General features: G+C 55.4%; 8 protein-coding genes and 1 long non-coding RNA gene across 23 annotated transcripts; 4 read left to right on the top strand and 5 right to left on the bottom strand.

The window, feature by feature from the left end:
• Positions 1 to 27469: 27469 nt before the first annotated feature.
• SLC39A11 (solute carrier family 39 member 11) lies at positions 27470 to 490526 on the bottom strand. Of its 8 annotated transcripts, XM_080678278.1 has the most exons (10): positions 441103 to 441211; positions 438387 to 438505; positions 432817 to 432855; positions 407432 to 407590; positions 374262 to 374403; positions 324243 to 324413; positions 295981 to 296050; positions 255700 to 255798; positions 255355 to 255513; positions 252165 to 253908 (listed from the first exon to the last, which is right to left on the bottom strand). In XM_080678278.1, exons 2-10 carry the CDS (start codon positions 438492 to 438494, stop codon positions 253830 to 253832), a joined length of 1026 nt encoding a protein of 341 aa, XP_080534404.1. In that variant the 5' UTR covers positions 438495 to 438505; positions 441103 to 441211; the 3' UTR covers positions 252165 to 253829. The 8 variants fall into 8 exon arrangements, 6 of the variants coding, with proteins under 6 accessions (XP_080534406.1, XP_080534404.1, XP_080534405.1 ...); XM_080678279.1 differs by lacking the exon at positions 432817 to 432855 and having other exon boundaries at positions 441103 to 441192; XM_080678281.1 differs by lacking the exon at positions 438387 to 438505 and having other exon boundaries at positions 441103 to 441121.
• LOC308253137 (RNA-binding protein 4-like) lies at positions 380205 to 380600 on the top strand (the record flags this gene model as incomplete). The annotated part of the gene is made up of 1 exon (XM_080678287.1): positions 380205 to 380600. One exon carries the CDS (start codon positions 380205 to 380207, stop codon positions 380598 to 380600), a length of 396 nt encoding a protein of 131 aa, XP_080534413.1.
• On the top strand, positions 471752 to 478041 carry SSTR2 (somatostatin receptor 2). Of its 3 annotated transcripts, XM_080678032.1 has the most exons (3): positions 471814 to 472039; positions 476262 to 476299; positions 476411 to 478031. In XM_080678032.1, the coding sequence occupies exon 3, from the start codon at positions 476572 to 476574 to the stop codon at positions 477460 to 477462; it is 891 nt and encodes a 296-aa protein (XP_080534158.1). In that variant the 5' UTR covers positions 471814 to 472039; positions 476262 to 476299; positions 476411 to 476571; the 3' UTR covers positions 477463 to 478031. The 3 variants fall into 3 exon arrangements, with proteins under 3 accessions (XP_080534156.1, XP_080534158.1, XP_080534157.1); XM_080678030.1 differs by having other exon boundaries at positions 471752 to 472039; positions 476262 to 478041; XM_080678031.1 differs by lacking the exon at positions 471814 to 472039 and adding an exon at positions 472287 to 472363 and having other exon boundaries at positions 476262 to 478031.
• Positions 489951 to 502023, top strand: COG1 (component of oligomeric golgi complex 1). Of its 3 annotated transcripts, none has more exons than XM_080678275.1 (15): positions 489951 to 490321; positions 493146 to 493387; positions 493531 to 493712; positions 493825 to 493995; positions 494860 to 495016; positions 495552 to 495762; positions 496129 to 496920; positions 497395 to 497541; positions 497994 to 498155; positions 499152 to 499279; positions 499748 to 499856; positions 500461 to 500570; positions 500648 to 500726; positions 501182 to 501215; positions 501835 to 502023. In XM_080678275.1, the coding sequence occupies exons 1-14, from the start codon at positions 490007 to 490009 to the stop codon at positions 501194 to 501196; spliced, it is 2820 nt and encodes a 939-aa protein (XP_080534401.1). In that variant the 5' UTR covers positions 489951 to 490006; the 3' UTR covers positions 501197 to 501215; positions 501835 to 502023. The 3 variants fall into 3 exon arrangements, with proteins under 3 accessions (XP_080534401.1, XP_080534402.1, XP_080534400.1); XM_080678276.1 differs by having other exon boundaries at positions 501179 to 501215; XM_080678274.1 differs by lacking the exon at positions 501182 to 501215.
• A 593-nt stretch (positions 502024 to 502616) lies between these two features.
• On the bottom strand, positions 502617 to 520425 carry VCF1 (VCP nuclear cofactor family member 1). Of its 3 annotated transcripts, XM_080678284.1 has the most exons (4): positions 520160 to 520425; positions 515814 to 515913; positions 506212 to 506271; positions 502617 to 503257 (listed from the first exon to the last, which is right to left on the bottom strand). In XM_080678284.1, exons 1-4 carry the CDS (start codon positions 520378 to 520380, stop codon positions 503018 to 503020), a joined length of 621 nt encoding a protein of 206 aa, XP_080534410.1. In that variant the 5' UTR covers positions 520381 to 520425; the 3' UTR covers positions 502617 to 503017. The 3 variants fall into 3 exon arrangements, with proteins under 3 accessions (XP_080534410.1, XP_080534411.1, XP_080534412.1); XM_080678285.1 differs by lacking the exon at positions 506212 to 506271 and having other exon boundaries at positions 520160 to 520424; XM_080678286.1 differs by lacking the exons at positions 506212 to 506271; positions 515814 to 515913 and having other exon boundaries at positions 502617 to 503290; positions 520160 to 520385.
• A 10980-nt stretch (positions 520426 to 531405) lies between these two features.
• Positions 531406 to 543245, bottom strand: CPSF4L (cleavage and polyadenylation specific factor 4 like; the record flags this gene model as incomplete). Its single annotated transcript, XM_080680881.1, is given in 9 exon segments — positions 531406 to 531462; positions 531464 to 531493; positions 535030 to 535041; positions 535044 to 535077; positions 537319 to 537412; positions 538365 to 538460; positions 541369 to 541521; positions 542666 to 542716; positions 543143 to 543245. Coding segments are annotated over 9 exon segments (630 nt in total).
• An 11763-nt stretch (positions 543246 to 555008) lies between these two features.
• CDC42EP4 (CDC42 effector protein 4) lies at positions 555009 to 573883 on the bottom strand. 2 transcript variants are annotated; one of them, XM_080678272.1, is made up of 2 exons: positions 573750 to 573883; positions 555009 to 557766 (listed from the first exon to the last, which is right to left on the bottom strand). In XM_080678272.1, exon 2 carries the CDS (start codon positions 557660 to 557662, stop codon positions 556598 to 556600), a length of 1065 nt encoding a protein of 354 aa, XP_080534398.1. In that variant the 5' UTR covers positions 557663 to 557766; positions 573750 to 573883; the 3' UTR covers positions 555009 to 556597. The 2 variants fall into 2 exon arrangements, with proteins under 2 accessions (XP_080534398.1, XP_080534399.1); XM_080678273.1 differs by lacking the exon at positions 573750 to 573883 and adding an exon at positions 562587 to 562697.
• Positions 573884 to 591417: 17534 nt separating this feature from the next.
• Positions 591418 to 809754, bottom strand: SDK2 (sidekick cell adhesion molecule 2). Its single transcript, XM_080680029.1, has 45 exons — positions 809341 to 809754; positions 716155 to 716314; positions 691526 to 691632; positions 682850 to 682997; positions 676583 to 676716; positions 671118 to 671229; positions 668823 to 669013; positions 668637 to 668720; positions 666819 to 667013; positions 665377 to 665493; positions 663716 to 663883; positions 662617 to 662719; positions 660327 to 660503; positions 659855 to 659991; positions 659175 to 659322; positions 653786 to 653926; positions 651697 to 651878; positions 650955 to 651070; positions 638740 to 638935; positions 638474 to 638572; positions 637632 to 637823; positions 636527 to 636648; positions 633752 to 633861; positions 633501 to 633651; positions 631700 to 631937; positions 630861 to 630976; positions 630014 to 630203; positions 628438 to 628536; positions 627440 to 627634; positions 626427 to 626628; positions 625231 to 625334; positions 624553 to 624623; positions 623545 to 623680; positions 622092 to 622148; positions 620750 to 620851; positions 620514 to 620629; positions 617443 to 617629; positions 614452 to 614589; positions 610934 to 611095; positions 608194 to 608319; positions 605164 to 605328; positions 604039 to 604179; positions 603642 to 603780; positions 601311 to 601437; positions 591418 to 592350 (listed from the first exon to the last, which is right to left on the bottom strand). Exons 1-45 carry the CDS (start codon positions 809465 to 809467, stop codon positions 591997 to 591999), a joined length of 6582 nt encoding a protein of 2193 aa, XP_080536155.1. The 5' UTR covers positions 809468 to 809754; the 3' UTR covers positions 591418 to 591996.
• LOC308254105 lies at positions 593507 to 598185 on the top strand. Its single transcript, XR_013961198.1, has 3 exons — positions 593507 to 594035; positions 594279 to 594462; positions 597202 to 598185. It is a non-coding gene; the product is annotated as an uncharacterized lncRNA (long non-coding RNA).
• Positions 809755 to 995698: the final 185944 nt, after the last annotated feature.

Here is a 995698-nt window from a genome sequence, read left to right as displayed (position 1 = left end):
CTCAGTCTTTGCTGGGAACAGAAGGAAGAGGGAGGCTTGTCCTGGCCCATGAGTCCAGGTCCCCCCAGCTTTATGGACAGAAAGAGAGAGCATCGGAGCTGCAGGCAACCTCGGGGGAGAACCTCAGTGAACCCCTAAGATGGAAAGTGACTTGCTCAAGGTCACCCAGGGAAGAGATTCAATCTCCTGACTCCCATCCAGGGCTTTTCTACAGAAATGGCCGCGAGCTCCCCCGGGATTGCCTAAGAAAGCGATACACAGCCCAAAGGAAGCGCTGTGCCTGTCCCCCGACAGAGGGCTGCGACCGACGTTGGAAGAAGAAACGAATCCGTGAATGAAGGAGCTACTACAACATCAGAAAATAGGCAACTCTCGCTTTTCAGGGCTTCTGGCTTCCAAAGTAAACCCAAATCTTCACAGTCACCAGAAGCAGAGAGTCTGCATCTCTAAGGGCCCAGTCCCCGGCCCAGAGCTGATCCTGTCTCAGGACCCTCCATGGAGCCAACTCTGCCGAGATGAGGAACTGGCAGGGTTCTCGGCAATGAATCACTCCCCCGCCCAGCGTGGGAATATCGAGTCACTAACAGACCAAACTGTAGGTCAAGTGTGTGTCTTGGAGAGCGAGGAGGGTGGTGCTGAGGAGGGAAGCGGTTGCCGTGGGCTGTGAGTGGATGGAGAAGGTAATCCTTCCGGATCCCTCCTCCCGGTCCCATTTGGGACCAAGGTTATGCATTTAGGAAAGTGCCAGCTCAGATCGCCAGAACAGAGCCGGGAGAATTAGAATGAAAGGGGGCTGAGCTTTGACCTTAAATGAAGCCAACTGAACTAGCCAATGCCAGCCACATTATACCCCTTCCCCGTGGCACCCCATCAGTGCTGCACCCCTGTCAGTATAAAAGCAACTGAAGCCCAGCTGGCGTGGCTCAGTAGTTGAGTGTCGACCTATGAACCAGGAGGTCATGGTTCTATTCCCGGTCAGAGCACTTACCTGGGTGGCAGGCTTGATCCCCAGTGTGGGGCATGCAGGAGGCAGCTGATCCATGATTCTCTCTCATCATTGATGTCTCTCTCTCTCTCTCCCCCTCTCCCTTCCTCTCTGAAATAAATTTAAAAAAAAAATATTTTTAAAAAAGCAGCTGAAGAAATGTGCAGCGTCTGCAGGGAGAGGCCCTGCGTGTTGCAGCAAACACACCCGTCACCTTCCCGGGAGGAGCCTGCTGCTTCGTGGGCTTCTGTGGCCAAGCCCTGCCGGCTGGCAGCTCCGGGTGCCTCCTTAGCGGGAGCCGGGATGCAGTTGGCTGGCTCTTGGCTCCCAGTCCTGCTTGTAATTTGAAGCGAGGGTAGATGGCTGGGGTCAGACAGCAAGGAGCCTGCAGGCTTAGAGGGGAGCCTCCTTGCTCCCTGAGACACCGCAGGACGCCGAGGTAGGAAGCCCCAAACCTCGGCAGGACTGTGCTTCCTGACCCGGGTCCCCCCAAAAGGCTGGGAGAGGCGGAACGCCACACTCCGGAGCTCCGGGGGCCGAGTGCAGAGCACACCTAAGTACCCCCACAGCCTGGCTACCCCAGGGCATCAGGAAATGTATTTAAGGCCCAAACATAAGACAGAAGGTGCTGCCTCTTAATGGGAATCCCTAGAGAAAAGCAAGCACACGGAGCGAAACTCCAATAATATTCATGGATTTTAACCAAGACAACCTGCTTCTGGCCCCTTCCTGGCGTATACTGTCATCCTTTTAAAGAAGAAACAAACAGTGGTAATGGTGAATTTAAAAAAACAACTTTGGATTGACTTTGAAATCTATAACACAGTGCCTTTTAAAGTTGTTTTAAGTGGTTTTTGTCTCTCAGTGTGTTTTTTTCCCCCATCAGATTTACTACATTTAATTGAAGAATAAGATACTCAATTGCTACAATTCCGGAAGGCACCCTACATGTGCTATCCCACAACTGCACAGGCGGCTAATATTGTCCCCACTTTACAGATGAGGACACTTTACGGCTCAGAGAAGCAAAACAGCACCCCAATACCACTCAGCTGGTGCACAGCGGAGCAGAATGCAAACTGGCCCGTCTGTGCTGGTGACCCGGCATACTCCTCCACCTTGGGGACTACGGTCCGGTGGGAGACTGGGCAGCAAGGATGTACGTCCATGGGGGGAGATCCTCATGCATAGATCAATCCTTTCTTTCCTGCTTTTACCGTCCAAGTTCCAGATCCAAATCTCCGTCGGATTACTGGAAATCATCTCGTGGGAACGTGGCATCCTGGAGCCACCTCAAGATCAGCACATCCAACATCATCACCCCTCCCACCTCCACGCACCTCCTCTGCACACACACCTGGGCTGCCGACACTCCTTACCTCAGCCCGTGTTGCAATCGCTCAAACAAGTATCTTCATGACCCTTCCTCCTGCCCCGCACACCCAGAGCCTGCTGGGTCTACCTTCTCTCGGTTCCTGCCTCTCTCCCCTCCTGCTGCTATCAGCTTAGCGGGGCCACAGGACACGTCTCCCTGCTCGAATCTCATTGTCAGGCTGTGGTCAGTGTAAGTCTCCACCAACTCCCCCGCCCCCATGTCACTCTCCTGAACTAAAAGGCCTCGCTGGCATGTGCCATGCCTTTAGAATTCATGGACCTCCTTCAGGCCAGTCCTGGCCTGCCTGCGGTCCCATTCTCGTGTACCTTCTTGTCCCATCTCCCACCAGTGACGCTGAGCCTCTCCCTGTTCCCTAAACACATCCATTGATGTTTCCAGCTCAACACCCATGACCAAGTAGCCCTTTAGGTGCCAAGCCCTGTGTTAGGAAGAGGGGTTGCGGGGCGCAGTTTCTCATTCGTAGCACTACTGACATTTTAGAAGGATCATCCTTTGCCGTGGGGCCTGTCCTCTGTACGACAGGATCGTTAGCAGCATCTCTGGCCTCCACCCACCCGATGCCAGTAACACCTGAGACAACTATAAACGCCCCGGACATTCCAATGTCCCTCAGAAGGCAGCAGCATCCCGGCGGGGAGCCACTGTGCTGGAAGAAGATCTGCATCGCGCCCTCCGGGAGACCTGGTCCATGCATCTTGTGATGCAGGCGGGAGGCGCTTTTCCACAGGCTCCCTCTGACTTACCATCCTGCTCTACTGCTTCTCTGGGACTTCAGAGAGTGGCCTGAGCCTCTCGGAGCCTTCCATTCCTTACGTGTGAAATATGGGTCCTAATGTCAACTTCCCAAGCTGATCCTGTGCATTGCATTAGTGAACACGTGTACATTCTTGACATACGGAGACCCTTACGGATTACTGGAAAGGGTCTCCAGTAAAAACAGAAGGTGCTGTTTTTCCGACCTTCACCCTACTCTTTCCACAGCCCCACAACACAGCCCGGAAGCATCCTTTGTGCCTCTGCCACTCATAATAATCTGGCCACTCAGTGTGTGTGTGTGTGTGTGTGTGTGTTGCTTCTTCCGAGTAGAGCAGGGGTCCTCAAACTTTTTAAACAGGGGGCCAGTTCACTGTCCCTCAGACTGTGGGAGGGCCGGACTATAGTTTTAAAAAAAAACTATGAACAAATTCCTGTGCGCACTGCGGGCCTGGGACGAGTCGGCTGCTAAGCAGGACAGGCAGCGGCACCGGGCGGGCCGGATTAATGTCCTCGGCGGGCCGCATGTGGCCCGCGGGCTGTAGTTTGAGGATGCCTGGAGTACAGTCTCACCCCACCCCTCCCACCCTTAGATGAATCCTTTCAAGCCCAGCTCTGGTGCAGGCGTCACCGGCACAGAATTCGGTCCTCTGTTCTCCTCCTCACCTCGTTACATCCCATTGCTGACTGGTTCTCCCTCGAGGTCAGGGCTCAGCACCCTTTCTTTAAAGGGCCACGAGTCAATATTTTAGGCGCTGGGGCCACGTAGTCTCTCTTACATCTACTCCACTCAGCCACTGCAGGTGAAGGCAGCCGTACACAATTGTAAGCAAGTGGGGTGGCTGTCCCCCAATATTATGCTGTATTTGTGAAACAGGATGGAGGGCGGGATTTGACCCAGGACCCCTGCTCTGAGCAGTGAGCAGCTGGAGGTCAAGACCAGCGATTTACTGGCTTTTTATTTTTATTGAATTTATTAGGGTGACACGGGTTCATAAAGTTTTATAGGTTTCCAGGGTACAATGCTATAATACATCATCTGCATATTGCATTGTGTGCTCAGCACCCCAAGTCCAGGCTCCTTCCATCACCATTTATCCCCCATTTACCCTCCTCTCCCTTCCTCTACCCTCCTGTCCTTCGGGACATCACCATACTGCTATCTGTGTCTAGGAGTTTTGGGGGGTGTTTATTGTTTTGTTTTTGCTTAATTCCTTCACCCAGCCCCCAGCCCCCTCCCCTCTGACAGCTGTCAGTGTGCCATCTGTACCTATACTGCCTTTAGCGCCTGGCACAGCGCCTGGTACCTTGTGGATTCTATCAGAATGATGAAGAGATCAATGCATCCTTACCAGTCATCACGCAGCACAAATAAAACAGGTACCTGTCGAGTCTTTTGAGATCGCCTGATCTAAGGAGCTGACCAAAACAATACAAACAACCTCCAGTGCTAATTCCATAATTAAAGAGCCCGCCTGTGTTGAAAGAAGAGTGGAAAACCTCTCTCCTCTGAAGCTGGGAGCCAAGGTTCAGAGGCAGGTGTGGGGCTGCCAGGGAAAGCACCCGAGGCCCCACGGAGTAGGGAATCCGGAGACTCGACAAATACACTGAGTGGCCAGATTAGTACGATCTCGGAACGCATAATAATCTGGCCACTCAGTGTGTGTGTGTGTGTGTGTGTGTGTGTGTGTGTATTAGAGGCCCGGTGCATGAATTCGTGCACGGGTGGGGTCCAGCCAGCCTGGCCAAGGGGAGGGGACATGGGCGGTTGGCCGGCCGGCCTGCCTGCTGGTCGAACTCCTGGTCAAGGGGACAATTTGCATTTAGCCTTTTATTATATAGGATATACACTGAGTGGCCAGATTATTATGTGTTCAGAGATCATAACAATATGGCCACTCAGTGTATGTTTTAGTGTAAGTAGGTGCCGTGCGATGTTTGGGACATACTTACACTGAAAAAATTATGGGTTGCATAGCTGAAGTTCACATTGAGCTTAGCAGCCTGTATTTCCATGTGTGAAATCCGGCCCCTTCCGGGCACACAGACTGTTGAGGATCTCTGCTGTGTCCCTCTCTCAGCCTTCCAGCAGGCAGGATGAGAACCTGTCTGACCAGCCGGGCCACCTTCCCACCCCCCAGAGGACCCCACCCCCCCGCGGCACCCCCCACCCCATGAACCTCATGGCAGCAGCGAGAAGTTCTGTTGGAACTGGAAATTTAATTATCAAAATGCTAACATGTAATTTTGAGGAGGGGGGGAGCATTATCACGAAGTTAATAAGAGAACTATTTTAATTACGGCATTTAACAAGTTATGACCGTGCCACTGTGCTCTCTGGGGAAGAATCCCGGGGCCGGGAAGGGATGTGATGGGGAAGCACTGTCCTGGGCCTCTCTGAGGCTGTCTGCTGTGGCTGTTAGTCCTCACCCGAGGATATTTTTTCCATTGATTTTCAGAGAGAGTGGAAGGGAGCAGGAGAGACAGAGACACAATGATTGGTTGCCTCCTGCATGTCGGGGCCAGGGATCGAGCCTGCAACCCAGGTGAGTGCCCCTGATGGAGAATCGAACCCTTCCGAGGGCCAACGCTCTCTCCAGGCCCGAGGCTGTCTTTGAGGAGTCCTCTGGCTCTGGCTTTTAGGACCCCCCCCCCCCCCCCAGAGCCATGTTCCTCCTCTCCCACGACTTAGGGAAGAAACCATCTGTCCTTACCTCCCGTGTCAACTTCCAGCCAAACACGACCTGGGGAGGCACCAAACCCCAGACCTGACGTTCCCAGCGGCCATTGCCCCCCACGCCTCGGGGTGAAATCACTGGACTTTCTCCGGCACCCCGACTTCTTCCCTCTGGGACCCTCCTGCGTGCTCATCACCCCATAGCAAAACCTCCCCTGTCCCTTTCCCAATTGCATCAAACAGGTGTAAGAAACGGGCCCTGAGACAGCGGAGAGATGGTGGCAGTGTCTGGGAGGGACCGGGAGGCTGTGACGTGTGGTGTCGCAAAGCAGAAATGGCAGTGGCGGCCGAGTCCCATGGCCCTTTGCTTTCTAGGCTAAGCCCAAACTCCTGGTGGTGGGACAGGGCCTGTCCCCAGTGAGCAGTGGGCCTCCTCTTTTGCCAAAGCTCAGGACGATGAGATTGGTCACGAGGAGCACAGGGATGTGGCCCCATGAGACAAGCCAGGCCGGGGACAGAGGCAGCCTCGGCTTCCCTACCAAGTATCCTGAGCCCCAGGCCTCCCAGGCGTGTTGTCCCTCTTGGGGGAAAGGGCTTTGCCCATGGAAGTGGCCGTAGAAGAGGGGAAAATGCAAAGGGACTGGCCAGGCAGAGGAAGCTGGCAAAAGGTACTACCCTGGTCTTCCTCTCCTATCACCAAAAGATGAGCCAGGGGGGCCAGGGTCAAGGGTCAGGCCTTCAGCGCGATGAGGGTGTCCACACAGGGGGAGAAGTCCAAGCGTGGGTGTGGGAGCATGTACAGCACGAAGAGGAGAGGAAGGCAAGGTGCTGAGATTTCGGCTATATGCAAAGGGATTATCAAATACCGGGGGAGCAAACGTGGGCTTACAGTTGTAATACAGCCCAGCTGGCGTGGCTCAGTGGTTGAGCTCATCCCATGCACTAAGTCCCATGCACCAAGAGGTCACCAGTTCGATTCCAGGTCAGGGCACATGCCTGGGTTGTGGGCTCCATCCCCAGTTGGGGGCATGCAGGAGGCAGCCTATTGATGTTTCTCTCTCATCAATGTTTCTATCTCTCCCTCTCCCTTCCTCTCTCTAAAAAAATAAATAAAAACATAAAAAATGTTTAAAAAACATAAACAGAAGAATTAGTAAATAATAATACAAGAATAAACACTATGTTTCATGTACTCACAACTGTAAACCTACTTTTGCCCACCCCTGTATATTAAGGACAATGGAAGCCACATTTCTCGCTATTAGAAAATCACCACCACAGAGATGGACAAATGATGGGCCCTGCGATGGTGGGCGACACTGGAGATGATGTAAACGCAAGGTTTTCTATAGCTACGGATAGCTCCAGGAAATAAATATGGATGTCCTACAAGCACATGTGTGTGTGTGTTGTATACACGCCACCTATGTACATACACATACACGTTCCACCCCGAGGGCCTGGGGGAAGCAAATCGTCCAGTAGTGAGGAGCACACTCGGTTCCCAGATCTGCCTCCCACACAATGATCTCCACCAAAGGCGAGCAGGGATCCCTGGAGAAAGAGCTGAGTGCAGGGCTGGGCATGGGAAGTACGCGATGAGCCTGGACCATGACATTGTTCCATACGTTAAGGAAGTGCTCACGGAACGATGAAGACGTGTCCGAGGCCTCCCAGTCCCGCTTGCCAGGCCTGGGACCATCTGAGCAATGAAATTAGTGAAGTCAAGGCTGATGACTAATGAAAAGAAGAGCCCATGAGTGCACACGGAGAGAAATATATACATGGAGAACGTGACGGGAAACAGAGTGTTTGCATGGTCTGCCCATGCTTCCCACACAAGAAAACTATGAATTATACAGGGAAAGGGGTAGCTTTCCGATGGCGATGTCTGGCCGGCCACCTTCAGGAAGAGCTCGGAGCTGTGTATCCCGTGTCAGGATGTTATGAGAAGAACATGGGATGTGCTTACCAAATATGCACCACCTGACAGTAACCAATGAGAACCGTCAGCCAAACCAAAACTGAGCAACAGGCTAGGAATTCCTGGGCCAATGGCGTGATGGAACTGCCTCAGGACCCAGGATTCCACTTCTGGGAGTATATTCTAAGAAACCCGAAACTCTAATTCGAAAGACTATATGCACTCCTATGTTCATTGCAGCGTTATGTGCGACAGCCAAGATTTGGAAGCAGCCCAGTGTCTATCAGTAGGTGAGTGGATAAGAATGCTGTGGTACATTTACGCAATGGAATACTACAGGGCCGTGAAAAAGAAGGAAATCTTACCTTCTGTGATAGCATGGATGGACCTGAGAGTACTGTGCTAAGTCCATGGTCAGCAAACTGCGGCTCGTGAGCCACATGCGGCTCTTTGGCCCCTTGAGTGTGGCTCTTCCACAAAATACCACGGCCTGGGTGAGTCTATTTTGAAGAAGTGGCGTTAGAAGAAGTTTAAGTTTAAAAATTTTGGCTCTCAAAAGAAATTTCAATCGTTGTCCTGTTGATATTTGGCTCTGTTGACTAATGAGTTTGCCGACCACTGTGCTAAGTGAAATAAGCCAGTCAGAGAAAGACAAGTACCATGTGATTTCACTGACATGTGGAAATGTAGTAGGAAGCCTTCCTTTCTCCCAAGAGAATGAGCAGAATGTGCGACCCCCATTTGCCCAGTATTGATACACTTTCTAGCAGCCGCGGCTCAGATGCACCTCGGGCCTTGTCTAAGCCCTCTCCTTGCTCTTTGGCTCAGCACCGGTACCGCACACCCGGGTTCCGGGATGGAACGGCTCCTGCCAGGCAGCCAGCCCCATGTCAGGCGAGGGTATCTGAGAAATAGAAGTCAGACTGCCTCCCCAACAGGAAGAGGCACGCACACCCAAGTTGCACACACTCCTGAGTATCTCACGGAAGCGCTCATTCGAACCACAGTCTTCTCTGATGGATGGTTAATGACGCCTTAGAATATGCCGACGCCCCCCTCCTACCCTAGTTTAGGTTTGAGAGAAGGCAGATTCGATAGCAAAGCGGGGGGAGGTGCCCATAGACCAGTCCAGGTGTCCTTCTTCATGGAATTCTTCAGGAGGGCGAAGAATGTCGGCTGTGCCATGGCAACGGGCAGGTCAGCGAGATGGCGCCTATCACATAACATGGCCCTGGCACCCAGCTCCGCATGGCACCCTGACAAGCCAAACACGAAACTGCCAGGCTCGTTCTCCGCCACCCGCGCTGCCGGGAATCCAGCTCTCCTGGGAAATAAGAGCTTGTTTAAAAGTGGGGGAGATCAGCCCTAGCCCATTTGGGTCTGTGGTTGGAGCATCGGCCCTTGGACTGAAGGGTCCCAGGTTCAAATCCCACCAAGGGCATGGACCTCGGTTACAGGCTCGATCCCCATCCCCGGTCAGGGCAGGTGCGGGAGGCAACCAACTGATGTGTTTCTCTCATATCGAAGTTTCTCTCTCTTCCCGTCTCTCCACCTTCTTTTCACTCTGTCTAAAACCCAAAGGAAAAAATATCCGTGGGTGAGGATTAAAAATAATAAAATCAGAAAATAAATAAAAGGAAGGGAGATCAGGCCAAGGGTCCCAGCACACCTTAGAGTTTAGCCCAGTGGTCGGCAAACTGCGGCACGCGAGCCACATTCAGCTCGCGAGCTGCGGTTTGCTGCTCTGTTGACTAATGAGTTTGCCGACCACTGGCTTAGCCCTAAGAAACAGGTGCCTGCCAAACTTCCGTAAAAGTGGTGCTGACCAGACCAAGCTCGTTTATAGCGGCTGGGTCAGCTAAGATGCCTCTGGCCATGAAAAGAAAAGAAAAGCCAAGGAAGAATAACTTTAAAAATAAGGACATTTGGCCCTCACCGGTGTGGCTCGGTGGATAGAGCGTCGGCCTGTGGACTGAAGGGTCCCAAGTTCGATTCCGGTCAAGGGCATGTACCTTGGTTGCGGGCACATCCCCAGTGGGAGGTGTGCAGGAGGCAGCTGATTGATGTTTCTCTCTCATTGATGTTTCGAACTCTCTATATCCTCTCCCTTCCTCTCTGTAAAAAAAAATCAATAAAATATATTTAAAAAATAAAATAAAATAAGGACATTTGGTTGTGCCACAAGCAAGAGGCCCGAAGGTACCCCCAGGGAGAGTTCATTTGGCCTCTCCGATGTGTCAGGGGTCCGAGTTACCCTCCCTCATATTTTCTTCACTTCGCCTCACGGTCACAAAGTGGCCACCACGGCTCCAAACATCCAGTCCCATGTTGCGCACCCCTCACCCATCACGCACCAGGCAAGGATGAGCCAGACAGGGGGGACCCCTGGCTTCTTCTGTCTCACGGTCTATGGTTCATGCAGAGACTGTCCCGGAACCCGTCACTCACTGATTGCAGCGCCTTTCCATTCTGTCTCCATCAAGCAACTTGGAGCAAATCAACCTGTCCTCCTGTCACTGACGACTCAGGGGTGGTTTCAAAGCTGACACATCGCGAATTCCTTTGCCTCAGAATTCCAGCTTTCCCAGCTCCTCCAAGCGGTGTTGTTAAAAAATGAAAAGATGGTGCAAACAGAAAGCAACTAGCCCGGTGCCTGGAACAAGGAGAATACTCCCAAGCAGCTCCCGTGTTCTTTTCTTCATATGTGAGCTCCTGACCGCCGTCACCGTGTTCTCCCCTCCCCCCTTTCAGGAAAGAGGCTCTTTTTGTCATGATGCCCGGTGATGGGATGGACGAGGCTTTATGGAGAGCCTGCTCTCCCCAGCGTCCGTTCCTACGTGGGCCTCTGAGCTCACTAGAGTTCTCAGAGCATGGCTTGTATTATCTCCTGGTCATGAAGTCAATTCCAGATTAACCCTAACCGAGGAAAAAGCTGGTCCCTAGCTTCAGGAGCCACATCTTAATGAGTGCACCATCTCAGAGATACATGCCCCGAGACCACAAGATGTGTAGATGGATGTCCATATGAGTGGAAGTCAAGAAAAAAAAAATCTTTTCTTAATTGATTGATTTCTAGATTTCAGTTACCTGGCCACATGTAGTGAAAGTTAATCTTCCTAATAATCAAACAAAGGAGGTATTATTTCTTTTGATTTTTCCCATGGAGAAATTTGGATGCAGCCCGGCCAGCATGGCTCAGTGGTTGAGCATTGACCTATGAACCAGGAGGTCATGGTTCCATTCCTGTTCAGGGCACATGCCCAGGTTGTGGACTCGATCCCCAGTATGGGCCACGCAGGAAGTAGCCGATCAATGATTCTCTCTCATCATTGATGCTTCCATCTCTCTCTGCTTTCCTCTCTGAAATTAATATTTTTTAAAAAAACAACTTGGATTCAGAGAGGGTCAATGACTTACCAATGACTTGGCTACACAGCTAGTGGTAAAGCCAAGATTAAAGGTGTCTTGAGACCTGATCCTTTTTCTTTTTACCATCTGGGTCGCCTTTATCACAGGGGACAGTGGATGAGAGAAAAGGGGTCAGTGCAAGGTATTCCTGTCCCAGTTATTCAAGACTCAGTGCCTGCTTCGGAGTGGCCTGCAAAAGAGTGTCATCCATTCGTTCAACAAACACACTGGCCATGTGCTAAGGATTAGAGGAGTTTAGTGGATTCTAAAATCAGTAAGACGCAGGCGAGTCCCGACCTACAAGGACCTCCCATGGAAGCAGGGGTCAGGTTGGAAGGAAGTAGACGCATATGTAGATCATTAGTTTTTAAAAAGTGGAAGTGGAAAGAGAACCAAGCATGTTTACTTCTGGAGTGAAAAAGACAGGAGTCTTATGATCTCTGAATGCATAATAATCTGGCCACTCAGTGTGTGTGTGTGTGTGTGTGTGTGTGTGTGTGTGTGTGTGTGTGTGTGTGTGTATTTTTTGAGTTATGGTGAGAGAAGGCCCTTTCCAATCGCAAGGTATTCTTGTGGAACGCTTGCATCTACATAAATAGCAACAGAGCTGGAATGGATGGAGCAGAAGTCAGGATTTGATACCTCTTGTTGCCGTGCAGGAAAAACATTCCCTCCTGACTTTCATGCCACTCTGCCAAGTGGGAAAATTCCCCTCCGCAGCCCTCTATTACATCGCAATGCCAACTCTGCAGAGGGTGTGCGTGGAGGAGGCCCGCACTGACCCGGTTCTGCTGAAGTAGGTCCACAAGACAGGAGGAGCCCAGGAGAGAGGAAGAAGGGGATGAAGTGACAGGCTGACGTCAGCACTTTGGTGGTGTCATTTTGGGCAAGTCCTTGACACTCTTGTCGAAGTTTCCGCTTCTCCATGTGCTGGAAATAACTATGAAAACAAGCAGAGCCAGGCCGTGACACAGAAGGGATGGACCCTCCCTGCCCCTCATCTGTTTTGCACAAAACACCATGTTTATCAAGAATTTGCCATTAGATTTGGGGACGTCCCCGTACCTACAAGGAGCCTGATCTATCTGAGCTCTTCAGGTCCTTCAGTCCCTTGCCTGCTGCCTTACGGCCTCTTCTCATGACAACCCTATGACTGCTCAGAAGTGGTCAATGACCACTAGATACTATAGCTTTCTGGTTCCTTGACCTCCATTTCAATGCCTTTCTCACTGTCTTGGCTCTTGACCGACGCACTCTGGTGGATGCATCTTGGCCTGGCCATCGCCGCAAACAGTCCCACCTCTGACATTTAAAACCTGAGATCACTGACCCAGTGTCCCAATCTCTCACTTCATCATGATCTCCAGACTCTGAGCTCCTCCCTTTTCCCCCAGTTTGTCACCTTCCTCCCACTGTCATTTTCTTCCCCATTAGGCCCATTTGGCCATGGTCCCTCTCGTGTCAAGAACTAAAGCAACACTGCTTGTCTTTCCACTTCCAACCCCACCATGGGCCAGCCCAACCAAAGGCTTGCTAAATGCTCCCACATCCGGATGGCCATGCACTACAGGGGCATTGCTCACAGACCCTCACCAAGTGCCAACAGCCAGTCCTGGGTGGATCCCTTGGTGCACCTATAATCTTTTTTTTTATTTTTTATTTCTTTATTGATTAAGGTATTACATATGTGTCCTTATTCCCCCATTACCCCCCACCTCCCATTCATGCCCCCACCCCCCTGTTGTCTGTGTCCATTGATTAGGCTTATATGCATTCATATAAGTCCTTTGGTTGATCTCTCCCCCTTACCCCCACCATCCCCTACCTTCCCTGGGGTTTGACGTTCTGATTGATGTTTCTCTGTCTCTGGATCTGTTTTTGTTCATCAGTTTATGTTGTTCATTATATTCCACAAATGAGTGAGATCATGTGATATTTATCTTTCTCTGCCTGGCTTATTTCACTTAGCATAATGCTCTCCATCTCCATCCATGTTGTTGCAAATGGTAAGAACTCCTTCTTTTTTACCGCAGCGTAGTATTCCATTGTGTAGCTGTACCACAGTTTTTTAATCCACTCATCTGCTGATGGGCATTTAGGCTGTTTCCAAATCTTAGCTATGGTGAATTGTGCTGCTATGAATATAGGGATGCATATATCCTTTCTGATTGGTGTTTCTAGTTTCTTGGGATGAATAGAAGTGGGATCACTGGGTCAAATGGGTGTTCCATTTTTAGTTTTTTGAGGAAACTCCATACTGTTCTCCACAGTGGCTGCACCAGTCTACATTCCTACCAGCAGTGCACGAGGGTTCCTTTTTCTCCGCATCCTCACCAGCACTTGTCATTTGTTGATTTGTTGATAATAGCCATTCTAACAGGTGTGAGATGGTACCACATTGTTGTTTTGATTTGCATCTCTCTGATGATTAGTGACTTTGAGCAGGTTTTCATATGTCTCTTGGCCTTCCTTCTGTCTTCTTTCGAAAAGTGTCTATTTAGATCAGTTGCCCATTTTTTGATTGGGTTGTTTATCTTCTTTTTGTTAAGCTGCATGAGTTCCCTGTAAATGTTGGAGATTAAAACCTTATCGTTGATATCATTGGCAAATATGTTCTCCCATGCAGTGGGCTTTCTTGTAGTTTTATTGATGGTTTCCTTTGCTATGCAAAAGCTTTTTATTTTGATGTAGTCCCATTTGTTTATTTTCTCTTTAGTTTCCATTGCCCTAGGAGCAGTATCAGTAAAGAAATTGCTTCAGCATATGTCAGAGGTTTTTCTGCCTGTGGATTCCTCTAGTATTTTCATGGTTTCTCGTCTTATATTTAAGTCCTGTATCCATTTTGAGTTTATTTTTGTGTATGGTGTAAGTTGGTGATCTAGTTTCATTTTTTTGCATGTATCTGTCCAATTATCCCAACACCATTTATTGAAGAGACTGTCTTGACTCCATTGTATGTTCATGCCTCCTTTGTCAAATATTAATTGAGCATAGTGATTTGGATCTATTTCTGGGTTCTCTGTTCCATCCCATTGATCTATATGTCTGTTCTTGTGCCAGTACCAGGCAGTTTTGAGAACAGTGGCTTTGTAATACAGCTTGAAATCTGGTATTGAGATCCCACCTACTTTGTTCTTCTTTCTCAGGATTGCTGTGGCTATTCGGGGTCTTTTTTTATTCCAGATGAATTTTTGGAGAGTTCTTTCTAGGTCTGTGAAATATGCCATTGGTATTTTAATGGGGAGTGCATTGAATCTATAGATTGGTAGTATGGACATTTTAATGATGTTGATTCTCCCAATCCATGAACATGGTATTTCTTCCATCTGTTTATGTCTTCCTCTATCTCTTTTTTCAGTGTCCTGTAGTTTTCTGCGTATAGGTCTTTTACCTCCTTAGTTAAGTTTATTCCTAGGTATCTTAATTTTTTTGGTGTGATGGTAAATGGGATTGCTTCTTTAGTCTCTCTTTCTGTAAGTTCACTATTGGTGTATAGAAATGCCATAGATTTCTTGGCGTTAATTTTGTATCCTGCTACATTGCCGAGTTCATTTATTAAGTCTATTAGTTTTTTTGATGGAGTCTTTTGGGTTTTTTATGTACAATATCATGTCATCTGCAAATAAGGACAGCTTTACTTCTTTTCCAATTTGGATGCCTTTTATTTCTTCTTCTTGTCTAATTGCAATGGCTAATACTTCCAGTACTATGTCGAACAGGAGTGGTGAGAGTGGGCATCCCTGTCTTGTTCCTGTTCTTAGGGGAAATGGTTTTAGTTTTGCCCATTGAGTATGATGTTAGCTGTGGGATTATCAGATATAGCTTTTATTATGTTGAGGTATGATCCTTCTATTCCCACATTGTTGAGAGTTTTTATCAAGAAAGGGTGTTGGATTTTGTCAAATGCTTTTTCTGCATCAATTGATATGACTATGTGATTTTTATCTCTCAATTTGTTTAGTGATGTATCACGTTTATTGATTTGCAGATATTGTATCATCCTTGCATTCCTGGGATAAATCCTACTTGGTCATGGTGTATGATCTTTCTGATGTAGTGCTGGATCCGATTTGCTAGAATTTTGTTGAGGATTTTGGCATCTATGTTCATGAGGGATATTGGCCTGTAATTCTCTTTCATTGTGTTGTCTTTATCTGGTTTTGGTATTAGAGTGATGCTGGCTTCATAGAAGGAGCTTGGAAGTGTTCCTTCCTCTTGAATTTTTTGGAATAGTCTGAGGAGGATAGGTTTTAGTTCTTCCTTGAATGTTTGGTAAAACTCCCCTGTGAAGCCGTCTGGCCCCAGGCTTTTGTTTGCCGGAAGCTTTTTGATGACTGCTTCAATTTCTTCCATAGTTATTGGCCTATTGAGATGTTTAGATTCTTTCTGATTGAGTTTTGGAAGGTTGTATTTTTCTAGGAATGTGTCCATTTCCTCCAGGTTGTCTAGTTTGTTAGAATAGAGTTGTTCATAGTATTTTTTAACAATCCTTTGTATTTTGGTGGGGTCTGTTGTTATTTCACCTCTTTCATTTCTGATTTTGTTTATTTGGGTTGTCTCTCTTTGCTTCTTGGTGAGCCTGGCTAGAGGTTCATCAATCTTGTTTATCCTCTCAAAGAACCAGCTCTTGGTTTTGTTGATCTTTTGTATTGTGGTTTTGTTTTTGTTTTTTTTTTTGTCTCAATGTCATTTATCTCCGCTCTGATCTTTATTATTTCCTTCCTTCTGCTTACACTGGGTTTTTCTTGTTGCTCTCTTTCTAACTCTTGGAGTTGTAGGGTTAAGTAATTTATTACCATTGTTTCTTGTTTTCTGCAGTAGGCTTGTAGAGCTATGAACTTTCCTCTCAAGACTGCTTTCACTGTGTCCCATAGATTTTGGATTGTTGTGTTTTCATTGTCATTTGTTGCCATGATGTTTTTTATTTCTTCCTTGATCTCTCTGGTAACCCAGTCATTGTTTAATAGCATGCTGTTTAGTCTCCATGTGTTTGATTTTTTTGGACTGTTTTTATTGTAGTTGATTTCCAGTTTTATGCCACTGTGATCTGAGAAGATGCTTGATATGATTTCTATCTTCTTGAATTTGAAGAGACTTTGCCTATGACCCAACATATGCTCTATCTTTGAAAATGACCCATGTGCACTTGAGAAGAATGCATATTCTGTGGCTTTGGGGTGAAATGTTCTGAAGATGTCAATTAATTCCATCTGGTCTAGTGAATCATTTAGGATTGATGTTTCTTTGCTGATTTTTTGTTTAGAGGATTTGTCCAATGGTGATAGTGAGGTATTAAAGTCTCCTACTATGATTGTATTGCTGTCAATCTCTCCCTTGATATCCTCCAGGAGTTTTTTTATGTATTTGGGTGCTCCTGTATTGGGTGCGTATATGTTTACCAGAGTTATTTCTTCTTGTTGGATTGCTCCCTTTAGTATTATGAAGTGGCCTTCCTTATCTCTTGTTATGTCCTTCACTTTGAGATCTAATTTGTCAGATATAAGTATTGCTACCCCAGCTTCTTTTTCATTTCCATTCGCCTGAAAAAACTTTTTCCATCCCTTCACCCTCAGTCTGAGGTGGGTTTCTTGTAGACAGCAGATATATGGGTCATGTTTTTTTATCCAATCCATTACCCTATGTCTTTTGATTGGGGCATTTAATCCATTTAAATTTAAAGTTATTATTGATAGGTACTTATTTGTCACCATTTTTATTCTTTACCCCTGTGTTCCTTCTTTGCTTCCTATTTCTTTTTTTTATAGCAGACCCTTTAGCATTTCTTGCATTGCTGGTTTGGTGGTAATAAATTCCCTTAGTCCTTTTTTATCTGTGAAGCTCCTGATTTCACCTTCAATTTTGATTGATAGCCTTGCTGGGTACAGTATTCTTGGATTCAGACCCTTCCTTTGCATGACTTTGTATATTTCATTCCATTCCCTTCTGGCCTGATGAGTTTCTGTTGAGAAATCAGTTGCTAGTCTGATGGGGGTTCCTTTGTAGGTAACTTTCTGTCTCTCTCTGGCCACTTTTAAGATTCTTACTTTGTCATTGGAGTTTGCCAATTTAATTATAATGTGCCTTGGCGTCGGTCTTTTGGGGTTTATTTTGCTTGGGACTCTGTGAGCTTCTTGGATTTGTGTGGGTTTTTTCTTCCCTATATCAGGGAAGTTTTCTGTCAATATTTCTTCAAACAGGTTTTCTATTCCTTCCTCAGTTTCCTCTCCTTCTGAAACCCCTATTATGCGGATGTTGTTTTGTTTCGTGTTGTCCCAAAGTTCCCTTAGGCTCTCCTCCTGCTTTTTAATTTTTTTTTCTAGAAGCTGCTCTACTTGGGTATTTTTTCCTACCTTGTCTTCTAGCTCACTGATGTGGTCCTCTGCTTCTTCTAGTCTACTCTTGATGCTTTCTATTGAGTTCTTTACAGCAGTGATGTCATTTTTCATTTCTTCTTAGTTTTTCTTCATTTCCTCTTGGTTCTTACTCATATTGTTGAATTTGTCTTCTATTCTTTTCAGCTACCTTATGACCATTTCTCTGAATTCTTTCTCTGACAGGTTGCTTGCCTCCATTCGTTTACTTCCTTTTCTGGTGATGCCTGCTTTTCTTTCATATGCGGGCTGTTTCTTTGTCTCCCCGTGGTCTCTCTTCTCCAGGTGTCTGGTTATGTAGTTCTCTCTCTCCTGCGTTGATTTAAAGGCACAAAATACAACACAACCAGGTACAACCCACAAGGCACTGAACTGAAATGTATTCACGATATTAATAACCCCAAATAAAGGTGACCACCAGAGAAAGGCAAATTAGGGGATAGTAGAGAAAGAAGAGAAAAAGAAAAAAAAAGAAAAGAGTGCCAAAATGAAATTGGAAAAAGGAAAAGAAAAGTAAGAGATAAAAGAAAGAGAATAAGAAAGAAAAGGGGAATAAACTATATTTATGGGGAGAAAACTCCAATAGAACAGCCACTAATCCCAGCAAATGCCAGCAACAAGTACCTAGAGATGAATACAAACTACAGACAACACCAAATATCAAGTGAGGCGAGGGAAAACAGAAGTAAAAAACAAACAAAAACAAAGAAAACAAAAAAAACAAACCAACAAAAAATAATAAGCAAAACAATCTCACAAACAAGCATAAAAATTGATATAATCAACATTCAAGCAAACAACAACAAAAGGACAGAGAGAAAAACAATTTTTTGGATAGTGAAGACAGAGAAGAGAGAGGTGTGTATGGACTCGGAACAGGGGTTTGGAAATTAGATATATAAGTAGGGTGAAATTTTAACAGGGGGTAAAAAGAAAGGATAGGGAAAATCTAAAGCAGGAAAAGGGTAAGAGAAACAGAACAACAAAAGGGGAAAAGTTAGAAAGAGAGTGATGACATAAAGGTAGAGTTGAGATAGAGTAGAATGATGTTAAAGGAAAGATGAAAATAGAATGTAGAACACTAATCTCAAAGTAAAATAAAGAGAAAATAAAATGACACTTTTTAAAAAAAAAAAAAGGTAAAATGGTAGTAGTAATAATACTGATTGAAAATAAAAATATAATAATTAAAAAGGTAAAATCAAGTGAGGACAAAAGAAAAAAATTAGTTTCTTAAGTACAAGATAAAAAAAATAAAAATAAAATAAAATGTGCAGTAGTGAAGGTCATTCACTTCCTCTATTGTTCTGTTTGGCACGCCTGTTTCCTAGTCAGGACAGTATTGCAGTTCCCTGCGTTCCACTGCTCCTCAGTGTTGTAAGCCAGTCCTGATTTTTAAGCAGGCAGTGTGTCTTAATTTCTTGTATTCCTTTATTTGTGATTACACAAGAGTCAATTTGTGATTCAACCCCTGGGTGGCAGTGTTTCTGGATTGACCTCCGGGTCTATAGGTCCTCTCTAGTCTGTGCTTAGATCCTGGTTTCCCTGTGGCATTCAATACCGGTTTGTGGGAGCAGGCTGCCCCAGAGCTGGTTCTCTGACTGTCACTCCCCGCTCTGATCCCCAGGCTCCAGAAAAACAACCTTTCCCTGCAGTCTCCTAGGGTGTCCCCAACTGGGCGATCCCATACACTGGGCTTAGCAATCAAAAGCAAGGATTCAAAGAGGAAATAGCGCAAGCATGTGAACTCCGGGGCCGCGCGCAAGTCTGCGCAGTCCTTCCTTCCCCCTTGTGTCCAAGCAGCTGGCACACTTTTAAAATTTTTAGGCTGTCCTTCTGCATCAGATCAAAATGGGTTGCTTTTTAGAGATCCCCTCTGTTAGCAGCTCTGAGGACCCCCTTCCACATTCACAGATCACGCCAGCCCCAACAGCCACGGATTTTTCTAGGTGCAGACTTCTCCTGGTCCTTCAGCTCCCACAGTGCACGCATTTCTCTGTCCTGCCGGGACCAGAGACCTCACCTTATCCTAGGCGAAATCACACCTTTCTGTGGTGGAGTGTAGAGCTCCTCTGAATCTGCGTGTTTGCGCCAATTGGGGACCGGTGCTCTGGGGTTCACAGCTGTTCGGTGGGTGCCGCAGTTGTAGATTTTCAGGCTTCCGATAACATCCACTTTCCCCTTCAAGATGGTGCGGTCTCCACGTCTGAGCCGGTGGCTCCAGGAGGGAACCCAGCAGCAGTGGGGGCTGCCTGGTCAGGGGAGCCCCATCCAGCAGTCCCCCACCTTCTCCTCGAGTATAGCTGTCCCTTAACTCACCAACAAACACTCCCCATGCGACACTCAGCTGTTCTTTCTATCTGCCCTGGGACAAGGCTCGGGACACATCTGTCTATTCTGCCGCCATCCTTTCCATGTCAAGAAAGTGGCCATCTAGTTTTTTGACTTCAATGCCACTTATTTTTTTACTAATTAGCTGGCTGGCTCTGAGTAACTGCTTCTTCAGCCTCCCCACCGACAACACGGCCTGGCACCCCCGGAACAGCATGGTCTCTGTGCTGGGACGGGCCTCACTTACGCACCGCCCCGGGGGAACCAGGGCTGGTGCCCAAGGGCTGGGCTCTGCCGGGGGCCTCCAGGACCTTGGGCACCTTAACAGCCTCAGCAGGGGTCACTCTCGCACCTGTGCGTGGGGGGTTGAAAACACCCTCCTATAATCTTCTTATCATCAACTCCATCCCCCATTTTCCTTAGCCAAAATTTAAGCCCCCTCTGCCATCTTTCCTCATAGAGATGACTTTGTTTCTTATTTCACCAAATAAAAAGAGGCATTCAGATGTAAACTTCCTCACTCAATTCCCAATCCTCCCTGCATTCCTCCTCCCTCCCCAGGTCTCTAATAGCAATGCTCCCTTCCCTTCTAACCAAGATGAATCCATGTGCTGTGCCCATTTCTTCCATAACCTCCCTCAAAAAATGGGCTCCAGTATGTCCTGAATTTCTTATTTTTTCACCATTGACTTTTTCCTCTCAGTCTTTATTTTCTTTAAAAAAATATATTCTATTGATTTTTACAGAGAGGAAGGAAGAGGGATAAAGAGCTAGAAACATCGATGAGAGAGAAACATCGATCAGCTGCCTCCTGCACACCTCCCACTGGGGATGTGCCCGCAACCAAGGTACATGCCCTTGACCGGAATCGAACCCGGGACCCTTCAGTTTGCAGGCCGACGCTCTATCCATTGAGCCAAACCGGTTTTGGCTTTCCTCTCAGTCTTTAACATACTCGTGTTTTCTCTCTTAAGAAAGAGTCTATCAACTTTTCATCCCCTCTAGACACTACTGTATCTATCCAACATCTATCTATCCATCTATCTCTCTTATCTATCCACTTACCAATCACTTATCGATCTCTCTTCATTAACGTTACCCAGTTTTTCTTTTTTTAAATATATATTTTATTGATTTTTTTTACGGAGAGGAAGGGAAAGGGATAGAGAGTTAGAAACATTGATGAGAGAGAAACATCGATCAGCTGCCTCCTGCACACTCCCTACTGGGGATGTGCCTGCAACCAAGGTACATGCCTTTGACTGGAATCGAACCTGGGACCCTTCAGTCTGCAGGCCGACGCTCTAACCACTGAGCCAAACTGGTTAGGGCTACCCAGCTTTCCTTAAGGGTAGCCTGCATTTAGAATATGTACTTTCTCACCTCTCAATGCCCCTTAGCTCAGTGGCTTTGCTTCCCTTCATCTCTGTACTAAAACAGCTCTCTCTAAGATCATACGTGACCTCCCCAACATGAGTGTTTTTCAGCGGTCTTCTTTGTCCTTTCTGTTATGTTTACAATATCATCCATGACGTTCTTTTCTAAAGGCTGTCCCATTTCCATTTGCGACCCTCTCCCCTATCTTCTAACCCTCTCCCTTTTTCTCTTACTGCTCCTCCTCACTCCTCACATCAACTTCTCTGTCTCTTCCCCCTTCTTGAATACAGGTGTTTCCCAAGACTCAGTTCTCTTATCCCTCTACATCCTATTAGCCCATGGGTAACTTAACCATGCCAAGACTTAAACCACCACCCACCTACGAGTGACTTCTAAATGACAGTCCCAACCCAGACTGGGTTCCATACTCTAGAGCAGGGGTCCTCAAACTTTTTAAACAGGGGGCCAGTTCACTGTCCCTCAGACCGTTGGAGGGCCTGACTATAATTTAAAAAAAAAAACACAAAAAAAACTATGAACAAATTCCTATGCGCACTGCGGGCCCGGGACGAGTCGGCTGCTAAGCAGGACAGGCAGCGGCACCCAGTGGGTCGGCTAAATGTCCTCGGCGGGCCGCATGTGGCCCACGGGCCATAGTTTGAGGACGTCTGCTCTAGAGCCAGCTGCCTGCTGGCCATCTAAACCTAGACCTCCCCTGAGCATCTCAGACTCAGCATGTCAATAACTCCTCTCACCATCGCATCCCACCCAACCGCTCACTTTCCTGATCTCCTGATCCCTGAGACTTGAACCACCAGCCACAGTCGGCCCAAGTCAGAAAACCAAGAGCCACGCGAATGCTCCCCTTTCTCTCACGTTCACATGTGATTAAGAATTAAGTCCAGTTGCTCTCCCCTCCCCCAGATCTCTGCCCCCTTTCCATCACCACTCGCATACCACTGGTCTCAGCTTCCCTTGCTTTGAAATCTGAAAATACACTTATCTGGCCTTCCTGCCTCCAGCCTAACCCCCCTAATATACACCCTTCACATGATACCAGAGTCACCCTCTAACCTGCAGAAAGGATGCTCTCATCTCCATGTGCTTTACATCCTCCACTGGCTGCTTCCTGATGACATGATAAAATGTTCCCTGCTTTTCCAGGCATGTAAGACTTTTTGTGATCTTGGCTCCTTCATTCCTGCCCAGCCTCATCTCTCATCTGGATCCCTTCATGTGATACTTGGGGCATCTCTGCGTACTCACCATCCCAGAATAGTCTGCACTCTGACCACCTCACCGCCTGCACACCTGGCTTTTCATCTGTCTGAAACAGCTTATCTCCCATCCCTGTCTCCCCCTGCCCCTTGCCGGTCTCGGGAGTCTTGGCTCAAGCACCTGTTCCTTTCCTGAGAGGTCTCCCATGTCCACACTGAAAAGCTCTGGTGCTCCATCGCATTCTATGAGGGTCATTTCTCTGTCCCTTTCTTTTCTCCAAGGGAGGAGGCACTTCCTCTCACCTTTCCAAGAGCCTGCACTCAGATACGGTGAGTCCTCATAAAACTGCATGGAGTAAATGAAATAAAATGAATAAATGAAATAAAAGGCGAAACCCCACTCCCGGTCTTTTACCTTATATCTGCACAACTGAAAACAAACGTGCCCACAGAAGCTAAGGAAAAGGGGGTGGCATCAATAGAGACCGCCAGGTCCGTACACGAAGGGCTTTAGCGAGAAAAATTAGTTTGCAAATTGGATTCTATCGCTAACATGGGATGTCTGCTACGCATGAGTTCATGTTCTTTGAAGTACGAGATGGTCACCATCCAGTCATCTGCCAAACCCACGGCGTGTTCGCCGCCTGCTCAGCCTCCTGGATCCTCCTTGACCCTGTGTTCCCACCATCCCGGGAATGACGGCCCTGCCTTTGAGCATCTGGCCCATCAAACTGCGGCTCCTGGAGCAGAGAGGTCTGCACCCCAGAGAGCAGACGGGGCCCCCTGTGCCTCGCATTGTTGCTTTTGCAGACCCTTTCCCCTAGGACTTCGAATTTCCCGAAACCGATTCTTCCTGTTGGTCTTGGCAGGAATCAGCAGTTGCCTCAGGCCAGTGGAGGTGGGGGGCGGGGCCTGGATGGCCAGTTCGGCCCCTCCTGCCCACAGTTTCTGGGGTGTATGCCTGAGCAAGGGGCCAGGCCTGGGCTGGGAGAGCAGGACTGCCCCAGGGAGGTGGCAGGAAGGGGTACTCCCTGGTTCTAGCCTGGGTTTCCAGCTCTAAGAGATTTAATTTTCTTCAAGCCTACAGACATTCAGGGCTCCTGGGAGCCAAGCCAGGAGGAAGAGAAGCGAGGAGGAAGAGAGAAATGGCTTCAAGAAAAGAAAAAGGATCTTATCATGTCACCACTTACAGGGCAAGGAATCCGGAAACGTTGGGCACCACTGAGCAGAATGTAGGGTGGGCTTGCGGCCCAGGAACACGGGGGTGGGTGACTTCATAGCCAGGATCCTCCCACTGTCTACCTCCCCACGCTTCCCTCCTCTTCTCCTCCCCCTCCACCCTCCACGCCCCACACTCACCGAACAGTCCTAAAATTCAAAAATATACAAATCAGTCTTCTTTCATTCCCTCTCCAAGTCATTGCTAAACCATTGAGAACAGCCAAGGGCAAGTGCCACCTTCTTGGTGAATTCTCCTTCAAATTACCAAACCCGATGCTAAATTTTAATTAGACCCCCAAAGTCAACGGTACATGCTTATGTGCCTAGCAAACCAGCACAGACCCACTGGTCCAGAACTCCCAAAGGATCAGGCCGGGGCTCAGAAAAGATACCTGCTTCCTGCTGGCTCACGCCAGCGTCACCACGCGCTGTTGGTAAGCGGGCCACAGAGTCGTGAGTTTGGCTTGGGGCGAGGGGCGCACAAGGCAGTGTGCAGATGAGCTTTTATTGGCTTGTACACGGGAAACCTGTATGGTTTTGCGAACCAGTGTCACCCTCACACATCATTATCTCATAAGCCCATACCTATTATTTTTATCCCCTTCTCTCTCTCTCTCTCTCTCTCTCTCTCTCTCTCTCTCTCTCTCTCTCTCTATTTCTCCTCTTCCTTCAACTCTTACCCAATTATTGTAGGGAGCTATTTTTTCCTCCCTTACCTGAAATAAATTCGATTTTTTAAACAAGAGTCATGAATTTTATCATGACCTCGGAAGACTTTGTTTAACAGAGTACAATCCCTAAAGACTAATTTATTGAATACTTACATCCGGCACTGTATTGGCACTTCACCTGAATTGTGTCGTTTAACCCTCACAACTAAGGGAGAAGAGGACATTTGCCTGCCCTGCCTGGGACCCCTCCCCCATCCCCACACGTGCACGGCCTCCTAACGCCTTTTCCCACAGCTGCCTTTGTTGCTCTCCGCTTCCTCCTCTACTGGGCGAAGTCTCAGTCATTACCAGGCTCCCGACTCCCCCGAAGCAGCTGACCTCTGGCTCTTTGGACATCCCCTCCCAGAACTTGACCTCTGAGTCGTCTTCACAGGCGTCTGATTGGCTTTCTCTTTGAGCTTTGCCCAGCCAGGCCCCTCACAACTGACGCCTCACCCAGGCAGAGGACGGATTTGGCCACAACAGCACAGGGCTCCGGGGAGGAATCGCAACATATCAGAAATGTCACTGTCACCTCCCTACAGTCAGCACCTCAAACACGGGAACGGAGCCAAGTGGAGAAGGACAGACAGACAGGACACCTCGAGATGGACAAAGACACCCCATAGGGTTCGAGCGAAGCCACAGCACAACCTGTGTATGGGGGTTGCATCCACCCTGAGTTTGGTCCTTCTTCGAAAGCGACCCTTCAGAGAGTGGGATGATGCCCGGGCAAGAAAGAAGGTCCCTCCTCCCGAGTTCCTGGGAGCTGAGCTCACCAGCACTGCCTTGCTCACCGCCATGAGGTGGACGGGCCCGGAATGAGCTCAGGGGGTGGAGTGGGTGACTCAGAAGCTCACGGCCATCACACCGGTTAGAACAGATCTCACGCCTGCTGTGTAGACGGTAGATCTTAGGAGACATCATCGCACTGAATTGGTCTACAGCTTCCCTCTGAGCTTGCTTTCAGATTCTGGTCCTTTCTCCATCCCACCGCCGCCCCCCCCTCCCCGGCCCCTTCCCTTCCCCCTTCTCCAGCCTGACCTCCCTCTCCCTTCCCCATTCACTAGCTCTTGTCCTGTCAAGCAGACAATGGGTTAAACACGCCCAGGATCGGGGAGAGGCCAGGTCCCAGGGATGCAGGTGCGAACAGGGAACGTGTGGGCTGGAATCTAGAATGACCTGTCACCATTCCAAGAGCGTCTTTGGGTGAGGAGTGATCGCAGACCTCACCGAAGGTCTCCAGGGTGAAAAGTCCATAAATCTAGAAACGGTGGAAGTCCATGGAAATTTAATTAAATGAGTTAATGCACGGAGAGAGGGCTTTGGGACAATGCCTGGGACATGGCGAGCTGCGTGAACACTTTGCAATGAGTAAGAGTCTGGGGAAATGTACATGTCATTTCACACAGTGTTAAATGCACTCCGGCATCCTTGCATGGGTTGATGGGACCTTGGGCCTGTCTTCTGGGGCACTGTTCTCCCTGCCGCCAGTCCTGAGGCCTTCTCTCCCCTTCATTTCTTTTCTAATTATTATTATTCCACTATTATCATTTTTATTCTCTCCCCTTCGATTCATTGCCTTCTCTTTCTCCCGAAGACTCTGTGAGTTTGCCTACATGGCTCAAAGATCCCTAGTTTTTTGTTCTCGCCACCATGCCTTAAGTCTCAAATCCAGGAAACACCCTTGATTTCCCTCCATCTCGTGTTGGGGTGGTTTTGGCGTTGCCTTCCCTATCGCCTTGGCAGTGAGCACCCTGGCTTCGCGCTAATAACCACCTAGTGCCGTCAAGTCGAGCTGTGATTCCAGGAATGCGCTGGGAGGCCCGTGCAACGTAAGCCTCCCCCTCCCAGACACACTGGCGAGGGTTCTGGTCGTCTTTTCCGCCGAGATCCCCTCTGGAAACCTCACGGGAAAGGCTGGCGTCCTGAGAGGAGGTGAGATCCCGATGGTCTACCCGTCACCACTGGCCCAGTGTGGGCCCACCGCTGCCCTAGGCTCCCGGCAAACAAGGCGGATTCTTCACCGCAAAGCAAATCACCTTGAGTGTCCTTCAGAATCACGACTCAAGAACACTTTCCTCTTGTCAGTGCTTCAGGGGGAAGGGAGGAGCGTGGCTAAAGAAGCTGGAAACTCCCTTCACCCACATGTGCGCAGGACCCCCCCGCCAGCCCCCCTTCCTGCAAGCAGACCTCCCAGTGCGGCTCAAGGCGCGAGGATGCTGCCCGGTGCGGGCTGCACAGGGTTATAGCTCAGATTCTGCCCAAGGCCCTGCTGCTCGCCAGGAGAAGGGAGTGACAGACGCCGCTCTCCTGAGACGTGAGGAAAGATATGAGTCAGAAGAAGTGGGAGGGAAATTGGCTCCGGGTCTGGGGGCCACTGTGCCAGCAGCTGGCTGGGGCTGACGGAAGAGCGGGGCGGGGGGTGTCCCTAAGGGGAAGCATATCACCGTCTCCAGCTGCCTTCTTTCTAACCCACTCAGATATTTCAGAAACATGCCAGACACAGAGAGGTCACGTCTGGGAACCAGAGAGCCATCTCCAGACACATGCCGAGTGCCCGTGCTGTGTCTCCTGCTGTGCTCGCTGCTGGGCTGACCCGAGGGCCAGGGCAGGGGGAGGAGGAGGAGGAGGAAGCAAAGGTGAGAACCTGGTTTCGATGCGGCCGTGCCATAGTCTGTCCAAGTGAGAGCAGATCTTAGGAGCCACCAAGATTTGCCAAGAAGCAAAGCAAGACTCAGAGAGGGTGAGGTGTTGGTCTAAGACAGTGGTCGGCAAACTGCAGCTCGCGAGCCACATGCGGCTCTTTGGCCCCTTGAGTGTGTCTCTTCCACAAAATACCACGGCCTGGGCGAGTCTATTTTGAAGAAGTGGCGTTACAAGAAGTTTAAAAAATTTGGCTCTCCAAGGAAATTTCAATCGTTGTCCTGTTGATATTTGGCTCTGTTGACTAATGAGTTTGCCGACCACTGGTCTAAGACACACAGCGGCCCAGTGCTGGTGAGATGGAGCTTTGGCCCCCAGGACAGTGAGGACAGAGCTGAAGATCTGGCGCATGAACCCTACAGAGACCAGCTCCCGAGTGGGGACACTCACCTTCTTGCTGGTCTCATCACTTTGTCACTTGTGGGCTGTGTGATGGACACACGGATGACCACCGCGACCATCCACCCACCTGGTGGTCTTGTTTCCAGGGTAGAGGCCAGGATCTGTGGTTAACGAGCCCCGACTCCTAAGAAAATCAAAGAAAACCAAGTTAGTGTTCGAATACCTATCTGGGATGAAAAGTTTATAAATCACATACCACGAGGCTGGTGAAAGTTTGGGCTATTTATTATTATTATATTATTATTATTATTATTATTATTATTATTATTATATTATTATTATTATTATTGAAAGAGAAAGAGACCCACAGCTGATATAAACACTGTACTGTCTACCTGAGCGCCTTGGAAAGGTAAGCAATGGGATAAATAATCTATGGTTCATCCAGACATTATAACTGGACACTAAAAGAAATGAGCCATCCAGCCATGACAAGCCACGGAGGAAGGGAAATGCATGTTAGTAAGTGAAGGAAGCAGATCCGAAGAGGCCACGTGCTGTGTGGCTCCCACCCCATGACATTGTGGAAAAGGCAAAGCTATGGAGACAGTGAAATACCAGGGGATGCCAGGGGCTGGGGGTGGGGTGACTAGATTGAACAGAGGGTTTCTAGGGCAAGGGAAATGCTCTATGCGGTACTTAATGGAGGACGCGTGTCATCGTACGCTTGTCCAAACCCATAGCGTGTTCCACACCGAGAGGGAACCTCATGCACATATGGACTTTGGGTGACACGACGTGTCCATGTAGGTTCACCAGTTATAACCAATGGCCCGCTCTGGTGGGGGCTGTAGACAGTAAGGGAGGCAGTGCATGTGGGGGCAGAGGGTACATGGGAAACCCCTGTACCTTTCTTTCCATTTTGCCGTGAACCTAAACTCATCTCAAAAATAAATTCTTCAAACAAAACAAAACAAACAAAAAAACCCCTGGTAGCAGGAATCCAGTTCAATTCAACCCACCTTTCATTGACTTGCTAATTTCACCCAAACAATGTTTTTCTCTCCCTGACATACTTGTCACGGTTCTGATTCTCCGCTTTCTGTTTTATGTTATGGAGTTTCCCAGGAAGATAGCCAGGGACCCCTGATGCTAGGATTTGTATCCTCCAATCGCGGTGCCCACATGTCCACCACCACCATCACAAGGGGGCGGGGGGCGTTCTTGTTAAAAAATGCACGCTCTGGGGCCTGACCCCGGCCCCCTGACCCAGACCCAAGAAGGGCGAGGCCCAGGGACCTGCATTTCCACTGTTTCCCCGCGTGATCAGGACGCACACGAGAATTTGATGAAAACTACCTTGACACCCAGAAAAGGCCTCTGGAAAGAAGTACGCCAGCAGGACCCCTGCACCCTCAACGCTTGGCATTGAAGACGGGTGAGAATAAACATATAAAGGACCACAGGCAACAGGCTCAGAGCTGGGGGGTGGAAGGCTGGCTGGAGCTGACACGTCTCCTTTCTGAACAACCATCAGATCTCAAAACGCACGGTCACGCTGGCTTCCCCTCCGAGCCCATGAGCGCCGGGCGACTGGCTGTCTGATACATTTGTGATCATCCCCAGCCCCGGGCCCAGGGAAGAGGCTCCATCGATGAGTGCCGAGCGGAAGCAGGAGGCTTGTCCCAGAGAAGCCACAAGCGGTGACACAGCAAGAGCCCGGGTTACGCATCCATCCCCTGCGTGTGAATGTGCAGCGAACATTCGCAGGCCCAAGCCGGGCGCCCCAGGCTGTGGGATTGCAGGGGAAACCGAAACAAAGCCAGGACACTACTCACTGGCTGCTTAGGAGAGCGTGACCCCGGGGAACTGTTCTGCCTTCTGGAAACCAGGAACATTCTGTTTCCAGAAATCACAGCTCCGGGGAGCCCTGCCTGCTTGGGGTGGTGGCGCTTGCATCGCTCCGTTTCCAGGAAACCAAACTCAGCAGCTAAACAGACACCGAGGTCTCAGAGTGGAGGGGCGGCCGGGCGGGGTGGGGGGGTACACAGAGGAGAGCGTGCCTGGTGGGGGCTGAGCCTAGCAAGGCTGGGATACAACACGGACCTCCTTGGCCACCTGGACGGAGTCCGTGAAATGGTGTGTGGGGCCCACAGAGGTCGGCTGGCCCCCCAACATTTGCCCAGAGTTTAAGTGCCCTAAATGCCATCCTTTAAGATTTTTTACAAATTCCTTTAAATGCTCCTGGAACTGGGGTAACCCTGATTCTTGCTGGGAGAGGCATTACTTCTACATCAGTTTGCTGGACTTCCTGACAAAGGGCCTCAGACCCGGGGGCTTCAACAACAGGAATGTCCCCGCTCACAGTCCCGGAGGCGGGAAGCCCTAACTCCAGGTGCCGGCAGGGTAGATTCCTCCTGAAACTGTGATCTGTCCCGGCCCCGCTCCTGGGCTTGGAGGCGGCTGTCTTCTCCCCGTGCCCCTTCACACCATCTTCCCTCTGCGCAGGTCTCTGTCCACGTCTCCCCTTTTTATAAGGACACCGGTGGTGCTGAATAAGGGGTCACCCAAATGGCCTCACTGTAACTTGTTCACCTCTGTAAAGACCCCTCTCCACACAGGTCACACTCTGAGACATTGGGGTTGGCACTTCAACATGTGAATTGGGGGGCACAATTCAACCCAGGACACCCACTCTCCTTCCTTAGGGCCAGAAGCAGGACAGAGAGAGACTTGGAGGGAAAGGGGTGCTGAAGGTCAGACGAGGCCCTGACGGAAGGACCCGTGTCCCTGGGGGAGGCGGGAGCAGGAAGCCCAAGGCTGCTTAGAGTTGGTCCCAGAGCCGCGTGGCCCTTTAACTGTCTCCGCGCGCCACTGCCCTCGCAGATGACTGTTCTTCCCGTGGCATCTGACCCTCAGGTGATGCGGGCAAGCTGGCCCTTGGCCCCCCGCAGAGAGTGGACTGTGTAGAATTCGGAGATCTGGTCACACACCCCGTGTCTCAAAGTCCTCAGTCGCCCTAAAAACCTGCTCCCAGATGGAACCCCTCCACAGCCAACGACGCAATGCTGCTTTTGCTCTTGGGTTACCTGGGAAATACTTCCAGCCCTGACGAGGGGATGTATCCTGTCCCCTCACTACACTTCCTTCTTGTAGTTAGTCCTCATCCGAGGATCGTTTTTCTATTGATTTTTAGAGAGAGCGAAAGGCAGGGAGGGAAAGAGAGAGAGAAACATCCATGTGAGAGAGATGACATCAATTGGTTGCCTCCCGCATGCACTCGGACCAGGGCCGGGGAACGAACCTACAACCCAGGTACGTGCCCTGCACTGGGAGCTGAACCCGAGACCCTTCGGTGCGGAGGACGATGCTCTGCCCCTGAGTCAGACCAGCCAGGGCTCCCCTTACTACACTTTTAAGTTCTTTCGACATCAGGCCAACTGGGATGGAACCCTTGTTCCATCCCTTACCACCTGTAGGACCTCGAGCAGATTACCGGACCTCGCTGTGCCTCAGTTTCCTCATCTCGCGGGGGAGATAATGGCAAGTCTCCGTGTTACTGCAGTGATTACACAGGAGCGCATTCGTAAAACACGTGCGTGCTTAATTGGTGCAGGGTATTCCCGACCGCTGCACGTATGTAACTCCGACAGCTTTCTGTGCGCACAGCAGATCGAAGGCTCCCCGGTACCTGTTGTACTAACCACACAGATATGAAAGGATGCTCTCCTACTGAGCTACGTGTCGGGGCGTGGGGGTGCGGGGGGTGGGGGGGAGGACCTAGAATCAGCCCCGAACTGCTGAAGCCAGGCACTCTCCCCAACTCTGCACCCCATATTCTTCCCTCCAGCCTCTAACATTTCCTATTCTGATATCTCAGTTACGTCAGACCCCTTAAAGGGAAACCCTCTAATAGAGGTTGTGGGGACACAGTTGGCAGGGAGAAATCATGCCTCAGAACGTGAGAGTCCTGGGGGCCCCGATTCCTACTGCCCCAGGGGGCACCTAACCCCAGCAGGGTCCTCCGCCCCAATTGGTGGGCGCTTCTGAAACCCAGCGCCGGGCTAAAGAGTTAACCTAATCTCGTGGCAGAGGGATTTCTCCGTCCTCGATCCACATGTCCCAGGGATCAGGACTGTGGGAGGCGGTGCTATTCCGTGGCAGTTCCTCAGGCCCTTGGCCCACAGCCCACCGAGTTCCCAAAGCCCTCTGTTCACGTCAAATTCAAATTTAATTAAGAACCACCGAGCAGAAGCCGAGGCCTGCACAGCCCCCCACCCCTCCGGAGCCGGAGAGCGCCAAGGAGATAAGCGTCTCCTCATGACACAGAAAGCTGGAGGCGTCCCCAGCACGGTCACCTGTGAAAACAAGCCAGCGATAAGCTGGGGTGCAGAGGCACGGAGATTTGGGGCTCAGCAGGAGTCAGGGCTGCGCCTGTGGATGGTGGGGCGAGGCGAGTCATGGAAAGTACCCCAGAATATTCTCAACGAGAGCTACATCGCCACTGCCCCACAGGCAGCCTCTCCACCAACCTCCCGCTCTCCCCGGCCAAGGCCAGCACCAACCCTTCCCTCTAACTGGTGTGAATTCATAACCGATGCCTGAGAAGGGCTTGGAGAGACAAAAAGACAAAGAATAGAAAGGAGGGTCCCGGCCGGTGTGGCTCAGTGGGATGGGCATCATTCCATGCACCGAAAAGTTGCCGGTTCACTTCCCGCTCAGGGTGCACGCCCGATTTCAGGCTCGATCCCCAACCCAGGTATGTGCCCTGCACTGGGAGCTGAACCCGAGACAGCTCGGGAGGGTGCGGGAGGCAGGCCATAGGTGTTTGGTTCTCATGCTGATATTTCTCTCTCTCCCCCTCTCCCTTCCTATCTCTCTAACAATCAATAAAACATCTTTGAAAACCAGAAAGAAGGAAGAAAGCAGCCCAGCCCAGGTCATCTGACCAATCTCTGGAGCCTGGGCAGGGTAGGGCATGGAGAGGGACTGGCTAGATCCGTGGTCGGCAAACTGCGGCTCGCGAGCCACATGCGGCTCTTTGGCCCCTTGAGTGTGGCTCTTCCACAAAATACCACGGCCTGGGCGAGTCTATTTTGAAGAAGTGGCGTTAGAAGAAGTTTAAGTTTAAAAAATGTGGCTCTCAAAAGAAATTCCAATCGTTGTCCTGTTGATATTTGGCTCTGTGGACTAAGGAGTTTGCCGACCACTGGGCTAGATGATTGATTGCTGGGCATTTCCAAGTGCGGTTGACCGGCTCCCCAGATCAGAACAGCCCCTGGTTCCAGATGCTCCTGATCAATATGTATTCCAATGCCTTCACCCAGACTTCGGACAAGACTGCCTGAGGGGGCCAGGAAATTCACATTTTAAGACATCCCGGGGAGATTTTTTGACCACACATTTTAGAAGTCTGAGATAGACTGGGACAGGGATTGGCAAATGACCGCCCATGGGCCAAATCTGGCCCACGGCTTGGCTTGTTCTTACAAATAAAGATTTATTGGCACACAGCCACGCCCACTTGTTCACAGAGCACCTACCTCTGCTTTTGCCATACGATACAGCAGTTGAGTAAGGGTGACAGAAATGTCTGCCCTCCCCTGGCAGAGTGAGCTTCCGCCTGAGCAGTATGCTGGAATCACCGGGGCACCTCAAACTTTACTGATGTGGGCCCAGCCCAAAGCTGTTAAGTCAGAATGGGGGTAGGGGTGCGCTTAGGCATGGATAGATGTTTAGGCTCCTAAGGTCTATAGACAAAGTTTGGAGACACGCTGTGCAATTATAGGGCTGCAACAATTCAGAATTTTCCACTGCCCCCTCCCCTGATGGTGAACAACTCCCCCAAATATTGATGGAGGCCCTTCTAGTGTGAATAAGACTCCAGCGCTAAAAGCTGAGTCCGCCACACCTTTCACGACGGCCGTGCCTCTCAGGGGCGCGCTGTCCATTTTGCAATAAGTGAAACGCAGCATGATTTCCCCCTCGGGTGCCAAAGGCCTGCTCCCTCAGGGACACATCCTTCAGCTGGCTTCCGCGGCTTCCCAGCGCTGGCTGGCCCACGGACGCCGGATTGCATCACCATCGCGTGGGGGAGCCTATCAGAAATCCAACCTCCAGGTCCCATCCCCCACACATGAAGCCGACTCCCCTGGGCTGGGGCCTGGGAATGGGTTTTGTAATCGAGCCCTCTGGGTGGCCGCTGAGGCATCCGGACGCGGGCAGCCCCCGGAGAGGGCTCTCGGAGGCTTAGCTGCAGGCGCCTGTCAACCAGGTGGAAGGGTTTCCTCAGCCTAAAGCCAGCCAGACCCAAAGGAGTCGTTTTTCCTGCGGACGATGGGAATTTGGCAGGGAGTTCATCCAAGTCCATTTCTTGGCTCCTGGGAAGGAGAAAGCAGAGCAGAAAGCCATGGTGGCAGCTGAAGTTGGTGTGCACGTGCGTATGTGTGCGAATGTGTTTATGTGTGTGTTGAGTGAGAGCATGTTTGTGTGTGAGTGAGTGTGTGCACGGGTGTGTGTGTGAGCGTGTGGGTGCAGGGATGGGTGAGTGTGAACATGAGAGTGTGCCTGTGTGAGCGGTTGAGTGCATAATCATGTGTGATGTGTGGGTGCAGGGATGGGTGAGTGTGAACATGTGAGTGTGCCTGTGTGAGAGGGTGAGTGCATAATCGTGTGTGAGCGTGTGGGTGCAGGGATGGGTGAGTGTGAACATGTGAGTGTGCCTGTGTGAGAGAGTGAGTGCATAATCATGTGTGAGTGTGTGGGTGCAGGGATGGGTGAGTGTGAACATGGGAGTGTGCATGTGTGAGAGAGTGAGTGCATAATCATGTGTGAGTGTGTGGGTGCAGGGATGGGTGAGTGTGAACATGGGAGTGTGCATGTGTGAGAGGGTGAGTGCATAATCGTGTGTGAGCGTGTGGGTGCAGGGATGGGTGAGTGTGAACATGTGAGTGTGCATGTGTGAGTGTGTGGGTGCAGGGATGGGTGAGTGTGAACATGGGAGTGTGCATGTGTGAGTGTGTGGGTGCAGGGATGGGTGAGTGTGAACATGTGAGTGTGCATGTGTGATGTGTGGGTGCAGGGATGGGTGAGTGTGAACATGGGAGTGTGCCTGTGTGAGTGTGTGGGTGCGGGGATGGGTGAGTGTGAACATGGGAGTGTGCCTGTGTGAGTGTGTGGGTGCAGGGATGGGTGAGTGTGAACATGGGAGTGTGCCTGTGTGAGTGTGTGGGTGCGGGGATGGGTGAGTGTGAACATGGGAGTGTGCCTGTGTGAGTGTGTAGGTGCATAATCACGACAGGGGAGCGTGTGGTTCTGTGATGAGCTCCGGTCCTGCAGGGGGTCAGCCAGGCAGGCTGGCCCAGGTGAGGCGAGTGGGACTTCCACGGTGCCACTGTCCGTGTCACATGCCCCAGCCGGGTCCACATGGTGCTGCCGGCCTTCGAACTCCCTCCACGTCTTCCTGCCTGTGCCTCAGTTTCCTCACCCCCAAAGCGGGGTGATCACCAGGCCTGCGTGATAGCGTTTAGAGAGGAAAACACCGCGCCAAGTCCTGTGAGTGCACAGATCAGTGTCCAGCTGCGGCAACGGCTTATTGCCTGTCCTTTCATGAAAGATTTCGTGAGAACTTGCTTTGGGCAGGTTCTGGTCTAGGTTCCTGGACACAAAGCATTAAACAAGATTTAAAAAAAAAAAAAATAAAACACCTCCCTGTCATTCTGGAATGGACACTCTAACAGGCAAAAATAAATAACCCAGTAAACACGTAATGCCTTCTGATGGGGGCGATACAAGCTACGAAGCACGGTGGGCAGGGCCAGGCCTCACGCTCCTGGGGACACGAACACTGGTCGTCAGTTCACAGAAGGCTGCGTGCCGTCGGTGGCAGTGCCCCCCATGTGCGTGGTTTGTCTACTTCACCCCAAGACTCAGAACTCAAAGATAGCCGCTTGTGGTTGAACATGGAGCAGCCTACGAAGGAAGCTATGCAAAACACAACAAAAACAAAAACATCAAAAGACGAAAAACAAACAAACCCACACGTTTGCTTTTCCTGGCTGCTCTGCTGAGAGCGAATACTGAGACACAGGCACAGGAAGAAGGTGGGGTGTGCGGAACGCAGCCGAAGCGGGGGCCCCTGTCCCGGGCGGCCAGCTGTCAGCCCTGGGCATGGCAGGAACCCCGCGCCTGCCCCTGCAGAACCCCAACGCTCAATTTCAGGATGAAACCCTAGATGCATAAAAGACAGAGAAACCGAGATTGTGGCAGCTTTAGCCAACCACACTCCCAGAGGGGAGTTTTGTAATGGAGGGAGGTTTTGAAATCACTGCCTCTTCCAGCCAGCGAGAAATAAATCTGTTTCTGGTCAGAGGCTGAGCCTCGCGGGCTGCGGGCGTCACTCAGGAGAGAGATCCCCATCTCTCCCTGCTGCATCCCGTCGCCACCCCGTGCCCCCGGGAAATGACCGTTCATTTCCAGGCTCCGTCCATCTGCCTTTCAAAGGGCCTTCCAGGCATCGAGAAGGGGCATGCTTCATGCAGACTGAGGTTGCTCAGCCATCGTTCGGGGCGAAGTGTGCAAGCCACAGACCTTGTGCAAATTTTGTCCCTGTATTTCAGTTTCACTCAGCCCTTTACCAACACACACACACACACACACACACACACACACACACACACACACGGTGTCGGGATCCGATTAGACCAGTGGTTCCCAACCTTCCTAATGCCGCGACCCTTTAATACAGTTCCTCATGTTGTGGTGACCCCCGACCATAAAATTATTTTCGTTGCTACTTCCTAACTGTAATTTTGCTACTGTTAATGAATCATAATGTAAATATCTGTGTTTTCTGATGGTCTTAGGCTCTACAGGTCGCGACCCACAGGTTGAGAACCGCTGCTGTAGAGCCTAAGACCATCGGAAAACACGGATATTTACATTACGATTCATTAACAGTAGCAAAATTACAGTTAGGAAGTAGCAACGAGAATCATTTTATGGTTGGGGGTCCCCACAACATGAGGAACTGTATTAAAGGGCCGCGGCATTAGGAAGGTTGAGAACCACTGGATTAGACAAAGTCGGTAAGCGTCCTCTAAAAACGGCTGTATGTTTACAAAACTCCCCGAGGCCCCACAGTCACACCCACCCGGGACACCTGGCGTGTGGAAAGCACTCCGAGGGTCACATGCATTTATTGCCAGAGTGATAAGGCAAGGACAGCGGGGAATAAGCAGAAATGAGATGAGATTCAGCCACACCAGCTGCACCCCCATGACATTCTGGATTCTTCTGCTGATGGTGGCGGCCCCACCCCTCCTCAGGCTCGGGCCAAGAGGAAATAGACCGGAGAGAGGTTATTCCCACGTGGATCTCAACTCTGAGGTGCCGGCAGCTCACGTTCAAGATCCCAGGCGATTCGCCGGAACCAGGATGGCCCCTGCCTTTCGGGTGGGGCATAGCCTTCCTCTAAGGTTGCACGGCCAGAGGGTGAGTGAGACCATGTGAGTGTGCCTGCGTGAGAGGGTTCACACGCACCCAGCTCTCAGGTCCACGCCCGGGGTTGTCTGACCCTCAAGAACCAAGAGACTCTCACCTACAGAACGGCCCTCTTTCCTGCCCTGCACGCCTCCCAGGAACATGACATGCTGTGTGTGAACGCCTCCCGGATGGGAAAGCAGGCGCCCGTCGTCCCTTTATTCCAGGCGTCCTCAAACTACGGCCCGTGGGCCACATGCGGCCCGCCGAGGACATTGATCCGGCCCGCCGGGTGCCGCTGCCTGTCCTGCTTAGCAGCCGACGCGTCCCGGGCCCGTAGTGCGCATAGGAATTTGTTCATAGTTTTTTTTTAAAACTATATTCCTGCCCTCCAACGGTCTGAGGGACAGTGAACTGGGCCCCTGTTTAAAAAGTTTGAGGACCCCTGCTTTACTCGAACCCGCACGGCGGCCTCCTCTGGGCCCGACCCTGCTCTGCTGTGAACTCACGTGAGACCAGACAGCAAAGGCCGTGACCCACAGGACACGTTGCTGGGAGGGAATGTTGACAAGAGAGAGAGAGAAAGAGAGAGAGAGAGAGAGGACTGTGGTGGCACCAAGCCCTGGGAGAAAAAGCAGAGCAGGGGAGACAGGCAGGCGAGCTGGGGGGTGCTCTCCTGCACAGCGTGGACGGGACGAGCTCGCACAGGCCCCTGAAGGAAGACGGGTCAGCTCTGGGGCTCTGTGGGGAACAGCATCCCTGACAGCAGGAACAGCACCTGCGTGCAGATGGCAGAGGCAGATGCACAGACTGAAAGGCGCGAGGAGGCCAACGCCCCACGCGTGAGGTGGGGAAGCAGCGAGAGCCGAGACCCCGCCGGCGACAGGGGAGCGGCCCGCTGGATCATGGCCGGTGCCCAGCGACACGGGAGGGGACCCGCTGTGGCGGCTCCCCAAATCAGCATTAGGCTCTAGGAGCCGAGAGCCTCTCAGCGGCCCCCGATTCCCACAGAAACAATGCAGGGAGCGAACTGTGGCTCCCCCGTGGCCTTCACCCTCTCTATGTATTCTGGTGGGGTTTTTGTTGTTGTTTTTTTTTTTAATCTGCAGACTAACTCGGGGCATTTGCTGAGGTGCCACCACCTCCCTCCTGGCCCCTTCCCTGGGTATTTGCATGAGATAACAGCCTCGCCACAGCACAACCGAAACCACCAGGTGTGCCCGCCAGGGCGTCCCGAAGCAGGAACAGATAAGGGGCCGAGGGGATGCAGTAAAGCAGAAAGGAAGCGGGGGTTAATCGGGGCGCCGAGGCGACGTAACCAAATGTGCTTTCCCCCCCGTTCCTGCTGAGGAACACACGATGCAAAACTATTTGCATGGCGCCCCTGCCCGGGCCTCGGCCCACAGGCTAGCGCTGCCGGCACCTCGCTCAGAGGCACCAACCCCGCTGCCCCGGCCTCCTGCCCGAGCCCGAGCTGCCCGGCGTGAGGCTCAGGGTGGCAGTAAGTGGGTCCGCACGGCGAGGCAGGTCTGGTGGAAGAGGTCCCCTCCCCGGGATAAGGCAGCACCAGCGCTTTGCCCAGGGCCACGTGCTTGGCCACGAAGGGCAGACCCTGGGCTGGGGCATGCTCTCCTCGCCACTGGGCCTTGGGTGTGTCTCGCCAGGGGAGAAAGAGGCACCGGTGTGCCAGGAGGGCAGTGGTTTCTGATAGAAGGTTCCCGTTCACCCTCAGAAGGAACCAAACCTGCCGAGGGCTCGATTCTGGGTCTCCAGCCCCGAGGACTGCAAGACAGTCCACCCTGTTGTGGGCCCCGGTGGTGGTTAGTTGCAGCAGCTGTCTCATTGCATCCTCATTCCGTGCTCAGGTGCGCACCGCGCCCCCCGCCCTCCCACCGCCCCCTGCTTCCAGACCTGTGCCAGCTGCACCCTCCCCAAAGCCTCGTCTAACGTCTCCAGTCCCTGACGAGTGTCTCCTTCACTCACTTTATTGCCGGTATGGTCATCTCCATACAGGAGCACACTTAGCTTCGTGTCGTTGTTGTTAATCCACCCGAGGATATTTTTCTATGGATTTTGAGAGGGAGAGAGAGTGGAAGGGAGGGGGAGAAGAGACACACAAAGAGAGAAACATTGATGTGAGAGAGACACATCGATTGGTTGCCTCCCACACGCACCCTTCCCAGGGCCAGGGATCGAGCCTGCAACCTAGGTACGTGCCCTTGACCAGAATCAGACCTGGGACCCTTCAGTCCACAGGCCGACACTCTATCCACTGAGCCAAACCGGCCAGGACACAACACTTTGTTATTAACTGCTCAATCCGGCACTGCCTTTTATTTTCCTGGCATCGTTAGATGAACAAAGATTTTTTATTTCCATGGTGCTTAGCTCACTACACCCCCAACAGAAATACCTGGCGTATTTCCACCCTCCTTCAGATTTTTGTCTAGACATTGCCTTCTGAGTGCAAACTTCTCGGACTGTCAGACTGTCCTACTTAAAATCGCAACTCGTTCCCCCACCCCTACACACACACACACACAGTACCCCCAGCCCACTCTCCTGCTGGGAACATGGTGGAAAATGGACTGATGAGATGTGGCTTTCCTGGACCCACTGTGAGCTGACCTACTGATTTGGGCATAAACTATATCAGATTCACTGCATTACTTACATCATTTGCGACTCTGTCTTCGGTATTGTATTATGACTTTCTGTCCATGTCCTTGATCTGGACTTTAATCTCAAGGGTCAATGAGCTTCGCTGGGCCTTGTTAGTAACCTCTTCATTTGAAAATCCTTTTCGACGTACAGACAGGCTGTGAGGTTGGTCAGGGAGTGTCCACATACCCCACGCCCAGCTGTCCCTGTAATTGGCATCTCACATCACTATGACACCCCGGTCACCACTAATGAATCGATATGGATGTAGTACTAGAAAGAAAAGCCCATACGCTTTTCAGATTTCCTTTGTTTTTCCCCAATGTCCTCCTTCTGTGCCAGGATCCCTGCCACATCACATCGAGTTGACTCTTCTCCTTACGTGTTTTTTTTTGACTGAGACAGTGTTCAGACTTTCCATGCTTTTTTCCATGACCTTGACCGTTTTGAGGAGTACTGGTCAGCTGTGTTGTAGAATGTCCCTCGATTTCATTTGTCGGATGCTTTTGATTTAATGATTAGATTGGGTTATGAGTTTGGGGAAAGAAAACCACAAGGGTAAAGTGCTATCCTCATCGCATCACATTAAGGAAACGTCCCTTTAATATGATGTCACTGTCGATGTTGACCTTGACCTTGGCCTGGGTAGTTATTGGCGAGGTCGCTCCACTAGAAAGCTGGCCCTACCCCTCCTTTCCATACTGTGCTCTCGGGAAGAAAGTTGCTGGGTCTACCCTCCTTGAGAGTAGAGTGTCTACATAAATTATTTGAAATTCCTCTGCACAGAGAGCTGCCTGTTCTCCCTCATTTATTTATTCCATCATTTATTTACACCAGCGGGGACTCGTGAATATTTTATCCTTTGGGTTATCATCCAACACTACGTTATTTATTGTTTTTGCTCAAATTGTTTCAGCGTTGGCCACCGAGAGCGCTTTCATTTGGTTCCTGCGTTTCTTTCTCAGAAGCCCATCCCTGTGCCTGTGCTGGTTTGTTTTATTCTATCTGTTTGGGTTTTAAGCATTTCCTTCCTTCCTGGCACTTCGGATGCTCCAGGCTCCTCTTGGCTATCACCTGCCTCAGCCCCAGAAGCAACCTTTTCTCCGAGGAGCCCTGCTCCTTTTTACGGGAGAGCAGGTACTAGTAACGATGAACTTGCCTGGCTGGGTGGCTCAGTGCTTTGGAGCATGGTCTCATGCACCAAAGGTTGTAGGTTCGATTCCAGGTCAGAGCACATACTCAAGATTCCAGTTCAATCCCCAGTCGGGGCATGTTCGGGAGGCAACCAATCGATGTTTCTGTCTCACATCGATGTTTCTCTCTCTCCTCTACCTTCCTCTCTTTCCAAAACCCATTAAAACATTTTTTAAAAAAGAAAGATCTGGGCACTAGGCATGCTCATGGCAACTGGGGTATTGTTAATTCTAAGCCCTCTCAACCGACAGAGCAAGGAAATATATAGGTGTCTACCAATCCACGTTTCCACACACACATTCACATGCCTATTTCATGTTTCTATATGCCATCCTTTGAGTCTCAATTAAGCTCAACATGAGCTCATCTTGATATTTCGAACTCTGATCCCTTACCCCATGGGTGGTTCGAGCCTCCTCCCACTGTTTATCTGTCAGGTTCATTCCAAGAGTGAGGAGCCAGGCTCCCAGCATCCCCCATCCATGCACTTAATTGTTCGGTTCCAGGACATGTGGAGAGCAGGGTCAGAACTGCTAACCCCGCCCCCGGGGAACCAACGTGATGAACTGAGTACAAGGAGGCACAGCTGCTTTTGCCTGTAATCTTACAGCCTCATTTCCATTGCTACTTAGATCCACCCCCTTTCCTCCCCACCCCTTCCCTGATGTGGTTTATATCTTTGCAATACAGTTAGATTTTTTTCCCCAGCACATTCTGCATTCCATCCTGGGATCCCCCAACCTTCTAAATATTTTTTTTAAATTGCATATATTAAGCTTTGTTCTTTTGGATGTCAAATTTGATGGCTTTTGACAAATGTATAGTGTTGTGTATATATCATTACAGTATCGAACAGAATTGTTCTGTTGCCATAAAAAGTTGCGTGCATCACCTATGTATCTCTCTGTCCCTCCTGAACCTTTGGAAAGCACTCGTTTGTGTGTGTGTGTGTGTGTGTGTGTGTGTGTGTGTTGCTGTCCATATTTCTGCCTCTTCCAGAATATCATAAAAATGGAATCACACAGCACATAGCCTTTCCAGACCAGCTCCCTCCACTCAGCAGTGTGCACTGAAGATTCACCGTGCTTTTGTGTGGCTCAAGAGTTCATTTCTTGCTCATCCCGTTGTCTGCATGCATTAGTTTCCCGATCCGCTCGCCTATACAAGGACACCATAGTCGCTTCCAGTTAGAGTGATGAATAAAACTTCTATAAACGTGCATGAGCCGGGCATTCGTTTTTAAATCCAGTTGGGTAAATATCCAGGAGCACAATTGCTAGACTGAACGTTAAGACTCTGTTTAGCTTGGTAAGACTTTCTCTGTTTGTTTGCTGTTTTCGTCTTGTTGTTTTGTTTTTAGCAATGCTCAGAACGAAGGCCTCTGCAGGCAGACATCTGGGAAATAGGTTTTGATCTGTTAAGGATCGAACATTCAGCTGCTCAGAGTCCGTCCCTGTGAGAGGGTCCTCTACCTCTGTATGAAGGGAGGGACGTCCCTGGCAGATCTCCGTTCATTGCCAGAAAGAGCAGACAGGAGGCCTCAACATTGAACTTGACCGTGGGGTCACAATCCATGCCTCCTTCTGCTCCTAAATTCCTTTCAACTCAGCCGTGCCTTGTGGTTTCTGAGATAATACGCGTTAGAGGAATAATAATGACTATTAACTGCTAAGCCATCACTTAATGTTTAATTGTGTGGCCCAACTGAAAAACCACATTCTCTTCATTTGATTATTGCATTCTCACTCTCACACAGCCATGTTCACAAATCCAAGCACCCTTGCTGCCATCCCCAGAGGGGAGAGAAGCCCATTTTCCAGGAGAAAAACTAACGTTCAAGGACCTGGGCTCGTTTGGAAGATGTCAGGCCTCTCCAGCAGGACGGGTTCCCCATCCCACCCACAGGAGGACAAAAGAGCCATCTTTTCCAGTGGGTAACGGACCAAAGGGGACTTAGGGGGTGTCTGTGTTCTCCGGGTGACCTCTGCAGATTTAGCCCAGAGCAGTGGGCATGGGAGTCAAGCGTGCATTTGAATCACCTAGAGGGCAGTGTGGCTCAGTGGTTGAGCATCAACCTTTGAAGCAGAAGGTCACAGTTTGATTCCTAGTCAGGGCACATTCCTGGGTTGTGGGCTCAATCCCCAATGGGGAGGGGGGGGAGCGGGCAGGAGGTGGCCGATCAATGATTCCCTCCCATCACTGATGTTTCTATTCCTCTGAACCTCTCCCTTCCTTTCTCTGAAATCAATAAAACTATATTATATGTATACTAGAGGACCAGTGTACGAAATTTGTGCATGGGGGGCAGTCCCTCAGGCCGGCCTACACCCTCTTGCAATCCAGGACCCCTCAGGGGATATCTGCCTGCTTGATTGCCCCTAAACACTCACCTGCCTGCCTGATTGCCCCTAACCGCCTCTGCCTGACTGCCTGATTGCCCAACCACTCTGTCTGCCTGCCTGATCACCCCTAACCGCCTCTGCCTCAGCCCCCACCACCGCAGCTTCGTCCGGAAGGACGTCTGGAATGACGTCTGGAAGGTCATTCGGCTGTCCAGTCTAATTAGCATATTATGCTTTTATCATTATAGATATATATTTTAACTCATACTGCTGGTGCCCATCCCTCAGGGTCTTATTGAACAGGTCTGGGTGGCGTCCAAGAACCTGCACTTCTAACACATTCTCAGATAGATGATGGGATGTTGTTGGTCCTGGACCACCCTTGAAGAACCAACATCCTAGAGGACTATCTTCCATGTATCACACCTGTTGTCATGGTGGAGCTGAGGGCTGGGGCAGGAGGGCCGAGGAGTCTCAACACGTGGACAACACTGGCCACACAAGTCGCCTGCCACTCTGAGAATGGCTCGCCACTGTGGGAACACAGGCTTCTGGAGATGAAATGGGCTGTGATGGCCAAAACCCCTTCATTGTAAAAGGGAAGGAAGTGAACCCAGTGGGTGGAACCAATCCTCACACAGCAGACCAGGGCTCCCTTTCCTGGCTCAAGGCGGCACGCGGGTCTTCTGCGCTCAGAGGGGAGGCGGGCAGAACCAGGCTCATGGCTATAATGACAATATTGGAATTGTCTTCTCAAAGGGACATGAATAAAGCATAGCTGCTTCCTCCACCCACCCTGCTACACACACACACACACACACACACACACACACACACACACACATACACACACACACCCTGTGGGCCAGCACTCCAGAGGGTGAGAAATGGCCAGTGGAGATGAAAAATCACCGTTTCAACCACAACACTAGTGAGAGCAATAACTGTGGTTTGACCACACAGGATAAAGAACGCACCTAGAAGATGAGACTGCTCAGGTTCTCAGCTGAAAACCCACAGGGGCAGAAGAACCAGAGTCTGTGCCTTCAGTTCCTCCCCCAAAATAAAAAAACTTCAGCCGCCTCGTCCTTACCTAACCCTGGAAACTGCTCACCTGAGCAAGTCATCCTGTTTGTTTAAGATGAACCAACTCCCAACACAATGGTTGGAACCTGGCTCTCAGAGCAACCTACACAGAGAGGCAGGAGGCTGGCAAAGAGAGGGAGGTACAGGGTGACAGGCTGTGACTGTGAATAGTATTAGATGGTTTCCTTGAGTTTCTAATAAGCAGGTTGACGTTTAAATGACAAGACCTCTAACAGAGTCTCAATCCAACTGGTGCAGAAGCCGGCAGACAATTGCCATGGCCGGATGGGCCTCAGGTTTGTTCTTTGCAAAGACAAAGCTTCCATGGAGGGGTGGGGAGGAGAGCCTGGGAGAGCCCGCGGAGGTTTCTCCTGTCCCTGATCATCATCCCCTCGGCCTGGAGGACGGAGAAGGAAGACAGTGCAGCCCAGCCTGGCCAGTGTGCTGCTGAGAAGGATGGTTTGGGAGGAAGTGGACACCTGGCATTTGTGGCTCCTCTGCAGCAGGGTGGGGACATAGATAGAGAGGAGGAAAAAAGGAAGCTAACCCAGCTAGGCATGTGTGTGCATTCAGAAAACATACAAAAGCATGAACATCAGAGCAGAGAGGGAGTGCTTGCAGCAAACAATGATGCCATGGTTTGTCCTGGAGAGAAGAGGTCTTGCAAAGGGATCATGGGAGTCTAGGTTCACACTGCCTTCATTTGGTCGATAAAGAATTTTCAAAACCTGCCCAGCCGGTGTGGCTCAGTGGTTGACATCAACCTGTGAACCAGGAGGTCACGATTCGATTCCTGGTCAGGGCACATGCCTGGGTTGTAGGCTCAATCCCCAGTAGGGAGCATGCAGAAAGCAGCCAATCAATAATTCTCTCTCATTATTGATGTTTCTATCCCTCTCTCCCTCAAATCAATAAAAACATATGTTTTTTAAAAAAGAATTTGCAAAACATTTAAGCCAGGCGCATTCATTGAATCCATTTTCTCAGAAGCAGTATAGCAGAGTAATAATCTATATATATAAAAAGCCGGTGGCCGTAACCCCAGAACGCTGGAACAACCAAACGACCGGTCACCAGGAGGTGCATTGATGGGTCCCACCCGCGGTGGCATGGCAGAGTCTGGGTCCTGTGGTGCAGGGGGTCTGGGTCTCGCGCGATTTCGCGTGCTGGGCCTCTAGTTAATAATAAATTATGTCTAAGCCCCATGTTTTTCATAGGGCTCTTGTGAGCATTTAAATGTGAACATATGCAAACGTTAGCGGTGTTCCTAGTATTTGTAAGTACCCAACAATTTGTAGCTACTAGTATTTTGCTTCGGCCTTGGTGTGCCTTGAGAGAGGCTCCAAGCAGCGCCATCTTCATCAGCCTTTGATCGCTCTAAGACCATCATCCATCGAAGGACCTTCACCCCATGGCTTTCTTGCTGAAGTTTCAACATTTCATTGCTTCTCGAACACAGCTGGTCCCAATCTACCAAATAACCCCTTTGCACACTCAAAGACCATTATTAAGATTCCGCGTGGCCATAAACATATGAAGAAGTGTTTAACATATGAAAAAAAAAATGTTTAACCTCATCCGTAATCAAAGAAATCCAAATCAAAACAATAAATGCAATCTTTGCCTATCATTTTGGTAACTTTTTTTAATGATAGTACTCCATGCTGGTGAGAATAGGGTAAGGAGGCAATTTCGTACGCTGCTGGGAGGAGCACGAACGGGTACAATCTTTCTGGAAGGCAATTTGGCAGTATGCTATCAGGAGCCTGAAAATCGCCCTTACCCTTCCATCCCGTAATTCCACTTCTGGGAATCCATCTGAAGGAAATTATCAGAGAATTGGACAAAGATTCCTGCTCCGTGGGAGTTATCAAAGCACACGATATTCTGAGTTACGCATAACTGAACACTACTTAGAAGTTCAGTGACGTCGTGACACATATGAAAAGTTATGAAAAGCCATGATTAGCAAGGACATATTATTAGCAAGGAATATTCAAGGACATGCAAAGCGGTCACCATAAAATGCAAAACGCAAGCACACGTAACAGATACAAAACTAAACCCTGTAGGATTTTCATCACATAATTACATATACTTACATTTTTATATGTGCATAAAAAAAAGACGAGATGCAAACACAGCAAACTAGTAACAGCTCTTATTAGGTGATAGAATTATGGGTGACTTTTTATTTTCTTCTGTATAATTTTATAATAAAAAATTGCTTAAGAGGCCACATAGGTGTGTCTGAGTAGTTCAGCATGGTCTGACCTGCCATAGCACATTGTCCAAATCTACACAATGGACTGGCAGGGATGGGAGAGCATTTCTGGAAAGGGCCAGACAGTACACACACTAGGCTTTGCGGGCCATATGGTCTCTGTAGTAACTACTCAACCCTGCCGTTGCCAGCAAAAGCAGCCATAGACAATATGTCAACAAGTGCGCATGGGTGTGTTCTAATAAAACTTTATTTATAAAATGAGGTGGCAAGTATTTGAGCCCATGGCCTTACTTTGCTGGCCCCTGGCCTGGAAGATCTGAATTGCTCTCAACTCCCCCAAAACTACAGTGTCCAATAAATATAGTTGAGGAGCTTCCCCATAGTCAGGTTCTTCCCCATCCACCGAGGGCCTCATCGGTCTGAAACTTTTATACAGAAGCGGTCAGCTAGGGCATTCTTCCTGGGCATTGCTTATTCATCGGCGCACAGGTGTCCCTTCTTCCTGACCATCGGCACCCCACTCCCACCATGTTGTTCTGCACCCCACACTTTAGTCCTTAACGCAGATGGGGAGGGAGGGTTGGGGAATAAGAAAGCCAGAAATCCTAGTGCTGACAGGCAAGGGGCTGCAGACTTGGCATAGTTGATGGCTGCTGTGAGATTTCCACTCTCCACCATCCATGGGCTGCAGGGGCTTCCGGATCCTTAGGTACTGTTGCTCTGCTTTCCTTACAGCCACTGTGTTCCGAAGGGAGGGAAGGAGAGATTGTATGTATGTTTGCTGCATCCGGACAATGTTCAGAGGGAAAGAGATGAGGCTGCGGTTTGAAGGAATAATCAGGAAAAGGGAAGCATGTGGGGGGAGTGAAGTGGGACCTGAGCATGTTTAAACCCCAAGAGGAAGATGCTGGCAAAGAGGGGAAGTGGGAAGATGCCAGAGATTTGGAATAAGAGAGGAGCGGATGGCTTCTGCTTCAGTGGGGTGGCCAGCCATGGACAAGACGCAGGACCCCACCTTCTCTGGGAAGGCTGGAAGGAAGCAAGGATATAACAAGAAAACGTTGATGTGGGTGGATGGCGAGATGAGGGAGCGAGCGAATGGTGGTGATGGTGGTGGTGATGGTCATGGTATTCTTCCCAGCTATCCATAGTCATTATTATTTTGTTTACTTGCAAATTCCCTGCATGGTTTCAGTTCATCTTCACCACCACCCCTTTTACATGTGAGGAAACTGAGTCTGAGGAGAGGTTAAGTAAGTTGCCCACCAGCAAATATAAGTGTGGCAGAGCCCAGTTCTAAACCCAGGTCTTCCCAGTGGCACAGCCAGATCCATAGGCCACGTGGAGCCAGTATAGACCAGTGGCTTAGTCCTCTCGGTAGGGCGGGAGGTGAAGTCATCTGCTGTGAATGGTGGGGGTGGATTTGGAAGCCTCAGGAGGGAGGGGAAGAGTTGAAACAGCTGCTGGGAAGGATGCAAGGAGGACGGGCCTGGGAAGAGAGCGGGCATGACAGCTTCCCGGGTGCTGATAGCTTCCAGGAAACTCCACCTTGCTCTTATCGCCCTCTCTCCCAACCCCAATTCCTGCCGAGAATCTGCACCCCACGCTCTTCTCCTTTCTCTTGCCGTCCTCTCTCTGCTCATCCATCCCTCAAGAGACATCAGAAGTTATGTGGTCCAAATAGAATGGATCCAAGATTCTCCCAAACTGGAAGACTTGCTGCTGGTGGCCAGGGAACGGAGCCCCAAAAGTAACCCTCAGAGGCTATGTCCTCCCAAGGAAACCCACAGCCTGAAGGGCTTAAGGAAGCAGTGCATTCCATGGCAATAATGATTGCAGATGGAGGGTCTGGGTGCCCAGGTCCGGTGGCTGGGCCCAGCGGTAGAGGAAGAGAGTTGGAGTCAAAGAACTTCAGCCAGGTTAGCTGGCCACGACCTACTTTCCGGCCTCCAGCTTCATTTCCATTAACAGGTCTGTCTAGACCAGGAGACCTCTTTCCGTTGAGTATCTACTCGGTTTAGCTACCAACCAGTGAAGGGGTACCTTCATCTGAACCCAGAGCTTAAATCTTTACTGCTGTTTCACGGACTCGACTGATTTGAAGGGGGTAGCAGGCTGACGCGGGCCGGCTCTCCCTCTTGGGGAAAACTCCATAGAACAGTGAACTGGTGTTAGCCGTAGAGGCAGGCTTGAAGACACAAGAGCATGGCTTGTTGGATGTGGCCCACCGGCTAAAGCAGAACTAGTAAGCCAATGGTCAGAATAATAAAATCCATACGAAACCAGAGTTTAGAAGAAGCTGGGCTCGATTCAAATTTCCATCCCAGCCGCTAACAGGACCAGGGAGTTGGCGCTGGATTCTAGAAGTGTGCTGGCTTCCTGCCCCCGGAACGTCTTTTCCAACACAATTGGGACTCAGGATAGAAAGTCTGTGGGCTGGTAGATTCCAGAAGCTTTTATTAGAATCTTCTCAGGGATCTCTAGGGCTAGAAACTTCCTTGTAAGAGAGTAACTAGAGCAGATTCTTAAAAAAATAAAATTAAAATTAAAAAAAAAAGAAGCAGCAGCGGGGAAATGATGGTGTTCTGTTCAGGCTGAAAGGGGATCATCTGAGGGGATGTGAGCAAGAGGGGCTCTAATCTACATGTGAGTGGGACTCCTGAGATGGGGATCGGGGGAAGAGTGGGGAGATGGAGCTCTTCCGAGGGAATTCTGCTGCATTTTTGTGGACTGGGAATGCATGGGGCAATGTTTGAGAAGCAGTGATGTTGCACACACGCGCACACACACTCCAGGCTTCTGAAGAGGTGTGACCCATTAGCCAGGCCAAGTTCAAATAAAGCCCGTGCCTCCCTGTGACCCTGGTTTAAATTGGATTCCCCTCCCTCGGGCAGCAGAGTCTTCTGAAAACCCTGGCCCCGGCCAACTCTCCCCAGATACCATCTTTCTCTTCAGTCCCCCTGAAAAGCAGCCCTGGGGGCAAAGAAATCCGTCCCTCCTCCACCCAGTCCAACATTTCTCTAATTAATTCAGGAGAAAATTAATTACAGAGGGACTTTCAAGACCTCGCATCTCATGGCCAGCCCCCACCCTCTCGCCAACACGGCTCCCCATTGGGCCGCCTCGCCCTACCCGCCCCCCTGCCCCCCTCCCCCCCTTCCCAGAACCATCAACAATACCACAAGCTAATTAGGCAGGGAAAGAGTTTCTTGGCAAAGGGGCCCGCGTGCTAGGTCAGTACCTTGAACAACCCAGAAGAAAAACAAAACAGCCTTAAAAGAAAAAAAAAAAAAGAAGAAAGAAAGAAAAAAAAACCCTACTAATCCCAAGTGCATTTCCGCCAAATATTCTCCTTTTCAAGTGTTTTCTTCCTGGTAAACAAAGTGCTGGCGCTGGCACTGGCGATTTTAGGACACGGTTGCTTAGTGATAGTGGGGAAAACACGGCTTCCCCACCTCAGCCCGCTTTGTCTCTCCTCTCTCCTGCGCACTTCACGGAAGGCTCGCACATTCCCACACACGGCCCTGCCTGCCTGTGGTTTGTAAAGAAAAGTCCGGTTTTCTCTTTTCTTTTCTTTCTTTTCTTTCTTTTCTTTCTTTCTTTCCTTTCTTTCTTTCTTTCTTTCTTTCTTTCTTTCTTTCTTTCTTTCTTTCTTTCTTTCTTTCTTTCTTTCTTTCTCTCTCTCTCTCCTTCCTTCCTTCCCTCCCTCCTTCCTTTCTTCCTTCCTTCCTCCCTTCCCTTCCCTTCCCTTCCCTTCCCTTCCCTTCCCTCCCCTCCCCTCCCCTCCCCTCCCCTCCCCTCCCTCCCTTACTTCCTTCTTTCCTTCCTTCCTTCCTTTCTTTCTTTTGGCTAACTGCTCCCCAAAGCCAAGCCACGAGCCGAGATTCCATGCCCGTCCCACACGTCCATACCGTCCCGCGAGCCTTCTGCAGAGATGGGAACCTCCTGCAGCCGTGCGTCCCATTCCGCAGCCACGGGCCACATGTGGCCGTCCAGCCCCCAAGAGGCGGCTCGTGCAACGGGGCAATTGAAGTGAAATGCCATGCCATTTTAGCGAACTGACTCATGACTTATGGCTCGGAGCGCAGCGGGTCCTGACAGAGCCACAGAGCCACGGAAGGGGGAGCCACAGAATCGGGGCAGCTCTGGGACACCAGTGAGGGACAGAGGATGGGTGAGCTCAGGGCTGGGGAACCTTTTTTCTTTTTCTGCCAAGGGCCGTTGGGGTATTTTTATGACGTCATTCTTGGGCCATACCAAATTATCAACTTAAACATTAGCCTGCTGTGTTTGGTCAAACATGTAATGAGCTCACCCCTGATGCCTTGGCAGGGCCAGACCAAATGATTGCGCAGGCCTCATAAAGCCTGAGAGCCGGACATTCCCCATCCTGGTTCAGAGTGAGGCGCACGCAGATCTCCATCTGAATGTGGCCCCATCATCTCTCTGCGTGGTCGTGGGCATCACTTAATTCTTCTATCACATCCCATCAACCACACAAGTACAGCTCAGGGTCCTGTCTGAGGGTTCGCTCGGGGGTGCCAAGACCCTAGCACATACGTGAGTGCCCCGGGGACCCCTCCCACCAGGAATAATGAGCTGGCGTGGCCCCCTCTGCAACCGTGCTCTCCTTGGCTTGCATTTTTGCTCCCAGAATTCCCTGTTGTTTCCCACCTTCCTGCCTTTGACCATGCTTCCCCCTCGGCCTGGAATGCCCTGCCCGCCCTGCTCCTGGGCCTTGGACTCAGGGATTCCTGTTCAATAACAAGCCCTCACGTCTCAGCTCGGGGATCTCCTGAACTGGGGAGTCTTTTGTTCTCCTCTCTTGTCCCCCTTCTCTCTCTCTTTCCCTCTTTCTCTCTCTCTGTCTCTCTCTCTCTCTCTCTCCAATATGCCCAATACGCTAGCATGTGATCATTGCACTCGAAGCAGGACTAGTACAACTGAGCAAATGAATTTTTTATTGTGTTTTATTTTAATTATCAATTAATTTAATTATATTTCATTTTAAATAGTTGAAATGAATTGTAATGTAAGTAATTGAAGCCAAAATGACTCCCTCTCTCTCCCTTACTTCCTCTCTCTCTCTCTCTCTCACACACACACAGACACATACACACACACACATACACACACACATACCCCATAGCTGGGCCCGGTGCCCTTCCACAGCCTCCTCTCTGTGAGTATCAGCTCCCTTCACTTCCCTACCCTCTTGTCATCTGTCATCCCCATCTGAGAATGGGTGCCTGAGGACACAGCCCGTGTTGGACTTTGCTTGCTTCTCAGTGGCGTCCCCAACAGCCAGTACAGCGTGTAGCACGCAGTGACTTCTCTATCAACGTGTGTCTCCCACGACACAGTTCACACCCTGCATCAGGGTGAGCACACCACAGCCCACAGACCAAACCCAGCCCCCACCTGCTTGCACGTGGCCCTCACACTAAGAAGGGTTGGTGTCTTTTCATGTCTAAACGGTAAATGGTTCTCTAAGCACCTATATAATATTCTTGATTTTTGCCTCTTGACCGGCAAAGCCTAAAAGAGTCCCTTCCTGGCCCTTTAAGAAAAAGTTTGCCAGCCTCTGGCCTCGATCCCAGAGCAGCTGCTGATGGGCTTGGTGAAGCCTGCAGTCAGAGAGAGGGAGAAGGGATGCTGGGGGGCCTCGGGGGGCTGAGAGAGGAGCCCAAAGCTCACCTGCTAGACATTTTCAACAGCTGATCCCAGGGACCTGGGCTGGTCCCCCGGGGACGCCACCTTCGGGGCAGCAGGGCCAGGCCACACCTCATGCTTCCTCTACCCACCTGCCTCACCGCTTCAGGGAGTGGGGGCTGGGGGGACACCTGCGGTGACTCCTGCGCAAGTTCTGCTTTGCCCACACTTGAGCCCCAGCAAATGGCAGCGGGGCTTGTCCGGCTTCGGCGGAGTGGGCTGGCTGCGTTCGGTAGCCGTCTGCACCTACACTCAGGCCCCCGATGTGTTTATAGGAACAGCGGAAAGGTGGGACTTCCACAGCGACATGCTCGGGGAGCAATCTGTTCTTCCCTTTCCCGCTAAGACAGGAACGGGGTTTCTAAGAACCAAAGCGAAGATTGCTCCAGGCCCCGATGACTCGGTAGGAGGTGAGCAACAGCAGCATGACCAGTTCCCTGTCTCTGTCCCATGTCCCTCCTACCCTCCACGCACCCTGGATGGCTTTTTAATCTCCGGCCCAGAAACTATTTGCCAAACATCACGGCCATCCGCCCGCCCTCCTCCAGGAGTGCCCGGGGCCCACTCACTTCCCAGCTCCATTCATTCTCCCAAACGGGGAGGGGCCGAGTGCACCCCACGTGTTAAATATTTTCCCCTGGAACATCCATTCTGCTGCTGCTGCTGCTGCTGCTGCTTGGCAGCCAAGAGGCAGGAAGCTATTTAGATATATTATCTTCCTTTTCAGGAAGTTTAGAGGAACTTTTCTACCGCACTTGACACACACATTCCGCCTAATGGTCATTTAGTCATGCCGGCTCATTAGGTCACCAGGGAGGAATGCTGCCCGATGAGCCGCCTTCTCCACACTCACCCAGAACCGAGAGAGAGCGAGCTTCCCTGGCCTGGTGGCCACCAAGACGGCCAGCCCCGCTGAGAGGCCAGGAGGGCCCGACAGAAAGGGATTCTTACTTTCCAGGGTGGCGTATGGTTTTATAGAGCAATTGCTCTGTGAGTAAGAAGGTGGCCCCCTAGGAATAGTTTCTGGCCAGATAATGCTGTCTTTTATGGGAGATCAAAGAGAATTCTTGGCAGGAGGGAGTGGGAATGGTGTTTGTGATAGGGATCCGTGGACTAAAGGTCAGTGCATGGAGATGAATCAATAGCTGGGAAACGAGACCATCATGGTTGAATGTGATCCACCTATTATGTTGCAGACACTGTTCCAAGGGCTTTACCTGTGTTCACTCGTTTAAGGCTCCAACAACTCCAACAGGTAGGTACTAAGGAAGAAATAGGCGCAGAAAGTCACTTTGCTCAAGCTCACACAAATGGTGGGTGGCAGAGCTGGGATAAGGTCTGGCCTGAGCTGTCCAACAGGATTTTCTGCAAGACACCACGTCCTGTATCTGTGCTTTCCACGGAGGCAGCCACCCACTCCCCATGGCTACTGATCGCTTCAAACGCAGCCAGTGGCAGAGAGGAACTGAACCCTTTCATTTGACTTAACTCTAACGCATTTAACTGGAGCCACACGTGGCTGGTAGCTGCCACGTTGGACTCCCAGGTTGGGGGAGCCTTTTTATATATGTTTTTGTTGACTTGAGAGAGGAAGGGGGAGGAAGAGACATAGAAACATCAATGATGAGAGAGAATCATTGATCAGCTGCCTCCTGCACGCCCTCCCCTCCCCGCAATGAGGATCAAGCCTGAAACCCGGGCATGTTCCCTGACTGGGAATCGAATCACGACCTCCTGGTTCATAGGTTGAAGCTCAACCACTGAGCAACACTGGCCAGACCAAAGCCATACTCTTAAATATTAGACTACCCTGCCAATTAAGAGAATTTGGAACTATTTATTAGGAGAATAATAAAAATCTAGAGGTAGAGTTTAATCAATAGCTTCAAGGAGAAGATCATATGAGAAATTAGACTAAATGGAAATGTAAGGGAGAAAAGTTTGCTTTAATGACAAAATTGGTGTTTGGGTCAGAAGGTTGGGAAAAAATCTCTAAAGGGAAGAGGGTGAAATACCAGCATGATTTGTAGGGAGAAGAAGTGGTTTTCCTCTTGTTTAATCAATGAATTGTCTTGAGTGCCTACAATAGGACCCTATGAAGTCTTCGCTCTCTAGAGCCATGTGGTCTAAGTGAGAAACCACAGTTAATTCCTTAAACCAAGCAAGGCTGTGTGATCCAGGCGCATGGTGCGACCAAAGTCTGTTCATGCTGCTGGGATCCAGGTTAAATATTTATCCGTAAAGACAGGAGTGATGACGGAAGTCTTCATGGAGGAGATGGCATTTCAGCTGGAGCTCAGAGGACATGGCTTGGATTAGGACAGTGGCAAGTTGAGAAGGATGAATGCAAAGACAGACTTGGAAGGAAAAAGGAACTGTGCTTGACCACTCTCTTGGAAACTGACATAGAGGGATTAATAAAAAATGGCTCCAAATGTTCTATAGTGGATAAAAATGGCGATTCTGGGGGAAGACATGGGAACTTTAGGGGGCGGTAGAAGGCGGTTTGAGGAAATTATGAGTTTGGTTTGGGGCATGTGGATTCTGAGGTGACAGTTTGTGTAAATATTGGATTAACATTCACTTTTCAAGAGCCATTAAATGTCTCATTTAGATGGGTGGGGGTAGACCAGAAGGCTGCCCGAGATCACCTCCATCCTGGTGCTGAGAAATGTTACCTTCCCTCTAAGGCTGAGAAATCAGGCCATGGCCGAATGGAAGAGAAGCCACAGGACTCCAGAGATGTGCACGTCACCACCCCACCGAGGACACACTCCCACCTTGTTTTCTCTGCCACACAGAGTTCACAGACATCCGGTTACTTCATTTGGGAAGTCATATTCATCTGCCCTTTGGAACATCCTGCCCAGGGACGGATTTTTTAAAATACCTTTTTTTCGTCCTGATTATATTAGTAACACCTACTCACTGCAAAACATTTGGAAACTTCCGAAGCAGAAATAAGGAAATGCAATCACACGTACACTCATACCCAGACTCTCATATGTATGTTGATGTGTGTGTGTGTGTGTGTGTGTGTATTTTGGTCTATTTCTAGCTGGTATTTTAAAACACAGTTTTAGCTGAAAGAAATCTGTACAAATAAACAAAAAGATAATAATAGGCAACTTCACTGAGTTGTTGGTGTGCTCCAGACTTATAGGACAAACCATTTATCAATCTCTGCCCACAAGCACATCTGGGATCATCTTTCCCTAAAATGACTCCGCTATAAACTTTCCTCTATTGTTCAGAAAGTGCATAATAAATACCTCTTTTTTACCATTTGCTTATTTTCCTTTTAACTCAACAGCTGTAGCTTCCGAATTGCCTGGAATAGACTGAGAGGCAGCCTCTAAGAGGTCAAGAAGAGCTGGGGGTCAGGCAGGAGTAGGTAGGGACCCAAAGAAGCCAGTGCCCCGCCAGTATTCCAAACTTGGAATCTGGAATTCCTGACTCTAAGGAATGCCACAGCAAGAAAGCAAGCGCTGAACAAACACGGGAATGCCACCCCGGACACATATGACGGCACACGGGAGAGGTGAGGTGCCCTGGGGAGAAGACAGAGTAGAGAAGATGGAGAGGAGATAGGGTAGGACATAGGGGCATTTGCACGCTGTCTTTAAACTGCCCCAGGGAAATCGGGGGTGGAAATATTCCCTAGTGAACATGATTGATGTAGACATGCAATCTACGAATAATAGAAACACACACACACACACACACACACACACACACACACACACACCCAGCACACAACCTCAACCGGAGATTCTTTCTTGCTGTCTTGGTTTCCTGGGATTCAAACTAAAGCTTTGGTACTCCATTCTCGGAGCCACCCACAAACCCCAAGAGTGTGGGTGGATCCTTATCTCCTTCATTTTTTTCAAGAAACTGCCTGCTCCCTGAGCTGAGCCTGTGGGAGGAGAGATCTGCTCCGCGCATACCCCCGGGAGGGGGACCTGGGGAGGGTGGCCTTCCTTCCCTCCACTGATAGCAGGGCAGCTCCAGGCCGCCTGTGATTCTCTCTCCAAAATCTTCTTAATGAGCTAGCTGGCTGCGGGGAGGGGGTGGTTATTTTTAACCATATTTTGGGCTTGTTTTTTAGAATTCTGTCCCCATTTTTTGATTCCATAAACACTGTTCGCCAGGACCTTTCCCTCACCACCATCTTTGACAGCTTCTCATGAGTGAAACATATTTCTATGCATTATTTTGTTGTCCACAACCTCCCCTCCCAACTGTCCGGCCCGGGGCTCCCTCCCTGCACCCTTCACCCCCGTGTCAGACATATAATGAATGACTATTCCTTCAGACAACGAAGTTGGAAACTTGTGGTCTCCAAGGCAACGGGGCATCCTGGGGTGGGGTGCTGGGGAGGGGGGCTTGCCCAGCCAGGAGGGGACTGGGAGTAAAGGGGGTGGGGAGGCAGAAGCAGATGATATCATTCCTGAAGCCTGGGAGCAGCCAATGGGCTGGTGAGAAGATGATGTCATCTCCCCCACCCCCACCCCCTTGCAGCTTGGGTAGCCCCACTGAGAATTCTAGACAAGTATTGAGCCGCAGTTGTATTGCTGGGAGAGAAAGGGGTGGGGGTGGCCGTGGGGGAGAGCGCGAGATCTCCCCGACCCTCTGGATGGCCCTCGCAGACACGACAGTGCTCACCAGAGGCAGCCCCATAAAAATGTCATCGGCTGGGCTCTCCCTGCCTTACAACACAATGACTTCTTTGGGGAGAAGGAAAAAAACCCTAAGATTTATTTTGCAGCCACACCCCCCGCCTCCCTTGGGAGAGAAAAACCAACCAACCCAAGTTGTGAATGAAGCGCCTGCAGATTGGCCCCCACCAATCCACCGGGCCTGAGAATTTTCTGCACCCAGCGGGGCACAGGTGCACAGACCAGCTGAATGCATTTACTCCGCTCCCCGCCGCCCCAGGGCTGGAGGGAGCGCCCCAGGGTGGGAGCCTGGTTTGGGGCAAAGCGCCCAACCTGGTGGTGCAGGCCACTTAAGGCGCTTAAGGGGGGAGGGGTGTCTGTCCCCAAGACAATGACAGCATCGAGGGCTCCGTGCCAGGCTCCTGGGAGAAGCAAACAAGCCATGGCATTAGGGAGGGGTGCAGGCTCGTTAGGGTGCCCACCGAAGTGTTACCACCCCGCAGAGGGAGGCTGAGTGTGCGCAGCCTCCTCCGCCAACGTTTCCCTCAGGAATGGGAAGCCGTGCTCTCTCCAAAAAATGTTCCCAAGAGTCCAGGCCACAGACGCTGTGTCCAAGGGCTCGGGGCAGACCAGGGCTGCTCTCCCCTTGCCCTTCAATGGTACACGAGGTGCCGGTCTCCCGCAGTGGTCTCCCTGGAGTCTCTCTGGGGTTGTCCCACCTGGATCCCCCTAGGATGTTGCCTTGGAGGAAACAGACAAGCAAAGGTCTCGTGCCCTCCCCCCATTTTGCAGACACGGGCATGAAGGCCCAGAGGAGGGGACGGGCCAGTCCGTGACTAACACAGTCATCCATCGGCCTGGAGCTAGTAGACCCAGGACACCGTCTCCAACCCCACACTGTTCATTCTTAGCGACAAGCCCATGACACAGCAGTAGCACCTGAAGCCTTCAATTTCAGCATCACCAGCTTACCATTTTTTTTTTTTTTTGCATAACTAATTACATGGTCAGAATGAGTTCATGGTGATCTCCATACCCATTGGTCTGAGCTGAGAGCAAGGATCACGCCACAGAACTGATCACATGACTCCACCCAACCCCCTTTACCACTGGCTATCTGACACCCCTTTCTCTCTGGTAACCACCATACTGTTTTCTGGTCTGTAAGCTTTGTGTGTGTGTTTTCCTCGTTGGTTCCTTTGTTGCTTTCAGTTTTATATCCCACATATGAGTGAAATCACATGGTTCCTAACTTTTTTTGTCTGACTTATTGCACTCAGCATGATATTCTCAAGATTCACCCTTATTGTCACAAATGGCAGTGTTTCATCTTATTATGGCTGAGGAGTATTCCATGGTATATACACTGAGTGGCCAGATAATTATGATCTCTGAAGGCATAAAAATCTGGCCACTCAGTGTATATCCTATATAATAAAAGGCTAATATGCAAATTGTCCCCTCAACCAGGAGTTTGACCAGCAGGCAGGCCGGCCAATCACCCATGTCCCCTCCCCCGGCCAGGCTGGCCAGACCCCACCCATGCACGAATTCATGCACCGGGCCTCTAAAAAATATATATATATACGTATATACATATATATGTATATACATATATACATATATACATATATACATATATACATATATACATATATACATATATATATATTCACACACACACACTGAGTGGCCAGATTATTATGTGTTCAGAGATCATAATCATCTGGCCACTCAGTGTATGCACCGCATCTTCTTTATCCAATCATCTATCGAAGGACATGTTGGTGGTTTCCATGTCTTGGCCACCGTGAATAAGGCTGCAATGAACACAGGGGTGCATATATCTTTGCGAATAAGTGTTTTCAGATTTTTCAGGTAGATACCCAGAAGTAGGGATGCGGGTCACATGGTAACGCTAGCTTAATTGTTTGAGGAGCCTCCCTACTATTTTCCGTGATGCGATATACAGATGATGTATCACAGAATTGTATACTTGAAGCCTATGTAATTTTATTAACCAATGTCACCCCAACGAATTTAATTTTAAGAACAGAATCACTCCCCAGACATCTACTGTGTATCCAGCATGTGTCCAGCCCTCTCTTGCCCAGCAGCCCTGACACACACAGAACCATAGGCACACCAGGCCGCCAAGGAGACCACACCCGGGAGGGAGACAAAATGGGGGCCTAAAATATGTGCAAATTGTACCTGTGGGCTTTAGGCATCGGGCCTGGGGTCACTTGAGGGAAGAGAATTTTGCAAATACCTATTGGCTTCCTACTATGTGACGGGTGTTAAAAATAGAACGATGGCGAAGTCAGGGTTCTTCCCTCACAGCACGTACATCAAGAAAAGGAGGCCAAAGCTATAAACACACAGGGTCCCCCTAGAACAGCCCAGGAAGCCAGGGACTTTGTGGTATCCGTGGTGTCTAACCCCAGCCGCCAGTATCGTGCCTGGGACGTAGTAGATGCTCAATAAATTCTTGTCAAATGACCAAAGAGAATCAGTGTCTAGTAGAAGGATGCTTCTAACTCTGGAAGACGTTAGCAAGGAGGTGCTGCCTGACCAGGGCTTTGGAAGACGAATGGCAACTTGCTGGGTGGAGGGAGGAGGCATATTCTAAGTAGAAGAAAGAACATCTGCAAAGACATAGAGTGTAAGAAGACAAGAGGAGAGGGTATCCTAACAACAACCCACATGTCGCCAACAATAGCAGGTCCATTTCTCATTTTTGCTGCACATCTATGATATGTCAGCTAGTGGCTCTGCTCCATGCCATGGCGTATCCCCTGTCCAGGCTCATGGAGTGGCCTCTACTGGAATATTGCCGGTCCCCATGGAAGACAAAAAAGAGGGCTGAGCTCTGAAGACACACCACCCTTTTTCTCACAGATCATTGGCCAGAACTGATCACATGACTCCACACAACCCTAGGGTTGTACAGTTTAAGATGATGCAAATACCCTGCTCCTCATCAAAATTTCTTCCCAGATTTACCAACCACTGATGATGCTTATCGGACTCAGTCTTCACCATGATGGTTTCAAAACAGTGATTCTCCGATGCCAGTGCTCACACCACATCTAGCAGCCGGTGCTCAGAATCCTGTTAGCAAGAATCCTTCTTCTTCTCCCTTATATATTATCTGTCCATCTACCTATCCATCACAACCTGTCTATCAATATCATTAGCATGGACTCATCATTGCTATTTTTAATGGTTAATAATTTTTATGGACTGAATGCTTATCTTCCCCAAATTTGTATGTTGAATCCTAGTCCCCAGTGGAACGGTATTAGGAGGCGAGGCCTTGGGGAGGTCATGAGGTCATGAGGGTGGGGCCCTCAGGATGGGATTAGTGCCCTTCTAAGAGAAACGCCACAGAGCTCTGGCACCTTTCCGCCCTGTGAGGACACAGTGAGGAGGTGACCACCCACGAACCAAGAAGCAGGCCCCGGCCAGACACCGAGTCTGCTGGTGTCTTTCAGTCTCCAGAACGGTGAGGAATAAATATTGGTTGTCTAGTGGGGTGGGAGGCTGGGGAGTTCAGAGTAATCGTGAAATAATATCAGTGTTGGTTGGTCTCTGACTCCTGATAAAACTGGTTCTCTGCTGCCCACCCACCCACAGTCAAGGTGGCAGACAGGGAGCAGACCTGGGTACAGGGAATCAACAGTCAGCCAACAGCCCACAGCTGCCTGGGGAGGACACGGCTGCACTTGCTCCCACTGGGCTGCTGGCCACAGCTGGGCCAGGCTCTGCCGAAGCCCCGACATTGTAGGCAGGGCCGGGAAGAAGCACCTCTTTCCAGCATTCTTACAAGGACAGTCCTGTCCCAGGGCCGGGCCTGTCCCATGGCCGGTCCTGTCCCATGGCTGGTTGTTGCCTACCTAAAGCTCTAGAACAGGGGTCCTCAAACTACGACCCATGGGCCACATGCGGCCCACCGAGGACATTTATCTGGCCCGCCGGGTGCCACTGCCTGTCCTGCTTAGCAGCCGACTCGTCCCGGGCCCGCAGTGCACATAGGAATTTGTTCATGGTTGTTGTTTTTAAACTATAGTCCGGCCCTCCAATGGTCTGAGGGACAGTGAACTGGCCCCCTGTTTAAAAAGTTTGAGGACCCCTGCTCTAGAAGATAGAAGAGTCTGGGAGGAGGCGAGGGGAGGAGGAAGGCAAGAGGGGCAGCGGGACCAGGAGGGACCCCCCTCCCGCAGCTCATGCTGGCTCAGGTCCACCGGGCAGGGGGTTCCCAGGCAGCCTTGGCCTCCCCACAGGCACCGGGGCAGTTCCGGAAGCGATCACAATCAACCACCACCCTGAGCGCTGCCCCAGGCCCTGCCAGGGCCGAAAGCACTCTGTCCTTCCACTTCAGGAACGAGCACACCAACACGCTTCCTGTAAATGTCTGTGTAAATCACCGGTGGGCATGCCCATGTTGGCACAAGGAAAACCCATCCCAGGTTCAAAGGCAGCGCCTGCCCAGAGAGAGAGAGGCCCAAGGGCCACTGGCCCCACTTCTGCTGGGTTCCAGGGAGCGGCCTCCTGTTTGGCTCCATAGAGAAAGCTCCGGCTCAGACAATGGTTGGGCCCCAAGGGAAAGCATCTCTTCTTTCTTAGGGGCCTCCTGGGCGGCGCTCCAGGAGGCCCAGCCAGACCTGCTGGGGTTCAGGGAGCCTTCACAAGCTGTCCTCCCGGGAGCTCTCGGACCACAGCCTCCCACAGCCCCGTGCGGGGAGCGTCTACCCCAGACAGCTTTGGAGAGTCTCGGCGCGGCCGGTGTTCCGCGTAAAAGCTCCGTCCACTTAACTAACAAGTAATCATTAATGTTACCCCCGGCCCGTGTGCCCAACTGTGACACCGACGCTAATGGAATGACTTGCGGGTACCACGACCAATATTAAAACCAAGTCCGAACTGTTAACTTAAATGACCCAGGCGGATGCCTACATCGTGCCTGGCATTCATTTAACCAGCATGGAGGGTATTTTGGATCAAAATACACAGACATTTCTTCCCCCCTGGCTTTCCTTTCTTATGACCTCCCAGCCCCAACTGGATCGGGCCAGACCACACCAGACAGTTCCCTTAATAACTGGGACCGACCGAAGCTTGGCCTTCTCGGTGCAAGGGATCCCCCACAACGTACCACTTGCCAAGTGGTACGTTGATTCCTACGTGTGATTCTGGAACCTGCCGTGAGAAGCATGCTATGGAATGCACTGATGTCAATGGTTTGAGTCTTCACTGAGGCTTAAAAAATGGGGGGTACCAAGTTAGGGGAGGGCCTTCCCTGAGGGGAGGGGATCTCACCTCCTGGAGGCTGGCCTCTGGGAGCCAGGAGGGCTGAGCTGGGAGACCCCGCCAAGGATGGCCACCCCACTTCTGCCCTTACCTCTTCCTAAGCATGATGGGGTTGGAGGTCCCCCTTAATTTAGAGGTAAGTGACACGTGCATCCGACAGAGCAGGGCGCTCCCGCCAGGCAGCCTGCCTTTCTCCTGCTCCACCCCTGGCCTCGGGGCACAGCCCAGTTCACAGACTCCAGCCACTGGGCTTTCCTCCTCTGCGTCTGCGTCTGCGCATGAATCCCACTCGGTGAGGGCGGCAGCTAGGAGAACTGAGCGCAGGCCGCGTGGGCCTCGGGCAGCCCTGCGTGCGGCACCGGTGGGCCAGATCAGGGGGCTCGGGGGCAACGGAACCCCGAGGACCCTCTGCACCAGCAGGGCGTGAGTGTGTGGGGTGAGGCAGCTTTCGGTGCGTTTCACTCCAAAGATCTTCAAAGCTGGTGTGTCCGCAGCCGTGCTGTGTTCCCGATCCCCTGACCGCATCTACTCCCTGTCACCATCCGAGGAGGACCGATGAGACCAGTGGGGTGGGACAGGAGCCACCCAGCGGAGGTCTGACTCTAGGCAGGCTGGGAGCAAAGATGAAGCTCACCCTCCAATCCTGGCAGACACTCCTGCCCCCACCCCACCAGGCGGCACAGCGGACTGGCTGGGAGCACGGAACTCAGAGCAAAGTTTCCAGAGTCCCAGAGTCTTGATTTTTTTTTAGTTTTTCCTTCGCAACTCGGTTTTGATTCCTAGATCTCGCTGTGTGACCTTGAGCAAGTTACCTACCCTCTCTGAGCTGCATTTTCCATCCGTACAACAGGCACGATCGCCACCTCACCCCTCACATCACAGGCTCACGGGAGAGGCCGCAGATCTCACGCCCTCTGCCCAGTGCCTGCCACATGGCGAACGCTCCGTGAATGCAGGTTACTTCCGCCCTCGTCGGCCATTGCATCGAGCGGCCTACCCTCTTCGCCTCTGGGAGGAAGGTGCTCTTTCCGAGCCTTTCCTCTCCCACCGGCTTCATGTCCTGTTGTGTGTTCCGCGCCTGCAGGACCCGGTGGCAGGTCTGGGAACTGCCAGCTGCCAGGGGACCTGGGGCAAGCTGGCATTCAGCAGGCCCATGGCCACCTGACTTGCCAAGGTGCCCAGTCCCCGAGGCCACGCCTGCGGGGTGTCACGTTCAGCGCCTGGCTCTCCCCTTTCCTCTCCGCCTCGCCGGCCCCTTCCGAGGCGCAGACACCCCTGCTGCCTGGTCAGGCCCGGACTGGTCGGGCTGGCTTGCCTTGGGACCGCGGCTTATCCAAACATCTTCATCGCTTTTCATAAATTCAATCCCCCTTATCAGCCGCACATCGGGAGGAAGGGCAGGAGGGGCCTGTGACTGAAGTGTGGGGAAGAGAGGCTGTAATTAGCCTCCTGGCTGCGCGGGGTCACCCACAGGTCAGTCACCCTGCCTTCACATGTTCTGAGCACGGAGTGGGAGCGCCCGCGTCACCCACAGCATCCGCGGCGTCTGTCCTCTGCTCCCTGCTCAGGGGGCTGGGGGCCCGCCGGGAGGGAGGTCTGCGGGTGGTGCATGGAAGTCAGCCGGCCGGGGCGGGGGGTGGGGGCGGTGGTGTGGTTCCCTAAGAACATCAGCTCTGCCAGGACATCTCTTGCCACCATCTCCCAACTCCTGGAAACGTCTCCGAGGCGGTGGGTCACTGTACAAAAGGCTACGGTAGAACCCCGGCCCTGTCCCTTCAGCAAAGTCCCCCTGCAGAGAGCGTCTGAACCGCCGTGCCTCTGTGAGCCCTCCCACCCGCTGGAGAGAGCACGGGGCTCGGGGTTCATGCAGGAGGGCCCCTCGAGCCTCTGGACCCTGCCACCCCTTCGCTGTGCAACCTTGGAAAGTGGGGATGCTCAGACCTGTCCGCCCTGCATCCGACGGCCACGAGCCCTGAGCAAGAACCTACGCAAATACGCTTCCCTCGAGATGACGCCCATCCCGAGCCCGCCAGCCGCCGGACGTGGGCCACACGATGCCGCCAACAGGCCGAGACCGCCTCTTGTCACACTTGCGTAGGCACTCAGCTCGGCTGCTTTCCCGAAGCCCGTTTCTCCCCCAGAGACGGGGACCGGCACCTGGGGGAGAGGGTTTAAAGCGGAGGCGCTCACACAAACACCGTCCCGCGCAGCTCTGGTCGCCTGCTGGCCCTGCCCACTCGCTCCCTCGAGGGGCACTGAAGCCTAACACGGAGAAGAGAGAGCAGCTTCTTAAACAGGACTTTCAAAACGCACGTGCAGACCCAGCTGGCCTGGCTCAGTGGATAGAGAGTCCACCCGAAGACTGAAGGGTCCCGGATTCGATTCTGGGCAAGGGCAGGTACCTCGGTTGCAGACTGGATCCCTGGCCCTGGTCAGGGCACGTGCAGGCGGCAAACAATCGATGTGTCTCTCACACCCATGTTTCTCTCTCTCTCTCTCAATGGGAAAATATCCTCGGGTGAGGATTAATAACAACAAAAAAGGATGAGCAAAGGGGCTGAATGAATGAATGCTTCCGGCACTGCACTCTCTGTGAGAAATGGAAACTCTTGTTCTTTAACTGGGTCCGTCCGTCCAGGGCCCCACTGCGGAGCGGGACCCCCCATGCTTGGCGGGGTGTGGGGCGCAGTAACATGCACTCAGGGTTGGCTGGCCTGAGCTCCAGGGAGCAGACAGATCTCGGGGAGAGAGACACAACCCCAGACTCCCCACAGGGCCCCAGCCCCAGCCCCAGCCCCAGCACGGTGATTATGATTATAAGTGGCGTGTGTGTGGTAAGCGGGCCTTCGGAGCACATTCTCTCGTGCAGTTCTGTTTGATGGGAAGCAGATAACACAGCGCGGGAGCTGCGTCTGGAAGGCCACCCCGGGAACAGCACACTGGCTGAGCAAGAACAAAGACCGGCAAGGCAGAAGGATGTTTGCGCTGGGTTGCCGCCCGCCTGCACACAGGAAGCTGGAGGCCTGTGCCCACGAGGTCTCCGCCTCGTCCTTACCCCACAGCTACACAGCCGGAGCGGCGTTGTTGTCATTATTTTTCTCTTGAATGGGGCAAATCTCTTCCAAGACCCTTTTTTTTTTTTTTTCATCCCGTTTTGCTGCAATGAGAGGGAGCCGTATCTGTTGGGGTGGGTCAGAGGGGAAGCGGGGCCGGTGAGGGGAGTGGCTGTCCGTCTTCCTCTCACCTGACACACAGCCTCTGCAGATGTCACCTTGCACAAGCACCTGGGAGGGGCAGCGTCACCCATGGGGAATGCCAGCCGGCGACCCGGTCCAGACAGCTGGGCCGAGTCCTGGGGCTGAGGACTTGGAAGAAGGGCCAGGTGGCAGGCTGCTGAGCCGGGCTTCCCGGCCCAGGACAAGGATCGAAAAACACGACACTGCCCTGTCCTGGGGGCGGGATTCATGGACACCGAGCCCAGAAAGGGGAGGGGAGGTATCTGCGGAAGCAGCAGGCAGGACATGAGGTTCCACTCTGCACCTCCGTAGCCACTGGGTCTTCCCGTCTCCCGTTGGTGCAATTTAAATGTGGGCAAGAGAGTGCATCTCGGTCCCGGGCAGCAGTGTCCAGAGGAGCAGAACCGGCACGTGTGCAGGCACGGCTGTGCACCTGTAGGGGGTGGCCAGGGTGAGACCCCCAGGGCAGGCACACAGGCTGGAGGCTCAGTATTGGGCAGGAATTTCTTCTTCTCTGGGAAACCTCTTTTTTTTTTTTTTTCTTTTTCGTGAAGGCCTTTGCCTGATTGGATGAGGCCCACCCACACCGTCCCCGGTGACCTCCTTCACTTAAGGTCACTTAAAGTTCGACGTGAGTCACCAAATACAAAAGACCTTCACAGTCACATCCGGATTCGTGTCTGTTCAGCGCTGGGTACTAGGCCATCTCAGGCTCCTAAGCCACGTCGCAGGCTCTGCCTTCCATACAGGGATGCCAAGGTCTACATTCGAATGACAGCCCATTGGGGGAGGGGCTAGAGGCACCTCTCCCTCGCCAGCCCTCGCAGGAGCTGCTAGACCGAGTGGGTGGTCCAGTAACGCCTCTGGAGCCGAGTGAATGACACTGAGAAAACTAGCTCAGTATCCTGCAGAGCTGGGCCTGAGAATCCGAGGACCTGGGTTCCAGTTCTGGCTCCACCAGTGCCTGGGGGTGGTGCTCCAGGCAGGTCATGCTTCCTCTCCGGGCCTCGGTAGGATAGAGAGAAGCTGAACAAAACGCTCTCGGACTCACATCACTTTGGGGTGCGTATGTGTGTGGGTGGGTGGAGGGGTGGGGAGTATGAATTAGAATGCTTATTGCAATCTTTAGTGTAACCATGAAAAACTACATTAAAAAACCTCTACATCCCCCAAAATGATTCAGTAGGTTATTATATACCCAGGCTATGGAATACCATGCAGCAGTGTGAAATGAATGAGGGACCCACAGGGAGGATGACAGAACAGTGCATATACTATGAGCCAAATCTTTGTTTGCTAAGGCCTACATTTGTGTGTATACATACAGGGTGTCCCCCCAAAAATGTATACACACTTCAACAAACTGATAGCTATTAAATGAAAATGAAATGTATTCTCATAAACACTGCCTTTGTAATTATTCAAAGTGTGTATATACATTTGGGGGGCGGACGGTGGGGGGAGACACCCTGTATGTGTGCGTACAAAATCACCTAGAAAGAAAGACTAGAAGAAAGTGTGCGAGGCCCAATGAGAAAGACCGAGGGTGGTGGTGACACAGGACAGACTAAATCATTCATCCTGCAGACACTTGAGTTGTCTTCTTGGTGTACAAGCAACATGTAGTCACGTGACACCCGCACACTTTTCATAACGAGGAGAAGAAAAGCCACGGTGACAGCAAAAGGAAAAATGAAAGCCAGTGGGTAGCCTCTGGCTAGCTCCTGTGAGGAGCTCCGTGGCCCTGTCCCCTCTGCTCCCCTCTGCTCCCCTCTCTCCCGGGGGAGGCTCTCCAAAGCTTAGCTGACTCCTCAGGAATGTGAAAGCAAAAGGGAATGCCACCACCGTGTCTCAGTTCTCCCATCTAACTTTCCCTATTGTGTCAGTCAGGGTCCGGGCAGGAAGGATGGATGACACACTCCAATTAGGTCATTTGAGGAGCGTTAGGAAAGGGATTGTTTTACAAGGTGTGGGCAGGGGCAGGGAATGTGAGGGAGAGAGTGCCATCCACAGGGCTCACCAGCTTGCCCTTGAAAGAACAGAGGGAAGAAGGGCGGGGTGGGGGGAGGGGGGGCGGGTGGCAGGGAATACCCCAGCTTCACTCTCCTTTTTCTCCTCACCAGTCTCCCCCTAAAACTCAGTGAGAGGGGAGTCTTCTCATACAGCCCATACAGGTTAGTCTCCTGGGCAGCGAGCAGGTGGGGCAGGGTGGGGAGGGGCTAACACACACACACACACACACACACACATACACGTGCGCATACACACGGTTTTCCATTCTAATGAGGGATGACACGCCCCATCACAATGAGATGTTCAGGTCCAGCACCACCTATCCATTTGGATACGCGTGTCTCTGTCGGTCTGTGTACCGCTTGCATCTCTACCACTAACTGCTCCTGTGCCCTTGGGCACCCTCCCACCCCAGCCCCCTGATTTCTTGATCTGCAAGATGAGGGAGCTGGAGGGCCCTAATGATTTCCTAGGTTCCTTCCAGCTCTAACTTCCATGACTGCGCGTCTAGACCTCTGCTGCGCCTCGAGACCTCCTCACGGTCGGTCACCGGCGGTGACCACGGTCGGCCGGCTCAGCAGCAGCAGGGAAGGAGCGGACAGTGGCAGGCCGTGGGCCTGCAGGGATCTCTGTGCAGCTGCTGCCTCTTCCATGTGGCCAAATAAGGTAAAACACCTTCCATGTGGCCAATAAGGTAAAACATCTTTGCAAAAGTGGGCCAGCCCCTCACCCTTCCTCTGCCTGGGCTCCCAGCGGGTGGCCCGAGGCCAGCAAGTGGGATCCACATGGTGGGACCCACAGGCAGTATTACTGACTCCGCATCCCTTCCAGGTACTCCTAGCGCATTAGGTGGTGGAGACGCTCCCCTAGCCCAGCGCCCCTTCCCCTCTGTGCCCTGCTCAGCCCCAACCCTCTGAGTCAGAAGAAAGACAGCTCCATGTTGAAGGAGAAGGGAGGTAGCTACACACCTTTCATTCCTCAACCAAAGAGTCACAGGTGAGGAATGTGATGTGCAAACCACACTTCATGGGGGCCCCCCTGAACCCCACACAGAAGGATGGTCTTGTGTAGAAATGACCCATTGAGGGTTGGCCCGGCCCCTCTACAGCCTTAGGCTCGGAGCTCTCCTCTCTCACAAAGCTACACCTCCCTTTGAAATCCCAGAACATCTGCTTTGCCTCCCGAGCTTCAGGGCTCTGGGCAGTGACCTTAGACCAAGAGCGCACCAAGGCTGAGACATGGCGGCTTCTGAAGAAGGCAGAGCCCGGCTGGGTGCCTAGGACAGTGGTCGGCAAACTAATTAGTCAACAGAGCCAAATATCAACAGTACGACGATTGAAATTTCTTTTGAGAGCCACATTTTTTAAACTTAAACTTCTTCTAACGCCACTTCTTCAAAATAGACTCGCCCAGGCCGTGGTATTTTGTGGAAGAGCCACACTCAAAGGGCCAAAGAGCCGCATGTGGCTCGCGAGCCGCGGTTTGCCAACCACTGGCCTAGAAGAAGCTGTAGATGCGACCACACGTGCCTCCTCCATGGGTTGCAATCAATCCCTTCCCACCGTCTTCCCTGCAGACTACTGGTCTCCAGAGACGATGAGCTCCCTGAAAGGAAAGAATCCTCGGATGCACTTCCTTCTAAAGTGTTAGAGCTGCACTTCTACCAGGTGGGCGGGCATAACAATGAGAAATGGGAGGCAGCCAATCGGCTGAAGAAACTGATACTGAATAAGGAAACACGTCTTATCAGCAGGGGCCTCTAGGCGATGAGACCGCCCCCCAGCGATGCGGACATCACAAGAGGCTGAGTCACCCAGGGTACGGCCGGTGCCAAGATGAGGCGCTCGGTGATCAATCTCCCAGGTAGCAGAGCGGAGAAAGGAGAGCGAGAGAGGTCTGAGTAATCCCTCCTCTGCCCTTGCTTGATTTCGGTTTCCAGGGCTTTGAGTGTCCTGTGAATTCTCAGCATGAACTACTCAGACCCAGAGAGGCGAGACTGTTCTCTCCTCTTTGGACTTCATGGGAGAAACAGGAGGGAGTCAACAGTCATCGCTCATGAAGAGGAAGGCCAAATACCATTCCAAGGCCTTCACAGACCTCACTGTAGTTTATCTTCACAATTTCAAAAAGTATGTATTGTTATTGATTTCACAGAGGAAGGGAGAGGAAGGGAGGGAAACATCCATGATGAGAGGGAATCACTGATCGGTTGCCTCCCGCACGCCCCACCCTGGGGATCAAGCCCACAACCCGGGCGTGTGCCCTGACCTGGAATTGAACCTCCACCTCCTGGTTCATAGGTCAACACTCAACCGCTGCGCCACGCCGGCTGGGCTATCTTCACAATGTTTATGCCCACGTAAAGATGTGGAAATGGAGACAACGCGAAATAGAATGTGTTTCCCAGGATCGCCGCTGACCTGCGGGGCTCACATTTAAGCCTGGGTCTCTCTCTCAGTTCGGAGCTCTAGCCCCCGGTTCCACTTCAGCGCCCTGTGGACTCAGAAGATCTGACTTCTGCCAAAACTGGTTTGGCTCAGTGGATAGAGCGTCGGCCTGCGGACTGAAAGGTCCTAGGTTCGATTCCGGTCAAGGGCATGTAACTTGGTTGCGGGCACATCCCCAGTAGGAGGAGTGCAAGAGGCAGCTGATCGATGTTTCTCTCTCATCGATGTTTCTGACTATCTATCCCTCTTCCTTCCTCTCTGTAAAAAATCAATAAAATATATTTAAAAAAAAAAAAAAAGAAGAAGAAGAAGATCTGACTTCCCTCTGGGTTTCACGGCCACTGAGATCCCCAAATGGTAGTCACTTGGTATGTCTCTGTTGCGTGAGCTGTACCACTCGCCCAGTTCTGGGTCTGTGTCCAACCCCCTCCCGCACCCCACTCCCCTCTCCCGCTCCTGACTCAATGCAAGGGGGTCTCACCAACAGAAAGGAATGGAGAGACTCAGCCCCACCCCCTATGAGTGCCGGATTGCATGTCTGCCACCACCGAGGCTGGAAGATGGCACCAACCACTCAGTGCTCCAAGGTGCCCAGAAACAAGAGTGCAGGTGGCTGGCCTGGGAGCAGCTCTGACTGGGAACGAAAGACAACTCGGCCGCAACCTGTGCGGATGAATGGCCAACACCCTCTTCATTAGCGGCTGGAGGTCTAGAGGAGTCCAGTGTAGAGAAATGAGTAAGACAGAGCAGGCTGCCAGCCCCCCCTAATTTCAGGGCACCCCATTCGCTTTCCCCAGCCCCTGAAGTTGGATGGGACTCCAATGAAAAGGGGGTGGGGGACCCTGAGATGACCCCGTAGAATGGAGTTAGAAGAAAATCATGTTGTATTTCTTATGTTTCTACGTTTATAAACGGAGGTTCAACCCCACTCTCTGAGCCGAGCACCCCTCCAGGAGGGAACCCCCTTTCCTTTGCTCACTGTGAGAGTTCACACTCTCCCCTCCTCACCCCACCCCCTGGCACCTGCCGCGGCGTCCCTGCCGCCCAGGAAGACGCCTGTGTACCACCGTGTGCTGCCTACGTGCGAGGCTGGATCTCGGGATCTTGAGCTTCAACATGGCCCCTGAAAGGAAAGCAGGTCCGGGGACAAGCCCGTGCCAGCCTGACCCCCAGGCGGAGGGAACCGCCAGGGCAGGAGGAGGGCGCGCCTAGGAAGGGACAATCTCCCCACCCTCCCCCAACACCCGTCTCTGGGAACACGGTATCTGAGGTTTGCTTAGCCACCCAGGGTCCTGCGCTCAACCAGACCAGATAGCCATTCCGGTTTGGCAGGCCCCCTGGCCCCCAGCATGTGCCTTGGGCCCACCTGATAGCTGTGTTTTCCTTTTTCCCTGGGGTTCCCTGGGGCTGCGGTTCCTCCCTCCCCACCCCACCTCACCCCTGGCTTACACAGCAGCCTCCGGAGAGGTGGCCCAGCCAGCGTTTCCCAACCCCACTGAGAGGCAAGTGACAGGACGCCCCAGAGTCAGTGTCACGGTTTCTGTTTTGTTCGCAAAGCCTCAGGTGGAAAACAATTTGAGATGCACTGGAGCAGCCGCTCTCTGCCTCCCCCTTCTCAGCACGTGCGTCTGTCTTTCCACAATATTGTCTGCTTCCGTCAGGCACCAAGATCTTCTCTAGGGGGAGGGGATCAGCCACCAGAATGATCTGCAAGACCCCTGTTCTCAGAGGAGGTGCGTGCTAGCCCTCCCCTGCAGTCACCACTGCCCCCCATTCCAGGTCACTGAAGGGCAGGCCAGGCCTTGACTCCATCATCTATAAAAAAGGCCATTCGGGCCCCCCTTCAAGAAGGGACTGGCTACCTGACTGACAGGTGCATGTCCGGCTGACAGCCTGCAGTCACCAGATCTCCAAGGCCCCCTTCAGCTTTCTGGCTGAGGCCCTGCCACTCCGCGGGCAGCCCTGGGCAATGACCGAGCCAGGCAGTGAGCCAGGGGCCTAGGCGTTCCCACCCACGTGGGACTCATGTGTGGGGGGGGGGCAGTCTCTGCCCCCAAGCTGCTCGTGGCACTGAGATTTCTCAGGGCTTCACTCTGATGGCCCCTCCTGCCCAAGCCAACGTCCTCCCCTTTCTTTCAGCAGTCTCTCCCTCTCTCTCTCTCTCTCTCTCTCTGCAATACACCCCCAGTTCCATCTGAGCGTCTGCTTCCTGGAGAACCCAGCAGACACTTGGGGGGCACACAAACCAGAGCAATTGCAGGGCGTGACGGTGCCGTGGAGAGAGAGCGGGGGATGTGACAGAGCCTGACTCGGCAGGAGGGCTAGATGTCAGGCGTGCCCACCTCCTCTGAGAGGTGACAGGGGAGCTGAGACATGAAGGAGGAGGAGGAGTGAGCCGTGATCAGCACATCAGGGACCAGGAGCCAGGCAGTGTGGGAGGGAAGAGCATGTTGTAGGGAGAGGAAGGGGTGACGACGGCCAGACCCCAGCCTCACGTGACAGGAGAGCGCCAGGCGGTGAGCCCCAGGGCTGACAGTGCCTGGCGCCCCACCACGGAGTCCAGTGTCCCTTCTACTGGAGTAGGAGGATGGTGTCCCATCCACAGCACCGTCTCATGGGCCAGCCCAAATGTGCCCCAACAATAAACCACGGCAACCCTTGGTCAGCGCTACGCTTTTCAGGGCGGATTCGCAAAACGTGCTGACCCCGTCGGGATGGCGACCTCCATGAGACAGGCTCGGGGTGACGGCCAATTCGGGCCCCTCGGAAAAGCAGACTGGGACGCAAGACAGTGAAAGTGATGCTGCCACGCTACCTGCTCTAATTCGTCTTAAAGTGTGAGTCACTCCCACACCTCGGGATGCTATGCATAGCAAGTCACTCGTTCCTCTCCTCACGAGTGGTGGTGACGCACTCACATGTCACTACATCCCAGATCAGAGCGGCTTGCCCAGAGCTGGGGCAGGAGAGGGACGAGGGACTCTCTGAGACACGCCACAGCCCCTCAGCCCATGTGGCCCCCGGCTGTCGGCAGGAATTCCAGAGCCTTTCCCTAAATCAGGGTTCACAAATGGAGGCACTTCTGTCTGCCAGGGCACACTTGGCGATGTCTGGACACATTTTCTTTCTTTCTTTTTAATTTATCTTCATTGTTGAAAGTATGACAAATGTCCGCTTTGGGTTTCTTTGTTATTTTTCCCCCATTGACCCCTCCTCCCCACACCAGCCCCTCCCAAGCCTTTGCCACACTATTGTCTGTGTCCATGGGCTTTGCCTATATGCATGTATGTCTGGGCACATTTTGGGTCGTCATGGGGGTGCGGGGTGCTATTTGCAGCTCATGGGCAGAGGCCGGGGTGCTGCTAACCACCCTGTATGCACAGGACGCCCCAAACCCATGCCTGCTTTCGGGCGGGCGCCTTCCGATGAGAGTGAGCCTCAAAGAGCTTGCTCCACACGACCACCGTGCTTCTGTGCTTCCTCCGTGTAAGCTCACGATCGCACGCACAACATCAGAGTCTGCCCTGCCCTGCTTGTTGTAGCTACAATACCAAGAGAGAGTTCCTTCAACAAGAGTACTTGCACCTTTAAGGCCGCAGACTGTCCCTCTTGGGCAATCCCCTAAGACTGGGGTACAGACCCAGCCAGAGAGGGGGGGATGGGCAGGATGACCCTCCACCCCCAGGGAGGTCCTCTCCAGACGAGCATTCCTGTGATAATAACGTCAAATGTGGCAGAGAGCTGCGTTTTAATTAATTTTCACCCCTTTCAAGACCACGGTTATTATTTTTAAAAAGCCGATAATACCAAACACATGTTGCAGCACACAGCCAGCTGCGGCCCTGGAGACCCAGGGACGTGTCAAGTCATATGTCATCGGGGTGGTGGGAAATCAGCCCCGCCCCCCGTGCCCTCTGGGACCCCAACACCCTTCTCCTAGGCCTGCTCGCTCTCTCTCTCTCTCTCTCTCTCTCTCTGCCACCAGCTGAGCCCCTTCCCAGTCCCGCTTCTCTCCTCCCACCCAAGCCCAAGGCTCCCCGACCCTCTCTGCAGAACTGAGAGGGGGCGAGGTGTCAGGCCTCGGGAAATCCCGGTTTAATTACTTTATTGTGGGGGGGGAGGCAGAGAAAAGGTGAGTTCTCTTCATCGTCTGCCTTGGAGGAGAGTGGAACACCTCCGGCTGCAGGCCTCCTGAGTTATTATGTGAGAGGCTCTGGTGCCTGGGCATCCCCTCCCCACATCCCCCTCCCACCCGCCCACCCTGCGGGTCCAGGGTGACCTGTCCCCGTGCCCCGCAGCCCCTTCGAGGGCTCTTGCCCTGAAAATACTCCCCAAGGGAAGTGCTCCCAGAGGGCCTTGGAGGATGTCTGCTTCCAGGTCCACCAACCAAGAGCCATTCCTCCTGCACCCCCGGCCTCCTGCCCAGCACTTCCGGTTCCTGGGTGCCTCTTAACTCAGCAAACAGCGCGAGCCCACCTAAGAGGCAAGGAAGCTCCTTCTGAGCCAGAACAGAACTAGAGGCACCTGCCCTGGGCAGCACGGGTGACTGACAGGTGCGTCTGCCCAGGTCTGCCTACTTAACATCGTCTCCTCTTGGACATGACCGAGCAGGTGCCCACAGATGAGCCAAGTGAAACCTAGAGAGATGACCTGGCTTTTCCAAGGACGCACGGCAATTATGAGGCAGGGTCATGGGCCGGGGGGAGGGGACAGGAGGCTCTGGCCCTCAGCCACACCCCATCTCCTGATATCTGTGTAGGATCTGTCCCAGGAATGGCTGATCCCCACCCTCTTCTAACAGAACCCTTCACAGATCTCCCCTCCACACTCTGGGGCTCCTGGGGGCCCTGGATCACAGGGCACCATCTGGTCCTGGTATCCCAGACGGTGGCCTCCATCTGCACAAGGCGTCTGCCTTCAGGTTCACCACCTCAGGGTTCAGGGTTGGTCCTTCCCCAGCTCCCAGACGGTCCTTCTCCTGCTGAGTCCTCCCGAGGGAACAGGGGCCACGTGACCATCTAGCCCCTTCCTCTCCACCACCACCCTCCTCTGCAGTCACCACTGCCCCCCATTCCAGGTCACTGAAGGGCAGGCCAGGCTTTGACTCCATCATCTATAAAAAAAAAGCCAAAACCTTGTTTCCTTCTCATTTGTGGAGAACTTGACTGGACTAACCTTTCAAAGATGTGAGTGGGGAGTTTCTTGAGCACAGCCCTGTAAACCAAAACCAAAACCTACTAGGAACACTGACTGGCACTATCGTATGTGGTGTGATTAGCTCACTTAACCCTCCCAACAACTCTATAACATAGGTACTATCTTGTGCCCATTTTACAGATTAAGAAACTGAGCCACAGAGTAAAGTCAGGTAACTTGCTTGAGATCACATAACTAGCCAGTGGGGGAACTATGAACAGATCATTAAAAAAAGATTGGAGAGGGTAGTCAGAAAGAGGGAGAGTTATAATTGCTCATACAGGAGCCGTTTCCCCAGGAATATTTCCAGGGGAATAAAGCCCCCTTTTCATTCTGTTAAGTGTCCTTGAGTTGGAAGAACAAAGCAGCATCTCCGTCTACTCTAGCACATAGACTTGTTAGTATATGGCCACCATTAGTACATAACCACCATCATCATAATCATTTCACTGGAGGATATTTTTCCATTGATTTTTAGAGAGTGGAAGGGAGGGGGAGAGACAGAGAGAGAAACATCAATGTGAGAGAGACACACTGATGGATTGCCTCCCGCACACGCCCAACCAGGGCTGGGTAGCGAGCCTACAACCGAGGTACGTGCCTTCAGTCCACAACTGACGCTCTACCCACTGAGCCAAACCGGCCAGGGTGTAACGATCATATCTTGATGATCTCTTTCACAGGGCGGTTAGCGCTAGCTGCTGGAACAAAACACTCCCCAAATCTCAGTGGTGTAAGACAAGAAAGAAGTGCTTTTCGTTCCTGTCACCATCTGGGCGGGTGATCGATAGGGAGCCTTCCAAGAGGGGTCCCAGGGTCCAGGGACCTTTAATGCTCAGGTCAGACTCTGCCAGGCTCAGGACCAGCGGAGGAAAGGAGCCAGCACACAGCGTCAGGAGGACATTTCACAGGGCACTGCAAATAACGTGGGCCAGCGCCACCCATGTTCCATCCTCAGAAGCTAGTGGGAGGCCACCTACAAGAGAGCCTTGGCCAGTGTCGGCTTCCAGGAGCTGAGGAAGAGATGAGGGGATGGGGAGCGCCGAGCGGGTCTCTATTGTCCCACTTATTCCACTTCAACATCTTCAACTGTGTCCCACTGCATGCCCCCCATGGTCAATCTTTTTCTCTTCAAACGTGATGCCCAGGATTACACATGTTCCTCTGGATGCTCGGGCCAGAGAAGCCTGTAGCATCACCTCCCCGGATCTGGACACCATATGTCTATGAAGGCGGCCTACAAGGATTTTAGCGTTTTTAGCAACGGTCACACGGTTGGATCCAATTAGGCTTGTGGTCCACTGAAACCGCCAGATCTCTTTCATGTGAACTGCTGCCAACGGAGGGTTCTCTAATCTGGTTCTTGTGCTTCTGAGTTTGAAAACCACATGAAATTGAACATCCACAGTTGAAAGTCTTCCATCATGTTGGGTTTGGCTGAGCTCTTGGGTCTATGGAGACGATGGGGGATCCTCATGTTTGCATCCGTCCTCCCCACTTCGCTCCCAGCCTAGCGTCATCTTTGGACTTCCTTGATCGCTCGTCAGGTCACTGATAAAAGTTCAGATGAGGGTGGGGGGCCTGGAGCACCACTGCGGCTTGCAGTGAGCCTTTGATGGATACTTTGGGTTTGCCATCTAAGCCCTCTGGGAATCTGCCGAACGAGACGGTTCCCCAGCTCACATTTACTCGTTTAACCAGACAACAAAGTCCAACAAAACCTCATTCATGTAGAGCGTGCTCTTTGAAACCATCTAATTTCCCCCAATAGATCATCCTTATTGAATTCAATATGCTGTAAGCCCTAACTATTCCGTGGTCACGGCGACGTATCTGGAGCCACACAGCTTGTTACTAACAGAATCCAAGCCTGAATTTAGGTGTCCTGGATCCCAGGGCTTCCTTCACCATCAGGAATGCCATGGGCACACAGTCTACCAAGAGAACACCAAGCCACGTGGTCCCGAAGCAGAACCCACTGCCCGGAGTGGCACCACGTGGCTGTTGGGACCGCCTCTGATGAAATGCCCACATACTTTCCCGCTTGAAGCTTCCCCATCAGTCCACGGCTTTGCCCTTCCAACTGGAAAGACAAGAGCGATGGCTGCCAGACAGCATGCTGGGTAAGCCACCTGGAGTCACTCAGGTGTGACTCGTGGTCACGAGTGTTCATCATGTGCTTGGGGAAGGCCTCCCGGGGGCCTTCCAGGACACCACCCATCAAGGTGCACCTCCACACAGCTCCCAAGGTCAAGCTCAGGAGGAAGGCTGGTCTGCATCAGTGAAAACCCTCAGCCACAGAAAGCTGCGGGAGACGGACGGACGGGTGCTGGCGCTGTTCCCAACCGCAGGGCAGCTCCGCGGAGAGGGCGGGGCCAAGATGAGGTTCTGCGGGGTCTGAGAAGAGTCCTCCCTAATTCACACACTAATTGTTCCCCAGTCGATGTTTCTAAGGGCCTTAAAAGCGTGTTCCCTCAAGGAAACCCCAAACCTCCCCCATCTCCATCAAATATCGTTTCTATCATTCATTGTTCCCTGGGCTAACCTTTTTTCTCATAGGAAATTTATGGGTAAACCTAAGGCATGGTGAAATTATTCTGAGTTCTAGGGAAATCCCTGATAATCACCGTGCATGTGTGTGTGTGTGTGTGTGTGTGTGTGTGTGTGTGTGTGTTTTCAGGATCTTTCCAGAGAAGAAGAGAAAATCATCCAAATTGTGTGTTTTCTTCAAACTCTAGAATCATGTGTCTTTCGTGTACACGGCTTTCCGCGCTAGCGTGTTCAAGCAGGTGGCTTTCTAGGTGAGAGCCGGGCACGGGCTCTGCGCTCTCAGTTCACTGTCCCAACAACGATATGAAACAGGGAGAGCGAGTTAGTCCCGTGTACAGATGGGAACAGTGAGGCTTCGAGAGTCCCACTGTGAGTGACACTCAGCTTTCCCCAAAGCCAGGAATCAAACTCCGGCCTGTGCCTCCGGGCAGGCGTCTCTTTCTGAAGGCTACACAGCACAAGGGCTGAAGCTGCGGGCTTTTCACGGGCCCAGGAAAACCCTGGAAACTTAAAGAAAAAAAAAAAACAGTATTGGCCCCAAAACAGAAAGAGCTACAAATCCTATTTTTACCAAAGGTTATTTAAATATCTACAAAATCGCATTGGTAACTGGCCAGTGGTAATGTAAGTGCATTCTCAAATAGTTATTAAGGAATATCATAAAGTTTATATCGCAAGAATACATCTCTTTTTTCCTCAGATCTCAACGTTATAAAGCGTTATTCTCTTTCGCCCCATGAAATTATACTTAATGTAGGGTGTGTGTGCATTGTAACATTTTTGATAACATCGAGGGCGGGACCTCCAAAAATAAGAAAGCTTAGGGGCCATGGGTTTTAGGGCCTTGCCTTCTAATTCCTCCGCTTCACTACACTGTGCATTCAAGTCGCTATTTCTCGGTCCCTAAGAGGAAACATAAGCCTATTGTGCTTTGTAATTGTACATTCATTTACTCATCAACTTCTATACCTTGGCTTAGAGGGTACACCCAAGTTGACTATATAAAACGGTATTTCTTTATAAATAGTTGACGGTAACATGAAGGCTGTGGGCTACGTCAGAGTGCCCCGGGGGCCATCGGATTGTTGGCTTACGAGTACACGCGGTATTTCACGATGACTGGGTTCAGGCAGAACAGCCTCGGAAAGGGGCTCCGTCACGGTTCCACGGTAACCTGGCCCCGAGCAGAGGATCATTTCTCCCCTCGAGGCACGGACCAGGCTTTTTCCAGGAGGAGCTGGGAGAGTCGATGGCACGGCAAGTCTGCCAAACTCCAAGCCCCACCACCGACTTACTGCCGGAAAACCGCATGCGATGTCCCTGTCTTCCGGGGGCGGTGTCCTGACCGGGCGTCCTGGGCATGGCACAGCCCAGCTGCCAGGAGGCTCTCCCCTCTCCTGAGGCCTTTGTCTCTCTCCATCAGGAGCCAAAACGAACGGGCAGAACCAACTTCTGGATTTAGAGAGGGTTCCAGGGAACCCAGCTAAAGGAGGAGGTTGGGGGGTGCGGGTGGGGTCAGCGCTGAGCTCGCCTGAGCCCTGCGAACCACCGCCTGAAACCAATACCAATAGCGCTTGGTATTTTTAGAGTATTTTCTGGAAGATACTTTCGAACATACGTTGTGTGACATACCATCAAGCCCATTCCGTTTGAGGTTTTTTGTTGCTGTTGTTAATCCTCACCTGAGGATATTTTTTCCCATTGATTTTTAGAGAGAGTGGGAGGGAGAGGGAGAGAGAGAGAAACATCGACGTGAGAGAGACACATCGACTGGTTGCCTCGCCAGTGTGCCAGGGCCAGGGATGGAACCTGCAACCCAGGTACGTGCCCTTGACCAGGAATCGAACCCATGACCCTTTGGTGCGTGGGCTGACGCTCTAACCATTGAGCACACTGGCCATGGCCTCATGCCCATTCTGGAAGCTCATGAGGCAGAATACTTGAATTGCAATAAAGAGAGGAGGCGCAGAGGCGTTGAGGGACTTCCCCAAAGCCACCCAGCGATGCAGCAGCAAAGCCTTCCCTAGCCCAGGCCTCTATGGATAGCCCTGTTTTCGACTCCTGCCAATGGCTCTCCCACACGCGGTCTGAGCCTCCCACAAGCGTTACCAGCTCAAATCCTCCGCTTCGGGACACAAAAAACCCGAGACACAGGCCTGCTTGGCGGGGGCCTCAAGTTACCCAGGCTCTCACTCCAAAACAGAGTTTGTGCATCTGAGACTGGAACCGGAGCTGAGCTTCTCATTTCTGCCCTTTGGAGGAGACCAGGAGCCTGACTCACGGCTAGGAAGGTGCGGCCACACCCAGGGCCCATCCCTCCCGCCACCCACAGTGGGCCTGCTGTCCCGAGCTTGTGGGCACAGCAGCTTGCTTGCTGGCTGGACCAAGCCCCGTTCTCCACACTTTGGAAACTGGGCACCGTGGCTTCGGAGCCTGGGTCAGCTCCTCAGGTGGGAGCAGCCAGCAGCATGTCCGCCCACCTCGTGCTGCCCGTCACAGGTGAGTCACCCAGGCACTGACACCAACCCAGGCCTCGGCCTACTGGGAGGTGAGCGCCCCGAGGACATCTCTGAAACCCGTGTCGGGTCCAGTGTGTGCACCTCTCCCCTGACCCCTCCCATGCGTCCACTCCACAGGCATCTCGGGAGCTCTCCCCCGAGCCAAGGCCTGTGTCAGGCACTGGGACAGCCGGTACCTTCAAGGAGCTCAGCACCGAGTGGGCAAGATGGACAAGGAAACAATTGCTATTCAAACCGATTCATACGATGGGAGAAACAGGAAAACATGTTTTGCACACATGTACCTCCGGAAGGCTCCCTGGAGGAGGCATGTTGGCATGGAAGCATAAAACCTGATCAGATTCCAACTGGGGTTCTGTTGGGTCCATCTGGACCAGCCCAACCAGACAGAAACTCTTACCCAAGTTCATGCCAGCAGGTACCATCTCCCGGGACTAATACAAGAATCTCCAGGGACCTCCTTCCCCTCTTCCCCTTACCCCCTCCCCCCACAATGATGGTAGCTGGACCATCTCCTCTCCCTGATTGGTGTCGGAATTTCCCGAGAACGAGGAAGCTGAGGCAGCTGGGAATGTTCTTCCATGGTGGCAGGTGAAGCCCAGAAGTGGGCTACTCGGGACAGAGTGGCCGTCGGGGGTCAGGGGGATGGGGACCAGCAGATAAGCCACCAAGGGGCAGCTCTCCAGGCCCCCCCGAAGGCAAGATGCCGATGCGGCCTGGCTGCCTTCCCAGAGGATGAGACACGCACAGACTCCAGGCCAGCGGCGTGTTATTCCAGACGCCGGGCTCCTCTCCACAATCGCGCTGGAGCTCAGCGGGGTCCGCTGTCTGCACACAGGGAGGAGGCCACCTCCCAGCCGGCCGCCGGCAGCGTGAAACCGGCAGCCCCGAGTTTCATTTCAGCTCCATCCTGTGACTAACTGCAGGCTGGGGAGCATTTTGGCCCAGCTGGCTGGCTCCTTCCGAGGCCCTGAGGCAGACGCAGCCTGGCCCCTGGGCTCCAGGGGGGTCCCGAGGAAGGGGGTCTGACAGAGGAGGGGCCGTGATAACCACACGGGATGGGTTCGCACGCAGAATTACTTGGGGGCAGGAGGAAAGACAGGGAACCATTTACTCTTGGCTTGTTACACATGCCGAGCCCTGTACTAGGGCTTTACACACATTATTTCAGATCATCTGAGCCACACCGGGAAGTGTGACTTGTCCTCAGTGACAGGTGAAGAAACTGAGGCACAGAGAGGCTAAGTAACCTGCCTGAGGTCACCCAGCCCAGGGACAGTGCTGAGGTCAGCCCCCCCTGCTCTCCTGTATAGCCTGAATGAAAGTACCTCTTCCATTGCACCCCAACTCTCTTGCTTGGAAAAGCTTCTCAAATTGTCCTAAGGGCAGAGGAGCGGGGAGGGAAGGAAGGGGGAGGCCAGGAGCTGGGTCAGGGCTCAGCAATGCAGTCCTTTGTGCACCTCTCCCCTGACCCCTGGAGAATGCCACGCGCCACGCTCGGGGTGTGTGGGAGGGTGGCGATGGTGAGAGCCTTGACCCAACGGAAGCAGCACCCCCACCGTGGGCTCCCCTAGGCGTCCCGTCTGTGTCCACTGGCCACTCCTGCTCCGTCAGTTCACACCCTCCCTCCTGTGACCCAGAGAGGACCCCGCAGGGCACTGGGCACCCTGTGCATCCAATGGCAGCTTCCAGCCCCTGGCTCCATCCCCCACACCCTGCCAGCTCCATGGAGCCAGGCGGCACCCTCTCCGCCCGCCCTCGGCGGTGGCTGGGAGCACCGGTGCCTGGCTCAGGGAGGCTCCGGGCAGCCCCAGTCACGGATCACGGCGCTCAGCCATCGGATTACAGGCTCAGACGAGGATGGCTTGCATGGCCGGGCCTGCTGGGCTGCAGCAAGGCCGGGGCCCGTCCCTCTCTGCCCGACCCACGGGGCGCCAGGCAGCTTGAGGGAGCCGTGGACCGGGAACAGGAGCTGAGTTGGCATCAGTCTTTCCTTCCAGCTGCCATGCAGGGCAGGGCCCCTCGGGTCTGGAGGTGGCCTTCCTGGGGAGGACATGGCTCAGCGTGGGGGAGTGCCTGGACGTGTACTCTGGCCCGGCCCGCAGGGGTGTCGCCTGCTCTGCGGACAGCCTCCCACCCGGGTCGTGCTGAGAGTGAATCACTTGGACAGAGACCTGCAACCGTATCCTGCAGACACGCCCCGGCCGGGGGCCAGGAAGAAACCGGGTCAGGCCCCTGGAAACCGGCCACTGGGAAGGAAGGCAAAGAGCCCAAGGCTGGTGGAGTGTCTCCTCCATGCTGGGCATATGGGAAATGTCACTCTTCAAGGGCGAGGCAGGGGGTGCGGTGGGGGGAGGGGGGCTCTACCTGTTCCAAAGATGGACCGAGACAATAAGGACTCTGTGGTGGCCGCACAGGTGTCACGGCCAGGGTTCTCCTCCAGGTGCTCCATCATTCATACCCACCACCTTCTGCCCAGAGATGCGAGGGCGGCCTCCAGCCACCAACACCCCCCTCTGCACCCCGACCCAGGAGCACAGCAGCACACAGCATGGGGTGTTCTCAGAAGCCACCTCCTCGAAGAGGCAGTGCGCAGGGCAGGGGGAGACCCCGCTGCCTGAGTTCGAATCCCGGCTCTGCACTTAGGAGCTGTGTGACTTTGGGCAACGAGCTTAGCGTCTCTGTGGCTTCGTTTCCTCCTGGTCCCGCGTCAGACGGTTGCTGGGAGGGTGAAATGAAGGGTTCTGTGTAACACGTTGGGGCCAGGGCTTCATCGCTCTAGGTGTTTGGTACATTTCAGCTATTATTATTGTTAGTATCGATATCGACCGGAATCTCAGAGACCCAGCTCCTGCCACCTGACCTTCCTTCACCCGGGCCCTGCTCTGAGCCCTGAGCAGGAGCAGGTTTTCCTGCAGGTTGCCCATGGCTCGGGCAGCCCCGCCGAGGGCGCTGAGACAGGCGGGAGGAGGGCTGGGTGACTGAAAATAAACAGTCATCAGCGGACCACACACTTCATCTCTCCCCCGCCCACTGCGGACGGGGCAGGAGGAGAGGATGCAAATTCCTCAATCGGGGTTCAGGCAAACTTGTTTTCCTTCTTCGAGGGCGAGGAGGCCACATGGACTCGAACACGAGCACCCACACGACCACCCTGAACATCGCCTAGTCTCCGGTGTCACCCCACTTGATGAGCCTGGGGCGGAGCCAGGAGCTCAGAAGTGTGGGAATCGGTGCAGGCTGGGAAGCCAGGGGTGGGCACGGGAATGCGCAGAGGGGGTCCCACAGGCAAAGACACCCTAACGCTTCCGTCCGGCCACTCCTCAGCTCCAGGGCTCCGGCCTCGGGGGAGCCACAACTCAACTTGACCGTCCCCCCACTGCCAGGACCCAGGGCCCAGTGCTCACACGACCGGCCCAGGGAGCTCTTAAAAGGAACACCGGGTCAAACACAGATCCCTCCATCTAGAGATGGGTCCTCTTTCCCTTCTGCCGCAGACCACGCCCACCACATCCAGACCATCTGAGGATGTTGAAAGTCCATTTTATTTATTTATTTATTTATTCATTTATTATTTTTAAAATATATTTTCATTGATTTCAGGGAGGAAGGGAGAGGGTGAGAGAGAAAGAAACATCAGTGATGACCAAGAATCACTGATCGGCTGCCTCCTGCATGCCCCACACTGGGGATCAAGCCTGTAACCCAGTCATGTGCCCTGATGGGGAATCGAACCGTGACCTCTTGGTTCAGAGGTCAACGCTCAACCGCTGAGCCACACCTGCCGGGCAAAAGTCCATTTTGCTTGGAAGACAATGCTAGCAATTCTCTCCCCTCCCCCCTTCCTGGCTGGCCTCACGAAGAACGCGTCTCTGCGGGTCACCCGGTTCCAACGTTTCACCCACTGTCCCTGCACGGAAGTCTGTCTGTGTCCCCGAGGGCCCCCCGTCGCAGCCTCTTTCCTGCTCCGTAGATGCCCATGACACAGTGGTCTCAGCGCCCCCTCCACCCCACACCCTCCAGGCGGAACGCCCAGCTTCGCCCTGGAGCCGGGGCGCCCAAGCATTCATTTGCTCCCAATTCTCAAGGCTCACCTCCTCAACTTTGTTTCCACCCTTCACTGCTCCCCACAGCACCGCAAATAATGCCCCATTTTATATGGAAAACGCTAAAACAGGATCACACCTTTTAAAAGATATTTCCACCTCGCAGCCTGAAATCCGACTTCACCTCCCTCCCGCCCCCCACAGCCGCCCCCACGGGCCCCCTCCCCACCCGCGCGCACACACCCCGTGCGCTACCAGACTTCCCTAAGCCCCTTTAATTGAAAAGGCATGATTTCGGCTAATTGACAGCAGATGGGTTCGGCTGCAAACTGCAAAGGCGCATTTGTTGAATGCAATTTACAGCAGCGAGGCCAAACTTTCTCCGTTTTTATATCTTTCTGCGAGCTCCGCGGTCAAAACAGCTCAGCAGAAACGAGAGGGGGGGAGAAAAAGTAATTAGTGTTTAATTTTTTAACAATTTTTAACTCCCTTTTTAATTGCTTTACATAAACCTGCGCTAGAATTTTACAGCCTTCAAATCTCTGCCTAAGTCTGGCCCTTGTTTCTGGTTTTAATTACAGGGAGGCTTGTCTGGCACATTAAATTAGAAGAAAACACACACACACACACACACACACACACACACACACACACACACACACACACAATTTCAGAAATATTTTGCTGTTGGACTCCCAGCTGAAGAGCTAATATGTCAGCGCGTGAGCAGCAAGGCCCAGCCCGGAGGGCTCCGGGGGATGCAAGGGAGGACCCGGCGCTTCACATCATGACTGTGTCCCCAGAAAACTGTCGCTCAGTGTCGTCGGGAGTGAAAGGGCCGTTCTAAGGCCGCATGGGACAGCCCCTCACGGCGCCAGGCACCTCGGCGCTGCTTCCCATGTAACGGGCTCCCCAAATGCACTTCCCCTGCTCACCCTGCCCTCAGCCCCCGGAAACGCTGGGCCTGCGCGGACCCGACGGGTCTTGTTTCCAAGCCAGGCCCCGGCTCCTAGGCCCACGTCTCCACAGCCCATTTCGGGCAGGACAGACAGACGTCAGAGAGAAGTGCTGTGTGGAGGAGACAGAGGGGCCGGGCCTCTGCAGCACAGGGTGGACGGGAGGGAAGGGGCTGGGGAGCAGATTTGGGTGCATGGGGACCGGCGCCCGTGCTGGGGAGGGGGGGTGAGCGCCAGCCGAGCCTGGGCCTGCGCTGACCATTGGGCCGCTGTGCTCTCAATACCCCGTGGCTATTGAAACTTAAAGGAATGAGCATAGTAAAATGTGGCATTCCCTTCCTTGGTGGCATACGTCAGCTGCTCAACAGCCTCGCAGGGATGGGGCCGGTGAATGTATTATTCTGCGCAAATACGGGGCATTGCCACCTCCGCAGATGGTTCTGCTGGACTGGGATGTCCTAGGGGCTTGCCACGGAGGGTGTGGCCCGTGGCCGGGTGGCACAGGCGTGGCCCAGGAGCTGGCTGGAAATGCAGGACCTCACCAGTTAAAGAGCTTGTACGTAGCAGCCTGCGACAGGCCTGGGGAACGGCGTCATAGCAAGACCCTGGCAGTTGGAACACAGGTTCAGGGTCCCATCCCCGAAGCAGCAGAGTCCTGGTCCCTGGGTTCCCTTCACGGTGGGCACCGAGGTGGGGGAGAGCGTGCCCACGGGGGTGACGGGTGTTGGCCATAAATGTCCTCGGGACCCCCACCCCGCAGGGCCCCGCTCCCCGGCTTGTGTTCATTAGTGCGGGGCCGCAGACCCCCCTTGGCAGGCCCTGCCCGGGGCTCCTGCTGGGAGGCAGAGGGCTGCCTGGTGCAGCTGGGCGGGCAACTTGGGGGATGGAGCCAGGCCAACACTGGCTCCCCACACACATGGTCATTACCTCCCCAAACCCAGAAGTTATTACAATTAAAACACGTTGCAGGGGGGCGTGGGGGCTGGGGAGGTCCCTTTAGGAAGGAACACTGGGATTAAAAGAAATTAGAGCGGTTGCTGTGGCAACCCAGCCCGGCCTGGGCCTACCCTGTGATTATTTCAATGGGAACGGGATGGGGGCCTATGGGGCTGGGGCAGGGGGTGCTGGGGAATCATCCCCTACTGCACGGGTATCTACACTTTTCCCCTCAAAATGGGACACAGCAGCCCGGGAAATTGCCCCGAGGTTAGTCCCTGCTGGCCTCCCTGTTCCCTGTAATTACCACTTAGCCTGGGGACCACTGTCCTATAGAAAGTCCACACCCCGGGCCACCGCCATTTCTTTTTCTTTTGAATTAAATTCTTTATTGTTGAAAGTATTACGTATGTCTCCTTTTCCCCCCATTGACCTCTCCCGCCCGCTCCCGCCCCCAGCACACTCCCAGGAGGACCCCTGCTCCCACAGCTTCCTGGGCAGAATGGTCTCGCCCCGTTTCCTAACGGCTCCACGCGGCGACCGGGAGACCCAATGACACCCAACCACCCCTTTCCCTAGGTGGCTCTGAAGCCACCTGGGACAGGAAGCCCAGGTGTGTGCGGCGGGACACCGGAGTGGCCAGGTGTGGACACATTTGGGAAGTGGGTCATGGCCATGAGCAGGATGCAGATCTGTGCCTGGGACACCTCCTGGCACCAGGAGCGGATGAGGGGCCCTGCTGAGCTTTGCCTATTTGTGTCTGTGAGACCCGAGCGGTGCCTGTATAAACACCCATGGCCTTAGGGGGAGTCCTAAGAGCCATCCCGGCCTCACCACTGACTTGGGTGGGACCCTGGGCCACTCACTCAACATCTCCACCTCCCTTCCTTCTCTAAAAACACCAGCCAGCAGTGTCGTCATGAGGATTTGAGATAATGGACCTCAAACGTCTGCTCTATGGTCATCAGCCTTCCCAATTTTTTTAATTGATTTGAGAGAGAAAGAGAGAGAGAGAGAGAGAAACATTGATGTGAGAGAAAAACATCGACCGGTTGCTTTCCACACACACCCTGTCAAACCTGCAACCCAGGCATGTGCCCTGACCTGGAATTGAACCTGCCACCCTTTGGTACACGGGACGATTACCAAACTGAGCCACACCAGCTAGAGCTCAACCAATTTGCTCGAGTCCTAGTGAGCCTGAAGGATTCAGGTGACCTTCAGCTTGAAAATCGGGACACTTCCCCAGCAAACCGGGACGAGTTGGTCCCTCTCCCAAGCACAAGGGTGTTGGGGGAACCAACTATTATTACATGGAGGGGCTTCAGTCCTCTGTAAATTCTTTATATACCATGCATATATGCACAAGAAGCACACACACACACATATACATATCCTATATAATAAAGAGGTAATATGCAAATTGACCCTCACACCCTCACACAAGATGGCCGCCCCCATGTGGTCAAAGATGGCTGCCACAAGATGGCCAGCATGGGAGGGTAGTTGGGGGCAACCAGGCCAGCAGCGGGGGGCAGTTAGGGGCGACCAGGCCAGCAGCAGAGGGCAGTAGGGGCGACCAGGCCGGCAGGGGAGAGCAGTTGGGGGCGACTGGGATGGCAGGGGAGGGCAGTTGGGGAGTGATCAGGGAGTGATCAGGCTGGCAGGCAGGTGAGCAGTTAGGAGCCAGGGATCGGGCCTAAACCAGCAGTTGGATATCCCCCGAGGGGTCCCAGATTGGAGAGGGTGCAGGTTGGGCTGAGGGACAACGCCCCCCCAGTGCACGAATTTTGTATACCAGGCCTCTAGTATGTATATAAATCTTCCAAACAGACAAATTGGGAGTCTTTTAAAAAGACTCTTCACCTGGCAAGATGATCAAATGTAGCCTTCCTCTCTGTAGGGTTGGCCAGCAGATGGGACTTTGGATGGAAAACTCAGAGGCACTTAGCCGAGGGATTAGAAACGCCCAGAAATCCACTGACTTCTGCGATCCTTCCATTTCGGGGTGGGGGAAGGAACCCCAGCACTTCTGGAAGATTCTCTCGCAGCAGCTTCCCCGCACTGTCTCTGGCGGGAGGCCGGGCACACCTGTCCATGGCTCACGGTGCCTTTGCCGGCCCCCCCCCCCCCCCCCCGCCAGCCATCTGTCTGGAAGGGCTTCCAGGACAGGTGGGGGTCAGAAGCTCCCTGGTAGGGGTGCCGAGCTGGCGTGTGCTTGTCATCACAGCGACACTCTGTTTATTTTCCTGCCCTCCCCTCGGGGCAGCGGGGGCAGCGAGCTCGGCCGAGGCCCAGGTTTGACCAGCTCTGAAAAAGCGTCAGGTGCCGAGTTCCCACACAGATCGAAGCACCAACAGCCCGTCATCTCGCCCAGGAGTTTCTACCGCTCAGCTCTTGGAACAATGGGTGAGGCTGGGCGGGAGGGGTGGGAGGAGATGGCAAAGGGGTCCAGTCCTCTGCCCACCCCACCCCTGGCTGAGAAAGGCAGGCAGCTGGGCCTTGTGAGGGGTTTTCGGAAGCAAGGGGACCCCAGTTACAGTCCTAGGTCCTGGGCTCCCCCAGCTCCACCTCGACCAAGCCCGGCCCTGAGCACACTATCAGCAAAGCAAGTTGTTCAAAGGGATGGGGGGGGCAAGAGGGGGGGTTAGCAGGGGAGACCCTGTGTCTAGGCCCCCTCCCTTTCCCTCCACCTGAAGCTCTGAGCCCTGTGGCTTCAGACAGTCTGTGCTGTGAGCGGCTCTCACTCTGGTCTGCCTGGGAAGAAACAGGCCCAGCTGCACACACAGCCTGTCTCCCTCCAGGTGAGGTGACAGTGGGGCCGGGCACAGCACGAGGGTTTGGAAGGTGCTGAAACGGGGAGCTCTCCTTCTCCCCGGGGAGGGATGAAGTGGTTATTTAGTGAGGAGGAAGCACATCACCTCCTGCACCTCCTCCCTGGAGCCCCAGTCTCCCTGAGGTTAAAGTCGCCCTGGGGTGCCAGCCCCTCTCTCCCTTGTCTCCCCCCCCCCCGCCCCTCAGTGCCACCCCAGGCTAAGGCTGGTGTCCCAGGGATGCTGCCTAGCGTGGCCCACCTGCCATGTAACCTCGACAGTGCTGAGGGCTTAGCAGGTCTGCCTGGTGTTATTATTCCGGAAAGCTGTTGGTTAGGGGCCCTGGCCCTCGGCTAGGAGACTGAGCCTCGGTCCTGCTTGGGAGAGAACGTTGAGCTAAAGGATTCCTGACGGCCCCCTCGCCTCCCACATCCCCATCCCAATCACTGCCTATTTCTGCCCTTGCAATTTATCAAGCTACTTTGATCTCTCTCTCTCTCTCTCTCTCTCTCTCTCTCTCTCTCTCTCTCTCTCTCCTCTTAGAGGACAAGACTGGGTTTTTTTGTGTGCCTCTGTATCTCATGTACACAGCAAGCACTAAATAAATGTTTGGTTGCCTAAACACATCCTTTACAGCTTCACCGGCTGTTTGTCCAACCGGAACAGACTCTATATGGCTCCCAGGCCAAAGCCTCCGGATGCAGGCAAGGGATGCCGGCCCCTCCCTACCTCTCGCCTCTCCTTTTCCATAAATTCTCCCCAAGGAGGCTGGGAACTTGGTCGCACAGCTCTGCCTCACACCCTTTAACCACAACAGAAAATGCAAAGAAGCCCCAAAAGAGGAAAAGTAGCAAAGGGGGAAGACACACAGACATACACACACACACACACACACACACACACGCACGCACACACGTGAGCGCACATGCATGCATGCACACACACATGCACACGTGCACACTGGGAGAACCAGAGGGCTGCTGATGTGTACACATATCATAGGAGTTAGCATATCCCAAAGTTCCCTGGACAGAAACCAAACAGGAAATCGAGAATCATTACCAAATGCACTTCCCCTGCTCGCCCTGCCCTCAGCCCCTGGGGGTGGGTCAGGGATGCTCTGCCCCAGCTCACTGGCTGGAAGCAGCAGGAGGGTGGGGCTTTGAAGGATTGATTGGCATTTCCGCCCCCTCTCTTCCCTGCTGACCTCTTGATAGGGTTTCTCCCTAGCGGGCTGATGGGATGGGAGGAAGCCTCTTTGCTGCTGACACACGCCCCCCCAACAGCAGGAGCAGCCTTTGCACGCAGGCCTCCCACGGTGTTGGAGCGGAAGGTGGCCTGGCCAGCAGCTGGATCCCTCCCCCAAGTCCACAGAGAGCTGGGTGATGGTCCTGGCTTTGGGATCGAGACCTCCTGCTCTTACGAAAACAGATCCGAAATTTTGGCATCAAAATAAAATATGTTCCGAGGAAGCAAGCAACCCTCAAGAGTGAGACGCAGCCCACAGAGTGAGGAAAACGGTCCGAGCAGATGCGGAAGCCGCAGTGACCGTGCGTTCGAGCTCATCCTCCCCGGTTCTGGGCTGGCTGCCTCACCAATCCATCCATCCGAGGTCGGCTTGGCAGGCCAGGGGGTCCCGTGGCGACGGCTGAACCTGCCACGACACAGGGAAAGCAGACAGACGGCACGTAAGGGAGTGGGAGGCCGTGCTCCCATCAGACGTGATTTATAGAAAGTGGGCGCTGGCCAGACAGGGCCCACAGGCGGCGGGTTTCCAACCCCGTGGCATAGATCCCCAAGACACGAGAATGATGGGAAGCCGCGCACACCTGGCTCAGATCTCGGGATAAGCTGTGTCACCTTGGGCCAGTCACTCGACTCCATCCAGCTCCATTGCCCCATCTTTAAAACAGACGATCATGCCTGCCTCTCCTGGTCCCCATGATGATAAAATGAGCTAAGGCAGTGGTCGGCAAACTCATTAGTCAACAGAGCCAAGTATCAACAGAACAACGACTGAAATTTCTTTTGAGAGCCGAAAACCGACTTCTGCGCATGGGCCACGAAGTTTCAATCGCACTGTACGTGCGCGCCCGCACGTGGTATTTTATGGAAGAGCCACACTCAAGGAGCCAAAGAGCCGCATGTGGCTCGCGAGCCGCAGTTTGCCGACCACTGAGCTAAGGAAACACGACTGGCGCTCAGCCATGGCTGACTGTTTATCCTTCTCATTAGGGAGAATGGGGGGGGGGGGCAGTTGGCTTTGACCTTCTGCCTTTGTTAGAAAAGCGCCCTCGCACCCCCCACACACACCCTGATGATGAGTCTCTGCAGGTTCTTTTGGTGCAAAAAGTTCATTTTCTAAAATTTAATAATCCCACACAGTCACTCCATGACATTCAATCAGTGGTTGGACCTTAGAATCGACTGAGGTTTTGATTTTTTGAGGGGTTTTTCGGTCTCATTGCCTATGCTGCACCCCAGACCAATTAAAGCCGAATCTCTGGGGTGACACCACCCCCAACCCCCTCACCCCCCGCCTCCCGGGCATCAGTTTATTTTAAAGCTCACGGATGATCCCAGAGTGACGTCCCAGTTGAGACGCACTGCCCACTGGGTACATGATGGGAACGAGGGACAGGCCCCCGTTTCTTTCTGCTCAAGGTGTGGTCCAGGCACCGGCAGCATCAGCATCGCCGGAGAGCTTGTGAGGAACGCAGACTCTCGGCCCCACCTCAGACCCGCTGGATCCGTCTCTGCGTTTTGACAGCGTCTCCAGGAGATTCCTGTGTACATCCGAGTCCGAGGGCTACCAGTCTATTCCACAGACGCCCAGCCCATCTGGGTGTATCATCACCACCCCCTGAAAAGCTTTTAAAAGACTCCCAGACCTCATCACGAACTCGCTGAAGCAAAATCACCATGGGTGGCCCAGGAATTGGGACTTGGTGCCAATATTTTATTTGAAAAATTTCAAACGTATAGAAATGTTGTATCTATACACACATACCACCTGGAGTCTCAGATCCTCAAGATGCCACTGTGTTTGCATCAACACATATTTACGCATTTGCTTAGGTATCAACCCATCTCGTCTTTTAAGTACATGTCAAAGTAAAATGCAGACATGAGCCTGGCGGGGGTGGCTCAGTGGTTGAGCATCGACCTATGAACCAGGAGATCACGGTTCGATTGCCAGTTAGGGCACGTGCCCAGGTTGCAGGCTCGATCCCCAGTGTGGGGTGTGCAGCCGATCAATAATAATTCTATTTCATCATTGGTGTTTCTATCTCTCTCCCCTTCTCCCTTTCTCTCTGAAATCAATAAAAATATATTTTAAAAATAAATAAACAACGAAAAATGCAGACATGAGTGTCCCTCTCTAAATTCTCGGGATGCACACCATTAATGTGCAGGGTCTTCCATGGCTGGCTGAGCTGTGAACCCGTATCTGACCTTGGGAGTTCAGGTGCTTTCTATCTGGGGACAGTCTCTTTCTCCGTCCAGAGACTGGGACTTGGCCAAAAGCATTCCTCTCCGTCCGGTATTTTATAAAGTGATGCCACGGCCTCCCTGGGGCGGTGACCTTTGGGATTAGGAGATGATTTCTGTGTTTGACCTCATGCTCCATTGCTCCATGAATCTTCTCTTTCCCTCGGCAGGACACCAGCCAATGGCCATTCGCTACCACCTCTACAGCATCTCTTGTATGTGACGATGTTATGAAGTGGATGCTGCCATGTCTCCAAAACCTTCCCTGGTACTGTCCCTCCACAACTACTTCCTGGCAGAACATGCTAGATTTCCAGCATTCCGTCTGTGGAGCCTAATGGGGGGCCTTGCCGTGGCTTTGCCATTTCAGCAGGGGAGAAACTTTGGACAACGTGCTGCATGGCCATTGCTTCCAGTTTGAGAATACCACCAACCAGAGAGCAGCGATGTCACTTACACCTGTACCTACACCCACACCTGTGCCTACACCCATACCTGTACCTGCAACCATACCTGTGCCTACACCCATACCTGTACCTGCAACCATACCTGTACCTGAACCCACACCTGTGCCTACACCTATACCTACACCCACACCTGTACCTATACCCATACCTGTACCTATACCTACACCTGTACCTATACCCATACCTGTACCTACACCCACACCTGTGCCTACACCTACACCTGTACCTGCACCCACACCTGTGCCTACACCTATACCTACACCCACACCTGTACCTACACCCACACCTGTACCTACACCCACACCTGTACCTACACCTACACCTGTACCTGCACCCACACCTGTGCCTACACCTACACCTGTACCTACACCCATACCTGTACCTGCACCCACACCTGTGCCTACACCTATACCTACACCCACCCGAGAATTTAGAGAGGGACACTCATGTCTGCATTTTTAGTCGTTTATTTATTTTTAAAATATATTTTTATTGATTTCAGAGAGAAAGGGAGAAGGGGAGAGAGATAGAAACATCAATGACGAAAGAGAATTGTTATTGATCAGCTGCACACCCCATACTGGGGATCGAGCCTGCAACCTGGGCACGTGTACCTACACCTGTACCTACACCCACACCTGTGCCTACACCTATACCTACACCCACACCTGTACCTACACCTACACCTGTACCTACACCCATACCTGTACCTGTACCCACACCTGCGCCTACACCCACACCTGCGCCTATACCCACACCTGTGCCTACACCCACACCTGTGCCTACACCCACACCTGCGCCTACACCCACACCTGTGCCTACACCCACACCTGTGCCTGCAACCACACCTGTACCTACACCCACACCTGTGCCTACACCCACACCTGTACCTATATCCACAACTGTACCTACACCCACACCTGTGCCTACACCTACACCTGTACCTACACCCACACCTGCGCCTACACCCACACCTGCGCCTACACCCACACCTGTGCCTACACCCACACCTGCGCCTACACCCACACCTGCGCCTACACCCACACCTGTGCCTACACCCACACCTGTACCTGCAACCACACCTGTACCTACACCCACACCTGTGCCTACACCCACACCTGTACCTATATCCACAGCTGTACCTACACCCACACCTGTACCTACACCTACACCTGTACCTACACCCACACCTGTGCCTACACCCACACCTGTGCCTACACCCACACCTGCGCCTACACCCACACCTGTGCCTACACCCACACCTGCGCCTACACCCACACCTGTACCTACACCCACACCTGCGCCTACACCCACACCTGTACCTATATCCACAACTGTACCTACACCCACACCTGTACCTACACCTATATCTGCACCTGATAGCCACCTGCTAAACACAAACTCCAAGCTCTATCAGGGCCTATGGGACACAAAAAACCAATCCGAGATATTTTTCTGGCTAATTGAACCCAGGAAGGAGGCTGGCCCTAGGATACAAGGCAGGACCATTCATTCTGGTCAGCAACCCAACCTCTTCCAGGAAAGAGACTCGCCATCCAGCTGTTTAGGAGTTTTCTAGAATTATTGGGGCAGGGCTGCCATTAGAACCAGTCCAGCCTGCACCCTCCACTCCTCCCCAAGGCACCCAGAGAGTCACCAAAGTCCTCCGGATCAATTAATCGGAGTACCGCCCCTAAATAATTGCCCAATGATTTCCAAATACCCTTTTCAACGGTCTAGGAACAGGCTGTCTGGGCATCTGAACACACACATCCCGAGTCCCTGGGCCTTACAGATAGACAAGAGATAACTGGGTCACCACCAAGGTCACGCTTCCTTCGGCATTCCCACCTACAGGCAGAAGGAGGGAATGGGGTCTCTCACTCCCGCCTCTGGCCATGTCTCCTTCCAGACCACCCACTCTCTGTTTGCATTGGTCCTCCAACCTTGAAACCTGACACCCTCCGCTGGAGGAACCACCCATGTTTAAACAAATAAACACCCCACCAGTAACCCACTCCCTGGTGGTATTCAAATAAATGTCCCAGGAAGGAGTATGGGAGGAGGGGAGAGGAAGCCGGGACTCCTATGGCCTGCCTGTCAGGCAGCATCCTGGGGCCAGTGCTTCTGTACAAGACTAGCAAGGAGACCCCCCAGAATGATGAGGGGCTCCATGTGCTAAGGGGGTTCTGTAGGTGGCCTCCTGGGGATGTAGCGGCTGCTGGGACTCAGGGAAGAAGAGAGGGACACGGTGGGTGGTGCCCAATCAAAGAGGAAGACCTGACCGGCTGGCGTGGCTCCGTGGTTGAGCGTTGACCTAGGAACCAGGAGGTCACAGTTCCATTCCTGGTCAGGGCACCTGCCCGGGTTGCAGGCTTGATCCCCAGTGTGGGGCCTGAAGGACTTTCTCTCCCTCTCTTTAAAATCAATAAAAATATATTAAAAAAGAAAAAAACAAGAGGAAGACTTGAGATTTCCTCTGAGGTCTGGGTTCCTCAGCTGGCCCTAAGCCCCTCTGTGGGAGGGTGGATGGGTGGGTGAGTGGGAGAAAGAGCTGGAGTTCTCCATGGCTCACCAACACTTACCTATAGCCTGAGACTAGCCTGCAGTGATGAGGGGAGCGGTGGGGAGGGACAGGAGGGACCCGCAAGTCCAAACTCTCCTGGCCTGTGACTCAATGGAGAACACGCTAGATTTCCAGCATTCCTCCCCCCCCCCCCCCCGCCCCCAGTCTCTGGCCTCCCAAGATGTGGACAGCGAGGAGGACAGCCTCAGCTCTGGCCCCGGTGGCTTGGTCCATGGAGTCCCTAATGAAAAGGGTTTCCAAGCGTATCTGAGAAATAAAGGGCAAACCACAATCGCCGCTTTAAGAGAACTTCAAGTCCTTTGCAGACCTCCCTCATCGGAGGAAGTGGGGAGCAGAGGTTGCTCAGCCGCACCCCCCCACCCCCTGTGGGTTTAGGAAAGTGTGGACGAGACTACTAGAAAGCCAGGCTGGGCACCACTAGTGTATAAGGAGGCAGGGGGGCAGGGGGAGGGGACCAAGTTTCAAAAATAAACACAAACCCCAAAATAAACACTGTTAATGGAAGTGACTAATCAAGGGTGTGCTGAACTTGGTGGTTCTTGATAAGATACAGGGGGAAATGCACTTGGAAAAAATAACAGATTTTTTTCCCCCTTTGGTAAATAAAGTGATGGGGAAAGGGCGGGGGGCGGGGGGGGGGGGGCGGGGGGACTAGGGTTAGTGTTTGGTTTCACCCTCAGCAGAGGTTTTAACACACGGCTTCTCGATCCTGGCACTCTGGACATTGGGGGCTGGATGAGACTGGGTAGTGGGGCCTGGCCTGTGCAGTGTAGGGTTTTGAGCAGAATCCCTGGTCTCTACTCCCTAGATGCCAGTAGTACCCTCCCCCTTGCTGTGACAACCAGAAACGTCTGCAGACATTGCAAATGGCCCCTGGCATGGGGTAGGGGGGCAGTCAACCCCCTGGCTGAGAGCCTTTGGCTGAGAGTGAAAGCCACCTCAGAAGGGCCGGCCAGCCGACCACGGGAAAGGAATGGAGCAGCCCGGGCCTTGAACATCTGCTGGTCACCCATGGCTGTGTGCCACCAGGACCTCCACAGGAAGCACCCGCCGGCATCCAGACCAACTGACAGGAGCCTGTCAGTTAGGAAAGCCCTAAGAATGACGTCTGTTGTCTGGCCGGCGTGGCTCAGTGGTTGAGCGTTGACCTATGAACCAGGAGGTCACGATTCGATTCCTGGTCAGGGCACATGCCCGGGTTGCAGGCTCCATCCCTAGTGTGGGGTGTGCAGGAGGCAGCCAATCCATGATTCTCTCTCATCATTGATGTTTCTCTCTCTCCCTCTTCCTTCCTCTCTGAAATCAATAAAAATAGATTTTTTTTTAAAAAAAAAAAAAGAGTGACAAGCAGGTACGGAGCCCCACAGCCCCCACAGCTCTGGCAAAGCCATTGTCCTTGATCTCCAAGTGGCCTTGGCTGCGAAGGTGATGGCAATGGTCCATCTCAAGGAAGAATTGTGCAGAGCCGGGGCCTGGGAGATGCTGACTGGAGCCCGTGGGCAGAGAGCCGCAGAGGGCGCCGTACACACCTAGGACCCGGGGAAGTCACTTCTCAGACACCAAGTTCCTTCGGCAAGGACGGAGGCTGAAGGCAGGGCAAGGGGCTGCAAAAGGGTTCATGAAGACAGTTTTCCAAAATCCCTTGGCCACTCACAGCTCCCTTGGCCTGTAAAGTGTGCAGTGACCTAACCTGCATGTGACACAGTGGTCCCTTTGGTCGGGGAGGGGAGGGCTCTCCAAACCATATTAGCAAACCGTCGACCACCTCAGACGCCGTCTTTGCCGGCAGGCACCATGGGGAGGATCACAAACCACCGCTAGTCCAGGTCACCCCTGGTTCCAGAAGGGAGTCACATTCCATGCCATCCTGCACCCAGCCAGCCTGGTCTGCGCTCCATAAATCCGCTCAGCTACCCTCTCCACCGCGGGGGGTGTTTACCGCCTCGGGCCCCTCTGTCCCATGGACTCAGGGAACTGGAGTCTCGCCTGGCACAGCTGAAGAGAGTTCCAGATGCTCGCACCTCCCTCCCAAGGCCCGCCCACCGGGGGGCTGCTGGGTTGGAGGGAAAGGTGAGCGATGGGAAAAGGTGGCAAGGCTATTGGGCTGGTTGATCCCTACCTTTCTCTCTACCTCTCCCCTCCCCCCCTCCCAATTCTAAAGGCCACCGCAGAGTCCTGTCCCCTGCTGGCCGAGCTTTCCCTCAGCAATCTGCTTACACACACACAGTGTTGTAAATAGAGCGGAACTGAGGACCCAGCATCCCCACGGGCGGCTGGTCCACCCCAGCGCCTCTCATTCAAAGCATTCTTGACCCGGGAGTGCCTGACCCTGACGGCAGGCAAGGAGCTACCGCCAATGGATTTTGCTTCCACAGCACTTTGCTGGGGCTGATCCGTCCTCCCTCCCGGAGGCGCCCCCTGGCCTCCTCTCCCGGCGTTTAACCTTGGAGGCACCAGGGGATCCGACTCAGGTGGGGACCAGAGGCCCACTCCCGTCCGTGCCCACCATGACCTTGCTGAGGGAGGCTGGTGGCTGCAACTGACTCCCCTGAGCCCCGGGGTGAGCTCCCCAAACCAAGGTCGGAGAACAAGGACCACCGGCTCCCTGCACCGTGTTCTGTTGTTAAATATGGATTTTTATTAAGTTAGAGGCCCCTGTTGCTCTTGGAGGGGCCTGGGCTCCAGATTGGGGTGGATCTTTAGACATTCCTCCTCCTTGATTCTGGAAAAGTCTACCCACAGCTCACACCCACCGGGCCCAGAGCCAGCGGCATATTTTGGGGTCTAGGCACAGTCCATGGTTCGGTGCACCTCACTCTCTAACCCGCACAGCAAGAATCACTGCAACAGCCCGGCCGGCGTGGTTCAGTGGCTAAGTATTGACCTATGAACCAGGAGGTCACGGTTTGATTCCCAGTCAAGGCACATGCCTGGGTTGCGGGCTCCACCCCCGGGGGGCGGGGGGAGGGGCGTGCAGGACGAAGCCAATCAATGATTCTCTCTCATCATTAATGTTTCCATCTCTCTCTCCCTCTCTCTTCCTCTCTGAAATCAATAAAAATGTTTTTTAAAAGTCACTCTACTATCAACCAGGAGCAAGAACATTCCCCTGCAGCCCTCAGGAGCCAGGGTCACGACAAGGCCACATCCCCAGCTTCCCCCTTCACCACGTCACCTACTTACGACCCAGGTGCCAAACCTAGGTCAGGTGGCCCTGGGACAGCCCTAGTTTGCAGGCTGCGGGGTGGGGGGGAGTCCTGGGGAGGTTGCCATGGTGCAGCAGACCCCGCCCCCACCCCACCTCCAACCCACTTCCGGGGCCTCCACTGAGTTCAGGCTTAAGGAATCCGGAGCCAAGCGGAGGCCGTGACTGGTCCATGAGTCAGTGCCTCTCTGCTCTGCTCGGCTTCTCTGAAGTCAGCACCTCCAAGAATACCGATGCACCCAACCGGGCAAAGGTGAGGGATTTAGAAAGCGAAATGAACTTAAAGAGCAAGTGAGGGCTGTCAGCGTGGGTGACCTCCCCTCTGCATTCCAGCGCAGGAGAACAGAGGGTGAGAGGGCCGGGGAGAGGGGGGGGGGGCTCTCAGAACATGCCACGAGGGGTCCTTGACAACACCACGGAGTCATAAACAAGACTAATCCTTGTTCGCACCCCCCACCTGGTCACATGCGTTTCAGAACTAGAGAAAATGGCCGTCCCCTTCCACCCCCTTGCTCCCACGTCCGGTTCAGAGCAAAAAAGGGAAGACATGGAAATGCTGAAACGAGGTATTTGTTCCCCTCTGGGTGAACTGTTTTACAATAAGCTACCTGCTGGGGTCAGGAAACCGAGCCCCGTGGCTTTCTGCTCACAGAGAAAGTCACGGGGGGGTTCCTGTCGGGGAGCCTTCTCAGGGACATGGTCACCCACCCACGACCCCTTTGTACCTGCTCCAGCGTTGATTTGAAACCCCCTCTCCTCTGCTCCCCGCTTCCCACCCACCGTGCCTACACCCTACGGTGAGGTCAGAGGGCCACGGGGTGCCGGGGAGCAAGGAGGAGGGAAAGGAGAGGGGGGGGCCTGCTGCTCCCCGGTCCCGATAGGAAGCCTATTTTCTGGACAAGTAGGCGTGTGTGATGCTCCAAGACGAGGGGAATGATCACAGCCAAATGAACAGCCCAGGGAGCCAGGCAGCCGCTCCCCGGGAGGGGTGTATGGGATGGGGGTTTATCCAAACACAGGAGGAAAGTGGTGCGAGTTGGAGGGATGGGGGAGGGGGTCGGTGGGGGGGGGGGAGGGCTCCTTACTGGGAAGGAGATTTGTTTACAACATCTTATTTGCTCCTTCATTTTTAATGTGATTCTGGCCCCACGTACTGTAAACACACCCGCTTTTCCATTCCCTAGCAGTGCCAGGGAGCCTAAGACAGAGCCGAATGCGGTGCCAGGATCCTGGGCGACGCGGGTGGGGCTCCCAGAGGGGGACTTGTGGGTCCACAGTGAGGGAGGAAGGGTGTGATTGCAAATCTAGGTGAGGAAACGGGGAGCCGTCTGGATAGGGGCAGGGGGGCGGTCCCCCACAGGCTGGGAAATCAGCTGTTCTCTCTGCCCCCCGGAGAGAAGGCCACGGATGGGGCCTCAAGTCCCCGTGTCCGTGTGTAATGGCCTCTCCTTCATCGGTAGAGGCAACTGACAGATTCTGGAGAGAAGGTGGCCTTTGGGCAGCGAGGCGTGGCTGGTAGGAGAGCCAGATTTTGTGACTGGGGAGCTGAGGATGTCTACGAAGGAGAATCACTCTTATGAGAGCCAGTGTCTGGACACCATCGAGTCAACCTCCATCTACACTGAGTGGCCAGATTATTATGATCTCTGAATGCATAATAATCTGGCCACTCTGTGTGTGTGTGTATATGTGTGTGTGTGTGTGTGTGTGTGTGTGTGTATTAGAGGCCCGGTGCATGAATTCGTGCATGGGTGGGGCCCAGCCAGCCTGGCCAGGGGGAGGGGACATGGGTGGTTGGCCGGCCTGCCTGCTGGTTGAACTCCTGGTCAAGGGGACAATTTGCACATTAGCCTTTTATTATATAGGATATACACCAAGTGGCCAGATTATTATGCATTCAGAGATCATCATCATCTGGCCACTCAGTGTATACTCAGCTCCATCTGCTAAACCAAATCCCACCCAACCACCCTCAGAGCTCGCCCACGGCCAGCGAGAAGCCAGGCCGCCACACCGCATCGGGAAAACGCAGCCGCACGAAGGAGTTCACATCTGCAGTCTCCTCTCCCCACGCAGGCGCAGGGGTCACCTGAGCAAGGGTCACGGCGGACGGTCCCTACGGCTCCAGTTCAGAGTGAGGAGCTAACAGCACACAGCTCCTGCCTCCGGCTTTCCGCTCAGCGAAGGCTCAGGTCGTCCCGAATCCGGGGTCATCCGACACCAGCCGCCTCCACCATGCCCGCGAAGTTCGACCTCAACGAGATGGAAGTCATATCCCTGAGGTGCCCGGGTGGGGAGACCAGCACCAGGTCTGCCCCAGTCCCTAAGATCACCCTCCCCCCGCCCCACCCCTGGGTCTGTCTCCACCAAAGTTTGGTGATGACATCGCCACAGCAACCGGGGATTGGAAGGGTCTGAGGGTCACAGTGAAACGAGCCATTCGGAACAGGCTGGCCTGGAGTGAGGGAGTCCCTTCTGCCTCTGCCCCCAAGAACCGCCACGAGATGGGAAGAAGCACAAAAACCATTAGGCGCGGTGGAAACACCGCTGCCGGCGAGGCTGTCAGCACTGCCCGGCAGATGCGGTGCCGATCTTTCGTGAGAGAGCTCTCTGGAACCAGTAAAGAGATCCTGGGGATGCCCCGTGTGAGGGCTGCGATGCCGATGGCCACCACCCTCATGACCTCACAGGTGACATCAGCAGTGGGACGCCTGGCTCGTTTAGGAACGACAAAGGGAAACACTTCAACTGCAGATCATTTCACAACCAAAAAAACAAAACAGATGTCCCACTGACGGAGCGCTGTGCTCCCGGCTCGGCTGTAATGCTGTGAGCACGGCACCTGCAGTAACGGTTCTCCCCCGCACCCACCCTACAAGCTGTGGGAAGATGTGGGAACTGAGGCATGGAGAGGCGACGTCACCCCCTGCTGGTTGGTCCCACGGCTGGAGGTCGGCAGTGGTTCAGACTCAGGCAGGCTTGCTCCTCGCCGCTGCTCTGTCCGCCTCTCTCTGCAGTGGGCGGTGACCCCAGAAAGGAGCCAGAGTCCCTACATTCCATGGAAAAGGACCTTCGGCCCCTATGGCTAACAGCTCATGTTCCACTGAAGTGTAAAGGGGGAAAACCATTCGGTAAAACAATGAGACCGGGGAGTGTTTTATTATAACAGCCGGCTGTGACTCATACAGCTTGCATTTTCAGTTTCTCCTGAAATGGTCATAGAGAAACGGTCACACGGACCGGAGGGTGGGGGCCTGACGGGGTGCTACAGGGAAAGTCACTGAACCGGCTCAACTTCCTCTCCTCATCTATGAAAACGGGGTCCCCAGACCTTCTCACTGCGTTGCCGTGAGGTTCAAATGAGAAGCTTTGCAAAGAGCTTTGAGATTGGAAAGCACCGTCAAACCCTGGACCCTGTTAGCTCCTGACCTGCCTGATTTTCCTTGGCTGAATGTCGCATCATCTCATGACACGGGTCCTGCTGGCCAGAGCCCACAGATGACATTGACATCCATGTTGTCCAGACTCTAATTTCACTTGTTCAAAAATATTTTCGTTATTTCAGAGAGACTAAGACAGAGAGAGAGAGAGAGAGAGAGAGAGAGAGAGAGAGAGAGAGAGAAACACTGATTTGTTGTTCCACTTATCCATGCATTCATCGGTTGATTCTTGGCCACAGGAGCAGTGCCAGGGAACCGTTATATCCCGGGCAGGCTAGGAAGATGTGTGCTCCGTGGACAGTGAGCAGGTGGTCTGGAGAGAGCATTTGGGGACTGACGTGGAGTAACGTGCCAGGGTGCATGCACCCCACAGTGGGTGGCTACTAGCAAGCACCCACGGGGTCGGAGCACCCAAGATCCACAGTGGCACAGCCTGGTTTGCGCCTGGAGTGTCTCTGGCAGAGGATAAAGGGTGTGCTATCTTGTTTGGTTTCACTGCAGCTCACCCGTGGAGAGTGGGCAGACGGGTGGCTGTCCAGCCTGTGGGGAGAGACAAGCCCCGGTGGTCAGACCCCCGTCAGCACTCACAGCTCCCCCTGGTGCAGCTCATCTTTCAATGCATCAGGTAGAAGCCATCTGTCCCTGTTAGGTACGGGTAGTCCCCTACGAAATAAAGCTTACAACTTAGAAAAACGAGGTCTATAGCTTTCCCCAATGCCCATGATCGTGTGCATGTTAAGCTGAAGGAGAGGCAAGGCCGTGGCCCAACAGTCTTATAAGGGACCTAACTTATTCAGAGTTCAGGGCAGAGATCAATAGGTAAACGGAGAGAGAAGATGCAGTAGATACCCACAATGGAATATTACTCAGCCCCCCAAAAAAGAATGAAAGCTTGCCACTTGCAACCACATGGAGGGACCCAGAGGGTATTATGCTAAGGGAAGTACGTCAGGCAGAGAAAGACAAATACCATATGAGTTCACTGATACGTGGAACCTCAAAAACAAAATAAGCAAAACAGAAAAAGACTCCTAGATACAGAGAACGTGTTGATGGTCGCCAGACGGGAGGGGAGGGGTGTTGGGAGAGAACGGGGGGAAAAGGTGAAGGGATGGAGAAGTATACATTGCCAGTTATTAAACATAGTCACGGGGATGTCGAGTACAGTACAGGGAATGTAGTCAATAACATTGCAATGACTATAGGGAAGGTGTCAGATGGGGACTAGACTTGCTGGGTGATCACCTTGTAAGGTATATAAATGTCTAACTACTACGCTGTACACCTGAAACGAATGTGCTATTGTATGTCGACTGTAACTGGAAAATAAATTAATTTTTTTAAAAAGACTTCAGGGCAGAGGATGGAGGGGAAGCACCAGGCCCACACCACGGTGGGCAGGCCAGTCCCGGGCCAGCCCGAGCCCCGAGTATGGGCCGTATTCGTACCAGAACAGAATGTCTTTCACACCCTGCACTCCTCTCCAGAACCCAGATCTGAGTCACCGTAAACGGTGGGGGAGGGGTGAGCAAAGGAGGAAGAAAAAGAGAAGGATATGGAAAGCGATTTAGAAACACACACCTCCGACAGCACTTGATAACCCGGAGTCCAGGTGACCGGCGCCTGACGGCATACAAAGGCCCAAGGCAGGCCGCAGGACGGGCAGCTTCAGACTTCATGTTTGCCTTCCACTGAGCAAACTAATAAATCCCCTACGGTTTCGGCCACGCAGAGCTCCCCGATTTTATTTACTGGTCCAAACTGCAGGCGGGTTTGCTTTCTCCCCTCCCCGTCACCCCGGGCAAATAGCAGGCCCCTCCCCGGTCCTGCCATCAGTCTGTATGTCTATTTGCGTTCCCCTTCAACAAACTCATGTTCAGCGCAGCTGACAAGGAGTGCAAACAGCTTTGAAGCATTCTTCGGTAATGGACTGCTGGCCTGGGCCGCCGAGGGTGAAGGGAGAAAGAACTACTTGTCAGAGAAAAGGCAGACGCCATCTGGGCCAGGTGGGGCTCGGAACTTGACCCACGGAAGGGACCTCGGAGGATCCTCAAGAAAAGCCATGTCTCCCCCTCCCCCTCCCATTTTATAGATGAGAAAACTGAGACCCAGAGAAAAGGCTTGAGTGACGTACATGTGACCTTGGAGCAAAGCTGAAGCAAAAGCAGGACAAGAGTGCAAGTTTCCCGCCCCCCAAGTCCCCGAGTTCAAGGCCCTTTCAGACCCGGGCAGACACGTGCTCCCTCTGTGGACTGCTCTCCAAAGTAGAGGTAGGGAGAGCCGGCCCTGCTTTCCAGCAGCCTGGCAGGAGGGTCTTGTCCAAGGTCAGTGGCATTCCCAAGGTCACCTTCATGCCCTTTAAACCACATCCTCCTGAGCTGAGGGACGTCCTTCACCATTGGAACCTCCTTTCTATCAACACACAGGTTCGCAGGACCATGGGAAGGAGATAAAAGTCTTCCCCGGGTCACGTTCAATGCCACGGAAACATCTCGGAGGGAAGCTTGAACCAAACCTTGGGGAAAGGGACCGGCACTACTTTGAGGTTAAGTTATGCTCAGCACGAACTAAAGCAAGATCAGTATGGCCAGCCCGTGGAGGAAATACGGTTCCACTGTACCCTGGGCCGCGTCTGCTGTACTGTTCTCATGGGGAACAACAATAACCAATCTTTACGTCATTAACTCTATCAAATAGGGCAGCGCTGTGGACGTCAGAGCTAGGAGACCTTCGGGGCCCGACTCCTTCATTCGCCATGGAAGGAAGCAAGAGAAGGGCCGTGTCCCGGCGCTGCAGACACGCACGGCCGTCTTCCAGCAAGATGAGGAGGCCTGATCCCCGGCAAGCAGCAACAACTTCGGGATGGCATGCATCCTGAAAGCCTGGCTTTGACGAACCTGAAGAGAACCTGTAATTTGCCTTCTTTGGATTGTTCTTACTTGTCGTGAACACCAACGACTGGGCTGGCACGACCTTCCTCTCCTCCACCCTCCACTGCCAGCACCACCGTCTGCCCCTCTCGCCCAGACCGAGGCAGTGTCTGCAGAGGGAAGGAGGAGCCTGGGTGGTCCCAGGCCCCACTCTCCGAGTTGGAACGCAAAGGGTAGCTAGGAGACTTTAGAGAGAAAGTACACACTTAGGCCCAATTTACATGCCCTTGATAGTTTAAAGGATCCTAGCGTTCAAAGGCATTTCAGGAAGTCTTCGAGCCAACTCCTTTGCTCTCCAGACACCACCATCCCAAAGATTTTAGCTCTTAGTCTCTGTCTAGCTAGGCTGCAGAATTTTCTTCTGGGCTCATTAGTCTACGTAGTATGTACATGTATCACACACACACACACACACACACACCACTGTCCACAGCACTCTTCTGAAGAAAGTGGTCTCAGCTGGTTCCTTTTACCCAGGTTTTCATTCAGTATCATGCAACCCTAACATTCTGGAAACAACTGACTTGGTGAAGATTGGTGGCAGATCCAATGGCATGCATCTATAGGCTGCTAATGGCCAATGATATGACCAGACACAAGGGTCCTGAATGGTGATTGGCCAAACCGCTCAAGACTACCAGCCGGCTACAGAAAGTAAAGCAGAAGCAGAGCCAGGATCGTCAAGTCACCCAGCAGGGTGACCAGTTGTCCCAGTTTGCCCAGGACTATGGCAGGGTTAGCATTGGAAGTCCTGCATCCTAGGAAAGCCCTCGGTCCTGGGCACCCTCGGCCCATCACCACAGGCCGAATTCTAGAATCAGGAGCAGTGGATCCCGCTGCTGAGCAGAAGATCGAGGGGACTATGGTCTGACAGTTTCTGCTGTCCCTGAAAACAACCTCTAACAAAGGGAACCCCTTTGTTAAACCTCACCCAAGGATATTTTTTCCATTGATTTTTAGAGAGAGTTGGAAGAGAAGGGGAGAGACAGAGAGAAACATCGATGTGAAAGAGACACATCGATTGTTTGCTGTCCACGTGGACAACTGAGGTACATGCCTTTGACTGGAATCCAACCCAAGACCCTTCAGTCTGCACCGGCATTCTAACCACTGAGCCCCAGCAGCCGAGCAGCAATGCAAACTCTTGAATGACTTGGGCTTCTTGGGAAGGTCTAGCTGGGCAGCTGCTGGGGAGACGGTCTCCTGCCTACTTCCACGGAAGCTTGCAATAAACCAGCATTCATGGAGGTAAGGTAAGTGGGTCTCTGTCCCTTGACACCCAAAGGAATTGAACTGATACAACGAGCCTGTCTGTCTGTCAAGGAAGGACGGTGAAAGCTCACGGACAAGCCTCGAGTTTCAACAGCAGGAAACCTCCTCCAGGGGTCCCCCCCACCCTGTTCTGTGTCGAACCTGAGACGCCGAGAAGGACCCCCTTGCTCCCCTGAGAAGACACTGAAGTCACTAAATGGTCACACAAACACATCACCTGCAACACAGGGAAGATAAGGCAGGTCTGGCTTTAATTCTTTTTTGCAAAGGCATGCCATCCATTCACGGGGGACACTGCAAGTACAGACCTGCTTGGCCGTGCATTTTGGCCAAGGCTGACATGGATAGACATCTAGGAGGTATTTCCGTCCATGCGTATGGCGGCTACAGAGTGAACGAAACGAATAGGACTCGCGTCGCGTGGGGCCCAATCCATTGCCGGGTGTGTGTGTCATCGGCACGCCCTGGAGGAAGAGGGTCCGCCATAAATTCCACCAGCGCTGGTAGCTGGATGGTCCATAAAGAAGCCCCAAGTTCTGGTGTGGACCCCAACGGCCGCCTGAGAGGAGAGGGTCATGCAGCTGACTGTGCCTCTGGCTCAACAGAAGGCAGCTGGAATAAACAACAGCGTCATTTTCTGCTCCTCCAGATGTCCACCCGTGCGTGATCCCGGCCAAGACGGTTGCGCATGGAGAACGCCAGCCTTCACGATCCAGCTCCCCCGCCGGAGTCCCTGCCAACGTCCCCGAGCGCCCGAGGAACGTCCCTGCACAGATCAGCATCCCTCTGGAACCCGTGCGGCCAGACCCAAATGGATGAGAAGGAAGATTCCGCCAAGGCTGTGCGCATAGTGGCACACACGTGTCTTGAGAAGGAGCAGGAACAAAAAACGCAGATCCTGTTTGACCTAAGTGTAGTTAACGATTCACTCTGTATCCGCTAGAAGATGACCGAGCAAACAAGAATCGCTGCATAGCAGGTGTGGAGGTGGGGGGCAAAAAGGGGGTGGCAGGAAGCCCTGGGGTTCCTGAGGGTGCGGGGAGGGCAGCCTTCGGAGCCGGCGGCTGCAGAGGAAGGGTTTTCCATAAGAAGGAGAAGCAAGGTCTGGGACACCGGTGTCTTCTCCGTAGGTTGGCCCCAGCAATGATGCATCCCCCAGTGCATGCAGGTCATCACACCCACTATTTCTCAGAGTGAGGGTCTTTGCTTTCTCCTCAAATGTCTTCTCAAATCCAGAACCTTCTTTATATATTCTCCAAAATAAGGTATCTCCATCCAATGCAGAGTTCTTGCCTCTTAACAGATGGTTGCATCTGAGCCAGGACCTTCAGGGGGTGCCCGGTGGCACACATTGGCTCCAGGAGGCTTCCTGGTGGGTGGTGAGGGTGAGGAAGGGCGGCCCTTTGCCCAGTCCTGCTTCCTAGGCCTGTGGAGCAAAACACAGCATTCGAGTGAGAATCTGCTGTCAGCTCCTCCAACAGATGGCTTTCAACAATGAGCGTCACTTTCCTACTTTCCTCCCTAAGAGTCTAGCTCAGCCGTGGGCAAACTACGGCCCGCGGGCCGGATCCGGTTCTCTTGGTCTCCCCTCCGCTCCTTTACTTTGAATTTATATTAGTTCACACAAACACTCCATCCATGCTTTTGTTCCAGCCCTCCGGTCCAGTTTAAGAACCCATTGTGGCCCTCGAGTCAAAAAGTTTACCCACCCCTGGTAGCTGCTGAGAAGAGGAGACACTGCTTCTAAAAGCACAGGGGGAGGGAGGAGGCCTATTAATCCATCTCAAGCAACTCCCTGTACACTGAGTCACCACCGGGAGCCTTTCACACAAATCCCACCACTACACCCATAGCTGATTTATTAAAAAAAAAAAAAAAAAAAAAAAACACAACACTGAACCCAGCCAGCGCAGAGGAAGTGGAAAATTCTGTTTTCAGCAGGTCACCGGAATATGTGAGATGTGGGGCGGGGAGTGTGGAGGTATTAGATCTCCCACTTTACAAACAGGGAAACTGAGGCACAAAGGGTGCCAATGTTCTCAGTAGAGGATGATAAGGGTCTGGTCCCTAATCCTAAGGTTCCCTTCAGCTGGCACCTCTCTGCTCTCACAAGTCCCTTAACAATTAATTAGAAAACCATCCAGAGTGGGTAGGGGTCCCTCTGAGGAAATGTGAAGGCACGGTTTAACACGTTTCTCCTTCCCCAATGCCGATGGCAAATACACAGAGACGGCCCGCCGGCCTGGCTTGGTGGTTGAGCGTTGACCTAAGAACCAGGAGACCACAGTTCCTTCCCAGTCAGGGCACAAGCCTGGGTTGCAGGCTCGATCCCCAGTAGAGAGTGTGCAGGAAACAACTGATCAATGATTCTCTCTCATCACTGATGTTTCCATCTCTCTCTCCCTCTCCCTTCCTCCCTGAAATCAATAAAATTATATTTAAAAAAGAAAAGAACTGTGGGACTGCCTTACTGTCCCTGTTAGGATGGACACCCCTGGAAGGAGTGAGAGTCTGCATATTAGAGTCACCTACCCAAAGACAGCAAGCCAACATGCCCATGCAGAGATGTTTGGGCGCTCCAGGTGGCTCTCTGATTGGTGGCCAGGGGGACATTGTACGTCTTCGCCCAGGTGTTGCCTGGGCCTTCCAGACACTCTCTTTCCTTTGGACCCGAAAGCACCCCCAAGACCCCCAAGTTGTGCTAACATTCCTCTGGTCCCCTCCCTCCTGGGCAGCGGCCCTCTCTGCTGGCTCCCACAGGGCCCAGGGCCGGGAGAAGCCCTTCTTGCCCTGGGAGACGCACGCAGCTCGCCAATTAATTGGCAGCCGCCAGGTGAATCACACAGGGACTTCCTTCTTGTTGCCCGGCAACCGCATGCACTTGGCAGTGGGACATTAAACACAGAGGGGAATGTTGGGAGGGACTTGCAAAATAAAATGAAAAGCAAAACATACAACACCCCAGACTCATCCCGGCATGGCCAACCCAGCCAGGGGCGGAGAGGGGGGGAAGAGGGGGCGTTGGGGAGTGGGGTGGAGACGAGGGAATCAGCCCAGCAGAGGAAAATGAGGTTAGAACATAACCAGTCTAAGCAGAGCCCAACTCTCCCTCCCCCACCCCCCTACCCAATTCCTCTGGGTACATGGTTTATATGTGGCCAAAGACACGCCTCTGTTAGCCTGGAGAAAGGCAACGGGGGGCACACGAATTAACAGGCGCCGAGGGAGCTGAAAGATTACCTAGAAACACGCCGCCCAGAGGGTTTATGAGGCTGGCTGAGGGCACGGATCTGCTGTTTTCACGTCTCCACTGGGCACCACTGCCCAGGTTAAGTCACTCTGCCACCTCTAGGGCAGGAACGCCTTCCCCCGATCCTTTTCCCCTCGAATGTGTTTGTGTCTGTTGCTATGGCCACTGGGAGCTGTGCCCTTCAGACCCTGCCTCTGGCCTCTCTGAAAACCCCGGGGACAGAAGTGAAATGTGTGCATGTTCTGTGCTGGGGACAAGGAAAGGGAGGACAGTGGCAAGGGGGCCACTGCAGTAGGCTGAATATTAGCCCCCCAAAGACAACCAGGCCTTGATCCCTGCGACCTTGAACACTACCTACCTCTGACAGCGAAAGGGACTGTGCGGATGGAAGCGAGGGCTCTGGAACTGCAGGGACTATCCTGGATTATCCAGGGGGGCCCACACGTAATCACAGGTCTTCATAAGAAAGAGCGAGGCAGTCCTAGCTGGTTTGGCTCCGTGGATGGAGCGTCAACCTATGGACTGAAGGGTTCCCAGTTCGAGTCTGGTCAAGGGCGTATACACCTCGGTTGCAGGCTCAATCCCCAAACCCGGACCAGGCCCTGCAACCACTAGATATATATGTCTCTCCCCCTTCCTTCCACTCCCTCTAAAAATCAATGGAAAAATATCCTCGGGTGAGGATTAACAAAAAGTAAGTAAATAAAAATAAATTCCCGATTTAAAAATAAGAAAGAGGGAGGGAGGCAGAGGAAGAGCTGACCCAGAGGCTAGAGGGACCCAGGCCAGGAATTACGAGGCACAGCGACCAGGAGGCTCCAGAGCTGGAAAAGGCAAGGAAGTGGATTCTTCCCTAGAGACACCAGAAGGAACCAGCCCTGCGGATGCTTTGACTTTAGCCCAGGGGAACTGGCCCCCAGAACTACAGAAGAAGAGATGTGAGTTGCTTTATACCCCTAAACTCATGGTAACTTTACACAGCCACGGGCCACTCACTACTGTTGTGCATCAGGGCACACGGGGTCTCTGTGCCCCCACAGGTCTGTGGAAGAGGGTGTCACAGCAAGCACACAGGCAGCAATGGGCTGAGGCTGGCCAGAAGGGGCGAGGTCCAGAATTTGGCTTAGGCAGGTCCCAATGACACCCTACGGCCTCAGAGGGCAAGGGGCGGGTCTCTGAGACCAACTGAGGCAAGAAGCAGCTCGGGCTCTGGAGGGGCTTTGAAATTGTTATCGTTCGTGACTGTAACTTGGCTACGTCTCTGAAAGCTTCTGTTTCGTCATCTGCAAAATGGAGATAATATCTGCCTTGCAGAGCTTTTAGGATTAAGGGAGATACCGTATGAAGAGTACATGGCACAGGGCAGATGCCAAGTAAATTATAACTCTGAGGAGGATTCTGTCCGTGGTTACTTACTCCAGTTCTTGTTCTCCCCTTTCTACTTAGAAACAGAACTCTGATTTCCCGTGGACACACTGAGGCCCAGCGTCAAAAAGACTACGTTTCCCAGCCTCCCTTGCAGCTAGCTATGGCCATGTGACTAAGATCTGGTCAAAGAGACATAAGCAAGGGTTGTGGGACTTCTGGGGAGGCCGTTCAAAAGGTGTTGGAAAGAGCCCGATTGTTACCTCTCTGCCTTTCCTACCTTCTGCCTTCAGTGAGGACGTGGTGGCTGGTGCTCCAGCAGCCGCCTTGGACTACGAGGGGCACGGAAAATGGGAGTCCTGTGGGAAGGTAATTTAATAGGAAGAGGGAAGCCTGGGTCCCTAAAAACTGAACTGCTACACTCGCCTTGGATGGCCTTTCTCTGGATGTCTGCTACGTGAGCAAGACTGCTCTTGTGGCTTAACAGTGAAGTCACTACTATTGTAGAGTTTTCTAGTAACCACAATGGATTCACTGTATCACAGCTCTAGAAAAAGGAACCCATCCAGAGGAGTGCTTCTCAACGTGTAGCCTGCCTTCAGCAGCACCTGGGAACGCGTTAGATACCCAACTTCTCAGGCCCCACCCCAGACTCACTGCATCGAACAGGCCGAGAGCCGCTGTGCATGGCAGAGGCCTGGCAGGCCCGGAGGGGACACTGCCCCCAGCAGGGGGAGCGGGGACATACCTGAACCTGACTCTGGGGAGGACACAGCTGCTCCTAAGCAGAAACTGTAACCAGCACGACTGGGGCAGGCTTGGGAACGGACAGGGAGCTGCCAGGCGGGGTGACTGGATGGAGCAGGATTCCTGGTGGCTGTGTCACCTTACTTCCCATCAGAACAGGGTGGACACCTTCCCGTGCCTCCCATGAATAGCCACACAGAGCCTCTGTGTCCTCCCCTCATAAACCGAGGGCACCGGGAGCCAGCTCCCACCAGGTGCTACACACATGAGCTCACGCAAGCCAGAGCGCTGCCCTCCTGAAGGCGGGGACATGGCGGCGGCCTGTTGAGAACCGGGAGCACCAACTCTCCCTCCAGTCGGTAAACTCCCCAGGCGCTGAAACCAGCATCCTCCCACAGGGCTGCGCTCCGAGCAAGGACAGGCTTCCCATGCTGTCAACGGAGCCCGGAAATCAGCTCTGTGAGGCGTGCGTAGCTGGGTTGGAGCACGAAGGGAGGAAAGAATGAGCGGAGAACCGGGGAACGAAGAGAGAAGGAGAGCTGAGCAAGATGATGCTCCGGCTCCTGGAAAAGGCGGATGAAGTCACCGGTGAATTCTCTCTCCTGTTGGGACCGGCTCTTGCCTTCGCTATTTCATTCCCAGCCTGCCCTGCAGACGTGCTGAGCCAAGCTTTTCCTGGCTCCTGTTGGCCCAAACCATTAAGTCAAGGCTGTCACGGGGGAGGCAGGAGGGAGGTGGGGGAAAGAGGAGAGAGAGAAGAGATGGAGGGCAGGAGGAGAGGAAGGCAGAGGGGCTGGAGGACAGATGAGACAGAAGCCTGCAGGGTAAACTGAGTCCTCGCAGCACCAGGATAGACTGGCCTCTCCGCCCCTCCCTCTCTCAGCTCCAACTGGCTAGCGCAGATGGGAAGACGGGGAACAGGTATGAGTCTGTAGCCCACATGGAAAAAGCCAGGTCCCAGGGACCCCTGGGAGGCTAAGGCCCCGTGGGATGGAACCCACTGGCATCTTCCACTGAAAGCAGCGGATTGGAGCAGGTAGGAGAAACCCCACTGCTCTGTACCAGGGGTACCCCAAGAGGCAAGGAAGCAGGTCCCGTTTCTGTTCCCGGCAACCAATAAGACCGAAGAAGGGAGCTGGCATCGGCCAGCCCCAAGCTTCCACCTTCCTCTCCCCTCCCCACCGCCCTTCCCCACGGGGTCCAAATACAGCTCCCACTTGACTGAAACCCCTGGGCTCCCTCCAGCCTGCAAACCCCCTGTGCAAATGTCCTGACTCTTGCAGATGTGTTAAAAAATAAACCTTAAAAAGCTTCCAGATGTGCTGTGTGCATGGTGTTGTTTCTCGGCTCCTGTCTCCAGAGGCCCACGTGTGATGTCCAGCATCCTGACGGCCCAGATGGAACAGGGGGCAGCCAAGGGGCATTGCCGGGGGTCGACGGGGAAGGGGCCCTTCCTCCAGGACCACACTCACCCATCCGCCCATCGACTCTCCCCCTGCAAAGATGCGACCTTCTTCTCCCCCTGGATTCTCCCATGATCCCCCACGCCCTGTTCCTTCCCCTCTTGTGGGTCCGATATACATCCTTGGCATGTGTACCATGTCAAGCAAAAGACTTCCCAAAGGCTGCAAAGGAGCAAGTCGGAGATTCCCAAAGGGGAACCCTCCAGGCTGTGCCTTCTCTGAGCCCCCGCCTCGTGTCTCCCTTAAACTCCGTAGACGAACGGCCTTTGTGACACAAAGTCAAGGACAAAATGACACAGAGCACCCCTTCTACGTACGATGTTGAGTAACCATCTCAGGAGCCGGACCAGCCAGAGCAAGGGAATAGAGTCTGTGACTTGCCAAGCCCTCTCCTACCCCCCAGGGCTGGTGGCCTCTGGCCCACAGAGAGGTAATTGCCAACGGGCAGCCTTGTGCACACACAGCCACACACGCACCCTGCCCAGCGCGCACACACCTGAGGGTCCAGGATTCTTTGCACAAGGTGACGCCCGGCCCCTTTGATGCTCGCCGGATGTGTTCCCATTGGGTGAGAACCAGACCTCAATAAACGCGGCACTATCAAGAGGCCGGTGGTTTGCGATTGCCCCGGCCTGTTATCTCCGTGGTCCTGGGTGGGGCTGTTTTGCGGTTCTCCACTGAAAAGCATTAACTTCTGGGCGGATCAAAGCCCCTTCCGAATCGGGCCGGCCTGGACCCCTTGTTTTTATCTGCAGGAGACTGTTCCTACCGATGGACTTTCAAGATAATAGGGACCCTAGTCCCAGACTCTCTCTGCCCTCTCCTTCCCACACAACACGTCCCTCAGGGGCCACCTAACGGCCATTCACAAGGCCCTTCTCTTCTCTTTCTCCGGGTGAAGAGAAGACGTTAAATTTCCGTTTAACATTGGAAATGGGGGGCTGGCCAGAGAGTGTGCCAGCCCTGCTCCCAACAACCAAGGGTGGACCCGGGGGACCGAGAGACACGGACTCAGAGACCAGGCGGGACCCCCTCTCCTGCCGGTGCCAGCAAGGGGACTCCAGAGAGTTGGGCATCTGCTACACGTTTTTCCCAGGAGGGATGAACAGACAGATCCCCGCCTGGTCCCTGCAGTCCCGTCTACTATCTACCCAGATGTCTCAGGGCCGGCTGTCAGCCCACAGTGAGGACACAGCGGGACCTCTGAGCTGCCTGGATTTGGGGCACCCAGAAAGGCTGCCCATCAATACTGGGGAGAAGAGCATGTGCACTCAAGGACTGTGGGTGCTGCAGGCTTCGGGGCCTCCTGGGGGTTCCTCCACGCCACCAAGGTCTGTCGGGGGCAGCTGGAGGCGTGCTATGGCTGCCATGGTTTTCTTCTCTGTGTTCAGAGTACCTAGCGTAGTGTCTGGTCCTGAGGAGGCACATGGGTGGGTGGGTGGGTGGGTGGGTGGATGGATGGATGGGTGGATGGGTGGATGGATGGATGGGTAGGTGGATGCATGGGTGGGTGGATGGATGGATCAATGAATGGAAGGAAGGAAGGAAGGAAGGAAGGAAGGAAGGAAGGAAGGAAGGAAGGAAGGAAGGAAAGAAGGAAGGAAGGAAGGAAGGGAAGGAAGGATCAATAGATGGATGGAGGGACAGACGGACAGCTGGATGAATGGACAAATGAGTAAATGAACCAGTATAGGCTGGTTATCTCACAAGTGTGGGAGGGAGGCGGGACATGGATACTCATTCCTACCGATGGGGAAAGACCTTAGTTTAATGATATGGAGTCAGATCAAGGTTCAAATCCCAGAACCTGGGCAAGCTGCCTCTCTAACCCCTCTGTAAAGCAGGCATAACAGGGGTACCGACTCCATGGTAGGGCCGTCGTGAGGCCTGAGCTGAATACTAAAGGCTTACAGTGGTATTTGTCATTTTCACTGCATTTCCCTAGAGCACTCGCTCTATTAACAGATCCAGGCAGCCCACTTCCGAGGAAGGACGGACCAGGAGTCACTGCCTTGGTTATCCTCCTGGCACAGACCACACCCACGGAGTAAAAAACCCTCCGGGTCCACCTTCCACTGATGCTTTTTTGTCCTTTTTTAATCAGTAAGGTTGTTCCTAGTTTTTAGATTAACTTGATTCCTTCCACAAAGTCTGAGAACACACGCGGGGAGGAGGCGAGCAGGCCCGGAGTCTCACCCACCTACCACCGGCCGCTCACGGAGCCCCACCGTGAACAAGGCAGCTCCCCGTGGACCGCGCCCAGGAGAAGCCGACCTCTGGCTGTGCTGGTATTTAACGCCGAAATGCACAGATACCCTTTGCCTTCAACTCCATTGTCTTTCCCTTGCTTCTCATCCTTCTGTGTCCCCTCTGCCTCGAACCCCTGGCTCTCCTGTCTGTCTCACTCTCATTATAGGCCCTACAGCCTCAAGAGCCAGGCTGGGCCATCCAAGGGCAAGGGAGGCTTTCAGGACTCGGCCTGGACTGCCCGGCCCCGGGTCCAGCCCCAGCCCCAGCCCGGCCCGCACGTGGCGCGGGTGCCAAGGTGACGAGGGAAGCCGGGCCTCAGCACCCTCCGGTCACGACGGGGCCAGGCTGTTACTCAAGGCTGCAGCTGGGCTCTGCGAGGCCCCGGGAGGTCAGGCAGCGAGTTCACGGGACAGGCCACCCACACGGCACATCAGCATCATCAGGACCGCTGGACCGTCCCCGGGGCCAGCACGGCGCTGGCCCTTGGCCCTGACTCGGAACACTCCACCATATGGCCTCCCTCGGGGAGGATGCGAGGAGGAAAAGAAATAAGCCGGGACCAGAAGGAGCCTGGCCTCTCTCCGGGGTGCCAGGGACCCTTCCCGGACTCGCAGGAGGGCGTCTGGAACTGTCCCCAACAGGTGTCAGTAAAAGAAATGGGCGACGCTGACAGCCACGGTCCCAGATGAGGTCAGGTCTCCCTCGCTGCAGCCCCCAGATGTTCCCAGGGTTTTTGATCTGCACTTCAAATACGCTGGACCTTGGGTTACTTCACACTCTTCTAATTAAAGGCCCCAACTGGATTTTCATGTTTGCAGGGAGAGCTCTGACCAACGTGTAGGCAGCCACAGAGGAAGGGAAGGGATCTCTGTTGTTCTCTCTCCTTCTCCCCTCCACCCCACACACCCCGGCTTCTCTCTCTCCTTCCCTCTAAAAGTATAAGGGGCGGGGGGGGGGGGGGGGGCGGTGCTGTGTTGCAAACAAAATCCTGGCTGCCTTGGCCTCCAGGTCCCTGGAGCCAGCCTGTGTTCTGTTGAAAGCTTTTCTCTTTTCGCTGGTCCCATGGACACCGGTCCCCGTCCGCCCCGGTCGGTCTGGGCAGGGGTGGGGGTGGAGGGGAGCTGGGTGAGGCTCTGGGAATTGAGAAGAAAGAGGCAAAGACCAGATTCTCTGGCACAGCTGCCAAGACAAGGGCCCGAACGCCTGGTCTGGGCGGAAGGCAGCCTTCCCAGGTGCCTGGGCGTGCTGGGACTTGCTGGGAACTAGAGCCCTGGCTGGCAGACCGGGGTGGACAATGGGCCCAGAATTCACAGGGGCAGCCGAAGGAGGGGCCCCAGCAGGGGAGAGGGGGAGGTTTCAGGGAATCACATAAATTAAAGACAGAGAGGATGTCAGGCCACCTTCACTTCCTTCCTCCCCTAATGGAAATTATCTCATTAGCCCCAAGCTTCCTCCAGGGTGACTTTAAATGATTCCTGTAATGGGGATCTCCATCCATAGCCTGCCCCCCACCCCCGCCTCCCACCCTCATCCCATGTGACTCCTAGGAGAGCTAAGAAGGGCTCTTAAAGGGACAGTAGCAAAAAGATGCCAGTTCCATCTACTTCACACCGAATCCTTTCCCCAAACCGTTCACACCACTGTAGTATCGCCCTTTCACCCTTGATTTCCACTTATGGGAACTTATTGGGAGAAAATCAGCATGCCTATGGTGACAGGTTCAATCACAATCCCATCCAAAAAAAAAAAAAAAGAAAAGAAAAGAAAAGATAGTCACAGTGTAAACGTTACCTTATGTGGCAAAAGGAACTTGATGGATGGAATTAAATGAAGGATCTTTAAAAAAAAATAATAATAATGTTTTTATTGATTTTTAGAGAGAAAGGAAGGGAGAGGGGGTGAGAGATAGAAACATTGACCAGCTGCCTCCTGCACGCCCCCTACTGGGGATTGAGACCAAAACCCGGGCATGTGTCCTGACTGGGAATTGAACCGGTAACCACTCGATGCATGGAATGATGTTTAATCAGCTGAGCCACCCTGGCCAGGCTAAATTAAGGCTCTCAACATGGGGAGATTGTCCTGGATTACCCAGACGGGCCCTAACTACAATCACACGTGTCCTTATAGGAAGGTGGAGGGAGATTCGCCCACAGAGAGAAGAGGGTGGTGTGACCACAAAGATAGAGACTAGACCTCGAGCGTTGCAGCTGCAACCAAGGCGTGCCCACAGCTTCCGGAAGCCGGAGCAGCCGGGAATGCCTCTCCCAGAGCCTCCAGAAGGAACTGGCTCTGTCCACAACTGGATCTTAGCCCCCAGATCATTTTAGGGGCTAAAACCAAGTTTCATTTCCGGTTCCAGGCTTCCAGAACTTCATGACAGCGAACCAGTGTCATTGTAAACCAAACGGGTGGCCGTTGGTGATCGCAGCCCCATACGCCAGTACCGTACGACTGTCATCAGAGCCTTAGTTCACAACAAAAGAAAAAAAACATTGGAAAAAAATCAAAGAACTGCTAAACAACAAATAATAACCTGGAAAAATCAAAGAACTGCTAAAAAAAGAACTCTGTCATAGTCCCACAAGGAAATACTAAGCAACCATAGGAATACGGAAATAAAATTAATTTTTAAAAAAAGATAACTGTCCTACAACTGAGCATGGATCATGAATATTTCTCTTGCCCTTTTTTATATTTTTCTGATGGTACGCCTCCTGTAACTCCTTCTGTCAGCATATGCCGCATATGTATTTGCAGGGTGGTGAGCGGGGTAAGGACTTCTGAGCCCTTTCTAGAAACAGAGAAGCAGAAACTGGGGACAATTTAGTGGAGACAGATCCAACAGTCAGAGAAGCCAGGGCTGGTACCTTTCTGGGCTCCGAAGATGTCGCGTTTCCCGGCAAAGGGGTTCTTTCTCCTCTGCACACACCTCAGCCGGGCAGTGCTCCGGCCTCCGCCTCCGTCTCCACAAGGCGTCTTCTCTGCGTCGGTTCCCCCTCCTCTCCTCTTCCGGGGACTTGCCATTGGATCCTGAACTAACTCCATCTGCACAGACCCTTTTCCTAAAGGAGGCCACAGCTGAGGTTCCAGGTGGACACAGGTTCCGGGGTTCCACTAGAATTCAGGCCATGAAAGGTGGCTTCCCCCACCCACCCCCCATCCCCAAGTTTCAGCAACTTCACAAAGTCTCCTTTGACTTTTCCAGGTCCCAGAGAGCAATCCCTTCTGGAAGTTTCCAGAGGCAGACAGTCTCCCTACAAGAATGAACTTCCCAACCATTAAGAGTTGCCAGTGTGTTAGACTGGGTGACCTCTGGAGAGATCTAAGTCTCCATCATTGAAGGATTGAAGGAAAGACTGGGGGGAGGCCCCGGGTCTGGGTGGGAGATGGGATTGGCTCGTCAAAAAGAGTTTGGTTTTACGACTACAAGCGAGGACTACGCCCCAATCGACTCGGCAAGGCCTGGGCATAGAAGAGGCTCCACACGCATGCTCACTGCCCATCGGGACGCCCCTGGCATCTCAACATGCCCCCCTTCAATGAATGCACAGAACACTACAAGGAAAAGGAAGCCAGGACTCGGACGAGTGGTACGCTCAGTGACGGTTTGTCCAGAACCTTCTTCGCATCCTGCACCACGGGAGATGATCAGACACGCCTACGGGCCCCTCTCTCCTTGGATGGCAAGAAGGTGACCGACCAGAACAAATCCCATGACAGGAGACGCCTCACTCAGTGCCCCACGATCACGTAGACTGAGAAAGGGACCCGGTGCCGCCAGCGTGTCTGCATGGGCAGCCGAGGGTCCCTGGGGAAAACCTGAGCGATAAGGCCCTGGGATCGATTTTGGCTCCTGCCCGGCCCAGAGAGAAAAGGCAGAGCAGCCGTTCTGGGTCGCAGGCGAGGTGGGCTGCCCGTGCGGGCCGGAGCCCAGACTGAAGCACGCCCACCAGGCGGTGACTCAGCGGCTGCGGGAGGCCCGAGAAGCTCTTAAGCCACAGGTGGGCGCCCGTAAAGCCACCTCGGGGAGGAGCACAGACCTCAGGCCCCGCTTTGCTGCTAATCACCCTAAGCACCCCGGGGTTTCAACCCCGAGCTGGGTGGCCCTCCCCACTCCCGGAGCCTCGTCACATGCCCAGTGATCTCAGCTGGCCTCCCACAAACCCTGCCGAGTAAGCGGGGCCGGTGTCCTCACTCCCACTTCACAGATGGGAGACTGCCGGGTGGTTCGACGGCTTGCCGAGGGCCACCCAGGGAGTACGCGCCCCAATGGCCAGCCCAGCGCTCCTCCGCAGACCAGGCCGGCGCACGGTGGCCCGCCCCCTCTGTGCTGCCCGCAAGCACGTCAGGGCTTTTCCTTGGTGGCACCGAGGACCAGGGGATAGCTCCCCGCTGGGCGCTGGGCATCCCTGTGGCCACTGGGGAGCCTGACCTGCTAAAACGCCCACCTCTTCCTGTTCAGTCAGCCTCCCTCCCCTGCTCGGCGGTTGGGAGTGCAAGGGCATGGGCCGGGCTGGGCAGGCAGGGCTTGTGCCCAGACTGGGCCTTCCCCCGAAAGCGGCGAAACATGCCTTCTGGGATCCGGGGGGGCGGGGTGGGGGGAGCCGCCCCTGTGTGTTTCCCAGGCGTGGAGAAAGGAAGAGGGCAAAGCAGAGCTGATGGAACGCACAGCTCACCCCAGCCAGCCCCCGACTTCCCAGCGTGCCCTGCGGAGGCCCTCGGCGCTGGGCCCTCGGCTCCCAGCTGCCCGAAGCGGCCTCGGGGAGTGGGCGGGTGAGCGCCAGGGAAGATGGAGCAAGAACCCTCCCCTCCTCCAGCCCCAGGTCAGTGAGGCCGGAGTTCACGTTGCCCAGGTCAGAGGCCTCCGTGGGAGGTGGCAGACTTCCTTTCTGGCGGGGCCCCCGAACTGGACCGACAGGGCCCCAAGGCATTCCCTGCAGATCTGACTGAGCCCCAGGAACCAGCACCTGGAGGGGGCGTGTGGAATGGGGCGGGCAGGGCCAGCTCATCCTCGGCCCACTCCTGGAATGCCCAGGTTCGGGCTGATCTGGCAGCTCGGGTTTCGCCTCGCCAGGCTGTTTTTCTGTCCCCTTCCGCGTCCCCTGCACCCTCCAGGGGCACCCGGGAGACACTGGAGCACCACGGGCTCCGCCGCATCTGGGTCAGGCCCGAGAGGAGCCATGGCGGGCAGGCGGTGGACGGTGTGCAGGCGGCGGAGAGCCAGGCTGCCTGCAGCAATCTAGGCCAGCGTCCGGTTCCCATGACACTCTTACTGGCAGCGTTAATAGCTAACCGCGTCCCAGACAGGTGCTGGCGGCCCGGCCTGCAGAGTTCTTGCTTAGGGTGGAAAGTGAGTCACTTCCCTGTTCCAGTTTGCTGCAGGCTGACTCACCCACAGGGCGCCCGGCCCCTCGCGCCCGCTCGCTCGCACAGATGACATCCACGTCCCTACCTCCGACCACCCAGTTCCCGGGTCAGCTGTGCCCAGAGGAACTGATCATCACCGGGTAAACCAAATGGCACCCCCGGTACCCCCGGGGACCCAGCCTCTGCCTCTCCCCCTAACCACCCCCGCCTTCAACTGAGTCGGTGAGGAACCTGGAGAGATGTGTGAGAGAGAGGAGGGGAGAGGGAGAAGAGGGAGAGGGAGGGAAATGGAGGGGGAGAGAGAGGTGTGTGTCACCTTTTAAATTTACCCTAAAGAAACAGAGCTCTCACACCTTCCCAACCCCCTGTTTGGACACAAAGACTAGAAGTGGAAAGTTCCCGATCTGATGAGCCAAAGGACACAACTGTGGGGCAATAGGTCCACGTCATCGCTCCAGGGAAGGACAGAGGCGGACAGTGGGTAAACTGAGTCCCACGCTTCCCGACTCCCGGTGTCAGGCGAGAGGCAGGACTGGCCGCCGAGGCCAGACGACGCCCATGGCAGCCCTGGGGCACAGCTGTCAGGATGAGTCCCTCCGACAGGTGACCATCACCTGGGCAAGGAGGCTCCTGGCCCGCGTGGGGAGCCCTTCCTTCCTCACGCACCCATGATCTCCCTGACAAACTGTTTTCATTCAAAAGAGAGACGAAGAGAGAGAGAAAGGGCACAGGACAGTCAACACCAGGAGGAAGAATCCTCGCGGAGACGGCGTGGGGATTTACTCTTCTTTTTAATCCTCAGCAAGTCTCTCCCGCTACCCGGTGTCTAAGCCAGACGATAAACAGGGATGACATCAGGGGGGCCGGCACCGATGTCTCCCCGCCGGGCCCGAGACTGACAGGTGGAGAAGAGATGACACCATTTCCATCCTTAGAAGATGAAAACCAAGGAGGACCGATGACAGCAGAGGCTGGCGCTGGGCGTGGCGGGAAACCCGACACTCTGCCAGCCGTTGGCCCTTTGGGTGAACTCGGCTTGTCTAGATGAAGTGATGGGAGCCCCCTCCCCCCCCACCCCAGCTGGCTTTGTCTACTCCCCCAGCTCTAGGGTGTGTATCGCCCCTGGGGCTCAGGAAGCCAGGGCTTGGGCTGGATGAGCTCCGTGGAGCCCCCAGACGTTCCGAGCTGAAGTCTGACGTCCGCTCGCTGCGGCTGGGGCTCTGGCTGGACCCTCGCGGAGCGCCAGGGCCCTTCCTGCCACGCACGTCTTTGCACATCGCCTCTGAGCGTGCGGCCCGCCCAGCGGCGTCGATAGCACCCAGGGTGCGGCTGCCAGAAGGGAGAGCTCGCCCCCAGGGGCTGGCTCAAGGAACCCAATGAGTCACCAGGCCTGACCAGTGGCCACAATGTCCCAGGGTGCAGTGGGAGGCTGGGGACAGCGCTGCTGCAGGATCACAAGCCACAGTGACTCACTTCTGGATCCCAGGGGACGTTCCGTCTGCAAGGCCTCTGAAGAGCTCTGCTCCCCACCACCCCCCGGGTGAGGTCATCGCCCCGCTGCTCAGAACTGGGACTCGCAACTGTCTCCTCCCAGGCCTCTTCACTCCCAACTATGGCTATGGCCGCAGCCATCACTTTAGCCACAGCCCCTCTCCCTCCCGCCATGCACACATGATGGACCCAGGAAAGAGTGTGTCCGTAAAGACAGTTCTTCCTCCCCAGGACCTCATGCAGGAGCCCCAGGCACACGGCCGTGACCGTGACTGACCTTCGGATGGAAGGATGTGAAATCAACGCCAGCTGGTCGTGTTAATAGTACCGACGATGACCACTGCTGGGTAGACCCGGCCGTCGGGCCACCATCCGGCTCCATCGCCCGGGGCCATTGGACGGGAGGTAAAAGAGAGCAAGGCGCTGGGTAGGGAAGTGTCCCCAGCGGAGCCAGTGGCCAGGAGCTTGGCCCAGTCATTGGGAAATACACTCAATTGTGGGAGAAGCACCAGGCAGAGACTCCGCTCTGCCCGCTGTCTTTCCTTTCTCCGAGCATTTCCTACAGAGCAGGTCACCGGGCGGAGGAGGCCCTGGCCACAGTCCTCGGCTAGCCCTTGGGCATGTGCATGAGTGACGGAGAAGTCCCCCAAACTCGGGCACTGGGTGCTCCCTGATGGCCTCGGTTTTCAGTGCCCCCACAATCACAGGGCCTGGGCTAACCATCGCCAAGACCTGCCCTCCTGGGAGCATGCTCAGACAGACGCGACGGCACAGGTGACCTCGGGGGCACCCCTACCCGCCTCACCTGTACAGTCACCGTGACCACAGGCCAGGAAGGACAAAAGAGGAATGATGACATCCCTGCAGGGGTCAGTCCCGCCCTGTACGAGGAAGGGAGAGGAGGAGGAGAAGACATGAAGGCTGCAAGGAAACAAGGGGAACCCCCGAAGGGCTTCGGGGAGCCCACGAGGCATGTCTGCGAGCAGCATTAGCCCTGTGGCGTGGCAATGCCACCATCAGGCATCCCGAAGAGCAGAGCAGCCTGCGCCCCTCACTGCTCTGACACAGAACAGATGGGGCGTCTGGTCTCTCTCCCCCATGTTTCCTTACCCCCTTCGCTCCTCCTCTTCCACGTCCATTCTGTGCTGCGGAGCCTGCTGCCTGCCCGTGACCTTGGTGGCTTGGCAGGCAGGAAGGAGAGGACACTGGCTCTCAGAAGCCACAGTCCCAGGACAAGAGGCCGCCCTAAACGAGGCCATCTCAACTGCTGAGAATCATGATTGTCAGGCCCTCGTCACCCTGAAGGCTATTCTCTTGTCCCGTGCAGGTGAGGGGACGGGAGAGCAACAGGCACCTTCAGCGCACCCTCCCCCTCTCGGCTCCCACACCCGCCCCTGGTAAGTCGGGTCACAGCATGCATTGCTCGAACCCCTGCTGTCCCGTGGCTCCCAGGTCCCTTGGTGGGAAAGCCTGACGCCTACTCCCCCCCACACTTCAGACCCCTGCCAGGCTCTCCCTGGTCTGGACTCATCCCGGGGTGCTCCGCTCCCCCAACAGCTCCAACCCCACCAGCACTCTGACACACCAGGGACACTGCTGCTTGGCCCGGAGGTAGCTGTCCCTCCACAGGAAGCTCAACCCCCAGACACTCACGGGGCTCACTCCCCTCCTGCAAAGCTGGGTTCACTGTCCCCTTCTCAGGGAGGTGTCCGCCTGTTCAGGGCTGCCACCTGCCCTCCACGCCCTGCCCAGCACGCCTGAGCCGCCTCTCCTGCCCGTGTCCCCGGTTCCCACCGTGCCCTCGCCTCAGGGACGGCTGCTTTCCTTAGCCACCACTTCTGCTCTTTATGATCCACCCTCTCCTGGGAGCACGCTCAGACAGATGCGACTGCACCTGCCCCAGCGGAAGGCAAGGTCAGGAGAGCAGATCGTGTCCTCTACCTAGAACAGTCCTGGCACCCAGTGGGCAGCAGTAACTGTCTGCTGGATGGATGGATGGATGGATGGATGGATGGATGGATGGATGGATGAGGGGCTCGCTACCATTCTGACGGGGGTAAGGAGCACCTTATGGAATGGCATTCATGTTGAGGGGTCACCTGAGGAGGAAGGGGAGAGGACTGGCTAAGGCAGAGGGTGCTGTTTTCAGAAAGACTGTGCCCGCACTGTTGCCTGGAAATCCCCTGGGAGTCACTCATTAACTCCCCCTCCCCCGCACACAGCCTGTCAGTCACCCCACCCAGACAGCAGGGTCAGACTCATGTCAGCAACCGCCTCTCCTCTGCAGGCCCATCCTCCCACCAGGCAACCCACACGGCGTCTGAGCACGGCGTCTGTCCCAGGCCCTCAAGTGAGCAGTGAGGAAGGACGGGGTCACAGAAACCCAAGCAGCAGACAACAAGGCCCATTCCCCTCCCCGCCCACTCTCAAGGCACCTGCTGGGGCGGCGGACCCCACACGGCAGGCGGAGGCCCACAGGTGAGATGTGCCGGGTAAAGGAGCCCCTGTGGTTGTGGGGGATTTCTGAGAAGGTGAGGCACTCAGATGGTAACATGGGGGGCGGGGGCGAGCACAGAGGCAGGCGCAGAAATGTTCCAGGCTTGGGAGATGTTCCAGGCTTGGGAGTGGGGTGCACAGCAGGTGAGCTGGGCTGCAAGGACTCACACTGGCGTGGGAAGAGGTGGGCAACAGGACAGAGCGCCCAGTGAGATGAGGCCACTGAGACAGCAGAGAGAGGTGATGGGTTTTTTGGGGGGGTGTTTTGCTTTTAAGCAGAAAGTGACATGAGTGTGAGACAGAGGCTTGTGAGCACACACCTACCAGCACTTTGGTTAAGAAAGACTGAACTGCATGGCGGGGAGCCTTGGTGGGCATCCCAGCTGGTGCTGTGGAAGTCAAGACTAAGGCGGGGAGGGTGGGGCGGGGGGAGGTTGTGGCTGGGAGAAGAGGGGGATCGAACCAGAAAACGGCTGTGGAGTAACTGCCGGGACTCGGTGTTCTCGTGGACGGAGGACTGCACACCACCAGCCACCTTCCCTCGAACGATCCACGCGGAATCGGGCAAACGAGGGAGAGAACTCAGAGAGAGACCAGGCCTTTGTTCCGATCGAGACGATTTATGTTGCCTCGTTCAACTCACAGCCTCCCCTGACCACAGGGTACTGACCTCCCACCTTCCAGATGAGAAAACCGAGGCTTAGTAATTTACCAACATCATGTCCAGACTAATAAGAAAGACAACCACCCCCTGACGTCTACCGCACGCTTACGATGCCCCAGGCACTGTGCTGGGCTCCTCGCCGCATGCATTCTCTCAATTCCAGTCACAGCACGGCAGGCGTTTTCATTATTATCCCCATTTTACAGATGTGGACACCGAAGTCCAGAGAAGTCAAGGTCACCAGTCTACAGCCACCCAGGGAGGAAACAGTGGAAGTGGGATTTGAACCCAGGTCTTTGAGGTCCACCCCCTTTGCCAGTGTGCTGGACCAACACTGGCCACATTACCTGCCCAATTCTAGAGCCCTGCTTGGCATCACACAGCACCCCCTCGCCCAGGCTCCGCAGGAGAAACAGAGATGCTTCACGGCCTCCAAACATGCCCACGTACACGGCTGGACTGACGTGTACCTAGGAGCCAGACTCCCAAGCCAGAAGGGCGACTGCTGGGGATGGTGGGGCCTCGACAGCTATGGCAGGTCCAGCCCTTGCTGTCAGGGAGTGGCCCTGTGCCCAAACCACACTTATTAGGACCGGATGTCAGTCCGCCATGCTCCAGAAAGCCCCGAGGTCCCCTTTAATCCCACAGTCGGTCTCTGAGCTCTTGAAGGTCAGCAGGCACAATCCATACCTTTCTCCGTTTCCTAGACCTGCAGGCTTCGAGCCACCCACCTGATGGCTCTCCCTGCACAACAACGCAAGACCTCCGTGCCCTGCTTCGGACGCTGCGTACGAAGACCAGGTGGCGGGAGCGGATGTGCGTGCCCTGGGCAGCCAGAACGCTCACCGTCACTCGGAATGGAGAGAGAACACCGCGCGGGGGCCGCCTCTGGCTTTGAACCCTGGCTCCCTCGCTAAATAACTCGGTGACCTTGGGCCACGGACTCTACCTTGGTTTTCTCATCTGTAGATTGGGTATAACGTGACCGACCTGTGAGAGGTGACAACAGGTTCCTCGAAGTAAGAGCCCCGAGAACACAGCCTGGCTAGGATGGCCCGCGCTGACGAGGAGGGCGCCTCAAGCTGAGCTTCGACCTTCTCCGATGGCTCCTGACTGCCGGTCCCCGCTCCGGGCCGCACGCAGGTGGGTTAGGGAGGTCAGGGTGGGGGGTTCAGCTGCAGGAAGACCATAACCCCCAAGCGAGGACGGCAGCAGGGGCGCGGCGGCGCTCTCGTTACCTGGCGTGCTCCGGGTCACCTTCTTCCCCGACCTCTCTTGGTTCAGAGCACCTGCCCAGGTTGGCCCCCAACCTCTGAGTTCACCTGGAGAGAGAAGGAAGGGGTGACTCAGCAAACAGGGGTCATGAAAGTCATGTTCCAACTTAAAGCACAGAAGGAGTGGACTCTGAGGGTCACACAGCCCCAAGGACACAGGAGGGTAGCGGCCGCTGATTCTTCAGGAGAGAGGAAAACACCCTTGACTGAGAATAAAGGGAGAAGTCCATTTCCTCTGTCAGCTATGGACATGGCGACCGAGGGCTACTTTCAAGAAATACAGGGTTTCCACGTAAGTGAACTACCAGGGGTGGGCAAACTTTTTGACTCGAGGGCCACAATGGGTTCTTAAACTGGACCGGAGGGCCGGAACAAAAGCATGGATGGAGTGTTTGTGTGAACTAATATAAATTCAAAGTAAAGGAGCGGAGGGGAGAGCAAGAGAACCCTCCGCTCTTTCGGCTCCGCAGGCCGGATAGAACAGCCGAACAGGCCGGATCCAGCCCGCGGGCCGTAGTTTGCCCACGCTCAACTAGACCCAGAATAACCCTCGTGAACTAGACCCAGAATAACCCTCGTGAACTAGACCCAGAATAACCCTCGTGAACTAGACCCAGCATAAACTAAGATGTAAATGAGTATTACACTGGGTAGTGATTTCTTTCAAGTTATAACAAAGCTTAATTTCACAAGGGACCTCGACTACAAAATCATCTTTTGCCACGGTTCTGGGTTGTCCTGTTTTTATTGAGTCTTTTATTCCAAGGCGGCTATGGTGATACGATTCTGAATTTCTCTCTGTTCCCATCTTATGGCGCTGAAATTCATTAACTGGGGTAACCCCTGGGGGGGGGGGGCGTCGAGCTCTGTGCCTGACCCCTACCCGGCACCCAGTACATATCAGCTACGCTTTTGTTAACGTCGCTCCTTCACACGGGTTTCTAGAGAGCAAGGCTGCTCCACACCATCCGTGTGACTCCGGAGAAGATGCGCCGAGCGATCAGCACAGTTGCTGTTCCTGCTAAAATATGTAATCTTTAAATCCGGCCTCTCCCCCACCCAATTCAGACACCAGGAAGAGTCGTATTTCAAAAGGTGTTTAGAGATAATGGCCCCCGTCTCAGCTTCCCCATCATTAGGCTCAAAGAAATCACTCTGGACCCTCCGTTTGGCAAATGAAGACAGAGAGAAGAAAGGGAACGGAGAAAGACAATACCATCAGATTTGAAACAGAAAACGCGTAACCTTCACTCACAAGGGGAAGGATTGTTTGGGTGGCGTTTTGTTCTTTCGCTGGGCGCACACACATCACCCGGGGCGGGGATCACCCCCCCCCCCCCCTCCGGCTTCTGGAGTTCCTGAGGACAGGGCCGGCTGGCACTCTGGGCCACCCCATCCGCCAACTCCGGCTCCCTTTCCACCAATCCCAGGCCCCCTCTCCACCAATCCCAGGCCCCCTCTCCACCAATCCCAGGCCCCCTCTCCACCAATCCCAGGCCCCCTCTCCACCAATCCCAGGCACACATGTTGGCTGGGTCCGTTTCCTCTGCCACACCCACGGACTGACCCCCAGAACCAACCTCAAATGCCACGTAGTAGGGCTCTTGACTGCAGGGCAAAGATCTCAACCATTATATTTTATTTTATTTAAATATATTTCATTGCTTTCAGAGAGGAAGGGAGAGGGAGAGAGCGATAGAAACATCAATGATGAGAATCATGGATCGGCTGCCTCCTGCACACCCCACACTAGGGATCGAGCCCACAACCTGGGCATGTGCCCTGCCCGGGAATCAAACCATGACCTCCTGGTTCATAGGTAGATGCTCAACCACTGAGCCACGCCGGCCGGGCTCCACAATTTTAGCTCCGATGAACCGTGCAACACTTGGGACCTACCTAGACCACTTGCAAATGCTAGAAAACTCTTCAAAAAGAAGCAAGGAAAACCACAAGCTACTCTCCAAGTCCAACACCAGGATGGATTCCCATTCCTGCTGCCACCCCCAGACCCAACCCACGTCCCGTGTATTAGGTGCAAAGCGTCCGATAAACTCTGTGGTTGCAGCCTTACCCTCCCGGGGAAGATAGGAAATTTAACACAAGTCCATCTAAACTCACCCAGCCACCAGGACATCCCAACCCACCAATCAGTAGCAGACCCTGGGGATGGAATGGGTGGGGAATGGCAGGGGCTTCTGTAAATCCTATGATGGGGGAAGACAGGAGGGGAGCGAGGGTTCAGACTTGACTACTCACTGAAGTCACCACCCCCTTCCCCCCAGGCAGATGGAAAATCTTCCTGAAGCCTGGGTCCCAGCCCCAGCGGTTCTGAGGGTCTGGGCTGATACTCTAGCCCCTGAGCAACCGGCCAGGGCAAGAATGTTCTCATTGTTGAACCTCAGAGGGAAGGCAGGGGAGGGTGGGTGGGCAGAGATGAACCAGTGAACTTGTATGCATATATGCATAACCCGTGAACACAGACAGTGGGGGGTGGTGAGGGCCTGGGCAGCGGGGGGAGACAGGAGCGGGCTGGAAGAGGTTAATGGGGGAAAAAGGAGGATCTATGTAATACTTTCAACAATAAAGATTAAGAGAAAAAAAAAGAGAATGTTCTCATTCCTCCTATAATCAGAAGGAATAACGTGACTGTCACAGAAGGGCCTGTAGAGCGATGAGTGCAGCCTGGGTGAGATTCACCCTTCTACCACTGCAGCCACAAAATAGACTTTTAACATCACATGCTACGGGGGCAGCGGCCTGGTGAAGACAAGAGCGTCCCAGGTCAGGAGCATGATCATTCATCCCTGAACTTGCCGACGACTTCCTGTCTCTGACCTCACCAGCCTTCATTCAGACTTTGGGGAAGGTCCCCGCTGACCCCCCATACCCATCCATGTTCCTTCTGGGAGACCCCTGCCCCAGCCCGAAGGCCTGCCCCTAACTGCCCTCCCCCATCGGCCTGCCCTTTGACCCTGGCTCTGCCACCAGCTTCTGTGCTGCCTCCAGGCAGGCTCTCAGCACGCCCCCTCCCGCCCTCCCCATGTGGAAGCCACACAGCCAGCCGCACAGCCAGGCAGGACCTCTGGAGGCCAGACACACCCTCAGCCCCCTGCAGCATCAACACAGAGCACACATCACACCCAGGCCCGTAAAAGATAATTACACAATCTGATCTGGCAAATTAGAGCCATAGAACTGTCTAAGTCCTACAATGAGGTCGAGGGCTGGATCAGCAGGGGAAATGACCCTGGATCTTTACTGCCGTTTGCCCCCCCCCCCCCCCCCCCGCCCCGGGTCAGGATTAGGGTTTATTTATCTTTTTTATTTTCTTGCTGAGAGATGGGAGAGGGGGAGGGGCCTTCTCTGCTGCCCGCCTCTCCCTCTCCTCACCCCTCCCCACCCCACCCTACCCCGGTTTGCTGTGTAGACAAACCATTCGCCCAGTGGCACTTCCCCATAAAGCACTCAACCTCGACTACGATTAAATAAAGCACCACCGAGGAGAGACAATGGAGAGCAAGATAAAGAAATAAACAACTTTCCACCAAAGAAAACTGGGGGGCATCCCAACCCCAAACCAAGGGCTTCACATGAACTCACTACAGAGTAAACACAAAACAAGCTGACAGCCCCAGTCAGGCGATGCAGGTGCCAGTTAGGGCGCAACCAATAACAATTCCTCTCTTGCATCGATATTTCTCCCTTTTTCTCTAGAATCAATACCCACCCCCCCACCCCCCCCCCGCCAAACACACACACAAATAAAACAACAACAATCAATACATCCTCAGGTGAGGATTTTTTAAAAAGCAAAAACTGCCCTAACTGGTTTGGCTCAGTGGATAGAGCGTCGGCCTGCGGACTCAAGGGTCCCAGGTTCGATTCCAGTCAAGGGCACATACCTGGGTTGCAGGCACATTCCCAGTAGAGGGTGTGCAGGAGGCAGCTGATTGATGTTTCTCTCTCATTGATGTTTCTAACTCTTTCTCCCTCTCCCTTCCTCTCTGTAAAAAAAGCAATAAAATATATTTTTAAAAAAAAAGCAAAAACTGACATGCCCAGATGGCAATTTATCTCCTAAGGATTCTGGCCCAACTCTGAAATGTTTACTTGGGGAACATTCACATATACACATTTCTTTAAACACCTCTCTCTCTCTCTCTCTCTCTCTCTCTCTCTCTCTCTCTCTCTCTTCCCCCGCCCCCCTGTCTCTGTCTGTCTCTCTCTACCCCCCCTCCCCCAAGGCTATTTACAGGACCTGGTGCCCATCTCCTCTGCTCATTAAACAGCGAGGTCACCCAAGGGCAGCGCCGGTGATGCCAGGACAAGCTGACCTGAAGCACGGACCCTGCACCTAACCAGAGCAGACACCAGAAAGGGCGGCAAGCTTTCCCCTTTCTTCCACACCTTCCTGGGGAAGTCAGTTTCCTGCACAGACAGACTCCTGGGTCAGCCCCGCCGGGCGCTCGTGTCCTGGGCCCGAGGACAGAGCCCCAGCCCAGGCAGAGGTATCTGGCGCGGACGCCTCCGAAGGCCCCGGCCAATGAAGCTCAGGCTGAGAAATGAGGCTGTGAGGTGTGCAGAGGCCTGGGCAGCCTTGCCTACATGCAATGCCAGCGTGATCCACCCAGGAAATTGTTATTTTTTTAAAATGTGTTCTAAAAACAAACCCGGAAGGAGAAAGTAAAAGGTTAACAGGTTGTCCTCCCTGGGTAGTGAGCTCAGGGGGTGATCTGTTTTCTTATTTTTGCATGACGACTGTGAACGGGCGTTGTTCAAAAATGCCCCGGTATTTAAAAAGGAGTAAATAATAAAATGGACATTCATCATCTTGAACTAGAAATAAAACTATAAATGCCATTTTAATTAAAAAAAAAAAAAAAAACGCAGTTAAAACAGGAGTTGCAAGACTGTGAAATCAGAAACAGTTTGGGTCAGGATTAGAGAGCCACAAGTTTGACCCAAAGTTGGGGTCCAAGGTGAGATCCGGCCAGGGTGCTCTTGGGACCTCCCTGTGTCTGGGACTCAGAGTGAGCCCGGGACAGAGACACCCAGAAGGCAAGACACACTCAGAGGCGGCCCGAGTTCCCACTGGCGGGAGAGTAGCCACTCTCATGGAAGGATTCTGTCAATATTGGCTTGAACCGTGAACTTAACCGAGAATCCCAACCCCGCTGACAGGCTGCAGGCCGCAGGGTTGAACGGACCTGCTCCGTAGCATTTTCCAAATACCTGTGCCATTCTCGGCAGCCGGCTACGGTGGCATTTGCGTTTCGGGTCAGGACCGAGGGCCTGAGCTCTCCCCGGAGCCTGTTCCACCAGGCCAGGCTGGAAGAGAAGGCCAGACTCCACACCACCGCCCGCAGAGGCCACGCCGGAGAGAAGGGCCCCCAGTGCCCCGTGGGCTCGCAGAAGAGAGAGGGGACTCGAGCCTGAGATCCAGTGCCGGGTCTCAGCCACTCCCCACCCCTCCCTCTTCCTTGGTTCCTCTCCTTCCTCCTGAGCTCAGCACAGGTCGAGGCCCCCAAGGCTCAGTCCTCAGCCCAGGGGAATTCCCACCCTTTCCCCTTGCCCTTGAAGACTCCCGGACCCTGCCCCCGACCTTTTTCCTAAGCCCCCGTGTGCCGTGCCAGCGGCCTGCGGGGCAGGCTGATCACTGGTTCCCAAACAACCTCGAACTGTCCCATCCAAATGGAACCCCCTCTATCCCCCTCAACATGGCCCCCCCGGAACCTCTCTGTGTCCGTGAATTTTTTAAAAACGTATTTTTATTTATTTCTGAGATAAAGGGAGAGGGAAGAGAGAAACATCGATGAGAGAGAATCATTGATCAGCTGCCTCCTGCACGCCCCCTACTGGGGACCGAGCCAGCAACCTGGGCACGTGCCCTGACCGGGAATCGAACCGTGACCTCCTGGTTCATAGGTCAATGCTCAACCACTGAGCCACGCCGACTGGGCTGTCTGTGAGTTTAACGTCACTCTCTTGATCACCCAGAGGAACAGCCCTCCCTCTGTTCAGCTCTTCTGCTAACACAACTCATGATCGGTCTCCTCGTACAGCCCCACGGCCATGATAACAGCAAGGCCCCTGAGCACAGAGAGCGTCTGTCTTGTTCTCCATCGTATGAACAGAATGCGTTGCATGATACAGCCCTTCCGGTTGAATAGAATGAATGAATGTCAGCATCCCTGCGTGAAAGAGAAGGTAATTGGCACACGGCAGGATTTAAAACCTCCTCAAGGTCACGGGGCTGGTAAGGAGTGGAGTCGTCATTGGCACCAAGCTCCTCTGGCTCCAGGGGGAAAGCTGAAAGGGACCCCAACCCCCACGGTTGTAATCACCCCCCACCCGGGCGCCTCGACGTCCGACTCGCCTGTTCCAGTCCACTCTGCATCGCCCGCCCAGCTTATCCTTCTGAAATGTCAATCAGCTCTGCCCCACGCTGCTCAACAGCTGTCGCTGGCTCCCTACTGCCTTCCGTGCCGGAAACCCCTGGGCCCCTGCATTCGGGACCCCTCCTCGTCTCTCTCCAGCCTTGCAGAGCGATCTCATTGGTGCTCCCCATGCCTGCAACACCCCCCTGGCTCTGCCTCTCCCCAGCACCTGCCCTTGAAGCTCAAGTCCCACGTCCCATGAGAAGTCACTTGACTTCCCAGCCTGCAGTGGTGGCTCGTACCTGAGGATTACTGCCCGCGCCCCACATTTGCACTAAACGTAAGATGACGGAGAGGGTAGGTTAGCGACCCTCTCTCCCCAGGGAGATCTTACCGTCTTTTAGGGTGGACAATATACCCCAGGAGTTTGGATCCTAGAGCCTCGTACAGCATACAAATCACTAATCACCCGGCTACCGTGTGGCAGACTCTGGCCCACGGCCCTCCATAAATGCAGGTGGCAGACCTCGACAGGGGCCAGGCTCTCTCCAGCTCACGAAGCCACAAGAGCTGGACCTCCCGGTGGCTCTCTGACCTCTCAAAACTCTTGCCCACCTCCAGGTGCAGCTGCTGACCTTGGTCCGACCTTAAGCTCACCCCTGGATCTTCCTGTCTCTAACCTGAGCTTAAAGACAGAGCCCCGCCCACCGTGCTTAAAAAAAAAAAATCAAAAGTTTACAAGCCCATCATGTTTTCTCTTGAAAACCACATCTTTGCCTCCAGGGACGCCTTCCGAATGCAGTGCCCTGGCCATCAGCAACAGAAAAGGGGGAGCATCCCTGGGCAAGCTGCCCCCGACCTGTGACCTGCGACCTGCAGAGGGCTGACCTCCAGAAGGTGCGCTGGGCCCGGGTCCCCCACCCTCACACCAAGCCTTGGCCCCCGTGAGTTCGTTTCACCATGTTTCAATGGAAACTAGACTATTCAACTCTCAAAAAAACACTTTTTCCAGTGATATTTTAAGGAAAAATGAGATCACAGAAAACCAGGGAGGTAAATTTAAATGGTGTGACCCCAAGTAACTTTTTTTTTTTTCAAAGAATTCCCTGAAAGGCTTGTTCATCAGATGGGGGGTGGGGGGGACACCCATCTGGGGAGACCTTAGCCCTAGAGACTACCTGGGCAGCAGGACAGTTGAAAAGCTCTAGGATGCTACAGGCCCACGCCCTCCCTGCGAACAGCCTCTCCCTCCCAGAGGGTCCACGTGGACCCAGAGGTCCCTTCTGTTTGCAAAAGCGGCCGGCAGCCCCCTTGCCAGCCAGGGCAACACGCCGCCTCTGCCAGCGATACCAAATGTTTCCTAAACCCACCCGAGGCCCGGCGCGCGCAGCTATGAATAGGTATTCACGTTAACTCGGGGCACTAATTAAAAACCGTCCGGCCAGGCAAATTCTCGTACTTTTAAAAAGCCATTTGAGTAATTGCCTTTCCATGCCGCAAACTTTCCACGCGACTGACAGGTTGACATTTCACAATGTTGTTTGTTTTAATCAAGAAAGGGCGGAAAGAGCCCGTGGGGTGCCCGGTTCAGTTTTCGGGTGCTTTGATTCGGTGCTCGGCAAACCCTCACTTAATGGCTGTGCAGTGAGTGAGGCTGGGCGAGCGAGGCTCCCGCCTCCCGGGCTTGGTGTCCGGGCTGGGGAGGAGGCAAGTGGCCCCAGGACATTGGCACGACCGCTCTTCCTTCCTTCTCCCCTCTCCCTACACCCAGCTCCCAGCTTCCATCCTGGGCCGCAGAGCAGAACCTGCCAGGCCCTAACCAGTCTACCTCCCCATCCCCGCCCAGTGCTCCACTCTCCCAGAGAAGGGCTGCTTCCTGAACCAACACCCATTGCGGGGGCGGGAGAGGGGGTGGGGGGCTACTTCAGCAAACTTAGGAGTCGGGGGGGCGGGCAGTGGAGACTCAAGTCTCAATGGTTCTCAAACTTGTTCCGTAAAAGCAGCGGAACCAGAATCAGCCTGCGCCCTGTGGGTGTGAGTCTCACCTCCACCATTTCTAAGCCTTGGGCTTCTCCGTGCCTCAGTTTCCCTCATCCGTCAACAACTTGCATAACAACGGTGCTTGCATGTGAGGTCGTGGGAGGGTTAAATAAATTCCCGTTGGGGAAGCCCTTGTAACCGTGTGCGGAGCATACTAAATGCTATACGTGTATTCGTTTCAAAGCCTTTTCTCCTCCCTGGCCAACTTTCACGCAGGACCCTGCCTGCCCAGAGCGTGGACAGCCGGGCCTCGCCCAGCCCTGTGCCCTGCTTCCCAGGGAGCCACCCAGGTCCCTCCACGGCTCAGCAGGGTCATGGGGCACACGGCTCGACAGCCACTGCTCATCTGAGGACGGAGGACAGTCGACCTTCCGTCTGACACCACGAGCCTGCCCCCGTCCCATAGCATTTTGTGGAGAGACAACTGAGCTCCCTTGGGAGGGCCGCACGGGGACAGCAGCTCCCTCTCCACCGCCACCACATAGGGATGGCGGCCGACGGCAGCGGGTGAGGCCTGAGGTCTGCACGGACGTGCACACACACCACCCACCACCTCGTGGACACCGACAGCGGCCACAGAGCACCCCAGAAGGGAGGGAGGGGCTTCTTAAGGAAAAACCACCCCAGACCCTTCCCAAAACCTCATCCTAACAAAATACAAGATGCAGGGGTGCACAGACCTCACCTAAAATCCCTGCACACCACCTGGGCATTTCCGTGAGGACTGAGCACCTACTGTGTGCTAGTCATTAGACCAGGTGCTGGAAATAATACCGAGCTGAGAAGGCAGGTCCTGGATCCCCAGGGTCAAAAACTGAATAGGGCCGAAACCGGTTTGGCTCAGTGGATAGAGCGTCGGCCTGTGGACTGAAGGGTCCCAGGTTCGATTCCGGTCAAGGGCATGTATCTTGGTTGCGGGCACATCCCCAGTGGGGGGTGTGCAGGAGGCAGCTGATCGATGTTTCTCTCTCATCGATGTTTCTAGCTCTCTATCCCTCTCCCTTCCTCTCTGTAAAATATCAATAAAATATATTAAAAAAAAAAAAACTGAGTAGGACCGATGATGAAAATAACTAAAGCTCCTATTCTGTGGTATGCATTACAGTGGATTATATGTGCACATTATAAATTATATAATGTTACATGCTACAGATACAGGTTCTAGATTAAATATGTGTATTTAAATGCTGTGTCATATGCGAATATTTTTATATTATGTGCTATATGTTATAGAGTACATGTATGTAACATGGCCCCACCTCCCTGGTGCTGGGGTGGGGGTGTGTGGGCAGGTGAGGAGGGACATGGCTGCAGGGTCACTGGCCAGGGAAACCATTAACTTGGTTGCATGGAAACAAGGGTGTCAGCCAATCTGGGCCTGACAACAACGGTGGCACTTTGCAGCTGCACCATCTTGGGCACCAGGGTTTTTAACCCTTTTCACATCATCAGTCCAAAGAGCATCAGGCACTGACACCCCAGGGCAGGCGGGCGGGCAGCAGGCGATGGATGAATTGCCCAGGAGAGAGAGTGAGAAAGCCTGGCAGCCCCGGGAGAATGAGGCCGCCGGGAGGGGCTTGGCTGAGCTCACAGGCAGACAGGCAGGCGAGAGGCCCTCCTGGGAGCCCGGTGGCAGCGAGGCCCGACCCTGCGTTTACGCCCGTTATCATGGCCATCGGCAAAATCTGGACCATCGTTCCTCCTCCTTCCTGTCTCCTGGGATGTCTGGGGACACATGAGAACCAGGCTGGGGTGGGGGTGGGGGCGGAGATGTGCGATTTCAGAAGGAAGGCAAGCCGTGAGCTGAAAGGTTGATTATTTTACTTGCGGAGGCCATGGGTGGGCAAGGGCTGTGGGTTTCTCGGAGTTTATCAGAAAACCCTAACAGAGAAGAGGTCATTTAACCGAGACCGGGAAAGAATGTGCAGATATGCTAAAACAGTAAAGGGAACAGCTAAAGCCCCATAACATGACGCCTCTCTTCCCAGGCGTGGCTGATGTGAGACTGAGGTGTGACCAGGGCCTGATAGACTAGTCTATATAGGAAGGCTGTTGAACTTGGCTCTCCTGGTCCCATGCGACGGGCTCCATCTCAGGACCGGGCAGCCAGGGGGACCCAGCCTGGCTCCTCACCCGATGAGATCCACTGCTGTCTGGGCTGTGTTTGGAGTGCGATTATCAGAGCCATTTCCTTAAACGAAGAGTCGGAGGTGAGACAGTGAGACAGTGACGAGCCTCAGTCATCACATTCCAGGCTCCCGATGAGACCCGGGACCTGTTGGGACTTGGGCTCCGCACCCGGCAGCCGTAGACAGATGTGATTAACCCAGGAGGAGGGCTGGGGGATGTGGGGAACCCAGGAGGAGGGCTGGGGGGTGTGGGGAGCCCAGGAGGAGGGCTGGGGGATGTGGGGAGCCCAGGAGGAGGGCTGGGGGACGTGGGGAGCCCAGGAGGAGGGCTGGGGGGTGTGGGGAGCCCAGGAGGAGGGCTGGGGGGTGTGGGGAGCCCAGGAGGAGGGCTGGGGGCTGTGGGGAACCCAGGAGGAGGGCTGGGGGGTGTGGGGAGTCCAGGAGGAGGGCTGGGGGGTGTGGGGAGTCCAGGAGGAGGGCTGGGGGGTGTGGGGAGTCCAGGAGGAGGGCTGGGGGACGTGGGGAGCCCAGGAGGAGGGCTGGGGGCTGTGGGGAGCCCAGGAGGAGGGCTGGGAGGTGTGGGGAGCCCAGGAGGAGGGCTGGGGGGTGTGGGGAGCCCAGGAGGAGGGCTGGGGGTTATGGGGAGCGTAGCAAAGGAGGCTGTGGAGTCACGCACTACACCAGGACACAAGCAAGCCACGTTGTATCACTGTATGGAGGTGAAGGGTCAAGTTCATCACGGCGGCGGAGGCGGGCACACTGCTTCAGAAAGCAGCGGGTGGAATTTCAGCGCACAGAAGCACCACAGGTTTCCAGTACCCCTGGCACACGGTCATCTCCTCCTACCTGGCTGGCTGAGCCGCTGACAACTCTCGTGGCTCCTGTGAATTTCTAGCTGGGTCTACAGTGTAAGAATCTGTAGGGCTGTCTTACTGCCCCTATTGGCATGGACACCCCTGGAAGGCATGGTCCCGTAACCGAATCATCTTTTCCTGCTGTTGGATTTCATGGAAAACCCCTCAGAGTGTTACCTTAAGAAATCACACATCCCCACAGCTTCCTCCATTGCGGGTGGGAATGGAGATCAGTCTCCTGTCCTGTGTGGGGGAAGACGGGCGGGGAGGGGAGCGAGGGGTCCAAGGTTGCCACCAGCAGGCTCCACGCTGTGCTGAATGAATAACAGGCGAGGTTGACCTCAACGTGCCCAAGAGCTTATTGAGAGAACGAGAGGCTGGAACTTCTACCGCTCGATGGCTTAGAAGCCTGAGCGAGCATCTCCCCCCCTTGCCTGGCGTGAACAGCCGCTACTGAGTAGCCCTGGAATCAGAAAGCATCTGCGTCACGCAGCGGAGGCGCGGGGACGAGCGGGAGACGGGAGCCCAGGAGCCTCTGTCTAGAGCAGGTCCCCAGCCTCAGCACCAGAGGCCTCTGGGGCGGGATTCCTCTTCGTGGAGGGGGCTGGGGGGGACCGTAGGCTGCTGAGCAGCTCCCCTGGTCCCTCTCTACCGAGGAGATGCCAGCAGCATCCCCCAGCTGTGGCAGTCAAAAAACGTCACTGTCGCCCCAGCCGCTGTGGCTCCGTGGATAGAGCGTCGGCCTGCGGACCCAAGGGTCCCGGGTTCGATTCCGGTCAAGGGCACGTACCTTGGTTGCAGGCTCCTCCCCAGCCTGGGCCCTGGTTGGGGCTCGTGCAGGAGGCAACCAATCAACGTGTTTCTCTCACATGGATGTCTCTCCCTGTCTTTCTCTCTTCCAATCTCTCTAAAAATCAATGGGAAAATACCTTTGGGTGCGGATTATCAACAAGAACAACAACAAAATGTCACTGTCAAGTGTCCCTCAGAGGCGGGGGGGGGGGGTGCAAAATCCCCCCTGGGTGAGAATCCCTGGGCTGCAGTCAGCTCAGATCTCAGGCTCCGGGGCAGAGTTCGCCTTTCCAGTGCTGCCTGAGGCTTCTGTGATGTCTGACGCACTGCCACCTGGATTATGGTGCGTGTTATTTTTAATATTTTTCGACATGGTTTCATATTTTACGTAAGTAGACATACTTTAAAAGGGAACTCTGTATCCTTATCTTAAATGGAATCTGGGGTCACCAGACATGAATAGAAGACACAATGAGAAAAAAAAAAAAATCATCCAAGATTGGTCTTTGTGGCTTTCCCAAAGCTCTGAGCCTGAGAATCGCTCACTTTCTCTCTTAAAGCGCCGAGGGGAGATCATCTTTCTGCTCTGATCAGGAGGGAAAGAGCTATAAAAGGGAAACACGTTTCTGGGTGACTCCGTGTTACCTACTGCCATGTCTGGGTGTGGCTGGTTCCTACCTCAGGTCCCTCCGGGTGACACACTTGGCACCTATTTGGGGAAACACTGACCTCCCCCCCGAATTGTCCTGGGCCTCCTGTGCAGACATTCACTCCCACTGGGCTTTTCAACCAGAAGGCTCTGGAGGGGACCCCAAAGTTCCCACCGTGTGGCCCTCTCAGAATTCATGACCGAAAGCAAACGCTCAAGTTCAAGGGACGCCGTGGTGAGTGACAAAACACAGAAGCCCTTCGAGCCTCCTGCGGAGAGAACCACCCACCAGCGTAGCCCACAGGGGGAGGAACTGGAGATGTACCTTGGGAGGCACCAAATCACAGCCCAGGACGTGGAGGGCCCTGCCGAGGAGCCAGGAGACTGCAGCTCCATGTGTTCGGTGAAGAGAAATGCCCCCGTAATTACTCATCTCCGCAGGAACAGCAGCCAATTGACAGAACCCACGATCCCACCAACGTCTTTTTTCCCATCCTATATAATAAAAGGCTAATATGCAAACTGTCCCCTTGACCGGGAGTTCGACCAGGAGTTCGACCAGGGGGCGGGGCCGAACAGCCAACCTCCTGCAGCCCCTCCCCCCGGCCGCCCGGACCGATGGGCCTGATCAGGGCGGGCCAGCTGGACCCCACCCGTGCACGAATTTGTGCACCGGGCCTCTAGTCTAACATAAATGCACCAGAATCCTACACCTCTGGTCAGACCTGCACGTCTTGAGAGACCCGTGATCAGACCTGAATGCTAAAGGGCAAGCCTTAGTTTCCCTTCTCTGACAGCAGCCAGGGGTAAAGCAGAGCCAGCAAGGCTCCAGGGAAAGGCAGAAAGCAGCATCATGAGACTTCACCCTCCTGGCCCCCTTGGCTTCTGGGAAGGCCCTGGTGAGGGCCTCAAGCATGACCACTCAGCACTGTCTCACTCCGAATGGAGCTTGGTTACAATGTTAAAAAAAAAAAAAAAATCAAATGCGAGCTTCCTGATTCCTAGTCCTTCCTTGGGCAAACCTGGAAAATCCCTGGGCCGCTAGGTCACCGGAGCTCAACCTTCTCCCCGTGCCCGCCCCGCCCGCCAATGGAAAAGTACTGGCATCTCTGGGGCTGGGTTGCTTCTCGGGGTCCCTGCTGGGGACGTGTCTGTGCTCCCCACCCACACCCCACTGGGAGCTCCCACCTCACTGGGTTGAGCCCCAACCTCCCTCTCTGGCCCGGTTGGTTTCACACCCTTGAATGCCGCTGCCCAAATAACCAAGCAGTCGAGTGTGGCCAGGGGCCAGGAAATTTGCCCTGAAAAGCAGGGAGCCCTTCAGATCCGATGGCTGGCGGCCCGGCTGGGTCACTGCCCAGTGTGCAAAACGAATGTGAAGGTGGAGGGAGGAGACGGAGGGCAGGAAGGAGCCCCCACACCCGCCGCCTGCGTGACGGCAGAGGGTCAGGTCCACGGGACGCACCGTGATCCCAAAGTGGGTGTCTCCCAAGTGTGCAGAACGCTCTCCATGGGACCGCGGGGGGAGGACATGGGGGAGGGGGGGCTGGGGTGCACACGGGGGCCCTCGTGCCTCTTTTCATAAGAGGACACACCTGACTGGCCAGGGCACACCTGGGCGCTGGGCAGGCCAAGCGCTCCAACAGTTGTCCACTGTTCCCCGAGCCGGGAGGCCTGGCAGCCAGCTGCTCACAGACAGGGGGTTTTTCTCCTCCGCGGGGGCCACGCCTGCCCCTACGCAGATTCCCTCCGTCCAAGGGCTCCGGCCAAGCCCCAGGCTCTGACCACAAAAAGTGCCCTTTTCTTTGGCGGCCTCACCTCAGACGTGAGGGACCCCGGAGCCAACCCGCCTGCGAAAAGGACATCCCAGCACATTTCTCTGCCGTCAGAGGGGCCCTGGCAGGTGGCCACCGGCGGCACGTCCCCACCCGCCCCCCCGACTCCGGAATGGCCCCCCTGGCTCCTGCTGGATCGAGGGCAGAGAAGCAGGCTGCTAGAGCTGGCGCTAACTCTGGGCGCTTCGGGCCGACCCGCAGCCGGGCCGGCACGTCTGTGGTGACCGCCCAGCTGTTGAACACAGAGCTTCAGGTGTCGGCCCCTGGGGGCTGCGGCCCCCCCCGCCCAGGATCTCCTTAAAAACACAAAGAAGTGGCAGCAACATCCCTCCCCAGTGCGTGGGGGCGACAACAGCCTCTACCCCAATCCTCCAACACCCTTCCAGGGGCTGCACCCCAAGGGGGGACAGAGGGACACTCTTCAAGCAAGTGCAGGGGGTTTCTTGTGTTAAAAAAAAAAACGAAAAACTTTTTTGGGGGGCGGGGCGGTGATCACACAGAACCTGGCTGTGGAAGGGAAAGAAAATGCCAGCCCTGTGCCACAGACGGCAGATTTATGACCGTGTTTTAAAGCCTCAAGGACGTCATGAGGACCGGCCCACCCACTGCATGGCCCCATGGTAAACACGGCTGGGCGCCCGCTCCGCCCTCCCCGCACCGGGCGGTGGTCCTCCCCTCTGAACGGCCCTTGTTCCCTCCCCCGGGCTCGGCCGGGTTAACAAGAGGCCTGGCTGTCCGTCCACGGACGGTCCACCGCGCGGCGGCGAGCCCTCCAAGACAAACAGGGCCGCTCACGCCTCCGCCGTCGGCGGGCAGGCCGGCCGCACAGATGGTCAGAACCACACCAGGGTTTATGGGCTGCCCGGCCATTTCTCCGCCACCAGCCCACCGGCCACGCGAGATCGCTGGCTTCCTGCCCCACCCACCCCGCCCCCCCTTCCTTAAGGTACGAACTCGGTACCCTGTTGTCAGGCTTGGCGATGCATTTATGCTTCTTGGCCTCCACGTGTGGCTGGGAATAAAAGCAAACATGGGGCGTGAGCGACTGCATTGCAGGTCTGTGCCCCGCGAGGCTGAATCTGCAGACACCGGGGCCCACGGAGACGCGTTGGCCCTCGTCGACGGGGACCCCCAGGAGACAGTGTTCCTAAAGGCAGGGGTGCTGTTCAGAGCTGGAAAGAGACACCAAGGCCCCCTGGGAAATTCCGGGTGAGGATCAGAAGGCAGAGATGAGGACCCCTGTTCAGAGAGCTTCACCGCGCCAACCCCTCTGACCTACGGGTTCACAGAGCCCTAATGGAGGGAAGAATGTCTTTGGGTCAGAAGAACTGAGGACATGCCCTCTTGAGACCCACTTTCTTTGGCCTCATTCACCCAGAGAGAAGAGGCAGGGGGATGAGCCGAATCGAAGCAAAGACCCCAGTGTTGGACGGATGGGTCCGTCTCTTCCAAACTCAACCCGATCGGTTTTCCTGGGTTCTGTAGGCCAACAGATGTGGGGGGCTTGGGCGCCTTTCAAACCCGAAGTCCCGCTCACCTGCCCGTAGTGAGAAGCAGCGCAGAAACAACCCACGCACGTTGGAAAAATGCGACGTGTTAGAAGTTGGCATTTCTTGGGCTTTTCCTTTAGAAGGAAAAAGAGGGGGCGGGGGTGGGGAAGAGGGAAGGGGAGAGCGCGCTAGGCAGGTCTGCCCCGAGTGGAATACCGCCTGTCTGCTGGGAGCAGCGTATTTGCTTTAGCAAAGTCATAAAACAAAAATTCATAAGGCAACGGCTTTCTTGGGAACAACGCAGTGGAAATATTTGTGAAGCCGTGACCAAGTGCACAAACTGAAGATGTTTCCCCTGGAAATGGCTTGGCGGGGTGGGGGAACAGGGGGGAAGGGGGAGGCCGTCAGGCTGGACATGTGTGTTAACGAGGGGGCAGTGGTCACTACAATCCGGCTCTGTTCGGTCCCGGAGAGACACCTATAAATCACCTCCCCACACTGAGTCCCAGAACCACATCTGCCTGGAAACTGGGCCAGGTGAGCCCCGGGGGAGGGCTGCTCTGGGAAGGGCACCGGCATACCCTCGGGACATCCATGGAAAGAAAACGACTTGGATTTTTCTTTATACATACGGATTTTATATCGTGTGTGTGTGTGCGTGTGTGTGTGTGTGTGTGTGTGTGTGTGTGTTTAAATGTGTTTATTGATTTCAGAGAGGAAGGGAGAGGGAGATAGGAACATCAATGATGAGAGAGAATCATCCATCGGCTGCCTCCCTGCATACCCCCTATTGGGGATCAAACCCGAAACCCGGGCATGTGCCCTGACCGGGAGCGGAACCATGGCCTTCTGGTTCAGAGGTGGATGCTCCACCATTGAACCACGCTGGGGTGGGCTCTTGTTTTGTTTTTTTTAAATGAAACTTTAAGACAAATCCTAAAGATTTCCTCCTCTGGAGAAGAAGTCACAGACTCGTCAAAGTACATCATCCTGAAAGGCCGTGATCGAGTCCCCGCCTCTGTCCTTTATGTCACAGGGGCCGCAAGGCATGCAGCTGGCTGACCCATCTTGTAGACCTACTGTGTACTTCCACATTTTTTTTTTTTTTTGGAATCAGATGATGAGATTAGTGATGGGAGATGTTAAGATTTCATATAACAATCTGGATGTCTGGATGGTCCTAAAACATGAGAAGATGGAGTAGCCCCACACCTGTATTCCAACGCTGAGAAACAGCTGCTTCTTTGAGGCGAAGTACACACCAAAGCACGGACTTGTTATCCCGGTAAGAACTCGTCTCCTCCACTCGGTTGCTATCTGATCCCTCTCCTGTGAATGTCACGGGTAGGTGTTGCTCTAAGCCCCTCCGACATTCACACATGGCTTGGTAAAAAGAGGCTCCAAGATAAAAGGGGGCTTAACGTCAATGCCTGGTGCGTTAAGATTGTCCCCATGTGAACCTGTAGAGCTTCAGGTGATCTGGCAGCACTCCTGAGTTCCTTAGATCTTTGCATCACAGGTGTTGCCTAGCAGGTAGCGTGAAGGGACCGAAGAAAGCATCTACTACACAATGCCATCTCTCTCTCCTCCGCCACTGATCACTGTCACACGTGGATCCCAACATTCGTGCATTCTCAAGTGGCTTACAAGCTTTCCAAAGGTTCACAATACAGTCCGTGTGTGTCTGTGTCGGACAAAGGAGTCTGTCTGAAGGAGTTCCCATTGGCCAAATCTGGGATGTGATGAGCATTAGCATAATTAAGTAATTCGTGAATTAGAGACCAATGAATAACTAGGCGTTCAAGAGCCTATGCCAACAGTGAATGAACAGATTTATAGATGAACAAAGGGAGAGGGAGGTCTCTTGATAACAGCAGAATGCCAAGAACCAAGTGATACATGTTGAGAGAGCATCAGAGTTGGAAAATCACAACCATCACAGAAAAGACTGGATCAGGCAAAAAGCATCACTCGATGCCAATTCTAGGAGGGAATGCTGATGAGGATCTGTGCCTGACCTCAAAATGTTTCCCCAACAGACTGCCCCTTAGTTGCAATAGAGAAAAAATATGCAGTAATCATACATTGGAGAAACCAGACCACACCTTGTACAGGTGGCCAACATGAACATCACCGATCGCAGACAGGTAGACATTGGCTATCTTCAGTTGCAACCTGCTATGACCGACACCCCCTCACCTGTCCTACTGTCCGGACACATAACCTCAATCTCGTCACCAGGAAACTCCCAACGCAGAATGTGAAATTTTCCATGGACCGAATGGAGGCGGCAAGAGAATGGATTCTTTAAAAATGTCCATGTCGCAAGAAACACAAAGTCCTTGGAAATGTTCCTGGTTAAAGGAGGCCCAAGAGACACAACTCCATGCAACAGCTGACTCTCAACGGGATTCTTCCCTGGAGGGAAAGTGTGTCATTGAGGACGTTGTTGGATCAACAGACAAACCCGAGGCATGGATGGAGATGAGGTGAAAGTGTCCTATGAATGTCAATTCATGAAGGTGCTCGTTGAACTCTCCTTGGACGTCCACACGATTTTTATTAGACACTGACACCTAATTGTAGAAGATACTTCTTCTTAGGAAATACACACCGATGTGTTTAGAGGTAAAGGCCCATGTAAGTTACCCTCAAGTGGCTTAGAAAAAAACAAACAAAATCATAGCCTGGCCAGCGTGCTCAGTGGATGAGCATCAACCTATGAACCAGGAGGACACTTGGACCCGTTCTGGGTCAGGGCACATGCCCAGGTTGTGGGCTTGATCCCCTGTGTGGGGCGTGCAGGAGGCAGCTGATCAATGATTCTCTTTCATCATTGATGTTTCCATCTCTCTCTCCCTCTCCCTTCCACTCTGAAATCAATAAAAATATTTTTTAAAAAAAGAAGAACGGACTGAAAAGGGTACAGGTGAGGATGATGAGGCATGAACAAAGCAGAGAGGTTATACATCTGAGCTCTCCCATCCATATGCACGCCTTGGGGGACGGAAGGAGTTAAGTGGGATGTGGGACATGGCTGGGCAGAGAGGCAGCATAGAAAGGTGAAGGACAGGGAGGCGACGTGGGACAGGGATATTCTGATCCCAGTGGGAGGCCCCTCCTTTGTCTGCATCCCATTCCATCTGCATATCATTTACCTGGTTAAAAACCATGGTCACAGGAAGCCTGGAGAAATGATTGAAATGCTAGGAGGACACCGTGCCATGTGGGGCCACATTTCTGTTTTCTGGGGAACCGGATCCTTTAGCAACAAAGGGTGAGATGACAAGCAGGCCTCGGCTGACTGTTCTGACAGCCGGATTTGACCTTTATGGGACAAACGAGCTGGCTGCAGTCATGGCCAGGTTCCCAAAGTCACACCAGCTCTGTGGGTGCTGGGAGCACTCTCTCCCTCCGGCCAGCTCACGCTCAGCCCAGCCCAGTCCTCATGCTCCTTCTTCACATCCCGTAAGCAACAAGTGATCGACTTCCTCAAAGGATGCAGGAGAAACCTGGTCTATATGTTGTTTGAGTGGCTGTTTGCTCTGTACCCCTTCCCCCATCCACACTTGGTGCTTCAAGATCACATAGAGAGGTGCTATGCACTGAATGTTGCATGTCTCCCCTCCAAAGAAATCCGTATGTTGAAACCCTGATGCCCAATAGGATGGTATTTGGAGATGGGGTCCTGGGGAGGAACAAGGTCATGAGGGTGGGGCCCTCATCATGGGATTAGTGCCCTCATAACAAGAAACATGAGAGAGCTTGCTTCCCCACCCTCCACACCGCCAACTATGCGAGAATACAGCGAGAAGAGAGCCATCTACAAACCACCAAGAGTCTTCTCCAAGAGCATGACCATGCCGGCATCCTGACCTTGAACTTCCCAGCCTCTAGAACTCAAGACATCAATGTTGGTTGTTTAAGCCCTCTCCCCGTCTATGGGATTTTTCTTATAGGAGCCCAAGCAAACACACACAGAAGGTAAAGGCTTTAGACAGGCACCCGAACAAGACTTAAAGCAACCCACAAAGTCCCATGCCTCAGGACGGCCACACAAGGGTCTCGTGCCATCCAAAGTCCATTCAACCCAAACCTGGTGCGTTGTCAGCATGAAAACACACTCACTCCTGCCCCTCCAGCCCCGTTTTCTGACATGATTTACTCCATCTGTGGTAGAGAGTAATTTTTAAAAATATATTTGTATTGATTTCAGAGAGGAAGGAAGAGGGAGAGAGATAGAAACATCAATGAGGAGAGAGAATCACTGATTGGCTGCCTTCTGCATGCCCCCTACTGGGGATCAAGCCCACAACCTGGGCTTGTGCCCTGACCGGGAATCAAACCGGGACCTCCTGGTTCATAGGTCAATGTTCAAGCACTGAGGCACGCTGACCGGGCATGGTCGTAGAGAGCATTTAAGGGCCAGCAACACAGGGCGCCCTCCCCAACCGCCCCCCCCCCCCGCCCCGCCACACACACACATCTCCGATTAGATGGTGTCCCCAGGAGGCAGGACCCCAAAGACCTGCCCACCGTGATCCATGGCAGGTTGAAAGGTCTCTTGACCTGAAGACTTTACTTTTTTGGTTTAACCCTTGGGGAATGATCAGAAAATGGATGCTGGCACCCTACAGCTTCGGCCTCCCAAGCCCGCCCTCCTCGTTTTCCTTCCTGACACCTCGGCGGCGTGGCTCCCTGCGGCGGGCCAGGGCCAGGGTGTCTGGGATGAGCGCAAAGGAAATACCCCAGCGGCCACAGGCACCATGGTGGTCCCCGCCGAAGCGGTCACGGCCCGCGGCCAGACACCCCTGCTCCGTGTGGCTCTGGCCCTGCCGACCACAGGCGTCTTCAGGCAGGGCCCGTGAAAAGAAGCCTTGCTGCAGCCCCACACCCAGCAGCAGCGGGGAAGCGGGGTCCACAGGAAAATATTTGCTGAAGGGGACTCCCTGGATTTGGGGGGGGGGGTTCCTGCCACGGGGGATTATCATTATTTCAAGTAAAGCATTTCGCTGCCCAAGGAAGCGCTGCCTACGGAGAGTAAAAGAACTGTCCCCTTCCTTCTCCAGACGCTCCTGAACTTGAGGTTTGGCTCCGGACACCAAGACCGGGGGTGGCCGAGAGAAGGTGCGCCTCGACGGAGGACCTGGCCAGCAGGAGTCCAGCAACCGTGAACTTGAGTCTCCACCCTAACCTCGCCTCACTCCCCGCCCGGACGGGACAGCCGGTGACTCACTTCATCCCTCTTGCTTGGTGGCACCGACCAGTAAAATGTGGGGCTCCTGGCCTCCCAGGGGCGCAGGGAGGTTAGCTCATGCTTACGATGTGCTTTGAAGATGAAGAAGCCCGTGCCTTGCGGGGCTGTCATTAGTATAACTGCCTGTGAAAGTGGGAGAGAGAGATTCCCATCTCTGCCTAATGAGCAGCTCCAGCAGCCGGGAGCCAGAGGCAGGCAGCCGGTCCACGCGGACAGTTCCTCTCCGCGGCTCAGACTCTCGCCCGTGGCACCGAGACAGCGGTTCCCAAGTTTGGGCTCAGGCACACTCACAGGGATGCCCCGTTTTATCTCGGGGAGCGGCGCTGACGGCACAAACTAGCGTCAAATCCCACAAGGAGGGAGCAACTCTCTTTCATCCTGCCAATTACACTGGAGGAGGAAGGCTCTGTGGGGAGCGGGGCATAGCCGTGCCCCCGACATCTCTCCACGTGCTGACCCCCCTTCAGTGTAAAGGGAAAGAGAACCTCGGGCCCAGAGGACAGGAGCATCGACCCAGAATTTATGAGCATGGTTTTGATTCCATGTGCTTAGGATTTTTATATTCACTTTGCAGGGAAGTGGCGCTGGTTCACTCCATTTCATTTTAAAATAAGGATCCTTTAAACAAGAGTGCGTCCACCTCGGCCCTAGTGGCATTTGGAGCTGGGTAATTCTACACGGTAGGGGCTGGCCTGTGTTGTAGGATGTTCAGCAGCATCCCTGGCCTCATCCACCCATGAGGTGCGGGTGACATTCCTCTCACCCCAGTGGTGACAACCAAAAATGCCCCCAGAAATTGTCCAGTGTCTCCAGGGCGCAACCCCCTTCTTTTGTTGAGAACTATTGCTTTTAAATCAATACATTAAACACACACACACACACACACACACACACACAACTTAAGCCTGGACAGCAGGGCTCAGTGGTTGAGCCTCGACCTATGAACCAGGAGGTCACGGTTCGATTCCAGGTCAGGGCACATGCCCGGGTTGCGGGTTCCATCCCCAGTGTGGGGCGTGCAAGAGGCAGCTGGTCAATGATTCTCTCCCATCATTGACGTTTCTCTCTCTCCCTCTCTGATACCAGTAAAAATATATATTTTAAAAAGCTTAAATAGATTTAAATAGTAAATGCTGTACTGAACTAGCTCTAGTTTGGGGAAAGCTGCAACAGGGAAGCATTCTTGCCCACGTCTGCTCCAGCTCCCATGTAGATCCCCACGGTAGGCAGGCATCGGTCCTGGGCCCCTCGCCCCCAAATTCCCTCATTCCAGAAGGCTCTGCTGGGCGCTGACGGGTGGACAACAGTTTCACCATGTCTGAGTCACCAACAAGAATGTCAGAAACCATTTCTATTTCGGGCCTTTCCCCAGGGGTCATGCCCCGCGTATCAGATCTCCAGAACTCAGTGGATACCTGCTTGTCAAGACGGGCGTACCTGCCTGGGGGCCAGAAAAAGAAAGCGGTTGGGACCGTCATCGGGAAGCGTGGGTGGAGCGCGCTCAGAAGTGCTCTGGGAAGTGCATCCCAAACCTCCTAGTTCTTTCTTCCAGTGGAGACACTGGGGCCCGGGAAGCCCGATCCGTGGAAAGTCCGGGACAGACTCAGTCTGCAGCAGAGCAGGCCCAGCGCGACCTCCTTCACTCTGTACTCTGCCTGGCGACACGCCCACAAAGGAAGTGTGACCGAGACCCCACATAGGAGGCAAAGGCTTATAAAGGGGCTGCTTTGAACGTTCAAAAATCAGCCGCAGCAAAACTATTTCAACAAAGTAATGAAGACCTGCCTTGGCAGCCACCCAGCGGGCAAGAGGAAAGCCGGTCCCATCGCCACCGCCAGCCAGCACCCGCCAGGTGCCATCCAGGCTCCTTGGCACGGCTCCCCCCACCATATCCACAGATGTTCTCTCTCTCTCCCTCTCCCTCTCCCTCTCCCTCTCCCCCCCCCCCCCTCTCTCTCTCTCTCTCTCTCTCTCTCTCCTGGCATTTTCATTCCTCACCTCCTTGTCCTGAGATCACAAGGAAGTTACACGGCCAAACTTCCTGGTTCATGCAAAGTTAAGGCTCTGTCAATTACAGAGACGGGGGGGTGGGAGGGTGGGATAGTAATTATCTGATTTGGAGGCTTGGTGTCCGCTCTGCCCGAAACACTTCTCCGTCCCAGAGACCAGCGCTGGGCATTCCGAACAAAGTCACAACCCACCAAAGCAGCCTCTTTGGGCCGTTGGCAGACAGGATCCGAGAGAACCTACAGAACCAGAACCTGGCTCCCTGGGGTGCAGAGGCGGCAGCAGCCCTGGGAAGCAAGGTGTGCTGTGCCCACAGCAAAGACGCAGTAAGAACATCCCCCTTAGCCACTGCCCGTGTTTACGAGGCCTTTACGGGTTTCTAAGGACCTATATGGACATGGTCTCCTTGGATGATGGACACGAATTCCCAAGAATGGACCAAGGTGATGCAGGCCCCAAACAAAGCCCCCCAAAACCACATCCGTCCCTGAGAGGAGCGGCAGCCCTGGTGGCAGGAGGACGAGGCGGGTTTTATCGCCTGATAAAAACTGCTGGTTGGCAGTTTTATTCTGCCTTGCTCATCCTAATATAAAAAACAGCTCTGCCCCTGGGCGCTCAGGTAGGTCAACCCGATGACACGGAAGGATGCTTATGAAGAGTTTGCTCTTGTGGGGACAGCTCGGGTGTCCGTCACCAGGAGAGTGGCCACACAGAGGCCACTGCATGCTCTTTGCCCTTTGCCCTTTGCCCCTGCCTAGATCAGGAGCTGGCAAACGTTCCCTGACAAAGGCCACATACTTCTCAGGTTGGCGGGCCCGGCGATCACTGTCTCAGCTAGTTCCTTCGGCCGCACAGGTGAAGCAGCCAATGACAACACGGAAACGCAGGGGTGTGTCCGAGCGCCAATCAAAGTCTATTTACAAAAACAAGGGGCCGCTTGGCCGAGGACCATGGCCTGGTGATCGCTGGCCTGGAACATTCTTCCCCCAGGTGCACCTGCCTGGTCTCGGTTCGAATGTTAGCTCCTGAGAACACCTTGGCTGGTCACCCTCTTCACAGCACGTCCATCCCCCCCTGTGTTTTTCATAGCATTGATCCCTGCTGGGTGTTTTTTTTATCTGGTGATCGTCTGCTTTCTCTCCAGCAGCGGAGGGCAAAGGTTCTTTTCTCCTGTTTTATCCACGACCGGCCTCCGGCACGTAGTAGGCGCTCAGCGAATGCCTGTCAGGTGAAGGAGCGAGCAGCTGCCTCATCTGTCTGGGCCTGTCACCCAGCAATGCAGGCATCTCCACCTCAGGGCGAGGGAGATGGCAGAGGGTCAGCCAGGTTATCAGACCACCACCCACCCAGGGATCCTGCGTGCAAAGCCACCTCGCACTCGGGGTTGGTTTTGGGTTTTTTTTCTCCCCTTCTTCCTAGAATGTCCAGGGCGTCTGGACAGCAACCTGCCCTCGGTACCCGCCCCAGGTCATCCCCTGAGCCAACAGCCTTTTCTCCTGGAATATGCCAGCCCTTTCAGAACATTCCGGAGGACTCAGAGAGGAAAAAAAAAAAAAATAGCAGCAGCCAATGCACCTTTCAACAGCGAGGAAAATCCACCCCTCTCACCCCTCTCCGTCCAGCCGTGGTGGGTGGTGTTTGCCTCCGACACTCCAAACCGGTTTCTCGGTGCTGACACAGTGAAACCGCCTTCCTCACCCCCGGGCTGTTCACGAAGCCAGAAGCCGGCACCACTGCAGCCCAAGCAGAGAGCAACCCCCGGCCGCCGCCCCCTCCCTGTGACTCACAGCCAGGCTAATCTCCACTGACAGCCCAGGATCTGCTGTTCCCGTCCTCCCCGGGGCACGGGGAGACCAGACACCACCACCGGCTGCGCAAGAAGAGACTACCCCCTAATCCACGCAGGAACCGCACGGCAGCTCTGCCCTGCGGCGCCTCGGACGGGACTCCGGTCCCGGTGCTCCCCGAGGCCACCCTCTCCTTTCCCACCTCCCGCTCCCCTGGACGCGGCCCCGAGGAGGACCGGGGCAGCCCAGGCCCTCAGCCAGTGCGCGCCCGGGCTCCATGTAAGAGTTTGCGGCCACACTTTCCGTCCAACCGGTTCTGCCCTTTATTTTTGTTTCTGGGAGGATTATTGCCATGGTGATGGCCAGGTAACCAGGACAGGAGGGGGAAGAAACCCACCTGCCTTCAGCCCTTAACCCCTCAGAGCTCGTGGGAAAGCCTCTGGAGATGAGAGCCTGCCCCTAGCGCTCCGAACCTAGTGCGGCTCTTCTGGAAGGAAAGGCCTCGGGTCCTGCGGTCCCGGGCAGCGACTCTGCACACCGCCCCACACAGGTAGCCGGCGGGACACGGTGACGTTTTCAGAAAGACTGTGGCAGGAAGGAAGCCGGAAGCCAGGTCTGTGATCAGGGGGGGAAAGAAAGTGGTTTGCAAAGGTGATTCTGATCACCCTCCGTGATCCCAGGATCACCACACACGAGCGCCTCCCACCCAGGCGGCGATGGTCTCTTCCCCAAGCCGCGCCCACGACGTGGCCATCCTATCTGCGCCCCTACCCGGCATGGGTGGGTGGGTGGGGGACACAAAACCCAGTGTCGGCATGAGCTTAGCACCCAGCCCACCAGCCTCCTCCCTGCCTCTGGGGAACTCGAAGGCCCCCAAAGCGACACGCATCCACCAAGAACACAAGGAAGGGAGGGATTTGCGAAAAGCACCCAGCACCCAGGCTACAGTGAGCCTCCCCGGAAGTGCCCACAGGCCTGTCCACGCCTCCACGGGCACCGTCGGGCGCGGTGAATTGAGTTTCTAACTAAGAACCTGTAACTGTGGCTCACTGTTTTGAGGGAGCTTTGTTTTGCTTTGTGGACTAGCAAGCGCTGGGCACAGCTACACGGCAAACCTGAGGGGCCTGTGGGCACCCCCCCCCACATCACGTGCCCACCCACGTGCCACCGACCTCACTGGAGCCTCTCTCAGCGCCCTGTGCTCTTACGTAGTCGTCGAAGAGGCCTGTGCTGATTCCTCCCCGTCTCGGCGGGGTTCTCCAGAGGAGATTTCATGTTTCAAAGGCTTTCTTGTTCTGACTGCCCAGAAAGGCAGGGAAAAGCCAAGGGCTGTTCCGTGAGACAGCATCACAGGTAAGAGAAGAGGAGGATTTTATAAAAATACTAGAGGCCCAGTGCACGACATTCGTGCACTGGGGGGGTCTCTCAGCCCGGCCTGTGCCCTTTCTCAGTCCAGGACCCCGTGGGAGATGTCGGCCTGCCAGCTCAGGCCCACTCCCCACTGTGGAGGCGGGAGAGGCTCCCGTCACCGCCACTGCGCTCGCCAGCCGTGAGCCCAGCTTCTGGCTGAGCGGTGCGCCCCTGTGGGAGCGCACTGACCACCAGGGGGTAGCTCCTGCATTGAGCGTCTGCCCCCTAGTGGTCAGTGAGCGTCATAGCGACCGGTCGTTCCGCAGTTCGGTTAATTTGCATAGTGGGGTTTTATTATATAGGATAAAGGAACGGTTTGCCCTGGCCGGCGTGGCTCAGTTAGTATGAGTGTCGTTCCGTACACCAAAAGGCTGCGGGCTCGATTCCCGGTCAGGGTCACATACCTAGGTTGTGGGTTCGAACCCTGGTCAGGACGAGTATGAGAGGCAACCGGTCATTATTTCTCTCTCTCTCTTTCTCTCACTTGCTCACTCGCTTCCTCTCTCTCTAAAAGGAATAAAAACACATCATTGGGTAAGGAGTAGATAGATAGATAGATAGATAGATAATAAATAAGTAAATGATACAAGAAAGGTCTGATTTTGGCTGCTGACAGTGCGAAGGGAAAGCCCGCCTGGGGGCAGGCAGTTCGATGTGCTCTGTGTGCGCATCTGCAAGTGACAGGCAGTGGCGCGAGGCTGCCGCGAGGCCTGCTCCTCCTCTGGGGAGCCATCCACGCGGTAGGAAGGCCCGATGGGCCAATCCATCTGGAAGACGTTGCCAGGACCCGAAGGCTGAGGCCGGGGAGACAGTGAGCAGACGGCACAGGGCTGGCCTTGCCTTTCTGAGATCACTGAGCGGGGGCCGGCCCTCTACCCACACGATGGGAGCGTGCGTGCCAAATGAGGAGACGTCGTGGTTGAAGAGGGACTGTTTCATGCAAACCATGGGTTTGGAGCAGGACTTTGTGGGGAGAGAGTCTTTGAGGAAAATGCCAGGACGGCTACAGACAGGCGGGCCGTCCGTCAGCGCGCCCTCCTCCCTCTCGGTCCGGCAGACGAGCGCCCACCGCCCTCCATGGACACGGAGGCAGGAGCTAAGACGAGGTCCCGGAATGGGTGAGATACATCCTTTAAAACACACGCACCCATGCGTGCACACACAGCCACATACACACACATGCTCACACATGCACACACATCCCCACAGACATCCACAGGGAGGTTCGGAGGCCATCTCCTTTGCCAGGGACGTTTCTCACGGGGCTGGGTGTTACCCATGGGACAGCGTCCCATCTCCCAGGCTCTGGCTCCCCTGGGAATGTGAGCGGTCTGCGGAGCAGGGAGCCACGGAGGGGTGATTCATCGGCGTGCTCAGCCAGGTCACCCGTGGATTAGCGGTTTCTGTCCATGACTCAGTCTCCTCCCCGGGCCCGTCCCCACGGCTGATCCAGGCCTGCTGGCTGCTGCCACCGTGCGAGGTGGGCGTTGGCCGAGCGAGCTTCACCCTGCCCTGCCGTCTCTCCTTCGTCCCCTAGGGCCCACGCAGGGCACAGAGACGGAGGGGAGCACAGTGGGCAGGGGGAAAAGGCAGGAAAAAAGTTCCCTCCGTTGACAAGGTCAAAGCTGAGCTCCAGGGTCACCCACCAGCTCCCCCTGCTCAACCTCATTCCCAGGCGCTGCCCCCTGGGCGCTTGGCGACTTCGCGCATTCAAGGGTCCTGGCTGCCTCATGCGTTCCAGAGCCAGGTGGGAGGAGGCAGAGCACAGACAGAGATATGCACACGACAGGTGAAGTCCAACGGGCTCCCGAGCAATGCTGCTTTCACAGGGGACCCCGCTTATAAAGAGGAGCGGGCTGGGGGGCGTGCTGTGGGTCCCCTGCTCCCCGACCCCTCCCACCCCCGCCCACTGGGACTGGCTCTTTTGACAACCTGGGGGGGTGGGGTTTGTTCCTTAAAGGAACAGGCGGCCCCTGCACACGCCTGCAGCTGGCTGTCCTGAAACTCAGTTTGTTTCTGAAAAAAAAAAAAAAAAAAAAAAAAAAAAGGCACGGACATCCCTGTGGGGTTTCCAGAACCGAGACCCGGGTTCCCCTGCCCTTATTTTCAAGTAGAAAAGCTCTATTGTCTTTCCTGACTGTTGGGGGCTTTATTCCAGGCAGCAGGCACTATGTCCTGTGGTTCTCGTTCAGGTGCCGACACCAACCCTCCCTGGCTGATATCAGTCATCGAGAAGCCGGATGGCACCCTTTCCGCAAAGGGCCAGGTGGTGACTCTTTTCAGCCCTGTGGGCCGTAGGGTCCCCATCGAAACTAGCCCGCCACACCCGGGCCGTGGGGGAGCAGCCACGGGCGATCCGCGAACAGATGGGCTTGGCCAGGCGCCAAGAAAACTTTATTGGCGAACGCCACCAAAATGTCAACTACACATCATTTTTCACGTGTCACAAAATAATACCTTTAAAATCACCGGTTAGGCCCGGCCGGTGTGGCTCAGCGGTTGAGCGTCGACCCAGGAACCAAGAGGTCACCGGTTCGATTCCTGGTCAGGGCACATGCCAGGGTTGTAGGCTCCATCCCCAGGATGGGGCGTGCAGGAGGCAGCCGATCGATGATGTTCCTCTCTCAACGATGTTTTTCTCTCTCTCTCTCTCTAAAAACAATCAATAAAAACGTATTTTTTATTTTTTTAAATATATTTTATTGATATTTTATAGAGAGGAAGGGAGAGGGATAGAGAGCTAGAAACATCAATGAGAGAGAAACATCGATCAGCTGCCTCCTGCACACCTCCCACTGGGGATGTGCCCGCAACCAAGGTACATGCCCTTGACCGGAATCGAACCCGGGACCCTTCAGTCCGCAGGCCGACGCTCTATCCACTGAGCCAAACCGGTTTCGGCAAAACGTATTTTTTTTTTAAATCAACGTTTAGTGTGAAACCAATCCTTAGCCCGTGAACTGTGCCGAGGGGCCACCCTTTGCCAACCCCGGTCTATAATCAAATATCTAAAAGGAAACCCTCCATGAGGTCATTGTGTTTGGAAAGAAATACATTAATAGCGATAATAACAGCAAACATTTACGGAGCACTGCCCCTTCACGACGTGACAGGGCCGGGCGTGGAAAATTCCGTTTTGTTCGCTCGCGCCCGTAGGCACACAGGAGGTAGGTAAGGACCACCCCTGTGTTTGCAGATGGGGAAACTGAGGCTGGTGAGCGTGCCCTTCGCTTATGAAGCGAGGATCTGAACCCAGGAAATCTGACTCCGGACAGAGACGTGGGCTCAGCATCCTTCAACCACAGCCTGTGTGTATGAAGAAGGAGGTGATGGGAAGGAGGTCTGACAAGCCTCGGGGTTGGTACAATTCCTTCAGAAAAACCGCACATCGGGGCCACCCTGGAGGTGGGGCAATTCCTTCCCAAATGTTCCCCAATGTGAGACGCCGAGAACCATGGCGAAGCGAGAGGACGGTGCGTTTTTCCAAGGGGCCCCTCGTGCGTGGGTCTCAGAGCAGGGAAGGGGCAGGTTCGCTGGCCCCCACCCCCGACGTTCTCCCCCAAGACACCCAGAACTAGGGCCCTGCCTCACTCACAACTCCCCCCCCCCGCCCCCCGCCAAGCCCCCGGGCCTCTGCCTCCAGCCTCTCTGATCTCCTGAAACCACCCTGTTTCTGTCTTTCTCCGGCCCAGCCCTCCCCACCGCCAGCGTCCACCGTCCAGACCGCCTGCTGCCGCCACCCAGACAGAATTCCATTCAACACGGGGGGGGGGGGGGGGTGCGCCCAGGGCAGAGAGCTGGGTGGCTGCTCTCAGCGTCGGTCAGGCCCGCTGCCCGATTTCTTTTCCATCCCAGGCACCAGGGCACATCTGGTGGAAGAGCACTCCCTGGCCGCCACAGGGCCCACCACACCCGGCGGGAAGCCACGGCTCCTGGATCTAAACCGAGCAGAGCGAGAGGGAGAGGGAGCTGGCTGCTGGGGCTCTGCCCTGCAGACACGTACGCGGGGTTTCTAACCCCCGGGGAAAAGGAGGCCCGAACCACCGGGGGCTCCAAGAGGCCATCGGGCAGGAGGCAGGCGTCTCGTTATGTCAAACGCGCGGCTTCCTCTGGCTCTGCAGCCTCCTAGCAGTTTCGTATCCGGTTTGGGGATTCCAGGAACCTCTGCGACTGCCCAACCACACATGTGCAAGCCCCAGGGCTCGGCCGTGCCCCTACCTGCCGGCGCCCGGTCATGAGCCCTGAACTGGGCGGCGATGCGTATAAACCCTGGGCCTGCGACCACACCTGCCGGGTGCCACCTCCCTGCCCCGTCCGCTCCCACCAGAGGCACAAAGACCAGGCAGAGCGCTCCTGCGGCCAGAACCTGCGGCTCCCGGGGCTTGCTGGGGCAGCCGGAGCCCTCTCACCACACAGACAGCGCATTTTTCGCACAGTCGGCCCCCTCCTGGCCTCCTCTTTCCTGCCAGCTTCTCTGCGGTGAGGTCAGGGGAGGCCGGGACGGAAAAAGCGAGGTGCGACTGAGGTCCAGGTTCCTGGAAGAGGCTCTCGCTCGCTTGGTTCCATTGGGGGCAACCCGGGCGGGGGGCTGATGAACTGACTTAAGTGATGCATGAAATCCATTTAGAAGACCGTGTGGCTTGCGGTCCAAACTGGACCGGTGGTTAGGAATGTTCGCTATTTATTCTCAGTCCCCATCCCTGTTATAAAACCCTGTCCTTCTCCCACCACCCTGTGTACCCCTAAATTCGCCCGTGTCCCCCCATGGCTCATCAGCCTCTACCCCGCCCCCCTTGTCACTGCTGGGCTCTTGGGGGCTGGCCCCATCCTCTCCTCTCCTCCATCTCCCAGCTCTCCCCCTACGGGCCCACCCCAAGGCCACTTCTTTCCCGGGAGTAGATGCGCACCCCCGGGGTCCCAGGGTCAGTGGCACTGGGAGTCTGGTTTTTAGAGAGAGAGGGAGGAGGAAAGAGAGACATCCATTTGTTGTTCTACTTAGGTAGGCACTCATTGGTTGATTCTTGTATGTGCCCTGACCAGGGATCGAACCTGCGACCTTGGCATATTGGGACCACGCTCTAACCAACTGAGCCACAATCTCTTTCCACTACTCATGTACCCCAGCCAACTCACCTTCCACAGGAGAAGAGTGAGGCCCAGAGAGGGCAGGTGCTTTGCCCAAAGTCACTCAGCTCTTTGGGGGGCGGGGAGTGAGGTAGTAGAATCTACCTCCCAACTGGCCACCGCACCTGCACCTGCCAGTAAGTCCACCTTCCAGAGAGGGGTCCGCAGCGCCCTGGAGGAAAGAACGTGCACACCCCCCGTGGTCACCCCAACTCCATGCCCGGTTCCCTCATTCACCACGTGACCTTCAGCGGGTCATTCAAGGCCTCCTCTATGGCGGAGGGGGTCTCCAACCCGGTCGCCTTCAGGGACCAGGCAGAGAACAGGAGTGAGTGAAGCTGGCTGGAGCGAAGAAGGAATCAGGAGGTGAGAGGCGCCGAGACAGACCCCCGGTGGTGGCGGAAGGCCCTCGACTCAATCCTCAGTCATCTCACGCCTTCAAGGAAAGCTGGGGACCCAGAATTTCGCATGAAATACCCACCATTTAAATATGGGCAACTAGCCCGGCGGGCGTGGCTCAGTGGTTGAGCGTCGACCTGTGAACCAGGAGGTCACGGTTCGATTCCCAGTCAGGGCACTTGCCCAGGCAGCGGGCTCGATCCCCAGTGGGGGGCGTGCAGGAGGCAGCCGATCAACGTTTCTCTCTCATCACTGAAGTTTCTAGCTCTCTCTCCCTCTCCCTTCCTCTCTGAAATCAATAAAAATGTGTTTTAAAAAATTAAGTAAATAAGGGCAACTAAAAATAATAATAAGTAAAAATAAATATGGGCAACTAACTCCAGCCACGTTAGCACAAGGTATGAGTGCAAAATCAACACCCACCCATAGCCAGGCCCCGGGGCCCTCCGTTGGTGAGTTTGCCCCTTAGGAATGACTTTGTGGGTGAAAGACCCACTAACAGGACAAAGAGAAGCCAGGTCCGAGATCCTGAGCCCATCAAGAACTTGGGTCTGAAAAGAAGCTTTCCAGTATAAAACACAACTTGTAACAATGGGACGATTTCAAACGTCCTCCACGTACCCCCTTCTCGCCGCCCTCCCGCCCACACAGGGGCTCCGGATGAGGGCGGGTTGGGGAAATCGGACAGCAGAAAGGTACCAGCCGTGTCTCTGTAATAAAACTCCTCAAATGCTCTCCTTAAGTAACTGGTCCTGATTTGAGAGGAATAATGACGACAATAAATTAAAGAGAGGCGTCCCAGCGGCTCCCCGCTCGAGGTTGCTCGCTCGCGGAACATCCCGAAAGGCAGGCAGACGTCAGGAGGAGACGTGACCCTGGCTGTCGGGGCCGGCCCATCTCCCACGTCCCTCCACATCCCGCCCATAAAACAATGTGATTTACGGAGACACCGGGAGGGACCTCCCGCTTCCCCTCTGCAGAATTCATTCCTCTTTAATGGGCTGCCATGCCTCCCCCTTCCTTCTAATCGCTTCCTCTCCTGTTGGCTCACACCCCCCCCACCCCACCTTCTCCAAGGGATGGTCCGGGTCCGTGTGTCAAGGTGGCAAAACGCTACTGGCTGGAAAACTGGTTAAAGCAGTGGTCGGCAAACTCATTAGTCAACAGAGCGGCAAACCGCGGCTCGCCAGCCGCCTGTGGCTCGCGAGCCGCGGTTTGCCGGCCACTGGGTTAAAGGACTAAGGCACGTGCTAAGCTGGCAGAGGGGGAGGAAGTGGGCTCAGGAGGAGGGGGCCGATCTGGCAGATGTGGGTTCCTGGGATCCCACCTGGCTTTTATTGAGGAGAGAAGCTTGTCCAAGTTCATAATCCCCCTTTCAGCGAAACATCGGAATGTAGCCCACAGTGGTGGCAGGGAGAACCGACCCGCTTAAGGGGGACCCCGATGGTGTACGCACAGGCTCGGGGACTGGTGGGGAACAGAATCTAGAGTGAGACAACCACCGGCCATTCCTCCAAATTCCTACCCTTTCTTGCTCCCACCCAGTTCTTGTCTTTTCCGATAAGGGCCCGCTCTGAATCAGCGAGGCCAGAGGTCAGCCAGGGAGGCATGTCTGAGCAGTTACGCACCTGCCGATGAAGGGTTCTGCTTTAGACTGCAGAAAGGGCCCCTCTGGGGGAGAGCAAAAAAAAAACAATTTTAAAAAATCCCTCAGTCCTTGTAATAAAAGACACTTGGTCGTCATGCTTTATCATGCTCCTTCGTTGACACTGCTCATTGGTCTTTGTGACAACGCTTGTCAGGTCAGTCTGACTCTGCTTTATGAACAAGGAACTGTGAGGCCCAGAGAGGTTAGGGGACTTGCCCCAGGTCACACAGCTCGGAGTGACAGACCTTCAAAAAGAACCTTCGAATGATTTCCAATTAAGTATACCAAATAGAGTTGTTTGGGGCAGGCAAAAAAAAAAAAAAAAAAAAAAAAAAAAAATTAAAAATAAACGAGAAAAATGCAGATACTCATGGTTAAAACAGAAGACCTAGGGGCCAGCTCCAAGTCTGGAAAGCCATCTCCGAGAGCTCAGGACAGCAGCAGCCGTGGCATCCGGCTCCGCCACATTCTTCCTTTCCAGCCACAGAGGAGGTTTCCCCTCCTCATCACAGAATTATGTGCTCTCCTCCCTTCAGGTCCCACATGCCTTCTAATCTGCACGAGGGCTCTGCGAGGACTGGGGCGGGGGACTGTCAGGCGTGACGGAGTCCAGATCCCCCAGAACTTCATCAGAAACCTCGGCACAGACTCCCTCCTCTCGGGGGAGCTTTCTCTGGGTGGGGCCCAAGAAAGGCAAGGGTGTGTTGCGGTCTCAGGTTCCAACGCCCCCCAGATGCTCAGAAAGAAGGGTGTCTGTGGACACAATCCTTGTGGTTGCGCACCTGGACCCACCCCGGTGGACAGACACCCCCGGGCGCCACTGGACTGCGTCACCTGGAAGCGACACTGGGATTTCTGAAGAGCCCAGGTCTGGGCGAGCTGTGAGAATCCCACAGAAGCAGGGAAGGTCTGCAGGAAGACAAAATCCAGGCCGAGGCTCCACCCACCCCAAGGGAAGGACTCGGAGCCAGCCCACGCCTCAGGCTTGGTAGACCAGCAGGCCGATCTTTTCTCTTTGCCTACAGAAGACTCATATACATGTTGCTCACTGACTTGGACCCCAGTAAGAGCGAGGGGGAGTGCGCGTGCTCCCCTCCACCTAACCCATCGAAGCAGCTCTCGCGGCGACGGCAGGAAAGGCTGGTCCGTTCTTCAAGCACTAGAGAGTCAAGTAAGGGGTCCTACAGTGATTTTGCCAGGGTTCGGCCAATCAGGGGGCCAGAGAAGGAAATGGGACCCTTACCGGCAAAGCACAGGCCTTCCCTTAAAAAATGAGAAAGTTGTGACATTTAGGAGGCGACTCTGCTCCCATTTCCTCCCTCCCTGGGGGCTGCCACCCACTCCCCCAGGCACCAGCTGGCTGCCTGCAAAGCCCTGGAAGGTGTTAGCAGATGAGCAAGATAGTAATGGCATCATTTCTACGTCTGAGTGCAGTCAACTGCTCCAAGGGCTTCTGTAGGGTCAAAGAAGGTTCTTTTTGAGGGAAAAAAAAAGTCTTTAAAATTCAAAGGAAGAGTGCTCTGACACAGGGATTCTCAACCCAGCATGACTGACATTCTAGGTTGGATAAAGGTGGTTTTCTGTTTGTTTGTTTTTTATTGATTTCAGAGAGGAAGGGAGAGGGAGAGAGAGAGAGAGAGAAACATCCATGACGAGAATCACTGATCGGCTGCCTCCTGCACACCCCCTACTGGGGATCAAGCCTGCAACCCAGGCGTGTGTCCTTGACTGGAATTGAACCCAGGACCCTTCAGTCCACAGGCTGATGCTCTCTCCACTGAGCCAAACCAGTTTGGGCTAAGGTGGTTTTTATCTACCTGGGCAGGTGTGAGTTTGGCCCCTGAGGTTATCCTGGGAGCTGGAGTGAGTGAGGCTAGGACCCTGATTAAGATTCTGAGAACACAGGAGAGGAGGGTGGGGGGGGAGCAGCGGGGGGGGGGGGTTGGGGGGGGCGGACTCCTGATTAACTGAGAAGCCGCAGCCCCATTTGAATAAGGCTGCACAGCGGAATGCAGGGCCCTCTTTTGTGTTTTCATTCGTTTGAAACAAAAGCGAGTGGAGTGGACCACAAAGGGGCCGGGGGAGGGGAGGGCAGCAGCCAATGGGCTCCTGGGAACGGACAGGGTTTGGGGACGCTTAGCAAGGCTGCCGCGGGCGTTTGTGCACGGGATCTGCTCACCGGAGTCCTCAAGATCATTTTTAATCCCTATTGACAATGAAGAGTTTATCCCCCAAATTTAATCCAACGCCCTCTCTAGCCCCCACGTCTGGCACAGAAGCGGCCGGTCCGCGAGCACTGGGAGGGCACCCGTCTGGGTGGAGGTGTCCTGTGCGTGTAGGACACTCACCGGATTCCCTGGACGTGGTGTAAAACCAGGCAGACGATCTGATCTCGCTACACTTTTTTATAGTGACGGCATGTAGAAATGATGAGAACTGGGGACGTACCGGGCTATATAAAATCTCTCCTAACACTGACGTCACCCGTTCCCTTTGTCCTCTGTGAAATATGGCTCCTAGAGAGTTTACCATTGCCTCTGTGGCTTGGGTTTATTTCCACGGACAGTACTGCTCTAGGCTAACTGTTCTCCATTGCTGCTCTCTCCCTCCTCCCCTGCCTCCTCCCCCTTCCTGACAGATATACCTCCGATTATCTGACCCTTTTAAAGAGCATGTCAATCTCTGTCAGTTTGCCAAAGGCATTCAAGGTACCTTCTGCACATAAAGCACTAGGCTGGCGTCTGTGGGGACCCCAAAATGAATGAGACTTGTGGGTAAGAGGCTAAGGCGTGCTGAAGGACCTGAATGGCTCCTTAAGAAGTGAGGCCGCTGGTTCAATTCCAGGTCAGGGCACATGCCCGGGGTTGCAGGCTCAACAATCCCCAGGAGGGGGCGTGCAGGGAACAGCCGATGGATGACTCTCTCTCATCATTGATATTTCTCTCTCTCTCTCCCCCCTCTCCCTCTCCCTTCCTCTCTGAAATCAATAAAAAGGAAAATAAAACTAAAGGGAAAAAAGAAGTGAGGTCAAGAGAGTTGGACAGATCGATGACTCTCTCATCATTGATATTTCTCTCTCTCTCCCTCTCCCTCTCCCTTTCTCTCTGAAATCAATAAAAAGGAAAATAAAACGAAAGGAAAAAAGAAGTGAGGTCAAGAGAGCTGGCCTCCGGGGACCCACCCACAGGGAGACTGTGAGCACTGCCCCCTGCCCTCCCGGGCTCAGCCACCACGCTGACGGGTCCCCTCCCGGGCTCGGCCACCACGCTGATGGGTCCCCTCCCGGGCTCGGCCACCATGCTGACGGGTCCCCTCCCAGGCTCGGCCACCACGCTGACGGGTCCCCTCCCGGGCTCGGCTACCATGCTGACAGGTCCATCAAGCAGTTCCATGCTTGCTTTCCCCTTCCACACCGAAGTGGCTTTCCTGCTTCGGCTTATCTTCCTGGAGACACTAACCCCGCCCCGTTGTCCCTCTGTATCACAGCTTCCTTTTTCCCTCCCTGGATACCGCAAGAGAAGAACCTGCGTGGGGGGAGAAGCGGCTACAGCTCCTGACCCCACGCCCGCCCTTCCTGGGCCCAGGGCTCCGGTTTGTCCAGTCGGGGCAGGTCCGCAGAGAGGGGGCGTGGGACATGCATCGCGTGGACTTGGAACCGTCATTTTCCTCCGAGTTAAGGGCATCGTGGTCAGCACCATGACTAGGACAGGGTTTCCACCTGGGAGCTATTCCGACCCTTTCGAGGGGCGGGGCATTTGGTGACATCTGGAGACGTTTTTCATCTTCAGAACCGGGGAGGCGACGCTACAGCATGAAGTGCGTAGAGAGGCCAAAGGGTGCTGCTAAACATCCTTCAACCCACGTGACAGCCCCCCAACCCCCCCCCCCCAAAAAAAAAGAGAATCCTCCAGCCACAATGCCCACTGTCCCGGGACTGCGAAACTTCAGGACACGGAGGAGACCAGCACCACCACCACCTAGCCAGAGCGCGCACTAATCTCTGGCATCAACGAGCACCCATCATTCCTCAACAACTTCTTCCAACAAACACCTCCCAACACCTTCCCGGGAGTGGGTCCAGGAAAAGCTGAGGGAGCAGGACAAGACGAACCACTGGGAGAAGAAACACAGCACCAACACGATTGCATCAATTAGCCCCGCTAATTACCGAGCGTCTAACGTAGCACCTGGAGCAACAGCTGGGGATGCACAAAACCGAGCAAACATCATCCCCCACTCCGGCGGGCTCTGGGCAGGCCGACCCGCTCCTCCGGCCTTCCTCTGGCAGGGACCTGGCGGAGCAAAGACGAAGCCGTAAATCATGGAGCCGAGTAGCCGACCCCTGGAGGTGGCCCGATGCCCTGGTCACCCCAGGCGCACCTGCACACCCCTTCCTCAAGGGCATCTATTCCCAGAAAAGACGGTTGCTCCAAGCAGCAACACCTCTTAGGCCGAGGTCCCGGCCTCCCAACCTGCTGCCTTTTGCGACTTACCCAGGCTCCTGCCTCCGAGAGCAGCCTTCACCCTACTGTCGGGAGATGTCCAAACAGGATGCCGCCGCCCCTGTCCCGGCCTCTGTGTTAACTGCCTCCCTGCTCTGTTCCTGGGCCTGGGTGTGTTCTTTCTGTTTCTTGATCTGGAAGCCGGCCATTAGTCCCCTGAGGCTCTCCCACCAAGACCCACAGCCCTGAGGCCACGGCTGTGGCCTCCCCCAGGGGAGTCAAGACTCGCTAGCAGCCCGCTGAGCTGGTGGGCTCACGAGGCCCCCCAGGGGCTCCGTGTCTCAGCGATGCGCTGGCCGGACACTGCTGTGCCATTCATCTCCCGGCGCCCCCGGCGGCTCCCGCCCCGTCCCCCGGGCCGTGCAACTGCATCACAGCCACGCGGCCGGCACGGAAAGAGCCCAGGGCTCTGCTGGGAGCCACGTCTAATCTTCCTTTAAAAGTTGCTGGGAAAGGGGTTCTACCGGATGGCACACTTCACTGGTTGGAATGGCGATCCCCGAGAGATAACGTCCACATCCTAATCTGTGGAATCCATGAGTGTGTCCTTATTTGGGCGAAAGGGTCTTTGTAGATGAAATGAAGTGAAAGATCTCAAGATGAAATTCACCCTGGATTACCCAGGAAGGTGCCAAATCTCATGGCCGGTGTCCTTACGAGACATAGAAGACATGGAGGACTGGATGAAAAAGGTGAAGGAAGTGAGAAGTACCGATAGGTAGTTACAAAACAGTGACAGGGATGTAAAGTATAGCATAGAAATGAACAGTCAACAACAGTGTAATAACGATGAATAGTGCCAGATGGATACTGGAAATTATCGGGGGGGGGGGGGGGCGGGGGGGGGAGAGAAAGGGAGACACTTTGTAAAGTGTATGATTGTCTAACCACTGTGCTGTACACCTGAAACCAATCCTATATAATAAAAGCCTAATATGCAAATCGACCAAACGGCAGAATGACCGGTGGAACAACGAGTCGCTATGATGCGCACTGACCACCAGGGGGAAGACGCTCAGCGCAGGAGCTGCCCCCAGCCCCCAGCCCCAGGCCAGCCAAGGCAGGTGCCAGCTGCCCCTCCCCCCCCATCACCCCATTAGTCACCCCACAGATTGGCCCTGATCACCGGTCAGGCCTAGGGACCCTACCCATGCATGAATTTCATGCACTGGGCCTCTACTACAAAATATTGAATATAAGCTGTCATTGAAAAATAAAATTTAAAAAAAATTTTTTTTAAATGGTCCTTAACCCCCACATAGTCCCCTGTAGCCTCTTGCCCTGTTTCCTTTCTCTCCGTATCACGGGCCATGCCCAGCATTAAGGACTTGTTTTCACACTCGGATAGTATCTGTCTCCCGCCTTTGAACAGACGTTGCCTAAGAGCAGGGCCTTGTTCTGCTTGTTTATGGCTAAAGCTGCAGCAAGCAGAGTGCCTAGCACAGAGCAGGTTCTGAAAAAGAATCGGTTGGCTGAATAAAGTCATCGTCCTTCTCTTCAAAAGCAAAAAAAAAAAAAACAACAACAACTCTATACTGTGCTCTATTTTCATTCTAGAGCGTTTTTGCAAGAGTCTTCCTGCCCTCTACCTTCGGGGCACCAAGGACTTTTACACGTCATACACTGGCTCGGTGGGTTAGAAGGACATCATAATTTGTCTTTTGGAAAAACTGGGAATTTTCTCTGAGGGGAAATTCCTGCGTTCCTGGTGGCTGAAACGCATTGCCTAAAATGCCCCTAAATTTTTAACAAGTGGCTGCTTTTTCACATCTCCCGAGTCCAGCACTTCCTCTAAGAAACACAAGTTGAGACGCAGAGTGCGCGCGGACTGGGGGGGTGGGCGCAGCTGGAGCCTCGGCAAGGAGAGGTCAGGGCGAGTAGCAGACCAGCGCCCCCTGGGCCGCCAGGGGCTCCAATCAGTGGCTGACACGCAGGCTGACGAGGTCCCTGCCCGCCTGAGGACACTCGGGACACTCACCTCACAAAGAGAAGGTCCAGCTGACCTTCCCTTCAGGAACTGTACATCCGAGGGCCCTCAAAGCAAAGGGGTGATGGATGGCCTTGGGTCAACAGGTCCATTCAGGTCTAGCAGAGCCCAGGTGAGTGCCCCGGGACCCTGCCCCCTGGACATGGGGCAGGCTCTGGGCTCTCCGCAGGTATTAGGGGACCCTCTCTCTTCGCTCCTAGTCCAGACGGCAGATCTGCTGGTCATGCCCCAGAGGTTTTTTAGAGCGGGGGGGGGGGGGGGGGGGGGAAGGGCGGGGAATATGTAAGCCGGAGTCCTTAGGGTTTGGATGCAGGGGACGTTCGTGGGAGGAAAACTTGGAGTAACAGGAGAACTAGAAACTCTGTCCTTTCAAAGAAAGCCAAAAATAGTATTTGTACTTCAGTCTGCATTCATTTGGAATGCTTCGAAAACTAATTGAGATAGTGGCTCTTGCCCGGCTGGCGTGGCTCAGTGGTTGAGCGTCGACCTATGAACCAGGAGGTCACGGCTTGATTCCTAATCAGGGCACATGCCCTGGTGGTGGGCTCAATCCCCAGGGTGGGGCGTGCAGGAGGCAGCGACCAACGATTCTCTCTCATCACTGATGTGTCCATCTCTCTCTCCCTCTCCCTGTCTCTCTGAAATCGATAAACGATATATAAATGATGGAGGCTCTGGTCCTAAGCTTTGCATCCGAGATCACCTGCCCACCTTTGTGCTACTCTGGTCCAAGAGCCATGCTCAGAAAGGAACTTGGCCCTTGAGGATAGAGGGGGACACAATGAGCCGCTCTCCTCAGGGGAAAGGCCACCTTCAGGGGAGGTCAGGGTCACGCCTCTGCTTCGCGCTGGAACAGTACTTCATACACCAGATCCGCCATCTCATCGTGTCTCCTTGGAAAACTCGACCAAGCACAGGAAGTGTCATCCCGAACGCTGCTCTCCAAGAAGTAGGGGGAGACTGTCTGCTTAACAAGAAGTCTCCTCCTTAAAATAGACATGGAGGTGGGCCAAAGTAGGCTCGCTGTGGTAACAGAAATAAGTGGTATAATCTACACTAATAAAAGAGGAAGATGCAAATTGACCGTACCTTCGCGACACCCACCAGCCAATCAGGAGTGAGCATGCAAATTAATCCAACCAAGATGGTGGGTTGATTTGCATATGCAGGCACCAAGCAGCTGGGCCTCTGGGCAGCGTGGGAAGGCGGAAAGGCGGCTCCAGCCAGAGCCAAGGTGGTGCCTGCCAGCAGCCAGGGGAAGGAAGGCCCATTCTTGCACGAATCTTCGTGCATTGGGCCTCTGGTAATGAATAAATAGTAATACAAGGATAAACTCTGTAGACCTACGTTTGCCCTCCCCTGCATACATATATACATATACTTTTTAATGCAAAGAACCCTCTTTAGAGCAGACCTTTGGCTAAGGTCCAAAATAACAACTGCTAGGATAAAATGAAATCTTTTTTTTTTTTTCTGGAAAGCAGGAGAGTGGTTAATTTCTCACAACAACAGCAAAACACATGATCATTTCAATGAAAACTTTAAAAAAAAAAAATGCCATGGGAGAAAGTGGGAAAGTCATAAAATTAAACCCAGGCGGGGGGCGGAGGGCGGTGAGGATGGCAACCTCAAAAAGATGGGTGAGAACTGACGCCTGAATGTGCCGAAAACAGGGGAAATGAAGAATCATGACGACCACTGGCCCACCCCGTTCGAAGAGGCCAAGAAAGACTCACTTACAAAGGAACCAGCACGCCCGGCCCTTGGTCACCTGGCTCCTTCGGGGTGGCCTGCGTCGCCAAGTCTGAGCCCTCGGCGTCCGCAGCCACGAAAAGAGGCTGACGAGCATCCACCGAGGAGCAGCGAGAACCAGAGCCAAGGCCAGGGCGGTGGGTTCGGAAGAATTTCTGGAATGGGCGTCCTGGGATGTCGGAAGCTCCGAGGATTGGCCCAGAGGAGGAGGTACTCCCAAACTACATTCCCTCCTGCCAGGGCAGCTCCAGGGGACCAGGGTTGAAAGCCATTCCTGTTGGCATGCGGGCGGCCGAGCATCCAGCCCTGCTTCCCGCGGGCCGGTCAGGCCCAAGGCACGCAGACCCCTCCTGAGGTTTCCCGCGCCACCTCCCGGGCGGCCTGGCAGGGCCACACGGCTCCCTGGGCTGCCTAACGAGTGGGCTGCAGGCCGCCATGCCTGCGATGCTGCGGCTCCAGCTCCCACACGGCCCGCGGCCCCCTCCTCGCAGGCGCCGCTGCTCTGCTGCCACCGCGCCACACACGTCCCCCCCTTCCTTCCTCGGCCCCCCCTCCGCCAAGTGTGGGTCCCCACACAGCAGCGCCACCCTCACACTGACACGTTCCCTAATCCGCTGGCAAAGGCAGAGCGAGTCCACAAAGCCCTGCTGTCACCACCTCGGAGCCAGGCTGCGTCTCGGCCCGTTGAGAGACTTGCGGAGCGAGCGGGTCTCCCGTCCTCATCCCATCCTCCCCGCCCCGCTCCATCCTTCTCCCCTCGCTCGGATCACCAAGTCCCCCCGTGGAAGGTGAGGTCTGAAGGGGTCATTCAGTCTATCCCCCTGCCTTGGAACGGGGCTGCCCTCAAAATCAAAGTGAAGAAGTCGCGTTAATGCGCGTGGGCTGGGAGGGCGGTCCGGCTCACACCCGTGCAATGGACAGGTCACATGAAACACACAACCACACACCACCTGGAACTGTCTCCATGCCAACGAGGGGCACCCCCCCCCCTGGGCCACACAGACACCCTGTCCCCCACCCGAGCCAGGGTGATGCCCCGTTCAAACCAGCTGACGAGTGGATTTCCGTCTGAAAGAGCAGGGACCGGGGAGGCGCGCCCTCTCTCTGTGTCCCAGAGTTGACGCGCAGCTTCGGCGAGCGAGCGGGTTTTTTTTTTTTTTTAATATAATAAAAGAAGTTATATGACTTTAATTAAATGCACTTATTAAAAGGGCGAAATACTTGGAGAGGCTGTGTTTGGTGCTGCAGGCACATTTTCCAGCGCGCTGTGGAGCGTCTGCATCCGTCCGCTCGGGGCGGTTTTAATGCACAAATAAATCCGCACCTGACGTGCTGACAGATGATTATGCAGCGTGGCCGCCAACGAAAGTAAACACAGGGGCAAGTTTTAACCTCTCGCAGTCCCCGAGCGAGCAAGCATTCCCCGCGGGGGCCCGCTCAGGTGCCCGGGCTGCTGGCAAGGAAGGCTCTCCTTCGGTGCGCACCTCCTCACCCTGGAGCCGGCCGTCCCTGGAAACAGGCGGCCTCCTCCCATCGGGCCGTCTGGAGTGTGGCCTCAGCGAAGGGGACAGGAGACAACCGAGGAAGGGGACGGGACGGAGAGGGAGACCAGCCCCAGGTGGTGCTCCCCACGCACCCTGCCTCCCTTCCATCCTGTTTATACTCGCGGCCCTAAGAACCGCAGGCTCCGGCACAGCGGGCACCTCAGAAGCCGGCCAGGGCGCACCAGGGTCTTCCAGCCGGAGGAGCTGGCTCTGCCCATGGACAGCCCGGCCAGGGGTTCCTCCCGCTTGGCCTGCAGGGCAAGAGGCAGGACAGCTCCTAGAGAGCTCAGGGGGAAGGGGGTGGACGGGGCTCCATACTGTGGACCTTAAAGGAGGAGCGTGCACATCAGCGTGTGGCAAGGCATCTGTTGGAACCGCTTGTCTCCTGTGGCTTTGGTTACCGTGACGGGGGGATGAGGAGGGGGGTGCAAAGTGACACTCCAAAACCAGAGGTCTGGGCTGCCCTGGCCTGGCTCATGCAGGTGGCTCAGGCTCATTTCCCCTGTACCCCCTCTTTAAGTTGCGTGGCTACAACCAGACTTCTGAAGACCAAGGCTTTTTTTCATCTGTATAATCCAGGCGTCCTCAAACTGCGGCCCGCTGAGGACATTTATCCGGCCCGCCGGGTGCCGCTGCCTGTCCTGCTTAGCAGCCGACTCATCCTGGGCCCGCAGTGCGCATAGGAATTTGTTCATAGTTTTTTTTTAAACTATAGTCCAGCCCTCCAACGGTCTGAGGGACAGTGAACTGGCCCCCTGTTTAAAAAGCTTGAGGACCCCTGGACTATAATCTATCTTTGCCTGGGGTGGGCTAGGCCGGGGAAGGACAGTCCTACAATGGAGGGGTGTTCTCCCACAAACCCAAACCTCTCACCCTATTACCCAGTGGCTGAGAGCAGAGGATATGTTCTGCGTCTGTAACAACACAGTTCTTGCTAGTATAACTTACTGGCTATTTGCTACAAACTATACGCTAAGTGCTTTAATATATTATCTCATTTCATCTCCAGACTCTTTTTTAAAATTGATTTTTAAAGAGGGGGGGGGGAGGAAGGAAGGGAGGGAGGAGACAGGAAAAGAGAGAGAGGAAATATATATCGATTTGTTATTCCACTTATTTATGCATTCGCTGGTTCATTCTTATATGTGCCCCAACCGGGGATCGAACCTGCAACCTAGGTCTATTGGAAGGATGCTTTCATCAACTGAGCTACCCAGCCAGGGCTCTCTCCAGACTCTGAACCCACTGATTATTACCACTAACGTGAACAGCCATCCATGCTCGTCCACTGTATGCTCCTCCATTTACCACTGAGGAAACGGACGCTTAGAGAGAGCAGGTTATTGGACCCAAGGAATCTGTAACATACGCTGGCTCTCCCAGGGACAGCCGGCCAGGTGTACTTTGCCTAAGTACAAAGAAGCAACCCCATCGACCTTTAACAAAACCGAGCGCATATATTTCAAATACAGGGAAGATCAATGATGGCCACTGAATAAATATTCTTTTTCTTTTTCCCCCTCAATGCATAAGGTCAGGAGACAAACATATTTTTAAATCAACAAGAAAATGTGGGCCCAATGAGATGTGATCACATAAACACGGACCATTTGATTTTGCTTTTTCAGCACACCTGTCCCCTGGTCCTAGGAAGGACCCGCGAGTTCGGGTCCACACACTCTCAGCTTCTCCCGCCAACAGCCAAGGAGCCCGCTGGCCGCTCCCAGGCAGACCATCCGTCCAGCATGCACACACCCGTCAGTCTCCTGAGCGTGGGGTGCACGCCACTCCATGAAGCAACGCCCGACGCCTGTCAATGCCACAGCCTCCCTTGCAGTTAGAACAAGAGCAACGGTCTGAGGGTCCCCATCGCCCGTCACACCTGTGCCTGACTGCGAGCCGGAAGCAGTAACACAAAGTCGCAAAGGTCCTAAGACCGTGGTCGGCAAACTGCGGCTCGCGAGCCACATGCGGCTCTTTGGCCCCTGGAGTGTGGCTCTTCTACACAAAATACCACGGCCTGGGCGAGTCTATGTTGAAGAAGTGGCGTTAGAAGAAGTTTACGTTTAAAAAATGTGGCTCTCAAAAGAAATCTCAATCGTTGTCCTGTTGATATTGGGCTCTGTGGACAAATGCGTTTGCCGACCTCTGTCCTAAGAGATCCGCTCCGGGGAGCGGGGGGTGGGGGGAGGCCTGATGCTCCGCTCGGAGGGGCGGGGTTCACGCACCCTGCGTCAGTGGCGTAGCGGTGATGGACGCGCCCAGCGTCTGGTGTCGAACTCAGACCAGCTCTGCAGAATCTACAGGGACGTGTTCCTGGCCACAGAGTCTCCAGACCTGGCTTCCCCACCCTCACGCAGATGCTGACCTAATGCAATCTGTTTTCAATCAGCCCCTTTTCAGCTTTCAATGATCCAGGGCTGATTTCTGTTGCTTGCAGAAATAACTCTGAGGGATCGAGGATTCCGTACAAAACCCCCGGCTATGGTTCTCGGAAGGGATATCCTGTGTCTCCTGGGCTGTGTTTTTTGTGGTGTGTTTTTTTTTTGGGGGGGGGGGTTGCTTTTATTAATTTTAACTTTTTCTTGCAATACGATATGGAACAGGAAAACGCACCTCTCCCGAGAGTACAGCTCATGCATTTTCTCAGAGTAAACACATCTATGTAGTCAGTATTCTCATCAAGAAATAGGACCATTACCACCACTCCCAGAAGCCTTTGCTGCCATCACCTTCAACCAAGGACAGCCACTGTCCTAACCTTTGACACCGGAGATGAGCTTTGCCTGCTTTGAGCTTTGTGTGTAGTAATACCTGGTCTAGGTATTATCTTTATTTATATTTCATTCAACGTTTTACTGGCAAGATTCAGCTACACTGCTGTATAGAGCTGTAGCTCATTCATTTTTCACCGCTGCATAGTCTTCCATTGGATACACCACAGTGTATTTAAGCATTCTACGGTGGACAGGCATTTGGGTGCTCCCTCATGTGGGGCTATTTCAAAAAGGGTTGCTACCTATAAACGTTCTCGGACAGACCTTTTGGTGAGATGGGAACACGTTTCTGTTGGGTATACAGTGACGTCCATGAAACACATAGATGTTCAACTTGAGTAGATGCCGCCAGTTTTCCAAAGCGGACAACATATCCGCGAGAATGGCTGGGAATTGAACTCCCAGACAATGGTTGCCCCAAAGAGATAAGCTGCTGGAGAAGTCTGAGAAGAGTAAGGAGACGGTGGATGGGGGCGTTTCCCCCTTCGGAAATGATTCCGCAGCAGATGGGAGTATGAAGCCCTGGTATTTGCCTCCCTGCTTGACCCGGGTTAAATGATTGCTGACAGGCCATCGGGAAGGTCAAGGGCACAGCTGGAACCAGCCTTTTGAACTCCCGGCCTCTTGACCCTGCTGCAGAGACTCGGATTCCTGGAAACCAGCGGCCGCGTCTCCGTCCCTGACGCGGGATCATCTGAGGGGAGGCGTCTTGCATTTGGGTTGGGATCCCGAGCCTGAACGCCCGCGGGGCCAACAGTAACTAAAATCAGGCCCAGCGGGCCAGGCGTGGTGGGGGGATCAGGGCAGGAGCGGTGGGGATCCGACTAAATTGAGAGCGAATGTCCAGTCTCAGAAGGACATTTATTACTCGGCGTGTTGATTTTCGCCATATGGGAATGAGGAGCCCACGGCTGCCAGATTTTCTGACTTTTCAAGGAAAGCTGGGAAACGGGATTTTTTTTTATGAGAGATTGCAATTTGTAATGTTGGCGAGTAACTTGAAGAAAAACAGTGAAGGGTCAGATCCCCTCCCCGGGGACCACCGGGTGACGGTCTCTGGTTTCCACGGACCCGGCACGTCCCGCGCACAGTAGGAGCTTTCAGTGGCGGCACAGGGCAGACCTGGATGAGACCAGGAACTCCGGGGAGCTTGGGCCCGCGCCCAATGCCTCCTCTGCGGGCTCCATCCTCCTGCACGGTCCTTCTGGCTACCCTAAGTCAACAACTGAACCTGAAGCCCTCCCATCACGCACACCTCGCCAAGGGGCCTCACACCGGGAGGAGAGCTGCCCTTCTGTCTTCTCCTTCCCACCTGGCTACACCTGGGGAAGGAGGCAGGACTTCTTGAAAAATAGTTGATCCAGGAAAGAAGTCAGTCCCACTCCCACCCATCGGATGTGCTCCTATGGGCCCCGTCTCCAAGCACCCATTTTCGTTGTCCAACCGAGCCACGGCGTTTATGAAAGCTCCATCTTCTTTTCTATTTCTCCCACAAACATTAGGCATTGCTGCCGTCTCCCTGCCTCTGCCCTCATTCTCTCTACCCAACTGCCCCACGCAGAAAACACCTCTCTCTCTCTCTCTCTCTCTCTCTCTCTCTCACACACACACACACACACACACACACACTCACCAAGTCCAAGAGTGAATCTAGCAACAAGCAGGAATGGGACCACGTTTGCATTACTTGGTCCCAGCCTCACCACCCCCTTTCTAGCTGCTAGCTCGGCCGGGCACCTGGTGGACACTCTGTCAGTGCCTGTCAGCTGTCCCGTGGTCCCCAAGACAAATTTGCCAAGTCCCGCGTGAGCCCTTGGAAAAGAAACCGCGTGCGCTGACAAGGCCGTGCCACCTGGCCACACCCCGCAGGCAGGTGGAGACCGGTGTCCCCAGACAAGGAAACGGGGGCACAGAGAGATGCTGAGCCACCTGGGCAAAGGGCATCGGAGGGACGAGAGGAAAAAACAGCCTGTTCCGGATCACAAGCCCCCAAAACCTCCGTGGGCCGACTTCCCGGGTGGCTACGTGGCCTCTGGCGGCCTGATCATCATTTCATACATGACTAACCCGAGGAAGTGCTCGATAAACATGAGCCACGGACCAGACACTAGGTCAGCCGTGGGCAAACTACGGCCCCCGGGCCGGATCCGGCCCGTTCGGCTGTTCTATCCGGCCCGCGGGGCCGAAAGAGCGGAGGGTTCTCTTGCTCTCCCCTCCGCTCCTTCGCCAGCAGCAGTGTTAACATGGCAACGTCGGGAAACACGGCCGCAGCTCCTTCTTCTGAGTGGGCGGATTTATATCCGCCCATTCAGTAGAAGGAACAACCTCTCCGTCTTCCAGAGGCTCCTTGTAATGCCCGCGGACACGTCCCCCGACATCACCCTGGGAATGCGGAGACACATTATCGTGGTGATGTAGGGAGACACGCCCCTGGAGAGCACAGTATCAGAGCATTAGCTAAAAAGGAGACCAACAACACTGTTCCCACTGAAGTTGATGTTTTAAAGACCAAAAACCTTTCAACCCAGTCTACATTGCCATCTACATCTACGTCCCGGGCATAATTTGGAAGTTGCACTAAAGAAAATGTTTAATTTACTGTTTACACATTTTGTTCTTTTCTATTTGTTTTAGTTTTAAATTATTTTATTATATTTAAGTTTAATTTGAAAGGCTTTTGTACCTTTCCTTTGTTAGGCAATTTTATTTTGCCTTTGCCATCTTCAATATAAGGTATGTTATTGTGCTATGATTCCTCCATTTTTTGAAGTTTCAAGTTATAATAATTAGTGTTTACATTCTTCTTGTTAAAATGTTTGAAATGAATAAAACTATTGAAATAAAAAAAAAACCCGTACCCTTTTATGTAATGATGTTTACTTTGAATTTATATTAGTTCACACAAACACTCCATCCATGCTTTTGTTACGGCCCTCCGGTCCAGTTTAAGAACCCATTGTGGCCCTCGAGTCAAACAGTTTGCCCACCCCTGCACTAGGTCCTGAGCTAGTGTGGTTCTCCCAACAGCCCTAGAGGGCTCGAAGGAAGAGTCCTGGCAGGACTAATAGCTCGGCCCAGGAAATGCTCCCGTTAGTCTGTGAGCTCTGCCTCCCCTCCTGTTCCGTCACGCAGCTCCGTCCAGGGACGCCACGCACGCCATGCAGACCGCTTCTTGGGGGGACGGCGGCTGCGGCCATGTGGGCAACATCTTACAGTCACTTCCGCTTGGAGCGAGCAGATCTCCATCTAGAACAAGAAGGGCGTCTCTCCAACAGAGAAAAGCCATTGAAGAGGCATTCCCTACGGGAAATCTCTGCACGTCTTGCTACGAGGATGCCTTATTTCATTCATTTTATTAAAGATGGCGGCATCACCTCCAAGGCTGCGATTTCACAGAACAGAGAAGCAATGAACAGACGAGAGCGGGCCAGGAGGCGCACTAAAGCGTTACCCAGGATCAGACCAGTCCGAGGATCTGAGCACCACGGGGGATGACCTGTGACCCCCAGGTTCCCAGGGGAAGGGGAGGAAGGAGAGGACCTGAGTGGAATTTGGGAAACATTGGTTGGGTTAGAGCGAATTGCACACTTCCCCCTGCAGAGCTCCTGGGAGACACCCCCCCCCAGCAGCAAACACAAGCCTGTCGACCCCCCAGGAGGGGTGCCTTCTGGAACGTTCTCCAAACGGAGCACAGACTCCTGAGCCCAAGAGCAACTGAAGGCATAAGGGTGTCAGGAGATGCTCTTTGGGAACCACGGGTCCAGAGCAGCATTTCTCAAACTGGAATGTACCCACAGACACCCCCCACCCCGGGCACTAGTTCCAATGCAGGACCTGACTGGCTAGGTCTGGGCGGGGCCCGGGACTCTGCATGGCTAGCCAGCTCTGAGCGATGCTGGGGCTGCCTGGGCCGCGGCCTGGCGGGGACCTGGAGCACAGCGCTGGCCGGCGCGGCTCGGTTCCGCCTCCCCAGACAAGCCTGCGTCCAGCTCATCATCCCCAAGGGGACGGCCCGTATGCAGATTTCCAGGGGCTCCGGCCACGGCTGACCTCCCCAGGCCTGGATCCGGTCCACACACTGCAAGTTTCATCCCAGGCCCTCGGGGAACCCAGACCCGTCCAGAGCAGCATCGACCCCAGGCCTGCAGCCCAGCCCTCTCCCGCCCTGTCCTCAGAAAGCCCTCACTCCGAAGGTGAAGTCCACCGCGCCGGCAGCCTCGCGCCCCGGCTGCCAAGGGTGCCCGGGATCCTCGCTCGCAGGGCAAGGACGGGAGCCGAGGTGAAAGGAGGCTACGCGGGAGAGCGAGGCGGCCCCGTGAGGTCTTGTGACGGACGGGGCCTCCTGGTGCCGCCGCGGTGGCCGTGCCAAGGCGCAGTGCTGAAATACTTGGCCGGCCTCCGGAGCAAACACCCAATCTAAACAGGCCCCGGTGTGTCTCCGAACAGACTGTGTAAATAAGGGGGGAGGAAAAAAACCCCAACTGGCCACAGATCCCGCTTTCAAACACGTCGAAACAAAATAATCCCTCTCTCTCCCTCCCTCCTGCTCTCTCTCCTTTTTTTTTTTTTTTTTTAATTTCCACTGGTGCCCAGGCCTCGGCGGAACCCAGCTGGCGGCTTGTTAGAGCCCGCAGCCTACCTGTCCTGCATAGGAATGAAGCCGGGAGGGGTGACATGATACCCGCTCCGCAGGCCTGGACGGCAGCTCCACATCCAGGAAGCAGTCAAAGCTGTTCTTAGAGCCATGCTGAGGAGGAATCGAGGAGGATAGAGGGGAAAGGATGGGGCAGGGGAGCAAGCTGCATGGGGTGCTGTCCAGTGCACCTGGCTGTTCCCAGGCGGCCCCATCCCCAAGCCCTGAAAACATCACACCCGCTTCCGAACAGCAAACCCTACAACGGGACACAGACTCCACGGAACAAAGCACATCGGCAGGAGCGCACCCCGGGCCACCTCTTCCCCAGGTGTCTCTGAATCGCATGTGTGTGTACAGGCGAGGGGGCAACCTGCTTGTGGTTGGTTGCTGGTTTTGGATTCAGCTTTGCACTGTCTAAGGGCGGGTGGGGGGCGGGGGGAGGAGGGGAGGTGCATGAATCATTTGCAGACCAGAACCCATCTCTCCCCCACCGTCTCTGCAAGTTGAAACAATGGAGTTGCCTTTCCTGGTTCTTGCCAATGTCTCTTACTCAATCTTGGAACCAAAGGGCGGTGGGGAAGGAGGCGGGAGGGGACTCCAGACAGTGCCCGGCCGGTGACATCAGTCCCAGCTGTGAGAACTGCGCTGTGGATATCCGACCGGGAGGGAAGTGGGGCCTGGTGGGGCGCGAGGTGAGTGAGGAAACAGTGAGGTGGCAACTTGACCCATGGAGCCCTGGGAGGCGACCTTGGAGGGAGGACGGGCCAACGGCAGGTGACCTTGCCGGTTCACATCCCCTCACCATCTCCCTCCTCGCTGGTATTCTTTGAAATAGGATTGGGGCCCAGACGGTGTGGCTCAGTGGTCGAGCATCAATCCATGAACCAGGAGGTCATGGTTCAATTCCCAGTCAGGGCACATGCCCGGGTCGTGGGCTCGATCCCTCCCCAGTGGGAGGCGGGCAGGAGGCAGCCAATCAATGATTCTCTCTCATCACTGAAGTTTCTAACTCTCTCCTTCTCCCTTCCTTTCTCGGAAATCAATAAAAACATATTTAAAATAAAAAAGAAAAGAAATAGGGTTGTGACTGGATCCTTTAGCCGGGCCAGTTCCCTGCAGGCATTTCTCGGTGATTATTTACAATCCTCATTACTAAGAAGAGACCAGACTCAGCAGGGTGAGCCCCAATCGCCCGTGGCTCGGCAGGACGAGGTCTGGGTCCCAGGTCCAAGAATATCATCAAACCCTTATGAAGCATCTGTTGCAACGTGATTTAAAAACGCTGGTCTGGTCTGAACAGAGCCCGTCCAAGGTTATCCAGGGCTGTGGGCAGAGCCAACGCCACACCCAGTGTCGGGTTTATGCTTCCTTTCCAAATTAAAAATAAAAAAATCCCTTACATGTTAATGTCCGTTTAACATGGAGTGTCCATTTGGTATTAGAGTGGTCCCAGGGGAGAGTCCAAAAAATCAGACCAAGCATCACGCCAGGGACCCTCTCAGCAGGGGTTCTCATCCCCACAGCCAGCTCCCCCATTTCCCCCGTTGCACAGATGAGCACATGGAGGCTTCCAGCATAAGCCACAGACAAGGTCAGGCAAGGTCAGGCAAGGTCAGGTTGATGGTGCACTCCCCCTCCCCCCAGCCCCCTGCAGCTCTCACAGCACCTACCACTTTGTGCTTGGAAGTCAGCTACTTTTTTAATAGTTTATTGATTTTTAGAGAGAGGGAGAGGGAGGGAGAGAGAAACATCGATGTAAGAGTGAAACATCGACAGGCTGCCTCCTGCACACCCCTGACCAAGGACCATGCCCACAACTCCGCATGTGCCCTGACCAGATATTGAACCAGAAACCTTTCTGGGCATTGGATGATGCTCAACCAACTGAGCCACGCCGGCCAGGGCTCTGGCGATTTCGTATAGAACTAAACAGATACCCACTCCGCAACCCAGCCATCCCACCCCTAGTCACTTCCCCAAGAAAATGACAACGGGCGACCACAGGAAGTTTGGGTCAAGAATGTTTTATTCAAAACAGCCAAGACACGGGGCACAGGGCAGGCACCCTTCACCAGGAGAACCGGATAAGCAAACTGCGGGGAAGTCATTCAAAGCAGCAGCAGCGTTCGCCGTAAAAAAGGCACAAACCTCTGATACACGCGGTAACGTGGCTGCGTCACAAAAACATCGTGCTTAGCGGAGAAAAGTTCAGCGATGGAACGCACACTGCACGACTCCATTTCTCCACGTTCCCCCGCGCAGCGGCAAAACTCACCCAGGGAGAGAGAAGATCCGCAGAGCGGTTGCCACGAGAGATGGGGGGTGGGGGTGAAGGATGAACTGGCAAAGGCCACAGGGGAGCGTGCTTGGGGCCGGTGGCTTCTGCACCCACGGGACCCTTCAGATATGCCCAGAACTGTCCGTGCACAATTCACCTTAAAACACAATGAGAAAACCCTGCAGCTGTATCACACCTAACGAGAGGCCCGATGCACGAAATTCGTACAAGAGTAGGCCTCCCCGCCCCCCCGCTGCCGGCACAGGCTTCCCTCTGGCACCCGGGACCCGGGCTCCCCTCGCAGCCCCAGCTTCATCCAGAAGGTCGTCTGGAAGGACGTCTGGTCTAATTACCGTATTACACTTTTATTATTATAGATGATAGGCAAGCTGTGGGATTTGGAGGGACGTATACTCATGTCTGCAACCTACTCTGAATAGATCCGAGAAAATGGGCCAGAGACGCCTGGGTATACGGTGATCAGTGTAAAATTCTTCCCACTTGTACGTCTATTTATCAAATGTTCATACTAAAATCTGGGGGTGCAGGGGGCGGGGGGGGTGCATCCCAGACAGCTGCACGCGCCAAGAACACTGAGGTGGGGAGTTTTCAGAGCTGCTTACACAAACCCAGGGTGCGCAGACTCGGGGGGCTGGGGAGAGGGGAGAGGAGGCCAGGCTTCGGAGGCTCGGAGCCGATTTCAGCCACCCGATGCAGAGAGCCACTTTGGGGTCTGGGTGAAGACCAGGGTCACAGAGACCTGGGTCTGCCTTCAGCGACTCTGCACGCGATGCAATTTCCTGTTGCTGGGGATTCAGCACCTCTCTGCCTCTCGCTGAATAGCATTTGGATGAGTTAAGTGTAAATGAATCAGCAACAAATGGATTAAGTTTCTCAGCACACAGGACTGAACGGGGGGCAGAGGGGGAGAAAGGAGAGAGGGGAAGGGGGGAGAGAGAGACACACACACACACACACACACACACACACACACACGGGGTGGAGGAAGGGTCTCAGTTTCAAACTGTGCACAAGACCACTGCTCTGAAAATGCTCGACTGACTTGCTGAGCTGCACACCAAGGGCTTGTGGGCCCAGCTCTTTACTATGCAAATGACTTTAAAAAATATTTCTCCTCCTGGAAAGCAGGGGGCCAGGGAGCGGGGGGTGGGGGGGGGGGGAGGAAATGCTTTGAAGCCCTTCGAGTTATTTCATTCTTTTTTTTTTTTTTCAAAGGTAAGGCGGTATATTTTTATCCAATATTAAATAAACATTTCTTAATGGTATGTTCAAAGCCTCGGAGCCTCTGATGTCGGTTCGGGATGTTTTCCGTTGGGTGTTCTGGAGGGTGAGGGGGGGATGGTGCCTCTCCTTGCCGAATGTTCGGAAACCACAGGGCAGGAGCCTCAGGACGTCCACCCGGACGGACGGCATGTGACGATGGAGGAGAGGAGGCTCGGACAGGCTCTTGGGACCTTTCCCGAGAGGGAAGCCGGGGCCCCGCAGGAGTCAGAGTGCCGGCGGAGTCACTCCAGGGCCGTGCCCACGGCCCCACCCCCCCGGCCCCAGGACCGCACCAGCGTCTGGCTCCCGGCTGACCACCCCGGGGCCGCCCTCCTTGGGCATGGGAATGTGTGGGACCATCTTTTATCAGTCGCCACCAGGGAGGGTGACGGTGGGACCCACGGAGACCTCTCCCGTACTTGGAGGTCAGGTAGGGCTAGGACGTACCAAGTCAATGCCCCTTTATGAGGGAATGTGGGCCGGGAGAAAAAGAAGTCGCACCTACGAAGGATCTTCCCCGCTCAGATGGCCTAATTTAGACACGGCATATACAAACACAGGCCGCAAAGACCATGTGGGCACAGGGCACGGGACGGGGGAGTGGGAACGGGAATCGTATAATCATGGTTTCTCAAATACTGCATGTTTGAGTAACAGCCCATAAAACCTTATTAAGTGAGTTAACAAATAAATAGACGTCGCACAGAGCGTAAATGTTTTCAGAAAAGTGAGCTCCGGGGGACGGAGACCGGGTAGAAGGCTGCATTGCTTTAATGCACTTTTGCAAAGGGCCCGGGGCAGCTCAGGGTCGTTAAACCCATTGTACAGATTCTAGACCAGGCGTCCTCAAACTACGGCCCGGGGGCCACATGCGGCCCACCGAGGACATGTATCCGGCCCGCCGGGTGCCACTGCCTGTCCTGCTTAGCAGCCGACGCTTCCCGGGCCCGCAGTGCGCATAGGAATTTGTTCATAGTTTTTTTTTTTAAACTATAGTCCGGCCCTCCAACTGTCTGAGGGACAGGGAACTGGCCCCGTTTAAAAAGTTTGAGGACCCCTGTTCTAGTCAGTGACTGCCGAGGCCACACGGTGGGTAAGCAATGTATTCAAACCCAGGACTCTCCAAGTCCAAGGTCAAGCTCATAAGTCACAGTCCACCTTGCCTGCCTGGCATACCCAGAAGGGCGGCCTTAAACCCCGAAGGATCCACGAAGTCGAACGGGCAGACAGACCAGAGTCTCAGAACAATAACAACAGCTCGGGTCTTCGGCATTTTGACCTGGGAATTACTTTCGGGGTACAGGGGCAACCCCCACCGAGTTTCCTTTCCTTCTCATCTCTCTGTGGCGTCTACAAAACTCCCCGAAGGAGACACTCTGAGAAGACTGTGTCGCAGGAAGCAGAAAAGGCTTCGATAGTCAGCAAAGTGAGATGCTTTTTATTTTTATGGTGAAAGCAATGGGGGTCGGGGGCAGAGATGACAAGGCTGCTGGCCCACCTAGAAATGCTCACGTCGCCCTTGACCTGGGCACCTGCCCAGCGTGCTCACCGTGCCCACGGTCTGTTCTTCAACAACCAAACATTTGGCCCCCACGCTCCGCCTGTGAAAATGCCATCGATCTGAGATGACGGAGGGGAGAAAGGTCGCGGGGCCAGTTTAGAGAAGCGGAGACTTAGCCCCAGGCTGGGAATTCTGATGTGCCATCCTGGCATGCAAAAAAGAAAAATAAGGGAAAGACAGGAAAAGGAAAAAAATGAGCTACTGGTCGGAGGAAGGCTCTTCGATGCCAAGCTCAGCTTGAGTCCCTACACAACACCACCTCTCGGAGGGGGGACGCCGCTTTCAACGAAGAGTCTCTGCTCTCCACGCCACGGCCCAAAAGCAGCGGGAAGCGGAGACTCTTCTGGAGGAGAAGGGCTGCACCCCAGGGGCTCTCTTCACCCCCGTGTTTGCCATCCTGTCGCTCTGGGCGAGGTTAGGTTTAGGGTCAGGGGGGATCACATCTCATGTGTCTCAGAGGCCCAGGATGCCAAGGCCGTTGCGCCAACAACAGTGCCCGGGATCCCAGGCCTGCTGTTTCCCGGGGCCGCTGGGGTCGCTTGAGTGGCTAATGGAACCCACTTCTCTTCTGAATTCTGCCCGGAAACCACAGAGGATCCCGGAAACCCAGCGAAGGGGAAAATCTACGCGGTTACAGAGACGCAGGGTCCGCCCAGCGGACAGTCACGTCCCCCTCTCCTACACGGTGCACTGGCCATCGGGAGGAGGGGGCCACGGCCCAGGACAACGTATGGAAGCTCATGGGGAGGGAGGAAAACACATGCTTGGGAGCAAAGGGACCACATTCTCTGGGAAGCCGGGAGCATCGTCTACGAATTCAGAGGAGCAGTTCCTGCACGGGAGGCTCAGCCTCAGACACGGAAGCACCGTTGTCCCGGGGTGTCTCCGGGGGCCGGGGGGGGGGGGGGGCAAGCGCATTTCTGCTCTTTTGAGGCCTGTTTCGAGCCTTTGACGTGCAGGAGATTCCACCTATCAACCTCACATCAAAACCCAAGCCCAGTGTCGACCTATAACCAGGAGGTCCCGGTTCCATCCCCAGTCAGGGCCCATGCCTGGGTTGTGGGGGGCGTGCAGGAGGCAGCTGATCAATGCTTCTCTCATCATTGATGTTTCCCTCTCTCTCTCTCTCCCTTCCTCTCTGAAATCCACAAAAATGTATTTTAAAAAATAAATAAAACCCAAATCATGACAAGACCAGACCTCGGGACTCTGTGTGTATGAGTGTGTGTGTGGTGTGTGTGTGTGGTGTGCGTGGTGTGTGTGTGTGTGGTGTGTGTGGTATGTGTGTGTGGTATGTGTGTGTGGTGTGTGTGGTGTGTGTGTGTGTGTGTGGTGTGTGTGGTGTGTGTGTGTGTAGTGTGTGCGTGTGGTGTGTGGTGTGTGTGGTGTGTGTGGTGTGTGTGGTGTGTGTGTGTGTAGTGTGTGTGTGTGTGTGTAGTGTGTATGTGGTGTGTGTGGTGTGTGTGTGGTGTGTGTGTGTGTGTGTGGTGTGTGTGGTGTGTGTGTGTGTAGTGTGTGCATGTGGTGTGTGTGGTGTGTGGTGTGTGTGGTGTGTGTGGTGTGTGTGTGTAGTGTGTGTGTGTGGTGTGTGTGGTACATGTGTGTGGTGTGTGTGTGTGTGTGTAGTGTGTATGTGTGGTGTATGGTGTGTGTGTGGTGTGTGTGTGTGGTGTGTGTGTGTGTGTGATGTGTGTGTTTGTGTGGTGTGTGTGTGTGGTGTGTGTGGTGTGTGTGTGTATGTGGTGTGTGTGGTGTGTATGTGTGTGTAGTGTGTGTGGGGTGTGTGTGGTGTGTGTGTGGTGTGTGTGGTGTGTGTGTGTATGTGGTGTGTATGTGTGTGTAGTGTGTGTGGGGTGTGTGGGGTGTGTGGGGTGTGTGTGGTGTGTGTGTGTATGTGGTGTGTGTGGTGTGTATGTGTGTGTAGTGTGTGTGGGGTGTGTGGGGTGTGTGTGGTGTGTGTGTGGTGTGTGTGGTGTGTGTGTGTATGTGGTGTGTATGTGTGTGTAGTGTGTGTGGAGTGTGTGGGGTGTGTGTGGTGTGTGTGTGTATGTGGTGTGTGTGGTGTGTATGTGTGTGTAGTGTGTGTGGGGTGTGTGGGGTGTGTGGGGTGTGTGTGGTGTGTGTGTGTATGTGGTGTGTGTGGTGTGTATGTGTGTGTAGTGTGTGTGGGGTGTGGGGTGTGTGTGTGGTGTGTGGGGGGGGTGTGTGGGGTGTGTGTGGTGTGTGTGTGTATGTGGTGTGTGTGGTGTGTATGTGTGTGTAGTGTGTGTGGGGTGTGTGGGGTGTGTGTGGTGTGTGTGTGTAGTGTGTGTGTGTGGTGTGTGTGGTACGTGTGTGTGGTGTGTGTGTGTGTGTGTGTAGTGTGTATGTGTGGTGTATGGTGTGTGTGTAGTGTGTATGTGTGGTGTATGGTGTGTGTGTGGTGTGTGTGTTTGTGTGGTGTGTGTGTTTGTGTGGTGTGTGTGGTGTGTGTGTGGTGTGTGGTGTGTGTGTGTGTATGTGGTGTGTGTGGTGTGTAGTGTGTGTGGGGTGTGTGGGGTGTGTGTGGTGTGTGTGTGGTGTGTGCGGTGTGTGTACTGGGTGGTGACATGGAATTCGCCAGGAGTGCCCACAGTCCCCGAGCCCCGGCTGCACGCCGTCCCCCTCGGTGGGGCTGTGCCGTCTGCCTCACGGTGAATGGAGACGCATGCTCTGGGAGCACCAACGGCGCACGTGGGAGGGCCACGGGCAGACCTGGGGCTGGAAATAAAACGTGCCGCTGGGACCATAACAGCTCGCAGCGAAGGACGCCTGGTGTCTAGGAAGGCCGCGGTGCTGCTGCGCACGCAGAACTCCAGCATCAAGACCAGCCTCTCAGAGGGGACTCCGAGGACACCTCGGGGCAGGGGCGGGAGGAGGAGGGGCCGGGGAAGCGGAGATCCCCCTCCCAGGCCCTCCAGGCCAGTGACACAGGCTCCAGCCAGGACTCCCACTTGGGCAGTCTGGGTGCGGAAGCCACCCTCCCCCCAGTGCTGTGTCACAGGGTAAAGAGAGCTGCGTGACTCCCCCCTGAGGGGTTACGCTTCCAACCGAGGCAGGTGGGAGGCGGAAGGCCCCGGAGGTGGCTTGGCGCACCTGCTGGGGGGACCTCGGGGGTCCCCTTCCTCTCCTGTCTCCAGGTCAGAGAGCCCACGAGGTGTCACCCAAGGGCGGCGTGAGCCTGCGGATGTTCCAGCCACTCCTTTTGTGTCTTCCTAGCGGGGATCACAAAGTCCATGGGGCTCTACACATATGAACCCTGGCTTCCCGACACCCCACCCCTTCCCCCTTCCCCCTTGGAGGTGTCCCTGCTGTAGGGACCGGGGGCGGCCACCGCATTCCCCATGCCCTAGAGAAGAGAGAGCAGGGGGCAGGTTTGGAATGTGGGGTACCAAGGAGAGAAAGATAGGGGCAGTCAGGGCCCATGAAGTGGCATACGTGCCCAGTGCCGGCCCCCCTCCCCACCCCGAAGAGCCAGGCAGAGAGGAGCAGGGAGACCAGCGGAAGTGGGTGGGCACTAACCAACCAGAAGACTGGGTCACAGTTCCTCCCTGCCCGCCCCCCGCCCCCCAGAGGACCAGAGGAGTGATTTAACCCCTGGGTCCCTCTCACCAGCCCTCCTACTGTGCCTACCAGGAGGCGGACAGCGAGAGGAGGGCAAGGGGAAGCCGTGGCATCCCTGGCCTGGCCACCCAACCTCCAGGACAGATGGCAGAGCTGGTGGGGAGCTATGAAGTGCACTGCTCGGTGCCTGTGCCAATTTCTCAACACAGAGAGCTGGAGTTGGCCACCCATGTTCAAAGGGCCTTATGCCACCATGTGCCCCGCCTGGACCGAAGCTGGGGTCTACCAGATGGCAGGAAGGTCGATGGCAGGAGTTTTGGGGGTCATTCATTCATTCGTGTTCAACAATTACAGAGCCCGCTCTGTGCCAGGTATTGGAGATACAATGTGGACCGAGACCAGCCACCTCCCGGGCCAGGGGAGGGGACCAACATTAGACAGACAGACACAGCCATAAATCGATGGCTGCAAACTGAGAGGAGCCCTCGGGTCAGAGGGCTGGGAACCCCACGGTATGAGCCTAGCTAACGAATGAACTTGGCCTACCAGGGCAGAGACGGGACCTAGGAAGAAACTGTCCATCTGCTCTTGACTTTGAGCCAGTTCCCTCCTACTTCTAGGCCTCACTTTCCTCATCTGTCAAATGGGCCAACCTCTAGGCGGCTGTTGGGGGCTTAAAAGTGAGAATGCGGTTAAGGGCTCTGCTACATGAAATTCACAGGGTCATTCTTCCGAAAGAAAAAATACACACACATGCATACTATTAGGGAGCAAAAAAGAAGGAAATTCGCATCTTTTCGTTTGACCAATAAATGCTCCTTGGTTCCTTCGGAGGGCCCCTCCGAATAAAGGGATCACGCGTGAGCCCCCAGAACCAGCCCTCGAGGCTTGCTCAGCCAAGCCGCAGCCACCCACACCCATCGCGGCCCCAGCAGACACGCCTGGGCTTCCCCTGAGTCTCGGAAGATCCCGGGGGATTCTGACCCTTTGCATTTCCTCATCGAGCTGGTTTCAGCAGAAACCTCTCTCCACTGGTGTTATTTCGGTCCTGGGTCCCTTTAAGCAGCCGCTGCCAACACTGTGGGGGATTCGTGGTGACTCAGCCCTGGCCCCGAAGGAGCTGGACGCACTATCGCTCAGCCAGGATGTGGCCGGGCGCCCGGGAGCCGGAGACAAAGCGGTCCTCTCCTCTCGGGCCTCCTCCCGCCCCCCCCCCCCCTTCTGCTGGGCAGGCACAGGCGGTCCCATCCCCAAGGTGGACATTCAGGGCCAGCTGCAGCCTTGAGGGCTTCAAGGCGAGACCACAGCCCGCCTGACCCCAGAGGGAAATCCAGGGGCTGATGGAAACGCAGAGGGGCGTTTCTCTTTTCCCTTCTCGCCAAAGGCAGCCGATCTGAGCACAGACCGAGCGCTGCTGTGGTCTCTGGTCTCCTCCGTAGGGACCGGGGCCGAGGAGGGAACCGCACAGTGAGGGTAGGAAGTGCAGCCCAAGTCCAGTGGCCCCAGCAAGTTCAGGAGCCCCACGGAGGCCATCACCGGCCTATTTTCCACCCGTTTCCAAGCAACGGGACACGGGATCCAACGGAACGTTATCGCCGAGCCAGTGACCTGGAAGTCCCCGGGGATTTCTCTGCCTGGCAGCCTGCGCCACAGGGTGGAGGGGCTCGGGCGCCCGGGGAAGAAGGCACCGTCTCGGTCCAGAGCCCACGGCCCCGAGAATCGCCTTCACCGGCCGAAGGAGAAAACGGGGCCCAGTCTCTTGAAGGCAAGATGGGGTCACCCCGCGAGGGGCTGAGGCCAGGCAGCTCGCCCAAGGGAGAGCCGGTCACATGTCCGCCCTCCCTCTTCGAGGCCACCTGGTGGGGGCAGTGTAGGGGCCTCCCAGGTAGGTGCTCACAGCCAGGGTCGGTCTCAGGAACCAGGACAAGTCTGCCTGGACCCTCTGGGCTGGCACATAATTCACCCAGCTCAGCTCTCCTCCGCTGAGTATCTTCCTCCAAACGCCCGGGCAATGGTTACTCCGCTCCCCCAACAGAAGACAAACAAACAGAGCCCTTGGCTTGTTTACTTCGTCTCCCTGGGCCCACTTTCTAATTGTGTCTGAGACCATGCGATCCCCACACTGCACGGGGAGGGCTGTGCTCCTGGGTGCTCGAGTCTGCACGTACGCTCAGGGTCAACCACGCTCCAACCAGATTCTCGGGGTATTTCCGCAAGGAAGCCTCACATTGCAGATCAAAAGCCACCCCTCGCCCCGGCCGGTGTGGCTCAGTGGATAGAGCGTCGGCCTGCAGACGGAAGGGTCCTGGGTTCGATTCCTGTCACGGGCACATGCCCAGGTTGCGGGCTCAATCCCCAGCAGGGGGGGTGCAGGAGGCAGGCAGCCAATCAATGATTCTCTCTCATCATTGATGTTTCTATCTCTCGCTCCCTCTCCTTTCTTCTCTGAAATCAATAAAGATATATTAAAAAAAAAAAAAAAAAAAAGCCAGCCCTCACCCTAGCCGGTTTGGCTCAGCGGTTAGAGTGTCGGCCCTCAGACTGAAGGGTCTCGATTCCAGGTCAAGGGCAGGTACCTCACTTGCAGGTTCGAACCCCAGCCACAGTCGGGGCACGTGCAGGAGGCAACCAATTGATGTGTCTCTCTCACATCAATGTTTCTCTCTCTCTCTCCCGCTCCTCCCTCGCTTGCAGGCTCTCTAAAAATCAATGGGAAAAAACATCCTCGGGTGAAGGTTAAAAAGAAAAAATCAAAATCCACCGAACTCTAAAAAAGGATGCGTTTTACTGTGTGGCATACACCGCAATAGACCTGACTTCGGGGGAAAATGCACAGGGCCGTCCTTCCTATAGAAAAAGACACACACACAGTATCAGGGAGCAAAGAAGAAGGAAATTCGCATCTTTTTGTTCGACCGGAGCGTGGTACTGATTTTGGTTTTTTGTTTGTTTCATTAAAAGCTCCCTCCAGAAAACAAAAGTGGGTCTGGTGCCAAGGCCCAAGCAGGTGCGGAAGCCTGCCCCTGGAGGCGCCGGACCCGGTTCTGCCCAGCTCTCCCCAAAGGCCCGCGGAGTCTCGGCCGGAGCGGGACCCAGGCGCTGTGCAGGGAGCGGCCCACCCCGTGTTCCCCCAGGACTCACACAGGCCGGGGCTAGTGAGTCACAGACAGGACGGAACAAAGAGGTTGCACAACAGCCCCAAGCAGAGCTGGCATCGGGTGCCCACCGGCACCCCCGCGGCCTGCTTCGTGCACTCACATAGTAGGTGTTCAATAAACTCCGTGGAGCCAAACCCGTGTCAGGCCACAGATGTATGAACAATAACCATCCTAGATGCCAGGCACCACCAACAGTGACTTACGGTGACCATGGCATTCAGTCCTCACACAAGCATCACAGCCCTGCAGGATGGGCCTTGCCATCCCCATTTTACAGGTGGAAAAACTGAGGCCAGGCAGGTAAGTGATGGCAGAGAGAGGACGCAAATGCCCACGGACTCCCACGCGCGCACCCTGGGCGTTGCTAACGCTGACTGACAAGACACAGGGGTGGGCAAACTTTTTGACTCGAGGGCCACAATGGGTTCTTAAACTGGACCGGAGGGCCGGAACAAAAGCATGGATGGAGTGTCTGTGTGAACTAATATAAATTCAAAGTAAAGGAGCGGAGGGGAGAGCAAGAGAACCGGATAGAACAGCCGGATCCGGCCCGCGGGCCGTAGTTTACCCACAGCTGGACAAGAGTGACTGCTCTTCCGTACAATGTGCTGAGCCAACTGTCCAGAGGGGAACTGGTCCCTTGACTTATCAGGTCTCTGATCCAGAGGATGGGAGGACAGATCACGGGGTGGAGGGCGCTCAGGTGGGGTCCCTTCCCACACACACACACAGCCTTCCCCAGGCCTCAGCCACACCAGACCCCGGCGTCCGCTTCTCTCCGCCCAGCCTGGCGGACAAGGAGCATTGCAATGTCTCCAGGTGGTGGGTCACCAGGTGGAGAGGGCAGGCGCTCAACCCTGCCAGCACAAGGGGTCCCCCCACCCCAGGGGTACCCACAACCATCCCATGGTCCCCTGGAGGGGTTCCCACCCTGAGCAGCAGACAGACATGGGCCTGCAGGATGTGAGCGGAAGCAGCCAGAACAGAGCCTGTGACTGTTCCCACGACAGGTCCAGAACAGGCAAATCCGTAGAGACAGACAGTCGATTCCTGGTCGCAGGGGGAGCGGGGGAGGGAGACATGCAGGACGAACACCTCCTGGCCTGGGCTTCCTTTGGGGCTAACCAAAAAGCTCTGGAACCGAGAGCAACCAGGGCCGCGCGTATGGCGAATGCACTTCATGCCACTTTAAAGTGGTTACGATGGTACATTTTATGTTACGTGTATTTTACCCTAATTGGAGGGGGCAGGGGGGATCAATCTCCAAAGAATCCTTGACCTCATGCAATCAAGCATGAGACCAAACCACAGAGCCAGGCCTGACCCTCATGAGGCTGAGAGCTGGGTGCTCCCCTAAGACCCTCGCATTTATAAACTCGGTATTTAAAGAGACGGCGGCGTGGCCCGGCCAATGTGACTCAGTGGTTGAGCGTCGACCTATGAACCAGGAGGTTGAGGTTCGATTCCCGGTCAGGGCACATGCCTGGGTTGCTGGCTCGATCCCCAGTGCGGGGCGTGCAGGAGGCAGCCGATCAATGGTTCTCTCTCCTCATTGGTGTTTCTCTCTCTCTCTCTCTCTCTCCACCTCTCCCTTCCTCTCTGAAATCAAGAAAAATACATATTTAAGAAGAGGGTGGCCGGGCAGAGAGGGTGGAAGGAGGCGTGCAAGGCAACCCAGGCAGCAGCCAGGGTGCTGGCTTGTTAGGAAGCAACCTGAGGGACGGGAAGGGAGGGAGGCCACGTCCTCAGCACCCCCCCCCCCACATACTCCCCCTCCGACTCCAGCAGCTCCAGCCCCCTTGCCCCCTCACCCCCCCGTCGGCCCACCTGGCAGGCACCGCGGCTACTTCTTGGGGCCCGGAGCCCAGTGTCCTTGTCTGCATCACAGAGTCAACAACAATTTATCTGCGCTGGGCAAACAGGGAGCCCTAAGTGGCGGAACTCTGACAATATTTAATGACTGGGGGCGGGGAAGCCCTGCAGGATGGAGGCGGCAGGCCAGGAAAGGAACCGGAGAGCCGGCGGAGAACTCCAGGGGAAATTCCGTGGGGGGGGAAGATGAAAGGGGGCCGTAAAGCAATTCTGACAGGTTAACAGACAGGTAATATTCCAACGGTGTTGACTTAACCAGGCTAGCGCCCCATGCGGCACTGATCAGGCCCGGGCGCGGGAGCCTCGGCTGCGAAGGGTTACACAGGAACAAAGATCCAGTCAGAGAAAACCAAATACCAGCCCGGCAGATGCCGGCAGCCCAGCCTGCGCCTCCCCCACCCCCCCCAGCACCCGCTCAGAAGCCACCAGAGACGCTTCCTGGAGACCCATCTGTACAGGGAGTGTCCAGAGGGGCGTGTGGCCAGGGCTGCCGCCTGGGGACACAGCTCCTTGGAAAGGGTGGGGTGCAGGTACCCTCGTCCCTGTACTTTGGGGCAGACAGTTCCCCAGTTCCTGGTCCTAGAAAGACAGTGAGCCGGTCCCCCCTTCCACCCCGTCCACGCCCCGCTGCCCCACGGCTGCAGCCTCAGGAGAGTTAGCCAGCAATGACATCCACGCCAGCGCCCGAACCCCATCGACCCACCCACACTCAGACCCCCATCCCGCCACCTCCTACCAACCTCTCAGGGCCTTCGCCGCCTCGTGTGTACAACGGGGCGCCGCTTCTCCCACGGCTGTGGAACGCGTGCATCACTCACGGCGTATGTCTTAATAGAGGGGACGTGAGTCTTCATATCAAAACAAATAATGACGAGGAACAAACAAACAAACAAATAAAAAATAAATACACGAGTGTTGTCCACCCACCCCCAACCAACCGTTTCACTTTCCGTGGTTTCCGTCACCCGTGGTCAACCGCGGCCCCAAAACGTGAAACGGAAAATTACAGAAATAAACCACTCACGCGTTCTCAACTGCACGACCATCTGAGTGGCGTGAGGACATTTCACGCCATCCCCCTGCACCCCGCCTGGGACCCGAACCATCCCTTTGTCCGGCGTCTCCGCGCTGCAGCCGCTCCCTGCCGGTCAGTCGCTTGGTGGCCGCCTAGGTCAGCCGTGGGCAAACTACGGCCCGCGGGCCGGATCCGGCCCATTCGGCTGTTCTATCCGGCCCGCGGAGCCGAAAGAGCGGAGGGTTCTCTTGCTCTCCCCTCTGCTCCTTTACTTTGAATTTATATTAGTTCACACAAACACTCCATCCATGCTTTTGTTCCGGCCCTCTGGTCCAGTTTAAGAACCCATGGTGGCCCTCGAGTCAAAAAGTTTGCCCACCCCTGGCTAGGTGCTCAGAGAGACGGTCTCGGATCAACAGCGCTGGCGTCCAAGTCACCCCGTTTCACTCCGTCACGGCCCCAAAGCCATCCACCTCACTTCTATTGCGGTACGGGGTTGCAACTGCTCCACTTCAGCATTAGGTACTGTTGCTAATCTCTTACTGTGTCTGAGCTACAAATTAAACGTTAGCATAGGTATGTGTTCGTAAGAACAAACATGGTGTACATGGGTTTCCGTGCTATCTGCGGCTTCAGACATCCGCTGGGGGTCTTGGGTGTATTCCCCATGAGTAAGGGGGGGGGGGCGCGGTAATGTGAGGGCTCACTGAAGCCCACTGCCTCCATCAGAGCGGGCACTAATACATCCTGGTTTCCCGTCATACCCGCCTCTGCCCGCACCCGCCCAGATCCTCCACGCCACCTTCTGCACAGAGCGAACCTGGAGCCTGGAAAGCGCTTCTTTTTCCCACGGGTGAAGGCTGTCCCACGTCCACCCATGGTCTCCTGGAATCAGGACAAAGCTCCTTACAGGGACCAAGGAGGTGTCCCGCTGCCTTAGGCACCACGGGGAGACACCCACGATCCCGCCCGCTCCCCGAGAGCTTGGCAGCCACAGGCAGCAACCTGAGACGGCGCCCCGCGCCTGGCTTTCTCGCAGAATGTAAACGCGTTCAAAGCCGTTGAACCAGCGCAGATGGGGCCAAGGTTCTGACTTCATTTCCTACCGGCTTCCCTGGCCTCTGTTACAGGACACTATGTTGAAGCTGGGTTACATATATATTTTCGGGTTATTTGGAAAATCATTGTGGCTTTAGATAATAAAATCCTGAGTGACATCTGTCAGCCCCGATTACCGTGAGTGCGCTACGCGGCCTTCCCTCTCTCTCTCGTTTTTAACAGTGCAGTGAAGTAAGTGTTACCGAGGAAGGTTTGCGAGAGCGGGCAGGGTTATGTATTAAACACTCTCTCGGAACGGGCCCCAGGGGTGGGTACCTGAGACCCGGCTCCAGGGCCGAGGTGGTACGCCCAAGAGCTGAGCTGGCCAACACGGGCAGACACACCGGGCCAGAGCCAGAAACTCCTGCAAAGAACCAAGGGGACATCTGGGCGACCTCCTTCCTGTCACCCATGGGGAGGCAGGGGCCCCGGGAGGGAGAGGCAGGTCTCCCCCAGGCTCCGTCCCACACTCCCCGCGTACCCCGGAGAGCCCTTCGTCCCTCCTCGCCCCGGGACTACAGCAGACCTCCCCGCGAGCAGCAGGCCCTGCCACTTCCAGCCAAGAACTCTCCGTGAAAGGGTCCCTTCACATGAACCTCGGCCCCACCTCTTTATCCTCAGGATGCAACCATCTTCCCTGCCCAGAAAGTGCATCTTTTTTTTTTAATCCTCACCCAAGGACTGAGGATATTTTTCCCATTGATTTTTAGAGAGTAGAAGGGGAGAGAGAGAAAGAAGGGGAGGAGAGAGAGGAAGAGGGGCGGAGAGAGAGAGAGAGAAACATTGATGTGAGAGAGACGCATCAGTTGGTTGCCTCCCACATTCACCCGACCAACCGGGGATGCAGATCGAACCTGCAACCCAGTTACATGCCCTTGACCAGGAATCGAACCCAAGACCCTCCGGTGCACAGGCCGACGCTCTAACCCAGGTGTCCTCAAACTATGGCCCGCAGGCCACATGCCGCCCGCCAAGGACATTTATCCGGCCCGCCGGGTGCCACTGCCTGTCCTGCTTAGCAGCCGACGCGTCCCGGGCCCGCGGTGCACATAGGAATTTGTTCATAGTTTTTTTTTTTTAAACTATAGTCCGGCCCTCCAACGGTCTGAGGGACAGTGAACTGGCCCTCTGTTTAAAAAGTTTGAGGACCCCCCCTGCTCTAACCACTGAGCCCACTGGCCAGGGCAAATGTGCATCTTTGAGGACTGCCTCTCGGTGACTCATCACGGGGGGTCTTCCCTAGCACGGGACTGGCTGGTGGTTTGGCAAATGCCTGTGGCTGTCCCCGGTTCAGCGCTGGGCGAAGGCGCCATTTGCCAAATAAAGTGCGAATATCTGGGTTCCTCAGAGAGCAAGAACCCCTGGACCAAGCGTGTGCCCAAAGCCCCCTCCACACACCTCCTGCTCCCTGAAGTCACCAAGCCTGGTGCCCACACTTCCTGACATTCCCCTTCGACACAGGAGCGATGGAGATGCAGAAAAGCTGTTTGACCAGGACCTGGAGGCAATCCCTGTGGGTGCCCAGCACACAGACACCGCCCCAAAGGGACGCAGCGCTGTCAAGAGTCAAACTCAACTGTGTATTTTAGCGGAGATGGAGATGGAGGGAGGGAGGAGCAGGATTAGAAACGAAGTCGGAGCCAGCCAGCCAGCCTCTGGTCATGACAACCACCATGGTATGACTTCACAGACTCCTCCTCCTCCCCCCGAAGTTTGACCAACACGCACTGCATGTCTGAAATGTTGTTCTCCCCTTTCTCGTCAGAACCCTAACGGGGCGCCTAGCACAGGGAAGCGGCCCATGACCACGCGATGACCCGACGAAGGACGCAGGGAAGGAAGCCTTTTAGAAAAGCGCGTGCGACGGATCAGTGCAGCCAACACCCCAGCAAGCACACGCTTTGTTATCCGCAGCGAGAGGTGGAGACGGGCTGGGAGTTTCGTTCACGCTGACGGGAAACGCGTTTTAGAAGTTTCTGGTTTTACCGTCTTTTCCCACACAGAGCCCCCTGACACAGGGCGGGCGGGCCTCTTCCTCACCTGTAACCACGGAGACAGAAGAACGACAGACAACGGAAATCCTCCCCACGATCTCCCCACGTGAATGAACGGAAAGAGCCCTCGGCTCGCTCGTCTGCCTTGCTCTGTTCAGTTCTCTCGAAATAGTATTCCGGAGCCTTAAACCTCTCAAAAACCCCATCTCGCCAGAGGTTCTCAGACGACACGAACTCAGGGGACCGTGAAATGATGCCACGTCCCAGCAGCCCTGCCATCAGCCGGTGCCTAAACCACGCCACGGTGTGTGGCCTCTGAGAGCAGTACAGACAGTCCTGACGACATTCTGGAGATCTGGGAAAGGGAGCTCGTCAAAGGAGAGACGTAGGAGACCGCACCTCAAGGCCTTCTGGGCGGCGAACCCTGGAAGTGAGGAATCTGGGGGGCCCTCCCCAGAGAGCCCACCTTTGTCTTGTACGTGTCTGTTTCCTCACCAGGAACGCTGGAACTGCCCCCCACCCCCACTCCCGCTCCCACACAAGACACCGAGGGCCGGCCAGGAACACAGCAGGTGCTTAATCCATGCGGAATTAGGAAGATTCTGGGTTCACAAGGCACTGGCATTAAAAACCCTATGCCGCCTGGCCGGCGTGGCTCCGTGGTTGAGCGTTGACCCATGAGCCAGGAGGTCTCGGTTCAATTCCCGGTCAGGGCACATGCCAGGGTTGCGGGCTCGATCCCCAGTAGGAGGCGTGCAGGAGGCAGCCGATCAGTGATTCTCTCTCATTGCTGATGTTACTATTCCTCTCTGCCTCCCCGCTCCTCTCTCTGAAATCAATAAAAACATGTTTGTTTGTTTTTCAGTTAAAGTTAAAAATAAATAAATAAAAACACGGTCGTTTCATCGACCAATCCCAGGCGAGCCGGCCGCAGCGCTGGAACCAAAGGGCCTGGGGACAACGCGCACGGACTGCTACACGCTGATGGCCCCAAAGGCCCAAGGAGCCGGAGGAGAGAGAAGTGAAAACCAAGAAGCAAAAAAAGCAGCAAAGGTTCGGGAGAGCCGGGCTCCAGGGCGGCCGAGGGCGGAGAGGCGGCAGCGAGGGCGGAGCCGGGCGGCGGGCGTCCCCCCTCTAGGGGAGCCCGGACCTTCCCCTTCTCTGCGAAGTCGGCTCGGAGGAAAAGAAAATGCGTTTAACCAGAGACACCGGCTAGGAAGGGCAGCTGGCACCGAAAAGGGGGGCCATCGATGTGCTCCGGGGTACGTTTTGCCCTCGAAGGAAATTTATGGTTTGTCAGAGAAGTGGAAAGGAAACCCCCGGGATGGAAACGTGGCCAGATAAACGTCGACAAACGAGCCAAAAGGGCCTCGAAATATGGCGTCTGCGTAGTCCAGCCCCGGAAAGGCCCCGGGGATCCACTGAGCAGCCTTTGTAACGCAATCCACACCCAGACACCATTCCACGCGGAGACAGGCCTTCCTCCTCGTTGGATGGGCCTGTCTGCTAAATGTTACCCTGAGCTACCCTCCCCAGGTGCACTCCGAGGCACAGCACCCCGAGGTCACCGACCACCCTGGCGTGCTGTGTGTCCGTCCGTGGGCAGGTGCTCCGACGTCTCTCTGCGTACGTGACCCCCTTTAACGGGAGGAAAACACCCCCGGGGAAATGCAGGCTAACAGAGGGCCCCCTGGGTGGTCACTCCGGCACTGCTTCTTCGCTCTGGATGACACCGGTGACTGGCTGACCCTCCCACAAGCTGCTCCTATTTGTAAGCTGGGACCCCACCTCACAGGCTCCTGGCCCAGGCCCAGCATCCCTTAGTACACCTGTTCCCAGGCCGCGCCCCCCCCACCCTCCCGGACAAGCCCCGGGGCCTTAGAACCCTGCCAGTGTCATCCTTGGGAAGACGGGGGGCGGGGGGGGGGTGGAGATTCCCAGTCCGTCTTTGAGGCTGACACTGCATCACCGGGCAGCCTCAAAGTCAGCAGGAGGAAAACAGCCCAATGGGTGGCCAGAGGCCCCCGGAGCCCGCCCCCCTCCCCCATGGCCTCCACCCCCCCTTCACAGCTGCCACTCCCCAACCTGGTCTCCTAAGGGGATCTGCCTGCCTCATTTAAGACACAAAATAGGAAAAGCAGTCCTTGTGGTCGATCTAAGGCTGTTCTATCCGGCCTGTGGAGCCGAAAGAGTGGAGGGTTCTCTTGCTCTCCCCTCCGCTCCTTTACTTTGAATTTATATTAGTTCACACAAACACTCCATCCATGCTTTTGTTCCGGCCCTCCGGTCCAGTTTAAGAACCCATTGTGGCCCTCGAGTCAAAAAGTTTGCCCACCCCTGGTCTAAGGCATCCATTCGTGGTTTTTATTTATAGCCCTGTATATATCTGTGCACAAACAGACACGCCAGCCGGGAAGCTTGGGCCCAGGTATGTACACACACACACACACACACACACACACACACCAGGAAAAGCAGGATGAATTTGTACATCCGCACGGCCCCAATCAAAGGTAAGTCCATCCGCTGTTTCTAGAAAACAAGAACCTATTATTCTTCACATTTTCAGTTCCACCCAGAAACAACCCTAAAATATAACCATCGAGTCCATTTTTTAAAATATATTTGTATTGATTTCACAGAGGAAGGGAGAGGGAGCGAGAGAGAGAAACATCAATGATGGGAGAGAATCACTGATTGGCTGCCTTCTGCACGCCCCACACTGGGATTGAGCCTGCAACCTGGGCATGTGCCCTGACCGGGAATCGAACCGGGACTTCCTGGTTCATAGGTCTATGCTCAACCACTGAGCCACACTGGCCGGGTGCCATCTGAGTCAGTTTAATCAACTTTCAAAGCTACGCCAATCAGTCCAGGTAGCACGAATTCTAGCGGGCTTCCTCCCTTTGCTCTTCACTACCCTGAGAATCTGGAAAACAGAGGGGGAGCCAGAGAGAACACCTGGCCTCCTCCAACACTGACCCTCCCAGCCCCCCATCTCTGACAGCGGGAGGCCGTCTCCCTTTGCTATTTAGGGATCGGCTGCTTCCATACCGTCGGCTACCAGACCATGTCGCCACTCACTGGGTCGCGGAGAGTGTTCGGTCACCCGACAGGGGTGGGGATGGGGCAGGGAGGAACCATCCTAATGGGGTGACCCACTGCTTGCTGTGGACCGAGAGGTGGCGGAACAGGTACGCCGAGAGATGGCCGGGTTAGGTTCTTCTCTGAGCTTTACAAGAGGGCCTCCCCACTAGCAAAATCCCCAGGAAAAAGAAATCCTGCAGCTATGGGTGCTTCACGGAACCGCCTCTCTACACGTTTCTTTTTTTATTGATATTTTACAGAGAGGAAGGGAGAGGGATAGAGAGCTAGAAACATCGATGAGAGAGAGACATCAATCAGCTGCCTCCTGCACACCTCCCACTGGGGATGTGCCCGCAACCAAGGTACATGCCCTTGACCAGAATCAAACCCGGGACCCTTCAGTCCGCAGGCCGACACTCCATCCACTGAGCCACACTGGCTTTGGCACATTTCTTTTATATTATCTCCCAGGACATAGGCTCCCTGGCCATCCATCCTCTCTCGCTCCCATCCCTCCCTACAGAGGACTCAGAAGTCCCCGCTGCCCACGCCCCTCCGCCCTTTACCAGAAACATCCACGCTAGAGCACAAGGGGTAAGAACAGAACCTGCAACAATGTTGCAGCCCAGAGCTACCCACACCGTGGGAACATTTGTGGGAACATTTGTATCGCACCAAGTGGAGGGAACGGAAAAGGTTCTCAGGATCGCAGGGTTGGACCTGGACGCACGGTTTACTGGCTCGGGAGGCCAGGAAGGGGGTCCCCTTGGTAACGTCTCGAATGCCTGGGACGAGGGTGGGAACCCACGCGCGTAGTCTGTGACCTGCTATAATCGTGGTGGAGTAAGATGCAAACCCCCGCCCCCCCAGGATTTTTGGAGAATCTGTAAAGGTGACTTGCAAGACATTTCCAGGCCAGGCCTTGAAGAAATGCCTGGGGCACATCTCTGGACCTCCTGAGAGCATCCGCCCACTTCTGTGTGTGTCTCTGTCTCCCGGAAGGCGGCTTTCGGCCTTAAAACTTGAAAAGCAGGGAACGGAAGAGAATGTCTTGGGCACCTTGGTTATATATACAGGGGTGGGCAAAAGTAGGTTTACAGTCCTGAGTACGAAAAACCCAGATTTTACCCTTGTATTCTTATTTATTAACTAGAGGCCCGATGCATGAAAATTCATGCAAGAATAGGCCTTCTTTCCCCTGGCTGCTGGCACTGGCTTCCCTCTGGCACCCGGGACCAGGGCAGGCTTCCCTCCAGGCCCGGCTTCGTCAGGAAGGATGTCCGGAATGACGTCCGGAAGATGTCCGGTCTAATTAGCATATTACTCTTTTATTATTATAGATGATTGCGTTATTTATTTGTATTTGAACTGTACACCTACTTTGGCTCACCCCCGTATCTCACCTTCAGCCCCTCCCTTGCCTTCATCCGCTCTGACCTTCCCCCCAATCTGCATCCTCCCAATAAAATCCCCTACAGACTCCAAGGAACGCAGTCCTGCGCCATCGCAGGGGTTGCTGGCCTGGACTCTCAGTAGGCCTAAGAGCACAGGAGGCGTGAAAGGCAATTTAAGAGCCACCTTCCCTTCTACCATCCAGACGCAGGGGTTACCCATAATTTCAGGTGTCCCAAACCCACATTCCAGCCATCCACTGGACACACATTCAATGTCGCTCCCTCCTCAAAGGAAACATAACACACCCGTTCAAAGCAACAGAGTAAATGAATATGCTCAAAAGAATGCCAGCATTTCACAAAGATAACATTTATGTCAAGTCTCCCTTCATGACTGTCCTCGCAAAGTTTCTCACTTTATCACAAAGAAATACATTGAGGATACAAGTGAAGGGGGAAAAAAAATGAGGGGGCTGAAGGAAATGGTGCCATTATCCTATCATCAGAAAGATAGTAAGAGCTGGTTTTTGTGGGGTTTCTTTTGTGTTTTGTTTTTTTTAAATATATATTTTATTAATTTCAGAGAGAAAGGGAGAGGGAGAGAGAGATAGAAACATCAATGATGAGAGAGAATCATTGACCGGCTGCCTCCTGCACGCCACACTCTGGGGATCAAGCCCACAACCCATGCCCTGGACTGGGAATCGAACCGTGACCTCGTGGTTCATAGGTCAACGCTCAACCACCGAGCCACGCAGGCCGGGCTGTTTTGTTTTGTTTTTAGCACTACGTCCTGGCACTGAGCACTGCGTTTTACATGAACTCTCTCGTGTTTTCTCCCCCAAACCCTGAGCCCCAGCGCACACCTAACTTCTGGTACCACCATTCCTTAAGCACACCCTTGTACGCCTCTGAGCTTCCGTACATGCTGTTCCCTGTGCTGGAGACGCCCTTCCTCGCACACCTCCTCCCTGAAACGTTCTTTGAACCCCTCCTACACCCTTACAGCGAATGTCCGTTATGAAGTCTTCCCTGTGGCCCCCGAGGCCCACATCCTGAGTGCACCCCTAGAAGTCCAGCCTGCCCTTCAGCCTCTATCACACGCCATCCTCTGTGTACCCCTCCCTAAGAGCTGTCGGAGAGCACTCATCAATGCGAACCTTTCAGCCCCAGCATGCAGGAGACAGCCAGGCCAACACTACCTGCCTAACAGATGCCTGTGGGGAAAATTAACAAATGAATGCATCTCTCCCAGGAGGACCTACAGATAAAAGCTTTTGTTGCTGATAATCCTCATCACAGGATATTTTCCCACTGATTTTTAGAAAGAACGGAGGGGAAGGGAAGAGATGGGGAGAGAGACACATCGATTGGTTGCCTTCCTTTCGCACACCCCGACCAGGGCCAGGAGCCTGCAACCAAGGTACGTGTCCTTGACCGGAATCGAACCCGGAACCCTTCAGTCCACGGGCCGAAGCTCTACCTACTGGGCCAAACCAGCTCGGGCAAAGCTTTCATTTTTTAAAGACAAAACACATCCACGCTCACTCGGGGTGCCGACCTTTACGAGCGTAAGACCCACAGCCCAGCCCCAGGGCCATCTGCGGGTCAGTGTCCAGCCTGCAGTTTGCTTAAGAATATGTCTCCCCTGTCCTCCCTGCCCAACAAATCACGGCTTTTCTTTTTGCTGCTTCCCGCTGACCAGTGGTCGGCAAACTCATTAGTCCACAGAGCCAAATGTCAACAGTACAACGACTGACATTTCTTTGGAGAGCCCAATTTTTTAAACTTAAACTTCTTCTAACGCCACTTCTTCAAAACAGACTCGCCCAGGCCGTGGTATTTTGTGGAAGAGCCACACTCAAGGGACCAAAGAGCCGCATGTGGCTCAAGAGCCACAGTTTGCCGACCACAGCCGCTGACCATTTTCAGGAAGTGAGTCTCGGAGGATCTCAGGACGGGTGGGAGGTGCCGGGCTAAGGTCTCCACCTGAGGTTCGGGTCCTGAGCCCAAGCAGGGCCACCCTGGCTTCTCGCCCATCGTGCCAATGAGAAGAGGCGCTTCTGCTGGTCTCCAGTGTCAGACCCCCCCACCCCCCCAACCCCCCTGCAAGAGGCCGCCTGGCCACAGTCCACAGGCCGCTCACGTGCAAACCTGGAACAGCGAGCCCCACGGCCTGCTCGGTCCGGAGGTGACCGGACTCAGGTGTGCGCGGGCGGCTGTCACCAGGCGGTCAGTGGGTTGTGCCTTCGATGCCTTCTTGCTTGGAGATCCGACTGGGGAGGCAGACAGCTCAGAGGGGCCCAACCCCCACACTCGGCCCTCCGGCTGGTCCTCGGCAGAACAGCAGAGATCAAATCTCGGGAGACAACCACGGGCCTGTGACCTCTGCCCGGAGGACGGGTCAAACTCCTCTGCACCCCAGCTGGTCCGCAGGCAGCCAGGGAACAGGGCGGGGAGCTGCTCACCCAAAGGCATCCTCGGCAGGAGCAGGTGCAGGTGACACCCTTAGGAGACGGGCGCTACACGTGTCAAGATCTCGGGGTCACCCTGTGCACTCGCTACCCGGAGGGGCAGACCAAGGAGGGGCAGGTTCCCAGCTCTGCTCCCGACTGGCTGTGTGACCTCAGGCAAGTTGCTTAACTTCTCTGTGTTTCTTCGTTCATGGAACGTAAATAAGACCCACTTTCTCCGAATCGGGCAAGGTATCAGGATAATCTCTGACGAGCACCCGCCGGGCAGTGTGGTCAGTAAACGGAAGCGATTATCTGCAGTATTTGCGCCGACGTCCCCTCTGAGCCCCGGAGGGCGTCTTTCCGAGTTTTCTGTGAAGTGCTGCCCTCAGCACAGGCTTATCACCGAGGCCTGGCTGGGGACACGGGGCCGCCTGCGGGCAGGACGCCGAGCGAGGATGCGCCAGTGAGGCCCAGAGGTCTGGGGCGGCAGGTGGACCGAGGCTGCGCTGAGACCCGCCGGGCCATCTGAGACACAGGGGTCACGCGCCATCCACGCTGCCCAGACTCCGCATCTCCATCCCCAACCCCCGGGCCCGCCCCAGCATCATTCAACTAAAACAACAGGAGCGCCCGAGGGACCCCCCGGGAATTCGGGGCCCCAAACCGGGGAGTGTTAAGGGGAACTGCCCCTCAGATGAAAGGGGGGTGCAGCGGGGTGTCTCCGTCTGCCCACTCTGGCTGTCACAGGCGGCGACTGGCTCCCATCTCCACTGGAGAGGTACTCCATTAACACGTGAATGTGCGGGTGCGGGTGCATGTGTGTGCGTGCATGTGTGTGTGCGTGCATGTGTGTGCATGTGCATGTGTGTGTGTGTGTGTGTGTGTGTGTGTGTGTGTGTACCCAAGCTGCCCTGTGCTTTGTCATGCAGAGTGGAGCTCCTGGGAGAAAACCCCTGTGATCACAAAGGAAGCCGCTCTGGCCGACACCTGTCCATCAACAGGCCCGGCCTGCGGAAAGCACACGGTGCCAGCCTGCCCATGTCGGTCCCCGCACTCACTGAGTGTCCGCCTTCCCCAGGCAGCCATCCGTCACCACCATCGCCACCCTCTCCACCGTGCCAGGGCCAGAGAGCACACGCTCCCTCGCTGACCGAACACTGCCATCGAGGCTCGCTGGCACCCACCGGGAGCCGGGAGCGTCGCCCCAGCAGGAAGCCTGTCCCCCGAAGGTCAGTGAGAGGACTTTCACTTCACTCCAGGAGCCGGAGAACCACAGGAGCTCACAGACGGCACTTAGCCGGGGAGCCCCAGAAGCCAGCCGACGGTCACCCTGCCCTGGCTTCCCTTCCTTCCTCCCCATGCACCCCTGCCCCCCTCCCTGTCTCCCCAAATCGCCCAGCTGATGCCCAGGTCACATCTCCCAGCGCCGTGTGCTCTCCACCTCCAAGGGGGTTCTCCAGATCTACAACCCATGTGCACCAACACACATGTGTGCACACAACACATGTGCACACAACACACACGCAGCCTTGGAAGGCATGTGCTGTGTTAGTGGAAACAAGCCATGGTGGAGACATTTTATTTCCACGTCTAATGACCATAACCGTGCACATCTGTTATTGACAAGCCCTAGGTTGATGGTTGTTCAGTGTCTAAGACGGGGAGTGAACCCCATGACTTCTAGAGGCAGAAATGCACGCAGCTCTAGACCAGGCGTCCTTGGCAGGGGGCGGCGAGGGGTGCCATCTGACCGGATGCTCCCAGGAGACTCCCAGGAGGAGCACAGAGGGGGGCGGGGCGACGGCCAGTCAGCAAAGTGGGTCAGCATCCAGCTCCCCCCGTCCTGGCCCAGGGGTTGACATCTGGGTGACTTTGGGCAGAGCCCGTGCTGGCGTCCGGTGAGGACTGACTGGGATAATCTAGCAAAGCCCTCAGCACAGTGCTTGGCTCCTGGGGAGGACTTAATAACCACCAGCTTTCAGGAAATGGCCCTCCCTTATCTCAGCTGCCTCTGCCCCACCCCACGGAGGGCTGGCCTTCGCCCCATTCGATGGACAAGAAGCTGAAGCCGAGCGACGGGCGAAGCCGAGTCTGCACACGGTCGGTGTGGCTGCAAGTGCCATGCCCAGGGCCACCAGGGGCCTGGGGCCTGCGTGCCGCCCGGCCTGGGACGCCGGGGCTCTGGCGACCGCGGTGCTTGGTCTCTGTCCCCTTCGGTTTCTTCCCAGAGTCCTGAGCGACCACGGGACCCTCGGGAGGCCACCAGGCAGTATGTCGGGGAGACCAGGAGCAGCAGGGGGGAAGGAGAGGAGCCTTTTCCTCCTCCCGGGGAGAGGCGCCCCGCGGTGGCCGGGGAGGAGGGTGCCCCATGCGGACCCGGCCTTCTCTGGGCCCCTGCCCCGTGCAGCTCCAAGTGGGACCAGCTCGAGACCTGAGACCTGCATTGGAATGAGGCCTCCGGACCTGGGAGCCACAGGGAGGCAGGGAGAGGGTCAGTGCAGTCTGCCCTGGGGAGAAGCCAAAGCCTGAACTCTCACCCCCCTCACCCCCCAACACACACACACACACACACACACACACACACACACACACACACGGGCCTTGTGCATCTGTCCCGGAGCCCTGCAGAGGGAAGGGGCCTGGTTCTGTGACCCTGAGCCCTGCCTCCCCGGGCCCAGGCCCCAGATGCCTGCAGGCGCTGGAGGCCTGCCCCGGGGGCTCTGGGGGCTCTGGGCTCTGCCGAATTAAAGGGAGGCCACTCACTCTGCCAAGGGAAACCGGGCATCGCTGGGCTTCAGGAGGCGCCCTGGAACCCCCCCCCAACCCCCATCCTGACCTCCGGCTGCTTCGGCTCCATCGCCTTCCCCAAATGTCCGAATCACGGCTCCGGCGAGACCGTCCCCACGGCAGCCCAGCTGAGAGCCATTGGCACTTACACTTCACGTGGACCCACTTGAGTCCCATGTTCAGAAGCCACGGAAAAGCGGACCCGGTGTGTTACCTTAAAAGTCAGGCCACCACACGGATGGATGAACAGAGCCAACCTGGGGGCGCGGGGACGGGCCGGGGAGGAGGGGGAGGGCAGTGGGCGGGGGGGGGGGGGGGGTAGACCTGGGCAATGACAATGCCTCCCTCGCGGACTGAGACGGGGACATCGCAAAGTCCCCTCTGGGTTGTTTCTTTCTCTGTGTCCCTCAGCGTTTTAGAAAAGTGCAAAAGCTCATTTTTGAAAAGCCTCCTTTTTGTCTTTTTTGTTTTCTAGTTTTGCATGCCACGCTAGCCAGCCTGCATGAACGCTGTGTCCAAACACCTTCCTCCCTCTCCCCCCACCCCTCAACCCCTCCAAACCCCCCAACCCCGCCCAACACAAGCTGGGAGCAAAGTCAGTCTCCTTCGCGGGGAGGCCTGAGGAGAGGAAGCAGGCCAGCCCGGCCATTTCTCCCCGAAATCAGAGTGGAAATTAAATTAAATGGTAGGTCTTTGGCAGGCCCCGGGGCTCGGGGTGACTGACCTGGTAAATAGCTCTTGGTGGTAGAATTGCAGAAACGTGGATCAGACAAATAAATCAAAACGAGTAAGAGAAAAGAAACGTGTTTTCAGAATAAAATCAGTGGCCAGGATCCTCTGGACTGCTGGGCCAAGGAGGGGCAAACACGCCAAAGACCCCAGCTTCTTCCATCCACCCGGGGTAGTAAGTTGGGGAGGCGCTGGGCTGGACCTTTGGGCTCCTGGGGACCTGCACCCCTGAAGCCACAGAGCCAGGCGCCTGGAGTAACCCGGCAGGACCCGCCCGCGTGCGGTGGAGCCACAGCGCCATCAAGCGGCCGCTCGGGGAACGGCGGCGCAGGGAGCCGGGAAGAGGTCGTGGGCTGGAAGCCGCCAAGCTGTCACTCCAGGCCCCGAGGCAGAAGCTTGCGGACGAAAACCAGCTGTCCAGGCGCGCACACAGCCAGGCTGGCCTGGAACCGGCTGCCCCGGAAGATGTGCAGGGGCTGCTTTTGCAATCCGGGACCCACCCTCCTCCGGCAACTGGCTCCAAGTGAAAAAGGTTTGTTTCCCAACCAGAGTGGGGCCAGCAAAGGGAGGTCTGATGGGCAGCAGGACTGCGGTCACACCCTCTGGGGTTGCTCGGGGGCTCACGTGCACGTGTGCGCACACACACATACATACACACACACACACACACCGCCATGGGTCACACACGGGGTCCCAGGCCTGTGAGACGGGCTGGTGGGTATGTAGCCTTGGCTCACCACCTACAGCCCTGCCCGGTCCACATACCCAGGACCATCTCTCTCTCCCCTGGAATACGACGCGTGATTCCATGTGCTTCCCGGGACAGAATCGAACCTCAGAAACAAAGTATGTGATTTCAACCTCTGGGGGGAAAAAATCCTTAGGACACCAGCCAGGAGTATACCTATCACTAAGAATATTCTACACCAGGACGGCATGTTGCTATGTGTGAATCCTGGTGCTAACTCCATGCACATCCTCTCGTGGAATCTTAGCCACCACCTTGGGAGATGGGCACTTACATGATCTTTGTTTTAAGGAAAAGGAAAGGGAGGGTGTAACCGGAGGTTAAAGGACTTGCTCCAGGTCAATGCTGGCGAGTGGCTTACTGCTGACTCCTCCTCCACCCCCACTTCCATCCAAACCCCTTCCCCAGGGGCGACCCAGGCTTTGTGAGACCTACAGCTTATACTTTTTTCTGGAGGAGGGGCAGCTTCTTTAAGAAAAATAATGAGGCCCTAGCTGGATTGGCTCAGTGGATAGAGTGTCGGCCTGCAGAATGAAGGGTCCCGGGTTCAGTTCCAGTCAAGGGCACATGCTGGGGTTGTGGGCTCGATCCCCAGTAGGGGGCGTGCAGGAGGCAGCCGATCAATGATTCTTTCTCATCATTGATGTTTCTTTCTCTCCCTCTCCCTTCCTCTCTGAAATCAATAAAAATATATTTTTTAAGAAAAGAAAAATAATGAGGTTATAAATACGCAGCTAGGTACAAAGCATGGAGACCCCAGGGAATGTTGCTTCCTTACTTCCAGGGTAGATCACCTGTGCTCTCCGGCGCCCCCTTGTGGTGGCTCCCCTGAACCGCGCTGCAGTCACTAACCCCTCCCAGCTCTGGCCTCTGCCATGGACAGCCAAGCCCCTCCTTGTCCCTGAAACTGCTTGGACTCCAGGTCCCCCGATGACACCCCACTGCCAAGTACAAGGGGTGCTCTGGAGGAAGCTGCACCCCAACATGTCCCTCCTGGAAACTCTGCTAGCATCCAAGAGACTTCATATCCCTGGGTTTCCTCTGCTTGTCTCGCCTCCCTTTCTCTGGGCTCCGCGTCAGTGGAATGTCTGTCACCTGCTCCTTAAATGCCCAGGTGAGTGTGGTCAGAGACACTCAGACCTGAGGTCCCACCCCCGACTCCTGGCTGAGAGCTGTGTGACCCTCAGCAAACAAGTCACCCTCTCTGAGCCCCATTTCTCTTCTGTGCAATCAGGATTACACACCCAGTTCGAATGTCACCTCCGCTTGGAAATCCCCCACGGTGCCCTCTCAAAGTTCAGGACCCATTTTCTGTGCATACCCGGATCACGGCCTTATTCCAACCCTGACGTTAGCATCCATTTCCTATTTCCCAGGCTACGTGGCGAGTTCTTTGAGAGCAACAACTTGGAAGGCGCCAGAAGGCAGTGGTCCGGAGGGCGGGTTCTGGAACCAGACACCCTGGGGACCAATCCCGGCTCTCGCTATCTCTGCACCCACAGCTGGGTGAACTTGCATGCCCTCTGACGCCTCCACCTGCTCATCTGTCTCATGGATAAGGGTGGGATCACCCGGAGAGGGGTAGGGCGGGTGAAATAGCTCAGAACCCGGACCACCTCCGCCAGCCCCCTGAGTCATCTGAAATGCTCCGGGAGCCACACTGAAGAGCTTAAAAGAAAACAGCTGAGATTAATTTCAGGAATGTTGACTTAACCCAACATACCTCAAGTCTTATCGCTGCCACAGGAAGTCAGTATCTGAAGAATCATTCTGGAGCTATTTGATGTTGTTTTTTCATACGAAGTCTGGAACCGTTTGTGTGTTTCACACCGGGAGTCTCTCAGGTCACTCCAGCTATGTGTGTGTGCAATGCTCTCTGCCCGGCCCGGTGGCTGCTGCCTGGGCACCTGCGGGGCCACTGCCCCGGGAGAGGGCTCCTGGCAGCAGGCCACGCACGCACCCTTTTCCCCTTGCTGATTCCGCTTGTCCTCCTTCCACAGGACTCAGTCCCGAGCCCCTCCTGAGGACCCAGGGACCAGGGGCCTCCCTGCATTTGCGGTTTTCAGGAGGACAGCGTGGCCGCAGGGGTCTGCAGAGCGGGCTGGCCCCGCCGGGCTCCGGGCACTTCCCCCGCACCCATGGATCAACAAGCCACTGGGACATGTGAGCTGAGCCAGACGGGAGCCCGTTGCTGCGCCTCTGGGCCTCCCGGGCCAGCCGACCACTCAGGGACGGAGTGAAGCACTCCCTGGCCTGAATGGCCGCCACCTGCGAGGATATGGCGAGCAGCGTAGCGGAGGTGAGCGCTACAGCTTTAGGAGCTACATGTTTTATCAATTCCTCCCTAAGGCACAGGGGCCGTTCTTTCCATGTCACTGATGACTCACGATTTGCCAAGGTCACTCAGGACATCCTGCCCAAACCCGGTGATGACACGGCAAACACTAATGACTCTTATTTTTCAACAAACAAAAGGTGAGCGTGTCGTGCCCAGCTTGGCTGCAGCACTCCCTGACGGGGCGCCCGGAACAGCAGCATCGGGGCAGGCTGCGTCCTAAGTGACTGTGGCTGCCCCGTGCCGGCCGCTCTCTGTGCTCCACGGTCACCTGCCCTACAGAGAGCCCACGTGAAAGGACCCAGGGCCCTCAATCCAGCAGCCTGCAAGGAACTCAGTCTGACCAACCATTGGGTGAGGTTGGAAGTGGGTCCCGCCCTCGACAACCATTGGGTGAGGTTGGACGTGGGTCCCGCCCTCAACAACCATTGGGTCAGGTTGGAAGTGGGTCCCGCCCCTCAACAACCATTGGGTGAAGTTGGATGTGGGTCCCGCCCTCGACAACCATTGGGTGAGGTTGGAAGTAGGTCCCACCCCTCTTGAATCTTCAAGTGACCACCCCACCCACCCGGGCACAGCCCCGACTGCTAAGCCACACCCACATCCCCGCTCCATGGAAGTATGAGCTCACAGATGCTGCTGCTTTGAGCTGCCCATTTGGGGTAGCTCCTTATGCAGCATCAGATGACCAACACCACAGGGGAACTGAGAACTGTGCCCGCCCCGTATTAGGTACTCGAATCGTTGCTAACCACGTCAGTGAAAAGAAAGAAAATTAACTTCTAGGGGAGGACTGACTACTCCAAATCTCCCTGAGGTTAAGGCAGGGCACAAATTGCAGAAATACCTACCTCTCTGAACAACCCCCACCTTTAGGCCCAGCCCCTTCACTGGTCTCCGCCTCCTCCTCACTGCTCATGCCCAATCTACCCTCACAAGCCGGGCAGGTGTGTCTTCCCAAAGGGCCTCCCCATAGCACCCCTCCCCCCCACCCCAGGACGCACTACGTGTCTCTCCCAATGCACAGACTATGGGAAGGAAATCACAGCCAGTGTACAGTGGAGACCCTGGCAGACACCCCAGGATGCCGGTGATCAAGGTCAGCGTCACCAGGGATCCAGGGATAAGTCGTGTTGGTATCACGGGCCCTGACTCCATGCAATGAGTATGCGCCACACCTGTGGTGCTCCTCCCCACACCCCGGTCTATTGCGAGGAAAACATCAGAGAATCCAAGAGGCATCCATCAAACACATGACCAGCACTGGGCGGCGCCGGCTCGGCCAAGGGTGACCCTGGGTGGGAGCAGCTGGAAGGCTTAGAACCGACAGACCAGAGAAGGAAAGCTGGGTCTCGGTGGAACGCTGCTCCCTCGTGGAGAGACAGCACCGACGCCCACAAGCGGTGTCTTTATTTTATAGCCAGATTTCCACGGGGCAATGTAAGGGCGTGGTCAAGATGTTGACACCATTCTCGTGGGTTTCGATCCTCCTCAATTACATGCACCTGGCCAAGCTTTGTTCACTTGCAGCCTCTACCACTCAGGCCCGTGGGGCCAGTGTTCGGACCATAGGTTCCAGGTGACAACTCCAGCTGTTGGCTATCATGGTGCTGGGAGGGCTCTGCCCGCCAAGCTGGGACTTGCACGTGGCCATGAGGACTGTGCCCTCTCATCAGTCCGAGGCTCAAACCTGTGCAAACGCTGTAGCAGCGCCCCACACAGCACCCTCCAAGCTTGTCAAGGTCAATAAAAACAAGGAAGACTGAGAGACACGGCACAGACGGGCCTATCGCAGTGCGGGGTTCTGGGTTAGATCCTCGAACAGAAAAGGGCTGTTGGTGAAAGACTAGGGAAACACGGTCTATAGTCCAGTTCAAGCACCGCACCAGCGTTAGTTAACCTGTTAGCTGTGCCGGCGCCGCGGTGACGGAAGCTGTGAACAACGGGAGAAACCAGCTATGCGGACGTGTGCGCAGAACTCTGTACTCACTCTGCAACTGTGGGGTAAATCTGGAATTATTCCAAAATAAAAAGTTTATTTAAAAAAAAACGTAATTGACAGCTCTGGCCAATTTTGTTCAGTGGTAAGAGCATCAGCCCACAGACTGAAGGGTCGCAGGTTTGATTCCCAGTCAAGGACATGTCACTCGGTTGCAGGTTCAATTTCCTACCCGGGTCGTCAGGGCACATGTTTCTCACCTCTCTCTCTCTCTCTCTCTTCCTCCCTTCCTCCCTTCCTCTCTCTCTCTCTCTAAAGATCAATGAAAAAAAATATCCTCGGGTGAGGATTTTAAAAAATGCACGCGATGTAACAGGTGTATGTATAACTGGCTCAAACCATCCTCCACCCCCCAGGAAAACTGACGGTGGGGAATGTGAGGTAACCTTGACAACGGCACACAGCATTAGGGTGCGCATCTGAGCCAGGGCTGGCCCCAAGCACAAGTTCTCTTCCACAAGCCCCAGTGCCCCTTCCGAGCCTGGAGCCCTGAAGGCCCACCCCCCTCTTCCGGTCAGGCCCCTCCGTGCCTGTGGGGGACCTGGGAGGGGTCCTCCATCTGGTGGGTTGCTCATTCACACCCTCAGCCACAGCAGTGAGGTGTGCTTTGGGGAGCTGATACACAGAAGTACCACTAGGTGGCGACAGACCCCACCGATGTCAAGGAGAGGAGCCCCGCCAGGGGCCGAACCTAGAATTTGAGAAAAAGATGCCTGGGCCACCTGGCATTCTTGGGGAGCCCAGAGTCCCCCGGCATCTCTACCGATGACAGACAGTGCACGGACAATGTGCTCTGACGAGGATGAACAGAACTGATCTAGAAAGCACCAGACTGCTCTAGACCATATCAATGCCATCCTTAGCAATTATATAGGGATTCCAGAAGACTTTCATTTTAGCTTTGTCCATGGTTTCAGCATATTTTTCCTACCTTTATTTTCTTATAAAAATAAAATTCTAAAGAAACTGCCTTAAATTCTCTTGGCGGCAAAGCCCACTAGGAATATGCTTAATGGTTTGCAAAGACATGTGACTTTTTTAAAGCCGTGGCCCGCTGGGGCGAGGGAAAGGCGGCCGCGATTTTCAGTGTTTCTGTCCCAAACTGCAGTTGGAGGGTTTGTATTAGCGCCTGCAACATCTGACTTCAGCACCAGAGGGCGCCGTAGCCCACGAGTCTGGCTGGCCCGGACCTGGGCAGGCTCTACCCGGGGAAGCGCCCCAACGAGAAAGGCCCCTCGGGGCTGCAAGATGCTGCGACATCCAGACCCTCTTCGGCCTCGCACCTTCGAGCCCCCGCGTTCCTATGTGCGCCCACAGGGGGGGTCAGTAAGTAGGCACCTGGGCACATGAAGCTGCAAACCCGGGCCATGCGGTCTGCAACTGTATTAAATTCCTCGAGCCAAGAGCCCTGCGGGGTACCAGAGATGGGGCCACTGGACATGCGCAGAGCACGGGACTCTGCAGGGCGTTTTCTCCCACGCCCATCGCACGCGTGCACACGGCAGCATGACACCGCCCCCTGCGCCTCGGTCACCCCACCTTGCAGATGAGGAACGCGAGTCTCAAAAGTGCAAAGTGACTTCTACCCCCGGAAGTCGGGGCCGGGTGGGGGCCGGGTGGGAAGTCCAACCCGGCCGGGGAGGTTTTTGTTTCATGCAGAAACTCCCCAAAGGCAAACGGGGAACCGCTGTCAGGAGCCCAGACCTCGGGGACCCGGAGCGGGGACAGACCTGGGCGATGCTGCCGGCCGAGCTCCGGGTGGGCCCCAGGCTAAGGCTGCTGCCCAGGGCCCTGCATCGCAGAGCGAGAGGGTCAGATGGCAAGCTGGGCACAGAGGCACTGTGCCGGCGCCCACCATATTTTTAAGGGCCCGTGACATGCTTTAGTTCGAAATCGGAGGGAAAATGAACACCAACTTTAGAGGGAAGGAAATGTCTTAATATGTGAAATTAATATATTCATGTTTATACCGACATTGTTGTAATATTATATATATATATGCATTTTTTTGCAACATTATAAAGATGTTTACAGCAGCCTTGTGGTGACAAACTGAAACTGTAAACATATATGTACTAGAGGCCCGATGCACGAAGATTTGTGCAAGAACTGGCCTTCCTTCCCCCGGTTGCCGGCACTGCCTTCGCTCTGGCCGGAGCCGCCTTTCCGCCTTCCCACCCCGGAGCCGCCTTTCCACCCCGGAGCCGCCTTCCCACCCCGGAGCCGCCTTCCGCCTTCCCACCCCGGAGCCGCCTTCCGCCTTCCCACCCCGGAGCCGCCTTTCCGCCTTTCCACCCCGGAGCCGCCTTCCCACCCCGGAGCCGCCTTCCCACCTTCCCACCCCGGAGCCGCCTTCCGCCTTCCCACCCCGGAGCCGCCTTTCCGCCTTCCCACCCCGGAGCCGCCTTTCCGCCTTCCCACCCCGGAGCCGCCTTTCCGCCTTCCCACCCCGGAGCCGCCTTTCCGCCTTCCCACCCCGGAGCCGCCTTTCCGCCTTCCCACCCCGGAGCCGCCTTTCCGCCTTCCCACCCCGGAGCCGCCTTCCGCCTTCCCACCCCGGAGCCGCCTTCCGCCTTCCCACCCCGGAGCCGCCTTTCCGCCTTCCCACCCCGGAGCCGCCTTTCCGCCTTCCCACCCCGGAGCCGCCTTCCGCCTTCCCACCCCGGAGCCGCCTTTCCGCCTTCCCACCCCGGAGCCGCCTTCCGCCTTCCCACCTTCCCACCCCGGAGCTGCCTTCCGCCTTCCCACCCCGGAGCCGCCTTTCCGCCTTCCCACCTTCCCACCCCGGAGCTGCCTTTCCGCCTTCCCACCCCGGAGCCGCCTTCCCACCTTCCCACCCCGGAGCCGCCTTTCCGCCTTCCCACCCCGGAGCCGCCTTCCGCCTTCCCACCCCGGAGCCGCCTTCCGCCTTCCCACCCCGGAGCCGCCTTCCGCCTTCCCACCCCGGAGCCGCCTTCCGCCTTCCCACCCCGGAGCCGCCTTCCGCCTTCCCTCCCCGGAGCCGCCTTCCGCCTTCCCACGTGGCCAAGAGGCCCGGAGCGGCTGGGGCGGTGCTGCGCCTGTGTATGCAACTTAACGCGCCATCTTTGTTGGGTTAATTTGCACTCACTCCTGATTGGCTGGTGGGCGTCTCGAAGGTACGGTCAATTTGCATCTTACTCTTTTATTAGTGTAGATTTTTAAATTTTATTTTAAGGAGGAGGGGGCCCAGGAAGGCACAAATGCCTGGGGCCCATGAGTCTGGACCAAGGGTGGGCAAACTTTTTGACTCGAGGGCCACAATGGGTTCTTAAACTGGACCGGAGGGCCGGAACAAAAGCATGGATGGAGTGTTTGTGTGAACTAATATAAATTCAAAGTAAAGGAGCGGAGGGGAGAGCAAGAGAACCCTCCGCTCTTTCGGCTCCGCGGGCCGGATAGAACAGCCGAACGGGCCGGATCCGGCCCACGGGCCATAGTTTGCCCACGGCTGGTCTGGATGCAGCCCTGAGCAGCCTGGGCGGAGGGAGCAGGTCCCTGATTCAGCACTCAGATTGGGGGTCCTTGAAGCAGAGAGACAAGCTGAGTGCCCCCAGTCTTGGCCACGAACCCATTCCACCTGACACTGGCAGACGCTGGCTGCTGGACTCCCCATGAAGAGGAAAAAACAAAGGAAGGGGAAGGTGCGGGGAGGAGGAGGAAGAGGAGGGTTTCACCCGAGTGGAGGGGGACCAACCGGTGGGAGATGGCAAGGATGGGAAAAGTGTGGAGGGCACGCCCACCGGGGGCCCAGGAAGCAGTCAGCCGTGAGGTGCCCTCCTCCCAAAGAAGAGCTGTTATTTATTATTATTATTATTATTATTATTAATTATTATTATTATTAATTATTATTATCATTATTATTATTTTGGTTAATCCTCACCCGAGGATATTTTTCCACTGATTTTTATAGAGTGGACAGGAGGGGGAGGGACAGAGAGAGAGAAACATCCATGTGAGAGAGACACATGGATTGGTTGCCTCCCACCTGGGGATTGAGCCTGCAACCAGGTACATACCCTTGACTGGAATCGAACCGAGGACCCTTTGGCCCACAGGGCGACGCCCGCCCTCCACACCGAGTCAAACCAGCGAGGGCCCAGAATGAGAGCTTTTATTTGCAAGGAAGGAGGGTGGCAGAGGAAGAGGGTGCGGCCAGATGAAGACGAGCGAGCTGAGGGGGCCCTGGCCACAGCCAAGGCCAAGTCCACGCTGCCAGCGCTGCCCCACCTGCACACACGGGGGCAGGCGACCAGGAAGGGGCACCTTTTTCTCCTCTCCCCCAACCTCGCCAGGGATCCAGGGAAGTGGGTAAGGGTTACACTCGCCCGATCAGAGACTCGAGTCAGTTCAGAGGCTCCTGTTATTTAAAATAAAATAAAAAGATGCAACAGTACAAAGACTCTAACGCAGCCTTGTGGTGACAAACCGAATCCCCAAGGCCCAGCTGTGGGGACTTAGGGAAACAATGGTCCATTGATTCACGGGCCTCAGGCCAAGGATGGTCATGGCCCAGGTTCACGGACTTGTAGGAAAAGGGACGGATCGTCAGGCTGACAGGCTGACGTGGAGTTCTGTCTGGTTGAGGCGTCGAGGGAACTTCAGACGTATTCCATCCTGGGCGTGACAAGGTGAGTTTCCCGACTGTCTTACTATGGTGCCCGATTGAGGAGGAACCACAACAGCCTCAGCATCACTTGCAGCCTGCTCGCCCCCTGCAATTTCTCACCGCCTCCCTCCTGGTGTGAAAGTCACCGCCGGGAAGAGCTCTCCTGGAGTGAAAGCCTGGCCCCGCCCCCAACACGCATGCATCCACGTGCATCACCCGTGTGCACACACACCTGCACGCACACACACCCTGCAGGGGCACCTAGCGATTCTCAAGCCAGGGCACGCGGTGGCCCTGAGGCCAGGCCACCGGCACGGGACGGGGCTGACGAAAGGAGGAAGAGCTTTCAGCGCGTGGAGGGAGTCCCCACACGGGCCGTCCCCTTCCTCCCAACTCTCCTGTCTGTGCCCAGCGGCCCTCCCAGGGTGGGAGGGAGGGAGAGGAGGGACGGGGCAGAGCCGACAGGGACCCACAAGCTGAGTGCCGGGCAGGTCTGAGGACAACACGGCGGGATGGCCAAGGTTTCCGGGAGGCAGGATTTGACGGCAGGAAGAGATGGAACCAGAGGCCAGGAAAATGCCAGCCGCTCTCATGCTATCACCCAGACTCCCTGTTCGGCATGGATGGGGGGGCCACTGTGTGTATGTGCCCGGGGGCGGGGGGGGTGTCTTAAAACGATCGACACGTGGAACACAGAATTGCACCGTGTGAGCAAGGGCCACAGTGAGCTAATACAGTCAGCACCGTCCTAACCGTTGACTCTCAGCCGCAGCAGAGGCCGTAACAACCCCGACAGAGCGGACGGACGGCATTCCCAGAGCGTGTGTCCCCCCCGGGAGAGGCTGCCCCAATGGGACCTGCCGCCCGGAGCGAGTCAGTCCGAGCTGAGGGTGCACGGCCAGCACCCGGGTCCCCACCCCGGCTCCCGCTGGCCCGTGGCCGGCCGTGCAAGTCCACCCAGCACGGCTTCTCACGGGCAGTCGGGGCTGCGGGGACGAGGCCCCTCTCCAGAGGGACGGCCACCACGCCGGCTCTCCCGGGGCTGCTGTGCTGGCAGAGTCCTCACGGCCACACACGCATGGCGCGAGCAAGGCCAAACTCACCGAGGTCCACGGGTCACGGAGGAGCAGGCGACGCTGGTGCCGACAAGGGAAGGGTGACCAGAACCGATCAAGACCCTCTGGTTTAAAAACCAACATTATTCAGCAGCAAAAGTGAGTCACTGGGTCGGGGGGGGGCAGCAGGGGCGTCTGCAGAAAAGATGAACTTGTGGGGAGGTGCTCAGGGGGCAGTCCTGGAGGGCTTCAAGGGGGAAGCACTCACACAGGCAGGCCTCTCCACCGCCTCCTGCAGCCTCCGGATACAGCATGGCCAGCTGAGGGGCACCCCCTGAGTGTCCTCTCCCCAGATCCCACAGCTGCCTGTCCCCAGGCTCTGGGGCCTTCCCTGTCCGGCCAGACCGTCCAGCCACGTGAGCGGGAAGCAAACTGAGGCCCACCACGAGCCCCCGAATCAAGGCAGAGCCCTCTACCCGTCCTCCCTCCCAGACCCAGGGACCCTAGGGTGGCGTCTTCTCACCGCCACCCCCAAGGAGCAGAGCCGATAAGGAAAGAAAGTGGTCCCCCACACAGACCAGAAGAATGCGCCGGAACAGCCACCCCGGAAACGCGGTCACCTGCTCTTCTTTAGCCCCTTCGGGGGCCCAGGTTCCCTCCCGGGACAGCGATTCTGCGGCACCGAGTCTCCTCCCGGGCCTTCTCCCTGCCCCCCGCCCGCGCTGGCTCTGACCGCCCCAAACAAAGGTGCTTTTCTCGGGCTCCGTGGAGCCACCGCATTTTCGTCAGACCTGCGCTTGTTTGCCTTCTGCTCGGGCCCATCTTGGCTTGCCTCCCCCGGCACCACCGTACCCTGGAGACAAACCCCGTATTGTTTTCATAGACCTAATAAATGACAACACCGCCCCACCTCCCGCCACTCACCCCGCCGCCCGCCCGCCCGCTCCTCCTTCCCGGCTAGAGTCTCCCTGTGCTGAGGGTCGCCCTCCCCCAACCACTGAACAGGCCGCTTATGTCCACAGAGAGGGAACCTGCTTGTGCGACAGCGCCTCCTCCCCCCCCCCCCCCCCCCGCCCCGGCTGTTCTCAGGTGGCGATTCGGACCAGAGAGGGGCAACATCAGTGGGAAGCTCCAGGGCCCAGCCCCCTCCTTCCCGCCGGGCCTGGAAGTGTGGGGACGCGGGAGGGTGGTCACTAACCCTGCGGGTGGTAAAAGAGAGGGGTGTTTGTAAGTTTTCCCAAACACAGCCTCCATCGACAAGGCTCCTCCTGGGAAAGGGGCAGGAGAGGGATGAGGTCAAGCCCAGACCGGCCCTTTCCCCACGCGTGCCGCAGTCTAATCAACGAGCTGGATCAGGTGCTGGGGGACTGTTGGGCCCCAGGGGCCACCCTGATCACTAAGGGCTGGTCCTGGGCTGTGGAATGGGGGCGGCACCGGGGTGCAGGAGCAAGGAGCCAAAGTAAGAGACACACCTGCAGGAGGCCCGAACAGACTCCCACGGGGATTATTCTGGAATCCACGCAACAGTTCCCGGAGCCTCCCTCCGCTTGCCTCTGGTGTGGAAGAGAAACGAGGGGACGGCAGCCACCCTACCTCTGCCCCCAGCTGCTCCAAGCCCTCATGCTCAGCAATGCGGCTTCACCATCCCAGCCCCACCTGCCTGCCCCGCCGGGCCCTCGCACACATCCACACTCTTGGATAAAGCCACGATCCCCAGTAGGGGGCGTGCAGGAGGCAGCTGGTCAATGATTCTCTCTCATCATTGATGTTTCTCTCTCTCTCTTTCTCTCTCTCTCTCTCTCTCCTCTCCTCTCCTCCTCCTCTCTCTCTCTCTCTCTCTTTCTCTCTCTCTCTCCCCCTCTCTGAAATCAATAAAAATACATTAAAAAAAAGAAGTGACCAGGAATGACCGGGGCACATCTGTGCGGGGGAAGGATGGGGCGGATGAGCACCCAGTCTGCCCCCATCGCCATGGGGCCCCTCCCACCTGGTAGGTGCTGCCCTTGTGGCGTAAGTGTCCCTGGGACTTCAGGCCTAGAGCAGTGATTGGGGGGGGGGGGTCCTGAAAGAGGCACAGTCCACCCCCACCCTGAGATCTCCCCGAGAAACGAAATGATAAAGACCTGAACGCTCTGCTCTCCACACCAGCCTGGCCCCAGCCCCTCCTCGTCCGCTCAGACCCCTGCTCAGCCCACAAGCCCCACGGTGTCCCCGAAGGGGCAGGATAAAGGGGGTTTTGTGCTCCTCCCGGTCTGAGCAGTTTATCTGACACTCCAGTCCTCTTTGTAAACTGAGTGTCCCGGGACAGACGCGCCCTACGAGTGGCTTGGCCGGGGACACAGGGACCCTCTGCCGAGGAGAATGGGCAGCTTGTTCCGATGGTCTTTTAATACGGGGGCGGGTGCCGCGGAGGACAGGCCTCCAGCGGGCATGCACAGAAGGGTCTCTGTCCTGGGGCGACAATGGAGGGAATTCTTAAAGACACGGATGCTGACAGGGGGGCAGGGTTGTTGTTTTTTTTCCCCTAAGAGGAGGAGAGGGCAGTGGGGGCAGGAAGGAGAAGGGGGCGCAGGGAGGACGTCTCGCTCCCCAGAACAATTCAGATGGAAACAAGGATCTCGGCCCCAAGAGCAAGGAAAGGCCAGCGATGGGCGCCCCGCGGAGCAGAACTCCACGGCGGCTGCTCCCTCCACAGCTGCGGCCAGCCTCCCCGACCCAGGCCCTGAACCCGCCAGCAGCCAAGAACAATCTCACTTTCACCTCAGCGAAGGGCCCTCCTCCACTGCCCCGAGAGATCGCCTCTTTGAAGGTGGTTTGAGTCCAAATTTCATTCTGGAAAAGGGGGAGACAGAGCACCCCAAGGCGCTTAAATAAATAAAATTCCCTCCAGCCACAGGGCAGGGCGGGTAAGGTCGCCCGAGCAGATTTCTGAAGACCTCCCGGGCGAACACAGATGATGTTTTATAAAGATGGCCCGAGGGACTGGCCTGAGTGTTCATTTCCTTGATGTCTAACGGGTCCTTCTCCCAGAGCGGAGGGCGTGGCAGAAAAAGCGGGGAGCGGCGTGGCCCCGGGAACGGCCGGGTGTTTCTTCTGCTGCCTCGCTCGGTCATCCGCAGAGAGCGGGGCCACCCCGGGAGACGTCCCTCCTCGCGGAAATGAGTCCAGGGGTCAGCGAGCGTACACCTAAGGTACGCAGGAGGACACGGAGGCCCCGAGATGGGGACTGAAACGGGGCGGGGGGGGGGGGAGGGGAACCAGGGCTCGGGGCTGAGCCCCCATTTGGGGGCACAGGGTAGAGAACGTGCAATGCTCGGGACCCCTCGGAGCAGAGACCAGCGACCCCTTCGGGAGCGGGGCGTGGGGTTGCTTTTCCGCCGGACCGTGATGGATAGTGCAGCAGGTCTGTGGCCCCAGCGTCCGCGGCCACGCAGCCTGGACACAGCAGGAAGGTGGGGCTCTCGCCCTGCCGGGCCCCGAATATACATGGTGTCTTTACCCTCGGCATCAGCCAGGTGCTCTCACACCAGAAATGCACCCTCTGCTTTTACTGAAGAACAGAGATGCGTGCGTGTGACATAGTCATGGTGGTTATCTAATCCTTTCTAAAATATATTTTTTATTGATTTCAGAGAGGATGGGAGAGGCGGGGGCGGGGCGTGGAGAAAGAGAGAAACATCAACGATGAGAGAGAATCATTGACTAGCTGCCCCCTGCACGCCCCTCACTGGGGATCGAGCCCTCAACCCGGGCATGCGCCCTGACCGGGAATTGAACTGTGACCTCCTGGTTCATAGGTCGATGCTCAACCCCTGAGCCACACCCAGCTAGGCGGCTTTCTTAATAATGAAGTGTAATCCTATAGGTTGTTTCCCCTATAGAAGCTCAGGGAAGGAAACGATTGGCTGACAATGAAAACGTTGCAAAAATAGAGGCACTCCATTGGTTGGTTTATTCAGGTACAAGCTGGGCAACTGTGGGCAATGCTGGATGCTGTGTCCTACGTCCCCTCCACGTGGGAGTGCCGCCGAGTGTGCTCTGGGGAGGAGGGGGGTGGGGAGAAAGACTCAGCCACGAGGAAGGAGCAGCTCGCAGGCCTCAGGGATGAATGCTGGGACAAGGCCAGGCAGACCCCGGAGAGGACGAGCTGACCTCGCTGCCTCCTCGGCGCACACCGCCCCCCCGACCCCGTCTTTCCACTCTAGTCCACGGAGGCTCCTGGGGCTGCTCCCTCACATTTGCCCCGCACACAGAGCGTACACGCCACCTCGAAGTAAGTCGCATCACACCGCTGGCGGATTCCACACCGCGGAGGGGAAAGCAGACGTGGGCTGGGCCTCCTGGGCGCAACATGGAAATTGTCATCCCCAATCAAGTCCAGCCACGTCAGGGCCGGGACGCAGCACAGCGCCAGCGGACAGTCCACTCCTCCACGTCGACTGGGAGAGGAAGTAAGAGGAGGGAGAATCTCAGGGTCAGTCCCATCCATGGGACACAGCCCCCCTGCCCCAACGTCAAGGCCACCCAGGCTCCCGTGTCCACCCTCCGATCACGTCCCTTTAGCGGTTCTTTGTGCACAGGACGGGGTGTACGGTGGCCGATGCGGGTGCAGCTCAGGTGGGTGAGGATGTCTCACCCGGCCCTCGTCCCGTCTGGGGGTGATGCTGGTACGGCGTCAGACAGCGCTCTCCAACTCCCACACGCAACCTGGGAGGGGCGAGCTGGGCCGTGGTCACTCGGAGGCTCACTAAGCTTGGCGGTCAAGGAGCCAAGAGCACACGGCCCCGTCCTGGTCAGGACGGTCGGAGCCCTCATCACGGCACTCGTGTTAAATGCCGCGACAACGGACCGTCCACTTTCCCGTCCCCTGACACGTGTGTACCCCACCCTCACCGGCCTCCTTCCGCGAGGATGCTAGGACTCCCCGGAACACACTCTAAATGCCAGCGATCGCAGGAGACGGAAAATGCAAATGAAACACAGCCCAGGGTGCCTCAGCTCAGCCTCTGTCCTGGAATTCCCCCGAGAAGGGGTCCCCGCTGCTGGTGCTGTTTGGACATGAGCACCCCTGAGGAGCAGGGGCAGGACACGCTGCGGGGAGCCTGCTCCTCTGAGAGACAGCCTGACCCCCCTCTGCACCCAGCACCCAGACTACCTGCTGTGGCGGAAGAGGCGGCCTGGAACCGGGGAGCAGTGAGGAGAGCCCTCCTTGGGGAGAACGCCCGTCAATGAGCCTCTCCATGAACGCTGGTGTTGGTGACTGTGACCGGGACTTCGCTGTGTCTCCCTGACGGACCGCCACCTCGGTCTCTCCGGCCCTCCACTCCTAAAGGGGTGGGGCGGCGCCTCCGTCAGGGCAGGGAGAGGGAGACTGTTCTAAACTTGCCGGCGGGTCGTTGGGGGGAGGAAGTGAAGGGGGTGAGGAGACTCGATCGGATCCTCTGACTGGTGATGTCCAGCCCTTTCCACGACGCAGGGATCCAAGCCTGCAGCTGGACCCTAGATGATGGGGTCATGCGCAACCAGGAGGCGGGTCAAGTTCTGGCGCGGCCGCTGACCAGCACAAGGAACTTCCGTCCTGGGAGCCTCGGCTTCCTCGTCTGTTCAATGGGGCAATACCCACTACAAAGCCAGCACGCTTCCCGGAACATCCGCCTCTCCTACGTGACGATCGCCCCTCTCCTCCCACGTCACCTCCCCGCCCCCCAAAAGGCCATTCAGACGCCTGCTTCCGAATAGAAATAATCCATCGCCATGACAACGAGCCTTTTCCTCACGGTGCCAATGGAGGACAGCTCGCACAGCCCCCCAGCATGACTCACCGCTCCTCACACAAAGCCCACCTGTGGAACCAGGGTCCCCCACCTTGGGCTCCACGGGCTGGAGGTCAAGGCCACCTGTCTGACAGGGAGCCCCCCAAAGCTGGGGCACTGGTTGGCACATGAATGTGGGCACGCGGTGGAACCGTCTGAATAAACCCACTGGTGCTCAGTCTTCTCCCTGGGAGGCCAAACACGGGAGCCAGGCGAGGCATCGACACAAACCCATCGGCCCCTCCCCCACCGACCGGGCTTTTCACACCAGGATGCACCACCATCCATCTCCGCAGGCGGACCCGGGGACAACCCCACTGGTGCAGAGAAGCTCAGAATTCGGGAAGGTGTTTCCTTCGCTGCGAGGAAACCTCAGGTGAGAGGTGCCATCCATCCCCAGCATCCAATGGCTATTCCGGCCCGGCCCGTGTGGCTCCGTGGTTGAGCATCAATCCATGAACCAGGAAGTCACGGCTGGACTCCCAGTCAGGGCACATGCCCGGATTTCGGGCTCCATCCCGAAATGGAGGCGGCTGATCAATGATTCTCTCTCATCATTGATGTCTCTCTCTCTCTCTCTCACCCCTTCTCCCTTCCTCTCGCCGAAATCAGGAAAAACATAACTTTTTTCAAATATCGTAAATGGCTGTTCCAGTAACCACTGTTTGGCACAGGTCAGCGAGAAGCCATTCGGGGGCCGGCGGCTGCGAGGCTGGACTTAGCGATGCCAGAGCCCAATGGCCAACTCCCTGGAGCACGGACTCTCGGGCTCAGAGGGCAGAGGAGGGAAGCGCCGTCGCGGTTCGTTCATTTGCCAGAGTTCGCCGGGCACTGGCGGGCCCCTGCACTGACTCTCCTAGGCACCAGGTACACAAAGGTGGACAGGTGGCCTCCCTGCCCCACCACGCACTGCCGTGTTCATCCGGCACGCAGCCCACCCATTCAGAGTCAACGTGTGGTGTCCTCTCCCTCCATCCATCCCGGCTTCCTAACGGCCTGTTTCCCTCTGCAGAAGCCCCGGGGGCTCTGGGGAGGGACGCTGGCCCCACAGACCCCGCTGTGAGGCTCGTGGCCACAGGAGAGCCATCCATGCGTCCACCTGCTGGGCACGGGGCAGGCCCCGGGTCCGCCCTCAGAACGCCAGCACAAAGCCGGCCTCTCGCCTGGGTCTGCAGAAGAGGAGGCCTGGGAAGGCTCGTGCTCCCTCCGCTCCGCCCAGGAAAGTAAACCAACGGAGAAAAGGACTGGACAAAACCAGAGCCCACAGCTCACCCCAAAGCACGGCCCCTCGCCTTCAGTTCCAGGAACAACCAACACTTCAATCCTTTAAAAAGGTTCGAATTGGCTGTTCTGGAACTTGCCACTGAACGCCACCAACCTACAAATACCCGCGAGGAAGTGCCTCCGACGTCAGAAACGATAATGCCCGCAGGCAGGCCCTGCCGGGATGGAGGAAGATTCTGGAACCGCCTTGCCCAGGCCAGCGAGAGGCTGGCTCCCCTCTCCTTCCTGATGCTGCTCGGCACGTCGTATTTCCTGAACCCCGACACAGGGTGTGGGAGGAGTAGGGCCGGTGTACAGTGTAAGGGGCAGGTGACGTCACATGCCGCGGCAGACAGCCATTGGCACCGAGTCGGCGCCCTCACGACCTACGCCCGGGAACAGGGTGGAGAGAAGGGGTTTGGAAGAGGGAGGACGAGCCAGGTTCAACCACAGCCCAGGAGGTGAGGGGAGAGACACGGGATAAGAGGGCAGTGGAGCCCTGGCCGGTTGCTCAGTGGTTAGAGCGCTGGTCTGTGGACTGAAGGGCCCGGCTTTGATTCCCGGTCAAGGGCACGTACGGTGGTTGCAGGTTCCCCAGCCTCGGTCGGGGCACGTGCAGGAGGCGAACAGCCCATGTGTCTCTCTCACGTGGATGTTTCTATCTCCCCCTCCTTCCTCCCTTCCACTCTCTCTAGAAATCAATGGGAAAAAATATCCTGGAGTGAGGATTAAAAAAAAGCAAAAAAAAAGAAAGCAGGCGGCGGAAAGGGGTGAGGAGGGCAATTCCAGGAACAGCGGGGGAGCCCTGTGGTCAGGGTGGAGTGAGCACGGGACCATCCTGGTTAACCACAGTCCTGCTTTCCACTTAAGAAATTTAATTAAAAACCCAAACATCCAAATTCCCCAACGGGCCCGCCGGTGGCCACCGATTCCCTGAGATTCCGAGAAACTTCCGTGGGCGTGGCCCTGGGGCCGGAGGCAAGTCTGGTGTGGAGTCAGGGGCCAAGTAGCCGCGGGCACCCTCTCCCTTCCCCTCCCCTCCCCGAGAGAAGGCCACCGGGCGCGGGGCGTCCGGCCTGGCACCCGGCCACAGGCCCGTTTCTTGCTGCTTCGTCGTAAAAATAAAAAGAAATACCGCGACAAAAAAAGTAAAAAAATGAAAAAGAGGCTTATTGACGGTGGCTCCGGGGCGCACACTCCCTCTCCGCCCGCCCCGCGGGGAAGGGCGCAGAGGCAAAGAGGCGCAAAGCGTGGAGCAGGCGCAGGGGGTCCCCGAGGCCCATGAAACCCCTACCCCCTACCTGGAGGCCAGACACACTCGGGGCGTCTGATGACAAAGGGGAGCAGACAGCTCTCGGGGCTCGGGCACCGCTTCGGGAAGAAAGTCCGAGGGAGGAGGCGCTCCTGTCTCCGCAGCCACGGCCATGGCCTCTCACACTGAGCTCAGAGGGCATTTCGTAAGCCTCTCGACAGTGCAGGAAAGAGTTCTATAGAAAAATAATTTCCCCCTTTTTTTAAAAAAAGAACAACCCACCCTCAGCAAATGTCATGGGTGAAATGTGACCACACAGGACCAGTGGGCCGAGGGGGCGCCCCTGGGGGTCTCCCAGATCTCGGCTCCGACCTCCACCCTCCCAGCCCTCGCCTCCCCCACGCTCCCCCAATAGTCTCTTTCCAGAGCGCACCACGTCGGGAGTGAGGGGTCAGTCTCTTCCTGCGTCACGTCACTCACCGTGCCTGCATGCCCCCTCGGAGCAAGGGGGCGACACCTGGCCGTGGCACCGGGCTGAGGGTGAGAGGTGGCCGTGGGCACAAAAGCGCGTGGACAGCTCCAGCAAATCGTGAGGACCTACAGAACATGCTAGAACACCAGACCTCTTAACTTGGAAAGTACAGACGTGCCCTCTGCTGCTCCTGTGCCCCTGGGCACTCGGGGCTGAGTGGGCATCCTTCCCACGGGCTCCTGGAATGTCCCCGGAAAAAAATCTAACCGTCCTGGTCAATCTGCCTTTACAATTAGTCAGGGGCCACTTCACACCCACTGGGACGGCTATTACATCAAAATTTAAAAAAAAAATGTCGGCGAGGCTATGGAGAAGCTGGAACCCTTGGGCACTGTTGGTGAGGATGGAAATCGGCGCGGCTGCTATGGAAACGGGATGGCGGTTCCTCAGAAAATTCCACACGAAATGACCATCTGACCCCGCAACCCCACGTCTGGTTCGTACACAGAAGAACCGAAAGCAGGGACTCAGACAGGTCTCTCTACAGCCAAGGTCACAGCAGCGTCCTTCACAAGAGGCAAAAGGTGCCCATCCCCGGGTCAACAGATACACAAGGGTGGTGTCTATCCATGCAGTGGACCATTATTCAGGCTTAACATGGGGTGGGGGGGCACTCGGACACCTGTTCCAGCATGGGTGAGCCTTGAGGCCATGATGCTAAGTGACGTAAGTCAGACACAGACACAGAGGACAAATGTGGTCTGGCTCCACTTCGACGACATACCCGCAGTCACGTCACGGAGACAGGAAACAGTGGAGGGGGCCAGGGGCCGGGGGAGGAAAAGTGGGGACAGAGTTCCTTCCGTGTGGGATGATGAAAAGTTCTAGAGGTAGATGGTGGTGACGGTCCCACAACTATGTGAATGGACATCCTGCCACGGACTGCACACTGAAAAAGCTTAAGGTGGTAAACTCCACGTGAGGTACATTTGGCACCAAAAAAAAAAAAAATGGTTAAAATTAAAAACAATAATAAAGTGAAGGAGGCACAAAGGCAGAAATGATCATCGTGACTCCGAGCTCCGGAGGCTTCACCCACTCACCGAGGCGTGTGTCCGAAAGGCCAGCATCTCGGACACGTCCGTTCATGCCTGCAGCACAGCGGGACCCTCCCCTCAAAGACCGCCACGTCCCGCCAGCTCCCCGCGGGTCCCGGGACCCCGGGAGCCCACGTGCCCAAGAACAGAAGCCACGTCACCGACGTCTGAGGAAGCATCCGGCAGGCGCTCGGTAAGTGCAGAATTGGAAAGGAAAGGCATCCCTCCTAAGAGAGAGGGAAACTGCCATCGATGGCTCAGAAGCACGATCCAGCCAAAACCCCTAATGGATTATCTGATGGGGTCGCTGGCAGGCAGGGGTGCGCTTTCCCGCCCTGCCCCACGCAGGCTTCTCAGTCCAAGGAGAAGAACGGGAAGGGAAGGGCATCGCTACAGCAGCAGAGGCCGAGGGCCCACGTTTCAGGCAACGGAAGCGGGTCTGAAAGCCGTTAAAATCAGACCCCGTGAGGGGCATTTCCAAACCACCGGGCGTGGGGGAGCCCCCCCGAGCCCAGGGGAGAGACAGCGGTCCGATTTATTTCTGCAGAACGGCTGCTCCTTCGTCCTGCGCCCAGATGTGGCCACGTCGGCCTTCCCCAACTACAAAGGCACCTGGTTTCTACGGAAGGACCTGCACCGACAGACCCAATACGGGAGCAGGTGATGATTCACCGCCCCAAGAGCGGCCTTTGACAGAAACCCGCCGCTTCAGCATTCCTCTGGGTTGCACGCTTCCTCCAGGCCTTTCGCGTATCCTCTGATCGACCGAGATTGGTTTGATACGGACATTTTTCTGGGCACAAACGGAGTCTGTGAAGCATGGGAACCAAAGCGATTTTGCACAGGGCGTCTTTAGCCAATGGCATGGTTCAAAGGGAGGGATCCCAGCAGCAAAGTTCCCGTCCTCGTGTGCAGGGAGCTGGGTGCCTCTATCATGGGAAGGCGAGGGTGCTAACTTGGTGAGGAAGACCTGAACCAGCCCCGCGGTGCCCGTGGGCATCGCCTAGGGCAGTGGTCGGCAAACTCATTAGTCCACAGAGCCAAATATCAACAGGATAACGATTGAAATTTCTTTTGGGAGCCAAAGTTTTTAAACTTAAACTTCTTCTAACGCCACTTCTTCAAAATAGACTCGCCCAGGCCGTGGTATTTTGTGGAAGAGCCACACTCAAGGGGCCAAAGAGCCGCATGTGGCTCGCGAGCCGCAGTTTGCCGACCACGGGCCCAGGGCGACGTCGGCCAGAGGTAGCCGTGGTCTCCATGGGCACATGGGCATATGCACCAGGAAGGTACCTATGAAAGGGCATTTTCCAGGCTCCGGGGAACTCACTACCGCACCGCCCACGTGAGAGATTGCAGATATAATTTATTCCTCAAGCCCAGAAATGCAGGTCCTTTATCTTTTGCCCCAATGCAGCCATTTCTGTCTTAACCGAGTACAAAGGGCACCTGCTTTCAAGACTTCTATGTCAAAACCTTCACCAGCAAACCAAATACGTGTGGGTGGGAGGGGCGGGGGGGACCCAGACCGGGTGGAGGCAAGCCTGGAAGGCTTCCTGAAGGAGGAGAAAAAGCAAGCTTCAGCAGGAAAAGGTTCCATTTGGGCTTTAGCTGGCCAAGAAGCCAGGCAAGCCCTGTGTCTTCAAGTGCCCTGGGCAGCTTGTTTAACATGCAGATCTCTGCCCCCACATTCCCTGCCCCCACATAAACCAAAACAGAACCTCTAAAATCGGGGTGAGGGCAGGGATGGCTGCTAAGAATACTCATTTTTACCAAGTCCTCCAAGCAATCTATTCTTCCGCAAACAACAATCTGCAGGCCAGGGGGCCTGGCGGAGCAGCGCTGGGCATACAGTCTGAACTGCACCCACGTGGATCGGGGAAGAATGGCGACTCCCAGAAGGCAGGGCCCCCAGAGGGACACGGCAGGTGTAGACAGAAGGCTGTTCCAGAGCCGCTCAGTCACAACATCCCCAACCCCTCTCCCACCGAGACTTCCTGTTATGGTCCTCGCTGGAGCGGGCTGGCTACAGAAACCGTCTGTGAGCTGGGGAGCTGGGAGGGCAGAGGGGACACGGGGCTACCTTCCCGTTTACAAGCCGGCATAGGAAGACTGTGAGCGTTTTACCGAGGAAAGGAAAAACCGAGCCGTGGTGACCAGACCCTCGCGGTAACAGAGAAACTCTATCTGGACAACAGAAGTCTGTTTTGTTGAGAGTTAAGTAACCTCAAAACTTCCTCCTCCCCAACAAACATGGCCTGCAGTTGGTGGCGGCCACTCCAAGCTGGCGCAGCCAGAGATGCCAGAGCTCACAGGTGTATGTGGAGGAAGGTGGGGACGCGTGGGGTCCTGGTGTGGGGGCGACAGGACAAGAGCCTCTTTCCTGGTCTCCCCGAATTCTCACAAGCCTCTCCTGCAGAGACGCGCGGCCAGGCCAGACTCCATCCCCATCGGCTGCTTCCCCAAACCCATCAGGCTGGCTCTCCTCACCCCTCTTGGGTGAAATAGGTCCCCCCAAAGGAAAGGGGATCCCTTCCTGGCCCAGGATGGCTTGACGATCCCCTGCATGCATTCCGAGGTGAGAGCAGAGCCCCGTGTTGCTTTAAATCTGCCCAGGTAACCAGGAAATGCTCTTGGCTGGGTTTGCACGCCGAGCACCGGACATACCTGCCACTCGGCGTGAGTCACCGCACAGGCCTGGCACGCAGGGCTCCTCAGCGGCTCGCTGCTCTCACGCACACCAGGTGTCATCCGTCTGCCCCACGGGAGACGTGTCGGGACAGATCGGGCTGTGACCCGATTTTCACTACATGACTCCTTCCCAGTGGAGGTGTGGGGAGGAGGGAGGCGGGTACATGGGGATGCTCTGCCCACCCGTGGCCAGGGCTCTGCTCCCCTCCCCTCTGAGCGGTGCGGGGGGCGGGGGGGGGGGAGGGTCTCATCTGCCCTGTGGCCCTGCAGAGGGAGGAGGGGGGCGTTTACCTGGAGAAGAAGGTGAGGAGGTTTCTCAGCTGTAAACCTTCTCTGGGATAAATCCTAGCCTCCCCGTAGCGCCTGGAGTTAACAATACCGCATTGTACACGCAAACGTTTGCTAAGAGGGTAGATCTCTTATGAAGTGTTCTTATCACACACACATGAAAATAATAATAAAGTGGGCGGGAGGGAACTTGTGGGGGTGATGAATATGCTTATGGCATATTCGGCGGGGTTTCGCGGTGGTTTACGCCTATCACAAACTCACCCAGTTTCTACCTCAAATATGGACAGTTTTTGGTGTCGGTCGTACCTCAATAAAGAGGCTTCTTTTTAAAAAGGGGGTCTGCTGAACCCTCTAACTCCTTTTTTTTTTCCTTTTTTTTTTTTTTTTTTTTTACAAAACAGCCTTTTCTGCGGTGCAGGATCCTGACTCACAAACCAACATTAATTAGTAGGACAATTGGAGCCCCTGAGCAAGGCCCGGGGATTGATCAATAATTGAGTTAACCTGCGTGTGAGCACGGGGGGCTGTGCCTATGTTTACATTTAGGGAAGCTGGATGAGGGGTACGGGGGAAACCCAGGCACTGTGAGTACAACATTCCTGCAAACCTATCAGGGGTCCTCAAACTACGGCCCGCGGGCTACATGCGGCCCGCCGAGGACATTTATCCGGCCCGCCGGGTGCCGCTGCCTGTCCTGCTTAGCAGCCCACTCGTCCCAGGCCCGCAGTGCGCATAGGAATTTGTTCATAGTTTTTTTTTTTAAACTATAGTCCGGCCCTCCAACGGTCTGAGGGACAGTGAACTGGCCCCCCCTGTTTAAAAGGTTTGAGGACCCCTGATACATCTTTTCTAAATGACAGTCTTTTGAATCCAGCTGCCTAGTACATTTTCATCTGTGGTCTCACTAACATAGCTGGCACATGTTTACCAATCTCAGACCGATGCTGATCAACGCTTTGCTGCAGGAAAAAAACAAAACAAAAAAGCCCCCCGTGTTCTGGCTCCCGGATGTGGGTTCCCTGATGGGCACGTGGTGCTCTCTCCCAGAAAGCCCACCTCGGGACCACCCGCCAAGGGTGACATGCCTCCGACTTCAGGCAAAGACAGTGGTTTCTGGGAATGTCCCAAAGGTGGACAAATCCTTATGGACAGAAGTGCTCCCCGATGCATTACCTCTAAGGGTAGAAACCCGGAAACCTCGAGTGTCCAACAATGGGGAATTGTCAAGCAAATTACGATTCAGTACCTGGGGCGGAGGAAGACAGTCATGGGTGGGGAACCGTCGCAGTGAAATGGGGCGGGGGGGAAAGTGGGGAACGATGTTGTGTACATTGCAGGGGTTCCGCAGGGAGGAGGTGTGCCTGATTGCCAGCATTGCTGTGGGAACTGAGTGGGTTTTCCTGCTTTTTGCACTTTTTTGTCGTTTTCCATAAAAGAGGTTAAGATCAGACGGGGTGCACGGGTGGCGCAGGGGGTCATCCATCAGTGGGACAGTTTCCATGGTTCCATCCCAGGAGGTGTCGGCAGGCCCCAGGGTGGGGGCCACCACAGGGACCATTGCTGCAGCCACTGGGCAGTGCCAGGGATCTGGTGCGGCCAGAGGCAGGGCTCCTGGGGGACGGCAGTATATGCACCTCACCTTTCCTCTTCTGGGGTGCCTGGCCCTTCTCCTCACCCCCCCCCCCCACGCCCCGGCCAAGCAGGTGCTCACTGGAGGCAACAGCACCCAGGGCACCTAGCGAGGAGACCAATGGCAGCTTCCAGAAGTTTTCTCTGCAGGAGGGACTTTGGGGCAGGAAATGGATCATCACAGACAGGCTGCCAGGAGGGCTGGGAGAAGGGGAGGGGATCCCACATGGGTTGAGGACAAGCGCCAAGGAGGAGGGGGAAGGACAGGGCGGACCCTGGTTTATCTGCACATCACGGGGGACTGGCTCGGTCATCCATTCAGTGAAGACCTCTTCCTGGCCTGCCCAGGGACAGGCACCGTGCTGCCCCAAACAGGGGGACACAAAGGAGGAGGAAAGCAGAGACAGGGATACCCAGCGGTTTGCTTTCAGTTCAGGACTCAAGACAAGCCCCCTTCCCACGTTGGCCAGGAAACCTCTTCCATGAACAGGTTGGGCGAAGGGTGCAGGGAGCGGTGGGGGGACACGGGGGACACAGGGGACCGAGTTCCAGCCACCTTCCACCCATTCAAAGACCGGCCCCCATCATTCCAGCATCGGCCTGACAGAGGACCCAGTCCTTGCAGTAAAACCAGCCGCCCAAGGACATCCAGAAACACATCCGTCCTCCGTGCCCAAAGGTGAGAGGGGCTGGCCCGGCCGCCTTCCCCCAAGCGCTGTGCCCCGTCGCATTCTGAGTGGATGGTGGCCAGACGCCAGGAGCTTCCCGAGGTGGCTCCGCTCCCTAAATAACGGCCCCCCCGGGGCAACAAGGCAAAAAGGTAAGTGCAAGAGCCGCGCAGTGCGCCCAGGACTCGGAGCCTCGGGCTGAGCGCGGTCCCGGGGTGGGGGCAGCCAGCGGCTAGGGCTGGGCGCTGACCACCGCCACCCGAGCAATCCGTTCTGCCTGGAGACAGCGGAATGGCTCAAATGTCCTCCGAGAAGATGTCAATTACCAGAAGAAACATTTCAACCCAGAACCTGCAGACCTTCAGAGAGCGACGCGGGGTGGTGCGGGTGGGGAGTCAAATCAAACCTCTCCCCGGGAAGCGCCAGAAAACTTACCTCCAGGTAAGCGACCCGACCGCTAGGTAGAATGAATCAATCCATGGACGGAGACGGGGTCGTGAGTCTTCTGAGTCCGGCTGATACACACCAAGTAATCCACATTAGGCGCCCGGAGCACCCCACCCCATGGCCCCTTTCCATCCAAGGTCAAAGAGCTGGTGGCCGGCCTCTGCGCTCGGGACCCGCGGAGATCGCGCGGAGTCCACTGGCTGGGGTTCCCAAGGGCCACGTTCCCGGCTCCGGGGGTGGGCGCACGGTTCAGGCGGGTGCAGAGGGCCCCGCGGACCCCGGCGAGGGCATCCCGCCTCCTCGCTCTAGGAGAGCACCCCGCATGGACGCAGCGCCTCGCCTTCCTTGGCTGCGCATCGCCAGCGCCAGCCCAGATTCCCGCCGGAACCTCTCTGCCAAGTCCGGGGGAAAGCCAAAGGCAAATCCGCTCTCCGCCTCGGGTTTGCAGGTCTGCAGGGCACAGGGAGCTTAAGGCGGACGCCCGCGGGGCAGGGGCGGCCTCGGGGGCGGAGGAGTGCGGAGCGGCGGGTGCCAGCTGCGGCGGCCGCATCCAGTCGGTTCTGAAGGTACCCAGCGTGCAGCGCCGCCTCCGCGCTCTGTGCTGGGCCTGGCCATTCGGCCCTTATATAGCAGCCCGAGGGAGGGCGGGGCGAGGGGGGGGGGGGAGCGTGGGGTGGGACGGCGAGAGGCCGAACTGCTTTCTGGGAGATGTAGTTCTGTTTTCCTAGACACAACGCAGAGCCGCTGTAGAATGGTTTGGGTCCACTCGTGACAGCTGTCCTCCCTTGCACCCTCCCTTCGTAGATAAGGCTGGGATCCTCAACTCCGTTAGGTCTAGGCTGGTCTTTGTGCATAAGGTGGGCAGCACCAAGCCCCTATGCCTGCCAGGATGACAAGCCTTCTAGTCCCCAGTCAGAGAAACCAGCCAGGTTGCAGTCCCGCCTGCCACTAACTGCACTTCCTTACACTTGTTCCCTGCACACTTGCTAAACACACTTGGCTTCAAGGCCCCACAAACCAACCGCCACCGTGAGACGCTCCTGGATTAAAATTCTGGATCCATGTTTCTCTATCATCGATGTTGCTAACGCTCTCCCTCCCTTGTCCTCTCCCTCAAAAACAAATCAATAAAAACATATTAAACAATAAAAAAAAAAAAAAGCAAGCCCGGCCGGTGTGGCAATTTGGATTGAGCATTGTTCCATGGTCACTGGTACAATTCCCAGTCAGGGCATATGCCCGGGCTGCCGGCTCCATCCCCCAGTATGGAGCATGCAGGAGGCAGCCAATGGGTGTTTCTATCTCTCTCCCTCTCCCTTTCTGTCTCTCAAAAAAAAAAAAAAAAAATCAGGAACATTCTGGAGCTGCCACTGCCCTATTGGAGGTCCCGTTTCCGCAGCCGCCTCCTCATTCACTCACCCCTGAGCACCCGCACACACTGGGAGCAGGAAGGCGGAAGTCCTCCCTCAAGGAGCTCCCAGTCCAGCGAGAGGGGGAGGGGTGCCTGGTCACTGTGTGGATGTGAGACTGTAGGGACCTGGGACACCTACCCCTGCCCGGGGACATCAGTCAGGGCGTCCTGAGGGTGGGTCTGCGCTGAGTCTGGAGCGGGAGTGGGTAGGGAATAACAACCTAAAACACACACAACCCCAAACCACCACCGATAACAAAGGAGGGCAGAGAGCCGTCTGTGCGGAGGAAACACTGAGGGGATGAAAGAAGGAAGGGGGCCTGGCTGGCGTGGCTCAGGGCTTGAGCACTGACCTATCAATCAGAAGGCCATGGTTCGATTCCCAGTCCGGGCACATGCCCGGGTTGCAGGCTCGATCCCCAGTGAGGGGTGTGCAGGAAGCAGCCAATCGATTCTCTCTCATCATTGATGTTTCTCTCTCTCTCCCTCTCCCTTCCTCTCTGAAATCAATAAAATATATATTTAAAAAATAGAACAATTACAGCATACTGTAATAGCAATGATGGGAACGGCGTTGGGCCGTGATTGAGTAAAACATGGGTGACTTAAACATGAGCACTGTGATACTGCGACAGTCAATCTGAACACCGAGCCGGCTACCAAGTGACTAACGGGCAGGGAGCGGCTACAGTGCGGAGACGCTGGACAAAAGGGATGATTCACATCCCGGGAGGCACGGAGCGAGATTTTATCACAGGACTCAGAACGGTCAGCCACTGAAAACTGATGAGTTGTTTATTTCTGGAATTTTCCACTTAATATTTTCAGACCATGGTTGACCGCAGGTAACTGAAACCAGGGAAAGAGAACGAGGGGATGAGAGGGGACCACTGGATGGCGTGCAGAAACAGCCTGACGTGGCGGAAACGCAGACAAGTCCAAGACTGACCCGAGGACCTCTCAGGTCACAGGACGAGCGTACTGACCGGAGGAACATGCAGGTGAACGTGGTGCTGATGTCCAAGAGTGTCAGAGACAGGTCTGCCCGAGGAAGGGCGCGTTCCAGAAGTGATAAAGCCCAGATTCCTGGGTTTCCTATGCTTGGGACAGAGACTAAAATAACGAAGAGGCAAACCCAGACAGATTTCAGTCAAAAAAAATAATAATAATAACAATACTATTGCCCGGCCAGTGTGGCTCAGCGGTTGAGCGTAGATCTACGAACCAGGAGGTCATGGTTGGATTGCTGGTCAGGGCACATGTCTGGGTTGTGGGCTTGATCCCCAGTGCAGGGCGTGCAAGAGGCAACGGATCCATGATTCTCTCTCATCATTGCTGTTTCTAGCTCTCTCTCCCTCTCCCTTCCTCTCTGAGATCAGTAAAAGTATTTGTTTAAATGCTATCACGTAATGAAAGTGAGTGAGGGCTCCACCACAGGAAAGTTTAGAAAGGGCCAGCCAGGCCTTAGATTTCTGGCACGTGCCGAGTGTGAGCGCTCACAGGTGAGGGCTCAGCAGAGCCGGGTCTCTCTCTTCTTCACCTCACAGGACTGTGGCTTCCTCTCCCAGCAAGCTCGCTTCTCGGTGATCGATGAGAACGAGAGTTCATGGAGCACGGACTACGGGCTCTGGGCCAAGCACTGAAGCAGCGGGTGCGCACAGGACCCCTGAGAGGTGGGAAGTAAGATCGGTGCTGCCTCCCAGGTGAGATCACAGAGCAATGTGCCTGTGGCCCAACAGCCCTGCCGCCTCTTCGTACTCCTTCTCCCCCCCTCCCCCTCACTTCCCTCCGCTCCCCCTTCCCCCTGGCTTTACCAAGTCACCCTGTCTCCACGCCCCCGGAGAGCTGCTGCAGGCATCCTAGTTTCATCTCTCCGCAGGTCCTTCCTCTTGCGCAGCCGGGTCTCTGCCCTGTGGACTGACTCTGTCCCCCTCCCTGCCCCCAAGACATGGGACACATCCCAGGCTCCGTGCTCAGCTGTCCACTTGTCTCCCTCCTTTGACCCCTGTCCCCTCTCACACCCAATCCTGCCCCCTGTGAGGCTGGCTGGACTCCAGGCTGCCCCCTGCCTGCCTGCCGGGTGTTTCCACACCACCTCAACCTGGGCCGTCTAGGAGCAAGCATCTTCCCCCGTGCACGGTTGCTGCCTCGCCCAAAACTCCCTCGCCACCGAGTCCCCCTGGGGCCCAGTGGGCCATTCTAGAAAGTGCTGCCTCCTTTCTCGGGCAGCTCTGCCTCCTCCTCTGTCTCGCATGCACCTGGGGCCTGTTCCGCTCCTCACAGGAGCATCGCAGAAGGGCCAGGGGAGTAATCTTCCAAGGACAACGCTCAGGCAGTGAAGGGAGCCGCTGAATAAACATCCATCCTTTCCAGCCTTACGTTGGCATCACGTGGCGGGGTGGGGGGGGGGGGGCCACCGGGGTGCCTGGGGGGACCAGAGTTTGGGATGTGCACAGGGTTGTCGGAAGCCCTCCCAGCTTTGGCAAGAAGCTTTGTAATGCACATATTCCCAAAAGCACGGGTCCAGGTGGGCCCACTCCCACCTGAGAGGCCCTCCCTTCTCGGCTGGGCCATTTCCTCCATTCCAGGGAGCTGGTCGGAGGGTGGGAGATGGTGGGATTGAGCAGGGCTGGGAAAATGCCCGGGCCGCACCCTCGGCCTCCTCCGCCCGCCCCCAGCAAGGAGGAGGCACAGAGCGCTGCCCTGGAACACTGAGGCTTTGTCTGTGGGACCTGCAGCCTCCTCGCTTACCTCATCAGACACTGAAGGGCCTTCTCCTCCTTCTCCTTCCCTGAAGATGGAGGGCAGGAGGGGCGTGGGCAGAGAGGGGCAGAGAGGAGGGTTAGGGCATCCAAGCCTGTCCCCCAGCCCCATGAGGCGGAGCCATTATCACCCTCCCTCGCTGCCTCGCCCGTGAGAACACTGGCTGAGAGGCTGAAGAACTTGACCGAGGTCATGTGGTGAGTAGAAGCCGGACCCGGTCTTTGAACCTGGTCCAGTTATTCTGACGGCACAACCTGTGGGTTTTCCCTCGACGTGCCCGGGCTCTCGGCAGGCCAGACCTCAGCCCAGCGGAAGGGATGGGTCTCTGCTGAAATCCCAGGAGCAAGGAAGGGGCAGGCCCAGAGAAGCAGGGAGGGGCCGCATTCCACGGCTTGACCACTGGAAACTTCACTGGAAATTCAACACGGTCACAGCCGCAATTTCAACCGGAAAGCACTCTCCATTTTATGTCACAAATTGACCTTCAACCTACCTACTTTCAAAAATTACCCAAGAACTGCAACATCCAACTAGACGTATAGCAAGGAAAGAGATCGAGTTAGTAATAAAAATAATAAAAACCTCCCACAGAGAAAACTCTGGGACCACATGGCTTCACGCATGAACGCCACCAAACATTTAGAAGAATTAACAGTCATCTTTCACCAACGCTTCCCAGAACATAGAAGAGGAGGGACCCCTGCCAGACTCATTCTGTGAGGCCCAGCAATACCCAGTACTACCTTGTGACCAAAGCAAGACAAACACAAGAAAATTACCCATCCACAACCCTTATGAATACAGATGCAAAAACCCTCAGCAAAATGCGAGCAACAGCTGAAAAGATCACACACCATGACCAACTGGGATTGATCCCAGGAACGCAAAGTTGATGTAACATAAGAAAATCAACCACAGGAATATACCAGATTACCCAATTCATGTATTTGCTTAACTGATAGCTTCTGTCTATTACATGGGGAATATGCCCAATGGTGTTGGGGGAGCCCGGTAGAGTCTCTCGATGGTGATTAGCTTGTTGCTGTTTTTTAATAAGTGCTGTTTAAGCATGCCTGTCATGAGCATTCGTTTGCCTGGTGGCCTCTGTCCTTTGAGAATAACGACTCTTCCCATCACATGAAGAAGCAGATCGACGGCGGGAGAAGAGAGCTAGCAGCAGAGAAGAGGCTCCATGTGTGCTCGGAAGATGGACCTGTCTCATTCTTTCATTTGGGGGTTCCTTGTTGCCCCGGAATCCTTCAGCTCAACTCCCCTTTGGGTCCATGCTAGTTCCATTTGGGTGCCTATCACTTGCAATTAGAAGTTCAACTCCCAGACCACGTGGCAGAGTGCGTGCTAAAGAGAGCCACTGCAGCTCTAGCCGGTGTGGCTCAGTGGATAGAGTGTCCGCCTGCAGACTGAAGGGTCCCTGGTTCGATTCCGATCAAGGGCACATGCCTGGGATGGGGGCTCAATCCCCAGGAGGGGGGCGTGCAGGAGGCAGCTGATGGATGATTCTCTCCCATCATTGATGTTTCCATCTCTCTCTTTCCCTACCTCTCTGAAATCAATAAAAAAAATGTATTTTTTAAAGAACCTTCTTATTGAGAGAGAGAGGGAGAGCAAGAGTGAGAGAGAGACAGACAGAGAGAGAGAGAGAGAGAGAGAGAGAGAGAGAGAGAGAGGGAGAAAGTGCGCATGCCATGGCAAGTTTTTTTGAGACAGAACAGCAATCGGTGTGCATACGTCCAGCCAATGATACTGCCCTGGCCGGTGAGGGTCAGTTGGTTGGAGCATCACCCCGTACACCAAAAGGCCGAAGGTTCAATTCCAAGTCAGGGCACAGATCTAGGTTTTGGGTTCAGTCGTCGGTCTGGGCGTGTGTGAGAGGCAGCCAATCGAAGTTTCTACTCTCTTTCTCTCCCTCCCTCTCTTCCTCTCTAAAATCAGGTGAGGATTTAAAAAATAAATAAATAAATAAGAGTGCTGCTTAGTGACTATCTTCCAGCTAAAATTCTCTTCGTTTTGGCGGAAGACGTCTCAGTAAACCCAGGCACTCGGGGTTGGGAAGGGATGCCTAGGGGTTACTGGATTCTTAGAGGAACCAGAGAACAAGCAGCATGGTGTGACTGTGCACAGGGAGGGGACCCAGGGCCCCCAAGCCACCCAATGTGACCCCTCAGCCCTCAGCTCCTTGGCATCTACCACGCGGCGAAAAAGCACCCCACCAGGTTCTGAGGAGCCGGTCCCCAGGTTCATGGAGTCAGTGGGAAGAGTCTGGAAGTCTTAAGTCCATGATAATGGGGGGGAGGGGGGGAAGGATGGGGGGAGGGCCTGTCAGAAGTTCAGTGATTGAGTGTCTGTCTCTTTCTTCCTCTCTCCCTCCCTCGCTCGCTCCCTCCCTCCCATCACCCTGCCTCCTGCACAAGGAACTATTGAGAAGGAACAGAACAAACGCTCCCTTATGCGGCTCCCCCAGTGGCTCCGGGTCTGTCCCAGACAGCTGCCTGCAGCACGCAATGGTTACTCATTACCCCGCTCCCCAGGCAGGAAAAGGAGCAAACTTAATAGACCCGAACTAACCCCGGGCTCAAACGCTCCGGCCGTAAATAAATAAACAAGTCAGGTGTACGGGGACTCCACTCGGGATGGGGGGAGGTGGGGGAGGGGAGGCAGTGCAAGCAGCCTGATTGGGGGGGGGGGAACCCAGAGTTTCTAGAAGGGGAGGAGGAGGGGGCGGGGGACGGAGGAAGGAGAACTCCCTCTGGAGCGAGGACAGAGGGGCGTTTGTGCTGCGGGCTTGTCCTCTGCCTGCAGAGTGGACTCGGGTCTCTGCGGGCCACTCACAGGCCCTGCAGAGAAGGCGGACATTGATGGGGAGAGAGAGAGAGAGTCTCACTTCCCCAGCCCCCAGGCCCCAGCCCTCCTAGGCAGGGCTTGCTCCTTGAAAGGATCCGTGGCCACCGTATTTGCTAGTGGTGGGGGCACGGTGACACAGGACGGGAGGCTGCCTCCCTTCTGATCTTCCCAGCCAACACTTGGGCCCACGGCCATCACGAGTCCCATCGGACAGGTGGAAAGGGAGAGGCGGATGCAGGGGGCCGAGGGACTAGGAGGCTAGGCGACGGCTGGCATGAAGACAGGCCCATCTGCAAATTTAAACATAACCCTACGAGGGGTTCTCCACCAGGGGTGAGCTCTCCCCGCCCAGGGGGCACGGGGCAAGGTGGGGAGACTTCCTGGGTTGTCGCAGCTGGGGTGGGGGTGGTGCTGGCCTGTGGTGGGTAGAAGCCGGGATTCTGCTAAACACGCGACGATGTACAGGACGGCCCTCCACGCCAGAGGGATCCAGCCCCAAACGTCGCCATATCCAAGATCTGGGTCGGAACCCAGGCACCGCTAATGCTGCAGATGGCACCAGCCCAGGCTCCATACAGCCCCCAGCCTTCCACGGCGAGGCAGGGAGGAAAATCCTAGACCCACCCAGGCACTGATGCCCTGGCCTCCCTTTGACTGACTCAGAGACAGAGCCCAGACAAGAGGACACCCCCAGGGAGCAGAGGGGCGCGCCCACCGAGCCTGCGTTCCTTGGTCAGGGCCTGAACCTTTCGCAGGCTGCGCGAGTGATTTTGGTACCAAGGGGTGTGGGCACCTATCCCTCCGGCTTGGAATCTCTGCCAACGCTGGCAGGCTGGGGGCATGCAGCCACGGTCCCCAGTCACGGTCCCGAGACCAGGGCAAAGTTTAATGGGCTCTTTCAGGCGTAGAAGATTGCGCTCCCAGAAGGACCTCCTGCAGAGACGGCGCCTGCCCCAGGGGCTGCGGCCACGTGTGCAGTGAGTGGGAGAGCGGCTGTGGCCCCAGGGCTGGTGGCTCTGCACAGCCTGGGCCGTTCCAGGAAGGCCAGCAGCTGCGGGGAGGGGAACCCGCCATCCGGTCGTGGTTCTGCTGCAGTCCTGCCAGTTCCTCAAAGGTACCTGTGGGGTGGGAGAGGGTGAAGTGTGTGCATGTGTGTGACATGGGTGTGTGTGGCATGTGTGCAGTAGGTGTGGTGTGTAAGTGCATTTGTGATGTCTGCATGTACATGTGTGTATGTGATGTGTGTATAAGAGCGTGCAAGCATGTGACATGTGTATGGCAAGCGCATGTGGCATGTATGTGGTAAGTGACATGTATGTGCATGCATAATATCTTGTGTTCATGTGTTGTGTGTGTGATTGTGTAGGTTGTGGCGTGTGTATGGCAAGTGCATGTGGCAGGTGTGACGTGTAATGTATGTGTGTGCATACTAGTACATGCATGTATGTGATGTGTGCATGTGTGTGACATGTGTATGGCCACACTAACTGATTAATGCCACAAGAGGGCCAGAGGTAAGACTGTGCTAAAACATCTCTGATTGGTGGGCACTTTGGGGAGACTGGACACCTGGGCCTAGAGGCTCCAAGAAGAGGCTGAGTCAATTCCAGTCTCTCTACTTGCAGCTCTGTGACCGTGACCGTGACCGTGACCGTGGGCACGGTGTTTAACCTCTGCCGGACTCCTGTCCTCAGCTCTCCAAAGGGACAATGAAAGTACCCCCTGTGGTGACAGGAACGGGTGACCTCAGGGGGAGCACCCCTGCGGGTGCACAGGGGGCAGTTCTTCCTGGAGTCTAGCCTAACTGCCTGCTCCCACCCTTCCTCCCAGGGGACTCAGTCCCTCTGCGCTGACCACCCGGCGTGTCAGGCCTCACACTGCGGCTGTCCCCAGTCCATCCGGCCCAGACGGGCAGGAGCAGGCTAGCCATCACCCGCCTCCCCCTCGAGGACCCGCGGCCTTCCCCGGCGCCCAGCAGACTGTGAAGAAACCTGGCTGGGGCTTCCCCTCCGCTGCAGCTGACGCCAGCCTCCCAGATGCCCCAGGTGCCTGATGACAACGTTATTGCCACAATAAACCACGATGGCCACTATCAACACTCTATCAGCCTCCCTCCTGCCCTTCACCACCGGTTTGTCCAAGCCGCCCCTCCCGCTCCCATTGTTGGCTCTCCGCTAGCTTATCTGCTGCTGGAGACAGAAGTCTCGGGCTTAATTGTGGCAAATTAATTATTGAACTCCACGGCCAGCTCCTCCCCGCTAGGATCACGCCCACTCAAGGCCCGGGCAGAATCCATGGCCATCGTCGCAGACCGCAGGGGGGACCACACTCGGCCCCGCACCCGGAGAGGGACTCGGGGCCACCGAGTGAAACTCCTCCTCCATGGAGCCTCTCCCAACCCTTCCATCCGTCCCCTTCCATCCGTCCGTCCGTCCGTCTGTCTGTGACACTCAGTGAAAGTCGTCTTTATAACAACACTGCTGCATCTCACCTCCTTCCTCGTAAGTCAATAAGCGGTGTCAGGCCACATAGCTCGCCGGCTTATTTCCACGGGACCGCATTAGCCCCGTGCCTGGCTCAGAGCAGGTGCCTCATCAGCGGACTGAACACAGGCCGGCATCCGCTCCAACTCAGTCTAACTTCCCGCGTAACCGCGATGTATACGAACAGCATATGCAACTCCTCCCTTTAACCACCGCTGATCACACCTGGTGTCAGGCGCTGTGTGGAGCACTTCCTCCTAAGAATTCTAGAGGTTGCCATCAATCTCTGCGTTACAGACGAGGAAGGAAACGAAGGCATGAGGAGGTTAAGACCTAAATGAGAGACAAACCAAGACGCACGCGCAGACCGAGCCCACCCACACTCCGGCGCATGACATCCTGCTGCTTCTTGAGCGGAGGCTGCCTGGACCCAGGCGCCGAGCCTCCCACCCTCCTGTGACTCCGGGCCTTCAGGAAAGGCCCTGAGCCGATGCACCCGAGCCGGACGCCAGGCCTGCCCTGACCGCAGACTCACTTGCTGTGTGACCTGGGGTAAGCTGTCTGACATCTCTGGGCCTCAATTTCCCCGTGTATGAATGATTCCTGAATTCCCAGAAATCACTGGGAAGGTGAGCAAGGGAGCCCCCTAGAGGCAGGAGATGCCATTACAGGTTACTTGGCACTTTTCAGGGATTGCTGAGTCACATTAGTGGGGAATGTGACCAAGCTCTGCTAACTGGACGGTACACACACACACACACACACACACACACACACACACACAGGAGAGGGGCAGGGGATGGGGACCCCGGCTGGCACATCAGTTAAGTGGTGAGTGAACTGACTGGGACCGATCGGTGATGACAGGGAAAAGATACCACAAAGCACCTATGATTTCCCCCGCTTCCCTCAGAGAGCCCCAACTCTGAGGGCTGGGACTGCCACTCCCGGACCCCTGTCCTGGATTCTTTCCTCTTCCGAGGGCATCGGGAGGACAAACACCTTCTGATCGGAATGTTTTTCCAAATACTCAGCATCTGGAAGGACCCGTTACAAAGGCCCCCTTTGTGTGGCCGGGAACTGGGCTGGCAATAAAACAGCCCCAGACCCTGCAGAGCCGGGAATGGTGGAGAGGGGGCGTGAGGGAGGGAGGCAGGGAGGTGGGCGGACTAGGCCAGGAGGACGGAGGATGTGCGAGAGCGAGGTCAGCAAGAGATGTGCCCGCTGGTGTAAAACAGTGCATGATGGCCAGCCCTTACCTAGGGCTTCCTCTGTGCAGGGTGGGGGTAGGGGGGGCTGTTCTAAGCGCTTTATCTTTCATGTCTTATTTACATAAAAGAACATCTAAGAGACAGTCAGAGAGAGGGAGACAGGTGTCTGAGAGGATGTGTGGTGTGATACACAGAGAGACCGAATGAAACAGAAGGGTGGTGGAGAGATGGAGGAATCCACACCGCAACCAGGGAACATTTTCACCCCTGGACAGGGCGAGGCGGAGAAATGATCACACTCTCGGAACGTGAAGAGGGGACGGCGGCGGCCCACCTCTATCTCTACCCAGCTCAATTCCCCAGGCCCCCGGCGTCGTGTACTCGGAAGGCAGGCACGGATGCCCTGGCAGAAGCTTCCAGTCCCTTCCTTCCAGCAGGTGGCTGTGCGCGTGTGTGCGCACGCGTGCCCACGGGGGTTACAGGGACCCGTAATAACAGACCAGGGATGCCGTGGTCCTTCCCGCCCAGCCTGCCCTAACCAAGCAACGCTCTGCCGCCAGCCCCCCGGCAGCCCGGAAACACGACGGGAAGCACTCGCCCTGTGTGGGAAGTGCCTGGGAGCCTGGAGGCCGGTGATGCCGAATCCCTACCAGGAATCTGGGAATACAGAGCTTTATCCTGATTCTTCCAAAAAGTATCTGGAAGTCAATTCGGGCAGCTCTTGCAGGATCTCAGAATCTCTTTTTTTAAAAATATATTCTAGCCGAAACCGGTTTGGCTCAGTGGATAGAGCGTCAGCCTGCGGACTGAAAGGTCCCGGGTTCGATTCCGGTCAAGGGCAAGTACCTTGGTTGCGGGCACATCCCCAGTGGGAGGTGTGCAGGAGGCAGCTGATTGATGTTTCTCTCTCATCAATGTTTCTAACTCTCTATCCCTCTCCCTTCCTCTCTGTAAAAAATCAATACAATATATTTAAAAAATATGTATATATATATATTCTATAGATTTTTAGAAAGAGAGAGGAAGGGAGAGGGAGAGAGAGAAAAAAAAACATCAATGATGAGAGAGAATCATTGATCAGCTGCCTCCTGCACGCCCCCTACTGTGGGTCAAGCCTGAGACCTGGGCATATGACCTGACCGGGAATCGAACCGGTGACCTCTTGGTTCATGGGTCGACGCTCAACTGCTGAGCCACACCAGCTGGGTGGATCTCAACATCTTGGGACTAGAAAGAATGTCAGGAATCTGGTCACAAATGGGAAGGGGATGGACCACCTTGGTGGGGCTTATTAAAAGGCAGAGTCCCAGGCCCTGCCCAGTTAGTGAGCACAAGTGGGCGTGGAAATATACGTTTGGTCAGCTCTATGGTGATTTTGTTTTTAACGCACTTCAAGTGTGAGAAGTATTGGTCCAAACCATGGCCCGGCTTCCGGGAGAGCAACACCTACTCACCTGAGATACGTGACTGTTGATTCAATTCTTAAACATCTCCGAAGCTGCCTATTTCTCCTGTTTTTCAGGATTCAGTGAGTCTTTTCCAACTTTCTTTTTTTTTTTTTTTTTTTTTTACATCCAATTTTACCTTTCTAAGCCTCCTTGCTGTTTACCTGTGTTGAGCACAAACCATGTGCTGGGTGAGTTTGACTCATATTTTCTTATTTAACATTCATGACACGCCTTTGAGTTTAGGCACAGGATGGAGGCAGTTAGAGAGTCAGGGAGAACAAGGAGACAGGAGGTCACAGGAAAAGGAGACGGCGGAAGCTGAATTCTTGGTGTGCCCTGGTCATTTTTACAACCGGAGCTTGCAGCGTGTCATCAAAACTCAGAACTGCCACGTTTGGAAAAATAAAATTCCACTCTAGCCTTGCCAGACTCCCTTGCAGCTAGGATCGGCCATATGCATGTTCCTGACCAATGAGATGTTACAGGAAGTTGGCCGAGGTGCTTCTAGGAAATCTTTCGCTTTCCTGACAAAAGGGAAGGATGCACCTGACCCCTCATCTTTCAGCCTTGGATAGTGTATTAGTTTCCAAGGGCCACCACAACCAAATGGCCACAAACCTGGTGGGTTAAAACAACAGACACTAATTCTTTCGTAGCCTGGAGGCCGGAAATCTAAAATCAAGGTCTCAGGAGGGATGCATTTCTCCCCAAGGCTCTAGGGAAGAACGCTTCCTGGCCTCCTTCAGCCTCTGGTGGCTCCTGAAGTTTCTTGCCTTGTGGCAACATCACCCCAATCTCAGCCTCCGTCTTCATTCACACGGCCTTCTGGCTCTACGTGCTCCATTCTGTCTGTTACATGGACACGCTCCTTGGAGCAGGGCCCACTCTAATCCAATCTGACCTCATCTCGATCCTACCTGAGGGACATCTGCAAAGACCCTATAAGGTCACATTTGAGGGTTCTGGGTTGACCTGAATTTTGGGGGAACACCATTTAACTCATTCCAGATAGGAACATAATTCACGGGGCTGCAAGGGATCCATAGTTGAAGAACAGAAGGGCAGAGTATGCTTAATTTCATTAAAAATGTTATCATGTGGTTCGATTTATAAAGCTTTATTTATCTGGTATTTAATAAGAATAAAATTTTAATTTAAAAAAATGACAAAAATGGGTTGGAGCACTTACGGCAACAACGCAGAAGGCATTAGGAAAATGCCCCCTGCTGGGGTGCGTCAGGCTGGGAGATGTGAAATGGTCCCCCCAGGTGCCCACATGGAGCTCAGCCAGGAGGTGCTCTCTCAGCCTTGGCTCAACCATGTCCAAATTTGCCTTCCCTGGTGAGGAGGCCCAGTGCCCCACTGCTCCCCAAGCTAAAAAGGGCAAGTAGTCAGGACAGGACCCCCTTTGCCAACCCTGACGTGATGCGGTTTTCAGGAGCAGAGCGCATGCAGAAGAGCAAGCAAAGTCAGGGCACAGGCTCAGGGGGAAGAAGAGCGACCAGGGCCGCCCCTCTCTGCACATCTGCCTCTCTACGCCGGGCCCTGGGGAACACAGCCAAGATCTTAATCGCCCAGCACCGCTCCGGCACGCCGAGCGTGTGATACACCTGTCTCCACCATCAGGCAAATGAGTGGCTTCACAGGCAGAGGCCTGCCCCGCCAAACAATGCTCCCCTTGTCCCCGCCCAGAGCTGGGGATCAGCAGGGAAGCCAAATCCATCAGCACTCGTCAGGGCCCTTGATACACACAATGCAAGTTATGATCCACATTCTCCAGCCAAGCCCCAGGCTCCGAGCGGGCAGTGCTCGCTGACACGCAAAGTGTCAGTCAACCTCCTCAAACCCAGGGTGGGGACCCGGGGGAGGGGGGCCCTGGGCTCTCATTCCGAAAAGCCAACGTGAGCCAGAGAAGGTGCCCCTGAAACTCTGACACATACTTTCTTAAAACCGGCCCCGAGAGCTGATTTTTTTTAAAAAATCCTTTCTCACATTGGCACCGCGCTCTGCCGGCGACTTGGGCAAACACGACGCGCACGTGTGCAGGGCACGGCCCTGGTTCACGCGGCCGGCCGCTGAGAGGACGGAACCCCGCCTGGGAAGAGGCGGGATGGAAGCAGAAACTCCCAGAGGAGATTTGCTACAAATGCAACACCAACCAAAGAGGCGTGACCCCATCCTCTGCCGCCAGCGAGGTGGCAGGCTCCCCGGGAGTGTGGGGAGTGTGTGTCCTAGGAGACCCCAGAAGCGGTCTCTATGGATGCTGCCATGTTATGTGCATTTCTTTCCTTTTTTAAAAAAAAATATATATATATATATTTTTTATTGATTTCAGAGAGGAAGAGCGAGAGAGAAGCATCAATGATGAGGGAGAATCATGGGTCAGCTGCCTCCTGCACACCCCACACTGGGGATCAAGCCCACACCCCAGGCATGTGCTCTGACTGGGGATCAACCTGTGACCTCCTGGTTCACAGGTTGACCCTCAACTGCTGAACCACACCCACCGGGCAGCATGTGTGTTTCTTAACAAGTCCTGCAAACCACTCCTGGCTGCCCTGTTCTGTCCCGTCAGCCCCCTCCCTTCCCCGCCTCCACTGATAGGACCGCCAGTCACCCAGCACAGACGAGGGGACAGGAGAGAGGAGAAGGTTCAGTTCTGCTGTCCCTCTGGGGTGGGGGCGCTGGCACCCTCTGCCTCGGCCATGGGGACAAGCACATTCAGAGCTGTGATTCCTGCCGATTCAGTCTCCTTCCCTGGATCTCCCTCCCTGTGCTCACCCCACAGGCGTCTTTGTGGGAATGAAATGAGCTAATGAATAAGTTTCGAGAAAAGCACAAATTCCCTTAGTAATGCAGGATATCTGAGCTGAAGAATATCAGGTAAGATGTTATCTTTTTTTTTTCACCGAAGGCCACGGCTCACTTTAAAGGGAAGGAATGAGTTGCGTGCAATATTTAAAGTAAATTACATGATGCCACTTTTTTTTTCTTGGTGTAACAATGTCTTTTCCTTTTTGAGATACGTACTGACCTGTTTATGAATAAAACGATGCTTTTTTTTCCCCAAGAAAATAATGAGGAAGAGGGAGGTGAGAGGGCCAGGTTGGCAGGGGTTGGGGACTGTTGGAACTGGGTGACGTGCGCATGGGGGTTCACACCACCATTCTGGTTACATGAGTGCGGGTCCGAAATCCTCCGTAATAAAAAGTGGAACAGAAATAAACGTCAAGGACCAAAACAGGACCTATGTCTGTCTGCATCGTAATGGCAGCGATCATATCTGGCCTTGCTTTTAGCATAGATCCGGTTTTGTGTTGTTTTTTTTTAAAAAAAAAACCAGACAGTAAAAATGGTGAGTAAGCGCCTGCCGGAGTCAGAGAGCAAACCACTCACCATTTTGGGTAGGATTCCAGGGCAGCTTGCGTGACGCTGACTCCCCGTGAACTTGTACAGGTTTGTCAGGATGGACATCAGGGGACGGAGCCAGTTCCTAAACTCGGGGCACGCTGCGATCAAAACTGTAGGCATGGTTTAAGGGAAGACCGTCACAGAAACTCCTGGACCAGAAGCAGAGCAGGCTGGCTGGCACCAGTCACTCTGAATCCCCAGTCCTCCTAGGTGAAGCGTTTCCAACAAGCCCACGACCATTCTCCTCACAGGAGAATATTATTAACTGGTACGTTGCTCAAGCAAATGCTATCCACTGAGGCTTTTCCTCTTGCTATTTTTTACTTATTTTTTTAAATACATATTTTTATTGATTTCAGAGAGGAAGGGAGAGACAGAAACATCAGTGATGAGAGAGAATCATTGATTGGCTGCCCCCTGCACACCCCTTACTGGGGATCAAACCCACAACCTGGGTGTGCGCCCTTGACTGGAATCGAACCTGGGACCCTTCAGTCCCCAGGCCGACGCTCCATCCAGAGCCAAACCAGCCAAGGCTACTTTAAATTAGCCGAAACCGGTTTGGCTCAGTGGATAGAGCGTCGGCCTGCGGACTGAAAGGTCCCGGGTTCGATTCCGGTCAAGGGCATGTACCTTGGTTGCGGGCACATCCCCAGTGGGAGGTGTGCAGGAGGCAGCTGATCGATGTTTCTCTCTCATCGATGTTTCTAGCTTTCTATCCCTCTCCCTTCCTCTCTGCGAAATATCAATAAAATATATTTTAAAAAATATATTTTAAAATTTGTTTTTATTGACTTCAGAGAGGAAGAGCGAGGGAGAGAAAGATAGAAACATCAGTGATGAGAGAGAATCATTGATTGGCTGCCTCCTGCACGTCCCCTACTGAGGATTGAGCCCACAACCTGGGAATCGAACCGTGATCTCCTGGTTCATAGGTCAACGATCAACCACTGAGCCACACCAGCCAGGCCTGCCCTTACTGTTTTTGTTCTTAGAGATTAGACAGGTAATATCAGAAAGAACCAGTTCGATCCCTAAATCCTAACAGTCCCATCTGAGTGCATGTTATCTTCCCGTCTGCTTGGCAAGGTCTGAGCTCCTTCTCAAATCACGTAAGCACCTGCCGCCCTGGGCTGGCGCCATCCCTCTCGGTACCTACGTGAAGATCAGACTCTACGTGAAGATCAGTGCTGACCAATGCATGGGACATGGGCGACCCAGGAAGTCCGTGGCCCAGCAAAAAGCATCAGGTGTTTATGGGTGATAAACACAGGAGCCAAACAGGTGGGACCAGCCTCCCAGACCAGGAAACGGAGGAGAAAATGGAATCTGAGCTGGTGCTGGGAGGAGCCTGGGCATGGGTGGTGTTGGCAGCCCGGCAGGAAAGGGCGTGTTTCCCAGGGAGCCAGTGCCCTACTTGTCTGCCGCACCTTACCAAACCACAAAGCCCTGCTCGGCGCTCCGCTGCCAAGGCTGATGGCAATCCGCCTTGCTATCGGCGTTGTCATCTCTACGGAGACACGGAGTCAGGGCCGTGTGTCTACGGGGCCTAATCTCATCCTGCCTTTTCCCAAAGCCGTGCTGTCTGGCCCTCCGGGTGCCAACGGTGCCAGCCTGCATCCCCGTTCACTTCCTTCCCCCCTTCTCCCTCAGCTGCCCCTTTGACCTGAACCCAAACCTTCCACCCACTGTCCCCCTTATCTTTCACGGCCGGGAAGTGACTATTCAGGAGGACGGAGCCCATGGAGGCAAAGATCTAACCCTGACCTTCCCTTTAACCTCCATGGCTGCGTCACCCAGCCAGACGGCCGCTGTGTCCGGGGCCTGGACCCACAGGGGCTGAGAGGCGGCTCCGGATGGAGCTGTGAGGACGATGATGGGAAACTGGCATCAGCTTGGAGAAAGAGGATTTTACTTTTCAGCACCTGCCAACCTGATAGGTCTGCCAAGGGTTTTACAGTTGCTAAGGATTCTACATTAAACACACACACACCCCCCTGCATCACCCCTCCTCCCAAACAGACGAAACTTACTGGGTGAGGAGCCAGCTCTCAGGAAGGAGGATGAGATGGCTCCGGAACCTTTTGTTTCCAGAGCGTTATCTATTCTCATCTCCGCCCGACGACCTGAAACATCTCCCTTACATTAAAGGTTGGGTCCCAAAGCCAGAGAGGTAAGCTTGACTTTGACCTACAAGATGTGTGTTGTTGTTTTTCATACACAAGGCAGGCGATTGTACAACTTTTGAATATATATTATAGGTATATTTTTTAAAAAAATTCTTGGGTCCAGCCCGCATGGCTCAGTGGTTGAGCATCAACCTATAAACCAGGAGGACATGGTTCGATTCCCCGTTGGGGCACATGTCCAGGTGGGGGGCTCCATCCCCAGTGTGGGGCATGCAGGAGGCAGCTGATCAATGATTCTCATCATTGATGTTTCTATCTCTCTCTCCTCCCCTCCTCTCTGAAATCAATTAAAAAAATATATTTTTAAAGAGGATGGGAAATAGAAGGGAAGAGGGTGGGACAGACTCTGGGGCGCTGCAGGGCACAGCTCTCATTGGCAGCGGGGGCGGGGCCAGCCTCCCTGTTGCATCCCGCTGGGAGGAGGCGGCTGCAGCCCCCAGGCTGCTCCCCCGCTGGAGCGCAGGGGGGCGGCGTTGTGAGCTGCCTCCTGCAGCGCGCGGACACCTGCCCGCCTCCCCGCTTCTCCCTGCGCTGGCTGCACTGTTAGGATGACCACCTGAAAGGGAATTCACTGCGGAGGACACGGGAAGCTGTGGGGAAGTCTCCCCGCCCTGCGGGTCCAGAGGCGAACTTACCTTAAAGCCCGCCCCTTCCAAAGTACTGAGCCTGAGTTTGTGGGGTTTTTCCCCCCAAAGAGCGCTCCTGAAATCGTTCACTTCACATCCCTAAAGCCGGCCTTGGAGGGACGGCTGGGAGCCCCGGAAAGCCAGGGTCCTTTGGCTGCGTCGGGCGGGCCTGACCTTAGCCAAGGGGGTTACGGAGGATGAGGGGGTAGGATGAGGGGTGCGTCCCTCCGCAGGTGTCCCTTGGGCGCTGCACGTTGCGTGCAAAGCTCAGGGCGCCATTGCGAGTCCCGCCCCGCCGGGCCCCGCCCCTCCTGGGCTCTCAGAGGCTCCCTCCACCCTGGAATGTGCGCAGGCGCAGGCAGTCCGGCCTCACCTGGCCTAGGTACCAGGCCGGCCCCCTCACCTCTCACCCCCCTCCAGCCAGGCAGTGGGGTCACACCTGGGGCCAGGTGGCTGGGCTCAGCATGTGTGGCCAGGGCGGGGTGGGCGAGGTGGGTGGGTTGGGGGAAGACCCACGTGAGAGGGGAGAGTAGGTAAAAATGAGTGGACTCTACACACTTCAAATCTGTGACTGTTACACGTGGTCACACCGCCATGCCAGAGGGGAAAGGAACAGCCCCTGGTCCCATTGCTCCCAGCTTCCACCCACAGTTCTCGGGGGTGGCGGGGTGGCGGGGCGCTGCCTGGGGAAAGCTCTGGGGAGGAGGATGGAGCCAATTTCTGCATCCTGGCCACCTGGGCAGGTAAGACTTCCCGGCCCTCACCTTCCTCCCCCGTCAAGTGGGGTTAATGGCGTGGAAGTTGAGGAGGGTTGAAGGAGGTGGTGAGAGGTGGTCAGTGTGGAGTTCATTTGCATGGGGGTGGAGGGCGCGCCCAGGGCTGCAGTGCTTTGAGGGGTGCGTCTTCAGCATCTGGGGACCAGCACTGGGGGCCATGGCACCCGAACCAAGCTGAGTTTGAGATGTGATGGGGCCATGGTGACCCCAGTCCTCTAGCTTTCTTGGATGGAACCGATTTTCAAGCCTGGCTCCCCTGTGGGTGCTGGGAGCCCCCCCCGCCCGCCCCCCGCCTTCCACGGAGTCCCTTGTCTGAGTCCGCTGGCGTCTGACGGATACTGTAACTCAACCGGGACTCCAACTCGCCTTTGTCCTCTGAGCTCTTTCCTTGGCTTCTGCTGGTGTCAGGCAGGGAAGACGTCAGGACTAATTTTTTATTTTATTTTATTTTTTAAATATATTTTTGTTGATTTTAGAGAGGAAGGGAGAGAGAGAGATAGAAACATCAATGGTGAGAGAGAACCATTGATCGGCTGCCTCCTGCACGCCCCTTACTGGGGATGGAGCCCTCCACCTGGGCATGTGCCCTGACCCCGGGAATGGAACCGTGACTTCCTGGTTCGTAGGTTAATGTGAAACCACTGAGCCACATCGTCGGGCAGCACTGACTTTCTAGTTGGCTCTTCCACTAACCACCCGGGAAAGAGGCGGCGTTGAGAAGGACTGAGCACAGCCCGGATCGTCCACAACAGTATCCCCTTTATTGGCATGAATCACAGTTATGAGGTCTTGTCCATCAGAAAGAAGCATCGTGTAGAAAACTACGTACAAAGACACCAAAACACACACCCCCCAGCCACCAGAGCACATCCTCTCGACCCCTCAGACCCCTGGACGTGTCTTCAGCTTTGATCATCAGGGCTTCGGGAAAACACACATTGATTGGCCCCCGGGAGGCTGGCCTCTGCGCATTCCTTCACCCTCGGAAGCAATCCGACATGTAAACGCAGAGGGCAGGGCAGGCAAGGACAACACGACGCCTGGACGCCGGCCTCCGGGGCCGCCTGCCGTGTTCGCCGGGCTGGGGGGTGGGGGCCCAGGGTCCTGTGGGCTCCTGTGACCCATGAGGACGGCGGCCCCTCGCTGCACCTGAGGCAGCCACGCCCTCACCCCTGTTGGAGACGTTATGTGTATGGAGGAACAGATTGGTTTCTAGTCTAGTTCAAGTCACTGGTTAGGGTCATGTCAGAGTGACGACTAGCTGAAAACTTCCTTTTAAAGGGGAAATGTAAAAATAATCTCTCTTCTTTTCCCCCGTCCTTCCTTTCTGATTCTAAGCGCTCCGGCCGAACTCCAGCAAAGCTTGCCGGGCTTAGGAGTTCTGGGTCAGGTCCCAAGTGACCAAATGGCCAGCAGAAAGGGACTCACCGCAGAGGCCACAGCCTTCCCTGCACTTAAATTAGTGCAAGTGGCTCTGTCCACACGTAAACGAAGGGCTGGAGTTCTGGCGGCTGCGGGTGTCCCGAACCTCTTAGAAAAATGAAGGCTCTAAACTGATCAACAGGAATGTCATGGGGACTTGGAAACCATAGTAACACTGTGCACCCGGAACACAGGTCTCCGACCAAAGCTACAGCTTCTTCTTTTCACGGGGCTCACTGTGTGTCCACGGGGCTCACTGTGTGTCCACGGGGCTCACTGTGTGTCCACGGGGCTCACTGTGTGTCCACGGGGCTCACTGTGTGTCCACAGTTATCGCAATTCCCCGATTCCTTCAATTTCAAAAAGTCAATCTTTGCAAAGAGAGAGAGAGAGAGAGAGAGAGAGACCAGCTGATCTCCCCTCTGTCTGTGCCCCCAGCCCATTCAGGGTCTCCCTCAGGGAGGCCGGGGAAGGTATGTTTCTCCCGGGGCCGCTGGGCCTTGGAGAGGAGGTGGCTCTGTCCGCGATGCTCCAGTCCCAGATCAGGAGGGACAGGGGAGAGGTGTCCCGGCCGCTCTGCTCCGCGCCACCAGGCGCACATCCTTACTAGCAGAGCCTTCTGACTGGGTAGCTTGCTTCCGCAGGTGACCGCGGGGACTTGCCCTGGAGTCTGGTGAGAGCGCCTGGGGGTCCGAGAGCAGAGACTTCCCTGAGCTGCAGTCCCACTCGGAGGCCAACCGGGAGGCCGTGGTCCCACTGACCCCTGGGAATTCCAAAAACAACACCGGTCTCCCGCTCGGAAGAAAAGGACAAACCGTCGTCTGATCAGAATCAGTCGGGGTAAGGAGATGAGAAGGAGAGAAAGCGAACAGGTTCTGACGGGAAGGAGGAGTCCGTGGTCCCGCGGAAGCCAGGCGTGTCCGTGTCCATGTCCGTGTCCGTGTCCTCGCACAGCCTTTCCTGGGGTCGCAGGCAGCTCGGCGCTAGCCCAGGCCCACGTCCAGTGACATCATCACCACAAACCCCAGGATGGAGGCCCAGGACGCCAGCTTCCCGTTCCCACTAGGAGGGAAGGAAAGGAGAAACGTGAGGCCTCGTGCACCCTGGGCGCCCCCCACGCGGGACGCATGGGCTGCAGGGTCCCGCTCCGGCAGAGAACACCCCCACGATGAACGGTGGGAATGACACTGACAACTGACACCGCCCCGGCTCACACCATCGGCCATCGGAGAGACTCCTGTCCGCAACCACGGGACCGTTATGCCCACGTTACTGGCGGGGAAACTGAGGCACGGGGACGTTAGAGAACGGCACCTGTCGCAGCTCTGGAATCCATGCTCGAGTGATGCATGGTGGCCAGGAAGCTCCTGGAGCTCTTACGTAATCTGACCGTAAACTACCTCCAACCCATCCCGCCATGAAAACCAAGATGCAACAAAAAGAGGAAGCCCCTGACGCCTGGTCTGTAGCCAGACAGTGAGGCCATGGATGCCCACCTCCCTCCTCGCTCCAGGCCCGGGAACATCTATAGAAGGTGGGAGGAAGGGAGGGAGAGAGAGACACAGGGAGGGAGGGAGGGAGGGAGGGAGGGAGGGAGGGAGGGAGGGAGGGAGGGAGAGACATAGATGGGGAGGGAGGGGAGGGAGGGGGGAGGGAGGGAGAGACATAGATGGGGAGGGGGGGAGGGAGGGAGACACAGGGAGGGAGGGAGGGAGAGACATAGGGAGGGAGGGAGGGAGGGAGGGAGAGACATACATGGGGAGGGAGGGGGGAGGGAGGGAGGGAGGGAGACATAGGGAGGGAGGGAGGGAGAGACATAGACAGGGAGGGAGGGAGACACAGGGAGGGAGGGAGGGAGAGACATAGATGGGGAGGGAGGGAGGGAGGGAGAGACATAGATGGGGAGGGAGGGAGGGAGGGAGGGAGGGAGGAAAAGGGAAGAGGATGAGACGGAGGGAAGGAGAGAGGGATGGAGAATATTAAAAAATAACAGTCTGTTTCATTGCGGGGGGGGCGGGGGGTCAGGGTGTGCATGCCACTGCCTGATACTCATACGCCCTGTTCTCTCTCCATCCGCCTGCCCGTTACTCCTCTTTCTTTCAGGGTCAGACAGCACGGCTGGGAGGGGCTGAGGAGGATCTTAGAAGGGACAGGAAGGGGTGGAAATAAAGAAAGGAGGCTGGGTCCGTTCTGGACAGGGACAGGAACAGGGACAGGGGCAGGGACAGGGACAGGAGCAGGGGCAGGAGCAGGGACAGGAGCAGGGACAGGAGCAGGGGCAGGGATAGGAGCAGGGACAGGAGCAGGGACAGGAGCAGGAGCAGGGACAGGAGCAGGAGCAGGAACAGGGACAGGGACAGGAGCAGGGATAGGAGCAGGGACAGGGACAGGGACAGGAGCAGGGGTAGGAGCAGGGACAGGGACAGGAGCAGGAGCAGGAGCAGGGATGGGGCAAGGACAGGAGCAGGGTAGGAGCAGGGACCGATGGGTGAGGGGCAGCTCTCCCACCTGATCTGCGCCTCGGGGATGATGTCGTCCATGACCACGTAGACCATGGCGCCAGCAGCGAAGGCCAGAGCGTAGGGCAGGAGGGGCTCGGCCAGAACCACGGCAAAGGCCCCAAAGAGCCCGGCCAGGGGCTCCACCATGCCGCTCAGCTGCCCGTACCTGAGGGAGAACAGACACGCACCAGTGGGCACGCGTGGCTATGCACAGAGGTCCTGCCAGGTCCTCGGCGTTTTACCAGAAGCACCTGATTCGCTTCCAGGTCAGAGGGGTCGCCTGGCAGAAAGGCCCTGAGCTCTGCAGTGGCCATGACCCCGGCCTGGGACTGGGACGCTGGGGTGCACTCACCAGAAGGCCCTCCAGGTAGAGAAGCCAGCCCCTCGCAAGGGGAGGCTGACCGCCAGACCCTCTGGGAAGTTCTGGATCCCGATGCCGATGGCCAAGTTCCTGAAAGACCAAGAAGACCCATGAAGGGGGCGTCTGGGACCACACACCCCGCAGGCGGGGCCCCTGGTCTGGGCCCAGGGCATCCTCCGGTGTCAGCAGCCCAGGTGAGAGCTGGGGCCGCGGAGGAAGGAGGAAGGTTAGGGCCCGGGGTCGGAGGGGGGCACAGGAGCGGGAGGGGTGTCATGGATACGCCACCCCTCCCTGCTGCCCGGGTGTTAGGATGGCCCCCGTTCCGCCACGTAACTGTACATACAGCCCTGCCCAGATCATCCACCTTTCCCAGCTCGGGTCCTCGTCTGTCACGTGGAAGGAGCCACCTGGGGCCACAGCATTTCCCGTGATGGTCGCTGTGACCCAGTGGCCTGATGGAGGCCTCTGGGGTTCCCAGCACCTGGGAGGTGCCAGCACGCTTAGGTTCCTTCCCCTTAGGGCGTGGGGATGGATACGTCACATTTTATCGAGAAGCCACTTCAGAAGTGGGACAAGGGAGTCCCGATGCAGAATCGAACAGTGGCCCAGATCACCTGGGTCTGGGCTCGGCTTCTCCACGGACTCCCCGTGCGGGTCTGGACCTGGCACCGTGCGTCCTCGGGCCCCGGTGGTGCTCCCCGCGGTCCTCTCTCCTCCTGCCTCTGCGGGACACGGTGCTGTGCGAGTTGGTCAGCTGGTCGGAGCCAGGCCTTGAGAGCCGGCTTCCTGCGCAGACCAGGCATCCGAGTGCAGAGGGAGGGAGCCCCGGAAGGAGACGGCTGGACGGACAGGAGCAAATGCAGCGTGCGACCCCGGGGGAGAGGCACGCGCCTGGATGAAGAGCCCGCCTCCTGCGCGCGGGGAGCGACGGCCAAGAAACTGAATCACTCTCAGAGAAAGGAACGCGCCGCCGGTCTGAAGGCAGCAGGAAGGCGGCGCCTGAGCATGGACCCCGGCTGGACAGGTCCGTGGGCAGCCCCTCCACGGAGGACCCGTCTGATCACCGCAGAGCTCCAGGGCGTGAGAAGAGGTGCCACTTGGCAGGCGATGCTGGGCACGTGGCCCGGAGGGCGGGGGGAGGGTTCGAGAGAAAAGGAAGCTCCATCCACTGTCACTTGTCTCTCCGGCCCATTTGCTCACGTCTGTCCCTCTGCTGCCGACAGAGATCCGCCCATCAGCTCAGTGACAAGGGGTTCCTCCCCCGTCCTCCTGCCCGCTCGCCCGCCAGGCTCCCAGGATGGGACGGGGACACACGGCTGCCTGGACGGTCCCGTTAGGCCAGCTCTGGCCACGGCCCCCTGTCCTAGCCCCCAGCAAAGAGCCTTGGGGACCGTCCTCAGAGTCTAACCTTTTCATTTGGGGCTTGCACCTCAGCCTGTGTTTTCTTTCATCCCCCAGCCCATGCACACGTTTCACAGGGGCTCGGAGCCCCAGACACACACACACGGAGGCTCTGGGGTCAACGTCTTCCTAAGAGACTCTCTGACCTGGGGGCTGCCCGCCAGGCGAGGAGACACTGCGGAAGAGACCGGCCCTCGCTGAGCCTTGGCCTGATGAACATGGAGCTCGCACGCCATTCGTTTAACGAACTCTCATCCCATCTCCTGCCGACAGCTTCACGCTTCCTCTCAACATCCACCACCCGCTCATCAGGGACGGCGTCTGCAGTTATTACTCGTTCTCTAATAAAGGAAACGTCTGGTGTCCCGGGGACGACAGGTCACGCCCTGAGGACACCTGTTCATGAAATGCAGTGGACAGACCAGAAGACACGTGGCCACGGCATGTCTGAGAAGGGCCCTGGCTATGTCGCCGTTGTCTGCTGGCCTCTCCCCTGGGCTCCCTTGGGTCCGCCCACCTTATCTCAGGCAGCTCTCTCTGTTTACTTCTTCTTCTTTTTATTTTTAAATATATTTTATTGATTTCAGAGAGGAAGGGAGATGGGGGGAGAGAAACATCCATGATGAGAGAGAATCATTGATGGGCTGCCTCCTGCACGCCCCACACTGGGGATCAAGCCCACAACCCGGGCATGCGCCCTGACCAGGAATCAAACCGTGACCTCCTGGTTCAACCACTGAGCCACGCCAGCCGGGCTCTCCCATTTATTTCTGAGAGAGGAGAGGCTCAGGCAGGCTCTGACCTCCCCGACAGGCCACCTCACAGGAAACTACTGTGAGTATTTTAGGCTGAGTGGGGGCCACCGGGTCTCTATGGCTACTACTCAGCTCTGCCTTTGCAGTGGGAGAGCAGCCAGGATGTAAGTGAGCGAGTGGGGCTGTGTCCCAATAAAACTTTATTTACAAAACCCGGTGGTGGGCGGAGTAGGCCTGCAGGCTGTGGTTGCTGGCCTCTGCCCTCAGATCTCAGCAGCTGCAGAAAGATCTGACCAGATGGGACCCACGACCCCATGAGCGTCTTCCCATGAGCAAGGTCAAGGGGTCTGACCAGATCTGGGGCCTCGTCGGGTGTGGAAACAGCACCTGGTGGCTCGCTGTCCACGGCCGTCACCTGCCGTCATGTCCTCATGACTTACCACAGCCTGACCGTGGACAGCCACCAGCCCAATGTCACCAGCAAGTCAAGGTGGGGCTCCCCGGCCAAAGTCCTCGCCATGACGGGGCGCTGGCTGCGGCCGGCCGCCGGGCAGGCTGGGGAAGCCTCGCCACATCCTGCCGGAGCCACCGTCCTGATAAGCAGCACAGAAGCGCCATTCTTCTGTCCCGGCACGCCTGGCTGCCCTGCCCTGCCCAGCGCCGGCACGGGGCTTCCAGCCCAGCCAGGGCCCGCCCTTGGGATGCTGCCAGGCCGCTCTGAGGGTGCCGCCTCGCTGGGTGGTCATGGGCTCTCTTCTGGGGGCTCCTGGCTCCATCAGCCCCCACAGTGAGGGCTGGACCATGGCTATTCCATCCTCTCCACCTTCATAGATATCCCTATACACACATGCATACACATACACACACACACACACACACACACACACATACCCAGCGAGGGCTAGACCATGGCTATTCCATCCTCTCCACCTTCATAGATATCCCTTAACACACATGCATACACATACACATACACATACACACACACACACACACACACACACACACACAGCGAGGGCTGGACCATGGCTTTTCCATCCTCTCCACCTTCATAGATATCCCTTAACACGCATACACACACACACACACACACACACACACACACATACACACACCCAGCGAGGGCTGGACCATGGCTTTTCCATCCTCTCCATCTTCACAGATATCCCTTAACACACACACACGCATACACACACACACACACCCAGTGAGGGCTGGACCATGGCTTTTCCATCCTCTCCACCTTCATAGATATCCCTTAACACACACACACACATACACACACACACACATACACACACACACACACACATACCCAGCGAGGGCTGGACCATGGCTTTTCCATCCTCTCCATCTTCACCGATATCCCTTAACACACACACACACATACACACACACACACATACACACACACACACACACACACACCCAGCGAGGGCTGGACCATGGCTTTTCCATCCTCTCCACCTTCATAGATATCCCTTAACACACACACACACATACACACACACACACACATACCCAGCGAGGGCTGGACCATGGCTTTTCCATCCTCTCCACCTTCATAGATATCCCTTAACACACACGCATACACATACACATACACATACACACACACACACACACACACACCCAGCGAGGGCTGGACCGTGGCTTTTCCATCCTCTCCACCTTCATAGATATCCCTTAACACACACACACACACACACACACACACACACACACACACACACTCACCGGGGCCCCTTGCTCTGCTCCATGCCGTGCATCTGTTAGAGGTGACCCCCTGGAAGGGCTCACTCCCCCCACACCCTCTGTGCCCCATCCCACTGGCGTCAACTCGGGACCATGAATTAAACCCAGAGCTCCCACCCCTGGCTACACACTCCAGTCACCAGGGACCGAAGATGTCACCAAGGGGATGAGGATGAAGATGGTGCTGCACCTGGCCCGGCTCAGGACCCCTTCCCTGCCATCCCAGGAAAGGAACTTACAAGTCCCTGCGTGCTGCTTGAGTTTTGTGATGGGAACTGGGGTGCCCGACTGCCCAGGTTGGCCCGGGACACTGGGTGCTCAGTGGTGAGCCCCAGAAAGTCCCCCTTGTCACCCCTGGGAGCACCCAGGAGCCCGGGACATGGCAGAGGCAACCCTGGGCCAGAATTCTAATTTGCCACAGAGGACGTTCGCACGATCCTGGAAGCTACGCAGATGCTTTTAAAGGAGGTCCTGCCCATTTTATGTGTGGCCACAAGCTTGGCCCTCTCCTGCACCCCCTACGTGCTTTCTGCCACTATTACCCCATTTTACAGGTGGAAAAGGCGATGCACGGGGAGGTTAAGTGACTCGTCCCAAGGTCACCCAGCCACAAAGTGACAGTGGGGACTCTTAACCACGACTCTCTAGCTTCGGTTCCTCCGGGTTTCACACAGAGCCGTCACGCCGTCCTAGAGAGATGGTTACCTGGCTCACATCCCCGCGGATAGGCAGCGCTGCCTTAGGCCCGCTCAGCTAGTGAGCGGAGGACCTGGCCCCCTGGGGCACCAGGAGAGCCGGAAGGGAGAATGGGAACCAGAGGCCTCAGGGTCAACGGGGTTGGGCACCTCCCCTACGCAGGGCTTCTCCACCTGGCACTCCTGGCATTCGGGGCCGGTCACTCTTGGTCGTGGGGCCTGCCCACTGCACGGCAGGACCATTAGCAGCATCCCCGGCTCCACCCACTAGATGCCGGTAGCCTCCTTCCAGCTGACATGACCCATAAGGTCTCCTGGGGTCAAACCGTCCCTGGCTGAGAACCCCCCGCCAGACTAAGCAACAGTGCAGGTGACTTTGCTTCCTGGGCAAACATCTGAACACCAGAAACTTCCCCTCTGGGCAAGGGAAACATCGCTCTCATGCAGCTCACCGAGAATTTCTAGGCTCCGTGGAGCTGGGCCGGCTAGGGAGCTTGGCTGTGGAAAGACGGAGTCCTGGGGGTCAAGGTCAACACAACAGTCTGCTCCCTCACTCTGAAGGCCGCAGCCTCGGAACCCCAGTGCTGCGCACTCCAGGGCACCTCGGTGCCCCCTGGAGTTGTGCAACGGGACACTCCTGCTCGAACCCCAGCCGCGGAGTATTGCTCCGTGCAGGGTTAGCTCTGGGGTTAGCTCTGGGGTTGGAGGTGAGGAGTCCCGGGGGAGGTGCTGGACAGCATCCTGGTTTTTCAGAGAACTGGCGAGTGAGCGTCCACGCGCGCAGGCCTGCTCTCCGCTCTCCGGGCTATGTTCTCGGGCCGGGGGATCGCGAAAGGAGACAGCGTACTCCTGGCGGGCCCGCTCACCGCCTTCAGACCCTCCCTGCGGACGAGCGTGTGCGTTCTTGCGTGGCAGGCCCTGACATACTGTTTTGATTGTTATCATCCTGCCATGAAAGGCCTGATTGTTGGGGCTTGGCGGTGACATCACCGGCTTCCCACTTGGCGGCCTGGGGAGGCGTCTGATGAGCCGGCAGGTGGGAAGGGGCTGGACGTTCCCCGAAGGGCCACCCGCCCTACCTGCTCAGTGCGGCTGGCCTGGCACGCAAGGGATCCTCCCCCAGCCCCACAGGCTGGAGAGAGGAGATGACCCATGGGCTCCCTTCAGGTCTGCCACCCTCCCTCAGAGTGGGCGGGGCCCCGCCCAGGAAGGCACAGGGCGGGGGTGTCTGAGGGTGACTCAGGCCCTCGCTGCTGCCTCCCCTTGCTGAAAGGTGGAGAGCCTCCCAGGTACACCTGGATCTCTGACTCCCTGTGGGGTGTCCCGGGGACCTCTTCCTACTCAGTCCCCCTGCACAGCCCAGGTGTGGGGCTGCCTGTGTGATGTACAAGGCCCCTGGGGTTGTCTACCCAAGAGCAACGTGCTTACTGCTCACGTAGCTGTGAGAAGACGCACACTAGGAGGTCACAGAAGCGCTATTAGTGTAAACTAAGCGAATGCCCGCAGACCAATGAGTGAATAAACTGTGTTCCATTCGCACAATGGAAGCCTGTGTCCAGCGATGAGAATGAACGAGGCCCCTCAGAGACACGATTCTGAGTGAAACAGACACAACAGAGTCAACGTGGTGTGACTTTATTCACACAGAGGCCTGAGTAGGCAGAGCTAAGCTACGCCTCCCTGTCCACTGGCTGAGATGCGTGTCCATGGCCAATGGCAACAACTTGCTGGTTATTTCTCCTTAAGGTATTTGGCATTTTTTAAAAAATATATTTTTATTGATTTTAAAGAGAAAGGAAGGGAGAGGGAGAGAGAGAGAGAAACATCAATGATGAGAGAGAATCACTGATCGGCTGCCTCCTGCCCACGGCCCTGGGGGATCGACCCTGCAACCTGGCATGTGCCCTGACCGGGAATTGAACCGGGACCTCCTGGTTCATAGGTCAAAGCTCAACCACTGAGCCACACCGACCGGGCAAGGTATTTGGCATTTTAAAAACAATGCCTTGGAGCAGACAAGGAGTCTCTAAAGGTGGGAATTCAGGTCCTGCCTGGGTCGGCTCACCCTTTTGGGGAAGAAATAAGTTGCCTTGTCTCTTAGTAAAGGTGTCTTATTGCAGCTGAATGCTGAGCCGAGAAGGGCTCAGACTCAGTGTTGTAACTGATGAATTTTCAGAAACCTGACCCATTTCACGAAACCCACACCCAGATCAAGAAACGGAACGTGGCCAGCAGCCCCAGAGCCCCACCCCGGGCCTCCTGCTCCTCCCTGCCCTGCAGAGCCCAGCCCCGGGGATACACCACCCTCACTTCTCAGGCACAGAGGGGCCGTGCCTGCCCTGGACCTCATATAACCAGCTGAGGCGGCCGCGTGAGACCCGCCAGAGGGTCACGGGAGGGTTTGGATGAGGAGGGCATTGCCTTCTCATCGCCTGCACATTTGGCCTATGGGTGATTTCCTTCGACCACAGGTTTGGAGTTCTGCATAGGGCATGTCCTCAGGATCCCTAAGCTCGCTCCTCTCCCCCCAGCCACCGCCCCCCCCCCGCCCCCCCCGCCGCCGACATCTTCTTTCACCCCAGTTCCCTCTTTGCTGAGTGCCATAGTCCGTCCATCTGCAGAATCAACGTTTCAGGGGGAGGGGCTGCAACAAAAACATTTCGTTCTCCAGCAAAATACCACTGCCAACCACAGAAAATGTTCCGGCACTTTCTTCTAAAGAGCATTAAGTGCCTTCATAAACACTTACTACGGCCCTCACGCAGGAGGCATACGTGCCGGAGCCACCAGGCCCACAGAGGGCGGGGGAGGAAGAGCGAGCATAGCCCGGGGCCCTCCTCCGCTCTCCCTGCAAAACCACGGGAGGCGGAGGAGAGGTGGCCAGTGGCAGCTGGGAAGGAGGACTGTGAGCTGTGGGGCCGTCCTCGGTGGCTACTCCCTCCATCATGCCTCCCGCAACCCGACGGGATCCTGTGGATCTAACCTCACAAGGGGCCCAGCCCGGCCGGCGTGGCTCAATAGTTGAGCACTGTTGACCTATGAACCAGGAGGTCAAAGTTTGATTCCAGTCAGGGCACATGCCTGGGTTGCAGGCTCGATCCCCAGGGCGGGGAGATTCTCTCTCATCATTGATGTTTCTCTCTCTTTCTTCCTCTCCCTTCCTCTCTCTGAAATCAATAAAAACATTTTTTTTTTTAAATCGGTCCAGAATCCAGGCGTTTCCTAGCCCCTCCCTCCCACGGGCAGGTGGCAGCCTCCCCATCTCCCGTCTGCTTCACCGTGACAGCCTCCTGCCCCATCTCCTGGCTTCTCACCTTGCCCGGCGGTCTATTCTCAGCACAGCTGCCCTGTCTGCTGGGCTGCTTCTGTGCTCATGACCTTCCCCTGGCCGGCAATGACCTCTGTGTCCCGCCCTCAGGCCTCCATGCGCTCCCATAAACACTGCTGTCACTCCTACCCGAGGGCATTTCCCCCAGAGCATTCCTTCCGGGATCTCTGTGGCTTGCTTCTTCCCCTCTTTCAAGACTAGGCTGGGTCATAGAAGACACGGCGACTGCCATCTGTCCCCCTGGACCATGTGCTCTGGGGAGGCCAGCTGCCACGTGGTCGGAGCCGTACGGAGGTGCCCATGCAACAAGGAGCCGAGGCCTCCAGCCAACTGCCGCGTGAGGCACCACCTTGGGGGCGGGTCCCCCAGCCCCAGTCGGGCCTTCGGATGACGGCCTCCCCGGCTGATCTCCAGAGAGACCCTGAGCAGGGACTCTCCACAGAGCCACGTGTGAGTTCCTATCCCACAAACAACGTTAGAGAATGCTTACTGGTTGAGGCCACTGAACTCTGAGCGCTTTTGTTGTTCTACAACAGGTGACTAAGATAGTCACTTTCTCAATGAAACCTACCCTTACTCACTTAGCTAGAATGGCCAACCACCACAGCAGTGCCATCCCCCTTAACCCTAGTTTCATCTCCCCCTCTCCCTTCTCTTCCTCAACCTCCTCCTCCTGTTTTTTTAATAGCAATTCCTACGTGCCAACCTACTATATAAAGTGCCAATTTTTATGTTTATTGCTCATTCTTTCCCCATCAGAACAAGCTGGGAATCTTTGTTTTTTTTTTTCACCAACGTGGCCCAAGTACCTGGGAGAGCGCCAGGTGTACACGGCGCTGAAACAGACGTGTGTGCAGACAGGGGCCGGGAATTCCAGCAAAGCTGGTGTCTTTGCTGCTCCTAGCTGCGGGCCGTCGATCAGTGGTGAGCATTCACCTCCCTCCTTCCCCCCGGGGCTCAGTGTCCTCGGCTGTAGAATCAGGCTCAAGAAGCTCTTTGGGATCCCCACACAACGAGCGCATTGTAACCTCGCCAGATTCCCAGGGCCAGAGACAGGCCCTGCCTTTGCCAGAGCTCATTTCCCCGGCCGTGCACATCTGGAACGCCAGAACACAACCCCGCCACGTGGCGCACATCTGGACAGCATAAAGCCACCGCTCCAAGAGGAAACTCGGAAATGGCCGCTCAGCGAAAAATGCAGGGCGGGCCACACGAGACGGGGTGAAAGGCCCCTTTCTTTTCCACCCGCAAAACAATCTTCTGGGCACGATCAGAGAGGCGGGTGCCCGGCTGCGGAGCGACACGCGCTCCCAATAGCCCTCGACGGCAGGCCCGGTCCCATCGCTCTCTGCCTGGCTCCCTGCCAGTGCAAAACTCACAGGGATGCTTCCCCCATGCCCTTGCAGAGAAGGAGCTGCACCTTCCCTTGTCTCCGGGGCACGTGGGCCGAGTTCAAAGCCGGGCACCACCTGCTCCTCCTCCTGCAGGGAGCTCTGGGCTCTGCTGAGAAGCCGCGGGCTGTTGGCTCGCGGGAGACCTCACGTGCTCCCTTCCTCCTATGCTGGAGGGAGAGCGGCCTGTTGGTCTGCAGTGTGTCGTCTACACGCACCTGGGCTCCCAGGACAGAGAGGAATGCTACTCCTTTGCAAATGAAACACGTTTCAGGGGCTCTGAACATCCCGCTTTCTCTACAGCGAGCAAGGATAGGCCATGCCAGAAGGGTGAGAGCGTGCAGGGGAATGGGGGGGGTTCTACGGGAAATGGGGGGGGGGTGCTACCTACTTGCAACCTCTAGGCCAGTGATGCCACCGGCGTGACGGCTGAAGCTCCTTGGAGCGCAGGAAGGTGGGTGGAGACCCCGGGGCCTTCCTTCCTCTTCATTCCTTAGACTTCTCCTCAGGGTGCAGGTGAGGAGGCAGGAGCGAGACACAGGAAGTCAGGACCTCAGAGCCCCCGGCCTCCAATGCCAGCCCCTCCCCATGACTCAGCACATTCTGCTTTCCACTCTGAAGCCCAGCAGCACGGGAGGCACACCGCCCGCAGCCGCAGCCGCAGCCCCCCGCCCCCACTGCAGACGGGACGGGAAGGAGCTCGGGAGAGATGCTGGGAAGGCATCTAAGGAAGCCATCTTTTCCGCCAGTGCCTCTTCCCCTGGCCGATTTTACTCTTGTCTCCTCGCGCCGTGACACCTCTTGGCCGTGAATGACTATATGCTGAGTACTGCGTCCCTGTGGCGGATCTCCAAATCCGGGGGTGAGCTTGAGGACCCCTGGAAGTGATGGTTTGGTGCCGGATGGCTGGACCTAAGGGCAGCCGCTCAAGGACCCATTGTATCCTCAGCTAAGGGTGCGAGGTAGCCGGGGTTCCTGAGCCTAGTGGGTGGAAGTGGGGGCTCAGGGCTCAGTACACAAAACCCAGGGCCGGAGGCCACCTTGGGGCCACAGAGACCAGGGAGAGAGGCGCATTGGAGACAAGGTCCAATGGCCATCACAGAGGACGCTGCAAGGAGCAAGCTCAGCACCGACCAGCTGCCCCTCCCCCTGGGCAGCAGATGGGTACTGAGAAACAGGCCTGTGGCCAAGCGGTGCCGGAGGGAGGTGAGCCTGAGGAACGGGCCTCTGCAGCTTGGGAGTGGGGAGAGCCACGGGCCCCAAACTGCCTGAGCAGCCCTGGCCACGAGAACCGCACGAGTCCACCCCTCTGCAGCAGCTGGAGGCGACGTGGGCTCCCCAAAAGCCCGAATGAGGCTGCCTGGGCGGAGGTCTGGGGAATCGGAACTGGGCTTGGCTCCAGGGCCTTCCAAGAACAACCCCCGCCCCCAACTCCCGGCTCAGGCTCCTTTCACATGCAGGCGGCAGTCGCGGGGTGTCCCAGGGGGGCCCTCCTCACACCGGTCAGGTCCTGGCTGCCGGGAATGCTCCCTCCCGCAATGGGGCCTGAGTGCTGGGCTCCAGAGAAGCCTGCAGACACCTGGGAACGGGACTGTCCCTCCTATTTCCTGAGGCCAGGGGTGCTCCATGGGGGCGCCTTGGCCCAGGGGACACTGGCCATGTCTGCGGACATTTCTGATGGTCACATTGGGGGCAGGCTGTGGCTCCGCGCCTTGCCTCCGATCTGGAGGCGACTTCCACCCTAAAGGAAGCTGTTTATTCCAACGGAGCCGCAGCGCTCTCCTCATCGGCCCTGTTATTCACGTAACTGCCTGGCCTGGGAGTCCATCTCAAGCTCGGGGTAAGAGTGCAAACCTGAATAACGCAAGAGACCGACCTATCGCCTTACCTGGAGGCACCCACTGTTTCTACAACACAAACACGATGCCAGCACCACACAACAAGACTAAAACGCCCACCTGCTCGCCCCTCTGCAGGACCAGCACCTGCGAGGGGAACTCTTGCACGGTCTCTACGCGAGCTTTTCCACGTTTATTCTGCACCGACGGCGGGTGGTCCGGGAAGGGGTGGGCGCTCGACCCTCAGACTGAACATCTACCACGTGCCCAAGTCATCGGTGGCTCCTGCGTAAGGCCCGGGCTGCCCCTCCATCCCCTTCGGTGCAAGCAACTGTTGGCAAGAGACCCAGCCTGGCCCTCCTGCGGAGCGAGTCCTCGGTAGGTCCTGGCTGGCAGGATGGACCCGAGGGGGGGCAGACACGCCCCTGGAAGGAAGAGGAAGCTACCCAACGTCATGATCGTTTCGCACCTGCAGCCCCAGTCAGATAGTGTAAGGACAGAATCTTCCCCAACAGCCATCACGCCCTCCTACTGCGAGGCGGAGGTGGATCGGGTGGAAATCCTATCGGGGTAAACACGTTGCCAAGGACCCAACGAGCAGCTGAGAGTGAGACAAGCTAGGAGAGGCCAAGCTCCCCCAGAGCGCCCAGGGAGTCTGCACCCCACCCCCAGCATTTTCTCAGAGACGACGGAGCCCAGGGTTCCTTGTGGCGTTCTGGCAGATTGGGGTGCTTTCCAGGCTCAAAGTGGGGGGTCCCCCTGCCCAACCCTCTCAGCACTGCACATCTGACTGCTGCTGGGCCCCTTCTGGTCCCAAGGGTGGTGCCATCCGAGGGCTCAGCCGATGTCACAATCAGGCTTTCGAGGGTAAATATTTGCAGTGACTCACGAGGAGGCTTTTCTGCTCTTGTTTCGGCCCCCGAGGACCCACAGGGTTATTTCCCGGGCTCGTGAACAGCTCGAGGTTACCCGCAGGCGACACCCAAAGGATCTGTCAGGATCTCCGGACAGCTCACCAGGCAGAGCCTGGGTTCCAGGACCCGCCCCCCCACTTCCACCCCCGGAAGTGGCTGCACTCACGGTGCCGGAGGTCACGGCACCACATCCTGGTAAAGTCGATGGTGCGAGCGTCCGGCTTGTGGCCTGGAGGCCCTGCCCAGGCTCGTGGGACAGGTGGACGATTTATGAGCCAGTAACACGTCGTAAAAGCGCGCGGACCTAAGTGCCAGGGAGCCAACAAGCCAGGACAGGAGCCCTTCCCCTCTGAGCAGAGAAGCGGACAGCCACCACCTGCACAGCCAGGCCTGACAGTGGCCCAGGGAACCCCTAGGACTTCCCTCCCAGCCCAGCAGAGCCCCTGCCACCCTGGGCTGCAGCCTCGGCCCCAGGGCCTGGCTGTGTCAGCCTGTCCACGGCTCCGGCCTCAGCCCAGGCCACCTGAGATTCCGACGATACTTTAAACTCGTGGCCACCTCTTACCCAATGAAGGCTTGGGTCAACGCGTGATATTGAAAACAGACGGGAGCCACGCCTGGCTCCACACCCCCACCGTGGAAAGGAAAGGCGCGAGCTCTGAGGGAGACAGTCTGAAACCGGGAGCGGGGCAGGCACGGGCCGTGGGGTCGAGGGTGAGGAGGGAAAGGGGCAGCAGGCAGTGCTGGGGACGCTGCAAAAGGACAGCAGCTTGTCCCCATTAATAAACTGCTAAGAGCCCTGACCGGGGTGGCTCAGTGGATGGAGCGTCGGCCTGCGGACTGAAGGGTCCCGGGTTCGATTCCGGTCAAGGGCATGTACCTTGGTTGCGGCACATCCCCAATAGGAGGTGTGCAGGAGGCAGCTGACTGATGTTTCTCTCTCATCGATGTTTCTCTCTATCTCTCTCCCTTCCTCTCTGTAAAAAATCAATAAAATATATTTAAAAAAATAAAGTAAAATAAACTACTAAGTGCAGGAGGGGCAAGCGGAGGTTCACAGTTGCTCGCGTGGAAAATAATTCGAAGGTTAATAAATAACAACATAAGAATAAGCTCCATCCCGTCTGTGCTCATGGCTGGAAACCTCCTTCTGCCCCACCCTGTCTATTTTTATTTACATAAATATTTAAAATATCTTAATAATACCTTATTAAAGAGTATCTTAATAACGCCTTTTAAAACATTTTAATGCCTTTTAAAATAGTATTTATACCTTTTAAAATACATTTTAATACCTTTTAAAATATTTTAATGATACCTTTTTAAATATTGTTTTTAATAATGCCTTTTACTAAGCAAGTATATGCTCAGGCTGAGCTACATACTCCCTATAGTCTGTTGGTGAACCTCCAAAGTCTTTGCCAAGGGGTACGATTATTCCCATTTTACACGAGCAGAAACGGAGGCTCTGGGAGGCTGGGGGACACCCCAAGACCACATGAGTCCGAGAAGGCACAGATCCTGAGTGTGTCCTGCTTTCACACTGCAGAGGGCCCGTGTGTAAGGACTCGGGGCGGCAGAGGGCCTGTGTGTGTAAAGACTCGGGGCACAGAGGGCCTGTGTGTAAGGACTCGGGGCGGCAGAGGGCCTGTGTGTGTAAAGACTCGGGGCATAGAGGGCCAGTGTGTAAGGACTCGGGGCGGCAGGGGGCCTGTGTGTGTAAGGACTCGGGCGGCAGAGGGCCTGTGTGTAAGGACTCGGGGCACAGAGGGCCTGTGTGTGTAAGGACTGCCTGGCTCCAGCTGACTGGCCCGGGCTGGTTACATGTCGGGAAGAGCCAGCAACTGGAGGCCTGGCGCTGGCTGTTGATCACCCTGACTCACGGGAACTGCAGGGAAGTCTGTGCCCCGACTCCGCGGGCCTCCACGGGGCCTGCTGGGGCCCGTCCTACCCTCCGAACGAGGAAGTGGCCTCGGCAGGCAGGGCCCACGGAACAAGAAGGGCCGTCAGGTGCCTGACGAAGGGTCCGGGGAAGGACAAAGTGCCGTCACTGTAGGAGGGGGAAGCCCGTGCCAGGCTCCGAAAGGGCCCCGCGGCCAAGCATCACTGCAGGAAAAGAAAGATGGAAAGACTTTCTGGGCAAACGATGCAACTCTGCTAACGGGACACCCACAGCCGTGACCTTGTGCTGGACAGCCACCTCCACACAGGCCAGGCCGATGGGTGGCTGCCAGGCCACATGCCCGCATGCAGGGCTGGTGCCCTCCACCCGGGACAAATGCCCCCTCTGAGCGCTGCTCCCAGGCAGTGGGGGCAGGGGGTGCATCAGCTGCCCCCCGGGGCGTCCCCTAGTGGCTCCTGAGATTAAGGGGTGCAGCTGGCATGGGAGGAGCTCACTAGGGCAGGGGCAGCTCACAGGGGCCTCTAGTAGCTGAATCCCTTCCCCGGGGCAAGGCATGGTGTCAGGCAGACCAAGGCAGCAGGGCCCCAGAGGGCGGGATCTGCACCATCCGGCACGTGCGAATCCCTAGACCCAGGCTGCTGCCCCGCTGGGTAGATCCCTGGGTGCCCAGAAATGCTGCTGCAGCTCCTCCATCTCTGACCGGGCCACAAGGCGAAAAGTTCAAGTTCATCTGTGACATCCAGCCATTCACCTCATGTTCTGTTCTGTCCGCCCCAGGGCTGTTCTCCTGCGCCAGGGCACCTCCCGGAGGCGGCACCGAGCAGGGCCAGCGGGGCCCAGCGCTCGCCCGTGTGCCGTGGCCCTCTCCGGACCTCCTGCGTCCGACTCCTGCACGGTGTGGCGTCCTCTGCGCAGGGACAGCCTTGTGGGTGACCAGCCAGGGACTCAGGGACACCTGCTCGGCCGAAGTGCCACGTGGGGCGGAGGAAGGGAACAGAGAGGCAGAGTCGGCAGGGAGGCCCGCCAGCCCCATAGGCTCCACTCCCCTCCTCTCATCCTGAGGGTCAAGTGCTCCAGAGGGTCTCAGCAGGAGTCCTGAGGTATCCAAGGTCAACGTGGCCAGGCCCAGGGTGGGGCTGGGAGGGGGGGCACAGACACACAGCCCCAAAGAGCAGCAGTCACACGGGAATCTCCAGAGCAGATACACCAGACCAGGTTCCCGGGAGATGCAAGTTTGCGCGCCCCGAGAGAGGGCAGGGGCCAGCAGGAAATGGGCCGCTCAACTCCACGTGAAATCTCTTCTTTCTTCTTCAGTCTGTTTTTGTTGTTGTTGTTCATTTTAAACCACATTTTCCCATTGATTTTAAGAGAGAGTGGAAGGGACGGGAGAGACAGAGAAACATCGATGTGAGAACGACACATCGATTGGTTGCCTCCCACACAAGCCTGGACCAGAGCCAGGGATCGAGCCTGCAACCGAGGCACGTGCCCTTGACTGGAATTGAACCCTGGACCCTTCAGTCTGCAGGCCAACGCTCTAAACCACCGAGCCAAATCGGCGAGGGCTGAAATCTCTTCTTGTCAGCACAGCTCAAGACCCCTCGGAGCCTCCCCTCAAAGGAGCGAGGCTGTAAGTGCAGGTGCCGAGCACAGACGCAGGCCTTGGGACCCAGCGGCGCAGGCCTCATGAGATGGCTGAGGCGGGGAGAGAAGCTCAGGCGTCTCCTAGCGGTGACCTTGTGCCAGTTACCCGTCCCCTGGACCCGTTTCTGTGTGGAATGAACTGCGCCGTGTCGTAGGCGTCCCCTCCACAGGGGGAGCCGACCACACCCTGGGTGGAGCCCCTCTGAGAGGTAGAATGTTTTCAGAAGACGACTGGCCAGTACCACCATTCTGAGACCGATGGCCAGGCATCCGGCGGACATGCTCAGATTCATCTGTTCACTCAGCAGGCATTTACCGATCATCTACTTTGTGCAAGAAATGGGAGAGCTGAGGTGTTTGCCTTCGGAGCGCTAACTACCATCCTGGTGGCTGTTACGGCGTCCAGGTCTTTACCACCGAGACGGTGCTTTACATAACGTTAGCTGCTGGAGACGAAGTTCCCGGCCATTGCAAAGCGAACCTGTGGCCCCTCGGGGAATTATTCACCAGCGAACACGGACTGACTGCCCTTGACTCAGATTGGAGTCAAGTCCGGGTGTAGACAATTGTTCCCAAATGCTATCTCTAAGACGTGCACGCATATGGGCTCCTGGGCCTGACACTTCTCTTCCGGCTGTGATGCTGTTCAAGCTTGGCCAGCAGAGCTTCCGGCCTCGGAGGAATCCAGAGACAGGGGACCCGGGAGCTGAGGCCTGGCCAGGGGGACGGCAACCGGTCTCGCGCGCGGAGTGCCGTTTTGTAAAACTACTCAAATCCCAGGGCTGTGCGATGGGGGTGGTGAGGAGAGAGAGGACAATATGGGTTTACCCATCTTCACGCCAATGCCGACTGTAAGAGGTGCTGCACGCTGGTTAGCTGGGGGGCTGGGGGGAGACGGAGAAGCGGAGACAGTGGCTTTGAAAGGTCATGGCCACGTCAACAGGTCGTGGCCACGTGGAAAGGTCGTGGCCGTATTTCTGAGCATCTTGTCGACGCCCTCATCGTGGTCTGCACTGCGCTCTGCTTTCTCGGACGAGACCAGTTGGCCCAGAAGTGCTGGCGGGACACCCACTCTGGGGCCACCCAGCTCTAGAAGAATATCCAATCCCGTCAGCATTCCGAGGCTTTTATCGGATGCCAAATATCTTCCTATAAAGCGAACATCTGGATCAAGGTTAAATTAGCAAGAGTCCCCCGATGAAAACGGAGGAAGAAAAAGGGAACCAGGAATGCTAGCATTCAAAGGTGTCCCCCGATCGAGGCCACCTCTCCCCCCAGCGCACCCTGCCCCCAACTGTCCTCTCTGCCCAAGAGGATGTGGGAGCACTTGGCTCTTCCCAGGCCCCACTTCTCCAAAGCTGCTCTGGCCTGGGACCATCCTCCCATCCTCCCTACCCCCTCCGCCCTCTAACCAAAACAGACGTGAAGCCTGGCAGAGTTGCCCGCAGAGAGCGCTTCACCCAGTCAGCTGCCTCGACGCCAGGTGGGCCCTGGCCTGGGGAGAGCTTGCGAGCCTCGTAAACGTTATTGAAGTCTTTTATTTTAAAATTAGATCAATAAACCGTCCGTTCCTTGGGTGGTCCCAGCGCAGCAAGCATCTTGCTTTCCAGAGGGGGGCAGACGCCTCATTATCTTGGGAAAACGGCACACTCAGCAGCAGAGTCCGCGGCCCTTATCCCCCCCACCCTGAGCAAAGGGGCTCCGGTCTTCCCTGCCCCAGGCCGGGCGCTGCCCCCGCAGTGCCAGTCATCTCCCCAGAGCCCAGAGCTGGGCACGCGGTCCCCCTGCTCAAGAACACTCCATGGCTCCCCCTCTCTGCAGCAGGCATGGCAAGCTGGCCGTGGCCGGATCCACCCTGTCCCGTTTGGGCGGATAGAGAGTTAGTGGAGCCCAGACCCCCCCGGCCACGCATGGGTTGTTTACGGCTGCTTTGGAGTTGCAAGGGCAGAGCTGAGGAGTTGCTACAAAGCCTTAAACGCTTACGGTCTGGCTCTTTGGAGAGAAAGAGGAGGCTCGCTGAGCCCTCATTTGGAAAAGGGGTCTCTGCCGATGTGACTGGGGCTCTGGACAGGACACCCTCCCCTGTTATCCGGGAGGGCTCCTCAGCCAATGATGAGAGTCCTTACACGGGACAGACAGAGGAGACACAGGCAGAGCAGGAGGCTCGGGGTCGATGGAGGCAGACGGGCCTTATGCTGCTGACGCCCAGGATGGCTCGGGGCTCCCGAGGCTGGAAGAGGCGGAAGGACCCGCCCTCAATGTCGCACTGCCGGCCCCCAGAACTAGGAGAGAATCTTTCCCGTTGTTTTAAGCCACCCAGTTTGGGGTAATTTGTAAAAGGAGCCACAAGACACGAATACGGGGGGGGGGGGGGGGGTGGGCATCCCTAACACCTGGACGCCGGGCAGGCGTGGCGAGACAGACCCCGGTCTGCGGCGGAGAGTCTGCGAGGAGAGACACGTACTAATTAAGCCAAGAGCAAAGTATATATATTTAGGAAACAGATTGCCTGGTGGGACTGAGAGTGGGGGTGGGGTGGGGTGGCTTGGAGGGGAGGGAGGCAGGGCCTCTCAGAGGAGCTGGCATTTCCACTAGGGCTCAGGGATGGGAGGGGCACGGGGCTCAGGTCTGCACCTGGCCCTCACCTGGATCGGAGCTTGGCCTTTGCTTCTTCCTTCCATCTGCCCCCATCCTACGCCCCACTCACCGACGACCTTTCTAAAGCACAAAACAGTCGCCGTTGCCACGGTGCCTGCCCGCTGAGCCGCAGGATGTGAGCTGGCTCCTATGAATTCCCTTTCTACGATCGGAGGCCCGGGCTGGGGTAGGTGACCCTGCAAGGTTACACCAAGGTCAGGCTCCCAAGTCAGCTCCTCTTTCTGCTGAGCTTCCGGGAAACTCCTCAATGTCCTTTAACTTTTTTAAATTAATTTTTAAAATATGTTCTTATTGATTTCAGAAAGGAAGGAAGAGGAGAGAGAGAGAGAGAGAGAGAGAGAGAGAGAGAGAGAGAGAGAGAGAAACATCAATGATGAGAGAGAATCATCCATCAGCTGCCTCCTGCATGTCCCTACTGGAGATCGAACCCGCAACCGGGCATGTGCCCTGACCGGGAATCAAACTGTGACCTCCTGGTTCATAGGTCGGTGCTCAACCACTGAGCCATGTCAGCCGGGCCTTGTCATCTTGTTTTGTTCAAAAGCCTCCAGCGGGTGCCCACTGCCTCACATAAACCGCCCCCCCGCTCCTTAGAGGAGTGCGCAGTACCCCTAACTCTCTGATTTCCGCCTCAACTTGCTTCTCATTGACTGCCACCGCCAATCAGGGACCTTCCAACTTACCACACAGACCTGCTCGCCTTTTCAGCACCATAAACCACACTGCACCCGAACTGGAAGGTGACTGTCATCACGGCCTTCTTTCGGTGAGGCCTGCTCTGCGTTCCGCACCGTGTACACGATTTAAACACGGCATCAGTGTAGAACGACGACAGCCTCAGAGACACGTTCTGGCCACGCGTTTTGTGCACAGGACTTAGGACCCTGGCCCAAGCTGCCTATGCCCACCTGCGCCCAGGGTGCCCACTATACTTCGCCCACGGCCTCCTTGTTCCTTTCTGCTGAGAACGATCACATCAGCGTTCACGCGGCCTGCGGTGGTGTGGCCAAGGCCTTCGGTAGGTGTCACTTTACGGCTGAAACGTCCCTGACCACCCCTGGATGGAGGTGCCTCACTTCAATCTGCTCCCAGTCAGGACCCGGGGCATGAGGTTAGGGGTGAGGGGAGCCAGGGAGAGGCCCCCAAATCCAAGCATCCGGAACAATGAGCTCGTTATCCCACAGGGCAAACCCCCTCTCAGATCACCTCGGCTAAGCTCTCCCTGGAAGGAACACGGGGGACCCGGGCGGGGACCACGCCCGAGAGCAGAACCCACCTTCCCACGACCCCAGGGGCTCAGCAAACGCCCTTCTGTCTGGTTTGACCTCTGCGTGGCCCTCGGGATGGAAGGGGAAGACGCGGGCACAGGCCGCCAAGGCTCCCGGCCGCAACCCCGGGGCCCACATTTATTAGCAGACGGGAGCCACACAAGCGCCCTTATCACAGTCGCAGCTTTGTCCCGAGACAATGTTGCCTTTCAGATTGTGTTCCGCCCGGGACAGTGGATTTATAAACTGAACTGCTGACCGGGAACAGAAGCCCGGCTGCGAAGACTGAAGGCCTTGTTCTCCGTGGGCCTGGGTGAGTGGTGTCCTGATAAGATAAACACAGATAATGAGCCACGGGAGGGGCGTGCTGGTGTATACATAAATGTATATACATCCACGTCTCCACGTCTCCACGCCTGCGTGCCGGGCGCACAGGCTGGGGGTGGGGGCTGCTCCTCAGATCGGAAGGAGAAGCCCGACCCGTGTGGCTCAGTGGTTGAGCATCGACCTATGAACCAGGAGGTCACGGTTCGATTCCCAGTCAGGGCACATGCCCAGGTTGTGGGCTCGATCCCCAGGGTGGGGTGTGCAGGAGGCAGTTGATCGAAGATACTCTCTCATCAATGACGTTTCTGTCTCTCTCTCTCCCTCTCCCTTCCTCTCTGAAATTAATAAAAAACATTTTCTTAAAAAAAAAAAAAAAAAAAAAGGAGAAGAAAAACACATTTTTTCTGGATATCTTTCCAGAAAGGAACCTGGATATCACCCTAAGATGTTCCTTTGGTCTCTCTGAACAGCTCAGAAATATACTGGCGTGGTCACCTCTAAAAGGTGGCCCTGGGCCTGCCCTCCACCCCCACCCCCGTGTGTCCATGTCAGGTAAGCAGGGCTCCTAATGCCAAAGCCGGCAATGACGTCTATGCGGTTTGTGATAATTGCCTCTTGTTTGTGTGTATGTTTTACAAGTATCTACAATAATAAAAGCATAATATGCTAATTAGACCGGATGTCCTTCCGGACGAAGCCGGGGCTACAAGGGAAGCCCGGGTGCCGGGTGCCAGAGGGAAGCCTGGGTTCTGGGTGCCAGAGGGAAGCCTGGGTTCTGGGTGCCAGAGGGAAGCCTGGGTTCTGGGTGCCGGAGGGAAGCCTGGGTGCCGGGTGCCAGAGGGAAGCCACTGCCGGCAGCCGGGAGATGGAAGGCCTACTCTTGCACGAATTTCGTGCATCAGGCCTCTAGTCCATAATAAAAGCAAAAAGGAAGGAAGGCAGGAAGGCAGGAAGGCAGGAAGGCAGGAAGGCAGGAAGGCAGGAAGGCAGGAAGGCAGGAAGGCAGGAAGGCAGGAAGGAAGGAAGGAAGGAAAGAAGGAAGGAAGGAAGGAAGGAAGGAAGGAAGGAAGGAAGGGCACATTAGGCTGGATAATTACTGAAGCTGGGGGGTGGGCATATGCCTTTTATTACTGTAGTGTTCTCCTTCCTGTATTTCTGCACAAAATGTTCCATGGTCAAAGAAAAAAAGAGACTGGCTGAGAGGCAATGGCTTCACCCCTCTCTCCTCTCATCCATCCATCCATCCAGCCAGGCAGCCAGCAAATGCTATTTGTATCACATGCTGTCCTAGGTGCTGGGAATGGTCTTGGGCGGGACAGACGGGGTCCCTGGCCCCGACGCGCTGACATATCCCCACAGTTCAAATAGTCCGCCAATATGAACACCGGGCGGGGCTGTCTCACCATGAAGGGACCTCCAGGGTTAGGACTTGGTGGGGGCGGGGCGGGGGGCAGTTCTGGGCTGGCCTCTATGATTCTGTCCAGCCTGTTCCTCCCGGGAATCCTGGAACAGGGGGGAGGAGAGGAGCCCCAGAAGTCCGCGCGGTGTGAGCCGCGGTACGAGCCATGACCTGTTTGTTCACGTCCATCACTAACACAGCCGCCCCCCTAGACTGGAAGGTATTTCCAGAGAGGGCCCAGCCCACCCCTCGCCTCGGGGCACACAGCTGGCTTTACAGGTCTCTGGGGTGGGAGGGCCCAGGGCGAGGCTGGCATTCGAGGCCCGTGCTGAGAACACGGTCAGCGAGGGGCTGGGGACAAAGCCCCCCCCCCCCGCCCCCCCGCCCCCCCCCGCTGCTCTCCGCTGTGTGAACTGCACCCGGTGACGCGTCCTGGTGGGCGGGGGGCAGGCCAAGGAAACCCCGGTCCCAGCGTTCAGGTTAACACTTGTGCTCACTCTCAGGAGGCCACTGTCAGAATCTGGGTCTGGGTGGGGCCCACACCTACAAAACAGCCCACGGGAGACCCCCCCAAGGGGTCAGCCGGCTCGGACCACACCTCCAACACCCTGCCCGCGGCCGGAGAGAAAGGAGCGGCGGGGTTTCTGCGAGAACAGGAGCCCCCGGGGGAGGAAGGTCAAGATGGAGAAACTCGGGTCGAGCTGGTGCCTCCCATGCCTCCCGGGTGAGGAGCCGGCACGCTGCTGGCTTCTTTGCCGGGACTGGGGTGAGGTTTGGGTGGGCTTCCTTGTTAGACGTCACGCTCGTCTCCTGCATCCTGAGCTTGTTCTGATGAGCGTGACGGGGACAGAGAACTGGATTTCGGTTTTCCTGGTGGTTTCCCATCAGTGTCGGGGGGCGGGGAAGGGAAGAGGTGATTTTAAGTCTCTGAATCATAGAGTCACTTCCTCCGATCTTCGCGGAGTGAGAGTACGTCTGGCCGTGGATATACAGAACATCACACACGGAGGTGTGGTTGGGGGTTTCTGAGCTTCTCCCAGATACACCACCACCAAAGTGGAGGCTGGGACCACCAGGGAGGAGACACGGGAGTTGGGGTGGCACAGTCCCTGTCCTCAGCCTCTCCGGGCACAGCAGACGAGACCTGGAGATCATCTGAAGTGAGCCAAGACTGGGGGGACAGGGCGGCGGCCCACGCGTGTGGCCCACTGCGGCCTGAGCTCCGGATCGAGCCCCCGGGAGTGAGGACACAGCGGCGGACGCCTTAACGCCCCATCTCGGTGGCGGAGCTGGGAAACTCGGGGAGAACTGGCCACGTTTTGCAGTTCCCATCCAGATGTTTGGCACGATGTCGGCATTACCCACAATGCCTCCCGGGAGGCTGGAGACCTGAGATTTTGCCTGGAGAGAGGGGGGCGCGGAGGCAGCTGGCCAAGCCTCTGAAGTGCGGTTCCTCGGGGCTGGGAGCAGCTGTTCCCTTCCCACGGGAGGGCGGACGGAGGGCTCCGAGGGCAGCTAGCAGGAAGGCCTCGGGCCCAGCTCTTTCAGGAAACTACGTTCAACGCGGTTTAAGGACACAGACGGTTCTCGGCGCACACAGATCACTGGCACCTCAGCACCGTGCCTGCTCTACGCGTTCACACCGACTCAAGCTCTTTTCACTGTGCTCTGAGTCTGAGTCTGAGTCTGAGGGTAGGAATCTGCTGTTTTTTTTCTGTTTTGTTTTTTTTTTAAATAAATTTTTATTGATTTCAGAGAGGAAGGGAGAGGGAGAGAAACATCAATGATGAGAGAGAATCATCGATCGGCTGCCTCCTGCACGCCCCCCTCTGGGGATCAACCTGGCATGTGCCCTGACCGGGAATGGAACCGTGACCTCCTGGTTCATAGGTCCATGCTCAACCACAGAGCCACGCCGGCCAGGCTGCTGTTTTTTCTTTAACCAGCACCTGGCACAGTGCTTGGCACGTCGCAGGCCTTCCAGGGTGGGCCGTGGTTCTCAGCCAGGGCGATGTGGCCCCGGGGGACACGGGGCAGTGTCTGGAGACAGTTCTGGCTGTCAGGACTGTGGGAGGGATGCCTCAGGCATCTAGTGGGCAGAGGCCTGGATGCTGGTAAATATCCTACAATGTGCAGGACATCCCTCCGTCCTCCCCACCCCCCGCCCTCCGGCTAAGAATCCTCCAGCCCCAAATGTCAATCATGCCAAGTCTGGCGCCCACTTTTGCACAGAAGCAGAAAGGGTGCCTGGGAGGGGCTGTGAATGTCTCCTTTTCCAGGAGTTTTCAGAATGGCCTCCAGCTGTCCCTGAGGGTTTGGGCCTCTGGGGTGAACACAGACCCCTTGGTCTCCTGAGCCCCACGATCGCCCTGTCCCCAGGCCCCGGGGCTGCTGGCCGGCGCGTCTTCCTTCCCCGCCGCCTCCTCCCACAGGGATCTGTTTCCATCGGAGTGGAGCCTTTCCAGACCGTGAGGCCGCGGAGTTCCGCCCGCGGGGCCGAGGCTCCTGTCGTGTCTGCGCCTCAGGAGGGAGGGCGGCAGCATTGCAAACCCTGCTCCTCAACCTCAAACCATCTGGACGCAAGTCCCAGCCTGCAGGGACCTCACGGCCGAGTCATACTGCGGGCAGGGCGGGCGGCCTGTGAACTGCGGCAGCTCTCGGGGCAGAGCGGGGAGGCCTGTTACAGTAAGACGACACAGGAGCCTCTGAGGGGCCACCTTCCTGCTGGGAGAGGGCAACAACAGGGGGGCCTGCGGGCCAGGCTCCCGGGCCACCTCGACCCCCCAGGGCTCCGAGCCTGTTACCCACATTCTTTGTCTTGACAACGGCACACGGGGGTAAGCTTTCCCGTTCCCGCTGCGCTGAAGCGGTGTTTCTCAGGCCAAGCCGAGCACCGACGGAGACAGTCTTCAACTCCTTCTCAGCAAGCAGTACCGTCTGCCCAGCCGGGTGACGCGGGGCGTTAGAGACCGGGGCCCTGAGTGACGGGGGGAAGGCTGAGTTACCTCCCACCGAGGTGTCTCCCTGGGAGGCGCTTAGAGAGGAATGTCTCTGCTCGGCGGCGACCCCTAAGCAGTGGGACCTGCTTCGTAGTAGTAAACGCCGTTATTTTTACGAGAGAGTCCGGGCTGCATGCCAGACACTGGTCTGAGCGTTGGACACGCGTCACTAACGTGTTAGCGCGAGAGAGAGCCTGCCACCGTCCCCGATTCACGGATGAGGAAACCAAGGATCAGAGACCCGAGTGACTTACTCACGGCAGAGCCCAGCCCGGGACCAGGAAGCCTGGTTTCGGGGTCCACGTCTGTACACCGAGCTGGGCTCCGTCTCCGGAGAGCAACCCCCTCACTCGCCATTTACACTAAAGAAGCAAAGGAAGCAGCCACACGGACAGGCCTGTGGGATCCAGCAAGAAGGGGACCTGAGTTTGCAGAGTGCAGGGCAGTTTACAAGAGCATTTTCCTCCACTACAACCTCCAGCCTCTGTGCACGAGGACACGCCACAAAAACAAACAAAAACAAAAACAAAAACGGGGGCGGGGGCAGAGCGCCATCTCTCTGTGCGCGATGGAATCAGCCATGAAGGACCAAGAGCCCAAGGCCCCCCTTGCACCTCAGGGTGACCCAGCAGCTCCCCTGGGGAACCCTCTGCCCCCCACCCCCACTCTCAATCCGTGGGGTTCAGCCGAGGCTGCATTCTGAGCTCCGGGATGCAGGCTCTGACCCTGCTCTGGACAATGGGTGCAATTCTATCCCTCGAGCCAGTAAGGGGTTCAAGGGGGGAGTATGTGATATACGTTTGTCTAAGCCAGGCGTCCTCAAACTATGGCCTGCGGGCCACATGCGGCCCGCCGAGGACATTTATCCGGCCTGCCGGGTGCCGCTGCCTGTCCTGCTTAGCAGCCGACTCGTCCTGGGCCCACAGTGCGCATAGGAATTTGTTCATAGGTTTTTTTTTTAAACTATAGTCCGGCCCTCCAACGGTCTGAGGGACAGGGAACTGGCTCCCTGTTTAAAAAGTTTGAGGACCCCTGGCAGACCCCAGGGGAGCAAAGGAGAAGAGATGGCCTTTCTCTGTTGGGCTTGAACCCGGGAGGACAGAGCTGGAGCCGTCAGCACGAAGCCGGCCGCCGTGCCGCCACGGAGAACCTGCGGATGGAGCCTACACTGAAGACAGCAGAGCTGAGGGAGAGAAAAGGAAGCAGAGGCCCGATGAGAGGATCTGTGCCCCTGGATCCAGCCGTGCCTGAAGCCATCCCTGGGCTCTTCAGCTCTGCGAACCGGTGCGTGCTCTTTGTAGCCTAGGACAGTAGGAACTGTGGTTCTGCTTCTTACACGTGTTTATACATGAAAACGGTCTCATTAAAGCAGCTGCAGAAGTGCACTATCCCTGTCAGGAACAGAGAGAGGAACAGGAGGGCCCCTTCTCCGAGCCTTGATCTCCACGGTGAATGTGCGCAAGGCGAGCGTGGGCAGTGTGGTCGGCTCCCTCAACACGGTATCGATGAGCACAGCTGATCGCCTGCGAACATCATAGCGAGTTCATGGAACGTGTTCCTGTGTGAGTCCCCGTGGAGCCGCACAGACGCGCATTCCGTCACACTGTGCCCCGTCCGCCACGTATAGGCCTGGGTGACAGACCGGGTGGGGGAGAGGGGGCGGGTCGGCCCTTCGCCCCCATCTGAGGGTCAGCATCGAGGTGTGGCCTCCCGGCGGACGGAGGGCTACGTGGCTCAGCGGCCAAGGCTGGGCTGTGTGCCACTTCCAGCGCGTCCACTAGGCAGAAAGCCTTGGCCTGGGCCGGTTCCTGCCTCACGAATTCCTGAATGAAACCACCCACACGGAGTGCAAATCGCACAAGTATCCCGGTGATTCTCTTCTCCACAGATTGTTCTCCGAGTTCACAGCCCTGGGGAAACAAGTCCTCGGCGATTGTCTGTGGCCAGAGAGGCCTCGTCCGTGCCAGCCCTGGGAGGCACCGACGGGGCAGCCGGGGCCCCAGGTGTCCGTGAGTGGCTGGGACTGGCCGCCCGCCGCCCGCCGGCACCCTGGGCCTCGGGGGTGGGGCGTCACCCTGTTTGTTTCCCTGTGGACTGAATTACTCATGCCTCACCCGTCCACTTCCCCGAGACAATGTTTTCTGGATGCATTTGGAAACCCGAATCCCTGTGGTTTGTCTGGGCTGGTTTCTATTTGCGGAGAAGGAGGGTCCGCCTGTGGCGGGCCGAGCCGGGTGAGTGTGCAGAAGTCACGACACCCTGGGGTTCCTGTCACGCAGGCCCCTGCAGTCTCCGGGACCCAAGTTCCCCGTGGAATGCTTCTGTTCCCCTTGGGAGCTCCCAATGGGACACGGGGCGGGGGTGGGGGTGGGGGAAATCTTGCCAAAACTGCAGTATTTTTTAAACCATCCTCAAATCCCGGAGAACGAGAGACACATCGCAGGCTTCAAGGGCAGCAGCAAAACAAATCACTGCTGAGCCTGTTGGTAAACAGACCGGGAGAAGACAAGCGAGTCAGCTTGTTCTCTCTTGCCTGTCAGACAGAACTTAATGCCGCGCTGTGTCTGTTCCCCTCCACCCAGGGCCCAAGTCCGAGCTTGCTTCATTTCTGTTTACACTGAGCCTCGCGGGATGGGAGGGAAGGCACCCCGTAGACCAGTGCTGCTCACCCTGAAAGGTACGACGGTCACCTGCAGAGACCGGGCCTGGCCCAGCACCACCGCAGGGGAGGACCTGGGCAGCGTATTTTAAAGCTCCCAGGTGATTCCAACGTGCAGGGAGGTTGGGCACCGCTGCCCGAGAGCTACGCTATCCGACAGGGCGGCCGCGAGCCACGCGTGGCTACTGAGCACCTGCAGTGTGGGAAATCCAAATTAGATGCGCTACCGATGGGAAATACACACCACGCTTCCAAGAATTAGCACAAAGAATAGAATGCAAAGTATATCGTTGACTATTTTGTGATATATATATATGTGTGTGTGTATATATATATGTGTGTGTATATATATATATATACACACACATATATATATATATTTGTAAAAGTACATTTTTATTGACTTCAGAGAGGAAGGGAGTGGGAGGAATAGATAGAAACATCAATGATGAGAATCATTGATCGGCAGCCTTCTGCACGCCCCCTAGTGGGGAACGAGCCTGCAACCCGGGCATGTGACCTTGGCCGGAATTGAACCCGGGACCCTTCAGTCCCTAGGCCGAATGGGTAGAGCTACGGGGTAGATCAGAAATAGGTAAGGAATTAAGGAAGAGAAAGACAGAAGAAAAATCTACACGTCTTCAAGCACCTCTTAAGACCTCATCATTTCCCTTTATAAGGAGCACAAACCCCCAGTCACCCCCCCTTTGGCACACCCACACCCACACCCACACCCACACCCACAGGGACACGCATGCTTGTTCTGGTGCATCATCAGTAACTCATGGCTCATTGTCTTCCCACCAAGGAGAACGTGATTGGGAAGGCAAAGGCTAAGCCGTGGCTGTTATTTGCCAAGTAAAGGTCAAAGTTCAACCGGGAAGCTTCTCTGTATCCATTCTACTCCAGCGTGGCAAAATATCCTCTGAGTGTAACCAACGATAAAGGTTCATCACCAAGAGGCAAGTCAACAGAAGGTAAAAATGGACACAGAATCAATGACAGTTTTTGCAGAACCATAACTACAAGATAATAATCTTGTACAAGACATGATGGTCAATTTGCTTGCTATGTCCAGTGCACTGGACCAGTCTGCCCGCCCCTCCCCTCCCCCCGCCCCCAGTTCCCTGTGGCCTTGCCTGAACTCTGGACCTTGGCCAAGAATTTCTTGGGGCAGCCCCAAAAAACCCTCAATGTGTGATGGTTTATTTTATGGGTCCGTGACTGGTCCATGGGGCGCCCAGGTACTGGGTCCAACATCATTCTGGATATTCCTGTGAGGGTGTTTTTGGATGAGATGAACATCTTTAATCGGCAGAGCAAAGCGAGTTGCCCTCCGCAGTAGGGGTGGGCCTCGCCTAATCAGGTGAAGGACTGACTAGAGGAAAAAAGACCAACTCTCCCCGGAGTAAGAGAGAATCCCCCAGCAGACGGCCTTCAGACTGGTGCTGCCCCACTGGTTCTCCTGGGTCTCGAGTCTGCCAGCCCACGCTGCACGTGAGGGCTTGCCAGCCTTTATGACCACACGAGCCAATTCCTTGTAATAAATCTCTCTCTCTCTCTCTCTCTCTCTCTCTCTCTCTCTCTCTCTCTTTCTCTCTGCACATCCTATTGGTTCTGCTTCTCCAGAGAACCGTGACTACACACCATGCGCTTCCTGAAGCCTCACCTGCAGCCGTCACCTGCTAACAGGAGGGAGGAGTCAGGGCTCGGTTTCTCATCCACGACAGCTGCCAGGCCCACATCCCCAGCTGGACCCGCAGCAGCTGCCTGGAGGGGTGGAGAAGGCACCTCGAAAGCATGGGGGATGTGGGCTTGGACCAGACCAGCCGGAGATGGGAAGGAATCGTGTGATAAATGGCTTTTTCTTTCTTCTGTCACCTCCTCTTTGCCTTCCAACGGACAGGTCTGAGACGGAGCAGCTCCGTTCGGCCCCTTTGAAGACATTCTCCGTGACCCAGGAGCAAGTACTGAGATTTACTTTTTTGAGAAACCAACTCGCTGGTTCCCTTCCTATGGATTTACTTTCTTGCCTCCTCCGGGCCGTTCACTTCCTTCCGCGGGCGCCTGCTTCTCGGGGTGTGCGCCTCCTGAGAAACGGCAGTGCGTCAACTTCGCCCGAGGCTCTGTTCTCTAAGAGACCCAGACCCAGACCCTCGGGCCTTTTTCTTTTTCAATCCATTTGGTTGGCCGGGAAAGAGCTGAGCTCTTTTTCAGGTTGGGAGATCCCCACTGATTGGACCACGAGTGAAAACCTGGCCACTGGGAGAGTCCCTCCCTGAACAGTCCTTCTCCTCCCCTATCGCGAATTAGACTGCATCTCATTTCTCTGGTACCCAAACCAGACAGAGACATCGCAAGAAAATAAAACGAAAGGCCAATACCGCCGATGAGTGCAGATGCAAAACTTCTCAATCAAGTTCTAGCAAACTAAATCCAGCAACATACCAAAAGGAAAAAAAAAAAGATTCTAAATCATAAAATCATAACCAAGTGGGATTCAACACTGGAATGCAAGGTTGGTTTAACATCTGAAAACCCATGCAATATTCCATATCAACAGTATGAAAGATAAAAGCCACACAATCGTCTCGATAGATGCAGGGAAAGCATTTGGCAAAATCCGACACCCATTCATGATAAACACCCTCAACCAGCAGAAACAGTGGGAAAACTTCCTTGACTGATATAAAAAGCATCTATGAAAAGCTCACAGCTAACCTCAGGCTTCCTACTGACGGTGAGAGGCCGAGAACTCCCCCCGCAGATGACAAACGGGACAAGGGTGTCCTTCCTCTCTTACCGCTTCACTTCAACGTTATACTGGAGGTTCCGACCAACAATTCGATGTGAAAAATAAACGTGGCGTCTAGATTGGAAAGGAAGAAGCAAAACCAGATCTCTTTGAAGATAACATGAGTTTCTGCATAGGAAATCCTAAGGAATCCACACAAGAAATTACTAGAGCTAATAAATGAGTTCAGCAAGGCTTCAGGATATAAGATAAATATAACCGCCCTCCCCCCCCCCCAAAAAAAAAAAATCAACTGCATTTCTACATACGAACAATGAGCAATCTGAAAATGAAATCAAGGAAACAACTCTATTTGTAATAGCATTTGGAAAAAAACAACACAAAAATAAAACAGCAAGGAATAAATTAAACCCAGGAGGTGGAAGACTTATTCACTGCAAACCACGGGACATTACCAAAGTGGTGCCTCTCCCCCAACCTAGAGAGCCGTGGGCTTGGGAAGCATTCATCCACCTCCAGAAGGGAAACGGACACAAGATGGGGGTCCCCTCTTCTCTACTTTCCTTCCAGATCCGTGGTTCTCGGGCTGTGGGGGCCTGACCCTGAGATCTGAATCAGGGTCTGATGGGCAGACCTGGGCCCTGTGTTATCAACTGTGTTTTCTGCCTGGTCCTCCAACCCGAGGCTCAAGTATAGTCCCCTCCCCCGTCTCTCCATCTTCTCAGCGGGCCCACTCCCATGTGGTCTGTGACGCGGGCCTTGCCCGGGCCAACTGAGCAGCTACTGGGGATGTTAACCCGAATGCAGGAAAGGACGGTCAAGGGCAACAGCTGGCAGAGAGGGGGCTGAGGGCCCTTTGCCAAGGAGAAGGCTCTGGGCCCACAGCTGTTGGTTCCCAAGGGCCACGTTGGGTCAGGTGGCATTTTGACCGCGGGGCGGGGCCTGGGCAGGCAGGCACGGTCTGAGGTGCGTGAACAGTGCGGCTTTGGGCGAGTCACTTACTGCCACTTGTCCCCTGCATAAAACCGAGGCTCCCTGAGGTCTCTCCCCAGTGGAATGCGAAGTTATAAAAGTCCTGACGCTGACGGGCTAAGGCCTTTGTCACCTGGCCTTGCGGGCTTCTCCCAACGCTTCTCCCTTCCCTGCACTGAACACGTATGTAACTCAGCCCTCTGCTGGCCCCCTGAGCGCCCCGTGGGGCCTGTGACTCCCCAGCCTGCAGGCTGGTGGGCTGGCAGGCATGAGGCAATGTGACCAGGGGGGGCGGGTGGAGCCACAGCTGGTGCGGGAGGGCCCGGCCCTGGGTTCTGCACAGAATTGAAACCTGACGACCTGGCTGATGGAATTACCCCGAAGAAAGGAAATTTGTCTTTTGAGAACAAGCGAGAGGCTGATGACTGAAGTCCCAAAGAATTCTGTGGTTGAACCTTTTTTTTCGGTTGTTTGTTTTCCGGCACAATCTGTCTCTGTTTCGGAGCCGAGGGCCGCGCTGCCGTGACAAAGGCCTCTTTCTTAGGACAGTTTAATAGCTCCAACGCGGGGACAGCGCTGCCTCTCCCAGGCCCGGCGTCTGAAGGCGGCCGCGGGAGGAAGGAGACAGCCAGGGCTTTTCTCCCACTTGGTCCAAACTGAACACAGAGCGACTTGGGGGTGGGGGTGGGGGGATGGGGGGGGGCAAGGAGGGGAGAAGAAGAAACAACAAAACCTTCACCTCCTCCTGAAATAAAAAATGAAAGGGTGGGGAAAACAGAAGGTGTCAGGACAGAAAAGAAGGTGGATTAAACAGTGATGCTCAGGGCTTGGGGTCCACTGTGGGGGGAGATGAAGGAAGCCAAGCTGGAGGGCGGGGGTGGGGGAGGTGGGGAGGAGGCTGGGAGACCCTACTATGAGCTCACTGTGGCCGCAGTAATAAGGGACCGCCAACTGGGAAGCTGGCGACAACAGAGACGGAGCCTCACCGTTCTGGAGGCTGGAAGTCCAGCATCCAGGGGCCGGGGGGCGGGCCCTAGGGAAGGCCCCCTCCTCACCTCCCGCTCCTGGGGGCAGCTGGCAACCCTCGCATTTCTTGGCTCGTGGCTGCATCCCTCAAACCTCCACCTGTCCTTCCAGGTGGGAGGGCCCTCCCTCCGTGTGTCCGTGTGTCTGTCGCACGGCATTCTCCCCTGTGAGTGTGTCTTTTCTCCTGGACGTATCAGGACACCAGTCACATGGATGCAGGACCACCCCCGCACCCCCCCCAACTCCAGCACGACCTGACCTTCGCTGATTATACCTGCGAAGACCCTGCTGCCACTGGTGCCGGGGGTCATGACTTCAAGGCGCCTTTCTGGGGGATGTCATTCAACCACAACACCTCGTTCTAAAAACCTGGGGCTCCTACTCGGCCAACCGCCCCGTCTTTCCCCACCTACAGCCCAGGCCACTCTTGCTCTGGCGTTCTCCCTTCCGATGAGCCGGCCCATCCGTCCATCTGCTTCCCAGGAGAGTGAGGCCCCAACAGTGGCTGCCGGACCACCCCCACCCCCACCCCTCCCTGCCCTCGGCATCTCGCGCGTGGAGCGGTGCTCTAGGCTTTATCGTGAACGAGTGCTTCCAGTGAGGGCGCTGGAAGGGTGTCCTTCCCTGGGGGCCTCGCGTCCTTCCATTTCCCCACATGCCAGGGGAGAGGTGGTCTTACAGACGCGTCTGACAAGAGGAGCAGGACTCCAGCCGGTGCAGGGGGGTCTGCGGTGGGAGGTCAGACACTGCAGCCGAGCCGACCCACGTCGGGGGCAGCTCTGGAACCTCCGGGTCACAGCGGCCACGGGAGACGTGGGAGGCAGGAGAGGGCGTTGGTTAAAGGCCCAGCGGGCCAAGCTGCCTGGGTTCCCTTCCCGCCCCGCCCCTCACGGCTGTGTGCCTCTGGGTGTGTTCTCACTTCTCCTCCTGGGGGCGCTGTGAGGACTCGCTGATGCAGGAGTCCGTGAGCACAGATCTGCAGGGGAGAGCGCTCAGCAGATGCTGGCTCTCAGGATGGCTCCTGGGTGTCCGAGACAGGGCGGGGTCCGAGCCGGCACAGGCGGCTCATCCACGGGGGAATGCATCAGACGGACCTCCGTTAAACCCTGACTCCGGGGAGGGCAGAGGCCACAGTGAGGCATGGAAACAGCTTGCGATGCCAGCTTTCCCTGCCCGTCCCCGTCCCCGCAGAGCGGCCCAGAGGCCTTTCTCGGCTCCCCGTGGAGCGGAGACATCCCCCAGCCCCCACAGGCCGCGCCTGGGCTCCCTCGGGGGCCTGCGCTCTCTGCCTTGGGCTGCCTGTCACAAGCCACGCAGGAGGGTGGCGAGGGCAGCGAAGGGAACCCAGGAAAGAAGAGCGCGTGTCGGCTCCAGCGCCCGGGAAAGCCACAGAGAAGCCACACTCCCTTCTCACAGGGCCCACGGGGGCCGCACCTCCCCCAGGCCAGCTCGGGGCTGAACAGAGCCACCTTGTGCAGAGATGCGTCCCCTGCCAAGATGTCTGGCCCTGTCGCCAGGGACTTGGGTGGGGGTGGCCGGACAGCGTGGCCGAGGGAGGAGGGGGCACAGCATAAACAGCCCCTTGTGTGGCTGACGGGGTGGGGGGGGTGAGTGGAGGGGGGTTCCCCATACAGAGGAGGCAGCCCCGTGCCTTCCTCCTTGTTCTGGGAGTACAACTGTGAGGTCACGCGGCGGGAGGCGGGAGGGGCCGCCCGCTGGGAAACCACCGCAGGGTCCCAGGCATCGATGCCCTGTGCACAGCAGACCGGGCACCCTGGCCCTGGGTTTGCACGGAGAACGGAAGAGGGGGCCGGGCACTGCTCCCCGTGACGGGGAAAGCGCACACCGCACACGTCCGCTAAGAAACTGCACACGCATGTTCACAGCAGCCTTGTTTATAACAGCCAGCAGGTAGGAACAACCCAGATGCCCACCAACGAGTAAACGGGTTTATACAATGTGGTCCAGACACACGATGGGCTCAGTGACCTCTCTGTGGATTGGATGGGTGAATGGATGGATGGATGAATGGATGGATGGATGAATGGATGGATGGATGGATGGATGGGTGGATGGATGGGTGGATGGATGGGTGGGTGGGTGGATGGATGGATGGATGGATGGATGGATGGATGGATGGGTGGATGGATGGATGGGTGGATGGATGGATGGATGGATGGATGAATGGATGAATGGATGGATGGATGGATGGATGGATGGATGGATGGATGGATGGATGGATGGATGGGTGGGTGGATGGGTGGATGGATGGATGGATGGATGGATGGATGGATGGGTGGATGGGTGGGTGGATGGATGGATGGATGGATGGATGGATGGATGGATGGGTGGATGGATGGATGGATGGATGGATAGGTGGATGGATGGATGAATGGATGAATGGATGGATAGATGGATGGATGGGTGGATGGATGGATGGATGGATGGGTGGATGGATGGATGGGTGGATGGATGGGTGGGTGGATGGGTGGATGGGTGGATGGATGGGTGGATGGATGGATGGATGGATGGATGGATGGATGGGTGGATGGATGGGTGGATGGATGGATGGGTGGGTGGATGGGTGGATGGATGGATGGATGGATGGATGGGTGGATGGGTGGATGGGTGGATGGATGGATGGATGGATGGATGGGTGGGTGGATGGATGGATGGATGGATGGATGGATGGATGGATGGATGGGTGGATGGGTGGATGGGTGGATGGATGGATGGATGGATGGATGGATGGATGGATGGGTGGGTGGATGGATGAATGGATGGATGGATGGGTGGATGGGTGGATAGATGGATGGGTGGATGGATGGATGGATGGATGGATGGATGGATGGACAGCAGATAAATCTAGGACTTGGTTCTTTGTTCCCTAAAATGGCCCATTTAGGAGGAACTGCCTCGCCTTCGCCTGGCTTCACCATGGTGTCCAGCAAGCTGAACCCTGTCTCTTTACTTCCAGGAACGATAGATACATACGTGACGTTCTTGTTTAAAAGTCATTACAAAAATGACTGTGTTCCCCCCTAAAATGACATAAAAATCCTACTGACTTCGGGGTGCACAGAGGGCAGGACTCGACGCCTCTCGTTCCCTCTGCTGGTGGAGTGCTTCCTGCCCCTCCTCTGCCCGTTCCACCTCAGCTCCTCCTCTCTGAGCAGGGCACCCACACTCTGACACCGGAAGATAAATACGATGATGATGGACACCGGTTAAGTGCTGAAATTCAGTGACGGATGGAATATCGAGGTCAAAAGAGCGGGAAGAGGAAGATGCAACTCTTCTGAAAACGCACAGAGCATTTTCACAAACTTGTATATATCCGTGCAGGGTCCTGAGCGCCTGCAGGCATGACTTCTGGGTAAGCCCCACACCATCTCCTCTGCCTTCTGCACCTACCTTTGTCATTCATCCTGTCACCTACCAAGCGATGACACAGAACTACCACGTGGTGGCGCTGTCTGCCAACCACGGTTTGCCTGCCAACACTCCTGACTCCCACCATCTCTTGATGAGGCAGGGGAAGGCCACCGGCGCGTGGGAGGACTGGAAAGACAGATTTAAGAGGAGCTGCCTACAGACTACTCTAGAATCCCAAGCAAGGTAGCTTGATGGGTTCAAGACAAGGGCTTGTTTGCATACAATACAATTGAGAGCTCAATCTGCTATTGCAAATAAACAACCGCACAAGAATTTACTTCTAATCCTGCCAAAGTGACTGACGGGCGGTGGGGCAGGGGGAAGGGGGACGAGGAGAGTATGTGTTTACGATTCTGCAGGGAAAGGCGTGGGAGTGGTGGGATCCGGGTGGGAAAGTAACTCCCCTGCTAGGCACCTCCCTGACTTCCCACGCTGGGGGGTTCCACTTCTCCGGCCCAAGGCCACTCTCCAGGGAGACCAGGCTGGACTCTGGCTGCCCTGGGGCGGGGTGAGACCCAATTCAGTGGGCAGGGAGGAGGTCAAGATCGGCAGCCTTGAGGAAGGGAGTCTCCCCAGAACTCTCCAGAAGCCGGAGAACTGGTCCCTGCTGCAGACGGGCGGGGGGGGGGGGGGGGGGGGGAGGGCACCTTCAGAGCAGCGTGCGGCGTGGAGGCAGCTATGACAGCTCGCTCCTTACAAGACGCTTGAGTGAACAGTAAGGAGAACGTCTTATTTCAGCTCTCTAAGGCGCCCTCCCCCACACCGACAACCAAGTCTCCCCTTCAACTTCTCTACGCGTAACGTGCAAACCTGTTTTCACAAGCACACCGGAACCAAAGTGGGGGTCTCCTTGGACACAGAGGCACCCAGGGGTCATAGGTCTCACGCGTGCAGGAACACGCATCACTGGCCAACATGGTCCAATGACCAGCAAACCGTGTCTGTTGCTATCTTTGTCTCTAAACAAACAGCTGCCTAATTGACTAATGGCTGCTGTCTTAAATGACTGTTAATACATCAACATACATATTGGTTTTTGAGTCGGGCCAATGGATGTGTCTGACTTACTCTTGGACCTGGGAGGCAAATGTATACTTTAAAATTTAAAGTATAAAATATAATGCCCATCTGGTGTGGCTCAGTGGTTGAGCGTCGACCTATGAACCACGAGGTCATGGTTCGATTCCCAGTCAGGGCACATGCCCCAGGTTGCGGGCTCGATCCCCAGTAGGAGGCAGCCATTCAATGGTTCTCTCACCATCGATGTTTCTATCCCTCTCTTCCTCTCCTTTCCTCTCTGAAATAAATAAAAAAAAATATAACAGAAATGTATTTTAAGGCCCCCACACATAACTAATGAGCTATCTTGGACCCAAATGCAGGCTGGTCTACCCGGCACTCTTCGCAGTGTGTCTGGTACTGGAGAGCATGCGCTGGCTGGGCCCTGGGCAGGACACACACCCAGGCGTACAGTGGAGGTGTGCTTTGTGGATTATCCATGGCACGCGGCAAGGTCACAGCCCCTCGGGGATACGCAGCCTGCTCCAGATGCCTGCTGCACCTGGCGGTCAGGGCGCGGCCACGGACCACAAACGCTTAGTGAGAGCTTCAACAGGCAGTAGCACATGAAGCCAAATGATCCGGCACCCGTAGCCTTGCCCGCCCTGCGGGTGTGAACCATGCCCAGCGCCGAGCTAAGCGAGAGCTGAGGGCAGACTTCCTTTCGGGGAAACATGTCCTCTGGGGGCAATGACACTTCAGAAAGGAAACGTCTCTGCAGCAGCCAACTCCCCGGGGACATGCGGTCTGAAGCAGCTCTTTGTAGTGAGACCAAAGGAACGTGCGAGGGCCCAGATCAGAGAGAAGGAAGCTGCGTTCCCCGTGCACTGCGGCTGCCCTTTGCTGGCTGAGATCCTTCATCACTCAGCAGAGGTGGCCTTGGGAACGAATGGCCTCACCCTCATGCAAGCTCTCTAATGAGGAAGGAAGGTGGCCAGAGAGGAAGAGGTTGGAGAGGGCTCCAGAAAGGTGACGTAACAGCATCTGACCACTAGATGGCAGCAGCCACACACACAGTATCCGCTAGGGGCCTAGGAAAACGGTGCCTTCCTAGAGGATGTACTGTCTACTTTTCTCTTGCGAGCGGGTCTGATGCCACAGGTGAGGGAAGAGCCCCTCCTGATTCCAGAGGCACAGGAAACAGAAGGACTTCGCAGAAAATGCTCATGCTGCCAGCATGTTTGATGATGACTCCGAACTAGCACCATGGGCTGCGTCCACTGATTAGGGGTGTCCATGCTTTACAGAAAGTAAAGGGCCAGAGAGCAACTCTCTCCGGCTCCAGCCTTCAGAGGCGGTGGCAGTTACGCAACTCGACCATCGCCGCACACGAGAGACAGGAGGGCGGGGGGCGGGGCGGGCGGAGACTGCAGATAATGGGGAAATGATGGGTGTGCTGTTTTAACAAAACTTCATTTATGAAGACGGTGCTGGGCCGACGTCAGCCCACGACCACAGGCTGCGGACCCTCCCACTAAAGGAACAGGACCATCTAACCGGCCCAGCTGGGTTGGCCCACGTGGACCCCAGGCACCTGCTGGGTAACCCTTTTCTTTTCCCAAAGCCACACAAGTCTGTTTCCTCTCCCCTCGGCCCCTTCTCATGGCACCAGGAGATTAGCTTTGTTTCCCAGACGCCTGAACTTGAATTCTCCCTTCTCCTTCTGCACAAAACCAGCTGACAAAGGCCACCAGCAGGTTCTGCATTTAGACCTTCTTCCTGCCACCAGTCCCTCCTCGTCCCCACCCTCGTCACACCCATCTTCCTGTGGGGCTAAAACACCGTGGGTGGTGATAACCGATCCCCCGCTGAGCTTCTCCACGCTGGTCCATGTCCCTCCCCTCCCCCAATTTACCCCACGGGAGTCAGTGTCTAAATCATCTCTTGGGCTTTGTCATTTCCCCGCGTCAGCCCCATCACCATTGCCAACCCCCCACCCCCCCACCCCGCCTTCCTTCCCACAAGGCACCGTGGGAACTCGGTCTCAGTGACACGTCTATCCACCGGCCCTGGCAATGCCTTTGGACCTCCCTGCTCACCCATTACCTGCCCTCAGCAGTGACTGCCCCACACTCCTGATGAAACACACCCCCTCTGTGAAGCGCCCCCTGAGGCGAGGGGAGAGCTTGCCCGGGGTCCACTGGCTTCTTACACGATTTGGTTTGAATCCCTCCCTTGAAGCTTAAGCTGCGCTGATCTGGGGGTGCCTGTGGGGTAGGCTGCCCACGGACAAATCATTCGGGCTATCTCATGTTATCGACGTTCAATTATGTCGCAGGGAAATCAGAGACTGTGGCTGGCACGTCACGATGCGGGGCTCTTCTGACTTCCTCTGGGGCTCACTGCTCCGATCCATTTAGAAAACACGCACACGCGTGTGTGAAGAGGAGGCGAGTTTCCCGGCGGCGGGGCTGGGGGACGAAGGATGCCCGCTCGGTACATTGTGTTTGTTTTTCATCAGTTTGACGGGAGTGAGAGGGGGGCATGGCTCTCAGCCCCCCTGACGGAGGCGCTTCCTGCCGCGTCTTCCTGTCGTTCCAAGGGTCCCTCTTCAGCCATCGGAGCCGTGTTGCTAGGCGCTCGGGGACGCGGTGTCGTCCTATCAGCCGCGCCGCGTCTCCCGTCTCCGTCACTGAGGGCTGACCTGTATTCTGTAGCTGGCTTTCCGCCCCCAGGTCTGGTGTGTCTGATGCTAAAATTACAATGCCTGCTTCCTCTGCATCAGCATTCACCTGGCACCCGTCTTCGTCCCTTTATTATTAACCTTCCCGGTTCCTGTCAGAGGGCGCACCTCCTCGTCCCACCTCCTCGTCCCTCGTCTCTCCTAAACGATGTGCTTAGTCACCTGATGCCTTTGTTTCTGCACCCCTCCCCCAGCAGCTAGTCTGTCTTTCTTTCCTTTCCTTCCCTCCCCTCCCCCTCTCTCCCACCCCTCCCCCTCTCCCACCCCTCCCCCATCCCCCTCTCCTTCCCTCCCTCCCTTCTACCCTGCAGTCCCCATCCTCCCAGGAAACCAGGCCTGTAGCGTGAGCCGAGGGCAGAATAATCTCACGTTCTACCGACCAGGAGTAAGATCACAGGCATTCGCAGAGGAAGAGCACAAATCACAAACCCGACGTGGATTTGTAAGTGAGCGAATGGGCTGTGGGGTGGGACTGCCTAGGGGAGACCTCTCTTCCCGTCTGCGCCTGTGCTGCAGGGAGCTCCCCCCTCCCCGGGACCTCGGGACACCGTGAGGAGGATGACAGTCACAGCTGTGACGGGGGTGGCGTGTGATGGCATGAAAATCCCCCAGGGACGCTGTTTAGCAGAGGTCTGCGAGGCTGTACACACGGAGGCCTGCTGCCCCGTCCCGTCCCCGTCCAAGGGTCCGGAGGGTCCGAGGCCTTAAGGAACTCAGGGAGAACCTGCTTGGTCAAGGGAAGGGCGGAACTGGGTGGAGGGGCTTTTGTGCTACTTTCCGCAGGAATATTTAGGAGGTCTGGCAGGAAGTGCAGGTGACGGGATAGAGGGACATCGGCGTCGATGTCTCGATGTCACGGGAGATGAGGTGCCACCAGACGGGAAGCCTGGCCTGAGCGGCGGGCGTGCCCGGGGCACAAATGTGTGGCTCCTCACCGCCCCCCTCCCCCCAGACACTGCCCGACTCTGAAGCTCATCCCGTTCTAACCGAAGCCAACATCACAGGCTGTGCCGCAGGACAAGGAGCTGAACCCGCCCCCCCCCACCTACCACCCCCCCCTCCCCCCCCCCCCCCCCGCCAAGCCTGGTGCTAGGAAAACAGCCGCAGGCACCGCTGTCGAGATCGTCATGAACCTCGGGCCTGGGCCACGTTCCTCTCCCACTGAAGGGCCCTCCCACCTCCTGTCTCATCCGAGTTCCTCCAGGGCATCAGGTTAAGGGAAGACGCCGGTGGGTGGGGGAGGCACGCCCTGGGAGTCCCACAGGCGGAACGAGAAGCTGAGGACAGAAACTTCCAACCCCGGACGCGCGACGCACATGGGTTTGGGGCTTCATGGAGCGGCTGGGGGTGCCTGTCAAGAGCGGCACAGGGTGCAGGGCCGGGAGCCAGGGCAGCAGCTGTGGCCTACCTGGCGCTCTCAAAGGTGGCGGACGCCGTCTTCTCCACAGCTCCGAACCCGACACCCACAGCGAGGCCCTCTGAAACAGACACGAGAAGAGCACGGGGGGTTAGGGATGGTCTTCCCCTCATGCTCACGGCCACCACCGTCCGCTCCCGCGGCTCCAGGCCCCCAGTAACAGAAAGCCCACGGGGCGGCGGGAGCCGAACCCGGGGTCAGCGGCCACCAGCCTGGACCGAGTCTAGCTCACTGCTTGTTCCCGTAGGGCCTGCAAGCCAAGGGCAAGTTGTACATTTTGAAGTCGTTGAAAAAGAGATCAAAAGGAGAACATTTCACGACCAGTAAAAATGACATGATCTTAGTGTGCCTAAGTAAAGTTTTATTGGCACACAGCAGTTGACGAGTTGTCGAAGTGTGCCTAAGTAAAGTTTTATTGGCACACAGCAGTTGACGAGTTGTCATGATGTGCCTAAATAAAGTTTTATTGGCACACAGCAGTTGACGAGTTGTCCGTGGCTCGTTCCATGCTCCATCAGCAGAAATGAGTAGTTGGGACAGAGCCCGTGTGGACTGGTAACCTGAAATATTTACCACCCGGCCCTTTATGGGAAGAGTTTGATGACCCCTGACCTAAACATGCAGGGGTTTTTTGTTTTTGTTTTTATTTATTGTCTGAAGTTTTACATATGGCTCCTTTCTCCCCAATTGACCCCCGCAGCCATTCCCACCCCGGGCATGCCCCCACCGCCCCAGTGCCTGTGTCCATTGGTTACGCTAATATGCGTGCTTACAAGTCCTTGGGTTGCTCTGTAAAACCCCGGTCCCCTAACCTTTGTCTCTGGATCTATTCTTGTTCATCAAATGATGTTGATCATTATATCCCACGTATGAGTGAGATCACATGATATTTATCTTTCTCCGACTGGCTTATTTCACTCAGCACAATGCTCTCCAGTTCCATCCAAGCTGTCACATGGCAGGGTTCTCTCAGCTCACGAGCAAGACAACCAGGGTGACACGGTGGCCGGACGACGTCGTCTGAGGAGCCATCCTCAGATGGCAGAGACTGTCACCGTCGGAGGAGGTGTGGCTGGGGTCCAGCGTGGAGCTCGGGGATGGATAAGACGACGCGCCGAGTCCTGCCCGGTGGGACTTGCGCGCCTGCCGAGTTCGCCAACACCCTGGCCGGGACCAAATGTGGAGCACGTTCCTGACGGAGAGGTAGAGGCCATGGAGAAGCAGGGACCCGTCCCAGGGGCCTGGGGCCAGTGGGTAGAACGCACGTGAGGACACTTCCTGACCCCACGGGGAGCGCCGCCTCCATCCAACAGGAAGCAGGATCACCTGGAGCACGCGGGGCAGGCTCCAGGCCAAGGGCTCGGGGGCCAGGGCGGACCTTGTAGTGAAGAGGGAAGAGGGCAAAACCTACTGCGTGAGCATCTCCCCTACGGATCCGGATCCGAGGGCAGGGGACGGGGGCTCGGAGAGCCCAGGGGGCTGTGAGTCTGAGGCCTGGCTCTTCCCTCTCCACAGCTGGTTGTTCTTCCCCTTTTCCTCCAGGAATGTCCGCAAGGGAAGGAGCCATGACTCCAGCAGGGTGGGGATGGGTACCTGTTCAACATTCCCAGGTTTGCCCGATGCACCTGTCGAGCTTCAGAAAGGGGTGGGCAAGAAGGGAGTCCAGGGAGGAGCCAGATGGGGTGAGAGCCGGATTCAAGGGGGGCTGCGCTGGGCAGGTCTAACCCCAGGCTCTAACTCCACGGGGAGGAGGCAGCCTCTGTCCCTGCGGCCTCTGAGCCTCGGGCACTGCCCACGCTCACGGTCATGAGAATACAAAGTCAGAGGACGTCGGAGATGCCTCCTGCTGGCCCCTGCTACCTTCAGGGTGGGGGAAGTCCAGGGTTTACAAACCGACTGTTCTCAACACAGCGGAGACCACAGCCCCCTCCTCCCAGGGCAGAGGTGGACCACGGGGAGAGGGGTCAGAAGCTAGGGAGGCACTAAGGGCTGTTTCCTGACATAGGAAGGGCAATCCCCTCCCTTTGAAAAAATCTGTGCGATCCCCGCCCTAAACCAAGCATGTGAAACTCGCGGCCCACAACGAATATTTTTGCGAGCCAGCCAATATAACGGTATGCAAGAAACGTTTTAATAAAAATTTCATAACTTAATTTTTACAATATCCTGCTGTACATAAATATTAATAACGACCTACAATGTTCACTAATGGCTGATTGCTATAATCATGTTGCATTCATTTCCCTTACACGCGGGCGCACCATTTCTCTCCACTAATACTAGCAGCGAATATTTAGCAGCCGATGGCCACGTCATTAGTCTTGGACTGACCTGTTTGGTGTGAGCAACAGGAAATATTTCGCTTTCAGAGAACAAGAAAAATAGGTTTATGTGCGTTACGCTTATTAATTTGTGCAGTTCTTAAAAAATATATTTTATTGATTTTTTACAGAAAGGAAGGGAGAGGGATAGAGTGTTAGAAACATCGATGAGAGAGAAACATCGATTCAGCTGCCTCTTGCACACCTCCTACTGGGGATGTGCCAGCAACCAAGGTACATGCCCTTGACGGGAATCGAACCCGGGACCCTTCAGTCTGCAGGCCGACACTCTATCCACTGAGCCAAATCGGTTAGGGCAATTTGTGCAGTTCTTCAGTGTCTGGTAAGTTAATGTTCAAGAAAAATATCAATTTTTATTAAAATGTTCTATTGTTTTATGTTAACAATGACTCATTTATTTCAGCCCTTTGTATTCAGCATGTCTCTATCGAATAAACCTACGTTTCTATGAAAATTGAAGCTTTTTTGTTTTTTGCGGCCCACATCCACTTACGCCTTTGTTTGCTTGGCCCGTGGGAGCCTTTGAGTTTGACATGCTGCCCTAAACCATAAACAACAGCTGGTTGGCTCTTTGGTTAAAGATGTTGCTCCAATTAGGGGTTTTAATGTAAATGATAGTGCAGCCCGGAGCAAGAGGACCCACGGTGATTCGCGAACTAACCCTTTCTGCTTATTTAGCGTGTGGCCCAGCACAGGGATTTCCATACATGCTCACACCAGCTCTGGGAGGTGGGGAGGAGAAAGGGCCTGCCCAGCATGAAGGGGCAGGGGCAGGCCTTGAACCCCAGACTCCCCCCTCTTGGCCCACTGACCTTGGCTGACCTTGGCTGTGGCTCTCTCCCAGGGGCAGGCAGCTGGCTCCTGAACCTCGTTTCCTGAAGAGGTCGGGACAAAGCCAGGGCCTTGTCTCTCCGCCCGCCCCGTGCCTTGGCCAGGGCAATGTGCACCTTGGCCATCCCATTCTGTGGCGGGTGGCCACGGAGCAGTTCAGTCCTCCCTGCTCTCCTGGGGCTCCGGGGGTCGGGGGGGAAGGGGGGCAGAGGAACAACCCCCCCCCTGCCCCACAGGCTGCCCAGGGACGCAGCCAACTGGTCCCTGTGACTTAGAAAGGGGGAGAGGAAGAAGAGGTCACGGCGGGGGAGAAGGTCACTGTTGTCGGGTCTGAAGGTGGACAAATACCCGAGAGTCAAATGAATGAGAAACCAAGAACCGCAGATGAGAACGAAGGTGGGACTCGAAGGCGGGAACCGAAGACAGGAATGGCAGGAGAGCCCTCCGGGCGGGGAGGGAGCGAGGAAAAATGCCAGGAGCGCTCACACCCCAGGTGTCCTGGCGAAAAGTGCAAATTAGGAAGGTAATTACGACAATCTGACAATCCTAAGGGACTGGGATATTGTTAGTCAGCCACGGCCTCTGTTCACGGGCTCTGTTCACAGCTACGGCCATTAACTCAGGTGCAAAGAGGGGAGCACACCAGAGCCTGGAGTTAGGAGTCTGGCGGATGCAGGGTGGGGCGGGGTCAGGAGGACAAACTTGACCATCAGCCTGGCACTCAGCTGGCCCGGTCCAGTCTTCTCCAGCTGCTGTAAGGGGGGTGAGGGGGGGGGCATGTATGCCTCTCCCTCTCCCCATCCCCCCTGAATCTCCCCTTCCTCATCCTCCACGGGGGAGGAGCCAGGACGGGGCTCACACCTCACACCTGGAGCATCAGCTAAGGTTCTTGTAAAAACCAAAGGGCCGCGGTGCTTTGCTCCCGGGATGACAAGCTCGGGCAGGCGCCTCGCTGGTGCACCTGGGGGAGGCTGGCCCGCAGGCGGGAAGATGGGGAGCGGCCTCTGTCCACATACACGTGCCCAGGTCCTAACTGGTCACTCATTAAAGCATCGGCTGCTGGAGGGAACGTGGGAGCCATGAGCAGGGGCCCGCCCGCCCCCAGCAGCAGCAGCAGCAGCAGCAGGCACCCCCTGGGGTGCTGGGCGGACTCAGCCTTGTCTCCCCTCCGCTCTCGCCCACCTGGCTCCGTCACTGATCCGGAGGGGGAGGGGTTGCCCCATACTACACAGCTGTGGTACCCACACCACAGTGGGGCGTCCTGGGCTTCAGCCGTCGGGAGAGGCACCGTCTGGCTTAGGCACACCGCGGGGCAGGCCTGGTCTTTATGCCCACCCTGCCACAGAGGGCCCTGGAGGCTGGAATGATCAACTCAGGATTACCTTCTTGAAAATGCAGTTTGACAGACTTTTAAAAATATATACGTGTTTATTGATTTCAGAGAGGAAGGGAGAGGGGGAGAGAGAGAGAGAAACATCAGTGATGAAAGAGAATCATGGATCGGCTGCCTCCTGCACGCCCCCTACTGGGATCGAGCTTGCAACCCTGGCATGTGCCCTGCCCTGGTATCGAACCGTGACCTCCTCAACCCCTGAGCCACGCCAGTCGGCTGACACACTTTCTTAACACGGATTACTAACTCTGCTGTTCATACTGGGTGAAGTTAGGTTGGGAAGTATGAGAAATGGAGGTGTCCCAAAGAGGCGAAATCGATTCCGATCCTCATCCATATCAACCAATCCATGCCTCAGGGTTTAAGGGCTGCTGAGAACGGAAGCTTCTCTAGCAGGAACCCTCTAATTCAGGGGCCGCTTCCTAATTCACGGGGGCAGGTGTGATTTCCACACAGTCCACTGTGTCCAGTTGGGCTCCGCCTACACAGCGACGGGCCAGGAGACTGCTGCCTCCTGGATGGGCGCCCCAGGACAGCGGGGAGGAGGCACCCCTGGTGAGGACGCGCTGACACAGCCACTTCTCTCAACAGCCGGCGAAGGCGTCTCCTTACACACCCACCCACGTCTGGAGGGTCCATTTCAATTTGCTTTCGACAGTTTGTTTTTGACAACCAAGCTGAGATCAGACCCCTGTGCTCCCACAGAGAAAAAGGGAGAGGAGGCCAGAGTGGCTACAGAGTGTGCTGGGCTGTGCCGAGCCGACAAGCCCTCCCCTCGTGCCGGACTCAACGCCTCTGGCCAACTCCGCCCACCCCACCCCGCGCACACAGAGTGGCCACACCTGGCCTTGCCCTCCACCTAAAGGGTGGACCTGCAGGCCCAGGGACAGATCAGGCTGGTGGGGGGGCCAGACAGCCCCCCTCCGTGGTCTGCGCCCCAAGCCCTCGGTCCAATTGCCTGGCCACCGAGCTTCCCCTCGCCCCTCCAGGGGCCCCGCGTGCAGGGAAGCGGCTGGTGGCTCAGATCTGACCAATTCACACGTCCATGGACAAGGCGGTGCCCTGGGGACCTCATAAGCTAACAGATCCCGGGGCGTTAGGGAGCCCTGACAGCCCAAGCAGCTCGGCCATGAGTCCTCTCCACCCACAAGGCTGGGTTTTCTCCACCTTGAAAAGCCCCCCTGCGTGGCTGTGCTCACCTGTCACATCTCGGAAATCTGTCTACAAACTGGAGGGTTGTTCTTTTTGTGTGTGCGGTGTGTTTCTTTTAAATTTTTTTTATTGATTTCAGAGAGGAAGGAAGAGAGGGAGAGAGAGAGAGAGAGAGAGAGAGAGAGAGAGAGAGAGAGAGAGAGAGAAACATCAATGATGAAAGAGAATCATGGATCGGCTGCCTCCTGCACACCCCACACTGGGGATGGAGCCCACAACCCGGGCATGTGCCCTGACCGGGAATCGACCCTCGACCTCCTGGTTCACAGGTCAAGGCTCAACCACTGAGCCACACTGGCTGGGCTGGAGGGTTGTTTTTCACTCAACCTTCCCGGTGACCAGCGTGGCCTGTCATCCGGAACATTCTTGTCAGTCTGTCCATTTAGTTTTGTTGTTGTCAATCCTCACGGAAGGGCGTTTTTTCCATTGACTTTCAGAGCAAATGGAAGGGAGACAGGGATGGGAGGAGAGAGAAGGAAAGAGAAGCATTGATGTGAAAGAGACACAGCAACTGGTTGCCGACCGGGGCTGGGCTAGAACCTGCAACCCAGGTCCGTGCCCTTGAGCGGAAATGGAACCCACAGCCCTTTGGTGCGGGGTGGACACGCTAACCACTGAGCATACTGGCCAGGGCTAACTTTTTTTTTCAATTGGCAATTATCTTATTAATTTTGAAGAACTCCTGCTTCTCTCCTGACGGCTCCCTTTTCATTAGCGTGCGTGCTTGCCTTGTGGACAGAACACCATCCACTCCAATCGGCGGAACGCAGCACTGAGGACATTTCGTCTTCTCTGCTCTCCTGGGGGTGTGTTCTCCCGGGTAAGCTGGTCCTACTTATGCGGGTCCTTCTTTCCCACTCGCTGCGTTTTCCTCAAATGTTGATCCTTGGCTCTGGGAGCGTATTCATGGGCACTGCACGAGGCTGGTGAGGGAGCCAGACAGGGTTTCTTCCGAGGTCACGTAGATCCGTTTCCCCAACAGGCCTCTCTGGCAAACCTCACATTTCATTTCTCGAGGTTAATTCTTCAACGTGGCAGCCGGGCAGAGAGGGCGAAGGAGGATGGAGGGAGAGAAGAGCGCGGGGATAATAAAGTTAAGGGCCGTCAATCTGGAGATTGCAACACCACTACCGTGATGAAAATGATTTAATAACATGTTCTTTACACAGCTACTGGCTAAGCAGAGACGCAAGGCGTGACGGGCCGGGAGAGGGAGGGTGGCGCTGGCGGGAGCAGGAGGGAGGAGCGGGGAAGCGTCTGGGGGATGCGGGGGGCAGATCAGCTCTCCCAGGGGCAGGGAGCTCACAGACACACCCGGGGATGCAGCGCTGGGCTGAGGGAAGGGAGCGTGTGCAGATGTGCGCGTGTGCAGATGAGAGCATGCACCCACCAGGCACACACATTCACACACGTGTGGGGATGGAAACAGACTGGAGGGACGGCCCAAATACATGGGGGAAAGTCTGAATCCGTCATTTAAATGCAAAAGCACTAGGATCACCGTGCACAAAGCCCGCCTTAGTCTGGCCGCACACGACACCCCAACAGGCAGGCAGGGCCCGTCTGTCATAAAGAAACTCATGGGGGTGAAACTGTTACTTGCCTGGGCCAAAGGGGGTGCTCCCACAGTAGAGCAACGCTGCCCCACCCCAAACCGCCCTTGGCTCACGCCTAACAACAGCAGTGGCCGCCCTTGGGGGCACTCACAGGAGTGGGGTGGGCATGGGGCCACGAGAGCAGCTCTCCTTCGAGTCCCAGCTCCTTCCATGCCTGGCTTTCCCCGGGAGCCCCAGGTCAACCAGAGGAACCTCAGTGGCCGTCAGAGAGACCGTGCAGGCCGGCGGGGCTAGAGAGAGCGAGGTGGAGCCACCGTAAGCCCTAGGTATGGACTCGGGAGGGCATCTGTCACCAGCCTCCTGTGTACCCTGCTCAGGAGTGGGCTGATCCTGAATCCTTCAGCCTGGACAGCAGAGAGGACATGAGTAGCCGTGGGGGTCGGGGGGTCAGGTGCACGCTCTGCAGACCTACCACGAAGGGCCGTGAGTCCGGGACGCTTTCCTTTCCAGTGAAATCGCCAGCAATATTCCTCTGCAGACATAAACTTATGAAAGCAGGTCACGGCACGCCGGCTATTCTTTAAGCGGGTAATGATATATCTGTCAGTTTTATGTTCACCCTGGTGTCTAAGGTTTCCCCAGAGAGAGATTTTTTTTTTATCCCCCTCCATTCCGCAAAGAGAAGTCTGACTCAGAGCTTGACCCAGGGCTGGGAGAGAGAACATGGGAAGTTTTTCATCGGTCTCCGCAGAACAGACAGCGCCCTGGACGCCAGCAGGCCCGGCTCCCCCACAGTCGGTTACAGTGGCACATTTTATATTATGCACATTTTACCACATTAAAAAATACAGTGCAGCCAAAAATAAAAAATAACAACCACGAGTGTCTTCTTTCAACATAAAACTTACACCATCTCTAAGATTATTGGAAAGTTTAAAATAAATTAACTCCTTGATTAACAAAACACCAAGGAAATAGGGCAGAGGCCTGCTTTCTTCCCTGATACCACCCCAACCCTTGATCTCCATGGAGAATCCTTGTATAGATGAGACAGGCAGGCTATGGTGAAATGGTGGGCACAGTGGCCAGGGGTCTGCTCTCAACGCCTCGGTCATTCCCGACGGCCCGGAGCATGGTGCCCACCCTCATTTGCTGTTGAATAACTCACTCAGCACATTCATTAGTGAGTTGGGGTGCAAGTCCAGGTGCTCAGATTTCTTGGCACAAAACAACGACGTCCCACAAGGTGCCTGAGATAGGGGCCACGCGCCAGAAAACCAGCGGTGAATTCTCCGATCTGGCCACGAGCGAAATGATGGTAGTGGGGATGGTGGTGGCGTTAGCTGCATCCCTCTGCTCTTAGCCTCAGTTTCCTAATCTGGCAAAGGGTTGTGGCAAACGCGTTCCGTGTTTTCCTGGGAGGCCAACCCTCCTAGGAAGCAGCTGGCTCCTCACATAACTAGCGGTCTATCGGAATTCAGCACCGGGGCTGCTGGACAGCGCCTCACAATCCATCCAGGAGAGCCCCTTCTCTGGCCTCTAACTCCCTCTGCCTCCCCACCGACCCCCATTCACCCCCATCCACCCTCATCTATCCCCAGGAACGCCCAGTCTCCTGCTTCCTCCCGAGGAAACCTCAGCGAGGACACCAAGAGCTCTGTCCGCCATTTACATGGCGACAAGTGGTCCTGGTTGCTGCTCTGCGGGACCCATCACCACGACCCTCTGTGCCCAGTGGCTCCCAGCCAGTGACTGAGCATGAGGCGGGGTCGGGGAGGGGTGCGAGTAACCAGCGCAGGACATGCATCTCTTCTTAGAGAACACCTCCGGCACCAGGACCTCCCTCCAACCTGAGCAAACATCCCCGGAACTGTGCTGTGGTCGGAGGTTCCTCCCCTCCCCGCCCCCTCCCTTTCACAGGTGCCAGGTCTGCACCGCAGGCGGAGGCTCTCCCTGCCACCTCTGCTCCCTCCTCTACATCCAAACAGGCACGTCCCTCAGCAAACCTCTTGCACATCGAATCCCTTCCTGGCACCTGCTTCTCGGAGGCCCTGCGCTCATGCACCATCCCATTGGCCACAAGAGCGGAATGCCCAACAAACGCCCTGCAGGGCAACCTGTGCGTTACAGACCTTACAGCTCACGGTCCACAGGATGCATTCGCTAAATGCGGACCGGCCCCTGCTGATGGCGAACAGGTGCAGACCCCACACGTCCGAGGCAGCCTGGCGTTCTTGGCCACACTCCGCATGTGGGTAAACCGACAGGGGTCGTCGTAAATGGACAATGTGGTTATAATTAGTGAAGATGAAAATAACAGTCAACATCATGTAGCATTTACTCCATGTCAGGTACTGTTCGATGCTCCCATGTGCTGCTCATTTACAAAGAGTCCTGAGCCCGACCGGTGTGGCTCAGGGGATTGAGTGTTGCCCCATGCACCCGGAGATGACCAGTTTAATTCCTGGTGAGGGCACATGCCAGGGCTGCAGGCTCGATCTCCAGTGGGGGACATGCAGGAGACAGCTGATTGATGTTTCTCTCTGTGTGTGTGTGTGTGTGTGTGTGTGTGTGTCTCTCTCCCATCATCATTCTCTAAATAAAAACATATTTAAAAAAAAAAAAGAATTCTGAAAACAGCCCTACCCTTTCTACCTTTCGGGACTGTGAGGAACCAGCACAGTGCACCCTGAGCCATCATTGGGGTGTTGACTGATGGGAGTTGACCTGGAGGAGATGCTGGGGAAGCAGACCACACCTGGCCCTGCAGGCTCACCGGTCCTGAGAGTCAGCCTTGCCTGGAGGACAGAGCCTCCGGCTGAGAGGCTCTGTGTTTGATGGATGGATTATCGTTAAAGTGCCGGCGGCCACCACTGGTTTCCCCCCAGACACTCTCAGGGACGAGACGTGACATCGGGTAATAAAGCACAGGACCTGGACTCCTAATGGAACCAGACGGAGCTGTAATGTGTTCATCAGCCGCGGCTGAGGCCAACTGCAATATAGAAGCGAGGAAAATCAATGTGTGATTTACAGAGAGAGTGAGTTTTATCTCTGAGATGTCAAGCCACCAGGGAAAAGGTAACGTCTCACACTGTGTTAATTTTAAAAACGCAATAAACTAGTCATCAGAAAAAGGAACGGAGACGGTGTCAAAGGCCTGGGAGGACCCAAAACGGGCAAAAGCCTGTTCTCACCCTCACTCCCACTCTCTCCGAAAAGGGGGGCTTATCTCCCCACCCAGCACCCCTTTTCCTGCAGGGAGTGGAGGGAGCGTTCTTCCCTCGCACCCTCCCGCCTGCTCTCCTCCCCACCCTTCTCATTGAAATAAGAGTGTTCAGACACTTCTTTCTTCCTCCCGGTCATTCCCTCACCCGGCTGGACCCCACACCTGAGACGCAAAGCTGTTGCCTGGACACCCCTCCTCTCTGTGCCCTGGGCCCTGGAAGGGGCAGGCTCCGTGGTCCTGCACTACCAGACCCCCCTCCAGGCGGCTGAGCGGGACTGGGTGCAGCAGCCACTTGGAAGGGGGGGTACTTTACTCCTCATCCCCACCTGCAGCTGCCACCACCCCTCCGCCCAGTGAGGGCCGTGGTCGGGGTTCCCACCCTTCACATCACACTGGTCCCTTCCTCATTGCACCTGAGCACTGGTCCCGTACCAGTACATCCAAGGTCAGGACCTTCCAGCCACCAGCGCCCCAGGTTCAGCACAACGACACACATCACTGGCCTTCCTTTTCCTCGCGCCCCCGCCCCGCCCCAGGTCTCTGAGCTGCCTCGGGTGGGGGACCACAGCCCTGCCTTGGGGATCTCCTGCATCTCCGTGGCTCTGGAATCCACGGGTAGAAGGACGGACCCTGCTCGAGAAGATGCTGCCTGAGGCTCTGGTGGAATGATGGGAACCAGCCCCCACTCGTCGGGGCTCAGCTCGGGGGAGAGACAGAGAAGGTAAGCGTGGGCAAGTCGCACACTTCCTGCGTCGGGGCTGGTGTTCCTCAGCCACACTAATGTCCTGCTGCGTGTCGGGGCACAGAGCGTGGCTCGTGGTGGGCGAACCCATGAATGAAACAAACGAGTGAGATGAATAGAAGAAACGAGCAAAAGAATAGAGAAGGCCCTAGCCGGTTTGGCTCAGTGGGTAGAGCACCGGCCCTCGGCCTGAAGGGTCTCATGTTTGATTCTGGTTGCAGGCTCGATTCCCAGCACCCTCTCTGTCTCTCCCCCTCCCTTCCACTCTCTCTAAAATACCCTCGGGTGAAGATCAACAGAACAAAACAAACAAAAAACAGGGAAGAAGGAGGTGAGAGGAAAAGCACAGGTATTCTTGAGTCACAGAGACTTGGGCAGAGACCTAGGCTGCCCCGCTGCTTCGAAATGCACCTTCCAGACAGGGAGGGGCTCTTTCTCCATCACCCACGTGTGGGATACCACAGCGTCGTGTCCGCCACTGTGCGGCCGAGAGCACGGGTTCTGACCTGGCACTGGGCTGACTGGAGCTCTGAGCCCTCAGAACCACTGCAGCAGGACCCGAGCAATATTACCTCCCCGGGCTCGCAGACCCCGGAAAATCTCAGGGTTGGCCACGGACGAGGGAGACGCTTCTTCAAGGAGGGGCGGGGGCTGGAGCCACGACGCCGACCTTCCCCACAGCGGCCGGGCCCTCACGTGGAGCCTTCCCCTGGGAGGCACCGCCACCTCCCATCAGCCTGGACGTGTACTTCAAACACTTAGCCCAAGAGCAAGGGATGCCATTCACAAGGCCAGAAGGGCCGGTGGGGACAACCTGGAGCCAGACCTGCGTGGGCTTCCCACAGACCTCCCTGGGCGGCCGAGCGTCTTCGGTCGCAAGATGTCACAGAATCACTGCTGGTTGCTGCTGGCCTCTAGATACCGGCCCATCCTCACGCTGCGGGGTGACCTGGCCCGTGGGGACGCAGATGAACAAGGTGCTTATGTAACAGACAGCGGGAGCCGGAGGAGGGGGTCAGGCAGGGTCGTGCCCTTTGCAGGGACTCGGGCTGTCTGCAAGCGGACGATCGCCACTAAAACCCCCATCTTCTTGCTCTGCCGAGTTATGCCTGGCTCCTAAGAAATTTATGACTTGGGAGAGCGGTTGGCAGCTCGCCTCGCCTCCCCAGAAGGGCTGGGGGACGCCTTTGGGTAGTAAAAGCACTCGTTTCCAAGCAACCAAATAGCAGGTCTTCCGTGATAGCTCTTCGTTCTGCAAAAACGGCGGCTCCAGAGCAGCCTGTCATTAAATGGGTCGAGGCTGCGTCTCCCGGGAATGACCTGATCCCGCGAAGACCCCCTTGTCACCAGACAAGGGTAAACAGGCCAGTCTGAAGTCGTGCCTCGCGGGGGACTTCCACGCTCGCCATAATGGGGTGTGTCAGTTGACCTTAGGAATCCAATCAGCAAGGCAGCAGCCCCATCACCGGCGGACAAACGGGCCATTTCGTGGGCCCCGGTCCTTCATTTAGAAAATCTAAAAGCTTCTATGAACAGGAAACAGCGGTCCCTGGTCTGAACATCTCCGGCTGTCTGGATCCAGCCCTATACACTGGCCATTAGGCTGGATTGCTTTATTCTTCTTTCTAAGTCTAAGGCAGGGTACGTCCCATGAGCCCAGGGTGGCTTGGAGAGAATACCATCTTCTCCTCTCTCTCTCTCTCTGTCTCCTCTCCCTCCCTCTACCTCTCGTTCTCTCTCTCCCCACCCCCCAACCCCCGCCCACCGCAACCAGGCCTCGCATTGAAACGTCTCCCCCTTTATCTATTTCACGCTGGTTGCACCATCTTCTGATTCCTGCCTGTCTAACTGTCAGGCAGTCATCGTCCAGGGAGTAATGGAGCCTGGCTCACAGCAACCACCAAGTTCTGGCTAATGGTGGTTTAGAGTGTCTGTTCCTCCCCTCACCCCAGCCCTGCTCTTCGCCCCCCTTTCTTTCAACAGCTCCACTTCCAGCCCCGAGACCCTCCTCTGCGGAGCTCACCCAGGCAACACCTTGGCCTCTCCGACACCTTCTGTGGTTCTGGGCTCCGCCCAAGGCCCCAGGCCCTGGCAGCCCCGTTTCCAGGCAGCCCAGGTGCCCCCCTGGCCAGCGTCCTTCGGCTGGTCCTTGGACGGGCTGAGAGGAAGGCTGTCAGGATGATTCTCGCTGCCTCCTGGAGGCACTGGTGACCAGGCCCGGGGCCCAACGAGGCGAGGTACAAAGGCGAGCTCTCTGAGCTGTTATCCAACCAGCCCCACAGGACGAGCTCGGCAAACAGCCTTTCCCAAGGGCCCGCATCCTGTAAGACGACCCTGGGGACAACCCAGTCATTTCCTGGGCAGCCACAAGGAGCCAGCTGCGAGGTCCCTGCTCATTCCAGTGGGTGACCCTCGAGTCTCACCACGGAGGAATCGCCCAGCCCTGAGCTCAAGGCCACACTCTGCCTTGAAGGACAAGCTGACTCCCTCTCTGGGGACCAGTGATGGGAGCGCCCACCCCAGAGACGGGCTGGAAATGACGGCTGAGGCTTTGGCCCTGGTTCTTCTGCGAAGGAGCGTGTGATGCTTTGTATCGGCGCTGATTTCTGAACGACGCTGGCTGTCGCCACAGAACTCCTGCCCCGGCCCTTCCCCAGGCTCTAGGGGATCTGTTACTTATGGAGCCCTGTGTTCCAGCAGATTCCGCGGGGCTGCCGGATCTCCCTGGACCAGGCTGGTCGGAGAACTGGAAAATACAGAGGGCAGACCGCCTGCTTGGGGAGGTGTGATTACAAACAGCGGGACAGGGACACACACTTGCAAATGACAGGTGGCAGAAGAGACGACACACAGACCCCGAGAGCCGAGGGCCGTGTCCGCACAGCTCTGCAGACACAGCGGGGCTCACAGCCCGGCCAGCTGGCCCTGGTCGCAGCCATCGGGCCGGCCGCACCGCCGTGGAGGCCAGTTCCGCCTCCTCAGAGCCGGCCACCGAGGTCAGCACACACACCCTGCAGGACGCACACTCCACTGCTCACAACCGCGGGGGAGCCGGTCTCATTAACATGGTTTTTCCTATCGCTCAGGGTCTCCCCAGAAGCTTTGACATTTTCCTTTATTATTTTTTTTAAAAAAATGTTTTTATTAATTTCAGAGAGGAAGGAAGAGGGAGAGAGAGACAGAACATCAATGAGGAGAGAATCATGGGTCAGCTGCCTCCTGCACGCCCCCTACTGGGGATTGAGCCCACAACCCGGGCATGGGCCCTTGACCGGAATCGAACCTGGGACCTCCTGGTTCATAGGTCGACGCTCAGCCACTGAACCACGCCCTCTGGGCGACATTTTCCCTTATTTTGACAGAAGTTGTTCTCCAGGGCAAGCCGCGTTTTCTGCATCCTTCGCTGAATTTCTGCATCGAGGGCTCAGAGTCAGCTCAGAAACATTTATGACTGCACGAGGTCATGGCACAGGATGGCCTCGGACAGCTGGCGGTGGGAGGGGGTGCCGGGGCCTCATGGCAGCCGCCCCATCTGGCCTGTTTATGGCGGCGGCGGCAGGATGAGTGACATATGGTCATCGATTTTATGTCCGACCCATTCTCACTGTGGCAGCTGCTTTCCCATCTCACAGCTGTCAGGAGGCCGGTGCAGCCAGACCCTTTCCCTTTCGCATTTCATTTGGGTTTTCTTCCTCATTGAGAGACGGGTGAGGGAGCAGAGGCTAGCGACACGTAGTATTCTGGACTAAGGGGCCTGTTACGGGTCCGATCCGCGTGCTGCAGGGTGGTTCCGCTGTCTCTCGTGGAACGCAGAGGCCTCGGACCCCCGATGTCCTGTCACCCGGCGGCGTGCACGCTGCCCGAGCTCTTACCCTCCTCCCTGACCTTGAACTGGATCGCCGCCCACTTTCCGGACAGAACACGAATAATATCAGGCTCCCGGCACCAAAACCCGCGGCTCCCCTAGCACCCATCTATTTTGTTTCGGCAACTGGTAGGCTGGCCCTCGAAGGCATAGTTGCCATTTTAGGAAGATACTTCCAGAGACAGAGTGTGGGGAAAGCTAGAATGAGGATGTACTTACAGCAAGGCTTCCAGATAAGGGCTGTCGCACAGCCTGGGAGAGGGAAGTGAGAGGATCATCCATCAGACAGTCACGGATTCCCAGGGTGCCAGCCACACAGGGGCCACACACAGAAGGCACACTTTGAGAAGCCCTGTAGCAGAGCAAGCATCTCCTGTTAGCCGCAGGCCCCACTCCTCCCTATTGCCTTTCACTGGCTGGCATGCCTTATTTACGTGAACTTGCCTGGTCCACGAAGGCATTTATATTTCCAACCCTGGGACTGAACACGTTTTTTCTTTAACAGAATGCAGAGGATTTGATGACAGAAATGAACTGTGGAAACAGCTAAGGGAGGAAGGGGATTAAGGGTAATAGATTTCTGGCTTTTGAGGGGGAAGTGCCTGTCGGGCGATGTGCGCACGGTTCTGTCTGAACTAACGGAGTCGGGCGTACGGAAAGGGGTAAGCGACCGTGGTAACCACGCTGTGCTTCTCGGGAGTCTGAATCCCACATCCTTTCGAAACCTCCCACGGCAGGGCCAGTAGAAGCCACACGGGCCCGCTCTGCAAACGGGAACCAGACCTCGCTGTTCCCCAAACTGCAAGCCCCACCCCCGGGCAAGCTGTGCAGGCCGCACACGGGATCTAAACAGAGCCTTCGGCCGGGGAGCAAGCTTGAGAGACCCTATCTTACCTCCGCCTGGTGACAGCGGCTTTAAAATCTAGGTCACAGCACCTGGCTGGGCCTGCATTCGTGGCCGTCTCCCAGGGTGCCTCGCCCACGCGGGGAGATGGGACGGCACCTTGGAGCTAATGGCACCTGGGAATAGTCATCACACACAACGCTCACAGCGGGTCTCAGCACCTCCTTTCACCCAGAAAGAGGAAATTCAGAAACTCCTGCTTCTAATGAAGCGTGACTAAAACCTTGTCTGCCTCCCACTGCTCTCGAGATGAAATGCGAAATAACTTAGGGTGTCCCGGAGGCCCTGGTGCCTCATCTCCAGCTCCAGCTTCATCTCCAGCCACTCTGCTCCCTCCTCCACACCCCAGCTGCCGGGGCCTCTCTGCCCCTTTCTCATCTGCATCTCACCACCCCCCTCCCTGGTGCACGCTGCGCCCCTGGCCTGGCATACCTGCCCCCAACCCATTACCTCTTCACCTGCTCCATTCCTTCTCTTTGTCCAGGCCTCAGTGTAACTTTCCCTTCCTCCAGCAAGTCCCCCATCACCCCCTCCCCCGCTTCTCCATGCCTCTCCGCGTCCGTTATCTATCAACAGCACCCAGAGAAACCAGCGGTGGTCTGCCCAGCCTCCTTCACTGGGGGTCACCCATATGCATGGGGGCTTGTGGCTCCGATGTTCCCAGCATCCCTGCCCCAGATAAGCACACCCTCCCTGTGGAGTCGGGGGGTCGTGAGCAATGAGCCAGGGCCTCTGCAGCTGGAACCTCCACCTTCCCTGGGGGGAATACAAGATGGGGGCGGGGGGTGGAGGCAGAGAGGAATCAGAGGAGGAAGAGGCTGAGGGAAGGACCCGGAGCCTAGTTCAACAGGGGAGGCTGGGAAAACGGAGCCCAGGCCCCGGAGAGGACACACTGAGTCCAGCATGAGCTACACATGTTCACGGCCAACCACATCACGCATCACACTCGATGCTGACATCCCGCTGACCGTGCACAAGATACTGTAAGTGCTCAGTAACCAAAAGAAAACACCCCCGTCCCTGACTTTCCAGCTTGGTTGGGGAACCACATACACACCCCCACACACTTGCATGCACACACAGAGGATAAAACGACAATATGACGCGAGGTGGCAGGGCGGTCGGCAGGCAGCTGTCTCCAGGGTGGGGCTGTCCCAGAGAGCCCCGGGGGCAGGGGGCGGGGGAGTGGGGCTGGAACTCCTGGGCTCCACAGAGCCTCGGGGAGCATCACCCCTAAACAGAGAGCTGTGCTGAGGACTGTGAGCGCCTGTGCCCGGGAGTGTGTGCGGTCATACGGGCCTGCCTCCCAGTGCAGGACGCTGGGACAGCCTGACACCCAACAAGGACCTGCCCACCAGGAGTCCAGGATCGGACTGAGCACAGGTTCACAGACACCTGCACACACACCTGTGGCCCCCCGCAGCCCCGAGACGCTGATGCCGTGGATGATAGTAAGAAATAACAACGTGCCCGAGGAATGCCGAGTCTGCGCTACTGCTGGAGGCCGGCTGGAGCCTGGCAGGCTCGGTCTCCACATCTGGAGAATGGGTGTTAGAGCGCGGAACAAGGGAAGGACGAAGGCCACCTGGCAGGTGGAGGGCACGCGCGTGTCTTTCCCCCCGCCCCCCCCCCCCCCCCGTCCCGTCTTCCAGCGAGGTGGGCAGAGAGAAGAAGTAGCGTCCCATGAGGGCTTTCGGGGATGGGTTCTGGGACGGGAGGTCCTGTCCTCTCCAGGGAACGCTGGGAGGAAGAGCCAGACAAAGGGTCGGGGAAGGCTACGTGGGTCGCAGCACCTGGAATGCGCCCCACGCAGTCACAGTTGCGTGAACCGGTGACTGGGTTTAGGAAACTCTAGGTTTAAAATCATTTTCCTTCAGAACTCGGAGAGCTGGGATCTGAGAACCCGATGCCTCTCCCATCCGCCTCGGGCTCGCAGCCCCGCCATGGAGGGGTCTGATGTGCTTCCGATTCCAAACCGCTTCCCCAATTTGGGCAAGCTCTCACGTTGGCATCCTAAAGTTACGCCAGGACGGATCTTGGCAGGAGTCCCTTTTGTATTTATTGGGCAGGCGCTCAGGAGACCTCTCCGGTCTGGAAAATTCACCCACTTCACTTCGGGGACATTTTCATGCTACCGTTTTTGGAAACGCCATCTTCTCTTTCTTTCCGGCGGCCAAGTCGCCGGGAGCCGATACCACCGGACCCATCTGCTCGTTTCTACCTGCTGTTCTCACGGGCTGCATCCTGTGTCTTTTACTCTCTCATCTTAGAGGTTCCTCGACTTTCTCTTCTACTCCTGCTACTTGTTGTTTTTTGGTGTTTTTTTTTTTTAAATTTTGGAGAGGAAGCAAGAGGAGAGATAAAAACATCAATGATGAGAATCATTGATCGGCTGCCCCCTGCACGCCCCCTACTGGGGATCGAGCCAGCCACCCGGGCACGTGCCCTTGACCGGAATTGAACCTGGGACCCTTCAGTCCGCAGGCCGATGCTCTATCTACTGAGCCAACCGGCCAGGGCACCTCCTGCTACTTTTGCACCTGCCTGCCTGGTGTCTCATTCCCAAGAGCTCCTTCTCTACCTCACCGTGCCGTTCTGTTACTCAGTGACCTCTGCTTCTCCCTCGGAGAGAATTAATCGTTCTGTCGGTTTCCGTGTTGTTTTGTGAACGCTGCCTTGCTTCCGTTATCTCCAAGTTAGTTTTCGGTCTTTCTCTTTCTCAAGGAAGGCATCTCTCAGAAGGCTGAGGGATCTGGGCTGATAGTCAGATTCACTCGCAGGCATTACCAAGCTCAATGGAAGCGGCTGGGGGTGAGCCCCAGGCGGACTGAGCATCACGTCACCTTTTGCTGGGTGGGCTCCAAAGGTCGGTGTCTGGAGGCCATTTATCTGAGAACCTCCAGTTTCTCCAGCGGAGGGTCCTTCCTTTCTTCGCCGGAGGACATGACACCCTCACTCCTGGCTTCACCAGTCCCTGTCCACTGTGACCATCACCTTCCATCCCTCCTGGCCCCTGTGCAGGCCCTCTCCTGCAATGCACTGGCCAGATGCCCCCCAGGTTCCTTTACCCAGAAAATAAAGGAATGTCCCGCCGTGTTGCCAGAGATGTGACTGTCCAGGTGTCGGGTGTGGGATAAAGATCTAAACACTCCTGATACAGGTGACCGTCAGCTATCCTGCTGGCTGTCCCATCGCATCCCTGCACTACTCCCAGCCTCCACGCTACTCCCAGCCTCCACGCTACTCCCAGCCTCCACGCTACTCCCAGCCTCCACGCTACTCCTAACCTCCACACTACTCCCAGCCTCCAAGCTACTCCCAGCCTCCACACTACTCCCAACCTCTAGGCTACACACACACACACACACACACACACACACACACACACAGGTCCAAACATTCGTTGTGGTTTCCTCCGGAGAGCCCCAAACTGGAAAACCACAGTATCCATCCACAGCAGATGGCATACACGGCGGCGTGCAAACACAATGGAATGCTATATAGCTCATCATCGTCATCATCATCACCAACTAATGCAACAACCCCTGGATGAATCTCGGAGCCAAAGAAGCCAGATACAGACCAGAACACTTGGTGCGATTCCATTAAATGATATTCAAGACCAGGCAAAACCTATCCGTGCGAAGCAAGTTAGAATAGCAGTTATCTCTTAGGGGAAGTAGTGCTTAGGAAAGGCTCTGAGAAATATTTTGCATCTTGGTCTGAATAGTGGTCCCAGAGATGTAGAGATACGTAAAAATCCTTTGGGATGCATTTAGGATTTGTCTGACTGTACATATGTGATAACTTGATTTCAGAAATAAGAAGAGCATGAAGTATCCCTGAGTGTCATTTTAAAGCTTTGTTGGAAAAGGCTTTCTGGGAGTGGAAAAGATCTACTATCTTTTTAGAAGCCTGCCTGGACCTTAGAAGTCAGGGAAGGGCCGGGCGCCTCTGCCTGTCCCAGCTGCCGTGTTTGAGATGTTGCACCTAAAACACAAAGCTCAGCCCTCCTTTGTCCCCAGCTCTGCTATGAGGCGGGACCTCTGCCAAGTCACATTCCTATGAGCTTCAATTCCTCTTAAAACAAGGGGTGACTTACATTGTCTTGGAGGTCCATCCCAATTCTAAAATTCTTTGACCAATGGGGAAAAAATGAGATTTTTTAAAAAAAAAAACACCAAAAGGTATTCTCTCTCTTTCCTCCCTGTCAATCAGACACACTTTCTGGCTCCGATCCACCCACCGCTGACTGGACAATACGCTCTCGAGAGCCGGAGACATCACCCATCTTCTCTTGCACTCGACTCGCTCGGGGAGGCGAAGGTAGCCAGCACTGTCAGATGAAAAGAGCCTTATTTTGCCGTAAAATACATTAGATCTAGAGCAAAGCCTTATATCTATAAAGCCACGAAATTGCATCCACAATAGAAATTCTGTCAGCAAAGCTGTGTAACAATCCCAGGCTTTGGAGAGAGTTAATATTTCCACCAACCAACTTAATGGGCCCCGAATAAACGGCCTTTCCCCCGCCCCAGTCCAGACTTCGGCCAGGAAAAAACAACACTACACGTAAGCTGTTTGGAGAGAAAGCTGCTTCCCAAGGTCATCTTATTTAACCGTGGCCAAGGTCATCTTATTTAACCGGTGACCGAGGTCATCTTATTTAACCGGCGACCGAGGTCATCTTATTTAACCATGGCCAAGGTCATCTTATTTAACCGGCGACCGAGGTCATCTTATTTAACCATGGCCAAGGTCATCTTATTTAACCGGCGACCGAGGTCATCTTATTTAACCAACGGCCAAGGTCATCTTATTTAACCGGCGACCGAGGTCATCTTATTTAACCAACGACCGAGGTCATCTTATTTAACCGGCGACCGAGGTCATCTTATTTAACCATGGCCAAGGTCATCTTATTTAACCGGCGACCGAGGTCATCTTATTTAACCATGGCCAAGGTCATCTTATTTAACCGGCGACCGAGGTCATCTTATTTAACCAACGACCGAGGTCATCTTATTTAACGGCGACCAACGTCATCTTATTAAACCGTGGCCACTTCTTAGGGAAGACAAGCATCGGGCCATCAATGTGATGGCTGGCAGCCGTTTTCCTTCAGCAGAGCATCCTCAAGATGAGGAGTTATCACCGCTGCACCCAGACACTTTGGATGCTGTTTCAAATCACAGCAACAGTAAAAATTCATGAGAATATGAAGGGTTTAGAATCCAGAGGGGAGGGTTGGATACAATCTGTTGTAAAGATGCCTGCGCCATTTAATGGCATCTGTAAGATGGAAAAAGGGATGGTTAAGTACACGAGACGGTAACGTGCCTTCAAGCCACCAGTGAGGGGCCGAGCCAGGATCAAACCCGGGTGGGCTCTGACCCACCACGCGGCCCTCCTGCAGGGAGAGGCCCTGAGTGGGGGCCCCTTTCCCAGAGGTTACTCGGGTGCATCCCTGCTTCGGAGCCTCTCAGGCCGGCCACGGTGGGGGACAGAGGCCACTGTCGTCTTCCAATGTCCCTTCTCCCCCTTTCCTTAGTGAGGGAACGCTGTGCGCTAGAACTTTCCAGAAGGCAAAGCAGGAGTTTGGAGCCGTCCTCCTCAGGGCTATCTGGAGGAAGGAGTGATGGCTGAAGACCCGATGGGGACCCTGGACTAGGAGGAGGAGAGCCATCGGCAAAGCGGAAACCAAACAGGGGCCCGTGTCCCGCAGCTGCCATCCCTGTGCTGGGCTTCTTGTCATTCCTCACCCGAGGCCATGTTTTTACTGATTTTAGAGCGAGAAGGGAGGGAGAGAGAGAGAGAAACATCGATGTGAAAGAGAAGCAGCAATGGGTTGCCTCCTGTTGGAGCTGCGACCGGGTAAATTAAACTTGCAACCTGGGTATGTGCCCTGACTGGGAATCGAACCCGCGACCTTTTGGTGCACCGGACGATGCTCCAACCAACTGAGCCACACCAGCCAGGGCTGAACTTCTTTTCTTTAATTTTTTTTATAGGTTTTAAAAGTATTTTTTTATTTATTTCAGAGAAAAAGGGAAAGGGGGAGAGAGACAGAGAGAGAGAAACATCAATGATGAGAGAGAATCATTGATTGGCTGCCTCCTGCACGCCCCCCACTGGGGATCAAGCTGGCAACCCAGGCATGTGCCCTGACCAGGAATGGAACCGTGACCTCCTGGTTCAGAGGTCAAAGCTCAACCACCGAACCACGCTGGCCGGGCTGGACTTCCTTTAAACGAGAGACAAAACGGCGGTTTTGGGTTTTCTGTACGCGCCGGCGTCCTCTTATCCTAACTGGGATGTCACAGCCCACAAGGAAGGCTACACGTGGGTCTTCAAGGTCGCCTGCCCCACGTCTGAGCTGAGAGACGTTCCTGCAGGCGGCTGCCCAGGTGTGGAGTATATTTCCATGACTGTGCTCCCCACACTGGACCTGAACTTGGGGATCCCTGCACCTCCGAGGGGAGTCATCCCCTCAGCCCCAGGGCACAGCTTTGGTCATTGGTGGCAGCAGAGTTCAATTTCGGAACATCTCTCAGCTATTGCTTTTGTTCTTCCTTCCCACCGGGTCCCTGGCCCAGGGAGGGAGGAAAGGAAGCCGGGCCAGGCAAGAGCACAGCCAATCCCTGTCTTAATCAGCAGCATCTGGAGGGCACGGCACACTCGCTCGCAGGGCCCCGGTGAATCGCGGGTGAGAGCACCACCAGCACATTAAGGGAAGCAGCGGGGGTCGGGACAGGTTCCAGGCGGGCGGAGGGGACCCAGGTCTGCAGATGGCCGGTCAATTACGGCTGGGGATAGGGGTGGGGGGTGGGGTTCCCCATCCCTTCCCGCAAAGCTGTGCGCTGAGAAGGCTCACGTGAGACATCGCAGGCCCCACGTGTCCACAGTGCAGCTATGAAACCCCTCATCCCCAACGAACACGCCGGAGGGAGGTGCCGGATGGGTCTCGGGGAAGCGTCACAGATCATCCTCTCCTGGTGGAAGACTCGAGGTCATACCCCACGGCCAGCCGGGCGCAGGGGAGAGAGGAAGGACAGAGTTCTTTCGCCAACAAAAAGCTGACTTCCAGCCAGCTAACAAGGAATTAGCTCCCTCCCGACACGGCGCGGGCTGGGGAAGGAAGGCTTCGCTGGGTCATGAGCTTTTCTGACTCCCGGGGCTCTCGGGAGCCAGGTAGTCTCTCCGGGGTAGGACGGGACGGGTGACGCCACGCAGCCTGGGGTCTGCTTCCCTGGACAGTGTCAGGGGGGTGTTGGCACACACGAGCGCGCTCCACAGACGGGAGTAGAAATTGGCCAGGTTCAAGGGCGGCCCGAAACTGGAAGGTAGAGGAGAAGGGAGGGAGGAAGTGGGGGTGTGGGAGCCTCTAGACAAATGGGGGGGTCCCCCTGAGCATCCCTTGTTGGGGCCAGAGTGTAAGAATGACAGAGCAGGTGTCAGAGGGGAGGAGGGGGCCGTGGGGAAGCGCGAAGAGACGTGGCCCCGGCACCACAGTGGAGATCAAAACAAAACGGTGCTGCCCGCTCGAGGGATAGTTTAGCCAAGAATAACTCAGGTGACGGGTTCCGGAAAGACCCGGTCCCTCCTCTCTCTCCCCGTTTCCATTCATCAGAACCCTAGGCATCCCGCACTGTGCAACCAGCCCGCCTTCCTGCCCAGCTCCCCGCACCCCCAAAAAAGAGAGAGATTGGGGCGACACGTGGAAACTCGGAATTCAATAAAGCTAAGTTATACACCAGGAAGGGGCTGCATCCTGGGTCCTCACCTCTGCAAATAAATCAGGATTAAAAGGCTGCTTAATTCCGTCTGCATCAGAAGGTGCTCCCTGATATTAAACACACACACACACACATACACACACACACACACACACACACACACACACAAAATGCAAACTCAACTCCCTGTTTTTGTCAACTGGGGGACTGGCTCGGCTGTGTCTTGGACGACACGTCAGTTTGTTGAAAACACACACAGGAGAGACGTTCCTTCCAGCTGTCAGAAAACTTCTTTGCTCCTCCGTCCGTCCAGCATCCCCAAGAAAAACAAGGGAATTTGTGGCTTGGTTTCCTTGGCAACCTTATCTTCACTCCAGGCCCATCTCCTGTCTCTAAGCAACAGGGCGCTCTTCAGAATTACCTGGAGGTGAAACCCAGGCTTCGGGGAGTCCTCGCGGACCACAGGTCAGGGTAGAGCGCCTGGCTCCTCGCGGGGCAGAGCCCAGGGACCAGGCATCCTCACAGCCCCAGTGTCCTCCCCAAACCCCCCCACACACACACCCCGTCTTCCTTGTACCTGGACTCCCGCCTGCCCACTCTCCTTCCCCGGGCTGATGCCGCTGTGCTCCAGAGGGGTCGGTGACTCGGTTTATTGGCCAGTGCCTCCCGTAAGGCCCGCCCCTCACAGAAAGGCCCCAGAGCTCCAGCATGAGAGAGAAGCTGACCCAGAGACCAGGCCACAGAGGGGGCACTAAGATGCCACCGGGACTCTGACTGCATAAGCAAACGGCTCTGCTGGAGAAAGGCGCGTGGTTAAAAGAGCGTGAGAGAAGATGCCCTGTCGCTGTACTGACACGGAGCCTTTAATGTGGCAAGTTGCACAGGAAAGCGGGATTCGGGGATTAGTTTCCCCGTCAGCGTGACCCCGCCTCTCTCCTGACATCTCCGAGCCAGGAAGGGTTTCTGAGGACATACGAAAGGGGACAAATGTATCTGGAAGAGAGGGCTCTGGACTTGAATCAGAGCGAACGAGGGCTGAGGAGTGTCGGGGGAGGGGGGCACTGCCTCTCGGGAGTGGGGGCGGGGGCGAACTGGGCAGCGTCCCTGGGGCACAGACTTCACAGTGAGGTCCCCAGGACAGCATACGTCCTGTCTGCAAAGCCCGAGCTGAGTGAGGAGAAGCTGTTCTGAGGGGCCACGTGGACACCGACCAGCGATGTGGCCTGGCACGTGGGGGGGGGGGGCGTCTCTCTGCAGATGACACAGCACCCAGAGGAGTGGACGAGGAGCCGTCCTCGGAGCAGCTCCCCCCGCCCCGACCTGCCCTGCACCCCAACATCAGACACGACGACGAGCCTGCTGAGGCATCCCCAATATCTGCGTCACCGTTGCTAGAAAGACATCTGGAAGTTACTGGAAACCTTGAGTCCTAAGACAGAAGTGTGTTCAAAGCCCCCGGCTTTAATTCCTTCTTTAATTTACGTAACAGGTCGAGGATGACAGACTCTCGCAGACGTGGGCTGAGTCTGGATGGGAGCCCCAATCCCGGGGCAGCCATAGAACGTGGCTTCCTGGACCGGAAGGCCCGCAGGGCACGGCGTCCGTCCGTCTGTGTGTCCGGCCTATGGCGGGAGGTGACATCATCTCAAAGCTGCCCATCACTTTTCCTGTGTCTCCACCTCGGGGCGCCGGGGCGATTCTCACGCTCCCAGCCACCAGCCTCTGCCACGCCGACGCCGACGTCACCCAGACGGGAGCCCGCGCTAACGACAATGTCAGGCTGCCCACCGAGACGGAGACGCGGCTAATGAGAGGAGAAGGTTGCAGTGTTTCCAAACCCCTGGAGGAAGTGGAAGCGCCTACCAAAGGAACCACCTGCCTGCCGGAGTGAAAACGCAGGTCGTGGGAGGCGTGCCCACCTGGGATCGCCTGGAGGAGACCAGAGCCGGGCGAAGACCAAGGGGGAGGGGCGCGGGGGAGGGAACGGACATTTCTCAGGCCCCAAGGCGCTCCAGGCATCCGGCATGCACTTCCCAGCAGGTGACGCGGACAGAGCCGCCATCGCTGTCACCTCACTGAACGCTGCGCAGCCGACAGACGCTGCCCCCACTGTCCTGCTGGGGAAACGGAGGCTCCCCCAGGTGCACCGGAGGCCACCCTGCCAGCCGAGCATTGTGGGGCTCCAGGATCCAAGTCCTGGCCTTTCCGACTTGAAATCCTGGGTGTGTCCATCTCTCCCTCCAAGTCACGCTCCCTAAGGTGGTGGGTGAGGGGCTGCGGGGGGCTCATTTCTACACAGATCCACAGGGCGCCCACAGTGCAGGTCCTGTGCGTGAATGAGGCTTCGGTTCAGATTACCCACCCTCCCGCCCCCGCCACCCTAACTCTCCTTGCTGAACTGAGCCCATTGCACCCGGTGATCACCGCCGACACACTGCTGACACACTGGGGCGGTGCCGCCGACACACACCTTTAATGTGGCAAGTTGCGGACAGTGAGAAGCACTTCCTGAATTCTTCCATAACCAGCTCTGAAAACCCCTGCGATCACCGGCAGACGGGAAGCGAGCTTGCCAAAGCAGGAGGCAGGCTGGGGGCAACAGGGATGGAGCTCGAATCAGCTCTGCCCGCCTGTGTGACCTGGAGCTCTGTCTAATTAGCCTCCCCTCCCCCCGGGTCGAGTGTCTAAAACATCAAACAAGGACACAAACATCTACATCCTAGACGTGGAGCCCTTCACGTCCCGAACATCGAAAGGCCCCAGGCAGCGGCGGCCTCCAGCATCGTCAACGTGCTCATTACCACGAGGACGCCTGCCTGTGAGTGGGTCTCTGGCCGGAGAGGACACCTCCAGTTTCTGGGAGCAAAGCCCCGGGAAGTAGCCGGTTTTCCCGGGAAAGGCCCGTGGGTAATAAAACTTCCTATCCGGTCCTCGTCCCGGGAAAATGCTTCGATCAGTTCTCTCTGGCCACTGGCTCCTCCCTGCGCAGTCTTAGAGCCGCCCCGGGCGGCACACAGGGACCAGGCCGGGGAAAGAGGACGCCCAGGCTCACGCCACCACCAACCCAGAGCCCGTGAGGGCTGCGGTCCGTGTCAAAGGGGACGGCAGATGGGACTGACCTGGCCTGCCGGGGGCGGGGTGAGGACCCTGGAGGTGCTGCCAGGCCGAGGGGATGAACATTGTTAAATAGACGAGATGAATAATGTACTGTCTGTCTGCATGACGGCTCACGGCGTCACCCAAGGCCGGGCTGAAGGGGCCACGGGGAACATTTAACACGCCCTCCCCCACATGCTCCAAGGAGCCGTGTTTGGATGAGATTCCTTCGAATCCCTTAAAGCTCTACGTGTAACTTCCTCACGTACGAAGCAATGGCGGTGCCCTGTGGGGGCCATAAGCTCCTCATGAAAAGAGATTAGAAGGAACTCGATTGCGACTTGGTGCTCAGTTCCCCTCAGATACAGAAAGGGAGCCACGGTCATTGGCGGCGGTTTTGGGTGTTCACAGACCCCCTGGGGGCTATCTGTCCACAGCTCTAGAGCAGGAAAGAACCCCCATTTAGAGAAACAGGTGTGAGGGGTGCAGGCGGTTTACCTGCTTCGGGAAGAAATGGAGGCCGCGGCTTCGAGCCCCCCCTCTCCCCCACCCCCGGCACACGGAAGGGTGCCCATGTTCCGCGTGTGGCGGTACCCCTCCCCTCCCCACCCCGTGCCCCTCTCGCGCAGGGGCTGGCCGCTCTCGTCCTTTGGAAAGCGATACCCCGAGGAAAGGACGTGCCTTTGTGACAGCGACCCCAGACTGAACACGCTGTCTCGTAAAGTGCTTTTCAGGGGGCAGATGACAGACTCAAGGGCTCCGAGCCTTCGGCGATTCCCGGCCCGAGGAGAGCAGGCTCCCTTTCGGTGTCTGTTTCTAGTGACGCTAAATACAACGTGTGTCGTTTTTGGAAACAGAACACCAATACATTTTTTTTTTCCTAATTAAAATAAATCCAAAGACACAAAACCAATTCCTCCAAAATGCTAACAAGGGAAGGACTGGCAGGGACATTTCAGAAAGCTGTCACAGGTAGGACCAACGGCAAAGCTGACTCAATGAATTCGACACTTTAAGACCATGAAGCGGAACGAGACGTCGCGTGTTTATGAAAGGCTCGTTCACGGGAATCAGGGGACAGTTAGAAGTCGGGCTCCAAAGGACTCGGAGCAGATACACGAAGAGAGGAACTGATTGAGGGAAGAAGGAGTGACATGGTTCGAAGTGACTGGAACGGGACCCATCGAGAAGAAGTAACCCCAGAAATATAGTCAAGAAACATCTGCACGCCCCTCAAAAGAGGACCTGCACCCCGACTGCCCGGCCCCCTTCCCAGCCAGGCAGCTGAGCCAGCAGCAGTGCCAGGCCTTCGGCAGTGCGTGCCCTGCGGGCGGGGCGGGGCCTCACCTGGGATGTTGTGGATGGTGATGGCCAAGATGAGCAGCGTGATCCTCCTCCAGCTGCTGCTGCTAGGCGGGGCTGAGGCCCCTGGAGCAGACGCGGGGACGGCGGGGTCCTGGGGCTGGCCGGGGGCCGCCGCCCTCTTCCTCTGGTACGCCTCGCCATTCTCACTCTTGTCTGGGCAGAAAGAGAGGGACGGGAAGAGAGAGGACTGTGAACAGGAGGAAGTGCTTTGGACGTGGGCAAGCGGCGACAGGAGGGGGCTTTCAGATGGGGATAGGAGCCGCTTCCTAACTTGCTGATGGACCAACCGTGCGTTCTCCTGCGTGTTCCTTCATCTCCTCATCCCTTCGCTCCTTCACGCACTCACTCATCCACTCGTTCTGCAAGCACTCACTGAGCGGACGTTCGGCGCCCAATGGAAAGGCACTAAAAAGGGGAAGGAAGGTGAAAACAGGGGACGCTGGCCATGCGCCCTAGGGAGAGGCAAAGCGGAGCAGGGGCGAGAACGGAGCAGGGGCGAGAAGTGCAGATTCTGGAACCAGACTGTGGCCTGCAAGCTGCTAAGCCTCTCTGTGCCTCCGTTTCCTGATCCTCCAGGCGGGATAACAGTACCTGTTGCATCGGGCTTTTGCGAGGATCAAAGGAGAGGCTGCAGGGAAACCCCGAGACTGTCCTAAGTGCTGTGTGGGGAAATGGTGGCTGTCAACGCCCTTCTCGCCCACAGAGCTCTACCCCATGACTCTCCTGGTCACACCGACTCCTGGGGACCCATTCAAGTGTGTGTGTGTGTGTGTGTGTGTGTGTGTGTATGCACGTGCGTGTGTGTGTGTGTCCGAGCATCTGAGTGCCACTCAGTCCCAGCTTTCCTGCTCAGATGTCAGGCGGCCCCAGTGCATGTTTGCACGTGGGTGGGTGTCTGTGCACACATGAAGGGATGCTGCTGTACATTCTGACAACATCGAACGACTCAGGCTGTAGAGGCTGGATGGGAAATGGAACTACGTATCTGGGATTTTTAAAAAATATATTTTTATTGATTACTGAGAGGGAGCGGGAATGAGCAAGCGAGAGAGAGAAACATCAATGATGAGAGAGAATCATTGATCGGCTGCCTCCTGCTCGCCCCCTACTGGGGATCGAGCGTGCAACCCGGGCATGTGCCCTGACGGGGAATGGAACCATGACCTCCTGGTTCATAGGTCAACGTTCAACCCCTGAGCCACCCCAGCTGGGCTAAGTATCTGGGATGTTAAGCCCAGGAACACTGACACGAGCAAGCAGACCGGAGTGCAGGCAGGAAGCAGGCCGCACCGTGGCGGAGGCGGCCCGATGCCCGTGGGGTTAACCAGCCGACACCACTCACTCCCTGGGCCTCCTCAGAGTGTGGGAGGTGATAAGGGGGGAAAAAAACAACCCCAGGCCCAAACTCTTCCCTTTAGAATTTTATAACTTCAGGGTGCAAGGCAGGAAAGACATGGGTAAACCCCTTTAAATCGAAGGGGCAGGGCTGCGTCTCTGACCAGCACTGAAGACTGTGCTTATTGCTGTGAGTGACACGGAGGAGCAGACCCTGAATCTCCTGCAATAACACGCGAGAGCCACAGAGTCGTGACGGCGCCAGCGAACCCCAGCACCGAGCGTGGAGCGTGGGTCTCCCGGGAACGTCACGAAGCACAGAGTCAGAGTCGTGAGCCCGGGAAAGAAGCCAGGCCCTGGGGTCCCAGGTGCGGGGCCTGATGTCGGCGCCCCCTCCGGTGGGCACAAAGCCGTAGGGACCTTAAATAAGCCGCCACTAATGAGTCCGCGACGAGGGAAATCAGCCCACATCCATCAGGAGCGCGGAGGACCCTGAGCAATGAATCTTCCTGCCTCTCCCGCTTAAGGCTCATTAAACCGTCACGCGCCACCAAGTAAAATAAATGCCGCACCCGCACCGTGGGCAGAGGAGGACCACTTGGGGGGCAGACGCAGTGACAAGACCCAGGAGACTTATTGAAAGAGGAGAGGTTCTGACACCTCTGAAGCAGGATTGGGCCAAGAGGAAGGGCACTTAGGGATGGAACAGCTGAGGCCAAGTTCAAAGACGGAATACATCAATGACCCTGGCTGGCAGGCGATGCTGAAGAGTTATTTTAATAACCTGAGTCCTTACAAAAGCCCTGTGAAGGGATCACTCCCTTTCACAAATGAGCAGAGAGGGGGAGTGACTGTCGCAGGTCACACAGCCGCCCCCCCACCCCCTGTTGGGCTCGGGGGTCAAGCCAAGGTCCTCTGCCTCCTGAGGACTCCTCCTACCCAGGCCCCTTGGTTGACCGGTGGGGAGGGCGGAGTGTTGATCTCCATTGCTCGACAAAAAGGGCAGTGGGAGCAGTCACGGCAGTGACATCCGGGGACCTGAAATCCCAGATGTTCAGTTCAAGACGTGGAGGTGGCAGAGAGGGCCCGTGAGCTGGCGGTGAGTGACGTCTGAGACGGAAACGGCTCAGTGGAAATCCCGTGTCTACGATTATTCCCACTCGGACCAACCGAAAGCGGTGTTTCTTAACCCGTCCGACCCACTGGCCCTAAGTGTAAGAGGAAATGCTCGTTACAGACGAGGACTCGGAGCCAGGCCCTCAGGTCTTCCCAGAGGGAAGAAAGGAACCACGTCAGGGCGGGTCATCTTCAAAGAGCCTCTCTTAAAATCTGAAGGCAAGCACCGCAGAATCCACACAAAGAGGGGACCCCCTGGTGGGGCTCAGCCGGCATCCTCCCACGTCACCTTTGCCAGAGGGGCCCCGCGCTGCTGCCTGGGAGAACGAGGACCCCAGTGGGACAGACGGACCAGTCCACGGGACCTGATGGGACACAGGACATCCTGGGTTCCCCTCTCCCAAACCAGGGGCACGATCCTTGTCCCGACACATTGTATCACAGGGCAAAGCAGACAGGGGTCCGCCGGCCCGAGCCAGGGGACCACCAGGAAGGAGCCCGGCTGCCCGGGAGCCCCTCCCCTCAGGGCTCAACTCCCTCCCTCCCTCCCTCCCCAGGAGTGAATAGTCCAGCCTCCTCCAGATCAGGGACCCAAACCTAGATCAGCAACTGCTTTTGGAAGCTGTGATCTTCTCTCCAGCAAATAACAAAAACAAAAACATCGACATGACTTTAAAATGATTTTTTTTTTTAACCCTTACGGATTCAAGGCCCTCAGATGAGAACATCTCGCTGGGTAAATGCCAGATCAACCTTTGTTTTCAGAACCCTGGGCCCAATGCCACCAGGAACACAGGAAGCTTGCTGTCTGTGTGATGGGGCCCCATCTCACGGGCCAAGGCTGGGCGCTCAGGCCCCAATGAACATGGCAGCGCTAATGAACGGATCGCCAGCCACGAGGGCCTTAAACACATCCCCGGACGCCACTGGACATGATCTGGTTGAATTAGCACAGATGGGCAAATCCTCGGCTGCTTCGGGCAGACATTTTCAAATCCCCGGAAAAACACCTTCTCTGAAAGCTAAACCCGTTACAAAACATAAATGAAGGGTGTGTCTATTCCCGGTGGCTGTACTCGGTAAGCACAAACAGAATCGAAAGGCCGCCCTAAAGCGGGGAGCCAGGAGGGGCCGCTGACTAATGTTTTCCCTCTTTTCTTGTCTCCCAGGGCATCACGATAATTGGGGGAAGAAAGTCAATTATCCATGAGTGTGACAAGGCTTGCTAAGAATTGGGTTCTGTTTCCCTAATCATTCATGGGATTAGCGTGACTTCCTTTATGTAATTTATGCGGAACTTGAACATGAACTAATTACTCAACATTGGCCAGCATCAACACTAACAGACAGAGAAGCCATGGTCCAAGGAAGCCCTTCTTGACAGTCATGTGGGAATTTCAGAAAGAGCCAGGGGGTCCTCCCCGACTTAGCAGAGGGCCCCTCAGCCCCAAGACATCAAAACGAAAGCCTCTGGCCAACTCTAAACCTATCTGCAACTCTCCCACTGTCTCCTTTCTGTAAAGCTACAAATACAACCACATTAAAGAACACTGCCTCCAAAAACAGACCCCTGCCCAAAGACAGGTGTCCAGTATCCCTAACATGACAGCTGTCATTTGTCCCTCATCTGTGTCTAGTTTTGTATGCTGATGCTTTGCATATGGGCAGGGAGTACAAATGGTGACGAGATCAGATGCTGGATCACACTGGCTGCGGTGGGATCATGGCTCTGCCACCTATGGGATCATGGCTCTGTCAACCACGGGATCATGGCTCTGCCGACCACGGGATCATGGCTCTGCCGACCACGGGATCATGGCTCTGCCGACCACGGGATCATGGCTCTGCCGACCACGGGATCATGGCTCTGCCGACCACGGGATCATGGCTCTGTCAACCTTGGGACAGTGGCTCCGTCACTCATTACTCTGTGCCTCAGTGCCACTGTGGTAAAGTGGGTTTAATAATCTTATCTCCTTAGTAAGGGTGTTATGAGAACTAAAGTCTGCGTAGAGCTCTCAGCACAGTGCCCAGCACGGGAAATCCACAACCAATGCTAGCTATTCTATTACTATTGATTCTACGCTTCAATGTAGTTTCACATTCCGCTTGTTTCACTTGAAATTTCAGAAATAGTTTCTAGATTTCTGAGTCTCGGTGACTCTAGTTTTTAATGACTGGAGGGCATTCTGCTTATTTCTAAGCCTGTCCTTTGCGAAACCATTTCCTCTTTATTAGCATTTGAAGGGTCACACTTGTCCCAGAGGCTAAAAGGTGCAGTGCCTCGATCTTGCCACACGGGGGCAAACTCCTTCTGCTCCCTCCCACCCAGAATGGGCACCCACCCCGGAAAGCTCCTGCCTTAACGAAATCTTTGTTGTACAGCGTCACGGCTCATGTGCCACTGGAGCATGTGCAAAGGGGCTGAGCTGTCCCAGGAAACAGCTGAGCACGTGAGGCGAAGCTCCTGTTGCAAGCTGGGGGGTCTGCACAGCACCCTTAAACTTTCGGGTGCTTGCCTGTGACTAACCGCTGCCCCACAACCGTTTTCCTACAATTGGACAGGTTGGAGCTGCGTCACACGTGCATTTTACAGACGCAAATGCAGGCATAGGCGCCTGAAAATAAACGAGAGAAAATTCCCTTCGTTCACCCAACACTCCCTCCCCCCTTCCACTACTACATCTTCAAAGTAATTTTGGCTTCAATGTCCCCAAAAAGGGGAGGCATCCACTGAAATGTGGGGGGGGGGGGGGAGGAAGCTAATTCTTGGCTTTTGATCTTCGGGGGTGGGAGGGCACAGCCTGGTGGTTTGGGGGGGTGAGGAGGAGGTCTGACTCTCGACATTTCTGCACTAAACGCTGTCTTTAGAAGCCACTGGGCACTGGAGACGCGGCTCAGTGTCAGGAACTGGGGAGGGGGTGCTGGAGACTGGCTCTACGTGACCTAACAAGAGTCGAAGGGAAGAGGGAAGGGAAATAACGCACATGGTGCCTTTTCATGGAGAAACCTCTTCGCTTCCCTGAGCCGTCGAAGGCTGTGCACTCACAGTGTCCTTAGATCCCCCGGGACCCCTCGACCTGCTGACATACAGGCTGCAAATGGGAAGTCCTGGCATGAAACCAACAGCAGGACATTCATCGAACGCTCATCAATGCAATAGGTTTAATGGGTGTAAGTGGTCGAGGGAGGGAGGGCGGGAGGGCTGGCCGGCCATCTTGCCACTGGGCAAGTGCCCCAAATAAAATACTGCTGCCAATAACCTCGCTTCTGATTATCTTACCTAATAACAGACAAACATGTAAATTGACCGTACCTCCGCTATGCCACCAGCCAATCAGGAGTGATATGCAAATTAACCCAACAAAGACGGTGGTTAATTTGCATACACAGGCGCCAAGTGACAGGGGCTGCATACACAGGCACCCCGCCCCACCCCCTGTCTCTCAGGGCCTCTGTGCAGCATGGAAAGGCGGGGCCGGAGTGGAAAGAGGCAGCTGGGGCCTGAGTAGAAAGGGGCTGGGCCGGAGCGGAAAGACAGGGCCAGCAGCCAGGGAAAGGAAAGCCCATTCTAGCACGAATCTTCGTGCATCGGGCTTCTAGGAAAGCTATAAAATGCATATTGAAGCAACCCTGGACAACCTCAGAGCTTGCGGGAGAAAAGGCAAGCCACACACAATCACGTCACGGAAAACAAATGCTGGAGAATGGCGTCACTTCCACGCTTTTTCAGGCGGCGGCACGTAACTCGGACGTACCGTACGACTGCAGACTTTCCCCTAGACGAGACACAAGCATCTCCCCCACACGATGAAAAGCCTTTACAAGCACTTCACACAATACAGATTATTATTCACATAACCTCGACCACTGGGCATGTAGGCTATTTCTAAGTTCTTTTTTTTCTATAAAGATCACTGTAAAACCTTTGCCGACATACACATCAGAAATGTGGACAAAGTTGCCGGAAAGTTGACCTCTTGATCAGAGGGCCTTGATGCATTTGTCTAAGTAATTTCCGGAAAGGCCACGCCATTGATCCTCCTGGCCGGAGAATGTGCCAGTTGCCCTCGGCGGTTGCTGAGTGGGCCTGGGTATTTTCCATTTGGAAATAAATGTATTCACTTAAGGGGGAAAGACTTTTTCTCTTTATTTGTAATGCTTTGACTACAAGGAAAGTTGAGTATTTTTCATAGTTTCAGGCATATTTCTCCGCCTTGTGTGTGAAGGGTCCTCTATCCCAATGAGGCCTTTTAAAGTCATGCTAATAGGATTAGCTGACTCCTTGCACACACGGGTAACTGTCCTGTGATCCACTTAGGTTCGGCCCATGACTAATGAGACCTGGCTGGGAGCCGCAGGTACGGTTCCTTGGCTGTGACCCTCTGGCCCGGGTGGCGTGTCAGCCTCCGTTTTTAAATTCCGTCCTGAGATTCCTCCAGATTCCTCTTTAAAAACCACGTCACCCGTGTTATCTATGCCTCTGTCTGGTGTGGTCCCGAAAGCTACCTTTTCTCTCTCAATATCCAAACATCCCTGTTTTCAAGAGGGTCTAGGTCAGTGGTTGGCTAACTCATTAGTCAACAGAGCCAAATATCAACAGGACAACGATTGAAATTTCTTTGGAGAGCCACATTTTTTCAACTTAAACTTCTTCTAACGCCACTTCTTCAAAATAGACTCGCCCAGGCCGTGGTATTTTGTGGAAGAGCCACCCTCAAGGAGCCAAAGAGCTGCCTGTGGCTCGCGAGCCGCAGTTTGCCGACCACGGGTCTAGGAGATCCTTCCTTGCCTCTCTGCCTTCTATCTCCCCACAGCCCTGGGATTCTTGCAAACCACACGGCAGTTCTGTGACCAGGATACAGAGCAGGAAGAAGAGCAGGACAGGACCCTTGCTGGAGTTTCCGGATTCAGCAAATTACCAAAAAACACAGGGTGCTCAGCTGTATGTGCGTTTCAGACAGAACAAGGATTTTTAGTGTAAGTATGTCCCAAATAAGGGGCGGGCTGTACTTATACTAAAGAGCATTTACTGTTCATTTGGAATTTGAATTTAACTGGTCACCCGGTGTCTTATCTGACCGTCCTATTTGCGTCTGATTTGAGGTCCAAGTTCTGGGCATGGAGAAGCGTGGCGAACGGAGGGCACTGCTCCCTGAAGGCAGCCCCTACACACGTCAGGTTGAAACCTTCCGAGGACGGGCGGCGTGGATCACGTATAACCCGGGGCTGGAGGAGATTCCACCGGAGACCAAGGAAGCTGCGTGCGGGGGGACAATGACGAGTCTGTATTGTGCTTAGTTACTAACCTTTAGGCAGAGGAGCATTTGGGACCTAAGGAACATGATGATAAACTCGTAACTATCACAGGCATCGCCATGGGTCACTCCGATAACCACGGACCCGTGATTATCCGAGCGGCCCGGGCTGCCTGTGTGAGGGGCTGGTTCGAATCCCGTCTTTGTCGTTGGTACATGTTTCCAGGAACCAAAAGCAATCCACGCCTCGCCTGTGCTGCTTATGAATAAGCAGTTGCTTAGTGACAACATAGACACAAATAGACCTGCCTAATTGGTAAAAATTAAATGCGCATCACAGGGAGTGACGGGTTCGCTCTTACCGCTCATCCATGAAGAAACCACCCACGCACACGGTGCCCGTTCCAGACATCCGAGTGAGGTGATGGCTCCTATGCTCCATCAACAGGGCCAAAATGTCCAGAACGATCAAAACGCCCATCAACCAGGTCAGCTCTTCCAGTTCACGGGCACAAAAGAACGTTCTACCAACATGAACGCACTCCCGATCAAGGGACTTTAGTCTAAGAAGGAACCCAGGGCTGTCTCTATAGTTCTCAGCTCACCCTGCACATGTGTGTGCAACCCACCAGCACAGCAGGGAAAGGACCATCGGGTCCCTGGGTGGGGGTGGGGGATCCACCAGCAGAAAGTGGCATCGACTTCAAAAGAGCCCAACACTCATTTCAAAGGCGGCATCGTGCCCAGCCAGCATGGCTCAGTGGTTGGGTGGCGACCTATGAACCAGGAGGTCATGGTTTGATTCCCGGTCAGGGCACATGCCTGGGTTGTGGGCTCGAGCCCCAGTGGAGGACATGTAGGAGGCAGACGGTCAGTGATTCTCTCTCATCATTAATGTTTCTATCTCTCTCTCCCTCTCCCTTCCTCTCTGAAATCAATAAATTATACACACACACACACACACACACACACACACACACACACACTAGAGGCCCTGTGCATGGATCCGTGTACTGGTGGGGTCCCTTGGCCTGGCCTGCAGGGATCGGGCTGAAACTGGCTCTCCAACATCCCCCAAGGGGTCCCGGATTGCGAGAGGGCAGTTCTCAGGTGACGCACCCCAGAATCGGGCTCCCTCCTCTCTGGTTCCGGATGTGTCATCCAAGAACTGCAGCTGCCAAGTCACCACAGCTCGGCAGCTCCTGTGTTGAGCGTCTGCCCCCTGGTGGTCAGTGCACATCATAACTACTAGTCAGAGCATCTGCCCCCTGGTGGTCATTGTGTGTCACAGATACCAGTCGGACAGTCGCTTAGGCTTTTATATACACACTAGAGGCCCGATGCACGAAGATTCGTGCAAGAATAGGCCTTCCTTCCCCTGGCTGGCGGCACCGCCTTCACTCCGGCCAGAGCTAACTTCCGCCTCTTGCCTTGTCATGTCAATTTGCATATTCCCTCTTATTGGCTGTGGGCACCGCCATCTTTGTCACGGAGTTATGGTCAATTTGCATGTTCCATTTTTATTAGATAGGATATAGATTTTTTTTAAAAAGGGCATTGTGAAGAACACTATTGCTTACAACAACTTTGCAAGGGACTCGCCTCTCCCAGAAAGATGGCAGCTTCTCGTGTAACTTTTGTGGTTGTGAATGAGCAGGTGGAGGGAGGCGCCGAGAAAACAGCACCGACTCAGCTCCTGCCCAGCAGCTAATATTAACTTAACTGTCACTGGGCTCACTTTGCTATTGCAGGAGACACGGCTCTGATGTCGTCGCTGATTCTGAGTAAAAATCAATAGCCTAGACCAGTGGTCAGCAAACTGCGGCTCACGAGCCACATGCGGCTCTTTGGCCCCTTGAGTGTGGCTCTTCCACAAAATACCATGGCCTGGGCAAATCTATTTTGAAGAAGTGGCGTTAGAAGAAGTTTAAGTTTAAAAAATTTGGCTCTCAATAGAAATTTCAATCGTCGTACTGTTGATATTTGGCTCTGTTGACGAATGAGTTTGCCGACCACTGGCCTAGACCACCGTATTGCCAAGTGTGGGGTGAAGGCCATCCACCGCAGGGTCATAGGAAGAGCCCCAACACGCCCGTTCCTGGGGCCCACCCTGGAGCTACCGAATGAATTACAACCTCTGTAACAGGAGCCCGGGAATCTGCATTGGACACGCCATATGACCCTGCCATGCTCACTCCAGGATAATTCTGATACAGACTAAATTTTAGTTTTTATTTTTTTTAGAAGTTTTTTTTTTTAACTGATTTCAGAGAGGAAGGGAGAGGGAGAGATAGAAACATCAATAATGAGAGAGAATCATCCATCGGCTGCCTCCTGCATGCCCCCTTACTGGGAATCGAGCCCACAACCCAGGAATCGAACCGTAGCCTCCTGGTTCATAGGTTGACACTCAACTACTGAGCCACACCGGCCGGGCCAGACTAAATTTTAAAAAGTAATATTTTAGATGGCCCAACTACAGCTAGTCGAGGGCAACTACAGCTGCCTCTGCACCGAAATTTACATCAGTCCCAACATTTCTGGCCAATCAGGTATCTCAAGGTAAGAGACAGGGATACACTTGACCCTCAGTTACACCTGTGCACCTAAGGATACATGTGTGTGGCTTTGTCCCAAACACACAGTAGGGAAGGCAAAGGAATTCAAGGCTAGAAAGTGAAACATAATTGAATTGACCTGACAGGCACCATCATTTCCATACATTAAATAAAAATCCCCCCCCCCTTTTTTTTATGAGCACATGGACCGTCACATAGAAATGCAACCAGCTGTAGAAGAATTGAGAGAAAAATAAACTCCCCCAAGCCAAGGCATTCTCGCACCTTCCTACGTCTACATAGAGTCTATATAGGGTCTAAACCTACAGAATCCCCCACTCCCTCTATATCTCCTGTTTCCCCAAAACAGGACAGCATCAGTGAACTGCTTAGCTGCTACAATACGTATTGTCAACATTAACACAGAGCATTCTATCCGGCAAACGGCACCAGGAAAACAAGATCTGTCTTTTGTCACAGGCCGCATAACTGGAAGGAAAACGAGGCGCTGAAAATCAGGTTTAAGTGAGACTAACGTTCCATAAACATTTCCTGGTTTATTTTCTTACTTTTCAGGATGTAAACAATTGATGCTCGCACACAGGATCATCACTGGAGATAACAAAAAAATAAATAAAAGATAAGCACGTGACTGGAGATGTAGGTGTTGCTTTCCGTCTCTGTGACAAGAAGGAAAGAGAGTGGAGACTCTACCGGAGGCACAGGAGAACTGGCATCCATGTCTAGCATCCGTAGGAGAATTTATCCTGCACAGTCCCCAGTGGTGGGCGACCGAGACCAACTCATTCATCAGAAGAGTATTGAGGGATCGAGGAACCAACCCAGGAGGCCACAGAACCCATCCTGGAACCCAAATAAGGTCAAGGAGACCAGGACTTCCTGGTCTATGAACCAAATGCCACCACATCACCCTCGGGGCAGTACCTTACCCCAATACTGGAAACCAAATGCCCAGCATAGGCCTCTGGCGCTGAATGCAGGCCACTCCTGCTGGAACCACTGCCCCCTTTGCTATCAGGTCCATCGGACTAGTCAGGCCATGGTCAACTCTAGCTGCAAGAGAGGCGGGTAATGCAAGGCAGGCTCTGCCTTCCACCAACACCCCCAAGGTGGAGGGAAAGGTGAGTCCCAAACTTGGTCAAGGCGTTTGGGAGCTAAGCAGCTAGAGGGGGAGGAGGAGAAAGAGAGAAAAGGAAGGAAAGAACAGGGGAAAGCTGCTACAGAGAAGCTTTATTCCTGTCCTCAGGCATCCGTGCCTTCAATGCCTTCAACTCGACATTACATTTGCATCAGATTTTCCTCTCCCTTTAGAAAGACAGTTAAGTGAATGAACTGCATGGCTAAGAATTCTCAGGCCAACTCCTGTCTTCTGTTTTCTGTGCTCAACCCTGGGAAGATCTCGACCTCTGAAGGTCTCGCTTCCTCTGACTGTAAATGAGCTGAACTGGGTCGACGTCAGGGGGCCTTCCGGCACGCACAGTCTCTGCTTCCAGGGACGGCCTCGGACACAGGTAGCCGAAATGACCGCTCGTCCCTGGTGAGTAGGAGCGCGTGGCTGTTTCTGGTGCCCAAGCTTAGGGAACGCCGTGAGAAAGTCCCCAGGATGAGCCGCGGGGACAGCACATTCCGACTGTTCATGGAACAAGAAACGTCCACTAAGTGAGGAACAAATTCATTAGCCCCGAGTAATGAACATCTCTTTGTGCCCTCAATTAAAAGGCATTATTGTCCCGTAAAACGTATTAAAATGTTTTCTGACAACATAAAAATTTGCATACACTGTAAGAAAAAGGGGAAAATATTAATTTGCACAAAGGTGAAAATCATTCACCACCAGAGGTAACTACCTGTAAATAATACTGGCAATCTTTTTTGTATATGTGTACTGTACATATAGATGGAAACACACACACACACAGTTTCCATTTGATCACACTGTTTTCAAACACCAGTTTAAATAGCAATGAAGCCTGAGATAGCCCACGTTTTATATGTTCTCTAGATCAATGGTACACCAGTTTAAATAGCAATGAAGCCTGAAGATGGCCCACATTTTATATATTCCCTAGATCAGCAGTCGCAAACCGGTGGTCCGCGGACCACTAGTGGTCGGTGAGGTCCGAAAGGTTGGTGACAGCTGCCCTAGATCAATGGTTCTCTGATTTCCTTTAGCTAACACAGGGATGGGGAGCATCCGGCCCCAGGGCCGTATAAGGCCCACAGAATCATTTGGTCTGGCCCTGCCAAGGCATTAGGGGTGAGTTAATTAAATGTTTAACCAAATGTAGCAGGCTGATTTTTAAATTGACAAGTTTGTATGGCCTGTGAATGGTGTTATAAATCTCCAAATGGGCCTGGGCAGAAAAAAAGGTTCCCTACCCCTGAGAACAGGTCCAGAAGGACACCATATAGAACTTCCAGCAGCCAAACAGAGAACTAAGAAAACATACTCAAGCTTTGTCTCCTTTTCTGTCAGAGGAAAAGATATGTTTATTGTCCAAATCATTTCAAGGTCAGGCACGAACAGTTACCAGCCAGGCCCCCAGAGAGCTCTGGTGTTTAGAATAATAAAAGCTAGCTGGGTAGAATGACAAATCACCACTTAAAAATTGGCCCAATGTTGGTGGAACTTAAAAGGGCCAATGTTTCTGTGACTTTGGTGATGTAAACATGATCTTTGTGGGTGGCTTCTGAGCCCTTTCTCCTTCAGGCTCAATTTACATGCTGCACTGGGAAGGCTCGACGCCCCGGCCTTGCCTAGCCCTGGTGTCTGGACGAACCCCGTAATTCCAGAGTAAGTGGCCAACCTCAGGTGGCCAACCTGTAGTTCTGCAGGCTTCACCCCTCACAGCAGAACAACACAGACATCTGCGGGCCAGGAGGACTTGAACCTGGCCTTCGGGCCCACACCGGGATCCATCTTCTCACCCAAGGCCGGCTGCCCCTGCACACCCCCGGTTCCTTACAGCGGTCTCCTGGCCACGAGCTCCAGCCAGGTGAACCGCTCTGCCCGTGAAAGCAGCCAGTCTTCTTGACCCAGCCAGTCCTGGTCCCTGGATGCCCGCAGGTCAACCCTGTCCAAAAGCCTATGGAGAGAAGGCAGGTTCAGGAGGGAGGGGCCGGAGGAGCCTACGAGAGGCCAATGGGTGCAGGTCTCCGCCTCTGCCTTCCCCTTCTTTCCCACAGGCAAGCCCTTCCTCACCAAGACTGAAGGCTCCAAGCACTGACCAGACCCAAGAAAACCACATGAAGAATAACGAGGGACTAGGTGGGGGTGGGCCAGGTGGTTTGAGTTGCACCTCAACAGATGAGCTTACCAGCCAGGAGGAAGCGCCCCTGGAAAATGGAGGTGGTGGGAGAGGATGTAGGGTCGGCTGCAGAGAACCTGCAAGGGGCACAGGCACCCGGGGTCCCTTCAGGGAGAGAAGAACCCCCGCGATAGCATAACTACAGAGCTGGAAAGGGGAAGCCACATCCAGGCCCCTGGGGGCTCTCATGGGTGAGGTGGGCTCATTTCCAGTCAGCCTGGACGTATAGCTAAACCCTCATTAGCATATCACTGAGATGCGAATAACTTGTGCATTATGTAAACGCAGCTCCATGTTTGTTTCTAAAAGTTTGTTTTCTTAATCAGCTAAGTATTTCCCCAGCAATATGTTCGAGCTATTAATCTGTTCAAGAAACAGAGTGCGAAGGTCAAGTTCAGCACAGCCCACAAGAGGAAACCACTCCACAAGAATGGGGCCCTGGGAATAAAGAAAAACCACTCTCCCAGCCTGGTGTCCCCGGGAGAGAGACCACAGGTCCCACCACATCTCACTCAGGCCGACGCCTGTCTACGTTTCACTCGCTGGTTCGTGCCTGCTGGAGGGCCAGCCACCTAGGCCAGGCCTACCCTGTCCCTGTCCATCGACCCACAGACCGGAGACACAGGAAGTCAGGGCAGGCTCCCCCCTCCTTGCCTCTTCAGCTTCTCTTTCCCCTTTTCTTAGAGGTGGTGACACGGGGACTCTCCACGTCACTGCCCAGCAGGGAGCAGGGAAGGGTGTGTCTGGGGGAATGGGAACCCGGGTTCACTCACTTGAAAGCACTGTTTCCCCGTCCACCTGACCATTTCCTGATGGGGCATATTTGGAGGTGTCACTTGATAGCCCCGTGCCTCAGTTTCCCCGCTTGTCAAGTGGGGGTGGTGACATTACCCACTCTGTGGGACTCTCGTGGGGAGTCGATGAGAGTGGGTGTGGGGCCTCCCTGGCTGGCACACGCCGAGCCCTACAAAACCACGTTCCGGCAGTTCCCACGGTGAACTCGGGTTAATAAAAGTGGAAAGCAAAGGTCCCTGGAGTGTCTAGTACACCCAATCCATTCTTCAGTTAAACCCGAAAGGGCAGGAGGTCCCGGCGGAGGAGAGAAAATCGGATCATGATGGGGATTCGGGGCAGAATTTCCGATACCGTCAAACCCCAACTCGCCCTGTGGGCGGCGTGGAGCCCTGCCTTGTCTATAAAGTGACTGGATCCCACCGTCACGCTGACATTTTCCACTTCCAGAAAGGACCGCCTGCTGCTCGAGATGATGGAGACGTTCTGTCACCAAGAGGCGAGGGCTGTGCCCTTTGAGGTCGTCTATTTGGCTTTGGGACACAGGTAACTTCCTGTCGCCCCTTTCCTTTTCTTCCACAGCAGGTTTACGCCCCCAGTGTAGTTACTTGGGCTGAAACGCATCCCCCTTTGCACGCCCTAAAAAATGGTACCACCAGGGAGATGGGGATGTATTAGGTCACTAGCATCCCTGCAGTGGGCTCATTGTCCAGACAAAACCATGCAAGATGGATAGGTGAAGGGTGTATGTGCACACATATACACACTGGAGTACATGAATGATCTGTACACTATACATATTTGATATACCTTATGCTGTTTCATTAAGCCATTATATTTCCATTTTCAGGTTTAATATTTTTAATTACATACATACATACATACAAACACACACACACACACATGATTTTTAGAGATCACCACAGCAACGGAAACTTAATGAAATAGCACCAGACAGCTAACTGCGGGAGGACGAAGCACCACTCCTTTCTCCCGAGATCTGGCCACAAACACAGCAAGATGGGAAATGGCCAGGAAGAAAATCGGCTTCAGGAAACGGATCGACCCGTCGGAACGCAGCCCCAGCAAGGGAAAGCCCTCCTTTCTCTTGGTTAAGATTTGGGGGCCACCTCGTTTTCACAGGGTAGCTGTCTTTGTGCAACAGATGGAGTGGGATGCCTGGAGGTGCCCGACCGCCCTGGCGCTCGCTCCGCGTGGATCGCAGGGCGGGGAGACTGAGTGCTGGAGCCCTCTGCTCGCTGAGGGAGGAGCACTGGTCAGCGGGAGATGACAGGTGCCTGCGCTGACCTGAGGCGGCCCGGCTCTGAGACAGCAGGAAGAAAAGAAATGGGAAATTAAACGGAGCGGGGCTTATCAGCGAAATCGGCGCGGGGACAAAGGAGGCCCTGCCTGGTGCGGTGCCGGGATTTAATGGGGCAGGGCAGAGCCGTCTGCCAGGCAGGGAACACACTTCCTCATACGGTTCCTATTAAGACAGCGACCACCAGGGACACGTGAAGAATGGCTTGGCTCCTGGTGGGAACACAAACGCCCTCCGGCAGAGGCTGGGAGGAGGGGGCAGCCGCGGCTCAGCTGCCGAGAGAGCTCTGTCTTTTGGCTTCGGGAGAGCGGACAGGCCTGGCTGGAAATGAGGGCCTCGGAGGCGTGGGCCTGAGTGATGTTCAGGTTGTTACTGACCGCTGGTGCAGAAAAGGAGCGCAGGGCTGGCAGACGGGCAGCTATCCTCGCCCACACCGAGCGCTCTACACAGGAGGGGCGGGGGAGCCCAGCGGGCGTGGCTCAGCGGTTGAGCGTGGACCCAGGCACCAAGAGGTCTCCCGTACGACTCCCAGTCCGGGCACATGCAGGAGGGGGCGTGCAGGAGGCAGCCGATCCATGTTTCTATCTCTCCCCCTCCCTTCCATTCTCCCTAAAAAATCAATGAAAAAGTTCCCGTGGGTGAGGATTAACAACGACTAAAGAATGGACTCTTGAGTCTAGTCCAGACCTCCTTCCAACTGTTTACTTGAGGGCAGTCTTCACTTGGAAACATTTGGCTCGCTTGCACCAAATGGAATGCATCACCTATCGCCTGGAACGTGTTTCCCTTCCTGTAACCTCTCTGAGGATGACAGAGTCCATCATCTCCTCCAGGTACCAGCTCAGACACCTGAGAACGGGTGTCAGTGCAGAAAGCCCAGGAGACGGCTCTGGGAGGACCAAGGACTCAAGGGAAACATGGAGAGGCGCTGGGGGAGTGAGAGAGCCACGGGGAGGAGGCACGGATGACCTGAGACACCTTCTCTCAGACGATGCCTGAATCTGGCTCAAAGCCTGTGAGCAGGAACAGCCCAGCCCACAAGAGCTGCCTGGCACGTTTCTCAGAGTTATCAGAGTGTGGCCTTCACCCACCATAAACCAGCTGACGTGGCAAGCTGTCGCCTCCCCCCATCAAAACCTGCCCAGCCTTATGCCCCTGCAGCCCCACGCCTGCTGAGAAGCTGGGTCTGGGCTCCGTGGAGCCTGCAGGGCTGCCGGTGCCAGACGCCGGTGGCAGGGTGGGCTACAGAGGCTGGTAGTGGGGTGGGCTACACATAGCAATGAGTCTGCTGCCATGGCAACCAGGATCAACCAGGGATGGGGAGGAAGGTGCTCTGCTTAATTAAAACCCAAGCAACATTTTAACACAAACCCCAAGGAAGCGAAAGCTCAGTTAGATTTTCTCCTGTCCTCTTCCCCTCCCCCTTTCTTTTCATGTCATCAAGTGGCTTTTAACCATTTCTTCCCGCCAAAAGAGTTACCTCCAAAGATGAGGCTTCTGATAAACGCCTGAGCCAAATATCCCTCCCCCACACCACGACCAAGCTCAAAGCAATTAAGACACCCCTCTCCCCCCATTCTGTCTGTAGCCCAAGCATGTCAAACTCAAAGGCCAACACAGGCCAAATAAACGAGGCATGCGGCCTGCGGGCCGCGAGTTTGACATGCTTGCTGTAGCCTATTCCACTCCAAGGAAATTCTGATAGCCCCCAAAATGCTTAGGAATGCCTGGCTTCGCCATCAGCACCTCACTGCGGGCACCAGGACCAATATTCTCGCACTGCAGGACGACGGAGCATCACCTGGGATTTTAAAAGACGGATTCCCACCCGGGCGGCGTGGCTCAGTGGTTGAGCGTTGACCTAGGAACCAGGAGGTCACAGTCTGATCCCAGTCAGGGAACATGCCTGGGATGCAGGCTCGATCCCCAGTAGGGGGCGTGCACGAGGCAGCTGATCAGTGATTCTCTCTCATCATTGATGTTTCTCTCTCTCTCTCTCCCTCTCTCTTCTTCTCTGAAATCAATAAAAAAATATATTTAGCCAAAACCGGTTTGGCTCAGTGGATAGAGCGTCAGCCTGCGGACTGAAAGGTCCTGGGTTCGATTCCGGTCAAGGGCACGTACCTTGGTTGCGGGCACAACCCCAGTAGGAGGTGTGCAGGAGGCAGCTGATGGATGTTTCTCTCTCATCAATGTTTCTAACTCTCTATCCCTCTCCTTTCCTCTCTGAAAAATCAATAAAATATATTTTAAAAATATATATATATATTTAAAAATAAAATAAAATAAAGGACAGATTCCCTGGCCGCACCCCCAGAGCGCTGACTCGGGCCAATCAGAGGCAGAGCACAGGCATCTGTATTTTTTCCTTGCGCCCCAGCAAATCCTGATGCAAACAGATCAAGACCCACTGTGTGAAAGACGTGGACCCACAGGTGTGAGCTTTCCCCGTAGATGTGTCCTTTTGGGGCGGGCCGAGCTCCGCAGAAGCTGGACATCTAACGGCCCGGCTGCTGGCCAAACGAGCTGCGGACTGTGACGGGGTTCACAGGAGCCCCCCTGGCGCCCCACGGCCAGCTCCCCAGCACGCGCTTCTGAATGTGTCCAATGCCCACGGACCACGCCTGCTAGGGTCCAGGTGGCCCAGCCATGCCTTCTCCGAGTTGCAAGGAGGAACGGGAAAGCGAACGTGGGTTATGAAACCCCTCAGGGTTCGTGAACGGACTCACCACTGACAAAACCAGTCCCTGCTCAAAAATCCCCTTCCTGCCCAACAGCTTCCCTGAAGCCCCACCCGCCTCTCACATCAGTCTTGGCGATCAGGAACGTGTGTTTGTATTTTCACTGCATTGTCAAATCTATGGAAACGTCAAGCCGTGAGTCTGGAAACAGATACGTTCGTGGGGTTCCAGGAAGTGAGTGGCACTGGAGAATGGCTTGCTGCCTGGCAGACGGGGACACAGGGGACTTGGCAAACGACTGAAGAAAAGATGTGAGCACAATTGTTTCTGCAAATCTAAGTTTCTCCGAGAGATACGTCTGTTTCTGGCAAGATTAAAGATGGAGATAAAACCAGAATCTCCCTCCACAAACACCTAGACGTGATGGAAGAAACCAATGGGAGGTTTAAAACGTGGAGCGGAGCTCGCAACAAAGACGGATTGCTGTTGGTGAAGAAGTGGTAAGTCAGAGCCCGCACACCCGTTCAGAAGCTGCCTGCGGGTCAGCGGGTTCTGGGGGTCGTTGTGTACGTGGGGGCAAAGGGAAGGCCTTGGGCCACCGACAAAGGACGTGACATTCTACAGATGTGCGATTCCTGAAATTCTGTCCCTACCTGGAAGGGCAGACTAGAAAGGAAAAAATCCACCCAGCATCTCAGACAAAAAGGATAATCCTATGTTACTGCCTGGTCTCCTGAGGGAAGAAGAAAACGGTTTGAAGAATACAAACCTCACAGCTTTCTCCTTGAACCGGTCAGAGTTCTGAGTCTGTACCTTCTGGGTGAGCGAGGAAAATCCCAACGGAAAACCATGCAAAACCCACGTGCGGGTGTTTAAAGTGGCCTTGTAGACTCAACTCCAGGGCTCCCTCAGACTCGTGATGTTCTGCTGCAAGTCTTCCTGCTTCTAGAATGAAAATACTGTGCAATGTGCGCATGTAAGGCTTCTGGCTTATGCATCTGTTTTTTTTGTTTTTTTTTAATATATTTTATTGATACTTTACAGAGAGGAAGGGAGAGAGAGAGTTAGAAACATTGATGAGAGAGAAACATCGATCAGCTGCCTCCTGCACACCTCCCACTGGGGATGTGCCCGCAACCAAGGTACATGCCCTTGACCGGAATCGAACCCGGGACCCTTCAGTCCGCAGGCCGACACTCTATCCACTGAGCCAAACCGGTTTCGGCTGCATCTGTTTTTTACCATCTAAGCCAGGGGTGGGCAAACTTTCTGACTCGAGGGCCACAATGGGTTCTTAAACTGGACCGGAGGGCCGGAACAAAAGCATGGATGGAGTGTTTGTGTGAACTAATATAAATTCAAAGTAAAGGAGCGGAGGGGAGAGCAAGAGAACCGGATAGAACAGCCGGATCCGGCCCGCGGGCCATAGTTTGCCCAAGGCTGATAAGCTATTATAGTTAGTACCCTAAGGACCAGATGATATGGTGGGATATGTAAGCAGGGAAGTTCTGGGGGTCTGTCTTGAACAGTGGATTTTTAAAATATATATATATATATATATATATATATACTTTTTATTGATTTCAGAGAGGGAGGAAGAGATAGAAACATTAATGAGAGAGAATCTTGATCAGTTGCCTCCCGCATGCCCCACACTGGGAATCGAGCCCGTGACCGGGGCATGTGCCCCGACCAGGAATCCAACTGTGACCTCCTGGTTCATACATGGGTGCTCAACCACGGAGCCACGCCGGCCAGGCTTGAACAGATGTTAATGAAAAATAAAACCCAAGGCCAATTGAAATACATGAAGTAAGAAATCGACGGAGAGGTGGTCTGTGTTCTTGAATAGAACGTTTGCATTCCACGAAGCTACCCTTTTCCAAGTAAGAGCTTTAACTGAAGTCCAGTCAAAATAGCAATCTAGGATTAAACTGGACAGAGCGATCCTAAGGCTCATCTGGAAGAAAAAACAACAACCCAACCTCACAATGAGCGGGACTCATCCCTCGGTGCAGGACAGCACAGTAATAACAACACAGCTCTCACTCGCCGTGGAGGACGCCCCACTTTGCTCAGACTTACCACCACCCCAACACGCCCATCAGACAAAGGACGATATAGAGCACTGAGTGATTTTTGCGTCTCTGTTTCGAGAGTGCCATCACAACAGGGCCGTTCTCACGGTCGTCTCCAGGACTTCCGATGGCACCTGCAGGCGTTCAACGTCCAAGGGACTTCCCGTGGACTCGATGGGGGTTCTGAAATCAGCTCCCAGGCTATGACTGCATTTTTAGCTCTTGCTTCCTCTCTACCGTCACGTTAAATAGCTGGTTATGGAGCTTGGGGTGCCACTGGTTCCGGCATGCCCAGTTTAAGCTTCCTATTGATCCCCAAACTGGCTTCAAGTCCACAGCCTCGGACCCACGGAGGAAACGTCGGCGGAGACGGCGTGCGCTTCTCCGGAGGGGGTCGCACACCTGCCCCTCCATCCGCATCCCCCTCCCCCCGCGCCTGTGTGCACAGCGGGCGGGTGGCTCTGGGCAGCAGAGGGCAATGGCGCATGCGGAGCCGGGCCCGTTCCGATGCCTCCGTAGCTCCCTTTCTGCCTCCAGGAGGAGAGCAGTTGCCGCTGCATCTGTCACGTCCCGTTTAGGTACCATCCTCCTCGCATGCTGAAAGCGCGGCCTCTTTCCCGTGACTGATGTAAAAGATGGCTTCTCTCTAATTACGTGGCAGGCACTCGGGGAATTCAAAGAGCGGAGAATATGTCGGGAACAATTTACAAACTGCGGTTATTGCCATGCCTGCTTGCCAGGACGACAGCAAATACAGAAAGAGGAAAAAATCCTCATTAAAAATACCCGCTCTCCTCAGCAGATCGCTGCTTCCATGTGTGCTTTCCGTTCTAACTAGACACAAACCTAAGCCCTCAATGTGCATGTGCTGGGGGGTGGGCGTGGGGGGGGGTCATTCTTCCCTCTCTGTCGATGGTTTGAAGTGGGAGTTCAGAAATTCAGCTTTCCCTGATTGCTCCCTTCTTGCCTTGAGAACTCTCTCGCCCTGCACCCAAGTCAGCATTTCTAATAACATACATTTTTTTTTTTCTGTCTGTGTTAACGGAACCATCTCAAGAGCTGGGAAATTCTTCCTAGAGTCAGGATCAAATAATTACCCCATGGACACTGAGACGAAGACACGGCGTGAGACGGGAGATCTCCACGCTCATCTCAAGACCGAGACTAAACGTCTTCTCTGCAACATGGGAACTCCGTTAAATGACCAGGTGCTTGAAGGTGTCCAATCTGCCTCCTTTTTCTTTGTTTCTTTTTAATCCTCACCTGAGCACATTCTTTCCGTTGATTTTAGAGAGAGTGGGAGGGAGGGAGGCGGGGAAGAGAGAAACATCGATGTGAGAGAGAGACATCGACAGGTTGCCTCCCACACAGTCAGAGGAGAGGCTACCGAAGTGAGAACAAGGCTCAGGAATTTCATCTCCTCTTCCTCCCGAGTATCCAGGTAGACTGCACTTCCCAGCAATCCTGGCAGCTGGGGAGGAAGAGGGGGGGGGGGGCAGCCTTGTGACTTGGTACTGGCCAATGGACTGTGGGCGGAAAAGACAGATAACATTTCTAGACTTGGCAGCTAAGAAAGTTCTCCAAAATCCTCCTTGCTAATGCTCTTTCCTCATCTGCAGGCCAAATGTAGAGGACCTAGGGGAGAACTCCCGGACTCTGGGAACCACGAAATGAATGGAGTGTGGGCGCCAGAATACGGCAAGAAGCAGGGCATGGAGCAGAACACCCGAATGGGACTGTGGCTTGAGCAAGAAATAATCCTCTGTTGGGGTTGCAGGGGCTGTTTGTTACAGCTGTTAGCCTGTGCTGACTGATACAACGATGCAAAAAGCAGACAACACTAGCCTAATAACAAAGGGCTTTTAATTACAAGTTAAAACAAGGGTGATATGAACCCTGCTTCTTGAATGCATGGCAAGGGGGGCTGAGAGAAGGAGCCTCAACTTGGACAGGAAAGCATATGGTAGGTGCTCAATAAAGATTTGTTGAACAAACGCTGTAAAGAACCAGATGAGATCTTGATTTTTACCAAGGACTGCTCAGGATGAAAGGAGCTTCCATGGCAATATAAGGGAAGGCATTTCTAATTTTCTTTTCTAATTATAAAAGTTACTGGGAGACCAGAATAGCTGACAGAGAAAAATACAGAATCTCCTTCTCTTGAGAGTCTTAGGCAGAAAAAAAAAAATGAGATAATCACCTTCCTGGGGGTAGAAGAAGGATGAAGAGAAATCGTTTAATAACGTTGTACGTTCCCTCCAGACTGAGGAGTCGATTTCCCCGTTGATTTGAGGTGATGGTTTTTCTCTCTATCTTTTCTCAGGGAGCAGCAGACTAAATTGAATCTCTTGGTTCATGGGCTAAAAGACGCTATAAATTTCTGTGGATTCAAGGTGTGCTGACCCCATGCAGAAGCAACTGGTTCACAAACCAAGCGCTGGGCCGACTTGCATACAATTTTGGAGTTAGAAAAAGCCTAGTGTGCCCAGCGGGCGTGGCTCGGTGTTGAGTGTCGACCTAGGAACCAGGAGGTCATGGTTTGATTCCCAGTCAGGGCATGAGCCTGGGCTGCGGGCTCCGTCTCCAGTGGGGGGCGTGCAGGAGGCAGGTGATCAATGATTCTCTCTCATCTTTGATGTTTCTCTCTCTCTCTCCCTCTCCCTTCCTCTCTAAAATCAATAAAAATGTATTTTAAAAAGAAAAAAGAAAAGAAAGAGCTCAGTGTGACGCAGTTCAGGGAGATTTCCTGGCCACTGCTCACCAAACTCCTTCCTCTGACAAACTGACTCACTGGATCTGAGAGACAAGCTGGAGGGAAGGAGGGGAACCACTGTAGCTCGGTGCTCACTGCCCACACTGATGTCTTTTCCAGATTTTTTTCCAGGGGAAGTTCTCCAGGAGGCAATTCTATGAAGTCAATCACCAGGAAATGAGGCCCTCGTAACGATCGCTATTAGGACTTTGATTTCAAATACGGTGCCAATCAGAATGAGGGCTTTTGTTCCCTTGTCAAAATGATCATTTATACGAAGTTCTAAGAAAACAATACCTCCTACCACCACCACCTGGCCCCCACAGAAAGAAAGAGAAAGGAGTGGGGGGAGTAAGGAAAAAGAAACCCAAGACCATTGAGGGAAGACACAGGGACCCACAGGGGTGCAATGTAACAGGAAGTCCCTGGCCACCTGGACTACACGTTGTTCTTTAAATCTCATTCCTGCTGGCCTGCCCGAGAATCTCAGGCTGAAAGAACAAGGAGTGAGAAAAGGGGCGGAGGGAACTTCAATTTGCTACCAAAAGCCACAGTGCGCACATGTGGACCCAGAGCTTGGTTAAAACAGGAGCCAGTTCCAGACCGTGAGCCACTATTCTAATGGGGCGCTAAGAAGAAGGGGCCAAAGACGAAAATGAGGTGGGACAAGTCACTGCTGGGCAGAAAGACACTAAGTGAGTTACAAAGGCGCTTAGGACCCCAATAAAAATATTGTTGCCCGGCCGGCATGGGTCAGTGGTTGAGCGTCAACCTATGAACCAGGAGGTCACGGTTCGACTCTCAGGGTTGTGGGCTCGATCCCCAGTAGGGGGCGTGCAGGAGGCAGCCAATCAATGATTCTCTCTCATCATTGATGTTTCCATCTCTCTCTCCTTCTCCCTTTCTCTCTGAAATTAATAAAAATACATTTAAAAAAATACTGTTCTCTTTTTACATAGTTCCTGAATACCGGCCACACACCACGCACTGGACATACAGATACGACACGGCATCTGAACGTGAAGGAGCAAGCAGTGAGTGAGCTCAACGTGTAGGCTCATGAAGTGCGAGATTTTTACAACAAACTGTCAGAAGCGTATACTGTAATCCAATGCTAATGATCTATACGTGAGACCACGTGGTAGAGGGAACCTGGAAGGAGGCGGTGCTACCTCAGCCTGAGTGAGGTGACAAGGCTTTGTAGAGAAGGGAAGAGGTCAGCAGAGTCTAGAAGAATGACTCGGGCGGTGATGACCCGGCGGTGGGGACACCTGCCCGGCAGAGAGAGGATGAGTTCAGCACAGCGTGGTGGGGGGTGCGGCAGGAGGTGCACCTGGGGGGTGGGTTGAAGGCGGACTGGGACGGCCTCCTGCACAGAGCCAGGGTTTGAACTTGATCTTCTAGGCCAGTGGTCGGCAAACTCATTAGTCAACAGAGCCAAATATCAACAGGACAACGATTGAAATTTCTTTTGAGAGCCACATTTTTTAAACTTAAACTTCTTCTAATGCTACTTCTTCAAAATAGGCTCGCCCAGGCCGTGGTATATTGTGGAAGAGCCTCACTCAAGGGGCCAAAGAGCCGCATGTGGCTCGCGAGCCGCAGTTTGCCGACCACTGTTCTAGGCAGTTGGAAGCGACCTGGGCATTGCTGCGAAGGTGGGGGCACAGTTCACGCCACTGGCCACTGTTCCCCCAGAACCGAGCACGGTGACTGAACAGATAGATACCCGTATCTTTGCCTGATTGATGACCCTGCCCCGGAAGAAGGCTGCGGGCTCGGCTATTCCAAGGTGAACACGGGGGGAGGGGGAGGGTGGGACGGGGGGGGGGGGGGGGGTGGGACGGGAAGGGTGGCGGGCGGGGGAGCTGGGAGGCAGCCGCCGGAGGGAGGGAGGGAGGGAGGGAGGGAGGGAGGGAGGGAGGGAGGCCAGCGTGGAAACGCGTCCCTCAGGTGCTGTGCACAGACAGCACTCCTCCCTGTCCCAGTCTGAAAACGGCCTAAGTGGACTACATGCTTCACTAAACGTGCTGATAAACCAAGAGCCTGTGCCCCCCCGCCCCACACAGAAGCACGGACCTCAGCTGCCGGCCGCCCACTGTCCCTCACACACTCTCCATTTCGGGGTTCCTCTTTCCTCTCTACTGTCCGTGCTTCCGAGTCCGTGCCCCCCTGGTTAGCTCTGAATTCAAGGACAGACACTTCCACCTTAACATTACCTCCAGCAAAGCCACGTCGAGAAGGTTCAATAAACGCTCTCTGGGAAGAATGGCTGGAAAGGGATAATTCATTTCAGCAAATACGACTTTAGTTAAATGAAAATTGCTCATATAGATCATACACAAATTGCCACTTTTGAAAGAACTAGTGCTTAATGAAGTGTACCTACTCCCGAAGGTCTGGTAACGATTATTTTAATCTTTTTTTACGGCGTGTTTTCATGCATGATTCAGTATCTTAAAATCAACAGTCTTCCACGAATCCTACTTATTTCACAGTACTGTGAAAACTCAGTTCTCAAGTTACGTCGTTTTCCAATAGGAGCGATTTTTACAACAAATTATCAGAAGCGCATACTGTAATCCAGAGCCAAAGGGACCACGTTGGAGGGCTTAGCTGCATTCCTCTTCCATTTGTGCAGTGAACGCTGTACCCCACCCAGGGCACTGGACAATGAGTACGTACCAAGCTGCTCCTTCCTCAGAGAGTTCACGGAGGGGCACACACATCTATTTCCCATCATACTTAGGACCCATTTGTTACCTGTCATGACAGAAGGAGAAAAAGCGACCCAGAAGCAGAAGTGCTCGGGTCTGCCTGCTCGTGGGAGCGAGAAGGAAAGCTTTCCTTGGGAGAGGACGCTGAAGAAAAGTGCTAAGAGGTGAGCGGCTGCCCTCCAAGAACCCATATGCGGAAGGGCCAGAGCATGGAGACCAAGCTGGAAGGTACTGGGATCCTTCCCGGCAGAGAGACTCAAAAGCTCTGAGCTTATCAAAGAAGGAACACACTCAGGCGTGCATGCACACACACACATATGCATGCATGCCGCCACACACATATGCATGCACACATGTACACACACGCAAATCCATGTGTGGTAAACTGTACACCAAATATACACAGGGGCGGGTGTGTACGTGCATGCACATATGCACAAGGTGATGCACAGATCTGCCTGCATATGCATGTGTATGTGAAGACACGCCCATGTCCACCTGCACACTGCATGCATGCACACACTCTTTCTCATTTGTGCATGCACCCGGATCTGCAGGCTCCAGACCCAGCGGTCTCTCCTCCACTCAGGGAAGGTCCTGCCAGGGAATGCGGTCTCCTGCTGGGCACACTTCGTGGGCCGCGGTGCCCAGGCCCAAGTGGTGCGCTAAGCGCACGGAACTGTTTAAATAAAAGCCCCTTTACTGACCCCCATCAGCCGAGTAATTGGCTGCACTTGTGGGCTTCACCTGGGAACAGTGATGGCTTTTTACAAACCCGAACGGAAACAGTGACCGCCGGTGTGGGCATTAGCTGGGCCGCAGCTAATGGTGCCTGAGCTAAGCTGCCCTGCCCAGGCCCAGCTCAGCAAGGCCAAGCTCCATGGCCCTGGCAGCCCTGCCCACCCGGTGCCCCCTCCCTGCTAACAGCGGGTCAGGGAAGAGGCCCGCCTCGCAATCTGCCTCCTAACCATGAGCTACGGCCCGAACCCTGCGTCAGCTTTCTGGCCCCCAAACCCGACAATCACGGCATCTAAATCGTTTTTCCTAAAGCTCGTGCACGTTGTGCCGAATCCTCACTTGAGCAGGGAGAAAGGGTCTTAAGGAAAGGCAGGGTGGACAGACTCGATGGTCCCTCATTGGCCATCATTACTCCCACAGTGGGCCCCCTGCACCGACACTCACCACCTATAAAGTGCCATTCTCATCACCGGATCGTGGTGATGGGCAAAAGTGGGGAGATTCCAAGCTCTGGCGGAACCGACATTCGGGAGGGAGATGGGCAACGAAGAAGCGCGCATATCACAAGAGGCCTGCCCTGGGGGCACAGGGTGGGGGTGGTGCAGCAGGGCGAGGGGCCACGTGTGAGCTGAGCCAGGAGGAAAGGGCAGGTACAAAGGCTCTGAGGAAAGCAGTAGGGGGTTGGGGGGGGAGACCAACGTGTCTGAGGACCTCAAGGTCAGGATGAGATGGAAATGAGATGGAAGGACAGCGGCGAGGGGGCAGCCAGGAGCCTGAAGCCTATGTCCCTCTGGTGGCCAGGGCAGGGCACTGATGGCAGGAAGGGAGGGTGGGGACAGAAGGGTCTGAGAGGCCAGGCACAGCCCTCCAGGGCACAGAGGTGGGTGGTGAGTCACTGGGAGCCACCCTACAGCGAGCAAGCGAGTGCCTCGTCTGCAGTTAATGCCACTGGAAGCAGCAGCGTCCCCGCGCAGGCATTCCCGGCACCGTGTCACCGTGTCACCGTGTCACCCTGTCACCGTGTCACCGTGCTGGGAGTGAGCACTAGGTATGGAACCGCAGCCATTAGAGGGCCTGGCAGTCGCCAGCAGCAGCGTAGGGGGCCTTGGGCTAAGCAACCCCTTCCCTGCCCTTCAAATGACCTCCTCCCTGCCCACGCCTCCCAAGCAAAGGCAGGTTGCGAGGGTCATAAAACCAGGGAAACGCGTGAGAGTATCCACAACGCTGATACATTTGGAGAAACTGGGTTTAAGCCGAGTTGGAGAGAGATATTCCTTCTTGCGGATTTATGAGGACGAAGGTTGAAAGCCAATGGGTGGCCTCTGTGCCCAGAATTGCAACGTGGCGGGCGGGTACGGGGCCCTGCAGGTAGGAGGCCGTCCTCACCCGCCATCCGCCCTCTGCTCAGAAGGCCCACAGCATCCTGGAGGTGACCAGTGAGTGAGTGGTTCAGGGTCCGACCTCCAGACAGTTAGAGGTGTGGGCTGCGGGGGGAGGTAGGAACAGGCCACAGGAGCCCTGTCCTCCTGGTTTGGGGGCCGTGGGGGGCCTGCGCCAGCCCCACAGCACGAAAGGGCTGCCAGCCTCAGAGTAATCAGCAGAGCCGAGACTTCTGGGAGCCAGGGAGCAACACGTCATTCATCTTCCTTTCTCCCCCCATTAAACTGCAAGGGGAGAAGCGGGGAGAAGATAATGGAGGGAAACAATCAGAATTCTTTAAAGTAATTGGGTCTGATTGGTCTTTTCATTTGTCTGGAAAGATCTGTCTGCCTGGAGGAATAGGAGACAAAAGATCCGGAGGTCTCGCTATCCAGCCCCATCCCATAATCTGTCAACTCAGCCGCTCTCTCTCCCTAAAACCACTGCCCTGCCTCCTCTCCGCTCCTGCCAGCTACACACTGGGAGCCATGAGCTCCTGGGCAGGGACGCTGCCGGCTGCAAATCCCGTCGCTGTGACTATGGGGACGGATGCCGGGAATTCACTCCACATACGGCAGGCCCTGTGCTGGGCACGCGGGACCCCGAGATGACAAGGACACAGCTCAGACCTCACTGGGGAGAGGGGCGTCATACACCAGCCATCACCAACAGTAGTTACTGCCGGGAGGGGAAGATGACAAGGAAGGGGGGTGGCTGGGGAAGGCTCCATCGAGAGAAGCAATTCCTGCGAAGGACTTTTCCAAGAATGAGGGTGCTACAGAATGAATGCTTGTGTCCCCACGAAATTCATCTGCTGAAACCGAATCCCCAACGTGATGGCACCAGGAGGCGGGGCCTCCGGGGGGTGACGAGGCCCCATCCTCAGGAAAGGAAGCTGTGTCCTCGTGAGGGACCCCAGGGAGCAGCCTAGCCCCTTCCACCCTGCGAGGACCCGGCAAGGAGGCAACTGCCTGTGAAGCCGGAAGCAGGCTCTCCCCAGACACCGCGTGCGCCAGCACTTTGATCTTGGCCTGCCAGCCTCCAGAGCCGTGAGAAATAAGTGACTGCACTGAGACCGAGGGCAGTTCAGGCAGGAAAACCCGGGACCTTCTGTGTCCGCTGGACTTGCCCATCCAGTGCCCAGGACATGGAAAAGTCAGCCGAAGACATCCTCTTTAGCTGGAGTCAGTGGGTGGAGGGACTTGGTTAGACAGCAAGAGAAGGGGGATTCTTGCTAAACTGGCTCAAGGGGATTCTTGCCAAGGGCAGGCCGAGGTGACGAGATAATGAGGGTGAGAGGGTTCTCCAGGAAGCAAAGTAGCCGGAGTCTTTGCTGAGCTGGGGCCCAGCACGCCAAGGTCAAGGACGGTCAATTACAACTGATTACCGTGGGGCCCAGGAGGGAGTCTCTGTTGCTGGTCTTTAGGCCTTCATCCTCTGGAGCAGTGGTCCCTAACCGGTGGTCTGCAGACCACTGGTGGCCCATGAGGTCCGAAAGGTTGGCGACCGCTGCTCTGGAAGACTTAGACTGAGTGGCCAGATTATTATGATCTCTGAACGCATAATAATCTGGCCACTCAGAGTGTGTGTGTGTGTGTGTGTGTGTGTGTGTGTGTGTATTAGAGGCCCGGTGCATGAATTCGTGCATGGGTGGGGTCTGGCCAGCCTGGCCAGGGAGAGGGGACATGAGCTGTTGGCAGGCCTGCCTGCTGATCAAACTCCTGGTCAAGGGGACAATTTGCATATTAGCCTTTTATTATATAGGCTATACACTGGCCTTCAGAGATCATAATAATCTGGCCACTCAGTGTAGACTGAAGCTTGAGAAGAATGAACACTCGCTGCAGAGAAAGGCCACAGTGACCCATGCCACTCGGTGTCACAGCTGCTGGTGGGTTAGCAGGACAGCTGGGGGCTGCTGACGGCCACACGCTTTTGGCTTCTCGCCCCTCATTCTGGAGCTTCCACCACTAAGATATACCTCGTGCCATCACACTGTGAGATGGCTCCAGAGTGGGGCTGGTGGGAGAGTTTCCCCAGAATTCTGCTCCCTGTTCTTATCTGTCTCTCCTGTGAAAACCCTGGACCCCCGGACAAGCACCATGCTGACTGGACTGCCCCTCCAGAGGGGAGAGTCAGACGCGCACACGAGCTTCCTTCCCCACCTCTGCCCACCCAACCTCTCTTCACGAGGAATAGACTCCCCTGGAGCACTGAGAAGGCCCCTGCCCAGAGGGAGGATGAACAAAGCGACAGAAGTGGTGCCCACCTGGCCCTCAGGTGTGCTGAGATCGAGGGAGACCCGAGTCCCAATCCCAGTCCCAGCTCCACCAGCATGCTCCCTGTCACCTCCACTCACGTGCTTGTAAATGAAGACAATTGGTGCTTGTTCAATACAGAGGCATGCAGACCCCTTCTGTGTCTCCAGGAAAGCCACTACATCGCTCGGTTCTGGCCCTCTGAAAGCTCCTTGTAAAAGGCAGCAGCACCGCTGTTCCAGGTGTCGACTCCGCCATGAGCACCTGGGGAGCGAGGGCACCTCGGGAAACGCTTCTCGGAGTAAAAAGTACAAGTGCAAACGTCCGACCCTGTGGACACCCTGTCTCGGGCTGCCCCCGACTCCAAGTCACCTCCGTTCTCCTTCTTCTCGGATGGACTTCTCCTATCGTGACTCCAGCAGGTGCAGGTCGGGGTTGCATTTAAAAGTCACTTTGCAAGACAGGTGCTTCTGCGCCTCCGGCAGTCACCTGGCCCGGCAGACACACCGTTTCCAGGCTGCTTACCAGCCGCCGGTCTCAGCCCTGACCCCCGCAACTTCCACTCAGAACATTAGGAGTGAGAATGTCTCAGTGCTTAATGTTTGTTCTAAGGTCACAACGAGACAGATCCAACTAGGAGGGCCAGAGTGAAGAGTTTGGCTAAGGACGCCTGGAAGTCACACGGGAAAGAGGTCAGACCCAAAGCAGTCGGTGACGGCCAGGGAAAGCAGACGGGGTCACGGGGAAAGTGGCTGGGGGTTCACGTCCAGAGCGCTGTCTGGGGGTGCAGCAGAAGCAGTTGGCCAGAGGTCTGAGCCGCGTGTGGCCGGAAGCCAGGCCAAGCACTCTTACCGAGTCCAGATCAGGGCATGGGCGCTGCAGGCGAGAAAGGCGCCTCTACCTTAGGAGGCCAAAATTCCTTCTAGACTCCCTTCCTACCCAAAGCCAGAGCTGGGCTCAGGGCCTGGCTGGGGAAAGCAGGCTGCGGGAGCGGAGGGCTGGGAGGCAGGGGCGCCTGCCAACGGAACGTCAGCCGCCTGTTGTGCGGCAGGAACGCTCCCCGAACCCTCCTGCTCCAGCTGAGCACAGAAGGCGACTCATCTAAAACAGACCTTGCCTACGGACACGTGGCTATAGCAGACATCTCAGACAAATGCCCCCTGGTCCGGCTCCCTTAAAGAAATCTCATTAAAGGCTAAGAATCAAAATCCAGTTCCGTCTCAGATAATCCTTGGCCTCGGAGGCAAACTTTCTGGATCACTATAGCATTTCTTCTCTGCCACCTGACTGGATGTCTGGTTGGCAACCATGTAATCAGGAGAGTAAATCCAGACCGTCCCCCTAAGGCAGGGGTCCTCAAACTACGGCCCGCGAGCCACATGCGGCCCGCCGAGGACATTTATCCGGCACGCCGTGTGCCGCTGCCTGTCCTGCTTAGCAGCTGACTTGTCCCGGGCCCGCCCTGCGCATAGAAATTTGTTCATAGTTTTTTTTTAAACTATAGTCCAGCCCTCCAACAGTCTGAGGGACAGTGAACTGGCCCCCTGTTTAAAAAGTCTGAGGACCCCTGCAAGGGACCGATCCTGCCCGCAGCACCTGGAGCCCATGCCCGCACCTGGCCAGCCAAACGCTGCTCCCGCCTGCCCAGCTCCCACGGCCAAGGCCACGGCGCGTAAGAGAAAATGAGGAAACGAGACGGCTGATTGTACAGCCCCACACTGGCAGCAGGAGAGCCGTGGGCAGGATGAGCCAGTGGGCACCCAGGAAGCGGTGACAGTTCCCGAGTTTCCATGCGGACGGCCTCTCCTGCTCACAGGGTCCTGGGAGGGGTGTGAAGGAAACACCTTCAGGAGAGAATGAGTCAGGAAGATGGCGTTCGATCTGCTCCCACACGGAGCCGGCAGAGCCCCAGAGATGGCACCGGTACTCCTGCCTGACAAATGTTCTGAAATAGCGGTTCTTTCCCCCTCATCCCCTAAAACGGTGACAGATCCGACCCTCCCCACCCGCCTCCACTCGCTGCTCCAGCTCCGGCCCCTCTGCGTGGGCCCAGGCACGTCCTTCCACCACGGATAAGGATGACAGCCTCCCTCTCCCCCCCGAAGTGCACCCACAGGTCCTGTGCTGCAGACCGGGTCCCAGCATGGGTGGTCACAGAAGAACAGGGGGGGCGGGAGGGGGAGCGCTGCACCACACGCAGGTCCTATGCTACTGCCCCTACTGGGGATCGAGCCCACAACCCGGCCATGTGCCCTGACTGGGAATCGAACTGTGACCCCCTGGTTCACAGGTTGATGCTCAACCACTGAGCCACACCGGCTGGGCGATTTTCTACATCTTTTGATGTTGTACTTTTCGGGGGCCTTATAGATTGGGAGAGACTGCCCCTCCCAGGACTAGCTAATTCCTAAACGGAGTCAACACTTTATCTGGGAGGTCGCTTCTCGCGTGCGGGCCAACCGTGGCCTTATCAAACCCTCACACCAAGCCGGGCCTTCCCCTGCTGTCATCCGGGGCCGGGTACTGGACGACTGAGGACAGCGCCTCTGCCCAAAGCTGGTAGTAAGCTGCTTGTCCTTCCCATGGAAACCCCAAGAAAGGCTCTGGCCTGGGCGTCCCCCTCACTCCTGTCCTCTGCCTCCTGATCACCCCGATGTTTTCCCTGTGGTCCCGTGCGGCCTGGCACACCCCCTCCTCATGGGCAACGTAGGTGATAAACTCTTCTTTCAATGGCATTGGCCTCTCCGAGACATCACTCAGCCACCTCCATCAATGAAAACCTTGTGGGTACAAATGAGACACCCCACACCCCTGCCCACCCCGAATTAGCCTTTCTCCAGCCACCTGCCTTGCTCCAGGTCACCGCACACTGAACTCACATGCTGGCATCTTGTGGATCCTGGCGGCGGGCGGAGCTGAGCCAGTGAGACAAGAAGCCATGCACCAGGCCCAGATGGTCCCTCGTAGTCAGCCTGGAGCCGCTTACACCACAGCGGCTCCTTATTCACACCTCTGGGACATTTAACTAAAATGTCCCTGAATTCAGTTGTTGTGTTTGTTTTTTAAGTTTGCTAAGGAGACATTTTTAAGAAACCTCCACTTTCTGTTTGTGCGAACACAAACCAGCCACCTACACTATTTAACCCAGCCTTGGGCAAACTACGGCCCGCGGGCCGGATCCGGCTGTTCTATCCGGTTCTCTTGCTCTCCCCTCCGCTCCTTTACTTTGAGTTTATATTAGTTCACACAAACACTCCATCCATGCTTTTGTTCCGGCCCTCCAGTCCAGTTTAAGAACCCATTGTGGCCCTCGGGTCAAAAAGTTTGCCCACCCCTGAATGGCCAAGTCTCGTGCAGCCACCTGAGCCCGCATCTGCACATCTAACGTTCCCAGGAATTCTCACGCACGCAACGGGATTGGCCTGTTTTTCAAAAGGGGACCGTGAGTAGGAGCTGCTGTTTCTTTGCAACAACGGGGACTTCTGCGTAGTCAATAAGCAAGCCCTGGAGCCCCCTGCGTGTGAAGGCACCATTCATTTCTTGCGTTTAATCTCCAAGAGCGGCATGCTATGAGCTGCACTCACAGTGGTGAAATGCACACACATACATGTACATGCACACAAAACATGCACACACACATGCACGCAAAAAACATGTGTAACACACAAACATGCACACACAAATATGTGCACACACAAATATGTGCACACACTAACTTGAAACCTTGTAACAGGAGGGGTGAAAACAAGAAGACACCACAGGATCACCCTAAACATAAATATAACCTTATGTCACTAACTCCTGTCACACTGGCTGAGGCGGGCCTCCAGGCTCCTGGGGGTATTTCCGGGAGCGCCCAGCCCGTTCTCAGGACTCCACCGATGCCGCACGCTCTGCAGGCAGCACGTGCTGCGCCTTCCCTTTCCGCCTCGTCCTGCCCTCTGGACCTCCTACCCGGGGTGCCGGCCCAGCTGTCTCCACCCCAGCAGCTTAGCTGGGCCCGGCCACCACGGACAAGTCCTTCGAGCTGGGTCGTGAGCCATGGCCCCTGGCTGGTGTGGGCAGCGACGCTTCCGCCGAGCTTCCCGATGCCCCGCGCCGAGAGTCACGTTCCTTATTCTAAGCAGCCTCTGCTCTTCCATCAACCTCACAGCCCCTCTCACTTCAATAAACAATGACGAAGTGGAAGTTTATGATCCGGGACAGGCAGGGCTCTGCGGTGAAGGTCGGATTTAGAAACAAAAGGCGCCTGCTTCCCCGTCAGCCTCAAAACACACATCCCTTCATCAGAGAATCAACCTCGGAGGGTCTCGGAAGGCGGGGCGGGGCGGGCGGGAGACGTGTGTCACCTCACGGTAGAGGGTGAGGGGACAGGTGCTGAGAAAAAGCCCCCGTCCCATTAGGTATCTTCCCAGACAGGGCATGCTGTCGCCCCCCTAAGGGGCTTGTAGGAACTGAGTAATACCATCAGGAGGGAACGGGAAGGAAATCTCCCAGGAGCACACCACCCCAACACACACCCTCCCCGACGTTCTGCTTAGTTTGGTGACATGCGTGTGGCTTTCTTTTCCTCCGGGCGCATCATTCAGCTCTTCCCTGTCATTCTGTGTCTAGTACGGCTGGGAGACGGACATTTCTATTCACAATTACTCGACACCGCCCTCCACCGTGGGAGAAGTATACATCCTTGCTCGGGGTCCTGTGGTGTGTGGGGCTGCCCACTGTCTACACGTCCCTCCCTGCCCCGGTGTCATGTGAGTTGCCGGGGCCAATGGAAGCGGAAGTTGTAGGAGGCATCGCACACAGAACTCTCAAAGGGCATCGCAGGTTCCTGCCGGATGGCTCGTTCCGCCCTCTGTCATGCCACTACGCCCAAGTGCGTGGGGCTGCTTCGTCAGCCGGGGATCCATGAGAAGACAAACGGGGCGCAGGCACAGCCAAACCGCAGCCTGATGCCGCTGGAAAGCAACATGCACCTGTGTGGCTGTAAGTCTGTGAGGTGTGTGACCTGCTTGTTACACGGCAGAGCTGACTCATACATCCTGTTGCGCACGGATACGGGACGTCAACGTTAAAACTCTTGGAAGCGCACACTTTAATGCAAGGAGTAGGCCTGGAGTCCCACGTGAGCCCTCAGGCCTGTGAATCCTCCTCCTTCTGGGAAGAACCCTTAGAGCGTCAATTCTGAGAAAATGCCAGCATCACTGTGAGTCATCTAACTGTGAGACTTAATGAAGTAAGTGTGTGTGTGTGTGTGTGTGTGTGTTTACCAGGCATGCTTTGGACAACAAATTGCATCTAGAGGGTGTACTCGTCTCTGTTGTCACGGCATATTTTTGCTGTACCCTCTCGCCGAACCTCCATCACTCCAGAGACCAGGAGGAGGCCAGCTAAAGCCACAGAGGCCGAAGAGACAGGAGAACACGTCCCCAAAGGCAGCACCAGGGACCGGGTGTGCCTTGGGAAGCCCCCGTTCCTCCTACTGGGGAGCAGCAGGGCCAAATGGGTGGAGGCCCCCCTGGCTTTAGAATCATTGTTCTGGAGGAAGAAGTCTGTTCTGAGAATGTTGATGCTGTTGCTAAATTGATGCCCAACCACACAAAAAACAAGACTACGTATGTTTTTTAAAGGGGAGTTATAAATCAAACCTGAAAAGCCTTCTAGGACACTTCCAAACGTCTCCCGAATAAGGCCATCGTCCCGAGGCGACCACCTCCAGGGGCCCCCGACTCCTGTGTCTCAATAAGGCTGAACTGGATGTGCTCAAAGAACACTCCCTGGTCCAGAAAGATCGACAAAATTCCTGCAGAGAGAGAGGTTTCCTAGGCCATTGTCACCACCCTCCGGCGACTACAAACGAAACCAAGCATCCAGACCATTGTAATTGTTGTGTAATGGCTTCCCTTCGGCGTCTGCCGCCACCAGTCTTTGAAGGCAGGGACCAAGCCCACCGATCAGATTCAGCCAAGGAGAGGAGCTGGCTCGGTGAAGTATGAACCAGTGAAGGAAACAGCGAGAATCAGAACGTGAAAGTCCTGTGCGAAAGGAAAAGAGAGCGGTGAACCTGGCCAGCACCACACCCGACCCCATCCCCCCAGAGACCCAGCCGGCAGGCAAACAGTGAAACCCAGGGTTCATCCGGAATCCTCAGCCCGAGCTCTGAGGACGGAACACAGTTCCAAAACATCGCACGAAGAGGCCCGGATAAGAAATGAGCGTGAGAAGGGAAGGAAAGAGAAGGCGGACGGGGCAGCGGGTCGGGGAACACAGACTCGGAATCTGAGCCCCAAGATGCCTGGGACGTGGCCTCGAAGGAAAAGAACTGAGCTTCCGGGTACCCGGTGCCCTAACTGCAGCTCCTCTCTAGCTCTTCTTCTTCAAGCCGGTGCCGATTCAGTCCCCCCGGCCGGAGCGTCCCCATGGCCTCCCACTGCCCGCACCTCAAGTGTTAGAACAAGAACGAGAAGCCTGCAGGATGGAGCTGATGTGAGCCATGGGGACCGGGCAGGGGCTGGCACCAGGGCCTGGGGACCCCGGGCAGAGCCGTAAATGGGCTTTAGTTAGTTACAGGGAACAGGCATGCCCTCAGCTCCCGTGTGTGCCAGGCACTGTGCCGGGCCAATCGCATGTAAAGTGCCTGTGAACCCACTACACAAGTGCGTTTCCTGGGGAGAGGGTCTCCAGCAGCGGTTCTCAGCCAGGGGCAACGACCGGTGGCAGCGAGCCCAGGAGGCACTCCGCACATTCCCGAGGTGCCCCTTCCTCTGAGCAGCTGCAGCCTGGCCCCGGGCTGACCATCCACAAGCAGAAACCAGGGTGGAATTCAAACTCCAGGGCCTACCCTCCTTATGCAAGACCAGCCTGCGGGTCCCATCTGCTCCCTGGGGGACAGCCCTCGAGGGGGCCTTGGGAAATGTCTGGGGCACTTTTGTCCCAGGGCCACACTGACTAGGGGTTCTACAGGCATTAGTGGCTGGGGACCAGGGGCACGAAGCCACCTACAACGTACAGGGCAGGATGCACCACCAAGAACGAATGCCAACAACCCAACCATCGGCGCTTGTCCCCAGGTGCCCGGGGGCGCTCTCCTTCCCACAAAATGGTCAAGACAGATGTTCTGAGGATGGGGCTGGGGGAGGCGGACATCAGGTGGGTCCAAGGAAGGAACAGGTTGTTCAGAGCATCCACACAGACGTCGCGGCCACCTCCGAAGCCCTGCCCCCTGATGCTGAGCCAACATTTCTTGACTTAAATTTTTTCAAATGCTCAGGTGTCACGTTGTCACTTTAAAGCTGCATCTCTATTTCTTAAGGGAAGGGAAACAGCAGGGCCCTGGGCCCTCTGCTGGTCGTCACCGACGACTCCCTAATCCACCACACCCCGTCGGGGGTGTCCCGGGGGCCTGGGAGCCCATGGACACTCTGGATTTCATTCCACCAAGCACCCTATGCATGAAAGACGGTAACTGCCAAGCGGGTCACAGGAGACACTGTGCTTACAACATGAAACGCATCTCTGTTTAACGTACGGTGCTGAAGAGTCCCCTGCGGAGAGAGGCGCGCGCTTGCCCATCTGCATGAACCCAGAGAGGGGTGCCGCTGAAGTGTCCCTGACTGTGCACCCGAAGCTTCCGGGGGGGAACAGGGTGGCGGGAGACGAAGGGAGAGGCCATGACGCAGCCCCCGCAGCCCCTGCTAGAGCTCTGCTGGTCAGGCTCGGAACCCAGGCTGAGTCGGCGCCCTGCTCTCCCGGTCCACCCGGACGGGATGATCAAAACTCGCCTGGTGCAGCCTCGGCATTTGGAATTTCAAAGGTGCTTCCGGAGCTCCGTGGCTTCCCAGCGGCAGCGGCGGGAGCCCAGAGCAGCTCATTAGCTCTGGGAGAGCTGGCTGGCTCAGAGTCATCCTAGCGGTGGCCTGTCCTGGTCCCTCCCTTCATGGGAAGCAATTAATCTGCCCGCAAAGGTCTCACTCCGCGCGCCTGATCCTGAAAACCGGCGGAAAACTGGACTGCTTAATCCAGCCACTAGCAAAACTCGGCTTTGAGATCTGGGCCGGATCCCGTTCGGTGCCAGTGTGGAGTCTCAAGCCTCCTCCCTACAGCCCCTCTCCAGCGGAGACAGGCAGACAGCAGCGAGGGGACGGGTGCGGTGCAATTAGACCCCTCGGGTGGAGCAGTGTTGCAATGTAAGACCCTGCAAAAAAGAAAATTAATACGGCAAATCTTCTTCACCCCCTGGCTGCGGGAGACGCGGGGAAGCAGGCACAGTCTGACACTCGACGGCTAATAACTCTACGTGGGGCTGGATGATGGGCAGGTTGAAGGCGGATCCCTGAGACACTGAGAAGAAATACTTGAAGGAGAAGCTCATTCTCCATGATGAATCTCAGGGGTGTCTGTCTAGACCTGCCACGGGGCTCCACCCCAAATGGATGGCAGGGACCCGAACAACAGACCGCATGGGTGAGTTTAATTAGCACTGCAGGTTAGTGGGGTGCCACTGTGCGAAGCCAACCCAAAGCAAAGGCGGGGAGGAACTCTACCCGGATCTGTTTTTCCACAAAGAGGGTTTTCTACCCACACGAATCTCCATGCAGAGAGGGAAGGAAGGGCTTCTGAAGAGCTAGCTCTCCAGGAACGCTGCGCTGGGGCCGCAAAGGGCACCCCGGGGCCCAACAGACCCCCGAGAGAATTCTCCAAGGTCTGTCCGTTCACAGGCAGATCACCTGAGAGAGGCGATGAAGACGGACAAAGGCACAACATCGAGGTAGAGAGACAGAGATGGAAAGAGGCAAGTGAGAAAGACTAGGAGAGATGGAGAGACAGAGGAGATGAAACCAGACGAGGGAGACAGCTGGTGAACCAAGCTGGGACGTACTGGCGGACGGTGGCAAAGAAGGGGAAAGGTTACCATGGTAACACCTTCCCCAAAGCACAGGCTGTGTAGCTGAGCCCAGAGACGACACTTGCAGCCCCTGATGTGATGGCCACACCTGTCACTACCGCTCACCTGGGAGACTGTGTCTGGAAGCGTGTGTCCACGCACCCGCTCTCAACTCCTCCAAGGCCACAGATCAGAACCCACTGCCCCGATTTTAAGTACAGTGAGCACTTCTCCTACAGGCCCATGGGAGAGGAAACATGGGGCAGAAAGAGCACCCCACACGGCACAGGAACAGACGTTCTCACCATTCCTATTCAACATCATATTAGAAGTCCTAGACAGTGCAATAAGGCAAGAAAAAGAAATAAAAGGAAGAAATAAAACTGTCACTATTCACAGACATGACATAGAAAAACCCCAAGGCCTCTACCAAAAAACTCTTAGAACTAATAAGTGACTTTAGCCAGGTTGCAGGATACAAGACTAACACACAAAAATCAATTACATTTCTGTATATTTATTAGCAATGAACAATTAGAAACTGAAATTCAAGATACAATATCATTTAGAAAAGCACCATAGAAGGAAATACTTTAGGTAAAAATCTAACCAAATACATGTAGGATATATATATGCTGAAAACCACAAAACACTCATAAAAGAAATGAAATATGACTTAAATAAATAGATATACCATGTTCATGAAACAGAAAACAATATTAAGATGTGAAACTTCCCCAAACTGATTTATAGATTCAATACCATGTTGACCAAAAAGCCCCACAGAAATGTTTGTCTCTTTTAACAAGCTGACCCTAAAATCTGCATATATAAGCAGAGGAACTAGAATAACCAAAACCATTTTTAGAAAGAATAAAGTGGGAGGACACACGATATCTGATCTCAAGACTTACAATAAAGCTATTGTAATTCAGAGAGCGTGAAAGGACAGACACCTAAACCAACGCAGCAGAACAGAGAGTTCAAAAAATAGACCCAAGTTTGGTCCACGATTTGTTTTACAAAAGCATAAGGCAAGTGGATGGACAAAGGTCAGTCTTGCCAACTCACGGTGCTACAGTTGTATATCCATAGGAAAAAGAACTGAACCTCACACTCCATCTCCCTCCTTATCCAAAAAGAACTCAAAATAGCCCTAACTGGTTTGGCTCAGTGGAAAGAGCATCGGCCTGTGGACTGAAGGGTCCCAGGTTCGATTCCAGTCAAGGGCATGTACCTTGGTTGCGGGCACATCCCCAGTGGGGGGTGTGCAGGAGGAGGCTGATCGATGTTTCTCTCTCATCACTGTTTCTGACTATCTATCCCTCTCCTTTCCTCTCTGTAAAAAAAAAAAAATCAATAAAATATATTTTTTAAAAAAAGAACTCAAAGTAGAGGGTTCTGTGTGGGAACAGCGAGGACATTCAAGACCCACTTATGAGGCTGGGAGAGGTTTGCGTATGTTACAGTGAAACATATAAAATGGAGATGCATAGAATGAACCATTTGTTTCCCGAGAAGATCTGAATCTCCTTGAGGGAAAGTATCCCCAATAGCTTTCATGTGTAGGGCAGGAGCTTCCCCACCGGAAAGAACACTAAGATTGACGCGAGCAAATCTTGCAGTGGCCTGAGGAGGATCGGTGCTGTGAAATCCCGGGGGGAGCCTGCAGTGTGAGGAAAGAGAGCAGAGACTTCCGGCCCTCCCACATCCAAGAACTGCGAGGACATCTTGTGCACCCTTTCCTGCCATCGACTCCGAACACCTCTGCCTCCCCTACCAGCTCAGGACGCGTTTGGGGTGATCCAGGCGTCAGGAGTCCTGAGAGTTAGTTCGTTTGGGGGTAACCAACTGGAAGTGGCTGACACATCCCTTTAACGTCTCCAGCTCCCAAATGCTAAAACCATCAGCATCATCATGTTTCACTGAGACGGCTTATTTCGTGTGAAGCTACTTGGAGCTATTTTCTTTCTCCGGTCCCCGGCGGGGAAATGCACTAGAGACAAGAAGGCAAAACAAGGCACTAGAATGCACACAATGGGAAGAGGACGCGGGAGGCTGAACAGCCGTGCACGCTGACAAAAACAGCCCGTGTTGAATGGAGCGTAGCCCACACTCCTTTTCTCCACGGCACGATTGCACCAGCCCCATCCCAGATGCTAGAGGTGTTGCTGCCAATTACAGTACACAGGTTCAGACCCCAATTCCTCACCTACCCCCTCGGCCCGCTCCTTCTCCAAGGCTGTCTCTCTCAGACAGGGCCACCAATGTCCTCCCTTCTTAGGCACTTTCCACATGAGGCAAAAGGAACAAAAAAGAAATAAACAACTGTGGTCTTGCCTGGCCAGTGTTGCTCAGCAGTTGATCGTCAACCTATGAACCAGGAGGTCACCAGTTTGATTCCTGGTCAGGACACATGCCTGGGTTGTGGGCTTGATCCCCAATTGGGGACGAGAGCAGGAGGCAGCCGATCAATGATTCTCATCATTGATGTTTCTATCTCTCTTTCCCTTTCCCTTCCTCTCTGAAATAAATTTTAAAAAAATGTATTTTTTTTAAAAAGAATTGTGATCTTAAATACTTGAAACCAAAATACCACCTGTGTTTCTCCAGCTTAAAGAAATTCTGCAAAAAAAAATAAGATCTGGAAAAAAACACAAAATGATCTGAGAAGAGCTCCGATGGTCCGGCTTGGACAGCAGCCCCCTACATCTCTGGGTAAGAGCAGCCTGGCAGGAATACCCTACCAGGGGCTGGCACTGCCCGAGCCACTTGCCTGCTCTGTTTCCCCAAAAAACACATTTAAAAAGCACACACCCACATTTCCTGGTTTAATAGACTTAGGAGCGGAAACGAATGTGTCAGAACTCTTACAGAGATGATAGAACCTGCTGGCCCAGCAAATGTTAAATTTTGCATAAGGAGACAGGATCCCTAACTCTTCAGGAGACACGTAATGAATATTTCAAAGAGCCCGCAGCTGCTCCAAAGGCTCCCGATGAATTAAAGTTGGTGTTTTTTTTTTCATTGCTGCCAGGATTAGCCTCCTCTTGTTCCCCCCACTCCTTCACTTGTACATCAGAAACGAATCCCTTTAGACTAACCCAGTCACCCGGTCGGCATATTGGTTGAAAAATCTCCCCCAAAAATTCATGTCCACCCAGAACCTCAGAAGGTGACCTTACTTGGAAATAGGTTCTTCGCTGAAGTCATTAGTTCAGAAGCGCACATATTGGATAGATGGCCCTCAATCCAATGGCTGGTGTCTTTATGAGAAAAAGGAGAGAGAGATTCGGACACAGGCACACGGGGAAGACACTCTGGTGGTCCGTGAGGTCCGAAAGGTTGGCGACCGCTGCCTTAGAGCCTTTGGAGAACGTGTGGCCCCGGTGACACTTTGACTTCTGGCCTCCGGAACTGTGAGGGTGTAAGTTTCTATTGTTTCAAGCCACCCAGTTTGTGGTGCACTGTCATGGCAGCCCTGGAAAGTGAATAGGGTCAGGAGAATGTGCCGACACATGCAGACGTGTAACAATATTCACCTTGCCCTAGCCGGTTTGGCTCAGTGGATAGAGTGTCGGCCTGCGGACTCAAGGGTCCCAGGTTCGATTCCGGTCAAGGGCATGTACCTTGGTTGTGGGCACATCCCCAGTAGGGAGTGTGCAGGAGGCAGCTGATTGATGTTTCTCTCTCATCAATGTTTCTAACTCTCTCTCCCTCTCCCTTCCTCTCTGTAAAAAATCAATAAAATATATTTTTAAAAAAAACACAAAAAAACAATATTCATCTCCCCACAGGTTACCTGAGCCCATCCTCTCAGACTTTCTTTCCCGGTGCTGACATCGCTCACCTCCCTTCCCTACTGCTTCCTCTGCGTCCCCATCCAGGTATGAGATAGAGAGACAGGGAGAGAACCCCCAAGGTAGAAGGATTCAAAGAAAACCAAGTCCTCTGGCCACCTGGCATTCCTCTGGGTGGATGGCCATCCATGGAAAGAGAGCTTTCCAAAAACTGGTTTAATGCTATTATGAACTGTGTTCCCCTCAAATACTTCTGTTCAAGGCCTAACGCCTAGCACCCCAAAATGTGACCGTTTGGAGAGACGATCTTTAAAGAGGTAATTAGATTGAAATGAGGTCTCTCGGGCGGGCACTAGTCCACCAGGACTTGCCAAAAGAGGGATGGGGACATAGGCAGGCAGAGGGAAGACCCTGTGAGGACACCGGGAGAAGACAGCCGTCTGCGAGCCAAGGAGGGAGGCCTCAGGAGAAACCGAACCCGCCAACACCTTGATCTCGGACTTCCAGCCTCCACAGCTGTGAGAAGATAAACGTCTGCTGCATACACCGCCCAGCGTGGGGGACTTTGTTCCGGCAGCTGTCCCCAACTCACGGAGGTGCCAGATGGCCTCCAGGCCTGGGCCTCGGGCAAACGCTCCCCGAAATGACTGCCTCGCCTGCCCAGACAATTGGGACTCAGAAAAAAAAAAAAAAAAAAAAAACCAGCCCAGTAATCAAAGGGCAAGGAAAGAGGAAACGTGCTAAATACTAGCCAGGCGAAACCATAACCCTCTTCAGAAGCAAAGGAATCTATGAAACGTACCCACCCCGTGAAGCTCCCAGGAGCTGGGGACGCACCACCAGTCGCTCAAGCCGCCCACGCAGCGCGCAGCGCCCTGCTCGAGGCGGGATTTCGGAACATTTAACACCCATGATGCTAAAGAGCTCCTGGTAATTATCATTATTGAACACTCTGCTCTTCATCTTTCAGCCAAATATTTTTGTATTAGAACGTGGCACATTTTAACAGCCTCCGTGCTGCTGCCGTGTGCTGACAAGCTCGGCTCATTCCCCACCCCTGAATGCAGAACAGCCCAGGTCACAGAAAGGAGGCGGCGATGCCAGCACCTGCCCGTTTCAGTCCCCACACAACTCCTCTCATTAGGGCAGGAGAAGGTTTTAGAGCTAACCAGTTGCAGGGGGAGGTGAGAGAGAGAGAAAGACAGAGAGAGGGAGAGAGAGAGAGAGAGAGAGAGAGAGAGAGAGAGAGAGAGGAGAGTCTAATTGCTAACCCACATGCCAAGACATTAAATCTGTAAAAATTAAACTGGAAAATTCATCTTTCATCTTTAGAGATCTTACCGATAAAAAGTCAAAATGACTAATGTGTCAGAGACTTCCCTAAAGGCACCATTTTGGAGACCTGGTTATAAAGAAACACGGAGAATTTCTCCTAGGAGTTGCATCGTACCCTTGATCAAATTCAAGTTCACTAAACTGCGCTGGATGTATCGGTGCCGGAAGGGGGATCTCCCTCCAGGGAGACTTGGAAAGTTAGAAAACACGGAAGAAGGAAACAGTGACGGTCACAGGAGCCCTGGAGCGGCTGCACTAGGTCCCCTTTGGTTCCCTAGGGTTGGGCTGTGCCAAGGAACTTAGTGCCAAGGCAACCCCGGGGTGGATGGTCTTCCAGAGAGAACAGGAGGCGATGCCCCTTAGCCCAGCTGCCGCCCCTCCCCCCGCCAGACCCCACACATTCATCCAAATGTAAACCTCCAAAGACCGACCAGCATGAAAACCCATCTGCTGGGTCCACCAGGCAGCTGGAGAGACCGCCCCCGCTCAAAGGCAAACACAAAAGCAGGCGCAGAACGTGGCCAAAGGTGAGTACCGCCTCGGTCCTCAGGTCATCAAATCTTTCCCCGGAGGCACCACGGGGAGGATGTTTAATGGGGAAAATAGGGAAGCATGATTCCAAGCACAAGACGGAAAGAGGATAGAAATGAGGGCGCCTCGAGGAGGGAGAACGACATCCGAGGACACCTGGACTTGGCGGTGGTTCTGCCTGGGGCAAGCCCGACGGGTGCTGCCCTGCGGGCTGGGGCACGTGGGAGCCTGAGTGAGAAAAGGCCGATTCTCTGCACCACGATCACTTCGTTTCCACAGGAGGATGCCACCCAGCGTATCAGTAGCATAACCAATAAGGAGCTCAAGTTTAGACTCAGACACAAACAAGGGTTGCTAACGACGGGCTGGTGACGGTCGTTTATCCAAAACCGTAACCGACTAGGTCTGCACCATTTCCATTTGACCAACCATGGTTTCTCACCTGCCAGGCTGTCTAGGAAGAATTATGATTGCCAAGTGAATGCTCCGATTATAAGAGAACTAGAAGCCCAGGGCACGAAATTCGTGCATGGGTAGGGTCCCTCGTGGCTGCTGGTTGCTGGCCTGGCGCCTCCCTTCGTTCCACGCCGCCCCCTGGTGGTCAGCATGCGTCATAGCAAGTGATCGAACTGGTAGGTCAAACTCCTGAGGGGACACTTTGCATATTAGGCTTTAGTAGATATAGACAGGACATTGAGCAAACACTGGGCCCCAGCTGGGTAGCTCAGTTGGTTAAGGCATCATCCCTATACACACAAGGCTGCAGGTTCGATCCCTAGTCAGGGCACATGCAAGAATCAAGCAATGAATGCATAAATAAGTACAACAGCAAACCTCTCTCTCTCTCTCTCTCTCCCTATTGCTCTCTCTCTCTCTCCCCCCCTTCCTCTCTCAAATCAATAAATAAAACAAATTTAGGGGAACACTGGATTCTAAGCAGAGCTTCTTACAGCTTATGTTCTCCTGACTTCAGGGCACATGCACCTTCCCCCCAACAAGCTCTGGAACGATTTGAGGAAAATAAACAGCCACTTCACAACTAAATAATTGCCTAAATTAAATCCACCTCTCTCTCTGCTGGAAAAATAATGCCGACTCCTGTTCTTTCCACATTTCTACAGAATTACAGACGATCCTCCATCTGCCGTGCTAATGGATCAATAAACAAAAGCCCTCCCTCTTGAGGAGCTTCTACTGCCTCTCTCAAGACAAACACACTGAAATAGGACAGTTAATTAGAGAAAGCATGGACTGATTCACTGTTTGCTTCCCTGCTGAAGCCAAAGGAGTGCTGGTGAGAAAGAAAACGTCCAATTGGGCAGCTGAATGGGGGAGGCGGGCAGAGTGTTAGTTCGAGACCTAGATGAACACGGGGGCGTGGCCCCACGTGCTGGAAGTCATGGAACCCTGCCTTCCAAAACCACATTTTTTTAAAACATATGCTTTTATTGATTCCTTTTAGAGAGAGAGGAAGGGAGAGGGATAGAGAGATAGAAACACTGATGAGAGAGAAACATCATCGATCGGCTGCCTCCTGCACACCCCGTACCAGGGATCGAGCTCACAACCTGGGCATGTGCCCTGGCTGGGAATCCAATAGGGGACCTCCTGGTTTATAAGTCAACGCTCAACCACTGAGCAACACCAACCAGGCCGCATTTATTTGGGCGGGGGGCGGGGGAGGCCATAAAATGTCGAGGTTCATTATTTGGTGCCTGCCCATGGACCCCAGGTGTACAGAACCCCTGGCCTCACTTCTAGAATTTACTCCACAATGCCACTGCCCACAGAGGGGTACGTCTAAAATGCTCTGTGACACATGCTTTCTAATAGCCAACGATGGGAAACAACCTAAAGGGTCCTCGAGGGGGGGCCCAATTAGCTAAGATCACGGCCAATAACAAGATCTTAATGGGGATGAACTGATGAGTGTCCCAGAAAACAAAGACCGAAGCGCGTGGTTAAGTGGAAAACTCGAGGTCCAGACCAAGGGGCTGCGCAGAACAGTGACACACAGTATTCCTGGAAGGCTCTAAAGGAAACTGGAAACGTGTTTGTGTCTGACATGGGAGCCTGGACCGTAAGGAATGTGAAGTCGGAAGAAATATTACTTTTTAATTTTTAATCTAGGTTATTACTTTTTTAATTAAAGGAAAACTGGTTGGAGATCGATGAATAGTCAAAGGGAGAGAGATGGAGAAGGGGACAGAGAGAGAGTGGGGGGCGGGGGGGCGGAGAGAAGAAAGGAGAGAGAGAGGAGAGGAGAGCCTGATGGTTTTAGAAGAACTTCTGATCTAGCTAAGTCCCAGAACAGCCCCAGCCTTGAGAACAGTGGGTAATGTGAGACGCTTGGCACAGAGACATAAAGAGGCAAATATCTCGTAAATGCTGCTCCCAGCTCGGGCGGCTGCCGGGCTGAGAGCAGCTGGGCCTTCTCTCGCACGGCGTGGGGCTCTGCTGGCTTTTCCTCCTGCCGAGCCAATCCCGGGACATTATCGCGTCAACGCCAATATTATTTTTTAAAGGCTTCTGTTGTTCACTAAACACCCATTAAACCAATCTCCTCGCCCATTTACAGCGAGCTTAAGGGCAAATCCAGATGGCACACATAATGCACACTCGGGCCTGAGCTGCAGGAGGCCGGTCATCAAATAGCCATTATCCAGCTTGGAGGCCTCCACTGCCTGACACCCCCGCGTGTGTCCAGGTGAGAACAGACCTTTCCAGAGATGGCTGGGCTCGCTCCCTCATGGCAAACCATCTTTGAGCTCCACCCGCCACCACCCGCCATGGCCCCTGCTCGGGGGTGTGTGTGTTGGGGGCTGGGGGGGGGGGGCTGCATTTGCTTTTGTATCTAAACAGTTAGCAACAGCAGCTGAGGGTTGCCTGGTAACCTGGGAAGGCGCTTTGTCTGGGTGTCCCTGAGCAGAGGACAGACTGCCTCCCCCTCCCACAAGGCCCTGGTGGCCACGTCGATCCCGCAGTCCCGGGAAACACTCCTGCAGAGCCAGCTCCCACTGGCCCTCTATTCCCATGGCGTCCTGGAAAGGGTCCATGGGAGGGATACCCGTTTACCTATTCTGATTGACAGGCATTCCCCCTCTGGCCTTCGGATAAAGAAAAACAAAAGGAACAGAACGCAATCTATTGGCTGAGTTTTTCATCCTCGAGAAGGCTCGGAACCAGGGCCGGAGCCTCCCAGGGGGCACACAGGACGGCTAGCCCGGTGCAGCCGCTGAGAAGGGACAGGAAGCCCTCGGTCCCCGCGTTTCCACCACTCGCCAAGAAAAACGCGTGCTTTCCTGGAGCCCGCTGGCCCGTCTTAGCCACCGGCCGGTTCTGGATGCTCCAAGACAAGAACAGCACACAGCACCCAAGTCGTCCTGATCGGAGCCTGAGTAGCGTGTGTGATGGGAGGCAGGGGCAGGTTTTTCCGCTGAGCCTCTCTTACTTCAGCTCACACGAGAGGAATTTTTATTTCCTGATTATATCCCACGTGCAAAGTGGTGGGAGGTGGTGAGGACTGGCCCACGAGGAGAACATATTCCAGTTCTCCATGAATAATTCACGCAGGATGCACACTGAACATAAATCCATCCATGAGGGCTGGCTGTGGCATCGCTGCAACTTTTTTGTACGCGGCCTGTCCCTTAGAGGTCACCCGAGCCTGCACGTGACGAAAACATCAAACTGGCCGAAACCGGTTTGGCTCAGTGGATAGAGCGTCGGCCTGCGGACTGGGGGGTCCCGGGTTCGATTCCAGTCAAGGGCATGTACCTTGGTTGCGGGCACATCCCCAGTGGGAGGTGTGCAGGAGGCAGCTGATCGATGTTTCTCTCTCATCGATGTTTCTAGCTCTCTATCCCTCTCCCTTCCTCTCTGTAAAATATCAATAAAATATATATATATTAAAAAAAAAAAAAAAGAAAGAAAACATCAAACTGCAATGACTGCACGGAGACGGGGAGAGACCTTTCTCCCTGAAGTTCCTAGTGTGAAGGCGGTGACTGGTCACCCATCCGCTCCTCCCTGGTCCACTCCGGAGAAGCCCGGGCAACGGGAGGCACCCATTCTGCATGGTTTCAGGTCCTGAGTCCACGGCCCACGGAAGAGTGGGGAGGGCGAGGGACGCCTGGGGCTTCCAGGTTCAACGTGGGACTTAAATTCAAAGGACAAGAAAGGCATCCACCTCTCCTCACGCTAACTGGCCCTTAAATTAGCCAAATGCCGAGGGAGCGATGACTGCGCACCGTGGGGGTGGGGGTGGGGTGGGGTGGGTCTCACACCGAGCCGGGAAAGCACTGCCACCTTCCTAGTTCACCTGCAACTCCGGCTCAGTGAGCCGCCCCCCTGAACCCCCACCCCGGAGACTCGGGAGCGGCGAGCCCAGTGGTCGGCAAACTCCTTCGTCCACAGAGCCAAATATCCACAGGACAACGATGGACATTTCTTTGGAGAGCCACATTTTTTTAAACTTAAACTTCTTCTAACGCCACTTCTTCAAAATAGACTCGCCCAGGCCGTGGTATTTTTGTGGAAGAGCCACACTCCAGGGGCCAAAGAGCCGCCTGTGGCTCGCGAGCCGCAGTTTGCCGACCACGGGGCCATGTGATTCCGCTCAAGGGAAGCACGCCCTCCAACCAGGAGGCATGACTTTGCTGCGTTTTTCAGTTTTCTGGCTCCACAGCACTGAGCCCGTGAGAGAAATGGCCAGTGTCCCCCATGAACCACGAAGAGGAAAGTCACGTACGCGGGAAGGATCACTCAGGGTCCGTCCGAGAGGGGGAGACACAGGGACAAATGGCCTCACGCTCTGCCCCAATCCAGCCCGGTCCCACCCGAGGAGGCGTCTTTGTCCGCTGTCCCAATTGGGAAAGACAATCAAAAGGCGCGGTGACCTCCCGTGCAGCAAGCAGGTGGTTTGGAGAGTAAGTGAGACAGGAAGGTCGGGGCCGGATGCCGGGCCAGCCCTGTGCATGGTGGGGTGAGTCACGTGGAGGGGTGGGCCCGAGCCCCTGGAATTTCCCGCCATTCCTCCTGCCCCCAGACCTCGGTCTGTCCTGCCTAGCTCAGCCCGGGGTCTGCAGTGGGGAGCTTGCCTGGAAGGAGCCCAGCGCCACCGATCCGGATGGACAGTTCGCTCGCAGGGAGGAGCAGCCTGGGACTCTCGGCGTCAGACTTCTTCATCCACGCGGGGTCCAAGTTCAGGGCCAGGGCCGTGTGGGGGTCTTCCGCGGCGCCCTGAAACAAGAAGCAGTTGCTGTAACACCTCTCCGAGCTTCATCCCCCACACCCTGCCCGCTCAGAGTCGCCAATCTCTACCGAGAGCGCAGGGCCACCGAGCCAGTCCCCGGGCCAGACCCAGCTGTGGGCGGGTGGGGTCATTAGGAGGAGGAGGAGCTTTCTGGTTGTAGAACTTTTGGGGTGACAGAAACAGGATGTGCGGGGTCCATGCCGATCCTAGAAATGGGCAGTATACGGCAAAACCCCAGCCCGCCGGGTAAAGGGCGCCACCGGCTCCGCCCAGGCTCTGTCCAGGAAGCCATTCGGCAGGTTCGCTTGGATGGCAGCATGGCCACCACGTTCCAGACATTCACCACCTTCACGTTTCTCACGAGCTCAGACGGGAACGCAGTCCGAACTACACCCCTGGAAGGAGGGGGACGGAGAGCACCGGGGAGGTCCCGACCCAGGAGAGGCAGGTCCCGTGGCCGAAAGCAACCGCGTGACCCGCTGCTTTGTCCGTCACCAATTAACTCGACCGTTTGTGCATCAACCAGGCAAAGTCTTCGTTTCGATCCCCACATGTACTCAACAAATGCTAACTGACCACCGATTCTGTGGCTACTTGGTGAACGAAACAAGACAACGTCTCGGCTCTCAGGTTCCAGTTAAGAGCAAACAGATGGCCCTGGCCGGGTGGCTCAGTTGGTTAGAGCATCGTCCCCTATATGCCAAGGTTGCAGGTTCGATCCCTGGTCAGGGCACATACAAGAAGTAACCAATGGCCCTAACCCGTTTGGCTCAGTGGATAGAGCATCGGCCTGCGGACTGAAGGGTCCCGGGTTCGATTCCGGTCAAGGGCATGTACCTTGGTTGCGGGCACATCCCCAATAGGGAGTGTGCAGGAGGCAGCTGATCGATGTTTCTCTCTCATCGATGTTTCTAACTCTCTATCCCTCTTCCTTCCTCTCTGTAAAAAATCAATAAAATATATTTTTTTTAAAAAGAAGTAACCAATGAATGTGTCAGAAAGTGCGACAATAAATCGATGTCTCTCTCTCTCTCAAATCAAGAAATAAAAAATAAAAACAAAAGAAGAGCAGATAGATGAATCCACAATGAGCTTCTACGCGCACAGCATCGGCTGGAACTCCCTGGCCCTGCTGACAGCTTACAAATGCACAGGATTTCGAGGGGAGCGAGGAAGAGGGGTGACCCCACCATCACACCTCTGCTTTCACCCCAACACCTAGACGCCAAGGGAAGGTGAGTGGAATCATCTCGATGAGCATAAAAGCCGTAGCTGCTTACTGAAAACCAGGCAATAACAGCTCCAAACAAACAGAAGTTTCCCTTTAAAAACACGTCTCTCTAACATGGGAGAGGAGGGGGTTGCTGACCCAGTCCCTGAGCGCAGCCATTCATGAGCAAACACTGGAACCGTTTTCTCGGGTAAGTTTCTTTCATGACAAGAATCTCAACGAAAATGATGCTTGGCTGTGTCTTACACACACACAGGGACCAGAAAGAGAATCGAGGGATTCAGACATTTTATTTCATTATTTCTTTCCAAAGAAATGCTACGAACGAAAACATCAACCCTTCCGTCTACATCTTCTCCTTCGTCCCACACGTCGATATCACCCCCATCGTTTATTTGCCATGTCCTCTATTATGCGTAGAAGAGTGCCGACACCTCATTTAAGTTTGTTTTAAAAGGCGCGGGGGGAGGGGGGTGTCTCGTAGCTCCCGGGTCCTTCTATAGAATCCTAGGGGCTGCAGGATGTCACCTGCTCTATCCCTGGGAGAAGCACAAAGGGACAGCCCGCCACACTGTGCGACACTCAAGGCTGACGCTACAGATGGACGGAATCCTGGGGACAGAAGGGACTTGAGGAAGGCCGGTCTCCCCTCCTCCCCCACCCACCTCCACCCTCTCCCCACCCCAGTGACAGCTGGCGCTGGTGCATGTGCCATGTGCCAGAGTCTCGGCTCTTTGTTTATGGTTTTAATTATTTCTAATCCTACATCTCACGCTGACATCGGAGGGATCGCGGCGGCAATAAAAGACGTGCCTCTCGAGGGGAGGGGGGTGGGCAGCTGACCTTGCTGTGTCTTCCTTCTGTTTAGAAGGTGATGGATGCGTGGCTGGGAGGAGGCTGCGGGAAGAGAACCACTTCGTTATGGCGAGGCGAGGCGCTCGCAAGGCTGTTTATGAAGGAGCGGCCTGGAGAGCAGTTTTCATTGACAACAGTGGTTTTCCAGGGGCGATTTTGCCCCCACCCCGCCACCACCTGGGGGCATTTGGCAATGGGCATCTTTGTATGTAAGGGAGGGAGAGAGGGGTGGGGCTGGCACCCTACAGGGCACCCTACAGTCCCACAACAAATGACCCGGCCAAGCACGTCAACAGTGCTGAGGTTGAGAAGGATTTAGGATGCTCAGGACCCCAAAGCTCCCTGGTTACTGGTAAAACCTGGGCACCCACAGACCCTCTTTTTATTATAAGGATAAGATGTTTGCCCCTTCCTCCAGGAAGCCTGCCTGCCTGCCTGCGTTTGGAAAATTCTTAGTGAGCATCAGAACCGGGCCAGGGCAAGCGTGCAACTGATGCAAGCTTTCCTGACTTCCCCTGCAGCCCTGAGAGCCTGCGTGGCTGCCCCTCAGCCGGGCAATGAGTCACTTTCTGCCCCCACTCCCACCCCCACCCTATGGGGTGGGGTGCGCTCCTGGGCCTTTAGATGGTTCCGGGTGGCTGTGCCACCTTGCAGCTCCCAAATGTCAAGGGGCCAAATATACAGGCTCCTTCCCAAGCTATAGGTCTCCAGGCCCTGCACCACACCCTCCCCCACCCACCTGCACCCCTCCTCCCCCTGCCCTCCTCCCCCACCCACCTCCACCCCTCCTCCCCCCGCCCTCCTCCCCCACCCACCTGCACCCCTCCTCCCCCTGCCCTCCTCCCCCTGCCCTCCTCCCCCACCCACCTGCACCCCTCCTCCCCCTGCCCTCCTCCCCCACCCACCTGCACCCCTCCTCCCCCTGCCCTCCTCCCGCACCCACCTCCACCCCTCCTCCCCCTGCCCTCCTCCCCCACCCACCTCCACCCCTCCTCCCCCTGCCCTCCTCCCCCACCCACCTGCACCCCTCCTCCCCCTGCCCTCCTCCCCCACCCACCTCCACCCCTCCTCCCCCTGCCCTCCTCCCCCACCCACCTGCACCCCTCCTCCCCCTGCCCTCCTCCCCCACCCACCTCCACCCCTCCTCCCCCTGCCCTCCTCCCCCTGCCCTCCTCCCCCACCCACCTCCACCCCTCCTCCCCCTGCCCTCCTCCCCCACCCACCTCCACCCCTCCTCCCCCTGCCCTCCTCCCCCACCCACCTCCACCCCTCCTCCCCCTGCCCTCCTCCCCCACCCACCTCCACCCCTCCTCCCCCTGCCCTCCTCCCCCACCCCACCTCCACCCCTCCTCCCCCTGCCCTCCTCCCCCACCCACCTCCACCCCTCCTCCCCCTGCCCTCCTCCCCCACCCACCTCCACCCCTCCTCCCCCTGCCCTCCTCCCCCACCCACCTCCACCCCTCCTCCCCCTGCCCTCTTCCCCCACCCACCTCCACCCCTCCTCCAGATGCAGACCTACAGGAAGGGGCTGCTGGAACTTGAGATCACTGTCCTCTTGTGACAGAGTCATCATCATCATCATCATCATCATCATCATCATCATCGATGGTTTGGGGCAAGTCCCTGGGCTCAGAAAAAAACAGACATTTCCACCCACTCAGGAAAGGCCGTGCTGAGGGGCAGGAGCTGGAGAATAAACAGCACCTTCCAGAAGGAAAGAGAGGGAGTGGAGAGAGAGGGAAAGATGGAGGAAATGAAATGAGGGGGGTAGAGGGTGGGAAAGGAGCCCAGGAATATGCCTTCGAGGAAACCAAAGAGGCTTCCGGAAATGACCTCCCTCCAGAAACCAAGGCCAGGGCTTTCAGGGGGTTTGCTGTCCCGGGCACGAGGGAGACGGCGGCTGGTCGCTGATGTTGACAGTCATGAAAGGAAAAGCCCGCAGCGTCACGGACCGGACGCGGCCACATCCAGTGTGGTCTACGGTGCCAAAGGCCACCCCTGGCAAAGCACAACTGGGTAAGCGCCATCAGGTGCCAAAGCCCTGGCGGGCCCCTACCCCCAAAAGTCACACCCGCGCCCCCAAATGTCACGGCGAGCAGCCCACGCCTTCGCTCCGCGTCCCAGCAGCCACCCTCTATGTGTCCACCTGTCCCCGCCGCTCCCCCCTGGGATGGGTCACCGCTCGCAGGGGACGCACAGCCACCACCCTCTCGTGGACTGTGGCAGACCCCCCTGACTTTCACCGGCCCCACGCACACGTCCTGTCACGTCACTGCAGGCTGGGAACTGGGCGAGGGCGCTGAGCTTCCCCGGCCCCGTGGCGGGTAATCTATTTAATTGAGGTCTGTCAGCGGGTCAAAACTCCCTGATGAAGGGCCGAGGGAAAGGGCAGAGAGTTAATTGTGTTCCCTGCCAGCCACGGCTAAAGCCAGGCCCGCGTTCCACCCCAGCGGAGGAGGGAAGAAGGATCTAAAGACAAGCCACCACGGCCCTTAGGGACACTGAGGCTGTGGGAGGGCCTGGAGCTCTGCAGGCTCTGCCTCCCTCCTCCAGCCCCCACCAGCCTCCCGCGTCCCTCACCATCCCCACTTAACCCAGACACATGAGGTGACATTAAATAATTGATGCTGTTTTTATTACTGAGAAATTGCAATAATGATGACATCCGTAACACTACCTTAAAGTATCCCACATAATGGAAAAAAAAAACTAAATGTCCCCCCTTATCACCAGCCTGAATATGGATGAAGCTGACATAACAGGTGACCTTCTCTCCCGGGAGCCAGGGAGCCGGGCAGCCATCTGCTGCCCAGGGCCAGGCTAGCTCAGTGGCAGGGACCGGCCTCAGAGCACACAGGAACACAGGGTGGCCGAGACTCTGAGGCTGCGGGTACAACCCTGCCTCGGGCTCCATCAGCCGGTCACTGCCGTCTTCCTGGTCTCGGTTTGCCTACATGTTCCGGGTCATGGGTCATGGGTCATAGCCAAGAAGCCTAAAGACAAGGAGGAGGATGTCCGTTCAAAGTACGAGGTCCCTGCTGGTTTCTGGGGCACCGGCATTGCACCTCTAACTCCGTGGGAGGCCCTGTCCCTACAACAACAAAATGACACCCAGTCACCGGCCAGCAAGGCATGGTCTCCAGCTTCTCATTTCCTATACTCGATGCTTCTAAAATCCTGGCTGAAGAAGCCCAGGCTCCCTCCTCCAAGAAGCCCTCCTAGATAAACCCAGCCTTGTCTGGCTTACGTATGCCTCCTTGCTGTGCTGCCCTGACATCCCACACGCGCTTCTGTCGTAACATTTGCAAAACTGCACGGTAAACTTTCCGTTTCCTTGGCTCATGAGATGCTTAAAGCAGGAGCTGTGTCTTCCAGCTCTATGTCGGGCCCAGCACAGTGTCAGTGTTCAGTAACCAAGCTGACTGTCTGGCATGAACAATATCACAGAATCTCCAAAACGATGTACAGCAAAGCATGTCCAACTCGTGGCCCGCGGGCCACATGCAGCCCACAACAAATAGTTTTGCGGCCCAGGCAAGATAACGGTATGTAAAAACGTTTTAATAAAAAATTGGGGCGCGCGAGGAAGGGCCGGGTCGCGCGGAGGCTCGAGCGGCCTTCGCCATTTCGTAGGGTTCTCTCGGACGCGGGAGCCGCAGCCACCGCTGCAGCCGCCGCCGCCCCCCGGAGGCTTTCGTCAGGATGGTGAAGCTGTTCATCGGAAACCTGCCCCGGGAGGCCACAGAGCAGGAGATCCGCACACTCTTCGAGCAGTATGGGAAGGTGCTGGAATGTGACATCATTAAGAACTACGGCTTTGTGCACATAGAGGACAAAACGGCGGCAGAAGATGCCATACGCAACCTGCACCACTACAAGCTGCACGGGCTGAACATCAATGTGGAAGCCAGCAAGAATAAGAGCAAAACCTCCACAAAGTTACATGTGGGCAACATCAGTCCCACTTGTACCAACCAAGAGCTTCGGGCCAAGTTTGAGGAGTACGGTCCAGTCATCGAATGTGACATCGTGAACGATTATGCCTTCGTACACATGGAGCGGGGCAGAGGGTGCCGTCGAGGCCATCAGGGGCCTTGACAACACAGAGTTTCAAGGTGAACTGCTCTGGGGTCTTGGCAGAACTGAGTGGGGTCTAGGTCAAGACAGGCAAGAACACAGGACCATGGGGCTGGCAGGATGGTCCCTTTCAGCTGGAAATAATAGGAAGATGGTACGTTTACCATTCTTGAGATTTGCCAAATCCTTTTCAGACTGTCAACAACTACATAGAATCACAAACTCTGGGTTACTTTATCCTTCAGGCTTCACTCATTTCAATGCTGTTGGGAGTTTAATCTGCCTGGGCATGAGTACCTCATGGGAGAAGGGAGGATAAGTCTGTGGCTCACCTGCTGCTTTTGTTATGGCCTGGAAGCCTTATGCTTGAGAGGTTAGATGTGTAGAATTTATACTCTTTACTACCATGCGTGATGGGTTGTGGTGGGCAAGAGAAACAAAAACATGTGTTGGAATCCCTATGTTATAAATTTGGGTGCTGAATCCGGATTTGGGGGGAGTATCTTTTGAGTGCTCAAATTTGTTCAGCTCAAGCAGAGCCAGGAACCATGGACTAAAGATTCTCCTCAGCTTATGTCCCAATAAGCCCATCGCAAGTTGAAAAAAAAAAAATTGAGTAACTTCATTTTTACAATATCCTGTTATACTTCATTATCAGTAACGAACTAAAATGTTAGCTAATGACGGATTACTAGAATCGTGTTGCATTCGTTTCCCTTACGCGCCTTACGTGCAGGCGCACCATTTCTCTCCCCTAATACCAGCAGCGAATGTTTTAGCAGCCGATGGCCGCATCGTTAGTCTTGTACTGACTTGTTTGGTGTGCGCAAGAGGAAATATTTCACTTTCGGAGAAGAAGAAAAATAGGGTTATTTGCATTATGCTTATTAATTTGTTCAGTTATCCGGTGTCTGGTAAGTTAATGTTTAAGAAAAAAACCTCAATTTTTATTAACATGTTCTATTATTTTATGTTAACAATGACTCATTTATTTCAGCCCTTTGTACTCAGCATGTCTCTATCGAATAAACCTACGTTTCTATGAAAATCGAAGCTTTTGTTTTTTTGAGGCCCACATACACTTAAACCTTGTTTACTTGGCCCGTGTTAGCCTTTGAGTTTGACATGCTTGCGGTACAACATAAAAAACAAAGACCCAGGGAAGCACACCATGGTTAGGCCTCGAGAAGGAAGGAGAGAGAGATTCGTGCAGAGCGGGAGAGAAAAGGCTTTAAAAGTATGAAAGACTGCCTGGCTGGCGTGGCTCAGTGATTGAGCATCGACCTATGAACCAGGAGGCCAGGGTTCGATTCCCGGTCAGGGTACATGTCCCAGTTGTGGGCTCAATCCCCAGTGGGAGGGGGCATAGCAGCCAATCAATGATTCCCTCTCATCATTGATGTTTCTATCTCCCTCTCCCTCTTTGAAATCAATAAAAATATTGATGGCAAAGGCACCATGACTTTCTACCCACCCCAGCTCCCGTCCCCTTGATGACTGTGGAAGAGCCTCAAGATCAGTCCTGAGCCCACATGAGGATGGACAGCTACCTACCCCGTGACTCTCAGCCCAAAGGTTCTAACTCCACCTCCTTCCTGGCAGAAGCAGAGCGGGGCAGCCAGCCCACTCTCCCGAAGTGAGTCATTCCCACCAGGAAGCCCATGATCCCCCCAAGGCCACATCTTCCAGCTTCCTCCCCGGCTCCTCCGTGACCCTGGCCTGAAGCTTCCCACGGAGGAAACGAATTTGCAGCTGTCTAGCTCTATTTAAACTAGGTGAGGCTGCTGTTACTCAAACTGTCTTTTTAGGGACAAAGCCTTCTCCTGTTGCTGCTGCCAAATTACTATTCATAATCAAGCCTATTTAAGCCTATGAAACAGAACTGAAAGCACCCCACCGCTCTGCAAAGACTCAGCCCTCCGTCAGGTGCTCCAGGTAAGCGGCTCACGCTGGAATCCAAAGAGCCAGGGCTCCCAGCAGCCGGGCTGGCAGAGAGCGGGCCTGGCGGACTTTCCCAAACCACCGTGCTTTTTCTTGTCATTTGAAATAAAATGTCTCCTTAAAACAATACAAATCTAAAGGAATGCAAGTACCTAAGTAGAATGAGGCATTCTCTTCCTTATCTTCAAGGATTATCCACCACTCTGAAGCTACTCCTGGACCTAGTCCTAGAATTCATTAAAATGCACCCATATAATCCACCCTGAGCCTTTCTGCCTTTTCAGCAGTTTGAGAACCCCCAGCTGGTCTTTTTCGGGCAACTTTTCCTGACCTATGGTATCCTTTTGGAGAATACCAGGTGTCTTCTCCCCGCCCCCCCGACAACCTGCTCAAAGTAAAGGTTGCTTCTCCCAAGAACAAATGCATGTCTATCAGACACTTGTTGCTAGGTAACAAAACACCCCAAAACTCAGTGGCCTCAAACAGCAGCCAGTGATTACTGCTCCTAAGTCTCCATTCGTGTGGACGCTGCTGGGGACCTGCCGAGGCCCCGTGAATACTGCCAGGCCTCACTTGTGCATCTGTGGTCAGCGTGCGGCTCGCCCAGGGCTGGGTGGTCTAGGATAGCATGTGCTCCGGCGGGCTGTGGGCCAGCGGCTGGCTGACTCATGGCTGGGAAAGTGGGATTCCTTTCCGTGGGGCCCGTCATCCTCCAGCAGGTGAGGCTGGGCTCACTCGTGTGGTGAACCCAGGCTTTCGGGGGGCAGCGAGAAAAGGCAACATCGAAGTGCTGTTCAAATCTCTGCTTGCATCACACTCTCCACCACCCCACTGACCCCAGTGATCCATGGCCATCCAGAGTGATGGGGCGGATACATCCGTCAACTGTGCCTCTTGCTGGGAGGATCCGATGTCACCAGAGTGTGAATGACAGCAGGGAAGGGATCTGTGGCCATTCCTGCAATATTCCGCAGCACATTCGCACGTCATGCATGGTGGCGCGTGAAGTATCAGGGAGCCCCCGAACTCCATGCGGTCCTCTGTGGATTAGCTTGCAAACAGCTGCTCTGGATTAAACCCACAAACTCAACCTCCTCCGCCTGAAGCAGCGCTTCTCCAATGGGGACTCAGGGACCAATTTGCAGCAGTCTGAAAGTTTTATATAAAAAATTTTTAATTTTGTACTTCTAGGTAAATGATCATCTAAAGGAAAAAAAAACAATACCAGCCCAGCCGGGTACGGCTCAGTGGTCGAATGTTGACCTATGAACCAGGAGGTCACAGGTTCCATTTCCGATCAGGGCACATGCCAGAGTTGCAGGCTCTAACTCCAGCAGGGGGTGCTCAAGAGACAGCCGATCAATGATTCTCTTTCATTGTTGATGTTTCTCTCTCTCCCTCTCCCTTCCTTTCTGAAATCAATAAATATCCTATACAGTAAAAGTGTAGTATGCACATTGTCCCCTTGACCGGGAGTTCGTCCGGGAGTTCGACCAGGGGGCGGGGCCAGCCGGGGGAAGGGAGGGAGGCCCTGGCCGGCAGCCGGCAGCCGCTAGGGACCCTGCCAGTGTACCGGGCCTCTAGTATATCTATAAAATACAAGACCAGCAATCTGACTCACTGCAGTGACCCCTTTCTAACCCAAGCCCTTCACTGCTCCATTTCAGGGCCTTTGTTTGCAGCCGTGTTTCCGGCCGAGTTGGTATCAAGCAGTCCTGCCTTCATTGCTGAGGGCTAATTGCCGAAGGCAGGCTCAATGGATGGCTGATGGGTTCTGAGCCACGCTCGGGCCAAATTCCTTCGTGGAGCCCGGTGTAGATGCCAGAGGTTTCCAAGCGCTTCTGGAACAGCTGTGGGGAGAGCCGACTCCATCTGGCGGCTTTCGCGGGACGGACGGATGTGCCGGAACCAAGAGGAGCCAGTCACGGCCGTCGGTACCGCCGGCGCTTGTCATTGGTGGCTTATTTTTAGCAAAAGATCATCTGCCACAGCACACAGAAACAGTGCCGGTTTCGATTTTATGGATGTGGGTGCTTTGATGTGAACTTGTATCTAACTTGATGCCTGTGCATATGTGTGCTTATAAACTTGTAGATAACGGTCAATGCCCCATCAACTCCTCGGCCTCCGGCCCCTGCTCACAGCCTGCTCACAGCATCCATCCCCACGGGGCCTGGACCATGAGGGTCTGAAACCTCAAACCGTTTCTGAAAACAGTCCTTGTGCCTCCCGATGAACTCCGCCTGCAAGGCCGGGACACGGCCTCCTGCACAGCAGCGCTGACGGGGTGCAGAGCCCATCAGAGCCGCTGGGAAAGGAGGCAGGGAGGGGAGAGGAGACCCTTCAGAGGAGGGTGGAAACCCAGAAACCCCTGTGCGTGTTCTCACGAAGGAAAGAGTGTGCAAGTGGCACGCAAACCACTTCAGAAGGGGAGCGTGGCTTTGAAGAACACACTTGATATTTTTTTATAGTGGGGCTTTATCCGAGGCGCCACTCCGCCTGAGGCAGCATCAATTATTCAGCTTCTTGGGGCTTGATGAGGGGCTGGCGTGGAGGAGGTGGAGGCTGCTGGCTTCTAAGGAATGTTTTTCTGCTTCCCGCTGTGGGTACGTGGGGACCGACATCTTCCCTTTTCTCTCTTCTCGAAGCCTGGGTTCCGAAGCAAACCAGCACGCCGAGGCGCACGGCCCGCCTGGGTGAGGTTCCTGATGCTGCAGAATAAACTGCCGCAAACCCAGCGGCAGAAAGCAACACTCGCTTCCTCTCCCTCCGCTTCCACGCTTCAGGAATCCAGCAACAGGTTCAACGAGTCCGGGGTCCTCTGCTGGGGCCTCGCCGGGCTGGGACCTCAGCTGAGGCTCAGGGCCCTCTGCCACGTGCACTGGTGTTGGCAGAATTCAGTTCCTTGCAGACGAAGGGCTGAGGTCCCCCTCCTTCTTGCTGGCTGCCGGCCGGGGACTGCTCAGCTCCGGGAGGCCACCCTCAGGCCCTGCCCAGGGCGGCGGCGATGCCAGAGGGCCCCTGAGCCCGCCTCGGAGAGAGGAGCCAGCCAAGCCCGCGGTTCTTCGATGCTGGCCGGGGACTAAGTGAACCAAGAGAGCCGAGTGACACATCAGGACAGTCCCCAGGCCGCCGCAGGACAGGGCTGAGATGCTCATCAGTCTGATGGGAACACAGGAGCCAAAGAGACAAACACAGGGCTCCTCGGGCCACGCTGCGTCCCGGGAGGAGGCACGTAAGTAGCGGTGAGTCCATGGTCAGGGAGGACGGCCTCTGGGGCGGGAGGGAAGGGCGGGGGCAGGTAAATGAAGCGATTAAATCCTCCTCAAAGACCGGGAAACGGGCATCAAACTATCATCAACAATATCAACAGGATCATCATCCCATTACAGAAAAGGAGAAAGAAGAAACTGAGCGTGTCACGTGGCGGTCGGAGGTAAGGATTAGTGTGAAAACACCTGGGCATGCGGATGAAAGGGGGGAGGAACACGCTGACGAGAGCTGAGGGGCACAAGGATGGAAAGACGCCGAGACGGATAAACGTATAGGGAAGAGGAAGAGGCCTAACAGGTGGGTGGGAAACCAAAATGAACGACAACAGAAAGATCGGAGAGACACGGGGGTCACGCCACCCCAAGAGCTGCGAAGCCTGGACGGAGAGGAAGGACTGTGAGTCACAGCCTTCAACTACCGTCCGTACAGCGAGATTTACACGGGATAAACCCTGAGGCCTGTTCTACACTGGCCTTCTATAAATCTACACATTTCTGGTTCCAACCAAAGGGCTGTTGTGTCCACGGGTACCTGGGGAGGTAAACTAATTTAGGAGAGAAAAATCAAAGGCACCCTTCCCAAACTGTAAAGATAAATGACCCCAGACGGCGCCAACAGCCGGAGGAAAGAGCCCTTTGCAAAGAACACAGACCCGTCAGGACAAAGGCTCTGATTGCTTTTCTCCGTCGCGTAGCCGCGGGAGGATCGATATTTTCCCACTGTCCGCCTTCGGAGCGGAAGCAGGAGGCCAGCAAATCAGCCTCGAATTAACCAGAGGCCCAGAGGGCGGCCGGAGAGGAAGTCACTGCCCGGATACGTGAGCTCCTGGAGGAAGGCCAACACCAGGGCTACTGCGTCCCGGCCCAGGGACCCCGCATCTAAGGAGAGTGCCCTCCTCTGTGTGCTTGGCTCTTTGCCACCCTCAGTTCTTGCTGTTGCCACCACGTGAGCAACTCGTATGGCTCAGACCCCCGCCCCTCCCTCCTCCCTGTGGCATCACCCCTCACCGAACCTGTGCCATCACCCTGTGTGCCGGCTCAGGAACAGGGAGCAAGATCAAGGGGCTCCCCCGGAGACCCAGAAAGCAACCTTCGAATTGGGTCGTGGGAGCAAGTGCGCATCTAGAAAATTAGCTGTTGCCTGAGAAACCCCCTAAGTCAAGGGACAAGCAGGAGGGAATGTGTCCGCCACTGAACCGAGAGGGGCGCCCCGTGCGAGCCCTAGGCCGAGTGCAGGAAGAGGTGTGGACCGACTCCCTGCAAACCGGCTGCTTGACGTCTCCTCCCCTCCCACCCCCATTTCTAAGATCGGAACAGCTGTGTGAGGGGGGGCCGGGGGAGGGCCTGAAGGGCTGCTGGCGGGGCTCAAGGTCACGTGGAGGGAAATGAGCAGTGGGCGCCCAGGGACCCCAGCCACACTGACTGCCTCACCTGCCCCCTTAGATGCGGGGTCCAGGGGCCGGTGGGTGCAGGGGGCAGGGTGAAGCGGAGGGACATGGGGCGCCCACAGAGGCCCCACCTTCCACGTACACCTGTACTACGGGTGCCGGAACCCCAGGCCACGTGCAAGACTGGACCAAGGAAGGGGGTGTGGTGCTTCCCTATACTGCGTGAGAAAATGCCCGGGCAAGGCGTGACCAGTCTCAGCCACTGAACAGCCTACACCCCAAGGATGTGGCCCCGGGTGTCACAAAGAGCTAACTAAATGGGAAAGTTTTATTCATTCATTCATTCATTCATTCATTCAGTTTGGAGCTGACTTGCCAAGCCAGGGTGGTTCTCCCTGGCTCTCCCCTGGCGGAGCAGAAAACCAGAGTCCAGAGGCCGTGGCGCCCCCATCTGCAACGCACGGCACACATGTCACCATGGGAAACCAGTGTCCTGGGCTCCAGAAGGAGACACACCAAACTCATCTCCCCAGATGCCGGGGAGAAGACAGGGCACATAGATGGTGAGACGATGATGCCGGTCTTATCTTTAATATACTTTTAAATCCTGAAGCCCAGAGGGCATGTGTGACACGCCGAGGCCACAGGAGGCGGCCCGTTTATCCCTGAGTACCTCGGCCTCCCCAAGCTGGCACTCCCGCCGCCGGGGCAGCGCGCCCTCCTGCTAACATGGAACCACCTGCCAGAGGCTGGGGACCGGTCCCGGGAGAGAGCCTGGTGGTGGCCCCACACCAGCTCGCTGCTCTGGAAGCTGAGCTTCCCAGGATTCCCAGGGCACTTACCTTTTGCTCAAATAATTTTTAACAGTCTCCATTCGGCCTTTACACTTCCAACAATTGAAAATACGCAGGAGCCCTGCTCAGTGAAACTCAGCTGGTTGGGCAATGCCCCGTGTACTGCAAGGTTGGCAGTTCAATTCCCGGTCAGGACACATGCCCGGGGTTTGGGCTTGACCCCCAGTAAGGGGCGTGCAAGATGCAGCCAATCCATGTTTCACTCTCACATGGATGTTTCTCTCTCTCTCTCTCTCTCTCTCTCTCAAAATCAATTAAAAATACCTTTAAGCCCTAGCCAGTTTGGCTCAGTGGATAGAGTGTCAGCCTGTGGATTAAAAGGTCCTGGGTTCGATTCCAGTCCAGGGCACATGCCCGGGTTCTGGGCTTGATCCCCAGTAGGGGGCGTGCAGGAGGCAGCTGATCAATGATTCTCTCTCATCATTAATGTTTCTATCTCTCTCTTCTTCTCTGAAATCAATAAAAATATATTTAAAAAGTACGTTTTAAAAAATGTAAGAAGGAAAAACCATCACGAAGTAAACCAGAGTCATTTCTGGGGTCACTGGAAAGATATCATCAGAGGATATCTCTCCCCCCACTCCCATGTCCCCCCCCCAAAAAAATAAAAAGAATTAGATTGTCCCTCTGAACCAGGCACCACACGCCTAGCTTGCACCTTTCTGCTCCCTGCGGCCTCCCCTTCACATCTGCAGTACTATTTGCTTGGGCTGGGAGACAGCTGAAGACAGGTGACAAGCCCTCCATCCACCGGGAGCCAGCCACACAGATAATTCAGGGTTCCCCTTTCTGCCTGACACAAAGCAAATCCTGTTGACTTGTCGGAGACACGGGGACAAGAAGCCGCTAACTGCAACAGCCCCATCAGCTTGATGTCTACATGTCAGATCAAGCTTCTGACAGCTGGCTCGGGGCAAACCCACTGATGGGAATTAAGTCGGCTGCCGTACACCAGGATGTGCCCCTGAAGGCTCTCGGCGGTTCTGACTATTAAAAAGGAGGCTGGAGGATTATTTAAGAGAACAGCAACCCGGGGGACGGCGGGGGGGCTGAGTCAAAGGATCCGTGAGTCCAGGGGTCACGCTGGGCATCTAACCTCCCCAGGAGGTGAGAGGGAGTGCCCCCCCACCCCACCCCACCCCAGCAGAAGCCAAGCAGAGAACCAACGGAAATATATTTCTCCTGGGCAGACTCAGCAAGCTCGCCTCAGCGGCCTGTGTCCTCAGGGCCTAGCTCAGCAGGCCCTCCCTACGCTCCCCCTTCCCCGCGCCCCTGCCGGGTGTTTGGGACTCAGTGTCCAGGACACAGGCTGACCATCACCGCCCCGGTGCTGCCGGCTGATATAACTCCAGCCTGATTATCCTGCCTCTGAATCACCCAGACCTCCCGGTTGATTCCTGCATCCGTGCCTTTTGATCAATGCCTGCTTACCAAAGAGGGAGGGAGGGGAAGGAGAAAGTAAAACACAGAGCCGTCGGATTTAGGAACGGCTGAGAACTTGCGTTAAAATGAGATTTGTTTTTCAATTTTTTTTTTTTATTGCTTTCAGAGAGAGGAAGGGAGAGGGAGAGAGAGAGAGAAACAGCAACGATGAGAGAGAATCATTGACTGGCTGCCTCCTGCACGCTCCCTACTGGGGATCGAGCCTGCAACCCAGGCATGTGCCCTGACTGGGAGTTGAACCGTGACCTCCTGCTTCATAGGTCGATGCTAAACCGCTGAGCCACGCCAGCCGGGCTAAAATGAGATTTTGGGTAGCGAGTTACCTCTAGAATCTGCTTGCTTAGAGAAATCATGAAGGTTTGTATTCCCCATCCCCCACCCAACACACACACACACACACACACACACACACTCTCTCTCTCTCTCTCTCTCTCTCGTTCTCATTTTCTCTCTTTCTGAAAATCACTTGATTTCTCAGGCGGCAAGAAAGTAGCCCACGGTGGGTTATTCAGCTCTGCCTCCCACAGGAAGTGGCACAACACCCCCAGTTTTCATGAAAACCTCACTCGGTCCTTTATCTCCAAACCCCTCCTGAGTGAGAATGTGTTTTCTCGTATTTCCCAACCAGATGGAGAGCAAACATAAAAACCACAAGAGTGAGACCCCTGTCCATCCTTATGATGAACAGCTCGGCAAGGAAGTTTGCCAGAGAGGAGATTCGAAGCGATTCTGAGCAGTTCCCGTCAGGGCCGGGGCCAGGGCCGGGGCTGGGCGGGCGAGCGAGCGTGAGGGCTGCACCTGCGGGTGAAAACGCTTCCTTCCCTGGACGATGACCCCCCAGGAGACTGCTGTCCGAAGCCCACGGCTCCCTGCCTGCCTCCACCCAGTATCACTGGGTACCCAACACCTAACCTGGTTTGCAGTTTGTGTAATTAAAGAAGAGAAGCTCCGGGCAATGGAGAGCCTGCAGACCTCAACGAAGCCATCTGGGAGGCGGGATTACGTCCACAAAGCATCTGGGGTTTGCACAAAGGAGCCGGCATTCCGACTCGGGGACAAAGCATGCTTGCAGACTGCTGGGACTGAGCTGCTCCCTAGGATGAGAATAAAGACGTTTCTGTAACGAGTTCAGCAGGACCCCGGGCATGGAATAAGCCCTCCATGAGTATCAGCTGTGGTTTTCAGCACGATTCTCATTAGATGGAAACCAGGACTGGGCCTGTCTCAGCCGTGAAAGCAACAGGGGAGGGGGGAGAAAACAGGACTCGGTGTCGCTGTAACAAAAACTCTGAGCGAGGCGGTAGGAGCCCGTCACACTGGAGGATACAGAGGCATTTCCTGACGGGGAGGTAAAGCACAGCACAGGAAATAGAGCCAATAATTTCATGACAACTGTACATGGTGCCAGGTGGGTAATGGAAACATCAGGGAAACCACTCTGTAAAGTATATGACTGTCTCCAGGCGTCCTCAAACTACGGCCCGCGGGCCACATGCGGCCCGCCGAGGACATGTATCCGGCCCGCCGGGTGCCGCTGCCTGTCCTGCTTAGCAGCCGACTCGTCCCGGGCCCGCAGTGCGCATAGGAATTTGTTCATAGTTTTTTTTTTTAAACTATAGTCCGGCCCTCCAACGGTCTGAGGGACAGTGAACTGGCCCCCTGTTTAAAAAGTTTGAGGACCCCTGGTCTAGCCACTGTGCGGTACACCTGACGTTAATACAAAACAACATTCCATATAAACGGTAACTGAAAAAAGAAATTAAAAAACATTTTTTATATATTTTATTGATTTTTTACAGAGAGGAAGGGAGAGGGATAGAGAGTTAGAAACATCGATGAGAGAGAAACATCGATCAGCTGCCTCCTGCACACCCCCCACTGGGGGATGTGCCTGCAACCAAGGTACATGCCTCTGACCGGAATCGAACCTGGGACCCTTCAGTCTGCAGGCCGACGCTCTATCCACTGAGCCAAACCAGTCAGGGCTTAAAAAAACATTTTAAAATACATTTTTTATTGATTAGAGAGAGAGAGAGGGAGAGTGGGAGAGAGTGGGAGGGAGGGAGAGGGAGAGAGAGAGAAACATCGATCAGCTGCCTCCTGCACACCCCCCACTGGGGATCAAGCCTGAGACCTAGGCATGTATCCTGATCGGGAATCGAACCAGCGACCTCAGAGCACAGGATGATGCCCAACCAACCGAGCCCCAGCGGCCAGGGCTAAATATTTTTTTTAGTGACATTTTGTGCTCTCGGGGCCTTCACATTTGCCCTTTGCCATAGTGGCCATGGTGGCCTGTCACTTTAGGGAAGCGGAGGGTAGGAATCGGTGGGAGGCGGGGGGAAGGGTTCACAGCCTGGCCAGGTTTGGGCATCGCAATACAGATTGCTCCCTCTCACTGTTCCACTTGACAGATTCACGCTGCGGGCTCCCCATCCAATCACTGGCCTAATATTTACCCAGCGGACGCTGGATCTGTGTGCGTTGCCACCTCAAACCCAGTGGGTATGGAGACGGAAAAGAGGCTGCCTGCGTACGAGCCACGAGGACAAACACAGCCAGCGCTTTAAAGAGCCATTGAGCGGATCAATACCCAATCCCCACGCAGGGGCCCGGGCCAACCGGGATTTCATAATTATTTCCCAGCATTACATCCCTCGGGAAAGCTTAGAAAAGGTCGCTGCTTCTTGGTTTGTTCCCCTGTGCGTGCCAAACACAGATTATTTTCTGGGGGCCATGAGGCTCCATCCCAGACTGTACCACCCAGACAGTCCTAAGAGCTGACTCCAGAAATGGGACACGGTCCTCCCCAGAAAAATCACTTCGGCTCGGTCGGCGTGGCTCAGTGGTTGAGCGTCGACCTATGAACCAGGAGGTCCCGGTTTGATTCCCGGTCAGGGCACATGCCCAGGTTGCGGGCTCGATCCCCAGAATGGGGTAGAAAGGAAGCAGCCAATCAATGATTCTCTCTCATCATTGATGATTCTATCTCTCTCTCCCTCTCCCTTCTTCTCTGAAACAATAAAAATACATTTTTAAAAAAAGAAAAGAACTCATCAGCTTTAGTTGCCTCACCTCCCACCCCCATCTTCTCTGCCAGAGTCAGGTTTCGGAGAGACCTACTGCTGGACATTCTTCTTCTTGGTCTAGAACTCAAAAATAAACACCAAGCTGTGGGAGGCCAGGCAGGAAGCGAGGGGATGCAGTGGGCTGCCAGACACCACGACCGGCTCCTTCACCCTGACTCATCCCTCGGCAGAGACCACACGGGCTTCCGGCTGAGCCCTCATGCCCACCATGGGTACATGAGGCCCACCAAGGGCACCTCCAAGCAGGGGGTCCGGGAAGGGACAGAGCTGCTGGAGGCATCGTGGGAGATGGAGCAGCAGGCACCGAGGCCGAGGCCAAGGCGGGAGCTGGGACAGGTGGGCGGCGCCCTGGGGAAGGTGTCCGGGGAAGAACGCGAGCCATCCATGGCGCAGGTGACATATGCAGGAGCCAGGCTGTGGGGTGACGTCTGTCCTTGACACTAAGTACAAAGGAGACTGTCAGAAGGCTCTGAGCAGGGAGCGGCCTACTGTGATGTACGCATATTAAAGGGCCTGGCTGCTGGGCAGAGACCGGCTGGATGGGGTGCATGGGGTGGCGGGGGCAGCAGGAGGAGCTGTGGGGAGGCTCCTGCCGATGGAATTCCCGGAAAGAGCAGCGTGAGGGTTGGGATGTCAGCCGAGGAGAAGGAAAGGGGGGAATGGGGGCCGGAGACCTGCAGGGGAAAGGGCCAGTCACCCTCGTTCACGAGAACGAGGTGAAGTGACAGCGGTCTTTATTCTCATCAGCGCTTACTGTCTGCAGACACTGGGCACGGCGCTGCCCTTGGCCCGGAATACAGAGAGGTGGGAGCCCTGGTTCTTGCCTTCAGACAGGCGAGCATCCGGCCAGAACCATCAAAATGAAGCTTAAAAAAAGAGGCGCTCACTTGGACCCAATCAATGCCGCTGATGACTCAGGCCACGGGAGAGTCCGAGAGGGAGGAGTGTGAGCTCCAAGAGCACTTCTGACCAGGAGCGACTTCATCCGTCCTCACTGGCTCTTGAGAAGCAGCGTGAGGACAGGAGGATATCCTAGGAAAGGGGACTGGAAAGGTGTGGAAACACTGTAAATCCTTCCAGAACCATCAGCCTCCTCCCTACTCCGTGGACTGCAAAGAGGCCATTCAACAGCGTTCAACTCCAACAGCAGACTAAACAAATCGTACCCAAAGCAGGTGGCATGCCAGGAAGCGAAGACCTCAGACCAACCAACGGGCAGAGGCTCAGCCCAGTGCTGCTGCCCAGGGCAGCCGCTCACGCCCTGTGACCTGGTCCCCGGCACCTGGACCCACGGGCCTGCACACCAGCTGGCCAGCTGGGACAGCAGCGCTTCCTGTCCCCAGCCGGCCTGCTCTGTGGGCCATGGCATCCTACCGCATCCGTAACTCTCCAGCCCTCTGGGGCTAGACTGCAGGCGTCGCGGCTTCATGTGGAAGAGCTAAGGTCCCAAGGTCCTGGGAGTGGACTGCCCTTTGCAAGCTAGTTATTCTTAGGTCCTTAGTTATTATTCCCTGTTGTCTTCCATTGGTAGTTAACGAAGTCTTCAAAAATGTTAGCCTATGCTCCTCAGCGGGGGGGTGTGCAGAAGGCAACCGATCATTGTTTCTCTCTCATCACTGATGTTTCTCTCTTTCTCTCTCTCTCTCTCCATTCCTCTCTCTGAAATCGATGTCAGCTTATATCAGCAAAGAAGAAGAGTCAGGGACCTGGGTCCATGCTTTAGCATTAAAGAGAGAGTGGAATTAATCCGAAGTGAAGACTGGGGGAAAAGTTGGATTTCGTTAAGTGCTTGGAATGGAGCTTCCCTCCTATCTGGAATGTCAAGGCTCAAGAGTTTTTGATTAAATAAGAAGCCAGTCGTTTTTGCTAAACGAATCTCATTTAAGAGGATAATAACAGCTAATATTAACTGAACTTCAGGCACTGAGATTACTGCTTTAAGTGGATATTTTATTTAATCCTCTCAAACAAAATTCTGCAAGTGATATTTTTATCCTTTTACCGACGAGAACACTAAGACGTGGAGATGGGATCTAACGTCAAGGACACACGCTGAAGCTTGGAGGAACCAGGAAATAAAAGCTAGCAATCTGACTCCAGACCTCTGCTCTTCTGACCAACACCCACGCCACCCGCCACCACCCAAAATGCCATTACAATCATGACTCTGGTTCACTTAGTTTTTGGTGTGGTTTTTTTTTTGTGTGTGTGTGTGTGTGTTTTTTTTTTTTCCTTTTATTGATTTTTAGAGAGAGAGGAAGGGAGAGGGATAGAGAGATAGAAACATCAATGAGAATGAGACATCATTGATTGGCTGCCTCCTGAACTCCCCCTACTGGGGATCGAACCAGTGACCTCTTGGTTCCTGGGTCAGTGCTCAACCACTGAGCCATATCAGCCAAGGTCCAACATTCACTTTGAAGTAACAGGAAGAGGGCGGGGCAGTGAGGTGCATAAAGAAGACCTGGTCACCAACTTTGTCAGGAGCCCTCCAAGAAGGGCAACCCCAGGAGTCCCCACAGCTCCCAGCAGAGCCACCCCAGGAGACATTTTGGATTCTGAATGAGCTTGTGTCCTGGTCAACCCCTGACGTACCAAGCACAGCTCTTTGTTCCTGCCTGCATGTCAGAAGTGTCTCACACTCGGGCTTCTGGGGGTCGCCTCCCTGAGGCCTTGAGACCCACCCTCTCAGGGCCCCCCCATCACTAAATGAACCAGGACTCATGGAACCCCTTTCTGTCTACACTGGGCATCCCATTCCACTGGCAATCCGGCGAGTTTCTGCCAAAAGAGTCCACGAATTTTAAAAGAAAGCAACTGGGATTCCACAAAAAAGGCAGTGTTACTGTTCCTTTGATACTCAAGCTCAGGATACGTCCGGGAAAAGCATGCCAAATGGTTGATTTCTTTGCATGAACCATAGGCACTCCAACTCAAGAAGGCTGTAGTCTGGACGGCATGTGAGATACTTTCGCACTCCTCATTTCTTCTCTGCACATATGCTGTTGAGTTTGCTAAAAGCCACTGACATCTTCAACGGCCACAAATCCTGAGCTCTGTATCCCAGCTGGCAAAACGTCTTCTGTCCCTCAAGACACTCAGAAAGCCTGTAACCAAGGAAGGTTACTGCTTAAGTCAGGAAAACCTCGGGGGGAGGAGGGGAGGGCCGGAGGGGAATCAAAGAGGCAAAGTCCTTACCAACATCTATTTCCCAATAAGCACATGGAGTCCCACCTCCAGCCACAGAGCTTAGAGCAGCAGCGTGGGCAGAAAGTGGATCCCACATGAATTGAAAAGGAAGAGAAATAATTTTCCCTCGGCACCAGATTTCCTCTGACCTCCAAGGGGTTAACCACAGAGCTTGTTCCCACCGCGAAGACTTGGCTATTCAGCAGAAGTTCAACTCAGGACTGCTTCCCGACCTGGGAACTTGACTGCCAAACTGCTCTAAAGAGCTCTCAGGCCCGGCTGGTGTGGCTCAGTGGTTGAGCGTCAACTCATGAACCAGAAGGTCACGGTTCGATTCCTGGTCAGGACCCATGCCCGGTTGCAGCCCGATCTCCAGTAGGAGGCATGTAGGAGGCAGCTGATTGATGTTCTAGCTCTCTATCCTTCTCCCTCCCCCCCCCCCTCAAAATCAATACAAATAAATAAATAATATAAAGTGTCCATGAACCAAAAAAGAGACCCACACCAAAGACGGCAATGAGTTTCTGCTGTGCTTCGTTGCTCGCTAGCTGAGCAGATCTGAAACAAATGAGAAGACCCCAGGCCTGGGTTTTGTTTTAAACAGCCGAGTGTTCGTTTGGCAAGTACAGCTATTTTTTATTTTATGAAATCAATGCCTTTATGGTTAACTACAAACAGTCGATCTTTTTAAAAAGAAGATCCCATTTTGCCACTAATTTCCACTTTTCAAACTAGAGGTGCCATACTGGAAAAAAATTTCTCCCCCAGTAAATTACATGGAAAAGCGTGGGAAGGAAAACAGTCAGTCAACCAAAAAAATAAAAAAAAAATTAAAGAAAAATTTTTAAAAAATCAAATAACCCTCTTAAAAAAACAGGCGAAGAACTTGCACAGACATCTCTCCAAATATGATATACAAATGGCCAACGAGCATATGAAAATAATGCTCAACATCACTAAGCATCAGAGAAATACAAAATCACAATCTCACACCAATTAGGATGGCTTCTATTAACACACACACACACACACACACACACACACACACGAGAAAATAACAAGTGTTGGCAAGGATGTGGAGAAACTGGAACCCTGTGCACTGGTGGTAAAAACGGTCCAACTGATACAGAAAACAGAATGGAGGTTCCTCAAAAAATTAAAAAGAGAACTACCCCATACTCCAGCAATCCCACTTCTGGGTTTCAGAAGAATGAAAAGCAGGGTCTCAAAGAGATATTACACACTTGTGTTCATAGAAGCACTACTCACAACAGCCAGAGGGTGGAACAACCCAAACACTCATCAACAGATGATGAATAAAGAGCACGTGGAACAACATACAGTGAATGAACATTACTCAGCCTTGAAAAGGAAGGACATTCTGACACGTGCCGCAGCATGGATGGACCTGGAGGGCATTATGCTAAGTCAGTGGTCAGCAAACTCATTCGTCCACAGAGCCAAATATCAACAGGACAACGATTGAAATTTCTTTGGAGAGCCACATTTTTTAAACGTAAACTTCTTCTAACGCCACTTCTTCAAAACAGACTCGCCCAGGCCGTGGTATTTTGTGGAAGAGCCACACTCAAGGGCCAAAGAGCCGCATGTGGCTCGCGAGCCACAGTTTGCCGACCACAGTGCTAAGTGAAATAAGCCATGCACAAGAGGACAAATACTTTATGATTCCACTCATAGGAGATATCTAAAGGAGACCACGTCGTAGCAACAGGAAGTGGAACGGTTGTTACCGGGGACTGGGGGAGGAGGGAATGCAGAGTTGTAAAATGGGTACTTCGTGGACTATCAGATCTGCAAGAGGAAGAAGTTCCCGAGATTGCGTGAATATACTTAACACTACTGAACTGTACAATGAAAAAGGGTTAGGATGGTGAATTTTATGTTAGGTAGTTTTTTTCTTTTTCTTCTTTTGTTAATTTTTTATTTAAATTGTTTATTGTTTAAGGTAGTCCATATTTATGTCATGCGTTTTTTACCACAATAAACAAACTAACAAACAAAAAGAAAACCACCGGCCATCCTCACTGAATCTGGAGGATGGAGCTCGGCACAGCCAGATGTTGGCAGCATTTTACAGTGTTTTCCTACCTCCGGTATCGCCTTTCCTCTAAATCAGTGGTTCCCAACCTTCCTCATGCCGCGGCCCTTTAATACAGTTCCTCATGTGTGGTGCCCCTCAACCATAACATTATTTTCGTTGCTACTTCATAACTGTAATTTTGCTACTGTTAATGAATCGTAATGTACATATCTGTGTTTTCTGATGGTCTTGGGCAACCCTGCTGGTGGGTCGCGACAGGTTGAGAACTGCTAGCAGGGTCGCCTAAGACCACAGCAGGTTGAGAACTGCTGCTGCAGAGCCTAAGACCATCGGTCACCACATGAGGAACTGGATTAAACACTTAGAGTCTAAATGTTTAATCCTCCTACTTGCAATGAAATGGTTTTGCCGGGATAACGAGGAGCCTGCGGTGCAGGCTTCTCTTAAATCGCTTGGAGCAGCTATCATGCCTTATAACACGATAATGGCAAAGGATATAAATATTCCATTTGTGTCAAATCATTCTGTTTACACCAGCCCAAGATATGTCTTCGGGATACAGATTACCTTTAAACAAGCCTGGCTGGTGTCTTTGTTTTTTGCCTTTGAGTAGAATTTTTAAAGGGCATCTACTGTTCTGAGACATTACCATGGAACTCGGCAAGCATGTTATCGTACGATGACAATCTGTCACTCATCCTCACCTCCCGGGGTGTTCCCAAGCCAGGCTCCGGTGAGGACAGTCCCTCTCATCCCACTGCTTCGAGGTGTAGAGTTTTGCATTCGTTTAGAGAAAAGCAGTAAGTCCTCCCCTTGAAAATTAAACACAGGCCACTGTATAGGGTGTCCACCCATCAGCGTTTGGGCTTCACATATGGATATCATAAACTTAATTATTTGGGGACATTACTGTCATCTGGATAAAACGAACGTTCTTGTAAGAGGCTCTCCCGTATTTTCTTCTGTCTTCATCAGTAGAGCCATCTTCCCTTTTGATGAGAAGTCATGGAAATTACACAGCGTAAAAATGGATAATGCTGCTCGAATTCTCAGACTGCTGGCAGACGATGCTGTAAGTGGCTTCTCTCTCTCATTACGGGAAAGGCATAACATCGCAAACGGGAAGCGGGCATCAGGCTGAAAATGTAACGGAACGAAGTAAGAATCGGTGGCCCGCACTGCCCTTGTCTCCTGTTGGGATTCACAGTTAGAATGCTGAAGTTCAGCACACTGCAGGACCCTCAAGGGCCACTGCGAAAAAACCCTTACCACCCGTGACTAAGCCAGAGACTGCCACGTTTAGACAACGTGATGATCAGAAGTTATCAAAATTAGAAATGTAACAACATTTCTACAAAATGACCAGTAAAAAAACAACAACAGGAGGCTTTCCTGTGTAAATGGTGTGAATAAATTCAAAGTAGGCACTTCCTTTTAATATGGAGATTTTGTAATAATCCTCCCCACCCCCAACACATACACACACACCACCATCTCATCCATTGTTTATAGCCTGTGTGTAAAATTTTAGAGCACTTAAGTTATATGACTAGCCAAAGCGAGGGGCGATGACTCCAAAATGTGGAAGAGATGTTTTGGTTCCCGTTACGTGAAAACATGAAGTCCACTGTTCCAGGGTCAAATACAATTTTTTTTCCCTTCACTCTGATGTCATTTATCTTTATTATTGACAACGTGATCTATATGTAGCTTTTAAGACGCCTTCTTTAAAGAACTGTCAGAGATACAGAAAAGTACAGGCCAGAGAATAACAAGATCAAAGTCCATGTGCCTCGCACTCAAATGTAATGAAGCCTGGCCAGCCGTTTACCATACTTGATGCAGATTCTTAAATTCACCGACTCCAAGGACAGCACAGGGAATGGATGCACACGTCGCTGATCGGTGCTGAGCTTCCAGAGGGGCAACAGACATTAACCACGGGCAGGGAGGTGGTCAGTGGGAGGAGGGGCTCTCACTGGCCAAGCCCGGCCGAGGCACAGAGCCACGCCGGCTCCCCTGGGTGGCCGGAGGAATGAAGATGCAAATTGTACTCCGTTTCCTGCGGCTGCTCAACAAATGGCTTAGAACAACAGAAATCCATTCTCACAGTTCTGGAGGCCAGAAGTCCAAAATCAGCGTAGTCACTGGGCTAAATCAAGGTCTGGCAGGGCTGCACTCCCCGCCTCCTCCACCTTCTGCAGGCTCCTGGTTCGGGGCCCCAACCTCTGGCCTCCATAGTCACAGCACCTCGCTTCTGTGCCAGATCTCCTGGGCCCCCTTTTCCTAAGGACACCGGTGATCACATTTAGGCTGCGCCCAGGCAACACAGCTTGATCTCCTCATCTCTCGGCCCTCAACTGCATCACATCTGCAAAGACCCTTTCCCCATGCAAAGTAACAGGCAGAGGTTCCAGGCACTGGAGCCTCAACCACACACACCAAACCTGGAGCACACGCTGGGGCCTCCGGAGCCCAGATCCCTAATAGATGGGTCCACGTTGTTGGAATGTTCTACTAATTTCCAATTTTCCAAACTCGGGATGGAAGGCCACCTTGAGGCAAAATATCGACAAAGATCACCCCAACTGGATGGGCTTGGAATCGTGACACTAGCAATTGGAGGGTCGTTTTCCAATAACTTAGGTTTGACTGGCCCCATGGAGCAGAGTCCTGGGTGGGAACAGACGGAAACACAGACCCCTTACAGAGAACCAGAGGGTCGCAGGCCAGGGCCGGGGGGAACTGACCCCTGTTTTAGAGAAGGCAGACCCAGAAGAAGGCAGGGACCACCACCTGACCCCGCATTGGAAGAGGGGTGTGAGGACACGCCCCAGTGATGTCCTGGGGTTGACTTCTGGACAGGCAATGCCAGGACCAATGAAGGATCGAGTCTCCCAAGATTTGGGGCAATAGCTCTAGATTTCACCGCAGTCTTAGCTCCGGCTGCTGTAACAAAACACCCCACAGTGGGGGGGCTAACACAACAGAAATCCGTTTCTCACTGTTTCTGGAGGCCGGGCGTCTGGCACAGAGCTCTTCAAACCCCTGAAATGTCCTACGTGACAAGAGCAATAAGGGTGTCACGATACTCCTAACAAATCCCCGTCACCACACCTGAGCTTACCTAAGGAGGTGACCTTTGGGAAACACCTTAAGGAGGGGGGCAGGTTGCCAGGGAACAAACAATGCAATTAGAGGGTTGGAAAGTTCGGCCCCACCCACCTTGGCGGTGGGGTCAATCACCAAGGTCATGAAGCTTCCACAAATCCCAAAAGTGCGGGGTTCAGACAGTTTCCGGGTTCAGACAGTTTCCGGGCTGGTGAGCAAAGGGCGATCTGGGGAGAGAGGGGCCCTGGGAGAGGGTGTGGGAGCTCTGAGCCCTTTCCCCGCGTCTGCCCCAGGCGTCCCTGCCATCTGGCTGTTCCTCAGTCGTAGCCTTTTATAATAAACGGGTAGCCAGTGAGCAGGCTGTTTCCCGGAGTTCTGTGCACCACTCTGGCGAATTAATCAAGCCCAAGGACGGAGGGTGGATGGCGTGGGAACCTCTGACTGACAGCTAGTAGGTCAGAAGCACAGGGCCAGCCTGGCCTTGAGACTGGAGCTGAAGGAGGGAGCAGTGTGGCAGGACAGGGCACCCGGCCTGTGGGGAGTGACGCTGACTCCAGGTAGAGAGTGTCTCGGATTGTGAGACATGCGGCTGGTGCTGGAGAATTGCTTCCTGCACAGTCTAGCCCACGGATGGGCAAACTTTTTGACTCGAGGGCCACAATGGGTCCTTAAACTGGACCGGAGGGCCGGAACAAAAGCATGGATGGAGTGTTTGTGTGAACTAATATAAATTCAAAGTAAAGGAGCGGAGGGGAGAGCAAGAGAACCCTCCGCTCTTTCGGCTCCGCGGGCCGGATAGAACAGCCGAACGGGCCGGATCCAGCCCGCGGGCCATAGTTTGCCCACGGCTGGTCTAGTCCTTGAACCACTTCGGCCTCTGACTCAGAGGAACTTTGGGCCTCATCCATGAGCCAGTCTCCTGGGACTCCCCACAGCCCCTCGCCCTGCCATATGGAAACCTGAGATGCAAACAGCTCCCAGCAAAATCGGGAGGGGTGAGCAGAGTCAGGATTGGGGTGTCAGACGGAGCGGGTGACGGGCTGTTCCAAGGCTGTCAGGAGAATAAGAGGAGGGAGGCAGTGAAAAGGTGCCAAGAAGAACCTGGAGCCTCTCTGAGGATGGGTCCTTCAGATACAGCCTCCCGCGCCCGGGCCACCTTTCGGACTGTCCTGCGATGCTCTCGCCTTGGTGAGCACCGGAATCCCCAGGCACCTGCGTTTTTAAGTCTCCCGGGAGATGCTGGTGCGTCCCAAGTCTGCCACCCACAGAAGCAGTTCCTTCCCCTTCTCATCTTTTAGCCGATCCCCTTGGCACGAGCAGGGAGTCCTTCTTTCCCTCTTTTCTGAGTCTTTTGCAATAATAAGGCTTTGGCTTCCAAGGGAAAGAAAAGGACACTTGAATTGCTGTGAATCATTAAAAAAAAAACAGCAACCACCCAAACAAACAAAAAACACACACCACCCCCTGAACAAAAGCGAGTTATAAGTAGCCTGACAGCAGCGCCTTTGTGGGGATGTTTTGTTTAGAAACCCAGGCCTCACCGTGTACACAATGAATCAGAACCTCCAGAGGGAGGTCCAAGTGTCAATATCTCCCTAAAGCCCCAAAGGCGACCTCCCAGCTCCTCCCTACCACTCCCCCCGCCCCCCAACCCCTGTGCCTACCTAACACACTTCCCAATTACCTTGCTCTGAAAATGCTCCTTCTCAAAGGCAGTATGCATCTCTAGCTTCATAGGCAAACATAATTAAGAAAGCAAATAAAGCATAAAAAACCATACAACACAATCAGACTTCAGATCAAGCTTTTCCTGTTTCTGCCTGCAGGTTTAATTATCTGCGCCTCGTGTTTGCGGTGCCCAAAACGTGGTCGACTGCAAAGGCATGGATCCGTGTCCGGATAATAACTCACGTGTGAAAAGCACTTTCAGCTTAGAAGCTGTAAGGAGTTTTCAAAAAGAGGGTCTCATTTGCCCAGCTGGCATGGCTCAGTTCCATTCCCGGTCAGGGCACATGCCCAGGTTGTGGGCTCCATCCCCAGTAGGGGGCATGCAGGAGGCAGCCAATCAATGATTCTCTCTCATCATTGATGTTTCTCTCTCCTCTCTCTCCCTCTCCCTTCCTCTCAAATATATACACACATACACATATATCCTATACTAGAGGCCCAGTGCACGAAATTCGTGCATGGGGGGTGGGTCCCTCAGCCCAGCCCCAGAGCTACTGGAGGGCAGCAGCGAGCTACTGGCAAGTTACGGGCGCACAGATTCGTGCGCAGGGCTACTAGTATATATATAAAATCTATAATAATAAAAGCGTAATATGCTAATTAGACCAGACAGCCGAACGACCTTCCGGATGACCTTCTGGACGAAGCCGCGGCTGTGAGAGCTGAGCCCCTTACACAAATTTCGTGCATCAGGCCTCTAGTGTATATATATATACATATATGGAGGGTCCAAAGAGGATGGGCTGTGATTCCGGAGACAGTGTGCTTCTGAGATACAGGGATGAGAATCCCTCCTCCCTCTCCACCCCCGCCGCCCCCACCAGCCCTAAGATACAGAACAGCGAACAGGACCGCAGACATAGCCTTGCTCAGAGCATCTTCAGAGGGAGGGGCATCTACTACGGTCATTGCTGTGCCTCCTGTCATTGTCCCCAGGGCTCTAGGTGAGAGAGAATAATGTTTCCATTTTTCCAATGACTTGAATCCAACTCCTTCCTCTCTAAGAATTGGCCAGACCACATCTCTGTCCCCAAACTTCACTTCTCTTTCCTTCTCTGATACCAGAACTCTAAGTGCCCTGGGACATTGGTTCCCCAGCCTCGGGACCGGCCATCAACACTCTCCCCACCGCCACCACCACCGCCACCCGAGAGGAGATGGACGACAGGCATGGCCAGCATCTGCTCTGTGGGTAGCGCCGCACCAGGCACCCAGCTAGGGAGACAGCTATGAGCCCGACAGACACGGCCGTCCCACCGCCCTTGGGAGGAAAGAGTTAAGGCCCACCGCACACCCAATCCTTTTAGCCATCCAGCCTCCTCAGTCATCTCCGCCAACCACCCACCGGTGTAGTGCATCGCCACAGTACGCTTCTCAGGAACACATTTCCTGGCTCAGCAGAGGACAAGAGGGGACAAGTATTCAGTCACAACTCTATGGTCCAAATGTGGAGAAGGAAATCTAAGCCCTGGAGCCAACCATGCCTATCCGCCTTTACGAGTCCCTGCCACTTTAGTACAGTAACAAGAACCGTTCAGTGCGTGGAGAGCCCCCTTCAGCAAGCCAGCCTATATGAAATGGCAGTGTGTGTGTGTGCATGTGTGTGTGCATGCATGTGTGTGTGCATGTGCATGTGCATGTGCCCATGCCTGACCCACTGAGGGTGCTCCCGGAAGCCACATCACCAACAGCAGGCGCTCTCAGATGCTCTGTATCATTGGCTGCACAGCCGCAGATATTTTTCCTGCAGATACATGAGGCGGGGAGCTGAGGAGGAGGCAGTATCCCTACCACCTGCTAACGTCCCCTGGAGCCGATCTGGACAGGACTACCAGCCAGGCTCTCTCCGAGGAGAGCCTCAGACAGAGTCCCCAACACCCACTCCCTCCCCGGCCCCCGCAGACCTGGGCAGCCTCCCCGAGATGACAGATCCCAGGAGAGGGAGGGGCTGAGGAGAACACGTCTCCCAGGAGCAGACGGCCAAGACGCAGAGCATGCTGAGGAGAGCGCGGAGCAACAGCGCAGACCGTGTGCTGCCATCTGTTTTTCCGAAAATAGAGAACAGGATTACACTTCCAAATGCACATAGACACACACGGACAAGCCCGTAGCCATCTAGCCGCGCGACGATGGGGAACAGCCTGGCAGATGACCCGAGACGGCCGGGGCTGTACAGGTATGAAAACAGCTGCAGATGAAGGTCGTTTCAAATTCGGGAACAACACACTGAGAAGGCCCAGCCCCATTTGATATGCATCCATGTGTGCGCACACAGAAATCCGTGGAAGAAGAGAGAGCGCTGCGAGGCAGGGCGTGTACTGCTAGCGAGTCAATGTGAAGCGTAATGAACAATACAGGCAAACGGGGGAAGGGGTTATGTTTCAAGATCTAAAAGGCACGTCATTCGTTTTCTCAAAGAAAGAGAAAAAAATCTGGAAGAATGCCCACTAAACCAATGACAACGGTTGGCTGGGGAGAGAATGGGAACAGGAGAGTGTCTCAGACCGTGAGGACTGTCACAAGTGACCCCAGTCTGGGTGGCGTACAAACCACAGAAATGTGTTTCTCACGGGTCTGCAGACCAAGTCCAAGGTCAAACTCTGCCAGATTCGGTGCCTGATGAGGGCCTCCTTCCTGGCTCACAGACGGTGTCTTCCTGCTGTGTCCTCACAGCGCGGAAGCGAGCTCTCGGGGGCTCTTGTAAAGGGCACTAATCCCACTCATGGGGACTCCACCCTCATAGCCTGGCCACCTGCGAGAGGGCCCCACCTCCCAGTACCGTCACATTGGGGATTAGGTTCAACATGAATTTTGGAGGGACACAGTCTCTAACAGGAAGGCATTTTCACAGAAATGTTTTATTTGGTAATGAGATGTTTGCATTGTACTGATGTAATACTAATATGATGACTATCAGGAAGGAGGAGAGGCCTTGGGGAAGTATACCCTGTCCTCCTTCCCCACCCCCCCACCCACCAGTGGAAAGTCCCTCCTTTAAACTGAAGGTGAAGGCTCCCCGCCTACCACCATCCTCAACCTCACAGAGAAGCAAAACTGCAAAGATCATCAAAATGTCAACATCTTTGACATATTTTTCATCAAAATGTCAACATCAATAGCTGTTTGGCGTCCATTCTGTTTCTCCCTCGGGTCGTCCTTAGGGAGGGACGCTGGGCTCGGGCTGGCCCAGGCCTCACCCCCATCCCCCAGCCTCTTGCCAGCCGCGTCCCAGGCCAAGCAGGGTGCAAGCTCCCTGCCCACCCCCATCCCCCCTTTCATAAAGACTCCATTTGGCAAAGCCGCTGCAAATCCCTGCCAGCTCATTTCCCATTAACTGTTACTGCGGGAGCTGCTCTGCTTTATTCCCAGATAAATAAATAAAAACCAGTACGCAGTTCAGAGAGACGTTGGATGCATCCGTGGTTAACAAAGCCACAGTGCCTTCCACCGGACAGGCTGTGATGAGTAAAACCCTTTTCATGAGCAATATTTCGCTTCGGCTCCAAAGGGGGACAAATGAACGTGAAAGGCAGGGGAGTCAGAGGACAGAGTCCCCTGTTAACCACGTCCTTCCCGCCCACCCGAGAGTCCTGCTGCTGTCAGGGCCTCAATCTACGAAGATATCCAGGGTGGGCGGCCCCGACAGGCAGTGGGACCAGGGAATGGCCAAGGGCAAGGGCTCCAGCCACCCCTCTGCCCTGCTGGACCCGGCATGCTCACTTATCCAAGGGAAGCGACACAGAGGCCGACTCACTTCCTCTCACCCACCCGACTCCATGCACTGGGTGCTCGTTCCTGTCAACTGATGGCAGCGCATGACAACCCCGCTCTAGCCAATGGCCTTTGTCACAACCTCATGGCCTGGCCTCGACTCTCTCTTTGGGGATCCCAGCCAGACTTCAGGCTGTGGTTCTAACTGTGCTTCTTCTTTATTTCAATATATTTTTGTTGATTTCAGAGAGAGGAACAGAGAGGGAGAGAGAGACAGAAACACCAGTGATGACACAGAATCACTGATCAGCTGCCTTCTGCACGCCCCACACTGGGGGTCGAGCCTGCAACCCAGGCATGTGCCCTGAGCGGGAATCGAACCGTGACCTCCTGGTTCACAGGTCGACACTCAACCACTGAGCCACCCTGGCCTGGCGTTACTGTGCTTCTTTATACACACGCATTCCCCAAATCCAACCCACCAGCCCTATTACAGTACATTATCAGATTTTTAAATTTTGACTTTGCAGCTGCTACAGGGAGTTAGCCTCGAGTGACAGGAAGGAGAAATGGAGCTAAGGGGCACCCACCAGTGATTGGCAGAAGTGAGCTCCCCCAAGAGCCCGGCTGCCCAGCCTCCCCACCTCGTCCTCCTAGTCATAAGCCCTGTGGACACGATGCTTTGTCACTGGTCTTACGCTGTGGTCGGGTGTGTTGTCATCTCCCCGGTGACATCATAAGCCCCTGAAAGGGGTCGGGACCCTGATCCTAGTCACTCACTTCTCCCCGTTTGTAGGTCCGCTCCTATAGACCACGCCGCACGGTGGATTGTCAGCTGCTCTCTATATTTATAACGAAGTCTGACATTTGAAATCCGAACTTAGCAAAACGTAACCAAGGGGATGATTAGTCATATTACCAAGAGCTTATTTCCTTTTAGGGGAAACGTCAGATCCAATTCCTCCACATTAAAGCCCTAAACGGTCTGCAGTATCTATTCCGGAATCACTGGCTCCAGAGCAGAGGCCTTGACGGGGACATCACGTTTCCGGGGCGGTACTCACCAGCTGAGGCATCAGGGCGTCGGCCAGGTAGACGAACGCAGCACCGAGGGTGAAGCCCACGGCCACAGGGAGGAAGGCAAAGGCCCCGAAGTTCCCGGAGGACGTGGCCATCTCAACCGCTGGGGCCAGGAGGGACCAGTAGGAGGCTGCCAACATGACCTGCAGAACCAGAGTGAGCAGCAGACCGTTAGACCAGCCAGACACCTCCCGCGTGCGGCTTCTCTTGCTCTCCACGGCCCAAACTCAACCCTGCGATGCCCCATAGGTCAGGGGTGACTCGAGGGCCACAATGGGTTCTTAAACTGGACCGGAGGGCCGGAACAAAAGCATGGATGGAGTGTTTGTGTGAACTAATATAAATTCAAAGTAAAGGAGCGGAGGGGAGAGCAAGAAAACCCTCCGCTCTTTCAGCTCCGCGGGACGGATAGAACAGCCGAACGGGCCAGATCCGGCCCGCGGACCGTAGTTTGCCCACGGCTGGGTTAGGCCTTTACTCCTCCATGGCAGGCCCCATCCCAAACCAAAAGGCCACCTCCAGAACTCCTGGAACTGATGCTGGAAGAACTCAATTTGGGGCAGAAATGGCATGGGCCTTGGAAGGACCGAGTGTGGTTTGCTGCCATCTAACCTCTATTTCAATGATTCTCAACCAAGGGCCATTTTGCCCTCCAGGTGGCATTGGGCAATGTCTGGAGACATCTTTTGTCGTCATACGAGTGGTATCTAGAGACTAGAGGGCACAGATGCTTGTACACATACTGCGTGCACAGCCCCTGACAACAAAGCGATCCCTGGCCCCACTGTCAATGGCACATTGTCCTGTCCTAGCTGAATACTCCAGGACCCCGCATTGTAAGACAGAAGTCTTCCTTATGTTCAGTGGAAACCTCTCTCCCTTCCAAGTTACCCACTGGCTCTAGGCCTGCTCTCTGGAGCACCAGAGAATGATGGGTCTTTCCTCTGTGAGAGGTAATGGCCTTTGAAATATCTAGGGACAACCAGTGAGTCGATGCCAGCGTAGTCCCGTCAGTCTCCCTATCGCTGAAAAGGAAGAAGGGAATGAACATTTTTACTGACTTCAGAGAGGCAAGAAGAGGGAGAGAGAGATAGAAACATCAATGATGCGAAAGAATCATTGACTGGCTGCCTCCTGCACGCCCCCTACTGGGGATCGAGCCCGAAATCCGGACATGAGCCCTGACCGGGAATCAAACCGTGAGCCACACTGGCCAGGCAGGAACAGATATTTATTGATCACCTACTATTTCCAGGGAGAGCAAGCTTCACATTGGATATCTTCCTTTATCATCACAAAAACCCTGAGAGGCAGATATTGTTTCCTCTAGCTACTGGTAGATAAAGAAACTGAATCTCGAGGTAATAAGATAATCTGCCCCAGCTCACAGAGCCAGTCAGTGGCCGGTTCAGGGAGCTCAGCAAGCAAGGACCATGATCCCCTCAATGAGGGGACGGACACGAGCGAAGAGGGAAACGAGGCTGGAGCCAAATCTCAGTGAGGGCAACTCAATAAAGGAGTCTCCGGCGTTGAGCAAATTCAACACGCACCCAGCCATCTACTCCTATAGGTGCAGCCACATCTCGGCCAGAGTACTCCCACTACTCCTCGGAACACACGATAGTCATCACCGACGTGCCAAACGTTGAATGGGTTTCTAAAAGTGACTTAATTATGCCTTGTCTTGAAAAGAGACATCTGCATCATCCACCTCCCAAAAATCACATGGAGTGACAGAGCCAAATGTCACAAGAGTGACAATGAAGGACAGATTCCCTACAGAAGTGACTTCCCTCCTGCCAGCCTCATCCACACGCAGGAGCCTTAGTGCCACGCCCAGAAAACTGCCAGTGCGTCAGGAACTCCCAAAAGGAATGAACATGCCTTAGCCGTTCAGCTCCCCGAGACCATGGAAGGAAGCCGCGGGCTCGTTCTCCAGGCCATGGCCTGCTCCATCCCTTTCCCAGGCTGTCGTCTCACTGGCTTCAGGACCCCATCGGTAGCGGCCGTTCATGGTAAACTCCCCACCCAACAGGACCTGCTCAGCTACCTCTCTCCTATATCCCCACCATCAGTAAATCTAAAACCAGGATCCAGGGAAGGACACGCACTCATCTCGGCCTCCAATCCCGCCCCACATTCCATCCTATCAATGTGACTGCCCCGCCAGACCTTCAGGGATGCCCCGTCCCCCACACAACCCCCGCGTCCCAGCTAGGAGTAAGGGTACCGCACCGAAAACAGGAGACCATGCGTGTCTCTGTGCTGCATGGGAGTGACCCCCCCCATGCTCTCACATCTCAGCCCAGCCTCTGCCCCAGCCCCATCCATCCCTCACCACCGCCCCCCCACCCACCCACCCCCGCCGCCTGTCTGCTTCTACCAAAGCCTGTATTCCCCAAATTCCTCACACAGGAGCCCCCACATCAAGCCCTGCTTCTGGGGAAGCTGGCCGGAGACCACCTCTCAGGTACCTTTCTCAGAAAGAGACTCAAGGTCCCTGACCGGTTTGGCTCAGTGGATAGAGCATCGGCCTGCGGACTGAAGGGTCCCAGGTTCGATTCCGGTCAGGGGCATGTACCTGGGTTGCGGGCAGATCCCCTGTAGGGGGTGTGCAGGAGGCAGCTGATCGATATTTCTCTCTCATCGATGTTTCTAACTCTCTATCCCTCTCCCTTCCTCTCTGTAAAAAATCAATAAAATATATTTAAAAAAAAAAAAAAGAAAGAGACTCAAGGATGTGTTTTCGCAGGTAAAAGGGAATAAAACAAGTGGAGGACAGAGGAGAGAAGGAATCCCTGGGGTCGGGGGGAGGGGTGGTGAGAGAGGATGTGGAGAGCAACAGGTCACAGACCGGGAGAGCAGGAGCCAGAGGGACGGGAGGGGGCTGGAGGGCTCCTAGGGAGAGCGAACGGCAGAGCCCTCAGAGGTCCCAGGGTGGGACAGGAATCCGCACTTCCGGGTGGGAGACTGGTAACAGGGGTCCCGTGAGAGTGGGGAAAGCAAAAGACACCTTTACTAACTCTGGGAAACACAACAATTGCACAAGAAAGGAAACAAAGGAATACTATTTACAGTCTTAATCATGTAAGCTGACTATTTTATTTATTAATTACTTTGATTATTTATTATGGATATATATACACACACATATATCACATACAATTTGCCACTTTGAAGCCTACAGTTCAGTGGCATTAATTACATTCAGAGTGTTGTACAAACATCACTATTTCCAAACCTTTCTCACCACCCTAAACAGAAACCCGGGAACCGTTAAGCAAGAGCTCCCCATCCTCCCCCAGCCCCCAGCTCCCGGGAACCTCTAAGCTACTCTCTTTCGAGAGTTCATGTAAGTAGAATCATACAGTATCCGTCCCTTTGTGTCTGGATCATTCCGCAGAGTGCGATGCTTTCGGCTGACCCATGCTGTAACACGTGTCAGGACGTCAGAAAACCACTGGAGACGTCTGCAGCTGAAGAAGTCAAAGTTGTGCCTACAGTGGAGACCCAACGCTGAAGAAACAGCTAAAGCAGCTGCTCGCGTTTATCCTGAGAGGCCGGAATCAGGTGGGGAAGGTCAGCAGACTCTGGCTTCTGTTATAAACCCGGCAGAACAACCTGACTTTTTAAACTACACAAGCGTATCTTTGGGTGGGAGGGGGTTGGGGGGGGTTGTTAAATAAACGGATACTATAATTTGAAAATATACAAATATAGAGAAGTAAGTATTATCAGGAAATTTGTAATTTAATTTTTTTAAATATGTATTTTTATTGATTTCGGAGAAGAAGGGAGAGGGAGAGGGAGATAGAAACATCAGTGATGAGAGAGAATCATTGATTGGCTGCCTCCTGCACGCCCAGGCACTGGGGATCGAGCCCGCAACCCAGGCGTGTGCCCTTGACCAGAATCGAACCTGAGACCCTTCAGTCTGCAGGCCGACGCTCTATCCACTGAGCCAAACCAGCTAGGGCTGTAATGTAACTTTTAAATGGTTACAAGATGCTGATTCCACAGTGAAAATTCAAAGGGGGAAACGCTGCCACGTACAAGAACTCAATTTCCAGAAAGGTTTCTGCCTGATAATGAGACACCCACCTGAAAGGTGTGTTTTTATTTATTTTTTTTAAATATATTTTTATTGATTTCAGAGAGGAAGGAAGAGGGAGAGAGAGATAGAAACATCAATGATGAGAGAGAATCATTGATTGGCTGCCTCCTGCACGCCCCCTACCGGGGATCGAGCCCACAACCCCAGCATGTGGCCTTGACCGGAATCGAACCCGGGACCTTTCAGTCCGCAGGCCGACGCTCTATCCACTGAGCCAAACCGGCTAGGGCTGAAAGGTGTGTTTTTAGTTTTTTGTTTGTTTGTAGTTGTTCTTTTAATTCTTTATTGTTGAAAGTATGACACATGTCTCCTTTTTCCCCCATTGACCTCTCCCAGCCCGCTCCCACCCCCCAGCACAAGCCCTCACCGAACGGTGTGTTTTTGTTAAAACTGCCTAAATCGCAACCGTGACACCAGAATACTGAAAGGGACTAGAGGAGACACTTAAAATCAGCCAATATTTGAAAGCTCTGAGAGAAAATCCCCCATTTCCCTTTGGTAATTCCCGAAACCTAGCAAAACTCATATGCTCCTTTTTCTCAAAATACCGTGCAAAATACCACAGGGATCCATACTTCAAAATGCTATTAATTTCCCTCTGGTGTCAGAGGTACCAGCACAGAATAATCAGAGACGATCAGCTAACTCCCTAGCCTACGGCACGCAAACCTTCTCATTTCTGCGTAAGTGCTCATTCTGGGGCGATTTCAGCTCTGCAAATATAAATGAATTGGTGAAGAGTTCCTTAAGGAATACATCCTAATGTTCGGGCACGATGGGGGCAGTTAAGCATTTCTTTTATGATAGTAATGACAGCGTAAAAGTAGAAGAAAATCCAAGCCACAAAACAATATTTCCCTCTTACTAAAACGGGGAGAGAAAAGCATTGCGCTCTGAACACCAGCAATGCACTGAGCATCGGTATCCGTGACGCAATGACACTGTCTCTACGGACAAGGTGCATGCAAGTCTACAGAGACAGGAACACAAAGATCATATCAACAGCACCCAACTCGAGGCTGCTCGGGCGGGTCCTCCGTCAATGTTTGTTGAAGCAAACAAACACGGACTCTGCCCCCAAGGCCACTGTACAATTAAGGAGGAGGCACAAACTTGCAATCCATATAAATCAAGGCAATAATTACTCTGACAAGTACAGAAGCCAAGTAATGTATCTAATTTGGCCTCCAAATCAGATATAAAATTAATTTGTTAAAGTCCATTAATAGGAAGCGAATTTGTGACTACTGCACGATCAACATGATGCTGGATTCTAGGGGGCGGAGAGGGAGGAAACGGGAGACAGAAGCTGATCTGGCTCCCACCTTTGCGGGCCTGTGGTAAGAGAGACTATAGAGATGTGTGATATGACCAATGGAGAAGGCACCGGAAACCACAGATGAGAAGGGCCGTGGTCGCTCCACGTAAGGAGATGGCGACGCTGTGAAAAGAGAACATGGGAGAAAACACGGGGAAGAGCTCTTGACAGCTGCACGTGGTCCGGAAGGAAAGGAGCCGAGGGTCAGGCCATTCTTAAATGCTAGGTGTCTGCGGTGTTAGGCAAGCATGGAAATCCTGTGCAAAAGCACCTTAGCAGCCACTGTCAGTGGCCACAGGTCTTCGCTGGTGAGGCCCCCGACTGCACTAAGTTCCCTAAAGAAGGGACCATCACCCAAGACATATCCAGGCTTCAGACATACACTGACCAACAAGCGAATTCTAACTCCCTCTGGGAAAACCAAGGAAAAGGGCTGAACACGAGTCAGCCGTCCAGTCCAGTCCAGCTCCTGCCCTGACTTCCCTTTCGCAGTGCGACTCAACTCAGGAAACATCTACTCAGCGGCTCTGGTGTGCGAGGCGCCCCCCTGGACCGGAGCACCCATTGGCAGTAACGGCAGCGACACCTAAGATAAGGACACAGCGCTCCAAAGTCAAATGCCATTTAGACTCTTCGTTGGAGCTCGCCATTCCTCTTCCAAAAACCCACTATTTGAATGACGGAGAGGGGCAGTCTACTAATTACAATGACTTCAGTCCTTTCAAGGTAAGTTCACACTAGCTAGATGCCAAAACTATTAACTCCATGTAGATTTAAAAAAAAGGGGGGGGGGCACCCTTTTCACAGCTGGTCACCAAGAGAGTGAGAACATGACATTGCCCAGAGCAACCTCTCCGTGGCACCCAGCCACCAATCCATCAGCACCCTCTCAACTTCGGCCTGTTGACAGACAACTGCACCAGCTGGTCAAGCCCTCCCCACCCAACACCACCACCCACTCATGCTGATCCAATCTGTCCCGGGCCTGGCTGCTAATGAAACAGCCCCTGCTAACATTGGGAGGAGGAGAGAAGAGTGAGCCCATTGAGAAGAAACTCAAACACCTCGTAAGAGCAGCGTTTACCCCGCTTCGCTGATCTCCCTCCGGAGAGGTGACAAACCAGCAAACCACTCGCTTTGTGACTCTTTCTGCTCAGGAGCTCCGTGGTCAAGGAGAAGGAAAACGTCACCCCTTATTCCAGATAAAATCATGTTTCATTTTCACCCTCGTGAAAACAGGGGTTGGCGAAGTGTTTTCTGTCCCCACTCACCTGAGGGACGCAGGAGACACCCATCAATGTGGTGGCAGTGATCCTTGGGAGATGGAGGGCAAGAGGTCAGAGTGATGGGACAGAATCTCAACAAGGGACTACAGCCCGGCCAGCGTGGCTCAGTGGTGACACATCACAGGGGGTAGAAGGCATCAGATCTAAGCTCCCCCACTTCAGGCTCCCAGCGGGAGACCCTGGGTGAGAGAATCTTCTCTCCACAGCTGCTATTGCTTCATAAGGAAAATGGCAATAATAATAGAAACGGTGGCACTCATACGTAAAATTGAAGTTAATAACAATAATAACCTTTACATAAAGACTGGCCATGTGGCAGAACTTTCTTAATCCTCCTAACATTAAGGGTCAGGTATGTTACCCCTACTTCACTTATGGGGAAATTGAGGCACGGAGCGGTTAGGTAATTCACTAAGCCATACAGTTATTAAGCGGCAGAGCCAAGATCCAATCCCAGCCAGGGTGGCTCTTGAGTCCCTGCTCCTGACCTTCTGACCTTCCCAAGGTGGTGCTCACCTCGAGTCCTTACAAGGACGAGGTGCAATAGTGCGTGTAAAATACTCAGCACAAAAACTGGCCTGAAGACTCTATAAATGCCAGACACTGAACGTCTCTAGCTTCTCACTGTTATTAGAGCAAATGCTATGAGCGAAAACAACCAAACAGGAAAAATGAAGGGTTTCGGAAGGAACCCCAGGAATTCAGGGAGGGAACACTTATAAAGAGAGGAAAAAACAACAGTTATTAATGTGAGAGGGATAGGAATGCATGGAATAAATCTATGAAAAAGGCCAGAATGCTGGAGGGGGAAAAACAGGGAAAACAAGACTTTTCAAAAACTGAAACCGTGAAAACAAGAAAAAAAAGAAACATTGGCTGTTTTCATGGAGTTAAAGGCAATGCAATTTCCCACCAGGCAGAACTAAACAGCAGAGAGATTATGAAATAACAAGCGAAAAGGGAGGAAAATGAGAGGCTCGGTCCAGGAAGTCCAGGAGCCAACTAATAAGACTAATCAAGAGAGAACAGCGGGTCCGCGGGGGAGACTATTAAAGGGACATAACGCAGCACCCGCCAGAGCCGAAGGGCACCCGTTTCCAAATCAAGGGATGGCAGAATAAACTTATTTAGAAACGTGGGGGAAATTTTCTCAAGAGACGGACAAATGGGTACTTCTAGAAAAGAGGATGGGACCACAGGTGGAGGGGCTGTTTTTCTTTCCTTCCTGTATAAGCCTCTTATGAACATTTGTTCTTTCTAGATGGTGTATCTCTTACCCTGATAAAAATAACCAACGATTCCAAATACAGAGCCCAACTTAAGGGCCCAAGAAGTCATTAGTGAAAAATATCCCAGTCACTGGTGCAGCTCAGTGTGACCCAGTGTGACCTCGATAAAGTGAAAACCAGTATCGTGGCCAGTTTGTGCGAAAGAGTTCAGGACCTCTGAAGGAAAGGGACCCGTTTGCAAACATGATGTGCGGTGTGACTCCATTTGTTTAAATTATACATGAACAAGGAAGTACACAGGAGGTCATGTGGAAAAGAGAATCAACTGGGGAGGAGGAAGAGGGATCTAAAACCATAATACCCAAGTTCACTGACCTACACCAACCCCAAAGTCCTCATGTGTCCTAACCGATTTCCCTTGATGTCAGATAATAATCAAGATGTATCGGGGCCCTGGCTGGTTTGGCTCAGTGGATAGAGCGTCGGCCTGTGGACTGAAGGGTCCCGGATTCAATTCCTGGTCAAGGACACATGCCGTGGGTTGCGGGCTCGATTCCCAGTGTGGGGCGTGCAGGAGGCAGCAGATCAATTATTCTCTTTCATCACTGATGTTTCTACCTCTCTCTCCATCTCCCTTCCTCTCTGAAATCAATGAAAATATAGTTTTATTTTTTTTTTTTAAAAAAAAAAAGATGTATCGGCATTTACTAAGTGCCAACCACTATGCTAAGTGCTCCAAATATACTTACTTATTCGTCTGCACAACAACTCTGAAAAGGAGACAATTATCTCCACTTTACAGATGAGGAAACTGAGGCTTACACAGTCTTAAGTAACGAGCCCCAGCTCACCCAACTGATGAGCTGAGAAACCGGGATCAAACCCAGGCAAGGTGCTCCAGGGCTCAACAGAACAGCAGAGCAGGTGATCCACCAGAAAAAGGCCCTGCCCTGGGTGCCCAATGCCCCTGCCCTTGGCTCACCCCAGCCACTGACAGATTGAGACATTTCCTGGCATGACCACATCCTGAGAAGCTCATCATAATTGGGGAAATTATGCTTCAGAGATGTAACGAGCTTACATTCAATTAGTTTCTTCCTTCATTGGGAGGACCAGAAGGACCGACTTCCTATGGACTCGAGGGGGAGGGCTTTCTTGCTGCCTGTCTGCTGAGATTTCGTTCTGATGTGCCCGGGATGTAAACCAGTGCGCTCACAAGCTCTGGAGAAACTGGGTGGGCTTACCAGGAAAGGCAGCCAACCCCAAGGAAACCTCTGATGCACACGCCACGCTCATTTGACATTGAACTTTAAAAACATTGCCTCCTCTTAAAAACATTTCTGAATGCCCAGTGTTCTAATCCCTGTGCTGGGGGCCCATGTTCAACAGTGAGCAAGACAGCCCCTGCCTTCTAGATGCATCTAGTTTGGGAAGGAAGAAGTGAACAAGCAATTGGAAGTTCACAGACAACAGCTACATAGAATCAGCATGGAGAGCTACAGATGCTGGTCAAGGTAGACGACGGTGGGGAAAATGAGATGCTCAGTTTCCTTAAGGAGAAAACTCTCGGCCACGTTCCCAGGCAGATGGAGCAGGCAAACCCCTGAGGCTTTGGGAACTGGGTCCATGAGAAGAAGGCAAACTCTCCCTTCACCAATCTACTTCCCAACTCAACCTACACAGCAGCAGGAGCAGGCCTGCCCCAAGCCAGTCGGATGCTGGCTCTCTCCAGCAGGGAGGGGCTACCCTCTCCAGGGGCCACAGGGAATGAGGACCCACTTGGGGTGCTCCACACTGATTCATGATAAGGGGTGGGGGAGTGTGAAAATATTTAGGTATACTAAGGCTCTCAGAGAAAGCACAGACTTATAGAGAATAGGACTCATTCTCCTCTTCCTTCCACCCATCCATATCCTTCCACCCATCATCCATCCATATCCATCCATCCATCTATACCCATCCATCCACCCATCCATCCATATCTATACTTCCATCCATCTATCCATATCTATCCATCCATCCATCTCCATTCATCCATCCATATCCATCCACCCATCTCTATTCATACATTTATATCCATCCATCCATATCCTTCCACCCATCATCCATCCATATCCATCCATCCATCTATACCCATCCATCCACCCATCCATCCATATCCATACTTCCATCCATCTATCCATATCTATCCATCCATCCATCTCCATTCATCCATCCATATCCATCCATCATCCATCTCTATTCATACATTTATATCCATCCATCCATATCCTTCCACCCATCATCCATGCATCCATCCATCCATCCATATCAACCATCTATCCATCCATTCATATCCATCCATCTATACCCATCCATCCACCCATCCATCCATATCCATACTTCCATCCATCTATCCATATCTATCCATCCATCCATCCATATCCAGACTTCTATCCATCCATCTATCCATATCTATCCATTCATCCATCCATCTCCATTCATCCATCCATATCCATCCATCCATCCATCCATATCAATTCATCCATATCCATTCATCCACCTATATCCATCCATCCATATCCATCCTTCCATCCATCCATATCTATCCATCCACCCACCCATCCATCCATATCTACCCATCCATCAACCCATCCATCCATGTTTATTTGTTCACTATATATATATTTTAAAAAAAGTATTGTGAGCCTCCCACACGTCAGGAGTGCTTTCCTAGCATCTTTACTGATTGACTCCTCTTAAGACTGCAATACCCAGAACTCCCAGCCCTGCCAGGACACTCTCTCTCCTCCTCCTTCCCTTTATGGTTCTCCATCACACTTACCTCTGTCTGACATGCTGTGTCTTTTATTGTACAGGTTGCTTATCATGTGACTCTGCTAGAATGGCAGTCCCGCGAGGACCGGAATCTCTGTTTGCTGTTTACAGCGTTTTAGCCCCGGTGTCTAAAACAGTGCCTGCCACCGAGGGGTGGGGGCAGGGTGCAAGAGGACCCCTAGGGCCCCTTTCCTTTCCCCACTGCCCTACATCCCATGGCCAGGTCAGACAAAGGAGTCCATCCCGGAACACAGCACGGCCTTCATCTATCATATGCAAATAATAAAAACCTACGGGATCATCCTGAGGGTCAGGTGAGGTAATGGGTGGCAGCGTGCTTTGGAAAATATAAAGCAATAAACCAATGTCACCTAATAATATTTGGGGCTCATGAGTCCATAAGATGCAAGTGTTCCTGCAGTCAGCTTACGGACGCCCCCACCCATGGATTTCTTCATGCATGATTGCAAAGGGCTCCACAAATTCAAACCAGTAATCTATTTACAGCCTGTACACAGGCGATGACTCTGCGCCCCTTCCTCTTGCCTCAAATACGATACTAATCTCTTTTCCCCTTGTTTGTGCGTTTAACAAATATAAATTTTTTTCCACCGTCCCGGAGAACTAACTCACTTAGCCCCAGGGCTGTCGTGGTTTATTTCTTCCCACAAAGACCAGAGCTTCAGAAACGGAGAAAGGTTTCCAAAGAGATGCTACAGGAAGGGAAAGAACAAAATCTGTGTGCAGGTAAGTGCGAAGGCCCCCCTTCACTCTCCCGTCCCAGGCACATGTGGAGCTGAAGCTCCGTGGGCCTGGGGTTCTCTTCTGTCAGCTGTTGGGCCAGTCTGGGGAAACAGGGCTCCCGAGCCAAAGACATGCGGGATTAGCAGTCAAGGTGCCCTGCCCTGGCCGGTTTGGCTCAGTGGCTAGAGCAGGGGTGGGCAAACTTTTTGACTCGAGGGCCACAATGGGTTCTTAAACTGGACCGGAGGGCCGGAACAAAAGCATGGATGGAGTGTTTGTGTGAACTAATATAAATTCAAAGTAAAGGAGCGGAGCGGAGAGCAAGAGAACCGGATAGAACAGCCAGATCCGGCCCGCGGGCCGTAGTTTGCCCATGGCTGGGCTAGAGTGTTGGCCCTCGGGCTGAAGGATCATGGTTTCAATTCCCAGTCAAGGGCATGTACCTTGGTTGCAGGCTCAATCCCCCGCCCTGATTCCGGCATGCAGGAGGCAACCAATTGATGCGTCTCTTTCACATCAATGTTCCTCCCTTCCTCCCTCCCTCCCTTCCCTTTCCCTTCCACTCTCTCTAAAAATCAATGGAAAAATATCCTCCGGTGAGGACTTTAAAAAACACACAGCAGCAGCCAGGGCACCGAGAGCGCAGCCCAGCTCCCGCTGCAGCTGTGACGGCGTCTGCCTCGGTGTGCAGCCCCTGCTCCGGAGGGCCCAGGAGATTGAACAGTGGGGGCCGGAGTTTCCCTCCCACTGTTCGCAGGAGGTAGGAGGGGCAGGGATTTCAGGCTCCTTGGAGGTGGGGGAAGCCTGGAGGAGGGAACAGGACTGGCCGCTAATCACAGGGACTGTAGGCAGCTCAGCCAGAAATACACCCCAAGGGCTCCGGCTCTGTCTGAGCCCAAACACTGTTGTTATTGCCGGAGGGTCCCAGGCTCAGGGGCTCCTCTCCGCAGAAAAGGCAGCACTCCCTCAGGGTGGGAGGCGGTGCCGTGAGGCCAAGGAAACCCCTAGTTCCATCCTGCACCCAGCCCTCCCCAGGCCCAGGGACAGGCAGCCAGCGAGCTCCTCCACCCGTTACAGCTCCGCGGCCTCCACGTTTGGCACCACGCTCACAGGGGCAATGAAATGAACAGAAGCCACAGGTTGGCACCTTCCCTCTGCGCTGCCCACGCCCCACCTGAGAACCACCGGGACGGGCTGCCTCTTCCCTGCCCTGCCCTCAGCAAAACACTCTGCGTCCCTATACATCCCGTTCAGAAAAGGACGCAGAGGCCCCGCAAAGCGGGAAGAAGAGGGGGGCCTGAATTGGAAAGAGAACTTGTGATCCTTAAAACAACAAATCACAGGCCTAGAGGTGCAGTGAAGGAAACCACACGATGCCGAGGCAGGGAGTGCAGAGGGGTGTTTCCCCGGCCCCACCCGAGCCCACAGCTGGACGTACCCACTCTCAGGAGGTGTGATGGAGAGAGTGTGATGGAGAGACGCCAGGGAGGTTGCGTGACTGTCTGCCACCGGATGCCACCTCGCCCAACAGCTCGTTCTTGCTTCCAGCGGAACACAGCCTGGCACAGAGCGGAGTTCAGCCCGGAGAGACCGGGACGCCGGACTAACCTGGGCCCAGAATGGGTTTGCTTCTGGGCTGCTTCCAGAGAAGAAACGAAGCTTCGCTGGGTCTTGGGATTCCTCCTTGGGGTTTAAGTCAGGAAACGGAATGGACGCCCACAGAGCCAGCGGGCCTCTCAGTGGGTGGGAAGCCGAGAGGCAGGAAGGAGAAGAGAGGAAGGGAGAGGCCGGGAGGCGGCCTGTGACGGCTGGCACTGGCCACAGTGAAGGAACGGGATTCTGGAAGGATGTCAGCAGGCGCCACCTCGGCAGGGGAGGCGGCAGACGCCAGGGCAGAGCCGGGCCATGTTGCAGATCTGGAGAGCATTTCCCCACCCACTGAATCCAGGTGGGCCTTGTCACTTGCTTTGGCCAATCAAGTGTGACCGGAGTGATTCTGTGTCAGCTCCAGGGTCCAGGCCTCCTGAGACCTTGCATTCCACAGTCATGTCAGGAAGCCTGCGCTCCATTACTGACCCGTGAGCCACCGTGTGGACAGAGGCCCAGACCTGTGCGTGAGGCCCTCGAACAGCCTTCAGCCGAGGCAAGCTGCCAGGTGTCTGCAGCCTCAGGAGTGACCTCAGAAGAACCTCCCAGCTGAGCCCAGCCAACCCAGAATCGTAAGAAATGACCCATTATGGTTGACGTAAGCCCCTAAGTTTGGGGTGGTTTCCAACTGACACACAAGTGTGGGGGGTGTTGGGTGTATATTGGCTACTGAATATCTATTCATCTCTTCCTCCGCTGTTAGTCATGTTATCTAATAGGGGGTGGGGCAGAGGGAGATGGTAGCCCAGACCTGGCCAGTTGACACATCACATCCCCATAGCAACAAGGATTAGCATTCAGGGATGAGCACCTAACCCAAGTTGGGCCAGTTACTCCCTCCCTGCCCGTGACACTCAATTCCAAGACCATCTGAACCAGCGGTCGCCAACCTTTCCCACCTCGGGGACCACCAGAGGTCCGCTGGTCTGAACTATGACAGGAAGACCTCCTTCCTCCAGACGTGAGCCTGGGAGGATGGGTTCGACCCTCTGAAGGTGGAGTCACACAGAAGGGAGAAGAGCCAGGAGACGGAGAAACCGGGCCCTGGTGACACCCTCGGACCCACAGAGGGTACCGGGGTCCGAGGACCCCTCCACGTCCGGATATTTCAACTGAACCGGCTCCTCCGTTCACTCTCTTCCTTAGGCCAGACTGAGTCGTTTTCAGTCATCCACGAACCTGGCTGATGCAAAGCGATGGAAGACCAAAGGCTCGCCCCTGGGGCAAAGCAGTGAGCAAACCAGGAGCCCGGATCCCCGGGGACTCCTATGTTCCCAGCCCCCGGCTCTGGATTCCTTCTACCCAGGAAGAGGCTTTGTAATTGCAGCCACTGTTTTCCTGGTCTCAGTTACTCTCAGCCAAGTCTAATCCTAAGCAGAGCAGCAGGAAACAACCCCATCAGTACAAGGAGCTGGAGGTACCTAGTTGCCATGGAGACCACCCCAACACACAGATTCCAAAGTACTTAAATGAGAAAGGCCTGATATAAACCTAAGAGACTCCCCCGGACCCCCCTAACTCGCGGCCTCCCCATTTCTGGTGGAGTCCCACCCTCAGTCCATAAGCCGGGAGGGTGATGCCAAATTCCACAACATCCCCGGGGGAAGCGGCCCCAGGAACCCGGCACCTGTGATGAGATTAAAGCTCTTTGGCTGCCATCACCATCAAAGAAAGGGCTGCCAATTCCTCCCAGTTCTCCAGCAGGAGTGTGCTTTGCTCTCTCCCTTCCGAACTCCTCTGCCTCTCCCCAAGGTCAAGGCCTCTAACAAGTGAAGGCACCCCCTGAAGTAACACCTGAGCCTCCAGCCTGCCTCTCCACCATCAGTCCCACCCCCCACCCCCGCCACCCCCTGCACATTCCCAACGGCTGTGCTACTTGCTACCCACGAAACTCGCTTCCTGGAAATACAGCTCTGACAGTGTCACCCTCTCAAACCTCCGGCATCCACCCACCAATCTAGAGAACAAAGCAGAAATGTTCTTCCATAGGACCCCAGGCTGTCCATACCCAGCCCCCAACCGACTTCTGTGGCCTCTCCTCCCAACCAAACCAATTGCCGTTCCTTCAACAGCCCTGTATTCTCCACGCTTAGGCTTCCAATTGGAGGTTCTTTCCGCCTATAGTTCATCTCCTTCCCCTGCTCCCTCCCGAATCCTCAGAGTCTCCTGTTCTTCCGACCCGAGCTTCATCCATGAAGAAGACCTCTCACTTCCCCACCTAGAAGTACCCTCCCAGGGCCTGGGTCCCCATCACCGTTGGCCCATCACCTTCTTACAACCGCCTGCTGACCCGTCTCAGGATTACAGGTGAATGCCCTACCTCAGGCCCCCTGCGGGGAGGGGCTATACCTTTCTTCTTTGCATAGCCCCCACAATGCCTTGCACACAGTAGGTGCTCACTGAATTGGCCTGAAGACAATGCTCTCCCTGCTCCCACATTCTGGGCAGGCGCTCTCCAAGGGAAAAAAACGTGGCTATTCTGCAAACAGAACACACATTTGGCCATTTCTAAAACTGCGTAGGCCCTTGACAAAGCTTTTTTTAAAAATATATTTTTACTGATTTCAGAGAGGAAGGGAGAGGGAGAGAGAGAGAAAGAAACATCAATGATGAGAGAGAATCATCGATGGACTGCCTCCTGCACACCCCACACTGGGGATGGAGCCCACAACCCGGGCATGTGCCCTGACTGGGAATCAAACTGAGACCGCCTAGTTCAGAGGTCGACACTGAACCACTGAGCCACACCGGCCGCGGGACAAAGCTTTGATCCCTAGTTCTTCTCCCTCCCTATGAACAAGCCACTGAACTAAAGCTTTACAGGCACCCCTCATCCACAGGGATACATCTAAGACCCCCAGCGGACACCTGAAACCTCAAATGGTGCATACACATTATGTTTTTTCCTACACATACAAACCTATAATAAAGTTTAACTTATAAATTAGGCATAGGAGGAGATGAGCAATAATAACGACTAATAAAATGGAACAATTATAACAATATGCTGGAATAAAAGTTATGTGAATGTGGTCCCTCGGTTCAGGGGGGAATCCTGCTGATGTCTTCGTAGAGGCTCTGTGCTTTCTGGTGCAGCACGCGGCCATCCATCGAACACGTCTTCTGTTCACGTCTTGCCCCACAAATTTAATGCCTTTTCCATCTTAACTAAGCGCTTACCACGCCCTGTGGCTGTAACGTCTGCAGTTTGAGCTGAGCCAGCAAAACCCACCCAAAGCTCTTCACAATTTCACGGATGGAAGACTGGTTCTCACTGTCGATCTCAGCAACCTCAGCATCCAATCGTGTTCTTTCCTTAGGAAGCCCAGAACTTCCCCCTCCTCCCTGAGAGGAAGCACTTTCCGGCTTCTCTTTGGCATATCCGGGCGCCAGCATCACGACGCCTGTGCTTCGGGGCCGGCCGTGACTGCGTAAAACGGGTGACTCGCACACAAGCACTGCGACACCACGACAGACAGTCCATCGGAGCACCCAGGCGGCCACTCAGTGACTGACAGGCAGGGAGCATCTACAGCGCGGAGAGGCGGGGCAAAGGGAGGACCCATGTCCCGTGCAGGATGGAGCCGGATGAGAGATTTCATCACGTTACTCAGAACAGCGTGCAATTTAAAATTAATGAATTGTTTACTTCTGGAATTTTCCATGTAATATTTTCGGGCTGCAGTTGACTGAAACCATGGAAAATGGGACGGCGGATAGGGAGAACCTATGATATTTGCAAAAAACAGGTGGTGGGCCAGATGTGCACCACTGGTGAGGTGCCCACCTCGCGACCGGATCGGACTGAAACCGGCTCCTAGCGATTCAAATCCTCGGCACTCACACAGCGCCTGGCATACAGCAGGTTCTCATTAACCGCTGAATGAATGAATGAATGAATGAATGAATGAATGAATGAATGAATGAAAAGTGTGCCAATCATCTTAAAAGCATATCTATTAAACATCTACCTGTTCCTACAGAGAGAGGTTATGGTGATTCTGGGGCTCTCGCGTCTATTTAATCTCTAGGCCCTTTGGAACTGCCTGCTCTTCACCTACAGACACTCCCACCTCTCTCTCCTTCATGGAAACGGGGCAGGAAAGAGGAGCAGACATCCCCAAGGAGAACACCGTGGCCCGATCTAGATGCAGGCCCAGGCCTGAAAGGAGAGGCAGAGGGAAGGAAGGGGAGGCAGGGTTTCCAGCCTGGAGGGGAAGGAGGGGAGCGCACAGAGGAGGACCATCCAGGGCCTCAGGGCACATCACCCCGGATGCTCAGCGGAGAGAAGAGAGCACAGGCGAGCTCTCCACCAAGACAAATGCTGCTTTTCCATCAATGGGGACAGAGGGTGAGCTGTGTCATTTCCGTCCCCTGCACAGTTCATAATGACATTGGAAATCTGAAGCATGAAATTGGAAAGAGAAAAATACAATAAGAAAATAATCATCATCCGTCTCCCTCCTGCATGGTTTTCGTCCCTTTCTCCTACCTCCCTCTCTCCCTCGCCACCCCATCTTGCAACAAGACTGCCTTCCACCCAGCGTGGAGCCCGCAGTCAGGACGCGCATGGAGGGAAGGTCCTCGTCTCGCTGGCACACGCTGCCAGGGGACAGAGCTGTCACCACGCCGCTCCTGGGCTCACGAGAACCGCTAGTTAGTATTGGGGTGCCAGGAGCGCTGGGCCAAGTCAGGCGTGTCTCCTGCGATGTGCTCAGTGTCCCCTGCCTGTGCCTGGCGTGGCTGGAGGACATTCATGTTAGCTGAGACAGTCTCCCACTGGGAACTGGCCATCTGAGACCTTTACAAATGAAGTGCCTCGGCACACGAGCCTTACGGGTTCCAGCCCTCGATCACGGAGCGTTTCAGGTGTCCGTGTCTTGCCGCATCATATTATGCAGGAAGCAAAGGTGGCAGGAGTGGCAGGTGCCCCTTCACCACTGTGCCAGGAGGCCTGCAGCAAGGCTGTGACAGGCCCGCCTGGAGAAGGGCCCTTCCCCACATGGCCTCCACGCACCCGGCCACACTGAGCTTGTCACATGACACCCCCGGGACAGGTAGCTCCAGGTCCCACGGCACTAACCCTGGTCCACCTCCCCACTCCCGCACTGAGTGCCCACGGAGAGGGCAGCCTTGCCCCAAAACACACAAGCACCACCTCCCAGGCCACTGCATCCCCGTGCAGAACAAGAAATGTGGCAGAGAGTAGAATCCAGGAGGCCCTGGGCAGTGATCTCGGGGCCCTCGGCCTCTCTCAGCCTTACAAAGAGGAAAATCCCGGCTCAGAAACAGAGCAGCAGGTTAGCATACTCCTTCCCCACCGTCCTGTACTCTGGCTGTGGCCCGGCCCATGTCAGTGTGGTCCAAAAGCAAAAGACCTCACATTCAAAACCTCCATTGGGCCCAGCCAGCATGGCTCAGCGGTTGAGCGTCAACCTATAAACCAGGAGGTCACGGTTCGATCACGGGTCAGGGCACATGTCTGGATTGCGAGCTGGATCCCCAGCGTGGGGCGTGCAGGAGGAAGCCGATCAACGATTCTCTCTCATCATTGATGTTTCTCTCTCTCCCTCTCCCTTCCTCTCTGAAATCAATTTTTTAAAAAAAATTTTTTAAGAGGGGGAGCTCTACAGTGAGACTGTGGGTTGAATTCCCAGCTCTGCTCACCATGTAATCCTGAACCACTTATTAATAGTCACTGTGCCTCAGTTTCCTCACCTGCAGAATGGGGGTGTATAATCACTCCTGGTATGCGCCTCACAGAGCTGTTAGGAACGTTAAATAAGATGACCACAGTGCTTGCCGGAGCACCTTGTACACAGCGAGGACTCGATAAACGGTATCAGTTTTCATGTCATCTAAAATCTACTCCGGCTTTCAGGCTGCATTGCTGGGGGACTCTAATAGGAAATAATGACCCTCCTCTTCTTTCTAATGGCAACATCCCTCCCCACTAATTCCAGGCCTCAGGCAAACATCCAGGCCGGACCCGGGCACTGGGAAGAAAAAGATAGTGATTACTAGAGACTTGGACGGTGATTTAAGGAGTCAGGAGACAAACAAGCAAATGGATTTTAAGAACGGTCATTTAAGGAGGACCGTTCATGCTTCCGAGGTCCTGCTAATGCGAAAAACAAACTATAAAACATATTGTTGAGCCCATTTCAAATACACAGGACACTTAGGCCAGGAATTTCTCTTACAGAAACCCTTGCTTCAGGGCACGGTTAAATATTATATAAGTATGTCGAGGAGAAACCAAGATGGCGGCATAGGTAAACACCTGAACTTGCTGCCTCGCACAACAACTTCAAAACTACAACTAAAAGACAAAACGGACATCATCCAGAACCACAGGAAGGCTGGCTGAGTGGAAATTCTACAACTAGAAGGGAAGAGAAAAGCACACTGAAACTCAGAGGAGCTGCGGAAGTAAAGTGCGGAGGTACGGAGGTGCGCACACGGAGAGGGCTGGCAAATGAGTACGCGCCTGGCTTTTTCAATCCGGAGGGAGACATAAGCTCCTGACTGCTCTGAACTCCAGTTCCGGGCTGCACATCTCTCCGTAGCTCCTGCTGGGTGGCCTCAGGTAGAGGCTAAATTAGCACCTCCTTGGAGATCCAAGAGCCAGTGTACCCAGGAGTCAGAGTAGGACCATCCAGATTACAACTCCTCAGATCCATAAGGGACACACTCAGGGGGCAGACTCAGTGAGCACCAAAGCCCCACTGAAGCAAGTCTTGCCTCAAAAGGGTGTCTCCAGCACAGAAGTTCTCCCATTGTAGACACAGCTGATCCTCACAGCCAATTGGCCTGGAGGTCAATTCCTCCCAGTGATACCAACAACAAACAAGGCTTAACTACAACAAGACTGTGCACACAGCCCACAAAGGGTGCACCAAGAGTGTCCACCTAAGGTAACTGGGGAGGCTGAGCCACTGGGCCCTATAGGACACCTAGCACACAAAGCCACTCTATCAACTCAGGGAAGCAGCCAAAATGCGGAGACAAAGAAACAGATCACAAATTAAAGAAATGGAGGAAAGCAAATGACTGGATATAGAGTTCAAAACCATGGTTATAAGGTTTTTCAAAAATTTTCTAGAAAAGGCCGATAAATTTAGCAAGACCCTCGAGGATATGAAAAAGGACCAACTAGAAATTAAGCATACACTGACTAAAATAAAAAATAATATACAGAGATCCAACAGCAGGCTAGAGGATCGCAAGAATCAAGTCAAAGATTTGAAATACAAAGAAACAAAAAACACCCAACCAGAAAAGAAAAAAGAATCCAAAAATATGAAGATAGTGAAAGGAGCCTCTGAATTATGGGGGTGCCAGAAGAAGAGAGCGAGCAAGATACTGAAAACCTATTGGAAGAAATAATGACAGAAAACTTCCCCCACCTGGTGAAAGAAATAGACTTACAAGTCCAGGAAGCGCACAGAACCCCAAACAAAAGGAATCCAAAGAGGACCACACCAAGACACATCATAATTAAAATGCCAAGAGCAAAAGACAAAGAGAGAATATTAAAAGCAGCAAGAGAAAAACAGTTAGTTTGCTACAAGGGAGCATCCATATGATTGTCAGCTGATTTCTCAACAGAAACTATGCAGGCCCGATGGGAGTGGCAAGAAATATTCAAAGTGATGAATAGCAAGAACCTACAACCAAGATTACTCTACCCAGCAAAGCTACCATTCAGAATTGAAAGTCAGATAAAGAGCTTCACAGATAAGAAAAAGCTAAAGGAGTTCATCACCGCTAAACCAGTATTATATGAAATGCTAAAAGGTATTCTTTAAGAAGAGGAGGAAGAAGAAAAAGGTAAAGATAAAAATTATGAACAACAAATACATATCTATCAACAAGTGAATCTAAAAATCAAGTGAATAAAAAGTCTGATGAACAGAATAAACTGGTGAATATAATAGAATCAGGGGCATAGAAAGGGAGTGGACTGACAATTCTCGGGGGGAAAGGGGTGTGGGAGTGCGGGAAGAGACTGGACAAAAATCGTACACCTATGGATGAAAACAGTGTCGGGGGATAAGGGCAGACGGTGGGGTGGGAACCAGGTAGAGGGAAGCTATGGGGGAAAAAACAGGAACAATTGTAATAATCTGAACAATAAAGATTTATTAAAAATAAATATTATATAAATATGTCACTGCAGCATCACATTAGATAGATATGTCCATGCACATACGACACATACATAAATGTATGCACAACTGACCGAAGAAATATCACGCCTGTGCAAGGTGCCATGGGACCCCAGTCAACTGACCGATGGCTGGTTTTTGCTTTTCCGAGACATTTACTCGAGGCGTCTCAGAGCTGTGCTGAGGACGCAGAGTCCTTCAGATCCGGGCACTGTGGCCCGGTGAGCTGCCCTGACGCTCTGTAAGGGAGTAATAAAAACTCTCCCAGGAGCATCCTCGGGGTAACACTGCTGACCTCTGGGAAGCGAGGGGCTTTCCTCTTCTGCTGCTTTTAAACGTGGAAAACACCTGAATTTTCAGACATGCCACACTGTGACTGGAGATGCTACATCGGAATGCTCCAGACCAGGGTTCCTCAGCTTGGCACACTCACACTAGGAGTTGGATGATTCTTTGGGGGGGGGGAGGGGGTCCTGTGTATCGTGGGGTGTTCCGCAGCATTCCTGGCCTCTACCCACCCAGTTGTGACAACCCAACATGCCAACCGTCCCCTGGGGAGCAACATCGCCCCCGGTTGAGAACCGCTGTTCTGCCCAACAGATTAGCTACATTAAACACACATGATTCCATGATGAACACACACAGTCGTCACAGCTCGGGCACCTGGGCCCCGCCGCCTTTCCCGAGCTTGGGAAGCATCTATGAGAACTCACGCCCATCACCAGGGTCTCTGAGGTGTCCCGAGTCCAACCCCAGCTGCCTCCACATGGCGCTCCGACTTTCCTCTGTGCATCCGGTGACCTGCCAGGAGCTCCTCTGTGCGACTAGCTCATATTCAAGGTCAATTTTAGAAAAAGAAATGACTCCTATTCTGATTTTTTTAAAAATACATAAATAACTTTCAGAATCTCTCTTTCCCCACCCCCCACCAACTACTTTAAAAATCAAAAGTAAAACTATTTTAGCCCTGGCCGGGTGGCTCATTTGGCTGGAGCATCGTCCCATACACCAGGAGGTTGCGGGTTCAATCCCCGATCAGGGCACACTGGGAGACAACTGATGTTTCTCTTTCACATCACTGTTTCTTTCTCTCTTTCTCTCTCTCTCTCTCTTTCTCTCTCTCTCTTTCTTCCTTCCTCTCTCTAAGCATATCCTCAGGTAAGGATTGGAGAAGAAGAAAAAGTAAAACTTTTTTAGATGCTCACAGTTACGTGAACACAGTAACACACCGGTTTGATGATGGTTTGAAGGAAGTGACATCTTAAGTGTTTGAGCTTTATTGCTCCCAAATTCGTTCCTCCATGTCCTGAAGACAAATGCTCTCTGGTTTTGTTTCTTTGTTTCCTTCTGTTTTATGTCTTTGGCCACGAGAACCTTAGAGTGTCTCTGGCCCAAAAGAGCGAAGCAGAACAGGACCCCTGGGTGCCTAGGCAGAAGCACGAAGACAGCACAGAACACAGACCGTCTGTGTGGCCCCTGCAAGGATGTTGACGAACTAGGTATCCCCAGTCACTCCCTTGAAATTGACATTTAAAAGGCTTTCATCTATGTTTATGGAGTTGCAAAGGACATCATTTCTGGGGCATAAATATTGGTGTTTACACAAAACTGTTTGACCAGCCATTCATCTGTATCTAAACAGCACCAGGACCCGACTCCGGCTGTGATCCCCCTAAAAATTCACACCGACGAAGCTGTGCGCTTACGTTCCGTGCACCTTCCTGTCCATGGGTTCTACTCTACGCGCACCGAACGCACAGGCAGGCTCTTCAAAAGGCGAAAAATTTGCGTCATTTCCTCTGGCTTGGATTTAATTCCATTTCCCCATAGACTTTTACCCTCAAGCAACTCAGATTTTAGGCTAGAGAGTCCATTATTGAGGTCTTTATCACACCTCTCTTCAATATATTTACATACATTTCAATTCCATTTTTTAAAATTTCCTATGAGCCTTAGGGTTCCAGCTGCTTAAATAACCATTTCCTGGATTGAGTTACCATTACCACCATTAGAGAACAGATTCCTAACAACAACAATATAACACATGATTTATCATTATTAAAGTAAAATACGCTTGGAAGTGCACATTTTCCCGGATGAGACTTTTTCTTGCTTTGTTTTTTTTTCCACCGTTCCTCTACACGTGGATAAATACTAAGTAGCCGTTGCTCTAAGAAGACAGTGAGGCATCAATTTATTTCTAGTTTACTTTGTCTTATCCTTTATTTAAGGGAAGATGGGGAAAGTAGATATTTTGTTATAATAATGTCATTTTGTTCTCTGAACTCCTTCCAAGTTACAGCCCCAAATCTCATTGTGGCCCATCATGGACATTGCCTTTAAGGGCTTCTCTGCTAACAATTGGATTAGACTCACATCAAAGGGCAGGAGGCAGCTGAACTGCTCCAGGACCTGCGGGCAGTGATCAGCGACAGCATCCCCCACTTTCTCCTCACCAGCCCTCGGGGTGATCAGCGACAGCATCCCCCACTTTCTCCTCACCAGCCCTCGGGGTGATCAGCGACAGCATCCCCCACTTTCTCCTCACCAGCCCTCGGGGTGATCAGCGACAGCATCCCCCCCACTTTCTCCTCACCAGCCCTCGGGGTGATCAGCGACAGCATCCCCCACTTTCTCCTCACCAGCCCTCGGGTCCCTGTTTCTGTGTGGAGACCGTGCCACCCAGAGACAGGGAAATCAGGCAAGGACGTGTCTTTCTTCTGTGAAATGGGAGAGGGCGACTGAGCAAGGGGGCCTGGGAAGGGAGTGCCAGCCATCGATCAGGGCCTCTCTGGCCGGGCAGCGCTGAGAAAGAGGACAAAACCGGGAGCCGAGGACCCGGATCTGACTCTGTTAACACTCTGGGGCACCTGTGTAACACTGGGCGTGTCTCCACGTGCCCTCAACGGAGCTGCTGACTCAGAGGACCTCTGAAGGCGGGGCAGGGAGTGGGAGAGGCGGGGGGGGGGGGGAGGGGGGGGGGGGAGTCCCCACCGGGTCCCACCCCCAGGCTAGCGTTTGCAGATCACAGGACTATTAAAACAGGAGAAAGGACTACATTCGATCAACCAAAGGGAAACTGCAGGTCACACGCCTTGTGATGGGACTCACACGGCTGGAATCCACAGCACCACCGTGGCACGCTCAGACCCGGAAATCGGAATCCCCATTCATCCAGCCTCTAGGTCTCACTCGGGGCTCGGCTCGCAGGAGATGTGGGCTGGGTGTCGGATCACAGTAAGGAATTACTCTTAAAGCCGTGGTGACTGTGCTTACAAAAATATAAGGCAGCCTGCACGGCGTGGCTCAGTGGTTGAGTGTGTCGACCTATGAACCAGGAGGTCACGGTTTGATTCCCGGTCAGGGCACCTGCCTGGGTTGTGGGCTCGATCCCGAGTAGGGGCTGTGCAGGAGGAGCCAATCAATGATTCCCTCATCACTGGTGTTTCTCTCTCTCTCTCCCTCTCCCTTCCTCTATGAAATCAACAAAAATATATTTTTAAAGAAATACATGTATTTCTGGGCATACTGAATTCATAGGTGCTGTTACTTGTCTGGGATTCGCTGTTACACACTATTCCCACGTCCCAAGAAAGTTGGGGGAAGACAGACGAAATGAGATCGGCAAAATGTCAATAACGACTGAAGCTGGCTGGCGGGTACCTGGCGTGCGTCGTAGAATTCTCTCCACTTTTCTGCGTGTTTGAAAACGTCTATGTCAAAAGGTCTTTTACAGGGGAAGAGGAGGCGAGAAAGAGAAGTTTAACTAGCGCCACAAAGCCCTGTGCTAGGCCCTTCCTAAGTGTTATCTTGTTTTACAAGTCCTCGGCCAGCTGCCCACCAAGCTCCTTCGCTGTCTAGAGAGAGGCGGGGCCTTAAATACACAGGGAATAAACCGGGTTGGTGATAAGCGGGGGCCCCTAGCACCCGGACATGAGAGATGCACCCTGGTTACACGGGAAGAGACCAGAAAAACCCATCAGCAGAGAAACGTCAGAGTAAACGCGCCTCAATTTACATTCCTCCTGGAACATGCCACTTACCCCTGCAGCGAAGCCGAGACTTCCATCTAAGATCCGCCTCTGCAAATGAAAACAGGACGTTTCAGTTTCTAAGGGATTATTTCTGGGACGATGGGGAACCATAACCCCCCTAAGAGAGCCACGTGAATAAAGACCGGCCCACACCTGGATCAAATCCACCAGAATCCAAGCCTTTATAAAATGGGCCAAAACTCAGCTGGGGGAAATGTTTACCCTCCCATCCATCCCACAGCCAATCAGAGTCTTCCTTCAGGGTGGCCCACGTGCTGCCTCTTACTTTCTCTGTGAATTATGACTGTGAGCCTTTAGGGAGCCGCTGGCCTCAAAGATGGAAATTGACAAGCGCTGGCGAGGAGCATGCAGACACGCCGCCGGTGGGGGTACACACTGGCACAGCCGCTGGCAGTGACCACGTGACCCAGCGGTGCCACACCTCAGTCACTGCCTAACAGGAACACACACTTGAAGTCACCATGCTTGTGTACAGAAATGCTCCTGGCAGCACTGTTTGTGAGAAACTAACTAGAAACTAGAAACTACCCAAGTGGGTACATCATTAGGATATATTCATACAACAGAATACCATACGGCAACGAGAACACACACAAAATACATATGGATGGAGTGCACAATCAGTCGGGGACAGCCAGGAAACGGGGAAATAAATGGAGTGAAATCAGCCGGACACCAAGTATGTACTACGTACTGTATTTTTCGGTGTATAAGATGCCCTCCCACATTTCCAACCCAAAATTAAGAAATCAATATTTTAAACATTTTGCTCATTTTCCTCTTAAGGCCTTCTTTTTTGGCATCTTAAGAAGTTGTTCTTCCTGTTTTCTCCACTGTCTGATCACACACTCAGTGGGAGGAGATCCAAATTGTCTCCACAGCTCTATTTGCATGCTCTTTTGCACAGCTGATTGCATTCAGTTTGAATTTTGCAGAGTAAGACAATCGCTTACCGGTATTTATCTTTTTACTAGAGGCCCGGTGCATGAAATTCGTGCATGGGGCAGGGGGTGTCCCTCAGCCTGACCTGCGCCCTCTCCAATCCGGGAGCCCTCAGGGGATGTCCTACTGATGGCTTAGGCCTGCTCCCTGTGGTTCTCTGCTCTCTGCGGCGACTGCCAAGCAGGCCATGCTGGGTGCTGTCTGTGGCTGCACTTGCCTGCTCCCAGGTCTCTGAGGCGATGGTCAAGCAGGCTGTGCTGGGAGCTGCCTCCTCCCTGCTGTCAGAGGTGATGAGGTTAATTTGCATACTCCTCCTGATTGGCTGGTGGGCATAGCGGAGGTACGGTCAATTTACATGTTTCTCTTTTATTATATAGGATTTTTTGACATCTTTATGGGGTCAGAACACTCCGGTCCCTGTTGCATCTGCACACTCTCCTCCTCCACCTCCAATTACGGCATCAGCTGACATCAGTAACAATAAGGCTCGTGATTGGAGGAAGCCTGTTTGACAAGGTCTGGGCAGCTATGCACCCGTGCAGCTCCCTCCTCGGCTGACTTCCGTGTATAAGACGCCCCTAGATTTTCAGTCTAACGATTTTAGAAAAAAATAGCATCTTCTACACGGAAAAAAATACAGCATCTGACCACTCCGTTTATATAATGTAGCAAAACCGAGAAAACAACTCTGCAGTTGGAGGCCAGGAGAGGGACTGCCTTTCACTGGAGGTTGGAGTGTAGGTTGTGATTACAGGGGAACCTTGCCCTAGCCGGTTTGGCTCAATGGAGAGAGCATCAGCCTGCAGATTGAAGGGTCCTGGGTTTGATTCTGATCAAGGGCACGTACTTTGGTTGCAGTTTGATCCCCGACCATTCGAGAGGCAACCAATCAATGTGTCTCTCTCACATAGATGTTTCTCTCCCTCTGTCTCTCCCTCTCCCTTCCACTCTCTCTAAAAATCATTGAAAAAATATTCTCAGATGAGGATTAACAAAAAAGAGAAAGAAGTGGCCTAAATTAGGGACATAACCTACAGCCATGTAAACACGTTACAGGCATGTTGAGGTGTTACTCATCTGACCCGTGAGATTCCCATTAGGACCGGGTAACAAGAGCCGTCTGGCCAGTCATCTCCAGCCACGAGCAGCCTCATCCCCGCTCTGGGCGACTGTGGGGTGGATGGAAGGCTTGTACCCCAGTGAGCATACAAACGACATTCTTCACTGTAGGCAACTCCATGACACGAACCAACTCATGTAATCAAGCCAGACAGAGCCAATAAAGAAGTTAGGGAAACAGACATAATCACGAAGCCAGCGGAACGCATCCCAGCAGCATTCATCTGGATCTTCAAAGAAGAACCATTCCACTTTTTTAAGGTCAGTAAACCTGTTATCCCACGTCTAGATATTTATTCCAAGCAACTAATCACATGTGCTCAAAGGTTTGTGTTCATCGTAACACTCTTTCTAAAAGCAAGGGGAAAAGGGCATATAACCTAATGGTCCGGCAGTTGAGGACGGGATAAATGAACTGCAGTACATCTTTATGATGGGACACCACACAGCCATTTAAGTAATCAAAATAACGAAAGTCATCAAAAAAACATTTAGGGATATGAGGAATGCTATGATGTCAAGTGAGAAAAGCTGGTTGTAAAACATTCTATACAATTTGATCCCTATTCCTTAAAGAAAATTGACACGTATATCACTTATGCATACTCAAATACAACCGAACAAATTTGAGCAAATATGTCTTTTCCTGTCTACAAAGTAGGATTAGAAATTTTCTAAAGTATTTCTTTAAGCTTTTCTATATTTGACACGTTTTCTAGAATTAAAACTTTTTTTTTTATTGATTTTTTTACAGAGAGGAAGGGAGAGGGATAGAGAGCTAGAAACATCGATGAGAGAGAAACATCAATCAGCTGCCTCCTGCACACCTCCCACTGGGGATGTGCCCGCAACCAAGGTACATGCCCTTGACCGGAATCAAACCCGGGACCCTTCAGTCCGCAGGCCGACGCACTATCCACTGAGCCACACCAGCCAGGAAAACATTTTTTTTTTTCTAAGTCAGGAAAACAAATGCTGAGTGAAGCTACACCAATGTTGATCACAGAGGCTGGTGTCTGAGCGTCTCCTATCTCAAGTGACCCTCACCGCACCCCCATGTCAGTTCAGTGAAAACTGGGGTTTGCGCAGGAGGACGGAGTGCACGCTGTGGACGCACACCTATGGCGGCCTTTGTTTCCCCAGGCCGTGCCCCTCCCCACTTCTCACGCACATCTCCTGTGAAGAAGGGTCAGCACGGCCCACCCGAGCCTGCATCCTCCATTCCTAACCCTAAGGGAGGGTCACTGTGCCTGTTTTACACACCCAGCGACTTCTGCGGGCCACCTGCTTCCTTCTGCAAGCCTGACACTCTGAGAGTAGCGGTGGCCAGTGCCCAGTAAGAACCTGAGTCTGCCCGGCCAGCATGGCTCAGTGGTTGAGCATCAACCTATGAACCCGGAGTCACGGTTCAGATTCCGGGTCAGGGCACATGCCCGGGTTGCAGGCTCGATCCCCAGTACAGGAAGTGTGCAGGAGGCAGCCGATCAATGATTCTCTCACATCATTGATGTTTCTATCTCTCCCTCTATCTTTCTAAGATCAGTAAATATATATATTAAAAGGAACCTGAGTCTCTAATGGGCGTCCCTGGCTAGACTCATCGAAATGGTCCTGGGAAGGGCCACCGCAGGGCAGGGCAGGGCAGGGCAGGGCAGGACGGCAGGAGCCTGTGCACGCAGGTCTCCAGAGTCTGCCTGTCTTTCCCTCGCTGAGCCTGCTGTGTGTCCTTTCCCGGAGCGTTAGCCACGGGGACAGCTACATGCAGAGTCCTGGGGGTCCTTCTGTTGAATCAGCGGACGGGTGGGTGGTCTTGGGGGACAGCCTATACGCCTCCACACCGGGAAAGGTCTCAGCAATTCCTCCTCCTGACCAGCTCCCAAGGGGAAGGGGTCCCACTTCTTTTTTTTTTTTTTTTAATATATTTTATTGATATTTTACAGAGAGGAAGGGAGAGGGATAGAGAGCTAGAAACATCAATGAGAGAGAAACATCAATCAGCTGCCTCCTGCACACCTCCCACTGGGGATGTGCCCGCAACCAAGGTACATGCCCTTGACCGGAATCGAACCTGGGACCCTTCAGTCCGCAGGCCGACGCTCTATCCACTGAGCCAAACCGGTTTCGGCGGGGCCCCACTTCTGAAGAGCCCACGGCGTTGGCCCAGGCCACACGGGGCTGCGAGGTCCCCCTCATCGCAGTGCTGCATTGAACTCGGACCCCGCTGGCCAGCTAGACCCAGTGAGAGCATCTCAGGTGTCAGCTTCTCAAAGCAAAAGAAACCAGTAGAGGTGACAACCTGGGCTGCTCTGCCCCAGGGGGCCCAGGAGCAGGACCGGGAGGGGTCAGGAACCTGCTTCCCTGTCCTCTGGTCCCTGGCGGCTCCCATTCCGGGACTGGCTTTCGAATGTTTCACTACCTGTGGACAGTGACCTGGGAGCCAGGCTGTGTGCCGGCCTCCAGGCGTCCCTGGGGAGGGAGGAGGTGCGGCGCAGGGGGAGGTCTGATCTTATCGCTGACATCAATACCTGCTGAACTGGTCTCTAACACCACCGTGACTTGCTCGCCAACTTCCCAGACACGATTAGTTTCAAATCCGCCTCACAGCGTGTTTAACTAGATCTGAGATCACTGACGCCTTAGCATGCCTACAATTTCGAAGATTGCAGTCATCAAGTGATCTGTGGATGGCTCTGGGCCAGGGGATGGAGGGAGTAGAGGGTTGAAGAAGAGTAAAGAATTCAGGCCCAGGCGGTGGGCATGGGCTGGGAAGGAGAGAGGTGGGGCATGTGGCATGGGGGGGCGGGGGAGAGTGGGTTCTGGGTGAGGGTGCAGTGAAAGGGGTATATATAGAGGGGTGGGAGTGTAGGGGGGATGGAAGGTAAGGGGAGGGACAGATGTGAAGGTACAGGGGATATAGGGGTGCATGAGTGGGTAGGGGCATAAGGCTGAGTAAAAACGGGTGGGGTGGGGTGGACAGGCGTGGGGTCTATAGGCCCATGGTGAGGCGGGTCTGAGTGTATTTATCCCAAAGGGGATGGCAGAATGAGGAGCCCTGGATTTGGAGTAAGACAGAGAGGGGACAGATACCCTTCCTCTCCCCACGGTCTCTCCAATCATCCCAGCTAACTCAAGGCTACAGGGCAGGGCAGTTACCCCCGCCACCCCCACCCCCCACCTACTGTTCTTCAGCGCAGCACCGCCACCTGCCCCAGGCCTGGGAGGAACTGATGGAGGACAGAAATTGGCCAGGGGCTCCAGGAAGCGAGAGGCTGAATCCCTGGCCTCTCGCTTCCTACTCCCATGAGTCAGCGGGGAGAAGCAAGTGATGCAGGGTCAGGGTCACCTGCTCTCCAGGCCCGGGAGGGGCAAGGAGGGCAAATGAGAGGAATGAGCATCACCCACAACCTGGAGGCGTGGCCACCCTGCTGTGCCGGGCACAGCGGATCCAGAGCCTGCTGAGTCCCACGAACTCCCAGAACCCACACAGGACAACTCACCTGCCCACTAGAGAATATGAACACGAGAGCTGCCCCGGCTGCCGTCAGCCCCCAGGTGAAGAGGGTCCCCAGCAAGGCCTGGAACACAGCGCTGTGGCCTCGGAGCATGCTGGATACGGCTGTGTGCAGAGGAGCGACAGGGTCAGTGCCCGCGGTGCCCACGGTCCCTTTTGGCGACTCGCACGTGTGCTGAGCTCTGACCCCCTCCACCTGAGCTGGTGTGTCTGGGTTGGTGTATGCACCTGTCCACCACGCATCCCTCCGTGAAATCATCCAACTCTGGGAGGAGAGATGTGGGGACACCGAGGAGACCGTGAAAGAGGTGACGACCCTGGGAAATAGCTCCCGAGAAGAAGCTCCAAGAATGTGGATCATGAGCTGGAGGGAGGGAGGGTCTGAGGGCAGCCTTCCCGCCCATCTGCCTGCTCCTCCGGCCCTTGCAATCTAATCAAGGTTCGTGTATTACCATCCAGCTCCCGGGAAGTCTGGGCCCCAGGCGTGGGGTCTGCAGCCCCCTGGTTGAGGCGGGTCTGAATGTCCCTTGATTAGAATCATCGGTTCTCTCTTCTCCAAATACAGGTGCCTAGTCAGGTTCCTTCTAGAAAGTCATCCACTTAGCCCTGATCCAACCGTCAACAGCTCCCCATGGAACCTCCCGTGGCCTGCCAAGGGCATACTCCACCGACTGACCTCCAACGAGCCCACCGACAATTCCAGCCTGTGTTGCCATCACCAATATGCCCTGGATGGGCAACAGCTCAACCGAATTATGGATGGCACCTGGGACAAGCCCCCATGGTCCTGCCCCAAGTCTCTCCTCACATGGTTCCTTCCCAGAATCCCTTCTTTCCCAACCTCCAGCCATCGCATCCAGGGTACCCTCTGTTGCCCACGCACTGCCAACTTCGATTCCACGCTTTGCGATCCTCTCCACTCCCGTCCCTGCACGCATCCTTCACCTTTCACATCATTAGCTGCCTAAGAACAGGAATGATGCTTTTCCACATTTGGCAGCCCTGTGCACGCTAGTAAGGCTCTCTGGCACCCGAAAAATGCTTGCCGAATTATTTACGGCACCTTGGGCAAGCTTATCTTGATAGGACACGCGGTGAGGACCAGGAAAGGGAGCCATACGGGACACGGCCCCCAGCCAACTGCCGAAGCTGCGGTTCCACCACGGCCCACCGAGGGACGGGAGGGAAGGACCCTCCGCTCTGGTTTTTGCTCAGGGAGCCTCCTCTCGGCTTGAGGGTGTTGTCAGTCCCAGCTCTGAGATGACAGGGAATGGGACTCTCGCTGTGGAAAGCTGTGGAAAGTTCCAGGGCGGAGAAACCCACGTGCTGAAAAGCGCTGTGTTCTGTACACAAACATCGGGGCCCAGGGCCGCCTCTTCTCAAAGAGCCCATTCAGCTCCTCCCTGGTCTTCCAGCTCCCACACGGCTGGGCTCGGCCCCACTGGGCTCAGCTGCCAGGCCCGGCAACCCTGGGCCAAAGACGCTGCCTCTCTCTACTGACCCTGAAAGGAAACTGTGATGGAGGGTGTAAGGGGCCCTTAGGCCATCCGGCTCAACCAAAGCATAACCAGGATTCAAACCCAGGAAGGCGGTGGGTCCAGGTGAGCCCAGGTAGTAAGACCAATGAGCCCAGGTGAGGAAGCCGGTGCCAGGAAACCTCCAAGTCAGTCAGCACCTATAGATTCAGGCTGTGTCCCCACAGTCTAAATGGGACTCAGGCTAGCGACGGCACCAAACAAAGAAAAAGAAACTAGAACCACTTCAGGACCCAGAGTTGAGGAAGTGATTCTCCTGCCCTGGGAGGGCCTGGCAAGGCCCACAGAGTCCCAAGGGAACAGAGTTTCTCCAGCAGGGAGACCAGGAACACCGTGGGGACAGGGCGTGTCAGCCCCCGGCCCCTCAAACGCAGCTTCCACAATGGGGCTCCGTCTTCCTGGGAGCTGGATGCTAACACATGAACCTTGATTAGGTTGCAAGGGGGGTCTTCTCTGCCCATCCCAACTTTGAAAGGTGCCCACCCCACCCCACAGGTGCGCACTCTCCTACAGTCAGGGTTAGGGTTGGGCTGACCCGGGATTTCTTTCTTTCTTTCTTTCTCTCCCTCTTGTTGCCCTGCTTCCGAGAGTGGGCTGCAAGATGCTGGCCAGGCTGCAGAGGTGGAGACCCCACTTAGGGGAAGTGCACACACGGGCCGGACTCCACAGAAATGACTCGGGTTTGGGCTGCTGTGACTGTGGGACAGTGTGGTCCGCAGAGCGGCTGACCCCGGGAAATGGGTTGGAAATGCACAATCCCAGGCCTGCGGCACCTTAACCAGAGTCCGGGTCAAGTTCAGGAGGTGCGCTGACCTCCGGGGCCGGTGAAAGGGGCACAGAGCGGCCGGAATCACAGCCACCTGGGCTCCCAGGACTGCGGGGACCCCACTGGCTGCAGGGTCCCCGCCGTGAAGCTGGATGAGGAGGGTCCTGGAGAACCACCGGCACAGGGAGGCAGGTCCACACCCTGCAGCCGGCCCGGGAGAGGAGGCTCGGCCCCCTCCTCCCTCCTCTGCCACCTGCCGAAGCCGCCCTGCTTCCCTCCAAGCCCTCCTGTCCCCAGGGCGCTCCCTTCCAAACTCCGTGTGGCCATTCCAAGTCCCACGCGCCGGCCCCACGGCCCCGGCCCCCGCCCGCAGGCGCCGAAGGAGAGAAAAGCCGACTCACTACGCTGCCCTCTCACGCCCCCACTCCACTGCCATCAGCCCGCTGCGCTGCTCGCCGGCTCCGCCGCCGAAGTCACTTCCTGCTTCCCGCCCGCACACGTGTCCGCGCCGCCAGGCCCCGCCCCGCCGCCGTGACTGGCAGGTCCCGCCGGAAGAAGAAATTCTCTGGTTCACAGCCTCCTGCAGGCTCGGGAACGGGTCGGGCGGCCAGAGCAGAGCCCTGAGGCCAAGCGCCAAGAGCATTCTGCAGTACAAGCCACTGCCATCTTATCGGAGGCCACAGAAAGAAACAGACTCTGGAACGTCCCTGATGTCATGTATGTCACAGCGGAGTCCCACGCCCTGAGGGAGCAGATCAGATGTGTTGGAGAGGGTCTGGGGGTGGGGGTGGGGCGAGGGACAGGGAAAGGGGGGCAGGCTGGAATCTCCCACCATCAGCATCATTCTCTAGGTCCCTGGCCCTCAAACCACAGCTCCCAGCAGAGTCACCAGGAGCGATGTCAAAATGCAGAAAGCTAGCCCCGCCGGTATGGCTCAATGCTTGAGCATCAACCTATGAACCAGGAGGTCACAGTTCGAATCCCAGTCAGGGCTCCAGTAGGGGACTTGCAGGAGGCAGCCGATCAATGATTCTCATCATTGATGTTTCTCTCTCTCTCTCCCTCTTCCTTCCTCTCTGAAGTCAATAAAAAGACATAAAAATAAAAAAAAAACACGCAGAAAGCTAGCACCCTGAGAGGCTCGGTTCTGGAAGTGTGTGTGCGTCCCGAGACTTTCTGTTCCAAACTAGGGTCACTCTGAGAACCGGGGCTCCAGGTCCAGAGCGTTGCTCTCCGAGCCTTCTATAAAAAGACCAAGGGGCACCGCTGCTAGATTTAGCCAAAAGTTAAAACGGGATGCTTGGTTAAATTTGCATTTCAGATCAACAACAAATAATGTTTTCGTGTCCGTATGTGCTGTGCAGTATTTGGGACATACCGTGCTAAAAAACAGGTCCTATTTGCTGTTCAGGAGAAATTCGGATTCAGCGTGACATCCTGTGTTTTCTCTGATGATCCGAGCAGTGGGTGACATGGGCAGAAGTATGGCCCCTGATCACAGTGGCCATGACCGGAGGGTCCAATAGAAGCAGGCCTCTTTTGTCCAGTCATTCACACTGATGATGGCGCCACATCCGTATACTGCGTCAGGATGATGGCGTGGGGACCGTCGTGGGCTCTCTGCCCTCAGGAGCCTGTCGGGCCTGGGAGAGAGCCAGACCGGCTGTGTTGGTCAGCTGTGGCTGCCGTGAGAAATTTCTGTTGTGTACAAGCTACCCAGTCTGCGGATTTGGGTACTGCCAGCCCCGGGAGGGACGCAGCAGACACCTGCTGGGGGAGCCTAGGATTTGGGAAGGAGGAATTCCAATTCCTAGTGGGAAGGAGCGACTAGGCAAGGAAGAAAGCAGGGCCCTCTCAGGAATCAGAAACCAACGGGCCAGTACCTGGGGTTTCCGGTTTTCCAGGGGCCTACGAAATGATTAAGAATTGAAAACGAGCCAAAACCGGTTTGGCTCAGTGGATAGAGCATCAGCCTGCGGACTCAAGGGTCCCAGGTTCGATTCTGGTCAAGGGCATGTACCTTGGTTGCGGGCACATCCCCAGTAGGGGGCGTGCAGGAGGCAGCTGATCGATGTTTCTCTCTCATCGATGTTTCTAACTCTCTATCCCTCTTCCTTCCTCTCTGTAAAAAATCAATAAAATATATTAAAAAAAAAAAAAAGAATTGAAAACGATAAAAAATATTGGATCTTGGACTAAAAAAAAAAAGAAGCTGTAGCAATTTGAATTAATAAATGTTTAACCCCATGCCTATTAAACCTTGTTAATTGTTGACTTTGGTATTCATAAAAATTTAATTATGTTCGGAAAACAATCTGAGGCTTAGCTTTTCTCACTTCAAGGAACTCCTTAGTATGCATAATAATGGCCAAGAAACGCAGCCAATCGTACATTAAACAAGCTTAGAGCCAAATAATTTCAAAAGCAAAATTATTAAAATCTGATTATTTTTATGGGAGGGGGGAAGGACTGGAGGTGGCCCGAGAGAGTGTTTTGACATGCTTGGCGCACTCCGGGGTGAGAGCTCCAAAAAGCAGGGGTTCTTTGGGGGCCTTCCAAGACCCTAAGAGGCCCCAAGAACACAGAAGGAGGCAGGCTTCCGCTCCCCGGGAACCCACAGAGGGCAGGATGGTGGGGAGGGAAGCCCCCCCAAGTACAGAAGAGAAGGCACAGAGGTGGTCCCTCAACCCTCTATAGTCCAAAAGAGGAGTAGACCTTAAGGCTCTCCAGACCCCACTCAGACTGAGCTGGGTGACAAGACCAGGACAGGGAATGCGGCTGCTGTAATGAGGTCATCTGACAACTCCTGTGTAGTGGATTGAATGGTGGCCCCCACAAAGACCCTAACCCCTGACACCTAGGGATGTGTCCTTATGTGGGGAAAAGTGTAATTAAAGAGCTCGAGATGGGGTCATCCTGGGTTAACCGCTGCGTCCCTCCCTGGGCTGGCAGTACCGAAGGCCTATGGCACATGGACTTACAGGACACAGAAGGGGAGAAGGCAGGACACAGCACAGCAGGCCATGTGAGGACAGAGGCAGAGATGACGTGATGGGGCCACAAGGCAAGGAATGATTGGAGCTGGAATGGACAGGGAAGGATGCTGAGAGAGCGAGGGGGAGGGGGAGGGGAGAGGGAGAAGGAAGGCAAGAGGGAGGAAGGAAGCCATCTCTCTGTGCTAACGGGAACCATCTCAACCTAACAGGGAGGCAATTCAGCTCATGGAACCCGACAACCAATGGGTCCCTGCTGCCTGTCACTACCTGAGCCAACTGAGCAGAGACAAGGTTGAGTCATATCTGAGCGTTGCCTCCACCACTGCCGGCAGGACGGGAGAGCAGCTGGTCATCCACAGAAATGTGCGCTCTCCTCCCCCTAATCCAGCTGCTTACATGGGGCAGAAGGACAAAGATTACATGGGAAAGTGAGAATTACACGCATGGGGAAGTAAGCAAGGTATAATGCTTACGGGCTACAGGCAATGTGGGCGGGGGGGGGGGGGGGAGGAGGGAAGAGAGGCAGGGGTTTGCAAAGGGTGGGCGCCTCCAGGACCCGACTCTGTTGCAGCAACAAGGTTGCTAATCTTTCCATGATGATAGGCAGCTCTGGAGAAAGGAGAGGAGAAAGGAGGATGGACTGCCTGCATTCCGAGGTTAACCCCTGTGCCCTGGGCACACAGCTCTCCGCCAGGTTAGAATGCGCTTTCTCTAATCAGAACAGGACAATCACCGTGAACAGAGCTCATGATTCCTATTTCTTATCAGTATAGCTAGTTCCCACTATTCTATCTCTGCCCCTAATACGTCCATAGGTGGAACCGTATCCCCCACAAAATTCACATGTTAGAGTGTCCTAACCCCCAATACCGCAGAATGTGACCTGTGTGGAGAGGGGTCTTTACAGAGGTGAACAAGTTACAGTGAGGTCATTAGGGTGGTCCCCAATCCAGCACCACCGGTGTCCTTGTAAAAAGGGGAGACGTGGACAGAGACCTGCGCAGAGGGAAGATGGTGTGAAGGGACACGGGGAGAAGACAGCCGCCTCCAAGCCCAGTAGCAGGGCCCGGACAGATCACAGCCTCAGGAGGAATCTACCCTGCTGGCACCTGGAGTTAGGGCTTCCCGCCTCCGGGACTGTGAGCGGGGACATTCCTGTTGTTGAAGCCCCTCCGTCTGTGGTATTTTGTTTGGCAACCTTACCAACGCAATAGAGGGCCGAAGGTCACTGTAGCTTACATCATAAAATGCAGTGCTCCGAATAACCTCCAAAAGCTTGCGGTCCAAGGATCTCACGTCACAGATGATGCAGGGCGTGGCTGGTGCCGGAGCGGGGCTGGAACCCACGCCTCCCATTGGCCCCACTTCTCCCACATGTCACACATCAGTGAGTCCCTAATCATCCCAAACTGTCGGACAACTGTGAAAATCACTGCTTAAGCAAGGCTACCGGGAATGGGTCGGAGCACCAACGCTCCCATAAATGTTTTGAGTGCTTTCCAGGCACACCCACTAACACAAACCAAGGTTCCCATTCCATGTCGTAACGCATCTTTTTTCTTTTTAATATATTTTTATTGACTTCAGAGAGGAAGGGAGAGGGAGAGAGAGATAGAAACATCAATGATGAGAGAGAATCACTGATGGGCTGCCTCCTGCATGCCCCACATTGGGGATCGAGCCCACATCCTGGGCATGTGCCCTGACCGGGAATCTAACCAGGGCCTCCTGGTTCATAGGTCAACACTCAACCACTGAGCCACGCCAGCCAGGCAACATCTTGAAAACAAAAAGCAGGAATACCACAGCGATTTTCATGGTGAATCTACAACTCTTGTAAAATGATTTGTCATTGAGACTTTGCACACATGCACACTGACCTTTCACCTAACGTCGTCATAATTGGCAAGTCTCCATAGTCTTTCCACGTGGTCAGGAAGCCCCAATGGGGGACCTGCAAGAGAGAATAATACCGAAAGCCTCACACTCAAACAATCATTGATCTAATGTAACAGACTGATGGAGTCTCCAATGGCACGGTGCCCTCTGAGCTTGCTGATGGGGTTGGCCCGTCAGGGCGATTTCCCAGGGACATGCCTAATACGACGACTTAAAAGATGGGGGGAAAAGATACTGATCACTCTAACACTGGCCCAAAGGATAGTTCAACAAATTACAGAACATAAATGCAGTGGGCTTCACGCAGTGCGTCAAAATGATAAATACCCTCGCAGCATCGGAAATACCAGTATTAATGATACTGAATTTTGTGGGAAAAGCAATAAACAAAATGTCATTTGTTATTACAATGGTAAAAAAAATGCATGTTGCAGAAGACTGAACGGGAATTCTAGAGGCTAACGCAGTTGAGACATGGGGTGATGAGAGTGTAGAGGTTTTTGCCTTTCTATAATATTATGTCCCTTGCATCATTTTAAAGCACGCTAATGAGGTGTAAAAGAAGGTGAATATAGAAAACAAGGCTCATTGGGCTGAAAAAGACCTCATGTCAGTATTGAAACTCCTGACTCTCAGCCCAAGACTCTCAGTTAATAAAAGAAACGCCTGCCCCAGCCGGTTTGGCTCAGTGGATAGAGCGTCGGCCTAAGGACCAAAGGGTCCCAGATTCTATTCCAGTCAGGAGCATGTACCTTGGTTGCAGGCTCACACCTGGCCTGGGCCCTGGTTAGGTCCCGTGCAGGAGGCAACCAATCAATGTGTTTCTCTCATATTGATATTTCTCTCTGTCTTTCCCTCTCTCTTCCACTCTCCCTAAAAATCAATGGAAAAATATCCTCGGGTGAGGATTAACAAAAAAAAGTAAAAAATAAAAAAATAAAAGAGATGCCGTGCTTATATCCAGAGCCACTTGGATGTTTCAAACACCCGGCTCTTTAGAAAGCCAGGTTCCCTTGAAAACTTCCACGATTTGTTTAATCAATCATTTCCCCAGCATTTGCTGCGCCTCATTAGCTCTTCCACAGGCAGCTGCAGAATGGGGTAGGCAGTCTCCAGGTGGCGGGACCAAAGCCCCAAGGAAGGGCCCTGCCTCCCGCCCGCCCCCACGTGCTCCCCCGGGAGCCGCTGGGCCTGCCTGCCATGTCGCTTGCCTCCCAGTTTCATAGACAGATGGCTGGCGGGGCTTTGGTTCAGACAGAACATCTGAGCCCTGAGGTGCCCACAGATGTGTGGGTCCCCATCACCTACCAGAGCATCTCAAATGCTCCCCAGAGCCGAAACCGGTTTGGCTCAGTGGATAGAGCGTCGGCCTGCGGACTAAAGGGTCCCAGGTTCGATTCCGGTCTGGGGCATGTACCTTGGTTGCGGGCACGTCCCCAGTAGGGGGTGTGCAGGAGGCAGCTGATCGATGTTTCTAACTCTCTATCCCTCTCCCTTCCTCTCTGTAAAAAATCAATAAAATATATTAAAAAAAAAATGCTCCCCAGATACGGCCCGGGAACCACAGGTCCTCTTCGTCCTGTCATCCCCAGAAAAATACAAATACAGGGCCCTGGACACCGACCCAGCTGCCGTCAGGGGGACACCTGACAGGTTAGAATGTTGTCTCCTGAGATACCTAGTTCTTCCAGAACCTTCTATAGCCGTGGGGAAGCACTATGACTTGTCAATACTAAAATCTACTTTGCATTCATTTTAACAAGCATCATTTACCTAATAAGTAATCATCTCTCTGCTCACTGTAAGTCACCTGTTATTATTTCTCTAACGATGATAACATTTCTCCAAAAAAAATTGTTTGCGTTTTTTCAAATAAACTATGTTAAGTAAGAATTAATTCTTGGCCCTGGTCAAGTAGCCCAGTTGGTCAGAGCATCGTCCCCCTATGTCAAGGTTGTGGGTTCGATCCCCAGTCAGGGCGCACACAAGAACCAACCAATGAATGAATACATAAGTGGAACAGCAGATCGGGGTTTCTCTCTCTCCCCCTTTCCTCTCTCTCTCTAAAAATCAATCAATAAAAATAAAAGAATTAATTGTTTTCCCCATTTTTAATCATCAAAGACACACACATGTACGTACCAACCAGAGCTCCCGATCAACACGAGCCGCCAGCTACCGACCCGAGAGGCTGGCTCTCCGTCCGGCCCAGAGCAAAGGAATGGATTGAATCTGCCTTTGCCTCATTTGTTCTTGGAAACATTAGGAATTGATGAACACAATACCAGGCGGTCCCTCAACCTGGGACTCCCGGCTGCAGGGGGTGGAGAATAAGGGAAACACACTGTCCTTGGCTCTGAGAAACCAGGAAAACAATAATGTCAATACATCACCCAAACCAGGTAACTGTGGGAGTAGCTCCCCACCCTGCCCACTGCTGTTCTAACAGGAACGCACGTTAGGTTTCCCAACCTAAAGGGAATTATAACAAATGTGTGCTCTCCCTCTGGTGAGCAGAAAAGACAATAAATATTTGTCAAATAAATGAGCGGTGACCTAGATTTTTTTTGAGACTTACTTTTTGCAGGGTGCGCTCCCAGGCAAGACCTCTGGCACGTGATCTCACGAAAACCCCTAAACGCAGACGTCACCAACGAAGTAAGTGCAGCTGCCGTCCCAGGAGGCTGCTGAGACTGGGGTGACAGGGCTGGAGGGGGGCTGGGGAGGAGCTCGCTCTAAGATGGTCTCCCTTCTAAAGTGCTTATCCATTCTCTTCTCTCAAAGTTGGCTTGCCTGTGTTTGAACGCTTGTTGGGCCAGATGGGTGACTACACAGTTGGAAACCAGAGCCACTCGGATTCAATGCGGAAGTCTGAGAGCGGAGAGCATTGAGGGCTGGAGGAGTGGAGGGGTCGGGAAGGCAGAGAGGAAAGGAGAGGGCTTTCTTGATCGAGACACCATTTGAGCAAAGGCCCAGGGGCAGAAATTAACCAGGAATGTTCGGCCAAGCACATGGAAACGGGCCAAGCCATGTTGGGGAAGGTTAGACAGCGACCTCTACCCTGACTCCTCAGCAAACCCCATCTACACAGACCTTCCGTCTAGGGCCAGCCTTGGGCAAACTACGGCCCGCGGGCCGGACCCGGCCCGTTCGGCTGTTCTATCCGGCCCGCGGAGCCGAAAGCGCGGAGGGTTCTCTTGCTCTCCCCTCCGCTCCTTTACTTTGAATTTATATTAGTTCACACAAACACTCCATCCATGCTTTTGTTCCGGCCCTCCGGTCCAGTTTAAGAACCCATTGTGGCCCTCGAGTCAAAAAGTTTGCCCACCCCTGATAGGCCCTTTACTGTATAAAATCCGGGGCCTTTTAAAGAAAAGATTCATGTAGATTCGTCACCCACTGAGAATACCAGCTCCTTAAGAGAGGTCAGTGGGGGTAAAAGGAGATATACGTAATACTTTCAACAATAAAGAATTTTTTTTAAATGAGTGTAGAAATACCTCAGGCTTTTTGTCTGTCAATTACAAAATGTATCTCCTCGAGGGCAAAATCCTGGAGACCTCTACCAGCCAGGAATCCCTGAAAGTTGAGGAGCCAGCACGGCTGCTCAGAGGACGGGGTGACCCTGGGGTCCGTGGCTACAGGGAGGGGAGGAGAAAAGTGGGGAGGTGGAGGGACCTTTGGCAAGGATACAGGTCACAGCTAAGGATGAGACACACACACAATGTGCCCCGCTGTCAGGCCGTGAGGCTTCCTGGCTTCATATCTGCTTCTCTTCCCACAACAGGAGAGAAACAAAAGCACAAAATAAAAAGTCTTCTCCGAGTCCCCGACGCGATGTGCTCAGAGCCTTCCTCGTGAGAGGCCCAGCCAGGCCTTCCCCGGGGTGACCAGCCGTCCTGGTTTCCAAAGCCCCAGGGGTTTCCTGAGGTTGGCAGGGCTATGCCTGGTTCTTCTAGAACCTTCCACAGCCATGTGGGGAAGCACCATGTGGGGAGGCCTGAGACCAAAGCAGGGCTGTTTTGGGGTTCCACTGGAACCGTCTGGACAAACCAGAGTTGGTCACTCTCCATCCCATCACACGTGGGAAGGAGAGCTGACCATCCTGCCCAGAGCTTTGCAAAGGGTTCTCCCATTATCCATGTGTAAAAGAACAGTAGGAGCCATAACCCCAGTCCCTCCACAGGCTCAGGGACCCCCCGGGCCGGGGTAGCACCTTGCGACCCACTCTGTGACCTATGCACTCACAGCACATGCAGTCCCAGGAGCTCCCAGGTGCTGAGTCTGATAGAGAAGCAAAATCTGCCCCCGACCTGATGAACCAGAGCCTGCACTGCGCCCACATCCCGGGCTAGTCCTCCTACAGTCAAGCGTGAGGAGCACAGGGTTTTCGGATGAAATCCGTCCTTTCGCAGTCTGTGTCTGCACGTGTGCTGCTTCTTGTATTGTTTCAAGATCAGGGAAACCACCCAGAAGTGCCAAGTGGGTGACAGCTTTCATTAGCAAGGACAGCATCGCACTGCGGGAAGGCTGGGGTGGGGGCTGCCAAGACTGTATTGGAGTTCTCTCTTCCTTCTCATCTCCAGATCGGCAAATGTTTTGAGTGCTTTCCAGGCACACCCACTAACAGACAACTAAGGTTCCCATTACACGTTGTAACGCATCTTTTTTTTTTTTAATATATTTTTATTGACTTCAGAGAGGAAGGGAGAGGGAGAGAGAGATAGAAACATCAATGATGAGAGAGAATCACTGATGGGCTGCCTCCTGCACGCCCCACACTGGGGATCGAGCCCGCAACCTGGGCATGTGCCCTGACCGGGAATCTAACCGGGGCCTCCTGGTTCATAGGTCAACACTCAACCACTGAGCCACGCCGGCCAGGCAACATCTTGAAAACAAGAAGCAGGAATACCACAGCGATTTTCATGGTGCATCTACAACTCTTGTAAAATGATTTGTCGTTGAGACTTTGCACACATGCACACTGACCTTTCACCTAACGTCGTCGTAATTGGCAAGTCTCCATAGTCTTTCCATGTGGTCAGGAAGCCCCAATGGGGGACCTGCAAGAGAGAATAATACCGAAAGCCTCACACTCAAACAATCATTGATCTAATGTAACAGACTGATGGAGTCTCCAAATGGCACGGTGCCCTCTGAGCTTGCTGATGGGGTTGGCCCGTCAGGGTGATTTCCCAGGGACATGCCTAATACGACGACTTAAAAGATGGGGGGGAGGGGGAAGGGGGACTGTCCTTGCTGACAGGACGCCTACTTAGCAGCATCCCGGCCTCCTCCCACCTCTCCCAGTGGTGACAACCATCAACGTCTCCAGACGCTGCCCCGTGTCTCCCAAGGGGAAAACAGCCCCCAGCTGAGAACCATCTCAGCCAAAGAAGAGACACTCTTAAGGCAACCGGGACCGGGGGAGGCATCCAGGCGCTTCTTCCTGCCAGGACAGGGTGTTCTTAAAGTTTCGAGAACTAGGCCAAGCTGATCCCTGCAGGCTCCTGGAGGGAACCAGGTGGGTGACCTCGGGTCCACCGCGTCTGAGGGGATGCTTTTCTGTGGATGACACTAAAGAGGACAAATGGCCCCTCGGCCTAAGCTCCACCGCCTGCGCCTCCGCGTACAGCCACTCGGTATTACTTAACCCACAGCGCACAGGGAAGACCTAGTCCCTTTTTATCAGAGGGCCAGGCTGCAGGGAGCCGAGGGGCTTCTAACAGCATTGATTAAGACAAAAAAAGACTGGGTCGTTTCCGTAAGAACCACGAAAAGAAACCGTCTGGCTCACTCCTGAGCCCGGGTAGCATGAGGCATAATATACCAAAGCAGCCGGGGCTGTGGCTGCTCTGTCCCCTATGGTCCCCGTAGCCCCAGGAGGCTTGGGGCCTGGGGAAAAAAGGGGGCTCCACTTCCCGCCCCCCCTCCCCGGCATGTAGAGAAGATGAACTACTATATTTTGTCAGTGCAAAGCTGCAGGAACCACGCCCCCACCCCCACATTGGCATCTCGGGGATCTGATGCATCCCGCAAGGTTAGCGTTGCCACCAGCGAGGTGGCGGGTGGGAAGCAGCCAGCGCGAGAGGCGGGATCACGCTCCCCCGTGGGAAAATCAGGGGCATGAAACTCAGAGGGGGCCCTGGGAGGTGGGGATGGCGCAGAGGGGGCTCTCCTGGCCCGGGAGGGAGAGAGAGTCACGGAGAACATGACAGGATAAGCAGGCCGTAGAGCTTGGGCTGTCTGTCTGTCTGTCTTTTTCCAGTCTTGGGAGTTTACAAAATAATGGTGCATCCTCCCTCGAGTGGATGGAGTCCATGAAACGCCGCCGGTGCTGTCCAGTGTGGCTTGGGCTCACCGATCCCTCTCATGATACAGTGCAAACCCCCTCTTCCGCGAGCGGAGACCGCAGTTGGCCCCTCTCTTCCACGCAGCACGGCGCGGCCTGCCCGACCATGATGGACGGGCCTTCTCTCGGCTTTTCCTCCTCCAGGCTCTTCCTCACACCCTCCAGCAGCTCCATTCCCAGGCCGCTCCGCATCCCTGGGGCTTTCTCCACATTCCCGCCAACCAGCTGGGGCTTTTATTGAATGAAAGAGCACCTACCATAGGAATGGGATACGCCGCCAGGCCAAGGCGGGTACCCGGAGCCCAGCCGCACGCTGCGGGCCGAGGCTGGCTCTGAGCCTGACAACGGGCTGTGTTGGGGTAGCAGGGAGGGTCTGCGAACCCCTTTGTGGTAGCCGGGACCCCAGAGTTCTCCAGTGAGCCCTGAACCCAGAGAGGGCAGTCAGCAGGTCAGCATGCCCTCCCCGCCCCCCCCACCGTGACGTCTGTGCTGCCAGCCATCAGCCCTCGGACCTTTCACTCAGATTTCTCGCCCGGGCCTGTCTGAGCGCCAAGGTCCATGGCGATCCAACAGGAATGGACTGAACGCTAGAATAATCCCTTTATAGCCAGATAAAGACAACCTGGAGGGCTAGGCCGGCGGGGCTCAGTGGTTGAGCATTGACCTATGAACTAGGAGGTCAAGGTTCGATTCCCCGTCGGGGCACATGTCTGGGATACGGGCTCCATCGCCAGTGTGGGGTGTGCAGGAGGCAGCCAGTCAATGATTCTCTCTCATCATTGATGTTTCTCTCTCTCTCCCTCTCCCTTCCTCTCTCTGAAATCAATACATACATAGTTTTTTTTTTTTTTAAAAAAAAACAACAACAACACACACAGACAAAAGTAGACACCCCTGGTCTGTTGCCGTAACTTCCTTTCTGTGTGTTCTTCCAAAATCCTGCTCAGCAAATGCAAACTTTCATCTACACGTCTCCAGGCATCCAGTTCGCCTGGGACAGAAGCGAGGAGCCCTGACAACGAGCTGTGTTGGGGTAGCAGGGAGGGCATGCGAACCCCTCTGTGGTAGCTGGGACCCCAGAGTTCTCCAGTGAGCCCTGAACCCACAGAGGGCAGTCAGCAGGTCAGCATGCCCCCCCAGCCTCCCACCGTGACGTCTGTGCTGCCAGCCATCAGCCCTCGGACCTTTCACCCAGATTTCTCGCCCGGGCCTGTCTGAGCGCCGAGGTCCATGGCGATCCAACAGGAATGGACTGGACGCTAGAATAATCCCTTTAGAGCCAGTTCTGAAAGTTCTGGCGGTGCGGCCGGAACTTGTACTGCTCCTCGGTGACCTCTGGAGGTGACTGCATCCCCATCTCCTGCGCCCACCCCCACCTTAGCCTGCACTTCCATAGGTAAGGATTGGCAATGAGAGTCACACCCCCCGTTGTCGTCCAACTGCTACCCCCATCCCTCATCTCCATCCCCAAATCCAGAGCCGAGAAGCGAAAGGCAGTGCAGTCAGCCACCCACAGAGCAGGCTCCGCAGAGAGAGAGGAGTTGGTGTTGGAATGGAATCGGACCAACGGGGCTTCAGGACGATTTTCCCGCTGGGCGCAGTGACCTTTCATGCCGTGTTCATTTGGAAACGACCTTTAGAGAGCAACCAACGAAAATGAAATGCTTCAAAGGAATGAATTAGATCATGCAGATGCTCCCCGGTGGGAAGGGACGTCCAAGGAATACAGGGGCCCCATAAAAGCAGCCTGGCCCCAGGAAGCCACCGTCGAGTGTGCCCATTAGACTAATAATATGTGGATGCGGAGTTCTCGAAAGCCTCTTCAATCCGACCGCGGAGGACCCGGAGCCAGGCCGACCTGGGCAGAAAAGATGATTATTTCCTGAATTGAACCCAAATTACCAGTTGACATTTCATTTTGGTTCCCATTGGAGCAGAGGGAACCTGCATGACTTGGATGCCCAACAAGTGATTTACAGTGTGGGGGAGGGAAGGGGGGTCCCAAAGGTTTGGGTCAAGCGGCACCTTGATGAGATCCGCATTCCAATGAAAGACACATTCATGCAAACCAGCCATTGTCAACGGGTGTGCCCCGAGGACTGTTAAAACATGCAACACCTCCATCTCCAGCCCCCACCCCCCCACCCCCATCTCTGAAGAAGGGGCAGGGGGGATGAAAATTCCAAGCTTCCAATTAGGGCTTGGTCTTTCTGGAGACCACCCCTGCCCAGGAGTCACCCAGAGTCATCCCATTAGAACAGGAGATGTGCTTGTCACACAAGTCACAGGGTCAGGAGGTCTGTGCCAGGAATCGGGGTGAGGGTGGGGGTGGGGGTCGGGGGCAGAGACCAATCTGTGTATTTTCTATTACCCCACAGATGGTAAATTTTGCGTTATATTTTTTACCACGATTCTTAAACCACGCGCGGATGCATGTGTAACTACGGGTCTGTAATTTCTCTTCGTTAATGGCTCCGGGCGAGGGCGGCCGCACCACCGGAGCCCAGCTGCCTGCTTTGGAGCGGGGGCCGCCCTGCTGGGGGAGGCACTGGGCGGCATTGCCCCTGAGGAGCCGTCCGGGGCTCCATCTCCTGTCCCCAGGAACCCATCGACACAGATTGGAAAGCGTTCCATAGCGGGATGCAGATGCAGGGGGACCATCCACACGGGCTTATGAAACAGGAGTCGTTAACAAGAAAAGTCAACAGAGGCGCTCTTTGCCAAGAACCGGGCTGCGCAAAACGTGGCCGAAGAACTATCCAGATGGGTTTACAGCCCAAGGGGGGCTCTCCTAGAAGGCCCGGGGACCCCGGAGGGGCTGCGTGCAGGCATGGGGCTGCCTCCCCTGCACAGTTTGAACCTTTCAGAGGAAGGGAGGAAGCAGGAGAGCACTGTCTCCCGAGCTGTAATTCAAGGGGGGACGCACTGGAGCTCCTGGGCCGAATCTGTTCACCGCCTGCTCTTTGGAAATAGAGCTTTTTTGGAACAAGCCACAGTCACCCTTTTATGAGCTGCCTGTGGCCATTTTGCTACAATGGGAGAGGCCAGTGGTGACAACAATGAGGCCCACAAGCCGAAGATGTTTTCTCTCCGGCCATGGACAGAGGAAGTCTGCCCTCCAGCCATGGACAGAGGAAGTCTGCCCTCCGGCCATGGACAGAGGAAGTCTGCCCTCCGGCCATGGACAGAGGAAGTCTGCCGAAGTCAAAGAGCATCCGACTGCAGGGGCGGGCAGAGGGCTTTGCTCCTGGCTCCAGGGCCAAGGCCCCTGAGGGCTTGCTTTGTGTTTTTTCTGCTTTTCTACATCCTAGGGCAGCCAGCTCCCGGCTGTGCGTGCCAGGGCGCGGGAATCCCGAGCTGCGGATAACGGAAAGCACTTACAATTGGTTTTCGGTGCTAATAGGAGTCGTCCCTCTCCCTCTGCTTCCCCGAGCAGATTTGCCTTCCTCATCATGCGTGACTCAGGCTGAGGCTAGGATGCACCCACACTCCCAGAGCACCCCCACCGCCCGCCGGGTGCATGGGGGCCAGGCCAAGGGGAACTCGGAAATGATCTAAAGCAGGGGTTCCCAACCTTTTTGGCCATGTCCCACCTAATCATCTCTAAAATCCTGATGCCCCTGCCCCCCCCCCCATGATATATAATTCTTAGTATCCAAACAGTGAACTCCTATTCACATGGAGGAAGCCTAAAAGGCCATTAACTTGTTCCGAAGAACATGGCATCCATGAAAGAGAAAAGTAAAAGAATGAAAGGACAGTTGAAGTACTGAGGGGGAAATCACTAAGAGACTGTTAAAAAATAATAATATGAAGTGATACGAAAAATTAGCAAATAAACGTATAATAGAGAACTGAAATGCATAAATACGTCACAATATACATTTATATACTGTGTGTGAGGCCCCTAGAACCATAAGAAATGCAAAATATTCACTGTTAATAACTCCATTCTCGAATTGCCCCCCCTTAAAAATCAAATTGCCCCCCTGTGGGGCGTGTGCCCCATGTCGGGAACCACTGAGCTAAAGGGGGCTGAACTCCAAGGAGACAGGCTGTTCCCCGCTGTGAGGGGACAGAGGACCTCACTAGTGTCCAAAGGCAAATAAGAGATAGGAGTTGTCCCTGGAATAACACTCGTCACCTTAGTTAGAGACTCCTTTGAAAGCTGACAAAAATTATGGAGGAGTTCCCTCCAGAAAAATGCAAGCGTATATACATATCCTACCTTTGCATATAAATTCATGGGTTTGCAATGCCTTAAAACATATGGATAGACACCAGGTTGTTAACCCTACATCTAGACCAGAGGCTTTAACTGTTGTGTGTGTTTTTTTTAATATATATTCTTTTTATTTCAGAGAGGAAGAGAGAGATAGAAACATCAATGATGAGAGAGAATCATGGATCCACTGCCTGCCTCCTGCACGCCCCCCACTGGGGATCGAACCTGAAACCCGAGCATTGAACGTGGAATTGAACCGTGACCTCCTGGTTCCTAGGTCGACGCTCAACCACTGTGCAACACTGGCTGGGTTTTAACTGTTTTTTGATGCAGTCAAATAAGGTTTCACAGAGAGGCCCAATATCCAAAGTATCTTAAAGCAGGGCTGCTGTCGCTGGCATCCCTCCTTCTGTCACCGTGGCAGCTCTGAGGGCCGACAGCTTTGTGGCTGGTGGTGACTCTAGACCAGGTTCGATGGACCTCTACCACACTGCCTCTACCTCCCAATAGCCCTCTATGTCACTAGTAACGCATTTAATACACTGCCTGGTATTTAACAACCATGCATGTGGATTTCCTCCCTCAGAAAATAAACTCATCCTACTCCTTGTAACTGCTTGGGGTTGACACAGCAAGTTGTCTTCAGGAATTCCTTCTCCTCTTCATCCCCAATTAAAGAAACCCCACTCTTAGCTGGGAACAAGGCCACCTGGGATAAAGACTACATTTCCCAGGCTCCCTTGCAGCTATGCAATGTCATGTGACTATTCTCTACCTTGAAAGTGTCCTAAAAGGAGAAAGCAGGCCCTTCTTCTCTGCTTCCTCTCCTTTTGGCAAGAATGCTATGCAATGGCTGTCCCTGTAGCCACCCTCTTGGACCACAAGGGACCTCGGGGATGAAAGCAACAAGACAAGGGACCTCGGAGCTGAAGAGCAACAAGACAGAAAGAACCTGGGTCACGAACACTATGGAACACAATACCAGCCCTGGACTACTTACACACTTTTTCTACCTAGTTTACGCCACTGTTCTTTTGGGTTTTCTATTGGAGTTTAACTTCATTGTAAGTAACTCATGGCCTCAGCACCTAGAGCAGTGAGGCTGCACTTCAGAAGGATTCAGGGAAAGTTTGCTGAAAGCATCCTTGCTGCATATGTGAACAAGGCCCTGCATTCTATATTACAGCCTGTAACCCTCCCTCGCTAACCTCATGCAAAACCCCGATAACATACATGGTCAAAAAAGTGACAAAATCCTTGACCTAAGTGCATCTATATGTCGTTTTATACTTTTGTGGAGAAGGGAAGGGTGGTTGGAAAAAGGATTTTTCCTTTGGATATTCCCCAAACACTGAGATTTCAATAGTGTGCAAGGATAAGTTATTAATAAAGTAATATTGAACTAAATGGGTTAGAATTGCAGCGACATAGAAAATCAAAAGACTTCAGCACAAAACTCCTACAATTATGTAAATGAACCACCACCTGGGAAAATGACTAAGTATGAAATTCATTATAAGTAATGTTTTCATCCCAACCTTCATAGCCCTTGGAAACTTTAGATATATGACCCAATTCATGAGCTAAAAAAATAAAAAAATAAAAAAGATCCCTCTAGAATACTGTTCAGTGAGTTCCATAAAATGTAATCTTAAATCGCTCATAAATTATAAATCATGCAAATATCTTGTATTAATTTTTAAAACCCCGAAACTCTGAAAATCTCTCTTGATCTTTAATGCATTTCCTGGCCCTGTTATCCTTTTATTGTTTAAAGAAATTACTGGGTTAAAGATATACACAGTAAATATATGGAAATAAATGGTATCGCATGTGCATCCATCAGGTTTTAGCTGCATGTAATAGAAGCTAACTCTGATTTATTTAAATAGAAATACAATTTCTTAAATGGTTATTGAGTCGCTCGCAGAACACTCGGGAGGGACAGAGGAAAACAGCCAGGTACCACCCTATCATTACACCATAGAACCAGCCCGGTGAGGACAGGGGTGCTGCTGCCAGCTGCCTCACCAGCACCCCGGGCTCCTGGACATCATTTCCATAACCACAGCCACAGAACCTTCTGGAACCTGGACATAATCATAGCCGTAGCTGTCACCCTCATGAGAATGGACTCAGCATGTTCCCTGCTTCTGTCTGTCACCGGCTTCTCATCCCAAGCCATGTGTAGGCACGCAGCAGCAGTATGGCACCCACGCCCAGTTTTAATGGAGGCGAGGAAACCCCATCCCTGGTTATTCCACACATGAGCTTTGTCTCTTAAGGGGAAATCCCCGCACAGAAGCCAGTTCCCAGGTGGGCAACCGCAGGGAGATTTGTTGGAACATCATTCTCTCGGGATGACCATCCGATCCAGGCGACTGTCCCAGTGCGCTCCCCAGGCATTAGTAGTTCTGGAATATCCCGGCTGGTTGTATAACACTTTGTCTATTGACTTCACTCTGTTCTAACTTGTGGTTTTGACTTCTGAATTTTGTCCATCAACTATTTCCAGCTCTGTGCAAGTTAGCAGCAGCCGCGACGTCCGTCGACTCATTAAAATGAATTAGGGTGCATTACAAAGTAACACAGATACCAACATAAGACATGAATACATTCTTGGCGACGGTAACGACCTGGCAAGTGTTTTACATTGGCAAAGCACGGCCCAACTGTGGAGCAGGAATAATGAGATGAAAGTGGGTTGGAAATGTTTAAAACTGTCTGCATTCTAAAAAAAAAAATTCAGACTTTGATCTGATTTCTTTCTCTATCTTTATATAGTTTGGGGTGGTTTTGTTTTTTCCCCTATTGCAAAAGCAATGTGCACATGTTGAAAGTAAGAAAATACAGACAAGCCCCAGCTGGTTTGGCTCAGTGGATAGAGCGTCGGCCTGCGGACTGAAGGGTCCCGGGTTCGATTCCGGTCAAGGGCATGTACCTTGGTTGCGGGCACATCCCCAGTGGGAGGTGTGCAGGAGGCAGCTGATCGATGTTTCTCTCTCATCGATGTTTCTAGCTCTCTATCTCTCTCCCTTCCTCTCTGTAAAAAGTCAATAAAATATATCTAAAAAAAAAAAAAAAAGAAAATACAGACAATAAGATGAATATAAAACACCAGCGATCTCACCGCCCAATGACAAACACTGTTAGTGCCAGACCAGGCCGGTGGCTGTAAGCTCCGGCTCTAGGTTTAAACTGTCCGAGCTCCAACCCCCAGGACCTTCCTCAAATTCCGGGGCCTCTCTAGCCTCCGCTCTCGCCTTTATAAGGGGAGGATGTTAAGGTCCTTTCCCTCCTCGGGCTATTCATGGGAAACAAGCCTGGAGCAGACGCCTGGTATAACTGAGCTCTGAAACCCTGGCTGTTATTCAGAGCTTTGTCCCTGCTTGGATCTAGTTCTTTTTAGAAAAATGGCACATCTCACCCACATCAAACCCAGGGGGTCTCCAAATGTAACGACTGCCTGCCGGGAGTCCACAGCAGGAATTATTTGCAAAAAAAGCACAGGAAATTTTTAAATAGGGAGGAAGTCATCTAAAGGAAAAAAAAAATGAAAAACAAAAACTCCTTTTCAAAATATTTGTAAAATATTGTGAAACTAGAGGCCCGATGCACAAAACTCGTGCAAGAGTGGGCCTCCCTCCCCCCGGCTGCCGGCACCGGCTTCCCTCTGGCACCCGGGACCCGGGCTTCCCTCCAGCTGCTGGCAGGCACCCAGGGCCTGGGCTTCCCTCGCAGGCCCGGCTTCATCCGGGAGGTCGTCCGGAAGAATGTCTGGTCTAATTGGCATATTATGCTTTTATTATTAGAGATGGTCCACAAGAATTTTCAATTCAAACAGGTACCGTGTATGTCACAAACACAATGCTCGGCCCAGCCGGTATGGCTCAGTGGTTGAGCATTGACCTATGAAACCAGGAGGTTAGGAACGGGTTGTGGGCCTGATCCCCAATAGGGGGCGTGCCAGAGGCAGCCGATCAATGATTCTCTCTCATCATTGATGTTTCTATCTCTCCCTCTCCCTTCCCCTCTGAAATGAATAAAAATATATATTTTTAAAAACCACAAAAATAATTGTCCTCTCAACCCAAGTGTTTTTGACCGTCTCTCCTGCTCACATTGTAGAGGCCCTGACATTGACCTGACATAGAAAATGCTCGAAGTGCCGAAACCAGTTTGGCTCAGTGGATAGAGCGTCGGCCTGAGGACTGAAGGGTCCCGGGTTCGATTCCGGCAATGGCATGTACCTTGGTTGTGGGCACATCCCCAGTAGGAGGTGTGCAGGAGGCAGCTGATCGATGCTTCTCTCTCATCGATGTTTCTAACTCTCTATCCTTCTCCCTTCCTCTCTGTAAAGTATCAATAAAATATATTAAAAAAGAAAAAAGAAAATGCTCGAAGCGCGCTGGGCACAGCCTGGCTGTGCGAGGAGCTTAGGGCTGACGTCGGATCTGTGGGAAACTCCTCCAGTGTTGCCCAGCAATGCAGCCATCAAGCAGGCTGCCCCTGCGGGTCCTGCCACTGGCTACCTGCCCAGCACGAGCTCTGCAAACACGGGCCTGGCACAGGTGGACCGTAGGGGATGACCGATGGGTGGGGCAGGGGTGATGCCAACGAATCACCTACGGGAGACGCACCCTGGAGCCCGGCGAGCCGACACATGGCTGGCTTGGAAGGCTGTTTGCTGTCTGTACTCCAAGAAGACCACCCTTGTCTGGAAGTGGGGGGAGAGGAGGGGGAAGAATGAAAAATAAAAACAGCTCTGGCCCCAGCTGGGTGGCTCAATTGGTTGGAGTGCCGTCCCATACACCAAAAAGGCTGCAGGTTCGACGCCCAGTCAGGGCACATACCTAGGATAAGGGTTTGATCCCTGGTTGGGGTGCATTGGGGAGGCCACTAATCAATGTTCCTCTCTCGCATTCATGTTTCTCTCCATCCCTCTCTCTCTCAAGTAGGATTTAAAAAATAATAATAATAATAATAATAATAATAATAATAATAATAAATTCAAAAGCTCTGGAAGCCTGATTTTTCTCCCCTCCGTTCGCTGGCTCCTTTCCAGCCTCGGGCACATTTTCCTGGTGACAGCTGGGCAGGAAGATTGAACTGGCTCCTGGGCCATCTGTTACAGCCACCCCACAACGCCCTGCCCTCCTCTTCCGGGGACCCCTCCTCCAAACCACCTCTGGACTCCCCCAGGCCCTGGGGGGTGGCGCGGGCGGGGAGGGCAGGTCCTCTTTCAACTCTGCTTCCAGGACCTATGTCTGTCTGGGGTCTGTCCGTCAGCTTCGGGATACCCACCATCTCCCTGGGCCTCCGGGGTGACCTCGAGTCTCTCCACGTGGGCTCCCTCAGCGAGCGGGGGAAGGGATGCGAGCCGGAGCCTAGGAAAGTGGCTCCAATTCCGTATTAATTCGTGGGGAGGCCTGAAGGAAGTCACTGAGCTGGCCGGGTGGGGATGGGAGTTGTTTTCCCAGGAAGATCACTCCATGTCCCGGGTTGTTGAGGGCTGGGCGGGATTCTGCACCGAAAGCAACATCCCTGGGCGAGGTGCAGAGAGACAGGGCAAATATTTGTCCTCGTCCTCACCCACCCTCCCGGCTCTGGCAGGACTATATTTTTAAAATATTTTTTATTGATTTCAGAGAGGAAGGGAGAGGGAGAGAGAGATAGAAACATCAATGATGAGAGAGAATCATTGATCGGCTGCCTCCTGCACGCCCACCCCGCCCCGCCAGTGCGGATCGAGCCCACAACCCAGGCATGTGCCCTTGACCAGAATCGAACCCAGGACCCCTCACTCCGCAGGCCGACATTCTATCCAGTGAGCCAAACCAGCCAGGGCTCAGGCAGGACTATTAAACGTGGGACTTTAAAATGTGGCTTTGCCCACAATGTGGAGAAAGCAAGGAGGCTGTTATTCTGCCTCACATTCTGCTATCTAAACCACGCTGCCCAGCTTCCTGCGCCCCTGGCACTTCTTTTTTTTTTTTTTTTTTTTAATATATTTTATTGATTTTTTACAGAGAGGAAGGGAGAGGGACAGAGAGTCAGAAACATCGATGAGAGAGAAACATCGATCAGCTGCCTCTTGCACACCTCCTACTGGGGATGTGCCCGCAACCAAGGTACATGCCCTTGACCGGAATCGAACCTGGGACCTTTCAGTCCGCAGGCTGACGCTCTATCCACTGAGCCAAACCGGTTTTGGCCCTGGCACTTCTTTTTAAAATTATTTAAAGTTCTCTTTTAGAGAGAGAGGGAGAGGGAGAGAGAAATCTTCTTCCTCATCCTTGCAGACCTCGCTCAGGTGGGCACCAGGCCCCTGGTAAAGGCTCCCTGACCCAGCCACTCCGGGCAAAGGCAGAATCCCAAGAGCATTTCACACGTTGGTCTGTAAATGTCTGGCTGCCCCACTAGAGAGTGAGCTGGCTAAAGGCCCGGGTGTGTTTGTCATCTCCTTACCCCCGGCCAGAAACCTGGTGTCTAGAACTGAGTCAACAATCAGAAAGTGTTGGTTATATGGAGGACTTTGGGGCCGAAAACATTCTCTGAAATCCCTGCTTCTTCCATATGCGCCCACACCCACACCCACACTAAAGGCAGCCATCACTTCTAGACCTAAGACCCTCGCCACCCCCCATGTGAACGAAGCCCTAACGCTGTCCCAGTCCGTCTTCCTTCCCATCTCTTCCCTCGCCTGCTCCCTCTCTCTCCTGTTACGTGTGTATGACATGTACCAGCGTTTTAGAGGAACCCCTTCGCAGCCGTCTGCTTTCCTCTTAGCCATCGCTTCTTCCCCCTCTCCGCACTCGGCTGCTGAAAGAGCTGCCTGCACTTGCCACCTCCACCACCTCTCCCGCCTCACTGCCTCCCTCCCGAACGCCCTGCCGTCTGCCTTCTGCCCACACCACGTCCTGTCCGGAGGCACCAGTGATATCCTGGATGTGAAATCCAACACTCACCTTCCAGTCCCCTCTTCCCTGACCCTCCTTCCAGCCCTCCCTCCCGGGAGACTCGCCTCTAGCCACCCAAGACAGCAATCAGCCACAATCCCCGCTGGTTCTTACAGCCCCAGGTTATGGGGACTTCTCTCCCCGGCACTGGAACTCTGGGCTGGGGCCTGGTGTGGGGGTGGGACCCCTTGCTCCTCACGGGAGGGGTCCTCAGCTAAGATAACCCTCCCGATTAAAACCATACCTCGGCCCTAACCGGTTTGGCTCAGTGGATAGAGCGTCGGCCTGCGGACTGAAGGGTCCCAGGTTTGATTCCGGTCAAGGGCATGTACCTTGGTTGCGGGCACATACTCAGTGGGGAGTGTGCAGGAGGCAGCTGATCGATGTTTCTCTCTCACCGATGTTTCTAGCTCTCTATCCCTCTCCCTTCCTCTCTGTAAAAAATCAATAAAATAGATTTTTAAAAAAATAAAACCACACCTCGCCTCCGCCCCTCCGCCCAGTCTCAGTGCTTTCTTCTTTAATTCCCTAGCTGTAGGACTTCCATCCAGGCGGTTCTGAGTGATGGTTGTTCTGTTGTTGTTGTTGTTTCTTTGTTCTTGTTATTTTTTGTTTGTTCTGTATTTTCGTTGTAATGTTGACGTGCTTGTGGGAGGATGCGATTATCCCGTTTACCTATGCCGCCACCTTGGTTCCTCCCCTAGAGAAGATGTTCAACTCCGTCAGAATTGGGGGATGGGTGTTTGGTAGTCACATAGAAAAGTAAGCAGGTTCCTGTTTTTTTAAGAGATAATCATTGACCCTCGCCAGGTAGCTCAGTTGGGTAGAGTGTTGTCCAGATAGGCCAAGGTTTGGAGGGTTTTTTGTTTATTTGTTTTGTTTTTTAAATATTTTTGTTGATTTCAGAGAGAAGGGAGAGGGAGAGAGACAGAAACATCAATGATGAGAGAGAATCATTGATCGGCTGCCTCCTGCACGCCCCACACTGGGATTGAGCCCGCAACCCAGGCATGTGCCCTGACCGGGAATCGAACCATAACCTCCAGGTTCATAGGTTGACGCTCAACCACTGAGCCACGCCAGCTGGACAAGGTTTCAGGTTTGATCTCCGGTCAGGGCACATACAAGAATCAACCCATGAATGCATAAATAAGTAGAACAACAAATCGATGTCTCTCTCGCCCTCTCTCTCAAATCATTTTTTTTAAAAAAAGAGGTAATCATTAACTCAGGTGAAAACAAAGGCTCTGCCAGAAGAAGCGGCCAGCAGAGAAGAGTGCTGGGCTCAGCTCTACGTACTGTTTACACAGTTGTGATAATGCAGCACTGACCACTGACCTGACCAAAAAGGATGGCAACTATATGGAGCGGGAATGGGGCAGGGAGGTTCACCGTGCAAATGGTGAGTTGGGGATTTGTTCTAGCAGAAAGTACAAGGAATCTAAAACAGAAAAATCAAGAAACAGAAGAATAATTGTGTCATTATAAACATGGGAGGTTAAATAAGGAGAAAAAAACAGCAACAGGAATGGGAGTGTTTGCCCTTAGGGAATGTATCAGAAATGGAGAAGGGTTTGCCTCAGTGGATAGAGCATCAGCCCACGGACTGATGGGCCACAGGTTCGATTCCAGTCAAGAGCACTTATCTCCATTGTAGGTTCGATCCCCCAGCCCGGGTTGGGGCGCATGCCGGAGGCAACCAATAGATGTGTCTCTCTCACATCCATGTTTCTCTCCCTCTGTCATTCCACCTCCCTTCCATTATCTCTAAAAATCAACAGAAAAACATCCTTGAGTGAGGGCTAACAAAAGAAAAAAAGAGAAAGAAATGGAGAAGGGTGTACTAGTATTTTGCTATTTTTCATTAGAAGCTTAGTTCTACTATTTGACTTTTTGGATATATATATATCACTGGATAAAAATTAAATTAAATTAAAAATAAAAAGATTTCACTGGCCAAACAGCCTTCCACCAGCTTGTACTAAATAAAGATCAGCATGTATTATCGGCACCTCGTTTACTATCTGGACTTCAAATGACAGAGAATGGTACCAAGTTGGAGGACATTTACCAGGCTGAGTACTGGAGCCCCCCAGGGCTGCCCCCTCCCCCACTAAAGAAATGCACCAAGTGCTTACAGAGACGGGCACCACTAATTGCTTTCTGATGGAGCGCCAGCTTTGTGGCAAGATACCAAAAACCGGGACAAAGACCGTTTTAGAGCTGACAACCCTTCGGAGCCTCTTTGCTGTGTGGGACGTCAGAGGCTCGGAAAGAAACATCTGACATCCGCGAGGTCCACGGAGGCACAGCAGATGCAAGTACTGCCCTGCACGCGTCTGGAGCCCTTGCAAGGGATTTAGGACCTGAGGTGGGCGATCTGAGGTCCCTCCCCCTGAGAGGACACTGTCAGAAGTTTTCTCTGATACCCACCCTCTTTTCGTTTATTGGGTGGGTGGGTGGGTGGGTGGGTGGATGGATGGATGGATGGATGGATGAATGAAGGTTGCATCCTCCTGTAAGAGCGTCAGGTACACACACAATCTTCAGAAGCACGAGCCCATTGTCAGGGGCCTGTTTTCCATTTCTGGCTTCTTTGTGTCAATAACATCAGAATTTTCCATCAAAGTGAGTTCGGGCTGTTTCTAAATAGCCTCCCAGATTTCTCAGCGCTCGAAAGTGCTCATCTTAGAACCCTAAATATGCATTCAGCATCGCCGGTGCCAGATCATTTTTAGAACTCCTCTTTGAAAATTTCATTTTGGAGTCCAAAGCAGAATGTTTAGAATAGACGCGTCGGTGCCAAATCATCGTTTTTTAGGGATGAGTCTGATTTTCAGAACCAGCCATATTCTAGTGAGTAGTTTAAAATGTGTATATGCCGTGTACATGTAAAGAGTGGCATGGAAAAAAATTAAGTTCTGCTGAAATGAGTTTATCATTAAAACAGTGGTCAGCAAACTGCGGCTCGCGAGCCACATGCGGCTCTTTGGCCCCTTGAGTGTGGCTCTTCCACGAAATACCACGGCCTGGGCAAGTCTATTTTGAAGAAGTGGCATTAGAAGAAGTTCAAGTTTAAAAAATGTGGCTCTCCAAAGAAATTTCAATCGTTGTCCTGTTGATATTTGGCTCTGTTGCCTAATGAGTTTGCCGACCACTGATAAAAGAACCTAAAGTGAGTCCTCCTGCAACGTCCCTCAGTGATACCCAGACCCACCCCCCGTCCCTGCTCTGTCTGGTCAGTTAGGACCCCACCGTGAGCTTCCCCGCTTCTCCTAGGAGCAAACATACCTCCTAGCCCTGAGTCCAATTATCCAAAAGGGTCCCAGGTTCCAGCAGGCTAGAAACCAAGCCCAGGGTCATGCCAGGGAGAGAGATTGGGTGATCTGAAGTGGCAGAGAAAACAGCCGTGGGGCCAATGTGTCAGAGAAGAGGTCAGGCTGCAGGAGAGAGGGGTGGGCGTGAGGGAGGAGGGGGAGGGGAGGAGGAAGAGGAGGAAAAAGAGGAGGGGGAGGGGGAGGAGGAGGAGGAGGAGGAAGAGGAGGAGGAGGAGGAGGAGGAGGAGGAGCAGCAGCAGCAGCAGCAGCAGCAGCGTTGGGGGCTGTGAGAACAAGGGGAGACACATGAATGACTTTTGGGGCCTGGAGGCCTCTGCTCCCCCTCCCCCATCCAGCCACCTGCTCCGGGGCGGGTGGGCAGGCATTGCGAAGCTTGAAGCCTGGGGGCTGGCAGCCGAACCAGCCAACAAAGCCAACAGGCTGGCTCCCCCACAAGAGAGAAGGCAGGAGCCGCCCCTCTCCTCCCACTTGGAAAGTGGCCCTGCCATCGTGCCATCGCTGGGGCCTCGCCTGCCCAATGAAGCCCCGCCTGGCGCTGCAGCTGAAACCTGTATCAAGGCCACGGGTCTCCGGTTCCAGAAAAGAAGAGAACTCTGTCCTCTTTACCTTCCAGACACGCTGTCCCGCTCAGCGACAGCCTCACTAGGATCCAGCACTCAGCCCAAGACCAGGCCCAAGCTCCCCGAGACAGCTCTTAAAGGCCCCCAATAGCAATATTAGTAATGATAATGGTATGCACGGCAACGGTGGAGGGGACCCAATGCGACAACCAGCGCCCCATGCGCAGAAGGGATACTTCATACTTCCACAGTCCATCTGGCTGTAAAACCCCTCTGAAGAACTTGCATCTGCCCTCAGCCCCCTTCACACACACACACACCCTCCCCCCATCTCAGCCCAGGAAAGGCTGCGGGAAGCTGCGGCTGCCTCGTTCCCAGGAAGACCACCCTGATCTCCCCGAGGGGCCCAGGAAAAAGTGATGCCAGAGGGGACACCTCTCCTATGGAAGGGAGGACAGGCACACTCTGCCTCTTCCTGAAGACTTCGGAGTCAGCTGCAAATGACAGGGTCCCGGGCGCTGCGATCAATTTGATTCTATCGGGGCTGCATCCCACCCCCAGGTTGGCGGGAGGATGGGGAGGGGAGAACAAGGAGAAAAGAAAGGCCAAGGGGTGGGCTGCTGGGCCCCATCCTGCTAGGCCTGGTGCCCGAGGCGGCAGAGGCCCGACTGGGTGGTGAGTTCTGTGCGCTCACCCCACCCTGGGGCCAGCAAAGGAACTGCAGCCTCTTTGGAACCCCTGTAAAGCAGCTGCAGCTTCTGGATGAACCTCGGCTTTAGTTTCTTGGGGGGACAGAGGCCCTTCCGCAGCAGAAATTCCGGACGCTCTGCGCCAACATCAGGCCGGCATCGCCACTGGAGATCCTCTCCTGCGGCTTATGCCTCCCCAGAGCCTTTCAAAAGGTAACTATGCTATGTCTCGTTAAAGATCAGCCATCATTGTGGCCACTGGGGCAGGAAGAAGACGCCAAGGAGAATGTCCTGAGCCAGGAGGAGTTATCAGTAGAGAAAGGACGGGGGCGGGGGGGGGGGGGGGACTTCTCACCAAGGTCCCAGGCTGCTGGGATAAACCGGGAAGAGAGCGAGCAAAGAGCTTAAAACAACTGAAAGGCTGTTCATGGGGGAAAGTCCAGATTGATCGGTTTCTTCACTGGAAGACTTCCCAGAATAACAATGTTAGTAGTAATAACGGCACACGCGGAGAGGCCTCTGTGAGATAAGGGATGTGTGGAACAACCAGCTCCCCACGCAGAGCAGGTTCTTACATGCTACCTGCGAGTGTGATTAGTAAGCCTGGGGGATCTCCAAGGGCAGGAGGGAGCGGGCCGAGTCCCCAGACTCCTCTACAGAGCGGCCGTGGGCCAGTGCTCCAGGAAGCATGCTCTGGAAAAGATCGTGGGGGGGGGGTGGCCACGTGGGTTCCAATTCCTTGTCAAGGGCTGAGAAACAGGACGGAGGCCAGGAGGAGGGCAGGTGGCAGTTGGCCACCGGGCTTCACACTCCCCGGCGGGGGGGGGGGGGGGGGCGCTGTGGAAGGGGCAGGTGTCTGTGGCCCAGAAGAGCTGATTCAACCTCGAGGCTGTCCCACCCTTCAGCTGGGTGACCTTGGGCAACTTACCAGGCCTCTCTGCGTCTGGTGTCTTCGCTGGCAAACTGATGGGATGGGGGCCATAAACCCGAGACTTTCTGGGCCCCCGGATTCTATGTTTATGGGCATTTCTGCAAAAATGGGGAAGGGGAGAGAGAAAGGGAATAACACCAAAGCCCTGGTGTCTTCCGACCATGAACCCTGACTCTAGACTTGTTTGCGGCGGTTTCCGGAGAGAGTCTAAGGCTGCTCACTCTCTCAGCCACTGTGTTCCCCGGGGACCAAGGATGTGAACAGAGAAAAAGGGGAAGTGTCCAGCCAGACTCCTCATGCCGGGGCTGGGGAGAGAGAAGCGAAGGAAGGTCCCACATTAACCCCTCCTGCCAAAATTTTTTTAAAATGTCGAATGACCATATTCCATATTTTCCAAACTCCACGTCAGGGCCCACGATGCCGGAAAGGATTCTGCATGCCACCAGCTTCTAGACCTAGTCTCGGAGACAGCACGTGGGAGTGGACCTCTCGATGGTGGGAAAACGCACATGGTTTGTGGGTGGGCACAGGAGTGTCCCAGGAAGGCCAGGGGACGTGTGCACGATGCCAGGGACCTTCTCTCCCTCTGCCCATCTGTACACTCTTCCCACGGCAATGGCCAACGCCATCCCCGGCATTCCCCAGGAGACGACGTAAGCCACACTGGCTGCTTGGATTGGTGCTCGCAGTCCCAACCCGGTCCAACCCATGCCTGGCTCTCCGGCTTCCTCCAGGCATCATGGCCAGGCTGACTTCCAGGAAACGGGTGGCGGCGTAACTATTCCCCCACCTAACTGATTAAGCCGCCGAGAGACCCACTGACCCACTGGGACTGTGCGCTGCCTCGGTGCGCCTCGGCTGTGAACTCACCCAGGGCGACCCGGGAGCAGCGTCTCCCACGCTCCGGGCTGAGCACCAGCCTGGCCCTTTGTCCTGCCCCTGTTCTTAATTTCCTGCCGTCTATTGCCTCTCTGATAACCGCTGGAAGAGGGAAGGGTGTTATTTAATTGCTTCAGAGATAGCGAACAAGCCAGTGCGGAGGTTATCTGCTCCGCTACCCCTCGATTTTCCTGGCTCAAGGTTTGGTTACTTAGTTACTAGCTGAGCGGAAGGGAAGGAGAGGCCGTGGCGGCGATGCTGGTGTGACCGCGCAGACTTCATTCAGCAGGTGGAGGGAAAGTCAAAAGAAGAGCTTTTAGGAGTCAAGTAGGAACCGGACGGAGGGTGGCTGCTGAGTGCAGAGGGTGGCAAAGTCAGACCTCCTAAGGCGTTCCGGGGGAGGGGAGGCCTATAGTACCTGTACAAAATCAACAGTTGTTCTCACTACCCACTTTCTGTCGTCAAGGTCAAGGCTGCTCAGACCCCATTCGTCCAGCCCTGCAGCAGAGACCGATGAGCGTGAGGTGGCTCCGGCCAGCACTTTTCCCAGGGTGGCCCGCCCACCCCAACTCCTGGGGGGGGGGAGGGGGAGAAGAAGAGGGACGACATCACAGAGAAAGGCTTCCAAGGGGGACTTCACTGTATCGGTTCATCCAAGGTAAAGAGCTTTGTTGGAGGAGGTCACTGAGAAGGCGTGACCACCAGGTGACCCGAGAGCTGGACCCAGAGGTCAGAGCCTTCTCCCCGCTCTCTTGTCCTCGGGTTGCATGTTCCACACACTGTTCCCACCCTAGAAGCCGCTTCAAGGACTCGGCCTGAGAGCGCATATCCTTCCCCTCACCCTGGATGGTCTACATAACGGAGCCCCGTGAAGGACTCTATATAAACTTTTAAGATGCCGACCTAGGGGTAGAGATTACTCGTCTTGTGGCCGCCCAACACGAGCTTCCTGGGAAGGCTCCCGGGCTCAGAGAACTGCCACCCGCCCATCAGAGCGGCCTGCTCTTTCTTCAGTCTCTCCTTGCCCTTCAAGCATGGTGGGCGGGGTTGGGGGAGGGGGTTCAAATTTCACCCGGAGAACTCCTGAGGTTGCAAACCAACATCTCGGAGAGGAAAGCGCATGAAAACCCCTGATGTCCACCCTCGCGTGGGGACCCCAGGACACAGTCTGGCCCAGCTGCCTGCTCCCTTCCCCAGAGGTCCCCTCCCCCAGTCACTCGTCCATCGGTGGGGCTCACCCGACCTGCTAAAAAGCTTGGGACTGGGACTTTTCCCTGGCGAACTAGCAATCAGGGAATAGGATGGGCAGGCGAAGGCAACTCGGCCCACAGAGAAAACTAGCTGGTGTTTGCTTTCTCTAAACGTGTCCTCAGGAGTGTGTGTGCGTGTGCGTGTGCGTGTGTGTGTGTGTGTGTCCGTGGAGGACGGTGAGAACGGAGAGGCTGCAGGATTGATTATGACTTATTAAACTATTGGAACAGAGGCTGAATCATCACAGTCAAAAAATAAACAGCTGCAACTTGATGCGCCATACCTCCCACTTCTTGCTGGTTTGCCTTTGCTCCCTCGCAGCGGGAAGGAGGAGGGGCCTTGCCGGCTGGGACCAGCGGGTGCCTGCTGAGGGGACGAGCTGTGCAGCCACCCGCCTGCAGGCTGTGTGAAGCCTGAAGCCCGGACAGGCTGTGTGAAGGCGGGACAGGCCGGATGAGCCTGAGCCTGAGCCTGAGCCTCCGCCTGCAACTTGGGAGCCTTGAGTGCCTCGCACACCGCGGAGAGGCGCTGGCCACTGCAGGGAGGAGAGCTTCCCCCGGGACCCATGTCTCCCTGCCCTTCCCGGGCCTGGCGCCCAGGGCCCAGGGCTAGCCCACAGTAGACACAGCTCTGCAAACCGGTCCGGCTGTGAGGTGCCCAAGCGCCCCGGGGTTTCCCAGAGCGCCAGTCCATGCCTGGAACCTGCTGGGTGACACAGCACAGATTCTGTGAAATCGGAGGGTAGGCAGTGCGCGTCCCTGCCAAGAGCCTTGGGGAGGCAGACTGAAGTCGCTTGACCCTCCCCTCTCTCCCTGCATGAAGCCCCCCCTGCCCCCCTCCCCAACCCGCGCCCCATGCCTCTGAGCTGTGCCCGCCCGCCCGCCCGCCACCGGCAGGCTCCTCCACTGGGCTCACCCCCGTCCTCCCACAGGACCCGACGGGCGGAGCGAAGCTGCCGTGACGTAAGGGGGGGCGTGGGGAAATGTGCTGAGGGGCTCAGGCTCCGCAGGGCCAGTCCCGGCGACACAGCCACCAGCGCCCAGAGCGGAGCGGATCCTGGATCAGCGCTCACGGTCTGCGCCCCGCTAGCAGCTCTCCGCCGAGCGAGGCGGGAGCTGGAGCCTGCAGGTGGGGCCGCCCAGTGCGGGGTGCCGGCCGAGCTGCTGCGCGCTCGGGCACCAGGCTGGGCTGGGGACAGCCGCTAGGTGCCAGCAAGCCGAGCTGGCGGATTGCAGGATTGCAGCAGGAAAGCAAAGGTGAGGTTTTCCTGTGTGTGTGTGTGTGTGTGTGTGTGTGTGTGTGTGTGTGTGTGTGTGAGAGAGAGAGAGAGAGAGAGAGAGAGAGAGAGAGAGAGAGAGAGAGAGAGAGACACGCTAGCACTGGGGCAGCAGGGTTCATCTGCGCTGCACAGTAGTGCGCACCTGGATGGGCCGGAGTGTGGGTCCCAGTGCGCAGCTCCCCGTCCTGGTGCCACTTAGGGGCGGGTTGGGTGGGAATGAATGCCTGCGAGTGTCCCCGGCATGAGTGTGGGACTGGGGACCGTGAGCGCTGGAACCGACGTGGCTGCACGGCGCATGCCGGTAAGTGTGGCGTGCGCCCTGGTCCAGTCTCCGTCCCCCAGCCGAGTGTCCAAGTGGTGGGTGCGACGGGACAACTTCCCTACCAGCCGCCTTTAAAAGGGTCGGAAGGGAGGAGAGCAAGCTAGCAGCAGGGGTGGGGGAACTGCCGGGGCTCCAGTGGGCGTGCACCCCGAGATCCGAGCCCGTGAGGACAGTTGGCAGAGCAAAGAGGGGCTTCTCTCTGTGGCTCCTCTCCTGGCCTGGCCGACGCATCCCTGATGGTCTTGGGCCCCTTCCCTGGCGCTCAGGCGGAGAGCGCACTCTGTCTGCCGCCTCTCGGCAGACAGACCCCGGGGCTTCCAGCATGACCGTCTTCAGTCTTCCCCGTGTCCCCCGGAAACAGCAGGGGATCCTTTAGGAAACCGTGGGTCTGAGGGTCAGCGCGGGAGGGGGGGGAGGGGGAGGGGGAGGGGAGATGGCGGATGATTTTCTGTGCGAGTGCCGGAACCAAGCGAGCGCCGGAACCGGTCTGTCCCTAGACGCGCCTCTCCCCCAGCCCTTCGGCCAGCGCCGCCTGCTTTTCCGGGGCGCCCTAGCTTGGCGGGGCAGCACGCACTTGGCACTTGGGGATAGTCTCTCCCCCAGTGAGGCTCAGGCCCCAGCCAACCCGGGATCCCCTGGGGTTTAGCAGGCCCCAAGGGAATTGGGGTGGGGCTGAATGAAGGAACGATATTGGTGAGAAAGAGAAAACTGAAGCACAGTAGAATTGGGGATCACACACACACACACACACACACACACACACACACACACACGCTGGTCTCCATCCCAATATCCCAATGGCCAGTTCCTAGGCTGGTAACCACAGCCCCCCTGGGAAGGGAAGGAGAGGCCTGAGACCATTCTAACCTGCTCCCCAACAGAGCCAGGACTCAGTGTCAGCGGAAACCAACAGCCAGCCATTTCCAGTGTCTCAGGACTCGTAGGCTGGAAACATCAAAAAGCACCAACTCAAACTTCCCGTGCGTTGCATGGAAGCACAATGCCACGGGCACTGCCTGCCTGGCCCCGGACTCCACCTTCAGGGACGCAGCCGTCCCTCGGAGGCCGCAGGCAGTGGCTTTGCTGTCGATGAAGTGAGAGCCGCTGTGATTTAAACCCATGTCTTCTTTGAAGGCGCTCTCTCACTCCGGACTGGCTCCCCAGCTCTCTGCCACCTCTCCAAGCTCTGAACCCTGCCCATTGCTCTCCCTCACAGTTGGAGAAAGGCTACTTCTCAGCCTATTTCAGAAAACAAACAAACAAACAAAAAACTGCCCCCATACTGAGTGAGACGCCACCCAAAAAGGCAGTCGGGGCTGGAGGGCAGCACCCCCCTCCCTCGCATGTCTGCAGCAGCAGCACCCCTATCCCAAAGCACCAGGCAGAGGTTCTGCAACCCAGAGGTCTTCGGTCTGTCCCAGACATGGGAGTGTGACCTGGCACGGTACGCAGACGGGACCCTGGAAATGCTAGTGATTAATTATGCTCCAATGCCAGCCGCGTACACAGGCGTCTGGGTCTGTAGAATTAAAATACCTGACAAGGAGATTAGAAATGACAGTGGAAATAACCCACGTTTATCTAGGGATAGAAAAAATGGGTTCTTCACAGCTTCTGTTTTTAATAGGTGCCAACTGATGCTTTTTACCCAATGCAGACACTAAATCCAAGGCCGTCCCCCCAAGTACTGTGCGGAAAGGTCAGCCAGGAAGCCCAGACCACGGTTTATAGATTTGTGTGGTAGGGAAATTAGCACAGAACAGAGAAGCAATGCGCCTGGACTTCACAGCGAATCCGAGGCAGAAGTGGACAAGGTCCCCCAACTACTTGTGGCTAAGTCCCCTTTAACTCATCAGGAGTCTCTCCAAGCATAAAGGAGTAAGCTTTCTCTTAAAGTATATATTTTTTTATTTCAGTGAGGAAGGGAAAGGGAGAGAGATAGAAACATGAATGATGAGAATCACTGATCGGCTGCCTCCTGCACGCCCCCTACTGGGGATGGAGCCCACAACCCAGGCATGTGCCCTGACCGGGAATGGAACAGTAACCTCCTGGTTCATAGATCGACGTTCAGCCACTGAGTCATGCCAGCAGGGCAAAGGAGCAATCTTCAATCTTCACTCAGGCAGGAAAAGTGCCCTTCTTAGTGGAAATGTGTCCACCAAGTGAACTATTCCCACTTAGTGCTAAACAATACCATCCTTTTATCACCTGCCCTCCCTCTTCATATATTCAAGACCCAACTCAAGCATTCCCCTTATGAAGCCCCCTCGGAACCCTCCAGGAGCAGAAGGCATTCTTCAATCCTTTGTTCCTATCTCAATCCAAGTCTCACCCTGTATGAGCTGGCTTCTTTCCCTGTCTCCCCTCCTAAATTATCACCTCCCAGGGGCACCAGCCATGTCTTGTTCAACCCTAGTGTCCAGAATAAAGAAGCCCCCAGTGATAGTTTTTGAATGGCTGCAGATAGATTGTTTAATTATGTGATGAGCTATTGTTTTATACCTTAGGCCAGTGGTCGGCAAACTGCGGCATGCGAGCCACATGCGACTCTTTGGCCCCTTGAGTGTGGCTCTTCCACAAAATACCACGGTCTGGGCGAGTCTATTTTGAAGAAGTGGCGTTAGAAGAAATTTAAGTTTAAAAAATTTGGCTCTCAAAAGAAATTTCAATCATTGTACTGTTGATATTTGGCTCTGTTGACTAATGAGTTTGCCGACCACTGCCTTAGGCCAAGCCAATAGTTTCATTTTCTCAGCTTGGAGAGGGAAAAGAGGAGTAAAAGTGCAGAAGACATGGGTATCCTGTGTTCAGATCCCAGCCCCAACCAATTATGGGAGCAAGTCACTTAAACTCTCTAAGTCTCAGTTTCCTCATCTGTAAAATGGAACAAATATCCCCACCTCCAAGGGTGACTGGGAAGATCAAGGGGGTGTGAATGAGCTACATCAGCGTTTGGAACCTTCTCTTCAAGTCTGAGAATGAACCTGGCTCCTGTTTTGGGCAAATTCTCTGGGGTTTGAGAAGACAAGCATTCTGGAGCATTCCATGGAGGGACTTTACAAAAGAGTTCTCCTAGGCATACGGAGCTCAAGCATAGGGTATTGGAGAAATAAAAATAAACTAAAACATACAATTTTAAAATAGAAGCAAGCCAGATTTTTATCTGTTTAACACTTAAGACTATACATTGGTTCATGATGGAGGCAGATTTCAATACATTAGAGATAAATGAGATGATAGAAGGGAAATGGGGGGAGGGGAAGATAACAGTTATGGAGCTCCGATTATAAGCCCAGCACAATGCTAGGCATTTTCACATACATTTCATCATTTAACCTTCATGGCACCCCATTTTAACAAATGAGAGTTCGAGCAGTTAAGTACAGGGCAGGGGGTCCCATGGGCTCCGTGGTGGAACCCTGGTTTGTTTTACCTCCAAAGTCTGGGATTTTTCCACACTGGGTTTTCAGAATGGAAAAACTCCAAATAAGTCGGCAGGTCCGGGTAGATTTCCTCGTAGGAAAAGGCCAAGAACTCCAGTGTCTGACCTCTCTGCCTTCTCCCAGTTTGGACCAGTTAACTTTTCTTAGGGATCAAAGTACATTTGTTTGCAGCCACATCCATCCCCCACATGTGCGTCACCAAAGATGACAAGATAAACTAGGATGGCTTAACCCGAACTCTTCGGCGCTACTGGAAAACTCAAACATTCTGCACACCGATGAGACTGCGCTGGTAGCTCTACGTTGATGTGGAAAGATAATGCGCCTTTCAGCTGAAGGGCGTGTCTGCGAGGGTAAACCAGAACTTGGGAAGTGGGTGAGCGTTTACGTGGTCTCTGACTGATGAGCCCATCTTCCCTTTTCCCCTGCAGATGCCACAGTGGACCCTCTGCCTCCAGGACCCATTAAGGTGAGAGTAAGATCTCTGGCTGGTTGGAACGAGCCTAAGACTGCAAGGCAGCCATGGATGTGGCCTATGACCTAGCCAACGGCAGCCAACCATTGTTTTCCTCTCAATTAGACCTCAACGGCTCAGTGGCGGCAGCCAACACCTCAAACCAGACGGAGCCATACTATGATCTGACCAGCAACGCAGTTCTCACGTTCATCTATTTCGTGGTCTGCATCGTTGGCTTGTGTGGCAACACGCTGGTCATTTACGTCATCCTCCGCTATGCCAAGATGAAGACCATCACCAACATTTACATCCTCAACCTGGCCATCGCGGATGAGCTCTTCATGCTGGGTCTGCCCTTCTTGGCCATGCAGGTGGCTCTGGTCCACTGGCCCTTTGGCAAGGCCATCTGCCGGGTGGTCATGACTGTGGATGGCATCAATCAGTTCACCAGCATCTTCTGCTTGACGGTCATGAGCATCGACCGGTACCTGGCTGTCGTCCACCCCATCAAGTCGGCCAAGTGGAGGAGACCCCGGACGGCCAAGATGATCAATGTGGCCGTGTGGGGACTCTCTTTGCTGGTCATCTTGCCCATCATGATCTATGCGGGGCTTCGGAGCAACCAGTGGGGGAAGAGCAGCTGCACCATTAACTGGCCGGGCGAATCTGGGGCGTGGTACACGGGGTTCATTATCTACGCCTTCATCTTGGGGTTCCTGGTGCCCCTCACCATCATTTGTCTTTGCTACCTGTTCATCATCATCAAGGTGAAGTCCTCGGGAATCCGCGTGGGCTCCTCCAAGAGGAAAAAGTCGGAGAAGAAGGTCACCCGGATGGTGTCCATCGTGGTGGCTGTCTTCATTTTCTGCTGGCTCCCTTTCTACATCTTCAATGTCTCCTCCGTCTCCGTGGCCATCAATCCCACGCCGGCCCTCAAAGGCATGTTTGACTTTGTGGTGATCCTCACCTATGCCAACAGCTGTGCCAATCCCATCCTGTACGCCTTCCTGTCTGACAACTTCAAAAAGAGCTTCCAGAACGTTCTCTGCTTGGTCAAGGTGAGCGGCACGGACGACGGGGAACGGAGTGACAGTAAGCAGGACAAATCCCGACTGAATGAGACCACGGAGACCCAGAGAACCCTCCTCAATGGAGACCTCCAGACCAGTATCTGAACCGCCCGAAAAATAAATATATGGCCGAGCTCTGCCAACGGGCGCTGGGCTCCCTCCCCCCACCCACTTCCTTTCTGCCCCCCATCATACCTGGCTTCTAGAATAGGGAATTGTTCAGTATGAGTCCAATTCAGAGAACAGTGCTTGAGTCAGCTGGTCTGAATGAATGATTTGTATTAAATTGATTGACTCCCTCTTAAAGGGAACATTTCAATGCAAACAGACAATTCAAAGTCTGGACAAGAGGCGAGCAGGCCTTTGAAATGTGGAAGCTCAACAAAGATAGAAAACTGTATCTGTGTGTTTGTGTGTTTGAGACCCAAAATGTAATCTTGTGTTCTCACATTGATACCCGTATATTCCCATCTGGTTCCTGTACAGTCGTGACCTGTATTTCCTGTGTTCATCTACGCGAGTAGCAAATTCACATGTGTACAGTACAGATGGACACATTACAACCTGGAACCCGCAGCCATGGACTATCTATGAAGCCAATAAAGTGTAAGCGTCAGGGATCGCGCTGGCTTGGGTGGTATGTTCACATGACCATATGTTTTTATAAAAAGTGATAAAGTAAGGTATTTTTGCATTCTTGTTCTTAAATGGCTCCTTAAGCCTCCAGCCTCACAAAACGTGTCCTGCCCGTAGGCAATGGTTTCATTCACTTCCTATTCAGGGGTCCTCAAACTACGGCCCGTGGGCCACATGCGGCCCGCTGAGGACATTTATCCGGCCCGCCGGGTGCTGCCGCCTCTCCTGCTTAGCAGCCGACGCGTCCTGGGCCCACAGTGCGCATAGGAATTTGTTCATAGTTTTTTTTTTTTTTAAACTATAGTCCGGCCCTCCAACAGTCTGAGGGACAGTGCCCCCTGTTTAAAAAGTTTGAGGACCCCTGTGACTTAGATCCAAGTAAGAAGGGAACAGGAGAAGGTATCTGAGGACCCAGAACATAAATTCATATGTTTCTTCCTCTTAGATATAATCAAAGAATTATTCATTGACCCAAAAGGACTTCAACGATTATGATCATCAGTCATTTATAGGCAAGGCCTGCTTTGTTATAAGATTGCATTTTTTTTCTTGTCAAATCGCTTACATTTTTCCTTTTTAAAAAAATAGGCTTTTATTGCTTTTGAGAAAGAGAGGGGAAGGAAAGGGATAGAGAGATAGAAACATCCATGAGAGAGGAACATCATGGATTGGCTGACTCCTGCACACCCCCTTCTGGTGATCGAGCTGCAACCTAGGCATGTGCCCTGACAGGGAATCGAACCCGCGACCTCTTGGTTCCTGGGTCAATGCCCAACCGCTGAGCCACATCGGCTGGCGCTTACATTTTGCTTAGGGAGCCAAGGAAAAGGAGGGGTGGGGATCACTAACATGAAAGGCAAAAAATAGACTATAATTCTTTTTTTTAAATATATTTTATTGATTTTTCACAGAGAGGAAGGGAGAGGGATAGAGAGTTAGAAACATCGATGAGAGAGAAACGTCGATCAGCTGCCTCCTGCACACTCCCCACCGGGGATGTGCCCTCAACCAAGGTACATGCCCTTGGCCGGAATCGAACCTGGGACCCTTGAGTCCGCAGGCCGACGCTCTATCCACTGAGCCACACCGGTCAGGGCATAGACTATAATTCTTATGGGGAAACGATTTTAGTCTCTCCACCATGAAAACAAATGAATGAGAATGAAACAAGACCCCATCTTAACGAGAAACCGAGAAATTGTGGGTTTTGTTTGTTGCTGTTTTTATGCCAGACGTGGCTTCCTAATAAAAGAAAATGGAAATGCGATTCGGCATCTCCTCCAAGGGGTTTTTTAGGAACTCGATACGAAGCTGGGCAAAGGGAACCCCAGGCCGGCGAAAGGCCTGAGGACACTGGTTTCCAGGCAGGAACCCAGGCGCCAGGCAACGAACAGGCAGCGCTGCAGGTGCGAGGGCTGGAGCGAGCCCCCCCCTCGCAGGTATGGCCATGCCCCCTCCTTGCCCACCGCCCCCACAATCAGCATCTGGCCTTCACTGCCACAGACCCCGCCATTCCTCAAAGCACTGTCCTAGGCACTTCGCACCATCAGTGGCTTCTTTTTTTGGGGGGACGGAGGGGTTGAAATTGTCTCTGGGCTCATGGACAAGTGACAAGAAATGAAACAATGCCCACGTCACGGGCTGATCCCAGTTGCCAGGGTGTGAAGAAGTATACAGTCAGGTGTGTGTCACGATGCCATCATCTCGGGGCTTCTATGAAAACCTCCCTCGTGGTGCCCAGATGGCACCCCATGTAAGAAGGAGCCTTCCTCCCCTCGCCAGGGCTGCTTGGCTGTGAGGGTGACGGAGGACCCCTCTGTGGCCGCGGCTGCTCACGCGCTGCCTCCGTTCCAGCTTCCACATGACTCACACCACCTCCTCCCCAGAAGCACTCGCTGTGGCCTGGAAAAACATGTTCACTAAGACTTAGGAGAGAGAAATCCATGTGAAAATAAAGAGAGATCATTCTGAGACGAGCCTGCAGGGGAAAGTTGTTACATAAATTTCGTGCGGTGAAATCCCACACCGTGGCTGCAGCAAAGCCAGCGACAAGTTCAGCTCGGGATCCCCGGCCCTGAGCCTGTTCCAGGGCGGGGGCGGGCAGGGCTGCGCTGCTTAGAGATCGCGCTGCTTAGAGAGTGCGCTGCCCTGTCCTTCGAGAAAGGACTGCTGAGTGAGCGTCAGGCCCACTTAGAAGAAATCTGCACTGGCTTCCCGCCCTGGCCGCTCCAGTTGCTCGATGCCTGGGGCCTCCAGTGGCCTAAGCAGCAGTGACGGTCCCTGGACAGAGAAAGGGGGCGCACTATGGACCCCCAAGGAAGACTGGGTCAGCCCTGGGACAGACGGAGACACAGGTGTGCCAGGTCCTGACAAAGAAGAGATTAAAAGTGGGCAGTAGGGGAGGCCTGAAGGGAAACGGCCCGTCTCAAAGCGGGAAGAGCGTGCTCAGCCCCACAGCACTCCCTGTGACGCCACCAGGTACCACCGCGGAGCAGCGTGTCACTCGGGGTCGTGCCCCCTACCTGGCAGGTGGCGGCGTACCTGGGAGGGTTCCTGTCCCCAGGCCAGGGAATAGGGTCAGTACTGAGTGAGCTGGCATTTTTTCTCATCGGTATTATTTCCTAACAAGAAACCCAAATGGTTCTCATAGGACATAACACAGGCTTAGTTGCTTTTTTTTTTTTTAATATATTTTATTGATATTTTACAGAGAGGAAGGGAGAGGGATAGAGAGCTAGAAACATCGATGAGAGAGAAACATCGATCAGCTGCCTCCTGCACACCCCCTACTGGGGATGTGCCTGCAACCAAGGTACGTGCCCTTGACCGGAATCGAACCTGGGACCCTTCAGTCCGCAGGCTGACGCTCTATCCACTAAGCCAAACCGGTTTCGGCATTAGTTGCTTTTTTTAACGTTAATCAGCATCCCACATTCAGGAGAATGGACCGGATGTCTAAATCTCTCAAGTTATCCTTCATTTTCACCGCAGCTGGTGCCCTCAAACACACACACACACACACACACACACACACACACACACACGATGCAAGGCACACGCGTGAGGCAACAGAGCCCATGTTTGATTTCAGAGAATGGAGAGGGAGAGAGAGAGAGAAACATCAATGATGGGAGAGCATCACTGATCGGCAGCCTCTTGCACGCTCCACACCGGGGATTGAGCCCGCAACCCGGGCATGTGCCCTCACCGGGAATCGAGCCGTGACCTCCTGATTCATAGGGCGATGCTCCACCACTGAGCCATGCTGGCTGGACTCGACCTATCTTTCAAAACAGGTTCTCTCATATTTACAGTTAAAATTTGCAACTTAAAAAAAAAAATGCCTTCTCTTTTTAAGCAGTCCACAATGCCCCACCTTTGAACAATGAAAAGGGACACTTGGGTTTTGAAAAATCTGGAAGGGAACCGATGGTGAAGGACACGGCCGGCAGAGGCCCGAGGTCCTGCGGGGGTGACCCAGAGCCAGGCCTCCTTCTCCCCCTCCGCCCCTCCCCGCTGCGGGTCCCTGCGCGGCTCCGGCTCCGTGAGGGGCTCCCAGCTGGAACAGGCCGCCCAGGAAGCCTGGCTCCGGGGGCTGCAGGGGGAAATCAGCCGCCAGCCACATGCAGAGGCGCCCCAGCAGCCGCCCAAGCTCATGCTGAACAAAGTGACAGCGGACAGGTCAACTCCCAGAGCCGTTCAGAAGCCTCCTCCCCGGGAAAAGTCTGCAGGCGAGTGTCCAGGGGCCTGAGAGCCGGCCCAGCTGGAAAGGTCAGAGTGCGCGTGTGCGCAGGTGACTTTTGGAATCCTGTTTAGAGACAGTTTAGTGTGCACAGTGCGTTTTTGCTGAAGAACATTTACTTGTGATTTCATAGCCTCCCATCACTCTGGCTGTCAGTCACGGATAAAGAGCAGCGGGTTTTTACAAACAATACATCAATCGTTATCCCAGGAGGTGGAAAACTCCCTTCTCTCTCCCGCCCTCGTTCTCTCCCCCATGGCATTTCACCCGCCCCCCCCCCCACGCCCACCCCTGCCCCTTTCTGAAGGTGGTGCGGGTCATGGCATGGAAGCCTTCGGGCGCTCTGCCACCCGCCTCCGAAGGCTTGGTGGCGTCTTCTTTCTTCTCCCATGCCCCGTGGACACCAGGAAACCTGGGACATCCCGTAAAAGCCACCAGCAGCCCCAGCTGCAAAAACAGTGTCAATTACGTGACGTGATGGATGGCTTTAATATGTCAGGAATAGGTGTGCACGTAACTCGATGTTCTTGTTATTCTCACGGTACTTGTGAACACGGCATTCCTGCATGTCCAGCGCTTAGAAAACAGTTGCTAAAACTGCTTTTGCTTTCAAATAAGCGGCAACTGACTTTGAGTCTGTTTGTTTCTCTATCAGCCGATGTACTTTGGTGTTCTAATTGATTATATATACTTGGAAACAAAACGCAAACATTTCTTTTCAGCGACTTTTTCCTTTTGCAAGTGTCCTGTTTTATAAACCACCTTCTCATGAAACCCTATACCCAACGGGAGGGACTCAGACTAAAGCCTGCTCCTTAGGCCAGCTTCGCGACCTCACCTGTGAAAAGACCCCACGTGTTTGGGAAAAGGGGAGGGTCTGAGGTGACATAACCCACACTTTCCAGGTTTCCTAAAACACTGGCCTGGAAACTTAAGAATTTTACAATTTGTTTTAAAATCTAAGCCCTACGAAATGTCTTCTAGATGTCTTAGCAATCACTGGTTTGGTAGCAAAAAGTAATAATAATAATAATAATAATAATAATAATAATAATAATCTTAAGAGCTGACAACCACTGGTGAGTTCCATTTTGTCCACAGACTGATTTTTTTTTATATATATAAAATATATTTTATTGATATTTTACAGAGAGGAAGGGAGAGGGATAGAGAGCCAGAAACATCGATGAGAGAGAAACATCGATCAGCTGCCTCCTGCACACCTCCCACCGGGGATGTGCCCGCAACCAAGGCACATGCCCCCGACCAGAACCGAACCCGGGACCCTTCAGTCCACAGGCCGACGCTCCATCCACTGAGCCAAACCGATCAGGGCCACAGACTGATTTTTTAAAATTTATCAATTTAAAAATATTTTTTTATTGAGTTCAGAGAAGGGACAGGGAGAGAGAGATAGAAACATCAATGATGAGAATCATTGATTGGCTGCCTTCTGCACACCCCCTACTGGGGACTGAGCCCACACATGCCCTGACCCGGAATCAAACCGTGACCTTCTGGTTCATAGGTCAACACTCAACCATGAGCCAAACAAGCTAGGGTTGCAGGCCAATTTTTAATGGCCCTGTCTGATTTCTTCCCGATTTTGTAACCTTGATCAAATAGCAGGGCTAAGACACTGTAAAGCGGATGATGAAAATGCCACAGAGACCTGCCAGGTCTGGCTGACAGCAAAACCGGTCAGAGAAAAATGTCAAGAGTTTTCAAATTAGGTCAAAGAAAACAACTATTTTTAAAAATCATCTTCTCATTTTCCTTTCACTCAAATTCAAAACATAACAGAAATGTCCAACTGCTTACAATGGAGTATTAACCACAAACGCGACTGCTAAAATCCAAAAACAGAATCAGTACACTGTTTGAGTGCTCAGGGTGTACCAAGCCCTGCTGGAAGCACTTTGTACACGCATCCTCTCATTTCAATTCCCACAGGACCTCTAGGAAGTAGGTACCGTTGTGATTCCCATTCTACAGATGAGGAAACTGAGGCTGACGGAGCATACGTGTGTCTCTTGCCGAGAACCCACACCTTTGCTACAGAGCACTTCTTTTTTAAAAATGTTTATTGATTTTAGAGAGAGAGAAAGGGAGAAGGTTAGAGAGAGAGAAACATCGATGAGAGAGAAACATCATCCATCAGCTGCCTCCTGCACACCCCCCACAGGGGATCGAGCCCGCAACCCGGGCATATGCCCTGACCTGGAACTGACCCGGCAGCCTCCTGGTTCCGGGGTTGATGCTCAAACAGCTGAGCTACACTGGCTGGGTCAGAACCATTGGCTTTATTATTATTATTATTATTTTGTTTGAAGTATTACAAATAGTAGTACATATGTCTCCTTTTTTTTTCCCCATTGACCTCCCCCCGGTCTCCCCTTCCCCCCAGTAAATGCCTTTACCTGCCCCCCCGCCCCAGTGTCTTGTATCCATTGGTTATGTTTATATGCATGCGTAGAAGTCCTTTGGTTGATCTCTTACAGCAACCCCCCAAACCTCCCCTGCCTTCTCGCTGTAGTTTGACAGTCTGTTCAATGCTTCTTTGCCTCTGTAACTATTTTTTTCCCCATTTCTTTCCTTTAAAAAATCTTGCCTCTGCAGACTAGAAATAAACATATAATAACAAAAAATGTTTGAGTCCCAATTTCAGTGTCCAACAGTTCTGAGTCCCCGTTTCAATGTCAAACAGTTCCTTATGTGTACACGTCAGCAATGATATCTGGATGGTGGGCACATGGTGGCAATGCAGGTCCGACCCTCTCTGGTTTGGTCCTAGGCAACCTGCTGCGACGCACAGCTGCTGAGTGCTATCGTGGCAAGGCGTCGTCAGCGTCTTCCATCTCTGGACTGTTTTTCCTCTTGTCTTCGTGGTTGGAGCAGACCTGTCAATTCCTCTCTGTTGCAGGAATCCACATGGTCTTGGAGTTGTTTTCTGAAAATATACAAACATATTCTCGACCAAAAGTCAATAAAGGAATCTTTTCTATATAATTGATTTGGGATCCTTTTTATTTTTGCCCAAACAATTTTCCTTTGTCTTATTTAGACACCATGTGTGTTTTTCATGGGTGTCTTGCTGTTAGCATTACAAATAAAAGTTAATTTTGTAAAGTAAAAATTTTCTAGATGTAATTTACTTATAGAACCATTGGCTTTCAATCAAATGTCTTTCCTGAGCATCCCGCACAGGACTGGCTAACTTATTAAGGACTCGGTCACACACCAGTCAAGGACATGACGTTTGGAGTGTGAGCTTCGCGATCACCTCTGTCAGTCAAGGTGCTGAGAAGGTGTGGAGCCCAGACGCCGGGTCCCCTCCGTCGGCTGTGATGCCTGCCGGGCTATTTGCTGAAGGCAGAGGTTCGGGGTATCTGCAAACTGGTAAGTCAAATAGCCACCCCTTCTACCACAACTGTCCTCTCCAGTGGACACAGGCTGACAAACACTGCCATGAAGATAAGATGTCAAGATGACTGCGTTAGCCTCTCTGTCCTGTCGGCATCCTGGCCAAGAGCAAACACCAAATGTCTGAATCCCACCGGGCAGCAATGTGGAATTCAACCTCCTGATCCAGCCCCGCCTGTCCACTCCTTTATGGACACAGCCTGCCTTTACCAGATCGGATCTCCCTTTCTTTTCTTCACTCTGTCACTTGCTGTCTGATTCCTCTCCTTTTCTTCCTTCTTGCTTTCTCCTGCTCAGGAGGGTTCCATTTCCTATGTTCATGTTCCTAGGTCATTTTGCCTTTCCAGGTGTCAGCGATGCCCCATCCTCACCCCATTCTCACATGTGAGAACACAGGCCTTCCTCCGGCATCATCGGGGCGCAGGGATAAGATGCAGCGGGTCACAGTCCGGAGGGGACAGGGAGGTGCCACTCACGCAGCCGCCTGATTGGAAACCAGGCATCGCTACGAACGTGCTGTGACGGAGCACTGCTTCCTGCATTCAGTGTCCCAACGGTTAGGCAATGGCTGGCCAAAGACCCCTTTGCCTTTCCTGGCTCATCTTCTGAGCCGCGGCTCTGTGATGGTGTGACATATACGCATGACACTACCGTTCACTCACTTTGCCAATATTGATGGAACCATTGAGTTTGGGAACCAAAGTCTGTGGGGCCCTGTCCCAGATGCTGGACTGCATTATCGCATAAAGGAAAGAGAGCATGCGGTGTCTGCAAAAAAAAAAATGAAAAGAAAATAATCTGTGAAAAACCCTTCTAGTTTCAGGCAGCATGCTGGCGTGGTTTTTCTATTTCTATTAAAAAGTGAGCAGAAGCCTAGCCCCTCAATGTTCAGAATGAGAGAAGAGTTCCAATGGGCCGAGCAAAAATAAGAATGTCAGAATATGTCCCGCTGAAACCGGTTTGGCTCAGTGGATAGAGCGTCGGCCTGCGGACTGAAGGGTTCCGGGTTCGATTCCGGTCAGGGGCATGTACCTTGGTTGCGGGCACATCCCCATTGGGAGGTGTGCAGGAGGCAGCTGATCGATGTTTCTCCTCTCATCGATGTTTCTAATTCTCTATCCCTCTCCCTTCCTCTCTGTAAAATATCAATAAAATATATTAAAAAAAAAAAAAGACTATGTCCCCACTTTTGAAAGACAGCCCTCCAGCATGCAGACACTCGCCTAGCAGGCATGGCCACCCCATGTGCCCTCTGCCTCCAGGCCCTTGGAGAGCCACCCCCACCTTGAGTCCCCAAACTGCCATACCTTTATTTTTTATATATATTTTTATTGATTTCAGAGAGGAAGGGAGAGATAGAAACATCAATGAGAATCACTGATCAGCTGCCTCCTGCACGCCCCTTACTGGGGATCCAGCCAACAACTCGGGCATGTGCTCTGACTGGGAATCGAACCATACCTCCTGGTTCATAGGTCGATGCCCAACTACTGAGCCACGCCAGCTGGGCAGCAGAGACCCACCTTTAGGCAAAGGGTAGGAAGCAGTGTGGGAACGATCTCAATGTTGCTCAGAATCGTTTGGCCCATCTGATGGTCTCTTGAAGACCTCAAGTTTTCTTTGAAGCTAAGAAGGTGACAAGGCAGAAAGATCAAGGACTTTAGAGTCAGACTGACCAGGGCCTGGGGACAGACTCGGCCGTGACTACCTGCGTAATCTCTGACAGGTTCCTTGGTCCTCCTGAGTGAGTGTACAACCACCTCGGCTGCAGGATTATTGCGAGAGTTAAAGATAATAGATGCAAAGTGCCTAGATGGAGCCCCAAATTACAGCTGTTATCATTGGCAGAATGCCTAGGTTGGATTTCAGGGGCCCGGGAGGATCTAAATATAATCTCTTGAATTTACACGTTGGATGTTTAAAATTCTGCCCTTAAAGATTTAAGGTGAAAAGGAGAAAACGTGACATCAAGAGTCACCGCACAATACACACACACACACACACACACACACACACACACACACACTCATCCTTAAAGCAAAACAAACGATGGCAATAAAATGGTGGTGGTGGGGGGGTGCGGGCTTTACTCATTTATTTCCAAGAGAGAAAAAAAAGACTTTAGTTCTCATCTCTGCCCATCTGTCCCTAGCACAGCACCCAGTCCGGCTGCTGAAGCTGAGCTCCTTGCCCAATCCTGGCTCTGACAGGGCAAGAAGGCAGAAGGCAGAGGACAGGGCTACGGCCTCTAACTTAGAAAGGAGACGGGAGAGTTATCAAGTCAAAGCCCGTTCGTTCGAGGCTGTTAGATGCTGGGTTCTGCAGGCAGAAGAGCAACAGTGGCATCTACAGGGCAGCAGATGAACTTGGCCGGGGAAGCAGAGAGGAAGGTTAGGGAAAGCACTGCCTTCAGAACACGCCCCCACAGAGGAGACATCAGCTGCCGAGCTTGCCTCTTCTCTATGCACCTGTAATGACAGGTGTGTGCACCCGTGCAAACCACCGTAAACAAACCCGTAGGTCTCCACACCCTAACTGATGTGTTGACATTCCTTGCTCTGGCTATTAGATAGACATCAGGCAGCCAGGCCAGTGTGGCTCAGTGGTTGAGCACTGACCCATGAACCAAGAGGTCACTGGTTCCATTCCCAGTCTCTCATCAATGTTTCTCTCTCTCTGTTCCTCTCCCTTCTTCTGTCTCTAAAAAACAAAACAAAACAACAAAAACATTTAAAAAAGACATCAGACAAGCTCATGGAGCTGGAAACTTGGGGAGTGTGTCAGCAAAGTCTCCAGGGCTGGCAACCAAAACTGATTTTTCAAAGAAATGAAATTTGTCTTTAAGATGTTAGACAACTCATAGAATCTCTGGGGAAGGTAGGGAACTGGGCTCAGGGGGCAGAGAGGAACAAAGGGAGCTAAACATTCAGAACCCAGCCAAGGCATGCCGCAGGGCGATTCCGGTGAGGATAGCATTGCGTCACCCACAGCTGCCGCCAGCGCCGGAGGCTGGGCCCTGCAGCTGGATGTCTCAGAGAATGGTGCTTCCTCGGCCAACAGTGAGATCTGCATTGTCCCTGCTTCGCGGCACCACCAGCTCTCCATTTAAAGTCCTAGGTGGTTGTGTCTGATTGGCCGATAACAGGGTAGCTCTAAGGGGAAAAGATGTTGCCATACAGAGGCGACTTCCCCAGACACAGAGGAGATATTCTGCAGATGCTGGGCAGCCAAGCACAGACAAGGGTCCCCTACAGAATGGGATGCAGCGACAGCAAATTGCAGATCCATCACCAGGGAGTGTTTTTTTGAGTTTGTGAGAAGTTGTGTGACAAAGTAGGAAAGGAATGAGCCAGGAATTCAAAATTCTAGGTCCAAGGGCTGATTCTGTCACTTATTAGCTATGTAACGTGGCTAATAAATAAGCTTTCTGGGTTTTTGTCATGCATAGAATGATTATTCCTACCTACCTTGTAGACCAGATCATTGTGTTGAACAGGCTTTGAAAATTACACTATTACTGAGTAAATCCACTTGCCTCTGAGGGTCCCAGGTTATCCATTTGTAAAATGAGACTATTCCCTACATTGTAGGGCTACTTTGAGCTAAAGTAGAATATTATAAACGAATGGCTTGTTTACAGATTGAAATTATTTTATGTTTGGGGTTTGCATCAAAATAATGGAGGTGGTGGGTGAGAGAGGAAGTGGGCAGCAATATAGATAAGACTGACCTTGAGTTATTACACCTGGCTGGTGGGCACATTATACCATTCTCTCTACGTTAGTATAGAAATCTCCAATAAATGGTGTGTGTGTGTGTGTGTGTGTGTGTGTGTGTGTGTGTGTGTGTGTGTGTGTGTGTTAATGAAGTGTCTTGTAAATACCTAGAAGAAACAGGCCACACTCTTCAAATTTTATTATTGAGTCGGTGTCAGGTGACACCTCCGCCATCACCGCCCTCCTAGGCATTGCTTTCTCAGGATTGTGGTCCTCCCTCTCTCCCATTCCCTCCTCCCCGGACAGGTGGTGCCAAGGGAAGCCAGAATTAGGGAAACATCTTCAGTGGCAAAACACTAGTTTGAAACAAGAACGAAAACCCCAAAGAACTAACCAGCGTATTCATCAACAATAGAAAAACAAGCAAAACGAGTGCGCACACAACCCCTTGAGGAGGGCAGCCCGTCCCTGCGCTCCGTCCCGGTTCCGAGCGCCCGTGAAGTTACTCTTTCCAAAGAACAAGAGCGGACTCACACTTCTCTTTTCCCAACATAGCATTGGGCTCCGGACCACGGAAAATGGATCGCAAAGACGCCACGGCAGGCTGCAGCAGGGAGCACAGTGTTCGAGCTGCACGCCAGCCGCAGCCCAGTGCCAGCGGGCGGCTCTGGGCGTCCACTCGGCTCCGGATGGCCCAGCACACCGGGAGCCTGTGGGGTTCCGAGGGAAAGGGACCGACCGAGAGTGCCAGCGCCTCGCCGCAGGGGGAAGACCACTGACCGGGGTCCTGATAGGCCCAGGAAGGGACAGGAGCATCCTGAGACTTCACGACTGGACGGCGGGTGTTTGATTACGATCGTTAACTCCGACGAGGAAAGGCTCCCAATGCGCTGCGAAGGGGTTCAGATCCCCGCGAGGCTGGGCCCGCAGACAGCCTGTCAGCCTTGGCGGTCTAACCTAACCACGTGGTCTCCCTTTTTAAAATCGCCGCGCAGGGCCAACGCCAGTCAGCGCCCGCCGGAAACAGGCCTTGCTGCCAGCGGGGCGGAAGTATTTCCGCCCCCAACCAAGATGGCGTCCGCGACGGGGCCGTTGGACGGAAGTGACCTGAGGGGCGGCTGACGGGTCCATCATGGCGGCCACGGCCACCTCCGCCGCGTTCAAGCGGCTGGATCTGCGTGACCCCGCGGCACTTTTCGAGACCCACGGAGCGGAGGAGATCCGAGGGCTGGAGCGCCAGGTTCGGGCCGAGATCGAGCACAAGAAAGAGGAGCTGCGGCAGATGGTGGGCGAGCGGTACCGCGACCTGATCGAGGCGGCCGACACCATCGGCCAGATGCGCCGCTGCGCCGAGGGGCTGGTGGACGCCGTAAAGGCCACCGACCAGTACTGCGCGCGTCTCCGCCAGGCGGGCTCGGCCGCGCCCCGGCCGCCGCGGGACCCGCAGGTCAGTCCCGAGCCCCGCAACCCCCGCGCGCAGACTCCTGCGGAACCGCCCGCGCGCTGACTCCCGCGGACCCGCCCTCGCGCAGCCTCACCTGCTTTCGGGGGGAGCGTGTGCCACTTCGGGGGCTCCTCTGCTCGGGGACGCGGCCGGCAGGCCTCCCGCTGGCTGCTGACCCACCCGCCAGGCCATTTGGCTCCTTCTGCGGGAGCCTCCCCGACTTCGGGCCGGGAAGCCCTCGCCTCCTCATGCGTTCCACGGGCTCCCACGTCCGACGTTAGCGGGAAACGCCAGGGGTCTCCCTCGCCTGACAGCTCGGCCTTCTCCCTGTGTGGTATTTCCTGATGTTCTTAGCACACATTTCTCCACGTTGACGTCGCTCCCCCAGTCGTTCATTCCTCATACCAGCCTTCCCCACCCAGTTCCCAAGAACCACGTCCACAATCCCGAGGAGCTAGGTCACCCGTTGCTGGGGGGTCGAACCGGGCTCCAACATCAAGCCATCCCTGTAATAGCGGAACATTCCCAGTCAGTGAGCTCAGGGTATCCCAACCAGGTGATCCCAAGTGTTCTCTCCGACCGCCAGTGATTAGACGTGAGGTGGAAGGATGCAGTTGGAGCAGCGTTTGTGTTCTGTGTTTGGAGGACAGTGTTGACTTAGGGACAGTGACAGCTTGAAAAGAAAAGGGCGCGCGGGCGAGAAAGGTCAACAAGGATTTGTTCTTAAAAACCTGGGAGAAGAACCTGACACCGAAGTGCAAGGAGAAACTGCAAAAGTACCACTTAGCTCCATTTTGGAAGTTTTTAACACAACCCGGGTTTTAGAGGAAGTCAGGTCAGTAGGCTGGGCTCCCACAATAGCAGGTTGGGGCGGCCGGTGTAGCTCAGTGGTTGAGCGTCCACCCAGGAACCAGGAGGTCACCATTCGATTCTGTTTGATTCTGGGTCAGGGCACCTGCCTGGGTTGCAGGCTTAACCCCCTGTAGAGGCGTGCAGGAGGCTGCTGATCCATGATTCTTTCTCATCATCGATGTTTCTATCCCTCTCTTCCTTCCTCTCTCTGAAATAAGTAATTTTAAAAAATGTTAAGAAAATGGGTTGGAAATAGCTGATTTTTGAAATGAGTGACCTCATTCCTCTGTAAGCTGTACACGGAGTACATGTCCCTCCCTATGTGGCCAGCTTCTGTTACCACTGAGTCATGCTTCAAGGTTTATTAGTAAATTATCTTGTACTCTTGCTTGCTTTTAGAAATGTATTTATTTTTATAGTTGCTATATCTGACCGAAACCCACCAAACGTTGCCTTTCTTTAAGGCACAAAGAAATGGAAGTCCCCCAGTTCCTGCTCGGACAGAGCTTACAATCTATTCCAGCTATTAAGTCCATGAAAAATTGATAAGAAAAAATGTAAATAATGTACAGTAGCAGTAGAAAACATCTTAGCATTATGGTGATCAGTTCCCAAAATAATTGTGCACATTTACCATAAGAATTCCGAAGGGAGGCGTTTCAGACTCGGTCCTTCCTTCTCAGCAAAGAGGGGCCTTAAGGACAGATGAGGCTTGGAATGTGGGTCAGAAATATGTAAAGACAATTAAAACTGGTAATGAATTTCATTAAAGCAGGGTTACTCACCCTCGGGGCTGTTGACATTTGGGGCCGGGTCATTCTTTGTGGGAGTGGCTGTCCTGTGGATGTGTACAAGCATTCCTGGCCTCCATCTGTTAGATGCCAGCAGCACCCTCCCTCTCCCCCCTGTGATCATCACAAATGTCTCCAGATACTGCCAGACGTTCCCTGGGACATGAAATCGCCCCTCTGCCCCACACATGCAAACCAACGGATCCAAGGGCCCCTGGAAGAAAGTAGTGGAGGATGGGAACCCTTGACTACCAGGCTGATACGAAGCAGTGAGGGGCCTTTAAAACCAAGCAAAGATAATATCTAAGTAGCTGCTGAAGAAGGTAAACTTGACAGTAAAGGAAAAGGACCGATTGGAGGAGTAGTGAATGAACACAGCACAGGCTAAATGTTTTTGGATGAATCTGAGTGCAAGGTGAATGATGATGACCTGCATTAGGGTGGTGGAAGTGTAACAGAAACTTAGGAGGTCATGACTCTGGGGAATTCAGCAGTAGAGTGTGATGTGTGCTAAGATAGATAGGGAGGAGATGGCCAAGATTTTTGTGAGGGAGATGAATTTAGTTTGAAGTAGACTGATAATGGAATGGTAGTGACACCTAGCAGGCAGCGGCACAAAAGGCTGGGCTGGGATTCAGAGGCGTGAGGAGGACTAAAGATAAAGATGTAGTGGTCTGCTTAGGGGTGATGCTTGAGGGAAGAGACTCCTGAAGTGAAAGGACAGACTGACGGGGGTGGAGGCATGCGGACTGAGACAAGGGAAGATTCGGGGGAGGGCTGGTGAATAGAACAGCCAGCAAGGAAGTCCATGATGCACTTGAAGAAGCAGGAGAATGTGTAGGAGGCTGAACATCTGGAAAGGGAAGGAAAAGTGCACTCCCGAGGGGTCCGTAGGGCTCCGTGCCATTGAGGCATCACAGGAGCAGTAACCAGACTGTGCGATGACCAGGGTAAGCGCGCCTCTCCCTGGGCCTGAGCAAAGCTGCACGCCACAGGCAGGAGAACTGGTGGGATTGCGCAGCACGCCCCCTCCAGGAATTCCACTGCACTGCGCTTGGATGCCTTGCTGAAGGGCACTGCATCGGCTCCTTGAAAGCTGTGAACCCTAAAGCGCCTCACACTTCAGCCTGCCGAACCCTCCCCTGCTTGTGTTTCCTCCTCTGACCCTGTGCCTTTCCCTGTAGCCACAGCCGTCCCGGGAGAAGTTCTACAGCATGGCTGCCCAGATCAAGCTCCTCCTAGAAATTCCTGAGAAGATCTGGAGCTCGATGGAAGCCTCTCAGCACCTCCACGCCACACAGCTGTACCTGCTCTGCTGCCACCTGCACAGCCTGCTCCAGCTGGATTCTTCCGGCTCCCGATACAGCCCCGTCCTCTCCCGCTTCCCCATACTCATCCGGCAGGTGGCAGCGGCCAGCCACTTCCGGTAGGTGGACCCAGCATGATCATCTCTGGTGAGGGCTGCGCTTCACCACTACAGCTTTGTGGAGGATGTCTTCTTTCCTGGGGCACCAAGGCTCTTGCCTCAAAATGTGCAAAATCCCCTGGTGACCTTTGTCATCTTTCTAGGACAACCATTCTGCATGAAAGCAAGATGCTGCTCAAATGCCAGGCTGTGTCGGACCAAGCAGTAGCGGAGGCCCTGTGCTCTGTAATGCTCTTAGAAGAGAGTTCTCCTCGCCAAGCCCTGGCAGACTTCCTGTTGGCCAGAAAGGCAGCTATTCAGAAACTTCTCAACCAGCCGCACCATGGTGGGTACCACGGGAATGGGGAAGGATGCGCTGAGGGAGACTGAAGCATGCAGAGCATTTTGTTACTAACGTTACTAGAGGAGAGTGTTTAAAGGGATGGTTTCTTCCGTAGGTGCTGGTATCAAGGCTCAGATTTGCTCATTAGTGGAGTTGCTGGCCACCACTTTGAACCAAGCTCATGCTCTCTTCTACACTTTACCAGAAGGGCTGCTGCCAGACCCATCCCTGCCATGCGGCTTGCTCTTCTCAACTCTGGAGACCATCACAGGCCAGCATCCTCCTGGTAAGCTTGTAGCCAACCTTTTTTATCTTCTGGTTCATTCAAATGATGATTTTTGAGATCTACCATCTGCCAGCTACTATGCTAGGCTCTGGGATACAGCAGTGAACTGGACAAATACAGAACCCACCTTTGTAGAGGTAACAGTCTAGCAGTAGAGGCAGATTTTGAAGTCAAATGCACACATACCTGTTTAATATCAATATTGGTCTTTGCTCTGAAGTAGTAGAAGTTGGCTTGGGAACATTGACATGAGGGACCTCACCAATGTTACTTGCCCTGGAGAAGTGATATTGAAACTGAAACCTAAAAGTTGAGTAATCTTAGTCAGGTGAAGAAGGCAAGGAAAAGAGTGCCAGGCAAAGGGAAGGGGATGTGCAAAGGCCCTGAGGCACAATGAGGGGCCTCCCAGAGTCACACAGCGTGGCCTGTGCCCTGCTGGAGGGAGCGGTCACCTCTGAAGAGCTGTAACTCAGTGACCAGGATGAGTGGCCATCAGTTCTTCCCTCAGATCTTCAAGGGAGGTTGGAGGAGGGTGAGAAACAGGAAGCATCACCTTTTTGACAACTTGAGTTCTACTTTGCAAATGTCGAGGACTGCACAGCATCCAGGACTTCTTTCTCTCTTCCCCATTCCATTCCTCGCTTTCCTTGCCTTCTCAGCCAATAGGATGGACCGGAGTTGGAGGGAAGCTGCCAGCTCCCTGATGACAGAGCCCTGGACATATTCTGTGCTTCCCTTCCCCCCCTTTTTCAGGGCTCCAGTCTGCCCTGCCCAGAGGAAGCCTAGATGGAAATTCCTAGGTCCACTGTTTAATATGCTGTTCAGAGGATGGCCCGGGTCCTTCTCACTTGGCCTTCTCTTTAGAAAAGGGCATCGGTGTTCTCCAAGAGGAGATGAAGCTCTGCAGCTGGTTCAAGCACCTGCCGGCATCCATTGTCGAGTTCCGGCCGGCTCTGCGGACCCTCGCACATCCCATCAGCCAGGAGTACCTAACCGACACGCTGCAGAAGTGGATCCACATGTGAGTAGGCAGAGCTTTCCCAAGGCCGGCAGGCACCACCCTGCCAGCCTCACGTGTGGTCATAGGGCCAGTGATGAGTGAGGGACAAGCCTGACCTCCTGGATGATGCTCTGCACACCGCTCACTCGGTCATGTCGGCTCCTCACTCAGCCACCTGTTGCCAGCTTCATGGCGGGATAGCCCCTACTGTGGGGAACCAAGAAAGAATCTGTCTTTCAAAATACCACGTAGAAGATTTTAAATTCTCTTTATGTGAGAGTTCTGTCACCCTAGACTTTTCTTTAGTTCTGGAAGACACTGTAGGGCTCTCGACTTCCTTCCAGATGCCTCAGAGAAGCAAGGGTAGGCCCGGTGCAAGGGCCACAGGCTCTCCCCCCATTCAGCCAGAAACGCTGCGCTTATGCATATTTGTAACTGCTCTGAGATAAGTATGTTTATGTATTAGGAGGTTTTCAGATGGAGGCCTGCTCTTTCTCTTAATAAAGGTGTGGAATCACGAATCCAATGAGGCCTAAGGAAAACGATTTTGTTGCAGGTGCAAGGAAGACATTAAAAACGGGATCACCAACCTGCTCATGTTCGTGAAGAGCATGAAAGGCCTGGCAGGGATCCGGGACGCCGTGTGGGAACTCCTTACCAACGAGTCCACCAGTCGCAGCTGGGACGTGGTATGCCGGCGGCTTCTGGAGAAACCCCTCTTGTTGTGGGAGGATTTGATGCAGCAGCTGTTCCTTGACCGATTACAGGTACCGTGGGCAGCCCCGCGGGCAGTCGGTTGTATGGCCAGTCCTGGTGTGATCTGTGACTGTCTGGGTTGACTCCTGACGTTTCCTCAGTGTGTTCTTTCCCTGCTGACTTACTTCAGGGAGTCCTAGCATGCCTTCCGGGGGGCTCTTCTGGGTCTGCACAGAGACCCCGACTCCGGTGCTGGAAGAGCCCAGGCCTCTGGCAGGTGGTCGGGAACGTGTCTGTGTCCATCAGTGATGACTTTGTCCTCTGCCAGCGTCATGTCATGTGAGCCTGATGGAGAACACTCGGAATGCTGGATGGACTGCCACTTGGTCCTCGTGTTGAGATTTCTGAAAGGAATTGCTTTTCTCGTTCTGTTTTAGACGCTGACAAAAGAGGGCTTTGACTCCATCTCCGTGAGCTCCAGGCAGCTCCTCACCTCCGCCCTGCAGGAGCTCGAGAGCAGCACCAGCAAGTCTGCTTCCAACAAGCACATCCACTTTGAGCACAATATGTCTCTCTTCCTCTGGTCTGAGAGTCCTGGCGACCTGCCTCCCGATGCCGCCTGGGTCAGCGTGGCGAGCCGGGGCCCGTTTGGCGGCAGTGGGCTCTCCATGAAAGCTCAAGCTGTCAGCCCTTGTGTACAGAGCTTCTGCGCTGCCCTAGACGCTAAACTGAAGGTGAAACTGGATGACCTCCTGGCTTACCTTCCCTCTGACGACTCGTCCCTGTCCAAGGAGGTCACCCCCGTGCAAGCCAAGAACTGTGCCTTCGACAGGTACGCAGACGCCGGGACTGTGCAGGAGATGCTGCGGACTCACTCGGTGGCCTGCATCCAGCACATCACGGACTGCGTCCGGGCAGAGCTGCAGAGCATCGAGGAAGCTGTGCAAGGCCGGCAGGATGCCCTGGGCCGGGACAAGCTGCATGCAGTCCTTTTCATGGCCAGGCTCTGCCAGTCCCTGGGAGAACTGTGTCCTCACCTGAAGCAGTGCATCCTGGGAAAATCTGGGAGTTCTGAGAAACCAGCAAGGGATTCCAGGGCTCTGAAAAAACAAGGAAAGGGGAAAACGGAGAAGGTCCTACCTACGCAGGCCCAGTGGCAGGAAGTTAAGGAGCTCCTCCTGCAGCAGAGTGTGATGGGCTACCGGGTCTGGAGCTCGGCGGTTGTGCAAGTGAGTACAGGTAGCAAGGCCGCGTTCTTTTCTCGCTCCCCACTCCTCGTCTCCCTTTCACTATAGTCCAGTCTGGACGACCTTGATCTTTGAACAGGAAGGGAATAACAATTCTTACTCCACACAGAGCAAATGTCAAACCTCTTCCATTCATTTTTAGTCTGGACTTGGACCGAAACCCTGGTGATTTTCCCCTGCCATCTAATGAGAAAGACCATCTCTCTGGATAAGGATCTGTATTTCCTGCTCTTCACCCTAAATATCATGTTCCCTATAGTCTCTGCTGTCGTCTTAAGAGCTGACATTTGCAGAGTAATTAGCAACAACACCCCCACTGCCGATACCAGTAGTTAGCCAAGAGAAGAGTGACGTTTGCTACTTGCCACCCCACGTGACCTAAGCAGCAGAAGCTCGAGTCTGAAACAAACTGCAGGATCTGAGTGGCCTCTCTGGGCATCTGCCTTTTCTTACCAGGTTTTAGCTCATGGATTTGCCCAGTCATTACTTCTAGATGATGCTGGTTCAGTCCTGGCCACAGCCACCAGCTGGGATGAACTAGAAATTCAGGAGGAAGCGGAGTCTGGCAGCAGCATCACATCCAAGATCCGACTCCCTACCCAGGTAAGCCAGGGCCCCTGTCGGAGCCGGGCTGAGACCTGCTCTGAGGAAAGGAGAGAGCTTAGAAAGTCACTAATTGTCAGCGGCTGAGGGTGAGCTTCAGGTACAGTTACCACTTCCTGCAGGGGGTGGGCAGGCCAAAGGGCCCTGGGGTCAAGTAAAGAGGCTGCTCCAGAGCCAGTTATGCTTCTTCCCTTTCGTAGCACAGGCTCTGCTAATTAGAGAACCACTTACCCTTCAGTGACAACAGCAACATGAAACAGTGCCACCAGCCAGGTCGACCCAGGCCACCAAGGGAATGACAGCAAATGTCACTTGGATGTTAGCTGGTCTGTAAGAGGGGCTGATTGGAGAGGTCAAGGTCTTAGTGTGAAGCCAGGATAGATGGACCCATTGTTACTGCGTCTCATTTAATTGGTGCAAGTTGGCGACTCGGGGCTCCTTTGTCCTTTCAGCCGTCCTGGTATGTGCAGTCCTTCCTGTTCAGCTTGTGCCAGGAAATTAATCGGGTTGGAGGCCATGCCTTGCCCAAGGTGACGCTGCAGGAGATGCTGAAAAACTGTGTGGCTCAAGTAGTTGCTGCCTATGAGAAACTCTCAGAAGGAAACGAGATGAAGGTAGGTGTTTGAAGTTTTCTCCATTAAACACTGAAATAAACCTTAGCTTTTTCTGGGGCCTGGGCAGCGCACAGCAAGGACTCTGGGTGTTGAGGGGCACTGAGCCCAGGCTATCGAGTTGGTAGTGGCCTCCAACTCCGCGAGTGTAATTACACCGTTCTCAGGGTCAGGCCGGTCTTCATAAAAAGGCCTCAGAGTGACAAAGACCTCTCCTGACCAGGCACAGTCACACACGGGGGTTTGGGGCGAATCATTTACATCTCAGTTTCCTCAGGATCAAACGTGGTCTCTTAAACCAGTGGTCGGCAAACTCATTAGTCAACAGAGCCAAATATCAACAGTACGACGATTGACATTTCTTTTGAGAGCCAAATTTTTAAAACTTAAACTTCTTCTAACGCCACTTCTTCAAAATAGACTCGCCCAGGCCGTGGTATTTTGTGGAAGAGCCACACTCAAGGGGCCAAAGAGCCGCATGTGGCTCGAGAGCCGCAGTTTGCCGACCACTGTCTTAAACTAAACGGCTCTGGGGCTGGAAGTTGGATGCACAGCCGTGGCATGTGAGGTATATAAGAGTCCCTGCCTCCCAGCCCTCCTCTCCCCTCTCACCCATGGTCTGTGAAGCATTCTGCCCTCATGGCATATTCCCATTTCATTAGTAACACTTTTAAGACAGGCCCCCCTCCCAATGTGGGAAGAATTCAGGTAAGCCGTCTCTTCTGAGCTTGCTCACAAGGCCTCTCCTTCATGCAAGGGGCGTTTTCCCTTTAAAATGACCATCTCCAGCACCCGAGACCTTTTTTAAGGGCTGGGTCCTCCCTGTGGTTGTGTTTTAAGACCAAGTTTCTAAGCTGTTTTGTTGTGAGATTCAAGTGGTCTGAGTGTAAAAAGCATCTGCTTCTGAAATAAGCTGGGACTCAGCCAACCCGTGATGCTGTTTATTCCGTGCATGGAAGTCATCTCCCTTAATGGGCGGGGCGGGGCATTCGTTTGCAGAGAGAAGGTGCATTCCCAATGACCCAGAACCGGGCACTGCAGCTGCTTTACGACCTGCGGTACCTCAGCACTGTGCTCACGGCCAAGGGTGAAGAGGTGAAAAGTGGCCGCAGCAAACAGGACTCCAGGTAGCCTCACCCCAGCTCTCCCAATACAGCCTCTGCCAAATGCAAGCAGCCCCTTTCCCCTTTCCCCTTTCCCGGGGGAGCCACCAGGAGCCGCTGCACAGTAGCTGTGCTTGTTTTAGATAGGAAGCTCTATTGCCAGCAAGATACACACTGACCACCTGCTGGATAAAGTCCATGGCCAGACGGAGTAAGTGGGCTCTCATTCCTCTTCTCGCGAGTCCGCCTACCAACTGTTGGGTATAATTGGAGCCTCCAGTGCCCTCCCTAAACACAGCATGGGAAAAATGGACTTGTAGACATCACATCAGCTCAAAACTCTTGAGGATTATTAAGCACAACAATTAGTAATAAGTGGTAGTGAGCCAGCAATTAAGAATAAATCCAGCTCCAGGATTTCCATAGCATTCAAGTACCAGAAAATGGGGTTTTGTCCTAAAAACTGTGGACTCATCCTAATCCCTTTTTCAGAACTGAGAAAGTGGCTGACTACTTGGAAGCACTCATTGATCCTTTTGACCTGGATGTGTTCACACCACACCTCAACAGCAACCTCACGCGCCTGGTGCAGCGAACTTCTGTAAGCCAGTCCGTGACAGATAAACCTGCTCTAGCGCTAACGCTCCTGGAGACAGGCTGGGGGGGCAGGACATGAGCTGAGGTTAGTTATAAAGACTGAGAGAGCCGAAACCGGTTTGGCTCAGTGGATAGAGCGTCGGCCTGCCGACTGAAGGGTCCCGAGTTTGATTCCGGTCAAGGGCATGTACCTTGGTTGCGGGCACATCCCCAGTGGGAGGTGTGCAGGAGGCAGCTGATGTTTCTCTCATCGATGTTTCTAGCTCTCTATCCCTCTCCCTTCCTCTCTGTAAAATATCAATAAAATATATTTTAAAAAAATAAAAATAAATAAAAAAAATAAAGACTGAGAGAGGATTAGGTAAGATCTCCCTGCTGAGATCTGACCCCTTTCATGGTAGATAGGGGTTATTCAGGTTTATCAAGGCCTCAGAAAGGAATAAAGGAGCCATGTGACTGAGATTCTGACCGGTGGTAATTTTTAAGCATTAACACACTGAAAAGAATGTTCCCCAAAATGAGGGTGATCACAAAGTAATTACTTACACAGCAGTTCTAACTAGCCAGTAAACCCACCGTGTTTTTGTACCCCCTTTCTTGTCTGTCAGGTTCTATTTGGACTGGTTACTGGTACAGAGAATCAGTTCACCCCCAGGAGCAGTACATTCAACTCGCAAGAACCCCATAACATACTGCCGCTGGCATCGAGTCAGATCAGGTAACGATTCCACCAGGCTTCTGCTGGCCCCCCGCTTCCTGTTCATGCCACTGAAATGCCTTCATCTTGTCTTGGAGGTTTGGACTTCTTCCACTGAGCATGACAAGCACTCGAAAGGCCAAATCAACCAGCAGAAGCATCGAATCCAAAGCCCAGGTTAGTGCAGAAATCAAGTTCATCCCTATGGATCCTGTCCCATCTCCCACCAAACCACCCTCTCGGCTCCCCTTAAAGAATCGATAAAGAACTGAATGACAAAATGCACTAATGCTGCTTTTAATGGCGGCGCAGTATAGAAGTACAGGTTTTACTAGCTTGAGCTGATAGGTTTGAAAGGTGCTCATTTACACTATCAAGTAGCCTCATATAGAAACAGGTCTCAGGCTGCCGAGGCTGGAGAAGAGCTGCAGGACAGGAAGGAGGTTGTTCTTGGGTTTTGTAGGCTGAGAGTGAACTGCTAACCCAGCACTATCGTTACACTTGTTTGGGGAAAAAAATGGTTGTTTTGGTGATGGTTTCATCTTCCATTTCTTTTACTTGGGTGGTAAATAAAAGGAAATTTGCTTTCTTGATTTTACATTTTCTTGTTAATACACGTTTTGTTTCAGTAGGTTGCCATCCATTAGCCTGCAGGAGGAGTCCTGGGTATTTCTGCATTGTGTTGTATACATGTGTGTTTGAGAGCTCAAATGCTGGCTTCTTATAGCATTTAGTTGTTTACTTTATTGCTAGACAGAACATTAGCAATGAATCCTTTCCACATTCCCTGCCACAAACCCATTAAGATCCAAAATCTTTGTCAAACATCTGGTTTTAAAACTTGGGAGATGAATCCTTTCCACATTCCCTGCCACAAACCCATTACGATCCAAAATCTTTGTCAAACATCTGGCTTTAAAACTTGGGAGATGGTAGTAAAAAAAAAACTTGCACAAACCATCCACTCCATAAGCGTTGGCCTGTGCAGTAACTTTCCTCCATAATTCTAAGTTTCTACTTCAAGTAACCGACCTTCAAATTCTGTCCATAGTGAGGAACCACCACGGAAAGGAGGTGTAGATTTACCCTTTCCTACGGTAGTTCCATCTGCAAAGTTCAGTCGTCCCCATGTCCTCTTCAATCCCCTAACTAGAGCTGCCCGTGCTTCTCAGGTCTGTGTGTGCTGTGTGCACTCCGAGTGGGGTAGGGCGGGGCCAGGCGGGGGGTGAGCAGGCAGGAGGATCTGGGTGGACTCTAAGGCACTTTCCTCTCCATGCCATGGCAGGTTGTCCCCCCGGCACTCTCCCGAGCAGATGACCCGACGCATCCCGGCTCCTTATTCAGACAGTTTGTCAGTGAGGACGAAGACTCTACACCTTCATTATTCAAACTTGGTTGGCTCTCTAGTATGACTAAATAACATGGGACATGGCCATCACTCTCTAAATAAATACTACTGCATCATTTCTACGAACGGTGCCTCTGCTCATCCGTTTCTAAGCCACGCTAGTCTGTCCAGTCTCAGTGGTGGAATGTGGCCCCTAGTTACTGTTGCGGGGCGGTCACTTCAATTCTAAAGGGAATCCTTGGCCAACAGTCTCACAGCACTGTGACTTCAGACATCAGTTCAGATAGCTTACACTCTGTCAGCTTTCCAACAACGCTGCAATTCTCGACACTACAGGGTAGAATTATCAATGAGATCACATAAGCTGCCGAGAGAATAAGTTCGTAAGACAAAAAATTACATATTTCTTGACTGTCGGAACTGCAATGTTTCCTACCAAATCAGAGATGTAGGCTCTGAGCAATGAGGTGACAGTTATCTGCGTAGACAAGAACCTCAAAGACATTCTCTCTGGAAATACAAATACACAACAGAGAGGAGACAGTTACGGGGGAGGGTGCTTCGCATACACAGCCTCCCTTGGATCCGACTCTCTGTTACAAAGGAGAGCACTTCCCACAGCACAGCTACATACTAAGAGGTAGTATGGCAATTTCAGTGCAAGACTGAATCAAGGTCTATATTTTGGAAAAAATGTATGTTTCTTCATGGAAACTATATACTCTTTACTAGTTTATTGAATTTAAAAAATTGAAGATCCCGCATTTTTAAAAGGCCTTTTTACATAAAGTAGAATTTCTAATTGACAGATTTGGAAATCAATCTGAACTGGACAAACTATGGACTCAACACGCAGATGAGATTTCCTTATACCATTACCTTGACATGGATTTGATACCCACCCTCAAAAGAATCCTATAAAAAATTGCTTCAAAGCCCCTTTAAAATTGCAATAGTGCAGCAAAACCACAAGTAAACAACTGCCTGTTAACCTGTTATTTCAAATATAGACTGAAAAGCCAACAGGCATTTTTTGTGCAATTTTTTAAAACATCGTAAGATGAAATATCAAATCTGCACAGCGCTGTCCCTTCACAGAAGGCAAGAAACCGCCAGCCCATCATGTTGGGGGCCGGCCTCGGTGCTGTAGGCTATGAAAGTGGGCCTCCTTCAGGGTCTGGTTGATGTGGAAGTAAAGGCCTTGGCATAGTGCAGACTGCTCGGGTGCGGGCTGAGGGGTGTTGGGGCTGGACCCGGTGACGATGTGGTTCAAGCTACTTTCTGGCCCACTGGCCCTGTCCGGGCTGTTGATGCTGCTGCTGCTGCTGCTGCTGCTCCCACCACTGTCACTGCTTGAAGACTGGAAAGAAAAAGGAACAGTTTCACTACTAGGCTATTTGTTTCTTAAGAACTTCACTGTGGTTTAAGAACATTCTTCCTACCTAGTCTGAGAAGTACCAGCATCAAAACAGATACTGAGTAGCCTGGCTCGTGTGGCTCAGTAGTTGAGTGTCGACCTATGAAGCAGGAGGTCACAATTCAATTCCCAGTCAGGGCACATGCCTGGGTTGCAGGCTCCATCCCCAGTAGGGTGCATGCAGGAGGCAAACGATCAATGATTCATCATTGATGTTTCTCACTCTCCCTCTCCCTTTCTCTCTGAAATCAATAAAAATATACTTTAAAATATATATTTAAAAAAATATATATATATACTGGGCTTGCCCTAGCCAGTTTGGCTGTGGTTGGAGCATTGGCCCACAGACTGAAAGGTCACAGGTTCGATTCTGGTCAAGGACACTACCTCGGTTGCAGGCTTGATCCCTGGCCCCAGTCGGGGCGCATAGGAGAGACAACCAATCAATATGTCTCTCTCTGTGTCTCTCCCTCCCTTCCACTCTCTCTAAAAAATTAATGGAAAAAAAAATATCCTTGGGTGAGGATTAATAACAACAATAAAAATAACATATACTGGGCTTTACAGTTTACAAGTTACGTTCCCCTAAGGTATTTCATTCTATCCTCACAACTACCCTGTAATGTCAAGTGGGATTACTGTCCCCATTACACATCCCTAAGCGGCAGGGTCCAGACTGAAGCACAGGCCTTCTACTGCAAACCCCTTCAACTACATCTTAACTCCTTGACATGTCTTCTCTATCTTGTCATTCATTCCAATAATTTCCAATAATCAAGGGAACAAGTTCTCAGCCTGTAAGGCAGGGGTGGGGAATGTCTGGCCCGGAGGCCAAATAAGGCCTCTGAAATCATTTGGTCTGGCCCTGCCCAGGCATCAGGGGTGAGCTAATTAAATGTTTGAACAAATGTAGCAGGCTAATGTTTAAGTTGATGATTTTGTATGACCCTTGGCAGAAGAAAGGTTCCCCAACCCCTGCTCTGAGGTGAGTATCACTCATTGGTACAGGGTGTAAGAAAGGTATCCTCATAACAAATACGAGGGCTTCTGGGAACAAGTTAAAATCTTACCTAATAATAGACAATCATGTAAACTGACTGTACCTCCACCTCGCCGCCAGCCAATCAGGAGTGATATGCAAATTAACCCAACAAAGATGGTGGTTAATTTGCATACCCAGGCGCCTTAGTGACAGTAGGATGCTTGCGTTCTGCCTTACCACTGGTCTCTGGGAAGTGTGGGAAGGTGGGGCTGGAGTGGAAAGAGGCGGCTCCAGGGCCTGAGCAGAAAGGGGCTGGGCTGGAGTGGAAAGGCGGGGCCGGCAGCCAGGGAAAGGAAAGCCCATTCTAGCACGAATCTTGGTGCATCGGGCTTCTAGTAAAAAATAAAAACCTGTGACAATTTGTGGTTATCTCAAGGACGCGAATGGTGTTCTCTGAATGCAGAACACACATCCTGAGATTTTAATATATTTCTTGTAAAGTTATATTAGCATTTTTGCAGTTCGATGTGTGTATATGTGCATGTGCACGAACCTGTCTAATATTTTAATGTAACGAACATGACTGGGTGTCTTAGTCATCTTGAAGAAGCTAGTCAGAGATCTCTAACAAGAGTCATTCGGAAATCTCCTTTCTTCCACTAGTAGGGGTCTCAAAAGAGAAGGCACTGGTAAGGATCCTTTCAGAACTACAGCATTACACAATTTTAATACTGCATTTCTAATAAACGACAATGGCAATCATTTAATTAGCACTCTCCTCTATTTACAACTCAATACAATATTGTACTAGAAGGAATAATACATGAGGAAGTTAGAATTCTAGTAATTAATAATTTGGTGTAAAATTATTTTTCTCATTAGCCATTTGATACACCTAAATTTATATTCCCTTAAAGATATTGGTTTTGAAATGTCTGCTTACAACAATGTAAAATCTACACATAAGAAAAAAGCCTGGAAAGAAAGAGCCCATAGTACTAATGTTAAAACAGAGGGGTTATAGATCTTATTTTTTCAGTCCTTTACTATAAATTTTTTGCAATGTGGTTATTACACATTTTACATTATCAAAATAAATGTATAAGTAAAATAAATGTTATTTCAAGAGAGATACTTTAAAACTCATTTTTAAAATACCAAAAGTTACACCTAACAATACATCTATAATAATAAAAGTGTAATATGCTAATTAGACCAGACATCATTCCAGAGGACCTTCTGGATGAAGCCAGGGCTGCGAGGGAAGCCTAAGTCCCAGGTGCCTGCCGGTGACCAGAGGGAAGCTGGTGCTGGCAGCCAGGGGAAGGACGGCCTATTCTTGCACGAATTTTGTGCATCAGGCCTCTAGTATATTATAATCCACATGGTATATAGGAATCACATGAGTCCTTTTAGAGAAATGATAGTTGTAACTGATGAAGGGACACTGGGTTGAGTTCTAAGTAACTTTGATTCTACTACTTAAAAATATACACATATATAAACATGCCTGAAACAGCAAAGAAAGCATGTTCACCAAATGCATCATCATTGATAAGGCTTGAACCAAGAGCTGTCATGGTCCATGGGTCACCTGGAGCTACTGAGCGTAGGTCACATATCCTATTGCCTATAGGTAGTAGGAGACGACCTAGCTTTCTTTCTACAATTAAAAAATTCCATGAAGACATAAATGGGCTGAGTGGCATCAGACGGCAGTGTTAACAGCAACAATTACATTTACTGGAAGACTGAAGAAGTCAAAGCCAATTTAAATTAAGAAAAAAGCACCTTGCTTTCCATAGCAGCCTCTCCTGACCTAGAGTGTAACAACCTAGAACTGCCGCTGGTACACCTCGCAAGGCTGTGCATATTTAACAAGCAGGTAAGGTACTACACTAGGTAAGAAACCCACCGCGCAGAAAACTTTGTTTCCTCTTAGTCTGTTTTCTTTGTTTTTCGTTACAGGTAGTGTCTGAAAATTAAGGCAAGAACTAGAATCAGTTTCTAGTAAGTCAAGTTTCTGTTTCAAATTATATTTATTTCACAACTTAACAGCAAAGGTGATACTACTCTGAGAAAAGGTAAAAGTTCTTTAAAATAAACAGGTTAGAAAAGATTTTTGTACAATGACCATTAAAAGGGGGAGGGGGACACAAATACACCAGCAATTCCTAGGCCATTTAAAAATTTTTGTAACGTAACTTTATAAAGACACGTATAAAAATGTTTAGTGTGCCTGGCCTACATGGCTCAGTGGTTGAGCATCGACCCATGAACCAGGAGGTCACAGCTCGATTCCAGGTCAGGGCACATGCCCGGATTTCAGGCTCGATCCCTGGTGTAGGGCATGCAGGAGGCAGCCGATCAATGATTCTCTCTCATCATTGATGTTTCTATCCCTCTCTCCCTCTCTCTTCCTCTCTGAAATCAATAAAAATATTTTTTAAATATATTTTATTGATTTTTTACAGAGAGGAAGGGAGAGGGATAGAGAGTTAGAAACATCGATCAGCTGCCTCCTGCACACTCCCTACTGGGTATGTGCCTGCAACCAAGGTACATGCCCTTGACTGGAATCGAACCTGGGACCCTTGAGTCCACAGGCCGACACTCTATCCACTGAGCCAAACCAGTTAGGGCAAAAATATATATATTTTTTAAAGTTTAGTGTGGCCTTGTTTAATTAAACAGCTAAAGTCTACAAACAACCAAAATGGGTAACAATAGAGAAACTGGTTAAATTATAATATCCTATATAATAAAAGCCTAATATGCTAAGTGTCTGACTGTTGGTTCGACCGTTGGACCTGTCGCTATGACGTGCACTGACCACCAGGGGGCAGACGCTCTGCCTGGTAGGTTAGCTTGCTGCTGGGATCCAGCCGATCAGGACTGGGCAAGACGGGCTGGACACGCCCTGGAGCCCTCCCACGGTCCCTCCCCAGCCCCGCCGATCAGGACTGAAATGGGCCAGACAGGCCCTGAACAAATCTGTGCACCGGGCCTCTAGCATGTATATAAAGTACAATACATGAATTATAATTCCTAACAATGAAATTGTATTCAGCTATTAAAAATTACATATAAACACACACATAAACACACCAAGATAGAAAGAAGCCTTCAACATCTTTTTTACAGGTTACAAAACAGTGTATATAGTATGTCAGCTGGTTTTAAAATGATTTTCTTTAATGTAAATATAAATATATACTAAAAATATTCTGGAAGGATATATATGCCAAAATATTTAGAATCTGGACCTTCTTTTTTTTTTTTTTACTATATTTTCTATAGCTTCTACAAAAAGAGATTTCTTTTGTGGGAAAAATGATCATGAGTGAGAATATTGCTACAAAATAGAGGTCTTTAGTTAATTCTTGGATTTAAATATATAGATCAGTAGTTCAATCTTTTTTTGGCCATACCCCTCCTGAACATCTCTAAAATCCTGATGGCGACCTGCCCGCCCCCCAGTGACCATAATTCTTCTTATTCAAAAAGTGAACTCCTATTCACATGGAGCCTAAAAGGCCATTAGCTTGGTCTAAATAAGCTTCCAAAGAAAATGGCATCCATGAAAGAGAAAAATAAAAGAAAAGGACAGTTGAAGTACTGAGGAAGAAATCACTAAGAAATTGTTAAAAAATAATAATAATAATATGAAGTGATACGAAAAATCAGCAAATAGTTTCAAAACATATAAAGAGAACTGAAATGCACAAATGTCACTATATATTTATATACTGTATATGAAGTCCCTAGAACTGTAAGAAATGCAAAAAAATTCACTGTTAGTAACTCATCCTCAAATTGCCCCCCTTAAAAATCAAATTGCCCCCCTGTGGGCATGTGCCCCACGTTGGGAACCACTGATACAGATACTGTCCATAGGGTTTCAGAAAGACTGTTTGGCCTCCTTGAGCTGCTTAAGAACCTTGACATCAGCCTCAGTTGTACTCACTTGCATTGAGGAAGGCAATGATACCTTCAAACTAAGAAGAGACAGCCCATATAGAATCAAGGTGGGGTCCTGAAGTATCAGATATATACCAGGTGTATCGGTTAATAATGCGGATTTTGAAATCTAAGAAAACATGGTAATTTCAAGAGAAACATCAAAAGTGCTTTATTCAAAGTAATGTCCATCGCTAGCTACACATTTCTCCCATCTTTCAGGTAATTTGTGGATATCGTCCCAATAGAACTTTTCTTGTTTTGTGGCAAACCATTCAGAGACCCAATTTTCCACTTCTTCATACGTTTTGAAGTGCTGCTCAGAAAGTGCGTGTGCCATCGATAAGAACAAGTGGTCATCTGACAGAGCAAGGTCTGGTGAATACGGTGGATGGGTTAATACTTCCCAGGCAAGATCTTTTAACGTGTCTTTAACTGGTTTTGAAGTGTGTGATGGTGCGTCATCATAAAGCAAAATTCCTTTGCCATGTCTTCTGGCACATTCTGGTCGTTTCACGATCAAAGCGTGGTTCAAATTGATTATTTGCCGTCGGTACCGATCAGTATTATCGGTTTCACCTAGTTTTAGAACCTCAGTAATACACCACACCTTCCTGATCCCACCAAACGCAGAGCATTGTCTTCTTTCCAAAGCGATTTGGCCTTGCAATCGATGTTGATGGTTGACCTACATGGATCAACCCATGATTTTGTGCATTTGGGATTCTCCAAATAAATCCACTTTTCATCGCCAGTCACAATTCAATGCCAAAAAGACTTTCTTTCGTGCTGTTGAAGCAACATTTTACTGATGACTTTTCGGTATTCCATTTGTCTTTCGTTCAGTTGATGTGGCACCCATTTTTCTTCCTTTGAAATCTTTTGTGCCGCATCCAACACGGGCAGGTTTGGTGAGCCTGAGGAGGGGCAGTGAAGGATTAAAGCAGACAGACAAGAGAATACAGCTGGGGCTTGGTGGGATGCTGCTTCTCTGTTGGAGAGACAGCGCCATGGCCTGCAAGACGAGTCTTTATTTTATAGCCAGAGCACACACAGCAAAACAAGGGTAGTGGTCAACATGTTTACAATGTTCTTGTGAGTTTCACCTTGTTTTGGCAGCACTTGCTGCACCTCCCACAGCCCATTAGCTACCTGGGCAGGAACTAGGGAGGGCTACAAGGTTAAGCTTAATTATGCTAGGAGAGCTCTGCCTTCCAAGCTGGGACTTGTTTGTGGCCCTGCCACAGGTCAGTCCCAGGCCTGACCCCTATAGTCGCTCCCTACAATCTTTCCTATTGCTTGTAAACAATTGGAAATTGTTTGCTGAGCAAAGTTTAATCTTTCTGCAAGTTGTTTTTGAGTTTGACACACATCTTCATCCAATGCTTTTAATTGTTGGTTTTTAAACTTTTTCGGTCGACCTGGACATTCTTTGTCTTTCACATCGAAATCATCACTTTTAAAGCGTTTAAACCAGCGTTCACAAATACCTTGAGATGGAGCGTATTCACCATAAGCTTCCCGAAGTATTCAGCAGCACTTTTCTTCAAAATAAAGTAATGAATTAAAACTTTCCGCAAATGCTCTTTTTTTGGCACGAAATTCAATGGTTTTAAGTGTAGAAATATCTATGATGTTAACACCTTCAGAAAATTTGACATATGAAGTTTTGAAGCTTGTTGTCAATACAAAAAAAATAGCATACATATAAAATCGTGTATATATCAATATGTGTGTAACTCCGTCTATTGAAAAAAATCCGCATTATTAACGGGTACACCTGGTGCTGTCATCCAAGGTAAAAATGCATCTCTTTCAAGATCCTTTGGCTCTATTTTCTGCCAATTCAAGTCTTCTCACCCTCCAAGAGGCTTTCGCCAGTACCTCACAGACTGACGAGTGTTTTTCAAATGGATGGTGAAACCCATTGGTGGGGAGCAACCAGCACAGAAAAAGAAAACAGTGCAACAGGGTGAGGGTAATTGTGAAACTTTTTTTCGATTATTCACAAATATATTTGGTATGTACTGGGCCACAAAATAAAGCATTTCTATGGGAGAGGGTTAAAAATGTTTGAAAGTCATTTTAAGTGGTCTTATTAACACTCAGCCATCCAAGTGTTCCACTTGATGGGATCAAGACCATTTACTTTTAACCCTAAAGGCATAAAATCAAATTTTAACTCTATCAGTGCTTTAAGATAGAGATAAATCATCTTATAAAAAAACACACACTTGAAATAGGAAAAAAAATTGTATTTCCCCCACTGAGTGGCACTTTTTTGTATCAAATCCTTGGGGTAGGAGGAGGGGGGCACTACTCAACAGCATGGCTTTGAGAACTGGTACAGTTTGTACCTCGTTACTATTCCTGCTTTGAAAGACTTGAACACATTCTGTACTGAAAGAGTCCAGAAACTTTGGGATTGAGAAAGATTCATCAACTAGGATCCCTGTTCCCAGGCTCCTGACTCCTTACAGACCATTTATCCAAATCCAAGGTTACAATGCGCATTTCTTTTCTCTGAATTTTCAATTTGGGCTGAGTGCTGACTCTGACCAGGTTATTTTCAATGACAACTTTATATTACAAATCAAAAGACAGTAAGGTCCTGATCTGTGAAATAAAAACCCCTTGCAAATCCAGGTATACAAGCACAAAGTTAAGTTTATGAAGATTCTGATCGAGAGTCTCTCTTTCTAAATATACAAAGGCAGCTCACAAGAATTCTGTGGGGAAGAACTGTGTGAAAAGGGAGGATTCTAAAACCTACTTGTGCACCCTGGTGACTGCAGATAAGACCCAGAAGAATGCAGTCCATTTTAGAATCACCTGTAGGCTTTTGAAAACATGCCAGGGCCCCACCTCAGGAGGCAGTGCACTGGGGCTCCCTGGTCATTTATTTACTGAGCTTCATCAAGAATGTGGTGACAATACAGCCACTGCTAAGGACAGTACACAGACACCGTAGCGACAGGAAATCTAGCAATAGGTGTGTACGAGGGAGCGAGGAGAGAGGCTCCTTAAAATGGATGGTGTCTGAACTGGGCCTAGAGGAGGAGGAAGAATCTTTTTATAAGGAGGGTGCGACAAAATGGGAGAATAAGCAAAATCAGGCGTGTTCTGGGGACGAAAGCCTAAAGGTGTGGTGTTGGCTGCACCACTCCAGGAAGTATTAGTGAGACAAAATATACATGAGAGGTCATGGCTAGGTTATAGGTGCCCCAAGTCTGCGGGAACAGTTTCTAAGCATGTAATATGTGTTCAGATCTGCACTTAGGAGTGAGGAAGCTATGGATCTATTGAGATGAACAAGGTCATGGAGATCGAGCAGGGGCCAACTGGTAAGTTTTCTAGAACATCAAGCAGGAGAGCCAAAACCGGTTTGGCTCAGTGGATAGAGCGTCGGCCTGCGGACTCAAGGGTCCCAGGTTCGATTCCGGTCAAGGGCATGTACCTTGGTTGCGGGCACATCCCCAGTAGGGGGCGTGCAAGAGGCAGCTGATCGATGTTTCTCTCTCATCGATGTTTCTAACTCTCTATCCCTCCTCTCCCTTCCACTCTGTAAAAAATCAATAAAATATATTTAAAAAAAAAAAAAAAAAAAAAAAAGCAGGAGAGCAGGCCTGCATGAGGACCGTGGCAATGTCAATGAAGGGGTATGTGTCATACCCCAGAGGGAGATGGAAGGGACACAGGAAGGAAATAGAGACATCCAAGTTGACACCAACCACTCAGGACAATGCTTGCCAAATACAGTTGATCCTTGAACATGAGGGTTAGGGGTGCTGACCCCTGCACAGTTAAAAATCTGCATATAACTTTTGACTCCCCCAAAACTTAACCACTAATAGCCCATTGTTGACCTGAAGACCAATAACATAAACAGCCGATTAACACATATATTTTATTATTGTATATTAAATTATACTAGAGGCCCGGTGCATGAAATTAGTGCACTGGAGGGGGGGTGTCCTTCAGCCTGGCCTGCGCCCTCTCACAGTCCGAAGCCCTCAGGGGATGTCCGACTGAGGGCTAAGCCAGCCGTGACTCTGACTTCTGACTGAGCGGCGCTCCCATGGGAGCACAATGACCACCAGGAGACAGCTCCTGCGTTGAGCGTCTGCCCCTGGTGGTCAGTGTGCGTCATAGCGACTGGTCGTTCCGCCGTTCGGTCGATTTGCATATTAGCCTTTTATTATATAGGATTATTTTCTATTATATTATATTCTGTAATCCTATAGGGTAAGCTAAAGAAAGGATATTTAAAAAATTATAAGGCAAACATATTTACAGTACTGTACATATTTACTTTAAAAAAGAACGTATACTAGTAAATGGACCCACATAGCTCAAACCGGTGTTGTTCGAGGGAATGTCCCTACCATTGTATAGGACTCAAGAGGAAGACAAAAAGGGATAAATCATTTCACTTCTTGCTCATCAAGAGAAAAACAAGCCTAACTTAGCCACTGCTAACATGATTCATACAGAATGGCTTTATAGAAAAATTTTTATTCCTATAGTAATAATATATATCTCAATTGAAAAAATAGCATCCGAAAGCTCACAAATCATTAAATCTAAGTCATTGGAATTAAAATTCAAGGTCTTCAAACATCTATTACGTTTTTGAAAAAGCAAAACAAACAAACAACCACCACAAAAAATACTAGACCCCAAAGTCTTCATTTATTCTACACAGATAGAAATCGAAAATGGTTTCTTGCTAACACCATGTTATAACACTGACTTGGGAACACTTTCCAGCTACTCTTCTGTTTCTATGATTTCTGCCAAGTCGAGGACCTTGCTGCCCCTGGATAGCTAGCACAGCTTCCCAGAACTTCTACCCGCTCTTCCGGGAGACGGCACACGCATGGCAAGGAGCAAGCTGCTCAACAGTCAAGCTCTGGGGCTCACTGATCCTGCCTCTTGCTAGCTGTGTATCTCTGGGCAAGTGACTTTATATTTTTCTGTGCCCCAAAATTTCCATCTGACAAGTAGAAGTAATAATACCTGCTAAATTGGCAGGAAGAAAATGCACAAGCAGAGTGAAAGTTTCTTTCTACATAACTCATCCGGCAAGTCAGTGCGCATTCTTTGGCTCCACGGTGTGTAGGAAGAAAGAGGCATGAACTGGTTCCAATTTCCAGGCAATTACCATTTACTTGTGGCATAATTTAATAGTTTAGTATTTTAACAAAAATCAAAAACCTCAAAAAAAAAAAAGAAAGAAAAGAAAAGAAACAAACCACCTCACATCTTACTTCACAGTGCTTGCCAACATTATTACATTTAGGAGAAAAAGATAACTTTTGGGAATTTTAAATCTCTCTTAGAATTAAAATTTCCTTCCAAATGGAAGTTCTTCAAGTCACAAAAAAAGGAATTCTAAAATTATTTAAGTATTTCAGGAACGACAAAGGAAACCATTTCTCTTAACTGAGTTAGTCTTAAGGAAACTTGCCTCTGCCCTACCTTAGAATTAAAAAGTAACATTTTCATCAATAAGGTAATTTGTCATGTAAATTAATAAAGTGATCCATTTCTAAGGAATCATTTTAGTGCTTTCCCTTTTATATGTCAAAAAGCAGCCAAATAAGCTAACCTTGCTTTCTGTGCTACAAGCACAATGATCTATCCCAGTGGTGACGATTCAATTATTCAGGGCTTAACTTTCCGCTTTGAAGACTTTCCCCTGCCCTTTGCCTCTCTAGCTCTCCCTGGGTTCGCAGGCCTCATTACTTGTTAATGCCACTGCTGGGGAAGCACAGCACCACAGGCCACTCGCTCAGACGGCTGGTGGATGTCCAGCCAGCACAGCTGAGTCACAGGGTCCAAGTTACCCTTAGCAAGTCACCATTGCCCGAGAGGGTGACTGGTGAGTGCAGATACCATGACAGATAAGAAGTACCTGCACTGACTGTAAATAATAACAGAGACAACCTAGTCCACCCCCAGCCTAATGATTTACATAGCTGCTTAACCACTGAATTTCTTTGGACAAGTAAGAACAAGACATAGGAACCTACAGGTTGAGTAACAACACACTATTTTCTTCTGTGATACCAACACACGGGTTTTCGAAAGGGAGTGCAGGTCATTTTCTACAAACAGCAATGAAAACAAAACGAAAATGAATCCTAAGGAGTTTCTCTAAAAATAAGAGATCAGAAATGTTTAGTTTTTTTTAAACATAACAATTTATATTCCTGTTCTCGGGCATCAAAAATGTAGATATCAGGGGAAAAGACCAATACAAAGAGTTAGACTTACTACTATACCTTCAAACGACTGTGAATATCATACAGCGGAATTTACATACAGATACAAGTAAAGAAATATTCATGACGACACCATGCAAGTAATCACTGCATCCTCTTTTAAGGAATAGCCTTATAATTCAAAAGAATAATGGGTGCTCTCCCTCCCAGGAGGAGCACAGCCCTGCCTTTCTCCCTGCACCGCCCCCCCACCCCCCCAGGTCCTTACCATTAGTAAAAAAAAAAAAAAAAAAAAAAGAGAGAGACTCAATTAGTGTTAGTGTTTTATCATCAGATGCTCACAGTAGCCTCTGAAGTCTGGTTTCTTTCATCCCTGAGATTCCCCAATTACCACTTTAAACAAAGGTCAGTAACTTTTTTGTTCATCCTTTTTTAAAAACGAAGAAAAAGTGTAATAGGAAAAATTTTTAACAGGGATAAAAGTTAGAGAAACTCAAATCTCCATGTAGAACAAGCATGTCAAACTCAAACGCTAACATAGGCCAAATAAATGAGGCATGTGGCCTGTGAGTCGCGGGCCGTGAGTTTGAAATGCTTGATGTAGAAGGATCTAGCTACACTTTTCATTACTTGTTCCTGAATGAGTCTTCCCCACATGACAGTTACAGACCCCCACCCTGGGGGGAGTTATCATCAAGAACTAATTAAAATGCAAATTATCTGTTGTGCAAGAATTGTGATATGCAGAATTCTGCTTGAAGTTCTGAGGCTTAGGAATCTTTGCCATTGAGGAGTTTCTGTTAGGTGGTACCTGTCAAGGGTCTAAGTCCTTAGGCACCTAATTTATAGCAGCATCACCTCAATGTGAGCCTCCGTTCGGCACTGTGGCCAGCCTTCCGAGGATTTCTCCCCGCATGCTGAGGAAGCGCTGCCAGGAAGCAAGAACCATGGAAGCTCTCTCCCTCTCCACGCTACTCTGCCTCCTGAAGCAGCTTTGTGAACAACACAATGAAAGGGTGAAAACACTGAAAAACAGGATTCTGCGTACATATACATTATATATTCTTAAAGATATGTGAATTGAAGCAACAAAATATGCTTACCTTAAAGACAATAATGGGTCATAAACTATTAGAAAGTAAGTTGTTTTGTGAAATATCAAATAGGGGGTTCAAAGAAGGGCTTGCAAAGGTTCATGAAACTTCTAACAAAACAGATTTGGGGGGAGCGTGCCTGACTAGGGCAGACACAGACTGTTTTGCTGGGGAAGGTGCAAAGCTTCCTCAAAGGGGCCATGGCTCAAAAAAAGTTGAAACACTGCAATTCCTACCTCTGTGTCCCAGGAATCGTGAAAGACAGGGTTTCTGCTACTCCTTTTGGTCTGTGGGGGGAGATGGTGGTCCTCTTCATTGCCATTCCTTCTCCTTTTCCTGAAATTAAATCACAAGGAGGAAAAAAAAAATCCAACAGTTCACCTTTCAAACACTTAAAATGGTAAACCATGACAACATACAAATTTGTCCTCTTGCCTGAAAAAAATAGAATTCAGCATCTGATAGCCCAACAGGTTAAAATTGGGAGCACACCATCACTAGGCACACTAAGAGCAAACATAAAATAGCAGCAGTAAAGTGGGGCTTAAATTGGTGTGACTGATTTTGCAAAAGCTTTTTAAATGCCTACTGTGAATAAATAAGAGCAGGAAGACAGTAATGATTGCGCTTTTTAAACTCCCACCTAATTAAGGTTATGGTCTTTCTACATTTCCTGAAATTCCAAGTTACTTTATTTTGCTTCCTTCCATGTGACAACGCCTATTTTACCCTTAAAATCCATATGAAAATGGTGCTACCCAGGAATATCCATAGAGGTTCATGGTAGCCGCTAATGTTTAGTTTTTCTTCATCCCTGATTTTCTCCCATTTGTCACATTAAACAAAAGCTCTATGCCCTCCAAAGTATTAAATTACTTTTCTGGACAAACCCTGGAAAAGCTGCTCTTGAACACAAACTTGATTATTCTGGCTATAGCACCTAGTGTCATGATATAAATTACTTGACCAGATTGTTTCTTTGAGACTATGGCATAAGCTGCTTAAAAAGTACAAATTTAAAGAAAAATCAGACACCTTTCTCAGTTCTGTGTGTTCTAAGATGTGCAACAGAGACAACATTTGTATGCTTTCTATGCAAGAACCAAGTGTTGTCAGAAGAACTTCCAAACCCCAGTTAGAAAAAGAGAAATAAATTATAGGAGGTATAATTTTAAATCAAATTGCCTGGAACTGTTCTGTCCAATATGGCAGACACTAACACATGTGGTTATTTAAATTTTAATTAATTACAATTAAATACAATTAAAAATCCAGTCCCTACATCACATCAGCCACATTTCAGCTAGTGGCAACTGTATGAACAGCACAGACAGAGAAGGTTCCCATCACTGCAGACAATGCTACAGGACAGTGCTGCCTGGAGGCCAAGTTACACACAGCAGCAGCACCTACTATAGCGAAAACTCTTAAAGGTCCAAATTTTTAGAGCTGGAGGAAAAAACAGCTTTTTGGGAAGTACTGAATTTGAGCAGATAGTATCTTCTTATGTGAGTAGGGCAGCTTATTGGGGCAGGCCCTTAACCCAAAAGTTTTGAGTTGAAGTCTGGACATTGAAGAAACTTTATCCTCCTGCACTCAGTTCCTGTACTCCGCAGCATTCTGAGGCCCTCTAACGTTATGAATGAGTTTGGATCCAGTTTAGGGTAAATGGTGGGTGTGTGGTTCTGATACAGCATGAATCAACCAACAGGCAGAGGGCTACGCCACGTATCTCATTCTAAGGCTCAGCTGTTTGTAAAGTAAGATCATCACTTCTGCTTCCTACCTTTCTCCCAGGAGCCTGGGTCATATCTACACAGTATTTTGAAGTACTCGGAAGCTAAAAACTAGATGAATACCAGGTTTTAATAGTCATTAAAGATGTTTTATTAACATAGATTTGAGCCAAGAAATTGCTACTTCCATCCTCATATGACCAGAGAATGTTCACAGGAATATGAAGAAGTTACAGAGCAATGTCCAATGGAAGGCCAGTGGACACCCAAAGAATCTCATGAACCGGCAGTATGTTGGTCCCAAATTCTTCTTTTATCAGTGTGACAACAGCTGATTGTGCTTCGGGCTGCTGAGTCACTCTTACCAAACTTAGGAGCCTGACCAAGACTTTCCGATTTCCTCATTTATGACGGGGAATGTATCTTCCCAGCGACAAGAATGTGAATGTCCAGAGGCTGCTAGGACAAAAGAGTGGAAGAACAGAGGATGGGCTGGTTTTGCCGATTTCACTAAACTCTGGGAAGGTCACAGGAAAACAGCCCTGCCGCATTCATCCTCAGCCTCATTTCTCAAAGTACCAGAATCCTCTTCTCCAGGTGGGGGCCCTCTCTTCTGGATGGAACTGGGTTAAGAATGAGCCCTACTTGTTCTTCAATTCACTTTTTGTCTAGACTCTATGCAGATTCTGTCCCTGAAACATTCTTCTTTCAACATTATCATTAATAACTGGAAAGATTACAGCTTCATGCCCAAACCTACCCACACAATCAGTCAGATTACAACTTTCAACATTAATGCCACAGACCAGGTTATAATTTTAGCAGCCACCCTGTCATTGATCATATTCTCCCTAGCCATCTAGTTAACAGATCATTGTTTAGCATCTACTACTTCTAAGGATGGCTGATTCCATCACTTTTCATCATTTCATTTCTCCCCCATCTTCCTGTCATCTTCTAGAGACTGGGCACAAGAAGTAACAGAACCCTTCCTTCCTACTGGAAAAAATAACTACACAAATAAATCCCTCAATACATGAGATAAAGGATCGGTATTGATGAAAGAAAGGGCTTCCTTGTGGGTATTTCACTTCAATACCCACTCCTCTACCGCCATCCCAGTATGTACACCACCATCTTTGACCAATGATTCACCTGAAAGCTGAGGAAAGAGAACCAGAGACGTGAACTAACTTGGAGATACCAAGATAGCTAGCAGAACTGGTCCCTTGTGCACCGTGGGACTTGGGGTGAAAAGTAGGTGAGAAACCCCTGTCCAAACCTCTTTTATAGTAAAAAGTGACCAGTATAAACATGTTGGCCTTATGTATCAGAGGAAAGGAAATCCGCTACCAGGATAAACACAGTCATCTGTACACAGGGTTGGATAAAAGAGAATATTTTTGTAGGAAAGACTTTTACTCTTTCAGATACGTGAGACATCCCAAGAGACGATCCAAAAACCATACACTGGGTTTGAGAAGGAAAAGAAAATGGCAGTCCGACCAAGCTGACAATACGGAAGGGCTCTGCTACTAATTCCGCCCGGTCAGTGGTCACTGGGCCCCTAACGTCAAATTGAGTGCATCTCATTTCCTAGGGGCGCTAGATGCCTCCCTCCCTGCATGGCCCCAGTCAATAACCCCACGCACAAGTCGGAGGAACCACAGCTTTTCACTACTGGACCGGATGACCTCAGGAAGCCTTCCAGAATTTTAACTCCGTGAATTAACATCCTCCGGAGCTGGGTCCTCGGGGAAAGACAGTCGATTCCCTTCAGAGCCCATGAAAACATGGAACAAGAAGATAAACAGCATCATGTGTCAAGGCGATCCTACCTATTCGCTTAAACCGCAGAGGCTATTATGGAGCAAAGGGAAGCCCCGTGAACCTTAAGGACGCAGGTCAATCAGCCGGCCTCCCTCCGTTTGTCTCAACAAGGAAAATGGAAAAGTTGGACTGGGTGACCCATAGGTTTTTCCACTTCAAACTCCACGAGGAAGGCTTTTTCTCATTTGGAAATGAAGCGGATCCCCTTCATTCTGGGGTACCCAACCCCAATTTTCTCCTCTCCACATTGTTACCGGGGTTACTCAGAAGAAGAAGAAAGGATCGCAGCTGAGTCCGGACTCGACTCGAGCACGTCAAGCAAGCCCAACCCCCCCACCCAGGCCTGAGGCCAGGCTCCGGGGAAAAGCAGTGCGTCGCGATACCATCCTCCCTCCCTCCGGCCTCCGGAGTCAAACGGCTCCGCCTCCAAACAGTTTAGAACCCGGTCAGTTCTCTCCGTGCTCCGGCCAGAGGGACCCCACCAGCCACTCTGGTCATCTGCCCTTCCGTGTTCACAGCCGTCCAAGGCCCAAATTCGTCCGTCAACATAACCCCTCCCGGCTGCAGGGTTAACCCCAGTCCTTCTTTCTGACCTTGGGGAGCCGGCAGCCCCGCACCCCGTTCCCCCTCTCCCCCAGATGCACTAGGAGCTCCCACTCGAAGATCAGACATTCTTCCCCTCCCCCCACCCTCCTAAATTTAGGACAGGGACGCTGTAGGGCCGGCGTCTCTCTTCCGGGACCGACCAGACTTCATTCCAAACAGAGAAAGATGGGGCGGGGGGAGATGGGGTAGTGGGGAGACCTGGACCCTGGAGTCACTCCACCAGCACCCTCAGGGTTCAGGTGCCGAGACACACGCACAGCCCGCTCCCCTCCCCTCCTCCCCCTGACTATAACACCCGCAGGGCCCGCGCTGGCTCGGACCCCGCTTCGAGCGTCCTGTCGACTCCACCCTCCAAGAAAGCGGAGAGGGGCTGGAAAGGAACGGGGGGGGGGGGGTCCCTCTCGTCTCACCTGGGGCGGAGGCGCTCGCTCATGGCAGCCGGTGGAGGGGAGCGACGCGGAGGCGCTCCGCGAGAAGAGGGGACCGAGGGTGTGGTGTTTTGGCGGCCGCCACGCCCACCCCGTCGGGCCTTGGCTCTCGCCGCGGCACGGGTGGACTCTGCCGGTGGTAAGTACCCCTCGGTGGGACCCGTACCACTGCTACTTCCGGCGTCTGCTCCGCGCCCCCCCATGTCGCAGCCTCCGTGGTACCGCCCTCTCGCGGCTGCGCAGTGACGCGTCCCGGCCGCGCCGACCAGTAACCCCGCCCACGGGAAGAGGCGGGCTTGGAGGGGGAGGAGCTACTGAAAACCTCTGGGAGAAAAGGACCTCACTAGAGGTGTCTAGAGCTTTCGCCTCTTCGCAGCCTAGCGAGGGCAGTGTAAAAGTCGAGCCAGAGTTAAGTGAAATTAACTTATGTCATAATAATACGAAATAAGTATTTGAGTTTAGGTCCCTGTGAGGTAACAATTTTTAAAAAAAATAGCTTAGATGCATCAGGCAGTTATGTAGACGCGACCGGGAGTTGGGAAGCTGCTCGTGGGATGCTCTGGGGGTCTTATCGCGGGGGCTTCCAGGACTTTTAGGTCTTGGGAGGTGAGGACGCTGGTCTAGGGGAGTCTCGACGGCGGGGTGCCTATCTAAGAGCGACTATCCTGAGCCGAGAGGGGTGTCGATCGGGTGGCGGGACAGATGGAGGGCTTTCCGGAGCCGCAGAATGAGTCCCCTTCGGCGTCCCAGCGGCTCCGGCGCCTCGGGCCAGGGCTGCGGGAAGGCCGGCCTCGGACCTCGGAGCTGCCTGGCGGTCCCCGCCCACTCCGCTGGAAGCTGCCAGACAGCTTTCTGAAAAGTAAGGGAGCCGGGAGGGGGGACGGGAGAGATGAGGCGGCCGGGGAAGGAAAGGTCCGCTGGAGAGCGCAGGAGGTGAGGGCGAAGATTAGGGTAACCTTGAGATCGGTCCGGTGCCCGGGAGGCTGGGGAAGTCTTAACTCTCTGCTTCCCGGAACTCGGAAGGAGAACTGCCGTACTGATAACGCGGGTATTCGTTTGCGGTTCAGTCGACTGACTTCTCTGATTGTGTCTTGCACAGGCTGACGTTAAAACCATTTGATTCTGTCAAACGCGGGAACGGCGATCGGGAAGCATGGAGATCCAGGAGAAAGAACCGCAGAATTAGCGCCCTTGTACAGAAGGAAGCTCGGGTAAGAAAGCAGTTGTTAACTCACGATAAGACGTTCCCGCGTGTGGACAAAGAGATTGTTCTAGCAATGTTAAGTGTGAGGGTGGAGTTAACAAGAGGCCTCGGAAAATGATTAGCCTAAGGCGCAGGGACTGGCCTAGCGTGTGTGTTTTTGTAAATAAACGGCCTGTAACTTTCATTATATTGTCAAAGGGGTTGCCTCCAACTGTAAGTCTGTTGACAGAAAACAGCTTTGCCTGACTTCACGTGGGGGGATATGGTGGGTTGCTTCCTTTGATGCACGCAACGGCCAAGGTTATACCTACTTATTTTGTAAACGGTTTTCGAGTCTCACTCTTTGGCCTAGTGGTTAGAAGATATTCATACTTAAAGTACTTGATAATAATACTTGTGTGTTTATGTGCAGAGAAAGTTTTCACTGAGCAAGGATCACATCCAGGCTCAGTGCGAGGTTTTGAGAACCCAGCTGTGAGCAGACTAGACATGTCCTTGCCCTCTGGAGCTTCCTAATATGTTAAATGTTAGTAGAGCTTCGTTTCGCATGCTCAGACAACGGGAGTTGTAATATTTTCTTCTTGCACCTGTGATTCTTCCATATATTTCACTTTAGAAACCACTACTATAATCAACCACCTTCAAATCCTGGCCTGAGTTTTTTATTCTTCACCATTATTTGCTTGAATGATGTGTTTAAGGGTTTTTGACAGTTTATTTTTTTACACTCATGTGATATCCAGTTGACTTGCTACAACCTTAAATAGCAAACCTTTTATTCTGACTGTTAATTGGACATCTTTTCATACACTAACCATTAATTCATTAGATGGAAATCGGTCTTCCTTACCTCCTAGTCAGGGACGTAGATTTGATTGTCTTCTGCAACAATTACTTCCTAGAAGACTTCCTAATGTAAATTAAGTGGTCCTGAAAACCAACCTGTATCTTCTATTTTCCAACTTCCTAAGAAAAAATAGATCAAAACAAACTTTAAAAAATTATCTTTAACCTAGGTAAATTATCTTTAACCAAATGAATTTAAAAGGTATGAAATAAATGAAATGTTGGCATTTACAAATTATGTGCTACTCATAATCTCATATGTACTTTTTTCAGGAATAGGAGAGTGAGATTCCACCAGAATGGAAGTGTGTCCTTACTGTAAGAAGCCATTTAAACGATTAAAATCCCATTTGCCACATTGTAAGATGATAAAACTAACTATACCTGCCGATCAAAATGTTTGTCAGTCTGAGCAGGCTACATTCCCACATGCTAAGAAAAGGAAAAGTCCAATCAAAGACTTAACTAAAGCTAAAGAGAGAGAGTTGGGGACAAAGAGTGAGAAAAGAAATAGTAAGTTGATGAGGGACAAAACAGAACGGACTGCTGAGCCCTTTCCACTACCAGCTATTGGTTTGGAAAGAGCAGGTGATACAAAGGCAAGTGATGATGACACCAAGAATCAAATTCAGCTCTCCCTCAGAATGGTAAAAAATCCTGAACCAAAGATTACTTTCAAGGAAGAAGCTAAGACTCCGTTTTATGCATTAAAGAACGCTACTCCTAAAAGGAAACTTGCAAAAGATTTGCCTCAATCAGGGGAAAGTAGAAGTTGTCCTTCACAAACTAAAGCATCTTTACCTTTTGGCCCAGTGGAACCTTCTTTGTCAAATCAAGATAGAAAATATTCTTCAGCCTTACCTAATGATGCACAAGCCACTTCTGCTAAGTCAAACTTGGACACAATTGATCCCTCAAAACAGAAGCTTCTAGTAAAATTACTAGATATGCCTACTGGTGATAATCATAGTTCTCCCATGAATCTCAATTATGGAAATAAAAGAGAAAGAACGTCGTATTCGAGTGATGAGCGAGATTCCAAGGCCAAGGACCACCTCTCAGAAATGTATATTGATATTAGAGACGCTGAGAAGGAGAAAAAGAACATGGAATCACAAATTTTAGATTTTCAAGTCAGCCCCTTAGGCAAAGTCCAAGTCCAGGAGAACCCGGGAAAAGGACTTGGCCTTGGAGTAGAGGCATGTGGGAGCAAAGGACACACAAAGGAAAGTGTATGTGTGACGGAAATGCAGGAGTGCCCTTCCAGGAGCGACAGCTCTAAGAACTTCAGTATGGATGCGCCAGCCACAGAGAAGAAATCTCGAGGGGAAGGTCCCCGTTTAGATTTGTTCGTGCCAAGGCAGACGATTAGCAATGAGTTCCTTTCTGTGTCAGAGCCACGTAATCAAAGTCTGGCCTCTCTGGCTATAAAATTTCTACAAGAAGAGAAAGCAGAAGCCTGCGATCCTAATCGAGGTCCTGATGGAAAGGCATTGATGGGAAGTGAGGGGCAAGCCTTTCTGGAGCCCAGATCTGGCTGTGGGCCCCAAGCCTTACACCCTGAGGGCCAGCGGTCTTTACCTTCAACCCAGCATGGTACCTCTAAAACTCTCTTCACCGGGCAGATGGAAATTGCCGACAGGAAGACCCTTCCTAGCTCCCTGGGGCTGGAGTGGTTTCCAGAACTCTATCCCGGTTACCTTGGACTAGGCGTGTTGCCAGGGAAGCCTCAGTATTGGAATTCAATGGCCCAGAAGCCTCAGCTCATCAGTCCCCAGGGGGAAAGACTGTCACAAGGTAAATATGCTCATTTTCCAGGGCCATCCAGCTCTGTGCCTTTTGAAGTAAGATTCAGAATACTAATATTTGCCCTCAGTTAGCTTATTTTTACCTGGGCATTTAAGTGCACTGGACTTAGAGTTGCTTTGAAAATAATACTTCTTTCTCCAAGGGTAACAGTGGTTTATCACTCTCCCTTCCGCTCCATCAATAGTTGAAAGCCAGGCTGGCTGGTGATGTGGATATTTGAATTTCTACATTAGGGAGAGGCATGGCCAGTAGAAGAAATTGGGTGGGTATTCAAGCCGAACAGGCTCAAGCACAAAGACTTCAGAGTCCACCTAAGAAGAAGAAGCACTGTTCAGATTTCAGTCACAAAATAGGTTCCAAGTTTTTGGTCAAATGCAACACCTGGGAATTTAGAATAGCAAAGAAGGTACAAGCAGACACTATTTTTGGATTTGGGGGCAGGATGGTATTAAAACTGTTAAGGGAGGCACTCCAGTCCAGGCAGATACAGGGGAAGTGGAAGGTTGAGAGAAGAGCACCAGGAATAGAGGGTGTTACAAAAAAGGTGTGGAAGTCCATGCACTAGAAAAATTAGTCCACAGAGAACAGGACCCAAGAAAGTCTCTTCATTTTCCTCATCAGGAGGCTTTGGGTCTTTTTTTTTTTTTTTTAAATATATTTTATTGATACTTTACAGAGAGGAAGGGAGAGGGATAGAGAGCTAGAAACATCGATGAGAGAGAAACATCGATCAGCTGCCTCCTGCACACCTCCCACTGGGGATGTGCTGGCAACCAAGGTACATGCCCTTGACCGGAATCGAACCCAGGACTCTTCAGTCCGCAGGCCGACGCTCTATCCACTGAGCCAAACCGGTTTTGGCGAGGCTTTGGGTCTTGTTCCCTTTTTTAGATTTTCTACAGGCAGAGTTAAATGTAGCTTCCATCTCTTTGGCATATTCTATAAATGATCACATATTCACGAAACGCCAATTTATCTGGTCTCAAAAGCATTTTCTTTTGTACTTTAAATTATCCCTTTCTAAAGATTTTAAAATGGAAGAACATCAGGTAAGGAGTGTTAGCTAAAGCTCCAGTTTCTTCAACTGCCTCAGCAGTGACCGGTTTTTCTACAGTCTAACTCATCTAGGCTCTTTACAAAGTTGTAGTCTCAAGCCCCTTCCCCATATTAAACGTGGAATGAATATTAACATTTGTGTTGTTTGGGCTGCAGAGTGCTTCCATCTATTTATCTGTTTTGCACAGAGAGGATAAGGGATTTGTCCAAGGCCAAGCTGCCAGTAAATGGTAGAGTTGCAAATAGAACCCGGTCTCCTGAGGCCTAGTTGCATCCTTCCCACTAAACCATGTTGTAGAGAACATGCCATCACTAGAAACATAGGTGTTCATTATATCTCTGTACTTCTCTGATTTTCAGTTGTGTGAACATACAGCCCAGAGCAAATCTCTCTAGCATGCAGGACTTGTTTACTTTCTGTTCTGCCTTTGATAGCACTAAGGAGTGTCCTTGAAACATCCCCTTTTCATTTAAGAAGAGGAAGGGAGGAACCGGTGTTTGTCAAGCGATGCCTATTTCAGTCATTGTGCTAGGTTAGGTAGAGTACATTATTATCTCAACTAACCTCATAAGAACTCTGACGTGATGTCACTGACCCGCCCTCTTTAGTAGGTGAAGAATCTGAGCCTCAGACATCTTAAGACTTGCCCATATTCATTCACAGTAAGTGGCAGTCAATTCAAATCCAGGTCCATCTCACTGGTACATCCATGGTCTTTAAACTGCCTCAGGCTACTCTTTGGGGCACTTAGTGGTTGATGTCATGGCTGATATAAGTTATTAGATGACACACTCTAATGGGTCCCAAGAATACAGTAATAATAGGGTAAGAGATACAGTAACATACCATCAAATCACTAGGCTTGTGAGATTAAATATGAGGGAGAAATATAATCCTTCCTTCTACAATAAGTTCCTCCACAATGTGGTTAGGAACTGTTTTATTCTCTCTTACTGGTGCCAGTCTATAATAAGTGATTAGTTTGATTTCTATCAGACAATGTGTGGCCATCCCAGGGCCTCTACTTCTGTTATAAGTTGAGAAACTAGAACTTAATTTCACAACTAATGTTCAGAGTTTGATGCTGCCACTGAATGAGACCCTAGGATCTCAGTCAGGTCAGGACCTGATTTCTCAGTTGGCCAAAGACTTCAGCAAGGCCATCTAAATCTACAAGAATTAAAAGGCAGTGTGGCTCCTCAGCTTTGTTATTTTACCGGACACTGGCTACCTCCAGTGGCTGCAAATTAAAATTGAATTTTCATGGAATCTTTGCAGCAGTGTGAACCATATCCCCTTGCTCAGGCAAGACCTTTGGTAGACCATTGGCCTTGATCTCAGGAAGCCAACTCATTTCTTTGCTGCAGGCGGGGCCAGTGAGCTAACAATGACTGAGTTTACTCTCTGTCAGCTGTAATTCCTGCATGTCTACCAGTCCTGGGAGACTGGTCTTAACCCCTTTTACAGACAAGGAAACTGAGTTCCAGAGAGGAAATAACTTGCCCAACATCAAGTTTCGGTTGATGGTTGGCATCACGTTTCAGTTGATGGTCTTTGCCAAGCTTTTCCGGCAGTGTTTCTTCTGTCGGACATTGGGCTTCAGAATGGTGTCAGATCTGCTTTCCTACAGAGGGAAACAGCAGTTAGTCCTTCCACACAGGACACCTGAGTGAACTAGGTAAAATGATTCCACCAGATGAAAAGGTACCAGGGCCTTGAGAGGCATAAAGACTACCTTATTTTGATGACACAAAGTGGAACCTAAAGCTCTCAGGCCTGATGGAAAATGGGTATATTTTGGTGGCCGAGGCTAGGAGGTCCCAACGCAGACTGGTAGTTCTGAGGATGCCTCGGAGTTTTAGTAAGTCAGGAGTAAGAATTTGGCTTATGAATTCAGCAACAACAGGAGCCATCTTTTGAGGGTCAGGAAGGGTTTTCACGGATTTACTACAAAAATTAGTTTTCCTGGCCTTAAAGAAAATAGATTTTGTAAGTTCAAGATTTAAATCTCAAGGTAAGTGCCTGAGAGTCCTCCGCAATAGGAACTGGTTCCCATTGTCCAAAGGAAAGCTTTCAGAGTCCTGTGGCCTTGGGCACACTTGGCCCAGCCTTTGCAGAATTCATGGTGCTTAAGGATTCCTAGGCATCATCCCCAGAGACTGGGTCTGCAGTCAAGGTCTAGAAATTATGTTTCCAGACATTTCCTAACTGGTGAAGAGCAGCCAAGTTAGAGAACTGCTGATGTAGGAGATGGCATGCTAACAGGTGCCTCCGGCCCAGCAGGGGAATAGTCTCAAACAGATGATGGGGGAAGGGGAGGGCAGTTTGAAATAAGATAGTTCATATAACTACCAAAAGCAAAGCTTGGCTGATGGGGGTACCAGAGGTAAAGTGAGGAAACCTGATAGGATCATAGGTTTTTAAAGGCAAGTAACAGCTAAATAGAGGCTCTTCTCTAATCTTCAAACAGCATTTCCATCAATAGGGTATCTGTGTGAGATGTCTGAAATGGGGCAAATGTGGGGAAGGACTCAGAACCTGAGCAGGAATATGAAAAGATACTTACATTTTACCTGTACCTATTTATAGCCAGGATTAGGTTCCCTGTTAGGCAGAGGAGTCCATGAAGGGGTGTTTTAGATAAAGGAGCATGTGAATAATCAACAGCCAGAGATTTAAGGGGCAAGTCAAATCCTAGGTCTGGGATTCCAGAGGGATGATGGGAAATGTTAAGAGTCTAGAGCAGCCGTGGGCAAACTACGGCCCGCGGGCCGGATCCGGCTGTTCTATCCGGTTCTCTTGCTCTCCCCTCCGCTCCTTTACTTTGAATTTATATTAGTTCACACAAACACTCCATCCATGCTTTTGTTCCGGCCCTCCGGTCCAGTTTAAGAACCCATTGTGGCCCTCGAGTCAAAAAGTTTACCCACCCCTGGTCTAGGAGATGAGATGGCAAAGGCAGGTGAGAGAATCTTAGCAGTCCCAGGCCCAAAGAGATGGAAATCAGAACCCAGAGTAGCTGGGCAGCAAGAAGACATAGAAGAAAACTGTCAAAGGACTGTGGAGTCTGAACTGATCTCTCCTGGGCTCTGTATCCCAGCTCAGTGTCTGAGCTGATGTCATGCACGTAAGTCGCAGCCTGCAAGGAAGTCAGTAGATTCAGCTGGTTGGAGAAAGAACAGAGTAGAGGAGCCACCCTTACCTGCTCAGAAAGTTGTACAATTGCAATTTCATGAAGTTGCTTCACCCCATCTTTTCAAATTTTTTCCAAGATGAACGGTTTATGCCCTGCTTTTTTTTTTTTTTTTTTTTAAAGACTCTAGTCTTCTTCACCTTACAAGAGAGTTATCTTCTGTGTCATTTCTTGGAAGCTAGCACTGTTCTTTTCATTGTTACTTAATATAAATTGACTAGTGGCCTGGTACATGAATTTGTGCACATTGAAAGGAAATTGATTGGAATATTTTAATATCGCTATTCACCCTTTATAATAGAAGTGTCAACCAAATTCACAACCAACAATGACAGATGGAAACACACGCATACGATTGGCGCCAGCAAGAGCTTTATATGTATCGCACAAGTCAACTTAGCCTCTTATATATATAAAATAAACTTGCTTCATTAGTCTAGCTAAACTTTTTCCAGCCCAGTGAAGCATCCCAACTTCTCTTTCAGGTAATTGTCAGCAACAGAGCAGTAAATAGCAACACGAAGCTGATTATTACTGTAGATCAAGCAGGGAGAACAAAGGGTAAAATAGATTTAACTGCAGCAGTGTTTGACTATATTCTGCGCAGTGAGAAAAGCTGAAGTCATTTTCAAGGTCCACCATTTCTTCTTTTCAGTCGGGTCAAATTTCTAAGCTTTCTAAATCTCCATTTTCCAGCTAATGAAAAGAAAATAGGATTCCACCGAGTCTCCTATCTACCTACTCCAGGACTTCTGTGAGGATCAAATGAGATGAGGCATGGGAAAACGCTTCACAGACACTTTGGTTACAGTGTACAGTGTTTCCACCTGGCTGTAAAGCAAGTCATGTTCCTGGGCTGAGGAAACTGCAAGGAGGCCAGTCGCTAGGGAGAGGGAGCCGGGCATTGCTATGTGACATCATTATCCGGATGGTCGGACACTTAGCATATTAGCCTTTTATATATAGATGACCATTTAGGTAGAATTTTTACATCCACAGCAACTTTTACCACGCCTGCTAAATTGGTCATAAATATTTGCTTAAATTGTCCTTTATCCTGATGAACCAAACCAAGACCAGAGAACCAACCATAGAAGATATTGCCTGTCTGTCATTAAACAGTGAAAAATAGGAACAGGAAAAATGTAAATGCATAGCATAAACCCTCCTTGCAGGTTCTCCTTTAGTTAGCTGTGTATTGAACATAAATAAACGTTTGCTGTCAGCAGTAGTGATGGGCTGCTGGAACAGACCTGTTGACTGCAGATACAGTGACAAGTAGCTGTAGTTAATCTGAGTGTAGACAGTCCTGCCTTTTGCTCAGATGTTTTAGCAGATGATAGAAAATAAGAGCAATTTATTTCATTCAGCACATACACATAGGTCATCTGGGCAGAATATTCATCAGATCAGAAGGAAGCCTTTTTCGGACCTGCGAGGGGCTGCTTTGACTTGGAGCACTTAGCGTGGCTGCAGCCCCAGGCACCTCTTTAGGATATGCTTTTCTGGAGGCCTAGCCCTGGAACCTTGGGTACCGAGTGTTGGGGAAGAGGGTGAATTCAGATGAACTATCACTGTGACTTCTGTTTGGGACCGCAGTTCCTTTGTTGGAAAGAAGTTCGACTGCTCTGTGGAGTTGGGAACCCCCGACCAGGCTTACCACCTCCAACGTCTCTCTAATGCGGCTCTTGGGAGCTGTACACAAAGGTGAGGCGCAATCATCACTTGTTGGGGTCTGTTGCTGGTTCCAAGCTTTGGGAGAATTTTCTTACTTTAGCTGTGACTGTTACTTAACACACGGCTAAAGAAAAGAGAAATGTGCCTTCTTCCTGCTCCTGTTTGCTTTCATCCTGGAGTCTGACGTCATGAAAAGCACCAAAGTTAATAAAGTAGTAGCTGCCGTTTATTGAACAGCTTTTGTTTTTAATGCCTACCCTGCCTCTCTGCCACCTACACCATGTCTCCCTTGCCCACATTGATCATCCCAAAGCCAGGAGGACTCAACCTTAGGTTAACCAATCAGTGGTACTAGTCTCCTCCTCAGTAAGGATTTTAACCAAAATCCTTAAGAGGTGCCAGAAGCAAGAGTAACAATTTTTTTAAAACTGAGGTCTTCTAGACTTTAGCCTTTTCATCTGTTTACATATATAACCAGTGCTGTGTAAATTCTTTGAATTATGGTTCCATCGCCCCAGCTAACGGAGAGCTCGCAGGTAAACCTCAGTCCCAGGTCCCGGCATCACTGTTTCTTTCTTAACAGGCTGGATCAAGTGCAGCACCACGGTGAAGAGTGGAGTTGGTGGCGTCACGATGCTCTTTGCTGGATACTTCATTCTTTGTTGTAGCTGGAGTTTCAAGCATCTGAGTAAGCCTTTCTATACTTTTAGCCTCAATTACAGGTCACATCCCATTACAGGGACCTCCAAGGGACCCTCTGACTGCTTTTTATAGCATTACAGCTTGGCGCTATCTGAGTGCCCTAGAGAATGAGGTAGTGCCCAAGGCCCCGGGGTTCTTTTTATTAAGAGCTTTGGGTTACAGTGGCCTTTGTAAGACTAGACTAGATTTACATAATTGCTTTTGTGCTCGGTTAAGGTTGTTATGGAGATCTGTTTGCCTCCTGGAAGATGGGGTTCTTCTCAGGGGTGCCTTTTTATTTCCTACCTGAGAACTTCTTTTTGGGATTGAAACCAGCTTTCTGCCCCAAAAGAGAGAAGGAGAAACAGGATACAGTTGTCAGTCACCAGCTTATAGCTGTCGCAGGCACTTCCTGCTGGATAGGCACTTCTACTTGTGCCAGATCTTACCAGGAGGAAATGCTTGGTTCATTTCTCTTTCAGCTGAAGATGACTTTTGCTCATTTTTTAATGTATTATTTTATAAAAACATATGTTTATAGTTAAAAGTTTAAAAAAAAAAAATGGAAAGAGCCCAGTATTTTTCCACAATTGAAAACAAAAGAGGCCCAACACATTCAGATGGAAACTTTTTTGGTATAAAAGCACAAGGTAACCATTAACACTAATAGCCAATGGAATTCTTAAACATCTCAGTTTAACAGCATGATCTGTAGAGATGAGAGATAGAGTCGATTCAAGTGGCCTCCCAGATCCTTACATTTATTTGTTTATCCAAAGAGCTTGGCTGGCGGAAGCAACGTTGACCCGAGCGCCACGGAGAGTGCACTGGAGAGGACTCTGGAGATGACTACAGGGCATGGTTCACAAGTTCAAGTTGTGTCGGGTCAAAGAGGGAGGGAAAGAATAAATTATTGAATGGAAAGCAGTCATTTAGGAGTATGTTTTTTTACATGTGAACAGATCTGGTTCTGTCTGGATATTTCTTTGGCTTGCTCTCAAATGTCACTGAAAGTTACTGGGAAAAATCAGTTTATTTGTTCATAAAGGCTGATGTTATTTAAGGAGACATAATGATGACAAAGTTTATCATTAAAATTTTTAGTGATTTCCCAATTCTCTGTGAAGACTAATATCTCAATTTTAAGTCTCTGCCTAAAATTCTCTACACTTTGACATATTACTGCTATTCATCTAGACTAGATACTGAGCTACATATATACTGATATGTAACTAGTGGCCTGGTGCATGAATTCATGCACATTGAAAGGAAATTGGAAGAAATATTTTAATATCGCTATTCACCCTTTCTCTGTAATAGAAGTGTCAACCAAATTCACAACCAACAATGACAGATGGAAACACGTGTGTGATTGGCACCAGTGAGAGCTTAATGTGCATTGCTCATGCACGAGTCAACTTAGCCTTTTATATATATAAAATAAACTTGCTTAATTAGTCCTGCTTTCTGATTTAGCTAAACTTTTTCCAGCCCAGTGAAGCATCCCAACTTCTCTTTCAGGTAATTGTCAGCAACACAGCAGTAAATATCAACACGAAGCTGATTATTATTGTAGATCACGCAGGGAGAACAAATGGTAAAATATTTAGCTGCAGTCAAACACTATATTCTGCACAGTGAGAAAAGCTGAAGTCATTTTCAAGGTCCACCATTTCTTCTTTTCAGTCGGGTCAAGTTTCTAAGCTTTCTAAATCTCCATTTTCCAGCTAATGGAAAGGAAATAGGATTCCATCGAGTCTCCTATCTACCTACTCCAGGACTTCTGTGAGGATCAAATGATATGAGGCATGGGAAAACGCTTCACAGACACTTTGGTTACAGTGTAAAGTGTTTCCACCTGGCTATAACGCAAGTCATGTTCCTGGGCTGAGGAAACTGCAAGGAGGCCAGTCACTAGGGAGAGGAAGCCAGGCGTTGCTATGTGACATCATTATCCGGATGGTTGGACACTTAGCATATTAGCCTTTTATATATATTGATAGCTGAATTGGCAGAAAATCTGCATACATTGGCCCTTCCCCTCAGGAATTTTTTGGCCCTCAGATCTTGACAGGTGTGAGAAACAAGCAGAGTAGGGGTGGGTGCAGAGTTGCTGGCAAGCCTGTGAAAGGTTAAGAGACTACAGCAGTGAGCAAATGGTTTCAGCTTATCCTCTCTTCCTGGAAACGTGGATCCTGCCCCATCCCTGCTCAAGAACATTCCTTTCCCTCTGTTAGGGTTGTTGGGGCTAATGACTTTTCTATGTCTCTTACCCCATCAAAATATTCAGTTTTCTAATATGACTTCTGTTTTGGCCCCTAGAGAGTAACTTGGATACTTACAGATAGAAAAATCTGTCTGTAAATATTCAAAACAGATAACTTTATTCAGCCCCTTTTCTAACACAGGGGGTGATTATATCACATATAGATATGCCTATGCTAAAAAGTAGGTTTATGTGTATATATGTGTGTGTGTGTGTATATATATATATTTATATGTATGTATTATATATGTAAAAGGCTAATATGCAAAGTGTGCCCTCAGGAGTTCCACTGGGAGTTTGGGAGTTCAATCGCTTGCTATGACGTGCGCTGACCACCCACAGGGGGGCAGCGCAAAACATGGTGGGCAACCAGTGGCAGCGGTGGGGCACTGAAGGAGCGAGGGAAGGGGGAGGCAGGGAACCTGATCACTGGCCAGGCCTAGTGACCCTACCCATGCGTGCACGAATTTCATGCACCGGGCCTCTAGTATATACACTGAGTGGCCATATTATTATGATCTCTGAATGCATAGTAATCTGGCCACTCAGTGTATATCCTATATAATAAAAGGCTAATATGCAAATTGTCCTCTTGACCAGGAGTTCGACCAGCAGGCAGGCCAGCCAACCGCCCATGTCCCCTCCCCTTGGCCAGGCTGGCTGGACCCATGCACGAATTCATGCACCGGGCCTCTAAAATATATATATATATATATATATATACACACACACACACACACACACACACACACTGAGTGGCCAGATTATTATGCGTTCAGAGATCATAATAATCTGGCCACTCAGTGTATATAAGTGTGTATATATGACCCCTGTTCTGCCATTTCTTCCTGATTTATAGATTTTCCTAATTTCCATACTGCTTCCACCCCATGCTCCTCCTCTGTTGTGATTATCTGCCTCTTCCTATGTCCTTGGACAAGACCCTCACCTGTGTCCTTGGGCAAGTTACCTCCTCCTTGGAGCCTCCTTGGTCTAGACTGAAAAGTCCTACTTTACAGAGATTTGGTGAGATTAGAAGTCTGGCACCTGTTAATTCCAGCAAAGTCTGACAGTAAGTCAAAATAACAGTTCTTCTAAAGCCTCTGCTGGTGTCGTATTCTGTTCAGATTCTAAACTTGAACCGAGCAAGAGAGACCCCACCATCACCCACACAACGCGCAGCTGCCATTGGGCACTCGCCCTGTCAGAACCAAAGTGATGGGCGAGCTGCTCCTCAGTGCGCTCTCTCCTTTTCTCCACCCCCCCTCCCCCGCCCCTGAGGCAGGGGCTGTGCGGGCTCATTTTCCGAATGAGACTTGGGGAGGGTAAGTAAGGTGCCTGCATGGCTGTGTGATACTTGTCACAGAGCGTCCTGGAGCTGGCACTTGGACCTCCCAGGCCTGTCTCCCAGGGCCCGCATTCTCAGGCGGCCTCACCCTTTCGCTCCAGCTCTGCCAGGTAGGGAGCTGTGTCCACCTGCCAAGGGGAGGCCTAGTCCTACCGCACGCCCTGTATTGTAGCCCTTTCCTCCATTTGCCCAAAAGGCACAGCTCAGTGCCCCCACCCTCCCAGCGGATTCAGTGCCTGGGTGTCGGCATCTACAGCCTTAAACTTTAGTTCCATGTCATGTCCTGCCTCCCTGTACAAGGATAAGCTTTGTTCGTATAGCTACCTCTCTACGTCCCCGCACCAGGCAGGCACGAAGATAGCCTTAAACGTGAGCCGCGCGGGCACGCAGCTGCGTGCTAAGGAGCACCGCCCGCTTGAATTGCCAGTTTGCAGCTCAGTGGAGGCCCGTGCACAGGACCTGCCGGTGCAGCCCGCCTGCTGCAGGGCCCGGAGCAGAGCAGTGACGGCTCCCAGGTCCTCATCCTGCTCTTGCACACCCGTTTCCTGCCACTGTCACTGCCGCCAGTCCTGTGGCACCTCTAGGAGCCCCTTCACTGACCGGCTGGGCGGGAATAAACCCACGTGAGCAGGCCACTTGCGCCGCACCGTCAAGGCCGACAGCGGGCTCTCGGGGACATTGGGGACAGGAGCCCACAGAATAGGCACGGTCCTCGCTGGCAGGCCCCACGCTCCCCAGACAGCCCGGGGGCTGCATTCCGAGAGCTCTCACCTGTTCAGTCTGCCTGCGGTTGACGGCAGAGTGGCCCTTTTTTTCACACTGAAAGAGAAAAGGTCAGTGGCATTGGTTTTTGTAAATTCCGACCCCGAAAGAAAAATCCTAAGTTGTCCAGGGAACCAGAGGAGAAAGCTGGCTCTCTGAGGAAGCTGGTGCTTCTGCTCATCGGAGCAGCCCCACTTCAGGCCCCAAAGAGGCCTGGAGATTCAGGCCAGGCATCACGACCCGGAGAACGGGGCTGTGGACGCGCACAGGCCAGGAAGTCGGATGTGCGAGGAGGGCGAGGGTCTGCTCTTACCTCTCACCCTGACGGACTGACTGGCAGGACAGAGAGGTCAGAGTTCAGCAAGGACAGCAAAAAAAACCCCAGGTGCTGCCTTCCCTCCCTGCCCACTCTGCCCCCCAAATCCTACGGGCATTGTACACAACTCCAGAGAATTCATAGGCCGCAAAATAAGACTGGAAACTTACTAGCCTTTTTATATATATATATGTATTTTGTATTGATTTTTACAGAGAGGAAGGGAGAGGAACACAGAGTTAGAAACATCGATGAGAGAGAAACATTGATCAGCTGCCTTCTGCACGCCCCCTACTGGGGATCGAGCCTGCAACCAAGGTACATGCCCTTGGCTGGAATCGAACCCGGGACCCTTCAATCCGTGGGGCCGACATTCTGTCCAATGAGACAAACCGGTCCGGGCCTTCCTAGCCTTTTAAAGAAATGTGTCTGGCAGCAGAATAAGATGGGGCGGTTGCCACGTCCCTGTCATACGTTTGGTGTACCAGGGGTCCCCCTCCCTCACTCCCACTCCCAAGCCCAGGTGCGGTTTCTTTATCTGGCAGGAGAGGAGTCCCACATTGTGCAGCTAATCACCCGCCCTCCAGCCCTGGACAGAAAACAGCCTGAACCCCGCCCCCCATCCTGCTGAAGGGCCCTGACCCCCAGGCAGGAGGAGAGCAGCTGCTCCTGGGGCGACATCGGAAGGGGGAGAGGCAGGCACCCCATTGGGAAAGGGGGCTTTCGAGGTGGCCAGGTAGAAGCAGGAGGTGCTGAGCCCCACGGCCAGGTGAGCTCAGATACAGGGAACGCAGGAGGGCACGAAGAGCTCCTACAGACAGACGTTCCTCTGTGCAGACGCAGCCCCCTCTCACCGAGGGCGGGGCCCTGGCCAGGCGTTCAGGCAGAGGCCAGGCTTTGAAATGTCTTTATTTACCTTTCTCATTGCTGAAAACATAACATTTGACCAAAGTTAGAAATGGGCTTATGACTTCCCCACCTTCTAGGGGAGATGCCACTCAGAACCAGCAGGGGGCGCCCTCCTCCCGCCCCATTGCCATCCCAGCCCGGCCAGCTAGGGAACGGGAGCTCAGCAGCAATCCTTCCTGGGTCCAGGCTGCGCAAAAACCAGGGGGCGGGGGCGGCGGCCTTGGCCCGCGGGCCATGGTTTACTGACCCTCCTGTGGCCGTCATTCGCACCTGGTGGCCGTAGGGAGTTCCGTTCCCATAGGGACCCCACGCCACCAGAGCCTGATCCACAGTGACTGGGCCCTGTTCTTTACCACCACCCTGCCTTTGTGAGGAGCGAAGGGGAAGGGGAGGGAGGCCTGGGGCTGAGAGCCGGGAAGTCCCACCTGAAGCAGAGGTTCCAGAGCTTGGAGGGGCCTGGGAGGAAGCGCCCACACGTATGTGCCACTCATGCAAAGGCGTGTGCCTTCCCCAGGACGGGGAGATGGCAGATGGTGTGAGAGGGAGGGCAGTGGGACAGGCAGTGCTGGGGGCTCCCAGGGCCCGGGGCGCACGTGCAGTAACCGGTGTGAGACACACGGCCCTTCCTGCCCGCACTCACCTCGGGGCGTTGGGTTGAATAAAGGTACCATCTTGGGACTGAGGAAGCAGAGAGAGACATTACAGGCGGGCCGCTCACCATCGCCTGCTCCAACGTGAGGCACGTTCCATGTGAGGGCCCAGGAAGGGGCCCGGACCCTCTCTGGGGACGGAGGGAGGGCTGCAGAGGGTTTGGGCCCTCCCAACATCATTTCTACCCTTATTTCCAGAACAGTCTGTGAAGAGCTACATGCCCGTCCCCGGCATGAACATACATGGACAGCCCGGGGCGGAGTTCCGTGTGGCCGAGGGCGGGGTGGGTGTCCGGGGAGCGATGCCAGGGAAACACCGGGCAGACGCTCCCAGGCACTTCATTCCCACCTGCGTCAGGAGCCACGGAAGGATCTAGATCAGAAGCCGGAGAGTGGGCCCAGCACTCGGGGGATCACACTTACTGTGCGTACTGGCACGCGGGTCCCAGGGGGCAGAAGCCACCTAAGTAGTTGGGGCACATGACCCTCTTGACGTGGCGGTATTTACACAGGGGACCTGCCAGGCAGAGAAACAGCCGGAAGCATCTGCATTAGCAGAGGAGGAACACAGGCCAGGGACGGTCACAGCAGTCCACGTCACGGGTGTGTGACTTCCTGCCCTGTCCATACCGCCCTGAAGCACCTGTCCTCGCCTCGTGACTGAGATGGGAAGCGAACCCCGGAAGGTGTAGGGTCGGAAGTGTCCCTAACACGCTGTCTTGAAGGACGCAGACCGTAATCTGCCGTCTTGTGTTCATTTAGCCACAGGAGGCGCAGCTGAGGCGAGACTCACCCCACATCTCACTCACCCTCCTTCAGCACCCCTTCTCTGCAACCCCCTCCCCAAGCAACCCTGCCCAGAACTCAGAGCAACATGCCTGAAGGCACAGGAAAAGAAAGCACAGGCTGCTCAGAGCAGGGACCTGATGTGGTCCCTGTCCCCTCAGCGGCTGACTGTCATGGGCAGGTGGAACCTGCTTAAGTGACAGGATACCCCCAGGTGGATACCCTGGGAGCGGCCCGGCCACCCGAGGATGGAGCCGTCTTCTGTTCCCTAAGTGAGGAAGCAAGCAGTCCAAGGTTGTGCAGCCGACAAGCCCTGAAGCCATTGGGGTTGCACCCATGCCTGCTCCGAGAAGCCCACCACGCCTACTCCAAGAAGCCCGCCATGCCTGCTCCGAGAAGCCCGCCATGCCTGCTCCAGGAAGCCCGCCACGCCTGCTCCGAGAAGCCCGCCACGCCTGCTCCAGGAAGCCCGCCATGCCTGCTCCAAGGAGCCCGCCGGCCCACACCAGCCCATGCGTCACTGTGTGACAGCGTTCTCCTGGGAGCAAGCTGAGAACCGGGGAAAGGACGTCTGCTGGGATTCCAACCCAGGGGTGGACCTCACCCCAACATGCCACCTCCCAGCCGGGAGACCACCCATCTGGCCCCCCACGTCCCCTTTGCTCCCTCTGTCGGGGCCTCACCGTCTTTGCAGAATCCCTGGTCATAGGAAGGACAGTCCTGGGCCTCGGAAGGTGTCTTCACGTGAAGAAAGTCGCATTCCTTGTTGCTGCACTCACCTGAAAACCCCAGCGTTCTCTGTAGACAAGCGGGCTCGTGGTCACGGTTACCTCCCCCCCGCCCACACACACACCGCTTTGACCTTGCCCCTCGAATAGAAGCCCCTCGCCTTCCTTCTGGTCGTCAGCAGCTTTTGAAGACAGGGAGGTGTTTCTAATCCTCCCTGCACTCTACGAAGGGCGGACCCCAACAGTGCTAGTACTTGCTAAGCAGGGTTTGGGGTGATGGCACACACTTGAGCGGTTGGGTGGGGCAGGCCCGGTGCCCAGGACGGGGACAGGAGCTGAAAGCAGTTAGATGCCATCAGGGAGGCAGGAAGCAGGCGAGGCGGGACCCGGGGCTGGCAGCTAAAGACCAAGACGACATAAGACACTGAAGGAAACCTGGCCACGCGCTGTGACCAAGGCCACTGCTCCTCTCTGCAGTGAGGTGTCACGCCTCGAGTCTGGGGTGCAGCTCTGTGCAGTGAAATTGCCAAGAAGAGCAGAGCCTGCCTCAGAGTTGGCCCAGGGACGGAGACGGTGGGAGAGACAAGCCCCTGGCTCCCCAGAGTTTGCACGCACTACTCGAGAGTCACTAGTGAGGACCCTCTTAGATGTCTCAGTGACCCAGGGCTCTGAAGGCGCCACGGGGTGGGGGCGGGGGGGATTCAGCCCATCTCCCGCCTCACTCAAGTCAAGAGCTGGAGTTTCCAATCTCATCCTCCTTCAAGGTCTACGACTGCCTTTCGGCGCCGAAAGGTGCTCTGAGGTGCCTATGCCATTGGTGTTCAAACTGCTCCCCAGAGACCCGTTTCGTACACTGGGCTTCTGCAAAGCAGGGGTTCACCGGAAGGAGAACCCACTGGCTCCTGAGAGGCCTAAGCCTCTCTTCTTGCCCAGCCCTCTCCTTTCACAAACGAAGACGCCGGTGACCAGACAGGGCAGGTGGGATGTCCATTTTCACAGGCTCCTCACATCGTAAGGGGGTTAGCTGTCTCATCGCCAGTGTGCATCTGACTCATCTGACTCTGGGCTTGGGCCTTCTAAGGCATCCAAGGGACATCCCCTCCTCCCCCCCCCCCGCCCCAAACCGCCTGCAGGGGCTGGTGAACACAGGATAGATGGAGACAGCAGGCAGTCACCCTCCAGGGGTGGGCAAACTTTTTGACTCGAGGGCCACAATGGGTTCTTAAACTGGGCCGGAACAAAAGCATGGATGGAGTGTGTGAACTAATATAAATTCAAAGTAAAGGAGCGGAGGGGAGAGCAAGAGAACCGGATAGAACAGCCGGATCCGGCCCGCGGGCCGTAGTTTGCCCAAAGGCTGGTTGCCTTTCTGCCCTGGATGCACGACGCTGCATTCCTCTCATGGCCAGCAGGTGGCGCCCGCACCTCACCCTCCAGAGACAGCAGGTACCTTTTGGATGGGCACAGCCAGGAACAGGGTCAAAAGACCAGGGTTTCCTCACCCCTCCCCACTCCTACACGCCCCAACAATCTCTTTAAAAATGAAACGACTTACTTCCAACAAGAATGATAATTACTTTGGCATGCGATGAGAAAGAGGTATCCGTTCATTTACTCCGAGAGCAAAAACATACATGACGTGGTATTGCAATCGTCGATTTACATGCCTGCCCCTCACAACGGGAGTTGAGGGCAGAAGGGGACCTGATTCTATTCCTGTATCCATGTCCAGCACAGTATCCCCAAAAGAAAACCAGGGTTATTGAAGGAGTCAATAGTGGTACTTCAAAAGGAAAAAGGATCTCTCTCCAGGACCTCCCCACCTGCCCCCCATGCTGGCTCGGTTTCACAGCCACAGCCACAGCCACCATCAGAGACACCCCTGGAGGCTGTCCCAGCTCTCTCTCCTCCAGGTCACTCTTTTCAGAACACACTTTCCACACCACTGGACTAGATCATCCTTAAGGCTCCTTCTGTTCTGGAAAGCACTGAGCTGTAGAATTCGAGGGAGAAGGAAATATTCCCAGAGTCCACCACGCCTAAACAAGGCAGGAAGCGGCCGTGGCTCCCCGCCCCGCAGCCCCTTGGTTGACAACAGGAGGACTTGAGGCCCAGACCTGACCACACAAGATAATTTTAGGGGCTCTACTTCTGAGCCCCAGGGTTGTTTGTTTACAGTTGCCTTTTATTGCCAACGAGTGATGCCAGCTTTCCATTTATGGAAGAACATCAAGTTTCCTTCTAAAGTGAGAGTTCAAAATAGCGAAGCAGTTGGAAAATTATACGATGGTGCCGGTCAAAGGACAAGTGCTTTGTGAGAGCGGCGAGCACGGGAAAGTGGCCCCCGCATGCCTGCTGCTGGGGCACCACTGGCCTGGTCCTCCCTCCCAAACCCCGGACCGAGAGATGGCCCGTTCCAGGCTGTTTCTGGACAGTGAGTCTGGGTGTGACTCGACCAAGACCTCGGAGGGAAACGGCTCAGCCTTTGATCCAGCCGCACCCCCTCCTTCCCTTGGGTGGGCAGTGTGTGCCCGAGCCTGGCAGGGCAGATAAACAAGGACCAGGGTGCAGCTCCACTTTATCTAGGCAGTGGTTGGCAAACTGCGGCTCGCGAGCCACATGCGGCTCTTTGATCCCTTGAGTGTGGCTCTTCCACAAAATACCATGGCCTGGGCGAGTCTATTTTGAAGAAGTGACGTTAGAAGAAGATGAAGTTTAAAAAATGTGGCTCTCAAAAGAAATTTCAATCGTTGTCCTGTTGATATTAGGCTCTGTTGACTAATGAGTTTGCCGACCACTGCTCTAGGGCGTCGGAGAGGCAGGCGTCTGAGGCTCAGGCAGGCCTGGCCTGCCCCCTGAGACAGTGAGGCCTCCTTTGGGGGGTCCCTCCCAAGCACCCCATCCCACAGCCGCTGCTGCCACCCGCAGGGGAACGGGCAGGAGCCAGGCGGGGCATTACCGAACTTGGAGTAGAAGTAGCACTCGGGCATCCTGGAGAGGTCATACTGGTGCAGGAACCTGCACTGGTCGCCCTTCTTGCACAGCCCGCGCAGCCAGTGCTTGCACACCACCGTCTTCTCCCCGTGGTCGTGCCGGAACGGGCACAGCCTCCCTGGGGACCAGAGCGCCCAGCTGGGAGCCCCTGCCCACCCCCAGCCCCGGCCCCCTCACCCCTGGGCTCAGACCCAGCTGCCCCCTCGAATCCCCTCCCCTGCACCCTGGTGGTGGCTAGAACTGGGGGCCAGAGGCAACAGGGGGGACCTGCTATGGTCTGAAGAGATGGCTGTGCCCACCACCACACCTTTGCCTGGACTTTCCTCTCTGCCTGGTGTGGTGCCCGTCAAACCCCAGGAAGCCCCCAGGCTGTCGGGACACCCCCATGGCACCTTACATCCCCTTCTCCTCCAGGCTTACAGTGCGGCTCCCATCAGAGAGCAGAGGCACGAACCCCGGCCTGCCCCCTGCCCCCCACAGCACCGTCCCTATCACAGAGCACGTGCTCATTAAGGGCCTATTGGATTCATGTCTTAAAAAAAAAAAGGCCCTGACCGGATTGGCTCAGTGGATAGAGCATCGGCCTGCAAACTCAAGGGTCCCAGGTTCGATTCCGGTCAAGGGCATGTACCTTGGTTGCGGGCACATCCCCAGTAGGGGGTGTGCAGGAGGCAGCTGATCGATGTTTCTTTCTCATCGATGTTTCTAATTCTCTATCCCTCTCTCTTCCTCTCTGTAAAAAAAAAAAAAAAATCAATAAAATATTTAAAAAAAATGCTTCCTGATTCCAGAGGCCTAACGTGACCATCAGTGAGGTGGCGTCAGAGCCGGCTCTGTAAGGGTTCAGAAGGAAGCCGGAGTGAGATTTAACTCTATTGTCTTCGTCAGCATGCTGTTGCCATCAGCAGGAAGGACACTCCAGTTCCCACATTTCTAAGGCGGGCTGGTCTCCTGCATCTGGATGGAACAGCTGGGTGGCCCCACACCATCAGAGGACAAGCGTGGTCAGGAGGCAACCAAGTGATGTGTCTCTCTCATCTCTCTCTCTCTCTCTCTCTCTCTCTCTCTCCCCTCACCCTTTCTCTCTCCCTTCCACTCTCAAAAAGAAAAAAAAAAATCAATGGAAAAAATAACATCGGGTGAGGATTAAAAACAAAAAACTCTACCCCATCCCGACTTCCCCTCCCCAGGTGCGAATTCAACACCCTGTTCGAGGCTACGCTGAGCCGAGCGGCCTAGACACGGCCCACCTGCTGACCCACCTTTCTCACAGAGCCCCTTAGCGTAGAAGTTGCACACAGCCGAGCTAGACTCTGGACGGGGAGAAGCAAACAGAGGCGGCAGCTTCCGCGAGGGCCCTTCCTCGGTCAGCAACCTCCCCAAAGGGCCCCGAGTCCTGCCTCTGGATGCTGGGCCCTCGAACCAGCCTCCAAACCTCAACACCTGAGCCCCCAAGTCTGCAACAGAGGCCATGGAGGGGCCTGAGGCCAGCCTGGGAGCTGGGGAGCCAGCCCTATTTTCTGGGGAACCCCACGCAGGATGTAGGAGGGGAGGCCCGAGCCCCTGGGAAGAGAGGGGCTAAGCGGGGAATCCCAGGCTGTGGGCCCGCAGCTCAGCCCCTTGGTGAGCAGCAGAGCAATGAGGGGCCCAGCAGATGCTGAGCAGAGGCCTGCAGAGCGCTGGGGGTGGGGTCGGGGAGGGGGGGAGGGCGGGCGGATGGCTGCGCCCTCCTCACTCACTGTCCATGCCCTGGAAAGGCAGGGGCTCAATGCCCTTTTGCATCTCTACATCCTTCTCCAAGGTGAAGGTGAACCGCTCCAGCCCCGCAATGACCTCTTCCATCTTCCCTCTCCTGCTCCTGCAGGGGCTGCTCCAAACGGCCCAGGGGCCCCTGCAGGTGGGCCCTATAAAGCTCCGGAGCCCTTAAAGGGCCAGGGTCCGATCCAGGGGCCAGATGGCTGCCAGGCTACCCCCAGGCCCAGCTGTCTCCCCCTCCCACCCCATGCAGGTGCAGCCGCCCCAGGGCCCCTCACCCCCACACTGTGTACGTTGGGGCGGGATAAGCAGAGCCCCGCGTGCGCATCTCTGCTTGTTCCCAAACCCACACACAGCATGTGCACCCACATTGCCAAACGTGCGCTCATACTTTCAACATGAACACACAGCCCAGGTTCGCAAGGGGAGCGGCACAAACCAGCCACAGCCGGGCTGCTCGGGTTGGCAGGCGCTGGGGAGCCAGAGGGTGTGGGGGCGGGGCGGGGGCGCAGAGGGACGGAGGCCCCCCGGCCTCACCCTCCCTCGCCTCGGGCCCCAGCCAACCCCTCCCTCCGGGACCCCGGACGCCCCTTTTCTGGCCCGAGTGACAGGCCCGAGGGAGCTCTTCCTGGGAGAGCGGGAGGAGCCGCTGAAACTCGGAGGGGTCGGAAGGAGTTGGATGAATGGCGCATTGTTTGCCTCGCTGCCTCGCGCGCGACCACACGCTGGGCTGGGGGTGGGACCAATCCAGGCTCCATGGCCCCCCCCCCCCCCCCAGGACTCCGCGGGGCCACCCCAGCGCCTCCCCGCCCCTGAGAAAGTGCTTTGTACCCGAAATCTCTTTGCAAATGTTGTTTTATTATTATTACCCCCCCTCCCCTGCCCCCTGGCCTGGGGACATCTGAACTTGCTTTCAAAGGAGCTTTGTGGGGCTCTAACTGGGGCAGGCCTCCCCCGCGCCTCCCCCGGCGCAGGCCCCCTCGTTGGCCTTCCCTCTAACTGGAGCTGGTGTTTGAGTCACATGGAGCCCGTGCCCACAGAACCCAAATGCCCTCCTTCGCGCCCGCAGGCAGAGGGGCAGGCCCTGCAGGCCCGCAGCTGGGCCGACAAGAATGAGCCTGCTGGCTCCTGGCTCCCGGGGCTGTGCTCCCGGTTTGTTGTTCTTTGGAACTTGGGATCCAACAGGAAAATAACTGGAGAGGTGCACCGGAGGCCAGGGGAGCCGGGAGGGGCGGGGAGGGGAGCCAGAGTTTCCGGAAGCTTGGGCCTCCCTCCAGCCACATTCCCAGGAAGGCAGAGGGCAGAGCTGGGGGCCGTGGGTGGGGGTCCCCGGAGAGATGCCCTAACTGTGTGCCCTGATTAGTCCAAGAAGACGTTCATCAGTGAACACAGGGTCCTCGGAGGCCCGCACCCACCTGGCAGGGCGGGCGGGCAGGCAGGCAGGGGAGGAAATGGAGACCCAGCAAAGCCAAGGGCACAGGGTTGGGAGGTGGCAATAATGGAATTCAAATCACATCTCTTTAAAATATATATATATTCCTCACCAAAACCTGTTTGGCTCAGTGGATAGAGTGTCAGCCTGCGGACTGGGGGGTCCCAGGTTCGATTCCGGTCAAGGGCATGTAACTTGGTTGGGGGCACATCCCCAGTGGGAGGTGTGCAGGAGGCAGCTGATCGATGTTTCTCTCTCATCGATGTTTCTGACTATCTATCCCTCTTCCTTCCTCTCTGTAAAAAATCAATAAAATATATATTTAAAAAAAATAAAATATATATATATATTCCTATTGATTCAGAGAGGAAGGGCGGGGGAGAGAGAGGGAAACATCAATGATGAGAGAGAATCATGGATGGGCTGCCTCCTGCATGTCCCCCCCCCCCCACCGGGATGGAGCCCACAACCTGGGCATGTGCCTCTGAGCGGGAATTGAACTGTGACCTCCTGGTTCATAGGTTGATGCTCAACCACTGAGCCACACCAGCCGGGCAAAATCCACGTCTCGTGGTGATTTCCTTCTATAAACACCCGAGGAGCATCTCTATACTAGGGACCGGGGACCCCCAAACAAAGGACTGTGTCCCTGCCCCTCAGGGACCACCCAGTCAAGTGGGGGCACACTTAACAGCACAATTATACAAGGGGGTGATTGGTGATCCTGGTAATGGGGGCCACCAAGCAGGGGCAGAGAGGGGTGGCAGGGAGGGCTCTCAGGGGAGAGTCTGGTGACAATGGGAGAGAACATTCCAGAAGAGGGGCCCGCTCTACCAGGCACTGGGCCATGAAACAACACGGCAGGCTGAGGGGACAGTCACGGGTTCAGAGAAAGGCCGTGACGGGGGCCAAGACTGGAGCAGGACCTGGGCCAGAGTGCCTCTTAGGACCGGTTTCTATCCAGAAGGAAGCCAATGGAGGGGCTGGAAAAGCTGGGAGAGCAGCACTCAGCCCCCTGGGGAAGATCTGGGGGGGAGGCAGGGGCAGCGGGCTCCTCAGGGGGTGAGAGCTCATCTTCGTGCCCTGGAGATGCAGCCGGAGGCCCTCCCAGCCTGCTGCTGGCCGGAGCCTTCACCCTGAGGGCTGAGGGGGACTCTCCGTAGCACCCTCCCCTCTTCTGGTCAAGGTCTCGCCTCTGCCCGCCACCCGCCCCCCCCGCCCCGTGCCTGGCCAGGTGTGGGGAGACCCCGCCCCCCTCTGTGCCCGGCCAGGTGTGGGGAGACCCCCGCCCCCCTCTGTGCCCGGCCAGGTGTGGGGAGACCCCCGCCCCCCCCCGTGCCCAGCCAGGTGTGGGGAGACCCCCTCCCCCCTCTGTGCCCGGCCAGGTGTGGGAGGAAGCCGCATGGACGGATGCCCTCCTCCTCTGGAGGCTGCACCCTAAGAATGACCGCACCTGGCATCCTGGGCTTTACTTCTCCTGTCGTGGGTTGAATTGTTCTCACCACCATCCCGCCCCCACCTCCCCACCCCCCCAAAAAAGAAAGAGAGTCCAATCCCCACCCCTGCCTGCATGTGACCTTATTTGGCAATTGGGTCTCTGCAGATGCAGTTAAGGATCTGCAGGTGAGATCACCTGGGAGTTAGGGCGGGTCCTAGACAGAAGGACAAGAGGGAGCGGTGAGACAGCCAGCAGAGGCCCAGAGAAGCCCGCGACCACAGGAGGAGCCGGTCAGCCGGTGACCGCGAGAGGCCAGGGAAGGCCAGCCAGCACGGGAAGCCAGGAGGGCGGCCTGGGCCCACTTCTCCCTCAGAGGTTCCAGAAGGAACCAGCCCTGCCCACACCCTGCTCCCGGACCTCGGCCTGCAGAACTGTGAGACAATCGGTTTCTGTGGTTTGGAGCCACCACCGTTGTGGGCAGCCCCGGGAAAGGAATTCATCTTCCACGTAGACATTCGGTTCCAGAAGACCGGGCCCCTCTTACAGATCAGCAAAGAGAAGTACAGAGAAGTTGGGTGACTGCCAAGGTCCCTCAGCCGATTGGTGTCCACTGGGAGCCTGACCGGGTCTCCCACCCCGCAGGCCTCTGTCTTGCTCAGACCGGGGGGGGGGGGCTGTACCCCTAACCCCCCACTTATATGACCACCTCAGGCTCCCAGGTGAGCCGGTGCCCACTGTCTGGCAATGCCCTGGAGGACGGCTCCGGGGCGTCCCTTCTGGAACCTCACAACCTGCTCTTGCGTGCCCGGGAGCTTACCGCAGCCCCAGTTTGCACGGATGAATGACCTGGTGGCTGCTGAGTGGCGGTGTGACTCGCTAGGCATACAGTGGTGTCAATGTTAATCACCACCGTTATGAGCCTCGCATCCAGCACCAGCTGCAGGTTTCCCGAATCAGCATCGGCTCCTTTCCCTTCACACACGAGCTGCCCTGAAAAGCAGGGGTGCGGGGAGCTCTAGAATTCTCCGGCCGCTGGGCACTGGCAGAGTCACTGTGCCCCACCTCCCGGCCTTGATCAACCCCGGCCAGTGCTTTGCTGGGCAGGACGTGGCCACACCCTCCTTTCTGGTCTCTGTGCGTCCGCCTCACTCCCCACTCGGGCGCCCTGAGAGGGTGCCGACTGTGGCATCGGCCGGGCCAGGTTCAAATCCTGTTGCTACGTGGCGATAGGACAGCAGGGAGCAGTCCTTCCCAGGAGGAACGCGCTGTGAGGCACCAGGAACGGGTGTGGCCTGCGCTCCAGGCCCAGGTGTCCTGCTCCAGGTCCCTGATGGCTCCCCTCCTTCAAGCTGGTTGTTCCGAAGGAGCTGTGTGTGTGACAGGGGTTCCAGGCTGTTCGGATGCTATCGAAGGGGCTGCCCTAAGTCCACCAGGGATGGGCCTGGCAGCTGGGTATCATGGTGTTGGGAGGGGGTGGGGGTCAGGAGGAGCCCCAGTGGCCCACAGCGGCTGCCGCGCAGCCCCAGGAACAGTGAGCTGGTGTGCCTGCCCTCTCCATTGCTCTTTGTGCCCCAGAGGGAGAGAGAGACAAATCTGAAGATTCGAATATGCTACCCTCCTGGCTTTGAAGATGGAGGGTGGGGCCCTGAGCCAAGGAAAGCAAGTGCCTCTAAAGGCTGGAGGGCCAAGGGCACGAACTCTGCCCTAGAACCTGGAGTGAGGGCAGAGCCGCTGACACCGCGATCGGGCTCGGTGAGAGCCATTTCGGCCTTCTGACCCCAGAACGGGAAGATAAGAAATTCCTACTGTTTGAAGCTAGTAACTTTGTAGCAACAATAGGAAACGAAGACAGAGCGGAAAGTAACCGTTCGAAGGGCAGTGTGGGAAACAGAGGTGTGTGCAGAGCAGCCAGCAGACCGCCAGCTCCCTCCCGCCCGGGCCTGGGTGTCAAGGAAAGGTCTCTGGGAGGACGGAGGGAGACAGAGCTGTGGACAGGCAGAGCGTTGCCAAGGCGGTAGGGGGCCCTGTTCCCAGCAGAAGCAGCCGGGTCCACTGGGGAAGCCACTCCTGGTTCTAGGGCAAGTCCGCTGCGGAGAGAGGCTCATGGGGCTGGGAGCTGGCTAGGGAAGGGCCTTGAACCTGAGGCCTTAGGAGTCACTGAAGGAGCCAGCCTTTCTGCTTTGGGTCTGACTTGCATTTTAGAAAGAGCCGTCTAGCCCGGCTGGTGTGGCTCAGTGGTTGAGCATTGACCTATGAACTAGGAGGTCACAGGTCTATTCCGGGTCAGGGCACATGCCTGGGTGGTGAGCTTGATTCCCAGTAGGGGGCGTGGAAGAGGCAGCCGATGAATGATTCTCTCTCACCATTGATGTTTCTATCACTCTCTATCACTCTCTCCCTCTCCCTTCCTCTCTGAAATTAAAAAAAAAAACAAACAAAAAAAAACAGCCCTCTGGCTGCAAACCTGGGGCCACTCTCCACGGCAGGGCCAGAGAAGGGGCTCCAGCAGCGAACCAAAGTGCTGGAATCCACAAGTGGCTGAGAAACAGCCGCAGGAAAGGGGACCCCTCACTCCATTCCCCAAGGCCCTGAAGGATTCTGTGCCGGTAAAATAGAAAAAATGTGGACGGTCCAGATAAGCCACACTCATTAGCAAAGCTCTCATGTCCATCCCTAGGTCCCTCGGGACGGGCTGTGTCCCTCCTGGAGTGATGGACCTGGGAGGAGAGGGAGGTGGGTTGCTATGGGACACGGACCCGCCCCCAGCCTCAGTCTGGGCAGCATGGGTGCTCACTTTGATGGATCGAGGGCCAAGGTCGCACGTTTGATCTGTCTTTAGGTCAATTGAGTCTGCAGGAAAAGTTCATTTTCATCACCGCAGACTGCCCTCCAGCCTGTCATGCCTAAATGATGCTCGGGTCACCAGGCGGAGGGACTGCGGATGGAAAAACCCTCCAGGCCTTGGCGGTCGACAGGGAGTCGATGGGGCCCATTTTGTGTTCCAAGCCCAGTGGCTGTGGCGGGCAAGCAGAGGGCAGCTCCTCCTGGGCCCCAGCCTGGATAAGCCACCCCCGGCTCGGGGCGGAGGGCCGGGGGGAGAGTCAGGGGGCCGCAGGGGGAAGCTCCCACTCCTGACTTTCTCTCTTATGTTCGTCAGAATCATAGAGCTGCCCTGGGCCTCACTTCTCAGCTTGTCTTTGAACTCTGTCTCGGCCACAGATTCCGACCCAGATGTGCGGCTGCAGACACAGGGGGAGGTGCCCGCTGTCTCAGTCAATGAGGGGGTGGGTGCGGGGGGTGGACAGTAACAAACAGCACACAGGCCAGGGGTTTCAACCACGGACATTCATGACTCAGTTCCGGGGCCCGGAGTCATAGGTCAAGGGACTGGCAGATTCCATTCCTTGTGGGGGAGGCAACCAATCGATGTGTCTCTCTTACATCGAGCTCTCTCTCTCTCTCTCTCTCTCTCTCTCTCTGTCTCTCCCCCTCCCTTCCACTCTCTCTAAAAACCAATGGAAAAATATCCTTGGGTGACGGTTAACAACAACACAAATATCTGAAGAAAATACATGCACCTTTAGGTCAAAGAGAAAGTTTTAACATGTAACATGAACGCACTCATCTTTTTACTAACGTGGTTGCAAAATACCATTTTAATCACTTATATGGGGGAGGGGGCCCACAAAAGGCAGTGCCACCCGGGGCCAGGTCTGTCTCATCTGCTGCCTGTGTACGCCCCCCCCCACCCTCCCACCCCCGCCCCCGCCTCTCAGAGCGCTTGGCTCAGAGTAGGTGCTCAGTGACTATCTGATGAATCTGCTGTAAATTTCTGTTTTCAGAGCATACAGCCTCCAGCTCTCTGTCGTCAGCCCCGGTTGGGCTGCGGCAGGAGGAACCTTGGTTGTAGGAAGTGACATGGAGGCAGCGGCATCTTCCACGACAGCGGGGGGATGACATGGGCCACTCGCCGCCCTCCATCCACACTTCCCTCGCTCTGACTCCAGCACAGACGTCAGAAAGCGCCTCTGGCCAAAACCGGTTTGGCTCAGTGGAAGAGCGTCAGCCTGCGGACTGAAAGGTCCCAGGTTCGATTCCGGTCAAGGGCATGTAACTTGGTTGCGGGCACATTCCCAGTAGGAGGTGTGCAAGAGGCAGCTGATCGATGTTTCTCTCTCATCGATGTTTCTGACTATCTATCACTCTTCCTTCCTCTCTGTAAAAAATCAATAAAATATTTAAAAAACAAACAAACAAACAGAAAGCGCCTCTGTGTGGCTATTTCCCAAAGAGTACACTCAGGTAACAATGTCATTGGCTAAAGAGAAGTGTCAGTGTTCTCAATGAAGTGGGTAATTTAAGATGCAGGAATATACATCTTCCCCAAGTATATATGTTTCATACGTCTTTTTTTTTTGACTTCGAACCCAAAACACCTGGCCTGGAAACATTTTTGCCTCAAATTGGCCCTTATGGTAAAAATAAAAAAAAATAAAAGGCATCTCCCATTCCTGTAAGAGCAGTGGTTTTCAGCAGCCGACGGGACACTTGGCAATGTCCGGGGCCGTGTTGGACCGACATGACGGGTTGCTAGGAAGCAGCTGGCGCTGAGTGGGAAGCGGCCGGGGGTGCTGCTCACCACCCCACAGGGCACAGGACAGTTCCCGACCACGGGGCGATGGGGCTCCCAGCGCCGACGGCACGGAGGTGGAGAAACCCTGCTCCGGGAGCATCCACACGGTGTGTCTCGGGCGAGTGACGGGGCGGGCTTGGGTCTGGCCCTCCGGAAAGCTGGTCTTATTGATCTGTGTCTTGGCCTCTAGCCTTCGCTTCATGCCGAGCGGAAAAGCAGCTCCTGGGGTGTGCGTTGACTGTTTCCGTGACGTCACTGGTTGCCTGGAACCCCCGCCTGGCCCCTCCAAAGGTCTCACGGGACCCCGCTTCTCTCAGACCCCAGGGCCAGAAAACGCTGAGCTGCTTCTGGGGACATCGTGAGTCTCACAATAGGTGGGTTTCCCTTTTTGCTTTGACTGACAGGAAGCTCCGAGCCCAATTTTCAGCCCACCTCGGAGAATCGTCAAGGCCCCCCCCCGCCCCGTACCAGTTCTCGGAGTTCTCTGCCTGTTTGCCGCAGCCTTGTTCTCCCTCTGATCTATTTTTGTCCTATTGTGACGTACCCCGTTTGGTGAGGCCTCTAATCCTTGTTGGAACAAAGCAGGGCATCAAATCAGAACAAGCTTCAGCGGAGCCCTGTGGCCCTGGGGTACGTCTGAAGCTGCCAAAGTCATCTCAGGGTTGGAGTCCTGCCGGCAGGGAAGGCCGCTCTCCTGGCCCCTGCTGGCCCCTCCTGGGAGTCTCATCTCGAACAACAACAGCAGCTCAGTGAGTTAGAGCAACAGGTTTTAGAAGCAGCGCCACCAGCACCCATCTGCCTGCACATACCTTCCCTCTCCCCAAATGTTCCTTCCAGCCTCCCATCTGGCTGCTGGCAGGCGGCCGCGGGGCGCCGAGGAGACTGCAAAGGGGAAGCAGACGGACCAAGGCCCCGTTTTCATCCCTCACTCTCCGCTCCTGCACCTTCTGTGGGAGTCAGGCCCTCTGGGAAGCTGCGTGTGAAAGCTGAGTGAGCCAGGGAGGGGTGGGGAGAGCAGCACACACCTGGAAAGGTCACCCCACCCACCCCCGCCCCACTGGCCACCCCCACAACTACCACACGCCCGGCCCTGTGAGCAGCTGCGCCCCATACCATCCGCCGGCTCCAAGCCAGCCCAGTCCCTTTCGCAATCTCCGCTCGGCTCGCTCATGGGACTTTGGCCAGCGCCTTCTTCTCCCGGTCTCCATAAAACGGAGATGGGGCCCGGCCTGGCGAGACTCGTGGCTGAGCATCGACCTATGAACCAGGAGGTCACGGTTCGATTCCCCGTTCGATTCCCAGTCAGGGCATGTGCCTGGGTCGCAGGCTCAATCCCAGGGTGGAGCGTGCAGGAGGCGGCCGATCAAAGATTCTCTCTCATCATTGATGTTTCTCTCTCTCTCGCCCTCTCCCTTCCTCTCTGAAATCAATAAAAAAAAAAAAAAAAAAATTAAGAAAAAAACAAAAACAAAACGGAGGCGGGGGAGGTGGCGAACCGGACCCTGAGGTGTGAAGATGCTGAGAATCCCCTGCCTTCGTGGGCTGATGCCTCTTCCTTTTTGTCCACTTTTTCCTGGGGACATGGCGACCCTGGTGAAGAGGAGGGGGTGGCTGGGTGTGTGAGAGAAGGCAGTCGAAGGTGAGCACCTGTGGGACCGGGCTGGGAACCCAGGCCCGAGGCTGCAGGCCTGAGAGCAAGGGGCCTGCGGGAGCCCTGGTCCTGCGTGGCGGAGAGTCAGCCCGGTGACCCTGGAAGGGCGGGACCTCCCCCGCCCCGCCCAGCGCACCTGGCCTTGGCACTATTTGCCGGGCCCTCAGGACGGGAATCAGCAGCAGCTGCTGAGAGGGGCCTGGAGCTCTCCGCACCTCGCCTACGGCATCTAGGAGCACCCCCTTCCCTGGCACACCCCGGCCAGGTGGGCCATCAGCTGGGCGTCTCTGCACTGCTCTGCCTAGCCAGGCCACTGCCCCCTACCCCGGCCCCCCCCTACCCCGGTCTGGTTATGCAGGGTCCCAAAGTGTAAATCATCAGGTCGGGATAGTGGGTGTGAGGAAGGGCCTGGGTCCCTGTCCCAGCGCCTCCGTGGACTAGCCCAGGGGTGCTGGGCCAGGTCGGTCGCCTTGAGCTGCCTCACTCCTCACCTGTACAAGGAGAGGGACGTGAAGAGCATGGGTCTCACAGAGCTGCTGTGAGAATTAAGTGAGGGCGAGACAGGAAACGGGCGCCTGGTACACGGCGGTCCTCACAGCTGACAGCCCCGATCACCCTCACAGTCCACGCTGGTGGGTGGGGAGGAGGCGGGAGATGGACCCAGGATGGCTGGGCCAGGGAGGGGCTGGGACGAAGGCGTCTTGGGGTCATGGCTGCAGCTCCGCCGGGGGCAGGAGGCTTTGGGGTCCCATCACATTTTTGGAAACGTTTGCTGCGATCTGAATTTAAATGGCTACATCATTACCTAGAAATAGTTCCTGGAGGCTCCTGCTCTGAGTTGTAGGAGGCAGAGGGGGCCCACAGAACACCTTTAAGGTGAGACACGCTGTGTGAGGCCCCAGGTTTCTCAAGTGAACCTCACAGACCGACCGAGAGAAAGGACACCCCCTCCCCCCACAACCTACCCCCACGCAGGGAAGCTCTGGCTCAGCCTGTTATGTACAGGGGTTCAACCTACAACCTCGTTGCAAATAAAACTTCGGTAAAAAGTTGAAAACAACTGAGCTAGTGCCGCATTCTAAAGGCAGAGAAGCAGAAGCTGCCCAGAGAGGGACAGTAACTGGCCCAAGGCCACACAGCAAACGGGGATGAGAGGTGGTGTGGCCTGGCTCCTGCTGCCTGGTTATCCCTCACTTGTCTGGAGGGCCTGCTGAGCCCCCACCTGGATTCGTGCTGCTGACGGTGTGGGTCTAGCGAGGTCTCTCCCCAGGCCCCTGGGGCTTCCCGAGTGGCTGGCATTCCTTCATCAAGTCAGTAAGCAGGCCTGGGGCTTGGGGCGACTGGCTTCTCCCAGACCCTGGGGAACCCTGTGCCAGTGGCTGCCGGTGGAATGGGGGTTTGCACAGTCTGGGGAGCACAGCCCCTGCTTAGGTGTTCTCCCCTCACCTGCCCGGGCCCCCTCAGCCCTGCATTCCTCTCTGCAAGGGCCTAGAGCTAGGCTGCAGCGCCCAGGGGATGTGCTGGGCTGGGGTGTGCCCCAGTGCCCCCACCCTCAGGGCCACCACACCGTCCGCTCCCGACTCCTGTGTCTCAGCCTCGTCCCTCATTAGCTCTAAGGAGCCAGTCCGGGGACAGAGGAACATTTTAATTGTGCTTCTCACTGCTTCCCAGGACGAGGATGAGTGCCGCCCAGATTTCTCTGTCGACGCCAGGGAGAGGGACAGGGTTTCCAGGGACTCAGCCACACGGGCCCCCACATGGAGGGGCGTGCGTGGGGCATCAGCTGGCAGAGCCAGCCCTGCCCAGGCGGATTCCTCCTCTCAGAGATGCCACGCGGAGGGGAAGGCAGGTGCCAGTGCCAGGAAGGGAAGGTGGTGAGGCAGGTGGGTGGGGGAGTCGCCGGGTCCCCACCCAGGGCAGACACACCCCTGACCTCACTTTCCCAAGCAATGGAGCTTCCCGGCGCCTGTGAGTGATGAGGCGAATGTGTTTAAAATATTTTTATGGATTTCAGGGAAGAAGGGAGAGGGCAGAGATAGAAACATCAATGATGATAATCATTGATCGGCTGCCTCCTGCACACCCACCCCCTACTGGGGATGGAGCCCGCAACCCGGGCATGGGCCTGACCGGGAATTGAACCATGAGCTCCTGGTTCATAGGTCAATGTTCAACCCCTGAATCACACCTGCCGGGCGCAGAAGTGTTTTGAACCAGCCACGTCCTGCCTCCATTACTGGGTGATTGGAGAACGTGGCCACGTGGCTCTCGGCGCATGGAATGGGGACACGAGGCTGAAGGAGAACACGCCACCTCTAGGCTGATTTTCCCGGTCAAAGGGTAAAAGGCACCTGCTGTGTCCTGGTGGTGACACATCCCGTGTGTGGGCACCTGGGGCTTGCCAGAACACAGCCTCCCTCAGGTTAATCGCAACTTTGCCAACACCAGGCCAGGGACCACGTCTGCAGCCTAGCCCCGTGGGAGCAGCAGGATCCCCCCGTAACAGGCAGGGACGCTGAGGCACAAAGCAGCTAAGCGCCCAAGGGCCCCCCAGAGTCCCAGAGCCCCTGAGGCCTGCCCAGGCCCGGAAGGCACTGCGAGAGAAGCCACCTCCGGCCCCCGAGGACCCCACCCTCACCCCTACCCACCCACAACCTGAAGTAAACCCTCCCAGAAACAGAGGTGAACACCAGACAGACTATAGGGCTTTTTTATTGTTGCCTCGCTGTTTTAACAATTTCATGAAAAAAATATACAGTTCAGAATCTGGGACGGACCACCGTCAGGATGGGGTTCAGGGGCAGCCAGCGGGGGCTGCGCTACTGGAAGCCGAGCACCCACGGGGCTCTGGGATCAGGAACAAGTTAGTGTCTGAGTCAGGATCTGGCAGAAAATGGGAGGCTGGAGCGGCCCCCCTTCCCCGCTGGCCGGATCCTGCGGTAGCCAGCCCCCCTTCCCGCCCCCCCCCCCCCACCAGCTGCCAGGGGACAGAGGCAGTGGGTCAGCCTGTTCCCAGGACAGAAAAGCCATCATCAGTTAACCCTGGGACTCACACCCAGGCTCCTCCACAATCCCCTTGAGCAGGCTTAGAGGACGTTGGCTGACATCTGCATTTCAGAGGAACAACGAATAACTTTTCAATGTAAGTGTGTTCCGTATGGCGAGGGGGCACACTTACACTGAAAACCGATCCTTTTGTTTTGTTGCTAAATCTGGCCGCCCTGGTACCTCTATCCTCAGGGCCCTTGCCTCAGCAGCTGGCGAGAGGCCTGGGAAAGGAAGAAGTCGTGGGGAGAGGGTGGAGAAGAGGGAATAACTCAGTCCAAAAAAAAAAAAGCTTTATCCCCCCCCCCCCCCCAGGGATGATATATTCCTTTAAAAAAAGTCACTTTTCAGAAATATTCTAATACACTGGACACCTTCCGCTGTTAATAGCTATGGGGGAGGGGGGACTTGCACGCAGACATGCACCCCAGACCATTCTAAGTAAAGTTCGGAAGCACTGAGTAAAAAGTGTCTGAGAGGGTGTTCCCTCTGATGGCAGATCTATCGCTGCTCCCTATGCTGCCCTCAGAGGCTGCCCCATACCAAGAAAGAGCGACAAAAACCCCAGGGGGCCGCGCGACCACGAGAGTCCGTTCCTAGTGTCCTCTGGCAAGGCCCCGTCCCCCAAATTCAAGAAGCCCAGGGCTTCCGCTCCCCGCCCTGTTCTCCTCCCCAGGAAGGGGCCGAGTTAGGGTTCAGGGCTGTCAGTCCGGCTTTCCTCCAAGGGGCTCCAGGCTTCCTGTGCTGGGGCAGGCGGGGGAGGGAGGGGCCGGGACGCGTGCCCACCCCAAGCTTCTGGTGACACATATTTACCGGGGGCGGGGGGCGGGGGGAGTCACTGCTGGGCCACAGCAGGAGCTCCAGGGGGGCAGGGGACGGAGGCGGGGGCAGGAGAGCCCTGGCCAAAGGTCGCCCCTGAGCCGACCTGCACCACTGCAGGCGGGAACCCAGGTGGACATCTGGCAGCCATTTGAGGCCAAGGTGGAGAAAAGGAAACGATTCCTGCTGTAAGAACACAGCCCCGTCCCACGGAGCTCAGGGAGGCCGGGCTGTGGGACAACGTCAGGCACCAGGGCCAGCTCCCCAAGTCCTCCACGGGCCCCAGGCTCGGCCAGCGCCCCTCATCCGTGAGGCCCAGGGTTCGTGGCAGAAGCCAGGCTCTCGGCTGCCCCTGAACGGGAAGGGGGTGGGCTGGAGGCAGGGAGACGGGGCCAAGAGCGTGGAGCCACCTCGGCCGGCCTCACACTCGGATCTCATCCTCCTCCTCCTCATCCATGAAGGAGAACTCCTTGTCGGGCTGCCTGGGGAGAGGGGCCCGGGCCTTCTCCGGCCCCTGGAAGGCGGGGCTGCGCTCTTCCAGGACGCTCGAGGTGCAGCTGGACAGGGAGCTGCTGTCCCGCGTGGTGTGGCTGCCCATGCTGCGGGCGGAGCCGGGACTGGGGGCGGCCGCCGCCCAGCCCTCGTCCTGCAGGGCCTGGGGCTGTGGGGGCGAGTCCTGGCTGGCCTTGCCTTCCTGCCTGGATGGGAGAGGGGCCCCCGACCCAGAAAGGGGAACCTTGGGGAGACTGCCCGGTTCCTCGTCGCCATGGTAACCTCCATCCTCTTCCTCTGGATCCCACTCCTCCTTGTTCATGATGCTCAGGACGTCGCCCAGCATGGAGGGCCCCAGGTCAATGTGGAAGGACATGATGGACTCGGCGTGCTTCAGCCCGAAGCTGGCCTTGGGCATGACGGGCAGATCCGTCAGGTCCCCGAAGGCCCGCTCGTCCAGGAGGGGGTCGAGGGAGTGGGGGGAGGTGGCCCCGTTCCGCCGGAGCGGCACCTCCTCCACACGGGCCGCCTCCGGGTCACCCTCCCCGCCGTTGGCCTTCTTCACGGGGCTGGACGACAGGCTCTTGGGCAGCTTGCCGGCGCCCCTCTCCGCGGCCTCCTTCTCGTTCAGCTGGGGCAGGGACATAGCATTCTTGACAAACAGGGCCGAGTCCCGCAGCGAGCCCAGCATGTCCCTCTGCTCCCGGTCCCCCCGGGTCACCGACTGCGACCGCTTGCTGCCCCGGAACTTCCGGGACAGGAGGCTGCGTTTGGAGGACGAGGTGGACGCCTGCTCGTCCAGAGACTCGCCCTCCAGCTCCCCAGCCTTGCTGTTGAGGAAGGAGGTGTCCCCAAAGGCGTCCCCCGCCCGGCCCACGTGCATGGTGTGGCGGAAGTCGCCCAGCGGCGCGCTGATCATCTCGGCCGTGAGGTCCACGCGGGAACGGCGCTTGGAGTGCATGGAGCTGGACACCAGCTGCTTGAGGATGGGCATCGTGCCCAAGGGGGTGGAGGCAGGGCCTCCGAGGCTGCAGGTGAGGCTGGCGTCAGATGTGAGGTCCGGCGGGTGGAGGGGGCGAGGAGGAAGGGCTCATAGAGCTGCAGGAAGACAACAGCAGGAGAGGGTTAACCCGGGCTGGCCTCCTGCACAAAAGCCCATCTGCCAGCACGAGGGCTGTTATTCAAACCCCGGCTCCCACCCCAACAGGCTCCCACCCCAACAAAACAGCAGGACAGGAGCCAGCAATCAAAGCTCTAACCCCGCCCCCTTTCTTCATCCACAGGTTCTCAGGGGCGGGAACTGCTTTTTGCAAAGCTGTTTGGAGTTCAAGGAGCCGCAGACACACATTCCCTGAAACCTGAGAGAGAGAGAGAGAGAGAGAGAGAGAGAGAGAGAGAGAGAGAGAGCGCTTTCTTCCAAAGGACAATACCGGCTCCCACCCTCCACACCTCCGCCCAGCCTGGATGCTGCCAGAGCAAATAGGACCGTGTTTACTAGTGAGGAGGTGGAGGTGCAGCCCCGATGCCACAGGCAGTGCAGGAAACAGTCAGACGGAGCCCAGGACTAGGCTCCTCTGAGCAGCTCGTCTGGAGACACGCGGGCAGTCCTTCCTGCGGTCTGACCTCAATCCCTGTGAAGTCAGTGGACACCTCAACCTGAGTCACCGTCCTCAGAGGAGGGAGAGGACAGGACAGGCCCCAGGGCGCTGCTGCCTGGCACCTCAACCTCCGTGGGCGGCCCGGCTCCCTTTCTGAATCAGAATTGGGGTGCGGCTGCAGGATTCACAGAACCAGCTCCCCAGCCTTGCAGTCCTTGTTGGGTGTCCCTCAAAGGAGGATCCTGCCTGCGATGTCTCCATCCTGGGGCCCAAGCTCTTTGTCAAGGAGCCACCCTCTGCCCCTGGGGGAGATCAAGACTGGGAGACTCTCTCCCAAATTCTGTAATCACTAGGGGTGCAAGGAGGCAGGGACCCCAGATGACCCAGGTCCCTGGGATCCGCGGAACAACAAAGGGCCACCTGAAAGCATGAGGCACCACCCAGGCAGCGCCTGGCAAGCATCAAGTTCAAGTTCAAGTTCAGTGTTGGCGCCAAACTGGCCCCTTTCTCTCAGGAGGGATCCGCCCCAAATGCTAAACCCAACAGCACAGGACCGAGCAGGATGGGGAGAGATGGGCGCAGGGACTTAGCAAAGTATGTGGGTGAGGGGGGTGCTGGGTCACCAGTCCTGCTAAGAGCACCGTCTCAACAGCACCCTCATTGCAGGCCCATCCTTCCCCATGCCAAATTCAACCCGTGGGTGCCCCCCCGCAAAAAAAATTCTTCCTCCCTTCCCACCCCGCAACTCCCAAGCTAGGCCACCGCATCCCACCTGCCCCCTGACATCAGCCCAACAGGTCTCCCTGCTCATGTCCCTTTCTAGTCCATCAGCTGAAACAAAACCCTATTGGACTCCCCAGGGCAGACCCCTGGTCCAGCCATCCGTCGCTGCATGCCCACTCAATGCCGCCGCGCCCCTACGCCCGCACTCTGCCCTGGCCCCCGAGCCTCTCTCTCCTGGGCTCCAGGACTGGACACACGCAGTCCCCGCTGGGATACGTCACCTGGCTCACCCAGCATCCTTCAGGGCTCCGCTGAGACGCCACTTCTTCTGGGAGACCGTCCTTAGCCAGGTAGAGTCCTGCCCGCCTCCTTCCCTGCATGTGCCCCCCCCGCCCCCCAGCAGGCACAGTTATACTGTCCCACCGCTGCCGGCTGCACTGCAATCTCCCGCTGGGCTGGGAGCTTCCAGAGCGTTCCGACAGGACTGTTCACCGCCGGATCCCACCTTCCAGTGCATAGCACAGCTGGTCTCAAGCACCTGTGGGAAGGCCCAGGCCTCCCCCCTCCCCTCCCCAACCCCAAGTTTCTCCCTTTCGCCTTCTCAAGGCCAAGGACAGTGCTGGCTTCGCTTCCGCCGACAGCCCGGCTCCAGGCTCCCAGCCTGACCTCTCTGTGTCCTCTAACCCCATCCCACGCTCTGCTCTCCTCCGAGCCCAGCTGCTGAGGCCAGTCTCATGGCCCCCCCTGCAGCCAGTGCCCCTCCTCCTCACAGGCAGTCACACTGCTTGTCACTTCAGCAAACAACGTTCTCCAGGTGGGCGGTGGGAGCCAGGCCCTGGGGCAGCCCTGCGACCAGCAAAGGTGAGCTGGCTGGCTCAGCGCCAGGTGAGGACCATGCCGGAAGGCCTTGACATGACCCACTATGCCGGCAGTTCTTCCTCTTTGCTCTCTTCTTCCTCCCACCCAATCCTAGGAAAAGCAGCTTCTCCTACCCTGCCCTGCCCCCTCCTGCTGCCCACGCCCTGGGACCTGACCTCTAAACAGTGAGCCGGGGTTTTCTATGGAGGGCCAGTCAGTCGAGATTTCAGCTCTGCGCCTAAAAGTGGCTTTGCCTAGCCATGCAACTGTCTTTGCAGTAGGAGAGCAGCAGGCGACTCTATGCGAACAAACGGGTGTGGCTGCGTCACGTCCCAATAAAACTTCATTTCCCAAAACCAGCGGCAGGCCGGGCTTCGCCTGTGGGCCATAGCTGGCTGACCCCCCAAATTTGACACATGAAGAGCACTGGCTTTGGGGTCCTCCCCACACCACTGCTCCAGGCCTCCGGGAGGTAGCATCCCAGGTCAGCTGCCAATGCCCGAGGAGCAGCCCTCCCCACTTCCGGCGGGGGAAGGCGGAGTCCGGAGAATGGAGGAGCCTGGTTGCTCCCTAGAGAAAGTTCTAGTCTAACCCTGGAGCAGATTCTGGCCCCTGGAGCCCGATCATGCCTTGTGGTGGGGCTGTCCTGTGCGTTGGAAGATGTTAAGCAACATCCCAGGCCTCGACCCATCAGATGCCCATAGCATCGCTTCCCCAGCTGCGACAAGCAAAACGTCCCCAGAAATGCCAGGGGTCATCACCCCTGGTTTAAGAACTGCTGCCCCGGAAGTGAGACCACGCGGGTGAAAAAAAAAAAAAAAAGCTTGTGAACAAAGGTAAACAACAAACAGGAAGAGAAAGAGAGGGAGCGGGGCGGGAGGGGACATGGAGTCAGACTTGCGGGAACAGGGACGGAAAGCCCAGAGTCCCGTGAGGGTTTCGATGAACAGGCAGGGATCCCCAGACCCAGAAAGCAACTTGCAGCCTGTGGTTTCCAATCTCAAGTGCTTGTTAGAAAACAAAAGGAAAACCGCAGGCCCCGCTGCCCAGGGCTCAGCGCGATGACGCAGACCCCGTGGCCACCCACAGGGACTGGGTATCCCGGCCACATGGCCACAGGACAGGGGGTCCCCTCGCGGCACATCCTCATGGCAGGGCTATGCAGTGGAGTGACGGGTCAGCAGGGAAACCCCTAGACCAGCCGCGGGACACCCAGGGCCCTGCAGGGCCCCACACCCCAAGAAGGCAGAGACAGGTCTGGCCTCCCTGGGGGCGGGGGGCATGAGGCTCTGTGGCGTGTGCAAAACCGACCATCTTCCACATCCAGCATGAAAAGGTCCCGAGAGGTGGGGCCAGTGGGGAGGGGCTGCAGGCCCTAGCAGTCCCGGGGAGGGGCTGGGGCTCTGCCACCCTAGAGCTGGAGAGCAGGCTGGACAGGCCGGGCTTGAGGGCTGGTGGGAACTCATGGGGCTGTTTTAGGCCCCCGAGTGACAACTTCATCCTAAGCTTCTCACGGAAGGATCTGGGGGTGAGGAGATGAACACGGACTCAAATACAAGCAGGTGACCCGGGCCAGGCCTGGGGCCAGTTCAGGAGGCCCGGGCGCCCTCCCTCCCCCACAAGGGGATCTGCCAAGGGCGCCGTGGCTCTGGGAGGGGGTGTGGCTCAGGGCCGTGACTCAGCTCTGGGTAAGTGGCTGAAATGGGCCTCAGAGGCCACTCCCCAGAGCCGGTCCTGGGCAGGACACCCCCACCCCCACCCCGGAAGCCACATCCCACTCTCCTGGCAGTGACCACAGCTCTCGGCCTCTCCCAGCCTCTGGTGGAACCAGATTCCTCTACCCTCGGCCCCACTGACCACAGAACATTCCTTCAAGGCAGAAGCAACTGAAGGCCAGGGCCCTGGGAGGTCCACTCAGTCCACACCATGGGCTCAGCTCTGCTCCAATCCCATCCTGGGACCAGAGACTCACCCTCCCCCCGCCCCCCCCCCCTGCCGCCAGTCTTCCTATCAGCTTGCCCTGCAGCCAGTAGGCACACAGCAGGCCAAGCTGGCAGCCTGGCCCGCACAGGAGACAGTCCCGGGGCAGCCAAGCAGGCCTCCCACTCTCCAGCTGACCCGCAGCTCACCCTGGAACACACAGTACACATGCTGACACCCACTGCCTGCCCAGCCCCCTCCACAGGTTCCCGGGCTGTTCCAACCCTCCACCCGATACCAGCACCCAGGCAGCGTGGCTGGACAGAAGCGGTCTCGGGCACGGCGTCATTCGTGGCTGGAATGACCACAAGAGGCTTCATTCATTACTCTTCTTTTTTTTTTTAAGATGTTTGTATTGATTTCAGAGAGGAAGGGAGAGGAAGGGAGAGAAACATCAATCGGCTGCCTCCTGCACAATGGAGCCTCTGGGGATGGAGCCCACAACCTGGGGATGGAGCCCACAACCCTCCAATGTGCCCTGATGGGGAATAGAACCGTGACCTCCCGGTTCATAGGTCGAGCCACACTGGCTGGGCCATTTGTTACTCTTTCTCTGTCTCTGCCTCGCTCTTTCCCGCTCCCTCTCTTATTTACTGCATACCCATAAATTTTCCCATATTCCTCTGGGCCCTGGAGACACAGCAGTGAAAACAGGGTTGGCCACATCCCTGCCTTCCCCGAACAGAGTGTGTGTGTGGGGGGGGGGGGCGGGGGGGGCGGGTAGGGAGCCAGGCTGTAAACAGGCAAACAGAATGGCACCTCGCAGTCCTCACTGTCCAGACGGAAACAAGGTGATGGTGCGCGGGCGATGAAGGGGCACCTGTGAGCTGAGAACCGAAGGATGAGAAGGAACCAAGGCTCGTCCAGAACATTCGGTGGAAGGAACAGCATAGGCAAAGGCTCAGGAGTGGGAACAAGCTTGTGATGTTTGAGGAACAGACTGAACACCGGATGGAGGGCCGGGGCCTCAAGACAACCAGGAGCAATTTCTAAGCGAGCAGGTCATCCAGGCTGCTTCTTCCTCTTTTTCTTCTTCTCTATATATTTTTATTGATTTCAGAGAGGAAGGGAAAGGGGGAGGGTGATAGAAACATCACTGACGAGAGAGAATCACTGATCGGCTGCCTCCTGCACACCCCACACTAGGGATCGAGCCTGCAACCCGGGCATGTGCCCTCACTGGGAATCGAACCGTGACCTCCTGGTTCACAGGTTGACACTTAACCACTGAGCCACGCTGGCTGGGCCACTTTTTGAAGGTAGAGACACCGGTAGCTGTGAGGGCCCAGATGGAGGAGGAGAAAAAGGACAGAATCAAAGGGGACCCCGGCGCCTTTTTCCAGGGGTGGGTCTCGCCGGGTGGGCCATGGACCCTTCTCTCTGGGACAACCGACACGCCACCACCAGGGAGAACTTAACTCGGCCAGAACGGGGGAGGCATTCCGCTACCAGGTCTGTCCACTGGAACAAAAGGGGGTTGTGCCAGAAACTTGTCGCCAGGGGAAGAGCCGGCGCTTTCTGGAAAGCTCAGCAGCCTTATCCTGCGAAGATAAGAAGTCCCCGGGCAGGCGGAAGAGTGTTTTATTCCACCTGCAGACAGGGCCGACGGCAGACGTGAACGGCGAGCCGTGTGACGCCCTGGCCCACAGAACCACATCTCCCGCTCGCGGGGGACCCCGTGGGGCTGCGCTGGGCTTCTGGCTGACTTTAGTACTTGGCAGAAGTTTTAGCTCCTCCACAAGCTCCGTCCAAAACCCTCGAGTTTGAAAGTGTCTGTTTGCACCTGAGCCCAAACAGCCACAATTTAAAAAAAAAAAAAAAGCTCAGGATGGGAAATGATCAGCATTATTAACAAGCCTGTGCCACTATCGGTGTCAGCGTCTCCTTAACACACCTGGGTGCAGAGCGACCGCACGCTCAGAGACCGAGAGACTAAATGAAGGGACTTGCCCTAGGTCATGGACTAATGCCACACCTGTGTTCTCACACCAGGGCGCTAGCCAGGCAAACAGCCACAGCACATAAACAACCCGGAACACGTAATTCACGTGTGTATAAACATACGTCCACAGGCACCCATGCACACGTTTATTCGTACAGGTTATTTATGTGTCTATTGTCCCTCCGTGCATCGGAGAATAAGGCTTCGTCTCCCCGTCTGTAGGACTACCCCATGCAAGGCAACGTCTTTTGAGTGCTGGTGTTTCCTTCCCGCATCCGCCGTGTCAGGGGAAACCAGGGGGCTGAGGACACCCCCAAAAGAACTCACTCCCCAACAACTGCTTCCTGATGCCTGAGCTGCCTCAACTGAGCAGGAGATGAGATAACGATCCACCCCCACCCCGGAGACTGGCCCATTTCCAGTGACACTGAAGCTCTAAGCACGGGTGACCCGAGGAGGGATGCTGTCCCAGAGACCGTGGGCAGGTGAAGGCTCTGCTTCTGCGACTTCTACAGGCCTGCTGCTGGCGGCTGCAGGGAGCAGAGGAAAGGAGAAAGGGCGGGGGTCACACAGGACAGCCAGCGCCCCCATGCTGCAGACCGCCCGGCCAAGCGCAGAGGCAGCTGCATACCAGGCAGTGCTGGGATGTCGTAAATGCATGCCCCCATTTTACAGGAAGGGAAACCGAGGCTCAGATGGGGTGACTTCCCTCCCTCCCTCCCACAGCTACTAAACGGTAATTTGAGCCCATTTCTGTCGGCCCTTGAAACACATCATTTTTCTGTAGGAGGTCACCCCGCTCCGGCCTATTCAATGGCCACAGTTGAGAATGTGCACCCCGAGGGAGGGGGTTTTCCAGGCTCAGATGGGCCCCTCCTGACCTGGATCTCATTCCAGCTTCCTGCTCTGAGGAGCCTCCCCGCCCTGAAGCAGCAGCCTGGCCTTCCCCGCATGGTTAGGAGCGGGCTTGGCCCAAGGCCGCACTTCCGGTGTTTTCCATGCCTGTCCCGCTCCAGTTGCCAGCCTGTGTCACTTGGTACTTCCACCTGCCAAGACGACCAAAACCCTAACCCAAACGCTCTCCCGAAAATCTCCCAACCCCGGCGCCCCATGCGTGCTCCACCCTCCCCGCCTGCCTGCCAATGCAGACCTGGCCCATTGGCCCGGGGGTGCCACTGGCGAGTCACACGCTCTGGCACATCCCACTTCCTGGAGATAAATAAACATTCTCTGCTCCCGTCCCTCTTCCTGGAAGAAAAGGAAAGTGAACGAGGCCCCGGTTTCACTACCTGCTTCCCGCTGCAGCTCACACACACTCCCCGGCAGGGATGCTGGGAGGCGGGAGACAGGAGTGTGACTGGGGAGGGCTGTGACCTGTCCCCGGTAATCGGGACACTAGGTTCTTGTCCGGCAGGGCTCTGAGGGTGCTCTGCACAGGGAGGAAAGAAACAGTCCAGGCCAGAACTTCTCAGCGACTTCCACTCTCCGCTGCCTCTCTAGAAGTTATTAAATAATTTACTCCTTCTGTCCGATATGGCAGCCCCGGCCTTACGTGGCTAAAGAGCACTCGGAAGGTGGCCAGTCCAAACTGACCCGTGCCGAAGGGTACACACTGGACTTCAAAGACTTATACTAAAAGGAGGAGGTGAAACAGCTCATTCACATTTTTATATCGATTACACATTACGATGATAATATCTATAAGAATAGAAGTGTAATATGCTAATTAGACCGGGTGGCAGAACAGCAGAGTGACTGTCCGGACGACCTTCTGGACCAGGGGTGGGCAAACTTTTTGACTCGAGGGCCACAATGGGTTCTTAAACTGGACCGGAGGGCTGGAACAAAAGCATGGATGGAGTGTTTGTGTGAACTAATATAAATTCAAAGTAAAGGAGCGGAGGGGAGAGCAAGAGAACCCTCCGCTCTTTCGGCTCCGCGGGCCGGATAGAAGAGCCGAACGGGCCGGATCCGGCCTGCGGGCCGTAGTTTGCCCACGGCTGTTCTGGACGAAGCTGAGGCTGCGAGGGCTGAGCCCCTTGCACGAATTTCGTGCATCGGGCCTCTAGTTTGGAATAAAATGGGTTACATAAAATGTTCAAGGCACCTATTTTGTTTTACTTTTTATGTAGCTATTAAGAATGTCAGCTATCCACGGCGCTTGCACGATCCTTCTATTGCAGAGTGCCGATTTAGACATTTCCCCCTTTTATGGGACAAGCAGTGCTTCCCCCTGTGGAGGAATACATAAAGCCAACCATTGTTTACATTTGGGTGAAAATATGAACATGTTAGTAAATCATGTTACCGTATTTGAGATTAAATCCTAATAGCCTCAATTGTACATCCACTGGGCCCCGGATGGATGCCAGGCTGTTTCATTTCTGTTTGAACTCTGTAACAAAAGTCCTTCCAGCTAAGTCTGCTCAAGTCCTTAACGATTTCCGGAGGATGCAATACTTCCAAGTGAGTAGAATTACTCTGGTTTCTTCTTGTTGACTTGTTCCCCAGAAGGTTTTACCCCGTTACAGTCTCACTGACATGGGATGAACACAATCACCACCACCCTCACTTGGAATCTGCATTTCTTTGTTTACTAACGAGGGTAATGAGCACTTTAAAAATTGATTTTAGAGAGAGAGAGAAAAACATCTACGCGCGAGAGAGATACATAGAGATGGTGCCTCCCTATGTGTCCTGACCGGGGATCGAACCTGCAACCTTTTGGTGTACAGGACGATGCTCCAACCATCTGAGCCCCACCGGCCAGGGCGAGCTACTTCAATTTTTGACCATCATGTTTTGCAAAAATGTCTGCACATTTATCAGCCACCCACTTACAGATGGTGATTTGGCTGTTTTCATTCCCAGAGAGTGCTTATTTATTTTTGCATAGTCAGATCTGTTTTATGGTCTCTGGCTTTAATATCTTGAAGCAAAGACACCCCCCCACTCCCAACTTTATGGAAATATTCACTTCTAAAACTATCAGGTAATTTAAAACTACTCAGGAAAACAATCTAGAATGTAGCACACCAAACTAGCGATGCCTGTGGCATGTAAAATTGTGGGTGGTTTAAAATAAAAAATGTAAATGTAACAATAAAGTAAGGTTACCGATTCCTTATAGAATTGTTATATGAGTTAAGTATCAGATGTGAAATTCTTTTTATCTGGTAGGGTAATATCCCACCTTCAACGTTTTTCTACAAATTCCTTGGCGTTGCTGTTCCAGATGGACTTTAGAAATAGGTTATTAAGTTCCAAAAGAAATCCTGATGGGATTACAGTGGAATGGAAAGGAAGCAATAAATTAAATTGGGAAGAACTGGCCTTAGCACAACCTCAAGCCCTCAGATCCATCTATTCAGACATTCTCCATTAAACGTTGTGGGTTTTCCTCCTCCGAGTCTTACACATTTGTCATGTTTATTCTGGGTTATTTTATGGTCTCTTATTGTGAAGGGGTTTTGCATCCTCCCTCCCCTTGGCGCTCAACTTTTCTTTTTAATCCTCCCCTGAGGAGAGAGGTTCAGGGAGAGAGAAAGAGAAACATGGATCGGTTGCCTCCCACACGCACCCTGACCGGGAATCCAACCTGTGACCTTTCTGTGTACCGGACAGGACGACCCTCCAACCTAGCCACAACAGCCAGGGCTCTGATCAACTTGATGATTAGATGGCTTTGCATCCTCTGCAACTAACAGTAACTCTGCCCCCGCCACTCCTCATCCTTAAATGGTTATATTTGCTACAATTGCGAATACAATGTTGAATAATACCACTGACTGGAACATCTCTAGAGGTTCAGGCATTTGACGTGATAATCTAACCCTCATTCTTTAGGACAGTAGCCACGAGCCACACGGGGCTGTTGGGTACTTGAGGTGTAGCCAGTGAGACCACGGAACTCCATATTTTATATTACTTAATTGTATTTAATTTTAAATGTAAAAATCGATGCTTGATTTAGTAAATGGAAATCCCAAGTATGTTGAAAACAGCTCGGGTATGTGAATCTACTTTTTCAACGGTACATTTTAGGGAGTCCAAGTTCCGATTGCCTATGAAACTGAGCATCCAAATTGAGATGCGCTATGGGTATAAAACACACACTGGATGCCGAAGCCTTTGTATGAAGACATAATGTAAAATATCTTATTAATATTTTTCTGATTACATGGTGCAATGACAATACTTTGGATGCACGAGGCTAAATTACACATTCAAGTTCATCTCCCGTCGGTAGTTAACATAAGAAATGAGAGCTGTGGAAAAACACCTCCCATGGACTCCAGGCAGTCATGCCCTCCCTGCCCCCGCCCCCCCCCCACCCCGCCCCGCTGGGTCCGGGAGGAAGTATGAGAAAGGGAACTAAGTCATTGAGCTTTGACTCCGCACCAAGCCTTATTTTGATTAGACTGCCTTTAAAAAAGTCTACAAGTAATACACGGTCTTGGCATTTGAAAGACTTTATCTCATGTATATTCTTCCAAACAGTCCCATGGAATTCTTACCATCACCCCTATCCTACACATAAGAAAACTGAGGCTTAGGGTTCAGTGATTTGCCCAAGTCACAGGGCTGCTGAGGGCAGAGCAGGGAGGAGTCCAGGTTGCCTGATTCTGAACTCTGGGCCTTTTCTCCTTTTTCCGTATCTGGGGTATCAGGAGGGTCCCAGCATTGGGCCCAAGCCCCTGAGGTCCGATGCAGGTTACGGCTGCAGGAACACCCACAGGACGCATAATTTTGCATAGAATTTCAGGTTAAAATCTCTCTGGTCTGGTCACCCCATTCCTCACCATTTCAGGGAAAGTACAGGTAAGTCGTGGGAAATACAGATCACCCCTCCCCCTGCAGGGAACTCCTCCAGAGCTGGGAACGGGCCCCTCTCCCCACTGTTCCTTCACCCTTGTCCCTGCATCCACCTCCCTCCTCACCCCAGAGCCCGGGCTGTGGGCCTGGGGACAGAAGCAGCGGGAGGGGAAGGAGAAGCCCCCGCCTCACTCTGGGGGCGGGGGATGGGGGGGGAGGGTGCTGGCTCAGAAGGGAAGGGAAAGGAGTGAGCCAAGACCTGGGAGTGACAGGAAGCGACAAATCAGAAGTCAAGCCAATGAAGAGCCGGTGACTCAAGGACATTTTTGCAACTTCGCTTGTTTACAGGGCTCTTCCTGGAGAGGCATTCTCCCCGCCTCCATAACCCCCCCCCGCCCCCCACCAACCACCACCGAGCCCGCCCCCACACAGGCCACCGGAGGGCCAGCCAGGAGAGGGGAAGGCGAGCCCGGTGGGGGGGGCCCACTGCCTCCCTGTCTCCTCGCAGCTGGGTCTCCCTCCTCTGGGAGTGGCTCCCCCTCACCCAGGGCCTCAGGAGGAAGCGGCTGGGCTTGAAATCAGATCTGCCAGGCCCGGTCGGTTTCACTTCGCTTCTCCTGAGACCCGAGTGCTCAGCTGAGGAGTCGGGACTAAAAGGACACTCTGGGGACTCCAGGGGGAGCTGGGCGGCCTGCACTCTCTCCAGAGAGGGCAGCCAATCTGGCAGGTCTTGGTCCTGCCAGAGCATATAGTGGGGCAGGGGGTGGGGGTAGGGGCCTGAAGGGCAGGGACCCCCGGAGCCAGACTCCCCGGGTTATTGGAGCTGGCTCAGCCACATTGGGCAAGGTGCCTCCGTTTCCTCATCAGCTTTCAAAGGGATTGGTGACATGTTGAATGTCGGAGCCTTACTGTGAGGATTAAATAAACCAATGTATGCCAAGCCCTCAGCACCCCGTGCATAAGGGCTATGACGCTGGATCGCACGCTTGCTCTCGGCCACTGCCCTGCGCCTGCCCCTTGAAAAGTAGGAGAAAATTCCAGCATCTCCAGCCACACTCTGGCCATTGTCACTCCCTAAGTTCAAAGAGGACACGTTATTGACCTGGGACACGCACTTCCACTGTTGCCTGAGGACACTAAGCCAGTCTCCAGGGCTGATCCCTTTCCAAGTCCCTGGGGGTCCCCAGGATGAACTGTGGGGGAGACGGGGTGCTCCAAGCTTCTGGAGCCCAGGTGCAGACTGCAGCCCCCTCTGGCTTCCCTCCTCCCCTCTTCACCTTTCACCTCCCAGGAAGCAGGGCGATGCAGAGGCCCATTCTCGCAGGCAGGACTTAAACTCTGTCTGACTTCAGTTTGACCCGGATCAATGAGGTGGAGGTGAGAAGAGAGTTCTCCACCGTAACTCAGGATTTTGGGGGGCTCATGGGTGCTACTACCAGCAACAAATAATGCACAAAACCTCAGCACGCTCAACCCCCCAATAAAATACTGCCTTGTCCTTTGGACCTAACCAGGTTCTCACTACAGGTGTCTGAAAGTTGTACTGCCAGTCAGCCCTCGGGGTTCTCTGTGCTCTCAGCCTCTCTACCCCCGTTATTTGAGTGTGCACCCCATGGGGAAGGGGGGATCACCAGTCCCCTTTGGATGCTGCAGGACCCAGGCAACATCCTTTTTTAAAAATATATATATTTTTATTGATTTCAGAGAGGAAGGGAGAGGGAGAGAGAGAGAAACATCAATGATGAGAGAGAATCATTGAGGGGCTGCCTCCCGCACGCCCCCTACTGGGGATCGAGCCCACCACCTGGGCATGTGCCCTTGACCAGAATTAAACCCAGGACCTTTCAGTCCGCAGGTCAATGCTCTATCCACTGAGCCAAACCAGCCAGGGGCCCCAGGCAACATTCTAAGGAACAGTTGGGTGGAGACCACCAGTGCCCTCTTCCCAGCAGAGGAGGGCCCCGGATGCCAGAGCTGCTACCCTGGCCTGAGCCCCGAGCTGCAGGCTGGAAGGGCCTGGGGGAGTCTCCTAATCTCCTCACTGGAAGGAGGCCCAAGGCTCCCCAAGAAGCTATTTTCAAGATGTGGCTCAGGGACACAGCGAGGGAACGTGGGAGACCAATGGCTAAGCTTCCTTCACAAGGCGCTGCAGGCGGAGAAGGGCCACGTCCAACTCCACACAGGAGTCCCCGGGCAGAGCGGGCCTGGGGGCCCTCCCGAGCGCACGAGTCCTGGCTAGAGCTGGCCTTCGGGACCTCCGCCAGGAGCTCCGGGGTCTGGTTCCTTGTCCCAAGGTCGGAGAAGAGCCTTCCGGTACACAGGTCAGGAGCCCTGAGCGGGGTCAGCGTTCTCCGCTTCCAGGGCACAGTTGCTCAACCCCGTCCCTCCGCCCAAGCCTTATCTCTGGCATCAGCCCAGATCCTGTTCCTCCGAGGGACAGACTCCTCCCTCCCCCACCAGGGGACAAGCTCCTGGGAGCCCGTGGGAAGTCCTGCCAAGGAGGCTGGAGTCACTGCCCAGCAGCAATCCTGGGAGCTCTGGCCTCGGAGCCTCCACTCCCAACCTAATCAAAGGGGGTGTGGGGGGGGGGGAGAGAGAGAGAGAGGGACTGAGACTGCTAACACCTTGCCCGCCACACCTAGGCACAGCCTGTCCTGGCCACAGAAATCAACCGGCCACTCCAGCGTGGAGGGAGGAGGTGGGACTCCCTGAGCCAGAGCCAACCCCAGGCCCTTCTGGGAAGCTCCCGACGGGATGTGTCAAGAAGAGTCTCAGACCCTCTCTTCCCAGGTCAACTTCTGCCTGTGCTCCCTCGGCCCGGTTTTGTAGATAAGGTCAACTTTTGCATGGGCCTCCCTGGCTGGGTCTAGACAGCAGCATCAGTAAATGAGTGTGAGAGAGAAATGAGGGGGAAGGGGCAGAAATTCCCGAAAACGGAAGGCACACTCCAAGGAGAGGCCGCAGCTAGCCAAGAGAACAGGAGCACTCGGCCGTCGGTGGCCAGGGCCGTCCGTGGCCAGGGCCCGTGCTTTCAGAGGTATCTGAGGGGCTGGGACCCCCCCCCAAACCGCCACCTCCTGGGAGCAGGTTCATTTTTCCATACGGATCCCCCCACCCCAACCCTGGAAAGACCAGGAGAAGGAGCTTGGGTGCCTCCCAAGGTCCCCTGAACTCCTGTTGTGGGAAGGAGCAGCTGCCCTCAAGGAGGAGGGCAGGAGTGAAGTCCAAGTTGGGAGGAGATAAACCACTCTAATCTGCTGGTCACATGCTGTTCACAGGGCAGCGGATGAAAGCTGGAACCCCAGGGCACCCCCACACTCACGGCACCCTCACACTCACAGCGGGGTCCTGGCTACCCCACGAGGACAGAGCTGCACCAGGGGCCTGCAGTGCCTCCTTTATTGTTTCGGGAACCCTGAGACCAGGGAGAGGTCTGGCTGGGCCCTGCCCTGGCCCCACAAACTCCCCTTTGTAGGGGGTGGGGGGGAAGATCCACAGCGCAGCTCCCCTTTCCTTTGTGCCCTGTTCTTTGTTCTCTTAAAATCCAGTCCACCCTGGCGGTGGTCCCCTCCTCCACCCCAGCCTCAGAAAGGGGCGGAGGCGTGGGGCGTTATTAGAAACCCAGACTGTGCAAAGTTGCTTTGCGGGAGGCCCTCCTGCAACGGGCCGCTCATTGTTTACCCGGGCTGAATGGGGAAGGCTCGCTGTGGTCCAGATGGCTGCCGGGGGAAGGATGAGGGGCAGTCTCCCCTAGCACCCCAAACCCTCTAGAGAGGAGCAGGGGCTTCACAGCTCAGGGACCCTTTCTCCATTCAAAGGCGCAGACACAAGGGCAAAGAATGGGCACCGTGGCCGCCAGCGGAGGCCGTGGGAGCCGGTCAGATTGCAAGGGGCGACAACCAGAAAAGAAAAAGCATTGTGTTCCCCTCCATTCTCCCAGGGAGAGAAAGAAAACTTCCAGAGCCCGGGCTGCAGCCTCTCATCAGGAAACACAAGGAATCTGGTTTGAGTTAGCGGAGGGCACCCCTCCCCCCTGCCCCCGTCTCACGCACACCCCAGGCTCCGGATGGGTCCTCTCCCAGGAAGCCCGCCCAGCCTCAGCCCCCCGCTCCCGGCTCCCACCCAGCGCTCTGGGCCCGGGGTAGTCCCCGGCGGCGGCGGCCCAGCACGCGGGACAGCTGGTGGGGGGCGCACCAGGGCAGGGGACCGTTTTGTACCCCCCAGCAGGGGGGCGCTCCAGGGAGGGGGCGGAGCCAGAGACGCCCCAGCGCAGCTCCAGCGACCCAAGCCGGAGATTAAATTATTAGCCACCCGCTCTGGGCCCGCCGCCTCGCCAGGAGCGCTTGGCCCCGGGAGCAGCCGGCGTGCCGGTCCCTCGCGGAGCGCCCTCCCAGGCTCCCGAGGGCCGCCGGCTCGGCCCGGCCCCACCCCGCCGGCCTCTCCCGCCTCCGCTTCCCGGCCTTTCGGAGGAGGCTGGCGGGGCGCAATCGGGCGGGGAAGGAAGGGCTCGTCGGGGAAGGAGGCGGGAGAGTGTTTCTCGGCCATTCCCTTCCAGGCAGTTCCTTCCCTCCTTCCCCCTTTCCCCCAGGCCGGTGACACAGGCTGGCGTGTGCTGCAGTGTGTGTACGAGTGAGAGCGCGCGCACACGACTCCGCCACGGCAGGCGAATAATCCGGTTTTTTATTCATGGAGAACTCGGTGCACACACACGCCCCCCTCGGGGAGACCGCAGGCTGCGCGCCGCGACGCTGGTGCCGACACACACCCCGCGCCCGGGCAGGGGGTGGCCCTTAACGCGCGGGCCCCCATCCCACCACACCCTCATCCCCACCCCACCCCAGCCGCGCTCCGGCCGGTCCGGGGAGCCCCAATCTGGGGAGAGGAAATCACCCAGCTCTCCGCCACCCCGTCTTCCCCCCCCCCCAAACCCCGTTCGGCTCGGACACAAGGAGCCAGGCTCCCGGCCCCGGCCCTGGCCCAGCCACCCACGGACGGGCGCGGTGAGAAGCAGCGGCGCGGAGGAGGGGGTCTCGGTTCCCTGGTCCCCGCCCCACGCCCCCTATCGAGGCTTTCTCGATCCTTTCTGTCCCCCAGGAGGGTTCGAGCCCCCCACGCGGAGCGCACCGGGACCTCGCAGGGCGCAGGTGTCCGCCACAGTCGCTTACCTGAGTCCCCGGAGAAGCGAGCGCGGGGCGGGCTCCGCTGGGCTCTCCGCTGGGTGGGCTCCGCGAGGCGCGGGGACAGCCAGCCCATGTCAGCGCCCGCGTCTGTTTCCCTCCCTCTCCGGCTTCCAGGGCCGTAGCCGCGGGGACACTCCCCTTCCAGGCTCCGCCCGCCTCCGCCCCGCACCCTCCGCGCTGACGACGCGGCGCCGCCGCAGCCAATGGCCTTCGGGAACCTCAGCCCAGCCGCTCGGCCTCCGCGGTTCAAATCTGCGAGCCTGAGCCTTTCCGAGCTCGAGTGGGGCGGCCCGGGCGGGGACCTGGGCTTTGGGGGAGAGGGGTTCGGGGGCCCCCGCCTCGCTGCGCTCCCGGACCCAGTACCACCTGGGGCGCGACTCTCCCCAGGGGGCTCAACGCGAGGACCTCCCGAGGCTCTTCCCTTTCGGAGGAGCAGCGACCAGACACCCATAACCCCGGCTGCTCGCCCCTGGGACCAGGACCGGCGGGAGATGGGTGCCCGAGGCGCCGTCTGGATCCCGGATTCCATCCCAGACACACTGGAAACAGGAGGGCCTGAGGACCTGGCCTGGGGCGGGGTGTGAGGGGGCTGTCGGCGGGTGGCCGGTCTTTGATCTTCCTGCCTTTCCGACTTGCCCTTTGCCTGATTGTCTGCGGAGGCCAAGTTCTCCCAATGAAACTTTCTTAAATATATTTTTTATTGATTTCAGAGAGGAAGGGAGAGGAGAGAGAATCATTGATCGGCTGCCTCCTGCACGCCCCCTACTGGAGATTGAGCCTGCAACCCGGGCTTGTACCCTTGACCGGGAATCCTTCCGGGACCTCCTGGTTCAAAGGTCGATGCTCAACCACTGAGCCACGCCTAGGGGCCTCCAAGTGAAACTTAACGGGGCTGAACTCCCGAGTCCCAGGGTCTGCATCCTAGGCAGAGCCGGCCTTGGATTTGATTCTTTTTAGAGAAATAGCTTCCATCTGTAATGGACAACCACCACCCAAGGCCCGCAGTGGATTGTTGCACAGGAGAGAGGACACAGCACAACCTCAAGGTTCCCTTGCTGTTAGCCGCTCCCCACCTGGGGTTTCAAGGAAGGGGGTGGAGGTAGAGGAGGCTTCAGGCTCCCTCCTACCAACGTGGCCTTGGACGTGACCCTCAGTGGGCCCTTCCCGCTGGTACTTCCCCTCTTTGCTGCTAGTTGTAAACCCTCCCCCACTCCTCGCGTCAACCATTCGCTCATCCCAGGTCCCTTAGAAACTCAAGCCTTATCTGTCCCAAGAAAACTCCCAGTTCCCGGTTCCTGGAGGCACTTCCGCCCTTCTCTTTCCCAACGTTTAAAACGAAGTATTTTGTCTTTAGAACCAGCTGGCTGCAATCTGTTCCTTTCACAGGTGTCTGGGTTGGCCCTCCCAGTTAGATTACATATCAATTGAGCAGATCCCCAGAACAAAGTCCTGCGGCTCTCTGGGACTGTCCGCCCCTTCTGGAAATGCCCCTTCTGGAAATGAGCGTCCTGCCTTTGAGGCCCCTTCCACCAACATGGAGCATGCGTTGAGGTTTGCCTGTGGTTGTAGGAAGCCGGATCTTGCCCTCAGGAGGCCCACAGTGGACACAGGCTGCCCAGGGAAGGAGCTGGGATGCTGCTGCTCCTGCCTGCACCACTAGGACCCCGGTGGGAGGCTCATTTTCTCTGGGATTTGGGATCCCAGACCTGGGAATTTGGGGAACCTCCTAGGTGTCCACTGAGGCGAAGTTGTAGACTAGAGCTCTCTATTGATAAGCAGAGGAAATGAACGACAACAACAACAACAAAAGCCTGCCGCTTGCATAAATCACACCCACCTTGAAATTTCTGGCGAGCTCTAAGCCCTTGACTCCGGAGAGGGATTGCAGTTCTCAAGGGCACCTTCGGGGTCATTTGACCTATAAAGCCCTTAGGCCTGGGCACACGTCTCTGCCCGTCCCAGGTGCCCGGCCAGCCCCTGGACTTGGGCACACGTCATCCTTATATCCTTATAATCTCCCAGCGTGTGTTAGCGTGGGGTTCTGGGCACTGTAGCTCGAATTGTTCTGCCCCAGCCTCCCCAGGATCCGTCCCATCAGGTCATCCTATTTCCTTAGAGAAAAGCTGGAGGCCCCGCTCCCTCTAGTCTGGCGCTTGCCATAACGTCGGACTCTTGGCAGGACATTTCATCCTCTGGAATGAGCTCATCTCTCAGGCTCCCCCCCACACAAATGCTCTGCGACTTCCCATCTCTATCCGAGTCCCCCACTCCCAACCTTTCCCCCCACCGCGGTTGTGAGACACGGTCCCGGATGGACACCTCAGGGTGTCCCCAGGGCCTGCTGTCGGCATAGTTTGGGTTGGAGCCCCGTGAGCTGAGGCCCTGCCCACCCCAGGCTGTTCACGGCCACCCGCTGGGCAGGGACTCTTCACTCCTCGGTTCCCAGTTCCTGGGAACCACCTGGAGCCCCTGTGTGGGCAGGGCAACCTCCGCCGAGCCGCCTGGGAAAACCCCCAGGATCCCCGACCTGGGGGTCAGGACAAGGCTCCCCACCACCCAGGCTCCCAGCCATGAACCCTCCTGTGAGGGGTTAACGTGCATCAGGGCTCTGGGGCAGCCCGTGCACCCCGAGAGTAAAACAGCAGGTCACCCCACGGCTCCTTGGAGTCAGGATGGTGTGGTGTCCGATTGGTGTTTTTTTTAAAAATAAGTTTTTATTGATTTTAGACTGCAGGCGTCCTCAAACTACGGCCCGCGGGCCACATGCAGCCCGCCGAGGACATGTATCCGGCCCGCCGGGTGCCGCTGCCTGTCCTGCTTAGCAGCCGACTCGTCCTGGGCCCGCAGTGCGCATAGGAATTTGTTCATAGTTTTTTTTTTTTTAAACTATAGTCCGGCCCTCCAACAGTCTGAGGGACAGTGAACTGGCCCCCTGTTTAAAAAGTTTGAGGACCCCTGATTTTATTTATTTTATTTTATTTTTTTTAAATATATTTTTATTGATTTCAGAGAGGAAGGGAGAGGGAGAGAGAGATAGAAACATCAATGTTGAGAGAGAATCATTGATTAGCTGCCTTCTGCATGCCCCACACTGGGGATCAAGCCTGCAACCCAGGCATGTGCCCTTGACCGGAATCGAACCTGGGACCCTTCAGTCCGCAGGCTGATGCTCTATCCACCGAGCCAAACCAGCTAGGGCGAGGACCCCTGATTTTAGAGAGAGGAAGGGAGAGGGGGTTAGAGAGAGACAGAGGGAGAGAGAAACATCAGTTGGCTGTCTCCTGCTCGCCCCCTACTGGGGATCGAGCCCACAACCCAGGCATGTTTGATCTCTAGGTGCATGGATGATGCTCAACCCAGGCACACAGGCCAGGCTGGACTGGTGTTTGAATCTCCGTGTGGACTGGAATCTCCATGGAGAATGTTGGCTAGATGAATGAATGAGCAGTGTCCTGAGCCCCAGAGCCCTCCCTTCTCCCGCCTACAACCCTAGCCCCAAACCGAGCTATATTTGGTAACCACCCCTCCCCTCACCCCCTCCCCAAATGAACTTGCTGGGCCATCTACAGGGTCACACATATTCCCCGGATGGCGTTCCCAGACTCAGGGGGTGAGGGAGGCGCTGTGTCAGTGGACCCCTGACCGGAGGGAGAGAGGCCGCTCAGCAGGCTGGGGACTCTGTGGGCAGGAGGCATCAGCGGGCTGAGTTAGGCCTGAGAAGGTGAAGATGTGGTCAAGGCCAGCAGCAGAGAGCCACGAGTTACTAGAAATGAGTTCAGACGTGGGGTCAGAACACCTGGGTGGTGTGACCTGGGAGCACGCACCTGTCTCTCTGAGTCCTGTCTGTGGGGACGGGAGGGAACAGCCCGGACCCACAGCTGGTCCCCTGACAGCGGCAGATAAAGCGCGTGGCCTTGCTTTGTGAACCGCCAAGTCCAATGCCAGGGACCCCGGTTCTGGTTTGCTGTTGCTAAGTCCTGCGGAGGCTTCTGGGTCCTGTGGTGTCACCTCCATCCCTCTGCCAGGGAAAGGGCAGATGGCACAGGCCCCCCGCACCCCGCCTGTCTGTCATGTGCATCGTCATGTTATTAACACGCGGCGGGGACATTTCCCGAAGGTGGGAGATGACACCCAGTGTCCTGTTTATCTGGGAGGGAGAACAGGATGGGGGAGAACGACGTAACTGGAGCTCTGGCCAAATAGTGTGAACTTCAGCTAAAGGCAGGGAGTCTCATTAGCGGGGACCCCGGAAGGAATGTTCTGTGTGGTCCCCAGACGTCTCAAGCCCAGAGCTTCACCCACCAGTGCCCCCTGAGACACAGGGAAGAGCCGAACCTTGCCCCTCAGCAGACGTCTCCTCTTGGTGCTCCGAGAGTCGGAAGATCGGGACCAGGAACACAGGCCCTGGGTCAGACGGTCCTGGGCTCGAATCCCCACCTCACTCTAGGACCTGAGAGCAGTCACCTGAGCTCCGTGGGGCTCGGTTTTCTCATCTGTGAATGGGGACCATGTGGGTCCCCACCTCATGTAGTTGGCGTGAGGTTGTTAGATAATGAGGGTCAGAGGTCAGCATAAAGCTGAGACCCCATGGAGCGGCCCCCCCCCCCCCGCCCCGCCACATGGCCGCCAGCCTGTCTCCAAATTAAGGGCCCAAAGGTGACGGTCAGGAACCATGTTTTTCCTGGGCGTCCTCGGGCACAGAGTGGGCCCGCCCCGCAGTGTTTCCTAGAATTGAGCTAACAGAAAAAAATGAGCCCGTTATCTGCCAGGGGCAGTCCCGGTCCTGATAAAGGAGTCTGCCAGGCCCCCGGCTTCCCAGGACTTTCTGTCGTCATCTCCGCTGGGGGGCAGCCCCGAAGAGGCGGACACCCTCCTGGGCCCCCAGGGAGAAGGTGAGACCAGGGGCTGGGGGGTGGGGGGTGAGGAAAGAGGTTCTGTTTGTGCCCTGAGAGGGCTCTTCTTCTCCCCGAGGGGCCAGCTTGCAGGCACCTGGGGCCTCAGTAAGAGCAGAGGAGGCAGGTCACTGGGGCTTGTTGAGCACTTCCCTGTAGGCTCGGAATTCCGCATCTCACCCCCCGTTTCAGATTAAACACAGGAAAGGCTCAATAACTTGCCCAAGATGGCACAGCTAAATCCGGGTCCTAGACTGAAAAATGCTAAGCAGTCAGGCCCAGAGCCTGTAGTTTTAGCCACAAAACCACGAGACGGCAGGCAAGGAAGCAGATTCTGGCTGACGTGTGAGTGATCTCGCTACATGAGTGATCCATCACACCAACTACATGAGGTGGGTACCCACATGGTCCCCATTTTCAGATGAGAAAACCCCAGGGCGGGCAAAGGAAGGTTGCTAGAGGAGATGGGCGCCGTCTTACCAAGCGGACAGACGCCTCTCTGCCTGGGAAGGTCCTACATCGTGTCCCGGAGACCCGACACACCTGCTTCAAGGCGGTTCTTACAAGGCCACAGCCATGTCCCCCTCTGTTTTCATCACCCACCGCCCCAGCCCACATCCACACCAAAGACCCAACTACATTGCTTCCTGGAGCTCAGCACGTGGCCCGGCGGGGGGGGGGGGGGGGGGAAGAGGACGGTGACTGGAGCTGAAGGCATCACTCAGCATCCTCTCCGTCCCAATGTGATGTGACACATCGCCCAGACGGTCCCAGCGTTTAAAGGAACAGTGCCTCCCATCAGTGGGTTCTTGTGCCTGTGCGTTTTGTTGAGGTGTTCCCAAGGCCTTCCCTCCCTTTGCACAGGGCCCCCCAAATCCCAGGCCGTTGGGTTGCGTATCTGATGTTGTGTACTTCTGACTCTGGGGTCTCCCTACAGTTTCCTGGCCCCCTGGGCACACCGTGGGAGGCTCCTCACAAGGAAGGGTTTTGCAAGATAGCCGCCTTGCCCACCCCCCCCCGCGAACGGACACTTCTGCTCCCACATCAAGCCAATGGGATGGTGTCCTGAGTCAATGGCTGTCACGAATGGAGAAGGGGGCCTGGCATCCCTGTGTCCCTTCTGACCGTGGAGAGAATGGAGAAGAGGTGCAGAGAAACATGTTTGTGGGCGGGGTGTCATTGTCAAAGCTCATCACAGTGGCCACGGAGTTTCTCTTCTCCAGAGTGGTCAGTATCCTGTTGGCTTGTGTGTGTGTGTGTGTGTGTGTGTGTGTGTGTGTGTGTGTATGCACGTGTGTGTCCTTCCTCTGCTCCTGCGGAAGCCTTTGAGTCATAATAACTCATCTAGCCCATTGTCAAGGCTAATTTACACTTCCCTAGCTTGATGCTTGAAGCCTCCGGGACTGACGCTAGCTCTCTCGTCTCCCCAAGCCCTCTGTCCCCTCCCCAAGCCAGATGCCCTCCAGAAAGCAGTTGTGGTTGAAGGCAAGAGACGTGTCAGGTCAGCTAGCAATGACGAGTCCGTGTTAGGCCGCAGGCTGCCCTGGGCCCAGGCCCCTGCTCCAGATCAGAGGCATTTCTGAGTCGCAAGTGAAGTCCGGGCTCCATGATGTAAGCGGTCTCAGCTGGGAAGACTTAAAGGCGGGCTGTGGGGCAGGGTGGGTGTGACTCAATGGCTGGGGGCTGGACTCACCTGGGCAGCCTCGACTCCCAGGTCTGGAGGTTGACACCGGCCGGCCGTCAGCGGGAAGCTCAGCCGGGAGGCAGCCAGCACACCTGTGCGTGGCCTCTCCACGTGGATCAGCGTGGATTTCCGCACGAGGCGGCAGCCACGTGCCGAGATCAAGGGCCCAGGAGAACAGGCAGAAAGGCCAGGGCTGCCATGGTGAAGTACCATCAGCTGGTACAGCACCAGCTGGGTGAGGTAACAGTTACTGTCACAGTTCTGGAGCCAGAAGGTCCAAGTCAAGCTGGGGGTTGTGAAGGAGCCTCTTTTTCATGCTTCCGGTGGCGCGTCCTGATGCTCTGTCTTTACATGGCCTTCAGCCCTCTTTCCCCTGCGTATGTTTCTGTATCCATATTTCCCCTTTTCTAAGGATCAGAGCCAAATGACCTCATCTTGACTCAATCACCAGCAAGACTATTTTTAAATAAGGTTCCATTCACAGATGCTGGGAGTTAGGAAGTCATATGGTTGTTTTTTTTTTTTTTTTTTTTTAAATCCTCACTCGGTCATTTTTCCATTGATTTTTAGAGAGAGTGGAATGGAGGGGGAGAGACAGACACATCAATGTGAGAGAGACACATCGATTCGTTGCCTGCAACCGAGGCATATGCCTTTGGCCGGAATCAAACCCGGGGCCTTTCAGTCTGCAGGCTGACGCTCTATCCACTGAGCCAAACCGGCCAGGGCAGGACGTCCACATCTTTTGTGAGGACACCATTCAACCCATAACCTTGATCCGGCCTTGAAAGTCCCGTAGCATCACTTGTGCTGTGGTCACAGGCCGCTCCCCACCGGTTCAATGGGAGGGAACATGGCCCACCTTCTGATGGGAGAAGAGCTCATGAGAGGGAGAGGCTGCTGCAATCTCTGTTGCACTGTGCCACTCTTTTGGGTTAATAAAGCTATTGTGGCCAAAACCGGTTTGGCTCAGTGGATAGAGCGTCGGCCTGCGGACTGAAGGGTCCCGGGTTCGATTCCGGTCAAGGGCATGTACCTTGGTTGCGGGCACATCCACAGTGGGAGGTGTGCAGGAGGCAGCTGATCGATGTTTCTCTCTCATCGATGTTTCTAGCTCTCTATCCCTCTCCATTCCTCTCTGTAAAATATCAATAAAATATATTTAAAAAAAAAAAAAGCTATTGTGATCATCATAGCCTGCGTGTCTACTTCCGTAGGAACAACTGTAGGCCCACCCGTGTATATATATGTGTATACGTATATCTAGAATAAAATATAAAAAATACATATTTTTTAGTTGCTAATACGTAAGCAAAAGGGGGTTTACATAACATTTGGGGTTCTGGCTCCCGAAGAATCCGAGGAGCCAGGCCGCGTGGCTCTGGGTTTGGGGTGCAGCCGGCAGTGAGAGCCGCCCCTTTCGGGAGCCGGTGGGTTCGGCGACCCACTTCCTGCGTCTCCTCCTCTGGGGTCCAGCGCCAGCTGCCACCTGGTCACCGTGTGCGGCTGTGGTTTCCCTTCGCTCACCCGCTTCTGTCCTGTTCGTCCTCGTTGCCTGTCCCCGGGGGTCCGAGGGTGCCCCCAGCCCTGTGCGGGCAGGACCCCAGGAACTCCCCTGAGGGTAGTCCTGGTGTCAGGACTGGAACAACCCCGGCCCCACCCCACGGGCCTGTGGAAGGCACCTCTGGTTCACCCGGTGGCGTGCGCAGGGCTGGTCTGGGCAGGAGGCCGGACAAGCACAGGCCGCTGATGCAGAGGAAGGGTGAGGCGGGGGTGGAGGTGAGCTGGGAACGGCAAACGGATCCGCCCTGGGGGCCCCGCAGCCCCCCTTCCCTCCCTGCTTTCCTCCCTGTCAGCCCTGCCCCACGAATCTCCATCCAAGAAATGACGCGAGGACTCCCTCTGAGGTGGCTTCCCTGACTCCCCGCCATTCCCATCCGTCCCACTCTCCCAGAGCCTTCCCCAGACCTTCCCCGCTACTGGCCCAATCCCTTCACAGCACAGCCTCGAGTCAACAACACCATGCCGGGACCCAACCACATTCCCCTCACCCCAGGGGCCTCGATCTTCTCCTCAGAAGAGGCAGTGAACACACATGGGCCAGGACAGGAGTCAGGGAAGGGGTTCCAGGTCCCTTCACCCCGAGGAGTGCGGGCTCTCTTCAAGCTGGGACACAGGGCGTTTGGAGGGGGTCCGGGCACTGTCACCATCACAGGTCACTCCGGCCTCTGTGTGTCCCCTCCCGCCTTCGGAAGAGTGAGTGAGTTCATTGATGAGCCTTTGTTCACACACAGGTGTCCTGGGTGGTGTGTGGGCGTCCTCCATCCAGCGTTTTGCTGCGGGGCCCTCGTAGGTGTGGGGGGCCGTGGAGAAGCCTGCCCGGCCTCCCCGCGCACCAGGCACGGTGCCAGGCCCGGGAACGCAGGCAGGTCTTGCCTCCACCCACATGCGGGCTGCCTGCACCCTTCTGCTCCCAGCCACTCTCCAGACCCCTGTGCCTACCCAGCGACAGCCGCAGAGGGAGCGGCTCTGGAGGCCCGTCCCCAGCACCTGCGCTTAATACTCTGCAGACTGACGGTGGGTGGGGTTTTTCTGACCTTGGGGAAGGATTGTTTGGCTCCCAGTGAGAGGTGGAAACAATGCAGGACGGGGAAGGTGGGGGAGAAGCAGGAAAACAAGCATCCCGTGGTTGCCAATTTCATCCAGAGCTGGCTGGGACTTCGCTACAGAATCGAAGACTGCTGGGAAGCAGCGGGCAGGAGGCCCGAGGTCCGGGAGGGCCAGGGCCTGGGATCCCGCCAGCCTCTGCCAGTGTATTGATCCTGAACCCCCGGAGAGAAAAGATGCACGTTGGAGCTCCAAGCAGAACTTAGCCCCCTTTCCCGAGAGCTGCCATACACATCACTGTGCACGGGGCGGCTGACCCCAACAGAAGCATTCTCTCACAGTTCTGGCGGCTGGAAGTCCAAACTCACGGTGTTGGCAGGGCCGGTTCCCTCAGGAGGCTCTGGGGGAGGGTCCTTGTCCCCCCAGCTTCCTGCAGCTCGGCAGTCCTTGCCAGTCCCTGGCGGGGAGCTGCATGGAGCTGGTCTCTGTCTCCCTTTCCACACCGTCTTCTTCGCTCTGTGCGCCTCTCTGCGTCCTCGCCCCTTCCCATAAGGACATAGCTCATCGGACTGAGGGCCCACCCTAACCTAGTGCGATCTCTCGTTAACTAGATACCCCTGCAAAGATCCTACTTCCAAATAAGGCCCCATTCTGAGGTTCCAGGTGCATGAGAATTTGCAGGGGGAGCGGGGGAGAAGAGACATGGCACTATTCATCCTTCTACAGTACCCTCGATTACCTTATCTGGGGGTCACCCCGGAACCCCGTAGAAGTTCCAGCAAGTATCAGCTTGGCCGGAAGCCATTTTAGACCAGGGGTCAGCAAACTCTGCTAGTGTTTGGGTGGCCCAAGCACTCAGAACGATTTTCACATTTTGAAAGGATGCAGAAAGAGAAGATCAGAATGCAATTACATTGCAGGTGAAAATGATACAAAACTCTCACGTCGGGGTCCGTTAAGTACAGCAGCCGCGTGCTTTCACCGCTGTGTCTTTCTTTGGCTGCTTCCTGGAAGCCTGAATTGTTTACCACCTGGCCCTTTAGGGAGAACGTTTGCCCAACCGCGTGGACATCATGGTCCTAAAACAATGTTTCCTTCTTGGCACACAGGCTTTCCCACCGGCCAGGTCCCCTCCTCCAGGTGAGCAGCGTCTGAACTCTGGGGGAAGGCTGCCAGCCAAGCCAGGGCCAGTCCTGGCTCTGGCACTTACCTGGTGGTCGCCGGTAGGTACCCTTATCTGTGAAATGGGGGAGAGGGGAGATTCCTGCTTGTGGGCCTGCTGTGGGGATTGCCTCAGCTGCAGAGAAGGCCTTTAGCAGAGCACAGGTCAGCCGCTGTCCTTGCTGCCCCGCGGCTCTGTCTGCGGCAGGAGGTTGCAGGCCACAGAAAGTCAGACATTTGGAATTCTCTCCTACGCCAGAGTCTAATTCCATTCTTTATCCACACGGAGAAAAGAGAGAGAAGTGCGTGTCGCCTGCTTGGAGGTGGGGGAGGGGGGCGGGGAGATAGGAACTTTCCATGGGGGTAGGAAAAACAACATCCGAAGGCACAGGCGAGGCCGCTGTGGGCCCGCTGGCGCCCATGTGACCCTCCTGTCCACACCCCACCTTGCTCTGTGGCTTGTGGGGGCTGTATTCCGGTGACCTCTGACTTCTGGATGAGCCTGCACCGCAAGGAGCCCAGGCAGGAGGCCGGAGGATGAAGGGGAGGCAGGTCCAGGTGGGGACCTGGGGGTTCTCCAGCTCCCACCTGGGCCTGTGTCTCCGTCCAGCCTTTTCTGTCCGCAGGTTCCAGTCACCTGCCCCTCCGCCAGCCGCGTCAGGCCCCAGGGGCACTGGCACCCTGGGGTTTCTGACCCTGGGTCCCGCCTTCCTCCTGGTAGGAAACGCTCCGCAGTGATGGGAATGTGAGCACGGTTGCTTCTGGCGTGACTGACACGATCTGGAAGGCCAGTGCACTCCCACCACCCGCCTCGGAGACCCCCACATTTCTAAGATTCAGAAGTTTTCTTTGGAGACATCTCCAGAGGCAGGCAGAGCACGTGGGGTAAGGACTGGGAGTCGGGACTCACGGAGCCAGAGTCGCGCCCACAGCCAGAAGCTCCTGGATTATCGACGAACAATAGCGATAATCCCTTACACATGCAGCGTGTGGTGCGGCTCACAAATTTCGTTCACACGTGATCGCCCTGCCCATGCCCAACTGCTTTCCGCCGTTTCAGCGTCCCCATTTTCTGGAGGAGGAAACGGAGATCTGAGAGTTTTGCACGAACCCCCACCTCGTGGTGTAGAGTTGGGATTTGAGCCAGTGACCGATTTAACACATGAAAATAGAGGCTGCTCAGTTCAATGTGAATTTCACCTACACAACAGTGTTTTCGGATAAACCCGTCCCATGCAAAATTGGGTTTCATCCGGCAACCCTACTGCGAACCCAGGTTCCAAACCCTTCAAGACCATGTTGCTGCTGGCACGTGGAGCTGAGGGGGGGCTGCAGCCAGCCCAGCCCCCCACCACCCTGTAGCCCATCTACCTGAATTGCGTGTTCAGAGTCTGGAGGTCACCTGTGCCCGAGAGGTCATTTCCCCACGCTTCATTCCCTGAGTCTGATGTTGAAAAAGGCAGAACTTGCACCCATTCCACAGATGAGGTAGCGGAGGATAAACTCAAGTTCAAGTTCAAGCTGGGATTTGTAGGAACCCATGTCTGCTAACTCCATGCTCTCTTATACCCAAGGTGCTTTTTCCATTGAGTGACACTGGGAGCTTTAAGGAAACTCCACGGAGTGGAGTCCCGTCTACCGTGGGTTGTTGGTTCCAAGTTATGTGCGATGTCAATGTTATGTGCAGTCAAAATTACCCTGGAAAACCCATTAATCACCTTGAAAATTGGTCATACAGTACCGAATGCACTGCGTGCACTGTAATAGATACAGGAGGAGGTCTCTCATCTGACCTCCCTTAGCCAACTAGCCATAGGAAACAATGCCCTACATTCGTTTGCAAACGATGACGATGCCCCAGCTGAGAGCCCTGCGAATCTGCTCCCGCCGACTCAGCTGGATGTTTACAGTCAGTTACCACTGTTCTCAACCTTGTTTACGCCGCCGTACATTTTCTAGTAATTACATAACTTCATTAAGTCTGATGTAAGCGGCTAAGATTAGAGTGCAAAAGGAGAATGAGCATTTCTTTGAAAATGACATTGGGTGGTTTGGGAAAGGAATAAGCTGCAAAAATAAAAGCGGGTGTTGAGTTAGAAATGGACAGGAACTGTAACATTTTAGGGCAAGATAGTAAGAGCTGGGACTCTGCTCTTACATCGCCCGTGTTTTCTACTCCGCTAAATGCGGATACCCCATGTTCCCGTCCGTCTCCCCAGTTTCAGAGTCCGCCCTGTGTCCTCACTTCTCTCGGGGAGCCGAGAAGGGTTGCTGAGTTTTCAGTGGGTTCAGCTTTTCGCTTGGTGGGACTGAGTGGCCGCTGCCAAACTCCGTCCACACAGAACTGGAAGCTGGCAGTCTTCCATTCATCATGTCTATACGTTTTTTTGCTTTACTTTAAAGAGATAGAAACTGAATTCACTATTGATGCCTTATAGAGGTGGTTTATGTCAGAAAGATACTAAAGAATTCCATATATCCAGCCCATTCTCAAACAGAAAAGAAAGAAAAATGCTATGGCCTCACATACACAGATTGGTGAATGAATCTACATTTGTGAATCTTGAGTAAAAGTAAAGTGTGCCTACATATATATGTTTAAAACTCCCTGCTTTAGTTATGTTTTGATTATACAGAGTCCTTATGAATGTGCATTATACAGTAATGTAGACTATTCTATATAATAAAAGGCTAATATGCAATTGACCGAACGGCTGAATGACCGGTCGCTATGATGTGCACTGACCACCAGGTGGTTAGTGCGCTAGAAGCTGGGCTCACGATTGGTAAGCACAGTGGCGGTGGCGGGAGCCTCTCCCACCTCCGTGGCAGCGCTAAGGATGTCTGACTGCTGGCTTAGGGGAACGGGTCTAAGCCATCAGTCGGACATCCCCCGAGGGTTCCCGGACGGTGCAGGCCGGGCTGAGGACCCCTCTCCCCCTCCCCTCGAGTGCACAAATTTCGTGCACCGGGCCTCTAGTGTAAAATAAATGGCACTACATGTACTGTTACAATCACTTTTCCTTCACTCTCTTTTATTGAGATCCATCTGACTTAATGTATGTGACGTAAGTGTGGTATAATGTAACACCACTGTACTCATAATGCCAGTGACTCAAGCCTTAACTCTAAACCTGGGTGGATTAGGTAGGTTAGATCCACCAAACAGTTCTCACTGCCTCAAGACCCCTAGGGCCTGGGGAGCTGGCTTTGTAGAAATTACAATGAAAATGGGCAAGGAAGTCGCCTTCATGCATCAGAGAGGCAGCACGCATGTCTGAGAGCCAGGCTGCTGTAGTACAAACCCTGGCTTTTCCCAATTCTCCAGGGAAAGCCACTTAAGGTCTCCTCCTCCAGCTTCCCTCCGAGCCGGTTGCCACGAGGATTCTCGGAGTGACTCAGTGGGCAGGCATCAGAACAGCACCTGGCACTGGGCGAATGCCACTCAAGTGTTAGCTATTGCCTTTACAGTTATTAGTCATCATGACCATTTCTTTTTGCCTCTCATTTGGCATAATCTGAGAGGCCCTTATGCTAAAAGTGTAAAATAAATAAAATAGTACATTTCACTTAGAGCCACGGATGCCAACTCCCGTATGAATTAAAGAAGTAAGTTGGATCCTTGATTTTTTCTGCAAAAGCCCAGAGGTGGGTGTTTGGGGAGCAGATTGCTTGAGCATCATATTACGGGGGGGGGGGGGGGGTAGGTGTCCCCATTTACCTTCCAGGGAGGAGGAAAAAACGTTGTTTCAAAACTCCAAAAAAAAAAGTTTATTTATAAAATACTGACAAGTTTGACAGGACATGGGACTTCTCATGGTAGATATTTCAAATCAATTGCTTTCTTACCTTTCCTTTAAAAAATAAACCTAACAAGCTATGTGACATATAGATATATATATTTTTTCTTACACAGACACCTGCCATAATGAGTACTCTCCCCATAATTTTTCATTATATCTTTGAAATAAAAAAAATAAAGATTTGTGTTGGTTTTTGGAGTCTCTCTGCGTAAAGAAAGGTAACACGTTGAAATGCTTTTGGTTTTTCTCACGGAAACCAATGGGAGGGGGGTGGTCCCAGGAGGGCACCTGTGCTCGGGGTGGTGTCAGGGTGGCGCTGGGCAGGACCACACAGAGGCACTAGGGAGCCGGCGGCTGCTGCTCAGGGGGTGCCCCCGCCCCTCCCCCAGGGTGGGCACCTTCCGATGTGCATGGTGGGAAGGTGAGGGAAGCCCCTGCCCAGGGTGGGCTATGGGGCGGCTCTGGCACCTTTAAAAGCCCTGCCCAGGGAGGCGTGGGTAGACGGAAGGAAGGCCTCGAGGCAGCGTGTGCCGGGCGGGGCGGGGCAGGGCGGCGGGGTGTCCTTGTTCCCTCTGAACCTGGCAGTGTTGGGGGCAGGACAGGCAGCCTGCGTTTGCAAACTCCCTGAGCCCGGGAGGAACTCGGAGCAGCCTTTGGGTTTATCTTGGCAGCTGGGGTGCAGAGCTGATGTGAACACGGAGGCACGCCAGGAGGGGGAAGGGCAGGGCGGCTCTGGTGTGCCATGTGTGGGCTGCTGGGTGCGACACCAGGTTTCCCGGGGCCACGGCCAGGCCAAGCCACAGGTGCCAGGTGTCCTGGTGTGAACCTGCCGCAGGTGGAATCACACAGACAAGGGCCCTGGCATCCCTGGCCCGGGAAACCACAGGTCGGGGAGGCTCCCCGTTACCCATGGGCAGTGCCCGCCCCGTGCAGCCAGGTGTCGGGACGAGGGTGGGGGGCAGGGGTGGGAGCCTTCTCTGCCCCAGCAGATATGTAAACAAGGGCAAAGAGATGTCTGCCCAGGAACCTCGAGTCCCAGGTTTGGCCAGGGTGGTGGCGGCCACATTTCCAATGGGGGGTGCGGGGGGGGGGTAGGTGAAAGGTGGGCTTTCACCCCGGGCCCAGCCTGCCTTCATGGGGTCATCCAGGGGTCTTGGTCTGCACCAAGCATGTCAAATTTGCGGCTGAGGCATGCGGCCCGCCGGCTGCGAGTTTGACATGCTTGGCTCGGCAGTGTCCCGTCCTCTCAGACGACAGGTCCCGAGTGGGGGTGACTCAGGCTGCCTGTGCCTCACAGCGGAGACAACTTAAGAGGTTGTTGCAAGACCTCCTTGCTAACACACAGGCGGTGTGTGTTCTGTGCATGCCTGTGTGCGCATGTGTGTGAGCCCGTGCACGTGTCAGCATGGGTGTGAATGAGCGTGTGGGGAGGAGGGCGGGCGGACATCTAAGTGCACCGGGTGATTCATGAAAGGCCAAGGAAATCTGGCCTCACGTGCAACTCACACACACACACACAGACACACATGCACACACCATGTTTGTACTCGTCCCTGCTCCCACTCCCCAGAGCCCCTCAGTGGGCTGAGCTGGAATAATTCCCTAATGCAAGCTGGGAACTTCCTTAAACGGTCAAACACACAGCAGATAGGGAAGGAGATGCAGCTGTTTGAAAAAAAGAGAGAAGAGAAGCAGAAAGGAAAGAGAAGCGTCAGCGGGTCACAGGCGGGTGGCTACAGATGTGTTGCTATGGAGACGCCAGATGTGCATGGAAGCCAGACCTCCAGCCTGTGTCCTCCTTGCGGGGGAAAGGCTGTGTTTCCTTTCCCAGACCTGCTCCGTGGAGAAGCTCTATTTGCACACATTTCCCGGGCGGTCCTAGTGAGTAGGGAGGAGCCCATGGCTGGGTGGGCCCTCTCCCCAGCCCCTGGCCCTGCTGTGGGCTGGTGGGCAGGGGCATACAGGCCCGCCCTCCCCTTGGCTGGCTTCCCAAACCCTCCACTCAGGCCTCCCCTAACTGTTCCCTTCCCCCCTCAAATAGGCCACCATCAGCCCCTGGGCAGAACCGGTGCTCAGCACCGCAGGGAACCCCGCCCACGAAGGTGCCCCAGGCTGCACTGGACGCGCTGGCCTGGCAGTCTCCTTTCCCCAGCTGTGGGCGCCAGGGGCCTCGGGACTTAGATAGGCTCCCCCCAGCCCCCTCATCCGGAAGCCCGGAGCTGATGGGAACATCCAGGCCGCCGGAGCGGCTTTTTAAGAACATTCCTCCGAGCGGGCTGTGTGTGCAGAAGCTCTGCCTCCCCGTCAGCTATTCTGGTCCCCTGGTCCCATCGGACCTGCCCTCCCGGCCGGCCTGGCTCTGCTTCTCAGGAACTGCGTCCCGTTCCGAGGACACGGGCCCCTCCTGGCTCCAGGCCCTGGCGAGGCGGAGCCGAGCCTCGAGCCATCCCTGTGCTTGGGAGGCGGGTGTTTTAGAGGCGGAGAGCTATGGGCGGACAGGGAGCCTCTGGTTTGGCTACAAGAACCGAGGGGTTTCTCTGGAGAGGCTCCCGGGCCTGATCCTTGCCCGTGGACGGGCGTGTGTGACAGGAGGAAGGTGTCTGTCCAGGGAGAGAGCTATCTGCATGGTCTCCCTCACCCCACCCTCGCCCCTAGCCCCAGGCAAGCGGAATTTCCTCGTCCAAGGGGTTCCCTTTGCCCTCTTCCTCTAGGGTTGCGGGGTTGCCGGGGGGGGGGGGGGGGGGCAGATGGTACCTGAATTGGAAGAAAGAGTGAAGTCAAAGCGGCCTCCCCACATTCCTGACTTCCTGCGTTTCACCCGATTACCCCGGTGATGCCCCTACTCTGTCCCAAGTTCATCTCCGCTCCCCTGTGCTCAGGGAAGTGAATTCAAGTAAAGGGATGGCGGGGCTGGGCTGGGGGAGGAGGGGGCGCTCTCCTGTACCCTGAGGGACCCTCCCCTAGATTTACAAGAAAAAAGCATGTTAGGAACAAGGAGCTAGGTAGGCAAATTCTCACCCTTTCAAATGTTTGATGGGGGAGCTGAGCAAGGTGGGGGGGCAGTTAGGGTGAAGAGGGGGGCAGTGAGGGTGAAGAGGGGGGCAGTGAGGGTGAAGAGGGGGGCAGTGAGGGTGAAGAGGGCAGTGAGGGTGAAGAGGGGGGCAGTGAGGGTGAGGAGGGGGGCAGTGAGGGTGAGGAGGGGGGCAGTGGGGGTGAAGAGGGGGGCAGTGAGGGTGAGGGGGGGCAGTGAGGGTGAGGAGGGGGGCAGTGGGGGTGAGGAGGGGGGCAGTGGGGGTGAGGAGGGGGGCAGTGAGGGTGAGGGGGGGCAGTGAGGGTGAGGAGGGGGGCAGTGGGGGTGAAGAGGGGGGCAGTGAGGGTGAGGGGGGGCAGTGAGGGTGAGGAGGGGGGCAGTGAGGGTGAGGAGCAGGGCAGTGGGGGTGAGGAGGGGGGCAGTGAGGGTGAGGAGCAGGGCAGTGGGGGTGAGGAGGGGGGCAGTGAGGGTGAGGAGCAGGGCAGTGGGGGTGAGGAGGGGGGCAGTGGGGGTGAAGAGGGGGGCAGTGAGGGTGAGGAGCGGGGCAGGGGGCAGCAGGGACCATCAACGCCTGCTAGTAACAGGGCCCCACGTGGCAGTGGGTGGGTGAAGAGAGAGGAGAGCTGTGCCCAGTGACACCCATCCTTGCATAGCACCAGCCGGCCGCGGGCCCAGCGCTCCATCCGGCACATGCCGGAAGCGGGGCAGCCGGTCAGGGTTCCAGAAGCTTCCCCCCTCAGCCAGGCCTGCCTTGCAGCCCTCTGGCCCTGAGCTTCTTCTCCCCCTCTCCCCAGGGGCCCAACCCACTCCTGTGCACCCCGGCTGCTCCCCCAGCTCTGCGCCCACCCGCAGTCACGAAGCTGGCCGACTGCTGGCCGCACGTGGGCTCCTGGTTGTCTTCCCCCTCCTTCCCCCTCCGGCTCCGCTGGCCCTGGGACCTCTGGAAAAATAAACTCAGGAGGTGAACAGTTGCCTTGGTTTCCTGTTCTCTGGCAGGAGGTGCGGGGACGGTGGAGGGGAGGCCGGTGCCGTCTTCCTTGTTTCTCTCAGGATGTCAAACGAACGATGAAAATCCTGCTATCGGAGCCCGGGAGCCGGGGGCCAGGCTGCTGGGGGGGCGGTAGAGGGTGCTCTGCTGGCTCGGGGGGTTCGGGGGGTTCTGGGGCGTTGGGGTCCGACTGGCCTTGGGCCGGAAGAGGCTGCCCTGCTGGATGCCGCTGCTGTTGGCCGCGGTGGCGTGGTCCGGCTCCCCCGAGTCACTCTCCGTGTAGCTGTAGGCCTGGGCCCGCGAGATGCCCTTCTGCTGCCGCCGCCACGAGTTGTAGTAGGTGGGGTCGCTGATGTAGTGGTTGACGAAGGAGTGGGCCTTCTGGTGGTTCGGGTCGACCTCGTACTCGCTGTCGCTTCCCTGGGGGGACAGAGATCGGGAGTCAGGGGCCCCGTGGGGACGGGCGGCGTGCTCGGCGCTGGGAGGCGCAGAGGGCTCTGGTCTGACTGTCCCCTGGCCTCGTCCAGCCCCGGACCGGGGGCCTCCCCGCACTGCCCGAGGGTATGGTGCCCCCTTTGGCCTGCGCTGTGCTTCCTTCAGAGCAGGTCCTGGCACAGAGTCTGCGGATTTTGGTATTTTGGGTGTGAATCCTCACCCCGAGGATATTTCTCCATTGATTTTTTTAAAAAATATATTTTATTGATTTTTTTTTACAGAGGGAAGAGAGAGGGATAGAGAGTTAGAAACATCGATGAGAGAGAAACATCGATCAGCTGCCTCCTGCATACCCTCCACGGGAGATGTGCCCGCAACCAAGGTACATGCCCTCGACCAGAATCGAACCCGGGACCCCTCAGTCCGCAGGCCGACGCTCTATCCACTGAGCCAAACCGGTTTCGGCTCTCCACTGATTTTTAAAGAGAGTGGAAGAGAGAGGGAACAACAGAGAGGAATATCGAGGTGCGAGAAACGTATCGATTGGTTGACTCCTGCACCCGCCTTGACCAGGGTCCGTGCCTGGGAGGAACCTGAGTTACAAGCCCTTGACAGGAATTGAACCCGGGACCCTTCGGTCCGCAGGTCGACGCTCTACCCACTGAGCCAAACGGGCTAGGGCTCAATATGTGCCTTTTGTGTCTGGCTTCTTCCCCTCAGCAGAGTGTTTTTGAGTTGAATTAATCCTGCCTTTATTTTTGGTATTTCTCATGCTTTCACATCTGCTGACCCTGAGGGACTGCCCCTCCCAGGGCGGGTCCATCCTCAGACGATGAGGTGATTTCAGAGCCCACAGCCCACGGAATGGGCTCCCACATGCTCACCCACTATTCCCTGGTCCTGATCACCCAGGTCCAGCCCCTACCCCCCCAGAGCCCCTGAATTTATTTGGCCTCCCCTACGCCTGCTTTCCCGGCTTTGACTTTCCTGTGGGCCCCACAGTCAAGGCTCCTACCCAGGTCTTCTTCCCGCTCCCCTGCCTGCTGGCCGCCCTGGGGTTTCCCGGGTGGGGGGGGGGCCCTGCGTGGCACCGTGTGTGTGCCTTCTTCTTGGGAACGGTGAGTAGCAAACTCTCTTTCAGGGGCCGCTGTCTCCCGACCTGTTGGGCTCACCAGACCTGAATGATACTGAGTGCCTGCCCAGGTCCAGCCCCTGACTTCCTGCGTGACTGGGGCCAGGGCCGGGGCCAGGAGGGAAGACTGTAGAGGCTCCTGGCACTGCCCACCCACGTGGGATCCGGAATGAAAGCCACACTCAATCATACAACAAGCATGAGAACAAGAGCCGCAAGCGTTCTGGCTGTTCACCCGATGACCATCCCGAAGCTTTTGAAAAGAGATGTAACGCATTACGCTTGTTCTTAGCATTGCTGGCACCTGGGTCTCCTTGGCTTGCACTCCATCCGCCTATCGGAGAACCATCACGAGGCAAGAGTCAATCTGGGACGCGAAGTAAAACAGCATCGGGATCTGAATGGTGTAGCTAAAAATAGCGGATGCCCCTCCCCCACCCCACGCTCCCGGCAGTGTTTGGAGAACCAAGAAGGCAGCAGATGGGACCGCCCTTACAACTAACTCTCTGGGAGAGAGGCACCCGGATGTCAGCAAACGGTACACGCCAAACAAAATACAGCTCAGGGCCCTGGCCCGGGGGGCTCAGCTGGTTAGAGCATCATCCCGATACGCCAAGGTTGTGGGTTCAATCTCTTGGTCGGGGCACCTACAAGGAGCAACCAATGAATGCGTGAATAAGTGGGACAACACATTGATGCCTCTCTCTCTCTCTCTCTCTCTCTCTTTCTCCCCCTTCCTTTGTTTCTCCCCCTCCTCCCCCATTCCTCTGTCTCTCCAAAGAAAATGCCGTTCCGAAGACTGGACTCAGGTTGCCTTATCTCTGCCCAGCAAATGCGTGCTTGCAGCAGCAGCAAGGGAGTGTCATCACCCTCAATAAAACACACTCGAGAAACATACTACCGCGAGGAGCACAGTGAGCCCAGCGCAAAGGACTCTGGGAGGATCAGCATGTCCTGCTTTGCAGGTAAGGAAGCGGGAGAGTTGGCCTTGCCCACCCGGTCCGAGCCACGGGATCTGTCATGTGCACGTGTTCTCGGGGACCCAAAGTCCTTTATGGCATCTAGACCCTCAAGAGCAGTATGTACCATGCACAGAACCATCATGACACCATCTGTGGAAACGTGACCTGGGTTACCTGCTGAATTGTCACACCTCTGCCTTCTGCCCAGGGCTGCCCAATTTCTCCAAAGCCCACACCTGCCCAGAGGTTACAAGACGGGGAATGAGAGCCTGGTCCCCTCCTGGGTGATACGTTCTCCCTGGTCAGCTGCGAATTTATGTCTGCTGGCCCCTCTCCTCCTCCACCCCCGCCACAGTCCCTGCCGCTGACCCTCACCCTCCTCACCCCTCTTCCCAGCAGAAAACCCCAAGACCAAGACAACGGGAAGTCCCTGGCTGGTCTCCCCGGGACGGGGTGCAGCACCATAGGAGCCCCTTTCTTTGCCTCCTGCCCAGCTGCCGGGCCAGGAGGGAACAAAGGGGCCGTGCAGACACAGGGCTCCATATGCCGAGAGTGGGAGGCGGGGAGGGGGGGCACCCGATGCTGGGCTGTGGTGAGGTTGGCCCGGAAGCAGAGAGGTCTGGGCAGCCAGTAGCGATGCCATGAGGCAGGAGGCGGGGGGTCCCTCTGGTCCAGGGGCAGCGAGGGTTGGTGAGTGTCGCGGGGGGGGGGGTGCCCACAGTCTCTCCAGCAGGGCACCCCCTGACTGGCTGGGATAGTTGCTAGGGGTTTGAGAACTCTGGCCGGCCTTGGGCCTCCGTCTTGGGGAGGAATCGCTAGACCACTTCGGGCCCATCCCAGAGGGGATGGTGTCTGGGTAGGAGGTGACTGTGGCAGGGCATGCCAACTCCGCTCCTTCCGGGCTCGGTACGCATGGACCCATCCCGGGGCCTCTCTGGGCCTCAGCATCCCTGTCTGCAAGATGGGTGGGTCCCCGCAGGCCAGAGGGTGAGATGAGCTCCATGGGCAAGAAGGCTGTGGAAGGTCTTGTTAGGGAGAGAGTGAGGGTGGGTCTGGGTGGGAGGCGCCTGGAAGCCCCACCAGGAGGGATCAGAAGAGGCCAAGGGGGTGGGGGAGGCTGACTCTGCTGGGGCAGCTCCCACCTCTCCCCTCCCCCATATCTCACCCCTTCTCTAATGGGGAGGCCTGTCTGGGAGGCTGGGGAACTGGCCTCTCGGCCCTCTTGGGGGGCTCAGATCCCAAAGCCCATTCATCCCATCATCTCCCTGGTGCCTGCTACCATCTGTTGAGCACCTACTGTGTGCCAGACACTCTGTGGGGCCGCATTCCTGATGGGGGCGGGGAAAGGGAGGGAAGGAAGAGCTGGTAGCCAAATGGGCTGGGGGCTAGCTGCCCGCCTGCCTCCTCCTCCCCCGCTTTCCCAGGCCAAAGGAGGGGGTTCCTGCATCAGCGCCTGCTCTCGGCCTCCTTCTCAGCGAACATCTGTTTCTTTTCTGGGTGGGGGTGGGGTGAGAAGAGAAGAAAGCGAGGGGGACCAGGAGCTCCATTCGGGCTTTCCACTCTCGAGCTCGGCCCTCGGTAATTGAATGCAGCTTCCCAGTAACAGCCCAGCACAAAGGGGGCCTTTCATGGGCAGCCCCGCCAGGCGGCCAGGCAATCAGGCAACTGTCTCAGTTCTGGGCCTCTTAACAGCTCCTCAAAGCTACTCAATCAGCAATTACCAGGGCCTGGGGGTGGGGGAGGTGGGGGGAGGGGGGGGAGGCAGAGGGGGGAAGCTCAGACTCCAGGCCTGGTGATGGGAGCCAGGAGGGGCCCAGCAGGAGGAAGGACCCCAAGAAAAGACAGGAACAAAAGAGAGGGAGCAAAGGAAAGAAAGCCTTTTGCTTTTCTGCTCGTTTCTAGAGGCGGGAATTTGGCACAAACTCAGCAGGCGATGGGAGGGCACCATACAGGCTTGCGGCCCGTGTGGAGACCCTGGCGCCGGGCAGGGTGCCCTCGTCCTGCTGGATCTCACCAGGTCATGCAGGAACAGCTTGCCCAGATGACAGGAGGTCACCCCGTACACCTTTAGACTGGTCCCAGGGCTGTGGTCTCAGGCGCTGCCGGCACCCAGTCCAGCCGGAAGCCGGCGTGCGTCTGTCCCCTCGGATGCCCTTACCCTGGAGCGAGCCTCTCCTGCACAGGCTGTCGGGGGATCAGCGGTGGGGCAGGGTGGGGGACATGCTAAGCGTCTCCCTCCTCTGGTTGCCCTCTGGAGGCACAGTTTTGTCAGGGCGCTGGGCTCCTGGTACTAAAATAGCCGGGAATCTCCCATGAATGTCCTTGGGAACATTCATCTCGGACACAATGTCACACAGGCTACCTGCGCCCTTACAGATCAGGTGACAGCCAATGTGTGCCTGTCCTCGGCTGTCAGAGGCCTCCCTGTGGCCAGGGGAGTGTGGGGTGCGCGGTGGGGTCAGGGTGCATCTCCCCTCTATGCCGGGCAGCTGGGTGGGGAGGCCAGGCTGCAGGGGACCCGGCCTCAGAGCCAGCCGGAACTAGGCTTAAATCTTCACTGGCTGCATTTCTGAGCTCTGTGACCAAAGGCATGCTGTTTGGCTCCAGAGCCTCAGTTTCCCCAGCTGTTAAGTGGGGATCTTCCCATTTGCATGGCAGGGTGGTGAGACGTTAAAGGAGGACGTAGAAAGCACAAGGCTCGGCACAGCAGGTGCCCAACAAGTGGCATCTCCTCCCCCGCAGGCTCTCTTGGTCCGGCCTGCAGTGTGTCTATAGTTCGGCACAATCTGGGCTTCTCCCGGCTAAGGAGAAGCGGGAGACGGGCCTCACGGAACCTACAAGACTCGTGGTCCAAGCTGATGGCCAAGAGCAAACACCGACAAAGCACGGGACATACTCAGCAGAGAGGGGGCGGTGGCAGAACTCAGGTGGGACTTCTGAGAATGAGCGTGGCTTCATTCACCACCACGGCAGCCGGACACGGACCCGCACTCCTCCCTTCTACGCATGAGCCAGTCCTGTCACACGTCCAGCCGAAATGCCACCTCCTCCAGGCAGCCCTCCGTGGGCTTCCAGGAGAATCCGACCTTCCCCCAGGATTTCTCCTCGCCACAGGAAACAGGAAGCCCTTGGCTCACCACTTTCCTCCTGAAGTTAGTTACTGTGGTGACATTACTTGAGTGAGACATGAAAACGTTGATTATTTACACACATGGGGTCTTCCCTCATAGATCACAATACAACATTCGTAAGAGCCTGTCTTGCTCATTACTGGAGCCGCCACCTGTAAACAGGGCCTGGTACTGTTCAGCGGGTGCAGAACAAACATCTGCTGGACAAATGCACCAAGGAAGGAATGAAGGGGCTCCATGGAGGGCCAATCCCATGCTTATCCCTCCCAGGCGCCACACAGGGCCCAACCTGTGCGTGGCGCACAGTAGGTGTGCAGGAGGCCTAGAGGTGGAGCCTGGCTTTCTTTAGAGGGCTCCCCCAGCCATTCTTCTCCTTGTCTTTACCTGAAAATAGCGATAAACCCACCAGGTTTCCTAGAGCAGCGGTCACCAACCTTTCGGACCTCAAGGACCACCAGTGGTCTGTAGACCACCAGCTGTTCTACAGGGTTGAGTGGTGCCATTCTGGAATAATCCTTGGCATCACTCCTGGAGAGGACTCCATAAATGTTCACGATTTTGATTGGGTGCTCAATAAAAACGACATAAAATCTCATTTGTCCTGTATGTTTTTGTACTTCTCCACATCGGCTTAATGCCATTGTAACGAGCTTAGCGGGGCCGCCAGGATCGCACGGAGAACAGGGCAGCGATCAGGAGCGGGTGCCTGGCGGGGAACTTCCTTTCCATGGAGCCTTTCTCGTGTGTTAACCAGGAAACGTGCATTCCAAGCTTGGGCTCTTACTTTGAAAATGAAGTTGGAAGGAAGCCACACTTCGTTTTTAGAAGTTCCATCAAACAAGCCACAGGCCCTTTAAGCCTCAGCCTTGTGTGTCTCCCCCTCCCCGCCCCCCGCCCGCCAGGCCTGGAACCCCTTCTCCCTCAGCTCTGGAGGCCCAGCCCCCACCCCCACCCCGTGCCCACTGGGGACAGCCAGCCCCCTAGCCTTCACCACAGCCTGTCACGGCCTTTCTCACATCCTATCATGTGTGTCTGTTTATAAGAACCGGGGACATTTTGTTTATGACCGACCGTATCACAGGGAACCGGCTGGCAAATTTCCACCCGTGTTGGAGAGGGCGTGTTGGGTGGTCTGACTTAGAACATAAACCAGGCGGTACACGCACGGCTCACCCTCAGAGGACCTGGGGGGAGCGGGCTTCAAACGACAGGGTCTCCAGAGCAGCCCATGGAGGGGCGCCCGCTGTCCCTGACGCTGAGGGACATGCCCCTGAGAAACCATCCTAGCAGGATGAATATGGTGGGGCACCCACCATGAGCCCCAGATGGAAAGTCACAACAGGGGACGCCCCACAATCCACACACTATCTGCAGTCAGGCGAGAGACGAATCACAGGATCTCCTTATGCTGGGGACAAGGGCCCACAGGGAGGCCGGCCCTCGGGGAGCTCCCGGGAGCCAGGGCTGCGTCCCATCATCTCCATGGTCTCAGGGTACAGGCTCAAGAGTGAGTGTAGGGAAGTCAGCGGCTGCTCACCTCCTGCACCCACCACCCTCACCACCCAGACAGACACCGACATCCGGGCCTCCTTAGCTGTCAGGGAACAAATTCCCACCTGACCCGGACGCACAGGGGACAGGCTGCAGTGGAAGGACCGTTCCAGAGCAAGCAGACCGGAATGGTCCCGCCTGGCACTGCCCAGGCCCGATTCTCGCTTAACGCATCCCTGGGACAACACTGGGCAGACGGAGCTGAATGCCTTATGTCTTTGAACTTTACCTTGACTAGGCAGGGGTCCTCAAACTACGGCCCGCGGGCCCCATGTGGCCCGCCGAGGACATTTATCCGGCCCGCCGGGTGCCGCTGCCTGTCCTGCTTAGCAGCCGATGCGTCCCGGCCCGCAGTGCGCATAGGAATTCGTTCATAGTTTTTTTTTTAAACTATAGTCCGGCCCTCCAACGGTCTGAGGGACAGTGAACTGGCCCCCTGTTTAAAAAGTTTGAGGACCCCTGGACTAGAGTCTATCAGCCTTGGGCAAACTACGGCCCGCGGGCCGGATCCGGCTGTTCTATACGGTTCTCTTGCTCTCCCCTCCGCTCCTTTACTTTGAATTTATATTAGTTCACACAAACACTCCATCCATGCTTTTGTTCCGGCCCTCCGGTCCAGTTTAAGAACCCATTGTGGCCCTCGAGTCAAAAAGTTTGCCCACCCCTGGAACTGCTCACCACCGTGTTCGGGGAGAAAGAAAAACCACGCTTCAGGGAAGCCTGGCCTTGTGAGTCCCCGTATGCACGTGGCTGCAAGGAGTTAAATTCTCCTAACGGGATGCCGGGCCTGAGTCACATGAGTCCCGGGAGCCAGGCTGAGCTGGTGTCTCTGTCCCTGCCAGCGGAATGGGGGCGTGAGCTCCCGCCTCGCTGGCTCCGCCGAGCCCATCAGAAACCCTGGAACCGAACAAGGCAGCCGTGGGCGAGGGGCCCTGGTCCATGGGGCCCACAAGCCCGATCCCAGGCTGGCTGGCACCTCCCACACGGCCCACAGCCCTACTCCCTGCTGGCATCTCTTCCTTCTCATCCTCTCCCAGGCCCGGACAGAAGGTCCAGGGCATGGGACACAGTGGCCTTTCTCGGTCCTTCCTGGGCAACCACCAGGCTTGGTCAAGAGCAAGAGGGCTGGAGTGGGAGGCCGTGACATCACCTCATCGGAACGCACTCAGCCCCCTCTCCCCTCAGCCTGGGACAGAGTGTCCCCGCATAGCCCACCTAATGGCAGCCTCTCGAAGGCTCTGTCTCCCAGAGGCACCGTCCCCTTCTTAATAATGTGAGCTGCCGCACGCCAGGCCCTGTGCTAAGCTTCTCTCTGCCTAATCTCAGCGGATCCTCCCACAGCCCCACCAGAGCCTGTTGTTACCCTGTCCATTCCACAGATGGGGACACTGAGGCTCAGAGAGGTTCTCTACCACACCCAGGATGCCCCAGCTCATTGGCAGCAGAGCCAGGATTCAAATTCAGGTCCGAACCTCCAAAGCAGGGGTCCTCAAAACTATGGCCCGTGGGCCACATGCGGCCCGGCGGGTGCCGCTGCCTGTCCTGCTTAGCAGCCGACTCGTCCCAGGCCCACAGTGCACATAGGAATTTGTTCAGTTTTTTTTTAAACTATAGTCCGGCCCTCCAACGGTCTGAGGGACAGTGAACTGGCCCCCTGTTTAAAAAGTTTGAGGACCCCTGCTCCAAAGCTTTGATGCCTTCCCAGTCCCTGCTGCTTCCCAGCCGTGGGGCTCCAGGGCACCAGCCTTCCATTTCTGGGGCTCATTCTGACCCTGACTAGCTCAGTGTATTGGTTCCCTGGGCCCTGGCAAGACAGGCTGCTGTGTCAACCTCCCTCTCCTCGCCTTCCCGGGCCTTGACAGGCCAGAGCCACTGAGCGACTGAGCACGGGGTGCCTCCTGAGAGCGGGAGGACCATGGTCTCGGGGTGTCTTCCGTGATCACGGTTCCAGGGACCCCATGAGCCCCGGGTGCAAACTCTGAGCAGAGCCTGGGAGGTGGCAGCTGGCCTGTATCCGACTTGTACATCGTTTGCTGGGGCCCCTGCGTCGCTATGGCCCACAAAGGGGAGGAGGAGGGAGGTCCAGGCCACCGGACGGGCCACCGGACAGGCCGCCATGCAGGCCTGCTCTCGGGAGGGGCTGCTCCACCCCCGTCCAGGGCCCCTCACCTGAGAGTCGGAGACTTCCGAGGGCTTCTCCGTCAGGCTGCTGCTCTCGGCCTGGATGAGGTCGTTGTACTTGGTGACATCTTCATCCGAGTAGTGCAGGCTGCCGGGGCTCGGCCGGGGCGGAGACCTAGAGGGAGGCGGGTGGGGGCTGAGAGGTGGCCTCATCCAGAGCAGCCTCCTCTGGTCCCTGGTCCGGGGAGGCCACCGAGAGGCCTGGAGGCATGAAGGCCCTCGGATCCCTCACGCTCCTGTGCCTGCTCTTCACAGGCCTGTGCCGTGGAAGGTGGCACTGGGGTGGGGGCCCCGCCTGGGGTGGGGGAGGCTCAGGGTGCTGAGGGTGCTGGGCTGAGTTCTTGAATGAGCTCCAGGGAAGTATGTGTGTGTAGGGGGGGAGCGGGGGGGGGGGGCGCAGCTTGATTCTCCACCTATGCTTCTAGGACCGCAGGCCTTAGCATCACCTGCAGGGAATGTGACACAGCACCCTAGGCCCCCGAGACCTCCTGAATCGGACTCTCACGGGAGGCCTGAGACCGGCGCTGCAGACAAACCCCACGCACTTCCTAAACGCACAAGGTGAGCTTCAGAGTCGGCACCGGGGTCAGAGTGCCAGGAAAGCACGGCCTCCCTCCCTCAGATCGGCTCAGAGATCGCAGTGGTTCCCGGCTATGCCACGCCCGCCTTTGAAAACTCAGCCCTGGGGAGAGGCGTGCATTTCCGGGGGAGGGAGAGGCCTGGCTGCGAGTCACCAGAGGAAACACGCCTGGCACTCCTGCCATGGATGGAGGCCTGCAGGCCGGAGGCCGGGGCTGCGGGCTCCTGGGCCACCTGGGCTGAGGGTGAGGAGTGGGCAGGCCTTTCACCACTCTGCCCTCAGGACGGGGTGCAAGGGGGGACTGCCCAGGGCCTGACACCCCAGCATCTGCCCAGCCTGCTCTGGCACTGTCGCTCTAAGCCCCAGCTGTCCGCACAGGGGCCAGACACCACATGCTGCAGAAACGCTGCTCTGAGAACAGTCCCGCGACCTGGGAACATGTCCCAGGCAACCCCCTGCCCCTCCGACCTCTTGTGCTGCCTCTGCACTGATTTTATTCCCATCGGCAAAGTGCATCTTTAAAACAAAGCAGTAACAGTACTAGCCGAAGCTTCGTGTAGACCAGACAGCAAGCACACGACCCGGAGGAGGGGGACAACGGGGTGCCAGGCTAAGCTGCCCTCGTGACATGCAGGTGAGTGGGGGCTGGCATGTCCCCATGGCTGGGTCAGGCTGGAGCCTGGGGCTCGTTTGGTGCAGGCGGGAATTCTGTGCAGGCCCAGGGGTGCAGGCATGGTCAGGGCTGCGGTGTGTGTACACTGTGGGTGCGAGAGGCAGGCCAGGCCAGACCAGGCCAGGCCAGGCCGTCGGTGAGACGCCCCTTGTTCCGGGTGGCAGGGGCCTGGAGCCAGCCTGGCGAGACTGTGGTGGCCATGCTGGGCCTGCCACGGAGCCATCAAATGTCCCTTTCTTTGGAAAGCTGGCTTTCTCAGAGGGTGAGAGTGGGCCTCATTGGCCAGCACCCCGACCCCCACCCCACCCCCCTGAAGAACACACACATCGCCTCCTCCCTCCGGGACCAGACAGAGACGTTTTGTGAGCTGCCCCTGTCCTTGGCCATGGGCAGCCCTGCGGCTGCAGGCATCGGTAGGAGGGCCTGGGGTTGGAGAGACGTAGGGTGGAGAGCTGGCAATGCCACCAGCTTCGTCCTTCCTGGTGGGCTGCTTAGATGCTGCCCTTGGGGGACGATGCTGAGAGAGTGGACTTGGGGGGCGAGGGTGGGAGAACACGTTTCGCAATGACAGCCGGCATGAGGGAGGACCAGGGGAGACGTGGCTACACTCGGGGTGTCTGTCCTTTCCTGGGGGGTGGACAGGTAGGGCGTCCACGATCGTGGGGAGCTCCTGGGGCCTCTCACTCAGGTGGGTCTGCCCAGCCTTGGCCGGGCCGTCTCCCCTCGGGGGCAAGTGGATAGCATGGCTTCGGGCTGTGCCTAGGAACAGCTGGCTTCAGATGGCAGTCGGCCTGTCTGCAAAACTGTGCAAGTTATTTGCCTTCTGCTGTGATTGGTGGAAACCCTTTGTCCCCACCTCCTTGTGACTTTCTCGCCAGTGTGCCCTCGCCCGGGCTGTGGGCCCTGGCCCCTGCCTGTGCTGACCGTTCCCACTCACTGGGGTGGAAAGCCGTTTCTGGGACAGGGTGAGGCCGAGTGGGCGCTGCCTGCTCTGTGGCCCTCCCCAGCCGGGCACTGCTGGCCCTCCAGCCCCCGCCCTCCCGTCCCCCACGCAGAGGGCTGCTACCTGGTATACAGGCCGTTCTTCCGGCAGAAGGAGTTCTTGACGGAGAGGCGCCGGTTGTTGAGTTCCAGGGCAGGAAAACTGCTTTCATCCAAGCTCATCATCTCCCCATGGCCCAGGGCACCAGCCTTGGCACTGCTCCCTGGGGGGCAGGTTGGCATGGCTTGGTCACGCCATCCCTTTAACACTGGGCAGCGTCCCCTCCCCCACCTCCCTTCTCCCCACCTGGCCGGCTGCCCCCTCTTTCTCGTGCTAGAGCTGAAACCAGACTAGGAAGCCCGGGCTGCCCCACCTGTGGGAGCAGATGCACTTCCGGGAGAGAGACCTCCACCGGTCTCTGCGGAAGGGAGGCGGACACGGGAAGGCCCAGCCCCTCTGGCAGGGCTGGGGGCTGGCTCACCCGAGTCTGTCTTCTTGGCGTACTTCTTGCTCTGGCCCCGGATGACGAGCACGAAGACCAGGAGCAGGATGAAGATGAGGCCGACCAGGGCGACGACCACCAGGAACCACCACTCCTCGTAGAACGGGTTGGTTTTCTGGGCTGGAACACGGGTGGGGCGTCAGGACCAGGGTGCTCGGCCCCTCTTGCCTCCAAACCTCCCACTCCAGCGGGGTCCCTCCATCCTGCTCTCGGTCTATGGGTAGGCGAGGTCTGTGCCCCCTGAAGGAGGTCAAGCCTATGACAAGGTTGGGAGGGACAGTCATTTGACGTGCCAGCTCTGATCAATGGGGCTCCCTGGAGGCTGTTTCAAGACGAGTGCTGAGGTTGCTTCTGGACTCATGAGGAAACCGTGCCGGGATTAATTAGTGATGTCTGCTGGAGACATGGGCTGCAGTGGAGGAGGGATGGTGTGTTTGCTATTTTTTTCGGCTGGCTCCTATTTCAGCTCTCAAGTATTTATTTATTTCCCACGATCGGTGCTGTCCATCTGGCAAGGGTGGGAGTGTGTTGGAAACTCCCCCGGTGAGTAGAAATTCGGAGTTACAGGTCTGCCTTGGGGGAAGAGGCCTTGGTATTAAGTGGTCAGTGCTTAGCTTTGGGGTCATGGGTTTTGGTAGTAGAGGCCCTTGTGAGCTGAGACACGCTGGACGGGAAGAACAGGGAGAGGAGAAGAGGAGGATGGCAGGCCAGCCCACCCAGACGCTGCTCCGTCAGGTGGTCCAGGCCTGTCTGTGCTCTGTCTGTTTGGGGCTCGGTTTCTATGGAGACACACAGTTTATGAACTGGTGCCCTTGAATCTCCTGGCTGATGAGCTCAGGGAAGCTCCCATGATTCATCCACAAGCCGGCTGGGCCCCCTGCCCAGGGCTTCCAAGTCCTTGAAAAGGAACCCACAGGAGTTATTGTCTGTCCCATTTCTTCCGAAGCTGAACCCTGACTCGGGCCCTGGCCCAGGGCTCGCTGCTGCTTCGAGGCACTGAGGGGACAGTGCATTTCGGGCCCCACCCCAGCGCTCCCGGGGCTCTGCTGCCTCCCCTTCTTCCCCACTGCCCAGCCCCTGCTCCCCTCACCCACAGGCCGGTACCTGGCACAGACTGGGAGGGGCTGCTGGGGGTGCCGAAGCCGTAGTCGTTGACCGCAATGACCCGGAAGTCGTAGCTCACGCCCGGCTTCAGGATGTCCATGCTGAATGTGTAGGAGGTCACCTCCTTGGGGATGTCTTTGATGAGGATGTCCCATAGCCCCTCGTCTGCAAGAGCGCAGAAGGGAGGCCCCCCGTGAGGGGAGGCCCCATCCTAGCTGTCGCTCCCTGAGAGCGGCCTGTCAGGTCTGCCCGTCAACTCCACTCTCCAGTGCGGGGAGGGCCCCCAGGAGGTCCTCAGGAGATGACAGATACCTGTGCAGTATCTGACCCTGTTAGTCTGTTCGTTAAGATGTCCATACAACATTAAACATGTATAAAATGCAGAACAGATTGCAAAGAGCAACCCGCTACCACCCAGGGGTCCTCAAACTACGGCCCGCGGGCCACATGCAGCCCGCCGAGGACATTTATCCAGCCCGCCGGGTGCCGCTGCCTGTCCTGCTTAGCAGCCGACTCGTCCCGGGCCCGCAGTGCGCATAGGAATTTGTTCATCGTTTTTTTTTAAACTATAGTCCGGCCCTCCAACGGTCTGAGGGACAGTGAACTGGCCCCCTGTTTAAAAAGTTTGAGGACCCCTGATTCTAGACAAAGCGATGAGCCTTTTTAGCCCCTATAGGCAGAATTATTCTGCATATTCCTCTTTTTAAGAAAATATATTCTTATTGAATAAACAGGGACCTCCTCGTTCACGCTGCTGGGCCTGCATATACTTTTTCCATTGCATCGCAAAGTGCTCCTCAACATTTGGCTGCCTCAGATGTCATCATCTGGTGCCCCCTCCTGTCCTTAAGCAGGCCCCCATGTTCCTGGTCCCCATCCCTATTCAAAGCACACACAGCAGTGGCATCAAACAAGGACTGTGTGTGAACAGCTGCAGAAGGGATTGGGTTACCATGAGGGTTTGGTCAAGTTGCCTGGATTTGATGGGACCCATCCTCAGGTCCCTCCATGCTGAGGAGCAGGGATCAGAGGAGTATCAGGGACCAGAGAGGGCGGAAGGGCTCCCCGTCTGTACTCCACCCATGTTGTCCCCAACTTTTGAGTTCTTGACTTCCCTCTCAGACCTCCACCCCCCACCCTCCGTCTTAACTATTAGCCCAAGGTTAAGGCAATGGCTCTTCACCCTTTCCCACGGCCTGCCGTCCCCTGCACCAGCCCTCCACCATGGCTCTGAGTCCTGACCCTTCAGGGGATCCTGGCTGGGTCCCTCCTCTTACCCTAGTCCTTGATCCCACCCGTGTGGACCAACGCATGGCCCCCAAACCCAGAACACCAGGCCCCACGCCAGGCCTCCCAGGAAGCAGAGGGAAATCAACAGGGCCGGAGTCCATTCTGGAGCCAACATTCCACAGCCTGGCACCCCGGCCGGCCAACTCGGGTGGAAAAAGCAGGCTCGGGCCCTGGTTGGGAGAAGCACACGGCCGTCTCCAGGCCAACTCAGCAGCCGGCACTGGAGGGCTGGGGCGGCACCATCTGGAGTGGAGAGAGAGCCAGCCGTACACACCCCTTCCGGCTACAGGCTGGCTCTAAGCTGCTATAGGTGTTAGCTATTGGTGACTGTAATCATGTGCCTAAGATGAAGGCAACGACGGGGTGGTGGCTGCCTCCTGGAACCCCTGAAATGAACTACTTGTATTGAGATGACTAGAGCTCGGCTGCCCCAAGGATGCTCCGATGGCCCCTTAGAAGTGTCACCTCCTGCCATGCCCGGCTACTTCCCATTGTGTCTGCCACTTGCTGCTCCTGCAGGAGCAGCAAAGATGGCATTGAGTGTCTCAGCTTCAGTGGCCTAATCATGGGTCCAGGGAAGACCAGGAACAAGCCTCCGGCTCCGTGGACTCTGGCGCCTCTGATTAACTCGGAAGCCTAGCAACGGGGGAGCTGGCAGGGCGAGGGCTCCGTGGGTAAGGGGAGCCGGGAGGCGCAGGTGTCACGGCGACTGTGAAACGGGAGCGTGCAGAGCAGCCCCTGCAGCGGCTCATCGGCCGCTCATCTGCTGATGGCTTGGGAAGTTCTTGTGATTCGATTTCAGGCTTGACGGGACAGGTTGGTGCGGTTACAGGAGCTGCCAAGCCAGTCCTGAGGGCGGAGACGGGCCTTAAAGAGGCAGCTGGGTCTTTGTGGGGGGGGGGGTTGGGAGGGGGTGGGCGGGGGCGGAAAGAACGGCCGGCCTCCTTAGGGGGTGCTGGCCAGTGGGGCTGCCTGGAGGACATGGGTGTTTAACCTCTGTGAGCTCAACTTCGTGCTCCCCTGGGTTCTTTTTTTTTTTTAATCCTCACCGGAGGATATTTTCCATTGATTTTTAGAGAGAGTGGAAGAGAGAGGGAAAGACAGAGAAACATCGATGTGAGAGAAACACAAGTTCGGACCAGGACCCAGCCTGGGGAGGAGCCTGCAACTGAAGTACGTGCCCTTGACCGGAATCGAACCCGGGACCCTTTGTTCCACAGGCTGATGCTCTATCCACCGAGCCAATCGGCTAGGGCCATGGTCGTCAAACTGTGGCTCGCGAGCCACATGTGGCTCTTTGGCCTCTTGAGTGGCTCTTCCACACCATACCACGGCCTGGGCGAGTCTATTTTGAAGAAGTGGCGTTAGAAGAAGTTTAAGTTTAAAAAATGTGGCTCTCAAAAGAAATGTCAATCGTTGTCCTGTTGACATTTGGCTCTGTTGACGAATGAGTTTGCCGACCACTGGCCTAGGGCTCCCCTCGCTTCTTGAACGACCCTCCACCTGAGTGGGTCCTCAGCGGGCGCTAGGTGCTGCTCTCTGGGGTGTTCCTTAACTAAGGGTGCACCTCCCTACTCCCCACTCCCACAGCCACCTCCAGCTTCACCTGGAGAAGCACATGTGCCATTGCAATTGCAGGTGACGATGACAGAAGGGCACCAGGTGGAGGGACTCGGGAAAGAGGAAGAAAGTGAGACGTGGGCTCCATAGGGACAGCGGCTCAGCCAGGGCGGGCGTTACCTGACGGCCTGGCCTCTATGACGTAGCGGGTGACGGGCCCTTTGCCGGGGTCTCCGCTGGACCAGTGGATGGCGATGGCGGAGCTGTACCGCACGATGATGGGCACTCCAGGCGGTCCCGGGGCACCTGCCAACGGCACACATGGGCGAGGGATGCACAGCACCGACGGGCACCCAGCCTGCCTCCCTGTGCCCCAGCTGGAGAGGCTGGCCCGCGAAACCAGCCCCGCCTGAGTCCCGGGAAACCCTGCAGGGTGAGGCCGGGGAAGTGTGTCTAAGGCTCGACCTGCTGATTCTTTTCTGCATTCCCCTACTCCCTCTTTGCCCCCAATTCCAAGTTTCAGGGCAGGAGAGGGACCCTGGGGTGATGCCAGAAAGGTCCCTGGAGCAGATTCAGGAGACCCGGGTTCCTAGTCCAACCCAGAACCGTTAGATGGGTGACTGATCAGTTCACATAGCCATCCGGTGCCTCAGTTTCCCCACCTGTAAAGGCCTTTTGGAATGCAAGGCCTGAAAGGGATGTGTCCTGGGGGCAGTGGAGGCGGGTAGGACCATGGCAGAGCAGGCCCATGATTGGGAGAGGTTGCTTTTGGGGGGCTGAGTGGGCCCCTGACATCTCCCCTCCTGGCCTATGAGGGCAACGTCCCCCCCACCGCCTGCCTGTAATCCGCCAGCGCAGCCACACTGGCTCTGAGGCAGGGGGACCTGGGTCCTGCTGCTTGGAGAGGGAGGAAGAGCCGGGCTCCAGGGCCAGTTCTGCTGGTGAGGCAGGCGGTCAGGCAGCAGCCAGCCTGGGAGCCGGAGCAGCAGGGAGTTCACTCCGTAGTAAGAGGAGTGACCCGGTTTTATCCGTCATGGGTCCCAGGACCCTTCTGTCTGGGGGTGCCCTGCAGCACAGGCCCGTGCCTGTCCTCTGGCTCCCAGTGTTCCCTGGGCCCCGACCCTGAGTGCTGTCACTCATTCGACGTGCGGCCCTGCATGCTCAGAGCGGGGCACACAGTAGGTGCTTCCTATGTGCTGGTGGGGCCAGGGAGCGAGCCAGCGATGGGTGACTGGCTGGCTGAGCGAGTGCGGGTGGCCCTGGTGGACGCCTGCTGGGAAAGGGGGCGAGAGTCCAGCATTGGATGGAACCAGGAGCTGGCGGGCTGGACCGGAGGCCAAGGACTCAGTGACAGAGCTGGGCAGCCCAATGCCCGCCTGCGCCCAGGCCCAACCCAGGACCTTGAGGACCGCGTTTCCTTCCTTCCTTCCTTCCCTAATGTGTGTCCTGCCTGCAGCGGGACACAGCCCAGGGAGGTGTGAAGGGTGGGGTGGGGCTTTTAGGACCCCGAGTTCTCGCTCAGGGCTGAGAGACGGAGCTGTCAGTCATCTCCTGGACCACTGCCCGGCTTGGGGAGGAGGATGGGAGCTGCTTTTCCTCCCTGCAGACCCTCTTCATTCACACCTGCAGGGGGCAGCTCGGCTCTTCCTTACCCCCCCCCCCCACTTCCTGTCCCCTGGCCTGCCCCCAGGCCTCAGGTTAGAACAGTCTGTCCAGATGGGCATCTCCTGTCCCCATGCCACTGCTCGGCTGACAGCTCTCTTCCTGCTTTTGTTTCCTAGGAAAGCGGGCTTAGGTGAGAGGCCTTCGGGGAGGGACAGGGCAGAGGGGGGGCAGGGCAGAGGGGGGCCGGGGTGGCTCCAGGCGGCTCTCCCTGCAGCCCTGCGGCCTTTTTCCCATGGAGCCACACAGCTTCTCTGCAGAGCCAGGGGCAGGAAGGGAAGGTGCCCAGAAAGAGAAAGAGGGCGGCCTGACGCAGCTGGGAGGGCAAACCCATCGTGCAGGTGAACTGGCAGGCGAGGCGGCCTCCTGGGCGGGGCCCAGCTCACCTTCCCGAGGCCGGGCTAAGCCAGGCTCTGGTGCCAGGAGGCCTGGTCCCCACCTGGTCTGTGGGGCAGGGAGGAGGGAGCAGAGGGATTTCAGGACAAGTGTGGGATGGGCTGTGTTCTCTCTCAGGAAGGGAGGGAAGAGCGTGGCCTGGAGGCAGGTGGCTTTTGTGTTCAGGAGGGGACAATCTGCAGGGGTGACAGGGACTTTGGAGAGCTAAGCCCCAACCACCCCCCAGCCCAAGGACGACCTGAACAGGTGTCACAAGACCCAAACCAAGCCACGCTTTCCTCTCTGCCCCTCCCCTCCTGCCTCAGGAGGGTACACTGCTGTGTTGCTCCTTTCTTCCCCTCCCCCCAACCTTGCCAACGTCTGTCCGTCACCTCTGTCCAGGAAGGAGGCAGCCAGCAGGTGCTCCCACCTTTAGCTCAGTCACAGTCACCCTCCTGCCTCTCCCACTCCCACAATTAGTGGTTCTCACAGCGGGTGCCGAAGAGACCCACTCGGTCTTGTTCAAATGCACATTCCTAAGCAGATGCTCAGAGATTCTGACTTCCTGGGGCCCAGGAACCTGCTCTTATCAAAAGGACCCCAGGGGTTCTGGCCTAAGTAGCAGCCTGAGAAACTTCTGATGTTATGGGTAACCTTGACAGCCCAGCCACCTTCTCCCTCACCTCCATCTACGCCACTGCACAGGCCCACCCTGTACTCTCAAGGTCTGGTGTGTCTGCCTGTGTCTGCTGTCCCCTGGCCCGTGAGCTCTGCCGGGGACCTGGTCTTGCTCATCCCGGTGTCTGGATACCCCTTCTCGTGTGGGGGGCTAAATGCTGTGTGTGGAGGGCGGCAGGTCCCAGGCCCGCCGATGCTCCCCTACCTTCGCCTGGGCCCGTGGTGACGTTGGCCTCGATCTCGGGCCCGTAGGTGAAGGTCTTGGCTCTGATGCGGAACCGGTAGGTCATGCCCTCCGCCAGGTCCTTCACCTTCAGCCACAGGGGGCTGTTCCCCTTCACGTCCACCGTCACGATCTTGCTGACTCCTGGGGGGAAAGCAGAGGATGTGGGCACTGCGGGGCCTGCGGGGGGCCTGGGGGGGGGCAGCTGACACCGCCAGGGCCAAAGCCTCTTGGCATGAGGCCAGGCTGGCACCCTCGGCCACACATTAGTGTCTCCCAGACTGATTCTCAGCCACAGTGCTCCCGGCTGCGCTTAGGAAAAAGGGCCCCACGGCTAAAGGGGCTTCAGAAAGGCTACACGCTGTCTGCCTCCGAGATGACCACGGGTCCTTTTGCATCTGGAGGGAGAGACAACGCGCCATCCTGTTTAACGTAACTGTTGGGCCCCAATACATCTTAGAGCCCGTTTCTGTCCCCCTTGTCACATCCTGCCGAACTCCCATTCCAAGGATCACCTTCCAGGAAGTGCTTCTGTAAAGACAGCATAGCCTGGAGTTGGAGGGCACACACCTGCAGCCAGCTGAGGGCAACCTGAGCCCCTACAGCCAGGACACCTCAGCCCCTACAGCCAGGACCACCTCAGCCCCTACAGCCAGGACCACCTCAGCTCCTACAGCCAGGACCACCTCAGCCCCTACAGCCAGGACCACCTCAGCCCCTACAGCCAGGACAACCTCAGCTCCTATAGCCAGGACAACCTCAGCTCCTACAGCCAGGACAACCTCAGCTTCTACAGCCAGGACAACCTCAGCTCCTACAGCCAGGACAACCTGAGGCCCTACAGCCAGGACAACCTCAGCTTCTACAGCCAGGACAACCTCAGCTTCTACAGCCAGGACCACCTCAGCTCCTACAGCCAGGACAACCTGAGGCCCTATAGCCAGGACAACCAGAGCCCCTACAGCCAGGACAACCTCAGCTCCTACAGCCAGGACAACCTGAGGCCCTACAGCCAGGACAACCTCAGCTCCTACAGCCAGGACAACCAGAGCCCCTACAGCCAGGACAACCTCAGCTCCTACAGCCAGGACAACCAGAGCCCCTACAGCCAGGACAACCTCAGCTCCTACAGCCAGGACAACCTGAGGCCCTACAGCCAGGACCACCTCAGCTCCTACAGCCAGGACAACCAGAGCCCCTACAGCCAGGACAACCTCAGCTTCTACAGCCAGGACAACCTCAGCTTCTACAGCCAGGACCACCTCAGCTTCTACAGCCAGGACAACCAGAGCCCCTACAGCCAGGACAACCTCAGCTCCTACAGCCAGGACAACCAGAGCCCCTACAGCCAGGACAACCTCAGCTCCTACAGCCAGGACAACCTGAGGCCCTACAGCCAGGACAACCTGAGGCCCTACAGCCAGGACAACCTCAGCTCCTACAGCCAGGACAACCTGAGGCCCTACAGCCAGGACAACCTCAGCACAGCCTGGGCTTTTCATGCCAGAGAGAGCTGGGAGCTCACACCGGGGTCCCCCTGTCAACTGCACCCCAAACTGTGGCAATTAGAGGGGAGGCCTGGATGGTTTTCAGGAGGTGAGAGTTTGCGCTTGTGTTCCACAGATCCAAACCTCCCACCCCTCCCGCCAGTTGAGCTGGCATCGGTTAAACACCCATGTCCTCCAGGCAGCCCCACTGACCAGCGCCCCGTAAGGAGGCCACTGTTCCCCTAAGGACTGGCTTTCCGCTGCCATGTCCACTGAGCACACTGGTCACTGCTGGGAGACGGCTCCACAGCCTGCGGGCTGGGCTCACACCCAGCACTGGCCCCAGGCGCCTGTTCATGTCCCCTAGCGTCCGTGTGTCCTTCCGCTGAGCACGGGCATCCGTCACATCTAAGGCTGGATGCTATGAGGCTAAATAGAACAGCAGAGCACCTGGCACGTGGTAGGTGCCCCATCTACATACTGAATAAACAAGGTGCTGAGTGACAGACAGGGGGCGCTCCAGAGGTGCTTCCTGCAGGAATGAGGAGATCTGGGGGCGACGTGGGGACATGCCCAGGACCAGAGCAGCAGCTCTGGGTATCGGCTCCTTGACATTTCTGAGCAAACCCCTCATCACCATGGACCCTGGTTTTCCCTGAGGAAAGGGGGTCCTGGATGCTCATGCGGCCTGCTGACCTGAGCCCAGGGCGGAGGCACCAACCCGGGGTGCAGACGCCGCGCTGGCCAGACTGGGTGTCGCCTAGCCGCACGCAGGGCTTCAGGATCCTATCAGCTGGGCCATCACGGGGCAGACGGGAATATGGAAGGGCGTGGGGACATGGGGTCCAGACCCTGCTGGACAGAGGACCAAAGGCAAAGCGCTCACACCTCTCAAGGGCAGGCCGGGTGGAGGCCACTGTGACGAGCGTGCGTCTGTCCCATCCCCCTGCATCCCCTCCCCGTGACCTCTGTCCTCTCCTTCCTGCCTTTCCCGGGCCTGCACCTGACCAGGCCTCCCGGGGCCGGCTCCCCTGCTGGCCTAGCACACAGTGCACTCTGCAGACAGGAAGCTGCTGGCACGCAGGTAGTGGCGGCGAAGACTGAGGGCCATTGTTCCCCGGCTGACCCAGAACTGCTGGCCACTGCAGCATACTCAGGGCTCCGCCCCTTGTCTGGCCAGGTTCAGTTGTCAGGGAGGGGTGAGAGGGAGGGGTAAGCCCAGAGGTGGTCACCTCTGGCCACCAGGGTGCCAGCTGGTAGGCCAGCCACATCCCCAAGGTCTTGCTGGGCTCCGGAACTGGACGCAGGCTGCTGGGAGCCCAGTCCCCTTCCCACCTCTCTAAGTCCCTAGCTATGATTCTGGGCTAACCCACCTGGGGGTGCAGGAGTGGGCCAGGGTCCCAGCCAGGGCCTAGAGGGCGGGGCGGGGCAGGGGTTACAGAGAGGCTCTGAAGACAGCCCAGGGTCAGAGGGACAGAGCCGGAGGTTCAAGACCAGAGGCTCACAGAGGGAGCGGGGTGCAATGCCCCCCAAACTTGTGCATCCTTCTGGGGAGAGGCTCTGGTCTTTCATCAGATTCTCCAAGCGGTTCCTGACTCCATGGAAGGCAGAGAAAGCTGAACCCAGAGTAAGGCTGGACCTCAATTCTGGGGGGCATGCCTGGGCCAGGACCATCGGCCCCCCCATCTTCATGACCTGTCCAGCTTGGGATGCTGTGTCTCTCCCAGGGCCCCCACCCCCACACTCCAGTCCCCCCCAGCCCCCCACTGCCATTGACTTTTGGACAAGAAGAGATTGAAAACTTGGACCTGGGAGTTAGGATACCTAGGCCGTTCCTCAGCTCACCCCCAACTTGTTGCACCTCAGAACTCCCCTTCCCTTGTCCCGGCCTCAGTTTCCTCTTTATAAGCTGGGAGATGCTGGCCACATGGACTGCAGTGACAGCGAGGGGACCCCGGCTGAGAGAGAGCCCCCTCGAGGTGGGTGTAAGGCACGCGCTGGGGTCCCACTCACCGTCCACAGGGGTGCAGGGCTCGTACACCAGCCGGTAGCCCTCCAGGACGCCGTTGGGGAATTGCGGGGCCTCCCAGGACACGTTCACGGAGGTGGTGGTCAGCTCGCTGAACTTGACCGAGCTGGGAGCACTGGGGGCTGCGGGGGAGACGGACAGGGGTTTTTTCCTCCTTCCCCGGACTTTCAAAGACCCATTCAGCTCCCAGGAACCAGCAGGGGTGGGGGCCCAGGAGGCGGAAGAGAGCAGGACTCTGAGCAGGACAGGGCAGGAGGGGTCTCCAGGGGTCACTGGACCCTGCCCCCCCCTCCTCTCCCACTGCATCACAACACTCGCTTTGCAAGCTCAGAGTCCAAGAATTCTTTGCCTCAAGTTAGAGAACTCGGATTCCTCCCGCTCAGGGGCCCCTAGCCCTGGCTCAGAGCCCAGGCCCAGCCTGTGTCCTGCCTCAGGGTCTCTGCGGGGCCAGGCCGTGTCCTGGTTTTGTGGGGCATCTCTCTCAGCTTCCCGGGGAGAGGGCCGGGGGTGCCTGGGCCTCAGAGCATCAGGTGGGCACTGAACAAGATGGCAGAGCCGCAGTTTCTCTCGTCCCCAGGGCCAGGGCTCGACGCCCAGAGACCACCCTGCCACATGCAGCCGGAGCCAGGGACAAGCCCTTTGGAAGAGCTGCTTTTCTGGCCTGAGTACCCAGGAGCAACCCAAACCATGGGGGTGGGTGCTCCGGGGGCGGACGGGGAGGACGGGAAGGAAGCACCCAGGGGTAGCATCCCGAGCTGGCTCCAGCGGGATGGCCCGGCTATTATTGTCAGGGCCACCCCCACGGAGCTGGGGCTGACCCCGACCCCGCTTCCGCCCAGCCCTGTCCAGCCCGGGACAGGCCGCGCCAGCAAGCAGCCTTTGAAGGAGGCAGGCGAGCTCAGGGGGCCCTTCCTGCCTCCGCTCGGCTGGAGAAACGTGGGACAGAACACAGTGTCCGGCTGTGTCTGTGACACACGCTTCCAGGCTCCCGGGGGCGCACATCCGGCTGACGACACTGACAGAGAATGGTTAGGACAGGCGGGCGGACAGACACACAGATTCTCAGAGCCGGAGGAGGGACAGGGTTTCCCTGGAGCCAGGCTCGTCCCCAAAGAAGAGAAAAGGCCATTTACAGAAGGGGAGGCAGCAGGTTGGAGAAGACACTTAAGGAGGTCAGGACGAAAGGCGTGGGTGCAAACCCCCAAGGACAGAACTCCGTGACAGGCCAAGGCGGGGGCCTGGCGACAGCTCGGGGCCAGCTCAGACATCCCGTCTCCAGCCTCTAATGCCCCTCGTCTGGTGGAGGGGACCCTGGGAAGCAGCATGTCCAGGCCACCCTTGTTCACCACGGCGTAGGGGCACCCCTGCCCGCCCATGCCCAGGACTCCGAAGGCTCAGGTGGAATCCGCCTGAGAAAGGGCCGTGGACTGTACACAGAGGGCTGGCTCTGCCCGTGGCAGCGGGACCCCCACCTCGTCCTCCCGCCGGCCCTGCCCCACCAGCCAGCCTCCTCCCTGGCCTCCCTGCCTCCATCCTCTCCCCACATCAGTCTGTCTTTTGAACACGGTCAGAGCGATCTTTCAAAACCACAATCCAACCCGGCCGGCGTGGCTCAGGGATTGAGCGTTGACCTACGAACCAGGAGGTCATGGTTCTGTTCGATTCCCAGTCAGGGCACATGCCCGGGTTGTGACTTGATCCCCAGTAGGGGGCGTGCAGGAGGCAGCTGATCAGTGATTCCCTTTCATCATTGATGTTTCTCTCTCTCTCCCTCTCCCTTCCTCTCTGAAATCAATACAAATATATAAAAAAATAAAAACAAAAACACAAACCAGACCCTGTTGCCCAGCCGCTTCAACCTGCCAGCGGCTCTCGTCACACTTAGATCATCCCAACATCCTCCCCCGGCCGCCAGGCCCTCCAGATCAGGACTCCCGTGTTCTTGCCAGCCACCTGGCTTTCTCTCGCTCCCCCTAATCCCCTCCGCCTCCAGACCTCGGCACCTGCTAGCCCCTCTGGCCGGAACCCCCCTCCTCCTGGACCTCCCACCGCCTCCTCTCCTATCAGCTCAGATGTCACCCCGCAGAGACGCCTCTGCAGGCAAACCTGCCCACAGCCACCTGTCTGTCCCCTGCCTCTGTCCTCCGTCCCCAGCACAGCCGCCAGAGGTTACTGCACCTCTGTACCGTGTGTGATCTGTCTCCATCCGAGGGGTGGGAGGTGGGAGGTGTGGGGGGGGGGCGTGTCAATCTCCTTCTCTGTTGTGGCCCCAGCACCTGGCACGTGCAGGTGGGAACAGGCAGGGAGAAGAAGGGGGCTGGCTGGGCCTGGACTGACCATGGGCAAGGCGGGCTACAGGGGCAAGACGTGTGTGTGTGTGTGTGTGTGTGTGTGTGTGTGTGTGTGTGGTGTGTGGTGTGTGTGTGTGGTGTGTGTGTGTGTGTGGTGTGTGTGTGTGGTGTGTGTGTGGTATGTGTGTGTGGTGTGTGTGTGTGTGTGTGTGGTGTGTGTGTGGTGTGTGTGTGTGGTGTGTGGTGTGTGTGGTGTGTGGTGTGTGGTGTGTGTGTGTGTGGTGTGTATGTGTGTGGTGTGTGTGTGTGTGGTGTGTGGTGTGTGTGTGTGTGGTGTGTGGTGTGTGGTGTGTATGTGTGTGGTGTGTGTGTGTGTGTGGTGTGTGGTGTGTGTGTGTGGTGTGTGTGGTGTGTGGTGTGTGTGCGTGTGTGTGTGTGTGTGTGTGTGTGTGGTCTGGGGCTCTCCCCAAAGCTGTATGGAGAAAACTTCTCTTCTGAGCACCCCATGTTGGCCTCTCTTTGGGGCTGTGGAGAGCATTCCAGGGGCATGGGTACCCAGCCTAGATGTCTCAGGGGGTGGCGTCAGGTTGCTGCCTCCACTCCTCATGAGCCCAGCGGCTAGGGCCAGAGGTCCTTCCTCTGCCCCCCACGGCGACCCCTCCTCCCCCTCGGCGGTCTCCCCACCTGCTTGCTGGGTCTGGCCCCGGGTGGGGGTGCTCCGAGGCCCTTCCCCAGCGGCGTTGAAGGCCGCCACGCTGACCATGTAGGTGGTGTAGCCGGTCAGGTTCTTGAGCTTCACGCCGTTCTCAGCCAGGAAGAGCGTCTTCACCCGCTCGGTGAGGTTCTGCCGCTGGGCCTCCCAGAAATAAATCTGCGGACACAGACGACGGGGCGGGAGGGGGATGGACAACACGTCTCAGAGACACCTGGGTCTCAGGACATCTGCATTCGAGCGGTCCGCACACCTGGATGGGAGGTGTGAGTGACCCGGGAAACAGTGTGGAAGCATTTCAGGGCGTAGCAACCCTTCCAGAACCTTCCTTTTCTAATGCTTGTCTGGGAACCCCAAGAAGGCACAGACCTGCTGTGTGTTTATGGTGGTGCCGGCAGGACCTGCCACGGAAGGTAAGCGCAGCGGAGGGTCCACCCCAACCAAGAGCGGGGTGCAAGGACCAGGGGGTCGTATCACCTGGGTGCTGGGTAGGGATGCAGGGTGTTGACACGTCCCACGGGCACCCTGCAGTTTGCAAAGCCAGCTGCAGAAGCTGGCGGGCCTGGAGCTGCATGACCCCAAGTGCACCATTTACTAAGGCTCTGACGGCTGGTGAGACGTCCGTGAGAGCTCCCAGCGCCGCTCTGAGTGGGGGATTAGTGGGCATTTGTCGCCACCTGCTGGCAGAAGCGGTTTCTGATGCTACAGGCCCAATTTCTCCGTTTGCCCGGAGGAAGCTAATCAAAGTGGGTTAAGCGCTCACAAAAGTGACCCCGCCTGGCATGTGCTGGAAGCGCCATCATCCAATTGCTCGGACACGCTTGTCGCTCCTCCTGCCCTCACGCCCCACATTCACTGCGTCAGCACGTTCTGACGGCTCTACCCTTCACCTGGAACCGGAGACCAAACCTGGCCGCCACGCTTCCGCCCGGTCTTAGCTCAGCCACCACCGGGTCTCACACGTGGTTGCCGCTTCATGGCTCTGTGCCTGCTCCCTTCGGACAACTCCCTGCACAGCAGCCAGCCCCGCCCTTTCAAGACCCAAGTCATCCATGTCCCTGCTTTTGCCCCAAACCTTCCCTGCCTGTCACCTCCTTCAGAGTAAGGGCGGCCCCGGTCCCTGCCCAGACCCACGTCCCATCATGCTGCTCCCCACTCACTCGGAGACACACAGGACTGTTTGCTGGCCCACACGCCAAGCAGCCACTGACCCCAGGACCCTTGCTCACGTCTGTTCTTTCTGGAACTCTCCTCATCCAGGCCCATGTGATGTCCTGCGTATCCTTCGTTTTTCCTCAAGTGGCAGCTTCCCGCGAAGTCCCTCCCTAACAAACCTACTCACACTTCCAAACCTCCCCTCGGTCTCTCCCTGCTTAACCCGCTTCATTTACCACCACCTGGAGCTGCCACTTGTTCTGAACACCGTCCGTCTCCTTCCCCTACAGTTTCCCTCCCCGTGGACCGAGAACAAGGCTGGCACAAAGTAAGTGCTCAGTAAGCAGGCGTCACTGGAAGACAGTAGCTGCAGGGACGGGCCTGCCCGTGCACACGTCACAGCTCGGTCTCACCCACGTGCAGTTCCTCTCAGCCGTGCTCACCGGTGCGTGACCCCGGCACACGGTTCATGGCAATGGACGTGGCTGCTAATCCACGTCTGGGAGGTGGAAATTCCATTTCCCCAGTTAACACCCGGGGCCGCGAGGTTTCCCAGAGCGCGCAGACGTCTGCGGGGGGGGGGGGGGGGGGCGGCATACGGCGTCTGTGCACCCACACGCTTCCTGGGTCTGCACGTTAACCGGAGACTCCCACACCTCCACCGCCTGGGGGCTGCCCCCCTTCGCGGCTCCGCCCGGCTCCCTCCTCCTCCTGGGGAGGCATATGCTCAGACTCGGGATTTAGTGTTCCCAGCTGGCACTCCCCGGCAAGGACTCCAGGGGGTCATCCATCCTTAGTGCTTCCTTGGCAAGATGTCTTTCCCCCTCCCTCCCGCCTCCTTCGCCCCAGACGGAAAGAGACGCCTACTCCGGATTCTGTCTTAAACCAGGGCCACCGGCATGAACCAGCCCCGTGATGGGGTGAGCCCTGCGCCTTTCCGGAGACTCGGTTTCTGCCTGCGCAGTGACGGCTGAGCCAGGTGACCACGGGGCCCCTTGCGGCCCTCACGCGCCACACCTGCCATTGCCTGGGCCATCCTCTGGACCAGGGGTCCTCAAACTTTTTAAACAGGGGGCCAGTTCACTGTCCCTCAGACCGTTGGAGGGCCGGACTATAGTTTTTTAAAAAAAAACTATGAACGAATTCCTACGTGCACTGCGGGCCCGGGACGAGTCGGCCGCTAAGCAGGACAGGCAGCGGCACCCGGCGGGCCGGATCAATGTCCTTGGCGGGCCGCATGTGGCCCGCGGGCCGTAGTTTGAGGACGCCTGCTCTGGACACTGCAACAGGAGGCGGGCTCCAGCTCCTCTGGTGGCTGTGTACTCAGCGCTTCCTCTCCGCCCCTGGGGGAGCGGCGGCCAGCACACCTGGGGTCTGATTCTCTGCCACCTGCTGTTTTTGTGACCTGGCCGGGTCACCGGAAATGGGCCTCAGTTTCCTCATCTATACAATGGGCACACACATTGGTCAGCTTCCAGGGCTTTCCAGAGGATGAAGGAGCCCTAAAGGGCTCTGTGACTTACGGGGACAAACGGACTCCTGTCCTAACAGGTGACATCAGTACAGATTTAGAAACAGTTTTTAAGTAGAGACAGTGGCCCTCCAATTAAACATCAGTGTAATGAGGGTTGGCCAAAGAGCCACTTTGCATGGGTCTGATGTTGGCGCTGGGAGCTGGGGGGCTGGGAGGGTGGGGCCTGAGTTCTTGCGTCCCAGGACGTGGTACAGGCCGGTGGCACCTTTGAACCACCTGCACGATAATCCTGTGGGCTGTGCACCAACAGCGGGTGTAGACCCAGGGGCCTCTCCCACCACCTCCCCTGGGTCACCCCCAGCCCCCAGCCTGGCCTTTGCCCCTGGACCCTCTTCTTGGCCGGAGCGCCCGTACCTTGTAGCCCTGGATGTCTCCGTTCTGGCTCTCCAGCGGGGGAGGCTCCCACGTCACGTCCAGCTGCGTGGCCGTGGGGCCACGGACGGCCACGTTGCGGGGCGCCATCGTGGGCACTGGAGGGCGTGAGGGGAGGTGAGTGTGCGGAGCTGGTGACTCCAGGGAGGAGAAGGAGGTGGGCTGGGCCTCGTGGGGGCGGGAAAGGCGGGCTGGGGCCCCAGGGCGGCGGCACTCACCTGCCTCCCCGACGAAGACCTCCTGCGGGGCGCTCAGGGGCCCCTCGCCCACGGCGTTGTACACGGTCATGCGGATCTCGTAGCGCCGGTGCTTGTTCAGGTCTGTGGTGGGCGAGAGGGGGGGAGGGGAGAGACACACAGAAGTCACGGTCCTGCAGGGGACAGAGCCCTGGAGGGTGGGGCTGTGGGGGAGGCTGGATGATGCACCCTGTGATGCTAGTCCCTGAGGGAGGACGCAGGAAAGAACAGGTAAGAGGAGGCCTGGGAACCTGGACCCAGGTGACGCTGGCTAGCTTCCTGGCCCCGGGGGACCCTCGGGCACACGGTTGAGACTGAAAGGGGCACTGTTCATATTTGTGTCAGGACACTGGCGAGAACTAAGCTGCCCCAGGCACACTGGGTCAAGGGTCACTCCTTCCCTGCCTGTCCTGGGTCATAGGTCACTCCTTCCCTGCCTGTCCTGGCCACCGGGTCACGGGTCATTCCTTCCCCACATGGCAGATGCTAAAGGTTTCCAGCGCCTGACAGGGGGCTCAGCCTTAAAGGAAGGGGCGTTTGGACGTGAACTCTGGGCTAAGAAACCCTGTGTTTTTTTCCAGGTTTGGGGCACCTGGGTAAGATGCCTGGACAGAAGCTGGGAGGGAAGTAGGTACAGGAAATGGGCTCTGACGTCCTGGGTGGGGACGCTGTCCCTGCTGGGGGCGTGGCTGACTCCCTATCTCCCTTCCTGGGTGGACATTCTCCCTTCTGGAGTGGGAGTGCAGCCACCGGTTGAGGAAAGAAGGAGAGGGACAGTTCAGTCCTACAGAGTGGGGGTCCCTTGTCCAAGGCCCCAGGACTCCGGGGAACCACAGCTGGGACTTGAGAAACAGGACCAGAGTGGGCCATGCGCAGGCAGCAAGGTTTCCTGGTCCCTGGAGGGAAGCGGGGGGCAGGGGTGGGGGCCTGCTCCCTCCATGGCTGGGTCTGGCCCGGAAGACAGAGCCCCGCTGAGGTGCCTTTGCTGGGCCCGCCGGGGCGGCAGTGACACGGACGCTGTGCGGCCAACCAGCCGAGCCAACAGCTCCCGTGGCGGCCCCGCCGTCCCCCAGCCCAGCACACAGACCAGAGCGGGTTGCTTTTCCGAGCCGCACCCCACGGACAGAGGCCTGGAGGACAGCTTCCCTGGGGGCCCTGCGTCTCGGCGTGTTGTGGGAGGTTAGCATGTGCGAAGGGTGGTCCCATTCCCGCAGCAGCCCGAGGCGGGCGCGCCACTCGCCTGCCGTCAGGTGTCCTCAGAGACCCCGCTCCCCATCCCTGCGGAGGGCGCGGGCCCCCGACGGAGCCGCCATGCAAGACTTACTGTCCAGCTCGTACTGCGTGAGGCTGGGCCGGCTCAGGTTCCGCATGGAGAACAAGGCTACCGGGTGGGGAGGTGGAGGGAGGGGCCGGAGGGAGACAGCAGACAGCGGAGGTTAGTACACACACCCCGCCACGAAGACCCCAGCGAGGGGAGCGGGACGGAGAGAGGGGACGGGGTTCCTGATGCTGAGCTAGGCGCCAGGGCTGCCCCTGCCCCGGTGTGTGCTGGTCTGAGGTCACGGGGTGCCCTGAGCCCCCTGGAGCCCAGCATCCCTGGGGACATGCTGGGGGACCCTCTCGCCCCAACTCGTTCCCTGGCCTCCGCTCCTGCAAACCCCCATCAGGCAGTGGTCGTTAATTTCCTCCTCTGATCCAGGAACTATTTTCCTACCAGGAAACAGGACTATGAATCACGGGCAATAGAAAAATCAGAAGCACGTGTCTGCTAAATAAACAAAGAGCTCAGGCCTCCGATCGGCTACTTCCGAGGTTTTCTATTAAGGCGCCTGAGCTACGCGGTCCATCACGGCGCTGTCGGCGAATTCTCGCTCGGAGACAAGGCCGGAAAGGTTCAGGGGAAGGACGGGAGGAAAATTCATAGCGGAGAGGATCTTAAAACGGCCCTGGCCCTCCTGCTCGCCTCTGTTTTGGTGAATGGTCCCACCTCCCACCTGGGCATCCCAAATCCTCTGGACTCCTCCCTCTCGCACCTGTCCCTGTCCCTGGCCTGAGTCTGTCATGGAGCCCAGAGCATGTCATCTCTGACACCGGCCCTCAGTCCCAGCCCGAGCCGGCCACCCTGGCCCCAACATCACGCTCTTGCCCACGTTCCTGCATTAGCCTCCCACTGGCCTCCCCGCCTCTGGACCCCAGCGCCAGCCATCATGCCATCAACGCAACCCTCCTAACCCCCAAATGCAACAGGTCATTCCCTCGTGACTCTCCCTGGGATGTCCCCCTCCCCTAGAGGCAGGCTGGGTTCTGAGGGGCCCAGAGCAGAACAGTGACCTCCCTGGACCCGGAGGGGACCAGGCTGCTACCCGTGGGCGGTGACCAGGCTTGGCTTTTGGTCCTCCCTCCCACCTCGGGCCCTTTGCACATGCTGAGCTCTCCCTGTCCCGTTGGACCGGTTGCCATGGAATCCTCCGTCCGTGTCCATCCCCCTGGGAAGCCTTTTCTGACACTGGCCTAGGCTCTCCTGGGGTACATCCTCCCCAGCCTCGTTGCTCTGAGAGGGCAGGGACCCTGTCTGTTTGGTCCACGGTGTCCAGGGCATAGAGAAGGTGCTCAATAAACACTCGCTCAGTGACCGAAGGGGACAGGGGTGAGAGGCACACAGGGGGGTGGACGGCAGGGTTTCGGGTTAGAGTGATTCCAGGAAGCTGAGAGCTTTAGGCAGGCGAGCTGGCCCCCCTCCCCCCACCCCTGCCCCCCAGTCCCGCAGTGTCACTCACAGGTCAGCTCTGTCCACCTGGCCCCCGGGTTGTTGATGCCACGAAGCGTGAAGCCCCTCAGACCCTCGTACAGCAGCTCGCGGTACCGGATCCGGAAGCCCAGGAGGATGCCATTGATCTTGTCCTCGGCTGGGGGCTGCAGGGAAGGGAGTGGGGAATGGAGAGGGGCTGGGACCATGCAGCTCACCCTCCTCCATGCTGCTCCTCCCGCCCTCCCCATCCTGCCTCCTGAGGCCACAGAGCAGAGACCGAGTCTCAACCAGGAAAAGGAGTCAAAACGACACCGAGCCTTTTTTAATTCACAAGGCATTTCCAACACGGTTATTTCATCCTCGCAGCATGCCCTCCGAGGCAGGGAAGGGCGGGAATCACCGTGCCATCCCACCTAACAGAGCAGAGAGGCAGGGCTCAGAGAGGTTGAGGAACTTGCCCAAGGTCACACAGCATCCCTGGGGCCCCAGCCTGACCCTGGATCTTCTCACAGGGTCGAGTTGGACCTTGCCCAGGAGCTGCCGGACATGGTCACTAGCCACCCTCAGCCTGCTGATCCCTCTGCCTGGAGAGCCCAGTCCGCTCCAGCTCTTAGGTCAGAACAAGGGCGGATGTACCTGCCCCACCACCCCCAGCTTCCCCGCCCTCCCCGCACCTCCATCGTGTCTCCTTTGCTTTCTGCTCTCGTCCACAGCTGAGCAGAACAAGCTTCGGGAGACGGTGAAAGCTACTCTTTATACCTCTCTTAAAAATCCTGCTGAAACCACTCAGCCCTTTATTTGATCCTTAATTGCATCCCTAGCGGCTGCTGGCACCTCCCAGCTCCTTCGCCACAGTGGCCCCACTGCTCTCCTCTCCCGGCTCCCAGCTGCCTAGGTCACGGTCATTTGAGGGATGTAGCCTTGGGCTGGGGGAGGGCTGAGGGGGGGGGGGGTCCTGCCCTGTTTTCTCTTCAAGGGCTTTCCCTGCAGGGGGGCCGAGGTTGGTGCCTGGCCCCTCCCTGCTGCTGAGCCTCACCTGCCATCGGATCAGCACGGAGGTGGTGGTGTGGGGTGTCACCGAGATGATGGTGGGCGCTTCGTCAGGGGCTGGGGAGAGAGGCAGACAGGTGAGCTCTGGGGGCTGGGACTGAGGCCCCTGGGAGGACATTGAACTGTGGGCAGCTCCGCCTCAGGTCACCCACCACCCCAACTTCTGCAGAGCAAAGGGCCAGGGTGGAGGAAGAGAGGGGCTGGGACCTTGACCACAGCCCAAGAGCCCAGTGCCCCCTCCTCTCTGTTCATAAAGCCACAGGCCTCTGCCCCTGCCCCTGAGGCCCCCACTCCCATTCACTGGTTTTCCGGGGAGGCCCCCCACTCCCATTCACTGGTTTTCTGGGGAGGCCCCCCACTCCCATTCACTGGTTTTCGGGGGAGGCCCCCCACTCCCATTCACTGGTTTTCTGGGGTTGGCCACCAGCTTGAGAGTTATCAGAGAAGAAATACACTAGGAGCCAGGCTGAGTGTGGGTGCTAAGCCCAAGGCAAAGGCCCCCTCTGGCCCAAACCTCCTTGGCACTCTGCCCCCCGGAGCCAGACAACCGGCCCAGCAGGCCCCTCCCATCTTTGGAGGGCCCCTCCCCCCAGAAGAGGTCACCTAGTGCTCAGGAGGCACCCAGTGGACCAAGAGAAAGACACCCCAGGGTGGGGGCACTGACCGGCCTGCAGGGTGGTCAGCGGTTCCGACTCCTCGCTGAACTCACTGTCCCCGATGTCATTGGTCGCCTTCACGCGGAACTTGTAGGACGTGAAGGGCTTGAGCCTGTAGGGGAACCGGGCTCAGTGAACAGAGGTTCCCTAATGGCCTCGCCTCGCCATCTCTGCTTGGGGCAAGGGGCAGGGCTGTCGATCCATTGCACAGATGGGAACATCGAGGCTCAGAGAGAAGGTCTGTTACATGGGACGAACGGGCCAGGCCCTGAGCTCCCAGGCTGGCCCTAGACCAGGGGTCGGCAAACTCATTAGTCAACAGAGCCAAATATCAACAGTGCAACGATTTAAATTTCTTTTGAGAGCCACATTTTTTAAACTTAAACTTCTTCTAACGCCACTTCTTCAAAATAGACTCGCCCAGGCCGTGGTATTTTGTGGAAGAGCCACATTCAAGGGGCCAAAGAGCCGCATGTGGCTCGAGAGCCGCAGTTTGTCGACCACGGCCCTAGACCATGCCAGCTTGGGGTGTGGCCACACCTTTAGCTCCAGTATAATTCACAGGTCCCCAGGAGGGATGGTCCCCAGGAGGGATGGTCCCCAGGAGGGATGGTCCCCAGGAAGGATGGTCCCCAGGAGGGATGGTCCCCAGGAGGGACCATCTGCATATTTCTTGCCTGGAAGGAGGAACACCAGCGGCTCCCCCTCCGGGAACTGCCATCCCTTTCTCGAATTCAGTAAATTTAGGAAGGGTCGAGGCTCTCAAGCGTTAACCACACTTCATCTCTATCAGCCTCACTTCCTCTCCAGGCAAACGGCTTCCTTTTTGATTTACTGGGAGGAAAAGTATCGCTCAAAACTCCCGGTCACATCAACGGGAGCGTAAAAAATACGACCCCCTAGGAATGCTACTGAAGCAGAGCCGGGAGGGAGGCTCCGCTCCCTCTTGAAGAGGAGGCTGGACGTGCCGCTGGCTGGGAGCAACCGCTAAGGAAGGACGGAGCGCGCTTCGCTGAGCGGCTTCTAGCTCCAGACACGGATAATTAAGAGGCCGCTGTAACGGGCCCCAGAGAGAGGAGGGCGGTTAGGACAGAGCTGCGGGGCCGAGCGTGCCGGAGGGAGGTCCGGGGGCGGAGGGAGCCCCCTCGGGGCACCGCACGGCTGTCCAGGCCGGGGGCGCGGGGCGGAGGTGCTGGAGGCTCACCTGTCCACCACGCAGGCCGAGGCGTTGTGGCTCACGGAGGCGGAGTGCAGCGCCCACCCGCCGCCCGGCAGCTCGCGGGTCTGGACGGAGTAGTAGCGCACGGGGGACAGCCCGTCGCTGCCCGGCTCCCAGGACAGCAGCACGCTGCGCGCCTTCACGTCCTCCTGCCGCACCACGGGCTTGCCGGGGGGCTGCGGGCGGTCTGCGGGGCAGGAGGAGCAGGTGAGCCGGCGGGGGCATGGCCCCCTGACAGCCAGCACCTGTGTGGCTGGCCCGTGGCCTGTCCTCAGGTGCCTGGGAATGTACACCTCCCCAGGGCAGCCCGGGCAGAGCCTGACGGTGAGGAGGCACCGACATCGGCTCCTTTCCCGGCCTGCGGTGCTGAGAGGGGACCTACGCGGCCCCCTGCTGCTGAGAGGGACACAGGCCCCTTCCCGCCGTGGGAACGGGTGGAGGCCACTGCCCTCTGGGTTCTCCTGGGAACACTGTCTAACAGGCCCCATCCACAGGCATGCGGGGCTCAGGTCTGCTTCTGGAAAGCCCCACCTCAGGTGGCGCCTGCACACCACCCTCCGCCCACTGGACGGTCTCAGAAGCAGGTGTCGGCAACCTGCCCCTCAGGGAACCGGCAGCTGGGGCGGAGCAGGCCCCTTGCAGGGGAACTCCCAGCCCAGCCCCGGGTTCCGAGAGAGCTATTCGGAGTTATCCCTGATGGCCTTGCCTCGCCACCTCTGCTCGGGCCAGGGGTCAGGGGTGCTGATCCATTGCACAGATGGGAACATCAAGGCTCAGGAAGAAGGTCTGTTACATGGGACAAACAGGGGCCAGGCCGTGGGGGTCCTGAGCTCTCTTTGGCAGTCAGGCACGTGAGCCCACTTTCCATCCCAGACCAGGGCAAGGTGACCCTAGGCAGCTAAGCCCAGCCGTCCATGGGGAGAGGGTCTGAACACCTGGGTGGGTGGGGGGCCCCCTCAGCTGCCCTTCAGGCCTCCCCAGCCCCAGTGGGCAGTCACCTCTCTTCTCGGTGGTCACCACCAGGGCCTCGGCAGCCTCTCCCCAGCCCTTGCGGGTCTGGGCGGTGATGCGAAACAGGTAGACCGACTCGGGCTTGAGGCCGGTGGCCGTGTACTGGCGGGCGCTGGGTGCCAGCACCTCCACGGAGGCTGTGTTGGCGGTGGTGGCGTTGAGCCGGTGTGTGACCTGGTAAGCTGCGGGGGGAGGAAGGACATGGGCTGAGCTAAGAAGCAGGACACACGGCCCCCCAGATCCCTGAGAAAGGGTCATTCCTTCCTTCCTTGGCCACCCCAATGTCTGTAGGGGGGCCACCTGGGCTGTGGTCCGTCTGCGTGAAGCCCTCTTGGTCACTCTTGTGTCCTCAGCTGCCTGTGGGGAGTGTGACGGCGGGGGAGGGGGGGAGGAGGGAGAGCATGGACGGGGGCTCTATCCATAGTGTCTGTGACCCACTTAACAGCCTCAGGTGAGGAAAGGGAGGCTCAGAGAGGCCAGGCCACCTGCTAGGAAGTGACTGAGCTGCGATTCCAACCCAGGTCTTTCCAAGTCCAGTGCACCTGCCTTTCCTCGTCTCCAGTCCTTCCTCTGAGGCACTGATGCATCTGATCTGCAACTCCCCCACCCGCCCCCCGGGGGTTAGCTCCTGTGAGCATGGCTTTGCTGAGCCAGCCAGGGTACTCCCCTCCCCGCCCCGCCCCGGCCTCCCGGTCATATGTGGGAACAGCAGCTGAGGTTTACCAGATGGCCCCTACACTGGGGACCTGGGACTCTTGAGGGAACAAAGTTAACCAGTGAGCCCGGACCTTGACCTTGCCCTCCAGCTGCTGATCTTACAGACTGAGCCTTCTAGTGGGAGAAACATGATCCAGAATTGTTCTTGAGGAGATGCGATGGGGGCACCTCCTGGCTAGTTTTCCTCCTGCCAACACCGCATTTGCCTCCTTCACACCGTATGCCCCCTCCTTCCTGTGGCCGGAGCACGGGAAGGGGAAAGGCTTACCGAGAATGATGCCGTTGGGGGCCGCGGGGGGCTGCCAGATCAGCCGCACCGACGTGGTCCTCACCTCTGGGAAGAGGATGCCCATGGGTGGTCCCGGGACTGGGGGGGGGGGGACAAAGGAGAAGTGGGTGACAGTGAGCGAAGCTGCTGCTCAGCCTTGAGCCAGGTCAGCTCTGGCAGAGCAGCGTGGTGGGGGGCACTCAGCTCAACAGAATCCGTGGGGCGCTGCTCTGTGCCCGGCACCGTGTCCTAACACAGTGTCCGCACACGAAGATGCTGTCGGAGGTCTCTACCCTCAACACGGGCGTGACTGGCAGGAACGAGGAGGGACCTTTAGCTTGGTCTGTGCACATGTGCACACATTATGTCCACGCCCTCAGAACGGGGCAAGGAGGTCTGTGCTTAATTATCATTATTTTTATTTTTTAAAATATATAGATTTATTGATTTCAGAGAGGAAGGGAGAGGGAGAGAGAGAGAGAGAAACATCAATAATGAGACTCATCCATCGGCTGCCTCCTGCGCGCCCCCTACTGGGGATCAAGCCAGCAATCGGGGCATGAGCCCTGACCGGGCATTGAACTGTGACCTCCTGGTTCACAGGTCAGTGCTGAGCCACGCTGGCCGGGCAGGTCTGTGCTTTAGAAGGTACCACTCTGACTTCCTGCCCCCATGGGGTGAAGCGGCTGGGGGAAGGGGGAAGGGGGAAGGGGACATGGCCACCCTGAGCCCACACCACTCCTCTTTCTAGACCTGGAATCCTCTGCCCAGACAGGCCCAAGCCTGCTCCCAGGTCTGCACAGGCCTGTCTCCCAGGTCCACCCCTGCAGACGGCACCTCTGGATGGAGGGGTGGCTCTTGGGTGCGTGTGGATGGGGGACTGATTGGCATGGGCTAGAGGAGAGGGAGAAGCCCTGGGGGGCCGGGGGGGGGCACTCCTCCTGTGATGCCTTAGTATGCCCAGAAGTCTGAGATTTCTGAACTTGAACCTGGCTTTCCAGGTCACGTGAGGATATATTGGTCAAGGTAGGAGGACAGGACGTATTTAATTTAACAGCTCATTAGCTTGGTTTATAACTTCAGACGCTATGGACATAGGGTGTTTGGGCTTCCTCTTGCATTCCTGTCTAGACCCCACAGATGTTTGTGTGGGGGGGCAGTCTGTGAGTACGTGTGTGGGGAAAGGGAGGGGGCAGAGGACCGGTCCGTCTGCCTTTGCCACAGGGATGAATGCCCGGAGCCCCGTTCGCATCTCTTTTGCAAACAGGACCAGGGGGCTTGTGCCCAGGGAAAATCAAGCCCTTCCCTCCCACGGACCTCGACTCAAAGGCGAACCTGTCTCAGGTGAATAGGACACCAAAACAGGTGCAAAGTCTCTATTCCGGACATTTGTCCCAGAGAGAGTGAGAGCGAGAGCGAGAGTGAGATCAGATGCCAAACTGCCCCTGTGTGGTCCTTACAGCGGGGCAGTCTGTAATCAGCATGCCCGCCCAGGGGGTTGGTGACCCCCAGCCACCGGCTTCTCCCAGGAACAGAGGGTGACCCCAGAGGGGCGGGGGCAGGGACGGGCACTCACCATCATCCAGTGTCCGCTCCAGAACAGGGGGGCGGCTGGGGCGGCCGTCCCCGATGCGCGTGAAGGCCAGCACCTGGACCTCGTAGAGCACGTACTTGCCCAGGCCCGTGAGCTGGACGCTGAGGGACGCGTTCCCTTCCACCAGCCAGACCCGGGGCTGGGGGTCCGAGTCCTTCTCCCTGTACAGCACCTGCCGGGGCCCAGCGCCGGGTGAGGACCTCGCCTCGGCCCGGCTCTGCCCTGCCAGCCCGTCTCCTGAGTCCCCTGCCCAGGGGCCGAGGGGTGGGTGGAGCGGGTAGACTTGGGCTCCTTGCAGTGGCTTGGCCCCAGGGCGCCACGGGGAACAGGAAAGCGGGGGACCCTAAGACGCACCCAGCCAGGGAGCTGGGAGTTTCCTTAGAGAGCACCCAGGTAGGAAACAGGCCCAGAGAGGGCGTGTGACTTTCTCAAGGTCACACAGCCGGTAGTGGCAGAGCCGGGACCTGAAGGCACATCTCCCGACTTCCAGGCCAGGGCTGGACTAGGCAGTAGGCTTGGCTTTGGGGAGGGATTCTAGAAGGTGGTAGAAACTGACGCTGCGCCCACTGGAGCTGAGAATGAGGCTTGGGGCACCCAGCGTGGCCTCCTGGGGGAGGCAGAGCAGCGACTAAGGACCCCATGCCTTCCTTGGAAGCTCCCCCGCCCCCAAGGGAGGACTCTGGTTGCCAGGGCGACCGGTGGATGGGAAGCCAGATAGATCCCCTGTGCCCACTCTGGAGGCAGAGACCGGGCCCCAGGGGGCAGGGCACCCTGGATGGGAAGCTGGTAGAGAGCCTCGGCCGCCTCCCGACCCCGGAGCGGGACTCACCTTGTAGCCCAGCACCAGCCCGTTGCGCTCGGCCTCGGGGACCGGGCTCCAGCGCACCAGCATGCTGCTGGAGGTGGTGGCCAGCGCAGACACGTTGGTGGGGCCCGAGGACGGGACTGAGGGAGAAAGGGGGCGAGGAGAACGGTGTCAGGACCTAAACAGGACCCTACAGTGGACAGGAGGGGAGTGGGGCCTGGGGAAGAAAACGGGGCTCACTCCCCAAAGAGAGAATTTCCCTCCAAGATTCCTTCTGGCCGTGGCGCGTCACAGATGCTGTTTCTTCAGGTTAGTGCCCCCCTCCTCTGCTCAGGCTAACCGTGGGAAGAGCCTGCATTTCCTGCCAGCACAGCAGGGAGGGCGGGCAGGGACCAGGGTGGGGGGACCTGTCATTTCCAAGGTGCCAGGACAAAGCCACAGAGAGGAAACCACACGTGGACAAACGAGGCGGCCTGCAGGCTGGGGGCTCAGATTCTCTGGGTGACCCTTGCCAGGCCCCTGTGAGCTGCTGGTTGTTTCTGGAATGTTCTGGGAGTTAACCCAACCCCTACTCTATTTGGGGTCTGTGCCCCGTTTTCTTCCCCAGGCCCCACTCCACCCGCTAAGGCTCTTTCAGGCACCCCTGGAGTCAGAGTTCAAGGTGAGGTTGGAGTGTGGGGGGGGGAGGGGGAACGGTGGGCACAGCGCGAGCCGAGGGAATAGCCGTGGGACGTGAGCACAAACAGAACAACCGCTCCAGGTTTGTGCCCTTGGGAGGACCTGAGGGCAGAGAGACCAAGGTGGGGGCGTCCCAGCCACAGACCCCGGGAAGCCACGGGGTGGCTGGCTCGAGGGGGCGGTACCTGACTCGCGCGTCCTGCCCATCACCATCTGGCTCCAGGGCCCGCTCCCGATGGCGTTGAAGGCCTGGACCTGGACGCGGTACTCCGTCCACTCCTCCAGGTCCTCGATGGTGTACTCCCGCTCCACACGGTCCGGGACCACGTGGCTCAGCACCTTGCCGTGGCCGTCTGCCCGGCTGTATTTAATCTTGTAGCCCACCGACTCGGGGTTCCCGTTGTATTCCATCTCCGGGAGAGGCTGCAGGAGAGCAGGAGTGGGGGAGGACAGCCGTGAGGCCAGGCCCACCCTGGGTACAGAGAACTGCCCATGCCTCTTCTTCCAGGGAGCCTCCAGGATTACTCTACCCATCGTCCTCAGACTGTGAAACTGCACTTCCAGCGGCCCCCATCTCCCTATCTCTCTGCGCCGGGCTCCGAGGAGCGGCAGCACCCATTCTTCATTGTGCCCTGCTAAGGGAGGCAGACCTGGGAGGCAGACCCACCAAGGCCGTCTGCCCAACACACAGATGAGCAAGGCCTGGCTGTCTCTACCACTTAGCTCCCTCACTCGGGCTGCCCACGTGCACCTACTTATTGCCTACAACATGCCTGGCCTCGCTCATGCCTGCCCTGGAGACGGCATCCCGCGTGTGGACGGGCACCAGTCACTGTCAGGAAGTCCTTCTGCCCAGCAACCCTCAGTCTCTCCTGCTGTATTTCAGTCTCTTTCTTGTCGTTTGCGTCTCAGTGAAGGGGAGAGAAGTATTCCTTTCCTAGGCCTATGACCTGGCTGGTGGGACTGTGGTCTCTGGCTCAAGGTCGTTTGGATAAACTTGGGCAACGCTGACAAGCAGGAGAGGTGTATGCACGTTGGGGTAGCGGGGGATCAGAAGCAGGTGTCCGCCCAGGGCCAACCTTCAGAGTCTCCTCTGAGGCTGGCAGAGAGAAGCTGGGGAGCCCTCAGCCCTCACCTCCCATTCCACGTTCCTTCCCATGGGCTCCCCACAACCTAGGCCACTTTCTCCCATTTCCTGGCCTCATTCCCATCTTCCCTCCTGCCAGGCCTGCTCCTGGACACCCAGTGGAACAGGCCAGAGACCACGGTACAGCCACGGGGGCGGCCGTGTGCGCATGTCCCTTCCCTGCTGGGACGGGAGCTCAAACAGAACAACAGCTCCAGCTTTTGTCCCCTTGGAAGGTCCCGAGGGCTCTGAGTTTGGGGGCCCAGACTCCCCTACAAGGCTATGGACAGGGCTCAAAGCCTGATTTTGAATAAAGCATCCAGAACAGCTCCTGGCGGGAGAGAATGCCCTCAGCAAGTTAGCATGATTTCCTCCTGCAGGGTCACCTGGGGGTAGTGACAACCCTGATCTGTGGGGACAGCCTGAGGCCGAACCCTGCCTCCACCTCAGAAGCAGCCCTTACCTTACATCTGAATCCCGGACCCACCCCTGGGAGCTGTGTGGCTGTGGTGAACTCCTAACCTCTCTGAGCCTCTGGTTTTTAACTGTAAATTGGACTGATAATGTGTCCTCTGCGGGACTTCTGGGAGGATTAAATGGAATTAAAAATGCAAAATGCTTGGCACTGGGCAATGCTCAATACACAGCGTTTCCCAGCTCCCTCTCCTCACGCAGCACTTGCTCCTGTGGCTAAGATCGCTGATCAGGCACCCTTCCAGGCTGGAGGTGGGAGAGAAAAAAGGGGGCTCCAGGTACTCTGGGCGACACCCCCTTTGCTGTGGCCCCTTGGAGGCCAAGGCACCTTTGCAGGTGACAAGGATGGAGGAGATGTCCCGCCCACTGCCCTCGGGGAGCCTCACCGTCCAGCGGAGCCACAGGCTGGTCTCACTGGCCGTGCGCAGGGTCACGTTGGCCGGGGCCATGTCGGGGGGCGCCTGGAGGGTCTGGATCTTTCTAGAAGGCTGACTGGGAGGGCTGGTGCCCACGATGTTCACCTGGCGCATGCGGAAGCTGGGGTGGGGGTGGGGGTGGGGATGAGCAGGATGGTGAGGGCAGGCCCCCAGGGCCGAAGCCCATCCGGGTCCCGCCCTCCCCCTGCCGGCCCCATTACCTGTAGTGGGTGAAGGGGTTGAGGTCGGGCACCTCCATGGAGCGGGCGTCGGGCTCGTTGGCGAGCTGGTGAACCAGCAGCCACTCCTCTCCCTCCCCGACCACGCCCACCTGGCGAGGGAGACACCCTTAGACCTGCCCACCTGCTGGCCCAAGGCAGGTGCTCTGAGCCCCAGCTTCTAAGAGGTACCAGCCCTGCCCAGGGAAGGTCCTGATTCAAACCCCAGGGCTCACCTGGAGGGCACCAGATGGGGCCACCATCTGTCCAGGCTCTTAAGCGTGACTTTGTGTGTGACCCTCAGCCCACCTGCCTCTGAGTCTCGTGTTATAAACCCACTCCTGTGCCCCGCCCTTAACCCAGCAGATCACTGAGGCTGGTACCCAGGAATCTGCATTTAACAAGCCCCCTAGGTCAGTGGTCGGCAAACCGCGGCTCGCCAGCCACATGCGGCTCTTTGGCCCCTTGAGTGTGGCTCTTCCACAAAATACCATGGCCTGGGCGAGTCTATTTTGAAGAAGTGGTGTTAGAAGAAGTTTAAGTTGAAAAAATTTGGCTCTCAAAAGAAATTTCAATTGTTGTACTGTTGATATTTGGCTCTGTTGACTAATGAGTTTGCCGACCACTGCCCTAGGTGATTCCCAGAACATCCTGGCAAGCTTCTAAAACCCCACCTAGTCTGACCGGGCGTGGCTAGGTAGTTGAGCATCGACTTATGAACCAGGAGATCACGGTTCAATTCCCGGTCAGGGCACATGCCCGGGTTGTGGGCTCAATTCCCAGTGTGGGTTGTGCAGGAGGCGTCTGATCAATGATTCTCATCATTGATATTTCTCTCTCTCCATTCCTCTCTGAAATTATAAAAATATGTATATTTAAAAAAGAAAAAAAATCTAATATATAAAAGGCTAATATGCAAAGTGTCCCCTCAGGAGTTCGACCTGGAGACCGGTAGTTTGATTGCTTTCTATGATGTGCACTGGCCACCAGGGGGCGGTGCGAAATAAAGGAAAGCCCTAGTGGCAGCTGGAAGGCCCTGATTGACCCTGATCGCTGGCCAGGCCTAGGGACCCTACCCATGCACGAATTTGGTGCACCGGGCCTCTAGTAATAAAATACAACCCCAGCTAAATCAGAACCAGAATTCCTGGGGGTGTGACCAGATGCTGGGACCCCTGAATGCTCCCCTCTCCCCTGCAGGTTTGAAGGGCTGTAGGCCGCTCATCAATAAGTCAGCCAATAACAAGTGCTGGCGAGGATGTGGGGCAAGGAACCCTCGTGCACTGTGGGTGGGAATGCAGACTGGTGCAGCCACCGTGGATGTCAGTATGGCAATTCCTCAAAAAATTACACATGGAACTCCCCCACGACCCAGCCATCCCACTCTGGGCCTTCATCTGGAGAAATCCAAAACACGAATTCAAAGAGAAACGTGCACCCCCGTGCCGTTGCAGCATTATTAGCAATAGCCGAGACATGACAGCAACCTGAGTGTCCATCACAGATGAGTGGGCACCGACGTGGTGCATGTATACAACGGGATATTACTCAGCCAAAAAAATGAAATCTTGCTACCTGCAAGAACATGGATGGACCTAGAGCAGTGGTTCTCAACCTTCCTAATGCCGCGACCCTTTAATACAGTTCCTCATGTTGTGGTGACCCTAACGAAAAAATTATTTTCGTTGCTACTTCATAACTGTAATTTTGCTACTGTTATGAATCGTAATGTAAATAGCTGTGTTTTCCGATGGTCTTAGGCTCTACAGCAGCGGTTCTCAACCTGTGGGTCACGACCTGTAGAGCCTAAGACCATCGGAAAACACGGATATTTACATTACGATTCATTAACAGTAGCAAAATTACAGTTATGAAGTAGCAACGAAAATAATTTTATGGTTGGGGGTCACCACAACATGAGGAACTGTATTACAGGGTCGCGGCATTAGGAAGGTTGAGAACCACTGACCTAGAGGTGTTATCCAGGCGTCCTCAAACTACGGCCCGCGGGCCACATGCGGCCCGCCGAGGACATGTATCCGGCCCGCCAGGTGCCGCTGCCTGTCCTGCTTAGCAGCCGACGCGTCCCGGGCCCGCAGTGCGCATAGGAATTTGTTCATAGTTTTTTGTTTTTTTTTAAACTATAGTCCGGCCCTCCAACGGTCTGAGGGACAGTGAACTGGCCCCCTGTTTAAAAAGTTTGAGGACCCCTGTGAAATGCTAAATGGAATACATCAGAGAAAGAAATACCACATGATCTCACTTACAGGTGGAATCTAAGAAACAACAAAACAAATAAACAAAACAGAAAGGGAGCCGCAGAGAGACAGAGAACAAGCTGATGGCTACTAAAGGGGTGGGGGGGGGGGAGGGGATGGGAATTTAATAATAATAATAATAGCAATAGCAATAGTAATAATAATAATAATAATAATAAAAATTAAAAAATAAAGAGCTGCAGGTGGCAGCTGGTTACTTTTATAGGCGGCCAGTCAGGCCCAGGCCTGAGTGGTCTGGCGTGCATTTGTGTGCTCAGGTGGACAGGTGGACAGGTGGACAGGTGCACAGGTGCACAGGTGGACAGGTGCACAGGTGCACAGGTGGACAGGTGGAGGTGAGGCAGATGTGGGACCATCTTTGGTGTGTTGCCATCGAATGGCTGCATGTGAAAGTTCACGCAGAGGTGAGGACACAGGATTTTGCGCCCAGGAGCGCGGGCACGCCCGAGGCTGAGAGCGGGCTTCCTGGGCGCCAGGGTTTCCCCAGCACAGGCCTCACCTGGGCCTCCACCAGCCAGCGGGAGATGGAGGTCTTCCCGTCATAGCCGGGCTTGAACTGCAAGGTCACGGAGCGGGGGCCGATGTTGGAAATGCCCAGGTTGGTGGGGGGGCCCGGGAGTTCTGGAAAAGGAAGACAGGACTGAAGCGATTTGGGGGATTTGGGGCGAGAGGGATGTCGTCACTCCACGCCGGACAGGACTCTCTGGGCACAGAGGCCACTGGGTCGCACTTTTCCTAGGACCCTCTGAGGAGGAAGGAGCGTGGCGTGGCCTCATCCTGACAACACAGTCCTTGTCCCTGCGCCCGTGGCTCACACATCGGGACCTGAGACAGGCTTAGGGGCTGACGGGTCCCCCCAGGGAGGCTCCCGGGCCCGGGAATGAGCTAGGCACAAAGGGCTCCCTCTCCCGGGGTCCGCTCCCTCTCCCGGGGTCCGCTCCCTCTCCCGGGGTCCGCTCCCTCTCCCGGGGTCCGCTCCCTCTCCCGGGGTGCGCTCCCTCTCCCGGGGTCCGCTCCCTCTCCCGGGGTCCGCTCCCTCTCCCGGGGTCCGCACCCTCTCCCGGGGTCCGCTCCCTCTCCCGGGGTCCGCTCCCTCTCCCGGGGTCCGCTCCCTCTCCCGGGGTCCGCTCCCTCTCCCGGGGTCCGCTCCCTCTCCCGGGGTCCGCTCCCTCTCCCGGGGTCCGCTCCCACTCCCGGGGTCCGCTCCCTCTCCCGGGGTCCGCTCCCTCTCCCGGGGTCCGCTCCCTCTCCCGGGGTGCGCTCCCTCTCCCGGGGTCCGCTCCCTCTCCCGGGGTCCGCTCCCTCTCCCGGGGTCCGCTCCCACTCCCGGGGTCCGCTCCCACTCCCGGGGTCCGCTCCCTCTCCCGGGGTCCGCTCCCTCTCCCGGGGTCCACATGTGAGCAAGAGGCTCACGGGGGCGCTGGGAGCCACGGGAGGAGGCCTGGACTCAGGAGCGGACCTGCTGTGGGAGGACTGGGGACAGGGACCCAGCGGGGGAGCTCTGGGGGAGACAGACCACATTCCTGAAGGACGAGGGACCTCCTGAGTGGGTGCCGATCAGGAGCAAGAGGCAGAAATCCCCCCCCTGCCCCCAGGGCACCTACCTGGGGGCACCCCGGAGGAGATGGTGGAGGCAGACACCTGGCCCTGGCCCTTGGCGGTCATGGCGGCCACCTCGATGGTATAGGTGGTGAGCGCGGTGAGGCCCGTCACGCGGTATTCCAGGGTCACGTTGGGTAGGTAGTGTGTCACGCGGGTGTTGGTGCGGTTAAACTCCTCCCAGGAGATCCGGTATCCTGGGGACCCCGGGCCACGTGAGCTTGGCCATGGCCGTGAGCTGGCCTGACCCGCTGCCCTGCCCCTTATGCCTTCACTTGTCCACAGTGTGGTCCGCCCAGCAAGCCCTGGGACCGAGGCAGGCGGAGGCACCTGGCCCAGGGCCCCCTGTGCTCATTGGGGGCCGGGGGGAGGGGAACCCCCATGGCCATGTGAGGGCTGGGGCTGAACATGGGGATGCATCACAGAGTGGAGGGGCCGTGAGCCTTTTTTTTTTTTTAATTCGAGAGCCCCTTTATTGACGCTGGGGACACTGGAACAAAAAAGGGCTGGGGAAATGAGCTTAGGCTGGTGGGCTTTGTCTCACTCAGAAGTCAGAGAATAGGGGGCCTCGGGGAGAGGTTCAGGGGGTTTGCCCGGGACGAAATGCCACTGCCCATCGCTCCCCTGGTTGCGAGCCTCATGGGGTCCCTTAGAATCTAGGAGGTGCGTGCCTGTGGGGGAAGAAAGGGGTGCGGGAGTGTGGGGGTGCTCCTGGGAGGGAGGGCCAGCTCCTCCTGGGAGGATGTTCTAAGCAGGGGTGGCTGCTGGGAGCTGGGGATGGCACCAGGTCGGAGGGCAGGCTAGGGGACCTTCTCCTCTCCCGGGCCCGTGACAGCGCGGTGCCTACCTGTGAGGATGCCGTTCTTCTCCCCGGGCTCTTGCCAGCTGACCTTCAGCGAGGTGTCCAGGATGTCACTGAAGCTCAGGTGCCCCACAGGCCCAGGCACTGTACCCCAAGAGGGCCCCCCACCCAATGCCAGTTAGAGCCAGAGAGAGACCACCGTCTGCAAGACAGCCCGGGGCGCCCAGGATGGGAGGGGAGACCAGGCCGCCCTGGGCCTGGGCCCTGGGTGGGCGGGCGGGGCAGAGGCTGCAGGGGCTGGGGGTGCCTACCATCCTCGAGGGTGCGCACCAGCTGCGGGCTGCTGCGGGGCCCGTCCCCGGGGGTGGTGAAGCACAGCACGGACGTGAAGTACTCCGTGAACTTCTTCAGGCCCGACACGAAGCCCACGTGGATGCTGTCTTGAAAGTTGGGTCTGGCAGTCACCATGGTAACCTCCTCTTCCTGCTCCGGCTCCCAGGCGATCAGCTGGGGAGAGGCCGGCAAGGAAGGCAGAGCAGTCAGAAGGTTCCAGAAGAGGCCGGGCGTTCTCCCGCAGGCTGGGCTGATGGACAGAGATGTCCAGGAGCCCAGATCCCTGCCGTCACTCCTCCCAGGGAAGGGGTGGCTGTGCCGATACCCACAGACCACCGGAGCCGTGTCCCGGGAGCGCGCTTCGGTGGGCCACTCCGCTCACCGGGTGACGGCGAGGCACCGTGAGTCACGATGGCTTTGCAGATCCCACAGCGACCCCACCAGAGAGAGGGCCGATATTGTACCAAGATGAGCTACATAGTCTGTAGGTCCGGTGCACAACGAAGATGGAGGGCCCCCTTGTGCAAAAATCATTAAGAATTTCAAGGTGATGGCAGCGGGGCACTGAACCAGGCCTGGGGTCCTTCTGAGCGTGGAGCCCTGAGCCACCCAGGAAGCCGGCCCTGCTTTTTACAGACGAGGAAACTGAGGCTCCGAGAGGCTCAGCGACTGACTCTGTATCACACAGCAAGTAGAGAGAGGAGGTCTCTAATTCCAACACCTGGCCTCCTACCCTTTCTCCCTCGGGGCTGGGCGGCTGCTCCCTGGGGGTTCTCCTGAATTTGGAGCCGGAACGTTGGTTCGAGGTTAACTCTTATTCTTTAGACTTGTTCCAAGTTGGGATTTCAGTCTTAACCCTTCCCCAGAGATGGGCACCCGCCGGACAACCCCGTGGAAATTCAATACCGCTTTTTATCTTATCTCCCCTCGCCAAGCTCCTGCCATGGCTGCGTAAGCTTCTGCCTCCCCTTCCTCCTCTTCTTGCCTCTTTGTAAAAAGATTAAAAAAAAAAAAATCCTCATCCAAGGATATGTTTACTGGTTTGAGAGAAAGAGAGAGAGAGAAACATCGATGGGAGAGAAACATGGATTGGCTGCCTCCCGTAGACGCCCTGACCGGGGATCGAACCGTAACCTTTTGGTGTGTGGGATGGTGCTCCAAGCAACTGAGCCACCCAGTCTGGACACTTCCTGCCTCTTTTTTTAAAAAAATGTATTTTTTATTGATTTCAGAGAAAAAGGGAGTGAGAAACATCAATGATGAGACAGAATCATCGATGGGCTGTCTCCTGCACACCCCCTACTGGGGATTGAGCCTGCAACCTGGGCATGGGCCTTGACCGGGAATCAAACTGTGACCTGGTTCACAGGACCTCCTGACTGCTAGGTCGAGGCGCAACCTCTGAGCCACACCACCCGGGCTGTTCCTGCCTCTTGCTCCCTCACCTCACACGCCCGTTTTCCAGGTCCTTCATCTGTCTCCAGCCATGACAGCTGGTCTCAGAGATTCCCTCATTTATTTGAAGTTGATTAAACAGCAATTAATGGTGAAAAGCAACACTCGATGGGTTTTAGTAAGTGCGGGTATTTATAGATCTAAAACAATACCCTGCCAATGCCTCCTGATTGATGCCCGCCCATCACATGCTTAATCTCCTTTCACGGACACGTGTTTATTCAGGATGTTTGGAAATCTAATCGCTATTGTGAAAAGATAGCCTATAGCAAGCTAATTAGACACTAATTAGACCCTAAAAATACTAATCAGAAATCCTAAGTGGCATTTAATAAGTATGTTAAATATCCTCTTTATTTCAGTTATCTTGTTTCATAGCAATTAAATCGCCGAACTTCTTCGGAGTAGATTAAGAAACAAGTTTAATGTTTTAATTTAATTAATGTAAATTTGAATTAATTACGCCATCAGAATGAATTGTGCGGCGCGTTCCCCAGCGAGTGCAGAATCTGGGTAAATATCATTGTGTTGGGTGTAGGCCAGTTACACTTACTACCATTAAGAAAACAAAGGACAGCCCTGGCTGGTGTGGCTCAGCAGAAAGAGCATCGGCCTGGGGATTGAAGGGTCCCGGGTTCGACTCAGGTCAAGGGCACATCCCTTGGTTGCAGGCTCCATCCCAGGTCCTGGGCGGGGCATGTGTGAAGGCAACCAATCAATGTGTCTCTCTCACATCAATGTTTCTCTCTGCCTCTCTATCTCCCTTCCACTCTCTCTAAACATCAATGGGAAAATATCCTCAGGTGAGGATTAACGAAATAATAAAAATCAAAGACAACAACAAAGACTCAAAGGACAAAGGGTGTCTTCACAGGCGCCTTAAAACAGTACCCTGAGGGACTGTCTCGGAAGGAGCCCGGAAGGAGGGCGGAGGGTCCCGGCAGCGTGGTTTGAGGTCACGGCAACGACCTCAGGTCCGAAGCCCACGATGGTGGCAAGACTGCGGTTGTGTCAAAGTATTTACGCCGGGACTCGAGCCACGTGTCCTTCTCCAGCTGCATGTGAAGACCAGGAGGCTCAGCGTGGAGAGGCCTCCGGGGCCTTTAGGGCCAGGAAAACACTGCAATTGCCCCGTGCACCTTCTCTTGGGCTCTGGGCAGCGGTGGGTGGGACCGCGGATCCAGCACACACAACAGGCTACAGCTTACTGGGCAGTCCCTATGGCCTGGCCCCGGGCTAAGCCCATCACTGACCATCAGCACGGTGAGGCCTCGATGGGAACCACTGTCCCGTGCTGTGACCTAAAGGGAAACTGAGGCTCAGGACGGTTGGGGAGCCTGCATCGGAACCCACCGGGATCTGGCCTCAGATCTGTGGACCCGAGACCTTGGGTGAAGAACACGGAGGTGCACACAGCGGCCGGCTGGGTGTTAGGGGCCCCCTGGCTGCCTCTGTGCCACCCCTGCTAATTGGGGCTCACTGCTGATTCACTCCAGCAGGCCTTGGTCTTGGATTCTAAGCAGAACCTGGCTGCCCCGAGCATGGCTGGGGCGAGTGTGTGCTGGGGGAGGAACATCACACCTAGATTCTGGGACAGGCAAGTCCCCCTTAGGGAGCAGGGGTCCAGGGAGGTAACCCTCTAACCGAAGGGTGCTGCTGCAGGTGGTGTGTGTGCGTGTGCATGTGTGTGTAGGGAGGGCAGCACGTGCAGCGAAAGCAGAGAGAAAGCAGGACAGAGCCCAGTTCTGTCACTTACTGTGTGACCCTGGGAGAGTCACTCAACTTCTCTGGGCCTCAGGCTACGACTGGGGACAGTAATAGCTAGCTGGTGGAAGCAGTGCATGATGGGGTTGAGAGTTAGGATGGTAAGGATGGCCTGACGGCTTCTGGAGTTAAAAAAAAGAAAAAGTCAGGGACAATCTCTCTTTCCCTTCCGTTGTCTTTCCCTCTCTCCGTCTGACTCTGCATTTGGATTCCCATAAAGCATTCCGGGACGTAAGAAATGAACAACAGTTCCCTGCAGTGGGGAGAGTTCCGGGGTGGGTGGCCTAGACCCAGGCAGACGAGGGGCTGGAGTGGGATGTGGGGTGGCTGCTACAGGGTTATCTCTTTACATCTGTGGGTGTTTGAATCGTGTACATTTATTTCTTTGTTAAAAAATTAGTGTAAAAATTTAACACTATAATGGGGAATTTGGCAATAGTAGTAAAATTATATGCATATTTATCCTTTGGGCAATAGTAGTAAAATTATATGCATATTTATCCTTTGACCAAGCTATCTTATTTCTTAGAATCCACTCCTAGGTGAGATGTGAAAATATGAAATGATGTTTGCACAAAGCTACTCACTGCAAGAAGGTTTGTTAAGTCAAAGACCGGAAACCCCAGAAATGTCTGCAGTGGGGAGCAGGGGGACTAGACCAGTGGTCGGCAAACGGCGGCTCGTGAGCCGCGGTTTGCCGCTCTGTTGACTAATGAGTTTGCCGACCACTGGAATAGGGGCTTAATCACAAGGAACAACAACAGCCTGTAATTATTGGAATCGAGAGTCTAGGTCAGTGGTCAGCAAACTCATTAGTCAACAGAGCGGCAAACCGTGGCTCGCTAGCCGCAGTTTGCCGACCACTGGACTAGACTATGGGCTCCTATATAATAAAGAGCTAATATGCTAATTAGACTGAACAGCAGAACGACCGTCCAGACGACCTTCCGGACGAAGCCGGTGAATTTCATGCACCGGGCGGGCCTCTAGTATTTACATAATGGGGCAGGACACAGCTGTATAGGAAGAAACAAGGAATAGTTCCATATCCTCCTACGGGGTGGTCTCAGGACGTAACGCAAACAAAAAAGCAAGATGGAGAAAGTGTGTGGAGTTCGCTGTCATTTATCCAGAAGGGAGAGGATAGACCTTTAGCCATTTATGTATGTACTTGCTTATGTTAAAAAAAACCCCACAAAACGTAAGGAGAAACCAAAACAAACAAAAAGAAATCAAACCTCTGGGGGAGGGAGAGGCTCGGAATTCAGGTTGATTTCCCCTGAACTTATTACTTTGTAGATTTAACTTTTGAGCCTTGTAAATAGGCTACATCATCACAAAATGAAATGAAATCAAAAGAAATCAATCCCTAAAAATCGAAAACCACAATGAAACCAATGAGCCTAACCGTGCGTGTACTGAGTCGCAGCCACGTCCCACGGCGAGAGACTGATCCACGAGACTCAGCAGCTCGGCGGTGGGAAGCCCACCCCACGGGATACACTCCGAACTCGCAAAGCACCGTGTGTGGCAGAAACGGTGTTCAGTAATGAAAGTGTTGCGATGCCTATTCTGACACCGTCGCGGGCGTTTGGGGGACGGTACTGTGGGGACTGGAGAAAAGAGATGCAGACGAGAGACTAATGGGCGTATGACAACGTCCTGGAATTGGACGGGAAGCATCAGTGTGTGTTTATCTTAAAATCAACAGCACACACACACACAACGGTATTTCCTCGCTGCCCACACACGGGGCCTAGAAACGGCACTCAGTGCTGGAGCAAGGTGCCCAGACCGCGGTATCTCACTCTCATTTTTGCTAAGGGACCAAGACTCCTGGAAGACACGGCTGACCCCGGGCACGGCGTACGAAATGTAGATAGCATGGGACGTCTTGTCATACGGACAGCAAGGAAGCTATCGAAGACTAACGGGAGCCATGTCAAAAGGATTCATGAAGGCCCTAGCTGGTGTGGTTCAGTGGACAGAGCATCAGCCTGCGGACTGAAGGGTCCTGGGTTCTATTCTGGTCAAGGGCACATGTCGGGTTGCGGACTCGATCCCCAGTAGGGGGCGTGCAGGAGGCAGCCGATCAATAATTCTCTCTCATCATTGATGTTTCTATCTCCCTCTCTCTTTCTCCCTTCCTCTCTGATGTCAATAACAAAATCCTATCTAATAAAGAGGGAATATGCTAATTAACCATCACTCCACCACAAAGATGGCTACACCCACAGCTGAGGCCAAGTTCCCATAAGGAGCCTTAACAAGCAATCAGCAGGGACCTGAGGCTACGCCCTCCCCTGCCCCCGTGAGGCTTGACAGGGGACCTCAGCCCGCCTTCCACACCCGGCGGGGCTTGACAGGGGACCTCAGGCTGCGCCCCCCACCCTGGCACTGGGCCAGGGGACCTGAGGCTACGTTCGTTCCCTGCCCTGCGGGGCTTGACAAGGGTGGGACTAGCCAGGTCAGGATCTATCCCAATGGGGGGGGGGGCTGCGGCTGGCCGGGTCTGGGTCTCACGTGATTTTGAGGCGCATGTGGGTGGGTGGGGACTTGACTCTGGGTCCCGTGGTGTACCCCAGACTCTGACAGGAGGAAGGTTTTCATATACATTTTACTAATTTTCTTTCATCTCTGACACTTCTATTATAGAGAAAAGGCAAATAGCAATATTAAATTATTTCCTCTAATTAATCTCCTTTTAATGTGCATGAATTTTGTGCACTGGGCCACTAGTATCTATATAGAAAACACTAATATGTAAATAGACTGAACAACGGAACAACTGAACAACTGGTCGCTATGATGTGCGCTGACCACCAGGGGGTGCACACGGAACATGGCAGGCGTGGGCAGTAGGCGGCAGAGCATGGAACATGGCAGGCATCAGCTGCAGCGGGATGGTGGAGCAGGTGAGCGGGGGTGCCAGACCAAGACAGGGCGCCGGTCGCTGTCATTGGGGTGAGCCTCGGGTGGTTACTGAAAATTCTTTCCTCCCGTGCGCCGCGGTCCCACCCAGCACTCACACCTCCTGCTGGTGCTGGAGTCGCTGCTCGCACCCGCTGCCGGCCCTGATCGCTTAGCGCCATCAGTGGATGCAAGCGGCAGCTGCCGGCCCTGATCGTCCCTCAGGGCTTCTCCACCTCCCCTTGCTCCTCAGGGGCGATCAGGGCAGCAGCTGCTGCTCCCACCTGCTGCTGGCGCCGGCCCCAATCTCTCCACGCTGTCAGCAAGTGGGTGCAGTGCTGGCAGTGGGAGCAGGGCTTCCAGCAGACAGGGGACAGGGGGCTGTGATGGGAGGGCTGGGCGGGGGCCTGGAGGATGGGCCAAGACCTACCCCTGTGCCCACTGCAGCCTCGCAGCCCACAGTTCCTTTCAAGGTGCACGAATTCGTGCACTGGGCCCCTCGTATATTCATTAAAAAAAAAAAAAGAAAAAGGATTCATGAGTCAACCTGAAAAGGCCAACGATGGGTCAATTTGGCATCACTAAGACTTATTATGGCACCTGGCTGGCGTGGCTCAGCGGCGGAGAGTTGACCTGTGAACCAGGAGGTCACGGTTCGATTTCTGGTCAGGGCACATGCCCGGGTTTCCGGGCTTGATCCCCAGTGTGGGGTGTGCAGGAGGCAGCCAATCAATGATTCTCTCTCATCACTGATGTTGCTATCTCTCTCTCTCCCTTCCTCTCTGAAATCAATAAAAACTATATTTTAAAAAAAGCATTATGATGGCAGTGGATTGAGACATATCAGAGGTGTTTTTAAGAATTCTTAAGTACATCATACTAATACCCAAATCAAAGCAAAACAAAAAGATGCCTCCCCTACCCCAATCCAAAGTCACCTGTCACCTTAGCAGTTGCTAAGGAACCAGTTCATTATTCTCAAAATCGCTCAGTAATGGGAGAGAACGGAGTGTTTACCATGCTTTTCCTGGATGAACGTTGCCTTTCATCCAGGATAAACAACAAGTGGGTAAGGAGAAAATTCTTTTTTAAAAAAAAGAAGATTTCAGCTAATCAATCAAGACAAAATCATAACATTGGACTGTTCCAATTTTGCAAGTCCTATTGAAATGACAGACCAGGCGAGGCCAGTCCGAGGGCGCCACATCGCAGTCAGAGCAGCCGCACGTCCTGCCTTCTAATGAAAACACACGCCGCCATCCAGGGAGCAATCCTGGGAAAATAAAACCCTCAGACCCGAATCTGATCAAGCCTCTCATTCCAAGTCCAATTTACGCAAAGGCAGTTTTCAGAGGCCTGTGTTAAATGACCCCCCAGGGCCACAATCAGCAAGATCCAGACTGTGGGAAATTCTATGGTACAAATGACGGAGGTTCTTAACTCAATAAATTGCTAGGAAAAAAAATAAAAGAGCAAGAAAAGAGAGAGGGAATCTGTAGATCAACAGAGACCTAAATCCTCCCCCCACAACAGTAACAACAAAGAAACGCCAAGCCAAAGCAAATGCAATTGTGTGGATCTCATTTGGATGCCAAAGCAAATAGACCAACTAGTAAGAGAAACCGTGTAGCAACGAGGGAAATTTAAATCCCAGCGGGTATCTGATCGTATTAAAGGGACTGTTGATCGTTTTAGGCCCGAGACTGATAATGGCTTAAACAGAGACTTTATACTGTTTCTTGACGGAAATATTTATGGGTGACATGAGACTCCAGGGGCGTGGCTGAGGGTTCGAGGGCAGACGGAACGCGTTTGGCTGTGAAGTGGTAACTTCTGAAACCAGGGATGTGTGTCTGGCTTACTACAAGCCTCTCTCTCCTTTTGTAGGTGTTTTGAAATGCTTCACAATTAAAAGGGGGAAAAGCTCTTTTCCACTGAGGTCTGCAGGGACCAACACTGCTTTTTTCTCTCTGCGATACTGAAGGCCACAGAAGCAAGAAACAGAATCCCCGCTTGGATCCATGTGTACTTAGAAAAAAAATCACTATCCTTATTATTTTATAACTAGAGGCCCGGTGCATGAAATTCGTGCACGGGGGTGTGTGTCCTTCAGCCCAGCGTGCACTCTCTCCAATCTGGGACCCCTTGAGGGATGTCCGACTGCCCGTTTAGGCCTGATCCCGGTAGGATCCCGGTAGGATGGGGCCTAAACGGGCAGTCAGACATCCCTCTCACAATCCAGGACTGCTGGCTCCCAACTGCTCGCCTTCCTGCCTTCCTGATTGCCCCTAACCACTTCTGCCTGCCAGCCTGATCACCCCCTAACCACTCCCCTGACAACCTGATTGATGCCTAACTGCTCTCCTGCCAGCCTGTTTGCCCCTAACTGCCCTCCCCTGCAGGCCTGGGTCCCCCCCAACTGCTCTCCCCTGCAGGCCTGGGTCCCCCACAACTGCCCTCCCCTGCAGGCCTGGTCGCCCCCAACTTCCCTCCTCTGCCAGCCTGGTCACCCCTAACTGCCCTCCCCTGCAGGCTTTATCACTCCCAACTGCCCTCCCTTGTAGGCCTGGTCCCTCCCAACTGCCCTCCCCTGCTGGCCATCTTGTGGCGGCCATCTTGTGTCCACATGGGGTCAGTCATCTTTGACCACATGGGGGCAGCCATCTTGTGTGTTGGAGTGATAGTCAATTTGCATATTATTCTTTTATTAGATAGGAGGATTAGATAGGATAGAGGCCTGGTACATGGGTGGGGGCTGGCCAGTTTGCCCTGAAAGGTGTCCCGGATCAGGGTGGAGGTTCCCTTGGGGCATGGGGCAGCCTGGGCGAGGGGCCTGTGGTGGTTTGCAGGCCGGCCATGCCCCCAGCGACCCAAGCAGAGGCCCTGGTATCTGGGATTTATTTATCTTCTATAATTGAAACTTTGTAGCCTTGAGCGGAGCCAAGCCTCCTGCTCGCTCCATGGCTGCAGCCATTTTTGTTGGGATTTATTTATCTTCTATAATTGAAACTTTGTAGCCTTAAGCGGAGGCCAAGGCAGGCCAGGGCTGTGGAAACTTGGCTTCCTCCATGGCCAGGGGCAACTCAAGCCTCCTGCTCTCTCCATGGCTGCAGCCATCTTGGTTGGGTTAATTTGCATACTCACTCCTGATTGGCTGGTGGGCGTGGCTTGTGGGTGTTGTGGAGGTACAGTCAATTTGCATATTATTCTTTTATTAGATTAGATAGGACTAGTAGCTCTGCGCATGTATCCATGCACCAGAAGGTTGCTGCCGCCCTCCTGTAGCTCTCTGCCCGCTGCCCTGCCCTCCTGTAGCTCCCCTCACCCCCCTCATAGCTTGCTGCCCTGCCCTCTCCTGTAGCTCTCTGCTGCCCACTTGTAGTTCGCTGCCCCACCCTCGTGCAGAACGGGTTGGTCTTCACGCCTCAGGGCATAATGGATAATTAGCATATTCCTCTCTTATTATATAGGAGAAACGCAAAGGACACATTTTCTTTTCTACGTAAGAAAAGGTGCAGGCTCTGGAGCTCGAATCTGAGCTTTGCAGCTCCTCGGACTTGGAACAACTCACTTGCCGCTCGTGCCTCAGTTTCCTCTTCTGTAAAATGGGATGATGCCGACAATGCTGCTTGGGGCTCTCGTGCAGCTTGCGTGAGAGAGGACCGAGTGTAGCTCTAGCATCCCACTCGGCACGTGGAACGTGCCCTGTACGCGTGAGCTCTTCTTACTTTTCTGCTGGCTCCTGTGTTCCAGTATCTGGGCGATCCACTCCCTGACTCGTATTGGGCAGCTCCTGGGTGCTGGGCACGGGCCAGGCCTGGGTGGGCTCTGCGGCCTCCTTTAGTTCTGGGCTCTCCTTGTCCTGGCCACTTGGCTGGCCTTCTCAGCGCCCCGGGAGCCATTTGCTTTAGAAGTGTGCAGCCCAGCCCTCCCACATGGGGAAGAAAACTTAGAATCGGCAGCACAAAGCTAATTGTTCGCTGCTCAGCTCCTCAGCATGAGTCGGGCCTTCCCCTTCTCTCCCTGCCTCCCCCCAGAGTCCCAATTAGCAGGCTTTCCAGCCAGTCAGGGCTGCCAGCCCTCGGCCCCAGCACCTGCTCCCGCACAGCCCAGGCTGCGGTGCCCTCCTGGGGAGAGTGAAGGGGAAAGTGAGGGGGAGAGGGAGGGGAAGAGGGAGGGGAGAGGGAGGGAGAGAGGGAGGGGGAGAGTGAGGGGGAGAGTGGGAGGGCTGTGGCTGGGCATGGTCGGCTCTGGCCCATCCCACTTTATCTGCTTAGAATTGACGACTCAGGCCCTGGATTGCGAATCAGCACCGACTCGAGGAGAGGAATGAGAGCAGGCCCAGAGACAGCAGAGGGGACCTCACACTCAGCTGGCGGACGGTCCTCTCAGGACTTCACCTGTCCTTCCCGCCCAGCCACGCCCGACGGCAGTGGGAACGGCCAAGGCTGCTAGTCCTAGAAGCGATCTCGGTTGTCGCACACGTGCAGACCCGGCACAGAGGGCATATGCAGGAACCTTCCGGAGGGAGGTGTCTGCCATCATCTGATCCTGGGCTCAGAGCCAGAGTGTGCAGTCTCTCCCGGCCCTGGTCCCGGTCCCGGTCCCGGTCCCAGTCCCGGTCCCGGTCCCAGCTGGCTCCGGACACCGCCCCTCAGACACTCCGCCTCCCTCCCACATTTGGAGGGGCCGACCGACTCCTCCCACCTGCTCAAGCCGCTGGGGCCAGGCTGCAATTGGGGCACAGGGCGCGCTCCAGGCTCCTCGGGGAGAGAGGAGAGGCCATGTGTGGGATCCAGGGTCTGGGTTCTAGGAGGGGACGGTTGAGAAGTCCTGGCTTTTAGCGCAGTTACAGTTATAGCAAATTCACTGCCACTGCCATCACCGGTACTACCACCGCTACTGTTACCATCATTGCTGACACTCTTACTGTTACCACGGTTACTGCCACGCTGACTGCTACCACCGCTACAGTCTCTCTTACTGCTACTGCTACTATTGGTTATGGGCTGAACTGTTTCTCCCTAAAGGTAGACACTGAAGTCCTAAGGCTCAGGCCCTCAGAAGGTGACTGTATCTGGAAGCAGCCTTTAAAGGGGCAATTAGGTTAAAATGAGTCTTTAGGGGGGCCCTCCTCCCATCTGACCGGTGTCCTTGTAAGACGAGGGGATCTGGACACGGACACATGCAGAGGGAAGACCACGTGAGGACACAGGGAGAAGACGGCCGTCTGCAAGCCAAGGACAGGGGCCGCAGAAGAAGCCCGCCTGCCGACACCTGGGTCTCGGGCTTCCCGCCTCCAGAACGGGGAGAAAAGCAGGTTCCAAGTCCCGTAGACCGGGGGCACCTGGTTACGGCCGCCCGAGCCAACGGATGCGTTCCTGCCACTACGGTGGTTCCCACGGTCGTTCTCAGAGCACCTGTCACGTGTTTGTCGTTGTGCTCAACACGTTACAAACACTAGCTCGTCTGGCCCTCGCACAGCCCCAAGGAGCAGGCACCGTGACCTTCGCTGCTGGCAAACGAGGGACCAGCGGTTACTGTGGTTCCCAGCAGCCGGCACAGTGCATGGCGCGGGGCTCAACAAAGACGTATTGAGGGAAGCTCAGCGAGATGGCAGAACCCGTTCAGGGAGCCAGCGACAGGCAGCGCTGGGACGGAAACCCAAGTCCCCGAGAGTTCCGGTCCCGAGCCCTTCACGGGGCGTGGGGTCAAGTCCAGCCTAGGACACAGGGCCCAGCGGGATGCCCGTGAGACGTGGGTCCTGGATTCCTATGCCCCGTATTCCTCAGACCGAAACAAACCCGGTTTTGTTCACCGGCCAGTGTGTCGGAGCACGTGCCCCCTGCCCTGGGTCACAGCCTGGGTGGTGGCCACCCTCCCACGGCCTGTACCTGGCCTTGGAGAGAGTTCTCGTGCTCTCTTCCTTGATCACGTGTCCTCTGCTTGGTCTGAGCCAATGGCTCTGAAAACAGACCGGGACTCCCTCCTGCTCGCCCCCTGGCCTGGGCCTCCCGCCGTGCATCTCCCAGCGTCCTCCTGGGAGGGGGCAGGCCTCACGTACCTTGTAGCCCTGGTTGATGCCGTTGATGAACTGGGGGCTGGGGGCGTTCCAGGTGAAGCGGATGGTTGTGGAATTGGTGGCTTCTGCGTGCACGTTGCCTGGAGGGACCGTGGGGACTGGAGGAGAGCAGAGAGGGGGGTGGGGGTGGAGGGGCACAGTTAAGTAGAGAAAACACAGGGAAGGGGTCTGTGGGCTCTGCTTGCCCCCCCCCTTCCTGTGTAGACCAAAATGCCTTCGTTCTCTTGATGAGTTTGCAGTAATAAAGCTTGTCTGGCCCAAAGAGAGAGAGATAGAAACATTGACAGCTGGTCTGGCTCAGTGTCGACCTATGAACCAGGGGGTCATGGTTCAGTTCCTGGCCAGGGCACATGACTGGGTTGCAGGCTCGATCCCCAGTTGGGGGTGTGTAGAAGGCAGCTGATGGATCATTTCCTCTCATCATCGATGTTTCTATCTCTCTCTCCTTCTCCCTTCCTCTCTGAAATCAATAAAAATATATATATAAAAAATAAAGCTTGTCTGACCCATTCACAGCGTCCTGACAAAGGGAAGTACTGGATATGAAAATGCCCGGGGTGGTTTTAGGTCCAACGCTAAAATGTAAGCTGGTTCATGATCCAGTGAATGTGAGCCTTCGCAGAAGGCCCCTGAACCCCTGTAACCTCCGCCTGCATCACGCTCGCCCCCCCGCCTCTCCCTCTCCTCCGCAGGCCCCGCCCCACGGGGCCACTGGCACACCCACCTCCCTGCAGTGTCCACTCGGTGACTTTGCCACTGTAGACGCCCAGCCCGGCGCTGTTGTAGGCGGCCACCTCGATCTCGTAGTTGGTCCAGATGATGAGGTCCTCCAGCAGCAGGTTGTTGACGTCAGCATCCGTGATGTTCTTGAACTGGTACCCGACAGGCAGCCCGGCCAGGCAGTACCTGAGGGGAGGGAGTCAGGATGCAGTGGGTCGGCGGTGGCTCGCGTGCCTCATCCAGTGGCTTACCCGACTGATGAACACAAGCCTTGGGGATGTGTCTGGACCATTCTGGTTTAATTTTTAAATATATTTTTATTTTATTTTAAAAATATATTTTTATTGATTTCAGAGAGGAAGGGACAATGAGAGAGAGATAGAAACATCAATGATGAGAGAGCATCTTTGATCGGCTGCCCACACTGGGGATGGAGCCCGCAACCTGGGCCTGTGCCCGGACCGGGACTTGAACCGTGACTTCCTGGTTCATAGGTTGACCCTGAACCACGGAGCCACGCCACCCGGGCTGGGCGCATTTTCTTTCTCCCTCTAGGACAGTGGCTCTCTCTTTGGCTGGTCACTCACGTAGGTAAAGAGAAAAAACCCCGAGGCTACCTACGCCAGAACAAAGAACACCGGGAAGGAGGAAGGGACACCTATACAGGCAAATTCTGGCAGCTGGGAGCTCAGAGAACCACGACACACTTACCTTAGATTCTAACCTTGGGAAACTAGGGGCCCCAGATGATTTGGGGGTGCTATTATACCCAGAGCAGCGGTTCTCAAAGCCTTCGTGTGCATGAGAACATACCTGGAGGCCTCGCTAAAACAGATTGCTGGAACCCCCCCTCTCCTGCCCCCCATGCTTCCCATTCAGGTCGGGGTGGGGCCCGGGAGCGTGCGTTTCCAGCGAGGTCTCAAAGCAACGCCGCGACAGAATGAACTGCTCACGGGGCAGCCAAATCAACAGACACTTCTTCCCCGTCTGTTTGGGGAATTCCGGTCCTGGGAGAGGGTCCACCTGCGGGAAGGGGACTCGCCAGCCTGCCTGCTGTTTCCCAGCCCAAATTCAGAGCACGGACGAGGGTCCTCAGGGCCTGCCTATAGCACGTGCGTGGTAACTGATGGATGCTGACGTTCCGTGCCACCGAGGAGCTCCCGGGGAGGTGCCGGTGAAGGACCCGCAGGCGAGTGCAGACCTGAAGGTCTACGGAACCCGGCTTCGTGTCGCCGTCAGGATGTAAGACAGGAGGACTTCCACGTTGCGGCCAGTTCTTGGCCCCGTGGTTTGTCCACGCGTGGTCCACGCGGAGGGAAATCTGGCCTGAGACAGACTCTCCTTGGCTCCCAGGTGGCTGCCCCCCGAGGGTTCACTGACTCCTTGCAGACCTGTTTCTGGGCAGCCCTGACCTCAGACTTGCCCATCCCCACGGCCTGCAGGAGATTATGCTGTATCCGATCTCTCAACCATTCCCTGTTCTGGATATCCCACCCTCCTCCCCTTTTCCTTAAATGAATTCCATTTTTCTTTCTTTTTCTTTTTCTTCTTCTTTTTTTTTTTTTTTTTGGTTAATCCTCACCCGAGGATATTTTCCCATTGATTTTGAGAGAGAGCGGAAGAGAGAGGGAAAGACAGAGAGAAACATCGACGTGAGAGAAACACCTTGATGGGTTGCCTCCTGCACGAGTCCTTACCAGGGGCCGGGCCGAGGGAGGAGCCTGCAACCAAGGCACGTGCCCTTGACCGGAATCGAACCCGGGACCTTTTGGTCCGCGGGCCGACGCTCTATCTACTGAGGCAACCCAGCCGGGGCCAATTCCATTTTTCTTAAATCACCGTCTGACATGGCTATTTAGCCTGCCCGGCTATCACCACGTGAACTTTTCATTCCCCTTCGTTCCCAAGGCTCTCACTGCTGGAAGTTCTTCTAGATGTCTAACCGCCATCCTTCCCACCAAAGGGTGGGCTTTTCTTGTTGCCTGATCCTTGCTAGATGGCGAAGAGCCCGTGTGAATCTGCTCTGTTCTCCAATCCACTCCTGATGCTCCCCATCCACGGGCCCTCCCCCCGTCCCTCCGGCGGACGCCTACCTGATGATGTAGCCCTTGAGGAGGCCGTTCTGGTGGTTCTCCGGGGGCGGCTGCCACTGGATCATGATGGACTGGTTCGTCCGGCCGCTGGCGATGACGTTCTGTGGCGGGGCGGTGGGGGGCTCCTCGGGGAGCGAGACCCTGGAGAGGGAAACACCGGGAGGAGGTGGGTTTTTCCCACTCGTAGTTCCGAGGGCAAACACGGAGTTCCATGGGATTGGAGGAGGCTGAACCCTGCCCCGCTCTGCTCCCGGGTGGTGCACCATTGCTGTGTGCTTCTGGGCAAGTCACTCAACCTCTCTGAGCTTGTTTCTTCGTCTGTAAAAGAAACAGGAGAAAGCTCCACCTGCCTGACTGTAAGACTGGTGGGGGCTCAAGCGACACAATGTATGCACACGTCTTTCGAAAACACGAGAAAACACGGGAAAGCACTGGATGTTTGTTTTCTGTGCAGCCCGGGGAGGTGGGCCTCCGTTTCCCGTGTCGGAGCAGCAGCTGTGAAGCTGATGATGTCCGTCATGAGACGCATGCGTTTTAGAAGCAGGAGTGCTCCATCCCCTCCTGGCAGCTGCCAGCTGGTGCTGCATTTTACTCATTTTAAAATATATTTTCATGGATTTCAGAGAGGAAGGGAGAGGGGGAGAGAGAGAGAAACATCCATGATGGGAGACAATCATTGATCGGCTGCCTCCTGCACGTCTCCCACTGGGGATCGAGCCCACACCCAGGCATGTGCCCTGACCTGGAATCGGACCGTGACCTCCTGGTTCATAGGTGGATGCTCAACCACTGTCACTGGGCCTCCTTTACCCACGGGCTGAGCCCAGGCTGGGGCGGGGCAGGCAGGTGGGGTGACATGGTGTGTGGGTGGCAGCCGGCGCATTGCCCGCCTCCTGAAGCCGAGCGCCCGAGTTTCTCCCAGGCATCGCCAGGGGACACGGCGCGCCCCCTTGGCGTGTTTCTCCCATGACTGACACGCATCCGTTAAAAGCACAAGTCCGTGATTTCCGATGGATGCCGTTCCTTTAGGAAAACAGTTTATGCGTTTGCGTTCGGATGGGTCGCTCTCCAGGCGGGCTGCGCTGCTGCGTCTCTGCGGAGCTGCAGGGAGGGGAGTTCACCTTCCTCCCGGGACTCGGGGCGGCTCGCACGACGATGCGTTAGGAAGGTGAATACAGATGCGGAGACTGAGGCTGAAGGACCGGGGACGTTGCGGGGAGGGTTTGCCCTGCACTTCGAGGCCTTTCCTTTTTCTGTTTTGACCAGAATAGGTAGCCTTTTATTCTGTCTGTCAAGGCTGACCGTTTACCTCCAGGTCGGGAGGGGAAGTGGACACCTGTTCTATTAACGATGACCCCTATCTGATGCTTGGCATACAGGCGTTGCTTTGTTCTTTACTGAATTCATTGGGGTGGCATTGGTTAATAAACCACAGAGGTGTCAGGTGTACTGCTCCATCAGACATCACCTGTACACTGGATCGTGTTCACCAACCCAAGTCAAGTCTCCTTCCGCCACCACTTACGGCCCCTTTATTTTATTTTTATTTTTTAAAAAAATAAATTTTATTTATTTTTTTTACAGAGAGGAAGGGAGAGGGATAGAGAGTTAGAAACATCGATCAGCTGCCTCCTGCACACCTCCCACTGAGTATGTGCCCGCAAACAAGGTACATGCCCTCGACCGGAATCAAACCCGAGACCCTTGAGTCCGCAGGCCGACGCTCTATCCACTGAGCCAAACCGGCCAGGGCACTTATGGTCCCTTTATCTTCTTCTACCTCCCCGCCCCTCCACCTCTGGCAATCACCATACTGTTGTCTCTGTCTATGAGGGTTGCTTGCTTTTTTTTTTTTTGGCTTAATCCCTTCACCTTTTCCACCCAGCCCCCTTTCTTAGCGGGGTCTCATAGCTCTGAACCACTGGGCCGCGCCCATTTTATTCCCTGTACCAGCACCACCTCCGCTGGTCCACACACACGGCCTGGAGCATAGTAGGTGCTCAATAAACAGAGAAAGAACAAGCTCTCCTATAACCGCTCTCCATGCTAGGCTGTTACCTGCCACTGTTCCCTCCTGCTAGGCGTCATGGCCCCTGGGGTTTCCCCCGCTCCCTCCTCCCCCCACCCCGGGAAATGCAGAGATAGCTTGTTAGCACTGTGGCGGAACCACACGAGCAATTTAAGCCAGAGGCCCGTGGACACACCTAAGAGCATCTTTTAAAAACAAAACCCTATTCTGGGCTCCCTTGCCGATTATTAGCTGGCGCACACGCGAGGGTTTATTTCTGGGCTCTCCGTTCCGTTCCCTTGCCCACGTGTCTATGCCAGCGCCACGCGGTCCTGATGGCTACGGTTCCGACGTCAGGGAGCACGGGGCCTCTGGCTGTGGGCTTTCTCAGGATTGCTTTGGCTACTGGGGATCTTCTGTGGCTCCACAGCCATTGTAGGGTTGTCTTTTCCTATTTCTGTGAACAAAGGCCATTGGGATGGCACTGACTAGGCATGGCGCTGACTTTATAGAAGGCGTTGGGGATGTGGGCCTCTCTAACAATAGTAACTCTGCTCCGTGGGGAGGGGTGGGGGAAGTATCATCTCTTTGACAAGCAGCGTTGGGAAGACTGGATAACCACATGCAGAAGCATGAAAGTGGACCCCTTCCTCACACCACTCCCCAAAGTGAACTCGAAATGGACAAAGACATCAAGACAGCCCCCGAACCTGTAACAGTCCTGGAGGAAAACACGGGGGAGCCCCTTGACCTGGCCTTGGCGGTGACTGCCTGGAGGTGACGGCAAAGGCACAGGCAACAGAAGCTGCGATAAACGAGCGGGACTACCTCTCACGAAAAAGCTCTGCACGGCCACGGGAACCCCCCCCCCCCCAAGACGAGAGGCCACCTCCGGAATGAGAGAAAGCACCCGCACATCATCTGATTAGGGGTTAATATCCAGATAGATAAAGAGCTCACACAGCTACATGGCAAAGAAGGAGAAAAACCCAAGCAAAACCCAAGAACAACCAACCATTAAAAAATGGGCAGAGAGCCCAAACCGGTTTGGCTCAGTAGATAGAGCGTCGGCCTGCGGACTGAAGGGTCCCGGGTTCGATTCCGGTCAAGGGCATGTACCTTGGTTGCGGGCCCATCCCCAGTAGGGAGTGTGCAGGAGGCAGCTGATTGATGTTTCTCTCTCGTCGATGTTTCTAACTCTCTATCCCTCTCCCTTCCTCTCTGTAAAAAATCAATAAAATATATTAAAAAAAAAATGGGCAGAGAACCTGCATAGACATCTATCGAAAGAAGACATGCACTCGGCCAACAGGAACATGAAAAGGACCGATGACCAGGGAAACGCAAATCAAAACCCCCACGAGACGTCACTTCGCCCGCGTTAGAACGACCACCATCCACGAGACAGGAAGGAAGACGTGTGGGTGAGGGCGTGGAGGGAAGGGAGCCCTTGGGCACTGCTGGTGGGAACGTGAACTGCGACAGGGACTCTGAAAACCAGTGTGGCGTTTCCTCAAAACGTTCGAAGCAGAGCTAGCAGAGGATCCAGCCAGCTCGCTTCCGGGGACGTGTCCAGCCACAGGAAGCTGCTGAAGAGACAGCTGCACCCCCGTGCCCCTCGAAGCACTAGTCACAACAGCCAAGGTAGGGGTGCAGCCTCAGCATCCGTCAAAGGATGAACGGATAAAGATGTGGCTCACGCACGCACACACACACACACACACGCACGCACGCATGCACACACGCACGCACAGAGGAATATCACTCAGTCACGCGCAAGAAGGAAGTCCTGCCATCTGAGACGACGTGGATGAATCCCGAGGGCACTGTGCTAAGTGAGAGAAGTCAGACAGAGAAAGACAGACCGTTTATGATTATCACTCAGAGGTGGACTCTAAAGAAGCCGAACTCAGAGAAACAGAGAGTAGAATGGTGGCTAAGCAAGGGCTGGGGAGTGGGGTGCACGGGGAGATATCGGTCGAAGGGCACGACTCTCCTTGTAAGATTCGCAGGCTCGGGAGATCTAATGGACAGCAGGGTGACTAGAGCTACTGATCCTCTCAGGGGTCCTCAAACTTTTTAAACAGGGGGCCAGTTCACTGTCCCTCAGACCGTTGGAGGGCCGGACTATAGTTAAAAAAAATACTATGAACAAATTCCTATGTGCACTGCGGGCCCAGGACGCGTCGGCTGCTAAGCAGGACAGGCAGCGGCACCCGGCGGGCCGGATAAATGTCCTCGTCGGGCCGCATGTGGCCCGAGGGCCATAGTTTGAGGACCCCTGCATGCGTGAAAGTTGCTCAGAGAGGAGAGACCACAAAAAGGGGAATATGGCCCTGGCCGGTTTGGCTCCGTGGATAGAGTGCCGGCCGGCAGACCAGAGGGTCCCGGGTTTGATTCGGGTCGGGGGCACGTGCCTTGGTTGCAGGCTCCTCCCCAGCCCGGGCCCCGGTAGGGGCTCATGCAGGAGGCAACCGATCGACGTGTTTCTCTCACATCGATGTTCCTCTCTGTCTTTCCCTCTCTTCCACTCTCCCTAAACATCAAGGGAAAAACATCCTCGGGGGAGGATTCACCACCACAACAAATGGGCAATGTGTAATGGGATGGAGGTGTCAGCCAACCACCCTGGTATCGGTGACATCACCTTGCAGGGTATGAGTGTAGCGAATCAACAGGTTGCACACCTTAAACGCACGCAATGCTGCGTGTCCATCAGACCTCCGTAAAGCTGGGAAAATAAAAGTAAACTTAAAAAAAAAACAAAGAGCCAAGCCCCGGCTTGGGCGCAGGCGGGCTGCGTCGCGGCCATTCTGACCTCTGCATGCTCCTCCTCGCTGGCGGGGCCGCTGCCGCAGGGTGAGGGGCTGGCCTTCGCCTCCTACACAGGCGGGTCCTACTGTGATGCTTTAAAGCGGATGGCCCGCTGCTTTTATTCTGTTCCCCTCATTTTTAAGAATGCTTTGTGGAAAGCCTAGCAGGGCTGGCATCCTGCCAGGCGCCGGCTGTGGGGAGGGGAGCGGGTCTGCGTGGCTCCGGAAGTGCACGCCCGTTGAACAGGGCGGCAGCCCGCGGGCGTGCAGGGCAGGAGCGGGCAGGTCTCTGAACCTGCAGAGCTCACCGTCAGAGGGATGACTGAGCTTGGTGGATGCCTGGCCCGCGCCGGGCGCTGCTCACAGCGCTTCACGCGTGTGGTTTCACGCCGTCACTGCCATCTCCCTGGGAGGCAGGCGTGCGTGCTGTGACCCCATCCCACAGATGCGGGGACTGAGGCTGGAGGGCCCGGGGAGAACCAGCCAGGACCTGCCGGCAGCCTGGCCACGGTGGTTTTGGCAGCCCCTCGGGGCCCTCCCCGAGCCCGTCCCTGAGACCCCCTCTCACCTCTCTGTGTCCTTGCTGAACTGTCCTTTCCCCACATCGTTGACGGCGCAGAGGCGGAACTGGTAGGAGCGGGCGGGGACCAAGTCCTTGACCACCACCGAGGTAGCCTCGGGGTCCACACTGGCCAGGAGCACGGCCCACGGGGCGTCTGCAGGGACAGAGGGCGGAGGCAGAGGTGGGCATCTTGGGGGGCCATGCCTCTACCCCTGTTCCCAGCAGGGCCCAGCCTCTTTGGGGCTAGCAGAGGAGTGGTCCAGGAGAGGCCGGTCCCCGTCACGTTTTCGGTCCCTTGGCCGGGTGGCGGAAGGTGGGAGGGAGGGAGTTGGAGGCCGCTGGGGAGGAAGCAGCGCTCACGGGAACGGAGATGCATCCGTCTTTTCCATCTTTTCCCCCCTCAGATGGATGAGCTCAGGGCACACTTATTTAAAACGCCACTTAAATTATGCATGCCAACTCTGGAGCTCACAGTGAGGAGGAGAAAATGCTCACATCCCGAGCCTTGTGAGTATCTTGTTCAATTGTCACAATGACCCCAGGGAGCTGATTCGGTCATGTGACAGCCGAGGCGGCTGAGTCTCCCAAGGGAAGGGTTTGCCCCGAGGCAGAGGCCCGGGAAGTGGGGGCTGGAACCCCATGGCTGAGCCCCGCCCGCCCTGGCTGCGGCGTGGCGCGAGCCTTACTGTTCTCCGACATCTCCAGGACGTAGCGGATCAGGGGGCTGTTGCCGTCGAAGGGCTTGGCCCAGGTCAGGTTGATGGCCCGCCTCTCCGAGGCGCTCAGCGTGGCCACTGGGTGCTCGGGCGCGTGCGGCAGCTGCCTGGAGGAGAGAGATGTGGCCGGGCCCCTGGTGAGGTCAGTCAGGTGACACGCGGGCGGCTGCGACTCGGATAGAACTCCCCTGATACCTCGTGCTCGGCCAGAAAATGTGGCCTTTGAGCCATCTACCTGCAGAGTCTCCTCTCGGGCCTGGAGCCCACCTGTGCAAAGCCATACCCAGACCCCCCTGCTCCTGCAGGGGCCCAGCCTGGAAGGATGCTTGGGCGTGTCCTGAGGGAAGGGGGGTGGTCCCAGGTCACCGGGGGGCCTGCCAAAATGAGGCTTCTCGGTGCTGCTTACACCTCCTGGCTTGGGGCCGGGGCGGGCGGCCCTTACCTGACCCGCAGGTGGGCGCTGCGCGAGTCGTTGCCTCCGGCGGAGAGCACCCGGCAGGTGTACGTGCCGATGTCCCCCGACCACGTCTGGGTGATGTGCAGGGAGCCGTTCTTGTCCAGGCGGACACGGGGGTTGTTCTCCACGCCCAGGGCGGCCCCGTCCTTCTCCCACACGTACCTAAGACAAAGAAGAACCAACAGGTAAAGGGACGTAGAGAAGGGCCGGCGGCGTGGCTCAGTGGTTGAGCGTTGACCTATAAACCAGGCGGTCACGGTTCAATTCCCGGTGAGGACATACGTATGCTCTGGTTGTGGGCTCGATCCCCAGGAAGGGGTGTGCAGGAGGCAGCCGATCAATGATTCTCTCTCATCATGGATGTTTCTCTCTCTCTCTGCCTCTCCCTTCCTCTCTGAAATCAAATATATTTGATTTAATATAAAAAATAAATATATTAAAAAATAGAGAGGTAAGGAAGTGGGGGTGCTCTTGGGGGTGTGCTCAGCCCAGGCTGGTCTGCAGGAGAGAAGGTGGGTAGCGGACTGGCCCTGGGCCGCACCGGCCTCTGGGCTGGCTCCGGGAAGGGTGCAGCGGAAGCCAGAGCAGCCTGCCGTCCATCATCCCTGGGGGAGGGTGCGTGTCCGTCCAGGTGAGTCAGCACATTACGTCATTATCGGCCATTCACACCTTCGGTTCAGGGCTTGAGGTTACGAGATCACCACCGGACAAAGAATGGGACTCTCCGCCCAGGCTACACTTCACCATTATTTGTATGAGAATCCTGAGACCCATGCATCACGGTGACAAAATGACTTCCGTGTCCAAGAAAATCACGTTCGCTTCGGCCGGTCGGCACCGAGGGGGACTTGAGAAATGACCCGCATGCCCGTGCCTGACCATAGACGTATCTCCTCTGGATCTGTTCTTGAGGACATACAACCGTCACTGCCATGAACACGCGTGGGCGGCCAGCTCCCGGAAAGTGCGCCACGTCAAGGGTTCGGGATCACCTGTGGACCATGTTCCAGCCACATCTGTGTGATTTCAAGGCTCCTTTTGGCATTTGTGCTGGCACCACACGAAGACGGTCCCAAAGGGTCGATGTTGGGAGTTAAAGGAGCTGTTTCTCAAACTGGGGTCCGAGAGTAGGTTTTGGTCTCAGTCTAGCAGCCCTTAGGCCAGCCGTGGGCAAACTACGGCCCGCGGGCCGGATCTGGCTGTTCTATCCGGTTCTCTTGCTCTCCCCTCCGCTCCTTTACTTTGAATTTATATTAGTTCACACAAACACTCCATCCATGCTTTTGTTCCGGCCCTCCGGTCCAGTTTAAGAACCCATTGTGGCCCTCGAGTAAAAAAGTTTGCCCACCCCTGCCTTAGGCCAACCTTGGCTTCCAGGGTCCACACGGTGTGGCCGGACAGACTGTCATATGCCCAGTGGCCACCAGATGGCGCCCCCAGGATGCAGTTGCCTCTGGAGTGTTGGAGCTGTTACTCTAGGAGGCATCAGTGCCGGGCCTCCACGCCCGTGTTGCCCATACAACACAGAAGCGACACAGAGGGAATAGTTCCTTCCAAGGAAGCAGTTACAAATGTTTACTTAGCACCCCAAAGGGACAGTTTTCTCCTGGTTTTAGTTCCCGAAGCCTTCCCTAGGGTTGGCCCCCAGGGGTCTTCACCCCAAGCTTGGTGGGGGTGGGGGGGTGGTGGTGCCAGATTTTCAGCCTTTCTCGGCTGCTTCTGTCCCGAGCTGCCCCTCCTGGGCCTCTCCAGAGGGTTCCACAGTGGGCGCTGGTTGCCTCCAGGCCATGTAGCTCGTGGCCCAGGTGAATGGTGGGGGTGACTCAGTGTGGGCACTTGCCCCTCCCGAATGTGTCTCTGAGGGTCATCCAAGGACCTCTCCTGGCCCGGCCCTTTCCCTTCTCCCACACCTGCTCACCCAGACCCTCTGCTGTCCACTTAGCGGGCGGAGGGTCTGGGAGAGCCAGCAGCCCAATGCCCCTTTCTCCCCCCTTCTTCCCTCTTCCTTCCTCCGTCTCTCCACACCCCTTCCTCTCTCCCTCTCCCTCTCCCTCTGACATGGCCCAATTCAGTTCAAGCTCGCTCTGCTCCCCAGGCATGTACACAGCGCCCCCTACACCCCAGCCCTGCTCCAGGTCTGTAAATGGCCCCCCAAGGATGCTCTGTGGCCCCACAGGCAATACCCACCTCCTTGGTGCAGACACTTGCCCAGCTACCAGCCACCCTCAAAGCTGCCCTCCCCTTGGCCTCCCTGGGGCCACAGCCGAGGGAGTACCTGATGGTCACCCGGGGGTCATGGGCCACGCCACACACCATGGAGGCCTGGGTACCCTTGATGACACTCTGGTCCTGGGGCGGCCTGGTGATGCGGGTCCGGGCTGAAAGACAGCAGGGAGTCGGCGGTGAGAAGAGGGGTAGGCGCCAGAGTAACAGGCGAGAGGCAGGGGTCGGGAAGGTGTCGGCAGGCGAACCAGACTGTGTGGCTGGACTCTGGGGGGGGATGAAGGCAGACTGACAGGTGAACAGGAAGACCACAGCGAATGTCCCCGCCCGTTAAAAAGGGCACTGTGCCTCCATGAGACCTGGAATCTTGGGAGCCACGTGCATAGCGGGGGCTCATCGCACGATGCTCCCACACACCTGTGTGCGGGATGAAAATCCAGAAATCTGGGGATGGTCAGGGTCCTATTCCCAGCACACGCGTGGTCCAGGCAAGGTAAACGTAGGGTCACCTGCTTCCTGCCCTCACGCGCTGCTCACTGGGCCACCGCCACGCAGCCCACCCAGGAGGCCCACAGGTGCGTCTGTCTCGGGGGCAGACCCCCCCGTGTGGGGGTGCAGGCAGAAAGTTGGAAAGGACTCGGGAAGTTTCCGTAGAGCAGGGGTCCGCTGATTACAGTCTGGGGTCACGTCAGGGGTTGTCTGGGTGAGCACACATGGGCTGGACCGCAACCACGGCCGTGGGTTAAGGAGCATCTGTGGTACTTTCTTGATAAAACCAAAGCGTTAGTTGAGGAGTTGTGACCGTCTGGCCCACAAGCCTGAAATATTTACACTCTGGCCGGTCACAGAAAACGCTGGCTGGTTTCTGCCTCAAGCGCACGAAGACAGCTGCCCGTCACCGCCACGTTCTCGCTACTCAGCCAAGCTCGGTGCAGCCCTCGATCCCGCGGCATCATCCGCGGAGCCGTGGCTTCCTGGTCCCTCTCCTCCGAACAGATGTGTGCGAGTCCCTCTCGTAAGAAGCGCGCTGGCCGGACAGACGTGGGCAGGCGGAGGTGCCGGCGGTGTGAGCGTGTGCTCTGCGGGGGCTGGCGGGGCTTGGCGCACACGCACGCACAGACCTGTATCGCGCTCCCGCTCTGCACACTCACCCCACACGACCAGGTCCGCAGAGGCTTCGTCCACCCCCCGAGAGTTGGTGGCCAGGCAGGTGTAGGTCCCGGCGTCGGAGATGCGTGCGGGGCTGACGAGCAGGCTGCCCGACTCGAGGAGTGTGAAGCGAGGCAGCTGGACGGAGCCACTGGCCAGGATGCGCTCCCCTGCGGGCGGCATGGGGTGGGCTCAGGCGGCAGCCCAGACCGCTCACCCCACTCCTCCCTCCTGGACTGCCCTGGGTGGGGGGGATGGGGTTAGGCAGGCTCCCAGCTTTAGGAAGGCCAGGACTGCCCGGGGCTGAGGCTCCTGACTGCTGACAGCCCAGGGCACACGGTCACAGAGCCGGCTGGCAGCCGGGAGCCCAGGTCTCCTGACGCCTCTCGCCCACCACACTGTCTGCCCTTCACCAGGGCAGGCCAGGGACTGTCTCCCGAGGTAGCCGGCACCTGGGCGGGGGTGGGGGAGGGGTGAACAGCTCTGAGGAGGTGGTGACAGGCATCCTACGGAGGATGCTTCTGGAGAGTCACCTTCGGAGAGTGGAGAGTGGAGGAACCTGGTGGGTGGGAGCAGCCAGGAGTGGGGGTGGGGGATGGAGAGGGACGGGGACAGCCCTGGCCAGGACAGACCTCCCTGTGCAGGGGGACCTAGGGAGGCCTGGGGCCTGGAGAGAGATAGAGAGCGAGAGCGAGAGCGAGAGCGAGAGAGAGAGAGAGAGAGAGAGAGGGGATGTGCTGTGTGTGAGCGAGCCTGGGAGGGCAGGTTTTCGTGGCTGTCTCTTTAAAAAAAACACCCCACTTGTCCGTATAGGGGGAGAGATTCTCCAGGTGCAGGCCTGCGGGTAGGTGTGTCTGTTTGCACACGTGTGCAGACGTACTGAACTAGCCAGCGTGTTAGGTGTGTGTGTCTAGTTCCGTGTCTAGGCACATGCCTGGGTGTGGTGACTTTCATCCCACACATACTGACTGAGCACCTACTATGTGCCAGACTCTGCTCTAGGCTCCAGGGAGACAGCAGTGCACACAGCTGACAGCCCTGCCTTCGTAGGGAGCTGGGCAGTAAGCAAAGTAAGCGATTGTGTGTATTAGATGCCAGGGGATAAGGCAGGCGGGCCGCGAGGAGGGCCTGGGCCACAGGGGCTGGGCGAGTCCCGTGGGGAAGGTGCCTCTGAGCCGAGGCGTGGAGGGGTGTGTACATATGTGTACATGTGTGTACATGTGTGTACGTGGGGAGAGCTGGAAGGTGAGTGTGAGACACCGAGGGGACAGGAGGCACACAGAGTGGGTGGACTTAGGTGGGCGGCTGGGCTTTGCTGGCTCAGGCGTCCGGAGCCCTCCGACCTGCATTAACACCCACAGAACATGATCCAGGGAGCATGCCACCCCCAAGAACACTGTCCCCATGACAGAGGGGACCCTGAGGCTCAGAGGGCGTGAATAGCTCCCCCACAGTCACAGGTCTCAGAAGACGCCGAGCTGTGCCCTGAGCCTGGCGGGCAGCGGGGGGCACTCCCTGGGGTGTGACAGGTGCCCCCTTGAGTGTGCCGCGTGACCTTCACAACTGTACCTGGGACACCCACCAACCCGGCTGGCTCCAGACTGGCTCTGAGGACTGCCTGTGCCCGCGCCCGGCCCTCCCAAAGCAGACCAGTCTCATCTACCTTTCTGCCAGGTGATGGCCGGCCTCGGGGCCCCCGACGTCTCACAGGCCAGCACCACGGACATGCCGTCAATCACTGTGCTGTCCAGGGGGCCCCTGGTGATGTTGGGGGCGATGCCTGCGAAGGGAGACAGCGGGGCTGCTCAGCTGCAGCTGGGAGGGCCCCCCTGGTGTGGGCCCCTCTCCCCCCGACCCCGTTGGGGAAGGCTTAGGGGCCTCAAGGGGTTGCAGCAACGGGAAGGAGCCGGGAGGACCCTCGAGGGCTCCCCACGTTACCCATCCCGCGGAAGGACCCAGGTGACGCCCTGTGGGGGAAACTGAGGACTCCCAAGAGCAGCTCCCACCCCCGTGACAAGGTAAATGGATTCACCATCATTAGACGTGACACCGAGGCTCTGGCTTCTTAAAACAGAGAACAGTTATGGCCGATCGGACATCGCCCACTTTCTGAGAGGCCGGGCACCGAGCTCAGCAGCCTCCTCTACGTCAGAGCAGACGCTTTCTGTCCCCCTTCCTGACCTTGCCCCCCTCGGAACCCCCTGCCCAGGCGGGTGTGGGTGCAGGGCTCCAACACGGAGCAGCCCGGGCTGTGCTCACACAGGCTGCAGGCTCGGCGGCAGCCCTCCTGCCCATTCTGCTTGGGGGCGACCCGGGTCCTCTCTGCCCGTGGCCTCTGCGGGCCTGGCGACCAGCTCTGCTGCGGAGATGAGGGCCCACAGACGTGGCACCTGCAGAGCTTCCGTGTGGCCACTCACAGTGCCACCAGAGGGCTGAGGCAGCGCCACCACGGGGGCAGGGCCACTGCTATCGCCCCAAAGCAACTCTTGGGGGATGGGATTGGCGAGTCAGGGAGCTGAGGTTAACGTGCTGGCTCTTGCCCGGCCGGCCGGCGTGGCTCAGGAGTTGAGCATTGATCTATGAACGAGGAGGTCACGGTTTGATTCCGGGTCAGGGCACAGGCCCGGGTTGTGGGCTCGATCCCCAGTGTGGGGCATGCAGGAGGCAGCCGATCAATGAGTCTCTCTCATCATTGATGTTTCCCTCTCTCCCTTTCCCTTCCTCTCTGAAACCAATAAAAATATATGAAAAAAAAAATAAAGTGCTGGTTCTCCTCTTTGGAGAAGTGAGCAGGTCGGCTGGGCTGGGGCGGGCCGCGTCAGCCTGCAGGGCAGGAACCGGGGCAGCCGGAATGCCCGAGCCTCTCAGAGCGCCAGGAAGCCCGTCCTCAGCCAGGATATTGGGGGGGGGGCGCATGGGGACCGAGGCCTCCTCCGGGCACTGGACACGGGGCTGTGGGAGCCGTGGGTGTAAGTGGCTTGTGCCCCCCTGGCTACTGCCCGGGGACATGCTCTGGGATCCTGTCTCTGTTCTCCAGGGGCCCCGGCTCGGAGCAGAGCTGGTCCTGGATGGGAGGGGCTCCGGGAAGGACGGGAAGGGACTTACTGGTGACGGCCAGGTAGGTGGACGTCTGCACCTCGCCGGCAGAGTTGCGGGCGAAGCACTGGAACATGCCCGTGTCGTCGGGCACCAGCCCGCTGATCTGCAGGCCCCCGTCGCCGCGCTGCCGGAAGCGGCTCAGCCTCGCCACCTCCACCACGGCCGAGTCCTTGTACCAGGTGATGGAGGGCGGGGGCACACCTGGGGAGAGGGGGACCCGCAGTCAGCCGCCAGCCTCCCTCCCTCCCACCTGAGGAGTGCACAGTGGAGGCCCGGAGTCTGTGAGGGGGTCCCTGGGTGACGTGGTTTCTAGAATCTTCTCGGACAGGCACGACTGGCCCTGGGAGAGGGGGAGGATGTTCTCAAATTCTTAAAGAGCAGGTGTTTCAAGACAATTTTAAATGTCCTGGATTCATTTGGCTTGGGGATGCTGGATTGGCTAAATGAGACATTTTTTTTTCTGCAACATTTAGCAAAGATTTCTTATGGGCTCTGGAAACCTCCCGCTGGGAGTGGGTCTCCAACCCCACGCAACCACAGAGCCCACGGCAAGGAGCACGTGGAGGGGACCAGGGCTCCTCGGGGACCCCCAGAAGCCCCCGTACATGGTCTGCACAGCGGAGTGAAGGGGGGCTCCCCTTGCCTCTCAGCCTTCCCACAGGTACCCCCAACCCTCCTTACTCTCCCTCTGGGCCTCTCGGCTCACATGTAATTTCCCTAGAGAGCTCCCCACGCCTGTTCGAAAGCGCACCCCTGGCTCCGTGCCCCCAAAGCCCGCCTGTGTCTCCTCTCTAGTGCTTTGCACCCCGACATTCCATGGCCCTGTACTGCATCCACTCAACGATGCACGTTCCTTCACGTCGTAACGTCTGCGAGAGCAGGCCCTGTCTCCCGTCGACAGCCCGTCATCCTTTAATCGGCAGTCCTTTTCCTTTCTTAGTGGCACATAAAATAATGGGGCGTCTTGCGACCCCTGGCATTTTAGATGAAAGGAAATGAAGCATCTCTATTTGCTTATTGGATTGTCTGCCGGCCTCACGGGAACGCCCGCTCTCTACAGCGGGCCTCTGGCTGTTTGGTTCCTCCTGTGTCTTCCCCAGCCCTGGGAACAGCGTTCGGCACCGGGCGAGCCATCGGAAAAAACGGTTGTTGATTGAACGCATGAATCTTGCCTCCCCCAGGTGGGGTCCCCCCTCCCTGTCACTCTCCGCCTGCCTGAGCCTCTCTGCTCGGTATTAGGTCACGTCCTACTGACCCCGCCCCCCCCCCCCCCCTTCCCCAAATTCATCCTGGTTTCGGGCTGTGTTTTGGCTCAGCTGCCCCAGAAGGAGGGAGGGTGGGGATGGGAAACGCAGAAATTCCCCAGGAGCTCTGAAAGCGGGCGCGGGGGTGGGTGTCAAGTAGAAGTGGTCGGGGTGGGGTGGGGAAGAGGGACCAACATAACCCAGAAACCAGGCGGACCTTCCGAGGCACATCTAGGGCGAGATGCAGCCCCGTTCTAGTTCTGACATGCCGGTGATTGGGCAGCGTCAACAACTCCCAAATTATGGGCAATTTGGGTCTGTCACCTCTTCTGAAATCACAGTAATTTGGGTTCATTTGTAACCCTCAGGTTATGATAACGCAGGTTGATTCCCAGGCCCGAGATTACGGTAATTTGGCCTGTTTGTTTCCCGGGGTGTCTGCTCACAGCCAGACGGACTCTCTGCTCAGTGACGGTGCCTGGAGAAGGAGGTGGAGCTGAGAAAGTCCGTGACAGAGACAGGAGAGGCTGAAGGGTCGGGGGGTCCTTGTCCCCTTCATCCACGCCGCCCGCTGGGTTACCTTTGGCTCGACAGGGAATGTCCACCACTTTCTCCATCTCCGCTGTGATGTGTCTCTCCGGCTCCCGGACAAACTGAGGTGGTTCTGCAGGAAGGAAGACAGGGAGGGGATCAGAACCACGCTCCTTATGATATAACCACGCTGCCCCTACCCTTTTGGGTCCCCCAGCAGCCCGCCCCGTCTCACCCAGCACGGACAGGTAGGCTCCACGGACGACGGAGGGGACGCTGCTGCTGCGCAGCACGGCCTCGCATTCATAGAAGCCGGCGTCGCTGCCCGTGGGGTTGGGGATGGTGAGCCGGCGGTTGTAGTCGCTGATACCGCCGGACAGCAGCACCCCATCCTTCTTCCAAAGGATGTGCAGCTTGATCAGGGGCCTGGAGTGGGGGAGGGAGCAGGCACTCAGCCACAGGGACTTCCAGAGGCCAGAGGGCAGGCAGGGGTGAGGAGGGAGGCCTGGGGCCAGGCCGCCTGGGTTTGCCCAGCCTCCCGGCGTTTTCTAAGCGCAAGCCCTTAGGCAAGGTCCTTCAGGGCTCCGGGCCTCAGTTTCCTTATCTGGAGAATGGGGCAGCCGTGCTCAGCGGGGCTGGGGTGAAGGTGGGTGCATGAACGCAGGGGCAGCCCTCGGCACAGGCCCCGCCCGGGAATAACTCAGTGCCCGGGGCTCCGAGAGCTGTAGCTTCCTTCATGGGGAGCCTTTCTCCTCTGCCCTCCCCGTGCGCCAGGCCCCCAATGTAACTCGGGGGAAGGACAGGAGATGGCTACAGGCGGGGGGACATGACGAGGAGGAACACGAGGGAAGCACCCAAAGTGGGGAGATGGGGAGACAAAGGCACTTCGATGGGGTGAGGATGAGAGCCGAGCCCTTTCCCACCATCCTCCACCCCCCGCCCCCCCGGCACCCCCAAGGCTCGCTGAGACGGGGTTTGCCCGGCTCTCCTCTGTTTGGCACCTGGCGGATCCCCAAAGGCCAATCTGCTGGGGGGAGGGGAGTGTCTGTGTTAGTTCCACAGGGTGTTCAGGGGGGTCCAGGAAAGAGGGGTTCCGTGGCCGAGTAGGTTTGGGCAACAGGGGCGTGAGAGCCGTGAGGCAGGCTCCTCACCGCGGTCTCCTGCATCGCTATGGCACAGCCTTCAGGCGCTCGCGGCACCTGTGGCCTTGCCCACACCGTGAGACACCTGGGCCCCGAGGGGCGGACTTGCAGACACGCTGCTACCTGCAGGGACCCGCTCTCCGGGAGCCTCCGCCGCCGGGGTGACCTCAGGGTCACTGGTCCCCCCCACCCATCACATCCCTCATCCCCTGGGGGCAGGAACCAGGAGCCAGGGCAGGCTGGGCTCAGCACTCGGCCTCCAGGCCTGACCACGGAGGCAGGTGCTTAGACCTTCCCGGGTCACAGCCCAGGAGGCCGAGGCCAGAGCACGGCCGTGAGCATGGGCCTCAGGGTGGCCCGTTCTATCCGCACTCTGCTCTCGGCAGCTGGCTGACCGCAGGCGGGTGGCTTGCTCTCTCTGAGCCTTGAGCAGTGACATCTCTGCTGGGGAGTTGTTGTTGGGGAGAAAAAGGCTGTGTGGGAAGGCAGGTACCACACGCAGGCACCACAGCACCATATGCAGTAAACATGGTACCACATGCAGGCAACATGGCACCACACGCAGGCACCACGGCACCACATGCAGCCAACATGGTACCACATGCAGGCAACATGGCACCACACACAGGCACCACGGCACCACACACAGTCAACATGGCACCACATGCACTCAACACGGCACCACACACAGGATGGAAGTGTTTGTTTCCTGTGTGGCCAACGTGAGGGTCCTGGCCCTAGCTGGTTGGCTCAGTGACCAATTCCAGTCAAGGGCACATACCTGGGGTGCTGCGGGAGGCAACCCATCCATGTGTCCCTCTCACATCGATGTTTCTCTCTCTCTCTCTCCCCCTCCCTTCCACTCTCTCTAAAAATCAATGGGAAAATATCCTCGGGTGACGATTAACAACAACAACAACAGAGGCGAGGGTCGTGCACGCCTAGGAAGGGGCCTCGATTGCACTTGAGCGCAGGGCTGCCTCCGCAGTCGTCCCTGTGAGCTGTCTCCGGCACATGCCTGCCTGCAGGGAGGGCATCGTGGGCAGAGGCCCTGCCCGTCTCTAGGCTGCTCTGAGGGTTGGACGTGAGAGGACGCCCCCATCCCCAGTATCCTGAGCTGAGACCTGCAGCCCCCTGACTTTCCCCGGAGCCTGACCTCTCCTCTCGGCCCGCAGAGGATGAGTGGCCTGCTTGTATCTGACGGCCTGTGACAGCAGCTGCCTCGCACGGCCAGCCTCTGTCCTTCCTTCGGGCTAAATACCCTTCCTCCTTTTATAGGTCCTCGTATGACACCCCAGGGCCTCTCTGAATTCCGACAGGTCTCCTCGAGCAGCCCCTGGGTGGGGAGTGGAGGAGAGTGGGGGGGAGTGGGGAGAGGCACTGCCCACCTGGCGTTGGCCACGCACTCCATGGTCACCTCCGAGGTCCCGGCCACCACGCTGGTGTTCTTGGGAGGAATGATGATGGTTGGAGCGATGGGGTCGGCAGGCCCCCCTACATCTGGGGAGAGGTCAGGTGTTAGCCGGGACAGAACCAGAAATCCCATCTCCGCCCAGCGCCCGCCAGAGGCTGAAGCCATGCAGGCATCCATCCTTTTCCAGTGGCAGGTGGCCACGCTGAACCTCCAGACACTGACCCCAGGGGCCCCTCACCTCTCCTCCTCCTCTGCGGAGGGGTCTCCACGGAGACCCACGGGAGACCTCCAAGGCCTTCCCTGCTCCCCCTGCAATCACACATCCCCTCGTCCCCCAGTCCTGTGAGGCCTCCACAATCCTCCCCCACCTGCGTTTATCTCATTGGTTTCCTTCTTCTAGTTCAGCCTCTTCCACCAGAACGCAAACCCCCCTGTACTGGTTTGAACAGTGTTTCCCCAAATTCACGTCCACAGCAGCTACGCGTGGAAGAAAGTTCTTTGCAGAAGTGAGCAGACAGAGACAAGGTCCTGCATCGGGCTGGCCCGCTGCCCCATAGGACAGGTCCTGATAAGAAGCGGGGGATTTAGACACAGCCACATGGCAGGCGGGGTGGGGGGAGAGGGCAGGTGAGGACAGAGGCTGGGACTGGAGCGATGCATCGGCAAGCCAAGGAAACCGAGGATCGCTGGGGCCAGCGGAAGTGAGGGGAGGCAGGAAGGCTCCTGGGCCTGCAGACACCTTGCTTTCAGACGTCTGGCCTCCAGAATGGCGAGAGAATGAAATCCTGGTATCAGCCTCTCAGGCGGGGGCACTTTGTTACAGCAGCCCCAGGAAACGCATACCTCGCTTGCAGCAGGAACCTCACGGATCTTTGCTTGCAACTGAATTGTGCCTGCTCCCCCCTTAAATCCCCACGTTGAAGCCCTAACCCCCACGGGACTGTATTTGGAGATGGACTACTTAGGAGGAAACTGGGTTCAACGAGGTCCCTAGGAAGGGACCCCAGAGCTCTCTCTCTCTCTCTCTCTCTCTTTCTCACTCTCTCTCTGTCTCTGCCATGTGAGGACACAGTGAGAAGGCGGCTGTCTGCAAGCAAGGAAGAGAGCCCTCCCTGGGAACTGACTATGCTGGTGCCCTGATCTTGGCCTTCCAGACCGGGAGGTATACATGTCTGTGGTTGTTACAGGAGCCTGGGCTGACTCGGACAGTCTTGCACTCCTGCCCCCTCCCACATCTCCAGCACAAGAAATGCTGTCTGGCACACAGTAGGGGCTCAAATACATTTGTCAAGTGAACAAATGAATGGAACGACCGATGTACTAACCCGGGGTTGATGATGAGAACTGAGCAGGAGCGGGCTTTATTAAAATGAAACAGCCCGGCCGGCGTGGCTCAGTGGTTGAGCATGGACCTATGAACCAAGAGGTCACCCACCGGTTTGACTCCCGGCCAGGGCACGTGCCTGGGTTGCAGGCTTGATCCCCAGTAGGGGGCGTGCAGGAGGCAGCCGATGGGTGTGGATGTTTCTCCCTCATCAATGTTTCTGTCTCTTTCTACCCTTCTCCCTTCCTCTCTCTCTAAATTCAATAAAAACATTTAAAACAAAACAAACAAAAAAACTGAAGCCTCCTCAGAAAGGCAGTGCCATTTCCTTTAAGAAGTGGTTGAGTCTCAATCTTTGTGGGGCAGGGTAGCCCCAATATTGGCAGAAACCCCCATACCCCCTGCACGCCGCTCAGGGCTCCTGAAAATACAACCGAGGACTTTTCTCCCACAGGAAACGATCCAACTGCCGAGCCCCCGTCCAGGAGGCTGAGAGGTGGCAGGCCCCATGACTCACGCAGCCTGGGTGACAGCGAGAGTCATCCTTAACGTGGAGGGCTCGCGGGCTCCGCCGCCATCCCGGCCACCCCGGTCAGCCCTGCCTGCGCTCAAGGCCTGGCTGGGAAAGGCCCAGGTCGGATGGGAATTAAATGTCAAAAATAAAGTAAAATGAAGGGGGGAAGAAAGGAAGCGTATAAAATAAAATAATTGCAACAATATAAAAGCCTATGGTAGGGGCCATAAAATGCGATCCGATTGAAGGCTGCTGATATAGCCCAATCCATAAAAGCGTGTTCCAAGGTGTTTATTACATCTGGGTGCGCAGGTACCCAGATTGATGGGTCCGGAGGAGGAGACAGACGGGGCCCGAGCGGTGCCCCACGGTGGAGCCGGGGGAGCAGAGCCCTCGGAGTTTAAAAATACAAGGCTGCCCCAGGGCCTCGGGCCGGCTTGGTGGCTTTGGGAGAGGAGAGGGGAGATATTGACCCTCCATCCCACCCCAGGGACCCTGAAGCTTATGCCCAGGCCCAGGCGGCAGCCTACAGGGCTCAAAGGGAGGGACAGGCAGTGGCTGGGGACCCTGCACCAGAGAAGGGGGACCTGGGGTTCAGGGAGACGTGGTTCAACACCCCTATCTGCTCCAGGTGTCCCCGAGCTGAGCTGGTCTGGTGAGTGCAGACTACTGACACATAGTAGGTGCTCAATAAACGACAGACAGTCCTTCCTCCTGGGGATGTGCCCTGCCTGTGCCTGGGACACCCGGGGCGAACCAGAGTAAAAGAGGGGCGTCTTTCACTCGAGCTCCTGATGTGGACAGCCCCGGGGCAGGGGGAAGCAGAGGGGCTCCCCCCATTTCGGCAAAGCTGGATCCTGCCGCCCCAGGACGATTTTGGTCACAGGCACAATGAGGGATACCCACTGAGATCCAGGCGCCCAGAGTCACCTCATTTAATCCTCCCAGCTCCCCGGGCCATCGGCATCCCATTACAGCGGAGGAAACGGGCTCAGGGACCACGTGACTCGCCTGGGCCACAGGTCACCTGAGGGGTGGTGGGTGGGTGGGTGGGTAGCTGCTTCCCTCCTGGGCAGGTGCCAGCTGCCCACGAGCTAGGGACTGACCTCCCCAACCCGGCACGGGGCCACGGACCGCAGGTGGCTGTGAGCTCTTGCGAAGTGTGCCCTGTGCCCCTTTGATTTAATGGGATTTCATTTAAAATAATTTGCACTTAATTAAAAACAGGCCCCCAAATCAGCTCCCAGAACACTCTGAGTAAGCCTGGAGCGGCCACCTTCCCAGCCGTAAATTTTCTGAAATCTAAACCCAGACCGCGTGCGTCAGGTGGAAAGGTTGCATCCGGATTGGGATGCGTGGCGAGGTGAAACACGCGGCTTTTGAAGACACCGCATGAAAGAAAAACCACCATGTAAACTACCGCACGGATACGTTCCTGTATTGATTGTACGTTACCATGGTACTATTGGAGATATGTTGGGCTAAGTGAAATATATTAATAAAATACTAATGTCTCACCTATTTCTCACCCCTTTTTCAAAAAAATTAGGCTACTGTCAAATGCTAAGTAACGTATGTAGCTCCCATCGTATTTCTGTTGGGCAGTGCAGGTCTGATTCTTTGGGGTGGGGCCACCACCCAGGAAGGGGCTTTTTCAAGAGTGTGACAGCCCGTGAGAGGTCACCGGGGTTACACTTGGGCAGGGACAGTGCCCGCGGCCACTGGCCTGGCTGTGTCCTTCATTTCCGAAGAGCACGGGCATCCCTGGGAGGGCTGCTGAGAAGCGGAGCTGCGGGAGCAGAGGAGGGAAGAGGGGTGGGGGGAGGAGCAGAGGGAGGGATGGGCCGGGGGGGGGGGGATAACGTGAGGAGCTGGAGCTGGTGGCGGGCTGCGAGGCATTTGCTCGGAGTACACTGGCTGGCAGCAGGCACGCAGGGATGTGTGTCAGTGACAGGAGCAGGGTTTTGAGGCACAGTCGCTCGTGGGAGGAGAAATGAACTGAAAATCAGCTGATTCTGCTCCCATCCGGCACCAGGCACAAATCACTGCTGAGAGCAGGAGGCGAGGGGCGAGGGGCTGGGGGAGACAGACAGCTGGGGAGGCTGGGTGGACGTGGGGTCCAGAGGGGCCCTGCCTGCCTCCCGTGGGGCGTTAACACGGGGCAAATAGGGAACAATCCACAGTCGGCCAGGAGATTGGGCGCAGGGGGAGGAACACAGATGGAACAGGAGGCTCCGACCTCTGGTCTCAGGGGAGCGTGAGTCACCCGGACGACGGATGGCCTTGACCTGGACCATGAACCTGGCTTCCTACCAATGACCGGATGCCCCTGGACCCTAGGTGTTCTGACCACTGAAAAACATATGGGGATAAACATCTCCCTCAGGCGGCTCAATTCCTGGCCCCACAAAAACAGCAGCCTCAGGTCATGGGCTAGACTAGACCGTGACCCTGGCCCAGGTCAATGTCAGAGGTTACACCGTGACCCGGACAGGCCAGCCCCCAGTATGCACCCCCCTCCCTGCATCCAGGTCTCTCTCTAGGAAGACTGGAACCTGGGGTGGAGGAGAGAGAACTGCAGAAATGGGGGAGCGGGTTGCGGGTGCTCAGAAGGCCCAGGAATGGGGACGGAAGGGGTTGGGGAATGTTCTGGGCCTTTCGGGCACCGGCAGACAGACAGACAGGCCGGGTCAGAGGAAGGACATGGGAAGGTCCATGCTGCCCGCACGCTCCTCTTGCGGCTGGCGGGTGTGTCCCAGAGGGACCGCGATGATACATGAGACTTGGGTTTGGAGCAGGGGTGCGACAGATGTGCAGAGGCGGGCACACCTGGGTCGCCAGCTTGCGTGGTTGCCCAGCTGCTGCGGGAAGCTCTGGCCTCATCCCGCACACTCTGTGGTTCCTGGCCCGGGCCTGCTGCAGGCTGGCCCCCGGCTTCTCAATCCCAGGGATGGGGCAGGGAGGGAGGGGACCAGCCGGGCTGGGAGCACATCCCAGCATCTCCGTCTCAACGCCTCTTTGCCAAAGGAAGCTCAAGGAGACACCCTTTCAATTTGCTACCCTCTGCTGCCCCGGGGAGGCCTGGGCCTCTCTGGTCCGGGGCCCCGGGTGGTCTCTGGGGACAGGCGATGAGGTGCTTCCAGACAGGAGTGTGGCTGGCAGCTGTGTCCCCACAGCGAGGACGGCCTGGCTCCGGGTGTAAGTTGCACCTTTACGTGCCAGCTGAGCACAGGCAGTTAGTATGTTTGTTTAAGAAGAAGCTCCGCACCTCCTGGCCGCTCTCCCTGTCTGCACCTGAGCCCAGGGGTGGCGCAGTCCATGAAGGTAACCCTCTCCTCCACTCCCCGGCCTCCCGGGCCCTGCTGACCGCCCGCCACGCCCGGCGTCCCCTCTCCTGGGGCAGGTCTCAGACTTGTCATGGGAATGGGGTCCCCCACGCAGCCCCCTCCTTGCCTGCTTCTGACACTCCACCCCCGGCTGGGTCTCCCCCTCCAGCACCATTCATTCCATCTTTCCCATGACCCCCCTTCCCTCCTCTGAGCGCCATTCCCAAGATTTAACGTCGGCGCTGCCATCGGCCCCAGGCCCGCTGCGTACTTACTCTCCACGGCGAGAGTGATGGGCTGGCTGGTCTTGTTGTCCCCGTTCTTGTCGTTCACAGCCTGCACGTAGTAGCGGCCGGCGTCCGGAGCCACCGTGGACAGGATGACCAGGGTGTTCTCCAGGGTGATGGCTCTGGGGAAGGGAACAGGACTCAGCTGACAGGGGCCCGAGGGGCTCTCAGCACCAGGATGGAGCGAGGGCAGGAGCCGGTGGTTCCAGGGCCCCTCCTCCAGCCCACCTCCCGGAACCACTGACACCTGCAATCCACCCACACGTAGTTTGTAGAGAACACGCTGCCAGCGCTGGGGACCAGACCTCAATACAGCACATGCCAGAGTCCCAGACCGCCGTCCACAGGAGGCTCCCTGTCCCCACCCCACGCCTGGGCTGCCGGCGTGTGCCCACAAGGTCCCTGGGACGTGTGCCCTGTCCCGTCACAGCATCGATGGCTATGTGGGCGGGTGGTTAGCGCTGTGGATGCACCAGGGGGCATCCAGACACCTGAAGAAGTGTCCTAGAATGAATGATGAATGGACGGATGATGAATGATGAATGAATGAATGGATGATGAATGAATGATAGATGAATGAATGAGTGATGAGTGAATGGATGATGAATGATGAATGAATGAATGATGAATGAATGAATGAGTGAATGGATGAACGATGAGCAATGATGTTAAATTTAGAAGTGAACAGGACCATTCCAGAATCAGTGCCTCATCCTCATCCTAAATGATCCAAAGGCCCCAGGTCGCCAGGAGCATGGACTTCTGGGGTTCACATCCCCCACCAGCCCCCTCTCATGCGAGTAGTGTCCACCTCCCCAAAGCTGGTCAATGGAGTGGATGGGCTGGGCTGGTTGAGAGGAAAAAGGAGGTGGCTGGGCAGTGGGGTGCAGATGTGGGCTGTGGGCTCTCAGTCCGGTTCCCTCTGCGGGGACCCCCTCACACAGCCCCTCAGCACCCAGGTCTGCAGGCAGGACAAGGGGCTTGTCCAGGCGGGCAGCTGGGGAGCCCCTTCGATGTGGGTGAAGCCGCGCCCGGGGCACGGCCCACGCCGCTCCGCTGTCATCCCCGCTCGCCCACTCTCCCCGTGACAAACAGAGCCATTAGTCTGTCAAGTCGATCCCGGATTTTAATGTGATGTACCCGAGACAGCTGTTAAATATCCTTAATGTTAGTTTAACAAGGACACATCCAGTTGAATTCTTTTCAAATTTTCCCATTAGGTGAATGTTAGCGAGTTTTCAACAAGCACTCAAACAAACAGCCCCGCGAATGCCTCTCCAGCGGGGCTTGGCTGGGGCCCCTCGCTCCCGCGTATTTGGGGGGTTCGTGTGCAGTTTGGGGGAGTTCTCAGCAGGGCGCTGGGAAGTAGGAAGGCAATGCCCTCCTGCCCCAATTCTTGGGCACCCTAATGATGTCCGTGTCTTTTTTTTCTGAGAGCTCTTGTAACCTCCAGCTGATGAGGTGACGGGAGGTGGGGCAGAGTGAGGCTAAAATACTTAAAAAGCAACAAAAATGGGCCAGGGGTGGCGACCATTTCCCCACCTGGGACTCTCCTTCAGTGGAGCTGGTGGGGTGGGCGAGGGTTGCGGGGAGGGAGGCAGGGCTCCGGCCGGGGCAAGGGGTGAGCTCAGGAACGGGGCTGTGGCCCAGCCTCTAAGGAGCACGCAACCTCCTCCTCGCTGGGCCTCGGTCTCCCCATCTGAGCAAGGGGTGGAAGCAGGTGTTCCTGAGGGTTCCTTCCAGCCCGGGGTGGGGGTTCTGATTCCTGTCCCTGCTTCTGTTCTGTGTCGATTTGGCCCGAGGCACCCCCCTCCCTCCCTCCCAGCCCTCACCTGGCACACGGTCCGGGCTCAGGACTGACCGGATGAGCAGCTATGCGCTTGGACCACAGGGGTTCCAGCATCCCAGCCACTCGCACTGCCATGGGAGCGGGTGGAGGGACGCCTTGGACGGGTGGGCACTGGTCCCACGGTCCAGTCCACCTGCCTGCGCGGAGCCCCCTGTTGGCGTCCAGAGAAGAAAGTCCCGTCTCCAGTTCCTTCTCTCCTTGACCAGGAAGCCGCCCCCACCGCCGCACCCCCTTCTCTCCCTTTGATATAGCTACACTTTGTCTATATCATGACCCTCCTTCTAGGCCTGTGGTTCTCAACCAGGAGTGGCTCTGCCCTCCGGGCGACCCTGGGCAGCGTCGGAGCAACATCTGGCTGCCACAGCTGTGGGGCTGTGACCAGCACCCGTGGTGGAGGTCAGGGTGCTGCTAGTCCAGGGTGCACAGCACAGCGGGAATTTATTGGGCCCCAAATGACCCTTGTGTCGTGGCTGAGATATCCTGTCCTAGGTGGGGTGGCCTCCCGAGGTGGCAGATATGGTCGCTGCCCACTTCAATTTCAGGTGCCCCCTCCACAGAGTCGGGTAGCCGCTGAGAAGTCAGGGGCCGCCCTTCCCACCCTCCCGCCCCCTTGCATTCAGGGGTGGCAATGTGGCTGAGCTAGTAGGGTGTCTCAGCTTGGACTACAAAACTCTATGGGATCCCCATGTTTGTGCTGCCCCCCCGTCAGAGCAGAACTGGGAAGTCCAGCGTCGATGACGACACAGCTCCCACCAACCAGGGTCCCCCAGTGGTTGGAGGGGAGCACCCCTCCCGCCCCTCGCCCGGGGTGGGCCTTTAAATGACAAGAAACAAACATCGATGGTGCCGAGTCCCTGGGTTCAGGGGTCTGTCTGTTGCTGCAGCTGGCGTTGCCTGAACTAGCACCAGAGGCAAGCTGGCTGGACCAGCACCCACAGGCCTGGGTTCGAGTTCCGGCTGTGGAGTGGAACAGGAGGCACAGAGACTGGGAAGTGATAACGACCTTTGCCCTGCCCTCCCTCTGCCGTCAGCAGGGGGGGGGGTTGTAAAAAAGGGTCCCTGGGCTCACAGCCCTCTTCGGGATGACCGGCCCCTCCATAGATGGTTCTGGAACCGCCCTGGACCTCACCTCCCAAGGGCACAAAGCTGTTCTGGCACTCGGGAGGGCTCCCAGCCCGCGCCCCCCCGCCTCACCCCCATGCACCCACGCTGAAAGAAGCCGGTGAAGTTTTCGGGGGCCTGGCCGGCAGGGCTCAGCTCTGAGGCGGGGGCTGGGTCCTATTTTTAGGCCTCCTCCTCCGGTTTCAATTTGCCAGGCCTTTCCCACCCCACCCTGCATCTACTACTTCTCTTAAGCCAGCTTATTTTCCCGGCTCCAGGGGGGCCCAATGGATAATTTAATTAAGAATAAAATAAATCATCCCAGGACCTGCCCAAAGCCCCCAGCACGAGGCTGTTAGGAACCTGGAGCAGGGGCGGGGGGAGGGGGGCGGGAAGAGGGGGTGATGGGCGGCGAGGTGCTAACTACCGGTTGTGCGGGGCAGAGAACAGCCCTCGCCCTGCACACCCCTCTGGCCGGCGGCATTCATCAGATAGGTATCTCTGGCAAACAGACACCAGAGAATTTCCTACCAGGAGCCTTTCCTCCCGGTTATGAGTATTAATCCGCTGTAATTGCCGAGATAACATCACCCAGTGCGCTATCGTGCTCGGAAGGCGTGCGGAGAAGGGAGCCTGTGTGCGCTCCCTGAGGCCTCCTGCCCTGGTGCCCGGGCTGCTGGGGATGAAAGGCGGGTGAGGACAGAGGCCAGGAATGAGAAGAGGAGGTGGGAAGGTGCCGGGAAAGGGATGATGGGAGTGAGGATGCAGACAGGGGTCCACCTATCACAGCACATGTGGTAGGTGAGGGCCCACGTGTCCCCTCCCGCTGCCACGGCAGGTGTTGTCCATCTCACATGGTCTGGACAGGCACCCACGGGTTCCCACTGGGTCTGAACGAGGTCTCAGGGGGCCATGACTAAGTGATGGGCTTGCAGGACGCCACCACTGATACGCCTCGGACATGTGAGATAACATCAGAGAGGGGTGGCGGGGGGGGGGGGGGAGGCGCGAGGACTCACCCACCTGTCTCCGCGCCCGTGTGACGCAGCGTTCTACAGTTCCACCTCACTGTCTGTGTGAACGGCTGACCGTGCTCTGTTGGCGTACTGAACCGTAACTAGGTAGAACGGAGCACCTGGCTCACACAGCCTGAGGCCACCTGTTACCCTGCGAGGGGTTTGGCTCCAATTCTCCCCCAGTTCTGCATCCACAGCCTCTGCCATGTGACGCCCCGGGTCCTCTCAACCAAAAGGCGGAGTCAGTTTCCCCGCTTTGTGAGTCCGCGTTCTGCCACGTGACTTTCTTAGACCAAAACGAGGCGAGCAGAGGCAGAACTGGTTCTGCTTCTCTCCTGCTCCTTCGTAGTTGCCAGGAGAGGAGGATGCTAGGACAAGCTGGCTGGAGGGTGAGCCGCGTGGAGCACAGGTGAGTCACCCGGCCATGCTGATCTGCCCAAAGCCAGCCAACTCGGCCAAGAGACGGAGCCCAGCCACCATCACCCGTCTGCAGATTCATTATGACAAATAAACGCTTCTTGTTCCAGGCCCCTGGGACCATTTGTTACGCAGCATTATCATGTCTGCAGGTGACTGATACATTCTAGGACAGTGGTTCTCAACTGCATATTGGAATCACTAGGGAGCACTTAAAAATCCTGATGCCAGGGTACATCCCATTTAATGAGGTCAGAATCTGTGTGTGTGTGTGTGTGTGTGTGTGTGTGTGTGTGTGTGTGTGTATGGGGTAGGATCTAAAGATCGGCACATTTTAAAGTGTCCCAAATGATTTCACGAGGTCACCAGGTTGAGAATCACTGTACCAGCACCGATTCTTTGCAAGGGCAATCACTTGACCCGTTTTGTCCCCGTATCCGTGACCCTCTTCTCACACAATGTCTACGTAAGACAGAATTCAGGACCCGAGTCTGGAGTCGGCAAGCCTGGGACCCGCTGTGGTGAGACCTGGCAAAGTCATTAAACTTTGGGGGCTCGACGTTGCCATCTGTAAAATGGGGATAAAATCGGCCGCCTCCTAGGGTTGTCCTGAGGGTCATTCATTCCACACATGTTTTTGGAGCCTGCACTCCTCTGCGGATTGAGAAGGGAAGGAGAGAGAGGTGTCTCTTCCTTGGAGGTGCACCCCTGTTCCAGAGGGGAGGGCGAGGTGTGGAGCGTGCTTAACCAGTCAACTGCCACGCGCGTCCAAAACGGAAACCATCCCCACACGCCACGATGTTTTGAATTTAATTTAAAAAACAAGTTTGCAAGGAATGTTATAAAAATAAATATTATCACTCACAATTTGGGCGTTCTTGAATGTTTTTCAGTTGAAAATTCTCACGAAAAATGATTTTTTAAAGCGTCTCTAGACGCGTATGGCATCCAAAGGGTTAACCCAGGCCCGAGAACACAGCGGACGCCCCTAAATGACAGCCACCGTGAGGATCCTTATGCTTCTCCCATTAGACGCCATGGTCCCCACAGGCAAGAACCGTCCATCTCAGCTCCTGCTTCCTGCAGAGGCAGGCCGGGCTCCACCTGCAGCTCCTCCCCCAGGAGACCGGACAGGGTGTCCTTCTCCTTTCCTGGGAGAGGGGCCAGGGGGAGCCGGGAAGGGAGAGCCTGGCTGGCTCCAGGCTCCGAGGGGGTCAGGAGGGCCGGGCGTGTCCCAGGAGGAAATGCTTGCCCCTCGCCCTCCGTGGAGGTGCTGGCTCCTTCGCTCCTGCCCACAGGCCAGGCAGCCACAACCGACGCCGTGGGCCACACAGAGGGGTTTTGTTAGGGCTGAAAGAGCCGTGTGTTCTCTCCCTGCCAGGCCCCTGGCCTCACCTCCTCCCAGCAGCCAAAACACACAGAGCCCGGGCACGCCACGGACCCCCAGGCACCCCGCACGCCGGAAACACCCAGGGGCCGGCGCCCGCCGGGGCGATGCCAGCCCGCGGCCCCCTGGCCTCGCTGGCCAGAGTCCTGGGCCTGGACCACAGCGAGGGCGCCTCCGCCTGTGCCTGTCTGCGTTGGTGAGTGCTCTGGGAGGCAGGACGACGCTCCAGCTGAGAAGGGGGCCAGCGCCCGGGATTCCCCAGGAAGGCGGCCTTGCTTCCTGCTCCCCGTCTCCGCACGCACATTCCCAGAAAGTCCCTCGTCAACCACACGCTGTCATGTGGGAGGTCCCCAGGCTGCGGTGTCCCAGAAGGGCTGTGGGCAGCTGCCTCCGCGCCAGGGCCCCGCTCGGCTTTTTCTGGCCCCGCACCTCCCTCCCAGGGCAAGGCGCCCCCTGTTCCGTGGCTCCCCGAGCCGGGTGCTCACATGCGGCTGCTGGGCGGGATCTTGCGGCCGTCCCGGAACCAGGTCACCTGCGGCCGCGGGAAGCTGGCGATGCGTGGGGCGCGGATGACGGCGGCTTCTCCGTGGGAGACAGTCTGGTGCTTCTCGCCCTCCTCGAAGCTCCCCATGTCTGCGGAGGGAAGAGCACACACAGGGTCAGGGGTTGGGGCCGGTGGCAGAGACTGGTGGCTCCTGGGGAGGGCGTGGTGACAGTGGAGGGGAAACGCAGGCAGGGTGACCAGGGTGCAGGGTGACACCACGCTCAGACCAACCCTCATGCTCTCACTGCCCCTTCTATCAGGGGCCCTGCCTTGGACTTTGGGGTTTACATCCATTTCTACCCATATGTATCCATGGAGCAACGGACTGGTCCCACAGTCATGAGAGGCTGGTTGTTATTCCACACACTTTGCAGCTGGAATACACTGAGTGTCCAGATTATTATGATCTCTGATACATTAGAGGCCCGGTGCATGAATTCGTGCATGGGTGGGGTCCGGCCAGCCTGGCCAGGGGGAGGGGACATGGGCGGCTGGCCAGCCTGCCTGCTGGTCGAACTCCTGGTCGAGGGGACATTTTGCATATTAACCTTTTATTATATAGGATATACACTGAGTGGCCAGATTATTATGCATCAGAGATCATCATAATCTGGCCACTCAGGGTACTGCCCACACGGGCTCAGAGAGCCCGGGCACACCACGGAAGGGGCAGCGTCGGGATCTGAACGTGGATCCTCAGAGTCTGGAGTCAGGCCAAGCTGTCCTTCAGCCCTGCCCTCCAGACGCTCCTGCTTGAAGTCCAGCCGCCATGTTGGAAGGAAGCTCAATCTAGCCCACACAGACATGGGGACAGCTCACGTGGGAAGGAGCCGAGGGCCCCAGGTGACAGCCAGCGTCAACACAAACATGTGAGTGAACGTGTGGGCCCTCAGATGACCTCAGCCCCTGGTCTTTGAAACCTCAGTCCTCCCGGCGCACAGACAAGATGCCCCTACGATGCTCTGCCCCGAGTCAAGGCTCACAGCATCTGTGAGCATGAGAAACGGCCGCGCCGCACCATCAAGTTTCGGCCTGCGTGGTTACGCAGCCATAGAAACTGGAAGAGTGTGTTCAAGCGCTAAAAACGATACCTCCTATTTGCAGTGTTAAAATATTAGAATCCCCGCCCTAACCGGTTTGGCTCAGTGGATAGAGCATCGGCCTGCGCACTGAAGGGTCCCAGGTTCGATTCCGGTCAAGGGCATGTACCTTGGTTGCGGGCACATCCCCAGTGGGGGGTGTGTAGGAGGCAGCTGATCAATGTTTCTCTCTCATCGATGTTTCTAACTCTATCCCTCTCCCTTCCTCTCTGTAAAAAATCAATAAAATATATTAAAAAAAAATATTAGAATCCCCTATATTTTTTCAACGTTTCGTGTCAGCGTCAACCTCTTCAACAAAGATGACCCCACACCACCCAAACGGGATCGCAGAACGAAGACGTGTTGAACACGGACCCAGCGCCAGGTTTTCTTTCAGGTGGGCGTGGCCGGCACTGTCTCATCGAATCGTCACGACAACACAAGAAGCTCAACTTTGATAAACAAACATTTTTAGTTGTTGATTAACTGCTATTACTCGGCTCTGCCTATAAAAAATGGCGTCGGTAAATCAGCTTGATGCCAGCTCTTACAATAATTTTATCTATTTAAAAAACTTTTCACAGAACTCTGAAGATATATTTGAACAATTTGAAGCAATTTCATGGTAATAGTGTTTCTTTTTCCTCTCCGCAGTTTTATTAGCTCCATTTCGTCAGTGAGGAAATTAAAGCTCATGGAGATGGAGTGGCTGATCCAGGGCGAAGCGGTGAGGGCTGGGCAGGGCCCGCGCTCCAACCTGGCCCCCCTTCCCGCTCCCTCGCCGCCTCGCTCGTGACTCATACGCGGCATTAACATTCGTCATGCACATTCTTTATCTCTTCCTACTACAGTGTCAGTGTTAAGAGGCTGTTCTATTCCGTGGTACGCATGAGCGAACCCCCACAAGACACCTGGCCCCGTGCCCTCTCTAAGCTCACCCAATGCCATTGTGCATGACTCTTATTAAGCCCCTCCGTGGGCCACGCAGGCTCTGTGGTACCGAAGGACCTTGTCCCTGGCCTCCGGGAGCTTCGAGTCTGGTCAGGGAGACAGGAGGACCAAGCCAACTCACAGACAAACCTTCAGTGACATAGCTGACGACGGTGAGGAAGAAGAAACAGGGTCCTCGCGTGCGAGGCAGCAGAGGGGACCTCCTGGAGGTGGAGGTGGGAGAGGCTCCTTTAAGGAGAGACATACATCAAGAGCAGGAGGTAGCTGCGTGTGTGTGTGTGAGTCTGTTGCGGGGGCTGATGGTCCAGGGGGTGGGGGATGTGAAGACTAGGAAGTCGGAGAGAAGGGCAGTGAGAGGAAATGAAAGAAGGCCAGTAGGCAGGGGCATGGGTTTGTTGAGTGGATGGATAAAGGATGGATGGATGGATAGAGGAGGGGTGGATGGAGGAAGGGAGGAGGAATGAGGGATGGAGGCATGGAAAATTGTCTGCATGTATGTACGTCTGAATATATGTGTATGCATGTATGATAGGATGCATGTATATGTGTGCACATGCATGCATGTGTGTTTGCATGTATGCATGTATAGGTGGATGGAAGGAAGGAGGAATGAGGGATGGAGGCATGGAAAATTGTCTGCATGCATGTACGTCTGAATGTATGTGTACGCATGTACGGTAGGATGCATGTATATGTGTGTGCACGCATGTGTGTTTGCATGTATACATGTATAGATGGATGGAAGGAAGGAGGAATGAGGGATGGAGGCATGGAAAATTGTCTGCATGCGTGTACGTCTGAATGTATGTGTACACATGTACGATAGGATGCATGTATATGTGTGCGCATGCATGTATGTGTGTTTGTATGTATGCATGTATAGATGGATGGAAGGAAGGAGGGATGGAGGCATGGAAAATTGTCTGCATGCATGTACGTCTGAATGTATGTGTACGCATGCACGATAGGATGCATGTATATGTGTGTGCATGCATGTATGTGTGTTTGCATGTATGCATGTGTATATGTATGGTGGGTGGATGAAGGAAGGGCACAGCTGGCCTAGGTCCAAGTTCTGCAGTGGACACTGCCCGTGCCTTTCCGTCCCACAATCTCCCGGCCTCCCCGTGGCTCTCAGGCCCTGCATCCTCCCATCCTGCCCACTTCACTCTGTCCGATGGGCTTCCTGGCTGTCAGGAGCCTGTGCCTCAGCACATGGGCCTGGGCACAGCCAGGCACGGCCTGACCAGCAGCAGCAGGGCCGCCAGGAGGGAGTCACTCAGGCGGCCGTGCAGGAGAGAGGAGAGAAGAGAGGGCCACAGCCCCAGGGGCTGGGCCCGGGTCCCCTGGGAGAGCTCCCTGGCGCTGAGGCAGACACGGGGCTGCTGCATGTCCTTTCCTGCGCTTGCGGCTAACACACCTGTGCGCCCTGCAGCGCTGCCCCAGCTGCCCCCACCAATCCCCGGGGCCAGCGGCGTGGGCCTAGGCGCAGCTGGAGGCGGCTCCCAATGCCCCCTGATGGCTTCGCTGCAGCTGAAAAGGTCTGGGGCAGGAGGCATTCTGCTTCAGAATCTGCTCATGGCTTTTGTTTATTCTTCAAGCCGTTCTTACCATGAAGTATGTCATTACACACAAAAGAGCGAACATAATTACAGGCATCATTTAAAGAAGAATAGAAGAAACACTCGTGTACCCAGCGCCCACTTCCAGACCGGAACTCTAACAAACCGGGTCCCACGCCCCCCACCCCCCGCCCTGCGCCCCTCCCAGGCACATTCCCACCTTCTCCAGAGGTAGGGAATGGCACGCCAATCATGCATTGTCCTCCACCCCCCAAGTCTCACCACCTATAGACACCCCCGTAAACAATTATGGCTAATTTACTCTGTTGCTAAGCCCATTGTACCTGAGAGGACGCTGTATGTTGTCTACTGTGACTTGCTTTTTTTGTGCAACATATTTTTGGAGCCCCGTCCATGTCCCTGCACCTAGCTTAGTCGTTTTCACGGCTGCATGGACGCCCGCGGGTGGAGGCAGCACAGTGCTGCCGCAGGTGGGGCTGGTGTCCGCGTCTGCCCGGCCTGCTAAGAACCGTCTCGTGCAGCTAAGAGAATCCCCAGAGTGTGCGCCTAAAGGTGCACTGCTGGCTTGCAGGCTGTGCACGCGGTAATTTCACCAGACAATGCCAAACTGCTTTCCACGCCGGCACCAATTTTCCTGTTCACGCTGCCGCCAGCGCAGATGGGAGCTACTGCCAATGCTGGGTCTTCCAGACTCTTTGGGTTTGGCCAATCTGGTGGGCATGACGTGGCATTTCCTAGTGGTTTTATTTGTTTATTACAAAGCAATGCTTCTCCATCTGATCAGATGGTATCATGCCGCTGCCCCCAACCACTATTCTGAGTAACATCCGAAGTACCAACCACATCTTAGCATGCCACCGTGTGTCCCCGGCCCCTCGCTTCCTCAGCCACATCTTTTACTCTCCACGTCCCACACTCTGCTCCAGCCACCCTGGCCTCAGACACTCAAATCTACCCCAGGGCCTTTGCACTTGCTGTTCCCTGGCCTGGAAAGACCCATCTCTTGGTCTGCGTTGCTCACCTCCTCCCTCCCTCCCTCCCTCCCTCTCTCCCTCCCTCCCTTCCTCTCTTCCTTCCTTCCTTCCAGACTGTGCTCAGTGTTACCTCCTCAGACACCATTTCAAATAGGACCCCTGTCCCAGCCTCCACCTATCTCACCTGGCTTCATTTTTCCTTATGACATTTTATTTTTCTTCATGGGCCGTCTCTAGTCTATAGTCTATTCCAGGCGTCCTCAAATGACGGCCCGCGGGCCACATGCGGCCCGCCGAGGACATTTATCCGGCCCACCGGGTGCTGCTGCCCGTCCTGCTTAGCAGCCGACTCGTCCCGGGCCCGCAGTGCGCATAGGAATTTGTTCATAGTTTTTTTTAAACTATAGTCCGGCCCTCCAACGGTCTGAGGGACAGTGAACTGGCCCCCTGTTTTAAAAGTTTGAGGACCCCTGGTCTATTCTATACTGTCCTTTTATGTCACCCCCACTGCTTTCCTTGAGGGCAGGGATGAATGTCTTGTTGTTTTTTTAATCCTCACCTGAGTATATTTTCCCATTGATTTTTAGAGAGAGTGGAAGAGAGAGGAAAAGACAGCTAAAAATATCGATGTGAGAGAAACACATCGATTGATTGTCTACTGCACCCACCCTTACCAGGGCCCGGGTGGGGAGGAGCCTGCATTAAGGTATGTGCCCTTGACTGGCATTGAGCCCGGGACCCTTTGGTCTGCAGGCTGATGCTCTATCCACAGAGCCAAACCGGCTAGGCCAGTGGTCGGCAAACTCATTAGTCAACAGAGCCAAATATCAACAGTACAACGATTGACATTTCTTTTGAGAGCCAAATTTTTTAAACTTAAACAACTTCTAATGCCACTTCTTCAAAGAAGACTCTCCCAGGCTGTGATATTTTGTGGAAGAGCCACACTCAAGGGGCCAAAGAGCTGCATGTGGCTTGCGAGCCACGGTTTGCCGACCACGGGGCTAGGGCATGAGTGTTTTGTTTTTGTTGCCCATGTCCTCCCGCCTAGAGTGGGGCTCAGTGCGCAGTGGGCGGGCAGCCACAGTTGTTTCATTAAACATTCCGGTAAAATGGGGGCTCGGGAAGCACACAGCGATGCTATCCTGAACCACAGCACGGCCCCTCCGTGTCCACATTCATGCACTCAGGCTGAGGATTAAAGACGGCGAGCCCATGGGTGACATTCTGGGCATCCAGCCCAGCCCGTGTGACAACAGGCTGGATGTCCTCCAGTCCCGTTTTGTAGAGGTGACTGAGCCCCCAGGGCAACGGGGAGCCGGCGGGCTCCCCATGGGGCAGGGCCCCTGTGCCCTGCAGAGGGAGGGCAGGTTGGTGCTGGGGCTGGGGCTCCAAGTCTGAGCGCAAAGCCAGCCAACCGGGGCGGGGAAGCTGTGCGAGTGGGGAGAACACAGGTGCCCGCAGGGTCTGGACGTGGAGACGGGTGGCCCGAGGGCAGCTGTCGGCTCAGGACGCTCTCCCACGTCTCAGCCCGCTCGTCACCTGCCAGAAACTCATGGTGACTTTAAAAAAAAAACCAAGGAGAGACGCCCCATGGGGACAGGAGGGAGCTGGGGAGGGGTGGGTGTTTTATTGACTTCCCCTTAATTGCTGTAATTAAAAACATGTAAAGAACCCTTCTGTAATGACTTTGCTATTATCATTAGTTGTTAGCACAGCTGCCTTATTAATTTCTCAATTAGAACCCAATTCACAGTCTCTTTTTGGGAAGGGGGTGGAGCCAGGGGTGGGGCCTGCCTGGCTGATCCCTGGAAAGAAGGAGTCCCCAAAGACAGGGGTCATCTGACATCCCAGGACAAAGCCCGCCCACCCCAGAGGTGGAAGCTGCTGAGGAGAGATGTAGGGACTTGGAGAAACAGCCATCCCTACGCATCCTCAGAACCATGTGACCGGGTAAGAGAGACTGACGGACAGACAGACAGATGCAGGAAGACTGCAGGGCCCAGGATTGGGATAGGGTGAATGAGGTGAAAGATTTAAGGAGGCACCCGCTCTCGGGGTCCTGCAAGTGCACGGTGAGGACCTGAGAGGAGCGCCTCCTTAAATTTTGCATCCTCCACGCCTCACTTGTCTGGCCTCACCCCAGCCTGGAGGTTTACTCCAGGACACCGCCTCCTGGTGGGCCCTGCAGAGAGGAGAAAGCTGCTGGGCCCTGACTTCTCCAGGCTGGGACCCCAGGGTGGTCCGAGCCTCCTTACGGCACCTGGTCCTCCGCGAAGGCCCCAGCCGCCATCGGTGCACTGTGCTTGCTCTGCACCTGGGCCTGGTCACAAGCCATCCCTCGGCTCGGGGGCCGGATGACCTCTGTGGGTCTGGGGCAGGGCCCATGCAGGCGTGTGGCCTGGTGTTGAGGGAGCATCCGCATGCTGGGTGCATGTGTGTGTGAGGAGTATGTATGTTATTGGGGGTGGGGTGGGGTCAGTGGGCTGAGTCCTGGGCTCTGGGTCCCTATCACGGCCAAGGAGGAAGTGTTTCAGTCACGGGGACGCTGGGTTCCCTTCCTTTCTCTCTCACTCTTTTTAAAATGTGTTTTTAAAAGATTGATTTTAGAGAGAGGAAGAGAAAGAGAGAGAGAAACATGATCAGTTGCCTCCCGTGTGCACCCGACTGGGAATCAAACCTGCAACCTTTTGGTGCACGGGAGGATGCTCCAGCCACTGAGCCACCCGGCCAGGGCCCTTCCTTCTCGTTTTGACAGCGGAGCCTGCCCAGGGGAGACTGTCATCCGAGGGCTCGCAACTCCAGAAAGTTCCGACTGTCTCTATGCGCCAAGGGCTCGGAACAGACACGCCCCACGAGAGCTGGACCGACTGGCACCCTGGATGGCATTCCCAACTCCACACACACACACACACACACACGTCCTCACCAACACGTAGGTGAGCAAAGAGGCAGACGTTTCCAACCATGCACATCTGCACACACAGATGCACACACGCACACACGGACACACACATGTGCACACACTCACACACATGTTCTCTCCCACACAGAGGGACAAAGAGGCCGACGAATCCAGACACACACATCTGCACAAACACATACGTGCACGAACCCACACTGGTGCACCTACCCTTGCACACACGTGTGCACACACGCACGTGCAGTCTTCCTGGAGGCTGCCCCATGGCTGCCCCTGCCCTGCTGGATGGGCACCGCGACATGAAGCTCCAGGGAGTCCGCCAGCCACCCGACGGCGGCCCTGCCCATCGTTTGGATTCAGGGCCTTTCCGCTCCTCGGAGAGCCGAGTTGCCTGATTACAGCTGTTTTCCATAATTATTATAAACACTCTGCCCCACTCGAGGTTTCCTATTAGTTTCTCTCCCACTTCTCTCCAAGTGGGAAGCTCTCTCCTGTGCTAGGTCTGAGGCAAGCCCGTGGGCTCTGGATGAGGGCTTACTTTTCAATTTTAATTTTGTTAATCCTCACCCAAGGACATTTTTTCCATTGATTTCTAGAGAGAGTGGAAGGGAGGGAGGCAGGGGGGAGAGAGGGTGTGGCTCAGTGGTTGAGCATTGACCTATGAACCAGGAGGTCACGGTGTGATTCCCAGTCAGGGCAGATGCTCGGTCCCCAGTGGGGGGCGTGCAGGAGGCAGCAGGTCAACGATTCTCTCTCATCAGTGAGGTTTCTATTTCTCCCTCTCTCCCTCTCCCTTCCTCTCTGAAATCAATAAAAATATATTAAAAAAAAGAAACAAAAAACAAAGCAGCAGGTCCCCTTTGAAGAGTGCCGGACTCAGAGCCAGCAGACGTGCGTGTCATCTATCAGCCGCGTGGCGTCGCGAGCTGCCGCCCCCTCCTCAGCCTCGGTGCCATCAGCTGTAGAACTGGAGTACTGGCCCGGAGAAGCGGCATGGCCGCCGTGAGCACCGATGAGCACAGAGGGCGTGTGGCTGGCTGGTGAGGACCCCTCTCCCGCTGCACGCCCGCCCGCCTGCCCTGCCCCGCGTCACCCGGTACTCACAGGCCACCTGCACCTCGGTTCGCCTCTGCAGCAGGGCACCCATCCGGTTGCGCACGATGCAGCGGTAGAAGCCAGCATGGGTGCGGTCCAGGCTGGTGATCATGTACCTGGGGGCAGACGAGACAGCCAGTGAGCAAGCAGGCAGTTGCAGGGGTGCACAGGTCAGACTGGGGTCAGAGCAGAGGGCACCATCTCACCCTCTTCCAGCAGGAAGAGGACCTGAGAGCTCTGCTCTCTGGCCAGGTCATGGGGTCACAGAAAGGTCCTTAGCTATCGGACAGTCCCACCCACAGGCAACTTACTCAGGTGTCCAGGAAGCAGCCTGCACTTTCCCAAGGACGGGAGGTGCTATGCCCGAGCCCTTGACCTTGGCCGTGACCAGATCTCCCAGCACTGTCGGGTCTGTTGGAGGCTCCTGTCCCCCTTTCCCGTGACTCTCATGACTGAGAAAAGTGGCGGCATTTTATTTTGGCCAGACACGGGACTGTGCCGTAATATTAATTGAAATGGATGGAGGTGAGAGATGTGGGGACATTTACATGTTTCCCCAAATGCTTTGCATTGCTCCATCCTTAAAGTTACGGACACGCCACTGCAGCTTTGTGGTGGGAAAAGCAGTCTTCTGAGCAGGACAGGGTGGGCTCTGCACATGGGGCCCTGGGGCCGGGATGCCCGAATCCGAGGAGCTCCCTGGGGAGCCTGCTTCCGGAGCACATGACCGGACCGGAGAGCAGCAGAGTCTGGTGTTGCAGGAAAAGCCGCTGGAGAGCGGGCGTTTGAGGAGCTCCCCGGGCTGAGAGGCAGGGAGGATCCAGGCCAGCTCAGTGAGAGCAGCTCCTGGCACCGGGACCTGGGCAGGTGATGCCCGCTGGCATGGAGGGGTTAGTCCCCTGGCACCCCCTCTGGGACCCCCTTTCCTATTCCCAGGGAATGAATGACCCAGCACAGAGCTCCCGAGTCATGGGGCTTGTGCCTAGGATAGCCCCCTTGTAACGGCAGAGATAAACAAACAACAACCTGAGACAACCTATAAATGGCCATCAAAGATAGGTCGGATCAAGGTCCTAGGGTTTGTCCAGCTGACTTGGTGGATAAGCTCATTGCCACCTGCCCCCAGGCTGTGCCAACCCTGGGACAGAGTGACCTTAGTCCCAGGAGTTGCCAAGTTGACTTTTACATGAATTCCAGTGCAGACCCATCATCATCACTGCCACCATCATCACCACCACCATCATCACCATCACCACCACCATCACTATAACCACCACCATCATCACCACCATCACCATCACCATCATCACCACCACCATCACCACCACCACCATCATCCCCACCATCATCACCACCATTACCACCACCACCATCATCACCACCGCCATCACCATCACCACCACCATCATCAACACCATCACCACCACCATCACCACCACCACCATCCCCATCATCATCACCATCATTATCACCACCACCATTACCACTACCATCATCACTATCACCATCACCACCACCATCATCACCATCATCACCGCCACCATCACCATCACCAACACCATCACTAACTCACAATGATGATGCTGTATTAAGTACTTTTCATACATTTCCTCACTTCACACAGCAGTTCCCAGATTATTATATATCATAGACCAGTAACACTTAAAATATGGGGACTGACACAAGATTGTCAATTTTTTATTTATCCAGGTAAGATAATTAAAACCAGCCAACCAAAAAGCAAACAGACAAAAAAATTGAACAATGAAACACACACACACACAGAAAGAGAGAGAGAGAGAGAGAGAGAGAGAGAGAGAGAGAGAGAGAGAGACAGAGAAAATATTAAAAAGTGCCAGGCAGGGAGAGACAAATAAATAGAGATGGTTAGCATTTTATTTATAAAGGACATTTTTGAGATAAAAAAAGAAATGTAATCTCAGCATAAAGCCATTTGTGTAAGCTTTAAACAAATTTTATGCAAAGCCCACTGCACTAGCTTCACTTTTCTCATTTTATGTGGAGGTGCACACGGTCATGGGTCTGCATTTGACAGCCTTTCATTCAATCGGCTCACCCCCACTTTAGAGGGGAGGAAACTGAGGTTCAGAAACAGCTTGTCGCTGACCTGTGGTCGTACAGGGACGAGAAGGCAGGGCCAGGGTCCCACGGAGCCTTCCGGCTCCAAGCCCAGCAGTTAACCAGCTCAGCACTGACGTCGTACCCAATGGGCCCCACCTTCTGTCCCGGGGCTGCAGAAGCCCCCCGCTCACTCTGGCTCGGCAGCATTATCTAGAACATTCTGGCTGTCCAAGCCTCTTATCTCTGCCGCCAGCTGCAGCTCTTATCTGTCCGTCCTTACTGTGTACAGCGTGATGATGGGGAGATAGCGGGCGTCCAGCTCTGGCAAACTTCCCGTTCTCCTCAGACCCATCCTCCAGCCCCTCACAGGCTCTCTCATCTCTACCCCATCTCTCCCGCAGGGACGGGGGACAGCTTTGGGGAAATGGTTTGGGTCTTGAAAGTGATGGGGTGACCTGAGAGGGGAGATGGAGAGAGAGATTGGCTAGAAAAGCTATCTTTGGAAAGGGAATCGGGTATTATTAAATCACATAGGCGAGAGGAAAATGAACAGAAACGGCCAACCCACGGACAAAAAGGATGCTCAACCTCTGTCACGGCGAAACACAGCCCCATCAAAACCACATTGACATGTCAGACAGCCGAAGATCTTCATGCCTGATCATGCCCAGTGCTGGCATGATCTGGGGGAAAGGGAGGCGAATGAGCAGATGGGCCGGTGAAAGCGTAACCTGATGGAGCCTTTGGGACAAAACCTGTCAAAATAAGAACAAGCGCATCTTTGACCCAGAGGCTGCACTCCTGGGAGCTGGCCTTTTAGAGATACTTGCAAAAATGTGGCAAAGAATGGATACAAGGATGTCCCCTGTAGCATGGCTTGTCACGGCAGAGATAAACAAACAGGAACCTGAAACCACCTGTCAATGACCATCAGCAATAGGTCGGATCAATGAATGAGGCCGCGGTCACCGACGGCACTGGGACACCTGGATGGAGTGAGAGGGGATGGTCCCAGCGGCACAGAGCGTGGAAAGGAAGCTGGAGAAGGCGGATGTTTACGGAAACAGAAACACGAGGAAGTAATAAGCTAAACGATATCGCCGCTGAGTGTCAGGGGCATTCTCAACACCCTTGCTAAGTTGCTGTGTATTGCAACAGGCGACCAAACCCTAGTTTAATGTTTAGGGTCATACAAATTGACCCAATAAAAGTCATTTGAGTTTGTGGACAAAACACACACACACACACACACACACACACACACAACCCAAAGTCAAAGAATAGTGTAAACAGTATGACACCATGTGGGTACACGGAAATAGCATGTATCTCTACACATTAATCACGCATACGCTCAGGCAAGTACATGCGATGTTTCGGAGACAGATTCTCCGGTAGCTGTTATCTCCCTTTTGGGAGGGGTGTCGGGGTGGGGAGGGAGGGGAACTTCTACTTTTTGATTTTACGTCTTTCTGTGCCATCGGAGTTTTCTTTATCGCACACCATATATCGGTTTTATTTTAAAAATACAGTTAAAAAATGCACTTGGAGCATGTAATTTAAGTCTACATTATAAAAAAGACACCGGGGACTCGTTGGGTCTGGGTTTGTTTGCTGGTGTCAGTGATGTGTGCTGAATTTTAAACTTTAGTTAAAGCAGATTTCTGCAGAAGGCTCTGGGGCCACGTGCATCAGCCAGAACGCCCCAGCTGCACCTGGAGCTCCAGGAGGGCCAGCTGGCGGCAGGCCGGCCCTCCCCTGAGGCTGGGCCAGCTCTGGGCTTCCCCTCTGCACCTCCACCCCACCCCCCGCCTCTGCCCTCTAGTTGGGGGCAGGTTCTCCTTGGCCTGGCCGAGCAGATGCAGCCTCGCTCTGCTCCCCCCGCCTCCCTCCCCCTGGGCCGCCTCTGGTGCTCCTTGCCTGAGAGGCCTATTTCTGGCTTGTAGGCAGCATTATTTAAAGTAACAGTCCCACCACCGCCTTCCCTAGCAGGGAAACCCTCTTGGCTCCACCCAAATTGCAGCTCTCGTCCCCCTGCCTCCCAGGCGGGCGTCAGAGGCAGTTGGCGGGCATCTCAGTTTGCTGGAAGCATCCCTGACAATGACCTTAACAGTGGTCTTTATCCCAGCCTGGCTTCCCCCCACCACAACCTCCCCCCCCCCCCCCCCCCCCGCTCCAACACACACGCACGCTCAGCCTGCAGCTCTATCTGCCCCACCCACCTGTGGCTGCCAGCCCCGCAGGGACCTGGACAAGCCCTGCCTCTCTGGGCCCAGGGCTCACCCATGGTCGGGCCACGAGGGAGCCCTGGAGAAGGTGCCAGGGTTTCTGACTCAGAGACATGCAGACTTTGATTTGATGTCTGGCTCTTTCTTAGGAGTGTGGCCTGGGTGCCTTATGCATCCTTGCAAGCCTCAGTTTTCCCATCTGCGAAATTGGGACAATGATGGGAGCATTGCAAGAGGGTATAAGTGGCTGGCACACCGCGGGTGCTGCACAAATACCCGTCCAATGGGGGAGCAAGTGTATGAGTCACTGGTGGGGAATGGAAGGTATGGGGTGATGTGGGGGGTTCAGAGAGAAAGACAAGGAAGGTGTGGCAGGATACCCCCCCCCCGTGGGCCCCTTCAGGGCTCTGTGCCAAGCATCAGGGGGGCACAGATTCCCTTGCCTGGCTAATTCTTTGGCTTCCCCATGGACGTGGACCCCAAGTGTCCCCAGCCACCAGCAAAGGATGTGCTATGGCCCCTTGGTTACCTCATGCTTCTTATTGAGAGAGAGGTCCTGCCTCCGCCCCTCCGCTGCTGGTGGAGCGTGTGGTCTGCTTCCCCAGGGGCAGCAAGGAAATGGCAGGCCCCCCTTCAGTGGCCGCCCCTCTCAGCCTCTTGACCCCACTGAACCTCTCTCACCAGCCTGACCCCAGGCTCCAGCCACCTCTGTTGTGTCTCTGGGAGGAGGGACCTGAGCCTGGCTCCTGTGGGATGACCAGCAGTGAAGGTGGGCAGGAGGCAGCTCTTCCCGGCTGACCTGCTGCCTCGCTCTCCATCCAATGAGGACCAGTCAGGGGCGTGGCCCCGGGGGCTGGTGAGCCCCTGCACTCACCCACCTCTCGGATCGCCTATGTGTTGATTTATTATAGAGAATATATGCACGGGAGTCAACGTTCAAAGAGTAAAAGAGGAGGTACACACAGTCAACGTGCCTCCCATCCCTGAGCCCCCTGCGGGCCCATCCCGGCTCCAACCCCCCCGCCCCGGCCCCCGCAGAAACCACTGAGATCAGCTTCTGCAGTCTCTTCTCAGGATTTCTTTATGCAAATGCATCACCCTCTGCCCCCCCCCCCCCGCCCCCCCTCCACACTTTTAAGCAGGAGATAGGCCTCATCTCAAGCTGTTCTGCCCCCCGCTTTGTGAGTGTGACGAGATGTCTTGGAACTGTTTCCAAATGGCACTGAGCGCTTCCCCGGCTCTCTGAGGCTGCTGGAGCCAGGAGGCTCTTGCTAGAGGAAGCTTTGCTCTCTCCCAGGGACACGGTCTGGCAGCAGGTAGAGGAGGGAGCCTGGGGCCGGGCTCGGCCGGGCTGGGAGACGGATCCACACAGAGGATCTGCTCTCCTGGCCCATCACAGGGTGCCCTGACCCCCGCCACTCGGTCTACTCCGTTCCGAGATGGAGAGATGGGCTCGGGGTGCAGGGCACGCGATGGCAGCGCAGGGAAGAGGCAGGACGGGTAATTGGGATTTTAGACAGGAGACGGGCAGGGGAGAAACCGCTGCCTCACAGACGTGGCGTCTTCTCCAGCCGGGGAAACACACAATGCCCTTTCGGGCTCGAGTCCTTGAGCGTCAGGAGTTGATATTTAAAATGATTCTTAGTCGCATTAAATAAGATATTTCAATTCCACGAAGCTGTCAGGGGCTGATGCGGACACCAGAAATAACAGGCATGCTCTCCTTGTATTGTCCTCGTTAATAAAGCGGGTTCCCGGAGAGGCACGTGTGCGAATGCTCGCCCGGAGGGAGGGCATGTGTGTGCCAGTGCACACGCACACGCACACGCACACTTGTACTAACACACTCGTGCACACTCACATGCTCCCACCCACGTGTGCACTCAGCAGAGTCAGAGTGAGGAGACGTGAAGAGAGAAGCAGAGGAGGGAGGGTGCGGGGCCACGAGCTGAGGAACGCAGGGAAAGGCAAGGAGATGCCTTCTCCCCTAGCGCCTCCAGAAGGAACTCTACCCGGCCGACACCTGGGTCTCCAGACTCCTGACCTCTGGGACTGTCAGGGCAACACTGCCTTTATGCATCCTTGCAAGCCTCAGTTTTCCCATCTGCGAAATGGGGACAACGATGGGAGCATGGTCACCAAGTCGCTAAGTCGGTGGTTATTTGGGACAGCGGCTGTGAGAAACTCATCCTGCCAGGTTGCCTCCAGGTTGGGGAGGAAGCCAGGGCCAGGAAAGCCTCCGTGACAATGTGGGAGGGGCGAGTAGGAAGAGGAACGAGGATGGATGCTGCCTTGTCCGCAGCCCCTTCAGAAGCTGGCGGCCCAGGGCTGAGCTGGGCTGGATGCAGAATCACCCGAAGGCAGCGGCTGAGCCACGACTCAGCCTGGGGCTTGTACCACCCCCTGCTGACCGACGTTGGGTTCAGAAGCGGAGGAGATGCTGCAGGGCCTCCCCTCCCGCTGCCCTGAGCCTCCCTGCTGCCCTGGGAGGACCCACGAGGCTCTGATTGATCCTGGGCCCGTGGTCAATGAGAGGAACATTGGTGTTAATGAGCTGGGGCCCGGTGACAACCCGGCTAGTTGGCCGGGGGAGGGTGTCTGTCTCCCCTGCGAGCTTCTGGACCAATTAACTGCTCTCAGTGAGCAAGGAAAAGAGCTTCATCAGGATTCCCATCAGCAGGAGGCTCCCCGGACGCTGGGGGAGCAGACAGATGGGGGAGGAGGGAGGCCTGGGAGGAAGCCGAGGGGCCAGAGATGCGCTCAGCACGGGCGGGAGGGATGTCCTGCTGGGCCCCGCCCTCTGATAACCATGACGCCAGCCTCGGGTTCAGAGCAAACACGTGGCAGACATTACCCGGTTCACCCCCACATTTACTGTGGGGCGCAGCGACTCCTACCCGTTTTATAGCCAGGGGACCTGGGCTCAGAAAGGTTAAGCAAGTTGCCTGAGGTCACCCAGCAAAGTGAGATTTGATTTCAGGCCCGTCTGACCCCAAGCGTGTCCCCCCTCCCCCAACCACGCCCCCGGACCTGTCCTGGGTCCTCAGTCCGCTCAGCGGGCAGTGGGCAGCCCCCTCTCACATCCCAGGGAGAGACGCCCCAGGGAGCTGCCCAGTCTTTGCCCTGACCCAGGCCCCCCCCTCCCCCCGAGACAACAGTCAGGAGCTCGGGGGAGCATTTAGAAAAGGAAAGAGTGGCGTGGGACATGGCAGGTTATTACTAGGAGCGGAAAGGAAGGGAGAGGCGAGAAGGCCAAATCTGTCCAGGGTGCAAGGTGTTAAAACTCGAAGCCAGTTCTGCTTGGATTTTTAAAAAAAGTGACTGAGAAAGAAGAAATCCCGAGGGGAGTGTGGTTATTTAAAAAAAAAAAAGAAAGAAAAAGAAAAGGACTAAAAGGCAAGGAGACGTGTGGCCTCTTTAGTTTGCTTACGAGGATGTTCTGGCTCCCCCATGGCTCCCTGCTTCCTCCGGCTGCGGGGAGCAGGGGGGCTCCGTCCTCGGCCTCCAGACACCTTCCTGCAACACCGCAGGGCCCTCCGCACGGCCAGGTGGATCGGAGAGAAAGCAAATGAGAACAAGCCCCTCGGGAGGCTGCGTGGGGATCGGCCTCGAGGAGCCCAGATGCTTGTGCTTTGTAGTCTAATCTTGGGGGGGGGGGCGGTGTGTACAGCCTCGTGGATTGCTTTCTCCAACCCCTCCCTCCCCGCCCCCCGCCACGTCTGCCAGGTGTGCCCAGGTGTGCCTGGGAGGCTGCCTTTAAAGGCCTCTCAGCCCCCGTGACCAGAGAGCAGCCTCCAAGGTAGATCAGAGGGGGAATCAGGGTGCCAGGCATGACGAGTAGATATCAGAGAGAGAACCATTTCTCCGACGGGAAGTCACTAAATGCTGCCTCTGGCCAGGGGAGGAGCTGGCCTCATGGTTGGCACCGGTCCCCACGGGGCCTGGGGGTGGGGCAGCAGAGTTTGGCCTGTTTCTTTTTATATTTTTTTTTATTTTTTATTGATTTCAAACAGGAAGGGAGAGGGAGAGAGAGAGAGAGAGATAGAAGCATCATGATGAGAAAGAATCATTGATAGCGGCCTCTTGCACGACCCGCACTGGGGATCAAGCCCGCAACCCGGGCATGTGCCCTGACTGGGAATCACAGCGTGACCTCCTGGTTCGTAGGTTGACGCTCAACCACTGAGCCACACCGGCCAGGCCGGGCTGTAGGATAACTGGACAATAGGAACACGTGGAGGTGTAAAACAGATGTTTGGCCAACTACAGCCCAAACCACATTCGCATCTACATCCCACCCTCTGTTGAACAGCAAGATATACTACCAATAGTTTTTATATTTTTAAATTGTTGAACACAACGGAAAGAAGAGTAATGTTTCATGACAGGTGGAACTCGTGTGCAATTCAAATCTCCGCGTCCATAAATGAAGTCTCATTGGAACCCAGCCAGCTCGCTCGCCGACGCTGACGTGCGGACTTGGCTGCTGTCGCTCTAGAACCGCTGGGCTGAGATGTTTCAAAAGGTCGCGCACCGCCTGGTCGTCACCACCTGGCCCTTTCCGGAAAACGCCTGCCGGCCCTCGGTGTAAAACACACAGATTCCGTTGTTACAGAGCCGGCTCTGATCACAGGGCGGAGAGTGAAGTGGAGTCGGTCAAGGACAGGAAGGCGCAGGCCAGTCTGGTCTTTGCCAGGACCCAGGGGAGAGAGGATGGGGCAGAGCAAGTCAAGCGCCTGAGTCTGAGACTGAGTCTGACCCTGGCCCCACAGAGCGGTCCTCGCCGAGAACCCTGCTCCGGCCTCACACGGACTTCAACCCCAGCTGCCCACGTACTCCGCCCGTGACCTTACAAAGGGCTGGGCCTCGCTGAGCCTCGGGCACTCCATCTGTGTAATGGGCACAATAAGGGCAGCGCCTTGTGGGAAATACAAGTTCCGGCGGTGCCTTAGAGGGCACTCGAGCCCCACTTCAGGTTTGCGTTGGCTTGTGCGTGATTTTGTCTGCGAGGAACAGGAGGCAAACGCGGAGAGCCACGCTCAGCCGAACTGAGCCGCAGCTCCACACAACGCCCCCACCCAGGAATCCTGAGTGTGCTATGAGCTCACCCGTGCACACCCGGCCTGGCATCTGTCCTTCCGATTTCCGACGTCCCTCCTTCCGCCCATCACGACTCACAAGCTGCCACCCTCCGCGCCCACTTCCGCAAGCAAATTCCCGGCCTCTCCCAAGGCAAAGCACCCTATTCCCCGTGGAGGGATGCGTTTCCGAACCACTGGCGATGTGCAGAAACGCGCGATCATCTTTATTAAGTGTCTCTGATGAAGTTTTTGACTGTTGCTCCCTCACCCCATTTCCCCCATTAGCCTCGTGGTTTTTATTACCCGATTTTGCACAGTGGGGTGATTTTGACAAACGCTTATACGCATATTATAGCAGAAAGGACTATGAAGTGCTTAGCGCGGTGTCTGACATCCGGTTCGCCCTCGAGAAAGGCGACCTTACTGTTATTACGGATCATTCGGTTCAGACTGGACTGCCTACAACAAGTCAGGCCCGTGGTCGGCAAACTGCGGCTTGTGAGCCACATGCGGCTCTTTGGCCCCTTGAGTGTGGCTCTTCCACAAAATACCACGGCCTGGGTGAGTCTGTTTTGAAGAAGTGGCGTTAGAAGAAGTTTAAGTTTAAAAAATTCGGCTCTCAAAAGAAATGTCAATCGTTGTCCTGTTGGTATTTGGCTCTGTGGACTGATGAGTTTGCCGACCCCTGGGTCAGGCGGGGTCTTAGGCTCTGGGCCCCGTGGTACCGTGTACCACCAGGTGGAAATGTTACTGACGCCGCCATGCCCCGCTGAGAAACGCACCGTCCCCAGTTCCACTGCTGTCCACTCGCTTCCTGCTGCTCCCCCACACAACACGCGGCGGCGAATTCAAACCCAGCCCCTCGGCATCTCCGAGTCGCAGGGAACAGAAGGGAACGAAGACTCGCTCATCTGGGAGCAGGGACAACTTTGTCACGGCCCCTTTAATGACCACAAAGGATAATGGCTAATTCATACTAAGGAGGGGGGGTGTGGATATGAATAGGAAGCATCTATTGTAGGGGGGGGGGGGCACCAGGTGGCAGTGTGGGTGGCGGTGTGAACGCTGCCAAGCTCTGTCCAGCCGGCCCAAGTGTTCTGTCCGGCTGAGTCCTGCTCTCTGGTCTCCATGGGGCTCCTGATCTCCCCAGGCCAGGTGTTGGGGGGATTACTGAATGTTGATAAGGCATCAGATGCATGCGTCTCCCTGGGGCTCCCCCAGCTTGCCGGGGCAGGTCAGGCCAAGGGAAGCTGGGAAGAGGCCTCCCTGGCCGTCTTGCAGCACCTGCTGTCGGCAGCTGGGGCAGAGTGGGGGTGCGTGGTGAGACGCCCCCGCCCTTCCCTGGGCAGACCTGAGTCAAGGTCAGAGCTGATGCTCTTTCTGGCTATCTGAGGCGAGGCTTCAGGTGTCACTGCATCCCTCCTGTCCGAGTCCAAGGCCCCGCTGCCTAGGCAGGGGAGGCGTGTGCCCCCGAGCCCTCCCCTAGATCCCGGCTCTGGGCTGTATCTCCCTTTGGGAGAGTCTTGGCCATCCTTCCACCAGGGCCAGAGACACCCACCAACAACGACTGATGCCCAGCGCTGTGCTGGGGGCTTGAGGGCAAAGGTGACATGACCCCATCTCCCCCTTGAGAAACATACGAACTGGATAGCAAAACCTTAGCAATTCCAGCCCGGCCGGCAGCGCTCAGTGGTTGAGCATCGACCTATGAACCAGGAGGTCATGGTTAGATTCCTGGTCAGGGCACAGGCTGGGTTGTGGGCTCGAACCCCAGTGTGGGGCATGCAGGAGGCAGCCGATCCATGATTCTCTCTCATCATTGTTGTTTCTATCTCTCTCTCTCTCCCTCTCCCTTCCTCTCTGAAATATATATTAAACACACACACACACACACACACACACACACATTAGCAATTTCACGGAGCCATATAACTGTCCCCTCACCCTGAAATCTATGTCCATATGCATATCTAGGGCCAAGGAGGAGTGGCTAACTTTTTTAATTTGACCAAACAGGATATGCAGGTAAAAAGAACAAAACATCTCTTACACAGATTTCACTGAAAAGATTTAACGCCCGAAGAGTAAAAGGGATGCCGAGTTTCACGCACTGAGTGAACCTAGCTTTATGAAAACCCATCACGTTGCCCCGGTTTTTGTCACTTCAGAGCAGGGCAGGCAGGACTGCCCCCCGGAGCGCCCCCCACTACCAGGTGCCAGGGTCTGAGGTCCCCACGCGGCGCAGAATGTCCCTTCGGCTTCCAGTCTTCCTTTCCCCGTTTCTGCATCTCTCTCAGGGGCTGACACTTGCCTCACACACAGCGGTGCTGACCGCTTGCAGAGCTCGTAAACACCCCCCTAAGCACAGTGCCAAGGCCCCCTCCCGCCCTCCGAGTCACATCACCCTGCTTCTCTCTGCCTAAGTAGGAAAGAGCATCAGCTCTGACCTTGACTCAGGTCTGCCCAGGGAAGGGCATGGGCGTCTCACCACGCACCCCCACTCTGCCCCAGCTGCCAACAGCAGGTGCTGCCAGACGGCCAGGGAGGCCTCTTCCCAGCTTCCCTTGGCCTGACCTGCCCCAGGCTGTCGGGGGGGTGGGGGGGGCGCGGGTTGTGCAGGTGGAGAAGGTGGGTTAATGACTGTGTATTTTACTTGCTGAGTGACCTTGAGCAAGTTGCCTACTCTCTCTGTGCCTCCATTTCCTCATCTATAAAATGGGGTTAATAATAATAGTAAGAATAATAATAATAACACATCGGCCAGGCACTGATTTAAGCACCTCACACGTGATAAGGCAGTTATTCCTCATTAACTACTCTGTGAGGTCAGAATCAATTTTATCCAAGTTTAGCAGGTGAAAAATATGAGGACGCGAAGGCACAGAGAGGTCCAGTAACTTGCCCAAGAACACACAGCCGGCAGGTGGCAGCGCCGCAAGAGTCTGCCTCCAGATTTGGTGCTGTTCACCACCACACTGTAGTCCCTACCTGCAGGCACACTGGACGATGCAATGAGGTTATTCCTGTAAAGGGCTTGGGCCCGGGCCGGGCATGAGGCACCAGGTCGGCACTCCCCGAGAGCCAGCTGCCCCTGGGTGACGGGTGTTATGATTGCTCACTTTGTCACCTGTCCTGGGAGGACGGACCGCTGCCCTCAGCCCCTCTATCAGCCCCTGAGGCCAGGCCCCGTGCCCACTCAGGTAGGACAAGCCTTGCTCAGCAGGCCAGCCCCGGAGCAGAGCCCGAGCTGTGGCTGTCATGGCATCTGGGGTCCAGAGCTGTGACAGCGGCCGCCCTGAGCTCCAGGGCCCGGAGCCAACTCCCCGCTCTGCCTTCTGCACATCTGCCGGCCCCGGGCAGCTGGCCCCAGACACAACTCCACCTGCCCGACCTTCCTGGCCTTCTCCAGCGAGACTCACCTCCAGCCTCTGCCCATTCTCTTCGGGTTTCAAAGTCACCCTCGGAGTTGACTTCGGAGGAGGCCCTTGGTGGGGGACCCGGAACAGAACTGTGTTAACGAGGCCCCGGGGACCCACCGGCGAGCCGCCATCTGGCAAAGGTGATCTGGGCGGCTGCCAGGCGGGATGCGAGGAGCGTGCCCCTAATATTTATAGCGACTCCCATCAGGATGCAGAGTCTACTGCCCCCTAAATCTGGGCTGGCCTCAGGACGTGCTTTCGCTGATGGAAGAGGGTGGAACATTCCGGAGCCTAGGCCCCAGGAGCCTTGCAGCTTCTACCTTCACCCTCTCAGATCCCTGCCCCGAGAGCACCATCCACAGACAATAAGCAGGAGGGGAGAGGCCCGCCATCCTGGCTGTCCCAGCCCAGCCCAGCCCAGCCCAGCCCAGCCCAGGCCAGGCCCAGCCCCAGCCCAACCCCAGCCCTAGCCCCAGCCTCAGCCCAGCCCCACCCCAGCCCTAGCTCCAGCCCCAGCCCAGCCCCAGCCCTGCCCCAGCCCAGCCCCAGCCCAGCCCCAGCCTCAGCCCAGCCTCAGCCCAGCCCCAGCCCCAGCCCACCTCCTGCCCCAGCCCAGCCCAGCCCCAGCCCTAGCCCCAGCCTCAGCCCAGCCTCAGCCCAGCCCCAGCCCCAGCCCAGGCCCCAGCCCCAGCCCCAGCCCCAGCTGACTGCCAGCCCCATGCAACCTGGTGAGAGGCCCAGGAGAGACCCGCGGAGCAATGAGAAATCATTGTTGTTTAAGCCACTATGGTTTGGGGTGGTTTTCTGGGCAGCAATAGCTCACTGAGCAGAGGCTGTGAATGGGGCCAGGCTGGGCCTGCTCCTGTGGGCGGGGCCCCACTCTGTACGTGCCTAGGGATTCAGGGTCAAGGAGCAGCTGTAGCGGCTGAAGCTTCTGGATGTGCTGCGAGTTGACTTCCGGGGTTGGTGCCCTGTCTCTTTTGGGGAGATGGTCTTTCTCGGTTACCATTCCTCATTCTGCAGGACCAATGGCTTCTCCCTTCCCCAGGCCCTCTGTGAGCCCCCACCCTGTGAGTCCCCACCTGCCCCTCAGGCACTGAGCTAAGCACCCCCAACCCCAGGGGCTGCCAGTGGGAGCAGAAACCTCTGCTCCCAGCCCCACCCCCTCCCCCAAGCCCACTGCCAGGGGGCTCTGTGCCCCAGGGCCTTGGGCAGCCGGCTGGGAGCAAGCCTCTCCTTGGCTGGGTGGAAATTCAGTCACAGACACCCTGGCGTACCCCAAGTCAGAGAGCGGAAAAGGAGGCCTCGGCAGAGAGTCCTCTAGGGGGACAAAGACACAGGGAGAGCCCCCCTGAACCTCCCGCATTGAGAAGTCCCATGAACGGGCCAGAGAGGGCCTCCGAGGAGTGGGGGGCATCGGGGGGAGGAGTCAGGCACCAAAGCAGCCCCCCGGAAGCAGGGGTCATTACCAACTCCCCAGGCGTCTATCTATCCAAACCATTTGCCTGCCTGGGCACATCACTGAGTCCAGGTCTAATTAGTTTCTGTGTCCTGGCTGAGAGCCAGAGGGGGTGGGGGGGGGGCAGGAAGATCTGGGGAGGGAGGGGGGAGGGTAGAGAGGGATCCCCAGCCTCATTTCCATATAGTGGAATAACACAGATAATAAACATATGTGCCTCTGATGGGGACCACCTCTCCCTGCCACCCCCAGAACCTGGGCCCCGCCTGCCCGACCGCCCTACGCCCCTCCCTGTGCGTTGGTTACCAGGGATCAAGGCCAAATGCAAACCTGTCAATTCCAGGTGATGGATGATCAAACCCTCGCTAATTTGCATGTGAAGTTTCTTGTGGTGGAAATAAATGCCTCAGTTCATCAGAGAAGGGCTTTCCTCAAGAGCCTTTCTTTCTTCCTTTTTTAAAATTTATTTTGATTGATTTCAGAGAGGAAGGGAGAGGGAGAGAGAGAGATAGAAACATCAACGACGAGAGGGGGCCTGGGTTTGAATTCCAATTCTGACACTAGACGCAGGCCCCCACCTCGGAGGAAAGTCATTTTCTCTCAGGGCCACAGCGGCCCCAGGCGCCCGGGGAGCCAGCCTGTGGCTGGGTGTGTGCCCCCCAGAGCTGGCTGCTCTGAGCTCGGGTCCTGACAGGGGGCAGCGCCATCCATCTCCGGCTTCCACAGGAGGAGGGGGCCCTCTCCCTCCTCCAGCCAGGACCCATGGATGAGAGTGTGAGGAAACAGGTTGCTATGGAAACGAAGGCAGCCCATGTGTCAGCGATGTTTGCTTCTTCTCCCCCTGCTGTCCCCGTACATTTTGAGCGTATTTGTCTTCATTGACATAATCATTGCAGCGCCAACCGGAGGCCCAGGGAGCCAGCTGTGCCCTCGCTGCCCACCACCTGCCCCTCGGGTCCCGGACTTTCCTGTCTTAAGTCGGGGGAGGCCTCCACCGCAGGGCGGGGGGGCCAGGCCAGGCTCGAGCCTCAAGGCCGTGTTAGGAGGTGCCCTCGGGCACCGGTGGGGACCAGGTCAGAGCTGCCACAGGGACCGAGGTCCGTGTTCTCCCACCGTGGCCTCACCCCTCCGGCAGCTTTTGGCAGGACTGCCCGGAGGAGGCCGGCGCCTTATTTCACTCTGGAGCCTTACTTCCGCTCACGGGGTGCAGGGACCAGGCCCCAGTCCCTCCAGCCTCCGTCTTCCTTTGTGCAAGGACAGTGTCACACCTGCGTGCTCACTCTCCACCCAGGCCCCCCCCTGAAGCAGCGAGGAAGCCACTCTGGGCAACTCAATGAACTCTGAGGAACCGTCTACGGGATTGACATGAAAAGTCAAAGTGGGCAGGAGAGACCCCCAAGAGGGGCCCTGACCCAGCCAGACCCGATTCCCACACGGCAGACCGCCTGCTCGCAGAGGGCCATCTCTGGCTCCCACTAAGCGAGTCTAGTGTGGGAGCCCTGGTGCCTTGCTTTCCGTGGGGCGATGGGGGCCCCCCAGGGGGGCAATGCCTGGAGACATTTTTCGTTGTCACATCTGGGGGAGGGGGCGACTGGCATGGAGTGGGTGGAGGCCAGGATGCTGCTCAGCAGCCTGCAGTGCACGGGCGGTCCCTGCACCAGAGCACGATCCTACCCCAATGATCCTGGCGCCCAGGTTTCGAAACCCTGCTCTCACCACTGTGCTCCCCATGGCAGCCCCGGGCGTGGTCTGAGGGTCCCTGAGGCTCCGCCATCCCCTCCGTGCAGACCCGGCATGGTGGGGCGGGCAGGTCAGCCCCCCTCCACCGGATCCTCTGCGTGCCTGGGGGGGGCCCCTCTCCTCCCCGCCCAGCTCCCCCATCTCTCCCCGAGGACTCGCACATTTCTAGACTCGTTAACTTTTAATTACTACCTTCCCTTTGCCTGCGTATGCTGGCTCCGTGCCACGTACATCTCTATTAAAATTCAATTTATGCCCATCATAACCAATTCCTGTACCTCAGCTCTTACCCGCAGCCTTCCATTTTCAGACAAGACGTCCAAAGCCGCGGCCGAACTGCAGTAAACCTCTGAAGAGGCTGGGAACCGGGCAGATGGGCCTGGCTTCTGGAGGAAGAGGAGCCCGGACCTCCCTGGAGGGTGGGAATGAGCCTGTAGCCCAAAGACCCGGTGGGCAGAGCCGCCTGCTGGGAGGAGGGGGGGTGGCTCCCACGTCGCCTTCCGTGTTACAGAGACTCTGAGGACCAGACACCCTGCTGCATACGTGGTGTCATGTGACACTTGACCCCTGGAGGCAGCTACTGGTTCTATTATTCCCATTTCATAGACTTGGCACCTGAGGTCAGGGTTCATTCATTTTCCTAAAGGCTTACAGTGATTCAAGGCAGGACTGGGGTTCACTCTGGGGGGATCTTGGTGCTGAATCTTGGGGGATCAGGTAGCAAAGGGGTGTAAGGACAGTGCGGGCAGAGGAGAGAGGGGAGCAAAGGCATGATGGTATCCAATAGCTAAGAGCATCGCTCAGCCCAGGAGCGAAGGGGGTCGGCGAGAGAGGAGGCTGGAACGAGGGGTGGTGGGACCAGGTTGCGGGGGTCTTGAGCTCCCTTGACCAAGTTCCTGTAAGGACTGCCCACCTACGGACTGCGGCTGCGGCCCGGGATGTTCTCCCTGGCGTTCGCCGTCTTCCCTGTCATCTTGTGCCATCTCTCCGGCCACCTGGGTGTCCCTGTGTGTCAGCTGGCCCCTCACATCTGCTCGTCCCTGCCTCCACTTCTTCACTCCTACCCCACCTGAGAGGGGCCGTGAGCTCACTGCTTGTGAGCAAATGTCGGCATCTCCTTCGTGGAGGGCAAGGCCTGACTCTCATTGGGTTCTGCGGCTTCAGGCCTTGGGTAGGGACTGACCCACGCAGCCTTGCGCTCCTCGCCACCCCGCCACCGCCGTCCCTGCGGGTTGTTAGTGTGCAGGGATGGAGGAAGAGAGCCTAGCCCTGGCTGGTTTGGCTCAGTGGATAGAGCGTCGGCCTGTGGACTGAAGGGTCCCGGTTCAACTCCAGTCAAGGGCACATGCCAGGGTTGCGGGATCCATCCTCAGTAGCGGGTGTACAGGAGGCAGCCGATCAATGATTCTCTCTCATCTTTGATGTTTCTCTCTCTCTCTCCCTCTCCCTTCCTCTCTGAAATCAATAAAAATACATAAAAAAAATTAGTAGAAAAGAGAGAGCGAGTGAGCCTGAGTGCAAGTGGCCGGCAGGGGCGTGTCCGTTATCACGAGTTAACATACGTGAAGCACGCAGAACAGGGCGGGGCTCGTGGTGAGTTTCACGTGTTAGCTGCGAACTGCTCCCCTCTGCAGCTCTTTCGAAGGCTGGCTGGGCCCTCCCCAGAAAGCCGAGCCCCGGCACTGCCACTGACCTGGGACTATAGAGGAGGGGATGGGTCCCAGGCTTGGGTTCGGAAAGAAGGGGCTGAACCCCGACTCCTTGTGCGGCTGTGTGACCTTGTGCAAATTGCTGACCCTCTCTGGTCGGTGACTCCTAGCTCTGAGGCAGAGATAATAATAGCCCGTCTCCCAGCACGGCTGCCGGTAAGAGCTTGGCTGGGCTCCTGGCGCTCACGTGGCATGTGCTCCGGTGCTCACTGGGAAGCCAGCCACCTCTGCCTCTCCAGCCTCTGCCGCCCACTCTCACTGCCACTCACTTGTAAGGGGAGGCCAGGGAATAAGCGAGAGACAAAGCAGCCGGCCCGGGGAGTGTCTCTTCATCCGCGCCTCTGAAGAATTTCAAAGGCTGCACCGTCTTTGTCTGCGTCCCCTGCTCTGTGCTGCTCGCCAGGGCCGTCACCCGCCTGGGGCCTTCTTCTCCCATCACTGAGCCTGTGCAGTTCCCCGAGAGACACCTGGGCACCCAGCCTGGGGCCAGCCACACGCCCGGCCTGGCTCACCTGGTCTTCCCCTCCACACACCTGCTCTTTCCCATGCCAGCCGGGGGCCGCCTGGGGCCCCGGGAGCAGGACTCAGCCTCAGCCTCAGCCTCACATGTGGCCCTGGTTTCTGGACTCTTGGGGCAGGAGAGTGACACAGAGGGACAGGGGTGGAGAGAGGACAGAACATACTCCGGTCAGGCAGTCTCTCTGGGACCTGCCAGGCGCCCTGGTGATGACCCCAGGCAAGTCCTGGAACTTCTCTGAGCTTCAGGGCCCTCGTTTGCCAAAGGAGAGTAATAACGCTTACCTCCTGGTGTTGCTGTGAGATGATGTATGAAGATGCCTGGCAGCCAGCGACCCTCCATAAACCTCCTTTGGGTGTGCGCCCTGATTAGGTGGAGGAGTGAGTGTGTGTGTGTGTGTGTGTGTGTGAGAGAGAGAGAGGGGGGGGGGGGCGGGGGGGAGTGTCTGCCTAGCTGACTGGTTTTCCTAGTTAGTTTTAAGTGTGTGGGTAATTATGGGAGAAGGCATTATCAGGGCGGGACAAAATGATCTGGTTGATGACTTTGCCGTGAAGTGGTCACGAGGGCAGGTGGTCACGATCCATCGCCCCTTCCTCCTCCATTGCCACACCTGCCCTGCCCATTTATGAGCAGGTGGGGTTGTCCCCAGCCTCACAGCCCTGACTGGTGACATGGATGCATTGAGGCTGAGTCGGTTCAACGTGGGGTGATGGCCCCTGGAGGGGTGGGGAGGGGATGGGGAGCCGAGGAGGGAGTGTAGGGTGGCAGTCTGATGCCAGAGTCCCCAGCAGCGACCCGGAGGGCCTGACCCTCATGTGAGTGACCATCCCACAAAGTCAGGAAGTTACACCAACACACCTACAGGCTTTGCACAGACCCATGCTCACAGCCATCAAACGCTGCAAGACTGTGAAGGAACTGAGCGCGTGCGCACACACACACACACACACACACACACCCTAACAAACGCATTAGACCAAATATGTCTGACTGAGTACTGTGCTCAACCTCCCCCCACACCCCAACACACACCATGGTCCCCGGGAGGCTGTGTGCCTGTCCCACCGGCAGGGAGGGCAGTGGGGCCAATGCCCACAGCTTCGGGAGCGTTTCCCCAGGCGCTATCCCACCCACGTGGGGAAATAAATCTCTCTTTTCAGAATTAACTGTTGTTTTGTACCCAAGTGGTATCCCCAGCAGTCATGGCCCCAAACGGGAACTTCAAGGCTGGTTTCCAAATGGATAAAGCGGGTCACCAGCAAGAGGAGTTCTACGAAGGGTCCTGGGCTGGGGTCACTGGCACAGGGGTGCAGAGCTGCCGTGACCCCCTGGGAGCAGATCCGCTCACCTGCACGTGGGAGCTGGTGGGCCCGTTTCCGGATCAGTCCCCACTCTCCTGTAAGCCTGGCATCCTACATAATCCCAACAGGTGCCATCTATTGCATGTCTGTTGCGCCAGGGACGGGGCTCTCTCGGAGACCATGTAATCCTCCCTCTAAGCTCTACAGCAGGCCTTACTGTGCCGGGTTCCCAGGCGAGAAAGCAAAGGCAGGTGGCTAAGTGATCCTGCCAGAGCCACAGACTAGTGCGGGGTGCAGCGTGACTATGCTCAGGTGGCCCACGCTCAGAGTCCACCTAGTCCCACCTGCCCCCACGGGTGGATGTGGACCCAAAGCTCGCCGCAGCTACTGGGACTCAGGCGGATGCATAGGATTTCCTTTGTGCAGACGTGTCACACACACACATATGTGCGCACACACATGTGTGCACACACACACACACGTGTGCACACACATAGCCCTATCTGTTCCAGATCCCACTGCGGATAAAGACCTTCGGAGATGGACATGCATGCAAACTTCTTCCTTTGGCGGCCGGGTGGGAAACACAGCTAAACGCATGGCAGCACTTCCTGTCTGAGTGCATTCAGCCATCTTTCTGCCTGAAAACTGGATATGGTCACCTGACCTAACGCCAGGAATGAGCGGGAGACGAGGAAGGCCTCAGCAGCGAGCGGCGGCTGGAGGACTGCGGGATGAGAAGCTGGCTGACCTCCTATGCGAGGGCTTTTCAGGATGAATTTATTTAAAAGCTGAATTGGCAACACGATGTTGAGCCGAAAAGACAAGGAAGTGCAAGAAATCCAAGGTGGGCACGTCCGAAGGAGCCAGGACCCAGCGGGAAGAAGCCCCGCTGGCCACGTTTGGGTTACGGTGTGAGCCCACGTGCATAATGAAGGGCTGGACTAAAACATACCACGGAGGGACCGTTATCCGTGAGCTGATGCTGATGCTAAATTGTGATAAAGGACAGATCGTTCCTTACAAAAGAATGCCAGCTCCTAGGAGGAAAGGAAATGGCAGAAATAGAAAAGCCGCTTATCGCAACGGCAGGAAGTGGTAAGAACGGATCCAGGTAAGACGCATCGGTGGATACGGAACCCGGATGGGAGATTCCTGGAGAGGAGACGATTCGCACCGTCGTAAGCTGTCCGCCAAAGGGGAGAACACGCCTTAATACTTTCACCAAGGAGACACCTGGTGGACGTCACCTGGACCAGCTGAATGAAATCTACCGTTGCCAATAATGGGGCCAAAGGACACCGGTGGCTTCAAGGATGAGCCACGGAGAGGACGCATTCTGGCCCAAAAGGGTTAACGTCACAAATCCACCCTGGAGGACAGACCCGCCTGAACTCTCAATGTCGATGCCTTGAAAGAGGACAAAGAAGGAGGAACAGTTCCGGATTTAAGGAGTCTGAAGTCGAAGAGACATGGCAGCGAAGTGCAACGCGGGTTAGGTTCTGTAGCAAACAACACTAAAAATATCCACAAAGGACGTAATTGGGACAAATGGAGAAATCTGGACGGTGTGCGATAGTAGCACTGTATCAGCATGAAATTTCTCTGGGGTGAAAACTGTACGGTGGTTCTTCAGAAGAATGGCTCATACCTAGCAATCCTACTTAGGGATAAAGGGACATCATGTCTGCAACTCGTTATTTTTTAAAAAAATGTTTTTATTGATTTCAGAGAAGAAGGGAGAGGGAGAGAGAAACATCTCTATATATAAAAGGCTAATATGCAAAGTGTCCCCTCAGGAGTTCAACCGGGAGACCGGGAGTTCGATCGCTTGCTATGATGTGTGCTGACCACCACGGGGTGGCGCGGAACATGGCAGGCGACCAGCGGCGGCGGCGGGGTGCTGAGGAAGTGAGGGAAGGAGGAGGCGGGGAACCTGATCAGCCCTGATTGCAGGCCAGGCCTAGGATCGCTACCTGTGCACTGGGCCTCTAGTCCAGGGGTAGGCAAACTTTTTGACTGGAGGGCCACAATGGGTTCTTAAACTGGACCGGAGGGCCGGAACAAAAGCATGGATGGAGTGTTTGTGTGAACTAATATAAATTCAAAGTAAAGGAGCGGAGGGGAGAGCAAGAGAACCGGATACAACAGCCGGATCCGGCCCGCGGGCCGTAGTTTGCCCACGGCTGCTCTAGTCAATGATAGAAGAGAATCATCAATCAGCTGCCTCTGGCACACCCTCTACTGAGGATCGAGCCCACAACCCAGGCATGAGCCCTGGCAGGGAATCAAACTGTGATTTATGGGTCAAAGCTCAATCACTGAGCCACACTGGTTAGGAGCAACCCATTCTTAAATAACTCAGCAGAAAAGCTCATGCATATGTGTGTGTGTGGAGGGAGAAGAGAGAGCGCAGGTGTAAGATCTTAACAGTTGGTGAACGGTAAAATGCATACAGGTATTTATGGTGCTATACTTACAGTTTTCCTAAGATTAGAAACTTTTCAAAATTCAAAGAAGAGAAAGAAAGGAAAAGCACCTGCTGTGAGTTAGGCCCTCACTGGGGGCAGGGGTGGGGCAGGGGACACAAGTGGATTCTGTTCCCCCCCCCCCACCCCCGCTAACTGCTCTCACCCTCCTTTCCCACCATGTGGTTCCAGTGTGGGGCTGCCACACAGTGTCCTATGGCCTGGGGTAGATCCCCGAGGGAGGCCTGGCCATCAGCACTCCTCAGCCAGCCTTCTTGGGGGTGAGGAGGCTGGGGACGAGGCCCCCTAGTGCAGGGGTGGGGAACGTCCAGCCCACAGACTGTACTAGCATAAGGGCCTGTGAAATCGTTTGGTCTGGCCCTGCCAAGGCACCCGGGTAATGTTACAGCAGGCTAATTTTTAAGTTGATGATTCTGTATGGCCCACGAATGATGTGATAAATACCTCAACGGCCCCTGGCCATTAAAAGGGTCCCCACCCCTGCCCTAGCAGAAGCTCATTTGTGTCCCCTGAAGAACTTCCACCCAGCCAAGCTCCTATTTGCCTTCTCCCCCTGCTGCGCTTTCTAGAACTCGGGGGGCACAGTTAGCAGAGAGATTGCTTCGGGTACACGTGAAGGAAGCGATCCTTCTGCAACGAGAGGCAGTGCTGGGTGGTAAAGAGCTCCAGCTCGGGAGTTCAGACGCCCGCTGGTCAAGGCCCAGCTCAACCATCTGGCCTTGGGTACACTGCTGAGGCGCTCGGAGCCTCAGTTTGCTCATCTGTAGAATGGGGAACACGGGGCTGCTTGCAGGAGTCAAGGAGGTAATCGCAGCGTGCACATCGTAACCTCTGCCACCTAAGTTCCGCGTCGCTGCCCATGATTATGAGGATCGCCGTGACCATCCCGCTGTTTCCAAAGGAAGCCCATTCCGTGGTTGGGAATCTGACCCATACACTGAGCTGGAACTGCTTCTGCGTAGACGGGTCCTTACAGTGCCCAGGCACCAAAAGAGCAGCTGGGAACCGGGTAAAGAACCACCTCCCCTCCTAGATCCCGCCTCCAGCTCTCTGCCGGTAGCAGTCAAGGGCAGGCTGGGAGGCTCCAGGCACCACTGACACCCATGGCGTGCCACCTGCGTGCCATTCAGGTGTGTCCAACACTCGAGAGGGGGCAGGGGCTCCTCACAGGGGCTGCCCCACTGCCCAGTGCTGCCAGACTGTGGCCAGGAGTGCCTCTGGTCCCCAACCAAAAACCATGGCGGGGGCTGCTCAGGGTGGGGGGCCCCAGTCCCTCATGGGCACCCTGGAGACCGGAAGCCCCCAGTGGCCAGCAATGGGGGTCTCCTGCTTCCTGGTCCACCTCTCACCACCCAGAGGGGAAGGTGGCCCCCCTGCTCCCTCCTTTTCCCAAGTGGCCACACCCCCGGGCCAGTGCAGGAAGTCACCCAGGCCCTGGCCTCCCTGTGTGTGAAGAAAAGGAGGATTCTCCGGAAGGACAGCTCCTCAAGCAGTTAGACCCCCTCCTCTCATTTGCATGCCTGTCCCCGAGGCAGATTTGTATCAGCATCCCCAGGGCAAGGCAATCTTGTTTCCCCAACAAAACCAATTATACACACACCAGGCCAGGGATTAATCACAAGCCCCAGCGATGGGAGCCAACAGGAGGGGAGGAGAGGAGGAGGGAGAGAGGGCCCGGGAAGGGCTGCCGGCCAGCTGGGCTGCGGGTAGCTGCCTCCAGGACCCCTTCTAGCCGCAAACCCTCATCTGAGACCCTGCTCGCTCTCCATCCTCTCCTTCGTCCCCACTGGGCAGCGTCTTGGGAGGGGAGGGCCAGCCCAGGCCAGGGCTCAGGGTGAGGCCATAAGAAGGGAGTGGAGAGAACCTGAAGACCCTGGGCAGCCACCTCCACGTCCCCCCTCAACAGGTCCCCCAAATAGCTGTGCTCCTCACTGCTGACCCAGGCTGCCTCAGGCTGCACCCCTCTATGGAACCCAGGCCCCACCTATGGTGCCCTAGGCAGCCGTGGGCAAACTACAGCCCGCGGGCCGGATCCGGCCCATTCGGCTGTTCTATTCGGCCCGCGGAGCCGAAAGAGCGAAGGGTTCTCTTGCTCTCTCCTCCGCTCCTTTACTTTGAATTTATATTAGTTCACACAAACACTCCATCCATGCTTTTGTTCCGGCCCTCCGGTCCAGTTTAAGAACCCATTGTGGCCGTGGAGTCAAAAAGTTTGCCCACCCCTGCCCTAGAGACAGGTTCTTCTCGGTGGGGAGGAGAGGGAAGGGCTCAGCTCACAGCCAGGGCAACAGCCCGCTGCTGGTAGAGAGCACCCCTACCCCCATCACCCCCATCACCGCCTCTGCCCACCCACGGCTGCATGTGCCACCCTGTCCAGGCAGCGCCCTGGCCCCACCTCCCAGCCACCCTCTGCTGGGCTCAGCAGGGCAGGGTCTTCTCACCCCTGGGCAGGGCCATCTCTGGCCCCCAATTCTGCCAGCCCAGCCTCCCAGTTGCACTGAATCTGGAGTCCCCGCCTCCAAACAGCACAGCCCCCCACCCTGGCACGCTTTTGGGGCGTGGCAGGCCCCTGGTGGCGGGAGGAAGGAAAGGGAGGAAGGGGCGGGCGCTTGCCTGTACTCCAGGGAGAACTTGGTCAGCTCCCGGCTGTTGTGCAGCCACTTGAACTCCAGCGGCCAGCTGCCCTCGGCCATGCAGGTGAGCACCAGGCGGTTCCCCTCCAGGTGCACCTGCGTCCGCACCGGCTCCGTCTTGAAATAGGGGGCCACATCATCTGCGGGGACAGAGACACAAAGCCACGTGATCGCTTGCTCACCTTGACTGTGTGGCGCAGGGGTCCTCAAACTTTTTAAACAGGGGGCCCGTTCCCTGTCCCTCAGACCGTGGGAGGGCCGGACTACAGTTTAAAAAAACAACTATGAACAGATTCCTATGCGCACTGCGGGCCCGGGACGCGTCGGCGGCTAAGCAGGACAGGCAGCGGCACCCGGCGGGCCGGATAAATGTCCTCGGCGGGCCGTAGTTTGAGGACCCCTGGACTGTGGCGCATTTAGAGCCCTAACACCCCTCGGCGGAAGGAGCAGGTGCGGCCAGGGAACTTGCCCGGAGGATGGTGGCTGGGAAGGACTTGAACTTGGGTCAGTCTGACTTCAGGGGAATCCAGAGTAGGGTCCACCCGGGGGACCCCCTCCACTGCCAGGCTCTCGATCCTCCCATCCCTGACCCTGCGCCCACCTGCCCCGACCTCCTCGATCACAGGCCAGGTCAGCTCCCTGGAGGAGGTGCCGCGGCCCGGGCTGCGGGTGCGGGTCCGGTGGTTGCTCCCCCTCTCCCCAGTCACGCTCACCTCCCGACCTGACTCGGTCAGCCCGGCCAAGCACGAGCTCCCCACGGCTCCCCTCCACAAACAGTGCACTCCAGGCCCCGGACTCCCGGGGACCACTGAGGCCTTCCTGCCCTCCTGGCCAGTGGGAGGGAGGGGGCGGTGACATAGGCAAGTGGTTGACAAAAGGACAGGAAGAGATGGAGGCTGCGGGGAGGGCCTCCATGCCCATCACTGAGCCCGCCTGCCCTTTGGGGATGGGGTGGGGCCGGGGGAGAAGCCAGCATCTGGACCAACAAGGACGAAAGCGCCTGCTAGGTTCTGGGCTGTTCGAGATGCGTGAACGATGCGCATTTACTCCGCACGCAAACCCACGGCCAGACAGGATCACGACCTCCTCTCCGACCCGGGTTAGAAACCTGCCCGGGTGCAGACGAGCCAGACCGAGTCCAGCACCTTCCGCGTCGCTCTGTGCCCAAGGGCGGGGCACGCTCTGAGCCACACAGGACGGGCCTTGGGCATCCCGTCCTCCAGGCCAACGGTGCATGGTCCCAGCATCCACACCCTGCCTGCGCTCACCCTCCCACTCATCGGCCTGGGAGTAGACAAGTAAGTATTCACGTTTCCGAGTCTCAGTTTCTCCTTCACGAGGCAGAAGGAGAGAAACAGGCGCCTTGAGGTTGTCAGGGTGAAAGGAAATAATAATTGTGAAAATGCCAGAGTAGATGCTCTGCCATGTTCACGTCTTTCCCCAAAACAAACGTGTGAGTGTCCCTGTCAGGGAGGGGGCTGCCATCCAGCGCCGGCTGGGGCCGCAGGCACGCTCTGGCCTGGAACTAACTCTTGTCGGTGAGCTCAGAGGGTAGAAACCATAAGACGCTTTTGTTTTTTTGTTGGGTTTTTTTTGGCCTAAGAAATGGACTCAAGCAAAGGAAGAGCAGCGGCAGGGAGCAGGTGACTCAAAGGCTGGAGGGAGTAAAGCGACGTGCCGCTGGGAGAGGCTGGTCAGCCCGCTGGGCGTGGAGAAGCTGGGCCCCTCCGCATGGCAGGCTGACCCCTGGGAGCACAGTGGGGCCCGGAGCCCTGGACCCCAAGTCCATCCTCCCACCCTCAGAGTCAGCCAGCACCGGGCGGCCATGGTCAGCAAGCCCAGGATTTGTGTCAAGACCTCACTCTGGACTCAAGAGACACCGTCACATGTGTTTGGGGCCAGGCTGCTTAGCACCCCCACCCCAAGCCCAACGCCTCAAGCTTATGAGGGTGTAGCTTGCGAGTGTTTCGGGGAGTCTTCCTTGAGCCCCATCCCTGCTGTGGACCCTCACTGTGGGGGCCACGGGGAGGCAGAGCAGGGAGGACCAAAGGCGGCTGAAGAGAAAGTGCAGACCCGCCCAGAAGGCCTCCTGGTCCACGGTCTCCGCGTAACCGCCGATGCGTCAGCCCCGGATTGATTCGACGCTGCTTACCCACACATCTCTCCGTCACTCCTAACAGCTGTCATGTCAGCACATTGCTTTGCAAGCCATTGGAAAGGTGCGTGTGCCCAGGGGAGTGGCTAGCATCCTCTGGCCCCTGGCTTCTGGGGTCCCAGCCACCTCTGTGGAGAGGCAGACAGGCATGCATTTGCCTAGAAAACACACACACACACACACACACACACACGCACACACGCACACGCACACGCGCACACGATTCTCTGCCCGCCTGCCTGCCGTGGGAGCCTCCAGCCCTGCTCTGCTCTCCGTTTAACAAATGGGCACATTCTCATTTCAAAGGCTCATTCATATTCTCCAGCAGCTTTCAAGAGCCCTTTGAATCGCGTTTTTAAAAACCCTCTGTTAGTTCCTGTCATCACTCGTTTGTTTTAAAACAATAACATTCCCAGCCCCAGAGTGATTCAGACCCTTGGATGTGGGGCTGACTCAGACCCAGCACCGTCGGGGTGTGTGTGTATGGGGGGGGGCGCGGTATGTGCTTGCACGCACACAGCACTCCCGCGCTCTGCACCCAGACCCCTGGCCTCTGTACACCGCTCGCTGAGCAATTTGCTCCCAGCTCTGCATTTGCCAGTTCGCTCCTCTGGCTCTCCCGGGGGTGCCAGCCTGCAGCCGAATGGCTCTTGCTTGGACGGGTTGATTCCAGCGGCTGCAGAGAATGAGGTGGGGGAAGAGGGAGAGGAGTGTGGAGAGCCCTTCCTGAGAACCTGCTGGGCGGGCGCGCAGCATCCCTCATCCCACGTTATCCTCACAGGGTGGCCTGGGAGAGGCGGAGGCTCCGCTCCCCACCGCCCTACCTCCCCGAAGGGCCCCTGCCATCAGATGCAGGGACCGGAGGGAGGCCCTGCCCAGGAATGAGAGCCCTGGCGGGGAGTCCAGGCAGCTGGTTTCCCTTGATGGGCCCCCTTGCCCCAAAGCAGGAGACGGCAGGGGGACTGGGAGGGTGTGTGCGGCAGGGGAAAGACACGGATGGTAAGAGCACATGGGTAGGCATAGAAGCGTGTGCACGTGTGTGTCCACGTGTGTGTCTGTGTGCATCTGTGTATGCATGTGGGCGTGTTTTCCTCTGTGTGCACCTATGTGTACCAGCTAGCATTTATTTTGAGGTAAAGTGTGAGGAAGTGATTCAACTTCTCTTCTGCATCTGTGTCTGCATCTGTGTCTGTGGTATAGCTACGTCTGTGTGTATGTCTGTGTGCCTGTATGTGTATGTCTGTGTGCATGCTTGGGCACGTGCGTGTGCATGTACGGGCAGGAACAGGTTCCTGCGTCAGAAAGGCACAGGTGGGTAGCGCAAATCGTTGACCTTGGACAAGTTTCTTAACCTTTCCGCACCTCAGCTCCCTTGGCTGTAAACGGTGGTGAGGCGTCATCAATTAACGAAGTGCGCAGAGGAGTGCCTGGCGCTGGTGGCCACTATGACCATCGGTCACATATGCCGACGGACAGACTGCCCCTGAGAGGGGCTCAGACCCTGTTGGCGGATCCAGCAGCTCCTCTCAGCCTGAGTCCTGGGTTGTGCAGTACACTGAGTGGCCAGGTTATTATGATCTCTGAACGCATAATAATCTGGCCACTCAGTGTGTGTGCGTGTGTATATGTATGCATGTGTGTGTGTGTGTATATGTATATATATATATATATATACACATATATATGTATATATATACACACATACATATACACATAGATAGATATATATACACACATATATATACACACACACATATATATACACACATATACATGTATATATATGTATTATTAGAGGCCCGGTGCATGAATTCGTGCATGGGTGGGGTCCGGCCAGCCTGGCCAGGGGGAGGGGACATGGGCGGTTGGCCAGCCTGCCTGCTGGTCAAACGCCTGGTCGAGGGGACAATTTGCATATTAGCCTTTTATTATATAGGATACACACTGAGTGGCTAGATTATTATGCGTTCAGAGGTCATCATCATCTGGCCACTCAGTGTATAGACCTGTGCAGGGGTACACGGCAGCCTCGCTAGCCACCTCCTCGGGGAAAAGGGGTCCCTGCGAATGGAGGAGAATCATGGGTAGAAAGAATCAACGCTCCAGCCCTAACTGGTTTGGCTCAGTAGATACAGCGTCGGCCTGCGGACTGAAGGGTCCCGGGTTCGATTCCGGTCAAGGGCATGTACCTTGGTTGCGGACACATCCCTCGTGGGAGGTGTGCAGGAGGCAGCTGATCGATGTTTCTCTCTCATCGATGTTTCTAGCTCTCTATCCTTCTCCCTTCCTCTCTGTAAAAAATCAATAATATATGGAAAGAATCAACGCTCTACAGATGTCATTCTCCTCAACATTTCCTCACTTTGGAAACACACACAGGATGGACTTTCTTTCCACGAGACAAAGCGATTCTAAAGCTCACGTTGAAAAAAAAAGAAAAAAGAAAAAAAAAGCAAACCCAAAGGAACAGCCAAGAAAACTCTGAAAAAGAAGGAAAGAAGGGTAAGCACAGGGCCCCGGTACAGACGCCGAACCATACTCTAAAGCTGCAGTAATTAAAACAGTGTGTTCGTGTACAAAGAGGCGGAGGAAGCAACGGGCTGAAAAGTCTAGAAATAGATTCCCGCCCACAGGGCATGATTTCCTAGATGATGAGTGTAGGATTTCAAGTCCGAGGGGGGAAGTTCAATCATTCAACAAATGGCCCTGGAACAGCTAAAGAGCCATTTGGGAGGGAAAAAAAAACAACAACACGTTGAATCTCTTCCTCACACTTTACCTCAAAATAAACGCTAGATGGATCAATGTTTTAAACATGAAAAATAAATTCTAAAAGAAGTACAAAAAAAAATCACAGGGGCTTAAAAATATATAATCTTGGCAAAGCGAAGTATTCGCCAAGTACTTTCTAAGTACTACACAAACTCCAGAAAGTCGTAAAACAGATGGATGCCTTCAACTACATAAAAATTGTGCATGGGGGGAAAAAAAAGACCCATAAACAAAAAGAAGCGACACAATGACAAAGTGGGGGGAAATATTTGCAACTTTTATCATGGACAAAGAGCTCGTTTTCCTGGCATTGAAAAAACATGCCCATAAATCAATAAGAAAGAGATAAACACACCCACAGAAAAATGGGCAAAGGATATGAACAGCTCCCAGAAAGGAATTACAAATAACTCTGAAACATACGAAGACGCTGAACCTCCCGATAAGCCAAAGGCAGACGGAAATGCACCGAAGATACCTGCTTTTCCCATCGCTTTCGCCCGGATCCGAAAGCGTGATAATACCCTGGGCTGGCCCGCCTCTGGAGGCCCAGGGGAGCTCCCGCACGGCTCGGGGGCACGGTCACTGGGTACCACATCCATGGGGACAATTTGGCAATTGCATCGAAAGGAAAATGCACCCCTCCCCCAACCCGCCCACTCTGCGAGGAATTCATTTTCCACAGACGCACCCGCGCAAGGACGCGAGGACAGCATTTCCCAGCCGCTCTCCGCTCTGCAGCAGCACGAGCTGAGAAGCCACCCGGATGCCCGCCAGGGCGGGTGCTGGTTAGAGAAATGACGGCAATCCGCCGGCATGGGCTCCGGAACCATTTTTGAGAACCCCCGTTAAGTGAAGAAAAGCGAGGTGTGGCATGGGGTGTGTAATCGGCTGCCTCTTGTGCACAAGTGTTTTTTTCCTCAAGCACAAAAATATATTTGCTTGCAGAGCATCGGCTATTTTTCCGGGGGGTTTACATCAGACATTGGGCTCAGTGATGCTTTAAGGAGAACTGGGGGGCTCAGGGGTGGGGGAGGGGACTCACGTTCACTCTGCACCTTTTGTAACTTTCGTGTTGTGTCCCACGGGTATAAAGGGAACCCTTTGTATCATCAGAGCGATGCATACGTGCGCATACATGTGCATACACGTATGTGAGTGCGCAGGGTGAGCAGTCACGGGGCAGCCTGCTGGCGACAGGAATGGTAGGGCCTTTTGGGGGTGTGGGACACAGGGGTGTGGCGTGGCTGGGGGTCTCTGCCCACCGGATCCTGAGTCCCTCTGAAGGAAGAGCAACTCTGAAGGCAGACAAGAGGCCTCAGTCTGCGCCTCCTTCTCATTTCCCGTAACGGTTCAGGGGGCCCTGCCTGCTTTCCCTTGATATTCCCAATAAATACCCCCATTGTCACCCTTCCCTCTGGGCTCTAGGCTAAATAGCCCCATAGAGAAGCTTATCTCAACGTCCACCCTCCCCTTCCTGAGCCCCCAGCACAACAATGCCACCTTTCTCTGGAGCCCCCCCACATCTTGCCCAGCCAGCCCAGGCTTGGGACCCTCCCCCCCTCCTGGAGTTCGAGCCAGGGTGAAGACCTCTGCCCGCCACCTAATTGCCCTAGAGATGTCCATCTGCCCTCCAGGGCCGGCTTCCAGGGGCACTAGGCCTGGACATCAGCCCTTCCCAGCTCTGAGGCTCCTCACAGCCTCTCTGTTAGCAGCTTCCTCCTGGCTCACTGTGGCTGCTCAGACATTGGGACTTGCCTGGACAGGTGGGATTCTCCCTTCTCCATCCCCTAGTCTCTGCACCAGCATCTTTGTCCTAGATTGACTGCCATGACCTATCTGGTCACTGCTGGAAGGCCTGTGCTCCTGGAGCTGGCCCCTACCCTGGTCCCTCCTGGCCCTCTACCCTGGTCCCTCCTGGCCCCCTACCCTGGTCCCTCCTGGCCCTCTACCCTGGTCCCTCCTGGCCCCCTACCCTGGTCCCTCCTGGCCTCCTACCCTGGTCCCTCCTGGCCCCCTACCCTGGTCCCTCCTGGCCCCCTACCCTGGTCCCTCCTGGCCTCCTACCCTGGTCCCTCCTGGCCTCCTACCCTGGTCCCTCCTGGCCCCCTACCCTGGTCCCTCCTGGCCCCCTACCCTGGTCCCTCCTGGTCTCCTACCCTCATCCCTCCTGGCCCCCTACCCTGGTCCCCTCCCTGGTGCTGGCCTCCTACCCTGGTCCCTCCTGGCCTCCTACCCTAGTCCCTCCTGGCCTCCTACCCTGGTCCCTCCTGGCCTCCTACCCTGGTCCCTCCTGGCCTCCTACCCTGGTCCCTCCTGGCCTCCTACCCTGGTCCCTCCTGGCCCCCTACCCTGGTCCCTCCTGGCCCCCTACCCTGGTCCCTCCTGGCCCCCTAACCCTGGTCCCTCCTGGCCTCCTACCCTGGTCCCTCCTGGAGCTGGCCTCCTACCCTGGTCCCTCCTGGAGCTGGCCTCCTAACCGGGTCCCCTCCCTGGAGCTGGCCTCCTACCCTGGTCCCTCCTGGAGCTGGCTGGCCTGACCTGAGCAGGCGGGGCTCCACGTCAGAGGGAATAGGTCTCAGGGCAGCTTCCAAGGCCAGGGCCCCAGAACAGATCCAGGGGTGAGGGTGACGGGTGGGCTGGCTGGGGACGAGTCCTGACCATCAGCCGAACATCCCGGGAGAGACCGGTCCACCTGGGGTGGGGGTTTCAGAGGGATGGGCTCGTGGGAGCAGGACGAGAGCGCGGGAGTGAAGGAGGACAGGCGGTGTGGAGATGAGCAGGTGCGGGTGTGAGGGGCCAGGAAAGCAGAGGCTGAGCTGGGCCCCGTCCCACAGCCCTGCTCTCCACGGAAGCCTCCAGGAGCCACCCTTTCCCAGGGGTCTGGCTTGAAGGTCCCAGTGGGAGAGAGAAACGGGGTTTACAGCCCAGTTCCTGTGCCCACTCAAGTTTGACCTTGAGCAGAGAAACCAATAGCTTCCACCCCTGCCCCAGAGGCCGCTGGGAGGACCACGTGAGCGAAGGGATGTCAAGTTCAGAGCACCGTGCTTGGCACAGCGCTGGGTGCTGGTCCCACCCTGGGACCTTTGGAGGTGATCACATGGGGAAGAGGCGGGGAGATGGGGCCGGGCGTGTGATGACTGGTTTCCTGCATCTCAGAGCCACCCCGTGAGGAGCTCACAGTGCCCCGAGTGTCCCAACGCTAAGCCTTCCAACTCAGCTCCCTCACGGCCACTCCACTCCACGCTGGCTCAAGAATAAGTCCTGCCCAGTGACGGCCTGTCAGGTCGTCAGCGAAGGCTCAAGACCGGGGTGGAGACAGCTGGAGTTGCAGGCAGCTTTGTACACCGTCCGCATTCCTGCCCGTCTCTCTTCCACCTAAGTCCAGGTCAGGGAGGCGCTACGCATGGCAGGGGCGTGGGAAGAGAGCGCTGTGGGCCCTGTCCCAGTCCCCACCCTCCAGAGGAAATGCACTGGGCGCACGCACAGAGCGGATGCCAGCAGGCACCCTCGGGCCTGGTAAGGACCACAGGACCCAGGGCTGGTCCCGTCTCCCTTCCAGTCCCTGACCTGGCCGGCCCGCTCCTGCCCCACTGAGCCAGGGCATGGCAGCCGCTAGCCCTTCCGTCCTCAGCTCCTGCTTCCCGCCTCCTCTCTGCGCCCACAAATGAGATGCTAATGTATGCTCCTTCCCTGTCTCCCGGCAGATGCCTGGCCCTGCTCAGCCCGGTGCTGCCTGCATGCCAAGTGCTTCATTAGCCCAGAAGGAAGGCTCTCGCCCTCCTTAATCTGATCATCGCCGGTGACCTTCAGGAGCCGGGCACCTTCTGACGTCGGGGGGCCTGGGAGGGGGTGGCAATCAATTACGCCGAGGCCTCGGCAGCTGCTGCCGAATGGATTTCTCACTCAGAAAAGCGTGTTCAAAAGGCATCTAAATGGAACGGATCATCAATTTGTTTGAATACACATCTAATCTGATTAGGGGGGCCCAGCCAGCAGGGCAGCCAGCACAACGGAGCCCCGACACGGCCCCGGGGAATGGTGAGTGAGGTGGAGGGGCTCAGCCTAGGGGAGGTGGGGTGTGTGTGACCCAAGTCCGCCACCCAGGCTGCTCAGCCCATCGTACGCCCAGCCAAAGAGTCACACAGAACAGAACGAAGCTCGCAGAGACCACAGGCCTAAGGGCGATGCCTCCTGGGTTTCTCCTGCCTCAGCCCTGGACGCAGAGTCTGAGGCAGAGAAGATGCTCAGCAATGAACGAATGAGCGAATGAATGAACGAATGACGGTGAGGTCCAATGTGAAAGCGAAGGGATGCCATTATAGTCCACTCCTGGGCAGGACTGTGGATGCCTGTACTGGGTTGAATGGTGTCCCCTCGCCCGCCATTCATGTTCTTCCTGGAACCGCAGAACGAGGCCCTATTTGGAAAGAGGGTCCCTGGAGATGCAGGTAGTTAAGATGTGGTCGTCTGGGAGTAGGGCGGCCCTCTGTGGCTGGTGTCTTTATAGGAGGAGGAGAGACAAAGGAACAGAAACATAGAAGACGGCCACGTGGCAATGGGGGCAGAGATTGGAGTGGTGCATCCACAGGCCCAGGAACACCGGCAAGTGCAAAGGTGGGCACACGAACTTGCTGTTGACCTTGGCCAGGTCACTCCCCTCTTGGGGGCTGACATTCCCAGGGACTCCCTACGTTCCCTTCCAGCTCTGATGCTGCAAGATCTGAGTAGTAGTGTGGGCTGGGCCCTGGAATGGGGCCGCCTGGGTTCAAATCCGGGCTCAGCCCCTCACCAGCTAGGTGACCCCAGGCATCCCTGTAACCTCTCCGCGTCTCAGTCTCCTCAGCTGGGAAATGGGGTAACAGGGCCGCTGCCTCGCAGGCCCAGGGAGAGGAGCGAGTGCTTGGGTCAGCGCCGGCACAAGGAGCCCATGCGAGGAGCCGTCTTATCCGCCATCCTCGCTGGGTGTGACCTCTGCAAGCCCGTCTCCCAGCCAGGGCCGCAGGCCTGGACCTCACAGGTAACAGATGCCACCGCATCGCAGCCTCGCGTGGAGCGACGACGGTCCTCATTTCCCATGGGTTTGTTTGCGATGAACAGAGGGAGGGAGCCCTTTCTCGCATTTCTGACGGAGGGTTCGGAGATGAGACCTATGCCACCGATTACGGCCCGCGGGCCGGATCCGGCTGTTCTATCCGGTTCTCTTGCTCTCCCCTCCGCTCCTTTACTTTGAATTTATATGAGTTCACACAAACACTCCATCCATGCTTTTGTTCTGGCCCTCCGGTCCAGTTTAAGAACCCATGGTGGCCGTCGAGTCAAAAAGTTTGCCCACCCCTGGATTAGAGTGTTCTGGCCTCACGGTGGCTGGTGCCACTTTAGCGTATGCAGAGTCACTCGAGCTGGCACACCGGCGCCGAGAACGGTTTCACGGCCTCCTGGAGCTCCTCCCAAGAAGTGCCATGACGCGGTGCGGGCGTCACTCGCCTTCTCCTCGGTGACCCCCAGGCGGGACATGTACTTGGATTCTCCTGTTTCCAGCTGGGCCCTGAGGCCCCTGACCAGCGTTGGGGTTCAGCTGCCTCACCAGGCCTGGTCCCACCTGCTGTCCGACATCCTTCCAGGTGATTCTCTAAAGACCCCTCGGCACGTGAGCTCCTGCATCACCCGGCACCACTACCAGCTTTGGTAACCGCGAAACACCCGTCTCCCACGAGCCTGGAGAAGCTGAGAGAAGGGACTGCCAGGCCCACGGCTGCGTCCAGGAACCCACACTGGGCGTCTCTAATGTCTCCGTGGCCAATGGCGACGTTGCGGGTGGGGTGGAGCACTGGACAGAGTCTGAGGCAAAGAAGATGCTCAGAAATGAATGAACGAATGAATGAATGAATGAATGAATGAATGAATGACGGCGAGGTCCAATGTGAAAGCTCAGGGGTGACAGGAAGTCCACTCCCGGGCAAGACGACCTGATGCCAGTGCTGGGTTGAGTGCCTCCCTGTTACCCCATTTCCTATTCTGCATCCGAGGGAGCTCAGCTGGACAGTGGGCCTGTGCGGGGGGCTCTCCGCTCGGCCTCATCACCCCCCAATGGGGGCCTCCCACCCACTGCAATGGCTTCTCCTGAGGTCCCCCCTTCCCAGGCACCAGGGCGGCTGCTCCCTCAGCCCAGGAGGAGGGGAGAAAAGGCTGTTTGTGAAGGCACAATGCCTTCCGAGCCCCCTGTGTTTTCTCATTTCACGCTCCCGACCACCTTGGGGCAGCGTTACTGTGGGACTGCCTTTTAGTTCTCTCCCCTGAAGCTCAGAGGGGAGAGGCGCGGGGTCGCCCTGGAGGCAGAGCCGGGGTTCGAACCCGGGGCTGCCTGCCTCCCTGCGAGGCCTCTGATCCCCTCTCCGGTCGGCCGGCCGTGTCTGGATCACAGGGGAGCATCGGGTGGCCTGGGTGGGGAGGGAACAAAGCAAAGCCCCCGCCTGCCCCCACGCGGAGGCTGAGAGATACATTCATCGGCGGGTGACCCGGCGCACGGGCGCTTTGCGGCGGGTAACAAACACTGCGGAGCAGAAAATTGGAGTTCAATTTGCCGTCCAGCCCGCACAGCGGCAGGCGCCTCTGCGTTTCATCATAAATAACAACACCACGCGGCTCTACGGCCCTTTCAGCGGCGACAGGCCGAGCCATGTACAAGCTGGATTGTACGCAGAGGCCCGCACACGCCCGCTGGCTGCCCCGCGGCCCCTCCCCAGCCACTCGCGGGGGTGCACGTGCCACCCTCTCTTCCTGCGTCACCCACCCGGCGGCCGTGCCCAACCTGAAGGGAAGCAGGACCTTGTCCCCGCGGACACCGGGCTGGCCTGTGCCCGCGCCGCCGTCCTTGCCTTTCCTGGCATTTGCCCCCAGAGAAGGCCCACCAGGGACAAGCCCTGTTGCCCGTTTCTGACCAAGTGCAGGCGCCCCAGTCTCTGGCTCCTGGTGTTAGAAAGGCTTCCTGGTCTCTCATCAGCAGGTGGCTCTGTCTGCACAGGAACCCGCCTCTCTTCTCCCCGGGAGGATGTGGGGCACAGTAGAAACTGGGACCCTTTCTATGAACCCCCACTTAACAGGTGAGATGCCTGGGCCCCGAGAGGGGTAGCCACTCGCCTAGGGGCTCCACATTGGCTGCTGCACGGACACCCTGCCCAGGGCTGCCAGGGCCCAGGCCACGTGGAGGGAGAGCCCCGAGGGGCAGGGGCAGGGGCAGGCGGGGGGAGGGGGTGGCTTCCTCTGGACAGCCCAGAGGTTTCCAGGAGGCGGGGGCTGGGGGCAGAGTCTGCAGGGGCTCCAGCCCAGCTCCTCCCTCTTCCCGTCGAACGGGTCCAACTGAAGCCACACCTTGGGTGACTCCATGTACACGAAGGATCCAGAACAGGTAAATGCACAGACAGGACACTGGAGGCTGCCAGGTGGTTGGGGGAAGTGGGGAGGTGGGGGGTGATTGCTTAGTGGGTACAGGGTTTCCTCTCAGGGTGACAAAAATGTTTTGAAATTAGGTAGTGGTTGTAGAAAACCGTGAATGTTCTACAGGCAATTGAATTGTTCATTTTAAAGAGGTTAAAATTCTGTTGAGTGAAGCTTATCTCAATGAAAAACCAAGTAAATTCTGCCCTCGCTCAGTTGTTAGAGTGTTGGCCCGCTGCCCGAAGGGTTGTGGTTTGATTCTCGGTCAAGGACACGTACATGGGTTGCAGGTTCGATCCTTGGCCCCAGTCAGGGTGCATGCGGGAGGCAATCGATCAACGTGTCTCTCTCACATCGATCTTTCTTTCTCTCTCTCTGTCCCTCCCTCCCTTCCACTCTAAAAGTCAATGGAAAAAAATATCTCAGGTGAGGATTAACTGACCCCCTCAAAAAAAACACACAAGTAAATTTGGTACAGAGTCTTCCTGTCCCCCCACTTCCGCTCAACGCTTTCAGCCGCGCCGCTCCCCTCCCCCTCCCCCCCACCAGCCCCAGCCCCACACGGTCCTTAGGAGGAAGACTGTGAAGGTCTGAGAGCTCCTTTCTGTCCTAAGAAGTCACCTCCTGCCGTGAGTCAGGCTCCGGGTCCTCTCTTTGGGGTCCCAGGGGTGGGGCTGGGTTTCCAGTGGTCTCCTGGGCACAGGGTAAAAGCCTGTACTAGCTCCAAGCAAAGCCCCCTCCCCGGCCACTGCCCAAGCCGGCGGGCTATTTGGAAGGAGGACAGAGAGCTTGGGTTTGCAGGTGGACAACGGGGTCCGAGCCCGTCCGCATTTCCCAGCCACTGGATGCTGAGTCAGCAGCTGCGTTTTCTGAGCTGTTTCCTCACCTGCACAAGGAGAGTCCCGCACCCCCACCCTTCCCGGTTTCATTAGCATTCACCGCCTGGAACCGAAAGCACCAGGACACCAGGCCTGGCGGGCGGAGCGCTCCCACAAGGGTCTCGCTCTCATGCTGGCCACACAGCAGTGCCGTGGGTGGGGTGGGAACTATCAGCGGCCCCCCTGGTACGGGGGGGGGGGGGGGCGGCAGGGAGGCTGGCAGGGCTGAGTCACTGCCAAGGTCCCATACCCGGGACGTGGCCTGGTGGACTTGTGGGTGAGCAGCGAGAGTTCGTTTTCCTGCTCTTCTCACACAGTCCACTGTCATCAAAGGCCAACATGGAGTGTGAGCTCTGAGGAGGCGAGAGGGAGGGAGCAGCACAGGCTGTCCCCCCAATGCAAAGGCAGGGGGAGGTGTGTGAGGTTGAGCGGCAGGCTGTCCTGACCTCCCCCATCCCAGGCTGTGGCTGCCCCGCTGCCCTCCTCGCCCTGGCCTGGCTGTCCCGCTCACGGGCCGGGTGGCAGGTGGCTTTTCCGGGACAGCAGCCTGGCGGGCCGCTCGGGAGGCGGAGGGAGCCATTGAAAGGGGCTGCGTTCGTTATCCTTGCACGGGACCAGCAGGGTCTCCCGCCCGCCTCTGCCTTCTGTCGCTTTGCAGACCCGGAGCCCATCTGTTGGGCGTGAAAGGGCCACGGGGGGCGGGGGGGTGGGGGGTGGGACGTGATGGTTTCTGTGCTCCGCTGCTGATCCCTGATCTTATCCACCAGAAGGTCGGGGGCCTCCCTCCTCTCCAGTCTGTGGCTCCCCTTGTTTTCTCACTCGATGCCATGTCCCCCAGATGTAAGCGGGGCTCCCAGACTCTCCGGAGGAGCCCGGGCCTGGCAGCAGACACTGGGGGGCCACTGACAGAGACTGAGACCCAGGGAAATTCATAGCCATGAGAGACAGGCCAGGTTTCCTGAGAGCATCTCCACGGGGCTGCAGTTGGCACCGGGACGGGTGTATGCTCCTGGTCCCCAGCCCTCCCGTGTGGGGTGAGGGAGGAAACAGCTGTTGGGCTGCACAGCAGACAAAGCCCGGGGCTGCGGGCCGGCCCCGCCCAGCTCTGCCCCTGACACATGCGCCCTTAGCCTCTCACAGGCTCCAAGCATCTCGAGGCAAGTCTTTGTAGGACTCACCCCATCCAACCCGTTTGGTTGACAGATGAGGAGATGGAGGCTGAGGAGTTTAAGGGAGGATTGGAGCCCAGCTTTCCTGATGCCAAGTCACCCTGTCCCACGTGATAGCTCTTGGCCTCGTTTTGCCCATCCATAAAATGGGCACAAGGCTTGGCAGGTGTCCACCACCCTCTCCCGAGTCTAGCTTCCACGCCGGGCCCTTCCTGGGGTTGCCCAGCTTATGCTACAAAAGCCTCTTTCCCCCAAGAGAGCCCCCGCTGCCCTGCTCGGTGGGGTAAGGTCGGGGTGCGGTTCTCCCTGGATTCCTGCTACACTCCCTGCTATGGGGGTCCTAACCCCAGTCAATGGGAGGATACGACCTTGTTGGGAGACAGGTTTTTGCAGAGGTGATCCTGTTAAGATGAGGCCATGAGAGCTGGCCCTCATCTAGCGTGATGGACACAAGGAGAAGACGGCCGTGTGACGACAGAGGCAGAGGCTGCAGGGGTGCGCTACGGGCCAGGGGCACCCAGGAATGCTGACCGGGCCAGGGACGAGGGAGGGAAGGAAGGGTTCCCCCCCAGGCCTCCCGAGAGAGCCCGGCTCTGCTGGCACCTCGGTTTCGGACTCCCAGCCTCCAGGACCGAGACAGGACATTTCTGGTGTTTTCTGGTTTTGTTTGTTTTTTTTTTTTTGGCAAATTGTGGTGTTTTTTTTTTTAAAAAACCCTTACCTGAGGGGATGGTTATTGGTTTTAGAGAGAGGAAGGGAGAGAAAGAGAGAGCGAGAGAAAGAGAGAGAGAGAGACATCAATTGGTTGCCTCCCATATGCGCCCAACCAGGGGACTGAACCCACAACCTAGGTATGTGCCCTGACGTACCCTCAACTGTTTGGTGTATGTGATGACTCTCCCACCAACTGAGCCACCCGGTCAGGGCTCAGCTTCAGTCACCAGTGGGTGGTACTTGGCTCAGGGAAACGCCCTGGGAAACGCACCCAGCCCCTCACCAAAGCCCCACGCTAAGGAAAGCCTGCACTGAGCAAAGACCTTTCCTCCTCCACGCAGGGTTCACAGCCTCTCCCCCAGAAAAAGCTAGAGCCCCCCCGCCTCCTCTGGGCTCCCCGAGCCACACACACATCTACTGTCCCCCCAGTAACCCCTGTGCTACCCCCCGACTTCAGAATGCCCCGCGGACTCTAAGCTGTCAGAAAACCTGGGTCCTCCCTGGGCACAGCCCTCCCATCTCCCGCTCCGAGCAGGAGCCAACACTGAACGAAGGACCGAGTTAAAGGGCTTCCCTTGTTTACAGGAGGCTCTGTGACAATCCCTAACCTGTCCCCGGCCTATCACTTCCCATTTCCCTGTCACTTCCTCACCGCGCCCTCCCTGGCCCCAGGGTGACATGTGCCAGCCTCTGGGCAGCCAGGGGCCCCAGGCAGCTAATGGGGACTGACAACATCCCCGAGGCCGGAGCACAGGGCGGCAGGATTGGCAGGTTGGCAGGAGGCACCGGTGTGACGGATGGCCCTGCAAGGCCATTTCCAATCCATTCCCCGGAAGCTGAGCCTTTCTGGGAAGCAGAGCAGCGGGGCCCCTCCGCCACCCACCCCTGCACGTGTGCACACCCTTTCTCTCCGTGGTCTCCTCCTTCCCAGAACCCAGGTCCCTGCCCATCCCGGTGACCGGGGCATAGCGGTGGATGCTTAACTTCCACAGGCTCGAGAAGTGGATGACATGTTCCCAGTGCTTCCCCTTTGCCTACACGGGCACCCCCATCCAGAGGCAGTGATCTGGGAGTCGCACACTTACCGTCCCCGCCTGCCTGGCCCACTCCCCTGGACCCCCAACCAGGATCCCACAACCCCAGGGCACGGCCTCTGTCCATGGTTCTGAGGGCCCGGCGTCCCTGTGTGAATCCCTGAGCCCAGGTAGGGACAACTGCCCCGTTGCACAGACAGAAAAACTGGGGCTCCAAGTCCTGAGGTGACTGAGCCCAGGCTACAGAGATGGCCAGCGTAGACCCTGAGATTTGAATACAGGGCTGTGTGTCTCCAAAGTCCACGTGTAACATGTGAAGTGACTTGGAACGACACAGAGCCATCCCCGGGCACTCTGTCCTCAACCAACAGCCCACCTCCTAGAGTGAGCGCACTGTCCCCAGGGAGGTGGGCCGGCCCGGGCTGCAGGGGGAGGCCAGGCCCAGGTCAAACCATCACACACTCAGCACGTGGCTGAGCGGACAAGACACCACTTCCCCCAGGACCTGGGTGACCTCGGTGACCTCGGGCAAGCCAGGCGAATTCTCCAAAGCCTCCGTGTCCCTTTAGGTCACCGTCAGGCTCATCTCTGCTCATCCTTCCCCAGGGCGCCCGGGGCTAAGGGGGAGAAGGCATTTGAGGCAAGAAGCCAGGGGCGTTAAGGGTCTCGTCACCAGTAGTGAAGGCTCCCCTGGGGAACTCATACAAGGAGAGGGTGGGCCCCAGAAGCCACCCTCACAGGGCTAAGGCCAGGAGGGTCCCGGGAGACCTTTGCTCCCTGTCCGGCCACAGCCAGGCCTGGGCAGGCATGGTCTGGGAGCTGCGGTCTGGCCCGAGCATACCCGGCGTGGGAAAGTGGGAGTTTACAGGAAGGCTACCAGTTACTGGAAAGGACAATAAATTAATATAATAGGGCTGTTTGGCTGGTGACAAGGGATGAAACATGTGGTCCAAAAACGCCCCATGCAAGTTTGTCAAAAGGATGAATGAGAAGGCGAGATGGAGTGAGGAAAAGGGCATGCTCACAGGGATGGGTAGCAGCGGGGCAGCGGGACCTCCTGACCTCCCGCCATCCTCTCCGCCTCTCCTCAACTCTCTGGGGGCCCCTTCCCCTCAAACCAACACACAGCAGCGGCCCCTGCGTGAACCCCCTCCTGTCCTCAAACTTGCTCCTTCTCTGCTTTCCCTGGCTCCTCCATCCCCATCCGCCACAAAGGCCTTTACTCCCTAGAGTTCTGGTGCCCTGGACTCCGCTCTCCCACAAATGCTCTTGCATTTCATGCCTTCATTCACTCATTCAAAGCTCAGTCCACTGTTCAGCAAACGCCTTTTGAGCACCTACTATGTGCCCCCCGGTTGCTCACAGGCACGCAGGGAAATGGATGAGCCCCATCGACAGTGGGATGAACGCACAACACCGCGAATCCCATGATACATCAGGCCTACGGCGCAGGTGAAGCTCGCCGGCCCACAGGGACCGTCGAGGCGGGCGGGCGGCCCCAGCAGTTTTGACGGGGGAGGAGGACCTGAACCAGGAGAACTCTCAGGCAGCTGGTGCCGTCTGTGCAAGAGCCAGGAATCCTGAAAACAATGGCTTCTGGGAACGTTGGGTACGTCAGCCTGATGGGGACAGAGGGTGCGAGGGGGGTGGGCACGAGGCGGGAGATGGGTGTGTGTGGGGGGGCAGCACAGCGGCCACAGGAGCGCCTGCATGGGATGAACATGGACTCGAGCCCTGGCTTCTTCCATTAGGAGCGGCATGACCCTGGGCAAACCACTTAACCCCTTGGAGCTGGTTTCCTCACTTGAGGAGAAAGAGGCGGGATAACAGCACCTGCCTCCTAGAACTGCGGCGAAGAATAAAGGAGAAAAGGCAGCGTTATCTCCTAGGACAGCTTCCGGTCTTTGAATGAATGAGTGGTGCGTGTCGGGGGTCCCAGAGAATGAAGGGCTGATCAACTGGGCGAAGGAGTTTGGATGTCATTCTGAGGGTGGAGGAGAGGCACTGGAGATTCTGAGAGAGAGAGAGAGAGAGAGAGAGAGAGAGACACTCACACACACACACACTGGGGCTTGTCTGAGTGCTGGGATCAGCCCAAGCCCCCTCTCCAGGGATCTAGTCTATTTTGTTCCCTTGGAAGAGAGTCAAACACAGTTCAAGGAGAAGACAAACAACTCCGAGATGGTCCTGAACGACCCTTGAGGAGGACGGAATGAAGGACCCCCAGCACAGTCTCAAGGTCATGACTCATCCGGTCAACCTTTCCCGACCAGTGAACACCAATCGTGGGCCAGGGCCTGGCACACACAGAGGCAACGCCACAGCCCTACCCCAGGCCCTGCAAGCCGGCAGGAGAGATAGGATTCACCCGGGAAGGGATGACTAATGGTGCGAGGCGTCCCACAGCGCAGCGAACGGCAGGCCTGGGAGCCAGGTGCCATGGGCCCGGGGGACAGAGCAGGGCGGCCGAGGGTGGGGCGGGCAGTCAGGGAGCCTCGTGGGGAGGGGGCATGGTGTGAGAACCATCCGCTGTTGAGGAATCCGATGGCACTGAACTGTGAGCCCCGCACTGGCCATCGGCCGCCGGCCACCATGCGATGCGCTGGAACACAGTGGGGAGCAAGGCAATGCGTCTTTGAGCTCAGAGTCCACAGAAAAGCAGGTGTCAGACAAGGGACTGCAGGCTGAAGGGGCTGTGAAAGCGGGGTGGAGGGGGCCACGGGACACCCACAAAGGAGAGACCTCCCCAAAAGGTGACATGGGAGCCAACACGGCAGCTACAGCAAGAGCGGGCGTGCCAGGCAGAGGGACGAGCAGGGCAGAGAGCTGGTGGGACAGGCAACGTGGCCTGTACAAGGCTCAGAACTGGAGGGCTCTGTGCCTGGAGCCCCAGTGGCGAGGAGAACAGGGAAGGGACGTGGCGTGAGAGGGTCATACGCGGGCCGGGCCCAGGCCGCCTAGAGGAGCAGGGCCAGGATCCGGGCTTTCTCCCAAGGGCAGTGGGAAGCCATCGGCGTGACCTGGCCAGGCGTGCGGTTGCTGTGCCCCTCCTGGCAGTGCAGGGGGTGCGGATGGAAGGAGGTGGGATCAGATGCCCAGTCTCCGCTGGGGCTGCTGCTTCTGGGTAAGAGTCCAGGGAGAGAGGATCGCCAGGGAGAAATGCCTCCTTCTGGGGGACTCCACTTCCTTTCCAGCCCCACGGGGACAATATTTTCCTGTCCAGACGGAGACGATGCTGAGGAATGGGAGATGGTTTAGTGTGGCCCCTGGTGGGGGAGAGAAGGATGGGTTTGGAGCTACGTGGGAGGTGGAATGGAGAAGGCGCCTTATTAGATGGGAGGTGGGGCTCTTGGAGGGAGAGGGTCAGCGGTGATGGTTCTGGCTCCTGAGACCCAAAAGCTGGAGCAGGAGCCAGTTTGGGGGGAAGACCCTGAGGCCAGCTGTGGGCGTGCTGAGGCCGGTTGGACGCCCGGGGGAATATCCTCGTGGATGTCCAGGGCTGGGACCGGGCTGGGCAGCGCCGGTGCAGCCATCAGCTAGCATGCGCCAGAGAGAAGGGGGAAGGCTGTGTGGAAGGGGGCTTGGTGGCCACTGCTGAGTCTGTCTCCCAAGTCTCATGGGGGCCTTCACCCACCTGGGCCCCCGGCCCACGTCCTACTCCGCGCACGCACAGGCAACGCCTGTGCATTGAGTGTCTGTGTTGTGCCAGGTGGCTCCAGATGTGCTCAGATGCACATCGTACCAAATCTGCAAGGCAGCCCTTCAAGGTCATGGCCTCCCCTCCGGAAGATGGGGAAGCAGCAGTGTGGGGAGGCTGGGGTCTCCCCAAGGTCACACGGGAGTGAGCGGCAGCGGAGGGATCCACATCCACCCCTGGCCAAGGCTCTTGCCCCAGGGAGGCCTGCAGGCCCCTGGGGGTTGGGGAGGCTGCCCGGGCTGTGTTCTCCCAGGACAGCTGGAGGGTCTGGAGGGTGCACCCAAGCACCAGCCCTCACTGAGGGGCAGAAGCCCCGTGAGTGTGGGCACCCCGTCCCCCCACTGCTCCGGGAAGGAGTCCACAGGGGCAGCCAGACGAAGGGCTCTAGCGGGGACAGCAGGGGCCTCTGTCCCCTCTCCCGCAGTTCTCCTTCTCCCCCTGTGGCTGTGTCCTCCCGTCCTCCATCCCTCTCCCACCCTCTGCTGACTCTTGGACACGGCAGAGACCCATCCCTCCATAGCTCATCCACTTGCACTCTGTCTATCCCTCAAGGTCAAAGCTCGTATTCTAGGTGAGAAGAAGGCTGAGAGGAGAGTCCCCTGGCCATGCCCAGTCCCGGGTAACTTAAGCACAGTCGGTGCATCCATTCACCTTTGCCCCGAGGTGCATGTGCAGGTGAGGGGGCTGGGGGAGCAGGCCTCGCTCCTGCACCTGAGTCTTCCTGGAGCCCCTGAACTCTCCCTGACTTCCGCTCCCCTGGGCGGCTCCAGGGGCCTCGCTTATTATTTCCCTCCCTTATCTCTTTCCTGCATCCCCTCAGACAATTGTGGCCACTTGAGCTTCTTGTAAATGTCTCCTTAGCTTTCCCTTCTGTCACAGGGAGGAAACAGTTCCCTGTCCAAAAGAGAGATGATTCTGGAGAGAGAGGAGCGGGTTTAGCTTGTAGCAGAAGCTCTTACGAGCAGCCTCCAGGGTGCCCTGAAATAAGTGGCAAGGAGGGAGGAGCCGAGGTGTCACCGAGGGAAGACGGGCGTGGAGAGACTCCACTGGGGCCGTCTCCACCGCTGCGGTCTGGGAAACTTGAATATCCATTCGATCCCCAGCCTCAATTATCTCATCCGGAAATGGAGGTAAAGCAATGTTGAGAGAGTGGTGTGACAATTCCACAGGACGGCCTGGGGGAGGCCTGGAGTGGGGGAGAGCCAAGCTGGGTTGGTATGTCGTTGAACAGTGTCCCCCCAAATTCAGGTCCATCTGGAACCTCAGAATGTGACCTTAATTTGGAGACAAGGTCTTTGCAGATGTAATTAGTTAAGATGAGGTCATAGTGGATCAGGGTGGGCCCTCAATCCAATGACAGATGTCCTTATAAGACCAGGTGACACAGAGAGACACAGGGATGAGGCCAGGAGAAGAGACACAGGGAAGGAGGCCACGTGAAGACACAGAGAGACACAGGGAAGAGGCCACGTGAAGACAGACACAGGGAAGAGGCCACGTGATGATAGAGAGACACAGGGAAGAGGCCACATGATGATAGATACAGGGAAGGAGGCCACGTGAAGACACAGAGAGACACAGGGAAGGAGGCCACGTGAAGACACAGAGAGACACAGGGAAGAGGCCACGTGAAGACACAGAGACACAGGGAAGGAGGCCACGTGAAGACACAGAGAGACACAGGGAAGAGGCCACGTGAAGACATAGAGACACAGGGAAGGAGGCCACGTGAAGACACAGAGAGACACAGGGAAGAGGCCACGTGAAGACACAGAGACACAGGGAAGGAGGCCACGTGAAGACACAGAGAGACACAGGGAAGAGGCCACGTGAAGACACAGAGACACAGGGAAGGAGGCCACGTGAAGACACAGAGACACAGGGAAGAGGCCATGTGAAGACACAGAGACACTGGGGAAGAGGCCATGTGAAGACACAGAGACACAGGGAAGGAGGCCACGTGATGATAGACACAGAGACACAGGGAAGAGGCCATGTGAAGACACAGAGACACAGGGAAGAGGCCATGTGAAGACACAGAGACACAGGGAAGAGGCCACGTGAAGACACAGAGACACAGGGGAAGAGGCCATGTGAAGACACAGAGACACAGGGAAGGAGCCACGTGAAGACAGAGAGACACAGGGAAGAGGCCACATGATGATAGAGAGACACAGGGAAGGAGGCCATGTGATAACTGAGAGACACAGGGAAGAGGCCACGTGATGATAGAGAGACACAGGGAAGAGGCCACGTGAAGACAGAGAGACACAGGGAACGAGGTCACGTGAAGACAGAGAGACAGGGAAGGAGGCCACGTGAAGACACAGAGACACAGGGAAGTAGGCCATGTGATGACAGACATAGGGAAGGAGGCCACATGAAAACAGAGAGACACAGGGAAGAGGCCACGTGATGACAGAGAGACACAGGGAAGGAGGCCACGTGATGACAGAGAGACACAGGGAAGGAGGCCACGTGAAGACAGAGAGACACAGGGAAGGAGGCCACGTGATGACAGAGAGACACAGGGAAGGAGGCCACATGAAGACAGAGAGACACAGGGAAGGAGGCCACGTGATGACAGAGAGACACAGGGAAGAAGGCCACGTGAAGACAGAGAGACACAGGGAAGGAGGCCACGTGAAGGCGGAGGCAGAGGCTGGAGGACGTGTCTATACACCCCGGAGCGCTAAGGACTGCTGGGAGCCACCAGAGCCGCCAGACCCATGATCCGGGGCTTGGAACAGATCCCCCCTCAGAGCCTCCCGAAGGAGCCAACCCTGCTGACACCTTGGTTTTGGACTCTGGCTCCACAGCTGTGAGAGAACACATTTCCGTCGTTTTAAGCCCGCCTGCCAGTTTATGGTAATTTGTTCTGGCAGCCGCAGGACACCAATACAGAGGTAATAAGGTAGGAGACGTGCTTCCTGAAGACTGGCCCCACTCCTGGCTGCCCTGTGCAGGTGGGTGAACTTCTGGGGGGCAGAGGGAGGCACAGCACTGTCCCCCACTGTCTCACAGTCTAGGTTGGACCCACACTTGGAGAGAGGGGGGAGGAGCCCGTCTCTTTACGCTCTGCTCCAGCTTTTGGTTTCGTCTCTGGCGTCCCTTCTCTCTGGGGTCCATGGAAGAGCAACAACCCCTACAAACAGGGGCAGGATGGTAAGCCTGGGCGGGGGCGGGGCGGGGCTTACTCTGCAGGTGGGATGGGAGTGGGAATGTACCAATGGCATCACCATTTGCCCAGCCTTCACCTGGTCTCACATGTTCCTTTCATCTGCCTTCCTCCAACCTCTTCCCCACTAGAACCTTTTTGTAAAAAAAAATATTTTATTGATTTCAGAGAGGAAGGGAGCGGGAGAGAGATGGAAACATCAGTGATGAAAGAGAATCATTGACTGGCTGCCTCCTGCACGCCCCCCGCTGGGGATCGAACCATGACCTCCTGGTTCAAAGGTCGACGCTCAACCACGGAGCCGCTATGGCTGGGCTAGAATCATAACACACGTCACGGCACCAGATTCCGCTCCCGAAGGGAACCGTGTCGGGTAAGTACTCGTGGGCACACCATACCCCTTGGGGAAAGCCCCACCTGTCTTCTCTGACGAGGGGCGTCAAGTTCCTAACCACCAGCCCCACGGAAGCTTGTTGGACCTCCGGGGGTGCCCGGACACTCCTTCCCAGAACTCTCTGCATGCCTTCCCTCCTCCCGGTCCCCTCCGACCTCCCTGCCTCCCTGGCTTGCTCGGCTTCCTCCTTGCCCTAAAATGCTGGCGTTTCCAGGTTTCTGTCTGATCCTTCCTACGGCCCCGTTTCCCCTGGTGAGACGGTCCTTGTCCCTTCCCGGTGTCAGCGACGGCTTGGACGCTGAAGCCGCCCAGGTCTCCAGCCCTGACCTTGGCTGGATGAATCAGCTGTATGTTGCCGACCTCCGGGCTCCTGTTTAAAACATCGAAGCTGACCTCAGGCCCCTGCGAGCTTGCCCCGGTTCTCTAGTTCAGTTAGCAGTGCTGCTCACCCAGACGCCCACGCCGGGAACAACGGGGAACATCTCCTCCTCCCTGCCCCCCACATCGCATCAGCCACCTGAACACCCCTCAACCCGGCGAGCCAGCAAGCCACCCCGGCCCCCTCTCCTTTCATCTCTGATCTAGGTTTCATCTGCCCACCCTCCCTGACCTCCGGGCCATCGGGCGCTAGTTTGATCTCTTTAATGAAAGGGGTCTCTAACCATGTGCTTCCTGTTTAAATTCCCTCAAGGGCGCCCCATTGCATACAGGATAAAATACTCCTCAACAAGGGTGACAAAGCCCTTTTTGTCCCTGAACCAGACGCATGGCGGGTGTTCTGGAAATATTGGTTAAGTGGAGGAACTCAACAACGTGTGATTTCCTACCAAACCACACAGCCTCGCCCCTGGGACTTTGCTCTGCCTCACTCCCGCCCGCCCAGCCCCCCAGGGCACAGCTGCCCCTGCCCCACAGCGGGGGAGGGGCACGGCCCATCCCTGCACCACCACCTCCATCGTGTTGCATTGTAATGAGTTCGTTACCCATTCTCCTCTCTCCCGAGACCCCTGGTTCTCAACCAGGCATTACCGTGCCCCCCCCCTCCACTCCAGGCCATGCCTAGAGGTGTCTTTGGTTGTGGGGTAAAGGGAGCTATCAGCATCCAGTGGGGAGAGGTCAGGGAGGCCGTGATTCCTCCCACAACGCACGGGACAGCCGTCCACCACGAAGGATGTTCCAGCTTCAAATGCCAGCGGGGCTGAAGTTCAGAAACCCTGGCCCAGACCTGAGCAGGGACCACATCTATCTGCTCCCACGCTCCTGGGCCTGCCCCTGCGCCTCCACACCCCACTGCAGCCCGGGAGTGACACGCCACCGCTGCCCCACACGGAGGCCGGGCCGCCGAGGGAGGCTGCTGGCGGTCTCCCCGCCCCGCGGATCAGGGGATGGGGAAGGAGGAAGCCAGAGCCCTGTCCTTCGAAGAGAAGCGCCTCGGCCAGGAGCCAGGCCGGATGAGACCACTTTTGCTAACACGCTGCCAGGACTGCGGTAACGTTGCCAGACAATGAAATTGCCCTTCTTACCAACGCTGCCAGGCCGGTGAGACAAGCCTGTTAATTAGGCCTATAACGGCGGCCGCGGAGGGGACACGTTTCCCCCGGAAAGAGGGCCTGGGCCTTTCTTGTCCCACCAGAGACGGAGCCTGAGGCTGGACCTGTTCACGTTCCAGGGAAGGAGGGAGGCTGCCTCTCCACGGCGCAGCTCCCAGGGTCCGATGGTCTGTCTTCGGTCCCAGGCTTCCGGAGCGCAGGGGACAGACCGGGCAACGCTCCGAGGGCCTCAGCACGCAGTTTGCCCAGACGGCACTTGATAAAGGCGCTTAATACAGAGCCGTATAACACCCCGGGCCTCTCCCCTTTCAGGTTCTGCCTCTGTTCCTCTGGCCACCTCCCCGGGTGCCCAGTCTTCTGGCCACTTACCCAGTCTCGCTTGTATCCCCCTGAATGCCCAGTCTTGCTGGTCCCTCTCTGGAAGCGGCGCCCCCCACCTGCCAGGGAACCCTGCCAGGCAAGGCGCAGAGAAGTCCTCCCTCCGTGTCCCCTTCAGTTGGCAATGCTGTTGGGATGTGCCCACCACTGCATCCCAACCGGGTCCTGCAGACCCCGGGGCCGGGGGCACGGAGCCAGGATGTACTGGGGCTCCCCAAGGCCGACTGTGCCACGGGCACGTGGCTTGGCCTGGCTTCAGAGACCAGCCGCCGAGCCTGGAAGGATGGCATCCCCAGAGCGGTCGGGCACTGCACCTGGCAGCCTGCCTGTCAACGGGCAGTGGCCAGTGACCCAGGTGTGTGTCCCTAGAAAGTGTGTCAGCAGTCTGGAAACCCCGAGTCCCCGGACACAGGCCCCAAGGCCCTGTAGGGGACACGCCACGCTCTGGATTAACACTAGTGCCCAGGTCACATCCCCGGGAACTCCCTGTGTTTATAAAACTCTCTTCCCAAGGAGCTGTCCTCTGCCACTTCGGCTCCCCTGGCTACCGATGCGACGGTGCCCACGATGGCCCTCCCACCCGGGCACCACGCGGCATCTCCTCCGCTGACCCCGCTCCCCACCTGTCACCAGCGCCCATGGCGCCCACCTCCAGCCTGCCTTCCAACTCCCTCGGGAAGTGCCTCTCTGAGGCTTGCCCCCGAAGAAGGGTCATTTTGCTAATGCCTCTTCTCCCCCATCTGTTGTGATTGTTTACACTCCACTTGCTAATTAGAGACTAATTAGCTGGTGCCGAAATCCATCACTTTCCAAACACAACAGGCAGCGGCAGAGCACGGGATGCAGGGATGCCTGCGCGGTCAACATCTGCACCTCCGCTCGGAGCCAAGGCGTCTTCTGCTCCTCCCGCCCCGCTCCCCCTCCGCCTCCTCCTCCTCTCCCCTCCTCCAGGGAGCCCCCCGGAAGCCTGGGGGTGTCTGCTCTTTCGGCATCCCCAGCACGTGCTCACGGTGACGCTACATTCTCACTGAATGAGTGAATGCACGCAGGAGTGAATGAGGAGTGAGCACCAATGAGCAGATTCGACCAGGTGTGCTGTGGGGGGGAGGGGCGTGGCGCTGACTCTCGGTGCAAGACAAGAAATGTCCTGATTCAGTGGAGGCGACGCTGTGCGGGGCGGGCCGTGGGACCACATGATCCAGGCCAGAGCGCACCTCTGGAAGGCCTTTGGGGTACTGGTGAGGGCGCGGGGCAGATGGGGTGGAGGGAGGAAAGATACACAGGTAGCATGTGCCTCTCTGACAAGTCCCAGGCGAGGCTGCTGCCAGGGGCCCAGGGAGCACACCTTGGGAGCCGCTGGCCTAGAGGGACAGCCAGACCAGCGAGCAGGCAGCTGCCCCCCGCGGAGGTCAGCGGGGCGGGGCTGGAGAGGACCCAGGGGTTAGAGTTCAGGGGTCTTTCCCCCTGCCCCCGGGAAGACTGTGACTCAGCTCCTCGATTGCCTCCCTCCTCACGCCCTCCCGGGTCCAGTTAAGACAACGCCCAGCTCTGGATGTGACAATGCCTTTCAGGTAACGGGGCAGTGGACAGGCAGGTCCAGAGACAGCTGGGCTCCCCGGAGGCGGCAGGACTCCCTGCACCCCTCAAACTAACGAGGGGCCACAGAGTCACCCCTCAGTTTCCCCTGCTTCCTCCCTCCCCAGGCTCACAGGGAGCCCCTTCCCTGGGCAAACAGGTGGAGAACTGGGCAGCACACAGTCAGCTCCCACCTCCCACCCCGGCCCACGTAGGGGCAGGTGACAGGGACCAAAGGAGCCTTTTTTTTTTTAATCCTCACTCGAGGATATTTCCCCCCATTGATTTTTAGAGTGGAAAGGGGAGAGGTAGAGAGAGAGAGAGAGAAAGAGAGAGAGTAACATCGACACGAGAGAGACATATCGATTGGTTGCCTCCTGCACACGCCCCTACTGGGGCTGGGGATCGAGCCTGCAACCCAGGTATGTGCCCTTGACCGGGAATCGAACTTGTGACCCTATGGGTAATGCTCTAACCCAGGGGTGGGCAAACTTTTTGACTCGAGGGCCACAATGGGTTCTTAAACTGGACCGGAGGGCCGGAACAAAAGCATGGATGGAGTGTTTGTGTGAACTAATATAAATTCAAAGTAAAGGAGCGGAGGGGAGAGCAAGAGAACCGGATAGAACAGCCGGATCCGGCCTGCGGGACGTAGTTTGCCCAAGGCTGCTCTAACCACTGAGCAACCGGCCAGGGCTGAAGGCTCTTTGATGTTGGGAAGTTAGGAACAGGGTGCAGAGACCAGCCCCCTTCTCTGAGCCCCCCACCTCCCCTTCCTGCTGATATTCTAGTCTCCCAACCTCCTGAGTCACTAATCCCCCCAAATGGGATCAAGGCTCTGTCCCTGCACTTTATTCACATGATGGGGATAGGGACCAGGAATGCCTTCCTCTCACCAGCCTGGAGAGGGGGGGTTCTGGGGTGCAGGAGCACTGGCCCCCCTGAGGCTTTGGGGACAGTGAGGCTGGATCTGACAACAGTGGCAACTCGAGTCAGCAGCTTGGGATAACAACACGTGTGCATGCGTGTGTGCATGCGTGTGCGCGCGCATGCACGTGTCTGGGTGCTCAGTGAATACTCAGCCACAGATCTAATCCCTTTTTATGCAAAGAGACGACGGATAATGGTAAGCCCCGAGAAATCAGACTGAAACTTGGCCAGCCCCCGCCCTGCTGCCCTCACCCCTGCCAAATGGCCATGTCTGTTAACGAGGGAGATAAATGGAGAGGCCGTCAGAGCAGATTTTCAATCTGTCGATTTTGCTGTGAGGCCATCAGAACTCCATATCCTCCCTCTCCGCCCCCCCTCAACCCCCCGCCTCCTGCCTGGTCCACCTGTCACTCCCACTCTGGTCCCACCCCCACGCTTTTATCTCCCGAAGTTGGATCTATTGACCTAACTGACAAGGGCTTCTTTAATCAGCTCCAGGCCTCCGTTTAATGCACACCTGCAACAGGCCAGCCTGCACACCACACTGACTGAGGCCTGATGAACTGAGGCTCAGAACCGTCAGCAAGACCCCTTGATAGGCAGCAGCCGAGATGGGGTTCTGTGGAATCGAGCGTCCCGGTCCCTAACCACGAGGAACCCTGCCTCTTCCCCTCTGGACAGCCTCAGGGACTCAGATAGACATGACAGATGCACAGAGCAAGGTTTGGGGCGACAGTGTGTCTGTGTCAAGCACGGGTTAAGGTTGGATACAAGACGACAAGACGGAGACAGCAAACAGAGGGCCCTTTACTTGGCCTGAGGAGGAGTGTTAGGTGGTGGTGACTGCTGCTCACATTTTTTATTTTAGGACTAGAGGCCCGGTGCACAAAATTCGTGCACGGGGCGGGAGGGGGGGGTCCCCTTAGCCTGGCCTGCACCCTCTCCAATCCAGGACCCCTTGGGGGATGTCCGACTGCTGGTTTAGGCCTGATCCCTGCCTGTCGGTCTGATCGCCCCCTAACTACTCCCCCCTGCCGGCCTGATCGCCCCTAACCACCTCTGCTTCAGCCCCTGCCACCGTGGCTTTGTCCAGAAGGACGTCCGGAAGATGCCCAGAAGATGTCTGGTTTAATTAGCAGATTACCCTTTTACATGTATATATAGATAGATCTTGATTTACAGAAAAATTAAGAGAGTTCCCACACACCCCACACCCAGCTTCTCCTGTGAACATCTCCCAGTATTATGCTACATTGTTACAAGTAAGAAACCAATCCTGACACATTCTTACTAAGCAGGCTACCGTCATCTTTTTAGCTTTTCCCTGACGTCCTTTTCTGGGCTAGGACGCCACCCAGGCCACTGCATTACGCTCAGTCATCACGTCTCCTTAGGCTCCTCCCACTCGGACAGTTGTTCTGACTTCCTTCTCTGTGATGCTCTTATAGTTTTGATGATCTCGGGGGTATTTTGTAGAATGTCACTCAACCAGGGTTGTTGGTTTCTTTTAATTCTTAAAGACCAGTGGGAAGGGGCACCCCTCTCCCTCTCTCTCTCTCTCTCTCTCTCTCTCTCTCTCTCTCTCTCTCACACACACACACACACACCCATACTGAATTGCTTTGTATCTAACTTCAGTTCCCCCTGCTGTAACTGGGATACTATGACAGCTTCTGTAGGCTTTACCTTTGATCACCTCTCTGATGTCCCTAACAGAATGCGGGCCTGGGTGTGCCATATGCTATAACACCCATTTTATAAATGAGGACATGGAGGCGAGCTGGGAGGGAGGCTAAGCTTGAGGACACCCATTAGCTAACTGCAGAGTCCCAGACCTGGGCCCCCAGACTAGCTCCTTTCCTCTGCCTCTGCTCCATGGGGGTCAGGATACTCCTCAAGGCAAGCTCGGCCTGGGAGGGAGGGGCTCTGCTACCGTGTGCCCGTCCCCAGCCCCTCTTCCCTGTCCCGCTCTCCTCCGAGTGGAGCCTCCTGTCAGTGCCACATCAGACCCGGCTCCCTGCTCCTCTCCCGGCCCCTCCCTGCAGCCCCGGAACACAGGCCATTACTCCTCGGGGGGCGGGCAGACACGGGATCCCGTCCTGTTTGGGGGATATTGAAACTGATGCCCAAGGCCCGTCTGGCACAGAAGCGCGGGCCACGGGGCTCTCTCTGGGACGGGTCTCCCTTCCATCCTCCTCAGCCCAAGCCGTCCGGGGCTCCCAACAGCTGGTCACTCATGTGTCACCTCTCCGCGTCCAGAGGGCAGTGTGCCTGCTCCCAGGGAGGCCCGGCAGCCCGGCTTCTCCCTGGGGAGGACACGGCTGTGGACACTGCCCGGTGCCTGGCCAACCGGCGTGGGGAGGAAACCAACCAGAGGGTGAGCCTCCAGGGACCCATGCCTTTGACCTGTACACTCAGGTCTGCCACTGTCCCAAGGAGGGACACGCACGTGGGAGGTGGCTGCCCCAGAGCCCTGTCAGCCTCCTCGGGCCCCGGTTACTGGCTCAGACACCCCCAGGCGTGCCATCCACACCGCAGCTGCCGCCGCCAGCTGGCTGCTTCCCAGCACTCTTGAGTTCCAGTGCCGACCCCAGTGGCCTCCTGAAGAGACACGTCAAGGACTCCTGTCACCGTGACGCCATCGGCCTCCTCGTGGTTGCGGAGACCCTGGGCGCCAGCAGCCCCGCCCGGCCCTGCTGCTGGCTGATAAAGGGGTGATTTTCCTGCCAACGGCAAAGAGCAGCAGGCAGTGGTTTCTTTACTCACAATCCAAGTGAGGGGGAGGAAGGAGGCGAAGGAGAGAGGGCTGAGAGGAGAGGGGTGGCCCCCCCCCCTCTTCCAGGCAGCCTTCCGTGATTGCTGTGGGGCAGGCGGCCGTGTCCTGGGGCTGCTCGCTGTTGAAGACAGGGCCCCCTTAACCCATCACAGAGGGCTCTTGCCCTTTAGCAAGTACTTGATTCACTCATTTGTAGTTAAGTAATTTGATTCCTCATTCATTCACCCCAAAAACCACTCCCTGAGAGCCCGCTGCCTGGGGCCCTGGGAACAAAGATGTGGCCCCTGACCAAGGGGGAGAGGGTGAACATAGCAGGATAAGGCACCAGGAAGTGCTAGGGGAGGATCTCGGAGGGCTATCCAGCCTGGAGGCTTCAGGGAGGGCTGCCTGGAGGAGGGGCTGCCTCAGTCAAGCCCCAAAGGACAGGTGGGAGTCAGCCAAGCAGGGATGGGAGGCATGCTCTGTGGGAAAGGGATTGCCCCTGGCTTCCCAGCCGCTCTGCCCAGGGTTAATGGCCCTGAGGTTTATTGTGCTGGATGCAACGTCCCCAGGAAAGGGCCCCTATCCTACTAACCCTTTGCCGCTGGGAAAATAGCTCAATCATTACAAGATGAGGGGCTGTCCCTGTGGATGGATCAGCATAATCTGATCAGTGGAGTGGGCCTAGCCACGAGTGACCCCTTGTTTGAGGAGAGAGACCTCCCCAGGTAGTGGGACAGCTGGAAGGGGCTGAGGGACCCTCTCGCACCCCCACCCCTGCAGACAGCCCCTCTGTCACTCCTCCCGGGATGTTCAGGGGACGGGTGTACAGCCAGAGTCCAACCGGGAGCAGAAACGCTCTGGAGTGTTAACACAGAAGGAATTTGCTACAGGGACTGGTTACAAGTGATTGGAGAGCTGAGAAGGGAAATGGAAGGCAGTGAGAACCCAGAGATTAGCCACATAGGAAAGCTTTACCACCCCAAGGCCGGAAAGGGGGTGCCTGGGAGGAAGTGGGGTGATCCGAGCCCAAAAGGGTCATGTGGGCAACTAGAATAGGGCACCCTGCCCCCGGAGCTGGAGGAATGCCAGTGGTGGCACACAGAGATGGGGGGGAAGCACCCCGACTTCTATCGGCCTCCCACCTCCCATCTCCTGTCAGTGCCGCTCAATGGCCAAACCCAGCCACCTGGACGTCTGGGAAACCAGGAAGTCAGCTGCCTGGGGACCTGGACAGAGCAGAGCAGGACAAGGAAGGGACCCAAGAGGGAACGGCCCAGGATGGCACAGCGGGTCCGGACGGGAGCCTCTAAGCCGCAGAGCATGCAAACAGGGGCCTTGGAGATGCCCGCCCCGCTTCCCTCCCTGCCCAAGGCCCAGGGCTCGTCTGACGCCGCTGGACAATGGCATTGGGCTCCTGCCCAGCTCAGGGCCTTCGTGATAAATGCCCAGCAGCTCCCAGGCCCAGCCCGATTCATCAAGCTCCCAGTGGCAGGTGGCAGGGCCGGAGACCTTGCCCACCGGGAGCTTCATCTCCCAGACAAAGGACAGAAACGCGGCCGGAGCCAGGGAGACGCGTACCCCATCAAGGGCAGTTACCAAGGCGCTCAGTCAGCCCGGGAGCCGCGCAGCCCTGCCAGGAACCGAGAGGGAGCTCGCTTCAGTTTCTCCTCCTCCTGCCTGGAGGGCTGGGGGAGGGGTCCTCAAGGAGACCCAGAGCTTTGCCAGGCTGTTCTCACTCTCCCGTCTCGTCCCTCCCTACTTAACCAATCCCGGGCCACACAGGCTCTAGGGTAGCTTTTCCTGTCTCCCGCTTGCCCTCCCTCGACGGGAATTAACAGCTGGGCCTGGCCTCGGAGGCTCAGTGGTTGAGTGTCGACCTATGAACCAGGAGGTCACGGTTCGATTCCCAGTCATGGCTCATGTCCGGTTGTAGGCTCGGTCCCCAGTGTGGGGTGTGCAGGAGGCGGCCGATCAATGATTCTCTCTCGTCATTGATGTTTCTATCTCTCTCTTCCTCTCCCTTCCTCGCTGAAATATATATAACTATATATGAATGAAGAATTAACAGCTGGCAATGCACCACTTATTATTCTGGGGGCTATGAAGGCAAAGGCGATTAAGACAGGCAGGGTCCCTGCCCTCATGGTGCTTGAGCTTCCACGCCTTCTTTAACTGACCCCACAAGGGCAGAAAGAACCTCAGAAGGTCCGGCCCACCCCACCCCACCCCACCCCACCCTGCTGCTTTCCAAACACCCTTTCCAAGAAGGAGCAGAGACCCAGACACCCACAGACCCAACTGCAGACTTCCCTTCTCCCCTCAACCTCTATCAAGTAAGGATGTCAGAGAGGAGGTGGTGGGGAGGGCACTGGATTCAGAGGGCTGTGATTGGCTGCCGCCAGGCTGACTGAGAGCTGCAGAGACCAACCAAGACTGCCGGGCAGCCAGAGTGACAGCCAACCTAGTGTCAGAGGCGGATGCCTGTGCAATCCCCCGCGGCCCGCCCCCCACCCAGCCAGCTCCTCCCTCCCGCCCCTCTGGAGCACAGCTCTAAATCTCTTTGACATAAAATATCATCTGAGAGCCGCAGCACACAGAGATTAAAAAACAATAAAGAGAAAGCGAAACTCTCGACTATAATTACCAGCCTCTAGCCAGCAGCAGCCAAAACGCACTAAAATTTTAATAGGAACCCCTGCATTTAATTTAACGACACATTTTTTCAATTACCAGAATAATTGTTTTATTCATAAAATGAGTTTCAATAAAGAGGGCAATTTTCCTTTGTTTTTTATTATTCATTTGCGCAACATATTTGAGATCGAGTTCCCTCCCGTGAAAGCAGCTTGGAAAGGACTCCTGACATCTGTGTCACGAGTGGAAATCGGAGGGAGCAGGGGACCGAGAAGGTGCACGCCACACGCCCAAGACATGGGGAACGGTGGGCAGGCACACAGGCCTGAGAGCTCCCAGCCCGGACTCCCACCTCTGCCTCCCGGAGAATCTCCCAGAATGCACTTCGGTTCACTGTGCCAGGCTCCTCGGCCTCCCTGTCGCATCCTCCCCTGGCATGGTGCTGCGCTCCCCGTGGCCACGGGGAAGGAGAAACCGGAAATGCGGCTCCTGGGGCATTGAGGGAGGCCGGCAGGGGCTCAGATCCTCCCCAAACTCATTCTGCGGCACCGTCACACAGCCCCGGCTCAGCGCCGCTGGAGGGGAGAAGAAAGGTGGGCCAAGATAACTGCCCAGAAGGACGCCTGTGGCTGGAGAATTGAGAGCAGGCTGCACGGAGGACCCCGGCCTCTGTCCCGCCTCCCATCACCCACTCAGATCATTACAATGACCGGCAGCTAAGGGGCACCTACCTCCGTCACCTGGAGTGCCTTCCCAGCACACAGTCTCACAGTCACGTGCCACTTCACCACGGGGCTACGGTTTGCGAAAGGCGTCATTAGGCGATTTCGTTGTTGTGCGAACACCGCGGAGGGTGCTTCCACACACCTAGACTACCGTCTAGCCTGGTACACACCGAGGCCACGTGATAGATACAGCCTACAAGCCTATACAGCACGTGACTGTGCAAAACAGCACAGGGTTCAGTCAAGGATGCAATCAAGAGATGTGGTAAACACGGAATACCGCTTTCCAGCAAACTTCATTTTTACTAAGTACAAATTAGACCCTAAAACAGCCGTTTTCAGCCTTGTTCATCTCACAGCACACATGAAATATATTTTTTTGCCCATCTGACAAAAAAAATAGCTATCAGTTGATTCAGTCACACCAGGCGGCGATGGTTGTGTTGGCTGTTGTCCTCCTTTTGTTTGTTGGACAATCTAAGGGAAAAGAGGTCAGTGCGCCTGAGTAAAGAGTCAGGCATTGCATGTTTAACGAATTCTTGCGGCCCACCGGTTGAAAACCACGGCTCAAAAATGATGGCGAAAAGTATATAGAGCAAATACGTACACCAGTAACGCAGTTGATTTTTACCATTATCAGGGACTGCACGGACTACACATAATTGCATGTGCTCTGCTTCCGCACAACTGCCTGAGCTGTAGGTGTGTTTTGCACCAGCATCAATCACCACAAACGTATACGAAACAGGTTGTGCTATGACGTTAAGGCAGCTATGATGTCACTAGACAAGAGGAAGTTTTCGGCTCCATCATAATCCTAGGGGGCCACGGTCATAAATGCGGTCTGTGATTGACCGAAACGCCTGCTATGTGGCACACTTCGCTGTATTTAGACACGAAGAATTGTGGCTCAAATAAGATTGAGCAACTTGTCCCAGAGATGTCTGCCTGAGAGGATGTGGGGACAGGATCTGACCCGGCCGGGCTGACCGCAGAGCCCACAGAGGATGCTGTGACCAGCAGCACCCACAGAGGATGCTGTGACCAGCACCCACAGAGGATGCCGGTGGCCTCGGGGTGGGACGCTTCTCAGAGTGCCCTTAGCGACTTCGTCTTTAAATCAACTCATTTGCACTCTTGATCTGGCTTCCCTGATAATGCACTCGAAGCTCGCGCCCTGGCAAGCTCTCAAATCGAGAGCCCTCACCCTGAGCCCCAGCTGGCACGCAGAGGTATCTGGGATGTTGGAGAGTGGCTCTAAAGGAGGACCTCGGGTCCCTCTGGGTCTTGGGGAGCATCCCAGCCCCACCCCTCAGGGGTTGGCGCCAGCAGCCAGGCCAGGGCTGCTGGTTCCAGAGTCACGCTGCTCTGCGGATGGACAAGGCGAACCAGGGTGGGGCTGAGGTGAGTGAAGGGCCAGAGGGAGCGCCGTGGTACCCCATTCTGGGCCTGCAGGTGATATGGGAAGGCCCATTGAGCATAGGTGAGCCCGGGGGCCACATGGCGACACGAGTGTTGACCTAGCACTGACATTGGCTGAGGGCAGGAGGGAGGAGATTCCAGGTGAGGACAACAGGTGTGCAAAGGTGTGGCCTGTGAATGGAGTCCGGCCAGATCGGCCTGGGCAGGTGCACGTCGGCTGGTACGTTTGACCTTGAACTCTGTGCAGCCCACTCCTCCACTGTCTACTGAGAGTCCTGGCACCCATGACAGGAAGGGGCTGGCCCAAGGTCACTTGTCCTGGCTGGACCACTGCCCCGGGGCCTGAGAGGAGACTTGGAGGTCATGTTCCAGCCCCTGACATCGGGCAAGTGTGGCTGGGGTCCCTCTGCACCTCGAAACTGTAGGGCTGAACTGAGGGGTGGGGGGTGAGGAAGAGCTCAGGTAGGGGGAGAGGGGAGCCGGGTGCCAAGATCACAGAAGCAGCAGATGCTGGCAGATTAGCAGCTCTGCTTCCCAACGCCGCCCGAGCCACTTAATATTCTGCAGACAGGATCGCTTCCCTCTCATAAAAGGCAAACACGCCACTGAAATCCGCCGACTCCAAGCACCTGGGCAAAGGCTGGAGCCTTGGAGCGTCACACCTTGGGAAGAGGTTCCCGGGCAGGAGACACAGGGACGAGAGGGACAGGCCACTGGCGCTCCTGGCTGGCCGGAAGCAGGGAGCGGCAGGGAGGGAGGCTGGGGGTGCAGGGGCCTGGGCTTCGAGGCTCCAGGGCAATGCCCAGGGCTTGGGGAGACACGAGGGCACTGCCCGTGGGCTTGGGCCTGGGGTGGGCAGTTGGCAGAGCAATGCCACTCAGTGGAAGTCCCCATTCCTGTCCTGCGAATGACCCCAGACAGCGAGGATGGAGGAACAGCCACCGAGGGGGAACATCACGATGGGAAGAGGCGGCTTCTTCTCAAATAAACAGATCAACAGAGCAAGACGGTAAACAGCTTTAGCTAAATCTGAATAATTCCAGGAGCTCACGGAACTTTCATCTTCAGAACGTTTTCTGTTGTCTTCTGTTTTAAATAAAGGAAGATGCCTTTCTCAGAGAAGACCATGCTCACCTCATCCAGCCAGGAAAGAGGCAGAGAGCTCTTTGCCCGCCCCGCCCCCCTTCCCCCGCCCCGCCCCCCCCCCCCCCCCACCAAAGAGCCTGGCATGGCCAGCCTGCCCAGGTGCCGCTGTCTCGGGGGCTGGTTGGATGAAAGGCTGCGTGTGGCCGGCTGTTTACAGACCATGAGTCAGTTTCGGTCAGGGCGTTCCTGCTTGACCCACACAGGACTGTTCTGTGAAGCACACATTTTGTGAAAAATATTTGCTAATTCTTGTGCAGTTGCTTTTGCTGCTAACCGTTGTGGTTCCATTTCTGTGCCCTTTGGAAAGCTGTTCTCAGTTTTAAAGGAATTCAGCAGCGGGTAAGGACCCAACTTGCCCGGGTAGAAGTATGGCACCGAGGTCATCGGCACCCATTCAGGGCCAGGCTGCCTGAGCTCTGCTATCCGCTGCCTTTGAGAATCTCGGGGCATTTTCTGAGCCTCCGTTTGCTCATCTGTAGAATGGGGTGTGTGTGTGCGTGTGATTTGTAACGGACACCCCGTCACAGGCCTTTGTGAAGATCACATGAATTAAAACAGGAGGGATTTAGCACAGGACTCAGCAGAGCTCGATCAAGGCCATTATCAGGCCTCGAACGAACCCTCAATACATGTTCTGCTTCTAAGCTAAGAGGCCAGGCAGGGGTTAGAAAGTGCAGACACCAGAGTCAGCCTGCTGCATGGTTTTGAATTCTCCAGAATATCCCATCTGTGTGAAACTGAGCAAGCCACCAAGCTTCTCTGAGCCTCAGCTTCCTTATCTGTAAAATGGGAACTACAGTAATACACTGCTCCCAAGAGGTTAGTCTTTTTATTAAAAATATATTTTTACTGATATCAGAGAGGAAGGGAGAGGGAGAGATAGAAACATCAATCATGAGAGAATCATTGATCGGCTGCCTCCTTCACACCTCACACTGCGGATCGAGCCCACAACCCGGGCTCGATGTGAATCAAACCGTGGCCTCCTGGTTCATAGGTCGATGCTCAACCACTGAGCCATGCCCGCTGGGCCTAAGAGGTTAGTCTTAATGGACTCCTGGAGTCAGGGAGGGTGTGGGGTGGGGGATCACCAGCCCGGGAGATGAGAGGTGTTCCCATCCACCCAGCCCCAGGCCAGCCTGCTTCCTGTCTCTTCCAGCCGGAGGCCTGGCTGGCTCCTGGGAGAGGACAAAGTCTCATTTCAAAGAATGAGCAGTTGGCCAGGAAACACAGTGAGGCAGGCAAACACAGGTGAGGAGGCAGGGGAGAGCCCCCCCCCCCCCCCCCCCGCACTCCCCGTGGGGAGAAAGCAAATCCAGGCTGCTTTTGTTCCCTGCACACCTGGAACCCGGCTGCACCAGGGCCCTGTAAGCAAGGCCGGGCCTGGGAGTCAGAGCTCTGTCCCAGGCCAAAGGCCTCAACGGAGCAGCTGGGCGTTCAGCCTGTGACAGGGGTCCTCAAACGTTTTAAACAGGGGGCCAGTTCACTGTCCCTCAGACCGTTGGAGGGCTGGACTATAGTTTAAAAAAAACACTATGAACAAATTCCTATGCGCACTGCGGGCCCGGGACGCGTTGGCTGCTAAGCAGGACAGGCAGCGGCACCCGGCGGGCCGGATAAATGTCCTCGGTGGGCTGCATGTGGCCCGCGGGCCGTAGTTTGAAGACCCCTAGTCTGTGAGCATCTGACCCTAGAGTGACGTCGGAGGTGCAGCCGAGGAGCAGAGGCCCCGGAGAGGAGGCCCACGGAGGCGGAGGGACCCCAACGAGAGGACAGCACGCCCCAGATCCATCCACGGCCGTGGGACTCTGGGAAAATCACGTCACCCCTCTGAGCCTCTGGTTTTCTCACTGGCGACACAGAGATGACAGTGATACGCATAGCACAGAGCGGCTCGGGGTTTAACGGGAGGGTGCCCGGCAAACAGCTGGCACGGGGCAAGGAGTTGACACGTGAAATACAATATAATGTAATAATGTAATGTAATAAAATACAATATTACATTATAATGCGCATTATCATTCTTTTTGTGGCTCCTGAGATTGAGAACGTCCTGCTGACAGACAAGAAGAAGACCAGTGACTGAGGACACACTTAGCTAGGCACTAAGCTCCGAGCAGGAAGGCAGGGAGGGTGGGGGGCAGGTGCCCTGCTCTGGCCGCACCTTCGTCCCCTCCCTTCCTTCCCCTTCCTCTCCCATCCACTGCACGTGGTGTGGCTGCTTCCCAGCCTGCAAAGGGCCTCCCCACAGCCAGGAGGGCAGGATGGGCAGGTAAGGTCAGCCCCTCCCCTTTCTTTCTGTTCACACCTTCCTGCCCTGAGAGGGACATGTCCCTAAATGTCCGTGTGCCACAAAGGCCTTGCCAAGAGAGGACGAGAGAGAGAGAGAGAGAGAGAGAGAGAGAATGTAAAGCCTCTGAGCCGGGGGCCTGAGCTCCCCACAGGCCAGACCGCTGAGCGCCAAGGCCCCTTTGCAAGCAGGTCCCCTGGGGCTGTGGTCAGCATGGAGGGTGGTGTCCTCTGGGCTGTCACACAGGGGAGGTGGGTCTATGCCCCGAGTCCTGCCTCGGCCCCGCCTGGAAAGGCGTGTGATAGGGAGAACAGCGCACGGGCTCTGGACCCCCGGAGCCGGTTCCAGTCCAGCCTGGAGCACAGTGCGTGGGCCCTCAGAGCCTCAGCTTCCTCGCCCGTAGGCTGCCGCCACTGCCAGTACCACTGCCCAGACCACCCGCATACACTACAGGCAGGTGTCACCGAGCTCCTTAAGGACCAGAAACCCCGGGCGCTGTGGAATGGAACGACACCAGGCTACGGGCTGCGTGCCCCGCGGTGGCCGGTGCGCCAGGCCTTCACCTTCCGCTGTTGGCACACGGAGTGTCCGGGACATGTGAGACCGCAGTTACGTACTGGCTGGGTGAGCACAGAAGAGCTCCCATAGCCAGACACCCAGCCTGCTGATGGAGGGGGCACTGGGGGCCGTGCCCCCCGCTTACAGGGTGACCGGGAAGGCTGGCTAAGATCGCGGGTGGACACACAGCTGCTGCTCCAGAAAGGCCAGCTCCCACCACTTCCCTGGCGCCCCAACCTCCACCCCCCTCACCCCCACACACCAGGGAACAACATCTAGGCCAGGGGTGGGCAAACTTTTTGACTCGAGGGCCACAATGGGTTCTTAAACTGGACCGGAGGGCCGGAACAAAAGCATGGATGGAGTGTTTGTGTGAACTAATATAAATTCAAAGTAAAGGAGCGGAGGGGAGAGCAAGAGAACCGGATAGAACAGCCGGATCCAGCCCGCGGGCTGTAGTTTGCCCAAGGCTGCTCTAGGCCAAAGCTCCCCTTGCCAGCAAGGACTGTAGCAGGAGCCAGGCCAGCCTCGGGGGTCAGGAAGCTTCAGGCTGGGCTGGTGTCCTGCTGTCCCACCCTGGCTGGCGCCCATTCCTCGCCCACTGCCCACAGGTACAGGAGCGTGTAGGGACCCCGCCCTGCTCTGTCCACTCCGCCCAGGCTTTGGGGGATCTGCTGAGCACTTGCCTGACCCCGCAGTTTGGGTAGTTCTAGCCGAGCTCCAGAGCACTGGGGTGAAGGGAGGGGCTGGGGAGCTATTTTGGGCTGGAAAGAGGGCTGTGGTGGGTGTGAGAGGGAGGCAATGACAGGGCTGGCAGGGCTGGGCCTCTCCGCCTGGCCCCTTCCACCCACCACACCCGGCCCTGCGCTCGCTGGGCCCTCAGTGTGACCTCAGCATAGATGATGCAGAGGCCGAGGGGAAGTGGGAGGTGGAGGAGGGACCACGCCAGGCGCTGGGGTGGGGAGAGCGGACATCAGCACAGGGCCTGAGAGGCCCCCCAGTGCTGAGGTGGCTGAGAAGTGGCCCAGAAGACCTGGTTCTTGGGGCCGCCACGGAGAAGGAGCAGGACATACCGTGTGGTTGTCATTGTGGGCCTCAGAGGTGCACGTCACCAAGGCCATTCAGGGGCCCTTGGATCGATGTCACGGGGACCTTCTTCCTGCAGGTGGCTGTGCCTCAGCCTCCAATGGCCACGAGGCTTAACCAGGAGCCGGCGGCCAGCGCGGCGGGAGCCAGGGGCCACCCGGGGATGGGCACCTCCCGGCCGGCCTCCCCTGGCGTGAGTGTCTGCTCCCAAGGACTCTCTGGCCCAGGGCTGGGGCCAGGGCGAGGAGCGGGAGGCATCGGGTGCACCATTTCAGGAAGAGATGCCAAAAATCAGAACAGATATTTTAATGCAACATTTCGAAAACTACAAGTTAGTATAAGAAGTTCCACGAGGAACAAAATGTCAAACTGTTGAATAACGTCAGGCTCAGCGCCAGGACGGGGAGGGGAGGAAGAGAGCTGCGTAAGGCCGGGGCTGCTTGTGTTGAACACTTAGATATCCTGCCCGTGGTGGGGTTTTCGTGTGACTTGGGGTTTTTAAAAGTACTGCATGAGAACGCTACTCACTGTGACTGCTGGGTTTCTCGGGAAACGGGGGCCTGCCTCGCCCCACCCAACTTCGCTGGGTCTTGCTCGGTTCTCTTTTCACACGCAGTTCGCGCACCAGCTGCTCCCACCTCCCCTCCAAGAATTAGCAGGTGAAACTATGAGCGAACAGCAGCTACACGTCATCTGAAGGGGACATGAGGCCAGATGCTTCTCGGAGAAAGAGCAACCAGCGCCTGGGAGGAGCCGGCAGGCGGGGGGCGGGCCCTGTGCCGCTAAAACTGAGGGCTGTGTTAGGGAGCAGTTATGAGGCTCAGCCGGGTCCCCCAGCCCTGGTCCAGGACCCTGAGCGGACGCTGGAACTGCAGCCTTGGAAATGCCAGACGAAGGAAGAAACCTGGGCAACCCCACTCACCATGGTGGGTGGGCCGCTCGAACCCTCAGTTAAGACCCTTGGAACCAAGCTCCAAGCCCAGATGTGAAAGTTAGTAACTCTCTACCCTGCCCCCCGCCCCCTAGATTCCCAGGAAGCGCACAGCTATCCCTGTTCGTAGCTCCATGAGCTATGGGGGTGATAAAAGTGTCCCCCGAGCCTCTCTGCAGCAGGTCCTGAGTTACAGGAGGCAGCTGCAGGGCACAGGACACGCACTCTGCTTGAGGGACGATCAGTAAGACCTCAGAGCCCTAACTCTTCCCAGCTTTGGCTGGGGGAAGGCAGGCAGTCAGACAGCCCCCATTACTCTCCCAGAGCCCCTTGGGCCTGCCCCACCGTCCTGGGGAGAAAGCAAGTCTGCACTGGGCAAGGCAGACACGGGGCACCTGCCCCATGGGCCAGCCTCGCAACATCCACTTCCCCTCCCTGCCACTCTCACACCCCTGCCCCCTAAACCCAGCCCCACCTCAGGTCACTGCTCCCATCGCCCCTGCCCCCAGCCCTGAAACCATACAACCCACCTGCTCTGTTTCCCCAAAGCCCAGCACAGAGCAGCTGCTCAATAAGCAGTCTGTGAATGTGTGTAGGGGTGAATGCGGCAGGCTCCCGGGGCGGCTGGGGGGCGGGGTGAGTAGGTGGCTCAGCTTTGCCATCTGATACTAGATTAGCCAAACAAACAAACAAAAAATCCAAGAGAGTAAGCCCCAGTGAGCACCCTTCTTATGATGGTGGTGGTGGTGGTAATTATGATGATGATGACTGTGGTGATGATGATGATAATGGTGGTGATGGTGATGATGATAATGGTGGCGATGGTGATGATAATGGTGGTGGTGATGATGATAATGGTGGTGATGATGATGATGATAATGGTGGTGATAGTGATGATAATGGTGGTGGTGATGATGATGATAATGGTGGTGATGATGATGATGATAATGGTGGTGATAGTGATGATAATGGTGGTGGTGATGATGATGATAATGGTGGCGATGGTGATGATAATGGTGATGATGGTGATGATAAGGGTGGTGGTGATGATGATGATAATGGTGGTGATGATAATGGTGGTGGTGATGATAATGGTGGTGGTGATGATAATGGTGGTGGTGATGATGATGATAATGGTGGCGATGGTGATGATAATGGTGGCGATGGTGATGATAAGGGTGGTGGTGATGATGATGATAATGGTGGTGATGATAATGGTGGTGGTGATGATGATGATAATGGTGGCGATGGTGATGATAATGGTGATGATGGTGATGATAAGGGTGGTGGTGATGATGATGATAATGGTGGTGATGATAATGGTGGTGGTGATGATAATGGTGGTGATGATGATAATGGTGGAGATGATAATGGTGATGATGATGATAATGGTGATGATGGTGATAATGGTGGTGATGATGATGATAATGGTGGTGATGATGATAATGGTGGTGATGGTGATGATAATGGTGGTGATGATATGAGGAGGATAATGATGATTGTGATGATGGTGACGATGATGGTGGTGATGAAGATGATAATGGTGGTGGTGATGATGGTGATGGTGATAATGGTAGTGGGGATGATGATAAGGAGAATGGTAATGATTGTGATGACAGTGAAGATGAGGGTGGTGGTGATTATGATGGTGGTGATGATGATGATGGAGACAATGATGGTGGTGATGATGATGATGGTGGTGGTGGTGATGATGATTGTGATGACAGTGAAGATGAAGGTGGTGGTGATTATGGTGGTGATGATGGTGATGATGATGATGGAGACAATGATGGTGGTGATGATGATGATGATGGTGGTGGTGATGATGATTGTGATGACAGTGAAGATGAAGGTGGTGGTGATTATGATGGTGATGATGATGATGGAGATGATGATGGTGGTGGTGATTATGATGGTGATGATGGTGATGATGATGGAGACAATAATGGTAGTGATGATGATGATGGTGATGATGATTGTAATGACAGTGATGATGAGGGTGGCGATGATGGTGATGCTGATGATGGAGATGATGACAATAGTGATGATGATGACATAGCAGCTACCCTCCACTGAGCACTCACTACATGCTGGGCACTTCACATACATTACCTCACTGCATCCTCACAACCATCCCTCCCAGCTCCATTTTATGGATGAGGAGACTGAGGCTCAGAGAGGTAATACTGCTTGCCTGTGGCATAACTGGGATCAAAGCCATGTCTGTCTCTAATGCTGGAGCCCTTAGGAGTGGCCTTGGTCTCCCATTCCTCCCAATCCTCGCTGGATTGAATCAAATTTAATCCTAAGCAGTTCCTGAGCCAGGCCCAGGCCTCAGCACCACAGCTCTGTGCCCCTTGGGCTCTCATTCCCAGGAGCTCCCCCACTTTGCCCCAGCTCATGGCCTGGGGTCCAGGGTGGCCTCTTGTGAGCCTCACTGGGGTCCCCAGCAGCCACCTTGCTCAGGGAGCTCAGTGCCCGCCCCCCCCCCCCCCGCCCCACCCCGCCCCGGGCACAGCCCCAGCTTATCAATCTGGGTCCCAGGAGGGCATGCGGGAGCCCAGCCCAGGCGGTCCCCGGTGCTCCCAGCAGCCGGTGCCGAACGACCGCAGAAAGCCATTCCAGTCCACTTAGCGGTAAGCAGCTCTCCACAGCACTCAGCGGGCTGCGAGGAGCAGAGAGCTCTCTCCTCCCGGGGAGGGGGTGTGAGCAGCCAGGGGCTGCGCCTCCTTCCTGGAACGGCCGCTTCCCGCTGGCCCATCTTCCAGGAAAGGTGAGCCTGGCGGGGGCCTGGCCAGCGCCCTGCCCTCTCCCGCCCCCTCTGCCCAGGGCCCCCCACTGCCGTGCCCCTCTCCTCCATGGGAACGGTGGGACGGGGGGCACCTCCAGGTACCACCAACGCCACCCCATGAGCACCCTGGTCTTCTGTGCAGTTCGGGGCTTCAGAGTGAAGTGGTGGCCCTTGTCCCATCTCCCTGGACCCCGCCCCGCCCTGCCCTCGGGGAGTGTGCCCCTGCAGAGCGTGTCCCTAGGAAGCAGGGCCGACTGGAGAGTGTGGACCCTAAAGGGCTCTGGAATGACTTCCCTGAGAGTGGTTCCTGGGAGGTGGAATCCAGCCCGGAGGTGGACCGAGGGGCGGGAAGGAATCACACCCACGGGGGCCGCTACTGTGCTTTAGGGCTGATGGGAGACCTATAAAGTCCTCAGTCGAGTTTACCCAGAAGACTCTTAAACATGATCCGTCGGCACCAGCGCCCCAGAACTACACCCCGTCGTTCGGATTTTTATTTACCTGACAAACAAGTACCAGGCACTTCCCACACCCCGGGCAGCGGGCTGGCACCAGGGACATGAAAGCCGCCAGCCGCCAGCCCCTGCCCTCACAAAGCTGGCAGTTCGTGGGGAAGGGAAGGGCCCACCACTGCTGGTGTGGAGACTGGAGGGTGGTGGCCCCCACCCGTCAGGACTAGTTACCCTAGGAGAGCGAGACCCTGGCTTCTCTCCTCCCACGTGGGCGACGCTGGGCAGCTCCTTGATCTTCTGGCACCTCAGCTTCCTCGTTTGTAAAATAGGGACCGGTCAGCAGATTAACGCCCCCAACGATGCCCACGCCTGAATCCCCGGAACCTGAGAATGTGGTACTTTACGGCCAAAAGATGGAATTAAGATCACTAGCCAGCTGGTTTGCAAATAGGGAGGTTATCCTGGCTTATCGGGGTGGGCCAGTGTGATCAGAAGGGTCCTCAGCTGCAGAGGGTGGAAGCAGAGGGCTGTTAATGCCAGAGAGGTACACACGGGGCGGCCAGCGGAACAGAGAAGGCGGGGAAGGATCCCCCCCTCACCCCGGGCCTCGCGCCCTATCGACATCTCGATCGTAGCCCAGTGAGACCCATTCTGCACTTCTGACCTCCAAAACGGTTCGATAATAAATGTGGGCTGTTCTGAGCCACCGTGCCTGTGATGATTTGTTACCGCAGCCACCGGAAACTCATACATCACCGCAGTCCCTACTCCCAGGTGGCTGTGGTGATTGACAGTTCAATGACATAAACGCAGACCAACGCGGGGTATTAGCGTTTGGGGAACCGTGAGGCAAGGTTCTGCGGGCCGGGCCTGCTGGGGGCTCCTGCTGGAGACAGCAGAGGTCCAGGACCCCCTGGGAAAATGGGACCCCCAGGACAAAGGGCCAGGAGCAGGGAGTGGGGTTGGGCCAGCAGGATGAGGAGGTGAGCAAGCCCGAGCCAATCAGATAGACAAGAGGGGGCTCACCCCCCTCGCCCGGCCATTCGTGCTGGCCTGTCCCAGGGCATAGCCAAGGCCACTCCCCGTTCCGTTCTGTGCTTTGTCCCTGGGTCATCACCGTCTATGCAGCCTTGTCCCTTCAATCACCATCACCACTTGGCGTCTCCAAGCCACCTCGGACCAAGCCAAGCGCCTCCCCACCACCCTCTTCCCAGCTCCCTGACACGTGCGCATCTCAGGCTTCTTCTCCAGTTGGGCTCCCTCCGGGGCGGCACCCCAGCCGGCCTGCTTGGCAAACAAGGGCCCGCATTTCCATTTTGCTCTGGGTCTTCTAAATGACACAGGCAGGCCTCCAACAAACTTAGAGAAAACTAAGCCCCTGTTATCCCCCACAAACGGCTAGTAAGGTTCGTCTCTCCGTCTGATTGAGGTCCGGAGCCTCCCAGGGGCCTCTGCACTCCCTACACCTCCCACCACCTCCCCCTGGCCCGTGGAGAATCCTGCTCTGTGACCCGACGTGCCGCCCTGCCACGCCCAGCTCAGCTCGGATCATACATCCTTTCCGGGGTCCTGGCCGCCGCTGAAGATGACAAATGGGCAGAGCCCAGGGCAGTGGCCGTCGCCTTGCTGAGACCTCCCTCCATCCATTTATGAGCAGGTGCTCCCTGGGCGGGCAGTCACCCGCACACAGTCCCTGGATGCCGGCCCTGTGGGGCCTCAGGAAGGCTGCCCCCTCGGCTCCGGCTCCGGGGAGAACGTGCCTCCCAGCCTGTCCGGCCTGACTCGGGCCTCGCAGACTGGCTGGGCTTCCCTCAAGCGCGGCGGCGTGGAGAAGGGGCCGGGAGCAGGAGACTGTGCTATTTGGGGGGACGGCACAGCCCACTCTATGGAGGGGTCAGCACAGGAGCCCTGGCTGGAGTTCTGTCCGGAGTCTGGGCTCTCTTGATTCTCTTGAGAATTCTGCCCTGGGGTTCTGCCGACCTGGGGCTCTGACGGGGCTGCCTGGGGAGCCCCTCCTCTGTATGACCGAGCACCCACTTCAGGCTGAGCCCGGGGAGCAAGCGCTCTATGGGAGGAAGAAGAAGCAGGGCAGGGAGCGGGGGTGCGGGCACGAGCGTTGGCCTTTTTCCCCACGCTGGCAGCCGCTGTTGCTGCATCTGAGCCTGTGGCTGTGACAATGATCAGAGTGTAACTGTGTCACTATGATTAATGCAGAAGCCCTGCCAGCCGCCCAGTCAGGGAAAGAGAGCGTCACGGCCAAGGGGCCGGGCTCCAGGGAAGGGTCTGCACTACCCCTGGGCGGCCTAGGCCCTGCTCTCTGCCCCTTCACCTCTGACCCTGCCGGGTGGCCTCCAGGGAGGGACTGGCTACACCCAACCCCCTGACTGGTCTTCATCCTCTCCTCTTACTTAGCTGGCCCTTGAGACCAGAACAGAGTTCCCTTCTCTCCTGGGTATCTCCCTCAGCCTTCAGATATAAGACTTAGGGCTGTCCACCCAGGAAGCCTTCCAGAAGATTCCATCCCCCCAGCACTACACTCTCACCTCTGTGTGTAAAAGTGTGTGGAGGGGGCTCCTTGTCCCATCCGTCTGCCCCCACCCCACCCCGCCCCACACTGTAAATTTCCACATCAGCCTCCTTCCGGCCCCTCAAACAAGGCAAAATCGCTCCACCTGCCCCAGGACCTTTACACATGCTGCCTCCTCACCCAGGACACCCATCCTTTATCTCTTTGCCTACTAACTCCTACACGTCCTTTAGAGACCATTTGAGAAGCCCTCCCAGCCCCCCTGTGCTAGGCCCTAGTTCCCCTTTTGAATATTTTTATAGAATCTGTAACTTGCCTTATGGGACCGATCGCTATAGTAATTAAATAATGTGAATCTAACACCTGTCTCTCTGCAGACCATCTGGTCCCTGAGAGCAAACGGTGCTTTCTTGCCCACTGCTACCTTCTCCGCACACAGGAGTCACCTCACACAGGGGTTCGCCCATCCTGGGGTGGATGCGTGAACCTCCAGGACCAGCCCCGATTCCAACGGACTTTGTAACGGCAGCAGAGGCACTGCTGTCTCCTCTCCTTCTCAGTGGGCACTCAGCTGCTGGTGAGTGTTGGGGGTCCGACAGGAGTGGAGTTACCCCCTTCTTCTGGAATAGTCTCTGCACCTCCGTAATGCACCCCTCCCCCCCCGACCCCCCAGTCCAGGATATGGCCAGCGCCTCAAAGCAAAAAGGTGGGTGGGCTCTGAACAACCAGCAAGTCACTGTCCCCCCAAGGCCTCAAATGCTGGGAGGGAAAGTCAGCAGCGCCACCCTGTGCGGTGTGTCCTGGCTATAGTGACCGTGCCTGGCCTCACACCTGCCCACGAACAAGTGACACCTGGGCTTGTGTGACCACTGCCCTGTGGGAGAGCAGAGGGCAGGAGCGGCCCATCCAATTCCCTCTGGAACTTGCACCCTCAGGCTCAGGAATCCTGGCCTACGAGTGAGCACGTGGAGGGCAGAGCGAGCGCCAGGCATATTCAAAAGGGGAATGATGACCTGGAACTGGGGGTCTGGGAGAGCTTCTCAAATGATCCCTAAAGGATGTGTAGGAGTTAGTAGGCAAAGAGCTAAAGGACGGGGGTCCTGAGTGAGGAGGCAGCATGTGTAAAGGTCCTGGGGTAGGTGGAGGGCTTTGGGCACGTTTGAGGGGCCTGCCACCAGGGAGCTGTCCGCACCTACATGCAGATTTTGACATCTAATGCAAGATGCTGGCCGTGCAGTCCCCCTGGAGTGGCTTGCTTGGTGAGGAGGCTTGAGGCTCAAGAGGGGAGGAGTGGGATCCAGGATGGCCAACAGGTCCACTCTCTGCTCAGGGGCTTTGTCCTGCTCTCCGTCACGGGGGAACAGCGACTCCACACTGGTTTCTCGCTGTCACCAGCCCACTGAGTCTGCTCAGCCACCCGGCAAGGAAGATGGTGCTGTGTTTGTTGGAGACGTGAAGCACTGAAGCTCAGGAAGGTTAAAGTACGTTGCCCAAGGCCACACAGCTCGAGGCAGAGCGGGATGGGGACCTAGCACTGTCTGATTTAGGATGTAATCTCTCCCCCACGCCATGCGCGTCCTGGCACATGTGCCACCTGATTCTCTACCTGCGTATGGGGCTGTCGTCAGGTGACCCACACCAAGGGTGTAGCCTAATGCCTGGCCTACAGTAAGCACTTGATACATCGTTTCCGCTTCTCCTTGTCCTGCTCCTTCTGACCCTTCTCCTGCTGGCCAGCTCTCCCAGCCCACCCGCCCGCCTCCTGGACCGAATGCCTCTGTCCTTCCCGCTGGGCTTTTATTTATTTATATTCTCTTCAAAAGGAAGGTGTGTGCGTGTGTGTGTGATGGAATCAATTCATCCACATCACTCAGCTGGCTCGCCTGCCCCCTCCTCCCACCCCGCTCCCCCTTGCTGAGACCGAGAGCGTAAATTCCTTCTGGCTATTAATTAAAGGCAGCCTCTCTCTTAGCGAGAGTGTACTTGCCATAAATTAATAGCGGTCTTCTTAATCAAATCTTATCTCCTCCTCGAGCCATAAACACATGGAGCTCGAGTTGGTATCTCCAGGCACCCAGCCGTGAAATTTAATTCCTGATGCTTCAGCGGACCGCTTGGGGTGGGTGGGTACCATTTTGGGGGACCGCCCGCATCTGGAGTCCCAGCGCCACAACCCTGGCCGGCCAACTGGATTCACTAAACTGCCTTCCCTGATGTTTGGAGGTGGAGCAGGCCTGGCTCTTGGAACGTGAAGGTTCAGCAGCTTAATTGTCACGATGATAATTTCTGGCTTCCCAATGCCCTCCACATATTTTATCCTGCGTGCTTCTCATGACAGCTCTCTGAGGGAACGGGCTGGGAGGTAGACCTCACTTTAGAGGTGGAAAAACGAAGTCTCACACGTTCTTTAGAGTCAGATGTGGGTGGAATTCTTGCTCTGTCACTTTCCAGCTGCCACTCTGACCCTCAGTCTCTTCATCTGTCCAAGGGGGAAGGTAACACCTTGATGTGAGGATGGGATAAAATACACAGTGCCCAGGAGCCCTCCCCGCCAAAACCCAAGAGCACCCATTTAGCTACAAATGGAGGAGCCTGAACACAGGCCGTGATCCAAACTCCACACCCTTAGAATTTCATCTCGAGGCTCCGCAGTGTGGGGTTACTGAACTGGAATGACTCCACTGGGGTCACCTGAGCAAACTCTACTCAGCCTGCTCCCCGCTCCTGGCCTGCCAAATGCCCACCCCCGTGTGCGTGCCCACAAGCCAGAGGACAGAGGCAGAGCCGGAGCTGCAGGGACCCATGGACAGGCCGAGGCAGAGCCTGGATGGAAGACACTTCTGCCAGCCTCGCTGCAGCTGCTAAGCTACTCTGAGCTGCCACCACCCTGGGCATCCCCTGGGCACCCCTCTCTCCTTGGGTTGCCCTGGCATCACCACCCTACTTAGCAGCTGTGAGTTTCCAGCAATTTCCCTTTGGCTGTGGGAAGCCTGGGGACTTATCCCTGTTACTCTCATGGGGGCTCCTGCCACCCTGGCCTGGGCTCATTCCTAGATGAGAAGGACCCGTGTTTCCCATTCAGAGCTGAGCATCACGGTGGTCCACTGTAGTGTGTAGAGGCCAGGGATGCTGCTAACTATCCTACGATGCCCAGGCCACGCCCCCTCCCCATAACACAGAACTATCTGGCCAAAGTGCCCAGGGGCTGAGGCTGATATATCTCGCTCTCGACCCATCCAGGTGATGATCATTTTGCAATGAACACGTGAGAAGGGTGAGGGGATGTGGCAGTGCCCCTTAGAGTTCCTACGGGTCGGGGTGGCACAATTCCAGGGCAGACTCCCAAACGCATGAGCTGTGTATGGTAACAGGGCGCACTTCTGCGCACCCCGCAGGGGCTGTTTGCGCGTGAACGCACTTCACTCCCGCGATAGTCCTCGGCGAGGGGCCCTCCTCTGGGGAACCCTCTTGTAGGCAGGGAACCTGCAGCACAGAGACGCCCAGGGCCTCACAGCTGGGGAGCGGCAGGGCGGGGCTGGGAACCCAGGGTCACGCAAGGCAGAGCCGGGGTCCTCACCATGAGGCCACGCGCGACCCCCTCCGGCAGAGGTGGCTCCATTGTTACTCGATGATCTAGTGAAGCAGGAAGGTAACGCGGCCTCAGATCCCTAATCTATAAAGTGGGCACACGGCCACCTGCCACATGGTGTTGGGCAGGGATGAAACGCAAAGTCGTGGGAAAGTGCTCGGCGCTTGGCCCGCTCGGCGCCGGCTGCTGCTGCTGTGACGCAGGGAGGATTCCAGGCTGGTCCTTGGAGACCGGAGCCCCACTTGGGGTGTGAGATGCGCAAGGTGGACAGGGTGCCTGTGTTTGGGCAAGAAGAAGCCCCATGCCCGCCTGCAGGGCAGAGCCGCTGGTTTATCAGAGCCCTGGGCAGGGACGCTGCTGTCATCAGCAGGTACCATTAGTACCTAATTATGCCTTTGTCCTTGCCGAGACCAGGTGAGCCGAAAAAGGCTGGGGGAGGGGAGGGCATTACAGAGAAAGCGGGCAGCTGGGGGCCCCGGAATGTCTGCCAACATGTCCATTCCTCTCTAAACGTGGCCTCTTTCACATGGCCAGAGGCCTGGGGGAAGCCATGTGGACAGAAAGGGCGCAGCTGATTTTACAAACCCTTAAAAGCAGGGCAATCGAAGACTCGGCTCAATAGGAAACAGAGCCGGTGGGCCCTTGGAGAAGCGGGAGGCGGTTGATGAAAGAGGACATTTAGCGAGAGGCATCGGACAGCTGTCTGTGGGATGGACATGAGAGAGGCGGGATCAGAGGGGCCGGGTAGGCGCTGTTACCGTAATCCAGGCGTGAGTAATGCGGCCGGGTACCAGGAACATGTGAGAACCGGGCAGGGGGAAAGGCCGGCAAGTGACACCTCCTTCCCAGGTGTTTGCTTCCCCTGTCGGAGAGAATGCTCTGAGGGTCCCACAGGAAACACACCAATGACTCAAAGCCAACCTCGCCCATCGCCGAGAACGTGTGCCAAAACCCAGCACCGCCATGGTCCGGGCTGGCTCCCTCCGCCTCTTCAGACCCTGGCCTGTTAGACTTGGGATTGCAACAGTCCAAACCCAGAGAAAGGACGGATCAGAGACGAAATTTCAGGGCGTGGCCACCCACACGCCCCCCCTCCCCCCCACACACACCTTGCTTGAGCAAGCAGGCTCTACCCAAGGGAACGCTATGGTGGGCCGGGGTTAGCGGGGACCTCCTGCCCGCCAACCCGCCCCACGAGTCCACAGGTCTACGGGTAAGCTGGGCAGCACTGGCTCTTGGGGGACTCGGCGAGGACAGTGGTGGCACAGGACTCTGCCCAGGGACCTGCCAGAGGTCTCAGAGGAGGAGCGGACGGCACCCAAAGTTGAACCCCTTCTCCGCATGGCCCCCTCCAACCCGTGCCATTCACATGACGCCATCTGATCAGATCTGGGGTTCCTTACACGGAGTAATCGGATTACAGGAGGCGCTAACTGGATTAGGCAGGACGCTTCCCAGAGACACCGGCTGGAGGTGGCTAGTAACTGGCATGGGGGCCTAGGCGGGTGGCAGGGGCTGGTTTCCAGGAGCCCTGGCCCCTCCCCTCCCCTCCAGGGCGAGGCAGGGCGAAGGGGCGCCCGGGGGCGTGGAGCAGACCCTGGCTCCTCAGCCCTCTTCTCCCTGCGTCCCTGCCCCTTCCTGGGCCACCGGCCCCATCTCAGCGTGCTGTCTCCTCGGAGCACGGACTGCGTGCGGCCCGTTCCGCGCTGGTCCCTCCGTTTCCTCCTCATCCCCACGGGGAATTCACCAAGTCAGCCCCAGGAGCCCCATTTGACAGAAGGAAAACAGAGGCTCAGAGGTCACGAAACTGCCTCTCGCGGTGGTAAAGGTACGATTGGGATTCCAACCTAAGTCTGCTGGATATTATTTCCATCTTGAAATCTGTCTCGCCCAATCCCGGGTCATGGCCAATCTCCCCAACTTCTGGGGCCCACCGCGGGCTGTCCACCCATGCCAACTGGAGGATGAAGGTTGGGCAGGGCGGGGCAGCCCTGTGCAGGTTCCAGGAAGAGGTGACACACTGGTCAGACAACTTCCCGGACCGCCAACCACCTCAGGCTGCCGAGCTGCCGTCCCCACGGGGCACCAGAGGGCCTGAGCCACATGTCCTAACGGCTGGCCTAGACCAGACACCTGGAGGCACACGCACACACTCACACACACCCCGCCCCCAAAGGCCTGCTTTTCCTTCCTGCTCCACTCTACCCCGCAGCGCTTATCCCGTATCAGCATCTAAATGTCTACATTTTACTTGTCCATTCTGTTGCTTATCTCCCGAGCCAGAATGTCAGTGCCACAGGAACAGAAAGATCTGCCTGTTTCTTTCCCCGCCCCCCAGCAACTACCCTCAGCTCCTGCAACAGTGCCTGAGGAAGGGCGCAGCTGAATGAATGAATGAATTCATGAGAGCGTGGGTGTGAGGGAGGATGGGTGAAGGGAAAAGGTTGTGTGGGAAAGGGGGGAGGTTGTGGTGCCTCTGTGTGAAGGGGGACAGGCATGTGCGATTAACACGCTCCGGGCTAGAGGAAGGGCTATGTGAACAGGGGACTGCGTGCGGGGGGTGGGGCGGGAACAGCGTGTGTGAGAGAGAGACAGAGGTGAAAACCCGTGTGGGAGAGAGCAGTGAGAGTGGTGGGTGGGCTGGCGGGCCCCTGGGGGCACCCTCAGCTCCTGGCTGAAGGTGGGCCCAGAGGACACCGGGCATGGGTTCAAGAGTCACCTTGAAGCTCCCAGGATCATGGGACAGGCTGGGAAAAGAGGGGCTCCCCTGTCTGACCACAGACCCTGCCCCCCATCGGCAGCCACACGTGTGCCTCTCGGTTGTGCCTGTGACGGGTCCGGCCGCTGCTGCCGCAGGGAGGGCTCCAGGCGGCCTCTGGAGGGTCAGCAGAATGGCTGGTCCCACAGGCTGCCTCCTAACGAGGTGCGGAGTCATGGGAAGGCTGCCTGGGGCCCAGGCCAGCCCCAGATGGCCCCAGCTGCTCACTGCAGGCCCGGGACAGGCAGGAAGCTGGGTGCAGGGAGCTGCCGCAGATGGAGCCCAGAGGCAGTGCAAAGAAGGGCCTGGCGGGGGCAGCATCCGTGCGGGCCTGGCAAGGGCCCCTCCTCCGGGGAATGAATGGAGGCAGCCAGGAGGGCAGGAAGGAGGGGGACAGGCCCCATCCTGCCTGTCTCCCTGCTGCCCAGGACCAGCCCCCGAGCAGCAGCCCGAGGGCGTGGTGAGATCAACCCTGGCTGGCTCATCAGCAAGCCCTGGAGACGCGGCATTGCACAAGTCGGAGGGTCCCGACCTTTGAGGCCCTGCGGGCTTCACGTCTAGCCTGTCCCCACCCGACCTGCTCTGGGCACAGATGCACAGATGCACAGGTGGGGCGGCCTGGCCGGAGGCAGTGAGAGGCCTGCAGGATGGGGTTCTGGGCAGCTTCGGAGCCAAACCACTGGACAGTGTGGACGCCTGGGGGACTGGAGCAGGGGCCAAGGCAGGAGGTGGCGGGGGAGGGTGAGTGCAGGCAAGGGGCCTCTGTGACAGCAGGCAGCCTGGCCGAGTGGCCAGCATACCTGGGTCCCACCCCCACTCTGACTGTCCTGAGCTGGTGACCTGCAGAGGGTGCACAGCACAGCATTAAGTCCACTGGAGTCCACACCTGGCCCGAGACCGGGGCAGGCCACCTCTCTCAACCCCCGTGAGCCGCAGTGCCCTTCCCTGGAGAGTGGGGGTGGGGGGGGCAGGAATATGAAGGAGGTCGCCCGCACGAGTGCGCACCTACCCTGACGCACTGTTTGTACCTGTGTGCATCTGTGTTTGTTTATGCATCTCCCCGGCCTCGCTACCCCAGGGACCTGGCCTTTGAGGGGAGAGTGCTGACTGATGCGGATCTGGTTCCTGCAGGGCAGTGTCCAGAGCCCACAATGACCCCCTTCGCTGCCTGCGATGCTGCCCCCCTCTCCCCTGGGAGATGAGGAGGGCCAGGGCCAGGAGACATAGGACAGGGTGGCTACTGCCAGCCCCACAGGCCTTCCTGCCACCCTTCTGGTGGCCCCTGCAGCTCCCGCCCTCCCTCCACGGTCTCCGATGACAGGTCCTTGGTGACAGCTCTTCGTCACAGCCCAGCAGCATCTGAGCAAAGGAGCGCAACGAGCTGGCTTGGAGCGAGAGGCGGTGACCTTGTCATCCGAGGCTGGCGCCTGCCTCCTCCACTCCCAGCCCAGGAAGGCGGGGCAGGACCTGACCACTTGCTTCCTGGAAACCCTGCTGGGCAGCTGGGGGCCCCGGGTAGGGGGTGTCTCCTAACTTCACTGGGTGGCAGTGCCGTGCCCGGGGCCTGGCCCGGTGCACCTGCACTCGGCATACCTGCGTACACCTGTGCTCACCCTGCCACCAGCCGGGCTGCTCCTCGGCTCCCCTGAGCTTCCTTATCCTTAAACACTCAAGCTCCTGATGTTGAGTACGTTCTGCTCCCCCATCCCTGGGGGCTTGCAGGATGGAGACTGTCCCCTCGTTCTGGCTACCTGGTATGCCCTGGCCTGGCCCTCTAGCCCCTCCCACTGCTGACACAGGAGACAAAGCTGACCCGGGTGGAAGATGAGACCCGAAGCAATAAGATTTCTGGACCCAGGACACAGGAGACCCATGATCAAATCTCAGCTCAGCCATTTACAACTATCTGACCGTGAGCAAACGTCTCTGATCTCAGTTTTACAAAGCAGGAGACCATACTATCTATAATAATAAAAGGGTAATATGCTAATTAGACCGGACGTCCTTCCTTCTGGACAAAGCCGCAGCGGGCGGGGCCGTGGCAGCGGTGAGGGGGGGGGCGGGGCAGGGCCAAGGGCCTTGCATGAATTCTGTGCATCGGGCCTCTAGTTTTGCTTGTAAGACTTCCTGGGATTATGCATGTACCTGGCGGGCCCAGTCCCTGGCACACAGAAGGCACGGGATTCGTGGAACCATGATGTCACCGGCCAGGCCTTTCATCCTGGCTCCGAGTCTCATGCAATGACAGCCGTCCCCCTACCCCTCCTGACCTAGTCCTCACAGCCATACCGTACGCTCAGGAGGGGTCCGTGGTGCTCTGTGCGGCTCATCTCACTTGGTTTTTATGACGTCCCCACCAGGCTAAATGTCCTTCCAGTTTTACACACGAGGACACTGAGGCCGGGGGGCTGGGCCACTGCTCTGGGGTCACGGGCAGCTGGTGGCCCAGTGAATGGGCTGCTCTCAGGTGCCCTAAATCTTGGGATTTTCTCATGACATTTTCCCAGCGGGAGGGTGTCAGGGGACCCCCCCCCCGCCCGCAACCTGCAGACCATTACTACCCATCATTGTTTGGGACCATCTAAGCATATGCAGAGACAAAGGGTCTGCTGAAGCTCAGCGATGTCTGCTAGGGTTGGGGGGTGGGGTGTAGGGGTGAACCCTGAAACCTAACCCCCTACCCTCCTAGCTCAGGCTGCTCAGCCAGTGCCCAAGCTCCATGGCAGCAGAGCTGGGACCTTTGGGGCCACCGGCGGGCACAAGCCAGCTTGACAGCCCAGTGGCCGAGGCAGCCCGGGCCTTCGGCAATTTTAATTGTTTGTTCTCCAGCCTTGTTATGACTCAATAAAATCTATAACACGGATCGTGCCCAGTCCCCACCCGCTGCCCCCGCCCAGGTCTCGCTCCCTGGGGACACCACTCTGTTCTTTATAGAAACCGCTTGCTACACTGGACCCACCTAACACCCGAGATTGCCCATAAAGGACCCTCGCAGAGAGGATGCTGCGTGTTAAGCGTGAAGCTTTGGGCGAAACAGGGATCGCTGGCCCAGGCCTTGATCAGGGCCTCAGCCTGTCCTACTGGGAGAAGCAGCCCCTCACGGGGCAGCCCCCAAGCCTGCAGGTGTGCCGCCCCCTGGGAAGGTGGGCCCGGGTGGGGCAGTGAGCAGATCTGGCTCCTGGCCTGGGCCGGCACCCACTGAGCCAGGAGACCCTGGGCCGGTCATGGCGCCTCCCGGACCTCCCATCTCTGCTGATGCAGTCAAACAACGGAATTCAGCAGCCGTGGCTTCGCTTCCTTTTTTATATACGTTAAGTGGTGGAACCCCTTCTTCCAGTGAAATTTTAGACAGATTCCCCAATAGGGAAGAAGACACACTTTTCCGGTTCAAGAACAAGTGGGAAATGCAGCAGCCATCTTGAAGGAGCCACCCTCTTCTCTTTTTTTCAATGGAACTTTAGAAGCTTCTAGAAGGCTAAGACGGGGCCTGTCGCACTGTTGAGTCTCACACAATGGGCCTGTCCCGGGGGTGGGTCCCTTGCTGTGCTTAATACATATTACATGTGTGCAGAAGGAGGGAGGGAGGGGGGGAGGGAGAAATTAATCCACGCTCTTTTGTCCCTCACTTTAAACACAGCTCAAATGGGTTCCTCCACTCCAAGTCCCCCCCCTCCCCCCACTACTTCCTAGGACTCAGGATAAATCAGCGGCCGCTCCTCAATCCCAGGGGCCCGGCATCCAGAGAGCTAAGCCAGTATGGTCCCCAACATGCTGGGTGGCTGTGACGGTGGTTCCTCCAGGGCACATACGTGTCAAACCCTGTCTGCTGACGGAATCAATGCGTCTCACACACCTACGGCCATTTGTCACAAGTGTGTGGCTGCTGATGTGATTAATAAGATAAAAATCCATTTGAAAGCGACACGGAATTTACAGCAGCCCGTGGTCACGTGCTTCCTCCAACAGCGGTTGATACATGAGCAGCCCCCGACGTGGAGGTCCTTGGAAGAGGGGTCCTTGTGCGGGAAAAGGAGGGACGCCAGCCCCGCGGGGCCTGAGCCTCGGGCAGCCTGACCCCCTCGTGCTATCCGCGCCCTCACCTCGGCCTCGACCTCGTCCAGGAGCTCCGGGATGGCCCCAGGAGCCCAAGGCCGGCAGCTGTCTGCTGGGCCATAGGCCACATCTGGATCTCATCCCCTCCATTCAATTAGTGGCTGCTTTCCAGACTCCGGCTTCCTTGATCCCCCAAGCCCTGTGCGTGCTGTTAACAAGGACAGTAATTTGTTCATTAAAAATGGGCCGCCTTCCCAAGAGGCCTCTGGGCTGCTGCCTGCCCTGGGGCCCGAGGGGGCTGAGGTGGGGGAGGCAGAAGCCCAGGGACCGGGGGGCCTCTCCAGAGCAGAGGTCCCCCCGCCACTTTGGTCACCTCCTCCCTAACTCCCCAGGTGACTCGGAGGGGGATGCCTGGGGATGCCTGGGGACAGGCCATCAGGAGCGCCTGCCAGCTCCCTCCTGCGCTGTGACAGCGCTCTGTGGCCGTCCAATCGATGTGGACAACTCGCTCTGGCGGCGAGTCCCTGAGCAAACTGCGGCCCATCAAGAGGCATTTACTGTCCTGAGAACAAGGAGGCGCCCCTCCCCTCAGTGCCCACCGGTCCCACCTCCGCTCGCCCTCTGGTATCCTTCGCCTGTCCTTGGAGTGGCTCAGACCCACTGCCCCAGGCTGCTCACCCCCATGCCTTCCAATCTCTGCCCCAGCAGGGCGGGGCCCAGGGGGACAGGAGCCAGGGTCTGGGGGGCAGGCCCCCCACGCATGGTAACCCACCAGAGCGAGGCCTGCCGGTCTTCAGGGGCCCGTGCCTTTATGAATGAGCTGTGTGTAGCCATGACCACCCCGAGGTGGTATCCTGGGTCAACCGTGAACCCCCTAATTCTCGTTCACCCAGAACCCCAGAATGTGACCTTCCTCGCAGATAAGTTTGTTGCATTTGTAATCAAGGTACGACGAGGTCCTTCATCCTGGATTGGTTGGGCCTCATCCAATGGCGGTGGCTTCAGAATCGGAAACCTGGACACAGATGCGCACAGACGGAGGGTGACGGGAGACACAGGGATGCGGAGGCAGAGGCCGCAGTGGAGTATCTATGAGCCAAGTGACCCACGGGCGGCCACAGCTCCCGGAGCCGGGGGGCAGGGACAGAACGGGCCGCGAGAGGAACCCACCCAGCCCACACCTTGCCGTGGGACGCCTGGCCCCCTGCTCTGTGTGCTCAGCCACCCGGCCTGTGGGAACTGCGGCGGCTGCAGGAAACTGGTCCAGGTGGGCACCTTGGACAGATGGGCAGAAACTGTCACGTGTCCCTGGAGGAAAGCCACCTGCACTGAGACCACCGGGGTCAGCCTCAGGGAGTGCAAAGAGCCCAGCCCTGCCCTCGAAGGCCTCCCCATGTCAAAAAAAAAAAAATGTTTTTATTGACTACAGAGAAGAAGAGAGAGGGAGAAAGAGAGAGCGAGAAACATCAATGATGAGGGAGAATCACTGATGGGCTGCCTCCTGCACGCCCCCTACGGGGGATCGAGCCCGCAACCCGGGCATGTGCCCTGACCGGGAATCGAACCGTGACCTCTTGGTTCGTAGGTCGATGCTCAACTACTGAGCCATGCCAGCCAGGCCCAGGCCTCCCCATTGCGGGGGGGTGGGGGGGGCATGACGGAACAGGGATGCGTATCCTGGAGGAGGGGAGACCTGGCTGCCCAGTGACCCAGGGGCCCGCCTTGTAAAGGAGACGCTTCCCTTCTGAGGATGTCCAGGTGGAGGCGGCCACCTGGGCTGCAGAGAATCCCTGCTCTGGAGGGAGGAGGGTTCACCTTCCTCTAGAAGATTCTAAAGCTTCCTGAGCTCCTACTACACCGCCCAGAGAGCAGAATGAGCCCTTTCTCCTCTCAGCGCAGCCACCACTGGGCCCCGGGAGGACCATCACGCCGGGATGCCTGCGGTGCCACAGCGGACAGGACGGCTTGCCCAGAGTGCCAAGAAGGTGGCCGCTGCCGCGCCCCCTGCCAACCCTGAGTCTATACACAGGGCAGCACCCACTTGCGTCTCCTGGTTCTATGCTGGCTGCTTACTTTTCCAACATCATCTTGTTATCCCCGCTCCTTACAACTACCCTGGAGGAGAGTTACTATCAGCCCCGCGTAAAGAAGCGGAAACCGGGGCTCAGAGAGGTTGAGAACGTTGCCAGAGGTCACACAGCCTGTGAGACGCAGAGCCGGGTTCCAGCCCAGGTCGTCTGGCTCCCACAGCCCAGGCCCTGGCACACCCAGGGTCCTCGGACGAAGTCCCCCACCTGGGCCACTTCTTGGGGGATCAGGAGCCCATGGTCACATGAGTTTCCTTTCAACAGGAGCCCAGGGAAGGAGGTGTCAAAAGGAAGAGGATGGGGGGCAAGGAGGGAGGCCCGGAACCGACCAACAGCGTCTCTGGGCAGGAGAACACAATGGCCGTCTCAGACCCCGAGCCAAATGGGCAGCAGGTCCCTGGGAGACCGCCCGACGACGCAGGGAGCGCCCGCCCTGGCCAGCGCCAACATGTCACCTCCCCGGCCAGGGAGTGTTTCTTTCCAGGGCGAGGCCGGGAGCGGTTTCCAGGTGGGGGTCCGTGGAAATAACGTGCTCACACACTCTCCCTCTCTGCCGCGATCGGGAACAGAGCCCCATTCAGCCGCGGGGGAGCCCGCCTGCGTGGCTGCCGGCCCGCATTCCGGGGAGGGTGGAAAAGTCAACTCAGAGACGCACGCCCCGTCGGGGTAGGCCCCGCTCCGCCTCTGCCACATCCTCACGTCGTCCCCTTGGAGGACAGGCACATCCGGCACGGGAAAGGACCAGCGGTTGTGACACCCCGGCCTGCCAGGGGGGAGCTCCTGCCCCAACACAGCCTCACAGCCACACACAGCACCCCGAGAGCCCACTGGGCAGCGAGCCTAGGGGAGCAAGCACTGGCTTTGAGACTCCTGTGGACACCCCTTTTCCTGGCCCTTCGGAGTCCGGGGCCGAGTGCTGGGGACAGCGAGGACGCTGTTGCAGGCGTCCAGGAGCGGGGGCAGGACTTAATGAGCTATCAAAAGGCGGGGCGAGCCAAAACCGGTTTGGCTCAGTGGATAGAGCGTCGGCCTGAGGACTGAAGGGTCCCGGGTTCGATTCCGGTCAAGGGCATGTACCTTGGTTGCGGGCACATCTCCAGTAGGAGGTGTGCAGGAGGCAGCTGATCGATGTTTCTCTCTCATCGATGTTTCTAACTCTCTATCCCTCTCCCTTCCTCTCTGTAAAATATCAATAAAATATATTAAAAAAAAAAAAAAAAAAGAAACCCAGGCATTAAAAAAAAAAAAAAAAAAAAAGGCGGGGCGAGGGGCCGGCTGCGGTGGCTCAGTGGTTGAGCATCGACCTATGAACCAGGAGGTCATGGTTTGATTCCCAGTCAGGGCACATGCCCGGGTTGCGGGCTCGATCCCCAGTGCGGGGCGTGCAGGAGGCCGCCGATCAGTGATTCTCTCTCATCGTTAATGTTTCTCTCTCTCCCTCTCCCTTCCTCTCTGAAATCAAGAAAAAGATATTGAAGAAAAAAAAGGGGGTTGGGCGAGGGGGGGGAGCAAGTAGGGATGACACCCAGGCCACTGTGACAGGCAGGCCTCTTTCTGGGACAGCAGGTGCATGGTTAGAAAACTCGGGGTGTAGAAATCTGTTGGGGTGGTGCTACGGGAAAGGCCGGGGATGGAGAAATGGTGACCCAGGTGGTCTGAGGCTCATCACAATGAGAAAAGCTGTGGTGAGGATACCACGGGCACAGCGATGGCAACCGGAGCTGGTAGTTGGGGGGGCACTGGCAAGCACCCACATTTAGGACGGCCACAGGAAGAGGAGGCCCCCACATGGGCCCGGGAATAAGAGTTTAGGAGGCAGGAGGACCCCTCCGGGGAGGGTGGTGTTCTGGAAGCCAGGAAGGGAGAGGTCACCCCGGCCTAGGTCCACTCTGGGCAAGTGGGCCGGGGGGGCCAATGCGATGGGCCCTTCGAGAAGGCGTGGCAGGAAGGGAAGACGCAGGGAAGAGGCCGGAGCCGTGGAGAGAAACTGCTAAGATGCGAGAGACCCAGCAGGTGCGTACTGGTGGGAAGGACTCAGCAGACGCAGAGAGGGAGGGAGGAAGGATAAATTGACAGGAGGGAGGGGGCATCTGAGCAGGGGAGCGGGGGAGCAGGGTCCAGGCGTGGCCTTGACCACAGGCAATGGAGAGGAGGAGAACAGACAAGGCATGGAAGGTTAGCTGGAAGCCTGCGATTGAGGGGCTCTCTTCCTCTCGGGGTTCAGTGGGGCCGTCCGCTAAGGGGTGCCGAGGGTGGCAAAAGTAGGAAGAGGGACTCCTAGCTCCTGTCCCCGATTCCCACTCTCCTGTCCCGAATCGGACCAGCACCACCTCCCCCAGGAGGGCTTCCTTGCTGCCTCCTCCTGGATGGGTCCCCTGTCACTCTTCTAAGCTCTGGAGAGACCCCACACAGGAACCCAATTCTGTACGGGGATGTGGGTCCCTCACTAACTCTGAGCACGTGGAGACAGGTCACAGTCCTGTGGACGCCACGCGCCCTCTGCGGCATGCCTGGCACGTGACGGGGTCTCAACATGCTGCTCGAGTGACTTACAGACCCCAAGTCTCTTCCCTCCACCTATAGACTCGGCCTCGCGGGATTCACCAAGTCGGGGAGCGCGGACACCCCACGTTCCAGCCAACCCAGAGAGGCCACGGAAAAGAGTAGCATTTGCTCTTTTCCTCCTACGTTTTAAGGAAAGTAAGGGGAAAAAGTCCACTCACACCAAAGGAAATAAGGTGGCTCTGAGGACATGCTGACGAGACCTAATTAGCCGAGATGGGCTGCGTTGGTTTTCGTTTGCAAATATCCTATTTATTTGTGGGGTGTTGCGGGGGGGGGCACCCCATGCTCATTTCTTGTTAGTACTTTGCTTCACGCCTGGACTGCCACGGACGAGCTTGTGATGCAGACGGTGGCTCCCACAGGCAGCTCTCGTGGGTCCCCTGGGGAGGGGGGACGTGGAGCCCCTTGTCTGAGCTGTGGCAGGTAAGGGTGTGGGGCCCACATCTGGGAGGGGCTCTCAGGGGGATGATGAATGTAAGCGCCTCTGTCTATCAGCCGTGGGCAAACTACGGCCCGCGGGCCGGATCCGGCTGTTCTATCTGGTTCTCTTGCTCTCCCCTCCGCTCCTTTACTTTGAATTTATATCAGTTCACACAAACACTCCATCCATGCTTTTGTTCCGGCCCTCCGGTCCAGTTTAAGAACCCATTGTGGCCCTCGAGTCAAAACGTTTGCCCACCCCTGGCTCTAGCTGGTGCCTGCTTGTTCCTGCTATCCCACACACGCCCTGCCAGACCCTGCCAGCCACCGTGAGGACGGCACCATTGGCCAGCCCGCTGCGGTTCATCAACGGTGGGGCTCACTCTGGGGCCCATTCCCTCTGGGAAAGCCGCCCTCTGCTCCCTCCATGGGGAATCCAGGTTTTCAGTCTGTTGAACGGGGAGGAGAAGGGAAAATCGAAGACACTGGAAATAGATGCGATGAGTCATGGAAACTGGCACTCTCCATTCTGAAAGGGCCTCGGCCGAGGGTCTAGGAAGGAGCTGGGAAAGGCCAGGCCCCGGGGAAGGTTCCCAAGGCCAAGTCTCACAGGGGGGCCACCGGTCAAAGACTGAGAGGAAGCACCACCTTCCTAGCCGTCCAGGTGAAAAGCAGCGGAATGGCCCCATCGCCACGGTTTTGGAGGCTCTCCCGTATTCAGGCCTCTGAGCTGCCGTGTGGGGCGAGACAGTGAGCGGAACAGCCCCTTCCTCCCTCGTACATTTGACAACCTTCCCGTGAGCAGCATCTTGTCCCACAGCCTCAGGAGACAAGATGTGCCCCTAAGAGGCAATTACTGGCTCAAGTGGCAAATAAGAGGGGTGGACAACGAGCGATCAAGAGTGCTTCCCAGAATCCTCCAGGTCTCCAAAGAAAGGAGATGGGCTGTCTTTCCCACCAAGACGAGCTTAACGTGAACAAGTCCAAGACAGAAGGCAGGGCCGTGAGTGAGCCCAGGTGAGGTGCTAATGATACAGACACCCAATTCCCCACACCCAGCAATTCTCAGACACCACCTGCTGTCCTACAAGTCAACTCGGCTCTGACGCTCTCTACCGGAGACAGTATCGGACCCCACAGGCTAAGGCTCGGTTCTCCGAGACTGCCCTCCCCCACGTCAGGTACCAACTGCAAGTCCAGGTTGTCCCCGGTGCTTCTGACCTGCCAGCTCTGGATTGAAGGTTCCATCAAGCCCCTCCTTGGGTTTACTTGCTAGAGTGGCTCACAGCACTCATAGGAGAATTTTACTCACTGGCTCCTGGCTTGTTATAAAAGGCTACAGCAGAGGAACAGGCAGAGGGGAGAGATGCATGGGGCAGTCATGGGGAAAGGCCTCAGAGCTCCCACACCCTCCCAGGGCACCGCTGTCCCCAAATCTCCATGTGCTCCCCAACCCGGAAGCTCTCAACCAGGTCCTTTGGGGTTTGATGGAAGCTCCATCACACAGGCAGCCTAGATTAAATCATGGGCCACCGGCCACGGATTGGACCTCCAGCCCCTCTCCCCTCCCTGTGGGTTGGCAGTGGGACCGAAAGTCCAGTCCCACTACCACACAGTTTGTCCCCTGGCCATCAGCCCCCATCCTTAGTTACAGGTTCCAAAAGCCACCTCATCAACAGAACAAAAGACACCTTTATCATTCATCTCAGAAAATTCTAGGAGTTTCAGGGGCTCTGAGCAGGAACCAGGACTAAGAACAAATATATTTTCCTTCTAAATCACAGTATCCCAGGTGCCCACTCTGCTGGGCTGGTCCGACTGTGAACTATCTGAACTAGTACCTGGCCTGAAAGCAGGTCCCCATCCATCCATCCATCCATCCATCCATCCATCCGTCCTTCCATCCATCCGACAGGCATTTGTCCAGTGCCGAGTGTACCAGGCACTGTTCTAGGCATTTGGATGAACTGTGGACGCTGAGAACAAACCCCTGTCTTTGGGAACTGCCAGTTGGCTGAGGGCAGGACCGTAAACAGGAAACATGACGTGAAAAAGGGAAGGTGCCAAGCGTGTGAGGGCCTGGGGGGGTGTGGATGGCAGGTGTTGGGGGGTGTACAGCCAGGCTAGACTCCCCCTCCCCCAAGAAGGTGTTAGCAGGAGACCCTCCTGGGCACTGAGAGCCCGCGGGCACAGGAGACAGAGCCCCTGCTGGGTGGGCAACTGCCTTCCTGCCATCCCCAGGCAGCTGTTAGAAGGTGACAGCGTAGAAGGCCTACAGCAGCGCCGGGCTGGTGTGCCCAGCCGCCGAGCTCAGCCGGGCAGCTGCCCTGGCAACAACCGTCACGGGCACAAGGAGAAAGGGTGCCCGCACATCTCTGTGCGCCCCACCAGCCACAGAAGACGGGGTGGGGGAGACAGCCTGTGTCCCTCTTCCAAGTCCCCGGGGACCACACTGGTCTGGAGGCACGGAAAGCTTAGGATGCTTCGGAGGCGCCTCCCCCACAGGGGTCCCCAGACAGGGGTTAACCCCCCTGAAACTAGACCCCACATGCTGGATGTTCAGGCACATGCATGTGTTTTCTGGGGACAGTTTAGGACACCCCAAAATGCACCCTGTCCCCCACTCCAAGCCCAGCAGTTGCTTGCCCCATGGTAGAGACGACAGAAAGAGAAACAGAATCCATTAGCTATCAGCCGGGATTTCGCCCATCACAGGCGTCTGAAAAAGCCGCAAATCCCGGGGACAGCGACTGTCGGATCTGGGTCACCCTCCGGGTCTGTGACTCACAGGGCTGCTTTGGTGCAATTAGGACGCTGACAGCCAGAGAGCCGACGGGCTCCCTGACTCTCCCAGCGCAGCCGAGAGGGGGGCGGGCGTGTGTACATACGGGTGTGTTTATGCACAAAGGTGTGTTTGTGTGTGTGCAATGTGCCTGGGTGTGCAATGCCATATGTGTAAACAGCATGTGTTATGTGTGCCCAGGAAGGACTGGGAGGATGTATATGTGTGTGTGTGTGTGTGTGTGTGTGTGTGTGTGTGTGTGTGTGTGTGTCAGGGGTGAAGGAGGCAGCGTGTGAAGTCCGCGCAGCACAGAGGGGAGACGTGCCCCCACCTTCTCAGGATGCACATGAACATCTGTCAGAAATGGGGTAAAAGTCTCCAAAGGATGTGAAGTGGGCTGCGTTCTCAGTTCTCTCTCTTCTCAGGGAGGGAAATTTCGTTTACTAGAAATCTAGGTGATCGCGCCCCGGAAATGTCGTCACCCTGCTGGGACAATGAACGAGTCCCCCAGGGGCTCTGAGCACACAGGGTCATGCTCTGAGGTAGATGGTGGGATGGAGATGACCTGAGGTTCTCCAGGCCCTTCCCCTGGAGGTCAGGGCCCAGAGAGGGGGGTTCAGGGTCTTTCTCTGCCCCCTGATTTCGCTGAGAGACAAAAGACCCTTCACCTGGCTGGGGCATTTGGGCCCAACCCAGCACCCGACACTTTCTGAGGCCCGCGGTGAAGCCGGCACCCTCTCTCTGGCCCGGCCCGGCGCTCTGATCAGCACGAGCCTCCTCAGAGCCACCCGGACCGAACTCCAGGCAGCCAGAGGCAGCACAGAAAGGGCTGGGCCCGCCCCCCACCTCCGGCTGGGCCCGCCCCCCACCTCCTGCTGAACACCAGGGCCCTGGGGCAGGTTCCTTCCGGAGACCCAAGGCCAATCCATCCGTGGCCACTGTCATGTGGTCCGTGGAACGAGCACGGAGTTCGGAGGCCTGGGTCTGAGGTCAGGCTGTGCCGTGTACTAAGCAGCAGCGAGAGCGTGTGTGGATTGACGAAGCTCCCTGAGCCTCAGTTTCCCCATCTGTAAACCAATGGTCCCGCCACCTTCTCTCATGGACTCCATGCTGCTTCCCCTGGGGGTGCAGTGTGGCAAGGACCCCAGCCACGGTCTGCACATCATCGGCTTCAGAAAAGGGGTCCTCTGTCCCCACGTCAGTTGTGGGATCCGCCCACTCCGGCCCCCTCCTCTCATGTTAGGATCCGTGTCCCTTCCAGCTCTAAGGGGGCAGGTCCATCCAGCCTCTCCCCTTCTCCAGCCTCTCCCCATCCCCCGCCCCCTGAATTCATGCAGAGGGAGGTCCCCCAGAGTCCCCAGTGTAGATCAAAGTGTCCCCCGGGGGAGGGGGGTGAGTGGAGGAGGGGAGGACCCCGGACAAGCATTGCAGGTCACTGAGAGTTTACACACCGAGGCCACTTTCCCCATCTCTGGAGGGAGCCCGTCTTACCCATCAGCCACCAGGGGAGTCTCCCACAGTACAGTTGTGAATTAAATATGCTGCCTAATGAGTTGATTTTATTAGTTTGCAAACGCATTGAGAACTCGTTATCAAAATAAACATCGATTCCTTTCACCCCTGCTGCAGCCTCTTCAGGCGGGAGAAGATAAACACCACAGCCCGAGGGCTGCGACCCAGCAGCACTGTGGCTGCACGCTGGCCCAGGCGGGCCCCTCCACGCCTCACGGGCACCCTGTGGCCCTGGGGGCGCTGGGGATGGGGAAGGGGGTTCTGCTGCTAATGACAAGACCGGGGTGGCAGCCTGAAGATTCTGTTTCCTGGTCAGGCCCCTCCCTCCTGGCGCCGGGCTGTAGGCGTGTGGGCAAGCCAAACAGTGATGATGATAATAAAAGCGGCAGCAAACCGCACGCTTATTAAACACCAGGCTCTATGCCACATGTTCTCTGACCATCCACGAACCCCGCAGGGAAGGAAATAGGATCCCATTTTACAGATGAAAACACTGATGAGGCTCAAGGTCATGCTGGGGAGCCGGATGCAAGCCTAGGCCGACTGTACCTGTTCTGGCTTCCAGGCCCAGCCTCTATGCAGTTACTCAGGAGCCGTTCTCCTGCAGAGCTGCTGCGTTCAAGACAGCAAGACGCGTTTACCCTGGAAAAGATCTCCCATAGTCCTGTGGCTGGGCAGGGGGCCGGGGACGGACAAGCTGACCTTTGCAGGAACCCACCCTCCCAGCCCATGGCCCTCTCTGGCTCCAAGCTTTGTCTCCCTGGAGACACCAATGAGTGGCCTGCTCACCCCCGCCCCTCCCGCAGGCCCCAGGTCCCCGGAGAGAGATGGTTGGCAGAATTAGCCACAAAGCCAGCGGGACAGGGACAGCATTGTCACGCTCTGCAGGCCGTGATCTCTTTGGAGAGGATGTTCTAATCCCATTTCACCCGCTCGCCATGGCTGTCAGCTGTTTGCAGGCATCTGGGAGGCAGGTTTTTGAAATCGGAGCCATGACGGCCCCACTCCCCCCCCCCCCGCCCCTCCCCCGATGGCATGTGCTCATCCATCCATCACGCTGTCCTGGACCCCTTTGTTAGCCAGCCCACCCCCAGCCAATGGCATCCTGGGCTTCGCCCCCTGCCAGCTGCCCCACCTTCCCTTCTATTTTGGGCCCACACCAGGACAAGGCTGGGCTCCATCAGCCTAGCCCCCTGCAGCTGAGGAGGGGGGGCACCCTGGGAAGGGGCCTCTTGGATTCCCCAGGGAAGGAAGTGACTAGGTTCCAGAGACTTCTGTAAGTAAGGGTACGTGAGGGGCCCAGTGCACGCAGTAGGGCAGCGATTTCTAACCGTGTGCCGCAAGAGTTTTTTAAAACATGCAGTACCTGACTATGTAGTCAGGGGCCCTGACCTCTTTTCCCTTGGACTGTCAAATAAAAAAATGACAACAGCCAACACAATAGCCATCCGCAGTGTGAATCAATCAAAATTAAACCTATTTTTTTTTTTTTGGTCAAACATCTTGTGTTCATTTCAGCAGCTCCTGTACACAAGGAGCACACACTAGATAAACCCTACAACTGTCCACTCCACAGAACAGGTTCTAGTTAGAGTCTTGGGAAGATACCAAGAAGATAACCTTAAGTCCATGACTTTAACACTCTCTGTCGTCGATGGGAACTGGAGGTCCGAGAAATAAGGTGAACTTGTCCGAGGGCCCTGAGCTGGCCTCCGGCGGAGCTGAGCCTAAAACCAGACCCCCTGGCACCCGCCGATGCGCGGCCTCTGCCGATGCCCTCCTCACCGAGGCCCGAGGCCGGCCAGGCTGCCTGCCCCCGGGAGTGAGTCCTACAGCTTTCTCTGTAGAACCCAGTTCCCCTTGCAACACTTTGAGGATGAGGATGAGGCAGATCCACCGGGTCTGCTCCTCCCCCAGGAGGGGAAACAGACTCTCTCCCCAAACTCTGCGCCCTCCTCAAACACATGCATATACACAAATACGTGCATACACATGTATATACATCCATACAATACACACATTCCCCCCCCACACACACACACACTTCTTCTCCCTGCACCCCAGCATGCCAGTCTGCACGGAGCAGGCACAGGGTCCAATGTGTGGCGTCGGTACCGCCTCTTTCCAAGATCACTACGAAGAGACCAGCAGACCAGAAACGCAAGCCCCTTGGATATTCCCTTGCCAACTGGCCTGGGACACTGCGGGACCCTCCCAGGGCTCCTCCCTTCCCCACCCTCTCCTCTTGGAGCTGGGCAAAGCCTCCTGGACCCTCCCCAGCCTCCCCGCCCCAGCACAGAGTCGCAGGCCTGCGTCCCAGCTCGGAAGGAGGACACAGGAAGCCGGCACGGGCCCCTTCCCCAGTGGGGACAGCTGAGGATGGAGGGGGCAGATGACATGGGCAGAGACACAGGCTCTCCTGGGGCGAGTGGAGAGAAAGGAACAAGGTTTCACGGGCCCACGCGGCACATAGGATGCGGTCGACAAATAGTTACTAAATGAAGGAGGAGTGGCCCTGAGCACCCTGTGGGCAGGTGGCCAAGACAGCCTGGCACCTGGTGAAGGAGGTGGAAGCTGCAGAGGCGGGGGGGGGGGGGGGAGTGAGGGGGGCATTTCAGCCGCAGCAGGAGGTAGGAGGTCCCGGGGCAGCCCCTGGCCACACTCCCTGTCCAGATGGAGGGTTTTCAGGGGAAATGTGAAGCCTTCACTTTCCAGGACCGTCTGAGCGCTGCCTTGCTCTAAGGCAGCGGTTCTCAACCTTCCTAATGCCGCGACCCTTTAATACAGTTCCTCATGTTGTGGGGACCCCCAACCATAAAATTATTTTCGTTGCTACTTCATTAACTGTAATTTTGCTACTGTTATGAATCGTAATGTAAATATCTGTGTTTTCCAATGGTCTTAGGCAACCCTTTAGAGTCCCAGCCGTGGGCAAACTACGGCCCGCGGGCCGGATCCGGCCCGTTCGGCTGTTCTATCCGGCCCGCGGAGCCGAAAGAGTGGAGGGTTCTCTTGCTCTCCCCTCCGCTCCTTTACTTTGAATTTATATTAGTTCACACAAATACTCCATCCATGCTTTTGTTCCGGCCCTCCGGTCCAGTTTAAGAACCCATTGTGGCCCTCGAGTCAAAAAGTTTGCCCACCCCTGCTTTAGACGATTCATTAACAGTAGCAAAATTACAGTTATGAAGTAGCAACGAAAGTAACTTTATAGTTGGGGGTCACCACAACATGAGGAACTGTATTAAAGGGTCGCGGCATTAGAAAGGTTGAGAACCACTGCTCTAAGGCAGTGGTCGGCAAACTGCGGCTCTGTTGACGAATGAGTTTGCTGGCCACTGACCTAGACTCTCGATTCCAATAATTACAGGCTGTTGTTGTTCCTTGTGATTAAGCCCCTACCAGTGGTCGGCAAACTCATTAGTCAACAGAGCCGCAGTTTGCCGACCCCTGCTCTAAGGCAACAGAGGAACCCGAGGCCCAGGGGTCCCTTCTGGCTCCTGGCTCTGACTTGAACTCCAGGCCTGTGGGGGAAAGGTCCCCGGTGGTGCTGACCAGAGACCTCACCCACCTGGCTGCAGAGAGCCCACCCCCTGCCCCAATCCGGTCTACTCAGCCGTCTCCAAGGGACACGGAGCTTATGGGGGACGTCCCTGCTATCTGCGGCTTCTGATTCACCGTCCCTGCCGAGATGACTCCCTCTCCTGGTGGATTAACTCGCTCCTCCGAATCATAAATAATTAGTGAGGAGCCACGCCACTTAGCAGCTTGTGTTTTCAAAGCACTTTGTGCCCATTAACGAAAGAATTCTTGATGCGCCTCCGGGAGGAAAGGACAAGAATGAGGGGAAACCTACAAAGATCTCTGGAGGTTATCCTGTCCATCCCCCCCTGGAGTCCCTCTACCCCCTCCCCCCTGCCGGGAGTCCACCCCCTCTGGCGTCTACCACCCCCCCTGGAGTCCATCCCCTCCCCCTGGAGTCCATCCCCTCCCCCCGGAGTCCATCCCCCCTCTGGAGTCCATCCCCCCCCCAGTCAATCCCCCCTGGAGTCCATCCCCCTCTACCCCCCACCCCGCCGTTCAGCCTGGTCCATCCCCCCTGCCTGGAGTCCATCCCCCCTGGAGTCCATCCCCCCTGGAGTCCATCCCCCTCTACCACCCCCCGCCGTCCAGCCTGGTCCATCCCCCCTGCCTGGAGTCCATCCCCCCTCTGGAGTCCATCCCCCCTGGAGTCCATCCCCCTCCACCACCCCCCGCCGTCCAGCCTGGTCCATCCCCCCTGCCTGGAGTCCATCCCCCCTCTGGAGTCCATCCCCCCTGGAGTCCATCCCCCTCCACCACCCCCCGCCATCCAGCCTGGTCCATCCCCCCTGCCTGGAGTCCATCCCCCCTGGAGTCCACCCCCCCTGGAGTCCATCCCCCGCCTGGTCCTTCCCCCCCTGGAGTCCATCCCCCTGCTGGAGTCCATTCTCCTCCCCCCTCCGCCCTGCCTGGTCCATCTCCCCTGCCTGGAGTCCATCCCCCCTCTGGAGTCCATCCCCCCGCCCCAAGGCAGGACCGTGTCTGGGAAGAACAGGGTAAAAGAGCAAAAAACCCAACAACTCTGTTTTGAGAAAACATTCAGTCTAAGATGCCTAAGACAAAACAGAACAAAGAAAAACAAGTCGTAACCCAGACAGGCTGCTGGATGCGTTAACCGCCAGATGAGCCCAGCATGCCAAGGAGCCCAGCATGCCAAGGAGCCGGGGAGGCCCCTGGAATGCGGGGGTCAGCGAGGGAGGCCCCCGGAAGGACAGAGAGCTGGTTAAAGTAACCCCAGGCAGACCCGGGAGACCCTGATCCAATAAGCAGGTTTCCTCACCTGCGAATACGGAAAATGGTAATTTGCTAAGCGAGACCCATTCATTAGCCTGCAAATGACACAGTTCTGATTCTTAGGAATGTCCCTGTTCATTAGCGCCCCCCCCCCCCCCCCCCCCCGCAACGCACAACACACCTTTGCACGGCCACATTTAAAGTCTTGCGTCTGGCTTGGGGCAGAAATGGCCACTCGGTGCCAACTTGTGCCTCCCTGTCTGTGGATTCATTTACAATTTGCCAAAACAAGATCCTCCCGGGGCAGGGGTTGGCCAGCCCCCGAGGGCTGGGGGCCAGAAGGACTCTCGGAGGATCTGTTCCTTTTCCTTGCTAGCGTCACAATCACTACATCGCTCACTGAGGAGCCACTAAAACCCTACTGCATGCCTGGCACAGTGTGAGACCTGAAAGGAAAAGGGAGCGGTCCCTCTCTCCTCCCCCCCCCCCCCTCTCTCTCTCTCTCTCTCACACACACACACACACACACACACACACACACACACACACACACACGGAACTTCTCTCCGGAATCCATCTCGAGTCCACTTAGTGCTGGGATGGCGCAGGGGGAGTGAGGGGTCAGGAAACCAGCCTGGCTGGTGTAGCTCCGTGGTTGAGTGTCAACCTATGAACCAGGAGGTCGAGGTTCGATTCCCTGTCAGGGCATACGCCCAGGTTGTGGGCTTGATCCCCACGGTGGGGCCTGCAGGGAGGCAGCTGACAAATGATTCTCTTGCATCAATGATGTTTCTAACTCTCCCTTCCTTTCTGAAATCAATAAAAAAAAATATTTTTAGAAAAAGAAAATCAACTCCCCTTGCCCTTGTATTCGTGGGATGGAACATGGGCCCAGCAAGGAATCTTCTACAGGGAACGTACCTGGGCAGGTAACGTGCCATTCCCTTCACTTCTGCCATTCTCACTAAACGGCGAGGAAAGCAATGGGAGGAAAAGGCGGAGAGGGGAGTGGAGACCCCGCTGCTGGCACAGCCGACGAAATCACCCCACAGCTACCAACTCCGGCTCCGGGCAGAGTACCCAAGAGCAACCTCCTGGAGGCCCCAGAGTGGAGCCAAGCCGGCGGGTGATGCTGGAAGAAGCACGTGGCGTGAAGCGAGTTTCCCGTGTTTTATGGCTTCTGGCTTGAGGGCAGGCGGCACGCAGTCAGCAGGCACAGAGAGGTAAGCCTCCCACACAACACAGTTACGGACAGACGCACGGACCGATGGACTAGCGCTGGGCGTCCAAGACCAAACCTGTGCATCCATGGCCCATCGATTTCTCCACGGGTGCACAGAACCCTCAAGAGGGAAAGACTGTGTCTCCATCAAATGGTGCCGGGATGACTGGATGTGCACGCGGAGGGAGGCGGCGGAACCCCTACACCACACCGTACACAAGAACCAACACAAAACGCGGGATCAGCAACCTACATCTCAGAGCTAAACCGTAACATTCTTAAAAAAAAAAAAAGCACCGGGTTAAATCTTCATGACCTTGGATTTAGCAATGGATTCTTGGATAAGACAACAAAAGAAAACGGTCAAGTTGGCCCTAACCTAACTTCAGTCTCAGCCTCTCTCAGGAGTGGAATTTTAAACCAATCAGTCTGGAATTCCTCGTCCGCCCTAGAGAAGCGATCTGCCCGATGATAAGACTCCCTCCTTTCCCCCTGGAGGGAAGGTGACCTAGCCAGAAATAATCCACTCTTTCCATTTCCTCGTCCTGCCCCGTTTCTGCCTATAAAAGCCTTCCGTTTTGTACACCAAAGAACCCTCTGTTTACTCGACGGGATACTGCCTGGTTTATGAATCCCTCAATAAAGCCAATTAGAGCCTTACATTTACTTGGCTGAGTTTTTGGTAACGCTGGTGAGGATATAAAATGGTCCAGTAACTGTGGGAAGCAGTCAGTTCCTTAAGAAGTTAAGCGTGGAATTACCGTATGACCTAGCAATTCCGCTCCTACTCCAAAGAGCTGGGTAGATACCCAAACTAATCCACGTGCACACACGTTCATAGCAGCACTATTCACAACAGCCCAAAAATGCCAACATCCATCAACAAATGAATGGATAAACAAATTATGGCTTATACATACGGTGGAATATTTTTCAGACATAAAAAGGAATGACGTACCGGTACATGCCACAACATGTTTGAACCTCAGAAACATTATGCCCAGTGAAAGAAACCAGGCACAAAAGGTCACAGATTGTATGACTCCATTTATATGAAATATCCCAGAATAATGGAATGCCGATTGGTGGTTGACAGGAGCTGCAAGGAGGGAAAATGGGGAGCAACTGCTTATGGGCATGGGGTTCTTTGTGGGGGTGATGAAAATGTCAATGTACTAAATGCCACTAAAATGTTCACTTTGAATGACTAATTTTATGTCTTATGAACTTCATCTAAAAAAAAAAAATCCAATAGAAAATCCACAGTCTTTCTCGGTCAAAGAACTACAGGATATAGGACAACCAAAGTCTTTCCTGATCTTCCCAGGGGGAACATCATCTCTTCCCCCACATTTTAAAAAAACATATATATATTATTGATTTCAGACAGGAAGGGAGAGGGAGAGAGAGAGATAGACACATTAATGACGAGAGAGAATATTGATTGGCTGCCTCCTATACGCCCCAAATTGAAGATCGAGCTTGCAATGCCCTGACCTGATTCATGGGTCAATGCTCAACCACTGAGTCATGCTGACCAGGATTGCTTCCTATTTCATTTATCCTATCTAATAAAAGAGTAATATGCAAGTTGACTGTACCTCTGCTACACCCACAAGCCACGCCCACCAGCCAATCAGGAGCGAATATGCAAAATTAACCCAACCAAGATGGCTGTGGCCACGGAGAGAGCAGGAGGCTTGGATTTCCCCAGCAATGGAGGAAGCCAAGCTTTCCGCCTGCCCTGGCCTGCCATGGCCTTCACTTAAGGCTACAATGTTTCAATTATAGAAGATAAATAAATCCCAACAAAAATGGCGGCAGCCACGGAGCTGGAGAGAGCAGGAGGCTTGAATTGTCCCCGGCAATGGAGGAAGCCAAGTTTCCGAAGCCCTAGCCTGCCTTGGCCTCTGCTTAAGGCTACAAAGTTTCAATTATAGAAGATAAATAAATCCCAGATCCCAGGGCCTACACTTGGGTCGCCGGGGCGCGTGGCCGGCCTGCAAACCACCACAGGCCCCTCGCCCAGGCCACCCCATGCCCCAAGGGAACCCCCACCCTGATCCGGGACACCCTTCAGGGCAAACCAGCTGGCCCCCACCCATGCACCAGGCCTCTATCCTATCTAATCCTCCTATCTAATCTAATCCTATCTAATACAAGAATAATATGCAAATTGACCATCACTCCAACACACAAGATGCTGCCCCCATGGGATCAAAGATGGCTGCCCCCCATGTGGACACAAGATGGCTGCCACAAGATGGCCAGCAGGGGAGGGCAGTTGGGAGGGACCAGGCATGCAAGGGAGGGCAGTTGGGGGTGATCAGGCCAGCAGGGGAGGGCAGTTAGGGGTGACCAGGCCTACCGGGGAGGGCAGTTGGGGACCACCAGGCCAGCAGGGGAGGTAGTTGGGGGGGGACCAGGCCTGCAGGGGATGGCAATTGGGGGTGACTGGGCATGCAGGGGAGGGCAGTTACGGGTGACCAGGCCAGCAGGGGAGGGCAGTTAGGGGCAACCAGGCCTGCAGGGGAGGGCAGCTGGGGGTGACCAGGCCTGCTGGGGAGAGAAATTAGGGGGGACCATGCTTGCAGGGGAAGCAGTTGGGGGCAACCAGGCCGGCAGGCTAGGGCAGGGGCAACCAGGCTGTCAAGGAAGGCAGCTAGGGGTGACCGGGCCACCAGGGGAGGGCAGTTGGGGGCAACCAGGCTGGCAAGGGAGGGCAGTTAGGGGTGACCAGGCCTGCAGGGGAGGGCAGTTAGGGGTGACCAGGTCTGCAGAGGAAGGCAGTTAGGGGCAATCGGGCTGGCAGGGGAGCAGTTAGGCATCAATCAGGCTGGCAGAGGAGTGGTTAGGGGGTGATCAGGCTGGCAGGCAGAAGCGGTTAGGGGCAATCAGGAAGGCAGGCAGGTGAACAGTTGGGAGCCAGCAGTCTTGGATGGTGAGAGGGATGTCTGACTGCCCGTTTAGGCCCGATCCTGGTAGGACAGTCAGACATCCCTCGGGGGGTCCCAGATTGGAGAGGGTGCAGGCTGGGCTGAGGGACACACCCCCTACCCCATGCATGAATTTCGTGCACTGGGCCTCTAGTTTAACAAATAAATGATTTAGTTGTTAACAGATCATAATAAAATATGATTTACTGAACAAACACCTACGTAGCATTAACTATATGCCAGAAGCTTTTCTAAGACCTTCACATATAAGAACTTGTTTAAACTTCAAACAGCCTCACAAAGCAAACATTACCGTCCCCAATTTACAGGTGGGGAAACTGAGACTCAGGGGGGTTAGGTTGCTTGGCCACAGCCACAGAGGCCGTCTGGCCCCAGGATCCTGGCTCCTATCCCGAGCTTAGTTCTCCACTGCTCTGCCGAGTGCTGGAGGCCCCGTCACTTGGTTGAGTGAAGGTATAGGAATCCCAGAACTCGGCCCAGGGCCCTAAGCAGTGGTGGGTGGCGGCAGGGACGGGCAGGGAGGGAGTCACAGATCTAGCCTAATGCCAAGGGATGAACCCACTACAAACTCAACTCCACGGCACCCCACCTCCACCGGGACCCCGACTCACTCTGCTGCCCCCACCCCACCTGTGGGTCCGTGGGCTGCTCCGCCTTCCCGATGTTTAGTGGGTCCACGCGGTGGAGAAAATTGCCCTTAAATAAGCAATCCGTTCCCACAAGAGCTCCCCTGTACTTGTCCCTGGAGAATTTTCAGTTTTGTTTATTTAATAGGCGATTCCTTTTCATGTTCTCCTTCCCATATCAAAGACGGCACCGCAGACAGACCATTAACAAAGCAGGCCTCCTCCTCCTCCTCCTCTTGCTTTTCCAGGAGGACTGGGTGGGTCAGCTCCCAGCCCTCTCAGCTAGGGCAGGAACAGGGGCAGGACTGCCCTCTGAGCAGAGAGAACTGGGACCAGAAGAGACCAGTTTTAGACACAATTTTAGGAGGGCCTCTGCCCTCTTAAATTTTGTCTCAAGAAAACCACAGCAGCCAATGAGCTCCGGTGCTTCCCAAACCTTAAGGTACCTATACATCACCTGGGGATCTTAAAACACAGATGCTGACTCATCAGCTCTGGGGCGAGGCCTGAGATTCTGCATTTGTAGCCAATTCCCAATGATGCTGATGCTCGGGGGGTGCGGGCGGGGGAGGGGGGTGTTCCAAAGCACGGGTTCAACCAAAAGTTTGAATTAACCTGGTTTAACCTGGGGAAGACACAACCTAATAACACAGTATCCAGTATTTACTGAGCACCTACTATGTGCCAGAGGCCCCTCGCCACTGCAGGCTGTGGTAGGACACTCTCTACCCAGCGTGGCAGAAGGATTTTCCTGATCTCCCTCAAAGAGTTAGTCCACAGAGAGGCGGGAACTGGAGGATTAACGTTTTCTGAGCAATATGGATTGCTGCCCCATTTTACAGATGGGGTCACCAAGGCTGGGAGAGCTTGAGGGTCCGGCCGAGGTCCTACGGGCAGCAGGGCCAGGATTCTGGCTGCGGTGTGCTCGGGCTGTGAAGACCGGCTTTTGTTCACAGCTGCTCACGGGATAAGGAGACAGAGGCAGCGCATACCAGACAGGACCAGACAAGCAGGCACCCGAGTCACGGGGCCGAATTCCAGATGCCTCCGCCCCATTGTCCTGCCCGCGATGATCGAGACGATCTGGACAAAGTCGGCGGGCTCCCTGGAGAAGCTGCCACCCTTGCTCACCCTGCCTCACCTCGTCTTACCCCGGGGCCTGAGACCAGACAGCCCCTTGCCTCTTCAGCCCGGGGAGAGGTCGTGGAGGCCCCGGGGAGACAGAAGCAGGAACAGAGGACCCTGGAGGCCGCGGCCAGGAGAGGCGGCGGGAATCCCTGGAGGGTCTCACCAGTGGGCAGCACCGGCCTCCGGGGCGAGTGGCCTGAGCAGGCGCAGGACCCTGTGCTTAGAAGAGCCCACCCACCCTCAGGTTAATGCTCTTCTGCCACCACCTTGGAATTCTTCTTTTGTTTGTTTTTTAATATATTTTTATTGATTTCAGAGAGGAAGGGAGAGGGAGAGAGAGAGAGAAACATCAATGATGAGAGAGAATCATTGTTTAGCTGCCTCCTGCATGCCCCCCACTGGGGATCGAACCCGCAACGCAGGCATGTGCCCTGACGGGGAACTGAACCCTGACTTCCTGGTTCATAGGTCAACGCTCAACCACTGAGCTATTACTGTCCTTGGAATTCTTCATGTTTTGTTAACGGCCGGGCCACCTTGGAATTCTTCATGTTTTGTTAACGAGAGGCCCGCCTTTTCATTCTGCACCGGGCCCTGCAAATTATGTCAGTGGTCCAGCCAGTGGTTAGAGATGGTGCCGGGCCGGACCCCGGCTCAGGGCTGATCCTATGTGGTAACAGGGCAGCGCAGAGCTAGGCAGAGCTGTGATTGACGGGCAGGCCAGTGCAAGCCCGCACCTCCCTGCAGCCTGAGCCCGGGGGCTGGAATGCGAATGGAAACTGCAGAGACGGGAGGCGCGAGCAAGGACCTTCTGAGGTGCCTCCGGGAGGCCTTGAAGGGCTCCCATGTCCTCCTGGGCTTGTGGTGACAGACTAATACTAATAATGGATTTGCCAGGCCTGGGGAGGGGACCCGAGGGGCCAGCTGTCTTCAGGGCCTTGGCCTCTCCAAGGAAACCACCACCCAACACCATCCAAACCCCAAGGGCTGGGCAGATGCAGGGCGCTCAGCTGTGCCAGCCGGTCTCAGGGTCCCCGTGTAATTGGAGCCGAGCCCCGGGCTTGGCTTCTGGAATTGGCCAAAGAAGGAGAGGAAAGCCAAGTGCAGTTGGTTCAGAAGCCCTGGCCTGGCTGGGAGTCCCAGCTCTGAGGGGAGGAAGCCAAGCCAAGCATTCATTCCTTGGGGGCCACTGTCCCTGGAGGACAGGTGCTGGCATCAGGCAGGGCCAAGGGAGGAATGCGGGGCCTGGGGCAGGACAGAGAGCGGCTTCACCAGGCCCAGTGCATTCTGGGAGGACAGTAATAGGGAGGGGAGAGTGTTCTGAAGCCTTGGGGTCTCGGTCCCAGGGGCCCGGTCCATGGTGGGTCCCCCAGGGTTTCAGGATTCAGCATCCAGTCTACCTTAAGGGGTGGCCTCGTACGCCTGCAGCCCTTTCCCCATTTTGGCCTTGCTGGAGCCTGCATGAGCATCTTAAATTTTTTGAACCAACACTATTGGCCTGATCTATGGTCAAGACGATGGTCATATTCCCAGAGATCCCACTTCTAGGAATCTATCCTAAGAAACCTGAAACACCAATTAGAAAGAATGTATGCACCCCTATGTTCATAGCAGCACAATTTACAATAGCTAAGATCTGGAAACAGCCCAAGTGCCCATCAGGAGATGAGTGGATAAAAAGCTGTGGTACATTTATCCGTGGAATACTATGCAGCTGTAAAAAAGAAGGATCTCTTACACTTTGGGACAGCATGGAGGGACATGGAGAGGATCATGCTAAGTGAAGTCAGTCAGACAGACAGAGACAAGTATCACATGATCTCACGCATATGTGGAATCTAATGAACAAAAGAAACTGATGAACAGAGAGGACCCAGAGACATGGAAGCATGGAACAGCGTGCGGCATCTCAGAGGGAAGGTGGGGGAGGGTGGGTGGGTGGGAGATAATCAACCAAAAACCTTGTATATGTATACTAGAGGCCCGTTGCATGAAGATTTGTGCAAGAACAGGCCTTCCTTCCCCTGGCTTTGCAAGTCTTCGCTCCCGGCCGGAGCACCGCTCCTGTAGCTCCCTTTGCCCCCCCGCACTCCCCATCATAGTAGGCGTCCTGCTCCGCCCGGCCACTCCGCACCTGCGAATGCAAATTAATCCCCATCTCTGTTGGGTTAATTTGCATACTCACTCCTGATTGGCTGATGGGTGTCGTGGAGGTACAGTCAATTTGCATATTTCTCTTTTATTAGTGTAGATATGCATAACCCATGGACACAGACTAAAGGGTGGTGAAGGCCTGGGGGGGTGGGGGGGGCTGGAAGGGGTTAATGGGGGGAAAAGGAGGACATGTGTAATACTTTCAACAATAATAAGAGAAAAAGATGGTCATATCCAAACTCTCGGGACTGCTGTGGGGGTTAAATGCACTAATGCACTCGGGGCCCTCGGAAGGGATGGTGCGCATTATATAAATAGCGGCCATTACCCAGTCTCGGGGACTCCAAGGGCATTTCACATCTCCAGAGCTGGCATGCGCCTCACTGCCGGAGAAACAGCAGCCTCTTTCCCTCTCGCAGGGGCACCCACCGTGATGGCCGGTCTCACAATGGAGCTCAGGTTCAGGGAAGAGGTATGATGATGACGGCGATGGTACCCATCAGTCTGCATCTCTTTCAGCGACAGCTCCTTGGGTGTGAGTTGAGTTATGGGGTGCTCTTGAGCGCCCTGATCCGTGTGGAAACAGGCATGGAGACCCCAGGGTGCTGGAGCGGGCAGGAGCCTGGGGCCCCCAGGGGGATGGACACTGGGTCATGGGCAGAGGCAGTGACAGGCTGGCAGAGGCCTGGGGAGATGGGTCAGGGCCACGGGCAGGGGGTAGGACAGGGCTCCTGACTCCCACGGCGACATCCCTGTGCCGGGCTCCATGTTAGGTCTGCTCTCTAATATCCCGTCAGACAATCCTCCCATCAGCCCCTCAGTGTGAGGGAGTGCTGTCTGTGTTAAGTCCACACTAAGCAAGTGAGGAAACTGAGACTCAGAACAGCGAAGGAATTGGCCAAGGCCAGGCAGCCTACAAGCGGCAGAGCGAGGCCAGGTGCTAGGCAGCCGTGGAAACGGGGCGCTATTTTGCTCCTCTGCAGTGTAGAGGGAAGCAGAGGGCGGAGCGGGCTCGTGGGTGGGACCCCGGCTTCCAGCACAGTTCGGCGGTTGAGAACTCAGGCTCCCACCCGACTGGGTCCATTCCATTCCCGAGTTCACCATTTACAAGCTACGGGACTTTAGGTAAGTTGCTCCGTCTCTCTGGGCCTCCATTTCCAAATCCATACAATGGGGACAGCAGGCTTCCTCACAGGGCTGTTGAGAGGACCCAACAACCGATGTAAAGCATTTACAACAATGTCCGGCTCGTGGCAAAGGCTCCATCCATCCCGGGACACCACAGTCCTGCCAGGGGCCAGCTTCGCAGCTAAGGTGAGAGTCAGAACGTTCGCCTGCATCTGCGTGGGGCGGAGCCTGCAGAGGGGCAGGAAGTCCCAAGCTCCCAAGCCCTGTGGCTTGGGGCACCTCCCTTGGTTCCCTGGGCCCCACGTCCTCCTTTAATAAAACGGGGAGCCCTTTGTCATCTGACCTCAGTGGTTGTCCGAGTTCCCCTACAGTTTTAGGTCATCTATTGCCTCCTAGGGAGGCTCCAGGACCTAGGGCCAGAGGAGGGGTACAGGGAAGAGGACCCCAAACCCCAAACACACACATGTGCTCATCACACATGTGAGCACACCGGAGTCTCCGTGCTTTCATGGGCTGCTCCCCACCGGGAGCTGGCTGACGCCCAGCAGAGTAAGCGTCCCTGAGTGTCAGCATCTCGAGAAGGTGGCTAAGCACCGTCTGACCCGAGTGGTTGGGTAGCGGACACTCAGGTGCGAATCTGCCGCCCATAACTGCTGCTTGGCAACGGAGAGGGTGAAAACAAAACCCTCCCGGAGGCGCTCCTCCGTGGAACAGGTCGAGAAAGAGGAATGGACGGGCTCCAGGTTGGAAAAGAAGTTACAGCGCCTGCATTCGGGGATAACCTGATCATGCGTGTAGGAAATCCGATGAGGTCGACAAAAAAGTTACCAGAACGAATCATCGAGCCTGGCCGAGTCCAGGGTGCGAGACCAACGTGTCCAAATCAACTATTTCTGAGTCGTGGCGACGAGCCACTGGGAGTCGCAATAAAAAAAAAATAACATTTACAATTGCATCAAAATCATGAAAGATTGAGGCCTAAATCTGACAGGCGATGTTACAGAACCTGTACTTTGTTGAAACCCACCATGCGTTGCTAAGCGAAACCCAAGAACTAAAGAATGGGCCGGGAAGACTCAATGCCGTCAAGACGTGCGTGCTCATTTTCACCTACGTAATCAATGGAATCCCAACCGGAAATCCCAGCAGGAGTTTTTTTTTGGGAAAAAAAAAAAAAAAGCGATTCTAAAATTCATACCGAACGGTAAACTGATTCTGAAGACAGATAAACTGATTCTTAAGCTGATCTGGAAACGTACAGGCCCCAGCACAGCCCAGGCAAACTGAGAAAGAAGTCAGAGAGCTATCGCTACACAGTTTCAAGTCTTCCCAGAAAGCAACAGTAGTAACCAAGACAGACAGACAGACAAATGAAGCCACCGAGAGTGTCCAGAAATAGACCCACACGTATATATATACGGACAACTGACTTCCAAGACAGGTGCAGAGGTAATTCAGCGGTGAACGGACTATTTTCTTAAAGACAAAGCTGGAACCATTGGCTATCCATTTAAAAAGAGAAGAGAAATGAGAAGAAAAAAGCAGGGAAGGGTTAGGAAGGGCACAGGAAGCGTTGGGTGGCGATGGATATGTTATCCTGATGTTGGTGATAATTCCAGGTATCACACCCACACACGTCCAAAATGACCACGTTGTACTCTTTAAACATATACGGCTTATTATGGCACACCCAAACCAAAGCCCCTCGTGTTCCCCAAGGAAGGCAGGGCTTCACCATCCTACACGACCCCAGCTTCAAGGTCACCTTCTCGGGGAAGCCTCCTCCGAGCAGCTTCACAGGTGACCCCTCTGGACCCTCCTCACTGGTTCCCACCATCTCTTAGCTTCTTTCACACTGTCCTATAAATATGTATTTTTTTTTTTTACTAGAGGCCTGGTGCACGAATTCGTGCACAGGTGAGGTCCGGCCGGCCCCACCCCTGGTCGAACTCCCAGTCAAACTCCCGGTCGAGGGGACAATTTGCATATTAGCCTTTTATTATATAGGAGGATTGATTTTTAGAGATAGAGGAAGGGAGAGGGGGTAGAGAATAGAACATCAATGAGGAACATCATCGATCAGCTGCTTCCTGCACGGCCCCTACTAGGGATCCAGCCCGCAACCCAGGCATGTGCCCTGACCAGGCATCGAACTGGCGACCTCTTGGTTCCTGGGTTGACACTCAACCGCTGAGCCACACCGGCCAGGCTCAATGTCATCTCTTAGAAGCAAATAGAATTCCAGCCCAGAGGCCTCCTTCATGGGCGATGAAGGGCAGGAAGGAAGTTATCAGTGGCTGAAGCAGCTTTTGCTAGGCGCTCCGAAGGCACCCTAATGTGTGGATGGAAAACAAAGACCAAAAATGTGACCCGAGGCCCCAGCTGCAAGGGCACCCCTCAATCATTCAGCCTTCCTCCACTCCCCGGGAGCCCAATCCCTGGCACCACGATGGGGCCACACCCTTCGCCCCTCCATCCGCATCTCGGAGGCACGCCTCTGCTTCCTGAACGCTCAGCTTGGCTCAGGATCGAGGGCCCCTTGAGCTCTTCCCCAGCAGAGGCGCAAGACAAGCTGGAGTTCAAGGCCTGGTCCCCGCACCCTGGGCTGGACATTCCAAGTTCCTGGACAGACAATACGCCCTAACATTGCCGGCGAGGTGGTGCGAGGTGCAGGCAGGGGCTGCAGACAATGAGCCTGTGTTTCGCCCCACGCCTCCCGAAGGCAGCGCTCCACCGGGGCCACGAGAGGCAGCTGAGCCATCAAAGCACAGCAGCCCACAGGACCGGTCCACATCTCTGCCCCCAAGGCCCGGGCTGCCCCGGGTCATGTATCACAGCCTCCCTCCCACCCTGCGGCCAAGCAACGTTCCTTTTTCCTGGAGGTTTCCAGCACCTTCTAGGTTCTTCATCCACCAAGGCCTTAGGAGGACAGGGCTATGCGCCAATACCTCTCTTCTCCCGACACCCAGACCTCTGTCCTCCTGGGGCAGGGAGAGGGGGTCCTGGACAGATCTCTCCAGCCACCCGGAGCCATCGCCGGGAGCGGCCGCTCTCGCGCGGGCTGACTTCTCTTCATTAGCGCGATCACATCAGCACTGACAGCCGCGTGTTTATCACCGTCCTGACAACAACCGTCTTTCATCCGGTGATGCACAGCCGGATAATGAGCTGGGGGCAGAGCTACCTCGAACTCCCCTCCGCCCTCCTCGGCAGCTCCGGCCCCCGATGGCCTGCCCGCCAGCTCCCCTCCCCGCCTACACTCACTCTGCCAGGGCTGGGGAGAAGGGGCTGCAAATGAGGAGGTCAAGGGCCACTTGGCTGAGCGGCCGGAGCTGGGCAAAGCCCACGGGGAGGAGTCTTCAAGGTTGACTGAGCAGGGAGGCGTGAGTGCCGGGCACAGTCAGCAGCATTTCCTCCGACCAAGTGCTGAGTCCTTGAGTCAGGGCAGTGAGAGGCGTAAACCGTGCTGGGGAAGGCTGCCGCCGACAGGGCCTGGGAGGGCATGGCGTCTGCTTCTGGAAGCTCAGGAGCCGCAAGAGGCATCGGGCGGGGTGAAACCGATGACCTAGAACATGTGGTTAGTGCTGCATGGGCAGGGCACGGAGCTCCGAGCTGCTGGAGCTGCTGCAGGGAAGCAAAGGCCCTGCTTGGCCAGAGGATGGCCTTCCCGTCACCCCGGCTCTCCTGGAAGGCACCCACGCGCTCATGCATAAGGCCCCTTGCAGAAGATAGAGTTATCATGGGGCCAGACACCTCCTGCCAGGAGAGTCTTCAGGCCTCACTCGGGCCCTGTCCCCAACTCCTTCGGTCACAATACAATGCTGTGATCCAGGGACAGTTCCCTAATGGTATGGAGCAGATTGGAAAATGCCAACCACCCCAGCAGCAGGGTCCCCTAGGGAGGGGCAGAAAGCCTCACCCACACACCCTCACCCTTGAATGCGCTGCCATAGACCAGTCAAGGTGGATGGCTATGGTGGCCCAGGGTCAATTATGTTGGGGACACAACGGCTTTAGGGGGAGGTATGTGTACAAAAGATTATAGAAAAATCTAAGTACAAATGGTTGAAATTATCCTATATAATAAAAGGCTAATATGCAAATAGACTGAACAGCAGAACAACCGGTCGCTATGACACGCACTGACCACCAGGGGGCAGACGCTCAACGCAGGAGCTGCCCTGGTGGTCAGTGCGCTCCCACAGGGGGAGCACCGCTCAGCCAGAAGCCCTGAACCGGGCTCCCAGCTGGGGAGAGCAGTGGTGGTGGCGGGAGCCTCTCCCGCCTCTGCGGCAGCGCTAAGGATGTCCGACTGACGGCTTAGGCCCACGAGGGGTCCCGGACTGCGAGAGGGTGCAGGCTGGGCTGAGGGCCACCCCCCGCCCCAGTGCACAAATTTTGTGCACCAGGCCTCTAGTATATATATCTGTGTGCAAAGTATCTTAGACTCTTAAATGTGATGTGACTCAAGAGATCATCTCATTCAAGTCTTTCAAATCCGAGTTTTGACATATATCCCTGGAGGTCCAGGAAGCCATGGGGCAGAAATGCCACATCTTCTCGCAGCACTAATTGGCTTTAAAATAGCCTCTGGGTGGCCCTGGCGGGTGTGGCTCCGTTCGTTAGGCATTGTCCTGTGCACCAAAAGGTTGCTGGTTCAATCCTCAGTCAGGGCACATGCCTGGGTCGTGGGCTCGATCTCCAGTTGGGGATGTGCAGGCGGCAGCAGATCGACGTTTCACTCTCACATTGATGTTTCTCTCTCCCCCTCTCCCTTCCTCTCTAAAAATCAATACACATATTAAAAATAACATACCCTCTGTGTGTTAAAATAGATTTCAGATAGACTAAAGGATGGAATGCAAAATTTCATGTATTTAAAAATTAAAATATTAAACAGGAAAAGGTAGTGTGGGTAGCAGACAGCTTCAGGCTGTGTGGCCAGATCTCCCAGGACACATGTCTACCTCCTCCATCACTGAAGCCAATCAGGAAGAGCTTGGAAATGCTATAATTATGCCTCACATTTTCCTGGTGAAGACACGGGGGGGGGGGGGGGGGGGCGGGGAGGAGGCCCAAAGGGACCCAAGGAGAATCGGTCTTGGTCTCTGAGTCCCACACAGCGTCCAAGCCTGTTACCTTCTCTCTGACGTCACTATCATTCCTGTGGGACCCTTCTTTAAGGGGTGAAGTCTGTTAATTGGGAACAATAATTTATGTCTAATACCTCCATCCCTGTTGATGAAGGGTTATTATCTAAACTGGAGGAGTTTCTAATTAAAGAAATCCGTCACACAGACATTCAAAGATAACTCAGCATCAACAAGGCCAAAGTGCCAAATGAGACATCTAGACCAGTGGTCGGCAAACTCATTAGTCAACAGAGCGGCAAACCGCGGCTCGCGAGCCGCATGTGGCTCGCGAGCCGCCGTTTGCCGACCACTGATCTAGACCATCGGCACCCTGAGCGCTCCGGGCACCGGGAGGAAGTGCGGCAGCCCTGGTCCTTGGGGGAAGAGATAGCGGGAGAGAGGAGGGAAGGGTGCTGACGGCTAGGCAGTGGGAATGAATGGAGGGGGGACTGCAGCCTTGCACAGGGCCCGGGGGTGCAGGGCTTGGTGCGGATACCACAGCAGTCGGGGAGCAGGCCGGTGAAGCCAGCCAGGAGAGGGCTGACACGAAAGGTCTCAGCCTCAGATCCTGTGGCCAAGACCCTGTGGGACAGCAGATGGGGCCACAGAGAGGGCTCTGGGTTCCCTTAGACAGAGAGAGGCCATCAGGCTGCGCCCCGGGCCCACCCAAGCTGCGGAGAAGCCTGTGGTCACACGAGACAGTTCCCAAGTCCCTACGCAGCACGGCGAGCCCTTCATTCCAGAAGGTGGGCGTCTGGATCAGAAGCAACAGCCTCAGAAGCAGCTGACCTGCGCTCACTCTCTTGACATGGAAAGTGACCTTGGCAAGTGACTTAATCTTTCTGAACTTCAGTGCTAACAAGGTTAATAATGCTCATGCCTGCTACCCAGCTGCTTCATAGGTGGGGGTGAAGGGAAAGGGAGATGTCGGTGAGAGATACCCACTGACGTGAGGTTTTACGCAAGGACCCAGCAGAAACATTCACCGTAAGGCTGTCAGAGCTGGTAACAGCTGCCTATGTGGGTGCTCTGTGGCACAGTTGCATTTTAAGCTAGAGCCAGATACCACTCAGCCAAATAAATAAATCCCTAATAGTGGAAGTGTGGGTGCAGGTCTATGAGAGATAAAGGGAGCAGAGGCGTTGGAAGACAGGGCACGAGTCAGCTGGCCTTGCTTCCCAGACCCCAAGAGGACAATGCTGACAATGACAAACCCTCACCCAGTGCTTACTGTACAGGGCATGCTGTCCTAAATGCTTAGCATATCTTATTAAACCCCATCAGCACCCAATGAGGTAAGGACCACTGTTGTCCCCATTTTATAGATGAAGAAACCGAGACACGGGTCCGCTCAAGGTCACCCACGCAGTAAATGACAAGTAGGATTTGAACCCGGGGAGTCGTCCCTGTTTCAGGCTCCTCAGAGGTCTGTGCTGACCCACCCGGGCTTTCTGAGGGCGCATTCTGATTGGCTCTCACAGTCCGAAGCAGGTTCATCACTGACACAGACTCACGGATGCCCACCGCGTTAGGCCATATTTCTGACCATCACTCAGACTCTGAGCGGGACAACTGCCTCCCTCATTTGTGCATCTGCACGTCCACCGAGGTGCCCTGTGGGGAGGGTCCAGGTTCTGGCTCCAACAGGCCCTTGAGAGTCACCTGTGTCCACCCCAGAAGGCGAATCCCCTAAATAGGCTGAGTTATGGCAAATATTTCCTCCCCTTAGAATCATCACATCATCACATTCTCACCACCTCTCTGGGTCACTGACAGCTTCCTCTGTGGCATCAGACTCTTACCGCTTTCCACCACGTCCCCTTCAGTGTGGAAGACGTGTGTGGCTCAGACACTAGCAAGTCAGTCACGAATGCCCCAGGTGACTTTAAGGAGACTCTTGAACATCTCTAGGTCACCCCAACCCCGGGGAGGGCACAGGGAAAGGAAAGGAGCAGAGGCAAGAGGGGTTCCGGTCCTGACCTCCTGAACTCTGCCAACCTAAGGCCAGTGAGGACACCAACCCAGGAGGACCCGGAATTCCTGGGTTATTTCCAAACTCTACGACCTCCCCTGCACCAGCCCGGGTGGACGACCAGCATGGCTGTCCGAGCATCCCTCCCTGGGAAGATGACAGGTGTTGGGGCCATGGAGCCCTGGGTTCACATCCCGACCTTTCGACTTTCTGGCTGAGGGGTCTTGGGTGGTTAATCGCGCTGAGCCTCAGTTTACCGACATGTTGGAGTGCGGGGAGGGAGGGGGTGTGGATGATGGCACCCTCCTATCCGGTGGCCAACACATTATAAACACGTAAGATTATTTAAAAGGGGATTGGGATAATCTTATTTAACGTAAAGAAAACAAAAAACAAAACCCACACCCAACTCTTAGAAGGTAGAGACACTTATATTTAACTGTTTCCTCATCTTACGGATGGAAAACAGCCTCAGCTCAGGGCGGCTCCGTGGTGGAAGCAGGATTCAAGCCAGAACCCAGACTGGGAGCCCCCTGCCACGTGGCACCCCCAGTCCCTAAAGGAGCCGGGCCTCGCAGGACGCCCAGGCCCAGAGCGGCTTCGTGACGCAGACACCTGGCTTGGGGAGTGATGGGCCGGGTGGGGCAGCCCTCCTCCCCTCCCCCAGGCCTGGCCCTGCCCGGCACCACCGAGTGGGCACTGCCTCCTCCCAGGGGGCGCGGATGGCAGGGAGCAACCAGGATGTCTGGGCAACCCGGCGTGTTTTCCTTTCCGCTGGAGGCCGTGGGGCGCTGCCGGCAGGCACTGCTGGCCCGTTTGTTGCTATTGGCATCCCAAGGCCCCGAATTACGATGACTAATTCCCGCCGCTTTAGGCGGGCTGTGGCAACGTGCCCCGGGGGGAGCCGGGCTGGAAATCCCGCAGGCAGCACCCTAACACCCAACATCGATTCCAACTCAGTCTCCTGACTCCCCGAGGTCCCGGGAGTCAGAGGGATGGGGAGGGAGCTTCCGACCCATCAGAGGACTCCTCCAACTGCAGCCAAATCCTGGGGTAACCGGCCACAGGGAGGCCCATTTCCGCAGCAACACAGAGTACAGCTGTGTGACAACCAGTTTGTTTCGTCAGGTAGTGAGGCCTCCGTCACCGGGGGTATCCAAGCAGACAGCGGACGACGGGCTACTTGCGCCACGTTGCTGGGCAGAGGATAGCACTGGGTGACATTTCATGTTTCTTTCGAGTCAAACGCACGGATTCACGATAGTCCTGCGGACGGAGAACGAGCTCCTTCTCCTTCGCCCGTTAGCTTACCGCCCAACTGCGTCCCGTGGTCCAAAGTCAAACGCATACCATTCCCGTTTAACACATCGTTCTAAAGCCGGCCGTTCAGGCGCTGTTTAAACAGAGGACTGCTCTAAAGGACTTGGCCCCTTGCCCAGCCTCCCTTCCCTGATGGAACGAGGCTCCTGGCCCCACTCTAGCCTTCCAGGAGAGGACAGAGGGGAGAGGCAGTCGATAAATATTTGCCGAGCAAATGCATGAAAGAAGAGGCAGGTGCAGGCTGCCCGCGTGACTCGGACTCTGGGTGGGGGTCCTGAGTCTGTTTAGCCCGGGCAGGGGAGGGGCTCAGCGAACAGCAGCACCAAGCTGTGTGGCTCCTCTAACCACAGCCAGCATGTTCCAGAATCCCCCCAGCTGCAGCCAAGGGCGCACTTGGGGAGGGAGACAGAGGGGTGCGGGGTGGAGAGCCCCCTCTCCGGTCCTGGATGAAGGGGACACGGGGAACAGGGACACCCCGGGCCCGCCCTCGTGTGGGGCTTTTGACACAAACCAGCTGTGAGCCCCAGGCAAGCATGACACTCGGCCTCGTGGTAATTAGCAAGAGGCCCTGATCAATAAGTTATTTTTTGCTGTCAGTAATTAATAATTACAGCTTCGCCACACCATGTAATTAAACTTCCATCCTGCTCCCCCGCGTGCTGTTTGGCTTTCATTGTGATTAGCTGGCCGCACTAAACTTTCTCCCTTCGGAGCCTCCAGAGCTGGGGCTTCCCAACCCTCAACCCAGGGTCCCCACTGCCTGGCTCGCTCAGCTCACACGCCCTCCCGTCCCCCTCCCAGGCACTCTTCTCCTGAAAGAACCTTCTAGACCAGCTGGCTGGGCTGCTACCACCCTCTTGCCAGCCTCCTCGGATGCCCACCAGCAGGAACCAAGCTCCGAAGGCCGTGGAAACCCTGCGGGCGCCTGTTAAGATCCAGGCGCGACGCCCAGGCTCCCGCTGCCGCCTCCCCTCGGAGCACCTGGGAGTGCAGCCCGGGACTGGACGGCCACGGGAGACACAGCGACGCAGCCACCGAAGGAAGTAAAGGAAGGGTCTCGCGTGAGAAAAAGGCATCCGAGGCCTAGCGGGTGGGTGGCCCGGAACCCCTCCCCGTGGACCTGGGCTTAGAGTGTAAAGACACTGGTACGAACACCAACGATGACCCTTTCTTCAGCACCATCTATGTGCCAGGCAAAACCTCAAACTCCCGATGGCCTCTGCTCTTTCTACCACATCACTCGCTCTTTCTACCACATCACTCGCTGGGAAAGAAGTGTGAATTGCGTGACATCCGCTTGAAGGGAAAATGGTCAAGTGGTGGCTTAGGTATAAGGAGGTGATGGCGCCCGGGGCCAGCACCTAAAAAACACTAGGCTGGGGCTAGATAAGGTCTGGCAGTGACCCAGGTGAGGTCTGGCCCCAGCGAGGACCACTGATCGGTCCCTCACTGTGTCCTGATTGGAGAACGCGGCTCATGGGCTCAGAAGCGACACCCAGTGCTGTGGCCTCAGCCACCCCAAGGGTTAGCGACACGCCACGACTCACACTTAAGGAGAAACTCCACTCTCTAACCCCAAAGCAGATAAGAAGCTCCCCCCCCCTCCTAGTCCTTGGCTTGCCCCTGCCCCTACCACCGCCCCCCCCACTCAAAGGCAACATTGCCCCCCAACCTGGGCTGGGACCAAGTTCCCACAATCCCCTGCATGGTCTGCTGCCCGGGATACAAAAGGATGGAGAGTCCTCGTGGGGCAGGCAACACACTCAGACCAGAGAACACAAATGGAGCAGCAGGGGACCTGGGCGGTGCTCTCCCTCCGACAGGCAGCAAACAGGAGGAGGGGAGAGGGAGCGAATCAATCAAAGACCTTCCTGCTCTGACAGGCGAGCCCCTCCCCAAGGAGGCTCGGGGCCAGGAGGCGGCCTGGCCTTCAGCAGGACGCTGGAATCTTGACCTCAGGTGGAGGGGACAGAGGTGGAGGGGACAGGTGTGGAGGTCTACAGGCCTGGGCCTGGATGGGACAAGAACAAGGGGGCCACCTGGCCAGGGACATCATGCCATGGCTGGAGTCTGTGCAGTAATTCAGTTAAAGTGTCCAGACAGAGGCTGACACCCCTCTGAGCCCTTCCTGGCTTTGGGCTGGGAACCCCAGGGGCATCTCAGAGCAAATCTGGGAGGTGCCCCCCTCCTCTTCCCGCAGCCTCACAGCCCTCCTGGGACCCCACAAACCCACCCCAGCTGTGCATGGTCCTGGTCCCAGGGCCAGAGGGGCTTGGAACCCTGCCCTGACTCTGCCCCCAGAGATCTCCCCGCGGCCTTGGTCAAGTCACTTAATGCCCCGGGACCTCAGTTTTCCCATCTGTGAAATGGCTCCTAGAATACGCCGACCTCTGAGGTCCTGCTTGCTGGAAGATTTTATGAAGATCATAAAAATAATCATAACTTTTATTACCTTACATTTCCAGGGCCCGTTAACAACATTTCTAAGTGCTTTAACGTAAATTACCTTGTAAAACCCTCCCCTCAATCCCGGGAGAGCGGATTACTTTCATCTCTTTGATCTTGGCTCTCTGGCTGGGTTGACTCTGGGCGCCCTGAGGTACCCTCCCTCTATTCTCCCGCCCCCCCCTCCCCTGCTCAGCAACCCCAGAGGTAAGTGGGGCCCCTTTCGAGGTTGCAGGGTGGGCAGGTGAGCAGCCTTGGAGGGGAGGGAGGAGGGGCAGGCGCCCTCAAGCCCCGGAGAGAGGGGAAGCCAAGCCCCCAGTCGTGGCGCTCAGTCCAGGCTTGTCTCCCTCAGCTCCCAGCAGGCGCCGCTCGGACACCGCTGGCACCACTGTGAACCCCAAAAGCAAGGAAGCGCCGGTGCAGCCGCCCTCGCCTTCTGGGACCTGCCAGGGGGCTGGGAGGACATTTGGGCACCCGCCCTCTTGAGGGGGACCCGGTGCGGGTCACACCTCCTCATGCTTCCTAACACTCCCACCCAAAGCCCACCAGCCCTTCTCCACCCAGGCTGCTCCAGGTCAGAGCAGCGGCTGCAGAGACAATTGAGCGGCCAGTGGAGCTGAAGGCAAAGGCAGGAGCCGTGTGCCGAGGAGGGGGGGGGGCAGGGGGCCTCAGACACCCGCTGGGCACCTTCCCCCTTGTGGGTCCTGGGTTGCACCAGGACCTGGGCTCCCAGCCCCAGCCCCAGCCCCAGCAGCCGGCAAGGCAGCCAGGCGCGGGCTCCATACGTGGCCAGGCCCGTCCATCTCCCTCCCCGGGCTGCCACCCGGCACCCCGCACTCGCCTTGGGCTCCTTCCCGCCGCCCTCCCAGTCCACTCCCTGGCCGTGGGGCGGCCAGCGCCAGCCAGGCAGGGTCTTGCCCTCTGATGACACTGAGCGGGGAGCCGGGAGCCCGGCCTGAGGATCTGGGTAGAGCCGGGCGCTGAGCCCCGCGCAGAATGGCGCGCCCCTCCCTCGTGGGTCCAATGGGGTACCCATAGCGGGTGTGGGGAGTAGCGACCCCCCCCCACAACTCATCTAAGGCTCTTCTCAGCCTTCCCAGCACGGACCGTACCTTCCCTCATTCGGAAGCCACAAGTCCCAGAAACACTGCCCCACCCCCCAACGAGAGCCCCAAAACTCGAGGAGGGAGGCCCGAAACTCCCTTTGAGAGAGCTCTGCCCAGGTTAAGCCGGGTGTCCAGGAGGCCACCGTAAGGCCAGCAGGCTCCCGCCCCTTCCGCGTACCCCCTCCCCATCCCCACGTGGGGGTGGCCCTCCTACCTTGCGCTCTGGCCTGGGGGATCCCGTGCAGGGCCAGCATAGTCCAGATCAGCAGCCCCCACATGGTGTGGGGGTGTGGGGGGTCCTCCGCACCGTTATAATCCTGGGGGGTCCGGTACCCTGCCATCGTCCCGGGAGACAGTCTAGGTGGCTCTGGCCCGGGGCGGTCTATGCCCGGGAGGGGCAGCCCTGGGGACCCCAAAGCTTCCCAGTCTTCTTCTGTCCAAGTTCGATCCTCCTCGCGGCGCGCCCGGAAGGCGACGGGCGAGCAGAGAGAAAGAAAAAAGCCGCGCTCTCGGACTCAGGGCGCCTTCCTCCCTGAGAACCCCAACTCCGACTTCGCCTCCCCGGCAGGGAGGCCTCCGCAACTCGGCCGGGTCGCTGGCCGGGCTCCGCAATGAAAGGACAACTTCAGGAAACTTCCTCCAGTGGCCACGTTGCCCGCCCCCCGCCCGCTCCCCGCCCCCTGGTTGGGTCGTCCAGGCGGACGCAGTCACCGCCGTTCCCGGCGCCGGGCCCTGGGGGCCAGTCTGGAGCAGAGCGCGGCGGCAGGCGCGGCCGCGGGGGTTCTTTCAGGGACGCGGGTTTCGGGGGGCGCGGTGTGCATCGCGGTCCGAATCTCCCTGGAGCTGAAGTTTTCTTCTCTCTAACTTTGCAGGCGGCATCTGCCGGGGCCAAGCCACCCCGGACGGCTCCACTGCCCTGGCGCTCAATCCGGGAACTCTCGGTGCCCCCCCGGGGGCGTTGGGCCCGCGCGCGCCCTCGGCCCGGCACCCAGGCGGCTAGCAAACTTTGCGGGTCCCGCGGCCCGGCGCGCAGCCCCCCGCGCCCACGTCCGCACCGGTAGCGAGGCGGCGGGGACGTCTGCTGGGCTCGGTGACCCGGGCTGTCGCCGCCGGCGCCCGGGCACGGAGCCTCCTGCCGCCGGGAGGATGGAGACCGGCGGTTCTGCCCTCTGCCGCGCCCTGGCTGGAGCTCTCGGAGAGACGCTCGGAGAACCCGGCGGGCAGCCCTGGCTCCGGGGGCGCGGCGCCTCCTCTGACGCCCGGCGCTCGCCAACCGCCCCGGCTTGGGAAGCAGCGGCCACGGCGCCCGCCCCAGCGCCTCGGCCGCCCCGCCGACTCCCGCCTCGGCAGCCGCCGCCACCGCTCGCCGAGCCCGCCGCCTCCGTTTCCCGGGCTCGGGGTCCGGAGAACGGCTCCAGCCTGCGCCGAGAGCCGGAGCTGCCTGAGCTGCGGGGGCAGCGTGAGCCGGGGACGAGCGCGGCGGAGGCGGAGGCGGAGGCGGCGACGCGGAGAGGAGGGCCGAGCGCTACCCAGTGGCCGCGACTGGAGAGCAGCCTGCGCGCGGGGAGGAGGGGCGGCGGCCCCGAGCCGGGCCCGGGAGCGAGCCCTGCAAACACATTTCATCTGCGCGGCCGCGGGCGCCTTGCGTCTCCAGGACCCGCCGCGGGGGCAGCACTGCCAACCTCTCACCATAAGGAGGACGGGTGCGCACCGAGCCCCTCCGCTCTCTGTCCATCCCCACCCTCCGGCACGCCTCTCACAAAGGCCTCTTCTGGTTCCCCGCTCTCTCCCGTAGCCAAGAACCCCAGCACCCTTTTCCTACTGAGTGACAGAGGTGGAGAGTATGTTGGGGAGAGAGGGTTCGTCGTCTGGTGGATTCGAGTTTCTTCTTCCCGGGTCAGGCTTTCAAAAGTCTGGAACCGCTCAGGGCAGAGAGCTGGACAAACGGGAGGCCAGGGACTTACAGATGGCCGACAAGTGAAGTTGGTGCCAAGACCTATGCATTCTTTGTTTCTTCGGAGCTCTGTTTGCAAAGGGTAGAAGGGAAACTGGTGAGGCAGCCACAGAGGGGGGACAGGGAGTTTCCTGCCCTGTGGCCCAGCGGGGTGAGCAGCCAGCACCCCCATGGCGAGGAGCCCAGCTCGGGGTTGCAGGACCCAGTTCAACTTTCCTGGGCACCAGACTGCTTCTCTTCCCTGAATCCCTTCTTCCATTAAAAAAAAATATTATATATATATAATATTGTATGAGTGTTGGCATACAGACAAATATATTAATATTACATGCTGAAATATTTTCTTCAACTAAAACTTCATTTATGTCTTCTGATTTTAAAAGAAATTAAATCTTCTCACGGGCCCCTGGCTCTCTGCCGGCTGAGTCGCTGGGAGGAGTGGGCCCTGCCCGCTGAGATCGGCTGCCTTTTGCCACAGCGCTGCCTCCTCGCTCCCCCGCCGCCCTCTCCACCCCAGAGGGTACCCCGCGGAATGGACACAGCCTCCGAAAACATTTCATTACTTTTATATTCTCATTTCGCCTGCCTCGGAAAAACAACTGTGGACATTTTCTGAAAATGGCCGAGAAGCTAGCCTGCCTTCCCGGCGGTTCTTCAATCACCTCATTCAAACAACGTTTTGCGATTTTCCCCTTGGGACGACCTGTGCTCTATCCCAGGCCGAGCCCTTCTGGCTGGCTGATGGGTAAGGAGAGGGCTTTCCTGGGGGCAGCTGGCCTCGGTGTGGCCAACCCTCCCACCTCTTGATGGCTACACACCATTGCCAGGTGCTTAGGGATGCCCAGCTATGACCTCAAGCTCCGTGCCCCCCCCCCCCCCGCCCCCAGGTGCTCTAACCACCAACGGAGAGCTCAGGTCCTCCCAGACCATGCAGAACAGCTGTGGTCCACAGGGTGCTGTTTCACTCTTGGCTCACAGAGGGGGCCTGAGAGCCGATTTGCCAGGAAGCTCTCCTCCTCCTCAGCCAGCAGAGCAGCAGAAAGGCTGAGTCTCTGGCCTCAGAGGGTGGGAGTCACATCACACAACTGCCGGAAAGCTCGGCGGGTCCCATCCTCCTCCTGTCCCATCCCAGACTCCCAGGGGCCAGGAGTCTGAGCGGAGTGCTCTTGGGGCTCCGAACGGCGTTTTTCTCTTTGTGAGGCTGAGACAGGGTTGCACAACCAGATGTAGGCCCAGCGTCTTCGTCTGGGAGTTTAATCCCCAAAAGCCGGGCCAGGCCCCCAACCAGGGGTCCGGGGAGGGAGGAGGTTGCCTTTTGTGCTGGAAGTTGCCAGGGGTGCCAGCATGTTAGAGAACCGAGCAGACAGCACCGCCACCTGCAACTCCGAAGGCAAATCTGTCTCCATCCCCGTGGGTTGGAGAAGAGGACGCATGGGCCCTCCCTGGGCTCAGCCTGGGTGTGCACCCGCTCGGGAAGGGGACTCTCTGGTGTTGCTTCTTTTCTGAGCTTCACGGGCCCAGGAGGAGGCTGAGCAAGGAGCCTGCCACTGGGAGAGGGGCTCATTACTGGCAGTTACTCACAGACACCATGACCTCATCCCTGCCACCAGCGGTGTAATTAGAGGCTGGTGCAGTTACAGTGGGTGCCACATCAGGGGGGGCTGCGCGGCTTTCCCAGGCTCCGCTCTGCCTCCCTGTTGCAATCCTGCTCCTTCTGCTTTGAGTCTGTGCCTACGGCCCCTGTGGGAAGCGGAGGGCAGGATCTAGGCCTTTCCCTCATTTCTATCCCATCTCCCTCTACCCACAGAGCCAGCACTTTGTAGAAGGCTCTTCCTCCTAGAGATGCTCTGTCCATACATTTCACCCTGAAAATTCCAGGTCGGGTGTGTGTGTCGGGGTTGGGGGGGGGGTGGCGGGGAGGGAAGGGGTGCGCAGTGGCAGAGTTATATGAATCATTTCAAAAAAGAATGTAAGGCCTGAATCCGCCTGCTTCCCCTCCCCCTTCTCCTTTTCCAGGTAGACGATGTGGGTTCAAAATCCCTCCCCTTCCCTGAACTTCAGGTCCGCTGTCCCGCCTCCCATCCTGCACATGGAGTCAATGAGAGAGCGAGGCTGCGGGGCTTTGCCAGGGTGTTCGGAGCAGGCGGTGCATCACGCCCCGTGCCAGGCGAGAGCAAGAAGACAAAACCCAGGACAGTGGATGGACCTGCTCGGTCTCACAGAAGGTCCTGCTCCTCCTGACCCCGCGGTCCTGGCAGCAAACCCGTCCTCTGCCCTGTTTCACACCCAGAAGCCAAAGGCTACGCAGGGCAGAGTCGGCTTCTCAACGGGGTTATTGTATGTCTTTTTCTATCTTTCATCTCACATGTAACAGCAGCTGGAACAGAGCGTCCCGCCTCCGGGTCAGGCACAGGAGTCCCCCGCAGGGACCAGGCAGGTGGCAGTGGCAAAGACACGTGTGTCCACCCCCTGTGCCCGTCCTGTCCCCACTCCCCGTCCCCTGTCCCCTGCTTCCCAACTTGTGCCAGCAGCTGCCCTCAGGCCAGAGGCCCAGTCTCTGGTTCCTTTGCTGGGGATAAGGAGGCAGAAAGTGTGATCATCAAGAAGAAGGGGAAAGGATTGGACGTGACTCAATCTAGAAGGAAAATGAAAGAGAGGCTAGAAAAAGAGTCAGGCCCAGCTGGTGTGGCTCAGGGGTTGAGCATCGACCTATAGGAACCAGGAGGTAACGGTTTGATTCCCGGTCAGGGCACATACCTGGGTTGTGGGCTCGATCCCCAGTGTGGGGCATGCAGGAGGCAGCTGATCAATGATTCTCTCTCATCATTGATGTTTCTCCCTCTCCCTTTCCCTCTCTGAAATCAATAAAAATATATTTATTAAAAAAGAAAAGAAAAAGAATTGGGATTGAAGTGGCCTTTAAACGATGGGGTTTCAGGGCAAAATGCTCCCTACACCCTCCCCAGCATCTCATTCCTCCCAGGCTGCTCTCGGGGTTTCCAAAGGGAGGGGGCTGGGCAAGGACCCCCCAGAGCAGAGACTTTCAGCAGGGCCATCTCTGCTCCCCTGAAGGGAACGCAGACACCTAATTGCCTTGAAACACGGCTCCCAGTAAATGATTAATGGCATTCTTCTTTCATTTTGTTCTGTTTTAAAGATGGAAAAGGGGGAGTCGTAGACTAGATAGAAGTGGTTTATTAATCTCCATTGGAAAATAGAGAGGCCCCAGGTCCCTGTCCAGTCAGCTCAGCCTGCCATAACAAAATACCACAGAAATTCATTTCTCACCGTTCCAGAGCCTGGGAAGTCCCAGATCGAGGTGTTGGCCTTTTCAGCTCTTGGGGAAGGCTCTCCCCCTGGCTTGTAAATGATGGCTACTTTCTTGCTGTGTCTTCCTAAGGCGGAGAAAGTGGGAGAGCTCTGGTCTCTCTTCTTCTTCTTCTTCTTCTTCTTCTTCTTCTTCTTCTTCTTCTTCTTCTTCTTCTTCTCCTTCTTCTTCTCCTCCTCCTCCTCCTCCCCCTCCTCCTCCTCCTCCTCCTCCTCCTCCTCCTCCTCCTCCTTCTTCTTCTTCTTCTTCTTCTTCTTCAAAAGGGCACTAATCTCATCATGGGGCCCCACCCTTATGACCTCATCTAAACCCAATCACCTCTCAAAGACCCCGTCTCCAAATACCGTCTTATTGGAATGGAGGTGGGGAAGGTTAGGGCTTAATATACAAATTTTGGAAGGACACAGTTTAGCTCACAGCGGTCCGCTGATCCAGGTTCCACCCCATCCTCAGTTACTATGATTATTTACTTTCACTCCCTAAGCGGGGGAAGGACCTAAGAGCACGTGCATACCTGTCCATGTTTCATTCCTTCGGCTCCTGGCCTCCAAGCCCTGGGATCTGATTGGCTGGGAGATACCTCCAAGAACTGAGGTTCCATCTTCTGTGTCCTTTCTGCTTTTGCTCACCACTTCTCCGGGAATAAAGGAAAACATTTACGGAGAAATGGAGCAGGAACCCACCAATACTCACGCAGAAATGTGCAACGGCTTGCTGGCCGGGAGCCAGATGCAAGCCGCGGAGAAGAGAGGTTCACACACCACAGGAGACAGTGTTTTTAAACAACAAAACTGCGAAATGTAGGCTAGCCTGGGGAAGGGAGTGAAAGCATGAGGAAACGTAGACATCTTCTGTATCTGGGCCAGGTTCAGCACATCAGGGGTACAACCAACTCCAGTGGAGAAGCGTAGTGTTAAAGATGGACAGGAGAGGGCGCTATGAACACACACTGCTAGAAGGTCCAGGAAGGAGGAAGTTGGTTGGGACAGAATGTGTACTTTGTGGTAGTTTCAGAAAAAAACAGACAAACACCAGCACACCTTTTATTCATGAATGTCCCTGTGTCTACCATAAAGTCTATAAGCACCACGGAGAAGCCTGCCTCTAGGTGGCCAAGACATTGATCTTTAAATTGGACAAGGATTTAGAATCCTTTAGGGCCATTCAAAATCGCGGAGCCATGAACTCCAACTTGAGCAGGGTTTATGTAACCTGCTCAGTGTGAGAGGAAACGCTGGGTCTGCCTTTCAGAGCCATCAAAGGCAGCCTCTCCCACCTACAAGCGCAAACACCTTTGATTGGGCACAGATGGCTTCAGCCTCACTCGCATCCTGGCTGGTTTGTAGCCATGCCACACACAGGCCTGCCTCTGGGCTTGGCGCTGGCCCATCCCTGGCCCTGAAATGCCCTTCCTCCAAGTGTCCACGTAGCTCATTCCTTCACCTTCACGGTGTTTCTGTTTAAATGGTACCTGACCAGTGAGGCCTCCCTGTCAATCACGTGGAAAAAGCAATCCCACTCCACCAACTCATACTGTTGACTCACCATCCCACATGCACACATGTGCATGTACACACACACACACACACACACACACACACACAGTTTGCCCCCCACCCCCCGTTTCGACTTTCTTTAGCACGGTCACCGCCATCTGATATACTACAGGTTCTACTTGTTAATTGATTGCCCCACTTCTCCCACCAGAATGTAAGCAACTTGAAGGCAGGGATTTTTGCCTGTTTTCCTCGGTGCGTATAAAATAACCAAAATCAGACCCAGCAGTGGCATATGTCCAATGAAATCAAAACAGCAGGAGAGTATAAATGAAGTGTGAACAGCCTTTCAATTTCATTACTGTGTCTTTCCTGCCACTGACCTTGCAAATTAAGCTATTTACACCTCACATGTGTGTTTTCCGATATTTGTATTTACAACAAACATTCACGGCTCCCTGAAAATTAACCCAATCTTCGACTAATATCTGCAACATATGCAACCACACACATTCATCTAATTTCTAAAAAGTAAGGCTTTTGCAGAGCTACCTAAATTGACAAGTGGCACGAGTTTCAGGCAGGAGGACACTTCTCGTCAATGATGCAATTAACATTCCAAGTTGCGTCATGGCGGAGTTAGGCAGGCTTAGGGACTCGTTATAAAAGTTTACACTCCATAATTCTGGAAGGCCACTGCGTATCCAACGTGACTCAACTTCCATCCAAAGACCAAAGTCTAGCCATGCTTAGGATGAGATGGAGGCATTTTTCAGAATATGCAAGGGTGGACAAGTGCTGGGTGGTGTCAGAGAGATTTTAAATATTAGCTATTCGCCCTTTACAGAAAAAGTGTGCCAACTCTGGCTCTAAAAGAAAATGAAAGCAAGTAGTCCCATGCCTGAAAGGGGATTCTGAGGGTATACGGCCGGCCTGACCATTAGCTCGCAGGTACGATGATCAGCTGCCCTTCTATACTTACCTGAACCCCTCTGGAATGAAAGGTCTCTCTAAGCAGGATGAATGAAAAAAAATATCAACCGAGAGGCATCCCGGGAAATTTTCAGAACAAGGGAAATTTTCACCCAGAGATGAGCAGCAGCTTGTCTGCAAAGCTCAGAGGATAACACTGGGATCATAGGTTTTATCAGAAACACAGGGGCTCAACGCCCCCTGCCATGTTCTGAGGGAAGATGATTTTGAACCTGGAATTTTACATACCCAGCCAAACTGTCCCTCCAGTGAGGGACCGCAGGCAGTTTAGTGATTCAAGATGGTCCAAGCCGCCCTGCAGCTGACTTTTATCCGGTTGACAGTCACACCCAGCAGGACTTCATACATGTTGAAGAGCAGTCCAGGGAACAAGTACTCCTGTCTGGGGTGCCGAAGACCAACCTGGTTCGCGGGTACCACTTGCTTTGCCCAGGGCCCCGCTAATGTCAGATCTGCTCTGTCTGCCTGAACAGACCTCTGTGGACTGGCTGCTCCCGTGCTCTTGATCCACACTACTCCCTCCCCATCTTTGGCCTTTGCTGGCTTGAGCTCATGGCCTTGTCAAGTTTCTCCCTCCCTATCTTAACCGAACTCTGAATTCCACCTGAAAATGACTCCAAAAAAATAGGACCACCGCCCCTTCTCCATTCAGGATGGGACAGGCCTCTTGTTACCGGGAATCCACTGTTCCAAGTCTCTGCCATGGGCCTCTCCTTTTCTCTCATGGATGACTTCACCTTCCCCCTCATTCCTAAACCACTATACCTCATTTTCCGCCCCCCTCCTCCCCTTTTTTTCTTCAACTCTTGGCTTCCTCTTGAATAAGTCATTAAGTCCGGTCTGTAGACCTGGACTGCATCAATGTTACTGCTTTGCTTTTTACTGGAGTTTAGGTCGCCATGATGCCAGTAGACCCATGGGGAGAGATGATATGAGAAACAGCCCCACGGTTCTTGTTAAACAAGCTGTGCTTCCCTCTTCTCTTCGGAGGGACAGTTTGGCTGGGTATATGAAATTCCAGGTTCAAAATCATCTTCCCTCAGAACATGGCAGGGGGGGTTGAGCCCCTGTGTTTCCGATAAAACCTATGATCCCAGTTTTATCCTCTGAGCTTGGCAGACAAGCTGCTGCTCACCTCTGGAGACAACCTCTTGTCCTTGTTCTGAAATTTTCCGGGGATGCCTCTCAGTGGATATTTTTTTTCTCATTCATCCCCTGCTTCAGGAGCCCTTGCATTCCAGAGACTTGGATCTTCATTCTCCTTGAGGAAGCTTCCCTGATGAGGCTTTTGATCACTCCCTCTTCTCCGGGTTCTCTGTTACCACGTCCCAGGACTCTCTCGGTAGTTGTCCATTATGCAGGAAGGCCAGCAGCATGGGTGTTGCTTGGAACTTGTTGGAAATGCATGTCCCCAGGCCTCGCCGCAAAACTACTGAACCGGAATCACGGGGATGTGTGTGCACATGACGCTTTAAGACACGCACTGTAATTCACTCTCACCTCATATTTGCTTTACACGCTTAAGGCTGCGTGCGGAGGAGTCATCACTTACCAGAGCATCTATCCCAGAGCCATCCCCCCATCTTTCCAGGCTTAGAAAGCAGGTGTTTCTCGCCTCCAAGGTAATACACTCTCTGGGTCCCAAGGGATCCTCCTCGGCTGCTCTCTGGGACGTTCAGTCTTTTCCTTCCCACTCACGCTTTTCATAACACCTTTGCATAGAAGCAAAGTGTTCCCGACACGTGAACGCTTTCACTTGACCCTGTTGGCTCTTCCAGCTACCATCCCCCTTTCTCCATGGGCTTTTCCTGCCAATTTTCTTGAATTCATGCAAAACAGGCTGTACCCTCTGCTTCTTTATATACCTCCCTACCTTAGCCTCTTGCAATCTCACTGCTCTGGAAAAAAGGTCTCCTCTCAGCCTTCATTCTCTGGTGCCTTCAGTGGCACTGGCTGTGGCTGGCCACCGTGGCCTTTCTGGATCATGCTCTTTCCTTAACGTTCATGTCCCCTGGGTGCTGCCTTATCCCACTGAAGAAGGGCGTGAGGATACCCTCATCTTAGATGACCTCCCTCTCCTGCCCTTCCCTAAAGGCTCAGCTCAAACCAGACCACTTCCAAGGCTATTCTGTTTCATGTTGATCTACTGAAGCCACCGAGTTCCTGCCCAAGTCCCTCCTCCTGGGGCCCACATACACACCGCCAAGACAAAGCACCAAATAACATGACCATTGCAATGTGTTCCTCAACTCAGCAAAGAGATTAAAAGTGACTACAGGCAAGGACAAAGTACAGTGACCCTGAGAATGGTTGCTTTGTTGCCACGGCCGGAGGACAGCTGGACAAGGGGTGGCACCATGGAAGAGAAGGGGAGACCTTTTCCTCATTTTCACAAAGACAGTGTCTACCTTCAAAGTCATGTGCCAGGGCTACATCTGCCCAAGGAGAAATAGAATGGGATCGAAATCTCCTATTTCACCCGAAGACACTGCGTGGGTGGCGGTGTCCCTGACCCAGGCCTATGCCTCCTCTATGTCCTTCTTAGTATTTAGGCCAGTTTGGGGCATCTTGTCAATGCAATTGTCTTAACGTCTGAAAAACTCACATTCTCCTTTCATACTCATGGCATGAAACTATCGCAGAGAAGACTGTTCAGGGCCAGGACGTGGAGGCCTCCCAGGGGCTTAAGAGGGCAAAACTCACTCTTCAGCCCTAGCTGGTCTGGCTCAGTGGATAGAGCATCAGCCTGTGGACTGAAGGGTCCCGGGTTCAATTCTGGTCAAGGGCACATGCCCGGGTTGTGGGCTCAATCCCCAGTAGGGGGCATGCAGGAGGCAGCCGATCAATGATTCTCTCTCATTGTTGATATTTCTATCTTCCTCTCCCTCTCCCTTCTTCTCTGAAATCAATAAAAAATATATATTTTTTAAAAAAGCAACTATTCCAATGCGAATGAATCCCCTGGCTGTCCACAGACAGTGTGTGGCCCTTCTGGGAAACGGAATGGCTTCTTTGCTTCCCTTGTCTAATGACTCAGCTTGCGTAGCATTTACACGAGGCCTCCGGCTCCCAGGACATGTTGCAAGGGCGCAGTGGTCTAAAGGTGGGAGCAGGAGAAGGAGGAGCAGGAGGGGGCGGTGGTTCAAGGGGAGGAAGGGGAGCAGCGGAGGCAGGGAGTATGGCAGGCACCTCTTTCATCACCACTCAGAGCAAACTCATCAGAGTGGAGAGAGACCCTTCATGCCGAACTGCCCCTCTCCCTCTCCCTTCTCCTGCCCACACCCACCACGGCTTACCCAGGGCCCACATCTCAGTAAGCGGCACCTCCGCCCTTCCCGATGCTCAGAATGGAGCCTAAGGACCATCCTTGGCATCTCCCCTATCTCCTCTTTCGTAGTCCATCCATCACCAAGTCTCCCTCCCAAACAGACCACCATCTGCACTTCCCTCCATGTCAGGGGTGGGCAAACTTTTTGACTCGAGGGCCACAGTGGGTTCTTAAACTGGACCGGAGGGCCGGAACAAAAGCATGGATGGAGTGTTTGTGTGAACTAATATAAATTCAAAGTAAAGGAGCGGAGGGGAGAGCAAGAGAACCGGATAGAACAGCCGGATCCGGCCCGCGGGCCGTAGTTTGCCCACGGCTGCTCCATGTCCTCTGCCCCTGCCCTGGTCCGGCCTCCGCCAAGTCTTGCCTGGACCTCAACCAGGGCCTCCTGACTCTCTGCCTCCACTTCTCCAGCCTGCAAGTCCATCCTGCACCGGGCAGTCAGCCAGGGTGGCTCATTATGTCCTGATGGTAAGTCACATGATGTGGTTCTCCTGCTTAAAACTCTTCAAATAGTTGACGTTATTCAGAAAGTATTATTCAGTTTCAGGTGTGGTATTGTATTCTGGTTATTTTCCCCAGGGACTCTTCCTCCTTTTTTGAAAAAAAATATTTTTATTGATTTCAGAGAGGAAAGGAGAGGGAGAAAGAGAGAAAAAAAAACACAAAAACAAAAACATTAATGATGAGGGCGAATCGTTGTTTGGCTGCCTCCTACACGCCCCACACTGGGGATCGAGCCCCCAACCCGGGCATGTGTCCTGACCAGGAATCGAACCATGACCTCCTGGTTCATAGGTCAACGCTCAACCACTGAGCCACACCGGCCGGGCAAGACTCTTCCTCTTTTAAAGGTACATGCTGTAATATTTCTATTTGAAATGATGTGATGTATTGAATTCTCTCCAAAATCATACCAGGTGGACCGGGGCAGTGAGAGATGGGCCCGCGGAAGCGGATGAAGTCCAGGTCTACTTGCGTGTGCTATTATTCTACTTGGGTGTGTGTTCGAAAATTTTATCATGAACAAGTTAAAAAACAAACAACACAAATTGCCGGGATATTTCCTTACACATACGATTGAAAAACAAGTTGCAAAGGTTCTCCATTACTCATAAAACAACAAATAAAAAACGTCCTGACCGTGGCCGGCACCCTCCTACCTGAACCCGTGGCCAATGCTTCCAGCCTCACTTCTTGCCCCGACAGTGCCTTCCTCGGGCTCCGCTGTGCAACCCGCCTGCTTGGCCGCTTCTCCCTTCATTCTCCCTGGAGCTCACGCTCTGAGCTGCCTGGGGTTTCTCCCACGTTGTTCCCCAGGCTCAGCATCCAGCCCATTCCCCCCACTCGCCACTGGCTACTTCCCGCTCACCCTCAGGCCTCAATTTAAAACCGGCCTTTGAGAAATGCCCTTCCCAATGCCCCCGTTTAAACCGAGCCTCCCTCCTTTCCTGGATCTCTGCACCCTGTAATTTCCCATCGCTGCACTTACCACAATCCGGGCCTCTCTGTCCCGTGAGGCCAGTCATCCCGCGAGGGCCAAGGGCAGGGCTATTTTGCTCATTGTGTGTACGCCACCGCCCAGCACGGGGTTGCAACATGACACGAGGTGGCTGCCACACCCTCAGCCCCATTCTGAAGACAGTGCCCTCGGCAATGAAAATGACAATGGAAATGAAAAGTGAAGGACCAAGGATGTGGGACCTTTGTATCGGTTTCGCCATGAATGCAAATGGTAAGCATTTTTTTCCATATTTTTTTATTGTTTAAAGTATTACATATATTAGTACATATATCTCCTTTTTTCCCCCCATTGGCCTTCCCCCAGCCTCCCCTGTCACATGCCCTCATCCCACCCCCCTCCCCAGTGTCTTGTGTCCATTGGTGTGCTTATATGCATGCATACAAGTCCTTTGGTTGATCTATTTCCCTCCCTCCCCAACACTCCCCAGCCTTCCCGCTGTAATTTGACAGTCTGTTCGGTGCTTTACTGCCTCTGTATCTATCTGTTTATTTATCCGGTTATAATGTTCTTTATTTTCCATAAATGAGTGAGATCATGTGGTATTTTTCTTTCATTGCCTGGCTTATTTCACTTAACATAATGCTCTCAGGTCCATCCATGCTGCTGCAAATGGTAAGAATTCCTTCTTTTTTATAGCAGCATAGTATTCCATTATATAGATGTACCATAGTTTTCTAATCCACTCATCTGCTGATGGGCATTTAGGCTGTTTCCAAATCTTAGCTATGGTGAATTGTGCTGCTATGAACATAGGGGTGCATATATCCTTTCTGATTGGTGTTTCTAGTTCCTTGGGATATATTCCTAGAAGTGGGATTACTGGGTCAAATGGGAGTTCCATTTTTAGTTTTTTGAGGGAACTCCATACCGTTCTCCACAGTGGCTGCCCCAGTCTGCATTCCCACCAGCAGTGCACGAGGGTTCCTTTTTCTCTGCATCCTCGCCAGCACTTGTCATTTGTTGATTTGTACGCCATGAATGCAAATGGTAAGCATTTTTTTCATATTTTTCAATGGTTGCTTTATTAGGGACTACAACTCTAAAGATTCAAGTCTCCCCCATTCCCCTCCCTCAGGCCCACACCCTTCCTTCACCATAAGTCACTTCTACTGTGAGTTTGGTGTGTGTTCAGTGCCTATTTTTTAATGTTTTTGTTACAAATGTGTGTATCCACAAACAATACATACTATTGTTTTATGTGTTTTTAAAATGTATGTTGCCCTAGTTGGTTTGGCTCAGTGGATAGAGCATCGGCCTGTGGACAGAAGGGTCCCGGGTTGGATTCCAGTCAAGGGCATGTACCAGGGCTGGAACCCTGGCCCTGGTCAGGGCATGTGCCAGAAGCAACCAATGGATGGTCTCTCTCACATCAATGTTTCTCTCTCTCTGTCTCTGCCCCTCCTTTCCACTCTCTCTAAAAATCAATAGAAAAAATATCCTCAGGTGAGGATTAAAATGTATGTTAACGGCACAATAGGCCATATAATGTCCTACAACTTATGTTTGCCGCTCAACATTGATCTATCCATGTGTGGGTGTGCTTATGGGTTCTATCAGTCCATCCGTTGTAATGTGTACTATAGCAATCCACTGTGTGAATACATCACACTTGATTTATTCATTTTCTTAATGAGGTGTGGCAGGTGTATCCAGTTTTCTCTCCGACAGAAATACTAGAAAGAATGTGCTTGAACTTGGGTCTCCCTGAGCACGTGCACCTCATCCCCATTAGAAGGGCCTAAACCAGTGGTCGGCAAACCGCGGCTTGCGAGCCACATGCGGCTCTTTGGCCCCTTGAGTGTGGCTCTTCCACAAAATACCACGGCCTGGGCGAGTCTATTTTGAAGAAGTGGCGCTAGAAGATGTTTAAGTTTAAAAAAATTTGGCTCTCAAAAAAGAAATTTCAATCGTACTGTTGATATTTGGCTCTTTTGACTAATGAGTTTGCCGACCCCTGGCCTAAACAAATGAGAGAACTGGCCAGGTTGTAAGGAAATGGGAATTCCCCTGTGCTGTGGGAGTGGAAATTGATATAGATGTTTTAGAGAGCAATTTGATAATATCTTGTTAGGGTGAGACGCTCAACCTCACGGCCCAGCAAATCTCCCCTGTAAGAAATACTTAGCAGCAAAAGCAAATTATGTATTTCTTTTCCGTCCAACAGGAAGCATAAAATATGCAGTGTTCCTTGATGCCGTGAAGTATACGGTGTCTTTCCCCATGTTACCTACGCTCATTCACCACCACGGAGAGCGGATCAGTCCCATGTTATAAGTGGGGGCAGCGAGGTCACAGGGCGGGACACGCAGCTGTAGCCTGGTGCCCGGGCTCGAATATCCCTCGCCTCACTTTTTTGCCCAGTGCGTTTTCTTTTTTCAATGGATTTTTATGGATTTCAGAGAGGAAGGGAGAGGGAGAGAGAGAAACATCAATGATGAGGGAGAATCATGGATCGGCTGCCTCCTGCACGCCCCACACCGGGGATCGAGCCCGAAACCCAGGCATGTGCCCTGACCGGGAATCGAACTGTGACCTCCTGGTTCCTAGGTTGACACTCAGCCCCGGAGCCACGCCGGCTGGACCCCTGGGGCATTTTCTATTGCCCAACCGCTGCCCTGGGCACTTATGCTGGGAAGGAAACTAACAGGCTCTGAGCACTTTTTAGTCGATGCTGTTGCTGCCCCAACCAGGTGCCCCGACCGCACCTTCTGGAGCAGCCTGGACATTTTTCTCAACGGCCTTGGGGAGGTCCCTTTGCCAATGGCTAAGGATGCAGTGGTACAAAGATGGCCTTAAGGTGGGACAACTCTATGGTACCACTTACGCTTTGGAGCCCCCAGTGGGATCAGGCCGAGGCTGAACTTCAGCTGAGCCCCCACTGTGGCCTCGCTCCTTCCTCTCTGCGTTATCTTGCTCTCCTCACTTCCTCCTCCTTCCCCCCTGAGCACATTCCTCTGAGAAATCAGTTGCACCAGAATCCTATCTCAGGCTCTGCTTCTTGGGCGACGGCTCTCGACCTTCTGCATCATCAGAATCACCCGCAGGCCTTGCTGGGCCTCACCCAGAGCTTCACCGATGCCGGGAGGGGCCCAAGGACGCACATCTCTAACAAGTTCCCAGGTGCTGCTGGTGCTGCTGGTGCTGCTGGTGCTGCCGGGCCAAGGACCCCGCTTCGAGAACCGCTGTTCCGGGGCCCCTGTCGGAAGACAGTTGGTGCCGAGGGAAGCAGGTTCCAAGGGTGGGAGGATTCTGGATTTGACGACCTGCTGGCAGCGAGGCCCCCGACACTGGTGCTAAGGGGAGGTCTGATGGTTCCTGGCACGTGGGTCAGGGCTATTTCCATGAGCGCTTACAGCTGGAAGGGGATGAGCTGGCTTTTCGATGTTGCTGGCCGCTGAGCAGTACAGCAGGGGCAGTAATGAGAAGGACTGTGGGATTGAGAGGCGGCTTCTAAGAGCCATCGGACCTCAAAGAAAGAAATGGATAGGCCCCGTGGGAGAGTCACAGAATGTCCTTGGCCTTGAGGCCCTGCTCTCTCTCCTGTGGCTGGCAGTCTGCTCATGCTGAAGTCCAGCCCCCGGACTGATGTGAAGAGATGCAGATCAGAGAGGTTCGAATCCCCAGCCGGGCAGGTCTCCTATGCAGCCGCCAGGGCCCTAATGGGAGGGCCCATCACCCTGAGGGACTGTCATGTCCATGCTGAGGTGGTTAGGAGCCTGGAGGATTCCTCCGAACCCCTGGGGCCTTGACAAGTGGCCCCACCCCCTTGTTAGAAGAAAGTTCAGGAAGTCTGGCAACTGTCCACCAGGAAAAGGGAATATCCAGGTCTTTCAAGGTTGGCAACAAGGTCCAAGTCCACAGTGACATTCGGACCCAAAGTCCTACCGTGGCTCCCCTGTTAGAAGCGTATGGAGGGGGAAGGGAGGCAATAAATGGAGTTCTGACCCGGGGTCACCTCACAGTGACCACCGCCCCAGGTCCACGGACCGAATTGCTGGTCCTTTTCCGGTTCAGGAAGGTATAGTCAAAATTGACCTGCGTGGAGCTGGCACAGTCCTCACCTTGGTCCTTGGCTGGTGGCGTAAGTGCTGTTGTCGTAGGAAAGAGCTGCTACGATGACACAGACCAAGGGGACGTCCTTGAACCTGACAAATCCACTTTGGCACCTTCCTGTGCATTCTAATGTATATACAGGGTCTTCCCCAAAATGTATACACACTTTGCATTATTATTAAGGCACGATGGGTTAAATCTGAAAAGACAGAAACCTCCATTGAGCTATCAGCTGTTAAAAGTGTGTATACAGCCCTGACTGGTTTGGCTCAGTGGATAGAGCGTCGGCCTGCGGACTGAAGGGTCCCAGGTTCGATTCCGGTCAAGGGCATGTACCTTGGTTGCGGGCACATCCCCAGTGGGGAGTGTGCAAGAGGCAGCTGATCAATGTTTCTCTCTCATCGATGTTTCTAACTCTCTATCCCTCTCCCTTCCTCTCTGTAAAAAATCAATAAAATATATTTTTTAAAAAAAAGTGTGTATACATTTTTGGGGAACACCCTGCATGTGTGTGTGTGTGTGTGTGTGTGTGTGTGTGTGTGTGTGTGTGTTTAAGGTAAATTGAATAATTCTATACATTTTTTTCTATGGCTTGTTTTCATTTAACCATGTTTCAGAAGTTTTTTCAGGACAACACTTACAGGTCTGTGGCCACTGGTATCCCGGAATTCAGGAAGTTACTTCCCCGGTGGGAAACCCGAGCAACATCAAAGCCTTCACGTTGAAGGGATGCAGTGGAGGAATTGGTCACACAGGTGTCAAGGCTAAAGGAGCAGCAGGGGCCACCGAGATAACTCAGACACACCTGCAGGCCCCGGGCCGAGGCCACCCACCGCCTTGTTGGAAACAGCAGCCCCTCCCGGGACTGGGGGAGCCAGGGGAGGCCGTGGGATCACCCTGACCTTGGACTCGCCAGAGGTGAGTGGGGTCCACAGGGATGTCCAGTTTCCATTTAGTGACACTGATGAACAAAGAAACACCTTCCCATCCTTATTTGCATGTTTTCTGATCCCCGGCGAATAGCAAGTAGCCTGAAAAATGCGTGTTAGCCTTTGCTTTTTTATCATTTAAGACGGTGAATTCCTTGTACCGTTCTCCCACTTTTAAGTCAAGTATTTTGGCTTTGCGTATTGACTGGTAGGTGCTTTCTGTCCATGCCATGAATTATTCTTCTATCGGTAAACCCTGTTGTAAATATCCTCTCCCAGGCTGTCATTCTGGTTCTGGCGATTTCTTTAAAAAACAGCACTTGTTGGATTATATCTTTATGATGACTAGGTGTGCTATATTTTTTCTTAGAAAATTTTTCCCTACAGTGTTTTTCCTTTTAAAAAAATATATATTTTTATTGATTTCAGAGAGAAAGGGAGAGGGAGAGAGAGAGATAGAAACATCAGTGATGAGAGAGAATCATTGATCAGCTGCCTCCTGCATGCCCCACCCTGGGGATGGAGCCCACAACCCACACACATACCCTGACCGGGAATTGAACTGTGACCTCCTGGTTCATAGGTTGATGCTCAAGCACTGAGCCACGCAGGCCGGGCCCTGTTTTTTTTTATTTTTAGATAGTGGTCTTAACCTAACATTTCAATAAGATGTTGGGTTTTGTTTATATTTAGCTCTGTACGTTATTTTGAGTTCACTTTTGTGATTCCGGGCCTCACTCCCCTGCCCTAAGGGTGAGGACATAATTTACTGCCCCGCTGGCCTCCCCCTCCTGAATTTTAAAGCAAGACGACCTGCAGGCGCCACCTGCCCGCTGCGTCTGCGTTTCCACCCTCGCCTCATTCCTGTCATCTGAACAAATGCCTCGATAGGACGCTTTCCTGCCTCATCAGAGCTTCTTTTCCAAAAGGTCTCAGCTGGTTTCGGGCGTTGCTTTTTCCATATGAATTTTAGAATCAGCTCATCAAGTGAAAAAAATCTCCCGTCTGCTGTTTGAGACAACATGCCCTGCACGTATTAATATAGCGGGAATGCGTGTGTTTTCAAGGTTGAGTCTTTCCGCAGGGGAATGCTGCCCGGCCTTCTTTCTGTGCCCTTCTGCGAAGCGTTCTCATTTTCTTCATGGGTGCTTTGTCAGGTGGGTCTGGGAATTTCAGAGTTCCTGTTGTAATTATGAATGGCATCCATTTTTTATGAGATTTTTCGAATTGTTTATTGCCAGTGAATAGAAAAGCTATTGGACTTTAAATTCAATTTGATTTTATTCGGGCTAATGGCTCTTCCCTTGATTCACCTGCATGATTGAGGCTGATAATCATTCCGTGTGCAAAGAGCAACAAGTGTGGCCTCTTCGGCGGCAATAGTTATGCCTGGTTTTACTTAATCTCCTGATTGGGCGGCAATGCCTGTAAAGCACTCCAATGGTAAATGGTAGGAATGGTAACATGTAAACTTTATTAAAAGCTGTGTGTAGTGAAAATGATGGTCATCTGTAACTGTTCAAGTATGGTATGTGTGGTTTGCCATAGTGTGAAGGGAAGTCGACCAGGTTGAAAAACATTTCATCTAGTCCCTCAGTCTTCTATCATTGAGATAGTTGTATCGGTTAGAGACTCCGATGGGAGAAATTTGCCCAATAAACCGGTGGATAAACTCAAACTTCGTTGCATGAAGCTGGAGACCAAGTGGGTTCAGTTTTCCTCTTGAGAATGAGGAGAAAACCCACCCCCCCCCCCAATCACAGACTTGAGTTCTGCCAAATTAAACTTTGTCATAACTGCCAACACTTTCTGTTTTTAATGAGAAAAGGTGTTGGATTTCATCAGATCTCTCTTTGGTATCCACCGAAATGATCGGAACACTTTTTCCTTTAATTTGTTCATGTAAAAAGAAAATCGCATTAAGATATTCCCTAATATCAAAACATCTCTTCATTCCTAGAACAAATTAAACTTGAGGATAATACATTACTTTCCATATAGTGATAAAGGTGATTTTTTCATAATTTGTTTGCCTCGGGTTTTTAATCATGAAACCGGTGGTAGGCGTTTGCTCACTTTTTGAGCGACTGTGCGTTTGGTGTCCATGTCATGGTATTTCATTGAGTTCATTGGAAACAGTCCCATGTCTTTCGGTGTGCCTGAGTAGTTTCTATATGATAGGAACCGGTCGTTTCTTGAGGGTTTAGACCTCATCCATCAACTATTTGGGACTATATATGACCTTGAACCACTCCTGCCCTGTTTGCCATCAGCTCCATTCCCCTCTCGGCCCCTGCTGTGCTCTGTGTCTCAGAGAAATATGTTTCCGGGCCCGTTGCCCTCTGGCTTCCAGGTATGTTGGCCAACGGGAGGCACCAGTTGAACATAGAAGAAGGGAAATGGGGAGCATGCTACCCTTCTTTGGGTAGCATCTCTGATAGCAGCTGCATCCCGTTGGTGGCTTAAGTCATCGTTCTCAGTCCCCTCCTCAGTGGGTCCAACTTCCAGGAGACTGGCCCCTGCTGGAGGTACCCCCTCTCCTTACCTTTCCAATGTCCTACTGTTGCTAGGCAACCTATGAGGTTTCATCACCGAGGTAGCCAATTCCCTGTATTCAATCCCCTTGGCTTGAAAGACCTAGTGTGGTTTCTGTGTTCTGACTGATTGCTAACTCATCTAAACTTTGATTTGATGTCTCTTTCTTACTCAGTTCTGATCATTTTTTTTTTTTTTTTAGCAAGCCATCTATTTCATGTTAATTTTCAAGTTTGTTAAAATAAAGTTATATGCAGTATTCCCTGATCATTTTTAAAATCATCTTTGCATTAGTAGGTATGTTCCCATTTCAGTTTCTAAAGTCATTTGTTTGCAGTGTGTGTGTGTGTGTGTTTGTGTGTGTGTGTGTGTATTTTGTTATCAAACTTGTCATACATTTGTCTATTTTATATTGGTGCTTTATACAAATCCTGACTTAATCATCAGATCACCTGCACAGAAGAGGTTTACATATCAGGAAATTGTAACAGACTATCCTTCCTTTCCTTGCCCGAGACCACACAACCACACCTACTAAAGTTGCACAACTGAGACTCACACTCAGATCTAGTCCATCCGAATTCAAAACCCATACTTTGTTCCTTGCCTCAAAGAGCCTGAAGACTCTGGGCAAGATGAAAAGGATCATCACAAATAGGTCTGACATTTTCTACAAAGAACATGAATTTCTTTTGTAATTGGGAAAAAAGTTAATTAAGCTTAAACAAATAATGATAATAAAAATAGCCTTGAAAGGCGAGGAAATGTCACAGCACAGCAACTTACAGCTTTGGAATGTTGATGAAACGGAGGCGCATCCTCGCCAGGTAGCCAGCTCCATCCTGCTCTAGGCCGGGTCTAGTCATTGATGGAGGGGGGCTAGCCTCCCCTTCCCCACCGGGCTGGAACCAGAAGTTCCCCCAAATGATGAAGGTCATGCTCATCACCCCAACGGCTGCTTCTCTTGGCAATGTTCAATGAAATGTGCTTTGGGGGGAGATGGCCACCAGGCCACACCCATCATAGCTCATGTGGTTGGATATTCCACTCTGTTCTTTCTCCAAAGGATGTGGCCAGAGTGGTTAGAGTCACAGAGGCTGAGATTCCGTGTGGGGACCGGGCGGATCCCCACCTGTGGTGTAGGGCACCCGTTCTCCTTGGTCAGGGCAAGCAGAGATGGAATCGTTTTCCATTCCCACTTCCTCTCTCGTCCTGCACTGAGCTTCTGATGGCAGACCAGCTCCCGAAACCTCCGAAAATAGCCTCCCGCTGGAGAGGAGTGCTGCGATGCACACCACACACGCATATTGATTTCTATTTTGGGTTTTTATCTAGATTTATTTTTCCTCCCTTCAGGTAGATAGTGACCTTGGGCTCTCTGCCTTCCGTGTTTGCAGCCCGGGTCAATGAATCTTGGTATTGACCTCAGGGGCCATCAATAGCTGCTTATTGTGGAGATATTTCAATGTCAATAGTGGGCCCAGCAAACCCAGCAGCTAAGAAAACCAACCCGTTCTCCCGGTTGTCATCTTGCTACAGACGGGGCTGCTGCTCAGATGGATGGACGTTTCTGCAGGGAGCGGGAAGACAAGCCCGCCACGCAGCCGCCGAGTCCCGCCCAGGCTACGCTCTCGGAATGGCTACCCATTCTGATGAAAGGAGAGGGACACCCGGTGCCTCCTTCTCTCTCTGCTACCCACAGTGTCACACGCGATCCTGTCAGGGGACCCACACACTTTGCTTAGAGATGCCTGGTTGCCGGAACAGCTGCTAGGAGCCCATCACATCCTGGACGTATGGAGCCAGTTTGCTGGAAGAGTGGAAAGATGCCTCTGCGTTGGCATCTGAGACTCTACAAGCAAATCCCCGTTTTATTTCTGACGAGGCGCAGTTTCCTCCTCGGCACGACGGGGAAGTACCTGCCTCTTTTGTGAAGATCGGAGATGCTCTCCCTCCGTGCCTGGCGCCGAGAGGGTGTGCCGCAGGTCCCAGTTCCTCCGGTGTTGCTACGATTCCACTTGCTCTCAGGTGGAGGCTCGGGACTCTGCACCTGGAGGCCAGCTCTCATTCCCCGACATTCTTCACTCCATGCACTCACTTTGTTTGGCATTTATAAAGAGATTAAAAAATTAGTATGTAGCTGGAATGTAAATCCTCTCTTATCATCGAATCTTGTGTGTGTCTCTCTTTGTTGACCAGGCTGTTAGCTATTGGCCCATTGATTTGTCCACCTCGGTGTGCCTGGCCCGGCGTGGAGACTCCACGGGGGCAGGGCTGAGCCTGGGTAGAATTCTCTGGACCCTTCCCCTGGGTGGGTAGCACTGGTTCTACCCCTTCCAGCGAGCATGGTGTGGCTCACCATACCTACCTACTTCCCCTTCCTTCCTTCCTTCCTTCCTTCCTTCCTTCCTTCCTTCCTCCCTCCCTCCCTCCCTCTCTGGTCACCTCAAAGCTCTCAGCATCCAGGTGATGAATTCTCCCAGCTCCTTTCTCCCCGGGTCATGCCCTGCCCTGAGTGGCCTTGGGTTATGAGGTCAGCCTTGATAATGACAAAAAGGAGAGAGGATGAAGGTGACCACTCTGCGGAGCCTTCTGGACAGCGTGGTGACGTATCTCGGCAGGGCTTCTCCTGGTGGTAACAGAGATGCTGAGGCTGAGGTGGTGGAAGATGCTGGCAAAGAGAAGAAACCCAGCGTAGGAAGGCACTTTGCAAGGAGGACTTCACTGAGTGCTCAAGACAACTCTGAGTGGTGGGCATCGATATCCCCATTTTACAGACGAGGAGACAGAGGCTCAGAGAGTTGAAGAGCTCCATTTGAACGCGGGTCTCTCTGACTCCAAACCCCACACCTAACTGAGCAGCTGTGTTGGAAGGAAGAATTCTGGGGCAGAGGAGAGCGAGGGAAGAGACGTTCACGCCTCCAATTTGGTTAAAGGGTTAGAACGAGATGCCCTTGGTGCCTTCATCCTTCCCTGGATCTGAAATTCTAAGAATAGAAACAGGAAGTGCAGGCTTGCTGAAGCCCATTCCTGGCATAGCATCGCGGTGCTCCAAACCCAGTTTCCCTTTCCCAGTCGATGTTACTAACCACGAGCCTGTTTTGGGCGGATTCCAAAATCCTTTGCCTATTGCCATGTCTGGACACTGGCTCCTGCTGCCAAAAATCTAATCTTGAGAGCAAACATCCCAGACTTAGAATGCTCAGACGGAATCACAGATTTGCATATGGAAATCAATACTTGCCTACCCACACTCCCCTCCCAAGCCAGCAGAAAGCGAAAGATCATATGTTAGCAGGTGGCAACCATCTCTTCTGTTCATGCAGCTTCAGAATCGAGAGCAGGGGGTTTGTTCATGCATTTATTTCTTCACCATCTCCACATACCTGTATTGTGCTCTACCGTGTGTCAGACAGGGCACTAGGACCTGGACCTGGGGACAAAAAAAATGATAATTTATGCGTTCGTGGTTACAGTAAGCACATATTGATTTAGTCATTAGTGTATCTCTTTCTGTGTGTGTGTGTGTGTGTGTGTGTGTAATTTATTATTAACCACAGGGGTTCTTGTCTGCAAGGAACTCCAAGTTCAGCAGAGAAGATAGATCTGCAAACAATTATGATATAATGAGAAAAATGAGATTAATGTGCGCAGGATCAAAGAACAGAGGAGACTAAAATAAGAAGCACCCAAGGCTACCGGAGAAGTTGGGAAAGACTTCAAGGAAAGAGGTGAAGTCTAAATGAGCATCTCTCAGACAGACAGTGGGCACAGGAGCTGCCCAGGCAGCAGGAACATTCGTTCCTTTCATAATTATGTATGAGGACATTTGCTTCTGGTTAGAGTGGAATTTTGCTATCCATTAGGATGTAGAAAGTTGCAGGAGCTCCTCCCCCCCCCGCCCCCCCCCCCCCACACACACTCTCTCTATCTTTCTATTCTAAAAATGAGAACAAGCTGGATAAACTGCGTAAGTACATTTTCCAAAAACCCACCAGAGAGCTGAAGACACAAATTCCAGAAATTCACAAGTCCTTTCTAGGATAGAAGAGACCCCAGACTGTGGGCCTGGCAGGAGGAAGGCTAAACTCACCACAGGTGGGAGTAAAAATAAATAGGCCGACCTGGAATAATTTTTAATAGGCACATGGAGGCTGACACAACAGATTTATATTCCACAGAGCCCAGTTATACCTTCTAATTATTTCTTAAAAGTATAGAGGTGGCTGACGGCAAGTCAGGAGAGCTGAGAGAGGCCCTCAGTGGGCACCAGGCCTTTACCAAGTGCAAGGCAGCACCCAGCCAGAGGACATGGGCAGGGAAGCAGGGTGGAGGGAGACTGCCCAAGGAAGAAAGCCAGGAGTGGAGCTGGGGAGCAAAAGAACTCCCAGTGCACCCCAAACTCAGACACCTGGGCTCTGAAACAGAGCGGTCCCTGTGGTTCAGAAGAATGCTCAGACGGAATCACAGATTTGCATATGGAAATGAATATTTGCCTACCCACATATGAAAGATCATATGTTAGCAGGTGTTCAGATCCCAAGCCACAGGGAAAGTCCTGACCCAACCTTCAAAACATTTGGAGTCAGTGGTGGGCTGGCTGTAGCAAAAGGTGCAATAAGCCCTGGCCAGTGTGGCTCAGTTGGTTGGAGCATTGTCCCATGCACCAAAAGGTGGTGGTTTGATCCCTGGTCAGGGACACATGCCCAGGTTGTGGGTTCAATCCCCAGTTGGGGCACGTGAGGGAGCAACTGAACGATGTTTCTCTCTCACATCCATGTTTCTCTCTCTCCCCGCTTCCTCCCTTCCTCTCTCTCTAAAAAAAAAATCAGTACAATTTAAAAAATAAGTAAATACAGGTGCAATAAATCTCAGACTATGAACTCATCTCAGCCACAGATTAACTTGACTCAGCCTCCTGCGTTAGTAATTATTATGTACTTTGGTCTCTACTGTTCTTTTATATACAACTATAGGCCCAGTGCATGGATTCGTGCACCGGTGGGGTCCCTCGGTTTGGCCTGTGCCCTCTCGCAATCCAGGACCCCTTGGGGGATATCGGAGGCCTAGTGCATGGATTTGACCTGATCCACGCAGGCCAGGTTAAGGGACCCCACCGGTGCATGAATCTGTGCACTGGGCCTCTAGTATGCATGTAAGATCTTTGGTTAATCTCTTCCCGTCCTTCCCCCCTTCCCCCTTCCCTCTGAGATTCATCACTCTGTTCCATGTTGGCATGCCTGTGTATTGAGCATCTGCCCCCTGGTGGTCAATGCACGTCATAGCTACTAGTCAAATGGTCTAAAGGTCAGACGGTCGGGTGGTCGCTTAGGATTTTATATATATAGATGTCTGAAATATAATTAAACATTACAAAACACTTGATGAAGCAAGAAAATGTGACCTATAATCAAAAGGGGGGTGGAAATTACTGAGACAGAACCACAGATATTCCAGATATTGCTATGAACAGGCAAAGACTTTAGCGTGAAAAGTGAATGATGTATGGACACAGACAATAGGGTGATGAAAGTCTGTGGTGGGGGGCCGGGTTGGGCTGGAGGGGGTCAATGGGGGAAAACAGGGAACATATATAATACTTTCAATAATAAAGAATTATTTTTTAAAAGTAAATGATGTATGCTAATAGATGGCAAATTTCAGCATCACATTATAACAAAGAACCAAACTATTCTAAAACTGAAAACTACTGAATTAGAGCAAAGGGCTTAATAGCAGACTAGACATAAGAGAAGAAAGAATCAGTGAACTTGAAGACAGGTCAGTAGAAATCATCTGATTAAACAGAAAGAGAATAGATCATGAGTCCTATGGGACAATATCAGTATGATCTAATATATGTGTAATTAGGGTCCCAGAAGAAAAGGAGATAAAATGCAGTAGAAGAAATATTTGGACAGATATAGTTAAGAATATTCCAAAGTTGATCAAGGACACCTATAGATCCTAGAAGTTTAACAATCGCCAATCAGAATAAATATATTTTTTAAAAACACCATCGTTAGCCATGTCATAGTCAAACTGGTGAAAACCAAAGATAAAGAGAAACTTCTTAAAGCCACCAACTAAAAAATACATAAAGCAGAATAATTAGGATAATGAGTGACCTCTCATAAAGAAATGGAGGACAATAGACAATGGAACAATATCTTTAATGTGGTAAAAAGAAAAACATCAAACTGTCAATATAGAATTTTATGTCCAGTGAAAATACTCTTCACAAATCAAAATGAAAAACAAACATTTTCAGGTGAAAATGGTGAGCAAATATTTTCCAGTGGGCCGGCCCCACAAGAAATGCTAAAACAAGTGTCAGACTGTTGGAAAACACTACCGGATGGGAGCCCATACATGTGGGAAGAAATGAAGAGCACAAAATGTGTAAACCTGATGACCATTAAAAATTATCTTTCTATTTTATAAAAATACTAGAGGCCAGGTGCACAAATTTGTGCACCAGTGGGGTCCCTTGGCTTGGCCTGCGGGATCAGGCCGAACTCGGTTCTCCAACATCCCCTGAGGGGTCCCAGGTTGCAAGAGGGCTCAGACCAGACCAAGGGACCCCACCGGTGCACGATCAGGGCCAGGGAAGGATGCAGGAGGTTGGCCAGCCAGGGAGGGACCGTGGGAGGGCTTCAGGGTGTGTCCGGCCCATCTCACTCAGTCCTGATTGGCCAGAGCCCGGCAGCAAGCTAACCTACCGGTTGGAGCGTCTGCCCCCTGGTGGTCAGTGCACATCATAGTGAGCGGTTGAGCAGCCTTAGCATATTACGCTTTGATTGGTTGAACAGTGGACTGGACAACCAGACACTTAGCATATTAGGCTTTTATTATATAGGATTTTAAAACTCCTATAGAAGAGTACTGACTATAGAAAAAATTATGACCAGGTAGTATGGGTTTATACCTTAAGTAGAAGTAAAATATATAATAACAAGAGCACATTATGCAGTGGCAAGATTTTTACATTGTTTGTAAAGCAATACAAAATTCTCTGAAGGTAAACTATGTTGATATATTGTAACCTTGAGTGACCACTAAAAATTAACACAGAGGTATTACTTTAAAAATCAATAAAAGAGATAAAATGGAACATAAAAAATAATTAATCTAAAAAGAAAACAAGGAACAAAGAATAGGGGAACAAATAATGGGGCAGATACAAGGCTAATATAGAAAGTAGACTTCAATTCAACCACATCAATAACCTTTAAAAGTATAAATGGACCAAACACACTCAAATTTCATGACAGAGATAGAATAGATAGAAGCAAATTCGCACTCTATGCTGTTTATGAAAAGCACAATTTAATATAAAGTCATGGACAAGTTGAGAATAGTCAAAGCTATCCCAATGAAAATATAAAAAAAGCTAATGTGTCTGGAGATGATCAGGCAAAGTAGAATTGAAAATGAGGAGTTCTAGAAGCATCTTATCATATTCATATTTCATATTGATAAAAAGATGAATTTGTTAAGACTTAACAGCCTCACATTTGTATGTATCGAGGGATAGAACTTTAAAATAAATAAGGCAAAAATGGACAGGACTAAAGAGGGAATAGACAAATATACAATCATAGTTGAAGATGTTCATGCTCCTTGCTCATTAATTGGCATAACAAACAGGCAAAATATCAATAATGGACATACAGGGTTTGAATAATACTACCAAACAACTTATAGTTGAACAATAATTATAATCAATGTGTAGTTGATGTTTATAGATCATAGCTACACTCAACAATTGCCAAATACACATGCTTTTCAAATGTATATGAATAGTCACCAGGATTGCCCTAGTGCTGAATCAAAAAATAAGTGTCAAATATTAATAAAATGAAATCTCACTGAGCATGTTCTCTAAACATCACCTAATTAAATTGGAAATCAATAACAATCAGATTCTAGATAATCTGCAAACTATTTGGAAATTAAGCAGTATACTTCAAAATAATCCACTGGTCAAAGAAAAAAAATTACAAAATCAATTACAAAATATTTTAAATTGAATGTAAAATATAATGTACCAAAAATAGTGAAATGAAGCTAATGCATGAAAGTTTATAGTTTTAAATGATCATAATAGAAAAAAAAAAGTTTTAAAATTCACTTTTAAAAAGCTGGGGAAAAATGCAAATTAACCCCAAAATGGAAGGATGGAAATATCCTATATAATAAAAGCCTAATATGCAAATCGACTGAACGGCAGAATGACCGGTTGCTATGACATGCACTGACCACCAGACACTCAACGCAGGAGCTTTCCCCAGCTTGCAGGCCCCAGGCCAGCCAAGGCGGGTGCCAGCGGGGGCTCCCCGATCACCCCCTTGGTCGCCCCACAGATCGGCTCTGATCGCTGGCCAGGCCTAGGGACCTTACCCATGCACGAATTTCATGCACCGGGCCTCTAGTTAAAGATAAAAGCAGAAATCCATAACCCAGAAAAACAATAGATAAAATCAATAAGGGGTGACAATAAGCAAAATGTTGGTGGCAGGTGGAGGGGAGAAGAAGCCCTCTGAAAACAGCAGGAAAATGGAGGCCTACAAATCAATAGTAAAAAGACAAAGAATGCAATTAAAAATGAATAAAACCCCTGGGTATACACTTCACACCAGGACATATTTGAAACAGACTCTTTCTACCATGGCCTATGAAAGCAAGTGAAACGGTGCTTAATATCATTATGCTAATGATATTAATTACCAATACGGTAATTCACATGGAAACCAGAGTGGGCCGTGGAGGGAGAAGAAGAGTATCTGATTCACTGATCCAGGATGCTTTTGAAAGTAAAGCCATGGTTAGTGAAATGTGCACGGCAACAAGACAGAGAAATGAGAGATTCTTGGTGGGCCAGGGGGTCTACACACCATGTGAGAAGGAGGAATGTAGCTGGTGATATGGCTGGAAAGATTACTCAAAGAAACCCAGTTGGGTTAGTTATCTATTGCTGTGTGACAAACAACCCCAGAATTTGGTGACTTAAAGGAATCACCATTTTACTAGCTCATGATTTTACCATCCGGACAGGGCTCAGCGGGGCGATTCTTCTGCTGGCCTCATGGGGGTTCTTCAGGGGCAGGTCAGCTGGGACACTGGCTGGGCAGGGCTGTTCTCTTTCTCTGCATGAACTCTCAGAACCTCTCCTCCTCCGTGTGGTCGGTCCCATGTGGTCTCTCCAGCAGGATAAGGACTTTTTACATGGAGGCTCAGGTCTCCCAAGGGTACAAAGCAGGAGCTTCCAGGCTTAGGCTGGGTGCTGCCACTCTGTATTAGTTAAAGTATGTCCCGAGGCCAGTCTAGATTTAAGGGGAGGGGACCACACACAGGTGACGAAGGTACAGACTACCGCAGCCACTCACTGGGCAAGCCTCAATTTTCTTATCTTTAAAAATGGGGCAATGCTATCATTTATCTCAGTGTCCTTGTCTGGACCGAATCAAGTGATACATGGAAAGTGCCTGACACAGGTTAATGTGAATCATCATCAATGCCACTGCCATGGCTGCTGCTCTCGTGACTGCGGAGATGTGTTTACTGACCTCTGCTCCGCCGGTGCGCTGCCCGGGGCCTGGCCTGGCCTATTCGTCTGAAGGAAGCTCTGCTCCCACCCGAGGGAGGGGCTCCCTGAGATGAGCTCTCACACGTCAAGTGTCCTGTTCTGCACCAGCATCCACTGTCCAGGCAGAGGCCCCGCAGTCCTCGCTACGCCAGGCAAGGAGCCAGCTCGGCTGTCCCTCTCCCTCTTCTTCCCATCTCCTTGTTTTCTTTTTGTTAATTAAATATGGGTCAGCTATTTACATAAATGATAACTGTTGCCATGACAACCCAGAGAGCATCTTGAAGTGACAGCATCCTTTGCCCTGCTCCAGGGAAAGCTCTCCTCCACTTCTCTCTCCACGCCCTGTCCCCCTGCCCTGCGCCCCTCTTTGTCCCCCGCCCCAGTATCTCTCCCTCTCTCCCTCTCTCTCTCCCCTGTCTCCTCAGGGTCTTCTTCTTTGTAACACCTGTTTCCTGCCGACCAGACTCTGAAGAGAGAAGGACATAGGCCACGGAATCTTCCAGACAGGTGTTAAAAGCGTTTTTCTAAAAAAATGTTAGAAGATCCCTTAGAGCTCTTTTGCACCATCCCCCCCATATGTTCAGTGTCTATCAGTTGGGAAAACGCATAACAATGAACAGTTACCAGGAATTCAGTCTGCTTTTAAATAATGTATTTTATCCATCCTGGCCAGCATGAGGAATACTGATCCGTATATCTGAGAGACATGTAATTGATTCTGATTTCAGGCAATATGTGGCACCTCATGGATTCAGAGCCCACTGCCCTCCCCCCACTCCTCGCTGCAGTTCTGGGGATACCCAGGGCCCTCGGTTGATGGATCAAACCCCTGCCCCAGCCCCTGCTGCTCAAAGTGGGGCTCAGGGACCTGGATCACCAGCACCCCCTGGGCGCTTGTTAGAAATGCAGAATCGCAGGCCCCACTCCAGACCTGCTGGTCAGAATCTTTATTTTTATTTTTTTATTTTTTTAAATATATTTTATTGATATTTTACAGAGAGAGGAAGGGAGAGAGGGATAGAGAGCTAGAAACATCGATGAGAGAGAAACATCGATCAGCTGCCTCCCGCACACCTCCCACTGGGGATGTGCCCGCAACCAAGGTACATGCCCTTGACCGCAATCGAACCCGGGACCCTTGAGTCCGCAGGCCGACGCTCTATCCACGGAGCCAAACCGGTTTCGGCAGAATCTTTATTTTAACGAGAGCCCCGGGTGATGCTTGTGCACGCGAGCATTGCTGAAGGCTGGCTCCGTATGGACCGCTAGGGTCGCCGGCAGTCAGCCCACCAGCAGTGTCAATCCTTGGTGTCTTTCATGGACCCCAGAGATCCGCATACAGACCGTCAGTGGTGGTAACTCACCAGGTGGACAGAGGCGCCTCCCCTCTCCTGGAGGCCTCCCCTCACCAGAGCTACCAAATAACGTTAGTAACGATGAGGGGCCCATGTTGTCAGATCCCATTAAAACCCGATCAGATTCTAAATTACTTAATTAAAAATCGCAATACCCATTAAGATCATTAGGAACTCCTCCACTCGATTTAGTCTCCCAGCTGTAAACTTCTCATAGTTTACTGATCAAATTCAGATCAGTAAGGCCGAATGTAGCCGCCTGATTTGTAAAGCGGAGTTTGAAAAGGCCTTTGTTTAACAAGCATTTATTGAGCACCTACTAGATGCCACACCCTCAGCGGGGCCTGGGGATGGGAAGAGGAACAAGACAGAGCCCTGTCCTTGAGGGGTTTGTCTTTTTTCAGATCGACGGCCCTAGGAGTAGTCAGGGGTGGCTCAGGGTGGGAGCTCAGTGCTGGCCACTCAGAGGAGGACGGGACAGCTGGGTGGTACAGGGCCAGGGAGCCTGAAGCCCCGGAGGCCGACCGAAACCACAGCTGACATTCCTCGGCATTGCCTGGAAGGCTGGTTGTGGAAACACGGCTAAGGTGACCTTGAGGTCTAAGATGACCTTGAGATCTAAGCTTGTCCACGTGTGCATTTGTCACAAGGCAGAGAAATCATAGGTACACGTGTCGGTTGGGGGACGGAGAGCCACAGTTCTGGCCTTTTCTGTCTCATTACACTCTCTGTCCCCAAAACACCGAAAGTTAGTTCGGAGCCTCAACCTTCCCCTCGCCGAATAAAGGCCAGGGGGACCCCCAAGTGGCCCCGTCTCTAGAGGGAGTGGTGGGTGGGCATGGGAGGTTCCTACTTGCCAGGGTCTGGTGACATACACTTGCTCCCGGGCCTGTTTTCCAGCTTTGCACCCGCCTCTCCAGGCCAGGCCTGAGATGTGAGTGAAGAGGGTCTAGGTTCAGGGCACGGCCAGTGCAAAGGCCCTGGGGTTGTAAATGGTTGGCGCTTTCTGGACCTGTTGGAGGTCTGTGTGGCTGACCTCTGACAAGGCAGAGATGGGCCCCCTGCGAGGCCAGAGAGGAGAATAGTTTGGACCCTATTGTAAGGTCCAGGTCAGCCCTGGAGAGTGTTCAGCAGGGCGATGACATGACCACATTCACATCTTCAAAAGTATCCGTCAGGGATGCTGAGCGGAGGCCGGGGCTGGCGGGTAGAAGACCTCCAGACCGGAGCTGCCCCAGGCAACTTTCCGGGAAGGTGCAGATGTCTGTGCTCGCGCTGTCCGACAGGCAGCCGCTCACCGCGTGTGCCCACCGCACCGCTGCACTGCGGCGACCGAGGGCGGCCAAGTGAACTCACTTAAACACGGACCCCGTGTGGCTCAGGGCGAGCCCCCCCGGACAGCGCAGCTCCAGCCCCCACGCTGTGGGTGGGGAGGACGGGGAGACTTTTGTCCCCAAGTCCTCGTGGAGACATCTACCTTTGTCCTTGTCTCTCAGTTTCACTGGGGTGCATTTTGAGAAGCAGAATTGCGGGGTCAAAGGGGATGCACGTTTGCAAGGTCTTTCCATTCCCACTTGTAAAGGTCTAGGACCGTGGTCGGCAAACTGCGGCTCGCGAGCCACATGCGGCTCTTTGGCCCCTTGAGTGTGGCTCTTCCACAAAATACCACGGCCTGGGCGAGTCTATTTTGAAGAAGCGGCGTTAGAAGAAGTTTAAGTTAAAAAAATGTGGCTCTCCAAAGAAATTTCAATCGTTGTCCTGTTGATATTTGGCTCTGTGGACTAAGGAGTTTGCCGACCACTGGTCTAGGAGTCTGCCGCCTCAGTGAGTGAGAGAGCCATTGCCATATCCCTTTTGCATGTTCTCCTGTTTTGTTCGTTAGCCTTTTACGGCCTTGGGGGTAGAGGTGGCTGACCAGGGAGCTGATTCCAACCATAGTCTCTACCTCCTTCTGACCTCCCCCAGCTTCCCCTCCTCCACCCTCCACCTCCCCAGCCAGTCCCAGTCCGTCGCAGCCCGTAGATACCATCAAACCCATTGGCATCATCCAGAATTAAAAACAAAAACAAAATCCGTGATGTTCTCTTGGATCCCGGGGCCCGGGTCAACGGGCCAGCCCTCTCTGCTGGCCAAGGAGGGCCTTGGTGTGAGAAGGCTGAAAAGGGCTTATTCCAATGTAACCCTGATATTTGGGGGCTAGTGATCTGAATCCATGCCAGCAAGCTCAGTGTACATTCCTGATAACCTATAATTACGTCACTACCTCCTTCCCAGATACCGGTCTTGCAGAACCTGTTACTGTGAACAGGGCCCTGCCCCGGAGGGAGGGTTATTAACGCTGGCGCCAGGCCAGACCATCAGATATGGCCTGGAGACCCCCAGGCCCGCAAAAAGGACCGGAAGCATCATCCATGTTTGTGGGACAAAGACCACAGGGAGATATAAAGGAAAGCCCCCTGCGTGTTCCTTCACTCAGATTTGAGAAGTTATTCCCTGAGTCCGCCGGCGTATTAAACAGCGTCCCTCCTCTTCTTTAAGGCGTCGCCTGGTTTTTCTTTGGTCTTCCGCAACAGGTGCGCCCCTCACCCCGCCCCGTGGGAGGAGGGGAGCTTGCATCCCTCCTCCTTTGGCAGCCCTATCCACATGTCGTATGTTTTCTCGTGTGATTTTTCAATTAACAACCCAGATCCCCTGGATTATAGTTTCTCATCAGCCAGGATTATTAGTAGTGAAAATAATCACAATAATAATACATGTTTGCCGCAGCTCTCCGCTCTGCCCAGAGCCCTGCTCAGCCCGCTTTGTGCAATTAAAAAGCACCACGCAGGCAAATAAAAAGCCCGGATGCCCCCTCCAGCCTCAGAGAGGACACGGGGGGACCGTGGACCCCAGATCGGCCATCGATGCCACGCCAGACCCACCAGCTACATGGAGCAAAGCCAACAAAACTGCCGCAGAGAGGAGCCCAGCAAATCTTTCCCAAAGTGGCTTCCCTGGGACCCTGAGCTGTAATTACAGGGGGTGGGGGAGGGGACCGCAAGGAGCCAGCATCTGGAAGAGGCTCCCTCTGCCTTTGCTCTGAGTGGTGAGCCCTGAGTGCCCCTGGGAAGGTGGGCACCTCAGCTGCCTGGCACTTCCTTCTGAGCCCACCCTGCCCTGCCGCTGGGGCTCCTGGGACAGCCAGCCTCTGCGCATTGCTCATTCCAAACTCACAAACCACATGCTTCGCTCCATCCTCAGACCTTCCTCCACCGCCAGCCCGACCTGCCGCCTTCCCTCCCACCCGTGGGTGCATTGCCTTGGCACCCCCTGTCCCCACCCGTCCCCTGCTCGCACCGTCGACGCCCCTTCCTTTTTGCAAAGCAGGTCTCCCAAGTCACCTTCTGCCAGCAGCCTTCCTCCTCAGCCCACCCTTTGCAGACTGCACGCTCCTTCCCGGGGAGGAGCTCTGCCCTCAGGTAACGTGCGTGACCTTGGGCAAGTCACCCCCTCTCTCGGGTCCTCGGGGTCCCCACCCACAGAATGGCCTTGCTCCTCTCGCCTTCCGAGGATTAAATGAGATACTATATGCAGACGGGCCTCGCACAGCCTCAGGCACGTGGCAGATACTCACCTACAGTTCATCAAACCGCCTTCCTGTCCTGCACCTTTTCAACATAGACACGCAGCTCACATGGAACATTCTCGTTCTCGTATTGCAGTGGGGAAGTTCTTTGTCCCTTACGTGCATCTTCTCCTCAGACAGGGGGGATCTCTGCTTCTGTTTGTCCCCTGCCAGCGTGGATGCAGGGATCTACGAGCCGGGGTTGCCCAGTTCCTGACGCTGAGAGGGGATGGGTGAGTTATTAGAGGCGTCTCCTTCTCTCTCGTCCCGGAAGCTGCCTGACCACACCTCCAGCTGGCTGACCTCCTAGCCCAGGGGTCGGCAAACTCATTCGTCAACAGAGCCAAATATCAACAGGACAACGATTGAAATTTCTTTTGAGAGCCCAATTTTTTAAACTTAACTTCTTCTAACGCCACTTCTTCAAATTAGACTCGCCCAGGCCGTGGTATTTTGTGGAAGAGCCACACTCAAGGGGCCAAAGAGCCGCATGTGGCTCGCAAGCCACAGTTTGCTGACCACTGTCCTAGACGGTCATTTGCCAGGGGTGACAAGGGCCCCAGGCTACTTGCTTCTGATGTTCAGGCCCAATTTGGGGGCAGTCCCCCCCCGCAACCCCCCAAAAGAATAACAGTAATTATATCTCCACAGCCTTACAGTCCGCACTTCTTCTGTGAACCCCAGCCCCAGCCACACACACCATGTGCTCAATGGCGGGGTTCCCCCTAAATCTGGTCAAGCTCAGCCTGCCTCCTTCAACTGAGTCAGGGGGTCCTCTTAACCTCGGCGGAGAAAGCTGAGCACAAACTCCACTTCCAACAACAGGGAACTGGTTCAATAAATTACAGCGCCACAAGCACATTTGTGATATATTTTCAATGCAAAGAGGCAGGCTGCAAAACAGTATGTAAAGTAAGGACCTATTTTGGTTAGGGGAAAAAAACCCTCAACTATATATATATATATATGGGCGGAAACTTGTCTGGAAGATTATATACCGAAATGTTGCAATGTTTTATTTTTTCCTGGGTGGTGGGCTAACAGGGGATTGTGATTTCCTTCCTTGTGCATAGCTGTCTTTTCTGATTCGGTCACAAGGAGCATATATGTCTTGTCTCAACCAAACAAATAAAGAAAAGCACCACAGGGTCCTGGGAGCCCTCATTTGCATACATTTGCATGCCACCCCATCAGCACCATCCATCAAAGCCCTGAGCCACCAGCTTGAAGAGTCTGAGGCCCACCTGCCACCACCCTTTGGAGCTCACCCGCCCCCCCTTAGGAGGACCCTGGCACCCCCAGCGGACAGGGGCCTCCCCCACTGCGCCCTCTACCCAGCAGCCCTGGCTTCAGGAGACCAGGGTGGTGACACCAGCCGGAGGCAACAACAGCTCGGTTGTCACGTTTCCCACCTCCAAGGCGTCTTGCTTCCCCTCCCTTAGCAGCGCCCTCTTGTTATTCACACTGCTCTGACCTCCCGTGCGGAGTCTCCTCTCTTCCTCCTCCTTGGGTTCAGCCTCTCCCGGCTCCCGTCCTCTGCCCTTCCTCGTCTTGGCTGCGATCCTCCCAGCCAGGCATCTGAGCCGTCTGGGGCTTGCCTCCTATTTTTGTGCTTTGCCAAACGGGGCGACACCAAGAGCTGTGAGGGCAGCGTGGCTCCCAGCCATGCGACTGTGTCCCACGTCCTTGCCTCGTTGGGGCCCGATCGCATCTCACGCACAGTTGGGGAGCATGAGCTGTTGGTTCATGTTTTATCAGACTCGTCAATGGCTCCCAAACTAGACACACACACACACACACACACAGAGCTACACACAGTCACATATACATGCACACACAGCCGTACATACATAACCACACATGTGCATGCAAACCACACATGCACACATACACAATCGCACATACACACAGTCACATATACATGCACACACAGCCGTACACACATAACCACACATGTGCATGCAAACCACACATGCACGCATACACAATCGCACATACACGCACACACCACATCCTAGGTTTGGGGGTCTCTGCCCCGCTCCATGATTCCTGCGGCTCTCAGCATGTGACGGGGAGAGCATCTGAGGCCCGGCGCCCCCTCACCCCACCCCGACCCGGCCCACCTGCATCCTCCCCTCATGGCCGCGGTCTGGCTGAGCCCGATGCTCCCCCCGCCCTTTCATGTCCACTTTCCGGGGAGAAGGATGATCTCCTGGCAAGTCCCCGAGGTTGGAAATTGATTTCTCGATTGCCACATGCATTTTGCTTCCAATTCGAGGCATGGAAAAACGGGCCTCTTCGCCCATTGATCCTCTGGCCAGGCAGCGCGCGTGGCTGGACCCGAAGGGCAGGGGCTGTCGGAGGCCCAGCGTCCCGGGGGCCCGGGAGAACCCCCTTCGGAGCACGTGACCGCGTGTGCGTGTTTAAGGTGCGGAATTGGTTCTGCGTGTTCGTCCCCTTCGCAGTGCCCTGTGTTCGCAGGAGGGCTCCCCGCCGGCTGCTGTCTTCCACGGGGGTTCCCCGTGCCGGCGGCGCTGGGTTCCCAATGTTGTGAATAAGTCACTTATTAACATGACACCCCTGACCGGAACCTGAGAAATAGACCCACTAAACAGTCGGGGTTCCCCACTTGCCAGCATCCCCCGCACAAATGAGGAGAAGGTGTAATTACCTGGACGCCCCACATGCCAGGGCTGGGGGGTGAGAGCACCCAGGTCTGTCCTGGGACCAGCTGCCCTCCCAGGCCCCTCTGCGCCATCCTGACCCTTTCCTCCTGAGCCTCGTCCCTGTTCTTCTCAGCTGGTGGGTGCTCTTTGCTGCCCTGTCCCAGCCAACCTGTCCCCGCCACCACCCCGCCGGGGCAGGGGGAGGGAGGGCACGCCTTACCCTTCTTCCTCGCACGACCCGTATCACCCCCCCCCCCCCCGCCCCGTGCTCCTCTGTTCAGGGAAGGAAACCTACTCCAGCTCCTGGAAACACAGGAAGGCAGCCCCACGCATTTGAAAGCTTTCCCTCTTGTTTCTGTCCCCAGTCCTGGCCACCCCCCACCCCCAGTCCCTAGGTGGCATGGGCTGACCTGAACCCCCTCAAAGCCATCTGTCGAAGCCCTAACCCCGGTACCTCGGGTGTGACTGCATTGGAGATGGGCCTTTAAAAAGGTGAGTTCAAATGAGCCCGCTAGCGTGGCCCTGATCCCATTTCACTGGAGTCCTTAGGAGAGAGGAGGTTTGGACACAGAGACACCGGGACACGCCTGCACACGGGAAAGCCCGTGTGAGGACACAGGGAGAAGACAGCGCCTGCAAGCCGAGGCCAGAGGCCGCAGGAGACCATAAACTTGATCTTAGACTCTAGCCTTCGGGACCGTGAGAAAATAAATGTCTGTCGTTTAAGTCCCCCAGTCTGCGGTACTGCGGCCTGAACAAAGACAACAGGCCAGGCCTCTATTTTGCCAACCACCGTGCTAGATAGTAGGGGTGACTGCAGGGAGGGGTGCTGGTTAGGAGTGTCAAATCCCAGCTGTACCCCTCACTGCTACGTGGCCCTGGACACACTCTCTGCCTTCCTCGCGCCGCAGTCGGCTCATCTATCAAATACGACCACGTCACTGAGGCCTCACAGGCTTACGACGAGGAGGATGCAGGCGTGGATGCTCAGAAAGCACCTGGAACTGTCGCCGGCACCCGGCAGCCCCATCCCCGCATGTCGGCGGGTACCGGTGAGTTCTGAAGGCGCAGGCTGGAGGCCCGCCCTCTCCCAGGTCGCTCTCCTCCTGAAAGAGCTCCGGCGAGGGTCAAGCACCACTTCCTCGCAGGCCCCCAAGGCATTATGGGCCAGGTTTGCACGTGGTCCCTGCACCTGGCCCACTCACACCAGGGAAGCACGTGGCCGACCCCTGCACTGCGGGAGGCCACACCTGTCCCCAGGAGGGCGGGGCCAGCCCTCTGGGCAGGAGGCCACCCTGCAAACAGGGAGAAGATCCAGCTTCTACATCACAGTCTCCTTCCTGGCATTCACCAGCTGTGGTACCTGCAACCCGCCATTGAACCTCTCTGACCCTCAGTCTCTTCTTCTGTACGTGAAAGGTGTTGCCGTGTGCCTCATACGGTTATAGGACGAATGACATGACAGTGTGAGCACCCAACACAAAAAGGAAGCAGGCAAGAGCTATTTATTAAAGTAGGTAAGACATATACCGGAGCGGTGCATGTGCCAATTGGACCCTCCCTTTTCCAGATGGGGGGCCTTTTTAAGATTAACCCCTGACTATTGACTGGGCATAATCCTGGATGTGGGGAGCCCACGGAATCACAGCTGAGTTCCACTCTGGTTAATGGATTCAGGATGGCTCCTGCCAGGTACTTACATTGGGTCTGTCAATATCATTTCCTGTCAATTGCCACTTTGTAAATGGGAGGGAAAATGGACTCAGGAGCGTGGGGTTCGCTGATGGTGAAGGTTCGAATGTGTGTGGGGTCTGTTTGTGCAAGCGCCAGGGACTCCTGACGTGTGATGACAGGCTCAGCGAGCTCCTGTCCTCCTCCCCAGAGAAGCCTTGGCCGGGGCGAGGAGGCTGTGCCAGTGGACTGGTAGGATGTGCCCCCAGCTGGCCACCCAAGGGCTGCCAGCACCCAGGAGCCCAGGAGGCACTGGGACCACGAGGCGGGCCCGGGAGAGGCTGTGTGTGCACCAGATTGCGTCAGGATTTCCACATGGGTTCCGCTCTGTCAGGACGGCTGGACGGGCGATTGACCAGGCTGCCCGAAGTTTTATTAACTGCCACCCACCCAGGGGAGTAAATCAAAGGAAGCCACGTTATTGAACCGCTGGCCTAGGAACATAGACGCTGTCTCTGCGGCGTGAAACACAGTCACCTCTCAACTGTGACAGGTGCAAAATTGGGACGCTTAGATCATTAAATTATATTTCTTCGGGGCCCTGGAATGCACGAGGCGCCTGTCTGCTTTCTTCCTCTGTGGTGCTGTGTTTTTGTTTTTTTTTTGTGTGTGTGTGTGTGTGTGTGTGTGTGTGTGTGAACTTTCTTCGAAAACCTCAAACTCATAGAGATTGACTTACGAATCCCCATTTACTACGAATTTTCAGTGTTTCAGCACTGCCCCACAGATATTAAGGTTCTAAAAACATGTATTCCAAGTGTTTCAAGCACAAGTGACTCCCTCTTGTAACGTATCCAACGCAGCTGCAGTCACGTCAAAACAGCGGATTTGTTTTCCTCATGTTCTGTTCCTCTGGATGATATGGAAATGAGTTTACCTTTCTGAGTTCAGACCGACAAGCCGACAAGGAATTGTCCCTGAATGTGTCGGTGGGGGCAGCAGGAGAGCACCTGAGGGACAGGAGCATGGAGAGTCCGTTGCCAACGAGGGTTGGTGATCCTGCAGGCCCAAGTGGGTCTGCTGCTTGGTGCTTAGCGTCACCTTTTTCCTTGACCATCCTTCCTTCCTCTCTTCCTCCCCCTCCCTCCCTTCTTTCTGTCCTCCCTCCTTCCCTCCTTGCTTCCTTCTCCCCTCCCTTCCTCCCTCCTCTCCTCCCTCCCTCCCTTCCTTCCTCCTTCCTTCCTTCTTTCTTTCCTTGCTCCCTTCCCTCCTCCCTTCCTCCCTGATGTCATGCATCTACATGTCTTAGTCCACTCCGGCTGCTATAACAGAACGCCACAGGCTGAGTGACTTCTAAGCAATAGACATTTGTTCCTCATAGTTCTGGAGGCTGGATGCCCAAGATCAGAATGCCAGAGGATCAGGTCAGGGCCCCTTTTTTAAAAATTTAAGTGTGTGTGTTTTTTAAATTGATTTTTAGAGAGAGAGGAAGAGGGAGAGAGAAACATCGACGTGAGAGTAAAATATCGATCGGCTGCCTCTTGCACACCCCCTGCCAGGGATGGAGCCCACAACCTGGGCCTGTGCCCTGACCGGGAATAGAACTCTCCGCCTCTTGGTGCACGGGACGCCCAAGCCGCCGAGCCGCACCGGCCTGGGCAGGTCAGGGCCTCTTGCCGGTTGCAGACTTCTCTTTTCTCCACGCGATGGGAGAGCCTCCTTTATAAGGGCACTAAGCCATTCATTCATGAGGGTTTGGCCCTACCACCTCATCATCTCCCCTCGGCCCACCTCTGACACCACCATCATGGGCGTTGGGTTTTCAATGTATGGATGTTGGAGGGACACGGACATTCAGAACATAGCACTGTAGTATTTATTCCTCCATTTGTCTGTCCACTTATTTGTCAGATAAGTTTTGAGTCCTTGTGCTGGGTACTAGGGACTCAATGAAAGGAGGAAAAATAGCCTTGTTCTCGCTGTGTGGTGGATGGCATTTGTCAACAAGTGGCTGTAAACACGTCTCCCATCCCAGATGCTCCTCTGCCATGTGGTCTCGCCACTCTCCCACCCAGAGGTGGAGGCCACGCCCCTGCCCTTGAACCCCAGCTGGCCTCAGTGACTCCCGCTTGTAATGTACCCAACGCAGCTGCAGTCACATCACGCCCAGTGACTTCTAGGCTGGATCAGAAAAAGCCACGCAGCTCACCGTGGGAGCCGTGAGAGCCTGCGTCCCCTGAGGCCACACGTCGATGCCCTGGCGGCAGTCTAGCTGAGCTTCCAGCCAGCCGTGAGCCACGGCAAGGCGTGTGGGGGCGCCATCTCGGATGTCCAGCCCAGTCGAGCCTTCGGATGACCACAGCCCTGGCCGGCTGACATCTGGCTGCAACTGCATGAGAGATCCGAGGGAGAGCTGTCTCTGCGTCCCTGGCCCGCAGAGGCAGGAACCAAACGCAGTGATTGTTTGAAACCACAAAGTCTGAGGGTGGTTTGTGACACGGCAATAAGCGCTTGCAGCCTGCAGTCCAGTAGGAGACACAGATATTCAAGTCTCTTTGAACAGCAACATGAAACAACGTGGGGTTTTTTAAATGTTTTTTTAAATATTATTTTTATTGATTTCAGAGAGGAAGGGAGAGGGAGAGATAGAAACATCAATGATGAGAAAGAATCATTGATTGGCTGCCTCCTGCACGCCCCCCCGACTGGGGATCGAGCCCCCATCCCAGGAATGTGCCCTTGACCGGAATCAAACCCGGGACCCTTCAGTCCACAGGCTGACGCTCTATCCACTGAGCCAAACCAGCCAGGGCCGAAATGATGTTTGAGGTCAGTGCTTCCTTGAAAAGCTATGAGAGCACATTGGCCTGAGGTCTGAAGGGAAGGGGCCTTCCCAGGGGCGAGAAGAGGCGTGTCTGGCATGAGCAAAGATCCTGTGGGAGAGGGAGGTACCGAAGGAAAGCCCCAGAAGCTGCAGGATGGGGAGCAAGGGGAGGCCGGATACTGGGTACTAGGGACTCAATGGAAGGAGGTGCTAAGGATCGGACATCTGCAAGGAGAGTGACAGGAAGCCGGCCACGGCAGGCAGAGGCGCAGCAGCTGCGGGTGGTGGGCGGGTGGTGGGTGGGTGGTTAATGAGCACGGTGGTGGGAACGCCCTGGAAGCAGCGCTCCCAGTTGAAACAATGCGTGCAAAACCCAGTTATCCAACAGGGCCCAGGTTCTTGTGGGCTTGCACACCTGCTGAGGGTCCGATGCGATAAAGGCCGCAACTTGCAATGTAATTGCACGACCTTGGGCAGGTCACGTCACCCTCTCTGGGGACAGGACTTGGATGGGTGATGTATAGGCCCTTTCAGATTCTGTGAATCTGAGAATCAATTCTCACTGACTTTCCCATCGCGCAGAGAAGTGCTCCCTAAAACTTTCCTAAATAGATTAAATAGGCCAGCGGCACGGCATTGGATGTAATGTGATTCGCTGTCCTAATGGCTCTACACAGAGCTACTCCTGTTCTCCCTAACGCCGGCCTTAGGCGAGGGACAGGCGAGGCAGCCACTGAGCAGATGCCCCGTGGCTCTCCGGGAGAGTCTGGCCACGCCCAGCTGCAGCAGAGAGCAAAGGGTACGACGTGTGTGGCCGTGGCCTGGACGTAGCACCCACCCGCTCACTCGCCCCCCGGTGCAGACGCTGCCTGGTCGGCGAAGGTCGCTCCCTAGGAGCGGGACCCACTCTGGACATCACTTGTCGGCACTTGGTTACCACTGGAACTCGGCGCCACGGAACACGCGGGCCACCGTAGATCTCCGAGCTCGGAGGCAGTTCCTCTCTGTGACCTTGGCCCCATCACCTTCCCCCACAAGCAGCAATTTCCTCCAAGATGGAGAAAGAAACACCTGCCTGCCTGCCTTACGAGGTTGACGTGGAGGCTGCATCAGATAGCCCTGTACATGGCCACGGGCTGTGGGCCTGGCACATAGCATGTGCTGAATAAATGATGGTGATTGCCATTCCAGCCCATTCTTCGGCACTCTTCTCCGATAATTGTGGCTACACACCGTTGAGATTACAAACGTCAAAGCCACAAATACCAAGGGGTCTGCTGGATGTCTTTCTGCTGAAACAGGCTGCTCAGAAAACATAGGGAAGGTTTGGCTCATCTCCACAATCCCTTTTGCTATTTTTAAACAGCCCCCGGTTAAAAATAAAAGCAAAATGGTAAGTAATGTTAAAGAGAGGTGCCCTCCACCCGCGGGGCCACATGACATTTGAAGGTGCTCTCTGCGTAACCGGCAGGGCCCCAGCCCTAGGACTTGAACTTGAGTGGGTGCGCACGCGCGCGCACACGCACACACACGTGCACACACACACACACACATGCACACACACAACTAAGTCATGGCCGAGTGTGTGCCTGGAAAATTAACTCCTGCTTCCTTGGCACCGTCTTGCTCTGCTTTCCAAGATGAGAAACACATCGCCTCCCCCAGCAGCGGCCTCCCTCCCCTCTGATGGGGGCGGCAGGTGAGGCTGGGAGCCGCTGCGACAGAGACAGGGGGGGTCGCCAACGAGGAGGTTCTATATCCCCCCGCAGCCGCCACCAGCCCCTCCTGGGCTGGAGCTGCGGGCGATGTGTCTTCAGAGCAGGCAAGATGAAACGGTGGCATCTTGATCTATCTAGACAGTAAATTTTTTTGAGTCCCTATAAGCTAAAATCAATATTGGCACAACTGTGTGTCATTAAAAACTAAATGAACATGACAAAGCCAAACGGCTGCCTATTAAACAAATGAGTTTTTTCTCCGCGCAGGCACAGCGGGTTATTAAATTCTTTATTACAGGAACATCACCATTGGAAGGGGGTAAAAATACGTCTTTATGAGTCATCTGTATGTGTGCAGCGGCCCGGCCTTCCCACGCTCCCCCCCGAAGACGCTCTGGCAGCCCTCGACCTTCTCCTGCGGGAAGACCCAGTTCCTCTGAGCGATCGGGAGAGACAGAGAGAAAAGGCCGAGGTGACTCCTGGAGCTCAGACACGCCCATCCACTCATTACTTTACTAATTCATTCAACAAATGTTGATTGAACACCTACTGTGCGTGAAGCCTTCTGCCGGGGCCTGGGATACAGTGGTGAACAAAAATAAATCAATAGTCCACTTGCCCAAGCCATCCCCCCACGTTAACATATCCGCTGAGATACTGGCAATTGCACCTCCAAGGAGAAGATGCCAGTGGCCTAAAAACCAAGGATATTTATTTGCTCGCCTGACAGAAAGCCTGGAGGCAAAGTGCAGCCAGAGTCATGTCGTGATTCAGTGACAACAGGCCCAGGTTCTTGCCACCTCTAGGCTCCTTCCTTCTCAGGGTGACACTTGCTCCCTCGTGGTTGCAACCTGGCTGCCATAGCGCCAAACATCTTGACGGCACACAGCCATATCCAACAGCAGATTCTCTTCCCACATCTCCTTGCATCAGGGAGTGAAACCTTTCCCAGAAGCCCTAGAGCAGTGGTTCTCAACCTTTCTAATGCCGCGACCCTTGAATACAGCTCCTCATGTTGTGGTGACCCCCAACCATAAAATTATTTTCGTTGCTACTTCATCACTGTAATTTTGCTACTGGTATGATTCGTAATGTAAATATTTTGTTTTCTGATGGTCTTAGGTGACCCTTGAGACAAGGTCGTTCGACCCCCAAAGGGGTCGCGACCCACAGGTTGAGAACTGCTGCCCTAGAAGGCTCTGTTCAGGTCCCACTAGCTACAGGTGGAGCATGTACTCAAGCCCTGGCTTGTAAGCGTGGCCGGAATGTGATCTGTGCCAGAGACAAGTATGACTGGTGGTTCGCAGGCTCCCTCTTCTCCTCTGAAAGTGGTTTTCCTTTCTATTTTCCAGGCCTCTGTGATTCTCTTGGGTCCTCAACCTCCCAGCTACCCCAGGGCTGGCTTGCTTTGTCTCGGCATTTTTACAGTTCCTGGCTGTGCTGGGTGTTTTCTGTCCCCCTTCTAGGTGTCCTCTCATCTTCTTCACCTGCAAGGAGCTGATTGTCCCAGAGACCATCCAGGGGCAGCTTTGCCTGCAGCTTCAGTCGGGATCGGCCAGTGGGAGGCATGCTGGCGATCAGAGGATGAGAGGAGAGGGGGTGGAGTATTTGTCCCCCGGCTTCCTCCAGGCAGTGGCCGGGGTTGTCCATGTCCCTCCACCCAAGGCCACAGCTCCCACGGGGCTGCTCTCTACTACAGCTGCTCTTGCCAAGATTCTGGTACCTGCTCCCACCCCTTGCTGTTCAGCCTTGAAACACTGGGATGCACTACCATCCCTCTGGGTCCCCCTTCATCTACCCTTTACCAAAGACTCCCAATCACCCTGTCTGAGCATGCTACCTGTCTCCTGGCAGCCCTGGGTGAAAGACAGGCCCATAGACTATGGCCTCCATCCTTATCCTGGACCCCACTTTCCCGGACGAGCTTATAGGCACATTGACCCGACACTGCCGGGATCTTCTGCTGCCCTTAGGAGATGGAAGAGGGGACCACAGAGGGAGAGGAAGGAGAAGGAAGGAGATTTGCAGGGATGGACAAGTTAAGAAGATGGATGGGACCCTTTCTGAAGAGACCCAACTACCCCTGGCCGAGTGTCCAGGGTTTTGCTCCTCCGGTTTCCACCGAGTGAGAGTGGACGAGAGCCATGGCACATGCCCGCTGGGATTGCTCATTTTCCCTGGGAGGTGACCCATCTTCCCTGCTCCTGCTCAGGGTCCTGTCCCCATCTCCACCAGGTCCCAGAAGCAGCGATTCAGGACTCAGCGCTCCTGCATACGTGATTGCTCTTAATTTGCTCAGTAGCCAAGCAAAGTAGACGCTATTGTCTCCATTTTCCAGATGAGGAAACTGAGGCATAGAGACGCGGAGCATCTTTCCCAAAGTCACACGTTATTCCTAGCAGGACGTGGACCGGAATCCTATGCCCTGACTTCAAATTTTGTGCTCTTTCCTCAAAGCTCCGGCTCCCGAGCAACCTCGGGGTTGCCACGCTGAACCCAGGTGCTTTTTCCACGGGTGAAATAGGATAACGACTCTCTTTTTCAATTTGCAGATAGAATATGTTAGTACATATAATTTCTTCAATTGTTCGGCTTTCCCCCAAATGTCCTCAGTCCCCTGACACTTATTCTGTCGTCAGTACCAGAATCTCATATAAAATGCTATATGATTTAGGAGAACATTACGGAGTTACATCCAATATCTCCACAGCTCTGTCTTCTGCACAGGTTATTATGTACTTCCTTGTGCTTTATGCCCAGATTAGTGGCTTGAAAGTCATTTTCCCACAATTGTTTTCAGACTCCAAAAGGTTACTCCAGCCCTGAGATAGCAAATTAGTTTCCTTTCAGATTTCTAGCAGGAATAAACTGGTGGTGACCCTGGGCAGGCTGTGTTGAAAGGATGTGAGTCTGCATCTGGACGCAGGGGGAATGAGATCGGGGCTCCATTCGTTATGCCTGCCACAGGCGCAGGAGTGGCAATTATGAGCATGCTTGCCATTTATTTACACACCCTCACCCAGGCCTGTCCTTCTGGCAGAAGTATAGAAGCTGCTGATGACGATGGCAATAAAGATGACCACTTAATAGTATTTAAACAATTTGTAATAGTCCTGACAATCGCCAAGCTCCCTCGGCAGGCCTTGACCACCACCTAGCAAAAGGCAAATGTTTGTCTTATGAGATGAGACCCTGGTTGGCACAGAGCCCCTGCAGCCACTTTCGCTCACAGAGGCGAGTCCCTCTGAAGGTGACGCAGCAGCCACTCTCTGCTACTCCGCTGGGAGGTGGAGGATGGAGGTGCGCTAGAGAGAAGCCCCCTTATCCGGGAGGGTAAGGGGCACGTGGAAGTAGTGACCCCTTCTGGCGAACGGAGGAATGACATGGGCTTGCTAAGGAGGGATGACTTCCTGGGAGTTTGAGAGGCAGAGAGAATAGGTCATGGGGGGTGAGGGGTGGACGGACTGATGAGAGAATGTCTATCATGATTTGTCCCATCAGTCATCCCCTAAGTCTCTGCACCCACACCCTATCCCGTAAAGTGAGGGCGAATAGATGTGTGTAAGGAGGGTGTGGCCGTGACGCAAATGGCTCTCTCATCTCAAAAGGCCTGGGAGGGAATGGGGGATGAAGGCCAGCATTGGGAGCCTGGGGGATCATGGGAGATGCATTGGAGAATCTTGGGGAGCCACCGATGCTCCTGCTTTGGAGAATTGGTGCTGGGGGGGTCAGCAGCGATATTTCCTGGTGCCCCATCTGCCAGCGACTCTTGGGGACGTTCCTGCCACCTCTGGACAGAGTGGGTCCCCCTGGAGGCTGGTGCAGGACAGAGCCCCCAGGTGCCCCGTACCCAGCCTCGCCCCTGCGGCCCCAGGTGCTGCCCCTGCAGGCCATTCTGCCCGCCCCGCCACGCTCCCTGCCCTATTTTGGGAAGGTCTCTCCTTTCCTGGTCCACCTCCGAGGCTCCCCTGCAAACCTTCCTGGCTGCGGTCCTGCCCCCGAGCAGGGCGAGCCGCTTCCCCATCTGTGTCAGGGACACGGTCACAGGCTGAGCACACCGTGTCAGTGTCACCTCTTTGTAGACTGAGATCCTTACATTTACAAAAGAACAGCCCTGAATTGTTGGGCACTTACTGCGGATTAGCTCATTTCATCCTCGTGCGGTGGATGAGGCGGATGCAATTACAATCCTATTTAAGATGCAAACGCGGGGGCTCGGGAGGATAGATAACTCCGCATCCGCACGCCGCTGCCGTGGTTCTCCCAGAAAAAGCCTGATTTGTGGCCTTTGCCCATTGGCTTGATGTAAATAGTCCGAAAATGGCAATTTCATGCTCCTGGTGCTTTCATAATGGGCTCGCATTGTTCCTGAGAATTTAGCAGTTGGTTCTTACAAGGTGGTAGGAGCTGGGATGGGCCTGTACGTGCTGGCACGAGCAGGTTCCAAGGTGTCAGCGTGACAGCTGTCTCCATCTCCAGAAACTGGACTGTGGGCTGCTTGAGATCAGGGACTGGATTTTAATAATCTGCTCCCCTCAGGCCCTGCACCGGAGCCAAGTGCCCTACACTGGAGCTAAGCAGATGCTAAATTAACGTGTGTGGAAAGGAGATGAATTTCTGAGCACAGAGGGCAGGGGCAGAGGGTCACCTGGGCGCTGCCTCCTCCTTCCCTTCGGAGTTGGATCCTGTTCGAAAGGCTCCCATCCCTGTCCCCGATCCCTGTCCCGAGGCCGCCGAGTGGGAAGAGAAGGGAGGGGCAGGGAGGGCGAGGAAGGGGCTGGGCTCAGACCTGGACGTGGGCCCTGAGGCTGTGGGCTGCCGGGGCAGCGGAGGCCGCTGGGCTGGGAACAGATGTCACGTCTGGGCATCTGACAGGAGGAAGCTTCTGGAGTTCAGGGAGTCACAGCCTCGGTGCCCGTCCCCGTCAACCTGCCAGGATGCAGCTCTCCCAGGACAAGCCGAGGGGCTGCGCACACCGGGCAGCTGCCAACGTGGCTGTCTCCCTAGTCAGGCCTGATCCACCTCCAACATGCGCGTGTGTGCATGTGCGTGTGCATGTGTGTGTGCGTGTGTGTGTGTGTGTGTGTGTGAGAGAGAGAGAGAGAGAGAGAGAGAGAGAGAGAGAGAGAGACCTTTATCCCAGTAAATAATGTGGATCTGAGATTTTCTCTAATCCGGCTGAGGCCCGAACAAGATACCCAGAGTTGGCAGTAGAAATGCAAACTAGGGTTTAACACGTGTCTGGCAGGGCCAGGGCGGAGGGGAGGGCCTGGAGAACAGTCTCCCAGAGCTGTGGGGGGAGTGGGAGAGGGGTCCCCAGGATGGGGGCCCTGCGAGGACGCACCTGGACCCAGTCCCGAGCCAGGTGAGAAATGCACGGATCGGCGTTCTCATTGCGCTCGGACCCTGCAAATGATGGAGCTGGGCCTGCCTGAGGGCTTGCCAGCACCCACCCTGCGGAGCCCCACCCCCAGAACCCCGATTCAGAGGGTCTGCCTGGGACCCAAGAATTGGCGTCTCTGACAAGCGCCCCGGTGTGACTGAGGGGGAGGGCTGGAGCAGGACCGGGGGAGACAGGAGGACAGGCGGTGGGACAAGCTCTGTGACGAGGTCAGAGCGGCCGCTGAGTCGGGGGAAGGGGTGCGCCGCGGGCAGCTGAGCTCAGACCTTCCCTCTCAGGGGCCAGACAGACAAAGATGAGCTGCGGCTTCAGGTGGGGAAAGTACGGGTGGGTGTGTGAGAACGGACACACAGAACCCCGAAGAGCAGGCGTCTGGGGGAGCGGGCAGGTGTAGGGAAAAGAGAGTCGGAAGCGCCTGAGCCTGTAAGTCCAGGGAAACTGAGTCAGGGGAAGCGCTGCACCGGTCCCCGCCCTTGGGCTCAGGAGGAGCTGTGAGGCGGAGCTCCGTGCGCTCCAGAAAAAGGCTGGTGGGCGTGGACCTCATGTTGTCTGTTAGAAGCTCAGGCCGGAAGAATGCCAAGTGATGTGTTTTGAATTCCAAAATCATGGTGGTGGTGTCCTGGGGTTGTTCCCCAGCCCTGGGTATAGGCCGGAGCCCATAGCCCTGGGGATAGGCCGGAGCCCACAGCCCTGGGGATAGGCCGGAGCCCACAGCCCTGGGGATAGGCCGGAGCCCACAGCCCTGGGGATAGGCCGGAGCCCACAGCCCTGGGGATAGGCCGGAGCCCACAGCCCTGGGGATGGGCCGGAGCCCACAGCCCTGGGGATAGGCCGGAGCCCACAGCCCTGGGGATAGGCCGGAGCCCACAGCCCTGGGGATGGGCCGGAGCCCACAGCCCTGGGGATAGGTCGGAGCCCACAGCCCTGGGGATAGGTCAGAGCCCACAGCCCTGGGGATAGGTCGGAGCCCACAGCCCTGGGGATAGGTCAGAGCCCACAGCCCTGGGGATAGGTCAGAGCCCACAGCCCTGGGGATGGGCCGGAGCCCACAGCCCTGGGGATGGGCCGGAGCCCACAGCCCTGGGGATGGGCTGCAGGACCTGCTCCGAGGAGGTCCTGGGGCTGTTCTCCGGGACATCGCCCACCCCAAAATCCCTCCCTCCGACCTGTGCTGGAGCCCCAAACCCCACCGTGTGAGTGCTGTTTCTTTCATCTAAAGTCAGGGGTTTCAGCTGGAGATGGCAGACCCTGCAGGAATCAACGAATGGGCTTGGCAAGGTCCATGGGCTCTGCTGAAATTATTTGTGAAATTTAGTGTGAATTACATGGACGTTTCCTTTCTCGGGGACAGGGTCCATAGCTTTCATCGAAGGATTCCGGGACGCCCCTGGGAAAAGGATTTGACTGAAAGGGAGATTATGCTACAAATGGTTTTGGGATAACTGGCTAACCTCCTGGAGGGAAAAATAAAGCTGGATCCTCACTTCACTCCTTACACCAAACTATGTTCCAGATGGATCAAGGATTTCCATGTTAAAAACATGAAGCAGTAAGAGATAAGCTTTTTTTTTTTTTTTTTTGGATAGAATTTGGGTGAGTATGTCTATAACCTTGGAGTTAGAAACCAGTTTTCAAAGTGGGACATAAGATCCAGAAGCCGTATCGGAAAAGATGGGTTAACCTAATACGAAAACGTTTTCTCCACTAGGACTTCGATGGAGAAAATAAAGACAAACTAAGGTCAAGAGACAAGAGAAAAATGGGGGATAATATTTACAGCACAAAACAGAATGCCAGTTTATAAATGTACAAACTGACCAGGTAACCCATAAGGAAAAAAAAACATTAAAATAACCCAACACGGTATGTACATTCGACGTGGGTGAGTAATGCGCACGAAGGGAAACGCAATGGTTCAATAAACAAAAAGATGCTCACCAATTCATTAAACAATTAAAGAAATGTGAGTGGACGCCAGGAATGGGATGACCATTTTTCACTTCAAGGACTGAATAAAATTTATATTGAATAGCGTTTTAGAGTATGGACGTTTTATATTGCATTTGGTCTACTCCCTCTTGATAGTAAGATTGCATCTGGTCCTCAGGTCTTATAAACAATGTTGTCGAAAACAATTTGGTAGCATATCCATGATTATTTACTCAAGATGAATTTCTGGAAGGATCATCAACATTTAGCATCATGTAGCTGGTCTGATCGTTTCCAAAGTGATTAGAGCAAGCGGACTGGAGCCAGGGCCCCAGTACAAGGCTCTGAACTGTCTGGGGACGGCAGGCCTGGACTCGGAGAAAGAAAAGAAAAAAAAGGTAAATAAATAATGCCCAATGAGCATTTCTTATGTGCCAAGCAGTGCATCGGACACTTTCGCATTTAGGAGACGTTGCATCGAACCCTGCTACAGGAACAAGACGTGGGACCAGAAAACTGAGGATCAGAAAGGTTGAGTAACTTCCCCAAGGCTGCACAGGGAAGCAAGAGCTGGAGTTCGGGGCACAGATCTCTCTGGCCCGGAAGCCTGTGTGCTTTCCTCACCAGCTGTCTGTCACAGGCGGCCGCAGGTGGTTTGGCTGGGGGTCCTCCAACAAGGAGGGACGAGAGGCACCACCTGGTGGTTTGGCTGAAGGACCCCCCATTGTGTCCCCATGTACATTTTTTCAGAAGGATGGCCCTTCCCCTGGGCGCCATGCTACGTAGCCCTCCAGGGCGAGTTCTGCATGGGGAGCACACACAAGGGATGAATGAATGGCTATTACACAGCAGAGGGCCCGGGGCAGTTACCAAGCCTGCTCTGCTCCCCAAGCCCGGACTCTGTAGGTGCAGTTAAACTGGCCACCCAGGAAGACCACAAGCTGCCCATCACTGCAAGCTGTCCATCACTGCAAGCTGTCCATCACTGCAAGCTGTCAATCACTGCAAGCTGTCCATCACTGCAAGCTGTGCACACAGCCCAGCAACAGGAAGAGGCTTCTGTGTTCTCCCTGGTCCCAGGAAAGTCAAGACCCTTTCTCATGGAATTGCTCCTCCCAATCCTTCTATGGGTCTTCCCCAGCCAGGCCCATTCATCGCCAACCTTCGTTCCGGATCAGACCGGCCCCTCCCGGTTCATCCAGTTAAGTAACCACGCTCAGGTCAGTGTTAAAGAGCAAAGAGCCGGTGCTACCTTTGGAATAAATTCTAAAGATCCAAGAGTTAGAAGGAGCTGGGAGGCTCAGAGTTCATTTCTGAAGAGGACTCGCTCCTCCCAACCACCACGGTGTCTGCAGATCTGCTGCAGCCACAGGAAATAAATTGTGATTCTGGAAACAGCCAGTGTTGGGGGGGCGGGGGCGGACCATTCTGCCCCTCTGTGACCAACAGGGAGTCCCTTTCCGTGCCAGGTCCTCCTCCAGAATGGTGACTGGTTTAAAGCATTCCTCGAAGATTTGGCTATTCCTAAAGGCATGGAGCACAGCGCGAGATAACGTAGACAGTATCAAAGGGCGTGTGAAAAATGTACGTTTCCTTTGCCCCGGCCTAATTCCACTCCTACGAATGTATCCTAAGGAAACGATCGGATTCGCACAGAGATCTATGCGCGATCCGTTCCTCACGGCATCTGTTACACCATCAGAGAAGGGGAGACAAACCCGTGGTCAATAACGGGGCCGGGCCAAGGCAATTAGCGTGGCTGTTAAAAATCACGCTGTCGGAAGGACAGTGGTGGGCGAAATCGTCACAATATCCGGGTTGGTGAAGCCGGGGAAGCCAGTTTGAAAACCACGTGTACACTATTAAATATCTTTATAAAGAAAAAATGTTGGGGGGGGGGCGGGTAGGGGAGAAGAAAGAAGTCTGGAAATTTATGCTCTCAAAAATGGTACAGCATTTTCCTCCAGGTGACGGAGTTACGGGCCATTTTTCTTAGCCTTGGGCTTTTCGGGTTTCCAAGTTTGCTGGTGGAGCATCCTTTGGAATACGAAAAACCTCTTTTCTTTTTTCCTTTTGGGATGGTTCCGTGGCGGATCCCTTGATGGGTGCCTGGAGGTGTCTGTCTCAGAGCAAGGCAGCTGCCCGGCGGGGTCCAGGAGGCCGGCGGCCGTGCGAGCCCGTCTGCCGAGGTGAAGGCCAGCCTGGCTCCTGCCTGCATCTCCCGCGATCGCTCTCGCCTCCCGAATCCACTGGGGACCGTCCGTGTCTCAAATACCCAGCCAGTTAGACACGGTGTTTGATGGAAGATCCAGTTCCTGGGATTAGTGCTGGGTTGAAAAATGACCCACGAGTCGCTGGAGACACCGCGGAGCTGGAGCAGAGCTCAGTGTTTATCACCCAGGCTCCCAGCGCAGGGCCGGGACACCACACAAGGCTGACAGATGATTCTCGTGAGAAACTCCCCGCTTCCATCTGATTACGGGCCCATAAACACAGATTGCCGGTGAGTGGAGTTAGGGATCTGCCTGCGTTGGACCCGCCAGGGCTCGGGGACCCGTCCGGTGTTCGGCACGCCTGTTGCCCCGGGGGTCCCGGGCTGCTAGGGGCACTCGGAGCAGCTGCCGCCGTTTGCCTGTGCGATGATAGGATTGTTGGGAGTGTCCGCAGGTACCCTTCATGCAGGTGTCTGCCTCTCCTGTTACCCGGGCAGACGTGTCTCTGCTGGATTGTCCAGTCCTGCCCAGATTTGGGTGGTAGAGTGTCTCCAGCTGGTGCTAGGAGGCTCCGGCCAACTTTGGTCTGGGGTCCACCATCCTGCTTTTTCTCTTCTTCTCTCACTCACTCATTCACTCATGCATTCATGTATTCACACATTCATTCATTCATTCACTCATGCATGCATTCACTCATTCATTCATTTGTACATTCGTGTATGCATTCGTTCATTATTCATCCATTCATGCATTTCTCGTTTGGCAATATCGGACAGCGGCCATGAGTCAAACCCGTGGTCCCAGGCATCCCAGGTGGACTCAGGGATACAGAGACCAAAGTCCCACGGCTGCCCGAGGAGTCCTGTGCTAAGATCGTCACATCCATCAAACTTAGAAGCCCCAGGAGCTGAGAGAGCACAGAGGAGGGGGGCCAGCCTGGGCCACGGGGAGGGGATGCCGGCCACTCAGCTCACCAACGGTGTCCGGAGCACCCTCGCTACACCTCATCCCCTGGGGACTGGACAGGAGCGAAACCACAGTGTCTGCACCTCATGTGGCTGATCACCATCGGGCCCGTCTGCCTTTAATATCGCTCCTTTCTCCCCCCACCTGTGGGGGGAGGGTCAGGGGATGCTTTGGGGCCCTTGAGTCAGGGGACAAGCTGAACCTGGAGCTGAGTGACCTGTGGGGTCTTGAGTCTTTAGCTGCAATGAACTCAACTAATATTTACTGGCTCTGTGCCGGCACCGCTCCAGGCACCGGGGAGCGTAAGAGGCCAAATGAGACAAAGTCCGAGGACTCCGAGAGCTTCCATTCTGCTGGGAAGAGAGTGGCCACAGCTGAAGAAACCCCTGGGTATGCGCTTGCCCAGTGCAGAGAAGGGGGAGAGGTGGGCACAGGCACCGATTTCACACACAGGCCAAGCTGGTGGCCGCTTGGGCTGCGGTGAGGTGACAACAGAGGGAGTGGCTGGCCTCTAGGCTGGCTTTGAACGCAGAGTGCTCAGGGTGGGGCCGGAGAGGAGGGGCGTGGAGGATGGTGCTCGGGTGCTTTCTTTGCTTGAGAATCAGGAGGACAGAAATGTCACCGACTGAGTGGAGAAAGCTGGGGGCGAACATTCGGGGAAATGTCACTTCTAACCCACACTTACCGCCCCCAATGCCACCCCAACCTCAGGGTCCCTGACCGGCGGTGCTAGGATGCGTCACTGTTTTCCGTCACCCGTGCATGCCCGCCTGCTTTTGTCGCTGTCCCATTTGTTCTGTGTGCTGTGCTTGCCTGCAGGGAACAGGGAGGTGCCTGGGGCCCCCCAATACTGTGCGAACCCCAGCACAGCGTGCAGCAGCTCCGAGCCCGAGCCTTCCCCCACCCCTTCCTAGGTCCAGACATCAGGCGGTCCCGCAGCACCGCGGGGCCCAGGCGTCTGGTGCAGCTGCCTCCAGGCCGTGCCCCGCTGTTCTGGCTCCTTCTCCATAGTAACGCCCCGGCCGCCTTGGTGTGCGCAAGGCCCCTGCCCCAGGCCCAGCTTGCACCCGCCTCCTCGGCGGACCAGCTGCTGGGGCTCCGCTCTTTCATCCCTGTTCCTGGGAGGCCCCGGATCCCTATTCTGTGCAAACACATCTGGGCTTCTTCAGCCCACATGACGGGAACATCTGCTGCCCCGAAGGAGAGGACACAGGGGCCTTATTGTAATCAGTCCTAATTGTCTCAAGCCACAGGGGCACTTGCATTGGAGCCATGGATCTAATGACTTCCAAGATGTTTCTAGAAGCACGCATCGCCTTCTGCGGTCCAGGTGGCAGCGGAAAAGGGGCGTCGCAGAGGGTGCATGGGCTCCCGCGACCCCATTGCCGCCTGTACCTCACCCACCTCCCGAAGCTCACCCTGCTCTGGGGTTCGCTCATGAACAAGCGTGGCCCATGTTCCTAATGTATTCCCACCACGACAGCCCACTGCGTGCGTCCTTCACGGAGTTTATCGGGAATGGCCAGCGTGGAGGACCGTCCCATTCCCGATCAACCGAAAGGGCAGCGTGATGCGCCGAAGGGCTGACGGTGGAACAAACAAGCACACGCCCATGTGCAGGTGGTCGAAAGGACAAATCATAACTCTCCCGGAGCTTCGGACGCCTTAGGCTTTGCGACCTTGCAGGCGAGGGCCCGGTTCTCGTGGGGACGGATGGGCCTGTTTGCAAAGACTTCCTCCGACGCCCCCGGACACACAGCATCCTGTCCTGGGCGGGTGGCTGAGACCCAAGAGACTGAACAGACCTCAAAGAAACACGGGCCTCAGAAGTAGTCGCATCTGTCTGTCTGTAGAGCCAGGAAATCATTGTCACTGCCGCTTTGTCCGAGGGCGCGATGCTTTCCATGCGCAGCTGGGCGCAGAGCCCGGGGGGCGGGAGGGCGGGGCCCTGCTGACCTGCCTGCCTCGGAAGCTGTGGGCCGGGGTCTGCAGGGAGAGGGAAGGCGTGGGGATGGGCAGGACGTGAGAGCATCAGCCCTGGGTGTGCCACGGCCGTGCCTGGCACTGTGGCTTGGGCAGAAATTTCTCAAGCCCCGAGGCTGACCTGCGCAGGCATCTTGCCCAACCAGGCTCTCTCTTGGTCCCAGGCGGGTCTGGTTTTCTTCTGGAAGAGAGGCAGCCGACACGGCGCCCTCTTTGAAGTAAGGCTACTGAAGGGGGAGAGACCACAGGGTGGAGGGGCCCCCTGCAAGCACGGCGGGGCATCCTCAATGTCAGTCACCAGCAGTCACGCAACCATAGCGCTAGGCCAGGGCTATACACGGAGACCCCGGGACTCCTGACACCCCCTGGGAGAGGACGAACCGGAAGCAGACTGGATGCCACCCCTCCATTTCCCATGCAGACGGAGCTTCTGGGATTCTGATGTTCATCTGGGATGAAGCCTCAGAGTCCTTCCGAACGCCATTCCCCGGGAAGCGACGAGCACTAAGACCCAGGGCGCGCATTCAGGGTGACACTTGTTTTCCACGTCTGTCCTGGGAGCTTAGAGTTTAGAATTGATTCACGGACACAGGTAAACTAGTACTAGCTACGCAGGTGTTTGACCCAAAAAGATGCTTAATGATCATCATAGCAAAGATGACCACTCACCTCGCCTGAAAGTTAAGGTGCTCGCCGCACTGGGAGACCTCGCCTCCGAGCATCACGCGATCCACGCCCTGCATTGCCCACGAGGACCATCCTCGCTTGAGGATACAGCGATCTTCGATCACCTGTCCCCGAAGGCCCCTGGGGTCCCTGGCCAGGCTACAAGGTCTGGGGAGAGGGCAAAGCACCCAAGAGGGATGTCTGCCTTCTCTGGAGCATCCCTCCAGTCTGCTCCGTCTCCCCTGCTCTCGCCTGAGCTCCCCTCAGCTGAGTGACCATCATCTAAACCACCAGGAGCTCTCTTAGTAATTACACAGAATGGCAGGTGTAAGTGGGAGGAGTCCCTAGGCAGCCGTGGGCAAACTACGGCCCGTTCGGCTGTTCTATCCGGCCCGCGAGCCGAAAGAGCAGAGGGTTCTCTTGCTCTCCCCTCCGCTCCTTTATTTTGAATTTATATTAGTTCACACAAACACTCCATCCATGCTTTTGTTCCGGCCCTCCGGTCCAGTTTAAGAACCCATTGTGGCCCTCGAGTCAAAAAGTTTGCCCACCCCTGCCCTAGGCTCTGCCCCTTTGTAAGGGCGTGTGTGTGTGTGTGCGTGCGCCCTGTGTATGTGTGTGGTAGGTGGCTGTGCTCTGGGGCAATAAGAGAAAGTGCACCCTCCCCAGTCTGGGGCCGGGCGCTCCACAGCCCTGTGTCCCTCTGGCTTCTCCCGCCAGCTCCTCTCGGGGTGAGAGCACAGATCGATGGAGCTCTTGGCTGAGCGACGAGGCTCCAGGGGCTGGAGCGATTCATTAAGCCTTGCCTGCCTCGTGCACATGCCTAGCGCCTGCAAGGGCCTTTTAATTGCCACTTGAATGGGTGGCTCCCTTCCTTCTCTCAACATCAAGAATCTGCTCAGAAGTGACAGACAGGGAAGTTGGGAGCTGGTGGACGGGTCCGCCCAGCAGTCCAAGGCCCCGTTCTGTGCAGGCCTCAGGGAGGCTGCCCTCCGGCTGTCTCCCCCGAGATGGGCACACTGCCCGAGGACCCTTTGGGGAACCAGCATCCTGCCTCCCAGCCCCTCCAGCTCCTGCTTCTCCACCCAAGGCCCTGGATGGAGGTGTGGGCTGGTACCCTCCCTCTCTTCTCCAACGCACGGTACTCAGCAACATTGGGAGCAGATCTCCCCTTCCCCTCCCCCCTCCTCTTCTCCCTCATGTTGGTGTCCATGGTGCTCCAAACCCTGCTCCATGTCCCTGGATAAGCCAGAGTGAAGCCTGGGTCCATCCATCACTCCGTCAGAGGGCTTCCCACGGGGGCAGCTGGTGTGGTTTCCAAGTGGATGAGCTGCTGTGTCCTGGAGTGCAGGCTCCCCTGGTGGGAGGGGATGGCCGCTCCAGGCTGGGGAGGGGGCGGGGCCGGGGCCAGGGCCAGCCCCTTCGTCTCCCTGCACATACACATCAGAGGGAACGTGTTGGCCTGGGCTCCTGGATCTACAGATCAAAGACAGAAGCCGCATCACTCGCTCAGCGGAGCGAGGGCAGCTGGCTGCAGGGCAGTGCCCTCCTGCAGGCCACCAAGGGCAGCACTCCGCGCTCGGGGACTAGGTTCGGCAGGACAGCCAGCCGTCGAAGGGCACGAAGAGGGTTGGAGAGAGGAAGAGTCCGGGGAGGACGGAACAGAGGGAACACGAAGAGCAGAGAGAGCGCATGACTTGAAACCAAAAGGCCCTCAAGCCCCAACTTTCCCCAATTGTCTGTGTGACCTTGGACAAGTCATTTCACCTCTCAGAGCCTCACTGGGCTCGTCTGTCAGGGGAGACTTGCAATACCTCCCTAACAGGGTGGCCGTAAAGAGGGCCCACGTAAGGTCCGTGGTGAGTTTTATAAATGCGCTCTCCATGCAAAGAATTCCTATGATCTCAGTCTTTGTATCCCACCTGCTGAGCTATGAACCCACGGAGCCTTCTAGAACCGCTGTGGGTTGGTGACTCTTGACTCTCCAGGCTCTCAGAGAATGGCAGGGGGGCTGGAGGGACAACACGGGGAAATCCTAAATTCATTGGCCTCTAATGAAGGGACGGGGAGCCAAGACCCCCACACCTGACTTTGCTGCTGGTTCTTGGGAGGAGACCCCCAACCTGATTCTGCTCGAAGCAGGGCTCTCCGGCGTGATGCTTGGATGGGGTGATGGACGGCCACCGGACACAGTTTCTGACACCAGAGAGCGCACGCTCGGAGCTGCAGGCAGCGGGAGGCTGCACATAAGCTCGCAGGTTACAGGATCCCCGAAAAGAGTCCATCCTGGGCCCCGGAGGCCATCGCGCAGGATTCAATAGGCGCGCCGGCATGTTGGGAGCGGAGCAGAGCGGAGCGCGGCCACTGGGGAAATTTCCCCCGAGCCTGGAGGCTGTCGCACCAGAATTCCATAAAAGTCACAGGCCTGAGTAGAGACTCAAACCATCTCTGACATCCAATTGTCTTTGCCATTTGCAATTCCGGGGAAATTACATGGGCCGCGCGGGGCCCCCAGAGGCCGGGACCTCAGTGCCGGAGTCTATTTCGATTCATTGAGTTGTTAGGTTGCAGCCTCAGGACGTGGGGGATGTGGGGGACGTAGGGGACAGGGGGGACGGGGGGGACGTGTGATGGGAAGTCGGCTCCGGCAGGGCTCACCTTTTGGCCTCCAGCGGATTCACCAGGGCCGGTTGGTGCCCAGTGGTGTACACCATGTAGATATATAACCGCCACCCCCTTGGAGACCCGGGAAAACCGGGCTGTAACCCTCCTGCACCCCAGGATCCTCCCCCGCCCGCCCGCTGGGCCCTGACTAGCACTGTGAGTTGGCGAGGAGGACAGGGAGCTGGCTAGGCAGACAACCTGGGTTAAAATTCTGTGGCCTCCTTGCCCAGCCTGGTGTGGCTCAGTGGTCGAGCACTGACCCAAGAACCAAGAGGTCACTGGTTCGATTCCCAGTCAGGGCACATGCCTGGGTTGTGGGCTCCATCCCCAGTAGCTGGGGGGTGCGGGGGGGGGGGGCGGGGAGTGCAAGAGGCAACTGATGGATGATTCTCTCTCAGCATTGATGTTTCTCTCTCTCTCTCCCCCCCCCTCTCCTTTCCTGTCTGAAATCAATAAGAATATATTTTACAAAATTCCTTGGCCTCCACCTGCAAATTGTGGAGCTGGAAAGTCACCTCACTCTCTACCTCTGTTTGCTCATCTGTGAATGGGGCCGGAGATGAGATGGCCTCGTAGGGTTGCTGTGGGTCTGAATTGATATTCTGCACCCCCACAGCCCGGCATGCGGCAGAGGGAGAGTGCCAATTCTATTTCCCTCCTCTTGGGTGACAAGCGGCACCAGCGCCCCCTCTCCCCACCCCCTGCTGTCCCTCCCTTTCCTCTCCATCAGCAGCGGCCCAGCCTCCATCTCCTTGAGACATTTTCACTCAAGCTGATGGAGACTCCCTGCCCTCCAGCATCCCCCGAGCCCTGAGGATGGGAGAAGGCAGAACAGGGGTGGCAATGACGAGAGCCTGGTCCCCGCTTCTGGGGCCTCTGTCCCCCTTGCTACCTTAGACTTAGGGTGATCGACACCGCAGCCCTGCCCAAGCAAAGACCTGGAAGTGTCACGAGACGGAAGCTGGGGCTCGCTCAGATGAGGGGTGCCTGCTTTCTGCCGGGGGGGCCGGCCAGGCCACCACAGGGGGTCTAAAGGAAGGAACCCTTCAGGTGGGCCCTGTCCTTTAAACCCCTGCCATGGGCCACCTCTGCTGTGAGTGGCTGAGTGTACCCCCACATTCATATTGAAGGGGGCTTGAGGTCCTAACCCCCAGTACCTCAGAATGTGTCTATATGTGCGGATAGACGGGGCCTGCTCTGCCCACCACACGGGACCCTTGACCCCCCCACCCCGCAACCCCCCAAGAAAGGAGGAAGTGGGAGCCTTTTTCTCACGCTCCTGATCGCCCCCACTGGGTCTCTTCCCTGGATGGCACCTCCTCCAGCCACCCATCTTTCCCTGTGCCCTTGGCCTCCTGGACCCCATTTTGGTTCCTCCTGCCCTTGGTTTCTCCCCAAGCCTTGGGCCTCTCCCCTCGTCTCGTCCACACCGTCAAGCCGCCAGCCCCCCACATCACCTGGGGCCCAGCTCCCCTGCCCACCGCGCTTCTGTTTCCCGTCAGCTCATCGCTGGCTCAGGAGTGACTCCAACGTGCGAATTCCGTGTCCATATGTGGGAATGTTTCTCGCTCTTCCCAACACGGTGCATTCCGCGGGCCGCGCTGTCTCTGGGGCCTGGAGGGCTCCAATGGGGCGCCCCTCCCGCCTCCCCCTCGAGCCTCTGTCCCTTAGGACCAACGGACCCGCCGGTGAGCCTTGGAAGGCTAGTTGCTGGGCGCAGGGCTCTGATTTCACAGTCTCTGTGTTTCACTAAAACACACACTAGTCCAGCAACATCCGCACTGTTCTGTCTGTGAAGGACTCCGAAGCAATCAAACGTTCCTCATTTTCTCTCCAATGTAAGTCTCGGTGTAAACCGTTTTTGCTGCCTCCTCCTCGTCCTTTCCCCTCCCCCTTTCGCCCTCTCTCCTTTTTTTTTTTTTTTTTCCTTGTGATGTGCACCTTGAGTCGAATACATTGCAGAGAGTCCATGGCCTTCTAGGGAGAAAGATTCCCCACTCAGCAAAACGCACAGCACGCTCCCATCTGGGGGGAGGGACACCCCCTCCATTCTCCAACACGGGCAGCAGCAGGAGCTCTGACGTGTCTCACTTGGGGGGAGACTGGCAGGGGGACAGGCGGTTGGACCTACTGGGGCTTAGGCAGCCTCGCCCTGCGTGGCCCCTGGGGTGTCACCACCTGTCGCTCCCAGCGGGAGGCAGCCGCCCCAGAGTCGGAACCTCTCCTTCCGTCCGTTCCTCACGGCCCCTGCCCGACCCGCCTTGGCTGGGCTCTGCTCCTTCACCCCGATTATGCCCCCTGGGCAAGCAAATCGCTGGTCCTGGTTCTCTCGGACCATGTCCTGCCCCGTCATGTTCTCTTCACTGGAGGTGACAGGCACTGGGCTCTTCCTCGGGGAAAGTTTCTCCTGGGGCCAGACAGGGGTTCTTGCTGGAGCCCCAAGAGGAGGGGGCCGAGGAGGGCAGCACAGAGGGCCAGGCCTGCTGGCCTTGGGCTTTGGGCACGCCTCAGCGAGGACAGACAGGGGAGCTTCAGGAAGAGATCCCCAGATCAGCCCAGAGACCGGTTGGGGGACCCCAGTCCCACCCCCAGAAGAGCACACTTCCCTCCTCCCTATTCTCAGGGCCCTGCCCTGGCCCCCCAGAACCTGCCCGGCCCCGGCCCCCTGGAGCCTGCCCAGCCCCGGCCCCCCAGAGCCTGTCCGGCCCCGGCCCCTGGACCCACCATCAGCTCTGCACAGCACAGGCGATGACCTCACACCAGCTCTGAGCGGGGTTCAATGATACCCTCAGCTCTTAGCCCCCGAGTAGTAATTGGGGTGGTCTGATTGGGCCTCTCTGTTAGGCAGGCCCGGGGAGCTGCGGGGAGACGGCTCCCAGAACACTTCTCCGCCCGCTAATCTGTCTGTCTGGCATTTTATCTGGAGCCCCAAGCCCGCGCTCCAGCACTGAAGCGTTTTACGGTATTATTATTGCTCAGCACTTACAGCACTTCATCAGCGAGAGGGCCGGGCGGCCGCAGCCGGACCGTAAAGCTGGTGCTGCGGGTGGAGACGCGGCCTCGCGCGGGCAGGTGGCATTTGATCCTGTGTCTTCCGTCCCCTGTGATCTGCTTATTAGTTACGTCTCTTTAAGGCAAATACCTGCTGCCTCGCTCCTGATAAATGGGGTCGGGGGGGGGGGGGGGGACAGGAGGCTCGGCGAGGGTGCAGGCTGAAGGACACACGGGAGGCCTTAGGGTGCACCCTCCCCCCCCGCACCGAAAGCGAACCTGAGATGGGGTGGGAGCGCAGGTGGTGTATTTGGGAGATGCCAGGAGGCACCGTAATGGGTGGGGAAGTGAGACCGGTGCGGGGAGGAAGCCACTAAGGAATGCGGGTCAATGCCATGGGCAGCCAAGCTCAACTCCGTTGGGGAACCCGGGGAGATGGTGAGGAGCCCCCCAACATTATTCCGCCCATGGGATGGAAGCTAGAGCTTTGGTCCTCTGATTCCAATCTCATGTTGGCCAGGCAGCTCCTGGGGCAGTAGCTCCCCAGTTCTGAGCTTGGCCCCAGCTGGAGAGCCACAGGTGCTGGCCCAGGGAGCACCCAGGGGTGGCAGGCTGCTGGCAGTGGCTGATGGGGGGGGGGGGGAGCTGTCGGGTCTGGAAATGTGTGTTTTGATGAGAGGAGGAGCCCCGGAGAGGATGCCTTCTCCCTCCCCTCACCCCCTACCAGCCCTGGCTGTCCTTGCAATTCCAGGGATTAGCCCGATTCCATGGGGGCCAGTGTGCAGAGACATGGGGACTCTGCCCAGCGCTCTCCCTGCCCTGCTCCGAGTGCTTTCACAGGAAGGTCCAGTGTGGTTTGGGTTCCAATGCCAGCTCTGGTTGTGTAATGTGTCAGCCTGGCCAAGGGTGAACCTGAGGAGGGGCGGTGAAGGATTGAAGAAAAGACAGACAAGAGAATACAGCTGGGGCTTGGTGGATCTCCGTGCCTGGATGAGGACACAAAAGACCCAGCCTGCAAGCCAATGCTTTATTTCATAGTCTGATTAAACAAGGGAAGATTAACATGTACACAAATGTTCTTGTTTTGGCAGCACTTGTTGCACCTCCCACAGCCCACTAGCTACTTAGGAAGGAATTAGGGCGGCTACAGGGTCAGGCTTTATGCTAGGAGAGCTCTGCCCTCCAGGCTGGGACTTGTTTGTGGCCCTGCCACAGGTCAGCCCGAGGCTTGACCCTAGAGCTGTTCCCTACAGTGTAACCTTGGGCAAGTGACCTAATCTCTCCAACCTTAGTTTTCTCACCTGTGAAATGGGAGCAATACTACCTTGCAGGATTGTTTTGGGGGGATTGAATGAGGTTCTGTGCATACATCACCCAGTCCTGTGCCTGCTGTAGAACAAGATCTAGTATGTATCCATCTCCCTTCCCTTCCGTCCTCTGCCCTACCTCCACCCCCACCCAGGACCCACTTCCTGTTTGACTTACAAGGATTTCCTCTGAGGCTCACAGTGGCAGGGTGTGAGGGATGCACTGTTGCTGGGACACTGCACCCCCTTTCCATGCAGAGGGCATCTCCTCATGCCCCTTAACCAGCCACTCCAGCAGCCTCTTGCCAGGCATCCCCTGAGGGGCCAATTTATGCAGCAGCTTAAGTTCCTTTAAAACACTTTCCTCCTCCTGGAGACGTGGGCGTCAGCACTGCTGCTCTTCTTCAAAGGGCACCCCCCTGGGCAGATGGAAGCTTTGCCAGGAAAAGCTCTTTCCTCTTTTTCCTACATAGTTTTTCTCCTTCACAAAATTCTGCTCTTGCCTCAGCCCCTCATTTCCACAGAGCGATTGGGGGCCCAGGGGAATCAGAGATCCCAACCCCCTGGGGAACTCCCGGCGGGAAGGCATCCCTAATTGCCCCCGGGGCCTCCCGTGGCCCTCCTCTGCTCCTCAGGTGCTGGGCTTCCTGGTGGCCACAGGCGTGCCTCCAGGAGCTTGTCTTAAGGTCTCGTACGTGTGTGTGTGTGTGTGTGTGTGTGTGTGTGTGTGTGTGTGTGTCCGGGAAGCTTGATGTCTATCTCTCCAGAGAGAGGACAGGAAGTCATGCTCCATCCTTTCTCTGAGCTTCCTGCAAGGTCTGGTTCAAGGCCTGGGCCCAGGGGTAGCTGCTGCCGACTGCTCGGGGGTCAGAGCCTGACCTGGGCCCAGCACAAGGCTGCTGTCTGGCCCAGGCAAGCTCTAGGCAGGAGCCAGTGTCTCTGGAGCAGAGGGGTCCATCCTCGCTGCAAGGCCCGGGACCCCTCCATCATGTCAAAGATCAATTCGGTGCAGATTAAGAGGACACAGCACCTACTCGCCGGGGCTTTGGGGGACCATCCATCCTCCGGGAGCTGCTTGGCGTAGGCCAGGAGCTCTGGGCTGGGAAGAGAAAGGGCCCGGAGGAGCGTGGAGAGGGTCCCGTCCTGCGCTTTGAAATGAGGCCCCAGGTGGGTGTAGCGTGCGCTCCCCAGGCTCTGGCTCCCTCCCAGGTGCTGAGCACTCTGCTTCCTGCATGAAGCCGCCTTTTCCGCCAGAGCCCCCCAAATACTCAGGGCCCCTTGTTCTTTCTTAAGGTGAACACCTCCGGCTTTCTCCAAGGCCAGGTGTCTTCCGCTGTCGGGGCCCTGCTGGCTGCCTGTACTTGCCTTCCACCCCCGGGGAAGGACCTCGTCTCCGGAGCAGGCTGGCCAGCGAGCACAGACCAGGGGCCTGGGGAGGGCCAGGATTGCCCTATTTGGGCTGTGCTGGGGGCAGGCACGTTGGCAGCCTGGATGCTGTGCAGCAGCCTGAGTGGGGCAGGGGCAGGCCACGCTCACGAAAGGAAGGGCAGAGAGAAGGGAGTGGGCGTTTATTGGGTTCCTCTATGCTCCCGGCCCCACGACAGGCCCACTGTTTGCATGACCTCACACTGGTGGTCAAGAGCTTGGGTTCCGGAGCGACAGAGCTGGAGAATTTCAGCTCTGTCTGGGCGGGTGGCGGCGGACCAGAGATTTAGTCCTCCTCGGCCTCACCGTGTTCATCGGTAAAGTGTGCCTAATCCAAGCCCCGCCTCCAAGAGCTGTGACAAGGGTTAAATGACATCCTCTGTCGACAGCAGCTGGCCGTGGGCCGGACGTCAGGACGCACCCGTAAACACCGCCTCCTTCTGGCATTAATGACTGTGGGCGGCAGAAGGCACCCCCTTCACTTCTGCTAGCCGCCGCCTCCGCCGCCCAGGGTCTGAGATATCAAACTCGCCCAAGGCCGCCGAGTGAGAGAGCCGCGGGCTGCGGTCCGAGCCCAGGCCCTCCTCGGGGGGAAGAGACAAATGAGCCCGGGGCCTTGAGAGGGCCCACCTGTTTGGCCACATTGGATGGGCAGAGAGGCATGGCTGCCAAGCTCCCGGCAGCTCACTCAGCCGGGCGGGGACCTGCCCTCGGAGCCGGTGGAGAAGCAGATGCGGGCCCCGGACTCCCTCACCTTGGGCCGGGCTCTGTCCTTCAGCCGCTTGGGGACGGCTGGCAGCTGGAGTGACTCGGAGGAGCCAGGGACGGAGGCCCCGCAGCCCCTCCCCGCCTCGCGGCAGAATTGACTTTGGATAAACAATTACAGGCTATTTACCTCGGACCATATGGTGCCGGGGAACAGGTGTGCGGTAATGACGAGCCCAGCTCCAATTAAGTGTCTGGGAACCCGGCCGGATTCCTGCTGAGCCTTTAGCTTGGGCTGAGGCCCACGGACAAATGAGAGCTAAAAGGGACCAAGGCTCGGTCGAGGCAGAAGTGGGGGCCACGCGCGCACCCGAGATGGGTGTGGGGCGGGGCTGGTCAGCAGCTCCCACCCATCATTCCGGTCCACGGCTGCCCCGGTGACCTGGGAGCCGTCAAGAAAACCATCAGGGCCACTGACCTCTTGGCGAGGCCCTGGCACTGCCCAGGTGGGAAGTCCGGAGGAGATTCCTGGGAGGCCATGAGCAAAGCACGTACTGGTCCCTCGTGGCCAAAGACGTGTCACCCTGACCCTCCCCTATGCCTTCATTTCCCTCTGCCTTCATTCCCAACCATTCGATACACTTTTTTTTTTTTTTTTTTGAGGACCTCCCGGTGCGCCAGGCACTGGTCTAGGTACTGGGGACCATACGGACAAACAAAACAGACACAGGCTTCATTGAGTTTATTTGATGAGGCTGGAGGTGGCAGAGATTTTAGGAGGATGGAAAGACGATCAATGAGTCACGGAATACACATAAGGTCATTTCCGAGAGCGGAGAGTATAATAAGGAAGGCACAGCATTTCACCTGCTCGAGGAACTAACCCATCCTCGCGGGCCCAGGTCACTTCCCAGAGACCGCCGGCGGTCAGCCACCTCCTCCTCGGGGCTCCTGGTCATCCCTGCCCGCCCCACCCTCGCACGCGAGTTTGCACACACAGCTGTTCTGTGCCCAGGACATGGACCTTCTCCAGGGCAGGGAGGGTGGCTGGCTCGTTGCTCTTTCCAGCACATGGTGCAGGGCGAGGGTTTGCTGAGTGATGGAGGGGGCGGGCCCTGACCTGGGCAGCCCCAGCTCCCGGGAGATGTGTCTGGCCTGCGGAGAAGACATTGTCCCCGCTGGCCTGGCCTGAGCTGGCGGACAGACTGCGACCTCAGAGAATGCCAGCCTGCGGGAGGGCCCCCGCGGCCATGTGATCACGGAGCCGGGCAAGGTGCCCTCGCCAGTGTTCTGGGGGCTGCAAGCCGCGCGGAAGGAAGATGAACAGCTCCTGTCCCGGCGGTGGGCTGATGAGCGGTGAAGGAGGGCACGCGTGCGATGAATCTCCGTGTCAGTTTTCACGGCAGAGTGATGAGGCCGCCCGACGTGGGGGAGGCGGGGACGTGTCCCAGCTCCAGACGCTAGGGAGGAGACACACAGAAATGGAGATTTTTCCACACCCTTTTGCCTAACTTTCGTATTTTTGTTTGCTTTTAATCTCGGATTTGTACATTATTTTAGATTTGCCAAATCAAAATGAGCACCTTCCCACATTTCCCTTCTGGGGAGCCCTTCGGGTGTCTCCCCAGGACCCCCCTCATGTCCCTCTGGGACGGGCCCACCCTTCCTTGGGGAGGCTGACCCCCTCCCGCTCTGTCCCACTCTAACGAGATGCCTTCCCATAGGAAGACACACTGTGTGACAGGGAATGAGTAACAGGTGATCCCAGGGGTGTGACGTTTTCAGGGCCAGGATTCTGGAAGGCGCCAGCCTCCAGCCCCCCTTTCCTACCGCGGAGGGGTGGGGGAAAGCAAAGTAAATGGGTTTCGAGGTGGGAAACAAATTGGATTTTTAAAAAATGCTCCACTTCTAATGATCGGAGGGGTTATTCATAATCCCGGACTAGGAAGTGTCTTGAAATCTATGTTTTGCGTTGACAGCCTCTCCCTAATGGGCAAGATCTCACACATGATAGGGCCATAAAACACCCGCTCGGCTGCTCTGCTGCCCGCCTGATAAGGGAGATGGACGGACCCTCCAGCAACAGGCAGGGGATGTGGGGCCAGAGGAACCCACCTCCCTACCCAGCCCCCCTGGGCCGGGCCCCTAGCCCTCCCCCCAGGCCCCTGCAGGTGGGAGGGAGGGAGGCAGGGCGAGGAGGGAGCCCAGGCAGAGACCTTGATACAGAGTGATGGTTGGAATTGGAGATTTCCAGAATGCCGGAAGGTATGCTCTGCAGAATACAAATCTCATGCCTGCTCTGCAAGGAAAGGGCTCCGTGTTCAAGGAAGTCTGGGAAATGCCGCGGTGTCCGTCCATCCCTTCCCAGAGATTCAAGGCACCTGCTCGCGTGGGCACAGCGGAGTCTGGCATTGAAAAAAGGAAACCCAGCCCTAGCCGGTTTGGCTCAGTGGATAGAGCACTGGCCTGCAGACTAAAGGGTCCTGGGTTCGATTCCGGTCAAGGGCATATACCTCGGTTGCAGGCATAGGGCGTGTGTGGAGGCAACCCATCAATGTGTCTCTCTCACATGGATGTTTCTCTCTCTCTCTGTCTCTCCCCCTCCCTTTCACTGTCTTTAAAAATCAGCAGGGAAGAAAAATATCATCCGGTGAGGATTAACTTAAAAAAAAAGGGTAAATCCATGTAGCTTTGCTTAACCCAGTGGTTCCCAAACTTTGTGGCGACGGAACCCTGTTTTCGCACAACCGCAGCTGACGGCCTACAGAATCGACGTTCCCCCAAACCTTCGTGGTAACAGCGGCGTGGGCTGCTAGGGCTGCCATCCCCAGTCCCGCAGGCGGGGAGGCCTACACACCAGAGACGGACTTCCTCACCGTCCGGAGGCCAGGTGAGAGGTCACGGTGAGGGCAGGGTGGTCTCTCCGGACCTCTCTCCTCGGCTTGTGGCTGGCCGCCTTCTTCCTGCCCGGGTGTGTATGTCTGGGTCCAAATTTCCTCTTTGTAAAAGGACGCCAGTCCGATTGGACCAGAATAAATTCCTGTTGTTCTAAGCTACCCCTCCCCCAGCTGGTGGAACCTCCGGGAAATACATGCAGGCATTACATGAGCAAGGAGTTGAGCTAATTCTGTATGATGCCGAAGACTGAATGAGGGTCCATGGGTGGGAGTCCAGGGGGGTCATATGTCAGAGGAAGACCTTTCCGAGGACGGGGGCTGTCCATCAGTGACATGGCCGCCGCGGGCACACCTTCGGACGGACCGTTGTGCTGGGACCTGTTGGACGGGATCCTGCTTCAGGAAGGGGGGCAGGTGGGACCCATGGTTTATCTCTCTTCACTCCCGTTCAAAGGACGCCTGATGAACGGGTCCCACAACTGTGGGACACATCCCTGTGGGCGTCTCAGGGACAGGGTGGGGCACCCCTGTGATTCACTCACTCCAGAAAGCAAATCGGAAGGCACATCTGTGAGGTGGCACCATGGGAAGAATTACTATGAATCATCTCTAAAGTTCTAATTTTCTTTTTTTAAAAAAATGACACTATTTGCAGATGTTGATCCTGTAACTGTTATTAATGATTTACTTTCAGCTGCTCACACTTCCTCCTGACACATCGCCGAGACGCAACCCAGTGGTGAGAGCCACACCCGCTCCCAAATGATGTGGAGCAGCGATTTCCCACCGTGGGCCGCGAGAATGTTTAAAACACGCAACAGCCGACTACTGAGTCAGGGGCGCTGACGTCTTCCCCCTTAGGGTGTCAATAAATAGACGACAACAGCCAACACAACAATAGCCGTCCAGTGTGAATGAATCCGAATGAGATCAATTTTTTGTCAGATGCGCAAAAAACGTAATACATTTTTTGGTGTGCTGCAGACCTTCAGGAAGGAGTGTGTGTGCGCCACGAGAGGAGGAAGGTAGGGCATCGCTGGTGTGGAGCAGCGATTCTCAAAGTGGATGTGCAGGTACCTGGAGCCTGGTCCCCGTGCAGGCTCTCACCTGCGGGTCTAGGTGGGGCCCCAGATCCCGCATCTCTAGCAGCTCCCTGGTGATGGTGACATTGCAGGCCCATGCACCACCCCTTGGGCTGCAGGATCCAGAGAGGCTCACGGTCAGTTTCCAGAACATGCAGGGCTGCTACGTGGAGGCGGGAAGGAGAGGGGAGGCATGCCAGGACCCCTGAGGTGGGCCAACGTAAAACCCAACTTTCCTTCCTGGGAATGCTATTGAGCAAGGACATGGGGGGCCGGGGGGCCGAGGTGGGCATTCTGGAGAAGGCTGAGCCTTCTGGAGAAGGAGGATCCGGAAGGCGCCTTTCAATGGAACCATTACAGGGGTCCTCAAACTTTTTAAACAGGGGGCCAGTTCACTGTCCCTCAGACCATTGGAGGGCCGGACTATAGTTTAAAAAAAACCAACTATGAACAAATTCCTATGCGCACTGTGGGCCCGGGACGAGTCGGCTGCTAAGCAGGACAGGCAGCGGCACCCGGCGGGCCGGATAAATGTCCTCGGCATAGTTTGAGGACCCCTGATTTAGGATCTTAAACCCGCCTGGGGTCCAGGGACTTGAGAGAAGATGCGGAAGGAACCCTACACTTTATGTTGTGGCGCTCACCCTGTGTGCCAAGATGTTGTATTCACTAATCTTGAGTCCTTGCGAAGATTTTCTCTGTGATTCGGGTGTTCCATTATTGTCCCATTGTGCAGATGAGAAAACAGAGGCAGAGAGAAGTGAGAGGAGCGCCCAAGGTCACACAGCGGGGAGCTGATCTGGCTTGTGGACCGAGGAGCCGGGCGGATCATCCGTGGACTGTGCAGCCTTCCAGGCCCTGCTTGAAACGTGTCCTGTCCTCTGGTCATGCCCTCACCTCCCAGGTCCAGGGATGAGGAAATCCAAGGATGGGCCAGGGGGTCCCAGGGGTGGCCTCCTCCCCAGACCAGCCCTCTCCCTGCTCCGGTGGGCTCCACACTTTTGTGCAGAGCTCTGTATTCCGGGCAGGGCGATCAGACACGACCTCCCTGCGGCTCTCATCTCCACGGGCTGCTGAGCCGCTGCCGGATGGAGGGAAGATTCCTGAACACAGAGGAGAGGTCGGGTCCCAGGGAGAAGGAGGGGCAGCCGGTTCTGAACACATACCCGCAGCGTGTGGGCTGCGGGGTTAATGGTCACCCATTTCCACATCACTTAGGGTCAGAATGGACCCCCGATTCCCTCTGCCTCCTCTCTGCAAACATTCACCTCTGAGCCCTCCCTCAGACCTCTTCTCCCTCCCCAGGTCCTCCCTGCCTCTTGCTGCAAACCCTCGGCCAGCCCAGCATGGGAACAGGAGGCTCCCGGCCTCCCCACGGAGCAGTAACATGTCACGCCTCGTGCTGGGGTAGTGGGTGGGGATGTCTCCAGAGCTGGCTCACATGTACATATACATGTATTTTGTTATTATATATGTATGTCTCCAGAGTTGGCTCATAGATACATTTTATTTCTATATGCATTGTATGTACTTCTATATAAATCTATTTTACATATATCTAAATAAAATAGCAAGTGGTGGGGACCTGGGGTGGGGGTTCAGAGCTGTGAGCGGCCAGGTCCGTGGTCAGGGATGACCCAGTCTAAGGGGCAGGTGGGCGCCCTCAGAGGCCTCTGAGGACTTGCCCCATTAGCTTCTGAGAGAGGCAGTGCTCACCCCTAGAAACACAGCACAGACTCCAAGGGAAGCAAATAAGCCAATTAGGAGCCCGGCCCGTTCCGGAGGCCGAGGCCGAGGCAGCACCACTCTCGTCTTTCAAGGCACGAGCAGCCGGGGCTGCTGGGAGGCGCAGGGCGCCCTAATTACACACTCCTCCGTGACAGGCGGTGTCCAAAGATTAAAGGAAGCCAACCAAGTGGCTCTCCAGCGGCCCCTCCCCCAAGAGCCGGAGCTGCTGCGTGCAGGCAATTACGGGACCAAGGTAGCGGTTAGCAAGATAATTTCTCGGGGCTCCCCGCCTGCCCTGCCGCCCGGACTGAGCTGCGTGTCAGCACCGCGTCTCCCTCCGCAGCTTCGTCTGGGCTCCTCCGGTTCATACGCTTTTCTCTTCTTGTTGGCCCAGCTGAGCAGGAGGAGACAAATTAAACACCTCTGCCTCGGCCGCCTGCCCGCCCTGCAGAGAGCACCTTCCTGATGCAGACATCTTTGCCTCCTCCTCTCTCTCTCTCTCTCTCTCTCTCTCTCTCTCTCTCTCTCTCTCTCTCTCAACATTTGCTTCCCGTCCTGGCTTCATTCTGTCCTTTCTCACCTGCTCTTTGGTCTCTGCCTTTTCTTTCTTCTCCTCCTCAGATCTCGAGCAAAAGGAAGCCACTGCAGGCTTTTTCTTTGTTTTCTTCCCCGTCCTCCCCGTCCTCTTGTGATGATCTTTAAAATGATCGCAGCAATAAGGACCCCTCTTGAGCACGCCCCACGCGGAGTGCTTCTCTTGCATTATCTTGTCAGTCCCCTTCAGATGTTGTCAGATGAGGAGACTGAGCCTGGTGGCTCTGTGGCTTCTGGTCACAGGGCTGGAAAGGGCTGGGACCAGGATTATGAGCTCAGCGGCTGATGGCACAGGTGGCTGTAGACCTGCTGCCCATGGCCCAGCCTAGGTGAGGAGGAGGGAGAGATGGCTGGGCAGGGATGTTTATTATTATTATTATTATTTCAGAGAGAAAGGGAGAGAGAGATAGAAACATCAATGATGAGAGAGAATCATTGATCAGCTGCCTCCTGCACACCCCCCACTGGGGGTCAAGCCTGCAACCCGGGCATGTGCCCTGACTGGGAATTGAACTGTGACCTCCTGGTTCATAGGTCGACACTCAACCACCGAGCCACCGTGGCCAGGCCGGGCAGAAATGTTGGAAAGTGAGACCAGAAGGCACCTCTGACAGCATTTCCTCCAGAGAGAGCAGACTGGGCATGAGGGGGAGGGGGAGGACCAGGCTGCCAGGACGCTCTCCGGGCCTGACATAGGCCTGCCTGACGTGAGAATGTCTGCTGCAATGGGCTCTCGCTTAGTCAGCCTGACAAAATACGTCAATGACGGACGTTTATTTCCCACAGTTCTGGAGGCTGGAAGTCCAAGATCAAGGTAGGTTTCATACTGAGGCCTCTTCTCGTTGTTTGTAGGCAGCCACCACCTTGCTGTGTGCTCACACGACCTCAGTGCTGGGGCAGAGGGGGGCAACCCTCCATAAGGGCACTGATGCCATCAAGGGGGCCCACCCTCGTGACCTCATCTAACCTACTGACCTCCCAAGACTCCACCTCCAAATACCATCACACTGGGGGGTTAGGACTTCAACATAAACTTGGGCGGACACAATTGGGTCCATAGCAGACCATCACCGCTGAGCAGGGAACACCATGTTCTTGGGGCAGCCTGGGGCAGGGCAAAGGTCAGAAGCTCCTGACTCAGTCTTCCATTACACAGGGAGGGACTGGGGCTGTGAGAGGTCATGTGACTTGCCCAAGGCCACCTGGAAGGATGAGACCAGAGCCCGGCTGCCCCGCCCTCCAGCCTCGGGGTCTCTGACACGCCTCTGTACCCTCAGCATCTGCAGGGCCGTTGCCCAAACCCAACCCCAACCCCAACCCCTGCACAATGCTCTCCGAGATGACAGCTCGCCATCACACAGCAGGGCAGATGCTGGGGGGCTTTGGTGGGGCGGGCACTGGCTTTGGGGTGGCTTCTGCTTCTAGGGTGTGAAGATGGGACTTGTGGTTTCAGGTGGAGGGTTTGTTAATGTCTACAGCATGTCACCTCCTGGCGATGGTGTCCGTGGGGAGAGGGGAGTGGGGCGCAGAGGGGAGGAGGGGCGTAGCACCGCTGTGTCTGGCGCCCTCCCTCCCGTTTCTGTCTTCCTGTACTTGCAACTGAGCATCAGGAGGGATTAGGGGTTTAAAACGTGGCCATTAGAGGCGGCAAGAGCGGCCCGCTCCAGCTAATGTGGAGTGTCTCCATTACCATAATAACCACCTGCTTAATAACTGACTTCCCCGCTAATCCTAATTGAAACGTGTATAGATATTTCCGGGCGGAGAGTGGCAGGCCCGTGTCCAGGCAGACATCTCCAGGGGCCTTCGGCTTCATGTGGCGAGAACGGGGGGCCTCCTTGGGGCGTTCTGCTGGGATGGACCGGGCAGCAGACAGCAGCTCTTGTACGGCTGCCAGGAACCACAGCTGATGATAAAAGCCACTAAAGGTCAGCTGGGAATAGGAAACTATTTATGTTAAATGTCACAGATGAAGCTGCAGAATGGGCCTCGGGTGGGGAGCAGAGGGTGAGGTGAGAAGCTCTGGTCACTGTGCCTGCCTCTTTAGGGACCTGGAAGGGGTGGGGGCATTGAGGGGTGGCGGGTTTGGGGGTGGGGTGCTTTGTTTCCAGGCTCCCTCCAGCCTCGGGAAGCAGGTGGATGTCGGCAGCCACAGGTGATTGGCTAGGCTGGCTGCCTGTCAAGGTTGCTAGGAGACCTGAGCACCAGGTTTGCGGGGGGGGGGGGGGGGGGGTTGGGGGGGGGCGGGGAGAAAGAGAGAGAGAACCAAGAAGGGGACCTGGGTGTCTCCCCAGGGCAGGTGAGCGGGAAGCTGGGGAGGGGCACCCTGCTCTCACTTGCAGAGGGGACCCAGGCTTGCTCTGGTTTCCTGCTCACGGTCGTGGGTTTGGCGTGGGTGTGCTTAATCACAACAGAGACTTCATGTGTCACAGCTGAGCTGTGGGAGGTGGAGAGAGAGGACAGCACATTCTCTTCAGAGAGGGTCTCCAACATGGGCGTCTGGGAGACATGGGAGGGCCCTGGATGGGAGGGGCTGCCAGAGCTCAGTGAGGGGGGCCTGGGCCAAGTCCTAAGGGGCAGACCACGGAGGGGACGTAAGTTCGCTGCTGCTCCTCAGTCTGGCCCGAGCAGCCGGCAAGAGCCCTACTGCGCGGCGTCTTGGCTTGGTCCGTTTGCCAAACACACCTAAAGATCGAGTCTGATGACGGGTCGAAAATAACCCCTGAAGGTAATTAGGTCGCTAAGGCCCCATTGAACCGATTACAACTCTTGATGGCATACCTGGGAGCTGTGCGCTTTGCGGGTTGAGGCAGAGGTTTAATTTCCATGACTTTCAGCCGCCAGCCCACCTCCGGACCACCGTGCCTCCCTCCGCCTGCCTTTATTATACCAGTTGCTGTGTGCACAAGGAACACAAACTCTCTAATGCTGCTGTAAGCAGACATAATTAGGAAGGTAAATCTAGTGGAAAAAGAGAACCACAGAGGCAAAATAAATTAATGTCTCTCCCCCCGCTCCCCCGTCCTATCCTGGCGTCTTAAGTACCAGGAGGGGGGCTGCTGGTTTGAAGGATCCAGGTACCAGCCTTCCTCCATACACTGACTCACATTGTCATTTGAAGGGACCTCAGGAGCCAGCCCCAGCCCACCCCGTGATGGGGAACAGACTCATAGGAGCCTAAGACGCCAGGGGACCCCCTCCCTCCCTCTTCCTACATCTCTTGGCTGTGCAATGACCGGCCTGGAAGTGACTTGGCTCAGATGGACCCACAGTAGTACAGGAGGGAGGGGGTCCCCACAGTAGTACAGGAGGGAGGGGGTCCCCACAGTAGTACAGGAGGGATCGACAGAGGCCTCGGGAGGCCCTGGGTCTAGGCAGGCGGGCAATGGATCTAGATGGTGGGGTGGGAAGGATTGGAGGATGGCTGGGGGTGAGGGTGGGGCTCTGATAGGTCAAGAGTTCAATTTGTTCCTGTCATCAATAAGCATTCCACCCCAGCCCAGGGCTTGGCACCGGGGATATACCGCTGAAGCAGACCGTGATTGCTGCTTCCGGCAGCTGGCGGCGATGAACAAGGCCGATGGGTCCCCAGGTGTTCATAGTCTGTTAGGACTATGGCTAGGAGAGCGGCTCAGAGCATGGAGGGGCGGGGTTACACCCCTCGGAGGGACGAGGAAGGTGGTCAATGCTTCACAGAGGCAACATTTAAACCTGACCTTCAGTCGTCAGAGGGAATAACTGGATGCTTACAGGGCTGGGCCGGGCGGGGAGAACGCTGGGAAGGGAAGTGGGAGCCAGATGGTGAAGGGCCTCGAACACTGTGCTTAAGAAGTTAATTAAAAATTAATTCTGGGGGCACGAGAGAGTTACCCACTGCTGCCCAGCGGGTGCGGGAGAGGATGCGGTTTGGGTTGTAGGAAGAAACACTCTGGAAGCTGCAGGGCGGCATTCCCAGCCTCGTGCAGCAGCGTCACCTGTGGGCTTATGGAGATGCCGCTTCGGCCCCGCCCCCCCGCACCCGGAGCTTCTCACGCAGCAGGACCGGCGTCTGCATCTCTGACAAGCTCCTCTGATGCCCATGCCGCTGGTCCCGGGGCCCCCCTTTGAAAAGCATGTGTCAGAGAAGGGGGTGGGAGACTGGAAGCAAGGAGACCAGTTGGGAAAAAATGGTCATAGAAAGAAAGATGATGACGGGATGGGCTTAAGAGACCCCTGGGGCGGACGGGCGGGCAGACCCATGCGTGGTGGCAGGAGAGACGCAGGGCCCAGATGTGGGGGCAGAACCATGATAGGATCTTGGGTTTGCTGAAGCAGCAGGTGGTGGACAGGGCCGAAGAGCAGAGAGCAGGGAGCTGGGACTGGGACTGGGATGCGGGCAGGCCTTGAGTTCCGGGAACAAGGCCAGAAGGCGGGCGTGGGGCCGAGGTCAGAGTTCCTGCTAGCCTGTGAGTCTGGGGCTCATCCCACTCCCCGGCCTCCGTCAGGCTCGGGTCTGGGAGGCAGCTGCAGTGCAGATGGGGCTGGATGGGGAGGCCGGGCCTATGCGAGGGCAGGGGGTCAGGCAGATCAGGCGCAGCATCAGCACAGGTGGGAAACCCGCTTCACCGTGTGATATGCGCCAGCCCCGTTAACGTGCTCTGTTGCTGGCGCCTGGTTGGCTGCCCGGGCCCAGGAGCCTCCAAGCGGACAGCCTGGATCCAGGCCCTCTCCCCCGTGAAGGGACCACTGCCAGCCCCAAAGCCCGGCCTGACCTCCTGCCCGTCCCCTGGGAGGGGTGGAGATGGTCAGGGCAGAGTAGTAGGCGCTGCTTTCATTTGCTTCAGCAGCACTAGGAGCCGGCCAGGGGACTGTGCGTGAAAGTGGGGGGCAAACAGACCCCAGGAAGGAGTTGTCGGCTGAGGGAGCCCAAACAGCTCTCTCCTCACCTTCCTGTGTCTCCCAGGCCAGTCGTGTCCCAGGATCTGAGTCCTGTCCTCCTCCTCCACTGCGTCCTTGCAGTCGGACCCACTCAGCAGTCTTTTTTTTATTTTTTATTTTTTTTGATGGATTTCAGAAAGGAAGGGAGAGGGAGAAATAGAAACATCAATGATGAGAGAGAATCATTGATCGGCTGCCTCCTGCACGCCTCCTACTGGGGATTGAGCCCGCAACCTGGGCATGTGCCCTTGGCCGGAATCAAACCTGGGGCCCTTCAGTCCACAGGCTGACGCTCTAGCCACTGAGCCACACCAGCTAGGGCTCAGCAGTCTATTTTACACAAACTATTTTACTGCGATTTAAGGGAAGCTGGTCTCTGGACTCGACCCCGCATAGTGACCGTTTAAGCACACGGGCCTCCGCTCACACAGGCATGGACATGCCAGCGGACTGGTGTCTGTGTACATGTTGGCCAGATGATAATATGCTCGAACCCTACTCTATTGTCAGGGTCCTGCCCACTTCCATCCTAGCACCGCCATTCCCGGCTAAGACGGTTCTCCCAGAAGCATCCGGGGCGCAGCAGCCTCTTTGGGGTCACTTGCAAGACCCCGGTGTGCCCAGAACCCACTCATTCCTGAGCACTGGCCTCGCCCCCAGGGTCTCAGTCCTGAATTGCTCTTGCTGCATCCTTCCCGACCCCATGGCCCCAAGTTCCGTCATACTCTGTCCTGTTACACTCATTGCAACATCGTCACTGCTCATTGTCACTGTTGGGGCTTCTGTCCCCTCCCCCCTGCAGATTGCCCCACATTTAGCAACCCACCCTGATGCAGGCACGCAGTGTCTTCTGGTGCCAATATGAAGGGGGACATCTATGCCCCAAAGCCCAATGACATCACTGGCTGCTCCCTTCAGATGGAGGTCTCTCCCCAGCCCAGGACAACTGAGGAGGTGGCTGCTTGTGTTCCCAGGGGCGGAGAGGGTCTCGGGCTGGGGGGCCCTGTCTAGAGGGGACTTGGAGGGCAGGAAGCGGTCTAGAAAGAGGGGAGAGAATCAAGAGTGAAGAATGGTGTGGGGCGCAGCTACAGCGTTTGGACAGGTTCAAGCCTCGGACTGATGAGAGGGCACAGTCCTCATGGCCACGTGCAAGTCCCAGCTTGGAAGGCAGAGCCCTCCCAGCACCATGATAGACAACAGCTGGAGTTGTAAGCTGGAACCTATGGTCAGAACACGTGGCCCCACGGGCCTGAGTGATAGAGGCTGCAAGGGAATAAAGCTTGACCAGGTGCATGTAATTGAGGAGGGTCGAAACCCACGAGAATGGTGTCAACATCTTGACTACACCCTTACTTTGCCTCGTGGCATTTGGCTATAAAATAAAGACACGGCTTGTAGTCCGTGGCGCTGTCTCTCCATGAGGGAGCAGCGTCCCATGGAGACCCAGCTTTCCTTCTCTTGTCTGTCTTTTCTAAGCCTTTCAGCCGCCCCCACTCAGGGTCACTGAACCTGGCTGAGCTGGCGCGGCACATAAGGCGCCCTGGGGCTGAGTATGCCATGGCCGTGCCAGCCCTCCACAGAATGGGTGCTGGGAGGAGCAGGGGCCGAGATGCTTGCTCTTCAGCGCCCCCTGTGGGCAGCCTGGCAAGCTGGCTTTCCCCGCCAGGACAACACCCCTGCAAGGCGAGGGCAGCCGGTAGGGGCCGGCAGTCCGCTCACCCAGGCCAGCTTCTGCCTCTGTCGGGGCAGCAGGGCGGCCAGAGAAGCCGCCGAATCACGGAGCCCACCCTGTCGCTTCCCACTGCTTTGGCCTAGCTCAGTGGTTCCCGGAAGCACAATCAGAAGAAATGACGGGATTATGGCACCTTTAGAGAAAGAGGAGACAAATCCCAAATCCCTTCCAGCACGGGCTCTCCTTGAGGGCCAAGCACGAAGACCCAAGCTCACTCTTTTCCCACTCCTAAAGGGGACCCCGCCACGTGAACACAGACCCAACAGCTGCACCCTCACCGGCCCCCTTATGGTCCCCGTGACCCTGGGAGGGAGGAGTGATTGCTACTCTCAATCTGGAGAAGAGAATCGGGAACTCAGAGAGTTTAGCCCCTGGCCCAAGGTCACGCAGCAAGGACGGGAGACCAGGCTTGTCCTCCTCCAGGCCCATCTTTATAACCACGCCAGGGCAGCAGCTGAGCACGGTCATTCCTCGGCTCCCTGGGCCCGTGGGGCGTGGGCGGCGTGGGGCGTTTCTCGCCCCGTTGCACCAAGAACCACCTGAGCCAGTCCCAGCAGCTGCATCCCCAGCGCTTAGCCTTGGATGGGGGTCAGCAACTGGCCTAGGGGGCCGAACCCGCCCCGCTGCCAGTTCGATGAAGTTGTACTGGAACGCAGCCATGCCCGTACAAGTGCATATGTCTGCCTGCTTCCACACTCCGAGGGCCCACCTGCGGCCGCGATCACATGGCCCGTGTTGCCTGCAACATTTGCTCCCTGACCCTTTACCAAGCAGCGGGGGCCCTGGCCTTGGGTAAAGCCGAAGGCCTGCAAGGTCTAGTAGAGCCCAGCTGAGACGGTGCCGAAGGTGATGCACGCGTAGGTGTGTGCACGTGTGCGTGTGCGTGTGCGCGAAAGGGCCAGACCGGGCGATGACACCCGCGCCAGGCTCTCCCTCCCCTTCTCCCGGGAGGAGGGGGTGTGGGTGTGGAGTGGGCACTGATCTCCTTTCTCTGAGCTGCGTCTTAGAGGCTTTTATAGTCAGAATGGCCCACTGGCTGCTGCCGCTGCTGCCGAAATTTAAGTAATTTTCTCCTAATTAAGCAATTATCTTGGATATAGCTGCCTCCATCACCAGGAACATTTTCAGGGAGGGTGGGGAGGCACGGGACAGGGGTGTCGGGTTTGGGAAGGCCCAGATATAGACACTCCCTAACCGTGAGCTCCTCGGCCAAGGTGCGCGGAGGGCCGCTGCCACGGAGCCAGCCCCGTGGGCTTCAAAGGCGTACTTGCGAGTGACCAACGGCCCGAAAGCCGAGTCCCTGGAGCCAAACATTCACATGGCAACGAACTCACAACGGGAGACCAGAGCCCACAGAGGCCCTCGCACAGATCTGCCTTCCAGCGGGGAGGGCAGGGCGGGACCCCCTGAGCAGCCCATCCTGGAGCACGAGGCTCACCTGTCTCGCTGAGAAGACGTCACTCAGTCACAGGTGGGGGTGGTCATGGGCTCCACCTCCTCCACAGACACACACTCCACACACACACATACACACTCCACACACAGACACACACACACCCACACACACTCCACACACACACACACACCCACACACACACACACACACCAACTACTCCTGGAAGCCAGAGCCTGCCGCTGGTTAGTGGGTGCAGACCCAGCGAGCCTGGGACAGAGAGCTTTAGGCTGGGGTGCACAGAGGGGGTCCCGATCCCGCACTTCCCGACCCCCGCCGATGGAGTCTGAGGTTCTAGGCAGCTCCCGACAGAGGCCGAGGCCTGCCGCTCCTCAAGGCTGATCAAAATTACTCCATATTTATTTATTCCCTGGAAGTGCGGAGGGGCCTGCATGAAAAGAAAGGGCAAGCGTGGAGAGACCGTAAAGAGAGAGCTTCGCTTTTATGCAGTGGTAACCGGGGAATTAATTCCCGGCTGGCAGAGGTCGCAGGATAGTAACTGAGTTTTAAACAGGCGCCGAGAGGACTCCAGGGAGGCAGGGAGAGGCGGAGTGGAGGAGGGAGGGCGGGGGTTGCGGGGGGAGGTGGGAGGCAGCCTCGCGGAGGTGTGGGCATCGGAGTGGGTTTCAAAGCACAACCAGGAGAGGGCTTTGAAGAGCCAGGCACTCAATGCTGATCTCAGGCAGGTCACGTTTCCTGGGCACCTACTGTGGACCCGGACCTGGACGTGGCTTGAAGGCAGGGAGAGGCTAGCGATGGACACACCGAGGTCCTGGTTCTCACTCTCGTGCTTCGGAGGCACCAGGAATCTCCCTCGGGTGATGGGCCTCAGGCCTGGCCGGAAGAGCATGGCCAGGGAACTGAACCCCAACTTCCTCTCCTATAAACTGCCGTCCTGGGCAAGATGCTTCTTCTCTCTGTGCTTCCGTGTCCTCATATAGCGGTGGTCGGCAAACTCATTCGTCAACAGAGTGGCAGTGCCGACCACTGTCATAAAGCAACTAGGCATCATCGGAGTAGCTGCCTTCTAAGATTGTCCTGGGGATTGACATGAATAGAAATGGCTGTTGCATCATGCTTTCTGTGGGGGCAAATTCCTCATTAAAAGTTTGAGTTTGGAGCACAGTTCTCTGATGGCCTACAGCTGTGGTCGGCAAACTGCGGCTCGCGAGCCACCTGCGGCTCGTGAGCCGCGGTTTGCCGCTCTGTTGACGAATGAGTTTGCCGACCACTGGATAGGGGCTCAATCACAAGGAACAACAGCAGCCTGTAATTATTGGAATCGAGAGTCTAGGTCAGCGGTCGGCAAACTCATTCGTCAACAGAGCGGCAAACCACGGCTCGCGAGCCGCATGTGGCTCGCAAGCCGCCGTTTGCTGACCACTGGCCTAGAGTGATTTGTCTATTGAAGAGGTCTGGGAAGGCTTCATGGAGGAGGTGACTTCTGGCCTAGATTTTTAAAGAATGAATAAGACCCATCTCCGTGAAGAAGAGGGGCAACATTTCTAGGCAGGGGCTCCAGGGTGAGCAAAATCGTGGGGCTGTGACAACAAACCCAGAGGGGCCACGGGCACTGGAGGTTGGGGGGCTGCCAACCTTGGGAAGCCTCCCCTTAAGGATGTAAGGGCGAGCTCAGGCTGCTGGGCGGTGGGTAGGCAGAAACCACGCAGGGGGAGAAAGCCAGACAGGAATCTCTCTCATCTGGGAACTCTGAATGTGGGGTGGGGGGTGGGGGTGGGTATTATAGCTGAAGGTACCAGCCGTCGGTTTCTGAAGGTACAACGCCAACCGTGTCAGAACCCCCCGGACGGGGAGAACAATGGGTATTTTCCAGAACTCAGCAAGACAGTAGCCCAGTGCTGTCCAACAGAAATCGCATGCAAGCCACATCTGTAGTTTCAAATGTTCTAGTAACCACATTGAAAAAGTAAAACATACACACACACATAACTATAACCCAAACATATAAAAACAAGACAGGTGAGATTAATTTAATAGTATATTTTATTTAACTCAACATACGCTAAGGATTATCCTTTCAAAATGTAATAACTGTAAAGGAGTTAGTTGTTCATGAGCCTCTGTATTTTTTTGATACTAAAGGGACTGAAATCTGGTGCATCATCGATGCTTAGAGACCCTCACGAGCCCTGTGTCACCGCTCAGCAGCCACATGTGACCCACGGCGACCTTTGGGACAGGACTGGACTAGAAACCACAGGATAACACTTCCCCACTCCTGCTCCACAGACGGCCCGTCTCCTACGGCCACCTCAGGGTGCGCCTCCACAGACACACGCACCTGGGGACAAATGGCCACGGGCTCCTTGGCTGGTCAGCTTGTGTCTTAGGATGTTGATCTGTGTGAATGACTTCAGGGCCGACCAGGGAGGGACCCAGGCTCCTGCTGGGAGTGATCGCAGAGTGGGGTCAGGTGGGGGCTCAGAGCACCCCCTGCAGGAGCTGCTTCCAAAATATCTAACACCAGGCTCTGCGCACTTCCAGCACGAGGTGGTGGGTGGTTCCCGGATGAGCTGGGGACACGGCTGGCCCGGAGCGAGGAGACGGGGGACGCTCCCGCTGGGAAACGGCCGCTTCGGTGATTGGGGGGCAGTGAGAGCCATGGAGAGGACACCACCCATGCTTCTGCCCATCACATATTTGAAAACAGAAAAAGCTAGAGCTCCGCTTCTCCCCAACACAGAGGCTCACCCTATCGTCTCTGCACACGGAACTGTGATCCCAGAATCAGCAGATTCATCGCCCACGAAGGTGCCGCTGTATAGGCATGAGCCCACGTGAGCCTCCCCACAGCCCTCGAGACAGACAGGTCCTATCATGACCTCCAGCCCAAAGGTTTGAAAGCGCAGAGAGGTTAAGCAGCCTGTCGGAAGTCCCACCGCGTGTGGGTGGAGGGGCCAGGATTTGGGGCTGGTTGGGCTTCCACGGAGGTGCCAGCCGTTCACCGAAACTCTCGGAACACTTGAGTCCACCGTCACCTGGAAACTCCATCCGGGCGAGGGGAGAAGCCAGCGGGGAGACGGAAAGTTGGGAGGCTGCTCCGTAACTGCGACAAGGAGGGGGAAGGCGCCGTCTGGCACCGCCACACATCCCGTCCCAGATGGCGGAGAACCTGCATCCCCTGCCTGGCTGGCTGGAGCAGGATGGGGTGCAGACAGGCTCGCGGGAGCCTCTGGCGCCCCACCCGGGCGGGAGCGCAGAGGAAGGGGAAGCCTGTGACCTCACCGGGTGGGCCAGTGGCCAATGACATCATCACCAGGGGGGCCAGGAGCCAGGCCCAGCAAGTTATTTATGGAAACGGCTGGCGGCCAGGCTCAGCAGCTCCTGAGCTGTTTCAGATGTGGCTGCGATGGAGCCTCCAGCTGGCCAGGGGAGCCGCCGGGCTGGGCTGGGCGAGCAGAGGAGGAAGGAGGAAGGCTGGGGGAGGCAGCCAGTGGATGGGGCGGGAGGGCTCCTTCTACTGGACACTCCGGCAGGGATCACCCACCGGGCACCATGCTTCTCCCTTTTGGAGTCTGGCCAGTCAGCTCCACCTTGGCTCTGGGGAGCCTGGCCCTGCACTGTCCCTTGGCATCATTTACTCAGAGCTCAGGGACCAGAAGGGTGCAGAACGGGCAGTCTGAAGGTTTCACCACACCTGCATTTGTGCACGTGAGGGTGTGAGCACATGAGGGTGAGTGCACGTGAGGGTGAGTGCACGTGAGGGTGGTGTACGTGAGGGTGGTGTACGTGAGGGTGGTGCACGTGAGGGTGTGTGCACGTGAGGGTGCGTGCACGTGAGGGTGTGTGCACGTGAGGGTGGTGTACGTGAGGGTGGTGTACGTGAGGGTGGTGCACGTGAGGGTGGTGTACGTGAGGGTGGTGCACGTGAGGGACCGTGCATGTGAGGGTGTGTGCTGCATGCATGGTGCACTTCCTTATCAGTGGATAGATTCCCTCTCTGGTGTCTTGTCCATTGGTGCCCCGTGCACAGGTGAGTGTGTGAGTGCACGCACACCTGTATCTTTGCATATCACGTGCACGCGCATAGAGGGGGAGGAGGAGAGAGTGTGTGGGAGCTGGCAAATAGGGAGAGAGGAGTCACTGGGGAGAGAAATCACGACAGGAAGTTGGGCAATATAATTTCAGTGGAAGATACAGAGGCACTTCCAGGAGCTTCAGCAGAATGAGACAAACCTTTCCATCCATTTATCAAAGACGCCTGCAGCCTGCTGCCTGAGCAGGTGCAACAGGAATAAAATATTGAGCAGAGCCGGGGCTGGAGGAGCCCAATAAATAAGGGGTTACTGCCACGCTCACCCTGACTCTGCTGGGGTTGCTCTCACCAGTCCCTCTACCCATCACACCAATGGCCCTCCAGGCGCTGCCTGGGCCCAGGCGCCCCCATCTGGGGGTTTGGCTTGAGGCCTTGTGGGAGGATGATGGGGGTTGGAGAGCCCCATGCAGACGCATTCAGTGTGGAGGCAGCATGAGGACCCTGCTTCATGTGTCTCTTGTCCTTGTCACCTGCCCTCCTTCCAGTTAAAATTCCCCATCAGAGCCTGGCTGGTGTGGCTCAGTGGTTGAGTGTCGACCTAATAACAGGAGTTCACGAGTTCTGGTCAGGGCACATGCCCAGGTTTCAGGCTTGATCCCCAGTAGGGGGCGTACAGGAGGCAGCCGATAGAGGATTCTCTCTCATCGTTGTTTCTATCTTCCGATCCCTCTCCCTTCCTCTCTCTGTAAAATCAATAAAACTTTATTTAAAACCCTCCATTAGAGAGAAGCAGATCCATGCGGCTCCAGTGGCATTGTGGTGGTCATTCTACAGGCCCCGATTGGACAACAGGGGGTGAAAACGAGGCCCAGGTAGTGACTAAGGAGCTCCCGCACCCAGACCTCAGGCTGTGCCATCGACTGAGACCCCCCCACCGCCCCCAGATCCATGTCTTGGCAACTGGGCTTTTTGAGTGGTGGATGGAGAGAGAGACATCATGTCACTCCAACTGAAGGGGACCCTCATTTTCCCAGTTCTTCTGCATCCACTTTGTCCTACCACCCTCCCCTCAAAGCCAAAAAGCATCGCCATACCGTCACCTGAATTCACAAAAGAGGACATCTCTATTCAACTACATATGCATGCACACACATATGCACACGCATGCACATGCACACGCGAACACTCAGGTGCTCAGGGACTGCCCCTGCTCCCCACTGCCCCTCCCTCAGCTTTCCTCACCGCCAGCACCACCACCATCAGCAGGACAACCTGCATCTTCTCATCTTGATGCCAACCACCGAAGGGCAGGACCTGGCGCTCCATCCGGGCCGGCTGCGGGAGGCCCTTCTCTGTGCCCTCAGCCGCCAGGGGCCCCGGGAAAGGTACGACGAAGAGGCTCTCCGGGTTGCCAGGCTAACTACCTGGAATGCGGGACCCAGCATGAAACCTCCACCGGAAACCGAGGGAGAGAGGTTGACGAGGGAAGTGGGAGAGCACAGACTGGCTGCTCCCAGGGACCACGAGGCAGCGGCTCAGCACTGTGGGCGCAGCTCAAGGTCCCACGGTCCGCCCTGCTGCTTTTGGAAACCCAGCAGATGGAGGCCCCACTTCTTCCAGAAATGTTCTCAGAAAGCGAAGGCCCGATGCCCGAGCCACAGGTTGCTCTTCAGCCGTCTGGGTCACCTGCTCATCGCAGCCTCTGTTCTCGCTTTCTGTCCTCAGAGAGCTTGGCTTTCCCGTGGCGCTTGTGGGTCTAGCCAACAGGCTCTCGGTTCCTCTGAACCTAACCCCATGCCTCCCTCCCGCTATCTGCCTCCTGAGGCAGCCCCAGAACCCCAGGGTCCATCTTAGGACTCATTTGAGCAAGAAGTGACAGACGACACTCCCGTGACCCGGAGAGGCATTCCTAGACTTCCACATCCCGCTCCAAATGCGCCCTCTGCTTTGAAAGGACGGAGGTGAAGGGGCAGAAAGGACCTCTCAGCACTCAGCGCTCTGGGACTTTAGGGGGATGGCTTCAGGGACAGCGATGGAAGGAAATGAGCAGGAACGGGGGAGCGGGGACCAGGGCTCTGGTCCTCCCGAGTGCTGCTGCTTTGTCTCACCTCTCATAACCCTGCTGGCCCCAGAGCCTGCCTCTCTCCGTTTCTCTCCAGCTCCGAGCAGGGCCTACGTGTAGGGAAGGGGGAGGAAGGGAGGTGGAGGAGAAAAGTTGCCGGGGCAACCATCCCAACTCCTTTCTCTGCCTGTGGAAATCTTTAAGGGGAGGAAGCAGTCATGTTCCTGGGGTGCTGGGGTGCAGCCCCAGAGGATCAGAACTACACAAGGCACAGAGCCAGGCAGCGCGCCCTGGTCCCCGGCCCATCATCTGCTTCCCAGCTGCTCGATGTAGCGGCTCCTTTAAAGACTCACATCTGGGCTCCAGCCAGGGCTCCAGTGGCAGGGGTGAGGGGCTGCGCTGGCTGTGGGTCGCTGAGGGAAGGATAGCGTTTCTCTTACGTTCAGGAGGGCCTTTCGCCATCCTCATCCTCCGTTTCACAGCCTTCCCCGAGGAGATGTGTTCCGGTGACGACGATGACAGCAATATCGCTTCACTGGCTTCATCTCTCTAATTTGCACAAGGATCCTGTGAGGCACAGATTTCTATCCCCATTTTTCCGATGGGAAAACGGAGGCTGCGAAAGGCTATGTAACTTGCCAAGGAGCACAGGTGGCAGGTGGCAGGTCCTGGACCCCAACGCTGCAAGGGGAGTGGCGTAAGGCCGAGAAAGCGAGAAGCTTCTCATAGTGCAGACAGATCAGGACTTATCGGCAGAGAAGTTTGCCAGGGATTTCTTCGGCTTCAGCCCTCTAAGTCCTGTCTCTGGGAGCGCGCTCAATCCCCGGCGAATCCCTGTTGGTTCCCTAGCTGGAGCGCAACCGAGAGTGTGAGATGAAACACATGATGGACCTTGGAGGCCCCCCTGCCGTGGGGTTTACGATAGTTCAAGGCTCAAGTTCACGGGCAGGAGGAGGTCTGCTTGCAAAGGCTCTTCCAGCCAGCCATCTGTGGCTCTGAGGATCACCAACTTGATTCCCCCGCCTCCCCACAGGAAAGGAGGTACAACTCCCCACGGCCACAGCCCTTCCCCATGTGGAAATCAGGCAGCCAGGGTGCCCCAACCCCTGTCGCCGGCCGCATCCGAGCTCCCGTAGACAGTAGACAGAGAGAGACCCATGGTTTTCTCAGCCTCTTGTATCCCCAACAATCCCCACCCGCCCTCCACAAGTCAAGTCAGAGTGGGGTCATGGGAGGGGGCTGAGCATACCCCCTCTGCCCATCACAGGGCCCCTGGCTGCCGGGGGAGGTGGGAAAAGGTGAGAGGAGAAAGAAGAGAAAGGCAAAACTCCCAATGAAAAAAAAAAAAAAAGAAAAGTTCAATCAGATTTGTAAAGGGCACAATTTACAAATCCGTCACATATTTTACGAGGCTGGGATTTACGGATTAGCCTGTAATACTTAGGCGGCTTTTTTGTAATAAAACCCTGAGCCCGGGGAGCCTTGGGGAAGTGAGGAGGAGGAAGGGGCCTTCTCTCTCGGTCTCGCTTTCATGTGCCCAGCACTTTTTTGATCCAGGCAGCCCCATTAATCTGTGCTTTATCTGCCTACGGAGAAGGATTGAGCTCTTTATTGGATTTTTGTCAAGAATAAATGATTTAGTTTGGGATATTGTGGAAACGATTTTTGTGGTATTACACCATCTAATAAATGAAACAGCAGGGATCAATTCCTTTCTTGCAATGTGTTCAACAGGCAGGGTGAAATATGCCCCACAATTATTTGGTATTGCACTCTATAGATATTTATAACGGGGAGTGACTGCTCGTCCACGGCTCTGCCCTGGCTGGCAACCTGTCCGGAAGCTGTGATCCATCAACTCTAGATGGCGAGACTTGGGACCCATGTGACGGGCAGGTCAGAAATGCAGATCAAGTTCACTTTTGCCGACAGGCCTGAGTGGTGGAGAGAAGGGACTGGGCCTGGGTTGGAAGCTGGGGCTGGGAGAGTGGACTCGCCAAGGCCCTTGGCTGGCGTGCTTTTCCTGCAAGGGTGGGAGGGACGTCCCGGCCACAGCAGGTCTGGCAAGCACCAGGTGTATGTGGACACCACGCAGAGAACCTGGGGTACCACCCCTCCCTGTGCTGGTGCCCCAGTCCGTGCCCACTGCCCTCTCCCCCGGACATCACTTTGAGGGAAGAGGTCTGGAAACACTTGGATGTGAGAGCTGGCTTCTTGCCCAGGTGTGCTCATAAGGGTTATGTCCCTGGAGGCCCACACATATTTATTGAGAGCCTATTATACGACAGTGCCTGGCACAGGTCTGGCCCAAAGTAAACCTTGCATAGGTATATGTTCAGAGTGACCGATGAACAGAAAACGAACCAGATGCCCTGCCCTCCCAACACAGTGGCCTCCCCACAGGCAATGGGGACGAGGAAGGAGAGGAAGAGGTTACCGCCAGGACGCAGCCCATGGTGGGAAAAGCGCTTCTCCACCCTTCACCCACGTCTCACTCTAGCCAGGGGTGGGCAAACTTTTTGACTCGAGGGCCACAATGGGTTCTTAAACTGGACCGGAGGGCCGGAACAAAAGCATGGATGGAGTGTTTGTGTGAACTCATATAAATTCAAAGTAAAGGAGCGGAGGGGAGAGCAAGAGAACCGGATAGAACAGCCGGATCCGGCCCGCGGGCCGTAGTTTGCCCACGGCTGCTCTAGAGGAAAGACTGGACTCACTCCAGAAGGGGGATTTGAGGGGGTGGTCCTGGACACCCCGCGGTGTGGGAGGGGTGGCCTGCCCAGGTTGTGTCTGTGGACACCAGCACCTCGACGCAAATTGTCAAAGTGGTCCCTTCCGTCCACTCGGCGGAAAGTACCATCCGAGAAAGGACCAGGCCTGGCATCTCACCACTGAATTTTGTACCTGGGTGGAGGAAGTGGCTAGTAAACATTCATCAAAGGGCCTTGGGCTTCATGGAGTTGGCAGCGCCATGGGTGAGGACCACAGTCCGCGACCATTGGGGCTGCTATCACCCGACACCAAAGGAGGGCCCTTATCCACAGCAGGCATTTGCATCCCTGTCCTGGAGGCCGGGAGCCCAGGCTCAAGGCTCCCACGTGGTCAGGTGAGGACCCTCTTCGGGGCCTCAGACTTCTCCTCTACCCTCACATGCTAGAGGGGGTGGGAGAGCTCCAGGTCCTCCTCCATCAGGGCACTCATCCCTCTCAGCGGGGCTCCCCACTCGTGACCGACTCACCTCCCATCACCTCCCCGAGGCCCCGCCTCCTAACCCCATCACCTGGGGAGTTAGGACGTCAACTTACGGATTTGGGGGGCACATTCACGCAGTAGGTCCTCGGGTTACGTCGGAGATCCGTCCCTATGGGGCGACGTAACGCGATTTTCGCCGTAAGTCGGAACCCACCTACATAAGCACCCACGTCACTCACATGGAGCGCATACTCAGCAGCAATGAAGTGAAACAGTAAAAAAAAAAATTAAAAGAAAGATACCAATTCCTGACCTTTACTAGTGGTAAATAAATAATAAAAAACATAAAGCATATATGTACATACGTCGAAATGACGGAACAATTTTTTTTTTTAATAAATAAATGGGAGATGGCGACGTAACCACAAAACGACGTACATCGAGTCCAATGTAACCCGAGGAGTGCCTGTATAGCAATCAAGGATCCACTCTCTGCCCGGAGAGCCGACTGTATGACCTCATTGGGTTTGGGGAACCAGAGGGCTGTCACAGGTTCTGCTACCAGGACCCCACCTTCCTCACTCAGACACGGGGATGACCACAGCCAGGGGCAGTGCGGGCGGCCCCTGAGGTCCCCTGGGCCCCACGTTATCCCACACGGCGCGCGGCGGGAAGTGGGCCTCCTGCGCCTGCTTTGAGGCCGCTGTCACTCGGGCTTTGTCCCTGTTGGTGCCTCCGAGGCGTGTGCTCCGTGAGCACCGAGTTCCTCAGGGGATTCATTTCCTTGACAGGCTCTGGGCCCGCCATATGCTCCGTAGATGTTGGCAGCGACAGCCAGACCCTGCAGCGCTCGGTCTCTCCCCCCGGAGTGTTTTATTTCTGTCCTGTTTTGGCTGTGTTTCCTCTGCCACAGTCGGAATCCTCGGAGCTCGGTGGGGATGGGCGGGGAGTTTTTAGTGTCCTTGGCATGAAGACTACCTTCTGCTTGGAGCTCAACTTGCAGAGAAACATGGATGCTCTGAGGGGTCCTGTGTCACCAGTCTAAGCATCACTGACAATTCCCACCTCCCCTGCCCTGACAGCGCAGCTCAGAGGCGGGGCTGCGGGAGCCATTCACCGGGACAGTCACAGGGACGCGCCGTGGGCAGAAGCACAGAGTGACCCAAGAGCGGGTGTGGGGTTGAGGTTGGGGTCTCCCAACCAGGAGCAGCTAGGAGATGCGTCATTCCAACCCTCAGGCTGACTTCAGGATGTCACCTTGGGGCTTGGCCTTGAGCCCTCTGGGTTCTCTGCTGCTCCTCTCGACCTGCTCGGTGGCCCACTGACCAGTTGCGTACGGAAAGCGTCAAGCAAGCATTCTCATCTGCACCGTGGACTCCTGGGACAGCCCTTTCCTTTCCTCCGACACCTCCATCGCAGGGCAGTCTTTGCCATCCCAAGGGGTCGTGCGGAGATTTCACCCTCAGAGAGAGTTGCCTCGCTCGTTGGCAGACAAACGTCCCTGCATCTGGGCAGAGAGCAAGGCCCGCTTTCTGGTTAGTGTCTCAGGCTAGGGCTCGGAGCCATCCAGATGCTTCTCCTTCTCCCACGTCCACATCCCACGAGGCAGGAAATCCTGTTGGCTCGATGTCAAGTTTTCCGGAATTCTATCCGGGTCCTTTCTGTTGCTACCCTGCCACCCTGGCCGAGCCACCACCAGCATCCCTGCCCCTGACAGCCACTCTCAACACAGGAGCCAGAGCAGGCCACCCAGTGCTCAAAACGCCCAGAGCTCTCTCTTTGCCCAGAGCAGCAACCAAGTCCTCACAGTGGCCTCGGGGGGGGGGGGGGGGGGTGTGCCTCCAAAAGCCGGCCCAGAGATAAGGTGTCTGAATCCCGTATGGCTGATGTAACAAATGATCACAGGCTTTTATCTTACAGTTTAGAACAGGGGTCCTCAAACTACGGCCCGCGGGCCACATGCGGCCCGCCGAGGACATGTATCCGGCCCGCCGGGTGCCGCTGCCTGTCCTGCTTAGCAGCCGACTCGTCCCGGGCCCACAGTGCGCATAGGAATTCGTTCATAGTTTTTTGGTTTTTTTTAAAACTATAGTCCGGCCCTCCAACGGTCTGAGGGACAGTGAACTGACCCCCTGTTTAAAAAGTCTGAGGATCAGAAGTCCAAAATGGGTCTGACGGTGCTAACATCAAGGTGCCAGTAGAGCTGTGTGCCTTTCAGGAGACCCCAGGGAAGACTCTGCTCCTTGCCTGGTCCAGCTTCTGGGGCATCCTGCATTCCTTGGCTGGTGGCCCCTCCAGCCAAGCAACAGTTAGATCTCTAGCCTTCATCACATCCACTTCTCTGACCCTCCAGCCTCCCTCTTATAAGGACCCTGGGCTCACATTGCACCCACCCGGCTAACCCATTTCAAGATCCTAAATGTAACCATCACATTTGCAAAGTCCCTGTTGCCATGAAGATAAATAGTCACCGGTCTCAGGACTTAGCACGTGGTGGTCTTTGGGGAACCGTTATCCTGCCGGCCACACAAGGATTCAAGAAGAAGTCATTTCTTTGGTAGGTGAGTCTAGAAGATATGACTTCCTTAAACCTGAATGACCTCCCTAAATGCCTTATCTCCAGATGCAGTCACATGGGGGACTGGAACTTCAACATCTGGATTTGGGGGGATGCTATTCAGTCCAGAGCAGGGATGCCCCCGGGGAACTTGGGAAAAACACAGAGGCCCAGGTTTTTACTTACTTCCAGGAGCCCAGGCCACGACACGGGAGTAGATTGCATGTTGTTGTCCCCAGAAAGTGACATCGGTGGAGGGCGTCCAAGGTCGCTCACTCTCCGGCACTTCCAGCCCGTGACTGCCTTGCTCCCTCCAGCGGAGCAAAGCCCTGGAGAGGGTGGTCACAGGCGTTTGCATGAGCCTGGCATGGGGAGCTGCCAGCCCGGGGGACGGATGGCTGAGTGTTCTACACGGATCGCCAACTGAGTGTGGGCGCAGAAGTTTGGTTTTTTTTTTTCATTTTAATAAGAAAAAGAATTTTAATCAGAAAAGTAATCGGATGTCCTCAACATAAAATAATCTGAATAATCACATGCACATGTATAATTTTATCTCATCATTTTCCTTTTAGTGTTAAAATCCACATTTATGTACACATGTATCTTATGTGTATATGTGTAGCATACCTATGTGTGTACATGCATTTACACGCATGTATACGCATAAGTGCACAGGTGCAGAGATATTATACACACCTATATATTACATTCAATGCTCTGGAGACTATATACCAAATGATTAATGGTGGCTACAGCAGGGAACAGCTTTCATTTCTATGTAATTTGAATTTATTAATTTTTTTGTGTAATTGGAATTTATTTCTACATGGAGAGTGTCCTATTTTGTACTTCAAGAGGTTTCTGAAATAATGAAACATTTAAAAGTAGATGGGATGAAGGCAGGTTGCAGGGAATGAGAATCCAGACACGTGTCAAGAAGGACCCCTCGGCGGTATTTCTTTCAACGTGTGTCATGTGGCTTATCCTGAACATGCAGTTCCAAGGCCTACTTCTTTAGGCTTGATGTTATATTGTGAGCACTTCCGATGTCATTAAATATTCTTTGCTCGTATATATTTTTAATGGCCGCATAATATTCCTTCATGGCTGTTCATCATTTATTCATCACCCCTGCATCCACTCTCCTCCTGGCCGCCCATTAATACCTTAACTACTTGGATGAGAAACGGTGGCTCTCGGGGTCCCCAGTCTGTGAACATATATCGGGGCCATTTCAGAGAATATCCAAGTGGCTACTTCATTAATATAAAGAGGGCACGGACCAAGCAAATCAATATCTCTGTGAGGCCTTCTTGGAGGAACTGAAGCCCTGAGCATCGTGAACGCCCAGAGCTACTCGCATCATCTCACTTGGGTCTGCACACCCCCCTGGCCCTCTGCCCCTGTCTCCTGGCAGGTGCCCTGAGCAGAGCCAACTGGCCTATTAGCTCATGAAAAAAAAAAAAAGTGTGGGATAAAAATAAGGTTGGTATATGAGCTTAATAATTTTCCAAAAATAGATCTCCCTAGGCCTTGCCGTCTGTCCGCATCTGTGAGAATGCACCATTTGCCGGCCAAAGATGGGTTCCGGGTCCGGTTGGAGATGCCAGGAGATGATGGAAGAGAAGAGGGGATCTCGTCATTTTAATGGAATCTCTAAACAAAATGCTGATGCCTCCCTGCAGCCGCCCCCGGGTGGACTAGGCAGGGAGGGGCTGGGAGGCTGGGAGGGGCGTGACCAGGGGCAGTCCTCCCCCTGGGCATGGCTTTTTACAGCCAGTTGGTGACCGTGACAAGTGTTGCTGGTGGCACGGGCAGAGCTGACCTATTCTGGTTTGGTATCAACACAATAACAAAGGTAATTCTGAAATAGCTTTCCCGCCTTCGGAACAAAACCTTTTGCATCGAGTGGGATCTGGGAGAAAAGGTTAATTGGGGGTTGACTCACAGTCTTAGGTTTGCAAAAAAGAGGGTTAAGTGGAGCCTTTTTGTAGCAATTATTTACCTCGAAGTGTCAGCCTCTCCAGCGGGTGGGTTAAGCTGCCTCTTGCCCCGGCTCAGTTCTGGTACCCAGGGAGTGAGATGCTGGGTCCCTCCCTCAGGGAGTGGTAATCTGTGGGTACACCACGAAGAAGGACACGTGTGAAAACCCAGTCCCGTGTTTTGGAGACTCTTGATCCAGCAGCACCTCTGCCCCACGCAGCAGTGATGGCCCATTGGACATCAGGCACTGATTGGGCTCAACTTAAGAAGCACATAAAAACCCGGCCAGTGTGGCTCAGGGGTTGAGCACTGACCTATAAACCAGGAAGACACAGTTCAATTCCCGGTCAGGGCACATGCCCGGGTTGCAAGCTGGATCCCTGGTAGGGGGTGTGTAGGAGGCAGCCAATCAAAGATTCTCTCTCACCATTGATGTTTCTGTCTCTCTCTCCCTCTCTCTTCCTCTCCGACATATTTTTTAAAGCACAGAAGAAGCCACCCATTGTTCTGGGGTCTATATGCACAGAGCTAAGCCAGTCTGTGTGGTCAGGGGGGTCTCAGTCTGGAAGGAGAACAGACGTGAATGAATAATTACTGTGCAGGGGAAGGGCAGACGTACTCACGTTGGTTCCTAGTGGAAAGCACAGATATTGAACGAAACGCCTTTGAGTTCCCTTAGTGATAAACGCATTGAAAGACACAGGGAGCTGAGAGCATAACAGGAGCACCTGTGAGTGGTGTGTGCGCACACACCCTCCTCCACCAGCTTCTGACCTTCGCCCCCTCTGATCCCCCGGGTCCTGGCTGCTGGGGTGCACCTCTGCCTCTGTGTACCGGACATATCTGGACCGGCCAGAGTAAGATGACAGGGGTGCAAGGAAGAAAGCTCCAGGCTGGAAGTCGAAAGACACCGGTCCCAGATCCAGCTCCGTCACAAAGTAGCCGCGTGGTCTGGATTCCCCAAACCCAGCCTGCCCCCCCCCGCTCCGGCTCCTGACTCCTGCTCCCCATTGTCTGCTTCCCCCACATCCTCCAATGCATCCTAAAAAAGCCCCGCCCACAGCCTCTGGAGCCAGAATGCTTGGGTTCAGATCCCCCCAACTGGCCTCTGTGTGCCTCAGTGTTCTCCTCTCTACAATGGGGATCGTAGCAGGGCCTAACGCTCAGGGCGGCTGTGAAGATGCAGCGGGTTTAGAGAGGAGCGCCTCCTGCGTGGTCTGCACCGTAGATGTACACAGCAACCTGTGGCTCAGGAGCGGCCCGTGGCCCGAGACCCCACCTGAGCGGAGCTGACCGTGTGGGGCTGCCTCTCCGCCCCTCCTCCGCCCCTGCCTCTCCGCCCCGCAGCAGAGCACAGGTGTTGCCCATTAACAGGAGAGCCGCACTCATCCGGAGAAAACACTCAGCCATTAAGGCCTTGACATTGAGCTATGATTTTGACAAATAAGACACACATGCATAGGTGCCAAGAGCCCCTCCGTCCAGTCACAGCTGCTGGCTCTGGGAAGGAACAGCAGGGGCTGGGGGCTTTGACTGGGAAGAGGGACCCCCACCGGACGCCCCTCTGCCAGCCTTCCATCTGGATGTGCTTCCTGAGCCAGGCCGGGGCCACGGGAGCGCTTTGCTGGGAGAAGGGGATTTGGAGCGCTGGTGGCCCCCACCTTACCATGAGTTCTTTTTTTTTTTTTTTTTTTAAATAGATTTTTGTGGATTTCAGAGAGGAAGGGAGAGGGAGGGAGAGATAGAAACATCAATGATGAGAGAATCATAGATCGGCTGCCTCTTGCACGCCCCCTACTGGGGATCCAGCCCAGAGGCTCGGGCATGTGCCCTGACCCGGAATCAAACTGTGACCTCCTGGTTCATAGGTTGCACTCCACCACTGAGCCACGCTGGCCGGGCCGACCACCAGTTCTGAATCTCACTTGCAGGGTTGCAGGACCCTCCCAGCCCTGATTCCAGAAGCCTCCGGGATGCTGATTTGCGTGTGACTGGCAGGCTGGGTCTGGAGGTCCCCTCCTCTCTGCCCTCCCCCTTTTTCTCCAGCCCCTTTCCCTGGTAGGTTGAGTTGGCTCAAGTTGATGACAACCAGGGGACAGGTGTCGCCTTCTCTCCTATCCTGGGGACCTGTGACCCCACATCCAGCACAGCAGGAGGAAGTGGTGGCAACTCATGTGTCCCCCTGCGGTCATGTTAAAATGCAGATTCTGATTCGCCAGGCCTGGTGGGGGGCCAGAGCCAGGGTTTTCAAGAAGCTCCTGGGTGACGCTGAGGTCCCAGACTGCACGGGGGGGGGGGGGGGGGGGGCGGGCAGCAAGGCATGTGTTTCTCAAACATGGCCCCTGTGGAACCCTTGGGGCACCTCCACAGTCCTGATACCCCAGAGCTTCTGAGTGCATTGGTCTGGGCTTGGGGATCAGGTTCCACCAGGCAGCAATGGAGTCTGGCTGTGCAGACAGACAGACAGACAGACCTGGAGTCACACTACTGATCCAGCCAGCCTGCACATCGCCATATGGAGGAGGGAGCCGTCACAGGGGGAGGGGAGACAGGTGACACATTGTAGAGTAAGCGCCAGGCCAGTGGGACTAACGTTGAAAACTGGAAGACCATGGGAGAAACCCTCCTCGTCATTCAGGAAGGGGCGCTGGCTCCTGAGGGGAGCCCCGTGCTCACTTCCAGCCAGATGCATGGGGTGCTAGGCCGCGGCCTTTCCTGGGATGTGAGGAGAGAAGGGGTTTGGGAAAGCCTTTTTCCTGGTGAGAAAGCAGCGTCACTCTCCCTGGCAATCGAGCCTTTTTCCTTGGCAGAGAGGGCGGGAGGAAGAGGAAACGCATCGCACAGACGGGCATCGGCCAGTCTCCTGCGACGAGATGGCACTGAAATGGCTTTTCGGATCCTCCGGCTAAGTGGACCCATGTGGCCCCTGCACCCCGCCACGGGGTGGCGAAGCCCTGCCCGCACTGGTTCTCTGTCTGTCTCCCCACAGCCTGCTGCTGTCTCCCTTCACAACCAGGAGGCCTGGGTCCAGCGAGCCCTGGTGCCGACAGGGTCAGTAAAACGGGTCCCCGAGACATCCATGAGGCGCCCGGGGATGTGGGCCCACGGGGTGAGGGCTGAGAGTGATCCGAGGGTGACATGGCTGAAAAATCTGCCCTGAAAGGTGAGGACGGTAAATGCCACGTCTGGGCTGCACTGATCCCTGGGCTGGGAATGGGATGAGTTATTACCCAAGGAAATGAAACTGCTAATACATTCAAAAGCAAAGCTAAGGGAGATTAAACTCTATTTTTAAAAGGGAGCTGGTGATTTATAAAGTGCCCTCTCTCCTTGCCTCCCGGGCCCCATCAGCCCTCCCTGTCCTCCCTCCTCACACCCAGACCCTCTGGACATATTACTCCCCATCCCCACCCCCATTTTCCTTGGGCTGTTCTTTTCTCTCCTCCCTCCCCACCCCCATAAGCCACTCCCACCCCCAAGGGGAACATAAAGCTCAAATTGAGCTGAACTTTGGGACAACTGTTGTCGAGATCCCCACCGAGGGCCAGGATGACATTTGTTTTCCTAAGAAGTCTGTTCCGACCTTTGAGCCAACACATTACAGCAGAATGAGCTCTAAATGGGCCATCAGACTCTGGAGCTGGGCACTGGGCAGGGGGCGGCTCCTGCAGTGAGTGACAGCCAACTCAGCCAATCAGTGGTGGCCAAGCCTCCCCAGGCTGCTCTGTTTGGAAAGCTCTCTGGCTGTGTTCTCTTCTAGTCTAATCCCTCTTGAGCCTCATTGCCCAAACCCTGGTCCCCCCTCCATCTCCACTCCCCAACTTTCCCTGCCCGAAGCCATCAAACCCCCGCTGCCTGACCTCATTGCCCGTTACCGGGGCGACAGGCCTGTGATGTCCATGGAGCCTTCCGGTGGGCTGATGAGAGCAGCAGGTGCCCAGGAAGAGGAGAGTACAAGGCTCTTGATTCTGTGCCATGGTCCCTGGATAATGGGCATAGGGGAGGGCAGAGGAATGGGAGGGGGGCCAACTGCGGGCTGCAAGCCACCCAACCCTCAGGGCTCAGCTAGAGAAGGTGGGAGACGTCCCCAACCCCCTTCCCCAAACTCCTACTGAGGGCCCACACTCCAGCCTGAATAGTTATGGTCAAAAAGCCTGGCGGGTCATAGAGGAACTCGGTTTCCCCCGTAGGCCATTTTCCGCAGCCCGTCCCCACCTCCTGCACCTTCCGATGGTGAGACATGAAGGAAGGCCCACCCCGGTCAGCTCGTGAGCTCACCTGCAGCGAAATCCGGCTCCAGGGCTCCCGCCTCGCAGTCTGGGGTTTGTAGGAGGTCCTGAGCCCAGTGGCCTTCAGAGCAGCCTGGGGCCCGAGGCTGCTATTTCAGCGACTGGACAGAAAGCTGCCCCTCCAGGTCCCCAGGGGTTTCTGACTTCTTGCATTCCAGCCCGGCCCCAGGAGGGAAATGTTGGATTTTAGAAACGAAGGCTTCGCCCAGCCGGCTCTCCCATCTGTAAAGCCCACTTTTACCTGCGTTTCAGGTAATTTGTCGTGAAGCCTGAATGCCGTAAAGGAGTTAGGCTCACCTGGACTCCGGGTTGTCCCCGTTACCTGAGTGATTTGCATGCTTATGAGCAATGGGGATCGAACACAAGCTCAAAGCAAATTCAAAATTCTGACTTTGGCGGCCTGAAGCCCACGTGTGCAGCTTTGCTTTCCACCAATAGAATGGGGGGGGGGCTGGGGGGGCAGAGGGTGAGTAGCATCACAGGTAACCTCAGAACAGGGGACAGAGGAGGCCCGCCCCTCCCCGGTGGTGGGTCTTGCCTTCGTTTCTCCCTCGGGATCTGCCAGCAAAACAGAAGTAACGACCGAAGGACAATTTCCAAAGAAAGATGGGAGAAGAAAGGGAGGAAATCTTTAGCACCGTTAGCACTGAGTGTTTACATCCAAGGATAGAGAGGAGAGCGGGTTCCCCGTAGCCCAGCCCGAGGTGAAAATGTAATCCTATAATCCAGTTCTGCCGGGGAGCCGGGCAGGGACTGCAGTTCTTTTCAAAGTCAAGTGTGCGCGCAGAATTCCTGATGCCGGGCGGTGGAGCCGGGGAGCCGAGACCATTGGCCAGCACTCGGTGAGCACCTGGGTGCACAGAGCCCTGTTCGCAAGGCCCAGTGGAACCCCAACGTTCACAGGGTGCTCCTCTGTCTTCTGTTCGAGAAGGGACCGACTCCCCGTTTAATCTCCCTGTGGGCCACTCCTGTGTCCCAGGCCCCCGCTCCCTTTGCCTTCCGTGAAATTCCTGCAAATGTCTAGCGACCTTTTCCAAGTGAGACCAGTTACCCGCAGGTGAAGCTGCGTCCGAATTGCAAAGCAGCACATACAAACCCTGCCCTTTGCTGTCGGAGAGAGCGAGCCGCTGAGAGCAGCCCTCTGGCCCTGCTGCCCGTTGGGGAATCACCTGGAGACTTTCTGGAGTTATTGGTGCTTCGTCCCACCCCTCAGAGCACGCCCTCCTCGGTGTTGGAGGCAGGGGCGTGTTTAAAGCTCTCCGGGTGACCTAGCCATGCACCAAAGGCTGAGGCCGGCGGGGCTGGAGGAGGGGGGGTTTAAATTGTTTAATGGTGAGTCTGCGGCTGAAATTGATCACCTTCGATGCTCTGCTAATGGGACCAAGACACACTCAGATTCCACTTGCTGGGAAGGCTGCCATCTTGCAGCAAAACCCCGGAGGGCAAGGTCCTCCGATGGATGTTATTTTAGTGGATTCTAATGAGAGGCCGAGCAAGGGGCTGGAATTTGCACGGAATCGAGTGTTCACGGCGCCGTCTTTTAGCTGCCGGGGGAGGCGGCAGGGGGAAGTAGTGACTGGTTCTGGAGAGTCTGTTGTGTTCCAGATGCTATGCAGAGTGCGGAGGTCCCGCAAGCCTCGGCGTACGGTTCTCGGATTCCAAAGAAATAACCGGGAGGACGGGCCGTGAAGGACGGGGGTTTGTCAGGACCGACGCGCGCACCGCGGTGGCCCAGGGGTGGGTGAAGCTGACCGCGGCGCTGGCCGCCACCTGTGAGGTTGAACCCCTACGTCTCATCCGGCCTTCGGACGGGCCACCCCTGGGTCAGCGGGCCGGTGCTATCGTTTCGCTGCCACCCGGCTTTCGCAGCGCAAGGTTGTACGGAGCACCGCAAACAGAAAAGCTGGGCACGCAGGGCCAGGGCGATGGGCCGCTGCAGGAGACCAACACCGTAGCTGTTGACAGTCCAGGCTCACGCACATCTAGAAGCCGTTTCTCTTTGGCCTTAGACGAGCTGCTGGCCGGGTCCCCGAGGCCTCACAGCCCATTTACAAATGGCCTTTACATATTTCCCACGGAATGGGAGGGGTGGACGGAGTATGGGAAGGGGTCCATGTTTCCATGTTTCCATGTATACCGTATAGAGGACTGTACTGATCTCTATTTACACCCCCTAACTTTGTGCCAGATGGATGTGATCCCATTTTACAGATGAAGAAACTGAGGCGTGAGATCACACAGCTGTTGGGTGTTGGGAGACCATTTTCCTCGGGTCTCTCACCTTTCTGTGTGCCTTGCAGGCAGAGATGCTGACTGCCTTTGTAAGGAGGGCCGCACGGTGAACAGTGTTGGGAGACTTCAGGTCACGCCCCGAGCAAAAGGTAGGCATGTTGGCTGTCCTTTTTAACAGATTCAGGTTCCCTCAGCTCGGGGTTCCTGTCCTGTAACACACCCGACCGTGTGGGCACAGGTACCACCTGTGTTGCCTTACAGGACCTGTGCCTTGGGGAACCGTTGCAAAAACCATGAGACGCTGCCTGCCGCTGTTGCTGGGATACGCGATCCTGCGTCTCTGACCCTGAGTCTCACGCCTTCTGCTAGCCTCAGGCAGCTCGGGCAGGCCAGGCGGACTTGTGAACGTGCGGACTGGGCATCTTACTGTAACTCTGTTTCCCCTGAAAACTTTTGCACTTAGGAGGTGCATAAACAAGAGGTGATACTACAACAGAACAAAATACGTACTTTCATGGTTTGTTTTTCCTCTGGATACAAAACAGTAACACAGATGAGTTCTCTCTCTCCTTTCTAGGAGATGAATAAACCAATTCGCTCTGTACCAAGACTTAACAAAATGCAAAACCTGGACTGGATACGGCACTGGTTCCAAATTTCACCTGACTTTAAGATCTACTAAGCTCTCTCTCTCCTTCCCCCTCAAGAGCACCCAAACGGCCTCCAGGCCTGGACCATGGGATCTGGGTCCCCTGTTTGCCTCAGCCCCCCGAACCCATGTCCCGTACTGTTATCAGAAGCCTCTCACCCACTTTACCTACGCATTTTCCAAATTGGAGAGAAATTGCTTTCCTCTGGTGGTCTCACAATGGCATGCATGCCCCTTCATTGGTGGCCGTTTCTCCCCGAGGCCAGAATTCCTAAGACCGATTATAATCATCCCGAGTCTCTTTCTCAGCCCTTTTCTTACCCCGTTCTTCACTTCAGCCAGGTTACTAGGTAAACATCGTTTTGAAAGGATGGCTTCCTTTGGGTACTAATTACCTTCTCTTCCAATAAATGAGAATTTAATATGCAAGGGTGATTTATAGTCGCGCGTTCTGTATAATTTTCAGGTGTTAATTATAATTATTAAAATTATTAAAACTGAGTACCATTTACGTGCCGAGAACTTTGAAAGTGCTTTTATAAAGCATCTTCAATCTACTCAACGGCCCTCATGGCGTTGTAACTCGCAGAAGCTGAGGTTTCGAGGAGGTTGAACATCTTGTACGTGGACCTGCGAAGGTGGCAGAGTTGGAAGCCAAAGCCAGGTCTGTCCAGCCCCAAAGGTAAATTTGTCCTTCTGCTCCCAACCGTCCCTCTTAAAAACTGCTTTCCTGCGATGGAACTCACATTGCACACATGTCACCTATTTGAGGTATATCATGCAGTGGTGCTGGTACATTCTCAGGTATGTGTGGGCCTCACCACAGTCCGTTCTAAAACATTGTCATCACCTCCCAAAGCAGCCCTGTACCTTTTAGTTATCACCCTCCACCCCGCAGCCCTGCCCACCCCCCAGCCCGCACCAATGGCTCGTTAGCAAAGCCTCTTTCTAAGTCAGCCAAGCTTTTCTCTCCTCCTTATTAAATGTCGGCGCGCATTTACATGTATTTGTCAGCTGGCTGCCTCTCTGGGTTACTGAGAGGCTGAGCTGCCAAAAACAAATGACCAACCCGGTGTCCCATTTCTGCTATTCCCCAGGTTGGTTATTCTTCCCTCCATTTGCCCAGAAACCATGCTGAAGACCCTCCAAGAGCCACCGAGCCCCAGGCGGCTTTGTTACTCCACAGAGTAGCGGGTCCCAGAAGGCTGGTGCGGGGGTGGGGTGATGGAGAAGGGCGTGGAGCCCCAGGCAATGTCTCCCAGCCTGGACTCAAGCCTCCTGTCTCATGAGTAGAGAGGAGTCCTCCCATCTCCTTCCAGACACAGCCCATCCTCCTCGACATCCCGCCTTGGTCCTTCCCACGGGGACTGGCTCCCTGGGGACGTTGGCCTGACCCAGAGACGATTCTGCCAGCGGTGGCCTCGGGGCAGCCGGGTTTCGCAAGAAGTTTGGTGTGCACGTCTGTTCCCCTGGGTCCCCCTGGAGGAGTCAGTGCGTGGATCTGAGTTGGGAGGCGAGGGGACGCCCGGTGGGGCAGTGGGCGGGTGGGGGTGGGGAAGCCGTGTGCGATGTCAGCCGTCCTGTGGGAGACTGGCTCTGACTCCCACGGGTGAACTCTAGGAGACCCTGGGAAACACACCTCACAGACATCTCACTGGGGGGCCAAGGTCGTGGGGTGTTCAAACACCAAGTCCCAAGAGTCCTTAGAAAGGGCTGCTCCCTGGGTCTGCGCTCCCCAGCTCCGCCTGAGCGCTGTGTCCCTGCGCAGCTCGGGGAGAAGCCTTCAGGCAGAGAAGTGCACGGCCTGGCAGCGGGTGGCGGAGCACCCAAGACGGCTGGTCTAAGGGGGGGTGGGCGCCCACAGCATCTGCTACAGCCTGGCCCCGCCAGCTCCACAGGCACACACACACACACACACACACACACACATACACACACATACATACACACTTATACACACACATACATGCACACAGTTACATACGCACATACATACACACACTCACACACATATACACACATACAATACATGCATACACAGATGCACACATACATACGCTCATACACACATACTTGCACTCACACACACTCACACACATACACACACATACTCACATGCACACACACGCACACTCACACACACACACACTTGCACTCACACACACTTGCACTCACACACACACACGCACTCACACACACACATACACTCACACACACACACACACACACACGCACTCACGCACACACATACTCACACACTCACAGACACTCTCACACACTCACACACACACTGAGCAGGTGGGAATCCGGCCTCGGTAGCGTTTCCTCCATCCCCGGGCTCCACTCTGCTGCCAGTCACAGAGCTCCCCTCCCATCGCCAGGAGGGCAGCAAGGAGCTCCTTAACCGAGGTTTACCAGGAACTGGCTTTTGGTGTTCCTGTTTTACCGCCAAAGCTGGGGAACTCCCCGCCAGGCTTGGAAAAGACTTTGGAACCGTAAACAGGATCCCCTGGGGGTGGGGGTGGCTCCGGGTCAGGAGGGGATAGAAGCGCCACCCCTTTGGGGACCGGAGGGCCTCGGATGTGCCAAGCTCATCGGAGAGTCTGGCTTTCCAGGTGCAGCGTGCCGGCCCGGCCCCGCTGGCACTCGCCTGCCCGGGAGGCTCGGGGCTGCAGGCACCCTGGCTGAGCCAGAAAGGCCGACCGCCTCACTCGGTTGATCCTTCCCAAGCTAAAGCCTTGAGGAGCCGCTCCTCCGGGAGCGGAATAGGACTTTGAAGGGCTGGGGCCACGGCCATGTCCACCGTGTTGCTAGCTGGCAGGCCATTCACTCACTCATTCACTCACTCAGTCATCCATCTTCTGTGGACCAGGGACAGAGGGTGCCTCTGTAATGAGGGACACGGGAGGCCCGCAATGGAATGTGAGAGTGAGTGGCGGGATGTGTACCTTTGAGCAAAAGGCAGAGGCTTGTTCATATGTTAATGTATTTCTATGTCTGTATCTTTGGGTATCAAGGCACATGTTTCTCTGTCTCCGTGTCACTGTTTTTCATGCTCATACAATTGAGTGTGCACCTGTGTGTGCGCGCATGTTTGTGTGTGACATTTCTTAATAGACATGGTCTTCCTTCTACAGTATTTCAGGAGAAGGAACAATTTGCTTCCTGGTATCTGACTTCGTAAACCCGCTCGGCATTTTCCACATGTCCAACCTTCCAGATTTTCAAGGATTTACTCCTTGAATATACTTTAAATATACTCCTATATTTACACCTGAGATTTTCTCCCTCCCGGCCATCGCCCGCCCCCCACCTCATTTCCTCTTTTTTCCAGATACATGTACATGTTGATGAAGAAACTGCCAGACCCAGCCACCTTTCACTTCCATGCTGGGGTCGCTGAGGGACATGTGAGCCACCGCAGGGACCCGCGGACAAATGCCGAGGGGATGAGCCTGGCCAGGGACGCTGCAGCCTTCCTTCTGCAAACCCAGGGGCCTGCCTGGAGGGCCTACCCTCCAGGGAAGCTTCCTCCGCTGGGCAGAGCTTCCAGGGGAGGAAGTAATTGGTGTTTGCCCAGGGCTTTGGAGAGAGGCGCTGGCTAAACACCGACATCCCTGGGTTTCCGCGGGCTCAGGGGCTTCTCTCTGGGAGGTTATGATGTCTTATGATTCAGACCTGGAGGTGGAGGGACCCTCAGTGGTTCATCCCCGCTAAGATCGCCCTCGGTCCCTCTCCACCTGCCCCCCATCACCCCGCCGGACCAGGAAGGAGTGGAGAGAGCGCCAAGCCCTGGGGCTGACCCGTCAGGACCCCGAGGATCCCTGCGGGAAGTGAGGGCCCTTTGACCTCCTGTGAAGCTCTGGCGCTGGGGGTCGTTGAAGGTACCGTTTTGAGGGCCTCAGGTGTGTGGCCTCTGCTGTCACTTCCTAGCAGTGAATCGATGTCCAAGAAAGGTGATGGTATCAATCCCACATCTGGGTGCCTCTGGGTCTTGCCAGTCCACAGTCAGATTTAGCTCAACGACGCCACACAGGCACACACACTCTGGTATGCACACAGCATCCCGGACAGTGGAAAATGGGGGGGAAGCCACCAGGGCGCATCCTGAGGTCTTCGTTTTGTGCTCCCCACCCACTCCATGCCCTTCTGCACCCTGTGGGTCCCGGGAGCTCGACCACATGGACCGGGGGGCCCTGGTGCTGTGGCTCCCGCTGGGGTCAGCCAATGGCGCTGTGGCCACAGACCACGGTGGGGAGGCGAGTGAGGCCAGGTCCCCATCCCTCTGGCCGCCACCCTGCAGGGGGTCACCCGGGCTGGCAGGGTCCTGCCACCAAAGGCCACTGCTGCCCTGTGACAGCCTCTCGCATAGGACGTCCTCCGGGGGGTGGGCTGGCCCCTCCCCTTGTCCTCTCAGTTTTGGGTGAAACGGCTCCATTGCTCTCAGCCCCGCGTCCTGGCTCGCACCCACTCTGCTCTCACCTTGGAGAATCGTCTCTCTGTAAACAAACGCTCCCCGAAGTATCGCACGTCAGTTATTTCCCGTTGGAGCCCTGGCTGAGAAACCACAGGGCAGGGAGGGCACTGCCGGACCCTGCACCGAATCTGGAAGGGACTTTGTGCCAACCCGTGCCGGTTCGTTATGGCTAGTGTATAGGTGAGGATAGGAGCTCTGTCTTTACCATTTTATAGTCTATCCACCTGTCTCCCCCCGAAACTACAGATTTAGTAGGTGGCTCGCTACACCATACATTTGAGTTTCTCACACAGTAATGGCCCCGCGGGGGCAGAAGGGGTGTCCACAGGTCCCTCCCACCCGACACCCGTTTTCATCTTGGAGAGAAACCTGACAAGAAGAACCTCAGATTGTTTGCAGCGTTTACTGAGCCACCCTGACTGTTAGGAGATGGTTATGGGCCAACGGTGCGGAGCTTAATGTGGGCGGCGTGGAAGTATCCTAAGTGTCAGATATGACATGAGTAGGTAGTCACCAGCAGATCTGGCGCCGACTCGGCGATGCCACACAAGATGCGCTCCGGCCTCTTTCCTGTGACTATGTATCCTGATGGTGTGAAATCTCCTTTGGATTCTCTGGCCGCATGCCCTCTTGTTAGAGAAAATAAGGGGGTGAGGGGGGAAATTAGTCGCTTCCTTTTTGTTCCATTATCACTTCGCCTTCGCAGGGCAGAAGTGGATTGCAGTTTCGTTACTTAATTGCCGGCAGAGTGGCTCAGGAATAACTGGCCTAAAACAAAGCAACTGGTTTTGGGTACATGCACCCGCCACCCGTCCGACACAATGGGTTTATTTTCAGCAGCTCTATGCTACAAGTTCATTTCTTTTGTTGCATTAAATATGTGTGTTATAACTGCCCTGTAGGATTTATAAGTAGCTCCGCCCCTTAAAGTCAAACGCGCCAGGATCTTCATTGGAGATTCATCTACGACCAGGGTGAGCACCTGGCAACTCCTGCTTTGCCCAACAGCCGTACCCGAATCACCCTGTACATCCTTGAGCCTTTGAACCCTCACCTGCCGGAGCGAAGCCAGATTATTTAGCCAGGACAGGATAGGTTATGCTGCTGAAACAAATAACCCCCAGACCTCAGGGGATTGAAAACACAGGGATGTACGTCTCCCTCGGCGCACGCGCCCAAGTAGCCCAGCTGGGGCTCAGATTGCCACCACCCCAACCCAGAGGGAAAGAGAACCCCGCAAAGAAGCACAGGCTAGCGCTGAAGGCGTCTGCCCCCAAGTGACAGAGGGTCATGTGACGAGACCTCACGGGGGTGTGCGATCCTACTGAGTTCCTAGAAGGAAGAATTTGCCCTCACCGGTTTGGCTCAGTGGATAGAGCATTGGCCTGCGGACTGAAGGGTCCCAGGTTCGATTCCAGTCAAGGGCATGTACCTTGGTTGCGGGCACATCCCTAGTAGGAGGTGTGCAGGAGGCAGCTGATCGATGTTTCTCTCTCATCGATGTTTCTACCTCTCTATTCCTCTCCCTTCCTCTCTGTAAAAAATCAATAAAATAGATTTAAAAAAATAGAAGAATTTGTAATCAGCCCCAGTGACCACAGCACTGACGGTTCCTTAGGAAACACTGCCGCTGCCTGTGGAACTCCTGCTCCCGTAGATCCTCCTGCTCCTGCGGGACCCTGTCTGTCCGGGAGCCCCGCTTTTCACAAAAGGCTCTGTATCTGAGGGCTGTCAGAGCAAAGGGCCACAAACGAGGTGGCTTCAGACAGTGGTCGGCAAACCGTGGCTCGCGAGCCACATGCGGCTCTTTGGCCCCTTGAGTGTGGCTCTTCCACAAAATACCACTTGCAGGCGCACACCTACAGTGCGATTAAAGGAGTCCCCTAATTAAGTTAATAACAATGTACCTACCTATATAGTTTAAGTGTAAAAAATGTGGCTCTCAAATTTCAGTCGTTGTCCTGTTGATATTTGGCTCTGTTGACGAATGAGTTTGCCGAGCACTGGCTTAAGACAACAGAAATGTCTCGTCTCTCAGCGCCGGGGGCCAGAAATGCAAGGTCAATGTGTGGAGGCCGTGCTCCCTTTGAAGCTTCTGGGGGGGGGGGGTCTCCTCCCTGCCTCTTCCAGCTTCTGGTGATCCAGGGGTTCCTCAGCACCATCTTCACATAGCCTGCTGTGTGTGTGTGTGTGTGTGTGTATGTCCAACTGTACTTCTCCTGAGGACACTAGTAATTGGGTTAGGGCCCCCCGAATCCAGCATGATCTGATTTTAACCAATTACATCAGCAAAGGCCCTATTTCCAAATAAGGTCGCCTTCACAAGACCCTGGGGTTAGGACTTCAACATATCTTTGCGGGGGGGGGGGGGGGGGGGGGCGGGGCGCGGGGACACACAATTTAACCCATCCTAAATTCCAGACCTGACATCTAGTGTATTGATTTTCTCCAAAAAAGATGGCACATGGTTTGGTTTTGTTTTGTTGTTTCCCAGAAGGCTTTTCAAAGCGTCAGCGTTGCTGTTCATCAGCAACAGGACAGCCACGTCCCAGAGCAGCGAGGCCGGACTGCCTGCTGCTCCCCTCTCACCAAAGGCTGGGCCGGCGAGACGGCCTTCACAGGGGCTCTGCGTGCGGGCTCCGCGCTGTCTCGGCCGCCGCCTTTGGTCTCGTGGAGGGTTTTGTTTTCAATTTGCATGTTAGCTGTTGTTTCCGTGGAGGAAACCCTTTTCCAAGCGAGACCTTAAGGAACTCTCTAGCACCCCGGGCGTGAGGCCCGATGAAAGCCGAGCCGCCCTGTTGGAAGCGGCCGTCGTGTCGCGACGAAGAATTCAGAGCCGAGTCTCTGCTCTTCCTCTCCTGCTCCAGTCCCTGTCCTGGGAGGGCGAGCCTGCAGGTGTGGCCCACCTGCCATCCTCCCTCTGCTGTGGCTGCACCAGGAGGGGAGGGCCCGGCGTGGGCTCCCACCTGGGACAGGCCTCCCTGCCTCCTGCCTCCTCCTCCCCTGCAGCCCCGGGTGCTGGGTGTGAGGCTCCCACTCCTGCCCCTGCTCCCCTGCTCCCCCTGGTGCTGCCGAGCCTGTGCAGAGCCCACCTCTCCTCCCTCCACGCTGAGCAGTCTGACCCTCCTGCCCTGGACAAGGAGCTACGCAGAGCTGCCCAGGAGGCCTGCGCTCACCCGGCCTCAGAAAGAGCCCCCCACCCCAGTGCTGTGGTTGGCAGCACCTCTCCCCCAGGGATGGAGGCTCCGTGATCGCCCTGCCTCCTTCTCCCAGCCATCCATGGCCTCCCCTGCGCATCTCCTTCCCCGGGGCCTCCTGGATTGGGCGACAGGTTAAAGGGAGCCTCCAGGCATCCAGGGCTTGTCCTGACCCCAGGTGCCATCCACTCGCACCCAAATCCCACCTCTGCTAATAGCCAAGGCGGGGGGCCTGAGGTCACCCAACGGCCCCCAGGACTTCCTGCGGGTGCCAGGGCTTCGTGGAACCACCTGAGAACCCTGTTGCGATCAGTGTTTCTCAGCATTGGCCGTGAATCAGACACTGCTGGGAGCTGCCGAGAGGGACTGGGATCCCGCCGGAATCCCAGGAGAGGAGCCGGGCCCCTGTGTCTCAGGTGCTTCTGACGACAGCGGATGGAGAGCCAGGGGCCGGCATTCAGGCGTTAGGCCAGCCATGGGCAAACTACGGCCCGCGGGCCGGATCCGGCCCATTCGGCTGTTCTATCCGGCCCGCAGAGCCGAAAGAGCGGAGGGTTCTCTTGCTCTCCCCTCCGCTCCTTTACTTTGAATTTATATTAGTTCACACAAACACTCCATCCATGCTTTTGTTCCGGCCCTCTGGTCCAGTTTAAGAACCCATTGTGGCCCTCGAGTCAAAAAGTTTGCCCACCCCTGCGTTAGCCCTAGATGAGACCAGGTTATTCCCAGCTCTCTGCGTCGTCGGCCCCTGAGTGGCCCCTTGGCGGACGTGGAGAGACCCTTAAGAAGCACCCACACAACCTGTTACTGAGTTTATTCTGGAAGTGATACGTTGCCGATGTCATGCACCGTCTCACCCAGCCTCCGCCGTATGAACAGCCACCCAAGACGCTTTCGTTTCTGGAGCAGGAGGCCTGAAGGACAATGAGGATTCGCCATCCATCGTGTGTGTGTCCTTGGCAGCAGCTGCTCGGCTGCGCAGAAGGAAACTGGTTCCGCGGACGACACCCCGGCCCCCGTGGCTCCGCGGCTGCCTATCCCCTGCCTCTGCCCTCGGGGTCCTCTGTGGTCCTGGGGTCTCCATTTCTTATTACCCTTTTCTGCTTCGAGGAATTCGTGTAAAGTACCAGGAATCGCTGGGGATCCAGTGATCCATGGCTATAGAACTAAACCAGCAGAGCCCAGCCGGTGTGGCTCAGTGGTTGAGTGTCGACCCAGCAGGAACCCAGAGCCCAAACCTGCCTCCTTTTTTATTTATTTATTTATTTATTTGGACCCAACATGGATCGTGAGAGTCGGAGACCTGAGAAGCCTCAGAGGGAGAGGAAGGAGGGACAAAACCTTGGGGACACCGCGGGGGGCGGGGCTCTGGTGCAGGAGGCACCAACCCCAAGTGCAATTAGTCAGAAGAGAACGTGAAATTAAACAATGGCCGCGCGCCGGGGAGGGGAGTACATGCGTCCCCGCAGCCCCGAGACAGTTATGAATCATGCACGCACCGCGAGGTGGCGGAGCCGGCGCAGTTCATTAATATGTCCCGGCAACGAGATGCACTTGGAGAACAACGGCGCCGTTTCCCCCTCGCTGGAAGTGAAAATATTTCCAGAAAGACTGACACGTTTATTAGTTTCTAACATAATTACCTTATTGTGGCGCGTTGGTAATGGAGCACATTAGAGACGCAAAGCACCTGCCTGGCTTCTCTGACTGTAGGCCGCGCGGAGGTGCTGGGGAGGCGGGCAGGGGAGGCGGTGGGCGTTAGGGGTGAAGTGGTTAGGAGGTGGGGTGGTGAGGGGGTTAGAGGGTGGGGGGCAGCTGCAGGGGTGTCCTGGGAGAGCATGGCAGCTTCCCACACCGCATGCCCCATGCTTTCCCCAAACCAAGCCAACCTCCCCCCTCCTCCTCCTTCTTCCTTCCTTTTCCTGCCTTCCTGAGCCCACGCCACCCCCTCCTGGTGCCTCTGTGAGCTGGTGACAGGTGGAGGGGCCAGGGTGGTGGACTTGGACCCACCCCACCCCCGGTCTAAGAAGGCTGAGAGGAAGTGGGTGCAGCTGAAGCAGAAGCCATGGGCGCCGGAGGGAGAAGGATGAAGGGTGCAGAGAGGTTCAGGGTGTAAGCAGTCGGCCCAGGGGAGAAACAGGCTTGGCGGGACTCTCGCCTCTTTTGGAGCCGAGACCAAAAGCCCCTTTGCCTCTCTGCTGCTCAACACGCTACCCGCCAGTCACTCAGAGAAGAGGGGAGCCTGAACCTCACCTCAGCCCTTTCCTCCAGTTCGGCCCACCCGTGCCATAGATGGGGGTCCCATCTACTCTTTCCCAGAGAGAATGCCGTGCCCTCCCCTCCGTGGCCCCTCCCCGTCTCACACACAACAGGAACCAGAGGCCATGGTGCCGCCATAGGCAGGGCGTGGCGCCCCTCCCTTCCCCCAACCCCTTCCCCCCACCCCCCCCCGCAGGCTCTCCACCCAGGCTCCTGGCCGCACTCCCAGCTGCCCATCTCTCCCACTGCTTCTCCTTGCCTCCTCCTCCTCCCTCTGCCCTCAGACACTGACTCCCTCCAGGAGTTTGCCCCCCATTTTACAGACCCTTCCATGGCCTCATGCTACAGATGCATCTCCCGTCTGTGCTTAAAGGCCAGCCGCTTCCTCTGAGGTCCAGCAGCTGTCCATCCAGGCGCCTGAGCAATATCCTCATCCCCTTAAAACGTCACCGCGCCCCTATCTCTTCCTCCCAGGCCCTCCTTGCCCTCCTGTTTGCTATGTCTGACATGCCCCTCCGCTCACAAGTTGGAAACTATGTCTGACATGCCCCTCCGCTCACAAGCTGGAAACCAGAGCGTTCCCGAGTCCCTCTTCGCCCTCATCGCTCAGGTTTATTGGGCCATAAAATTGATCTTCGACCTTAAAGATCCCAGGGGTCTCTTTCCATCGTCACCACCACTGCCTTCCTTTCTTGAACAAACTCATGGAGTAGAGGCTGGTTGCTGGCATGGATGGCGATGGAGATTTTTTTTGAATGAATGAGCCTCGCCTCCCTCCAATCCATTGTCTGCATGGCCACTGGTCCTCTTCCTGGCATCCACAGATGATTGTCCTTCTCCTCCCTGAGAACCTCCCCATGACGTCCAGGAGAAAGTCCCACCCCTGCAAGGTGGTCCAGACTGGCCTGCCTTTCCCTCCCGCCAGCCCCCTCCCCCCAGGCACCCATGGGGATACCACCTCCCTAATTGTAAACATCTACCTCCTGCTCTTGTGCCTGTGTAGGTGGTTCCTTTTGCCTGGAAGACCATCCTCTACCACCTAGTCAGCCTCTGTTGTAGCCCAAGAGTCAGTAGCCTGCTTTTCCATTGCTATGTAATGAGTCACCCCAAACTTAGTGGCTAAAAACCACAACGATCATTTTATGACTGTGTCTCACAGGTCTAGGCGTGACCTGGCCCAGGTAGGCAGTCAGACGGTGGCTGGGGCAGGGGCCACCTTGAGCGCGCGCTCACTCACAGGCCTGAGGGTGGATGCTGGCTGTCAGCCGGGACCTTAGCTGGGGCTGTCGGCCTCCCCACGGCGCCTGGGCTTCCTCCCAACATGGCAGCCGCCTTCCTATGCAAGCATCCCCAAGGAGAAATCAGCAGAAGCTCTGCTGGCGTTTCCTAACCGGCCTTGGCGGTCAGGCAGCCTCATTTCTGCCGCATTCTCTCTATTGAGGTGGTCACGAGATCCTGCCAGTTTCGAGGGAAGGGGGCAGACAGAGATGCCGCCTCTTAATGAAGGAGTGGCAAGGTACCGAGAGAGCATGTTGAACAAAAATGGGGTGTGGCCACTTTGGAAAACACAGTCTATCGTATATGACAACTCCTTCCCCGGGGAAGCCCTCAGATGCCCCTCCCCCTCCTCTAGGCTGCTCCGTGCCTGCCTCTAGTATCCCCACCTTACATATCGCAATTGTGTTTTTTTTTTAATTTTTTATCTGGCTCCTTGAAGGTATGGTCTGTATTTCACTTATCTCTGTGCTTGGCATCTCGGGCTCATGAAATGTCTGCAAGTTAATGACTGAGGGAGAGACTGATCATGACCCTCCCACCCCGCAGGGAAAATGTTCCTTCTAGAGCGGGCCAGGTGCCTCCCAGAGGGGCCCCGCTCGGGTGCGAGGGGTCAGAGGCTGCAGCTGCCGCTGTGCCCCCCTTCAGCATGGCCAGCATTCAGGGATGGCCTCCCCCACCCCAGGTCTGTGACCGGCCCCAGCAGGTGTGCACAGGGGCAGGCGTTCCATCCAGAATCTTCCATTTAGCCCCAATAGCCTCTCCACCTTCTTGCTTCTCTGTGGCATTTCCAATAAATGGACTAAAGGTGGCTCGGGGTGAAGTTCATTGTGGGAGGCTTGGAGGACTGACAAGAGGCTGACCCCTGCTTCTCCCTCCTGCCCCCACCCCCACTGACCCTCGAGCCCTGGAGGCAGAAATATCCCTTCTCATTTCCCAGCACCTTCCCCAGATGCCTGGCCCCGATTGCTGGGCCTTTGGCACAATCGCTTGTCCGGGCATTCAGTGGGCCAGCTCCCTCGTGGGCACCAGGCCTGCTGCCTGACAGGCTGCGTGCGCGGGGACAGGCTGGATGCCTGTAATATGAACCATGAAAGTGGATATTAAAGGCTTTATTACAGGGTGAGGACTGCTAATTGCAACGTTCCTTTCAGGAAGCAGGAGCTGATGAGTTTAAGCAGCGGCACCCAATTATTATAACGCTGTCAGCGTGGAGCTGGGTAGAGGCAGGCGGGGGAGGGGGCGGTAAGCAGAAGGCACACTCACCTGAACTTGATCCAAGGCACACGCCGGGGCCTGGGATTTTAAAGGGAGATTGCACTGAGCTTCCTCCCCGCGCAGCCGAACTGTTGTTGATTACTGATCCCCAGCACTTCCCTCCGTCTCCCCAGACTTTCTGTGGAAGAGATGGCTTTTGTGAACACCTGTCTGATACCCCAGCTCTCCCTGGTCCCCGCCGGTGACATAGCCCCATGTTGAGATGAGAGGTTGTCCGGTGCGCCCCTGGGCCACGCTGCCCAGCCTCTCCTATTGCAAACGAGAAAGCAGGTGAGAGGACGGGGACCTGCCCAGCTTACCCAGCTGGTGAGCGGCAGAGCAAGCAGGACCCTCTGTCCCCCCGATTCCGGCCTAGAGCTCTGGCTGCATGTTCCCAGAGACCCACCAAGGACACGCGAAGGCCACCAGAGTCTCCTTAGAATTAATTGGCAGGTGTGTATGGGCATTGCCCGCCAGATACACAGGCAGCTGGTTGCAGCTAGTGATGAGCTCGTGGAAGGAGAAAATGCAGTCCTTGCTAACTTGTAAAGAGCGCCATCAAAACTCATCATCGCCATTCTGCAAGAGCATTTAGCGCTTGACAGTCTACAATATGCTCCCAGGGACAGAGGCAATCGAAGGTTGTTGTGCACCTACTGGGTGGGTGCTGGGCACGGGAGATACGGGATGACAGATGACATTCCCATGCAAGGGGCTCACAGCTGAGGACCGTTAGGATATCGTGTGGAAGGCACTAGATAAAGATGTGCACACATACATCACGTCCTTTAATTTAATCCCGTAAATTTAAGCGATTGCACATAAAAAGCGAATGCTACAAGCTGCAACCTGCCCAATTCCAACTGAGCAATGCAGACGGCAGATGCTAGAACCTTCTGAGGTGGGCAAGCTCACTATTGCATAGGGTGGTCAATGGTGGGTTCCCCAACCAGGCCGGCTCTGAGGGATGGCTGGGAATGCAAAAGGCAGTGAGGGGGGCGGGAGTTGGGAGGGGGCAAAGGAGAGGTGGGTTTCTTTCCCCCATCCAACTAGAAGAGTCTTCACCTAGAATGCTGACTCTACCCACCGAAGAGCAGCCAGTTTGTTCATAGGATGAGAGGATATTTCCAGACCCTGGGGCGGGCAGACCAGCATCGTCAGTATAACGCGTTATAGACCTGAGCGTAAAAAAAAAAAAAAAAAAAAAAAAAAAAAAAAAAAAAAATTATAAACTTCTGGAATAAAGCACAGAAAAAAGTTTTGCAACCTTAGGATAAGTAGCAGCTTCGTAGGACACACATAAAAAAATTTCTAAGTTGTACTTCACAAACATTTTAAAAGTCTGCTCTTCAAAAACACCATCAAGAAAATGAAAAGGCGAGCCACAGACTGGAGATATACAACACATATGTATACCGACAAAAGAGTTGCATCCAGAATGTATAAAGAATTCCTACAACTCGATAATAAAAATAATTCAATGGGGAACAAAGGGGGAAAGGTTTAAATAGGCACTTCACTAAAATAAAGAAGCACATGAAAACATGCTCAACATTATGAGTCACTAGAGGCCCAGTGCATGAAATTTGTGCACTGGGAGGCGGGGGGTGGGGGGGTCCCTCAGCCCAGCCTGCGCCCTCTCGCAGTCTGGGACCCCTAGGGGATATCTGACTGCCAGCTTAGGCCCAATCCCCGGATTAGGGAAATGCAAACTAAAACCACATGAGATACCACCTTAGACACCTATTAGAATGGCTCAAATCACAAGGGCACCATTCCAAGTGTTGGCAAGGCTGTAGAGCAACTGGAACTCTCATGCTTTGCTGGTGGGAGTATAAAATAGACCAACCACTTTGGGAAACAATCTGGCAGTTTCTTATAAAGGCAACCATACACTTCGCATATACCAGTAACCCAACTATTCTACTTTTACGTATTTATTTACCGAAGAGAAGTGAAATCATATGCCCATACAAAGACACATCTGCTAAGGTTCATAGTGGCTCCATTTATAAACATCCCAAACTAGAAGTGACTCCGATGCCCGCCGGCAGACTGGATCAATAAGTTGTGGCCTATGCATACGATGGAACTCTGCTCAACAACACTGAGGACGAACTGCTGATATGTGCAACAGTTATATGAACCTCGAAAACATTGTGAGTGAAAGACGCCAGAGAATAACTGCTGTATGATTCGCTTTCTATGAAATTCTAGAAAAGACAAAAGTATCCATGGTGACAGAGAGCAGATCCGAGGTTGTCTGGGGCTGAGGGGCGGCGGGAGAGAGGGATTGACTATAAAAAATCAAGAGGACACTTTGTATTATTCTTTGGAGTTGTGGTTGCCTGGATGTATATTTTTGCCGCAACTGATCTCAAACTGAGTACATTTTGTTTTATGTAAGTTATACCTCAATAAAGTTAATTTTTAAAAAGTGAATGGGGAAGCCCCATAGTATGATACCCTATGCTTTTCACATACGTGCAAATATACACCTTTCCACATAGGTATGTAAAGGCCTAGAAACACCCAGAAGGAGGCTGTGTTGTTGACCTCTGGCTGGACGTAGGGGAGAGGACTGTGGATCGCTAAGTGGTCAAAGGGACGTTAGCCTTAACAGCATCTTGCTTTTTCAAAAGGAGGGTGTGTCCACGTATTGCCTTGTCCTTAGATTTTCAGAAAGTATGGGCGGCCGGGGGGACCCACGTTTGCTCCACCATCAGAAATCAATCGGATGCCTTTTACCTCTTTGGACCAGCCATTCCCTTCAATTACTTATTTATTAATTCTGTATCTATGTTTTTAGCAATAGACAGCCAGACGAGTTTCTTCCTTTCTTGGCTCCGACCTTTCCTCCATCTCACCCCGAAGAAGCCCACGATGCAACACCGCCATTTACCGGCCGGGGCACCAATTCACTCAAATGTCAAAGCCTTGCTTTTGCTGAATCATAATAGCACCTGCCCCATGGAGCTCCTGGGGGATTCAATGAGAAAATAGAGGCCACGGGCTTGGCATGGGGCTTCATGAATAAGCGCCGAGGTTAGTATTTTATTATTATTACCGCGTATTGATTCCAAGACAGGGTTTTTTCATGTTTTAATATTTCCAGAATTAGACGCCTTTTACAATCAATGTCATAATTTATTTAGCAGGGTTGTTTTTTTTCCTAGTACATAAAGTGATGCGCCTTACGATCGGGGGCACCTTAAATTCTATGAAATGTGGCGGAAGCTCAGAGCTCTCCTCGTAGGCCCTGTCGATATTTAACCCACATTAGAAACGGAGAAAAGCGAACCCTCCTACCAGCCTAGGGAGAAAGAGAAAAAAGCAGGATGATTTAATTAAACCATCGCCGCCGCCACCCCAACGACAGAATGCTCCATCTGGCACAGCTGGCACGTTGGGGAGACCCAGCTGCCCAGGCGCCTCATAGGGACCACGTTCTGGCTACTTGCTACCTCTTCCCTGTGTGGTCAACGCGGGTCCCTTGCTCTTTGGCCAAGTTATGACCTCCCCTTCCTGCAGGCTTTCTTCGCAATCACAAGGCCCACGCATCCTTGGGGTAGCCCCTTACCCATTGCCTCCGTTCCCCCCATGCCAGGCACCGGAAGATGCTAATGGCACTATCAGAATACCCCTCCACCAGCAACCTTTTTGGTGCATCAGATGGGTTCGCAGTCGCAAGCCCCAGAAGCCAACCCCGGCTACCTTCTGCAGAAGGAGATTGCTTTAGACAAAAAGCAGGGCTGATGGGAAGGGTGAGAAGCAGGCTGGGAAAACGAGGACCCCAAGGAAGGCAGGCAGACCAAATGGCCAGGGCGCTGCTACACGGCTGCCACGTGCCACCCCACCCGGGACCCTCTCTGTCACCTCTGCTGCCGTGACTACCCACCTTCCTCCGTGAGCCAGGGTCTGCCTCTCCACCGCAGCCTCCAAGCCTGCAGAGTCCACAGCGATGTGTCTTCTCGAACCCCGGGGATCAGAGCTCACCCATCATGCTTCGCTTCCAACATGGAAGGAATAACAGAGAATGGCCCAGCCTCCCATCACAGAACTACCGAAAGGCTGCTGTCTTTCTGAGGCCACAGTCGTCTCTTTGCCTGGGATCCCTGCTTGTGTCCCGTTTTCTGAGAGTTGACAAACGTTAAATTCACTCTATGGAGCTCTAGCTGGTTTGGCTCAGTGGATAGAGCATCGGCCTGTGGACTGAAGGGTCCCGGGTTCAATTCCGGTCAAGGGCACATGCCCGGTTGCAGGCTCCATCCCCAGTAGGGGGCGTGCAGAAGGCAGCCAATCAACGATTCTCTCTTACCATTGATGTTTCTACCTCTCTCTCTCCCTCTCCCTTCCTCTCTGAAATCAATATAAATATACTAGAGGCCCGATGCACAACGTTCGTGCAAGAGTAGGCCTTCCTTCCCCTGGCTGCCGGCACCGGCTTCCCTCTGGCACCCAGGACCCGGGTTTCCCTCAGCCGCCAGCAGGCACCCGGGACCCAGGCTTCCCTTGCAGCCCGGGCTTCATCCTGAAGGATGGAAGGATGTCTGGAAGGACGTCTGGTCTAATTAGCATATTATGCTTTTATTATTATAGATATTCTTAAAAACTTACTCTATGGAGTGACCAAATGGTCTCGATGGGCCAACTGAATGTCCCGCTGGTGTAGTTGATCACCCTACTTGGCACACAGTAGGTGCTTCTGAAATGCTAGTCCCCATTGCCTCCTCCTCAAGTTGCGGTGAGTGTGGGCGGGCTGACATTCCCAGACCCTTGTTTCTGCAGCCTGGCCCTCAACCAGGAGCCCAGACCGACTGACTCAGGAGCTGTGTGGACACCACGCCCAGGTGTGTGGAAGTCTGAGAAGGCTCGGCCTGGTACTCACCCAAGGATTGTTCTTCCCAGCCCTCCCCTAACAGAGCTTCCTGAACAAGCGCTGAGTAAGGCAGGCATGACCCAGCCAGGTCTCCTCAAAGAACACGCCCAACGCAACGCCAGCGTCCCCCGTCCCGGCGGAGGCTTTCACTCTAAGTTTCCAGGTAGGAGTGGCAGGGTGAGGGCAGAACCAAGGACCGTTCTAAACTCCGGGTGCCACAGCCTGCGCAGAGCGAGGGTCGACTTCATCAGGGCAGGCACCTTGACAGCCCCACTCAGCAGGCTCTCCACAGTCAGGCGGTCAGGCCCAGGGGACGGAGCTCCCCGGAGCCGCCCTCCCTCCCCCTATTAGGTGCTCGGCGAGTCCTCACATCCGCCTGAACGAGTGGCAGCCGTCCTGGGCAGAGTGCCCGTGGGCCCGGCAACCTGGGGGCTGCTCCAGTGAAAGCCCACGAGGGGTGGCAACCCACTGCCAGGACACAGGCTGTCCCCACGGCTCCCCTCAAGGCCAGCGCGGTGCCCTCATTTGCACACGGCCACTTTCAAGGCCCGGCCTGCAGGTGGCAGCCATTCAATTTCCTTTTTTAAAAATAATTGATTTTCAGAAAGAGAAAGGGAGAGGGAGAGAGAAAAACATCAATGATGAGAGAGAATCATTGATCGGCTGCCTCCTGCATACCCCCCACGGGGGTGCAAGCCCGCAACCCGGGCATGTGCCCTGACCGGGAATTGAACTGTGACCTCCTGCTTCATAGGCTGCTGCTCAACCACGGAGCCACGCCGGCCGGGCCAATTTCCATTTTCCTCAGAGGCTGTCTGCTAACAGAGGCTTTGAGGAATGAGCCCTGCAGGGCTCAAAGGAAGCGCTGCAGAGGGATCCCACTCAGATGAATGTGCAAAATTTAATTATGGAGGCCTGGGCGGTCGCAGTGTCTAAGGCCATTTGTGAAGCCTGCCAGCCCGGAGCCCTCCGAGGTCTGTGCCTGGAGAGGCCCGGCAGCCCTTTGAGAAAAATCTCAGTTTGCATATGAAGGTCAGCAAATTAGCCTTGCGGTTTCCTCACGGAATGGCCAAGTATTCATCTCAATTCTGAACCTCCAGGAGGATGCAGGCAACTCCAGAAGCCACGGGGCCAGGTTTCGGTCTTTAAGTGGCTCCACAGCCAAGTACAGCTGCCAGATAAAGGCCAAAGGGGCAAGCAAGGCATGCATCCTCGAGGAACTCACATGAATAGGGAGACAGATATAAGCAGCACCAAATAAACGCAGTACAGAAGAGGAGAGTAACTCCTGCCTTGGGGGTACTCCTGGAAGGCCTCCCGGAGGAGGTGGCCGGCGCTTCACGGGGGTTTTGACGACTAAAGAGGAGTTATTCTTGCAACTAAAGGAGTGGGCCGGTGTGGAGAAGGACATTTCAGGCAGGGCTCTGCTGGCTCGAATATTTGTAGGAACAAAGTTTCTTCGGCCTGACTCACCTCTCCCTGGAAGAGTCTCTTCCGCGTTGTTCTGTGTGGAGCTGGAGAACTGGTCAGTATTCATTCCCTAAAAACCTCAGACCGTAAGCTCCTTGAGGGCAGAACGAGGCTTCTTTAGGATTTTCAGTGGTAGCCAGAGTTGCTGAGCCTGGAAGAGAAGTTCAAAGCGGAGCCCGACGCTCACACACAACCTCCAGGCTCTCCCTCGCATGAGTCGACTCTTGCTCAAAACCATTGTCCCCGCGGCTTTCCCTGGATCCAGACGAGTGATATTTCCCCGTCACTTTAATCCTCCTAGAATTACGAGGGTGAGGCAGAAAGAGTGGATTTACAGCCTCAGATAAATTTCAAAAGATGAATAAGAACAGTCACAATTAAAATCAAATTTCCGAGGGAGGATTTGATCTCTTGCAAGGAGATTTAGGCCCTGCCACGCGTGCAGCCGCGGCCGCGCCTCCGTGGGGACTTGACTGCTGCGAAGCCGTCGGAGCAAACACCTGGACAGCGCCACCACCTTGGGAGCTAATTTTGTGGCAGCTCTTGCCCCCTGGCGCCGAGGTTTCACGGGAGACCAAACACCGTTTTTCATCACTCCTGAAAGCATGGAAGGTCCTCTTCTCAGACACGCCTCTGCTACCCGCCTCGCTCTTCACTCACCATCTCCTCCCCAAGCCGCCACTTTCCCTGCGGCCCTGGTGGGGACTCAGGAGGGTTCTGGGGGCCAGGGGTTTGCTCACAGTTGGTTAGAATAAAGCAGAAAGGCTGCTGGATACTGAGTGCTGAGCCAGGGGCCTCACCCACATTTGCTTTGATCTAGAACTCCCCAGGTATTATCAGCTTTTTTTGTTGTTGTTGATGAGAAACTAGGCTCAGAGAGCTTATGAAACTGGTTCAAGGTCACACAGCTAGTGGGTGGAATTACACCGGTGATTTCCGGCCCCAAAGCCTTTTGTGGGTTCCTGTCTGCCACCTTGAGGCAGGAGACCCAGGCACCCAGGGCAGCCGGGAGCATCCCCTCTGCTCCCTGCGCCCCTCCCAGCTTCCTTTTGCTGCCCAGCAGGCCAAGACCCATGTCCCAAGGCATCTCTGCTGTGTCTCCATTCTCCCCTGGAACGCTCCGCCCCCTTGCGCGAGTGCCCTGCTGCTGCTGTAACAAAACACCCCCAACGGGATGCCTTCCTGCCTTCCTGCCACGGGAACGCATCCTCTCACAGTTCTGGAGGCTGCAAGTCTGAAGTCAGGGTGTCAGCAGGGCCACACTCTCTCTGAAGGCTCTGGGGGAGGACCCTTCCTCGCCTTTTCTGGCTTCTGGTGGTTGCTGGACTCCTTGGCATTCCTTGGCTTGTGGCCACATCACCCCAGTCTCTGCCTCTGGCATCGTACGGCCGTTTTCCCTCTATGCATGGCTGTGTCTCTTCTTCTCATAACGACAACAGTCACATTGGATTAAAGGCCCACCGACTCCAGTGTGACCTCATCTTAACTGGTTACCTCTGCCAAGATCCTACCAAGTAAGTCGTATTCGGAGGGTCCGAGAAGAATGTGAATTTTGGAGGAAACATTAATCTCAGCTCAAATCCATGCCCCCCCCCTCCACCCCCCGCCCCATAACCTCTCCTGCTGCACTTTCTTATTTCTCTTTGGCACCTTTACCAGTGGTAATTAGGTTGTGTTCTTATTTACTCACCCCCTTCCCCTGCTGGTGAATGCTCCGGGAAGCAGGCTTCTGGTCGACCTGGCTCATCGCTCTAACACTGAAACCCAACCCCGGACTCGGAACAACTTTTCAGACCTTGGGAGGAAGCAGGGACAACGTGGGTCCTGCGGGCAGCAGCCTGGACGCGGGGCCACACAGGGGCCCTCGAGTGATCGATCAGGGCCTGGGTGGAGACCACAGGGGCACCAGCCCGTCTCAGAAGCCTCGATGACAGAGCTAGCTGTCTGGGCGGGCTTCGGCCGTCCAGCCCCGTGCACCACGCTGAGCATGCCGCCAGATGGGCACTGAGAAAGACACACGGGGGTAGCACCACGGGAACGGCCTCGGCGTCTCTCGGGGTGTCTGTGGCACGGAACACCAGCCTGTGCCCACACGCCTTCCCAGCAGCCAGCCCCTCCCAGGCTGCTCCTGCCTGTGCCCGGGACCAGCGGGTCTGGGGAGGGTGGGAGGGGCCTGGTCTGCTCCTCTCAGGCCACCTGTGCCGAGTGAGGCATTGAGGATGCTGAGGATGCCCCGGAGGCACAGGGCTGGACCGCTCAGTGTCCTGGCCGGCTGCCTCCTCGGTGCCTTCTGAGATGGAGCGGGCTGCGTGGAGGAGCGTCAGCATCCGGAGACGCTCTCCCACTGGAGCCTGGAGCAGAACAGCGCCCACTCGGTGTCACGACTGTCTGGCGTCTGGCGTCCTGCGGCTGCTCTTCGGATGTAAGGTGCCCGCCAAGAACAGAGTGCGGATTGGTAAGGCGAGGTGCAAGATCGCAAGCGTGGCTCCTCTCTCTCCTCCTTCCTGGCTCCTCACCCGGGGCAACGTGACTTTGCAGCTTCTCCCGGCAAGAGATGTCTACCGCCCCCCCCACCCTCACCCCCGCATTTGTTTGCCAGGGCTGCTGTGGCAAATGGCCGTAACCTGGGGGGTTTAAGAACACATTTACGCCCTCATAGGCTGGGGGCTAGAAGTTCAAAGTCAAGGTGTCAGCAGGGCCAGGCTCCGTCCGAAGGCTCAGGGGCAGAATTTGTTCCAGGCCTCTCTCCCGGCTCCAGGGAGCTGCCGGGAAGCCATGGTGTTTCTTGGCTTGGAGCTGCATCCCTCCCATTTCGGTCTCCGACTTCTCATCTTTCTCACTGTTTCTCTGTCCCTGTACCTCTCTTCTTACAAGGACACTAGTCCTTGGACTTAGGGCTCGTCCTGAATCCAGAATGAGCGTATTCGAAGAAGCTTAACTTAGTCACGTCTGCAGAGACCCTGTTTCCAAATAAGGTCACCTTCTCAAGGCCCGGGTGGATGTGAATTTTGGAGGGACACCGGTCAACCTACTCCCCCACGCTTTGACTCTGAACCGGCCTTGTGTCCAGCTTTGGGCCAACAGAATGTGGTAGAAGTGACGAGGTTCGGTTCTCAGGCCACGGAGCTCCGGCTCTTGCTGTCTGAACCCCGAGACCCGCGGTGGACAAGCGTGAACCAGCCTGTGGAGGATGAGACACAACACGGAGAGGGGCTCCGGCCATTCAGCTGACCTCGCTGAGCCATCCTAGGCCAGCCAGCCCCCCGCCTAGCCAGCTGAGCTACTGAGCTCAGTAGGGGCCCCAGACCAGCACCTGCCGAATCAGAACTGAACAGAGAGCCACCAAGTTTGGGGTTATTTGTTACCCTGCAATAGACGACTGATTCATAAGATGTGACTGGTTTCAGTCAAATGGGGGAAGGTGGTGCCATTCTGGGGGGCTGCTGGGAGTAACATCAGCCCCCCAAAACGGTATTAAACCAAAGCAGATACGAATCTTTGTGGGCTGCCTGGAGGAAGCATTTGGAGCCTAATTTTTTGACCTTTCTGTAATTGTTCCCTACCATCCCCTAGATACCCCCACCTTATTGGACAGTCTACTAGTGCCCTGCCACTCCAACCTCAGAAACGAAAACAGGTGGCTGCTGAACCCACCAGTGCACGCAGCCCACGCACCTCCCAGCATCCTTCTGTGGTCCCCTTAATGTGGAGCCAGCACACAGTGGTGTCTCATAAAGGCCCGGAGGTGGTGGTGGTGGTGGTGGTTGTGATGGTGGTGGTGGTGGTGGTGGTGGTGGTGATGGTGGTGGTGGTGGTGGTGATGGTGGTGGTGGTGATGGTGGTGGTAATCCCGACAGAAGCCTGGGTCAGAGCCACCAAGATTCAGAAAAAAACATGCGTCATTGCGCCCCAGCCTCTCCTGCTGCCTGCCTCTCCATCTTCCAGAGAGTGAGAGGAAGTACATTCCTCCTGTGCCTCAAAGTCACGCGCCAGCCGAGACGTTGCCCGTTTGAAATCCCAGAGACGGGACCCCCTACCTGGCCAGGGCCACCGATTAAGAGCCCAAAAGCCAGCCATCAGCAGGCACCTGGGACATGCTGGCGGAAATTAATCACTTGCCTTGCAAGGGTATTTATTTTCTCCTTTATACCTGCAGCGAAATGGGCCGTGAGCTGGAAATTTCCAGAGCAGTAGGCTGAACTTTCGGCCTACATGGGGACAACTTCCTTTTAAAGTGCCACATTTGCTCGGTTCAATGCCACCATTAAAGGACAATGGCCAATTTTCCACAGACCTGGGATGTCGTTTTTGTCTAAAGAGTGAGCGTGTGGGGAATTTACTAACCTGGCTGCGATTGCCCATGGAAACAGGTTATTTAACAGGATTTAAATACTAAGCCGCAGCTTTAGACAGCAGTGAGGAGGCTGCGGGAGCTTTGGACAGCGCAATTCCCTTCTAGCTCTTAACGAGAGAAGGCAGGGAAAGCCAGGGCGAGAGATAAGAGACAGGGCGAAATGGACAAAGACGGAACCAGGGCCAAAGAGGGGGGCGGATGACCCCAATCCAGAGAGAGCGCCTGCTCTTTTTAAGGTGATATTAAAATAAGTGTGTATTCATGCAGCCACTTTTTCATTCAACAAGTGTTTGTTAAAGGATCTGCTAAGCTTAAAGCTCTCAGATGGTATTAAACCAAAGCAGGTACCAATCTTGGCGGGCTTCCTGGAGGAGGCATTTGGAGCTAATTCTTAACCTAATGTGTTTTTTTGTTTTGTTTTGTTTTTTAATATATTTTATTGATTTTTTTTTTTTTTTTACAGAGAGGAAGGGAGAGGTATAGAGAGTTAGAAACCGATTCAGCTGCCTCTTGCACACTCCCTACTGGGGATGTGCCCGCAACCAAGGCACATGCCCTTGACCAGAATCGAACCTGGGATCTTTCAGTCCGCAGGCCGACGCTCTATCCACTGAGCCAAACCGGCCAGGGCTTAACCTAATGTTTTGATGTTTCTGCCAATTGTCCCCTACCATCCTCCTCACTTCCTCCACCTTGCTGGCTTGCTCAAACAGAGGAATGAATAGAATATGTGGATTCATGTTAGGAGGCTAGTCCTGCCATCACGGACTATAATCTTAGGTTGTTGTAGAGCCTCAGTTTCCTCATCTCTAAGATGGGAATCATGATACCTAGCTCAAGCGATTGAATTGAGCGTTTAATAAAAGTGTAGCCAAAACCGGTTTGGCTCAGTGGATAGAGCGTCAGCCTGCGGACTGAAAGGTCCCAGGTTCGATTCCGGTCAAGGGCATGTACCTTGGTTGCGGGCACGTCCCCAGTAGGGGGTGTGCAGGAGGCAGCTGATCGATGTTTCTCTCTCATCGATGTTTCTAACTCTCTATCCCTCTCCCTTCCTCTCTGTAAAAAATCAATAAAATATATATTAAAAAAAAAAAAGTGTAGGCGAAGCTTCTGGCTTAACACCAGGTACGTGTGAAATATGCACAGTGCCCATGTCTGTTCTCTTCCCTCCGGGCCTTTGCCATGCTCCATACATGACCCTCTTTCTAAGTCGGCTCAGAAAGGCACCTCTTCCAGGTAGCCTGCCCCCGCCGAGGTATTACTGAATTTTGGGATGGCCCTGCCCTTAACCAGCATAGTGTGGTGTCTAAGACCGAGGGCTGGGGTCAGACTCCGAGATTCAAGTCTTAGCTCCACAACTCACCTGCTATGCGATATTGAGTGAGATATTAACTCCCTGTGATTCTCAGTTTAAAAACACAGTCCAGCCCTGACTGGTGGTTCAGTGGTTAGCGCTTCAGCTCTAGAACCAAAAGGTTGCAGGTTCAATTCCAGTCAAGGGCATGTACCTGAGTGCGGGAGGCAACCAATTGATGTGGCTCTCTCACATAGATGTTTTTCTCTCTCTCTCTCCCCCTCGCCCCTCCCTTCCACTCTCTCTAAAATCAATGGAAAAAAATATCCTCCAGTGAAGACTAACCAGAAAACCAACAAACTAAAAACAGTCTACGCGTCATAGGGCTGCTAGGGTTGAAAGAGGCAACCCCTATAAGAATGCTTTCCTAGGGCCAGGCACATACTATGTGTTCCATAAATGACAGCCAGCTGCTCTCCACACTCGTGCTGGACCTTGGCTGCGAATGCGGGGGTTTCCGAGAGGCCTGGACGTCCACGCTCCAGCTGCTTTTTGGTAAAGCAATCCTTGTTCTTACTGGAAACACAAAAGCAAAGCCCCTTTGCCCACCCCACCCCTGTGAAGGCGCGGCCGCCGCCTCCTCCTCGAGCCCTACACCTTCCGAGCAGAGTTTCGCATCCAGAGTTGCTTTTCCCAATTACCCTGTCTGCTCACCAGTCCCTCCATCCTCTCCGACGCACACGGAGAGCCTTTGAAGACAGGCTGTGCTGGGCGACGGAACAGAAAATGCTCCATTATCTACACAAATGGCAGGCAAGAAACACTCTTTTCCCATTCGGCCCGAGAATGTGTTACATGACCTCCTTACGCAGCGCCTCCCCTCCTCCTTCGGTTTGGTTCACTCTAATTTCAAAATGACTTTCCATTTCCTGCAGGAGCACCAGGTGGAGATAGATGGAGGGTTGAGCAGAGGAAGGGTGGGGGAGGAGGAAGGGAGGAGGAAGGAGCAGAGGGGAACGAGCAGTAGGACACCCCAGTGAGACCCTTTCCATGCCCCAAAGCAGGACCCACAGCCGCAGAGAATTTGCGCATGAACATATTTGGGAGAGGGCCATCTGGAACAGTGTTTGGTTGCTGAAACATTGGCATTTCAGGGGTCTGTGGGCACAAAGGAATAGAAATTCTTGAAATCCAAGTTGTTCCAAAAAATCTGGGATGTGCGGTAACCATTGTGGGTCCGGGGAATCTCATCGTGACATTTTCCACAAAACAGAAAATCGGAAGCAAGCAGCACATCGCAGTGGCGGTCTGCGGGCGCCCACTGAGAGCTGGGCTTGCACGGGACGTGGAGTTCTCTGTGCGAGTCGCTCGCTGCCCTGCGCATCCATTACCTGTCTCTATTATTTATTCATTAACTGTCATTAAGTGTGGGCAAACTATGTGCCTCATGGGTGTCTCCCCAGCTCTATCCTGCACTCGTGAGCGCACACGCTAGATGCAGTGTCACGCCCTCGGCAGGTTCTCAGTCTGTTTGTTAAATGAACGGGCATAAGCATTCAAAAACAAAAAGGAACAAAAATATTCCTAGAACAGGCTCTTTGTCACGGAAGGACGTGGGCAGGAGAGTCAGCACCAAGAAGTCTTTCTGTTGTCCCATTGGCTCCCCGAGCGGCACTCTCTGCAATCCTGGCCGCCACCCGGGAGGAGGCCCACAGCTGCTGTGGTTGGGAGTGGGGCCACAGCACGGCCTCCCACCCCCCTCAGCCAGGCATGCTCAAAACTCCCTCTGTTTTCTTCTGGTTCCCGCCATGTAGTCCCACCTGCACAGAATCCAAAAGGGTTCTGGAGCGTGGGCTCAGGTTTAGCCTACCGTCCACCCACAGCCCCGCGCAGACTCCAGGTCCCCAGGGGGCCGCCTCCGCAGCCAGCAGGGAACCAGCAGGGCCAGTGCTCTGAGGCCACCTTCTCCCTCACGTCTTGTCCTTCCCAGCCCTCGGGTTCCCTCCTGAAGTGCGGGCCCCCATGAGCCCTCAATCTCTGCCCATCGCCCTTCTCTATCATAGCCCCTGCCCCGTCCCACATTGGGAATGGATGCGGGGAGGAAGGGTGGATTTGAGTGGGGGGAGGGGGAATAGGAAGGGGAGACCAAAATACATAGAATTATAAAAGAAAGCAATTCTACGGAAACACGGCTATCAAAATATTTAAATAAACAAATGGTAGCAATTTGTCGTTTAAAAACCTGGCCTATGGTAATTCCCGCGCTCTTTAATAACACATTCAAAACACAAGATCTAGCCGCAGGTCTAATAAGCACCATAAATGTAAAGTAGTGATGAGCATAAACAGTATTTTGAGATATCTGCCACCGCTGGAACACGATGTGAAAACACGGTTTCCTCTTGACGCAGAAGTCCCCTGTGCTGCTGATATTATTGAAAATGAAGAACTTGCCCCCCCGACTCAGGTTCACAGACCCCCTGAATCGGTTGGGGACCCCAGGCCACGAGCCCGCAGCCGCGGGGTGTACCTTTTGGGGTCTGTGCACAGACCTGTGTGCTTACTGATTCCCTGGGGAGGCTCCAGGAGCTGCGGATGGGGACAGGGTGAGAATCGTTCCCACCATGGAAAAATGAATGAACTCTCCGGGTCGTGGTTTGCCCGTCTGATTCAAAATAGATGCCAAGCAGCTGCAGGTAAAGACGTGGGCGGCTCAGCGATCTGGTCTACCTCGAAGCCGTATAACTATCTGCCCTCCCAAGTCCAGGGCCACAAGCCAACAGGGACGGAGGGGCCTCCATCAGCTCTCTCATGGGCTCCTGGGGACGACCTTCCCTTCCTGTGAGCGCCCCCCCACGCCCCCCCCCAAGGTTGCTGGAGGTTTCATCACTGCAGGGGGCGCCATGCTGGTGGCTCTTGGCAAAGCCACGCCCATGTCACCCCCGAGGGCAGTGATTTTCAATCGCAGGTGGCAAGAATGTTTAGAACGTGCATGACCTGACTCTGTAGTCAGGGGCACTGACCTCTTTTCCCTGAGATTGTCCAATAAAAAAATGACAACAATAGCCGCCCGGTGTGAACGAATCCAAACGATACCTGTGGGTGTTTTTGGTCAGATCAGCAAAAAAATACATTTTTTAGTGTTGCTGCAGGATTGCAGTGATTCATTTATGTGCGGTGAAATGAAAGGGTTGGAAAGCTGCCGGGAGGCTCAGTGCTGGAGGAGACTGGGTCCTTAGCACAGCCCTGTCACTTTGCACCCAGGCCAACCTGGGCCCCCCGATGTCCCTCAGCCGGGTGACAGTGGACGTAGGGTCTAAACCAGGGGTGGGCAAACTTTTTGACTCGAGGGCCACAATGGGTTCTTAAACTGGACCAGAGGGCCAGAACAAAAGCATGGATGGAGTGTTTGTGTGAACTAATATAAATTCAAAGTAAAGGAGCAGAGGGGAGAGCAAGAGAACCGGATAGAACAGCCGGATCCGACCCGCGGGCCGTAGTTTGCCGACGGCTGGTCTAAACCATTGCCTGGCGTTGGTGCTGGGCACCTGGGGCCCAGAGACAGAGGTGATGGGAAGTGGGGACAGTGCCAGGGAAGCTTGGCATCACGCTGGAGCAGAAGGACCGAAGGGGAAGAGGAGTTCCAGGCAGTCGGGCATGTCACATAATTACAGGAGAAAAATTAGGCCCGAGCCTGGCTCTCTCTGCCTCCGTCTGAATGATCATCGCCCTTATTATAAAGCAACTAATTATTAGCCTGGCTCATTAGCAATTATAAATCTCTAGCTCCAGAACTTCATTAAAAAAATGACAAGTTCGCACTTAATTATTTTCCCGACTGCCTGGGTCGTTAACGCACTCGGTGCCCGTGGCTCTCAGGAGCAGCCAGCCTCAGGTGCAGGGGTGGGGCCCTGCTCTGCTCCCACCCACCCCGCATGGCTGGCATCAAACGGGAGGTCGAGGAAGGGTGGCAAGCCGTCCTCTCTGCTCTCCGGGGAAAGAGGAACAGCACATTGAGTGAGCACGTCTGAGAGCCAGCTGCGTGGCGTGCCTCGTCGCGTGTACATTTCTCCACAACCCTGTGGATGTGGCAGTGTTGATCCCCATCTTCCTGAGGTAGAACCCGAGGTTACGACACTCGTCACGTAAGACACTTGTCCGCTGGGATGTCCCCCAGGTTAGCCTGCCCCAAAGGCCTCGCCGTTAACCACCACATCATGTTCAGCCACCGATCTCCCTGGTGGAGAGGCTGACTCTGGGGAGGGAACAGCCCTGGGTAGGTGACGGCCAGGACCCTCGATAGCCAAATGCTCCCTAAGACGCCTGCCAAGGGAAGGGAGCCCGTTCCACATGGCGGTGGGTGGTGGGGGAAAGAACCCTCCAATTTCTGGTGTCGCCATGGCTCATTATCCTACCCCCACCTCCCCAGCCTCCTCCTCTCTTTACAAGCAACTGCAGGTAAAGACGTGGGCTGCTAAGAGATCTGGTCTACCCCTAAGCAGTATAACTATCTGCCCTCCCAAGTCCAGTTTAAAATAAGGAGAATGCGGTAGACAGTTTTTTCAGCTCTGATGCTGCATCGCATGTTCCAGTAAAGACGCTTTGGTCATCACAGACAGCCATCCAAGCTGTACCCACAGTCCAGGGTTCACAGCGGGAAGCTGGCATATAGAATGCCCAGGCCACAACATTTAAAGAAATGAATGATTTTCATAACGTTGTGTATTTGAACCCGTGCAATTATGGGGGAGAGATGGGGAGAAGGGAAGAGAGCTATACGATGGGAAAAGGGTGATAGTTACTCATGCAGTCAGTCGTGGGTTCAAATCCCAGCTCTATAAGTTACAAGGACTCAAAAAGAGAAAACAGATCTGAGGAAGGCCTGTCAGGAAGTGATGTGGAGCCCAGAGGATGGGACGTGCTATGGACGAAGCCAGGTCCTCTCATCCTGCAGACCTAGGAAGGCTTCCTGAAGGTGACCCTTCCGAGTCAGGGCCAGGTGAGCAACAGGTCAGCCAACGAGGGCGTGTGTCCGAATGCCAGGGCACAAGGCTCCATAAAAGCTACTAGGATGTTGCCAAGGGAGGAACCCCGGGGAGGGCGGGAGGGACCCTTTTGGCAAGAGGCTCAGAAAGGGTGGACAGTGTTGAGCAGCATCAGTCATGAGACTTCTCTCTATGGAAGGTGGTGGGTTACCCATGGGACTGTGCATCCCTGAGGGCCATGGAGGCCTGGGGTCAGATCCCATATCCGGCTGTAAACAGTCATATGGGATCCAGTCAGGATCCGCCGAGTGGGCCAGGGCGGGAAGGGGCCACCGCTCCACCTACTGAGCTCTCTGTCCGCCAGGGCATTCAAGGGGGTGACTCTCTGGCAGGAATCAAGCACTAGACCAGGGGTGGGCAAACTTTTTGACTCGAGGGCCACAATGGGTTCTTAAACTGGACCGGAGGGCTGGAACAAAAGCATGGATGGAGTGTTTGTGTGAACTAATATAAATTCAAAGTAAAGGAGCGGAGGGGAGAGCAAGAGAACCCTCTGCTCTTTCGGCTCCGCGGGCTGGATAGAACAGCCGAACGGGCCGGATCCGGCCCGCGGGCCGCAGTTTGCCCACGGCTGCACTAGACAGAGGTAGGACTGCATCATGTCCACGGGCGACCTGATGAGGTGGCTCCTCCCCTTAACCCACTTCCCCCTAAAGCACAGAGAGAGGAAGTAACTGCCAAAGTTACTGCCAGGGCTCCCTTTGGGCTGACCCCAACGACGGAGCCCCTGTGTCTCAGCCCACTCCCTCTGTATGGCAACCTCATACTGGGCCTGAAGACCCCCTCCTGCCAGAGACCCCGAATTCCACCAGAAGACTGCCTGCTTCCTAGAGACATTGTGCCTGCCCCCTTGCTCCCCAGCACTCACCCCAGGCCTCCTGCCAGGCTGTTCTCGCTGCGAAGAGACAGGACCGCGGCATTCCCTGCCTCAGGGCTGGCCTCCCCAGCTCCTCCATGGGCCACTGGGGCTGGGGACAGCGAGATGCTCATGGCGGTTGGTAGGAACAACCCCTGGCAGCAAAATGACAGTAATTGGCCCCTAAATCCCCGGGGAGACACGGGGAGGATGAGGAAAAATTACGGCCGTGGAACTCAGTCTTAAAAATTATATCACCTTTGCTGACAGCGTAATTACTCCTTTTCCCCGAGATTTAGTACAGATCTCCAATCCTTAAACAGCTGAGGGGTGGTTTAAGGCCTCTTCCTTCTTCCCTCTCTCCTTCCCCTGGGCCTTCGGAGGCTGGATTCCCGGCACGTGCCAGCTTCCCCGCGTCTCCATAGGAGCAAACCGTGCCTGGACTGGCCCTGGGAGAGATCACCCCAGGTCGGGGACGGTGCCGAGCGACCAGGAGGAAGGGGCCTTGACCCAGGACCTACTGTTTGGGTCCCGCCCCAGGACAGGAAGCCATATCTTCCTAAATGACTCCTGAACACCTGTTTGAATGTCCCTCCGCTCCTAGGGGCCGCACCTAGCAGACACAGCAGTGCCCACCCACTGGGCAAAAGGCTGCTCCATGCCCGGCCATCCCCGTGGCATCTGATGATCTACTTTGATGCAGAGGCACGTTAGTGCTGGGGCGCTGGGAGCACGCCCCAAATCCATACATTGTGGCGCTTCCGTGGCTGGTGACATGAATTAATGAGTCGGCCCTGAGCTATAGGATGCACAGCCCAAGAAAAGACAGAATTTAAGGGGTTAAAGGCACTCAGCCCGCACTCTTGCAGCCAAGGTGGGAGAGTCAAAAGCCTCTTTCCTGGCGGGGGTGGGGTGTGGAGCCGGTCATGTTTCTGGCGTTGATCCATGGGTGTTTCATCTGCCTGGCACTTTGCAGGGAGTGAGCGGCCGGGGCGGGGAGTGTGCAAGATGAATCTGGAGGGCCTTCTGCTGGCACTGCCTGGAGAGGAGCCCAGGAGGGAGTCTGCAGAAGGGAGAAGGGCAGGGAGCGGATGCAGGGAGCTGGTGGGAGGTGGAGGGTGGTGGGGGTGGAGAACCCATGTGGCCAAGGAGGGTTTGTTAGTGTTACAGATCCCTGGAGCCCTGGGGGTGCAGGAACAGGAAGCTGCGGCTGTGTCTGGACCCACATGGCTGGAGCCACAGCTAAAGGACAGAATCGATCTAGTTGTGACACCTCTACCACCATGGTCACTGGACATCGTCACTGCCCCAAAAGACCAATGCCAACAAATTCTAACATGCCGATGTCTTTTTACTACACACTCCAAAGTCAAAGCCTAACTGTGTGACCGGCCAGGCTGAGTCACCTGACTGGGCCCTTGGGTTGGGATTGGCCAAGCTGAGTCACCTGACTGGGCCCTTGGGTTGGGATTGGCCAAGCTGAGTCATCTGACTGGGCCCTTGGGTTGGGATTGGCCAAGCTGAGTCACCTGACTGGGCCCTTGGGTTGGGATTGGCCAAGCTGAGTCACCTGACTGGGCCCTTGGGTTGGGATTGGCCAAGCTGAGTCATCTGACTGGGCCCTTGGGTTGGGATTGGCCAAGCTGAGTCATCTGACTGGGCCCTTGGGTTGGGATTGGCCAAGCTGAGTCACCTGACTGGGCCCTTGGGCTGGGATTGGCCAAGCTGAGTCACCTGACTGGATCCTGGCTGTCAGGATTGGCTAAGCCTAGTCACCTGGCTGGGCGCTGAATGTTGGGACTGGCCACATTGAGTCACTTGATTGGCCTTGGCTATCAAGGGGAAGGAGAAGAGGGTCCCCCCTTTGGATTGAGGAATGAATGGAGCAAAGCTATGTCTTGCAACTCTTCCCATAGTGGGGGTCTACCCCCCACACACCAAGTCCACAGCCCGTCCTTAAAGCTTTTCTCCTCACCTCCTCCCCAGTTCACCTGCTGGCCTGGTCAAGGTCAACGCCAAATTCACAACTTCCCGGAGTCCTTCCCTTTAGGGCAGACAAGTTAGAAACCTCCCTGGGGTGGGAGATGGCGCGGAGGGGCTCTATAACACAGCACATTCCGAAGGAGAAGAGAGCCGTTTGGACGTGAAGACGGAGCCAGTGAATTTGGCTTGTCTCCTTGGGTTGGGGGCAAGACCGATTTCATTCATAAATACTCCCTGTGATCTTGAGCTCCAAAGCGGGCTGCCACTGGCTGCTCATGAGTCTCTTTGACCTTCCCCTACACATCACCACCACCACACCCGGACTCTGCCCCGTTGTTACTTTATCCACTTGGGGTATTTAACAGAGGAAATCTTAGGGAAAGTGACCTTGAGAGCCACGGCCACAGTCCTTGAACGTGCGGGGGCCTCAGCGTCCCCGGAGCATCCCCAGCCCTTTTAAACGACTTTCCGTTTCTCCTTCAACCCCACGTTGGGGCCCCCTCCTGCAGCCACGGGCAGTGTTCCTGTGCTCGGAAGACTGAGCCATCTGGGGAGGCCTCGGGCCTCTAATTCCCTCTCCCATCCCAGCCCAGACCTGTCCCAGCCTGTCCTGTCCCCACTGACTGATGAGAATAACTGGCGGACCCTCTCCGTGTGGATTGTAGACAATGGCTTTCAAATTGATTTAAAGCCTGTGTCATGCTGGCTTAGAGAAAAATCCCCGCAGAAATTAACCAGTTTAACATCTGGGGATGCTCAGCAGAACATGTGCTGTGTAATCACGGAGGATGTGCCTTTTTCCCGGGAGCAAAGAGGCGACAGAGGTGCGCCGGGACTCCATATGCCCCACCCGGAGAAGCCCGAACCCATGCTTCCGGGGTAAATTGCGCAAGGGCACCGGGGTACCGCTGGCACTGGCCGTGGGTCCACCTCTTCCAGGCGAAACTGGCCTCATGCTCTCTCGCTCACTCTCACCTTCATCCATCAAGTGAGACGCACACCTGGCGTGTGCTTCGGCCCAGGCCCTCGTCATCTGTTGCCTGAATTGTGTCACCAGCTGCCTCAGTGATCTTCCTGTGTCCAGTGTCTTCCTCATTCAGTACACACACACACACACACACACACACACACACACACACACACACTGCCACAGGCCAATCTTCCCCACCACAAAGCTAAACAAGTCTCCCTCCCTGAGAGCGCCCTGGAGTGTCCCCATGGGTCCCCATGGTGCCTGCAGCATCCAGGTCCTCGCTGCCACGTGGAGAGAGGGTCCTCCCGGCAGGTACCGAGGCCCAGCACCGCCAGCGCCGCCGCTTCCCTGGGGGCCTCTGTCAGAAGGGGGAGAGCATCATTCCCTGCTCCGTCTGGTTGCCACACCTTCCTATACATTTGGTCCACTGATGTCTGGTCCCTGTTTAATGTACGTGTAAGCGCTACATGGGAAACCCCTTGATCAGCAAGGGCTGACCGAGGGGAGGCCCCGCCCAGCACATGCCTGGCTCATGCCCATGACCATGGGGGAGTCCACTCAGCTGTGGACGGAGATGCACAGACACAGCCCCACCCAGGGCAGTGTGTCTTTTCCAGAAGCCCCGCCCTTCGGCTGCACGGCCTTCCCATTGGCCTAGCAGCCAGGGTGGGTGTCTGGGTGTGTCATTTTTTGTTGGTTGTGCACCAACATGGATCTGTGCGGTACTTATTTAGGGGGAGGACTTTTTTAGCCACCTCCGATGCATCCCTCTATCTAACCCAGTGGTTCTCAGCATTCCGGAACTTGCTAGAAATGCAAACCCTAATGCCCTCCCCAGACCCACTGAATGGCAGACTCCCGGGCAGGCCCAGCCACTGGGCTGAACAAGACCTGCTCTCCGGCTCACGCCAATGCGCACTCAGGCCCACAGCTGCCCTGGGGGGATCACTGGGACAGTTATAGGGGGGAAACTGAGGCTCAGCCGTGTTGGGTGGCTCACCCAGGATCCCACAAGGAGGCCTCATCTTGATGGGAGTATGTGATGGGCTGAAAAGTGCTCCCCAAAAGACAGCCATGTCTCAGTCAGACCTGCGAACGTGACCTTATTTGGGAAAAGAGTCTTTGCAGGTGCAATTAAGACCAGGATTTTGAGAGATTATCCCGGATTATCCGGGTGGGCCCTAAGTGCCATCACACGTGTCCTGAGAAGAAGACAGAGGAGCTCTGACACCTCCGAGAAGTGGGGGAGGCGGGCAGGGGAGCGATGCAGCCATAGCTGGGCAAGGCCGTGGCCTCCAGACGTGGGGAGAGGCAGGAATGATTGCTCCTTAGAGTCCGGAGGGAGCCTGGCTCCGCCAGCACCAGACTGAAGACTGGGCCTCGCAGCACAGGAGAGAACCCATTTTTGTCATTTTTAGCCACCGAGCTTCTGGAAACTGATTCCAGCAGCCTTGGGAAACGGACTCGGAGAGGCAGAGGGACTGGTGCTGCCCGGGAATGTGGCCAGCCCCCAGGATGGAGAGGAGGATGCTTGGGGACAACCACACAGGCCCTCTCTCTGCATCTCTTCAGGCCACAGGGCGGGCGCGGTCGGTACCTGCCGGAGGGGAGGCTGCCGCGGGGCAGGGACCCGGCTGCCTGTCTTTCATCCGCAGGCCTTTCTTGAGGGAGTGAATACTGCCATCCTGGGCTCCATCCACAGGACGTGGCTGGGGGTTCAGAGCTGGTTTTTTTTCAAGGTGAAGGTTCTCGTGCAAGAAAAAAAAAATCTCTATGAAAGTATTCGGAGGCCAGAGCACGTAGTGGGGACTCATTTCTTTGAGAGATTTCTTATGCACGTTCATCTCCGTAGTAACCGAAGGATGGAGCCAGCCCATGCGGCCTGGGGGTCCTGTGAACAGGCAGCTCTGGCCCATGCGGCCCGGGACTGGCCTGAGAGCCTGCATTCCCAACACCCACCCTGGCTGCTAGGCCAATGGGAAGGCCGTGCGGCCGAAGGGCGGGGCTTCTGGAAAAGACACACTGCCCTGGGCGGGGCTGTGTCTGTGCATCTCCGTCCACAGCTGAGTGGACTCCCCCATGGTCATGGGCATGAGCCAGGCATGTGCTGGGTGGGGCCTCCCCTCGGTCAGCCCTTGCTGATCAAGGGGTTTCCCATGTAGCGCTTCCTTTCCCTGTACCAGAAAGTTCTGTGAACAGGCTGTTCTCATGAGCTATGGCGGCTCGGGGAGGACTCCGCCCACTGGGGTTCCCCCACCTGGTGGAAGTGGCCAGTCTCAGCGTTGCAAAGCCGAGGACTGTGGACTCGGGGAGAGACTCTGAAATCACCTGCTACCACAGACCCTTGACAAGGAGACGGAAAATGAGGCCAAGGAGGGCAGGTGGCTCGCCCGAGGTCACACAGCTGGAATCCATATTCGACGCCAACCTAAGCCACGGGCCCTGCCATGTGGAAGTTCGGGAGAGGATGGCCGACCTTCCCTAGGGGGTGAGAGGCCCCCCGCAGACCCGGCTCTGCCCCGGCTCCGCACCCCAGTCCAGATTATGAAACAGGCGTCAGCTGCCAGGCTGATGGACAGGCCTGCCCATCTGTGAGGTGCGAGGCGCTCTCCACAGATGTAATCAGGGCTCCGGAGACGTCCCGGCAGCCGGCGCGTGGGGAGGCGGCACAGTAATTCATTTAATCAAGGAACAGATGGGGAGCTGATAGAGTGTGTAGAAAAATCAGGTCTCTGTGATAACATTCTCTTCCCCACTCGGCCCCCGCAGCCCGTGGCTTCTCCAGCAATAACTCCCAGCGCCAGCGCCAGCCCTGTCCAAGCCGGAGATGTTTTTCCAGGAGCCGCGGGGCCCAGAGATGCGGGTGGTGGGCGTGGGTGAGGCTGCTGCCTGCTGGGCCGGACCCCAGGCTCCCTCCCTCGCTCCCCAGCTTCCTGCACACGCGGAGCCGGCTGCCCCTCCCACCAGAGCCAGAGCGGGCTGAGCACCAAGGCTCGGTACAGAAGGCTTCTGAGATGCTGTCAGCTGCACACTCCTGGTCGCGTGCAGACAGGAAATGGAGCTCATCTGTCTGCTTATCATCCCCTTGCCCACTGCCAAGTTCACAGACCCTTGGCCCCAGCTTCCTTCAGCCGTATCTGGGGCCAAGGATAGGATGTATCAAGACTTCAGCAGTGATTTCTGCACCGGCGCGCGGCGGGGGGGGCGGGGGGGGGCGGGGCTGGCTATCCCCAGGGGACATGTGGCAGCGACTGGAGACATTTCACCACTCAGGGAGGGAGCTCCTGGCACCCAGTGGGTGGAGGCCAGGGTGCTGCTGCACAGCTTACAATGCGCAGGACGGCGGCCCCACAAGGTGACCCCATCCAGGCTGTCAGCAGAGCCTGAGAAACCGGCTCGGCCCGGCGCCCGATGCCGGCCGGCTGCCCTGCCCCCAGGTAGACTCCTCTGGCGTTTCCAGGTCACTCAGCCCGCGGATTAGCACCTGGACTGTCTCCCCAGGTCCTCCCACCACACCTGCACATGTGCACATGCGCACACGCACGCACACACATTCCAAACGCTGTGCTTTAAATGGGCCCTGGTGGAGTCTCACGCACCACGCACCGCGCCAACGCCACTCACCTGTCAGGCGGTTCAGCAGCTGCGCCGTTTAAATGGCAGGTCGGCAGTGAGTAAATGAGCGCCTGGGATCGTTTCCCCTCCCCCGTGCAGGCCAGATCTCGTAGTTAGTCCTGGGAAATCCGCCCTCCATTCTCCCCCTTCCCACTGCCCGCTGGCTTCCGCCTGGACCGGGCATCTTCCTGGGACGGGCCTGGGGCCCGCAGGCCGGGGAGGAGAGAGGTGGCCTGGGCAGTCCCCTCAGCCCTGTAGCCAGACTCGGTCCTTCCTAACACCGCAGGGACGGGAGAGCAGGCTCCCTGTGTTGGGGTCACCACCCAGAGCTTGGGTGACCTTCTGCGGCAAGAGCCACGAGACCAGCTCCTCCCCTCTGACCCCTATCTTCCGAACAAGCCCTGACCCCGTGCAACTGTTATTAAGTCAAACCCTCTTCTCCACTGAGTGTTAGTGTGTCCCAGATGCTGAGCTCAACGAGCAGGACAGCCGTCTACTCAACCTCCTCGGCCATCCTAGGACGCCGTGTTATCCCCACTTGACAAAGAGATTGCGTCTCAGAGAGGCTGAGTAACCTGCTCAAGGCCACACAGTAACCTGTCCCTGTCTGAGATGGACAGACTTACAGTGTGTCTGACTGTTATAAAAGCACAGCTATTTATCAAAGGGACACACCAAGCCACACGCGGCTCTCACCGCGGGAGCGCGGGCCTGCCAGCCCAGGTGCACAGCAGTGAGTAAGCAGCGCACTGAGGACTTGAACCCTGGACTGATTCCAAAGCCCAGGCCCCTAGTCGCCCCGTTCTCACTGCCCCTCGATCCTGAGTGGTCCTCACGCCCACAGCACCGAGTTACCTGGAAACTTGTAAATGGGCTGTTTCACCTGCTGCCTCCAGGGCTGGACGTCACGTGTGTCTGGCCGTGTCCAGCGCTCTCTCCGCATCATCGCGAATACTGACTTCCCGCTGTAGGACCCCTGCTTCCAGCTCCCTGGGCCCCGCCCCTTCCCCTGACCCCTCGGAGGCAGCTGTTTCTGTGTGCTCTCCACGCCCCGGAGGCCCCGTCTCCTGTCTCCCAGAACAAATGTTTCCCCGGTCCCCACTTTCTGAGAATTCTCCCAACCGGCTGCTGCTTTTTTCTTCCCCTGTAACAATCGTTCCCTCTCATTGGAAACCCTTTCATCTCCCGTCTGAGCAGGGACTCGGGGCTTCCTCTGGGCCTCGGAGGTGTTGTTTCGGGTACCAATTAGAGTATAAAAGCACAGCTATTTATCAAAGGGACACACCGAGCCACACGCGGCTCTCACCGCGGGAGCGCGGGCCTGCCAGCCCAGGTGCCGCGCCGCCACCTGCACCGTCTCCAGCGCTGTGGTCCGGAGGCCGAGTGTTTACCGCCGGTTCCCTGTCATCCCCGGGGCCCTGCAATCCCACAGGTGTGTGTGGGGGGCTTATTTCCATTCCCCTGGGAAGGCGTGAGGAGGTGAGGCTCCCTTAACCGCCCTGAGTTAGCGAGGGCAGCGTTAACCCTCTGCTGCCCTGTTGGATCGGCTTCTTACCTGGCCCCGTGACGACCAGCTGAGCGCTCACCCTCTCTGGGTGCCTTCGTTTCCGTGTACCAGAAAGTTCTGTGGTCAGGCTGTTCTCATGAGCGATGGCGGCTCCGGGAGGGCTCCGCCCACTGGGGTGTCTTTATGCATCCCAGCCGCGTGCGCCCCCACCCCGAGTGTGAAGCAGGGCCTGGGCCAGGCGCCTCCACCTGGTGGAAACGGCCAGACATCGGCGGGCGGAGCTCCCCCCTTTGCCTCTCGGGGCCTCGGGGCCAAGATCTTGGAATGTTTCTAAAGTCGTCCTGTTGAAAAAGGAGCAGGCGAATCCTGAACTGATAGCGGGCGGTGGGACAGCAGGTGGACACCGCTCGGAGGCGTTGGGGTGTGGGGCTATGGGTGCTCAGCTAACAGCAGAGCCGCCTTCTCCATCACCTGCACACTTTGAGGCACCTGGGCCCCCTCCTCCTACCCACGGCTTCCGTTTGCTCCTCCGTCTACAGACGAGAACATTCCAGGACCTCCTGTGGAGAGCGTGTTGGGGAAAGTCTTCGCTTCCCCCGAGGAGAAGCAGGGTTGATGGGAAGGCACCTGGCGTCAGGGCCCTGTCCCCACTCAGGGCACTCGCTCCTCCTCTGGGGATCCCTGCAGCAGCATGATGGGGAGGGCTGCCTGCTCCCTTCCCAGGCCTCGGGCTGGGCCCCGGGCTCTGCATAAGGACCAGCCACCAGGCTCTCACCGGCTGGCTTTCTCTCCTTTGCTCTCTCTCCAGCTTCACTCTTTGAGGCTAAGGACTCACGGGTCTTTACCCACGCCCAGCCCTGCAGGAGGCCTGGCTGATCCGTGTGGAAAGGCCCAGACTGGTTTGCCACCATTAAGAGCTCCCGGAACCTTGGGACAATCTGAGAGCCTCGAGGTGGGCAGCCTCGGTCCCGGGCTGGGAGCCCTATCCCTGGGGATGGAGACAGTGAGGAAGCGTGGTTTTGTAAAAAGAATAACATGCCCGTCGGCTGTCTGACTCCAATACTCCCAGCAGGCGATCCCACACAACCTGCCAGCGCTGACAGGGAGGAACGGTGACAAATGCCACGGTGGCGACGACACGGAGCAGCGTCCACAGGCAGGAGTGGGGACCTGGGCTCCACGGGCCACCTGGGCTCTCGCTGTGGGTTACAGGTGTGACGCCGAGGCTCTGTCCATGTCTGTCCTCCGCACCGAGTCCTGGGCCGCTCGGCGAGACATAACTCCACGGTGAGCTTTGGAATCACGTGAGGGGCAGGGGTCCTGTCTGGCTCACTCACGGCTACATCCAGAGGGCATCGTACAGTGTCTGGCACGCAGTAGGTGCTCAGGAAACGTGCATGGAATGAATGGGTGGCGCCTGGGGTCTGGGAGGGGAGGTCACCCAGCACTCAGCCCCTCCCCACCTGCCCCTCCAGCCGGGTCCAGAGTTACATCCGCTCCGCAGGCAGACACTGGGGACGTGTGCTCCGTGAGTTAGGAGTTAGCGATCCCCTCCTACAAGACAATGAAAAGATCGAATGCGTTTAAAGTCCACGAAAGGCCCCAGCGAGGTGAGCACTGCTTGTTTAGAAGCCTGTGTTTGTCCAGAATTTTCCCAGGGGAACACAAGCCACCCCCGTGGTATCCTCCCAGGGTCCAGACCCACTCTGGGTGGCCACCTGCCAGGCAGTGGCCGGCTCCAACGCAGGTCTCCCTGTGCGGGGCCATTTGGCAGAGCATCGCGTCGCAGGGCAGCCCGAGAGCATCCCAGGCCCCAGACACCAGCCTGTCCCGGCGGCTTCTGCCTCCTGGGCCTCAGCCAATGGCATCCGCTGCTGAGCCTGGCACTTCCTCTGCAGGCTGGGGCTGGCATCTCACGGAGGCCCGTGGCCTCCGCAAACAGGTCCAGGGCAGCCAAAGCTGCGCTCACTGACCCTGAGCACTTGACTTGGGTTCCATTTGGCTTCTGTAGAACAGGGAGGTGGACTTAGCGTGGGGCCGGGATTACGTCCTGGTGTGGCCACCGCCTACCCACTCTCCCTGGCAAGTTATCCCACCTCCAAGTGGCAGTTTCCTCATCGACAAAACGGACAATAGATGTCAAGCCCTTACCAGGGGTCCTCAAACTATGGCCCGCGGGCCACATGCGGCCCGCCGAGGACATGTATCCGGCCCGCCGGGTGCCGCTGCCTGTCCTGCTTAGCAGCCGACGCGTCCCGGGCCCGCAGTGCGCATAGGAATTTGTTCATAGTTTTTTTTTTTTAAACTATAGTCCGGCCCTCCAGTGGTCTGAGGGACAGTGAACTGGCCCCTGTTTAAAAAGTTTGAGGACCCCTGCACTATTGCCAGGCAAAAACCAATCGGGCCAGAAACGTGGCCTGCTGATATGGTCACCCATTAACTCTCCAATCTCGGTGCCATCGACAAGGGGACAAATCAGGAGGGAAACCCCGGTCATTTCTCGTGGGCCTAGGAGCAAGGCCAGGTCCCTGTCCTTTCTTCCTGTCTGCTCCCCTTGACCTCTGACCCCACTGGCACCGGTAGCCTGGCACCAGCTAGAGGCTCGGGGAGGAAGAGTCAATCTATCGAGAGAAATGTGCGCACACGTTTTCCTTCTCTTCAAGGTCCCGGTTCCAGGCTGGATTTCAGGACACATCCCGCCGGTTGTGGCTGTGGGGGCCCTGAAAATGCACCCCCACATCCCCCGGGGAAGCATGGAGCAGGAAGTACAGGCAGCAGACAGCCAGGGCTGCAGAGAGCCACCCAGCCCGAGGCCACAGCTTCCAGGGCAGCCCAGCACCCAGCGACCCAGCAGGCGGGCTCTGGGTGGCTGGGTGCTGGGTCGCTGGGCTACCTCCCCTCCCAGACCCCAGGCGCCACCCATTCATGATCCCTAATAAACATGGCGCACCTCATCTGCAGGGTTTATTTCTGGAGAATCCAGCCTCCACAGCCACCCTCCTCCTGGGCACAGGCCTGAGTGCTGCCCTCCCAGGAGCCCCCCTGGCAGCCCCTGCTTCTTCCTCTCTGTCCCCCCCTCAGACCCCCAGCTCAGCCCCATCTCACCTGAAGGCATCTCTCTCTCCTTTCCCTTCTCCCCCACCGAAGCTCTTAATTTCCTGCTGCTGGCTGTCTGAGGAATTGTTTTCCACCATAAACCACAATACAATTCCATAAATATGTTATTTATCCTTCCTCTTATTATTCCCCATTATTTATTTCCGAAACTCTATTATTAAATCTGTAAAGTGTTTGGTGATACACTGGCAATGAAAGACACTATATAAAGGCGAGTGTGTTATTATTATTACTCTGTGATTAAAACAAAGAAGAAAAATGAACCCCATTAAATCAAACCGAGTTCCCTCTCGCCGGCAGGGCCCCTGCCTTTAGGTGAAGGACGGGCCCCCGGGGCCTGGGCTGGGCGAAGGCGCGCTCCTCCCCGTTGGCCGTCCTCCCGGCTCCCGCTCCCCTCGCAGTTGCTAGCTGTCGGGGACACTTGGGAGAACCACAGATTTGCAGGAGGCGCCTTGGCGGGAGGAGTTTGTTCCGGGGAAAGCAAAAGCGATTCCGCTTGCAATCTTACTTTTCGCCATCACTCACCGCTGGTGACATGAAGAGGTAATAGAAGTGCCCGGGAACCCTGCATTTTATTTCCACTCGGCAGCATTTCTCTTGCAGGGGGACATAAATTTGCCCGGTTTTTGTGCAGATTTTGCAAAATTAGTCTCTCTCCGTCTAGCTCTGTGTATGTATTCAATGCGGGCAGGGAGGGATGCTCTGCCCTGCCATGTGAGGTGGTCGCACAGGAAGCCTCATCCCAGAAGAGATGTGGGAACGGGCCGGGCCGGGCCGATGGAGAGGCAGCAGTCAGAGCGCAGGTGTACCACGTTAGGGAACTGGGAGGGGGTGCTTTCCGCCTCACCTGGCCACATCCATCCTTCTCTCAGTCTGGTCCCTGGACCAGCAGCATCAGCCATCACCTGGGAACATGTTGGAAATGCAGATTTTCTGCCCTGGCCAGTGTGGCTCAGCTGGTTCGAGCGTCGTCCTGTACACCGAAAGGTTGTGGGTTCGATTCTCGGTCAGAGTGCCTGCGGAAGGCAACCGATCAATGTTTCTCTCTCACATGGATGTTTTTCTCTCTCTCTCTCTCTCTCTCTCTCTCTCTCTCTCTCTCTCTCTCTCTCTCTCTCTCTCTCTCCACAATCTGGCCAAAATAAAAAGCAGCCCAGCCAGCGTGGCTCAGTGGTTGAGCATTGACCTATACCAGGAGGTCACAGTTCGATTCCTGGTCAGGGCACATGCCCAGGAGGGGGCGTGCAGGAGGCAGCCCGTCCATGATTCTCTCTCATCCTTGGTGTTTCTATCTCTCTCTCCCCCTCTCCCTTCCTCTCTGAAATCAATAAAACTATATTTTAAAAAAATAAAATAGAAAGCAGATTCTGAGGCCCCACTCCAGAGCAACTGAATCAGAGATTCCGGAGGTGGCCCCAGGGACCTGTTCGAATGTCGTGCAGGTGATTCCGGAGCAGGCGGCGTGGGGGATCCCCGCTTAAGTACACGGACACCAGGGGCCGTCTGGCAGCAGCCTCGGGAGCATCCCTGAGACCCACGCACGGACTCAGAATCGGCACGTCCGGCAGCGTCCCGGGCGATCCTCTCACCCACTCGGGTTTCAGGAGCACCGCCTTAGTGCTGCGGCCTCTCCGTGGAGGTCTGGTGGTTGGGGTGGGGGCAGGAGAGAGTTTCGGCGGGTGGACGTGATGGGCTGGAGCTTTGGAGTGACGGACGTGTAGGGATCAAGGGGGACGTGTAGGGATAAAGGATCTGGGGCAACTGAAGTTGGGCCTCTGGGAGTTAATTAGAAAGGCACCAACAACGGGATCCGGCGCGCACTTTTCCCACGTCAGCGTTAAAGGCAAAAATCATCTCAAGAGGCTGAACCTGGGCTGCCTGGCTCCCTACGCACCGAACTGACATCTTGTCATCGTTGTCAAATCTCTGACATCCCCACCAAGAGAAGGCACAGTAGAGCAGCCGCTGGATGGCTTGTGATGGCCCTCAGGTAATTATGTATACTCTGGGGTGCCACAGAATCAAGCGTTACATGTCACCAGCTTGGAATCTGTTGCTATGGAAACCATTGGCATGAGAGATGAGACTGGGATTTCGGACCTCACCCCTGACTCGGACCCAGCGTGTGACTTAAAGCAAGTCCCCCCTCCCGCCCCCCGAATTTTCTGTAACGGACTCCCACTTCTTACGAGGAGGATTGTCTGTGAACGGTTGCTCAGTCGGTGTGTTTGTGGTGGAAAGAAGGGCCCGGGACGTTCTATTTCGACATCTGCTGGTGTCACTGGGCTCCATTGTTAATGTTGGTCTGTCCCAGCCACAAGCGTCCTCGTTTGATCTTCTCGTGCCCGGGGAGGTAGGTATCATTGGCCCTAGGTAGAAAGGTGAAAATAGAGGGACAGAGAGATTGGGACACTTGCATGAGGTCCTAAGCGACAGAGCCTGCGAGCTTTTAGAACCCATCGTCCCTCATGAAAATTGATGAGATGATATTTGCCAAGGTAAGGCATGGGGAGAAGGATGTCCACTTTAGTTTATCTGCCCAGGCTTGTCGTAAAAAGGCGACTTCATGGTTCTTAAAGACCTCCAGCCGTGGGGGAGGGAGGGCCCAGGGAGGGAGGGCCCCTCGCAGCCTCCCACTGCCCCGTGGGGTGTTTGGCCACGCTGACAGCAGTTACTGGTGGCCTTTCTGATGGGTCAGTCCCCGGGCCTCCCTGGAAGAACACCCCTGCCTCTCCCCAGAGATGCCAGAGCTGGTGCGTGGGCGTGAGGACGGGCCTCAGCGTTCCTGGCATCTTGCTGCCTTCACACAAGAACAATGAGCAGCCGCAACACGGGACGATGAAGGAGCCGAGACCAAGGGGGCCTCTGCGTTACCTCAGGCGTGACCCTGCCTGAGTAGCCGAGTGCTCCCAGCGGCACCGCCGCCGGCCGGTGCTCATCCGTTCACCTGAGAAGACCTTTTATTTGATCCGAGACATTTCTTTGTCAACGCCAGATCCTCCCAGCTCAGCCCGGCCTGGACGTGGCCACACAGGGACATGACCTTTTATTACCTGACACGGCTCACTCCCCTCTGCCGGGGACCACACTTCCCTGGACACGGTCACCCTCCCGCTTCCACAGAAACACGCCCACTCCCAGTGTGAGCACCCCGGGAGCCGCGGGGCTGGGCGCAGGGGGGTGTCCCTGCCGAGGTAGCTCAGAGGACTGGGCTCCCCGCCTTCAGATCCTTGCACCCCGCCACAGAGGTTCCTGGGACAAGGCCAGCTGGACCTTCCCTCTGGCTGGGGGGCGGGTGCGGTAAAAGGGGGCCAGGAAGGGGCAGTTCTGGGCCAACTGCTTGCGGAAGCCTGGCCAGAATCCAGCCTGGCCTTTCGGGGAGACCACAGCTGCCCATCCGTGACAGTCATTTTCTCGCCTGGATCCCAAGGGACAGAAGCAGCAGCACCATCACTGAGGACCGACCTCGCCAGACCCTGCAAAGCCCTTCAGCTGCGCCCCACCCAACCCTGAAGGGGAGGGCAGACCTCTCTGCCCTGGGCTCAGCCTGTCCTCATCTCAGCAGGAGTCACCGGGTCCAGCCGCTAGAGCGCCTCCTACAGGTCACGTGGCCCGGCTGCCCAGACCAGGGCCGTGGCTGGCGGGCGCTCACGGCTGGCTCACGCCACACCTGGGCTACACCTCAGGCCGCGGGATTGTGTCCAAGCCAACCCCAGGAGGAGGTAGGATCCCCCTGCCCCAGGGGAGGCCCTGCTGAGGCACCACCATCAGGGACCAGAACCTGAGGAGCAGACGCATTCATTCATTCACTCAGTCAGTCATCCATTTAAGTGTTTATTCTCTTGTTCAACAACTTGTCCTACTATGTGCCGGACATCGGTAGGCCTGGGGCCCATAGTTTGTGCCCTGGAAGGGTTAACAAACTAAATAACCTGCCCTGCATCATGAAAGGGAGACCCGAAGAGGGCCAGGATCTCCTGAGCAAAGACCTGATAGGTCCACAAGGGTTTGTTGAATGAATGAATGAATGAATGAATGAATGAATGAATGATGAACGAGCTAATGAATGACAAAGGGAAGCAGCTGGAAGCACATGCATCAGTCAGGTCAGGGAGGGGACTTCCCTGGTAAATAGGTCCCTGAGGTCTGTGTCCTAAGTGGCCAGTGGCATCGTCCTTCTCTTCACACTTCCATCCTATCTGCAGCTGGACTTGAATGCAGGCACTGGCTTTCTCATCACCTGAAGGACGGAGTTCCTCCCTTCAACCGCCCTCTGGGGAGCCTGGCCTGCCCCGTCACCACCCCTCCTGCCCCCTTCAGCGCACTCCAGGTGTGCCGAGGGGGTCATTTATTTCCTCCCTGCCAACCTCCGGGTTGTCGGAGTTAGTGGTGACTTATGAAGCTGGGGACCCTCGGTTTCTCTCGGGCCATATTTCAAGCCAGGCAGCTCCTGAGCAGGAGCCACACAGCTGCCAGGACACCCCCACCTCCACTGTCCACCCCTGCCGGGTGCATGGGGAGCTGGGAAGAGATCCCAGGAATGGGGGTCCCTCCTCGGTCCAGCCCAAGGGGCCGATCTTTCCGAAGGGCCCGGGAAGTGTGGGCAAAGGAGCAGCAGAGCCACCAGCCTCAGCATTACTGTTCCTGGCCTTGACGGACCCTCTCCTCGGAGGCCTTGCTGAGAACCGGGCTCTGGGTGGGAACGGTCTCTCCCACCTTGGCCTCTCTGGGGAAGAAGCTTCTGGAACGGGCAAGTCAGCACCCTGAGGATGGTTTCAAATCTCCTCCCCTTTGCCTCCAAGTCTGCATTCTGTGATCCACCGCCGGGTCACTGCTGCCTCCTTTGTCCCCACGTCTCCCCCACCCTCCTCGGACCCCCTCGCCCAACCTGCAGAAACAGCCCCACTGCCTTCCCATCCCTGCGAGAGGAGATACATGATGAGAGAGCAACTTGGTGCAATGGTAACAAATCGTCCATATTATAGCACTTTATATCTTGATATCGGTTCTCTTCCACCGGCTTATCTGTAAACCGGCTGAATTCACACTGGGATGCTAAGAAAATAGCTGTCATATAATAGATGGGGTCTCGCGGAAAATGAACATTTACAAATGGCTGTAGCATTTACTTAAAATGTCATGCCAATTGCTTGCTGTTGTCTTTATGCAATGAGATTGATTTTACTGCTCCTTCGAGTCCTCAGCCTTGATGGGTAGTTTTTAATGCGGGGAGATGCTCTCCGTGTTTAATCTATAAACACAGCACGCGAAGGCGCCGGCTCTCGCAGGTGCGGCCGAGCCGCCTTTTCCAGGGTCCCCCTCCTTCGGGGAGAAGCTGGACCTGGGCTGGCTCTGAGCTGATCTGACTCATGTATTCAAATGTATGCAAATGTATGCATGTTGTTTAACAAGTTCATTCATTTGCCAGGCCAAGCAGTTAGGGGTTTTCACAGTGCAGTACCCACACTTGATTCTCCCTCCCACACCCGAGGGCGCCCTGGGGTGTTCCCTGGAGAGCGGATAGAGCTGGAGCCCAGAATGGGGAGCTGGCCTCTTGCAGAAAAGGACCCAAGGTCTAGGCTCTGCCCTGCCTCCCCCGTGTCCTAGAAGCCACGGGGAGCCAGCTCTTGGTGGACATTGCTCAGGAGGTGCCTCTGCTCACCCACCCCCCGCCCAGCACGGCCATCGTTTCCTCCCTCATCTCCTGAAAGGCGACGTACAACCATCCCTTGGTTGGCAGCCCCAGATGGGGAAGCACAGCCCTCCGCCTTCCCCACACCCCATGACCTATGGCCCCTGCTGAGTTCTGCACCCCTCCTTGAGGAAGTGGAAAAGTGGAACGTGGAGTGGGTTTGGGGGGGGGGAGAGGGACAGACGAGCTGCCAAGTCCAGACGGAATAACCCACTTTGATTCTCCATCCCGTCCCCCGCCCCGGGGAGAGTTTGCACGGCGTTTAGTAGCCTCGGGATCGCCCTCTCCGTCTCTAGAACCCTGGCTGCACCTGCGGGGAAGTGGCCTCATCCAAGTGAGTCAGGGCTCGCAGAGCTCCGAATCGCCTTTCCACGCGGGCTCCTCCTCCCGCCGGGAGAGGCAGGCATCTGGCCGCTTATCATCATTAATGGTGATGATAAGTCTTGCCTGCGTCCCGTTCTGCAGCAGAGCCCGCTCATACATCATGCTGCCGGATCCCGGGCAGCGGCCGGGGCGTTGGCACCATCTCTTCTCATTTGTTCCACGGATATTTACTGAGCACCTACGTTGGGCCAGGGGCTGTGCCAGGGGCTCAGAACAGATCAAGAAGCACAACAGACTCGGTCTCTACTCCTGAGGGCAGCTGTGGGCGGGTGGGGATGGAGGCACATGTATTGCAGCTCTGACAGGCCTGGTATCTGCCACACGAGAGCCCATGGCTGGGCTGCTTTACCAGCCTTGGGAGCAGCGGGTGGGGAGGCATTCAGGGCAGACTTCCCGGAGGCAGTGCTATGGATGCTGAGGCCTGAGGGGTGAGGAGGAGCTGGCCAGGCCGGGACTGAGGCAGGATGTTCTCCTGCAGAGGGGCTGGTCCTTCTCAAAATACTGAAGCTCGGAGAGAGACTTTCCCACGTCACCTCATTAGGAAGCACGTGTGAACTTGTGTCTTTACCCAACCTACCTTCGGGGTCCCCTGGTGGGAAATTTTGCAGGTGGTGAAACTGAGGCCACAGGCAACCTGACTCTGGGGTCACCCTTCTTCCCTTTAGGAGGCTGAACGTCCGTGAGCCAGCCCCTTGCGTGGGAAACAATCACCTCACAGACAAATGAGACGCCGTGGCTTTCAAGGCCGGTCTGAAAACATGATTAGACAGAGTCTAAATAATGATTGAGATTAATTGTCTGCAAATGACTCTCCGAAGAGACAAGCCATGTGCTCGGAGTGCTATTCCTTTCTTGGATCCAGGACCCGGCACGTTAATGTTCAACGAATGGCTGGAGGAAGGAGGGACTCCTTCCCCCACAGACTCGCCAGCCTCTCCCCAGATTTGTGGACCAAGTGCCGAAACCCTCGACATCAGCATCAGAGGCTACATGCAAAGTGGGGCCCACAGATCGACTCGTAGACGCCCAGAGCCGAGGGGGACCTAAGAACTCACCCTGTCCAGCCTGCTCCTCATGCAGAGAGGACAGAGAGGATGCTGTCATTGTCGGTTCTGGCTGCAAAATGTCATAGGCTGGGGGGCTTACACAACAAACATCTATTCCTCGTGGTTCTGGAGGCTGGAAGCCCAAGGTCACGGTGCCGGAAGTCCAAGATCAGTGTCTAGTGAGAGTCCATTTCCTGGTTCATAGACAGCATCTTCTTATTGGTCCTCACCTGGTGGGAGGGGCAAGGGAGCGCTTGGTGGTCTCTTTTAATCAGGGCACTAACCCCATTCATGGGGGCTCCATCCTCATGACCTAATCACCTCCCAGTGGCCTCACCTCTAAGTACCATCAACATCAGTGATTAGGGTTTCAACACAGGAATTCGGGGGAATGCAAACATTCAGTCCATAGCAGATGTGTGTAAGCTCTAGACTAGACTGTTTCTGCTCTGGTCGAGCTTGAAAATGTGAGTGTTCTCCTTAAAGGAAAGCAGCTATGGGCACTACCCTGAAAAGGTCCACTCCCACACCTGTTACCCTGGCAACCACTGACTGGCAGGGGAGACTGCACTCTAGCCAAAGGCAGTGAAGGGTAAGCCAGCCAGTCAGACAGGAGGCCAGTGAGGGTGCTCCATGCCGGATGCTGATGGTATCAGTGGTCTACAATTGGGTAACAAGTCAACCTCAAAACGTAGCGGATGAAAACAATCATCACTCTATTATCGCTCACAGTTTCTGTGGGTCAGGAATGTGGGCAGGTCACAGAGGGGACGTGTCTGCTCTCTAATGTCTGGGGCCTCGGCTGGGCAGACTAGGAGGCTGGGGGCAACTTAACAGTTGGAGGCTGGAGTCCTCTGCCACCTCCTTCTGAACAACACTAAACCCATCTCTAGATCCTCCTGTGACAATGGTGCCTCCCTCCCTCCACCATCCCTGGACCCACCAAAATAAGTGTGGATTAAGGGGTCTCCCTGGGCAGGGCCAGCATGCACGTTTATATATAAAGAGGGAGAGACTTTGGAAAAGTTAATTGTGCTGGTGGGTCCTTCCCAGAGGGAGATGGGGATTGTTTGCATGAAACAACCGTGTGCTGTGGCCCCCTGAAGAGGAGGGGCCTGCAGGAAGAGGGTGAGTCTACTCTAGTCCATGGGTCTAGCGAGGGGGAGGGAGGATTGGCAAGATCCAGGAGGAGCTGTTTAGGAAACGGTGATTTCAGACAGAAAACGGACGTCATGAGAAGCTGGATGATCATTTCAGAGCAGGTTTGATGAGGGGAAAGGCTAGGAGAAAGGGCAAGAGGAAGTTAATACCAAGTCATCAACATTCCTCGGGGAGGATGGAGGCCAGGGGGGCTCCAGGGTGGTTCATGGGGAGGATGGCGCTGGGGTGTCTGTTTCCCGCAAAAGCCGAGACGGAGAGACCTGGGGTCGGAGCAGAAAAGGTCCTGCTTCCCCAGAACCTGAGGCGTAAAGGGGTAGACTCAGAGATGCAGGGTGGCATGGCAATGAAAGCTGTGACATTCATTCATTCATTCATTCATTCATTCATTTTTCCACTCAGGGGAGCTGGGGAGGAACGAGACCACAGTCCCGCCTCCAATGGTGAGTTGAGGAACTGACAACAGCCAACAATCACTGACGCCTGGGACACCTGGGTCCAACTCCAACTGGTTTCAAACTCAGAAAGAGGACCGAGGTTGTGACCATTCATCCCTGCTCACAGCCCAGCAGAGCTCCTGCGGAGGGTGGTGCATCTGGGCCCAGAGCCTGCACACCCGGCCAGAGCACCCACCCAACCACAGCTCCCACCCAACCACAGCACCCACCCAACCACAGCACCCACCCAACCACAGCTCCCACCAACCACAGCTCCCACCCAACCACAGCACCCACCCAACCACAGCACCCACCCGGCCATAGCTCCCACCCAACCACAGCACCCACCCAGCCACAGCTCCCACCCAGCCACAGCACCCACCCAACCACAGCTCCCACCCAACCACAGCACCCACCCGGCCACAGCTCCCACCCGGCCACAGCTCCCACCCGGCCACAGCACCCACCCAGCCACAGCACCCACCCAGCCACAGCACCCACCCAGCCACAGCTCCCACCCGGCCACAGCTCCCACCCGGCCACAGCACCCACCCAGCCACAGCTCCCACCCAGCCACAGCTCCCACCCAACCACAGCTCCCACCCAACCACAGCTCCCACCCACCCACAGCTCCCACCCGGCCACAGCTCCCACCCGGCCACAGCTCCCACCCACCCACAGCTCCCACCCAACCACAGCTCCCACCCAACCATAGCTCCCACCCAACCACAGCTCCCACCCACCCACAGCTCCCACCCGGCCACAGCTCCCACCCAACCACAGCTCCCACCCACCCACAGCTCCCACCCAACCACAGCTCCCACCCACCCACAGCTCCCACCCGGCCACAGCTCCCACCCAGCCACAGCACCCACCCAGCCACAGCTCCCACCCAACCACAGCTCCCACCCAGCCACAGCTCCCACCCAACCACAGCACCCACCCAACCATAGCTCCCACCCACCCACAGCTCCCACCCACCCACAGCTCCCACCCAACCATAGCTCCCACCCAACCACAGCTCCCACCCAGCCACAGCTCCCACCCAGCCACAGCACCCACCCGGCCACAGCACCCACCTGATCTCCCGGGCTGGCTGCCCCTGCCTCCCTCACACACCTCCCTTCCCCACCACCAGAGGTCAGGTTTCCTCGGAGACCAAGGGTCATCGAGGGCAGCTTTGCAGCCGCGGTGCAGGAGACGGAGAGGCTCCTTCTCTGTGTCTAAGGGCGGGAGTGGAGGGGGAGCTGACAACATGCCTCTGAGACCTCTGGTAAGGCCAGAAAAGTGTTCTTTCATTTTCAGATCGCTCCTGGCCCTGAGGACCCCTGCACCCGCGGACCCTTTGCCGTTGTTCTGCGTTCGGCTCTGAGCCAGAGGTGGACCGGTGTATGCCCAGGCCACAGCTGCCTGCTCTGACCTCGGCCAAGGACAGGGTGGGGCCAGCCGCCCTCCTCTCCCTCGCAGCCCTTCCTGCCCCTTCCTGGGCAGCAGCAGGAGCGGGGCCAGCCAAGGGCGCCTCCTCGCTGCCCAGGGGGAGCACGTTGCCAGTCCCCCACAGCTGCTGGTGGCCGGGGTCACCGTTTGAAAGTGGCCCCTGCTTCATCAAGAAGGCAAGTGACCCTCCTCACCTCCTGTCCAGGGGGAGCCCCGGCTCAGGCCCCCAGCTCAGGGGGTTGCTGATCCAGCCCTGCTCCAACGCAGCCTCAAGCACGAGTGTCCACCGCACACGGTAAGCGGGGCCTGAGGACAAGCCCCGGCCTCGCCTGCTCCCCGCGTGCTCGCTCCAGCTGGGTCACCTTGAGCGTCATCCCCGGGCGGGCAGGCAGGAAGCCCCAAGGTGGTAGATTATATCAGATCCAGAACCCGGGCCAGGCTGCTGGGACGTGGGGGCGCTCGCCAGGAGCCACTGAGCCCCAGGCAAGCCCCTCGGGGGAAAGACTTGCTTCTCCTCTCCCCCCAGTGCCGGGCGCACGGCAGGGCCGCCTGCCCCTCTGCCCTGATGGAGGAGAGAGGCTTTCTGGAGGCGAAGGGCAGGTAGAGAGCCAGCCTTCCAGAGGGGCCCCTGATCCCCACAAACAGACCAGCCGTCCCTGGGCCGGAGCTGTCCCTGGCCCCCAGGACTCAGCCTTGGCGCAGCACTTCGGCCGTCGGCCAGGATGCGGACAGCCTGGGTCTGCACGTGCTTGCCAAGGCAGCAGGCGGCTCCGCTGGCCAGCCCCTGACGGCCACCCTTTCTGAGGCCGAAGGGCCCAGTGGCTGCTGGCTGCTGCTTTCCTGTGAGGTCCCTCCGGGCGCGGTTCTCCCAGCCCAGCCTGTGTCAGCTTGCTGCGGTGTCCCGGGATGGGGTGCGGAGCTGGTGGCTCCCACAGAACTCCAGGGACGCGGGTCTCCCTGCCATCTCTCTCCCACTCTGCTCCCATCGCCACTTCCGCTTTAGGGGGTTGTGGACCAAGGGGAGGGGGTGAATGATGCAGCATTTCACGGGGTGGGGAAGCCTCTGACTATAAGAAGATGCAACTTGGAAAGGGTTGAAAAGGAGAGGGTCCGGGCTATACGCTCCTCCGAGCTGTTGCCCATTGGGGGGTGCAGCATTGCAGAAATCAGATTGGACGGGACTTCCCAGGAACAAGGAGGAGAGTGGGAGGGTCTTTGGCAGAATCACAGTAACAGCACAGACTTCATCTCCAGGCTGCGAGGAAAGAGGGGCCCAGGGTGGGAGAGTGGGGGGTCAGAGAATGCCCTTTCCTGAATCGTGTGCAGGCTGCAGGGGCCAGCCCCTTCCCTTTGAACTCGAGCGAGAGAGCTGTCAGACTCGGAGTCTCGAGGGACCCAGCGGGACCCACCTGGCTCGGCCTCCACACGGGACTCAGGAATCCGGGCCTGCAGCCAGCGCCCTGCAGCCTGCAGCCCTCCAGACCCCGGCGAGCGGGAGGGCCGGCGTGGCGCTGGGCACCGGGACGAGGATGATCCACGAGCTGGCACAGTGGATGGGAACAGATCTAGCTGGAAAGTCTCCGAAGATGATCTTACTCAGCAGCCTCACGCTTTTTTCATCTGGAACGTATTGGAAAAATCTTGCTCAAGGGGGTGAGCTGCGACTCCCAGCTCCCAGCCAGTTGGCGCTCAGACCCTTTAAAGTATTACTTCTCGACACCATGAGCATTGCATGTTGCTGACAGGATAAGCCCGACCCACATTAATACCTGGGGCAGATCCCGGAACACCATTCCTCCCGCTGCGGTGGCTCCAGCCGGCCCGCTATCTGCGCCCAGAGGTGCGGCACATCGCTCATCACTGCAATCCGAACCTTATTTTTCCCTCCAGGACCCAAACCGGCCCCGACACCCACCTTTCCCTGCTCTCATGATCATCCATGTGCTGACGGGGCGCCCTGCATCGCCAGCGACAAGCCGAGGGCCCCTTAGTCTCCACCGGGGAGCCCTCCCACAGGTCGTAAGCATCTCTTGGTCCCCAAGTTGTGGCTGGAGTCAGTGAGCTGGTGTCTGGGAGACAGAGATGAGTATGGGCCGTGGTCGGCAAACTCCTTCGTCCACAGAGCCACATATCCACAGGACAACGATTGACATTTCTTTGGAGAGCCACATTTTTTAAACTTAAACTTCTTCTAACACCACTTCCTCCAAATAGACTCGCCCAGGCCGTGGTATTTTGTGGAAGAGCCACACGCAAGGGGCCAAAGAGCTGCATGTGTCTCGCGAGCCGCGGTTTGCCGACCACTGAGTATGGGTCCCTGTCTCAGGGCAGCTGAGGGTGGCGTTCAGGGAGCAGGCAGGGGGCTCAGCCCCTGACATGCAGGAAAGACCAGGGTATTACCGGGGGGGGGGGGGGCAATGAAAACAAGGGGGATCCCTGGACATAAATGCCATCTGTCTGTCCTGGTGAGGGCCAAGGTGAGGCAGCTAAGGATGTCAAGCTCGCAGCCGGCGGGCAAAGGAGGCATGCGGCCCACCAGCCAAGAGTTTGACATGCTTGAGGAGCCACCAATCTGTTGAGGAGCTGGGCCCAAGGGACTCTGGGAATCACCACGCATCCCGCCTTCTTCCACCTTCTGCTCGTGGCCGAGCCCCTCCCCACGTGGTCACCTGCTCTTAAAGAACTAGCGCCGCCCTCCTCCCCGCCACCCCCCGACCCTGTTCCTCCAGGGCCCGCTTACCCACGTGGCGAGGCTCGGCGGTTGCCCTGTGGAAGCCCATCAAATTACACAGCCTAAATGATACATTAGCCTTTTCAGCGGCACTTCCCGCTGGCAGGGAGACAGGCCTTGATCAGTGGTAAAGGCCCACCTCGGGCTGCTAAATTTCATCTCGGGTTCGGGTGACAGGTGGTAACGCTCACCTCCCTCCCTTTATTAAGAGGCACGGTGCGTGGGGAGGGCGTGGGAGCGAGCAGCACCCGGCTCCGCTCTCAGAGCTCCAGGGGCCTCCAGCCCACCCACGGAGATGCCTCTGCCATGGCAACCGCGGGCGGGACCAGAAGGGCCTCACGAAGACCCCGTCCGTGGTGCCCAGGTCATTCTGCCCACGGGCACTGGGCGTTCGCCCCCCATCGCGAGCCCTGGTGTTGAACTGCAGGAGAGAGGGCCCCTGCCACCCGCCCAGGGAGTAAACCTTCTTGACATTTTTAGCAACAGGCTCTTCTGGAACGGGCAGCGGGTCTCCCCAGGGCCCGTCTTCCGGAGGCGGGAGGTCAGGCTGTCTGGCAGAACTGTCCGGTGGAAGGTACCTCTCAGCCTTGTCCTTGCAGCGTCCTCACACGCGGCCCCCTGGGAGGGTCTTTGTTTTCCTAAGCCTCCTCCGAATCTCCACGTCTCACTGTCCTGGATGACTTTGCTTCCCTCCCTGCCCGGAGGGAGGGCGAGGCCTCTGGGGAAACGCGCTTTGTCCAAAGAGAAAGCCGACCTTCCAGTCCCGCTGCCTCTGAGGCTGGAGGTTCTGCCGCTGCTGACCTTGGCACTGGGGAGAGGAGAGAAGTTTGGCAGTTCCTCGCTCGCAGACACGGGCACCCCGGGCTGTCCACCCCGTGAAAAGGCCTCTGACAGACTCCTCTGGCCTAGATAAGTTGTTAAAAGCCCAGATCAATTTGCTTCTGAAAATAAGGTGATCGATATGGATAGGGCTGTCCACGGGGGAACGCGTGTCCCTGCTCGTCCGTGCTCGGGGGCGCCTGCCCCCCTTCCTCACTCGCCTCTCCCCCCACACCCCCATCCTTCTCTATGTCTGCTCTCTGCTCCCTGCTTTTCCCCATTTTGTCATGTTGGCAGGGACAAGACAGGAGACCTAAATCCGAAGGACACGGGTCTGTGGTCACGGCAGCTCAGGGGACACTGGGCTGCTCCTTGGAGGAGGGTCCCCTGCCCTGGGCCTCATCTTGGGGAGCGGCATGGAGAGGGAACTGGGGCAGCCACCAGAGGCCTGCCTGCCTGCAGTCACAGCTGCCCTCCGCAGGCGTGTGTGACCTTGGGTGCAGGGGACTGACCCCGCCGAGCTTCCGTGTCCTCCTCTGCTCATCGGGAGGAGGAGACAAAGACACGAGTCATGCTTGACCCAGAATAAACTCCCAATGAATAGTCTTAATCCCCAACAAATAAGCAAGCAGGGGCTTACCACGAGGCAGACACCGGTCTCAACACCTTATCTCTGTTAACTCATTTCCCGTCCCCTCCCCCATTCCAGAAATGAGGAAACAGGCCCAGAGAGGTCGAGTAACTTGCCCAAGGTTGCACAGCTAATAGCTGCACAGCCAGGACTTGAAACCAGGTGGCCTGGGCCCAGTACCCACAAGCTTTACCCCTGCTAGTGTGTGTGTGTGTGTGTGTGTGTGTGTGTGTGTGTGTGTGTGTGTGTATACGCGCTGGGTCAAGTCAGAGTCAGGAATGCAATGCCCAATGAACTCTGGCCCGGCCCTGCTCTTAGGACTCTCCCCCCCCCCCAGGTGTGTCTCCAAGGGGAAGAGGGAAGACTTGGCCCTCCTTAGGGTCTCGTGTTGGCAGAGGCTCCACGCCGCGGAGGATGATTTAACCTCATCAAGCCTGTTGTCTTTGCTGTGCTCAGCAGCTTTGCTTGGAAAATGACGTCCGAGTAAGATTTAAAAGCCGGGAGAATGGACTATTATTCTTATCAGTGCTAATAAAGGTGAAAGCGTTTTATTTCCTGGTGCGAGTGCCGTTCAGACAACAAGAAGTGCCTCACTCTCCTCCCCACGGACTCCCCCTCTCCCTGCTTCTTCCGAGGTCCCCCGAGGTCTGTGTTCCCGAGAGCCTCCCATCACCACAAACTCTGGCTCTCCGTGGACCTTCCCAAAAGGCCGGTGGGGCAGAGGAGTGACAAGGGCTGGAGGGTCATGGGCTCCTATTGGTGACTCACTCAGCTCGTGCAGGCTCCGTACTGGGCTCCAGGGACTCCACGGGGAACAAATCAGAACGCCCATCTTCCTATGGCCTGTGTCTTAGTGGGGAACAGACTTTAGAAATAGACCAGTTACTCTATCATGCAATGGAAGGTGATGAGCTGTGTTTTGAAGCAAGGTCAAGCCGGGTAGGAGATAAAGACTGTTGGGAGGAGTGGGCCCGGGTCAGGGGGAGGCAGGAAGCAGAGGGGTCCTCACCTGGCGGATTAGGGGAGATTTCATAAAGGGACAAAGGTGTGGGCAGGGTCAAGGGGATGCAAACAGGGGGTCTGTCACCTTGGACCAGCCAGGGTGGGAAGCCCTAAGCCTGAATGAGCCAGGAAAGTTACCAACACCGGAGCAAGCTGCAGCTGTAAAAGGAATGGGACCTCAGAGGCCCTCCGTCTGCTAAGGAGAGGCCCTCTCCTGCCCTTTCAGTCTCCTGCCAGACACTTCCATGGGCCACGCCCAAGGGGAAGGTGGAGGACAAGGGGCCTGGTTGATGTGGTCGCCTCCATCACCTCCTGTGACACAGAGCAGGGTGGAAGGATGGGTGAAGGTGAAGAGGCCGCTCACTCGGGGCAGCTGCTATTTTGTCTAAGGCGGTGAGGAAAGACCCTCTGATAAGGTGACATGGGAGCAGAGGCCTGACATGCACAGTCCCCACCTCCCGCTGACACCCCATCGGGACCAGCGCTTGGAATGTCCTGCCAAATAAGAGTGTCTTTATTTCCCTGGGGCCTTGGGCCAGCCAGATGGACGATGCTTCTGTGTGCTTTAAGGTGGGAGCTTGAGCCACATGGTATCAGCATGACGAAGGTGCATCAGGCAGGATTTCTTTGGTTGACAAGGACCGGAGGGCAACTGCTGGCCAACCATCTGGGAACCAGAGTCCAACAATCATCAAGGAACCAAATGCTGCCACAGCCACAGAGGGGAACTTGGGGGTGAAGCCTTCCCCAGTCGAGCCTTCACATCAAACCTCGGCCCTGGCCGACTCCTTCATTGCAGCCTGTACGACACCCCAAAGCAGAGGATCCAGCTGAGCCACACCCAGATTCCTGATCCTGGAAATGTGAGATAATAAATGGGAGTTGTCATCAGCTGCTATGTTTTGGGGTGATCTGTTACACAGCCACAAGTAATACACCCTCCCAATCTCTGATCCACACCAGGTCACATCCAACTCTACCGTTAGCAGTATAGTATAGTAGTTAAGTCATGACCCCTGGAGGCAAATGGCCTGGATTTAAATCCTAGACCTTCTACTCCGTGTGACTTTGGGCAAGTTACTCAGCATTAACTTTCTCATCAGGGGGATAACATGACCTAGCTCATAGGACTATTGGGAGGATTAGATCATACATGTAAATGCTCTCAGCAAGGGCAATATTTATAATATTTATTACAATCCATCCTATCACATGAATATTGATGATATTTCTTATTCTAAACCATCATGGCTTAAGTTCCCACCTACATGAGCACATACAATTGATCACATGCCACCCGCACAACCCAGCATGACCACCAGCCTGGGGAGGGCAGCCCCTGGGGCGGAGAGGAGCCGTCTGCACTCACCCACCCACCACAGCCTAGAAGGTCAGGTCTGGTCCCACCTCCTCAAAACCCACCTCCTCCCCTCAGCTTAGCATCCTGGCCTCCCCTCGCTTAGGGCGCACCCAGAGCAGAGTTGCACACAGAGGTCTAATCATCCCACTTCTTGCAAACACATTTACAAACAGTCAGGATCCATTCCCCCTGATTGTTAAAGGGAATTCAATACCAAATCATTACAATTAAATCCCATTATGGACAGTCAGAACATAAAACAGTCCTCAGCAGGAATACCCCAAGGCAGCTGAAAGCCATCGCTCCGGCTGCCATCGGAGCTCACAGCTGTGGGTCCCTCCAGCCCAGGGGTCGCTCAGCAGCAGAGCCGCCCATGGGCACGCGGAGAATCTTTTTAGGGATCATCTCTGTGCTGGTTTAGGGCGGACTTGGTCACAGGAGTTTACTCTGAAGCTACAACGGTCCCTCCTGTTGCTGTCACCATTGTCCTGGGGGCAGCGCGGCAACCTCAAAGGCCCGTGGTTCTCCAGGCACAGATGCCTTTGTGGGTGGCGGTGGATTATGAGGGGCTGAGAACTGGGGGCGGGACCAGACAAGCTTCCGTCCTTCTGCAAGAATCTGAGCCTCTCTACCTCACCCTCCGCACGCACCACCGTGGGGCCTTCCCCCATTTGCATTGGGAAGTCTGTTCCCCCCTAGATCCCAGCCACCTGCAAAGTGAATGCAACCGGCAAGACTGTCTGCAGGTCCCACGTGGGCGCTGGGGTTTGGCTGGAGAGAAGATGGAAGTCCCGCCTGATGGGCTGAGCGGGAAGACAGCATTTTCAGAAGCGAGCGTCTGAGCACAGCTTACGTCCTGGGCCATGGAGATCCTGTCACCGGCTTCCCCTGATAGAGTTTGACCCCATTTACTTTTGTAAATTGCTTGCAGCAGTGAGGATGCCTGGGAGGACTGGTATCTGCCATGTTCCCGCTGGGCTTCCCCTGGGATACGAGCCTGTGGTCTTTGTTCTTTCCGTCCCTCTCGGTGACGGTGCAGAGGTGCTGGGAAATGGATGAGGCTGCCAATGCCTGTTGCCACACGAGACCGTGTGTGTGTGCGTGTATATGTGTGTGTGTGTGCACGCACACACATGAGTGTGCATACATGAGTGTGCAAGCATGAGTGTGCATGCACGAGTGTTGCCTTGTGGCTAACGAGCACCGGTGATATCCTAGGAAGACGGGACCAAATAATTGCTGTCAGAGCTATGCTTGTGATTAGCTTCCTGTCCCCAAAGCCAATTGTCATATTTCATAGACATCTGCTATTTTTCATCAGTGTTTGAACTTCACAAGTCAAGTGATTTATTTTAGCAGCTAGTCAAAGCCCTATCTGATCCAATATCCCCTCTCAACCCAGCGACAACGTTACAGAGAGGACGGTGAAACCCAGGTGTGGCGAATGCTCCCACCAGTCAGCCCCGCCCACGGGAGCCGGGCATTGTCCCGGCCGGGAACGCGCTGATCCCAGAGTGGCGAGCACAGCCTGTGCGCAGGTACCCGATTTCCTCCCGAAAAGGCGGGGCGTGCTGGAGGAGAGCCAGCGTGCGCAGCCGAGGCCACCTCACACCTGCGTGGGCCCGAGTCCGGCGTGAGTGCATGGTCTCTTGGTCGTGAGGATCTCGGTAGGTGGGAAAGGGGATTGCGCAGGGTTGCAGCTTGTTTCCTCTGTCGTCCCACAGCCTTCCCGCTGTGCACCTGCAGCCGAGGATCCGCAGATGGAGCGACCTTCTGCGATGCGCAAGCCAACATCCCAGCTTCCCCAGGGAGTACTCCACTTGCCCTCAATGGCCAGGGCTGCTAACCGGAAGGGAGGTGCTGAAGAGTGGGTGTCTGAGTTAGGCTAGGCTAGGCAAGGCTCCAATCACAAGCATTCCAAGTCTATTTCTAATTCCTGCCGTAATTCCTCAGGGGTCCTGCCCCTGGATGTCACCCTCCTTGCCCTGGAGCCCAGGACGATGGTGCAGCCACCGCCGGGAACTCTGCCGGTTGCCACTAAGTTGTGTGGTTTGTCGTGCAGCAAGGAGGTTCACTGGAAGAGAGGTGGCCGCTATCCTGGAGTTTGCCATTTGGGCTGGATGTAAGTCAGAGAGGAGAAGCGGGAGCTCGAAGAAGCTTAGATAAAGAGCAGCAAGTCGGTTGGTCAGACTGCCTACGCAAGGGGTTGGTCAGACTGCCTGCTGGGCCAGGCAAGAGGTCCCTTCTACCTTCCCAAGATGCCACCAAGGCAGAGTTCTGCAGTTGGATGCAGCAGTAACCCTAACTCTCAAAGGCGAGGAGAGCCTCCCCCTGCCCTACGCACAGTGGTCAGTGACGTCATCGTCAAATATAAATCCGGAACCTGTAGAAAGGGCTGATGCTAGGCGCCATCGACTGGGCAGCTGCGATGGCCCGGGCTCCGTTCTTTGGCCGACATGACCTCAGCTGATTCTCACGAGGGCCCTGAGACGTCGACTCCACGATCTGGGTTTGAGGGTTAGGGAACGGAAATTCAGACGACCAGGTGACTAACTCGCTAAAAGGTCGTCCAACCTATGAGACAGAGCTGGGTTCAAGCACACGTTGTCCCAAAGCCAATCCTCTTCCTCCTACAGCCCCTCCCACCCTCCAGGCAAGCACAGGGGCCTTGAGGAAGTTCCACGCCCTGCGCCTCCCTGTCATATGTCCCAAACCTGGAAAACGACTCCCCGACAGCCAGTTCCCCAATGAGCGGTTGCTGACCCCTCCCGCCACCTTGTCATGGCCAACTTGGATCACCCCTTCACCATCATCTCACTCATAAAAGCCCGTCCCTATTAAAAAGTGTTCCCTCACCATTCGGCGCCCTGATTTCGAAACAGAGCAAAAACGCCATCTTTGGCTTAATTTACAGATCCGCACGTCGGCCTTTGAAATGTCAAACGTTTTCATTAACATCCTCTCACACTCTGGGCTGACAAAGGGATCCAGGATCTTTGGAAGACACTTTAATCTCAATCAATTAGGGAGAAAGTAGTCCGAGCGGTGTGGCCATAAAAGACCGCTTTAATTTTAGAGCTAATTAAATATCAACAATTGGAATGCGGCAACAGACACTTAACCTGCAGTGACCCATTATTTATTAGGAATATAATGCATGGACTCTGGATGTGATGTGAGTTGTCGTCATTTTCACATCAGCTGTCACAGCCTAGCGCTTCCCTTTGGTTTCGCTCCCGCGCAATCATCTCCCAGGCCCTGCCGGGTCGCTCTGGCGCAGTGCTGGGTGCGGGATTAATTAAGCTGGAGTCCCACACCGGACTGACTGGCTCCAGGGTGCTCTGGCCCTGGGCACCACCACCTGTGATCCAGGGAGGCAGCATAGGCCGGTAACAAGCGACAGGTTAGTCCAGGCTGGGCCAAGCGCATAAGTCGGAGCCTTGAAATGCACGAGTGAGAACGCTCTTGGCGGCTAGTAACTTAGAATCCCACCCCAAGTGCTTTACCAACAAGGATTCAGCATCTCACGCAAAGAGAAGCCTGGGATAGGAGGTGGGGTTGCGGAATTGGATGGTTCAGAGGCTGACGATATTGTCAGACATGCCGGCGCTCTCTTCACCTGCCCTTTCCAGGAGACCGATCCCACCCTCTTGTCACCCTCCGGGGTGTCACATGGCCTGCGGTTCCATCACACATGTGGGATAAAGTCTTGCAGAGACAGGACCCTTCCTTCTGGGCATCTGCACCCCCATATCCTACCTAATAAAGAGGGAATATGCTAATTGACCATCACTCCATCACAAAGATGGCTGCACCCACAGCTGAGGCCAAGTTCTCATAAGGAGCCTTAATGAGCAATCAGCAGGGACCTGAGGCTACCTCCCCCATCCCTGTGGGGCTTGACAGGGGACCTCAAGGTGCACTTCCTATCCTGGTGCTGGGCTAGGGGACCTGAGGCTGCTCCCCCCGCCCCAGCGCCAGGCCAGGGAACCTCAGGCTGCACTCCCCTGCCTGACAGGGCTTGACAGGGGACCTCAGGCCGTGCCCCCCACCCAGTGGGGCTTGACAGGGGAGCCCCACAGTGCACCCCCAGTGCTGGGTCAGGTGAACTCAGGCCGTGCCCCCCACCTAGCGGGGCTTGACAGGGGACCTGAGGCTGCGCCCCCCTGCTTGGCGGGGCTTGACAGGGGACCTCAGGCCATGCCCCCCACCCAGCAGGGCTTGACAGGGGATCTCAGCCCATGTCCCCCACCTGGCGGGGCTTGATGGGGGACCTCAAGGCATGCCCCCCACCCCAGTCTGGGCTGGGGGACCCCAGGCCATGCCCGCCATCCTGGCACCGGGCCAGGGGACCTGAGGCTACGTCCCCTGCCCGGCAGGGCTTGACAAGGGTGGGACTGGCTGGGTCTGGATCTTGCCCAATGTGGGGGGGGGGGGCGGTTCTGGGTCTCACGTGATTTTGAGGCGCATGTGGGTGGGCGGGGACTTGACTCTGGGTCCCGTGATGCGCCCTAGACTCTGACAGGAGGAAGGTTTTCATATACATTTTACTAATTTTCTTTCATCTCTGACACTTCTATTATAGAGAAAGGGCAAATAGCAATATTGAATTATTTCCTCTAATTAATCCCCTTTTAATGTGCACGAATTTCCTGCACCGGGCCACTAGTTTTAAAATAATGCTTACAGCCGAGCGTACGTTTAGGTTTGCGGGAAAGGGGTGAAGGCAGCACAGCAGCCCCTGGGCTCGCTCCAGCCCCCTGTGGTTAACTAAAGTGCGGATTGCACGCGGGCCTCGCTGGTTGCCTGACCCAGGGTCCCACGTGGGACGCCGCACCACATTTCATCGTCTCGTGTCCTCATTCTCCTGGGTCCGCGGCAGCTTCTCTGTCCTCCCTTGGCTGGACGCGCTGGGAAGTTTTGAGAAGGGCCGGTCAGGCACTTTGTGGAAGAAACTGGAGTGTGGAGCAGCCTGGTGTTTTTTGCATGGTTAGACCGGAGTTTGGGGTTTGGGGGGGAAAGACCACAGAGTTACACTCCCTTGCTCTCTCCCAACCACCCGGATCCTTTTTATTCATGAGGAAAACCTTCCCCAATGCCCCCAGCTCATCCTCTTGGTCCCGTGTCCGTGCCTCAACCAAGCGCTGGTGAAGGGAATCACCCATCATGACTCACACTCAGGGGCCTTGGGCGAGTGGGCAGGGGTCACCATCCCTGAACACACTTGCTCAGAAGCGGTCTCTGCTGGCCCAAGGCTCCCGGACCTGCTCCCGGCGCCAGGGGGCAGTGTGGTGGAAGCTGAGATCTTGGTGGGTCTCTCTCCAGCCTGGAAAGTCTGAGTCCTGGCAGCCAGCTTGTTGCTGAGCAGGGCATGAAGACCCCCCACTTCCCTGGAGACCCCCAATTGCCTGGTCCTCCGCCCAGCCCCCCTCACCATCCATCCAGTGCCTGGCTGGAACAGCCTGGCTGCTTCTGCCTCTCCATCACACTGGCACCCCTCCTCCCCTCCCATTCGGGGCCTTTTAAGCCCCGCTTTGCTGTGGAGCTTCGGGAGCGAGACTGGTTTGCAACGCCAGCTCTGTCTCTTTCCGGTTCCATAACTTCGAACAGGCCATTTAACCCAGGGGTCAGCCAACACTTTCTGTAACGGGCCGGAGAGTAAATAGCTTAGCCTTTGTGGGATCTCTGAGCTGCTTCCCTGCTGCTGGAAAAGCAGCCCTAGATGATATGTAAGTGAGTGGGTGCGGCTGCGTTCCAATAAAACTTTATTTACACAAACAGGAATCGGGCCAGATTTACCCGTGAATCCCTAATTAACCTTTCTGAGACTCAGTTTACTCTTCTGTAAAATAGGGATAATGAGACCTTCATAGGATCGCTGAGCGAGGGTACAGTACTTAAAACTGCACAGTGAATGTTTTGTTTCACTTGTTTTTTTTACAGCAACCCCCACCCCACCCTGCACCCCATTCCCAGCCGCTGCCTGGGGCCCCTGGCAGGCCCCAGCTGTGCCTCCCTGGGCACCGCAGCCTAGCACACCGCATTGCCCTCTTGTCTGGGAGCCTGCAAAGGCGGATTGCTGTGTTATTATTTATTCCAGCGCGGCTGTACTTCCTCCCCTCGCGCTCAGGCCTGAATGGCGGGCGGCCTCTCAAATGAGGCGGGTTGTATTAGTTCCTGATGAAGTCTGTGGGGAGCACAATAGAGGCGCCCCGGCAGGATGCAGCCCCTGCCTCCGCCTCATCGGGGCTGCTTTGTGCTTGAGTTCGTTCTCTGCGGCCCCATTTTGCTTTTCCTCTTTTCTTTATTTTTTCTCACTCTCCTCCCTCCTAATCTGCTTAACAACTCGCCTCGCTCCGGCTCGCTCCCCCTGCCATCCCCACGGTTCGGAGCTTCTCTCCGGCCGCTAATAGCGAGGCTGCTCCTGCATTTAATAAAAGCTGCTGACAGGGAAATCCGGGCTAACTGAATTACCTCCTCATTAAAGAGGCCTGCAGATCCCCGGCCCAGCTCGGCCCTCCCCGCCCCGCCCCTCCCACTGCCCACCCTGCCAATCCCCTGCAGCTGCTCTGTGCCCGGGTTTGGCCTGGGTCCTGCGGGCGGCTGGGAGGGGCTGCGGCTTCTCTCCAGGTGGCTCCCAGCTCTGCGTCTTTGCCCACCTTCCCAGAGGCTCAGATCCACAGCCCGGGAGCACCGGGCCAGCCGGGAGGGCAGGAGAAGGGAGGTGACCTGCCCAAGGTGCTCCTCCTAGTCCTTACTGCAAAGGGGCCACACGCTTCGGCCTGGTCCGGTGAACTTGGTCCCCAAGATCTGCCTTTGACCTCGGAGAAGTCTGTTTCCTGGCCAGGCTGCTAGGACACTCCCTCAAGGCAGCTGGACTCCCCCAGGAGGAGGGGAGAGGAGCCTGGCTGGCCTGGTGGGGGGGGGGGGGGGGGCGCGAGGGTCTTCCCTGGCTGTGGCAGGGCCTGCTCACCTGCAGTACCCCAGCCACCACCCGCCCTCCCTACAGCCAGCCAGCCTCCCACCTGCGGCTGCTTGTCCAACTGAGCGCCCCTCTGCGCAGGGCAGCCAGTAGGTGCTCTGCAGGTGTAGCCAGCAAGACCAGAAGCAGCGAATTTAAAAGCTGGCTACATTAGGAGCCTTTCCCTCGCAGGCAGGCAAGATTTACTCCTTTTTGTCTGGGAAAACACCTTAATGGGCCTGCTGGCCCGTGGGCACGGCTAGATGGGAGAAGATTGAGACAAGGAAATATTGACTCGCTCTGCATCGTAAAGCAAAAGCAGGTTTATGTTCCCAAGCAGCCCAGGAATGGGGGGAGGGAGGGGGGCTGGAAAGGAGTCTTAGGGGTGGGGGTGGGGATGAGGGGGAAGAAAGCAGACTGGTTACAGCCCAGGGTGCCTGGAAGGAACACCTTAGACCCCAAGAGTCACAGCATCCTGTGAAGTCACGGGAGATGCTGGTGGGGGCAGCGAATCCTACATAACTGTAACCCACGGTGCGTGTCTTGGAACAAAAGTCCACAAGAGCCCTGGCTGGTGCTGCTCAGTGGATAGAGCGTCAGCCTGTGGACTGAAGGGTCATGGGTTCACTTCCAGTCAAGGTCACATGCCTGGGTTGCAGGCTCGATCCCCAGTAGGGGGTGTGCAGGAGGCAGCCAATCAGTGATTTCCTCTCATCATTGATGTTTCTCTCTCTCCCTCTCCCTCTCCCTTCCTCTCTGAAATCAATTATATATATATATATATATATATATATATATATATATATATATATATATATATATATTTTCCCCCATGAGAAACCCAGCTGGGGCTTCCTAAGCAAATGCCATACTTGTGTGTGTGTGCATTGAAAAATATCTGAAAGGATGTATATCAAATTGTTAACAATGGGTCCCTCTAGGGAAGGAAATCAGAGCGGGGACCAGCAGGGGGAGGGGGAGAGGGCGGTGGGAGTGTGGAGCAGAGGTTTTCACTTTATATGTGCTTATTTTGTTTGTTGCCTTTCTAATGAGCAAGTGCTGCTCACGCAATGTGATGAAAACTAACGCAATCTAAAACATTGCAGTAAGTAGGATTTAAGAGGATCCTAGCAACGCTCAGGGCTTACATCTGTTTGTTGTTGTTTTCTTGGTTCATCATGCAACAGCTCACAAGCGGAAACCTGGGCATCCGAGATTCCATCTGAGCTTCCCGGGGTTTCTGCGAGGCCCCAGCCTCATCTCTGGAATGGCTTTAATGTACAGATGAAGGAGATGGATCCGTTAGCTGCAGCTGTGTGCCAAGCATCCCAAATCCTAGTGCAGGGGTCGGCAAACTCATTAGTCAACAGAGCGGCAAAGCGCGGCTCGCGAGCCGCCGTTTGCCGACCACTGTCCTAGTGGCTTCAAACAATCATGATTAAGGCTTTTCGGGAGTCTCCGGGTCGACTGGACGGGGCTCTGCTAATCGTGTCTGGGCATGCTCACGCATCCGCGGTCTAGGTTGGCCGGTGGCTAACTGGTCCAGAGTGACCTGGGCTGTGATCCCTGGCCTGTCCTTCATGCATCGCTCACATGCTCCCAGCAAGTTAGCCCAGGTGTGTCGTGGTGGAAGCACAGGAGCCTGGTGAAAATGCCCAGGCCCTTTTCCAAGCTCTGCTTGAGTCTAAGTTGCTTCCGTCCCCGTTGGCCAAAGCCAGTCACAAGTCAGAGTTGAGACGCTTGGGGACTGTGGGAGGTCACTACCAAAGGGCCTGGAGACCAGCTCAGGAGCTCAGCAGTTGGAGATACTGGAGGCATCTGGTCCACCTGCCCTGGGGAGCCTGGCTGTGGGGAGTCCGGCTCTGAGCAGGTGCCTGTGGCCACAGCCTCCTCGGCGCAGGCTCGGCCCGGGGACAAAGAAGCCCAGTCTTGCTGCTGCAGGAGTGGCGACCCCGGGAGGAAGCAGCAGAGGCAGCAGCTCCAGGTGTCCTGAATTGGAGAGTAGCCATTGGAGATTAGCTAGCCTGCCAGCCTCACCTGGGGTCCCCACGTGAGCCTGAGGGTGCAAGGCCTGGGGAGGAGGTGGGGAGGAGGGAGGAGTTAAAATACCTGGAGGAACCCAGGACTGTTTGCGTGTCCCGCTGTCTGGCCTACCCTGCGTCCTTCTTTCTGCCTTCAGCACCCCCGCCGCTGCCTGGTAAGTGCGTTGAGCTGGGAATTAACTGTGTAGAAATTTCCATTTCATATTTTCATTCTGGGTGGCTGCAAGGCTACCTCCTGCTCGGAGAAAGGGAACTAAGTTTGTCCCCGGGAGTCCTGGTCCCCTTGCGCCCTCTCCCTGGCCCCTGTCCGCCTGCCCCACCCAGAGATCCTGCTTCACACCCTCTCGCGCGGACAGCTCCTTCCTTGGCGTCTGTGGGGACTCCAGGGCGGAGTGATAGATTCTGCTGGCTCCTGCATTCAGGAAATATGGCCGCTCGCTTAGCATTTGTCCTGCCCCTCATCACCGCGTGGAGACCGAGGCTGGGCGGGCTCCCGACCATCTGTTACCTGCTCCGCAGAGGAGGACAGGCCTGCACCTGGACTGCCAGGGGGTGGGCTGGGGCCGGAGACGGATCTCTCCTGGAATGAGCCACAAGTATTGATTGGGAGTCGGCTGTGTGCACAGGAAGAAGAGCGAGCAATGGTACCATGGCGGGGGTGGACGGGGGTGGTGGGGGGAGGCACACTCCCTGGGACTCAGAACTGGGGCAGCTGGGGCAATAGAGGTGCGACTTCGCTTTTATGAGCTGGAGCCTGGTACAGCACCAGGGGAAGCAGCAGTGCTGGAGGGCGGTCTGAAAGCTGGGGCAGAAACTTACAGGAGCATGCCCTTTGACCCAGGAGTCCCACCTCCAGAAATTTTCCCGGGGGAATATGTGCAGAGATGAGCTGCAAGGTTCACCAGACATTATTTATAGCAGAGGAATCCCTAGAGAGCAACCTAGGAAGAGGCTAGTTTTGTCACGAATGGTACATCCATACAAGGAAATACCGTGCGAACATTACAACGCGAGTGGGAGGAAAACATTGACTGACACTCTAAAAGCCCGTGAATTATCAGAAGGTAATTTCCAGTATGTTGGTGTACGTAGTTCTGGCTGTTTTTATATACATACTCTTCCCCCCACAAATGAAATAATAATATTCTGTCTTGTTGCTGTGCCTCACCTCCTTCCCCAAAATCTCCAGGGAAGTTAGGGTGCAGGGGAGCCATGCGGGGCCGTTGAGAGAGCTGGGGACGCCAAAGGCCCCTCGAGGCACCACCTTGCCCCAGAGAGCTCTCATGAATGACGTTTATCGCGAGGACCCTTAGAGCCCAGTGTCATGTAAGAAGGCAGCTGGATATCAAAAATTATTTTTTGGAAGAAAGCTTTGATAGTGGAGAATGGGGGTGCTTGTTATTGAAAACTAGAGGCCCAGTGCATGAAATTTGTACACAGGTAGGGTCCCTAGGCCTGGCTGGTGATCAGGGCCAATCTGTGGGGTGACTGGTGGGATGATCACTGCGCCCACCCCCCCACCCGCCTTGACTGGCCTGGGGCCTGCAGGCTGGGGGCAGCACCTGCATTGAGAGTCTGCCCCCTGGTGGTCGGTGTGCATCATAGCAACTGGTCATTCTGCCGGTCGTTCTGCAGTTTGGTTGATTTGCATATTAGGGTGTTATTATATAGGATGTAAGTACGTGGAAAAGCTCATTTGTTCCTGGATTCCTGGATGAATACCTGTGACACCTGAGCGTAGTCCAGGTGTCTCACCTTCCTGTAAGAAGCTTCTTTCTTTTTTTTTTTTTCCCTATCTCCATCCCCGGCTACAGGCACTAATGGGAAAATTCCCAAGTATGATCACCTGCCGGGAATCCCAATGCTTTGAAGGGAAGGCATAGTTGCAACTGGAACCCAGAGATCTTCCAGGTAGGGTCTGTTTTGGCAGCTGTGGGGTTAGTGCTCAGGGTCAAGTCCAGGGTGCATGAATGAATGAATGAATGAGGATATGAGCTCTGAAGTCAGAGGTTGGGGAGGTGGGTGGAAGGTTGAGGGAGGTTGCAACAGGCAGGTGGGGGAGACCAGGTGTGCTACCTGAGGCCCTGGAGGTCTGGGAAGGACCGAACCCGCCAAGGAGGTGGGAGGTCGCCTCTCGGCTCCACTTGATGGAAGGCCTGGAACGTCGTCACCATGGGTGGGAGGCTGTGGAGGGAAGGCTTGCGCTCCGTCCTTCTCATTTGCATGTGTAAATGCATGTGTATATATATTGCTTATTAGTGTCAGTGGAATTTGCATTTTAAGTGGATTGGTGTGTTGGGCAGGTTTTTTTTAGAGGCCCCGGACTTGAAAGGAATTTTCCAACATCATTGTTGTTGCTCTTTGTGCAATAAACAAAGGAGTCTTGCTGAAGGTCTGGTGACGGGGGTGGGGTGGGGGTGGGGGGATAGATGTGGTGCGAAGGGCAAAGACGTAACGTGGTTGGGGAATGTGGAGAGCGGCTACAGCGTTTGGACAGGTTCAAGCCTTGAACTAATGAGAGGGCACAGTCCTCTCATGGCCACGTGCAAGTCCCAGCTTGGAGGGCAGAGCCTCCCAGCACAATGATAGCCAGAGGCTAGAGTTGTCAGCTTGAACCTATGGTCTGAACACTGAGGTCCCACGTGCCTGAGTGACGTGGGCTTGACAGAGTTCAGGTGCATGTAATTGAGTAGCTTCGAAACCCACGAGAACGTTGTAACCACGCCCTTACTTTGCCTCGTGGCATCTGCTATAAAATAAAGACACGGCTTACAGGCCGTGGCGCTGTCACTAGCTCTCCATCAGAGAGGCTCTCCATCAGGGAGGACAGCGTCCCACCCAGACCCGGCTTTCATTCTCTTGTCTGTCTTTTCTCAATCCTTCACCGGCCCCTCTCAGGCTCACCGAACCTGGCTGAGCTGGTGCGGCACAGGGGAAAAGGGAAAAGAACCGCTCTCCGGTGCTGGGAGAGGTGCTGGTAACCATCTTAGGCTCAAGAGCCCGTACTGAGACCCCGGGGAAGAGGGCAGGTCAGTCCTGATCCAAACCAACCTCCTATAAAGGCATTTGGATGCCAAGGAAAGAGGAAAGAGGACAAAGGGGGCCGTAATGCTGAAAAAGCTTCCCCCCTAAAGTGCAGGGCCCCCTAATACTGAGACTGGGCCAGACAACAGAAAGCCTTCCTGCTCCCCATCACAAGCCTCGTGGGGAGCCCCCCAAACCAGCAGTCCACCACGGAAGGCGGGTCAGAGCACGCAGAGACCCACTGGGCACAGGCACCCACGGACTGATGGACACTGAGGCTGGACCACCAGCACTGAGAGAAAAACCAATCCCCCACCGATCCCAAGTATGGGCAACAAACAGCCTGCCACTGCCATGAAGCCTGTGGTCCACTGAAGGTTACCATAGCAACAGCACAGTGGAAACCCAGCTCAGTGATTGAGCGTCAACCTAGGAACCAGGAGGCCATGGTTCGATTCCTGGTCACGGCACATGCCCGGGTTGTGGGCTCATTCCCCAGTAGGGGGCGTGCAGGAGGCAGATGATGGATGATCCTCTCTCATCATTGATGTTTCTAATACTCTCTCCCTCTCCCTTCATCTCTGAAATCAATAAAAATATTTATTTTTTTTAAAAAAGAAAACCAGCTCATCTCGTAACTAGACTGACTCAACCTTCCATCTTGATTGATGGCCTAAAAGAAGCAGCATGCTTGTTTCTAGTTATAAATACTATTTACTTCATACTACTCTGTTCTACACATGTCTGGCAAGCAGTAAAAAAATTATGGACACGTGGCATGCGGGAGGCAGCCGATCAACGATTCTCTCTCATCATGGATGTTTCTATCTCTCCCTCTCCCTTCCTCTCTGGAATCAATTAAAAATATTTTTTTAAAAAAAATTATGGACACATGCAAAAAAGCAAGAAAATACAAATCATTGGAAAGGGCTAAAACAGCCAAGAGAATAAGACTCAGGTATGACCGAGTTAGAACTGTCAGGCACTTTATAGTAACTGATTAAAATGTTAGATCCGGATTCGGTGGGTCTGGAATAGGAGGCCGGAATTGCGCACTTTTAACAGGTTCCCGGACGATGTCCACGCTACACCAGGCTGAGAACCACGCCGAGTGCAGCCAACAGGAGTGCCGTGAACCGATATTTACAGCCACGTCCGTAACGGCCCAAATCCCAAATTTCCACCAGCCGTAGGCAGGTAAGTTGCGGCATATTCACAGGCGGGAATTCTATTTGGAAGTGAAAATGAATAAACTGCAACTACTCACATTAAAAATGGATGAATCCAACAAATGTATCGTTGAGCCAAAGCCGCAAGGCACCGGAGGAAAGACAGCACGCTTCCATTATTTAAAGTTCAGCACTCGGGCAGAGCTAAGCAATATATTGTTTAACAGTGCACACACACCCCCCTGGTAAACTTCCCCAAAAAGGCGCGTCGGGAAATGAGCACACAGCGCAGGTGAGCAGTTGCCTCCGGCAGCGACGGGGAGGCACGCGATGGGGCGAATCCTCGGGGGACAGGCAGCGCCCTGTTTCTCAAGCTCCGATGGTAACTATGTGGGTGCTTATTGCATGATTCTTCTGTAAGCTGCATATATACATTTTACGTACCCTTTTTGAATAAAACAGCAGCAGAAAGGCTTTTTGTATTTAAATCCCAAGTGACTAGCACAATAAACCGAGGGACTTACGAAAAGTTGCAATTTTGAGAATTGAGGTTACTTGCACCTCTGAGACACACACACACACACACACACACACACACACACACACACCAATTTGCAAGTCAGGCAATGGTGGCCGCTGACAGCAGGACCTCAGGGACGTGCTCCCTCATTCTCTCTAAGACTCTCAGCTACTGACGGATGGACAATGGGAGCCGAGCGCTAACTAAGTGCAGAGAGGTGACCGCCCAGTACAGCATCCTCATCAAGGCGTGGACATGGGTTGGTGTAGTTGACCTTGGAGGGTGGGATCGGTGACCTTTTGGAGCGGCCAGTAAACGGAGAAGGAGCAGGGGAGAACAAGATCCTGGGGAAGGGGTTCAAGACCCACCATCACCCACTTGAGCATTTTGGAAAGTCCTCCCACCTTCCCTCTCCGAAAACCCCAGCACACCTTCCTTCTCCCACCTTCAAAGGAGCACCGGCCAGCTGGCTGTGGGAGCCACACAGCAGGAAGGTGTTAACTCTTGAGCCTCCATTTCTCTGGTTTGGGGTCCTGAGCCTCTGGCCCCAAGCCCTCAGGCTCCTAGACAGGTGTGGTACCCGGGCCTGACTTCTCCCACCTCCGTGCCGAGGACTCACCCTCCCCATGGCAGCCCCGCTGGCCTCTGATCACTGGTGCAAAAATGATGATGAGATTGAATTTTAGCTCAGGGAGAAACCAGATATAAATACTTCCTGGTGTACTATTAATATCAATAATATTAGTGCAATTACTTCCAGACCAGTCAGATTCAATAAACGCGACAGGAAACAAGCCTGGAGCAGCGACCAGGTGGGGGGCGCCGTGGGGCCCACACAGCCGGCTGTCTGCTGAGCGGGAGACAGTGTGTGGCTGCAGCTCCGCCCTGTGCGCCTGCCCCACCTCCCTCAAGTGCCTGAGCTGGGCAGCCGTCTCCGTGCACAGTGACAACTGTGCCATGGATGGAACAGAGAGGGAGAGAGCGTTCCTGCTATTGACTGGTGAGACACCTGCAAACCCTGAGTGGAAACTGTCATCCAACGCCCAGGCCTCTTCCTGAAACCCCCAGGTGTCCCTCTAGCACAGCTCTCTGCTCTGTCGTTATTCATTTCCCGTCTAACATCCCATGGACCAGGCGTCCTCAAACTACGGCCCGCGGGCCACATGCGGCCCGCCGAGGACATGTATCCGGCCCGCCGGGTGCCGCTGCCTGTCCTGCTCAGCAGCCGACGCGTCCCGGGCCCGCAGTGCGCATAGGAATTTGTTCATAGTTTTTTTTTAAAAACTATAGTCCGGCCCTCCAACGGTCCGAGGGACAGTGAACTGGCCCCCTGTTTAAAAAGTTTGAGGACCCCTGCTGGACGCTGGATGCATTGAGGACGCGGACCAGGAACGCCTCGTGCCTGGGACCGTGTGCTGGGCTGCAGGCCTGGCTGTTTGGAACGTGGGATCCTTTAGTGCAGTGGTCGGCAAACTGCGGCTGGCGAGCCACATGCGGCTCGCGAGCCGCGGTTTGCCGCTCTGTTGACTAATGAGTTTGCTGACCACTGGGATAGGGGCTTAATCACAAGGAACAACAGCAGCCTGTAATTATTGGAATCGAGAGTCTAGGTCAGTGGTTGGCAAACTCATTAGTCAACGGAGCGGCAAACCGTGGCTCGCGAGCCGCACGTAGCTCGCCAGCCGCAGTTTGCCGACCACTGCTTTAGTGGCTACGAACCTGTGAGGGCGGAAGCCGTCCCTCCCACCCTCCTGGCTTCTGCGGCTGGCCTACGAGTTAAAGCGGCATGAGATAGATTAGCGGGAGGAAAGCATACAGACCTACTTAATATTTTTACATGGACACGGAGTCTTCCGAGGAAAATAAAGACCTGAAGAAGCTGTTAGAGCAAAAGCTTTTATCTTTTTAAACAAAGACAGAGAGGCCTGGGCCAGGGGCCGTAAATTGTGAGACCGTGACTGGGAAATATATGGGGGAAACTAATGGGAAATAAGGGTTATTTCCGCGGGTCGGTTTGCACGGGTCCGTGGGAGCGCGGATTTCTAGTCTCTGGCGATAAGAACGTTTTTCTCTTCCTGAGGAGGGCACCTTTCTCCAGGGAAATGTTAGGACCTGCTGTGGGGCAGAAGGAAGGAGTCCGGGGGCCCTTCCTGCATGTGCACTTTCTTGAGTGTCTTCGCTCCAAAGAATCAATACGACCAAGTGCCATAGTTGGGGTTGGCAGGTCCTACACCCCGCTAAATGCAAATCTGGAGTCAGGGAGGGCACCGGCCGAGTCAAAGGCCTTTCCTTCCCCTGGCTGGCTGTGTGACTTTGGGTAAGTTACTCAACCATTCTGTGCCTCACTGTATCCATCTGTAAAATGGAGTTAGGAGTACCACCTGCCCTAGAGGGTGGCTGTGAGGATATTGACCACCAGGGAGGATATTGCCGGGCTCCTATAGACGCTTCACAAGCATGTTGTCATCTTACTATTAAAATAAGCATGTTGCCGAAACCGGTTTGACTCAGTGGATAGAGTGTTGACCTGCGGACTAAAGGGTCCCGGGTTCGATTCTGGTCAAGGGCATGTACCTTGGTTGCGGGCACATCCCCAGTGGGAGGTGTGCAGGAGGCAGCTGATCGATGTTTCTCTCCCATCGATGTTTCTAGCTCTCTATCCCTCTCCCTTCCTCTCTGTAAAAAATCAATAAAATATTAAAAAAATAAAATAAAATAAAATCCAAGCAGCTAGAGGCCTGGAAACAGGCTGCAGGGCCTACTCCCTCCTCCCCCTGCCTTTAAAAAATAAAAATAAAAAATAAAATAAGCATGTTATTCTCCATGGCCTTAGAGAGGCAGTGTGATGGAATGGGTAAGCGCCAGACTCTCTAGGTTTGATTCCTGGCCCAGTCCTTTCCCAGTTGGGTGACCCCGAGTGACCTTGGGTGACCAGGCTGGGACCAGAGGCCGGGGAGGCCCTTCAGCTGCAAACTTTATGGAGGCCCCTCACTCGCCTCCCCCTGTCCTGTTTCCATGGAGCAAGCCACTTGCTTGTCTGTGCCACGTGGAAGTGGTAAACGAATGTCAGTGGCCCTTCTCCATGCAGACGTCCCTGCAACAGTGTCTGAGTAGCAGACTGCTCACTGCTGTGCAAAAGGAATAACCCCGAGTCCCTCCGTGAGCCCAGAGGGAGGAAGCAGTTAAGTCACCAACGTCCCCTGAGGAAGAAGCGGAGGTGAGCAAAGCAGGCTTTCTTGGGGCGCCTCTATCTTTTCAGTCAAGGCACGATTCCCCGGCTCTCGCTGGCGTGGGGCACTCCATCAAAGAGGCCTCGGAGGCCCCGCTGAGAAGTTTGGTCTTGATTCTCTCCGGCTCCTTCATTTCTGAGACCCTCAGTGGTTCCCACTTAGGGAGCCCCGGCCTCTTTCACACCCCACGGCCAGGCAGTCTGTCCCCTCTCTTCCCAGCCAGGAGCAGCAGCAGTAAAAGGAGGAGAGCCCCCCGGGGGTCCCTGTGCGGAGAACGTACAGTGTTCAGTGATGGGCTCCTCTCCAGCCGGAAAGAGAGTCGGTCCACTTGATTCTTAAAAAGGTTAAAGCATTTTTCTTCCCAGCAGCTACCGACCTGGGACTTTAAACAAATTTGCATGGAGCACTCCCTTCGGCGGCAGCCAGGCAAGTGTCTGCAGCTCGCCTGCTCTCTACAAATGTCGGTATATCTTTCCCCGGACCTTTCCGGCGGAATTTTAAAGAGGGTTTTAGAGAGCATGTCATAACAAGGGTTCTTCAGAGTCGTCTAAATCACGGCACACCGAGCCGAAAGAGGCCATTTCTTTTCTCGACAGCGGTCTGCCTCCCCACCCCCAACCCCACTCCCCGATCCTTGGCGCCCAAGCTAAAAAACATGTAGCTTCCCATCCTCAATGTTCCCTCCCTGAGAAATCCCTCTCAGTCTCCTTCTCTCCCCCTTGCGCTCCCCTCCCTCTTCCCTCGCCCCTCCTCTCCATCTTAAAATAATAAGGCAGGCCCGGTGCCTCTAAATCCTTCCCAGGTGCTGGAGAGGGGGCCAGCCAGACATATTTACTACTAAGTGGATGCAAATTCACTTACTGCTGATTTTCAAAGAAATGAGACGTCCCCGACGCAATATTGCTTTTCTCATCACCAAAAGGGGCCTTTGCTTAGTAATTTGGCAAAGCTGTCAAAGCAATCAGATCTGGGAGGCCGATGCTGTCTGCATCCCGCCATCACCATCGGAGAGATGGATCTCCATGGCAGCCTCAGGCGCCTCCACGTGGGGACGTGAGAAGTGGGGACAGGCGTGGAGCGCGGGGCAGAGGCACGGCCAGGACCCGCTGGCCCTCCGGGTTCCTCGGCAAAGAGAGCCCCAGGGAGACAGGGGTCGGGACCACCCAAGGCGCTAACCACGAGAGAGACACCTATAGGCATCCTCCCGGGACCTGGGCCTTCTCTGGGCTGTCACGGGCCGTGGGCCCCTCTGCAGCCTGTCTGTGGACTCTAGATCCAGACCCCCGTTAAGGGCAGAAAACGCATCTACTGCCCCAGGCAAGTCATTCGATCTGTCTGGGCCCCACTAGGACTCTTCGTGGGCAGGGAGGAGGCTGGGAGGCACACGCACACGCATGCATGCACGTGCCTTCCAAATCTCTAGTGTTAGGTCTTTAGCAGCAACGGACATGAAAACTAGTTCTGAGCGTTTTGTAACGGGCCATGCCGAAAAGGCATGCCAGGCCTGGGGCTGGGGTACTACGCAGGGCTCTTTGGTTACAAAGGACAGAAACTAACTCCAACACACGCTCCTTTGGCCCAAGCCACCAGGAAGCTGGGCGGGTTCATGTTCTTCTAGGGCTGCTGTCACTCACTGCCACACATGCAGTGCCTTCAAACAACACAGACCTGTGGTCTTACGGTTCCGGAAGCGCGTCAGAAGTCTGAAATGAGTTCACATGACAGAAGTCCAGTTGTCAGCCAGGCAGTGGGAGCTCTGGGAACGAATTCACGCCTTGTCTTCTTCAGCTCCTGGACAACGCCCGCATTCCGCGGCTCATGGCCTCTTCCCGCAAAGGCACAACTTTGACCTGTGCTTCGGTCATGAGATCTCCTTCTTTGGGATACGGACCCCTTGGGATTCCATGGAGCCCACCCGGGTAAACCAGGATCAAGCTCAAGATCCTCCACATAATCATGTCCCTTTTACCATGTCAGGTGGCACAGTCACGGGCTCTAGAGATGACGTCATGGCCACGCTGAGAATGATGATTCTGCCTGCGCACTGTGGAGTGGACGTCGGGCACGGATAGATCTAGGGGCTCAAGCAGAATCTGCAGGGTCTTGGCCTCATCTCCACCTCTCTGTTCCGCGTCCTTTGTGTTTGTCTTACTCGCAGTGCCATTTCAATTGGCCTTCCTCTTGTGACCGAGGACAACACTGCCTGTCGCCCTACATCATGGCATCGCAGATTAGTAGATGGTTTGGGAAAACGTGATTTCTCCCTTTCCTTTCTTCCATGTAGACTCGTTCAGTTAAATAAGACTCACTGGGGTGCTTGGGAATAAGGGTCCTGGGAAGGGAATAAAACATCCTTTGGAGGGGGGGGCAAACAAACCAAAAAAAATTAAAATTTTTTCCTTAAGTCTTTTTATATGAATGCCTATACCTTTATGTCAATGCATAAATATGATCAAACTAGAGGCCCATTGCATGATATTCGTGCAAGAATAGGCTCCTGGCTTCACTCCCAGCCGTCTGGGACCCAGAAAGTCCCTGCTCCCCACCCCAGCCGCCCGGGAGCCAGCAAGTCCCCATTCCCCACTCCCCGGCCGTCCGGGAGCAGGCACATCCCCGCTCCCCGGCCGCCCAGGAGCCGGCAAGTCCTCGCTTCTGTCTGGAGCACCACTCCAGTAGCTCCCCCTCTGCCACCCCACTTCCCCTCATAGCAGGCTTCACACCACTCTGCGCCTGCATATGCAAATTAACCTCCATCTTTGTTGGGTTGATTTGCATACTCACTCTGATTGGCTGTGGGCGTAGCGGAGTGATGGTTAATTTGCATGTTTCTCTTTTATTAGGTAAGATGCCTGGTACGGGAGTATATGAGGGTGTGTTATTTTTTCTTTCTCCTTACTTTGCGTTTTTACCTCCCCTTTAGCCACAAAACCACTGGAGATCCTTGCTAATGTCCCAACCAGGGTCTTTCCCTATTTTTCTCCACCAACATATACATTCACCTGCACAGGCATGCATGTTTATGTAAATTTCCATACACGCACTTAGCCACACAGATTTATGATGCACATATGATAGCCTTGGGTAATTGTTTTATTGAATTATATGATATTCCGTTTTTTGCATCGTGCTTTCCTTACTCAACAATGCCTCGGGGAAATCCCCCTGCATCCCCTGGCACCGCTCTGATGAATTGTTTTCAGTGGCGTGTACCCGGGCCGGGGGCGAATGGAGTCTCATGTACCCACCCGGCCTCTCATGTTGGATGCTCACGTCGTCTCCACGGGAAAATTCCCACAGTCAGCGTAGGACTGTGCTGCCCTTTGGCCCTAATGCCCCTGACTCGTATACATTCCAAAGGCTTTAGAAGTGTGTCCAGTTGAAGAGTATACCCAGCCGCCATTTTTCTCAAGAAGTCGGACTGACCCGTCCATCACACTGTAGCCCAGCAGTTCCCAGCATGGGGCACTGTGATTTTTAAGGGGGGCAATTCAAGGATGAGTTATTAACAGTGAATTGAATTTTTAGCATTTCTCATGGTCTAGGGGCCTCATAGACAGTATATAAGTATAGACTGTGACATATTTATGCATTTCAGTTCTCTATTATAAGTTTTGAAACTTTATTTGCTGTTTTTTCATATCACCTCATGTTATTATTGTTTAACAATTTCTTGGTGATTTCTTCCTCAGGACTTCAACTGTCCTTTCATTTTTCTCTTTCACGGATGCCATGTTCTTTGGAAGCTTGTTTAGACCAAGTTCATGGCCTTTTAGGCTTCCTCCACGTGACTGGGCATTCACTTTTTGAGTAATAAGAACTCTGTGTCACGGAGCGGGGGCGGGGGACATCAGGATGTTAGAGATGCTCAGGTGGGGCATGGCCAAGAAAAGGGGGGAACCACTGCTTCCGACGTAGCCCGATGCCCTCAGTTCCATGTAACTGTGGTCACATCCGCCTTTGCTGTCCCCTCCTGGTTTCTGTTTGATGCAAGTCTGAAGTGGGGTGACAGTCCCAGCTGAGCCCCAACCAGGAGCCACTTCGATGTATTAGAAAGGGCTCGGGCTTGTGAGCGGATGAATTGGCCTCACATTATTCAAATAGAGAACTTCCCCCAGCCCTAGCTTCTCGCCTTGAGAACAGGAGCCCTGGCACCGCCCACACAGAGAGTTAAATGCAGCGTGGTCCCGGCTCGCGGAGGCCCAGGCCCAGGCGGCCCTTCCCTACGCACAGATCATGAATCAGTTGAGGCCCAAAGGGGACCGGCTCGATCGATCAAGCCCAGGGCCCACGGTGGAGGCCTGATAAGCAAACAGGCCAGGCTGTTCTCAGAATAATTGGATGTCTCGTCTTTGTTTACCGAGCGTGTGTGCACCGAGGATGTGGAAGGCACTTGTTGCTGGCCACGTCCAGGGCCTGGAGGCGTCTCCCCTCCTCCACAAGGGGAGGAAGGCTAGGGGTGCCCTTGTTGGGAGGGGCCTGGAAAGGAGGGGAGCCCTGGCTGGTCTGGTTCAGTGGATAGAGTGTCGGCCTGCGGACTGAAGGGTCCAGAGTTCAATTCTGGTCAAGGGCACATGCCCAGGTTGCTGGCTCGATCGCCAGTGGGGGGCATGCGGGAGGCAGCTGATCAATGATTCTCTCTCATCATTGATGTTTCTCTCTCTCCCTTTCCCTTCCTCTCTGAAATCAATAAGAATATATTTTTAAAAAGAAAGGAGGGGAGCTGACGGGAATTTGAGGACTTGGGGAAGGCTTCCTGGGGTACAGGTTCAGGGGTAGCAATGACCTAGACCAGGGGTGGGCAAACCTTTTGACTCGAGGGCCACAATGGGTTCTTAAACTGGACCGGAGGGCCGGAACAAAAGCATGGATGGAGTGTTTGTGTGAACTAATATAAATTCAAAGTAAAGGAGCGCAGGGGAGAACAAGAGAACCCTCCGCTCTTTCGGCTCCGTGGGCCGGATAGAACAGCCAAACGGGCCGGATCCGGCCTGTGGGCCATAGTTTGCCCACGGCTGACCTAGACCCTCCTGCACTCTGGTCACAGGTGTGGTGTGGCAGGAGCAGGGCTGGGCAATCCCCACCTGGCAGAAGAGGTTCATTGCCTGTCCTCTGCCCCCACCACACCCCAAACTTTTCAGAAGAAAGAAACTGGGGCTGGACACCACGGCTTCTATATGGACTGAATGTGTGTGCCCCCCTCCCCCAACACACACACCCCCAAATTCATATGTCGTAGCCCTAACCCCCATGTGATGGTATTTGGAAGTGAGGGTATTTGGATGTGGGCCTTCTGGGAGGTCATTAGGTTAGATGGGGTCATGAGGGTGGAGCCCTCATGATGGGATTAGCGTCCTTCCTAAGAAGAGGAAGTGGACACAGTGAGAAGGTGGCTGTCTACAAGCCAGGAAGAGAGCAAGCTCTTACCAGAACCTGAATGTGCCAGCACCCTGATCTTGGACTTCCCGTCTCCAGCACCGTGAGAAAGAAATGTCGACTGGTTAAGCTCCCCGGGATTTTGTTATGGCAGCCTGCGCGAAGAGACAACACGCCTGCCTTTGCTTTGTAGGATCCCGGGAGCAAAGACCTCTAAAAGAGCATTCTCGCCCGGCCGGCGTGGCTCTGTGGTTGAGCGTCAACCTATGAACCAGGAGGTCATGGTTCAATTCCCAGTCCGGGCACATGCCCAGATTGCAGGCTTACTCCCAGTGTGGGGCGTGCAGGAGGCAGCCAATCAATGATTTGCTCTCATCATTGATGTTTCTCTCTCCCTCCCTCTCTCTGAGGTCATAAAAGATATACTTAAAAATTCTATATAATAAAAGGGTGATATGCAAATTGACTCTAATGGCGGAACGACTAGTCGCTATGATGCATACTGACCACCAGGGGGCAGATGCTCAATGCAGGAGCTGCCCCCCTTCCCCCCCACCCCGGTGGTCAGTGCGCTCCCACAGGAAGAGCTCCACTCAGCCACAAGCCAGGCTGACAGCTGTGAGTGCAGTAGGTGGTGGCGGGAGCCTCTCCTGCCTCCTCAGCAGTGCTAAGGATGTCCGACTACGGTTTAGGCCTGCTCCCCAGGGGGACATCTCCCGAGGGGTCACGGACTGCGAGAGGGCAGGCTGGGCTGAGGGACCTCCCTGAGTGCACAAATTTTCGTGCACCAGGCCTCTAGTAAATAAATAAAAGAGGGGGGAAAAACCAAGATGGCGGCATAGGTAAACACCTAAACTGCTGCCTCGCACAACAATTTCAAAACTACAACTAAAGGACAGAACGGACACCATCCAGAACCGCAGGAAAGCTGACTGAGTGAAAATTCTACAACTAGAAGGAAGGAGAGGGGCTCACGGAGAATTGGAGGTACGGCAAAGGGTCTTTGTGCGCGCAGAGAGGAAGGGCGGCGGAGTGCCTGGCTGGCTTTCTCTGGCGGAAGGGGGAAGGGAGCTCCCGACCGCATTGAACCCCAGTTCTGACTGCACTGAACGCCTGTTCCGGGCGAGCCCCTGGGGACCCACGCTCTTGTGGGGGGAGTCTGGACTCTCGGGCGGAGACTCGAGAGCCGGGGAAGGCGGAAGACTGGGGGTCCGCTCGCGCCAGTGCGCACAAAGGCTGCGGAGGCTGCCACGGGCTTTCCCTAGCGGAAGGGAGTGAGAGGCTCCTGACGGCACAAAACCCCAGTTCTGACTGAAGTGAGCCCCAGTTCTGACTGCAGTGAACCCCAGTTCCAGGCGAGCCCCCGGGGACCCACGCTCTTGTGGGGGGAGTCTGGACTCTCGGGCGGAGACTCGGGAGCCGGGGAAGGCGGAAGACTGGGGGTCCGCTCGCGCCAGTGCGCACAAAGGCTGCGGAGGCTGCCACGGGCTTTCCCTAGCGGAAGGGAGTGAGAGGCTCCTGACGGCACAAAACCCCAGTTCTGACTGAAGTGAGCCCCAGTTCTGACTGCAGTGAACCCCAGTTCCAGGCGAGCCCCCGGGGACCCACGCTCTTGTGGGGGGAGTCTGGACTCTCGGGCGGAGACTCGGGAGCCGGGGAAGGCGAAGACTGAAAGTCTGCTCGCGCCAGTGCGCACAAAGGCTGCGGAGGCTGCCACAGGCCTTCCCTAGCAGAAGGGAGTCAGAGGCTCCTGACGGCACTGAACACCAGTTCTGACTGAAGTGAGCCCCAGTTCTGACTGCAGTGAACCCCAGTTCCAGGCGAGCCCCCGGAGACCCACGCTCTTGTGGGGGTAGTCTGGACTCTCGGGCGGAGAATCGGGAGCCGGGAAGGCAGAGGACTGAAGGCACACACGTGCTCGCAAGGGCAAGGCTGATGGGAAGCCAAGACTGAGACTCCACCCCATCCAAGCTGAGCACAGAGGCTATTGCAATTTGGCAAGTCTAATCCTATAAGGCTGTCTCCAGCACCGGACTTCTCCCAGCATAGACACAGCTGATCCTTACAGCCAACTGGCCTGGAGGTCAATTCTTCCCAGTGATACCAACAACAATAAAGACTTAATTACAACAAGGCTGTACACACAGTCCACAAAGGTGTGCACCAAGAGTGTCCACCTCAGGTTAACTGGGGAGGCAGACCCACTGGGCCAAATTGGAAACCTAGCACACAAATCTACCAACTCAGGGAAGCAGTGAAAATGCGGCGTCTAAGAATCAGATCACAAACGAAAGAAATGGAGGAAAACAAACGACTGGATATAGAATTCAAAACCACGGTTATAAGGCTTTTTAAGAATATCCTAGAAAAGGCCGATAAATACAACGAGACCCTCGAAGAGATGAAAAAGGACCAACTAGAAATTAAACATACACTGACTGAAATAAAAAATATTATACAGAGACCCAAAAACAGACAAGAGGAACACAAAAATCAAGTCAAAGAATTGAAATACAAAGAAGCAAAAAACACTCAACCGAAAAAGCAAAAAGCAAAAAAAAAAATCCAAAAAGTTGAAGATAATGTAAGAAGACTCTGGGACAACTTCAAGCGTACCAACATCAGAATTATGGGGGTGCCAGAAGAAGAGAGAGAGCAAGATACTGAAAACCTATTTGAAGAAATAATGACCGAAAACTTCCCCCACCTGGTGAAAGAAATAGACTTACAAGTCCAGGAAGCCCACAGAACCCCAAACAAAAGGAATCCAAAGAGGACTACACCAAGACACATCATAATTAAAATGCCAAGAGCAAAAGACAAAGAGAGAATATTAAAAGCAGCAAGAGAAAAACAGTTAGTTACCTACAAGGGAGCACCCATACGACTGTCAGCTGACTTTTCAACAGAAACTATGCAGGCCAGACGGGAGTGGCAAGAAATTTTCAATGTGATGAATAGCAAGAACCTACAACCAAGATTACTCTACCCAGCAAAGCTATCATTCAGAATTGAAGGGCAGATAAAGAGTTTCACAGACAAGAAAAAGCTAAAGGAGTTCATCACCACCAAACCAGTATTATATGAAATGCTGAAAGGTATTCTTAAAGAAGAGGAAGAAGAAAAAAGGAAAGATAAAAATTATGAACAACAAATACATATCTATTAACAAGTGAACCTAAAAATCAAGTGAATTAAAAACCTGAGGAACAGAATAATCTGGTGAATATAATAGAATCAGGGGCATAGAAAGGGAGTGGACTGATAATTCTCAGGGGGAAAGGGGTATGGGGGGGTTCATAAAGAGACTGGACAAAAATCATACACCTATGGATGAGGACAGTGGGGGGTAGGTAAGGGCAGAAGGTGGGGTGGGAAATGGCTGGAGGGGAGCTATGGGGGAAAAAGGAGAAATAATTGTAATAATCTGAATAAAGATTTATTTAAAAAAAAAAATCACTGGACCAACAGCCCATGAATGCAACATTAAAAGTCTCATTTTGTATTTAAAAAAAATAAATAAATAAATAAATAAAAGAGCATTCTCAACATGTCGCAGGCCCCAAATTGATTCCCGTAGCCAACCCCAGGACATGTGCCCCACCCACCGCCATGCTCCAAGGGGACGGGCCCAAAGGTGGAGAGGCACCCAGGGTGCTGATGGCGGAGAGAGCCTGTGGGAAATTCTTCATGTCCATGGAGAATATGGGAGCAGGTGATGCTGAGGGCCAGAACCAGAGAGAACCCTCTCCATACCTCCCCCCCCCCCCAACTCAATTCCTATTACTGAGGGTCAGATTTTGGCTTCAAAACCAGCCCACAAGAAACTACCCAAAGGCCCTGAGAATTTATAAGAATTCTGAGACCCTTCCTCTAGGCAGCCTCCTCCGAGTCCCTTCTCCAAAGGCCCCTCCCCAGCATCTAGGTAACTCAGCACCCCTCCCCCACCCTCAGCATCACCCCAGACCCAGAAGGGAAGCCTTTCCTAGGAACAGCTTGCCTGAGACATTCATTTGCATCCCCCTTAGTGCTGAGCATGGTGTCTTGCACACAGTGTGCGCTTTATATGTGTTTGGTGAGTCCTTGCTTAGAAACCAGGGAGGGCCAATCGCAGCTGTCACACCCTGAGCCTGGAACCCAGGGACCCACCAGGAAGGCGGGAGTATCTCTCAGTGACTTAGACCGGGGCGCGACTCATTAAAAATTTCCCAAACAGGAGTCGTGTTAATGGCCAGGCCCGCCGTTCTTTCCCCTCCAGGTAAGATCTATTGCCCAAACTTACACTTTATGGCGCACAACCGAATAAAAATGATCAATGTTCCTGCCCGCCTTACAGCATCCTTCCACCGTTATTAAAGTCTCTAAAAATGTTTTCTTAAAAAAAGTTAAAAGAAAGAGAGGTGGAAAGAGAGGAGGCTGGGAAATGTCGGCGTGCGGAAGGTTATCCATCTTGTCAGCCGGGGACCGCGGAACCTTGATGTCACCATATTTCCTGCTCACAGCCAGAGTTACAATTTGCCAGCCAAGGAGTCGGAAATGCCAAACCTCTTCCTTGGAGGTGAATGCTGAGGGGGGCGGGGAGGCGAGAGAGGGGAGGACCCCGGCTCTGAAAACTGTTGAGAGACATTGAGCCTGTCTCTGAGCTCTGGGCAAGGTCCCCAAGTGGGGAAAACTCAGCCTCCAAGGGCAAGGAGAAGTGTGAAACGCCAGGGCCCCAAACTCATTCGGCCAAGAGCACCTTCTCGCTCTGTTCATTGATGAGGAGCAGGTTTCCCGCCAATAGGAGCAGCCTCGTGGGCTGTGGGCGGGGCTTCAC

Source organism: Plecotus auritus (genome assembly GCF_963455305.1).
Source record: "Plecotus auritus genome assembly, chromosome: 7".
Classification (NCBI taxonomy): Eukaryota; Metazoa; Chordata; class Mammalia; order Chiroptera; family Vespertilionidae; genus Plecotus; species Plecotus auritus.
This window is presented reverse-complemented; position numbering and strand designations above follow the sequence as displayed.

Excerpts from the sequence above, each read along its gene's own strand:
- SLC39A11 (XM_080678278.1), bottom strand. The coding sequence starts at position 438,494 with ATGCTCCGAGGCCACAGCGCTGTGTTCCAGGCCTTGCTGGGGACCCTC. Across the intron at positions 296,051-324,242 it reads CACCATCCACAACATCCCAG|AGGGCCTCGCTGTGGGTGTC; the intron begins GTGAGGCCCCGC and ends TGTCTGTTTCAG. Across the intron at positions 253,909-255,354 it reads ATCCCCGAGGCGCAGATCAG|TGGGAACGGGAAGCTGGCGT; the intron begins GTGGGAGAGCTG and ends CTTCCCTCCTAG.
- SSTR2 (XM_080678030.1), top strand. The coding sequence starts at position 476,353 with ATGGATGTGGCCTATGACCTAGCCAACGGCAGCCAACCATTGTTTTCC.
- COG1 (XM_080678274.1), top strand. The coding sequence starts at position 490,007 with ATGGCGGCCACGGCCACCTCCGCCGCGTTCAAGCGGCTGGATCTGCGT. Across the intron at positions 496,921-497,394 it reads GGAGCTCGGCGGTTGTGCAA|GTTTTAGCTCATGGATTTGC; the intron begins GTGAGTACAGGT and ends TTTTCTTACCAG. Across the intron at positions 498,156-499,151 it reads CAGAAGGAAACGAGATGAAG|AGAGAAGGTGCATTCCCAAT; the intron begins GTAGGTGTTTGA and ends ATTCGTTTGCAG.
- VCF1 (XM_080678284.1), bottom strand. The coding sequence starts at position 520,380 with ATGGGGGGGCGCGGAGCAGACGCCGGAAGTAGCAGTGGTACGGGTCCC. Across the intron at positions 515,914-520,159 it reads AGCGAGCGCCTCCGCCCCAG|GAAAAGGAGAAGGAATGGCA; the intron begins GTGAGACGAGAG and ends ATTTAATTTCAG. Across the intron at positions 503,258-506,211 it reads GAAACAAAGTTTTCTGCGCG|TCTTCAAGCAGTGACAGTGG; the intron begins GTGGGTTTCTTA and ends TTTTCTTTCCAG.
- CDC42EP4 (XM_080678272.1), bottom strand. The coding sequence starts at position 557,662 with ATGCCCATCCTCAAGCAGCTGGTGTCCAGCTCCATGCACTCCAAGCGC.
- SDK2 (XM_080680029.1), bottom strand. The coding sequence starts at position 809,467 with ATGGCAGGGTACCGGACCCCCCAGGATTATAACGGTGCGGAGGACCCC. Across the intron at positions 659,992-660,326 it reads AGCGCCCACCTGCGGGTCAG|GCAGCTGCCGCACGCGCCCG; the intron begins GTAAGGGCCGCC and ends TCTCTCCTCCAG. Across the intron at positions 624,624-625,230 it reads GCTGACCACCCTGCAGGCCG|CCCCTGACGAAGCGCCCACC; the intron begins GTCAGTGCCCCC and ends CTCTCTCCCCAG.